At 45.6% G+C, this 982,142-nt stretch overlaps 27 protein-coding genes and 2 long non-coding RNA genes across 117 annotated transcripts in view; 14 read left to right on the top strand and 15 right to left on the bottom strand.

Moving 5' to 3' along the window:
• Positions 1-15,501, bottom strand: part of LOC1277259 (trithorax group protein osa) — a 109,099-nt gene extending 93,598 nt beyond the window's left edge. For 8 of the 22 annotated variants that reach the window (XM_061643205.1, XM_061643224.1, XM_061643225.1 and 5 more), the window contains exons 1-2: positions 15,265-15,501; positions 8,721-9,468 (exon numbers count right to left, since the gene is read on the bottom strand). The gene's annotated coding sequence lies outside the window, so the exon portion shown is untranslated. Of the gene's footprint in view, positions 1-8,720; positions 9,469-13,618; positions 14,071-14,436 lie in introns of those variants that run through there. The other 14 variants (XM_061643208.1, XM_061643222.1, XM_061643210.1 and 11 more) reach the window with 13 other exon arrangements.
• A 5,820-nt stretch (positions 15,502-21,321) lies between these two features.
• On the top strand, positions 21,322-23,247 carry LOC4576768 (RNA-binding protein squid). Its single transcript, XM_001237855.3, has one exon. It carries the CDS (start codon positions 21,636-21,638, stop codon positions 22,719-22,721), a length of 1,086 nt encoding a protein of 361 aa, XP_001237856.3. The 5' UTR covers positions 21,322-21,635; the 3' UTR covers positions 22,722-23,247.
• On the bottom strand, positions 22,838-101,546 carry LOC1277253 (protein phosphatase 1 regulatory subunit 12A). Of its 27 annotated transcripts, none has more exons than XM_061649073.1 (20): positions 101,222-101,546; positions 98,330-99,343; positions 52,647-52,759; positions 52,002-52,553; positions 51,782-51,873; positions 50,718-51,212; positions 49,194-49,478; positions 48,349-48,427; positions 47,345-47,590; positions 46,780-47,004; positions 45,794-46,477; positions 45,077-45,242; positions 43,124-44,224; positions 41,914-42,435; positions 41,769-41,819; positions 31,380-31,513; positions 31,218-31,308; positions 31,036-31,125; positions 27,827-29,201; positions 22,838-26,152 (listed from the first exon to the last, which is right to left on the bottom strand). In XM_061649073.1, the coding sequence occupies exons 2-19, from the start codon at positions 98,582-98,584 to the stop codon at positions 29,082-29,084; spliced, it is 5,301 nt and encodes a 1,766-aa protein (XP_061505057.1). In that variant the 5' UTR covers positions 98,585-99,343; positions 101,222-101,546; the 3' UTR covers positions 22,838-26,152; positions 27,827-29,081. The 27 variants fall into 27 exon arrangements, with proteins under 27 accessions (XP_061505057.1, XP_061505059.1, XP_061505060.1 ...); XM_061649075.1 differs by having other exon boundaries at positions 48,349-48,424; XM_061649076.1 differs by lacking the exon at positions 27,827-29,201.
• LOC1277252 (uncharacterized) lies at positions 73,385-74,551 on the top strand. The gene has a single exon (XM_061649105.1). It carries the CDS (start codon positions 73,859-73,861, stop codon positions 74,249-74,251), a length of 393 nt encoding a protein of 130 aa, XP_061505089.1. The 5' UTR covers positions 73,385-73,858; the 3' UTR covers positions 74,252-74,551.
• On the top strand, positions 75,374-77,541 carry LOC1277251 (putative odorant receptor 92a). Of its 2 annotated transcripts, XM_316697.2 has the most exons (4): positions 75,374-76,099; positions 76,192-76,859; positions 76,932-77,087; positions 77,169-77,541. In XM_316697.2, exons 1-4 carry the CDS (start codon positions 75,781-75,783, stop codon positions 77,217-77,219), a joined length of 1,194 nt encoding a protein of 397 aa, XP_316697.2. In that variant the 5' UTR covers positions 75,374-75,780; the 3' UTR covers positions 77,220-77,541. The 2 variants fall into 2 exon arrangements, with proteins under 2 accessions (XP_316697.2, XP_061505087.1); XM_061649103.1 differs by having other exon boundaries at positions 76,932-77,232.
• A 1,082-nt stretch (positions 101,547-102,628) lies between the features above and the next one.
• Positions 102,629-103,791, bottom strand: LOC3290205 (uncharacterized). The gene is made up of 2 exons (XR_009764814.1): positions 103,455-103,791; positions 102,629-103,385 (listed from the first exon to the last, which is right to left on the bottom strand). It is a non-coding gene; the product is annotated as an uncharacterized LOC3290205 (long non-coding RNA).
• A 1,229-nt stretch (positions 103,792-105,020) lies between these two features.
• Positions 105,021-107,188, top strand: LOC1277250 (probable tRNA (uracil-O(2)-)-methyltransferase). The gene is made up of 2 exons (XM_061643705.1): positions 105,021-105,524; positions 105,594-107,188. Exons 1-2 carry the CDS (start codon positions 105,116-105,118, stop codon positions 107,108-107,110), a joined length of 1,926 nt encoding a protein of 641 aa, XP_061499689.1. The 5' UTR covers positions 105,021-105,115; the 3' UTR covers positions 107,111-107,188.
• A 440-nt stretch (positions 107,189-107,628) lies between these two features.
• Positions 107,629-109,101, top strand: LOC3290206 (uncharacterized). The gene is made up of 2 exons (XM_557337.4): positions 107,629-108,054; positions 108,125-109,101. The coding sequence occupies exons 1-2, from the start codon at positions 107,838-107,840 to the stop codon at positions 108,925-108,927; spliced, it is 1,020 nt and encodes a 339-aa protein (XP_557337.4). The 5' UTR covers positions 107,629-107,837; the 3' UTR covers positions 108,928-109,101.
• Positions 108,990-111,234, bottom strand: LOC5667047 (uncharacterized). Its single transcript, XM_001688898.2, has 2 exons — positions 111,038-111,234; positions 108,990-110,946 (listed from the first exon to the last, which is right to left on the bottom strand). Exons 1-2 carry the CDS (start codon positions 111,124-111,126, stop codon positions 109,113-109,115), a joined length of 1,923 nt encoding a protein of 640 aa, XP_001688950.2. The 5' UTR covers positions 111,127-111,234; the 3' UTR covers positions 108,990-109,112.
• Positions 111,235-111,493: 259 nt separating this feature from the next.
• LOC1277248 (isocitrate dehydrogenase [NADP] cytoplasmic) lies at positions 111,494-115,983 on the top strand. 3 transcript variants are annotated; one of them, XM_001688896.2, is made up of 2 exons: positions 111,494-111,725; positions 114,478-115,983. In XM_001688896.2, exon 2 carries the CDS (start codon positions 114,487-114,489, stop codon positions 115,726-115,728), a length of 1,242 nt encoding a protein of 413 aa, XP_001688948.2. In that variant the 5' UTR covers positions 111,494-111,725; positions 114,478-114,486; the 3' UTR covers positions 115,729-115,983. The 3 variants fall into 3 exon arrangements, with proteins under 3 accessions (XP_001688948.2, XP_061499325.1, XP_001688949.2); XM_061643341.1 differs by having other exon boundaries at positions 111,500-111,588; XM_001688897.2 differs by lacking the exon at positions 111,494-111,725 and adding an exon at positions 112,276-112,915.
• Positions 115,984-117,378: 1,395 nt separating this feature from the next.
• LOC1277247 (speckle targeted PIP5K1A-regulated poly(A) polymerase) lies at positions 117,379-120,338 on the top strand. Its single transcript, XM_316693.5, has 2 exons — positions 117,379-117,653; positions 117,732-120,338. The coding sequence occupies exon 2, from the start codon at positions 117,740-117,742 to the stop codon at positions 119,840-119,842; it is 2,103 nt and encodes a 700-aa protein (XP_316693.4). The 5' UTR covers positions 117,379-117,653; positions 117,732-117,739; the 3' UTR covers positions 119,843-120,338.
• On the bottom strand, positions 120,306-121,799 carry LOC4576181 (snurportin-1). Its single transcript, XM_001237853.3, has one exon. The coding sequence runs from the start codon at positions 121,570-121,572 to the stop codon at positions 120,433-120,435; it is 1,140 nt and encodes a 379-aa protein (XP_001237854.3). The 5' UTR covers positions 121,573-121,799; the 3' UTR covers positions 120,306-120,432.
• Positions 121,800-121,955: 156 nt separating this feature from the next.
• LOC5667046 (uncharacterized) lies at positions 121,956-123,944 on the top strand. The gene is made up of 2 exons (XM_001688895.2): positions 121,956-122,471; positions 122,542-123,944. Exons 1-2 carry the CDS (start codon positions 122,184-122,186, stop codon positions 123,730-123,732), a joined length of 1,479 nt encoding a protein of 492 aa, XP_001688947.2. The 5' UTR covers positions 121,956-122,183; the 3' UTR covers positions 123,733-123,944.
• Positions 123,945-127,447: 3,503 nt separating this feature from the next.
• On the top strand, positions 127,448-718,695 carry LOC1277242 (RNA-binding protein Musashi homolog Rbp6). Of its 17 annotated transcripts, none has more exons than XM_061643230.1 (16): positions 127,448-127,569; positions 129,270-130,028; positions 215,068-215,108; positions 366,192-366,273; positions 385,951-386,004; positions 386,614-386,698; positions 391,464-391,505; positions 530,647-530,739; positions 640,441-640,489; positions 680,713-680,795; positions 680,943-681,027; positions 686,701-686,733; positions 689,074-689,157; positions 710,283-710,348; positions 711,104-711,345; positions 711,475-718,695. In XM_061643230.1, the coding sequence occupies exons 2-16, from the start codon at positions 129,958-129,960 to the stop codon at positions 711,514-711,516; spliced, it is 1,152 nt and encodes a 383-aa protein (XP_061499214.1). In that variant the 5' UTR covers positions 127,448-127,569; positions 129,270-129,957; the 3' UTR covers positions 711,517-718,695. The 17 variants fall into 17 exon arrangements, with proteins under 17 accessions (XP_061499214.1, XP_061499222.1, XP_061499224.1 ...); XM_061643234.1 differs by having other exon boundaries at positions 127,465-127,601; XM_061643231.1 differs by having other exon boundaries at positions 127,469-127,694.
• A 51,154-nt stretch (positions 718,696-769,849) lies between these two features.
• On the bottom strand, positions 769,850-790,434 carry LOC4576183 (uncharacterized). Of its 2 annotated transcripts, none has more exons than XM_061646275.1 (10): positions 789,333-790,434; positions 774,918-775,344; positions 774,284-774,829; positions 773,438-773,680; positions 772,741-772,889; positions 772,347-772,542; positions 771,396-772,256; positions 771,091-771,320; positions 770,851-771,031; positions 769,850-770,772 (listed from the first exon to the last, which is right to left on the bottom strand). In XM_061646275.1, the coding sequence occupies exons 1-10, from the start codon at positions 789,460-789,462 to the stop codon at positions 770,442-770,444; spliced, it is 3,294 nt and encodes a 1,097-aa protein (XP_061502259.1). In that variant the 5' UTR covers positions 789,463-790,434; the 3' UTR covers positions 769,850-770,441. The 2 variants fall into 2 exon arrangements, with proteins under 2 accessions (XP_061502259.1, XP_061502260.1); XM_061646276.1 differs by having other exon boundaries at positions 770,586-770,772; positions 770,856-771,031.
• A 6,603-nt stretch (positions 790,435-797,037) lies between these two features.
• LOC1277239 (3 beta-hydroxysteroid dehydrogenase/Delta 5-->4-isomerase) lies at positions 797,038-813,159 on the bottom strand. 2 transcript variants are annotated; one of them, XM_061646010.1, is made up of 5 exons: positions 813,051-813,159; positions 812,320-812,585; positions 800,450-800,557; positions 799,937-800,350; positions 797,038-798,853 (listed from the first exon to the last, which is right to left on the bottom strand). In XM_061646010.1, exons 2-5 carry the CDS (start codon positions 812,348-812,350, stop codon positions 798,246-798,248), a joined length of 1,161 nt encoding a protein of 386 aa, XP_061501994.1. In that variant the 5' UTR covers positions 812,351-812,585; positions 813,051-813,159; the 3' UTR covers positions 797,038-798,245. The 2 variants fall into 2 exon arrangements, with proteins under 2 accessions (XP_061501994.1, XP_061501993.1); XM_061646009.1 differs by having other exon boundaries at positions 812,891-813,118.
• LOC133391464 (toll-like receptor 13) lies at positions 803,434-812,300 on the top strand. Its single transcript, XM_061646011.1, has 2 exons — positions 803,434-803,651; positions 803,711-812,300. The coding sequence occupies exons 1-2, from the start codon at positions 803,539-803,541 to the stop codon at positions 804,588-804,590; spliced, it is 993 nt and encodes a 330-aa protein (XP_061501995.1). The 5' UTR covers positions 803,434-803,538; the 3' UTR covers positions 804,591-812,300.
• Positions 813,160-821,747: 8,588 nt separating the features above from the next.
• LOC1277238 (protein rogdi) lies at positions 821,748-830,618 on the bottom strand. Of its 4 annotated transcripts, none has more exons than XM_001688892.2 (5): positions 828,864-830,618; positions 825,543-825,915; positions 824,634-824,837; positions 824,061-824,549; positions 821,748-823,422 (listed from the first exon to the last, which is right to left on the bottom strand). In XM_001688892.2, the coding sequence occupies exons 1-5, from the start codon at positions 828,872-828,874 to the stop codon at positions 823,354-823,356; spliced, it is 1,146 nt and encodes a 381-aa protein (XP_001688944.1). In that variant the 5' UTR covers positions 828,875-830,618; the 3' UTR covers positions 821,748-823,353. The 4 variants fall into 4 exon arrangements, with proteins under 4 accessions (XP_001688944.1, XP_061504552.1, XP_316684.3 ...); XM_061648568.1 differs by lacking the exon at positions 828,864-830,618 and adding an exon at positions 828,541-828,856; XM_316684.5 differs by lacking the exon at positions 828,864-830,618 and adding an exon at positions 826,421-826,580.
• Positions 830,619-833,480: 2,862 nt separating this feature from the next.
• On the bottom strand, positions 833,481-859,302 carry LOC1277236 (trithorax group protein osa). Of its 4 annotated transcripts, XM_061648566.1 has the most exons (12): positions 858,784-859,302; positions 855,939-857,211; positions 848,553-850,118; positions 844,977-847,193; positions 843,666-844,873; positions 842,855-843,557; positions 842,115-842,316; positions 841,771-842,026; positions 841,550-841,645; positions 840,927-841,091; positions 840,296-840,524; positions 833,481-840,216 (listed from the first exon to the last, which is right to left on the bottom strand). In XM_061648566.1, the coding sequence occupies exons 3-12, from the start codon at positions 849,340-849,342 to the stop codon at positions 839,663-839,665; spliced, it is 6,420 nt and encodes a 2,139-aa protein (XP_061504550.1). In that variant the 5' UTR covers positions 849,343-850,118; positions 855,939-857,211; positions 858,784-859,302; the 3' UTR covers positions 833,481-839,662. The 4 variants fall into 4 exon arrangements, with proteins under 4 accessions (XP_061504550.1, XP_061504548.1, XP_061504549.1 ...); XM_061648564.1 differs by having other exon boundaries at positions 842,855-844,873; XM_061648565.1 differs by lacking the exon at positions 858,784-859,302 and adding an exon at positions 857,689-857,838 and having other exon boundaries at positions 842,855-844,873.
• Positions 859,303-859,966: 664 nt separating this feature from the next.
• On the top strand, positions 859,967-860,825 carry LOC1277235 (enoyl-CoA delta isomerase 2). The gene has a single exon (XM_316681.5). The coding sequence runs from the start codon at positions 859,967-859,969 to the stop codon at positions 860,753-860,755; it is 789 nt and encodes a 262-aa protein (XP_316681.5). The 3' UTR covers positions 860,756-860,825.
• LOC1277234 (small ribosomal subunit protein bS1m) lies at positions 860,804-861,741 on the bottom strand. The gene is made up of 3 exons (XM_316680.5): positions 861,329-861,741; positions 861,136-861,257; positions 860,804-861,056 (listed from the first exon to the last, which is right to left on the bottom strand). The coding sequence occupies exons 1-3, from the start codon at positions 861,587-861,589 to the stop codon at positions 860,879-860,881; spliced, it is 561 nt and encodes a 186-aa protein (XP_316680.4). The 5' UTR covers positions 861,590-861,741; the 3' UTR covers positions 860,804-860,878.
• Positions 861,742-862,259: 518 nt separating this feature from the next.
• Positions 862,260-864,759, top strand: LOC1277233 (regulator of nonsense transcripts 3B). Its single transcript, XM_316679.5, has 2 exons — positions 862,260-863,145; positions 863,236-864,759. The coding sequence occupies exons 1-2, from the start codon at positions 862,515-862,517 to the stop codon at positions 864,588-864,590; spliced, it is 1,986 nt and encodes a 661-aa protein (XP_316679.5). The 5' UTR covers positions 862,260-862,514; the 3' UTR covers positions 864,591-864,759.
• A 106-nt stretch (positions 864,760-864,865) lies between these two features.
• LOC1277232 (exocyst complex component 6) lies at positions 864,866-867,406 on the bottom strand. The gene has a single exon (XM_316678.3). The coding sequence runs from the start codon at positions 867,284-867,286 to the stop codon at positions 864,977-864,979; it is 2,310 nt and encodes a 769-aa protein (XP_316678.2). The 5' UTR covers positions 867,287-867,406; the 3' UTR covers positions 864,866-864,976.
• A 323-nt stretch (positions 867,407-867,729) lies between these two features.
• Positions 867,730-874,746, bottom strand: LOC1277231 (leucine-rich repeat-containing protein let-4). Of its 8 annotated transcripts, none has more exons than XM_061645891.1 (5): positions 873,583-874,746; positions 870,492-870,729; positions 869,066-869,209; positions 868,564-868,978; positions 867,730-868,491 (listed from the first exon to the last, which is right to left on the bottom strand). In XM_061645891.1, the coding sequence occupies exons 2-5, from the start codon at positions 870,711-870,713 to the stop codon at positions 868,118-868,120; spliced, it is 1,155 nt and encodes a 384-aa protein (XP_061501875.1). In that variant the 5' UTR covers positions 870,714-870,729; positions 873,583-874,746; the 3' UTR covers positions 867,730-868,117. The 8 variants fall into 8 exon arrangements, with proteins under 8 accessions (XP_061501875.1, XP_061501873.1, XP_061501876.1 ...); XM_061645889.1 differs by having other exon boundaries at positions 873,485-874,675; XM_061645892.1 differs by having other exon boundaries at positions 874,011-874,675.
• Positions 874,747-874,900: 154 nt separating this feature from the next.
• LOC1277230 (probable hydroxyacid-oxoacid transhydrogenase, mitochondrial) lies at positions 874,901-877,559 on the bottom strand. The gene is made up of 4 exons (XM_316676.5): positions 877,413-877,559; positions 877,272-877,353; positions 876,170-877,204; positions 874,901-876,090 (listed from the first exon to the last, which is right to left on the bottom strand). The coding sequence occupies exons 1-4, from the start codon at positions 877,463-877,465 to the stop codon at positions 875,866-875,868; spliced, it is 1,395 nt and encodes a 464-aa protein (XP_316676.4). The 5' UTR covers positions 877,466-877,559; the 3' UTR covers positions 874,901-875,865.
• Positions 877,560-879,227: 1,668 nt separating this feature from the next.
• On the bottom strand, positions 879,228-906,699 carry LOC5667071 (insulin-like growth factor-binding protein complex acid labile subunit). 7 transcript variants are annotated; one of them, XM_001688887.2, is made up of 10 exons: positions 906,540-906,699; positions 905,834-906,152; positions 884,279-884,615; positions 884,111-884,196; positions 883,945-884,007; positions 883,548-883,682; positions 883,108-883,431; positions 881,746-883,044; positions 881,364-881,672; positions 879,228-881,284 (listed from the first exon to the last, which is right to left on the bottom strand). In XM_001688887.2, the coding sequence occupies exons 3-10, from the start codon at positions 884,598-884,600 to the stop codon at positions 880,490-880,492; spliced, it is 3,333 nt and encodes a 1,110-aa protein (XP_001688939.2). In that variant the 5' UTR covers positions 884,601-884,615; positions 905,834-906,152; positions 906,540-906,699; the 3' UTR covers positions 879,228-880,489. The 7 variants fall into 7 exon arrangements, with proteins under 7 accessions (XP_001688939.2, XP_061501863.1, XP_061501862.1 ...); XM_061645879.1 differs by lacking the exon at positions 883,945-884,007; XM_061645878.1 differs by lacking the exon at positions 905,834-906,152 and having other exon boundaries at positions 906,540-906,626.
• A 12,575-nt stretch (positions 906,700-919,274) lies between these two features.
• Positions 919,275-943,370, top strand: LOC133391439 (uncharacterized). The gene is made up of 2 exons (XR_009764930.1): positions 919,275-919,531; positions 940,906-943,370. It is a non-coding gene; the product is annotated as an uncharacterized LOC133391439 (long non-coding RNA).
• An 11,302-nt stretch (positions 943,371-954,672) lies between these two features.
• LOC1277227 (protein windpipe) lies at positions 954,673-964,368 on the top strand. The gene is made up of 2 exons (XM_061645884.1): positions 954,673-960,216; positions 960,296-964,368. Exons 1-2 carry the CDS (start codon positions 960,146-960,148, stop codon positions 962,430-962,432), a joined length of 2,208 nt encoding a protein of 735 aa, XP_061501868.1. The 5' UTR covers positions 954,673-960,145; the 3' UTR covers positions 962,433-964,368.
• A 778-nt stretch (positions 964,369-965,146) lies between these two features.
• LOC1277226 (uncharacterized) lies at positions 965,147-969,220 on the bottom strand. Of its 2 annotated transcripts, none has more exons than XM_061645882.1 (5): positions 968,912-969,220; positions 968,135-968,312; positions 966,747-968,069; positions 966,419-966,678; positions 965,147-966,348 (listed from the first exon to the last, which is right to left on the bottom strand). In XM_061645882.1, the coding sequence occupies exons 2-5, from the start codon at positions 968,309-968,311 to the stop codon at positions 965,253-965,255; spliced, it is 2,856 nt and encodes a 951-aa protein (XP_061501866.1). In that variant the 5' UTR covers position 968,312; positions 968,912-969,220; the 3' UTR covers positions 965,147-965,252. The 2 variants fall into 2 exon arrangements, with proteins under 2 accessions (XP_061501866.1, XP_061501867.1); XM_061645883.1 differs by lacking the exon at positions 968,912-969,220 and adding an exon at positions 968,513-968,650.
• Positions 969,221-982,142: the final 12,922 nt, after the last annotated feature.

Genomic DNA, 982,142 nt, shown 5'->3' with positions numbered 1-982,142 from the left:
TTTATTAAAAGTTACCCAATGATGGCCAACTACTACCCATCCATGCCACACAAAATTCTAAAGACCAAACACTTTACACGCTGCTTGCCCCAAAATGCTCGCGCGCAAAGAGAAAAGCATTTGGCTGATGACACGAGACGACGACGACGACCACGGCGATGGACGATGTGCGCACACACAGAAATGCACACACACAAACACAGAGCGGTACCGTACGTACACACATACACGCACGCGCGTATCCAACAGCATATAAAATCCCATGGCCCGGTGGCGGTGGCGGCAGCAGCAGCAGCAGCATAACCAGCATGGGGGCGCACGTTCGCTGACAAAATGTCCGTCGGTTTCGATCCCGTCGTGTGTTCAGCCCTCCCCCGTCGCCGCTTTGCCCAACACAACCAACCATCGCCATCTTCTCCTGCTCGCTGCTTTCGCTCTGCTGCTCACTCGCACGCAAGTCTTTTCTTTCGCTCTCTCTCTCTCTCCCTCTCGCTTTGGCGGTTTCTCAACCCTCACACAACAGCAGCAGGAACGTGTTGTGTGTGGGGTGATGGTGCTGCAGCAACGTTAACGGGAGGAAGGAAGGAAGGAAAAAAAAAAGACAAACGATGACGAGAAAAAGGAACGAACGACCATCCAAATCAAATTATGGATTAAATAACATATTAGCACGAACATAAAAGCGCGCCTCTCCGCACCATTGGGAGTCGCTTCGTTAGAGGTTTTGCTGGTGAGAAAGTGAGGCCGGGGGACGATGGAAGAATGAAGAGGACACGATGAAGTTTATGCTCGCACAGACGCACACACACACACACACAGACCCTCTATTTCTCATTCATGCATACACAAACGCACACACGCAGACAGTTTTATAGACAGTTGGTTCCGCTTCATCGTTTGGACAAGAAGCGGGCCGCGATTCAATGGACCGATGAAAAGCGCGCTAAAGCAGCAAAAGTAATGCAGCCTACTGTCTCGTTTCGCTGTGTGTGTGTGTGTGTGTGGGTTGTCTGCGATACTGTCCATCAATTTTTCAAACGGTCTTAATGCGCGAACGAGCGAAAAAAGGGCCGATAATAAACAAAAAAGGGAAAGAAACAGCGATAGCAAAAGAAAACCTTCTTTTGGGGAGAAAATTTCCCAATTAAAAAAAAAAAAGCGAAAATCGGTTGGTGTATTAGAAGGAGCACCTAGTCAATCTCTGGAGTGCTTGTATCGCGGCGGCGCGGTACCATCGAAGCAGCACACCATGACAATAACAATTACAAACAGGGGGAAAAAATCATAGAACATTGACATTAATCCTCCGCCGCACGTCTTCCTCGCTGTTGATGAATTGATGATGGAGGCGCTGATGAGAGCGCTGGGGAAAGGACTGTCGGAAGAGTGATACCACCACCGGACGCCTCAAGTGAGCGATAATCGTTTAATTTTCTCGCTGATAAAGCGACAGAGCAAGCGCGAGAGGACGAGGAATGACGAGGTTGGCAATTGTTGAGATTGTTGTTACCGCTTGTACCTATATTTTATCGCTTGCGATAATTTTCATTCGTTTTGCAATTGACCGAGACTTGATCCGCGCGCGTTCGCTGCTTGTGATGTTGTGGAGTTGCGGGCTATAATCCATTATCTCGCCACTAATGCCGCTAAGCCAAAACAGCGCGATTAATTATAGAAATGGATTATCAATTACATCTGGAAAGCACTTCCTTTATTTATTTTCATGGCACTAGAACATAGAAGTAAATAGTTGACACATATTCCCTAACAGGAATCACACAGCTGAAGTTCAATTGACTTCAAGCGTGATGAGTGATATGACGGATGGATTTAACTCTGCACAAAGAGTTGCTTCATAACTCATGTCCTATACAACTCACGTTCCACTCTTCAAGCCCACTCATTCAACGGGAAATTGAATCACAAAAGAGCCGTCACACAGCGAGCCAGAGTGAGTTGAATTGTAAAAAAGTTAGTCGCCGAGAACCGGAGTAAGTTGAATCTGAAAAGAGCGAGAGTTGAATCGCGTAAGAGTAAATCGCTAGGTGTCTATGCCTCAAAAGAGCAAGAGAATGAATCGAATCGCTATATGCACTCTTCTATGTTCATTGAACTCACTTAACTCAGAATAATGATAGTTAAATTCCTTCTTAATTCTTTCAATTATGCTTATCTGGACATGGAGTGGAACATTAATGCCTTGTTTTTGTAGTGCCTGACGGTGACTTATGATGGGTTTCATGGGTATTTTGTTGTGAATCATTCATATGATTCTTCAGCGATGAGTGATTCGAATTTCGTGATTCGAATGATTCCAAGATTCAAGATTTTCAAAGGTTTCATAAATCTCCACGGATTCATGAATTCATCTCATGGTACAGTGGTTAACTTGCACGACTTCACAGCATGCCCGACGTGGATCCAAGCCTCGCATGGACCGTCTTCCCATTAGCAAAACAGACTATCCGGCTGCGTGGTACTTGTCAAGAAGTCTCGAAAACCCTGATAGGTTGACATGACCACATGGATCCTTACGCCAAGATGAAGAATAAGAAGAAGCTCTATGAATCTTTGGAGATTTACGATTCTTTGGAGATTCGTGAATCTTTCGAGACATATGAATCTTTCAAACAAGATTCAGATTCAAAGAATTAATCCAAACACTCATTCCGACTCATAAGTCTGAATCAGATCTACCCTAAACTACTGGTGACCTCACGCCGCATTGAGTTGAGAAAGTGTAGCAATTGCATCAGAAGCTCTGTAATCAAGATTCGAAATCAAAAAGAGCTTGCCGTTAAATACACCAAGGTTCGAACAATTAAAATCCTGATATAATTTTCTTATCTTCAACATATGTCTTCATATGTCTTCTGGCACACTAAAGCGCTCCCGCCATCAACTCCAACTTCCACGAAGCCATTGAATAGAAAAATTGTAAAAGCTATTACGCTGAAATATACTTCCGTACAAATCATATCAAGCAAATTAAGCCGCTATCGCGCCTCTTCCGTGATTGAAACGTTTTGATTTACCCGAAGCAAACAAACTGATTCGGCGCTAACAAGCGTCGCGGGGCGGACGCGGGGCGATCGCGGGGATTTGGCGTCAACATTCCATTGCTCGTGTACCAAATTTGTCCGCCGAACCCGAGAAAAAGCGCAATCACGCCGACGCGTCGTCCGCGTGCATGTCAAACAACACGTACCGGAGCTTTTACCAGTGTTTCCCCGACCGGGTGGGGCTGTGGCGGCGGCGTCCGCCAAAGAGCGCAGACAAACCACAAGAAAGTGAATTAAATTCATCAACAACGGCCCAATTGAATCGGTGGGGGGTTCGCGGCGATACCGATGATAGCGTCAGACAGTGGGTGCCGCGCGCCACTTTGTGGTGTCTGAGGGGTGCGCGGAGGGGTGGTGGGGTGTTGTCTTGTCTGCCCGCCTCGATCAGATAATTTTGTGTTCGGGGTTTCTCACCAACCCTTGGCACCCTGCTCTATTATGTTTAGAGGAGCAAAAGGGAAAGCAAAGCACGCTGCCAACGTGCGTCGCTGTGTGTGTGTTCGGTTTCGATGTAAAACAAAAATCATTACACCGAGAACACAACAAACGCATGATGGGGGCCGGCCGACGTGTGTGTTTGTGTACGCATATTGCCTATTACAACATCAGATAAAATGGATACAACACCCCCTCGCTATCACTCTCTCGCTCTCTCTCACCGCGGCACACTCGCCACAACAGTAATGGGGGGATCAGTCCCCTTGCTCCTCCCGCGCTTCTACTTCCTTTTATAGTTCCGACACACATTACAGGAAGTGGGAAGCGAAACAGAGAAAAAGAGAAAGAGAGAAAAAGCATACACAAAAAAACTATAACTTGCTTTATATTTTCCGTATTGAATAGACAATTTTGTGTTTGTGTGTGTTGTAGCAGTTAATTTCGAAACATAACTGCTATGGCTCAACAAAATACTTGTACACACACATATACAACCACACAGGCGCTTACACTGCTCCCTTGATAATAGAAAACAATAAAAATCGATAGCTTAGTCGAAAGACGAGCCAAAGGGCATAAGCTTTGATATAAATGCTTTGCGAACACGAACGTTTATGCGTTTAATATCAGGAAGCGTTTCCTCGATGTATAATCAGTGCAGAAAATAAGCCCTGTGACACTGAGTGAAATTGATATTAATAGGAAAAATGCATGCAAAAAACATATTCTTATCAATATTCATCACAAATTGCTCTCTCGTCCTTGCCTAAGGTCGTCATACTTCCGCGCTTGTTTGAGTGTGTGCCAGCTCTCTCTCTCTCTCTCTCTCTCTCCAATTAAGCGATTAGAATCCGATAAAGCTACAACGTTAGAAAAGAAGAGGCAATTCCCTTCCCTATCCATTTACGCCCCCTTTTTTCGCCATTATGTGAAGCACTCAAAATGGAAGAAAAGCGAAACTCGTCATCATTATCATCAGGCATTTATCTATACCCACACACACACACAGACGAGCAGGCGGCACACCACAGGGAGATTGGGGAAGAGAAAATGATGGCATATGGTCACGGCATTCCTGTTGTCCCCGAAAAACCTTCCCCCGAACGGAGAGAGAGAAAAAAAAACCTCTAGCCGAGGAGAAGAAAATCGCTCCCCCTCCCAAAAAACAACGCAAAAGGAAGCAAACCCCGAGCGGAAGAAGGGAATGCGAAGACGGGGGCAGACGACGCGACGCGAAGAAAAGCGAAGGGGGGAAAAGGGAAACATAAAGAAGAGGGAAAGAGATACAGAGCGAAGGGTAAAACATGCCCCTGCTAGTAGTGGGATCATTTTTCCGGAAGTTTATTTTCCGTGATTGAGTTCTCCCCTCCCTCGCCGCCGCCACGGGTGCGTGTGTGTGTGCGTTCCATGGCGAGCGGGACGACGATGGCCGCCGCATAAAAGCGCACCCACCACACCAAAAACGATGTTTAATGAAGCTAAAATGGCTGAATCGGTTGAGCAGCAGCAGCAGGCACACGTTGAGATGCGATTCCGTTGGAAAGGATTTATTGCTCGTTTCTCGAGTGAATAGTGTGCGTGTGTGTGTGTGTTTAACCAATCGATCGGAGCACACACGAGGGTCTTTTGATAATAGACATTTATGAGCACAGCTCCCCTCTCTCGTGGCTCTCTATAAAGTAGGCTTTAGGCGAGCGGAGGCAGAAGATGCACGCGTGTCAGTAAGCAAACCACACATTTTGAGGAAGATGATTCTATCTGGACATAACGATTTAAATGTATTGCTAAGTGACACACAACACGTGCGTGAATGGTTCATTGAATTCGGTTTTGTGTTTTGTGAAGGGAGGAAAATAAATCATTCTTTTGAAAAATCGGCATCGGCAGATCGGTTCCTTTACCCACTTGTGTGTTTATCCGTTTTACAGCAACGTTGATGATGATTGTTCGCTATAAAACCACCCACACAATTTGGGACGCACTGAGAGACTACAGTTCTGACATTTGTGGCATGTTTAAAGAGCCTGAGAACGAGATTTATCTTTCAAAGTCTTAGCGCAGATGAAATTGAAGTGTGCTATTGTGCACTGCATGTGTCCTCTTCTCTCGCTGAAGACGAAAAACGGAATCGATTGTCCTCTTGTGTGCAAAGAGCGAAAGCATCGTCCATTGTCGATCGAAGCACTTTCACATTGGGGGTTGTGAAAAACGGAGACACATGTATCATACAAGGGGGAAGGAGGGTTCAAAACCTCCTTCTAGCTTGCAGCACTCGATCGAAGCAGCATCCTCCTAATTTGCGAACGCTGCACACAGGGCAAAGAGGAGCCCACACGGAGCCATTTCATCCCATTGTGGGTTTTTCCCAATTCGGGTCAGGCCAATTAGTTTCATTAAGATAATTGACTCTACCCGGCGTCCAATAATACAAGCGCTGGACTCGAGCGAGCATAATTGAAGTGGTATAGCGTATAAGGACCAGAGACCGGCCATCCTCCCATCATCATCAACATCATAGCATCGAACCGATTGTCGATGGAGCTGCTTCTTCGTTTTTTTTTAACTGTCTCATATGTCGCATAGTCTCAAATTGAAAAGTAATATATGCTGCCGTCTTGCTCCATTGCCCATCGGCAGACAAGCAGTTGCTTATTGGAAGGGAGAGAGGTCAGGCTTGTTGAATGATTTCAACTCAAAGGACACATTGACGTGATACTTTTGCCAAGATATCGATACACTTTGGACAATCATTACGAATGGATAAAATAATAATTAAGTATCCTTGTGGTTTTGCGGTCCACGAGCCATAGTTTTTGCTTCCACACACACACACACACAAGACGATGAGTTGCATCGTCAAGCACCAACTGTAGGGCGTGAATAAATTAGCACATGTTTTCAAAAACCTTTTCCATAAATCATTCCCCCGAGATGCATGTGCCGGATGAGGTGGAAGAGATGGGGATAGTCACATCTTTGCCAACTCATAACGTGGCTGTAATTAACTATTTATACTACATCCATTACCACACACACACACACATACACACACACACACACACACACACACACACACACACACACACACTGGGGAACATCCCCTGTACCTCTCCAACCTTCCTTCCGCAAAGCGGCAAGACAAGAAACCATTAGAAAAATGGTTTTGTTTGTATTTTTCGGCTCCAAACAATGCACCCGTGCAACTGATTCATTCGAATGCAATCAATTATTAATTGCCGTTGTCGTGACGATCAATTAAATGCATTTGTGCTTGTTTGTTTCCACGCCACGTGAAGGACGCGGAAAGCGGGAAACTCTGCTTAAATGTATGCAAGATTACGTATCAGCGCACCCTTCAAAAGCTGCGGGAAGTACATTAGAATGTCACCGAGCGGAGGGAGAGGCTCTTCTCTGTATGTTTTACCATAAATTAAACACACACACACACACACACACACGCGCGCGCATTGAACCCTCTTCTTCGATTGATTCTTGACATGAAACCAAAGACGACAAAGGGGGCGGCCGGCCGGCCTCTGCCTGTGTTGTTATGATTGGGGCCCCCGATGCGGTGTTGACCTTAGGTCATTCAAATATTAATGACCACTTATTATTGGCTCAACTCTGCTCTCTTTCCCTTGCTCTCTCTCTCTCTCTCTCTCTCTCTCCCCCTCTGGGCTGTAATGTTTCTCATTTAGCTTCCACCGGAAGAAGCTTCTCGTCCCCTTCTACCGGTGGTGCGGCCGGCAGCTTGAGAAAATGCGCCCAATACCCAAATGGGACGTCGACGGCGGGGGTTATGGATCGTTGTGAAATAATAATAATCATTATTATCAACATAAAGTGTTTCCCCTCCACCCCTTCCGTCGCTAGTAACGGCCCTTGATCTATGCTGAAACCCTGAAAACGAAACGATAAATTGCTAATAATAGTAATACTGCTGCCCAAACCCGCACTGTCGGTGGGGGGATATACTGTGATTTTCGTTTTAAATCAAAACTCTCGCACGCTCGCAAACCATTCTCGGATGGGGGTATGGAGGATTAGCGCAGGGATGTGGCAGGCGGAGAAGGAAATTGATCTACATGGAAACGAGAAATCGAACCTAATTTCCCCTTTGGCATAATGGCACACACACACACACACACAGGCACGCTTGACTGGCTGTGTGAGTTGTGAACATGTTTCGACAAGCATAATATTTGTAATCAATCGGTCCGATGACGACGACGACGACGACGGATGGCGTGTTGTGGATCACGGCGGCGGCCCTCCCCCTTCACCCGTGCGCTGTGTTTGAGCATTCCGGGGCCCAATCATCAATTGATTGATTGATACTAATGACACGCTCACTTTCGCTTCCCCCCCCCCTCCCCCTCCCCCTCCTTCTACCCTTTTGCAGGCCATCCTTTTCGAATTCGAAGTGGTTACATGGTCCACTGTAAGGCACCCGCCGAATGGTTCGATTTTGATGCGGGTCTGGCAAGTTTTACAGGCAAGCGCGAGCACATTCGAGTATCATTCGAGCTCCCATTTTGGTTTGTTTGGCTTTTTGAAGTGTACGAAAGTTGAAACTTTGATATTGTTATCATTCCAACTTATTGCACGAAGAACTGCTCGCAAATAATTAAAGAAAATCAGCAATAACTTCGAGATTATTTCATCTTCAACGAGATGATTGAATTACTTTATCTAAAAACGTAGCTTTATGGCGTAAAAATTAATAGGATACAAAATTCATACTATCTAACATTACTAAAACTGTAAACAATCACCACTAACTAATAGCAAATCCTTTATAACATCTTTGTCGAACAATCAGAACATCAGAACATTGAGCGCCATGCACTAAAGACACCCGGTTCCCGACGGCAAAATTGCAACTCTCACCCATCCACAAAACGACTACGCGAAGCGAGAGCAATGAAACCTGATAGCTAATTAGCACGCACTGCCCGCTGGCAGCTGCATGGCGCAATGACAAGAGTACGGAAGCACGCACCACACGCGCTTACAGGTGATGAGTTCGAGTCTACTTCGGGGGATATGCCATCATAACAACCAAACGTCCGTTCATCAGTGACAGTGTTGTGTTTTCTGTCATTTGATGTATTTTAAAGGTATCATTTGGGGACATGAATATAATAAATAATCATATAGAGAGACGGAGAAGGTTTTTTGCATATTCAAAAAAGAAAACATAAATGACACTTACCTTACCGTCGAAAATGCAGAAGGCAGCCTTTTGAGTTTTTTTTTTATCCCTCGTTTGTGTTTTTGTAGCAACTCACACCAAGAGGCAATTGTTCAGTAGCTCTCCAAATCCGTTTAATAAGTCTACAACCAATTGTGACTGTTCAATTGGTGCACTGCTGTTATGCACGTTGTTTTAACACTGTTTCAGGAAGTTTTACACAAACTTTGTTTCTTATCTTTTTTTTTTTTTAGAACACTCACACACACCACGAAGGTTTCTTGTTTGCACTTTTACAAATCACCTTTTTTAGCACGGTAAGACGACACTTTTGCTCTACATAAACCGTAAATTTTCACAATTTTCACTTTTTCACAACGTTCTTTTCAACACATTCAAATCATTACAAACACACACAATCACTGTAGGAAAACACGTTCACATTTACTGCACTCTAATCGTGTATCTTGATATTATTATATTTATTTCATTTTTGTTTAATTTGCTCCTTTCGAAACAATCACTTGAAAAGCCGACGGGCGCACACACGTTCACACACATCCGTCCGGGGAAATAGGAAAGCGGCGCGCAACCGATGATATCACTAAATGCGCCCGTTTTTTTTTCTCCACACACACACACACACACGGCCGCGCACACTTACACATACACTAAAGGAAACACGCGCGCGCGCACACACAGAGGCTGCGGTGTGCGCCTTTAAATCCACACACACACACAGGTTTTTTTTGTTTGCTGTTTGCTGTCGAATTGCTATATTGTGGGCGATACGGAGAGAAGAGAAGAAGAGGATGATGATGATGAGTGGATTATTTGCGCTGAAAGGTGTAATTAAATCATAACCATGCTGTTCTACCCCGTCCACACACAAAACCAGCCACACAAAGCACGCACACACACACACATACTAATCACTCAGTAGTATCGGGAGTTAATATGCACTGCCTACTGTGCGCGCTTGGAAGGACGACAGGACACACGATCCCGATTTTCCCTTCAGCGTTAATTATTATCGTTTTATCGCAATATGGCCTCCGGTGTAACAACCTTGTCATCACGTAATTCAATTCATTTACACACACACACACACACTGAATCACCGAACAAACACACATACACATAATGGACAGCAATCAATCACTTCAAAAAGGATTATTTTACACTGTTTTTCTCAAGTGTTGTTTATGTGACTAAATCGCCGGTAGATACACTGTTTTTTGTGTGTGTAATTGTGTGTTTTCTTCCTCTTGAATTACTACAGAAACCTTACAATCACACACATTCCTCCAGTTCGCCATATATAGGGTCACAAGAGGTTCACACTGTCCCGTTGTCCTTTTGGCGCTGCAGCACTTTTGAGCTTTGGTCACCTCCGCAGAAGAACGCAGAAGTCACACACTATTTCACACGCACACCGCAACGGAGGCCACCGCAAGGTAGGGGAAAAAGGGCGAACACGAACTAAGCATAAGACAGCGGTGATTTGGCGTTGTAATGCAATTCGAAGGACAATTTGCGTTGCGTTTGCTAGAAGCAAAGTTGCCATTTCCCAGTCGGTGTGACTTTTGCTGTACGATTTGATTGAACATGAGTTTGTTTTTTTTTTAACACACATGTAACAATCGGTGTTCGTCGCGTCTCGGACCGTACTGTCTAGTGCAAGAGCTGATTCGGTTTGACCGGAGGATACAAAAACATCTCCTTGTATCTTCCACATACACACACACACTTGAGACAGGCTCCAGAGACAAGAAGCAAACAATAAAAGATAAAAGCCTAAAAAAGGATGCCCTTGTATCTAATTTAGAATACCCCGAAGCTGTTGAAAGATTTTGAGCAACATAAAAACAAGAAATAACAGCCAAATCGCTTTCCCATTCATCCGCGTGCTTGCAGTTGGAGGAGCAACACGGATTGTGATTGATATTTTTACGATCACATGCCGACGATGCCGACCGATTGGTTGAAGAAGTATGGTTTGGATTTTTTGCGGTGAAGAATGCATGAAATGAAGCACGTTTTTGTTTTTATGATTTTTGCGAATGAGTCTAATTACTGCACTTTAAACCTAAACACACAACCAAAAATCCTGTCGATGCATTTGTCCGTCTATCGGTCGGTGGTTCTGTGTTTTTGGGGCGGAATGTTGGGGAGTGTTTAGGGGAGTTGAAGGCGAAAACCTTTGAACACGTTACCTCCTTTATGTTGCTGCTGGTGTGGAGGTAAAAAAAGAATCAAAAACATCCCCCTCTATTTTTGGCTCATTATTTTGGAAGCGAATTAGTTCCGATTTAGTTATTCATTTCATTGCGCGCCTGGCTACATTACACAAACATTAACACTCATTCTTTTCATTCCATTTTGCGCTCTCTCGCTCATAATTTATGGTCTCGGAGTTTTCATTAGTTGCCAAAAAAAATGGTATTTAACCACTCCACATACGGTGTTGTTGTGTGTAAAGATAATTTATACGACTTTCAAAACGGATGTGCTCGCGGCGCGCTCGGCCGAAACTGCATCATTGTGCGGATTCCCATTTTGCCGACGGCATTTCGATCATTCCCTCTGTACAGATGAAACACACACACATAAGAGGGGAGAGAATTTTTCACATTCAACCCCACTGCCGACGGGTGTGAGAAATCACGACCTCAGCGAGACGCGAGCGCCCGTGAGAGGGACCACCGGACAGGAGAAGGAAGGGTGAGGTGGAAACATAAATGATGTTCTCCACACCATCGGATTAATCAAAGCTATCGGGTGTTGTAGGGGTAAGCAACACACACACACAAAAACACGAGAAAAAAGTAAGAGAGAGAGAAGGAGAACAACGTGAAGAGAGAACGAGAGCGAGAGAAGCGCTACAAAGCTGCCGCTCGAGTGTATGGCTTTTTTTGTTTTGTTTTAAACATTCCCGCAATGTTTTCCAATAATCTACAGCTTCCGGAGGTGTAGTGGCTTTAGCGCGCGCTCGGGTGGTTTGTGGAAATGGTTGAACGTCGACACTCTTCATCCCACCTCTACCTCCTCCGCCTCTTACGGGGCGCATTCCGGTGCAAAGTGGACACAGGCGAGAGAGAGAGAGCGCGAGCGCGCGCGCGCCCGACACAACCGAGCGGAAGAGAAGAAGTTATGAAAAATGGAGTGTGTGCGCAATCAATTGAAATTAATTTACGAGACAAACTGCGAACATGATTGTTTATGCTAATTTAATGATCTCGTACCGTTTTGCCCCGACCCCGTCCAACCGCGCTTTTTAACCCCAATCCCGCTCCTTCTCTCGCTCGCTCTCCCTTCCAACGCACACACAAAGCCTCTTCTTTTAACCGAGAAAACCCGAATCAGATTTCCACCACCGATCCCCCAATTTCCCGTTTGCTGTGTGCGGGGCCGCGGCTGCCCACGGATGGAAAGTGCGCGTGACGGCAACGGTCGGGGCTGCATGACAACCCTCCACCACTTGTGTGCTTATATATGTGTGTGTGTGTGGTGGTGCACAGCCGTGAAAGCTTGTCCGTTCCAGTCGAGATGTACATGTGGTTATGCGTGAGTCTGTATGTGTGTATGTGCTTGCGGCTCGTTCATCATTGATCCTTTTTGGCACACGGAAAAAGCTGTTTTATGCACGACGACGGTGTGCGAGAGAGAGAGAGAGAAAGCGCGAGCGCGCAAGGACGCAAAAGCGGTGCGTAAAACGTGTGCGTTGTTGTGTATGTGTGTGAGTGCGTGTTGGTAAAGCTTGGCAGCGCTACCTTTACGTGTGCGTTTTTTTTTCTTCGTTGGTGTTATCTTACTGGTGTGTATGCATTTGCATGACAGAACACAAAAAGGATCATCATCCGGTGCGCGTCGAGCAAAAGTTCATTCCTGAGAACGGAGTGGGAGGGAGTGGGGGCTCCTGTTGTCAATGAATAGCATGATGGTACGCTGTGGCAGGGGGGGGGGGGGGGAGATGCACAGGACGAGCGATAAATTCATTATACTTTTCCACGAATTCGCTTGACAAAATGGTTTCCCGGCAAAAATCGCCATCGTATGGATCTCTCGCGCCGCTCAATGGATAATATGCTAATTATTACACGTCGTTAAACACTAAATTGGCGGTTTCAGTAAAAGCGCTGTTGGATAGGAGTTTTTTTTTTTGCTGTCGTAACACACACATACACACACACACACACACACACACACACACACACACACACACACATACACATTTGCAGTACAGAGGGTATATAAAAAACTCGTAAAGGCCATTAAATATGCACGTGTGCAGCAGCAACGCAGCAAATGAGCGAAGGGGAGCCGCGATAATACTTTCAGCAGTGTGTTGTTGAATTTATTATAACTTCTTGTTGCAAAAAAGTTGAAATTTCGTAGTTACACGCCACGGTATGATTCACTAATGATCACAGATTTGCCCTGCCCAATTAAACACGCGGACGTTTAATTTCATCTTCACCAAACAAGCACCGCATATATGCCACTTTGTTTGCTGTAATACGGGAAGGAGGAAGCAACACACAACCGTGTAGGCTCTTTTCCCAGAACGAGACACACATTTTGTTTTTTCATCCACAACAACGCACAAGCATCAAGGTAGGCACAGCGCATGGGTTTCCGGAGCATTTATTGTGGATGCGTTAAAAAATCAAAAACATCTCCGTGCCGACAAAAGCAACACAATTAACCACACACACATACACTGCACACTTTCATGTCAAAAAAGGATCAATTCCCAATGGCAGATGCATTTTAGTACAAATTTAATGTAATTGCACACACACACACACACACACATCGGTTATTTCAAACAGTGAAAAAGCCAATGTTCAGCCGCGTCGTGAACCATTCCCTGCGCCAAAAAACCCCGCACAAAACAAACAACAAAGTTGGCCAAACACACATTTGCAAAGATGGCGTGAAGAAAGTATCATCGAATGCACACGGACGGAAAACGGTGTAGCGCACACACACACTCCCGGTTGGAGCTAATGCTGTTTTTTCCATTTCTCTACTAAGATTTTACATCATTTGTGGCATCACCAGACACAGAAACTGTCAAAACGAGCGCGAAGTTTACATTTCGCATGGAAAACTTTTTCATCCGTCGGCAATTGAAAGAACCACCAAGCAGCAGCAGCAGCAGTTCTGCGCCCTCGACATCATGACCGCTCTATCCACACATACACATATACACGCACACACTGTGTGGTAGTGGTGGTAGCAGCAGCATCGTGTAGCAGCCGTGTAGTGGTAGTGGTGAGGTGCGTAGAAGCACAACCATGGAGAGCAGTGGCACGGAAGGGCAGCGGGACGGTTTAGCCATGGCGTTCTTTCCTTCCCTTTTGACTGAAGTTTTCTTTGGGCCCGCCGCCGCCCTCCCTTCCGCTTCTGCTTCTTCTTCTTCTACTGGAACATTTTACAACCAATTAACAATTTATCTCGGGTGTTTTCTTCTTCTTCACTCGTTTCGCTTTACGGAGAAGAAATCTTTTTTTTTTGAGCACACATACAAGCGCACACATACACACGCGCCATGTCTTCTTGTTGTAATGAATTGTTAAACAAATGTGTCTCTCTCTCTCTCTCATCACCATCTTTAAACCACAGGGAAAAAGAAATACAATCGACAAAAAAATTGACACATTCACACACACACACACACACACGTTCATTGAAAGCTTAAGGTATTAATTTTCCACGCTAATTGTTGCCATGTACTTTACGATTAAAATCACAACTGGCAGTGGTCGATGATAGAAGGTGCGGGCTGGTGGTGGCGGGGTGCTACTAATAAAACACAAAAATGCACATTCACGAAACACGACTCCGCTCCCCTCTTTTCTTGCTTCTCTCTCTCCCCCTCTTCCTCTCACTCTCTCATACCACCTTTCCACTTCCGGCGATCATTACTACTTTGTTCCGATTGCTGGAGAAGAGATTAGGATGGAAGCCTCTTCTTCCCCCTCGCAACTTCTTCATTAATCATGCACACGTACACACATACATACACATGCACACGGTTCAGGGCGATGTTACTAAACGTTCGAAGGGTACACCACACCACTTGACGCGTTTCTTGAAAGGAAAAAAAGACGTTCGCTTCGAATATTCACGCTCCGTTTTTTTTTTCACGAAAATCATACACTTTGCTCACACCAAGCACCAAAAGGCGGCGCACGGACGGAGGAGGACGGTTCCCAAAATTCTCCGAAACGGCGCGGCGGCTGTAACCCTTCGGGCGCGGGGTTCGTTCACTGGGAAAACACACAAAGAAAACTATGCACACACAGCCATGCCAACCACACAGCACCGAACATCATCATCATCATCATCACCACATTGCCCGTGTTCGTGCTCGGTGTGTACCCGCTGCTACTGTACACCTCCGCGAGACCGGGACACACCACCACCACACACAATGAAACGCACGGGTAAATTGGAAATTGCTGCAAAATCACCACATTTTCACGCACCAACTGCAAGCGCACCGTGTCGCGCGACCGTTCCCCCATCGATTGGGGGGCAAATAATTGCACCAGCACCTACCGCTCAGCTACTGCGACGACACTTCTGCACGCAACGATACGACGGCGGGTCCGCAAAAGTTAGCCATTTTGAAAAACGCAACGGCTCGGACGACTGTGTGTGCTTGGCGAGACAGTACGGACGACTCGCTCTTCTCGCTGCGGCAACGCATGCTGAGCGAAAAAGTGTACGGGTACGGGTGTGTGTGAGTGTGTTGGTGTCGTCGTCGTCGTAGCCGCTGCCGCCGCGGTCCTGCATGCATTGCGGCGTTTGGTGTGCGTGCGATCGAGGCAGAGACGCCGCGGCCGATTGGTACGCACACAGCCGTTTTCTAACGGCCGGTTTACAGGGGTGAGTTAAAGCGTTCAATTTTTCGTTAATTTTTAAAATGTATTTTTAACGAAAGATCAAAATTAACGAAAAAATTAACCGTCGCCAGCGCCTAAAAACCGGTGCGAATTTCCCTCGCTGGCGACGTCGGCTTTAAGTACTTGTGACGTCAGTTTTGATATTTTGCGACGGTTTTGCGACGGAAAAAGCCCGCCTGGTGTGCGGATGAGCTTTGGCTCGAAAGCTTAGAATCAAGGTGTAAGGATATTAGTAGAGCAAATTGCCATTTAATGACTGGGGACACTCAAAAAATAACTGTTATTAGCGTTCTGAACGAAAACCTAATAATCATTTTCCCATACAATTGCTCCACCAGTCAACCGCAGAGATTTTAAAGACATAATTACAAAACTAATCCTTATATCAATACCAAACCAATAAATATATCAAACTTACCCAAACAAGTAATAATTACCGAAGATTTCAATGCCCTCCACATCGCTTGGGGTAAAATAGACTACAAAGGAGAAGTACTGATACATGAAACAGCGAACTCAAAGTGCTTGAGATTAACACATACAATACATACACGTTCACGTACACATACAACACAAGCACACCAATAGAAGCAAACAAGCGACAAACATCCATAGACGACCCAAAAATAGAAACCATTCAACTTACTTACTTACTTATCCGGCGCTACAAAGCGGCGTTTGCAGTCTAGGCCTGCGGAATCGGCTTCGAAATCGGAATCGGTTCCGGAATCGAAATCGGATCCGAATTCTAAATTGGCTCTCGAATCGGAATTGGCTCCTAGATTAGAATCGGCTTCCAAACGAAGCCAGTTCGCCATAAAAATAGGCGCTTGGTCCCAATGATGCCAAGAATTGGTAACCGCAAAAAATCAACTTGTAATTACTTGTAAATCATCATGGAATCATGGAGATTCCTGGACAGATTTCGCTTCTAAAACTTTTTCAATTCAAGAAGTAATTCACATGCCGGAGCAAATTCTAATTTTGGAGTCAATTTTGATTCTGCTTTAGGGGCAAATTGCGATTCCCAGTTCAATTCTGATTCCGTAGCCGATTATGGTCGCGCAATCGGCTCCGGAGTCAGCTCCGGAATCGGCTCTGGAGTCAGCTCCGAAATCGGCTCTTGAGTCAACTCTGGAATCGGCTCCGGAGTCAACTCTGGAATCGGCTCCGGAGTCAACGTTGGAATCGGCTCCGAAATCGACTCTGGAATCGGCTCCAGAATCGACTCCGGAATCGGAATAGTTGCGATAATCGGAATTGCCTCCGGAATTAATTCCGAACATGAAATCGGAATCGGGTAGGTCCGATTCCGAGCTCCCACCACTAGTTGTTTCATCCGAGGAAGCCAGAAAGGGGGGCTCACTTCGAAGCGTGCACTGTAGGCGAGTAAAAGACGGGTAGAGAAAATGAGCGAGAAGCAGCGATATTCCAACGTCAAAAACAGTGTGGCCAGATTATTTTGGCAGATTTCGATAGAAGCAGCAAAATTTTATCAGTAGTTTTCGGTATGAGTTCAGATTTTGTCACAGATTTTGTCGCTAGTTTTCAGTAGGTTTTATCTCGAAACTCAATTAAAAAGTCACTAATGTGCAAATCTGCGAGAAAATGCATCCTATATCTAGGATATGGAATAGGATATGGATTAGATTTGGTTCAGCGGTCACACAAATGCAGGCTTTTCTGAAGTGTTAATCAGGAAATTGTACTAGGAATTTTAAGCCTTTTCTCGGAGCTGCACGTGGCCGCTTGGGGCCGCTGCACTGCTCCATCGGATACGAATTTATCATACGTGCTGTCGTTAGATTTTCGCTGTATTATTTAGATTGACTAGATTATTAAGCTGAGTTTTATAGTTCAATAATAACTAAAACAATTTGATGACTTTTCGGGCAGTATAATGAGAAAATCTGTGATTTTCGGTAGGTAAAATGAAAAATCGGTAGTTTTAGGCTAGTCCTCTGTGAATCGGTAGGCATATAAAAAATCGGTAGGAATCAAGGTGTTAGGCCGCAAATACACGACGCGCGTTTCCGCGCCCGCGGAAACGCGTATAACAATCTAGCCATAGAAATGAAATGTCATTCGAACGCGCTACCGCGGAAACGCAGAGATGCTCAGCTGGATATCTCTGCGGAACTGTTATACGCGTTTGAACGCGCCCGCGGAAACGCGCGTCGTGTATTTGCGGCCTTATAAATGACAAGGTGAAGTTGTTCAGAGCAAAATGACATTTCTCGACTTGACATATCTCTTCCGGGGGCTCCGGTCAAGGTGGATTAAAAATATCAGGTGGTGGATTAGGGCCTTTGGGGAATCGCAATAGTTGAGGGACTTTACGTCATTTTAGAACCGTTAACCATTGGTTTCCGCACACAAAGCTTAGCAAATAGAACAGATTTCTTTGTTATTATGTGCATTTTTGTTGTGGACAGACCGCTGCCTCATCCTGAGGGCTCGTCGTTGACAGCAGGGCTGTCATCCGGTGACGTCCTCAGTGAGGATCGCGGCGCGAGCAGGACCAGTCGTCCTCTCCCCGCATTACGTGCGTGTGTTTAATGTATATACCAAAGATAGTTGTTAAATATATATTCTGTTTGTGCCGTACATACATCGACCATGTTCATTTGTGCGGACACAACAGTGGCGACGAGGATGGGATCCTCCTCGCGTAGGGGGGGATCCTACTAACGAACCGACGCAGCACCGAGACCACCATCGCGGTTCCACCATCGCGCAACCGCCATCGCGCAGGATGGGCACGCTTGGGTTTGCGCGAAGCCCTGAAGGGATCCTCACTCCGCTGCAGCACTATACCGGACAAAGCGAGGGGACATTCCGCTTTGGACCGTCGTCACACGGCATCACCGCCGCCCGCTGCAGCGTCATCGGACACACTGGTGCAGTATTGTCGTGCGCGGCATCACGGCCGCCCTTGCTGCACCAGCATCATCGCGGAGCCCGATATGGCACAGTGCTGAGGCATTTCGGCTGCCCCCTGTGGACCTTCATCGCCGGCGCTCCAGCTGCACAGGTGCGTCTCGACGGCGACACCACTGTCGCCCCTGTGCAGCACCATCACATGTGTCCCGAGTGCACAGTCGTCGTGCGCGGCATCACGGTCGCCCGCTGTGCACTAGCATCGTCATCATCATCACCATCATCCTGCGCGCCCTGCACAGCAGTTCACCGGCAGCGACATCACGGTCGCCCCTGTGCAGTGGTACCGGCTGAGCGGTCCAAGCGCGCGCGGCACCACGGCCGCCCCCTGCTCAGCCGCACAGTGACGCCCCATCGGCAGCAGCATCCGGGAGAGCTGCCTCATCATCATCGGCGTCAGGTGCAACAGCCATCGACAGCGGCAGGATTATCCGCTACTGTTGCACCATCAACAACAACACCAACAACAACAACACCACAGCGGCTGCAACGGAACGAGCGAGCGCAGCACATCGGCTGCCCCCTGTTGCAGCCCGCAACGCTCATCCCGTTCGAGCGTTAGGCACGGAGGCCGTTCAGCACTCTCCCCCGTTTTACACAGCGCCACTTGAGCCGTACGCTTGCCACTCCGGTTTTAAGTACATTAAAACCGCTGCGTTGGCTTAAGCCGTACCGGCTTAATTAAAACGGGGAGATGTTGTGGACAGACCGCTGCCTCATCCTGAGGGCTCGTCGTTGACAGCAGGGCTGTCATCCGGTGACGTCCTCAGTGAGGATCGCGGCGCGAGCAGGACCAGTCGTCCTCTCCCCGCATTACGTGCGTGTGTTTAATGTATATACCAAAGATAGTTGTTAAATATATATTCTGTTTGTGCCGTACATACATCGACCATGTTCATTTGTGCGGACACAACAATTTTTGTGTGTCTTTTGATTTTATCGAAAAAATGAGATATATTAACCAACGATTTGATGATTTGTTTATGCACGAAATTTAAAATCATGTGAGTATGAGTTCTAATCTCACGTAAATTGCCCATGCGGCTCGTAGATAAAAAGGAATCAATGTAAAAACCGTAAAAATAATTATTTCTTCATTTTTATCATCAAAAATGTTGAAGATACAATGAATTATAGAATAAATTCACGGAATAACACAAAATAACACACTTTAAACCATGTTTTAATGCAAAATAAGAACTTGCAAAGTCCAAAATATATTTTTAAAGAATATTTAATCGAAAAAATGCGGTAGATAATGTAGGGATCGAGAGCAGGAAGGAAAATAAATACACCTGTTCTCACTTTCCTCTGAATCTTTATCCGGTTGCTATGGATCGCAATCCATGAGAATGGATCGCAATCAACTACGTCTGAATCGTTTGCAACTACGTCTGAATCGTTTTCAGTTACGTTTGGATTGCTCTCAGCTACCTTTGGATTTTACGGTAGCTCGCGCAAATTTCGTTTTAGCGCACCGTTTATTTAGTGACCGCGGGACACATTTGCACCCCAAGGAAAAAACTAAACAATTAATGCATTCAATTATAAAATCTTATCGTATTTTTTTATATGAAGCTTACATCACCATTCATACGTTTTTGGTTATTAGACCAAGTTTTCCAAACAAACCAGCACAATCTTCTTCTTTTTAGCGTAACGACCTACGTGGTCATTTAGTCTTGTTCAGGGTTACGAGGTATAGCCGGATATTCCATCTTTAGAATGGAGGAAATCTGTTCTGATGCGTAGAAGCCGACAAATCTGTCAAATGTTGTTCATAGCTCAAAAATTGGTTTTTAACACATATTCTCAACTGGGTTCAAACATAGAACAATACGAAATTGTTGCTTTTCAAATTGTCTGTCATGAGGAGAATCGTGAGGTACGCCGAATGGTCACTAAATAAACTATGCGCCGCAACAAAATTTGCGCGAGCTAACGTAAAATCCAAAGGTAGGTGAGAGCGATCCAAACGTTGCTGAAAACGATCCAAACGTAGTTGCAAACGATTCAGACGTAGTTGATTGCGATCCAATCTCATGGATTGCGATTCATAGCAACCGGATAAAGATTCAGAGGAAAGTGAGAACAGGTGTATGTATCATAGATTCGAATAGTGCAAGTAACAACCATTTCAGGATGATCAGATAATCAGATAATCAGATAAGAACATACAAATATAAGTTTATTAAGTAGAAGATGAAAACAGTTACGGTAGAATAGCGATTAACTAAAAGTATCGGCGCATTCAAAATAAAAATCAGGTTAATCGCAGAGAGAGTGAGATAGCGAGATGCGATACATCCGTTCGTACGGAAGTGTCAAAATAGGAGGCTTTTCGAGGAGAGGAAGAAAATCGTCAGTCTTGTAATTGATCTTAGCAAGGATGGATGCAACTACTCGATTGGACAAAATAAAAAGCTGTTATTAATAAAAATAATATTTCGGAAATCACCACAGATAAATTATATGAACAAATTTAATAAATGTAAACAAAGTTTGAATCATGGGGACCTTACGTCAAGTGACGAATTGTCAAAATGCACTAGAGTCCACCACCTGATAATTTTAAATCCACCTTGGGCTTCGGTATAAAAATCGGGGAGGGCTGGTGCGGGGTAATGAAATTTGTATGCAGAGAGTGACAGATGTCCCCCACAATGTCGCCCAGCAAAAGCGATAAAAATCAACCTTCTAAATACATTATCCTTGGTAGGAATACAGATAAATCGGTATTTCTGGTCACTCTGCCTGTTTGACGTTTGACGTTTTTCCGTTCGTGGTTTCTGTCGGGGAAGAAGCCAAGCCAAGTGTGTGCGTGCGTGTGTGTGTGTATGTGCGCGAAAAGGGAAGCCAACAATAAAACCGAACCTTAAAAAGTGTGTAAAAATACGTCCGCAAGCGGTAATCCACGCGCCCGTAAAGCATCGTCCACGCGTTTGTGCAGCACCGAAAGTGTACGTAGCGCGCACCGGTCTAGCACGCGGAAAACCACCCCCCTGGCAGTGACGCAGCCATTGGATACGCCGCAGCACACCAGCAAGCACACGTACGGCGCGCCAGCTTCAACCGAAAACAAACATGGCCGATATGCAGGACGCGGAAATGAACGGCAGCAGCCAGGACGTGCCGGAGAACGGCCAGAACCAGATGGACAGCGAGGATAACATGAGCGGCAACAACGGTGCGTCGGGCGGTAACGGAGGAGGCGGCGGCGGTGGTGGCGGCGGCGGCGGCGGTGGTGGCGGCAGTGACAGTCAGAGCAATGCCCGGGACGACGAGCGGAAGCTGTTCGTCGGCGGGCTGAGCTGGGAAACGACGGAAAAGGACCTGCGGGAACACTTCGGCCAGTACGGCGAGATCGAAAGCATCAACGTGAAGACGGACCCGAACACGGGCCGCTCGCGCGGCTTCGCCTTCATCGTGTACAAAGCGTCCGACTCAATCGACAAGGTGGTGGCGGCCGGCGAGCATGTGCTGAACAACAAGAAGGTCGACCCGAAGCGGGCGAAGGCCCGCCCGGGCAAGATCTTCGTCGGCGGGCTGACGTCCGACATCAGCGACGAGGAGATCAAGACGTTCTTCGGCCAGTTCGGCACGATCGTCGAGGTGGAGCTGCCGTTCGACAAGCAGAAGAACCAGCGCAAGGGCTTCTGCTTCATCACGTACGAGTCGGTGCAGGTGGTGAACGAGCTGCTGAAGACGCCGAAGCAGACGATCGCTGGGAAGGAGGTGGACGTGAAGAAGGCCACCCCGAAGCCGGACGGCCAGATGGGCGGCATGGGCGGCGGCGGCGGCATGGGCATGGGCGGGGGCGGCCGGGGCGGTAACATGCGCGGCGGCATGCCCGGCCGGGGCGGTATGCGCGGACGGGGCGGCCCGAAGGGTGGCTTCGGCGGTGGCGGCGGCGGCTGGGGCGGCCCGGGCGGCTACGGCGGCTACGACAGCTACAGCGGGTACGGCGGCCAGGGCTACGGTGGCGGCGGCTTCGACGGTGGCTTCGGCGGGTACGGCGGGGGCGGTTTCGGAGGTGGTGGCGGCGGCGGCTACATGAACGGCGGCCGCCAGGGTGGCCAGCGGGGCGGCAAGGGTGGCAGCGGTGGGTTCAAGCAGCGCGGCGCCGGCGGTGGCGGTGGCGACCGTCCACCGAGGCACGCACCGTACTAAAGCGAATCAAAATTCATCCCACCGACCTACTCACCTCCCCCCTCCCCCTCGCCCATCCCACATCCCATCCTCCCAAAACGCCCATCTACTTCTTCCTATTTGTGCTTAGGATTTAGTTCTTTTTTTTCTTTGTACTCTAGATAAATAAACAACAGTCCCCCCTGTCTCTTTGTGTAATTATCTGGCCCGATCCTTTCCCGGCCACCAAGCGCAGTAACTGTAGTAATGATCGTCATCCCTCTCCTGCCCTCCAACCCTACTCCGCCCCGCAACCTTCTCCCCTCGCCGACCGTGTCTCGAAATTCCTTAGTAAGCGAGATTATCTATTGTAGAGTATGAGCAGCAGCAGCAGCACGAGCTAGGCGGGCGCGGCGCAAGGCTCTGATAGAGAGAGAGGCAGCAGATCAGGGATTTTAATTCCACCCCACAACTCACACACACACACTTACATACACATTTATATAGTGTTTGCATTCTTGTATCATTTCAACAGACAATAAAACAGTAAAATAACGTGGAAAGGAAATTACAAGCGTGTTTTTCTCGTGTCGTTTCTTTCTTCAATGAAATGTTATTCGTTTTTCTCACATTGCAAGTAACGTAACATATCACTGCTCGTTCGGTTGTTCGTTTTTTGTTTCGTCCTTTATTTATTCGTCCGAGTTTGTTTGTTTTGCCTATGAAATAAAAAATCTACACAATAGTTTAATAATTATAATAATAATAATAATAATAATAATAATATTAATAATAATTACAGTTTAAAAAAGAACAAAGACAGAGTAATAAATGTAATGGACAATGGATGCGAATAGACATAAATTATCTGAACGTGATCACGCGCGAGCGTGGGTGTGTGTGTGTCTGTGTTTGGGTGTTGGTGGGAGGGAAGGAGGTGTATGTGCGGCCTGGGCTGACGCTCGCTTTTATGTATTCTGGGTGTTGTTTTTGTGTGTGTGTATATATATGTGCATATTCTTTATATTAGATTGCCACCTTTATTTTCTCCCTTAATCTTCTGATCACAACATACACGCAAGAAAAGGGGGGTACAGAATTGCCCATCGATATCTTTCCCTTTAAAGAGCGTTGTCTTACGTGTGTCTGTGTGCCTTTTAAAAGGACTTACATACATCGTGTGATACCGATCATTAACATGGCCGGCATACGGGACAGAGAGAATTACAAAAAGAACGTTAGAAAAAAAATAATAAAACAGAACGAATCATAAATGCGAGATCAAATAAAAGTTAACAAATAATACATAATATAGACTGTGCTAGAAAATGCTCTCTCTCCCCTTCTCTCCCTCTCTGTTTGCAATAGAAAAAAGTGTAGTGCGTGTACAAACAACACACAACAACGCGCCCACACGACGACAATCTGTGTGTGTCAATAGGCATACAACAGGAAATTAAAAAGGGAAAACAAAAAGCTCTCTTACTACTGCTGCTGCTGTTCCGTTCCGTTTGTATATTCGCTTCGATTCTAAACAACCAAACTAACTAACAACACTGTTTCTGTCGGTACACCTCCCTAAAGCGCTGTAATTTCTTGCATTAGTTTCGCTCGCTCTCTTCCTCTCGCTAGGCGCGGTGTTTTGCTGTACTGCCCCACGAGTAGGCAAAACATTTAAAGTTTCACGTTAAATTAAATTACCACCTCACCATGCGCGCAAATACTCTACTATGTGTTTCATTGCTGCTTCCCTGCTCACAACACATCATCCCTGTAATGCCTTGGCTCCACCAAAATGGGTCAACGGTGTGATTTTACCTTCACTTTTTATTTCTACTAACGACACAAAAAAATATCATATATTCAAACAAATTCTTCCTAACATCATCATCATCATCATCTTGCCTTCGCTCGACCCATCACATACACATCCATACAAAAAAACGCTAAATAAAGTGGCCACTGCAGCGCTGCGGTTTGCCCGTGTGCCCGCTAGTGCTTGTGTGCCGTAGCAGGGATACCCCTTTCGCGAACGTTGTGCCCTACACCGGAGAATTTGGTCTACTGCGTGTACGCTTATAGCAAAAATAATAGATAAGCAATGATCTCTTGCGGAGCTGACGGAGCGTTTTGTCGCCTACTGGCAAAAACCTCGATTTTCTGGCACTGTTTCGCCTCTGGCGTTTTTGTTGATTGATGTTTCTGTTAAAATTAAGTCAATTCCTTTCCTTTACGTCCGGTAATTAAAAGCGTGTGGGATTGTGTACGCATACAAGAAGAGAGGAGGAAGAGAGATGGATTGTAAAATATAAGATCTCTAAGTAAGATCGATTTGGGATAAACAACAAATAAAAACATTTTCAAAGTTTCGACACATTCGATCGATCGATTAGATAAAAAGAGGAATTTAAAGAGGAGAGCAATTGGTTGGCAGATAAGGAGAAAGAATGTTGACTCGCGGGTATATCGCGACTACACGCGCGTTGAGGTTTCAAAGATGCTACACAAATGCGACAACTACAACCGGAATCGTCTTTCCCTATTTCGATGCCAGCTATCAGCCACGGCAGCTAACATGGCGATATCAGAATATCTTTCCGCCAGCTCTATCTTCCACCAGTCTCTTAGTGGCTTTTTTCTACATGGTGTGCTGTTTCCCCGTAAGCTTGAAATCTTTTCCATCTGTAACAACCACTGTCTTGCGCTCTTTTTGTGGTTGACGTAGTTGCTTTGCTTCCTAACTATCGTTTATCTAACACAGGAGGAAGGGTTCAAGGAAAGCCTATGTGTGTGGGTGTTTTTTTTTCTTCGCTAAGCACTAGTTAACAGCCTTGCAATATATGCGCAATTCATTCCAATGAAAACAAAAATCAATGTACCCTACGTTACATGTGGGAGGAGGAAAGCGGAAAAGGAAGATGACGGTTTTTTTAATGAATTATAGGCCAGAAGGGAGAGAGAGAGAGTGAAAGATCAGCATCCAAATTAAACCATCACACAACACACACACACTCATGCTTGGCTGTGTAGCCCAATTATTCCAGATAATCCGTACGCATTAGCGATCGAGTTTGATCCTTTCGTGTGAGGCACGCGCATAACAACTGACACATTCTATACATGTAATTCGGCTCGGTGGACAGAAATGTATGTTTAAAATTGAAGGCATGTAGGATACTGCTTGCTCTAGATCCGTCTTTTCTATCCCACTTTCTCGCTCTCTCTCTCTCTCCTACGTGGAGAAACACATTGACTCGTCGATTAACAGGGATTATGATGATGATGATGACGATGATAGTGTGATGGAAAAGTGTCTGGCTGCACGCACGTTCCACAGATGGTGTTGCGCATTTCTACACGCTCGCCCGAGTACGCACGCAGACACATTATCTACTCAGCTTGCTGATCACACGAATAAGGGCACCATTTTCATCCTTAAGTCGTTGGTTTTCCGTACGAAGCGCTTCCAGTAGCTGCAGGGGCACGGCGAGAAGGGAGGAGAGAGAGATAGAAAACAATATAAGATTAGTATAAACTGGTTGGCGAAATCGGTAATGATTGACCCAATAAATAATAGACGATAAATAGGAAGAGCAACACACACACAACACAACACACTCGATTTTTCTTTTGTATCTTTTTTTAATATATAAAAACGGTACACATGGAAAGCGAAGAAACTGTTTAGTAATAGCTGAACGGAATACACTTCAAAGGCGATAGAATTAGAAGTAAAAGGATAAGGAAAGAAAATTACGACAGCCTTATGTTTTGCACAGTACAGTAGAAAGAATGCAAAAACGGTCTAAAGCTTCATAACAACAACTATGTACATAGTTAGTTAAGATAGAGATGGAGAGAGAAGGAAAAGAGTTAAAACGAAACATACTAACGACCAAGCGAGAGTGTAGAAGAATCACAATCATGTGTGTGTATTTGTGTGTTGTGTGAATAGGTACTTGTGAGTAAAGAATCAGTTGGTTTAACAAAGATAAACCCCACAGCAATTAATGGCGAAATCGAGAGATAACAAACACATCAATATCAAAAGAGCAATACAACAAGTCAACAACAGCAACCATACTAACGAAAACAACAGCATCTATTAGGGAGAAGAAGATATGTAAACAAGAAATCAACAAGTCTATCGTCTCGACGATAGGTAAGGTAAGGAGCAACGAAACGAATATAAACACATCAAAACAATGGTGATTCCTTTGATGAGCTGACAACGAAGTGCTTATTGAGTGAGCGGATAAATGTGTAAAACACCTACGAATGCAGGTAACAATACAGAGTTTTCATACTTAGATAACGATAATATTGGCAGGATCAATCTTAAACTTTAACCGAGTATGCCCGGGATAAGGCTAAACATACAGGAATGTGTTGAAAATGCGGCCGAAGCCGTTACAATGTGAATTTGAACAAAAAAAACTAAAACTTTATAACAACAATACACTTAATTAGAAAACCCTGCATTAGTGATAGAAGTATCGTATAGGTAATGAAGATGACTGTAGTAGCTTAGTAGTGAATGCAAATACTATGTACAATAGGCCGGTGTAAGTATAAGTGAGATGTGAAAAGTAGCGTAAATAAAACATTCAACTGTGCTGTAATGGGACCGCAACATGAATCAAATAACACTGTTTACATAGTTTCCTCTGCGTCTTCCACCTCCTTGCAGAAAACCGGGTGTTAGTTTCGAACAGATACACAATCAACAGTGGTTATATGCAAAGGAAGAAAAACATCACGTAAGACAAACCAAATGGGACACAAACACGCAACACATCAGGTGAGATTGGAAAACTGTGAGAGATAAAGGTGTGCATAATGAAAGATGAGCAAAATCCACGACCAAACACGAAAGGAATAGCAATACAAAAAATGGTGCAAAAAGTTGATAAGTACGACAGAGTCTGTGTGGTAGTAGTAAAGAGTGAGTGTGTAGTAGTAAAGTGGGGAGAACGGCAAACAAAACAACACGGTAACACAACGTTAACAAAAAAAAAAGAACACGACAACATGTTACATGGCGCACACACACGCACAAGAAAGAAGGAAAGAAAAAAAAACAACACAAGTTTCCGCCTAAAGAGAAAGAGTGAGAGAAAGTGGGAGAGAGGGAAATACCGTCATACCCGGAAAGGATTCCGTTCACACACCACACACACGCACACACACGCGTCTCGGGGCGGAAGTGGAGTTACGGTAGGATCAGCCCTTATCAACCCCTCGCGGCCCGGATTCCGCCACAAAGCGATGCTCGCCTCTGCTGCCTCTTGTTAATAACAATCACACGAACGGAGAACGGACTCCACAACGGTCGGTGGAGGTAATGTTGCTTTGGTTGGTGGTGATGGTGGTGGTGTTGGTGGTGGCGGTGATGGGTGGGTGGTAGTTGTAGGTGATGATAGGTTCCTGTTCAGATGGTCTTTGGTGGGGTTGGTAGTAAACCGTGGTAGTAACGGGTGATGTCCTATCACCATACAATCCTACACAGGCCTAAATATAGAGGTCAAGATCAAGGCGAAGGACGGAGAGAAGACACACACACACAACGACCACAACCAGACAGATCAACTTGAGGGGAGGAAAAAGAGCACGGAACACGATCGCTCAAACACGCACGTCCCGAAAAGACCCGAGGAGTTTTATGCTTCACTTTCCAATGTTCATGTATTGCTGCTATATTTAATGCTTACTTTTCATAATACAAAAAGAAAAAGAACTCGAAAATGTGCCATTTTCGATAACAGTGACATAAATACGTTTCCTATGCCTAATTCGAACGCATAAACTACCGGCTTTTAGTAAGTTTTGGTGAGTATAACTGTGTGATGCTTCTACTTTTTTTTTGGTAACAAAATTTGCTTCATTCGCTATGATTGTGTGCCATCATCTCGTGAACGTTGGATGGAAATGAATGAAGTGAATAATTTCATTTTTGGTAGCTTTTTTGGGTTACGAGTTCATATTCCGGTAACATTAGTTTATATATGCGCGCTCGCGCTGGTTCCTAAATTCGCTACCAATTATGCTAGTACTGTATGCAGGACACAGTCGCTCTTTCTTTTGTTTCACAGTCAATGGTTTGACTTTGAAGCTAATTCTATAATGATTTTGATTATAGTTTCATGTTTGGTGTACGCACACCATACGTCCGGGGGAGGGTACGAGATTTGTGACTTCGATGCAAAAGATTCGATGTGATCCGTTACGCAAAGTGCAGCGCGTACGGAACTTTGCTGCGTCTACAAACGCTATCATTTTGGCACGGGTTTGGTTTTCCCACCCCCTCTGTTATTTTGTTGGGACCGAAGTCAGCCGTTCAGTGGGCTCAAAGAACAAAATCCCATCTCAAAAAAACAAAAACATCCAATGGTGCCGCTACTGCTATTGCTTGCTGGCGTGTATTTGGTTCTGTGCCGAGGTGGTCAGCTTCGATACGACGCGCGTTAGGGCACGGTTTTCTGCCCGCAGTCGCTCGTTTTCGGTTTTATACTTTTGTAACAGCTACAGCAGGGACGCGCGTGATAGTGTGGTAGATTTAAATTTAAAATAAGTTAATACAAAACGATGGTAACGTAGTAGTGACGGCACGCATGTGTGTAGAACGGGCAAGACGAATATATGAAACGGACGAGTTAAACGGGGTGGGTAGTGGTTGAGAAAAGAATGAGAGAGAAAAAGAGAAAAAGAGAGAAAAGAGATAGAGAAAAACAGATTATGAAACAACTGGTTGCTGGACGGTGTGATGTTAAAACACTTCAGTCGGCGTTGATGTTGGTTTAATTTGGGTTTTTGTTTTATCTGCTGAAAACGACGAAATATTTCCCTTTTAGTGAGATGTATATTAAATAGCAAACAAGTAGAAAACTTCCAATGGAAAAAAAACAAACAACGGAGAAACAGAAAAAACTTTACAAAAAGGACACTTTAACGAAGACGCACAGGGTAGTACACAAGAAGATAACGAGAAACGGTAAACGATACGAGATAAACAGAAGGATATCAAACGAGATGGATGGATGGAGCGTATGCATTTGGTGTATGTGTGTGTTGGTGTGTACATTTGTTTTTCGGAGCATTTTGCATCCGTAAAAGGCGCGACTGTGGCGCGGTACAATGTAAAGTGTTAATGTAAGTAGCAGCATAGGTGCAGAGGAAATTAAAACAAGGCTGCCTTCGCTGTTGTGAAAATGTGACTGTAAAAATGTATTTTTTGTTCTGCACAGTAAATTCCAATAAAGAGGATCAGTTGATGTGTTGTTCTGTCCAGCTTAATCACTGCCAAATTGTATTGCCAAATGTTTAACCGTATGTTTGGATGATTTTTAGAGTTAATTTTGAATTTGAATTACAACAACAGAATTAAACACATTCACAACATGTGAGAGACATCGGAACAACAAATTTACAGACACAAAAATTGCAACGATCGTGACACCTGCAGATCTTTCCAGCGCAGCAAGTTAACGCAAATGCGAATGAAACTTTGATTAGCAAAAGATAGAAAATATAAGAAAATAATCCATCCGATTAATTAATGAATGTTAAGCAGAGTGGTGTTAAAGTGCTCGTCGCTGACTAGAGCTGTCACACGAAGATCGACAAACTTAATAGTAATGAGTTAATGTAGTTCAACGAACGGGTATGATAGATGTTGTTGTTTGCATTGTAGTTGCTTGTTGTTACTGTACTGTTGTGGGTTATGTTCGGGGGGTTTTCTGCTGATTTCATGTTATGGAATGTTGTTTCTCCCCTAACCTACAGTATGATGAGTGTGTTGTTTGCGCTTGTGTTAGTGTTTTGCTTTTGCAAAAGCGCAAAAGAAACGAGAAGAAATTATAGGGCAAAAAAAGGCAGGCAAAACTAAATAAAAAGTGTTTTAATAATAATATTAATATAAAAATAAAAAAAAACTCCTAAGAAGTGTGTGCGCATGTTAGGCTTGAGTAATAAAGAGAAAGGAAAATAAAAGGAACAAAATCAATTGGGACAAACACACACACACAGAATGGGAGGTACAAGTTTTACTAAACACAAAATATGAAAACGATAGGAAAAGAAGAAGAAAAAACGAAAGTAGAACAAAGAATATGCAGAACTAGAAAAGTACAACCAAAACAGAAATAGGAAAAACACAAGACTTGCCACCCGTTTGCAATCTCTTTCAGTTCGGGATTCGGCAAAGAACGAACGAACGAACGAACGCAACGGTACACAAACGGGGGTTCCGTTTCGCGCAACGGAAAGAATAGAAAATTGGAAGTAGAGGGAGAGGAAATCGCGAACAGAAGAAAAAAATAAATAAAACAATATATCTCCCTTCGCCCCTCAGCGTTACCTTCAACTCTTCCTCCATCTCGGACATCTTCCGCTCCATGGCGCGCCGTTCGCGTTTCTCCAGCTCCGACAGTGAGTTGTTTTTGGTGGTCTAAAAAAAAACAAACCAAATGGTTAGTGAATTTTAAAATTAATTAAATTTTTAAATTAAAGCAATGCATTAGTGCGATCGCGTTCCCTTACCGCTGTAGTAAATCGATCAAGCGCGGCCTTTAGCGTTACCACCTCCTCATCTTTCTTCCGTAGAGCCATCTTAAGCTTATCATTATCGACCCTAAAAAGACAAAAACCGAAAACATAACATTTAGAATACCTCGGTCTGCGATTTAAGCACACAAAACTTACTTTTCCTGTTCATAGAGAGCTTTGTAATCGATGCAGTCTCCGCCATTTTCTCGTGTGGAGTCCTGCGGCTGGTTTGCCGTGTCCAGCTCGGAGGCCGTCGAACCGACGCGCGAGCGACCCCGTTCCGAGCCAGTCTAGCGATGGAAAAAGACAGCGAATAAGCGAAAAAGAGATCGAATAAGCATTTAAATAAATAAAAGATTGATATGAACAACACGCGAACATCGTTTAGAATGTCAAATAGAGCAAACTCATCAAAGGAAGTATTGAAAAAACGACTAAACCACAACACCCCCCCCCCCCCTGTGTTTTCTTACTTCATATCCTTCACTCTGCACCGACGTGGTACTGTACGAACGCGCTAGCGAGCTGTTCGACGGGTAGCTCGACATGGCCGCCGCACTGCTAGCCGCCTGCGAAGCGCGCGTCCTGCTACGGCTGCGCCGCTCATGGTCGCGCAGCGATTGACTGCGGCCAACGCCCGCACTATGGTGATGGGATCCCGCGTGCAGGCTGCTCCCGTACGAGGAGGGTGTGTAGCTGTTGTTCAGGCTCGCGTTCGACCCCGACAGTCCATTGCTCGACAGATGATGGTGCCGCTTCAGCCCCGACAGGCTGAGGCTCGCTGTCGTAATGCCATTGTCGTAGCTTGTGTACGGGCTGACGTACCGGTCCTTGTACGCGGTCGAGCCGCTCGCCGCCGAGCTGTAACTGTTCACGCCCCCGTACCGGTCCTTATCCTTGTAGGGTGATTTGTACGCGAGGCTGCTGCTACTGCCGCCGTACGAGTCACGGCGCGACAGGTTGGAGTAGTCGAAGTAGGTCCCGTTCGTGCTGCTACTCCCGCCGGTCGATCCGAGCAGCGACCGGCTGGAAGGGCTGCTCGTCGAAACGCCCGCTCCGTACGGGGAGGAAGAAGCGGCGGCACTGTAGCTACTGCTCGTGAGCGGACTGCCACTGCTACCGTACGAGCTGCTGCCGGCAATACCGGAAGGACCCGTGTACGTGCGGCCGGCATAGCTCGAGGCGAGCGACGAGCTGCCACCATTGACGGACGGTGTGATCGTGCGCGTTAGCGAGGAAGCTCGCCTGGTCACTATCGGCTGAACCGTGCGTGATCGCGAACGGAACGACATTGTGTGTGTGTGGGGAGACTGGCCGATTTTCTTTTCACTGTACTGACAACTAATCCCCACCGGAACGAGGGGGAAAATCAAATTAAAAGAAAGAAACAATAAAACACAATAACACAAACAACGTTATGCAAATGAACTGATCAATCAATGTGCGCGCGTAACAGCAGTGCACTGTCCTCTACTTGCGTCACAACACGCCGTCACACACGTGTGTGGGAGAGATACACCAGCGGCCTCCGTGAGTTATTGTTGTAGGAAGCGTTTTTAAGCGTCTGTTCCTCCCTGCTTGGTGGTTGGAGCGATGGAAGGAAGAAATAATAAACTATGGCCCATGCGACAACGCCAGTGGATCATCTCCACCACCACATCGTGCCGCTCTCTCAGCAAACAAATGCGCACCAGACACACACACATTCTCTTTACATTAGAACGGTCAGATTCTCGCCATTTCCCGGACACCAACGCACGGGGGCGGCGATTCTTTAAATATAGCGGTCGGGGAGTAACTTCACTCTGTCTCACTCCTCACACTGCGCCGCTGTATAGCACGGAGGAAGAGAGCGCTTTTCTCCAACAAAACCAACGCCCGAAGGTGGCGGTTGTGAGGGTATTCTTTCACACTCTCCGTTGTACACCTCCGCCTCATCATTTGCCATTCCTACCACACTCCACGCTTTTCTGTTTACCGGACCAGCAGCACCGGGGACCAGCAGCAACGGGAGCAATGGTTTCGGCACAAACAGCATGCTATATTTAGCACAGCGGCGATCCTCCGCAACCCGATCGATCTCTTAAACGACCCTTTTCTTCCAAATGACTCCACTTTTACGTCCCCATTTGACGATGTCGGTGTAACCTCGCGTTTTTTGCCGCTACATTTTCCATGCTCTTTTCCGTTAAGCGGTATGGGGTAAAAGTGAAATCGACAGTCAGTAGTAACATCCCCGTAACGGGCAGGGGAGAGCGTGGACGTCCTCGGAAAGTTTTCAGCGTACCGACACCGACCATTTCCATTCGTTCGGGGCATGCGGAAGCGGAAATCTTTCGGAATGCAGCTAAATATGCAGCCATGCATTCCGGGCTTGCAGTGGGTTCAGTGTTTGACAAACAAATGGGAAACACAAACCGATGGGAAGGCGCTAAAATGGGGACGACTTTGAACGATTTCTAAACACCGGAACGAATTCACTTCAAGTTTTTGTAGTGCCTTTTAAGACTTCCATGATCATTTAAATGCTTTTAAGAAATTTCCTACAATTTGTGGGACATTTTCAACGCCGTTTAATCTAAAATGTTACAAACGCTGCAACAAATTATACACTGCATTTTTTGACTAATCGCTTTTGCTACTAAACCCTTGCAGAGCGACTGTCTTCTTGGAAATGACATCACCTACAACAGGCTGAGATCACGTCGTTCCCTATTTTTCCACCCGTCGTCGTATCGATCGATGGTGAAATCCGAGATCAGCTGTGCGTTACGGGCAAACACACATGCCATTAGGCGACGGGGGAAAAAAAAAGTCCATTTCACAAATGATTTCCATTGACAGCCGAAAGGGAACCCAAAATTAGCGGAACATTCTGGTAAACGGCAGATGTCGTCACGAGAGCAAGTGATCTTCGTGCGCGTCGCGTTCTGATATTTATTTTTTCGAAAGCAAACAACGGTTATTGAATCATCTTCAACAGCTTTCTTCATTCAAACTAATAATTTCGAAAAAGAATATTAAGAAACTGATCACACATTTATCAATAATTATCATTTTAGGGCGGGAAATTGTCTGAAGAGCTTTCCAACATTCTCAAAAATCACCATATAGATTCCAAAATTTCCCTAAAAAAAATGAGTAAACTTATTAAAAGTCCATTTGTCACCAACTTGATCATTCCCAGTGAAACAAATTACTGGTAAAGTGTGATTGATGAAACACTTCCAAAAACATACACATAAGCCGAACGCTAGAGAAAGAGAGAGATCGGGCGTGGGGTAAAGCGGCCCAAAACACATCGTAAATGAAGATGCGCACAGCACACGGTTCGTTGACAAATTGACGCTCCACGTGGGTTGCCAAAACAGTCATTTTAAATAAACATAGTAGAGGAGGTTGGAAGTTTTTTTTCTCCCCAGTTTTTCACACCGATCGTAAGACTCACTACTGTAGAAAGAGGGACAACCCCTCTCTATCTCGTGTTTAAATTTGCACTGTCGTTCGTAGTTTTCACGTTTTTTCCACGATTAAGCCGATCCGAATCCACTTGTTTGTAAACAGGGAAACCACCCTAAATACTTTTCAGAGAAGAACAAAAAGTCTCCCAGGCAGACATAAATCAACGAAATCAAGTTCAAATACCGAGAAGCTGTTAAAGCGGTGGTGGGTGTTGTCCATTCCAAATTTCGCAGAACTTGTACCAACGCGTAATTTGGCTTTTCGTCTGAATTGTGTTATAATCATGCTCATGGGAAAATCCCCCAACACACTCAAGGTCGCTTTGTTCCGAGTTACGGACATCCAAAAGAATCGATGCTTTGATCCTGTGATCGATCGCAACTTAATACGCCTCAGCCTTAAATCGATTCCACACAGCAAGCAAGCGTGTAGTGTAAATATTTACCCATACCTGCAGCAGTAAAAAAAAAGATCCGACCCACACATCTGCGAAACTTCAACCTTGATTGAACATCGTAAAACATCTGCCAGTGTTAAAGGTGAAGCAATTTCCTGCACGATCCAATCTTCGTGAGATGTTCCAACCCAAAATGCTGTCCAATTACAATTTCCACCCGATTCTCCAAGTATCTCTCGTTTCATTTACAACCCCCGCACGCAATAGAACGCTCCAATCAGCAGGCCCTGATTTGTAGTTGATCAAAGCAGGGAGCGAGAGAGCAAGATCTTGCCCTTTTTCGGGCTGTTGATGTGTGTTATGGAATGTATAAGCCGCGTGATTGGTACGGCGGGCAGCGAAACAACTGCCGCACTGCCGATCATTCACAGGCAGGCATCTCGCATCATGGCATCGTATCGTATCAGTGCAGTTGGCGGCCATATAAGGTTACAAATTAAAGAAAGAAGAGGAAAAAAAAACCTGACGCCGCGCAAGTAACCTGCAACTACTCCACGGAGGAGACACATGGCGGCTTCAATGATGGAATTGCAATTTTTTCACACTCAGCTTTCCGCTCCTCAACACACACACACACACACACACACATGCACGCACTCTCACACGTCGTGTTTTGCCATTTCTGAAACTAAACCTGATGGCGGTTCTTTTGTTTTTGCACGCAACATCAAACAACAACAACAACACGCGGGTCAAGGTTTTTATCTCTCCAGCAAGACAGACACCTGACACCTTGAGGGTGTTTGGGAACTCCCCTGCATCACTCGTAAACTCACTTTACAAAGATACAGTGAGACACACAGGTTCACAGATGGTTAATGAGCGCTCGAAAATTATGCTTTTCGATTACCCTTGCCCCGGCACGGGCAGATAACAGACTTTGAGACCGCGCGGAGTTGTTCAAACTGTGCAACACAGCGGCACGGCACAGTTGCTGCAAATGCAAGCGAAGTCGACCGGTGACTGCCGCCGCCTGGTAGAGATCCCAACTTATGCCGCGCCGAACGCGCCGAACTCAGTGTACGGAGAGTTACCTACGCCGAAGAGAGCTACAGGACCACTCATTTCGGCAGAGATAGAGAGTGAGATATCGATCGCGCGTGAGCTACTGTTAGTAGATCGTGTTAGCATCTGCTCTGGCACTCTCGGATCCGAGGGCGGATATTTTGAGTCTACCACATCCGAGTACTTCGTCTCCGGTAGGTCTGAGATGAAGATAACGCCATTCAATAGTTTTAACAATCTGGATTATACAAATCTTCAATCAGATCGTCTTATTAGTGCACTATTGCGACATTTTCCATTACATCGCTGAGCTGCTGATGCTATTTTGAGTGTATCCAGGATGTAAGAATCGCCTGGGAAGAAAGACGCACCCAATTATCCACACGGTCATGATGCCTCCTCATTAACACCTGTGTGCCGGCCTCGACCGTAAAAGAAGCGTTCACATCACACGTTCTCTCCGGACACAACGCAGCATTAACCTTCGCGTCGTGTGTCTCTTCTCATCTGCACCGCTCATCAATGCCAGCTGATCCCGCCGGCAACGGCACCTTTCTCCCGCGTCTCATGTATCTCCAGAAGTGTCCTCCGGCACCCTCTCCACACACACACACACACACTTCACGGTCACTGCGTACCATTAATGGTTTTAAATTCGTAAAAACCTAATCCAATGAGACTTCTAGGTGGTGCAGGAGGAGGTTCGTTCATGCGCTTCCGACAAGATCCCTCTGTTCTGAAGCGTTTCGCTTCGAAGGAGACGTTTTAGGTGTGTGTGCGTGTGTGTCGTGAAGAGAGATGTCTTGTTTTACAAAACATTAAACACGTACCCCTACAGCATACCACGGACGACCGAAACGAAGTCAAGGTTAGAGCGGTGCGATAGAAAAAACGGCAAAGCGGTTGGGACCTAAGTTGCTGCCTGTCTAAATAGTGGCTGCACTTTGAACGCTCGCGCGCACGCGGACCCATCCGTCCGTGGAAGTGTTTTGTGTGTCACAAACGACTTTTCAGCTTCTGCTTCCTTTCCACGCTGCTGCTCCTGTCGCCGAACGCCGGGGTGACGCGCAAAGCAAACAAGCAGGGACAGGATTATCGACAGCAGCGGTAGCATCTTTCCCCGTGCTGCCGCCGTCACGCTCGCTAAGGTAAACCGGCGGACGATCTTCGCTCGAAGATATATGATGGACGTGTTGTTGGGGTGGTGTTGAGTAGATTCGGGCTGAGTGATGTGTGTTCGACTTAAATTCTACGGTTACGTCAAACCGTACAAGGACATTGCCATTGCGACGGGGTTGTTGGGTGTTGCTACCCTCACACACACACAATTCCGAAAACTCATACCGAATGACTTAAGGTAATGCGTAGGCACATCTGTGCATCGAACCGATCAGGTGATACCATTTCAATAACGAACAAATAAACATCGACGTTCGAAAAGGAAAAAAGAGAGAGCGTGTGTGTGTGAGGAAGATCCAAATCTTTTTGTGAGGTTGAAAAAAAGCAGCATCTTTCAAACTAAACGATACAACGCAACAAATCTTTTCACACACAACTCCGAACTCCGGTGTGGCATTAAGATCAACACCACGAAACGGGACGGTCAGCGAGCGCCAGCGGGATTGCAAGAATCTGGCTTCATTCTACATCACACCTCATCCCGCAAACGTGACGCAGGATTCACCATTCGCCTCTCTTTCCCTTTTCCTTACCCTCAAACTGAACGGGTAAGTCAGCACAGTTACCTTTCTTCCGTTCTTCTGGTTTCCAACGAAGCAACGACGAACCGAGCAGGCAGCAGTCGGTCTCGTGTAGATCGTTCTAGGAGTAAATTTAGAAATGATGCACCGGCGGCAGGAACCGTTCCGTGCCCGTGCAATGCGGAATGAAAACGCAAAGATAGCTGTTGCAGGGAGAGCTAGATGCGTCGTCACGCCTGTTGTTGATGTGGTGGTGGTGCATGCGAACGCATGCAGTTGCAGCTGTGTGTTGCGCCATTGTCCAAGGCTTCCTGGTTCGGGAACGGAGCAAACGAAGCCAAATAGTGCACACGTTGATTGAAACCACTCACATCAATCATGGGGAAGTCGTCTCCTCGTCCCGTCTGGGGAACCATTTACGTTTAGGTTGTGCGACGTGTTAAAACCTAACTCAAATCAGTTCTTTTGCTGGGTACGGTGGTGGTACGCGTCAAAAAGACTCAAAACCGAGGGCCGATGCCAAAATGATTGAATTAATTGTGTCTTGTTTATCTCAATTATTTTATTTCTGTTTTATTTTTAAGTGGATTCCACCGCCACCGCCGCCACTAGACATGAGTAGCTTCCTGGATAAGTGCCAAAGTCGTACGATAGCGAGAAGTGTCTACTTCTAGACGATCAACAAAAAAAAACCCACTATGAAACGACCGAAAAGAAAGACTCACATGGGGCTTGGGGTTTGCTTGCTTCCGCAACCAATTGCTTCCCAACGAAGCGTTTCGAATCCGAAACCGCCAGCAACACAACAAGTGGTGGTCTGGCTAATCTCATGTAACGCACACGCCCACCACTGCTGCACACACACACACACACACACACACACACACACACACACACACACACACACACACACACACACACACACACACACACACACACACACACACACACACACACACACACACACACACACACACACACACACACACACGGAGAAGACCTTCGAATCCGATCGACTTACATGGTCGATTTTCCCTGAATCTCCCAGCCCAACCTGTGCCACCGCGTGCCATGGTATTTATGAGGCAAACCACCACGCATTTCGTCCGTACTATTTTTAGCGCCCCCAGTGTCTTTCATCCAGCGTGGTGAAACTGCAGCAAACAACGTGTTGCCTATATATTGCTGCACAATTAATATTAGTTTGGCCGTACGCTTTGGGCTGGGCGGACGGGATGGGATGCAGGACGCAAGCGACGGGCAGTGTGTAAGGAACACAAACTATCCTTTTGCTTTCCGTAAGCCAATTAATTTGGTTGAGGAGGGAATGGTTTTCAACTAAGCTCCACCATGCGTCTCCATTTGCCATGGAAAAGGCGAGAGAGAGAGAAGCGAGCAAGGGAAGGCATGCTCTCTCTCTAGCTTGCAAGGTTGATTTCATCGTAAAGTGTATCACATGACGGCGGTATTCGAGATTGTGGCATGGCATGGTTCCCAAAGGTCAGCTGAATTTGAAAGCAAAATATTTTCATTCCATATTTTACGTGTACGTAAAACAACACACTCATGGTTCTTCCAGCCCCGTGTCGACTATAAATTAAAATCATTTTTGATCCGAACGGTTCAGCCATTAATTCAGTACTTAAATTCAATTCTAATCAAATTTGCAGTATTGATATCTTGTTTTCTTTGTCAAAATGCAACGACATTTTTAAAGGGCACTTTAAACACTCAAACTAGGTCAAAAAATGGATGCATTTGTCATTCAGCCCCCATAAGATCTTGTTCTGTGCTGCGTGAATGTCGATCATTTTTCATACGCATGCAGGACCCACCGCAGTGCTAAAAAGAAAAAAAAAAAGGTCAGCGATCGTTTCAGCTCATCAATCAATTATCCTGCCGCTGCTTCGAAGCATCCTACGCCGACGGTGTAATGTCACCCAACAACTGGTGTTTGCACAGCGTGTCCCAATATGTCATTGTTGGGATGATGTGGAAAAGATTCGCAACGGTACCGGCAGGAGACAGAGAGTGAGATCCGGTTGCTACGGAAGCTGCTCGTCTTTCAACACTGTCAGCACACTGATGAAAGGCGAATGTCTCCCAACGACGATGCAATGCAAAGGCCAAAAGAAGCATGAGCATTTGACGTCAAGCCACCACCACCACCACCGCCACCACCATCACCACCAGCAGCTTTAACGCAGTAACTACTAAGTGGCAATCTGCTTTCGTGTGTAATCTCGCGCATGAATCATCGTCAAACGATGCCACGCTGTGTAAACGATCAGGCAGGCATGGGGGGAGGGGTTCGAGGTCGAACAGAACCAACTATCGATTGGGCTGATTTGGGCTAAAATAAGAATCAATTACACCTGAAAATAGAACATTGAATAAGTCGCATCGCTAATTTCCCCCCTTGCCTGCTGACTAATGCGGTGACTAATTATTCGCTCCATTCGAAAAAAAAGAGGAGTCTTGTCTGTCATTGTGTTCATGAGAACTGCCACTGATCGCTGGTCACATTATTGCGCGTCCGCGTCCGTGTGTCCGTTGCAAATCCGTTCATGCTCTCCCACATACAAACACACCCAGGCACGATAGAATGGCACAGTGAGCGCGCGTCCTCCGCTGGTCGCGCAGCAAACACAGCGGAAGACAAATTTAGAACTGCGCCTCCAAAGCGCAAACTAAAACAAGCGAAAGTGTTCTGTGCTCTGGCGGCTGTCTGCTAAAGATGAGCAAACGTAGTTCATTGCACTATTCTACCGTCGACTTGTCTCGCCGTGCCGTGCCGGTGGTATCAGCCGCAACCGATGCTAGGGCGCGATCGTTTCTCGTACGCGCGCCCGGCGTTCATGTATAATTACGACACATGCACCGAGAGTTGCAAATGTCTCGTCAAATGTCCACCCATAGGTCAAGAACCTCTGTCGCCTTTTCGGCCAGCTTCCCAACCCGTGCCCCGCTCGTTCATTACCGCTCATCTGGAACGAATCAGAGCGCAGCAGGGGGAGGAGGGGGCGCAATAACCTGAATTTGAATAAGCCCGCGGGCAAAAAACTATTAACCCGATCGATTTCACAAGCACGCAAATAGCTTCTTAGAATGCGCATCGCTATCGTCATTCGAAGTAAAGCAACCAATTAAAACCACAAAAACGATCACCGCCGTCAACTGTTTCGCTCCTCGTCTATGCATTTCATCATCACACAATTCCAAGAGGCAGGTGGCAAATTAAAGCTGTCGCATCTGAAAAGGACAAAGCACTCAGCCAGTCGCTACACCACGACGTTGTACATCGCCCGCCCGCACTCGGGGTTGTCCGTGTGTAGTGGAAATTTAGCATGTCGCGCTATTTTTATAGCAAATTTATCATCATCACCCTGTACCAGTAACTCGCTCTCTATCTCTCGCTCTCTCGCTCTCTCGCTCTCTCGTTCTCTCCTTTCGTGAGTCCTTGGGTGTGCACAAAAAGCGTAATCGCATTTCGTTCCTAAGTCCTGCGAGTGATCACGCTTTTAGCACTCGCGATGTCTTTTCACTGTCTTGGTGGAGACGCATGGTGCTTTACGAGAGACACGCTGACGTCGTAGAGAATTGTCATGTCGCGGCGCAACAAAAAAAAGAAGACAGACGGGCAGCCGAGCGGGTTACATATGTTAGGAAAATATTGGCGTCTGTCTGTCTTCGTTCACACGTCTGTCGGTGAGTTTTTATTGCAAAAAAAAAACAACTAAAATTTACTAGAGAGAAAAAGTGTAAATTCGTTAGCTGTTTCTTAATCGCCTGTAATTCACGAAATACGTTATTTGAAAAGAAACTGCTTAATAATAATCATAGAAACAATATTTCCTAATGAGTTTGCTCTATTTCCTAAGCATAATTTAAAGAAGTAGCCTTATTTTTTTTACTACTTACCTCTTTTTCATCACCATCGACCGGAGAATCTTGCCGATCGGGATCAAGATCCTGCAAAAAAAGCACAGAAAACAAACAAAACGTTGTTAAAGCAATTAATGTTCCACACCAAACGCAGCCACACGCGATGCAGCGACCCACTTACCTCCATGCCGACGGAAACGACGCCGGTCGAACGACGCTTCTGACGCCGGCGCCGCTGTATGACCGCCTGCGTGGCTTGGGCCGTGCTGCGGCTATCGTTCTCCTTGTCGTTCTCCTTGTTCTCTTCGCCCGCCGACTTCGGTGGCCGCCGGAGATGGTGCAGCGGACTGTTGGGGTCCGTGGCGGCAGCACCGGTCTGCTGCTCACCGGCCGCAGTGGCGGCGCTGCCCGGCACACGGTTGTACTGCTCGCCGGCGGCAAGCCCGGACGCCGGTGCCGATAGGGGCCGCGAGCTGGCAACACTGGAGGAGGTCGTCCCGGTGGTGGCGGTACTGCTGCTGTCACCATTCTGCTGATGCGCCCTTCGTTGGGCCAGGGCCGACGAGGAGGTGAGCTTAGTAGTAGTCAAACCGTGCTCTGGTGCCTGATTAGCCGGGCCGGACGGTTCGTACACGGAACCGCCGCTCGCTACCGACGATGACTGTGTGGCGGCATTCGGTGTGGACGCATCTTCCAGTTTGAACTGCAAGCACAGAACGGGCAGCAGAAGGGTGTTAAATTGTGTGCGCAACTGGTGGGCGTTCGTGGAAGGTGTTTTTTCGCTTAGTACGTCCTCTCGCAACGGTTCTCCAGTTTGGTGAGTTGTTGTCTGTGTGTGTGTGAGTGGGTCTTGGTTTGATTGTAACAAGTACATGTTTAAGAAAGACATTGAAATTATCTTAAAGTAGTAACTAGCTAAAATACTATCGAACACAAGAGGTGTATAAATTGGTATTACATTGGTAATGGGTACAAAACATTGAGCTTGACGATAGTTAACTCTGGACGCAATGAAACGTCTGTATTAAATAGATATATGTTGATAACAATTATCCGCGAATATTTTAATAACAAACAGTGATCACTATTAACTATTAACGCTATCAAAACCAAAAGCAAAACATAATATATTTAGTTGCATGCCTCCAATTTCATAAACAAATAAAAACACTCTTTAAATTCCCGCGCAAGAAAAAAAAAACAATTCACATCACGCACACACGTTACTAACTCCCAATGAGGGAGTTTCCCCTCCACTCCATTCCATAGCAATACCCATGCGGCAGTGTAGTAGTACAAAGCATCATGAACCCCACCCGTCCCATGTGCAAGATTATTGTTGCATTCTGGTTGCAAACGGCAAGCCCCAAGTTACACACAACGGTCCTTACCTTGCTGCCACCGTCCACCTTCAACCGCCACGAGGGCCTTCGTTCGGCCGTGACACCGGTGGTGGTCGTTGTGGCCGGTTCCGCCTTCCGCAGTGTTGGCGATGGCGGCACGGCGGCACCAGCACTCGCTGCACTATTGTCCGCAGGTGCGTTCGTGCTGGTGCTGTTGCTTTCGCCGCCGCCGCCGCCACCACTGTTAGTAGTGCCACTGTTGCTGGCGGGGACCCGGGCCACCAGGTGGCTGTCCAGGTCGCCGTCCGCCACGGCCGCGATCGCGTACTTGTTCGCCTCGTGGCGCAGCTTCTCGGCCAGTGTTAGTGAGTTCGCGTTATCGATATCGAACAGTGAACGTTTAGTGTAGGTGGTGGCGGCTGTGTTGTGGTTGGTATTAGAGGATGCACTGGTGTTGTTGTTGTTGGAGGTGTTGGTGGTGGTGGTGGTGGTGGTGGTATTACTATCACTATTACTCACGACACCACCCGCTGCGCCGGACGACGTTCGGATGGTGGCCGAGGTCGCCACCATCGGCTCGCTCGCGGCTGCTGGCACGTGGAACGTTGCCGTTACGGCAGGAACATCGCCAGCGCCGGTTCCATCCAGTGGATCGGCACTTTCTTTGGAGTTGCTCACTGCCACCGCCGACGCCACCGCCCTCGGGCTGGGCGAGCTCTGCCGTACCGGGGCACTGATCGTATACGACACCGTCACCTTGCTGTCATCCTCCTCCTCCTCGTCCATGCCGGCCACACTGCGACGGTGCCTTCGGTGGCCTCCTCCTCCTCCACCACCTCCGCCACCGTCGCCACCGTCATCGAGTGACGATCCCGGTGCGGCTAGCGTGAAACTAGCCGCCACGGCGATTTCTTCCACCTTCGTCGACCCACCACCAACGCCGCCGCTGGTCGCATCATGTGCTGCGGATGCTTCCGTTACGTGATTGCTGCCTTGCTGCTGCTGCTGCTGGTCGCCAGTGCTGCCGACCGCCGGCACACGATCGTTGGTAAATGAGGGTGATGCAGTGGATGATAATGAGGATGGTGATGATGGCGTTGTCGTGGTTGTTGTCGTTGCTGTCGCAGTCGCGGGTGCCATTGTGTCGTTCTGTTAATGTCAGAGGTTAATATAGGATCGGTTTAAAGATATGTACATTCATGATCATGAATCCAACGCGCTTAATACTGCCTAAAATTGCTTGCCTTTCGATCGAAATGTGTTCAATTTTTGTTTTCAACTTAAACGAGAAACACCACAGCAAGATGCTTTATCATGAATGTGCAGGTGGGACGATCGTCTCAATGTTTCTATGCGTGCCGTTCGAAAAGCGTTCCAAAGCGTGTTCAGTATGCCCCTCTGTGCTTCGCAATCTTCAATCTTGCTTTCATGTACCCCCAAAACGTTACGATATTCGCCAAACATTCTTCTAGCGAAATGTAAAATAGTATGGGAAAAAGCTAACATAGCCTTTTTTGATTTAGATCCTTTTTGTTTAAACATAAAACACCATGATTCTGGAATGATTTTTTTTTACCAAGTAATCACCGCAACCGATATCATTAATAACAAAACAAAAAAAAGAAAACAACAAACAGAAGCGAACAAAATGTAAAACCTCGAACAAAAGCCTTCGTCAAACAATTTGTCACACAGTAATAATAATAATAATAAAAAAAAATCATAAAACTATTGATGCTTTTGTTACAAAATATTACTTACCCACAGCACAATCGGTTTTAAGTTAATTCATTTTCAATTCAAACCCAAAAATGCAAACAATCTCAAGCATAAGCCCCTAAACAACTGACAACCCTCCCGATGGTTGCGTGTTTTTCATTCCGATAAGCCTAACGATACGTCCGGGTGGCACCTAATGCACACCCGTTTTCTATTTCCACCCCCCAGATGCTGCTCCTGTTGCTCGATGCGCAACGCACAGCGCTTACGCATTACACTTACTTCGTTGCCCGTTCCGGTAGCGTTCTTCTTCTTGACCAGCTGCTCGGCACTCTTGATCTCGTCCAGCGTGACGCCCTGGGTCGAGCGGCGCGTCTCCCGGACGCGCTTGGCATGGGCCTTGCGTTGCGTTTCGCTCTCTTCGTCCCGCGTCGGTGGTACAAATGATCTGCAATAATGGTTTAAAATGCAAACACAGATGTTAAATTATATGGATGGTTTTGAACATACACGCGAAAACGACATTAGTTATTTACATCAATCTCGACACACAAAAAATGACTAAGGTTTTAATGAAAAAGCTCAGGCGAAGAAAATGATGGACGGGGTGTGTTGGTTTTCCAGATCGTGTGGAATGTCAATATGTATGACTGTTTCTGTACGGTGTTAGGAAAGGTGTTATTTCAGGATCGCGAACTACAAGTAGAGCAAATCTTCACGCTGGCAAACGGGGGGTGTTATTCGTACATTCGGTACAGCACATGCGGGGACACAGAACCGTCATCGTTCTGAAAATTCGACAACATTCTAGGCAAATCAGTGAAAAACAACAGCAGAGTTAAACAAGAGACAAATAAACATTTGATTGAACACCCCTCATCGAAGACTCTCTTGAAGTCACTATCATCAAACACACGCGTAATGCACACAATAATGCGGATTAGGACAACACTTGCAAAAAACAACGGAGCCACCATTCGCTCGCTTTGTGAACATTACTTGAAAAAGTTTTTGAAAATATTTCCAGGCGACAGCTTGTTCGACGAGGGGCTGGTCGTCACCGGCGTTGTTCCCGCGGGTGGCTGCTGTTCCAGCACCGCTGTTGGAGCCGGAGCTGCGGTGTACGATGGCATGATTAACTTCACTGCCGCCGGTTCCTCGAACGACGCCTCCTCTTGTGACGCTTCCGGCTTGCCTGGTCTGCCATCGTACCGTCCACCACCCCTCGGCTGTTCGGCTGGTTGCTGACGTCGTTGCTGCTGTTGCTCCTGCTGCTGCTGCTGCTCCTGAAGCTGCTGTTGTCTCTTCTCGTTGAGTGAGGAGAGAAATTTATTGCGCTCATTATTGATCTTCGTCTTCTGCGCCTGCTCAATGTATTTGCGGTTGAGTTCGAACAGGCTGTGGTTCTTGTTCGTTTCGGGCCCGGTGGCCGGTGTGAGCGTGGTCTCGTGCGCCGTGTGATCGGCCGCCTCGGGAGCGGATGTGGTGGTGGATGAGGTATGATCATTCGCAACCGTGCTATTCGTTGCCGAGGGTTTGCGCACCGTCTCCGGTTGATCCTCGTACCGCTTCCGGTAGCGATCACCGAACGGTGTGGTGGTGGTGGTGCTGCTACTGTTATCAGTGTTGTTGCTCATGGTGGTATTCTTGTGGCTGTTGAGGGTGATTGGTGTGGGTATGGAGCTGCAAGATTGGTGACGATGGTGTCGATACGCGCCCGTACACGGTGTGGTATGGGGAACGAGTTTCGAAATGGCAACATACACACACACACGAGTCGACACGAGTGAAGTGGAGCATGAAAATATTTGTGAAATAAAATATTACACACACTGATGAAGATGGGAGCGTTCGCGCGATTCAATGAAGATACCATTGAGCTTCTTCAGCTCACACGGGAAGACTACCTGATTGAAAGAACCCAAAACCCGCACCGCCTGGCACGACGGCCAAAACTAACATTCCCAACCGGCTCTCTTCCTTACCTTCTGATCTGTCCGGCAGTGGGCGTTGTCGTCGGCGTTCCGGACGGACTGGTCGGTGGCGAGACGGCACCGGAGCTGCCCGTGGTGCTGCCCGTTGTGTTGTTCGCTGCACCCGTACCGGTTGCTGCTGGAGGCACGAGGTTGGTGGTTGCGCCGGACGCCGGTCCGGTCGCCGATGACGGTGATGTGGTCGTGCTTCCCAGGACCAAATTGCTTGTTGTTTTCCTACAAAACAAAAACGAGTGAAACGGAGAATCATTAGTTCATCTCAGTTGCAGTATGTCGCGGCACAGAAAACTTGTGTTGAACAATACAGGTAAGCGGTAAGTGTAGGTAAGTAAAACATCAGTATCATTCCACAAAACCGAGAAGAAAACAGCATAACCAGGCTGGAGCAAATCTTACAAAGCAATGAATAATGGCGTGGTATAGATACAGGTGCTTACAGAGACATGAAGGGAGATAGTGAAAGAGAGAGGGAGAGGAGTTTTCTTGCTTCTTTTTTTTTTGGTAAAAGGAACAAAAAAACGCAAAATGGAGTACAGAATAATTGCTCTTGTGTTACCTTAGTGTCCGATGATCCTTCAGTGAGGCGGACCGCTGCACCAGATACGACGAAATGTTCGATGCAGGCGTCGTCGCCGTAGTGGTAGTGGTAGTACTATTGTTATTGTTGTTGTTGTTGCTGCTGTTGTTGTTGTTGTTCGAGGCGGTACTGGTTTTAGTGTTAATAGGCGTCGATGGTAGGATCGTGTGGGGGCATGAGTTAGCCTGTATTCGTGCTCGCAGCTCGGCATACCGCTGGTAGAACCTGTATAGGGCCATTGCACACACACACACACACGCGCACATAATTTGCGGCCATGTTTAGCAAATGTGTTGGTCACGAGTACGTGTACGAGGAAAGGGAAGGACAGTGTGTGGTTACATGTTGCAAGTGTAATGACGTAGTATGTAGTATGTAGGCCGCGTCGTGTAGTGCAAATGTTGGATGATGTTGTGCAAAAAACAATAACCGGCCATATATGCGGTAGTATTTTAGGGTTTTTGTGTTGTAGTTTGTAAGTATTCAACATCAGGAAAGGTGCCGTTGAAGAAGTATATGTCCATGATACACACAGGTAGTAGTGGTGTGCCGAGATAAGGTAGTGGGAGTTAATAAACAATTAGAAAACACAAGCCATTAATAAGAAGAATTAAACGGATTTTTAAAACAACGTAAAACAATTACGAAGAAACATGTCCTTGTCCTGTGTGCATGATTCGATTGCGTTTAATTTCAGTTTTAATCTTGTTTTATACATTACTGGAGCAATGAAACATGCAAAGCAGTTAATGAGGTTTTAAACTTTAAACGTAAAATGCGAATATCAATATAAAAATCTTTAACGCAAATAAATCTGTACGGTCCAACTAAACGCGGGGAAAAAAACCATATCAGCAACCAATATTTAAACAAAATAATAATAAAATTAAAGAAAAACACACGCACACGGTACACAAACACATACACACAGCAATAGAAGAGAAACCCCAAAACGGTTCCACAGAACGGTGCGCAATACTCACTTTTCGTCACTCTCGAAGCTCTGGGTTCTCCTCAGTATCACATCCGGTTCGGTTGGTTTATTTTCCTTTTCCGAAACTACTGGTTTCGTAGCGCGACGAGGCGGCCAGGGAAGGCAGGAAGGAATGAAAATTACAACAAGAAAGAAAGAGAGTAAACACATATGCTTATTTAGAAAATTGCTCAATAACAAAAACAAAACTCTTCAAAGGCTCGAAATTAAAGCTAATGGATGTTCTTTTTTTTTTGGTTGTGTGTAGTGGGCTTTTTATAAAGATGAACCAAATCAACTAGCAGTTTTTTTTATTTGGTAGATTTTTCAACTGTGCGAACAAAGATACCGAAAGATGGCAGAACTGGCGCAACGCAGTCGCGAATATTTGAACTTTATTTTTCGAATTTTCCATACTATTAGCGTGAAGATGAGAGCAATGGGAAGCATAAGGGTGTGGCCAATGCATCTTTCATGATGGATACATTGCACCATCTAGTTTTTGCTTCTTGCAAATTAAGGTTTGAAATATGCTTGCGAATATGCTTAGGAAAACTATACACAAATGGCGACAAAAACGGCAGCATCAGCAGTAACAGAACGAGGCGATTGATCGTACAATGTGAAAATATGCGCATAAGTACAGGAAGGTCGATGAGGTAGAGGTGCTTCGTCACAGGAGCACACCGTGAGCGACATGAAGGAGCTTGCGACGAAGGATTATATGAGCGATTATGAGATATTGAACGTGAGCAAAAAATACAGCACTGAACAGGAAACGATACGAAATAGCAAACAAAAGCAGCACATGAACAGAACAGTAAGAAACAACAGAACAGAAGAACAGAACATTACGGTTGCGCTTGGACGTGAAAACGAGGTTAGCGTAGTCGACGACATCATCGGCCGGCGGTTGCTGTGCTTCCTCGTAGAAGTGGCGCGGCACAGGCGTCGGTACGGCACGCGCACGGCGCCACGGTGCCGTTGGTGGAGCCGCTGGATTGTTAGCGATCGCTGGAGCGGCATTGTTCGACGGTACCGGCGGCTCCGTTACACGTGGCTTCGGCGCTACAATTTGTGTGGTCAGTGGAACCGGCGTCGGTCGCGAGATGATTGGAACGGGCCGTGGCAACAGTTCGTCTGTTCGTCGATGGTTAAAGCACAGCCAATACCACAGACAGGCCACCGTTGTGAGAAGCACATCGCACCGAACGATCACGTTGGTGTTCGAGATATCACGATACACAGGCAGCAGTGTGAGCACAAGTCGGTTAGGAACGGGAGGTTTTAGATATTACAATAGAAGAAGAAGAAAGAAGACGAAACGTGTAAGAACATTATGGAACGGCAGCAGAATAGTGCGTTGCAGGCCCAAAACAGCACACGTTGCAGTAACGTTGGTTAGTTGATTAGCATTAACAACAACCATACAGCACGCGGTAAAACTACAAAAGGTTCGAAAGCATCCTTTGTGGATCGATTCATAAAAGTCTGTCTTTTGGAACAGATTGCCAATTGCGTTGATGTGGAATGATTTTTTTTAAATCAACTAATAACAATTATAATTAAAGACCAATCCAAGTGCAAGGAATGCTGCTAGTAGTTCGGCGGACTTCACGGACAAGATGGTTACTATTTCAAGCAAAACTAGTAAAATGGAAATAAAGCATTAATTCTACACAAAATAGCACGTGCATTTTCAACATGCCTAGCAGCCAAACACACCTCACATTCATCACAGACCAGAAAAGCGTATGATCTGGGAATAGTGACACACGTCGTACGGTGCAATCTTATCCCTTTTGAGAGCTTTGATGAGCACTTAAAAGCTTATGTTTTTATCTACTATTTTTAAAATTTTACTGCGTAATATAGAGTTTCTTATTGTACCGATATGTCGTACAGTCGCTCCAAATCGTTATTCCCACTAAACAATCCTTTTCGCAAACATCTTTTCGGATCTGTGAATCGTGTGCGGAATTGTAACGCATGTGTAACGCATTGTAACACACGACAGTCACAAGTAAACAAAACGACGGAAACCGAGCGAACCAAACCATACGTCGTCAATTAACCAACTCAAATTAAACGTCTCAAATTAAAGGTAATCAAACAGAGCGAGCACTTGCATAGAAAAAACAACACAGGCCAGAGGTCAAACAAACTCCCTCCAACGCTAGTAGCGTGTTCTGTAGGGAGTATGCTGCACGACCGTTACAGAATGGCGAGCGAATATTTTTCTCTTTCACGCACACACACACACAATCACATCCGGTTGGTGGAATCCAACACACACACACACGCAGCCACAATAAGGGCAAGTGGGGAAGGTTGTATTCCACCAGCGGAGTGGATGGTCCGCAGTTTGGCTGGCTGTACCTGTTTCGGACTCGGTCATACTACTATCGGCGGACGGATTCGAGGAGGAGTACGGTTCCGACGATACGCTGCCATTTTCCTCTTCTTCCTCCTCTTCCTCTTCCTCGCTTTCGGCACCCTTTGTTTGGTTGATTTGTGCGGGTGAAGGAAGAACTTGCTGGTACGGCACGCTACCGATGGACGAATCGGTTACGTCCTCGCCTGGACGGCTCGCTTGCGCACTGACGTGCTCTTGTTGCTCCTCTTCTTCCTCTGCGTCTTCCTCCTCTTCTTCCTCTTCCTCTTCCACTTCCTCCTCCTCTACCTCCTCTTCCTCTTCCAGCGCCTCGTCTACCGTATCATCCATCGTCTCCTCATCCTCCTCTTCATCTTTTTCATCTGCTGCTTCTTCTTCTTCTTGGTCTCCTGCAACTTGCGGGGATTCCGGAAGCGCTTCGGCAACATTTTCCCCGCCATCGTCGTCGTCGCCGTAGTCGACGGCGACGGATCCACCAGCTGGGTAGCATCCACACCCAAGGGTCCAGCGGGCGCGTGATTGTGGGAGGTTGTATTGAAGGGAATCATATTGACTTAACAAGATACACTTTTACATAGCGGAAACTCAATCGTGATACCGGCGAGATATGGATGTGCGAAAACGAAAGGCGAAAGAAAAAGAAAACCCCCCAAATACGGACACCGAACAGTCAACTCATGTGACTCTAATTTGGATTTCGTTGGTCCAAAAACCAAAACACAAAGCGACACATAGCGCAAACAAAGGGAGCGGGTGATCCAACGGGGCACCGGGCCGGTATGATAAAAGCCAGCAGTGTTTTTTTCGTGTCTCGAATAGCCTCTCCGTTCCAGATATCCAATTAGTCAATCGCCTTTGCCAACTCAATTGACCCCCATCGACAATGGACAAAAACGAATGACCGCTTGGACACGGGGGGAAATGAACGGGAATGCGGGATGGGACGCGCACGAAACCATGTGTGCAAGGGAAGTGGGGTATGCCACCGAGGGGCACGCGGGATGTGTGGTTACACGGCGCGGCTGATCTGATCGCCCTATACACCTACCTTCCTTCTCCTTATTGCTGTCAATCGGTTTCACCTCGACCCGAATCACCTTGGTCGGCGTTTCCGTACTATTTTCGAAGTTGTCCGTAATCCTACCACCATCACGCCATCACGCGGGTGCAATGTACCGGAAAAGGAACAGAAAGGCAAACATTAGGCCACAGGCGCAAAATGAGGTACGCGTTCGCAAACGCGCGCCTATCCGAGAACCCCACCGTACCTATTTCCGTGACTAGGTGGTCTGCGCTTCGTGCGCTTCCCGTTCTTGCGGGCATCCTTCAGCAAAGGCACGATATCGTCCTGGGCAATGTCGATCGCCAGCTGGCCGCTGTAGTTCTGCACGTCGATGTCGGCGCTCGCGTTCAGCAGCATCTGTGTGGCTTCCTTCTGGCCCCAGTAGGCGGCCGCGTGCAGCGGCGTCCAGCCGTCCACGTCCTGCCGGTCGATGTCGCCCCGGCCCTCGAGCAGCAGCTTCAGCACGCCGATGTAGCCCTTGGCGGCGGCGACATGTATCGCGGTGGCGCCCGTCTTCGGGTGCGCCTTATCACAGTCCGGGCTGTCCGTGCGGAGCCACTTGGTCGCGTCGCTCAGCATGATGCGCTCCTCCGCCTGGCGCGCCTCCTCGCAGTCGATGCCCTGCTCGTCCAGGTGGTGCTGGATCAGGTCCTCCATCGCGTCCGAGTTGGCGAGATCGACCGCCAGCTCGCCATCGCTGTTGATCGACGCCAGGTCGGCACCGTTCTCTATCAGATAGCGTGCTATACTAAGAAAGCTGCAACAAAACAAGCAAACGTAGCGTTAGAATTGTATTCTTTGGATTTGGGTTTGTGGAACCGAACGACTAGTTCGATCGGTCTTCGTTTACCCGCATGATGCTGTGGCATGCAACGGTGTCCAGCCTTCGTTGTCCTTCCGGTTGACGTCGGCACCTTTCTGTACGAGAAACTCCACCATGTCCAGATTGTCATCGATGCACGCCTGAAACCATGAAACGGATGGTGGGAGAGAAATGAGAGAAATTATATTAGTTATGCGTGTTTATTGGCACACATTGTTGTTGATTTGTTTTGTCTACTCAGTGTAAAGAGAAACACACATGTGTCTACCAGGTCTTAAAAATCGCTGCTAAGAATAGAAGTACTGTATAACTATCCACCAACTTCCAGCACCCCAACGATTCCCATTTGCCCTGTGAAAATCAATTATGTTTGATGTAGTGATGGGTAAAGCTGGCAAAAATCCGGAGTCGACTCCGATACGACTCCGATCATTTTCAAACCGAATCCGAAAGTTAGTTCCGGCCAGGATTATCCGCAGTCGTTTGGAATTGTCCGGAACTCCGCGGAGTAGTCCGGATGCGTTTGGAGTCGGAGTCGTTCGGAGTCGGTTGAAGTCGTCCGGAATCGGTTGGAGTTAGAGTTGTCCGGAGTCGGTCTTCGAACGAAATGAAGTGCCTGATTACAAGCACATTGCATCGGACGGCTCCTGTGACGACTCCAAACGACTCCAGGTAACTCCGGACGGCTCCGGACGATTACGGACGTTTCCAAACGACTCCGGGCGGAACTAGTGGTTCGGTTTTTTTGCCGGAGTCGGTATCGGACTAACAATAGCCCAAGCCGGATCGGAGTCGTGGGTGTGCTCCAAAGAGCACATCCCTAGTTTGGTGCATTACATTGAACACTCAAAGCTTCTGGCAGCAGACAAAATGTACCAATCGAATGGTCCGCTACCTCTATCCCTAGACGCCTGCAGCCACTTTGTTGCCCCACTGTTATACACAGGATGTTGATGGACGTTTTACAACCGGTTACGGCGAGCCAGGGCGCGCCGTCAAGGTTAATTGTAATTTCGTGTGGAGAAATTATGAAATTTCCATGTCGTCTAAAACCGTATCCCCTAGGACCTAAGTGTGACGCAGATTAAAGTGGGAAGGGAGAGGAAAGAGGTGCCTACTGTCGAAATATACAAACTTTTTACTGCCCTCACATTCAACATTCAACACCACCCACCCCCCCTGGGTGGAGATCTGCCGGCAGCTGCTGTCGATCAGTACAAAATGATCTTGAACACACACACGCGTGTGATGTTTGCCCCGCTGTTCTCTAATCGCATAAACGGGCGCAAAATGGTTGGTGCTTAAATTCACTATCGGGAAGCGAAAATCAAGCCGGCATGCGAGGGGGGGGGGGAGAGAGTGGAAGCTGCTGTCAGAGTTGCTGTTGTGGCAGCAGGGCCGACGACTCCACGAGATGAGAGAGAGAGAGAGATACGAGGGTTAAAATAGACAGGACCGAAGCCGTTGAAGCCAGCACCCTGCGCACGCGCCACCGGCGGAACGACCGACGATGCTTTTATTCCTTTTATTTTTTCCTCCCCAATCTCAACAGAAAACCTTGGAAATTCTCTCTCTGACGTCAATCGGTCGGTGCGCGGCCGGTGCGCGACAGTGGTCGCCAGACACACGGCCACGGGAAACACCATTATTATTGCGACTGTGTTGCGGAGGACCGTACGGAGATGGCCTTTTGCACCGTGCGGGGTATTTCGCTGGCAAACTACATAGGGAAGACACAATTCTTGGACATGAAAAACGCGTCCCAGAAGGAAGCTTCTTGAAAGGGGTTTCTACCCTAGGGGAAGTAGCTTTTCAACCGAAACCAAGTTCGTATAGTTTCCATTTTTTTAATACAATTATAACTAACACTTTACATTCTTGGCGCGCCGAAAAATAAATACAGCCCTGGCGAGAAAAAAAAATCCGTTTTATAGTGTTGTATCCGATCGTTAAATTTAAAAGCGGATTTTCATCATTCCAGCTCCCGCGGGAGTCTCGGATCTGATCTGTGCAGCGATGTAAAAAAAATGGGAAAAAGAATAAATCAAAACACGCACTTGCAGCGGTGATCGCGGTCTATACAACTGTCTCTCTTCTCTTTCGAAAAACATACGAGCCCTGCCAGCCAGCACGCGTTCAATAAAAATGTTCATTTGATCGCAGTTGTTAACGACGCTTTTTCGGACACGTTTTAATTGCCCCATAAGGTGCTGGCAAGGACAACCGGAGAAGGCTCCCTCAAGCTGTCCGCGAGAGGCAGGGAGCGAAGAGATGGATGCAAAAAAAACGCGCACACACACACACACACACACACACACACAGAGAAACTGCACGAGAAGGTTGCTACTTTCGGCGCATAACACGTTTTGACGTACGACATGGGAGATAGATACCGCTTGCGACAGGTTGCTATTATTGTTACGATAAATATAAATGTTTATGTTGAGAAAGGTTGCGATCATTCAAAAGCTGCAGAAGTAAGGTGCAAATCAAGAGTGATATTACTTCTATAAATATATGTATTTAGTACGCAGAACTCGTTCCAATCGCCGTACAAAAAGCGGGGAAGAATCGAATTAAAAACAAAATTGCAAAAAACACTCCTACACTTGTTGCACATGCCGATTAAACGCCGATTGCAATGTGCAGCACGTTTCAGTGGTCTCACAAACTGCACGGTCGTTGCTGAATGAATACGGCACGTTCAATTCCCACGGGGAAAGCGCCATGCTGCCGAACGGATACATGTCGCCCTCCTTCCCGAGAGCAAAACCCGCGTGTCTTTCTCTCTCTCTCTGTGGTGGGAATTCGGGAGGGCTTCACCACCATCGTACGCAATCAGTCGAGTTCGTGTGTGCAATTCTAGCGTTCATGTGCCACACACAAACCCACAAGTCATCATCTCGTGCCAACTGGAGCAGGTGTTGCTTAAAGACTTAATTTGCCCCACCGGTGGTGATGGTGCAAGGGCACTCTTTGGGTTGGATATTTTGCTTCGGAGCGAAGGCCAACGCTTCAAGAGACACGTTGGGGTTGCGTGAGATGATGGACATTTTTTTTTCGTGCTCCCCAGAGGGGCCTGTCTCGCCTGGGTGCGAGAGATCAGAAACGACTCGTTCGGAGAGCAAACCCAAGGGGCGGAAAAAAAGCGGAGATCGATCCGTACTGTACAAAGAAAATACAATTAATCTAAGCCCCGTGTCAGCCGTGTGTGTGTGTGTGTTTGAAAATCAGTGCGAGTTGCAATGCAATGCAGGGCGGAGAGGTTAGCTGAATTGATACAAGCGACATACATAGAGGTAAAGGGGGATGGATGCTGGAGTGTTCTTGAGTAGGGCCTCCCGCGTAACGGTGTGTGCACTAAGCACTTATTTGATACCAGTTTCGCGCGCACCAGTTGTTGTAGCGCGTCAAAATTTTCTCACGTCTTTGCTGACTGCACACGGGGTGGTAGAGTAAGATCGAAGCATCGTGCCCGTTACAAGGCACACCTGCCTGTGTGTGTGTGTGACATTTGCCGCAATATCTTGCGATGGACGGTTTTACAACGAGCCGAGCTATATCACATCATAACCCAGCCAAATGACATCAAGAATCAACGACAAACGTGCCACAGTAGCAGCCACATGGGATCGGATCGGTGAGCACGATCGATTGTGCGTGTGTGTGTGCTTGCGTACAATGCAGCATCATGCTTAGTGTTGGGGTTTATGCATCTTTTGTCGAGATTCACTCATATGCATCTTCAGGGATGAGTGATTCAAATCTCGCATCGAATCTCCAAAAATTCATGAATCTATAGATTCGTGAAACTCTAAAGATTCCAGATTCTCTAGAGAGTCATGAATCTCTAAAGCATGAATTCTTCAATCTCCTAGGATTCATGAATCTCGTAAGATACATGGATCTTCCAAGATCCGTGAATCTTTAGAGATGTATGATTTTGAAAGTATTGAATTTGCTCGCTCCCATACAGTGGTACAGTGGCTAACTTGCACGACCAAACAACATGCCCGTCATAGGTTCTAGCCTTGCAAGGACTGCCCCCCAGTAGCAAAACAAAATAAACCGATGTGTTTTACATGCCAAGAAGTCTCGAAAGCCTCTGAAGGCTGGTATGGCCACGAAGGTTGTTACGCCAAGAAGTAGAATAAAAAGTAGCTCAAACATTGTGATTTTTTGGAGATTTATGAATCCCTAGAAATTCGTTCATCTTTCGAGATATATGATTCTTATGAGGTTCATGATTCTTTTGAGATTCATTAATCTTTCGAGATTCTTGAATCTTTTGAGATTCAAAAATCTATTGAGAATCTTGAATTTTTGGAGATTCACGAATCTTTCAGATTCATGAATCTGAATCATAATTAACCCAACACTAATCATGATGCCATTCAAAGTAAGATCGGCTCAACGCAAAGGAAAGATAAAGACAAGATTAAACAAACTGAAAGTGAAACACGGCCAACGATCTGAACCAATAAACTATCGATCAGGGTAAACCCCCCCCCCCCCAACCGGAGGGCGATGATACGAGGAGAAGAGAGCCCAGCAACAGAGGAACAGGTTGGGTTTGCCGAGAGGCTGGGCTGCTGGCCAGCCGCGCGTATAAAATCATAACAAGCAGGCGCGAATGCGTCTTTCATGCGTGTGTCATAAAGGAGAAACATAAAAACACTTGCGCCGATGTGAGCGTTTTGTTTCTTCTTTCTTCCTTTCTTTCGCGCTTGTCTCCCAATCATCGTGTCTGTGGATCGCCTGTCCATAAATTGTAGGCTTTGGCGCTGTCACACGCTGTCCCCCCCCACGGTCCGTCTCCAGGTGCTGAGGGTTGTGTTTCAAGTGGCCGCACTGTTTTCGGCCCGTTTCTTAAGGTTGCCAAAAGAACTTAACAGTGTCTGCTTGCCGGTCAAGCTTCAAGTGACGTTTCATGTTGCGAAAAACACTGTACTCTTGAAGTCATTTTGGTGTCGTGAAACCGTGACACGAAGCAGCATAGGAGCAACGAACGAAAGAGAGCAACAAACAAATGCACCATTTCCCCGCTATTTTGAATGACTCAACAAGCCCCCAACAAAGCTCCCCAGTGGCAAATGGGCAAACTCCAGATCCACAGTGCCAACGAAGGCATAAAACAGATTAGCGACGCTTCTCCGGGCTTACTGTGGGGGACGATCGTTCCGCAACACGATCGTTTCGCGGATCGTTTCCCTACTCCGGCCTCGCCGGCCGAGCCATATTATATGAGATTGCACCCAATTCAACGCCAACCACCGAGCGCAGCTGCTGCCTCCTGCACCCCGGTAAAGGAGGGGATTTATTATCGATTAGCGACAGTTTGGTAGGCTTAAATCTGACACAAAGTACCAGAAGCTCTTTTGCTGGCGTTTCGTGCCTGGGCACTGCTACTGCTTCAATTGGGCCGGGGAGGAGAGATCGATTTTGCGTTGTGGGATAATTCCCTGCGTTCGTAGTTTCCGCCAAACAGCTCCGAGGTAGAGGTGGTAGAGCGCGGAGCAAGCGAGCGGTAGCTGCTGTTCACCTTTTCGTGAAGTGAAGTCGAGATGACAGGCAGGCGCGCATATACGCGCATTCGACTGACCAGCCGCGAGATAGGACGATGTGGGGCACGATTTATGCGACACACGGATGGAGGTGAGAGGTCTCTTTTTTTTTTGAGTCGGTAAAGTGAACCGAAAAATGTGATCGCGCAGCTTCTTGCCGTAAAAAGTTAAACGGTAGCCAATTGATTAATCGACAAATTATTGCTCTGCTTTTTGATGTTCTCGCGTCTTCGCTCCGAAAAAAAAACGAGTCATTGGAACGCCTCGCCAAGCCGTCCAATCGACACCGTAAAGCATCTTCAATAATTGGGGAACAATGTATGTTTTTTTTTAGAAAGCAAACACCAGATGGCTAATGATAAATTACAATTGAATATGCCCAAGAAGGGCAGCCCACTGCAAATAAGGGTGAGCTCTTTACTCTTTTGGCAAGATTTGCTGGAGCTGAGCTAAATTTGGATAATGATGGGTATGGGGGAGGGAGGAGATAGTTTATTGCACATCATCCTGACGTTAGATTAATGGCAAATCGAACATTCGGATAATTTTGGATGCATCTGCTTGTGTAGCGCGGTGTATCGGGGTCTTTGCTACTTGCTAAGACGGATGGCAATGCGCCAAAATAGTGTGCACAGGGCCTACACTACTACCCTGGCACACACACGGGGCAGTTGCTAGAGAAATATATATCTTGTCGAATTAATCCGACTACATCCTTCATTGGCCCCAGTTAGTAGGTCAACCCGATAAGCTTTAAATAGCTTGCTTAGCTCCACAGAGATTTGCTCGCCACGAGTTTCCTTCAGCGCAATGCAAATATCACATTGCAACACCCTCCCTTCCTCCACTGGTTTTTGCAAAAAAAAAAAAACTAATATTTTCTCATCATCGCCCTTTAGCCGTCGCGTTACTGTTACAACTTTCGATTAAAATATTGCCTCTGCATTGCAAGCGCTCCAGGGGGGAGCGCGTCCAAATTGCTTTAATCCTACTGCACACATCGATCTAAAGTTCATTCCCACCGCCACTAGACGACATCCTGGACACGACACGGAAGTCTAAATAGTCCCACCGGCCCCCGGGCGAAAGAAAGAAAAAAACAATCAAATAACTATAACAATAAAAATAAACTCGACCATTACTGTGCGCCCACCACACAAGAACACGGGGAGCAGGCACTTGCGGTACGAGGATCTAGGAGAGTCCAGTGGACAATAAATATACATAAAATCTTAGGCGCGGCGTTATTGTCCTCCAACAACGGATCAGCAGCTGCCTCCGTCGTCGTCGTCGAAGGAATGACAAAATACTAAAATATGAACACCATTCCGAGAGCGGGAAACATTACGCGCTCGGAGTCAACGTGCAGCGGGAGACAAACAGAGGTATCTAAAGGGAGCAGCAAAGCACGCGGTGGTGGTTTACGATCACTGTAGTGGCGCAATCTCAAACACCGTAAAACAGCACAATAATGGCAGCATTTGCAGGCAACACATAGTAGTGAGATGAAATATACGTTCGCATTCGCTCGCTGGCAAATGATTAGCCGCAAAACCGAGGGACGCGAAAGAGCTTACTATATAGCGGTTTGAATAGTGAAATAAATCCTTAATAGGGCAAGAAATGGGAAGATTTTCCTCTTCACAAACTTGCATGAAAGCATAATAATTCAGATGGTAAGTGTTTCTTTGTGCAAGATTAACACAACCAGTCTCAATCGATTCGATTCAGTAAGGTTAAGTTCGCAATAAATCCTACTGTAGTTAATACTCAACCAATGGCACATTCTCCACCCTCTCCTTCGCTGCCGTTTTCTCTCTAATTGCAATCACTTTCTCTTTAATGCGCGCACACACAAACAAACTTTGCCATCACCATGGCATGTGGTCGGGCCCGGCCATTTTGTAGTTGCAGCGATGCTGTCGCGTTCTAAATAGAATCCATTTACCACCGATTTCCCCCGCTTATGATTCAAAGCGCGCCAGGGAACAACGGCAATAAAAGGTCGATGACCGTGTGTACTGCTGCTGCACGCACACACCACAGTTTGGGTGCATAGAGAGCTGCAAATATCTGGGACAGCCAGGCAGGCGGCCGGGGAGGGCAGGAGGGATGTGATGTGCAAGCGTTTTATTTTAAATTTCTTTATTTACACATTATTTTGCATGTCAAAAGTACACGACACACAAAACATGTGGTACGCGCATACACACACACACACACACACACACACACACCAACGGACTGTACTTTAATCGACGATTAATATCGGACGGTTTCGTCGTAAAACGCGCAAACTCATTTCGGCAGGATACGAATAAAATACCAATCGGTGCGGTTCTTTCGCGCCATTAATGTACGCCTTCTCCTCGTCCTCAGCGGAGTAGCGGCGCAATAAAACGGCCATATTTATGGGCGAATTTGACCACTTGCGATCGCTTGATCGATCGTTCGATGCAGCTCGATCAGACAAGGCTTTATGCGCTATATTTCAATCACGTCCGCATCGGCGATCCTTGCCTTTGATTATGCGCGAAAAGAGCAAAACAATGTTAAGAAAATCATAAACGAATGCATCACGACCCGCACCACCACCGGAACGTGGCTTTCACGTGCATTGGGAAGCGTTGGTGCAGCGTCTAAATTCTCGCCACACTCCTACGCAGCCACAATAATGCACACCTGGGGGGAAAAACGTTGGCAAATGGAGCAATTTGTTTAAGCAAATGTTTGTACGAGGCGGTAGCGACGAACCCTCTCCAGGAAGCATTAGCCTTCATATCAATTTGACTCGGGGTGGGGAGGGTGCCGATAAAAAAGCAGCAAATATTTTAATCCGTAACCCCCAGCCGACCAGCGCTGTCCAACCTACACACGCAGCAGGCAGGCACGTGTGTGTGTGTGTTTGATCGACGTAGCAGAATCGATTTGTCTGTACATTTGGGGAAAGAAATGTTTTTTTTCTTTCTTACCACCGTACCACTAAGAATTGGACAGCTCGATACACATTCATTTATATTTATTGTCAGCCAGATATATTAACATCAATAGTTTTACCTGATCCCCGGTAGCCCCCGCGTAAGGGCATTAGAAGATTTATTTAACCAATGCTGCGCTGTACGTTTTGCACGAACGACACACAGAGCGGACACATGCACAGTATGGCATGGGGCAGGCGCGTTCTTGATCGCGCCCTGTCACAACGGATTGTTTTGCACAGTAGCTCCAACCGGTGGCAGCACCAGCATTGGGCACACCGCGTACGTGGAGCTGCACCATACGTGGCGTTGTAAGCAGCTTGTCCCGCGGCTGTCGAACTTATTGCCCCGTGCGTAGTTGCGCTAAACTGCAAATTGACAGATATGCTGGCGTGCCGAAATTGACAAGCCCCGCAGTCACGAGCGGCCGTTTAGCCGATAAACCAGACCCCTTGTGGTTGTGGAATGTCGACTATGTCGTTTCAATAATTATTTGTTTCCCAGAGACTTCAAAATCCTCTCGTTTGCCGCTGCTATGCCCGGGTCTGTCTGTCTGTCGTTGTCTTATAAGCGTAAAGGGTTCCTATGGGATATTATTGGAGCATTCGGAACATTCCGTTCTAATCTTTCTAGGTGGGTTTTTTCTTCACTGGTTAATTCGTTGGAATGCAACGCATTCAATTCTGGGCAAATCTGCATCTTACAACAAAAGGGTACCACTTTTCGCGCAATAGGAATTGGTACGGGTTTCACTAGCGAAGAAGCTTAACCGCCGACACACGGGTAATAGAGGCGCACGCTTAACAAGAGGCAACGAAAAATGTTTGTATCGTTTACACCGATTACGGCCAATGGTGCCCCGGTGCTGTGCTGTGCTCTGGCTTAAGAGTCATCCACATGTGCCCCGGTGCCAACTAAAGCCGAATGCGCCGGGGCTTCTCGCTCTCTCTCACACACTGTCCCTATATGTGGTCACCGAGCAGTTCACCGACTTTTATCGAGATGATAAACACTTTTGACAGTTTGACATCGACCTCCGATGGTATCACCCGGCACCTCACCGCACACACAGAGGTCCGATTCGAATCATCGGCAACCTTTTTTTTTTTTTTTCTTTGCAACTGCAACGAAATTGCACCGAGCTTTGACGGCGTAGACGAACGGAACACCTGAGACTCGCTTCGGATCGGTGTTGCCATGGTGGGTACGACGACACCTTGCCTAAACCCCCGGAATGGAGCGTCCAGAAAGGGGGGAGGGGGGGGGGTGCAGCGGAGTTAGAAGCGTAGCCCAACGGAGTCGACGGACAAGTCCACATTTGGCAAGGAGAAACTGCTGCACCAACTGCTTCTTAGCGAATTTGCCGCAACGAACTCCCTCCTCCTCCTCTTCGCTACACCATAAATGATGGATGGATTTGTTTGGAATTCTTGCGTATCAATTTAAGCGTTGCTACATGTGTGTGTGTGTGCTGCAAATAGTAGCAGCCGAAGGGCTGAACAGCAAAGAGTTAGGCTCCCTCGCTATCGCGTTTCATCCCCCTCCACCCAGCACTGTACACCGAGAGATCTTGCAAGATCTCGGTGCTGCTGCTGCATCGAATTCGGCGTGGTGCATGGTGCTATAGAATGGGGCCCCGAGAAGCGGTGCAGGGGAGGCACAGCAAAAAAACCGCAACTGTCAGCTGACTGTCAGGGCGTCAAAGCCCGACGGCGCACTTTGACAGTATCAATAATTAGATTAACTATCTCGCTAAACCGCCGGGATAAGTTGTGCGCCGTTTTTTTTTATTATTTATTTAGTTTATATGTTTGTCCAGACAGCAAAAGTGCTTGTGAGTGGCAAGTAAACCTTACAGGCTCGCCTCATAAATCATTAGACAGCTCTATTATGGGCCGCAAATCCGTGACCAGTTCTTGAAGCGCGGTAGAAGGTGTAAACGATAGACTGATGTACTAACAGGCAAAAAGTCAAGCAATGAACCAACCAACACAGGCCAAACAAACCACCGGAAGGTTGCAAAAAGTCATGCATAAATATCGAAATCGAGTACAATGCGCACTTGTTTTAGTGAAAAGCGATACTCCAATTTAAGGCCCAACATTAAGCAGATATTCAATGGCAATAATTTATACCTTCACCGCAGCTCCGTTTAATTAGCCGTCCGAAGGAAGCAAACTTTCGGAATATGTAAAGTTGGGAGGAAAATTACCGTGACCGTTAGGCAAGCGGCAAGCGCAATGGGAAAACGATCCCACAAATCAGAGCATGAAAATTAACCTCCAAATAATTGCGAGCACTGTTGGCTTTTGCGTGAGTATGTCACAGCATGGGGGGAAGAAGGAAGCAATGGGTTTGGCCCAGCTGTCGTCACCCTCGGCGAACCTCACAGTCAACGGGGATGAATTAACTATGCTCGATGTCACTCTACCCAATGCGTGCACACACACACACATGCCGTGGTGCGTGTATGCATAAATGCATTCGCAATGTATTGCGTCCGGCCGTCAACCACCACTTACGAGGCGTGCGCTGGCGGCGGAGGCGGCGACGACGACGACGACGAGTGAGGCCACTGACCGCCCCGTTGATGAAGCTAATTTCTTCATTACTTATTTATTTCGACTACCATTCATTATTAATGAAACTAAGTCAAGTGAAAGCCAAGCGGGCAGGCAGGCACAGAGCACAGAGTTGGTGCGTGCCGCGCGCGCGTTGTTGCGCAAAGTGAAACGGAATTGGGTGACCGAGAAGATGTGGGGTGTGGAATAGGGGGTGGTGTAGCGGAGGCATTACACACACACACACCCGGAAGAGCAGGAGGAAGAAGCAACGTAAAGATCGTAGCAGAGACGAGAAGGAGCGGACGGTGTGCAGGCAGGCGGGTTACCCAAAAACGTTGCTTGTCCCCCGTCATCTCGCCTGCGGTTCGTCGCTTGCCGCTTGCGGTCGTTGCATTTGCAATGAGATGAGCTGTTTATTTTGCGGGGACAAACCGAGCGCAGTAGTGTGTACGCGGGTGCACGCGTTGAAAAAAAGTGAACCTTAACGAAGTGAAATGTGATGCGCTACAGAGGCAAGCTGCTGCTGCTGCTGGTGTTGATCTGCTAACGCACATTACGCGTGTTGAGGCGTTTCGGGTTTAACGGTATTGGGGGAGGGGTGAGGGAAGCAGCAAGCGTTCGGTAATGATGGCGAGAATGGCCTGGAAAGGATGTTTAAAGATCGTTTCCGATTGTGCCGAGTCCGCCGTCGCGTCAGAGTTTGGGCTCTCGCATCCATCCTTTTTTTTCTTAAATGCAGGGTTGTTCGCTTGTTACTTTGGGAGTAATGTTGAATATTAACGTGTTTTACGATTCCAACCAATATGAAATTTTTCATTTTGACATTCGAGAGGATTCACTCGAACGTTCATTTTGTTCACTATGGTATGACAGATGGCTTTCCCGTTAGATTAATCGTCAGCAGATTCGAGTTGATGCTGTTTGTTATCATATACCGGTGATCCCCCGAGATGCCGAGAACCGAAGAAATGTCCCAAAGCAAGGCGGCACGTCGAAAAAGTCATATGTCGATTATTCCAATATAAAGTTTATAACCGAAGTTGAAAAGCCGAAATCTGTGATATCGGGCATTTTATTAAAAACAATGTTCGATCATGTGTTAACTTCACGCCAAAAGTCGTTTACACGGTATAAATATTCAAGATTTGAAAGTTGAGGAGTCTTTATAAATATGTTCAGCAAGGTTTTAGTCGGTAAGAAATAAAAAAAAAAGATTTATTAATTTCTTATAAATGAAAGCTTTCAACTGTCAAAATCAAAATCGTCGTATCTGCGAAAAGTCGTAATTCGAGGGGGCCGTATCTCGAGGGTCGCCTGTACCTCTCGAGCGAGTAGTCGAATTCGATAGCTTAAACTATCGGACAGATGCTTAATTAGCCATTTCAGGCATTTACGCCGCTGTATACTTTTGTAATTATGATTGCGCATTATGAAGAATTATGAAATTGATACAGCTCACGACAAGTCTTTATAACTGTGTTTTGAGTGACAGTTGAAAGCAAACGATATAATTTAAAAATATAATAATTTGCTTTTTTGATTTTTGAAGTCTTTTAAATGATCTAAAAACCCCTGTAACAAAAAGTAACACGGTTTGGCTATCGAACGAATATCGTTCACATTGCCGTGCCTGGCAGAGTGCGTGGTGCTATGAATTATTGATACGGTTAATTTATTTAACTCTTTTTTCTGCTTTTACCCCAATTACAGACTTTGTCAAACGATTGACAGGCGTGTGTGTGCGCGCGCGTGATCAAATGCGTCTTCCAAAGGTACAGTTTCTTTGTGCCACCACCACACTGGCTGCCTTTATGCCTTATGCCTTTTACATCATATATCACACATCGAAGGGTAGCTGCTCCCGTCCGTCTGTTTCACTCTTACTCAGCCACACACATAGACACGCACGTTTGGCGTTTATCGGTCATCAAATTAATAACGCAAAAAAGCAACCGAACCATAAGCAGCGAGGGGTTCGAACCCCGAAAAAGGGGAAAGTTGTCAGACGGGGCAAACAACAACACAACACATGCTTGACGCGCATTTCCGCGTGTCCCGCGTTGATGCGTACACACACACCTACAGACCGTGGTTTCACGTTTTCATTTGGACCATTGCTTTCGCGCGTGGTTTATGATAAGACAGACAACACAGCCAGCAGAGCGCGTTACGCGCAAATATTTCGCGCGCGCTCGCCCGTTTTCATTCCGAGACGGCCGGGTTGGGCAAATTATATGTCGATTGTTTGCGCCGGTGGAATCATTAATCAATACGGCGGCCGACGACGACGACGACGACGACGCACATTGCGGGAAGTGATGTTTATCAGCCTTGTGTGGCAGTGTCGGTAGAGTGTGTGGTTGCCCATTTCTCGCTACATTGTATTGCGGTGCGTGCAGGATCATGATCCATCGAGGTTGGTGCAATTTGTCGGGAAGGATAATGGACCTCAGAGGTTCAACGTGTTCGTAGCAGGTAGGGCGGCGTGAGAAAACCAAGTAAGAGATGGAACCCCGCACGTCGGCTTGACCGGTGACACTCGTTGAGAGTAATTTGATACCTTATCTTGCGATCAAACAGCGCACCGAGAACCGCGGCAGCAGCAGCAGCAGGACAATTCACCGTGATTAATGAACGTGAGCTGCTGCTGCTGCTGCTGTTGCAGAACCACCACCAGTGAGGGTGAGTGATCGGATACTCCCCGCTTTGCCGTAGCGCTCCTGTCATCAAGCATCAAAGAACCGAACGAACGAATGATGATTGCGCCGTTTCGGGCCGGGGCGTTTATCCTTCCGCCGCAAACGCACGCGAACACACGCTGCTAAAGACGTTGCTAAAGAAACATTCCCCCCTTTGATGATAAAAATAGTTGCTAGTGGCATGATGTAAGCGAAAAGAAACACATCGACAATGGCATTGAATGTGAAGAACAAATTCCTTGTAAAATGGCCATTTTCGTCACGCTGTTTAAAAATATTACATTTTTATTGCCATTCCGGACACTGATTGAATTTGAGTTTCGCCTGAAGGGGGGTCGGTTCCAAGACACGACTTTTCACTTCCATAACATTAAAGCAGTACGCTAAAATTAACTTCTCTCACTCATTAGAAAACCTCGTTCTATTTCAAAACACTTCAACCATAACGCTCAGAACGTTCGCCAGCCAATTGCTCATCTGTTTTCTAACGCCTTCAAGATGACTACTTCCTCTCACATGCCCGGGGGTTAGCTTTCTTTCTTATGTTACCTCCCTCTCCCCCTCCCCCGACAGTGCTAACACTCTGTTATTGTGCCCCCGTTGTGCTTCGGTTTCGTTTCATCAATCAGCACCCGCTAAGCGCTAACGACTGGCGCCATGTTTCGGGCCAAATTCCATCATCACCCGGCAGAAACTGATACCATTGCCCCACAAAACCAAAACGTCATGTGATCGCGCGTGCTTAGCCGGCGCTCAATGTACGTGACAACACTACCAATCAGGGTGGGGGAAGGGTTGTCAAAAATAAATTATAAAAAATGAGCAAACATTTTAACGAATTTCAAAGAAATTGTGGTTTAGTCTTTCTGTTATCTATTAATAAATTAAATATTTTCTTTATTATTTCAAGATTTCTCTTGTTAACCGTTTGTGGGTATAATAATTAAGATGTTGAAGAAACTGCTTATATTTGGAATAATTCCAATAAATACTTGAAGTCGAAATCTAGCCGTAAATCCGCTTAGAGCCTAACGTTGATAGGAAATGAATCACAACCTTTGGGAATTCTAAGTCTGCAAAAGATAACCGGCAATAACTGATGCTACTGTCTGATAAGACACGGAGCATCGACCAGCTCTGTACAACACATGTACTTCCTTCGTCGTCGCCTATTTCTATCAGCTTCTATTTTAACCCGACGCGATAAACGCTCTTCCGTCAACAAAGGAGAACGGTCGTCGCGCGCAATGTTACTGCGAAAGAAAGCCTCAAAACAACGGTCCCAACAGTACGGTTCAATGTACTTTTCTTTCACCCGGTTACACCTCACCCCACTATAGATCACCTTCAACCGTGTCCACCTTTGCTGCAACACACAAATCCGAGACAGCACAGCCACAAGGCGAAGGCGAAGGCTCATATCAATAAACGATTTGATGAAGCCATCGCGTAGTTCAATAAAACCAATCAATTGCAGCAATAAAATGTCTTGTTCTTGTCTACACGTTCCGCCATAGAGAGCTTCGCAGGCCAGGGCCGGATGGTTCAAACGCATCTAGGGAATGTAGACAGTTTCGCTTTCAACAAACTCTTGCGCGGCCAAGAACGCCCCGAAGAACGGCCGTTTAATGCGAGAATTAAACTAACCTAATGCCATCGCCGCTTCTACAGGGGGGAAGCTATTGTCGGCTGCAACAAACGATCATCATTGCAAACATTGATGTAGCAATAGGTCCGTTGTTGAGTTCTTCGCTATTGGAGTACGTGTTTCGTGTCTCTCCATTCTAATGGGATGTAACTCGAACGAAAGAAAGTCTTCCACGCCACCGGGCTAATGTCATCAGCCTTGAGAGGAAAGGCCACTGGTAGTTCTTGGTATGCATGTGCGCCCTCTAGCAGTGCGCCCTCGGTAGGCCGTAACTACAACGAATGTGATTAATGTGTCTATGGTTTTAATTGATAGACCGCGCACAAACTGCAGGAAAGCCAACACAAGTGACGCCATCGCTGCCGGGTAGACTGGGAGGTTTGTACGATACTGGCCAACGGGTGCGCAAGTGCACTTTCCCCCGCTCGCGAGAGTGTGTGTGCGAGAATGTAAGCCGTTAACACAGTAGTTAGTCATGTTGCGCCCTGCTGCCGTGGGGTTGCCGTCAAGCTGACTCAGACCATCGGAGCGTTAGTGACACTCCGAAGCAATTGTTGGTGCGACAAAAAACAATACATTCGAACGTCTCTTGGAAACTGTTTCGCCCATTTGTAACAGAAGCTTGTCAATTTCGACTTCTCTGTGAGCGAACAAAAAAAAAAACGGAAAACGCCATCAATGAAAATGGCGTGCCAATTTTTCGCTCCCATGCGCCCAAATAATGGTGTTTTCCAACGGCAAAAAGGCAACCCCAGCATACCGAAGGAAGCACGCGCGCCACTAAACAACAAGCCAAAATTAAAGCCAACTTCAGCCAACCGCAAGAAAAGGTGCGCTTATTTTCTATCTTTCTCCCTATCACAAAAAAGCACGTTGCGGCGAAAACGACTACGGAAAACTGGGCATTAATAAGGCACCGGGTGCCTACTACTAGCTGTACTAGCGCAACCAAAGCCACATCAGCCACCCTGGTACACACGCCGTACAGAGAAATCAAAACAGGGAAAAAATGGACTAATAGTAACGAAAAAAAGGGTTGTGCGACATTTCTAGGAACAAGTAAAGAAAAAATTAAACCCCCTGCCAAACTACACAAAAGCACATACAAGCACACGACCGAGTCTAATCACCGTCGTCTTCAATGGCGCTGGTGAAAGTATATCTCGCCTAAAGTATCACACTTTGCTGCCGGGGCATGTGTGTGTGTCCTTTCTCTTTCTATCCCGGCGATTTTCAATGTTGCTTTTTAGACCCAACATTCATTGTGGAAACGGACGGCTGCCGCTTGTAAACTGTTGTTAACTAGCTGGTGCAAAAAAAAACCAAACGATGGAATAAAGCGGAAAACAATACCACACACACACACAAACCCTTTGCGCTGACGCAAGTTGCCAAAATCGCATGCTTAGGCGTGCGCACACAGTCTGCTAAGGAAAAACGCATTCGCATTCCAGCGGGTTGTTATTTCTGTACGTTCCGGTAATTTAATGGTGGGCCAATGGCAATAGTGTCTTTATAACATAGGGTGTTGTTTTTCTATTTCTGTTAGCAAATATTGCAAATAAAGTTTTACTTATTTCCTGAATATCCTATACGACAAAAATTCGGTTTAACTGAATAAGATAATAATTTAAATAAATGTATTGCAGTTTTGTTATGAAATACTAAGCAGAATCCATTAAAATAATTCCGCAAATTTATATATCAATTTTCATTTGGTACGATACTTGTCTAGTTCTAACCCACCATCAAAGAGCCGACGCAATAGACTCATCAAAAAGCGCGTGACCTTATAATACACAGGTCGTGAGATCGGTTCTCGCACAAAAAGATACTCAAAAATTTTCAATGACTCATAAAAGCTTACTGGCGATGTTTTCTCACATTCTACAGGCCAGGAACTCGTGCCGAAGAAATTCAAAGTTGCGTTTTTGAAAGTGAATCGTGTCGTTTTCTGCCAAACGTATTTTCCCCTCCTCTCTCGTCTTCCAAATCAAAATTATTTGTCCAGCAATTTACCGGTGAAGAGAGACCCCTTGGCCTTTTTAAACAAGCCGCTTCCCCCCATATATCATCGGTACGAAGAAAGACTCACTCTCTGGTTGCGCCCCTCCCAACAACGACCGGGACAAATTAATTTCGTGCTGCTCACAATTTGCACTAATTCATTTTCGTTTGTGCGCACTTCCGCGCCCCCTAGTCGCCTGGACCGCACTAAAACATGGCCAAGAAAACCGAACCGAACAAGTGGTCACGCTTCGATAAGCCACAGATGAGTGGTGGCAGTCGCGCGAGTGACGCGACACTCACAAGAGATTACTTCCTGGCTTGTCAAACGTTTGTACTTTATTATCGCCCACGATTTTAATTTCGGACCTGGAACGAATATCCGGCCACGTCACCACGCGGAGAGTGGCCACACACGTACCATACCCAACAGATTCTAGCACACTTTTTTCAAACTGTGTGTGTTTTTTTGCAACTCACTGCGCCGCGTTCTGAAAACTAATATTTTCAAATGAAAGCAATCGCGCCTACACACCACAAAACGATCGGCCGAGTAATAGGTTTCGGTAACATGCGTATGTTTATAATATCCTGCTGTTTTAGATGTTTCTGGTTCGCGGTGGTGTCAACAACATGCTACACAGGGCGCGCTGCTCAAAGCGCTGCAGAATTTTATTTACAACATTTATTAATTTATTGATCCTATCTTTTGGTGCGTGTTGGACGTAACACAAAAAAAACACACACACGCGTGCGTGCAAAAGAGAGTTGTTCCAATGCTACGACCAATAAAGGTTGTAACATCATATATATACACATCACCGCTCAGTTTCCGCGTCGTCCCCGACCAAATACAAAGCGACCAATTCTTCACGCTTTTACGATCTCGGGTGCGCGCGCCACGCCTAGCTGGAGAGGATATACAAGGCCTCCGCTACCATCTGATAAAAAGGCACGTGATGAAAAATGCAAACCATACGCTCACACAAGCCACATGGAAATGAGCTCCCGAAAGGTTCGGGATCACCACCCCCAGCAGCAGTTCAAGCGTGGACAAATCAGGGACCGAAATACAAAGCTACGGCTTTGATCTACGCGCCTGCCCATATAAGCGGACGATGACAGTGTCGAAACTTATTTTATTCAAATTACTCCCCCCCACTTAACGTGGCTGGTGGTCGCATACGGAGACGCATGGAGAAGGGTGGAAGGGCGCTTCTTATTTTTTATGGGACACTTTACACCGCGGGATAAAGATAATCCGAATGGCTACTTGAATGGATCATTTTAACGCTGGTGCCATTCTGCGTGGCGAAAGAATTGCCATTGACTATATGCTGAACTGCCAATTCGTGCCTGTGCGCATGAATATTCACTTGAAGTTACGAAGCACATGGTCTGCCGTTGTAAGTGTGAAATAGAATGAACGGATTTAGGACATAAATTTGAACCTTATTCCATACGGGATGGGTACAATAAATATGGACATTTAATTAATCCACTCCACCATGGGAATGGACAGTATTTACCGTTCCACCTACACTAACTGTAGGACTCCATCGTACTCCGTCATCATCAGCACCACCTGTGGGATGATGCTGCTGCTCGGATTCTTGAGGAAGGTAATACACCACCACCAAGTCCAGCAACAGCGCCAGGTGGTGCCGCTGTGTACACGCTAACCAAACTTCTTACTCACAATGGGCTAAACTAATTCTCAAACATTGGAGAGTAATTTATTATGATATTACAACACCCACCCGTTGTCACGCTTTCCAATCATCCTTTCCCAATCGCCCGAAACTCGTAAAAAAAATACAATCCACACACGCAAACAGAAACCGCTCTCACGTTGATCCTGACCTGTCAGCGGGACCACCACCACACATCGCCTTGGTCCTCCAAAAGCACGGGCTGAGTATTTGTTGTATTGCATCTTAGATCATAAACCTGCCCGCAGGCGTTATTGTCGTTCGGGCATGTGTGTGTGTGTGTGCAAATAACAAACAAGGGTGAAGGGGAAAGAGAGGAGGCGCACGCGAATTGGTTCCACTACGGTCATGCTTAACCGTACAACAAGACAACGAGCAGGCGCTGCTGGGTGATGATGACGAGGGTGATTGCGATCGGGACACCGCGTGCGACTTGGCCGTAATCCCTCCTTCCCGGGTATTTGGGACATTTAGTGAGCGTGGTTCGTCCCGCAGAGCGAATCGTACGGTAGAAGCAAAATCAATCCGCTTAGTCACACCTTGCTCCGAGACCTAGCTAAGGTACCCCGCGCTAGACGTTTGCCATTTCCCAGCTAATGACGTCGTTTGCGAATACACTTCCCTTGTTCCATGATTTTGCACACAACACAACACTGCCAATTCCACCACACTTGGGTTAACCTCCTTTTTTGCCGTTGGTTTTGCTGTAGCTGTAGTTTTACCCTGCGAGGCACCCTTTTACCACGGGTCGGGTTGGTCCCGCATGTCCGCACCTACCAAGACGTGAAGACACCAGCAGCAGCAGCACACACCCGCGGAAGTTTGTCGTCGTCTTCCGCCCACCTGGGAAGCGGAGCGAATGGCGAGAACTCATCGTAGTCCCGCCGGCTGCAGTATGATTGAATTCAGCAACAGCGAAGTCTAAGGCGCGCAAATCATTCCCCCATTTGCAGCCAGAAGAATAATGCATGTACACCAACAAGATGGGAGAGAATGTGCTTTTAATTGCCATGCTCATTTTGGTCCCCGTTTTTTCCGAAACCCCCTAAAGAATGAGGAATCTTTTACCCCTTTAAGCATGGCCGCAGTAATAGCGTTAATGTTTATTGCTCAAAACGTACACCAACAACAGCGTCTGACTGGGGGTCGTTGTTTCTGCAGTTTTATGAAGGTCCCCCCCCGATCTTTCACACTCTTCAAATCAGAATGAATAATTAAGCTATTATTAGCTGCCAGCCAAGCCAGGGTGGGGCTCTGCAAACACAGCCAGACATATTGCACAACCAAAGACACCAGCAGCATTAAGGAATCGCCAAGCTGCCAAACCAACCACCCAACCAGTGCACGCACTCTGTTTCACACTCGCATCTCCAACAACGTCCGGGACGACGACGGCGACGACCACCGCACACCCGTGTCAAGAAGCATCGATTACATCAGGGCGATAAACACACACAGCTGCTGGTGCTGTTGCTGCCGGGGTTCTGCTGCGGACGTTCCCCGTTTTGCTCGGCTGGGAATTTCAGAATATTCTTACCACAAACCAAGATTTGAGGGTTTATAATGGGATTGAAAGCATTGTGCTAGTGGAATCAATTTCCTTTTCTTTTTCTTTTTCTTAGGAACTACAATCCATCTTACGTCTACACATAACTAGACATTGCCTAGAAACTCTGGGGATTCTCTATGAACTGGTTGATTTATATATGCGACTTATTATTATTATCACCAGGATAAGATTTGGTTTTCCGTATTTTGGAGAATGTCTCGACTAGAAATGAGGCAGCTTTGTAAAGAGCTAGCGCTACTAGCTATACAACCACTGGGCCGATCCAAATATTTACGCTTAGAATGCATATTTTAACAATCAAACTGAGTCAAATTACAAGGTACAAAAATAGTTGTCAATAATCATACTAATCACAGGGGCACATTGCGTGTCGCATACACATTTGCTCCAGAAATAATAACTTCATCCACCAGCGGGGTGTGACATAACGCCCGGCCAAACGGCGACAATGCTGAGCTGTCCCGCCAGTATCAAACCATCGCTATCGTAAAGCAAACATGTTCCGACGCTTAACGCACCCGACCTCCCCGAAGCAGCAACACCATCGTGACCGCGCGTGTGACTTCACCGTGATGCCGCACGGCCTGTGGTTGCTCGAGCACTCTGGTCTGTGGGGTGATCCCCGGCGTAAGCGTTCCTTCGCCCTAATGCTGCTCGGCACGGTTCTGCTGCTGATCGTACCGAAGATTGTGCTCGGCACCGGGAGCGATAGCTTCGACTCGATCGCCCGCAGTACGGCCGAGTTCATCTTCTGCTACAACAACTACCTCATGATGGCGATCTTCGCCATCCGGCGGCAACCGTTCGAGCAGCTGATCGGCACCGTCCAGCTGCTGTTCGATAAGCGTAAGTGTGACAGACTGACTGGATGCTCGCAACACGTACAGTGAATTATTGCAAACTCTCCCAACTTCCGCTGTTGCTTCTCAAACGGTCGCGATCACACAGAACGAAAGTTCCAGACGACCGACTCCAGCCGGTACGTGGTGTACGTCAATCGACAAATAATGCGCTACAGCCGGCTGTACATCATCGTGCAGGGCGTGTACTTCCTCATTTTCAATCTACTGCCCGCCATTGTGACGTACAGTGCGTACTTCGCATCGAGCGGCGACGGCGAGCCGGTCGAGTTTCTGTTGCCCGTCGAGTCCCGGTTCTTCTTTCTGGACATACGGCACAGTATCGTGCACTATACCGTCTTCTCCCTGCTCGCCTGTCCAGCGTTTCTCTTTACCGCGTACCTGACGGTGGTCAAGGGATTAGTCTTTATCGGCATCATCGTTTACAACACGCTCCAGTATCAGCTCGTGTCGCGAGGCGTCCGGGAGCTTAAATCGCTTGACCCAACCACGACCCAGTTTCGTCACCGGTTAACGGAAATCATTGACCAGCACGGAGCGGCCACCAGGTGCACGAAGCTGTTGGACAGTGTGCTCAACCTGATGCTACTGGTACAGTTCACCAACACCGTACTGATGTGCTGCTTGTTCCTGTTCTACATATCAAAGGTAGGGCAGGTTGATTCGTGCTCAAGGGCTTCTGGCATACGTACAATCTAATTACATCACCTTAATTCTCAGAATTTCAACTCGGGTGCAGTCAACGTGCTGCTGCTGTTTCTAGCCCTTACGGTGGAGAATCTATGTTTCTCCTACTTCGGCAATAGGCTGTCGACGGAGGTAAATTGAACTTTAGTCTACAGTTTTGCATAAATTTCATTTCCCAATTGATTTGCAGAATACTTCCGTTGCTAGAGCGGTTTACAGCACGGATTGGTACAACTATCCGCCCTGTTTGCAAAAACAGTTCCAACAGATGATCCGTCACGCCTACATACCGCGTGGTATTACGGTGGGAAAGTTTCATTTTGTCGACATGGCCTCATTTGGACAAGTAAGCTAGTGGTCCCAATTAGCTTCCTTTTGGTCCTCGTTTGACAATTTCTTCTTTCATTTTTAGCTGCTAAAAGCCATATTCTCATACTATCTCATTTTAAAAGAGCTGTTCTAGGAATTGAAAGCGTCAAATACTGTAATTGTCCACTTATCCTTACATCCTTCTTTAAACAATTGGTATAATCGTAACTGTTAGGTGTTGTCAAACAGAAACCACTAATCATAACCCATCGTCCGCGTGCATAATTAATCGTGACTTAGCGTAGATATTGTAGACCGATTGTCAACATATCCACCCACTCTATAAACATAGGGCTTTCGGCATGACAATTTTGTAGAATTATACACCAAGAACAGGACACTGCGCCTCCCATCTCCAATACTTAACACAGGCTTGTCACCTTCAAAACGAGAATACGTTCTAATAGAGCCATTTTAGGTGCAAGTCAGACAGTCAATCAGTCAGTCCTTGAACCAGTGCCGCCACAGACCCTTAGGGAGCAGGTGTTGGAAAGCGCACGACGATGGTAAACCTTTTCGCCCGGACGCCGGCCGACAACTTCCGCGTGATGCCGTACAATCTGCGCCTGTTCGCGATGCTCGGCCTGTGGGGCGACCGGCGCAAGCTGTACCGGCTGTACGCGCTGCTGCTGCTTGCGTACGTGGCCATCATCTTCCCGAAGCCGGTGCGCATCACCGACCGGCACCCGTTCGAGTCGATTGTGCGAAGCGTGTCCGAGCTGATCTTTGCCGCGCTCTGCTACCTGACAATCATCATCCTGGCCATCAAGTCGGAACCGTTCCGGGCGGTGATTCGCAAGCTGGAGCAGGCACTGGAGCTGTGTACGTGCGCGTGAGCTCGTTGCTGTGGTTGGACCCCGATTCCCGCAACAACACAAAAAAACAACTCAAACTCCAATCTTTCCCCTCTGCAGTTCGCGACAAGCAGGACCAGTGCAGTCAGCTGATCATCGAGGTGAACGCTAACATTCATCGGTTTAGCCTCGGCTACGCCAAGCTGAACCTGCTGTACGTACTGCTGTTCAATGTAATTCCACCGATCTACAACTATCCGCGCTACTTCCTCCAGTGGCGCATGCCGGAGGACAACCGGACGGTCGAGTTCATGCTGCCCCTCATGCAGGATCTGTACGGGTTGGATGTACATCACAACATCGTGCACTACACCATCTCTTGGGTGGCCATCACACCGTTCTGTGTGTTCTGTGCGCTTATCCTCTGGTTCAAGGGTGCACTGTTTATGCTGATCCGCTACAACACACTGCTCTATCAGCTCGTCAACCGGCTGTTGCAGCAGTACGATCGTGAGTCGGCCGGGGGACTTTTGGCGCAGAAGCACAGACGGCTGCAGCAAATTGTCCAGCTGCACTACCGTGCGATCGAGTGTACCAAGCTGCTGGACAGCATCCTGAGCCTGATACTGCTGATCCAGTGTATCGGGTGTTTGCTGATGCTCTGCCTGATGCTGTTCTACATCACGCGCAACCACAGCTTGAACGTGATCAACATTGCAGTGCTGCTGATGTCCATCTTCATCGAGATGTTGTGCTTCTCCTACCTGGGAAACCAGCTTACGGAAGAGGTGATCACGTTCGCAATGCTTTAAAAGTTATGCAGCAGTATCATTGTGTACGCACTCTTTTCCTTCCCCTAGAATGCTAACATCAGCCATTCCGCCTTCAACTGCCGCTGGTACGACGAGCCGATCGTGATACGGAAGTACTTTCTGCGCATCATCCTGCAGGCCCACCGCAAGGCGACGATAACGGCCGGCAAGTTTTACAACGTTAACATTGTGACGTTCGCGCAAGTAAGTACCGCTCTACTAGTTATTCCACAGGCCGCTCTCCTCGTGCTCTGTCTGATCGTTTCTACGACGCTCTAATTACAGCTTATTAAAACCTCCTATACCTACTACATGATCATGAAGGAAATGTTCTAAACCGCAACATTGTCACGCAAGTGCGACAAGTGCGCGATCCTCTTTCAGTCAACGCAGCCCTCACATACGCAACAAAATACGCTACAGAATCGACGTGCGTACGTACGCGACAAAAACTGTCATTAAATTGTAATCAAAAATAAGGACCCGATTGGCACTTGGGTAGTAAAAAAAAGGCAATTGTAACTTCGCTGCTTTCTGCTTGTTCGAGATCTTTTCAATGTTGTGCGTATCCAGCAAAGCTTAAACATTCCGCTAGATCATATATACATGATAAATGATGATAAATCACTAAAAAAAACGTCTTGCTCACCACCCTTCCCCGTCCTACGAAATGTGCTGGGGGGAAGGTTTGCACGTGTTTCGCTTTGCGCCCACACGGCCTACAGGGATGAATGTTTGATATATTTACCTACCGATCGACAACCTCAAGAATGTTGGGGGGTCGGAATTCCCCAACCGTGGGTTGAACGGACCCCAGGTGGAGAAGGGCCCCTGTTGGACAGGCAGCGTAGTGAGACACCGTACGGGTTTTATTAACAGCGGTACGGTTGCTTTTTTTCTTTCTAACCGTCCTCTTAACACCAAATTTCAACAAAACCTGCTCGGAAAGACCTGGTGTCTATATACATGTGTGTCATACTTCGAAATTAGATCGCAACTCAAGCTTTAAACACGGTTCAAACGGAGGAAAATTTCGAACCATTTCGCAGCCACGCAGCCGAAATAAAGGATGGGAAAAATTCTAGGAATGCGCTCTGTATACATTTGCATACCGCGGCCGCATCTCCCGGTGCAGATTGACTGGGCCAAGAAGCGGTAGGAAGGGAGCAAACAAATCGGAGTACATCGCACACCGCAAAGACACCAGCGAAATAAAATCGTTTATCCGAAAAATGAAGGAAAAGTAGAAAAAATCTGTTCATCCTGATGATTGCTTAAACCAACAACGATCAGTGGTCGAAAAATTGAGCCGAAATTTTGATGGAAAATTGTGTGTGAAAAACACATCAACATCCATTTGCGTGTTTTGTGAGCTTCAAGTAGAAGGGGAGCACATTTCCAAGCCGGACCACCTTGTTTCCTCTCTCTCTCTCTCTCTCTCTCTCGGGAGTCTATTTCAATCGAATTTTCTTCGCCAATGTCGAAACTGGCTCAACGCCGCGTGCGTCATCAGGGCAAAATCTGGAGCGAGACCCGATTATGACCACCACCACCTTGGTGGTAATTTCCCAACACGGAACGCTGGGTTGGTGGTTGTGATCGAGACGCAGCAGCGAATTGTCTGCACGGGGTAAAACGTTTTTCCGCCCTGATCGCTCTTTTCTCAAGGGCACCCCATTAGTGGGGGTTCGGCATTAATGGTGGAAAAGGCAAAAACCTCATCAAAGGCTAAGCCTCAGTACGTCAATCGGGGATATGTTGAGTGTGGTTGGCGATGTTAAAGAAAGAAAGAAAAACATAACTTCAACAGAACTTATGTTCCAAATAATTGATATCATCTCCCATTCGGATCTGTCCGCTTAAATTGAGGAACACAATATGAGGTTCTTTTTGGTCTTAAAATTGAACTTCTTTTGGCAAAGACAAATCCTTACTATCCCATGCGTTCCACGTGCACACACAACTGCCGTTAGGGCACATAATTTCACTTTTCATTTGGCCATGTCCGAGATTTTCTTAACGCTTTTCCACACCACATACACACACACAACTCAAGCTAGAAGTGCAAATTGCCCGATCCTATCGGAACTGTCAAGAAGACACACGAACCGGCGTATGTCACTCTATGAGTGTGTGTGTGCGCGTGAGGGATGAGGTTGAAACCGCGAACCGCGAAGCAAAGACACCAGAGGAAGGCCACTGACGACCGACAACAGGCGGTCGGGTTGGTAAGGCGGAACCGGGAACACACACGCAACCAACGCACAAGATCGTCGTGCTGCTGCTTTCCGCTCGAGATATTTTTAGATGCTCTTAGCAAAACCCCACACCTAGAGACGCTCCCGCTCCCTTCCAAACGGTGCACACAACACACACACACACATACCCCCCGCGGCAGTGGAGATGCGACTCCAACATCCCACCACCCCATAAATTGGTGGTTGTAATAGCGAAAACTGGCCCTTCCTCTCCCTCTCTCACTATGTTCTGTACTGTGCGAGTTTGTGGTAGTAGTAGTAGTACTGCAACACAACGGGGTAGAAAAAGGTGGTGTATACTACAGCTACAAACCTCCCAGAAAAACCCAGAGATCGAGAAAGAGTCGGGAGGAGACGGACACGTTGTTCTCTGACGTCCCAAAAGGTACGCGCGCAATATCGGGAAATAGGGAGATATCGATCGCGCTCGTGCTTATTGTAAACCGCAGACACACATCTCCCCCCTCCAAACCACTCCCTCTTCCACCCTCACGGAGGTTGTGATGAAAGATTTCGTGCCGCTAGAGTAGCGCATGACGGGGAAGCGTAATTATGGGTCTCTGGTCCGTTTTGCTGCGTGTGCCGGTGCCCCGGTCGGAAATCGAACATAGGGCCGGAAACGGTTCACAAATCTCGGGACGATAATTTAGAACAAAACTGGCAGCGGCAAGCATAGAGACTGGTGCACACGTTGGCCAATGACGTGTGGTCCAACAGGTACGGCACTACGCCTCCGTGGGCGCACGCGATCGGAAGCAAACCCTGCAGTGGCCCTTTCGTACTGCTGCGACTGCCGCTGTGTGCGAGAGTGCATAATGAGAACCCGCAGCCTCTACTCGAGCCAGCGTATTGATGTATTTGCTTTCGCTTTTTTTTCGTTTTTTTCTCAGTCTCTTTCTCTCTCTCCTCGTCCAGCACAGCAGCGCGCGGTTGTCAATCAATTGGCTTAATAATTGTTGACGCTAATTAAAGCTTATTAAATTATCAGCCGCACGCACCGGGTGTACTACAGCAGCGCTTCCCGATTCTGGTGTGCGTGTCTGTGTGTAGTTTAATGATCGAGAGATTAAAAAAGTCAGGAAACAGAACAGTATGTAATAAATGCGTTCTGCTGTAACGGCGGTGCCCCGAGAGCACACCACATCTACTACTACTGTACAGCGCCGAGAGAGAGAAGAACCCTTACAAATGAGACAAGCGGTAGAACAAAAGCAAGTGACGTAATGTCATCTCGTTACCTATACACAACACACACACACACTCAGTGCACTGAGTGATAGCAACCGGATTGTCGATTAAAACACACACTCGAGATCGCGCAGTGGTCGTGTCAATGCCGAAAACGTTGACCTACGGGAGGTCACGATGCTTTCAGAAGCTTCTGCACCACCACTGTTGTTACGCCGTTCTAGGGCTTCCCGCGGTCGGGCTTCTCACAGCATCCACAGCCCCTGTCAGTAGCACGGCTAGCGGCTGCGTAACGATCAATTTTCATTTATTTGACGGGTTTTTTAGGCATCATTGCATTGCCCCAAAAGAAAAGTTCATCCAGCCGTCATCGTGTGCTACTTGATCCGCCCGCGTTGCGAGAAGCTGAAGCATCAAAATACAGTGACTCTCTAAATTTATGGTACAGTAGCAAAGAATTTGTATGTCAAGCTAACTAGCCTCATATATCATATATCAATAATTATGATAACTGCCCGTAAAATTACATTTGTTTGAACAGCCTTGTTGTTTTTATTGACAATTTGGTTGTCATTGTCTCATTTGAAAGTAGATGTATAAACACAAGATGGGAAATTTTATAACACATTTAGCTAAGATAATGAAATTGTATTTACATTGAGATTGATCGCAAAAGAATGGTCCAAGTGTACAAATTGGAACAATACCCATATTATTTCCCTTTCATTCTTATTCGTATGACATTTACAGAACTCTAATTGCCTATATAAGACATTTGTCATTCATTACATGTAGCCTGAGTTGGTGGGAAGTTTCTCCTTTTGCTTATTGAATTAATTAGATGATGACCTCGGAGGTGACACATTCACAAAGCTTTGGAATGGTAGTACCATACACATAGCTTGAGTATAGTAGTACCGATATTAAGTCTTGAAAACTGGCCAAAATAATTGCCAAAAAATCTGCGAAAATGTTGCGTGTACTAGTGCTAGATTTCATTAATCTTTCGTTGTGATTCATTTATATAAATCTTCAGTGATGAGAGATTCGAATCTTGAATCGATTCTTCAAAGAATCATGAATCTCTAATCCCAAAGGATCAATCTTCGCTTGGACCGTCTCCCCGTAGCAAAACAAATTATCCGGCTGCGTGGTATTTGCCAAGAAATCGGGAAAGCCTGTATTGATGATTCCTTAAATGAGTCCCCTGAAGAGTAGTGAATCTTTCCAGATATATGAATCTTTTGAAATTCATTAATCTTTCGAGATTCACGAGTCTTTCGAGGTTCACATTCTTGAACCATTTTATAGATTCATTCAATTTCATGAATCTGATTCAAATTTACCGAACACTACAACAGTGTACCACCATTTTAGTGAGCCACTGTAGTTTGCAGACACACAAGAAAGGATTCTCCAAACTGTCGCAACACGGACCCCAAAACAACTTGTCCAAGCGTGATCGATAGTGTAAGTGGCTTCTCAAAATTAAAAAAAAAAACCCCCCAATCACTCATCATCCCTTTAGGTCTGATGCAACAGGCGAAATAATAAAAATAAAACACCAACAACATCCGCACAAAACCACAAAAATGTATGCGAAAGGTAAATAATAATGACTGCAACCACTGCCACTGAGGGGCCCGTTGCATGTAGTGTGCAGCCGCACACTTGACACACGTTCGGTGACGTCCTCTCTTGGCTCGGCTTCCTGTGCTCGACATTTGGCTGTGCTGTGTCGCTCACGGTACCGGTTCGAAGTGTATCAAATGACAGGTGAGGATCGACAAACTCAGTGTAACTGGTGCGAAATAAACGAGAGGAGCGCAACAGAGCAACGACAGCAAAAAAAAATCACGTAGAACGCAGGGATTGAAACAGTGAACAAGATGCTGTTGCGAGAGGGTGGGGGGAAGAGTTTACGAGTGCCTCCGTTCGCCCGTGAGTGGATCAAAACCTTTTCAAGTACACCCGGCTGCTGATGACGTCTTTCGATGTGCGACGCACCGCCACCGGCAGGCCCGCTGCAAAACACGATACACCACCGCCAACCCGCTACACACGTCCATCTTTTCTAGAACCTCCCCGCGGCCCGTAGCGAAAGAATGGGATAAGCGCAGCCGGCGGGCCTCGCGTGGAATAGTAGCCGCGTTGCCGGAGCCAGAGAACCGCAACTATCCGCGAACCGCGAACACGCAAGGTTATGATGATGGGGAGCGTGCGCTGTAGTATGCCAGCCCAGCGCCATTCACCGAAATGCCTCGCGTGAAGTGAATCGCCACAGCAACTCCACCACAGCCTCCCAAGGGTGGGGAGAATACGATAAGCTTGCAGCGGAACTCTGACAAGTAAAGCGCTCTGGAGCAGAATAGGCCAACATGCTGCTGCTCACACTGGTGATCATGTTAAAACGAGCGTGATTTAGTGCGATCCTTTGAACCGTTTCCTCGTACGATTTGCAAAAAAAAACCCTGCGGTACGAACAGACGACGAACCCCGGTGACCCACTGCAAACAAGGGGGCCTGTGCCTTATTAACCTCCTCCTCCTTTAGCATGCCAAAGCAAAATCAGGCAATACTTCACATTATTTTGACAATAATTGTCATACTTAATTAGATAAAGGGTACAGGCCGGTTTCCCGTCACACCACCACCACGGCTACGCTCACCAAGCGGCGGCGGGGTCGCGGTTTCCGATGATCAAACGATCGTCGGCCCCCAAAGCGTACGCGTGGTTAAGTGCCATGTGTGTGTTTGTAGCCCTATGGAGACCCGAGAGTGCACCCCTGGGTCCTGTACGGACTGAGAGAGGCTACCTGCCTGATTTATATGCGAAAGCACCAACTCTCCACCCCAATAATGCGCCCTCGAGAAGGAGGGAAGCTGCTATCCCTCTGCTACAACTGTTACCACCACCATCCAGCAGCATGGTACACACCGCGCAAACGACAAGCCATCCGACGAGGACTCCGACGGGGTGCGCAAAACCGAAACACGTACGCAATAATGTCGTCGCACATACACACCCGATGGCGGCGGATTGCGCAAAACCGCATGGCGGCACAAGCGAGAACAGGCGAAGGAGGCCCCATTGTAGCCCAAACTTGCATCCCTCCTTTACACCTCCCTGCCTGCTTCATTTCCTACTTCTTCCAAGTGTTGTCCGCATGTGTGTGTGTGTGTGTGCAGCATTGCAAAAATGGCGAATAAATCACCTTCCTAACTACGCGCGCGCCACCAACAACCCTGACACCTTAATGGATATATACGGGAGGGCTGGCTGCTGCTAAAAGGAGTTTCTTCTTTCTTCTTCACGCTTTTCACCCATCCAGTTTCGAAGGGATGGGGGGTGGTTAAGCCTTTGGAGCGACTGCCTTGTTGTAATCGGCGCAACCGTGCTGTGAGTTCTCGCGTGTGGTGCAATGAAGGGTTTTTGAGGGTTCGTCGTTTCCCACACCTCGTCGACACAACGCGGGGCCCAGTGGTGTGCACGGTGGTATCATTGTCGACGGCCTCGAGTTATTCTGACCCATTTTCTGTGTGCCCGTCCGCCCATGAATGGCGGGGTACGAGAGATGTGCGGTTCGAGCACCGGAGCACAAAGAAAAGAGAGGAAAAAGGCGATTTGAACTGTATGCTGATACTGCAGGAGATTGATCCATTTCTTGCAAACAGACGACAAGGTAATGTTTGTGTCGGTGTACCGGAAGTTCTGGTTGGGGATGTATCTAGAACCGATTGATGGGTAGGATGGATATCTTCGAAACGAATCAAATTCTGATCACCACATTTCTGTCAAGATGTCTCTTTAGGGGGTTACTGATGCATTCTCCTCTCCAATATCCAACGCTCAACCAACCATAGGGAGGACAGCAACGTATTCATCATACGTACACACACACACGCACGTATCGCATTAAATGGCAGAGGCGAAACCGCACCCCAACTCCACGTTTACCGGCATTGCGTGTTGCCACAGCCAACAAAGAGGTAGAGAGAAGAAGGAACGGTTGGCTGATCTTTGGGCGGCGAAGAGGGCAACCAGTGCGCGCGTGTGGGCAAGGGCACGACGAGTGTTGAAATGATGCAAAATGAGAGTTTTATTAGCTAATTACGCCACCGCACACAGCAGATCTCCGCACTACCGGGTGGAGCAGCCTGGTTGGAGAAGGGAGCGGCAGCGGGCCTGATGTGGATGGTAATGGTGGTGGAAAAACGAGCTCGGTTAATGTGGTTCAGGCGTCAAAAAGCAGTACATCTCGTACACCCTGCGAGATATACAGCTTCTTCGGGGAAGCTCAGATTCTCCCTCTCTCTCTCCTTTTCTTAGACCATAAAGATCACGATAGCTACGAGGATTATGGGCCTGTAATCAAGCTCTCCTTCCTTAAGGCGCAGCATGCGCCATCGACGGTACTTCCACCTTGAGGAAATAATTGGCCATGATTCTAAGAGATACCACCAGAGATATGTACCACAGCGAAGTACTCTTTTGCTGGGTCCATAAAATGCAGACAGAGAGCGAGAGCTGGGGTGAGGTTAAGTACCATTAACTCCCATAGACGGCGCATTGCCGATCGGGGCTGTGCGTGATCTTCATCATCTGGAGCACAATCGCTTAACTACTTCCGGAGCATGATGCGAGCATGCGCACACGCGCAATTCATCGCCTTCGAAATGTTAACCTTCGACGCAAATCACGCGCCCGCCCGGGACAAGCTAAATATATTCCCAAGAAAGCGATGCGAATTTGGCTTATTTTGGGATGAGGATACTACTCGAGCATCGGAGTTTGTTCAGTTTTGATGCGGGAAGCTCTAAGCCTCAGCAAAGTGATGAAACGAACTTCTAGCAAGCATATTAATGGTATCTACAAAACATGCAGACGTATTCTGTTCTTGCAATCGAGTCTTCTTGATGTCCAAAAGATGATTGTTTTCCAGTTTATTTTGTATGAGCAGGTTCAGCTTGGAGTGCATTTCACAGACTCAAGTGGAATTAAATTCTGGCTATAATAAGGCCTATTAGTGATAGTATAAACGGCTCATTAAAACATAAACTCATACAACAGTACACATATTACTTAACTGAACGCAATTTTCGTTCCACATTCAATTCGATAGACCAACAGAAAGAAAAAAGATTGCGTGCGATCACTAACAACAAAGCTATAGAGAGGGGCAAGGGAGCGACACATAAAAATTAAACAAATCCAATAGAGCCACACAAACACGCAAACAGAAACCTCCAGGGAAGTAAACAGGGCATGTGGGTTTTAAGCACCACAACCATCCTCTACCACCGCCGGACCGTAACCAGATTCAATCGCGGAAAACACAACCAACCTCCTACCCTCCGCGGGTCCGTAAGGATTTTCCGGCGGATTACCATGATACGATATTGGTGTGAGGTGGGCAAAAAACATGCCAGAAGAGTGAGCAAGGAAAGGCCGAGTTCCAACCTAAACCCATTCTCCATTGGCACCGTGAGGGTGTTGGGTGTATTGTTTGAATACGGGCACGGCAAAGGGGCCGAGAACACAGCAACAACACCCACCACCGTAGCACCATAATCATAGTGGCTGGCTGCATGGAAAGTGGGAAAAACGAGGAAAACAGTGGCTCTCGTAGACGCAAGAGCGGGAACCGCATAAACCACTGTGTGTTGTGCTGTTGTTGTGCCTCGGTTCGCCTCGCGAAGGCGGCTGCAATAACAAACATGCAGTTATAACGGTAGCGCGCGATGTGGTGGGAGAGTGTACAAAACCACCGCACGTAGAAGAGCAGCAGCAACAACAAAAGCCTGCCCCCGTGCCCGAGCATAAAACAATAATTATGCTGTTGTTACTGCAGCACGGTTCTACTCTACTGCGCGGACACTTGCGCGCGGCGAACGCTTGGTGTGGCAATGTAGTGCAGGCAGGCAGCACCAGAAGCGTGTACTGCACTGCCCTGTGTCTGCCTTTGCCGAGTGCAATCCCCCTCGTTTAATGGTGCAGCTAGAAAGCCATGACGATGTAGAGCGGTAGCAGTGGGTAAGGTACAGGTAGAGGTTTGTGGATCGTGAATCACCGGACCGCAGATCGATCGGTCGCAACCACCCAAAAGAGGGACCGCGGAGTTTGCAATTTTCCAACCACGACCAACCATTACCGACCGCGGCGCAATGGTCAAGTGAAAGCGGCACGCTGGCGCAGAGGTTTTCTGGAATTCGTTCATCAAAACCGGTGCGCGGCGTGCGTCGATCGTTATAAACGAATCCAGATGTGGCCCCCCGGCCCGGTGCAGTTGACCGGTGCAGATCTCCTGGAATCGATTCGGATGCTAGACTACCGCAACAGTCGCTCAAACGGTTGGGGAGAGTTCACAGAAGCGCATTTGTGTGTTTGCGCTTTGCCATTCGAGCAGAACGCTAGATGGAACGGGAAGTAGACCGAGGCGAAGTAAGCGAACCATCACTATCACAGTGCGATCACGATCATCACCATCAGCCACCCTTCACCCTCGTGGATTATTCTGTAGAGTAGAGCCATGGTTGGCGATTTTTGGCGTGTGCATCACACATCCTATTCTCATTGCATGACGTACGATGGGTCTGCATATATTCAAGTTTTACGCCATGTCTCGTTGTTTCAATAGCGTATTAAGCGCGCCATAATCGTTAAGTGGTTTGTTTTATCGGTGACGATCGCATCTTTTTTCAATAAATATTGTCCTGATGATTTCAATATAAGTGAGAGCAGATGTTGCAGCACTCAAACACCACGCAATAATAACAACGCTACTTGCGTAGGACGCTACAGCGTGTGATGTAATGCGACAGTAACACCTAATCCGGTACGAAGGACCAAAGTTTCGGAGTTACGTTTTGCTACGTGTTGTGTTCGGATGGCCGAGAGTATACACAGTTTATATTTACACCGAACACGTAATAAACAATACACAATACTTTATTACACGATCAGCCCTTGCGTTCCCGACGGTGTCCCACGAGCGTCTGGCGCTCTCTCGTCTGCTAACCGCTCATCAGTCACTCAGTGGCTGCATACGTTCTTAACGCCGAATAAAGGGAGCCTTCCACTTCGTGACCACAACATCTCCCCCTTTTTAATAGCGTAGGTACGGATCGAACCGACGTGGAGCTCTTCTAGACCGAGAAGAGCGACGTGGTGAACGTTGATGCTGAGGAATGGATCGATGTGGGGGAAGAGATGGCGGCTCAGTTGGAGTCGCCACTGGCGGTGCAAGTTGTGTTGGATAAACATCTGGGAGCACTGATGGTGTAACGGGTATGCTCCAGGAATCCAATAATACATCCAACGGTAATGGATTGAAACGTTCCGTCATGGGACCCGGGCTGCTGAATGGTCCACGCCTTTTCAGTTGATTAATGTGTCTAATGACGCTGCGATGACCAGTCAGTACCTCGTAGGTAACATTTCCACGTTTCCGAATCACTCTTCCTGGAACCCAATGCCAATTGTTCCTACTATACGCCTTAGCATAGACAAGGTCATCACGCTCGAACGATCTTTCATTCCCTTCTCTAAAGTCATGTTGAATTTTCCTTGGGGGACGGAGTAAATCAAAACACGTTCGTATAGGTCGTCCAAACATAACTTCAGCAGGTGTTTTGTTTTGCTCTAACTGAGGGTTTGGCGTGGTTCGATATGTCTGTAGGAATAGGTCCAGTGCTTCCTGCAGCGGTGCTCCTCCTACTCTTATCTTGGTTAACGAGCGCTTAAACGTATCTACGAATCTTTCTGCCTGCCCGTTCGATTGCGGATGAAACGGGGCAGACGTAATGTGATGCACACCATTACTCAAACAGAACTCTGAAAACTCACCGCTGGTGAATTGTGTGCCATTGTCGCTCACCAGTGTCGTTGGCATACCGAAACGCGCGAACAACCCTCTCAAGATGCTAACGGTTATACGGGCTGTGATACTAGCCGTCCGGATGATCTCTGGCCACTTAGTATGCGCATCGACTACTACCAAAAAATAGTCTCCATCTATTGGGCCCGCGTAGTCCACATGGACACGCTCCCATGGCGTTGTTGTCTTCGGCCACGGCAAAGGATCAGCATGAGCAGGAGATTTTGCTGCCAGAGCACATGAATGGCAATTACTGACGAGATCGATGATGTCTTCATTTAACGACGGCCAAAACACATAGCTACGCGCAATCGCCTTCATGCGCTGGATACCAGGATGTCCTCGATGAAGCTGGGACAGACATTGCTTGCGTAGTTTCTCTGGTATTAACACTCTCTCTCCGACCAAAATACATCCTTCCACCGTTGAATAGTCCTCCTTCCTGCTGTGATAACGAGATGAATCTGCGCCAAGGGCAATGTTACGTGGCCACCCGTTTTTTATATAGTGATGCAACTTCCTTGCTATAGGATCACGATTCGTTTCTCGAGCGACCTCTCTAAAACTCAAGGGAAACGTAACTAAAGCGCTTGTTGCAATAGACTTTACATCCATCTCTAGTGCAACAGAAGCGATTACACAATCCTCATCCGGTTTATCATGCTTGTTAATTAGCCTGGAGAGTACATCGGCATTTCCGAATGATTCGGTGCGTACATATTCAATGCCGAAATCGTATGACAATAGCGTGAGCGCAAAACGCTGCAAGCGGTTGGCAGTGTAGACTGGGATCCCTTTTTTCGACCCAAAGATCCGCAGTAGTGGACGATGATCTGTCTGAAGCTGGAAACGCCTTCCAAATATCATCTTGTGGAATTTCGTTACCGCGAAGATGATTGCCAGTCCTTCACGATCTATTTGACTATATCCTTCTTCTGTTTTTGTAAGTGCTCTAGAGGCATGTTGAACCACACGTATGGTACCATTGGGAAACATGTGGCTAATAGTGGCACCAATACCTATTGATGATGCATCTGCCGATACTATTATTTTATGCCTTGGATCATAATGCGTTAACAACAAGTTCGATGATAGCAGGGATTTAAATCTTTCAAACGCTCTTTTACAATCGGCGGTCCATCGAAATTGTGCATTTGTTTTCAATAAGTTATCCAGTGGATATCGCAACTCTCTCATGTTTGGGACAAATCTGGCATAATAATTTATGGCTCCTAGAAAGGATCGGACGCCGCTCACATCTGTTGGTTCAGGAAGCCTTTTTATGACATCGATCTTCGCTGGATCGGGGCGCAATCCGTGGGTGTCGATGATGTAACCCAAATATCTTAGTTGCTGAACCTTAAAAGCGCATTTTTCCGATCGAATGCTGAATCCATACTCTTGAATTCTTTTCAAAACTGCCATTAAATTCGCTTCATGCTCTTGTTCAGTGGCTCCTCCGACAATGATGTCGTCCATGTAACATGACACTCCTTTTACACCAGCCAGCATTGTGTCGATAAGCTGCTGGAACGCTGCTGGAGCAATCTTAATACCAGGCGGCAATCTATTGTAGGTGAATAAACCTCGATGCGTATTGATGGTGAGTAAAGATCGGTAGGCAGGGTCGATTTCTACCTGTAAGAAAGCATCGGATAGATCAATTTTGCTAAATATTTTGCATTGCGATAGTCTAGCGAAGATATCTTCAGGTAATGGTAAAGGATACTCATGTTGCTGCAACGCGTCGTTTAGTCCAGTTGAGTAGTCCCCGCAAAGCCGAATGCTGCCGTTTGCCTTGCGGACGACGACGATAGGTGCTGCCCATTCAGAGTAATCCGTTGGAGATATTATGCTCATCTGCTCTAGTCGATCGAGTTCCTTGTCGACTAACTCCTGTACTGCATAAGCTACCGGTCGCTTTGGGCAAAATACTGGACGAACGTTTTCCTTCAGCTGCAGTTTTACACTAGCCTTTGTGCACAGACCCATGCCGTTGAAGACCTCTTGAAATCTCCGCTCAACCGTCTTAGAGTAATCCTCAGATGAAATATGCCTACAAAAAGCATCCATGGGGGTAGAACCAAGTGCGAACAGGTCTATTAAGTCTGTTCCGAGCAATAGTATGTCTGCCGGTGCTACTCTTAAAGTAGCCACATGAGTTACGCTTCCGATGGTAACATTCGCTTCAAACTCTCCTAACAGAAAGAGTCCGCTTCCTGATGCTGTTCTTGCGCTAACTGTTCGTTTTAGTTCAGGCTTTCCAAGACGTTGCCATACGTTTCGATTAATGATCGTTATATCAGATCCTGTGTCGAACTGCAATCGAGTGCTTACATTATTTATAAAAATATTGATATATTTTCGCCTTTGCTGAACATTAGTTGTATTCACCGAAACCACTCGTGATGAAAACTTGTTTCTGTATGTTGGGCTATCTGAATAACGTTTCGGTTTTGGACAGTAACCGTCTCTATGACCCTTTTTCTTACAGACACGACACACATTCGACTTAAAAGGACAATCACGCGCCCAATGATTTTTTCCACAAAGCCAGCAATTTCTTCCAGGTAGGGTTTGAGGACGCTTATATTCGTGCTTTCTGCTCTGGAAATTTTGGCGCTCAGAAAACTTTGGTTCGTCAGTTTTCTTTTGCACAGCGAAAACTTGTTCGGTTGCTGCTTTCTCGATCATAGCACTGTCTTTTTTTAAGTTCAAAATACGCTGGCAGTCTGCTGTTAAACTTTCCAGTGTTGTGTCGTTTCGGTCGTCGATCTTTCCAAGTAGACGTGTTCGAATCTCGACGTCTTCTTCGTCCCGCAGTCCGCATACGTATATCAGACACTTGAACTGTTCTTCAGTTAATTTTCCAATTTCAAAATCTACACAGGCTCGATTCACACGACAAGAATATGCCAGATAATCTTCGCTACGTCGTTTCATTAGGTTCAAGCATTTATAACGCCTATGCAACAATGACTCTTTCACTCCGAATAACGATGACAGCTTTTTTATCGTTTCGCTGAACGAAAAATCACGACAACTCTTTGGCAATATGAAATTGGCATATCTTTCATATTCTGCTGCGCCCAGTTTTCTTATGAGGAGCCGCACTTTTGCGCTATCATCCAGCCTTGAAGCATCTCGTTCAAACAAATCCTCATATCGAGCAAACCACGAAGCAAAGGTCATTTTTGCTTCCTCCTCGTAGTGGAACTCCTTTATGTGGTGCGATAAAGAATCGAGTACTTGCTCTGCAAAAGGTGCGGAAGTTAATACATTTTCTGGGGGCTTGGCAGTTGCCGAATTATTTTGCATTAATGTGAGTTGGCTTATCTGTTTCTGCATTAAAATGATCAGTTGCATCATTTGCTCCGATGACGCTGCTTGGTGCGATGACGTTGCTTGGTGCGATGACGCTGCTTGGTGCGATGACCCTTCAACAAAATTCTGCGATGGCGCTGGATTCTGGTATGCTGAGGGCATTGCACTTTGTAGATTTGGTGGCACTGCTACTAATGATGGCTGCTGCGGCTGCTGCGGCATACTTGCTGCACCGGGAACGCTGTACCAATTTTGCGATGCTCGACGCTGCTCTTCCGATGGGGGCTGATCTCCTGGGCTGTTCATTCTTCTCCGCTTCCGTAACGAAGGAATTGTTGCAGTACGCACAGAACACCCGATAAAACAAATTAAATACGACCCGAGACGCGGCACGATCACGCGACGCACATACACACGCGCGACGCTAGCACGAGAGTTATAGCAATGACTGACACACGCATAACACGTAAACTTTACTCGAAAAAAAACTCCCAAAAGTCTATTTTGTTTTCCTCGTCGCCACTGTTGTGTTCGGATGGCCGAGAGTATACACAGTTTATATTTACACCGAACACGTAATAAACAATACACAATACTTTATTACACGATCAGCCCTTGCGTTCCCGACGGTGTCCCACGAGCGTCTGGCGCTCTCTCGTCTGCTAACCGCTCATCAGTCACTCAGTGGCTGCATACGTTCTTAACGCCGAATAAAGGGAGCCTTCCACTTCGTGACCACAACACTACGTATGACGCTTTCTCCCTGTAGCAAACGAAATGAATTAAGTCAGGCTTTATAAAAGATGCTTCGAGCTCTCCGTTATACTTTCTACAATTAATCTAAAGCCATCAAAAAAATAATGTTAGCAAAAGGGGTATCGTGCTAAATGTTTAATCTGAAATTTGTTAGCTCAAGTAGGAAAACAATTATATCCCGTGTCAATGTAAATGTTCCAAGCTGTATTTTGCATGCTTGTAGGATAGTTACATTCCGGATTTCGACAAATGTTTGCAAACGATCTGGGAATCGTTATGTTTTCGGGCTGGAAACAGCTATAACATTTGTTTTTTTCAATTGTAAAAAACAATTAAAACATTTTCAACTACAACATTTTAATTAATGTAACGTTATTCGTACACAAGAACCTGCTCAATTCTTGTTTTTAATTCGAAATACATCTAGACTGAAATTCAAGGCCTGAGTTTGTTTCATGGTTTGTGCGATAAACGATCGTTGACAAATGTCAGACTGCATAAAAAAACACTACATGGAATCGTAAAACCCCCCTAAGGATTGCAATATTACCACCGCTTCATGGTCGATTAAGCTTCTACCCGAAAATCATTTTACAACACATGTTTACTCAACAACACTTTCTCTGGCAGGTTTCTGGCGGTTCCGATCCATCGATCGACTGCGTTCCCTTACTCAACAACATTAACACACACACACACGGACAAGCGAACGAAACTGTCTGTGCGATAAACACATCGCTCTACTGCTGCTCATAACCAGCCATCGTTGGCGGGGTAATGGATATAAATAAATTTTCAAATCGATTTTGGATCCCACCACCGCCAGACACCAGACACCATCGGCTTGTGCAGGGTTTGCAAAAATAAAATAAAAACCGGCCAGCCATCGGTGAAGCAGTGGAACTTGCTGTTTTTCATAACATCTCCACGAAACTAATTACCTTATCAGCGCACGAGAGCGCGCCATCTCGAGTGTGCATCTGGCACGCCAGTGTCTAGGTTGCCCGTGTGTGTGTGTGTGTCTTTCTGCCCGTGCAAAATGGCAAAACCTGATGTGCATGCAAAATCTCGACCGAAATGCAACAAATGAGCCTTCCCTCTTGCCATTGCCGACAGCCTCGGACGGCCATATGCATCAGATGAGCATCTCTCAGTGCCCGTCCGCTCGCGCTCGCAAGCATCGAATTAATTTTTATTTTATTTCATCGACTCTCGCGTCAAAAAAGGGTTTTCTGGCACGACACGGACCAAACACACACCATCATGATCACGGTCGAGTCGTTCGACGATCATTCGGCAGCGACGGCGCGACGCATAAAAAGCATTGAGTGAAAGGGAGGAGGAGAGCAAGATGTGTGGCGCGCGATCGTCAGCCCAACAACACAGCCCGCCGCCAATCACCAACTCCTCCTAGGTCGTCGTCTCGTGTTCTTTTGCGGTACATGGAGCAACGGAGCAGAGCAAGACGGAGACCGGATTTTAATGCGAATTTTGATATGTGTGCTATGGTTAATTTACGGTGCACCTTCCCCCCCTCGAGCCGAAGACGCTGGCCGTCTTCCCGGGGATGACTGAAAACGACTTCTTGTTCGCACTGCCTCCCAGGGGCGAGCGACAAAGGTGATGTCGGACCAACTGTCGGAGACGGAATTGTATCGAAAATATCGGCTCGTTTTTTGGTCCTCCTTTCGCCCGCGCACCAGCACAGTCCTGTGCACATCATTGAAAGCTTTTACTGTCACACACACGCACACTTACAATCGTTCCGCCCGCTTGTCGCGATTGGTCTTTAAAGAAATTTATGCTTTATTCAATGGCTCAATTCATTCATTCATCGCAGCTGACCTTTTGCATCCCCTGGGGCCCCACTGTCCCGGGGCCAAGCGACCGATCTTCGGACACACAAAACCGAATCCGGCAGGTATTGAATGGCACCGAGCGGTGGGTGGTGGTTGTGGTGGTCCCACCCCTCCTCGGGTGCATTATAATGCTGCGCTACCTTCTCTCTCTCTCGTGCCGTTGTGTGCGCTTTCCTGTAACGACGATTATTTGTTTTACTGTCGATTCAAGTAACCCCGGATCCGTCACGCAGCTTTATCGACGCCGCAAGCAGAGCGGGGTGTGATGGAGATGGTGCGGCTGCTGCTGATGGCAAAAAGGCAGGCAGGCAGGCAGCTCGATGTTGATGTGCAGCGTTTGACGAAGCGTGATCGTAAAAAAATATAATCGCTTAATTAGCTACTTTACTAGACATTATGCCCGACTGAAGGCGGTGGCAAAATACTCGATCGTGCACTTCAATAGATGGGGCAGGTTTACCTCTATATTGGGCCGACTCTAAGGTAACAATTGTAAAAGGTAGCAATGTTGTGCGGTAGATTAGTTGGCAAAAAAAAAAGATTTATTTTCATGTATAAGGCCAAAGTTGAAGAATGAAAGTGAACAAAAAAAAAAAACAAAATAGCAGAGCTATTAGTACTTCAAACTGCTTGTCAATTTGCGACTGAATATGGATAAGATACCGTATGTTAGCGTGTATAACGACCCCCTTTTAGGTCCAAAATGCCTAAAATCTGATTAATGGTTTCGATATACAAGGGTAGTATTGTTTCTATTACACCTGAGACATTCTGCTTCTGAATGAAGAGAGTTCAAGAGAGTTTTGTGTATTCCTCAAGGTACCAGAAAGCCTGTTTGAGCAAAAGTTTTCGCCCGTCCTGTCAAAAATTGACGTTTAAATTTGGTTATAAAAAAACAGGCTTTGAGACCACTTAGTCTACATACACTTTGATTCTAGATTCCATCACATGATCTCTTTAATACACCTTGGGGTAAATAAAAACACGACCTTGTTTTTTTTCCAGCAGGTACTCGAATCTAATTCTAGCCCAAGTGACATTTGCTCGAAATTGTTCTTCCATATCTGCTCAATTAGTACTCAATACGCCTGAAATAGTAGAGATGTGGGTGATCAAGTGTGTTGAAAGCGCCAAGATTTGGTGGGTTTCGTAAATTAGACTTGGCTACATGACCAACTATAACGATAGGAAACATCATTTCCTAGCGAATCTAGAAGAAAGCATCGAAAAAGCCGCAGCACAATTGATTTTAAAGGACTTTTGCTAAATTCACTTAAACTGATGCAGTTTAAGGGAAGTTTAAGGCTCCAGTTAAAGGGACTTCCTGGTTATTCTTGCTCTAAAATGTCAATTGGGCGCTTTAAGGCTAAAAATCGCAGTCTAGTTTTGTGTGTGGTTTTGTATGGAGTGTTGACATGATTTCAGCCGCCAACTGTCAAACTTCATACAAAGCTGACTAGCATCGTAAAAGGCTCCAATACTGTACTCCAAAAAACAAGGAAATGCATAAGCAAAAGAAAGATATATGGAAACTGAGGCAAATCTGAGGTTCTCATTGGTTCTTTAAATTGGTGATTCAAATTCTTAAAAATGAATCACTTAAAAGTCAAAAACTAATTTGCTCACAAAGTACCTTAATACTTGACTATTAATACTATCTGATCTTGTTTCTATCTGCTTCAAACTTACTTCTGTTTAAACATTTTTCATTCTCTAATTGCTGGCGCTACTGCTGTTATACGTAACGTTATGATTTATTTTCATGGATATATTTACTGTTATTGGTCGCCTATAGCTCACAGAAATATTTAAAATAAAAAAATGCAAATAAATAATAACGACGGTAAAACGATGCTGCTTGCTCCAAGATTCATAATAACCCAATGTAACATCAACCCATAATAACCATCAAACGCAAAACCGAACGAGATCGGTACTTCCGCCTGATGTTCGCATACACCACAGCGCAAACTTCTAGCAGATCTCGACTGTCCATCCATTTCCGTTGGCTCGCAGCCGATAGACCACACACACACACACACACACCCAAGGAAAACACCAGCAGCTCCATAAACAATTTACTTTGTTGCGTTGCGGCGTTGTGGCTAGCCGATCTTTCTCCCCCAACACATTTGCACACTTCAATACGGCCTGCTTTTAGCTTCCTCAAAACCCCCGCTGCCTTTCGAGCACGGGGGATGAGTCAAAAAAGGTTTTTCGCGCGTGCCGGTCGGACGAAATTAACCGAGGCAGCAGGGACGAGATCATGGCCAGCGGGCCACCATCTTCGTGAAAGTTGCCACACACCACGAAACATCCTGAACCGCCGAGGCCGAGGGCAAGGCAACAACAGCACACCGAACAACACGCACCGAGATCTTCGCGACTTTGCGGAAAATGCGTGCTATTCTTGTTTTCTGAGACAGCGCTAAAATTAGCAAACGAAAATCGCAAGCACTGAATTCGATCGGCTTGCCGCGCGAGAGCAGAACGTTGTCCTTTTTATTTTTCAAAAACCCTCTACCAAACAACACGTACATACTCACACAACGAGCGAAGGGTAATGAAATGTTTCTTCTTTTTTTAAAATCCCGTGAGAGCAATCGTGGGAAAAGTTGGAAAAATAAATTAAAATATTTGACCTACAAAACAGGAATTAATTATTAGATTTTTCTGCATTCCACAAAAAAATCCCACCAACGCCAGATGTAAACAAAGGATCTCCTTCTGTTTGAACGGAGTCAGAGTACATACAAAACAAAGAAACATCCACTTACAAAACACAAAAAATGCGCATGCCCGCACAGAGTGAAAACCTGGAACGGTCACTCGCAACACAAGACAGTGGTAGTGGTGAGTAACCGGGACCGGGAGTTCCGCGATGTCCTTTCGAGCCCTCCCATTTGCCGTGCACAACTTGTTCTGGCACAACTAACTACAGGCGGCGGCGTAAAACCGCGCGTGAATGAAAGCAAACCAGCTGTACGTGGCGGAAAGGCAGCGCAAGCGCTCACGCTCTTATTAGCCGGTGGGACGGTGGCGGGTAGTAGTAGTAGGTTCAAATAAAAGCCCACCAGCCCACCCCGCCAGCACAGCAAATCACAGGCCAAAACAACAACAAATCGGTGAGCTACGCGTTGGCGGCATCCACTAAGGTGTGAGTGCCTATGTTTACCTCACATACACACACGCAAAATTGCGCGACCAACGCGCTAAAATGCATTGTAAATAAAGGAAACCCTTTTGCTGGCCTTATCACTAGCATAAGCATGTTCGTAAGGTACGGGGGGAAGACTTTTCACTGTCAGTGTAGTGCTGCTACATTCTACCTCGATTCTAGAGTTTAATTTATGTACACAATTGCATTGAAACATTTAAAGCAGTGCGCCTCACAACACAGCATACTGCAGGACACATTGGCAGAAGGGCGCAATAGGTCATGCTGGGTCGTTGAACTCAAACATTTCATGATTTTGCTTGCAGTGAACGTCGTGGGCCTTTTTTCGCTGCAATTTTCTCGTCGTGCGTGACACATAGGTTGCACAGTAGCAATATGTGGGGTGGCGAACGGACACAATTTCATCCAATTTATGCGTTTGCTTATTTAAAAAAAAAACAGATAAATGTTAGAAAAATTATGTTAAATGTGTACTATTCAGTTGCCTTGGACAGTGATCCTTCACAGTCTGCCTGTATGATTGCATGAAGCAGTGCCTGACTCATCGTATATCAGTGGGATCGTTGTACAGCGGCTGATAACCATTGTTTTCCTCCCATTTCCTTTATGCAATCAGCGCAGTTCGGGAATGTAGACAAGCTTATCATCGATAAGCAAAACCCAAACATTCGTCTCCAAGGTGAAGGGACACACTTAGTTGCATTGACAGGAGTGCTTATGGCTCTCTGAACGCTTTGCATCAACTCTTGGCATACCCTTAACGTAATTTTTGAACATGTAAAATCGACGTTCCACCATCCACGATGCGCAATGAGAAATAAATTTGCTCTTGCTGGATGATGAAAGGGTTTCATCTAGCAGCCATTGAAACCATCCGTTGCTACTGTGCAAATTGTGTCTCTCTAATGAACTATGAAATCACACACACACATATAACGTTCTAGAAGAAAATAGGAAACAATGTTTTAATCCCCCTCTTCGGGCCAGCAACGCGGCCCCCACTCACCTGATGCAGCGCGGTCAGCCCGTCCACGTTGGCCGTATCGATGTCGGCCCCGTTCTTGAGCAGCCACTCCACCTCCTCCTTGTCGCCGGCCACGCAGGCCGCCAGAAAGATGCAGCCGGACGAGAATTTGATGCGCCGCGACGAGGGGCTCTTCGGCGCGCCGCTCAGCTTTTTGTTCATCTCCGACTCCTCCCAGCGCTTCAGCTGCTCGGCCCGCTTGTACTGGGCCGAGGTGTTCCGGTTATCCAGCGACATGTTGAATCCTTTTCACTGGCGCGCGCACAAACACACACACACACACACTAACAATTGCTTACACACGCAAAAAGTGGAAAAAATGCTTAAGCGCCCACTGTGGATCTATTTTTCTCTTCTTCTTTTCTCTAATTTATCTCACAAACCACAATATCTCAAAGAGAGCTTCTTTGTTGCACAAATTCTTCAATTCACAAATTCAAACACACACACACTAAACATTCACACAAATAGAGACACACGGCACTCGTACGGGGATCGCCCTTTTTTCTTGTCGCGGCTCGAATGCGTGCAGGCGATTTCAGTAGTTTCCGAAACGCGGCTTTAAAGAACCTTTTCCTTATGGTTCGGGGATAGAGCGGCGCACCAACCAACACTCCGAAACACTACCGCCGGTGGCGCTCGTTGCCAAGGGAGGCTGCTGCTACTGCTGCTGCCCGTCGTCTAGCGACTACCAACAGCGACACATCCGAAACCATAAACGCACACATCACCTTCCGGCCTTTGCGCTCGGGGGCATACAACCACCAACCCACCACCACCGCCTAGTGGTGCCACAGCGGCACACAGGTTTGCACACGCACACGCTGCTGTGTTCTGTGTTCCCCCAAAAGGTCAATTACTATACAGGCCTGCCCGGATGGCTGGATGCTGTCGCGTTGAGCGAAAGACGCGCGCACGGGGTGAGTACCTTCTTCCAGAGGTTTGAGGTTGTTCCTTTTTTTCGGGGGTATTTTAACGCTTCACAACGTGGGTTTGCTAAAATTAGAGGGAAAAGGAGAGTGTTTTAAAAATCACCGCGAAATGGAAAGTGAAATGCAAAGAAAAACAATAAATTGGTGTTAAAAACGGAAATCTCTCTCCAGTGCTGCTGTGTGCTGTGGGCTCGGGGCCCTTGAGAGCTAAAGCGAAACAGTCCCTTTTTCTGCTGTCTGGCCCATCGCAGTAGGCGCCACACCTGATAGCGGTGAAATGCATCTTCCTTCCCCTGCACAACATTGTCCTCCTCTCCATCCGAAAAACAACGTCACGTTCCGATAGTGAACGGTGAAGGACGGTACCGTTGAATGCTGATCCACTCAATTGTGTGTGTTTACTGGTCGTGCAATTGTGCGTATTACCTTCACATGCACTCGCAGGACACTCAAACACTGTGCTTCCTTCTTGGGATGCAGCAAATAAAAACAAAAAATCTGAAACTTTGCATTTTCGTCCGATAGAGTTTGTGTCAATTTCAAACCCTTTTTTTACCACCCCCTGTGTTGCCTCAGACACAAGGGGACAGGGACATAGCAGACGATAACTTTTTGCCGTTTCGGAACCGACCGCGCGTATTTGCGCGTGTGTGTGTGTGTGCGGGGTATTTTATTTTATTTTATCTTGCCCAACGGCGCACCACCAGCGCGCGCGTTACATAAATCCAAGTGACCAAGTGTTCTCTCTGTTTTTTCCACCATCCTCATCCCCCTGTTTCTCCTCCATCCTTCTCTAGCACTGGTGGTGTCTCGCCCATGTGTGTGTGTGTGTGTGATGACTGAAATAAAAATAATTTTTCACATCTCGCGTTTAAAACGCCATCTCTCAAGGGCCCCGCCACGATCGGGCCACAGAGAACCGTGTGGCGGAGCGGTACACACATACAGTGCGTACGTATCACACACACACGCACACACACATGGATACACAGGCGCACACAGGTATGGGCAACTGTTCGCGAACGCACATCAACACACACACGCGCGCGTACACACACACACAGGGGGAGAGAAGATCACCAATCGAGTATGCATATGATTCCGAGGGTTCCGCGACAAACACAATCCATCTCCCCCCCCCCCCCCCCCCCCCCCCCCCCAGAGCGGCGCCCCCAAAACAGTGAGTGACGTGCAAATTGCAACCGAAATCCCTTGATCCGATCACGACGGAACAGCCCGGCCATGGTCAAAATGCCCTTTTTCTGCGTCAACAAAAAGCAAAAAGCAAAAAGCGATTCCTTCTCCAGAAGGGGGCAGATGCACTTCACCAACATTCTCGCTTCTCGCTCACTCACACACTCGCTCTTGCTCGTTCACGCTCACTAGCCTTGCGCATCGGGTTGGAAACTGTGGCGGATTCCGCCACATTCGCTACACCACACACCAAATGCTAAAGCACAGACACACACACACACACACTGCACGCATCGCAGCCAGGCCAGTGAAAGATTCCACACTTGTTGGGGGGCGCGCGCACACACAGAGATGGATGTCCCGTTTTCACCCCCGCCCTTTTGCCGTGAGCCACACGCAGCAAAGAGAAGGAAGAAGAAGAAGCAGCAGCAGCAGAAAAAGAAGCAGGTTGCTGAGAAGAAGAGGAAAAAAACCGTCCTCCTCTGATTTCTATTTAAGTACGCACACACGCGAGAACGCGGAATGGGAGCAGCACACAGCAGCACACACGGGCGCAAAACGATGTCGAACGACGCGACAACGACGGCGACGACGACAACGACGAAGAAGCAGGCAGGCAGGCTGGCTGGCTGGCTACACACAACGCGCACAAAAAAAAAGCCCCACTGTTGTAGCGGGGCTTAGGGAGACGACACACAGAACAGATGAAAAGGAGAAGAAAAAAAAAAGAGCTACAGATATATCCAACCTCTCAGCCTTGGCTTTGCTGCGGCGCGCCTTGCAACACCAACTTTTCGCAGCACAGCAGCGGAAGAGCACGGCAAACGTTTGCGGCCGTTGCGTAGTGTCGTTGCGGCACGAACGACGGTCGACGAATCCACGCGGCTGCGGCTACGGTGTGCGTGTGTGCTTTTTCCTCCGGGGGCTACGCTGCGTTCACTGTGCGAAATTTGCCTTCACGAATTCACATTTCTTGTGCTCGCTCTCTCTGCTGCTCGCTTGTCGTACATCCACCACGTACCAGAACGTTCGGCAGGTTCGGCCATCCAGGTGCCCGTTTGACAGTGCGTTGACGTTTGACGTATGAGCTCCGGGTACAGTGCATTGCTAATGTCCGCACAGGTTTTGATTTTTCACGCGTAAAATACATGCAAAAAGACTGTAGAAAAGGTAAATTTAATTATATTTAGCATCAGAAAACTGGATAACAAAGCTAACTAGCGTGTCTAAAGTATGTTACAAAAAGGCCACAAACATCCCCTTTCTCAATAAAACAACATGGTGGATGACAATGTTGCACGGTCTAGCCTGAACCAATTGCGTAAAAACGCGTTGCGTGACATTTTGACACATAATCGATCAGTTTGCGATGCAGTGCGGTAGGGGGTACGAATGTGCAAGAGAAAAATTGTTTGATTTTTTTTTATTTGCACAACAATTTGGATAGTTTGCAAAATTATACAAATTATCAAACATTTTGTACAATTAACTTAAATCATAATGAAAACATGCTTTTAATCGTTTTTTTTTCTTGTTTGACTAATCATTGCATTTGGTTCATGTCTGGGGGAAATCCAATAGATGGCGCTAGTAATGATTATGAACAAGTGACCGTTATTTTAAAAGTGCTCATATAGTCATGGTCAATTTACTTTAGTTTTTCTTTCTCATTTTTATTATTCTCCGTTTTGAAATGAAAATAAGAAGCTTACGGAAATGTGACCAGTAGAAATCTGTAGGGTCTGATTTGTAAATGTATTGGTTTACTACCCATCAATAACGTGTGGCTCCAAAGCAAAATTGAAAAATAAGACCGCAGCAAGGTGGAATGTATAATGAGGTGTAGTTATAGCGGTTTTGGCGATCCCCCCCCTGGGCTCCGATTTTGACAGATGGTTTTCCGCTTGTATATGTATTGATGGATTGTTTACGTTTTGCATGGTTAATATTTGGTGGAGATCAATTTGGGTGAATATTTTAGTTTGTTAGGACGCTGCCCGTGATTTAAAATGGAAATTTTCCTTCGAGAACTTGAAGCGTTCGCCAAACGCGGAAAACTAACTGTCAGTTTTCTTCGTCGATTCTTCTTCCACCTAGCTGTCAAAACGGGCTTATAACTTGACCTGATATCTTTACGGTCCTTGGACCGCAGAAATTTGTTAGCAACTTTACTGACGTTTTATTAATTTCAGTTCTCCTCGTATCACCATCAGCTGGTTTTCTGGTTCGAACACTCCAATCCATCGTTACTTTCAAACCCCCTACATCATCTATCACAGTACAGTGTGTGCGTGTGTGTCGTCATACGTGGCTGCAGTGAAATAAACGGAGCAGTAAAATAATGTCTCACCCTTCAATAAAATCACACCACACAGGTTTATGATCGCCCATGACGCAAGTGCACCAAATATCACAGATCAACTTCCCACTTTCGGCCCTGTTCCCGCCACTCGCTCCCTTCCGGCAGCGCTCGATGCGTTCAGCAATTTGCACTATCTCGCTAAACTAATCGCCGTACTACGGCCGCATCCTCCGTCCATTGGCACTCGATGCGGGCACGCCACATTTGAAGAAACAGTCGCAACACGAACCCGACCAGCAAGATCATCACCAGGAAGCAAACAAGCAGCAGGAAATCGATTCCCACCGATGAGCCAGCCGATGGCACGTGCTGGATAGCAATGTCCTGGTCGGAGGGCTCTACCACAGCAAGGAGTTTGCTCGATGACACGGAATCGCCGTCTCCAAAAGCCATGATTGGGCTGGCTTGTGTAAACTGTTGACACGCTGCCCGGACACTGCGAGACGGCACTTCCACGGTTGGACACGGTCGTTCCAAACTACGAAGACGATGAACGATGATAACCTATCAGCGGGAGCGTAGCACTTGAGACAACAATCGAGACTATCGGCTGTAGATTAAATTAACACGTTTATCATCCGGTGCGAATGGCCCTTCCGTCAGAGCCGGATTGCCTTACCGTTGTGTGTTAGTGTTACGCGCCTCAGCCACGTAATTGGGACTGATATCAAATCGCAGCTTTTCGCATTGCCAAAGGCGATTACACTCACCACAACACTCAGCGCTCGTCTTCTGCGCGCTAAGGGTTTTATTTTTAATTAAACATGACATTTTTCCGCTTCCCACCATCCCTCCTCGTAAGATAGTAGAAATCCTGGTTATCTTTCTAGTACCAGATCGTTGGCTTGGATCAAACGACCCGTTGTTATCGGTGATACAGATTCGCTTCAATGTCGTCACTGTCCAGTGTAATGATGATTGATTGATTGACTTCATGGAGATACATTGGATTTTGTTTTTTTATGACGCATATTGGCTGGCCCATCTTGCAAAGATTGGAAGGTTACTTTAGAAACGAAATTTATTGGTTTACGATTAAAGTAAAATGAATTTGTAGTTAACCTAGCGCCGATCTCTGCTTGATCTGGCAGTCGTTTTAGAGGGTTTTTTTTGCTAGCTGAAATACTGGGTCTAACAGTTGAACAACATGCATATCTGAGGAGATTATGGGCTAGTAAAACATTCTCAGCCAGTGGCAGGCAAAGGCTAGTTCAGGTCCTAAGTGATCACATGTGCACAGATAACCTGATGAAATGCCGACCAGTGACAGGCAACTACGACATCTTCCGAAGAAACCTCCTACTACAGTAAGCTAGACCATGCCAATCCTAGCCTACTCAACCGTATCCAGACATTACTATTCCTGGTTTTAAAGAACGCTTTAAGGGACTTCAATCAACGCGAAGCGTAAACAATAGACTTAACCGGTGGCGTAAGCGGCAAAGCAGACCAGATGAACACAGTTACAGAGGAGTAGACGACAAAAGACCCGTCTCATCTCTAATTTCTAGAGGCGATTAGAGATCTCCACATGCAACTGAACAGCCAAAAATTGGTTTGCACCGTATGACTATCTTCAGAGCTTTTCGGTTTTCAGGGTGTTGTGAGGTTTACCAAAATTATGTTAAAAAGCTGGTTAAAAAGTACTAGAAACAGGGCTAAAATGTGGTAATAGTGAATGCTGGTTAACTTTACCCCCCTGAAGTATCAGTACACCGAGTTCATGGAGGCTTAATCGAGTTCATGGAGGCGACCATTTTTGTAGAATTTGGCTCTTTTGGTCGCAAAGTTTGCCCTGGAAGGTGTCTTCAATAGGTGGCTCGATTTGTACAATCGGCTCCTTCATTCCCAGTTCTAAGGGAAATCAAAGGCAGAGAACAAAGTAGCCACGGATCGGAGAACGATTGGCAGCATAGAAATGCCGAAGGGACTGCAAACAACTGCAAACGGGATATCGTTGATGATGGTGATGCGGGCTACTTTCACGCAATCATTACGCTGTATTGGGATAAAGCAATTCAGATTGGCTGTGTCTAGTCGCTTAAATGATAAATTATTTCTAATTTAATATCTATTGGCTTTTCTAAGTTCAACAATTTTTTCATCTTTTTTGTTGAAATTTAACATAATAAACAAAAAAAAAAGAAAAAAAAAAGAAATCACGGGAAAAAGCAAACGTCAGCTGTGTTTGACAGCTCACCTGTGCCGAAGCATGCGGTGTTTACGTTTTCCATCGCACTTGTTTACATTTTTTCCTGTGCAGCACAACTTGTTCCAAAAATGTTTGATCGCACTATTGCAGAAGCGGTAATAAAACCAGACTGCATATCAAACTTTTGGCAAGCGGTTGATATCTATCTATTCAAAACACACGTGGTGAATAAGAAACTGTTTGGTGTGAAAAACGTGCTAACATTGCCGTACAAAAATGCACCACCATCGGCGGAAGAGACCTTCCAAGCGACGGAGCATTTGCTGGACCAATTAGCGGAAACCGAACTGAACAGCTTTGAACACGAAACTCGGAAGCGCCTTTTATGCCTTGGCTGTGAGGTGCGAGAGGAAAAGGTGGATAACATTTCGCTCCATGAAGTGTCGCAACAGCAGTACGATGGAGCGATCGTTTTAAACCGTCTCCTGCCGAAAAACATCAACGTTTTCCGGCCAATCGACGTTGCTTGTTGGATAGGTGTGAAAAGAGTTCTAGTTTTATTTATCTACATTTAGTTTGTAACTAACTAATGTATTGCTCTCATAGATTTTAGATCCCTCCGGGTGCGGCTGCAGTGTCTTCAAAAGGATAAAGTTACAACCTTGTTCCCAGCATTTCCCTTCTCGCTGGAAGTGACGCAGAGAACGCTTTCCATTCGCTGCCAGTCCACCGACACCGTCGACGAACGGTCGATCTATTGGCTACGGGAAGTACTGCTGGAACGAATGCAGAAATGGATGGAAACGAACATTCCCACCAATGCAACGGGCACGAGCACGGCCTCCATTCGATCCCTTACGCTCGTGGACAATCTGGAGCAGTACAATTGTCTTTTCAACGAGCTGAAACAAAAGTATGGCCAATCGATGGTATCGATCTGGCCGGAGTGTACCGATCCGCAGAAGTTTGTTTTCGAAGACATCGCGATAGCAGCGTACCTGTTGATGCTTTGGAGAAAGGAGCGAACGGCGAAGGGGCTCGAGTCGCTTCAGTCGTTTGTGGACATTGGCTGCGGCAATGGGCTGCTGGTATACATTCTAGCATCGGAAGGCCATCGAGGTTACGGGATCGATTTAAGGAAACGGAAGCTGTGGGATATGTATCCGGCCGAGCCGATGGTTGACTTGCGCGTCGAAACGATCGTACCGTCCAGCTCGTCGCTGTTCCCCGACATCGATTGGATCATTGGCAACCATTCGGACGAACTTTCGCCCTGGATTCCGGTCATTGCGGCACGAAGCTCGTACCGGTGCCGCTTTTTCCTGCTGCCCTGCTGTGCGTACGAGTTCGATGGGCGTAAATATCAGCGGCAAAACTGTGCCCTCAGCCAGTACGGGGATTTTCTGAATTATGCAGCAGAAATTGCACGCGTCTGTGGGTTCTCGGTGGAGACGGATCGCTTGCGTATACCCAGTACGAAGCGCACGTGTCTGGTGGGAAGCACCAGAACGTACCCGGAGATGGAGTACGAACAGCAGGACGAAAGGTTAACGGCATTCATCAATGAACGATCGAGCAGGGTTGAAATGGAAGAAAAATTGGCACAAAATGGTACGCCAGAGGAGAATGTGCCCAGTTCCGGCAGTTGGTCGGCAGGATTTAAACCAAGGGAAAGCACGGAAAAGGTACGCAATTGTACGAAAATCGATCGATCCGTGGTGGATAAGATTGTGGTGATTGTGTTCGGAGAGCTGCTGGCAAAGCGACGCATTCCGGCAGAGTTTGCCGAACGCAGCTGGAACGCTGGAGGGACGCTAGCACTAGAGGAACTAGTGAAAGCGATCCCGCAGGAGCTGCTCGTTGCGCTAAAGGCAGAGTGTGGTGGGCTGCAAACGCTGTTGCGCAACAATCATCAAATTTTCCGCGTCGAAAAGGGAACAGTGCAGCTACGCATACCGACCCGAATATCGGACACGGTCGATGCGGCCCTTGCGAGGAAAATGAAGAAGGTGAAGAACTTTAAACCGATTAACTTTAAGCAACGTGTTTGTTGGTTTTTCGTCAACCATCCGGATGGTTGCCCGTTGGCAGAGATGGACTGTAAGTTCAACCACGGAAGCTGAGAGCTGAGAGAGAACCGATTGTCTTGATACGTCTTTATTTGATGTAAATAAACTGTTTAAAATTGCATAAATTTTAAACTTCTCCCCATCCGACTCAATTTCACATATCCCTTACTTACCTTTATCTAATCTTAACTCTTTTCTTTAAATCGACACATCCCCAGACACAATCTGTGCTCCACGAGAAGATATTTGGGGATAAATTCTGGGTGAAAAAAGAGTTATGCGAAAGAGATCGTTAAAAAGGACACAAACATTCAAACTAAAACCGTTAAATCCGTTGAGTTTGAATACAATCCACCAATACAATCGCACACCAGCGCGAGCTTTTTGGCGGTCATCTTGAACCCTTACAAACCCTCGCTCTAATCGTCAAAAATCGTCACAATTACTTACAAAAAAACGTTACCAATCAGGGAAAATCGCACAAATTTTCAGTGTTGGCGAGCTCGGGAAAGCCGATTTTTGGCCGACTCTTCCTGTTTATAGTAAGCGATCGAAGCGGGATCAATCGACCTGTCAAACGCATTTGCGGCGTCCACGTACCGTAAAACGTAAACAAATCAGTTCGTGGTGGGGGAGAGAACCACTTAATTCACAATTTAAATACAGGTCTCTTCACGTAACGGTCTCTTCAGGTGCCACTAGGCTCGTTCTACCTGCCACGGACTGTACCGCTCCCGTCGGACGGCATGCAGGAAGGAGCAAAACCCTCGCGACACACAGAATGGTCGAGCTGAAATCGTTCGTGTTCTTCGACCTGGAGACGACGGGCCTGCCGGAGTATGAGCACTTTCGCACCAAAATTACGGAACTTTCGATGGTGGCCTGTGCTCGGGAACATTTGCTGGAGGCAAGCACCGAACCGCCGCGCGTCACGCACAAACTGTCGCTCTGCTTCAATCCGCACCGCATGATAACGCTCGGTTCGTCCCAGGCAACAGGTAAGGGAGTGGCGGACGGGACGGGGTTTTGCTATTGATAATTCATGAGTGTGTGTCGCCCTCCCCACAGGACTGTACAATGATCTGCTCGAGAAGGAGGCCAAGTTCGACGCGAACGCGGGCGAGATGGTGAAGCTGTTCCTCGAGCGCCTCCAGAAGCCCGTCTGTCTGGTGGCGCACAATGGCCAGCGGTTTGACTTTATCCTGCTCAAGCAGCATCTGCTCCGCATCGATGTGTGTCTGCCGGGCGATCTGTACTGCGTCGATTCACTGCCCGCCTTCCGCGAGATTGAGGCCGATGTGGATCGCTCGTACTTCGAAAACAACGAGGGCCTGGACAGCGAAATCCCGGAGCTGGAGTATCAGGCACTGCGCGTGATGGAGGAGCTCGAGCGGTCCAAGGATTGGCTGAAGGAGCGACAGAAGCAGAACGAAACCACGCCCCAGAGCGGCCGTGTGGAGCAGAAGTACAAGCAAGTGCTGCGGGACTATTTGGCCGTCTCGCCGAACGAAAGACAGTCGGCCTCTCCGCCGGAGCCATCCGACGATAGTGATGAGTCGGTGAAAGCGCCACAAAGGCCGACCAAGTCGCGGAAACGGTTGTTCGATGATGCGCTTACGAATGGAACGGACAAAGAGGAGGATGAGGGTGTAAAGCCGTTGGCAGCTCCAGCAGTCTGGAATGGTCCGAAGAAGCGGTTCAACCTGTCCGAGCTGTACAGGCGCACCGTGGGCAAGGAGCTGCTCAAAGCGCACTGTGCGGAAGCGGACGTACTGGCGCTGATGGACTGTGCTATCGTGCATTCGGCCCGGTTTGTCCGGTACGCCGAAGCAAACTGTGTGCCGTACGAAGAGGTGAAGAGCAAATTTTAAGCGGGGTTTTTTCGGCTCAACGCCGTTGCGAATGCGATTCCAATTTTATGTGAAAATTTAAATCAACGTGTGTAAAGATATATTTTTTTATTATTTCTAAAAGTCTATACTTTTTGGAGACTGTGGGAGAGAGAACAAAATCGAGATAAATAAAATAAATTGTGCAACAATCGATCCAACTCCATCTAGCACGGTGATTCCTCCTCGTTGCTCTTCGCACAGACGTCCACAATCTGCTTCATGATCGCCTCGCAGCCATCAACTTGCTCGCGCAAATCGGCCAACTTTTGGTGCCGTTCCTCCAGTGCCTGTCGGCATCGTTCCAGCCCGTCCTCCATTAGCTGCTGCTTGTCGTACGTTAGCTTAACGATCGCTTTACGATTGCTTTCCATCTGCTCCATGGCCTGCTCGATGCGCTGGTCGAGCTCTTTCGTGCGCTGCTCCAGCGTTCCCCGCTCGTTGGCACGTTCCGCCAGTGCGACTAGCTCACGGACGACCGTTTCGCGCCGCTGCTGCAGCTGCTGTAGTCGTTCCGTCTGTTTGGCAATTTTCGTTTCAAGTGGCTCGATTGTCAGCTGCTCATCGGACACATGTTGCTCGAGGCGCACTTTCTGCTGGCTAAGCCGCTGCTGCAACGCTTGGTACTCCGCGAACACCGCCGTTAGCTGCTGCTCGAGCGCGAGAAGCGTCCGCTCCAGCTCGGGATAGTTGCTGCACGTTAGGCTTAGCTCGATCGGCGTAAACTCAATGTCCGGCTTAATGGCGTTGGAGAAGTTGTACAGCTTCGTGTTCAGCTCGGAGATAAGGTTAATCTTTTGCTTGATGAGGCGCGATAGCGTGATCTGATAATCGGACGACTCACCGTCGAGGCAGGCGATGGCGTTGCGCTTCGCCGCGACAACGTTCCGATCGTGTGCAATCTCCGCCTGCAGCTCGTCCCTTTCCTTGGCCGTCATCTGTTGGCGGGCCAGCTGCTCCTTCACCCGCTGGATGGCGCTCTCGCAATCGTAGTACTGGTCCTGCCGCAGATAGTACTCCTGCTGCTGGCGCTCGAACTGCCGATCCAGCTGCTTCGTCTCTTCCGTCAGCTGCTTCACAATGCGCTGCTTTTCCACCACCTCGCGCTGCACCTCGTCAAAGTTTTGTTCGCGCATCTGTCCGCTCGACCGGTCGACGCTGATCGCTTCCAGCTGCTGGCGTATCTGCTCCGTCCGCTGGCGCACCTGCTCCTGCGACAGGCCGCCCGTTTTGGCCGCCACCAGCTGGTCCACCATCCGCTCAACCTGCGCCTCGAACTCTTCCTCGCGCTTCAAATTCCACAGATGGAAGCTTTCCGTGGCCGACTGGAAGAAAAACTGCGTGTACTCGGGGGTGGGAAATTCGGCCACATGCTGATAGTTGGGCGCCCAGTCGGTGACGGGTACGGGCGCCAGCTGTACCAGCCACGTCAGCATCGTCACGACCTGCTGTATCGAGTGCGGGGCGCTCGGCGTTTTCAGCATCGATTTGCTCACGGTGAACGGGCACTGCAGCTCGGTGATGGCTTTGATAATGTCCTCGATGAAGTTGGTGCCAATCTTGTACCGGTGGCCACCGATCTGGCGCAGCAAGTGCGCCACTATGATGAGAAACTGCTTCATCGACATCGTCTTGATGTTGCCCCGCTCGATAAATTCCTTCGGCAGGTCCGGCACGTTCGCTTGCGCGAGGTAGTCGAATATGGGGCGCGCTTCCACGGTGCACCGTTCCCGCTCGACGGTTGACGGGATGGAGAAGGAGGGAATGTTTTCGGCATTCAGTCCGCCGTGATGGAACACGCTTCGGTGCGGTGTGCGTAGCTGCGGTGTCGCGCTGCTGCTTCTGGGTGGGTTAAGGGATTTTTTCACAGCTGTGGAGGGCAGCCCGGCCAGTGCGTTTAGTCCGCGCTCTACCGAGCGCGATCGCCCATTTTCGCCAAACTGGCCAATCCCAGACTGTTTGCTTGATTTGCGGACTGGTTGCGCGATTCGGCTGACGCGACTGAGGGACAGAAATAGGAAAGAATAAAAAAAAACGGGGTTAGTTCATCAATTGCCTCTGAATTGCTCCACCAACCGTTCCGTTTACTCACGCTTGGGACTTTTTGACCGATGATTGTGGAGCCGATATTTCAAACTCCTGCGTGCGCCGTGGCATAGTAATGCGTTTTGTGGACGACATGATGCTATAATTTCGGCAGGAAAAGGATGAAAAAATAGTAAAATTAAAAGAAAGCGTCCTGGCGTCGATTGGTGATAAAATTGTTTACGTTTTCTTTCAAAGCGTTTTGAATTCGGCCTAACTGTCAGAATTTCTGCTGTCAAACGGTTGTAAATAAATCCCAGTGAAAAAGTATATGTTTATTTAATAATTTAATTTTTAATGCAGCATAATCAGATCAAAAACACTCAATAAAGTCCTTTATTTTATTTTATACAACTTTTTAAAAATACGGATTTCATTGCTGCTCATCTATAAGATTCTCAAGCAATAGCGAGGTTCTCCTTTTTTGGTTACCGTGATAGAGAGCTTCCACTGTGCCCAAGCTGTCAATGCGATGCAATCCGAGCCCACACACACACACACAGCTGCAGTGAGCAATACAAAAAAAAGTCGTGTAATTTGCCAACAACCAAGAGACCGGTAAGGGCCGTGAATTTTCGCCTCCAGTGTGCCGTCCAGTGCCGTCTGTAATTGTTCATTTTGCTGTATTTTATAATACTTTAAAAAACAATCATTCGTTTGGATAATTGTTTCCAGCACTAACCCAAATAGCCCTGGTAAGCCTAAACATACATTGTTCCCATACCCTTGTAACTGTGCTGAAAATTGTCTTATCTTTCGGTTATGGCGTGACAGAAGAACAAAAAAAAGTTTATCATCATGACGAATAGTTTTTTTAAAAGCCATTTCGGTCCGATAGGTTAATCAATATTTGCTGCCGGGAATGGGGTTCGAGGGTCGATAAAACCCCACGTACCAATTACATAATGGCGTCGGTGGTAATGAGTGGAAACTTTGCTAGTTTTGGACACTACAATTGATTTTACAATGAACTGCAACACAATTGTGCATAAAAATAGATACATAGTAGGGTTAAATGCCGGTCTCGTAGTACAGTTGTCAACTCGTACGACTTAACAACATGCCCGTCATGGGTTCGATCCCCAAATAGACCGTGCCGCCATACGTAGGATTGACTATCCTGCTATGGGGGGAAATCAATTAGTCACTGAAAGCCAAAGCCCACTAGTGGTACAGGCAGGCCTCGACCGACAACGGTTGTTGAGCCAAAGAAGAGGAAGAAGAAGGGTTAAATGGACAGTGCAAGTGTGTTTTTCACTGAAAAAATAATCAATTTTGGAGAAACGTTAGCGTCTTCGGCGACTGATGGTTAAAAACTGCCCTATCACAATGTAGCAACTGGCCCATGGAATCCGGTTATTTAAAAATAACTTCTCCAAAAATCAGGAAACCAGCCAGCGAAAAAGGACGGAAAGTATTTGGTCGCACTCGAAATACCCTTGAATGGCGGACCGGTGCCTTGCAGCGCCTACTCCAGACCCTGCACACTGTTTTGCCGTTAGTCTAAGTGTGTGTGGTGGTGCATTAACCTACCCCTACCAACTCTGTACAACCCAAGAAAGTGGGGAGAGTTTGAAGAAAGGGTGATGAGGTGGGTGAGGCATGTTGCTCTGGGCAACCTGGGTGGAATGCGGTGGGCCCGCGCGCGAGAGAGAGAAAGACCAGTGCGTTCGCGCGAGACTACTGCGAGACTTGGCCGGCACAGTGCCTCCATTCTTCGTTCGGTTCCGGTCAGTGGCGGTCACGTCGTCGTCGTCGGGTGTCGTGTAGCTCTCTGTGGTATCGTTCGGTGTCGCTTGATCGTGGCAAGCTTATTTCCATAGCATTCCTGTTGCCAGCGCTGTGATTCTGATTTCCGTTTGTACAGAGCCAGCATACATTAGTGGTAAGTGGAAGTAATGGGTTTTTTGCAGTGACGTGTCAAGGTCCAAGATCAAGAGTGTGCGTGCTCGCTAGGTGCTGGTGGTTGGCGACATGATTTCTAACTATCGAGAAAGGGGCAAAAAATAACCCTAGAAAGTCGGAAGTGAAGCCAGCAAAGAGATTTTCAAACTGTCCCGGACATAACTGTTCACAGGGTTTAAGTTTCACTTCGAAATTGCGGCTAGCTGGCAACATCGCGGAAGCTGCCGGTTGGAGGAAAGTGGGATGATGTGTGGTAATGGAACTTTACGGGAGGCCTGTTAAATAATCCCTCGAGCCCCTTTTTCCGTTCGTTCCGTGAGGGGTGTGTACTCAAGCCGATCGTCGAGCGATAATCGACCCTTTCTCCCTCCCCCAGGAGTGTTGTCGGAACGGTCAAACTGGTTTTTTTCCTCTCCTCCACCACCCAACAACCTGTTGCACCCGCGCGGGAACCTTTGCCTTGGCATGGGAATGATTACGTGGTCTGACGTGGTATGATCTTTCGAGCTGTGTGAGGAGCGTTAAACGATTAGCTTAAATGAATTTGAATGTTTATTTTTCGATTGCTGCAACGGATTTCATTTTGGCGCTCCTATTAATAGTTTAAAACGTTATCATTGAAATTACCACCAGCGTACAAAAACCCGCAATCCACAAGGGGTCGAAGCGTACATCAAACCCCTGTTTGCCTATGCCATCTGTGCTAATCGGGTCTTATCAGTAATTCTGGGCCACCGGAGACAACGGTTTGGTTCGTGGCCGTCCAGCGATAAACCTGAACAATGTCGTTTCGAGCACATCCAAGCTTCTGTGGCAACAAAAGAAGGCACAGATGCGTAGTTACGAACGAACCAAGACAGTTAGCCAGTCGTCCCTCTAATCAGAAGTAGCCTAATGCACGCAGCACACTGCAACATTTAGCAGCTCTTGGTACTGTTGATTGGATTCGATTAACGATGGTCGCTTCATGACCATGACTGACTTGCGGGAATAGGGCATGTGCGGGAGATAATGAAATGCGCGCAAATCGCCCAGAGGGAGGTCGAGGTTGTGGCGTGGAAGAAACAAACGCCTGCTGGCAATGAAACATTTGCGCGGCCTTCAGTTGGACACCACGCAGGTTCTCTTTCCTCTTGGCTGTAGAGAGATGAAGTATGAAGAACTTGAGTTGAAAAAGTAAATACTCATCGTCTAATTGGACAAAAAAGCATTCTCGGTGCGTTTGCGTGCCTGTATATTTGCGCATCAGTTTAAAGATAGCCTTTTTTGTATGTTCACATGGGTAGGTTAAGTAGAAGGATGGCTTAGGCAACCTTCGAATAACTTTGTTTTTTTTTTCGCTAACAAATATCGTAAAGTGTTATCGTTTTTTTTGCTCATACATTTAAACCCATTCAAATTTCCTCCCAATCCAACCGTCCCCTCCTCCACCTGTTTCGTCGGTTCCGTAATCACGCGTGGAAGGGGCTCCATTTTACGCCGTCATAATGACATAATGTGTAACTTTCACTTTCTCTTCCGACTCTTCCGCATCTCCCGCAGCACATCGAAATGGCGTCGAAAATCAAGGCCGGACCCGTGGTGGACATCCTGGGCGATGAGATGACGCGCATCATCTGGGACTCGATCAAGGAGAAGCTGATCCTCCCGTTCCTGGACATTGAGCTGCACACGTACGATCTCGGCATCGAGCATCGCGACGCGACGAACGATCAGGTCACGATCGACTGTGCGGAAGCGGTGAAGCGGTACAACGTCGGCATCAAGTGTGCCACCATCACGCCGGACGAGGCGCGCGTCGAGGAGTTCAAGCTGAAGCAGATGTGGCGCTCGCCGAACGGCACGATCCGCAACATCCTGGGCGGTACGGTGTTCCGCGAGGCGATCATCTGCAAGAACGTGCCGCGGCTGGTGCCCGGCTGGGAGAAGCCGATCATTATCGGGCGCCACGCGCACGGCGACCAGTACAAGGCGACCGACTTTGTGGTGCCGGTGCCGGGCAAGCTGGAGATGAAGTTCACGCCGGCCGACGGTAGCGAACCGACCACGTACGTGGTGAACGAGTACAAGAGTGCCGGTGTCGCGATGGGCATGTACAATCTGGACGATTCGATCCGCGACTTTGCGCACTCGTCGTTCAAGGTGGCACTGGACCGGAAGTTCCCGCTGTACCTCAGCACCAAGAACACGATCCTGAAGAAGTACGACGGCCGGTTCAAGGACATCTTCCAGGAGATTTACGACAAAGACTACAAGAAGCAGTTCGAGGCGCTCGGCATCTGGTACGAGCACCGGCTGATCGACGACATGGTCGCGTACTGCATGAAGGCGGAGGGCGGGTTCGTGTGGGCGTGCAAGAACTACGACGGGGACGTGCAGTCGGACACGGTGGCGCAGGGTTTCGGGTCACTCGGTCTGATGACCTCGGTGCTGGTGTGCCCGGACGGGCGCACGGTCGAGTCGGAGGCGGCCCACGGTACCGTGACGCGGCACTACCGCCAGCACCAGCAGGGCAAAGAAACGTCCACCAATCCGATCGCGTCGATCTTCGCGTGGACCCGCGGGCTGCTGCACCGGGCCAAGCTGGACGATAATGCCGAGCTGAAGCGGTTCGCCGAAACGCTCGAGAAGGTGTGCATCGACACGATCGAGTCGGGCTTCATGACCAAAGATTTGGCCATCTGCATCAAGGGTATGGCGAACGTGAAGCGCACCGACTACATGGAGACGTTCGAGTTCATGAACAAGCTGGGCGAAAATCTGCAGGCCGCGTTGACGCAGAGCCGGCTTTAAAGGGAGGGAAGTGTGCAACCTTTTTTATATGTCCTGGTTGGGTGGGAGGCAGTGTGTGGACAAAAGCCCTCGCCACTAGCCCTTACTTAGCATTTACCTTTTCAACACACACACAACAAAGCGCAGCGTTTTTTGGTGCATTCATTCACATCCTGTCGTCTTATTAATTTGTATTCGTGGTTAAGCATTGGAGAGGTGATTTTCACTGGTATAAGCGATAAATAAACCATTTTTGGGGCATTTATAAGAAACGTACTGCATGTTTTTGTAGTACATTAGTATTGAAAGCGATTACTGTTGAGAAATGTTTGGAGCGCTCTAGCACAATTATTGCAACAAAAAGGCGTTTGTGTTAGCGGTTTTTTTCTTCGCTCAGATCAAGTTAAAAGAACTCGCGGTGGGCTCAGTACTTTGATGAACTACTCAACGACTAGTTGGCTCCTCTAGCAGATAGTTTCATGCTTTTACCACCTAGTCGGAAACTATCAAAGAGGATTTCGAAACGGAGAATCAACCACTGATCAGATCTTCACCATGCGGTAGATCTTGGAGAAGGCTGAATACAAAAACGACACATACTTCATTGACTTCAAAGCCGCATATTATAGCATAGCGAGGGTAAAACTGTACGACCCTATGAGCTCTTTTGGAATCCCGGCCAAACTGATAAGGCTAGTTAGAATGACTATGACCAACGTCACTTGCCAGGTAAGGGTGGATGGAAAACTCTCAGGACCTTTTGCCTGTGACTCGAGGGTGGAGACTACGGGAACCATCTTCTATAAGTCAACCCAGATCCTGGTATACGCTGATAATATAGACATCATTTGTCTGCGGCTCTCCTATGTACCAAGGGATCGAGCAGGCGACAGAGAACCTCGGATTGCAGATAAACGAGGCAAAGACTAAACTGATGGTGGCAACATCAGCGGGCCCACCAACAAATAATCAGAATCTACGTAGGCGTGACGTGCAGATAGGTGAACGCACTTTTGAAGTCGTCCTACAATTCACATATCTTGGGTCAAATGTCAGCAACGACAACAGCATAGTAGCTGAGTTGCCGGCGAGGATTCTGGCTCCAACCGGTCATTCTACAGCCTGAAAAATCAATTCTCCACGAAGAACCTGTCGCGACGGACGAAGCTGGGACTATATAACACCTATATATTTCCCGTACTCACATACGCTTCTGAGACATGGACACTGTCCAAATATGACGAAACCCTCTTAGCCGCGTTCGAGAGGAAGATGCTCAGAAGGATCCTTGGTCCCGTATGTGTGGAAGGACAATGGAGAAGCCGTTGTTACGACGAGCCATACGAGATGTACGGCGACCTCACTGTCGTGCAGCGTATCAAGCTCGCCAGGCTCCGATGGGCTGGCCATGTTGTACGCATGGAAACGGACGACCCAGCCCGTAAAGTTTGTTTAGGCCTTCCACAAGGACAGAGGAGGCGTGTTAGGCCCAAACTGAGCCTACAATATAGCCAGTCTTTGTATATTTTAATCTTGCACTGAATACATTTATTGCTTCAACTAGAAAGGTTTGAGTTGTTTCAAAGGATTCAAACGGAAAATTCAAAAAGAAAGACAATTATCTTTCCAAATGTCATTTTCACCTGTCCACAAGGTCTCCTATAGTGAATTGTTGTGAAGACAGCTGTCAAAGCGAGAAGGAGCAACAAAAAAACATCTCTTTTGTTTAGCCAATGTGTTGTTCTGCGCGATTTTAGAACCACAAACATTATAACGCAATAAAACACACCTCCCACCGCAAATGCTCTACTATAGGCTGTAGTAAGTAAGTTTGGAACACATCCTGGCACAATCCTGCACGGTTTCTGGTACAACTATTGCTTGCAACGTGTGCGAAAGTACAGCCAGCGCTAGAGCTACATGGTAAAGCACTGCCAGGAGAGGGGGTATGTGTGACCTTAGGGCAGACGGAACAATCTTTTCAAACAATAGTAAGCTTAACACAAACCATCCTTCCCTTTCAGCGATCAAAATGGCTGACCAACGACCAAGCACTTCTCAGCAGGCGACGCAGCAGCAGCAGCAGAAACAGCAACAGGAAGAAAGTCGCAACGGCCGCAAACGCAGACTTTCCATGAATCGGAAAAAGGGCAACAAGAAGGGCGCCCGCAAGCAGCAGGAGGAAGCGGGCGAACCGACCAGCATGCTGCTCCAGCCACTCGTCCAAAGCTTGAGCACGTGCGCCCCGGGCAGCGAAATGAGCGCACTGATTGCGGCTCTGCAGCCCGCACCCGCCGACGTGGAGATGGTGCTGAACATGGTGAAGGACGATCTGAACCGGGTGCTCAATCTGCCCAACAATCAGGCCACCATCTACGAGTTCGGCTCGATCAAGTCGGGCCTGCTGCTGAAGGACAGCGATCTCGACTTCTACATCCACTACGCGCGCGAAAAGACGGAGCGCGAGGAGCAGATCAAGCTGATACACGTGGTCTGCAGCCGCATGGACCGGGACACCAGCTTCACCGGCAAGGTGAAGATACTCGGCGCGAAGGTACCGCTGCTGCGGGCGGTCCACGTGCGCACCAATCTCCAGTGCGACATCAACTTTAGCAATGCGCGCGGCTGCTACAACAGCAAGTTCATCCACGCGATCATGAAGTTTGACGAGCGCATCCACCAGCTGACGGTGATGGTGAAGTTTTGGGCGCAGTGTGCCCACATCCTCACGGCCCACCATCAGATGAACTCCTACTGCCTGATCATGATGGTGATCTTTTACCTGCAGACGCGCAAGCTGCCCGTCATACCGTCGGTGGAGGACCTGCAGCAGGGCATCGCGCGCATCACCTTCGGGCCCTGGAACCTGGGCTACCCGCAGCAGATACAGTACAAAACGTGGAACGTCAGCACGGTGCGCGAGCTGCTGGTCGGCTTCTTCAAGTACTACTCCGAGTTTGACTTTGCGGGCAACATCATCTCGCCGTACGTGGGCCGGCTCTGCTCGACGGTCGAGCTGGAGAAGAAGTCGATCCGCGAGCTGGCCCCGTACTATCGGGCGGTGGAGAGGGAAAACTATCCGGAGCTGTCGCTCGGCCCGTTCATCACGATACAGGACCCGTTCGAGCTGAACGTGAACGTGGGCAAGGTGTTGCGCATGAACGTGCTGGCGGAGCAGATGAAGCACAGTCTGAAGCATGCGTACGAGCTGTGCCAGCGGTTTCAGGGCGGTGAGTTTGCGAAACTGCTCGTGGCGCTGTTTACCGACGTGCAGAAGTGCCCGAAACCGGTCAAGGAATCGAAAGCAGCTGCCAAAAAACCCACGACCAATGCCGGTGCGAAGCCAGCTGGTGGTGATACCCCCGTTGCTAATGGGACGGTGGTTGAAAAGCAGCAGCAACCGGGACCATCGTCATCCACCAACAGTAGTAGCGGCAGTAGTAGTACCAGCAACAGCAATGGTTCTACTGCCGCTCCGCCTGCCGGGGTGGGCAAGAACGGTTGCTGGTACAAGTGTACCCTGCCGCCGATCGAGCACGAGCTGTACCTGGTGAAGCAGATCCTGCAGGCCCGGGACCGGGAGCGCAAAACCATCATCACGGACGAGCGCGTCCGGCACCTGTGGGCCGAATGTATGCTCGACTTTATCGTGGACATTCTGCGCAAGCTGTACATGGTAAAGGTGGAACCAATCGGCACGGCGGAAGAAAAAGAACCCACACCGGCAGAACCACACCAGCCGAACCCGGTGCGAACGTACCAGCTGACCTGCGAGCGGCAGGTGTTCATTGCCCGCAAGCGCATCACCATCTCGAACGAGGCGGACCTGCAGCGGGAAATCGAAATCTCCAAACAGCGGTGGGAGAAGAACCACGCGCTGCAGTTTAGTACGCGGGCGGAGATGGTCGCCGTCGACGGTGCGATCGAGCTGCGCATACCGAACGATCAGCCGAAGAATGGGCCGTTCCGGCTGTTCATCGACACCTGCTTTCTGGTGCACATTCGCAAGTGCTTGCGCGGCTACTTTATGGTGATGCTGGCCAAGGCGAAGGAAAAGGCAAACCAGCAGCCGGCCAGCAGGAGCGATACGGCTGCGGAGGAGCACCGACCCGCCGGGGAACGGTGTAAGCTCTAGTGGGGTGAAGGTGGGACCACCGGGAGCAACAAGTATACAGGACAGCAGCGGGCTACGGGTTCGTCGGTCGGTCGCTCGGTACCATCGATCGAAAGTTAAAAGTAGACTCACACAGAATTTTCACACAAAAACTGACGACACATTAGCATCGTAGGATAGACATTGTGAACGTACTACTTTTACGTTATCTATTAGGGATAAGCATTAGTGACGCCTGGGGTAAGCGGTGAGATTTTTTTCGCGTTTTAATTACATTTTTAAAACAACTTGTTTGTTTGCTTCAATCACTTCCCCTTGCTGAATGATTGTTTCGGGAAAGCACAATTATTAATTATTACTATTAACATTTTCATTCAACAGTACAACGTGTACAGAGGGAAGGCTTACCGTAGTTTTCGGTACGAACTTGTTTGAAGTCTAAAAAGTGCAACAACAAAAAAAGAAAAGAAAAAAGAGACGAATATTTCAGTTGAAATAAATATTATTCTGCCGTTAAGTTTTTGTTTTTGTCACGTGTTACTATATTTACAATCATACACAAAAGATCATCCAATTGGATTGTGTTATTAAATTAGGCCACTCTACGTCCTCTACTCCATTTCGAGTGCTCGCATTGCATCCTCCTCCCGGGTGGGGCACAAGTCGTCATCATCCGAATCGAGCGGTGCCGCTTCCATCGCCTCCCACAGCGTTGCGTCCGGCGTCACACCATCCTGGCCCCCCAATTCGCCCGTCGTGTCCATCTGCTGTGGTTTCTCCCCCTTGTTGCGCGGCTTTCGCCTCCGGTTAGCCTGCATCCGATCGAACTCTTCAATGTACGCCGCATAGTTTCCGGTGTAACGGACCGGTTTGTCCGCCAGGTGCCGTCCGTTTACCACGCCCGGAGGTAGCTGCAGTACATCCTGCAGCATGAACGCAAACAGCCACACAACGAGCGGTGTCTTGCCGTACACGTACTGGGACTGTTTGTGGTAGAACAGGTAGCCGTCGAGCCGGGGACTATCGTCCGGGAAGGCGGGATAGTGTGACCAGCACCGCTCCATCGCCGTCGGATCGGCCAGATCGTACGATGGGAGTAAGCCTAACCGGAACCCTTCCTTCCCGTTCGCCGTCTTCTTGTCGAGCAGTTCCGCGAGCCCGTTCTCGTGGTACTTCGACTCGATCCAGGCGAACCGGAACTGACACTCGCAGCTGACCAGCTCTACCTGGGCCAGCACCAGTGCGTCAAGTATGTAAAAGGTGCGATCCTTGGCAAGGATGCAGTCGAGCACGATCGCATCGCGCAGGTTCAGCTTGGTGCGGACGGACGCAATCGAGCGGCCGCGCTTGCTGAACGCGATCGCGATCCGCTGCCGGAAGACTAGCAGGCAGCGCTGCCCTACCGGGCACGGCCGAACTAGCCAGCTGTCGAGATCGTCCGGCCGTTCGTGCATCCACTCGGACAGCTGCACCTTGTTGGCGAACAGTTTGGAGGTGATGATGCGCACCCGTTTCTTGGCGCGTGTCGGGGCCGATTGGCATTCCATCGAATCGTCGCCGGATGGTGGTTCCGGTTCCGCGGCGAGCTCTTCGAGTAAACCGGGCCGACCGGCATCCAGCTCCAGGTCGCGGGAACGCTTCTGCTTTTCGAGCAGCCGCTGTCTCCGTTCCGCCTGTAGGATGGCATCCGTTCGGCCCTGGTTTTTGTACTGGTCAATGAAGCGGGAGGCCGGTTCCTCAGTGTCGGACATTTTTGGCGGGGACTGCGGGTGGCGGGTGGAGGAACGAAATTCACGACACGAAAAAAACACGCACAAACTTACGGGTTGTTTTTATTGCACTGTTGATGTTTTGCCTTTGGGAGGATGCAAGGTGAGATTGGGTGTTAATTTCGATGGTCAAAATAATTAATTCTAAGCAAATAACAGAGCAAACAAAGGGATTTCAATATATAAAAAAGAGATCCTCACAATAGAAATGTGAGTCACGTGGTTAAATAATTAACTAAAAACTAAAATCCAAAATTTTCACTGTTTTTATATATTTTGTCCAGCTTTCAACACACTTTGTCCCTAGTGTCCGAACAAAACACGGAGCGTAACAGCAACGTTCTTTCAACTCGGCCCTGTAAACGCACCGTTTGTTGTCGTGCCAATTGCATAGATGTAGGAGCATTGTTGTACGCCCTTAGTTAGGCTAGGCACCAAGTAGTACCATCTCCTTTCCAGCAAATTTACACACACTTTCCCTACAATTTCCTCCCGCCAATCCCTAATTATTGAGCATTTAAACGTTCCTGCAATCACGTTAGCAGCCCTTCCCGTAGTGACGCACGTCCGAGTCGAGTCTGCACCGTAACGAAATGGTAATACAGCGTGTTTGGCGTAGCGCTGCTGCTTCCTCATCGCTCAGTGCACCACAACCACCACCACCTCCTCCTCCGCCATCATCATCATCCTCCTCGTCCGCCACCACGGTGGCCACTTCCGCTTCCGGCTCGGCGGGAACGGCGGTGGTAGTAGCAACAGTTGCAACAAGTGCCTCAGAAGCAACATCAACAAACAACAGCGGTGGTGGCAGCACGACGACGACAACAACAAACGCTGCCGAACCGGACGCAGGCTGTGCTGTGCAAACTGGGATGCGGCAGGTTCGGAAGGCCTTTTCTTCCTTGTGCCTGTTGGTAATTTATTAACCTTGTGTTTTTCCCTTCGCTTCAGAAACTGAGAAATGCTCTTTCCGGCGAGGCAACGCTGGAAGCGCTCAAGCAGCGTTACGGCACGGGCCGCTCGTTCGTGAGCCAGACGGCGAACGATGCGGCGATCAAATCGCTCGAGCTGCTGCGGGCCAACGTCCAGTGCTACTTCGACAAGGAGGTGGACGCGATAGTGAAAAAGTTTCACCAGACGTACTTCGTGCCGGCGATACGCAACATTAAGGAAAACCTGGGCGACGGGGCCATCTCGGACGAGGCGCTCAAGAGCGTGTTTTGCTCGCTGCTGGAAAACACGAAGGCCCAGTATGGCAGCCAGCTGTCCTCGCCGGCGGGCAATTCGCTGTCCCGCGCCAACACGCCCGGCATGGAGCTGAGCGATTCCGACTCCAGCACGGACAATGCGCCGGCAGCGGGTGCCGCCACCAGCCTGCTGCATCAGGCGCTAAAGCGCAAGCTGCCCGAACCGAACCAACCGGACCTGTTCAAGCGGCAGTACTTCCTGCACGGGCCGATCTTCCCGCACGTCCCATATCAAAGCCTGCCGACGACGGTGCAGTCACAGGTGGGCGGTTCGAATCTGTCTGCTGCGGCTAGCACGCGCCCCGTCTGTGCGCTGCCCACTACCGTCATCACGCCCGAGAGCCTGTTCATACTGGATTTTAAGGCGGCCCGCGTGCTGGGCATTGCCGACTTCCGGGACCGGCTGGCCAACAGGCATCCCGAGGTGCTGCGCTACTGTCCCGACACGCAGGACCGCGACTGGCTGCTGCAGCAGCGGCAGGTGACACCGTTGAACAAAAATGGGCGCTTCTTCCTGCTGGCGCTGGACGACGTGAAGAAGCTGATCGAGCGGAACGCGTTCGAGCACACGGCCAGCAGTGGGCGCTCCGGGGAACTGCAGGGCTTTAAGGTGACGGAGATGATTTACGCCAAAATACAGAAGCTGCTCCGGGAGCTCACCGAACGGCAGCGGGCAACGGATGGTTTCGAATCGCCGAAGGTGCTGCCGGTGGTCGCTTCCACCGGTCGGCCCCGGATATCCTCACTCAGTTCCTCGCACGCAACGCTGACGGCACTGCTGTCCACGCCCCACGCGCACACGGCAGCGGCGGCGGCGGCGGCCAGTGAGTCCGTTAGCAGCTCCTCGTCGGCGATGGCCGCGCTTGAGAGTGGGGGCGAGCTGAAGCGTAGCTAAGTCTGATTCTAGTTCCTCTGTACATATCAACACGAGAGAAAGGATGTACGGGTGAGTCCGTACGGTGTATAAAGGTGTGCGAAACGGTGTCTATTTGCCACGGTGTTGGCTGCGTAGGTTTCTTTACGTCTACTTGATCGAACTGTGTGCGCTTTCGGTGTATTTTTGTGGTGAGTTTTTCACGAAATAAATCTATGTACAAATGGTGTTAATGGTGGGTTTAGCTAAGGTGGAGGTTGGTTGATGACATTAGGCAAGTGGTTCTTAGGTTTCACTGAATTTAGAGATTATTTTTTATTTACTTACTTAATTGCTAACATTCTTATTTACATACTAACTATCTTATTATGTTACTTATTTGGTTACTTATTCACTGGTTACTTCTTTTCTTAATTGTGTATTATATGTACTTACATACTCACTTACTTACTCAACTACTTATTTTACTAGTTGCCTACTTCCTAACTGATTTATTTACTTACTTACTCATCTAATTTCTCGCTTTCTTATGTTATTCTTTATTCACTAATTTTGTTCTTTCGTTTTTATTTATTTATTTTCTTTCATTTTTCGATATTACTTTTTTACCTTCTTATTTCCTTGCTTTCTTACTTTCTTTTTCCTTTTTATGTGTTTTCTTTGTCTTTTCCTACTTTCATACTGTTTCACTTCTTTACCTATTATATTATTTTTTATTTATTTACTTGCTTGTTTAAAAACTGGCATTATTTTAACCTTCCTATATACGGATTTTCTCCCCGATAATCTATGAATTCTGAACGAGAAGGAATCGATCATCTGAAATCTCCGCGTAAGTCGAATTTAATGGTTTCCAGCCAAAATGTAACTAATTTTCTTGTTATTTTGCTTGAAGTGATGGGTTTTAGCCACTAAATTTATCATTTCATATAATTCTAACCTAAGCTTGCAATTTTATACCTGTACAAGGGAAACGTAAATGGAGACGCAAGGGAAATTGGAAATCATTCCCTCGATTTATTGGCAATCGTTGCTTTGCCTCTCGATGATCCAAAAAATGTGGGAAAACCTCAATAATACAAAAAAAAAAACATAGAAACCCCTGTTTTAGCTTTTTGTAAGTAGTAGTAAGTGTGGCAATTCTAGACAACCGCAAATGAAGCTACCTCGAGTACATCCCTCTACTCGGGATACGCTCGGAAGCCGAAAGCTTCCCAGCATGCGGAAGCGATTTTAGGTGTGTGTGTTTTTTTAGATTGTCCTCAACGCTTACCCTTACCCTTTGTCCCCTAGATTCGAAACGGAGTAACAAGGAAGGGATTAGAGGTAATGCACAATCACCTGAAGAGGGTGGGCAAACAAAACGCGCGTTAGGGCTGCTGCTCTCGGCTCTGACATTTGCAACAACAAACGCGTGTGTTTCCATCGTGCGCGGGTAACTCACGAGCAAATGAAGGGGAAACCGTGTGCGTGGGAAGCAAAGAGCGAGATGGCAAATCGTGCCGTAGGATAAGGGAGAAGGGGGGGGGGGGGGGGGAATGGGAAAATGATGCACTTTTGGTGAGCGACGGTGAGTGGGTGCGCACGCAAGTGCATACCGGGGAAAATGAGTTCCGGGGCGGGCTGTGATGCACGGAGAGGGAAATGAAGGGAATCATGTGTACCTCTGTTACCATTCGCTGACAAGAGCGGTTCTGGTACAAATACAGGATTCAACATTTTAAAAAGTTTAAGTTATTTTTTATTCCTAATTATCTTGCTTATGATTTTGAACCATTTTACACATTGTGTTTTTTTTTGCTCTTATTATTTGCTTTTTCTTAGTTTTTTTTACTTTTACCGGTGCTTTTTGCATTTTTAAATAGTAGTTTTAACATATTGTAACTTTATTTTTATATTTAACATATTCCTAAACATTTTTAACTTTTGAACATGTTAATATAGAATATTTGAATGTTGTTTCAATAATTTTCCTTGAATGTTTTTGTTGTTGTTTCTGTTCTTGATCTTTCACGAGCAAACGAACTCTTCGCAAACAACCACCGCGCTTGGGTTAGAAGCGTAACCGTAATCATAACCCGGGTCGCGTTTACCCAGATTTGTTCGCTCCAGTTGCATGCGCTTGTTCGTATGCAATTCTAGCGATAAGGTGAAACAAAAGCAACGACCAAACAGCGACGTTCCTGTGGCCTCTGGCACACTGTGCCTGTTAACTTCCCCTACGGTACTGGTATTGTCAGCAACTGCTGAATGAGCACACACTCTGATCCAGAAGGCTCATCGAGGGCTCCGAATCAAAACAACTCATCCTTTTTGGGGTGTGGGAATGTGTGTGTGTGTGATTCGGGACACGGGGTTCTCGTGGCCGGCAAATCTGGCTGCTGGAAATACGGAGAACCACGCAACGGTTCCGGTGAAAATCCCGGCCAGCTACGATGCGGGACGGCGGCCCGCATGGAGAAGCATGGCACCAGCGCCAATACACACACGTGATCGGCTGCGAGTTGGCCGGCGTGCGCAAATGCGTACTGGTGAGTGGCTGGCAGTGAGCGAACGTTTGTTGTGCTGTGTGCATCGGTATGCCACCACAGCCGGGCTGTCCCGAGACGTCTCTACATATACACACACACACACACACCAGTAGCCGGCATTCTGTTCGGTTCATGCGATGCACACGTGAGTGGTTCGCGCCGGGTTGCCCCGAACGGGCGAGCGAGATGGCACACGTTTGAAACGCCACCAATATACCACCACACCGGGGCAGATGCGCACTTATCGCGGCAGTGGTCTTGATTACGGTACAGTGCTGGTAGGAAATGTTTAAATTATTGCAATGTTTTTTTTTGTTAAAAAAATAGCATTTTACAACCAAATTTATTGGATGGAACTGATGTGAATGATTTTTATAAACGATTTCTTTTTATTTGTTTTAGTTGAATATTTTTCATAAAATCTAATGTTTTCAAATTTTATCATTTTAAATCCACTTTTTTTCCTCGTATTTTGAGTAGAAAATGAGGCAATATTGTATTTTTAAGTTTTGGTTAAACTACTCGATTAGGGTTCTATTAGCATAGGGCAGGGATCTCAAAGCTACGGCACGCTGGTTGCATGCGGTCCTAGAGTCTTTTATGTGGGCTTATGTGCAATGACTTTGTGAAGGTGCAAAAATCTTAGCTTGGATTTTTATCCTAAATTTTAATTTTAATTTTCAAAGACGAAAATCATAATTGAAAGCGGTAGCAATTTTATGTATTCAGTTAGTTATTTTCCTACCAAAACGTGATTTGAACGTTCAACCATTAGCTAAAAGTAATGCTAAAATGGTTCTCAACAACTAAACTGAATATTTTGATGAACTTCGTCTTACTTGAAACTAAATAGTTGTACAAATCTAAGAAGAAATCATAGGCATAAATAACTGAAATACACTTCTAGAGCTCTAGAGGAATAAGTTTCCATTTTTCGAAAATCGACAAATTTTAAGTATCATAAAAACCTAACCAAATCAGCATGTCACATTGAGAGCACACCAAATCCTAAACATTTTTTTTACTCCATTCCTAAAATGCAAATACACCAACTGTCTCTTTTTCCCCTCCCGACCCGATGAGTACCGCTCGCTCTCAAAACGCCCGCCGGTGCTACAGCAACGGCCCGCACTGTACCCGCACCGTGCAAGTGTGTGGGATCCCGACCGGGGTCGCTCAGCTTGCCGCGTGCGCCAGCAAGCAGGGTGGAGGACTCACGCAGCAAACCGTTTCAGTTCATTCATCGCTTTGGTAGTTGTCGAGTGTGTACTTAGGTCGGGTCCGCTTTTCCGTCACGACGAAGTCCGTTTTTCGCTGCAAAAGCCAAGTCCGTGTTTTTTACCGATTTCCGAAAAAAAAGTAAATAACATCTAAGCAAACAATTGTTCGACGTTTCGAGCACTGTTTCGTAGTGTGTTTTTACCCCTCGCAAGGCTACACGGCTAGGCTGCGGTATAGTATACGGGTACGGTACACGGTTACCGCGGCTGGTTTGTTATATTAGCTGGTGCTTCTGTGTGTGCGGGTAAAGCATAAGTGTAGAACCGCTCGCTGCATGCACACTTAAAGCTTGCGAGTGTTATTCGAAATTTTAACGCAACTTCAAAACTGGTTTCGACTTTGCGCTCGACAAACGTGTGTATGTGTGTGTGTGTTGTGTATCATTCTCGTGATCGTTTACTACCCGGTCGATTTAGGGCATTGTGCTTGAGCCCGTACAGAAAAGGACAACGAACACCTTCAACCACGGCTGTACTACTACTACCAGTGGGTTGCGGGTGTGATGGAGTTTAAGTTAAATAAAAATGCCGCATCGCATTGGAGCACCGCTGTCAAGGATGCCGCGTACCGTATTGGTCGGGGTGGTCCTTCGAACCGGAGAAAGCAAAGCATGCAACCAATTGAACCGCAGTTTGTGTCCGTGTGTGAGAGTGTGGGAGTGTTTGGTTTGGGCGACTGAAAGTTGGAGGCCAGTACGGTCCTGCCGCTTACGAATTCCGTGTGTTGTGTAGACGGGGTAGCTATCGTGAAGAAATCGTGCCACCGGCCAAAGCCGGCAAATGGCCCCTAGACTAGTATCATCACTACTAATAGGAATGTCCAGTTACTACCTAGAGCTTTAACGAAAAGCACAGCGTCCCCGTACCCGAGTGGGCTGAATGGTTGAGCCGACCGTGTTGAGTGTTCGAAATCTCGAAAGTTATCGCACTTTAAAAAGTGTACAAATTCACACGCCAAGAGAAAGAGAGCGAACCGGAGAGAACAAGCGAGTGAGCGAGGACGAGGGAACACACCGTAGCGCGGCGTTGAGAAGTACCAAAGCGTGGCAGGATACTAGCACAAAAACAAACAAAAAACAAAATCGGGCAGCTGAGAGCACGTGGCCTTCAGTCCGGGGGCTTTAATCGATTAACCGGCATACCTAAATGAGTTTTCGTTTATTGCAAAGTGTTTTGGGGCGGGCGTTTGTTTTTCCAATGGAAATCAAAATTTTCCGATTATTTTGATAGCAGTTGGAATTATTGTTAGGTGGAGGGGCTTTTCCAATTTGACGTTCGTATTATTCCACGTGTAGTCTGGGTTTATTAGGGACACGAGGTTGAAAGTTGGAAGTTTTTTTTAAACATTTTAAGGTACATTCGGTACGAAATCATTATCGGTTTCCCAGGTTGGGGGCATTGTGAATTAATTTTTGTTGGAAATAACAAAACAATGAAATAGAAACGATACACAAATAAATAAATCTAGATACTAAAAGGAGCACTTAGAATTATAAATAATGGTTCATCGAATAGCGCAATCGGTACAAATTTTAATAAAATTGAGCTGCACGTTTTCTTGAAAAAAAATGTAATATATTGAGCTCGATAGATAGTGTTAGAAAGCAGCTTTAATTGAGTGTCCAACCGTTCCAAACCATCCAAATATTAAAATCAGACCCTTTGGTGCAATTGTACGCATTAATTAACGCGTTTTTAATTATTTTTTTCTTCATAATTTTGGTGTGCGTATTTGTTACTCTCCCAGGTCGCCCAGGACATTATTTAGCCACAATAATAGTCCGTTGCGTTTGGTAGAGTGTTAACGGTAGCGGTAGCAATTTTCCCGTTTGTGCTGAAAGTGTGTTTGCAATCGTTCGTTCAATCGTTCGACGGCGTGCTGAAAAGTGTGTTTGAAAAGAAGTGTTTCTGCCAGTAGAGAAAGAGAGCAAAAATTAAAGCAAATCAATCCCAAGCTGTCGATCGTTTCTCGACCCATCAACCCGACCGATCGTGTGAAGTGTTTCTGCTCGTGTGCGATTGATTCATTGTTGTTTCATCACATCCTTCCCGGTGTCTGTGCGACAGTGCTGTTGCGTGAGTTGCGGTTTTTGTGTGTGGTGTAGTGAGTAGAGTTAGTCGGAAAAATTAAAATAATATCGTCGCATATATAATAATACCCAAAAAGCAAAGCAAATAATTAAAAGCAACCGTGTGTGCCACAATTTTTCCGTCGAGGTAAAAGCCTGAGTTGTGAGTAAAAGTCCGCAAAAGGCAAGGAAAAAGTTTACAGCTCGGTTCGGTACGGTTGTGCAGGTCGTTGCGCGAATTAATTCCCCGTGCTAGATATCCTTCAAGCTTCAGCCGCCCGCGTCGAGACCGTGTTTTCTTCTGCCGAGCAGTCGTAAATTACAGCACCGTAGCAAAACAACCCCATTTTCGCGCGCGCAAACGAGATGGAGCACCAGAATCAGGATCTCGGTGTGCACCCGGGCAACAATCAGGCGGAGGTGCCGAACGATCCAGGGTGAGTGTTTGCAATGATTGGACGTAATTGGTGTCTACGATTAATTTTGGGATAAAAAATTTAAAATGAAAAGAAAGGGATGAATTGAGCAAGATAGCGAACGACATCCTGGGAAACAATCATACGGCACGACCTAACGGGGACCTCAGTCGGGAGGTTCAGAACACTTTCAGGGACTTGGATTAAATGGTGTGTAAAGTACGCTGTACCAAGCGCTGTACCATCCTCAGCTGCACTTCTTGCATTGGGAGTGTCATTTAAGGAGGTCAACCAGTGCCAACGAAGAGAACTTCAAGCCTCTGGTCTGGTCGTGACGTTTCGCTCCAAAAAATCCCCATCCGAGGAAGTTGTGAATAAATTCTACCACAGGCTGTAGTTGCTCTGTGTGTCTTGGAGCTAATTCATTGATTAAACTTCTCATTTTCATTTTGCGCTTTTGCTTCGGTTTGCTTCAGAAACGAAGATGCTGCTCTAGATTCCATCCGTACCGTCCGGAGCATCTACGGGAGCATGCATTGCCACCGGGATGTTAATTTGTTCCATCAACAAGTTCGATCGATGCTACGACTCATCGCTGTTTGCCAAGCGGCCCAGGTTTCCACGGTAGTGGTCGGCAACCGGCACATTGAAACCGGTTGCCTTGGGCAGCTGTAAATCTACTGTGGAAGATTTAAAACGCAATCCCCCTCCACGTGTGTGTTAGTGTGCTAGCGGGGTTAGATTTCGATTTTCTGCCGGTTGGTTCTCACATGCGCGCGAGATACGTCACGCACCACGTCAGACATCCCTTGCATGCCCGAAAACGTCATCCGGGACAGAAACGGAAGTGGCACTCGCACTCTCCTCGCCTCCATCAGCCGAGCAGTATGGTCGTTACCTGGTGAATCCTTCCATCACCGCCTCGGTACTGGTAATGGTTCAGCACAAACAACAGCAAAAAGGCCACGAAAATCCTCCATTGCACGCCAGTCCGGCAAATGCGCTCTCTAATTAGATATTTTTAAAGCCACCAGATGGAACCGGGGGTTCCGGGTCGGGGCTTGGTAGAACGGCATTACGTACCGTGCGGTGTGTGTGTGTGTGTGTGTGTGTAGTGGAACGCACGAAGCACCAAAACGACTCCAACCTGGCAACTAGCTCATTAGAAAGTAGTCGCTATTTTTAGGGGAATACAATCTGTTGGCGGTCGATCGGTCGAGATTTGGCGGAAGGTATTGGCAGAGAAATGTTGGCACGCCCGATCGTGCGGTCTGACAGGCAGACGGGGCTTTTTGCTCCGGGAGTCTTCAGCTTCCAGCGATTGACGCATTGACGAGGACCAGGTTGTCTACACTCCCCTCCCCCCAAGACATCAGATCCTCTCGAAGTAGACGAAAAACCATGTGGACCATGGGTCTTTTATAATAGCTTCATTCGCCTGCGTTGATGCCGCGAGAGAAGTGGTAGCAGTAGCAGCAGCAGCCGCCGTCAGCGCGTGACCTTTCTTAGCGCGTTTTTCGCGTCATGTTTTCATGTTTTACGTAACACGCCGCAACAAACGTGCCTCGTGCGAGCGCCGAACACGTCGTCGTCGTCGTTGTGGTTGTTGTTGTGTTGTCGGTGATTAGGGAAAAAGAAGATCGCCGATCGTTAAACGCGCTTCACAGAACGCGCGGCATGATCGCGGGCTGGCCGTTGGCATTTTCGGCCGTTTTGCTCTTTGTGGCGCACGGGACGGAGAGCCGATTGGACGTGGTCGCCGTTTGGAAAATGGCATGCGCATGCGTCGGTGGCGTTACTCATGGTACGGCTAGGAGTTCGTATGAAGAATGAGCAGAGCAAGTTTCGGTGAGATTGTCTGAAAATGAGAGCCGCACGATCACGGTTACTAGGCAACAGGGCGTCATTCAACTGTTGAGTAGTTCTCGTGTCAATCGCATCTTCGTAGAGTGATACAAATACAGCCACAGACACATGGTATACGGCAAATTGGCTCGTGGGTTCAATTTGCACCCAACACTCGCATTACAGCAATTTCCCGTGCAATGCTTCATCCGAACGGCTCCAGCACTTCCCGGCCACACTTCCGTTCCGGCTTTTTTTCTCTCCACATGTTGAGGTTCAGATAATTCTATTCGTGCCTCACTGCAACCGGTCGCAAGGGCTAGACCTTGGTCCGGGCGCAACAGTGATCATAGATCATTGCATGCCATGTAACGAGCGCGCAGTTGAGGGCAACCTTGGTGACACGAGCGACGGAACCAATCTAGCCCGTTGACACGCCGCCGCGACCTTTTGCATAAATGGCGCGCGGTATGCGTTTTGTGCACGCAAATAATATGCTTTAATCGCAGTTGGAAATCAAATTTCCCGAATATCTGCTTATTGCATTAGAGTTTAGTGGACGGGGAGAGCCGGGCTGCCGGGCTTGTTCACGTGAGATTTGCAATCGATGACAGGTTAATTGGGTTTTCTGGTAGTTGGGGACAGTGGGAATGGGAAAGCGCTGAATGAAGGATCGGTAAATTGGGCTCATTAGGCTGTGCGATGATGTTGATGTGTGCATCGTCCAAACGAAAGTGGGTTAATATGATTAATCACAGTTTAAGCGATTTGGATAGTTTGTTGTTGAATGTGTTGGGCGCGGGTTTAATGCAATTTATGTTGGTTTTTAAGTGGATTTGATGGTTTAAATTTGTCTCCTGCCCCACAAGAAGGACAAAACAGAAAAAAAAAATCAAAAGTAAATAACATGATTCCAATTTGCTCGAGTAATGAGATATGATGTCAACGACGTCAACCATGGAAGGGCACGTTTTGTATAATTAATTGCACAATGAATTGTGTAATAATTGCTTATGTTAAATGTTAAATGTTCATGTTACATTAATCAATTTAGTGCTAGTGTCTATACCTCGTTGGAAATCAAATCAAATCAAACTTCCTGTTTAACTTTACTAGGGCCAAACATTCATCTCAAGTTTTGTGTTGCATTCAATTGTATCCATTTTCAAAAATATGCCATAGAGCATTACTAAAACCATCGACCAAAAAAGGAATAGAATTTGAGGCCTGGCATGTCTCTTGCCATTATTCTACTTAAGTATCTGCGATTTATTGATTTCAAATTATATAAGTTCTGCATATGGTAGGTTCGGTCTATTCGAGCGTTGAATCTAATATATGGCCTGTATGTTGTCTATGACCTGTTGTATTGGTCCGGTCTGGTGGTACAGTCGTCAACTAATACGACGTAACAACATGCCCGTCATGGGTTCAAGTCCCGAATAGACCGTGACCCCATACGTAGGACTGACTATCCTGCTATGGTAACAATAAGTCACTGAAAGCCAAGCTCACTTCACTAAGTGGGTACAGGCAGGCCTTGACCGACAGCGTTTGTTGTGCCAAAGAAGAAGAAGAAGATGTTGTCGGATGAGATGACTGCACCATGGAATAAGCTCATTATCTAAGTATCTATTTAGGATTATACTAGGATCTTCTACATATCGTCTGTGAAACTTCAGGAAACAATCTTAAAATTATAGGTCATTGGAACATTACTTGAAGTTAACATCTCTTTGATGACCAAGCCTTGGTGTAGAATTTGAAGTGTTTTGATTTGTGAAATTGATGAAATTAGCAGATTTACCTGCCGCTGGGAGATTTCGCTTTCTTTTCTGTATTAAACTTTCAAGATTTAATTGAAGTATTTGATAAAATAAAACAACAAACCATTAGTCTTTAAAAGACTTTCTCAGCTGGAGGTACACATGTAAACCAGAGAAGGAAAGTCCAAGCATTACGTGCGGGGACATTACAATACCCTAATTTTCTTCCAACCGCAAACCAGCCAAACAACCCCACTAATGGTCGCCCATCTTGAGCTACCGATCTACAGTAGCAGCAACAAATTTGACCGCAACGCAACGGTGGCAGTCCCGTGTCCGTGCATGCAAATAACTTCAACACTTCAACAGCAAACGGTGCCGCCCGCTCTGTCCAAAAGCATGTCGCGCACCGGAAAATTGTTTCTCTGCCGCCTCTCTTTCCACCCATAATCATTATCCGACGATTATCGTTATTACTTTGACAGTGGGAACGGCTGCAAAACGGTGGGGCTGCATCGGGAAACGCTCCATCATCCGCGTGCATACACTCAACACCGCTTACCGCAAAACCAAACCGTATGGGGGACTTTTCTGCGGACTTCTCGTCCCGCCTGCTGCGATGCTGCGCTGGTTGCCAAAAATCGTATGGAAAACTGGTACGGAAGCTGATGCTTTTCTTAACGCACTGTGCTTCTTAAGACTGTGTGCGCGAGACAGAAGCTGGTTCGGTGGCCACTAGCTCGACTAGCTCGACACAAGGAAGTGCCTCAGGCGAGATGTTGCCCAAACAACGTAACGCTCGTTCAATTTGCATTGTCATTTGCGGCACCAAAGCACAAACCGTTCGCACGGTTGCATTTTCCTGTGCTAGTGGTTGTGGTGTTGTATTTTTTAAATACTTTTTCTACTCTCTTTCTCTCTCTTTTTCTCTCGCCCGCTGCCAATTGGTGTCAAATCACATGCTCGTGGTACACTTTCCGCATCGGTAGTGTAACATGTTGATCGGGGCGGTGTTTCTTTCTCATTACAACCCCCCCCCTGCTCGTCGTAGCCCGGGCAGATGCAAACGCAAAGCCCACAAAAACAACGCGACGCGACTGTGGTGGCGCATTTATCTCAACACCTTGTTCGTGAAATTCGCACGTTTAATCAATCGTTAACGCAGACTGTACGTGTCCGCAACGCACACTGGCAATGGCAGTGACAGCGGCGTGCCGTGCAGCAAATGGCGTCCGGGGGGTGTATTTTCTACACGAACGATTGCACCTGTGATGCACTTCTGCACACTGCAATTACGGTAGCTTAAATTTAGCTATTATTAATACTACATTAAACTGTGTACTTCAGACTGTGTGCGTGAAGGTGAATCTCTTCCATTGCTGGTTCCATCGAACGGTTTCAAGTTTAATTGGGAAGAGTGTGTGTCAGTGTTGAAGAGAGCAATAGACTGGCCAGGGGCTATGAGCAAAACCGGGAACAATGTCCAAGAGGTCGATTGATGTACACTTGAGCACGGTCAACGTACATCGTACGGTGCTGAATTATTGCAATTGCAACACAAAATGCGTGCGAATGGTCGCCGTCGCTCGGCGGGCAGTGAGCAAAACCATACAGCTGATCAAATTAGTATCTTTCATAAATTAACCATATCGGTTGGCACACCGTTGCACAGCTGCACCTGCTCCCCACGGGGCGGTACAGTTGGTGACAGTGTTTGATGCTGCACCATTGCTCGGTATGATCCATTGATGCTGTCCGCTGCCTGCTGTCAGCAGACATTGCATTACGACTGCAACATTTGGTGAGGTTGATTAGATTTTGTGTAACTTTCATTAAGAGCACTAATGACAATGTTGCTAGTAGCGCGTAGAAGCTAACAAATTGTTGTGTTCTTAGTATCTTGGGCGGCACAGTCGTAAGTGACAGGCAAACTCTCCAAAATGAACTGTATCTCTGGTGCGAAGATGTTGACGGTCCCGTCATCTCACAAACATGGTTGGCCTCTCAAACATGAACGTACCCTTACGGCAAATTTTGCTAATCGGGACCTATGATTTGACTAGCCAGATGTGGTAAACTAAATAATTTAACACCAGTACAGACATTGAAATATTCTATTGTACAATCAAAAGAGTTCATACTTTTACACTTTTGGATGGTCTATTGCAACCATCCTACCTAATATTTTGAAGATATTTGTCTCTCCAAGCTACGTAGAAGATTAACTTTTACCGACTTCACTGTAGGTACTAAAATTCTGAATTGTCGTTAAAGTTAGGAGGAAGTTTATCCTCTATTTTCAAATAATTGGGCAGCAATGGACAGTAATCCATGGTCTAAATGTGTGTATAATTTATACTGAGCCATCTGGTAAAAACAATCAAAACTATGCGTGTACTCTAAGTGTTTTAGATGAATTAGCGCAGGATTAGCGGAGGACGTAGCAGTACTTATGTTCAGTATTTTGAAATGTGTAAAAATTAACAACTTTTAGTACCTCGAATACTAAAAAAAACTATAAATAGTTCAATCGGTTGTTGTCTGGATATTGGGGACGTCATTCAGTTCAAGTCTCCAATTTAGAATCAAACGTACATGGTCCATACTACTGCCTGAATTTGTTTTTTTATTGACCTTCCCTGTACGATCTTCGTGACTTGGCGGTTCGTAATTCTAGATAGATCATCACTTAACACCTTTAGCAAATTTAATTTAGCACCTAAACTCTCCCATCTCCACGAGCTAAACATTTTCTCGTTGCGTGTTCTAAGCCAACCTCAAAACAGGGCTAATTAGTAGACAAAAATGTTATCCTCTCCCCCTTCGAACATGTTCGTCTTCCTCATCCACCCAAGGATGCGCGAGTTTTTTTTTGCTTCTTGGAATTTGTTCAAATCACACTTGCCGATGATTTGCGCTCGAACACCAGTGAAACCATTCCGTGCGAGAACGGACCTGGCCTGCTAAATAGAACCTAAGCCGCGGCACGACTTATCAATCAAATCGGAGTGACAAATCGGTGCAACACCCTGCGCCGCCCAGCGCCGTACCTCCAACGGACTCTCAACCGGGACGTTGGACGGCAAAAACAGTACAGGGCAGCGGGAGTGGACGATAGAGCAGGAGTAGTACCCTCGAGCTGTTGCCACGACCGCTTCATTCCGCTTGGTACAGCGTGTCGTGTTTTCGGTTGCGTGTTACAACCGTCGTCGCCGATGTTTCCAACCAGCTTCCTCCCGCTCACTGCCGGAAACACCCTTTTCTGGTTTCGTGTGACCAAAGACCCCTCCCTCCCCTCTGTCCCTAACTGCCACCGTCAAGCCTTGTTTGCTCTTGGTGGGTTTTCAATTATTATCGGCAGAAGAGACCTCCTCCCTCGATGGTGGTGGTGGCGAGGCGGTGGGCGATGTTGATGCTGCGGTTGATTACAATCGCAATAATTACTTTCCTTTGCAAGCGCCGGAGCGACAATGCCGTGGAGTGGCAATGTAAGCAAGATGGGAGGGGGGATGGAAGGGTAAGGATTGACGGATTTGCGCCTAATCAACGATTCGACTTGTGGCGCATTGCGCCTCAGGTTGGTGGGTGCAGGTTGTTGTTTGGATTTTGGCACGGCGAGAGGACGACGCAAAAGGCTGATTGTGTTTATCCATCAAACAGTCGATTTAGTGGTGGTAGTAACGCTGGTCGGAATCGAAAGACCGGAAGGGACTGTGAGTGTGTATTGTTGATCGTTCGGGTGTTATTTGTTATTGCGAGACAGCTTTGGGGTGAACAATTTTGTTTGAAAAGATCAGCAACAAGAGGGTTTTAATTTAATTGATTGTTAATAGGAAAGGATTTTAAAGCCAGCTTTGTCAAGAGTCGTTAAGTAGACTTATTGGCAAGTTGGTGCCATTTGTCAATAGATGGCGCTATTCGGTACAATCACAGCAAATGTTGTTGGACGGGTGTGAAGCATATTTAACGTTTTTTGTTAACTTCGGACCAAGCTCTATAGACTGCGAGAGCCTATAGTGTGATCTTTGAAGATTTCAAGACGAAACTTATGTATCAATTTTCAAAATTTGATGTTTGAAATTAATATTTTTCTTTATTATTCGAAAAGGTAACGTCAAAATAGCCCTCAAAAATTCCTGCAGACTTGTGTTCTGAACGTAACGACTTCCCAACTGAAGAAATTGCTAGCAGCGCCGCCTTGGAATAAATATCCACCGGCAAGAATAGTTTTAAAGAAGCTTTTAATAAGCCTAATCAATCTTTAATAAGGATGTTTCGCCTAAAATGTGCAACATTTTGGTCTGACAACTGCCAAACATTGTTGCTGACGGTGTAGCACGCACACGGGCCAAACCCAACCCGCCCGCCTTACCAGCCGATCAGTTCAGGAGTTCAGGAGGTAGTTCTTCGGCGATAGGTTTTAGGTTCGGTAGCTATTTTAGGACCAGCTCGTACTCGACTTTTTAGCAGCTCCGGTATCTGCGTACGTGCATGGTTTTTCCCCACCCCGTTCCACTGAAGCATCAACTGTCTGTCGTGTCCCGCGATTGAGTGATTGAGTGAAGTGACTCGCGACGGCGTTCGGCGCTGTGACTCGTACGCGTTTGAATTCGGCGCGGGGCAAGCAGTTTTGGCACAGCGTGTTCGGTTATTTTCGACCACGCCGGGCGACGCGTTGAATGATCGGAAATACATTTACAGCATGGAGAGCCATTCGATAGGTATTGGAAGGGAGGGATGGGGACTGACGGGCAGGAAGGAAAGGCAGGAAATTTACCCCTGAAAAGATCAATGCTGCACGTTCTCGATCGGCAGTACGCCGTCGATTGAAGTTTATGGTGATGGGTGAAATTTGATCCACACGGATGTGATCGTGTGCTCGTACTGAAGTTCGAATCGTATTCCAGCGTATATCGGCAGTGGGTTCAAATCAATGGCTCAAAAACAAACCATATGATAGAGAATAAAGAAAGGTTTTAAGAAAGGTTGTTTAGTGTAATAAAACACTAAATAAATTTAAAAGCCTAAAGCTAAAGCCGCCCTATCCTCAGCACGCTAAGCGCGATCGCGAGGAGATGACTAAATTATGTCACCCGTTTGACCCTACCAATGAATGCACGGGTAAGGTGCCAACGCAACATCGTAACGAGCAGAATGGGGGTTTTGTTTTAAATTACGTTTGTGTTTGTGTGTGTGTTTTTTTTCATTTCTTTCTTCAAACAAGCAACTACCGAACCAAATCGATGTAAAAGACGTGCCCAGAGGAAGACGCCCGCTGTGGCGAAGCTGTGTGGCGCACGAAGTGCTTGGCAGCTTGTGGTGTGTTGGCATCGTGCTGTACAACGCAAGCCACATGCTAATTGCTTTGTCATGCATTTGTTGTTAAGTGGTGGGAACAGTTTATGCTTTTTTAAACCTGCCCCTCGTACGCCGAACCAGCCCCGTTGCTGGTGAGCGATGAAATTGATACTATCGGGGACGTATGGCATAATGGATCGCGATGCGGGTGTCACATGGAGCGTTGGATCGTCAACCCGACTGTGCTGGGCAGTGTGATGACGTAGCATGCTGGTTGTAGGCTGAATGCATTGGATAAGATACACATCAAACAGGGGAGAGATCGCTTCCGCTTCAACGAATGCAAGTTCTGTGAAGAGGGAGTTCCATGAAATACCATGAAATCGACAAAAAATGTCAAGGAATGGAAGCAACGTTATTTAAATTAATTACTGTAACCATAAAGTTTTCTTCAAGTACAATTTCAACACCTCAAACCGCTCCCACTTTCCAGCAAACATTGCACCAAAAACCTCTTGTACTCACGTGCCCGTCAGAGACACTGGTGGGAGTTTCACTTTGGGCAGGGCGTAATGGTTGCCAAATTACCTTCATTTTGATTTCGTACGAACCTAAATTTAAATATCGAACATTCGGGCTCGAACAGGACCCAAACCCCTCGAATCCCTTCTTCCGGTCGCGGTGTCGTGCAGAGAGCGATAAAGTTTTATTTCTTTTTTTTTGCAAAATAAATCGTCACGCACACACACCATCAACGCAACGGATGGAAGAAATCTCCCTTTAGCGCACGGTTGCTCAAACCTTTGCACCGTGCGGATGGAGAAACTCTTGTGGTGGCCCTACGTTTGGGGGCTTTGGGACCCGGCTGCTGCTGCTGCCGGTACGGTCCAGGTCGTTGTTACTTTTTGGTGTGTGTGCATGCGTGTGTCAGGGGGTTTGTTTTGTTTTTATTGTCTATCGATGTATCGGAAATAGAAACCGAGGCAGCGCGTGTGCGTGCAGCTTGGTGTGGTCCGAGGTACAGCCAATGGAACGAATGGAAGGGATAAGTCCCACCGGGAGCGCATAAGCACGGTCGGAAGTGAGCGGATCATCATCGCTACGGTGGAGTGGCATCGGAAAAACCAAAACCCAAACCAGCGGCAGAACACATTCTAGGTGGTGTTCTTGTTTTTGCCTTTTTTTTGTTTTGGTTTGGTGAGAAAAGGTACAGACGACACTAACGACACCTCAGATGTTGTCGAGTGAAGAGTAGCAAGAGAGAGAAAGAGAGTGAGAGAAAGAGAGAGGTCGAAAAAGTATAACACGATGACCTCCAACAAGATGCCGGTATCGCTGATGACACGCCCGGTGAGCTGGTAGCACATTTCGCCCTCGAACTCCAAGACACCTGCACAAGATACCGATTTGTTTTGTCCCTTTTCCCCCATCATCCCAAAAGAGACCATCCCTCACGGGGAAACTCCATCCTAGCTCCTTACCAGGGCCAGCGAACAATCCAACCCGTCGAGGCAGCGTGAAACCAGATTGTTGAGAGATTTTTCTTGAGGCATGGGTAATCTTTTGGGGATCATCTGGATGTCCCGCTGGCCAGGAACAAAAGGGAGATTGGCCTGGGGGACATCGGTGTTCTTTTTTTTGTTTTTTCAATCGCCTATTTCGCCCCGTATCAGCTCCGAAGTGGGTGATTTTATTTGGGTCACGGTGAAGACATTCCACAACGGGTGCGGGCTAGAAGCCCTCGGTAGAAGCCCACTCGTTAAAGGGAATCTGCAACGGCATCTGCTGACACTGCTGCTACTGCTACTGCTGCTGCTGGTTGTCTGTGTGTGTGTCCGAGCACCAACACCATAGAATGGGGTTAGTTTAGGTGCCCGTTGTCTTTGCACCATTTTGTCTGGCTGGGGGCATCCCTTCTTCTTCCGGCAGTGCCCTGCGGTTGCTGCTTGCACTACGGCCGTATGTTTTATTTATTCCTTCGCTTCGCCGCGTGTGCAGTGATTCCAGGAAGCAGATCCGACCTGGTGGGTTGTGTGTCGTGGCAAAAAAGGGTGTTGTAATACGGCGAGAATAGTGGTGTAGTAGCAGTATGCCCTGTAATGGTAGGATGGTGCCTTGGTGCCTGCAGGACAACCACTACGCTAGAAGGGCGAAAGAGATTGCAAAAAGGATGGAGTAAAGGATTTACAACAAACAAGAAGCTACCAACCGAGTATTGCTCCAGCTGTTGGCTTGCTGTGGGAAACCCGAGCCGGGAAGCTCGCGAAATGTGCCGAGAGTGGCCAGAACCAGTTGGTAGTTATTGTTATTCGGTCCTAATGGTCAAAAGTGGATAAGGATGGAGCAAGAATTCTTCTGCTTGCGGGAAAGGATGGGTGGAAAAAAGGGCCCTCTGAAGCTGCTGTTACATAACAATAACAATACAACCAGAAGCGGCTATCGAGCAGTCAGATCGGCCCTGCCACCCTCAGCGTGGTGGTGAGAGCGAGTGTGAGCGGCCGGGAATGGCTTTTCTGCTTTCCGAGTTGAGAGTGAAACCCCGAATGTGAATCCAAACCTTGAGAGCTCCAGCTTGAGAGCGGAGCCTCTTCCGGGTTGGCAGTTGGGTGGGATGTTTTGCCATCGCCCACTGCCGGAACAGCACGCGCCCCCGGGGCGGAAGTCGCTCGGATTTGAGTCGGTTCAGTGAAGGGCAGATTGTTGGTGCAGATCTGTGAGCCTTAGCTCCCCATGCCCGTTAACACCGTATGTCACCGGTAAAGGAAGTGAGGTTTTGGGTCGAACTCGTCTCAAACCCCCAGTTTGTCTAGTGTTTGTCTTAGGTCTGTGTCCTAGCATCATCAGATCGCTGGCCCAAGATGTCGCTTCTGGTTGCTCCAATTACTCTGGGAATACGTACAGCAGCGTTAACTTGTGCCCGTTAGGGCGAGGGCCATAAAACAGGCTCTCCGGGTTTTTAGAGACAGATTTGGCCGGGTTTTTCTTCCGGCTTTGGGCACGAGTTGGCTTTACCGACACTTCCGAGTACGCACTTGGGCGCACTTTAAACGCAGCTGTGGGTTGGTCGGTGAGCTGATCTTTACGGGCAATGGGGGTATACGTTTTCGTTTTGAAAGCCAAGCGCTAAATGCTGTGACCGTACTTTGACGAATATTTCAAGCGCATTGATGGGTTAATGGTTGAAGTTTACAGAAATGGGCGGGTAAAAATCACTGCTTCTTGTAATAGGGAATTAGGATGTGGAGCTTTTGTAACGAGTAATGGCATGAGCTTGAGCGTAATGAGTGTCAGTGATTTCTGGATTTGACCATTTGCCAGAGAGGATGGTTTGGGATGGTTGGAACGTGACAAGTGGATGGTGATAATGTAGGTTGGGTAATTTGATATGATACTTCTTCAGATTGTGATGATAATACAGTAGCATGGTTAGAACTTAGTACAAAATCAAACCGATTTTTTAATCATGTTTAATCGTACAAAAGGTTGAAGTTAATATATCGGGCTCATTCACTTTTGATATTGAAATTAACGAATATCATTAAAAAATGAATTGAAATTATAACACAAGGCAGATTTTGAAGAAGATGACAGAATACAGACATAACACGTACCAACTCTTCAAAGATTTCTACTGAGACATGGACACTCTTCAAATCAGACGAAACCCTATTAACCGCGTTCGAGAGGAAGATGATCAGAAGGATGAAGATAATACAAGATTCGGATATTCATTCAAGGCTGCAGGACACTTTCAAGATTCGTCATGATTCAATTTCATGACAGTGGCACGATTAAATACGATGCTTGAAAACATTCAAGATACCCGGGAATGCCAAAATTGAATCCATGACTGCGGCATACACTTGCCCTGACGTGCTGTGCCCGATGTTGTGCTGACTTACAGCTTGTTGTCTTAAAATGTGTCATAAATGTAAGAATTGTGGCAGGATAGTATTGCCTGATGCAAGCAAGTGAACTATTATAAAGGGAGAACTTGAATTGATCGTCAGTCGTTGATCAGACCGCAATAAGGCAACATCGTTTTGGAACAGAACAAATCAGGTATCAACGGTCTCCCTCATTCAGTCCACCTCCCCTACCCCCTCCATCGGTTTCGGTCGTTGGCATACGGTTATGTCGTCCAGTATTGTTCGCAGCTCGCCCCATCATCTCTCTCTGTCTTACATAAATATGTCATCAAATGATGTATTGAAAAGAAATATTTTAACTAATTTTAACAAACGTGCTTCGAATGAAGTGTGGAATAAGTTACTTTGTTAAAATCGTCTAATTATCGTTAAATTTTAATTTACAAATTTTATGTTTTTTGTTTTTGTAATTAATAGACATGATTGAATTAATGATTGAAACTACTCAAAAATACTGTCATCAATTTTAACTAATGAACATCGTACTAAAATCAGCCCCAATTAAATGGTGAGCGATAAAAGTAAGGGCTGTAAAACACGACTGATAAGAACCAAACTTTCCCGCAACTGCCCTGGCGCAGATGGGGCGCAGTAAGAATAATCGACGTAAGAATAAAGCATGAAAATTATGACCTGCCAAAACCAGGATTGGCCAGAACGGCGAAACAAGCTGCCAAAAGCTGCGAAACTCTCTCCCTCCCCTCCCCTCCCCCCCACCCAGAGCAAAGTCACCAATGGCAAGCAGCCAACACTGAAGTCGAACGAACGAATGAACGACTGATTATCGAATATGATTGCCATGCGTATCGAGCTCTTTGGGCGGGCGTGTGTTTTATGCTTCCCCACCGTGGCTGTGGAACGATGACAAAAACGTGTAACAAATGCACTGCCCAACCACAAACTAACTCCCGCCTCACTGCCATAATCGCTTCACCAGCGAAGAGGTCGTCTCTTCCGTTGACTTCACGTAAGAAAAATGGCGGGCTTAATTAACCGTTGCAACGTAATTTAGCCATCCGTGCGGACAGGATCGGCAGAGGCGCAGAGAGGTTGTCCGTCTATGTCCTTTCCTGCAGTGCGGTCGTGCGGTCGTGTTTCTTGCTCGGTGCTTTGTACGACACAAAGAGACAGAAAAACAAGAAGGTAAAAACAAACCAAAAACGCTTCGCCAAGACCGGACCCGGAACGTTGTTGATTGGGGGATAGGGGGAACGCATTAGGCACAGGGCGACTGAGGACTTGTCCGCGCTTGGTCTTACTCGCCCCGTCCACTTGGCACACTCGAGGCACAGTCGATTACTTCATTAAGTTTCACTCTACTCGAAAGTGCCATTAATTTCAGGGCGCTTTCGAGCTGCCAGTTTAATATTATTAGCAATAAATTCAAATCTTTTGCCCAGTTCCCCTTGGTTAATGAAACAATTTCATTAGCCTCAGCTAAGGCTCGAAGTGGCCAGTGGGGAGGGAGACAGCGTAGTTGGATTAAGGCTACCGATGTTTTTCTTTTCCCTTCTTCCCATTCCTCGGGTGCGAGGTGCGGGTTTTGGGTCGGGGTTAGATTGTTTTGGCTCACAGCGCACGTCGACCATTGCCGACCGCCTCGGAGTGGCGATGCAAAATGGGAACCGAAGTGGTGTGTCCCGCAGTCGATGTAAACTTGGGCCACTTGGGCTCGTAAGACTTAAACGCTGGAAGCGTTTGAGTTGATGAACACGCCTCAACGAAAATCGACTCTTTGCAGGTTCGATTAAAACCAGACACACTCACACACACAAACACACGCCACAAAAGGAGCAAGTTTTTACGCAAATAAAAGAGAAATTATGAAAATTTCTCTCCCTTTTTTGGTGCCGTGACGACGAATGGGAACCCTCGGCATAGGCCCGAGCTGTGTGTGTGTGTGCGTTTAATCCGGTTACAAAATCTGGAATTTTTCTACTTCATTTACTTCAGTTCGACATGCAACGGTGTGGTACGATGGGTGGGGGTTGGGTGTGAGATTTTACCGCTTCGAAAAACTCGTGTTAAAACCGGTCGCCCACCCAATTTGTATGATAAATTGTTGGAAAAACCGCTGCCATCGCCGGCACCAACACCGCCGTAGGGGAATGTGTTTGGGCGGAAGGAAGGAAACCTCGGACGGGGCTAGAGGGAAGGTTGGTCGTTGCTGTGAAGGAAGTGTTCGATTGTGTATGTTTGAATGAAAAATTAGGCTCTGTGCCGAGGAGTGTGTGTGTGTGTGTCGGTCGCTGCGATTGTCCTTGATGGATGTTGTCACACGTTTCATTCAACGCCCGAGGACTTTTCGTCACTTTCACTCCTGTCACTCCGTTTCTCTCCCTCTCCCGCTTCTGTTTGGGACGCGGCTGTGAATGTGAGTTTGGTTTTCCGGTTTTGTTCAGGATATTTATTTATCGAATTAAATAGAACTTTTCTTCCTGTCCCTGTCCCTGTTCGTCCCGTCGGTATCGTGCTTGTAGTGGTAATTGTGCACGAGATCAGACGCATTTTATAGGTGTTGATGTTAAAGCTTACCAGTTGTTTTTGGCGTGCTGTGTGTGGACACGTTAGTTAATGTAATTAGGATTTTACGAGCTGCTCACTGTGTATGATTTGTGCGGAAGAAGGGATAAAGGTTAATAAAAGGGCTGGTGGTCTTTATATATTTTGTTTTTGTTTGTATGAAAACTTTGTAAATAGTAAAATTTGTATAATGATAATGTTACGAATACAGGGTATCACCGCCTCCAAGATGTTTTTCAACAACTGTCAAATGTTGTAATTGCATCACAATAAAATTTCAATTCTTCCACATGATTCTCAACACATAACAACAGAACTGTCAAACTCAGTCCAGTTTGTGACGTGTAGAAAATCATGTGAAAGAACTGAAAAATGTTCGTGCTGCTAATCCCACATTTGACAGTTGTTGAAAAACATCTCGCAAGCAATGAAAAATGTTGTTAACTTTGGAAATTGACTCGGAAACCCCTGTAACTCCAATACTCATAGCCGGTCAGGCATGATTTTGTTGTTGAAAATTCTGATTATTAGAACTTAAACATAGGAAAGAGATACAGGGTTTTCCAAGTTACTTTCGAATATAAACATTATTGGTCGGTTCGTGACACAAGTTATTCCACATCATTTTTTTATTTAATTTTCGTGATAATAATTTTTAATTTCTTCAGCATGATTTTTAAAACTTTTACGGTCAACGGATGATGCTATCCTGCTTCGAACTCCGGTGAAAAAACGATGGCAACAGACCGTTGAAGTGTTGAAAATCACACAGAATAAATTAAAAATTATTATAGTAACTCCAATAATAATAACCGTTATGGTATTTTTTTTAAATTTTGATTATTAGAACTTTAACATCGGAGAGAGATACAGGGTTTTCCACGCTACTTTCGAATGTAAATGTTGATGAATAAAAATGTTATTTGCACGCGGTGAACAACTAATGTTTACATTCGAAAGCTTGCTTGGACTAATGTTTGGAAAACCCTGTAACTAACACATCTTTTTCATATAAATATTCTAAATCATAATACAAATTTAGGCAAAATTTTGTATGAAATTGTACATAATATACAGTAATGACAGCAGCATTTAATGACACTTAAAATGAATTTGCCTTACACAAAAATCAAGGATTAATCTGCCATTTGCTCGTCCGTATAAAATGGTCCTTAGATGAAGCTTCGTAATGCGGCTCTATACTCTACCTCGTCTTTTGACACATCAACCAAGCCTGCAAGGAGCTCCTCCCAAGCAATTCACTTACACGCTCGCACTGCTACACGCTGCGTCGCAAAGGATACGCAGTGCGAGCCTTTCGTTTCTCGGTAAACGTTTGCCCCGTATTGTTGCCTGTTCTCGCCAACCAGTGCCAGCCGGACGTATGGTGTGCTCCCACTCGAGACCATTTGACGCCGCATGGTACCAAATTTCAATTTCTCTGCACTCTGCGTCAAAAACAATGTAATTACAGCCTCATAATATCCTTCGTCATATCCGAGTGTGCGTCATGATGGTTGAGGCCGTGAGCACACGAGAGCACTGACAAGGCTCAAGCGCCTAAGGAAGCGGGTGTCTGCCAGCGGAGGGTGAGAAAAGGAGCATTCGAGAGGGAGGTATGGAGGCAGTCGTCGACCGGCTTGTGGGAAGGGGGAAGATGATGATAATGGTTAACGGTGATAATGAAGGTAATGTTGGCGATGCTGCTGGTGCGCTTGATGGTGGTGGTGATGCATATCACGTCGGTAATTAATTTTCGCTTTCACATTTCAATTTGCAGCCCGTGGCGTGGCCCTTTCCAGTCCCAAACGGGGCGAGGATGCTCTTGTTAATGCGAATCAGTTCGCAAGTGCGATGATGGCAACGATGACTGTAATGGGTTGGACATTAAAGAAAACTGTTTGCTGGCTAAGTTGGTTGTAATATGCTCAATGTAGCAGAATGGACATAAATAAATCACTGTTACAATTGAAAAAGCACAAAGGGCAAAGCGGGCAAATATTTTCAATCACGAACAAAACAGGAACAAAAACAGTACAATTTATAAAACAATTTGTATTTGCCTCGAACGCAAACGGTGGCCCGTCGGAACCGGTTGAATGAGCCATCCCAAATTCCGATCTCGTAGCCTGCGCAGCCGTTTCCAGCGCTCAAATAAAATCGGTCAATATTTATCGTCGAACCGTGCTGCTCCTGCTGCTTCTCACGAGCAATCCGTCTCGCTATCAGTTCATTGTATGCGGGGGGTGAAAAAATCGTGCAAACAAACAGCAACAACAACACCACAAAAAAAAAAACAAATTCAAAACACCACCCAGGATGCAGGGAAGGCCTTCCCTGCAGTACAGGAAGGGAGAAACTCGATACATCATCCGAACAAAACCACGGCAAAGAGTGCGTGAGGCAGAGAAGAAACGGTGGAAGGATTGCCGCACAGGGCAGGAGGTAAACGTCCTGCGGATCCGGGACCGATTGCATACGGGCGTGATGGAATTGTAAGCCTGCATTCCACTGGGATCATGAATTTCAATGAATATTATCACGTCACACCAATCGAGCGCGCGCGCGCGCCAGCCCGCTGTTCTGTTTTTGTTGCGTAATGAAACGATTACGGTTACGAGTTTGTGATGGGTTTTGATTGCCCTTAATGGATGGGAGTTGGGCATTTGTTTCGGGATGAAATTGATGATCAGATGAGTTTTATTTACGATCGAACCATTGGAGGGTGGAGTTTTGGTATGCAAAGGACACAGTGCAATCCAATTTGCAGCTCATAACTGTTGGCTGGTACGCTTTGCTGGTGATGCGGCGTTCAACCGTGGTGGGAAACTGGCTCAAAGGTACGATTTAATTGGAGCACTTTTTCGAAGAAATGGCAATTAAATCTAATTTCGTCCTTCAGGGCTCTGGGGAATACCAGTTTGCCACGATGAAACCACGGCGGTTGCTTATCAGCGGCTTGGGCGCCATTTTCCAGCTAGAACAATGTAGCTTTTTGTTTAAGCGACATTTTTTTAAACAATAGTGAATACATCTTGTCTCATATAATGGTGATTTATTTTGAGAAAACCAACAACTGTCATCCAAACTAGCCGCAATCGTGGAAAATGTAGTAATGAAAACGTAACTAACTCAGTTTAATGAAACAGTATGATATTTGTAATCAAAACATTAAAAAAAAAAACACACACACACACTCAAATAACATAGATTTAGATATGATCTAAAAGAAAAGAAAATGATATAAAATCAAAGTTTAGCTATTCAAAAATATAGAACTAGGCATAACACATAAAAAATGATAAAAGCATTGCAAAAGAGTGATGAAATGAGTGAATTGATATGAAAAAGATCATAAAACATAGATTCAAACAAATGTAAAGTGTGAACAACGAAAAAGCATAACATACACGCTAGTTGAAATGAATATAGTTAGAAAGAACACCATGCACCATGCAAACCGCAGTTAAAGTTTAAAAAAAAAATCACTACACAGTCCTCCACAAACTGAAGCGCGATTTATAACTTTCACGAATTCATAAAGATTTATAAACAACAACAAAATCAACTCCTCGAACGAGACTAAATCGCTTCTGTGCAAGTGGCGTAATGTTATCAAAACAGTTGCTTCGAATTTTCCAACACTCCGCGGGCACGGTGTGGTGTGGTGGTTTACGAGAATCATTTGCTTTCCTTGCCATGTGCACGGTTCGATGCGCTTGAGCGCTGCTGCGCGCAAGCAGAAGCCGGCGGAGGGATGTATCTGGCGTTGTGTAGAAGGGAGGTAGATCCTCCTGGGAAGCGTGCAGTGTATTTGATGACATCGTTATTTGAAGCTGTTTAAAGGAATTTTGGAGCTGGTAGTGGGCCTTAATTTAATTCACGATGGGTAGCAGTTTAAGGAAATATATTAAAGGTATAGCAAAATTTGGGAAAAATGAGACAAAAAGCAACAAAAAGAAGTGTAGCGATGGTTGTGTGTTTATCCGGTGTCCGGGAAGGACAGAAGCATTTAACGCTTTGTCGTACTTTTCATCGCAATGAAATCAGCATGGAACCAAGCGAAATTGATTTGTTTTTGTTTGGTCAGGATTTTTCTTCGAGCAACCTTTTTGAAAATAACAAGCCCACTCTGGCTGGCGATCAGTTTGGGAGCGGTTTTTTGTCGCTTCTCCTTCTGGAACCGAGGCTAAGGAGGTTTCAGCGCTGACAAAAACATCTGGAGCGGAAGTCGGTAACAACCACAGCCACAGCACTCTTTACCTTTGAGTTGCTCACGGTTCGTTGGCTTAATGAGCTTTCCCCGTTCAAAGGAGCAGAGCGTTAATATTTAAAGGTAGGCCAACATGCCAGCTTGCAATTCGTGTTGCCATTTGAAACGGGGCAGTGTTTAAAGCTGCTGTGAGAGCACACACAGACACACATACACGGGAAAGAAAACAACAAAAAGATGGAAAAGCTGACGAGCTGGGATGGATGAAAGCAGCTTCGTTCATCTGTATCGACCACTTTCATTCATCAGCGTGTGCTGCGCTTCCGTGATAATCGATAACTCAGTCGAAAGGAAACAATTTTATTTCGGTTCGCCGATGTACGACCCACTCCGTCAGCGTTTGATGGACGGGTTAGGGAGGACTGCGGAGCGGACATTGCCTGACTTGGTTTCATTTCTTTTTTCATCTCTCCTGTTAGTCTTTCAATTGTAAGGTAACCAAACCGATGGTAAGGAGCGGGATGGTCGCGCAATAATGAAAAGGGAGGAGGAAGGGCGAAGCACAAAAAAAAATCTTGCAAAAACCAACGTACCGGAGGGGGTCCAACCCCAAATGCGCGCTGAACGGGAAACCAAAACAAGCAAAATTAAATCAGCCTTTTTGACGAATCCATCCGCGCGCTGCTCGCCTTCATCATCGGCCGCAGAGAAAATGCGCGATTCCGCTGGGCTGGGAAAAGGGATGAAAAATGTATGCGGTTTGGTATGCTGCCAGGGAGAAAGAAAAACAGACCCGTTTTTACGAGTGGACTGGAGAAGTGCAAAAGCCAGTGTACGAGGCAGACAGAAAGAGAGAGAGAGAGAGAGAGAGAGAGAGAGAGAGAGAGAGAGAGTGAGAGTGGGAGATGCTGGGAGATGATGATGGAGCGAATGAAGAAAATCAAACGAGGATCCCTGCCGGTTCGCTGTGGCCGCTTGGCTCGGACGATTTAAAATGGATTAATTTGTTTTGATGTTGTCGTAAAAATAAAAAAAATAACTCAAACCCCTTCTGAAGCGAAACTATAACAGTAGCCAGTGAGCATTGGGTGGGGGGAGAGCGGGAATGGAATGGTGGTGGTGGTTGTGGTAGGGGAGAAAAGCCAAATTTTCGATTAAAGCGAACGCGATAAAATTAATGGTTCACACCGGGAGGGAAAATTTTACCACCTTCAATCGATTGCAATCTGTAGCGTTCGTGCTGCGACCGCGGGCTATGGCTTTGCAACATGATGTGCGGACGGTGTGAGTGGAAACCACAGTTTTAAGCACGATCTTAGTTGGCGCGTGGAAAGGTAAATCGAGAAAAAAGTGGAGTTTTGACGGTATGAGATAGGGTCAAGCTGCAGTTGCAGATAAGGTTGTGGTTATATGCTGGCGTAATTAGGCGAAATCAGTGATGAGGTGCATTACAAGGAGATTAATGGTGTGCATTGGAATGGTGTGTTGTGTTTAATCATAGATCTACAAAGGGATAAATCTAGGTTATGCTGGTTATGGGTGGAACGGAACATTTTTGTATCAGGATGTTGCTTATTAGGAGCAGCTTCCTCGAATAGCATTTATTTTATTAATGAAATTCATAAAAGTCCTTTTCAGGTGTTGTTTAGTACCTTCAGTATCGAATCAAAAAAACTTACTGTGTTTCGTTATTGCAGACAATCGTATTCTATTATGAAGTCTTGATATCCATATTCATTTTGAGAAAGTAAGCCGGAACTAGCTCCGGAGATGTTACTAACTATGTCCGGAGATGCAGACAAGAGTTTAGTGAATATTTTTCTTTTCTTTTAAAACAATACAATATAACTTGGACATTGAATGTTTACTTCTTAGGCTTAACGTGTGTGCAATACTGATTGATTGTTTGAAAATTTTGCACAGAGAATTTCATAGAATACCGGCCAAGCATTTTGCGACCTAGGATTATGCGATCAAGACTATTGCGACCAACAATTTGGCGACCAACAATTTTGCGACTAAGACATTTTCTACCAAAATGTTTGCGATCAGGCATTTAACGACCAAGACTTTTGCGACCAAGAAGTTTGCGATCAAAGATTTTGTGTCCAAGTCATTTGCGACTAAGATGTTTGCGACCAAGACTTTTGTGAGCAATAATTTAACGACCAAGCATTTTGCGAAGAAAGAGTTTGCGATCAAGCATTATGATCACAAACAATTTTGTGATCAAAAATTTTGAGACCGAGACTTTGACGGTCAACAAATTTTTGACTAAGAAATTTGCATCCAGGCATTTTGGAACTAAGGATTTTGTGTCCAAGACATTTGCAACCTAGATGTTTGCGACCAAGGAATTAGCGACCAAGGAGTTTGTGACCAAGCTGTTTGCGACTAAAGAGTTAGCGACCAAGGAGTTTGCGACCAAGCATTTTGCAAAATAAAACTGTCCCGTTAAATATGGGACGTCTGATCAGCGTACCGTAAATCCAATAAAGGCATTTTATGCTCGCAAAAATATAACTGCTCACTGTAATCCAATCAACTAAAATTCTTACCAATCGCAATGACCTACATAAATAAGATGTTACTGACAAACAAGCACCCATCATCATTCGAACAAAAGTCTCTCATGTAAAAATCCATTAAGCACAAGCACACACTGACACCGCTGTGTAACGGCATCCGAGCAGTGGTCGGCTAGCATTGCTAAATTGAAATTTAGTCTTCAAACATTACCCAACTTCCTTGTTCGCTTAACGGGCGACATGGGCGACCCGCTGCTCCACATCCACACGCACGCACGGTCCAACCGGAGCACGGTGATTGCACTGTCGCCTCCATCGACGTACAATTATTGACTGACGCATTACGGGGAGCAAACAAACTCCCTCCATCAAGGACGGCATGGCAATGCGGACGGGTGAAAGGAAGCGGACGGGAGGGTAGTTAAGTTGTACTAACATCGTACCTAACTGACAATGCAAATAAACATGAGCGTTTAGGAGCCGCTGTTTAGGAGCTGAGGGAAGAGCCAGCAATCGAGGGTTGCTGTGATTTTTTTCTCCCTCTCTCCCCCCTTGTGTTGCCACCGCTGCCACCCATTTCCCAGGGTGTATGTGAAGCTAATAAAGATTAGTCGTGTGTTGTTGCTCTTATCAGTTCAATACAATGCAGCAACTGGCGGTAGGTGCCAATTACGAGTGTTCCAGCCGCATCTTCATCATGTTATGGTTTACATTAGCTTTAATGTAGTGTTTATTGATTTTCATATAAATTATTGTAACAGTATCCTGGCTTTCGAGCACTAGTACAGCACTACATACAGTAGCAATACAGTAACAATGAATTATCTAGAAAATAGAACGTTCTAATGTATGGATTTTTTTCTTCAATTTGATAAAAGCTATACAAATTGTTTTGTCTTCTTTTCGATGTCAGTAGAATAGTAAGTCTTATTCGTTATTTCTTTATGTTGTTGGTTGAATCTTACAATTTTCTAATCTTTTTTTTTTGTAAAATAATAAACATAAATCACTTAGAAAATAAGCACAGCAAAATGCAGCATGAAAAGAAAACATTATTCTTATCATTAAAGTTTAAGATTTCGTAACGTACCCAAACTGACGAGACGACTTATCACTGGAGTGGAGACGAAAAAAATAAGTTTATCTTTATCGCCGCGTGTTGCCAAATGTGTGAATTGCCATGCGGTGGATACAAAAAAAAAATGGTTGCGAAATTAGAACCGATCGCTATGAACATCACACGCTGGAGCTGGAATCTTTCCTATCGGAGGGTTTTGTGTAAAAACAAAACGTTGGACATTTTGCAACGCCCTATGATGGAATGATGAATGAAACGAACCAACTTACTTCACACACACACACACGTACCCAAATGATGATAGCCCTTGCTGGTGGAAGGAATGATTTATGAACGCGACGCGTTGCGATTGTCAGCTGCGCCATGTGCTGCGCACCACCTCTCGGTACCCGATGGCGGAAGCATGCAATGCGTGGTGTGATAAAACGAATGACAGTGTTCGGCTAGGCCACACCGGTAATCAATGCCTACTAGCCCAAACCAGCTGACCATTAGACCCCGGCTGCTTCAGTTACAGATGCTGTTTGATGCATTTTTGAAGATGCGCGCGTCCCCTCAGCGCAACACCGGTGTGTGCGTGTGCATGATTTATGTTGGGCAAATTTGGCTGACAGTGCAATTAATTAACAATTTTATTCACCCATTGCATATCGATTAGGCCGGTTTCGGTTTGGGCCGCGGGAGATTGCTGTAGCAGTGCCGCCTGTGCCAGACGTGTGTGTGTAAGCTCAAAAACTGTACGAAAGCGTCCGCAGCCCGGTGTGGTAAACCTTATCAGCACTGCGGGCGCTTTGGATGATAATAAATGAAGCAGAAGGGCAAAAAAAATAGCGAGCGGGTGCAAAACCTGCACGAGTCTTGTAGCATTTATTTTCACACATCGCCACGCGGGTAAGGGAAGATTTCATCATCCCACAAGTGCACAAACATACACACACACACGTCCATGGACGCGGTTTCCGCCTACGCCGGTTAACGAACTCGTGAAATGTGAAGTACGTGAGCTGGCATGATGCCGCCGTAGAGAAAACCCATTCGTGGATGATTTGTTGTTTGTTTCGAGCGCCACGAAATGAAGTATCTCACCACGTGGAGGAGGTACGAGTGTAGAGCGCGTGTTTTGCGTACAACCCGCCATCCCCCCAAAAAAGTCACGTGCCGTACGAACGTCTCGAGCCGTCGACGAGTAGACGAGGATGAGGTGCAATGAACGCTGCACTACGAGAAGCTGCGATAAGAGATCCCATCCACCTGAAGTGTGTTCTCAATACGGGAAGGAATGAGAAATTAATAAAACTTCCATAAAAGTCGATTTCACGATGAGCGGGAAATTTTAATAATCTCTTCGCTTCGACGCTGGTTACTGTTCTTGCTTCTGTGAACTCAGGGGAACATAAAAGAGGAAAAACAATTCTGCTCGTACTTGAAAAATCCCAACCCAACGAACCCAGAATCGCGTACCATCGCCACTGCTGACGAAAAGTATGAATATAACCTCCCGCCTTAAGGAATGGCTATCAACACCTTCTTGTTGCCTATGAGAAGCTAGTGAAGAACGGAGATTTTGCCGTGCACCCGAGCACGGCTGTAAGAATGTAAGAAAACACATACACACACACATAAACCCCAGTACACCGTGCACGTGGTCGGGAAGCATTGTGTGTATTAACGGCTTGCGGTTTGGAATCGGTTGATGGTTGAATAAATGGGAACAAATCAGCTGGCGCTAGTGGTGGTGGTGGTGGTGGTGTTTGCGCTGTATCCTTCTCGGATGCTGCGGAAGATGATGATGATGATGATGATGCACAAGTGGTGAGAAAATAGAGCAAAATTGGCGAACGGTTATACTGTCTGCACGGTGGGCGGCGGAAACAGCCGCACGGAAGGTATGGAAAACATTATCGGATCGTTACCGTTTATTGGGCTATTTGTTGTGTACTACGAACGATGTAGCACCGTGGGCAGGAGGTGATGCCAGTGATGTCAGGGGAGTTCATATCCCATTTCCCACGGTACTCCCTTCCTTTAGAGTGGGACAGTTTCAAACTTCCACGCCAAAAAAGGACTGTCCAAGGAGGTATGTGTACGGAAGCGGAAGCGGAAGTTTTGCGTAATAATCGCACTGCTCGGCCTAACGGCAACGGCCATTGATTGTTTTGTATTCCGAGGAATGGGATGGGGATCAAAGGGTGCCACTCACGCACGCAGAGCGGAAGAAAATGTCGTCACGTCTGCATCGCGTTCGGTTTAGCTGCCGGGCATTTAGAGTAGTTAACAATGTATCAACCTGTGGGGCAGATTATCCTTTGGGTGTTTCTGTAAAGTGGGCTTTGCGTTAGATTACGATTGAAATATTGATTATTTTCTAATAACTTTTCTATCTTTCTACAAACAAGCGAGTCGGTGCAGGTACATTTAACCCTCCCCATAGGTCGGAATGCGATTTTCTTCCGCAGTAATACTCATTCATCTTCATCACACTCGAAGGGTTAAACGATTTTGCGTACACCATTTTGTAGCACCACCCTACTGGCTATCTGAGGGTATGAAGGGGAAGCAAGCACGTAATTGTTACCGAGCACGTACCGTGCCCGGGGTTTTGCCATATCGGGATTTTCGCCCGGGAGGTCCGTGGTAGTACGTGGGCTCGTCTCCCCGTTCCAGTGGACAACGTTTTCATCTCTCTGCGAGCTCCCGCAATAGCTTTAAAAACGGCCCAAATCCCATGCATCTCAATCCTTTTCAGATTTGTGCGTTGAGGAGCGTACAAGAGCGTACTTGGGTGGGTGTAAAACTACACAAAGTCAATTTTCGGATCTCCCGGGAGACTTATTAACATCATTTAGAAAATATCACCATTTGATACGTTGTATCGGTGGTTCGCGGTGCGCTTGTGTGAGTGTTTGGCAGGAGCCTAGGGAGTAGCACAAATAGGTAATTGTTTTTTATGATTCATTTGCACATTTGGAAAGAGTTCATAAAAAGCATGTTAACTCACAATCTAAATTAAATTGTAAATCAGATGAACTAAGCTCTAAGGACTGAGAGGACATCGCCAGAGTGTGTTGGGATTGATTGCTATGGGAATTGTTAGTTCTGGCATATAGAAATCCCATGGTTTGAAGTTGATTATTTGGAACCTCTGAAATCGGACGTCACTAAAGCGGCCAAAGATATGTTTAGTGTTCAAAAATTGTGGATCTTCTGAATGTACTTCTTGGAATTTAGAGCTAGTCGTGAAAATAATTGAAGGCTTAAAGGCTTATTTGTTTTCATACTTTATCTGAGAACTCTGAAAGTATTAAAATGGATTTACTGTAGAAAAAAATGCGAGAAGTTTTAAATTCTACGCGTAGTGGCTCATTACTATTACTGACTTTATACTGACTGTGCTTCTTCCCATATTTCAAGGACAATATCAACTTTTCGCATCGCGCAAGCATGGTACGAACAGGCCGGCACATTTTATTCTAATTTTATCAGCACAAAACCGAACCCATCCACAATGTGTCTTGCCTTGTCTTCCACATTCGGCTCGTCGGTTTGTCGATTGCATCGCAACCGAACACGGAATTGAATCGGATTAATTTCTATTTTATAGCGCAGTATTATGTACTTTAATCAGATTGGAGGTTATCTCGCCCTCGTTTGGTTCGTTCGTTGTCCGGCACCGCCGCAGATACCAAAACCATTGTACATCGACGCGGGCAGTGATGCGGGCAAGAAAAAGCTCACAAGCTAGCAATGGTGCTAAAAGGATGTACCAAAAGAAGGTTCAGAAGGGATGGGATGCAGGGGACATACACTGCAGCTGTTGGCTGGCGGCCTGGTGCATCGGCCTCAGCCGTATCGGTTCGACTCGGTGCGGCAGTTAGTTTTTAGCTGCAATTATTGTGCAAAATTTTCGGTACTCGATTAGTACGGCACGGACAGCAGTAGTAGGCACCAGCAGGCATTCGGTCGCACTAATGCAAGCGGCTTCATGTTGCGGTTGAACGGATTTTCGGAACAGCGTGCAGTGGTAGCAGCAAGGCTTCATTATTATTATATTGAACATCATTGTATGCCAGGCAGGATGCTATTTTTACGTGCTAACGCTCGGTGGAAGCGTTACGGCTGGCCGCTCACACCGGACAGTGATGACTATTATTGAACGGTTGCACTTCGTTGTCTCGGGGCTCGGGCGTGGCCGCTTGCTGGCTGGGAGCGTCTGGTTTTTAATAGCAATTTCGATAACCGGCTGATAATGAAGTTGCTGGTGAAATTTATTGTCTACAGTGCGAGCACGGTGCAATTGGCTGGACCATAAATAGCTGAGCGGGCGGGATTTCGAGCCCGGGCGTTTGCAAATTGGAATTTTGGATTTCAGCTGCTGCCGGAGACCGCGATACATGGAATTCAATTAAGAGGCCTGAGTATGGTTCGGCACATGGTAGCTAGGGATGACTTCGTTTGATGGTTTACGGAGCGGAGTTCCTATATAGGATCGTAGAATTCAAACAAAATCTCCAAATATAGTTTACAAGCGCGTTCGATCAGCTCTGTATAATAATTGGAAGCTCGATCATTTGAATGTTCTTCAGTTTTGTTTCCCTTGTTTGTCTATAAGCAACAAACGCTCTATGAAACAAACTGCCCCTAGTCCAAGGTTGCGTGCAGCTGCTGTCCACGGCATACCCTAACCTCCCCTGTTAGTGTTCATTCCATCACTGATAAGAAATGGGTAACACCGTTCGGCGGGGATGATACCTATACCTACCTACCCGGTGGGTACAGTAACGGACATTAAGATAGGACCCTTTTTTTTCAATGCACCGTGCACTTGTTTTGCCACGTTACTCGTGTTTGTGTGTGTGTATGTGTGTATTTGTGTGTGTATGTGTGTGTGTGTGTGTGTGTGTGTGTGTGTTTGTGTGTGTGTGTGTGTGTGTGTGTGTGGTTGTGTGTGTGTGTGTGTGTGTAGAAGTAGTAGAAAGTGAGTGTGCTTTTTAATGTGTATTTGCAAGTGCGCGGGTTTGTGTCTGAAAAACATAGCTTGCCATGATGTCATATTGCGTTGAAATTATTCTTATTATGTGTGTTATCATGTGAAACATTGTGCGTTTACACTTGGATAAAAACTAAAGTTTGCATCGACAGCAGCCCTTGTTCCTCGGACGAAAACGCAGGTGTGCTGTTTCATGAATGTGAATGCGACACCGGTGCGAAATGGACACACGCACAATATCAATGAACTCGGCATTCTCTCACAGGTGTTTCTCCAGTGCACGCCATTGAAAGGCCTTCGTGCATCTCTGCGTTGCACGTTGTGTGCGAATGGTAAACTTTGTGCGTGCATTGAGCTGGCGCGCAGTTGTTCTTTTCAATGGGCGTTTTGTTTCATGAGCGCGGCAGTATTCTGTTCTCGATTTTGAAGGGAAGACGCTTACTCGCGTACTCGTTGATAGTTTTTATCCATGCGATGTTTTCGCTGCTCGACAACGATGTAATTCATCGCGTATAGAAGTAGAACGCAGGCAGAGCACGGGATCAGCCGTGTCCAAGTTTTTAACCAGCGCGTTCTTGACGGTCCAAGCAAGCAATGTTAGTAACAATGGGTCGAGGTAAACGTTGTACCGATTATCAGCGCCATATGTAAAAGCGAATGGCAGCTGCTGGCATTAAGCGCAAAAGGATCGAGTTCGTAATGGAACGATCGCGCACTTTTGTGGCAAACGCGCTTCGGACAACCGAAACGTGCTTAGACAACTGAAACGCGCTTGGACAACCGAAACGCGCAAGTCAACCGGACGTCCTCAGAAGACCACGGCGAAAGAAGACCGTAACATTGTTAATATATCGAAAACACACTGATCGCGAGGGCGGTGGTCCTGCTTATCACACCAAAAACCTAACCCAAAACACAAAAAAGCTACTTACAAATCTATCCGAAACGACCTACTTGTGAAACAAACACACACATCAATACACATTCAAACATACATCCACACACACACACACACATGCACACACACATACACACACACACATACACACACACACATACACACACACACATACACACACATACACACACACACAAACACAAACACATACAAACCACACATAAACTTGGCCCAACGGGTGCACGGTGCGTTAAAAACCCAATGCCCTATCTTTCTGTCCGATACTGTACGCATGAAGCTACGCCATACGGACCACGCGCTTGCAGTTGACAAACCAGTTGTCTCGAATAGACTCCCTCCTGGGTATGGAAGATTGTTTCTGTGCTGGGAAGCATCGCACGCACGCGGTAATTGTACACCTTCCCCTGGTTAGCACTGCTGATGTAAATGATAGTGGTGATAAAAATGGCGTTCCTTATCCACTGGTTCACCTGGTCTCTTCCACCACGTCGCATTTCTGGGAAGGGGGAAGGCCTCTGTTGCCCACAAACATGGACAGTTCGTGTTGCCGGAGCCGGAAAGTAAATATTTAAACGGTTCATTTCGGTGCTTAGAATGGTTCAGCGGTAAGAGCCTTCGCTACATTTTTGTTGCGCTTACCGTGTTTGCTACGCTTTGTTACGGCGTAGCTAAGCGGTGCTGTGGAATTTTCTACGAAAATTGCAACTTCAATCAAAATCATCGCTTGTATAAAGTGAAATTTTCTTGTAAATAATGAGTAAAATCCTAAATTTCTAAGAAAACTACGCTAAGAAATTGTTTACACGCTTGTGTTTACTAACCATGACGAGCTCTAACACATATACCTCGAAGTGTTTGTATCTAGAACTTTTATAATAATCAGTGACCTAATCAGTGAGCTAATTTAAACCCCATTTACAAAGCTGAAATGGCTTTAGACTGGGATGAACATCTGGAAGAAGTAGGTTTGTTTTCCATAGCTCAACAGCTGAATGAAGCAGAGATGAGCTGCTCTACTTAGAACGAAACATTTGATCGTTTTTTTTTATGAATGTTAATTCCTCACACGTTTTTGTAAACAAAACGGATGCTTGTATTGAGTAATTAATACAATTACGGATGTCCAAATATGAGAAAATATGGCTCGGGCTATGCTGTTATGATGTTGTGATGGGTTGTTATAATATTTTGATATTTAATGTTTAAGAAAAGGGACGTAAGACATTGTAAATATGACAAGATATCCAAGAACATCAATAGTTTAGGAAGTGCCCCCGGTTTTGGATGTTTCCGGGTAATTCAAGCATGGCGTAGAAAACCCTTTCCAATGCATCATAACTTTAGTTAAGAAAAACATTTTATCTGCGCCGCACGCAAACTAAACCATTTACACATACAGCCGAATCGTTCAAACTCCTAAACACCGTAACCACACCCACAGCTCACCCAGACGGCCCGAGATTACAATCACCCGACCACGTGATGTGATAACGTAACGCCTTTAGGCGCATCTTCACGCCGTGATCGTAACCGCAAACCCATGCGCCACGCCAAATAACCTCAAATATCGTTGACTTTTGCTACCTCGTTGGTGGACGGGCGCGCATGTACTCTCTCCCCGTTCGTTGCCTAGGCCGACGACGGTGGTGATGTTGCCGGTGTGTTGAACAACGATGTCATTGCTGCTGGTGCCGGTACTGGTGCTGCTGCTGCTTCTGCTGTTGTCACCGGTGGTTCAGTGTTTATCTTGTTCGGGGTTTCTGTTTGTTCGCACGGGGCGCGAAACACCGTCGGCTCGTCCAGGGGCCAAGAACTGACTCACACGCGGTGTAGTAGCATGAGGGGCTGAGGGTAGTGCGTTTTTGCTTTCTCCTTCGATATCGTGCTGTTGTGCAGCGCTGTTTGTAGTAAGATAACGAACGGTGTTTCATTTTTTTAGTCTTTTCAATCTGCCTACTTCAGCACACCACCACTCGGGGTCAGCTGGGAGCAGTGATGAGCAAATGGTGAAGAGGATCTCTGGTGGGAATTCTGGGCAGGAAATTCTTCTTAATTCTATGACCATCTCCATCTTGGAAGTAAATCGTCTGTCTGCAAAAGTAGTCTCGGTGCTAAGTACTTCACTAAGCGCAGATTCTCATCGCACGAATAGTTTTCTTGACAGGAGGGCGTGGATGATGTGGAGTTTTTTCTTCTTTTCTTTTGACAAAATATACTACCATATGTCTTATCTTCCCTAGTCCACCGATGATCCGTTAAGACGTGTATGACTGCTGGCAAATTTGTTGATCTTGTTCCTAGTTTTTTTTCCACCACACCAACGAGAGCAAATCGTTGCGTTACGATTTTGACGCCACCGTCATGCGCTGGTCACCCTGCTTCAAACCGCTTGGCCTTCTGCTTCCCGACAATGTGCGACAAAAGTTTTCTTCTTCTTTTTGTTGTTGTTGTTGGCTAGCTTTGTCTCTTCTTACCATTCACCAAGAAAAGGGACTGACACGCAGACGACCCCGGGAAGCGCACCCGTACTAGGTGCCCGGCATTTGTTTTCGGTCGACTAGCTACAGCTTCTAGCTTACACTGCCACTCGCACAAGAACTTGCCCCCGAAGCAAAAAAATAAAATGCACAGGGACGGCATGTCATCAAGAACCCATCAATCAAAAGTCTTTCAATCACACGTTCAAACACATTCGCTCCCTTGCGGTGACGTTACTCCCGTGGCCGGCCACTTGGCGGCCTCCCCGTGCGTTATCGTACTCTCGCCGAGCGGCGGCGGTGAGGGGGAAATGAGACAGTTTTTGCTTTGTTCTCGGGTCGGGTAGCATCTTCTTCTGGGTTTTGGTCATTATTTAGTTACCTCCTGGGTTTAGTTTCGACAGCAAGAAAACAAGAAGGAAAGCAAAAGCACGAGAGTTTAACCGCCACGGTCAAAGTGGACCAGCAGTCGGGAGAGGAAAGATGCTAATGTGATGCCACTTCGATGACACAAATCCTCAAACAAAATGCTGCACCAAGTAGTTCAGAGGTTTTGTCGGTGTTGTCTTCCATCGGTCTTCTGGTGTGATAATGGTGTGGTGTGGTAAAGCCACGGTCGTCTGGCTGGGTATGAAGATTCACTAGCCAGAAACATCACTCATTTGTTCGCGCCGGCTAAAGACCCGGCGACCGTGCGGGGACGCGATTTTACGACCTAGCGGTATACGCGCTGTACAGGATGAACCTATTCGACCCGGTGTGGCGGCAGTCAGTGCCAGCGCTCCGTATCAAATTTCTCCTCGGTTTGACAAACATTTTTCGGCCGGCTGGCTGGCCGGGGGAGGTGTGTGTTCTTTCACTTCCTCTTTCTAATCGCAACCGTGCGAGCGCATGGTTTTTATGAGGGTGCATAGCACGTGTGTCGTCGGTGCTGGAACCGATCGACGGGTTTGTCACACGCGGGCAGGGATCTTCGTGTGGTGCGGCAAAAGATCGCGATGGGTTTGTTGTACACTGCTCATGGGCTCATGTTTGATTTGATTTATTGAATGTTTTCTCACCAAAATAAACGCACTTACCGGACAGGGGTGACTTGGAAGAGGCAGGCGGCAAATGTTTGCACTGATGTGTGTACGCAGACGTGTTTGTGGATTTGTGTGACTGATTTTTTTCCTTGTCACGGAACAAAGCATCTCATTGTTATGAGGTCACATGGCAGAAGAGAAGTAGTGTTACTTTCCGTTACGTGTAATTGACTTAAAAATGATGGCTTTATGTAAGATGTCAACAAGAGTTAAACGCTTTCTTGTTAAGTCTGACGGAGAATGATTTAACCTGGAAAGGGGTTAGTAAATCCTTAAAAGACTTGTAATCTTTAAGCAGTTCTTTAGTAATATTTAAGCAGTTGCTGGAAATAGAAAATGAAATACTGCTGGCCTACATACAATTGTTTATAGTAAAAACACGAAATTTGGTTTCGTTTGATCGTTTGGTATCATGAGTGAGTTACAATTACATGCATTCTGTTCATATTATTTTATCTCCTCTACTATATTCTCTGAATTGATTTAATGGTCATTCCGCGTGATTTGCATGCAAAGAATTATGGAAATATTCGACAGTTTGTAGTGGAGAATTTAGCAATTAAAACTTCATATCTTAGCTAGTTTATGTATGAACATAAGTTTCCAACATAGTTTATTTTTAAATCAAGATGTTATTTGTTTAAACAAACTATTTAAAAGGCATCATGTTGTTTAATTTATCAAAAAATCCATCAACTCCTTACTCTACACATTTTTTAATACACAATTTTAATGCATATATAACCACACAATTGCATGCTAAACCCACAAGTACCCACAAACTCTATACCATCATTTCCGTGCCGATATCATCTTTATTTAGCGATGAAGATCGCATCACACCAACATGCCGGCATAATCGTTTGATTGCACTTGCACTCACGGTCTCGTTTCCGCCCAATGCAGCCGTCCATTGCGACATAGTGGCGAGCTGAAAAGAGCAACCCGGAGCAACTGGTACGTCGCCGCGCGTGTGTTTAACGTTGCAAGGGGTGGGCGGGCAAAAGATTTGTAATGGATTGTTAGTGGTGAACAAATACCGGCGACCGTGTTTTCCCACTACCACGCCGATAGCTAAGAGATTACTTCCCGCACACACACACACATATGGACGGCAATCGAGTGTCAAGGGCAGCGGACAGCCTTTGGGCAGCGCGCGCTGCATCAATTGATCGTGTTCTGGCACGCGTCTGCACACATACAGTGAGTGAGAGAAAGGGTTCCCCAATTTTGTGACAAAAATGGAAAGTGGGGGATGGTGAGGACAGTGGTATGCATACAATCGTTTGCAATGGAATGCAAAATGCTAACGAACCATCTGATGTTACTTCCTTTCTCCCTTGGAGGGTTCTGAAGCTTTGAAACGCTCACGGAAGTAAGAAATCAATGGATTGGGATTGTTGTGTCGTTGTCTGCGAACGAGATACATAAAAATATGGGTGTTATGGTATTTTTATACAGCTCGGGATGTGAACTTGATGGTGGATGATGTGGCACGAAGAAGATAGGTATTTTTGCTGAATAGCATAGCGGTGATGAGCTATGAGAGTTTGGGAAATCTTTTAGCTCGGCTGGGGTGAAGAATGTCAATGTGATGTAAATTGCATTCTGTTGCATCAAGTGACTGGGTATGTCTCAGATAGCCGATGGTGATTTATAACCAAACTATTGTAGGTTTTGAATTTGTAGAATAAAGATAGGAAAATATAAAAAAGGCAATCATTTTAACTGATATTATCCTTTCTTCTTCCATCCACAGGTATGTTTGCTTACATCTGTTTCCCATGTATGCAGCAGACAGCTGTCCTACAGTTTGGAGTGATGCAACGATGGAGCTACTTCATCGAATGCCAAGTTCGTAAATGTTGGGATCAATTTTCCAAAATGACAAACTACGCTGTAACATCGTTCCAGTGTGTGTAGGTTATGTAAATCTTGCCCAAACCCTACAACTCTCAGAATAAACACGATCATGGAAGGAACGCACTCACTCAGCCCCACCCCTCATCAGCTAACAGCATTCGTCCATGCGACCCCGGGTAGTATGTGCCTTTCCGAAAGATATCTACGATGCAGGCAGCGGCAAATCTCTGCGTTCGAAGCCTCTTTGCACCGAAATGGCGTGGCGTCAGCGCTTACTGCAGCAACGCGTGCATTTTGAGACAGCTGCCTAATGCGATCGGGGTAGGGCCGTTCCGGTTTCGATTGTTCCGGGACACCGGGATAGACAGAAACGGTGGTAATCGACAGAAACAAATAGGCGCACCGTAAGCCATGGCAATAGACACCAAGGACCATACCTTCCTCCCCGGGCCTAGGGCGGGTTCTGAGCGGAGAGGTTTCGGTGCAGGCAGGAGGATTGTTTTTAACTACCATTTGTGCGGCTCCCTATTGCTAGTGGAGCATTCTCACTGCATGTTGGGGGTGGATGAGAAGACGCGCGTATTTCACTTCTAATGCCATCCATTATTTATGGCCTAGTCTAGGCAGTACCGTGCCTAGAATCTACCCAGTTACCAGTTTATTCCACTTTTTCAGTGCAGTGAGTGTGTGTTTGTAGGAATATGTGTGTGAGTAGACGGGAGGAGAAAGAAACGTGCCACGTTTTTGGCACACTTCACCCGTGCTCTGCTCCCGTAGCCCTTCGTCGACGAAGCTATTTATGCGCACGACGCACATCTACTTCCAGCACAGTAGTGGCCCAGCATAGTGTGCAACTCATCTGCCAAATCAGCAGTAGGAGGAACACAGATAGGCCGCTCCTGCTCTTCCGCTCGGTCCGCTCGGCCGGTATGTACCCGGGAACGAGCATACCGAATGCAGATAATATATAAAAGTTTTATTGGATTTTAAAGATCTTGTTTATTGGAGGGTTTGTTGGCCGGAGCGCGGCAACATTATTGGGTACACCACACGATGTCCGATGCAGTCGGAATGCAGCCCGCGTTGGCAGTGTGCGTTGGCGAATGTTTTTCTTTTGATTTGTGACCATAGTTCGTGCGGCAGTAGTCGATGCCAAAGTAGGCGCCTTTCTTTTTTTTTGCTATGTTTTCTTGTGTGTTGTGTTTGGTGTATTGCTGTAGTAGGCGATGAGTTGGCATTTCACGTTACCCGCGCGAGGCTGGCTGGCTCTTTCTTATCCCCTCTGTCCCTCTACCATGCATGCATCAAAAGCATAAATTCCTGTTTACTAGTTCGCTTGCCTGTACACTGTACGGCGTTCGTGTTTTCAAAACGATTGGTTGTGTTTGTGTGATTTTCTTCCTCTTCAACTCCGTTTCCTTTGTTCTGGTGTTGCAAAGTACATCGTTTGGGTCGCCACTGAGCCTTCGTTCTACAAAGACCTAGTACCTTAAATGGTGTGTTGGAGTATTAGCTATGTTCTTGTCTTTTTCCTTCCGCTTCTTCATTCCCCAAAGACGGAGATAAACCAGCCAGACAGACTTGAACAGATTGAACGGTGATTGGTATGATTTATTTCGTCTTTTGGCGGCTAACTTTTATGAGCGGCCCTGAAAGCAGGTTCACCAGTGCTCCAGAACTTTTGGCTTCTTTCGTGAGGGGGCAGAGCCCATCCGTCCTTTCCCTTCAAGAATCAGCTAAGGTCAAAGAATGTTGGTCCACGGGGTGGAAATATAAAGAGCAACAAGGGTGGCTAGAGCGGGTGGGTTGTATAGACTGACCCAACAGAACTTCTTTTCTCCCGTGTTGAAGGACTTCCGATGATAACATCGTTATTTGTATCGCTTGCACACGAAGTGAAGAAGTTGGCACAAAACAAAACACCGAAGAAAACAACAAGCTTCTGACGGTGGGAAAGGCGACGAAGAAACAAGGTCCCTAAGAACACCTCGTGCGAGGAGACCTAAGAAGAAGCAGTACCAGTGTATCGCCTCCATCCGTACGTCGGTGAAGTTGATAAAGTCGACAGCCAAGCGTTTCTCAAGCGTTTCGTGATACGATGTGGGAGGGGGGGGATTCAGGCAGGCAAAAAGAAAACTTTTATTTCACTCATTTAAGTCAGAGCGAAGGGTTAGTCGGAGGCCGTGGGCCGTGAGTTTATTTGGTAGGCGCAAGCATTGGTACGTAAAACTTTTTCGTTCATATCTCCATGGAGCCTCAATGGAGGACGTGTCCCTTTTTTCTCATTTTCATCTTTTTGTTGTTGTTGAGATTTTTGCCCCGTGCACTCCCCCATGGCTTGGAAAACTTGTGCCCACACGAAAAGGCACAGTTTAAGGTCAGTGTGTGAGTGAGCTTTTCACGCTTTAGTCCCAAAAATTGCATTTCCGGGATGTCCGGAATGTCGGGTACTGTTTTTTTTCGGTCTCTCTCTCTCTTTCTCTCTCTGTTCGGGCAAGTTTTTCGAGTCGTGATGTCGGGAGTCGTTGAATCTTTTTGTTGGTGTCGTTGTTGGGACGAGAGTTTGATTTTGAGATAGGTAAAGAGCTCAGAATTCAACCGGATGGGCAAAAGTAGGTACGGGTGGTGTCACTTTCTGTGCTCTTTTTCCCGTCACCGTCCTGCCTCAAAAGCTCCAAACTTATCGCTCGAGCGGAAACCCGGTAGAAGCCCGAGCCCGATTATATACTGACACTGCAAAATAGTTTTAAATGGGATAATATTATTTTCAAGACACATTTGCCCCTTGGATGTCTGAGCCGCGTGACATTCCAGTCCCGTGCGAGAGGCTTTGATCGTACCGATCTCCCGGGCATTGCATCGCGGGAAAAAGGAACGGAAAAGTCAAACTCGGTCACAGCATTCCGAGAGACAGAATGGGAGATAGCAAGGGATAGAAGCGACAGAACTGGCTTAGCTTCGTTCGCTAACCATTTATTGCCGTCCACTTTCCGGTGGATTACTTTTTATCGTTCCGAAAGAGCCGGCGTCGATGCTCCACGTAGTAGTGGGGCTCGAGCCGTCGCTTTTTTAAAAAGATATCCGTTCCGGTTTGTCATGGTGTCATTTTGTCACACGTGCTTACACGGTGTGGGATCAAGGGCACGGAAAGAATGCTCCCGGATTATCATGGATATGTGTGTGCGCGTGTGTGTTTGTGTGTGTGACATTGGCTAGATCACACAAATGTCGTACCTCGCTACGCACAAAATGGCAAAAGGCAACAAACTATAATAAACAGACCGACAACCAGGCACGATTTGAAAACTTTGGTGGGCGAGGAAAAATCTAAAAATTTGTCTCGCTCACTCACCGGATCCTATTTGCGAAATGGACTGCAAAAATGGCAACTTTTGCAGAGGTCTCCACAGAGAGTGTGAGAGAAAAATAAGGACGAATTGTCTACGAGTTTGTTTGTTTTTTTTTTGTTGCAACTTCCACGGGACGTTCCACATGCCTAACGAAGTATCGTTACTATCTCACTCGCTGTGGTTGTATTTTGGGAAAGCTTACAAAAAAAAAAAAATAGCAAACGAAACAGAAATCGGTCGGTCGGGGGAAGGCTTGGAAGATCACATCATCGACGACCACCAGCCTTGCCGGGGCAGCTGCAGCGGCAGAAGGAAACTATTATCTCGTTAAAGGGAAGATAATGTCTCCGCATATACAGAGCGCCCAGAAGTTCGCCGAGGCCAAAATCATGAACATTATCGCAATCAGTAGCAGTCGCAATCGCAAGCAGTAGCACAAGCAGCAGCAGCAGCAGAAGCATCATCTGTGCCTGTATACATCCGCAGCCTGGATCCGTGAGATACGCGAACGGCAAACGTCGTCGTAAACTGTTGTTCCTGTTGCATTCCTGGTTGCTCCAGAGCATGGGTTTCTTTGAAGCGAATAAATAGGGAGCCTTTTTTTATAGACTATCATCATCATAAAGCAGAAATGGCCTTTGTTTTAGTTGAGATGTTGTTTCTTAAGTGATTCAATAATGGGCTGGGCTACGTTTGTTTTCGATTTAGAGGTTGTTTTTGACATGAAATGTTAGCGAAGATACGAAATTGTTCAAACCTCATTTAGGAACACTTAATCTTCTCTTTGCAAATACTAAAAGGCTTCTATCATTTAAAACTATTTCATTGTTCGAAATCAATGGAACTCTGCTTCTAAGCGTCCTGCTTAAAGACTGCTTCCATTAAGCAGTCATTAGCATCAAAAAGAGGAACACACAATCTTTTGCCCGGTGCGGCGGCCGTTATGGGCGCAGAAGTGACAATTCCGTGCTATTAATAATAACTTCCAAAATAATTAATGACGTTGTCTAAACTCTTTCCCAGCTGAAGATGGAAACACCTACCCACCTTCTTCCACTTCCTTCTCCTTCGCTGCAACGCGGATCTCTTAAAACGGAACATTAAATGCACATTAGGTTTTGCGATGAATCTGTGCAAAAGGTTTGTCCGCTTTTGGGGCTAGATTAAAGTTTTGCATTGCTGGCGGTAGTGTTGGTGGCGCTCCTTCCGCCCATCCAACTTAGCCGATCGATCGCCGGACGCTGCAGCTGTGCGCTGCTCTATTTAACTCTTAATGAACATCCGCCTGCATTTTGGGAAGTGTATTGCTGCACACACACACACAAAAAAAGCACCGCTGAATGCCGTGTGCTTCATTATGAATCGTTTTAAAGTGTCGTTGGTGGTGGTTCTTTTTATTTTCGGTGTTGGGGTTCGTTTCTTCTTTCGATGACTTTGTATTGGGCCGCTAGCTGAATGACTGGTAAATAGAGGATGCACGGCGAAGACACTTCACCCTTCATCAGTCGGTGAGGCATATCTATTTACCAGAGCGCAGACGATAGTATGTATATTTAATTTGTGTGTGTGGGTGTGTGTGTGTGTGTGTGTTTGTCGCGGCAGCAAAGTCTAGCGAACTAGCGAAAAAGCTACAGCGCTAGCGAGCAACTGGAAACAAACCCAACGCCGTCCCATCAGAATGTGCAACAAAGTTTGGTTTTACGCGAGTGTGCTCACACTTGCGACAGGGCGGAGAAAGAGACAGAGAGGGAATGTTTGCACGACTAAACCGGTGCAGCATGCGATTGGGGCTCTGAGGGAGGATGCTCGGATCAACACCCGTTTTTAGTGCGGCGACCGTCCAGCTCCGGCAGAGGGAAAAGTATCATTATTCTTCCTTCACATAAAACCCTCAACCGCAGCAGCAGCACCACCAGCAGCAGTAGTAGCAGCAACAGCATGGGCCCTTTTTTTGGCCGGGGGTTTGCCGAATAGAGATAGCAGGGCGACGTATGGGAAACAAGCAAGGGCATGCGCTCACATGGGTTGTGCTGGGTGGGGGGGGGGATGGGGAGACGTTTGTCAAAACCAACTGACGGTTGGTTGAGTGATAAATTAAAATTCACACCAGCCACCCTTCACTGAGCCGGGGAGGGTTTGAGAGCGCGTCTCGTTTTGATGGTGCCCTAGTTGCTGGCCGTTTGATCAGTGTTTTGGAATTTTATCATTGACCAGAGGTGTTCCGGTGGGAGGGGGCACGGGCGGGATCAACAACAACAACAGCGACCAACAGGCTGTTCGTTAGACACGGTATCACATGAATCACGGCACGGACGGCCTTTTACGCCGGTCTGTGAGACTTCTTGCAACCGAGATGCTGTTGAGCGAGCGAGAGCTGGTGGTTTTGGGCCGGCCAGCTATCCGAACGATGGAAGAATATTAATCAAAATATTCAAATTATACCCTCTCAAACACCGATGAACCGCACCGCACCGATGCAGGTTGGATGGGTGATCCTAGAGGGTGATCTCGATCGTATCGGGTATTGTGTGCTCGAGCAGGACGAACAGGATAGTGGCGTTGAAGCTTATTACGACGCTCACGGTGTTTATCGAGAATGTCGCTATTGTTTAGTATGTTTTGTGTATGGTTTGATAGTATCATGACTTCTGTAAGCTAAGGCTACGTGAGGATTAAACTGTTTTCGTACTCGCACGAATCAATGTTCAATTTGAATAATACAAGAAAGTAAAGATTATGACTAGATTTTCATCGAAAAGAGACCAAATTAGGCATTTGGCTTGTTTAAGAAAACATTCATAGTGTTGCTTTGTGTTTTCGATAGGTTTAAATTGATTATTTTGTTTTATGTCCTGTTTTGTGTCATTGTGTTAAGTGTTTTGTTTTCTCATTCCATCTTTAGGTTCTTCGGTAAATGCAGTTTTTGGAGCTCTTTTATTTTTCTTTTTGTCTCATTTGTTGCTATGGTACTCTTTGTTTGTCTATTTCAGTTCTTCTTGTCTTTTCAAATTTCACTATTTTTTTTCTAATTTTAAATTTCTTTTTTTACTGCATAACGCTTGTTTCTATAATTATATTATCATCAATTATATTGTTTATATTTTTTTCCTTCAGTCTATTTTAAATTTAATTGTTTCAGTTGTTCTGTATACTGTTTTGTTTGTCGTGTTTGTTTCTTCATTCAATGTTCGCATTTGTTTTTTGTTTTATTGAACATTATTGCTCCAATGCAAAGCATTGCAGAGTGGAAAGGAAACATGCGGAAAGTGGTGTTTTTATGTTAGCAATTTTGCTATTTTTTTGTTTTTACTTTCCGTAGTGCGTATTTAATCAACTTCGAAACGCTTCCCCCGGTAGAGTTAACCAACTGCAAACTTACTAAATCACTAACGAGTGTATAAAAAAACTGCCAACGAATGGCAAATCAATGCTCGCCGGATTTGGACCCTCCTAACCAGCGGCAGTGAGCAAGAAACTCGACATGAGTTTGAGTTTTTCCATTCCATTTTTGCTTCATCGTCGAAAAAAAAAACTAAAAACGTTGAAAAAACACTTTTCCACCCGGGAGCATACCATTGCGCCATCATTGCCAGGATGTGTGACGATAAAACCAAGCACGTTGTGAAGCAAAAAAGTTTAAAAAAATACACCACCCTCCCAACCCGAATCTGCAGTTTCGTATATGTGCGTGAGTGTGTGTTTGATCTTTGATAAGCGCCATCGGCTGCTGCGTTGCTGCATGTGTGTAGATAGAACCGTCACACCGACACCAGCCTGTCGGTGTGTGTGTGTGTGTGTGTACCGGCTGTGTGCTGCTTTCCTTTAGGTCGTTCGTTCACTTAGCCGGTCCACCAGACTTCACTTTGATGTTGGCGCTCCCATTGATGTAGATTGCCGAGCAAAAGTGCGCTGCGGACCAAGTGCGAGAAGGTTTAAATGCCTACGGACTGTGATGGAAGCGCTTGTGGAATCCATTCATCGTCCCCGAGTGCACCAGCACAGAGCACAGCCACTCTCGGTAGGCAGAGAAAGTGTGCGCAAAAGTGTGTTTTTCCCTTCCGCCAAAGCTTTTCTGCAGCAATTTTTTCCATCCGACGAAGCGGCAGCTTGAAGAGAGAAGAAAAAGCGCCGTCAACCATTTCACAGAACGTTTACTAACGCGCGCTCTGCCCGACGCCTTGGCCAGTGTCGTTTGGTACGGGTTTTGTTTTGACATCGGAGATCAGAAAATTACTTTCCTTTAATGGGTCACGAGTGACTTCCTTCCTTCAAATTGCCGAGCCGGAGCACCTCCACATTGCTATCACTTATCGGGAACGCGTTTGGCAGGGTGAAATCATAATTTTGGATCGCGTAACGGGATGCGTCTTCAGCCAAACCGGTGGTAACAAAGCGACACCTCCACCGTGTCGTCGGGAGCAATCCGCTCACGCAAACGGAGCATATTGCGAAACATAAAGCACAACTGCATTAGCATAATTATATAATACAGACGTGCACATACACAAACACACACGTACGCTCGCACGCCAAACGCCAAGCAAACAGAGCAAAGCGTGCAAGTAATTCATGCCTTTACGCCTTATGAATACTGGGCGCCTCGCGGCAGCTGTCCCGCGTGGCTGTGCGGCAGCAACCTGCCTTATCTAGGTGTGTATGCACACGCACCGATAAAACCAACGCCTCCGGAAGTGTTCAGCAAGGTGTGTGCCGACACCTTGCATCGTTGGGCGATTGCTGCCGTTTGGTGCTGGGCGTGTAGCAGCGCCACATAATGCAATCACGGGAAGGGAGCTGATTGGTTCGGCGCGAGTGGTGTCGTGTGTGTGTGTGTGTTTGTTGAGTGTGGAAGTGATTTGAATATGGAGATGAAGTGGTGGTGCCTCTTTGGTGGGGGTATAGAGAACCAATTTTTGGTTTGGTGTGCAACCCAAGACTCAAGATTGAAAAGGAGTTTTTATTTGGTTCGCTATCGAATGTCCCAGTTGTCTGTATGTGAAGTTTGGTTTAGGCTGTGGACAACCTTCCCGCACCAGGTGCAACACGCGCTATCCCATCCCGTGACATTTCGTGGGAAGTGAATTATTAACTATTGTGTTTTCAAACCGACAATTTCTGTCATTTCCTGCACGATGGATCGCTGGCAGCTTTTGGAGCAGCCGGCCAGCGGGTCGTCCTTCCGTTGGTTGGGAAATCAATTTCCCCCGAATATTGTTCGGTGATGAGGAATCACGGTGAGGGATGCCGGATGAATCGGGATGTTTAGGAAATTAATGGAATAAAGGATTGATGAATCGGGATGTCCCGAAATTCGTTATTTGGGAACGGTTCTGGGTGGCTGAGAGATGAGTTTGTCGTGGCAATTTTAAGCAACGTTTGCTATCTAGCTTATCGAAACACTCGCTCCAAAGCGAAATGAAACAGAAAACACAGGTTAAAACGTATAATTTCTTTAATTTATCCTCTATAAAACAGCATGCATTCAAAGGAGGTATTCCACTGAAATCGATAATTGACTCAATGTGCTCAGCGTGAAACTAACAAGCAAGCCGATGCTTTGAAACCAACAGAGCACACAGCCACCGTTAATCCTTTTGTTAATTAACTTTCGCTATTTTTATGAGGCAAGAAAATACATTTTCTTCCATACAATCTCACTAAGAATCTTTCCATCTCTTTCACACCCTTGGGCAACTAGCAGCAAAAAAAAATGATCCACAAGCGGTATGACTCGCACAGAATGAACTTTCCATCACATTTTAATGATCCAACATAAATCAATCATTTACGGAGCGCATCACGAGGACGGGGGTGGGTTGTTCTTGGCTTGGGGTTTAAAGAGGTTCCTCCGTATCCGTCGATCGTTACGTACGTACGATTTGTGTGGTATTTATAGTTGCGCGAAGGGTTTTCGTTGCTTACCTTCTCCCAGCGCTCACGTTGCTTGGGCATGATTTCTTTTCCCGACGCTAACTGGAGTCGCCTTGAGCGTAATTTTTCATGCACCCTTTTCATCTTGCCTGCCCGTCAAATCCCCAGTGAAATCGATCGAGTTGGCATTGCTAAGCCCGGTTTGGGGTTTGGTACAGCTCAGCTCACCGTTGACATGGAGGCGCATGGTGTTTAACGCGCTAACGATCTTAAAGGTGAAGGTGAGAAAGAGCTCATTAATACCATGGATAGCATCACTTCAATGCTTGTCTCTAATGTTGACATGTGAAGATCAAAAGTGACACACTGTTATCATTGTACGGGTTTGCTGCGCTTCTTTCTGACGCTTAACTTTATTAATGAATTCAACACAACCTCAAATCACACCTTCAAATTATACTTTCTGACCGTTTTACCATACTTTTCAATCTTACTTCTGAATATTAATTAAGCATGCGGTGAGCACAAACGCCCAGAGCTTCGTGAATATGTAAGAAAAAAAAAATCCCAAGCACACCAGCTGCCTACCGAGGGCGAATTATTAGAATGAATTTTAATGACCTGTTCTACTGGGCCCATCGCCCCATCCGGCAAAAAGGTAGCAAACCATTGAGTTGATTCTAGTGACGCCCGTTTTTTTGTGTTGCTTGCTGTCCCCGTTGTTGTTCCTGGAAAATAAAAGATTAGTCTCTGGCCGTGGCCTAACCCTCATTAGGCAGGGTTGCCTTTGGGGCTTTGCTAACAAACCACACATAGCGTTGTTTTTTTTTGGTTACACTATCTTGCTCTTACCCCAACACCGGTCAAATCAAGAGTTTAAGCGTAATCTCAACACCCGTTGGACAAATTGATTGAAGCTAGGCGGACACTGTCCGCATTCTTCACACGTTCACCCTTCGCCCGTTGGTGTTGGTTGGGCTATGTTGGAACAGAGGAGAATGTAGTAAAAAGTATCTCGTTTTGGTGCATTCAAAATTGTTTGTTAATTATGGTTTGGCTTTTGATTGTTTTACAGTTTTTTTTCTTTGTTTAATCATGACTGTACATAGTAAAAACGAAAGAGAGTTTTATTCTATTGTAAGATGAGATTTTCCATGATATTACTTGATCCGCTCAACCCAATCCACAATTCATTCATAAATAATGCGCCACATGCACTATTCAGAGCCAGTGTAGCAGTAGTATTGGTAGCTCAGTGTGACATCAGAACGGCATTGTGCCACATTACCTCTGTCGGGTGTAGTGCAGGCCATCTCGCTGGAATCTCGCCTCCTCAGACCAGTAACTCATTGAATGGAACAAACACCACCGCCTTCCTCTGCCGGTTTCGCCTGTCCTAACCCTTTTGAAGCGGCTTTGAAACCCATTGATCCGACCCGTACGTACTTGTCACTGATTGCACTCAATAGGTAAAGGGCAGGGTCGGACGTGCGTGTTTGTGTTTGCTTGCGTGGGAAGTGCTCTTCTACCGTTTGCCTGCAGCTAGCCAGAGAGTAGTTGGTCGTGTGTCGTATGATCGTAACAGCAACAAACAACAAGCAGTCGCACATTGGAAGTAGCATTAAAGTATAGCTTTTGATCAAATTTGAACGCTTGTATGGTCTGTAAAAATGGCAAACATTATATGTACCACACGCAATAGTCAATTAATATGTTTTGCTTTTTTCTGGCTTTGCTGCTTCTGGCTATCTTGTTGTTTGGTAAAAATTGCCTGCCAAGCATTCATTCACAGCGACAATTGATGCGTGCATTTAATTCTCCGCGGCATCGTTTCCTTCCCCCATTTTGCTTGCCGGGATGGCGCTTCGAATGGTTGTTGGACAATTGGACAATGAATCAGCAATTATGTAATCACATGGTTTTGTTTCGTTGCATGCGTGTCGTCGGCATTTTTATCTCTCTCTCTCTCTCTCTCTCTCTCTCGACCCCGTGAGCACAAAACGAGGGAAAAATGAAAACGCAATGAAATGAAAAACAGTGCCCCAGACTGTGTATTCGTTTTTTTTATATACACCCCCCAGTCAGAGAGGTCAGTTGTTCCCTGTGGAGCTCGTTCACGCACAAAAATGCACGAGTTGCAACTGTGGGGTTTAATTTCCGTCTGGCCTTCCGCTTCATTTCGTGCTATGTGTGTGTGTGTATGTTTTTCCGTGAACGAAATTCCGTATTGGATGTGTGGTGGTAAGGTCAGTGGTGTGGAGTGATTCACCACCCTCTCTTTAGCCTTTTGCTGCAGGGGGGGGTTGGGAAATTTCATAACTTTACCTCGTGCTCGTTATCTGCAAGTGTGCACCCACCTCTGAAGTAACTGACCTGTCCGTGTAAACATACTCACACACGCACACACTGGGTGTTCCGAGCAACACAAGCATGTGGCAACGAATTCGAAATTTATGGGGAAATAGGGTAATATGGTGAAAGTTGTGTGCTGAATCACAGTTTCATTAATTACTGCAGATTACTCCGCTCTTGCTAATCTCCAACGAGATCCAATCCATCCATCATGGTGACCAAAATCAGAGCCTCAAACTTATCCCGTCAATTTATCTGGCCAATTTTTGAAAAGGTAAAATAAACCCTTTTACACATACTTTGTTTCCTAATTCATATGTATTAACTATCTTTGAGTTGAAATCATTTAAAATATTTAAAATTGCATTAAACCGCTCGTAATACCAATGTAACGTGTAACTTGTTTGCCCCGTATTACCATACAACCGTGCACCGTGCTCATTTTTTGTCCCTGTTACCAATCGAACCAAACCCTGCCTGCACCCCCCCCCACCCCAAGGTTTTTGGGGTGTGAATGGGAGATTGTGCTGTTTGTTTGTTTATTGCCGATTTTTCATCATCTACGAATCACTCATTTTTCGGTTGAAATCTCGCAGCATCCCGAGCTGTGTATGTGTAAGCACATACACATAGACACACACACACACACAAACAAGCCCCAACAGCGACTGGCGGTTCATTGAATGTTTATGTTTGCCATCGGAAGCTGCATGCACCTGGTTGCCGTATCATATGGCTAGACGAATCGTGCGAATAATGTTATGCTGTGGGAGCCGACCCTGGTGAAGCTGGAGCGCTCTCATCCCCACGCACCTCGCCCCCCTCCGATCGCGACCTACTCCAATTGAAACGCGTTTTTCATTCATCAGCCCCGCGCGTGTGTGCATTTTTTTTGCGAAGCATTCTTGTTGTTGTTGTTGTTGTTGTTGTTTTTGCTGCTGTAAAGGTTTATTCTCTTCAATGTCCATTTGGTTTGGGATTACGAAGAATGACCGCAACCGTTTGTTTGTTCGCTGCTCGTTTGTTGATGCAACGAAGCGTTAAACTTTGCGCTGGGAATTACTAGCCCAGAGCGAGCGGGTTTGGGAGCAGCGATGGAATTGGAAACTCGCGGCGCACTCCCTCCTCCCGTGCTGCCCGGTATGGGGCCGGATTTTCGAACAGTTTAAAGAACAATTTCAGGAATCCCCCCCTACGTACCACGATGAACCTGGGTGTTAATTGATTGCTGGGCTGATGATCATATCGTGGCCGGGAGTATGATTGATGTGGATTTTCGCTGGAAGTTGTGCCGTAGCATCATCGCTGCAAAGAAAATGTATTCACTGCCCGTGTGGGGCCTGCAATTGACATTGATTAACGATGGCCTTGCTGGGCGAAAGTTAACGTCAGATTTAAACAGGGGATAGGGGAAAACCGCTCGGTTTATTAGTGCTGTGTATTATCATTTTATTGACTATTTTAAATTAGCAATAAACAATTCCAAGGCGATTTATCTAGGCTGTACGTAGATCACCGGCGAGCACTTTAAAGGTAAAAGCGAGAATACATTTATTGGAAAAATACATTACCCAACTGGGACTGGTTGTGTGTCGCCTTGCATTAAATATTGGCCTGGTCAATGAGATTCAAATGAGCAATTTCCTGGAAAAGGAGGACCAATTTTCCAGCAGCGTTCTTAAATAATAAATGGCCAAACAAATTGATACCTGGCGAATCTATTTTTGAACCAGGAACTGAAAACCTAGCTCTGCTTGCAGGGAAGAAGTTAAATGGCTATTGCTTGGCTCTTGCCGGTGCCATATCCATCGATCGATTGCAACAGACGGGTTTCCAAAGTCAATTGCTCGGTCTGAAATAACTTCCTCTTCTTATTGCAATGTGTTTGTCTGTAGTTAAAGAATAGCTGACGGATGCTCCGCAAAGTGGCAAGAAATGTTTATATTAGTTGTATAAAAACTCGAACCCAATAAGCAAACTATCGACCCCGAAAGTATGCTTAAGAGCAAACTCGAACAAAATGGAAGCAAAACGAATGGTTAGTGCAATCGTGTACGCCAGAGCAAACGGAGGGGTAGCATGCGAGAGGCACACTGAAAAGTCTGTTTCCTCTTTTATAATGCAGAAAGCAATAAAGCATCGATTGAATCGATGATAATTAAATAAATCAATCATAATCAGTGTGTGTGCGCCCGCCGAACGCAGCACTTGCGCCGTAGTGGTGGTACGCCGGTCGGTTGATGGGAGTGATGCAGCGGTGGTGGTGGTGTATGTGTATGATGAGCCCAAAGTTGGCCCAGTGAAAATCATGCTGCCGAAGCAATCGATACAGCACGGTGTGTGCAGTAGGCTATCGATGTTTTCGATGGTGGGTTTGAGAGCGGAGGGCCCCGAAGAGGCCTGTTGGCGGCTGTGAGTTCGGTGTTCATTAAAGTAGCAACAGCGAAATTGCTATGCCAGGATAAAGGCAAAGGGACGATGTGGTGTGGTGCGGCGCGTTTGGCTAGAGTCGATAGAGGCCATGGCAGTTGAAGGCTAGTGTCCGGGGCGTGCGCTAGCAGTGTTCAAGAAAAGGGGAGTCAGAATTGATTGAAAGCACATGCACACGGCATCGTCGCCGTGGTCGGCTGAGTTGTCTTCGACCGTTGTTGCAGGGGGAAAGGTTCGGGAAGTGGCGCGGTGGAAGAAGTTTCTCGTGCGGATGGACGGTCCGGGGTTCGTTCTACTTCTGCTGCGCAATGGTGGCCATAGGCGCACACTGTATGTTTTATGGGCCAAATCGAATGCAATTCTGTGTGAGTGTGTGTGTGTGTGTGTGTGGGGGGGTGTCTGTAGGCCGAGGAGAAAGGCTGAGGCAGGGCAGCCATGATGGAACATGTGTTTCGAATCGAATGTCCAGACGACGTAGCAGCTGCCATCACCGTTTGCCGGCGCAAACGTGCAATGGAACATCGGAAGCAAATCAGCAAAGTACATCCATTAACTGGTGCACCGTGCAAGAAGCAGTGCAAGCGCGATGCAGCAGTGCCGCCGGTGCGACGGACAACGCTTGTCGCTGTCCCGCTTACACAGGGTAAAATCGGGTATGGATGGGTGAGTGGAACTGGAGGGGGCGTTGCATCAGTGGGCAATGCAGTTGTGCAGTTTGTGCCCGGCAATCATCATTGTGCCGGCATTATGGATGAATTGTTACCTCGGCCCCTCCCTCCGGGACACCGTTTGTGGTGTACTCGGGTTCGGTTTTCGGATGGTGAATGCGGACAGCTTGAATTGAGTGTAATTTTTGATCTATTGTTTGCAGCGCTAGCTAATTTTGCCTTCCGAGAAGCTGCGGTGGAGAAGTTTGTCGCGAAATAGATTCGACGAAACTATCGGGAGCTTGGAAATGTATGCAGCTTGGGCTGTAAATAAACACAATTATTAGAAGATTTAATTAGCTGGCAGCAAATTAGCACAGGCTGTGTCTGGTGCTATTTTTAGGTTTTAATATATTTATCAATAAATATTTAATGTTAAGATTAGATCATTGACCTAATTAAGCAGTTGAGCTACAATTTACAAACATAGCATAAACAATCGTACCTATTTCAGTGTTATTCTTCATTTTACTATTTTAAAAGAGTTCTAAAAATTGTTTAATGGTAAAAATAATGTATTGGGAAACTTTTTTTCGTACATAATGACCGATCATTTATTTATATTCTCGGGATGCAAAAATGTTGACTGAAATTCTGATTGGGTCTAATTCTAATTATGCATACATGTTAAATGTTTAAGTAAAATTTAAGACGCCTATTATCAAATTCAATGCTAGAAATATGATTTAAGTATCATAATTTGATTTATTTTTAATTTTATCTTATGGACTTGGTAATAAATTAATCAATTCGTGTAAGAATTCAATAGAAAATGTTATTGAATGTTTGTTATAAATAGCGCAATAGTTCAGATATGATTACAGTTCTAGTGCTCTATTGGTCATACAATTATTACCCCTAACGAAGGAAACTAAACTTCTCATTTTTGTTGATATTGAGTTAAAATGTTTTCCTAAGGTTGAAAATCCGATTTGAATCAAAGGATGAACATTTAAATCAGAAGCCGCCAGAAGAACAGAAGCGCCATACATCAACAAATATTGTAACCCACTAACCATTGACCTTTTCAAGGCGATCTTCCCGCGCTTTCCACCGCTCTAACCTTGCTCCTTTGCGTTCCACTGCGAAACGTTCGGCAAGTGAAATCTGTCAACTCCCAACATCGCTTTCGGTAAGCGGGCCTGATAAAATTAGCATCCCTTTCCACAGAATATTCTCCACATCTAACAGATCAACCCGCTTTCCCGTGAAAACCCCGTTAAGCCCCGCTTCGAAGACGACGTGGACGAGGTTGTGCTGCACGATCAAACCGACCGCATTTGGCTGGAAATGGAGTGGCAGGCACCGTGCGCTTCGAAAGAAAGCTGCGTGTGTGTGTGCGTGCGTTCTAATTTTGTACCCGCACCCGTCCCATCCGCATCAGATCGGTGATTTCTAATTACTTTAATTAAATGTGTGCTACCTTGCCCTCCGTGATAGATCCATTCGATTCGGAGATTCGCTACATGTCGTTTGAGTAAACGTACGTTGTGTGTGTGTGTGTAAAGCTGTTTGTAAACTCCACTATATCCCGGCAGGCAACTGCTGTTCGCTGTTGATACATTTTAAATCATCTGTAGTATCACGCTCGATGCTGTGTGTGTGTTCTGGGTTGCGAAAATGTGGAGTGCCCGTGCTGTGATCTTCACTGGCGAGTAATTTAATTCTTGGAGCAAATTCGAACCGTAAGTGGGCAGAACCGGGTCGGTTACGGATCTGGAAGTGTATTTTTTGCCTTCGTACTCTATTTCCTTTAAGAAACGCTTGATGAGGTACGCGACACATTCTCATCATACTCCATTTCACCTTTCCAGCAAGTTGAAGGAGCAAGTCAATTCCTCACTGCCAACCGAGGTTGCTGAGCGCTTGTTAATTCTGCCCTATAATCACCGACCATCCCGGAGACGGGATCGTGTATTGCGCTCGTTAGTCCATGCTCCCTCGTTGCAAACGTCGTACGCCGTACGCCTGGTGGTGGTGGCTGCTGGTTAATTGATGTAAAATTACTTCGCGCTATACATTTCACCTTTACCGAAACACAAGGGACAGTATGGTATGGTGGGAGCCGAGTGGATTGAAACTCGTCAAGCGAGCGCTGTTGGAAAGGTCTGCCGGAAATGTTTGCAGAAGAATGCTAAAGGACACTTGGAGCCAGAACGTGGAAATGCCATCAGAGCGTAAATGGCGCGTACTAAGGGCAAGATATGGCGCAGGTTCACAAGCTTTGCTGGCGAGCAAGTCGCCCATACCTTGGAAGTCCCGGTTTCTACCCCAGCGGAGCTTTCGGAGGTGTGAATTTGGCATGGCAAAGGTTTAAGTGATGAAATTCACTGGAAAGGGCTGAGTCACGTTTCACGGTTTGTTTGGGTAAATCGTTAGATCCTAAGGCTAATGTGGTGTGCTGGACTGTTAGTCAGGTTGAAAGAGCTTGTGTGTAACATCTGTCTTGAGGTTAAGATGTAGAAAGTGAACTGATTATTTCAAGAGTTGTAGCAGCGTAAAGGACTGTGAAAATGGAAGAGTGTATTTTGTTAGATTTTAATTTTCTTTTGAGACATGCTCTTTGAAGATGCTTTGTTTTTCTCCAATTTAAACATCATTTTGGTTTTGTTTTCTAAATCCAACGTTTATGTACCGGGCAACGTCAATGCGTCAGACTAATGATGTTTACATTTTAACTATTAAACCACTCATTGCTCACTTACTATTCACTTACATTCGAGTGATTTACGATTTCAACCATTTTCATTTCACAACGATTGACATTTCGTGGCTCCAGGAAATTGTACCAATATTTCATGAAAATCACATGATGCTTGCCGGCTGGGAAAAATTTGAACAATTTAATTTCTTTTTACAGGGGCTTTAGGCTTAACGGCTGACATTCATCTCTTCTTAATGTGAAGAAACGTTCATGTGTTGTGTATTTGTGTTGTCATTTTGGAAGTGGATTTACATCCTTGTCCTCGGTAATAGGTTGAACTGGTTTTATCAGATGAAAGAAAACCAGCTTGTACAAATTTTGGCTGTTTTAGATTTCACTTTGTTCAGTATCAAAATTCAGTTTTTGGGGAAATTGAAAGATCAAATGCGCTCCAATATAACTCCAAATTAAGAAACTATGCTCCTACCAGCTCAACAATGTACTTTAACCTTTCCATCATGCGATACTGACAATCTTTTGACCTACCCTTTTTTGGGAACCAGTTCTCAACGAGCTAATGTCCCGGCAGGAACATTTTCCTTAATCAATTTTAATTGGGAAAATGTAGTGTGTCGTGCATGTGTGTACACTCGGACAGGTACACTTCAACCCCCGACACCGATTAGATTCTGGCATACACATTAGCTTAATTTGACTCGTTAGAGGATTTCGCACTGGGTGGGTTTTGGGTTCTTTGCTGGTGGATCGTGTGTGTGTGTGCATTTTTCCGTACGTATTCCTCTTCCTTTTTCTGTTGCCAATGGTGCGGGGGAGAATTCATTCGCTGCAAAACCGCTTCATCTACCGTGCAATTCTGCCCGGCTTTAGTGTACAGGTTGGAGGTAATTAAATTTAAATCTGTCACACTGTCAAATATCACCCGCACACGGGGCTAGTTTTGCCACTAGCGCTGTGCCAAACCATACGACCCAGAATAGTTGGCTGGATGCATCTAATGCAACGAGAGAGGTGGACTAGGTAACACCGGTGTGGAGGGAAAAGAAAACCTTTCCTATTTCCAACGGAATGTCAGCACCAGCACCAGGTTGGTCACGTCACCTGTCGATGGAAGCACTGTCCCCTGGCTATCGGGTTGTGTCATCCTGCGGTCGCCCGTTGATTGTCGTTTAATTATCCGCCGTGTCACGATACATTAAAACCTGATTATTTAGAATTCATGCTGTAGCGGTTTGGTTCCGGTTTAGTTTTTTGTGCCTGGTTCGTTTCCTGGTTTTTGTTGCAAAAATTCTGGCTGACTAAAACCGTGAAGGTGTGCTTTAGGTGTGAATGAAGGAGCGCGCAAAAAGAAGCACAAAACTAGGTGCAGCCTTTGTGGGGTGAAACAGTTTATTGCATTGATCGTTTTTGGTCTGTTCGGTTTTCGGAAGGCACTTTGCGCTGTTTTGAATAGAAAGGTGTTTGGTCGTTTCCATCATTCATTAGCGGCTTTGGGGAGAGGCTACTTTTTTCGTGTGAAACTGGTTGATGAATGGTTTTTATCTTTTTGTTTCGTACTTCTATCTTGAAACCCCTTTTTTGTCTTTACGCAAGCAAAAAGCGGCGCAAGAAAGTGGCCGGCGAAAAGCTGGGTGAGGAAAATCTTTGTCCTAATCGGTGCCGATAACGGCACCCGGGGTCGGTATTTTCGTTCCTCTCTTATACCATTCCGGTACGTGACACATTGGAAAATGTTCGCTCTTACCGAATCACCTGCTGGGTTTTCCTCATCCTCATCCTGCTACTTTTTTCTCTCCCTCTGTTGGCCGTTCTGTACGATGGATGCCCCGTAGATAGTGGCCGCTCCGATGCGAGAAGACATCCATTAATTTTACACTTCTTCTGTGTGAGTGTGCAGGGTACCGCCGAGGCCTAGCCTCAGATCAAATGTGGTTGTGGTGCAAATTGTTCCACCCGGGGTTGAACCGAATTGGACACATTTAGAGCGTGCGTCTGTTGGATCTGGACGAACACCGGAATACCGCAAGAGCACCGTGGTAGGACGATGTGGCAGCGGTGGCAACAAAAAGGAAAACAAACAGCAAAGAGTGAAGCACTTGTGCCTCAATTTATCTGCACTCATTATTCATCTGCTGCGAGCATTTCGGGCGGGTGCAATTGAGCCCCAAACGGACGGGCGATCTAGGTTTTTTTTTTTGCATCGGATTGCTACCACCAGTTTGAACGGAGTTTAAATGAGCCATTGGGGATTTTGTAGGTGCTTGGCAGAACTGTCATGAGATAGTTGTATGCATTTGGAAGGACGCATATGTGTAGCTGAATGGTTTAAAGACAATGTGTAGAGATAAAACTACTGTTTCTTAAACAGAAAGCAACACAATCACGCAAGGAGAGATTTAACATTATACTCCCTCTAGTAGAAATGAACTTTTCTTTCAGCTTTTAACGAAAAACGAAACTGCGTATTGCTGGAAGAAAATCGGATTGAGCGGCACAAGAGCGTGCACGGGGTGAACGAAGCGTCAGCAACTGTAGTCTGACATTCAGGCGCGCAGATTGATTGCAGCAGATTACATCGCTACGGAATGGAACGGAACGGAAATGGAGATGCGAGCGTGTGCTCTGCTTAGTTTGTGTGCCAGCAAATAGAGCACCGCGGTGAATGGGAGTGCAAAAAAGCGCGCGGAGCTGCCGCTCGAAGACGAACGAGCCACTTGTTATGTGAAGGAACTGCGCGATACGATTGTGCGGCAAACTGCGAAGGAACGACGCGCGCGGGTGCAATGAACAGGGTACAGGAAATGACATCGCCTTCAGTGCCCCTTGTTTCTATGCACCGCTTTTACAGTCGTCCACCGGCAAGAAGATGTCTTGCCCGTCCTCCATTTTCGAATCCGGACAGCACAATTCGCCGCTGTTGCATTCCGCTATGCAAATGGAGGAACAATTCACGACAGTCGTCTACCTATTCTATGCTGCTTCCCACAAGCGCCGTGTGTCTGAGTGTGCGTCTGTGTGGCTCATTGTCCATTTTTCCCATACAGTACAGACACCGGGAGGGGAGGGGGTCGGTGATGGCAATTTGAAGTTGCTTGCCACTCCCCGGGGGGGGAAACGGGAAAGCATCGTTTTCAAGAGGCAACTTACATCAGCGCTGTCAGGCGCTGTTTCATCTCTCCGGGCAACAGTTTCACCGAACCCGTCCCGTAGGTTGGTGTAGTGATTGTAAACTGACCAGATTGCTGCCGGCTCGGCTCGGCTGCCCCACGGCTGGCAATCTGGTCAATGTGGCCCTCCGCCGAGAGAGGGTGGCCGGGACAGCTGGGTTGTTTGACTTGCCAGACGCCGCTTCCCAAAAACTCGTCGCGAAACTCCGGCTCGAAGGACCAAATTCGACTATGCCGCCATGGGGACTGATTTTGGAAGCGTTTGGGGCGGGGAAGAGGCGGCAACAAACATCTTGCCATCTCCGAGCCGAGCTCGATTGCTAGCCAACGAAAGTTCAACAGTTTGGCTGTTTATTTGTGCTGCCACTGGCTTCATCGAGGCACTTCGGGCGGCACCGGGGTTCGCTTTTCTTTCGGATTTAATTCACTCCAGCCTTGAACGGTTATAAACACATTAAACCACACACGGCTAATGGTCGATTCGATTGGCGGTGGAGAAATAAACACCGAGTCAAGTACGGCGATAGCGGGCCGTGCGCGGGTGCTGATGCGGCAAGAATTGAGCTGACAGAACCTGTGCGAGAACTGTTTGGATCGGAGTCAGTCAAGCGGAGTCGGTGCGTGAGATGTTTTGTGTTCGGTGCGCGATGCTTCAACAAGACACACAAGCGAAACTTCTAAGTGGTGGAATGTTGCCGGTGGATTACCGGTGGCTCTTAGATCGGCAGTAGGTGTCTATCGGCAGTTTCGTCACCTGCTTTGCTCATTCCAAATCGGATTGCGAAGACAGAGGGGAAAATGGTTTTCGGTTTTGCGAGGTGAAAATTTGGAACCGTAAGCTTAAAGTGCTTACCATAGTGCCCCAATTACCACACAGTACTATCTTGGGGCGGTAATTACACGCATACCACACACACACACACACAAACTCCTTCACATCTTACCGTGGGTAAAATCCTTTCTCCTGGCATTTTCGTGCTTCGCTTGCCGCACGAAACGTGATACTTTTTTCGCCGGTAGGAGAAAAAAAACATGTTCCTGCAACACTTTACCGCGTGCATGGAACGCTGCTGAGTCGAGCCATTTTATGGGGTGAAGAGGCGGGACGGTGCGGTTTAATACTACACACTGGCATTCGTTTCAACATTGTTTGTAAATATTACACGCTCGTTGTGTTTTCCACCACTTTCGACCCGATGGAGGGAGAACCGGCCGCCTTGGCTGGGTGCGTGTTTTCCGGGTGTTTCTTTCGCGTGTGGTTCCCCTGTTTCGCTCGCTCTCTCTCTATTTTTACTACAGTTCCCTGTGCTCGTGTGCGCTTCCCTCCGGTTTCGGTTTTACGAGCACCGCAGATAAGTTAATAAAAGTTAAATTACTCCTTAATATTCCACTCATTTTTCTTTTCGGTCGCATGCGGGCGTCTTTTGCTTGCTCTGGTGGGTGGTAGTCGTGATGGTGGAGCTGAACGGCGTTTTTCCGCCCCGCAGCACGACGATTGGTCTGTGCGTGCGTGTATGAGGAGGTACAACAAATGAGGGCCGCCAAGATGCTTCTATCGCAGTTTGGTTTTGGTTTTTTTTCTTCTTTTTTTCCGAGAGCTGAACGTGTATCTGTACGTATTTGTTCCTGGCGCCGGGGAAATGGGAGTCCATTCGTTTCAAGTGAATTTTCTTACCCATTTCGAGAGGGAGCATTGGAGAGTGTTTATTGTTGGGTGTGTGTGTGTGTGTTGTACTGGAAGTAAAAGCAAAGGAATCGTGCAATGAATTGTTTGGTTATTATTTTAGCCAAAATTATTAAAGATTTTTTCTTTGTTTTATTATTCTGTACTTTTATTATATATTTATTATTACATGTTTTATAGCTGTTTTTTATTGTTTTTACTTTCATGTTTCTTTATTTTTGAGATATTTTTCAACGTTTCATAGTATCTATATTTTATTTTGATGTAACTGTTCAAAATTTTTTTACTTTTCACTTTTTATATTTTTAGTCATTTATTGTTCACGTTTTTTAAGTTTTGCTTTTACTATCTCTACAATCTAATTTTAGTAAAAATAATAACGATGTAAAACTAGGGTTTTAGTAATTACGATATTTATTGATGTTTAATTATTTGTTTGTTAACACGTTTTTTTTATTCTCGCTATTCACAACGTTCATAAAAAAATATCGAAACATCATTATACGAGTGCAATTTTAATGGACTCCATTTCCCGTGTCTTGCCAGTCCATTTTGCGAATAATCATAGTCCATGATGATGTACTCCAGTCGCTTCCTCGGTGGAAGCCATTGAGGCGGTTAAAAAAGGGAATATACATTTTATCGCAATCGAGAACATCTTCACAGCGCTACGGGGCTACATTACGAGCTACGAGATTTCTACTGTTGCTATTACGTGCGCGCCAACATCAATCGACCCGATGGGTGGGTGTCGATGGGGGCGGACGCAACCAACGGCTACGGAAGCACCGCAAGCCGCTGCTATCATTTTCCAGTAAAATGCTAATAAATTTATTGACAGAAACTCATCCCCACGCTCCCCGTACCCCGGTGCCGGAGCTCGGTTGGTTTCAGTTTCCGAGCAAACGAAACTGCGTTAGCGAAGGAGCTGCGCGGTTCGAACGGGCCAACGGGCAGGGGCAGCAAATTAAGCAGCGTTGACGACGCGCCGTAGGAAATTGGGGTGAATGAATCTTAATGGAAACTATTCTTCATAAAAGTAACGCCAAACGCTTATTGGAAGTTGCTTTTTTTCCTCTCTCTTCCCCTTCCTCTGTTTGTTGTGTCTGTGTATGCGTGCTCTTTCATTTGTTCTCCCTTCTGCGTTGCGCTGGCACCAGGGTGAGGGACAGATTGATTTCTTCCTTCGGAGCGTCCATTAAGATCCATCATGTTTGCGTTCCCGGGTGCCGTCCCAGAGAACGGGCGAACCGTCCGTGGCACGAAGCAGATGCCCCCAATATAATGATGTCCCCCACAACCCCTCCCAACGCGGTTCCATTGCTGGGTGCGTATCAGTGCCTCTGCATTATCGCTGCTGTTGCTGCTACGGCCGCTACCGACCGGCAAAGCACACCGAACCACGCGACAGTCGGTGCGCGGCGCACAATCAGCGAAACGGCGCAAGGAAACCGGCCCGCAATCTGGGTGTGCGACGCCGTTGTGTTTTGATTAATTTATTGTTGATTTGTTGAATCGACGCGGCACACGGGCCGCCGGAGCCGGGCGAATAAAATATGTCAATAATTGAACTTGCGCCAATGCGTGCGATGCGCTTCGATGATGGTTGGTTGTTGTGTTTATTGAGATCAGTCACAGTCACGGCAGAGGGAGAGGGGTCGACGGGACGAAAGGGTACCGGGTGGCGCCAAGGGTGCTAATGGTGTTAATTTAGAAAGGAAATGAAAGCGATGGCTGCACTGGAACGGGTGGAACGAATAGTTATTCGGTAGTATCATTTCCTGCTGAAACGAAGGGTTTGACAGCGTCAACGGCATGCGCAAGGCACCGCGTAAGCGTTCGTTGAGCGATGTATAGAAACATTATCTGATGAGCGAGCGATTTTGGATCTATTTTAGGTAGAATGTTAGGAAATTAATGTTGGACTCAATGTTAATGTTTGATTTCATTTTAGTTTGTGTCATTTTGGAATTTCATTTGGAAATATGGATCTTGTTAGTTTTCGAACATGCTTTGCCATTCTTAACGGTGGAATATGCATATTCTTAATACATTATTTTCAAACAGTCAATAATAAGATATTCAGATGTTCCCAACACATAACACACAAGTTAATCTTAAGGAGTTTATTCATCAAAACATTTAAGGAACTGTTTGGATTCTTGATTGTTTGCTCTTGATCGCACAGAAACTATCCTAAAATATCCTCTCCTAAGTGCATATTTCGGAACTGCTAATGTAGCTTCGTTGAATCAGTTGAAGGTCGTTAAACATTAATCGAGCAAAATCAATTGAACGAAAGAAGGAAAAAAAACACACACACTCGGCCTATTTATAGTTAGGGAAACAGCGAGCAGCCATGGTGTTGAAGACGACTCGCTTAGTTCAAGCAAGCAACGCCAGTACAATCGGTTTTCGATCGGACGTCCTCGGAGGAATGTAGTGGAATGAAATTCGTGTCCATTTTCTTCCCAGCCCTGGCCGGTTGCGATGTTCGTGCTTCTCCCACTAACCATCATCGTTGGTTTCCGCATGGAGCAAGCGGGCTGTCCAAAAATTGCAATCCAAAGGTGTGAGCGTGAACCTCATGTGGGTGTGGGTGTGTGTGTTCGATTTTCCTCGTTACCTTATTCCTGTTCCCCTGTTGGTTGGGTATTTTCCTCATCAGAAAAAAAGGCCAGCAAATGAAATCAGAGCTCGATAAATCGATGCCGCTCCCGGCGGCCGCACTACCGGCGCAAAACACGCGCTTCCAGATAGATGATGGAATTAGCTTGCATCGAAATCGCCTTTTCGTGTAATAAAAGCAGAAGGCCCATCTTGTACCCGGGGTGGGAGACACCGGCGGAGCGCCTCCACATTGGCCCAAGACGGTAGAACCTCAGGGGAAGATATTACATTTCAATCGATTTATTTCCTCCGGTACGGTAGCGGTTCGGAGGGTTGCTTTTTTAACCTTCCCAGGGCGTGCTTTGGTGCAGGGACGGCGGAGACGGCCAGGGGCTTTTGCCCAAAGTAATATCGGTCATTTTATCTTCTTTTCCACTTGGGCGCGTCCAAAGCTGCACTGGTGGGCAATTGAATTCTCGAACGGCATTCCCTGGGAAAGGCATGGGGCGCTTCTATGTGTGTGTGTTTGTGCCGTTTTCTTCGCTCATGTTTCTTTTATTCGCCAGCCCGGTGGTAGGGAACGATCGACCAAACACACGGGAATCGTGGTTTTCAGAACGGTTGTGCACGCGTACCGTAAGATTGTGCACGAGGTGAATGGTGAAAAGTTGCCACCGCCGGCGGTACCCGATCCGGTAATCAGGACACTTAGCTCTGTAATCCGTTTAGTAGACACAGCGGATAAGAGAGAAAGAACGTCACAGTGGGTAAAGTTATTTTTCCTTCTCGTTGCAAGTGCTTCTGCATTGTGTCTACGTGCACACCCTCACATTGACAGACACACACTCACTCACAGTCTCTAGGGTTTAGGATCTTCGAAAGTTGGGGCCAGAGAGCATACCGAAACGAAGCAGCAGGCTGTGATGCAAGTTGTGCCTTCCGTTGTGCAAGCGCGGCTGGTGGCTACTATCGGTCGGATGTGGAAAACTTCATGAAAAGGTTAAGAAAAATCAGCTACCATCGGTTCGAAAACTCCGTCCTCTGGGTGGCCGAAGTTTTCGAGCATCCGGTAGCGTCCCGGATCGATTGAGTGGTAGTTCCTTTTTTTCTCTCATTTCCTTTCCCTCGCTCCAAACCGGTATCAGTTTGGGTCAGAAATGAAGCAATTTAATCGCTCAGTTTAAACAGTCTGGCGAAGGTGAGGACGCCTGTCCAACTGGGCTGTGTGGAAGGTACGGGTGAACAAACGGAAATGCTTAAACGGTTAAGAGCAAGTTTCCATTGTCTTGGCGAAAGCTCACCGATTTCTCCCCAAGGGGGGGCAAAATGAGACTGCGATCAAAATCGCAAAACGTAGGGATGGCGGGAGTGTAGCGCTTAGTTTTGAATTTTCCTCTCTTCAAGTCATCTGCTAATTGTCCTTCCGGCGGCAGCACAATTGAATTGCACATGGTGTTCGATTTGGTATTTGGTGGGTGGCCAAAGTTCTAATGGAATTGAATGGACAATCTCCGGACGATGGTAGCCGATACAACGGACAGGACAGTAGGAGGTAGCTAATAATCTACGAGAATGTTGGAGATAATGAGGTTGGAATGGGATGGTGAAGCGTTTAGTGAAGCAGAAGTGAAATTGCTGCTTGAGGAATGCTATGGGAAAATCTTAATCTAACATTCGGAACCTATTAGAGTGTTTCAAAGGACAGTTTAACTCTGGTTTTTGAATGAAGATATTTATTTTGAAACGGAGGAAATAAAATAAATATATATTTTTTTCAAGGATTTTCCACACAACAAACTTTCAAAGTGGTAAGAGACATTGGAACACGACAAATGTATCCAGTCGCTGCGAATTCAGAACCTCTTTCGCAGCTGGTGTGAAAGCCTTTCGTGAGGTAAAATGAATGATTTACATACTAAGTAGTGACAGAACTGGTTTCGGGGTTGAAACACACACAAAAAACAAAAGCTCCGACCATACACTCAAAATGAAACCTTAAACACAACACTGCGTCGTTGATGAAGATCTTAAGCAATGAAAAATATCACCTTTTCGCCTAAGGAAGCTCCTGGTAGAGCCTGGTGGTACGAACGATCCCGGCGCCGGTGGTAAATGGCGAAGACCTCGAAGAATGTGCACATAATTGAATTTGCATGTCAGGAGATAGTTTACCCTGTGTCTGAAACCTTGCCCCTCCACTTCCCCCCGGTACTATCCCATCCACTAGCAGTCACGCAAAGCTTCCCGGGAATTATGTGTGGAAGCATAGGAGAGAGTGTATGCCAGGCGAAGCTTTTTGGGCAAAAGGTTGCCATTTGATGTCTTTAAAATTTCAAGACAACTAGTGCCCGTTATATCGTCTTCGCTGCGGACGGTGGGCAAAACTATGCTAAGGATGAGGCAGAGATATTGGGAAGTTGAGTGAGTACCAACGGGGAGTCGGGAGCTTCTGGAGGCACAGGTGGAAACATAATTTGTTTCAGGTGTGAATGAGGGGTCATGTAGTAGAGGAGGTGTGTTTTCTTGAGGGTTGCGATCGAAGCGAAGCGGATTTCGTAGCGTAATTACGGGCTGGTTGGACTGTTTGACAGTGTCCGATGGAGTGTGGAAGCGTGTCTTCCGGTTGTTGGGGCGTTACGTAAGTGCTCTCAAAAGTTTAAAGAGTCCTGCTATGATAAATGAAGCGAGATGGTTGATTGTTGGTGAATAAAAGGCAACGTTGAGTGTAATAAATTGTAATGGAATTGAAAAGTACGTAAGCATTACGTGCAATATCAATTACAAGCTGCCAGGCCTTTGCCTTAGAAGGAAAAAGAGAAATCCTCGTAGTTTCACAAACTCAATTAAATACTCCACAATGACATCTCGGCCATGAATAGTATTTAAAATAGTATATTTTAAACACCCGATTAAAACTTCGTCTTGCGATCGCTTTTTATTTTGGCACCAAACCGAGCTGGTGCTCACGGGAAAGTGTATCAAAAGTGGGACCCGCTGCTGAAAACCAGTTGGAAGGGCACGTATTTTTTAAGTTGATCCCAGCTGGTAGCTTCAACTCCTGAGGTCGAGGCAACACGAGTGACTGGGCCATATCGGGCTCAATTTGGTGCACATTCACTCAGCTCAATCTGTTCTTCCTGTTCCTGTTGCAAGATTGCGGGCAGCGCAACGGGGTTCTTCTATCCAGCAGCCGGTACCATATGCAAGCTTTATTTGTTCATCGGGTTTTCTCACCTCTTGCCCTGCCGGGCTCATCGTCCAGACACGCCAATATCAACTCACGGTGGAGAGTTCTGAGTGAGTCCATCGGTCCGGTGTTCGGGAGGAAAATTATTCCATTCCGTCCATCTGGGACCGGTTCTCCGGACACCATCCTCCATTCACGGGTGCATCCAATAGGGAGGGAAGATAAGTTTTTTTTTTCAAATGAAAAACGCTACAACAAAACGAATTCTACTACATTGAAGCATTGAATCATTTTACCTCGATGTTGCACACCGTCGACTGCCCTTATCCGTATTCCCGTGCATCGCCATTTCGATTATACGCTTGAAAAGCGCTGCATAGAATCATTCTCGGTCCGTTTCGGTTGTTCGGTAGCTGCGATCCCGATTATCTTCTGGTCTTCCACGGGCGTTTCACTAGCAGAACCGCATAACCCAACACACACACACAGACACAATTGCAAATTAAATTTCGTCCATCAAATTTGAAAATGGACTTTTTCCATTTTTTCTTCCCACACCTGGCCACCATGTGTGTCACTCCATCTTTCCCAAAACGGTGTTACGTTTCAGATTGTCTGGGTGTCTGTCTGTCTGGAGTGTGAGGTGGGCGGTTTGGCATCAACCCCGCCATGGCCATGGTAGAGAATTTCCGACCGTGACACGGTGCCACTGCCGTTTGTGATTGCAGGTTGCACTTTAAAGCAGCACGGGGTCGGGTTTTGAATAAATTAGACCGACGACGATGATCACCGATGTGGATGGTCGGTTCACCGTGCTGTGCTTAGCCTTTTTTCCGGTGAGTTATGGGGTTGGGCTGAAAAGCGAAGGAAAGAGAGATGTGGAGCGGCGTGGTACGTATGCTTTCATCTTTCGACAGTCCAAGCGCTCGTGTTGGGAGGGCAGTTTTTCATCTTTCCATCATTTCTATTAGGTTGGTCGTCCTGTCAATTTATAGCGATAGTGCCCATTAGTGCCCGGCACATTAGCCAAACCGTGAATGGTATATGTATGAACGAAGCAAAGTTTTTCATCGTTGGCAGGTGAAATTTTGTTTGTGTGTGTGTGTGTGTGTGTGTGTTATAAAGAACTAACAAAAACGATTTTTTTAGTAAATTTATGCTTGCATCCTATAATTGGAAAACTCTGTGTTAGTTTTACGAAATTGGATACAAAAAATAACGCTTACAACAGAAAGAAAAGGATAAATCCAGCTTATGCTAAATATGTGAGCATTTGAAAATTACCCCAAAAAGCGGGAAAATGTTCTCTCTTAACACCACACACATGTCCCTGAAACTCTTCACCGTCCGCAAACAAGGAACAATAATCCCCAGTATGATAATAAAAAGTAAACACGTGGGCGTCCCATCGTCAAGCGACACAAGTCAAAAGGCGGGCGGGCGGGCGGGCGGGCGGGTGTGCAGGCGGTGGTATTCTGGAACATCGGAGCAAATATTTTACCATCATCATTTATCATCCATTTCCGGCGGCACCGAAATTTGATGATAAGTACGCCGAAAAGCGTTCGGGCTGTGGAAGGCAAGCATCCTTCCGACAACCGTTCGCTTGCATCAAAACTTCAATATTTATTAATCAATCTCCTTCATAACCTTTCGCAGGGTAAACATTTCCCCAGCTTGGGTGCCTCTTCACGTTTGCTCTCACTTTATCTCGCTCTCTCCTTCGTTTCGACCCGACAGAAATGGACAGCCGAAATCGGTAAGCCGTTTCCGAACGGAAATCAGGAAGCTATTTCGGTGAAACCTTCAATTCCCAGGACCCCCAGCGCTCGCCATGCCTCGAGCAAGTTGTGGGAAACCAGAGATAGGCTGGTTGGGGCTAGGAAAAAGGAAGAAATAAAGTAGTGTTGCAAAATAGATCGCAAAAGAGAGCAAAGCTTTTTGGACACTACCCGGACGAAGAAAGTGACGGTGCGTATGGTCCTGTCTCGATGTATTGGGATGAAGGTTGATGTAGGCTGGCAAATCATTTCCCTTTTTCTAGGGGTTTGATCCTTTTTCCACCCCCCGTTTCCTACCGGGTGTCATGTTCCGGGTTGGCAGGCCGGACAGAACTGTCTCCTTTACCCGGTGTAGCTCAATTTTATTGCTTTCACTCCTAATCCCCGGGCCCGGAGTGGCGGAGAGATTATGGACAGTATTACGGCGTTATCCGGTGGCAAAAGCGGTTGACCGTGGGGCCACAAACAGTCCGAATCGATTATTCCGGTGGTGAGTGCTTACGTTGCGGACAGATTTATTTCTGGTGTGTTCTGGCCTTCTCACACTGCCCGCTTCACCGTGTGGGTTCATTTGCGTGGATTTTGGGGTGTGTGTGTGTTTTTTTTATCCGCGTAATGCTGATTGCAAGGGAATGCAGAATGTGTGGAAAGGACTGGACTGGAGAAGTGTGAAGAGAGCGTGGTATTAACAGGCAAAGTCCGTCAGTTTGGAAGCCATTTCGGGGTGCGTGGAATGAGCGGATTAATTGTTGTCGAAGCTATTTTTACGCCGAAGTTGTTCAAAGAGATTTATTTCTGATTCACTACTAGACTTGAATTAGACTTAATCGCGACAAGAGTATGCAGCGACGGAGGACTTCATTTTGTATGATTTCTGAAGTATTTAGACGTTGTTTTGCACATGTAAAACTCCATATGATTCTAGCGATACTTGTTCCATGTAAATAGATATTATATAAAAGAAATGTGGAGCGTGATTCGAAATCCGTGCGCTCTAATAAAACAAAACTAGACACCTTGTAAGATGGTTTTACAGTAACTAATCTGGTTATTGATGTGAATATGTTGCTTTGTAAAGAATTTGAACATAAAAGTGCTGAAATTCTGAAGCTTTCGACAGAGGCAGATGCAGTTTGTATGCTTTCAAACATAAATTATGGATCTTTTCTATGAGCTACTTCTTTACAAGTGAACTCAAAACTCATTTCGCAATGCCTCAATGTTCCGAACCTTCATTCTTGTTCTCAGTGAACCTTGACTTTGCAGCGCTAAGTGAATATTTATTTTCCACCTTACAAGAATGTTGTCAATTTTCGTTCCACTAAATCAATTGCACAACATCCTGAGGTACACTGCGGATCCTTAACTTCGTGTTCGTGTTTTGAAATACCTGGTCAGATTTTTTTTGTCCCACTCAACATTCCCGAACAGCCCGTGGCGATGGAGCGCGATGGTACAAATTCCTTCCCATGTTGTACCTTTAACCCATCAATCTGGCAGTTACGCTGGAAGCTAGAAGCACCCGGTGTGAAGTGTGAAAATACCAATCTCACAACCCTTGGTTTCTGCGTGCTGGGAATGACTCTCTCTCTCTCTCCCAGCATAACGCTTAACATAGCACAGAAATAGTTGGACGCTGTGGCTGGAAACTTCCTGCAACACCTTCCGCGCCGTGATGAATGCTACCTTCAAAGCGGCCCTGGACGGAGCAACATCTCTTGGGGCCTTTTCTCGTACCATTTGCGGTGCCTCGTTCTGAAGGAATGCTTGCCGTGATGCCAACCGTACCTTTGGCTGGCTTCTCACCTGGGCCCGGTTGTGCCGTTTGACCATCGGTGTTGACCATTTCGAAACCCATCCAGTCGTCCATCCAGCCATCCATCCATCAGCATTCGATGTTGGTTGCATAAATATTATGCTTGCTCTCGTTACCGTTGCCGGGCTCCTGGAAGGCCCGTTCCCATACCCTGTGCCCTTGTCACCCTGGCATCCGGTTTGAGGTGGAATCTGTTTGTCGAACGACACCTAGTGTCCCAGGGTGAAATTTTGCTCCGGCGCTGCTCGGCACTCCAGCAAATAGACAAGCAAATTTTGCAGATTATACATTCACCTCGCTCGGTGGCTGGGTCGCTGGTCCCGTGTGGCCGGACCGTGTAGCACCAGTCGCTCCGGGGAGTTATTAAATACTGTTTTCATTTGCACACTTATCCCGACGATTGGATGCAATTGCAGCCGTCAAACCGGGATGGGATGGCGTTTTTGTTTTTGCTCTCGCTTTCGGCGTTCGGCTGTTTGTTTTGTTTGTCCGATTTGGAAGACTCGCTCTGTGCGCGCCCGTCGGTGTACGCGGTGAGGCGAGCCGAGTGCCCCGGGCGATCCGTCCATTAGCCGTGTCAGCGATGATGGAAGCGTTTTTGATGTCGGCAAACTTTGCACAATTAATTTCCAATTGACGCACACACATCGCCGTCGTTATTGGCTGTCAGTTGGATGGATGTTCCGGGCGTGCAAGAAAACAGTGTGCACACGATGATGAAATAGCGATATGTCATAGTGTTTCATTTGAAGTTTCACTGAAAAAAGATCTCCCTAACGTCATATTCTAGCAAGTTTGATTTGATTGTTTCCAAAATTTAGGAAATTGAATCAAAAGGGTGTAAATATATGCTAAATACCTTTCCCAGCGATGCGTTCTCGTATGCTATTGATCGATTCAATCTGGCCCGGGGTCGGCTGTGGGAGATAGGCCTGCTAATCGTGTCTCAAACTCGGGCGCGACACTCATAAATCAGCACTGCCCGCGCTGCGGCGTCCAATGGCTGTCACTGGGATTCGAGAGTTGCGTTGATGTATGGGAATCTCGAATCGCACATACTGCTCGTGACCCCGCATCCAGCCAAAGGTTAGATCATAAGTCAATGAGGCAAGGGAGGGGTCAGACTATCGAGCATGGCCCGCTGTCCAAAACTGCCAACCGAAAGCGCAGAGAAATGTATTTACAAAATTGGCTACCGGTTGATCGCGAACGCATGCCGACGACGGGACGCAGTGGTAGTGGCTAGCAGTGATTATTTGCTGTCTGTAGCCGTGTGTGTGTGCGATTTTGGTACTCTGGAACTTCTAGCGCACTGTGCACTGAACTGTATTGACAAGGGGGATAGCTTTGTAGAGAGGGAGAGGCCCTGCGAAAAAGGGGAAAATTGATGACAACAAATTTATGTGAACATCGAGCATGGCCTACCACATAATGACATGCGTTTAGAAGCGTTTCCTTCGGGTATCGGATACACGATCGCTTTGCTGCGAGGGAGCGTAGGTGCATCGTGATAATCATGTGTGAACTAGGGATGAGTTATTGCGAATTTCGACAGGTTGGACGGCTCGAAGGGGTGTGCGATGGGTGTTTGTGCTAAATTTATTTTAATGTTGATAATTTGTTTTCTGACCGCAAGCGTTCGCACGCATCTGAATTTCAATCAAAGCGTGAATGTCAAATGAAATTGCAATAATATTGCTTAAAGGGTAGAAGAACATCTACCAAGCCAATTAGGAAAATTGCTGAAAATAAAAAGGTAAATGTGTTTATTTATCGATTTTTTTACGAAATCTCTTATATGTTTTATTTTAAATCAATAAACAAAAATGCCACAAACAGAGAGTCTGGCTACTAATATTCCCAAACAACTCGTTGCGCAATACGTTACATTTGCATGAGAAAACAACCCCTTGACTACAGTTTGTCCCATAAAACGACTGCTTTCAATTGCATCTCACATGTGTGTTCCATGAGAGCGCAAACGGTTCACCGCAGACAACTGTACGCAAGCACGCACGGGACACTGCACGGGTTCTGCTGGTGTGCATGTCGTACATGGCATTCAGAGAGGGATAGAGAGAGAGAGAGAGAGCACCGAACAGTCATAAAGAAAAACGTCGCGCCGTCGCAAAACGATCGCACAGCATGACAGCAACGATTATGAGGTAATTTCGCCTGTCGTCATAAGTTGGTCATTTAAATCCAAAACCGCTGTTAAAGGTTGCATGATCGACGATCCTCCGCTGGGCAGCGGGCCAGAAATGAATGGAGACAGAGCACCCAGTAAGGTCAGCTCCTGAGTGTGTGTATGTGTGTGGTCGTGTGGAAAAGTTTATTCGAGTATTATTTTATTTTCAAATTTGACTCCCAACTACGATCTTTACGCGCGTTGGAATATATTTAGAAGGAGAAGAACAACAGCACACACACACACACACACACACACACACACAACCACGCATGATGAAATAAGCTCCTATCATCCATAGGTTTTTTGCTGCATCCATTTGCTTTTACCTATCGCTAATCCCGAAACCGCATTGTAGCGGTGACATTTGGGGTGGTAAATTTGCGAATCACCGTAACGTTCGGGCCCTCTCCGCTTCAAGTTGTCAGCCTGGTAGGAGGAATGGGCGAAAAAAGCCACAAATGTGAAAGGACACCAGCAAAAATAAAGAAAAAAAAAACACACCAACGACACGCATCGGGGTACGCGCTTTTTTTGGAAATGCCGCGGAATCATGCGTGACAGAGTGATATTTATGTCCGTCGATCGTTAGTCGTCGGTCGCTCTCGTTCGATGGATAGCCTGACGGGGTTTTTCTTTTTGCAAATGTTCCTCTACTGTGGGTTAGGTGTGCGGCGGGTGACTCGACACGGTTCGTCGTCGTCGTCGTCCTTGTTGTTGTGTTTCGTGTGCTGCCCGTTTCCGGGACGGTTTCAAGTGCATTTGGGTTGTCGTCCTGTCAGAATTGATTGCCATCGATGGAATATCTGCGACAGCGCGTTGTATAATACTCGTGCGCGCTTTTGGGGACGGTGAACGGGAAATGTTCCTGTCTGTTCATGTTCCTGAGTGTCCCTCGATCCGGTACCACGCAAGAGTTATGCAAGATTTGGGGACGATTGAAGGTTCAGACACAGAAGCGAAACGGATCGCATAGATCGTGTGCGTTTTTCGTTGTTGTTGGTGGAACACGGTTGTGGCAAAGAAGAATTGCTTGGTGGAACGAAAGATAACGACATTCGGTAGGACAATGGCAATACGGAAATAGGGAAAGCAATTGTTTGGTAGGTGCGTTAGATGGTAAAGTGCACAAAATAGAGAATGTACGTAGGTAATAAATTTCTTTCTTCGCAAACTGGCGGTTCGAGTAGATCGAACAAAAGGAACCTTATTTCATCAGTTGATCGTTGACTACTAGTTTTGGAATTATTGTTTTTAACTTCAAAAATTTATTAAATAAATTAATATTAAGCGTTTTGAATATGCCAGATGCGATTTTATGATCGTTACGATGATGAGGTATAGTACGGTATGAGGTATACGAAAAGATCATCTACATGATACACATAAATTAAGGCGTTAATTATTCAAAACAGGATCTACAGAATAGGATGTATTGTTATTCTGAAGAACCTAGCAGTGCAAAAGTCGGATAGTCAGCTCTTGCTCCGGGCGGATTGTCCATATGAGGCTTGACCCCATGACGAGCATGTTATTAAGTCGTGAGAGTTGACACCTTTACTACGGGACCGCCCTCAAGACAATGACAATCCAATGACATAAAATACTGTATCAACTGTTATACCCCTGAACGAGTCTAAAGGTGGTAAGATCTATTGGGCAATGCTTCCAATTCTTTCTCCTAATGAGATTACCATATTGAAGATGTATACCAAACATTTGTTGAGTTAAGTCTGTTTAACATTCAATATCTGATTTGAATTTAAATAAAATTAGTTCATATTTGATTTAAATGCCAATACTAGCGAGTAAGGCTGCTTTGTCATTATCAGTAACTCCTCCATGTTTGTATCAGTATGGTATGGTTTACAAATCGAATAGTTATGTTCTGCTTGTTTACGATTATCAAAATTTAATCAATTTCCATTACCAAATATTGCCCTTTCTACACAGTTCACATTAGATTAAACTCCCATCCAAAATGAACATGACAAAACTGCTAACCATTTCCTGGTAGCTGCATCCATAAATTGTACGATTATTGTTCTACCGACTACTGATCCTGTTATCAAAATCGCATCACCCTGCAAACGCCACAAAGATACTGTCGGTCACGGCGATCAGCCTGTTGAAAACAGTTTGCTACTCCATGGCAATAAATGTGATAACCAGCAACAGATCGAAGTGGAATGATAATAAGTTTGCTTTGCTGCTCTAGTCTCGAGACTCCAGTCACTTTCCTGGTACGACGGTGAACGCAAGTCGAGGGAGAGAACACGCGCGTCTCGATCATAATTTGCTGCTTATTGCAAACGTACCGATGAAGCGATGAAAGCGGAATGCGAACTAAAATTGTCACAGCTGAGACAAGGCAGGCAGCGACAACCCTTCAGCATGTGCAGTGGCGTGTGGCGGGCTGGTACAAGCTGATAGGGTGAGGCATCTTCCCAACCCTGTTCTTTCCTAACCCTTTTTCACCAGCAGCACGATGGGCAATTTTCATGGCGGAAGGTCTTTGACCAGCAGTGTTGTTCTTGTGGACATAGTGTGGTTTGCGCTCTTACCACATTGGTACCACTGCGAAGGAGAACAAAACAAGACATAGCCACAAAAAAGTGCAAGAACATAAGACTAAATTAATGTGGGAAAATGTACGCCTTCTTCCCTCCTGCTCGTAACTTCAATCTGCCTTTCCTCCCCCGGACAGCAAATGTTCGCTTGGCTTGTCTTTTGCAAATAAACACGTGCTCGTAGGATCGTTTTTTTGAGTTTTGTTTTTGTTAAGCGTTTGTATCCATATGTGTAATCCACTCTTTTTTTAACGCTCCCTTTGCCGCCCGTTGTTTTGTGCTGGCGGTAGGGGGACTTTTCTCGGTGTTATTTCCAATTTTCCCTTGCTGGGTGATGTTTTTCTCCGCTCTGTATCTCTCTCTCTCTGTCCTTCTCACAATATCTTGTGAGGTTTGGGCTACACTGAGGATTGTGGCATGTTTGTGGCAATTTGTACGACAAAAGCCTTCCCGTCCCGTGCGCTCTTGGTGCGCTGTGATGCATATCTATTTTTTCTCGGACGCTCGTAATCGGGTTCGGGTTTTCGTTTCATGTCATTTTATGAAATCTTGCGTGTTGTTTGGTCTGACGGTTTGGCTCCCGGCATGCTTTAAGTGCATGTTTTCAATGTATGAATGTACATTTGTACCGGTAGCAATGCAGGGCACTGTGTGTGTGATGGGAAAGATTAACAAGTCGTTCTCTAACGAGCCTGTGAGGAATCTATTAATCCAGTAAGAGTGTTGGTGCATTTGTTGCTTTTCTGCTGTCATTTAAGAATTCCATCGACAAGCTGGTTATGTAGATGGTTTTCAAACACGCTGACATGCGGGTTTTTTTTGCTCTGCTGTTTTGTTGTCTCACGTTGCAACTTCCCTTGCGTGTGCGGTGATCTTATTTGAGAGAGGGGTCGAAATTTCCTTAAGTATCGCTAATGGACGGAACGTGCTAGAGCGTGATGAGCACTTCGATGGTGTATGGATGGATGGATGGTGTAGAAGAAGACACCGTACGCGTCATTGCATTCTTGTTGAACGGTGCACCACTGCAACGGTGACGCTCTGCCGACAACTGCGTAATCAAAAATGCCATTTGGGTATTTAACAAGAAGATAAGGTTTCTTCATGTTTCTTGTGCGAATATTGCAAGCCTTCATACTTCAATAATTTTTTCTCAATGTTAAAAAAAGTTAGAATACGTAGGTCTTTTATTGTTATATTTTTTTCTTTATTTATTTTTTTGAAGAATAGTTTCAATATAACGTTACAGCTTATTAAGGCTCGTCGAGGACTGATCAAGCCTTGATTTACTACGCCTGTCGAAAAAGAAGCAATTTAATCTTACAAGATACGACTTCTTCGAGGTAATTCTTCATCGAGTGCATTAAAGGGTTATTTATTCACTATTTTTAGATGCATTTCGCTGGAAATTGCTTCCAGACGATGATGCTGCATCTTTTCAAAGCGTTCTTTTAGTACGTGAAAAATGTGTTTTAATTTTAAATTATTGCCTCGGTAGCATCAACTGAGCTTATCATCTCTAAAACACGCTTCGGGATTTATCAAGCAAAGCACAAAAAAGAAATCGGTTATTTATGTTTTTGCCTGTGTTATTTTCCACCCCTCGCACCATGAACCTTACTTTCGTCATCAGACGATTTTAAAAGAATCAAACTCGGTTAGCAACATCTGCTCCATTTCACTTCTTGTACGCAAGACAGCCAACTGCTTATAAATGCTCTCGAGCATTTTTTTTCCTTCTCTCTCGTCGCCCCTTTTCGATCGAACGAGACGTGGAACGATTTATTTTTATGATGACATGCAAAGGAGCAAAATAAATAACGAAACCCTGATTGTGCAAAAGCAAACCTGCGCGCTTCAAAAGGGGGGGAAGCGGTTTGCAAAACGGTCCAAGATGTCAATGGGCAAGATTACACGTGCGATGTATTATACGTTCGCCCAGCTGTGCCTCGCCCCATAGCTCCGACAGGATAAAGTGATGGAGAGAAAGAGAAAAAAAGGCACCACCCGAATAATGTACGTATCCCGTCAAAGGACAAATCATTACGCAAAAAAGGTTTTACGCGTGCAGGTGAGCGCGAGCGGTGGGGCAGGATGTCTAAAAAACGGATGGCGTAAGCGAAAAATAATCGTTCCATATTTTGTTCCCAATTTGCGGGGTGCTGGGGGGGCCAAAACGATCGCACTGTGGTGGGAGGAAAAGGCGATGATGAGGTTGTGAATTTTGAATATTTACATTTTCTCATGTTTCAAGCGCAACGCAACGGCACGAAGGGGACAAACAGTGTATTAAGATGATGGAGTATTTTGCTGTTATTTGCATATGTGCAAGAGATTTAGTGTGTGTGTGTGTTTGAGGTGCTTGTTGTTGTTTTTTGTTGTTGGTGGGACGCAGAAGGAAATGCAAATCATCACATTTTCCTAATTTATTTCCGCAATTCGTGCGTGGCACGAGGCAAGCAGTGCTTCTAAAGGCACCGGGATTTTGGTTTTACTCGTCAATTTTTTTACTTCGAACCGGTTAGCAAAATTCTAAGTGAAAGAAGTTCGCTGCATCGCTTAAAAGCAAAGCAAAAGGCGCAAGCATAGGAGGAAGCAAAGGCAAAAAAAAACCTTTCCGCGCAAAACAACACTTGACGACGTAAATTAAATTTTCATCTGGTGCCGCGCTTTGACGTGACCCTCGAGCGCCAGAAGGTGGAGGATAATTTATTTAATTATTCACTCGAACGCCGCATACAGCCGGGCCTGTGGGGGTGTGTGTTTGTGCATGTGTGTGTGTGTGCGTGTTTTGCTGGTGGTAGGGTTGTGTGATGGATTCTGGCTGGAAAGTTTCCAATTCTGTGGAAATCTTTCACCCTTTTGCACCCAACTCTGCACAACCCAGGAGCAGTGCGTCCTCCATCGGCAGAGTGCTGGTTGCTGACGAGAACGTCGATGAAGTGTGTCCCGTTCGTTTCGGGATGGTCTCGGGTATGGTGTCGAGGTCGAATGGTTTTTGCAGTCAAGTTTTTTGACCCAATTTTGGTGCGGGGGGCAGTTTATCTTAGCACATCCCAGCCTTTGCCTTGCACACACCCGTCCATATCCACCTTTTGGTGAGTAAGTGTATGTGAGTGTGGGTGTGCGTGTTTGGTATGAAAATGGTGTGATGGGAAAGGCGAACATTTCTAAGTTGTATTTTTGCAGCTAAAACAAAATTTGACCCCATGGGTTGCGAAACTGGTATTTCGAAAAACAACAGAAAGGAATTGGTCGTTGTTGGTGTTTTGCTTGTGTTTGGGTAAAACACTCAAAAATGCTTGAAGAATCGTTTTATTTTTCTTTAGCTCTTGTAAAAACATTTGCAAAAGTAACAAATTGGTTGATAAAATTAGTGATAATCCTCATCAAGTGTCTGAATTCTTCTGAGAGTTTGATCGTAGCCTATAAACAAGGGCCTCCGAAACTGTTGCTTGTCATCGTGTCGATCGTAGTAGCCTTTGCGAAGACACAAATCGTTACGTAATACCGGGTTGACTCAAGCTCACCTCAGTTACAATTTATCATTTGCCTGAAACAGAACGAAAATGTAAAGATCGCTGCAAGAACTCAAGTTTCCACAAACTCAAGATATTTTCCATAACGGTTACTAGTAGTACTAGAAGTAGTGAATCTCCGGCACTGGATTCCGTCTCGCCGATTTCCTTTTTGCAATTCGTGCACATTAATACGGGTACGGAACGAATCAAGGTACTTTGCGCGCGCGTGTGTTTGTGTGTGTGTGTGTGTAAGTTTGGAAGCGACCACCATCGTTGATGGCGTACGATACGGTCCTCTACCGTAATGCCGGAAACACAACATTAGATGAACATTTTTCGTCCGACCGAAAGAGCGAACCTGAAGACACGACATACACGAAACACGGCACGGTAAGTTTCGTTCGGCCTACTTGAGACCGTAACCTCCAGAACGGGCCGCAGGGCCAGATTAAGTTCGTTCAGACCCTTGAGACGGGTGGTGTAAGTGCTGTGCCGCGTCGTAGCAACGTAGGGAAAACTTTACAGCCGCTCCTGCACACTTCCCCATTCCTGTTCGGCTAGTTGAGAGTGCATACATACAAATGAAAGGCCTTTCGCTGGTACGATGAATTATTTTATTCGTCCGAAGCGCAGTCGCACCCGTCCGCGCAGTATGGGAGCAGCCCACGAGGTCGCCACTTTCGGGAGTTTGCATATTTTACGCCGTGCTAAATCGTATCGTGTACCGCATTGCCCATTGCACCGGTGACGTGGTGTGAAGTGAAGTGGTGCGACGCGGATGTCTCATGTCAAGCATTCTCCCCCTGTCCGGGCTTTAATATTGAGCATTTTTTCGGCGGAAAGCAAATTCGTAACTGACCCTGGTGGGGCCGCTTGGACTAACCTGGTCGACTAACCGTTTGACCTTACGCTAAGCGAGCGGGATTTATGTGGAAGGGTTGTTTCGCTCCATGATGGCAATGTTTTTTTTTTTTGAGTCATCCACCCTGAGTAGTTTCCCCGCTTCTGATTCAGCTCCGGGGTTAGCCGACTGTTGTTTTCCAATCAATGGGCCAGAATGAAGTCTCCTTCCCCGAGGGCAGAGAGGATGTGTCCAGCGTTGTATGAAGTCATTAGGTAAACATATCCCGGTCAAACATATGCCCGCTCGATACTCGGACACACTGCACGCTGGTCGCCGCCCGGTTGTTTGACTGTGGTGGACATTCCCCATACCAACCGTCGTCGCTTCCGCTTTGGAGGGTCGCCGAGTTCCTAACCCGCTGCAATACGCTGCCACACGAAACGGGCCGAATTCACGCTCGGCTGGGTGTGAAATATTTCCTGCGGTAGAATGCATTACATCCTCGGCGCTGCGGGTCGATATGTGGGCACCTGGAAGGGTGGGGGTGGGGCGATGTTTTGAGCAAAAATTTATGCACTTTTAAGTGAGAATCCAACACGGCAAGCATCACTCAGCCTGGATGTGGATGTAGATGTGAGGGTGAGTTTGATGCGGAAAAACGTTATGTGGTTGGTAGAAGTAGGTAGGGCGCCGTGAGCAGAGGGCAGAGAGGATGTCTACAATTAGCGATGAATTTATTTTGACATTTATGAGATGTTCGCGCTGTTCCAATGGGTACTGAGATAGGGAAAAAGTAAAGTTTTGCTGTTGTGTTGATGTTGCTGATGACGGTGAACTTTCTTTACGATCTGATGTAGATCTTCTCGCATCGCTACTTACTCGTTTGGATGCTGCGGAGGTGCGCTTGGAAGACTGGCTTGGAGAGACGGTTTAGAGCGCTTCAGCTTAGTTGTTAAAATCAAAGTTTGTACCTTTCCGCTGAGTGAGAAGTTGTCGATTAAATTTACATAAACTCTTTCAAAAGGGGTTCAACAAAAGGAGCAAACTTTATTCAAAATAGCGATTTAAGGGTGCAAGAGACTAGGGGTAAATGTCGAGCCGTGTAAATTGCAATACAAATTTTGTTGTACATTAAAAATGTAAAGGCTTAGAGAAATTTTATTCTTATGAAAAATATATCAACGCGTTGCTATGGCGTATCTAAGCTTGTAAATATGGCCTCTTTAGACCGCTCAATAGAACATAATTAAACAATTGTATTTCATCAATTAGAGTACTTTAGGCATGGTGGCTAGATACACTTCCAGTGGATTCATAGTTCTGATTTTGGTAGCCATGATGGATGGAGATTTCCATGGAGATTGTCAGATAGGCAGTTATGGTTGCTAAGGACTTCATATGAGTTGCTAAGTAACTTTGGAATCCCTTGCTGTCAAATGAGGATTGGTCAAAGTACAATGGACCGAATCGTCCGGTAGTAATTTATGGACCTTGATCTTAATCCAATAATATACGAATCGGAATTTCGTGGGCGAATATAATCAATGTAAATACTGTCAACTGTCTCTTTTCCGCGCCTACAATCCCAGTTTCTGTTATGTCGCAACCGCGAGATTCCGGTTCGTGTATTTTTGGCCTTAGAGAATCTAGACAGCCAATTCAGATGTGGAATTAAGAGACATTCGTCATGGGCATGTCGAAGAGACACAAAATGGAGTATGGAATGGGACGGAACTGTTCAAAACTGTTTGAACTTTGCTAGACATAAGATCTAATCTTTTTTGTTAGGTTTAGGATGGCCCAAAAATTACCTTTTCCTAGATTACTTTCCCTTTAGTTTTTCTGCTAACAATTTTCCAATCCAACGTAACATTCGCAACTTTGCTACCTTATAGTCAATGTATTAAACTGTTGCGCCCTAACCTACTGCAACTGCAAAGCTTTTTAAGCTACCCGGTGCACGTTGTTGTTGCAGTGCCCGAAACAAATACACACACAGACACACGATGCACCAGATCACACACACCGGACCCGCTTTCAACTGCATGGTCCGCTAACCGCCATTACGGCTGTGAAATTGCCCATACGTAATCGGATCGTTTAGAAGAAGCCACGAGTCTCATTTAAATAATAACGTCCGCGTGGTGGCACGGAGTTTTGTTTCACCCGCATCTTCCTCATGGCATTCCCCCATTTGGAGCTGCTTTGGGACTCTTTCCCGCCTCCCCGACCTGCGTCTCATTTGCTTGTGCTGTAGCGCTAGCCTTTTTGCACAAAACGATGAATGAATTGAGCGGCGGGAAGAGAAGCCGAAGACGATATTCGTTAGCAGCACCATTGTTAGCCTGTGCCAAGATTGGCCACGGTTCGCTCGCGGAAGACAAAGTGCATCGCTGTGCTGCATGCGTACGTAGGGACGGGGGAGTAGCGGAGTAGGATAGCAATGGGTTGCCATAAAGCAACCCAGCAGCGTGGCAGCGATCGTCTGTGGCAGATAGCGGTGTGCGATGGGTGAAAGGAAGCAGTGCAGCCCATTAATCAGCGCCCGAGAATCTCACACAGCAAAGACGACGGTTCTGAATAAAAAAAACCCTGGATCCACAATCTCTCTTCGCTTTCTTTGTCGGATGACGGAAAAGCCCATCCACCAGCGACACCGGGGAGGAAGGTTGCTTGAAACCCGATGGAGAAGGTTGGTCACTACTACTCGTAACCCATGGAGCATGCAAACATGGGATATAAATACAACCGTCACAAATGGATGGAAGGAAAAGAAGGGGTCTTAGGTTATTTGCTGCTGAACAAAACGTTGACACGAGTGGCATGGAACAAGACGCGATGCGTCCAGGGAGGGCAGGGCAGAGCGTACAACTTCATTCTTGAAATGATGAGGTACAGCAACCGTCCAAAACCGGGGAGGTTCCCGGTTGACGGTTGACGCTTGTTGATGCCCGTACACCGCAGCGCTAACGAACTGGAACCGTCATGTGGTAAAGCCCGAGCGGAAGAGGAGCCTCGGCGAGCCGAGAGCAAGATGCTCTGCTGGCAACGTGTTGACGGCGTAGGTCATGGTCGCAACGGTTGGTCCACGGCGCGTCGCGTGTCCCTTTAATCGTACGTACGATTTCGTGTACGAATCCCGCCCTGTTTATTGTACGCTGACGGGTTGGCCAGAGTAGCAGCAATGCAAATCATTGGGACGGGTGGTGGTCGTGGGTGCTGGTTGGTGGATGGATGCTTACTTTTTGTTGCTGCATAAATAATGAACATCGGGAAAATGGGGTTGCACTGTTGGGCACGATGCACTTTAAATAGTGTGTCTGTGTGCTACGATTAACAGCTGTCTTTTTAGGAAGCAAAGTAATGACGACACACACACAGTCATGGGTTTATGCTCTTCCAACCCAAGGATCAAAAGGGCAAGAGTTGAATGATATGATGAATAACTGTACTTGTAGCTATTTTTGGTTCAGCTGAGCAATTATTTACAATGAAATAAACTAAAAAAAAAAAATCAAATTGCACTGCTATTTTTGTAATATGGTGTAACAGTAGTATTTCTTCTGACAGATACTCTGTGAGATAAACTAGTACGTGAATATTTGTACCGCTGCTTGCAATCTCGCTAGTGCAGTTACATGCAAGAAAATTAAATTTTGTTCTTTCCTACCCCGGGCATAATTGATGTTGCAATTCTTTTCAATTTGCATTTACACGTCAGCGTTAACGAACAAGCAGCGAGTGTCTGAAGTCTGTCCAGCCCGCTATCATCATCTAAGCTTAGACCATAAAAAAACCTACCGGTGACACCTTCGCTTTCGGTTCAGGTATAAAATTCCCTTTCTTTTACGACTTTACCCACAGCTTGCCACAGTTTACTACTTCTACCCGGCCGAAGAAAGTAGTAAATTCGCCACGTACCGACCGTGGCCTCGTAGCGATCCTGTCACATCAGGTTGCTCCACGTCTTACGCTTGTCAAGTTACGCGAGCGCGCGCCAATGCAGGATGGATGTTGCAGTTTCGATGAAGCATCTCATTTGCAACTTTCTTCTTGTCATGGGCTGTGCCGCCTGCATGGCTACACCTGTGTCCCGTACGGCTTTGGGCCAATCGGCTGAGTAAACAGCTTTTTACGGCCCTGGAATAACCAAGCAGCCAACTGGCGGAAGGTTTCGCGCAATGCTGCGCCGACGATGGGCAGGCGATACGTTTTTAGAAGCGCACTGCCCTACTAGTGTGCTTGCACAAAAGTGTGATATAGGGGGGTTTCTTTTTCTTTTATGACGCCATCGGATGAGTTGTAAATGGTGGGATGACGGTGGAAAATTTCCTTCCAGCGTTGCAAAGTCGTATGGTGTTAGATGTTTCGTGAAACTAATTTAATAGAACAGGAACTGTGGAGGAAAATCCCTCCAACACTTCTAGCGTAGTCTAGAATGTTTTTTTTTGCTGTCTACACAAACGGGCATCGCGGTTACTGTGTTCCCAGTGTGCCATCCGGCAAGCCGCTCAGTCCATCAAGTGCGGTCAGACAGCAGTGGAGGATGACGCGGGTGGTTGCTATGGTTATTCCCGTCCAATGTAGTATCTTCCCAAGCACACACACACACACATCGATGTCGGTGATAAACCCCCAGAGAGGAGGGAGTGTGTGATCCGAACGTTCCAAGCGCCGGGCAAACATTGGTCAAGGATTGGTAAACATAAATTAAAAACATGTTTGCATGAGCGTGCAAGTGAACTGGAACGGGCAGAAAAATGGGAAGGAAAAAAAAACAGCCTTTCACCCACTACTACTACACCAGTAACGCATTGGGGACATGGATTGTGGCGAGCGGTAGGAGGGGGGAATACTTCAGATCGAAAACGACGACACAACACCACGTGCAGTGAATGTGCGGTGCATAGTTGGCTGCCTGCCGGAAGCAGAGAAACATGAAACAAAAACGCCCGGTTATGTATCGTCCGTCACACCTACGCGGTGCTAAGTGTCCCGGGGTACGTAGTTCGCCTAGGACGACGGGCGCTTAGCATAGCTAGTAGTAGTAGTAGTAGTGTGCCCTCCGGGGTCGGTGGTTGGCGAGAGAGACCGAAAGAGTGTGAGAGATATTGCAGTCTTATCAATGCTATATATTAGGTTTTTGTTGTTGTTGTTGTTGCGTGTTTCTCCTTCTTCGACTGGCCAAACAAGCTTTGCCCGGGCGCGGCTCGAACATGCCAGTCAACGTTCGGTCGTGGAAGTGGAAGTCCTGTTCGTCGAGGGTGGGGGTGCGTCCCAGTAGTCGTATCGGCGGGCCTGATCGGTTCAGTAAATAAAACCGATGTTTATCGATTATCCTTCGCAGTTCCCCGTGGCAGTTCAGGGAGGATTGTTTGCTTTAGCATGGGTTTTGCTTTGCGTCATTCCATTCCATTCGCACTACAGTGCTAGGAGAGGGAGATTAGAGTGTGTTCGTATGTTATTTTCTGGTATGCTTGCAGGTAATATTGCAGTAGCGTATCGTACATTGGAGATGGCAGTTTTCTGAGTTTTACTAAACTGGAACTGGATGTATTTACGGTCAGTTACGGTTTCTCAGAAAAAGCAGCTTACTGGCACTGGAGCTACCACGGCTAAGTCACACTGCTGAAAGGATAAATTTTAGCATGGGAAATACCACAACCTCAGGTCATTTGAGCATTTTTCATGAGCTTTCGCGTGAGTGTCTACCGGGAGGATAAAAGCAGTGCGCAGTCATTCAAGACGTTTCGTAATAATTCCTGCCCGCGGTGTGACTGGTCGCAGTAAATTATCATAATAGAGATTGGATGTTGACACCGGACGGAGCGGAGTTATGACCCCCACTGCCGTGCGATTCGAATTTGCGCCTTCCTTCCAGTTGGTAAACCATTTTTCTTTCAACTGCTTTTCAACTCTCCGTCTGCAACTTGCGCGTGGAGCAGCGTCTTTTCTGTAGCTGGTTGGCACAACTGGCTCCGAAAAGGCCAAGAAAATGATGGGACAAGTTTTCGAGAAGGTGAAATTTAAATATTTATTACTCATCGGAAAACTATTGCACGGGAAGAAGAAGGTGCGTCTTTATTCTCTCTCTCTCTCTCTCTCTCTCTCTCTCTCTCTCTCTCTCTCTCTCACTCTTGCAACAGAGCGGATGGGAAGAGCATAAAGTTGTGCGACGGTTTTTTTTTCATTGTACAATTTTTGCATGAATCAATTTTCCACACAAAAGTTGGTAATGGATGTTCATTTAATTTGGTGCTGCTGAACTTTTGGTGGTTCTTTGCGCGATTTACTTGCGGTTCGGACAAAGTGAGAGAGTCCACCGTAGGAAGATGAATCGATTGTCCTGGCGGTTTGTTGACGGGCTGGAGAGGTAAATGTTATGAAGTATAACTTTTGGGCTGATTCATAGTATATTTATGAGGTTTTTTTCCAGCATTAACTTAATTTTTATATCGTGGTTAATCAAATGGAACGGTACACGACCTGAGTCACGTTTCTAAAATAAATAGAAAGCTACTGAGGCATTTTCGTATCAAATATTTTAAAGTTTTTAAGCGTGCTCTTGTTTATATGTTTTTAAGAGTGAAATTTTTGAACGCTGCTTAAATTTTGTTTGTTGCAAAAAAGCTAATTGTTCAATATTGGATCGATCTAACGTGATTTTGTTAAATTCGGAAGGGATTACAATTTGCCTCTAATATAGGTAAACTTTTTGGATTTCCAATATTTTTTCTGAATTTACATATACAGATTTTGTACATTTAAAAATGTAAAATGATTAGCTTCTCTTAAGATGCCATGGGTGAAATAAGAGCCAAAACATGTACCAATTATTAACCCCTTTTATGGGCGATTGTTGCACGCGTGTTGACACCTGAAGTAGATGAGCGAACAGTTTGATCCTGCTGGGCACAGCTTTGCCCAATGTGCGGCTCACTCGGTTGGAAGCTGCACGACCATCGGAATGTTCGTGGTTATGTGGTTTGCGGTCCTTGGTACCGGTTGAACCTTGGCACCGTCGTGTTACACTGCTGCTCCACAGGAAGCTCCACATTTCCAGACCGAAGCCTCCCGGTGATGGAGCTGCAAAAAGCAAAGTAATGCAACAAATGACAGCTCAGCGGGAGCCGGCGAGAGCCGAACAGTGTGGGGCTTGTCTGTGTGTCTGTCTCTGTGTGTATAGCAGGCGATTTGACATGGTTGGATGCGGTCGTTCTGAATGTCGGTTGCGTATCTAAACCCAGCAAATTGGAGTGAAGTGGAGCAATTCATATCTTCTTTTGTCCACGAAGGGATTGATAGGTTTATTGACGATGAGTTAATCGCTTACTTTAATATGACATTTAACAATTTTCAGACGAAAACGTTTTTTCTCTTTCTTTTCAATTAATGCCTGCAATTTTATGAATCAATTCAATTTGTGCGAGTTGCAGCAACAGAAGGATTTTAAAAATCTAACCATGATTGTAGTAAATCTTCCATTCCTCCAACTACTACCTGCCTTCCTTGGGCACCCTATCTGCAGGACAACGTTCAGTTCCGGCAGTTCCCCGTGCGCTCGTAACAATAATCGTGACGCTAGTTTTTAATAACTACTTCACTCATTGCAACCACGGTACGCTCCGCCCGTTCCATCCACGCCCCGTTCACGTCAAATGCCAACGTCGCGGAAATAGAATACGTGACATTCCGCTGATACGGCTGCCGACGCACCGTGCCACATGCGCCGTTGGTTGGCCAACACAACAGCCAAATCCTTGCCCCAGCGCTCCGGCCCCTTGCGCTACCATTGTTGTCTGGAGGGCGATGGCTTAGTTTGTATTATTAACGGCTTACCTCGTGGCAAGGTGGTGGCACGGATGCCTTCCCGTGCACGGGAGAGCGAGGATGTGGGGGCAATAATAATGATAATAATAAAAAAAAGGATAACGAAGCAGACCGTCACACCGGCGGCAACTGGCGGCAACATCGCGTTGGAGAGCTCACCAACAGTCACCGATACAGCCGGTACGGGAGCTGTGTCTGCGGCTGCGGCAGGACGCGCAAACATTACCACCACGTGGCCCGGTGCGCGAAGGGGTTTTACGTGTGCGTGCGAGTGTGCGATAGAGATTGTTGTCTTATTTCTATTGTTGTTTCTAGCTGCTGCTGCTTTCCATTCGAGCCCCACGTATGTGGAGAGAACTCCACGCGCGCGTGAAAGCGTTCCTTCCGGAGATGATGTTTGCGGGAGCCTTTGGGGGGGGGCTAACCCGCGCGTTCTCCCCCTATATGGTTTATGTTTGAGTGCGCACGGCAAGAATGCACCACACAGTTTGTCACCGAGTTTGGCGTGTTTGGTGGAATGTGAGCTGTTTTTTTGTTGTTGGTTTTTTGATGTCGTTGTTTTTAGTAATTTTGCTCCCGGTACTGTCCATGCTTCTCGTGCGCGTTGTACATCATGCTCATCAGTGCTAGAAGGGCTGAAGCGTCGCATCTCGTCAGCGAACGGGTGGCAAGCATGCACAAGGCGGCCAGCTTGTACACATTCGCTTCGAGTTTCGTTTATAATTCATAAATGAAATTGTATACAGTTGTCGCTACCGTTCATCATACGCGCCCCGGACGGGGGCACAGCCCCCGTATATCCTTCCCGGCGGTGGCTCTGGCTCCGTTTTCGCGGCCCCATCGCCCCACCGCGAGGCGCTCGGGCAGAAGAAGAAGTCACGTAAAAGGGCGACCATACCGGGACTCGACCGTTCGACACTTTCGACGCGCACGGAGTGCATCGAAGTGCCCATCCCAGCGGGCTCTCCCCGCCACGAACAGCCTTGGCAGACTGTGGGGCCGGTTCGACAAACACTTGCCACCCGCAACCCGCCCGAGAGACAGAGACCGTGCGCGCTGCGTGTTATGCATGGCCGTTTTGTCGCACTAGAATTTAGGAGACAGCTGTGTTTACCTCGCTGTACACGGAATACATTAGCGTGCGCCGGGTTGTGTCGCAATATAGGGCGGCCGTACGCGTCCCCCACCGCCTGTGCCGTGTTGGGCGTTCACGTAGGATTTTGTCGCACCAGCAGTGTGTGGCATCCTGCGGTAGCTTCTAGCACGAATAGAATAGAACATGAGCCAGAGTCGCAACAGAGAGAGAGAGAAAAAGAGATGAAACGTCGAAGATAAATAGAAGTCTGTTTTACGCTCCGGTCTGAATAGAGATCGTCTCCACTTGTGCCGTCCATCTTGCTCGCTGGACCGTTCCGTTTAACCGGTCCAAACGGTGCAAGCTAGATCACTGTCTATACTCTTTTACGCTTTTAATGAATTTTTATTGAAAACCCGGTGAAGCTGGGCGCGCGCGTGTGTGTATGCACAAGAGCAGCGGAGAGGGTGTGGAATATTTATTCATGGAACTTGCTTCGGCCCCGTCTAAGGAGTACGGAGGGGGCACAAGTCCCTGCCCGTTCAGGGTTTAAACTTTTATTCATGCACACTTTACTCCCGGACTTGAGTAGTGTGGTTATGTTGTTGTTTCTTAGTCACTTTCAGAAGCTGGAGAGAGAGAGAGAGAGAGGCGGGCGTGTGGAAAATGAAAGAAAAACCTGCGGACAATCTAGCCGGCATTCACCACCAGCGGGAGATTGTGAGTGGTGATGGTACCGGTGTGAATGTAAATGCAGCATGTTAATCAAAGACAAACCGCTCTTTTGCTGCATCTCTTCTCTCTCCTCCACACCCGCCCGTCTATACACTTAATCTCGCACTCATTTCACTGTAAAATTACTGATGCTTTTTCTTCGCTCTTCTCTCCCGTTGTTTATTTACAGAAAAATGTTCATCGGCGGTCTCAGTTGGCAAACAAGTCCAGGTAAGTGGAACGTTGGAATTGAACTCCCTTTTGGCGTGCCGTGTATGCGTCCGTATAATGACGGTGGGATGGTAATTGCAAGATTAGAAAAAGGTCGGTGCTGCTGTGTGAGTATTACGCTAGCCAAGATGGACACGGTCAAATGTGTCCCCGTGGGAGGGATTATGCTTTGCCCGGCATAGAGATGTTATGTTTAAGGAAACACCCCGCCTGTTCTAGTTCATAGGGGGGCGACAGGTGGCTTAAATCTCACCTTAGTGTTGGTGTATACGTGCGTTTGCATTCGTTTGAGCAAGTGACGGAAATTTAATTTTATTTACATTAATCCATTAATTCCAGCCGGTCTCGTAGTACAGTCGTCAACTCGTACGACTTAACAACATGCCCGTCATGGGTTCAATCCCCAAATAGACCGCGCCGCCATACGTAGGACTGACTATCCTGCTATGGGGGGGAAATCAATTAGTCACTGAAAGCCAAGCCCACAAATGGGTACAGGCAGGCCTTGACCGACATCGGTTGTTGAGCCAAAGAAGAAGAGAATCCATTAATTCCATTAATTTGGTCTAGGTTTTGTTTTAGCTAAAACAAACAGTGGTATAATGATTATTCATGGTTTTTATGTGTCCTTGACTCGGGCGAGTTATATAGTTGTGGCGTAAAATGTAGTGCACTTAGATATACAGTCAGAATTAAATAGTTGAACGCTTTTTAGTTGGCATGTTTTTTAGTTGAACGCTCGATAGTTGGCTAACAATTCAATTAAAAAGCATGCGTTTGTGTGGAAAAAACCGGTATTTGAAAAATTCACAAAAATCTCATGGCCTGCCGGCAAAAATTTCAAAATTTTTTGTTGTATGGAAAAACGTGCCAACTAAAAAGCACAAATTCATTAGTAGGCGGAGTTCGGACTGTATTATTGTTTGCAAATGTTGCTTTACTTGGAAGCAAACCTTTTCAAAGCCAGGCCTTTTGCTGCAAAAATTCGTCTCTCTTTATTTTTACGATGTTTACAAGTTTCAAATCACATCGATTCTAGATAGGTGTTACTGTTTCGTGACGTAATTAAAAATCTGTAAAGAATATACTGGTTATGTTTGGTTTATAAACTAACCGTCTTGCCCCGAAGACTTATATTCGTCTTCTCAGTTATGGGTTCGGATGCTGTCACAGACCTCTGTGGTTAAGACACAGACACGGGATGGGGTTAGATAAGAAAGTTAGAAAGCTGAAATTTGTATTTTCCATAAACAATTGACAGTTGCTTTCCATCATGTTTGATTTCGACAGTTGTGTAAACAAAGATAGATTATAGAAGAAAGATAGAAATTGATTCCTTTTTAATTTTCTGTTTCAAATGAGTTGCACTAGTTTTAAAATAACGTTTCAAACTGCTTTTAATATGTCTTGATGAAACACATATAATTTGGCGATAAAAATAACACAAATTTATGTCGATTATGCAAATCAACAATTTTTCTGGTTAAAATAATCTAGTCAAACAATCTGTGTTTGACGATTGGTTTCGTATGGAGTGTTGATAGGATTTCAGCCTCCAACTGTTAAGTTCCATATAAATAACTGGGTAGTATTGTGAATTGCCTCATAGTTGTCATTATGGCTAATTAAAACTGCAGCATATGGTAATTTACGCTATGTGCTCTAATAAGTTGGAATGGACGATGAATTAGAAACTGTAGAACAATTTAAATAATTTATAAGAATCTAAGGTTCTTGTGAAAATTTTATATACCTATAGATACAATTCTCCATAGCCAAAATAGTGGACAAAATAAAAAAAAGGTAAAATAGGTTTCACTAATAAATCGTGCGAAAACAACCTTTTTTTATGGTCACGATTACAATCACTCAGCTTTTCGTTTTAAACATACCTCCCTCCCCCGACGATGTTTCCAATACCGTCGACCGGTTTACAAGATTCGACAAATTGCTCCTGGAATGATGTTTCATCCGGAGCAAAATTGAAAATCAAGCCACATTAACATAGCCACCCAGAGAGCCGAAATGAACCTCCCGAAGGTAAATCTTGTCGGAACACTGCTGCTCTCAGTGCGGAGCCAGAAACGCCGACCCTTATTCCCAGCAGATACACTATTCACCCGATGCGGCGAAAACACGCTACTACGCGCGTTTACTCCAACTCCTGAGCGTCGAAAAATCGATTCGTAGAAGGACGAAGAAAGGGGACTGCCACTGTGTGAGTGGCTTTTGCACACACGAGCACACCGGGGCGAAGCTTGCTGGTGGTGGTGCACGGAGCAAACCTGAGCCCCGAAGGGTCGGAAAGTATCAATCGTCTTAGAGGCTAAGCTGCTCGAGGTTAGAGCCACGCGGCCCGATTGCACACCTCCTGGTTGCTCTAGACAGCGAAGGCGTGTGATTGTCTTGAACGATTTCCACCGTTCCCCTGAACGTGTGCTGCGATGGGGTGTGTTTTATCGATGAAAGCTCTTCAAAGCTAAAGGGGAAAAGGGAGTGGTGGAACTCATGCGCTCCAAGGCACGCTCCTGCTTCTCCGTGCTACAACCCGCAAAAGCGACCTAGTTTGCCGTTTCGAGTGCTAGGTGTGGTGTGTAAACGTAAGCAACACTTGCCCGTTTGCGTTGCTGGGTTGCTTTAAGCAGCTACTATCAGGTTCCCTTTCTGCCATTGAAAACAATTCAATTCACTGGCTGCCAGGGGGTCGTAGATTCACTGTTGCAAAATTGGTACCACCATCGGGTGTGTGAGTGTGTGACTCCTTTTGCGGAGCAGGAGTGTGGTTGTGTAAATTTTTGAATATTTTATCCCCTAAACGATTCTGTCGATTTATGTAAACACCTGAAAATGGGCCTCAGACTCAAGCACAGGCCCTCGGGGGAAAGCAAAAGAATTTTTTCGCTCACCTTCAAATTTTGATTTCTGCACAAGTTCTTGTTCCTTGTTCTGGTGTTTTTTTTTGCTCGACAGCCAAATCTGCCCAAATCTGCCCTTGGCCTCAACCAATGGTGAATGATGTTTTCTTTGCTCTTCTGCAAGGTTGGTTAACGGTGAAAATTGATGGATGATTGGCGAATCCAAATGAAATTTTCGACTCGTCGTGTGTGTGTGTGTGTGTGTGGTGTGCAGTATAGCTGCTGTGATGGATATTTATTTTTCCACCTGATCGGAAGAGCGGGAAATTTGGCGTGAAACTGATCACCTGCGGCTTTTTGCGATGCTGCCGACGTTTATGTGCAGTGTGAGGAGAAGAGGCCGACTCTTTTTTCCCTGCGGGTTGGTGAAATTTGTTCTTCAATCACAATCGTACCCCGGTGGGTTGACGATACATATTTTCTTCCAATGGAAAAAACTCAAATATTATTTTATTTTATACCCCCAACGGGAGAAATACGGGCTATTTCGATGGTAATGACGATACGCTTTGGAGGGCGAAATCATTCGAGAACCAAACTCTACAGAGAATTCAATAAAATATCTCATCTGGCGGTGGAGTGTGTGTGTGGAAGGTTAAACATTGATCGACTCCACGCTGCCAACACTTCCTTACACGACGATGGGTTGAGTTTTTGTTAATATACACCCGTGAAAAGTGGCCCAGCCAGCGACATAGGTTCCATGGTACACGTTTTCATGAGTGTGAGGCTTGCGAAACTCTTGCACCCGCTCGCGCGGTTCATTGAACCTCTCGCGGCCAGAATGGAGGCAAAACAGCAGCAAGTGTGCACCACACAAAATCACTCCAGTATACTAGCGCCACAGCCCAAAAACGCGAACCAGTCGACCGCGACGAGCAGCAGTAGCGACCGGGCGAAATCGCTAATTTATTGCACACGGTTGCAATTCGGTTCCGTACATTATATCCTCATCGATTTCCGTACCATAAACAATGCCTCGGCCCAGCCGTTTCCACCACACACCCCACGCCGGTGGGAAAAACAACCAACCGAAGCCGACGCCACGGATGCGGGCGTGTGTGAGTGGTACTTTAAGCATCGTTCCCGAGCCTTCGCCCGCCCCTTTGGGCGGGAGTCTTTGCCAGTATGGTACCGGATTCCAGGGGAAGGCTTTCCCGGCCATGGCACACGGTTAGGTTTGCGCGCTCTGTGGGCCACATCCACAAGGAGGAAACAGCAGCAGCATGGTGTGCTAGAGTCCCGTGCGCGCGTGTCTCGACGTATCTGACAGCCCGCGGAATGAACGGTAACCGACCGGCGTGTAGCGTAGGATAATAAAACTGCGCGCGCGTTGCATGCAGTAGAAAGGAGGCCGCCCGGAGTGTGAGGGGAAGGAGGAAAAAACAGAACCAAACAGTTGGGGCCAGTTTTTCGGTAGCGCGAGGGCATGTTTTTCCGCACTATTGGCGAAAAGCAGGTCCCATTTGGCATATTTCGATATTGGAAAGCATACTCGGAGGGGTTTTTTGGTGTTTTTACGGATGTTTTTACGAATGTTTTTTTTCTGCTTGCTGCACGCCCGCGCCTGTATGACTACCTTTCAGTTTTGTTTTTCACGTGGAACATGGATTTGGAATATGGCTGCGAATGTGTGTGTGTGTGTCTGTATGCTCAAGGTCCTTGTCGAGCTGGAGTAGCATTGCGAAGTTGTGCCGGATTCCAGGAGAGGGTCGGAGGAATCTCAGCAGTGTGTTTGTTTGGATTTATGGCAGATGAAGATTTTGTTGGCAAGGTGAGGAGGGAGGAGGCAATGTGTGAGGTTCGTTATTAGTTTCGGATCCTTGTCTGGCGTTGTCCGAGAGTAGATTATCGTTAGGATGCAGAGAGAATGTGATTTTTAATTGCTGCAATGCTCGAAATGCGAAATGTGCGACTCCACTGATGTTGTAGAGCAGATGTTTTTATAGCACTTTTATGGCATTCGATGTTCGATGTGTTTGGGATACAAGCATCGAGGTCTGAGAGGTTGAAAATGTTTAAAAAATTTAATATCAAAAATGTTGAACCACTTCATTCTAGATTCTAAATATCTATTCTGCACCTCAGCTCATCCAAAATCAATCTCTATTGACATGCCGAACTAATGCTAATGCTTTTAACGACCTCTGATAACTTTTGGACATCCCTAATCCATCGCACTACAGCTATTTACCCAATAACAAACAGCACAATCCATTGTGCAAATATGTTTCCAACCAAGCTTCCAGAGACCAAACGCTTGGCCGTAAAATCAACGACGACATCAACTTTCCCCCCTCCCGCACGTCACCAACTTCGCAAGGAATTCTCGTTTTCACACCAATCCACCGGTTAGCCTACTCAGTCGGGCCAGTCCACCCAGAGAACCCAGACTGGATTATGTCAGCTTGTGTACACTTTGGTTACGCTGTGTCAAGCTTGCATCCGGATATCCGTCAAGTGGCCGCCCGAACCCTCACGGGGCTGTGCGGTGTGTTTTGCCATTAATATTCTTGAAACGTGCTGGCCATTCCCGAGATCAATTAGAGTGGCCTGAGTCCTGCAGGTGGTACGACGTACCGTCGACATGGCATCGCTGTGTGCTTTGATCGCGGCGTGTTGTGTGCTGTCCGACTTAGCCTCATCGAGGCAAAGGATGCTCAAATTTTAATGTCCCGTTTGTGGTATGGTACGGTAGAAACTTGCTAGTGGACGTGCGGAAAGAATCGTTTGCCCCACTGACGCTCGCTTCTCCACAGCACTAATCGGTTCTGGTTGCGCGATCGTCATGAGTGTTAGTGATGCAAATATTTTCGCTTATCGCGCTTTAGTGTTTTTTTTTGTGTGTGGGTGTTGTTGTATATTCTCGTATATTTAAGGTGCAGTGTCTGCCGCTAGTTTGGAGGAGCGCTCGTGAGTACGATATATTGATTACTTAATCAATCGCTTGCCACCACCACCACTAATGACCAAACGGCGATACGAAGCCATCGGTCGAAAAGAAGCGGAGGCCATCGTCCGATACCGGGGGCCTATCAAGCCAGAAACGACGCGGAACGGTTCAGTGCCGCCCGGCTCTAGGCTCTAGTGCGCGCCATCGAATGTATTGGCTATTTAATCGAATGTGCGAAGCAGCACACGATCCTGCTCTCCACGCATGGACGGCAAACGTTGCGTAATTTGTGTGTCCTCGGGCGGAAAATGTGCTGATATGAAAATGCGCGCTGCACGCGCTTTCCGGCTGCTCCCTGACGGCGGGGTCGTTTTACTCTTTCGTTTCTGGTTCTGCCCGCTGTTAAATGTGTTCGCTCCGTTCGGCGCGGTGGACCGCACTATAAAAGTAATGCGATTTTCTGGCACAGCATTCCTGAGGGGTTTTCTCAGGTGGGCATCAGTGGGAATGTGGTTGAGTTATGCTTTTCGCGTAGGAAACACGACGGTGTACAAGCGTTCCGGTTGGAATATAAATTAGCAGATTGCACCACCAGTGGCGCAAAATTAATTTCCATTCTCGTTGGATGACAGGGCACGCCTTAAACGGTTTAAGCGTTATACGAAAATAATGGGAATAAAACTAGTGCGCTCTAGCAGCAAATGATTCTGCGAAAGAATGAAGGGATTTGTATGTCACTATCTATTTTTTGTATTTATTTCCTTTAATCAAACCGTGCATCTTGAAAAGTTCAAACACTCCTGCAAATGAGCGATAATTTCTGTAGATCACTTCATCTTAAGACGTTAGAGACTGGCCGTTTTAATGTCTATTGTTTGTGGCAACAAATTCCCCTTTTTAAATCTGCCATCTTTGGAGATTAATTCTCAGCACAGCCTATTGAACACAATAAACCGTGACAACTTTCAACGGCATTCAACCGCAACCATTGGAGAGCTATTTGCTAATCGTTTATTGCCGTTTCTTGGAACTCCCCAGTTTTATCCGTTCGGTTCGATGGCTCTTAACAAGCAAGCCATCCACCAGAAAACATGAAACGTTACGGGTTAATCTGTCTCGTGGAAGAGAACCTAGATTATTACGCAGCGTGAGAAGGATTTGTCTCCATAAACTAATCCGTCGGTGACAAGGTTCTTCTATAGCTCCTTACAAGTAAGTATTCTTTTCATTGCGTGCTGGCAATCTTGCCGAAAGTGAATCGTTTATCATTACTCTCTCTGATGTTTGGATCAGCCAGTGTTAATGCCATCCCAATGAATGATCCTGGGTTTATTGCTATTTTTGTAGTTTTTTGTAGCCATCCACCTTCTTAATGTTTGTCACCGAAATACCACCATTCCCGTGCGTAATCGTGAAAGTTTGTGGTTAAATTGTGTAATTAATGGGCTGCTTCAGCAAAGGGACAAAGGTGTTTGGTGAAACCGATTGGAAACTTGCTTGATGGTGGGGGGCTACAACTGTTCGGAAGCGTTAGATTTAAAAACTCATTAACGTAACGCTTTGGCTTAGGTAGTGGATTCATCTTAGGATGGGCTTGTCACATCAGGCACATCGTCATCAACCACCGAACACTAGATCAGCCTTGTGGTCCTAACCTATAACGATAAGTATCCCGGGCATTTCGTACACCGAGAGTGTTGCCACGGCTCTGAACCGGTGCTCCCTTCCGTACCGGTGAGATTGAGCGGTAATTGCGTTTGCGGGAGGTTAATTAACCTAAATTAATTATGTCGACGGATGGACTCGTCCTGCTTTGTTCCGGGCCTGTTTGTGTCATTAATTTTCTGCGCTACACGCGCTGGTCGGCCTGTCATCCGGAACGGCCTTTAAATCTGTTTGCTGAAACGCTTACCGCAGGCGGGGGCGCAGTCGTTGATGAGATAGAAGGACTGTATTAAACTATGACTCTGGAAGGATATATGGAACGATGTGGGTGATGCAATGCCATTCGGTGGTTGTTTTTAGTGTTTGAAATTGTGCGAAATGTCCCGACAGATATGGTAGTACCAATAGTAGCGAAAATTATACGTTATTGTTTATGTATGTAGTCGGCGCGAATTGACAGGATTACCTAGGATTTTGTATGGTGTTTTTTTTCTTAAAATACGATTATATGACTGTCAAGCAACAATATTCAGATTCTTTTCTGCGATGTGTCTTACAACAGTTCGCCACTTAATACCATGTAAGGCGATGAACCCGCTTTTAATTTTTTCTACAAGACATATTTTCTTTAAAAATTGCTGTCCTAATTAGAAAAAAAATCAATTGAAACAACAGTAATTTTTAGTCAGGTGCAAGTATTAAAAAAGTAATTGTCATTCGACGGTACCTCCCTCTCATTTAAATCATTCGTACATTCTTTCATTTAATTAATTCTTTCCCATAACGTTGATGCAATAACTTTCACTTACATTTATTGACACCTACATTGTTCCTCGCGCGTTATGGCGCAATAAGACCGGCGCAACCGTAAAGACGGACTGGAGTACTCACATTCCTAGCCATTTGTTCTGTCTTTGTACGAATATCGCAACTGGATATTACGATCACAGAAAAGCATAAAACAAAGAAGAAGAAAAGACACTCACACAATCTCTTTCTGCTCCGACTGTGCTCTCGACTGTCGTAAGAATTACCAACCCCTTCGCATTGTTGGCGTCCATTTTTATCAAAGATTCCGACTCAAGGGCATTACCTGTGGAGGAGGGTGCCAAGACAAACTGAAAAAAACGGTATAAAAAAACGAGCCAAAGAATGCAAATGGTTCCCAATCCTTTCTGGGGGTCTCCCTTGTTTGCGTGGTTTAGCTATGCTGCAAGCTATGCAAAAGCCCGTAAACAAAGGGTGAACGTAAGCGTTATGTCAACTGGATTAAAAGTTCGCCCTGCGAGTACACTTGTGTGGGCTTTTTTTTGCACTCGAAATTCCTCCAACAGCGAGATATATTTATGAGTCGCTTCACTTTCAAACTGCCACCTAGACGAACTCCTTCTGTTCAGCCAGTCCTAGACAATAAGAAACACGCGGCATGATTCGGGTGGCGTATGTCACACTACGGCAAATGATGGCTACGTGACGAAATGTAATTAGCATCCATGAGCCCCAATGGTTTCGCAGGCCCGGACCCACATCTGTCGCGGGGTGTTGCGTTAAGGGCGAAGGATGACGCTGTGTGGTGTGTGGCCTGTTTTGCCAGCAGGAATGCATCTAGCCTTCCTTTGCCTTTCGTCGCGCCCGGCACTACGTCGTGGTTGGTCGTGTGCGTTGGACTGGCTGTTTTCAATTATTAAAAGACGCGTCGACTGCACGTCTCGTCACGGTGTAGCTGCGCGTGTTAGGCACGCGGGCGTGTGGCTGAGTGGTGTAAAAATTGTGCCCAACCTCAGGGTGGGAGAGCGATTCGCAGTGGGCCAGCCGTGCATAGCTTTGTCTTAAAACGTTACCCTCGTTGGCAAACATGAAAAGCGACGTGTACTTTTCATCAACGCTCGGTCTGACGTTCCGGTCGTTTTTAGGCGAAAGACGACATCTTGGCTTGCACCACCAAAGCTTTGAAGCCGTCCTTTTGTAAGGGGTCGGTTCGGTACGTCGGGTACCTAGCCGCCTCGGTCCCGGGATTGCCACCTTCCGATTATGCCCGGACACGCCAGTGCAACGCGGGAGATTCGCGTGAACGAGCGTGTTGCGCGTTTGAATCTAGCCGGGTGACAACATTGTTCCTTCCATCGCCGCTGCAACCGAGAGCATCAAGCATCATCCGAAAGGAGGTTGTACCCTTTGCCGGCGCGTAGCCGTCCTGGTGCGAGCATCCGGGCGAGAGGTAATGACGTAATGGCGTCTGAGAGTGTGCTCCATGGTGCAGCACACTGGTCTCTCTCGACATTGGGTGGCGCTAAAATGTTACTGGAAAAAAAGCGAAAGAAAAGTCATCATCGGAATGAGGTGGTGAATTATGACCCGGCTCTTCGTCACATACAGGGGCAGAGGTGAAGCGTGCATTGGACCATGGCACTGGCAAACACACAATGTGGGATGGGGGAAACCATGCAGAGTAGGAAAACGTACGGGAGGGGTACCGTGCCAGGAAGCATAAATGAATGTCTAATGACAGCCGAGCGCGCAATGTATGAGCAACGTAGAAGATGGGCTGAAACGCAAGGATAACACCCTCCTGCTCCTCCCGTTCTAGACTTACGTTTGACTTTGGCAGGCTCCGGGTGAAGCGAGCAAAAGCCCTCGTTTGCTCGGGATGATTTGTTAGTGGCAACTGGCGAACCGAAATCAACCTTTCTGGACGAGACACATACACACATGAGAACACACACACACACACACGCACACACGTGATGAATCTTTTCTGTGTAGCGGGTGAGTGAATGCTGATCGGAGTCTGGTCCCGTGATAAGCAAACGGTTGGATGGAGAGTGTTGCGGATGCGACGGAACCGTTTGATGGCTGCACACACACACACACATGTTTGCAAGAATGTATGCGCTCGCTACGTGCAGTGACGGAAAGGGATGGGGGCGATTTTAATTTTCTTCGAAAGACGGAACGACCGGTATCAAAAGTATGAAAAGAAAAGTCGTTCCGATAGCATCATCGCCGCGTGGCTCGGAATAGCTGTTCAGCCTAATGGCATGCAGGTTCGAATGGGTTATTACCTTGATGTTTTTATTTTAATTTTTACCATCAATGTTTTTGAATAACTACATATGCTTATGTGAGCGTTGACATGATTATAATTTATAACGTTATTTTGATGAAAATTTTAATGAAGAAATATGGGACTTACGATAACAGTTTTTAGCAGTTTAAATGAAAGAAAAAATAAATTCAAAAGAAATGTTACAAATTAAGTATCAGCCGGTGCATTCTCGGGCTCATAAGGATTAATAAAACATTTAAACATTTACAAGTCGTGGGGTTGATCGTATGACAATTTTAGTGAAATGATCTACAATAATGTTAAATAATACCCTATAACAATTGTGTCCCATACGCTTCTTAAACGCTTCTTCGTTTCGCTACATGCAGTCAAGAAAGATGCAATCGTCCACCCCTCGTGCACTGTTTTTCACGCTTGCAACACAGATAAAGGGGGAATAGCAGAAAGCCACACACTCACACATGTTCAAACAAGCATAAAAAGTCACATTCAGCGTCTGTCTAGTGGCAGCAACGTAATGCTCACGTACAGCGTCACGTCAGGATGGTCTGTTGAGGATCACCCTGCTTGTGGATTGTCTGCCCGAGCACTGGAGCGGTCGACTGGTACTCGGGTGGCCTTTGACGGGTCGTTGCACAAACGTGAATTATGATGTAGTGTGAGATAATGAGGGAAAATAGATATTTCATGTCCCGTAAGTGAAACAGGCACTCTCTCGGTGCGATTGTGTGCGTGGCTGGAAGGATATCCTCGGGCTAGCGCTACTTATCCGAGGCTGTTCATCTTCCTGTACGGCACTACAGATACTGCGAGTTTTAGCGGCGAAACGCTTTGGACGAGTGTGTTTATGCGCGTGCAAATTTGATTGTGGTGGCCAAAAAAGAACATACCCGTGAACTTCAGTGAAGAGTTGCACCGCACCTGCCCCGTTAGAGGGAGAGGGAAAGTGCAGATATGCATGGGCCATGCTAATTCGTTACCAAAAGGACGATGTAAATGAGGTTCAAAAATGTGTTCAAATTAGCTCAATTTGCTCGCAACACCGGCGCAATGTGGTTGTTCATGACGTCACGGGTTTGTTGGGCTGTACGCTTTGGGCATGAAGATAATTGTTCCTAATTTACAGTGTAATAGTATCAAGTGCGTGTAGTAGTATTACGTAGTATCACAATTTGGATCAACAATAACAGTTTCTACGCACAATTTGTGATGGTTCAGTGTGTTTTCCTGTTTGTTATTGTTTTAATTATGGCATGTCTTACATCAGGTGAGAAAAATATGGAAAAGTAGAAAAGCTTGTGAAAAAATAAAACTCTCCAGGCATTTATTACAGTTTTCAATACCAGAAAATAAAACGTGATGAAATAAATAATTGAATAAAATTTCGACAAATACGTCAGAAAACTGAAATATTACTTTTACGATGAAAAGTATCGCAACATGAATCACTCATTTCCTTTGAGTGTTCATGGTTGAATAAACATTGTGAGATATGATATGGAACATTTTTTTCTAATCATAACTTTTAGTAAAAGGGTGATGAAAAGGTTGACTAGCATTTATGAAGATTAGCGTTTGTGAAGCACTAACGCCATCTTCACAAATCAGCTTAATGAATCTGAGCCACCCGTGAGCGCCTATCTTTTGACGCTAATTTCGACCCTAGCGTGATCGACGTGATATTGTCCAACTTTTGGTGGCGTTATCAATTAAACGCACATTCGTTCCTCTCACTAGCAGTTGATAAAAGAAACAAATCACAGAAGCGAAACCGATGGTTTGCTGCCAAAAATGCTTTCTCTTTCTCATGCACTCATTCACCTCTGCTTCTTCCTCAAAAACTCATCCATTTTCAAGCTACCAAAGTTCGAAGTTGACTTCCTTTTCGGAGGTAATTACTTTCGCCCATTTTTCGTACGTAATCAACCGCCGTTCGTCGTTTGCGTTTTACGGGTCTCCATTTTGTTTGCTTTTTTTGTACAGTTTGTTGTGGAAAGGAGGTGAGAAGCCGGCCAGAAGGAGGTAGGGTGGAATATCAGTTTTATGGTGTCGCTTTTCGTTAGATAATACAAATGGAATTGAAATCCCATGCAGAGCCGCACCGGAACCGCCAGTACGGAGCGTCGCTTTGAAGGATGATGTTGCCCAAGCGTGCATAACAGGAGGAGGCGGCACGGGTAGCGGTTGTGTTTGGGCCACTCCTTGTGCCATGCTTTCACCGGTTTCGCTGCGGTGGTTTGATCGTTGGGCGTTTTGTTTTAAGTTTGGTGCAAAAATGAGAATCTTATCGCCGTCAGCCGGCCGTATCTTTTTACCCTGCGGCGTGTGCAGCCGATAGCAGCCGGTGGAAGTTTTTTTTTGCTTCTTTTTGTTTGCCGGTGGTGGTTGGGGTACGCGATAGTATCGTAAATTTTTCGTACCACCATCAACGGTCGCTGTGTGGCGCAGTGTGAAGTGCCCTTTGAATGACAATCAACCCACGCGAAGAAGCGTACATGCCGGCAACTGGGGGCTCCGTGTGTACGTGGTCGGCGGGGTTTAATGGGGCTTGGGGGTGTGCGAAACAATTCGAAGCATTTTTACGGCCATTCGATATATCCGTCCGTCGGGTGGGAGTGTGTTTGGGACAGGCACATCCTTCCCATCCAACCGCCCAGTCGGAGTCGAAGTTAAGGAGGGTCTGTTTTGTAAATTCCAGAGGTACACACTTCATGTGGATCTTTTGACCATCAAGTGGTGGAAAAGCAGTACTCGAATACAGCAGACTGGCGTACTCGTCGTTGCTGATGTATCTCCGGACAGTGGTGATTTTATTTTCATTTCATCCTGGCAACGATTTGGTGTCCGCCCTCTGCGCTTTTCTTGTGTTGGTAGTATCGAGCGAATCGGTAGTTGAAATGTATGCACCATTCAAGGAAATTACTCTCATCCATTTAGGACCGTCCACCGTCCGGGGAAGACCAGGATCAGGACGGAAGATTTTGGTACTGTGCGAAGCATGTAAATGTCTTCGAAGTAAATTGATAAATTAATCATACGCCAATTGTTCAGTGGTGGGAAAATTGAATTAGGTTTCTCGCTCGAGATATGGCAAATGGATTTTAATAGTGAATGCTGAAGACAGTAGTAGAGAGATGCTTTTAGAAAGCCATATATTACATTGTACCGATGGTTTATTCGAGTGACAGATAAAAATAAGTCAATTTGTTAGTAATATTAGCAGCAAATGTGCAGCTTGAAATGAGAAACAGCATCACGATTAGTTAACCTCAAGATAATGTTTGTCATTGTGTTAAACAGTAATGCAACAAAGACCTCCCCTAGTTGGATCGTAGGCACGAATGAACCATGTTTCGTGAAACATTTTTCCACCAGTGTGTGTCTGAAATGGTCTTAAATTTTTCCACAAAAACTTGCAGCGACATTGAAGCGATACCGCGAGGAAACGATACGTCGGTAAACATTTGTCCTTCCTCGGATAAGTCCATTATCCTTGAGCAAACACATTCCACTTCGCCTTCGCCTTCGACCGGAAAGCGGGAAAAGATCCCGCTGATATCCTGTCCACAACCGAAGGGGGAACGAAATATTCGGTAAGGTGGGGGAGAGTTGGTTTGTTGAAATAAAAATCATTTTCACTTCCCATCTCCTCCTTGTCATCCTGTGCGTATGCTGTACGTATACTTACTTTTTGGCTTTAATCGTAGTACCGTAACATGGTTTGTTTCACCGGCTCCTTTTCCACCCCGTGTTGAATGTGTCGGGAATGGAGGGGTGGTGCGTGCGATAACTAAATTCGACACAGTACATTTACATCGATTATTTCCTCTTTCTCTTGCTGCTTCGGTGTCACCCTGATTGCAACCGGATATATCTCACGCAGAACACGTGCCACGGGTTAGATTCTGCTTTTGGTGAAGATTTATTTATCCTCAGATCCCGGGCAGGCAGGGGACGATCGAGAAGTGTTAGCACACAGTCGGTAGGTTCCGGGTGTGCTTTGGGGCACTGGGAAGTTATCCTTTGCGGTGGTGGTTCACTCCGCACCATTGTGGGATGCCGGGACCATTGGTTCATCGGTTGACCGGTCGCATTCCGAAACGGGTGGGGATCGGACAGGAAATGCTGGTGTGAAAATCATCATCCTGTACCTTGTCGAGAATCACTCACTTTCAATCAAGGGATGCATAGTAGTTTCCAGGTTCGCCGTAGGAGCTGCCGGCAACGCGGAACAAGGGGGCACGGGGTTTGGGATGATGGTTAACTCTCAATCGTTTTCTCTCCCATTCGGTCGCTCCTCGCCCAAAATATAGACCATCCGGTCCCATTCGAGCAGAAGAGCGTTGATTGCGTGATTCGTCGGTTTTGTTAGCACGAGCTTACGTTTTTCCCTTTGGTATATGATGGTACGTGTTTCCAGGGGATGAGGTTTGTCGGAATGTTTCTATTGGAAACACCCAATACCTGGCAGGAAACCTCCACCGCAGAAGGTTGTGGGAACAGTTGTTTTGGGGCGATGGGTTTCTCCCTAAATTGACTTCTCAACCAACTCGGCCTTTGTATGTGCTGGCCTGCTGCAAAATGAGCAACATGCTGGTGGTGGATGTCCGCGAACCCCGCACCCCGACGTACACGTACAGAAGATGAAGGATTTCCTTCAACATTGAGGCACGTTTTGATAATGGATTTTTGGCCCCAATGCGATACGCCGTTGGCTCTGAAGGGGTCTAAGAAAAATATTGGTGTAGTAAACCGATCCCTTAGCATCATCCGTTGCTCGGGATCGACAGGAAATCACGAACATATTTTGAGTACGAAAAGATGAAGTTAAAGTTCGATGATGTGTGGGCACCGAGCTAGTAGCACACCGCCGCGTGCAGTCCAGTTCCCAAGCCCCTTTCCCCTGCTACGATGCTGACGGTGCTGAAATGGCTTGGAATATAAATCTCAAACTACCGCCGCTGCTTTCATCGCGAAAATGATAGTTAATAACTTATCGATGATGCTGTCCGTACGGTGTGAATCAGCGTTTGTACCATGCTCCGGACGCGTGCAGTCAGCGGAGAGCGCGGTAAATGACTTTTTGCTCTGTCTCGGACATTCCGACGGACATGCACTGGACGAGGATAAAAATCCGGCATCTGTCACAGAAGCCACAGAAGCAAGCGGGCGATCTGAAAACAAACAAGATAAATAGAGAAACCATCTAAAGCGCCCTTCCTGAGGTTAAGTTTGTTTGTGTGTGTTTTTTTCTTCTCGTTCTCGTGCTGTTGTTGCCGCGTATTTAGTACCGTTTCCGGTGCCGCACGACACAAGCACACGGTTCGCCGTTGGTCACGTCAGGAATTATGAGCAATTACGGCACGCGATCCCTCGGCACGGGTCGCGGTTGGTCCTGCAATTCCGGACCGAAACGATATAATTTATGGGGTGTCCATAAAAAAGCACTTGGAAAGATTTTTTGGACCGCCAACCGGCGGGTCCGACAGAAGTCGGAACGCATTGTCTCGGAAGCAGCCCCGCGTGGAAGCTGCTGTGAACGTTAAACCGTTCCACGGCTCCGGCCAGATGGTTAGGACGCGTGAGCGTGTTTCTTCATGAAAATGAAATCTTTAGCACTGGTCTCGTCCCTTTTGCTGCCTTGCGTATGGCGCAAATGCTATCGAACCGCTGTTTGGCGAATCTTAAAGTTATCATCACCCCCGGCGACGGTGCGACCGCAATCATCCATTCCCCTTTTATGAAAATTTGAACGATCGAAACCGGTCAGATTATCAACCAGCTTGAAATGATATATTAATCATTTGTTCCGGCCGGCTAAGTTTTCGGTGCGGGCACTCTCGCTGCGAGTGGCCTATTATAACCGCCACAAGCCTCGAGATGATAAAATCACGTGCATGTGCGAAACCGAGGCGACACACACGCACACATCCACCCTTCGTGTTTAGGACGGTTGCTCGCTGTAATAGACGTCCCTGGGGGAGGTAACGCTCTAAACACTGTGGAGGGTGAGAAAATGCTGCATTTAATGGGACTGACTGGAATCATTTTCCAGTCCACTGTTTTTGTCATGTGTCGCCACGTCGACAGCAGCCAGGTCAGCTGGAATGGATTACGGCGATGAATTTGTGCGTGCGTGTGTGTGCGCTCGTTTTGGAACACTGTGCAGAGAGGGGAAATGGAGAAATATGTGAAATTTTTGTCAATGCCACAAGTATGCCACAGCCTTGGAGATGTGCGGCAGGGAGACACTGATGCTGAGGTTCGGTGCACTGAAATGGGTAGAGCTCATCCAGGATACAGAATCCAGAATCCGGTTGTTTCAACGTTGAAGTTGATGGAATTAATTCGATATGGTTGTTTTTCGGCCACAGGATGGGTGATGTCTGTGTACGTGACGGTGTGAAATTATATTATCAGCTAATAATGTTTGCTCATGAAACATGCCAATCGACCAGTACGCAGGGGGTACGCGTTTAATCCCCGATAAATAGATAAACTGATTATGGTGCATTTTTATGTACACAAAGCTGTAATTGAAAATTGGATTATTGCAGGTAACGTTGAGCAGGTTCCGTGCTGCGATTAGCATCACACCATGATACAGTGAGAAGCGTGTTGCACTTGGCTTCGATGTTAGTGTTATCATTTGTGGGCATAATAATAGGGATGTGTTTTTTTCTCAAAGTGATAGTAAGCTTTATTCGTTTAACCTTTTCTCTACTGTATTGCAATAAAACAATTTCATGGTTTATTTTTAATGCAAAATTTGGATCTCTAGGAAATCTAGTGTAGCTACTAAAGGACAACAAAAATAGACCTTAGCCGCCATTACATATGACGTATGAAATGAAATGATGGAGAATCAGAACCTTTTGTTATTGTTTAAGATCTTTGTTACCAACAAGATCCAACAAGAGTGGCAAAGACCTTAAAATCATGTTTTACAAGATACATGCTACAGGAGTAGTAGTAATTGAAGCTTAACCAACACACCAATCAAAATAAGACAGATAATGCCCAGTCCACCTTTATTGCCGCATTACTCCTTGGTAATATTGATTCTCCTTCCCTTCTTTCTTCTATCCCTTTCTACGCCCCTAACCGTGTTCTTCGAAACCGCCCTCCCCTAGTGATCCCTTCCCGCCGAACTGCAGTGGGCCGTAATGACCCCCTTCTTCGTGCAATTCGTCGATTTAACTGTGTATTCTCTATGTTTGATTTCAACCTTCCCTTATCCTCTTTCCGATCCCGCATCAGAACCCTCCATAATCCCGTGCTGCCTTAATTTTTAATTTTTAAATTTTAGATTTTAATTTTCTAAAAAAAATTTTCTCAAATTTTTGATAATTTGTGTTAATTTTTGTTAGGTTAGGAACATAGGTAATAAGTATTATTTAAGCATTTGTGTAACCAAAAGGTAGACAAATAAATTTGAATATATAACCTCGATTTGCATATTAACGGTTCAAAGGCCTCAACTGTTGAAGGTACTTCCTGTAGAGTTCTTGTATCAAATTCTAGTCTGAGTAATGACGAGTAAGATTCTAGTTGACGTATTTGAGCTATAGACCATGTACAATCATAAATAATAGGCTGCACTTAACCATTGACCAGTTCCCCGCTATTAAATCTGTACACTGTGCCATTTTGTTATACGTTTGCTTGTACTACGCTTGAAAAAACAAACCGGCACGCCAGACTGCATGGTAAAACACCTTCAGCAAAAGAAAAGCCTATCATCAGCTGTATTTCACACTCGCTTGCAGCTTTCGTTCCGTGCGTTTTTGTGCACCTTCACACGACCTACTTTTCACACGAGCCGTTGTTGACGAAACGCGTCGGATTATGACGCCTGGCGTGCGAGAGAGCAGCCCTGCAGATGCTGCAATCTCCGGCCTTTCCCGGAGATGGAAAGAAACATACACACACACACACATACTCACTCGCTCTTTGGTGTATCAGCATTTCATGTTTACGCGCCTCAACGGCAACGCACTTCAGAAGTCTTCTTAAGGTTCAAGCAAAAAATCGTTACGCTTCCCCCGCCACTCAAACGGAAGTGAAAATGCTTCTTGCTGTGAACATATTCCAGCTTCCTCCCGCTTCTGTGAATGAAATTCTTTGCCGGGCGTTTGAGAGTCAGAGTGTATGTGTGTGTGTATTTATTTTTCTCTCGCTACTCTGCACAGCCCCGGTGTTACGATTGTGTGTATAATTTCATTAAATATTTACTCCGAAAATACACACGTTCATTACCAGGACCGGCCGCATGCCGTCTGAAAGCGGAGGACGATAGCGGTAAGAATTCAACCACTTCGTGCGCCCGTCTTATCCTTGTTGCGAAAACGTTGTACGGGTACGCTCACGGGAAGTAGGAAGGATTCATCTACCACCGGCAGCAGCACCAGCAGTGTTGAAATCGAAACTGCTCTAATGGTTGTGACATGAATCTTACATCTCCTGTGTGCTCTGGTTGCGCTTGGAGGATATCCGGCTGCCGAATGCTTTTGGCTGATGCAATTAAGGCAGGAAATGGAGGTGGCAAGTGTGTGTGTGTGTGTGTGTGTGTGTGTGTGTGTGTGTGTGTGTGTGTGTGTGTGTGTGTGTGTGTGTGTGTGTGTGTGTGTGTGTGTGTGTGTGAACGAGCTTGAAATTGGACGGTATAAGTGGTGTATAAATGAGCAAAATCAATTCTCTCCGTAAGTCGTGCGCTGTTTTTGTGCTGAAATTTTAAGCCCCTTTGCTGGGCTCATGCTAGTATTCAAAAAAGTAAATGAAAACAGTATCATCTTAAAGTAAAACCAGTTAAAACCATGCCATTTAAATACGCATTCGTAGATGTTCTTGCTGAGGAACGTTAATCCGGACAAACAGTGGCAAAAGTAAATAAAACTTTGCATACCTTTTAGAAACCTCCCCACCACTGGTTTCGAAGCGACGGGAATAAAAAACCACCACACGCCCGAAAAAAAAACCTCTCGAGGCAAAGTGTGCCACTCAAATGAAAGCGAGTGGTGAAACAATTGCAAAAGGCCACGGCAGAAAAGCACCTTCAATTTCCGGCCGGGGCATATATAGTTCGCCTTCACTCGTTCGCCTTTGTCAGGTTGCGTTGGCGTTGGGAAGCCAAAGCGAAATAAAAGCATCCCGATCCTCTTGACGATCTCCCCGGGCCGCGAGCACACGACGGTGGTGGTTAGTTGGTGCCGCTGTTACCACTCAGCCAAAGTCAGAACAAAGCAGGAAACAGGAAAGGAATCGCAGCAAGAGGAAAATAAAACTGCAGAAGAATTCAACGCAACGGCGATGGAAGAAATTGTCCTGGAAACAAATTCCCCCCCAAGGGCGTAGCAGAACCGCACGGGGGGACAACGAATGAAGCTAAACTAAAACGTGCAGAAGGACACCACCACCAGCGTCGAGGCGGGTGGATGAAATTCCGAGCAAGTCGAGGTGTTCCCTCCGGGGAAGCTGTGACCGAGAATTACAAGAGTATGCGAGCGCATTCCACTTTGGTGGCAAGAGTGTCGGGCGTAATGAGAATGAGATTAGTTCTACCGGTGGTGCCGTGCGGGAACGGGTGACACGGAACCGTTGCCGGAAGCTTCATCTTGAAGTCCGAAGAGCGCGTCCGAGAAACAAAAACAAATCAAGTGATGCATGCTTCACAGCAAACGAAGACAGCAAGGTGTGGTGAATTGTTTGTCGCCTGCCGCCTTGTCCAGTCGTATTCTGTTCCATGGTGCACGGAACAGGGCGCGGTGCTCAGTTGATATGAAATCTAATTAGCACCTGAGTGTTAAATCAATTAGAAATTCGAAAAATGCTGCCACTGGCACTTTTATTTGATAGGTTTCCACTTAGTTCGCTTTCCGCTGTTTGTACTGCTGCACGTTCGAGCAAGCATGAGGGTCGGGAGTGTAGTTGTTTGTGTTCTGTCAGATGTTATTATTCCATTTGTCTGCTTCGGTTCATTTGTTAAAACGAGTTACCGATGGCAGGCTGATATGTTTGTTGATGTGCAGTGGAATTAGAGATTTATTGCTCTGAGAGGGGAGAGATGGCGGTAGAGGACTTGAAAGGAATGTTTTATGTTGTGAAAAAAAAAACAAAGTTAACGTCTCTTTTGATGGAGGAGACGCATCGAAACACGTGTAAACATTTTGTGACAGCTTCACAATTTTATAACCTAGTGATGCCAATCAATCAAAGGCAAGAGTCCCGCGCCACAATGTGATCGTTGGGGGCCCGATTTCTTGACAGAACCCGGATATCGAATGTGTCCGTAATGTGGAAATGACTTTTAGTTTCTTTATTTTCATCAACTTTGGCTCAGTTTCGACGCGACGCGATTGTTGTGCTGTTTTGTGGACCCTTGAAGTGAGGGATACCCGAGGTGAGGTTGATTTATTTTCTTTCATTTTTTTGTCCAGTTGACAACGGACACATAACCAACCCAACGCAACGGAAACTTTTAGCCCTATGTGAGGACAAGTGCGTGTGTGTTTGTTCTCGTATAGAAGCCGGCACGATACGCGGGCACACGACACTAACGACCAGTTGCGTACAGGCATGCGTCACGGTTCGGGACGGTCTGTGGACGTTGTCCTTAGAGTCGCCGTCGTCCTGACAATCTTTTTCAAACGTCCAACCAATTTAGTCGAGTCCGCACGTTACGCATGAAGTAATCCACAAAGTGTGTGTACCGGGCAGAGAAGGGAGCGTTCGTCGGACTGGAGGCGCTGGGAAGCGGCGGTGCATGATTGTTTCCGTTTCGCTTGAAATCAACCCATCAACGCGCGTGAGTGTTTCCGGTTTGTGGCAATGCGAAGAGGGCCTAGGCCGGGACCGGTGGAGACCACACTTGGCAAACACAGCACGGGGCAGGGACTTTTGGCTTCCGTGGGAGGTTTGGTCTGTTTTGGTAAACGAGACAGATGACGGAGTTGATACGTGTTTCCCCAGAGAGATGTTGGTCCGATCGTTCGGGGTGGTCTAATGTGTCAGTTCTGGAACGCGCTGTGGAGATGCTCCTGGGGATGATGAAAAGTTTGACTTGACTGGGAAATTGGACGAACAGTTTAATGAAGTTCATTTGCTGGGAAACAAGATGGATAGGTTTACTGCTTTTTAGTATTAATTTAGAAGTCGCGTTGGTTCCTCCTCATGAAACATGCCGGTTCCGCAAACGTGCGAATGATTTGATAAAAGTTGATAACTTCATTTAGTCTATGAAACATGAGTACGATGGTATTAAAGTGATAGTTGCTATCTTCTGAAGTTCATTCAATTGTGATGGTGAACTCATTTTGTAACAGAACTACGAATGTCTTTTTATATCTTTAGTCTGTTTGCTTTCTCTCGTCTTCCAAATTTTATCTTTTTAGAGGCCTTTTATAAACTCTATTTTTGGCAAACCATGTTAAATTTTCAAGGTTCAAAAGAACCTGCAATGTTCTGTTTTCTGTAGTTCAGCTATAGATGAGAGAGGAATAGATTGGATTCAGCTCCGAGTGTTATAGACACATAGCAAATTGCAGTGATTTATTCGACAGATGAATTTACAATTGATTTTGGAAAGGAATAGAACCGCCAGACACAATCCATTCTACGTGATAGCTCAGGTTAGGAAGGCGCTTTCCATTCATTTTATTATTGTTAGATAACGATGAAGTTGCAGAGATTACGATTATGTTTGCTATGCTCTTTTACAAATCATTTTAATTAATTGACCGTAAAATATCCTCACAGTATGTGCTCAATATATTGAAGTACACAGAGGAAACATCCTGCAGTAGGCTTCTTAAATTTCAAAAGAACGGAACGATAAACATTTCTATCTTCTCGCATACGCACGTGTGTGGATTCTACAGAACACAGATAGCAAGGTATCGACGTTTTCGTGACCCCATAACTTCTGTTCCAAACAAGGGCTTGGGTTTGGCCTGTTTTTGTGTCGATGAAAGGAGGACGTACCTGTCGTACGCAAAAATATATATCAAGCCGCCCACCTTCTCGCCCCTACTGGGCCGGGCAGATCCGAGGATTTTTTTGGAGTGTCAATGGTGAAAGAATTATGATTACGGTTGAAAGCATTTTATTGCTCCGTGCCCGGATGTCCGATTCTGAGTTGGCCACCACACTAGTACTACTCCTGATCTGCATCTGCTGCTGCTGTTGCTGGCAGAGCACAATCTGTGAGCAGTCTCTTCCGGGACGCAGCATGGATGTTTATAAAAAAAGAAGACAGCAGACAAGGTGTTTTTAAACTGCTGTTCAGCGGTAAAAAAAAAAACATCCACCATCCTGATTATTCCTCCGTTCGCCGGCTGATTCGACGGACGGAACGAAGAATATGCTCCAAAAGCAGCATCAGCAGCAGCACCAGAAGCTACTACGACTCCGTTGGGCTAGTAGCGTCCCGATAGGCGCCACTAACGAAGGCAAATAAACAGCGGCGGCCAGTCCGACGAAAGACCTTTTCGTTTGAAGAGCTCACCCGGCGCGTATGTGTGTGTGTGTGGCGCGTTGTGTTCGTGGTTGTTAGTGGTGTTAAATTTTATGGCACATAAACATGATAAAATGGCTCGCGTGAAAATAGATTGCCACCGGGATGAGAGGTCAAAAGGGAGCGGACAAGATGAAGTGTTTTTTTTCGGTTGTTGTTGTTTCGAAGGAGAGATGTTTTGTCCAAAAGGCTGCTGAATTGCTCTGTACAGGGTTGTGATACGGCGATGGAGATGAAATCGTTAAAAGAGGTTGGAATGATTTTTCTAGGACAGTTTTAAACAGCACATCTCAATTAAAACCATTTATGCTGATGGAAAATGGAGGATATTGCACGTTTTCTATTAAAAAAAGTCTTTGAACAACATGAATCACACTGAGCCCAGATGGGTGAGCACAATTGGCACTAGCAGTGGATTGAAGTGTGTTTAAAACACTCCTAAATTTAAAACTCTACCCGGGAGTCTGTTCGTCCGTGATCGTAATTTTCTTTTGCTGCCCAAAAGGTAACCCTTACTGCTGCCCCCTCCTTGCGCACATTCCTTGTTGAATCGGAAAAGCGAGCTTTCGACTTACGCTTCACTAGCTCAACCTTCCATGCTCTTTGGAGTGGGTCGGGGGACGTCGTGAGCGTTTCGGAAAGTTATCCCATTTGCAGTGGTGGATAAAATCGCTCTTTCCTGGACGTTTCGCTTCCAGTTCAGCTTATTGATAGAATATAGCGTGCAGTAGTACCCGTACTGGGGGGTTTGAAGCTTGAGTGGAATTAAGGGAAAATGGAACACCGACTAAGAGAAGCTAGTTCGATAAATTTACATGGAATAAAACTTTCGAAAATCAATAGAAAGAACAAATCCCCAGGGTGCTTTTGCTATGCACTAATCCCAGATCACGATCGGAACGAGGAGGGATGCTTCTGCTGCTACTGCTGTTGCCAGGAACATGGGTGCATTTAGGTTCGTCGGAAAATTTGGTTTGATTGAATTTTACGAACCCTTGCGGCTTAGATCATACGGATAAGTGAAATTAACTTATTAATCTTCAACGTTTTGTTTGTTATTCTTGAACCTTTTTTTTTTAAAACCATGGTAGATAATAACAAATACTTTTAAAATAATTGTAAACACCTTCCACACTCTGTGCTAAGCTAAGGCAGCAGCAAATACTGCATCATCAAAACTCTCAATTGAATTTCATGTTCATTCACTCTGTTCCGGGGGCTCTCTTCGGTATTTGCTTTGTGTGACTGCTCCATCTATATTTCCCTCGCAAGTGCACCGGCGAAGCACAACTAGTTCCGATACACCGGGCCCAGTCAACCAGTCGCACACTTATAAAGAGATTATTTAATGAAAAGCGCCAGTGTGTGCGCCCGGTGTGCGGTCACTATTATCCTTACCCCCGGTTCTGTCCGTGCTGTTGCGGGCGGTCTGGCTTCGTCCGGAAGTGCAGCGCGACGGAAAACGGTGGAACGCGCCGCTTCTCACTAGGACGGCACGAGGAAGGAAAAGCCAATGGGGCGCTCATGAAAGTGTCGTTTGCTCGTTTTGGGAATTTATCATCATCGTTCCGCCGTGTACCCGAACACTAAGCATCCAACGTATGTGGGAATTTTGTGTGGGTGTGTGTTGATGTTGCTGTGTTTAGGTTAAGATAGAGAAGCTGGGCGCGCACTGTCTCCGACTCGCTGCACACACAGGGGAGACTACACGGTGTGACACCTTTCGGTGTGGGATATCGCTATCCCGGTGTCTAAGCATATCGTTTAATCCTCGGTTGTTTTTATCCGGGGATGTAGCCTTCTACGCCGTTTTACTTTTTTGCTCTATACAATCCCCAACCGTTTTTGTTAGAAGGATCGTTCAAATCGGGATCATCGAGAGCGGTTTTTATTTCGTTGGCCTTTTTGTTGTTGTTGTTGCTGTCTTGCTTTTGAATTCTTTTATTGTGCTTTTGTATACCGCTGCTACCCCCGGGCTCAACCGGGAGAAGAAGGGAATTAAAATCGCACTATGTAATGAAAACGCTCACTCAGGGAGCGATCATTCGTGGTGATCCTATTTGGAATGGGCTGAAACAGCTGAAAAGCGCGCCGGTGACCCACGTATGGCTTCCAGCCGGAATTGGGAAGTGAACTTTCTGTCGCTTCTCCCGGATGTGGCCGCAGCAGATGCTCGGCAAGCTCTGCCGGTGGGCAGATTATTTTTCCATCCCAGCGTCGACGGCAGTGGTGGTGGTGGACGTGAAATCAGGTCGTACCCATGGTGACCCGGAAGCTGAGGGAAAGACACGGAGCCATTCTGGGAAAACCCGTGCGCCCCGAGTGATGATGAGTGGAGCCTGTGCACAAATTCCTGCTGGTGGCGGCAGGCTGGTACAGAACTGTGGCAGATTTTTTTTTTATTCTACTTCCTTTCGCCGCGTTGATGACCTTCTGTGCCGAGGGTTGGTTTTTGTTGATACATTTATTTTATACCTTTTTGTAGCTGCTGCTTTCATTAAAACTAAACATTCCCTTCGCTCGTCGCTTTTAAATGCCGTCCTCGAAGCGTGGACGGGTGAGTGTGGTTGATGCTCTATGATTGGATTCATTTTTATGTCCCGTCTTGGCGTCCCAGGTTCGAAAAGAGGCTGATGAGATTGTTGCTAGTGTAATGTACGTGGGCGTCGTATTTTTTTTTGTTTCGCTCCCACTCGTCTCTCGCGTAGCACAATCAGATCATCATCATCATTCTTGAAACAAAGCATCGTAGATGGGAAAGCCGGGAGGGATTTTAAGGATTGTTACCCCCTGCTCGCCCAAGGGCTCCCCATCCATACCGACAACGATTTGCACCTTGCACAGTGACCCAGTTCGTGCTGGGTTGTGATTTTCATTTATTCGCAAGCGCACACAAGCGGTACCCTTGACGCTGATGCTGCCGCCGGGTGTGATGTTAAAATTGTCTTCACTAGGTCACTCTCGTGGTGGTTATGTATGGGAAAATTGTTCGTATGTGTGTATGTGTGTTTTTTTGTATTTCTGGTTCGCTGTAGCTTAAGTATCATGTTTGCTTATCACTTTGAACTTTTGATAGCCAAAGGGACATTAGGGTGTCAAACGGGCGTGAGGGTCATACAGTCATCCCAACACGTAATCTTCTTGCGCTGGAAGGGATACAGAAAAATGGGGGAATCGGTACGCCATACAACTGGATCCGAAGCAACGTGTCATGCAGCACAAAGTGTGTAGCATATACATCGGTTCGTGGTCGTTGGGCAGTGCTTTGATGTTGCTGGAATAATAGCAAAAATGAGTTTTAAAGTTGGAAGGATTTTTGAGTGATATTTTTAAGCAGATGGATGTTGTTAAAACTCATTACGTTGTGCCTATATGACTATATAGAAAATAATTTAGAATAGCTTTAAAGCCTTGAAAACTGTTACAGTATAATTGATTATAGTTTTACATCGTGTATTATTATCAGGATCTTTGGCAAAAATGAACACTGAATAACTGAATATGGACGACTTGACCACAAGTTTATTTGTTTAATTTGAAAAATAATGTGTTACGAGCATCAAAGAACTCGTAGTGTCGAATTTTAGGATCTAACATGTTATTTGTTTTTATTGTAGATTATATTCCCAGATTGTTAAATTCGTGCGTTCTGCTTTTACACAATCCCAGTTTTTTTTTTATATAAATCCAGCTCGTAGGACTCTTCTAAACAGTTTGGTGAATTTCTTTACGAGAGTCATTTTTTTTTCTTTATTCATTCATAGTTGCTGCTACCAGGAATTTCATACCGGTCTCTGAGTTGTGAATTTATTTACTCAGAATACTGCGTAAAGTAATGCATAACCGATTTCACCTGCTCTTGGCAACTGTCTTCTTTATATGGCTACGCATTCTTTTTTGAAGTATCGAACATCACCACAAAGCTATGGTCGATGAACTTAGCCAGATCCCTTTCAAACGACGACAGCCATTTGATTGATACCGCTTAACCAGAGGCAGCAGTCGGAATGAGATAATGGTACACGTGGGACTGTCCCCTCCTGGCCAAGGACAGACTTCCAGTGCCGGCAAAGTCGACGACAACCGCAGAAAGCCATATGCCGGTGCACGTACGCTTCTGACGTGAAAAACAATAACACAGTATTATCTTAACTCTTCTGGATTGCAAAACATCCTTCAACGCACCAGTATTCCCGTTGTCCGTACCGTTTCCTGCGTGTTAAAATGCTGCGTACCGAGGGCTGGGCTGCATCATCTTCTTTGTGTCTCCGGCCGGGCAACCCAGGGTTCATATTGCCCGAGTGCTCTACACGTCAGTTAAGAGGATTCTTCGGATCAGGCGAAGAATTCGCTTCCGTTCAGTTTCTCCCGTCCCGACGATGGTGGTTGGTTGATAAATTCTGCTTTGCTCCGCTCGTTTGCACCCTCTTACACCTGAACTCTGTTGCTCACACTTTACCCTGGTTAACGTCTGACGAATCATAAAAGGCAACCGTTTTCTCCAACTTGCTCCCATCACGCTCAGGCCTAAAAGAGGATTAGTGGAAAGTGATCGGCTATGGTATGGAGCATGGGGAAGGAAAAGCGGTACATTACTGCTGAAGTGCGTAGTTCCTCGATGTGATGTGTGCCACTTGAAGTGTGGTTGTGTTGGGGAATGCGTACCGAGGCAATCGGCAAATCGCTTGGCCAATAAAGTGCACTACTCCCGCGTCTGGGACATCAGACCAAGTGTTCTATTAGACCAAGAGGCGTGGAAAGAGCACGAAGGGGACAAACTTCCCTAGCGAAGGCCTTGTGGCCTGAATCTTGTGACAGATAGAGGCGAGGGAAACGAACATATGACTTTGCGTTGGAGTAGGTGTCCCGGAAGTAACTTTGCAGTCGTTGTTTGCCGTACGGCACATTTTTTCCAACCAAGTGGCGTGACATTGATGAAAAACGATCATCGATTCGTCTCGTTCGCTGGAGGAGGGGAATCATTTATTGCGGATCAGCCAATATAAATCCGGTCTGAATGCATTTTCTTAAGCCGCGGGATAACCAATATACACCCGGTGGGAAAACCGTCTGGCAGTCGGATAAGTTTGGTGAAAGGAAGATAAAAAATGGTGGGTTGTGTGTACGAGAGAGCAAAAGATTAAGCAATGGGGGTAACATGTTGAAGGTTTTTGTGCCGTGTTGTGTGTGAGAGTGCGTTTGAGGATAAGCGATTGTGGAATGTTTGGCACGTTGAAGTTTTTTTTTATTCATATGAGATTGATCGTTTTATGAAACAGATATTGCTTTTGCTTTTTTCTGGGGAAGCTTTTCGGTCTTTTATTTTGATATCATTTCGTTTGTCTATTTTTGATAACACCTCAGTTTGGTAAATATGTTTTTGATAAAATATTTCAATTATATTCTGTGGTTTACTTTTAATATATTGTGTACTGAAAGACTTTGTTATACATTAATAATCATGATCTTAATTACATTTCTTCTGTTACACTTGAGCTTGAGTTCCAATCAGTTATCATTTAAAATGAGCTAATTGTTTTTTTTTTGTATTATAATGATCTTTTTGATCATTATTCTGCATTTGTTGGGGACGAGCATATGTCGACAATTATTTTTAAGCGGCAATAGATTTATTATAACTTGCTAGGATTCACATTATCACATTATCTTTCAGTAGAGTAGGACAACATGGGTATAAGCTGAAGTTCTCGATATATGCAAGATTGTTGCCCCAGGATAACTTTATAGTGAATCCAATCGTATGACTTTTGCAATACATAACTTTGTGAATATTGAATAACGTTAAATAGAGACTCTAGAGACACAGAGAGAGAATAGAGAGAAAAAAATTTCAGTTCGACTGAATGTTCATTGATTGCACATTTTTAACTGTATAAGATTAGAACTCTTCACTATCCTTTCCTAGAACCATGTTGCGCAAATGTTCTTCAATCGATTTTTATCTAACTGTAAAACGGAAATTAAAATATCACTTACATCTAAACACAAAAACTGCAATCAACCCTGCACTTCACTCGCCTCTACACTAGCAAATTTTCATCAACGCACGGTGGTTTCGTGTCCAATGAGAATGTTTGTCGTTTGGCGGTCATCCCGGGACGGACACACTCACCTCAATTCGGGTGGCGTGATTCAGCTAGTTTCAGCCTGTCGTCATGATTTTCTGCATCCTGCCGCTCATTCGAACCCACGAATCGTTCGAAGTGGTTGGGTGTGTGTTTGTATCCTGCTTGTGTCGCTCGTGTACGACAATTTCACCGTGAAGTATTCTTCCAGCGCAGAACCTTCGGTCTCCGAACGGTTCCGAGTGTGAAAGTCTATGCTATAAACCAAAAAAAAAAAGAAAATACAAATAAAAAAACTGTTTGCGTTGGTGTTTTTGGAAGCGTTTGGGAAAGACGCGCGCCCCAACGCTCTCTGGATAAGTCGCAGCTCAGAGATCATGTTTTGTGCATAGTTTTCAAACGCCATGAAAAGGAGAGGGGGAGTTGTGAGGGGTATAGCAAACACTAGCCAAACCTGAGCATAAAGCATAGTAATTTTTTTTTTTTTTTGCGATACCGCACGATGCAAACAACTCACCGTAAAGCATTTTGTTGGACCGGAGGACCCCGGCGGTGAGCGGACCAAGTGGAGCCGTGGAGGGCAAAATAGTCCAGAAACAAAGTTAAATAAATTTTTCCATCCGACGTCGCGCGAAAAATGGCGGTTTCAATGGTGTGCAATAAAAATGAGTTTTGCAAAAGTTGTTGACTGCCCCGAACGGGCGCTGTTGACAGTGTTTCTGTGGGCTGTGGAGGTGGGAGCAATGCTTTTTTTTTTTAGAGACGGTAGTGGTCGGTTTCGGATTGCGGCAGGCAAGTTGGTGTTGCTTTCCCCAGACTGGCTGTGGTGTGTGTGTTTGTTTTTTTTACTCTTTCATTCTTTGTACATTGGGTCCTTCCGATTTGAATTCACTGTTTGTTTGTGTCCTTTCCGGGTTAAAAGTTCAAAACTGCCTGGGTTAACATTTCCTTGCCATGCTCGGTGTATGTATGCAAGGGTGGCAACTCCAAGGGGCTGTACTTAAAGGTTAGTATGGGTTAAAAAGTTAATTCAGAGTCGTGTTCGTCACTTTTAAGAATATAGATTAAAGGACGCGTGATAATTTGATATTGATTAAGATATTAAAAATTAATACTTAATAGCCTTAAAGGTATAACTGATTGCCGAAGATCTAAACTCAAGACATAATAGGAACAACTACCAGCGATATCTCAGCGTCGAAGAAGAACAGCACATGAGCCTCTTCTCTGTGTGCTGAACGTTTGCTTTGGTGTTGCCCTGCCAAAACTAACGTCACAATCAATTACGCAACCGTTATCAGTGAAGTCTTCCAGCCGGTCCGGAACGTTAATCCAGTCCACGCAATCAAATTACCGGACGCCGGACACTGTGCGCGCCTTCCGACCCCGCGAGGCCTACTGTCCGGTCGGCGCAGCTCCACATTTCGTTATTCCATTTTTCATCAGCTCAACGACCGACCACCGCGTCAGGAGGGATAGTCGCTCGCGCTGGAAGCGGAAACCGCTCTTGGGGATAAATCCAATCCAAAGCTGGTCGTTGCCACGATTAGAGGTGAAGTAAACGAACGATTGGATTGCATGAGCGCGCGTCGGGTGATAGTGGTGATGGCATATTTTTATCTGGTCCTGGTTTTTTTATTCTTCCTGTGGCGTTGTTGCCTTCTTTGCCCGTTTTGTTTGGCCCGAAAGCAACCGGGTTGACAGTATCGTACCATCGGGCTCGGGGAGAAACTGTTCCACTGTTCTCACGCCATCGCCACAGTTACAGGCGGTTGCTTCTTCAGTGCGCCAGAACTAACCAAGATTGATGATGTAACGCGTGATGGGTGTGGATGGGTGTGTGTGTGTGTGACTAAGAGTTGCAATCGAACCACATTTCGCTGGGAACGATACATGGCCGAGAAGCAACAGCAATGGTGGCATCTTCAACGACGGCATTTTCCTTCTATACAATCGTAGTGTGTTCTGTGTGTTATGAGGATTGTACCGTAGTTTGTGTGTACAAGGCTACGCTGTTGTAGTATGTGCACGATAAACAATGGTGTCCCTGCACAGGCATCCGTGAGTTAGGCAGCCAATGTGTCTCATTTTTATCAGTTCCGGTTGTATTTGTCAACGCTTAGTCTCATTTGTTGGAGTGATTTTTTCTTCAATTTCCATTACGGAATGCAATGTGGTGCTTGGGTGAAGACGTACCATGGTGGACTCATGGTGGATACTTTAGACGAGATACGGTAATTTTTGTTCTATGTTCTTTAAAATAGTACACTGAACTATTGTTTATATTTTTTATTATATTTGTCCTTTGAAATGATGTGGGAACATTTTGACGATTTGTATTCAGTCTCTGATAAAAAACTAATTATTAAAAATATATTATTTTTATTGATTCTAACCAGAAAAGCAAAAGTTCTATAGTATTATTGTATCAAAAATAAACTTGAAAATAAATATTAAAAGAAAAAGGAAAAGGGAAAAGGGTAGCACAAATAAATCCATGTTTTTTCTGAAGAATTCTTTTGTCCCGCTGTTATAACACAGAATGGAAAAAGACAATGTGGTGTTCCAGTGGTGGTTATTAAAATCAGGCAGAGAACTACTGTGTAGTAAGACGTTTTGTCCTCGTATCTTTGATGCCTTTTTATGTATTGAAATGATCCTGCCGAGCCATTTGTGTTGAGATAATAAATTTGGAAATCATCCCGTTTTCAATCCCCGTCAATCCCTCTCCGCCAAAGCAGTCGGTTGGAGAACAAACACAAAAATGAAGAGCAGCAAAACACCTAGACATGACAATGCCAATGAAGCTATTTTTCAAGCCTGTAACAAAACAAAGCGACGAAAAAAAAAGCTCATGGATTGGCATTACACTGTACCACTTCACTACCACCACCACCAACGTGCGATTGTTAGCCAAGGCTGTTGAGAAGCTTGTGGGAAACCACCGACGTTTCTATCGTCCCTGGCGAGCACACAGACCCACACACACGCCTATTGGTGAAATGCAATCCAAAGAATCGTATTGCAAAATAAGCACAAAAAAGCGAACAAAAACGCACACCCAAACATGTACAACATCGCTAGCCGCGAAAATGTCGCACCGGGTGCGCGGGTTGTGTTTCTCTTCGCTTGTAATTTTGCTGATGGAAAATGAATGGAACGCCCGAACAATGGCGCGGGGCTCCAAAAAAAAAAAAACTGTGTGACTGCAGCAGCATACGTTCACACGTAAACACTCCTCCATTACATTGGCATTGGAGCACAACGGAAGAAAAAAAAAAGGAAGGCAAAAACATTCCTTTGCATCGGCGGCGGTGGCTTTCGGTATTTCTCGCGATTTTTCCACCCCACACTCACACATCCTGTCGCTGGGCTGGCTGGAGATCTGAAAAAGTCACCGCGCACCGCTGGATTGTCGTTCGGCGGCGAGTTCTGATCCATTGGATCTGCTGCTGCTGCTGATTCCTTTTTATATACCGTGCACACGCCATTGTTGTGCCGGTTTTGCTGTTGTTTGCGAGCGAACAAACAAAAAGCTTACGCGCGCGCTGCAAGCGGAAGAAAAGCAGCAGAAGCGAAGGGAAAACCCCCTCCCACCAAAACCTCTCGCTGCCATTGTCTTCACTGCTGGCAGTTGCTGCTTTTTTTCGCTTCCTGTAAAACAGTGGCCCGGCGGAGGGCTGGCGGACTGCAGTCTGATGAAAAATCAAGAAAAAGAAGCATAAGTACAGTGGGGAAGGGAAGGAAAGCGACAAAAGGAAAAACAAAAGCAGCCAGGTCTAGTGCCGCAATGGTAAGGAGGCGAGCAGCAGCAACAGCAAACAGCATTCGAACTACTGGCTAGGAAAATCAACGACCGAAGGGAAAGCACAGTGGTGGGGGGGGGGGGGGGGGCGGTGATGGGAGGGAAAACTTTTCACTCCATCTTTACGACAATTTCCGGCGGCCGATGATGCGACATTCGCTGCCGATGATGACAAACCCCGTTCGCCCTTTCATCGCTTGGAAGCGTCGCTCAACCCCGGGCAAGGTTGTGGTGGGCGGCGAGTAGCAAAAACTTACTCTATTTCACGGTTCCTCGGGACCTGCTGCTACTACTGTGTATGTGTGTGGGAGTCGGAAAATGGGAATGCTGAGGGGGGGTTGAGTGCTGAAGCAGCAAAGAGAAAGGAAAACAACAACTGAAGCGGAAAGGGGAAAAATGCGAAAAGAAATGAATGAATGGGAAAAATCATAAATTGGGTAATTTATAAACGTCGTGTCATCATTAGCGCTGCTTCCTGTGCTATCTTGCCCCTCCCCCACGGGGAAGGGTAAGAGAGCGGTGGCAAGGGTAACGGGGAGTGTAAAGAAATGGCAAGCAAAAAGAGGGTCAGTAATAGACGAAGGCTTCGGGAGCGGGTTGTCATTGTTGTGTTTTGCTTTTGGCGAATCCAGTGAAGGAAAAGCGGTGTAGCATAAATCTATCCACTATCGGCTATGCGGTTGCGGCAAGAAGATATGCAGAGTGGAAAGTTGTGGACGGGGGGGGGGGGGGGGGGGGGGTGGTTTAGTTGATAAAAAATGACGCTGAAATGACATGGCAAATGTTGGGATAGAAAAACAACGGAAAAATAAAAAAAAAGGAGAGCAGAGAAGTGGCAGAAATAGCTAGAAACAAACTAAAGCGAGCTATCAAATCTTTTTCCAGAAATAGGATAATGCGCGAAATAGGAAATTCAATACACACATTAAGCGCGCGTTGCACAACCAAATGCGAATTTTCCCATAGTAACAGTACACATTCATTGAGAACGTCAGGTTTGTGTGTCAGTAATATGGCAGCATTGATGTGACGTTTGTGTGGTTGCTTTGTTGCCTTAAACGGAGTCGGTTTGGTCGGAATGGGTTTGGTGGAAACCGATCGCCCGTCAGATGAAGCTGAAATTAACTGCTATAAAGCTTACCCGCGCCGGTACAATTACTCTTCATTGCTTTACGGTGAGAAAACTGAGCGGTGTGTGTGTGTGTGTCTGAGAGAATAATTGACAAAAATAGCTGCTGTGTCAGTGCTAGTTAACTGTACCGGAAAGCCTCCACGTCCCAAGTAATCGTTCGAAGCTTCCGCAAAAACCGCGTACATGTCCTCTGGGAAAGGGTAGTCTTCTGCTAGGGAAAGGATTTTCCCGACCGTGTGGGTTCATTTGCAATTGGCTGACGTTCGTTCTGGTCGACGGTTGTTGTTGTTGTTTTTGTTCAGTGAGCAATCGGCACGAGCAAAAGGACGTTCGATTGTTTCGCAGAGACTGTCCGGGAAAGTAAAATGCACTTCCCGGGGCGTCGTATTCTGTAACACAGGTTGCGTGCATGTTGGACGGTTCAGAGAAAGAGAGAGAGAGAGAGCGAATGGATTGAGCACAATGGGCTTCAATGCATGTAATACAATGTGTAAAAATAATAGGTCAATTTTACATGCTTTTGATATAAATTTCATTTGCTTTCGATAGAAAAAAGCGAGATGCTTATGCTTATGCTACTTCCTAATAGTCAGCTTAAAATTACGTTAATTCTTCATCAACGTTTTGCCTTCCATGCAAAATGTTTGCTACCCATTGCTGTTGAAAGTGTTCTTTAGGGCCCGATGGGAATAACGACTCACTCCAACACGACCGAGATCGCTCGGTTGTGTCATTTGCATTGGCCGGCAAACTGACACAACCAACCGTAACAGTTGACACCATCGCTTTGTCTTTCGGAACGAGTTTCCCCCCAGCCTGGTCATTCTTCTGCGGCCAAGCGTTGGCGCTGGAGGTTAGAAGGTCCACGTTTCCCTTTTTCTCGAGCTTCGATTCCGACCGTGTAACGTACGGTAGCAGTTCTATCAGGGCCGGTCGGGCCTGTTTTTGGGAGCAAACGGGTAACGAACGGGGTATCTTTCCCAAACCCGGCAGGGCAGCACAGTGCCACCGGTAAACTAATCACTACCGTTGCAATGGTCATTTTTCTCGTGACAGGTGTCTTATATTGCTTTCCTTGTTTTATTTTATCGTTTCAGGTAAGGCACACACGACGACGGGGCCCTTTGGTAATTTGTATTCCCAGCTACAGGACGTCGTTGTAAGTCACACTTCAGCTCCGTGCTACGCCAGGAACAGTGTAGGCAAGTGAATGAGAATTTAAATCACTTCCGTTGAGGAAAAAAAATCCATTCAAAATTTGACAAAGAAAAATCTGATGAAGGTGTAAAATCGGACCACGGGTTAGATGTTGGCGTATCCGTGAGAGGTAATATGTGTGCTTGCTGCGAAAGCCGAAACTTTTGCCATATGGTGTGGTGTTGTTTTTTGGTGGTTTCGGAAAACTATCCCAACAAGAATTGCAATAAAAAATATAATGAAAAACAAAATTGCGATAAAACGTGAACCGGAAGCTATCACGTCTTGATTATATATCAAAGGGAAATAGAAAACAGGGGAGTGCTTCGCTACGGCCAGCAATATCCTAGCTTTCGTAACATTTTCTAGCTGAGAAAATATTTTTTTCCAGTTATAAAAAAACTGTTATGGCATTGGCTTTGAAGTGCGTTCAAATAGTGTTTTTCAATATGCGCTATCTTTTGAACCATCCATTTCCATCGGAAAGTTGCATCACCTATGGTGGCGGGTATGATTTGATTACGTGGTATGCACAAAATGTGTATTAAAAACTTTTCCTCGTATCAAAACTTTTCCCAACGAGCCTACCAAACCTAGGAGCTGCTCTTACGTACTATTTGCCTAGGGAAGAACCCGTGCGCAGAAACACATTCCTGTCATATTGCCAACAAAACTGGGGAAATAAAAATCACACTTGTTCCCATGTTCCACCTTCACTCACATCGCACAGTCACTGCTCGCTGTTCGGTTTGCGAATGTGAATATTATGGATATTTTCCTCCATTACGGGCGCAGCCCAGTCGGGTTTAGCTTCAAAAATATCGAAGTCGAAGAATCAATAATGGGAAAAGATTCCACACGGTAGCAATCGTCGTTGGTGCCGGTGTGCTCCCATGCTGATGCGCTCCAACTATCTCTACACAAACCAGTGTCTTCAAAAACTCAAAACAACAGCAATCGTTTGCAGATATTCCCTTGAATGTGCTTCAATGTGTCTCGGTTGGGCACTGCTGCGTGTGATAGTTGGAAGTCAAGGTGGATCGTCGTGCAGGGAAGGACACTTTGTGGCGTCCTCGATGCTATTCGTTCAATACTTTTGGGTCCTTATGGAGTTGAGATTCAGGTGGAAAGAGGGTATACATGTCCCAAGCGGGTGTTTGGGTGCCCGTTGAGCGGACCCGGATGTCGCCAACATTCTTTCGCACCTGCCATAAATTTTGGGATACAGAAAATAAGTTCGTTTTCTTCGAAAGAGGGGATCTGGTGTCTGCGTTTTTTGTGTGAGTTGATTCTTAAAACCCTTAAAAAAGGTGGTAGTATGTGGGTTATATATTTTGAAGAAAAGATATCTTAAGCTCGAATGGAGCCTTGCTGTTTCTGGATTAGTTTTTCAATTAGGGCACATAAAGTTGTTTGTTTCGGTAAAGGAAAGGTTGCCTCGTTAAGAAGTAGAAGTGAATAGAAATATAGCAGTTGATTTATGGTGATGGTACTATCAGAAGATATATTTGTTATCTGCCATATTGTGTCTAGTAACAATTATTAATAACTACAGCAGGACCATATGTAAAATGCGAACATATAAGACTAGGTTGCAACAAATAATTGAGGGTAAAAGTTGAACATCATCTGACTCCTTTCCGTCGTACCCTTGGTTTGCACGTCATTAATAGATATTTAATCCAGTTATGTATTATACATTATCGTGTTGATGTCGTGAGTTTCTGATAATCATAAATTTGAGGTTACTTTGGATGTTCTCGCTTGCATGCATTTGTTTTTTAATACCATTAGGTTCTAGCGTATTTTGCCGTAAATGGACGCTTTTTACTTAATGATTCTTTCCATCATCAGATCATTTTATGCGAGATTTGGTCCCTTGAAGAATTTAATGCAGGATTATTCCATTGAACGAATCAAAGTAAAAGAAAATGTAATGGGTGTGTTTATGCCATATCAATTTCTTGGATTAGATTTCTCTCACAAGAGTGAATGCAATCGTTCCCTTTATAGCTTGGATGTCTGCATCCAAGGAACAGTAGGTGTAACATAATCAAAAGATAAAACAACAAAACTGCGCTTGAAGAGAAACTCGTCTTTAGCCGGGGAGTGTTGAAATTGAAGTAATGGTAAATGTCGGAACATCATCAATTTATTCTAGCGGGTGGTCAATTTGTGGCAGCTCTTTCCATTTGTCCGTCTCAAATGTAGCTCCATCGCTGTAAAAGATAAATATTTTACTAATGCAATTCTCACACTTATTGCATCGTGTAGCTCTCTCTACAGTGATTCGTTTTACTGCAACACACACATACATGCATGTAATGTAATGGTAGAGGTTGTAAGAGAACCGCCGTTCAAAGTGCAATGTTAGAAGCAATTTGGCAATGTTCCATATCTCCCCTCGCTCCTCTTTTTTTTGCTTCCACTGTATTCACACTCTCACGAAGCTTCCGCATTACCATCCCGGGTGATATAATTCCAATCGAATTGAACATCTCGTGTGGTTTCGCGAGTTTTGTTGATTGTTTGGGTAAAAGCAGAACGGGCTGAGGTTCCGATCCGTGGCGGTTCGGAAGTATTATACATCATATCTGTCGCTGCTGCGGTGCACAGACTCTCCGTGAAGGTGGGGGAACATCGGAATCGGAATCCGGCTCCGTATTTCTTACTGATTCATGAGCTTCGACTGCCTTGGCACGGATTCTTTGCAACATCGCTTCAATTTGTCTTATTGGTGGAAAGTAAGATGCATTCCCGAAGCTGTTGCGGCGTTGGGGTTGTACGTGTGTGTGTGTTTGTGTGTCTTTTTTAACACATAATTTCCCAACATAAAATTCGGGCAAGCACTTCGTTCTGCATGTACGCGTTTGAAGCTGTCAGATATTGGAAAATTGGTTGTGCATGTATACTGCCGGTGTATTTGCACAATTTCTTTAGCTGTGGGTACCTTTTTTATTCGGCTGGAATGGACACCACTCGGACAGGATGCGCAACTTAAATCTCCTGCACAAGCTCTCGGTTTCGGTACCAATCGCGATATGGCCATGCATGGGGCATTGCATATGCCCGAGGTTGCATGGTTGGGGGACCCGTCAGGCACGGCGAGGGGGCAAAAATAACACATTTTGAAAAATGTGGCTACGGCGGCCACGGCCAAACGTGTGCCAGCAGTATCTTGAACTGGTGTGTGTTGTTGCTTTTTGCCATCGTTTGAAAATTCCCGATCGGAACATCTTCAGAGACAGCTTCATTCCAACTTTTCGACAGCAGCACAGTCTCGTCTCTCCCTCGCAAGTTTCGTTTTTCGCGCTGCGTATGTTTGCAACGGTGGCAAGGATAAGAAGCTCGGACTGAAATGAAATATCTCCCCTGGGAAGCAGGAGCTCGTGCTCCTCGTACCCGTTCTTCACTCGTAGTTTTGTTTTGCTGGCACACGGGGAGGGGTACACATGTGAACATGCATAAAGTCAATGGCTTGCTTATTTTTTCGTTGTTTTCTTGCAATCCGACCCACTTGCAGCACGATGGGAAAGCGTGGAAAGCTGTCAGAAAAAGTTATATTGGCAATGGTTTTAGATTGAAAAGCGTCCAAACTGTGATTGCTGTTTAGCTTAAGTCTTATGTTTGGTGGAGGTGGTGGTGCTGACATGCCACCGAAAGGAATGGGTTCGGGTGTATAGGAGCAGGTGCAGCGCGCTGATTGTTTGGTGCAAATGATTGAAATAAGAAAATAAATTGCAATCCGGAGCGAAGTGAGGGGTTGCTTTTGGAGCCAGCTTTGATTGTGGGTGCAGATCTCCGCTATGTTACGAAAAAGAGCTAAACCTTACGGCTAAAGTATGGTGAGTGACTTTCAAGCTCATACGATTTGATTGTTCGAATCGTTTATTTGCAGCAGTTTGCTGTTTGTAATGGTAGTAATTACATTATACTGATTTTCTTTGTTACAGTTTTCGTTTATCGCTGCAGTTGTGTGCTTCTTTTGGTCTTATTCATTTTTCTCATGAATGCAATTTACTTCTTGTATCTAGTATTTAGTAAGTTATAGGATGGTGCATTAGTTTGACTGACCTTTATAACTCTTTAGATTGAATGCATACTTAAAGTGTTGATGCATCTGGATACTTAAACTTTGCATAAACTTAAAAATTAAAAATTACGCTCAGTAATAGTCCATTAGGTGTACTGCTATGAATGACATTGTTCTAAGGGCTTTAGATTTGCATCGAATATTATAAGAAATAAATAAAATAACAAAGTAAAGTTTTAGAATACTTGGAAATAACACTAGGATACACTTCTTTATGGTAGGAAAGGTACCAAATGTAGAAACAATATGATATTCCACGGCTACCTTTTACTCGACAGAAGAGTGTATTTTGTATAGAGACCAAACTCTGTGCTACTGATTGCATAAGAGAGCATATGCATGCCTTCTTGTACGGTGCACTCAACCTGCCACTTGTAGTGCGATCACCATGACAGCCCGAGTCCATAAAGCATACACCCGCGTCCCGTCCGCTTGACAACGTCGACCAGACTGTTGAGTTTGCATTTCCATTTTCAAAAATAACATTATTCATAGCATGCAGTCGCGGGCGCTAAGATCAAGCGGCGGGGTTTGCGCCGCCAGCCGCCGCAGCATAGTTCTTATCTCTAAGCTACCCGCGCACAGCAGCAATAGACGAAACACAAACAACTGCAAGATGCTCGGGAGGGGGAAAGTATACCCGTTCCAACCGAAAACACATTTGCAGATCGCGTTCATATGCCGTGCTCCTTCTTCCCTGCCCTTTCCTCAAACACTTCTTAGTAAAGGAGATTAGTTTTGCATAATTGCACCATTTGCCGATGGAACGACGCGGTCGATTTCCTGCGTCGCGTTCGACGCCGGGCAAAAAACCCGCCTTTCCACCAAGCTGCCAGCAGCACTTGTGGGGTGTGTGTGTGTGTGTGTGTGTGGTGCAGTTGGATTCAATCGTCCCGCAGCCTCTGTGGGTGAGCGGTGGATTTGTGGCTCAACTGGGGACAGATTTATGTTATGGGGCGGAAAGTTTTCCGATAAATTTCACCCGAATTTATAAGTAAAAAGTTTGCTACAAAAAGCCACACCATCTTGTTTTTTTTGTTAGGTGCTGTGGGAGTGTGGCGGGTTGTGGCGGTGTGACCATGTTTTGCAAGATGACATGTGTTTTCCGACTGACTCACTACCGGTTCAAACTTTCGGTAGTTTTGTTGCGCTTTCTCGAGCTTTTCTTGACAATTCTTTCTCTCTGCGCTGTCTGCTGGTGGAAGATATAAACTACCGAGGTGGTAGAAAAAAAAATGCATGATAATGGACACGACGTGAACCATTTTTAGCAAATATTTTCTCGCTTCCTTTAAGACGTTGGTTTGGGGGGTTTTTTCCCCCTGATGTTTCCACTGTACTGTCTGCGGTATCTTTGGATTAACATTTAATGGAAATTTGTCTCCGATAAGTTGTGGCAGGAAGCAAAAAAGACGGCAAAGTAAAGCAAAAACGACAAGAAAAAACGAATCCTACAATGAATCAAACAGCAGCAGAGGCAAGTGGCTGAATGGGAAAGTTGTTTTTTTGTTCTTGTTGTATTCATTCTTCCTTTGCCGGAACCAATTTGAAATCGTTTTGTAAAACCGCATCACGGCTTGAGAAAGCTAAAAAAAAAGAAGCACTCGGACGAACGCAAAACTGAAATTGACTGCAGAAGCCACAACAGCGGTGGGTGGAAGTAACGAATGAGACATGGGGGTGGGTGTACAAGAAGATGTTGTTGGTGAAACTATCTCAGCAAAGACGTAGCGCCGGTAATTGTTATCCCTAGTGCAAGCACAAAAGGGTACGGGACGAGCTAGTTGTTGATGGCTTCCGGAAGCCGGATGACAAATCAGAAGCGGAAAAACGGAGACCGCAGAGGAAAAGCGAAGGAAAGGCACTGCCGCAATGTCAACGGCTGGCCGGCAGGATGAATTGTAAATATGATTATTTAATATTCCACAAACAGCTCAAGAAGTGGTGGACGGTACGAGGCGTGTGCCATCCTTCCGATTTGATCCGCTTCGTGTTGTACTGTGTCGGGTCGATGTGTTTACATTCAATAGCTTTTGATAGTTGCAATGGCAAATAAGATGAGGCGAAGAGAAACAGTAGGTGAGGAGGAACAAAACTTTCACCCTTCGGGGTGTGTGGGTGTCTCAGTACAAATAATAGCTTTTCGAAAACAAAATGGTATCGTCCTCGAACGGTTTGAATCGGCGAGGAAGCAATCATTTCTTTCTCAGTCTTCTAGCAAACACCCTTGGCAGTTTAAGGAAAGATACCTGGTTAAAATGGGTTTAAAAGGTGAAAGCTCAAAACCGGGGCTCAGGATGCAGAACAAGGATGAATTTGAATAGAGAACTGTCGTCCCTCTGCCACGACAACATCATCGCCGCAGTGTAAGAATGGATTCGTTAGTGGAGACTTGACTTTTCCCTCCCGGCTTTGTATTTGTTCAACTTCTACCAAGCTTTCCCGTTATTTCTTGACTAAGAATGGATTTCGTTCCATTTATTTACCTTCCAAGAACCTTAAAGGCGCCTGCCGAGATGATGATCATTACTGTTGGGCCGTTTGGTGAGTGGGGGTAGCAAGCTGTCAATGGCAGGACTGGCATGACATTCTGGTTCTTGCAAAGGAAGCGAATGGGTGTGATTGGGCGTGAGAGAGGGTAGAGGGATTCCCTTTCAATGCAAATAATAGGTAAAAGGGCAGCCCACAGCAGCTAAACCCGGGTGCTGCTCGGCCTGTTTTGAGCTGTTGGCTGGCGGTTGTCGGTAAAAAGGGTTTTGTGGTGTTTGTTAACCGAAAGAGAAGAAACATACAAAGAAGAGAAGAGATTTTTTTTTGTAACAAAAGTTGTTGTATTTTTTTCATAAAAAAGGAATATGCAAAAGCTCATTACGATCCTAGTTGAAGTGTTGTTGGATAATATTAAACTGCTTTTTGGGAACCGTTGAAAGTTAATGTTGAAAAAAGTCAGCTTTTTGAATGGCTACTATAAAATGCAGCATTTTTATGTTGGACACGGTTGGAAATCACTTCAACAATCTTCATATACAATTGATGAATTTCTTGAGTTATAATAACTGATTAAACTCAACTAGAGCCTTCTGTGTTCAAATTTAAAATTTAATTAGGAAGCTTGAATTTCAATCTCGTATAGGAGTTTTTGTTCACTTATTTTTATTTTTATTTTTTTTGGTCAGGGTTTTTTAGCATCAACCTCATTTTTAAAGCCTGACATCATCGTAAACAATGTTCTGGCAAATCGCAAATTCATTCTAGTATACAGCTCGTTAAGTTATCCATGTTATTTGGCTGTTCTAATTCCTGAATAAAAGTGTCACCCTTACCATAGGAGAAAAAAACACCACCACCGCCCGTACCAAACGTGTTCAAACTTTCGTCTTTTGTCATTTTTGCATCATTATCCCTTTGGTGCGTCAAGTACACGAGATTGTGGGCAGCAGGGACACACAGTTTGTGGGCAATCAACTCCTTGAATGAAAGTGGAAAAAGCAAGCCAGCAAGCTAAAGCAAAGAGCGAAGCGAAAAAAAAAACACTCTTCCGTTGGCACGTTTTGTCTGCATTTTATTACTTCACTAACGCGCTCCGTAATCGTAATCTCATTTCCAACCGGACCAAAGCCTTCGTTAGGGGCTGGGCTTTATTTTCCTTCAAGTAGCCCGTAGTCGGCTAGAGTGAAAGTAAATGTCAAAAAGGGAAAAGCGCAAAGAGGAAGTATATCTAGAGGAAGTGGTGTGCGCGGTGCGTGATGTTGATGGGTGACACACAAACTGACATTTTCGGTCGGGTGCGTAGATTGGTTACGCGCGGGCTCGCGCTTTACCGGCCTGTGATGCAGGAAGTAAAGGACAACGTCGTGTGGCGTTGTGCTGCTGCTGATCATCATCATCGTCGTCGTCGTGGTCATAATCATAATTTTCAATTCCATACCATTGAGGAGTGTGACGTTGAATGGATCCGAGAGAGTGAAAGGACTTGCGATGTGGAAGCAAGCGCAGATTTGTCGATGCAAAAAGGTTTGGGATGGATTTCGGTCCCGTTTTTTGATGGCCAGGAGGGGCGTGGAGGCTATTTGAATGTCAAATCACATTGTCACGAAATTGAGACCGAGTTTAAAGGTCTGATTTGAAGATAACCTCTTTTGGCTTTTGGGATAGCAGGTTTGGTAGGTAATAAAAACAAGAAGTTCAACTACAGTCTCAAAAGAACTAAGAGTATACCTAAGCCAGAACGTCACGTGATACTGTTTCAAGACAGAAAGCTCTGTACAGGAAGAAAATTAAAGTCAAGTGTTGTCTACCAAAGAAAAAGAAAAACATCATTCGTGCTCTGGCATAAGAATGCTCCGAAATCTGGCAGCAGTGAGGAATGCCCAAAAGCATGCAGAAATTAAAGTCAACGCTATTTGGTCGCTTTGTTTGCTTTCATTTGATCGACCCAGACGGGGGGAGCGGTGGCGCATGATGAGCATTAAATAAATATTCCCTAAATGTAAAGGCACACCAACTCACCAGCAGCGCCAGCGCCACGAGACGGGAGGAATAATTTTAAGTGGAAGAAAGTCGGCTGGCAGATTATTTCGTCACAAGTGGTTTCACGAAAGCGACGATTCCGTACAGTGGGCGGGAGCGAGCGAGAGTGAAAGTTGTTCAAGATGTTATCGATGTCATGAGGATTGAACCACCCTCCTCCCGAGTGCGTGGAAAAATATTCCCCTCCCCTCTTGGTGCTACTGCTGTTGTTGTTCGTATTTTCTGTACGGCCTTTTGCTTATGTTCTCCGGGCCAGCCTAAACGAGGCGCATAACGTAAATCAATCAGTGCCGTTGCCCGAGATTGATGGAGATTCGCTGCCCTACCAAGCTGCCGTCACTCGCCGCAGTTTCATGACGAAAGTACACGAACACATACACACACACACACAAGTTGACGGTTGGATGGTATTTCAGATGATGCTCTAAGTAAAAGCCATCAACAATCAATAGACTAGCAAATCGGATTGTGCACGAATGGCGTGGCACTCCTCACACGCACAATGCCGGCCTATTCTTGGAACCTGATTTGGAAAGAAACCAAATCGAAGCAAGAAGAGCAGCAGAAAACGTTAAGCAAACACTTGTGAAATATTTCGTACGTTTTTCCCGTTTCTCGACGTCAAAAAAAAAAAAGCGAAATCGACAACCTCATTGAAGATCCTTAAATCGGCTCAACCATCCAAAGAGAAGGAAGCGGTGGGTGATTTTTTGTTGTTGTTGCAGAGATTTGGTTCGCTCCAATTCACCATTAAAGGTACGGTACTGGTTGCCCTTGCTCGCCCGTTTGCCAATGACGTCCCCGGGTAGGTGCAGGGGAAAGAGTCTGCCTGCTGCTACAGCCGCGCGCGGGCATGAGAACTTTTCCCAGAGCACTTTTAAATACACTTCCGAAAGAATTCAAATATGCTGCGCCCATTATGATGAAAACGAAAAAGTTTTCACTTTTCTTTTGGGTGTGTGAAGATTGGAGTTTTTTTTTGCTTTTTGGTGGGCAGGGGAAGTGGTGCTGGCATGACTAAAGTATGGTCGAAGTAGGTTGAGAGCTTGCCGACGCCGACACCACCGCCGCAAAATCGTCCGTTCTAGGAATGGAGCTGCTGTGAGGGGAGTAATTTAATTAGAACTCAATTATATGATTCCACACGCGCAGTGTGAGGGTGTCGGGTGGTGGAGGAGTGATTGTGTTTTCGTTTCTTTTCTCACTTTGGTAGGCAAATTTGGAGAATGACGATCGCGCAGGATGAATGTTTTACATTTGGTAGTAATTTTTGGGTATTTTTTTGTTTTTGGTTGTAGAAGTTTACTTACGCGTATTTGGTTGTTTTGTCGTTGTACTGTTTCTTTGTCATTGTAATAGTAAGCGCAATGGTAATTGAAAAAGCATCTACGATTCACGGGGTTTGCTGTAGTGTTAGCTTTAGGTAGATGTTCAACTTAAACACATACAATGGGCAAATATTTGCTTTCACAAAAAAAAATCAGACAAGAATACTGTATAGCTTTGAATTACGTACACTTAAGTTATTTTTGGCATATAATATTTTCTTATTTTTTCAAATTTTCCCAAATCCTATTTTTTCAAATCCCTCCAAAATTGATGCAAACTGTTTTCGCTAGAGAAAAAATCTAATAATTATACTACAAACATTGCAAAAAATCATTAATTTGCAATGATATTTTACTCTTGTACTCATAGATGCGAAGAACCGAAAATTTGTTACGCGAATTGACGGTATTTCCCGTACGGCCATCAATGCATTTGTCACATACATACATACATACAAACATATTTGTAAATCCAAAAAAATCTTGCCTCGAATTCGCCATAGAATTTAATAAGTGTTTGAATGAAATTCAGAGCACAATTTGATAAAACACTTGATCTGACAGTTTGAACATGATATAAACTGTTATTAAAATGAGAAACAAAATTCGATCCAAATACTCAACAAATGCATTTATGCATTTAGATTTAAAAATCATAAAATTTGATTTACTTGAATGCATTTTTCTTTTTCTTTTTTCATTTTAAACAATTTTATTTAAACTCAGCTCCTCAGATTTTGACAAGCTTTTAATGTTTATTGACTATTTGAAAATAACAAAATAAATCTTACTAATAATGGATTATTGCGCTAGAATGTAGACAAGTACTAGTGACCGTCAAAAGTAATATGCATAAAATAATCCATGAAAAGAGAATTTCCATGCACTCCAACGTTCGTTCAATGAATTCCATTATTAGACTCTATTATAGACGTTCGAAAACACGTGACTTTTAGAATAAATGTAGCATAACTTTATCTGCTAGCTGGAAGATTAGGGTTTCTGGCCTATTTAAATAACTTTTTCTCAAAACGACTCAGAAGAAAACGATCATCAGAGCCAGAGAACCATCTGGGCGCTAGTTACAAGAGATAAATTTCAACCCATCCATTTCCACCGCAAGCGGCAGCGACCAGGTATGGTGAGGATATTGTGGCAATGATTCACAATAAATTGCCACCGGACGCTCTCTTACTTGGTGTGCCCCGGAGCCTTAAGGCGCAGCACTCCAATGCGTTGGGGTTTTTTTTTTGTGTATGCCTTTCTCTGTAGTGAGAATTATATTTATTGACTGTGGTCCAAAAACTACCACTAACCAGCGGAAGGCGGAGAGGGGAGTTACCCATTGGGTGCCGGTTTGAGACTGTGACCACTGTATTTTGCCGTTGCCGGGGTCCGCTAGTGTAGGCTCGGTGCCAGGTTCGTCGCTAGCAACAGGTTTCCCCTGTGGTGTTCTTCTCGCAGTAATCTGGCTTGGGCCTGGATGGTTTGGGCTGTCCCTTGCCAGCGCTAGAGAGTGGGGGAAAGTAAATGGTGCACAGTTTAAGAAGCAGCTTGAACGAAACAAAAATCGGTCTGTTGCCAATTGTGGTCTATTAGTGGCAGGCACTTGTTATAATTTATGCGAAGACATATTGCTGGCTGCAGTTTTCGGTGGTGATGGTTGAATTTGAATAATAGCGTCGCTTTTTTTTGCGGAATCAGCTTGTTGAAATTGATGTCGTTTTTGTATTGTCTAGAAAATATCAATTAATTGTAATAGTAACTTTTAATTTGGCAGATAATGGTTATCTAAGCAGCATTTTAAACCTTTTCTTTTTTACACATTCCAAGCTGTGGCCAACAAAATAGCTCTGAAACCACCGAACACGAACAACGCATGGAGTATTGTTTACGTGCAAACTTAATTTTTCCCACCACGAGCCAGCCAGGTCGCACTGACAGGAGCTTGATCGCACTTACACTCACCCTAAAAACCCGTTCCGTGCAGGTTGTGTGGACAACTTTTCACTTTCACATCGCGGGAAGCACTGCGCGCACTCCCTCACGGTTCTTCCGATGGGAAAAATGACGCCAAAAGTTGGATCGTCCCCGTCAGTGCCCCGGCACGAGCTCTCCTGAGGGCGCGATGTCGCGCCACCTCACGTTTGTGTGTGTGTGTGTGGCATTTAGCGGGTGCTGCGCTGGTGGGTCGATTGTCACGATCTCGCCCCTTGGACTAGCGTGGGGAATAAAGCATTGGGGGGGGGTGTAGTAGTAACCTTTGTAACAAATTGTGCCTCCCGTTTGCTGACAACTTTCGCGTAAACTTCAAGTGGTTCCTGGTCCACGACGACGTCTGTGGGTTGGGTCTCTGGTGCCCCATTCTCGCTTGCCCTGCTGCGACGCCAGTTGTCCTGCGAGCGTGCCCCCCCCCCCCTTTTACTCAAAACCGGCAACGATTACTCTTCATCTCTCAGCGGGAAAACAATCTCTCCTTCGCGCCGCCGCCATTGAGGAAACGCGTGACGTCCGGCGTTCGAAAATGGGGTGTACGCTCTCGGGGCTGTAGTTTTATCGTCTTGCCGGGCGTAACACGTTGTAACCGGCCGGGGTAGGGGACGTGCGACAGGCGGCAATGCCCTTCGATTTGTTGTCTTCATTTTTCACCTTCATTTCACTCTTTGTCGCTATGTCGTGTGTTTTTAGTCGAGTTTACTTCTCGGTGTTTGAAAGTTTCTGCCGTGAAACGACGCATCCCGGGACCGAAAGTAGGGACACACAACCCGTCGCCAGTCGGCCAAAGTTCGGCAGCTCGTGAAACAAAGTGGAAAGTTGTTTTCCTGTCGATGGTATGAATATCATTCGGAAATAAAAACAACTTTCTGCCAGGCCAGTGGGGTAAATGGTGGAGGGATTTTTGGATTCTTTTTTCACTCCCGCCTGTACTGCCACCAATTTCGTTCAAGCATGCTGGCGGACACACAGGGAGCAATCGCAAAATTACAACGACGTGCGAAATGTGTCGAAATGCTCGTTGGCGTGCTTTTTTCTTCCCCTTCACCTCACTTGAGCGTACAATTTTGTCAATCGCGTGGCCAGCACGTTTGCTAATAAAAATTTGTGAACACACAGCTTGTCGCAATGAGCGCGCTGTTACCATGGCAGGCGGTGGGTGGCTACCATCAGCAAACATCGGCAGCGGTAAAGGAGAATCTTAAATCGAAGCCACATGTGGTGTGATCGTGATCCGTTGTGGGATGCAATTGGATATGTAATATTTTGCATTCGATGCAAAAGTTTGATTGCATTGCAGTGGGTAATACAATCGGAATCGGTTTGTGGCTCTGTTTGCAAAACGTTCTATTTGCGCGCGGGTGTGTAATGCTCTGATCGATTGTATGCGCTGTCAGCAATGTGAGGTGAATTGAGTGGGAAATTGCTTTTGGGAAAAATGTCGACGATGGAGTTTTTTTTTAATCTTTCAAACGAACCTAACGAAGTGCATCGCTGCAGAATAGCGTATCTTAATCCTAGATCTTTGCTTTGAGGGAAAAAAATATTTAAAATGAGAGAAAAGCATCGACATACAATATAATTTGAATAGTGGCAAGCATAATATTAACTTTCTGCAAAAGTTCATCATCAATTGATCCCCATTTCCTCTGCTCAATGATGTGTGAAAGCAAACATGAGCTGCAATTCAACAAGAGGCGCGCCAAGAGCGCTTACACTTTTCTGCAAGATTTACTCCGGTCAATGCATTTCCCATTTACAATTCGTCATCGAGCATGCGACAGCACTTTGCACCTCATTGTACCCCTTCCCTCCTTCTCTACAGCACGAACAGAAGGGAGAAAGACAAAAGCAAAAGTCATAAAAATTGCACTCGAAGAAAATTTATCATCCGGATCCTGTGCTCCGTTTTGAAGCAATCGGTAGCATCGTTCAGATGCAAGGAAAGAGTCGTTAGGATGTGCTTTATTATGCTGGATGGATGCTGGTGCTGGTACTAAAATGCGAATATTATGCTTGCGGATTGCTTGTTATGGCGATGTGATATGAAGCAGTTCAAGCTTCCCGGAACTGAGTGCCCCGGGGAAGGAAATATGTTTTCAATCTTCATCCATTGTACCGGATAACCCAATAAGGGGTGACATGTTATGTGGCGTAATGAATCATTTGTTTGCGGTCGTATTTCCACCATTACATTGTAGTGGTGGCCAGGGGCGGGTCCGACGAGCTTATCAATCGATTAAGCAGAAATTAACAATCATCGCTCACCGATGCTGGCAAGGCAAGCCGGGGTAGATGAAACACCACCGAGCGCGTTCTATTGCTTCATTTTATCTAATGTCCCGAGGCAATTCAGCCACAGCAGTTAGTCTCTGCCAGGGACATCTACCTGTAGGTGCAAGCTGTAGGACGGATTTTAATCGAGCAGCGATTGCATGTGCGCTGCCCCTCCTCTAATCGATCGATTGTAGACGCAGGTGAGCGCAAAAGGATGCTGCTGCCTTGCGGGTGGAACGATGCTTAATAACGAAGCCCACGTAACCGATCTTGATTACAGCAGAGTTCATCGCTGATAGCGAGATGATTTGCCAGATCGATTGATTTTTCTTGTGTATGTGTCTTTGTGTGTGTGTGTGGGCCGGGGGACCATGTGCTTCCTTCGCAGTGTGCTGCCAGCTTTCCATCCTTTATCACACCCCATCTGACGTCCTAACGTTGAGGCAGCAGCATACAGGCTAAGAATAAAGCAAAGCGGAAAAAGGGGTGAAATCTCAACCACCATCCCTGCTCTAAACGATCACAATCTGATCTGGTGGAAAAGGCAGCAATCTTGGGTGGCAGCAGGCGACGCGGAGCGCCGGATGATGTAGCTGAAATAGATACGGACATTCACTATCATCACCATCGCCCAGCCCCAGGTGGAAGGTGGTGCGGAAGACACGGGGGGGTGGAAGGAAGGAGTAACGAACATTTTCGCAGCGATGAGGCGACGTTGTGTGATGATAGCCTTCTCATGCGCTAACCATTCATTCACTGTGCCGTGATTCACTTCCAATCGAATCGTCGCATTCAGGCTACGTGCTGCTCTTCGGGTCGTACAAGTCTGTGTGATGCAGGGGTTGAAAGATTTGGCCCTCATCGTCTTCATGCCCGTGTGTGTGTGTGTGTGCTTCCTAATGCGCTTTCGGTCCCGATTGACTCGTTGCTTATTGCTCACCGACGCTAACCGAGCCGGGGGTGGATCTTAAGCGCACAAGCATAAGGGAGTAAGTGGTGTCGCTTTTTTATTTTTCAAAAGAGCAGAGAAAAAAGAAGGCAAATCTACACCAAGCTCCTTTCTGCTCCATGATGGTATACAGTATGTGTGCTATTTATAAAACTCATCCTCGAAGGAAAATTCAATAGCGCTTTGCTACCGGGTGGTGGTGGTGTTTGGTGATGACGGTAGGAAGCGTCTTGCTAGACGGTGCAAGATCAGGATTGGACATTCATGTCCTACCGCTGTACGGGCGAACGGGACTGGTTGCGACTTGTGGTTTTGAGCGGAAGCTGAAAAGGTATCAACAAGGCATTCGACAACGCTCCTGGGCCATGTTCATCGTCACTGTCTTCTCGCCCACACGTGTCGGTTGATACTCGGTCTCCTCGGCTCGGCTCGTCCGGTATTGTGATGGAGCCGCCTGGTGGCTTGTAAGGATGGGAGCTGAGCGGTGCTTACATCACCCGTTTTGTAATTCGCCGACAGCCGGCAGCAGGAGGGTGCGAACGAACGGTGTGGTGCGGTTGTGTGGATTGATTATGTCAGATTAATGTTTTTGTGCTATGCTTTATCATGTACATGCACTTCTAAGGAAAGGAAACTACATATGAGAAGTCATTGCACTTTTTTGTAATGATATGGAATGTTTGGTGTTTAGTATCTAGAGATTGAAATGTTCGGCTAACTGCTTATAAAACTGAGTTATAATGTATTCATTTTCTCAATTCTATATTATTAACAATAAATGATTTATTTACAATTTCATAAACCATCAGCGTCAAAATGCTAAATTCGTTTCGTTGACATGTTTCCTTGCCGTTCCTTTGCCATAAGACTGGCACCACCAAGGTTCGCATTTAGATCTCTTGAAGAAGCAAAAAACTAACTTGGTTCCCACATCAATCAGTGGGTTACATTTTAATGTGCTCTTCCGCTCCCGGGATGAGTGCTGCTCTCTCTTTCGCTCTCTCTCTCGGTCTTCTTTTGTCTGACCAAATCTGACAGCAAATACCGCAAGCATTACCAGACGCTTGGCTGGAGGCACACTAGCAGAGCTTGCCTTTGGCGGTTTTCTACCTTCCTGCTCTGCTTGTTACACACGGCGGTTAGAGTTTCGAGTTTTTCCACAAGCAGACAGAATTGCTTAACTCCAGACCCAATGTTTCGCCACGGGCGCACATGCCTACGGTGAGCGGTTTGGCATACTCAGGTGCTAAATAATAGAGTTCTTAATCCGGACCGGCTGTGGTGGGTGCCTCCACCTTCTCGGACCCTATAGTTTCCCACAGCTCGGTCTCGCGTTCTCAGCAGTAGCTGAAAAGGATGGAAAACCACAGGTGACAAAATTACAGTCGCCACGGGAAAGGCTAATGCTAGTTATTTGAGAATGTTAGTTAGGCGTGTGGAGGATAGAGAGGTTAGGAGGTTTGGTTCTTTTTTGTTTAAAATAACTAAATTAATACCTACAGCAGCAGTAGTCGGCTTAAAAATTGCTTACAGTTAGGCAGACACAACGATGGATGATTTTTGGTGTTGATGTAAAAATTCGTAAAAATAAATGTCAATTTGTTTTGATGTTTGTCTGGACGCACTTTTCAAATACGTACGTTGCATTTAGGCAACCAACAATTTTATTACGATTCATTTCTCATTCATCTCACAATCGATCATCAGTAAGTTTTTTTTAAAACTCATTCAACTCATGAACATAACCTGTAGCAGTTCAAATGATGTTTCATGTACGTTCCCAAAATAAAGCTTCTCTTTAATGGCTGGTGCGGTGTAAAATTACAAAAAAAAAATGAATGATAATAAAAAAAACAAAACCACGGTAAACAGGAAGGAACCCAAAACTCGCTCTTCATGAGTTTCCTTTACCTTTGTTGAGATTTTTTATGAGAACACCCTTTGCTACCCAGGTGAGAAGGGAAGAAAACCATTGTGTTGCGTCGGGTTTTGATGGTGCTTGAGATAGCAGGACCGCCGGTACCGTTTCCATCTGCCTCGGGTAATGACCACTGAATTATCGTTTTTATCACCTCTGGGAGGCTTTCGGATATTTTCAATTAAAATTTTGCCTTCTAAGCTCTTTAAACGGAGCTGCTTAACGGGTGATGACCGTGCTTAAAAGGTGAAATAGGTGTGCGGATGTAAATTTGTTTTATTAGACCATTTGGCTCAATGGTTTTCAATGTGTTTTTGCAGTGGTTTAAATCACTTTTAAGTAACAAAAATCGAACCTGTTATTGCTTTGACAATACTTCCATTAATATTGCAAATCACGATTCCGAACTACGTGAGATAGTTTTATTTTCTTACAAACAATGATGTGTTTCTTTCGCTGCATTTTCACTCTCCCTCTTCGTCACACGCTCTTAAGTAAGCTGTGTGGTATCAATTAACATTGCTAAGCACATTATCGAAATTAGTTATTCCAGCCATGTTGCCGCAGCAGGACGGACCACGAACAGACCCCCGGGACGAAACGGTACGGTTTCAGCATTGGTTTCCGAGCCCAGGATGATCAAGGCGCTTGGATAAGCTCTGTACGATGTAAACGATTTCAGTCATGTTTGAGCAATCGATTAACTTAATAATCATCATTCATAAACCGTACCCTCGGCTCGTACACGGTTGGAACGCGCCCTGCATCAGGGATGATAAGAGAGGAGGCTCCTTTGAGAATAGAGCTTGTGGGGATGGCGAGAAGGAAGATGGTTCGTCTGGTCGTTGTTTGGCTGTACGGCGTTGTTGTTATCGGTGGGGGGAGTGTATTGGTGCGGCTCGAAGCTTTAACAGGCAACATTAATTTCGAAAGGGAAAGTAGGAAAACAGTATTTTAATGTACCAGAAGGTATGTAGCAATGGTGTGCAGGTGTTAAAATGCATGTTTAAAGCACAGCACTCGTTCATTTTGCTCATGATATGGGGAAAATGCTCGGCCAGAAGCTTAGTGTCAGTGGGGTGGAGAGGAAAAAGAAGCATTTGTTAGGTTGCTCATCGATATAGTACAAACATAACGGGCTGGTTCAACACTCAGCCCACAATGTTTTGCCCAACGTGTGTATCAATGGGAGATAAAATAGGGATTAGTGTTATTCATGGGTTCGATACACAGGTGGATAAACATTGAAACAAGAAGCATAAATAAGCATATTCTGTACTTGTTTGGTGTAAGCATATATACACGCGCCCCCTAAACTTGAATGGTGACATTTTGCATAAATTATTATTAGCATGTTAATAAAACTGTGCGGCTTTAATACATATTTTTAAGCAGGAAAGAGAAATATGCAAATATGTTATCACTGGAAATTATTCTGGCCAATCGTTCAATGGTCGTTTCGTTTATTGGATTAAATATTAATCGTCACATTGTTTGATTGGAGCAACTAGTTCAGGCAAATGTTAAAAAAACGGATCAGTTTAACATATGCTGTGATGGCAAATGGTTAATTATATTTTTCGTCCTGCTTGGTTTAAATTTCCAATGATTGTTTGTTTGTGGATTCGCTTGTTTTACGGATATTGCTCTGGTGTTTTACGAATCGTTTTTGTTTATACATATCTTTTGTAACATAATTATATATTTTAATTTTCAATTATTTTCTGCGCTGTAGTGGTAGTAGAGTAGTGGTAATAGAACGATCAAATCTGACATTGGGGCCCTTTCCGTTTTAAGCTCGTAGGCCTGAAATGTCAGCCTGTCTGCTGTTTGCATTGTATAGCAGTTTTCCAGCAGTATAATATACAGGTGGGCTTAGCCCAAGGTTTATGAATTTAGAAGGCTGATTTTTATCGCTTCTGTTTCTGAATGAAGATTTTAAGAGTGTTTTGAGTATTCGTCAAGCATCCAGAAAGCTTGTTTGAATAAAAGTTTTCACCCGTCCTGCCAAAAAGTGATGTTCAAATTTGGTTATAAAAACATGCTATGAGTACACCTGGAATACATACCCTTTGATTCTAGATTCCACCACTTGATCTCTTTAATGCGCCTTGGGGTAAATGTAAACAACACCGTGTTTTGCCATTTTTTCGAGCAGGTGCTCGAATCTTATTCTAGCTTTGAGGCTAGAATAATCAAGACTGAAAATTGTAGGCTAGTTTTGTGTGTGTGGTTTTGTATGGAGTGTTTACATGATTTCAGCCTCCAACTGTCAAACTCCATACAAAAAACTGACTAGAATCGTGAAGGGCCCCATTTATTTGTTTTGGAGATGTTAGTTAGTTGTTGTTGTTTATTGTTTTTTTTACTTGGAACCTTTGAACTACATTTTCCTCTTCATACATTTGACTTTTTCAGTTTCTGTTTTTACGAAAAGAGATAACTTCTGTATCTTCAAATCAATCTGTTATTTTGATTCAAACTACTGCAAAGTACGTAAACTAATTTCTGTTTCTGTAACTAAATTCTGGAGCCAATTGAAATTAATTGCCGTTATTGCGATAGCAAACAATGAAATGTAATGAGATCAAATTACGAGCGATTATCTAATGAAGAATATCAGACGAACATTAAATCATACTTTGCTCCATTCTTTGCAATCGGAGCCAAATAAAATCTGTCCTATATCTTCGACTGAACCAATGCGCCAATATTTTTTTACGCTTATATGCACACAATTCGCAATTGCGTCCTGCCCTTATCGTTACGCTGATTGGACAGTAAACCTTGTACTAGAATCAGTCCCCTCCGAATGCCTGATATGAGTCGTAGCCCACGGACGCTGCATACGGGCATCTTGGTCGTCGAGGATGTGTGGTTTCTGCTCCGCAGCGACCTCTGAAGCATGTGGTGAAATTTATATGCTAATTTTTGCTAATATTGAAATGTATTATGATACGAGAGACACGGGTACGTGCTACTAGTGTGCGCTGGTGCCGCCGTTGGGCCTCGTTGCTGAAGTGGTGCGTACTCAGGATGTGACACTCAGGAACCGTGAATGCGTGAGTGTGTGTGTGTATGCATTTTAACGCAACACAAGCGTCACTGGTTTGCTGGAAGATATCCATGGCCAGTGAAGGGAAACCACACGCTTGATGCGAACTGCCCCCGTCCGTCGTTCTTCCAAGCGAACTCTTACAACTGGGGAAAATGGTAGGCGTCTTAGATTGGCTCCCTGTTACCTCCGCCCGTGGTTCGTGAAAAACGGAAGCACTTGCGCTTGCCATAGTTTCCTTCGGTCCGAATGGTTTTTCATTTCTTACTTTGCTTACTGTTCGCCCCCTTCAGTACGGGCCTACAGGGCAGGAACGGATCGTCAGCACCGATGACAACGACGAGAGCTTTAGACTTCACACTCGACACGACCATATATTGCCTTTTTCTCCGCTACCACACTGAAGCACGCTGGCAGCTTCCGGCTTCGTTCCGAGATTAAATTTACATATGCGAACAACACACACACAGTGCCGTTACGAGAAGCGACCACATTTGAATAGCAGCAGCAGTAGCTGCTCCCTGTTTCGTAACCTTCCCTTCCGCATCCAGCTTGGGTTATCTTGGGAGCGTTCACTCCACCCTACGCCACGCCTGGGCGTCCATACTCTTGAGACATTTTCCATTCCCTTTTTTTAATGTTTCCAGCCCTCGTTTCTTCCGTTTCTTCCGGGGCATCTTCCATCCAAAGGTAAAGGACGCAAGGAAACCAGAGGTGGCAAAATAATATGGTAGCTTTTCAATTTGAAATTTACATTCAAAAGTTGTGCCCTGCTCTGCTTCAATCCTTGGGTGGCTTCCCTGCTTCCCGACTGGGGGTGTACACAATCGCAGCGCAGAACACCCGAGTCGCTCGTCGTCTCAATATGTCTGATAACTTCCGGCTTTCTGGCCCGGGCCCGCACAGCCCTTGTATGTATGTGTGTATCACTGCATTATGAACGTTGAGCGACAAATTTGTTTGTGGCTGCAGCAAAGCAACAAGCTGACAGTCTGGTGTAGCTATAAATATCATTTGCCCTCCGAGAAGCCTGCCCATCGATTTGCATTGACTGCGAGGTAGAGGAGCAAGAAAGAAAATGGCCACTACAGTGCGGATAATTCACAGCTGGTAAAGGATTGCATTTGTGTGCAATGATATTGTAATGTGGACTTCGTTACACTTTCCCTAAGGTGGCTCATTTTAATGTCAATATAAGTTGTAGCAATATATGGTAGGCTTTACTCTTCATTTGTTCTTCAGTGTTCTCTATGCTACAGCAGTGGCCTTTTGTGCAATCTTGGTGTACTATACTCTCAACTTCCCAATGTTATAGTCATAACTAAAGTATGCCAATTATGTTAGTCCTTATTCATGCATGTTCATTTGTGCGATCTGGAATCCTCATCTTAAGCCTGTTCAGTAAATAACTTTCCCAGTAACTTATATAAAGTCAGAATCTTACGGGTTAGGTCAACCTGTATCACCTGATGACATGAATTGCTGTTGATTTGTGAGCTTTTTTTACTGCTTTAAGAGCATAAAAGCTCCGAAACGGATACGGATACGAATTTAAAGCGCTTACATGACTACTGGAACTGGTGACATTTTTTCCCAGATGTTATACACAGAAAGAGTTTAATTAAACGTTGCACATATATTGTTTAACCTCAAAACCACAACTTTAAGCGTGATTTGAAATGTATCCCCTCCTGGAAGCGACGGAGCAGAGATGATCGTTTGCTTTCTTCGGTACAAAAGCTATCCATTTAATTGCGGTTAGCTCAGATGGACCACTGTTAGATGGTGGTGAAGAAAAACCGTACCCGTCTTGAGTGATTTCCTCTCGGCTTGCTTTTCGGTGCTTTTGTCATAATTGATCCATCGGTTTTATGTACCTTCTGAGCAAGAGCAGTTTTGTACGGCAACTACGGCAAAAAGTTAGAATAATTTACATTTATTTTTAAAGTTAAAATCCGGTAAGTAAAGCAAAAGAAAAAAAAGTTCTCAGAAACATACAATTTCCTTCCTTCGTTTTTAAATCCTCTGGGCTATGAGCGATGGAGTTATTTTTCTTGGGCACCAGCTTCTTCCAGGATATACGAGCTGCTCCCCCGCCTTAGACACGCTAAATTTCCCATCCCAAGAGAAATGCCAACCTTCTTGCCATGGCAATGGAAAACCTTCCCGGTGGCGCACCACCAGGCAGGGAAATGACCGATGTGCACGTGGCAGCGGGACCAGCAGCGAGTAATTCCGGCGTAAACTACACTACACGTTTCACCATCACCAACGGGCTTTCCCGAGTGCGGTTTGCTTAACTAAATACCCTTGGTGGTATAACTTTTCCGTATCCCTCGGTTGGTTCTTCCCTGTTTCGTTTCGCTTTCTTTCGGCCGTGCGGTAGAGAGAGCATGCTGCTGCAGCGCCCTCGCAAGCAGCAGTCCTTGAGCCAAATCCCGAATCTCAGCTCACTTCGCCCCACCCTCCTTCCAGAGGAGCAAAAGCACAGGCGCGCTCACATTCTCAGCGTGTTGGTTACAGCTGAAGCGAGAAATCTGGCAGCTTGGAAGCGGGCAGCAGCGCCGGCAATGATAGGGGTCGGGTTTAGGTTTGGTTGGTGGTTTTTGTTTTACATTCACCAAACACTTTCCGCGACACCCGTCCGTACGCCCGGGACCGAGCTGGGCTCGGCGCGAGTCTGGCGAGAAGACTCTTTCGGGCGAGAGAGTTTCGCCCAACCGCTTCTTGACTAAACAATGACTGGCTTCCGGTTTCCGTTTGCTGGCGGATGTGCCTACAATGGAACAACAAGCGAGTGCTAGTTTTGCGCCCTTCCCGCCCCCTCCCCGTCAACGGTGTGGATGCTGTACGGTGGGAGCTGGCTAGCTGGCTCGCTGGTGTCTCTTAATCGCTTTAAATTCGTTTATAATACAAACTCTCCTCCACACCATGCCGCCCAGTTCGGGGCGGCGCTGGAATCAACAGCAGCGGACTCGCTAACGTTGTAGCGCGCTCCCCTTCCAGTAGCGGGGTAGCAGTTTCGTGTGTTTATGTGCCGACAACACCACGTTTGGGAACGGAACTTTGACTTTATTTACAACTTTTCACGGCACTACACACCGACTGAGGGCGAGCGACTGGCTACGACTGGCCGAAAGGGAAAAGTGTGCAAAGTTCACACGAAATGTCACTTTGTTTCTCGCCGTCTTCCGAGTGTAGTTAACAGGGGCGTGCTTTTCGGCCGTCTCTTAGCAGGTGAGGCGTGCTGGTAAACTTTTCCTATTTGTGTCGGAAGGTTCATCATTCAGGACAGTACTTTGTAGGTTTGAGAAATGACAACAACAACAAAAAGAGCAGTAAGTTGTGGTTTTTATAAGGTATTCTAATACAAGGCAAGGAAAAAAAAGTCCAGGGAGCGAAGATATCTCTGGAGTTCCACTCTCACCACAAAGCACGCACGCACACGTCGGTTGCCAAAGCGGTAGGCTCTCTGTTTACATGATTTTCCAAGAATTCGGAAGCAGCACACCCACACGAAACGCAGCTCCTAGACACCATCATTTTCGCATGACTGGTTGACTGGCACCCACCAGCACAAATCCTATTTTACGCGTACTGAGTGCCATGCAAAAAAAAAGTGCTGAAGAGTGCCGTCCTCCCATCGGCTGAATTTGGGCACGCCAGTATGCTTTTGCGCCATTCGCCGCAATGCAGTGAGTGGCGGTTCTGAACGTTCCCGGTCGGCTGTGATGGTGTGTGTGGTGAGTACTGTTTTGTTTTGAAACCTGACCGCATAGTAAAGCGGTAGTGTAGCACTCACAGTCGTGAAAGATATCACAGCCGGGTTGAGCTACTACAGCTAGTAGCTCAGTGGACATTATGTTTACAAACACCAACCGCGCCGAAAGGTGCCGGTACTGTAACGAATGAGCTCCAGGGCTGCTCGGGACCGTTGTCGAACGCTTTACTAACACTTCAAAACGAGTCCGAACTCACCAGGATATGCTGTCGAGAGTGGTAAAAATGTGCGAAAAACGATGTCATTTTCTCACCATGCAAATCGGTGTTTCGATACAGAGAGCGAGAGCGTTGGATATACAAAGAGCGATTCCGAGGGGAAAACAACACTTCAGCAGAGTGGTCAAATTCATCGGAGAGGAGTGAATTCGCAATAGCTCATACGAAATTAAGGGAAAATGTTAGAAGGTGAAAAGGTGGAAATGAAAAGAAAAACAAGAGCAGCTAGAGTATTCTATATTTTAGGTTACGCTTTTTCCCTGCAGACATGAATGGTTAGTGTTTCTTTCCTCTGTACCAAGCCACATTCTTACGCAGAGATATTTTTGGGTAAAAAGAAACGAATTTTGTTTCCTCTGGTGCGTCCTCCAATACGCCTTAGAGTGAACATTAATCGCATAAGGAACGTTGTTTCCTTTTTCTGCTCGTTGGTGAAACCGGCTGCTCGGTTGCGATTAGAGTGGTGGCTATTTTTGTACTGTTTATCCAACGAGAGCCCTAGCGATCAGATTATTTCCGTTCCGTTAGCAACCATTTCGAGATCAGAGCCTTCCCAAAAACCGATTGCACGACTTCCGGCGTCACTGGTGCGTGTGTACCGAGTAGGACTCGCATGAGATAGCTTAGCTTTTGGGTGAGGCCATGTGTTTATCTTCCGTTTAATTGGACGCTGAATCGCATTTACATTGCGGAGTTGATCGAGAGAGTGCAGCAGAGTTTTTGTTTTTGCGATAGCGTCGTTTGCTGAAAGATAGGACTGCTCAGTATTGGTAAAATCGCTTAAATCTATCAACTTCAAGCTAAAGATAATACTGATTCTGTGATAATTGGTAGCTTAAGCAAGAAAGGCGCCCACACTCTGTCAGCTGTTTGTCGTGCAGTTGTTTAGCGTGTCGTACAAGCGACTAGACCAAATAAAACAAATACCCGAAAGCGCTTAACCGCCCAAAGGTAAACCCCATTAACCGCGGTGCTCTTTGCGAAAATAAAACCGACGCACCCGGTGACAGTGATTGAGTGCGTGCCGGGTAAGGAGGGAGACCTCCTCAGCACGCAATTGTCTTACCATTTGAGAAAATTCCATCGACATAGACGCGTCTGGTGTGGCACGCGCAAGACACGCTTACTGCCGCACTTTCTCGTTACAATAGTGCACGGTATCGGTGCCGAAAACATCGTTGCTCGTGTCCTGATCGATGACACACGGGCTCCTCTGGTACCAGCAATGGCGTACACGGAAACATGGGAACCGGGAAACCATTTATTCAATTGCCGTGTAGCCGGTACGGGAATTAGGCAAATGGTAGCGAGCGGTGATGTTGTCGTGTAAGTGGGTGGAATCAAAGGGAAGGAAATCGATTGGGCAGAGTTCATGTTGGGTCTATTTTTATGGTGTATGATGGTTTTGGTTTTTGTCTTTGATTGAGTTTTTTTTATTGGATAGGATAAATAACGCTCTTGACGCGGATATGTTTAATTACTTGCTGTAAATTAAATTGAAAATAATACTTTCTGATTTATTTCGAAAAACGCTCTTATGGTCAGTTTTGCTATCATCGACATTATTTATTTACTCTCCGTGGCTCTTATAGTTAGCAACTCATTTCATTTTCTCAACTTTATGCGCTCGGCTGGATGGATGTTACTTGTCCTACCTCGCATTAGCTTTGCACCTTGGTAAACACTGAAAGCAGCCATTCGTCACCCGATTTGTATCCGCTTTAGCCAGTTCCTTTTGGCTTTTGCCTCAGGCTTCGGAGAAAGTTTGATTTATGGAACAATTTAATTAGCGCTCGTTGCAAAACCGTTTCGCACTGTACCGTACCAGGTAGCAGAGCCATCCGAAGAAAGTAGTGTGTCTGCTGTAGTAGAGTGTGTAACCTCGTTGACATTTGGAGAAGCGATCTCGAGCGGCAGCCTTGACATCCGTCCTCACTTGCTTATAAAGTTGATGATTTATTGGGAAACATTAACCTGAACTGCGTTCGCTTCGCTTCGAGCCTCGGGTGCTAGATGGCTGTGGTGTGCTATTAATCTCGGTGAGTTATGGCCGAACGGGGTCGTTGATGGCAGCGCCTTGACACTGTCTAGTAGCTAGTGCAGTTTGATGCACATTTTCGGAAGGTTAAGTGTAGTGCAATAGATTTGATTGCTGTCGTTTTTGAGATTGTATGGCGCTTAGGTTGAATGATACGTTCATAAGAAAATGAAATAATATTTGAATGTCTCAAATCACCAGATTCGGATGATTTGCTTTCAATGTTTGGCTGCACATTATACACAAAGCTCATAACCTTGAAAGTATGTTCACTTCCCTTTGCCACCTCTCTTGCAATGCAAATGGTGACCCCCCCTCCCCGCACCATTATCTCCGAATTCTCGAATTTCGCACCTGATTGCTCATCATATTGCCAATGCGGGAACGAAAATCGATTTCAAACGTCCTCGTTCTGATTTTTGTGTCGCCGGGCTGATGAGGATGGGAGGCGTTTCGATTAGCTTTCTTTTTGTTCCGCTTCCACGCCGGATCGAAGCGCGATTTCCGCAATGAATAATCAATGAATGGAGACAATCAAAGGTCCAGCAATATTATGGAGTGTGTGTGTGTGTGTGCCTGCGTGGGAACTTTTTATGCAGCATCGAGAGTTTATACGCAGTTGAAGTGGAGGGAAAAGGCTATAAAAAATAATCGCTTTGAAGAATTTATCGTAAAGATGAGCAGAGCGCTCGAAAAGTCTTTCCCGACAATCAAAGATGGGTTGCTCGACCTGTGAACATGGATGTAGGTTCAAACAAAGGTCAGAATCATTTCGAAGGTGCCGGATACATGTCGTTTTCGCTATCGAGTTTCTAAATTGTGAATATTTTAATGGAGAAATTTTTAATTGAATTTCTAGATATCATGTTTGCAAGCCGGGGCTCATCGGTCATACGATGGTAAGCAGTGAAAAGCAAAGCAAAAAAGGTGTTTGCATATTCAGTGATGATTTGAAATTTTCTTCACACCTCTTTTTCCCTGTTTTTTTTTTTTTTTTTTGAGAGTTTGAATCTGTTATGCTCTGACGCTTGAGTTTTCTATTGAATTCTGGTGATCCGACCACCTAGCGCCTATAATAATCACGCCGTTGATGAGAGCCAATCAACCGTGCTGAACCGTGGAATTAGTAGCGTGGAAAAAAGGGAAAAAGAGAAATGCTTACATTGTCTCAGGCCTAGCCTCAATCGGCGCGTTTGTGCAATGCCATTCATTTTTATCTCACTTCCGGTAACAGTAACATCGCGGCGAATCCGTTCGCCGAATTACCGTGCGAGCCGTGGTGATCAGTGCACGCACACCACGGGACAGGTGAAACGTGATGGAACAATTTGATGGAAAAACAATCAGTGTGATTCGATTAAATTGACTAATTTCAAATTGGCCATGAGTTCATCAGCGCCATTGTGGCCCATTGTCCGTGTGCAGTCGGTGGACGGCCTGATAGACGGTTGTTGTAAGTGGGGTGGGCCGAAACTGGGAAGAAAAGTTATACGAGAGGGAGTAACAGAGAGAGGCGCGAACGCGGGGACCTAACTTTTATGCATAAACGGTGTGTAAAAAGGTGGAAAAAGTGCTATCGAACAGAGCGAATGGGAAGTGATGAAAAATCACTTTAATCATTTCTCCACCCTTCTACTACTAGGTGGATTTGAAGGGATGATGGGCATTTTTTTGCCAATAAAAAAGTTAGGAATGAACTGAAAGAAAAAAAATTAAATGAAATTCGATAGCTAATTGGATAATAGAAAGAAGAAAAAAAAAAAGATTTTGCCTGTAGTTTTTTAAAGTGATCCTTCCAAGGACTTTTAAAATGGTAGGTTTATTTTTACAGTTATTCTAATTGAGTTTTTTTTAAATATTTGATGGGAAATTGGCATTAGAACTTACCATTAATTTTGCTTTATTCCTGTAATTTCTTTCATACCGCTCGATTTGGTGCGTCGCTGTGATGGAGTAGTTCAAACGTAGCTTTATTCCATATCAGTTTTTAACTATGACCATGAAGGAGGAAAAAACCGATGTACAATATATTAAAATCATTTATTCAAACAGATTTTAAAATTCGACAAAACGTGCAAAAACCAACAAGCCCGTTGAGAACGAATAACATTCCCGCAGAACCATCCGTCCAGATAACATGCCACTTTGGCACAGCGTGTCCATCGCACGGAGGGACAATTTTTGGAAGGCTAAATCCCATTCAACTATGAACGTACAATGTCTATTGCTGCTATCGAAGCACAAAGCGGCATAGATACATCGGGGAAGCGTTGTGTAAGCTTGCCTAACAACAGCGGCAGAGGCAGCAGCAGCAAAACAACAGAAAAATGTCCAATCACAAAGCGGTTTTGAGCGGTTGACCCGCTGGTGCGCTTTTCACTTTCACAACATATTTCCGGAACCACGGCCATTACGGAATCCATGTACGGTTTTCGTGTGTGTGTGTGAGTGTATTTTTTCCTACTACCGTTTTAGTGGTTGAATTTAGGTTTGCAACCGGAGCAGTAACAGTCACGTGATGTGCGTGCGAATGTACTTTTTTCTTCTTCTCGTTTCTTCATTCATTTTCTAAAACGAATGCAATCGTTGGAACATTTTCATTTAGAATCTGTTTTATGTCTCACTTGTGTTTGGGTTGAATGGTACAAGGATGGTTTGCCGTTACCGTTTTTTGTTGTTGTAGTTGTTGCTCTGCTTGACTCTTCTTTCGCAGTTGTGTTGTGGCTTTGCTTTTGCATTCATTAAAGCAGTGCTCTCCGGTTGGTCGCGTTGAAATGGCCAGGATAACGGATAAAATTATACCGGAAAAAAGAACAGCAAAAAAAAACTAACCATGTATTCATTCATGCATTTGCAATTCATGCACCATTCTCGCACCTAACGTTGCTGCTAAGCTAGGTGTTATGCGAATGTGTACACCATTTTTCTGCCTGGTCAATTTAAAATGTGTCCAGTGGATTTGCTGTGAAATTGTTGTGAAAGAATTACACGCATTTAATGAGTGTAGGATTTTGGAAATTGAATAATTTATAACTGGGTAATTGGCACTTTTGTGTAAAATCCTTTTTCAGTTTTTAAACATTGCTTTAAAATGTTGTGATGTCATGACTATAATACATATTCTTATAAATACGAGGAATATGTTTTGATTCTAACAATTAGGAAACATAAAAGATAAACATTACATCAACACGTAACACAACGTTTTACTTGTTTAGTAATAAGAAAAAAGGGAAAATGAAAAGGTAAATGAGCAATGGGCCCTTGTGTTGTATTGAAATGACGTTGAACCTGTTAAAAAATACCAATATTGTTTTACAAAGCAAAATATACTCTGTGGCAATCAACAACGTTTGGTGAAATAGTCTTGAATGTCTCTTTTTAAAAACACAAATATTAAGTTTGCTTTTCTTTCTTTCTTTTTTTTTTCTTTCAGGTAAGCTGACAAAAAACCCATGCGGAAAGACAACTTTGCGTGAAACACTGCCCATACCACAACCGAGTTCGTCGCCTGACATTGCGCTGGAATGTGCAAAGCCATCACGAAATGCTTTGCACTTGAACCAACTTCAAAACATTATGCAAACTCGGCAGTATTTCATCACCAACCAAGTCAACCACCGTTAGCGCAGTGAGTGATAAACAAATAGGTAACACAACAGCACGGCAGTGAAAAAGACCCTTCACCGATTGTATGTGTTTGCTGTGAAAAATTGCGACCACTTAGCGGTTTCGGATGCCGCCTCCCCCGTACGTACGGTTTGCTTCCTGAGTGAGAGAGAGAGAGAGGGGTCGTTGTTTTTCAGCCGACCCTATTTCGGGCCGGAAGGGGAGCTTGGAAAATGCCACCAACCATCCTGCAGACGCCGCCTGGTGCGCCATTGTTTCGAGCTCGGGTGTGCGTAAGCGGGCGACGGCAGGATAGGTCGGGCTCAAAGCGATTAGGCTGCAGCAGAAGCGATTCGGAGAATGTCACTGAAGTATTTTCTGCGGTGCCCGCACCACTTCACCGCGGTTCGGTTTCTATCTGCGGACGGCTGACGCTGTGAGTATCAGTGAGGAATCAACCGCCTATTGACTGAAGTCTTTTTTACTATTGTACTACGTCTGTAATGTATGTGCGTGCGTGTGTGCTTGTTCACAATGTACTCCTGGGTGTGGGGGGAGAGGAGAGAAAACCATCCCCGAGATGAACACAAGGACAGGCCGACAGGATCCGATCCAACACACCCGGATCCATCGAACCAGAACAAAAAGGCCGAGAACCTCCTCCGGTAGCGTCCGGGGATCGAACATAAATCATACGCAGGGTGCGTGTTTGAGAAATGTTCGAGGGTTCGAGCCGTCCTCCCGACGGTGACGGTCCGGCCACTTGACTTTGGCTTAGGGAAGCAAAAACGTCGAATCTGATAGATAGAGCGAGGGTGTGCGTGCGTAGACCACCGTAGAGAACTGGTCTGGTGCTGTATACCAGTGTGTTCTACTGGAGTTGATATCAAGTGAATAGGGGAACGAACGCACGGTTGAAGTAGGAAATGCAACCGTTAATAGAGACGTGTGAGGCACGGGTGGCGAATGAAGCATCTCAATTGAAATAGATTTTTCACCTTAAATCTTGCCGGAATTGGCCGTGATTTGTTTCATCCCACGCTGTTTACCGTTATTTTCCCGCTTGGGTGGGTGTTACGCCGCTCTCCTAACAGTATTTCGTCTGCGTTTAAGGCCTTCCCCTTCCTGAGGGGCCTTTCGTTTTCCCTGGGGAAGAAGCTGGTCGTGCAGTAGTGAATATTTGAAAATCGAATTTAACCTTCCTAATCAGATCGGTGATAAAAATCAACCGCAAACGCTGGTGCCTCTGCCGGTGAAGCAACAGCCGTGCCCTCTTCACCAGGCGATGTGTTTACAGGTGTGAAATTCCCGTTTCACAGACCGGCTTCGAAAAATCACCGAGGACGAGAAAGATGTGTTCTCTCCTTCGGTGTCACCTTTCGTAACCCATCCACCAGGTGTCAGGACGACCGAACGGTACTTCTCGCTGTTCTCTCTCTCTCTCCACGTCCAACGTGACCTCATCATCCGTCATAATCGAATCATCTTCGAGACGACGAAACAGAAATCCAATTTAAAGCTTCCTATTGCTTTCGATTTCATTTTCACTGCCAGCGGCAAATGCTCGAACACGCGGAAGCCGTGCCGGAAAACGGGCCGGAGGGATGGCCGGAGGGGGCACGGTTTTTGGGCGGAACAACCGTTCCCGGGGTCGAACCGAAAATTACATCCCGCTCGGGGTGCTCCTGCCATCCTTCACCAAACCCAGCTTTTTGCCCGCGCGAGCCCAGTGCCTTCGCGAAACCGGAGCGGAGCTTAAATTGAATTTCACGACAGATTTTCATTCCAGCTCAAGCGTGCAGGAATTTTTCCCCACCTGTAATTGCGAGTCTGTGGCTGAGGTTGTGCGCGTCGGGTCGTGTGTGTGTGTCACGGCTGGCTTGTGCTGGGTATGAGGTTTGGGTGACTGGATTGCTTCCGGGTGTCCCAGGCATTTCCCCGGGCAAGCTCTCTGGCGGGCGAATAATGGTGTGCGAAACTGGTTGACCGGTTTGGACGGTGACGGCTGCTGTCGTTTGCGGCCCGGCGAATCTCTCAACGTGGCCTCCCCCCCCCCCCCCATACTACCTGTTTCGAGCTTGATTTCCTGCAAGTGATTGATTATGATTTTATAAACACTTGTCGGTTTGCCGGTCGGGTCGGTACGACGGAGCGTAAATTGGATGTCATTATGAGTGAGATTTGATGCGTCGGGAATGCTTATTCCGGTTGGGCTGGCCTGAGGGTTTGTAATTCCAACAGCCTCTCGAGCATGGCATGGTGGCAGATTGATGTAGCGCGGTGATATGGTGGATGGATTTGTAGATAAAAAATATCATGTTATGTTGTTGGTGTAGTACAACACGTTTCCGTGATTTTTCATTACATTCTAAAGATAATTATGTAGAAAAAATAGTAATTGAAATGTGTTTGTTGCACAAAACTTAGTTATCAACGGTTGAAGAAGTCATTTTGAAAACTCAAGAGCAACACAGTCAGCTCTAGTCCAATTTTAATATTAGTATGTTAAATGAATGAATTATAACTGCCGAGAAACATGTTTGCTTAATGTTTTACCTTTGATGTTGAATTTCCTGAATCTCTAATTAAATTTGCAATGAGTAAACACTTCGATGTTATATATTCTTGATTAGGCTGCTCGTAAGTACAAATATTACCTCACAAACAAATCCAGTGCAGCACCATGCAAATCTGCAACTCAGCATTCAAGCCTTTCCTCCATCTGCTTGCATTGGTAATCTGTAACGAAAACTTTTACATACCAAGCTTGTCTTTTGGCCTGGTAAAAGCATTCCCTTGTTAGTACCTTGCTGCCGAACTGATAAGGCGTATCAGTATCGCCCGGTAGCATTGACACCTAGTCGAGGTGCCGGGGTATACGGGGGTTTGCCGGTTTGACTGGTTGGTTTTTGTGGCCAGCCGGTTTGATCTGCTGACATTGCAGAGTTGTGTAGAGTGGTAATGCTACAAACGTTGATGCCAAAGCTTCCTGGAGGGATTCCGGGTCCTGGGAGTTGAAACATCGGAGACGTTTGATTGCATGCCTGGGTTTGTGGTTGGATGCTAGCAGGCGTGTCAAATCAAATCGGGCCCGTCTTGTGATGGGCACCATCACTGGCGGTTATGTGCCTTCAAACTGCGCACCAGTCTTGAGGGGGTGGTTGCACAGCTGCATGGATAAAAGCCATTTCGCAGTGTCATCGGAAATGAAGCACTGCCGTGTTGCACAGGCCAAATGGATCACTGTCTGCCAGAGACTGTGAAAAGCAAACTCTGGCACAAAGTACAAAGAAAACTTTGCGAAAACAATCAATGGGAAAGGATTTGAGTTCTTACATAAATATGCACTTTGAGCATTGGTGGCGTGTTGTTGGAGCTGCAAGCTGCTTTAAAGACTTTGTGGAAAATATATGCATCTCATGGGCAGAGTATGCCTACGCAAGTCAAAATGAGCAGCCGGCAGAAGTGTCGATTGAGCACAGACAATAGATAAAGCGCCTCATCTTGCCAGTGGATGGCGGATAAGAATATATAGTACATTTGTTTGCCAAAAAGCCAATTTGTTTATGCAACGCGTACGCCTTGATTGAAGCATATGCAACGAGAATCCGGCAGTGTGAAATCGTATGATTAGACCTTTCCACTAGCAGGTTTGTTGCGGTACAGGAGCTCATCATCAGCTCGCTAATCCTGGCAGATGGGTGTGAGCTTCCCTGCGAGCAAAACGTGTGAAATACACGAAGCTGCTTCTAATTATAATTATTATAAGTTTGCTTACTTTTGTTTGCATTTCATTGTGTCTCAGAACGATAGAGGAACACGAAGACGGCTGGCATTTCTCTGGCCCCACGTGCTTTGGAGGATACTTTTGATTAAAGATAATAATGCATCGTTTGCGGCGAACCGCTGAATGTACGGTAGCGATGTTTTGTGAATGTTTAACTCACTTCATCACTGGCAGAGAGATAGACAAAGAGAGAGGAAGAGAGCGATGAGAACGTGCCGTTCGCCGAACGAAAGTTTGTGAGATCGTAGCACCCTTCGGCAACATCAAATTAAGCGCATTGTGCAAAGAAAATGTAACAACGGTGCAAATGCCACCGTTTAGCCACCGTAGTGGCCTGATTACCGACGACGCAATTCGCCGCCGCTGGTCCGCCGCCCGCTGGAGTATAATTTCGTGCCGCATTGCTAAATGCGTTTCTTCGTTCCTTTACCTTTCGCACCATAAATTAAGCCAGGCGAGTGACACGCGTGCACAATGCATACGAAGTTTGGGGCAGTGTAAGGAGACGAAGCATTCCAGTAAAATGTCGGTACGTTCTTGTGTGTGCGTTTTTTTTGTGTGCCTCGAGATAGTTTGGGTAACATATTACTTTCAAATGATTTCACCCGCGAATAACATACCGACCCGAAATCTTTCCTATCCAGCATCTTCTTTGTCCTTTTTTGTCATCCCTTTTTATGTATGTGTGTGTGTGTGTGTGCTGGGAATGGTTTGGCTTATAAAAATAGTTTTAGAAAATGTTTTCCACCGACACCGGAGCCGGGCTCTCCTGCCACTGGAAACGACGACACCGACGGCGTAACTTTAGCGCTGAAAGAAGCGAACGACAAAACCTCCGGACTGCTCCGCTACGTGTGTCTCCAGCACGCTGCCATACCAATGCTCCTTTCCCCCCACACCTCGGCAAAGGTCGTTAGTTAGGGTCCATAAATCTCATCAACACAATGAGTAAGGAATTTAATTTTCCAAACAACGTCTCAACTGCAATTGCCAATGGCAGTAGACTTAGCCGGGGCGTGCGCGGACTGGTATAGTGGTAGCAGCAGGACTCGTGTGTGCGTGGGTGGCTGGGGGAAACCTGGCGGCCAGGCATAATTTCATGTGCATGGGTAAATTGTGCTGCAGTGGCGAAGGTAAAGATTTACCACCGGTCGTGCTTGAGTTGTAGAAAACTGGCGGTGCGCCGTAGTCGTCTACGCTGCGTCGTCCGGAGTTTCTTCTCGCATCGGGGTTTTGCAGCACAGTTTTCGGGCACTTGTCACGCGGCTCTGCATCTACCGGGGGGGCTTTCGTTTGTGCCGGTTCGTCCAATTGCTTTCGGGGGCTCTTGCGCTCTTAACTACTCTCCATAAATGATGTTCATTCTGCTGCTGTTGCCGCCGTTCGGCCATGGCTGTACATGTGGCGGGTATGTGCTGAAGTGTTTGCAGCTTCATAATTTAAGGGAGACAATATAGTTCCACCTTGGCAAGGTGAAACTTTTCATGCATTTCTTAACTGCTTAGCAATTCTGCCAAACCTACTGAACCGAGGCGGAGGCAGTATTTGCTCAGCGCTGGCACTGGCAGCGCGTTCAGTTTTGATTGGTTTTGCAATTTAAAACACATGCACTTGTTATTTAATTTGCGTTTATATCGTCTGGGTTGTTTATCTGTTTGACAAAAATACATCTCATCATGGGTGTTGATTAATTTAGTCTTTATGGTAGCCTAGCATGCTTCCTTCCTAGTATCAATATGCCTATAATGGTTTACTTATTAGTCGTAGTAAATTATTTGTAGGAGAACTGCTCTAAGGATGTACTGCTTCTGCTTCCTTTCGTAATGCTGAGCAAGACATGTCGGTAGGATATTCTTTACGTTAATAACAACATCAAGATTAAAGATGGCATATCATAGGAGCCTCCAACATGTCACAGCCTTACAAAATGATTCGCAAAACTGTTCATTTTTTAGCACTTTCTATGTAAATTCATACCTTTCATTCTGAAACAAATCCACCGAAAATCCGTTCGCTTCTTTCAAGCGAACTTTTCTTTCAACAAAAAGATTTTCCACGAGCAGTGGATGGTCTTAACGACTCGCGAACAAACGAGTAAGCGATTATTTCTACCTCGGCAGAGATCATCATTTTATTCCGCCAAAGTGATAGCTCTTTTTTGCCTCCACTTTCTTTCCTCGCAGTTGTCTCCGCTCCTTTTACTTTGCCACATTTAGCAAACGCATCTAAAGCATATCATTTCGATTTCCTTCGCGCTCGAGTCGGTTATTTGGGTCTCGATGGAGAGCAGCAATGCCTCACACCTCATTGTAATAGAAAGCATTGCGCCTCCTGCACTGCGGCCGTTTAGTAGAAGTGCTCTAGCCGGAAGAGTGGAGGTAAAAAAACGTATCTCGGTCGAGAAACGAGACTTGGGACGAACGTCAGCGTGCCGAGCTGCATCTTGAGTTTGAAGGTGCATCCGTGGCTTTGAGCCGTTCACTCTGCGTTCGATGAAAGACGAATGGATGGATGGATAAAGAAACACTAAACCCACTCACACACTCACACACACACACACACACACACTCACACACACACACACACACACACACACACACACACACACACACACACACACACACACACACACACACCCATACACATAAATATCTTAGCGTCGCGTAAGGAAAACTCTTCACATTCCCTTTGATTCGTCGATGGCGGCGGGCGCGAACCATCCGAGTGGAAAGGAGTAGATATCGGCTGCAAAGCCAGGCATTCTTAGGATATGCTTTTCGCAGGGTGCTACCCGCACAGCACTCCGTAAAATCGAAACAGTCTCACCATTCGGGCCCGTTCGACGGTTCGACGACGATCAGTGTCCTTTTTTGGCGTGTGCAGCAAGCCCACCGTCGTCCCAAGGCACACTAACAAACGCGCTCAAATGCGGGAGGGTTCCTTTTGAAGAAAGCAACCGATATCCCTCTTTACGAATAATGGTCCCGAATGGTGGCAACAACAAAAAAAGGGCCAACCAGGAAGCTGAAGCTTCAGAAAGGGAACGCGTGGGTTCTTGTCTTGCCCCTTTCGCTCTCCCTTTTTACTTCACAGTCACTTCTCGGAAGAGATCTGGGCTGGTGGGTGAACGGAAATAATAATAAAAATCTCTCATGTGCACATAATACAAAGGAAGGCTAAGTTAACAAGCTCTCTTCTTTTGCTTCGGCTTTGTGATGAAGGGGGAAGAGCGTTCGGTGTGTTAGGGTGGCTTTGGATGTACTTTGGGAAATTTTCACCACATTGGGCAGGAGCATCCAAGCAACGGGGTCCTATGTAACGATGGCAGGCTGCACGACGAACTGTGGGGCACGACACTCATTCAGAAGAATTGCTGGAGTACGAGTGGACTACTACTGCTCCCCGATACTGCGATACTGTTAGTGAGAGGCAACATCCAAACTAAGGCCAAATCTCGCACTACCTTTCGGTTGTAGGATCTTATGGACTGCCGTGTGCCGCTATAAAAACAAAGTAAACAAAAAAGAAGAAATCCCGGGAAGGGATCCAAGTCGAAACACTTTTTTTTTGCTTACTCGCGTCTGGAAAGTCTTATTAATGTTGAAGTTCTCTTTGATTACGTGCTACCTGCGGTTGAGGATTAGGAGGCGATGAGGAAGGATTCTCTGGAAGGTCTGAGGTGCCTATCTGCTGCTCTGCTTCGTTTGTTTTTTTTTTTTAACAGCGAAAAGAATCCTTTTGGAGAACGAGTTACCAGTAGCGATTGATCAGCTCCTTTCTATGTTATAGTGTATCTATATATGTATGGCTGTTTCTTTTATCCAATACTGCTTGAGCAAGTGAAGGTGTCGATGTCTTCCACTAAACACGGTTGACTAAATGATTGTTCTTCAGTGTCGCATCTCTTGCCCCATCGAGATCGCTAGCTAGCCCAAGTGTCTTGCGTGTAAATGAAACGAAACAATTATTGCAAACACCAATGCCATCCGGAACCAATGATACTGATGTTCAGCGCTGCCTTTCTGAGCGAACTAAAACCGACACACCTTATTAGTGTCCACGAGAGGACGCTCAATAAGTGATAATAGGTGATTAGTGTTTCCCTCTAGTGCTCACCGGAGAGTTTGCTCATCGCGTAACGATGTTGTCTTGTGTTTTTACCCCCCATTTTAGTACCAGTACGCAACTTCCGCTTTCTTTCAGAGGCCTTCGCAGAAAGAAGCATAAAGGTGTATGTGTGTGTATGCTCGCTCAAGGGGTTCAAGGGTAACCGCTCACGGCAAGGTAACAACAAGTTACAATACCACCACTTTGCACCTTGTCGTCGTCGTCTAAAGATGGTGCCTGTAAGATAAAGTCGACGGGGTGCGCGGTCGGTTCGCCTCTACCATACGATTAATACAGTGCAAACAGCGGAAGGAAACGGAATAATGCTAAACGAACTGCTGCTTCGTTTCTTGCACCTGCCTTTGACGGTGGTGCGGCTTGCCGTCTTTTCGTTACAGCTGCGTACGGCGGAGCAATGGTGCGGCGAGAAGCGGTGATTAATGATTTTGATAAAAAGTTTAACGATATCCCACTCCGCCAATATTATGATCGGAAGAGTAATGGTACGGCACTTTGCTACTACTGCTGCAGCAGTGAGAGCTTTTTCTCTCATTTGCTGCTCACCCTGCAGCGCCCACCGGGAGCGGAGTGTGTAATGGGTTGGTTCTAATTTATTTTTATGTCACTTCTTCTTGTGAAGAGTAGCAATGCTTGGCATCTTTGCTTGGTCTACGAGTTGGTATCAATTGCTCCAGTTTCAAACGGTGGCGCACCGGGTAACAGGTTTGATGTGTAACTCTCCTCCTAAACGGAGAGGATCCTCATTTGTTAGACACTCATTTAGCGAATGGTAAAGATGTGGGTGGTGCGCTACGGTGATGAGGAGGTAATATATTACGTATGGTAGGGTAGGCAGTTAAGAAGCTTTAATTCTGTTTGAGAAACAGTTAGAACATTAACAATTCTACTAAATTTTCATCAATACCAGGGTTCTGACTGCATCTCAGAATATCATGTTTAAAGTCATTTCAAAGAAACGTCAGAATATGTGACTACTGCCATGACGTTTAATGTGCAAATTCCAACAACTCTATACAGGTGAAAAACAATGTTCCCCAAAGATTAAAATTCAGATGATTGCTATCCACAAACCCGAATGAAATAACCAGCCCGTTAGCACATCGTTGTCGATAGACGCATCCCATCGCAAATGTTACCATCACTTAACACACGGTCTTGCTTGCCTTGAGAACCCCTCATCGTTTTGTGAACTTTATTCAAAGCAGTGCGGGAGGGAGAAAGAAATCCCATTCGCAACGCAACATTCACCACGCAAAATCTGTGCCCGAAAATCTTCGAACACATTCCTGGGCTACGGTAATTACCGCCAGTTATCCGGCGCCTGGATATGCAGCCTGTTTTTGCACAGTGTTGTTTGCGAGTTTGTTGTTTTGCTTTTTACATTGCGCATCATCATCCTCCTTGGGCAGTGTGGTGGCAGTTGTTCGGATGGATAATCTGCTTTAAAAAAAAACAGAAAATCCAAACAACGAGAAAAGAGCGTTCAAGAGCAGGTTGTTCTTTTTTCCCACTTTGCTTGTTTTCGCTCAATGGTGGTGAAAGTAGCGCGATAAGATTTTAATGAAAATTTTATTCACCGACACGGATGTCGGAATAATTAATATAACTTACCTTGTTTGTGTGTGTTCGCGCAGCACACCCGAGCACTGGACCTAGCCGTAGCGCTGGTATTCGGACGGCCGTTTGCGAAAGAAAGTAACAGCAGAGGAAAATATTACAGCGAATATGAGCATTAGAATGGGTGAAGTAAAAAGAAAAAAAACAACAGCAAGAACAAATGAATAAAATCTCATAGGTAAGGACAGGCTCGAGATCATCCAATGAGTGCAGGTTAAGCTTCGACTGACTGCATGATCGAGACGAATGTTGAATAGTGCATCACTCAGGTGCAGTACTGACAGAAAAGCCCTTTGCACCGCGTAACAACGTCATCTTGCCGGCATCAATCAGCTTGTGTTGTGGGCCTCAATCGAAACTGCCTGAACGAACAGAGATACGTGATTGAAAACGGCAATCAAATAGCAAAAATAGCCACAAAAAAGATGCACACATTCTCACCATCTCTCGACAGCCACGCCGGCAAAGTACTTGCATATCATTAGCATAAGAAATTGTGCAATTCCGATGTGGTGTAGTATATCCGCAGCTTCGATGCTTTTTTGTTGTTGTTGCCCGTTTTTCTTTTTCTCTCCTTTTTGAACCGATGTGCACGGTGTTTCGCAATTGTTTGCCCACTTTTTTGCTTTCTCTTGTGGCAGTTTGGTGTCTGTGCCTTCCGGGCAAACCCGCGGCATTTTCTGTGTGGATTTGAGCGGATTATTATATCGTCACCGTTCGCGCCAAATGCAATGCAAGTGCAACACAATCCATGGCAAGAGGGGGATGCGAAAGGTTCAGTGGAAGGAGTGTCGGTTTTGTAAAGCACTGTTGCAACTTGCCGCCCTCTCTACTACCGGGTGTGATGATGGGACGAGGCTGATGCTGATGATACCGGTTAATTATGCGGTTGACGAGGTAAAAATCTCATTTGACCGGCACAATGAACACACCTTGCTGTGGTTACCTGGGCTGCTGTGCATCTTCTCACTCCGTATTTACTTCCACCCTTTCGCACGGGATGCAGTGGCAGGTGGAAAGGTAGTACAAAAAAGTGAGAAAACACTGCCGCCTGTGTAAACTGTCGGCAACTTGCGCATTAGCTAAAGATAGCAGACGACAGCGGATAACTCGGTTGGTGGAAAATTTGTTCGTCGGAAAGAAAATCCAATCAGGAAGCTTGATTCCTTCCCCATGTAATCGGCAGACGACCGGCCGAACGCGGTAGCGCAAGAGGGGTGGAGGTGTTAAAACGCCTCATACCCCTCCTGCCCATCCTTTACGTGGCGCGCATCACTTGTAGCAAAAGTTTGCCATCGCTCCGCTTGCCAATATCCGGGCCATGGGGAAGGTCGGGGGAGGCTCGCTTTAGCGTCCGTCGTCCCCCATTTCGAGGCGATTGAGGGGACAAGGGCTTGTCAGCTTAAAACTCGATATAGCCTATCATAATTCATCATAATTAAGCGATGATAATGCGAATACTGATGAAGCATAAAAGCGTCCACTTTTGCAAAATGGTTGCCCTGCAGGTATTGTTGCTGCTGTCGCTAAAGTGTGCTGTACGTTGCCATGCTGCCGATGGTCAATCCGTTCAATGGTACCGCATACTTTTGCACCCCGTTTCATCGGTGGGGTCACACATGGGGCCAGCGTGTTTCCATACAAATTTGCTCGATTCACACGTACTACCCGAGGCGGCAGTTGTTGAGCTCACTTTGCCACACGCGTTAGGGGGAAGTTTTTCGGCCACTGTCAGCATATCCGATTTCTCCCGTGCGCAGGAAAAGCGTCCCATCACGCTGCTACAACACACCACCACCGGAAGTGGTGTGTGTGTGTGGTGCAGAGAGAGAGAGAGAGAGAGAGAGAGAGAGAGAGAGAGAGAGAGAGAGAGAGAGAGAGAGAGAGAGAGAGAGAGCTGCACAGCAGCAAAATGGAGAAGGAGCACAAAAAAAGCAATTGATTGTGTTTAAAATAAATGACAATCAGATAACGCCCAGGCCGGCAGGCGGCGATGATACTGGGCTGGGCAGGTTGAAACCCCGGTGGGTGGAACCGAGGTGCTGAAAATTAAATCGACCCGGGTTCGGGGAAAAATTCGGTGGTGGTACACAACTTTGGGCTATTAAATTACGGTCCGGTTTAACCGCACGGCAGGAACGGGTACGGTGGTGGCCGGGCCTTATCCCTAGAGGGATGGGAAACGATTTACTCTGTCTAAACTGGGCACGTTGATTTAAGCTTCGGTTTTTACATCAAACGACGTTTTTTGTGCTAGCTTTTAGTGTCGGATGGTGAGTGATTTCGGTGATGATGCTTTACTGCCCTTTTGTGTGATAGTTTGCGAGTGTCAATTGAATTGAATGTTTTAGGAAATTGTAAGCTATTTTATGTTGAGTGTACCTTTTTACAGCTTGAAAGGTATCATTTGCCCGTTTCTCTTTGTGCTTGGGCATATTTTTTTAAATTATAAATGAATAATTCAGATTGTTTTGGATTGTAATAATTATCCTCAACATTGCCCGAAAGATACCACACGCGAGCGAGGGGCTCCATATTAAACAGGCCTCACTGGATTAAACCGTTCAGCCATTTCGCCCACCCGCTGCTTCAAACACAGCACAGCCTCACATTGAACCAGTTTTCACAACGATTATCGATGGGCTCACTCACCGGCACCGTACACCGGGGCTGAAGTGTTAAACGGTGTCCATTCATGAAAATTGCTATCGAAACTGCTCATTGAAAATGTACTTCAACCCGATCCGGCCACACCCCCCCCCCCCCCCCCGCTAAAATCGATGTTCGACTGGAGGGGCTTCTCGCCGGGATGGTTATGCGTACACGTACGTACACCCATTGTGTGTTGGCGATTGTTGGGGTGCCTGTGTTTGTGGAGTAAATGTTGAGCATAATTTACTTACAAGCCTCTCGACAGTTTGGGAAGCAATAGCTTTTTTCTCTCTCTTTTGCTTTTTGTATTCGCACCCGGTAACTCGACCAGTTGTGTCACCGATCCAGCTTGACTGTGGATGAGCTGGGAAAGCCATTGGTTTGTGTATAGGTGCCATAATAATCGAGCGCTTTGAGGCCATATTTCGATCGCGTTTTTAACTCATTAAGGATGGGATACTGCTGAAGAGCGTAGAAAAGTTTAATGATTCACACCCTCAAGAGGCCCTCAAAAGTACTTAGTGCGTGTGTGTGTGCAATGGTGCTCGAATGATGTAGTGTAAATAAATTCTATCTACTGACATTTTTCATTCCTTTAATGTTTTTTTATCCGTTTGAAAAAGCTTCCTCTAGTTAACTCTAATAGTTTATGATCATTTTTTGGAATAGCTTTTGCCTGTTTAAATTCAAATGGAATGAAACATTTTACTATATTCCCAAAAGTATCACCAAATATTACACGTTTACAGTTCATTTACACAAACATACGAAAGCTGCAAAACAGGGATAATTATTCCGATTTCAATTAATTCCCAATGCTTCCTGAAATTTGCCCGAAGAAAAAACAAATTGCGGGAAAATCCTATAATTGAAGAGACATAAAGCTACCGGTGTGTATAGGTTTCTGGGAATGAAACAAAACGGAAAAAGGGAAAAGCATGATTCATGGTGATACACGATACAAACACCGTGTTTTGTGCTGCCTTCTCCCCGTCATTCGCTGACAATCTCATAAATTTATGCAACGGCCTGGATATGTTTCGTTTTGCTTCGTCCTTTTTGGTTAATGCTTGCCACTCTCATGCGTTAGCCGGTGGAAGGGAATGGAAACAATTTTGGGTGTAGGTGTATTAGACCGCGTTGCGTAGTAATTGGAATGCAGTGGTTGACAGATTCATACGAAGCCGAATTTATTGCGCGTAATTGATATTGTTTTTATATTATGTTTTGGTAAAGGATAAAAAGCATTTCATTTTGCAGCGGCAGCAACTTGACTTTAAGCTGCCGAATGTTCTATGAGAAGCCTTGATTAAATTGAAAGCTTGATAAGAAATTAAACGTAAAGGACGTTTGTTCCCTAGAATATAGAGATCGCATCGTCAAATTGATGTTTATGTATTCTTGTATACAGGAGGATTTGTATTCTTAAATTGAACCAGTTAGGGGAGTCAATACTTTTGGGTTAACTATTATGTCCATCCTTTGCTTTGTGAAATCGATGTACAAGAAAATGCTTGTTTAAATAAAAACATTGTCTTGTGTTAGAATACAATCATTCATCTATATAGGTACATTGATATAATTTCGAAAATAAAAACACATTAAAATGGAAATTCCAAGCAGAAAGCTTTATGCGTACGCCTGTGTCCTGCACAACAAACAAGCTATTAACTTTTTTTGTGTGCAGCAAACTTCCTTGGGACAGTGTTTTACATTTTCGATCGAGCGTTGTGGTTTTTTTTTCCTCCAATGCATGCCAATAGACCTGGCGCGATAAACACATCCCACGCTATTGAGCGCCACTTTTGGCGCTAACTGCAAAGCCGACCGATGTTTCACCCGATTGTGGCGAGCATGTGTTTATTTTCCACTTACCAACCGTTGTGGTGATTGTTTGTGCAAAAACGCGTGCTCTGTCGGAAAAACAACTGCATGCAAAAGAGGTCCGTTCTGGCGTGAAAAACGATTCGTGTTTTCTGTACAGCGATAAGCTTGTAGGTGTTGCATATCGCTATCGTTGCCACCAGCTGCAGTTGTTGTATTCTGTGTTGCAATTTTATTGCCGTTTCTTTTTGTTTTTAATTTCATTCATTCCAATTGCAACCCAGTTGCGGCTGAAGCGTGTGAAGCATAAAAGTACGGGCACCAGGATCGTATCAAACCTCAAAGCAAGTGATGAGTAATTAAAGGTCCTCTCTTCTTAGTACAATTATCAAGCGTAAAGCGTTTTTGGAACATACAACGATAAAAAAAATCAGAAGAATTCATGGAAGCTTCCTTGCTTAAAAAAATAATAATCTCGGCAGCTGATTGCCTCTCAGCAAAATCACTTTTCACAAAACCGAGCGGCCCAACCAGCGACTATCAAACGATGGTCGCTCTTTGTTGTGTCCTCACTTTTCCATCTCGCCCGCCCCAGAACGAGCGCCCATTATGAATTAAAGGAAGCATTAATGACAAGGGAAGTGCCCTTGAATGACAATACGCAGGCCCGTCCTTCGGTTTAGACGGGAAAAGATTTACTTCATAGCAATCCGAACGAAGCAGGACGATAGCATCGGACGGGAACGGCGCGCGCCAGGCAACCAAAGTAGCTCTCGACGGTGCCGAGCGCAGCACATGAATGAAAGCACAAACGATGATTAAGCACAGTACACTTACAAACTCATGCACAAACACACAGCCATACACATCCACAGCGGCACTTGAGTTGATAGTGAATTTAATTCACTCAATCACGTACGGGCGACGTGACACGACGACGACGACGACGACGGTGATGCAGCTTCAATCGACTAAAACGCTGACAAATCAAATCCCGTCGGTTTGCGTCTGCGGTACAGTCTCAGTGAACGTTTGTCCAGGGTATGTTCTTAACATTGTAAATTTGGTTTTACTCAAATGTCATGTAATTTTGATATTTTACATTTACCTAGAAGTATTTTGTAATTATGTTAAAAGAGTACAAAACATGACAAAATAATAAAAAATGTTTCATATTTGCTGAAACTGTCTTGAGGATTTGTCACGTATTAAGTTCATGTTTGAGTACAGCAAAATCAGTCTCTTGCAAACGAAATCGTGCTGCAATAATTCTGACATAATCTTCAACAACACTGTACCATATTTAAATTAAGCCACGTTTTCCCTTGTTTTGTTCGCCCGATTTCAGCTTCATATTGAACTGCTGCAACCGGCATAATAAGCGTGCTCGACAAAAGAGAGAAAAAAAGCCACTGCCCTCTACGCAAAACTTCCCTGCCTAACGCACCCAACCAACAGCGTAAAAGGTGTCAGCGGCAATGAAATGAAATATTATTATTTTTATGATTTATGCAAATGAGCAAAACCAAACCATTCCGGGTCGGAGTTCTGGTTTTGCTGGGTTGGGGCTTTACCTTTTTTTTGTTGCTGCTGCTGTTGCTGCTGCTACATTGCGTCTTTCTTCCCGCAACGAATGCACACGGAGACACCGGTGGTTCAAGTTTTTCTTTGACCTGTACCGTCCTTTCCGTTGGCTGTGTAGCTTTTCTTCTGCCGGTGCTGATGCTTTTTTTTTGGCTGTGAACGGTAAGTTCTTGGCTTCGGAAATGTTGAGGTTTTTCTACACACTTTGAAATGGGGTGGGGGGAAGAAAACAGAAAACCTGATATCCTTGGACTGCATTAAAGTCAGCTGAAACGAGTGATTCCCTTTTTTCCGACTTTATGTGAGTCTACCGAAAAAAAAGGACCACTGTGTATGTTTGTGCTGAAGTAGCAAGTGCAGTGACTATTTGGCAAGTGTCTGCTGTATGTTGATGGTATTACCTTTTCTTACCGCACTCGAATTTAGGTAGATTAAGGAGGTAATTTGGTTGCCAAAATGGTTTCTAATTTTGTCATAATAATGAAAATAACAGTTGCATCAGGAATGAGGTTGGTAAATTTTAAAACCTGTCTCGTAAAACAGCCGAAACAACCACATAGAACAAAAAGACCATCACAAAAAGGATACCGTGAAACAACAAACTCTATTGACCATCAAATTGGGGGTCATCCCATTTGGTGACGGTTCCTACCTACCTCTGCTGCCAATCACTGAATCAAATGCTTTCAACTACTATAAACTATCGCCTCTTCTCGACACTAAACCTCAACCGGGGTCGGGGTCGGTACGATGGGTCCCGGTCCCATCGTCCATCGTCATCCGGTCATCCCTATTGCATATTATGCAAAGCTCATTCGTATGATTGGTTGAACCATTACGGATAGTTCATCTGATTGTAGTTTTATGAGCAGCAGCCAGTCTTATTATTTCAATCCCATGAACTTGCGATAGATGGTCCCTTTTCTGGTGCTTCATGCCCGGAACCATACCATCATCAAAGCTCTCAGCTCTGTCCACCGGTATGGTACGGTCTCCCGGTGTGTCATCATCGTTGTCGGTTCCCATACGTCGTCTTGGGGTCTCGTCTTATCGTCTGTCAGAGACGAAGTGTCAGAATCTCGTTGAAATCTTGAAGTGAAATCGCATCATAAACATCATTCCGTCTGTTTTCTTGGCGGAGACTGGGTGTGGGTCGTCTGCGTTCTACCAAACACTACTGCAATAGAGAAGAAGGAGTGAGAGTGGGAGAGAGAGTAAGAGAGTGAATGAGAGCAACGATACAAGAAAGCTCGAAGTAATGGGTCGTGGTTGAAATGTCCTTTCTCTGTCTCTGGGTCGTCTGTTTTCCAAGTCCAATTTGGATTTAAGATATCTTGCCGGAAGCTGCCACGGGTGCCGCTGCTACTGCCGCTGTTGCCTTCATGGGCAAGGGGGGGAGGGGAGGTAGGCAGGAAGCATAGGGTCATAACTATGTGTCGGCTGCCACGAGTGACAGATTCGTAAATGGACAAGGATATTCGGTTGTGTGCTTGTGGTGAAAAATCATCTTTTCTCCCTCTGGTGGTGTTTCGTCCGCTGTCTGGGCGGGTTTGTCCTGCTCCCTCCTTCCTGCTCTTCTTGGGTACTGCAATCTGTTGCTTTACAGTCGGAGTGTCCAAGTCCATTCCGGAGGCAGCAAAAAGGACACACCACTGTCTTCACTGTGTTTCGGGTGCTGCCAGTCTGGGCTGGGCTGTGCCCCGTCCATGCGAGTGTAATAAAAAAAGAAATTTTGTTTTATTGCGCGTGAAAATGTGATATATATTTCGCGATTATGCGGTACGTGTGTGTGTGTGTGTGTGTGTGTGTGTGTGTGTGTGTGTGTATATGAATGTCTCGCCAGCTCTTTCCCTCTCCCTAGGATATGGCGAGTGAAGTTCGAACATGTTTTCTTGCGACAAAACCGCGCTCTCAATGCCAGAAAACTGTGCAGAGAACGGAACGGAAGACCGACAGTTACAGCAATTGAATTTAAACGAGCGGCCATGAATTTTTGCGTTTCTCGACCAACTACTGCGCGGCACTGACAGAACATTGCAAGTGCGCTGACAAGCTCGATCTGATTAAGCGTTGCCAAGCAACAGATGTATATTTCGTTCGCGAAAGCTGCAGATGTAGATGTACGATAATGTTCATGTTTGAAGTACTCGAACTCTTGCTGTTGGGCTGCTGTGCAATGAAACATAGTTTTTACACCCTTGTTATCGCTTGCTCTTGAACGCATGGCTAACCAAATTAAAGCCAAATGTTTGTTATGTCCTCTCCAGAACGGCCAGCTACGCTGAACTGAATATTTCACGCTACGCTGAGCAAAATACTCCGCACACATCCTAAGCCCTGTTGCATTTGCACTTATATTATAAGCACTGCAGGCGACATTTAACCAGCTGCATATGAACTGCAGTCTGCCACACGAGAAGCGAGCGGGACGACGCGATATGAGCCGGCGCACCGTACTACAACACCTACACCACCCAGGTCGTTGTGTCGGGCGTTTTTGGAGCTGCCTTACCTTTCAACCCTTCCATTCAAGTTTGTTGGCAGGCTGACGCTGACCACCGCCGGTGCTGTCTTGATCGTGGCGACGGTTTGCCTGCCATGCCAAGCGTGCCATGGCTGGGTGTGGGTGCTCTGGGTCAACCCGGATCCTTCCCGCCGGTTTATGAACGGTTCGTGGGCAACGAGCCCCCACGCTGCGATTGCAGTGGTAAGGAAAAGCAGGTAAATGACCTATAATTATCTTGTTTGCGGTTGCACGTTTGAATTAACTCGAATCGTTACCGGGAATATGGTCGTTGCTAAGACTATGGTTAGGCTGTGGGGAAATTACGTTGACCAGAGCAAGATAGCACGGGAGCTGGTATTATGTTTGTGCTTGAGGGGGCCTGAGTAAACACAGGAAAAATAAGTTTATCATTGATATTTTTCGGAGTTCCTTGTAAATATTCGTGTAAGAAAACTGTACAAATTTTAAAAAAAATCAAATGTACTTGAACTTTAACTGAATTTTTTAAATAAAATATTAAAAATGGATTTAATAAGTGAAAATTTAATCAATAGGTTAGCTAAAAAAATCAAAAGTTATTAAGAATATTTGTTAATTTATGTAATTCATCCACTAATTGAAAAATTGAATACTTTTCATTCTTACAACGTGTTATAAAAAACCAAAACATTTGAACCCCTCTGTACCATTGCCATACAAATATCAGCTGATCATTTTGTCGTATGGTACAATTTGGCTGGCTGCAACACCGAAACCGGTGCATAAATCATCGCGTCCCGTCGGTTGTCCGATGCAAATCTCACGAATCAGCTGTTTCGCAACAAATACGTCAGCGGAAGCGGAAGCACCCGGGCCCTTATCATTTACCCTCGGCCAGCATTAACTGAGTAAGCTTTTATTTCTTTCTCGTCCGGTGGAAACCTTTATCCACAGCGCGCCACTGTATGCAGGCGAAGATGGTGTTTTGTGTTTGGCATAAATAGAACAAATCGAGATCGTGTTTTTTTGCCATCTGCCACTGTCTCGAACGTCCATCGATTAGTGTTCGTTTACCATGCGAAGTGCACTGAACACAGATGGAGTTGCTTTTGGGAGTCGGGTTGGGTCCGTTTCTTTCCAAACTGTTAAAGCTGCTGCTGGATTTTGTCTGTTTATGTGTGGTGTTTTTTTGCCCATTCGGTTCACCGGTACACTTTTTCTTCTCAAGTCCATCTGCTGTGTGATATCTTTCGAATGGCAGCTCAGGACTTACGATGCTTACGAAATGTGTTTTTTTTTTTGTCGTTAGTGTTTCGTATATCGTGTGTTGCTGTTGGATGATGTTTTTTTCTCTCTCTCTCTCTATCTCTCAATACTTTCTTTACTTGCGACCGTCCCGAGACTTCCGGTTGTGCAGCTTGATTTTGCATTTAGGTGTTTTTATCATCGGCCCTCCTGGTCAGGCGTCAGTGCGGAGCAAAGTGCTTAGCCTTGCTTTAATATGTATGAGAGTAAATCTAGCGTCACAATCAGCGCCGCGTTTTTCCTCCGCTCCAGATGAAGCAGTTTCGGTGTGTGCTGGTAGAATCTGTAGAATTTAATGGACAACATTTTGCGCTAGGAAATAAATTCTTTCATGATCCATTCATTCCGATGAATGTTTGTAAGATAGTGTCAGTTGAATAAAATATTTTTTTTGTACCTGCTAATAGTATATTTTCTATCAATATAAATTGATTTAAAAAGCAATGCCTTAAGGCTACATTTCCATGGGGCACATACATATTCAAAGTGCCGCCGGTAGTCGCCAGCTTCACTAAAAATTATGCAATCAATTTCCTGCGTGGAGCACTTTTGCCGTCATCCTGTTCCGTGTGGTGTGACAATTTACTTCGAACGGTTCCAATTTGAAGTAAATTATAGTTCGTCTAACGTTGGGTTAGTTTGTTTGGGCTGGTGGCAGGGTGGCAAGGGAGAGAAAAGGCTCATTGCAAATCGCACTCCGAGACCGATACTGTTAAAGGGCATGGCATGGCAGCCATACCAGGCAAACCGAACCCAACCGCGGTGTAGAAAGCGCGATAGAGTGTGATAGCAAAAGATTGGGTAGTAAATAATGGAAATGAATTACGACGATGATTCTACAGATTTTTTTTCCTTCCCCTTTCTGTCGTCCTATGCTATCAATTTTATCGCTCGTTTTCGTTGTTACTTTGGTTGTTGGTGGCGGCGGGTATTGCTCTGCTGCAACACGCGTGCAGTCCGTTTGTCGATTTAAAAAAAAAACTCAAATCGGCGAAAGAAATCGTGTCGTATGAGTGCGCGGGTGTAGCAAATCAGGAACGGTTAGATTCCAATCACTTTGCTTCATTGTCAGCAGTGTCGCCCCGTGGCTGACAATTTGGACCGCTTTTGCTCGTTTGCTCGGTCGGTGTGGCGGTGTCGTGCGATCATCGTTTGCAACTCGCTGCCGCTGGTTCGCTGATGTGTGATACACCCACCCTGCGGGGGTGTAACGTTTCAGTTTGCTGATTCACAGTCAATTCCGTCCGCAGACTGTCACGTTTGATAGGAACGAGGTTGCATTTGTGAGGGGTTTTTTTTTTGCAGTGACTAATGGAAACATGTTAATTGGAGAAATGATAAAAAAGGCAGCTGTTTTACATGTGACGGAGTATTACACCGTCAAAAGCTATCAGTCAGTGATAATGCCAAATGTTATGTTGGAAGTTGTTTTGCATTATTTTATAGTTCGTTTTTTTAAAAGAATAAGCAAACATTAAAGCTCAAAATATGATGCTTACATAAATTTCTAACGTTATTCTTAAAATTTGTTCTCATTGTCTCTTGTGTCTAATGGGAAATATGGACTTTTTTTTACAGAATATGGGTTAGAAAAAAATTATATTTAAAAACCGATTTTATGCTGAAAATCAGCCTTCAATTAAGAAGGTTTTTCCTTGACCTACTACTTTCCATTACTTTTTGTAGCTTATTTTTACTGTCAGACATTTCTCTCTTCAATGGATTGAATTTGAAGACAAAGCATAGATTTTGAACTCTGCATGAAGCTTTGTATAGAATTGCAAGCTGCAGCAAAAATAAAAAAAAAAACACCCAGTCTCACACCTACATCCTTCCCAGCCAAACGTGCCGAAACATTGCATTTACCTGCGATAAATGTACAACCAATTGACACCTCACTTCCCCATTGAACAGTGGCTCTAGCTCAAGTAACACGATATGGTGCACGCTGAATAGTGCAGAAAGTCGTATCAGAATGTGAAAAGCTTCATAACATGCGCATCATAATTTCCTCCGTGCAGATGTGCACTGGCTTTGTGTGTCGTACTAATTGACGGCAGAGCACATGTTTCCGATATAGGGTGCAAAATTATTACACTTTTGCGCTACGGGTCACACTTTCTTCCGGGAACAAACACCCATTCGCAAAGAATCATCATTACCCAGGCCCGTTCGTCAGCCAGGCTCGGTGCGGCACCCGACCTACAGCCACCCACTGCAACCGTGTATCTTTTCCAACCCGCTGCCGTTGCCAGTTGCTGATTATTTGCCGCTTTATTTACAACTGTGGTTGCAAAATAATAAATTAATTACCATCATCATTATTATGCTACACTCTGTGTCCCAGCCCCAGCGTGCAATCGCTCATTTTCACGCACCCGCACGCACACACACACACACACACACACCCACACAGAGACGAGCAGCAATCACACGAGCATCGTGCAATAGCGGGGGGAGTGCAGCAACATTCGATCCCTTTCCCCGCTCCGGATATTGCGTGCTGCTGCCATTTGCATATGTTGTGGCTGCACGACAAGAGCGCTGTGTGCCATATGCGCGATGCGATTGCCATACATGAGCATTTTCCGATTGTCGATAGTAGTTGTGCGGTGGTGGTGGGCTCCCCTCAGCACCACACAACCCGTGCGCAAGCTGCTTTGCTTAAGCTTTTGCCATAAATGGCTTTTTCCGCCGGGAAGCGACTCTGGACACTGGAAATGGGGCCCGCGCAAACGAACTTGCCATTGTGCAAAGTGCATGCAATTAATTAACGTCGAATGTCACCTGCACCCCGTTGCGCCCACGGGCGATCAGGCCAGTGACAGGATGTGGATGGAGGTACCTGGTTTCGACCCGGCGAACCATTGTAAAGGCCGGCTCGTTCGTGCCGACCGGCAATTGAGACCGTCCTGCCGCTTTCTGATACAATTTTCTCGCACGTTGAGCCTAATTATGAGAAGGTGATAAGTGTTTTCATTTTGTTTTGTAATCTCTCACGGATGCCGTTTCACTCGATGGGCGCGGGTAATTGATATCGCAACCGCAAGCCGCACCACGGTATCAATTGGAAGGTGTATACATTTTTTAAATTTACAAATTATTGACGGTTTTAGCTTAATGTGAAATGCGATGTATATTCTCGAATTTCTCGAAAATGGAAACATTCACTAAATAATAAAAAAACAGAGCAGAATGCTCTCACTTGCAGGAAAAACTTGACTTCCTGCCAATATTCGCTCCAGGAAACAACCCCTTTCGACACTAAGCTCTGCCATTTTTTTACAATCCCGAGCCACAATCTAAGCGCTAAATGAAGGCGGAGATTAAAAGTCAAATGGGAATTTCCTGCCGAGCGGCGGGTGTCTCGCTGCGGCGTTCAATTTGCCTTTTCACCTGCAACGTCGACAATCGGGGCCGATGGTATCCGATGTGTTTCGAGTAAGTTTTCCGCCCTTTCAAAATAGAAAACACCGTTTCCGGTGTGCCCCGTATGTAAGTGTATGTGTGTGTGAGTGTGTATTTGTCAACGAGTTCATCATATTTCGCTAGAAATAAATGTCCATTTCCCTTGCTCTCGGAGTGGATGGAAGTAGAGCGCACATAAAAACAAACCAGACAGAGCGAGAGTGCGAGAGCCCTCTGACACATTTTTCCATAGTCCTATGTTTTTCCTCCAATTTCCGCGGGTGGTGCGGCGGGTTGTGTCACAATTTGCAGGACGATACATTGAAAAGGCTTCTGACGCGCGCGCGCGCCGGTCGAACGATTGGGGTAAATTGAAAACGACAAAATTTTAATTGAAACGCAAATGAGCCCGACACGTTTCGGTTCGCTTCGGTCGATTTGCAACGGGGAATAGAATTTGAAAAAGGATATGATGGTTCTATGTGTTTTTTTCATGGTTGGTTTTTTTTCCAACAGGAAAGCATCGCTATCCGGTTGTGATTCACATGTCAGATAAAATAGTATTTCCATGTTACATAGTCGCTATCAATCTGAGCTTGAGGGATTTATTTTGCTCTGGCGTGGGAAATTGAGGCTTTTAGAAATATTTATCTTTACAATCAAGGAATGGATGATTATACTACAGTTGAAAATATATCTTTAACATATAATTATTATACACAATTTGCAGAACTTTGTTTTTAATGTCATTTTAGTCCAATTGGATCTGTTGGAACCGTTACTACTACTAAGATAGCTATTCGTATACATCCAAATGCCATTAAATTATTCTGCTAAATGAAGCACATCGGTTCGATTAGAAACAGAACTGAAGAAAAAACAAATCCCACAATCCATTCACACGACAAGTGTAGTAGTGTTTTCGAAATGGGAATTCCATTTGCAAAAATCAACCGCCGCTCAAAATGGTCTTTTTACTTCGTCCCAAATATTCCAATCCGTGGGTTAAAAGCCTCTTCAATTGCCGTCAGTCACTGAGCTCGGAGGGCAAAAATTTAATTTCGAACTTTAATTTCCTGTCCCCTGATTGGCGACGCCCCGGCCGGAGCCCAAGCAGCGTTGAGAGCTCGAGTACTCGAGAGTACGTACCGGGCGCATATACGCGCAGGCACACTGCTTAAGGCAAAGTGTCGCATTTAGAGGATGCAACATTCTGGCTGATTTGTTTACCTCCCTTGTGTGTGTGTGTGTGTGTGTCCTCCCTATTGCGGTAACGGCAGGATGCAGGACGACACACCGAGAAGAAGAAGGAAGCTCGAAGCGATCCAAAAACTGACTTGACTTGACTGGGTTGTTTTCGAAAGCGGGTGCGCGGCACCATTCGATAAATCATTTTGAAGCGAGATGTAGACGTACGGCCCCGGAAGCGAGAGGATGGCGTCGGCAAGCGACGGTGGGCCAATACAATTTTCCATCTCAATCGGAAACGATCGAGCGATTAGCAATTCTCTGCCGGCCTCCGTTTGGCAGTGAAATGAGAACGCGGCAGCAAGGATGGGCTTGTTTAGCAGCATATCCGGTCGGTTCGTCGAGGGCCAGCTAGCAGGAGAAGCGGAATGGAACGGTTTGCTACGACGCTGACGCTAGTAAATTATTTCGTTTCTTCACTTTGTAAGACAAGCGTTGGGTGCGGCCCCGAGGGCTGCTGCAAAGTGCACCACGATAGATGCACCACCACAGGGTGTGGTGGTGGTAGTAAATTTTCCCGCCGACATCTTAACATCGCTAGCATATGCATGCGACTGCCGCGAAAAGGACACGTGCTGTGGGGAAAACGGGGCCAAAAGTCAAGTGGGCTGGGCTTGAGCGGCTGAACGCGAAGCTGTCAAATGGTGCCTTGGCGTCACCGATTGGCTTGTGCACAACTTCCGGTGGCAATAATTCAATCGAGCAACGGCTGATGGAATGCTGCCCGCCATTGCTGCCCCTGCCGTGCTGTCACCGTTGTCGGAAGGTTGTTTCGGAGGAAGTAAAGGAATCGCTTACAAGTACGCGTGTTGGAGAGCAGTGCTAATGCCACTGGGTACCGGGGTAAGACTTTTCCGAAACGCTCGCTTTGCATTATCGTCATCTGAGGGACGCTGCAAATTTGGGCCAAGACAGCTGACAGGCCAAACGCCACTGGTGAATCGTGTGGATCGGTGTGAATTTGGCTTCAAACCCGGCAATACACCATTAGCGACTGGCAGACCTGATTTGGATTCAGTGTGGATGAAATTTGTCACTGCTGGATGTCTAGACAAAAACAGCGGCAAACTTTATTTTACCCACGTTACCAACGATTAATGATAAACTGAGCTGAAGATACTCTATTGAACATGGCGTATAGGAAAAGGAACAGAATTGACTAAAAGCTACCTAAGATCTAAAGCTTGTGAGCGCGCTAAAGCATTTGACGTGAGGGCTACCATCAAACCATCGGTTGAAATCCAACAACTCCTTGGGTAACTGTCACCGGAGGACGCAATGAAATTTGCATATTCATTTGCATTTCTCCAAACGCTCCGACCCGCGCTGTGGGTCAAGCTTGCGTCTTCGGACTTGGCTTCATTAGATCCCCCACATCAAGTGTATGTGTATTCCGCTTCACAGCCTTGCCACCGCCAGTGTCACCCGGTGTTCCGGTGCTGGAGGTCAAATTCAAGGCAATTTCTCTGTCGTCACCTATTGGAACCCGCGCACTAGAATTATTGTTATTATTATTGTTGCCATATTTTGACTCCCCCCGACCGTTCCTCTCGTGTGATCCCGTGGTGTGAAGATGCCGGAAGATGGAGTTGCTGGTTGTGTGCGGATCGGGGAACGGCTCCGCCAGTCAATTTCACAACCGGCGAGCGGGCAAACGGTGTGCGGGCTGCTGATGGTTTCGGTTGAGTCAATATTGATAAGGGACTTGTAAACATGATGTGTCGTTCCGGGGTCGTCGTCACCTTCGTTTGTCACGAGCCAGCAGCAAGCAGTGTTGGGGAAGGTCCGGGTTGACGAGTATGACGGCGGGTGACTATCATCAGTCGCGACCGGAAGCTCGCGCGGAAAACCGGAACAACTCCGGTCTGTCTGCAGTCGTCGCTGAAGTTTGAGTAGTTTGGAGCTGGGTAGGGGGAGCACTTTGCAAAAGCGTATGCCAAACTATCGTAACGTTTGTTGCGCGGAAATGTGTTACTGGCTCTGGGTACTGCCAAACCCAGCTCCACCTACTCGATCGACACACGCACGCTTGCTCCGTTGCCGCCGCCGCCACCGGTCGTTAATGACATCGATGTTGAAAATTACATTACCATAATTTCCTGTTCGTTTCCTGCGGCTGGCCCTTTCCTACTGCTCCCGGCGTAGTTTGCCGCCACTTGTAGGCAGGCACTTACCAGGGCCCCGGGCAAGTCCTTAGCGGAGGTGGAGGTTGCTACGTGGTGCGAATGCTCTGCTTCAAAATCAACGCTTGAAAATCAGTCACGATGAATCAGCCCGCCAAAACGGGTACGGATGAATTAATGCATTAGCATCGATAAATTTGTCAATTAAGCGTACACAATCGAGCGGCAGGTGGAGTGCACTACCAGGGTAAAATGCTCACGCACTCGCATTAAAATCAAGCCGTGTCTATTTTTACCCATACACCCCCAGGTGGTATTGACACACAGCGATGAGTGCTGGGGCTGCATTAAATTCCCAAGTAAGAGTTGTCCGGCTTTGCGCTTGAAGGGAGTCAATTCGATTAGTGTAGCTCGCACGGTATTTAGTGATAGTTTTTTTTGTTGTTGTCGCACACTATAATCTGTTTATTGCATTAAGCTGTTGTTGGTAGAATCGGACATTATTCACACGCAAAGCGCACAGTAACGCACGGCTCGATGGGCATGTTGAGTATTGATGTAAACGTGCATGCTGTTAGAAATAATGTGAGAATGTACCTCGTGTGGCTGTGCTTTTGTCAATAATCAACTAGGAGGCTTGATTGAGTAGACTTAATGTCAGGTATTTAGTGTAAGTTGTTTGTTAATTAGGCAGTAGGAGATTTAAAGCACACAATACTTCAAAATTATGTGTGTTTACGTTATTTCAATTTCCATAATTATAACATGATACTAAGACATTGGGCAACATTGGATTGTAATTAGATTATTTACATGAATTTGGACGAGTATAAAAGTATTGAAACTAAGAAAGCATCCCTCCATGGATAAATTATATTTATTTGAAACTTCAATCCTTTTAATGGTTTGGTTTTAATTGGTTTTAATACTTGGATTTAAAGTCGATTAAGAGGAACATTATTTTAAAAACATGTTGTTGAAGGTCTTATATTTATAAAGTTGGTTCGTACACAACCAAACAGTCACTGTACCTTAGCTACGGGGAGATGTTCCGAAGGGGAATGCATTCCGTCCGACATGATAGGAACTAGCGCGTCTGTCGATTAGAGCATTCAGCCACGTCGCAAACCTTTTTGTGCAAAACTGATTGATCATCGCTGTTGTGGAACATAATTCATTCTTATTGTCTCCCTGAGAACGATTAACATGGGATATCGTTTATCTTCCAAGTTTTGAAACATATCATAATGTCGTACAAATGTTGAAGCATACATTTTAAATAATAACCAGTATGCAATTGCTGGATTGCTATCAAATAATTATGAAGCATCCGTTTTTTTGTTCAAAGACAGATAGCAATTTATCTCTCTTGTGTGTACGGTTGGTATATTGAATTGTTTACTATGCCTGCCCAAAAACATAGATCAATCGGAACGAAGAAAGTGATTGATTGATTGACGATTGGAGCTTCCATTTACTCCTGCGCCGTTTGCCCTTATCATCGATTGCATCGATGGTAATATTTATGGCCTTAAATTAGGCAATTTCTAACCGCGCCCGTCTGTGCTATGGTTTATGCATCACTTTATACGGGGTTATTGGTTGAATGAATGAAAAATTCAAGCATTTTCAACTTGGAACCGAAACAACCACGATATCATGCAGCCAATTCTTGTGGGATGTTGATTTGTGTTAAAAGTTTCACCCTGTAGACCCGCTGGAATGGTAGCAAATGATATGCTTTCCCATAGATTTCGATCATTGTGCGATGGTATCAATTAATGCAAACCACCGCAACGATTAACACACTCCACAATATGGGGTTCGTACGTACTGCGGTCGCTGCAAACGATGTACATTTCATATTGTGTTCGAAGCTTTAGAGCTTGTCCGACATCTCCAAACTCATACTACACGGTAAATACAATTTTGCTGCCAAGCTCACACTCTCATAAACACGATATACCAATGAATCTCCAAAATGTGGTTCCGATTTTGACGGTGGCATTAACAGACCCACGGAAGGAATCACGGGCGATGGCAACGGTGACGATCGATCCGGGCGCGGACTGAACGAGTAACGCTGCTCATGAAAATTATAAATTAATTGAAATTATCGACGAAACAAGCTGGAAACGATATAAATGAAGTAGGCTGTAATTGAATTAGTGATTTACTTGCTACCTTGCATCAGGTGCACGATTCACGGCACCCTGGGAGGCGGTGCAGTTTCGATAAGACCGCCAGTAGTTTTAAGCCTGGTTCCGGCTAGTCCAGGCAGGCTAACCACAAGCATCTACACACACACACACACACACACGCACATGGTGGGGGAAACCCAGCAGCAACACACGCGTAACCAGCGATCCTTTAACTAATGCCACCGTGTCACCAAGGGAGGAGGTATAGAAAAGTAGGCGTTGGATATAAATTTGACAGCTTGAATTACACCACCTGTCCCGTGCACTCTCGAACTGTCGACATTTGTCTCGGCACAGTTCGTTCCGCCCGTAAACGGACAGACCGCGGCTACCCGGTTTAAGCTGTAGCTGCGTCTGGAAAAGGGCAACGAACGCTGTGGGAAAAGGGTGCTGGGGGAAAAACATCACCACATCGACAAACGACGCTACGGCGAAAGGTTTCGTAATGAGTGTGTGCATCGCAAGGAAGTGCGGGGTTCCTGTACAAGACGTTGCATAAGATGCGACCCGCACCACACTCTACACAGGCGACTGCTGCTTCTGGTGCACCTTGGTAGAACCATTTCAGCCGGCGGACTGGTGGTAATTGATACCGAAATAAGATTAGCACGCGGATCTGGATGCTCATCTGATTGCCTGGAATGGACGGACTGGTGTGAAGTGACTACCCCAAGTGGAAATCTATTAAACGCAGCTTCACTGGGCGTGTGTAGTCTACCATTGCCGATACTTTAGAGTTTATCGACTGTAAATTGAAGTGCTATGAGGGGTGTGTTAGTTTCGAACAAGTTTGAACAAAGGATGCAGAAAGGCTGATGGGCACGATGATTCAACCGTATCTTATGAGTTGGTACAGAGTACATCGATAACTTTCTGATTTCTGGTCTTAGCCATGCATAGAATAAGGAAAATGTTTAGCGATATGGTTAGTTAAATCAAATGTCTCATTTGATTCTATTTTTAACCTTAAAAACGAAGTCACATTTTCAATTGCAAAATCAGATAACAAAAGATTTAAACGTAACCGAAACTTATGCGGTGGTTTGTGTCTTGGCTAAACATTTTTTACCACCACCCGAGCGCTAGTAGCGGATAACGTTAGAAGCTTCACTGTACGCTTCCTACAATTACCAACAGATGTCGCAAGAAGCAAACGTCTGAAATGTAACGTCTTAATTTTTGTGCAGAATATCCTGAAAGAAGTGTTCTTAAATTTTGATGGGATTTTAATCATTTTTCGATCATGATCGCATTAGGACTAATATTATAGTTAAATTTTCTGAAATAAAGGCTTTTTGCACTAAAATCATTTAATTATCGAGCCACTTGATCGCATTAGGGCTAATATTATAGTTAAATTTTCTCAAATAAAGGCTTTTTGCACTAAAATCATTTAATTATCGAGCCACGTCAAAAGCAGTATGTATAAGGAAAGATACTTTTGAGGCAAACATATCAATATAGTTATATGTAAATCTGCTTGAGGAAACAGTTTACCTTTCGAAGATACTAGCAGCGTTTTTAAGCGACAGAACATTTTACAGTTGGACAAATGGCTTCCCGATTCAATGAAATTGGTGCGCAACAGAATGTGACAGCTATCCAGCAACGGTGATTGTAAAGTTTTTCGGTGGTGGATTAAGGAGGAACTATTGAATGTTTCGGCTGTCTCGAACTTTGCACACCTGCAACACCACTCCAAGGTGTGCCCGTGTCTCGTCAAATGGATTAGACTCAGCACTGTAGCGAACCGATGCCGGAAAGATTTTCCGTGCCAGATTCCGGTGTCAAAAAACGAACCCGGGCCCGGCACTTTAACCGGACGGCGTTTGGGCAACCGAAACCCAGTTGCCTAGTTGTCGGGTTTCGCTATTGGTTCCTGTTCAATTTCCGCTTCCGTTTTCTCCCGCTGGTCGACAATGGGAGAGAAGGCAATGATACGGCTATACGGCAGCCATTTCGATCCAGCCTCCTACCTATCCAAACCCAGCCATCACCACCCAGCTCGAACGGGTGCGCGCGCGACGGCTTAGTGCGGGCCACTGCCTAATCGGAAGCGAAAGATCAATCAAACTTTCAAATCCACGCAATCAAAAGTTTGCGACTGTGTGTTTTTGTTTGCATTTGCCACCGCTCTCTCTCTCTCTCTCTTTCAATCTGTCTCTTTGTAACCCCTACCCCGCGTAGGTCGTTTCTACGCTTACATCACAAATTGTTTGGAGGGCGTTTTTGAGGTTGAGCTAACCCGGTTGTTACATTTGCCCAGTGCGAGAAAAGTGAAACAAAAGATGCGCATTAAAAAAAAGCAACGGAACAGAACCACCATAAAACAGGAACCGAAATCCTGTTCAAAGAGTTTAGGTTTTTGTTTTCTTATTCTGTGTTGCACGTACGATTTTCAAAACTTTAAAGGCATTCAATGTGATTGCTGAAGGACATAAGGGGGTGGGGGGGGGGGGGGGAGGAGGAGCCACTGTAGAGCAAGTAACGGAAGCGAATGAGGGATGGAGTTTGATTTTTGGCGGGAAATTGAAGAGCCACTTTCCGGTCCGGTGACTTTTTGATGCGCCATCGTTTAAGCTCCAATTGGCATCTGACGCGATTGTTCCAAAGGTTTCGTGGTTTAGTGCATTGCTTAGGTATTGGGTATAAAATTGTTGTATTTTGTATAATGAACTAATCTTTTATTGTGTTTTAGTTACATGTTTGTAAACTTTTTGTGATTTAGTATTGCTGTGTGTATGGCAATTGTATAAAAATAATGTTTCTGTTTGGATGTTTACTTCAAAATGTCAATAACAAAAGATATTTACCACCATAATGATTAGACATTGCTTTCGTAAAAATGTCTCTATTCGTCGCTTGGCCCAGTTTCAATTTCAGTGTCCGCTGGTTAACATTTCCAAAGGTAGGAAGCTATTAGTACATGCTAAACGACTATTTTTCGTACATTTTGGAGCGCATCCAAAACTCCAGCCAAGGTGACACCATCGTTTTCGTCTCTGCGAACAAACCCGCAAACATTTTTGAAGCAATGTTATTCGGGTGTGGCAAAAACTAAACCCATTCACTCTTTTTCTGTGCTATGAATGCAGGAATTTTTAGAGTTGGAGTGGAAAAATAATTAGACATAGATATTTCATACGAAAATAAAGCGGAGAGAAATTTGGTATCACATTTTAACTTTCTTCGTAAAACATAAAACGATAAAATTCAAAGCAAGTATTGTGAAAACATCACTTTCAATTCACCAATTCAAAACCTGTGCACAAACCTAAAAATAAAACATGCTATATAAATACTTCGTGCTTATTTCTGTAAGTGCGATACAAACCAACCGAAAGCACTCTGCCAGTACGTAAATTTTCTATTCAAGCGCTTTAAAAATATCCCACACAAAGGTGTTGATCAAAAAGACTGTTTTCCTGCGGTGGCAATGCAGCAGCAGAGGAGGGGGAAAAAATCTCACAGGATATTGCAGTGCAGCGCAAAAACACACCGCCCCGTGCGCATATCACGGACTTAAACGAACCGCTTATGAAAGCGCCACAGTCACGTAAGCGTGTTTATCCGCTTTCACGTAAAATCTGCCGCGCGCCGCTGTCCACGATTTGAAGGAAGTAGTGTAGCACCTTTCCGAAACACACAAGGGGGTACAAAGGGTGTGCACAGTGTGAGTGTGTGACGGGCTGTTTTGTTTCCCACAGTACGTGTCAACCTTTGCCGGTGTGGAAAGGGTGGAGGGGGCTGGTGCCCACAAGGCGCGCAAGTTCAATAAAACGGCGGACGATAGCAAACAAGTGAAAATAGAAAATCAATTTTCACTTAACGTTCCACACATACTTTGCTTATGACACGGGTCTTGGTCGGGAGCAGGGAGTGAAACCAAAACAAAAAGAAACACTGAAACATGTCGGAAGCTGTTTGGGCATAGTGTGGATCATGTTGTTGTTCTTACCGTCGCCCAGTTGCACCGCATTTAGCTGAATGGTTCAGAGCAAAAGCAGGAAAAGGAGGAGGAGAGAGAGAGAGCGATGGTATTTTTTAGTCCTTTTGCTTTAGACAAACCACCGGTCGAAGTACACCGGTCATGTGCATCCGACCAGGAGAAAGAATTTCCAATGTTTTCAGCCCTCTTTACAATGCCGCACCTCGTCCTAGGTACGCGAGCTTGAGAACGTGCTTAAGAAAGGGGTTTAAAACGGCCCGCTTGTACGCCCGTAGAGAGTAGTGCGGCAAACAAGAAACCTCAACACGAGCGCTCACGAGATATGGCAATCATAAACATTATGTGTCGGTATAAAAATTTTATCACTTCGATTTCAATTCCGCTTTGAAATTGAGATGCTCGTTATCCGGCCTTGAAGTCGTCGTCGGCGAGTTTGTGGCAAACTCGCGCGCGCAATCGTTGCTTTTGCTTCATATTTGGTCGGTTGCAACATTTTTACTGTCACTGTGCACTTCGCTTTACTGTGGACGAGCTGGCGGTGTGATGTTACAGCAACATGAATCAAACGTGCAAAAGAGTCATTAGGCGGTGCGTGGTGAGGAAGCGTCTTAAAGTGTGTTTGTGGTTGGTTTTATGAGGAATTACATTTTTAAAATACTTTCGCTTGTTCCTTGGCAATATTGAAGCTCGTAGTCTTGGGAAAAGCATTTGTACGGTTGCATAAAAAAAACGAAAATTAACTATTTAACTTTTTAGCTGTGTCGAGCGGGTGCTAGCAGGGAGGACAGCCGTACGAACCCGCACCTGCGTCAGGTGCTACAACCAATTACTGCCGGTTTAATATAAAACCTACCATCAAGGGCATCCTGAACCATCTTGAAATGATCTAAATTATGTTCCGTTCCATTCTCCCCTGTGTTCGCTGTTGTACCCCCCCCCCCCTCCAAACAGTCATCGTCAATAAATCAAAATTAATTTTCCACAGCCCGCAATACTCATCAAGCTGCGTGATGGTCGAAAGTGGTATGGGTTGTGAAGGGAAGAAGGAGAATGGAAGTGATTTTTACGACCGTCCACCGATGCTTCCTCTTTTTGTATTTTCCTCGAACAGGAAAATGATTCCAATTTTCGTTCTGATTAGTTCGTCAACAGGGATTGGAAATCGCCCTTTTCGTTTGAATTTTCTTAGAATGCAATAAAATGGAGGGTTCCCCGCTTGCTGCTTTCACCAAACAGCAAAAGGCAACACATCATTCCCTGCTCTCAGCACACAATGGTTTAGTTATCGGTTTTGGGATTTCGAGAAAGCCATAAAACTGGATAATTTGTCCCGAAAACTAGTCTAACTGGCATGTCCCCGGTCGTTACCACGGTAAAAGGTGGGGAACAGCGCTGCAGCTAGTCTTCAGCCGAAAGCGATAAACCAAGTTTACAGCCATTGGTGAGAAGGTTATTGAAAATTTTCCTCTACTAAAGCAGGTAAGAAGAGTTTCAAGCTATGCCAGGCACAAGCACAAGATGACGCTTACTAATGCAGATCTCAACAGTCATAAAGCAACAGAAAAAAAACTGGTCTGCTAGGTGGACGAGTCGCTGTGCCTACAAATGACTTCTCTAATTGCAGCGTGCTGCACGACACAAATCGGCAAACCATGCCAAAGCACGCAATACGTTTTAATCAGCGAAAACATGCGTTCAAATTAAGATATCCATCAAACGTTTAAAGCCTACTTCCATGTGCTGTATGAAGTGTTGGTTGTTGTTTTTTGCGCTATTTGCCAGCCTACTTCCTTCCGGCTTTTACTGGGAACGTTTATGTCCAGTCGTTGCTTGTTCTTTTTTTTTTTGCTGTGTGCCGTTGTACGTTGCTGTTCGTGGTTTATCATATGCATATTACTACCTCCTCGCCGGGGTCCGTTCCCTCCATTATAGAGATAAGGCGCAACGGCATATTAACTGTTCGCATTGGCTGGCCTCTACATGGCTCCAACCCAGACCTCAGACCTTTTTCCCGCGTGCGTGAGATTCCTATCGGAAACAACCAGCGGACGACAACGACGACGACAACAGTAAAACAAGTGGACTTTTAATTCGCGATTTGTTACCGGGAGAATCTGGCCTGCCGGGTGGGTGGTGCACAGGGTGTTGAAAATTGTCATTCATTTTCATGCTGTACGCTACCGTTAGCGATGGTCTAATTGAAAGTTAATTTCTTCCCTTCCCTTCGGCTCAGTGTTGGCTCGGGGCTTTGTCCCTAGCGAGCTGTCACGCGATCACCCATCTTTGATGTTGGCTGAGCCTCTTTTGATTACCCATTTTTTGTTTGTTTGCTGCAGTAGCTGCTCGATTTGCATGCATTTGTTTTGGTTAAGGGTGGGGTAGCGTGTGAGAATGTATAGCATTTTTTTTGAGTTGATAGAATGTAGTGTGAGAAAATGGGCCCATACAGGTGATTGGTAGGAAATTTGACACGAAATTTTCCTCGCATGTCGTGTCTGTAATTTGAGCATGAAAGTGGTAATTTGATTATTGTTTTGAAATGTGTGTTTTTTATACACATTATGATTAAATGTAAGATTTATGGTTCTACTAATTGATTGCAATTTTCTTGTTTCTGACCTTTTTTATATTTTTTCCATTTATTTTTTTAATATTAGCACTGGAAGTAGTTGACACTTTTTGTACATTTATTTCATTCCATAACTCAATCGAAGCCTCACGATGGTGAAATTTTCAAATCATTACTTAGTTGCTGACTCGCGCATTAATTTATCGTTTAGTGTCGTTGTTTTTCAATCGTTAATAGCTGGTCTAAACGATGATTTATGTCCATGTTATCTTGCCTTTTCAATGTTATCTTCCATGTCCTAGGGAATGGAATAATAAAATGATCTAGGTTGAATTGTCTGGTTACTATACATTTGACATGGCTAGCTCTTCGACGTCCGAGAAGCTTGTCTTGCTGTATGATCATTATACAGTTCATCTAGTTAGTAATTGCAGGCAACGTCCGCTAACGTCCTTCCACACAGATATTTCAGTAAAATACTAATCGGAGGATGTATCACTTTTGCTAAAGATATGAGAGTTCCGTCAGATTTTCACAAGTCGCATTACTTAGGGGCGTTCCTCAGAGGTTAGTAAGTGAGCTCCATAATTACATTTTATTATCCTACTAATCTTAATCCAATTGCAAAGGAATGAGAGACAATGAAACTGTGGAGAAATTGTAGTTTTCTGTCAACAGTATCAGATAAAAATTGTGAAAAATATTGTTTGATGACTCACAAAATGACTTTTTTTCAAACAAATTATTTTCCTGAGGTTTGAATTGAAACTGTTGGTGCAGTTTTATGTATCATTTATCTTTATTTTTGTCATGGATGCCCGATAATGTGTGATGATGATGTTCCAGGAAACGTTTCTCACTTCACGCCACAACTGACTCGCAAAAAAAAAAAACTCCATCGCTTACCGTTACTCCGGCAAGTTCTTCACGAGCACGTTAAATTGTTTAGTAATTATTCTTCTCGTCGGTGTTTTTGTGCTTTGTTTTGCATGTTATTGTAACGAAACTCACCTAGCGATCGTTACACACACACACACATCACGCCAGGCCGGACAGGCAAGCACCGGATGGACAGGTGGTAATTGAAGTGAAGCAGGAAATTCAATTGCTTCCAAAAGGGTGATCACGGGAAAACAGGTGCCCACACCCGGGGAAATAATGGTGCCAGGTCCGTTCGCCGTTCGCTTTCCATCATCATCTCACCAATCGCTTACCAGCGAATGGTGGAGGAGCGGGCTGTGGTTGGGTTGGTTCTTTCGGGTACAAGACGTTCGCTGGAAAAATGGACGCTAGGAAATGGAAAATAAAATATCCACCTGCCCCTCTCTTTGCGCCATCCTTCACACCACATACCACCGAAAGGGGACTGACCGGAAGACTGCCTTTCAGGTGGCCATCGCTCAGGGAGCGCCAACGGCATGGGACGGCGAGCGAGACAAAGCACAGCCCACGGGGACGGAAAGGGGCGCAGGATGTTTCGTTACGAGAAGGGCAGAGCAAATACACGAGCTACGATTCTTATGCACGCAATCGTTTTCCTTAATGAAGTAAATGCAGTGTGCGGGCTCGTGTGCGCCCAGGCAGCACCTTCTCAGGTGCAACCTTTTCCCTTCGTGTCGATCATTTTTCCTCCACCGCCAGCCATCACCACCACCACCGTGTGGTTGGTTGTGTGAATGGACATTCGCTATCGTGTGCGCATCTGACGCAGCGGCAGCGGGTGCTCCGGCCGGGCAGCTGATCGGGGACCCACCGTACGTACCAAGATACGAACCTTCGGTAAAACGTGAAGTCGTGGAACTGTTGTGGTGCGAGTTTGCTTCGTGCGGTTGTTGTGTTGTGCGGGACATCATAAACTTCTTGAAGGGTGTGGGGTAACACAGCCGGGAAGGTCATTCGGTGGCGCTGATACTGACGGAGCAAGGGGTGGCGAACGCAATTAAATCATGTCCGCCACCCAGTCGTCGTTTGTGCATAAATTTCCTCCCTAGCGCTGGGGGGAGGGAGGGAAGCAGGCTAACACACGTCAGGCGAAGGAATGTGGCTGCTTGGTGAGCGGGCTAAACTTCCACCCCCGAAGCCCGAACACATCAATCAACCTCGCCCGATGGTGGTTGTGCGTGTGAGCCGGCTGGTGGTGCCTTGGTGCCGGGGGGAAGGCTGGAGAGACGGTCGAGAAAACTAATCCACAAACCCCCCGGATGATTGTGCTTGCGGGCGGGCGGGTGGGTTTGGCAGCAGGACAACAAAGAAGAGCCGATTTACCGAAAGGCGACTGTGTTTGAAGCATGGGGATTATAAATGGTTTAGCTGTGCGTTTGAAAGCAACGCGTTAATTTAGAACAGTAGGTAAGAGAAGTTTTAGCTGCGGCGTTGTACATTGTTTTGAAAAAGAGATGCTTTGAAATGTGGGTGCTACTTTTTCGAGCACAGAGGAAACACAGAACAGAAAAATTGACTGTAGAAAGAGCAATTTAAAACAAACAAGCAAAAAAAAGAAACTATAGAGTTAATGTTCCGTGTCGTGCACAAAAAGGTAAAACGAAACTTATTTTTCTACTGAGTGACACTATTGTTTGAAATTGTGCACTGTCCAGCAGCTATTTCAATTTCCTTGTTGCTTTTTTTCTTCTCTCAACCCAACAATAGTTTTTTTCTCTGCTCGCATTCAAAGCTTTTTAACTTCTTTTAGTGATTTTGCGTTTCTTGTAAAAACTTTCTCGGTAAGACTTTTGTCAGTTGATTGTGGTGTCATTTTTATACTTTCCTATTTCTATTCTGGGGGCAACTTTGTTTGAGCACGAACGATTGTATCGTACAGTGTCAACTTAGCAGGGATGGGTTGAGTTTTTGTCACCGGTTTTGGTTCACATTCTCGCGAAGTTGAAGGTGTATTACCGCAATTTTGGTATCATGGTTTGAATGGAAGCAAATGAAATCATTACGAGAATGCAGGTTGGACGTATGGCACGTGAAGCTAGAATATATTTTGTTATATTCAAATTCAATAAAATAATTTAGTATGTTTCATTAGCATTTTAATGATGTATAAAGTAGATATCTTAAATAAATGTCTTATACTTATGATATAAAAGAATTCTCATAATTTATTGATCATTTTGAAATATAATATTAATTGAAGGATATTTTAAATTTTCCTTCGCATCGTTTGATAAAAACCAAAAAAAAATTGTTTAAATTATGAATAAGAACGTAAAAACCATCACAATGACCATATTTTTTGCAGAATGAAGTTATTACTAGTTTATCAAGTTTCTTTTGATTTGAATGCGATTTCAAATTTAATGATAGCTGATACAATAAGGCCCACACAATTGTTAAAATATTTATTGAATCAATAAATATATTTTCTCTTACCAACAAACAAACCTTCCTAACATTATAGTTTATCTATGTTGCCATATTATTTGGTAAGCGGCTTTTGAATGAATTCTTGTGAATGAACGTTCGAAATGAACAGTTTTCATAGCAACTCTAACAAATATTTTCTTTCTTTTTCATTTCAGGTACCCCTTTCCCTCGATGATCTGTTTATCCCAAAAAAGATGCTTCCAGCTGATAGAAGAAAAAAAATTGGTTAAACAACTCAACGCCCGATACAAATTAAGGTTTTGCAATTGAACTCACCACACGCGCTCACTGGAAATCAGAAACACATTTAAAGCACACGATTGCGTGCTAGTGGCACATTACACACAATTGCTACCATTTTGACATTGCCAGGCCAGGGGTATTATTGGCAGGTGCTTACTGACTAAAAGACATTTGTGGCGTTCAATGGGGGAAAGTCCACGTGCGACCTCCAACCAGCTGTAGCAAGGTGAGCCTTTCAAACCACCAAAACGTCATTTCAGCTACGTTTTAGCTCCTCTGATTTGGTCCACCCAGAAAAGGGCAATTAGAATGGCTGAGCAAAATGAGTCTGGATGCGTATTTAATGGTGGTCATTTGCTTGTTGAACCACCAGTGCCCTGCTCCAGCTGGGTAGTAGGGGCAAAACTTTTCCCCAAAAAAATGTTCGTCAAAATGCTCAACTTGTTTGAAGGTTCTCCGGTATCTTCCTATTCAGCAAAGTTCGTATCAAAGAACGCAAAAGTTTCACAAAGACGGTACACTACCGCCGCCGTGGCTTTCGTCTGCCAGTGTCTCTTCATTAGTCTTCCTTTGCTGTGCGTCTGTTTTGAAGTTTAAACTTCATTTAGAGCCACTCCATCGTTTCCCCTTCCCTGACACACGGCATCCATCACTTACCGTAACGATCATTAATCAAACACGATTTACTTACCACCCTCATCCTGCACTACCAGAAGTAACTGATGGTCACAAAACCATAAGCGTCCTTGGGGCACAAACCCACGGCCCCATAGGCCCAAACATTGCTGAAGTGACTGCTTTACTAAGGCACAAGGCGCCCACCATTTCCCCACAGTGTTGCTGCGACACACAGTGCCAGTTGTTTTGCACAAGCGGAAATCAAACTTTAACCTCATTCCTCCTCAAGCTTTACTCCCACCGACCCATCGCTTCCGCAGGTCGTGTGCGTAAGAGCGCGGAAAAACTTCCTTCCTCGTCCGCGACCGCGCATGGTATCATACCGGGCGTTTGGTTTGTCGGCACACTTTTGGGGAGAAACTTTGGGCGCCTAATCGCGGCCCGGAACAACTGGGTGAATTGAAAATTTGGTCGGCAAGGAAAACCGCATAATGAGATAATGTGCTTCATCGTGGACATCCACCGCTTGGCTGCTCGCTCACCCCCTACCTTTGGCCCCCTTCTAAAGGACGGGTAAATTTGCATATTGAATTGCGTTTAGTGTCGGGCTACAGTTATCACAACTGCCGGGATGGGGCTGAGAGCGGGTTCCCGACGCGAGTTCAAAAAGTTTTGCACCACACCGGCTGACCGGTGAATTGTTGTGTGACTTGATTTTAGGCTGGAATTGGCATCCCGGTGTGAATGTGTGTTTGTGTGTGCGTATATATCTTTCTTCAGTACGCTTTTCCCGGGAGCAAGCTGTAGGAAATGGGGCAAGTTTTGAACGCCCACAACACACCTAACATCACACGGCAGCGAATAGGTGGTGGGAATTAAATATTCTTACTTTTCTTTCTAATCGTGTGCGGACCCCTCCTGCCTCTCAAACAGAGAAGATGTGTTGTATGTGTGTGTATGTGTGTGTGTGTGGCACGTGATCATATTGTGGAACAAGCTCATTGACAAATCCCGATTGTAAGCAGGAGCGTTGATTGTGGCGTTTAATTTTCTGCTAGCATCGCGCCTACGCAGTTAGCATTCCAGATGATGATGAGGAGTTCTTTCTTAAAAGAAAAAGAAGAGACTAGAAAAAATACGAAAACAAAAAGTAGAAAACAAAACAAATTCTTAGCACAGGAAGTTGCTGCGAAACAGCAAAGTAGGCGGAATAGGCACCGAACAACTTATTGGTTCGTAAAAGTTTCAATTTTCGTTCGCCTCAACTGATTTGAATAACGTCCTGCCGATGTCCGAAGTTGTTTTCCTGCAGCTCTATGGCACCGGGGGAAGGAGCCGTTGGGAGAAAGCAACAGTCCCCCATTGCTCGGAATTTTCGACGCAGGGATTTAACAAATCCCTGGCCCAATTTAGAATGGATCGTCCTATTTTTCGTGCAGGGGGCGCTAGTTGCGCCCGTGGTTTGTGATTCTGCCGTCATGTCCCCGGGTGTCCCCGGACCGACCGACGGGCTAATGATGGAAACAAATTAATGAAAAACTTAACAATGTTCTGCACCGTTTGTTCGGGCGTCTTTGCAGGACCGTCTTCCCTCCGGTTTGCCGTTGCTTATCTCGGCCCTGCGAGGGCTCTTGTGAGCTTAAAAATATTCCAGCGGGAAATTCCTTGCTTCTTGTTGTGTGTCCCGGCTGACCTTAGCAAGGCACCGTTGCATAATCTGGGCGTGTTTGATTTTTTGTGTGTTTCCTATTTCGGTTCTCGTGAGCACCGAGCAGCAGGCAACTCCTGGGCCCTCTCCTTTGTCCAACAGCGGAGCAAAGTCAATTATCATCAAATTCATTAGTCTGCTGTTATTTCTTGCTTGCGAAATGTTTATCGCTCCCAAGTACTCTATCCGCGTGCCTCACCCGCGCGCTGGTAAGGTCGTCCAAATCGAAAGTGAACGTCAAATCTATTACACCGGGGCTTGGGCAAAAGATGCAAAGTTGGCGGGATTAGCACCAGCTTCAAATCGGTTGTGACAGAAACAAGTTTGCCGACGTCACCACAAACTGCGCGTGTGAAGCGGTGCTGACCGGAGTATCATCGAGGGAACTTAATTAAAAATTACCCATCGAAAAAAACAAAACTACAAACAAACGATGCGAGTCTTCATAACACCGAACGCGCTTAAGAGGATCATCTTTATTGGGGTGAAAATTTGACATCTCGCTTGCTGATGTAATCCTGCGCCAAAAAAGGGCCAATGAGCAGTGGGGAGGGCGAAACGAAATACAAGTCTTCCAATCTCGTTTTGTAAATCCTCTGCCAAAGATTCTTTGGAGATGTGGGTAGGATGGACGCTAATCCGAGATGTGAACCTGGGAATATGGGTGGCAAAACTTTTCCTCCGCTGTTTGCTAATACTGTCCCTCTCTCTCTCTCTCGCTGGCTCGTTTTTTTCCTGTGTAAATCGAAGATTTTATTGCGATAATTATCCACTCCCGGCTGTTCGAGAGTGGCTGTGGAAGGAGTGTGTTGCTCGCCCCTATTACTCCAGTACTTCCCAAAGGCAATCTCGGCTGTCCTTGGTATGGAGTTTTTGTTGCTGCTGCCTGTTCGTAGCCAGTCTCTATTCTCAACGAGCCTGTGCCATTCGACGCTCGCGCGCGCTATCATTTATCCATTTAACGAGCTAAACACTTTAATTACCACTGTTTTATTTCCGGCCCATTTTGTCCCAAGTGCGCACACACCGCCTTCCGCTTTGGCGCTTTTCGGGTGGGGCGCGCGCTCCCTGTGCTGGGACTAATTTTTCGCCTCGAACTTGGGTGCGGCTCACAGTGGGAGCAGATTCGAGCCCGCGAGGAATCTGGCGGGGAGAGGGGGTAGTAATACATCGCCCGGTGCACTGCTGTCGTGTGCTCGGGTATCGAATTCGAGCCAGGCACACATATCGACCAAGCTGCTCCTGCGGCGGGAGCGTGGGGCGGATGTTACGTTCGGATAAAAAGCCCAGCGCGCAAGGGCAATAAAGAAATACCTGGTTATAACGATCATGATTATGGGGTTTTATTTCCACCATTAGGCTCGCGTCACTTGCTAAGGGTAACGAGCCAAACGCCATTGGTTGGCTCGCAGAGTCTCTGGCTCGGTTCCTAATCCACGGCACATTCCACCTGAATGATAAGATGCAATGTATGGCCAAGTCAAATGAGGATTGGGTTTTGGGTTGAAACGAAAATGAGTTGATAGCGTCGCAAACACACAAGCTCTCTCTCACACACACATAGAGCATGGATCGTTTTTGGATCTTTTTTTGTGTGCGTCTCGGATTTCTCCCAAGAAGTCGAGCACAGCGCGTTCTTTAGGTCGTGCTTGTGTTTCCATTACTTATTTCATCACTACGAGGAGCTTGGCTTGAGCTTCAAGAACAAGAAAGCAACCGATGCGGGAATGGTTTATGTACTACCAACCATTAAGCACCGAGTTAGTGAGCGGCTCTATACATAATGGATACAGTTGTAACCGATGGGTGGGTTTGCTGTTGGGCGGACTAAAAGACCTGAACAATTCTTGAAGAGATTCTTGGAGAGGATAAACTAAATGAAGCAAAACCTTCTCTAATTTCTTACGGCCGGGTAATTTGACAGTCATCTCGAAGTGATTTCGTATCCGCTTCGCGTACAGCTGCACAATGGCCAAACCTACCGAAAAGCGCAAATGACATTTACGGCCCACGTCTATTGGGTCAGTTTCAGCCTTTTTTGTTCGAAGCAGCACAGTAATTTAATTCATCCTGCCAGTGCCACTGACTAACCCCAAACAGCACAGTCCAGCGAGTCGTTAGGCGTTATTTTTCAGGTGTAGCCTCTTTTTTGCCGCCGCCGCCGCCTATTCAGTGTAGTCTGATTTTCCACCGGCTGCAGCCATGCGGCTGCCGTGTCACACATTCGCATCGGTTTGCGCCTCTGCCTGCGACCGTGCATCCGCACCCAAAGCGAACGAACGACCCAAACTCCGGCGTCCAGCTTCGGTCAGTGATTTTGGAAAAGCTTGAAAATCGCTTAAAAATAACTACCCCGTCAGATTGATTAATTGAAAAGTGCGCCACACTGCCTGGTTGACAAAACATGGGCCCCCGGTTTGGTTCACGGTCTCTGGCACAAGCCACAGTAGCACACCAGCCAGCTGGCTGCTAGTTTGGTTGTTGCCTTTTGGGTGTTGTTTCCCTACACGTTTTCCATGTTTTTTTTTGTGCCCCACATGCAAAACGGCATGTGTGAGACTTTCGTGGAGGGCTTTTCGGAAGCACGGTCAGACCTACCGCACCAGCACGGCCGGGTACGGGTGGGGTTGATTTTTGACCGTAACGAAAACTGGCACAAGCCCTCGACATTGGACACCAATCGGTCTGGCGGGAGCGCTTCCGAATGTTGCATTTTTTTTCTTCTTTTCGGTGGCTGTTGTTGTTTCTGCTGGTGACCAAGAACTGCGCTTCGCCAGCTGTTTGCCGTGCGAGAAACGACCCTGCACAAAAGCTCCGCGCCACTGCCTTGCGATGCAAGTGAGCAATATGTTGTGTGTGATGTGTTTTATTACCCCGTCCTGGGTGGGGTTTTTTTTTCTCGTCAGGTTTGGTGTCCGAATTTCTAAGAGCTGTGGTACCGTGTGGGCAGGAAAAATGGTGCAAAATTATCCGAAAATTCGTCCGCGTTTCCTTGCGGCCATAAATAACGGCCCTCGAACAAACGTGGGGGGCTGCGCGAGTCTTCGAAGGTTTGAGTCCGTCCTGGGGAAAGTGGACGATGAAGCGGTTTTTGTTGTTCTCTGGAAGGGGGGGGGGGGAGGGGGGCGTAGTACTGTGCCCGAAATTTGAATCGAGTAAGACATGTAGAAAAAGAGAGGCTCCATTTTGTGGCGTGTCTATTGTGGTGGCACACACACAAAAAAAAGAAACAAAAATGTCATACCAACACCAACCAGAAGCTGGTTAGCAGAGAAACGCAACGCTGTCATTTTGGCTTGGTGCTGGCATAACGGCCCGGTACGACCGAGCGATGCGAAAAATGAGCCCTGGCAGTACCGTGTGGCGTGTGTTACGGCGTGGGGGGCTCTAGCTGTGGCGTTGGCCCTTTGGTGTCCCGGTCACTAACAAGCCAGGAGCCGGAGCCGGTGTCGAATGACATTCCAATAAAATGCACCTTCACTTGTGGAGGACGACACCCCCGGCTGCATGTGTGTGTGTGAGTTTGGAGTTCATTTAATGCGCAAGAGACCGAACAGATCGTGCACACCACCGCCCAGAGCACACACCGAGACAACACTACCAGTGCCATCAAATTGAATGCACTGATTCCCATTTCCGTGTTTTGGTAAGCGAAATGCGAGTGGGAAAAAGTGTGGAGGAAAAAAAAACATATACAAACAGCCAACTGACACACACTCACCCAGCATATCTGTCCACGTATGTGCGACAACGGCACGATATCCTGCACGGCAGAACTTTACCGGAGCCTTTTGCGGGATGATGGGATTCAAACGGAAAACACGAGAACGAGACAGAGCGAAACCAAAAAAAAAAAGGGGAAACATAAAAAAAGCGGCCAGCAGCAAAAACGGTAAGGCAAAACAGCAACAGCAACGGAGAGAAGAGAGCGAGAGAGAGAGAGAGAGAGAGAGAGAGAGAGAGAGAGAGAGAGAGAGAGAGAGAGAGAGAGAGAGAGAGAGAGAGAGAGGACGAATGCGATTAAAAATAACCATCATAATGCATAAATCATGAACCATTCGGAGCTAATTAAATTGGACGGATTTTTAAATTAAACTAATTGATATGGTCGGCGAGAAATGAGAAATAAATAACGAACGCGCAAAAGCTGCTGCTGCTGCTCATCGGGGACGAACCGCACGGTGTTTCTGCCTCGCCGGTTGACCGTCAAAAAACGGTGCCCCCTTTTTGCCGCGTTCGATCCCTGTCCTGCGCCACGCTTCGCTGTGTGTGTAGCTTTGAATGTGCTGAAATTATTGATGAGGGCTAAAATGCATTGCCAATCGACACTGGCTCTGCACTGTGTGTGTGTGTGTGTTGGCGCATTTTCACATGTCCCAAGCCATCGGGCGATCGGGAAATGAAAAATATTTCATACACAGCAGTAGCGCAAAAAAGCCGGTCTTGCTGGGCCTTGGGTTAAAGCTCCCCCCGGGGGCGGAGGAGAGTTGGGCATTGAAGGATCTGTCTGGACCTTTGACCTCGGTCAGTCGGTATCTATCGATCGATCTGGCAAACGGGTAATGGGTTGCACACCGGCTGTATGGCTAGATGGTGGTATTTAACGCATTTAACGGACACGGACACGGACACGGTTCCTGTGGCTGCCGTTGCTGTGCCGATAGCAGCTGGAAACAAATCTTCTTTCTCGATTGCGTTGACCGGTTTTCAATTTTACCCTTCATAATAGAAACTGCGAAGGTGCGAGATGAAATGCAAGGTTGTGAACATTAGATTGATGGTACATCATATTTTACAATTACATAAATTTAAAAAGCTAATGGATCGGTTTAAGTAGTTGATAATGTAACGAATTTGGTTATGCTAAGGTAACAGATTGGGTATATCCAGGATGATGAATATTGTTGTACTGGTAGGCGGAAATTTCAAACTATAATGCTTAAATTCTAAGAGTGAATGCTGGAATAATAGAAAGAGCCAGTAATGCTAAATTAATATTTATAATAATATCTGTAACCCAAACGTTAAAGAAAGTAAAAAAATACCAGAGCTGCATGTTTTGTCGCCCTCAAAAATTATGTTGACACCTACGATGTGTTTGTAATTTTGCACTTACAAATACCCTATTGAGGAGCAGATTTGCCTACGTATGCTACATTATTTTATTAATTTCGACACATTTCATGCACCACAATCGGAAAAGGGTAGGACTTTAGCTTTACAATGATATGCGTCGTTTGGTCCATAACTTGTTTGATTCACTGAATAATTAGCATTGAAAAGTTCACTCAAAAATGTTTTGTTTATTATTCTTTTGGTTATGATTTGACAGGTTAATATTCAAATTGAGCCGGCTAAAATTCATCGTTTGTTAGAGCGCGCTAAAATATGCAGCACGCATCTCCAAATTTCTGGATAAACCCTGTAATTCATGTCACTTAAATCCATTCAGACAGGAACATAAAATGAAATATAGTAGGTAGTTTGTTGTCGCGTATCGTATGCTGACCCTTCCTTGACAGAAGTTTATGCATCTAAATGAAATAAAAAAAAACATTGAAATAAAAAATTAAATGAACAATGATAGCTGCATACAAAAACGCATACTTATTTGTGTCTAGAATCTAATAAGACTTTTACTTCAATGTTTGCAAACTGACTATCGCATTCAGTTTTTAAAATGTGCTTTTCCTTTTTTTTCTTTTATACAGTTTTGATAATTTTTTTTATGTGAAAATTCGTTTCTCATTCTAGTCAAAAGTACAATTCTGAATTCCTCCCCTCCAAAATATCCTTCAATATGAAATCAACCGCAACAATGTTGCCTTTGCCCCGGGTTGTCACTTTTGAATTATATAAAACTGGTGACTACCTTTGAAAGGAATTCTCCCCTCCGACTCTGCACCCTCTCTACCTCACACGACAGCTGTACTCACACACAAAATAGGCAAAGTCCACAGTTATGCGAATGCGGGCAGTACCGTTCTTTCTAAAACCGAGGGTGGTGATCATTAGCAATGCATCAACTCACGCCGGGTAGGGCTTTTGCTCAATTCGATCAATTTTTACTACCACCTCCCACCACCCGGATAAGCCGTGGTGAGGGATGGTAGCAACGGGTGCAAGTGTGCTGTTCGTGCCGCTAGAACCTAGAACTCGCCCAGTGACGGTTTGCTTAATTTTGTATACCATTTCTCGGACAGTGTTCTCTATTAGCTTTCTTCCCAATCGCCCGCGCTGCTTTTCTTTTTGCGCGCGCGGGCCACACCGGGCGTTCAATGGCTAGCGTGCACCAGCGTGCGGTGCTGCGGTGTTCTAAGTCATATCGTTAGTTTGGTGTGTTTCTTTCTCTTCGATCGATTGTACTGTCTGCCTGTGCCTGCCTGTCCCGAGCAATCCGCCGCCCGTTCGCTTCGACGCGCGCGGTACCGAATGTTGCAGTTTCGTTTTAATTTATTTCCCTTTGCGCCACAGTGCCCCAATTTTCCTGTCGCTGTTCTCTACCCCTCCCCGTGCGGCCATTCCTCGAACCGATGCGAACCCTGCCTTCACACACTGCCCATGCTTCCATGCCCTGCCCGAGTTCGACCGAAAGCAATGATATATTTTTACCTTCAACTGCAATCGAATTCGTCCCGCACCGGAGGACGGCCTCGGTGCACGAACGAACGAGTCTAGCTGTGGGCGGGGGGAACGATGCCCATCGTTAGCCGGCGGTACGAGCTGAAGGGAAAATGCATTTGCCACCGTCTCCGCCTCACCGGACCCTGCTGCACCCACGCTGTGCACCGCGGGGGCCATTTGTTGTTGCCATTGTTCCCCGGGATCCGGGTCGGTCGGTGGCTCTTGTTAACTATCAGTTGTGTATCGATTATTCGCTGCTGCACCCTGCGGGCGGGTTCCTTTTTGGGGTGGTTTCGGTGCGGTGCGAGAATAGATATGTTGGGAAGGTTTGTGAGAACCCATCTCCCCCTCCCCCTCCCCCCCTCTCCTCATCCATTTCCAGAACGGATACGACGCGGGTGGTTGGCAGGCCTGCTGCATAGGCATGTGCAATGCAATTGGGTTTGCGATACACGGGCCCACGGCTCCCGGGGCGCTTTATGCCCGGCCGCGGTGCAAACCGATAGGCTGGCTACACCGGCAGGCAGACAGCAGGGAACAAGCAACATTATCAACCATCAGCAACGATCATCAACGCTATTTGATGCCATCAGTCTGTCCGTTGAACGGTTGAAAGGTGAAATGAAATTGCAACTAAATATACACATTCAAAACAGCTACCGACTGTCCATGCTCGCCCTCCTGCATTGCCTCCCCTTTCACCTTGTTGGGAGGCACCTGCCATACGTGCATTTCTTCCGGCGACAGAACCAGGCCATGGGTGGTGAGCCTTTATCGAGTGTACAGTGGGCGCGAAGCTCAAAGCTTCTTCAAGTAAAAATGCACCTCGCAATGGCAATAAGAAGCTGGCCGTTTTCGCTTTTGACGTTCGCGTAAATTAATTCTTGACGGAACGCGCGCGCGTGGGCATCCGACAAATGCAGTAGCTTTCAAAAATTGTGTCCCGCATGCATATTATTTTTTCCCAAAAACAAAACAAAAAAATAAACCATTCTAAAGGCCCAAAAGCGTCCGGTGAAAGTGGTGCTGATGTGCGTTTGAAATAAATAAATAACAGCACAACATCATTTGCACACCCTCTACGGGGGGAGCACTTTTTTGTTGGTTTCTTCTCCTTCTTCCCAATTTATGTTGTGCATCGTGCTCACCCGTAAATCCGAACCATGGCCATAAAAAAAAAATGTGGCCTTTGCCAAACGCGTCAATTTGGCGTTTGTTTGTTTGGTTGATTATCACTTTTCCATTTGAGCCGTATTTATCGATTTTTTTTCTTCTTCATAAAACCCGCTCGTCAGTGTTGCTTATAGCTTGTTTAAATAGCGCAGCAAAGGGAAGGTAATGTAGACAGGAGTAAGGAAGAGAACGAGAGGGAATGGCATGAATAAAAAAAACTGCTCCAAACGAGCCGATATTTGTCATTGAATTCGTGCATGATGATTGGAATAGAAGAGGAGGAGGGGGATGGTTGTGAACGGTGCGAGGCGCAAAGGCAATCGATTGTGTAAGCAAATTGTGTGAATGATGTAATAAAAAAAAAGAAAACCTAATGGGTAAAGAACCCAAGGAACCGACCGACTCCTCTCGCGCGAAACGATCCATCGTCCATCATTCACTTAGCCTGACAATCGGAAGCACATAATTTCCTTTGCGCAGTGGATTTGCTTCACGATTCGTTCAGCCGGTTAAATGGATTACAGTAAAAAATTTGCTTTTATTCGTTGCCCGTAGAAGGAAAGCTCTTAAAGGTTGCAGGCGCACTGTTGGCTTAGTGGGATGGTTTCATGTGCGGTTCAAAGGAGTGTTGTGTAGAACCTGCCTGCTTGCTTGTTTTTATTTATAATTGTACTGGACGAATGTGCGCCTACTTCTGTCTTATGTTAGTTGTAACTGAAAAATTATTAAATTTCCCTTATAAGAACTTTTCCCTAAATAATGAAATTTTAGTTTTATTTAATTTATTAATTATATATTTATTAATTTATTAATTTATTTAATTATTTATTTTTTAAATTTTTTCATTTATTTATTTATTTATTTATTTTTGTTTTTTATTTTTTAATCACTGTTTTTTCTTTAAATTCCCTTTTTTCAAACAATAATATGAAAAACTAACGTTACTTAACTCTAGTCAGTCTGGAGTATTACCTATCCGATAAAAGGTATTTTATTGTTTAATCTTCTCATAAAAACGCACTACACTGTAAATATTATATGATTTTATGAAACGACCTTATTTAATGCGCTTATAATGGCATCTTACATTCAACCAGCTTATTTATTCTACAATTCGTCAATCACCCGCACTTCCCCTTTTCCGGGGTCTGTCCGATGACCGATGGGATGGCGCCAGGTCGCAATGTGAAATTCATGTACCAATAAGTTAATGACATTTTCTTTAAAACTTCAAACCACAGACACACACACACATATGCACTCTCTACGCCCACTATCACACACCCTTGCCAGTAACTATCGCTACAAAGTTGAGTTGGATGCATTGCACAACTTTTCCCATTTTCTTCAAAAACCCACCGCACTTCACGCTGGCAAAGTAAACCTTACCCTTCAACACCGTGTTGGGGTGGTGCGGGAAGTGGAAAAGAATGAATTTCCCATTGATATTCCTTAACTTTTGACCAACGATCCTACCCACACACACACACACACACACAAAACGAATGGAACAGAGGGCAGCTTATGTTACTGGCCGGCATTGTTTCGTTCACGAGAAAGTGAGCTTCGGAAAGGACCTCCACCGTGTGCCATACAGCACGTCAACACACACTCACACACCGGTGGTAGTTAGTCATCCATGGCCGCTTGCCACGGTTGCCCGGGACGTGAAAAACTCGTCAGCATCTGGTTTGTACCAGCTTGGAGGTACAGTGGGGCTACGGGGCCAGTCTTAATGTCGATGGTTCTCGAGACCGGTGTATGGAAAAGACCAAAGATCAACAAAAGAACAACATGAGTGTTGCTCAATTATTGAAGGGTAAAGTAAGTTTTCTTCATCAGACCGAACAGACTACGGTTGGTCGGGATAGAAGATTCGGAACGGGCAACATATGCACCCGTCGTGTGTGTGTGTATGTGTTTGCTATGGTCACCACCGTACGGTAGAAGCCCTCCGAACCCATCATACTGGGTTGAATGCAACGCAAAAACTCGACGAAGGAGCACCAGAAGTAGCAGCAACTTTAAGCACCCACCGAGCCCGGGAGTGTGTGCATTGCATTGTGTGCAATCGTGTGTTACCCGAAGCCCTGCCGACGACGTACTACTGCGGCACATCCCCGAGCACAACAACACTTGATCAAGAATGCCACACCGTAGACGAAGAGGGTGGGTGGGAGAGTTGTGCCTTCCCTTAAAAAAACTCATCCGTTACTGACACGCCGGCTGTTGTTATATAGGACCTACGGGAGCCGGAACAGGGAAGCGTTCATGGATCTCGATAGTTCTGGCAGCGTTTCTCCAAGCTTCCAGCAAACGCCCGGAACTGGACAGGCGGACAACAGACGGATGGACAGTGGATGGATGTGTCCGCCACAGCCGGGAGTTGAAGTTTGGGAACCCTCTGGGAAGGGATTGTGGGGGAAATGATTAATTGCTACATTTGGTCAAGATACAGCTCAATCTACGAAGAAGATAGGTCCTCTACCGCTTCTCCGGTCCGTTCCACTGCTGCTGGACGGCTCGGATGGATGGATGGATGGATGGCAACGAGCAAAAGTTGACTGTTGGTGTCATTTGATATTCTTTGAATAAGAATGCACATGAATAGTAGCTGTATCTAGAGGGAAAGCAGCGAGCGAGTGTTCGGAAACTGTTTTTTTCTTATGTTGTTTTCCCCCAACTAGGAAGTTGCAAGGTACTGCTCACACAGAGCACCCAAACTTCCAATAGAATGAAAATCGACCGTAAGCGTGAAGTGAGCTGTGTGTGTGTGAGTGTGTGTTTCGGTTCAGTTACAAAAGGGAGTGAGTATGATTGAGTACATTTTTGCATGGCGCCTTTTGGTGAAGAGACGCCAGTGGGCGCTACGGCACAGCGGCATTGATTACCACTCTTTCGGGAAGTTGATTTACCCATTGACAGTGTTGTCAGGGAATACACTCTGGCCAAAAACCGGTCCACCCGGGTAAGGGCGTCCGGTGCTATCATTGTAATGCTTTGAGGCTTTCGAGGTAAATGTGTGAAGAATTACAGTTTGATTTTCTCACACAATGTCCGGACCATGGGCGGGGGACTGGTCTAGTGGTCGAGGTGGACTTAATTTATGTAGATCGATATTCACCGGTTAGAGACAAAGATGAATGAAGAGTCTTCCTTTCAGACTAAAAAGTGATCCTAAGAGAATACGGGGAAAGCTTTTGATGCATGAGAAATTGATGCATTTGGAGTTCTTTTATTGATGGATAATGGATGCATTGCTTCTTAAATTCGGTTTGAGATTTGAACGCTTTCATGTGATGATGATGAATATTTCTTAGTTGGGCAATAGCTGCATGCATCTACTTGATTTTCGATGATCAACTAATTACGAGTGTTTGATGTTGATGTCTTTAATATTTTTACCTTTTAATAAAGGTTCCTTAATAAAGGCCTTTTAATAAGGTAGGGCCGGTCTGGTGGTACAGTCGTCAACACGTACGACATAACAACATGCCCGTAATGGGTTCACGTCCCGAATAGCCCGTGCCCCCATACGTAGGACTGACTATCCTGCTATGGTAACAATAAGTCAAAGAAAGCCAAGCTCACTTCACTAGTGGGTACAGGCAGGCCTTGACCGACAACGGTTGTTGTGCCAAAGAAGAAGAAGAAGAAGAAGAAGAAGAATAAAGGTTTAGTTTAAAAACAGCTTGTGCAATAAAAAAATCACTATTATGAAGAATCTAGAATAAAAGATTCCCGAGACGTAAATAAAAGGTAATTCTAGCCGTTAAAACGCATTTTGCATTCTGTTTGGTACCGCATACGGTAGGATGTACTGGTGAGGAGAAGTGTAGAGGAATGAGAATTTTCGGCGTAAGTGTGTGCGTGTTTTTGCACACGCTGCTTGAGCTGGGTGCGCGGCGCTCAGAGATCAGTCGCGAATCGATACTGAATAAAGACACACGTGAACTGTACAATCAATATAAATTCCTCCGTGTACGGCAAATTGATCAAATAAAAATATCACAACGTAGGGCAAACTTGCTAACGATCACGGGACAGAACATTTTGGTGCGTAGTGACCAGGATTTTGATAAATCCTTCGGTTTTTGTGAAAACCGGCGTACAGAAGCGTTTGTTCATAAAGCAGTGCTGCGGCACTCGATCTGTATTAGTGTTTGTGTGTGTGAGCCTTTTGCAAAATGTCGAAGCAGGACAAGTTGCGGTACAAGGAGCTCAAGCGGCACCAATACATTGACTCCATCAATCGTGTGAAAGGGTTCTTAAAAACGTTCACAAGTGAACAACAAAATCAAGTGTCGACGCGACTCGATCGTTTGGAAAAGATTTGGGAATCTTTTGAAACAGTGCAAGAAGACATCGAAGATTTGGAAATCTCCGAGGAAGGCGTTGCAACTAATGCGCGTATTAGAGCAGAAATGGAGGAAACGTATTTGTACGCAAAGGCGCAATTGCGTAGTATGTTGCCTATTCCGGCAGCCGCTGAAGTTGTGTCTGTTGCTGCAAATGCTGCTTCATCTTCTTCTTCAAGAGTGAAGCTCCCATTGATCGCACTGCCAGAGTTCGCAGGAAATTTCGATGCGTGGTTAACGTTCCACGACACATACGTCTCACTCATACACTCATCGACGGACATAACGGCAATCGAAAAATTCCACTACCTTCGAGCTTCACTCAAAGAAGAAGCTGCGAATTTAATACAATCCATTTCGGTTACGGGTGAGAATTATGATTTGGCATGGAGTACGATCGTCAAACGTTATTCCAACCCAATCATTTTGCGTAAGAAGCATATTCGATCGCTCATATCGCTTCCTAAGATGAAAGAAACGGGAGCAGTGGCGCTCAACCGTTTGGTTGACGATTTTCGACGGCATGTCAAAATCCTAGAACAATTGAAAGAACCCGTGAAATCGTTCAGTTCAATTCTCATCGAGTTGATGGCGGATAAGCTGGATGATGAAACACTCCGTGTGTGGGAAGAAGCCCATGCCGATGAAGATCCTACATTTACGGACATGATGGCGTTTTTGGAAAAACGTATAAGAGTGTTGGAAACACTGGCAATAGAGAAGTGTGGTGCAGTTCCCAAAAAACCAATGAAGACAAAAGTATCGTTGCATGCAGCTACAACTCATACCAACAACGTACCAGTGTGTGTGATGTGCAAAAAGAACGGGCACAGTATAGCGTCGTGCAATGTGTTCAAAGGCACTAATACACAAGAACGCATGAGAGTGGTGAGTGAGAAAAGGCTGTGCAGAAATTGCTTGAAAGCAGGACATTTGGCCCATGCGTGTGCGTCCAAATACAATTGCCAGCAGTGTTCTCAGCGTCACCACACACTACTTCATGCTCACGAAGAAAACAGCAGTGTATTAGTGGGTGAAACTTCTAGCTCTTCAACAATGGCGTTGGCATCGTCGAAGAAATCCGCCGTTAACGCTATACTTTCTACAGTGGTATTGGTTGTTGTCGATGCATACGGCAAAGAACACTTGGCGCGAGCATTGCTGGACAACGGATCGCAGCCGAACGCGATCAGTGAACATCTTTGTCAGCTTTTACGACTACCACGAAAGCCCGCTAGCGTTTCAATTGCTGGTGTGGACAGCACTACCACCAATGCAAAGCACATAGTATGTACAGAAGTGCGATCTCGGATTTACCACTACCGACAAGCAATGAATTTCCTTGTGTTGAAGAAAGTAACGCAGAACATTCCTTCAACGTCGTTTTCTACTGCTGCCGTCGGCGTTCCTTCGAACTACGTTCTGGCCGATCCAGATTTCGGGACCGCGCGGCGCGTGGATATGATCATCGGTGCAGCATATTTCTATTCGTTGCTGCGTGGTGGACAAGTGCATTTGCCAAACCAGCGAAACGTTCTCATCGACACGGTGTTCGGCTGGCTCGTAGCAGGAGATACACCGACCTTTCATGAATCGCAATCGCAAACAACAATTAGTTGCCACATGATGGAGGCAACCGACAAACTACAAGAACAGCTGGAGCGATTTTGGAAGGTCGAAGAGCTTGCTATAACATCAATGTCTCCTGTTGAACAACAGTGCGAGCAGTACTTCAAGCAGACGACGAATCGAGATCACACCGGCAGATACGTCGTTCGCATGCCGAAACACCACGACTACGCTCAGATGCTTGGCGATTCGAAGGCTGCAGCCCAGAAGCGCTTTCGGTTGTTGGAGCAGAGGCTGTCTAAAGACAAGCATCTGAAGCAGCAGTACGATGACTTCATGCGAGAATACGTGACGCTGGGCCACATGTTTCCTGTGCCCGTTGAAGAGGACAGCATGGCTGCGGTTCACTACTTGCCGCATCATCCGGTGGTGAAAGAGTCCAGCACGACGACCAAGGTGCGAGTGGTTTTCGACGGCTCGGCGAAGACAACCACGGGGCATTCTCTAAACGATGTCTTGCATGTAGGACCAGTCGTGCAAGATGAGCTGCTGTCTCTCGTCGTGCGATTCCGCAAGTATAAGGTGGCGGTGATCGCCGATATCGAGAAAATGTATCGCCAGGTGAGTATGCATCCCGATGACCGACGTTTACAACGTATTTTTTGGCGCTTTCAGGAAACAGAAGTTGTGCAAATTTTTGAGTTGGCAACGGTGACGTATGGTCTGGCTCCATCGTCATTCCTAGCAACACGTACGCTACTTCAACTAGCTGAGGATGAAGGCGCTCCTTATCCTTTGGCAACTGAAGCCGTAAAGAAGAACTTGTACGTGGACGATCTGATCTCCGGCGCAGAAAGCATTGAGCAAGCAATTCAACTTCGTGACGAACTGACCAGTCTCATGAGTAAGGGAGGTTTCAGGTTCCGAAAATGGTGCTCAAACGAGTTGAGTGTGCTTGATGGGTTGACACCTGATCTGCTTGGAACAACAGCATCCCATGAATTCGAACCAGCCGCAAATGTCAAGACGCTTGGCATATGTTGGGAACCACCAAACGATGTATTCCGCTTCACGATTGCTATCCCTGATGTACGACCCTACACGAAACGTACAGTGCTATCTACGATTGCCCAACTGTACGATCCGCTTGGCTTGCTATCGCCTATCATCGTGCAAGCAAAAATCCTCTTACAGGAACTTTGGGCAAACAAACTCGGTTGGGATGACGAATTGCCGCGGCAATTGTGTGACAAATGGGAAGTGTTTTGCGAACAGCTCCCCATGCTAGCTCATTTCAAGATCCCGAGATTTGCTTTGACACCCAACTATAACTATGTAGAGCTGCATTGTTTTGCAGACGCATCAGAAGCAGCTTATGGTGCGTGTGCCTACCTGAGATCGCAAAGCATCGACGGCACAACCCAAGTAACGCTGCTAGCTTCTAAATCGAGAGTGGCTCCTCTCAAACCACTTACCATCCCTAGACTGGAACTATGCGCAGCCTTGCTAGCTGTCAGATTACAGCAGAAACTAATATCAGCCATTGACATGGCAGTAAACGAAACACATATGTGGTCCGATTCAACCATCACGCTGCAATGGCTTGCAGCACCACCTAGAACGTGGAAAACTTTCATCGCAAACCGAGTAGGAGAGATACAAGCTGCTACCAATGGATGCACTTGGCATCATGTGCCAGGGATCGAGAACCCTGCCGACATGCTATCCAGAGGTGTTTCTGCGGAATTGCTTTTGGAAAGCAACATGTGGATGCATGGACCAGATTGGCTGATGAACGATAGCTCGTGCTGGCCCAGCAAATCGTATGGACAACAGCACTTCACTGATGATGAGCTGGAAAGAAAGGGTAATGTTGTGTTAACTGCCCAAGTAGTCGAGCCCGACCCATTGCTCCTACGATACTCCTCATTCAGAACGTTGGTTCATGTAACTGCATATTGCATGCGATTTTGCCACATTGCGCGTGGCAAAGAACAACGCGAAACGAGCGATCTCTCTGTGGATGAGATTCAAAATGCTAAAATCGTTTTAGTAAAGATGGTACAGCGACAAGTATTTCCCGATGAACTACGACAACTACGTAAGAAACAAAAGCTTGCTGGTGGATCCCCACTCAAGCTACTCCATCCATTCATTGACAAGGATGGTGTCATACGTGTTGGTGGCAGACTTGGACATGCCGATTTGCCATTCTGTGTGAAGCATCCGATCGTCATTCCTGGGTATCATCCATTTACCCAATTGCTGTTGAGGCAGCAACATGAGAAGGTGATGCATGGTGGCATCACATCAACACTTTCAGCTATTCGCGAGGAGTTTTGGCCATTGAATGGCAGGAGAGCGGTTCGATCTACCATCCGAGCATGTTATCGCTGCAACCGAGCCAATCCTGTTCCAATTCAGCAACCGATGGGACAGCTACCGCTTTCTCGAGTCACTGCAAACGAAGCATTTGTCTGTACAGGTGTGGATTACTGTGGGCCGATAATGCTGAAGCCTGTTCATCGCAAAGCAGCTCCTCAAAAGGCGTACCTATGCATTTTTGTATGCATGAGCACCAAAGCAGTCCATTTGGAGCTTGTGGGTGACCTAAGTACATCAGGGTTCCTGAAGGCTTTAGACCGTTTCATCTTCCGACGAAACAAGCCGAACCATATCTATTCGGATAATGGTACAAATTTCGTCGGCGCAAAGAACGCACTTCACCAAGTCTACCAGATGCTGCATGACGAAACTCAAAACCGTCAAATCAATAACTACCTAGCAGAAGAAGGAATTGAATGGCACCTTATTCCACCTCGTGCACCAAACTTCGGTGGGCTTTGGGAAGCCGCCGTGAAGGTGGCCAAGAAGCTTTTGGTCAGGCAATTAGGTGTCTCGCTACTATCTTATGAGGATCTGGCAACAGTGCTGATCAAAATCGAAGGCTGCATGAATTCTCGTCCGTTGACGCCGCTTTCGAATGACCCTAACGATTTGTCAGCTTTAACACCGAGTCATTTTCTCATCAAGGGAATGATGCGTCCACCTCCAGAAACTGACATACGGGATGTCGCGACCAATCGACTCGACCAGTATCAGCGGTTGCAGAAGTACGCTCAACATTTCTGGCAGCGCTGGCGTACAGAGTACCTTCATGAGCTTACTCAGCAACAGCGACGTAATCCACCAGAACAACAAGTCTCTATCGGAGACATCGTCATTATCAAGGATGAACAGCTCCCACCCGCTCGTTGGCCCTTGGCTCGGATCGTGGAAGTACACCCTGGGCAGGATGGGATTGTGCGTGTTGTTACCTTAAAAACTGCCTCTGGGGTATTGAAGAGACCTTCGTCTAAGATATGTTTGTTAGAATGTTCACGAGAATTTTGAAAACTTAGTTGTTCAAGGGGGCCGGTATGTTTGGTACCGCATACGGTAGGATGTACTGGTGAGGAGAAGTGTAGAGGAATGAGAATTTTCGGCGTAAGTGTGTGCGTGTTTTTGCACACGCTGCTTGAGCTGGGTGCGCGGCGCTCAGCGATCAGTCGCGAATCGATACTGAATAAAGACACACGTGAACTGTACAATCAATATAAATTCCTCCGTGTACGGCAAATTGATCAAATAAAAATATCACAACGTAGGGCAAACTTGCTAACGATCACGGGACAGAACACATTCCATTTATCAAAGGAACTAATAAACCCAGCGACAAATTTCCTTACGGAAAGAGAGAAACACCATTACCTACGTTAAATGAACCGTTCCAAGAACTTAATGTGGAAGCTGTTTCCATCGTTGCAGGTGAATAACTTTGGCAGGTGCTAGTGGAACTAATTATTAAGATATAATACCATTCTGTCAAAATGAATTGAACCCACACAGACGATCGATACATTTTTGCGGTCGGCAAAAGTACACGATGTACACCCGGATTGTAACGGTACGCACCGGTCGAGCTTGTGACTTTGTGAAAACAGCAACAAACAAGCAGCCATGGGGGAGGAAATGAAGCAACCAAACCGAGGTTTTTGCAAAACTTTGTCTCACGTGAATGATATTCTGCCTCTGTTTCTGCTCTTTTCCCGTTTGTTTGGCTTCTACATGGCCTGAAGGGTTCGCTGGAACAACCCACATGGACATATCAGCCGCGCACCGATGGGGTAGTCCGGCTCGCTTTGGACAGATTACGCTCGCCAAGTAGTTTTCGGTCGGTTTGAGGTTTAACTGACGCCCCGAAACTCTTCCTCCCCTCCTGAGGTCTTTCCCGGGGGTTTTGTTTTGGAGGTTAACTCTCGCCGGTGCTGGGTCAGTGTGGTCTACACCGGCTCGGCCCTTCTTCGGTGCAAACCTTTTCGCATTCTCACACAGCGCGCAGGCCGGAGCAGAGATTACCGCAAAACTAAAACCCTCTTTCAACCTTGCACCCTTTTTTTTTTTGCCCTGAACCTTGCTCCCGCTGGTCACAGGTCACCTTGCAGGCTTTTCCCGAACACAGGAGTATCTTACACCTGCACCCAGTTTTGGTGACGGGTTTTGCCCAACGGTCTCAAACTCTTGCTTTACCTGCCTTTCTACCCATCCCTAGGTGAGGTTTTTATCGTTTGTCGTGCGGCCGAGCCGTGCGAGCCCGCTTCATCGAGCTCGGTTTGGAGTCCGTGACTGCAACCTTTTGCAGGGTTTCGTACATCGTCGGAAAGGATTTTTGCTTCGCTCGTGAAAATCTCCCCCGGCGGCCATACACTCCCCATCTCTGGACATGCAGCAGGCAAAAAGACCTTACTTGCACATCTCATACTTGTTCCCTCTATCTCTCACCCTGATTGTTGGTCATCATCTTCGGCCTTCCTCAGTGGGCTGCGCTGGCGAGGGCCCGAGCGGGCACTTCATAAAACCGACATTATGCAAATGAGTCACATGAGTGGTTGGTTGGTTAGTTTGAACCGTAAGCAGGACCACACTCAAGAGCTGACCGCACCGAGGCCTGCTCGAGTGTTTGTGTATGCGCGCGCTCTTACTCTGTGTCTCTCTGTTGGCTCCTGTCGAAACACTGGCAGGGTGGGAACATAATCAGAAAAGTGTATGTGTGGCGTAAAGAAGAGAGCGCCACGGGCATATCCCATCCAGCAAAAACTTCCCCAACGAACTGGCAGGACGTCCGAGGGAAAGGTGCGAGGACAAATATGCGAAATTCTAATGCACGATCATGAAGTTATAAGCTAAGGAATCGAGAGGCAGGAATAAATTACGGATTGGATTAAGTGGTTACGGGTGGCTGATCCTCTTTTTAGAGAACCGAGCGCCGTACCGGAGCACCGAGCAGCGAGGCCAGAAGGCTTCGCCAGCCGGCCAAGTATTTGCAGCAGCACCGGCAGCAGCTATATTTCAAGGAGTTTCCTTCGACCCGAGGACGAGGACGCAGTCGTTGGAAGCTGCTACGAACGAAGGGGGTCACGCAAGCCACACGGAGGCAACTCTTCGGATGAGACTTCGGAGAGTAATTAGAACCGAAACTGCATTTATCTCGTCGTGGCCAGGACTTTTGATTTTGATTCCCAGTGCTTTGCGGCAAGCGGCGAGTGCTACGGGCACACGGGTGAGCGGGAAACCTCGAAAGAGAAGTTTTTCTGGTGCACGCTTTTGGGCGGTGGTCTTTTTGTTGTACCCACCCCAAAAACCCCCCGGTCCAAACGCGCGCACTCGGCTGGCCGGGTTGGCCTGAATGACGCCTAATCTATGACAGCTGAGAGCTGCAACTTTTTATCCTTGCACATGTGACAGGACGGACAGGCGGGGCTTCTGTGTCCCGTGCCCTGTCGGATACGGCCAAGCCCGGACACCGAAGTCGTTATGCTGGATTTGATATTCCATTGTGTGTGTGCTCGGTTGTGTGGCTCGGAGATTGCTGATTTGATTTCTCATTGATTGGCAGTAAAAAGTCGGTCGTTCTTCTAATTGCGCTCGATTGTCGCTCTCCACGGCGGGGGTGGGTGGCAGTTATTTATGGTGAAGTTTTAAATATGGTCCGGGGGAATTGGAAAATGTGGCAGTTGTATGGTGGGATATGCCGGAATGCAGATTGCAAAATTTGCCGTTCGGCTTAATTCATCTGTGTGTTTCGGGCAATTGACTGCGATAAATTAATTTTCGCTTTTGTCAATGGAAACATTTCACAGTTTCAGTTTGTGCTTGAACAGAAGCGTTGGGCGTGGTTGGATTGGTGTTTATTGAAAGAGACATTTAAACTTATTTAGTAACTATCATCAAAATGTTTGGCAAACGGTTCTTAACTGAAACAAAGCTTATTTTATTGATAATTTTCAAAACAATCATAACTTCTTTACTGGCATAGTCGTACACCGTTGGAATTCACTCATGCCTACTGAAGGAATGCTGATCATTTGAGCCTTAACTTTTGGGCAACAAAAAAAAACAGAATATTAGAACCAAAACGACTTTGCTGTGGTTAGTAGAGATGAGTTTTGTGTACTATGAAACGTACAGAAAAAACGCACCCGGAACAAAACGAGGCTTTGCTTGTGGCTACGACTTTTAGATAGTTGAACCGAGTTGGTTGTATTTCATGTTTACCAAATTCATGCTGGCGGCGGGGAGGCGAACGTTGGCGTTCATTTTATGATTCCAATTGCCGGAGTCCGAGGGCTGAAGTTTCATTCGTGGCCGCGAGGTTTGGTTTTGTGTCGGTGGGAAACGGAACAAAAAAAAAAACCTCCCGCACGGGGTATAAAGTGGAGGTGTGGTCCTCGTGCCGCTTTCAAGTACCGAGTACGGGAGGTTTTGCAGAAGCACAAGTGAAAATTCGTGTGCAGTACGGTAAATTTTATTACTGCCGCAGCGAAAGGACAAGCTTTTATCTTCAGCAAAGATAGATTATGTTGTTCTTTTACTCCTCCGTGCACGAGACACTGGTGCACGTGGTGGCCTGGATCGGTCGTATTTTTTTGTTGTTGTTTACTCCACCTTTTCCCACTATCGCACATCACAACCAACAACAACTTCAATTGTGGTCGGCGGGTGTGCGTTTGCTTTCTCCCACACATACACACTCATACACACACATTTGAAAAGTATGTGAGCTGAGCTTTTGGTGTGGCATTTTTTTAAATCCTCCCACCACACAGAGAGAAAGAGAGAGAGAGAGGCCTCTAGCACTCCAGAAATCTTTTAAACCACGTGCAAGGACGCGTGCCACCGTCGCTGTGTGTAGCCTAAAGGTGGGAAAGAATTCTGTCTTCCGATGCCGGTTTGGTTTTGCGCTGCTTTTATCGGTCCCACCACGGCGAGAATGGCTGCGCCCTGGGCTCAAGGGATAAACGAAAAACCGACGTCCTCGGAAAGGAAATTGAACAAAAAGCGTTACAATAAATCATACCACATAAACGGGGAAACTCGTGTGTATGGCTGTATGTGGTCTGTGTGTGAATGTTTGGTGTGGTAATCCTTCGTCAAAAAACGAACGAAGAAGCCCTCCGCCTCCCCCCTTCCACCACAATCACACACAACTGCGAAAAGGATATCCTTCATTGCGGTGACAAAAGCTTTCGAAGCATAAAACGGTGTGTATGTGTGCAAGTGTCGTGTCGGTTTCATGTTTTACAGTACCCACGGCACCTGTGTGGAATGAATGGGAAGGAATGAATACACCAGGAACCTAGTATTAGATATATGCAGTGATAATAACCTTGCATCGGTGTTTGTTTAAGAAATACGGCTATGAAGGTTGGAAGTGGAAACGAATCGTATTTATTACAGATTGATAGCCGCAACTGCCAAACTGTAAGAAATCCTTACAACAATAGTTTTTTTTGTGTTTTTGGTGATTTTTCTCGTATTACTTTTGAAATCTGAAAATTTAATCTTTTGGATTCGTTTCTTTTTTTGTAAATGTTGTCCATTTTTTGTTATAAGTGATAAACGTCAAAATTTGAAAAGAAGAAATAGTTTTATTTCTTCAATTCTAACTCTGTTTAATTTTATTTTCTTAACTTTTAAACGTTGTCTTTGCGTGAATGGATGGAACAGTGACCGCTCCCGAAATTTGCTCAATGGAAACGATCACTTTCCTATCCCGATGCAATGCTTTGCCGTATTAAAAAGTATTTAAACATCAGAGCACAAAACACCAAACCTTGTTGTGTTGGCAGAGCTGCAAAACAAATCCGAAAAAGATTCATCCTCATCATCGTGGGTCCCATTCGGACGAAAGAGCGCTCCCGTCTCATCCTCTCCACCCTGAAGATGGTTCTAAATCTCTCATCCCCCCTTCCCGAAATGTACGTTACCGGGCATTACCTACGCGCCCTCAACTGCCCCTACCTTCCCAAGGGAATTTATGTTTCACCGTTTTATATCACGGTTCAGCCTCCGATGGTCCTCCTCCGCCAAGGCTGAGAGAAAGCCGAGGAGAAAACGTAAAAGCGTAAGGAAACCTGTTCCCGGTTTTGATCCTCTTTTAATTGAAAATATTTATTTGCTCAAAAGCACATTTTTCGGCTGGTGTATAGAAAGTGTATTCTTCATCCTTCGGTGCTCCATCGCCATGATTTAAGCCGCCGGACCGGGGGAAGGCACGGTATGGCGTGTCCCCTTTGGGCGGTGGCCCGAAGAAAGAGGGGTGGGGTGGGCAGGGCACACAATATTTGAGAAAGGTTGAGCCCTTCGGGCAAGCTGACACTTTCCGTATTTTGCTTCCGGCACAGCGCTGAAGCATTGGACGAGTGTGTGTGTGTGTATGAGTGTTTAATTGTGCTGCCGGGGCAAATCGGGCAGAGGGCGCCAAGGACCGGGATGCTCAGGATATATACATTTGGCGCTCAAACGCATCACCCTCGTTAGTGGGATGGTTCTGAGGTAGGGTGGGGGAAAGACTTAATCCCTACCCTTCGCTGCCACCAATTTGTAGCGCCGCTGTGGTCGTCGTTGTTCTTGCTGCTTGCTGCTCCAAAGCGTCTCCTCACATTGTGTGGCCCGCAGCCGACGGAAGATGGGAGATGTAGCTGGCCAGTTGGTGGTGAGTATTTCATCATAATTTTTCGTCTGAAATAAACGCTAGACAAAACACCTGCCTTATCGTTTTGCTCGTTTTTTCTTCTTCTTTTTTCGTTGTTGTTTTTTTTGAGGGGATGAAAAGATGATAGGGAATGTGCTTAGGCTTGTTCAATTGTAAAACCCTCCAGCAGCGTCATCGTTGAGGCTCCTGGGCCCGGGAGCTTCAATAAAGCTGTAGAATGAGACCCAGTGAATGGTAGAAAAGAAGGCTACGACCGCTTTAGAGGCACAAACATACACACACACATTCATCCAGGGAGACTGATGAGACCGAATCGCTACCGAATGACCTGTCCGGGAGTGTTAAGCCCCGACGCAACCGAGAAAGCATTGGGGAATGTGCTGAAAATGCGTTGTGTGCTATTTTCTCATCTAAAACGCATTAAATGAAATATTTGGAGCGCTATTTTCTCTTTGCACTGTTTTGGTTTGTCAGCGCTCTGCCGCTTTACTGGTAAGAGTCGGTAAGAGCTACGATTGGTGACAGCAGCATTTCAATGGTTCGCTTTACTTAACAGATAAACGGCGATAAAGTGACGAATCATTTTGCAATTGTATACTTGTGGAAGGATTTGCAGTAGGATCAGCGACCGTGGATAGAATGGTTGGGCTTTTGGTCAGGAATAATAACTTTACATTTGTATACAGTGTTCCATAAATATTGTTTTTTTTTGTTTTGTGTTATTTGTATTTAATTTTTTTCTTCTAAAAAGACTGAAAGTTGAGGTTAAATTTTCGAAAGATTGAACTTATGAAGTTTTGCTGTGATGTTTGCCTTACTTGAGCGATTGTAGAGTGCGTTTTAAGCATTACAACAAGGCTAATAGCATATAAATTGCATTGCAGTTATTTTCTCAATTCAAAGAAGTATTTAGTTAAAATAAGCAACTAAAACCGAGTTTAGATGTACTGCTCAATTCATCGAGCAATGGTAATAAAATTGTGCATTAAAAGGCATGACCCTGCCTTTAAACAGATTGTGTGGTGATATAGCATGATATAGCAACTAGCATGATATCGAAGGTAGTGGTTTTAGCTCGATTCATCTTTTTTGTCAAGATAAGCAAGCGATTAAATGTCTCTGATTCCTTTAACCACTCGGAACCAAACGAACTGTTAATAGCTGATGCTGCACTTAGCGAGTTACTTATCGACTAGTTAATTTATGTTATCTCTATCGCTGACGATTGTTGCTTTCGCTTTACGGTGGGAAAAAACGTAATGGTGGTGGCACCTTAACTACCCCCCCCACTCACCCCCTCCCCCCCCCCCCCATCACCACCAACAGTGTGTAGCGCTGGTGACATAATTTGCACAATCGTTAATAAGCTTTTCCGAAATGGTTCCACGAACTGCTGGCGGCTTTCACCCCAACTTAAACGCCATTTCCGTCGATTCGTTTCATCGTCGATCAGCGAAAATCGGGGAGGCTCGCGCACTCCACGGCAGCAGAAGTGTGCAGCAAGTGAGTAAGCGCTCTTTGATTTGTCTGTTTATCTAGTCGCTGAACCTAATCCCTATTTACTTTCAGCCGCACTTCAATGGTGCGATAAGCCGTGCATGAATTTGCTGGAAAAGCTCATCCTGGAAAAGTGGTTTCTGTGGTGTGAGTGTGTGTGTATGTGTGTGTGTGTGTGTGCGGATCTTCAGAAAGGCTTTTATCTGCAGCCGGATTCGCCCCAATCTCCGCCCAGAAGTGAAGCGATTACCGCAGCGAACCGGAAACGACATTTAGCGAGTGAATTATTTTATTGCGGATAACAAATTGTTTTACCGGCGTAAAACGGGAGACCGTTACAACGCGCTACACGTCTGCAGAGTTGTCGCGCAAATTTTGCAACAAAACTTGTCCACAATACAAAACTGCAGACGTCGGGCAGATTGCTGGGGGGAACCACCACGGTGATGCTGTCTTGTTAGATCCGAGCAGCGGTTGTTTTTTTTTTGTCGTTTATCTCGAATGAATATTGCTGGCGCTGGTTGGGCGAGGCTTTTTAACTGCACGAGAGCAACAATTTGCTCTCGTTATTAGATTTACTTCCCTGCGATGGGTGTGTATTCGAGATGTGCTGTAGAGAGGGCCATTTACAAGACAGAATGAGGTTAGAGTGCTGCCGAGTTCTACTAAGGGGGAACGTATTTTGCCAGCTCATCAAAACCGATTGGACAGCAGTTGGTCTAATGCTGTGCAGTGGTTCCAGCCCAGTACGGCAGAGCGTTAAAGAGTATGAATGGTGGGGAGGCAGTACAAGACATCAAACGATGTCATAAATAAGGATGCAATCGTTCGTCACAAACGTACAATGATAGTGATAAATGTGACCATATGTCGTTTAAGTTCCGTTAGTGGTAGAAGAGTGTGTAATAAAAATAGCACCAAAATTAAGATAATAATAATAACGAAACCAAAAATAGAGAAAAAAAATCTTATCCTTATTCACACCACCACTCCCGGCAAGCAGTCACTGACCCTTTACGAAAGCTTGTTAATTAAAATCAAATCTCTCCGGCACTATTTATCGGGTACGTAAAGGGAATGGTAGGAGAAGAGAAAAGAAAATCTCGCACAACACCATGTCCGGATCGGGAGCAAACATCGGACCCCGTGCGACGGTGTTGTGCACCGACATCAAGGGTGTCAAGTCAAGTGCCAATCCGAGCCGGTGGTCGTCGTAGTTTGTAGACGCGCTTCCGCAGGCACTCATGAATCGTGCCGTACTACATACACATACACACATACGAGTGACATTTCTGCTTGTGGAAGAATTTGTTCTGCAACCAGGCAGGCACACGCCGGATGTTGAGATGCAGCCAACCAGCAACGGGGTTGTGTGTACGCTTGCCGAGTTTTCCTGACCAGTGGGCTGGTGCATGGTTTTTGACTTGTCCGTGTGTGTGTGTGTGTGTGTCTGTGTGCGCAAGCCTTTGCTTATGAATATGCGAAACCACAAAGCTCTCCGCGAACGAGCTACTTCCGCCCTGGGTCAAGTGGCCGCCGTGGCCGTAGCGTCGAAGCTGCAGGGCGGCCGTTGCCGTCGGTAGGTTTACACGCTTCCGTTGGCCCGGTACGCATGGGTGAAAGGTTAAAATCGGAGCCAGAGCCCACCACTGCTAGGCCGGCACACCGCAGTAATAAAATCCTGCTCACGTACGCGCACCGTTGTGTCGCTCTCTGTCTCGCTGCACGCACGCACGCACCCAATGAGGATGCATCGCGGAGTGCATGCGGTACAGCGTAGGCACCATGATCACGATGCCCCAGTGATGGATGGGCGCCGCTGGTGCAGGTATACTTACCTGTGAGCTGGTATGCCAATGGAAAGTTTCTGTAAGCTCCCTGGTAGTAGCGCCGCATATGGTGTTGATGCATTGAGTAGCATAGGCGGTGTGGGTGTGGTACATTTTTCATTCTACTGGGCACCTTCAGGCAAAAACCGGTGGTTTCGCACCAAACGTATCGGCCCAAGCTGCTACATTGACGCAAGCCTGTCCGCTGCCCGGGGAGGCTTTAATTAGATGGCGGTGGCCGTTTGTAGCGGCACTTATTGTGCGTTGTAATAGCAAAATTGTCTGCCCAGGCTCTGGATGGTGTGGCCTTGTCAGGGCTTGGGTCTACTTGCTCATACTCATGGGTGGGATCGGAACGCCAGTTAACATGCCAGTGACTTTCAGTCATCGGTAAGAGTTAGGGGGAAAGCTCCTTGTCTAGGGCTTTTAATTGGCATGGCACACAAAGGGGGGGGGGGGGGGGGTATAAACCGGGCTTCTTACGCATTCCGCCTTGTTTGACGTGAAAGACCTTCATGCGTAACCCCAGTATAATTGTGAAATATGTACCTGGTTGATCGTTTTAGCTACAGAAAACAAACTTAATTGTCACCACTTTTTGAGAGTTTACTTAAATTCTTGCCCTCAATGGACCTTTTATTGCTATTGTTCAACAACCGTTGTTTTCTGTACAAAACATTAATGTTTTGCAAGGTATTTAAGCACTCTTTAATGTTAACTTTTTGTATGCCATAAATATTGATAAAACGTCTAATAATAAGGAAAGTCTCCTGTGATATGCAATGTCTTCACGTTGAATTGTTCCAGAAAAAGAATATTTTGACGCTCCAATAGTTTCTCCAAAATATTTTTGTTTTTTTTTCCCAGCCAAATGCTTCCCTTAGAATGTCTTAGTCTAATTTCGTAGAATCACGCACAATATGCGACCAAAATTTTCCTGTCCTTGAACAATAGAAGTTAGTTGTAAGAAATATTCCATTATATGTTCAGAGGATTATAGAACCATTCTAAATGGTTTGAAGCTTAACATCACGTATGATACGCTTAGTTAGTTGCCTTTAAACTAGACCTGTAATATTCTTTCTTAGTACTGTAAGATTTTATGTTAAAAACTATTGAGAAGTTCAATGAATTCATCAGCCTTAAACAGAGCCATTTTCCGAAACGTTATCAAGAATTAATAAGGTTGCAAACCATCTTGCATACGCAATTGATCGTTTCTGTGTTTTATCGTCCCCCTCTAGAAGGGTGCGGTACGCCTGGCACAGCTTACCGCAATATATTGCCACTTAAAATTTTTCTTTGATGTAGCAAATACGAACTGTGCCGGGCGAACCGGATGTAAAATAATTGACCATTCATTGCAAAACCATCCCGCACAAGGTGCATAATGACACGAGCCAAGATGATTGCAGTAATTACACATCCTGTCCAGTAGCAGCAGCAGCACACTTGGTGGGGTGGTTTTCGGATGAAATGAAGGATGCGAGCATAAGTGGAAGGAGCATATTGTGCATTAAGGTGAAGAAAATTCTCCTTCACTAACTCAATACCGAATCATTCACGCAAGGTGAGAGAGAGAATGTGTGTGTGTGTGTGTGTGTGAGAGAGAGAGAGATATAAAGAGAACGAGGGAACCAAAGAAAGAAAGGACAAGGTGATTGGCTTTAGCGTTTCGCTGCCGTGCTAAACTGCATTCGGCCCTCTCATCCTCCGGGTGGACAGTGCTTAACTTTCAGGAAGTAAGCTTGAAGAAGTTGCTCCATCCCGTTCCGGGGGTGTTCCCGGCGCAAACAGCTCTCAGCCAGCTCGGTGCCGGGACCGGAAAGCATCAAACGAAATCGTCTCGACGGTTTTGAGTTGCTTTCGGGCTCGTTAACTCGCCCTGCCCCGGTTGTCCTGGGTTATGGGTATGGGTATATAGCTACATATATCGGTCGGCAACACGGTCTCCGAGAGTTACCGGGAGACCAAATGTAATTAAAATTGAATCCTAGCTCTTAACGTTTAATCTGTACCGAAACGAATCAACCAACCGCAGTGAAATGTGAGGGAGTGTGTGTGTGTGAGAGTGAAGGGTATGTGTCGGTTGGTGTGGTACGGTCGGCTTGATAGCGTCGCCCCATCGATCCTTCCTTTAACAGCCGGAAATGCGGGAGCAGTTGCGACGTCTTCGGTGGGCGTGCGGTAGAAGCTCACAATGTGTGTCATTAAAATGGAAATGGAAACATATTTAATTTCCCAGTCCCATTATGTGTTATTACTTCTTAAATAGTTTTATTGTTGTGGTGTGGTTTTGCGCTGGTGTGCGGGCTTTCTGTTCTGTATGCAAATCGGAGAAGTTTGAAGGAGCTCTCAGCGCGTCCGACCGAAAACTTGGTGTTTAAACTCCTTTCCTGGTGGATCCTGGAGATTGTTGTCTGAGGATAGTGGGAAGGTTTCACCGGTCGAAGGGAAACGCTCGTTAGCCGTGTCGAGGACACGCCATAATTTCGCCAGCAGATTATCTCAAGTGTACGGTGTATCATGAAGATCTTGAAGAATGTTTTTTTTCCATTTCAAAGGTTTTACATATGTCTTTTGATGTGAACATAATTACCTGCAATTTTTGTTGCACAAGATTCAGATGTTGATGATAATTGTGTCCATACAATGGATGATGTCATTCGTATAGCTAAGGCGTTTGTTCTTTATGTTGTTCAAGAAAATTGGCAAGAAGTAATCGAAATTCTTTAACAGACTCTTCATTTCTTTGCCACTGTAGCTACATTTCCCAATTGATTTAAATGATTTCATCCCAACGGGGTCTGATTGGTTTATGGTTAGGTAAAACTAACATGTTGAACCAGAAGAAGGTAGGTCTCGCTACCAATCCGTTGGAAACTCTCCCGTTTTGGTCGGACTATGGAGGGAAAGTTTTCGAGTGCCATAAATTATACCGCTGATCTTTCTCTCCCATTCTCTCTATTCTACCCAAATCAAACGGTCAGTTTGGGGTCGATTGGAAGGAGCATCATACTACGAACGAGTGGATCAGTTTGGAAGAAGAAGTGGATACGGTGGTATGCTTCTGTGTGTGCTCTGTCTTTGCAGGGGGGAATACTCTTCAAAGGCAATTATGGTACCGGGCTGCTGGTAAAGTTCGGAAATGGTATGATTCAACTTCCACAAAACAACTGCCTGATCAAAACTGATTTCCGCCCCAAATTCTCTTCCATTCTCTTCCAACGCATGCTGTCCATCGTCAGTGTAGAAATATGGATACAGCATCATCAACCACAATCAGCAACCCCGAATGCGAGCGTGAAAGAACAAGTTTGAAGTCTGTGGACCTTTCTGAGAAAGATATATCCGGTCACCGGTCTAGCTTTGTACGCCTGATGATGATTTTATTTCTTGTCAGTTTTTGGTCAAGTTTTGGAGCGTTTCTGTGTGCAAGTAGTCTGGGATGATATCTTAATGCTGCAAAGTGGGAAAACATCGCGGTGCAAACGATCTAACCTCGCATCAAAAACACACTGCTTGCATAACGGTTGTGTCATTTAGAGAAGATTCACTAATCGCTGCGCTGCGCTCCACTGCTGCCCAGTTTGGCAGCACAACATTTGCAGATGCAGAACCGGCAGGATACCGCATTTATGAGCATTGCGGTGTCGATGTTTATTGGCTAGCGGTAAACGGTTACGTCCAGTGACAAGAAGTCGGATGCAGATGGATTTATAATTGGAGTCTCGCAAAGGAATAAGTTTTTCCGAACAAGTTGATGGTTTGTGCATCGAGCGTAGGAAAGTGTTTTAGTTCCACCAGGCAAGAACTCAACGATCTAATACTTTAGAAGCTTGTAGGCGATCCGGGTGTGTTTGTCACAGCTCAATTCATTCGGGGACCAAACCCTTCGTAAAATCCGATGTACGATGGTTCCCATCTGACCCAAACATCACTGCACCAACGCTGTCATCTGACCTGTTCCTTGCTACGGACGGTCTGGGCAGTACTCGGGATCAAGATTTATCACTACGGAGGAGTAGGATTGGTAGCGGTTGGAGTGGTAGTGACAGAAATTTATATCGTCCAGAGCCCATCGTCCGCGCCTACCAACCGTGTGGCACTGGATCGACAGTGGTGCGGTGCGCCAAGACCCGAACCGAATAATACACGCGAATAGTGATTTCGTGGGCGAGCATCCGTGATGGCCTTCCGGCGGCGGCGAGCAGGCCTTTCGGCTGTGGACGCAAACAATCGTAGCAATGTTTCTTCGTACATCAAAGTGTCATTCGTTTCGGGGGCTGTTTTGTCGGGATTTGGGCCGTGTGAATTCTCACGGCTGCCAAGCTGGGACGTGACAGCGCGCGTTGTTGGGCCGACCGTTGGCGTGAATTGAAATGTTGTTCATGGTTTAATGAACTTCAGTAGCGGTAACCGAGCCGTGGTACAGTTTAGTTGCCTGTCGTTTGTGTGGGAGGTGGCAGTAAGGATCTAGAATTGGATAGATAATACTTAAATGAATGAATATGTGATTGTTTTTGCTGCAAGCAGTGTTATATATTGAAAGCATTGATGACACACATCAGGAGAGATTGACTTACTCAGTTTTGAAGAAGCAAGCTAAAATAGACACAATGGCAAAACTAATTAATATCACTTTCATAGAGTATGTAAAAAAACTCTTTCGGTGCATATGCCATACCAATACAACGGAGTTGGTCTCATTTTCGGGGCTTCCTCGGTGATGTGTATCCCTTTCGGATGAACACATATGCTCGAACCTGTAGAAACGAACATTTCGTACCAGTTATGTATGTAAGGCAAAACACGGTGTACAACTCTAATGTGCTCCCTGTATAGCTCGCGGGGTTTCCCCCGCAGGCACATAGGATGCATGCGATACACCCAGCCTCACGGCCAAGTAGCGCAATGTAAATGGTGTAATTGAATTCATTTAATTTCCTCCGTGCAACTTCGAGAAACATGAGCACAATTGCGGTACCAAAAGTATGCAGCACGGTGGCGGTGGCTGCATGTTGCCGCCTAACTTTGACGAACAGCGTCGTTGAACGGCTCCATTTGCCCCCGACATCCTGAGCGCGAGCCGAATGTCGGTTGGGTTGGTTGCTGATGGAAGCAAACATCCTTCTCACTGCTCGCAGGATCATAGTAGTGCAGCAGTTTTGTAATTCCGCTTTAGCAACGTAAGCAACAAATGAGCACATGCAACAAAAAAGGGGCAATGTGATGTGAAAAAGTGTGCCGGTGTAACAGAGTGAGTGTTATTTTTGACAGACAAATGAATCAAAAAACGTTTCCTGACTTGGCTTGCAGTCTTGTCAGGATGTGTTTGTGTGTGTCGTTTATTTGATGCAACCATCGCTATTATAGTGCAAGTTGCCAGCACTTGCACTTGCCAGCGTGTTGAATCATGTATGACATGTAGCTGAGTGATATGAGCCTTTAGTAATGATCATTATATGTCAGTGTGAATATGCTCTACCGCTCACAAAACCCCGCGCTGATATGGCACAACTATGTGCAACGTCAGTTTATTTCCAGGATACAATTCTAGAAACCAACCCTCCGATCTGCTTGGGCATCATTTTTCGTCAGCCTTTTCTGTAGCAAATTGCTCAAACTTTTTGCAGAAGATGACTTTTGCTCATGAAACGCGACCTGTGCACGGCCGATGGACCCATGCGGTTGATGCTCATGATGTCTAAAGTGAATGAATTGTTAACCATTGCAAATGATGCGAACCGCGCCCACGAAGACGTTGGGAAAATAAATTAAGCCAAAAGTTGATGTTGATTTGCCCTCGCACGCTCGCTCTCGTATGAACGGCGGGACATTGGAATGATCAGCATACAGCAGATTCAACATTTATCAGCGGGCAAAGAATAAATGCATTTGCACAGTGCGACACGGCGAGGGCGCAGAAATATGACACATTTTTGGTATTTCCCACGCGCCGACAGACGTCAGGGAACCGCAATACCGCAAACAGCACGTTGCCCGGCTTCCTTAGTTTGGCTTGCGAATGATTCGCTCAACCCGGCCGCTCCAAACCTTTCCAGCTGGTAGTGGTAATTGCAATCGAGTGAAATGAGCTTTTGCCGCTTATGAAATCTACCACCACCGAACTGCTGCCCAGGAGCTGTGGCCAAGTGATGTGCGATAAACTACGCGAACACACGAGCAAACAGCGAAATGAGAAAACACCGGCCCGAGAAAACTTCGCCCTGGCCGGTCCCCCGGTCGTACCACTCGGGCGTGCACTGTTTGTTAAACATAATTTCGTTTCAAAAGAAGATAAATAGACGCGCGACTAGGTGGACTGGTTTGAGGGCGGGCGTAAAGATGGGAGGCATCTCAAAGAAGAGGATGGTGCGATAAGGAAAGATCAAGTGGTTCTGCTCGAGAAAGCTGCCGGAAAGGAGTGTGCAGCGAGTTCGAGCAGGCTTATCAGGCGGGGCATTTTGCGTAAGGGAACAGAGCTTCAGCCAAGTCAAGAAGAAGTCGTAATACGCTTCATTTCTTCGACACATCTAACGTTTGCTTAAGCAAACAAGGGCGACACGAGTGAAGTACTCTTTGTGCACCCTTGACAAAGTTCAGTTCCCAAGAAATGCTGACTGGTGAATGAAACGCATTGACAATTATTTACCCATTATCGGCATTATGATTTGCAGGCAAACTGGTTCTATGACGGCCTGTTTAGTCAACCTTTTCCGGCATTCAAAGTGAGTCTCTTTAAGCTTCGTTCATCTGCTGACGTAACCCGTTTTGAATGAAATGCATTTTCTCCCACTCGCCTAACTTTCACCCTGTACCACAGCTAACCGCAAAGCGTAGTTAAACGAATAAATTTTCACCACAACTTTGAACAACTCCACAATTCTCTGGTCAGTGTGCCTCTTGCACCAACGGGTAAGATGCTGGATGCTGGATACCCTGATTCGCACCAAGATTGTGTCAGGTTGTGAAGTGGGCCCTCTGTTTTCCTGCTTTGAGCTCAAGATGGTGTTGGCTGCAAGGCCGTGGGTTGAAAATTAGTACCCTCAGATGGACCCCCGGAATGGTTTGAGTGAACAATTTACACTCTTTAACGGGGGAGGCAGTGACCGGGAGGCGGGTCAGGATTTACCTCAAGATTTATTATCGTCTAAATATTAAATTCTAAATACTTTCGACGCTGAAAACCCGGGCGGAAGAGAAGACCCGGCCGAATCCATGTTGAAATCGAGACAATCTGAGATTCCATGTTTGCAAGCTTGTATGAGCGAGCGGGCCCAACCCGCTTGCTCTGGAGCACTGCTGCAGCAGCAAGCTTGCAAACACCCATCCAAGTACGGAAGAGAAAAGTGCAGACAGTGCTGTTCCTGTCTTCCGGCCATCTTCAGTAATTAATTGTACTTTGTGCAGTTTTGTACGTCGGGCACTATTGCAGGACGGTACCGCTTGGATACGCGCGCGGTCGGGCGGTTTGCTGGATCTTGAAATCCTAGGATCTGCAGTAACTTGTTCCTGAAAACAGAAAGAAACATGTTTTTTGCGTTCTTCATCTCGAAAGGAGTTGAAACATTATTAAATGTTGTAGACCGTATTGCCGAATATTGTATTTTGGGCTACAGCTTTCGGTATTATATTGCAATGTGTTCTCCAAAAAGGCGTATATGGCGTGAAGCTGCCGGTACTTTAGATAAGAGGCTCCAAACCTCCGAACTACCAAATCTCATTATCCGTCCCCAAGTGGTGACACGCTGGCAGTCGAACGAGGCAACCAAAATGCCATTAGCCCGTCGATTGTCGCCTTGGCTCTCAGCCGCATCTTTCGGAGTTTTGCGTCTCGTGCACAACGCGAGGCGCGTCAACCTGCGAACTTAATGGGTAACGCCGGTTATCGACCGGCACCACTGGACTGTTGGGAGCCACAGAAGAGGCCTCATAAGAGTGGGTACTTGGGTGGGTGATGCGGTGCGTATTAGCAAGTCTGCAACTACATCAATTGTCACTTTGTGAGCTCATTTGTGGCCATTTGAACCTGAGCCGCCGAACCGTCCCCACGCGCTAGGCTTCGTTCCGTGATGCACTGGTGATGATCAAGGCACAGTTGTCGTCCCGAAAGACGAAACACGCACAGCGGCGAGTGCGCTCGGTGCGAGTAGAATTAATTTTCTCACATCCTAATTAATCACATGAAATGTGCTGAATCGGGTGACATGCATAAGTCATGATGCCGTTGTCGCGTTTACACACGCTGGAAGTTCATACGAGATCCATCCATTGCTCGGCCGCAGGGCTGTCAGTTTCCAGTGTCGGTGAAAGTTTTGCTTGCGTTTGGAATGCATCGTGAACCTAATATGTGTGTGCGTGTGTGTAAAAGTGTGTGTTTGGTACAATTTGATCCCTATGGAGTCAGCCCAAACCAGGGAAGAGTGCATCGATTGAGTGCCAATTGAAATTTTAAATGGCATCGTTTCGTTGGTAGCTTTAGCTGCCCAGAAGTGACCCCGTCCTGACCGGTCTTTGCTCTTTGGTGGTGAAATATCACACTAGCGTTCACTAGCGTTTTGGATCCGTGCATCCTCCCGCGTGTATCGTTGATAGCGGTGGGCTTGCCCTAGGTCCCGCAGGAGTCAGGAAGCTAATTAGCGATGGGTCAGTTAATTGATTTCGCTGGCGAGGCTGTGACAGCAGCAATGAGTTATTTTGTAACACAGTGGGGCGTGCTCGATGTGTGGTTTAGGTTGATTAGGGATTTACTTATTAGGGAGTTTGAATAGAATTAATTTCATGCGATACCTTTCGATAATAAAATTTAATAAAAAGCTTTATAACACAACTGAATCCAAACGCGAACAACTCGCTTATCTTCCATCTAGATCGAATACTATCAATCAATCAACGATATGAATGTGCCCGTTTTACTAATTGCAGCACATTAATGATCATAATACCAGCGAACTGTTTGAGACCACTTTACCATTCACGGCTTCATCATTACTGTTGACTAAGCTTCGACGCTCCCTTCCTCATTGCCACTGTGCACCACGGGTACGAGATTGTCCAACGATTACGATTGCCCATTTTCTTCGCATTTACATTTGTTCGTCCGTGGGTTCGTCGGTTTGGAATACGTACCGGCCGCGAACTGCCTGCTGATAAACATCAGCTAGCCGGTATTGGAGATTGCAGTACACGAGCGCAGGACCACCATTCCATGACCCAGGAACACAGCAGGATCCTTTATTGATTAGTCAGTAGTTTTCGGTTTACGATCGATCGGTGAAACTGTTTCGTTTGTGCGACTGCTGGCGCTTCCTAGCCGACTGCCCACACCCAAGGGGAGGGGAATGGATTGCGTTCGCTTAATGATTGCATTTGGTACGAGCCACGACAACCCAGGATTTCGCTTATCAATGTCACAGTTTCACAGCAGGGGCTCACGGGCATCCACGGGTATTAGTTGCAGGCCTTCTGCGTCGCCGTAGTCTTCTCCCGCCCGCCTCCGCAATGACGTGGAGTGGCAAACGTGTCGTCTCTCGCACACGGGTATCTCCAACGGCGGAAGCGCATTGCGGCGCACGCACTGCCACGCAGGTAGCCGGGAATCGTGGTGAAGCGTGGCTAACACCACCCTGCTGCTGGGAAGGAAGGAAGCCGCCGGTTGGTCTGAAAGCGATAGCATGTTTGCTGGCTTTCGAGCTGTCAAGCTTGCATGTGGATGTGGGAATTTACGTATGTATGTGTGTGCTAATAGGGGACAACTCGTGGGCCGTAATTATATGTGTGCCTGCCAGCAAATAGTGACGGTAATTATGCGATGCAATATTGACAATCTATCAAAAACAGGGGGATGATTAGCGAGCCCGTGCCTGCTTGCGGACTGGCAGCGTACTGGCTCTCTTCGAATTGAGGCTTCAATGCGTTACGGGGGCGATTGACAGCCAGTAAAGCGGGTTTTGAATCAATAGAAAAAGCGCACGATTGATAGGTGTCTTTTCGTTGTTCATTTTAATTACCATACTCAAATAGGGTTGTAGTTACTTTCGGGTCGCCACTATCATTTGCCGCAACTTGCTATGGTGTGTTGGTGTATAGACGGTATGCTTGGGTGCCTATTTTAGTGATTAATACAGAAGGTAAGTATTAAATAAATAATATGAGACATTTTTGTATTGTACAATCTTATTGGCATTGGGTTGATATTGTTGACTATTACACAGATATGCCAGATGTTTAAATATTTGTAAAACAATCAGTTCCAAACTACTCATTTAATTTTCCAAACTTTCAATGTTTACATAATACATAATATCCAGAAGAGGGAATAATTTATACATTATAACCTAAAAAAACCAGAGCAAAGTGACAAAAACCAGAAAGTAAAAAAAAAATCAAAACTAACTATGTAACAACCCCACAACCTCCGATGAGCATAAATACGAACCATCATCGATTTTGATACGTTAAATTTGTTCGGACTATCAGGATAAGACTCTTCCTTCAAATCCAAGTTCATTTTTCTCAATTAATGAGCCGACACTCCATGCTCATGCTCCATGCTCCCCTGTCCAAGGCAAGGCCGGTTTGTTCCAACATTTGGCAGTAAGGATAGTTTCTAACAGAATTCCATGATCGTATGGAAGATCGGTTGTCCGTACAGTTCACAACGAAAAGTGTTCACTTCGTTTCAGCATACGCTAGCAAAACGATGACCTTCCAACAGAGTTCGAAGACCGTTGTGCTCAACGCGCGTTCAATCACATCGCAGTTTTATTCTTGTAGGGTGCGTTGTAACATAAAACAGAAATACATTATTGGTCTCGATTGAACGATCATGATGGAAGTCCATTCTAGTACGTCATTGTATGAGCTGATGTGTCGTCTATCGTGAAATCGCCGTTGTATGATAGAACTCTATCGACTGTAAACAATTTTTTTCTTATTTCTTTGAAACAACAACAACAATGAATGAAACCTCGTTCCATCTTACCCAGCATTTCCCAATGTGATGTAATGCCAAACATTCAAAGCTACTTAACAGAATCAACCTACACAACGCTAATCCACGTTGATTTCATGAATCAGCGCCTCTCCGTGAATCGCGTGATTTGAATGGAAGTGCTTCGCTCAGCTTCAATTACCTTTAGTCACATCGCCTTGATCTCATTACTCTCCGGCACCGATTGAATGCTTTCATTCCCTCCACTTAACGACTGCCGCACAATTGATATTTACACCTACTTCAGCAATTTCACTACCGTCGAGCGATTGGTCTTTTCTGGTCTGGTGAAAAGAAAACCGTCAAGCATTTAATCTTACGCGTGAAAGAGGTGGTACGATTACAGTGTCTACCATTTGCAGAGGGGTGTGGGGGGTCTTGGTAACGCCTCCCGTTCAGGCTTCCCATTTACCATATGACAATTGGCAAAAACGAAAGCACCCATCGAAGGGTAATGATGGCAATCGGTATCACGGTGGTGTAGTACAATTTCGGAAATACTTTGACTCGTTAAAGTTAACAATCCCGAACGCATAAAAGAGAAGGTACCGGATGAATGGGAAGCACACATGGAACGTAAATGGATTGAGTAATCCCAATTCTACTTGTTTTTGTACTTCTGTGTGGAATGTACGTACAGGGTGGATTGCTTCCATTCGATGCCCCACTGCCCTATACGGTGCGTGTTTGATGGTTTAAAGTAAGGCTGTCTTTAAGAAGCGCCTTGATGCGTGTGTGAAAAACTTACTCGTAATGACCTATCATCAAGCGCTTGGCAGAAGTGTCCATCGTAGGGAATCTGCCGGCCTTTGCAGAGTGGTTTAATCGAAAGTTGGAACGCATTGATTGCTGGTCAGCTCCGGAGCGGCTGCCGTTTGAAGAAAATGGTCTACATTTGTGCGAGCACTGCAGCAAATCCCCGAGCACCAATCACGCATGCTACCAACCCCACCTTATACGTCCAGTTCAAACAAAACATCATTATCCTTAGCACAATTCTTGGCACCGTTCAAGGAGACAGTGTTTTTCACTCTTCCTATCTTCCCCGATTCTCTTGTCCTAGCTTCGCTCCGACATCTTCTGGATGTGGGATTGCTTCTGCTAGGCAATTCAAAACGACGAAGGAACACATTGAAACACCTTTTTTGTGTGTGTGTGTGTACATGCGTGCGTCTGTGTGCGTGCCACTCTGTTGGTATTATCCACTCCATCATCCATCTCACCGAGCACATCATCCCTGGGTGGATGATGCCGGACGACAGCTAATGGTCCGATGAGCTACGAGGGGGGCCACGGGCTTCTAACGTTCTTCTCGAGTGCGAACGTGAACTGATAGTGGACGATTTTTTGATGCTCCTGGGAAACTTTCATTTTGAAGAGGATCCCCCGTCCTTTACATCCGCTCTTCGCCGAGTGACTTTTACACCCCTGGACGGGGGACGGTCCTGAAGCTCACCCTGCCTTGGACGGGCAATGATGACGACGTTTATCATCAAAGGCATAACAATAAAATCGTACAAAATGATCGCCCGCTTACTCCTCACACTGCTGCCACTCGAAACCGCTCCCTGTGAAGGAAGTGCGACCATTTGCGACCTTCACCGCTTGCTGCTCAGCAGCAGCGGCAGGCACGTCCTATTCTTCTCGGGGAATAAGGGTGATAGAAATTATGGCACAAAAAGTAGGATAGACAAACCGAAAAGCCGAACTGAAGAACTGCCATCTCTGCCGCCGTTTTTACGCGCCTGACGACGACTACTTACGTCTTTTGCTTAAGAACTCCCGGGTGGCGAGGGAAGGGGCAGGGGGATTGGGGGGAGGGGAGGAAAGAAAGCGTTTGGAAGGAAGACAATTCCCGGGCAATATCGCACGGGGCCACTGGAGACCGGCTGGGGACTCGCAACGATTACCGGGGCGACGAATGACCACTTCTGCTGACGTAGATCGGAAAAAGTAATCTCACCGGTTTGAAGTGATGTGTATTCTTCGGGTTTCCATTCCCTCCCTCTCTGGCTGTGGTTAGAATTAAGCCAAACCGAACGCAGCCCCATGCTGCTGACCGTCGGACAGCTGGAAACGATTTCTAACGAGCCCATCTCGATAAGAGTCCGAGAGTGATTTATCTCGCAAGACAATGGGAGACAAACTGGTGCCCTACGTTCTGGAGGGTGGCGGGTGGGTTGAGGATTCCGAGGTCCGGCAGGGCGGGAGACTTCGGCCCACTCTTTGGGTGCCTTCCTATAACACATATGTCCCCGGGATTCACCACTCGCAAGACCTTTACCTTCCCGTCGGGCTGTTGGTCAACAACGTGCTCCGCGTTGGGGTGGACGTTTGCTCTTATTAAAACTTCTGCCACTTGAAGAATTGGGCAACGGGGTGTGAGGGGGGTTGGTGGAAACCTTGAAGGACAGTACTCCGATTATTTTTTCGGCTTCAGCTACTGCTGGTCCACTCTGCGTGTGTACTAGCTGGTGGAGTGTGAAAGGGACCATACCCCAGCTTCATTCCGTTTCGGGTGAATAAAGTTCGGTACAGTACTCGTGATGCCTTTCGCAACGACACTTGGGTGTTGTGTAAAGTAAACTAGCTCGCCTGAGTTCGGAATCTCATAACGTCCAATTATGATGCTAAACTCCTCAAGTATATTATTTCATATCTGTCACTTAAATATGTGTGGTCGCATGGAACTGGTGGTCATACCGTGGAGCAGTATCCCATACTTCAGAGCGAGAGAGAGAGAGAAACATAGAGTAGGATAAAAGTGTTCTGCCCCATCTCCCGACGGGCAACACACAGTTATGCGTGTCAAAGTATATCCTGTGACAAGCACAAACACACACACACATGGTCGTGGTGTACGTACAGCAGCTGTTACAGGCCGCTCTGTTTTGGGCTGCAATGTACTCGGTCGTTCAAGCAATGTTTAACTTCCTGTCCGAGGCAAGTGGACACTTTCGGTATGAAAATGAACTCTGGGGGGGCCGAGTTATGAAATATGAGCTCGATCAGTACAGTGTTTAACCGGACACACCCATACCACTTACTATGAGGGAGCTCTGGCTAAAGCTATTGGCGAGTCCCCGGACCGAAGCTAGTCCAAAAGTGCCAGTGGTAATGGCTATTAGTAGTGTCTGTGTGTGTGGAGAAAATCGGCTTCAGCCTAATTGCGTTCAAGATTTGTTCGCATTTCTTCTCAGCAGAGCAAATGGTACCAATGCCCATATATTATTACACCCATGCTTTGCATGTGTTTAATGTGTGCTCTCTCCACTAGATTACACATGCCGCCGGAATGGTCGATAAATTAAATGTCCCATTCACCGAGAGCACAAACAAAAAGAAAAAGATAACTGTAAAAAAAAACCGAACACACGAAAGGTGTAAATTTAATTTACACTTCTTTTTCGCTTAGAACCCACAAACACCCGGGCATTCCCGGGGCGACCTTATCTTTCCCAGCGCGCTAGGGATGTGCTTTTATCCTCCGAACACAAGAATGGACGAATTTTCACTAATAGAAAACGAGTTCTTTTGTGTCGAATCTGTAATGGGACTGCTCACACATGCACACACGTGCAGCGAAAAAAAGGGGGTAGGAAAATAAGGCTACGAGTGTGGCAAAACGGTTGAAAAAGCAACAAAAACAAGGAAAATACCCTCCACTCCTCCTTCGTTTCTCGCTCCCAACCTCTTTTATAAAGCGCTAAAGGATTAATACCACCTACAAAGTATTACCCCAGTGCCAACAAAAACCATCATATCAGCGCCCGAAAGTATACTCTCATTGCCATTTCCCCCCCCCCCCGGTAACACAATGGCCTATTGTTACTTGGCCTTTTGCATTCGGTGCTTTCCGTTGATAGTTTCTGGATTTTTTTTTTTCTACTGCCCTTCTGGCATGGCTTTTTGTAGTATGCGTGTGTGTATGTGTGTGTGTGTGTGTGTGTGTGTGTGTGTGTGTGTGTGTGTGTGTGTGTGTGTGTGTGTGTGTGTGCATGTGGCCCATTTGCCGCTTTACGTTCCGGTTTATGATACGTTTTCGCAAGCATGCCAACTGAATTGAGCTTTCAGACACCGTCCGCCCGCCTCGGTAATTGGCTTCCCGGTCCTCCACGGCCGCTCAATGAGCCCTCCACAATGGGTGCTTGGAAGCAAAAACAAGAGACTCCGTGGGGGAGATGGTGGAGAGGGGGAGTTAGCAATCTGGCCTAGGATGCGCCCGGCTGGCCGGCCGGTGATGATGAGACGATGGGGCCAATGATCATGCCATCCTCCCGTACGAACCTGAGATAGGAAAACTTTAATGAAACCTAGCGAAGGTACCTATTTTTGGTTTTAAAACAATTTCTATGTTCAACCGATCCCCAGTAGAAGAATTTGATAAAAACCACTCCACCCTTTCTCTCACTCTCTCCCTCTGTTTCTCTGCCCCCTGCCAAACCCGGGAACCTCTCGGTGCCATTTCTTTTCCGCTGGGCGATAGGGCAAAAGGGGTTCCCCTCTTTCTGTTTTCCTTCCCGTTTGTCGGGCTCCATTTGCACAGTGTGTGTGTGTGTGTGCGGCTATGCGTGTATGTTTTGTTCTAGGTTAGAAGTTTTTGTTTCGGCGGATCGGGTCATCTTGTGCCGGCGTTGCTATTTCCAGTGAGCCTTTTGGCTACCGGGACCTACAAAAAGGGATTTCCTTTCGCCACAACGAGCTAATGCACAGACCGCAGACTACGCACACATACACTCATACACAGTCACACACATATGCAAGAACCACAGCCTTACGGCCTACTGGGGGCTCCAGCCCAAATAGAGGTGGAGATTGTTTTGCATACCTTTCGGGGGGGTATGCGTGTGTGTGTGTGTGTGGTTGCTTGAGAGCAGATTAAACATCCTTGCTGTTGAAGATGTGCGTTTTAGATAGTGATTTTATTTTTAACTTCAAATTAAAATGTTTCGAAACTTTGGCATAAACACTTACAACGCCATTAGCCAACACGGGAAGGGTGTAAAAGGATGGTGCGTTGCGAACGATATGCATCTCAGGATGAACGTCATTAAGCTTGAAGTCATTATGCTATGGCGATACGAGAAAAATGTTTCAAAAAGAGCTAGTACCAACACATCAAGCGATCTTTGTAAGTGAGCCATTCCATTTGATTAACTATTGAACTCTTTGTTAAGGCATACAAAAAATCTCACAAAAGTGAAATGAAGTGTTGAAAAGCTGAATAAACTGAACGCTTAGACTTAGATTGAGCTAGAGTTTTGTGACCGTTGTAGCAAGGCATCTCGCATTGCATTGCTTTCATTGCATCTCGCTTTGAGCTGCAAACTATCAATTAGAAAAAAATAACTTCGAGAAATATAAATTATTTCAAGGACAAGGTGTGCACCTTCACTAATAAAAAAGTTTAATTTAAAACAAATGCAGAATATCTAATTACAATGTACTAAAAACAATACGAATGTATGCTTTTAATTATATTTTTCAAGCATTTACACGCACACAATTTATATTGTTTTTCTTGCCAACTCCACAAGACACGTATCTACGATCATTGGCCGTTCGATTAAAAGCATCTTACGGAAGAAGCCACAAAACTATCCGAACTATTTCAAAAGAGATTACCAGTCCCGTTCGACAACAACGGGGCAGTATCACCTATCGAGACCGGAAACGGTAAAACCATCGCCAAGCAAACGAGCAGCAGCTGCTGCTGCAGCAAAAACTACGCACCAAGAAATGCAATCCTCACCTAAACAACGGCCCAAGTGGGTAAGCGGGGGTGCTTCCTTGTGGCAGGAAGTCTGCTTTTTAATTGTCGCTGGTCGTCGCCCCTCCCCGCTCGTTGACACCCACAGGCATTACCGTCACTCTGTGCCAACGTGTGCGGTACGGAAGACCTCACTTGCGTAAACGCTGTGGTCAGTTGTGAAAGCTTTGTGTTGTTCTAATCTTCATTGCTAAATTTAACACCATCTCGCCCACAAGCTCTCATTCTGTTGCCCTTCTGCCCTCCTGCCTATCGTTTCCCATTTCCAATGTACGAACGTGTTGCAATTTTCTTTCCCCCCCATAATAAACGCACTTTTGCAAAGTATTCTAATTTTAATAAATCTGCCTTTCCCATGTGCAGGCAACACTGCTCGTGGGCTCGAACTTGGTGCGAAAAGCACGCGAGGGGTGGCTCGGGTGTTAGCAACACCACAAACGAACCCGGCTGACTGGAAAAGGGTGAAGAGGGTAGCAAAGTTTTACCCCTTTTACGCCTTAAGTGCACGCAAACCACCCGCACCAACCTCTTTAGGGCTACCGCCGTCGCCGCTCCTTGTAGCTCGCTCGGTATTGCTCGTTCTCGCACTGGGCCCACTGGGTTCGGTCGTTTGAAGTTGGGAAAATATTCAAATTAATATCTTTACCATAACCGTAGCTCTCGTTGCCCGCACGCCGTTTACCCGTTGTGGACGGGTGTACAAGTTCGGCTATGTATCTTACAACCTCCAGCACACTCCCCCGACAGCGGTATGCATGTGAGTGGAGAATAATTTCATTTACCCAACAAGGCAGCCCCGGCTCTCTGCAGAGCTCTGCTTCCAGGGAAAAGGTGTACACCGACAGTACTGAGCACAAACTTTACCGCAATTACCTCCTTTTTGGCCGTACGCATACCACCACCACCACCACCACCACCACCACAATCATCTCAGAAACTCTGTCCAGAAAGGGGACTTCTTCATCTGTTGTGAAGAAAGTGTTTGCGTGTGAGTGAATGTGTGTTGGGTGGTAATTTAATTCCTATAAAAGTAAGTGTTAAATGTTTCGAAAAGATTAATCTGGGAAAGTTTAAATGAATTAAGTAAATTTATTTCTAATTTGAATCACGAGCTCGCTCCTGCTAGAGAAGGAGGCGTTGCCTTTTCTCTCGACGACTTATGGCGAAAGTCCTTATCCCCCGCCGTTCTCCAGAGCCATCCTCTTCCCTTCGGGTTGATCTTTTCGGGATTACGGACTCCTTAATATCTCTCAATAAGTCAAGCCACCCGGCCCGGCCGGGCAGGCTCGACTCGTGCGATGAAGTAAAGGCCAATCGTGAAACACTAAACCCTGCGTGGCGTCCGTCTCACTGCTGCTGACCAACTAGCGGCCATCCGTAAGGTAGTTAAAAAGGGAGATTATTGTTTCCTTCTTCTCCCCCCCCCCCCTCACCCACCCGTGTTCGACGGTAGGCCGTGAAGAATTTTTCTCCCCCAAATTCGCACGATTTGCCCATTTCCGGTTGCATTGGCCGCAGTTACATCGGGTGGCTTTTGCTGGTAACTGGTCACGTTTGTGCCAAACCCGACACGCTAGCAAAATGGGAAAAGTGCCGAAGAAAGGAACGATATAAATAAGCGAACTGAATGCCCCAAACCGGAGCAGATTACCATTGTAACACGCGGGGGAAGAAGCGTGACATAAGCGTGAGGGTGAAAGGAAATGGATTATTGTCGCATATTTTTCGTGAGCGCGCGCGCCTCCAAAGCGTTGGGAAGGTGTTAGAATTCATAAATGTCAGGCCATTAAAAAAGTTTTATCTTTTGCAAAGAGCAGCACCCACCCGCCACCTGCCCCCACTCGTTTGACTTTCTTCCAGGTTTTGCTTCGAAGGAGCTGCGAACTGGGCATGTTGCGTTTTGTAAAGCTTTTGTTTTGTACGGCTACGCTCGTTCGTCCGTTTCCATCATGGCAAAGAATGGTTCCAGTTTTACGTGACAATATTATGTGTTTTATTCGTTGGGATGGAGGGGTGTTCTTTCGAGCGCTGTACTTCCCAGCAGTTCTTCACCTCAACCGAGCGAACGCTGGCGAGGAGGAAAATATTTATGCTAACGAGAACATTTCAATCCCATTCACAACCGGCTCGAAATTCATCACAGTGTGAAACGGTTTCTCTCGCGTGGCAGTATGTTGACAGGGCGTAAAAGAAAGACGGCCCAAAACGGTTACTTTATTAGGGTTTTAAACGTATGAAGAGGGTTCTTTTAATTTGTTGTTCTTTTCAGCTCGTTTGCTATGTTACACTGATCTATTTGCTCACTAATTGTTATTCTCCTGTTGTTTTTCTCTCTTTTATCCACTAACAGAAAGCTTGAGAGACTACTTTAGCAAATTTGGAGAAATTACAGAAGTAATGGTTATGAAAGATCCCACCACAAGACGATCGAGGTAAGTTGTAGCATGTAAATTATGTTCCTGGTCTAGTTTAAGCTGATGTGATGAGCATACTATTTGTTTGCCCTTTAAAAGAGTTTGCTAATGTATGCTATTTGGTTCTTTGTTTTGAGTTTTTGCCATTTGCTTTGTTTTTGGTAATATTTTTGTACTTATGATGTATTTTTCTTTGTATTACACACTTGTTATATTCAACATTTCTCGATTATAAACAGCGGTTTGAGAAGAATTTTGTTATTAAGTGATTCATTTAAATTGGTGATTTCCATCGGTCAACTGTTAATGTTTTATCAGAACTTTTAGCACAGTTTTGTAGTAATTTTGTGAAGAAAAAAAGAAAACTAATAGAGAATCGAATCCCATCCAACGGAAGGTGTCCGATGCGCCAGGTGAAATAATTAGAAAATAAAGAACTTTCACTACGGTCATAAATTTCATCAACTAATCACACCCACATCCAGCTAGACCGCCACCATTGGGGGACACCGTGAGCGAAGATTCGGGAAATTTCTTTCATTATCCTCTCCAGAGCCGCTTCTCCCGTTGCGTCCCTCCAGACGACCAGTCCCTAATGATATTGCGGCGGAACGTTTTGGCCCCCGGCCGAGAGAAGGCTTCCGTGATTCCGTTCCGGTGCGCACCGTGGCAAATCTCTGCTAGTAATTAACTGTTTCTCGATACCTTTTTGGGCAGGGACCGCTAATGGGGAGTTTAGCGTTGAGCGAGGGGGAGCCGGCGTCGGTATTTGGCGTGAATTATGTTTCGTTAGTAAAAAAGCGTAACGAAAGGTACTATGCTGTACTTTAGTACAGTGCACACACACACACACAGCCACACATAAAGTTGCAAATACTCGGTCGTGGTCGAGTGTGGTCAAGTGCATGCACAAATGGCCGGATGCTCCCATTCTCACTATCAGTGGGCTCATATTTTATGACGTGTGTTCGTGCACATGTGTGTGGCTTTATGTGACTCCAAGGAAACATTTCCGGTGACACATCCGTGGATTGCGTTTGGTCTAAAAGTCATTTGCAATGGTTGCGAATGGTAGAATTTGTTTTAATGTGCACCTTGGCCTGTGGCGCACCGCCCAACCAGAGATCATAGATTTTCATTTGCTCTGGCTGTCATGTGTGAGTGTACAGGGCCAATGCTGACATGCCTCCACGAATTGGCTCTATTTTACATACCTTTTTTTTATTAAAATCGAGCTGCTCAAGCCACGGAAGCAAACGAAACCATCTTCAGTGATTGATGCAAAAAAGAGAGAGAAAAAAAATGCAAACAAAGAAAACATTATTGGAAACGGCCCCAATGCTTCTCACGTTTCAATACACACCCTTCACACGGTGTAACTGCTTCGAAAAACAATAACAATTTGTCTTTCGATAATGATGATCTATTGTAAATGGTTTTCAGTGTATTTTTTTATTTTTATACAAGGAATGGGGATTTTCTCACGAGACACAATTTGATTACCTTCGCGAGCGCGAAAGAGTTGCGCGCTGCTTTACTCGACCAGTTAATTTATCGTCTTGTAAATGGGGAAAATGGCACATTGGTTCATTCTTTGCTTGCGTGCTGGTAAAGAGAGGGAATGTTCCTTCAGCCATATCGGTTCGAGCATACTTCACCGGTGGTAGCACACAAATCCGCGGCGGGTGAAGATTGCTGTCATAAACATAAAGTTCCGGGCAGGCTCGTAAGGGCGGAGCAGCAACCAGAGCGGCAACCATTAATGATGAGGCACAAACTAGCCCTGATGCACATTGCACACACCGAATTTGCCCGAACCTTAGAGCAACCTGGACAGAAAGGGACGAGAAGTTTGAAATTTATCACTCTTAATTTTCTCCTACTCTCGCTCCGCCCGGTGGCCACTTTTTCTTATCAGTTTGACCGCAAGGCCAAAACGAGACTTTTACTTCACTTCCGTCCCCGCTTTGTCGGTGAGCGGTCTGATAAAAAAACGGTTCAATTTCCTACTTAGCGGACCGCGCTTTTTATGTGTGTGTCACTGAGAAATCCTATCGCCTCCGGCCACGACTTCCTTTCCACGGCGCGCGTCCACAGCATCACGTACTACCAGCCCGGCGCAGCGGAAATGGGAATTGAACTTTGGGCGCTCTTTGAGGGGAGGGATCGGTAGGGGGAACCACGATTGGGTCGTACCATGCACTCAACTTCGATATATCCCCGGTGGCCATCATGATTTCCGGCGTCCGACGTCCCAGGCGAGAGCAGTAAGGAATTGCATCCTACGGAAGGCTTAGCTGTGAGCTGCGCATTTGGGTGGCGGTGTATGAGGGTCAAGAAGAACAAGAAAGAGAAGGAAGGTCTGGTGTTCGCAATTGGTTCATTACTTATCGCTGTGGCGGGGGGTTCATCCTGCTTTGAGAAACCTTTTTTTGCTTTCGCTTTTTTTTGTTTTAACAACGGCAACAGGAGAAACATCACGACGATGGTCAATATCATCAAGCTGGAGGAGGGCTCAGATAGCAAAGGGAGTGGGCAGACAGGATGTGCTGCACTCTCGCTGCCGAGAGATATATGAATGCGAAGCAGTTCCTGAGAACTTAATTTTCAACAGTTTATCGGTAGTTACTCCTTTAATCAGAAGTTGGTTGATAAGTTTAGCAGTTAGTTTTGGGGTGGCAAACCTCGATTGTTTAATGTTTGGATAATAATGCTGGAATTGATGAGACTGCTGCAAACGTTGGAAATGAATGTTTAAATTGAAGCATCGCTTATGGTTATGTTCCTTGTTTTGGGTCCAGTTGGAAAAGAATCTTTTGGGAGGAATCTTCTTAATTGTAATTTATTACACAATAAATCCAAAAAATACCAACTTTCAATATGTGCTACAATCTGAGGTGCAGCTCATCGATCAGTTATTAATTTCTTGGTAAATTTCCTCACCACCCGTTTTCCGCCAGTCAACATTTTAGCGCATCGTGTGTACAAACGCTAACGTTATCTTTGAAACTTCACTGTCACGCCTTGCGGGAGTGACCACAGCTGGTTACGTGCGAAAAAGTAGCTGCAACCTTTATCACGCCGCACCGTACTAGTGTAGCAAAACGAAAAAGGTATGCGACAGGAAATTGCAAAGCAAACGCCCACTTCTTCCATTACATACTTTTCGGGTACGATCGGTCCGATAAGGGAAGGAAAAATGAACTTCCTCCACAAGGATGCACGATTCGACCAGGCAGAAACGATTCATCACGTTGACTCGCCCTAGGATGGAAAAATACACACACATATACATACACACACAAGTCCTTAGAGTCCTTACGGAACGGAAGTCAAAAGTGAAGTGCGCGAAACAAAACCACACACCGCACGGGTTACCATGAACGCCGCAAAGGGGACACGGGGATTGGGCAATCGAGACATCGAAACACAATCAAAACCGTATCGCCCACAGTGTGGACACCACCGGTGGATGGACGGATGGATGGCTGGTGACATGGATGGTCAGCCGCGTCCGTGCTGCCGGATGCGCAGCGTTCGCAAGAAAGCGAGCGAACGGAGAAAGTTAGTAAGCCAATTGAGCAGAATTAATTGAGTGTTGGTAATGCGATAAAATTTAACGAGTTTATAGCAAGGCTAAAATATTGAAGCGCCGAGGACATTGAGCCTGTGAGGCATGGCAGAGCGAGGGTAAGGGCGTTGCCGGGGATTGCATTTGGTGCTTTTCATGCACCATGAGCAAGGCTGCGATGGCAATCGGTTGGTGCAGTGTTAGTTTTCCATCAGCCTAACAAAACTGGCGCCAAGGAAATCTTACCGAGTCGGACAGTGGTGGAGTGTTTTGATCAGTTTTTTTGTTGCTTTGTGTATGTGTGATGTGATTTCAGTGAAGGATTAAGTATATTAAATTAGATACAAACAGTGGTGGTTTGAGAGTCCATTTTGATATTACTTAAGATATAAGATGATTTGCTTTAGTCAAAAACCAGATTTTTTTTCTGTTGAGTTATGTTTTAATCTGACTTTTGTTTCGTCTAGATCAGGATTTTCTTCTGATTAACTGAATGATATAAAAACCTATCCATTATAGCCAAAATGATAATGCAAATGTAATCAAACAAAGTAGATCAATTATTTATTGAAAAACCAAAAGGACGTACAACAATAAAATGATTCCTCAAACGAAATCAAAATGTTCAAGACGGCAAGAAAATATTTTAAATGAACTTGCGTACTTTCCGTATTGAGATAACTTACAAACTTGAAGGAAAATTATTAATTGAATTATCAATTGAAGTAAAAAGTATTTCCCAATCAGCTTTATTGTTCCGTTCGAATTTAATGCTCTACCATTAACGTATCGTATTTCCTTCCTCAAAATACGCAGCCGAGGCAAATTTAGTCGAAATCGTTTATTGCCAATATTTAATCATACAATCTTGACAATCATATTACCATCGACGGGTCGGATGGAACAAAACAAAAACACAGAAAACAACACCCATTCTTCACTCCGAGCAGCACCGCACGAAACGCATATGCACACAGTGATGTAAGAGAGCTGTTACGAAAAATCCCATCATTTGCACCCGTGCACGGCCCCAGCGTGTTTTGTGCCGTGGCTGTTTTTGCTCCTGGTGTACTTTCAATACGCGTTTGAGCATTACAATTTCAGTATGTTTTTTTCTCTTACTGCTATGGAGCCCTTTGAGTTTCTCCGGGTGTTTTTACGCACTGCCACCAAGTGCGCACTGAGCCACGGTTGCAGGACATCATTCATCGCGAGCCTCCGAAACGTTGGCGCTTTGGCATCGAGTGTTTTTTTTCTCTCCCCCCGAGTGTGGAGCGGTTTGTTTTAGAGCGCAGTTCCCCAAACCCACACTCCTGCCGGGGGAGGGAGTGGTTCAGCCGTGGTTCGCGGCCGTGCATTTTATGGGTGCGTATTACTGCCAAGCTCAGCGCCACCGCCTTCGCTTCCTTCCCTTCCTTCGCATTTACCAATCACGGGCGACCTCCACAAGCTGTGGCGTGGCGTTCAAGCGCAACATAAACAAACGCTTCCGAAGAAACGCGTCCGCCGCCTCACTTCACCGTGTTTCATTTGCCAAAGCGCGCGCACTCACACACACACACACACCCGCACCAGCGAGCGGGCAAGCCTTTTGGATCCATTTAACATGAGCGAAAGCTGCCATAAATTAACGATTAATAAAAAAGCAATAACAGCTCCCGCATGATAATGATAAAATTATTTAAATTTATTATTTCTGTGCTGCGTTTCTCGAGCGCTCGCTCGTGCGCTCTCTCTCTCTCTCTCTCTCGCCTTTGTATTTGGATGTTTTTTTTTTCTTCGTTTCTTCTTTCAAAGCTTCATTTGCTATTTTTACCCAGGCCAAGGATTCACTTTTCTCGTTTTTCATTTCCATCCCTTCCCTCGTTTCATGTACTCGGTGTGTGCGGGAATGACGTTTATTCGCGCCCTCGAGTCGAATGGTGAATGTTTTGGAAAGGGCACTGCTTTTAACGAGCGGACGAGGGGGGGGGGATGGGTGGCACTGGCGCGAATGGGTGTGTTTCAGTATCAAGTTTACAAAAAAGGAAGAAAAAAGGAAGCGTGAGAGGCAAACCAAAACCAGGCAGCACTTTTCATCACGTGCCGTAAGTGTTAAAGGATGACGTGGTGAAGATGGTTCCCGTTAGCGTTTTGGGGGTAAAATCCGTGTTGAAAGTACAGATAACAATAAACAAATCCTTGCACGGAGGGAATGTAAAACATGAATATTAATCGACATCTGTTGGGTTTTTCTACGCATGCATATGTTTATTTTACTAAAGCACAAGCATAAACGATTTTTAGAGTAAAATATGTTTGCAACATGTCTGTATTATTGTTCGATAGTTTTTTTTTGTTTCTTCTATCGTTAATTGATCCGTTTTGCGTGGAAATAGTGCAGCTTCTTCTAATAGGGACACCGGTGGCCTCATAACCGTGGTCCATCGCTTTAAGGGCGCTATGGGTGCTGGCTGCAGTAGAAGTAAAAACATAAACAGCAGATAGGTCACAGACGGTGGAGAGAGAAAAAAAGGGACAAAAACGACAGAGGACACGCAAAAAAAAAGGAAACAACCAACGACGAACAAACGTTTTTAAAAGGGTAATAACGGAATTTTTAAATGCCATAAACACAATCTGTGACTGTGACACATACGAATAAATGTTCAACTTGTGACCATGATGATGATCGGGCGCGCCTGTATCCGTACAACAACAAAAAAGGCACGGCCAGCAGAACACGCGTGGTACCTCCTTTTAGAACAAAAAACAAGCACACACTCACACTACATTCGGGTTTTTGCACTGGTAAGGGCTGAAGGAGCCAAAAAAAAAAAGAAGCATGCCGAGCATCGGAAGTGCTTTTGGGGATGTGACACGTACACCGATACCTCAACACGTTATCATCACCAACACCCACCTCGGATGGAAAAAAAAAGCATAGACCGAGGACGAGGGGTAATGAAACGCTGTACGCTGGTGTAGGAAGAGTCCCGGCATTTCGAGACAAAGCCAATTATGGGAACGGTGGATAAAAAATGGGAACAGAAGCCAAATTGGGGTTGTTCATTTTTTTTCTCCCGCCCTCAAACCCTCGCTTCGAATGTCAAGAACAAGTGTCATTTGCAAGTGCCAAAAAGGGTACCCAGCACTTCTTTAGGGCCGGGGGAATAAAGCGGGGAAGCGGGATGGTCCGGTTCGTTACGCGTTGTTTATTAATGTGTTTTGTGTTTTGTTTTTGTGCACGGTGCCCCCTGTGTCCAGCAATGGTGTGGTTTTTCATGGAATGCATGCTACGCGTACTAATTGTGTATGTTTTTCCATTGCGCATTATTGTTGCGCAAAAATGTGTGAAGCATTATTTAAAAAAAATCTTGTTACACATCCAAATGGTGATTCATGGTATGTTGCTTTATAACTGGAGACACCTAATAATGAGAGATACCTAGATGTTTTAAGCAAGGTTGTAAGGATTAGACATACTGGACGGAGTTTTTTTCATACACGTCTTTGCGAAGAAAATGAACAGGTTTCATGTTTTTTTAAGTGTAATTTTGATGTCTACCAGCAGGCCTTCAGAAATCGATAAAAAATAATTAATAAATAAAAATAGTCCGTTGATTCCGACAACTACAAAGTATTCACCTAAATAAGAGAAAAGTCCTCTTTTCACGCATATCTACAAAGTTCTGACCTTGTTTGTAGGATAGTAAAGATTAAAGTGAATTGTAAAACACTGTTTTGTATGAGAAGATTTTTACTGGTTATTTAGAGTAAACATTGTAGTTAAACGTGTTTTGACCTATGCTAGCTGTAAGACCCATCCATGTTTAAAACTGATGATTTACTTCTTCTTCTTCTTCTTCTTCTTCTTCTTCTTTGGCACAACAACCGTTGTCGGTCAAGGTCTGCCTGTACCACCCACTGGTGAAGTGCGCTTGTCTTTCTTTGACTTATTGTTACCATAGCAGGATAGTCAGTCCTACGTATGGGGACACGGTCTATTCGGGGCTTGAACCCATGACGGGCATGATGCTTAACTATAAATTTATATTTTCATAACGTATTTAGAAAAAAAAACCTTTTTAATTTGATTTTACAAAATCATCTTTGATAGTCTTCCTATAAGTGAAAAAAAGATATATTTATAGTACTCCTGCATCAAAAACAACTGCTGCTAATGGTTTATGTTTTGAAGATAATATGTCAGAGTAAAGTTTTATATTATATTCCATTTTTTTTGTAGTCTAAAGACAATGTGAAAAAATATGGTCATTTAAAAACAATCAATATCAAGAATAACTTATTAGATTATTATTTGGTTTTTTAGGCATTTTGTTTCAAAAAGCTAGTTCGTGAAAACGTTGTAAGCCTTATTTTATAAATTGCTCACCCCTCAATGAGTAGGTGCTTTTTCAACACAAATCAGCTAACTTCCCAGTCGTCAACGCATTATTTGAAAGTGACATCAAACAGTACACAGCATTTAAGCCCTCATTAAGGTGGACAGGTTTTTGTAGCGCACGCTCCTGCCGGCATCCGCGCAGAGAAAGAGGGTGGTACTGCCAGCGGTGGATGTACCACCGGTCCAATCGGCTCCTAATGAGCGTCAGAGCAAAATGTCAACAGCCATTTATCCTCGATCCTGATCTTGTCTTCGGCCAACTCGGCTAACCTCATTATGCAATCTTGAGCCCCTCCCAACGATCAGTTACACTGCCGGAACAAAAGGGGTTCGGTGGCCCGTGGTGAAAGTTTTATCGGGCGAAAACGGCCAAACGGTTCAGGGAAGCAAAGCACCACCCGGTGAAACCGGGCGATGACAGTTTGCTTGCTTGCTGTCTCGGAGAGCAAGAAACAAAAGCGAAAGGCAAAAAAAGAATGAGAAGAAGCGCACAAAGAATCAACCGCACTCGATTCCGGACACGTGTCAAATTTCTCCCAGTGGTATTTAAAAAATCATCATCCATCCGGCCTGCTGCAACTGTCACACGGTGCCCAGCGACGGGCAACTTTTTCAACCCCATTAACGGAAAAACCGTCCCATGGAACATTTCATCCGCTGTCTCACTTTTCACGTTGCCTCTCTTCCACGTTTGCAATCGACCAAACATCGTCCCGCTGGCCCTGCTGGCCGACATTTAATACTGCGAAGAGGGGCCCCGGTGATGAAAGATGTCCTTTCTTGGGCCTGGAAGATAACGGGGCACAGTAAATGGGAAGCTCTCAGATCAGTGGACGGTGGCAAACGATGCGAAACCGACCGAATGACGGCTTCGAAATGTGTGGAAGAAAGAAGCGGGCTATACGGGTGTGTATGTGTGAGTGTGCGTTTGCCGGGATAGGCAGGGATTTAAAGAGGGTTCGGTCGAAGCGAATCATCAAAACGATAAAACCAAGATGGAAATTGAGGAGATAATCTCTCCCGATGACATTTTAATAAAGTGTGGAAATATTTTATTCGCCCGGGAACGACACTTCCTATCGGCCACGAGTCAGCTGCCGATGGCCATCAACACTCGGGTGCTTACTGCGCGTGTGTGTGTGTGTGTGTATTTGTGACAGCAATGGAGTTTTGACGTCGTTTTTCCTTTCTTTTCCTTTGTGTAACTTTCTGAAAGTTGCACTGTCCATCGACGACAGTTTGCGTTTGTGTGTGTGTGTGTGTGTGTGTGTAAAAAGAATAAAAAAAAAGAACACTGTCAAGAGTGAAGTTATCCGGCGTTCGTCTTAGGGAAGAGGAATTTTCATCGCTTGCATTTGTGCGGCTGGTTGGCCGGCCCAATGGAGAAGAAATGTTTCCATTTATTTGGAGGCTTCGGGAGGTTCGGGAGCGACAGCGAATGGCACAGCAAATCATTCAATTGTAAGCAGAGCTGCTGGTAGATTGAATGGATGAAGATGTTCTGCTCAGTGTCCGGTAACAGATGTTCAAGCTGTCATTAAGATTGATAAGCGTTTCGGAGGAGCTTGCGTGCTTGAGAGACGCCGGCGAATATAGGAAGCTTAATTTGGATTTGAATTGAATTTTTGCTGCAATATATTTTCATTTTTTATTGATAAGAAAAGTGCAGTTTTATGCCAAGAATTATCAACGTATAAATACTATACAGAACTGTACTTCATTAATTGATCAGAGGTTATTCGAATTTCCGTGCTTGTCCCAAGCCAGTATACGTCATAACGTTTTTCTTTATTTACGTTGTAATTTTCACAGTCATAAATTCATCAATCACTAACACAAAAAAGCACTAATTTTCCTTACACACGACCATCCACGCAACGGTGTACGCGTTCGCATTAGTCTCTCTTTCCGAACCCTCCACTCAGCCAACTGTCGGAGTAAAATATATTCCTAGCTTACAATAAATTCATCGCCTTTCGCGTAATTCATTTCCTTTTCCCCGTGCAATGTCTTAAACAACAAATCCCATCCGTCATCGGTGGGCTGGATTCGCCATTTCACGGGAAAAGGATACATTGTTTGTTCACGAAAAATTTCCCTCATGCTGGCAAATCTTCTCAATCTGCTGTTTCGTTTTGCGACACCGGTGAGTGCAATAATTTCTGCGTGCATTAAAGTGGCTAAATTGCGCGTGGTGTAGGGTTTTGATTCCGTCTTGCGAAATGGATGGTGGATGTGAACAATTCCAGTCGTAATCGTGCGAACAGAATCGTGTGCGTAATCTGTTTCGGTAATGCGTTTATCCTGGAATGTGTTTTCAGTGTTGAGGAATGATTTAATGCTGTGTTTTATGGTATTTCATTTTCAGTTTTCAATTGTCATGAGTTAATTTCACTAAATTAATTAATTAATTTAGTTAATTGTCATTGAGTTAATTTTAGTTTTTACCATTCACTGAAAGTAAAAAAGAAACAAAGAAAACATTTAATTTTCTATGTAAATTCGAATAAAATCACTATAAAGTAATATAAAATCACACCCATATGCATTATTCGTGATGTACCGTTAGTACCACACAAAAATTGCATCGGCAAGACATTTATTTCACTATTGCGACTGAATTCAATTCGTGTTTTCCCTTCCGGAATTCCCTGCCATGAATATTGTAAATTTTACTCCACGATCAATACACACAATCTCACCTGCAGAAATCGCCGCAGACACTTTGGGGCAACATTTAGGGAGGAAAAGCAAGTGGTTTCTCCCTTCCCCTGCCACCCCCTCCGCTTTCCGGTGCGCTGGACGTGGTTCACCGTTCCAGCGCGGTTGAATAATTTATGCAATAAAATTTAAATGCGCTGCTCACAGTCGTTTTGGAGCGCATTATGATCGAGCTCTGCTTTAGGATGATTTCTTTCGCAAAAATGGCACTGGCAACACCCGCCCATTGTGTAATGTATTCGCGTTAGATTCATTTCACCACGGCTGAAGATGCAAAAGCGATCCTTCTTAACGTGTGGCACATACAATGGGTGTATAAAGGTGATTCGGGGGAGATGAGGATGATTTACATGCAAATGTGTGCGTTTTTTATGGGCTGAGGTGTTTGGAAGGATGAGTTTTCAACAAATAACGCATGAAAGTCGAACGGCTTTTCACTGAGATGAAGGTTGGTTTCACGTGTGATTAGAAACCGGAGCAGATGCAAATTTTAAATCATTTTATTGTATGGGCAAAATGCAATTCTGGAGAGCATATTAGACCTATAGCAACTATCCATTCCATGGCAAAAGGCACATCAGCATCATTCACTTGCGCCTAAGTGTCAGCCATTTGTTTAATGCACTGTAGGAAGTCAAACTATTTCACCACCGAGCTTGAGCCATTTCTTAGCCAATTTTGGCAGCTCCACTACTTCCGAACTGCTCTTGCCTAGGGGACACATCATTCATCACACAGACACACACACACACACGCAAAAAGGCTGCCGTCCCGGCTCTGAAAACTGATAAAAAGCATGAACGATGCGATTTGATGAAGAGTCTAGTTCATATCTTCGTAGTTTGCTTTCGACTTTTTTTTCGCTCTGCAATGACTCTCCCTTCTGTCCCTAATGCACAAGGTTCGTTGAACAGGTTCGGTAAAGATTGTGCAGCCATTTTCCAGTTAGGGAAAGCCGCACCGGCACGCGGAGCAGGGAAGGCAATGCAGGAGCTCTGGAAGTCGAGCAAATCTTCACTCAGCGGGAATATGATGAGAGTGCAAATTTCATCCCATTGCCGCCAATCATCACACAAGCAGATGGGGGGAAGCCTTGGTACGGATGCGTGTATGCGTACATGTGCATTGCTGTCAGTGGGGGAAAAAATGGAGCAATAGAATGCCAGCGAAAAAAAACCCATGGAAGTGGGATGAAAAATTACTCACAGTCTCTTACTCGGGCTCAAGGAGGCAAAAACTTAGACAAACCAAACCCAAAAAAAAGTCGTTTACGAATGAGCAATACAACCGAAAAAATAAAGAAATCACTACTAGCTGCATCGTAGCTGAGGAGCCAAATGGTAGGCGAGGTAAATCTGCCCACAGAGAGTGACAGAGCGAAAGCATTTGTGCCAGTTCAATTCGGAACAGGAAGTAGTTTTCGCAATTTACTCTTCCTCCCATTCCCAGAGGATGGCATTGGGAGGAAGATCGTACTAAACGGTCGAATGCGAAAAGAAGCGAGCGAGTCGGAAAAGATTTTTCAAAACTTTATCTTGAACTCAACAGGCAAGGAAGAGGGGCGAAGAGCATTGGGACAGTGACGCTGACGCTTCTAACAAAATTCTTTAGAAAAAATCTAGGAAGCATTTCGAGACACCAGTGTTTGCTAACGTAGCCAAGAAACGAGAAAGAGGAGATGCAATTTACGAAAACTGGCCCCAATCGTCCGTGCTAAAAGATGACGAAAAGCTCATCTAATGCGTCCGCACGGAGAGTGCATCCGCACAAGGGAGAAGCTCCACGGAGACAAATGTCGTTTGCAAGATAAAAGTTAATGTTTTGCTCATTTATTTCGATTAAGTTCGAGTGTTGGTTTGTAGCGTAAAGGATAGTTTTTGAGCGCACCTCGCGAACAATCATATTATGGAGGAAAAGTTATTTGTTATTTCTCTCTCTCTCTCTCTCTCTCTCTCTCTCTCTCTCTCTCTCTCTCTCTTTTAAATCGATATCAGCGAAGGTGTTTGGAAATGGGTTGTGTCATTGAGACAAACCATTGGTGGCGAGCAGCATAAGCGACGTTGCGACACTGGACAGTGGAATTTATCGACCCTTTGTCCAGTGTTGTAGATATTGTGCCGCACTAGCGACCACCGATGATCAATCTAAACATGGAAATGTTGTATTTTTTATTTCCCGATGCGCTATTCTTGGGAGTGTTTTGACAAAGCGAAAAAAAAAACGATTCCGTTGCATAAAACAATGGTAAGAAAAATAAATCTCTGTGGATATCAGAAAATTTATATTTATTTTAACCACAGAAATTCAAATGCAATGTTTGCTTTTCATTTCGAACGTTGCAGAGAGCTTTGCTATTTATTTTGGCAGGAAAAGCTGACCGTTTTGTTGATTGTCCCCATGATTATTATTGGTTTTATCCTTCATACCTGAGGGTACGAAAATTAAGAAACAGCTAATGCTTATTTTTGGAGCATTGGAGCAAGCAAATACAAGGAACGACTTTTTGACGGAAGATGATCGCTGCATTCTTATAAAGATGCATGGCAGCTGGTTTTGTTTTGCTATCTGATGTCATTCTGGAATTCAGTTTATATTTGTGAACGCCTCATGCATTTGGTTATATTCTAAATACTATGTCCATGAACTGTTCAAATCTACAATGTTCCGAGCAATTCTTACTTATTTGTGTTTTTATTGTGACTTCATTACTAAATGCCAAATGAATCAGAACAGAGGAATTGATAATTTAATTTAATACATGAATACAAACGCGATTATGTTGTTTTTATGTTTAATAAGCGTTTATGTTTAATAAGTATGAGCATTGGATTTTTTTGAATGCAATTAAAAAGTACTATGGTGCGTCACCATTTCTTACATTACAAAACACTCAACTGATTTCCAATAAAATAAACTTTTGTTAAACCATCCACTTTCAACTGATACAGTAATGCTTCAATTGAGTGTTAACTTGATGTTACTTATTATAATGATTTATGATACGCTCAATGAAAGTAAAGTCAGCATATGTAACGCGTCCCTTGTACCATTCTGTCCTTAATGTTTGACAAAACCCCCTTATTCAAGTGGTCCCACTGTTTAACGTGTGGTTCTGATTACGCAAAGTAGTTCAATCAGCAAATATTGTGTGAGAGAGGAAAAAACCCAGCCCCGCTACCCTGTACAGTACAAAAAACGCCCCACGTGCCAGGCAAAACTGGCATGCTCCATTCAAACCCGGAACCAGTGCCAACATCCCCCCCCCCCCCCCCTATCCCCGTAGGAAAAGCGTCGTACGAGGTAAACATTAGCCTCTAAGCGCATCATTACAAAGCGGATGTCGATGGAGGGGGCACGACTAAGAGGAGTATGCTGGTGAACGCGGATGTAAGAGGGGTTGTATGGAGATGTAAGAGACCCGAAGCAATCGGTTTGGGAGTTAAACGGAGGAGTAAGCGGGATGGAAATAGTGTTTGTAGGTGTGTGTATGTGTGCGATGCGTCTTGTGCTGCTCGGGCTGCTGTGCGCTGTAAAACTGTCGACTGCAGCAGATTTTCAATGTGATATCGATTAATTAATTTAAACAGGCTGACAGCTTGCGAAGGATAAGCTCACCCAGCCAGGCCCAAGCCCACCAGAGAGTCCTTCGCTGTGTGCGAGCTTTCGTCGGCTTGGTGCTTGGTGAAAGAGTGCGGGAACGAACGGCCGCAGTTTCGAGTCGAGTAAGCAGGTTCGCTCGGGTTTGGTGGTTGGCCGGCCGGAAGCCTGGGCTGTGCATGGGCGCGCTGGCCGGTCAGCAAGGACCGAAACAGGCCGGCAGCACTTGCCGGAGCGTTAAGCGGAAACAACCCACCGTAAGGTGCGTTTTGCTGAGCTGGCCCTTCCCCCCGGGCGGCACGTTTCCCGTCTCGGTTGCTGAGCGCAGGAGCGTAACCCCAAAACCCAACATTAGCATTGATTGAACCCTTGCAAACGCTGCTCTGCCCGCTGGATGTGGATGCCGATCCAGCCAGCGTGTACTTGACTGCGAGGCGTGGTGTGCGGTCTGGCGCTGTTAGACACTGATCCTGAAGCGCGCGCGCTGTATCCTGTTGGATTGAGCGCACTACTGCCGTGTACCACCACAAAGCAAGAACAGCGCCGTTTTCGGTGTAAAGTGAACGCGTTAACACTCTCACGGTACATGGAGCGCTGGTTGCCGGTGCCGAAACTAGTAGTAGCACCACGCGTCCAAGTAGTGTGCCATCTGGCGAATCATTATCGATCCATAATTAGGATGCAATAGACGATGATGATGCTGCTGCTGCTGCTGCTGAGATTGCGTATACGCGGTGGACATCGTGCGCGAGGCAAACACTTTCCTTCAAGTGTGTGTGTGTGTGCCATGGATCTATGGCCCGTGGACGGAGGGCTGGCTAGCAAACGGTGCTGCCGAGGTGCTGCCGTATTAATTTATTCCGAATGAGTCATAATGACTGGTGTAACGGGAGCAAATGAGCAGTACGCGGCCAGTTGTAGAAGATGCGGTGAGTTGGCTCTGCGTAATTATGAAAGAGCAAAATGCCGTGCTCGTACGGTACACGGGCCCGTTTGCGGAAGCCATTGATTAACGATCAGCTGTGATATTATCCGTTCGCGCCAGGTTGGGATGAACGTGAATTGGAATGCTTAAGACGGTGGAGGGATACAGCAATCGTAGTTGGGATGTTTTAGAGTGGTTTATGCCACTGCATCTCGAAGCGGTCGGTTTGGTCAGATCGGACGGTGCAGTGTGTTGGTTAGCATGCGTAAACAGCTTTATTGGTTTTAACCGTGTTTTTCGACCCATTCCTTGTCGTGAGAGAAGCACAGCAATAAATTCGATTTCATAAGTATCAATTATCAGAGCGTTTTACGTTAGAGTAGTTAAAAAAAAGGCAACTGTCAACCTCTTTGAGTGAAGCATTCTTCGATTGCGAGTTGCAATCGTAATAACTTGTGTATTTCCTATATTTGATAGATTAGAGCAAAATTTAAATTGTTGGATCTTATCACTGCACTACTTTTTTAATGTAACAGTACAAACCGCCTCACCCCCATATACGTAAGTTGTTATAGCTGTCACTTCACTAACTGTAATGATTGTGTCCTTCCCTATGTTCGAACACACAGATTGGCCGCCGGCTCGCTTGACGGATGAGCAGCCGACCATTGTCAGCAGAGCGAGAATAATTGCAGAATGAAATGAAAAAAGAATGTAGCCAAAGGTCAAAGAAATTTTGTGAAAAAACAACCCCAAACTTGCGTCTCGATTGGTAAGAGCAACTTGTGATAAAATTCGATTAGACTAGCGCTGGATGAATGCAGTTTAATCAATTCCAAGCCATAGATGCATAGTCGGAGGTGTAGTATGATAGAGCGATAGATAGCCCTAAAGCTTCACTAGAGTAGGAAATTCGATGTTTCCAGCGTAAAAATTGAAGTCAATTTAATTAGTTTGTTTAGTGCCCTGCCGAGTGATAATGAGTTCAATTCGTTCAGTCAACGAAACGCTTGACGCTGTTGCGATGCTGAATAGGGAAAGTGACGTCATGTAATCCGCGCAATTGATGGTAACGAGTTGGAAAAGCTCGAGCTGAAGTAAATTTATACACACATCCGTGTCACATTCGAGACAACAGACAAACCGGCAGCCCTCGTTCGGTACCCGTTGCTGTTTTGGTTTTGTATCGTTTTATTTCCTTCTTCCATTTTTGGTGGTATGTGCGCCAACCATCATCCTTCCATACACAAAATAAAACATTTTCCACTCCGATGCACGAGCTTAAGCCATCCGAAGCCGCCGCCATTCGGCTCGATGCTGCCCAGCTACTGCCAAAGCGAAAGCAGCGGGGTGACAATGGAAAAGAAGGGAGCCGCAGAAGTGCTGCGCAGACGGGGCGCGCTTGTTTTGCCGCTGTTCGGTGGTAAAACCGATCAAAAGAACGAGTTTGAAGCGCTGCAGCAGCGACAAAAACAACCCTTCAAATACATACACACACACACACACACACACACACACACACACACAGACACGAGCGCACGCTCCCCCTGAGTGACTGAATATGAGCAAATGATGGAAAAATATCGCTTGATGGGTTTTCATTACCCAACGGCAGCAGCAGCAGCAGCAGCAGTAGCAGCTGGTCGCCATCGTTCGTGCGGCAAATTTTGGCGGATGAAAACGGGGAAATCGGAACGAGCGATCTGCCGCCGCCGCCACCCGAACCCAATTGCTTACCCTCGCTACAAAACGCTCTTTGGGCGTAAAAAAACGGCGATAAAATGAATCGAACATTCAGCGAAGGGCGAAAACGTGGCAAGGGGGTTTTCTAGAAAGCAAAAACAGAACCAAAAAAATAAAGGATTCAAAAGCTGACTGTGGCGTATGTGTGTGTGTATGTGTGTCCTTTGGTACGTCAAACTGGGTTTGGGCCATCCATTTTCCGCAAAAGATACCAATACCGACCGATTCACAGTTAAAATGGTTTTCATAACAGTTTTTGCGCCGCTTCTCTCGCGCGCATTTGCTTTGTTGTGGTTGTGCTTGGCCGTCATTTTGCTGCTACCGTACAAATGCCCAAAGCAGCCAGGGCTTTGGGGTTTCGTTCGTTTTTGTTGGCCGTTTTGCTGCCGCTGCTGCTGCTGCTGTCTTCTAAAAGTCGCGTAGTTTTCCACCGCCTTTTCTATTTTTCTATTCCACCCTGCTCCAAACCCCGTCTGCCGGCTTATTGTGTGAGTGTGGAAGGTGCTGCGAACAAATATCGCGTCTCGCAAGCACCACCGGGCGAAACACAGATCACCCAAAAGAGAGGGGGGGGGGGGGGGGGCTACACGATCACCCACAATGACAGTGGTGGAAAGTAACAAATTGTCCGTATGTTTTCTCTTTCGCTCCCCGTGCCCCCTTCCCGCACAAATTGGCCGCCAAAGCAATGTTAGCAGTTGTTTGCCTGTTTTTGCCGGTTTTTTATTCTCTCCCTTTTCCTGTTCCTGCAGTACTTTTCTTACCGCAGCGGAATTTTTGTTTTGAGCTCATCGTTCCAAGGAATGTCTATCGTAGCAAAAAAAAAAATGCCACCCCTCCTTCAAATTCATCCCTCACTTCAACGACGTGTACCACCTCACACTCCCCTCAGTCAGTATGGAATGAAATGAGACGTCACCGAAAAACGGAAAAACTACGCCAAAATTGAGAGAAAAATTCATTATCGTCATATGATTGATGAGATTTTTCTCGACTCGTTTTTGTAGCTGTTGTTGTTTGGGGTTCGCGTTGCTGTTGCTGCATCAACTTTTATCCCTTTTATATCCCATGTCCACCCGCTCTCCTAGATGTTGGCCTCGCCACCACCACCATATAGCACATGACCGCTTGTCAATGGAGGGGATTTTTCCCTTCCATCTTTATCCCATTGCGCCTTAGCCCACGGGCAGCTCGCTGGCAAAAGATTTCCTTTCCTTTCGCCTCTCAAGCAGCTTATATCGCCTTCGGCTTGTGTGGCGTGTGTGTGTTGGTGAAAGGAAGGGATGCGGTCGGTCTGTAAGATTGTTCTTTATTTTCAATTTTTTTTTGTCCTGTGCAGCCATGCATTCTCTGCCCGTTCCCGTGTTGCTTCGGCCCCTCTCACAAATAACCATCATCTCAACTCTGGAGCTTTGGTGGAAGCTGCAAAGCATCGAGCAGGAAGGAAAAAAAGCACCACAACAACAATGATTTACGCTTACGACTCATTCGAGCATTCGTGAACATCGTGAGGATGATGATGTGTCTGTGGCCTGCACGGTGTGTCTGTGTGTGTGTGTGTGTGTGTGCTTCATATTTTCACGTTATTATTGTTGTTCCATTGTAGCATTTCTTTGCGCGCGCGGTAGCGTTGTCTTTTTGCGCGGGCCTTGCCTCGGCGCTGCATCCATTTTTTTTGTTCGATATCGCCTTTCATCTTTGCTAAACACTTGAAACGATACGATCGGGTTTTGGAAAATGAAAATTCCTTCAAAACCTTCGTGTGAAGGGAAAAGAAAAAAGGAGAAGAGCGAGAGAGAGAGAAAGCGAGTATCGGTGTTGCCTCGAAAACTCCTGAACCAGCAACGAATTGGCGAAAATCCTTGTACATTCTACTTTGTCAGGATGACGCGATAAGGAAACGGGCGGTTTCTTTGTGCCGGAAAGATGATGATGATGAGAGAGAAATAGAGAGAGAGAGAGAGAGAGAGAGAGAGAGAGAGAGAGAGAGAGAGAGCGCGTGCAGAGCATGAGTGGAAAATACCGCGAGGGCTTAAACAGACAACCACCATCGGTGAGGGGTTGAGGTTTCCAAGACGATGGAGGCGCGCGGTGTGTGATATATTGTCAGGAGTTTAAATCTAATCCATGATACTTTAAATTGATTTAATGCTTTTCTGCTTCAGAGACGTGCGTGTGTGTTTGGGAGTGCGGGTGTATGTGTCTACTCCATTCTTCGACCGGACGTGATGGTTGGTCCATTCATTTCGATAATTTAAGATATTTTCTGCTGCCTAACACATCTCATAGCATCGTATCGTTATCATGTGCAGGAAAAAATCGCTCCCCTGCACATGCGAGATACATTGCATTGTTAGCGGTTTTTTTTTTCGTATCTTACATCTTTGTACTTTGCTTTCTTTCTTTGCTGCTGCGTGTGAAATTGCTTCATGGTTTGTTTAGTTAGTTGTTGGTTAGTTTACTTTAGCGATTGCCCCAAATCATTAGCCGAATTCAGTAGCAGTATGATCTTTGGTTTGTGATTTATTAGTTTGTTTTCGGCGCTATCTTTTTTGTTTCTTTCGCTAACCGATACTTCTTCTCAGTTTGCTTATGGATTTTGTTTTTAGATTTTGCCATGGAATTTCCATTTTTTTTTCTACTTCAATAATACCAATTTTTCCATACCTCAAAGCAACACTGTAACAAATAACAATAACCATTTTTGCGGTCATGCAACTAGTTTGAAACGAGTACACCATTCTCTTTCAGCTCGTCTGCGATGGGATTGGCTGATTCCTCGGCTCCTCTGTATTCGCGACCAAGGTAGGTGTGCTACATTCTCTGTAACGAATCGCGGCGGTCCCTGCGGTAGCGGGTGGTACCGTGCCGTTAGCTTGCCTATCCGTAGTAGCTTATGATTCCTGTACTGTACCGTATCATTCCACTGGGCAAACCCTAGTGGAACTGAGCGCAGCCAGCATAGTTGTACAGTGCCCATGAAGCAATTGAAGTGCACCAGGAAAAAAAGATTAACAATCTGTCGATTTGCTCTTAACAGCTCCCCTGTTTTTGTTTGTGAAGGTCAGTCGGATGAGTCGGGATACTGATTAACTGTGTATAAAGAAGAAAAACGAACAGAAACATATTTGTTAAAACAATTCAGCTTAACTACTAACATCATAACACAGCATTAAACACTTCTGCAAACAAAGAGACGATGGCAGAAGAGAGATGCATTGTAAGCGTGTTTTTGTTGTTGTTCTGTGATAGAACAGCAAAATGCTACCCAAACTCACCCTAACACCTTGCGGCTAGTTAATTGGTTGGATCGATTCACCTTCCATGCTGAATGATGCTTTAGAATGGCTGAAGGGACGCAAGTATGTCTTTCCCAGTCTGCCGCTACTAATAGGGCTTTCAATCTCATTGCAGGGGTTTCGGCTTCATCACATTCGGCGATCCTGCCAGCGTAGACAAAGTGTTAGCACATGGTACCCATGAATTAGATGGCAAAAAGGTAAGTCTGTTTGCAAAGTTTGTAATGAAAATAGTGTATTTTAAGGGGTTTAATTTAAGTGTCCGGATACATGTTTCTTAAAACATGTTTAAGTTTATTGTTGTGCAGATTTACATATTTTTATAGCTGAGAAAAGTAGTGATTTCCAAACGGTAAAAACAATAAACGTAGAAGTGTGATATGTTCACAAAAGTTCCATTTTCGAATCTACAAAAGAATCGCGTCAGAATGGAAACACAAAAATTTTCGCGGATATTTTTTTGGCGATGGAAAGAGAAAGATTCGAAATCAAACAATCGTTCCGTGCAACGTACCCTATTCACTGTTGTGATTTGCGAATCTTAGAGCATATGCTCTTATGGCTATGCTATACAGTACAACAGTACCTAAGACAATTACACAATTTCCATGATTATCCTTATGGTTTATAATGCCGAATATATTGAATTGATTGTATTGAATAATTATCTGTTATAAAGTTTTGGTTATATCCAATTTACTGAGATCCTTTGTAACTGTTGAAGACTCCAGAGGCTTACGGCTCTTTGGCTATCATAAATTATGTATTTTGTACAACAGTACGTAAGTCAACTATACAAAATCCATGATTGACCCTATAATTTTTAATGCCGATTGAAAAAAAGAACCAAGGTTTTGAATAATTATATGATTTGAAGTATGAGTTTCATCCATTTTACTGAGGTCCTTTATGATTGTTGAAGGGTATAGTGTTCCAAATTTTGTGCATATTGAACAAAATATCAAACTAAATCAGAAAAATGTAGAAAATTATCTATTCATTACACTCGCTTCACTCATTCACTCATCAAAACGTCCAAATTATCCCAAACTCAAATTCCCAAAGTCAAACATTGCTCTCCGTCACGCTGTCCACCACAACCCGGCGCCATAAACTGTCCGAGAAAATCGCTCGCAATCACCATAAGCGGTGGAAATCCTTCCAGCCCATAAACCCATTTCCGCATCGCAGCGCTGAAATAACAATCAAATTTTATTTTCTTTAAATTATGCTGCGAATGTGTGAGTATGTGCGTGCTGGCCGCGCGAAACATAAACATTCTCCGTTCGTCACCCTTCCCCCAAAATCCCACCCACCGAAAAGTGATGGCAGTGATGACATTGCCCGGTGAAATTGTTTGACCGTTCTATTCTTGTCGGTCGACTTTCTATAACACAATCAGCAAACGCAACGCAGGGAAAAGGATGCGCACGGAATCATTGCCCTTCCAGAGCCTTGCAGCACTCTCTTTCTCTCCGTAACGGCCGAATGCTACCGTTAACGATTGCTTTATTTGCGGTGCCCAGTTTACAGTTTATGTGTCGGAAGCGCACGTGTGTGCGTGTGAGCACGTGTGTGACAGCGATTTTTGTTTTATTGCTCCACAGCCTTTTATCCATCAATGGCATTTTTTTTTGCTGGTCTTCCGCCTTGGTTGGTTGGTTTCTTCCCTTTGCCGACGGGACAGCTCGCGACGACACTGGCGACCGTTGACAACAGGGTGCTTTTAGGCATCCTCCACTAATCTTGAGACTTTTGTGCACCGCCAGTCCCGGCCCTTTCGACCGCCCCAACCCAACCGGTTTGTGTGGCTTCATGCACGCGCTGCTGCTAAAGCTGCTAAATCCCGAGAACAACAGGCTGATGGAAAATAAATATGCTTGCCATTGTGCGGCGAAGATGGGCGGCCGTGTGTCCACCCGTGCCGCGGGAGGAAAACAAAACGGGTCCTTTTATATTCTAACCGCTCGGGTTCGGATTATGTGTCCCGGAGTTTAGAGCACGGAAGAAATCGCTCCGCAGTCTCGCTTGGTGGGAGCGATTCTTTTGTTTTGTGTGCGATTTTTTTTTTTCCCCGCTCGTGCTACTGTTGCTATTTTTCGTTCGTTTTTAGTTTTTTTTATGTTAAGAATAGGCTCCGCTTGGTCCGACAATCATAAACGTGCGACCGGCGGCATTCCGTCCGACGAATGGGTTGGCGGAGCATTTTTAGGACCTGCCCGCTTGTTTAGCCGGAGCTACCTATGGTGGCGAATTTCGTAAATGGTGCGAAGCGTGTTATGTCACCCACATGTTTATCTTACGATTTGTGTGCGTGAGTGTGTGCGTGTGCTCCACCAACCGACCCCACTTTGGGCTTCGCAAACCCGACGCGCTGGAGCCGAGTATAATTCGATGGTTATACCCACGGACCGGTAGACACGTTGGTGGGTGTGGGCGTGTGCCGTCCTCGAGCAAACATTATTCTTGTTAAATCATCTCCTGGGAGGACCATATTTTTTATTATTCATTTTAATTTCACTCTCCGGGTGTCTCGCTCCCGCTTGTTTGGTTTCGGGCTGACAGACCTACGGGTCCGGTCCGTTACGTTTGTTAAGTAGGGTAAGTAGCGCACCCGTCTCCCCCTCCATACGGTTGCCGCTGATTCTGAACGCAAACCTTCAGCCAAGTGTGCTCAGAAATCTTGCTTTTATTATTCGTAACATAGGCAACAACAAATAACAAAAAAAAACTGCTGACTTCTCTTAGCACGTGTCACCAGGATGTGAATGGTTAAGAGAGCAGCATGACGTCATGTACAAATAAATTATAGGGATTTTAACGAGGCGTTTACAATATTTTATACATTTTCATTTGAGTGGACCAAATTTAGATCAGTTTTGGTTCAAGTCCTTGAAAATTTTACTCTCAGCTTTTTATTTATGAAATATATTGTATATAAACAAACATTGTTATTTATATGCTTGTGTACATTAATAAAATCTCTATATGTTTCTGGAAAACATAGCCCTTGTTGAGGTATTTTCCTCCGGAATACTCGAATCGGTAAATCACCGAATGAGCAAGCAGCAAAGAATTACATTTAAGGATACTTACTAATTTATCTTATCTGTCCTGAATACAATATTCTCAGCTAAATCTCCTTAATTATGTTTTACTTCATGTCAAAATATGAATTTGTTGCAACATCTTGTTGAACATCGGCCACCTCTAATTGTGCAATTTGACACTGATAAGTCCTGATAGGTTTTTTTCTTCGCCAAAATCCTTTACAAAAAAAGATAAAAAAATATCTCCCAATACCTTTTCTGGAGACAAATTTGCTTTCTGGGTTCCTCCGACACGTTTGGCTGAGATATCTTACCTTTGACTCTTTAATCAATCGTGTGATCGTTAAATTCCAGATACGCTCCACGGCCCGGTCGTTTGGTCGCCTATATTTGGTCGCCCCGAACATGTTGTACCTTTTTTATGTTCTTTCAATCACCTGCCTGGTACCTGGGTTCTCTGGCACGATTGATGGATGTCTTCCCTTTAGGTTGAAGGTACAAGATACAAAAAGAAATAAAATAAAATAAAAAACACCAAACATATACACACACGCACGTGCACGGGCGCGTATATTTTCTCCGATGCCCGATGCTACGGTCGTTCGATGAAATTTACATTCGAAGGGATACCGATAGATACGGTGAAATAGTGGTGTTTGCGTACGGCAACGGCCACACATTTCTTCACCTCTTGAATATGTAAATTTCTTCTTGTTTTTCTTCCGCCTTTTTTTCTGGTATGTAAATCGTTTACCGGCTCACCGGATATACATTTTTAATCGGACCGAGAAATCCTCCAGAACAGTAAGGTGGTTTTTGTTTGAAGTATTTATAAGATTTGCTTTACGAACGAAGCCAGTGGTGAGGGGTTTGGAACGTTCCCGATAGATTTCGGCGGGTTTCACGAATGGCGAGAGATGGTGTATTTCTTTTGCCCCGTATGCCCGAAAGCAGCTGGCATTAAAACCCTTTCCATGTGGGTTGCCTCCCAGTGTTGAAGCGTGTTTTTTGTTTCATTCTTCTTTTATTGTAGGGCTGTGGAAGCTCTGCATAATGCCAAAGGTTGATTGAGTCGTTGTTTCAGTTGAGAGGGTACGCTAGCAGCACAATATGCAACAGCACAAAATAGTAAAGAATTTATCAGTTGGATTAGCTATCGAAGGATGTCTTCTTACTGGCAGAAAGACTCAAGACTTTATGGCAAATGATGAATAAGAAATGTTTACCTTGTTGTATACAAATTTTCCCCAATAAAGCTCGCTCGATTGCCAACCATAACATCGCAAGATAAAATTTCCGTCTAACATATTCATCTATTTCCCTGTCATAAGGAAAGGAAAAATTCCACCCACAAAAATTCACCTCACACGCTCGGTGAAACGTTTCATTAAGCAAAAGTCCATCCATCCTTCCACTGTGAGAGCCCTGCGAAAAAAAAAAACCCCAGCGCTTCGTACTATCGTTTTTACATATTATTCATTTCATCACTTTCCCATCAGATGCACACGCACGGAATAGCGAACACGAAGTGGGGTTCTCGCCTAGCTCTTGTGGTTTGGCCATCCTTTATTCTTTGCCCTCTAACAACTCGCTGCTTACAACCACATTGTGAAGAAGTTTTCCGTCGTAGCCCTTAGCAGAAAGTTAAAAGAGAAGTAAACCGAACCGAACGGACGGGACGGGAGGCAATCGTGGCGGGCTGGCGGACCGGGTTGAAGAATATATTCGTGCATTTGCATGAAAATCAGCTCATTTAAATGATTTCACTTCCCATTCAGTGCTTTATGTTTGGACGATCGCACCTCGCCCGGCTGTGTCCGTCGGCTGTGTTAATGTTATCTCGCTCCCGTTGATACGAATACAAATATATATATACGTAACGCTCTGCTTTCGTTTCCATTTCTTTCTTTTGCAGATCGATCCCAAAGTAGCATTTCCAAGGAGGGCACATCCAAAGGTAAGTGGAGCTATGGTGTAACATTTTCACCGTTTGCAAGACGAAGTCGTACGAGAAAGAGAAAGAGATATAGCAAAACGTTACATACAGAGAAAAGGAGACAGTTTGTATCTATCTATAATAATGCTATTCGGAGCGGTTTATTTACACCGGTTTACAAATTATTTTCCAGTCGAGGAATAAGTTATGCCGAGCGGAGAATACACTTTTGTGCCAGACAATGGATTTTTTATTTTACTATTGATTAAAAAAATCGTTTTCAACACTCATAGCACCATCTTGGTACTTCAAGTCAATGGTGTAATGCAAGTTTGTTTATCACATCAATTTTAGCCGTTGATTCCTGTTTTTCTTTACCCTTTTGCTACAGTAATTACCTTAAGTGACCAAAAATTACAAGAATATCATATTTAATCCATTTAATGTCAATTATTTACGATACTCACCATTAGTTTTACGATAGAAAATGTGTATATTGTACATGATTGCTTTTGAAAAGATAAGTATCAGACTAATTCAGATACTACTTTCTCATCATTTCAATGCAACCTACCTTATTACTGCCTAGCGTCCCACTAATTCACATTGCAATGGAGGGATAGTTTATCTGCGCGCTCCAAATGCAGGGAAAAGTGACACTTTCTCACTTCAAATGTCGAACAGTTGCTCTCATTCAACCTTGTCTGGTTACAATCGCGTCCGCGTTTTTAGCCAAACATACTACCAACGTAAAAAGTTCCTATATGTCCCACCCCGACAATCATGTCCTATATCGGTTTGGCTTGTGTTGTTACCCTTTTGCCGCGAGCACTTACACCGTGTGTCTCTCGGCGTGCAAGAAAATATTTTTGGCCGACTTGCTTTAGCAATTTTTGGTCCCAATCGTGTAAGATACATCATACACCGAAAGGGAAGGCAAAACTTTGCATTTATCCCCTGCTCAGAAAACGCTTCCCTGTCCTGTAACTGGGGCCATGATTGGGGTTTGCTTCATCGAGATTGGCTAAGAATCGAAAAGCAGAGCAAGCAGTTGGTTAGAAATTGTCCACAATTCGGCGGAAAAGGAAGAACATGTTGGCATGGGCACAGCAGCAGCACAACTTCAACAACCTGCCTAGGAGTGTGTCACTATCATCTAGGGACGTGGACTCTAAGGAAAAAGTTAACTTCTCGAACAAGACTTTCAACTTTACATACTCGAGGAGGAGACGTTTTTTTCGGAATCTTCAATGTTTTTTCTACCTTCTCAGCAGTGTCCAACAACAGCTGACTAGGTCTGGGGAGGAGTGTGATGACAAGACGTTGCTTACGGGGATATGAGGATAGCCTTTGAAAATGTGTTTCCTCCCCATTCCCATTTGCCTTGTATTTCGTTGCTTGTCGATGTCGCTTTTTTCCATAATCCACTCGATTTTAGATCATTCTTTTTCTTAACGGGATGAGTTGTAGAAAAATGAAAGAAAACACGCAGCATGTCACTGTGTATGGGAAGCAAAGTACAGTGCTAGAGGCAAACATTTCCTCCGCGCGCCTGTATTCATGAGGATGCTCTCCCGCCAGCAGCGCAACGATCGAGCAAACAGTGCGAGAGACGCCATGGACGACACGAGTACTTCTCATCAACAATCTAGCCTGTGCTTGGGGGCATTTTGGGGAAGCTGTCCTGGCACACGGTTTGTCGCTGATGTCGTCAGAAATGTCGACAAAGCAGCAGCAATAGGGGACGCCCTTTGCCCTCTGCAGGGACTTGTTTGAAGCGTATTGAACGTGTAGTTATTTGTACGCACACACAGCGTGCATTCCCCTTCCCCCTCTCCTTCGTCCTTGATGATGGTTGATGGGTTTTTGGGAGTTTGCTTTACCGTTTTCTTCGTACTACGTGCAATGAGCAGCAAAGTGCTTTGAGCGTTAAGCAGCAACTCTAGGCTGATGTTTGGCAGAAGTGTTGTGTAGAAAGTTTGGCTGGAGGGAGCGTTGCGCAGGACGTTGTAAAGCCGTGTAAGAAGGGTGGCCAAGCGAAGCTGGTTGTACGACATATTCTTGGTAAAAAGTGTGTGCCACTCAGTGTGCCAAAGATTGATGTAAGGAAATTGTGTTTGGGGTCCAGTAAATTCACTTAGCCTTGCGGTATTTTTTGGTGCACGGTCGGATTATGAACGAAATTTTTAATGATGGTGTTGCAACGGCAATCTCCCCCATCAATCGGGTCGATTTGTCTAAACAGTGAGGATGTTTCACGAATCTTTGACGACAGTATCAGCTCAAAAGAGGGTTGCGCGATCAAACGAAGCTTTGAGCACGTGCCTAAATCTAGAATAATCGACGCCTACTCTTTTCGCAATCGGTCGTTCGTCGTTTGCGCCACGCGTGCAATTCGCGCCCTCAATCTTCCCGTATTTACACCTGTGACAGGGTGCCAGGCAGTCTGAACCGTTTCTCAGAAGCTCTCAGCATAAATGCAAACTCAAGCAATGCTCTGTTAGCGTGCTCGCACACGCACACACACACACCCGGTACGAGGCTAAACCTCCTGAACTGTTTGAGCAGACCCGCTTACTGAGCGCTACTTGCCCGCGATTTGAATTCCTTCCTCGATTGATCGATCGAAGAATCATCCTGCCCTGGAACTTGCGCCCCCAAATGCTGCCGGTAGTGGTGGCAGTGTGAGGGGTAACGGCGTGTGGTCGGAGAAAGCACACCTCCCGAACTTCTGATCTCTGCCATCATAAATCATTGCTCCAAAACCCGAACCGAGCCCGATGCTTTGTCGGAAGTTTGCCCGGAGTCCTGCGGGGGGCCCTCGGGGAAGCAGCATCATCTTCCGCAGATACACACACTCCGACGCTTGCCACATACCGGTGGTTCATTCTCGGTGGTCGGGTTTGATCCGCTATCATGGCGCGGCTCTCAAAACCTTTCCAAGACCCCGGGTGTTTGCCCCTAACCCTCGCTCGTGATCAAACAGTAACACACCGACGGGCAAATCGGAAACCGGGAGTTTATCGGCACCCAAGGTTTTTTTTGTCCCTTCCACTTTGTCAGAAGGTGGAAGAGGTAGGGAAAGAGGCAAGAGGAATGGAGAAACGAATGGTTTTTCTTTCTTTTCGAATGTTTTCAAGTATGAATAAATTTATCTAATTCAATGAATTTGCGTTTCGATGCTGGTATCGAGTACGACCATCGGGATAGATGGAGCACGCTTGGTGAGAGTGGGGTTCATACGGTACGGTGCAATGGGGGAGACAAAGGGAGGAGTTGTGTGGAACGAAAATAGATGAGTAAAGATTTCGATTTCACCCACCTCCTTCCCCTGGCTGGTGCTGGCAAGAGTTTGGGTCGTGTTGGGTTGTCTCGGGTCTCGGGTGTCTCGTGAGCAAATGGTTGAGCTCTCTAGATGAAGAAGTATCACTACCAGCGTGAATGGTTGGTGCACATTGGAAGCACATCGATGCAAATGGAATATACACTACCGTCTCCCCTCGGCTCTGCACACTGGGCTAGGGTCGTGTGTGTTCGTGTGTGTGTTCGAGGGTGGTTGCATGTGAAATTAAGTTTCTCGATACTCAGATACGGAAACGGATCTGCTTGTGCGAAACTGAACAGGCAATTGGGAAATCGTTGCTTAATTTAGCGCACATTATTGAATTGCAATATAATTGGTGTATGTGTGTCTGTGCATATGTGATGCAGGGCAGCTCTAGTATCACGAATTGGCAAAGGGGCTTTTTGGATGTGGTTTGATTGAACATGTTTCACTTTGTAGCAGTATACAAGAAGGAAGCCGTTACCAGCAGTATGATATTGTTTTTAAGTGTAAAAGGAGAATTAAAGTTATCTACTTTAACCTTTATTGTTGGATGATGTGCTAGAAAACACATATTGGGTGGGTAGGAATTTCGCCCGAAATTGAATTTCAAACATTGGTTGTCTCATAACAATCTAAAGGAAATGAGAATTGGTTGATCTTACTTATTATTTCCAGGTGTGGTTACTTTTCATTCGAGAAATATTTCCCTGGTAAACTGGTTTAAGAAGACATTGATTTATTCAAAGCATCATTGTAATGTGTTTTTCAATGTAATTCCAACTCATCCCAAACAAACCAAGCTCCAATCTGGACTCGGGATAGGAAAAATATTTCTTTTGAAACGTCATACTAAGCTCAGTGGCGGATCTAGGGTATGGGGGGCCCTAGGCGGAACGACGAGTTGAGGCCCTCTGTAAATGGTAAATGTTGTTGGGGGGGGGGGGGGGGGGGGGGGTAGCGGCACTAAAGTTGCTGTTGGGAGATTGAACAGTAAACTTGAAATGCCGTCGGGGCCCCCTTCGATCATCAGTCGCAAACTCTTCAATTTTTGCTGACGGGGGGGGGGGGGGGGTGCAATTGATTCAGCGGGGGGCCCTTCGCAAATCAAATCCTTCACAAATCATCTGTCGCAAACTCTTCAATTTTTGCTGACGGGGGGGGGGGGGTGCAAATGATTCGCCAACCTCGGGGCCCCATCGGCCATCCTTCCGGGGGCCCTTGTCGCTAGTACTCTGTCCATACGGCATACTATAGAATGGCGATCTACGGGGCCCCTAAATCGGCGGGGCCCCAGGCGACCGCCTAGTCCGCCTACCGTTAGATCCGCCGCTGACTAAGCTCCAAAAGACAAATAATGAGTCAACATCTTTATCAGTTCAGAACATTGCTTTTTTGTTTGCCCTGACCCCACGAAAGTGAATTCTTCCACCCATCTACGATGGCTTAATTGACCCGTTCTCGAAAATTCGTCACTGTCATGACATCACCGTGATAATCCTCGTCATTTTTGTTATTGTTGCTGCTTTTGTTTTGTTTCCAAGCTGCTCAAATTACTTTTGGATGAGGAAGTCGGCAACGCGTTAGTCACGCACACACACAGAAACATACCTAGATCCAAACACACGTTACCCACTCGAGTCAGAGAAAGAAAGCGGCGGGAATAAAAACTATCTCTTTCCCATTGTGCAACTTCTAGCATGAAGCTGGTCATTAATTTTAATTACTACCGCGCGCACCGGTAATAAAGATTGACAAATTAATTAATGTTTTAACTTTTGCTTTTTTTCTGGCTCTCGCTCGCTCCTGGTTGAGGTTTTGCGCCGACCTCCCCAGATTATAGAATTGGCGTGATGTGAGGCAAGAAATAATGCTTGAAGCGTTGAGTGTAGGGTGTAGAGGGAAAAATGGTGGCTAACAGGAGAACGTTTTCACCACTCCCGCAACCAGAACTATCGTGCACGCACCGCTGTCTTATGATGTCTTTTTTTCGTTCGCCGTAATACCACCGCCGCTCACATTATGAAAGTCATCGAGTGGTGCACGTGTCAATCTTTTTTTTTTTTGCTCTATTTTATTTCCGTTCGTTTCCTTCGCTCTTATCATTCATCAAATCGAGGAGGTGTTGAGAAGAAAAAGTAGCGTCCAGAAGAAAGCATCCGCAATCCACACGGAACTACGTTATCTATAGACTGGGCTCGATCTATGGCGTCCCCCGGTCCTAGCTGCTTTAATTAATGTCACCCTCGCCCGGCACAGCGTTACGAGAGTTGCCAGGTCGTCGATCACTCATCGTGCATCGCAAATGACAACTGTCCATTATTCCCCCGGTGTCGTGTCGCGGGAGGGAACCGCTAACAAGCAACCTTTCCGTAGCTAACCGAGTGCCATAATGATGAGATCTGCCCATTGAAAGGGTGGGACTGTATGGTTCTAGCAAGCCTACTACCGTCTCATAAGCTTGAAGCCGACTGTGTCCTGCTTTGTTACGTCGGGTATAGGGCGAGTTTTTTTTGTTGCTACAACCGTCCATAAACACTTGAAAATAGTAATGACACTGAGAGTACCTTTTCGAAATGATATAAAAAAAAGATCCTTCAATCAAGCTAACAGCATTGATATGGGACAACTTTGCTGTTCGAGTGGTTTTCGCTGGAAGAAACAAATGTGAAGAATCGAATCAAACAGACATTTGTGAAGATCAACCACCTGGAAACGTTATGCTATCTCCGGCAAGAATACGCCGGCCAAGAATTATTCTCTCGATGCTCTCAAAGCACAAACGAAAGTTGAAGAAGAAGGGTGAGCAGACGAGGAAAAAAACACAAATACCAAACATCACCAAGACGTGCACATGAGACCGTCAACCCGTACCTAGTACACGAACGCCTACCACCGAACCCGGGTGGCACCACACCACCACCAGGCGAAAATCGAAGGATAATATATCATTCCGAAACATCGACCAATCCGCAATTGTTTTCCAACAGTTCTCTCGATGCCCGCAAGGGATGATCCATGCCTCTGCCGGCACTCTCGCCCCGATCGGTGTCGGGTTAGGCTTATCACGGCGGCAACAACGATTGGGAGTGTGTGTGTGTGTGTGTTTGCCCTAGATGTGATGGGGCTAGGCATATGAGAGCAAGAGAGAGAGTGGGTGCAAAAAGCAGGCCACAACCGACGGGCTGAAGATGCTAACCGGGATGGTTCCGGTATCTTTGCTGCTCGTATCGGTGGAAAACTCACGGACCCCCGGTTACGGTTATTGGTAACAATTTATTAACCATTTTTGCCTCTCTCTCCCCCTACATCGCGGCCCTATGCGAAAGCGAAGGATCGCTGTTCTCGTCTTACGCTGCAGCGTGAGGCAACAACAAAAAAGGAATGGAGAAGATTCCTTTCCTGTCAGAAACAGAAACACTCTGCTCAAGTGGTATGTGAGTTGGGGTTGTTTTTTCGTCCCGTTTTTTTTTGTCATCCCACTTCCTTGGCTCAGCAAGCAACTTTCTGTTCTCCTGGGAATGCGGCGAAGGCGAAGGGGGTGAAAACAACACTGGAAACAAACAAAACCGGGCAAAGTGAAGCTGCCCGGTACAGCACGAGCAACCCGATCACGGGCACAAAACAGCGGCAGCTTATTGAGGTCGAGAAAATTGGTGGCCATGCAGAACTGTCATGTTAGCGGGAAAAAGCTGAGCCGCAAGAAACTGCTGCTGGCTGTGTTACCACACCCTTGTGAGTGATGCCAAAAAGAGCCCACTTAGCTCGGTGGGAGCTTCGGGTTGGAGAAGGAAAATATCAATTGATTAATAATTTTCCATCGTTTTGAGTTCGAGGGTAGGTTGTGCCCGACGCCGGGCAATCCGCGCGCTCTAGTGTAAGAGGATGCTTGTTAGTGTCGAGTGGGTTTTGCTGCATGTGGGCCGACTGCGTGGAGGTTTTGCTGAGCAGAAGAGCAAAGATGGTAAAATGGAAGGTTTTTTTGCGTTGTTTTGTGTTCACATGTTTGACATGCGAGGTAAATTTGGTTCAGAAAAGTGGTGCTGATTTAAGCATTGTATTAGATTACTTCAGATGTGTCATCTTAACCTCAAGATTATGCCTCACAGGCTTGAGATGCGTTTCATACTTAATCAATTACAGGAATTTACGGATTTCTAAAAAAAATATCACAAAAGCTGTAGAAAACATACAACCTTCCTACATTTGAGTCTATAGCGAGGCGTCGCTTTCATCGAGAAAGATCCCACAGAACATCTCCCAAGGTACAGGAGACGTCCTTGTGCACTGCACCGCTTACTATGTATTGAGAAGTCAGATGAGTAATAGTGGCCCATGTTGAAATATTAATGCAAATATGTTTTGTTTCCCCTTCTCCTCCTCCACCTCTGCCACTCTTGCTTCGAAGGGTTGTACGTTCCACTCCCTTCTGCGCCCATCGGCTGTGGATTGTGCTGTGGATGCTAATTCCATTTATCATATCGCTCTTATTGGTTTTGTGTGTGCTTTGCTTCCACCCCTGAAACGAAACAGGTTCCGCGCTCGTGGCCCCAAATACCCTTGCCGATCGGGTTGGAAAAACACAGAACGTTTCTTTTCTGCGAATTGGCTTTCACCTTTTCGTATACGTGTGTGAGCTGGGAGTGTCTGCCGGGCCTGCAGGGTGGACTCTCCCCAGAGTGTGCCTAAGCCGCCTCGATCTTGAAACCACCGAACGAGTGAGCGAGGTTAGGCGCACGGATTGAGACACTGGGCCCTACGCGGAGTGCGCAATGTGTGGGGAGGGAAAAGCTGTGGCACTACCCTTTACCGGGAACGGATGTGCCAAAAGGTTCGTGGTGTGGCTGCCGGGCGCACTATCCATCTCCGAGGTTTCCCATGCCTAGGCGGAACCCGTTCCCAAGCGCCAAGACAATGATGAAAGTGCTATTAGTTTTCGTTTCTCAGGCGTGAGCACGTGTGTGTGTCTTGCTCTCGAGTCCGAGAGGCGCGCGCGCGCGGCAGGCAGGGAAGGCAGCATTATAAATAAATAATATGATAATTTATTAACAATACACCTATAATCATCCTAGCGTTTACGGCGGCATTTGCAGGACGAAACGTTCCGCAGAGCAGGGCCAGAGCGCGCGGCCGGTAAAGTTTATGTTTCCAACGGGCCGCACCGCTACCGTTACTTGGGCGGAAGAGGAGCTAGGCTGTGAGACCAAATTATGCTACTTTGCCACTCTCGGCCGTCTCTCGACGGAGCCGGCACCCGAGAAGCCGAGGCGGAAAGTGTTTGTTTCTAGCCTGGACGGGGGCGGAAAGGGCAAATCCCGAGCTGTTTGGGCTGCTCAAGGAAAAGGAAGTCAAGGAACTGGAACTACGGCACCGTACAGCATCTGTTCGATTGTTTGGCTAAGGCACGAACGTCATTGCTCCCTTTAGCTGTGTCTTGCGGAGCGGAGGCTGCGTTGGAGTGTGTAGTGCGGTCCTTTCTTCCGCTTTTACCGCCCTGCTGAAAAGGGTAACACTAGCCGCGCGCCGAGCAGTAGGTACACAACCGGATGTGGTGTACCTCTTCGTGTGCCTGGTAGGCGACCGTGTATGGCAAAGCCCAAGTATATGTAACATGCCCAGGACCCGGTTTTAATTTCGCTAGGTACATCGAATCGAGTAGAACCATCGATTTCTGGATTAGGAAGTGCTCGTTGAGTTACGTACGTCTGTTGATGGTGGTGGTGTGTGTGTGTGTGTGTGTGTGTGTGTGTGAGTGTGTTAAATCAATAGCCAGAAGTAGCTGGTACTAGCACTCCAAGACACCTCTCCATTACGAGCAAGGAAATTACCAACCGATAGCCCTTTTTTTGAAGGTTACCATCTTGGAAGCAGTCAGGCAGAGGTAAACGATCGATTACAGCATAGCCGTATATTTCTTGCTTAGGTACACTTGTCAACCCTCGAAGCTTAAATTTACAACCTAACACACCGGCCCAGAGAATTGTTATTAACGGACTTGTACAGGGTGTTCAGACGGGAACTCCCCAGAAATAGTATGCGGAGGCTTTTTCACATCTTTCTTAAAGGATTCCAAAGCATTCCCATCTCGGCAACGCATTTTAAAGGAAGTTGGCTGTGACTGGAACCATTCACTTGAATTAATTAATATCCCATAAGCCATCGAGTGGACCAGCACATCAGGCACGAAGAATCAGGCACGGCTCTCTATCCATGTGAGGTATGAGCAAGTTCTAGGAGCACTCGAAAGTTTTGTTTGTTAAATTGTTGGTACGCCTGTCTGCCTCACCCGTCCAAAAAATAATTCCTTTGTTTGCCCAAATGCTGATGAAAATGAATGTACATTAAGGCGACAGGCTTTGCATTTGAACGACAGAGAATTTAATTTTAGGCTTTCAATTTAACACACACCATCAGGTTCGGAGATCTCGATTTGGTTGGGACAAAAATGTGTCTTCACTAAACAAGCACACAGCAACGGCATTACTAGTGCCGAGTGGCCGAGAATTCAGCATACGGATGTGTAGGGCAGATTAAATAAAGATAACACACTCGCCAGCCGCAGCCGACAGTTCAACGAGCCGTGTGCATTGTGTGTGTGTGTTGTGGAAAATGAAGCTGCAGTTTTACGTATTTATTTCTCTACACAAACATGTGTGGGTGTGTGTGAGTTTTAGAATAGCTTCAGTATTCTTCAGGTACACCATCCCGTTCATGGTACATTGGCTGCCAACGATTGTCAGTGGAAATGAATGAAAGCGTCTGTGGAGGAAGGCGTCGGAGAAGAGCCGGTTCCAAAAGCCTGAAAAGCACGTTCTCATGCACCACATACCGGCGCTCGAGAGCCGAAAACCAACACAAGAGAGCATCTCTTGGGTGTGGTAGTCCAACCGTCCCCTCGCCGCGTGGAAACTGGAGAATCAATTTTAATTCCATCATGTCACTAGACTAAACATGTTACTTGTACAAACTGTCTGTTATTGGACAAATTATGTGTCGCCGCACACCAACTCCCTACCAGGCACGGGCGCGCGCCCGCCTGAACTGAAACCGAGGATCACTACACCAAGCGCACACACGCTGCAACGCTGTAGAACCGTAGAATTAGTTGCCCGGCGTGTGGTAGTGTGGGGTGTGGACGAGGTTTCAAATATGGAGCAGGTTGGTGTGGGGGAAGGGAACACCGATGCATTCGGTCCGATGAGTTTGGAAAAGGGGTCGTTTCGGTTTCGGTTCGGCAAAGGATTGTGGAATGCAGGGCGCGATGGAAAAACATGTTGCCAACTATGCCTTGCCCCGTTGCTCGCTACCAGCCAGCGGCAGAGCGGGGGAGGCTGGGATGAGTGGAAACGTTGTGGCGGTAGTAACAGTTCGATTCAGCATTTTAACGTGTCACTTTACCAATTTTTCACGGCTCTCCAGGGAGATGGGAGGGTTTTGCCGGCCCGTTGGTAGAACGATTTAGGTGTACCGGGCGAAGCTTAAAAACATGGTTGTAAGACAAAACCAAACTCAGGCTGTGAGGGTTGCGAGGGGCTGATGGCCTGGCAGGGTTTGGAAATTGCGAGCGAAGAGCTCGTCCCCGTAGTGTCACACAACGGCAACATTTTCGTTTTTTTTTTCTGAAAGGGCTTAGGTGGTACCGGGGTTTACATGGCGCATGGTGTGCCTGGGCTGCAACATGAGTGCGTCATGTTTTTGCGAGCACTAGTACAGTACGGAGTAATGCTATTTTTCTGCATGTGTATTGGCCAACGGGATAAAGTTTAATGGTTAATTATTGATAAAAAGTGTGCGTGTTGTTTGAACCGAACAGAATAGTACAGTAAAATCTTTCATGCATTAAAGCCTTTAATTCTAAATACTCACTTTGCATAGAACATAGATAAAAACAATAAAGTCATCGTGATTTTTTAAAAATTTCTATATACCATGTGGATGTGGACCACGTTTACCAAGAAAAAAGAAATGATAAAGAATATAACGTATCTGCTTATATATTGTTTGAAGCGATGGTACTACAGTTATAATCTTTAATATTTTCGGAATCGCTCGGAGTCCCCCGTAGTCGGAGTCAACCCGAGCCTTCAGAAGTCGGTCGGTATCGTCTGAATTGGCCGTAGTCGTCTGAAGTCAGCCGAAATTTGGGCCATGTTTTAGTGGTCAGGTATTGCATCTCCTACTCCGACTCCGGTCAACTCCAGACGACACCGACTCGGGACGAAACTAATGATTCCGAATTTGCGGAGTAGGAAGTTGGATCGGAGTCGTGAGTGCACTCCAGAGAGTACACTACTAGTTTAAATATATTTATTGTTTGGATCCATTATTATCTTCGGGGTTTTGCTTCGTATCAATGTTTTTCTTACCAGTAACTCCATCTCCGTTGTACAAATAAGGAAAACATCTGTTTCCTCCTTTAAAGCAACTCAATGGTCCAAATATATAAAATAAGTATTTCAACAATTGTTATTGATTGAAGTAATAAAATAATAAAGTAACCATTTAAATAAAAAAAATAGGTCAAGTCAGCCTAATATTGTTCTGAGTCTCATTTAGCATACTTCAAGGAGATTTTTTTAAATGAATTTTAACACAAATAATTGATAATAGATAATATTCACGTTGAACAACAAATGTAGCAAACTATTTATTGCTTTTCAGTAATGTTAAATAAAACTCGGGTTAAATGTGATTTGAGCTGATAGGAAAACTTGCACGCGCCATCCAACCGACTGCTTGCTTAAACCACTTGTTTTTGTCTTAATGCTTTTACTATTCCCATTAGCTTTACACTTACTTACCGCACGTACACCCACCTCACCACTATGGGACGCGTATCGCGAAGGATAATTACCTTTGCTCATTTGTCAAATAAATAAACAAGCAAGCACTTAAGCAGCATTCCCTACCGTTCAGACACTGCAACTACCACCACCGAGGTCCTACCCAGGCCCTTGATCGAACGGGAAGCCAATCGCCGCACAATGGTGCAGCACATCCTCCTCCTCCTCGTTCTCCTGCTTTTGCAAAGCCCGCAAACACACCAACAAAGACACACAAAAAGGGGTCGATGGGACGAACCACCACTTACGTCACCTAGGCGCTCAATTACACTAAGCATCTGAGGCTACTGCTGGCTCGTAGAGGGGGCAGGAAAATCTTCCCGTTTGCAACCGCGTGATGGCAGGCGGCAGAGGACCCCGGTTTTATGAGCTGCAGAAGGACGATATCGCATAACTTATTAAAATCTCATTACGAACAATAATCTGAATAATGTTGTTCATAAAAGAGACGTTTTCCTTCAGTCTCATTCCGAGGGCGCGCTCTCGTTCGCTCGCCCCTGAAACGGCGAAAGCAGCGTGCCGGACGCCAGAAGACTTTTCCTCCGTGTCTTGGGGCAGCGCCGTGCGCCACGTCACTTCCTGCGAGTGGCTGGAGCGTGCTGAGCTGGTGGCCGTTTACTGTATGACCATTTTCCTGCCAGTTAGTCCAGGGGCTACTGTTGCAGCAGCAGTGGGCATGTTTGGACGGATATGGAAAAGTTTTCCCACTCCCTCCCTAGTTTATGCTTCGTTTTCACATAAAGAGATACTGTTTCGTATCGGGTGGGGGGGGGCTATCGTTTCGAGCGAAACATTTTCTTCCAGTAGCCGCCGCTCGAGAGGAGGCGGCAGGCTGCCCGCTCCGCAGCAAACGATATCATCGATGAGCAATGCTCGAGATGGGGCGCAAAACGACAACGTGACTGGGCCGGATCGAACCGGGGCCCGGTGGAAGAAACAGCAATAGTAATATAAATGCAATTAATCATATTGAAATGAAACCTTGGCCGGCAAAACACAGGCGCCGGATGGTGGTGAGCAAGATGTGATTCTAGCAATGTGTCTTTTTTTTCGTTGCTGTCTATTTCCGTTTGTTTGTCGGTTTGGTTCGTGCTCCTTTATCGGGAGCCACGTCTTTAGCAGGAGTTGGATGAGATGAGAGATTTTTGGGAGACGTGGAATAGGAGTTTGGTTGTATTTTGGTAATGGTTTAAGTGGGTCCTAGACTGCTTCCGTTGTGTGCCGGTGTGTGGGGAGAATGGCACAGTGGCAAGCGTGAAATAAACAACTTCTCATCGAGCAAATTAGATGAGCAAATAATGTGAAGTAAGAAGCGTTACGGAAAGAACTTTATTTAACTTTGGGAAGATTTGAAGTATGTGATAAGTATTTATTCTAAAATTGACCTGCTCTACAATAAATTTATCAACGCCTCTGGCTTTCCTAGACACATTATTCAGTTTAATAACAAAATGATTGTTTTGTTTTTTGTTATATATCTATATTCTTAATATCAAGCTTTTGTTTACAAATCCGAACTCAACACTTCGGTTAAAAAATGATTCCCGAATCATACCATTTGTCGATGTACGGTCCACCGTACCATTTCTGAGACAATTGAGTCTGCGGTTGACTATGTACACCACTACACAATACATCATCGACCGTCTGGTGAAAAACATACTACACTCAGTGCTCTGTTACCACCACAACCAGAAGGAACTGTAGTTTGTTGTGTTAATATATCAAAAAGATTGCCTTGATTGATTTATGAACAAGCGCTGTTGGTAAACAATAATAACTACATCTGTTTTTTTGTTTTGTGTTTCGCTCCCTATTACACCGAAACGTTGCTGGCGTGTGCGGCGAAGATGAGTTTCAAACACAACATGCTCGTTCGGTCGATGTTTGGTGTGGAAGCTTTCCCGCAAGAGGTATACCAAAGAACGACAGCACCTGCCCATGAATGTTTCCACCATACGATCGCGGTACAGTGACAAAACCGAGCCCGTATGATGCTCGTTGTCTCAGGCAAACAAAAACGAGGCATCAAAGTGCGCCAGGGACGACCAATAGCATAGCGGGCCAAGCGCTAGTTGGCCGAAGGCTTCCAATAGGATGGATTTTAGTCGCTGGATTGGACTGGTAGTGATGTTTCAGTACCACGGTGCTTAGAATCGTGTGAACAAATGCCAAATGTGGGCGCACAAGCAACAAGGATCGGGCTACACTGTAATAGTATTTGAAAAAGAGATCCTTTGCACATGTTCTTCATGTGAAGGTACGCTTCTAGGTTCTTACTTGGGTATTTATTAATTAGTCGCTTTGAAAACTTGGTTGTAGTATGATGAATCGAATTTTTATGAGGCGTGTTATATGCTACAACTTTATTAAGTAAGTTTATAAGTGAGTTTATAAGTTTCAAAAATAAGTTTTGTTACTTTATAAATAACTTACAGTGTGACATTAGGTAAAAGAGATGGCCATTTTGCCTTCTATTTCATATAATATGACGAACGAATAACGTTCGTGTAGAAATCAAATGTTCATGTGCTTGTAAATCAGTCTTTCTCTTTCTATTTGGTGTAACGTCCTACGCAGAAATACTGGCCTATAAATGCTTTCGACGCTTATTCAGGTATCACGCAGGCATCACGCAGAGACGGTCAATTTTAGACTTGAACAATTTGTGGGCATGTTATTGAGTCGTACGAGTTGACAACTGTGTACGAAAAAATAAGCCATTAAAATCGTAACTTGTAAATAAATCAAAGTAGCTAGTAATAGCCGTTTGATTTATTCTATACAGACAATGTTTCCTATAATGGAGCCTTTTACGATTCTAGACAGCTTTTTTGTATGGAGTTTAACAGTTGGAGGCTTAAAACCATGTTAACACTACATACGAAACCACACACAAAACTGCTGCGATTTTCAGTTTAGATTATTCTAGCCTCAAAGCTAGAATTAGATTCAAGCACCTGTTCGAAATAATGGCCAAACAAGGTGGTTTTCACATTTATCCCAAGGTGCATTAAAGAGATCAGGTAGTGGAACCTAAAATCAAAGTGTATGTAGACCAGGTGATCTCATAGCATGTTTTTAATAATCAATTTTGAACATCACTTTTTACAGGACGGGTGAAAACTTTTGCTCAAACAATCATTCTGGAGGCTTGACGAATACACAAAACACGCTTAACATCTTCATTCAGAAGCAAAAGGGATCAAAATCAGCCTTCTAAATTCATACACCTTGTACTAGCTGGGATAAGCCTAGCTGTATATTATACCCACTAAGATAGCTGGTCGAAAACTGCTACACAAGGCACATAGCTGACGAGATGAAATTTCAGCCTACGAACTCAATATCTTGGTCGCAAAAATCTTGGTCGCAAAATTCTTGGTTGCAAATATCTTGGTCGCAAAATTCTTGGTCGCAAAATTCTTGGTCGCAAAATTCTTGGTCGCAAAATCCTTGGTCGCAAAATTCTAGGTCGCAAAATTCTTGGTCGCAAATATCTTGGTCGCAAAATTTTGTGACCTCTTGCGGCATCTGTCGTTAACAACAGTCACCGTTATCTAAAGAAATGAGTAACTTATGAACCTAAACTCAAAATTCCACCCAACTTGCAGTGTCAACCATGTAATCGTTTTTGCACCCAAGCCAATCACTTTCCGTTTGATTTAAATACTAGACGAGCAAGAATCCTTTGCAGATGAATTATTCCTACAACTTTGCTTTGCTATATATTGTCGTGGAACAATGTATTACCTGCATTTACATTAAATATTTTAAAATCTTCGCTGTCCAGTTCATGAACAATCCAAAGCCAACATTCAACGAGATGGTCCTTTTATTTTGATACTGTCCCGGTTTCATCATGTCAAATTCCACTGTGTGAAAGACAGTGGTGGCCATATCACATTCAATTTCGTGTTCATCCCACCCAGTGCATCACCATTCGTTCCTTGTGCAGTTCACACAGAGAATGTGCTTCACTCGCAACTAGATGCAATTCTCGTTGTTGTTTTTTTTCAACCAATCGGAGGAGAACAATTTACAATTCATTGACTATCGATGGTCGGATTCGGGACTTACCTCGATGGGTGCCAAGTACCACCGCTAAGTATTATCAGCTGACTCGTGTGTATGTATGTGTGTGTGTGTGTGTGTGTGTGTGTGTGTTTGTGTGTACCATCCATCCTCTCCGACTGCGACCTTCACCTCAACGCCAGAACCGACACAAGCTCGATGCGGCAATCTCAACGGTCGATGGTCGAAAATACTGGTCAGAGAAAAGAAATTGCCTCAAAACTTGCAATCCGATTTCCCGGGTGGAGCAAAATGGTCCAAACGATCGTGCGGCGTACAATGGGTGTTGAATTGGGCATCCTCCAGCACCGCCGACTCCGCCCCGGCATCAGTATGCTGGGCGTGTGCCGGTGTGTCGGTCAGTAGTGTGCACAGGGCAAAGCGATAGGCCGTTTGACATTGGGCAATCGATTGCTGCGAGTGTGTTATGCAATCGCACTTACACGTTCCCGCATCCTTCGCATTGCATCCTTCGATGTTGGGAGGTAAAATTTTCAAATTTGATAAAATAGCCTTCGTAGCACATCGTAGCGTTGCAGTTGTTCGAACGATGGTACCTGTTTTGCAGGGATACAAAGTGTATCAGTACGTGTGGGGTGGGTTGGTGCTGCAGCATTCTTGAGCGGAAGTAGTCTAAAAATAGTTGCAGCAAACAAATCACATCGCTTGGCGCCTCGTTTCAGGACATGATTGGCACGTTTGTCTCGGTTTATTTATTGTTCAGCCGATGCACAGCCGTTTGCAGCGTCCTGATGGTAGAATAGGGATGTTTTTGGTAAAATGCTAGAACATATTAATGAGCTTCAATTATTGGTTTCACGTTTACAAGTGTTGAAAGCTATATCAATCATTGCACTATTGTATTTCACTTGAAAGATTTACTTGAAATTTAAAACTAAATTCTTCGTCGTCAGTTTAAACTTGATCTACAAAACATGCATTGTTTTTCGCCAATGTTTCGATATGAATATTTTCCGACTCTAATGTTTCAGCTTGCTATTTGAATGTACATTGACTGTGTTTGCAAATGGATTAACATCTTCATACAAACATTTAGAGAGAGATAGAGGGAGATAGAGAAGGATACGGAAAGAGAAAGAGAGAGAAAATGATGTAGAAAAAAAAAACATCACCATACATCACGGCCATTTGTTTGTGTTCGTATGCTTAGAACATTGCAATAGAAAATCAATATCTTTGCGAATCAGCACGCTTTCAATAAACAGGAATCTGTTTCGATTTATCTCTCTCTCTCTCTCTCTCTCTCTCTCGCTCTCTCTTTGTCCAAAAAACACCACTCACTCACTCGTACGTCCCACATTGCACAATGGCAGTCTCCCGTACCACCGAGGAGTACCTTTGCTACCCCGCTCGGCTAGTGCTTAGGAGCATTGAGTTATTGACAGTGCTAACAAAATACGACCAAATGGCACATTCATCCCCGCCTCTATTCCAAATCAATCCCACCGATGGGATCGATTGGCAACAACAATGGGGTAGATGGCCATGGGAAACGCGCTGCGATGCGGGGAAAACGGAAAGAAAGTGAAAAAATATGATTGCGATAATAAACCTACCACCGATTGCTGCCAGCGAATGCTGGCGGGCAAAAAAAAAAGAGGGCTTGCAAAAGGACGTCGGAACGTACGCAAAACAGCAGCTGAGTTTCATGGCGAACGGGTAGCAAAAAAAAAAAAAACACCACAAAACACGAAAACAAAACGAAAAGCAAAAGAACAATCAGTACAAAACCAATACATTCATTCGGTAAGCGCGACACAAACATTCGCTCTGCTCCCAGGCCAAGCAATCCATTGCTAGGAAATGAAAGGTAAAATGAAAATCAGCACATCAACCACGATTGATATCGCCACGTAAAACTCCCTCCGTGCGAAAGTGTGCATGCAAACACGAGGTGAAAAAATATCACAACAGCAACAACAACAAAAAAACGCCATTTTGGGTATTACAAAAAAATATAAAAGATTAAAAAACTCTCACATCGATTGGTACGTGGGGGGAGGGGGAACACAAACACAATCGAACACAAATCGAAAACGAAACATGGTTTTGTTTCGTTCGTCAACAAAACATACAACAAAAACGCCTCCTGCATTAGCAAGACACCGGACGGGTATGCACCGGGGAAAGAGAAAGAGATCGAGCGCACGGTGTGGCCCGAAAAGACGAAAATGAAGTGTCTATCTGTCAGTTGGAAAATAAACAGCCTGTTTGTTTTGACAGCACGGGGGTTTTTTTTTATTGTAGAAAATCCCGTCTCCTTGGGGGCCACCGTTATATGCAGTTATTATTTTTACTTTACTTTACCATATAAACAAAACAAAAAATCCGCTTCCCAATCGTCACCCCTAAAAACTCATCGAAAACGATTCACTGGCCGCCCATGGTATATGGTCCCATGGTTTATGGACCGGCTGCGAATGCACAGACAATCTGCAGCAACCGTCTCACGGTGGTTTCGGGAATGTTTGGGCCACGATTTTTTCTCCAATACCATTGGAATTGCAAAAAAAAAAAATGCAACCACTCGATGACGGTATGACAACAATCATAAGCTTTTCAAACAACAATGTCACCGATTGGCATTGCGAAAGGGCCTCCGCAATGTTTGTACCGCGCTTCATCGGATTGTTTCGGCTTTTTGGACGAAGCATGATTAATTGCTTTTTTTTGTATGGGTTGCCGCTGCTGCAGTGTTAGAACAACCGCGAACATTGATGAAGTTTTATTATTCATTACTTTTGGTCTATTGTTTGTCGTTGCTGGTATTGGAATGGTACAGAAAACAATTAAACAAAAAGGCTAACATTGACTACACTGCCGTTTGTTACGTATTAGACGCATTGAAATTGTTATTGTGGTGTTATACATTTTTAGTGATTTTTGATAAAAGAAGCATTGAATTGTTTGCTGCAGTAGAATTCCTAGTACAAATAACGCTTGGTGTTTCTATGTGCTTTATCCATTACACTACAAAAAATTCAAAGACTTGGGCAGAACAGAGCCTGCCCTCTCACATACAGCGAAATGATTCGTCACTTGATTTGATTAATTGAAATCAAATTATCGTCTCATTCTTACGTTTACCCAAATCAACGCATTGCGCGCGTTGCCCTCTGTTTGTTTGAATTGTGTCCTCTTTCAGCAGTATTTTAAAATTGACAGCGAGACCCCCTTTTTACGACAATGCCAAATCTCTCAATTAAACAAATCCGCCGAAAATAAATGCTTCAGTCAACATTTACCCTCTTACGCTACAAAATTAGTCATCGCAAGTGCAAACAACCGCCCCAGGAACGCTGCATTTGAGCTGCAACTCCATCGCGCTGCAGCTGCATCGAACACAGCAGCATCAAAATATGATCCATCCGTTGGCAAGGGCTATTAATCGACTGTTTACCATCAAGCCGTTTCCTCGCCCACACGAAAAGATCGATCGCTTCATGGAGGATGCACGGGATGGACAAATTGGACGAACAGAATATAGGGGGAAAAAAAATCCCACACACCTCCAGAACGACCGATCCACGGCGTCCAGATGGAGCGAAAATGTGGGGGGATAGGGGGGGGAGCGATGGGGCTTCCAAAAATAGTGAACCGGATGCACCCGACTAGGCAAATTGACACATAGTGTTTAATGAATAAATTGAATTGCGGGCTCTTGGCACGGTCCCGGGCTGAAATCGAGGCCCACCGTGTCCCGCTGCGTGCGCGCTTTGCTAGAGTATGTGTGTTTGTAAAAGGGGTCTCTTTAGGGTCTAGGATTTACGTGAGGCCGCTCCAATCATACACACCACCACCACCAGCACCACCACCAAACAATAAGCCGTGAGAGTGTGGGCCCGCGCGCGCGTCATTTGAAGGCAATGCCGGCAGTGACAATCTGTCGGCCGAAAAATCTGACACCAAAACCCAGCACCCTCAAATCGGAGCACCCTTCGACCCACTCGTGGAGGCTCTGTGCCGCCCCGTCCCTGCTTCAGTCCCGTGGCTGGTGCGACTGTCAATCGAATCATTTTTGGCACAAAGATAATAAACGTTAAATTAAACTGTGCACCATTTGGACTGGATCCGGACCCTCTTTGGGCCTCTTCTCCCTGTTCTGTTCCCGCTGTTAGTAAGATTGGATAGCATGGCGGGGAGAGAGCGGTTGCAGCAGAACCGCCAGCAGCAGTTGTCAACCCGTTAGCTCCAGCCTTTGCTCCGCCGCAGTTGCAGCAGAAGGATAGCAGCAGCAGCGGCACACACCAATACAGTCGGAGGTGATGTGATTGTACTAAATTGGAAAAGGCGACGGCAAATATTCGCCGATTGCGGAGCGGGAGGGCAGGGAGCACTGGGTGCATCCTGCTGCAAAGCAGCTAAATGCGAGCACGATGAGTCAGCGAACCCCGAATGGAGTGCACATTCGCAAACGAAGCTTACAGTATGGGTGTATGTGTGTGTGTGTGTGTGTGTGTGTGTGTCACATCAGCAGGCCTTTCCATCACTTATCCCATTTTCATTTATCACAACCATACACCACCCATGCACAAACACACATACACCCACAACAAACGACATTGATGGGCCGCGCCACCGGTGGAAGCTGCTGCCGACCATCGGGCGCAACGAAGCAGGGAAGTTGGGAAAATTGCACTCTGCCAGCGTGTGAAACGTTTCAATATTTGACAGGAAGCGACATTTTATTCAATAATTCAAACCCGATCGGAAGATCGATCGGTGTACGGTGCAGCGCGGTCGTCCGCTACACTCCACCCCCGGCAACCACACACAGCGAACGATACGTATCGCTCGGGATGGGCAAAGATAATCTATTGGTTTTTTTTTTGCTGAAAATGATACAATTGGACACAAAAATTGAAATAAACGAGCATATGCGGGAAAAGCGGCGAACCCTTGCACCAACCACCAGCTCCAGTTCTCGGAAATCGGATGCCGCATTGTCACTGTTGGCGTACCGTTCGGCGGCCATTTTCTTCCATAGAGCCGCCAATGCGAAATTAAAGAATGATTGGCGATGATTCTGCAGCACGGGGCCACGGATGGGGGGTATTCTCGCCATGGTTAGGTTCTCCCCAAACAATCGACCTAATTTGAAAGCGCATCCATCGCGCGTGTGTGTCTGTATGTGGGGGTGCCAAATAAGTATGCTGCAGCTGAGTGTGTTCTTTGCCGCGTCATCGCTTCCCGCCGTTCGTTTAATTTCGCTCTTCATGACCGTTATGAAATTCAAATGACATTGCACCGTCCATGAACCATCTTGCGGCTCGCTGCGCGGTTCTGGCGCATTAATGCCCATTGCGTGGTGGCTTTGTTGTCCCACAGGGACAGGGTTATCGCGTTTTGTTTGTTTTTTTTTTCGCTCTTATTATTAGGTCTTTTTGATTCGCGTACATAACCTCCCAGCACAGCGCAGAAAACCGTTGTGGCACCATCAACGTCCGAAAGTCGTCGTCGGAGTCGTAGCGCGGTTTCCTTACGATGTGTGCATTTCAGCCATTTCAGCCAACGAGTTTGGGAAATTGTTGCAGCGCGAAATGCAGGCAAAGTTGTGGGTTAATGGTGCGCTGGCACGGGAAGAGCTGTGCGGTGAGTTGTCAGTGGAAAACTTTTTTTTTTATGCGTTGTTGCTCTTGCTTTAAACTCACCTTTGCCACACACGCCCACCGTCCCAAATTCGGGTCGTTGTATGTGATGGGATGGAAACAACAAGAAAGGAGAAAAAACGGAGACGCTACGAATGCAACTAGCGAAATGATATCTTTCTTGCAGATCCGGCAAGAACCGGCGGGGTGAACAGTTCCAGCCGGAATGTACATTTGCGGATAGGGGTATGTTCAAACTAAGCAATTTTCCTTTTCCCCGTATTGCACGTACGCGCGCGGCTCTTTCCATTTTACGATGGGCGGGCCGGCGCAAGCGACGAACTCTCTCTCTCCCTCTCTTTCTCTCTCTCGCTCGTCGTCAACTGGAGTTCATTTCAGTTTGAGGGGCAGCGTTGCTGTTGCCCATAAACTTGAACTCGGAAAACGTTAAACCCAGCGTGCCCAAAAACTTTGATGCGCAACTTGTTTCCACGGATGCAACGGATGATGACATTGGTGTGTGCAGCACGGAGACGCTCAAGCACATATACACGCACACATGCACACAGAGACGTACACGTACAGCGTTGAACAGGCGAAGATCTCATTGGACAATTTGCATAAAATGCAAACCAAGACCAAATTAGAGTTTGAATTGCAATCCCCCGCAGTCTCCCCGCAGAACGGTCTCGCAAGCAGGAACTGGCGCGCATACATCCACCTTTCACGTGCGGGGCAGTCGGTTGAAGAGGAGTAGCAGCAGCAGCAGCAGTTGAAGTTCCGTCTCATAAGTTGCAAAGCACGCTAAGAAGGATAAGGATCTTGGTTGGGTGAGGTTTTTTTTCTGCTTCTTCTGTTTGTTTCGGGCTGCATCACTGGACAAAGTGGACGACAAAGTTCTATGTCCATGTCCGAGTGAGTGTGTGTTTCTTTTTCTCCACCTCTTTCTCGCCATGCGTGTGTGTGTGTGTGTGTTTGCATGTGTTCCAGTGGTTCTGGGTTTGAAAGGATCTGCTAGCTCCGCTTTTCCAAATGCAAGCGTTCCAGACCGTTCGAAGCGAAAACTGCTGCAGAAGCGCAAGCGAAAGAGAGGTGCACAAGGATAACGAGCACTTGCACACGGGCGCGGGGGCTCAAGTGAAAGGAGATAAAAGTTATGCAAGATAGTGTCGCAAAATCACTTGTTTGTCGACTTTGTTACGAGGTCAGATCGTGAGAAGGACGCGTGAATCGTTTTCAGTTCTTAAAAATGCCATTACGCGGCTACCGGGTTTGGGCGATTAAATTAAAGCAAAAGTCGGCGACGTTATTACGCCGGCATGTGGACCGCGCCAACCGCGGTCAGAGGGTTTTTTTTGGTGCAATTGGGAAGGAGGGTTTTTTTTTGCACACAAAGGTAGCTACTTAACCAACCCAATAAAGGCTGTTCTATAAATTTCTTTTCTCTTTTCGTTTGGGAAGTGATCATACGGCAACGATTTAAATGTCTGCAAACTTTCCCCAAAATAATTAAGGTGCTTATTAAACTGTGGCTTACCACCTTTCAAAAAGCAATGACTGTCTTTTTTTACGGTTGGATAAAATTTCCATTAAAGAAGTGTCTAAAAAAACAGGACCGACCACTCCATTGATTTGCAAATTCGGTAGAAGAGTGTATGTATAAGCTTAGTCCGTGTAGCAGTATCGTTGCAGACGGGGGCGTACCTGTTCGTTACTTACGTAAATGGGCTCGAGCGCGGGTTTCGAAAAAAGGATTGGTCGTAAAAAAATAATAAGACATTCGCGACCGTTGCAAACTGTCATGACGTTGTTGTTTTTTTAAATACATGAACCAACGTACGTGCTGTACCGAACAAAGCACGGACGCCAATCCGCGCACCTTTTCTGTAGAGTCGGTTAAATTTCAATTGCGTCCACCCCGCAGTAAAGGTGGCTGCAATCTGGTGGATGCCGGCAGTTGGGCTTTCTCGCTCTCTTAAAAGCAATCGCCAATTATCTGGCCCCAACGAGTTGGGGGTTTGTGAAAAAAGGTGTGTTTTAAACTTTAATCGGGACCCCGCAACCGATTGAGCCGGTGCCGTGTGCCGGGTCTAAAGAACTCGACATGAATGTAGCTCATCCGCCGATGGAAAAGCGGGCAATGTGCTTTCATTGAACGAACTAAAAGTAAAAAAGAAGGACACACACATCCTTTCTAAACCCCGCGCGGCCCAGGGTGTTGGTGCTGGGCTATTGAAAATTTTATTCGCAAATAGCTTGGACCGAGTGAATGGGACGCTTTCGGTGTGCTGCTTGCAAGCGTACAGCTCCAGAATCAGAATTGCAAAAGCCGGCCAGAGGAAAAAGAGGAACCAACTGTTATCTTGGGTTCTTTTGTAGGAAGAAGGCGAAAAACACACACACACACACATACACCTTACAGGAAACACGCAACATGCTCACCTTACCTACCTTAAATGGCAAAAGGAATGTCATCCGCCTGGTTCTCTCTTTTCTTTGTACTCTCTCTCTCTCTCTCTCGCTCTTTCCCTACTTACTCCAATTACCCTAACGTGGGTGTGGAATCGGAAATCGTATTTGGCGTTGAGTCGGAAAAAAAACCCCGGTGGCGACGTATTTCTGCTCCTAAATTTCGTCAATTACCAAGAGAGTGTTTCGCTGTAATTGAAAATCTTGTAAGCCGGTATCATACTTTATTCAGCGCGGTCGTTTAAATATTTACATCAATGTTGCTGCTGCTGCTCCTTCTAGGGCGTTCTGGTTTTCCTTCCAAACTCTCCCCCCCCTGTGCAGCCGATGCCGTGGTTGCTGGATGCCTGGGTTGGCGCTATTTTATTATTCCACCCCGATCAAATCCTCCATTGGCTTCGGGTTTGGAGTAAGAGTGTGTGTGAGTGTGAACCATTACTTTCTTGCTCTTTCTTTTGCTATTTGTTGATTTCGACTCGTCGGTTGTTCGCATTGTAACGGCCGCCGGTTTTTAACAGTGGTATGGTTTGATTTCTTTCCACCGGCTGGGCGGGCTGGGTGGAAACCGCTCAAGAGAGTAAATAATTTCTGGGGTTTTTCGCGTTACACACATATGTGTGTGTGTGTGTGTGTGTGCTTGTGAAGTGGAGAGGCAGGCATTGGTGGCATCATAAGAAACAGGACACCTACATGTCACATGGGCTGTCAAATGGCTTTTAGGGGGTTTGCTACGTGTTTGGCTGTACGGTTTAAGGCAGGGAAATTTATGACGGCGAGCGAATGTTACAAACATGAAGTGTAGATTGGCAGCACGAGGATAGCGTCGATTATTAATTTACGAGGACAAATGCATGGGAAAACGTGTTGAAGAAGTGATTTTTTGAAAAGATTTTTCAAAGAAAACATATGAACAGCTTGTGTTGTGATATTCGGCGCGAAAAATACACATTTAGACTGTCCGTTAAAATTAATAATTTCTTGAACTAACAATGCACTAGAAATTGTGCGTTTTATGTGAATCAAAACGCTCAATTTGAGTTGTATAAAGGAGACTAAAAGTTTGACTTCTTCAACAAAATCTACAGACTGGAGATGTTAGCTTTGCCCAAGCAAAGGGTAATTTATTATCATTAAATGATGATACTGTACTAATATCTGAATTCAGTCGATTAGCTATGCCATTTTCCCTAATAATAGTTTAAAGTTGCTTAACCGCAACCGTTATGGCTCAACTTTCTTCAGAACCCACCCAATGAAGTACTCTCAAAGGAATCACTAAAGCATAAACAAAAGCTAAATGGCACCGAAAGTTTACGCATCTGAACTGTAGCAACATTTGCTCCTAAAATCTTTCTTTTGGGTACACTTAATGTTTTCTGAATGTATTTTTCCGATTTTGTGTGAGTATTTTTTTTAAATATAAAATCTTCCCCTTTGGTACCCTTTTTCCCTTACACACAACAATTTTCACTAAACCATCATTAAATGCTCGACTCTCTCCCACCACTCTCTGCAGCCTTTGCAACTCTTGCCGCTGAACAAAAAAAGTATCCAGAAATTAACGAACGCAAGATTTTATCGCTCATTGGTTCCTTTTTCTTCGAAGCAACGCACGGTAGCAAGCAAAAAGAAAACGCATTCTTTTGCACCTCGCGGCAGTCACCACAGCGACCCCCCCCCCCCCCCCCCGCGACCATGGCACCACCACCGTTTACGAGCGAAAAGTGCCGCGGAAATGTGCGATCCCTTCGGTGCACGTTATAAATATAAACGATCCCTTACGCGGGTGTGTCCCGTGGGTGACCCGGCCGAACCCGTTCGCATCCACCGCGCTCAAAGTGTGGCCGGTTTGGGTGCGTTTCAGGGAAAGTAGGGGAAACCCAAAAAAAAAAAAAAAGAATAAACAACTAAACTGAAACAAACCCCGACTCAATGGTTTAACTCTTAAACGAACACTTAAAAGTCCAATGAAAAAGCAAGTTTACACGCGAAATCAAATGCGTTTTAGCTGAAGGGTGGAGAATTGCAAGGAGTGGTAGTGTTTTCCTTTCTCTTTAATGCTGGTCGCTACTTCCTTTGTTAACCACCAGGCACTTACGCGCTTGCACCTCAAAAAGGAAATGCTAACCCCTTTTTTTTTTTGCGCGGCCAAACCGGACCTCGGGAGCTGTAGAGGGAATGATGGTTCCACTTCCCGGTTTTTATTACCGTTACCGGCACGCACCTTAGGGCCCATAAAACGAATCATTTAATTTAATTGAAAATTTTTAATGTCCCAAACATTCTCTCACAATCCGGATTACTGTTGGCAGCTTCTCCTCCCCATCAGCACTCTGCCGGGGGGTTTTGAGCGTTGGAGCTTGAGGGAAAATTGTCCATTCAGGTAGAAACGACCCAATCGAACGTCTTTGGCCTGTGCTGTGACACGGCTAAGTTTCTATAAGCCGCCTATCCGATGCCGGTGTCGTGAAGCGTTATCAATCTAAAGTCAACAAAAACACGTTCCCCATTAGCTACTGTGTTTGATGCGGATGAAAACAGTTGAACTCACTTTCACTATCGGGCTGCGAACGCTGCTAATGTCCTCCCGAGTTGTGCTTGCGATGCTAGTTTAATCCTCGTTATTACATGCTCTTAAACCGGGACCATCGATCGACCGGAGCCCGTTGATGGATCGGTGCAATCGCTCAAGATGCGGAGGGTTACGCTCCAGATAAAGGGGGAGAGAAACTTTCCCGTCCAATGTAAACATACTTAGGACGCGGGAGTGTGATGCTTCAGGTGTTTCTCGCAACCCTAAACGATGTTTCAAACTGACATAACCGAGGGTAATCAAACAGCACTTCACACTTTAACACAGTCGTCGTAGCCGTAGAGTTACGAGTTCAATGTAGTTGCCATCTTGCCATGCTCTGCATAGACAAGTCGCGGTGAAGATGTTGACCTACGAGAAAGGAAATAACAGAGTTTTGGGATTCTGTAGTTTCGTGTGATAGTTTTGTGCGTTTGTTACAAACGAGAACCTAAGGTTTCAACTTAAAATGTAAAAGAACAAAGCAATATATGTGAAAGTAAGTATACTTTGTGAAAAAATCTACCCATACCTGTTGAAGAAAGATGTTTAAAAATGAAGTTGAAATGTAAGCTCTACATATCTATTCAAAGAATGTGTTTTTCTGCTCGAATTTTGCTCGAATTGTGTACTGAAACTTCCGGTGCAGCCTTAGTGGCGCGTGTATGCCCTCGGAGAAGAACGGCTTGCGGTACAGATTGAACATCCTCCTGACATACCATTTTTGGGTAAGGTTATGTTCATCTTGCAATCCCCGAACATGAAGCCTCACCCTAAACCTCACCAATTCCTTGCCTGATGATGATGAAGGACCAATAGTCTTATCATTTTCACCTCCGAAAACGAACTCTTCCCGCACGGTTGGTTTCGAGATTTTTCCCATCATTTCGTTCGCAACCGCATCGACATCTTGAGCTTGCCCTCGGTACCGCTGCCGAAGAAAGATGGAAACGGCGAGGGTGTTCGCAACAAAGCTGAAGCAACTATTCACCTGCTTTCAGCCGGCGTCAATCATCTAAGCATGCACGAGAAATCGAGTCTTACAAAGCTCGATCCGCGCGACCGCCGGTTCGGAAAGATTTCCCGCACCGAGATGTCCGCGTGTCGAACGCGTCACGAAGCTTCCACCTTGGGGCAAATAGAAGAAAACACTTACCTTCAGCTTCTTAGCACCGCATCGCTCCCACTACACTCTCGTTTGCGTGTGTGTGTGAGGTCTTTGTATGTTAGGGTAGATAAATTTCCAGCAACCACACTGAGCAACTATTTTACCGCTTCGTGGCTCCAGTCGCGGGGGCGCCACCGTTTCTTTGGAAAATATTTTGTAAAAACGCAGTTGTTGCACTCGTCTTTTGACACACACACAAACACACACGAACACTGTGATTCGTGGAATGTGTAAGCCTCTACGTATGTTGTGCTGGTTTCCAGCTCCTCCATATATGGAATCCTTATCATTCCATCTTGTGCAGCCGAGCAGGCGCCTGAAAGGTGCTGAAAGTATCTCGGCTTCCCGGCATGGCTTTCGAGTCTCGTGCATGAGTTTTCCCTCCGCCGCACCAACCACCCAAGCAAGCGTCCAGCGGAAATTGCATCGAGTGACAATTTATTTTGCTTTCGAATCAATTGATTCGGATTGGACGCCACCGTCCTTCCATTTTTTTGTATGCACATGCGAGAGAAAGAAGAACACACAAAAAACCACTCCCGCCTGCTCAAGATGTATGAGGGTGGAAGATGTTTTTTTTTTTTTACGCGTAGGTAGGTTTGCATGGGAAAAGGGCTCTTTTCGGGCGCCACACGTATTACGGCGACGATGCACTTTTCGCGCGATATTGAAGTGCAAGTCTATGTGTGTGTGTGTGTGTGTTTTTTGCATTTTGTTTTTCCACTGCCACTGCAAGAAAGTTTGCTGGCGGCAAATTTTGCTTCACCCTTCGTTATTGGTAATCGAACGAGAGCACGAGACACGTTCGCTATCCGTGTGCTGCCGTCTGCGATCAAACGGAAGTAAGAAAGTTTGTCACTTTTACGCGAAATCGAAACTGTGCGAACGAGCGCTTGGGCTGGTTCGATAGGCGGAAGGCGTTCTTTTATGGTGCCAAAAGTTTTACTAACTGTCAACGATTTTGAGCACAAGCAGGGTGGCGGCCGCTGGCCGTTTTCCCGTTTTGCTTCCTCGATGCACTTTGCTAATGTCGTTTCTTGCCCCGCGGGGGCTGTATGGACAGCAATCTACGAAATTACTTAAATGTTCACGATACCATGCCATCGTTTGTGTGTCCATCATTCTTCTCACTGTTCGATGCTTGCTTTTGCCCCGCTTACGATGATTGAGAGAATGAGATTGTAACAAATAATAATAATAATAATAATAACACATCAGGCTTACTGTCGACGATACAACTCTTACTCTAGCCGTGCAAGCAAAATTTCAGAAAGTGAACAGCATAACAAGATCGAGTGATGGAACAGCAAAGTAGAAAGCACAATGACACCCTTTCCTTTACACACAAACGACAGCTCCCGGAACGAACGAACGGTACAGAAATGAAGGCACAAAACAATGCTTTTCCTCGTTACACGTCCGAGTCCGAGCAAGGGAAGGACCTTACCGGACCTTATGTGAAATGTAGCCAAAACTGTCCGAAAACTTTGCTGACTTACTGGAAGATATGTCAGCGCAAAAAGGGTACAGCGCCCGGCCAGGGTTTTCAAAAGACCAGGCGTCTCCACCACGTGCGCGCCTCCATCAACTTCAAAAGCGTTTTCCCGCACGACGATGCTCATCACCGCTGAACCGTGCTTTGCCTTCCGGGCATTGGCTCTTAGCTACCTTTATTGCATTGGCTTCTACTACCCCCACACACGGCTGGCCTGCACATTGATATTTTTGCGGAAAAAAAAGTCACGACGAAAGAAAGATTTTTTGCTTTACTCTTTGCTGCCCGTTCGGTCCACTCTTTCTGCAGCAAATGCACACACCGATGCGCCAATGAAATGGAAGCGGCAAAAGGAAGAACAAAAAATATGATCAGACAATGTGCCACAAAGCGCATGTAGCTGATGGGGCTTGAAAAGCGAATGTCACAACAACAGCGACAACAAAGGATGGAAAACGAATAAATGTACATGGAAACGATAAAATTTAGCAACTTTACGCCCGAATAAAAAAAAAAACAGGAAAACAACTGCCCGCAAACAAAAAATCCACCACCAGTAACGAACTTTCTCGACGACGGCCAAAACATGCCACCGGCACTGACGGGGAAGAGATATATATATCATACACGCCTGTAACGCTGTGGCGTGTAACCGGAGTGGATCAAAACTGAAATAAAATTGAGTAGCATACATACAAAAAGAGAGGGCAAAAAAACACAGAAAAGCTAGCACATCATAGTAAAGAAAACATTGCAACAAGAAAGGAAAACATCCCTTGACAAGAAATGACAAGCGTATGAAACGGGGACTCCGTACGGCCCGCGAACGAGGTGAACAAAAAGGGAGGAAAACTGAAGAGAAACCAAAAAAAAAAATTAAAAAAGAAACAACGCAGTATACAGGAACCGCTACCCCTCACAAATACAATTTGTTCATTCAACCGCAGAAAATATTAAATTAAAAAGGAAACCACCGAGCAGCAGCAGATGACCAGCGGACCATTCCGGGAAGCTCAACTTTCTTGTGGGTGAAGAAGGGTGAACGGTGGAGAAGGGAGGGGAGGCGGGTCATGGAAAGCGAGAAAGGCAAGTGAGCCGAGTGATCCGATAATGTGCCACTTTCGCTCGATTCACCCTTGCTGCGCTGGCATTGTTCGTGCCTTCGGTACTCATTGAAGTCGTTCTGCATGCCGTGTGGCACGTGGCTCTGGTGGGTGAATTGCGGCGTTGTTTTTTCTTCTTTTCGTCGTTTTTTTTTTTTGCAAAATTCGTATGCTGCGGTACGCTTCCAGGTAGTGTAGGACAGCTTTTTTTGGGCTAGGAGGAATTTGACAGATTGCGCTGTGCAAGCCTTAATGCGAAATGCACTCAATTGTGCAACCGAGAATCTCTCTCTCTCTCTCTCTCTCTCTCGCTCTCTCTCTCTCTCTTTCTCTCTCTGCTATTGTTGGTCCATCGCGGCGTGAAACCCTTCCGTTTGACCAAAGAAAAAAAAAACCCTCCAGTGTGCCAAACGAACCGATGGGTGATGATGATGGACGTACTCGGGCAAGATAATAATGAAGATGGACTTGGGCGCTGTTCATCGTTCATCGAAGCAAAACAAAGTAATAACAAAGCAATAAAAAAACATGGTCGGTAAAGAGAGAAGTATTGTTTACGGATGAAAAGTTTGGAAAAATAGCGAGCCCACTTACCCGCGAAAAAAGGGAACACAGGCGCGTGGGTCAAAGTGGAAAGGGAGATGGACAAACTGCGGCCTTCGTTGATAAGTAATTGAATAGAACCGTGAGTGAGTCTCTATTGTGCATGGGTACTATGGTGCAAGAGGGAAAGAGAGAGAGAGAGAGAGAGAGAGAGAGAGAGAGAGAGAGCGAGAGTGAGGCAGGGTCCAGGTACTATGGAATTGATATCTGACAAAAGTTTCATTTCCTTTGTGTGCACAAATCTATCAATCTCTTCCACTACTAGTGCCATTGGCCGGTGCATTGTTCATGTTTGTATACATGTTTTATTCATTTAATTAGTTTTTACAATTACGAGATGCCACTATGATTCTGTTTCTGTTGTTGTTTAAAATCGTGGTGATGTGTTCTGCTAATTTTTACGATAGGCTGGCTTTTGAAAATGCAAACTTTTATCGATTGGAACCGTGAGAGAAGTAGCGATTGTTTGCAATCGCTTTTAAATTTCCACGCCACTTGTATCCTGGGGTCTCTATGGCTAATTGGTTTACTTTTAGCAAGATATTCCTACGTATGGCTTGATCCGTACGAGTCTTGAACCCATTACACACATGTTTTGTATCGTCTTTTTACTGGACAAATATTGCAAGCAACTTGAGCAAATATGCTAGTCAATCACAATTAAATAATGATTTATCAATCTATTTTGAAATCAAGATAAAAATCTGTGTATGTATATATTTTATTTAATTAGAAATATTTTATATTATCATGTGTTTTAGTTCTAAGTAAACTTGTTCTGTGTTTTAGTTCTAAGAAAATGTGTTTTAGTTCTAAGAAAAAAATGTTCTTAAAAAATCTAACGACCATACCGTAGTCGATGAAGATGTTTACTCTTCGTCTGCTCCACTATCGCTACTTAAATGACAAATGACAGTGTTGACATAATGACAAACGGCAAAATTATGCTAAACTTTTTGACAGCGGCCATGAAAGCAGTGCACACGATAAAGAGAGCGAGAGAGAAGGAGAGAATTCAAGAAAGAGAGATTGAGCTGTAACCGAGTCCGGGTCCAACCCCGTTTCGATACATTTGATCCAGCTTCCAAGGTCCTCCGAACCAGGCCACTGCCTGTGCGTATGTTTGCCCGATAGTGCTATGTGTGTGTGTGTGTGTACTTGTTGGATCAACGCATGGGTCCCTGGTAGAAAGGAACCAAACCACGGCACGGAAGAGTTGTTTTGCTCTGTAATCTACCATGCAGCGTCTCGAGCAAATACGCTTCCATTCGCCGTCGTTCCGAGTCAATAAGAACTTGATTTTCTGTTTCTCTTTGCTTTGCTGTCGCAAGTTGACAGCAATAACAAAAAAAAAAAAAAACTCACACACATCAAGCTTTTTTGCTGATCTTGTACACAGCCGCTTATCTTTGGCAAAAAAAAAATAAAGCAAAATGAGCGGACGCTTCCCTTCGCTGTAATTCACCCAATTTCGGCATCTCGTTCCGTTCCGAGAAATAGTTCACAATAATAATATATCATTTTTCCCTCGCCTTCCCTTTCTCTCTCTCTCTCTCCCTTCTCCTCCGTACGTGGGACTCCTTTGGACTGTGTGAATCTATGTGTGTGTGGTGTGTGTGTGTGTTTGTGTCGAATTTGATGCAATAAGAGCACGAAAAAAGCGCCCGCTCACCAAATGGATGGAAAATGTTTCCAAGCATATGCGGATGGGTTCGCACGAAAGCCGTCTGCATAAGCTACTCTCGAGCAACCCACAAATGCATGCAACCGAACATGGTTTTCTATGTGACTGTGTGTGTGTGTGTGTGTATGTGTGTGTGTGTGACTTTTCTACTTAAACCCCTCCTGCTTGCGCTTAGAAAGCAAGTCACTGGAGTTTTTCCACCAAGTAGTTTCACCAAACCATCATCATCATCATAATGTGACATTGGAAAATTGGAAAAACCTTCCGATTGATGGGAACAGACCACCGTGTGCTATGCGTCAACATTAGCGTACGAGGGCAAATAGAGGGACGAATCTTTCGGGTGGTTTCGGGTTCACAGGGAACCAAGGTGAACGGGGAGAAGGAAACACTGAAGCCTTGCTTCATCCTTTGCGGCGCCCAGTCAACCGGAAAGAAGCCAAACCGAATTCGTCTCACGCTCGGTGCAACGAGTGTGTGTGTGTGAGTGCGCGCGTTTGCACAGGCGATGCACAGCCGGGCAAACATAAATGGGTGAATATGTCCTCCCAGAGATCGACGCAAACCTAAGCCAACGAAAACATATACAAAAAATAGTAATAAGAATATCAAATACACATCCCACATGTGGGACGCTAGCAGACACACACACACACACGCAACCACACGATTTCAAAGCAGTTGTTGCTGATTTTTTGGTTGCTTCGTATTGCTGCGAACGACCGACCTTCCCCCTCTCCTCCCGGAAACGAGCAAGGAAGTTTGTGAAATCAAAATTCAAATTTAGTTTATGTTGTTTTTTTTCTCTCTCTCTCTCTCCTTCTCCCGTTCCCTCTCTAGCTCTCTCAGTGACCCTCTCTGTGTATCATTTTCTTGCTTCAAGTTCTCGTGGCGCGTACAGTATTAGCCCATCAAAATAGACGGACATGTTCTGTTTGGTTAAGTGTGCTTTAGCGCTTCCACCGAGCGGTCTTGGCGTGTACCTTACACTCTCTGCACTGTGGCAGCGGAAGAGCAAGTTGCAGTTGTGAAATGTGACATGTTTACTGCGCATTAATAAATATGATGTCTTCCGATTGGATGGAGTTTTAAGCGGAATCGGAAATGGGCGATTTAATTGATGGTTGACTGCGATCGATTGAAGAAGCAACATTTTTTAATCTTTACCATTGCCATCTACATACACCCCTGTACTCCCTTCAATTTCTCTGTCCGGTACAGCACGTCTGTAAGACGAACCTTTACAGAGCGCAGTGCCGGATCATAGCACCCCATCCTGTTTCATCTTGATGGTTTCCTGCATCGATAGGGCTGGCATGTATGACGAAGCATGCGGGTGATATTGACAGTTTCCGGTTCGATTGCCATTTTGATGCGTTTTAAATTGGACACGCTACTGCAGTGGGAGGTCGTTCCCGGGAAGTTTGACATGCATGTCTTGTGAGTGACTTTTGCAAACGTTACGTGATATATTAAATGCTGGTGCAAGCATTATATTTAAAACGAGTTAAAACGAGTTGTGATGGGAAAATTTACAATTTACGTGATTTGAATACGCATATTTAAGAAGCATTCGATGAAATTACCAAGCTTCGTAGCTGACACAATTGACGTCTGTATGACACTTTAGTTAAAGGCTGTCGAAGCTTAATAATTGGAGTTTTACAAGATGATATAATAAGTTACAAATGATATTTTATGTTCTCTTTTGATTGTATATTTGTGTTATCATTATCATTGTATTGTTTGGAAACCCAATTACCGAACAATCAACAATGTGTGATAACATGTCTTATTTTTGATTATTCCTTGCAGATTATAAAATAAAACTCGTTTTGTATTGTATTGTATAAAAGCTATAATACTTTGAAGAAAACAAACCTACAGTTGGTCACTTGAAATCATTTGACTGTTCGAAACTCTTCTCTAGATAATCGTGCATTCGAATCATTGTACTTTCTTCCTTCCACCAAGCTCAACAATAACAAGAAAAGTTCTTTTCATTTCTAACGCAAAATCGATTATGTAACTTGTTTGCTGGATGAAAATAGTCCGGCATCATACAAGGCTCATAATTTATTCAACTTGTCTTGGCTGCATTATGCTATACCTGCACAACAACAAAAACTCACTCAAGCCTCTCTCTGGTCCTTACCATTCTCTTCCACTATATCCTTTCCTCTCTTTCTCTTGCTCGTGCGCTCGCACCGGGTGACAATTATCAATTATAATTTATGCCGTGTGCTTATGCATGCGCTATTTTTCTATCGCCTTCCAGCGTCAATACACTCACACCATTACTAATTTACCATGTTTTTGTGCTCTTGCTCTCTCTTTCCATGCCATTTCGTGTGTGCATCGTTGCAGGTAGGTAAACAATCCCGATCCGTTCCGGAAACTAGACGAACGAAGTAGCACGGAAGGGGTGTGTAAGTGCTTCAAGATATGGCTCACGGGACATACCATCTTATCACGCTTTTATTATTCGAAATCGAACCCCTACAGGAGGGCGGGAAGGTTGGAAGCGGGAAGCCAGGCGTAATAAAATATTCTACCCGTTTCAACCATCCTAACTCCCCCCTATAGCAAGCACAATTGAGATTGCACAAAATAATACCGTGTGACGATGGCGAGTGGAAGTGGGAGGAGTGGCCGTCCTGTCCAGTGTTCTTCAAAACATTGCAACACCGTGGTAAGAAGTTGGAACCGTACCGCGGGAAGTGGTTGCATCTTTTCGTTTCTTATTTTTCAAGAACGGCACAGGAACATGCTCAAGTGCCGTTTCGGGATGTTCCGGGGCCCGACGATGTAGCCGACCCCGCACATAATGCTCCGGAACAATGTGTGGCTTTGTGTCTGGGTGTGTACGTGCTTGGTGTATGTGTGCACAGGTTGCTTTTTTTTTCTTCTTCCTCGTTGTTTGCCGTTTTCTATCGCTCATCTGACGCCCTTTTGGGAAAGGATGTACTCGAAGGGATACGCTCTTGAGGCACGATGCTACTTCCCTGGGTGTGTGTTTTTTTTTGTGATGTTGTCAGGTTGCTCGTCTCACTCCAAAAAGCCTGGAAAGTGTTACCTAAGTTCACAGGTTTCAACGGAAGGGAAGTAACTGTTTCCGCTGACAATGATGATGATGACGATGGTGATGCTGATAATGATGGCGACGATGATGGTGATGATGATCAACTTTGAAACGTCGCTGTCTATGTCCGGAAGTGTCACCTATGATTTGATCTGCGAGCGAGCGGTGGAAGTGTGAAAACTTCCGACACTGGAGAAGCCCCATGCAACCGAGCGGTGGACGAAGATAGCAATTTATTCTTCAAAGCCTCCAACAGTGGCACACACACAGCGAAAAGAAGAAAAAAAGTCGTACAAGAAACCTAAGGCTGACCAAACCACCACCCACTAGAACAGTTGCACTGCAGTAGCAGACGCAGTAGTTGTTCCTTGTCCCCCATCCCAGCAACGTTCACCCGAGTTGTCACTGTTTGGGCTGGCAATGGGCAAGTGAGATTGCACAAGAAAACAAGACTCAACTTTGCCCAACCAGTAGGACGGGATGCGGATGTTGTATCCCCCCCCCCCCCCCCCCCCCCTGAAATTCTGCCTGCCATTCTGGAGCAATTTTCAACCGTTCCGTGTTCTGGGAGCTACAGCAAGTGCAAACGAAAACCCCCAAAAAAACGCACCTACAAACACGCTGAGATACGTAGTCGGTGAAGTTCGGGGAAGGGTGATAGAGAAAAACAAAAAAAAAACACTTCCTATCATCTCCCAAGCTTCGGGGAGCCCATCGCAAACCCCATGCGCTGTACTAGTAATAAACGCTCGAACTGGAATTGGAAGTGACAGGAAAAGGAGTGCGGCTGTTGCAGCAGCATCGCGCCCCAGCCCCATGGTCCTTTCCAGTGCCGTGCCCGGGTACACTCTCGCCGGCATGCCGGCGCGCACCGTGCGCAGGAAAAAGCGCTTCACGTCGCTGCTACGAGAGCTGTCAATTAATTGAAGTGATTTATTATAAACTCTCACTGCTCTGCCATTTTTCCGTTTCATTTATCGGAACGTCGGGATCGGTTCGGGACCGGCCTCGTCGCTGCTGTCTGGTGGCTGTGGAGCGCCGTGCGAAAGATGGACGGAAAATTAGGAACAACACGGAGCAAAAAACAACTCCTCGGAAGAGAACACCCACACACACACAAGAACCGTGCGAAGAAGCGATGGAACAACTTTCTTACATATTTCCGGGTGGACGCTTTAGTTGATGGGTGGGTGGGTAGAGGGGGTTCGAGATGAAGAATCCTCTTGTAGTCAGATACCGCGGGGGAAAGGCGTACCTTCAATGTTGATTTCCATCACGGAAGCGTCACACGCTCTCGGCACACCAAAAATCATCGTTATTATCATCATTTAGTACGCCCGAGAATGGGCGAAATGGGGAGTAGCACTGGAACGGTGTGTGCGCCTTCCCACTTCCCCACTGAAAGCACTCCAGGCTATCATCATCATTTTGATCACGGAACACACCCTTTCGACCTTGCACACACTCGGGTGTTTGCGGCGGGTTGGACTTCACTCCCACGTCTAGAACATTTGATTGTGAGTAGTGATGGCCGAGCTGCCTAAAGTTACGTTACCTGCTTTTTGTTCTTTTGTGCCATGGTGACGTACCACTCGCTCGCTTGTGTTGAGTTTGCGTGTTTTTTTTTTGTTATCCTTGCGCCACTTGATGGACGATATTTTCTTTTTTTTTGTTATAATGGGCGATGAAAGGGGTGAGAAAGCAAACATAACCTCTTCACCGGTGACACCGGTGGTCCTTTAATTAATCTCCTTCAATAATGATCTGAAGCTATCGCCATCAGCAGATGCTGCTGCTGTTGACCTCTCTCTGAATCAGGGGCAGAAAACAGAAGGCCTGCTTTGGCGATGCACGGCGTGTGGTGGGCTAGAGCGGTGGGGTCTTTGGTAGTATATCATCCTCGAAAGTCAGCTTCTTGTTGAAATCAAGAGGGGCTCTTTTCAAATACTTCATGAGCGCTATTTAATTAATCCTGCTGAACAAACTATGCCGCTATCGATTAGAGCATATGATTTCTGAGAGTTTTATTAGGAATTAACACATGTGAAGCATAATACATAAAATAAGATAAAGTTCATTTAAAATTATTTTTTCAACCTTTAGTATAATTACGTATTTAGAACAGCGCGGTGCCTGAGAGGACTCTTATTTAATGTAATGTAACGGCTTTTTCTACCTATTTCACAATCAAACAACAAGGTTTTCTAGTTATACAGGCTATGATGCTTTTCTTCGTTGTAATAGAGTTATCTTCATCTAATCTGCAAGTCTCTCGAGACTTTTGGAATTGGAAATTCAAATAAGACAGTTTGGTAAGCGATTGAAGCGACAGAACTGAAAAGGGACGTTATAAAAGCATATGTTTTTAAAAATATGTTTGAATTGGAATTAGAAAGCAGAACATTAAACAACGAGTATACGAATCATAAGGTAGATCATTGAAGTTGATTTTTGATTCAACCTGTGAACAGAGCTAGTAGATCTGCTATATTTGGGGATGCTTGTATATTTTTTCTTTTATCTTTCATGCATTAGGAACCCAATCAATCTATTGGGATGTGAAATACCTATAATTTGATTTTAATCGTTGTTATGATCTTTATTAATATTTTTTCTATTATTTCTTTACCTCAAGACTTGCATCTAAGTGAATGAACCATAATAAAAGCTATCCTAACCAATATTTTTGGGAATATTTTGTTGGAATTAAAATAATAACTAATAATATTACATTTATAAATCATGAATTATAATCAATATTTAACTATTATTGTGACTTGTTTCGGTTAAATCCATAATAAACAAATGTTAAACAACCGATTGTTATGCTATATAAAAATTCAACGACAACTCAAACTATAGTAAGTCGAAATATTGTAATATTATTTTGACTGTTCTCCACCAAAACAGTCGTAAACCGTACAGATATAATTATTAAGTCATCACTCTCCCTTGGGCGATGGTCACCAATCCTCCAGACCGAAACGGAACGTGTAGCGTCTCCTGCAAACGGTAGTGACACCATTTCACATCAATTAAACACACTCGAATTTCCAACTCCCCGAGACGTGTATTCCGCTTTACAACCCGAAATCACGGGCAACAATCGTACACCGCCCGAAGAAGCAAATCCGTCGGCTGTCCCACTGGTACAGTTTAAATATTTATTTTACAAGCAAGCAAGCAAGCAAGCGACCAAGCAAAGTTGCTACCCCGTCGTTACCCAGCGGGCACTAGCCGGAAGGGCGTCTCGAGGTTTCACCAGAACCGCCCGCTTGATTTGGTAAAATAATTACAGAAAAGTTGACCTTAACATGCTACCCAGCATGTCTGTGTGTGTGTGTGTGTCGTGTTACCCTTCAGCGTGTAGTGGAGCGGATAGTTGTTGCTATATTGTTGTGAGCGCTGTCCCCACCATCTGTCCAACGGTCTGTCTCCGGTGTCCGTGCTCGATTTCCATGACCAGTTTGCCGGGCAGAGGTACAATTAGATCAATAAATCTCATCCTCCTGCCCTTCGTCCTCGGCTGAAGCTGGCGTTTTCCCTTCGCTCTCCGGTGCATGCCGTAGCGATTGTCGTCCAATGTCAGTGTGGACTCTCCCTTACCGTGCCTGCCAAACTTTACACACGCAAAGGCTAGTCCCATTTCGGGCGTGTGATCCCCTATTTTCCGAACCGCCCGGAGGCGTAGCTGCTGGAGGCGTGGATTAGTGGAGTGAGCAACAGTGGAAGCGAGCGACGAGTTTGTGCAGCAGATGATCGTCCGCTTCCAGCCCACCAGCAGCCTTTGCCTTGTTTTGGTGGGGAGGGATGGTGTTGGGCGGGCTTACCAGCTTCAGTCGTAATGTGTCGGAGGCCTTAAAGAGGCAAGTTGCCGGAATAGTGCCGCAAGTCAAGCGACCGTTCCCTTCGAATGCAAACGAACCGAGAAGCACATTCACACGCGCGCAGAGGGCATGTGAAGTTGCCCAGTTTCGGGCCCCAAAATGCCTACACAAAGAGTGACTCCGTGCTCCGTGGGAAGGAAATGGGCCGAAGGCGGGAGGAAGGTCATCCCGATCCCGCACGAGCAAACGCACGCACCGCACATGCCATTTCGTTCGCAGTGACAAATGTAAATCACTTAACCATGTGACCCCCCGCTGTCCACGCGGGCGGTCCTACTTTCGACCAGGAGGGGGGGAGTGCGCGCACGCTATCCAAAACCGGGACCGGTGAACAATTGCTGTCCAACCAAAAATGGGGATAGGAAGGTGGGGCAAGTGAATTGAATGGAACGATTTTCCACCTATTTCGATGTTGAAATGCCTTCGCAAATGGGTTGCTCCAAAATTGCTCCGAAGCATTTCTGTCTCTTGCAAACAAATCGGGACCATTTGCTAGATTGAAGGTTTGTGCTGGAGATGTTTTAGGTCCAGTCTTTGGAGCTCAGGAATGCTCATCTTCAGTGCGTTGAGGCGCTATGGAAAGAGTTGCTATAAAATCATCCTCCACAACACGAGGCCATAATCGGAGCAGATAAAATTACTTTCAGCTGCAAAATTCCTTCTGAACGACAAACTCCTTGTAAGCTTCAATCGCTGAATCGGTCACCAGAAGTGTGTGATACGTACATGACGAGCGACATTTAAATCGTTGATCTATGTAATGGTCAATTGCGAAGCTCTGATGCGGATGTTTCGTGTTTTCGTTGCTGTGCCCTCACACTGCCGTCTCCACTCCTTGCTGAGCCACACCGCCTGCCAAACCACTGCTGTGAAATATTCGCGACAATTCACCCCGTAACTGTTATGGCGTATCAGTTCGATACAATTCAGTACAAGCGGCTGCACTCTCCCTCAAGCTGTCGCGCTCAGCTCTCAAGCAGCTGTTTGAGATGTTCTTTCGGGGCGAAAATTACTCACAGCCCGCTCGCTACACGCTGTGCCCAGGATCTCTTCCAACTGTTGACCTAGCAAGGACGTGTGTAGCATTTACGCGGCAAAGCAAGTGAAGCCAGTGGTCAATGTTTCGTCATCGCCTCTCTGACCGATGCTCCAAGCGTCTGGACGTGTGTGTGTGTGTGTTTGGTGTGCTTGAAACGAATTATAACAACCCCTGCCATGCCCTCCGGAGACTCTCCCGGCTTGAGTGGATTGACCATTTATGTACGCTGACGTTGGCACTCGGCACAACTACCCCTCTGCTGGAGTTACTTGAAACCCAGTCCTTCATGGGCGAACGAAGCTGGCAGCGGTCGAACCCCGAAAGAGTTGGACTCAGCGCAAGAGCAAGCGAGCGAACGAGCTGCGATTGTCATGTTTGTCCATTTTATGTGTGCCATGCAAAATGCACAAATTGTGCAGTGCTGTGCATTCGCATGCAAAATCCCTTTTCCCCTGCCCTCGCGCCCGCTCCCAACCGTGGGGCCCAACGGTCGGGCAATCCTGTTACAGGACGCTTTTGGCTCTGTGTCTGATGTGCCTTTTCGCAAATGCGATTCATTTCGGTCTGGCCATTGCTGTGCGCGGGCCAGCATCGAATGAACATGTGAGGTTGCTCTCCCTCACGCCGACTGTGCCATAAATGGTGCGTACAAAGAAAGAGAGAGAGAGAGAGAGAGAGTGAGAGAGTGAGAGAAAGAGTGAAAGAGAGTGGGTAAACCCGGTCCAGCTGTGGACCTCAATCGGTTTGCGAAAGCCCCGGTATTGCAATGAGTGCCGGGAGCCGTCACGAGTAGAGGCGGCGCAAGATACAATTGTTACACACCAACCTACGGCTCCTTTTACCCCAGTGGACACACACACACACACAGACTCACGATGTCAAACATCGCGTCCATGTATCATGCTTATGCACACGACATTCGACTGCACGCTCTTCTCGGCGGACGACCCCGTGAATGGTGATGGCGTTACCGACTTTACGAAAACACAACCCGGTTCGGTCGCTTCTGCCACCGGTCTTTGCCATTTGCAGATGATGGAAAGGTTTCGCTGCAACCTACCTCTCCCCCCCCCCCCCCAACTGCCTCCCCGCCGGTTACAGGAAGCGTTGGCCGAGGACGAACGACGGCTGCAGGTTACATCGTTTCATTCAGGACAATTTAATTGTAATAACGTTTCATAAACATGTAATTGTAATGGGATTATAATGCAACCCCCCATTACCACCCTCCATTGTTTCTGACGATGTGGTCAATTTAGTCTGCACTTTGACGGTAGCCATTTTTGCAGCCTTGCCCGCCTTGCATGCTGAGATCCGCATCATGCTGTGCTTTTGCAATGGTTTGATTTTCTGATGCCATGGTGTGTTTTTTTACCCCCAGTTTGCCGAACGGGATGGGTTTTATGATACATTGTGGCAATTATTTATGTCGCACGCCGTAGCTTTTCCGAACGAGCACAGAACGCGGGTAGGTTATGTGTTGCATTTTTGTTAACGCACGCTTACACATCCCAGTACACGCCTTGGTGCGTGTGCGGTGCAAATATTGAAGGGAGTTTTATTTGAAAAAATTAACTATTTGCTGCTTTGTTTCGTGTCCATTACATGTGGCGTGGAGGGGGAGGTGCTATTGATTCGATTAAGCATAATAGATGGTGTAACAATGGGCAAAAATGAGTACAGTAATAAATGAGTGTGGTTTAGACACTTCTGCAGGGCGTGTAAAATGAATAATTATTGTTGGTGTGAGCAGATATGCTACCGTACGCAAACGCTGGGTAAAGTTAGTAGGTGCAGGACAATGGGTGCTTATTAATTGTTGCATAGGCTTCTGTGGAACGAGCAACAGTGTGAAGTGCTATAATATGCGTGCTTATAGTGTAATATTGATTATCAATAATCGTTTAAAACTGAAGCATTGATTTTAAATCATGGAGGACACTTTGCTAATCACTATAAAAGGTATAATATAGCTCCTGAATAAAAAAAAGGTAGAATATGGGGGCAACCATTTGGACATAAATTAATTTATTTCAGAGGATATTTTAACTGAATATTATCAAATAAATTTGATTCAACCAACCATCGCTTGATGCGTAATTTGAAGCTTAGCCAAGTAATTTTTTTTTTATTTTTATTGAGCTGTTTATAACTAAAATCAACAAAACATCTCTTTTTTTTTAAATTAAGATTTCTGCTCCAATTCAGCATTTCTTTTTTGTAATACAAAATGTTGTAATGCCTATAATATGTTTCTATTCAAGCCATTATAATTTACGACATCATATTCCTGATTATTTCTGGCCATTCTATTGTCGTTTTTAAAATGAATCTATCATGCAGCATTCAGGGTTGATTCCGTGGTACAGTCGTCAACTCGAACGACTCAATAACATACCCGTCATTGGGTTCAAGCCTATAATTGACCGTTCCCCCGTAGCAAGGAATATTTGACTATCTGGCTGCGTGGTAATGAATAAAGCTTCGAAAGCCTGAATAGGCCGGCATGTCCGCGTAGGATGTTACGCCAAATAGAAGAACAAGCACTCCAGTATGCACTTAGTTGACCTTGACCATCACTGTTTTTACATAGTAGACCGAGAATTTTTGATGAATGATTGCCTGTTTTTATAAATCATATCAGAAATCATTTTGACTTTTCACGAAGCATGAATCAGAATGTTTCAACACATTGCAAAGTATATTTTGTTGAGCAAATGTACACACTGATTTAAAAACTAAATAATATAATAATATAACTAAAGCAACAAAATATTTAAAAAAAATAATTAAAAAACTCGGGGTGATTAATCTTGTTCGCTTCATTTAAAGCTTTATTTCTTTATTTTTCATAAAGCTAAATTCACTACAATTTATTTACTGGATACAATTGATTTAAATTGTATATCCAACAATTCAACGGAAAAACACAATTTAGGAATGAATAATGCAACATTTATTATTTGAAGAAAAATCTAGACGTGCCTTTCATATGTTATGAAAACTATTACAATGTAATTTTTTTTGTAGTATACAGAGTTTCCCACGAAGCAATTAAAAATCTAGGAGAAATCCTGTATCAATTATCAAATTCCACGTATCCGTTGATTGTTTAACACAAACCAGCATTCACTTATGGACCACCCTTAAAAGAAAGTTAACCTTTCGTCATACGTGCATCAATTTGGATCATTGGTATCATCAGATTTATAACCCGTTTCGAGGATTAAAAGATACTTCTCTTTTCCTTATAGTGTGCTATGTGGAGTATACTGCTTTTTCTTTGCTGCTTGCCTCACCCACCTTTCAGGCAAACAAACATACCAAAAACCCTTTTCCCACGGCAGCAACGACATTGAAAATGTGCACGCGTGCTACGACGCAATTCCAAACCAGCAACCCATCATCATCATCATCATCATATTCATCCTGCTAATACTTCAAGCTCCTGTTCCATCCTGTCCTCACCCAGTCTTATCTATCCAGCCTTTCTATTCCGATTTTCCCATTTCGCATCAGCAGTGCAATTCAAAATGGGCATTTTTTCCTTTTGCATCAATACCACCCCCCCCCCCTCCCCCGCCCCTTGTATATGCACACGCAATGTACCCCACCTTTCCGCCCATCCACCCCAGCAGGCGCATAGCAAAAACACATACCGGAAGCCGTGTAACATACTCTCGGGCTCTAGATTTGCAGCGGAGAAAACAGCCGCTTGTGTGTGTTTGTGTGTGTGTGTGTGTGTGTGGATGTGTGCCGCACACGTGCGAGAGTGTGTTTGCTACATTCCTGAAGCTTTTACAATCAGCTTTGCAATTTCGGGTTGAACTTTTCTCACCTGCACCAGGGGGAACATTCTGAACCGTGGCCGGAGGAGCGTACATTCGGTCGCACCGTTCACTCCGGCACCGTGCACACCGGTGTGGGGTTGTGCTTTCGTGCGATGGGCTTTGCGAAACAGGGCCAGCTTCGCCGGGGGAAATCACGTGGAAAAGCTACTTAAGAACGGTGAACGTTTGGCGAGAAGAGCGTGCGAGAAGAGTGCTGCCTGCGTGTCCTGGCGATAAGGATAACGGCTGCTACTGCCACACGCTCGCTAGCCTGGGTGCGAGCGAGAGCTAGCCGGTTGCGGCGGTGCCGTCCAACGGTGCCGTCCGACGGTGCCGACCGACGGTACCGACGGCGCCGGTTGGCAGGTCCGGTTGTCTCGCTCACACGCCCTGCCGCCTGTAAAGGAGGGCGAGTGGTGTGTGTGTGTGCTTGTGCGTCCGGCGCGTTACTTGTGTTGGGGCGAACGCGTACCGGTACTCGGTCAGCCGTGTGTACGCGTGCGTACTACTGTGTGGGTGTATGTGTGTGGGTGGGTTGTGTATGTGTATGTTCGTTTGGGGAGGGAAAAAAGAAACTCCAGGAAAATCGAGCAAACCTTCACTTACAAATCGTCTTCGAAGGGATGGCACTTACATTCCATCGCCTGACTGTACGGGAAGGTTTTGTGTAATTTTGTTTTTAGCATTTTATTTTTACTATTACTTATCCTTTTCGATTGAAGCAAAGAACTATTTATGAAATATTTATTTAAATATGCAAGTAATTGTTTAATATCTCACAACAAAAATCATTTCTTCCAATTACACCGCCGTTGTAGTGGATTTTCCTTTTCCCCTTGCAAGCAAAATAAAAAAGGTAGCTTTCCTCACGTGCTTGAACGCACCCTCGCCCCCCGCTTCCGCCACTCAACGCCCTTCCATTCCCGTTCGCATCGAGGCAGCAGGAATCACAGGACCACCGTTCAACAGAGTGCGTGATTTTACTGCGTCGTCGGCCGAACCCGAACACAGCCCACCCTTTCTGACGGTGTGCGCGCTGCTACCGTCGGCCAAACTCCCGCAGGGGAAAATTGCGTACCGGTTCCCCTCGGGAAGGGGGGGGGGGAGCGGTGGGTGTGGGATGCGTACGTTCCGACGTCCGTATTGGTGACGGATCAGGTTTGGTTGGACCGAGAGCCGACAGTAGTAAAGAGCAGTCCCTGTGCTTTAATTCCTGTGCCAGTTTGCTTTCTGGTTGTTTGAGGTTGGTTCGGATTGGAAATGTAAGGATGAGGTAGATTGGCCGCGCACACATTGGTCTGTCTGGCTAAAAGATCTGGTTTGTTTAATTTTTATTTGCGTTTCAAAGCAGGAACAACGTACGATGTGATACAAAGCATTACGTTACGCGAAAAACAGTTCAGTTTGCTTGAAACAACCATCCATAAACAGCATCTTCGAACTGAACACACCATTTACAACGTCACTTTGTATCATACGCAGCACAAACAACTCACTCGCCGTCACAAAACTCTTCCTTAGTGTCTGCCTTTCTGCTCAACTGTTTCGGTGCCAAAAACAGCCTATTAGAAGCAACAAACATCACTGGCCAGATTCTGCCTGTCTCCCCCCCACAAAAAGCGGTGCCGCAGCAAAAACGCGTGTAACAAATCTGACTCGCGGGCTGTCCATGCGCCCATCCACATCCCGGTACGGCACACTCTAGCTGGCCAACTTGTGCCCGCTCGAACGCGTCTTGGCTGTACGCGCGGATCGTGTGTGTGTTTTCCCTTCGGCCGCGGTTCGCTAGTTGTCTCGCTTCAGCAAACACGCGCCGTCCCATTGGGTGGTGAATTTGGTGCTGCCGTTCGGTACAAAAAAAAAGGAAAACCTCTAAAGCGAATGGGAAAAACTCACCACCGCAACATTCGAACATCCGACGTTCTCACCACGCTTTCGAACTTCGAAAGACTGCACACTGTTCGGGTATCGGTAAAAGGAGAAAAGGGGAAGCAGGGCCCGGACGGTTGTGCACCTGCTCGGCTTTTTCCCATCGACTGCCTTTTCCTCCACCCCTCACTCTCTAGCTCGCCCAGGACGCAGTGTTCCCTTTTCCCATCCCGGTTTTTTTTTTGTTGGTTCGTTCCCTCAAGTGGCAGCTTCGGGCCTGTACGCTTCGTGCCCAGTTCGTCCAAGCAGCAGCAGCAGCAACGGAACTTCGGGCCGGGTTGGGACGCGATTCGGGCCGTGTTCGGAGTTCGGGCTCACGGGCGCTTCGGCTCAACCAATACGAACGCACGCCCAGCGGGAGCGGGGGTGGTCGTCCCGAAAAACCCGAACACGCTCTCTCCCCCGGGGGGAGGTCGAGCACCGGAAGGTACGGGCGGCGGAACGCAATGGTACGTGGAAAGGATCCTCAGGCTGTGTTTGTGTGTGTGTGTGTCCTGGTCGTCGTGCCGCGCGTGCTGTGCACCGGAGAGCGCGGGTTCGTACGCCGGAGACCCCACTTTTGCTAGTTGCTACCCTTATATTGTGGTGGGCCCTGCCCGGAACAGTTAGTACGCATCGTATCCTCCTCATTCGCTGTCTAGCGCTAGTCGAGTTTACGTCGATTAACCGTCCCCGTCGTTGTTTGTTGATTTTATTGAGCCACCTACAGGCCATACAGGCGAATCAAAACGGAAAAGTAAAGAGTGACGACACTAAGGAGAAAGAGAGAGAGAGAGAGAGTGCAGCAAAAAAAGGAAGCAAATCCCCTCGTTAATCCAACTGCCCGCGGAAACCGCGGGTGTCTAGTGTACGCAATTACGTTTTACGTGCCCAAAAAAGCCAACCGCAACCGAACAAGCAGTCGAAACGTTACTAAACTTCGCGCGTTCTTAAACACGTACAGGTTCCAACCGTCGCCCACTGGCATGTGCGGCAGTTAACTTCGGCAGCTCACACCGTAACGCATTGGGCTGGAAATGATTAGAATGTGCAAATGCTACCGGATTTTCGAGCAGTTTCGGGTGGAGTGAATAGTTGACCAGTAGTGCCGGTGTGGAGGAATTTTAGTTTTTTTTCCCTAGCAGGAAAATTCCATCCCCAATACCTTCGACAGTACGGTGGTTAAAGTGTTGCCGTTGTGAGGCGAGAGCGTGTGTGTGTACTGTGGTTTTGAGATGAGCGGTGTTACTGTTAGTGGAATCAGTTCCAAGATAGGTTGTTGACGATTTATGGCTGAAGATGGGATACGAAAACAACAAACTGGCAATGATTTCACCGTAAAGACAGCCTTTAATAAATAATACAGCTCAATATATAAGCACGCTTCTGGAGTAGGAGGAACATTAGCAAAAGTTCAACTTCACCACTAAAGAGCGTTCACAACAGCAGTACGGCCCCCAAAATAAATCTTGCAACGGTTTCGCCAAGCAATCATCTTTCGCTCGACAGTTCCGGGAAAGTGAACATTCTTTTCCTACCCACCCACGCATAAATTGGACCCGTTTCGTCAAAACCGAATTAAACAAACCGAGCGGCAGCAGCAAGCAGCAGCAGCAGCCGAAGCTGCCAAGAGGCTCGTTGAAAGATCAACCAATCTACGGACAGACTTGCCTGTGTGTGCGGCGGCCGTGCTGCGCGGAGCAAAAACCACTGATTGCCTGTTTTCTCTCCCTCCGATCCGGTTCGTTAGCAAGTGAGCTGCGTTTGGGTTGGTTTTGCGTGAGGTGGTTGTTTTTTTTTTTTTTTGGCCAGAGAAAAAAAAACGATATTAGTGAAAATGGGAAAATTTTGCTCACAAAAATCGCACCACCACTTTACACCCGCGAAGTAGTTGAGTTAGCGAATCGCAAATCCCTCGCCTGCTTCGGTTGCATGCCGGTAGCTTTAACGCAGCTCGGTTTTCAGGCAGCGCCGACTGCGCTTTTGAACCGACCCAGGAATTGAAGTCTCCGTTACACATTAAAGCTGCGTCGCAGCGTCGCCTGCGATGCCAAACAGCAGAGTGTGCTGTAGAGTGAAATGAAGTGTGGAGCTAAGCGTTTGACAAGCAATCGTTTCGCTCTTTTTCGATATCTCTCTCTCTCTCTATCGCTCCCTCTCTTGCTGGTGGTTGTAATGAAGGACTTTGTTGGGCGTAAAATATGATTGAAAATAGTTTTTTTTTCCTTAGAACTTTATTTATTAAATGAGGAAAAACCGCTGTAGAAAAGAGCTAGGCGCCTCCATTAATGTCAAGAGCTGATATTAAAATTCAACAAACAATTAAATTTCTTTTTCGTGGCCTTTGAAAGACTTCTCAAAGAAGTCTGATGTCTCCTTTTTTAAAATGAAAAAAAAAAAATTTTTTTGCGGCCATAGCCATATTAATATTTATTATTTCATCATAATATTTCCACCATTTGTTTTTCTTTCCTAGTATTTAGCTAAAAGTAGTCACCGTGACACGTACAAGCTAAACCAACCACAAAAGAAAAGGCAAAAATTAGTTAAACCAAAGCAAACAAGTAGTTTGACACAGTTTTCCTCGCGGGAGGAAAAAGGAAACGCGTAGCTAAAAGCAGTGCAGAGCAAACGCGTCCAAAGTGCCGAGTCTCTTGTTCGTCTCGTGCAAACGCAAATCGTAACCAGCCCGGTTTGGCACGACGAATCTGCTGCAGTTAAAGTTGTTTAAAGTTTACAAATCGGTGTATAGTGTGTGTGCGTGTGTTTGTGTGCCCCATTCGATTGCCTCATCTTGCCCGCCCGCCCTCCCACCACGCTGCCCGGTTCCGGTCTCGGTTGTTTGAGTGTGGTATTGTTTCGACAACACGAATAGAAGCGAAAAAGTGAAGTTAATAACGCGCGCGCGTATAGCTTTTCGAGTAAAAAAAAAAAGCACCCAAAAAGGCAGGGCTAAACGGGTTCGAAAATAGGCGAAAGAGTAAGCAAAAGAAGTAAAGCAAGTAAGCGCACAAGGTGTTTGTGTTGTTCTGTGTGTGAGCCTCTTCTTTCGCTTCGCATTTGTCTTGCTGGCCGGCAGTTTGTGGCAAGCGTCACAGCGAGCAAATTTATAAAACAACACCAAACCGTACAAAAAAAATCTATCCCATCTGTTACCTACCGAGGTATCGGGAAAAGGAAGAAGCAACAAAAAAAAACAACAACACCACGACCACCAGCATCAGTTTCGCGAGTGTTCGCGTGTGTACAAGCGCGCTCTCGTGCGTGTGTGTGTGTGAGCGAGTGTGTTTATCTGTGTTTGTGTGACGGCTGGTGCGACCCGAGTAGTCCCGTGTGTGCGACGGCCGAGGTTTTGCAAGGGCAAGGAAACCTGTTTTTTCGAGGAACGACCCCGGTACGACGCAAACGGCCTCAAGATTTTCCCGTCCACAATTAAGGAAATAACGGCGCCAGTAAACTACTACCTAGCGAAAAAAGTCATTGTAAGTGTGAACACAGAACCAATCTTTTTGTACCCGGGTACACGGGAGCGAGAGGAAGGGTTTCCCGAGTTCCCGCTTTTAGCACTGCCGATTGCAGTTGTACAGAAAAACATGCAAAAAAAAAAAAAACACACAACGCATTTCGCTTCCTTCCTTGCACCAAAGTGTCAAACTTTCGCTTTTGTGACGTCTTGTTTTTTTGTGTGTCCTTGTTTTCGGGTTTCCATTTTTTTTTATCCTCACCAACCCACCATTACTGCAGTAATTTCTACTGCATTTCTGTTCCCATCTTGATGTACGCGAATGTGCCACAGCAAGCGCCTGCAAGAGTGTCTTTATTCGTATTTTCTTTTTTGCTTTGATAAGTCTGTTTTACATCTACACTTTTTACATTCTGTGTGTTCAATGTTTTGAATATTTTCCAATGTTTCGCTCTCTGTTGGTATTTTATATGAAGGTAATTCAAATTTAAAAATGAAAATAATTTCGACTGAATCTACTATTGAATTTGTTTTTTTAATATATCTCAAAAAACACACTTACTACAAACGTACCTTAAACAATATCCCTCACCAAAGCCTTGCCAACTTCGTTTACTCTCGCAATCGAGACGCGACTACCTGGGAGCAACATCTTGAGGCAGCTTTTTTTTTTTGTTACTATTTTTTGAGTGAGTTTTCACCTCAGTCCACCTTGGCGAAGGCCACGTGAGAAATGTGGGCGACATTTTTCAAGCGACGAACTTGCCGACGAACGTCCCGAAAAAATGGCACCCATGGATTAAAGCTGTGTGTAGCGCAGACCCATCCTACAAGCACACCTTCTGCTGCTGTGCTGCATACCAAGAGCAAGAAAAATCAACCAAAAAAAAACAAGCTACCGGAAAATGCTCCTGAAAATACTTCTTCGTCTTGGGCGGGCGCCTTGAAGATACGGCCTAGCCTTGGCATCCTGGTCGCGCTCAGTGGGAGGGAACAGTGGAAGAGAGCTCACCGTGCTTTGAACCGGTGGCACAAGAAGACGTAACACAAGTGTGTGTGTGTGTGCAGTAACGAACGCGAAGTATAACGAACGCCCCGGAATGACGGTGACATTTCCGTTTCCCTTGTTGCCGCAAGGTTTCCGCCGTCGTTTCCGCCAAACCGTCCCAAACGGTTCGGTGCGGATGGTGGCGAAAAGCCCTGCTGTAAAATGTCCCTTCTTTTTCTCGATGAATGCGGCCGGGGTGTATGTGTTTGAGTGGGTTGCAGCCGCGCAGTGACTGTTGAAGTGACTGTGTTGTGTGCACGCTGCTCGATGAACCAGAAAGCAACCGACCGGCGAGTGGGGTGGCGGGAAAGTCCAGCGCCGCCACCCGTCCAACACACGGCCGACACACAACACAATAGAGCGCGGGAGAGCAGTTTGCCCGTGCTTGCTGTGTAGCTTGCCTCCTACCGCGCTTCGCATTAAATCTTTGCATCGGGGGGGGGGGGGGGGGGGGGGCACCCGCCGAAGTGGCAACGGGGTAGGCTTCTTTACACTCGAATTTTACGAATTTCTTTGCCACATTTTAAGGAGCACCATCATTTGTCTGGGGGGTTTGTTTGTGTGCATTTGCTTTTCCTTTTTTTTTTTTTGCTTGTTCGGGTGTGTGGCTGTATTTGTTAGCCGAAAAAACAGGAGGGTTTGGAAAATATTTTTCCTCAGCTGCTTTAAAGCGCGGGGTAACATTTGGTTTCGGCGGGCGGCGGCCGTGCGCTACAGCTTTCATCAAGAGTTTTGTGTCCGCCGCTTCGCAAAACTGTGACCAGGTCGGGTTCGTATACGGTTATTTCGAGTTACTGCGAGGAAAAACATGTAGGCAAGAGCGATGCGGAATTATGCAAGTAAAAAAAAAAAACAAACCAAAAAATCAGATAAAACTTTATGAGCTAAATGATCGTAAAAAATATTTCTTTATTTTGCTGTACACTGTTCGTTTCGAGCTCTCCGCACGGAAATGGAGGTTTTTTGGGTGGTCATTTGTTTTTGCTGTTGTTGGTGGTGGTCTAAAGCACACTCCGTTATCGATGCAGGGACAGACGAAAATATTCGAACGACAAACGCACTCCGGGAACCGTGTAGTGGTGTGCAATGAAACGCCCACGACAGAAAAAAGAAGAGGTTATATTCCAAGTTGTTCACCAGCAAAAGTACCGACTGGCCCAACGACATCTTCATAACTTTACGGTTACGGGGTCGGTCGCATCGTGGCCTGGTAAGGGGCAAACCCAAACCTTAAAACTGTTTAACAACGTTTGCTCGGGCAAGCTGATGCCCAAGCGATTGATTTTCTGCGTGGAAGTGCGATTACGCATTTTCAAGGCCACCGGAATGACCCTCCATCGAAATGCTCCGAACGACGACGACGACGACGACGGGTTGATGTAAAAGTTGGGACGAAAAACTTTTTTTTTCCCTCCACTCAGCAGTGGCATTTTATCCCTTACCCGTGCTGTGCGCTGTTATTGTGTGTCTGTGCGATGCTAAAGTGATTTTTCTTCACTTCTAGTCGGGTTGCGGTGTAGTGTAGAATATGGGAAGCTGCAACTCCGTGAGTTCGATCCCGGGTTGCTGAACCCTAAGGTTGTGGATAAAGGAAGCACCAAGCAGGCAGTCGCCCCAAAATGGAAAAGAAAAAGGCGCGAATAAATTACGGTTCCGAGGGCCGAAGGGTGCTGCTGTTTTGTTCTAGTGCGGCCAACCGGTGGCCATTTTCTGATCGGATCAGACTGTGATTAATATCGCTTTTATTTTTGGGCAAGTGAAATGCAAAAAAAATAATTAAAAAAATCAATGAAAACTTTTGCAAACAGAACGATCAAGCTTCTTGAAAAACAAACAAAAAACATCACAATGGCTTAAAACACCATTGCACAATATTTCAAAGTAGATTTTTTTCGCAATTTCGTTGCTGCCGTCTCGGCGAGAAAAAAAATATAGAGAGGAAGCAAAAACACAAACTTTACAAACATCGGTGTGCAGGTAGAGGAACCAGGGGTGTTGAAAAATCGGCAACGGTAGCTCCGAAAAACCTTTCGCCCACGATACAAACCAGTCCGGAAATGACCTTTCAACCCCGATGCTGAACCCGCCGGGTGGTGTTGGGACGCTGGTCGCCCGTCAACCTTCGAGGGTTGGGATTTTGGTTGCTATCGTTCCGTGGCGTCTAGGTTGGTGTTCCTGTTTTCCCTAGATTTACACATCCAACAACAGTTCGAAAGCAAAACATACACAACAAACACATCCTTTGCTGGAGCATGTACCACTAGAGGGGCAGTGTCTGAAACATGCCAAAAAAATACGTGCGATGTTTGATGGTCAAACGGGGCACACCTTTAGAGCGCTTAGAAACGGACAAACAAACACACGTTTAGTAACTGCAACACAAAGACACGAAGGGGTTGGCAATCGCGAAGCATTTTCCGTCTCGGAAACGTCTCCACCGCGGGTTCAGGATCGGAGCGGACTGTTCCAAAACCAGCCCAGACGCAAAGCAAAGGCACTCGAACGGGAAAAGAGAAATGGTTCTTTTCCGCCTTTCGCTATCGTTCCTGTTGGCACTCTGTTTTTTTTTGTTGGAACGCCACCAAACGCTACTAACTACGGCAACTCGCTTTAAATACGAGTAGCAAGCAAGCTTGTTTTTCTCTCTCTTGACTTTCCTGCAACTGCAGCCTTCCTATTTACTTCCAGCTGATCAGTCATTCCGTAATCGGTCCGCCAATCGGCCAACGAGACGGCGCCATTCTTTGCATCCCGGGAATAACGTTCCTTTGCCCCGCAGAGGAGCGCAAGAACTGTGTCTTACTGTGTTTTTCTCGCCCTCCCCGCTATGTCACCTTGGAAGCACAACACAAAGTTACATCACAAAATGGCTTAAACTGTCCGGTTTTTCGGTAAAAAGCTTGTGAGGCAAAAAAAAAACAAAAACGCACAAAAACATTCAAGACGAAAACTTCTTCGACCAGTGGGACCAACCGGGGGAATTCGATCGTCTGAGAGTGATATCAATTTTAGCCATTCCCCGAGCACGGCCATCTTCAACAAACTTCTGCCAAGCAGCTCTACAATGTGTGTGTGTGTGTTTTGTTTTTGTTGGACCACCAACACCACTTCAAGATCTGCCCCGAGAAGAAGTTTGTGCCGTCGGAATCTACCACCAAGATGCGCGTCCCCCACCAGTTAAGGTCAGGTTGGCCTGGGCGAAAGAGCTATCTTCTTTTGCTTACCAGATCCCGCTGAATTGAAGCATATTCGGTTTCGATGCCGTCGCTGCCCGGGCTCCACTTCAGCAAACCTAACCAACACCCCAACGTGGTGCGAAACTTCTGTCCGGATGAACCGGCCGTGGACCGGGTTGTTGCGGTCGTTCGGTTGTTTGTAAGTGTTTTACCGAAACCTTCACCGGCCCGGGGTCGCTTATGGGTTGTGTTTTGCTGGCGGTATTTGCCCCATCTGTGTAGCTCTCTATCGCTGTCTCTCTTTCTCTCTGTCTCTTCCCCTCCTTCATTTGAGGTTGCAAAAGGCCATAAAGGTTTCGTGTTGCCCGCTTTGGTTGTGCACCACATTGTTGGTCTTAACACGCTCCAGAACCTTCCACCTTCCAAGTTCTGGTGCAAGTGGTTACGCTCTGGGCACTGTTTGGGTGTTTTTGCGTGAGCGGGAAAAATGCTGGATAAGTGATTTCAACCCCACTCTCGAGTGTGGCCAGTGATTTTTACAAGCTATACAGTACCAAAACTGGCAAAACCCGGGCCATAGACGGAAATCATTTGCTCTGCGGAAAGTGAGAAAGATAAAAAGGGGTTAGAAATTCGCATGTATTAGATATCCATCGTTGCTTGGTTGGATTTTGGTGCACCCTGGGAGCAGCTCCGGAAGTCCTGAAAAAGAAAACTACACGCTACGTACTGAGAAATCTCTTGAGATGCAAGTTTTTGCTTGAAAACTGTCCAGCTTTTGTGAGTATGTGTGTGTTCCAATTGTACAACAAACGAGAAATGGATTTTTAATCTCAACGGATTTGGATCAGGTTGTATTTTACATTGTTTCTTTTTGCTGCTCTCTCAAATCCATGAAGCAACAAATCAATACGAATCTAAAAGAAAACTTCAACCTTTTAGTGGGGTAACGAACAAAGATCTCCGCGCCGGACACGTGCACGCGCTTATTACTGGTTCTGCGAAGCTGGCACCCAAGTGGGTGGATTAAAAGTGTCCCCGAAGAAGGGCTTTATTAGATGGAGTTTGCTCATAAAAAGGACAACCGAGCGTCTCGTTGTCAGTGCCCTTGGTCTGCAAGCAACCTTACTAATCCCCTTCTGGTGAAATGCTTCAAAGCCAGAAATGGTCAACAGTAAAAAGAGGAAGGTTGAGAAACCCCCTTCGCTAAAACAGCTCAATATTTTCAACAGTAAATTCCTCCCGTATTGTGTGGCAACATTGCTCGTGCTTTCAACGCACTGTCGTAAGCTGTCGTCCCGCTCGTTCCGCTGCTTGGAAGGGAAACTTTTTCAATAACAGCGAACGGAATCGATCGAACGGCCCCCCGAAAAACGGGAAGCTTCGTCTGCTCGCTGCCAGATACACACGAGCGAATGCCCCAGTGGAATGCAGTTTCGGATGTAAACGGAATCGACATCGACATCGGAACACATTTGCGTCCAATCGATAGCGATCTCGATGGGGTTTTTTTTTGTTCTAATGTCTTTTCACTCGTTTTTCGGTTCTGCGCGCTCGCCTAAAAGCAGTTGGCTTGCAATGTAAACCAATCGTCGTGTACGTCTCGCCAAACACCACTAGCGGAGGTGTTGTTTTTTCTTTCTTTTTTGCCACTCTGCCACTGCTTTAAATTGAGTCTGAACGCGGCTGTATACCGAACCCCAGAGGCCCGAATCGAATGTAGGTCAGGTGGAAAACTCCGATAGGAAACGCGAAGCATTCTTCGAAGCATGTGAATAATTAATCCGCAATTTCGAGGCAGGAAATCCGATTGGTTCGATGATCTTTCTCTCTTTCTTTCGCTTTTTTCGTGGCTACGCTTGATATGGAGTTGAGAAATTGAATTAAATTTGAACGAAATAGGGTTAATGGAAAAGGCGAGAAGCAGAAAAGGGGTAAAGAGTTCCTCCCCCTTTCGGAAAGATGTTTGACGTTGTAGGTGTGATGAAATGATTTTTTGATGCTTTATCGACACTTCCTCGTATCTCTTTTATACGTGTTTATGGTGTGAAATTTAACTTGCTCAATTTTTATATGAATCTTATTTTATTTTATTTTTGACCCCTGAGTATAAATAACGCAATAATAATAAACAACAAAAAGCAATGGCTCGTTAAGCATCCTTAACAAGCGAATAATTATGTGGCTTGGTTATGGTGCCCCCTTTTGGCCTCAAAAACAAACAAAATCTCACACCGGAACAGCGATATCTACGGCCGCATATTTCTCGCGTTAATGAACTCCCAAACTGAGACGCTCCAAATTGGCATGCTGCTCCTGCTTGTCGGTTGATAAATCGCCACAACATCTCGACCGCCAGCTTGGTGGTAGTTTTTGTTTTTCTCCTTTTGCTGAAACCAGAATGCGCAAGAAAAGAACAGAAAACAAAAACGCAAAACAATTCTTAAGGTGGCAGAGAGGTGGAAACGAGATGCCCCTGGCTACATACCACACCAGAGAGACCGCGAGAAAAAAAAAAAAAAAAAACCCGGCACGATTTGTGGTCCTGTGGACCCGGGGAAAGTTTCAGCATTTCACTGTCAAAGTTTGTGAGCGAGCGCGAGCGTGAACTGTCTGACCGATGCTCAAATTAGGCAAACCCACCCGCCCCCTTTCTTCCAAGTGAATGAGCCAGTCCGGGAACAATGTTGAGCATATTTGAAAGCACACAAACACAGAAAGCGAGAAATAAACCCCACCGTACTGTCCCTCCCCTTGCACCGGGAGTTTCAAGTTCGGTCCGGGAGTGAAAAGTTCGCTCATTTAGCGCAAACTGAATGTGGCACCATTCAGCACAAAATTTTGTGATTTGGTTTCCAAAAACATCCAACGCGCGCGCAGAAGAAGGCGCAGGGGGAGCCAGGGACCCAGGGGGTTGAAAATGTGTCCTCCCTTCGCCCGCCTCAGCTTCTACATTGTTTGCGTTGCGTTCACCACACGCGCAAAAAAGCATGCCCCTTGGAAAAGGATAATTAAAACCAACGACCGAAGCGCAATCGTCGTCTCGGTGCCGACGGGTGGGTTGGAAGGTTGGTGCCTATTCTCCCCCCCCCCCCATTTCCCCGGTCAGTCAGTCAGTCAGTCAGTACCTATCCTCACGAAAATAAAAAAAAAAACAAACGATTTTTTACTCCTTTATCGCTAAAAACTGAGTATTTGCTTTTTTGTTGCTGTTGTTGTTGTACTTTCGCACTCTCTCCCCCTCCTTTTGCCATTTGTTACTTCATTCCTCCCGTGGGTGCACTTTACCTTCACCGCTGGCTTTCGGTGTAACGATCTGCCGGGCTGCTGGAGAGTGGCGCGGACGTCTAATTTCCTTCATAAAAAAATGAACACACTCGCGGCCGCACACCCAACGCACACAACAAAAAAGAACACATGAAAGAACCGGCGGTGGCAGCGAGGCATAATCACACAAACGGCCAAACAACTTTACATGGACTATATTAAAGAACGATTTTAATTTTCACTCCTAATAAAACTTGCTCACCGGTGGATACCGCTGCCAGCCAAAAAAAAAAGGGGGGGGAGGCCAACTTTTACCTCCAATTTGGAGGGTGCAAAACGAGCGCTGGCCGGGGATGCCCATGAAGGTGGAAAACGAATATCCTTCCGTCATGCCGTCGAGTGCGAAAGACATACCGGGCAAAGTTGGGAAAACATACCCGTCTAATGGGCGGGTCGGTGGATGAAGCGGGTGGTGTAAGCAAATGGGGCGACTGTCCCGGATCCTTCTCATGCCTTTCCCTCTGTCCCCCTTCCCATAGCAGTGTCCCGAAGCAGCGGAGGGAAAAGAATGGAAAATGTTCTTAAATTTGTTGAATGAGGAACTTGGCTTCATCCCTCCGCATTACCACCTTTGGCTTGCTTTGGCTTCGGTTTTCTTGTTCTTAGTGGTGCAAAAACACACACACACACACACAGCCACAAGCAAACCCTGTTGGAAGGAAAAACTAAAAAGAAAACTCTTCATCTCACCGCCCCCCGGAGTTTACCTTTTTCCGTTTGCATCCGTTTGGAGTTCGCTTTTGTTTTGCCCCGGCCGGGCTGGAAACGAAACGGAAAGCTTCCCGGGAAAAAGGGTCAGCATTCGGGCCAGGCCGGCCGCCGGGATTTCAATCCCACTTCCCGCTTGTTCTACCAGAATGAGTTTCTTAAGCCTTTTTGAGGTGGAAGATGAAGGAATGGGCAAGGAACAAAAAAAGAACGGGAAGCTCAGCAGAAAACTCGCTAACGAACCATTTCAAAGCGCGTACTTCGGCGGGTGGGAACGTTCCGGTGGGAACGTTCTTCAGCAAGGCCGATTGCAATTTCCGTGTTCAAAATGGGCGCTTCCCCAGGTTGCAGCTAAAGCGTCCACCACCATCAACGAGCGAGCGCGCGCGCGCGGGTTGACAGTTTCAAACAAAACGCTCCGTCCCCAGAATGGACTTAATTTTTAAGCCATAATTTTACCTTCCTTCCTTTTGGTCGTTTGGTCTTCTGTTCCCCCGTCCTGCAAAAAAAATGGACGTCCGGGTTTTGGGACACTCTAGATCCTCGCCGATGCCTCGGAGCATATTGGAGACAACCGCATCTTACACTGCATAATTCAAAGCCAGGCAAAATGGGGAATGGAATCCTTGGTAATGCAAAGCTTTTTTTTACCCCTTCTCTCCCTCTTTTTTTGCGGCCACAACTGTGTTGCCGCCTGCCTCATCCCTTGCGCACGACCTTCCCGTGTTGCGCTAATGATTGTGTACACGCGGGGCGGGTTACGGTGGCGCTTCGTTCGCGCTGTTCGAAATCTAATCAAATGATAAGCAGCAGCAGCAGCAGCAGCAGCAGGAACCATTCATTGGAATACCTCAGTTTTTGTTCCTCCTGTTCCGCGCAACACTAAATGAGTATAATTTTGTGTTTGCTGCTGACACAGTACGGTGACGAGCTAATTAAAAGGAAGCGGGCACGCGCGCAAAGTGATCGCTCCATGGGTTTTTTTTTCTTTTTCTTCTCAGTCCTCCCTTATTTCCATGTCGCCCTTCAAAGGTAATATCTTTACCATTTGACGGGGAAACAGCGGGTTACACCGTAGATTGGGGAACACCGGCCCACTGTTTGCTCGCGCGATTCGTTCATCGTTCCGAGCTTTCGTCCTTTTCAGCACGTTCCAGCACGTCCTCCGGCCGCTGCTGGAACAATATTTGTTCGCGCCTTATCACGCTAATCGTGCGGCGGCCCTGGTGTGCCTCGGGAACGGTGTTTTGCTGCTGCTGCTGCTGCACCGTTGCCCAAAATCCCTGCCCCAAGGACACTACGGTTTTAATGGTCTCCTGTCGCTCGATCGCTACCTCGGGCGGGGATCTATGGTACGGTCCTCGAGTCCTACCGGCGTGCGCTTCAACTCTCCGGACTCCGGCCGCTTGGTTCGATTGGATCCGAACATCCGTTTACAGTTTGGCTGGTACACGAGCTAACATATACGCATACACACACGTACATGTAACACTCAAGCACACAATCACACACACTACCAAAAAAGGCCGGATAGGAAGAAACGTCAAACGAAGCTCTCAGCCGCTGGTCGGTGTGTTGGAAAATAGCCGCGAGCAGCAGTGTCCTCGAGCAGTAGGACCTCTGTAGCATGCTCTGGACCAGCTAGTCCGAAAAAAAACTCCACTCACACCACACCGTTTGCTGATAGTTTAGATTAAAACCTTTCACTACCGGCGACATTCATTCCGGCGGAGTTCGGACCGACCGGAGCACGCAGCAGCGAACGGTCATTTTGAAAGCGGCCTTGTTTGCTGCCGTTTGCCTAGCGTTTTGGTGCGCGCTTTCCCACATCGTTTCAGCATGGAACGGTACACACAATTCTATCTCTCTCACTCGCTTTGCCAGTGTTCTAATACCAGAATTCCATCATTCGGATCGCTTTGAATCGATATCCAAACCCTCCTACCGCCCATCGTGGAACCAGGCAGGGCAACATCGACACACACAAAAAACCGTTTCACGTTGCCTTCCTGGTCGAAGCGCTCTCTCTCTCTCTCTCTCTCTCTATCCCTCTCTCTCCCTCTCTCTCTCTCTGTCTGTATCTGCCTTTATCGAGCGCTCCATTTGGCCGGAAAGTGTGCTGACCTTCTCCACCGGTGGGGCGTCTCCTTCCTTGTGCAACATTTTTCACCTGCTACACCTGCTATCTCCGTGGAGCCTCTTCCAGCCTTCCACAACCCCGGCCAACTCAGGTAGATTGTACACAGCACAAGGGATCCACTTCACGAGCAGCATCGCTTTTTTTTTGCGCGCGCGTTCCATTTGATTTCCTTTGCGCTCGGAGGCGCATCGTGTGCCCATCGTGGAAAGCGATTTTCCACCATTCATTGGCATTTGCACGTTTGCTCATGTATGTATGTGTCTGTGTGTGTGTGTGTGTGTGTGCAGACTGGGTATATTTCATGTGTCTTTTGTGTGTCTGTTGCTCCGTGTGCGACAAAGCGAACGGAGTTTGGGCGGTAAGGTGTGTGCACACACCGCTCTATCTCTCTATTTATTCAAACCCCCTTTCTGTCTGTCAGGGGAAATTTAGATTTCTCGTTCCCTTGCGAGCGGTCCCGATCGTCCCATCCGACAGCTGGACGGTTGTGTCCGACGCTTTCCCCCCCCCCCCCCCCCCTAGCCCAGCCCTTCCCTGCGGGGCGCTGACTTCGGGAGCCCCGGGCCGGTCTTGGAATCGGTGTTTTACAGAACCGGGGTGACAGAACGCGCAGCCAACACGAAACCGAACCGTAAGCCTGCGTAAGGGTACGGGACAGGTTGTGTATGGTGCCAGGGCCTCGGGACGACCAGGAGCTCTCAACGACGAGCTTTGCGGGTGGATTTATTTCATCCTGCAGCGTTCAGGCGCTCGCCGGCCGGCTCTTCCATCGCGGCTTGGCCACGCAGGAGCGGGAAGTAATTAACTGTTTAGCACAACCGTATCTTCCCTTCCCCGTGCGGGTGCGCTTGCTCGGCAAAAAGCTTGCTTCGAGAACCAAGCAAGGTTTGCTGCAGGCTTTTGGTGTGCCGTAGAGCATTGGTTTTTGGAATTTTTGTACCGTGTGGCCGGTGTGCGAAAAGAGTACACGGATGGCGATGCTCAAAAGAGAGGGGTTCGTCGTTTTGCACTGGCGGGGTGGTGATCGGTACGATGGGTATCGGTTCGTTTTGCAGAACTGGGATTGAAGGAATTAAGCCACTACGCTTTCGCTGAAGCGAAAAAGCGAAGCAGCTAGCTGCCGTTTCGTCCATTGAGAGCGGACACGCAATGGAAACGTAGAAATAGAATTGTAGAAATTCCCGGAAAGCGTGTCATGCAAAATGTCGGCAAATCTGTGAGCCTAATGGGTTCTGTGGTCGACTGTTCGTCCGATGTCGGAGGTATATTGGATGTGCTGGATCTGAAGAGTGTGTTGATTCGCTGGAACATATGCGAATTGAATGTTTGCAATGTTTCGTAGAGTATCAGCTAATTATTTCAAGTAATGAAGCAGAACGAGTGATGGTATCTCAAATTGGCTCAAGAGGTTTGAACATGCATGCGTGACTTGGTCATATACATTGGGTAATCAAGTTGATATTTAAATCTGTAAGGTAAAAGTTCATTCTAAAATGTAGCTTCAATATTTATACACTTTTTGGACTTCAAACTTCAAAGCGGCAAACATTTAAGCAAATGGGCCTTCAAAAATTCCTCTTTTCCTTCAAAATTCTTTAAAACCCATAATTCAATCCATTCTTAAGATAATCGATTTAAAACATCGAATATCAATCCTCACGTACGACCTCTCACGCACAAAACCGAATGAAATGTAACTGGAGCAGCGCTTTCCGTCGTGAATGGTAGTGGAATTGGAAATCTTTCGCTTAAAAGAAGCTTTTGTCATGGTTTATCCCGCCGCCAAACCGATATTCGGCTCACTTTCTCAATCATTCTGCTCTAACGCCAGAAGCTATACCGCCCCTTTCCCGCCGTCCGGTTCGCAGTGTGGCAGATTATTTATGTAATCCGATCACGAGTGCGAAGCACAGTTTTGCTCGAGGTCAGCTCAAGCTAGCAGCACTGTTCCTCCAGGAGTAACCGCAGCAACGGAGACTCGGCTCTCCATATGGCCCGAGATTTGCGCCACGTTGCAGATGTTTCCTGCTGGTGAATAGCAAAAAAAAAACCCGCTACTTGAACGTTTTCTGATAAAGAATGCGGAATTGCAGTGCGTCGGTTATGTTTTGTAAATGAAAATAATATCAGATTATTGAGAAAATGAGAAAATGATTATTGAGAAAAATGTAATGATGCTTTCATAACGTTTATTATATAGAATAAATATAAAACCAAAGCAAAACGCCTCCAATGTGAGCAGAGGCGAGTATTTTGGTTTAAATATTCGAAGTACAATTTCGATGAAACATCTGTTCCTTTCTGAACCACTTTTAGACGGGCCACATCGAGTACATCGCATTCCAAACAGCAGCACAACTAAAAAAAAACAAGAAATCCCTCAAAACCAATCCGAGTTTTCGCATAAATCATGCGCTAGAAATAAATCAACCTCAACCTCAAGGCGCGGTCCGAGGTGGGCGGTTGAGCCGCCTCCCACACGACGAAAAATGGGTGCAATTCTTTAAGCCGGCTTTTGTGTAGCGGCCTTAGTGGAAATAGAACAGCCCCCTCGAAGGCTCTCCTAATACCCAATACACGTTCTCGGAGTCGGCCCGGGTCTTCGATTTCGGGGGCGCTCAAACTTAAGAAGTATGAAAATTCATTTCACCGATTTGGCGCGAGCCTGTATGGATCCTGGGCTGTACTATGATTTACCACCAACACAACACATTATCCGCTGGCTCTTTAAGCTGAAGAGCTCCGGCAAAGAGCCTCACAAAAACGGAGCTATTTTTGAGGGGGGTGGGCATATTTAGGGCGTTTCGTGGGAAAAAATCGTTCGCCGAAAATAGCGAAAGCAATTACATTTGCTAAATCATTGCTGGGAGGGTTGGCCTGGGTTTTGGCTGTCCAAGACCTCACAACCGTTAAGAACAGTGACATACCATGGTGGTTTTGTTGCGCCAGTAAAACAATCCAACCCGTCACAGTTTGTGCCCTGCCCGGAAGCATTCTGTTTGAAGCGACCAACGTACCACTGTTGCCTTGTTAGTGGCCGATATTTGGAGAAAGAAGCACCTCTTACCACGGGTTTTATTACACAATTCCTTAAACACCCGGTATATAAGTGTGTGTGTTTGTTCATATTCGTTCACGACTAAACCGCAATAGCTCGTCGAGAGTTTTGGGTTCGTCTCTTTTTGTTTCGGCCTGCAGAATTCATTTTCCGCTGACTTAAAGCAGTTTTCGCCTCTACCGCTGCTTGTTGGCAGTGGAAATCCGAAACACACAACACCCTCATCCGCATACACGCACGCACACACACACACACACACACACATGAGAATAATCCGTGAAAGAAAAAAGAGCCGACCCAGACACTTTGGCTGAAATGTATTTATGCCCTCCCCAGTTCGTCGGAGGGTGGCAAGCGTCGTCGCGTAAGGTTGCATCACCACGCGAGTACGTTGACTCATATGTGTGTGTATACACGCACACATATCCGGATTGTGTTTTCCCCGTTTTGCGTCCCCCATGCTCACATCTGACTACCTTCCCTTTCCACCGAGTGTAGTATCATCTTTTCACCCGGGAGGGCCTTCCTCCTGCTCACGTTTCTTCCTCGTTCCACGTTTTTGCTCCATTTCGTGGGGTGAAAGTTAGCGAATGAGTTTTGTTTTGTGTGTAAGCGATTTGTATGCTTTCGCTTTTGCTTTAGTTTTTTTTTTCGTTGGTTAGTGACCGTTATTCCTCCCTCCTTTTGCCTTGCTGGTGGTAAAGGGAAGGTTCTCCTGTCTCGACACTTTTCGCCGTTCGTCGTCTAGTCTAGAAAGCCAAAAAAAAACTAGTGCAAACCACGTGCCAGCCACCGAACACGAACTTTTGGGGGGCCTCGTCCTCGTGTCTTGCTTCTTCTTTGCTGCTGTTGTTGGTGTTGCTGTTGGTCGCCTTTCTAGGTTACCATCAGCAGAGGACACGAACGCTAAGGAACGCATTTAGAAAGGCAACAAAACGCGAAATGGAGGAAGACAGGGAAAAAGGAGGAACCATTTATTCCACATTCCCTCGTTCTCTCACACGCACACATAAACCCTCCAACACGTGTGAGTAGTGTTGTGTGTGCGTGTGTGTTTTGGACTGGGGAAAGATGTTTCCACCCCTTCTTTCTACTGCTGGGAAAATGGGGAGGAAAAGTGAAAGTTAGCAGAAGGGGAGCGAGGGTGCAGAATAGTGAAGCGTCGTCCGTATGAGCACGCAGCACGGCGAAAAAGAAACCTTTATCCCTGTGAAAACGCTTAACGAGCGCTTGGTACAGGGGCAAACACACACATGGAGTGTCTCGTGTGTCTGGCAGAAGCATTAGCAGCCCCGTGCTGGAGAGGAGGGAACAGGGCGAAGCGGGCTGGTAAGAAATGGCTGGCAAATAGGCCCACAAACCGGAAGCGGAATGTGGCATTGGGAAGTTTTTTGGGGCCAAAGTTTGTTCATGCTCTGGCTCCCACCGCCTCTACAACGCTTCGCCTAGTAACACTGATAAGCAAGCAAGGCAAAAGCAAGAAGCGGGAGGAAAAATGCCCGCACGCGCGTTTGGAAATGGAACTCTCTGGCCAGATCCTGCGGCGATGAAGCCAAACAATTGCTGTTCGCATTATCCGGAGACACGTTTTTTGTTGCTTTACTTTGGCAGTAGTTTATGGCACAGAGGGTTTTTGTGTGAAGATGTGGCATAAAACGTACTTTTTAGGCATGTTTTTGGTAATATTTCTTCAAAAATATTAGAATTTGAATTGTAACAGCCTCCACTCAAGAAATAAATTGAAACAATTTCCGATAATTGTACTTACGATTACTAATGAATGTTTCAGTACAATAAAATATGTATATTACGAAATATTGAGAGATATTAAAATAATCAAATGATTAAAATTATACAAACCCTGAAGTAATTACTGCAACAAAAAATAAAAAACCGTTTTCGTTTCGTTGACATTTGAATTTTCGTCGCGGCGCTTGCCCAATGTGGATCGGTGATGGAAACTTACAGGCGCTCGCTAGAATCCATTACACACATGCACCGTTCGTCCGCTACAGGTCGTAGTACATGGCAAAAGCGAACAGTGGGATCCTGGCATTTGTACGCAAAGACCATACTCACACACATACTGGTACAACTCTCCACCCCTCCAAAGAGTGTGCATAGATTACACGTACACACGGGTGTTGGCAAATCGCTCCGACAGATAACGGAAAATTATTAGACACACCGAGAAAACTCGGCCGAACTTGGGGCAGTTTACCAAGGGTGGTGTTGATTTTTTTGTGCTGTAGTTTGGTATACGAGAGAAAACATGTGTGTGCGAGTCAAGCAGAGGATGGTTCAATATTCCCTAAAACACACACACCCACACACACAGGCACAACCCACACAAATGGAGTGGCCAGAAAAAAAAACCACGTGGCACATTTATGCGTGTAGGCCGGGCCGGGGGTTCGTTGCTTGGCGTTACTAAAAACGACGAACCTGATAAATGCGCACGCACTGGCTGTGGCGCGACCTTAAAGCACGTGATGCAAAGCAAAGCCCAAGCAAAGCACAACCAGCGCTTACCAGCGGTTTTGGGGCGTAAAATAAATGGTTTCCAATTTTTCCGTTTGCTTTGAAATTTAATTTTTGCACCGTTGTGCGGCGCTGTTTGACATTTTTTGTTTTGTTTTGTTTTCGCTGTGCTTGTTGGCTTATCAAATGTTGTTATTTTAATTTTGTTTCCCTTTCCCCGCGTTCGAAACGAAATGGTGCTGAATTTCTGTTGATTGTATGTGTAGGTAGCTGAATTTGGATGTGGGAGCGTTTTTTTTATGTGTTCGCTGTGTGCAGGGTGTGAAAAACGAAATTATTCGTTGGATTGTTTTAATACGTAACGCGTAAGTTTTTTTGCGCCAAGGCAAATGAACAAACGCGAGATTGGTAGCCAAATTTGGTTCTGAGGGAGAGTTTTTATATTTGGCGCTTTTTCGTAAGCCTCCCCAACTCAAACATTCTGCACATTGATTATCACGTGAGGAGCAAAACAAACTCGAGCAGAACCACAGAGACACAGGCGGTGTACCGGCAAGCATAGCGGGTCGAGCAAAATTATGATGCGTTAGCGAATCCGGTCCGGCTGGGCTCTGATTAGGCACAGAGCGCACACACACAGAACATTCGCAGCTCGCTTAAACAGTAAGCGAAATAACGAAACCCTTATGTTTGATATTTAAATGAGATGTTTGTTTCCCGCTATCACCATCAGCAGCAGTAGCAGCAGAAGCACCGAGCGAGCAGATTGCTTGTACACGCGGAAAACGATTGCGCCGCGATCAACCGGCCCTAAAAATACAAAACATCCTCCCCTAAAGCGCACGTGGCTTCCCAAATGAAAAACGATACCCTCAGTGGAGAGTGCCTGAGAGTGAAGCGTGGAGTGGCTTTCTATTTTTACGGCGTTTTTTGTTGTTGTTGTTGTTGTTGTTGTTGTTGGCAGGGAGGATGCTTCGGATTGTTGAGCGGATAAAAAATGGAACCATCCAACGGTGAAAATAATCATCAAACCGAACCGGCTTCAAGTGATTGAAGAGTTTAATTTATTTTCCGAAAATAAGGAGCGAAGGAGATAGAAGGGGAGTGAGACGAGTGCCTTAAAAAACCCCTCTGAATCTATTTCACCTTTGAGCACACCAAATCACGACGCACTTCCGAGCGTTTTGAGGCCGCTTTTCCTTGGCTGCTGTTGTTCGGTGAACCACCGTATCAAAGGCGTGGCAGAACGGTCCTCCACGTTAAAGTGGCGCCCCATGTGGGTGAAGCGAAAATCGGAACCAAATTTCTTCATTAAAGCCTCCACAGTTTTGTGCGATTTTTCTCTGGGCGTTTTTTTGCTGTGTGTGTTCACCCTGCCCGTGTCTTACTGCCAATGATCCTTCTCTCCCCAGTCGCTGTGTTGGTGGTTGTTTGTAATCCCAGTTGTTAAGACGGTGCCCTACATCCTTACACACACACACGGGCGCGTTATGGCACGAAGAAAAGAGAAGACGCTAATCCGTCGGCCCTGTTTTTCCTTCCCCCGTTTCCTTGTGTGGAGCCGTTCGAAATGGAACAAAACTTCACGCAAAACCTTCGTACGTGTTTCTGTGCGTGTGTGTGTGTGTAAAAGTCAATATGTGAAAGCGTCTTTCTCTACAGCCAGCACAGCAGAATAGGTTGTGTGTCGGTCTCGCCTCCCCACCCTCCCTCGCGGTCCGCTCAAGCGAAGTTGTGTGGAGGAGAGTTTGAAGTACACTTTTCAAAATGCCATTCTCACATGACTGGTAATCCATCTTGCAAACCAAAGCCGCCGGTGAAGTGTAGTGTAACCGCGTGCACACATCCCATGCCACCGCCCATCGCGAAAGACGACCCCGAGGGAGATGGTTCAACGATACATACACACACACACACACACACACTCAGACCCAGCCACCGCTCAATCACTTTTCATCCCTTTTCTCTCCCGGTTATCACGCGGGTTTGTGCCTCCCACGGTGTTTGGTGCCGGGCGAATAGATTGTACACCATCACGCCTGTTTCCACGGGAGTTGTGGGCGGTGATTGTAGACCAAAAGCGACGGCCCAAAGAGCTGGTAATACATTTTTTTTCTATATGATTTTGTTGTGTGTCTCGTTGTGTGTCTCGATGGGAAGCAATCGAGGGCCCAAGATTTAGCCGAGCGCCGCGCACCCATCGAGACGATGGCTCTATCAGGCCGGGTTTGTTTCAGCCGGATAGGCACCGTGACACCGGGCACGCAAACCCACACACACACACACACACACACACACACACACAGAATGTGGGTAGGAGGTTGAGTGGGATACGACGAGTAGGAAGCGGACGATGCCGGTGCAATGGGAAAGACCGTCCGTGATGGATGAGCGTTGAATGGATGCGAAAGATGTGTGTGATAGGTGGTGTCCGGTTCGGTCTTGTCAGGACCTCGACTATCTCGAGTGGCGATTGATTTCCGCCCATCGTTCGTGTGAGTTGTGTTGCCTTCACACCGGTGTGCGCTGTAAGAGGGATGCTGCTGCTGGCTAGATCATGTCTAGTAGGATGGTTGGTTTCCAAACGATTGTCTTTAAACTTCACTTGTAGGAACGAACAATTGTTTACATGTTGTCGATGGGCTAGTTTGAACATTTTTTGAAAAAAAGGTATACTGAGGTTGTGAGGTTCCTCCCTACGGGAAATGGTTTATGACGACATCTGACGTCACCACTCTACTGTTCCGACTGATGTGTGAACGAATGATTGAACTGTTATGTATATATATTTGAACATGCTATGTCCTATGTGCTGGACAAGTCTTCTGGACAAGTTATGCCATTATAATGATACCGGACCAACTAACGCGTAAAGTATTTTTTGGAAAGTGTACATTGAAAGAAGAAAAAAGAACATTGAAGATATCGAAAATGAGTCTTCTAGCTTAGAGATGAAGTAAGCCTAACAACTCTAAAGGAAGTTCGATTATTTCTAATAACAACATTGAAGAAACAAAAGCGCATTGATTCTTTTAAACTCAAATCTCAGGACTATCTAGCACGCATTGGCGCGCTTTCCAATCTCTTTGGAACTTTGGATGACAATTTTCCCATTGCAATAATTGTAAATCCAACCAATCCAACCGCTAAGCCCGCAACCCTCAAGTGCACTCTCGCACTGGCATTCGGGTGGATCTTTTTATCCTTAAATCGCTGTAAATTAAAACCCATCACCCAATCGGTTAGACTTCCCGTTAGGGAACACACACACACACACACACGCGCGAAGTACTGTCACGGGCAGGAATCGGTGCAAAATTACCAATCAGTGTTGTTCTCCAGACTCCACCGCCTGCCTGCCTGCCTGCCGCTCTTCGGGATTTAAGCTTCGCGCTAATCCTTCCTACACCGTTCGAACGCGCTAACGAGACACCGGTGTAGTGCGGTGTGTCCGGTTTTGTCGAGTACTACATATCAAAGGCTCACAACCGGCACCGGGCGCCAGGTCCGTTTGTGGGAGCCGCATTTTGTGCTACTCGAAACAGCATCGCTTCATGAAACCGTGCAGTACAGTGGCTGGTTGCAAATAAGCTCGCTTAGCTTGATGATGATGATGGCGATGGCGATCATCGTGATGGTGACGGTCGGTGGCCACTGCCGAATCCAGCCGCAAAGAACGTGGACACGAACTGCGGGCCGTGTTTTTGTTTTTGATGCTGCGGGAGAACGTTGGTGTAGGACTCCTCCATCACCGGACTGATTCACGTGTACCAACAAAGGCTGGAATCAACAAAACGCCCGTACCTGTGTACACACAAGGACCGCGCGCGCCACACGAAACCAAAACCCCTTTTACCTCTCTTTTTTTTTGTTGTTGGTTGCTTTGCTTCATTTTGAAAAGAATATTAAAAGGTAGACTTTGCACCAACCTAGACGAGAGATTTGTGCGGGTTGCAAACAGCAGGGAGCTGGAGCGAAAACCGGGGGCAACTTTTGTTTTCGCCGGTGTTTGCATTTCCGCTTTCCGATGTCGCACCGGCGTTCGGTCGCGGGCTTCCGGGCTTTGCATTTAATAACCAGGGACCCAGGGACACCAAGGGCACGCACGCAGACACACACAGACCTTTGTCGGCGGACCGGTCCGACTCATGGCAGGGCATGGCCATTGACACTGACAAATCGATTAGTGTGGTGCGACCACTTTGCGACGCGTGTCGCTGTGTTGGTGCGATGGCTCGTATCCTTCAGACCGGAAGAATGATGTATTTCCCCCTCACATCCACACATAAACAGAGAGTGAAACACTGTGCAAAAACCGGTACACATTGTTGGTGTGTGTGTGTGTGTGTGTGTGTGTGTGTGTGTGCCGGCAGTGCTTCGGGTTCGTAAATAATTGCAAATTATGGAGATGTCTCCACCTTCCCGATGTGCTCTCTCCCTGCAGAACTACTGCGAACGCCGAGGGTGGCCGAGATGTGGGAGCGCTTCCAATTAAATGATGTGGTACGGCTCGCAATTTCATATACATTTATGCAAGCAAACGTAGCAAACGGTTTGCTGTCTCGCTCGCTTTCGCTTCCCCCTCCGGTCGGATGCTGGACGGGAAGGGCCAGAGACACGGACCGCCATCCCTTCACCCGGAGGCGACAGTTGTGTACGCGTTATCGCAGTGCAGTTGCGTTTTGCGAAAAGACTCGTCCCCAAACTCTGTGCAGATGCGGGAAGAGCGGGAGTAGAAAGACCGGATGACTCGTCTAGCAGACACACACACACACACACACAGACATATCCCTGTGCCGTGTTCGTTTGTGTTCGTTACTGCAGAGTCGTTGGAGGGTTTTGGAATTGAAATAATTTTTACCATTTGATATTCTGGTTCCGGCGGTCGGGTTGTCGGAGTGTCGGCGAGTTTTTATGCCATAAAATCCACCCCACCCGCTATCGTAAGCAGCACTTTTTTTTATTCTCATCATCAGCACTCCCCCATAGCTTCGAGGGGTAAAGCATCCCACCACAGCCCTCGGTGATTGCTGGCCCTGTGTTTGTGTACCGTCGCCATCCTTCCGTCATTCGTTCGCCTGCCCGCTGGAAGCCGCTGCAATCACCGCTTTTCATTACTTTTGTTTGGGAAATTTTTCTTCAGAGTGCAATTACTACCGTGCACCAGTGGGGACACACGCGGGGAAACTCGGGATGCAAAAGGGGAGCGATTATTTATGCTCTGCCGTATCATCTGCCTTGATGGCGGGGGGACTGGCCATGCTGTAGGCTCGCTACTCGTTTATTCGTGAATTTCGGTCGCGTTTTTTGCTGTTTATTTTTCGTTGGTGACCGTCGCATTGGGACACTTTTGAAGTCCGTGTATCAAACTTTGCGGTTTTTGGTGCTCCTGCCCGTTGCGGTCATTAAAGTGCCGACCCATTATCATTATCGTGTTTGATCACGGTGGCCTTGAGCGTGGAGCGTTGGACGACGCTGGTTGGCAATTACTGGCCCGATCGGTAGCTGACCTTTGCAATCGGTATGGTTTTTTTTTGTGCTCAGCAAAAAGCAGGCATGGAAAGGATTTGTTAATTTTTGGAATAAGCAAGGAGCTGCACACGATTTGATTATTTTTATGCTTTATTTCAACAGTTGGATGTAACAATGTTTATTTTTGAGCATTTCATTTAAAAGCACTAATTATTGGGTGGCTGACGGGTAATTGTTGTCCGACATAAATTAAAAGTGTCTTGCATATTACATAGAAAATGTCGTTTGAAAGAGAAAGAAAATTCATACCCGTTTAAACAATGTCAACCCAAACAACAATCCTTCATTTCTTGAGATTGTTTTTCTTTGAAAAAGTTTAAAAACGTCTAAAAACTAATCAGTCACAGGAAGGAAGCAATTAAATTGATTACTCCAATGAAAAACAACACATTTTTCGCATTTTTTTTCTTTAGCCTGTTTAAGCAGAGTGTTACCGAAAGCGCTGAGAAACAATCAACCACATTTGAGTGAACGTATCATTCAGATTAAGATAACACTATAACAACACTTTATTAGAAGCACTGCGTGCGATGCTTAAATGTCAAGCCGTGGCTGTGTGCAAATCCTTCAGCAAAGGTGCCATTTTTCTGTAGTATGTAATCATCCATAAAGATTGCTTTGTTGCGTGTCGCAACCATTCATTGACGCTCGATTTTTGTACATTTTGTACTTGTTCGGTACGAAAGAGTAACGAATTGCGTGATATTAATTCCTGCAATTAGTTCTATAGTTTATCGATAGTTTTGATTCTTTCATTCACATTCTTATCAGTCTCAACAGTACCGTGTACGCACCTTTTCGCACGAAATATCATTTCACACCGACTGCGTTGGTTTATGCTGAACACTTTTAAAAAGCATCTCCCTACCTCCTATCGACGCCCTTTGAACCTTTTTTGCTTCACCCAGCGGAACGAGAAAGTTCAATAAACTGTATCCTGCTGAATATTCAGCGACTACGCTTGGTGTGTGTGTGCCTGGGTGTGTGTTTTTCTTTTGCTTTCTTTTTTTAATTTTCACCCAAAGCTTCTTATTTACGTTTTACATCGGCCCGCTCTTCAAAAATCCTCTGTTGACGGCCTTGTATCGTACGTCATCCGGAGCGTTTTCGTTCGCTCTGGTGTTTGGCGTTCTCGCTCGCCCTTTCTCGGTGGGCTTTCCAGCAGTGGCACGCCAATTTTTCACCAAAAACTGAACGACACGCGAATTATGATGGAGCAAAGGGACGAACGATGGGTTTTTCTTTGCCATCGGAAGGGTCTTGCTGCGAGGACCTCAGTGTGTTTTTTCCTCTACCAGAGCTAAAGAAAATTGTAGCTACACGAGTGGCGTGGATTTTCTTTTCGGCATACATTTTTGTTTGTTTTTTTTTTTTTGTTCGTTCGGCGTCTTTCTTTGGTGGCGAGGGTTCGCGGTTAGTAAAATGGAAATATCGCACAAGCCAACCTGGATGGGCGAGGGCGGAGACGGTTCCTTTTTTTTGTTGCGAGGGTGATAATGAAGTAATTTTCGAAGGAAATTGCTTTGTGAACTGCTTCAGAGAAGCGAAAAGTGCCGCGAAAGTGTGACACGCACACAGACAGACAGCCACACACAGGCCTTTTGCGCAAGTTCGCGGTCCGGAAGTGCGCGGCGTTGTGCGAAAAGGGCATAAAACAACAGACTTTCTCTTTTGGGCGCTTGTTTCGGCACTGACGAAGGACACCGTGCGAGGCAGGAAAGGCGTTGACGGTGGTGGGAATAAAAAGAAAGATAGCGAGGATTTATTCCCACGCCCTGCTTCACGCGCACGTGCCCTTGTCTTGCAGTGCCTTCGCTCTCGTGCGCAAAGAAAATGTCAAAATTTTATTTTCATTCTTTATTTCCCACCCAGCTCGGGTGAAACTGTTGTCGAAGCGCATTAAAGACTTCATCATCATCGTCATCATCATCATCATGATCATCATCACCATCACCATGGAGTTTTCGTTTTTGTCTTGCCCTTTTGATTGGCTTTCGATTCTTGCCATGGGTTCCGGTGCTGCTTCGAACACTTTCCAGTCAAGGCGGCACAGAAGGAAAAAGGTCATTCTCGGCGAATTGAAGATCGATGTGTGCGTGTGTGTGTGTGTGTGTGCGCGCTTGTGGTGTGCTGTTTATTTCATTTCACCGGTTCAGTCCCTGGCCCTTTCGGCCGGGGCCGCGCCCGCATTACAATTCTGTGCACGTAAAAAAATGCGGCACCTTTAAATCTTCCGCACTTCACTGCAAGATACTGTCTTACTGGCGTGCAAGACAACACTGCAAGCGCGCGCGGGCGCCCCGGCAGGAGGCAATCGTTCAATTTCGATAGCCCATCTCATCTTCCAACCCACTCTATCGCTCTCTCTCTCTCTCTCTCTCTCTCTCTCTCTCTCTCTCGTCCGCCGTTCCCCTTGTATCGAGGCGCAAAGGTACTGATCGAAACGAGATTTGCGAGCGTGTCTTCTGGTGTCCTTTCGTCCCTCCGGACACGTTTTCGGTGCGAAAGAAATTCACAATCTTTCTGCGAGCGGTGGCGTGGCATTAAGGGTGTACTTCCAGTCGCCCCTACTCCTCTCGCTCTCTTTGCCACTCTTTCCCTTTCCCTTGCGATAGCTCTGACCGTATTGATTTTATTTATCGGCGTCGTGCGTCAAACACGGACAAGCAAGGGAAGTTCAGCCCCAGGTTTTCAGTGCTGGACCATGGACCGGGCCAAAAACATCCCGGCGAACCGTGCCGGCCATAATACCAGCACTTGAGCACGCTTAAGACACGGAGACGCACCACGAATTTGGCCAGTGCAGTTTGGGGCGGGAAGAAAATTGTCCTTTGGGCCGTCCGCTTACGGGGCACGCTTACAGTCCTTCTGTTGGGCGCTGGCGCTTGAATGAAGCCTCAGTACCGGTCAGGGCACCAAACACACGCGCACACAGAGGCAGGGAGACTGGTGCACAGGGGGGGGGGGGGGGAATGGGAAAAGTCCGAAAGTAATAAGAAATAAATCCCAGCATACCATAAATATTTATAGATTCACTGGCGGGCACCACCGGGGCACGTCAGCGACCAGTGGTATTGCTCGCGTGTGTCCTTTTTTTTTTGCTATTCTGGGTCGTTCTCCCCCGATGGTAGGGTCCTGGGTTTTTTTTTTACACCCGTTTGTGTTGCGCTCCGGTGTGTGAGAGGAATGGAATTAAAAAAAAAAAAAAATTGTATATATGTACAACCCACGGTACATGATCACGACGCTTCTTGCGGCTTCACAGTTTATTTTTTTTTCGTTCGTTTGAGAGGCTTTCATGTCTTTCATGTTGGCTCCAAGTACACACCGTGGCCCTACGTAATGTTTGGTGTGAATTTTCTGTGCCTCACGCACGCAAACGCACTCTGACTTTGCTATGTTTTGTGGGCTGAAAATTAATTTGTTATGCTGTAAGGCGTTTTCCTTCTGCACAAGTCGCACGCAATGAATCAAGGAATAATAATATAGAATAATATAGAATAGATCAAGTTTGATTGTTTATGATAGATGAAATCATTTCAAACCGATTGTTCGTTGAGCTATTATTTGTAATAACTTCTGCTACTCAGCATTGTTTTGTTTCATTGTGTAAACATTATTTAAGTTGGTAAAAACGATACATCTTCAATGAACAAACATTAAAGAATATCATTTGTTTTTCTTTTAAATTTGGTTGGTATACAGTTAGGCCTTTTCTTCCATTTATCCCTCGTCCTAGTGCCTGATTGATTGTAATTGCTTTTTAATAATAATATTGTTGCAATACCATAAACTATAAAGTTGTCGGTAGAACATTGTGTTCCATCCGATCATTTTGCAACATTGGAGAGGTTTTTGCTATTAGATTTCCAGTTTTCTTACTGGACAAATGGTAACATGTTGATCGAGCGATATATACAAAAAATAAAAATAAACGAGACAATCGATACACGACGGCATGCTGCTTCCCGTGCCCAGCAACCATCCTCGCGCTCCAAAATACACTTTGATCCGACATCATCATGATAATAAAATGGACTAGAATTAAGTAAAGCCACCGACATTTACGCGGTTGATGCCAGGGGTAACACACACACACATACACTTCTATACATTACGCAAACGGACGTCCCGGTTGTGGACTGCCCTTATGCTGGCTGCCCTTTTGGGGACGGGAAGCGGGAAAACACTGATTATAGAACAACATCATTGGAAAATGGTTCATTCGAACTCACATTTCACATTTTTATACCATCACTACCACAGTGCCACAACCGGGCCCCAAAAACGGTACCGTGTACCGCGACTACGAGCTCCACTCACACCCTCCATGGCATAAGAAAGCAATAAAAGGCAATTCTTCCTTAGCGGAGCCACGCGCGCACAAGCTCTTTAAATGGTTGTGGTGTTTTCTTGGCTAACACAGCCACAGCCACATACACACACACAGCCTGTGAGCTCCTGCGAAGGGAAGGAACTTCCGCTTCCGGGGCCAGCTTATTGCCCCGTCCGCCCAGCGGAAGCGTAAAGTGTTGTGGTCGGTGCGCGAGCGTGTGGGAAAGACATTGACCCGCTGCCGAATGGCAGCAGCAAGGAATAGGAATCGGGCGGCCGCAAAGGGAAGGGAGCCAAAGGTTGTAATATTTTTTATTGCTTCGCCAGGAGGGTGGGGCAGCAGCGCACATTCCGGCCACAGCTTTACTGACCAACTGGCAAACGCTTTATATGTTTTTTTTTTTTGTAGCCAGCCAGCCCCGGAAAATAATAAGAATGTGTCCGCGAGGCGATCGGAGTGGAATACAAAATTGAAAGCAAAAGGGCGAAAAAAAAATCGAAGAAAACCCCTGCACCCATCGCTGCCCTTCCCCAATCAAATTCGTAGCAATCGGGGCGCGTGGGTGGGCACCCCCAAAACCATGGTGGCTTCCCGGTGCCCGCCGGTGCTCGTCGTCGTCCGTTCGCTCTCGGCGCTGCGTGACCACCGTTACCCGTAGGGACACTTAATTCGGGTGTACCGGATTTTTATGACTTTCCGAACGGTGCTCCGGGAGTGTTTTAATTATCATAATGCACTTTGCTGCTGCCGTTCTTTCTGCGTGCGTGTGTGTGTGTGTGGGTGCGTGCGCACGATTGTTGTGTCGTTATTATTATTGTACAATAATATTATTATTTCTCCCTTCGCTTGGTGGTTTTGTTACCTTTTTTTTCACTTCTTCGTTCAGTTTATTTTGCTCCCGTCTTTATTGCACCTCGAATGATTTTTTTTCTTCTTCTTACGACGAAGGTAAGCGACGGGGACATGGACGGTGCGGTCCGTGCGAACAAAAATAGAAAGAAAAACACGCTAGCCGCGTTTTAAGGCTTACTCCCCCAATACTAAGGAAGGAATGAATGCGGAACGCGTGTGCTGACATCCCCGTGGGGATTGCGTGAAGCTTAATAGCAATGGAGTTTTGTTTTGATTGACAGGGGATTGAGTGAACTAACTGGAAGGAAAGGGGACGGTAGGAATTGATTCATCCAAACAGCTATTAACAGAAACAAATCAGTTTAATACAATGTTTAAGTACAAGTCAACTTACGGAAGAAAAACCTGGCGTTTATAGAAGAAATTAAGCTCTTAATTATTCTTCGCACAGCCAAGCACACAACCGGGAAGCAGCTACAGGTTTTCCACACCTTCCCCACACAGCTAACCTGTTCCCCCCCCCCCCCTCCCTGGCATCAGGGTGGTAAATCATGCTGCAGATTAAGATAATTAATCATTGCTGCATAATTTACCACAAAAATTGCAACCGGAACCCATGAACGTTTCTCGGGTTTCAAACGCTCTGGAGCAGCACATTGGGAAGGAAATGGGAAAGCCGCGCTTCACGACGGCGTAAGGGGCACACAAAAATTATGGTCGATTTACCATCCACGAATTATCGTCTGCGAGTCCAAAAGCTGCGCTGTACAGTAGAAAAAGCAACAAATAGAAAGCGCAAAAACAGCAAAAAAAACATCTTGCCAAAGTTCGAAGAAACATGAAACCGCCCGAGAGAGCGAGAGAGGTCGATAAGATGGCCGGCCGGGCGACTGGCCCGGGTTCCCTTGCCTGCACTGAGACTTTCGCAACCTTCCCTCCCCCCCCCCCCCCCCCCCCCCGCTGCTTAGGTGCGGGACAGGATGAACGATAATGTCTTAAATATTGAAATTAATTACCGCTGAACCGTAATTGTTTATTATTAATTAAAAATAAAGGAAGCGCGAGCAGAGCCAATGGTGTCGGCTTACGGTTTACGCCGGACCCCGATCTCGTATCGAAGCGGATACGGGGTGTATGTATCTAAATCAGCGGCAACAAAGCGGGCAGCAGAGAAAAAAGGAAACGCCAATGTGCGCTTATTATGTGCCCTGAAGTGATGCTGATGTTTTGAGCTCGGCGCGCTCCAGCAACAAAACCGGGAACGAGATAAAAGCAACACACACACAAAAAAGGTAGATAAAAACCCTACCAAGAGTAGCAACGCACAAGCCTTGCCTTCCCCGCGTTCCCGGCGGCATGGAGAGAATAATCTCCGTAGGTGTCTGTGTCTGATCCCTCCTCAATTCTTCCTAGGTGTGCCGGGGCGCGCGCGCCTGCTTCGCTGCAGCAAAAGTGCTGATGAATCTTGTTCGCCCGTTTCGAACGATTCTCGCATTCTGCGTCCAAGGGGCGCTTTCCGGCGGCGCAGGCGGCTGCTTTTCCATTAGGCACCGGCAGCGTTCATTAATAAGTAAAAACGTTCACATAATCGTAAAAGAGAGCGCTGACAGAGGCGGAAAAAAGGCCCACTGGCCCGAGCACCCGTGTACGGCCACAGAAGCACGGCGGTGTAGGGCGGAGTGAGAAAAATTGCATCCTTCCTGGTCGTTAATTTTTGCCACCTTTCGGCTGCCCTGCTTTTGTTTTTGGCACTGGCATATGGGCGGGAGGCTTCAGGGCGGGAGGGCTCGCAGGCTGGTAATTTCTTTGCCCGCTCCACCACCGGACGCTTTTGCTGCCCTCAGGGTCCTTATTTATTTTTCTGATTAGCTAATAGACACACACACACACAGGCGGACGCATGAACGGGATTTTGGTGTTTGACTGTGTACACACACACACACACACACACGGACAGAGAGGATGAAATTGGAGCTAATAATTGATGGCAGGTAGTGCGCCTTCTGGATGGTTTGTGGCGTGGTCAGTAATTTGTTTTACGAGTCGGTTGTGTGTATGCGCGCGCTACCTTCCAGGAGGTTTGACATCATTAATGCTCACCTACTATGCCCTATCTATGCCCCAATTTCTCATCCTCCCTCCTTCAATCTCCTACTTAAGGGAGTGTTTAAATCAACTCGCCGTATCGCGCTTCCCTCTCATTATGCTGCACACAATCGGAAAATAAAATCAATCATTCCGGGGGACGAGTGACCGACGACCTCCATCACCAAACACGCAAAGGAAAAGCCCCGCTTCTTCTTCTTCTTCTTCTTATTTGGTGCTCCACTCTGCTCTGACACGTTTCTCTCAATTTGTGTCCATCATTGCCACCATCATTGTCACAGCCAGCCCCGACCGGACAGGGATGGGCAATGGGCAAAATCCATCAAGCAAGCAAATTCCGTCCTGGCCAGTCCCCAATCGAATCTCCATTTTCCACGATTTAGAAGTGGGAATTTTTCGGATTTGGGGTGAGCGAAGCAGAAGAAGAAGAAAAAAACACACACCCAGAATGACTCGAAAGTGTCATCGGGCTGGAGGAGCTGTCAGCTACACCACACACACACACACACACACACACACACACACACACACATATACACTGTCAGTTATGGGCCCCGTCAGTCTACGTTTCGTTTCGTGAGATTCTCCCGAGCCTGCCCATCACTTCATCGCAAACGTAGCGCACAGCGCACAAGGAAAGGAACTGTGGCGGATGAAGGTACGGATACAAGGACGTCAGGCGTTTGGCCAAACATTGGTTCCACTGTGGTCGGAAAGCCAGCGCCAGTCCCGGAGCGCAATGGAGTCACCATGTCCGGATGGCATTCCGTTCTACGGGAGGAGAGCGTGCCGAAAAAAACAATCACGCGCGCCTAATGAAGACGTCCATGGTTGTGTGTGTGTGGGAATTGCTACGCTGGATTGTTTGCCCCCCCCCCCCCCCCCCCCCCTCATGCCAATCGAGGATTTTCCAGCAGAACTGAGAACGCGGCAGCTTAGCAGAGCGCAGCTTTCACGCTTCCCGTCCCAATCATTAGCGATTACCAGAGTTTCGTTAATTGTCCTTTTTCATCACCCAGTGCGAATACTTCGGACGAACAGACCTCAGGGGGTTTTTTTTCGCCCTCCCCCCCGGTGATGTTGCTGCTTAAGTCGAACGAATGTTCAGTCTCCACACCCAGCATCACACAGCAACGCACCGAAGCTAATGAACGCTGGGTACGTCCGTTTTTGTTGTTCCCAAGTAGTCGCCCAAAGGCGGGGTAGGATCTAGGGTGGAAATTATCGTTTCGAATAATGATAATCAATGATGAATCGAATGCGGGCACAATGATGGAAGCATTAGGCAGTATCGGTTGCGCCCGGGGACCCGGTGCGTCCAGCGTGACGCACACTTTGCCGAAGATTGATTCGTTTCGAGGTTCGTTCGCCCGGCACCGTTTTTGTCCATTTTTGTTTTTGGCAATTTTGTTTTCGATGGATCCTGACTTTCAGTGGGCGCGTTTTGCGGACGGTTGGGCCGCGTTGACTGGTTGATTGTATCATCGTCACGGTCGTAGTTTTTATTTTTTTTTTTGGTTGCTCTCCCTGTCTTTCTTCCTGGGATGAAGGTGCGTTGTTTTGGGCTGGTGCGGGTTTTGGAATTAGATTGCCTAGCTTTGCATAACAAAACTCACGCGGGGGGACCCGCCCCGCCCAACCGAACCGAAGGCATCGTTCGCGCGGCGTTTGGCTGCATGAAGCCACACTTAATAAGTTCGACTTTGACGTTTTAAGTTTTTTGTATTATTTTTTTTTTATTTTGCGAAAAGGAAATTAATTTAAACTCAACGCTGTCTCAGCAACAGCAACAACAATAGAAAAACAAGTAAGCGATCCAACGCACCGAAACGACCCACTCCAACACATCGAACAATGGGCCGACAACGGGCACACGGTGGGAGGGGCGGTAAGCCTGTCCATAAATTAAACTTGTAGCACAAACTTAAAAACCAATTATGATAAAAATGACTGTTTATAAATTCATGGAACAACAAAGCCGCGTTGCAGGCAGGCTGTGATTTTTCAAAGCACCATTTTGCACCACGACGACGCCACGCAACGCTTCGGCTTCGGGCTGGCCGGGGCTGGGTGCTATTTTTAAATTGCTTTCCCCGCGCGCGCGAAGTTTTGCGCGCGGATCTTCTTCATCATGCTGCTGTGACGGGCGCGCGGCGCGCCAAGCGACCAAAACAATCAATAACGCACGCAGCCAGGTGGTGTGCACGCCAGCCAGCGCCGCGATCTGATGTCGTGACAGCCGTCGCGACACACGGCTTACTAGCTGCGAAAATTTACTTTTCAATTAATCTTCCAATTTGAATAATATTCTACGCTGGAGCTGTGGGATATTTCGTTTTGTGTGCGCCATCTGGGGATGCGCCCTTTGGTCGGTATGGTTGTGCAAATTTGCAATCACATCCTGGTTCCCCCGGATAGAATCGCTCCGTTGTTGTCTGTTATTGAGTTATTGATATGTATTTTTTTAGCCTTTGAAAGAGACTAAACGAAACCAATGCTAATGTAGACAGCTCATCGATGATTTTGAGATAACTGGTGCGTTTTTTTTCCCTCCGGAGGACGCTAGAGAACACATCGTCAGTTCGTCCGGTCGACCCGATCACACAACCTCAAGGGCACGGCAATCAATCATCGCAACCTGCCACGGAAAATCCCTCAACCAGTTCCGACAAAGGCGTCCGTTTGCTCAGGAAGTAAGACACCACGAGGAAACGAATCCAATGTTTGGTTCAGTGCAGCGACTACGGTAGCTGATGTATATCTTTATCCTAATTCCTGGTCCCGCATTCCTGCATACTGTTTAATGATCATAATTACCAATGGGGTAGTCCATAGCACGGGCAAGGCTGCACTGAGGAAAAGCCACCAAAAAAAAACACATCCAACTCAACCTGCTGGATGGTGATTAAATAGCAAGCTTCCTCAAAGCGACAGGAAAAAAAGGATTCCACCAACATTTGCAGGTCGAAGGGGCTGACGAGGCAAAACTGAACCAATGGAACCAAAGGGGAAATAAAATGTCCTTTAAGACAGCTTGTTTCTTCTTGCTCGTTTGCAAATGGAACCAACACAACACCAATCGAAGAACGGCCCGCCTCCAACGGCGAGCTCCAAGGTGCCAGGGTCAACCCGGTTGTGAAGGACACGCCCGTCGTTGCCGTGCTGTTCCGGTTTCTTCTGTTCACCTTTGCGCTTGTTCTTCCTCTCGCAGCGGTATCTCCCTTAATAGCGTTCCATTTTTTTGTTTGCTCCCACCGCCGAAACTGACACCCCTGAACCCTGGGCCGAAACGGCTATCGTTGGGGTTGGGGAAAAGCATGGAAAAAAGTGATTAATATTGTTGTGCTCGTCCTTTCGCTGCTTTTATCAATCCGAAGCTATCAAATCCGGGCATTCCGAAACCCGGTCCACCGTTGGAGGAAATCTTTGGAAAGCAAGCAAGTTTTTATATGCACTGATGCCTCTGGAACGAAGGAAATGGAGAGAGAGAGAGAGAAGGGAAGGAGGTCTCCGAGCGGTGGTCTACGATAAGGCAGTTCCGGGGACAGGAACGTCCGGGCAGGCCGGCAGGACGGATATGAAAAAAGATTAATTTAACTGCTGGTACTGTTGCCGGTTCGAGACCCCTAGAAGAGGGACTGGACCGGAAGATGGATCCTGGCCGGCCAAGTGTGTGTGACGCACACCGAAAGGGGACAGCAATAAGAAGCAAACAAACAAACAAAAAAAGAACAAAGAACCAACGCCCTATGCGTCATCGTCAGGCGCAAGCAAGCGCGTTTGCCGGTTAGAGAGGCATCCTGCTGAGACCGGCCGGGTCTCCGGGTACGATGGGAAATAAATTTAGCCACACATGCGTGTGTGTGTGTGTGTGTGTGTGTGCGTGGAAAAGTGTAAGAGTGATAAATGATCCAACGGCTCCTCATTAGACAATTGTATGTGTGTGTGTGTGTGTGTGTGTTTGTTGGAAATAAGGATCGTTCTGCGTCGACGGCGCGATGATGATGATGATGATGGCCATAAGACGTTTGCGTTGTTTTGGCCGTTGGTTTCCTATTTCCGGTGGTCCAGTTTTTGTCGCTGTTGTTGTTGTTGTTGTTGCTGCTGCTGTTTGAAAAACACCCACCAAACGAGTAAAGCCCACCTTTTTCCCCCACCCTTGCCCTTGGGTGTGCGCCCGGGCGCGGGCGTTGAAGTAACGAATCGTTTACGCTTATGAGTCATGGCTCTAATCTTTCCTCGTGGTTCGCTGATTACTCGCGAGCGGTTGGCGCTGCGGCAGTGGCGGCGGCGGCGGCGGCTGGTGCTGATGATGATGGTGTTCTTTTCTTAATGGTTTCTTAGGACCCGCCGGTACGGCGCTCTCCAATATACACCTTTCCCTTTAGCCAGAGCTTCTAGCTTTTCCTCCCCACACAGCAACGCAACCCGCGCTTGTGTGTGAATCGAAGCGGGACGAAATGTGTTGCTGTGATTAAGAATTGTTTTTTTTTATGTTTTGTCGTTTGCCGTTGTTTGTATGCTGCTGGACTGGACTGCGCGGAAGTTGGCCACGTTTGAAACGGTGGTTCCGGTTTGTTAAGATTGAACCAGCAAGGCACAAGATGGAAAGTTTCCCTGCGGCGTTGCAAATGCGACTGTAATTAACTAACCGCAACTAAACGCACGAAAATGATTTAAGACACTGGGCGCTGAAGAAAGCGTTTGCATCTTACATCTTTCACCTCCTTTAACAGTTGTGTTATGGAATGCGTTACTAGCGCCGGCCTCTTGGCTTGCGATGGTTGATACCCGAGTACGAAAGTGATACATTCTTGCTTAATTCAAAATGCCCAACACTTAAGCGCACCTAGCCTCTAGCCGGGTGTGTCTGTTATAATATTTTGCCAACGGCAACGGTGTTATCATAACCGATTTCCACCCTCCAGCCAGCCGGCCTGGCGCTTATCAGGGTAACCACTCTCTCGCCGGCTGTTCTGTTGTTTCAAACAACATGCCGCTCTATGTGGACGCACACTCCATGTGCGAACGTGCCGGAAGAGTGTGAAAGCTTACCGGGATGGCATTTCTGGGAAATGGATTATTAAAGGTGTAAAGGTTTTGTTTCAACAATTGAGCTGAAATAAGTTTAAAGTGCTAAAAGATTTTGCCTTGATAAGTTGTAAAATGTTCTGACGCTGTATGGTTTGAATTCAAGTCTTGTTAGATAATCATTAACGTGTATGATGGATTTGTGGTTTTGGATTTCTTTTTCTACTCTCTTCTTTTCTTTTTTTATTTTTATTTATTTAGTTAATTCAGTCTCAGTTTCACCATTTTTATTGTTGATATTCTTCATCTAGTTATAGTTCTCTTGTCTCCTGTTATCGTTATGAACTATTTTCACTCAGTGTTCTCCTTCTTAAATTTTCTTTTTCTACATAACTTCCTTAATTTATTTGCTTTTTATCTTTCAAAAACGTATCTTAATGAAAATGTTATTTTTGGAAATTTTTGCATACAAATATTAAAGAGCTGAAAACTAAGGAGCGCTAACACTACAAAGATTGCACTCGGTGAAGTCGAAACCTCCTTACAAAACAACTTTAATACGCCTTAAAGCACAGTCGAATCAATGTAAGCAAAATGCTATTTTTAGAACGCGGTTTTAGAACAGACACCTTAGCTCATTGCTTATTCCGCAAAGAAAAGGTGACAGCTCAGGTTCGTTATTTCGCCCCCCTCTCAAGAGTGCGAACGAATAAAGCATTCCTTCCCTTCGCAAGCGTACAACCGATCGGGGTAGCATTCCATTTCCAATTTCAGTGACGTAAATTAGACGTTGCCGGGTCCGGCCCGAGCGCTTCTGACGTCGATTAATGTGTTCTCTTTTTGCCAACCATTTTCCCACTGCAAATATTATTTTTTTCACACCCTGCGCGCTTCTCATCTGTTCAGTAAAAAACAGCCGGCCTTGAACCGAAAATCATTGCCACTAAAAAAAGAAAAAAAAACGAGTAAACAGGCCGCACGCTACATTAAAGCTCACGTGTGGTTGCTTTGCGGGCGGCTGTGTTGGTGTGTCACCAGCATGCGCCCGTACCATGCACCCTTAAAATAAACTTTTCACACGACGCCGTGGGCGGAAGAATGGGGCAATGAACACAAAGGGAAGGAAAAAAAACCTTAACACAACCCGGGCTGGTCCACATGGTCCAGTGGACCGGTGCCAGTGAACCGTTTAAGATAACGAACATGTAACACCATTCCAAACGATGCTACATTTTCACTCAGCTCATCATCTTGTTCGGTTAACGAAACGAACCAGTGAACGAGTGAAAGAGAGAGAGAGAGAGAGAGAGAGAGAGAGAGAGAGAGAGAGAGAGAGAGAAAGTGAAAGAGAGGAAACTATGGGCAGAGCACTGCGAACCGGACGGAACGGTAGTGCGGATGAATGAAAGAACCGGTCGGTGGTTGTGGTGGTCGGGGGCCATTCGGTCATCCGGTCCTGTGCATTCACCAAATCCCGGCCGGATAGATTTAGCCACTGGAGCAGCTGAAGGTAACCAGAGGGAATAGCGCATAAGCCTATTCAGTGTTTTGTGAAGCCGCCAGGGCCACTGTGTGGGGGTCTGGCTGACCGGCAACACCGACAAAGAGGGATGGAAGGAAAAATGGCATAGAAAATTGGACACTAAAGAACCATTCTCGGAAGGCGACGACGGATGCTGTAGCGGCATTATGAAAGGACGTCCCAGGCCGGGACGAGGCCCAACTCGTAATCTTGTCGGGACTCACAGTTGGATGCATACGGAGCATGAGGGAGAGAGAGATAGAGAAAAAAAGCATCCCGTACTCCCCAAACCCTCAGTATCAACCGGACACGGTGGAATCTTTATCCAACCGATATGAAGTGAGGGTCAAAACGGCACAGAATAAGGAATCTGGAGAGCGAGAGCACACCAAAAAAAAACCCTCCACACGCGTTCGCTACAAAAATCCGTTCCTCCGCAAGATATGAAGCGTTATCAATCATTGAGCTGACGGGGCGAGAACTCACTCACTTCACTACAAACGGGACACTATTTCTTTTCCGGGGGAAGCCATCCTGAAGGTTGGGGGAGCAAATGGGGGAGGTCCTAAAGATAGGACCCGGGATCTCTTGTTGCACTCTTGTGCCAATCCAATATAGTAGAATTTTCGGCTGTACGGTTCATCATCATCATCAGGCTAAAGTGTGGCCTAGTCTTTTTTTTTTTTTACTTACGAGGGTTCGTTTCTGTTGCTGCCGGGTGGTTTCAAACGGACGTCCTTTTCATTCATTTTGGAGCGCTTTTTTTGGGGTAGGGTAGAGGAAGAGCCTTCATGGGAAGGGAAGGGACTCGTGTTGTTATCGTTCACCATTCTCTGCCGCTTCGACGCTGCTTTTGCTTCCGCCATCTTTCCGGACCGATGGACCACAGCATCCTTTCCACTCCCTTTCTCTCTCTCTCTCACACTTACTCTCCAGACAAACACATACACCCTTCATTTCCGTGAATCGGGTAAGGGAGTTTATCAAAATTTGGAAACACTCCACTCCTCCTCGGGGGGACTCGACTCGCTGGGACCAACAACTCATCGTCATCCGGCGTTTCGAGGTTTTTGTCCAGCGGCGCTCATCATACTCTGTGCACCAGAACGTCCAGCACCATCATCTCGTTTGCCTCCAGTACATCACACACAAACACACTTACACACACACACACATACAGCCACATAGTAACAAACGAACGGAAAGGAAAAAATAGTCTTCCCGCTTCCCGCTCATCCGCTTTGCGAAAGCGCGCGGCCACTTACACGAGGCGCATCGTTTCGAAGCGGTTTATGATTTTCATGTTGAGTTTCATTTCTTGCCTCGAACGGCTGCTCCAACACACACACGCCGGGCCTGTACCGTGCACGGTGCCACGAGGTTGCACACTACAACCAACCACCCATGGGGTGGGTGAGGTTGCGTTGAAAAAACGCGTGGTTATGATGAGATAAAAATATGTTCATGCACAAACCGTTTCATCCTTCCGCGGGCCCGCCAAAAAGTATCGGACGAAGACTTGCCGTGGCTTGGGCTGCTGCCGCTGAGAGGTGAAATATGGTTTCAAGTGGTTGTAAAAACATAGTGGCCAAACTCATATATACCCGAGCGATCGGCGAGGTTCGTTCGGTCTGCAGTGTGCCGATGGAAGGCTGACTTGCAGGAACTGTACCAAAAGAGAGAGAAAAAAGTGTACATCACACACTGCCTGAACGGCACACGCCACAGTTGCTAGGAGGAAGCTGTGGTTGCGCTAGCAAAACACAAGTGTGCACGCTTCTCTGTGTGTGTGTGTTGGGGAAGGATTTATGAACGTGGTAGCTTTATGATGGAAGAGCCTCATGGTTTTAGTTTGCTGTTTTTTTTTTCTGTTGCTCCAACACACTAGATTTTGATGTTGATGCTTCGCTAACACTTTGAGACTTGCGGATGACTAGCTGCTAAGGGTGTCTAGCCGCATTTCCCTCCGAAATTAAGGGTTTCGATGGTGAAGAGCTAGCAAAAACTTGTTGAAGCCTTTACTACCGCAAATCAAGTGAATGGATTGAATGGACCGTACCGTATCACGATCGGGAAGCAAGGAGCGAGATGCAAAAAAGAGAATCACGTGAATTCAGGCATCAACTCCTTTTCAGGTGTCTAGATTGGAAAACTAATCGAGCTTCGGGTACGCCTGACCGAGTGTCTTCCGCTGAGTAATTGGTACGCTTAGGAAGCTTTTATCTTTCAATTTGATGCATGATTTTATCGAAAATGCCAAAGTTATTTAACTTTTAGACGCTCTTGATTTCAAAAACTTCGTTCACAGTCATCATTATCGGTGCGCCAAACTCCCTGTCACCTTACACAACTTTGCATTCGAAAACTGAAAGCAGAAAAGTTTGGCTAGCCCCCTTACACCCCTTCCTTACACTTTTCTGTCATTTTTGACACCGAGTTCTCATTATTATCGGAACAAGAAGTTGGCCTGATTGCAATCAGAATGGCAGCACCACAACGGGACTGCTTCCGGGATCACAGCACATCACGGGGAGAGGACATTATTCCTGTTCTGGAAATATATTGCTTTGCTCTCGTCGTGCTCTTCCCTGTTTACCGCAGCATAACTCACCCCAATGGTCCACAGCTTCCCCTTATCGAACTCTCATTTAAATCAGTCAACAATCAGTATCGCAAAAATTCGTCCGCAGGTCCTTGCTCTCTCCCTTTTATTTCGGTTTTTGATTCGGTGAGTTATGCTGGGTGTCGTATCATCTGCATTAAAGGTGTGCGCTTCTTTTCCCTTTTACACGGATTCGGCCTGCTTGCCGAACCGAAGGTGCTTGCGTAGAGTGCTACCGATCACGCCATAACCGTCAGTATCAAAGTACCCCCGCCGGAGGGGCTGGGACGAGTGTTTCGATTGATGTTACTTTTCGTGTTTGCCGCAAGAGCCTAAGGCGGTATCTCCATCGCAGGCATCAAAGGTAGGCGCTTCAAAGGCGATGCGGTAAAATGAAGATGTGTTTCTTTTACATCGCTATCGAACCGTGGCAGCGTCTCATGGGTTAGTTGCTTTTTTGGTGTGTGTTTGCCTCGTTGCAGAAGGAGGCAAAATATGCCTCCAGAGCATAGCAACGTTTCGTTCTCTTGTGGAAGAGGGTTTTGGAAATGAGACGATGCAAACGCCGTACTGTTTGATGAGTTTTTATTGCACTTTACATTCTGCAATTCGGCATTCTGAGATTGGCGAAAAGAAGTAAAACAGTGTTCGGCAGGCTTCTGAGATTAACCATCACGAGAAGACACCAAGAATCGCATGCAAAGAAGTAAACTTTTCTTCTGAACTCTGAAAAAAAGGAAGACTTTCATTACACCAAGAAGGTTTTATTTCCTGCAACCAGCGCAATCAATACCGAGTCTTACTGCTGCCCCTTTGGAGCTCGTACACCGGCAAGGCTTATCAGTTCACCATCGCTGCTGAGCTGTCAGCTTGCTGTTCCTTCTTTGCTGCCTTGCCGCAGCATCGGAACTGAATGCCGGTGTGCTGCGTGCAGCAGGAGGGCAGCCTTAATAGCACGCTTTACGATCACCCCAAACCCAATCATTTGTAGCACCCCGAGGAGAGTGACAGAGATTTCCCTAACAGCAACAACAAAAAAGACCCCCATAATACGACGACATTGACGTGTTATCTCATCGCTATGTACTTGGGGCGGGTGGGAAAGGGAAGAACTCTCCTAACTTCGAAACGACTGCCGGAAAACTTTGCCAAAGGATTCGATGGGGCGTCGCACCGTTGCGCCGCTGATCCGCTTTAAAGCTAGCTGCCATTTGTAATGATTATGCTCTTTCTCTCTCTCCCCTTCTATCACTTCATCTCTCTCTCTCTTCTATTCACCAATGCGTGATAATGCTGCCCGTCACCATCGGCCGGACTACCTTTCACAGGCCGCATCACACCGGGCAAAAGGCATTAAAATTTATTCCGGATTAATAAGCGCCTTGACATAATCATTTGTCGCTGCTGGAAATGTTTGCCTCCTGGCGGGTGTCTGTGTATGTGTGCGTCTGTGTGTGGCCATCAGTGCTAGGCTTGAGTCCCGTCCCGTGCACAGCACACGGACGGGTGCCGGGTACGTTACGATGGGGCAATTCTGAGCACAATGTCTTGCCTGACCTTCGCAGCGAACGTGCAGACGTAACGCTGCCCTTTTTGATACTACCGCTCGGTGATTGAGATGCCGTGTTGGCCGTGTGCTTGGGAACGGCTTAACTCCGGCTGACAGGTGTGCGTCTTATGTGCCTGGGCTCCCTCCTGGTACTCGCGGAAGTGAACGGGGGTAATCGAACGGTGGCGTAAATCATGTTAATCAATTGTGGCATTTTGGGTAGAATCCAGTTCAAGCGTGCATTCTTGATGGAGTGCCTACATTCCAGAGAGAGTGGGTGAGCAGGCAATTCCTTCGAATTGTTGGGAAGTAGTAGCAGCAGCAGCAGCGGCAGCAGCAGCAAAGACGGGACGAGTTTTAAGCGATTATGCTGATGTGGGAAATTTCTCACGTGACTTAACATCTTACGTCTTGGGCTCTTGCCCTCACTATGCACCCCTCATGAAGCTGACGGCAGGATGGCATTTTAATGTCTGTTGGTGTGTGTGTATGTATGTGTTGAGTATTTGGGGGGCGTGTGCTGTTGCTGGTAGGTACACCGTGCTCGGTTCGATCGCTTTCCAAACCCCTGCAGATGGTGGGAGTCCGGATACTGATAAGGAATTAAAGTTATCAGCCATGATCAGTGGAAGGGATTAGGCTAAGAGGACTTATCCTTTCCACATCCCCTCGTAAGCGATGGGCATCTTGGGGCCTGTGTACGTGTGCGTGTGTGTGTGTGTGAGTGTGTTGAAGGGACAATCAAGGCTAGATGCTTTCTGGTGCTTCTGCTTCGTTTCATACTGAGCTGCTAACGGTCTTTTGCGTCTATTCGCTTGCTTTGGGTCGTTCTTTCCAGCTCAGTAAGCTCAGTACGGGAAGACGCGAACGAGACGCGCTTGGATGTGTGTGAATGCATGTCGTCTGGCGGATGGGGTCCCGGTCTGTTGAGTTTTATGCGCTTAGATGGATTATAAAATATGATAAGACCCAATCCTACCCATTGGGACGAGGTCGGAAGTCTTACTGCTTTGCGCTTCGCAAACTCGTCGGATGGGTCTTCCCGCAGAACCCCGGATATCAAATGCAACTGATAGGTGAAAGCGAACGGATTATCGAACGATAGCACACACACACACATGGTGGGCTTACACACAGGGAGAGATAGATATCTGTTACACCAAGCTATTAGATTGTACGGAAAAGATTCAACTGTTCACTTGGCTTCCGTCTGCTGTGGTAGAGCGAAATGATGCAAGAGCGAGATCGGGAGCGAATTGCAGTTTTCCCTGTCAACGCTTCTTGGTTGAGCTTGAATTTGCCCTTTTAGGTCTGTGTCTGTTTCAAAGCCTCGCCGTTACTGCCGTCCCCTAGAAAAGGGCTTTAAAAGCAACCCTAGTAACTGTGTGCGCACTCTCTGGTCGGCATCATGTGTGCATGCCGGTCCCAATCCCGTCTTGTTGGCTGAAAGGGGCATGTGGTTATTTTCTAACCGCCGAATCCCCGGATCCCCGGGAATCGAATCCCTTTTTGTGTGATTAAATCTCGTGCGCTCGTGTTTCGGGTTCATGGCCAGATTGGTTCCAGGCAAGCAAAGAAAGCACTGTGCTGCCCGTTATCAATTCGACCGAGAAATGATGTTTAAAGTAACACAGTATAGGCACGACCGTGACGACGACGACGACGTGATGCTGGCTTAAATCTTAGCAACTCGTACAGCAACTTTCCTACGCAACGCTATGGCCGTATGTGAAATTCCCACAGGGGCGCTCGGCGCGTAATTTCAGGTATTATCTAGAAACGAGCTTATCAATTATGTACGACAGTTTCGTTGACGACGTCGAGCAAAAGTTTGCCGAACGATAAATTCTGATTATCGGGAGCGTGTCTTGCAGCGAGACTACTGCCCGTAGTATGTAAAGTAGCACACATCTCGTTTCCCTCCTGGGAAGCAGGAACAAGTTTCCAGCCGCCTCACGAATGTTCGGGTTGAGTGTTGGAACATTTAATTCTCTGTCACAGGATTGCGGAAAGATTACCAGCAGAGTTCAAACGATGTTATGCGTTATCGGGTGGAATGTACACGTGTTTTTGGAAAATAAAACTCGGCAACCGTACCAGTTCCCCGAAGCTTCAAAAACAAAGTTCCTAAACAATTCCATCCAGGCAACTCCGGATCTATTAAAGTCATCGTTGCTACACTAGCTTAACAGTTTGCATCCCACGGCTTAGTTGAGGTGTGTACTAATGTGTGTTACCTCGCAACGTGGCTTACAGTTAAATTATCCCACTTACTTCCTCATCCGTAGCGTCCCATTCCAACCCGCTCGCAGGGTGAGAGTTTTGTCAAATTTATTGTCAAACAAAACGGGCTGGAAATATTAAAAAAAAGGCCAACATAAACTACGACAAAATTCCACTAGTTTGTGACGGGAGGTCCTTTTGTTTTTGCTTGTTCGCTAGTGTGTGGTATTTGTGAGTTTTCGTTTTGCCTGAAACTTTCTTTGTAGATGGATTTAGGAACAGCAGTGGTATTGGTATGCAAGGTTCCTGGTTTATTTTTCTCGAAATTTCGGCACGAAAAAGGTAAATTTACTTCAGTATGTGTGCGTTCAGTGCTAATGTATGTGCTAGAACATGCCTGCCTCGAACGCTGCTGCTGCTGCTGCTGCTCATGCTATTGTGGTTTTTCTCGGTTGAGCGAGCTAGGAAAAGCGAGGGTTTTCAGTAGTTTTCAAAGCAGAATAAACCTTGGGTTTTTTGGTTTGGGCGAGGATGTGGCCTGGAAGAGGGACTTTGTTTGAGTGGATTGCGCGAGGAGTGGGGCGGTAGGTTGGTTTCCCTCGCATCGTCAGCAATTTTATAGCCAACCGGAGCTAACCTGAGTGACCGGATTTGGTGTGTATGTGTGTCTATGTGGGTGTGCATGTGTATGGAGAAGTAAAATTTGGTTGTGGGAAATTTATCCTTTTGTCTCCCACTTTGACGTTCGGTCTGAAGCTTGGTTCAGCTTAAAATGAGTCACCCGTTAACTAGCAAACCAACCCTCCTCCTCCAGACCCTCCGGGTGGTTTGCAGTGAAAGGTAGAAGCTCGGCCGCCTAGAATGGATTGGATGTTGCTGAAATTTTAAACACAACGATAATCTGCTCATCCGGTTGGAGCATCCGCCTGTGTCTTTGCTCACCTGTGTAGGTTTGTGTTTGCTGGGTGAGGTTCTTGCCGAACAGTGGGGCAGTTTAAATCGACGACGGGATGCGATTAGAATATCCACAGCCCACAGGTTTCGTTAAATCAGGTCGTTTGATGTGCATCCTGTTGCACTTTTGCTGTTGTGTGCAGTTGTCTACGAATCCCAAGACATTCACCCAAGTTTGCGAAAGAGAATTCTGCTGCTGCATTACAAAGCCAAGGCGCTGTGAAGCTTCTTCAAGCGAGACATTCGCTAAAGCAGGCACTGCTGATACATACACTACCTGCCAGAGCTGCAAAGCTTGTGCCGGTTTCGTGTACAATTGAACCCGCAAAAGTGACCATTTGGATTTCCCAGAAATGTACGGTTCAGGTGAGCGTTCACTATGCATCCGCTTTGCAGCACTGTTTGTACTATCCAGAGCTATCCTGATAGCAAGTAAACCTGCACTTTTGTTGAAAGCAAATCGACTCTACTGGAATGCAATCGAGCAGTACTGGCAGCCGAGACGGCTGCTTTGAAAATGGCAAATCCCCGAGATTGAGGTAGCGCCGGGATTTAGATTATAAGCAAATAAACGGCTGAACGGATGACAGAGCTGGTTTAGTGTGTGCTCTACGAAGCACACACCCCAGTGACCAGCCGTTTTCCTTTGCAGTGTCACCGGAGAGTTCAAAATGAGTGTAGCCTTTTCGCTTGAATTTGAAACAGACTCCTTCCCTGTGCTCTGTAGGGACGACAAAATGGAACGCTCGGCGCTCGATAACTTGAACGAGGAAAACCACGTGTGCGCGCCGTACCGTGCGCGCGTTTCTTCTGCCAACAACGGTTGGACCGTTTTGATTATTTCATTTATGGTTCGGTCACAACTGGGGATTATAAAATAGTAATTATATGGGCGAGAAGCACTGATGGAAAACAAAAACGCTCCCAAGAAAGAAAGAACCTAACGGAAACCCTCCATCCGATGGTGCCTTCACTAGATGCCAGATCCCAGAATGTGCTGAGAGTTGGAGGATGTCATCTTCCTGCGCAATCTTGCTCTTCTCCGTCCCATTTTGCGACGACGCTCCACCGTTTCGTGTCCCTTTTTGCTCGTGATTGGGTAATGATCGTGGGGTCGTTACGGCCTGCCATTTTCATCCTTGCAACAGGTTGGTACAAACTACGGTCCAGTCTCTGGAACCATGGGAAATTAAACCTATTGGACATACGGGTGGGGAGAGAGCTAGTACGTGATGTCTGCGCTCGCTCTCGCCACCCTTCGCACTGGACCCTTGGTTTGGTGGAAGTTTGCTTTTCGTGGTGTGTTTCTTTCTCTTCTTTTGTTTTGTTTCACTCACCTAAGTTCACCTTCCTGGGCGCTGTCGAGCAGTCCAGTTTGGGAGGGAAGTGTGCACGGTTATAATTTAAAGATTTTATTGCCTTTCGCCTCCATGCTGCTCCGTGCAGGAAAGTTTAGCGCACCCGCCCCCTCCGTCCCGTAGGGTGGGAACATGTCGAGCGTAAAGATTGTTTTTTCTTCGCTCCCCTCCATTCACAACTTTGCCGGGCTATGTTTGCTTCCACCCAACCTAACACGGAGGTGTCCTTGCGTGAAGCGCACCTTTCTGCTGCTGATGTTTGTGTATGTATGTGTATTGTGATAGCATTTTAGAGAACCCCCCGGCGCTCTACAAATTCCCGATCCAGCGGAGGGGGATGGGCGTACCGGTCGGTCCCGGTTCCCCAACTAACTGGCCAATATCATTAGCTTTAACTTTCTGTTGCGCACCTCTCGCCACCCGTTCGGTGTAGTACGTTTGAGACTTTATTAACTAATTAGTGTGTGTGTTTTTTTTTTCTTCTTCCTCTCATTTTCTTCTAGGTAAGTGGACCCTTAAGTGTTACCTGCGTACACACAGCACGGCAAACAGGACCTGTGGAGGGAGCGGCAGCGTGTTGGTGCCCCGGTTTGGTGCCGGAGCGTCCCCCTTCATTGTGTCCCCTAATCAGATCAGTAATAAAAGCACACAGAGTGGTTCCCTAACCCACCTGCCAGGTGAATTTCTATTATGCCGGTGTGTGTGTAGGACATTGGGTCGCAATGTCTTGGGACGGCTGAATACCGACCGACCGACCGGTTGTACTACTAATTATGAAATGGTCGTTCCATTAGCAAACCCCGAGCGTACCGAGCCGTTTGTCCGCCACCATAGTTGGGTTTAGAAGGACACAGCTAAAAGTGTGTGTGTGTGTGTGTGTTTTTGCTGTGTCAGAGAGTTTTGTGCGTTATAATGAAGTGTTGGGTGATGAATTTGGCAAATGGCGCTTATTAGCTTAACGATTTAACTGTGTTTATTTTTAATTTGTACACGCACTGGGAATAGGTGGTAGAACTTTCCAGCTGAATCATTGCCAACACTTGAGCGCGAGTGAAAATCATCATTAAAGTTGGCCATTTTTTGTTGTTGTTGAACGATACACGTTGAACCGTACACGTTGTCCAAAAGTAAACGTCACGCCCATTCGTACACGTCCGTTCGATACCTGTTTTAATGTCCTGTTTGTACGCTGTCAACTGGGCACAGCAGACAGGCCTGACATACTTTCAGTCCCTCTTAAACCCTCTCTCTCTCCCTCTCTCTCTCTCTCTATCCCACACCTATCCTTATCACCTTGGACACAGGACACAGTCAGATCCATCCCGCCTTTCCGGCCCTTCGGCCAGGTGTACTGAGCTGGTTTTCCCCCAGCATCGAGCCCGTCAGCACACACTATCGGCACGCTAGTTTATTGATGTTTGTGTGCCGTGTTGCCCAACGTGCCGTCCCGCTTGCCGAAGATTCATGCGCGTTTGTACAGCACGCGTTCGCTTGACGTTAATTCTATTGACACTCGGCGAGATAAGCCAAGGCTTCGGCCGGTGTGTGTGTGGGAAAATGTTTCGCAAAAGGACCGAGGCGAATAAATTGTGCCACGCCGGGGGAAACATAACTCTCGGCCCCCCTGTCGCTCTCTCAGCCTGCCGCGATTTAGCGAGCGATCCTACCCTTCCCTTGGCTGCGGACTATTCATGTTGCCAGCTTTGCTGGCTGGGCAATTGAAAGTAAGCAGCGAGGCGCCTGCCGTCTTCAACGTCTTCTGCCTTGGCTCTCGAAAGACGGCCTGGTTGGCAGTCGGACCAACTGTAGTATTTGCGTTTGATAAATGTGTATTTGACGCTATTGGCAGCACAAATATGGTGGGAAAATTAACGGCGAACGGGTGGGCCTGCCGCGTACCTTACGCACTGCGTGTTGTCGCGCGCTCAGTTTGCAGCGCGTGGACCTGTGGCAAGAGATAATGTTGCGGTGTTGAGCTTCGAGTGTGGCAAATTACTGGGCATGCCGTCTTTGCAGTCTTTGGGAAGGTGTTTTTATGTGTGAAGGAAGAATAATTAAGCAGCGCGTGGATCCGCTGCAGGTTGAATTAAAATAAATAATTGCTTTTTGAGGTTTTCTGTTAAGCCGTTCATTTCGTTCGATCAATGACTTAAAAACGCTTTAAGTTTATGGTTTAAAAAAATAGTTAAAAAAGTTTTGTATGCCGAGAAACTTTAAATGTTGCAAAATTCTTGAATAATGTTCTTCTTTAATATAGTAAAAAATATAGAATTAAATCGGAACCTAAGAAACAACCTCTCAACATCACTAAAACATCAAGCATTTATAATTCAATAAATCACCAAAAACAGCTCACTGATTACTGCTTAAAATTCCACCAAACAAAAATTGCTTTACACAACACGAGCATCAACCCCTTTGCGAACGAAACCAAAAACGGAACAGAAATGTTCACCTTCCTCCCACACCTCGGCACACCGGCGGGAAGCCGGAACCACATGTACTGCCGCGAGGCAACACAACGCACACATACAAACGGGAAGCATTTGTCAGGCCGCGGCTTTTTTACGAGCTGCCGCACCAGGACCGCCTCGCCACTCCAATGCCAAGCACCGCAGACACAAAGGTAGTTTAGTTTGCCATTTGGAGAGTAATTTAAGGTTTTTGGCGAGCGCGCCGGCACACTCTCGGGACACTCATTTTGTGCGGTACCATACCGCCGAACGAGCGTGTGGGGGGGGGGAGCTTCGAGCAACCCTTGTGAGCGCGATAATGATGCCTGAAATACGATACAGCCGCTGGTGGCGTCGGCGGCAGCATAGTTTTTCCACGCGAAGGCGACACAGCACGGTACGAGGGGAAAGCGATTTAGCCGTTCCCTCTCGGTGAAAGGCTTACCAGGGAAGAAGGAGCGTGTGCTTTTTTTTTCTTCTTCTGTTGGTTGTTGTTTGAGATGTGTTTTGCGAAGTAGGCGGTAAACAGGTACTTTTACCCCCTCGAGCAACGCAGGAATCGCGAAGGAGTGTGCGTGCGAGTTTGGTTTTCCGTTTGCCGGATCATTTTCATCGCACCAGCACCGTGGGGTACGGGTACCGGAATTCAACCACACCACGGCGGTGGTGGTGGTGGTGGTGGTGGTGGTGGAAAACTCCCTCCCCGCTTGCCACGGAGCGAAACGGTGAACCGAAATTATGCGCACAACAAAAACCGCAACCCGGGGGTGAAACATCTTCCCGGAACGAAGACGATATATACATTCACACATGACCGCAAGGATTTAGCCAAAGGAGAGAAGAGAGGGCTAAAACGGTACGATTTCTCACGCCTTCCACACGCGGCTGAGTACAAAGTTATGCTCGGTCCATAAACACTCAAACGCACACACACCCACACACACACAGTTCGCGCCTAAGCAGTGCACCGCAGGAAGATAAGCGCACGACCGCGACCCGAGACCGCCGGAGTTACGGGTGTTGCGTGCCTTCAAAGGCTGCGTGGGATGCGTATCGCGTGTGATGCCAACGAAGTGGGAGCACAAACGTATTGTGCGTCACCAAACTCTTCGCGATAGTGTCGCTTTATCAGTACTTTCTTGCGCAAACGGTGTCACAATTTTGCGACTTAAAGTTTTCATTCATTCGAAAACAATTCAATGCACACAGCGAACATCGGGTGCTGAAAACCAACCCTCCTTCTGTTTGGCAAACAAAAGGAAAAAAAAATTGAGACAAAAAAAAAGCAATCGAAGACAATACACCACCGCCGTATTAGCACGGACCGCTACCGCTCTCGAGGCACTCGGGCGCCCCGATCCAAGACAGCCTCGATCACGCCTGAAGAGGCGCGTGGTTGATGACACACCGTGTACGGGACCCTCGAGCGGAATTGGAACGTGCCTCAAGAGCGAGTGTACACAGCGAGCGGGTCGAGCATTTTCCGGGCGACATGTGTCACCTGTGCGGCAAAGCCGCACACATATACGGGCGATACAGCCCCGAGTATGATGCTGCTGCTGATCACGCTGATGTGCTTGGTGGCCCATGTGCGGCCCAGACGGCACGAAACACCGCGTCATCATTATCACTAGCAGCTGCGTGTGCGTCTATGTGTGTGTATGGCCCACTTTGTCGCCGCGCACTTCGAGCCCACCGTGTGTGTGTGTGTGTGTGTGTGTGTAGTATCGCCTGTATGCGGTTTCAAGTGCTCTTATCCTTTGCCCGCGCACGCTTTGTGAAGGATGCACCACTTGCGAAGAAGGATCGTGCCGCTGTGTTGTGAGCGGAACAAGGACACTGGCCCTGGTGAAGGGTGGTGGTGGTGGTGGTGGTGCGCACGATGGGACGGTATGATAATGGGTTTTGCGGAACCGGAAGACACACACTCACACACAGACACACATATGGGAAACAAAATGCCACAAATTTACACCACACAACAAAGGTGCTACTAAGGGGGGAGGAAGTTGGGAAGTGTGCGGCAGTGCACTGAACCTTGAATGAAGCAGGCGGAAGTGCGCTTGTGCCCGGGATACGGTCCACAGCTTGCTTCGCAACTGTGCCTGCTTCTGTTCTATAGAGCGGTGAAAGAAGATTTTTGTTTCTGAGTTCAATTTAATGCTTTGAACAATTAGCTTTTTTGTGTTGAAATATTGTGTGCAAATTCCAATGATCCAGTGAATGCTGCCAATGTACAATCTTAAAATGGTTTAACTATCGTGGCTTGAAAAGCAAGAAGGCTATCATTTGATATCAAACATTGAGCCTGAGTTAAACTCCAATCTGTTTCAATAAAATCAAAACCATTTGTATAATAGCTTGGGAGAACATCGAATAGCCCGAAATCTGAACTACAGTTGGAGATTTCAAGGCTCAAACCTCAACAAAAATCCTCAATATTGAAGACCTGGATGTGTTTTAACTGTTCTTAACAAGATTTAAGATCTCTAGAACCAAGCTGTCATGATATACGGGACATGCTGACTACACAACATTAATCTTAGTTCCATACACAACTTGATCCTGCTTGGGTACATATTCTGGGGGTTTTCTCACTCGGGAACGCATTTCTCACTCAGAACTACTTTTTGGCACAAGAAGTTCAAGAAAATATTTCAATGCTAAGTCCTAAAAACCATCCGCAATCTATTTGAAGCTCCCTATTAAGAAGTACAAATGATTTGAATCATTCACTTTCATCTTTCGTAGCATAAAAGGTAAAGAATTAGAGAATGTCTTAGTTCATCCAACAAAATTCAACGTTCTTCCATCAAAATTTGCACTTTAAATAAGTACCACAAAAGCAATGCCGTAACCTAATCGCTTTCATTTCCCCATACTCTAACTGGTGTAGAAAAGGTAATGCAGTAGTATCTAGTGTGTTTTTTTTCCTGTAGCTCTTTAAATGAAACAATGTAACACTTGCTGCAACATCTCGCCGGAAAAGCTGTGCCGGAAACGAAACCGGGAACCAAAACCCCCTGTGAACCGGGAGACGCGCGTTACGGAGCAAAACATTCCTGCCCAACACTTTAACCGACCGACTGATGAGCGCAGGCGGTACAAATTTTCCTCATCGTACCGTCATCCCTCCCCCACCCGGCTCCAACGCAATCGCGAAAGTTGGTCCCGAAGAAAGCTACCGCCCCTCGCTGTGTCGGTAGAGAAAATTTAAAGAATTTCATCCCGCTGGCAAAGTTAAAATTTCGGAAACAATTATTAAAGCCGTGTGCGTGCGCACACCGGAAAGCGAAAGTGAAAGTCGGATCGCCTCGGCAGTTCGCAGGCGGGCTCGAAATAGCGGCACTACGCGCAGCGGAAACAGATGGTGCGCGCGCGCGCGCTGCGGGATGGCTTAGCAGAAGGAAAAACTTCCCAAAACCCCGAGCGCATCACACCCACGTGTACTGCCCCACTCCCTGCACCTGCTAGCATCCGCCCGTGCGAAAGAAAAAGGGGTGCAGGTGACTGCGAAACCCGCGTGGCAAAGTGTGTCGCGGCGTTTGCTTCACGTTGCCGTGGCAGTTCGCTGAACTGGCGGAGCGTAGAAAATGAAACTCTGCTCCCGGTGCGCCATTCCGCCCGACGCAGCTGCTGCACCACTCGTCCGTAAAGCACGGGGCCACGGGTTTTGGGGTGGATATTTTTTAATGAATTTAACGTAATTTCAACTAAATGGGCGAGGGCACCGCGCCACCGTGAAACGCTTCGCTGCCACGAAACCAACAATCTTCCAACTGGTACGGAGCTCGCTTGAGCTGTCGAAATCATACGAATTGTGCTGATTTGGCGCTTCGAGCTGCATCACAAGCAGTTGAAACAAACTCGCACGGCAAGCTATTGCTCAAGCTGATTGCGCGCTGCCTTACTTTAACGTCGTCTATCAGCGCATTTTTGATACCCCGTTCGGTAGCCGGGCACATTGCAGGCACACGATATTAAACAACGCACTGAAGCTGGGGGTTTTGCCCGTCCCCCGTTGTGATACATGCCCGCTTATCTGCGGGACCGCGTCTCCCCACCTGTCTCCAGTGCGTCCTTCCCGCATGCCAGCGTTGGCAGAGCACACAACACCCCACCGTCAAGCGGCGGGTTCATGCCACTCACACATACGCGCGCGATACGCAGGATCGTTTATTATTAATTAGAAATTTAATTGAGCCATGAACCGACTCGCCGACCCTGCCTCGACTGCTCCTTGGGGAGTGCTGGGTTTCGCGGCAGTGGCAGTTGGGAAACCGTAGATTTAGAAGTGTGCAAGGGCGAATGGTTCTTGTTCGTGTGCTGGTTGATGCTACAGCACACATCCTTTTTTACAATCACGTCCATTTTGAAGCGAATCGTTCGCTTTTACTGCGGAGCATTGGAGTAGAATGTTAATGTTATATTTTGGCGGAAAATGCTTTGACTGTGTTTGGTAGTTTCATTTTTAGTGGAGATAATCATGTTTGACATCTACTAAAAGGTGTTTTAAGGGATTGTTCTACAAAAAGACAAATTAGGTACACTATTTTGAACTGTTGAAGTCAATCGAGTTATGAAAAATAATAATTAAGAATAAATGTCGAAGAAACTTCATTTCAGTTTGAACTTCATCTAATATTGTTCACATTATACTCAAAGTATCGTTCACAACAGGAGATCGAAATTTGTTTTGCTGCTCTGTTATAAATTCTTTCAAATTCAATGTTCACTCTACCCTTGATCATAAAACAGAAACTTCAATTCAGTTCATTATAACATATTCATAACCTCAGACAAACACAATACAGACTCAACTCTTCTTACTTTATCAAAAGGAATAATATCCACACACACACACACACAGCCATACGAGCGTTAGCACTCATCGTGTGGTGGCAAACTAGCTGTAGGAGAACTTTTCTGCACTCACTCAGCCATGCATTCTTTTCAATGTGCTTAGAGTGGCATCTTGCTGAATGGGGTTGCTCTTAGATGAAGCAACACGAACCTCCATCACCTTCACCTTCCACCCTGCTACCCTCTTCCGTTCGCCGAGCGATGCCCGTTCCCGTCGGGTGGTTTCCCATTCAGCCCGCACTCGGCGTACCGCTGAATGGTTAAATTTTAAACAAATAAACTATTTATTGAAATAATATTATCAAAATAAACATCCATTAACTCGATCCGAGCGAGTGTGTGTGAGAGAGAGAGAGAGAGAGAGAGAGAGAGAGAAAGAGAGAGAGAACGTCTCCATTTCGGGTTTTGCATCTCTATTTCCGCTGAACTCGGAAAATCCTCTACCACTCATTGCTGCCCCGCAGGCAGTTCAGCGTTTTCCCTCCAAACCGTTCTTCCTGCTGCTTTGCTTTCTCTTTCATCTGCAGCTTTATTCCTCACACTGTGTGTGTGTGTGTGCCTGCTTTGATAGAACATTGCTAGAGTGGAGCAGGAAAGGAAACACTCCTGCCAGCTTTATGCAGATCCTGGCGCACGGTTTAGGAAGATGCTTCAAAAACCTTCCCTTCCTGGCGGATGTTGCTCTGGTGCTGCTGCTGCTGCTGCTTGTGCTTATCATCGCAAGGGTGTAGTCGTCGTCTTTCTTCTGAGCGCTGAGCTCTTATTGATAATGACGACGGCTGATGATGAACAGCTCACAGCGCTAGCACTGTCAGGGTTTCGATAGTGCAGCGTTGTTGCAGAGAGTAGATGGATGGTGCTTTTAAAAAACACCGATAGGAAAGTGGATGGGAAGAAAAGGTGGGGGAAAAAACAGCGAAGCAATTTTATATTCGTCTGTGGAATGGAAATGCAAGTGGCTTTTAGCACAGTGTGCATGATTTGCTGTTTATGTGTAATTTGACACATATTGCTACACTTAATGGGCTTCATTGTTATTGCATTTACACTATCTTTGCCCTTCCGTATGCTCTTTGCGTAAGAAGAGATAATGTTCGTCTTGAGGGTGTGTTAAACGCTCAAATTGAACCAAGAAAATTTGGAAATAGACGTATAACAACGTCATTTCAGCCCGGTTAAATGAAGCTCTGATCTGCACCCGTTGAATTAATGGAACGAGAAAATGTTCGAACAGTTTGCATTCATTACCAAATAGCCTCCGGGAAGGCCTTTTCTTCTCGGAATCAAAAATCAGGTCAGCATCCTTCTTTAAGGCACCCATCGATCGGTCCCGGTCCGAGCAAAGGTAATCCCTCCAGCAATCACCACTAATGGTATCCGCAGCGCACACCGAGCAAAGCAAGATATCACTCACATCAGCTGGAGCGCGAAAATATCTCCGATCAATGGACCTCCCCCCCCCCCCCCCTCCCCCTTTCGTGCGCCGAGTGTTTGGAAAGGAAGATATTGGATTTTCTGCTGGCGTCCAAAATATTCTTCTTTTTGCTCTCTCTCCCCCTCCGCATCTCGTGTGCCCCAAAAGTGAAGCATCAATTCCACAAATGGAAATCGGGCGAGCGTTTGGGCGAGGAATCGGGAGTAGGAAGTCGACTTTTCCCACCGTGCAAAGCGGAGCGGCCAAGAGAATGGTGCCTGTTGGGCGTGAAGAATTACTGGCCCAACGGGGTGGCCTCTTTCCTGGCGCTTCCACACACACACATGCACACATACGTACACACACACACACACACACACACACACACACACACACACACACACACACACACACACACACACACACACACACACACACACACACACACACACACACACACACACACACACATTCTTGATGGCCAGAACGTGCTGGAATTGAAAAAGAAACCCCACACACACATACATACGGTACTGAGAAAATGAATACCAACTTCACATTCGTCCATATGGTTCATCATTTGCGGGGAGGGACCGAAGCCTAAGAATCGATCTCAAAGGGCGGTGGAAGGATGGCTACACGCAAAGGAAGGGTTCCCCTGTGGTTGTGTGTATGTGTGTGTCTTTCTATGTGTATGTGTCGATAGCTACCCGGCGCAATATCCAAAGACATATGCCCGTAGCCCGGTCTTTGCATTTACGCCCACGGTTCCAGTTCCTGATTTTACCTTCCCTTGCCCTCGCAATTCCATACCACACCCCTCCATCTCCTCTCTCCCCTTATACCCTCATGCACACCAGCTCATCGAAGCCTGACGTTCCATTCAGTCATTAAATATCGATCCCTTTTATCCATTTCCCAGCGGCGTATCCGTTTTTAGCAGTCCGTTTGTGTGTTCATTGTGTGTCCTGCCTGTGTCTCCCCTACGCTGGCTTCACCCCTCAAACCACCAAAACCCACCCACCGGGGTTGGGTTGGCTCCCTTCCCATTGTCTTCAATATTTGATTGCTTTTCGGAGGCCTTTCGGGCCTCGGCTAACGGTGCACAGGATTTCTTCCACATCGCGTGCACGTGTGGCTGGCTGTGTCTCTGTGTGTGCGTGTGTGTGTGAGTGTGTAGTGATTTACTTCCCCGATGGAGCCGCCTGGTGGCTCGTTAGCTCGAGTACGGCCAGCGGGGCAAGCCCGGCCAACGCGGGGACCGGGGCAACCGAAACACATTTTCACGCATCACTTTGTTTCGCGTGCAAGAAATCGGGCCTTTGAATCGGGTTTCGTTTGCTCGCCTCCGCTCCTCTCCTATGTGCCTCATATTTGCAATGTTTTCATCGGCTTTTTTATGCGTTAGCGTCATGCACATGGGGCCGACCCCGCGGGGAGCCTCGTTTCGGGCGCTAAATATAGATCTTAATTCCTTTGAATGGGTTTTGCAAACGGAAAGGGGAGGTTTTTCTTTTAACGGCATGTGTAGCGTAATGCATTTGCATTGTAAGGAAAGAATTATCTATTAGATGTAAATATATTTGTTTTTTTTTTTTATATTTTCTAAGATATTTGTAGAATTATATAGTTTAAAATAGATTTCCCTGCACAAACAAAACGATTTTTGAACTCTATCAACAATAAAATCCTTGATCACACCTCTCACAGGCCGCTGCTGATGACGCAAACACATTTGTATTTTACACCCGCCAACCAAGAGTCATCGCTACAACAGCGAAACGAGAAAAAAAACCTAAATCCACTACCCATCCAGTTCCATTTCACACCAACACACACCTTCGAACCAAAATCCCATTTAAATAACATTCATTTTCATTTCCTTCCCTACGTCGGGAGGCGTTCCGGAGGCCCCCTTGGCCCTCGTAAGTGCACAATCATTTACCTTAAAATAGCGCTCCCTCATACCTGTGACCTTTGCTTCCTGCCGACACCTACCGACGCTCTCGCCCTCTCATCCGAGCCCGCGTATGTGGTCTGAAGCATCAAGATGCTTATCGCCCTGCTAGGCCACGATTGTTGCGGCGCGATAACGACATCACTCAGCGGTAAAACAATTCGACAACGGTTCGCATGCTAAACCGCGGTGAACTAAACTTTGCACTTTTGCTTCTGGGGTTTGCAGTTAGGGGCAAACAAAAGCCGCTTCGGGCCGGCGCTTGCGTTGCCCGTTAGCTGCAACTTTTGCTATCAAAGGCTCCCCATCAGACCGAAAATATGGCTTAAAGTGTGGGTGGATGTGAGTGTTTAAAAATACGCGCCCTATTAGTGAACCGCGTTGGTGGGTGTTTTATAGTTTTCGGAGCTTTTCCACACAAACACACACTGTTTCTGTTTATGAACGTCGAGCGAAACCTCGTTGTTGTTGTTGATTCATAAATAGAGCTTCGGGCTTGCATAGATCGTTCAATGGTGTGGTTATTTTTTTTAAACATGAATCCTTTCGGTATCGCACACCACCGACTAGAATCGTTTACATAGATTGGTTGCAACTCGTTTACATGGAGCTATTAAACACTTGATAGACGCCATGATTTGTATGGGCCTTATTGCAACAATTTGCTATTCTTGTTTTGCAAACACAATGCAATGCAATGAACAAATGGTGATAAAAAGTGCTACTAATGATTGTAATTTGAGCAATTATTGCTGTGCATTAAATCGTTTATATGTTATCACCGATGGTTCATTATATTTTTTACATTGATAATCGATACCATATTCATTGTTATATGATGTAATTTTTTGTTTCTAATTTGTTTCTAGATTATAAGTTATCTTTAAAAATAATTTAAAAAAAACTTGTTTTATTATTTGAAATTACTTTTAAAATGTGCATTGTTTGTTTGGATAATCTTATTTAATGTTTGTTAAAGTTACACCAGAATTTCAATGAAATTAATCGTATTCGTATTTTTCATGCAAATTAAAATTGTATATTTAAAAGCAGCATTTGTGAAACACTTTTCGATTTTGCAACATTTTCCTTAGAAAACTTTTAAACTTTTATCGTTTTTGTTGCACAACACCATAAAAGCTTCCATTTCGATCCATCATAATATCGTAGATTTTTTTTTTGTTCACAATAAAAAAGCAGCATCGTTCTTTTACGGCAGATTTTTCTACATCCATTTTCTACAAAAGAAACCATTTCCGTTACACCTGGTCGAGCAAGGAAGAGAAGAAGAAGAAAAAAACTAACACAAAACCCTGTGAAAGGTGTATCCCACAATCATCCATCTTTTAGCGTTACAGTGCAGCGGAAATGCATTCTTCTAGCAGTTTGCCACTGCTGTTGCTGCTGCTGCTGTTGCTGCCGCTTGCCAACCACTAACTTGCACAAATACACACACACACACACATACTATTTCATCTTTGTCACTGTCTGGAGGACAAATGATGCAGAAAAATCCCCTTCATCATCACCGACGGCAGCTGGCGTATTCCTGACCGCGGCACGGGTAGAGAGTGTGTTTTTTCCGCCGTCGCCTGTTGAGATTGAGCGCGGGAAATGATTTATACGTGATTTTGATGAAGAAAAACAAATTTATAAATTCAGATCCTGGATGCACGGAACCAGTCCACAGACACACAAACCCACCCGACACAGGTACGGACAGACAGGCGTTGCTCGCTTGGTAACTCGGGAAAGTCTTATTCGACACACTGGGACGCTCAGCTAGCTCGCTGACTGTGCGCTCCGCAGTCTTATCTCGCTTTAGTGCTGTTCATTCTCACCTCACTCCACTGGAATCGCTCAGTGTCCTCCCCATCCCTCCGGCTGTATTTTCCAATTGGATTGGCAGGGAATTTGCCTGCACACACAGCAGCAAACAACAACGACAAAAAAAAAAAACAAGCTCATCCGAAGCACAATCCCGCTGCTCCAGAGACCGTTTCGAGAGTGTCGACTGCATCCGAGCGCTCCGCCTCTGGTGTCGTGGTGTTTTCCCCCCCTCCCCCACGGGGTCAAAGTTGGGCTAGTTTGGATGCCATTCGGATTTGCCTTCCTTGCTTGTTATCGTTCGACATTTTTCCACACAACCACCACTGACGGTTGGGGCCGGTGAAGGTGGTGCCCTCTGTTTGTTGGAAAAATTCTCCCCGACAAGAATGTACCACCGCATCTTGCTGTGTGCGTACCCAGCTTGCTCGCTATTCCTTTCGCTTCCCTAGCTCGTTCGTTCTACTTATCTGACAAGCGGACGCAAAAAGGAGCAGGATGCAAAGGCAAAAAAGAAGCAAAGCGTTACGTACACTGTTGATGTATTTTCTTCGTCTTATCAGCCAAACCCGGTCACACAGGATGTGACTTTTTCGTTGCAGCATCGTGTCAATATGATAATAACTTTTTGATTGAATTATCTTTGATTTTGAACCTTTCGAGTGCTCGAACGGGGCAAACGAGACAGGAGAGGTGAGCCGGGCGTAGCGATTGCGAACAAACAAGGGATTGTGTCACCGGGGGCGTCGGGAGCAGCCGGGGCAAACTTTACAGACAACGGGGCCAGCATACATAATGTCACCCGTGCGTCGGGAGCGGATGGGCGGAACGGATATTTCAATGATTTAAAGTGTTGTGCATTGAATGTGATCGTGTTTTTTTTTATTCTTTTATTAAGAAATAAATTTTAAAGCCATAGTTTTCAAGAAAAATTGGATTATCACGTCATGAAAACTAAACCTTGGATGTGCATATTTTTATATGTTAAATTATCCAAAGGTACCTTTATTTTGAACGAAAACAATTTAGTTTTCAGAGAGTCAATTTGGAACAAATAAAAAGATAAATATTGTTATCCGTCTGAAAAGTACTTTTTATCAATAATTTTGAAAAGATTCATCCTTTGTCATTGTTCTATGACAAACCTTTTTTACTTTGGTCTCGATTTTCGTTCCTGCTCACAACAGCCCGATTCTCTTGCCAAGAACCTTTCTACTACATGGCATCGCTGGCAGCCGCTCTGGCGTTGTTTGAACCTTTTTTAAGAAAATCAAGGTGCAATATCGTCGTATCGTATCGACATTGCTTTAGTAAAGCCCTTCTCTCTCTATCACGCACACACACACACACTGACAGTCACATAGAGCATGGGCAGGGGGCCGATGGAGGACTGTAATTCTATAAATTGCATGACTTGCGTTCCCATCATTCAGGAAGTGAAGTTTTCCTTTCCTGTCCGATTTCGTTTCGCGTTTTCCAGCACAGTACCTTCCCTTTTTTCCGGCACCGGAGTGGAGAATCAGGATCAGGACGTGCCTTATGGCAACCGGGGCCGCCAGTTCGGTGGCGTGTTTCCGTCCGCACGCCTTCCCCTCCATTGCACTGATTGCATTGCTTATCTTCCGTTCGACCGTATCGTAAGAATGTATAATCTCAAATATCGTAAATATCACCGAGCACTCAGCATTTTTCCCCGGCAATTTCCCGGTACTAACGCGCACACACACACACACACGAACGCGCTGGCATGTTAGGACGGTACAGGTCACGGGTCCTGCACGGACCTTTCCACGGTTGCTAAACATGTCAACCGGGAAGTAAAGAGTGAAGCGCGTTCGGCAGGTTCACCAATACACCTGCTGTGGCAAGGCAGCGCGGCACGGTGAATCGTACGGGCTGCATATTTGCTGGCTCAGCTCGCTTATAAATCTGTGTGCCGAGCGTTAAAACCTCGTCGAAAAAGCGCATGCAACGGAAACAGGGAAGCAGTCACACATGCACACACACACAGAAGCTTGAATGAGCAAACGGTGCAGCACCGGAAAAAATGTACCGATGCAAGAAAAACCACCGGTGCCAAGAATTGCTCAATCTCGAACCGCTCCTTAAAGTAGGAGCTTGTGCTGATCCCGTTCGTTCGTAACCGTGCGGACGAACCGTCCCCAAATTGCCGCTGACCGACCAGTGGGGAGGTCACCATTCCATCATGTCGTATCTTTCCTGCTGCTCACTCTGCACCGGAAGGGAAAAGCAGAGTTCTGGTACGGGCGAGAACGAGTGAAAGTTGGAACATTTTCTAGCAGTTAACAATGGGCAGAAATGGTGGCGGCGCTGGTTTGCGAAGAAAAATGCACGAGACCGGAACGTCAACGGAGTGTTTTGTGTTTGCTGTTTGTATGTGTGTGTGTGTGTGCAAGAACACAGTAAACCACCGAGAGGGAGTTAAAGCTCACATGCAGCTTGCTCAGGTGGTGTCTATCGTTGTATTTTGACCGGCGAGCCGAAACAAAAGGGCCAAACACCAAGGACCAAGTGCGCCGAGTGAGGTTTCGGAGGGGCATAAAATATTACAAATGTTTCGCTACCTTACTCGTTGCTCGACTGTGACTGTAGTGGAAATGGAGTGTCGCAGAAGATTTTGTATGTTTTATTCTATTTTATTGCTCCTACCGGCATTACAGTGATTTGTGCTGTTCGATAGTCTTCCGGCTTCGTTTTGTTATGCTCTGAAGATAGACAGTTTCTGTGAATGATGTTTTTTTACTGTAAAAAAGCTAACTTTGTTGAGATAGAATCAAGCATTAAATTTGCAACAAATTATCGTTAATTGCAACTTTTCGTTGAAAGGATCTTTTAAATGAATCCTATAAGAAAACTATTCATGACTAATTCCAATGACAATAATCTACGACGCGGAAAATGTCTTTACTTTAACAAACCACCACCGATATCTATTTATTCAAAATACCAGGATGCAGGATGTTTCCTCGCCCTCCGTCTTGCTTGCCTCCACACACCTGTTCAGTATCGCCAGTATCCGCCAGTATGAAGATGAAGAAAACGCTCAGTTTGAAATTCCCTCAGTGGATCTCCGACCGTTATAAATCCTTCCCGAGCTCCACGCTGCTCGCTGGGGATGCCATTGTTGGAATGGTCACACTTTCCTCACACCGAGTGCTGCATACTGCTGCAGTAATGGTGTGCTGCGTTTTTCTTTTCGCAGTGCTTTACCTGCACAGTACATTTTTCATCCCAAAATCCACGTGTGTGTGTGTGTAGGTAGCGCAAACGGCAATGGAATTGGTACAATTTTCATTTTCAAACATACATCAATTTACCCCATTTCTGTGAGCCACCGGTAGCGGGGAGCTGAATTTTGTTCAGCAAAGAGCCATTTTTACAACGTCACCTTTTTGCAGAACGGCACAAGTATTGCGCCGTGTAAGAGGTGGAATAAAAGAAAAGGGGGAAAAAACAGTCACCTACGTTCGCTGCAACTACAGCAATATCAGTAACAGTGGGCCGACCTATGCTACCAACCCGGTCGGCTCTTACACTTTTCTCGAATTCACTCTACCTTAAAAAGGGACTAAAACTAGAGTGCTGTCTATACAATAAAAAGGTGCATTACTGACCGTTTAGGTATGAATAGTGGAAAAGGCAGGGGCAGTATTTGAACATGGCACAGGAAAATAAAAAAGCCCGATAGAACCGGCCAAACATGTCTACGGTAGCAACGTTTTTCCCAGTGCTCACTGGCAACTTGTGACTGTGCAGAACAAGCAGAGCCCACATTTGTCTCAATAGGAAAGTCATCACCGGGGATCTGTGTGTGCAAAACTGTCGTATGAATCATATTGATACAGTTCAGGACCTTCTCTTTCGGAAACAGCTGTTCCGGGTGAACGATCGTGATATCGTGCTTTTCCAGCTCGAAAGTGCTTGAAGGGCTTAAAACATATTTTTAAACTGTGTGCATTCGTGTCTGCTGATGCACAGTCATGAAGCAAGATAAGGAAAGTGTTTCACATATCAAACAATTAAATTCCCGCACTGGTCTCTCCCGCCTTTCCGATCTTGTCTGATCACCGGTGCAACAAAGTTTCCGGAAAAATAATATCATTTTAACACGACAAATTCACTGCCAACTAGTTCTCACCGTACCCGGCTCCACAGCTTCCCGTCCAGGGCGGAAATGAATGTTCTGCTGCAGGAAAGAAAGTAACAGCCAACCAAAGCCGAAAGCCATTGCTAGCCACACAGTCACACAGGTTTGACTCACGATGCATAATTCATGCGTGGTACATGTTTGAGGCTCCCCTATGGCCACTTTCGAGAAGAAGAATAATAATAAGTTCGTTGTGTGTATTTTACTCCCAGCCCGGTCCCTTTTTCCATTTTTGAGCGCCAAAAAAGAGCGCCGAAAGCCGAAACTACTTGTTCGGAAAGTCCCACTAGAAGCACAACACAAACACACACACACGCCTGGATAGGAGTGACAAAAAAGGTTGTCTTAAAGGTTTGTGTTCCGAGGCTTTTTTGGAGCAGAAGTCACTTCAAATATTAATGAAAACCCTCCTGCGAAGGCTGACTCGGCAGCCCAAAGTGTGTGTGTGTGTGTGGGGCGGGATCGGCAGCGAATGACCAACCCGGCCCTGTGACGTGGGCCCAAAAGAAACACGAAAAATACACACACACACATACGCTCGCGGTGTGCTTTCTGCTTCTACCACCGTTGAGTGTGTGCCATCTAGCGAGCTTGCGCATGTGCGTTTCCCGTAAGGTGCGGCCTGGCAGCGATTTGCTGTGAATGGGGCAATCTCTGTGTGTGATGTGTGTTTGCCGTGTCCTTGCGGCTTGTTCGCCCGAGTAGGAGTTGGCCGACTTCCACCGGTCGGCGAGTGTGGACGGGGGAGGGGCAGTAACTTTTGCTGCAAACCTCTCCAAACAACCCAAAATCGGGGAAAATAACAAAAACTTTTCGCTTTATTGTTCATGATTTTTAGTACCCTAAATAAGCGAACACACACACACACGAAGGACGTGTGTGGTTGATGGTAGTAGTAGTGCTTACCCCCTTTTTGCCCGCCAGCTTTGTATTGTATCAACTCGATGAGTTTTGGGAGAAAGTTTTGGGGTGCGATTCCATTTGGTTTAATATAATATGCACCACCTTTAGGTGCAACACGCCGTTCGTCGCCCCTGGTTGCTCTAGTGCGGCGAGCAATCGTTCATCCGCTACCGTTTCCCCGTGGGGGCTAGTTTGAAAGCCTTAAACAAAGTTAATACGCTCATGAAACACAAATTAGAGAGGATCTCGCTGGATGAAAGGAGCGACAGAACTGAACATGAAGAGTAGCACAAGAAAAATGCATAATCCAACTCAAACTGTTAATTTCCTTCACTGTTCCGTTTAATGGAAGTTGATGGCAGCCCCATTGTGTGTATGTGATGACCTGCGGCACAGTTGTCTTGTTAGTTCAATCGCATCACCATTCCACTGGAACGAGGGCGACGAATATGACCAGGAGGTACGATTACGGTTGTGTCGGCCGGGGGGCAGCACCTTATGCATAATAGATCAAATCGTTTGCGAGCCAAACGAATCAATATTGCCGTCGGCTATTCAATCGAACTACCCGAAAGGTTGCCAGTGTGGAAGAGGGAGGCTTCTGTGCTCTTAACCCCTTTACGCCATTCTTTTCTCAAATAGGCCGGCATTTGTAGAGAATCTTCAACCGGAAAACGTTTTTATGTTCTTTTACACACAAACATACATACACAAACGTACACACGCACGCACCTACATGTGCAACACAAAGCGATTGAATAAGAAACCTATTTTATCAAAGCCAAATTGGAAACCCGAGAACTTTTCCGAGCTTCAGTTCAGCAAGCAGTTCCATAACGACTCTTTCCCACGGCCTGTCTCTCCCCGTCAGTGCACCACCGTCGTCGTACGTCGTACAGTTTCCCGGTTTCCTACTGTGGGATTTGAGCGTATTGTTCGAGCCGGACAAAGGATTACATGAATCAATTCTGGGAAGAGCTGGGCGTGGGGGTGGTTTCTGCTTTGACTAATTTATGAGGTGCCTCCGGGCATGAAATCAATAAAACCACCACCGACAGGCTACCACCAACACCTCACAACCGGGCACGCACACACATGCCCGGGGAAGAGACGAAGGAGCAGTGTTTGGTTGGCAGCGAGGGAAGAGTTGAAGTTAATTTTTAATCGTCCGAGAAACTATACATGTCTGCTGATTACAATGTAACAAACCGAATTGGCATCGTTGGTTGACTGGCTGGACTCTCCGCTTGAGATTGTTCACCGAGCGGATGACCCTTTTCTTCTGTTTCTGTTATCCCTGACAGCATGATTAAATTATGTACCGTCATTTGACAGGCCATATGGAAGGCAGGACCTTTGAATTTAGTAATTTTCTTCATATTAAGCTTAAGATTTTCGAGAAACAGGAATTTAACTTTGAGCAAATCTCAATAGAGTAGTGATGGGAAAAATGAAGTTTTTGTCGGAATCGATTCCGACTAGCTCCGCAGTTTTCTGGAATCGATTCCGGATAGTAGGTCCGGAATCAGTTTCCGGAATCGATTCCGGAATCGGCTCCGGAATCGGAATCGACTCCGAAATCGACTCTAGAATTGATTCCGGAATCGGTTCCGGAATCGAAGTCGGCTCTCGAATCGGAAATGGCTCATAAATTAGAATCGGCTACCAAACGGAGTCAGTTTCGGCATCGCCATAAAAAAGGCGTTTGGGTCCAATCATACTACGTATTGCTAACCGCAAAAATCCAAATTTACTTGTAAAAGATCCATTCTCATAGAGATTCCCGGACTGATTTTGCTCTGGAGTCAACATCGGAATCGGCTCCGGAGCCAACTCCGGAATCGGCTCGGGAATCGGCTCCGGAATTGGCTCCGGAATCGGCTCCGGAATCGGCTCCGGAATCGGAATCGATTCCATCATCGGAATCGGCTCCGGAATTGATTCCGAAGACGGAATCGGAATCGGGTAGGTCCGATCTCGAGCTCCCACCACTACAATAGAGGGAAAAGATGTTATGTTTGGAATTTAAACGTATGCTTAGTTTTTAATTAAACTGGTCGAATAAATCTTACAATCATTTCGGTCTTAACTGGAGCGCAAGTAAAAACCAATAAAGATTTTAAATGATTAACTTTATGTATTCAAAACTACTCTCTGAAGTCAAGAATGCGGGACACTCACTCGACTAGCCATAATCTCATAACATCATAACAAAAATTGAATAGCATTGAAATTAGAGATTGCAAAACGGTTTAAGCCATCTTAACACCATGAGTGAATATTTTAAACCATTTCAACTAGTTCAATAGTAATTTGAATAGCTCTACATTCGATAAATAATTAAAATCTGTAACCATCAAACATCACTGAAATGGATAGTATGTTATACGCAAAATTATTACAAATTATCATAAATTTACAGATGCCAATGCAAAATGAAGATGTTGTTCATTGTTTAACTAGATCGTCCACAAAACTACGTTGTTGGTTTCCTTCGAATTAAGCTTTTAGCTTAAATATCGTGATTTTTTTTGGTGTATTAAAAACTTCTTCCTGTTCGGTCACATTGAATCCCATTGAGGACGCCTTGTTAAACACGTTTACAGTGTGTGTAACGTCGCCTCTTTCAATCAAAACCCTACCTTACGCTGAGAGCCTGCCATCGTCAAGAAGCCTTGCAAACATGTTAAAAAAATGATGGGACACTCGCACAAATAACAACCAAAACAACTACACATGACTCCACATGTACATGACCACCTTCACTAACTACATTGCTTTGGTAGAACCCTAACCCAATCCTAAATCCACCATAGCAATTGGTGCGTGAGCGTGTATGTGTGTGTGTGATGAGCAACAAAACCGCAACATTTCAACAACTCGCTTGTTTTGTAGCTGCCCAAAGGCCCTTCCAGCTGTTACGGTGTGATGTTTGGCGCTGGCTTCAACGTTTTCCTTTGTCCCTTTACCACCATCCCACCTACTGCTTGCTTTTATGTCCAGTTTCCGTGTTCCAAAATGTTCCAAAGTGTGTGTATATGTGTGGTTTTTTGTTCGTTCCTTCCGAGTGCCTGATTATGCCTCATCACGTTCGTACCGATTGGATTCGATAAGCAAAGCGAGCTGTTAGAGCCGGCAAAGATCAAGAGGGAACAACAAGAAAAAAACATCCGCTTTCCAACAGATAAAAACAAGCCAGCAAGGAAAACAAACTAATAGCATCTGGTCAGGGAAGCAAAAACGGCCGAGTGCTGGGAGGAATTTCCCTTCTCCTTCCTGCCAGCGCTTTCCTTCGTGTGCTTTTCTTTTGATTTTTTTGTATCCGGATGCTCCTGAACGATTCGCACCACCCATTACTTGCACGGTGGTCGTGGATCCTTTTTTGGATGTTACCCAAACCGATTCCATTGGTTCTGTTGTGGAGTGGATGAGGATTGGAGGCTTCTTTTTGTGCTCCTTTTTTCCTCCCCAAAACAACAAAGTACAATGCTCTATAGCAGTGCTTAGGATTCGGTTGCGCAATTCCTAAGGGCATAGCGAAACGGGCTGGAAAACCCACATCCCCTGTAAACCTCAGGGCCAACATTACGTAAGTGGAACTGTGGGCTTTCTCCCTCCACTTCCCATCTATAACAATCGATCTAAAATTTATGATAAACTCGATAGAAGTGCACTTAAGCAAACAAATTGATTGACCTTGTTTTCGTAACCACCGACCACGGTGGAGAAATCTATGGGTTGGCGGGTGTATTGCTCATCGTGTGCAGTGTGACGAGCTCAGGTTGTCAGTGTCGGGCTACAGCGGCTCACAGCGTGGTCTGACTCAATTGGAAACGCGATGGAGAGCAATTTGCCCCCGCTTGTACAAGTGGGACTCCATCACACAAGGGTGAGGTTAGAGGATTGTTGTGTTCTCGTAAGATCAACCTCACAGTGTGTTTGGAGCTCAGGTCTTTCCATCACAATGCTTACTGATCTTGGTTTTGTAGCACCTACTTGGCTTCGACCAGAGATATTGAGCTTTTCTTTACTTTGCATTCCACGTCCAGGATGTCCAATATCGAACCAGTCGAGTCGTGGAGCGTGGGTATTGTTTTTAGCGAGAAATATTGAATCCTGCTGCCATTTCATTTGCAGCCTGGCCCAGGGTAGCGTCGTGTTCGTCTTTGGTTGCTCTTCATTCCACTCATGGTGAAGTTCACCTTTACCAAGTGATCCAATCGTGTGTTCTCTGTCGCTCTCTCTCTCTCCCTCTCTCTCGTGAAATACCATATGTGTACAATCTTTTGGTCTTTGTGGCTATATGTCTACAGAAAGAGTCTGAATCGAACAATTTTATACGAGCAAAATTGGCTACCTGCGGCTAAGTCCTGCTTGAAAGAAACAGAGAACTGAAGGGCTTTTCGCACGACAAAAGCAGTACCATATTTGAATGCTTGAGTCCACCGAAGTGGATGTGGGGAAAAAAAGGAAGAAAAGGAACTATATTGTAGAAGACAGAAGTTATTGCAAATAAGAGCGCAACTCCTCTGTCTCTCGGTATCTGCTCTCTTTCTTCTGCATTCAGACACATTTTGTAGAACCTAATACAAGGCACAGAACGTGTACGGATTCGGGGTTTGTTTGCTGCTGACGATAGTGGTTTTCGAAGAAACTGTGAAGTTTGAGCAAGGTAAAGTGGGTGTACGTTGTTCCAACTCCACACCACACCGGGCACATTGGGAAATTCAAATCTGTGGGGTGGTCCTTTGAGCTCCGCTGGGTCTCACCGTGCGCCGTAATTGGGCGTTGTCAGGGTTGAAGCACCAGTGTGTGAAGATCTTCGGACCGGTTGTGGTAAATTGTTTTGCTTCTTCTGTTGCCGCTTCACGGTCGAATCACGCACAGTAAACGTCCATAGAGAGAGAGAGAGTGCGTGGTAGTGGAATGGTAACGCGCAAAGGGTTTGTGAAGTTTTGCTACGGATGGTTCACCACAGTGGACCGCCCCGTGTCTCCCGTGATTAAGCGAAGCCCTTTTTATCGATCCCCGGCGCTGGCCGGGCGGATGAAATCGAGCGGAATCGGGATATCGGGCAAGTAATTGGACGGCAACTCGATACCAAATTGGGGAATACGGGTTTTCTTGTAAAATTGAACTCGCTCGCCTGGTTCGAATCGGAAACAGTTGGAAAAAGTTGAATAATAAAGTTACACGTTAGTCACGCAATGGTTTTTGGAACGATTATTTGTGTTTGTTTTGTTCGGTGTTCTCCCGGAGGAGGGTGGTGGGGAGTTGAAATGAAGATGTTGAATTAATGATAGGCATAAGAGTGCACGGAGCAATCAGGATTTAAGTAAGGAAAATTGTGTCGAATTTAGTTGACTTTGGAGTACAAACGATATCGGTTAGCAGTGCCTCCCAAGTATCTTCGGGTACATTCTCAACAACTTTCTTTAGGATGAGCTTCCTGTACCTCACCCCCCCCCCCCCCCCTTCAACCACCGGTACACCAGTATCTCTCTAAATCTCAGTAACTTCGGCATCAACTTAACCTCATTCATTAGACATTCAAGTGCACGCGGCCCTATTAAGAGTGGCCGTTTCGCTCAAGGTTTTGCGCTCTCTGCCAGTTCTCCTTTTGCCTGGAGTTTCAACCGGCGGTAAACCATTACAGAAATCATAATTTCAACCGGTCGACATCCGACGACGCACAGTTTCACCTCTTATTTGTTCCGGAAGAGTCGTTTAGGACTGCCGCTGCCGGCTGTCTGCCAAAGCCCATGCCCAGCCCGAAGAATATCTCTCACACAATAAAACTTATTTCACCAAATCGAGGAACTCCTCCGGACAAGCAAACCCTCCCTCCCCCCATTCTGGCCAGAAAACGCAACGCTTCTGCAAATAAGTCGGGTTTCACCATCCGGCGATGGCCATAAAAATTTGCATAATGAGACGACTTTTGGCTCATTTCGGCAACCGAGTTGAACGAGAAAAACCCGGCGTTTGAGGTTCGTTTAGTTCCAACCCGGGCAGAAACAGTCCAAGGCAAATGTTTGTATGTGTGTGTGTGTGTGTGTGTGTGTGTATTCTATGAGCATTAATACTTTCTTAAGCAGTTCTTTCTTTGATGGTAAAAATTGCAGGTGAACATACTGTTGGCAGTGAAGATTTTCCCCATGATTAACGCACAAAACATGGGCTTTTTTGCCTCTTTGGTTGTAAGGCTTTTTTTTTGTTGCTCCTCTTAGACCCTAAGCCGTTCCTTTTCTTTGTAAAATATTTACTCCTGCCAACGAATTTGTTTCATTTGCATCGAGAGATCCAGCGTCTGGCTTTCATTGGTCGCGCGTGTGCTGGGATGCTGAGGGAAGGCTAAAGTTTTACTTGCTGCCAGCAGATGAGACAAAGAGAAGAGGAGACTAGCCGAAGACAAGAATCAGATGCTAACTTTCGGCCCAACCGGTAGCAAAGCAATTTTTTTCTCCTCTGTGTGTGTGTGTCTGTGTGTGCGAAGTTGGCAATACTTTTTTGGCAGCCAACGCCAGATTCAAGCCGAGTTGGGTTTTGTTGGCCGTTGTTCGTTCGCCGTCGGTTCGGCCGAGCGTTGCTGGTTCGGCCGAGCTATTGCTCACCGCAAACGAATGGATGTAGTTAGTGGTTTTTGTTTAAGCTTCAGTTCATTCGAGAGGGCGTGTCCAAGAAGATAAAATTATGAGAATGATGTCGAAAGGCCGGCCAGATAAAAGTTGTCGTAAAATTCGAGTGGAAACTTATGCGCGTTGAACCTTTTCTGCAAGAATAAACAAATAGCTCGATTGGGTAACTTATGAAAAAAACATTATTTCTATAACACTGAGCAGTACCTGATATTAATTCTAAGTAATTTCTACTTGTGATGAGAGTAAAGTAAAAGTAAAGTAAAAATCTTATAACCATTTTTCTGTCCTCCGTTCTCGGTACTATAGTACTTGTGAGCCACCTAACAAATCTGGCCAGAAGAGTTACCATCCTAAAGATTAAAGTCTCCCGCAAAGCGGACAAAAATGAAACAGCTCAAGCACTTGTGGATTGCGAAAGATAAGAACGGCCCGAGTCCAGCATCTCGGACAAGAAAGGAACAGGCGGCGACCTGTCGTCGAGTCTGAAGAGTGTCCAGAACTCCCAGTCGCTTGACTAACCGCTAGTGCGCGAAAAGTAATGTTCGTCGGTTCGGCGTGGGCAATGTAGACGCCCGGCAACAGCGTGCAGTTATACAAAGAAAAGAGTGGCTGTGAGTGTGGCTGTGTGCCCGCCATTGCGAACGATGATGGCGGTTGATACAATGTCTTTTAATTTATCAAGTCGTTGCAAAAAGCACTAAATGCTGAAAAATGTTCCTTATTTGCACGGACATTGCGAGAGCGTACTGCTGGACATCAACGGGAGTGCAGAGAAAAAAAGAAGAAGTTTGAGTAGCGAAATAATGATAGCGATAGTATGAGGGATTTTCCACACACAGACACACACACACAAACTCAAAACCTTAAGAACTGGAGGAAAACGGGTACGGGAAAAATATGCTCAACTTTCCCTTGATCCGTCATCATCCCAGAACCATCCGCCAAGGTGTGGGATGGTGGGCAGTTCACAATTTCCCGGGAAGCACAGAACTCGCGAAAGGTTCCCAGGGATTTCCTCCCAGCACTGGGTCTCGTTATCATATTTTGAAGATCAGTAGCGCAGGACACCGGCGCGACACCCGTGAACATCTTGCGGCCCCTTTCGCTCTGCCCTTGGCTCGTTGTGGGCAAAAACTTTTTCTGCCACAGCGCGCCCCCGGACAAGCGCGCCAGTAGTCTAAAGGCGTGCGTGCTTCGGCGCGCACAAAGAATGACCGATTTGCAGACAAAATGGGAAAGATTATTAAAAAGCAGCAGCAGGCATGCTTTCCGTGCCGAGTGCTTCTAGGGCAAGTAGGGAAGCAAAAAAGCTGCTCTTCGGACTACTGCTCGCGAGTTTTCCCCATGTCCGCGGGTCCATGCGCCATGTCGCTTTCGCTTCCAGTTTTGTGTGACTGTGGCTGGGCTTCATTCATTCTGCTCTCTTTTGCTTTTATTTAACAAAAACGCATCGTTGTCGGTCCCTGTAGATGATGGTGAGTGTTGTATAAATTAGACGTGAAATCCTTAAGGGATTCTAATTGAATAACCAGAAACCATCTTACCGCGTGTTGGTTGGTGAGATGGAAAATAACGCTCTAGTTGATGGCAAGTAGGTATCATGCTCACGGTGGATGGTAGTATTTGCTAATCACTTTAGGGAAAAATCAGGTGCGCAATTAATAACATTATTAATTGGGTTTCAGCTACAACATGTACTTCGATTCATGATGAGCACGTTCTTCTAATACAAAAACTATTCTGTATTTATTTCAACAAAACATGTTTTTTTTAAATAGTATAAGAATGGATACATTTTGCAATGTCGGTCTCTTTTGCCGCTGTTATTCATTCTTACAAAACAGTCACATTGTTGTTACATCAAGGCATTTTTAACTAACTCTTTCCCTTTCTCTCCTTTTTGCTTTTAGGTAAGTTCCAAAGCATCACAGGATCCAAGTTATGGATTGCGTGAGTATTCACACCGATGATTGGTATCTTTCTTACTGAAGCAGCACTGCCCTGGTTCACGCTTCATCTAGCTCACACCAACATTGCAGCAGCTTTGCTTAATTCATCACAAATGGTTACTCGTCATCCTGCAAGCAAGAAAGATGCTCATAAAATTGAACTAAAATGTATGAGCAGAGAATATTGGCCAAGCATGAATTGGATGTCTTTTGTTTTTTTGAAGATAAAAGTAAAGAATGAACCTCACTTCTGCATCGTAACACTGTAATTATGTTTGCTTCGCATGGGTAACTCCGAGTTACTTTACTTCACTTACGGGCCCGAGCGGGTTCCGTGGGTAGAAGATTAGCGCATTTGCTCCTCCCCTGTTCAGCATCAACACACAGAGACCCATCAAAAAGGTAACCAACCGTCTCGAGTCTCGCTTACTCTCTTCCCTGCTCAATGATAGCTTTTGCTTAAACCAAAAGGCAATGAAAATGATTTTTCCCGTCCCAGGGACTACTAAGCATCGTAAAAACCACCCAAGCTCCGGTTAGGCTTTACGCTGAGTACGTGTAAAATGATCCCCGTTTGCCGCACTGTGCTCGTTTTCACAACCCTTTCTCCCTTAACGTCAACACCGGCTCGTATCCTAACCCAAGTCTGTTTAGAGCAGCTGTACCAGCAGCAGCAACAGCAGCACAGGCGCGGCACGGCCAAGCGAGCAAAAGATTTTATTGCCACCTTGCGTAAGCTTTTTATATTTTCTAATTATAAACAATATTAAAATCAAAATTTAAACAATATAATGAGAAAACTCTACGGAATCATTTCGACGAGGCGAGGGGTGGCGCTGCAGCTGCAAGACCGGGCCCAAAACCCTTGGTGTCATGGTGGTGAATAGGCAGTGTGGGGTCCAATGTGTTAAGGATAAGGCATAATGATGTGAAGGAATTCGCCGGAAATCCTTCCCCCGCCGCTTTCCCCGCCAGCCATGCCAAGGTCATGCGAACGGACGGATTTTCCAAGGCAGGCCCTGTTTAAATATGCGTTCCGGTCTCGGTACCGAAGGTAACATTTTGCTGCCATGGAAAGCAAACCCCTTTTACGGGTTTTTTGGGGGTCGGTAAGGGTCGTCTTACGGCCATGCGCCGCTAACCCTGTTTCTGGGATGCTCCAAACCCACGGTACAAACGTGACGTGATGGTAACGGTGTGCATCCGTTTTGAAAACGGCAATCAACAATCGGCAAAGGCTCGCCGGTAAAGTGTGTGTGTGTTATGGGGGAGCGTGCCATAAAATCTCATTTTATTACAGTCAGCAGCATCCCGGATAAGCCTCCACCCCAAAACACCAGCGCGGGAGTGACCAAAGCCTTATCTTTGCATTGTCAGTGAGTGTGGGCTTCGGGTGCTGCCGGTCGATTAAGGGCAGTTCGTTTGATTTGGGATGGGCATTGGAGTGATTTCAAATAGTTACGGAGTGCGATAAATGTTTGGAAAAACATGTTAATTTTATTTTTAACGAAATGTGCTTCATCATTTGTACATAAGAACTCTGGATAATGATGTTGGTAGTGTACTGTGCCGTACTCACTTGCCAAATTTCACCATTTTTTCTGTGCGTTTTTCAATAACAGCTCTGCTTCGGGACAATAAAGCGATCCCATCGCAACCAACCCTGCCTGTCATAAAATTAAAGCATCCTCTGTTTTTGCTCTTAATCTACCTAACCGTAACTTCATCCTGCTGCCTGGCTTCTCGGGATGAAGTTTCCTTTGCACTGTTATTATCGCAGTCCTACCTTCCAGCGTGCTTTTGTTCTTCGAAAACAAAAGTCATCTTCCCAGCCCATGGACGGTTCTTCCCATTCTCTGAAAGGAAGCTGTCGCTGTCTGCCTGCCTGCCTGCCCCGAGTTGTGGAGTGTGTTTGATGGGGAGAGGAAATTAACGGTACAAACTCGCCATCCCGCTGTCAGTCAAGCATGGGGACAAGTTTTCCTTTCAGCGTGCCGCTGGTTTTCTTTGCCTTTGGTAGGGCAAAACGGTAGTATGTAAGCCGGCAAGTTAACTCCAACCAGCAGACTTTCGGGCGCAAGGTTTTCCATCCAGGGATGGAGGATACGAGGCAACGATTTAATCGACAAAGTGGGGAGAAGCTGGGGGCGGATTTTGTATTGTTTTATGTGTACTATATGCAAAATAACAATAGAAACACCCACACGCGGAGCGCGCGGGCGCTCGCTCATATCTCAGATCGCACCAGGGCCCGTGTATCACGCACCGTGGCACGCAGCAACCGGGAAGCAACAATGACTGGTACGGAACCGAGCAACGGAGGCAGTGCCACAGACACAATGAAATATGATTTTTGCCGAAGGAAAATTCAATTAGTTCAGTAGTGTGTGCGCGCGCTAGTTGCGAGGCAGCCCGCCCCGTGTGCGTTCTTGGTTTCGCTTCTCGGGCTGGAGAAGCAGACGAGGAAGGGACTCTACTTAGCCGAGGTATGCGCTATCAGGCCTGTGTGGAGTTAGCAGGTATGGTTGTGTGAGACATTTTTCTTCAACGCTTCTCGGGCTGCTCGGGGCTCCAGGCTCGAGGCTGAAGAGAGGGAGAGAGAGAGAGAGACACTCAGGGCAGGTTTTCAGAGTAAATTAAAATGAACCGGGTCGTACGGGAACGACGGAAGTGAACGCTGAGAAAATTAATCTTAATGCATGTTGTATGCTCGCGTGGTGGTGGAACCCGCTCGCCGGCGGTTTCGGGAAGGCAGCGTGGAGCGGCCCGGGGTCCATATGCGCACGCGGCCAGGAAGCTGCCACAGAATGTTGAAGAAACAATTAGTACCGACCGGTGCGGGTGGAACAGGGGTTGGTGTTAGTAGGGCATACAGGGTAGGTGATGACCGTGGCAAATACCTCAAGCAGCAGGGAGAAAATGACTACGCTAATCAGCGCACGGGAAGGGAAGGGAGAGGGGGGGGGGGCAAACCGGGCTTGGAAACGGTTTGGCTGGGAAGTGAGCCAGCTGGTAGCAGGGTATTTCCGTTTCGATCCACCACGGCCTATATTCGAGCCGGCGAGAAGACCCGTGTGTGAAAGCTACACATAAACTCTCATACACACACAGATACATTATCATGGTGGTATGATAAAGACCCAACCCCATACCCCATTAACGGTTATGGCCGGGAAAAGACCGAAGAAAGCATTTCGTTGTTAAACTGTCAACTGGTCTTTCACACGGGTGTAGTGTTCTGTTCTCTGGAAAGGTAAGGCGAAGGCGACGATGGGTAAGGTTTAACCTTGGAGTTGGGCAGGAAAGTAGAATCATCTACCGCGTAACGTGATTCTAGTTAGAACAAATTTAGTGTAAACTGAATCGTGTAATTACCTCCAAACACGTTATAGTAACGACTCAAGGCCTGTATACTCATTACAGGGAACATAATTGAATTAACACATTCAAGCTTTTCGAGTGGTTTATTAAAAAGAATTATCGAACAAAAAAAAACAACAAATAAGGAGACATTTGAACTCATTTTTGGTGTTTTCTTGTATTTATTGTTACAAACATATTTTACTTTCCTTCTTCTTCTTCTTCTTCTTCTTCTTCTTATTCTTCTTCTTCTTCTTCTTCTTCTTCTTCTTCTTCTTCTTCTTCTTCTTCTTCTTCTTCTTCTTCTTCTTCTTCTTCTTCTTCTTCTTCTTCTTCTTCCTCTTCCTCTTTTTCTTCTTCTTCTTCTTCTTCTTCTTCTTCTTCTTCTTCTTCTTCTTCTTCTTCTTCTTCTTCTTCTTCTTCTTCTTCTTCTTCTTCTTTGGCACAACAACCGTTGTCGGTTCAAGGCCTGCCTTATACCCACTAGTGAAGTGAGCTTGGCTTTCAGTGACCTATTGTTACCATATCAGGATAGTCAATCCTACGTATAGGGGCACGGTTCATTCGGGGCTTGAACTCATGACATCTTTTGCTATTCTGAACACTAACTGTTTGAAGCGTTATTGAATGAGTTACAAATGGGCTCAATAGTACATCAGCTTACAGTCGTTGCCACTAAATTTTGGCTTCAACCAATTTTGTCTCTAAGGCATCAATTTCTGACTGTAAATAAATCTTTTATTTACACAATTTAACGTAATGCCTGAAACTGTTTGTTCCAAAATGATAGAATGTATGTTAAGAAGTTGATAATTGAAATGATAGAATTTGCTATATTACAATTCTTATGCCAATTTTGAAAGCTTCAATGGGTTGAAAAAAGTTGACATGTATTCTCAGGTGCAGACAATGCCTATTTAACCTTCTCATCACTCCAAATGTATGTCAATATCCATCTCAAAACAACACTGTAGATATAGTTTCGACCGGGCTATTTAACTTATTCCATCTACTTGTTTTCCCACCAACGAATTTTGCTAGCCTATTCCAGCAAGCTGCATATTAATGTACAGGAATGATGTTCAATCACCCACCATGTAAGCTCGTCTCGGCTGCCACAGTCGCACAGTGTGTACACTTGTTTAATTCCTCCTGTCCATTGAAAAAACCAACGGACCAGTGTACACCGACATAATCCACATTCATATTGGTGTTAAGTACTCCGCACCTCAGACCACGGAAACCAGACCAAAGGTAGCGTACCAAACCTTACCACCTGCTGAGGTTTGACCCATACGCCTCAACAGCGGAAATGAGAAAAATGGAAGAAAAAAAAATGCCCACCCTCAACATGTTTCTGCCGCACTTTGTTCACCCACCCAAAAGACAACGGACGGTAGCATTCTTACGCACACTGTAGTACAGCGTTATTCATGAACACACGCGAACGCAACGAGTACCCGTAACGATCCCATTTAACCGAACCGGGGAACGGAGCTGGCGGGGGGGAGAGCTGGGGTGTACACATTATGCTTGGCTAATATTTGCACAGAATTTATGTTTAATTTTATTTGCTTATGCAAAAGCCTGCCCGTGTTTGCTTCGGATGTTGTTGGTTGGTTTTTTATTTCTTGCTTTCCTTCTCCTCCCGGGCGCAGGGGGAATGGAAACGAGCATATATTGCACCAGTGAAGCTTACCAGCCGGGGGAGGAGGGGGAGCGGTAAAATCAGAATGAATTGGTACGGCTCACCCCCAAAAAGTACGTCGTCAAATAGCATAAACTCATACGCACCACCATCGTCGCCGTCGCCTTCGTCAGCCGCTTAGTGTGGGATGGGTTGTAATTTAGCGCTCTTTGTCGTTGTACTTACCACGTGCCAGCATGGCAAGCACACGAGTACGGGAGACCGGGAGGGGGGTTGTAAATATGACGTGTACAGGCAACACTACACAGGCCTTGAGCGGAAGCACTTCCACCGCCTTGCGGGGTGGTAGTTGGCACCGTTGTTTTTATTAGAAATAAATAATAGTGAATTTATGCTCAAATTACTCATCATGATGAACACATTTGCGAAATTTCCGTTCACCATCCATCCATCGTGGCACGGTGCTACGGTATAAATTGCCCCCCCGATGCTCGGGTATGCTTCCGCCCGCGTTGAAGGCACATCCTGGTACGCTCGGTTCGGTGACTAGCAGACGCAGACCAGGCTGAGCCAGCCACACTGCCAGCCAGCCAGCTAGAGTCGTGCGGTGTGGCTGTAGCGAAGCGAAACCCGAATGCTTCGTTGCCTGGTAAGTGGTATTAGGTACAAAAGTGCTAAGACTTGTTCTAAAATATGCTGACTAAACAAGCGACTGATGGGGAGCGGGAGTGAGGGGAGGCACCATCACTAGCACCGTACCAGGCAAGAAGCTCGGTGCAACTGAAGTATGCCTTCCTTCGTGGGCGCCGTTGCTCCGTTTGAGATGCCTAAATTAATTTAATGTCGAGTAGCAGTAGAAAAGAGGGTGGTGAATGTGGGTGTATGGGAAGTGGCATCGTCGCCTTCGTCGTCGTCGTCGACGCAAACCGTCATCGCACATGATCCCTTTGCCTCGGCATTTGCTCCAACCGGTCGGAAGTGAAACCGTTGGCACGGGCGTTTCAACGGTACGGGTAAGACGCGTTGGCCATTTGTGGTGCCGACTCGCTTGAGTTATGGAACCGAAAATGAACGAAGCCAGGAGAAGGGGAAGAAAGAAAAAAAACGAAAGTATAATCACATCCAAGCGGGTGCCAGCGCCCGTACCAAGGGTTGTCCTCCCCATTACACGTCAAGCAAAGTATGTAGGAGCTGCTGGAACAACGGAAGCCTTTCCTTTCCAAGAACCGGAGTGCTGCTCCCGTTTGAAGTAAACTATGATAAAACAAGTGATAAGTTGACATACCGGAACAGGCACACACACACTTTGCAGAAAAGGGCCTTTTTTGTTTCTTCCACGAAAGTATATCATATACAACAACAACAACAACAAAAACACACTCCGACAACAAAGTCAGGACCAGATTCTGCAGGAATCCGCAAGAAACTGCCTAATCATGGTGTATCATCCGTCCGTGACTGACGGGCCGTGTTTCTACGGAAGTTTTTTTTTTTTTGCCTGCCCACACGCTTTGTTCTAACCCTGCACGTTAAAGTAACTCTCGCTGCTTCCTCCTCACGTATGATGACGGCCGATGACGTTCTATTGCCACTGCTGGCACGCACGACGTGCCGTCACGGTATCACACAGCGCGCCCAGCGTGCTGCCACAGATCACGATGATGTAGCCGGAGATAATGACTGTGTTTGGATCCACCGGAGGAGGAGGAGGAGGAGGAGCCGGTGAGTGTAAGTCTTCAAGGGCTGGTGATGAAAGCATAAGCACATCATCATCGCGCGTAGGCCACGCTGGGCCACTAAGGTTTCGGATTTTCCGGGGAGGGTTTCATCATCTCCGCTTAATGATGAACTGATTTCTCCTTAATCATGCCAATCGCCATCGCCATCGATGTGTGTCAAATTGAGAAACAGTAAGCTCTCGCCGCAAACTGCCTGCTACTGTGTCCACCCGCCCGAGGGAGCTGCCAGCCCGAAAGATGAGCCCCTCCCCGTCCTCTGCCCTGCTGTGAAGTATGACACTTCCTGGAAATGGAGAGGGCGCGTGTGTGAAATTCTTCTCACGCACGCTCTCTATTCCCCTTTCCATCGAGCGCGTTTACATCGTTCGGTACAAATCCTTAAACGAAGGATCACCGAACCTCCTCTACCCTCCACCCCTCCACCATCACCCCAAGCTACCATCACGCAGGGAAAGAGAGGGGAAGGAACGGGCAACGGCGAAGGACACGTAATTATTTGACAACGTGGATTCATTTGAAATTTAAATATGTAACTCAGGCGCGAACTTGAGACGCGAGCCGTGAAAATTCCTCGTTTACGGTTCGGTGCGGCCGAATATTAAAATCGCACCAAGCCCCCCTCCCCCCCTCTTCCCGTTCGTTAAGGGCTTGAAGGTGCTGACGGTGGTGATGTGGGAGTGGTAGGAATGAAGGGGGTCCCTTTTTTTGGGGAAATGATTGCTGACGCGCTATGCGCAGTGTGAACACGTTCCAGTTAGGGCAGCTCGGGGGTTTTGGACATGAAAGCGTGTTGTTGTTGTTGTTGTTGTTTTTTAGGAAGGTGAAATTAAAAAAGTTCATTAACAGAAAGAGTGTTTGCTCGGGGGCTTAGAGTGTGTTGGAGATGGACAGTTTTTCCCTGTCACTTGTGTCTGGATACTTCGGGCGTTTGTAATGAAAATATTAATAGAAACGTTTTCATGCAAATAATGGTCAGACTAAACTGGTCACTAAATTCAAAATGTTTATTTGCATTTTTCTTTTCCAGTTTTAACGCTTAAAAACGAGTAATGTTAAATTCTTGTGATTAAAGACTGTTCATCCATGTTCAATATTTGATACAGTTGTAATATTGATTTGTATTCTCAAACGCTTTGCTTCATGTCTTTGTGCAAGCAGTTTTGAGCAGAATTCACGTTGTAAAATACAAAGATGGGAGTTTCTTCTAGATTGAGTACAATAAAGGCACTTTATTGATGATGTAGAGTTATTTTATTAAAGTTGTATTAAAGTTGTCTTTTGATAGCCATATGAACCCTCTTAAATATATTACTAAAAAGTCTCCGAAAACAAGTATGTAGCGTATCAATTATAAACCGTTCAATGCTGGTTCAAAACAAAACAAAAACATTTCAAAATTTCCTTCCCTTTCTCTCGGATAACAAATGTTTGCTCCATAGTGCAATGCTCCAGCGAGGTTCAACCACCGGTAAACCACTCCAAACGAGCTGCCTTTCCATTCCCGTTATTACTCGAATCCTCAACCATTGGCTTCGAATCACATCAATACGGCGGTACGGTAGCTTTCCCCAACAAATTTTGGAGAGCGCAACGTGTTTGCGGCCTGGTGAGCAGGTCGTCAGGGTAGTACGCTATCCAGAATTTTCCCAACAATTTCCAGCACGTTGCACGTTGCTGCAGACAACCCGCCAGGCACCATCGGGGTGGCGACTTGAATGTCATTGCCTTAGCCACTCCACTCCGCCAACGGTTCGGGTTTCTCCCTCCATCGGGTGCCGAAATCGTTGACGAAGGATTAGTTGGAAATATGAGCTAACCTGAAGTATGAATCCCATCCACCAGCGCGCCGGTATAAAGTAAACAGAGACGCGCACACACACCCACTGCATCGGTGATGGTGCAAAATGTTCATACGGTTGTTTTTTTCTCTCTCTCTCCTCTGTCCAACTACGGACGGAATGCACACGCTGCTGCAGTTCCAAGGGTTCGGCAGTTGCAACACGAAACACGCATCAACGCCCGCGCCTGCACGCCGGGTCGATCCATCGCGCACACATCGCACACATCGATCGGTGCTGGTTCGCCCTCACCCCGACAAGGGTGCATACTTGTCGCCCGTTGCAATTGCAAAATCCAAACCTCTCTTTATACAACAAAAAAAAAAAGACTCGCGTCCACTGCACCCGTCGGCCACTCGATTTTGGTGCATAATTTATTTTTGGCTGGCACGTTATTTTGGCAACCACGAATGTCCATTCGTCAGTGCGGTTGGCGCGTTGGTTGGTTGAGCTCGATCCACCTGCATCCATTCACCGGTCGCACCGGTGCAATTTGGGAAATTTAAATTCAGGAATTTCACAACCCTTTCGCCTACCTGTTCTGTCCCTGTGCCCCGACCCGGGGCCTTTGGCGTGTAGTTGAAGTTAGTTATTCTCGCCTCGGATGATGATGATGGTAACGATGACGATAACGCCGATGCCGGATGACGATAATGATGATGATCACGGTGTTGGCACTAAAGTGGCGAAGTTCTGAGCCGTACTATGAGAGTCGCATCGCTATGCACTCGTCAGCAATGGCACGTGTTGTAGCCGGCCCTCTCCGCCAAAAAAAAAAAAACCCTTTTTGGAATAATAAAAATCCTATATTGCAAATATCATGCATACAGGCACGGCGCGGAAAGGTGCGATCGCTGCAATGAACGGTACTGGTACGCACGACGACACCACACGTGCGAGAGTGTTATTACGAAACACGAACTACGGCATGTGTACGCATGTGATGCCGTGAGTCCATTTTCGCCGGCCGAAGAAAGTGCCGAATGCCGATTGAGCGATGCTAGGCCGCATTTATTGCGCCTTTCCACAGCACAGCGTACACCGAAAACACCGTACCGCCCTATTGTGCGGGCGGCGGTGGCGAATGGGGCTTCGGTGCCAACCCCGGAATGTGCCACCGCACGGTTTGCTGGTGCGTGCGGAATGAGAGATATTTTGTTATTTATTATTAGCATTCGCGGGGTATGAATTTTCATACAATTTCAATTTTGTTATGATTGGAAAATATGTTAATTTAAATATTTTATGCGTTTGCCCCGTTCTCACCCGGCTGTGCGATGCGCGTGGTGTTGCGCGCGTTCGCGTGAGCATTCAATCGGCCAATTTCCTCTTGCATAGGGGGACTGTTTTTTTTTTGCTTGTTTCATTTGAGGTTTTTGATGATAACTTCAGAGCGAAAACTTTACCAACTCGGCATGTGAGACCCGAAACTGACCATAAAACGTGTAGCCACAGTAAAGTGACGCGTTGCTGGTGGAGCGGAAAAGGCCGCGAAAGGGCCGAAACTGACGCGCACAGTTTCCCCGGCGCAGGTTCACAAAATCGACACCTTTCCCGGCCAATGCCGGTCGGTTTCGTCGGATAGTGAATGGAGTGATTCCCTCTTGGTAGGGCAAACAAGCAGCGAAGCAGAAGTAGAAGTAAACAGGGAATAAAATAAAAAACTTTGAAAAAAACACACATAACGAACTGAACCCGGGAAGCGGCAGCGGCCCACATTACGCATTCATTTTGCGATAATTTATTGATGAAATTTTCGATTTTTATATCGTTTTAACGGGATTGGATGGAGAGGCGGTAGTAGCAACTAGCAGCAGCAGCCAGCCAGTACATTCACTGCGTGGGAAATAAACAAAATATTCTTGTTGCATTCGAGAGGGAGGCAATTTTGCTTTCACCCCCCCTCTTTGCTGCCCGTTTTTGCGGTCGTCCGAATTGGAGTGAATTCACGTTTTTAATGCTGCCAAACAGGCGCCCGGTTCGGTCCCGTTCCGTTGCGGTAACGGAAGAGAAGCGGTACGACGAGTGCGGGAGCGCTGTGATTGAAACTCTTTACCACATCGGAAAACTTATTGCTTGCGTTTGTGTATGTGTGTGTGTGAACCATGGCCACCGTTGGGGGGGGGGGGTTGGTTTATTTATTAATATTTTTACGGCGCTCTGTCACAGCAGCAGCGGCGGAGGAAAATAGAGTGTAATTGAAGTCGAATGGCCTGTGAGGAATGAGCTCGGCACGGCACGAGCAGAGGGAATAAAATTGAGCCGGCAATAATAAAAAAAAGCACATGCACATACATGCTATACACCCACAAAGAACGCAACGCGAGCTCAATCGTTTTCATCAAATTAACAAGCGGAAAATTGATACCCGGCCAAATGAGGCGAAGGAAGGCCGGCGGTTGTAAGGTGGCAATTTCGAGCAGCACAAAATTATGCTGCGATGACCAGGCCCGAGCGGATGCAGGCAGCGCTCACACTCATGCGCTCATAAACTTACTCGCACACACACACACACACACACACGGGAAGCGCATAATGATGCATAAAAAATGCACAAACACCGAGTGTGTGGCGTCGAGGGCGGCATGAGGCGGCCTTTGCTGCAGAACGGTTGCGACGCGCATTCGGTACCGGTTTCGTCACGATCGGAAGCCGGATACATTACGTGTTTGGCATGTCGATGGTCAACCATCGCAACATGGGAATCCGCAGGGGTTGGTGGAGGTAAAGGAGGAAGGGGGTTGCAAAAATATTTTCCAGTTTAATGTTTAAAAATGTGTTTGGAGTCGCTGGAATCGTGAGCGGGAATAGTTTTTGTGAATGTTTTTGCAGTAATAGGAAAGCAACAACATGCTGGAGTAACTTGAATGTGAATGTAAATAACCTGTATCTAATTTTTGCTTATTGTTCTTTTTATTGTTAGTGATTTTATGTTATTTAATTGTTCATTTCAATGCATCTGATGCTTAAATAACTGTATGAGCCCTGCGACAAGTGAAAAAGATCCATAACAGTTAATGTGCAAAGATCTCAATGAAGCTTACGCTTACCTATTATAACCTAATAATATACTATCGACATTAAACAAAAAGGCATGCAAACTGTTTGCTTTGCCATCACTTTGACGTTAAAAAGAGACCTACAGCCACGTGTGTGTGCTGTCTGAAACGACTTGGAAGCTTTCTGCTACCAACAGAGAACAAAATCGCACCAACGCTTGCCGAGCCGGATCGAAAACCGTCAATGGTTCTCCACTTTAGCAATGGCTGAAACACTCCAGCTGGCCTTGGCTTTAAATAGCATAAGGGCACAAGCTTCCCTACAATAGCCACCGCAGCCGGGCAAGATTTCAAACGGCTTGCTTTCTTTTTGTTCTCCCAAGCTCACCGAAACCTTTGCCATCGACTTGAAGAAACAGGCACGACTTCGCACAGTGCTATTTTGCGCTTCAAGATGAACTTGAAGCACTTTATAACCGAGCGAGAGTAGTGGTGAGCCGGTGCGTCAGCTTGTATTGTGAAAGTGAAAATCTTTCCATTGAGCGGTGCACTACACTCCCCATCCTATCCGGAAGATGAAAAACCACGGCCCGGGCCCGGCTTTTATTCGCTTTCCCTGGCTCTTCACAGCAACGCTTTATTCCGCCTTATCGAAAGACTCGAACGTGAATGGGGCGGTTCGTTTTGAAGGAGCTCGAAGAAAAGTCAGCTAAATAAGCCGGAGTTACGCTCTCCGGCGTAGCGGGCTCTGTGTGTGTGTGTTTCAAGAGGTCGCTCGCAGCTCCTTTCACGTGCGGCGTCATTGGTAATTTTATGCTCGGCTGTATGTGTCGAACCTGCGCGCTCGCTAAGCGAGGCTGCATTTACACACTGGCGTGGTGTCTTCATTTTATTTCACCATTCCCAAATCCCTAAGCGTGGTATTATTATAAATACAAAATGAATTTCCCGCACTCAGCCAGCGTGTCCGCCGAAAGCGGGCTAAAGCGAGCTAAAGAAAGCAAAAGCGAATCACAATCTGCGCGTACTGCCTGGGTGGCAATGGGAAGGGAAGGAAGCTAGGCGTCCTTTAAGAAGCCGTTTCAGCGATAGCGAAGCCTTTCGCGTGCGCTTTCCAACCCACTCGTGGGCACTCATCCGCTCCGCGGTATTTTTTTGTTGCTTCTGCCTCAAGCCTTTGGTTTTTGTTTTCCCCTCGCAGATGGGAATCGCCTTAAAGCTTGTCGGATTTTCTGCCAACCCTTTCTTCTAGCTTTCATCCCCCACCCCCCTCGTCAAGTGCACCGGCTAAAGCAAACCAGCTGTGCTCTGTCGCTTGCTCTGCGAGAAAATCCAGCCGTGGTTCTTTTCCTTTATGCCGCTTCAAAATCCTTCCACTCAGCTTGAACTCAGCTTTTCAAGCCGCCCGGGCGCGTACGGTGCGCAACCGGGGAAGGTTCGATTTTTCATCCTGCCCCTTCGCACGGTCTAATTTTGTAGCCCGATCGTACCCACCCCTTGATGCTCTTGTCTCGTGCCCTTCCCACCCCGCGGTTGAACCGCGATTTTGCTTTATTTCTTCAGCACGAAGAACGAAGGATCATTTTGTTTGGTGTGGGGCGAGCGAATGGAGGTTTCATCCTTTTGTGTCACGTCCACCACTGGCAAAACTGTTCGCAGGTCCACCATTAAGTATGCATAAAGATATTTCTTTAAATTATTATTTTTCAATTTTACCCCTATAAAAACGAACATAACTATAAATATCGCATCCATTCGGTTTCGTTTCTGCTCGCTGCTACGGCTTTTTGTGTTTAGCTCACTCACGATGGTTTGTGCGCGCTTGGGCAGCGGTATCAGCGCGCCCGGCAGTCGAGGTGGGGGAGGGGGGGGGGGACGGTGAATGGCACCCAAAATATGCTGCTGCAGACAGGATCGGGCACGTTTTTCACCTTTTCATGAATACGATAAGCAGCCCGTCGTGTTTATCGATTGGTGGTGACTGTGTCTGGGGGTGTTTTTTGCCCAGCCAGCAACAAGGTTCAACGGCGGGTTTCGCCGCAATAGGCAAGCGAGCAAAGAGCGATCACAAGGAATGGGCAAGGGTGGCAACAACAGCAAAAAAAAATATAGAAAAAAGGTAAGCGCGCGCGCACACTAATATCATTATTTATGATCGACACCACGATTCAATTAACCCAATTTTAGAATGGAGTGAAGCATCATTAAGAGACCAAGCGGATGGTTGTATGGAATACATTTTCACAACCCACCCAAAAAGTAACGACCTGCCTGGGAGGGGCAGGTGTTTTTGGCGATGCTTTTCCTCGAGGCAGCATTAACGTGAAGAGGCAATTTTAAAGTGTCTCCCTGCTCAAAGCGTTGACTAAACCTTCTAGTTTCGTTATTTATAATACAATTGCGTGTGGTTGCGTGTGAAAGCAAGCTTTCCTTGCATGTATTAAACTCGTTCCTTGCGAGCGGGTGCTCCTAGAGCAGAGCCACCGGATAGGAAAAATGTGGTGCCGGTCAAAATGCGTACACCACCGAGCACAGTCGTTCGCCTGTGTCAACGGGTGTCAGCTAGCAACAGCACCACGACAAAATAAACAAAACACAAAATAAACGCTCGGCAATGAAAGCCTTCTCTGCGCATTGCTTCCAATGGTGGTGGTGGTGCCCTAACATTGCACATGCTTAGGGAAGTCCATGCCATGGGAGCGTAGGATGATCCCCTATTTCGAGTGCGAGTGCACTTTGCATGCACGGCACGAACCAAGACCCAAACGCGTCGCTCCCTACCCAGCCGGAGCCTACACGGTACATAACTATTTCACCATACATATGTAAATGAAAGTTATGCTCGGATGCTTCTTACCGTGCACAAAGCTTTCTCATCGTCCTCATCGCTCGCTTTGCTCACCCTCTCTCTCTCTATGTCCTTCTCGTAACATTATCCGTGCTCAAGCTATTGGTGGTGTGGATTGCGCGCACGGTTTCGGTGTGATGATGGTACTTTTACTTTTTACCCATTCACTTGTACGACACTTTTGGAGCACGGCCACAACACTTGCAGGTTGTTGTTGCTGTTTTACCTAAGCGTGTGTCTGCGAGTGTGGCGTAAAATGTTATCCTCTTCCCATGCACGGAGGCCCTTAAGAGGCTCAGCGTCATCCACTGTGGTGCGTTTGTGCAAACCCTTCGTGCGCTTCGTCGCTTGATGCAGGGTGCTTTTGTGCGCTGTTTGCGGCAGAGGTCAAGTTTTGGTTTCACTTACACACACGTCCCTTCGTCCTAGAGTAATCCTTTTCGGCCGTTTTCTGCTGCACTTTGAAATTGGATTGTGTTTGCCGACGGTCACCGAAAACTGCCATTTCTTTGCTACATTTTTCTCTGTGTTTTTAGTTCTTTCCCTGTTTGGTTGGTTGGCGTTTGAACCCTAACGCTTTCTAGCGTTGCGCCTCCCTAAAGAAGGATTTTTGTTTTTTTTTTGGGTGACCCATGGTAGTACAACGCATACACACGCCACATTACACACGCTGTGCACGTTTTTCGCTCGCCGTGTTCGTTACAGTATGCAAATGCCGCACCAATGAGACTAGTGGGGCGGGCCAGGAGCGAGAGGGAGATGGTGCGAAAAAGGTTAGATTTTCAATGCACGGCGGCTACCATTTGCCGAGAGCTTGAACTTGGATGTCGTTCGGATGGTTTGGATTTGGGGCACTGAACGAAAGCTAGCAGCACCAAAAGGTGTGCAACATTATTTCTTTCCTTTTAAGCCTTAAGCTCGTGCTTGAGTTGTGTTGCGAGTGCGTAAATGTTTAGTGACTTTTATTGATTGATTTTTTGAGCAAAAGGAAATTTTTAAGCATTGTTCAATTGAAAACAAAATCAATGTAATAATTCAATTTTACTATGAATTTTGTGTTGTGACACGAATGAACATTTTTGTAATTCTTCTGTGAAAACACCGAAAAGATCCAAACTTAAGGATCATGTATTTGCGTTCTTAAGATTTTTTAAGTTTTCAATCTTCTTCTTCTAAATGAGCAATGAATTGAATAACTTTTCCCGTCAAAAAATCAATTTCATTCAAAGCATGAAGCGTTTTGATTGTATTTGAGATTTATTTTGATACTATTTAAACTATTTTTAATGCGATTGTGTCTGATTGTCCTTCGGAGAATTAATTTGCAACACACTGTTCACTGTTCAGCTGAACGTTTTCACTTTACATTATCAAACACAGTGCGCAAAGTGTGCAGCTAATTGAAATCAATTTTATTTCATGCCGTATGATTACGGGTGAAGTACGAATTATTTTCCTACCCGTGGCAACACAGCCGGCTTTCGCTCAAGTGTGTGCACGGTACGCAATTGAACGTTTCACACACTCCCAGCACACGAAGGGCCAAGAAGTGGTGCTCACTTATAAGCACACACACACACACACAATCCCTTTTGGAAAGTGGTTATTGATTCCGTGTCGGACAAGCGCACCGAACGCGCGCGGCTCTTGCTCTCTTGCACTTGCTCTACCTCTACCGGATGCACCCGGAGTCGTCCGGCCGGTCCGGTCTGATGTAAAATTCATTCGGCAATCACGCATACCCACTTTGCATCCTTGGGGGCAAATGCAAACGGGCGGCCCGTTTTGTCAATCAGCTCCACTAATTTGCCCTCCCTGGAGTCAATTTCCGTCCCGTGCGCTTCGCTCCTCCGCTCCGCGCAGGCTCGCAGTTGCCCAATGACCTCAGGGAAATGGGGTGAGTTCACTTTCGGGCTGCCCAAACACAGACAGCCAGGACGGACAGCTGATTACATGTTCGGTTTAATAAAATAATGCAATAATAAAGTAATGAATTAATCAAACATGGAATTGAATTTCTTGCTCTTTGGCTGTAGTTTGGCACACAGACACACACACACACGCAGTCCCTTTTACTCGCGCACTCGTGCTGGTGGTGTACGATAATTGCCAAGGTGATAGCCGGGAGTAATTTTCCGATTGATGCACTCGCGAGAATTGTACCATTTTGCTGCTCGCCGCTACCGTTTTTGGCCCTGCCGGACATTTCTGACATTCATTTTGTCCTCCGCCCCCTCCGGCCTCTCCGTCTGCCTCCGCCCTCCGCATCCGCTTTCATGCTGTAAGAGAGTAGCAATTTGCTTACGGCCTCACGCCTCGTCTGGAATCGGCGGAAATGATCAGCTCAAGGAGCCAAATTTAATTATCCTCTACGTAATGTCGTGAGTGTTTGCCCACACACACATACACACACCGTTTGATGCACCGGTGAGAGTTGAACTCCAGTGGGTGTTTGTGTGATTGTGGATGTATGTTGCCGTTGTGATGGTGGTAACGATGATGATGATGATGATGGTCGTGGGTAGTTAATATTGACCACCTGGGCTTCGCTAAACGTTCCCTCTTCCCGGCGGGAGTCTAGGAAGGCTGATTGAAAATTGCTCTTACAGCTTGATTCGCTAATATCGTTTGTTGCAGGCTCGTTTTGATTAGCAAGTGACAAACACGCTCACAGTTGGGCAATCAAAGTGTTAGTCCACTGGAAGTTTGTGTAAAATGACAGGCGACATTTTTGTTTACAATCATAATTAGTGTAAGAATAAATTAACCAACAGTTCAGCCTGGTTGTTCTCATTTTGTTTTCAAATTATTTAAAGCATCCTTGTAGGTTTTTTTTTAATTTTGAAGCATTATGGTTGGTAAAAAAAATTAAATAAAACTACGACTATGTACATTTTGTTAGAATCAAATAAAAGAATAATCAAATCAATGATTTCTGTACATTATGCTGTTAAAGGCCAAGTGTTTACTAAAATACATTTGAATGAAAGAGAAAAAAATACTTACGTAAAAAATAAACAAATAAAAAGAAAGTTGTTCAAACATTAACTAGGGAAATCGTTGAAAAGAACAACAAAAAATTGATTGTAAGGTTTAGATTTGTCGGTTAAAGTACAATATTCCATCCAACGTACAATAAAGCCCTCCAGCGTCACGGATCGTTGCTTGCAACAGCGGCAGCAAAAAAAAAAAAAACAAGAACTTTCCCTATCCTTTAAAACCAATTCAACACATTTCAACCAGCCCTCGGGGTTGGCCTTGACTAACAAGTGTGAAATAAAACGCCTTTTTTCCATCTGCCCCAAAAAAAAAGCGCCACTTGCCGCTGCGAGAGTTGGGCAAATTCTTTCCGCCTCGCGCTAGGGGGGGCTTAAATTTCGCGCCAACCGAGCCCCTCTACCCCTGAAGTGTGAGTGCGTGTGCTGTATTTTTTCTTCTATTTTCCTTAACGGAAAAGCATTCATTTCGGATGAATTTCTATTCTGTTTCGGCAAGGAGAGGGCAATCCCGTTTCCCTTACATTCGTTTCGTGTTTCGATTCTTGTGGGGCCGGGCTCTCGAAGAAAATGGAGTGTTTTTCCTACTTTTCTTGTGCAGTTTTTTTCTTCTCTCTCTCTCTCTCTCTCTCTCTCTCTCTCTCTCTCTCTCGCTTGCTCCCCATTCTTTGAACCGGGCCAGCTTCCGCCATTTAGCGATGAAAGGTTTCGCCTCGAGCGTCCGGAGAAATATTGCTTCAGATTCGCTTAAATCGAAACGCTTGTCGAAGGAAGGCGACTGTTTCCGGATTGCGTTGCTCGATGCTGCAAGGCGTTCTGCGGGCTCTTCCACGGGCCAGCCACACAGTTAACAGGCCCCGTCGCCGTGGTCGCCGCCGCATATCTGTCACGATTGTTCAATAAAAATATGTTTTGTATTTATATGCTCCGACTGGTTTTATGGTGCTGCTGCTACTGCTACTACTGCTGCTGTACACTGGAGGATAATTTATAATCATCCTGGCCGTCCTCAGGCCCTCGCATGCCATCTCGGTTATGTGTGTATGTGTGTGTGTGTGCAGTCTGTACGTAAACGGACAAGCAAGCGGACGGGCACATAAATAACACAGTTCGACAGGCTATTGAGCCAACGATTCGATTCGGCCCCGGGAGGCGGGAATTTGCCACCATTTGTCCACGGCGTTTGCGTTCGGTGGACGTGTCGGGGCCCAAACAACGGCTGCCCCATTGCCGCTGAACGGCCCAATCATTTAGCGACCAATCAATTCTATCGCATTCATTCGCTTCGCTTTATTGCTTTCGCCTTACTCCACCGCACCGCAGTTGATCGATCGAACGTGCTCCCTTGGACTGGTGGTTAATTAATAATTGTGCCTTTTTTTTCTCTATTCCTTTCCCACAGATGGTGACGAGAACGAAGAAAATTTTCGTGGGCGGGCTTTCAGCGCCAACCACGCTGGAGGACGTTAAAAGCTACTTCGAACAATTTGGACCGGTAAGTACACGAGTACAAGTTTTTTCTTATTATTATTTTCCCCTACCTCAATCGGATTATCCATGCCCGTTTGCTGGCAATTGCTGAAAGCGTTCTTTGAAGAAAATAAACAACCGTGCAACACCGCAAGACAGTGTCCGATTTTAAGCAAGGGAGTAAATCCTTTTTTGGCTCTCAGCGTCGTCTTCTCGGGGACTGAAACTTTTCCACTTAAGCTTTAGTGCGGTTTTTTGGAAAGTTTCGCTAAATCGTTGCGAAGCACCATTTTGATGTTCTTTGCAAAAAAAAAAATCTTTCCCACGAAACACCTTCCACACTGTTGTGCGCTCTACCCGGATAGGGAAAGATACCAGCGCGGACCTTCAGATTAGAGACCGTTGCACTTCCCGGTTGCAGAAAATTGGCCTTAGCGCAACGTAGTTTTACTTTCGATTTCCTTTCGCTCAACGCCTCGAGATCGTTATCATTATTTTCATCATCCTGGGACCCCCTCCTGCAGCAGTGGATAGTCATCAGCCAAAGAGCGAGATCGAGCAGAAGTCCCTGACTACCCTGAGAACAACGGGACCGTCTGACATAATCCAGCCGCTGGGAAGTTGCGCCGGAATGTCTTTTTACGAGACCGTCTCACGGGAGGACACGGACACAGGCTGCACTCGGTGCGGCCGATTGGTGAAGTTAGCATTTATCCAATTGTCCAAACAAATTCCCTAAAGCCATTTTAAGTTGCTCTTGCCCGGTTTCGGTTGCGACCGTGCCGCGAAGGGATGGGAAAAGCGTTGACCGGTTGTTCCCCGGTTGTGTACCGAAGCCTCGGGAAAAGTCGCAAAAGTTAGTCATGCTTTTGCCGACGCCAGCGACACCGTGGATTCCGGGTGGTTTTTGTTTCATTCGGCCCAGCCCCGCTCGCTCTTGTCCCGACGCCCCCGTCGGCACAGGTGACACCGGAGGCAAATGAGCACCACCTGGGTAGTGCGATCCGGCACGGCCAGCTTCCCAGTTCGCCACACATTATGCCCGAGGCTGTTTTCCACCTTCACACCTAAGCACAGGTGGTTTTTCTCGGGCTTCGGAGGGTTTTTTTTGCTGCCCGGGCGAGAAAAACTAAAAGGACAACACTTTTCGTCTCGAGTCTCGTGCGCGCGAGAAGGATATGAGGGGAAAACACAAACACAAAGTCAAACTTGGAAGTGCGAGCGGGCGCCACGAATGCCCGGAACCAGCAACAATGGGAGAAAAGTGAGAAAAACAAATTAAACAACCCCGTAAAGTCATATCTCGAAGACCGCGGGCAAACGAGTGGGAAACACATTTCCCATCAGCCCGAGCACAGCGCCCCCATACCGCCGTCAGCAATCGAGGGCCGTTCGGTGTTTGGTGCACGCTAAGCTTTTCTCACTCTCGCTCTCTCTCTCTCTCTATTTCCCTCACTCATTTGCTTTCTATCTCTGGAGGCTTTTCCCGGCATGACAAAGTGCGGAAAACAGCTAATAGCGTTTAAGCAAAACTAAAATTAAATTCATATCAGTTGGGGAAAGTTTGTTTTGCGAGCTCCGGGGTGCTGTTTTTTTTTTTCTTGCACAGGGAAACGGTACCAAAAGAAACGGCGAAAATAATGTACACCAAAGGCTGTCATTTTTGGTGTTATCTAGGTGTTGGGTGCACGGTGTGCGACAGCTTCAGATTTGCATTAAAGCTACAACAACATTTCTGATGTTATAGCGCTAATTTGTCCCGGCGCACGGCGCGCAGTAGCTACGGGGTAGTATAAGTAGGGTAGTTTATGGTAAAAGGGTTTGTAATAGAGGTTGTATATACAAAAGTAGGCATTCTTTTTACTATTGCATAAACATGGAAGATGCATGGCTTAGCCAAATATATGACAAACTTAAACGGAAGTATGTGCTACACAAGAAACATTCAGTTTACGTTCCAAAGTGTCTGGTAGAAGCTTCAGATCAATTTGCTCAATGCAAGATTTAGAATACAATGAATATTTTAGAGGATTTTCATATTTTTATCAATGTTGACGATCTCTAGAATCTAAGTCATCCTGTCAAGAAACGTCTTAGATCTTTATCTTTCATAAATTAAATGTAGTGAGCCTGCATTTCTTAATAGTGCTATATTTTTTATGTAGATTTAGTGAGAGTTTAAGTTCTAGTTAGTAGATATCTATTCTGACCGATATGTTGGAACCATGAGGGAGTAAGGTGCTATTCCGAATAAAGTAGTTTTAATCGTTACACGTGTTATCTTTATAATGCAGATTAAAATTGTGTTTTCTGTCTTTGAATATTAACACCTAATAGATAGATTCAATGAGTTTATTATTTTCTGTTTCAACTTGAATGCTCTTAAAACATAGAGATCCATTTTTTGTGAACAATTCAGAGAGTGTTTTAAGGAGTTCTGTAGGTTATGTATTAGTATTTTCGTATTCGTCTGTCTGCAATCTAAGGAGTTGCTTGTTGAGTTTGCCTACTAAGAACATAGGACAGGCTAATTACTTGATAATAGTATTCATTTGACTTATATACGTATCATGGAATTGAAATTTGCCAGATACTCCATGAATCTGTCGAGAAGGGCGAGTATTGTCGTCTTTTGTAATTCCAATGAAAAATGGTTGAAATAGGACATAAGTCGGACCTTCTATTTGCCCTTGTTTGCTGTCGTTTCGCATGCACGAAACACTCAACCGGAAAGAAACTAATTATTCAATATCATTGAAAAAATGGCATATTTCCACAACAAAGTATCTAACATATTCAATTTCTAAAATTGCAAACAGCTGTAGTGCAAGGAATCGGCACCGTTCAGAACTAACACGCAGCTGTCCCATCGCATGGCACGCTCATAACGAACTCCTACCGTGTCTGCTGCCGTTGTTGCTGCTCTACCAGAGCAACGCTGCACGCTGCTGGAAATTCGTTTCCCAATTGGCATTCGCCCCCTCCTATTGGAAACGGTCGGTCCGTCGGTCCTACAATGCAATCCCAATGTCTTTCGCTTGCCCGACCCGAATGTACGCGCGATTGCACAAATCCGTTCGCATGCATTTGCGGAATTTTGCCAGCACACGCACATTGTGTGCCAGCTGATGCTTGAGCATGTGTGGCATGGGCACACGACACACACACACACACACACACACACACACGATCTTACCGGGTTCTCAGTCCGGGTCCCCATAATAATGCATCGCTCCGTACCAAGCGCAATCGAACGAAAAATACTATACTTTCCGTCCTACCATTTCTCGATGCTTGAGATGCAACCCACAGGGTCCGGGCGAAAGAAAGGAAAGCGACCGGTACGGTAGACAATAGAAGTATTATGAGGGAGGGAATAGATGGATGGGGAAGGGGGGAAACACTTGTTAGTCAGCAAATGCTGCACCCGAGCGTCTATTGATCCGTACGGGCGCTGTTGTTTGCACAGTCTGCACATGTTTATTTGTTCGTTGTTCGTCTGCTCGGATTGCCTTTCTTGCACGTTTTGCGCAACCCGAGGATCATCATCAGCAAGCAGTGCGAACCGACCTCCCCTCCCCACCGCGCTCCATTGACAAAATGCTGGCGCATTTGATGAAGTAGAAGAACGGCAGAGGGAGTATAAAAATATACAAAGAAACACGAACACACACGAGAACAGGGAATGCATTTGCACGTGTTCGGTGCAGCGCGACACATTTCCACCCGTCCTTGTGTGCGAGAGTGCAACGGAATTTGAACAATTTCCCATCACAATAACCAACTTTTCCTTCTTCGGAGACGGGAGTTTGCTGCGATCGGATCAGGATCGATTGGGAATGGGTGGGATTGGTTGGGAAATGGTGGTGGCGTCTTCATCGCACAAAACTCTACCGCCGACGAGCTGCACCTTCTCCTCCACCACCGCCCAGCAATGAGGAGCGCACGTGAAACGTGCCTCGTTTGCTCGGGATTAAATTCATGTGCAATTGATTTTCTCAATTTACACTCTATTTATCGCCCGCCATTTTCTATCGCCCTCACTCGAGCTTCCGCTCCTGCCTTCCCTCGCAGGACGGTGGGGAGTGGAGAGGGGTGGTTGGCTGAAGCTCAACGAGCCACCAGCAGCGTCCCACATAAACCAACATAAATGGGCAATGTTCGGAACAGATTCTGCCGCAACTGCCAGCTGGGGTTCCCTTTTTCGACCAGAGCCCGTTCTGAGATGCCTTTTGTGAGAAAGTAAAATCCTTCCAATGTGTATGCGCGAGCTTGTGTATGAGTGCGGCTCCAGTGCAAGTGCAGCGCCTCGTCCCTTACTGCTGAACTGCTGAAGTGAAGTGTTCGATAGAATTTCGTAGCCCCCGACCGGCAATCGCTTGCGGCGGCTGCTGTTCGCCATCGGTAGCGCTCGCAATAGCTTTTCGCTTGAGCGCAAGAAGCGATTCAGTGCTGCTCAGTTGCCGGATCCCCGGGTACGCCAGCAAAACCCACTCGATCACCATTACCATCATCGCCGTCATCATTGGCGGGCGGGCGGGCGTCTTTACGGGTTTGTGCGCTGTGTGAAAGCACACTCGCAACCGCATTAGCGGCAAGAAAATCGTGAAACACGTGAGAGATGTGGCAGAGGGTGTGTGTGTGTGTGGGTGAGTGTGTATCCAGGGCATTAGAATTGTCGTACGAATTTATTGCGGTTTCCCATTAGAGCCCGATGGGCAAAGAGGGTACCCTTCTGCTCGCTCGAACGGTTGGTGGCGGTGGATCATTTGCAGTTGCTGCCTTTCCGTGCAGCCTCGCTCGGAAAGGGGAAAGGATGGTAGCAAGCTCTTTTGCATGTGGTTAAGGATTGTTTTTTTCCAAAAGGGAAGGATTATGTGCAAATGTACGGGTTAAATGGAAGGCAAAATCAGTGAGGTAGAGCATAAAAAATCGGAACTAAGAATGGAAAATCCGATTTTTATTTGCTGGGTGGGAAAAGAAAACTCTTCGAAAATCATTATCGCTCATCAGCAGCAGTCTAAGCGTGATGACAGTTTGTCGAATGTTTATCCATGCGTAGTCAGCATTCAATCGGCGATACACACTATAGAAACTAACGCACACCGGGCGAAAGACTCATTAATTAAAAACCACCGTTTGGGTAGCCGTGTTTGTGGTCGGGACGGTGTTATGAACCCTATTGCTTCGTGCGACGATTTTGCTGACAAGCAGATTATAGTTTGTTGTGTGTATTTGTGTGTTTTGTGCAATGAACGAGAGGGAAGCGTTTCTACTGAAGACTTAACAAGCATCATTGCCTACACAGCACTGCTAGCAACGAACCAAATTGGCGTAAAATAAGTGATGAAATGTCGTCTTTTTGTTGTTTGTTTGCTTCATGTTTTACGCTACGATGAATATTAATTGATTTTTGTTGTTGTGCAAACTGCAATTGAAGATCGCTGGATCTGAAGTCGTCTGAAGTCGTTCAGAGTCGTTAGGAATCGACTGGAGTCAGAGGGGACCGGAGTCGGAGTTGCCTAGAGTCGAAGTCGGCTGAAGTACTCCGGACGACTCGCCGGACGACGGAGTCGCCCGGAGTTGGTGTCGCCTGGAGTTGACTAGAGTCGGTCAGAGTCGGGGTCATTAGGGGTTGTTCGGAGTTGACCGGAATTGGAGTCGGTTCCACCGGCCGTCTTTGAATGACTCCTGACGACTTCGAATGACTCCGGACGACTTCGAATGACTCCTGACGACTTCGAATGACATCGGACGATTTCGAATGACTCCGGACGACATCGAATGACTCTGGATGACTTCGTACGATTCCAGATGCTTCTTGGCTGCACAAAAGGGCTCGAGATGATTTCAAACGACTCCAAATAACGCTGGCCATATCTACTACATTCCAATGTCGGATCTGACATTTTTGAAGCTGGATCGGAGTCGAATTAGGATTTTTGCTAACTTAAGCCATCATTGTTTAATGATCCATATTTCATTTAATTGGTCCTGCTATGGTAACAAAAGTCACTGAAAGCCATATCCTCTTTATTAGTTGGTACAGGCAGGCCTTGACCGGCAACGCTTGTTGTGCCAAAAGAAGAAGAAGAACATTTTATTCCATTATGCATTTATTTCTTTATGTTTATTTATGATCACGTTGCATCTTAGCACATTTGAGCCAATAATTGAGCTGCTATCAATCAAAAGAAAATAAATTTCAATGCTGAAATTGCAAATTGTAATGCACAAAATCATATCTTACAACGAGCACTACAATCTACATTTTAATTCAACCACCGTCTGCACACGCACGCAACAGCCAGCTGTCGAACGTGAAGAAACCCCGAACGGATGAGGACGCTTTTTGATATTGAATCTCGAATGTGCCCAGACCATGGCACATAAGCATTATGTTGTTTCACAACGTCGTAAACGTTGCCGCACAACTATTCTTCGCTGTGTTGTATGCCCATTTTTTGTGTGTGTGTATGTGTTTGCGTTTTTTGCCACGACTACTCCACTTAATGTATGCAGATCGGGCTCTGTGTATGAACGTTGCTTACCCCCCACCTTAAAAACCGACAAATCCAACTGTTGTGGAAGGATAATATCGTGCTAGCCGTCTTTCTCCTGGTAGTAACATTTCCCTCACCAACATCCACTTTATGCCCTGTCTGTGTACGTGTGTACTTACTTCGGTGTCAAATCACTTGGATACACACCACGAAATGGAGCACTTGCGTCAATGCTTACCACCATCCTGCTGCACTCCGTGCCGCAGACAAAACGGTTCTAGCAAAGGGTTTTTCGGTTCGCTTTTTTACGAGATATTCTCCCTCCCGGTTTTCATTCCCATTGCGTTCGCAATGTTGTATGATAATGTGTGAAATAATTGCAACGATTTGCGTTTTCTACATCCGCCGAAATGGGGATAGGGAAGAGCGAAAAGGGGAAGGAATCATGGGTGCTTGCTTACAGCACAAGTGGGGAAGTAACAAGTTTTGTTATGGCTCTGAAGTCTTACGATTCATGGAATAGTGCAACTGAATCTTTTGCCACTGTTAAGGCACACACGTACAGGGAGCAATCTCTCCCCATCCCCAACACTTTGTGCCCTTCTCAGCCTTCCCAAAGGAGGGGATGAAACTACACTTGGAATCCTTTCCTTCTAGTGGGAGCGGTCGGGAAGGAAACGGTTATGTGAGCCATACTGACGATGCCTTTTCCAAGCAAAAGCATAACAACATCGTACAAGTGTACACACACGAACACTATTTCTTAGAGTTGGAGAAGTAGCAAAGCATTTTGTTTCGAAGAAGAGGATGAAGCGAAAAAGTCATATGCAAACGGAGGCGCACGTGAAGGCACTACTGTCATATGTATCGGTGCTTCCTGCACGCACCGCAAATACGGCCCGAGTTGGATACGAGTCCGTACCAGGGGCACAACAACCACTCGAACCCTTGGAAACCGTTCTCGGCACTCAAAATGTCGCTCGTTCGAATGGACGTCGAACCCCGGGTATAGTTTCTTATTTTATTTTATTGAATCATTTTATTTGCATATATTATTGCACATTTGCGTCATGCCAGATATGAGCCCCCGGAGGGTGGTGGTGGGATGGGCAGCTAGCAATACTAACTCCACCACCACCACCATCACCACCGGTGCCGTTGCTGTCGTCTACTCTTTTTTTCACTTCCTGCTTACACTTGAAACTATTTGCCATGATTTCTCTTGTCGCTATCGCTTTTCGGTCGTTTGGTGGCTGTTTGTAGTTATGTGTGTTCTAGGGCTTCTGTTCAGTTCTTCTACAATTCCCCCGTTGCTGATGCCCGTTATGGTGCCACACACACACACACACAACTAACCCAGGGCCAAAGACGCTTGCGTTGGCTTAAGGTTGCTCCGGGAGTCAAGAGATTGGTGCCGACGGAGCGGACGGCCGTGGTGAAAGTTCAAACCCGTTCAAACAGTGGCAAACAAAGCAAACTCCGAGCAAAAAGGCCAATGCATGGCTGGCGGAAAGGATCTAGATCCTGCCCGAGGGGAGCATCCTGCACAGCGCAATTGGCAACAGTGCAACGTCACGCAGCGGGCAGGAAACACACACACACACACACACGTCGACCACTGTTTTATTGCCACTTGATACACCATTCGTTTGATCGTGTCGCTCCGGGGGTGTTGCAATCGGACGGCTATGACCAAACTCCCCGTTCCATGTGTGTGTGTGTGTGTGTGGTGAGTGTGATTTTGAAATCAATTTTTATGATATAATTTTGCCACCCGGTTGTCGTGCGCTTCGTTGCCTTCGAACCGAAACGGGTGAGTGATTCACGTTATTTGGTTTTGCTATTTGAGCCTTCGTGGTAGACAGGAATGGAACGGTTTGCCGTCTTTTTGGAACTATTCGCATACACTCACTCATTGCTCAGTTAACTTTCCATCCATGTTTATGTCCACAATCATGTTTCTTTCTATTTGAACCATCTGCAAGGTTTATTGCTTTTTCGTACATGGAAGAAAACATTCTATTTATTTCGAATTAAAGGAAGATGAAATTGTGTTGGGATAAAATTATGAAAGTTGCAAAAACGGCCCGATATCGTCATAAAAGCATCTTAGATAAAAGCTGATATCATATATGCATATCTACGTTTAAAACCTTGAAAAGCAAACATAATAATTGCATAAAAATGAAACCATTTCTTTTCCATCGTGAAACTCACCCCGTTGAATCGATTTCATCGAAGCTATAAGCTTACATTGTTTGCCTCTCGCATTTGCCTTGGAGCATAATTTTTATTAGCACCCTTTGCCGGCGTTACCCTGCTCCATCGTTGCCCGCATCTCGAAATCCACGTTACGATTGTTACCCTATCATACCATTGAGCGAGAGCTTTCGGGTGTAAAGTGAACAAATGAAAAGTAATAACGAAGGATTTAGCCTGCACCTCCCTCTCTTCAAAGCGGGAGAGTACCGAAGGGGGTTTTCTCGTTTCATCATTTCGTGAAGTGCGGTTTCGACAAGCGCGCGAAACTTTTTTTGCGCAGTAAAAACCGGATAGAATCAAAACAGCGCCGCGAAAATCCTTCCCGCTGGCTGGTTTCGCTCCTTTTTTTGCTCTCTTCTGGTTTTCTAGAAACGCGAATAGGAGCTTTTTTACCTCCCAGTTACCACGCAGCAAAGGGTGCGATCGCGGATGCATGACGACTATTTCATTTGGATTTTCGACCAAATTGCACGAGCTGGTCAAATATTGGTTTTTCTTCGGGCGGAGATCGGAAAGTGAGCGAGCGGAAAACGAATAGTAAAATCGTTCGCAATCGAACCATCTGATAAGCGCGCACCGGGCAGAAACCCTCCCCCTGTATCGGAATCCAACTGCGTGGAGCAGGGACCGCGAGAAGCGATGGTTTCCCGTGTGAGACCGGGTGTGCAGTCGATAAATGGTATTAGCTCTCGGTTTACAGCCTTTTTTCTCTTCTTTTGGTTGTTCCTTTCTCACTCAAACATTGTGGTCCTGTGTCAGCTGCGTTACGCTGGCGATGAGGCTCGCCGCGACGGATTACTAACGGAGCCGTAGGTTTGAGGACTGGGTATGAGATGGGGCTCCATTTTCTTTTCCTTCTTTGTATCGCACCAGTCGCACTGCGGACTGGGAAAAAGTTACATTAAACAATTGAAACTCCCGCTAATCGGTGGACAGTTTTTCCCCGAGGAACGGGCACGGTACGGGATCAGGGGAAAAAAATGAAAAGGCAAGACCCGAGTGCCAGACGCCTGATAGCTATAAGGATTCGAATTAAAAATCAATATTTGAACTGTAGGATAATTGATTCGTAGCGACTTATGGTTTGGAGATAATATTTCCCACACCGAGGACCAAGATTAAATTTCATTGGCTGAGAGCGGGAAAAGGCGGATTAACACGTTTGATGGATCCCGGTGAATCCACTATTTCATTTCAGTTCAGCGAAGGAGATGTATTAAAAATTGTTTCAACTGCGTTATAAAACAGTAATATTTCATTTCGTTTACAAATTCATTTCCTATAAATTCATTCATTTGTGAGTTCTGCCATATTTTGTGTGACTGAAACAAACCTTAACTATTTTGCTCTGCATCGTCAATTGCACCGGTCTAACTTGAAGATTAAACATCCATCTCGACGCAGGAACACATCGTGCAACAGCAATATTGCAGTTGTCCACCAGAAACCGTGTTCATCTTGCAACCGCGGGTAAAAGGCAGCAAAAATAAACACCGACCACTTGAGGCAACTCATGAATCCCGATGTGTCATTCTCGGACAGAGAAATACCATTGCTCGACCCCATACACTTTAGCCATCCTCCGTTTAAGCGCGATAAAAAACCCCAAACATAGGGGGAAAAATGGAGCAGGGCAAGTAGGGAGTCACAGCAGTTAACCAGCCAAGATTAAAAGCTCAAACTCTTCAGTCGCATGTGGTCCCAGCAGGATGCACCTAGAAAGAAATGGTGGAAAATTTTGATGAAGGTACAACAAAAAAAACCATCCTCTCTGTTCTGGGTTCTGCGTTCCGGTTTCGTCCTTTGAATCGTATGTGTATGTTGTTCATGTGGCGCTGAATGCTTCATGCTGAGAGACTGTCACATAAATAAGAACGTTTAAAAATTCATACAGCATCAAGAGGAATGATTTTTTTTTTGCGCTCTTGCCGTCCGCTACCGCTGCAGGTTGCAGAGACAATACGGACAGAGCAAAAACCTTGCCCGGCGTGCAATGTTTGTCGCTCTTAGAATGCAATAAAGAATATTTGCACAAATGGGATTGGAAAAATAATACTCCAGAAACGACTGCTAATGAATATTTGTCGTTTGTGTGTGTTTTTTTTTTTGTGTGAGTTAGAAGTTGAACGATGACATAAAGTTTAGATGGGAATTAATAAGTCTTTTAAAGTTGAAGTGATTTCTCTGCAATGATGTTTTATTTTCTCGCTAAAATCGCTAAAATCCTTGCTCGACTTCCAACCCGAATGATAGAACATGTAGTTTTCCATCCCAATTAACGCCCAACGCCAGGTTTTCTCCCATCGGACACACCAAGATTTTGGCGGCACCGCTACAACCGCATCTGCATCATTTCTACCTCAAAGCAAGCGTATGCGAGAGGTGAATGTGTGTGCGGTGGTAGAAATTATGTTTCCATTCTGTGCAGCACTTACGATGCTAGCGTTCCTTCCACAGCATCGGTAACATAATATTCGCGCGATGAAAAGTACCCTCTACTAACGAAACCCACGGCCAAGAGCATTAACGCCACGTCGCCTCAGCAAATGCGCCAAGCATACCGTGTAGACTGGGGAGGGGCTGTTCGGGCTCGCGTAACGCTAAGTAAGCCCGCCCCCCTCACTCACCCCATCTCTCCCGCGTTGTCCGAAAACTTTCTCCCCATCGGAGCGCATAATAATAGAACATAAATAAACTAAATCATTTTAATGTTTATGATCATTATAATTATTGCTTTTAAAGTATGTATAACCATTAGCGCACGTACAACGACGATCATACCAACCGTCTCTTCCACCCTCATTGGGTAAGAGACGCTACCGTGTTGGTGCATCGAAAGCACTGGCAAGCACGTCTCTGGCCAGGCGTGAGTGCGGGCATGATGGTGCAAGAACGTTCTAGCATGGCGTTGGGGGTGGGCCGGAGCAATTTGATTTTCGGTTCGAGCGTCTGCTTCTCCAAGCAACCAGATCATTTTGGGCATCTCTATTCCGCGCGATACGCTTCGCGCTGATAATGATTGTCCCGTCAATGGGGAAGTGTTTGTGTGTGTGTGTGTGTGTGTGTGTGTGTGTGTGTGTGTGTGTATTTTTGTAAAGAAATTTTCTAACAAACATTGCTTCAGCTGGTCTATGGAGAAGGGAAAAAGCGTGAGTGTCAGTGTCATCCTATTCATTGGATATTTGCTTTTAGTTTTGTTGTCTGATAGGCGGATTAGAGTATGTTTCTTAAATGGATGCAAAGCGGGACGCTGTCAGCAACTACCATTGATAATGAATACAATCAGCGAGCACTCCTCAAACTGTCCACTTTTATGTGGTTTATGAAGCACAATGCCTGTGTATGCTTTATGGCTAAGTATGCCTCTATAGCTTTGTAGGTAAAAAATTAAAAGGGACGGTATTTGTTATTTTAACAGGATCGATTCGTTTATTTCGACCACATATTTAATTGTTTTTTATCTATGTGCTTGACATGATGACTAATTAAATAACATTGTACTTTAAAGTGTAAAAGTCTTCTTCACATATATGTATCAAAATGTCTCCGAGAAATAATTTTACAAGATTCATATTTTTCATTGTTACATTCAATACCATACAGCACATCTCTTCTGATATCTGAATGCTGTTCAAATTTCTCCGACTGCACTAATGCACACCACGTAATCCTCTTTGTCAAATTCTTTTGAAATAGATGTTTTTTTTTTTTTGAGTATATACTTCTTCAAGTTCAAACCATCCAGAATCAGCACGAGAAACAAAGCGCTTTTGCCATCTGAAACGCCGGGGCTTCGTCATAAAAAAACGGAAACCCCGTAAGCCACTCAGGGGAAGAGACAGAACATCCGGTCGCCAGGATGTCGGCGATTTTCAAAAGAACGCCCCTATTTGCATTCCACACAATGCGTTTTCCGGTTGTGTTACCTTGCCTCTCGCTCGCTCTCTTCATGATTTTGGTTGATACAGCCTCTTTTTGTAGAATTTTTTACCCTTTCGCGCTTACCTTCGTATCTTCCCGTGCTCGCTTCCGCCTAACACCCATCGCACAAGTAGGATGCATGAAGCACGAATGCAACATACCATTTCCGGGGACACGGGGAGATCTTGTGGAATATGGGTTTTCCTTGCGTTTTGCTTGCCGGGATTGGCCACACAGACTGAATGCTTTTAACCTTCTCCGGGTATGGTCGGTTTTGCAAGAAATTGCCAACGCATTTTAGTTCTTTTAGCCTGTCTCCTTCGCTGACCTCCAAGAGGTAGATCGTCAAGATAGCTACGTCCAAGCTGTCGATCACAAACACTGTGTGTGGTGAATGTGGTTCGAGGCCGTGCTCGCAATGGAATCCGCAAGAACAGGCACTAAAATCGCCAGCAAATGCCTAGGTATGCGTCTTTGATGGCAATGTGATGTAAAGAAACCCTGGAAAAGAATCATCGCTGCTTTACAGCGTACGGTAGGGAACATGTAACACCGGCATCATCGTGCTGGTACGAGTTTTACACAGTTGGGCTGCTTTCGCTGCGAGATTGAAGTTCTGCCCCTTCAAGAGTGAAGTGCACGGGGGGAAGCTTGCATATCTTTTCATTCTTTCATGTTTCTTTTTGCTGCACATTCCATCCTTTGCGGATACCGAGTTGTTGATGTTACATTCAAACAATTGATCCAGGCAGGGGAAAGCGCTTTTTTGTTGCTGTTTTGCCCCTTTTTGAAAGCCCACATTGCCACCGGAAGTGTGATGACGGTCTATCCTAGTAAGCTGGACCAATGCTGAATCGGCCCCTCTCTCCATGTGTGCATGTGTGGGAAGCGAAAACGCAAAAAAGGATACGAAGGGTAAGCTCGTTACACGAATCCTCTTTTTCAAAGGTTGATTGTTTGAAGTGGATGTGAGCCAAGTTGCATCGGGTGTCCCTTCGCAACCTCGGCGTGTGGGTGTGTGATACACCCGGAGAGGTGCATCGGGTACTACTTCTGGTCTAGCCTTGTCGACACGAACGGAAAGCGGGCTGCTTCGTGATGAATCGAGGTTATAGCACAAGTAGTCAGTTGCATATTGTTTCTTTCTGGAACTTGGCTATGTGGGGCTACTGGTTGGTTACTGGTTGATGTAGAACCTTTCGCACGGTGACGATTATGATGCTGTGCTACTGGTAATACTGCGGCTGATGCTGCTGCTGGTTGAATGATGATGGTAGTAGCATTGAAGCAGGAGAAGTAAGGCGCATCTGGCACACATGCTGGTGGGTAAACGTTATAATAACACCCACAAAGCGAGATAGACGATGGTGAGCCAGTACGTTGCCCTCCAGTACGTTCGCGGAAGTGTGTGTACGTGTCATTTTACAGTAGATTTAATTGGAACTGTTTGACGGTATGGCGAAGGATGTTACGGGTTGGCACGAATGCATGCGACAACGTGTATACGTGCTGTCAGCCGCTGTGACACAGTTTGTCTTCATCGTAGCAGGTTTACAATTAAATCTCTGATACCTACATTTCCTGTAGAGTGAGCATGAAAATTGAAGACTAATGCTGGAGGAAAAACTTCAAATTGCGCCATTGATACAAATAAGAGAGACAATGGGACGCAGTTGTATGCTGATAAACACAAGATATGCCAGTTGTAAAACGTACCTGGAACTGTTAATTTAATTACATTTATGATTATCTACCGAGCTTGTTACACAGACACTTTACAACTTGCTGTGAAAAGGTTTAAGCTACGTTGAAGAGATGGCACTTTGTCTGTCGCTCGTAACCATGTTCGGTGGAGCTTTTCTTATGATGAGCGCTTTCAATTTGTATCGCTCGACAAGCCTTTCCCGTGCCCAGTCCGTTAGTCAAGTCCGAACAGATCCTGAGTGGCGTATGATTTAACTGGAAGTCATTGCAGTCTCTTTCTTCGCCCCTTTAACGAGCTCACCATCACCATTCACCCCGAGCGGGCGAATAACGGTGTTTTGCCATCTGTTTTTCCACTAAGCACCACAATCGGGTAGCCCGCCCATCCCATTTCTACGCGCAATCCTTTCGCCCTATCCCTGGACTGGAAGTATCATTAAACCTAACTGGCCGACCTAACAAACTGCCTCACGGTGCGAATGGGCCGAAGGGCCGAGGTTTACCGGCGCATACCTTTTCGCTGCCTGGCGTGCAGAACAATGTTTTGCTTTTTAGGTTTTCCCTTCACCTGGCAAAGGCCATGCTGGTGGAAAGTGGTTGTGTTTTGTTTGTTTTATTTTGTACTCTCGGTCCTCACACCTCAGCCAACGGGATGGCTGCGTCTCGGGACAGTGGCCAAAACCACACATCCTTGAAGTGGTGCCCGTTTGGCAAACAGCGGGAGCAATTCCGCAAATAACCAAATCATCATCAATCCAGTAAAACGAGAGCATCATCGACCATTAAGCTTAACGATCAATTAAAACCTGATCCTGAAGCAGAAGGGATACAGCTACCCGTTGCGCGTTCGGAGCGACAAACAATGGCAATGGTATGTGACGTCATAACGGTAAGGTTTGTGGGGATCTTGCAAGACGTTGGCACGCAATGCGTAGCAGTACAATAATTTTGAGGACGTTTGTTAGTTTTGCGTCGCTAGGCACGATCGTTTCTGACAAGGTTTTCGTGTTATTCTGTGCGTTTTGGACTGCCATTAGGTTCTATTACTTCTGGGAAACGTTTGGTTGGATTGCAGTTGTTTCTAGTTGAAGATATTTGTAGGCTACAAAATCTATAGCAATGATTCCAAAAAGGTCTCAACTTCCGATAAACATATCGTATTTATTATCTGTTCTAATTTCCCTCAATAAGACATTCTAGTGTTAATCGACAAAGCACAATGCTGTCTTCAATCAACTGTCATTTACCTGTGCTCCCTTCGAATTCTACAAAGCAACTGCCGAAACTGCCGACTCCTCTACCAACATCCGAATGCGAGTTGACTGAGTTCTAAAGCTTTACAATGTGCTGTTGTCGCATTGTAAACATTCTCATTGTGTGATGCCACAGCACTGCTAACGCTTTGCCTCCACCATTACACAGAACGTCAAATTAACCGTACACAAATTTTACTGCGCCAAGTACCGAAAAGACATCATACGAACTCCCAACAACAACAGAGGCGGGTGAAATCAACCAAGTGAAAGCATAAACATCGCGGAAGCACTGTGCATGTGTATGAGCGCCATCTTATTACCCCCTTCACCCTGCCTTTCGTTGACTTTCTTTAATGAGACTAAAAGTTTCATATGTTTAGACATGTACACACTCACACATCCACTTGGAATCTTGAGGTGTGTTACGAGCTTTCCTGGATGATCTGGAAACAAGACGATAACCGGTTTACTGGTGAGATGTTGGAGAAAGGAAAATGGAAGAAGAGGGCTGTTTTTATGTTATCCCGGCTTGTGAGTTGGAAGCAGCATCGGTAGCGTAGGGCGGGGAATGGTTTAAAACGAGCGAACACCTACTCGGATAAGATACGGTCTCGAGATGTGTCAGCCCCTGACTATCCAACCATTATCCGATTCCGGGTGACCTCTGGTCTTGAAGGGTCATCTTTCAAAGGAGAAGATAGCCATCAGCTTCATGGTCGACAGGTCGACAGGATGAGGACCGGGTATACCAACGATGATAGTGCTGCAGCAACGATGGGTTTAATGGGCAAAGACTCGGTCGGTGATGGTAAAGATAGCACGCTGGAGCTGGAGAAATGATTGTTATGGTGATAGTCGATGGATAGAGATAATTTTCCAACCGTCGCACGTTCTGCTGCTGCTCCGGGATAATGGATGATGGAAAAATGGTTTCGAAAATGGATTGGGCTCCGTTATCCTGCTGTGCAGGTGGTATTTTCACAAGCTAAACTAACAATCTCGCAAGAAACTATCGCTCGCTTCTTGCCACGCAATATCACACGGTGTTGGAGGCTGGGATGTATTTCCGTTACTGTTTGTGGCTTAAGAGAGGCGAACACTGAATAGATTGGTGGCTGGCTGGGACAGGGAGCATTTTTTAACCTTACAGTGCTTCCAACAAGTTGCTTGCTGGCTTTTACATTTACCCATTGACAGGCAACCCGGCTCTTCAGCGAACAACAAAGACGGAGCCGTTGAGTCTTGCCTGGAATGGGGGCTGCCTCTGTAAATCTTGCACCCGGCAACCTTTTGCTACAACAACATTCGTTAACCTGTGAACCTGTTTCCCTCTTCTTGTGCCGTGTAAGGTATCGTTTGCTGTAAAAAGCAAAACTTTTCGCTCACACATGAATCGCACGCGCACGTGTACTTCGCAGCAGCAGGAAGAATTGGTGACGGCACACTACAAACGATTTCTGCTCCTCTGGCTCTGGTGCAAAACTTTCCATTCCCGCTTTCCGCTCCACTGCACTGCGGCGGTCTGGGATTTGGCTTTGCTTGCTTCTTTGCGATAAGAATGCATGCGGTGTTGGTGACGGTGGTTTACGCCGCGCCTCAACAAGACGGTGGGAAACCTGACGTACCCACACGGTCGGCGACGCCTGCCCCGTGCAAATGCGAAACACAACAATCTAATTAAAATTTAGTTTGCTACATGGCGCGGTTTGCTTCACGCATCATAACGGTGCGGTGTCAGCACTTTGGCTGGATTACGACAAACCTTTCCTCCCTTCTGCCCTTCAGTGGCCGCCAGAATCTTCAGAATCTCCGATGGGAAATGTAGCAAGGGCTACACATTCAAAAATTAGTGCACAAAGTCATTATGGTTGTAGTACCTTTTGTTGGGCTTGCTTTGCTTGCGAGATGCCACTTGGGTTGTAAACCCGGGCGCCTGGTACAATGCTTACCGGGAGTGTGATGGCTGTAAGGAAGTGAAAAGCATTAAACATAATTATATTAATAATCGTGACAGGTTAAAAGCATGCTGTAAGGCATTTGCCGGGTGCACCAATAGAACGTCCGTACACTGCGCACCTAGGCGCGAGGTGTTTTGATTTTCCCAGAGGATGTGTTGTATGGTTGTCTTTGTTTCTCCTTCTTGATACATGTCTAATTTGCTTCATTATGAACGTACTTTAGCGTTATGTATGTAATGTGGAGACTTAAACAATGTCGCTATAGCATTCACATGTTTATAGTAAGTGCACATTATGAGGAGAAAAAAATACGCAATTAATTTGGGTGCTGTAAAATACTGTATTTATTTAAAACAAAAATCTCGTGCCTTCAAATTAGTGTCAATTTACGTCAATATTTTTTGTCCTATTTCACAGTTACTTAATAGTGGTTGTGTTTTAATGTTTTTTTACACATTTGTGTTGATTGCGCTTCTAAACTATTTCTTATTGGACAAACTAATTAACTTAACTGGTAATTAATTATGGATTTTTTTAATCTGCGTAATTCATATTTCAATGTCAAGCAGTCAAATTTGATGTATGTTGCTACATCTGACGAACATGATGCTAAAGTGAAGTAAAGTAGCGATAATTCGGCTAAGACACATTTTCCCACCATAAGATGATGTATGTTGCTCTGAAATGGAAAAAAACGAGAACGAAAATTGCCACACTACATGAAAAACAACTTGAAGATACAAATACTTTAGGATGTGGTTGTGTAGTTTTCCTCTTAGTTGTTTTTACATTTTTGTTTATCAACTAATGCATAATTTGTTGAAATATATGTTGAAATATATCTTTAAACATATAAACTAACCAATATTTTCATTTCCTTATTCTTCCACAGGTGAGTAAACACGTTCGATCACTTTACCCGTGGCACTGGTAGTTCCCGTGAGTAGTCAAGCGTACAATATTTAGCCATACTTTTGCAAACGAAAACAGTTTCGAAACTTAAAGTCATCTTTCACGAAAGTAAATGACTTCTCAAGGCCTATTAACAGTACGGCGCACGTCGTTGTGAAAGCGATTTTAAACCCTCACTTCGTCCTTCTCCTTCGACATTTCATCCAAACTCTACAACAAATTTTACTTTACCAAGGCAAAGGGAAAACTCCAGCAGCAAGATGCCAACGGCTGCACAAGGTAACGCGCCAAGGAAATGAGTTTTAACTGACTTCGCAGAAAACGCAACGCCGGTGAAGCAGCAGGAAGGTGGGCAGCATAATGTGCTGAGCCTAGTTTTCGGCACGCCAAAGTACTTACCCCTTTTTTTCGGCTTCATTTTCCACAACCCTTCCGGCAGCGCAACTTGGCAGTTAGACACGTCCCCACACTTTCAATGGCTGGAGTTTTTTTGTGAGTGTGTGTATTTCTGCACCGTCAAAAACTCCGTCCTCCTCATCCATGCTGACGTTAACGTCGGTCCTCTCAGCAACTCGTGTGCAGGGTTGGTCCTTCCCCAGACCAATACGTTGCTGTGTCTTTCCCGTGTTCGATAGGTGGTAGGAAGGGGCAGAAGAAAAAAACCAACTCCCGTACCCTATAGCAGCTGAAAGCCATAGCGCACAAAAGGCCCAGCAGAAATCCAGGGAGTCAAATTGGAAATTAGAATGAGAAATCAGTTTTCAGCTTCAGTCAACCGGGAACGGAGCGGCAACGGGAAAAATGGGAAAATTCCGGTGTTTTCCGTAACATTCTTCAACGGAGGTTTGCACCGGGGTTTTCGGACGGCCTCATGTACAGCCCATGTGCATACTAGACCGACACGGGACAGGTTAAGGGCAGGGAGGACATGAAATGTCTTCGTTCGGGGGTTCGGTGCACAAAGCAAACGCCGAAACGCTTTCCAAAGGGAAACGCTGAAGAAGGGAAAAACCTGTCAACTTTTCAACCAGTCATTCTGCCGAAAAGTTGCCTTCCGGCTAGCGTAGCTTACTGCCTTGTTGTGCCTACCTTGCTCGATGTCGTCTGAAGCCTTTCGAGTCACTGACGGCCTCCATCGGCTTGCCTGTTGTTTGAAGTTTAGTACGCGTCAATAATATGCTTTGTAGCGTAGACAGTTAGTGTGAGTTTAAGTTGGGAAACGATTTTAAAGGCGTCCGTAATGGTTGTGAAGAAATGATTGTTGCTACTTCCAGAAAAAAAAATGCAATATTGCAACTGTTCTAGCAATTGCAATAGCTAAAATTCGATTAACATTTTCTGCAAAAAGTCCCTATCAAACACATTCTTCATACTGGCTCCATTAACATTCACTGTTTTGGTTGCTTCACGAAAATAGCGGTTCCAACTTTCCGAACAAAACATCTCCGGAACTTCGGAATCGTACGCCAGTGATTTGATTGCTGAAATCGTCCTCATCAACAATGGTGCACTTTCGCTCGGAAAACTCGTACCCTTTTCCTGTAGCTCCGTTCTCCATTAGCCAGCTCCACCGAGCAAATGATTAATCGTCAGCAGTGAAATTGCTTCTCCGTGCGCTTCGTGGGCTTCAATATTTATCTTCTTAATTACCAGCGAAAGGCCGAACTGCCGAACTGCTGGAGCCTTTTGCGTACTAATGCGTTTCGCTGCTGGTATCGGTGGACCAAGGGGATCTACGTCGACTTCCAGGATTGCGATTGGAGCAAGAATTCCAAAACCGACGTACCAATCGAATAAGTGTGTGCATTCAGACGTGTAGCGTTGTGTGCGTAGGCTCGAATGCCTACGCTCACTCCATGGGGTTTCCCAGTTTTTCTTTCCAGGCTCGTTGTGTACCGGGCTGGCTGGATGGGCCCGTAGGCGAAACGCAGATAAATCGGCCCGATCAAAAAAGGGAGCTATCCTTTTTTTTTTTCGCCCGAGCTTCTTTGCTTACTTTTGCACTGCCTCCGCTTGCCCCAAACACACTCGCTTACGGTTGGATTGGCTGAACCGAGGCGGCTTCGCAGCGTATACGCCGCGTACGGAAAGCTGGCGACAATGGCAGGCCTTTCGAGTTTGTACGGGGAAATATGGCCGTGCTGGGAAAAACCGGGCTAGAATAATGGGAAAACAGTGATGCGGAAGACGACTACCGGAGCGCCCTCAGGGAACACATCACTTAGGCGAAGGACTTCACTCATCACAGTCGTCTTGCGCGATGGGCCTGCTTGCCCGGACGATGAAAAACTGTCGTCATCAAGCACTCATTAAAAGCAAATATCAATCAAGAACACATCTCGTGTCCGTTGTCTTTGGCAACATGGGCTGGTGTGGATCATTGTGTCTGTGTGTGTTTTTCCTCCTTCTCCTTTGCTTTTGCTCCGATCGCAAGAGAATGCTGTTTGTCCGACCCTTTAAGAAGGAAATCGAATTCCTCGTTGAATTCACTCGCTGTCTTTTTTTGTTGTTGTTGAACGGTTCATCCTTCATCTCCTTTTAATCTTCCTACCGAGGACAAAATAACGGAATCTCCCCCATGCGGACGAGTATCGATTTTATCTGAATCCATCTTCGGACGATTGATTCCACACGGTGAAGCCTGGGACAAAATTTATTGAAAGCAAATTCCCGATTGTTGATAAAAAGTGCTGTGAGCGAGCCAAAAGAAAAACGTTTTGAGCAGTTTTTTGTTTTGTTTTGCCTCCATTGTCTGTGTGTGCAAAACGGAAATATAATCGAAAACAAACAATTACTGTGCAGTGGAACAAGATGCTAGCGGGTGAATTGTTTCGGGATGGAAATTCATCTTATTTCACCCTTGTATGGTAAATGTTTTCAAATGTTACGGATGTTATTTGAAATGTGAATATTATTTAAACTAATTTGATTTCGTTGGTTTATCAGAAGAATTTACCTTTTTACCTAAGCTAGTCTTTTACCTAGCATGTTAGCTAGGAACATCTATGTGTCTGCTTGAGAATAATTAATTTAGAACAGACAATCTCAACAAACAAAACTGCAATTTTTAATCAATAAATGAAAACAATTTAGAGCTGAGTAATTTTTGCTCGATACAAATCCTTACACGTATGCATGTCGTACGTTCTACGGCTGCTGCTGCTGCTGCTGGTGCAGCAAGCGAAATTCTTCCATTCCATCGCACAAAACGGGTATTATGCATAAAGTCAAATTTAATTTCAATCTATACCGTATCAAACGGATAGTCGACGACCACGATATAGCCTCAAAATTGATTGAATAATATAGCAGGGTATCATCCTCGTCCTCGTCGTCGTCATCATCATCATCATCATCATCATCATTATGTGCTGTGTTGTGTTCTGTAGTTCTGAAAGCAAGAGTGTTCATTCTGTCTCCGTGCGAAGACTCTGGAAGCACACACGTACCACGCGATGCCGATATCTGTATCCGATGCTATCCTCCCGCTGGGGCAGATTTCGAATCCATGTGTCTATATATTATGCATGAACACTGAGCATCGCACCGCTGAAGGTTAGCAAGCGCCAGGCGAACTGCCACTAGAAAAAGGAAAGATATGGGTGAAATAAATGTCTACGACGTCGATACCGTCGTTGCTAAACATCTTACCGGATCGGCTGGTTTTACTTCTACTGCTGCCGGTACTGGTTTTTGGGTGGAAAGTTTTTCAAGCATAGTACGCGGTACTCGGAGGAAAATTGTCACGCAATGATATTATCCTCATGTGTGGTACCGTTAACCACAAGATTTAATGGTTCCTCATATAGTTAGGGGTCTTGTGTTGCGTACGTTGAACAGATTTTCAACCTTCGGTATCAATTCAATCAATTGGATCATAAGTGGGTAAAAAATCTGTAATTGTTTTGCTGGCTAGTGTCTACAAACATCTTGAGTTGGATTAATAATTTTGTTGAATCTACAGCTACAACAAAATACACAATACAGATTATTCCGTTTAGTTCCTTAATAAATATAAACTATATCCGTACTGCAACGTGCTATTTGAATATGTGCTTTTTATTTTAACTTTACCATGAAAAGCACTGGATATTCATGACATTAATTATCTGCAATTCAAATACAATGTTTCGTACACGAAACTCTTGCGAACAACCATCCAAAGCACAAATTCCCCACGAAAGCCCTGTTGTTTGTTCCTGCTTTCCATGCGCTTAAATCATCACTGAACTCAGTCACCCTTGCCACGAGTACGTCGCTCGAGAACAGCAGCCGGCTGTCTCGTAAACGGCACAAACTAACACATCCAAACCTAACCTTGCACCACGCACAGAATACACACGCTGAACGTTGGAAACAGACGCGTAACAAATTTCTATCGCAGCTTGTTGCTAGCGTCGGTTATAGTTTCCCCTGTTTGATTCATGGCAGGGTTGGCATGCTGTTCGAGGTGAATTCATCCACCCAAGAGCCGTGCACCACCAGTCGCCGAGGGTCTGGAAAATGTGAAGAGTGCAATATCATAATACTAACTTGGTGCTGGATGCTTTGTGGCACACTTCACATAGTAGAAGTAGTTGTCGGGCAGGATGAACATGAAAGGCGAACCGCAACAACAACAAAATGCAAAAAAATGAATAGCGCATACTGAAAAAAAAAAACAAACCTCGCCTCGTCGGATGAGAGATAGACATAAAACTGCACGAGAAACTGGCAATTTAACGAAGCGTTGAGAAGTTGTTGCTGGTTAGGCGGATTTACATACGGGAATACTGTCGAATACGCGAAACACACTAGAAATAAAACATAAAAGCAAGCATCAACAACAACAAAAAAGCATTTACAGGCACACATACACCGAAAACAACCAACCAGAGAGCTGTTCCGCCCTGTCAGTCGGTCGGTACCGGTGCGATGCCGACCCATTGCCGACCGCGAGCAAAACGAACGGCGGGTAAGATTCGAAATCCCTTCAAAAGTCAGCGATTCGTGCGATTGTTGAATATTCATTCTCGGTATGAATTTTTCAGTGTGAAAATATGTTTTCTTTTGTTCTGATGTTGCAGCAGCCTTTGGTTTTCTCTGTACTTTGCTCTTTGATTTTTCCCCGCCAGTTTTGCCTTGGAATGTGAATGTGAAAGCATTCGTTCTTTTCAGCTTGTTGTTTCCTCTTATGTCTTGCTTATGGTGCTTTTGGTTGCGTGAAATGCGTTGCTTACGGTGTGAAAAGATTATTTCAATTTGTTGAAAAATTTGTCACAACAAGTCTTGTTACTCTGCTACATTTCCATATTTTCAAGGGTCTTTAATTGTTTGCTTTTCGTAAATGAATATAGTAAACGAACTTAACATAGCGTTTGATACAACAAAATAAATCCGTCTGTTATCATTTTGCAAAACACTTTGTGTGCTCTGAATTTGCCCCTTTTGTTTATCGGATTGTCCAAAACGCAAAGCGCTGAAGCATACCATCATGACCACTTCCATCCCTTACAATAGTATCGCTAACGTAGCTAGCATTCGGTCCCTAACGAATGTAAAACGTCGCACTTTAACCGCAGTAAGCGAAACATAAAATCCGACTTCCGTCAATCCGACGACATTTTAACGATGGTCAGCTCTTGCAAATGGAGATGACCGGCAATGAAAGGTGTAAAATGACGCAATACCCTCCTAACCAGACCCTCACACACACACACCCACCGACTCGGACACACATACAACTACACGGTGTAAAACGGAGTCTTCTCACCATATTATCCCTCGGTCAGCGGTAGTGGTGAGAAGTTTTGTGGAGCACTAAGAGGATTTTTAGGTTTTTAGTTTTCTGACCATCACTCTCGAAAGTTGGCTCGAATGGCTGACTCCACTCCTAATCCACCTCCTCGATCCGCCTGCAGCAGCCCTCAAACTGGGCGAGTATTCAGCGCTCTACCATGGCTTCCATTTTCGGGTGTGGGTCAGGCTTGCAGGTTTCGATCGGAACCCGTAGTGTTCGGTACCGGGATACGGACAACGCTTTACGACTGTGGCACAGTACATAGTTTTGCTGTTTGGTCCCATTTTTGGTGGCTTAATATTTGATTTCTTGTTCAGTTTCGGGTGACCACCTTACCCGGCACCCGAGATGGACCGGACCAACTACCAACTTCGAATAATATTTTCAGGAATGTGGCCGTCGCTCACCGTCGCTACGCTGTAGAGCGAAACTTTTCGGATCATTCCCCGGGTCATATGGGTCGGAATGGGGGTTTTAACTCTTATAACCATCAAAGAGCATTAGATTGTGGTATTTTCTGTACCGGTGCCTGTTTAATGGTTTGCCCGATATGGTTGCTAGCAACCGGACAGTCCTTGATCCATGTGATGGTCGGGTGAATGATGTCATCGGTCAAGGAGTTTTTTGGGTCTAAAAGGCGGACATGGTTGGGTTTGAGGAGAACGGGAGGGTGGATTCCGTTCCAAAGGGATTATTTTAGTGGGGCGTGTACATTAGTGGGACTGTTGTTTTGGTGCGATAGCATTGTGCCCTCGAGGGGCGTGATTCAGGTTTTATTTGCCGATGGATTCGGCAGTAAAGAGCTTTGTGATGTAAATTAGATTTTAGATCATGCATTTAGATTGGAAGGATGATTTTGTAATTAGAGAAAACTCAAAACAAACTGTTCAGCCAGTAAGTATTGATTATATTACCTTTTTTATAAATGGAGAACGTTTATAGACAAAAAAAACATAAATAATAATATCGGTTTTAGCCTCAAATTATATATTTGCCTTCGCATTAATTGATACTCGTTCGAAAGATTCTATCAAATGAATAATGAAAAACGTTTTGAAATTCTTTCTGTCGAAATACTGAACCCAACTAAAGAAAAACACTCGTAAGCAACTCATGAATGAAAATGATCAAATTTTCAATCACAAATTGTTTTTTGTATTTCTTCGCATTTGTTGCCGCGGATCGGTTGTGAGGAAATTGGAATATTCGATTCGATTGACTTTTATGCAAGAGCTTCCTGCATTTGTTTTTTTTTTTGTTTTTTTGCTCAATCCAATTTGAAAAACGAAACCTTCCCCTCAGACAAGCATGAGGCTTAAGCGGTCAAAGACCACGAAATAAAAACAATCAGCATCGAATAAAATATCACCCAAACCCCGTTGGCGGTGCATTTGATTGAGCACGAACACGAGTGGTCCCGGTGAGAGTTTGTTCGCCCGTTCGACCAAACTGTATCGTACATCGCACTGTCCTGACCCTTGCTATGGATGCATTTTGGCATTTTTTGTTGTTGTGATTATTGGCAGCGTGTTATACATTGGCATTGCGTTGAAGCCCCCGAGGGGAAAGTGTACAAAAAGTCGGTCCCGGTATCAGCCACCAAGCGAAACTCACACCGACCGTTCGATAATCGATGTGCAAAAGAGTATTAAGCTCTTTCCTTTTTTTCCTTCCCCCCACTGTGTTGTTGTGTGAACATTTCGCATTGGATGGAAATTAAGGCCAAAAAGCGGCGTATTCCTGGTAGCTAGGCGAACAAAGTGTCATCCAAACGGGAGACCAAAGCAAACCAAAAACAAAAAAAAAAGACTGGAAGGAAATACGCTTTTCCTGCCAGCGTCACGCGTTGCGCCAACGCCGGCGAAATTAACCGTACTCGTATCGTTATGTCGAAAGCGGTAGAGTGGATCGAAATTAAATGAGTGTCTCTCGGGAAACTGCGTTAATATTGAGATTACAATTTTCGACGCCATTCCCACATGGCCAAACCGGGGCAAAGCGGAGTGCGGGCAGCGATGGCACCCTTAATTTACGCGTTATTTCACTGTCAACATAATCGATTTTGCTGCTTTTGGGTGGATTTGTCTTTTTTGTTGTTGTAGTTGCAACTGCTATTTGCAGTTGGTTCGGACAGCTTGATTGCGCCATGGTAGTGGCGTGTGTGAGTGTGTGTGTGCTTTCAAAGGGCTCGTGCATGTGAAGAATTTAATTTGAATGTACGGCACCAGGCTGGAGGCATGGAACATCGAACCAAGTCAATGGTATTAAGCGTTCCACCCAAATGCTACAGTTTGCCTTTGATTCATTGGTGCGCTATTCCACTCAATTATGAAACAATGGCCAAGCAATGGCATCTGTGCAGCCCGTCGCGCCCTTTCGTTGCACAAAAGACACCGCCAAACCTTGCGCCTCGCGGGGTGCGTCTGGAAGCCACCGCACTAAGCTAGGGTTTGCATTACTAGTAATCATGCCGCGATCTAGCAACGCGATACTGAAATCGTAGTACATCATATCCATGCACCGTCGGGTTTGGGTTTGCACAGGTTCTCCACGGCACCCTCTCTGATTCCTCGTCGAAACCGACCAACCAAACAAAGCAGTCGAATACAGCTCGCGCGGTTCGACAAATTACGCCATTAACCCATATTAGAAACCTATACGATTATAAGATGATCTTAATTTAGGTTGCATTATGCAGAGATAATTACGTTCTCCCTCCCCGAACGTCTTGCGATGCGATGTTCTCAATCAGCGAAACTACACGCGCTTGAGATGAGCAGTTGTACCTGTGTGAAGGCTCGTTATTGTTGTGCGCCAAATCATGCTGGCTTCGTGCGTGTTAACACTCAATGAGCTCAATGCATGTAGCAGCTCGCAAGGTGCCGGGTTGCGGTTGGGATTAATATTTCTTAGAAGCATTAGGAATGGTTCAAGTATTCGAGGAAAATTGCATTGTATATTAGAATGAGTTCTGAATTTCTTGGAACTGGGAGATGCCAGTTACAAGTTTCAATAACTGAGATTTTGTTAATTGATTTTGGCACATTTTGTTAACTTGATGTAGAGAAATGGGCGTCCTTTGTGATTCGATTTAAACTCTTAGATTTCACGTTGCACAAAATACAAACAAAAAACATTGCAAGAAATGGATTCTCTAATTTATGAAAATTCAGTATGAGTGAACCGTTACAAGGATTTTTCTTTTTATTAATAAGTTATTCCTTTGCTCTTCTCTTTTCAGGTAAGGAATCTATAAGAAATAAAAAATAGGCATTAACTAGTACGTATACACAATATTCAAATGGATGTCCTCAAACAAAAGCAAATGCTTTCAAAATATTTCAAATCTACTACAAAAACAAACTCCAGAGCCTTCACGTACACATTACAACAACCAGCTAATTTCTTGAGCGTGTTCTCCACACGTTACTCTTTTACGTTTTATGATGACCACTTTTGTTTGTGCATGGTTTTGTGACTGTGGCAAACGTAATGGTGTAAATGCTGGTGGAATTTTCGCAAAAACGACATCGAACCACAGCTAAAGTCAATGCAAACCCGAGAACCGGTGGAAGAGAAAAACAACTCCCTATCTCAAAGCCATCCCACAGCACTGGACTGCACACGATATATGTTTCGTCATTATCATTATCCCGTACGAGAGGATGCCGGCTCCTTTACGATGGAGAGTGGCATCACGGTGAAGCACACTTCCGGCTTTGCCAGATGATGCAGGATGAACAGAATCCGGATTCAGCCTTGGTAACAGCTTTATTCCACGCGTCGTTCGGTATGTCTGCGCATGAGAAGAACCGATTGGTTGTCTTCTTGAATTCGTTGCACATGATCGTTACCGGACACGGACCGATGCCTTCGTTCGTGCCGGCGAAACGGCGAGCATCCGTTGCGTTCTGAAGCGGCGGGTTGTTCTGTACATGAATGTACGATAATGATGCAATGTCAAAAAGGGGATTCTCACAGGAAGGAGCTGTTTTGGGACGTAGTAATTTGGAGCATCTTTCAACGGCAGAAGCCATAATGACAACCCGAGGGAGGGGACTGAGCACTGTCTGTGGTGTGGTTTCGGTCCGTTTCGAGTCTAGAGAGCATGTATAAAAGATGCTCTCGACTGCGCGTCGTTCAGTCGGGGCGAGATGGGCCAAACAAAAAATGACTCAAGAGCGATGAAAAGCTATGCAATAAGCCTGAACAGTCAACAGTGCAGCATGGCCGAAAGGGGTCAAGTCTGTGAAAACATGTTATAGCAGCAGCAGTTGAAAACAAGATTTGTCACATTTCCGCTCGAGACAGAGCGCTATTGATCGTCTTGAAGGACCCGGGGGGTTGGGATGGATGTTCCAGTGTGGGCATTATAAATCTGCAACAAAAACAGTGAAACAACAACAAAGTTTCATTACATTCAACGATACAAACCGTCTATCATCTGGCAAGAAACTTGCGCAAGTATAATGCATCTTAAAGTGCTGCCAGCACCAAACCCAACTCCCTTTCCCTCATCGTCTAATTGCATTATCGTCTGCCTGCACAACAAGCACTCCAGCCCTACCTTTCTGTCTGTCGTGTGCAATTTTGCTCAATTTGCAACACCAACAGCCGCGCTGCAATCTGAATTCCAAGCTTGTCCTACTCACTGCTCGCTTCCCGACTCCTCCGCTTCGCAATTAGATTGAATAATTTGAAAATATTCATCACCTCATCCGTGAACGTCCCACCGCCGCCGCCGACTCGGTCGACACCTTCGAAAGGTGAAGAACCAGCCTGCAAGACTGAAGTTGTTCCTTCTAGCTCCTTTGTGTCTGTGTGTATGCAATGTTTTCTTCTGTTTCATTCCAGTTTCCTCCCTTCATTCAAACCTTTGCGCAACAATCCTTCGTATTGGAAAGAAATTGAAGAGGATGAACTTTTCGGACGCCTGAATTAATTAAACAACTTTTTTCACCTACCGTTTCACTCAGTCACCGGCCGAAACACGCTGCTTGGAATGTACGACTGTACCATCCCGCCATCGAATGTCCAGTGGCTGGGAAATGGCTGTATGGTGCCCCTCAGTTGTCCGAACAAATGAAAGTACTCCCACATCGTACCCGTTAATGCAATGTATACAGGTTTTATTATGGCACGTAGCGAACAAATGCTGCCTGCGGGAGCAGATTTGTGTTTTGCTGTGAGGGGAGCAATGTCTTGCTGGTGTGTGCTGGGGTTTGGGGTTAGGCTGTGTATTGGGTGGACATGATCGAAATCCTACCGTGCTGGCGTGGTTTCCCCACAGGAAGGTAGAATGAATTTTGGCATCGTTTTCATCTAATTACACTCCGTCCGTCCAATTTGTACGCTTGTGTTCGGCAGCAATTGTTCAACTTCCCCTTCTGTTTCTGCTCTTGTCGCTGCATCGCCTTTCTTTCGATACAGAAATGTATTCCAAACTCCACGTACCCACCAATGCTTGGCTTCCGAAACGTACCTTAGAGCTGAGGCAAGCTTATCGTCACCTTCGAGCATTGATTTCGAGCACCGTTTGTGTGCGGTTGGCTACGAATTGAGTGCTCGGTAGTTTCTCCCAAGCAGAACTGTTCACCCGATTAAAATGGAATTCGTGCGGTCACTATAGTAGCCGAATCCGCATCCCGGCGGTTCCCTTCGGGTAGGGAAAAGAGAGACGTTTTAACGATTTATTTAGAAAGTCAGCACACCGGACATCGGTGTGTGTTCGGCTGGAGGGTTTTTGTCTGGAATACTCGAGCATGTAGTGTCGGCCATCGTGCCGGGAGAAGTCTACCAAATGGCATCTTGATTGCGTTAAGCGCTTTCGACTATTTGTTGATAATTACCTGAGCTTAATGCATCGTATCGAATCGTACCAAAGGCTCACCAAAGTGGGGGAGAGCTTATTGAAATGGATTGGTCCTGAAAAGCGATTGGAATCTGGTTGGCAATCGTACCCATTTATCGAAGTAATCAAGCAACTCGTTAAGTATTACTTGCCTTCATAAAGTTAGTCTTATGCTAGGAGTTGACGTTGTGGTTTTGTTCGGCTAAAAACTCACTGAGCAGGACTTTTCACAACCTTCAATGCAAAATATTCTTCACTCTGAACCAAGTTGGTACACTCATAAGAAAATCACCAATTATAGATCCCAAAAGCGTACTGAAAGATGGTGACTCGCAGGATTGCTTACCGCACTGTAATAGTCAGTAATTTTGCAGAGACATCAACTAGAAATCAGAAAATGTCTTTGGTCATGGAAATCTCATTCCAGAAAATTTTAAGAAGTACCCCGGTGAAACAAAGCCATTGTCAGTCGTAGGATTCAGATGCAACCTTACACTCATCTTGCGTTTCAAAGCCACAACTCTATCCCTTCGCTTGGTTTCCTGCTCGTACATTGACTGGACACGACACTTCGAAGCTCTTCTCCGAAGGTGATTCCGGGAAATTGAATGTTACAGTGTCATCAAAAGTGCACTAAGTACAGATTTTAAAGCTCCTTTCAAGCACAATTGTGACCCCGAACCCCCCTTTGCAAGTAATGAAACCGAACCCTAGCAGACAGGACAAAGCACTGGGCGTAAAGATATAAAATTACCCGGCCACTCCAACATGGAGCCGTTGTGGTCACACACAGGCTCTCGGACCATCGGACCACTGCAAATTGGCTGCAGAAAATTAGGTGCTATCATTCCGTCGCCTTACCTTCGGGCAGACGAGCCAAGCCAACGGTTCGAGCAAAAGTGTAACCACTTCCATCCAGTGCACGGGCATGTCCATCAGCGTTACCGGGCTGCTGTTGTCTTAAGCGAGCTTTTGTTACCGCAAAAGCGTGTCCCTGTTATCGTCGCTTTTCCAGCATCACTTGGCACACACAGGCACACATTGTCACCCTGTTTTTGGAGCGAAGGAGGTGGTTTGTGGTGGTAGATTCGCCGAAAGCTGCACAGAACAATGGTGCTTGGCTTTACGGTCGATTTGATGGTGAGTCCGCGCACGCTCTTGTTTGCGCATTTCATGTCTTGTTAATTCAATTTTGGCTGAAGCAATTTCACGACCTTGGCGTCTCTAGGTGGCGCTGACGTCCCGTCGATTGCAGCCCGATTGTTCGCAAAGATGATGAAGACGGTGACGGTTGACGGTGAAGTGGGCTGCCCTCACTCAGGTTTGTAGCTGTCTGCGAATGGACCAACGTTCTCAGCTCCGTGGAAACAGCGGTGAAGCTTGTGGCCATTATGTGTACTGCTCCTTGGACGGGTGAGCAAGGAGCATGGGAGGGGTTGTCTTGGATGGTGGATACAGTTTATTTGTTGCCCGTGCCCTGCAACCCTGAAGCGAGCCCGACGTGCAACACGCTGCTTTTAGTGGCTTTCACGTTCGCCACACGGGACGCAACAGTGAGCGCAAACGGAGCACGATGAGGCACACGGTGACCTAACCAATTTGTACACGATGTTGTTGCTATTGTCGTGGATGGACACTTTGTCCTTTCGGACCGTCATTCGATGTCGACTCTCGGAATGGATGATAGAATAGCTGGAGTCCTGTGCGAACTTTGGGCCACAGGCGTACGTGTTGTGCTGGAGGCGAAAAGATTGCAAGCGAGCACAGAAGTGGGAGCGTACCACACGCAAGACGCTTCAAAAAGCAATCACCCGAAAGGAATCCTTTCACTGGTGCCTTGTGTGTATGTGTGTCTTTCAATTGCTGATTCATTGGACACGGAAGAAAAGGCAGCGAATCAGAGTTTTATTTCGTTAGGAAATACACATTTTTTCCGGCTCCCTCCACTACAAAGCTTCCATTTTGGGTTGAGCTTTACCTTGTTTGTTGTTGCTCGGCATCAATAATTCTGATGCCGGTTGATGGAATAGCGAGGAAGTAGCCCCGGCGAATGTGTTACCAATCTCCCACTGGACGATTGCACTTGAACACCATCGTGCTGAGGTTAATTTTGTTTTGTTCCCTTCACCACTCCTTCTTCAATTCCTCCAATGTGTGTTTTATTGATTTCAATCATTTTACTTTAATGTGCCCAGCAAATTCGTTGCCAGGTATGTAGCGAAACGTGCCTTCACCCCAAAAAACGTTGACCATGTTGGTGTGAGGATGGTTGAGGGTCACAGAAGTACAGTATACCCTGCTGGGCAGTATCGTCCGAGCATCGTGGTTTCATGTGCGTGCCGGTGACCATCGGTCAATCGGTCGATGTCGTTTCCGATTTTATGTACTTTTTATCGTCAACCTGGGTTGAGTTCGGATTTTAGTGGTTCTCCCGAGAATGGTGACGGTCCAGCGCGTAAAACGCGTAGCACCGTACCGGTAACAGATTGCCGGGCACTGCAGAACCACACAACCACGACACTTTCGCACCAACTTGTCAGAATCGGCCAAGGATTTGTCCATTGGTTTGACGGAACGGGACGGGTAGAGATTTCGGATGAACGGTGCGTGCTTGCGATCTTTACGAGCGTGCTTGGCAAGTTTACATATTGGAAATCCTTTAACCCCAAAAACTAGTAATAAATTGGTGCGACTCTTGATGTCGGTTGTGTCAAATGGTCATTCCAGTAGGCGAGGAGAATCGTACAACACTTGAGCAAAATCGGTTTCAATAAATTGCAATGATTAATGGTGGTTTGGTTCGATGCGGGATGTTCTGGGTGTGTGTTTAAAGATAAAGTCTCAAATGGGATATCTCGGCACCGTTGGCTAGTTCAGCACAATGCTTCAATGAAGAATACTCCTAAATTTATAATGGTAATGTTATTTCTATGATAACTTTGTCTGAATAGGATGATTTTACACAAATCACAACGAACAACTAACACTCCGAACATTATGTTTCTTTGATGCATATACATGGTTAGTACAGAAGTACCCTGATTGTAACATCAGACTCGTATTGTATTCGAAGCATGAAGATTGTAATTTCAGTGTAGAATTGAACTGAGTTCGCTCAGCATGTGCATGTAGACCTTTGTTATTGTTCTTACTCGTTTCTCCGTTGTTAAAAGGCATCTTAACTTCCGAAACGCCAAACAATGTAAGCCATATAATTTTCCGCAAAATCAACGCGTTCAGGAACGTTCACATAACAATACACACCTCAATTTCTATCAACTACTTCGGCATGGAGCAACGATCCTGTGCGACGAGCACCGTCTCTCAACCTGTTATTTTGTTACGGCCTCCACGGTTCATGTTGCAAGCTAGCAATCATCTGTCAGTACTTCGGTGGCTTTGCCGGCATGAAGCCTTAAGATGGTCACCAATCATGCTGTTTACATTTCTCCAACTGTCGAACTTCAGGCTTCATTGCTCACGCATGCAGCGACTGCATGAATCTCCTTAATGTGTGCGTGTGCTTCTGTCTGTGGTGCCTGTGGAAGACATAAAAAAGTGGCTCTCCACCAACGACAGCGGCAAGAAATGGGGTCGGGTGGAAGGAGCAAAACCATTTAGTATCCACCGCACGCAAGGATAACAAATTCTACCCTTCGCAGAGCGCACCGTCTTGTCGAACGATAGAAAGCATCAAGCTTGTGTGTGCGAAACTCACAAACACACACACGCGCAAGCAAATCGGTGTGCAAAAAGACACCGTTCTTCCCCCGGCTAGGGCCTGTGGCACTCTGCTCCCTCTCTCTCTAGGTGCGACTGAGTTTTGGGGCCGTTACGGGCACGGGTCGAAGCGAAAGGAAAATATTTTCATAAGCAAAGTGGTATTAAAAGATATTATAATTTGATGCGCCACTGGCAGACGGAAGGACGGGTGGCGGAGGCTTTGGCTTGGGTAACGTGAGCACACGGTATAAAAGTGCGTGTCCACGTGCGCGGGCGTGTGTGTGTGTGTGTTTTCGCCGTTCGTACGTCATGAAAGGATCCGCCCGCCCGAAGTGGATGATAGCGAATGCGTGTTCTAACCAGTCTGTTTGGATTTCCTTCCGGTTCCGATTTATTCCTTTTTCGGTGGAATTTCTTTCTCGCTCTAGCCTTCTTGCTAGAGCCTACATAACAGAGGAAACATGCTTCATGCGAACGAAAAGCTACCCTTAAGGTAAAAGGCGCAAAAGTATCAATTTCATGCCAATATCGCCATTCGACCGAAAGTAGGTCTGACGGTGGTGAGTTCGCCGAAGCGTACGTTATTATTGCTTGCCGCCGCTGTTCCGTTTGCGGAGCTTTTTTTTCATAGCGGAGAACGAATCGAACGCTCGGGTGTGGGAAAACGACAGGTTTTTCCTGCGAGCGTTGTTTGCGTCATGGGAGGGAAACCGGGTCGACGTCCCGGGTGTTAGATTCCGACCAAGACATGGTTGCCACATTAGAAAACAAAATATTAAACGTGAAACTCGGCTGAAGTACTTTGAGAAACTGGTCGGTACGGTCTCAGGTTCGGTGCGGTACTTGCTGATGTGGGCTGCAAGGCGCAAGAGATCCTAATAAAACGCCCTCGAACGTCAGATTCATTCGTTCGGTTGGTTCTTTAAGCCGTGCCTTCCTTCTCGGATGCAGCACGGTTCGGGGCGAATCAAACAAAAGCCCACGCTTTGAAGAGTTTCCTTTTGGTAGTGGTTGTTTTTGACCCTCTTTTTCCACTTTGTGTATTGCAAATTGAAAGACGCTAGCGGTGTTTCTGATGTTCTAGGCTCGTTATATGCATAAAACACAAGCAACAACGGCTCCTCCGAAGTGGCCCAGTCAGCCAAACGTAGCTGAAGGAGCGAAGGCATTGCGATCAAATAGGACTTACTTTTATGGAGCAGAAGGAAGGTTTTCACAATTCCTTCCTTCCCCTTCCGCGGCCCCGGGATAAGAATCATTTGGGAAGCAATATTTTCCCTTACTCATCTCATATAAGTGGATTAGGGAAATTTGATTTCTGGAAGGACGGAGAGCGACGAGCGTGGAATTTCCGAAAGCCGGCCAACCATTGAACCGTATAGCACGAGGCACGAGAATGGGGATGGAGGATTGCGTAAAAGATTTTCACCTCGTTTGACTTTGTAATGGTGGAGCAAAGCATAAGCCGGCCGCTGCAGGGGAAATCATACTTGAAGCGGTCATTTTACTACAGCAACTTAAGCGCTTTACAATCTCGCACACAGTGACATGAACTTTTGGCCCGCAATAAAGCGCACTCCTCGCAATTAAAGGATACATTCTGTGGTCACTGAGCTACGTTCCTAAAAATTGCACTTAAAGCTGTAACGTTTCTTAAAATGTAAATGTGTCTCGTTTCGTTATCTCCAAACTCCACTCACGGCCGAGCTGCGCCTTGCGCGGGGCCACTAATCGCTTAAATCCTGGGAAATGCGTTTCCACGGGGGCCATAAGCACAAATCCGAGCTGACCGCCGGCTGTGCCGCTGATAAGTCTAAGTTGTTGCGCTGCCCTTTTTGCCTCTTGCTGCTTCTCTCTTTCACACCACTTGGCCGGCGATTGCCATTTCGGGGGTTTTATACCGCTCCGAGATGTAATTATCACACTCTTAAGGTTTTTATTATTATAATTCCGCCCCAGTCCAGGCAGAAAAGAACCCTCACCCAAACCCTGAGGAACAACATTCCACGCAACAAGAGAGGATGAAGGCAACAACGGCAAAAAATACCTTTCGGCCCTTGGTTGGTTTTTCAAAACTTGCTTTCCAGCGTGTTTCGTTTGTTCACTTTTTATGAGAATTTTTGCCCAACCTAGGGGCAAAGCTTGTTTGTCCTGGCCAATGGCAATTGTGAAGTGAAACACGCTGGCGGTGATAGAGAAGGAAAACAGGGTGGAATTCGTAAGGGGAGCAGAGGAAGGTTTTTCGCATAAATTTAATAAGCATTTCGTCATGCTTGTGCCGTGGACCTGTGCCTGCAACGATGCTCCCGCAACGATTGCGCAAAGTTGCACTTGTCGGCTTCTGGAGGCACACACTTTCCTCTTTTTTGTTAAACCCGAAGGAGCCTCAAGCTTCACAAAATATCCAGCAACCTTTTTTCGGCGTGCACAATTCGTGAGAAAACAACGTTAGACTTATCCTTCTTGGTTCTGTTTGAAGATGGGAGTGAAAAGGAAACCGGTCTTGAGCGACTTCCTTTTTTCATCGCACACCCGCCCGCAGCCCGACGACGTTTATCTGCACCGAACATTACGATCATTTTGGGCAGCCAGTGTGTTTGTGTTTATCCCTCCCGGTGCACCTTCCCATGGACTGGCTTTTCGGCTAGTAAGTCGTCGAACGAGAACGAAGGAAGTAGATTTTCGCTCTTTCCCATTTGCAAACCGATTGACCGGATCCGGAGCCGGGCGCATACGTACCGAACGCTGTGGTGACTTCTGTGAGGGCGTGAATCCCAGTGTGAATCCAGTGCAGTTCGAAATGCCCGGCTTGTCCGAAAGCGGCCAGCAATGGCTGATATTTTCTCTGCTACATCTTTTCCCTCCTGGGGCGAGCAGATATCAGCCGTTTCCGTTTCCCCTCGCTTTATCTGCAAATAACGAGAAGATTTTGGTTCCGTTGCTTCATTCTTTATCCATTCGATTTATCCCTTCGCCAAGCGCCAGGACTTGCGAGCGTACACAGAGCGTTCCTCCTTGTTCGCTGCCCTGCAATTTGGGGCAATGAAGAGAGGTTGGTTTTCGTTGTTTTTGTTTTGTCTTCCTTCACCAAAAATGCTTCTGCTAAAGTGGCGAAATGGTGCAGTGGGTATGTGGCGAACGAACTGTGCAAAGTCCACTCGGGACGGAGCCGAGCGCGCTCTGCTAGATGGAAAGTAAATATCGTAAAAACAATATAATCAAACCTTTAGGCTAAGAGCTCATTCTTATTTCATAAGATGCTTTGCCTGGAAAGCTGTGAAGCGTTGGGGGAAAGAAGTACTCTGGTTCGGCCTTCAAGGTAGGTAGTGGATGGTCTGGTACTGGGTAGGTAGTTGTCTTTGCAGTTTAACTAAGCCCTGTTACGGTCCGAGAAGCCATTGGATGGGGTCTTTTTTTGTCTCTGGGGTTTAGCGTGTTGCAGAAAGTATGTCACATGTTGAAGATTTTGTGCCAAATGTGCAAAAAACTTTAAATTGCTGCTTGTTACAGATCTAACTTAACGATCTCCAACAAACAAATATGCAGTTTATAGACATCCTTTAACCTCGATCGGGACTTAGTTCTAATTCCCGTAATAAATCACCGTGGTTTTCCTCAGTGTTTCCTTCAAAATTGCAATGCACTAAAACCGCGCCCTTTTTTAAAATGGCCACCAATAATGTCACGAAGCGGATGTCAAAATCCTACCCATCACGCGTGATTGATGGGCGCCCGACAATATCACACAATCGCCGAGACCCATCAATGCAGGATGCAAACAAGGGGATCGGCCAGTTCGGACGACTCCTTCCGATGTTGACCTCATTTTTTCCTTCCTTCCAGCTTCAAAGTGAGCAATTTGTTAGGAAAATCCCCCAGGTTCGTGCACGAAAACGGACAACGGAGCTCGAGAACAAAAAAAAACCCACCCAACCAACCTTTTCCCTAATCCTTGAATGGCTTATTTCAAATACGCTTGTTAGAACTGTGGCCACCACGCCGCACCCGCTCGCTATGATCTATGAAATGAACTTAAATTAACCTCGATTGCATTCGATGGTCGACGGACGGGTGGACGATTTTGCTTGGCACCAGCCGAACGCGAAAGCGAGACATTTTTCTTCCCCGGAAGCAACGGATCGAAACTGCAAGAAGTCACGGAAACGCTGCCGACCCCCGGTTCCGGTTTCAGTGTCTTTCTGCTTTAGTTTCTGCGCTCCTCCCGCACGGACCGGAGCTTACGACGGTTTGACAAGGAATAAAAAATCTCATCATCATCAAAGCGAGCGGCACGGAGGTGTGGGTCGCGAGGCGGACGATGATCACCACCGTCTTCCTGTTCACCGCGTGCGATGTCAAACGGTATTGACTTTCGCCTCTGACCGTTAACGTTTTCCTCAAAAAAAAAAAAACCCATGGACGTTCGGGTTGGTCCTGTCAGAAGGTTAAGGAAGTTTCGGCTTCGACCAAATCTGGACGACAAATAACCCGAGAAAGAAGTGAAAGGAAGCATCACGGAAAAATAGAGGAGAATGAAGAATCGCCGGGTAAACATTCGCACCAGTCCGTCCCCAACGTGCGCACGCACACACACACACTGATAGACTAATTCCTTTTGAAACCGAGTCAACCGAACCCAATTCCATGGGCAACCGAAGGAGAAACACAAAACCGTTTCCTGCTTCGCATATCAATTTCTTCCCAGTTACAACTCAATTTGTAAGTCATAAAATTTGCAGCACATCAATATATATAAACATCCGTTCCATTTCACCCAGGGCTTTCGTCGTACGTTCGTTCGTACCCGTTGCCGTTCAGTTTGGCTTTGGTCGATCGATCGTCTTACGCCAATTCCGACGCTTGCCGTGCGTTTTGCTGGGCGAAGAACCATCTCTCTCTCTTTCGAGAAGGTGCTGTGCTGAGTAACTGTGTCCTGTTCCCGGCTTCTATTTTAGTGCTGCAAAGGAATCAGCTTTCCACACAATTTCCTCAACATTTCTCTCTTTCTTTCGCCCTTCCTACTCCGTTCTGCACCATTTCCAACCTAACCTTCGACGTGCTCCGTCCGTCCGAAAAATATTGACTTTTTGGTGTTCGAACAGTCTGCCGAAAGTATCGTTCCAAGTGTGAGTGTCCTCACAGTGACGATGGTGGGTTGAAAACTCGTTGAAGGGTTTCCTATTTAAGCTCCAAAGAAGCAGCGACCAGCTGGGACGGAAAAGTGAAGTTTACTCTTTTAGCCCCAATAAAACAAAGGAAGGCTAGGGGTATGAATTGAAGGTGGTGGTCATGAAACAAAACCGTACACACACACACACACACACACAGAATCTTGAAGCTTCCATCCGGCCCGACGAACAGAAGGGGGAGTTTAGAAAGCTAGACTATGAAAATGTCCACGCGGCAAGCGAGAAACCGCAAAACCGAACCGAAAGGCATCGCCTCGTGTGTGTCGGTGTTTGATAAACCGTGGTGGGCGGATTGGAAATGTCGTAAAAAATTGATTGATTTATCCATTTTTCGATCCCTACCGGTGCGGAGAAGGGTGGTTAAGGGATGATATTTGTGCAAAACCCCAACAAACCTTCCCAAATCTTTTTCTTTTCCTTTGGGTGGGGCTTTCATTTTAGTTGTGTCTGACCTGCAGATTGCTAAACCCTTATGCGACCCATATTTGTATCATTCTCCGAACCCGTACGTCTATGTGCGTTGATGCGCTCCAGCTCCATGTCAAATGGTACCATCGACCTACAAAATGTTGCGTTGTTTTCGTGGCTTTCTTGTTGTGTGGAAATTGCTACGAACCGTACTGTTATTTTGGCATTTTGCGATCGTTTACTTCCGATTTTTTTTGCACTTTGATTGAATGGTAGTGAGTGTTACTTTTAAATGATATGAAGTCGAATGAATAACTAAATCGAAGAATATTCGGTTCATGTTAAATTCATTGACAAATAGTAGTATTTGCTGGATTTCCTGACATTAATAATTGTTTGTCAATCATGTTTAAATGATATATCATTCTTTTTTAAGCACAGAAATTGCATTTTGAAAGAATATATCCATTTATTTATCCATTCTCGAAATAAATCATTGAATTGAAATGATTGAACGAAAAGGTGTGATGTTTGCCTTTAACTGCTACCGGTGTGTATTTTATCCACAAACAGTCAAACTAAAAACCTTTAAACTAAAAGGAACAAACTTTCAACAAGCTCTCCAACGACGAGGCTGCAGGCTTCGTGCACTAGAGGAACCACTCCAACAGTCGCATTAGCGCAAAAGCGCACCATAATCGTCCAACTTTCAACGACCGTTTGTCTTGAGCGAAAAGGTCTTCCTTTCATCGGAAATATCGCCCATGTTACGCTGCACTCCTACAGCACACACTCACACAGCCACACACACACAGGCTCAATGCTTGGTAAAACCAGGCCAGCAAAAAAGCCACACCTTCGTTCTGCCCTACAGTAGGCCAAAAAGTTTTTCGCACGTTTTTCTCCCAGGTTGGTTCGTTTGTGTAACGCCACCTGACCGAACTGCAGCACAAAAAGTGACAGGAAGTGCAAAGAGCGTTTTACAACTGTCTTCCTGACGCGGTGTGTGGCTGTGTATATGTGTGTAGGTGGGAGGTCAAGTGCACCCACGCCCGGGTTTAGCAGAGTGAAACCAGGATTTGAAACATCGCTCTAAGGCGGCAAATACCGTTACCGTACCGCTGCTGATACGCCCAACGGCTTCCCATTCCACTTCCGCGTAAACAGGGCATCGTGACTTACGCTTCACAGCCTCCCATCGCAACCCCTCGGCCTCCCCGTCCATGAAGACGTGTGAACATATGCAAGAAGCATTTCATTCGCCCGCACCCGTGTCATCAACCATGCCGTCACCTCGTTGCACGGTTGCGCCCACCTCGTCCCGTTCCCGGGCGTTTCACGCTTTCGCTAACTAAATTGTCGACGTCTCTCTTAGTGTCCCTCTTCCCTTCCATCTCCGCGCACCGACGCACTCACCTGTGTACAACGAAATTGTTTCAAAAATTTGTTTTATTGATAAAGTTTATGTATATTTTATTGCTGGCGTGGAAGAATGCTGAAAGGTGTATTATCGCGCGCGGGCGTTCTCTTCTCTTCCACCCTCCCCGGATTGGATGGTTTGCGCTTGGGATGGCAAAGTGTTTTCGCTGCTGCCTGTCAAGCGCTGTGCGGAGGCGAGACGGGTTGGTTGGTTTGGTGGCAAGCATTGTGGCACAACATTCTGTGCGCTTGGGCTTCGACGCTGAGCTGCCGCTAGAGAGGTAGAGCTGAGCTGACGTCCTTGAAGACGGGCGAACATTTTCCCGCTGATGCTCAGGCGCCTGGAAACATCGTCGGATGGTAAATCTTGAGGTTGTTCCGAAAAGGGGGCCGATCGTTGGGCAGGGGAAAGCGAGCAAGCAAGAACGAAAGGCACTTTGGCGAAGAGTTATGCGATTATTTTGAAAGCCAAATGGTGAGTGATGCACGCAAAAAAAAACACAGAGCTGGAGATGGCGTGGAGAGGATCATCTTTACTGATGTTTTTGAATTTTGAAGATGCACTCCTGGGCGAGCAGCAAATTCTTGCGCGTCGTTGGGTTGGCGAACGCGCGGGGTTGTATTTAATGAGCGAGGGTTAAATTTATTTCACAACCCTCACAATCCGCCCCGCCTTAAACGCTGCTGATGCCAGACAGATGTGCATCTTAGGAATGTGTAGCGTTGGAATGCAGCGCCAAAATATTATCACCACACCACCACGGCGCAAAGATGCCACTTTGCGGGTGTGATAGATGGTTGCATAAATTTTGGTGTACTTTTTTACGACGGCCGCTCGTCTTCCCCAAATTCAAACCGGTAGCCGGCAGCAAACAACGACGCGCATTGCCTTCATCGCGCGGTGAATACACCGGTTCAGGCACCACCAGGGGTGAACGTATTTACTCAAGATACACAGAGCCAAGTGTGCGTTTAATCTCGCGAATGGTTTCTACTCCGCGCGCAGTAAGCTCGGGTATGGGTATTTATACCCGCCGTGATGCTGCTGCCTGTTTATTGTGGACACACGCTCCAATCTGCGCACTGCAAAGCAACCGAACCATTTTCCAAATTTAATCCCACAATTGTTGTTGCAGCTTTTGCTCGGCCCGACGGGGCCCTCTCTCTCTCTCTCTCTCTCCCTCGTTGTTGCCCAGACCCGTTCAGCTGTCTGTGCGGTGTGTGTTGTTTTGTGCTGACGCTGCTGCTGCTTCTACTGCTGCTTAATCTGCTTTGGATTATGCTCTGATTCTTTCGGGTCCGAGCGGCGCATAAGTAATGCCCACCCACTTCCCACACCCCAGCAGCCAGTCATTTCGATGGGCGATCTTTCATCGCCAAAGGAATGAATTAATTTTTCGCCGAAGAAAAGTCCTCCGGTGCGAGGTTCGAGGGGTTGGGGTGGGTAAATATTTAAGCTCAGCCTTGGGTACAGCACTGCTTCTCTTGCATTCCTTCAGGCAGCTCACTCATCAGTGACGTTGTTTATTGCGAATCTTGTTACCGTTGGGGGTTTTTTTTTTGGAGAGGCAATGCGCTAAGGCGCGTTTTTCGGTTCAAATCTCCTTTCAGTGCCAAAGGCGAGGATCAGGCTGTTTGTTGAGCAAATTCGCTTTCTTTGCACAAATCGCCCTCGACTGTCTTTGAACGTTGCGCTGACCCTCGTCGCTTTTCGGGCATGGAATTGTTTGCAACAGGGGCATGGAAATGTTTGCAACTTCTTAAAATTAATATATCACTGCTTTTTCTGAGTGTCTTGGGTGTGGTAACATGCGAAGAGAATCGGAATATAGTGAAGAATTATTGTTATGATTCGTGTTTTGAAGTGATTGCAAGGTTTTTATTTGAAATCAATTCACTCATTAGCCATCTAAGAGCCGAAAAACTTCCAAAAATTCTTCAGAATTCGATAACGACTATTCAAGAATGTTGCCGAACAATTCTAGCTTCGTTTCTCTCTTTCAAACCCCTTGAAATGGAATGTCCAAATCACAGCTAGCTATCGGACAGCGTTAGCTCAAAGCAAAAAAAAAACAACAACGCTCAACGCTTGGACTTCTAAGGGCATACAAGGCCCACTCTTGGCGGATGTGTTTGTCGGCTCAGGAATAAAGTAATAAACTCAGTTTATTTATGTGATTTCGTTTTGATTTCGTCCACTTTCCGAACACTCACACACTGAGCTCTCTCTATCTCTCTCTCTCTCTCTCTCTCTCTCTCTCTTGAGGGAAGGTTTCAACAGTTTCAAAGACCTTCCATCAGACAGCACCAATAGAGTGGGCCACGAGTGAGCTAGAACTTATCTCAACCCACGGTTGAGAGAATTGCCTTAAATAAAGCAAAACAAAAAGGAAAACGCTGACTGAGGGCGTTGGCTGACAGTTACGAGAATGTTGTTGTTTTTGCCGATGAAAGCCACATGAAACTCCGGGACAAAATTTGGCAGACCCAAGCGAGTTAAGAAGCAGTTATGAAACGTTTGGCTGTCATGTCGATGTTTGCTACCGGAAGGAGAAAAAAACCACTGCGTTGTTTTGATTTTGGCTGGATAGTTTTATTTCTATCGTTCGTGCCCCACGCACAGAACAACATACCATCTGGCTGACGTCAACTTGGTTTGCCTGAGCTCACCAAAAACGAATAACCGTGTGTAGTTGTGCGTTGAGAAAGGCAAAGGACAGTTCTCTGATATTTGATGGCGCGCTAAGCGAGGTTTGTTTCATTGGTAAGCAGTGAATGCTTCAGAACGAAATCAAATCGATTGACTTCGAGGTTATTTATTGCATACGCCAAAAAATCTACCTCTCCAACACCCGCCACAGCCTGCAAGCGCTTCAGCTGTACAAAACATTTTCTTTCGCCAAAGGAAAACGTCTTACAGCACCGTACCTCACCGCCCCGGTCTTTACATCCTCATGGGACCTGGGACCATGGGACCTGCCAATGGTTTGTTTCTTATTCCCATTTCCGCTTTCCTAGCGTATCGGCAATGGCTCCGATGGAAAACCGATTGGCTTGGTGGATAAAATCCTTTTTCGTGCGTGAATAGCAGAAGCATGAAGCTTTGGGGAGGTAAGGGAAAGAGGCCGAAACCGCTAACCCAGACCAGAAGGTGAGAGAAGAAACCAAAGGGCAAGACGCCGTTTCCCCGGTGCCAGGCGCTCGTAAATCATTTGTCAACCTGAGCAGCACTGCCGCTACCTGGTTTATCCATTTTTTACGTTTTTCCGGTTTCCGTTTGCGGACGGTGTGGAATTTCGGGCCAAAGGTTTGATGAGGAAGAGCGAACGAGCGAGTGAGAGAAGGTAAGCAACGGAACACGACTGCGATGATTGCGGTTGAAGGTTGGAAATCGGAAACTAGATTTCACTGCACGCCGCTGAATGTGCGCTCTGTGATTCCGCTCCGGGTGCCACTCGGGTCGGTGGGAAATACGTCACGTTTTACCGATCGACAAAATATCGATTGCCCTCGTTTTTTTTCTACTTCCGTGGACACACTTTTGCTAAGCTTGGGTCGTCCGGGGAGCGCCGTTCTCCGTACGGCTGGTCACCTTCAGCACCGAAGTGATTGCTGTCGAGGGAAAATCCTGCGTTAATCAACCCGGCCTGCCGAGCGGCTTTCGAACGCCAATGAGTGAAAGTTCGGGGGCTAAGAAAAGCGACACATAAGTGTTTTTGTTTGTTTCTTGATTTGTTGCGTTTGATGCGTGATGGTGCTTCCCTTCTTTTTTTGATGATTTTGTTCGGTTGGGGAAAACTTCGAGCACTGGAAAGCTCTTGCTTGCACATTAATCAATCCGCATTATTGAGCAGCGAAAAAGAAAGCCGTTCACTGTGTTGGTAAAGTGATTCTTGGGGTTTTTCTTGGTTTTGGTTTTGTTTGTTTGATTACGTGGTAAGTCCCAGGGCAATTTTGTAAAAAGCCCTATCTATCAATATTTTGGTTTAAGGGCTGGAAGAGGTCGGTTTGGGTTGTGGTATGGCAGGGTTTGGGTGGAGTATTCTGACACGGTTCACTCGAACACGATTGATAGGTCAAAGGGATAGGTAGAAAACGCTGTGATTTTTCATGACCCAAAGACCTTGAGAGTTTATTGCTAGAACTGGCTTTTGTTACAACTGGCCCAACTATGGTTGAGTGTGCTATGTTCCACGTCATTATTTAATTTGCGAGAAATTATATTTAAGAGATTAAAATCGTTATCTTTAAATTTGTAACTTGTCTTTTGATGAAAATTAATTTAGCTATGTAAATAACAAAAGTGGGACCATTGAAAAAACACTACATCTAAAATATAAATGAAGTTAAGATATCTCTCAGAATTGTGGCTCTGAATCATGCTTTTTTTATTAAAGCTTTCAACCCAAGCATTGTTGTGGTTTACGGCACACCTTTCTCAAGATATCATGATCTTTTATGCCTGCCTTTGCCTTTTACTAAGAGAGTGATCAGCGAGTGTTTGCTTTTATAGAAAATTTAACTACCCATTCGCTTATCATATCACGCTCGCCCTTTTTCACCTTTTGGCTTTCACGGCGCCCTTGGAATGGTAAACAAAAGCACATAAAAGCCAGTTGGCCCGGGCCATTCTGTAGGCTTTCAACCCCCACACAGACCGCCGCAGTCTCTCGATGCAAAGCCATAAATGTCTTATCATAAACATTCGATATTTCATTTATTGATATCTCATTCGGAGCGCGTCCTGGTTTGACCTACGATCATAACTAACCGCGCTGTCATCCATACACCCCGGCACAAAAAGCCACTCCCTCACAATGAATGATATAATGTCCAGATACACTTTCACTGCTTCGCGATCCAGAGCATCCAATCATGATTTTTTTTTCTATTTAAAATGTGTGAAAGAAGCATTCCAACCGCTAAGACATAAAACAGGAACAAAGCCCTCGTAACAGCCATGTTCCCGTGCCGACATTGGCAAGGCATGAAGATGCTACCATCACACTCGTATTTACTGATTGGATAAACCAACTCAACCATAAAATATAACACACAGCCGCACGCAAGCAGAAAAAAGTACAATAATCCACTCATATCGCAAAACTCATAAATGCATCAGCGTGGAAGTTACTTCCTGAATGCTACAGACATTCGGAGTGAATCCCTGCGACCATTCCACAAGAGGGTTTGGTCAAAACATTCCAGCAAACACACCCTAAGTTGTCCACACCTACTATGCGGTACCGAAAATGATAGGAAAGGTAAGGGGACCAGCCTGACTTTCCAAACAGCCGAACTTATCGATAGAATCCAGGCCTCCCTCGGTAGGATCTGCCACCATCACCCATCGTTAATGTAGCAATAAAACAATAAATTTATATTTCGAATATATCCTTACGCCTCTCCGTTGGTCGGGCTGCTGGGAAGGAAAATGTTCAGGGACGAGATTGCCTGTGGGGAGAGTGCCAATCCCGCAAAACAGCGATTGAGTTTTGTGGCATGGATTTTTGAAGATGTGTGTTTTCGATTAGAGTAAAAACTTACAACTTCGAGCAACAGATAGTAATTAAAGTTGATGATAGTTTTGTGTGATGTTGCACATGAAAAAGATACCATAAAAGATTGTTAATCTTGTTTGGGAAAAGCAGTGGCATCAACAATTTTATCCAGAAATATAATGTTCGTTACACTATCTTGTCGAATACTTCTTCAAAATGGGATTAGAATGATTCTGGATTAGCTATTTCAAGTAGTGCTCAAAGTCACATGTACAAAAACAACCCTTTCATGCTATCTTATACGTTGACTCTTACATAATCAAACCATCCTTAAACTCATTTCCATCATTCGGCCTGCAGACAGAAGTAGTTTCCCGTTTTTGCTAGTTTCTCCTCGCGTGTCGTATCAGACGCCGCACGCCCCAAACCGTACCAGACGCACCTGAGAAAAAGTTTACCTTCTTACACGGTACCCGTGCCTTTACTTGGCTCTGCGCGCATTTTTGGCGGAACCAACGAATGTGTCCTGGCCGATGTTGCCCTGGGGCCAACTGGCGCCAAACGCACACATTCATTCTGAAGCGTTTTTTCCCATTTTCTGCCTTGTTGAAGTAAAGCTCCTAGGAAATGTTTGTTTCCCTCACTCACCAGTTACACGTGTATTCTTCACCCGGCGCTCTGTGTTGTGCCCACGGCTTACCGGTTGGCTTCGGTAGATATCACCAAACCGCTCTATTCCATTCCCCCTATCCCCCTGCAGGCACAGTTTCCGGAATGAATCAACAGAAAACGATGCGCCGAAAGCCGTCCTCCGTTGGACCAGCTGCGCGGGACGTGGGGGAAAACTTGTGAAAACTATACCGATATCGAGCCGTCTTATTTTCTTATTCTTCTAGGTATCTACTTCTACAATTTCTATGCTTTCCCCTTGTTCTCAGGCCCCTTACCCCTACAGGTTCAAAGTGGACCGTTGAGAAATCACAAACAAGCCACATTCGTTCGCAAGTGCACCCGGACAAAAAACCTTTCTGCCCAAGAGTGGGTGAAAAAGAAAATAGGAGATAAAAACTGTGTTCCAAGCGGGGTTGGTTGGTGGAAAAATTTATACGTTACGTAAAAACGGGGGAAAAGATCGCAAACAAAATCGTATATCATAACTTTCCTTTCATGGCCGCCCTCCACCGAGTTGGACCGAAGACGTTATTGGTCCGCCTGAAGGTACAAGGCTGTAGGCTGCGAGATGAGATTTAAGCACGACCGGGCGTCTTTCCCCTCCCGATGCTATCTAAATGCTTTTCTCTGTCACATTCAGAGGTTTTCCATTTCCCTGTCCCATTCGATTTTGCTGCACTAAGTAAACAAGCACGAAAAATAGTGCCCTGGGGCTAAGGTGCCTTCCTGCAAGCGTTCCGTTTGACGTCCAGCCTTTGGTTTTTGTGTCTACCCAAAGTACGAAAAGTTAGTTCTAATATATTGCTTCTTTGGAATTTTATTCGTTCACCTTATCAATATCTTTGGACAATAGTTGATGCTATATTCAATTCACAATATAATTGTATTATATAGTAAAAGACTCCTCAAATATCTGTAATCACCTTAAGACACCCTTTGAGCAAACTGCAACTATCTAATAATCATTTTCATCGTTTTCTCTCCACTCTACTTCCAGGTACGTACCACAGTTTACCATCTCCCATTTACTAATTGCGCGTAAGTAAGGCTCCTCACATAGCAAAACACCTACCACAGTATAGCAAAAGCTACACGCAGGTGCTGTGCTAATATCATCGCCCAACACAAAATCCCTGCCCCAATCTGCAGCAAATCTGATCTCTTCATAGCCTGTTTACCGACGAGCAGATTGGTCGGTGGCGTCTTAAGCGGCCCCCAATCTTAAACCTCATGCGAAGTAACCATGCTCGTAAGCTAACCCTTGTTGACATCATACCCGGGCAAGAAACTCGGTCCGGTCACGATTGCTCGGCAATTATGAGATTCTCGTTGCCCGTGGCCCTTCCTCCCAAGCCCCCGGACTTATCTCTAGACAGCTTTCAAACTACCAGCACCGTCCCTGCCTGTAGTCTGCCCATGGCATTCTTCGTTAACCCCTTTCAGAAGCTTTAATACACGCTGCTTCGGTCTGGACACTTGATACCAAAGGGTGGGCTCGACACCCACCCACTACACTTCCGCCCTTTCCTGGCATATTGTTAGCCAGCTTTGGTTCGAGTCGAGTCATCTAGAACCACTACCGCGCGACCAATAATGTGATAGTGGGGTAAAGTGAAAAAGATTTTACGATTATGAGATGAAAATAGCGGAAGTTAGTACACCGTAGCCAATTCCGTAGAAGAAGACAATTTTGCACTGGCACCTGGCATCAAGACGTAGGTGCGCAATGTTCCTGGAATTCCTGGTGGTGGTACTAGGTGTACTTAACAGCGAAACAAACCTCACAAAAAAGTAGGATGTCCTAAAGTAACTGCCTCCAGTCCTATCTGGTGGTTTCGTATTGTTATGTGTACTTCCCCGGTAAAATGGTCTCAAATCTCAACCCCCTTAGAACAGAAGGTGTGTGTGTGTGTGACGCTTTTGACCAACAAAAAGCCGTTCTCATTATGGTCGTTGAGTTCGTGCAGAGCGGCTAGTGGCTAAATATTGGATGGCCACGGTGTTGTGTGGATGCTTTTTGCCGTCGTTGCTGAACATCGTACCGGTGCTGTGTGGAGGAGCGACGTTGTGATGCAATCTTTCGGTCGGTTTGGAGCACCTACCGGAGTCATTGCGTATTCTGGGCACAAATTTACACAAACACACATCAAGAGCACGCGTCCGTACCGTACCAACACAGGCAGCTTGTATTACTAGCGCTCATTGTTGCGGTTTCCTGGAGGAGCCTGTGGAGGTCGCTGTGGAAGCTCCATCGCACGAAACCACCATACTTTGCTGTCGCACTTCACTCCCTTTTCGGGTGGACTTTCTGCGAACCGACCAGTTTCTGCGTGTGGGCAACGTGCATTCGCCCACCCCTTTCATCGCCACCACTACACTAGCAGCAGCTCCATTTAGGCGAGAAAGAAGACACCCATTAGCTGGATGCAGCGGAACCACTTTTGTGTCTTCATAGTTTTACACACGTTGCCAAGTTGCCCCGTTTGTTTGGTAAAGGGTGGTATTCTTAAACTCCACAAACTCTCGCCATAGAACGAAAGGGGGGAGGGGGGATGGGAGATGATGTTCTTTCTTTTGTGTCGTCTCCATCGTCGACAACGTCGGTCGGGGTTAGTTTAGGTGGAAAAAAGGTGTCAAAAACGACCGTTTCTTAACCAACGGCTATTAGAAGTAATTAGAAAATGGTGGAAACGGTGCTCTTTTCCCTGTTTGTTGGTTGAAAATTAAAGTTTTGGGAATGAGAGGATAATTTGTGAAGATGCCGTTGCTTTAAAGGTCTATGGCGAAAGCATTTTTGTACCCAAAAAGTGTAATAATTAGGTTTTTAAAGTAATGAATTGATTAATAAGTTCATTAGAAACGATTTGATTTCCACAAAAATAATATCCATTGATAGCATATAGTCTTCTGAACTCTGCCAACATTTCCAAATGTGATAAAATCAGCCCACATTTTAGTGATATCTGAACAGATTCGAAACATGTGGAAGCACACAACGACAACAAAGAATTCTCGTCCATATTCGGACGATTGGCAAAAAAAAGGGAATGGATTTTCTCTTTACCCCACACACAGAAATGTACACAAAGATGGCAAGCAAAGTCTTTAAAAAGTATCTGCTAGGGTAGGAACGGAATGGAAAATCTATTCACCACAGCCACGTAACAGAAGCGCCGATTTGTGAACCGATTGGCTCGGAACCGGCCATAATGGTCGATAAAATTTTAAAGCGGAACTATTTGGGGGCTCATTTTCCGACGACCACAGCACAGCCCTTGATACCCATAATCTCGACCGGCACTGAAGCGATCCGTTCAACGTCGAGCGGACGAGCTTTTGTAGTGGAATTGCGGGTTTCCGGTAATAAAATGTGTACACACAAGGGTCGGCTGGACGGTCGCATCTTCTCCCTTAATCGTGTCAGTAAAAGTAAAAGTAGCTGTTAAGAAGAAAAAAAAGGCACGCAAAATAGGAAGTGAAAAGTAAAAGTTGTTCATGTCCAGCTTCGAAATGTCAGTGGCAGAGTCTTGCCGAATCATATCTTGCCTGCTTAAGCAGGGAAGTAGTTCACGATGACTTATTTTTGTGTTGCCAGATTTCCCCCTCTCTCTCTCTCTTTCTCTCTCTCTCTCTCTCTCTCTCTGTCTCTTTATTTGTCTAGCTAGTTCTACTGGGGCCGCGAATCGACCGATCATATTGCTAGCTATGCTCGTTTTTCCACCGAGATGCAAAAATCGCGTTGGTCACGATGGCCAGGCGTGCACACTCTGTCTGTATTTTATTATGCCGCTTTTACCCGTAAGCTGTGGTCACTTGCGAAACACTCCCGAACATGCAGTAGCAGTATCAGCGGCAGCAGCAGCATGTGCATGAAGAGCCAAAACAAAGTGCTTAACATTTAAGTTTATGGTCAAGTTTATTTTATTATCGATAAATAAAGCTCCCCTCCACTGCACTTCACGATTATAGGAAAGAGTGAGCGAGCCACAACCCGATAGAGCCTCTGCGCGATCGAGAACCACTACTGGTCTAACGAGACCGAACAGAAAAACGAAAAAAAAAATTGTGAAAAAGCTGGAAGGACGCAACCTCATATCACAACCTCAGTTCAGGAAAAGAGGAAGAAAACCATCAAAAAGGGATGAAAATTTTATCTGCCCTGTTTGACTCCCGGTTGACGCTGTTTGTTCTGCACTTTGTGGCGTTGTTTTACAGTCGTTGTGTCGGTGGTCTGGCTGGTGTTTTTTGATTCTTCTTCTCTGTGGCTGTTGCAATGTTTTCCTGGATATATTTATTCTTTTTCACTTGCCCATTCTCCTCCAAACGTAAGCCGTAAGCCTGGTCAGCGTTTCCAATCGAAAGTCAATTTCTGTTAGCTTTACGATTTCGAATGTGTGTGTGTCTGCGCTGGGCGGAGTGGCGAGTACGGAAGACGAGTGCGAGTGTAGTGTTTTATTGGCATTTTTCACTCACAGAGTCACACCATCCAGGAAACCTCAACAAAAGAGAAAAAGGGCAGAAACAGAGCAGAACCGAAAGTGGTGGGTATCCAAAGAAACGCGACCGTCGAATGTTGGTCCTTCGCTTCGAAGCAGCGAAACCATTTGTTCTCGTACGTAATGGGCATGTATCACGAATGCCGAAACTGGAGAACGCTCTTTGGGTAGTGACGATAGTTTTCGTTATCATTGAAATCACCATCATCATCATCAGGAGCATTATCGCCGGAGATTATTATCCTGTGATCAGTCGAGGGTCACATTTTATGTGGCTCAGGAAATGAGAATCGACCAGAAATGCTTCGTCTTACGAAAACGTGCCGTGAGGTTTTGTTCCTTTCGTATTTTTTTACACATTACTGAGGAAAAGGAAGATTTTATTCTACAGATTGTGCAACAATATTAAGGACTTATGTCCTTTTTTTACTTTTAGAATGTAGAATTTGAATTTTTCTTTTTTGTTAGAAATATGTTTAGTTTAATTTATGTTTATTGAATATTTTTCTAAAGACATTGCCAAGACATGACAATCAATCTCTTTAGCTTTACTATCACTATCCTTTGGCTTTGCAGTACAAATAAAAAAAACTTTTTACACGTTTTTCTGGATTAAACCACCTACTTAGATTTCCCACGGAAAAAAAGCCTGATCCTTTCTGAAAGCTCTCATAAAATCCTCTGATATCTTAAAGTGCTGCTGCATGGTCGTGACACGTGATCGCGCTGCCTTTCCACTGACAACCGTCGACGTGGGCACAAAGCAAAGCGTCTTTTAAATCACTCTTCACTTTTCCTCCATATACAAGATCACCCTACGTGCGTCACACACCAAAGAAAAGAAAAAAGGAAAACCGTTCGCTTACGAAAATACGAAAAAACATTAAAGGTATTCTGTATTCTCGAAGATTGCGTGACGCGAAATGGATCCGTGAATCCTGGCGGCACCGGAATAAAACATCTCCCGTCAAAACGCATCGCAAAAGTTGCTCCATCCACTGCTCGAGCCACACCTTCTTCCGCGCAGCGCAGTGCCGACGAAAGCGGCATTGGCATAAAATTTGCATAACATTGTCATGAAAATTGAAATCACAATTCTCAAATTTCATCGCCCCTTCACGCGAAGTTGGTGGCGCGCTTCTTGTCTCGTTTCCACCGCGGCAAGCATTCAGGAGAGCGGCGCATGCAGGGCGAGGCGAGAAAGCGTTTCTTTTCGGGGTGGCATCGGGTGAGAAGATAAAAACTGGCCCGTACGAAACATTCCTCCCATTGCTTGCGGGCCGCAGCACCGCAGCAGTCGGGGTCTGTCAGCCAAATGGATGGAACATCTCCATTAAACCGTACACAAAACCCCCGGCCTGCCGCGGGAAACTGGGCTGGGCGAAAGCGAATGGAAATAAATCGCGTAAAACAGATACCAGTTTGGCTTGCTTGCGTGGCACAGCGCGTCGACGAACTGCAACAAGCCGCCGAGCCCCGGCCCATTGTTGTTGTTCCGGGGTAAGGTCCTGGCGGTGGCCATGCTGGGTTTGCGTTACGGATTGCGTGTGCCTTCACGACAGTCACGGCAACCGTACAGCCAGCCAACACATGGGCCAAGTGGCACAACGCGGGGGAAAAGAAGAAAGCGAAAGCATGTACTTAAGGTTGGTGTTGGTTTTGTTTTTTTTTCTTCTTCTTTTTCTTTTGGCTTTTCGCTTTTCGTGTGAATTTTCGTGCCCAAGTAATTCTGAGATGGGTTGGATGGGCAAGAGAGGAAGGAAAGAAGCCAAACGGGGTGGGTCAGTTCGGATGAGGTCCCGAGAACGACGTATCTGAAATATACAACACATACTTACATTGTTGCTGGTAGGAAATTACCATCATTAGCATGCAAATTGAATTGTCACTTTTCTTCGCGCGCTGCTGCGCCGCTCGTTACGCGGCAGAGTGAATGTCTTTTTCTTGCTGTTGCGTCCTTTCGTTCCCTTTTCAATTCAACGGCGCGTTCAATGTCGCGAAACGGCATGTCTCTTCCCGCTGGACAGAATTGTGCTTGATTGTTTCTTTTTTTGTGTGTGTGTGTTACACTGAGATTTATCACTCTGCCTTGTGGTGTTGTATGCTACGTTTGCTCTCCAGTGTCGGATGATTGTTTAAGAGGCGTTCATTCCTGCTATTGTTGATTACAGTTTTAAGCACTAAGGCACAGATTAAAACATAATAAAGAATGAATAAAACTGATTCTAAAACGGTGCAGCCTGTGTACGATTGCCAGCTCATGCGTGTCACGCTTGATGCTTGTAAAAGTTCCTTTACACCTTAAATCTCCTACGCATGACGTACACGTTATTCACGCAGCTCCAACCCATCCCCCTCTCGGCGCACCCTCGCATGCATTAATAATGATGAAAATTTGTCACGAATTTCTGCCAATTTTGCAGTACTCAGAAACTCACTTCTACCTTGCCCATCAGGAATGATGGATGATTTTACGCGGCCGGCCCAGAAACGGTGTGTGGCGTCTTCTTCCCCCGGCAAATAGGTTTCATTACACGTTCAATTGCACTCGCGTCAGTCAGGGGAAACAAGTGTACCCGGTATTACCTGGCTCCCGTGTTCGCCACACTTCGCTGCGCTTGAAAGTGCTCTAATCACACGCTTTCACAGTGGGTAGAACGAACTGAAAGACTGTAATGAAATTTGGTGATCTCTGCCAGCACACGCCAGCAGCTTCCTTCCCGAGCGAAATTCCACCTGCTCGGCGAAACGCATAGAAACGCGCCAAAGGCCCGACGGACTGGATGGTGGCTGGTTTTGCTTTGTGGCGCGTATCGCCTCTCGAGGGATATTATCGTATGGTGGGACGGTGTGGACTGAACGAGCGCGTGCCCTGTCGCCTGGTTTCCTGCAACTGTCGTGCGTGTGTGAGTAATGTGTCACGGTAGAGAAATTTTCCGGCGGGATATGTGTGATGTGTGTCTTGCCCAACAGCACCTGCCCGCTTGCCTGCTAACCGGTGGTGGAAGACAACGATCGTGCGAAATCAATTACGTACTGATTACTCGAGAGGAATGACTTAGGAAGCTTGGCTGTCGGTGCGGCGCGTATCGCTTATCGTTATTTTCAATTACGCGAGCATAATCGTATTTTTTTGCTCTCCCTCTCTCTTCCCTATCGGTACACACAAAGTGAACAAGCTTCGTTGCAGTAAGGACACGTTTCTTTCGCGTGTATTTGTGTGGTGGTTAAAAAAAACTCACATTTGACATTTTTCTTTCAAGATGGATGAGCGATTTCGTTGATGAAATTTTGGTTTTTGCGGTGTGTTGTACTTTTGTTCGGCTGCTAAGGTCACGAGGCAACATTACAGTCACGATAATTAGTGTATCAATCATGATCACGATTAGGAGCTATATACCAAGTGGTCTTAGTAACGTTTTCATACATATTATCTCAATTTTGTCAATTCAAAGCACCTGCTAGGCAAATAGTTCAGCTTATCAGAAATTTGAAAAAAAAACGTACTTATTGCAGTTGTTGATTGATGTCAATTCAGTAATATTTCGCAACTAAATTATGATATTCTTTTATCTTATCATGATTAATTTATGACTGTTTTATCGTGCTTTTTCGGTGTACCCATAATTCATGGTATATATTTTGGAGCATTAATTTCTATATAGTTGAATAAATTGTTTTTCACACTTCAACTTTCGAGCATTCTTTGGAAGTCGTTGTAGCCACGTTCAAGAACGGTCTGAATGTTTGGAAGATAAAAAACAACTGCAAAATGCAAGAAAAGCTTCACTCCCGCTTTTTGTAATCGGATAGCAACTGTTCCCGTTTTGTGTTATGAATCTGTCTCTCACAAACACACAGTCAAGAGTTTCTTCAAAATTTCGAGCCCCTACCCTATTGTCTAAAGACGGCAGCTAACGATAAAAGGATCAGTTGCAAACAGTCGAGCTCCCGCGTAACCAGACCGTACCTTGCACGGCTACTATAAGCGGATTAGACGCAGCTCTACAGCAAAAAGATGACCAAATACTTCCGAATCAGCAGCACCAGGAACAGCAGCATCACCAACCACCACTACTGGTTCGTCTTTTTTCAGTACGTTTCAGTACGATCCATCATACATTTGGTTCCGGGTTGCTTCCACCGGGTTGCTTCGGGACTGCAAAATTGTTTCCCGTGCCACATTCCACGGAAGTGTGGGCAAACGGTCGATTCGTACCTAAGCAGCGGGCATACAAACACACCCACACACAAACCAAACTCACCCTTCTAATACACTGCCGTTCGGTTTAAAACTCCCCCCCAAAGACGAATGCTGCGAATCATCAAACTCTCGTGCGTTGAAGAGGCTACTAGGAGGCAGAGCGAGTGACGGTGGTGAGGTGGGCCAAGGCAACACAAAAACTTATGCAAAGCACTCGAAATGAAAAATGTCTACGTTGAAGGCATCTTTCGTATCTGTGCTTCGTCCAGATTGGCATGGACGAATGGTTGCTTCCGTTGCTTGTCTGCTTCGTCCAGCTTTCTTCGGCTTGTTTCAAAAAACGCGAAACCGAGCTTGTGTTTTCCGCCCGAGCTGGGAGGACGAACGGAAACACAGCACGGGGAAAAATTGTGCGTCAGACTTTTGTTTCATCCCTGCCAGATTGGGGCTCCAAAACCTGCCAAAAACAATGCATTCGCTGAGATGCGGGGGGAAGGTTTTTTCGTGTTCTGTACGGGTACAGCCTCCCGTCCTACACCACCACCAATAATAAATAGGATTATTTATGTAGAAAAGTTTCTTCGACGATCTGTTTCTCCACTCACCCGGTGCTCTGCCGGGCTGCTACAAGCGTTGCGTTAGCATACTTTCCGTGTTTTTGCTCGCAATTGATGGGATGGGAAATCTTTTAGTACTTTTTTTTATAATCCGTGGTTTCGATCGCATTTAAACTACTGGTCAGTAGCTGTGGAAGTTTAGGGGTGTTTCAAGGAATATAGATTTTGAAACATAAAATAGAAATCGATAGAGATTTTTGAGTAAATTTGTAGTCGTCACTTAATGAACTGAAGCTAGTGTATCATTTCTACCCTACAAATAGTTGTGAATTTTTTCATCCCAATGTTGTAACTCGTCCAATAATTGAAAACATATTTTTCGTGAGCTTTTGGATCCAACTGTTGGAAAAAGTGTAAGCACTGAAGTAGTTGCTGCTCAGTTTAATTGGGCAATTAGGGACATGCTTTATTTCAACGGGCACTGACTGCGGCACCCCACTCTTACAATTACTAGGCGCATATTTATCACAACAAACCGTAGAAACAGTTGAATTTCGATTTCATCGCAGCATTCAAAACCCGAGTACCAGCGGAGCTCGTGGTCATGTTTCCGCACTCCAAAAATGTGTCCTTTCACCCTCCATTTCGTGGAGAAGCGGTTTGTTTTTGGAGGGTTAAAACGAAACACTGGCAAATATTCAAAATATGCCCGAAGCGCGGCGCTAATTGCACCACACTTAGCAGCGAGCAGCAATGAACGAGCTGGTGAGAGGATTTTTGATTCCCCCCTTGGTGTTTCGCTGTTTTGCCAGCTACTTGTACCGCGCAAATTGTTACTGTTTTGTGGATTGGTTCGTCGTTTGTCGATTTCGAGCTTTCATTCACGACACGATTGCTGCGGCACGAAACGCGGGAAAAGTAGGGGACAAATTTTGAGTTTCAAGAGTAGTGCATAATGATACAAGTTAATTAGCAGTGGCTGAGAAAGAAGAAGGCCAAACCAGTAAAGCATTTGCTCGTTTTTGGGGGGTGGAATTTCCCACTGTTGACCAAATTTGAACTCGACTTTTCGCTGGAATGCGCTTGCTCTCAAGTCCGTAGTGTTTGAAGTTCATTTGCTATAACGCAGAATCTGTTTCTATTAAAATCAGAGTGCAATTTCCATTACTACGTTACTACTGCGGCATACACTTGAGCAACCGAACCGCTTGAGTTTGTGTTCAGTTTTCTATTATACCTTTACTACTTATCGTTGTCATCGTTTGGCGACTGCGTCGTCATGTTTTTTTTTTACACACCATTTTTATACGTTTTGAAACGCTTCCACACGAACGCACGATAAACCTTCCTCGTGGCAACGGTACGCTGTGGAGGGATGTTCACTCGCTCGTTAAATGCACCGCCATCGACACTTTGCGCGGCTAATGATATTACCCATATATAATCATATTATCGTAAACCTGGTTATGTACGATTTTAAGCTCCAGTGGGTAGCCATTTTTGCTGTGCCTTCGGATGCTTTTTTTTTTTGTTTCGTTCAAACACTTTCACTCGCGAAATCCCTAACACAACACCTTCCCCAGCAAATGCATGCTTTATCTCGTCAGATCGTGAAGTTGACAGGTTTTTCGCTTTTAAGGTGGTTAACTATTACACCGAAATTGTATCCATGTTGTTTTTTGCTAGAAGGTTTATTTGTATTTTACTTATACATTTTTCTGTTTTCAGCTTTTATTGCCAAAATTTGCAAAAAAAAACCTCATTTCTAAAAAGTTCTTGCACATAAATACGACACACCAGCATAATTTTAAAGTACGTTACGTAGGTTACGCAGGGTCTCGGATGTTCGATACCGGCAAGTAGGTAAGCCACGGTAATGGGCGGTTTAAATGGGGCAATAATTTCAAGTTCATCAGCTCACTACGGTCGCTGCCGCTGCCGATTTGTGGGTGGATCCGGTGGAATTTCGTGTCAGGAAACGACGCCGATGGGGCAGATTAGACCGCGGGGGAAGATTCTACGGAGGCCCATTCGGGCTAGGTATCAAGCAGGCTCGATGTGATGCGGTAACGTACACACGTGTGTACAGCTGTGGTGTAAGCGTTCGGCACGGTGAACAGCCGGCCCCACCCAAACAACCGATCGATGCACCCATAAATTCACTGTTGCCAGTGTGAATGGTTGGCGGCAACATATTTATGTCATCAGTGTGCACCGAGAGCAGAAATTATTGTATTTATTGCTTTACGGCGTCTGGAGGAACCCCTTGGCCTACCGGCGTCCCCTGCGCTCGAATGGAATCTTTAAGGCAATACAGTGACGAAAGCAGTATATTGGTTGATGTATTGAAAGCTGCAAGTTGTTGAACTTTGAATATTTCAATTTGATTACAAAATGTTTGCAATCACTTTTATTCACAATCTCATAATTGCAATTCATTGGTTTGTTTGTGAAATAACTGATGGTTATCTAGGCAGTTGCAATAAGCTTCTTTCAAATATTGTAAATTTTTAATGTTTACATTATTATTTTGTTTTGTGGAATATCAACATTTTTTCATTCCAAGATTTTCAAGCGTTGGCTGAAGCTTATTGCATTCAACGATTTCATTGAAAATTTATCACCATCATAAGTTGTGCAATCGTAAATCATATAAATTGCAAAACAATTCTACGTGCTCGCAAAACTCGAGTCGATACAAATGTAGACCAAATTAACGTTTGGAAGAGAAAATTGGAGATGAGCTTCCAAGCACTAGCCTTCCCTGGGCAGCAACAGCAGCCGAAGACGAAGGTTCAATATCATTGAATTGAATGTGTCGAACTTTTGCTTTCGCCGAAGTTTTTCACCGACCCAACAGCACATGCTCGATTCAGCGTCCTTTTAGGCTGACCCCACGAGAAAGAATGCCTAAGAAACAAAGGTAGTAAATCGCAGACATTGATAACAGAAATAGATCAGCATATTTCATTCTTTCCACCGCGTTCGAGTGTTCCCTTGGGCGCTGGGTTATTGCTTTTAAGCCATCACTTCCTATATTTCAATGGACAGTTTGCGCTGAGCACAGGTTTTCCTATTCAAAGCTGACACGTAAAAGATGCCTCATAGCCTCTAAGTAAGTTTTCTTCCACAAGCTAACCCTTCCGGGCAGTCGGACATTAATCTTTTCGCACAATATACCCCAACGTTAAACGATGTTTACCCCTTTCGAAGGTTCTATTGAATGCATTAGTGTTAGTACGGCGTTGGTGGTAGATGCTTAAAAGGACCAATTTTACTGTGGATGGGGAAAATAGATGGCCACTCATTATCACGCATGACACAAATGTTCTTTCATTTCATGCGCAAAATCACAAGCAATCGATTTCTATCAACTGTATCAGTTCAAACAAATGAGAAATTTGGTGGCGATTGAAGCCGTTTGTTGAGTAAAAAGCAGAACAGCTGAAAATAAACTGCACGCAAACATCTCTACTTCACTGGCAATGATGCTGATGATGTTGATGATGACGATGATGATGATTGTTGCGATGAAGGTATGCGATGTAAAAAGAGAGGGAAAATCGTAAATATTATTAATGTGCAAATGTGCCGGTGTCCGGGGGTAAATATTTATATTTATGGTTGGGATCAGCAAAATTATTGATTTTTATGTGTTGGCCATTCCTACTTGGCCGTCGGTCAGTTGTTGTCAGTGTGAGTTGTTGCACGGTAAGCTGTACCGTGCGCAAATGGTATCCACTTCATCAAAGTAAATTCCACACCCGCGCTGTCGAAGGCTCGCCCGAGCGTCGGGCAGTGGGGTAAAGGAAGGCTCTATTACGATGAGGCAGGATACCAGGCAGGTTGTGTTATTTGCTTCTTCTTGTTTCCCTTCTTTTTTTACGAATATTATGGAATACAGATTTATCATCCCTGTTGGCCGGTTTGGTTTTTATCTTAAATCATTTAACCCACCGGGGTAGCGCACGGTCGGAGGTTTGCAAAATATGCCGCATGACAAAGATAGATGAATTATTAAAATTAATTATCACTTCAGTATCAGCAGAAAATCCACTTAAATTTTCCGTCCAAACATAGGCTCTCTCCTTCTTTCTACCCCTTTTGAATACACACACACACACACTAAATCGGTACCGTTCCAAGAGGTGCCGACGGTGCAAATAGCGAGAACCTTAAAATATGGAAACCCATGTCCATAGGTCATCTTTTGCCAACACTTCTTCTGTACACTCCCCAAAAAACCAGTGGACTGTAAACTACCCCTACCCCTCGCTCTTGGCTGGAAAGATTAATATTCACAGTTCCGTTTGCGCTGGCAGCGAACCAAAAGGGGTTTCAATTTGGAGGCTGCGGTCGCCCGAAGTCTACCCAACCTGACCGTCCCTTGCTTTGCCGAGAATGGTAAGCGATCTTTTTAATAGCCTGTACCGGTCCGGTGTAAGATGCTGTCTTAGAGAACCTGGTGGAGACCACTTTCACTCGCCCAGCAAACGCCTTACCGTTTCTCGAAAGTCCCGTTGAGGGTGGGCGAACCAGCTGAGCAGTTCTCGGTAGTAATAAAAAGGGTTCTCTCTTGGGTCGTTCCTCGCGTGCCTCTTGAAAAGCAGTGCCCTTTGCACAGCCCAAAGAAAGAATGGAAGGTGTACCGGCGACCGGCGAGCCTGCGTGAAGTGACGAAGATCACTCGGACGAACCCTAAACAAATATCATTAACAGCAAGAACGGTTTGGTGAAGCTGGTGAAGTCCCACCTCCCTCTTGTTCAAAGTAACCCGCAATAAGTAGCGAAATAGTAGGGTTATGTGACGTTGCTTCTTTGGCCATTTGACACTCTGTTTCTCTCTCTCTCTCTCTCTATCTCTCTCTCTCTCTCTCTCTCTCTTTATCTCTGTTCCACTCTCGAGGCTCTAAATATTCAGTTCTTCGGGTTGCTTGCTCATGGCCCAGAACCATTTAAGGCACCTAAACCCAACAGTCTTCTATACCAGCTCCGAACGGTGATTCTCCCTATACTTACGAAGGTTGACACCATTCCTTTTATTAAACATATTTTTATGTCGCAAGTTTGTTTGAACTAGGATAAGAAATTCTGCGTACACACATACACAAAGTACACACCAAACGCCCCAATGGAACACCGTTGGTCGTGATCGGGCTGAGATAGCCCCTGATAGCACTGCTAGCCTCGAACACACGGGGTTTCAAGCCTTCTGTCCTGCAACATCAGCGAAGTTGCCCTGCAAACGTCGGGTGTTTTGAACGGGGAAACACGCAGGAAGAGGGACAGGAGAATGTTTAAGATTCCTGAAGGCTTAAGTGTACGAGCACCAAGGCAATACAAGGCTCTCCGTACGGTACAAAGGCTACGTATGCACGTGAAACGAACGAGACACCGATTGAAGAAGAGGCAAACAAAAAAAACGATCGCTCACAAACGATTACGGGATCCGGTCGGGAGGTACTGGAGGTTAGGGTGATTTGTCCAGTTAAACCTCCCGGTTCGGTATAAAATTCTGTGTTTAACTGGTCGTTAGAATGTTTGTACATGTCGTCAGGTGAACGACGCCATCCTGGGGCGTCGCCGCCAGCAAGCGCTGGCCGTAATGGTGCAATGGCGGGAAACAAGCAAAAGCAACGTGTGTTTAAATAGTGTGTGTGTGTGTATATTTGTCCTACTCCTTCCTGTCGATAATGGCTATGGGCTGGATGGGGCAAAAGAAATCGAAGCCAAACGAAGCCTGCTCTTAGAGTCAGCATGCAATCTTGTGACTGTCTGTGTGACCTGACCACCGGCACCTAGTTACTGCCTTTGACATGTCCGGTCTTTCGAGACCTCTCACTCTCACCCCTCAAACCCTTCTTCGTTCGTCGCACGCAGCAAGCCAAGCAGCGGGGAAAGATTGTTGTGTAGTCATCATATTATATTACCGACGCAAAGGCAACGAGCACGGTACCATCCCTTTTGCCCTGCCCAAAACGCCCCTCGAATGACATGCTTTCCTGGAAATGGACACACATACGGAATGCAAATATTTATTGAAATTATCGATTGAAAAGGCTCGATCCTTAATCCCTTTCTCCCATAATCGTCGGTGACAGGTTTGTAGGCAATGGAAAGGTGTCGTGTGTCCTTCCTGGATCAACTTATTACTCGAGCCTGGGACCGGGACATTAGGCTTCACTTGCAACAACATTGCCATTCGGAGCGTTTTGCAAGCCGACAACCCCGCCATCGTCCGTCCTCTGTTGAAGTAATAATAGCCTCAGATGCCTTAAAATATGCGCAATCGCAATACAATCGTTTTTGCTAAAGAACCGACCCTACCAGACGGATGGTTATGTTAAGCGTTCTCGAAGGTATGGGAGAAGGATTTGGTAGGGGCAGACCTAGGCGTAGACGGAGGGATCGATAGTTATTTTTTACCATATTTTGCAGCTACTTGAACAACCATTTGCACTAAAAGGGCTTGACAGGCGTGTTCGAGTTTGTACACACCGCCAGTCCGGTGTCGTAAAACACAATCACACAAGGTCGTTCGTTGTATGGATCAGTGGTTAAGTCGCACTAAAGATAGGAGCTGCTGCCCTTCGATGTCAAACCTAATGATCGAAAGGAACAAGGAAGTCGTTTTGCAATTTTTAGTGCCACAGAGCACGTTTTATAAAACAGCAAAGCCATGGGTCATTTTGGTAGTTGCATGCTGACACGATTTACCGTTCAAAAGTGGCTTTGTACATCAGCTTTGACATGGAACACATCAGCATCCTTTTCAGGCAAATGCACGACATGGTTTAAATTACTTTCAGCATCACCAACACATTCTCAATCTCTTTTTGATTGGGCTTGGACGCCGAAATAAGGAAAAAAACAACAAAATACCAATAACTTGTCCTTACATTCTTAATAGTACGTGTAGTACAGGGTAACAGGTAAACATAATTTTTTTCTCCTCAGTCACACTTGCCAAAATTGCTTTTTTGGCGCACTTCATCAATTTTGACTCACTTCAAAAATAGTCTTGAAATTCGATAAAGGCCCCAAAGCATGATACGAGTAGAATGAGGAGCCCTCCATTTCCCCAGCACTGCGCTGCACAAGTACATGTACTCAGACGGAGACCGGAAGGATGCGATTAGTTTGACAGGATTACGGAGTGCTGAGTGCTGGGCCATGCGCTCGGCGGGTGGCACCCTCGGGCCGAAACTGTCAAACTAAAATTTGCACCAATATTACTTTCCTCACGTGATGATTAATTGTGCCCTTTTCAACAAGTTCCTGACTTTACTGACAGTCCACTGCAACAGTGGCGGGGCTGGGTGAATGGGGAAGTTTGCAAGAAACAGATTTACGTCCCCACGTACGGACCTCGGTGAAATATCTGAGGATATGCATCAATTTTGCTGCTGGCTCTCAGCTGTTTGTTTGCCTTTCTCGTGTTGCTGTCCTTCCGTAAAGTTGTCTCCGGGGTTGAGCTATTTTCCCTTGGTTAAAGTGCCAATTTGGACAGTCAATTTGAATGAATTGTAGGCTTGAAGATGTTGCGCTGTGTTTTTTTTTTTGTTTTCTAGAACAATGTACGCGCCAAAAAGCAACTGTACAACTGCACACAACAAGAAACAAAATCTTATCTTTTATTTGCGTAGCATGTTTTCCACATAACGTGATAGTTCAAGCGAAACAATAACATTAGCTAAAAGCTTTGCGACAGAACGGAAAAGAAAAGAAGCCAACAAAATGTTCTGTGTGAGTCATTCCTTGACATGACTGTTTGTGCCCAAAAACTGGCGAACGATGATTTCTTTTGATCCAGCATTCCACTCCTGTGCACCGAGTACACGCCGAGCAAAGGAACAACTCCAACGCCCCCGATACATCCCCACAGTTCGCTATGTCCCGCTGTCACAAACTTTGCCGAAGTCAAGATGGAATTGAAATAGTTTTCCCAAGCTCTTGCACTCATAACTTGACGGTGAGCTAGAGTTTTGATGTTTTTTTTTTGTCATTCCTCTGAGCGTGTGTGTGTGTGTGTGCGGGTTTCTCTCTTCTTACCACCAGGAAGGCCTTTCTTTATGTTTCAAAATTTTCCACACGGATGCTCTTTCCCTGTGTGTCGAAAATGTGTACCGCTACCCACAATCTCCCCGTTTTGCGTTGCGTTTTCTGTACCGGCTTCGCTTAAGTTGTCTTAAGTCAGGGCCAACTTTGAATGTCTTCGAAGCGAAGGTTCTTTTAGGTGGTTGCAGCATCTTCGCAAAGGCAGTTCACTAAAAAGGATGACGCGCAACAGCAGCACACACATACAAAAAACTGTCCCTCGCCATTTCTCTCCCTTCCCGTTCAGTGTTGCATTTGCCGCCGCACGGATGCAAAAGTATAAATCCGTCAAAAGTTTATGTCTGCGTGAAACGTGAGTTGAAATGTATATATTTGTGCCGTGCCTTGGCATGGCGGTGCAACACACACACATACACACACAATCAGGGCGACAGCGGCACGGGGACAAGGTTGTTGGTAAGTTGACGGGTTTGGCCCTTCTGTCGGCTGCGTTTGTCTGACGACGCGGACAAACGAAGAGGATGTTATCTGTTCATCTACCGCCCGAAGGGTTGATCGCGGGGATGGAAGAATGGATGGGAAAGCTACGGGGCAGAAGGTAAAAGTTTTGCACTGAGTTTCGATATTTTTCAGTTTTCAGCCCGCTCCCTGGTTCACTGGTAGTGCTTTTTGCTTCTCCCCCATTCCGTTGCTAAACTGTAGCAACTTTTGACGCTTCGGAAGCCGTGCATAATTTTGCTTCCTGTTGTACTCTTGCCTTCCGACCTAACCATCCACCCACCCGGCCGTAAGTCAAATAGTGCATTAATGGACAAATTGGAATATAATTTCATGCATCATTTACTGCTGCGGAATTTTTCTCTTGCTTTCGCATTGTGGGTTGCTTCGCCCTGTTTTGTGTGTGCTGTTGTTACTTTCTGCACGCGAAGAAGATGGATTTGCTGTGTATTGGTCGAGTTTTAACACGGTTGACATTTTCAGGTGACGGGAAATGCTTTCAGCAGAATAGTTTAGAGTTTCTTTTTTTTAGGCGTCAGGTTAAGCAAAGAGAAAGGTTGATTTAAGTATTGGAAAAAATATATTTCTAAATCATTTAAGTTAAGCATGGTTGTTCCTTCAATTCTAATGATGAATTTTCTATATTCTTTTCTCTTTTTAGGTGAGTTTCGTCTAATGGTTAAGCACACAACGCAAGGGAAAAGAGTTCCGTTGCAGCAGGTCAATAAGATTATTTGAGTAAGGCATAATTTATTATAGATTGCAAGCTTGTGTTCAGTGCACATAAAAGCAAAAAAATGATAAAAGGTTGATGCCGTTATCGATCACCAATTTGGCGCTTCGTACTAAAATGTTTAAGATTACCTGACTACAACCTATCTGATTGATTTTTAAGGGGTTTGATTTGCTGGTGCTGGTGGTGACCTCAATTGTGCTCACAAAACTTCGGCATACGAAAAATAAATATTCAGCCCTATCTTTAGCGAGTGGTTAACTAAAGACTGATTTATACTGACAAAGACTGTCAATCAATGTCAATTTGCAACCAAGTCACTATTCGATTTTTCTCTCCTTTAAGTGTTTGTTAATTCATGTTTCATTGGTGTCGGTTATCGATTTGATGATAGCCGTATGTTTCTTTGTGGTTAATCAAATGTAATGCTTACCGCAACGGTCCGTGTCCCCGTCGTGTCGTAGTGCCCACCAGTGTAAGATTTATGTGCTCACGTTTCGTACTACCTTCCAAAACGACCTCCTCTCCAGTTTCATGTATCGAATGTCCAAGCTCTGGTCGCCATCACCGCTCGCACTGAGCAATTGATGATAATTCTATGCCGCCGCCAACTACACCGATGGGAGGCACCGTGCACGATAAATGATTCGAAAATGAATAGAGTTAATTGAGCAATTAGTGGAAATTTTCGAGAGATGATTAATGCAAAACGACACCGCGTCGCGTTTCCCATCGTCGCGCTTTGACGTTACGGGGGCGCGCGATGAATCCGACCCGGAGCAGTAATGGATGTTTGCTTTACTGAAGTGGTGGCATTTCTGGAGTAAGTTCCTTTCGCATCCCCCTCCCGATAGGTTGGCCAAATGTGTCTCGCCTGGGATTGATTGGATGTACGAACGTTGCATGTACGGACGGATTGGCGTTCTACTGCCACGTTTAGGCGGCGAGATAGTTTTATTTACACACAAGAGAATTTCATGGTTCATTATGTGTGGTCCTGCCAAACATGTTTGTCTGTGCGATGCGCGTGTTGGGTTGCTTCAATGTGGTGCAGACAGAGAGCGGTGTGTAAGTAGGTCATTGAATTCACTGCGTTGCAACTGATTTATTGACATCATTGCGATGTCAGATGAGGGTTCACAAGTATTTACCACACAAACGAAGCTTTCATCGGTATAGTGGTTTCTTGTGAAAAGAAGCCCAATCACAGCAGTGATAAACTTGCTCCACTTGCTGTAATTAAAGCTTGTGGTGGGTAAGTGGTTTTGGTGCGGATCGATTGCGAGTGATGTGAATGATCGAAAAAGGTTCAACGATTAATGCAACAAAAGAAGCCACAATAGACGACATTTTCGGATGAAAATTTGACTAGCAGTGTATGTGTTTTAATTGGCTGCTTTAAAAAATAAAGTAACATATACTCCTTTTTTCTCTTTTTTTTCACTCGCCATATGTGTGAGATTGCACAGCGAAATATCTTCTTTAAAACGGGAACAGCTTGAACAAGGCTATCCAATCGGCTGCACATGTTGCGAATGCACAGTCAGCTATTTGCTGCACGTGCTCTAATGCATTCTACGGTGCAATGTAGCGATAGCAGTCGCAGCAGCCGTGTCTGAACGCTGGAGACAGCTTCCCAACCAGCACCAGCCACCTAGTCTTCATATGCAGCTCGTTGGACGCCATTAAAAAACCCCCCACACACACACACGCGCGCACACAGAAAAACTTTAGCACGCGCATTCGTTGTGTTGCAGCGCCGGCTGCAATCGCACGGCAGCGTTGGATTTCGCTACCGGTAACCTGAAGGGAAAGCCACGGCTGCTCAGTTCATATGCATGCCAATTAAATATTTAAATAACATTAAACATATGTTTCCGTGCAGCGAGGAAAATTTCAATTTCTACGGACTGCCGGAAAGGGGGAATGCCACCGCGCAGTGGGATAAAAGTAGTCGGCGGCTCGTGCATTCCGTTGCGCCAGTAGTTGCGTTATAATCGCAGACGTTCCACGCACACACACACGACCATACGCTGTCGCCCTTATAGCCAGCACAACAGGCAGTGCGTTTGTGGTAGCTGGCTGGCTGGTTTCGGTACTTATTTCATAAAACAGGGATGCTGCGTGCACTGCAGCATGTTGCCTACTTTCAAAGGACATTATCATTTTGGATTGGACGATGATGGCACCAACGCGACCGGTATGTTGCAATGCTTTTTCTTTTTTTTTCTGCTGTTTAACTTGTACTGGCGCCGTATGCAGTGGATCGAAAGTGCTCGCCTCAATGACCTGCCAGTAGCATTGGCTGCTGCTGCTGCAGGCACGCGAGTCCACATGTCGGGCCCTCGTAAATACGCGAACTACGCGTCCGCGCTTAATAGAGAAATTCTTCATATTTCCGCCCATCGGGAGCCCCTCGCGGCACGCTGTCGAATTTCGTCGTAGTGCAGCGCTATGCAGCGCATTTTCTTGTTGGGGATGGTTTTTTGATGATTTTCGTTGTATGAGTGGAGTTCCCGATTGGTTTTGCGGTGGCTTCGAAACCAACGATGCAGTATATTTTATCCGACAGTGTCATCTAAATGCGCGTCCTCACATCTCAATTATTACAGTTTCCAATCCGTTAACACCAAATGGTTACAAAATGATTAAAACCTAAACATAGCTCATGTTACTGATAGCTTTTTAATATTTTTAACTGCTGCTAATTTTTGAACTTTTTTGAATATCTTTGGAATGAATTATTAATTAACTGATTCTGTATGCTTGAAGTATTGAAAGTTCAAACCTTAAGCGCGAAAAGTGGTGCAACAGAGCATGAAATTGATGTACCATGTTCAAATTTCATGCTTTAGGCAAACAATTTGATGCATTGCAACATTTTGTTAGAAATACTTGGGTCAGAAGCTGGCATTTAGATTGTAACCTTAATGTCATGAACCTATTTCATGGACACTATCATTTCAAAATTGAAAAACATGCTAAAAACATCGCCTTCATAGATATTTGCATCCCTGATGTTGCTCACTTTCATCCGATGCTTTATTGCCAAATGCATTAAAATATCTTTCTCACTCACCTCTAATCCAACGCATACGATGCAGACATCCGCCAAGAGATCCTTTTTACTATATCCCGGACCATCGCAACCAAATTAGACGATATGAGCTGTCTATTTTTTCAAACACACTTCTATATCATGCCCACTGTGTACATTAGTACCGTGCCGCAACCTTTGCTCTATAACCGGGTACGAATTCATTTCAAACAGATTAGGTGAACATTTGCGCGTAGTTTGTAATGGCAAAATGTTGCGCCAAGAAAAACGGGACCCCCCGTTTCAGGCGAAAGGCTAACGAGCTATTGCGCGTTCCGGGGTTTTTTTTTTCTTCTTCGGGGCAGTACTTCATGTTCATTTCCCTCTACTTTTTTCTGGTGGGAAAACTGTTTGAGGGTTTGAAAAATTGTGTAGCTTGCCTGAGCTATCGAGCGACTTCGCGGGCATGGTCCGCGCATCAGCAGCAGCCGAACTTGCCGGTAAACCAGGGCGTTGGGAATGCCCAGAAAGCGCGTCCGCATAACAACATCCACTTATCTGGCGCTTTCCGCATTCCGGTTTCCGGTTTTGGGGCAAGCGAATCCGAATCCTTTTCGCTTGCTAGCCGACCAACAGCAGGGTGGTGGACACACACGCGCCCAGCGTGTGGGAGGGTACAGGAGCTGGTTGTCCTTTTCTTCACCCCGCTCACCGGTTCGGCCGTTTCCCTTTCACGAATGCTTGGAGTAAAGGACTTTTTTTTTGTTTGGAAAATGAAACGATTGCGTCCCCTTGGGTTGGTACAGTTATAAATGGTTGGACAGGTGGGCAGGATTGCCGGCGCGTGTACATATGTGTGTGTATGTGTGTGGTTGGTATAGGAAAATGGGAGTGTTCGCGCTCCGTTTAGCGTAGTTCCGGTTGGCAGCCAGCGTGTGCGGCACAAATGCGCGCTTGGTTCCGGGCTCGGCTGGATGAAGTGGAGCAGAGGTGAAAGCAAAAAAAAAAAACGAGCACCACAAGATGAGCAAACGGCTTCATCTCTATCAGCCAGCGGCAGATGGTTGTGCCGTGCCCGCGTTCGGATGTAGAAAGGCCATCATACATCGTCTGCTTTGACGTGCTATTTTGTACATTTGTAGCAAGCCGCCAACCGAAAAAGGAACATTTTTATGATGAGGAATGAGGCGCGTGAGTATGTGTATGAGTGCTTGCGCGGAACTCCGTACCGGTATAGATAAAAATGTACATGCATAATGAAAAACGCAAAGCAGATATTTCCTCTTTTTTGACGAGGAAAACAGAGCGACTGAGAGAGAGTGAAAGCGAATTATCAAGTGGGATTTGGAAAAAAACAGAGAAAAACGCACACCACCGCAACAAATGGGATTGGGAAGGGCAGCGCACACAAATGGCTTACCTTATTATTTGATGTTTCATCAAAGGATTAGCGCAGTTCATGGGGAAGGCTCATCCATTAGCTGAATAGCTTATGATCATTTTAAAAAATATTAAAAAGCAGCGATTTCAACATGCAAACGTGCAAAGCATGGGTGTTAAAACATTTGCATAAAAGTGTGTTGCAATGCCTTTTACAACATATCTTAAAACAAAAATCGAGACACATGGTCAATCATAATACAAAAAATATTAATTTTAGCCAACACATGACGTTCGTTTGTTTTTGTAATTTTAAGAGTTTTTGACCTTATCCGTTAAAAAATGAAGCAACATAAAAGGAATCACAGGTGTCATGCAAGAACGAATCATTGTTGGCGAAACGGTAAAATAAAAATAATAAAATAAATGTTTTCCAACTGGTTCACATTTTTTATTCACCAAATTAAAATTGCAAACAAATTTTTCCATAATGCCCACTTGCACCATCATTACCGGCCATTTCAAAACTTCTAATCCAATCTCAGTTGACTACCCCCTCGCCTGTACAGTTTTCCGCCCACAGAGCGATACAAAAATAGCATTGAATGAAATTTTAATAAATTTAATTCAATTGCAACAAATACGAGTCTGCCGATGGTTGAGCCACGAAATTACGCACGCAGAAGATGGTTAGCCTCCTCCTGTCTGCATGCATGCTAGTGGTGCGGTGGAAGATTCAATTGAAATTTATTCATTTATGCTACCATCACACCGATGGTGGTGTGTTCGCGCTTACCTTAGGAGCCGCCCTGGTTTGCCGCAAAAAGGGAAGCCAAAAATGGTTCGTCCCATCTCGGTACAAAAGCCTTTTGCAATCCCATACGGCTTGGCAGAAAGCAACATATGTGTCTACTGTAGGGGTGGTGGGGTACGGACTATAGACCCGTATTACTGAACACACACACACGTCGTCACACTCGCATAACTGTTCGGTGGTTTCGATGGTGTACGAGGATGTAGAAATAGCGACAAGCGACAACGCCGTACAAAAGACGCCTCGGCGTGCGCGCGCTTCGTATGTGGCTTGTTGTGTGCGAGACCAAAGCATTACGCTTCTATTGTTATTGCACAGCGGGCCCAAATTTTGCCCCAAAGCATTGCACGACCGTTGATATTGATTTTATCCAGCCTTGTGCCGGGCATTGTGCATACTCGCCGTGCTCCGCCGTGGAATGGATGGTAGGATGGTCGAACTAAACCAAATGAAAACCGGCCAGCAACTGTTGTTGTTGGATGCTCTTGCCTCTTCAGCGAGCAAAATACATCGAAGCTCGAGATCCACTCTTGCGAATGGGGAAGGGAGGGACGAGTGGCTGGCACGGGGGCAATATTCTTATGTAGTTTCCTTGCCGCTTATTGAGTACAGCGTTTCGGCTTTCTTTTCGGTCAGCTCTTAGGGGCACGACTTGCCTGCCTGCCGTATTGGGCGTTAGGGATAAAAGTATTAGATAGCTTACCGCACGGTTGCGGGTTTTAGCCTGCCTGAACTGTTACATATAAAGCAAGAGAAGGAGAGAGAGAGAGAGAGACACACACACAGAGAGCCACAGGAATGGGTACACCGACGTTCAGTCGAGCGTACGAAAGGAAAGTCAATTACAGATGGAAAATAGCTCCAGCTCTCCCACTTCACTTCTTCGCCCACGCGCCAGGGGAACAACGCCGATTGCATTCTGCTCCGGCGCTGGCTACGCGTACGGCCGTACCACCGGAGGGGCCAGCGGGAAAATCACACAACCCTCGGCGAAGATTGGATTCTTCCCGGTGAAACTAGACCAGCGCACTGTGGCTGCTGCTGCTTTGCCGTGGTGGAGATGGCAGTGGCAGTAAATTTATATTGCATGCTGTTGCTTCTGGTGAAGCGTGGGTGTGTGTGTGTAACCCGGCACAAGAAAGTGTGCTATTTGTTCAACGTGAATGTGATTGAATTTTTGCATATGTGGATCCATTACGTCGCCATTGCGCTGCTATTGGTTGGCTTTTTTGCTGTGAAGCAAATGAAAATACAATTGTTGTTCTTCATGGTGGCATGGATTTTACTTCGATTTTGCTTCTACTTCAGAACAAGAAGCCACATGAGTCTGTGCAAATAAGTTGTGACTCTTTTGAACTAAAACAAAGTGAGATATTAACAAACCAGCATTTCAACAAAATTAAATAATAGGAAATTCTAACTGAAATTTCTATTGTAGTAAAATTCACAAATGATTGACAAGCCTTATTATTGTCACGTTGTGTAAAATGAACTTTTTTTCCTGGAAAACCTTAATCTCTTGCACCTTCTCTTGCATAACTCCCACAGCATATGAGGGAGATTTTTTTTTATCTTCAGCCCTTTCCTTCTTTCTGCACGCTTCAAGAGCAGTAAAATCTCTTAAAATGAAGAAAAACGCCACAAAAAAAGCTCCACCTTAACATCATTAAATTAAAAGTTGTTCAAAATGTATGAGACGATCATAAATAACGAATGATTAAATTAGCAAATCTCTGGCGCATAACGATCCCGGGCCCGGCCCACCTACCTCCTACCTGGCACTTGCTCAGCTCTTCGTGCGTGACGTAATTTTACAACGTCGAGAATGTGTGTTCCACCTTTTTGCAACCCCTCCGCAATGCCCTTCGAGTTATGGTGGCTTCTCATATGTACTTGAGAGGGTTTTGCTCGTTAGGGCGCGCTGCCTGCCACCTCGCACATGGAACGAAACGGGTTTTGGGTGAGCAGGGGTTTTTTTCCGTGTAAGAAGAGGTTACAACGGAACGGCGATGACACCGTGCTTGTTAAGATTTTCCGTGCCCTTTATGGCTCCGCTTCCCTGTCAGTGAAGATGTACTCGATAGGAATGGCAATGGTAGTCACTCTCGCTTGCTCGGTACTGTACATTTTACTAAGAACCGAAAGGGCGCGGAAATTAAGCGCACCCGGAGCGATGACTTGGGCGACTTGTACCTCGGCAAAAACTTCCACCACTTTTTCTGTTGACATTTCACTCGGTTTTTCATGTTTGATTTTCATGTCTTTCTTTCGCACTGTTTGCATGCTATCAAGCGAAAGGAGGGAGGAACATACAAAAAAAAACAGACAGAAACAGAAATCCGTTAGCTCTTGTTTACAGATTAGCACAAGACAGAAGGGTATAAACACAATCGAATTTTGTGTTGAAATATTAAACTTTCCTTTTTTTTTGTTTCAAAGAATCGCACACTTATCATTTATTTCTCAACAAAAACGCACCCCATAAAACCCTTCCTTTGGCACGCGGTCACCGAGTGTTTTTGCGTTCACTTACACTCCACAGCAACTGCCCATCATCACGACCTGTTAACCTTCGATGAAGGCGAATAAGGCAGTGGTGCGCGCGCCTACAGTAATGTTGGTTCGCGGCGACACAACCACACGCACAAACACACACACACACAAACAAAACGCCCTCCAAACGCGCGTCTTGAAGCGGTGGAATGGGGGTCCCAATATTGTGAAAAAGTAATTAAAAATTGTTAATGAAAGTATGAAATTTTGATGAAGCTGTTTTCTTCCCCGGGTTCATTATTGGCCCGTCCGGGTAACGGAAGCGGTAAGCGCTTTCCCGCTTCGAATGCCGGGCAGGGCTGAGGGGAAGAGGGTTGAGAGAGGTGTGAAGAACGCGTGTTTGTCCGGGAAGTACAGCGAGAAGACTTAATATTTTAAAGAAACCCCTAAAGAAGAGGAGAAGCTGCACTGAAAATAGAAATAAAAAAATCGTTCCTCTCACCCCATCTGGCTGGAGGGTATCTCAGATGGTCGCGTTCGCTGGGCGCGTCTTATCAATGTGGAAGGATTTACAGGCTTAAAAAAATGCCTCGATCAATAGACTGGAACAAACCCGGGGGCCTTGAAGTAGCAAGGATAAGGACAAGATTATCATCTGCCCGACAAACCGCCGTCGGATGCTTCACTTCTTCTTTAAGTATGTGGTTAATTTCTGGATATGAGCACCTTGGGATGAAGAAGGTTTACAAACACACAAAAAACAACAACAACAAGGCCAGTTACATACATTTAACATAACCCTTTTGCATGTCGCGCTGTCCCTGTTCAAATGTTGAGCCTCCGGTCAGGAGAACACTCTCGCCACAAGCGAGTCAATTTAAAAGTATTCTTCCCCAGTGACAGATTGTGCCCGTGTATGGGGACGCCCACATGAGGTTGACAACGAGCCTGGGCAACGGTTTGTATCACACGGTGTAGAATCTCTTTCCATTTCACCTTTTCTGACCATATTAAGTAGGGGGAAAATAATGATAACCTTCTTGCTAGCGGTATGGTGCGTCATTAACTCCCTTTGCCCATGAAGTGACCACGATTTGTAGCGACATCTAAAGTGCGGGAGCAATATGTGTTGCTGCATAATTGATATCACAGGCGGCTGGTGGGAGTGGTTGGGATAAGTTCTTTTTGTTTTTCGGGTTGCTTTTAGAGTGGACGTTTCATTACACCTTTTTATACTCCGCCCACCAAATGTAACTTTCGTTCTCGGCTGACCATTTGCCAACCAACCAACACACGCCGAAACCTTCAGCGAAAGCGTTAATCATGAGACGGCGGGCGAAGGAGCAATCTCCCACGAGAGACACATCGCGTCCGGTACCGACCCCGGCAATGGCATCTCGTAAAAACAGGTTAATTTTAATTATCATAAAACCGAATATGAAGCACCAAAACCGAAATGACGCACGTTGCTTTGTTGCGCCGCCGTTTCTATTTGGAGAGTCGTAAGAATACAGCCAACAACAACAACAACAACAACAACAAATCCACCCAGGTTTCTTGCTGCACACCTTGGCAACGAGGTCGCGTGTACGAGCACAAGCAAAAGCATAAGTTTTTGCACCACTAACTACCGCGCCAAATTACAGCGATAGAACGCAACAGCACCGAATGTGCGCGCGAGAGCTATTCACCGTTTAATGGTTAGCAATCATTTCCACCGCAAAAACAGAAGTCGACTACCGCGCAAACGGGTGGTACACGCTCCCTGCCGGCTATAAAACTGAAACACTTTCACTGCGTTCAAGAATCATAGAGCGCCCTCGCAGACTCACGGGGTTGTACCCGCTTTTCGGGTTTTATGGCCGTTGGATGTTTCTGATTGCTCGGGCGTGCACTTCGGCCAGAAGATGCAGCGGCGCAGCGACCTGAAGGCAATGAATACGAACCCACTGCCGTCGTCTTGGTGCTGTTCTGCTCTATCCATCACACTATGCTGTCACAAATCTCCTTCTCTCTAAAGGAGGTCACCAAAAGCGAGCAGTAAGAGTGAGCTAATTTTTGAATTTTTAATACCAAGGTTTTTGTTGTTAAACTGCTTGCCGGGTCCACACAGTGCTTACCGGCAGTGAGCTTACCGCTCTAGGATATAATCTTTGAATTGTAAGCACAGCTCCGCCGTAACTCTGCTCGGTTTGATGAGCTATCATCGTTTTGATGCGATGCGGTTTAATTGATGACTCGGTTGGTTAAAACTGGAGGTCAGCGTTAGCGTGGCAAGAGAGCTCAGTAGGTGGTACGAGACGACTTACTTGATGACTCTGTCTGAAACGGGTTGAACTCGTGAGAGAGTACTCTTGGGGCGATTTGGCTGCGTAGAAGTAGAGTGAAGATTTTAATGTATTTAGGGTGTATCCATGAAAGTGGGAGTGCAACTGTAGCAAAACAGTGAGAAGGGCATACTTAACGAGAGAAAGTTCCAAAATAAGACAGTTATCGCTAATCTGCACTGCAGCAATCAGTTGCATTCTTCACTGATCCAGTTAGCGATTACAGTCGAGACAATATGGGGCAAAGTTTGATAGATTTATTTGACGGATCCTTAATAGATCTTCTTTATATGGGTTGCAACATCGGTAACACAGTCGTATTAGCGATTGTGCTCTGTTATTGATTGGTTTTCGTCTTCTTCATAGCTCTATTACACTATCGGCCCAACTTCCCAACCTCATGCAAACTGTCAACAAAGAAGCAGCTCGGATCTCGTTCATTCCGCAATTTAATAGCAGATAACGAGAGTTTTACGATTACGAGAGACCGCGAGACGAGCCAAAACGGGCAACAATCTTCATAAGCTTCACTTGCAAGCAGCCCGTAAACCGAAGAACCTTGCGGGACAACGAGGCGCTCGGAAAGCGAGCGGAAAATAAAAGTTGTAATTAAAAGCACGGTATACACGGGGCCGGAGGATGCGTCTTACAAAGCGCGTCCTGACTGTTCATAAAACGCGACGACTAAGTGAGTCGCCCTTTCCGGCCAAGCTAAGCACCATCCGGTAAGCGGCAGCCTGTGCCACTACCTGCGCCCTGTTCCGTCAAGCGGGTGGATGAAATTAAACATAAAATATGTTAATTTCACATGCGCTTCTGATGTTGTTTCCATGTTTACTGTCGTCTCTGTCGCGCCGGTTCCGGCCAACTCTCACCCCAGGTGGCACACGACAACCGGTAAGACAATCGTGTGCTGCGAAAGAAATAAAATCTTTGCGGAGAGAAGACGAACAAAAAACGAAACGACCAGCGTCAGTCTAAAAGATCTGGGCTGCAAAGGTGTGTCTGAGCGTTCTCGGGTGGGGCAGAATATCGCTTGCGCTGCGTACTGTTGGTGGCGCAAACATGTAATGAAAATCATGTTTAATGCTTCCCTCTAATTGTTGTTTACTTTTCATTGCCTGAACTAATTATTGTTGGTTGCATAATTGCATTATTTACAGCACTATAGTAAAAAGGATGTTTGAGCAGTATGTGTAGTGGCATTAGAATGTGTTTTGAGACCTAGAAACATTAGAAGGAAATTCCATTAGATGATGTAGATTAAATGAACGTAACTTCAAAACTCTCTTATGTTTTAAGGCAATATAGTGTTATGAGCTGAGCGTCTTCAAACAATTTAATCCATGTAGGATGCAGTCCACATATTGACTTCCTAGTATTGTTTGATAGTAAATAACAAAACGGAATCTAAGGCAACAGCTAGAACCACAAGGGTCAGAGCTTAATAAACTCTCTACTTCTACATACACCACAACATCATCTAAACTGCCCTTTCAGGCTTAAAATAACGAGAACATCTCGAACAATTTACCACTGCAGCCTGTGCTGGATGTTTTTAATGGAGTTAGCTAATTTGAATACTCCTTTAAGGTTCTCCGCTCGTGTGTGCGTTCCATGTCCCATACCGACTGTTCCTTCCTTCACCAAAGGAAGAACTCGTACCATCAGCTTTCACCCGTTTTTGCAATTGACAAGCATTCTCTCAATTGTCAACCTTGGAAAATGGAGGGTTTCTACACACACACACACACACACACACACACACACACACACACACACACACAGTGCCATTCCCTCTTCTGCCGCCGGTGCCACGGGGAACGTTACCGACAAATTAACTTTCACCTGTGCACTGCATCCGTCAGACCTTCAAACCGAGCCGCTAGAGGAACCGTCACGTGTGGGGTAAGCCTTTCTTTGCCCGCACCTGCTTGTTTAAGCATTCATAGCAGTCAGCGAAAGGTTTCAACCGAGCGCTCTCAACCCGCTTTCGCTCGCTTACGTTGACAATAGTTTGAAATCTCGTTACCCGACGCAACAACGAACGAGCCTTTCCCAGTGGACGTCGTGCGTCCTGTGCGTGTGCTCTATTGTGTAGGAGACGATGCATACCTCCACAACAAGGCCGCGCATGGAAAAAGGGGGAAAAAGGTGCCAGAAGTAACTCCCCGTGGAGCGTGTGCCTTTCATTTCATTTCGCATCTAAACATTCACTCACTCACCCCAACGCACTATCGTGCCGAGGGGGGGAGGATTGCAAGACGAGTGGTTCTCGTGCCCGGGGACATTATTTGCTCGGAATTTGACACTTACAGCGTGCGGCACTCCCTGCCGAAATGGGCCCCACCGTTCACCGCCTCCATGCGGTTGAAGCATTTCGGCAAAGAGACTCCCCAAAGGGGACAACGCACCGGGCGAACGCGCTCGCGCCCTCAGACAAGACAGTCAAGCCGGGCCGGTGTGCCGGGCTCTTGGCTTGGCGCCCGAGTCGCGAGTCACTCAACCAGTCAGTTAGTTTTTGGACCAGTCACTTAAACTCGCAGTCCTGCGGCACGTTACTATCTCTCGCCGGCATCCCGGACCCACCCAACGAACCGCCAGTCAGGTTTAGGGAACCAGTTATTGTAGATACTTTATCAAAATGAAGCTCTTACCATTGTCCTGGGTGTGTGTGTGTGTGGGTGTGTGTGGGTGTGGGTGTAAGGACGTGTGGTTTTGCTCTAGGACCCGGTGCCTCGCATGTGTCACGGCGTGGCAGGGTTTTTGGGAGGTTTTCACACACCTTCCACAAATCATGCCCAAAGCTCACCTTTGAGCTCTCTCTTTCCCTTCTTTCCCTTGCAACGTGTGGCAGTAAATGGCGCGCAAAGGAGCGATTCCATTTCGTTGCTGCTCGGTCCCGGTGGAATTGCTGCCACTGGTACGGTGGCACGCGGTGCTGCTGCCAATCTTTCACGTGGGAGGTTTTTTTGTTGGGGGAACGCGGGGTTGAGCAGGACCAGAAAATCTTGAAGTATAGAGCACACACACACACAAAACCACCTCAGGGACAGGAGAAATGGCAACCACGGTCGAGAGTACCAATTCGTAAGATGACAATTGTGCGAGGATGTATGTGTGTGCATTGCGCGTGAAATCGTAACTCCAGTGGGCGCTTTCCTCCTATCGCGCACACATATCCTTTTTGTACCAAACACACACACACACACACACCCGTAGTGGTTTAATTTGATAAACGACTTGACATTTCATCTTCCCGCATCCGTGCAAGGCAGCAGCGGGCATTACTATTACTTGCTGCCAGCTGCCGGGAGACTGCCGGGAGACTTCGCTGTTGTAGCGCACGAGCTGCACACACAACCGTGTGCGGCTCTATTGTGTTCTGGTACGCCCTTTTCCGTTGAATCGCCTCAATTTCTGCCCAACCGTGCCGAAGCGTAGCTAAGAAGGGTTTCATCGAAATTAGTCTCACATTCGTGTGTGCGAATCGTGTGCCTTTGCTGCTGCTGTACACAATTTAAGCAATCATAAATTGCGGTCATAAAGTTATTAATTTCGTTCGTACCCTTTGCACTTAATTGTACATAGTTTCTTGCCATTTCTTGTCGGAATAGTGTCTTATTAACTACTTCTACCTTTTGGGGTGATTTACAATTTTACGGGCACACGTTTTAGCTCAACTGTTATAAAGCTTTTTATTTTTCACAATTTTTTGGATTTTTACTAAATGGTGGCAATCAATTCGAATCTCACTTGAAACTAGTTATTTTCATCAAGAGAATATGCGCTTTAAAAAACGCATTAAACCGCCTCCCAAAACGTCCAAAGTCCATTCGATGAAACCAGCCCTCGCGCTCGCGATGGCGCCGATTTGAAGCTGTCAACAGCTGTAGCGGTATAATTACGAGCGATGTAAATTAAACCTTGCCTATGCACACATCGTGTCAGCGCGTGTTCATGCTCTCCGCACCGCACACAGAGGGTGATTTTGCGAAAACGTTTCACCCATTAGCTGCATGCACTCGCGCAATAAAAGCATATGCGCTTTGGTCTTGTAAAAGACACTGGGTTTGTTACACAATCGGGCGAATCGTGCTCGTACGTATGGCGCGTAGCGCCCTGACCCCAACCGGTCGGGCATAAAACGACACTTTAGCGATCGCTAAGGTCCGGTTCGAGCGAGCGGGCCCGATGTGTGTGTGAATGCTTCATAAAATCCGCCAAAAACACTTTGGCAGGAACCGAGGCCAAACGGGCCATAAATCATACGCGCATAAATAAGGACCGGGCATGCTGGCCAGAGCAGAAACAGTGTACAACGCAGAGCGTAGGGTATGTCGTGCCTGCCCGTCGTGGCTCTGTGCTTGAATTATGAATAAACGGCGCGTGTGTAGCAGCGGGTTTTGGTGTTTTTGATGGGTAAGGAACAATACCGCACTTCGGTTCTCTCTGGTACAAGTGTCTTGCAAATGGTTTCATTCTTAATAGAAGTGATAGAAATGGTTGGACAAAATTTCGTGTCAGATTGTGGTTTAACGATTTTTATAGTATTTCTCAACTAACTTTCATTTTATTTTGCGTGTAAATTCAAATGTTTCTTTATAACCCGCTCACTAAATTTTACTAGCTCGAATTGGCAATTGTTGCACCATATGCTGCCATACATAAGGATACTTACAGAGCGTGTAAATTGCTTATCAACTCATTGAGTAAATATTTATTTGCATATAATTCTAAACATACCATACAAAATCAATTTAAACCATCCAACACTCGTCTGTTGTCAATATAAAACTCGCACCATCACTCCCGACTGCACACTAAGCACCCATAACTAAGCCCATCTGGTGTCGTCCGTACAAGTTGCGTCACAAAAGTTGGTCACCGAGCGAAGCAAAAAATAAAAGAAAAAAGAAAAAAAATGGTCAGCAAACCCACACATACCCAGGGCAATAACACGTCTAATGATCCTGATACGCAAATCAGCTTCGAAGAAATGCGATCCATCCGGTCAATAGTAAGAGAAATCAGAACTTCGGCGCAAAAGAATGTCCGTGTGTCGATTTACTCCTTTACACACTGACCACCGCTCCCAGCAGCCCCGCCACACTGCCTTATCAAACGCGGCAAATGGTGAAAAACGGTAAACAAGACGGAAGAGCAAATACGCCCTTAGGTGGGGAGGGGCCACCGGCTGGAATGGACAGCTGGGCTACGTTTACAACGATCTAAATAGGTCGTAAAAGAAATGTGATTTATGAGGGGCTTTTGCTCCAGGAGCCCGTGAAGAACAGTCATCGCCAAGGCTGCTGGGTTTCTTTTTACACAACCTCTTCCCCGGAGCCGGTCCACCGGGCTCGTAGATCGGAATGTATGTAGCTCTGGCATTGCTGCTGGAGTGTCTGGTGTGCGTGTGTGTGTGTGTGTGAGTGGGTGAGTAGTAAGTCCACCTTTTTTCACCCCTCTCTCCCGGGCTAAGTGCGAAAGGTCACCCCAGCAGACACCTTTATTGTATCGGGTCTCGGGTATCGGACCGCCGACCATTGCTAATGGAGCGACGTGGATCACGGGGGATAAGCGAGGCACAATTTAGAAATGCCAATCCTTTGACCCGTGCCAGCAACCGTTCGGTATCGAATCCACATTCACACAATTGACACCGTTCGGCGTGCGCATGTGTGCGTGTACAGGGAAAAAGAAACCGAACCAAAGTACACAACAGCAAAAAAACACACAAGCTCACACAAGATGAGGAAAAGGTTTACGATTACAAATGATGCCCTTTACGGGTTCGGGGCGATCCAATATTTAGCCGCTGCGCGAGGGCCGAAAGGCTCCGAAGTGCCGAAATGCCGACGGCAGGAAATGTCTTTTGGGGGCATAGGTGTGGGGAAGGTGTACGTAAGAATATTTTAATGTTCAACCTCCCGAATGAAAGACGACCATCTTGTGACGCTCTCTCTCTCTCTCTCTCTCATTCCACCGTTTGATTGGGCTTCAGGTCAGAATGAACATAAGTTACAGCGGCTACGCACTTCAGGGCTGCCGCGTAGTTTCCGTCTCGCACGGTTTCAACCTGACCTCACACGTCAATATCCAATTTGTTTATTTGCTTCGTGAAACGGTGTTTCGTGTTTAGCCGTGTGGGGTGGTCCGAGTAGGAGCGGTCCCCTGTTCAGGTGGTTCGAAAATCAAATAACGGATGGTAATAGATTTTCTCGTAGTGAGTTGGTTTTCCTTTTTTTTCTGTTCAAAGTGCCAAGCCCGGTGAGTCCAGCTTCGGTGTGTTTCCGTGTCCGAGTTCTTTTTTTTCACTCCCAGTCCGGCAAATGATAAAGCAAAGTGGAATGTCAGGGGTTTCCATTATCCGGCATCGGTGCGGCATCGATTTGGGTCGAAAGGAAATGGACCCGAATTAATTCCCTTTTCTTTGGCCGTCTTTTTGGGGGAAAAGATAGTTCTCTTTTTTTACTGCCGTGGTAGCGTTTTTTCCTTCTTTTGTATTTTCTGTTGGATCAATCAACCGCAAAACGTACCGAAGCGTTGCTGTGTGGTGTAACGGTTGATGAACCGCTCCGCTGGGTTTAATGGAGGGGCGGCAAATGGACTTGTTTATTTCTTTAAATCAGGGAAAACAATAGAAACAACTCGCACGAAGTGCTGGAAACAACAATTTCCTGTCATTTGGGATATCATTCGCTAGTGCTGTGCTTAAGTGCTGGAGCATTTTTTAGGGGTTGTTCATACAATAAAACCCCCCACTCAGCATTAAAACCCAGATAGAGCAAGCACAATGAGCATGATTTGTTAACATCGCTCAAGAGAGATGAAAAAAAAACATAGCAAGATCCTTAAAGAATCCATTAAAACGATCAGAAATCGCAAAAAGCTCGGACTATAAAATCACTTTTTACGATGAAATCGTCTCACAGAAAACGGGAGGGTGAAAAACATTAAGTTTTCCACGCAACAGTTGCCCTCCCTTTAAGCTGAAATCACTTGAGAGCCCGCGCGGGCGGAAGGATTAAATCGTCTTAAAATCCATATGGTGCACACGCGTCTGCACAACGATTGAACACACACACACACACAGCCTTTGAACAACCAACCAGACAAACCTTCCTACTTATTGCTGCAGCGCCACGTGTGGTGGGCCCCAATGTATGGGGAACAGGGTCATCTGTTGCAAATAAATGTGCTGCAACCGGTTGTCGATTGAATTTCCGATAAATAACCGGCTTTCTCAGACGTTCGCGCGCATGCTGCCATTTGCCGGATAGGGTTAGCGGGACGCAAACGCCGAAAAAAAAATACACATAGAGGAAGCAAAAAAAAAAGAAAGGCACCAAAAAAACCATCCCAACACCAAGTCCGGGTAGGATAGCTCCCGAAAGCACTCCAAAATTGCCCGCAAGGGGATAATAAAGTTTTTTTTTTTGTGTTTCGGTCTCTCAGCTTCCCGACCCACCACCACCTTCCTTGGTACACTGTCCGGAGGATTTCGGGCAAATAAAACTGCTCCAGCGGCAAAAGAGTTAAATTGAAACGAACTCGGGAATTGGAGGAGAAAATGTCTAAAAATAAAATAAAACTGATGAGGATTTTGTGCCCGGCTGCTCTCTCGCTCGCCCCATTCGAAGGCCAGAAAGTTTTGTGGGGCACAGAATGCAACATAAAAAAATCAAAAACCCGTTGCTACAGGAATGTGATATGCTCGCCGCGGTCAGTAAACCGCCCGGGCAAATGGAAGAGCAGAAGGAAGCAGGGGAAAAAAATATACACATCACGAACCACCAGCACCACGAGTGCGTTTGCCAGTGCGAACTGGGAAGCAAGAACGAAGTGTTTGAAAAATTGCGCTCGCCCCGCAACAAAAGCGCTGAACTCTCGAGGCAAAAGTTCCTCCACTCGGTCGCTTATTTGCGTGATTGGCAGTAGGAGGACACACGGCAACGCCTGGGTGGGAAGAAAAAAATTTAAAGCAACGAACCGAACCGAAAGGAAGGAAGGAAGGAAGGAAAAAAACTCACTTGCCACCCCACCCATGCACCTGCACATCATATTTTCTCGTTTGATGGCCGTTTGCTAGCCCGGCAGCACCGGGGGCTTTTGCCGGCCACCCGGCACTCGGCACGGGACGGCGAGCAGATGGGGCCACTCACTCTTTTTTAATGATGATGATGGTGACGCGCGAAGGCAACGGTCCCGGGGAGGTTGAACACGGGGAGGTAGCAAGCGCCGTGTGCAGCTGAACGTGTTCATTCAGTGAATTAATTTGACAGCTCAGGTGCTTTATGATTGTAATTAGACATGCCTGGCACGTCGTCGCCGTCGTCGTCCACGGACGATGTCCTGCCGCGATGTAGAACCGCGTAACGTGCAGCAGGAAAAGCAAGAAAGATCACCCAACAGTAAGCTCGCGTTTCACTACTGGCGGTGGGGACTACTACTGGAGCAGGTGGTGGTGGTGGCAAAGCGGCACTGAAGTACACCGGGAGACAACTTTCGCCTTTACTCGCACGGTGCCGGTCCGGGGACCGTCCCAAACCCGCAGCCGGAAGAGAAAATCGTATTTTCTTCTCTGTCATTATTTATGTTGCAACACCAATAAGAAAGCACCGGAACGAGCGGCGGAAGTGGCCGGTGCGCTGTGTGGCAGCTTCAATGGAAACTGTTTCGTGCTCTCCATCTCCAGGGGGTTTTGCCGTCCATGCTGGGGTCCATCGGCGAAGATACATCATCGTCGTCGTACCCGCTGGTCGATTGAGTTCTTTCATTTTTTTTGTGTGCTTTACTTTTCCTTACTTTACGACCGGATCGTCTTGGGGAATGGGTTGTGGGGGGTGTGGGGGATGAAACTAGATCACTTTAAATGCAATCGTGATAGTTTATTCGATGCTATGGTTGATGGGCGGGGTTGAACCCTTACGATGATGGCAATGGTGTGTGGTCCATTTAGAGAAAGCGAGCGAGAGCGAGAAATGCGAAGATACGCTTTCTAGTGCAGAAGACACAACACTTTTTGGAATTTTTATATCTTCTGGCAGAGGATAGTTTACCTTAATGGCAGCAGAAAGCTACGTGTAAAAAGTGTAAGTCGTGGGAAGAATTCCACTCAGAGTGGTATGGTACGAAACAAGACACATAACCGTTGATATTTAAACAGATCAAATATCTTTCAACAGTATTTGCTATTTGTTTTGTCTTTTGTGTGTTATTTACACAAATTTATGCTAGTTCAAGGTATCAAAACAAGACGTTTCAATTATTGCTTATACGCGTTGAAGACTGCTGACTGTATTTTGCTACAAACTACCAGGCGTCTCCATTTGCTTCATATGAATGATTTATTTTTCCCAACCACTGTTCTTGTGAATTGTAGCAATTGAATGCACACAATGGGACAACATTAACAAACGTTAAATCCATCATCCTTTAAATTTCTTACCCTAATGTCCCACATTCGCTTGTCTAGTTGGTATTTCCTAATTAAAGTGCACAGCAAACCTCATCTCATTTCATCTCTCGGTTCTCATGTTCCCCAGCGCTTCCTAGCACGCTAAACCCTCCCCGTTCCGTATGATTGTCAGACCGGGAAAAAGCATTAAATAAATTGAATAACCCATCAAACTGTCAATTAACGTTTGGCCCTGTGCAAAGGTCCGTCCCGACCCCGCTCGGTCTCTCCAACCTGCAAGACAATCGGCGTGTAATCTGATGATAAATTGGCAGAAATAATTATTGGCCAGTGAATGGTTTCCAATAAGCAAATTATATGTCCCAGGTGGAAATACCACACACACACACATACATCGAGTTCGTATGGGTTCGAAATTGAAAGGTTTCCGGGATCCGTTCAAAACTTTGGGCGAACAAAATTTACCAAAAACCTTGTTCCGCCAGCAGCAGCAGCAGCACTATGCCTACCGCTTCCGTGCCGCCTGCTTTTGATCGCACCAATTTCAACCAGCTTTCGGAGTAAGGTTTGGCGAGAGCGCCAATGCTGGAGGCGGTAGAAGCGAAGCATCATTTGCTAGTATTTCCATTCGATTTCTGTTGTCTACCGGATATTGAAATTGGCAAACGTAGTCAATAATCGGACACCACGGCGGCACGGGCGACGAACGGGAGTGCTGCTAGTGTCTCTGGGGCGGTGGATTTGTATACAGCTTTACGAATTATCTGTATCAGTACGTCCTGAGCGTTGCTAGCCAGATACGCTGCCGGGTCCTCAGCACCGATATAGCACCGATGCATCGCACGGTGGAAGCGTTGGAGGTTTGAAGCCCCACTAATGCGATGGTGCACCCCATTTTCGTCAATAATAGAATACCAATTTTCAATTATGATGCTGCCCATCACAGAGATGTTTGTGTTTGTGTGTGTATATATGTGGTAGTGTCGGAGACGGGTCCGGGATGCCATTTTGCGTTGCGTGCTTTTTCATTCCGCACGTTTTGTAACGTGTCGGTCCGGTGCCGGTGGCATTTGCCGGAAACTTTCGCGTGCAATCGTGGTTGTGCAAATCTGATTTGGACAAAATCCGGGATGGTATGGGGCTAATTTTCGGCCCGCAGCTTGGGCGCAATCGGTTCAAGTACCTTTTTAGCGTTGCGTTGATTGCGCCAGGTATTGCGCGCTGAATGCAGAATGTGCAACTTTGCGGCTTGCAAGGCCAACACCCGCTGTGATTGGCCCCGATGCAGGCTCCGATGGGTACAGGAATAAAATATCAAATGGCAACAAATTGAACTGCAATTGTTGCTAATTAAGTGTGTTGTGTCGTGTGTTGTGCTGCAATCCAAGGCCGGCGCCATGATTGTCGCCACAATTTGTGATGCTTGTTAAATACAGTGCAGCAGTTTTTTTTTTTAATTTGATACCATTATGATGGACCATGCGGTACATTTTCATTTTCATTTCAGATGCACGTCAATATACAGCAAATAAAATTTGTTTTAATGGTGAAATATTCACTTGTGGACTTAATAAATGTTACATTAGTTTGCAGAAAATTTGTTCAACAGTAGGCACCATTAATTTAGAACAAACAGGAACAAGGCATATTTTTTAACAGTCGTCATACCAAGCTGATGCATTACTTTTTGATGATAATCGCGTTAAGCAACAAAGGTATGTTTATCAACAGTTATAACCTCATCTCACCCTAGATTATACAATGCATATCAAGTGCTCGTTTAAAACAAGGATTAATACATTTTATGAGCTTGCTCAACAGTCCATCGATGTGCTTAAGCTAGAGCATCTTTCTGTCGCTTGCAGTCCATTTAGTTCCCTTGGCTCGCGCGTCCCTGCAACAGCCATGGCCCCTGCAACAGCTGCTCGGAATGGGCCAATGACGGAACGAAACGATTCACGGTAAAGGCAGAAAAAGAAATGTCGCTTCGACCGCGAGGGGGGGGGGAAATTTATAACCTTTTGTTCAAATCTGCATAGATTTATGGGAAAACGCGAAAGATTCACGTACTTTACAAAACCCCTCGTTGGTCCCGGTATCCATGTGTGTCTGTGCGCGCGTTCTTTTATGGACGCAAACACAGAGCGAATGTTCTGTGCACTGCGCTGCTGCATGCAATCGATGGCTGCCGGACACCAGGTTTGCCAAGTGCCGCATAGATTTACTAAACGCCGGCTGTGGTGGAGTTCGCCAACGGTTTCGCTGAACCCAACTAAGCCACCGAGCCGGCGTACAGAAAATGGCAGGCGAATGCTTAGGCAAAAAGGGGAAGAATAGAAAGTCGTACGTGGTAAAGTTGGGACGCAAAAAAAAAAAAAACACACACGGTCACTCTATATCTCATTCGCCAGAGTCCCTCTACCGCGTGCGGGTTTAACGGCCACGAGTATGTCAAGACCCAATGCGCGTTGGTTTTCGCACTCCCGCGTCGCGACAAAACTAACCCGGTGGGGTCGAACCGTCTGAAGTAAGCGGTCGTCGTTTCGCACGGCAACCAACCGTTTACTGTCTGGGCTAGCTTTTGTATGCTTTCCGCCGCGCTCCGAACCGGGCGGTATGGGTTCTGTTTGTGCACGAATAATATTCGCCCCATAACTCCTTCACGCTGCTGCTGATGGGGGAAAACAAAGCGCAGTACAGGGCACGTTTTAGACAAACAAACATTTCGGGTCGGGTTGATTGCGGTGTCGGATTTACTTTTTTTGTGTGTGACAAATATTGTTGATACACTAGCAGACACATAGAACTTCTCTTCTACTTTTTTTCATTATGACTAGAATCATGATTGTCCTAGTGCAATGTTGAATGTTTCCAAGGCAATACTTTTAAAAGCTATGCTAAAGAAAAGTGGTTTGTTTATTATGTTTTGATTGAGATTTGTTGATTTAGTGCACATGAAGGTTCAAACAATCAACATTTCACTGCTGGGTTTGTTGTTAATTTGTTGGAAAAAAGTACGAGAGTATTCGCATGAAGCCATTAAATGCAAAACAATATTAATCAAACATCGTCAACTGCCTTTTCATGGTTTTTGTAACCGCCAAAAATAGCTAAATGATACGGAAGAAAAACAAAAACAATCCTGCAAAATGTTCGCTCTTCCGATGGGCCACCGCCCCCGAAGCAGCGGATGCCCCATTACGGCTGCTCGGCCAGCACTCGCTTATCTTACCCCATTTTGCACTCACTCATCGTCAACTCATCAACAAATGATAAGCTGCAAAAGCTTCAATGCACACACATACCCCTGCACAGACCGGCTCCGGACGTGCCGTTCCCTCGAACGGCATTGGATGGCAAAACATACGCCCCGTCATAGTAACGCGGGGGCCAAAATAAATACCCCACGCGCCTGGGGAAGGACCCGTTGAGGCTGCTGGCAGGGGCTCGGTACGTAAGTACGTCCTGTGTTGGCCAGCAGCGAGAGAAATTGCCTGTGCCGGTTGGTTATTCAAGCGATGTTTCAAATTTTTAACCCTATGTGTACGCATATTTTCCCACTCCACCCACCGAACCCGTACTCCCTTCCTCCCTCCTGGGTAGGTGGAACAGCGGAGCTGGCAGGGGGTACCGAAGGGAGCAAAATGTTTCGTCCGACGACGTCCGGCAACCATCGAAATGAATAAATAAATTATGAATTTTTATTCCCAGTAATGATAATAATTTGCATATTATATTAGCCGCTCCGTGTTCCGGTTTTATGAACACACATACTCCTTCCTGTTTTCAACACACGGCGCATCGTGTTTTTTTTCTCTCTCTCTCCCTCTTCATCTGTTTGGAACCGTGGGCGAATGGGGTACACGGTGGTACATTGCGGTTCGACAGAACACGGTGTACTTTGGCGATGAATTTTAGAGCGAATGTGCGGGCGCGATTTTCATTGGTTAATGTTGCTCCACCACCACCATCCGCGATAACACTGCAATGCAGCGTCCCTTCCCTGTTCCTCCGAGATACTGCCGTGCAGAAGTGGGGTTATGTTTGTACATGCGAGTATGTGTGTGTGATTTTCTCTTGGGACAAGAGCGGCACACTCTTCCGGACCGGAACGTTCCGGCCGTTTGTTAACTCTCAAGTACACCGGTTTCCTGCCAAATGTAAGCGTAATAACAGGGCAATTTTGATTTTTTTCCCCTCCTGTCTCTCTCAATGACGGTGTCGTTTGGGGATTTATTTAGTTAGCGGCAAGCTTTACTTTTTATTTTTTTTCCTTTTTTGCCCGCATCCACATTGACCCCATACCCATTCTCCTTTCGGCGGTGTGGTTGTTTTTTTGTGTGTCGAGAGACTCTTAATGGCACTCCAATACAGCTAATGGTAAATTGTTGTACCTGGTCAAAAGCATGTGCTTGCTGAAACAGACTGTAACAGTAGTTTCTAGTAACAAAATGGGATTGCAAATGTTTACTATCAATTGCATGTTTCTATAAACATTTCGTTATGGACCTCGTGTTTGCGCTGCGACGTAAATGTGAAGTTATACATTATGAACATGCTGTGGCCATGATTAATTTATCATAGTAGTTACTAGTCCGATAAAAACACATTAAACGAATAAAAAAGACCTCATTAGCCCAATGCGTACCTTTGTATTACGTATAAATAAAAAAATGCTTATTTTACGCCTTATACAAAGGTTACTTAGAAAGTGCTTAATGTTTGCTTCAATGTCCATCCTGGTTTGAGTGTAGACAAGCCCGTCCTCTACGAAACGGCTTGATCAAAGAGCAACCATTTGCTGACCACTTCAATCGAAATAAGTCCTACCGCAACACGGAACCGTCCTTTGCACAGCGTTTAGGCTGCAGGATAGGTTGAGTTGATGTAACAATTTTCGATGCGGTTTTGCTTTGGAAACCACCGGGGCACGCGAAACTTCCATGGGCTGCCAACAAGACGGACACGGTGATACGGTACCGTCTGCGGTCCACTCCTGCTGCTGCTTGTGGTAAAATGTTTGGTTCATATGTTCGCCGTTTGTTTGCGGTGAGCTGCTTCTGAGCGTTGAAGAAGCAGCGATTTATCCTGAATAATTATTCAGTACATTCTAGACACTACCGCAGCGTGGTGTGAAATTATACAAAATAAACAAATCTTTGGATGCTTTTACAAATCTTCTACAAACGAAACCTGTTGTCGACAACCCGGTATGCTGGATGACACAAATAGGTTCTGGCACACACCTGTTTTCGCTTCTATTTCACTTATTCTGCCACGGAGTAACCATATGGAGTACTTTCCCTGTTATAACTCACCTAACTAGTCACTACCACTACCAATTCCTGACACCATCGTCACGTTCAGGAACGAGAGACACACGGTCACTGTAAATGGAGCATTTTGTCGCCCACACTCTCCCACCTTCCCTTCCTCCCTGCCTGCCGCTTAGATCCGGGGACATCTTGATTAACGTGAAGTAAACAAGCCAATAAATTACCGATCACCGTTGGCTGACTCCGGTCATTACTGTACTGCTGCATGGTCCGGCGCCAGGAAGCACCCTGTAGTGACTGCGCTCGTCGATATGCTTTCCCTCCCTCCCCACGCTGTACTTCCTGTTTGCAATGGCAATGGAAGGAAAGAAGCGGAAGAAGAAGACGAGAAAACAGCTAAGCCGATACCCGGGCAGCGTTGACACAAGGCGAACCGACTTAACCATTCGCTTAAACTCTTCCACCCCTACTAGTTGGTGGCGTGGGTTAAGTATTGAGGGGAAAGATTTCTTTCGCCCATTTCCTTCATGCTGCGAAATGATTTCATCAAACTCGCTTTCTTTCTGCTCTCCCTCCTGATTGGTACCGTAACATGCATGGGGACATGTTTTTTTTTTCTTTGGTTTCTTCCGATAGAGCTACTATTAGAAGCAAGGTTTCTGAAGGTAAAGTTTCTGCAGCAACAGCATTGAACTGAGGATAAAAGAGGAAAAGGAAGAAGCTAACAAATACACCTTCAACATCACCCAAGCGATTTGGTTACACGGTTACACACCCACTCCGCCATGGAACCCGCTTCCGGTGGTGCAACAGAGAGCGCAACACGCTAGCTTCACAAGACCCTGCCAGCAACGGAACGGTGGTTTACATGCAAAGCTAGGTTGAGCTTGAAAGCGGCAGGAAATGGAATTAGGATAATTTTATTACGAATCTCACAGGTCCGCCCGGACGGCGGCTTCACCACGACTCTAGCAACGCTCCGTAAGCAATGATTGTGGTGGGCAGAAAGAATCAAGCAAAAACGTCGTGCCAGGGAAACGATCGGAAAAACTGTGTGCCTGAACAAATAACTGATACACCTTACCTTCCCTTTCTGGGCGGCGGTGGTGGTGGTGCTGGTTCGTAACCCAACGGCAATGGCAGGGGAAGAAAATACTGCAGCCAAAGCGTAATCGTAGAAGCGTAGGCACACAAGGGAGCGAAGGAAAGCAGAACGGTGAAACACAGTACGATGGAATGCATGTTTCAACGGTATCGGCAACAACACTGTCACGATGGATACACGCACACACACAATTACACACAGAGCCACGGAGACACGGTACGTCGGCACGTTCGACTGGAGAAAATGTAATTGACTCCCTGATGGGTTGATTTGACTAGCGGGGGATATATTCATCAGGATTCGTTTCGGATTCGCTCCCGTGGGGGATTTCTTTTCCGATACAGGCCAATCCGAATGGGTTCCTTCCACTCCCTCTCAGCCGGCCGTTGATTCCAACGGCATCATTACCAGCGGAAAGGTTGTGTTACCTACCTTTGTTTGCTTGATGCATGACGTATGGTGAAGAAGGAAAACCTACCGTCTGATTGCTCGTTGCCATTGCTCGTTGCGTCTTATTCTGGTGCTGCTTTGTTGAGCGATTTGTTTCGTAAAATTTATACACCGTTCGACATAAATTACAATGCTTCTTTTTTTTCTTTTTTTTTCCTACAGGTAAGCATTGAGAATCGTTCGACACGTTTGGCGGCTCACTTTCACAGGGTATCTGTATGTAGTTTGTAAGCATCTAGTTTGATGACGGCACCAATTGGACATTAAAGCTGTTACTTATTAATATCAAACACATGACTTCAACAACTGTTTGCAGTCTATCAGATCAAATGAAACATCAAGTTATTGCACACACGTCATGGCCGGCACAACAAAGCCGACGCTAGCAATACTAAAACTAAAAAGCAACTACACCGCACAAAGACAGCACATCAAACAAAGCCCAGCGAGACAGCGAGCGTAAAAATACATCGACGGGAACGAATAATGTTTATGATGAGAAGATTAGGGCACGCTGCCTCCGCAACGCTTTTCTTGTGCTGTCAAATCATTGACAGTTTCTTGACGGGGCCGCTGTTACGCATCCCCGCGCGTTGGTGTGTACAAGAGCGGCAACAAGAAGGAAAGCAACAACTACAACAACAAAAACACACCAAGCAACACGAAGCAAGATCTATTTTCTCCACCAAAGCCGCCTCCACCCCCCACGCTCATACACACTGATAAAGACAGCGGACGACACAACGACTGTCACTCGAAAACAACCGGATCCTCTTGACGGGTCTACCGGAAAATCCATTTCCCTTCGCTGTCATTTGCTCGGCTGGTGTGCTTGCGCTGTTTTTTGCCCTCCCCTCAACACCCACTCATTCTGTTCACCCTTCACTAAAGGGTGGGAGTGGAATGGACACCACCCAACACCAACACCTCGGGATCTGTTTCGGCCCAATTTCAATCCGATAATCAGACCGTTTTTCGACGACCGGCATCAAACCAGTGGCGCGCTTCGACTATATTCCTTTCGCACAAACACATATACACTATCTCTTTCTTTCCTGCAGTACGTTAACAATGTTTTTTTTTACCAGAATGATTTCGTCCTTGGCAAAGCGCCTCCGCCCCTCCCGTTCCTTTTTTTTGCAATCCGATCTGTAACCGGATGCTCAAAAGCTATGACCGAGCGAAAGCCGAGCCGAGCGTTGTGGGTCGGCAGCAGGTCAACCGTATCGCATCCGTCCTGTCACTCCCGTCCAAACTGACACCGGAGCTGGAACTTCCCGTTTTCTAGGTAGCCTCTCGGCTGTTCGCTTTTGCGATAGAGTTGACACCACGTGCCAGAAACCCACAGACACACACACACACACACTCGGTTCGAGGTTTTCACTTACGGGTTTCGGCCAAACCGGCCACGAAGCGTTTCGCTTGCGTATCTTCATCGCGGTTTGCGTGTCAGTTGCGGGCGAAAACTTGCCCAAAACCTTTGCGCGTTTGACAGCCGTCCTCGGCCGTCCTGTCCATGTGTTTCACTTAGTGACGTTCTCGCAAGGGGCGTTCTTGCACGAGCATTTCTAGCATCTATCGGTTCTTGATCGGTAGTGCTAGTCAGTGGTAACCTGGGTGAAGGTTGTGAGCGATACAGTGGCATCGAACAAGTGAAATTCGTCTCCAAGACTATTCTTCCCATTTAGATTGTTTGACACTTAAACTAGAGCGGCAAGAAATCGATTATTGTGAAGGTAAACGTTACACAATCATACTTTTCCCGATCGGTTGGTCAGAAGTTGCTTAATAAGTGTTGAGAAGAAAACGATAACTACGTTCAACATTTCATTCGTTTGGCTTTGAATTTTTAAGTCGCATTTTGGCCGAAGAATAAAAAGACATCTAGTGCAAAAAAAAAAAAAAAACACACACACACACACACACACACCAAATGCTTCAAGTACGCTGAAAAACAAAATGAAACCCTCAAATCGAAAAGAAATAACAAAACGATTCCAGGAATGTTGATGCCATTTTCTCTCCCGCCGCTACAAAACAATGTGGCTACAATCCGTCTTGTGTGACAGCACCCTTCTCGAACACACAACCAAAAACAAAAACAAAAAATACAACCATCAACACACGCATCCAACACGGGCAAAACATGTGCGTCCTATTTTTTTTTTGCCTGTTTTATATCGGGGAAAAAAATTATTTATCCGCTTTTCTTACAGCCAACCGAACGGGGAAGGTTGTCCCGTTTTTTTGCCCCGCCATTCGCTCAAAGATTGCCCTCCAAAATTGAATCGTAATCAGAAGCAGGCAGGACGCCCACTGCCGCCACGGGACAGCAGAGACAGCGAGCGGGAAGTACTTTGACATTGGGCAGACGACCAGTCACCAGCAATTCATTGCGCACGGGAGTGTTGGTTCCTTGCACACAGTGTCGCGTTCGCTCGCGATAGTAAAACGATTTTGCGTGTGCTATTCCCCCGGTCCTTCTTTTATCGCGAAAACGCAAATGCGCGTTTTGTTTGGTTTATTTCGTGTGTGTGTGTGTGTGTGTGTGTGCGTGTGTGTGCGTGTGTGTGTGTGTGTGTGTGTGGGTGGCGCCGACTGAGGCTGATCGAATGGAGAGGATGGAAATTGTTTTCCATTCTCAATTGTCGGTTCCATCGCGCTGGCGTGAAGAAATAATGCAAACGTAAGGATATCCTAACGATATTTTTATAGCTTAACCGTCCAACCGTGTGCGGTGGAGGCTTTTCTCGTTCGCTTTATTCGCTGTGCGCTTGTTTCCTGGAGGAGCCCTCGGCCCCCTTGCTAGAAGCCGTCGCCAAGTGAGACGTCGACAACGGCAAACGATTGTGTTGTGTGTGTGTGTGTTTGATTTGTTTCGCGTTTTATCGACATCAAAGCCAGAGATTTGGTTGTTTTTGGTGCCGCTGGTTTGATTGCCTTTTTTCTGATTTTCTTGAACATTTAACCGTCGTACCGCAACTTTAAACGTTTTATTGTGAACGAACGTACCAGCTAGCTGCATGCAGTCAATTTATTATTTAGATAGAAATATTTATTATTAGATCGACACCACCATTGGTTTCGTTACATCGTCGTTACCTTTGAAAGAGGTTGCTCATGTTTCTGCCAACTCCGCAACGGCCAAACACGCCGCTCAAGGGTTTGGAATTATTAATGGATCATTTGAGAAACGAAATTGAATTGCACATGCTGCCCAGCCATCTAACCCACCCCAAACCGAAGGGGCCGAAGGTAAATGAACCTATTTCCCGCAGGGGATGACACTCCTGCTCCCTGGGCGAAAGGATTTTCCCGGCAGTGTCCTTTACATACACACACACACACACATGCACACATGAATGAAAGCCACACGTCTGAATGCGTCTAATCCTTCCCCATCACTAGCCTCGTAGCTGGTCAGTTCAGGGGTTGATTGAAACCACATCAAAATGTAGTTACTAGTTTCTAGTGCGGTTTCACATTTCATCTCGTCTTACCGGTCTTACCGGTATCAGTCCACCCGGCCTCCCTCTTGCTCTCCACCGGCACACCGGCAAAGGCCATTTATCACTGCACTTACGCACCTGGCAGCGCATGGCAAGGCTTGCGGTTCGCAAGATGCTTGAATGTGGCTCCGAATCGGTTTGTGCAACGGATGGTAAACGGGCCTCGGCTCACCATCATGCCAGCAGGCCCGGTTCATGTCCAGGTACGTTGATACCTGAGCTTTAGTAGCCTAGTGTGTGTGTGTATGTGTGTGTGTGTGTCTGTCTCATCCGTCAAACATTCCTGGCAGCCTCTGTGTTGGCCTTTGGCGCTACGCGCAGAGGGAGACAGAACATGATTGATTGCCTGTCATCGGTGAGACTGTGTCGAAAACCTGTTTGGGCCTACCGTTTGGCCGAAAAGAGTGATGGTTATTCGATAGCCTTCAAACCTCACCTCAGCTCGGCTTGAATAACCACAGGCTGTCCCGTCCAAAACCGAAACAAGATTCTACCATGTGCGTGCATGTGTGTGTGTGTGTGTTTTTTTTCCTCTGGATTTCTGTCTCCTTTCACTGGAACTCTTGCATCGTCCTGACTGAATGTGATCCGCACACACACACACACACACAAAACCGTCCCAACGAGTTGACAAAAAGCTCGGCAACTGCCAAGCTGCCCTGCCCCTGAGAACACTGTGGACAGGCGGATGATGATGGAGTGTTTGCTCTTCCCTCCTGGTGGCATTTTCGCCCGGCGAAGGCTTCAAATGGCTGAAAGGGATTTAATTAAATATTCAAATTTGTTTCATTTTATTACGACGTGTTCGAGCGCGCGCCCGCGTTTCTCGGAGGCGTATTGGCCGCCCCGCTGCAGCTGAACATCCCAACGCACACCAACGAAGGACGTGGCTGTGTGTGTGGCTATTACGTGCATACGATGTAGGTTCTGTTCTGGTCATATTGTACCACCCTGCCCCCTATACGGTTCGTCACATTTCCATTGCATCTGCCAAAACCTCATTCATCTTGAGTGTGTGTGTGTGTGTGTGTGTGCGGTTCTGTGATGTGCATTTACATTTGAACGAAGTAAAACCACACCGACGCTGCAGCTGCTAATACCTGTGTGTGCTGCCTGTAGCGAAAGTTAGTCAATGCAGTTTTTCTCCTTTTTCATTTCGACCACACTCCCACTCACACACACCAACACGGGGGGAAAACGGTGCAGCTGTGGTTCGAATTGCTTTGAGGACTTTATTTTAAGCACGAGGAAATGCTTCTGTCATGAAACTTCTGTCCAGTCGGAGAGGTATTTTTTTGTTTTGTTCGCTGCTAACCAACTCGCTTTGTTCCTCCTGTGTGCCATGAAATCAATTTAAGCTTTTTCTTCTGGATGAAGGGCAAACACACTCCCACACACACACACCTACCTACTCAAACACTCCTACACATGGACATTAAACGCTAGTTTTTGCTTGCAGCATCTCGTCTCCTGGGGTGGGGGGGGATTTTCCATTTATCAACAACCGTCAGCAGTAACCGCAAGCCCATTCGTCCATCGTCGTTTCGGTTGGCTTGGCGTTGGCCGGCTGACTTGCTGCCCCGGTTCTAGCTCTGGCTGTCGTCAGCGGCTAAGCTTGGCTTTAGCCAAATCGTTTCCTTTTCCCTCCGGTTTTTTTTTCGACGAAGAGAAAGAGTGACTCTAGCTGTGATCTAATGAACTGGTATTGTTTGGCCAATGGAGCGTTGTCGGAGGCACATCACAAAAGAATACAAATGGAACAATCTAATGAAATGTTCTTTTGCGATGGGAGGGAGCGGTTTTTTTGCACACCGCGACAAGTAGAAATGGGAAGGGAGAAAAGGAATAAAATTCAATAACGAACAGGAAAGTTAACAAGCACACTAGACGCTGAAATGAATCAAAAAGCGAAAAAAGGTGTCAGCAAATACGAAAGTAAGACAGTAAGTAACACAGAACGTCCATTGTGTTTTGGTATAAAAATAATGCAATACTTTATAACAAAACTACTAAAATTTATTTTGGAAAAACGCTATAAAATGAAGAATATAGCATGATTTCATTTTATTACAATAAAATGTCCTTTTTACATGTTGAATTGTTGTTCAATTGTGCACAACCGCTAAAATGACAGCAAATCATATTATCACAAATGTCGCTTTATTTTTTTTTCTTGTTTAAGTACCATTCATTAAACATGCAAAATGTTTGAAACATCGTTTCCCCTTCACTGTTTGGTTGCAAGCTTCGTTATTTTTGCCCTAAAACACCTGCCATCTCGTTATTTGAAGTGTGCCAAAGTGTTTTTACTGCCATATTACTTGTATCTTCACGCATCAGAAACTCACACCGCAGTAATGTTAGCGTGAGCAAGTTCAGCAAAAAGCAAGAACGCATTTCCTACGCGTATGAAAAATAACTCACCTCACCATCTCCATTCGAAAGTAAACGAAACGCTTTGCTGGTAGAGTAAAATCGCTTCCGAACGAACTTCCACGGAGAAAAAGCACAACCTTTTGCTCCATTTCCATGAACGCGCAGAGGCAGGCAAAGAAGCAAGAAGTACAAGGGAAGAAACAAAAATGGATGGTGCGCCTTTTTTGAGCAAACTGTACCATCAGATCCAGTGAAGAAATGAAATATCCACTCCAGCAGAGAGCCTACACGTTTGCGCACGGCCTCAAAATACTTACTATCGGAAAGATGAAAAATTGCATACAATTAAGAAAAAGAAGGAAAGCCTACGGGGGCACGGGGAGTGGTGAACGTTTTGCGCTACAAGGGAACGATTCTCTTCAAACCCGGTGTGCCCACCATTGTGCAACGGTTCTTTTTTTTCTTCTTCTTATCAGTTCTTATCCTGCGTTCCACCTCGGCAAGAAATCCTTTTGCCGGGGCAAGCTGCAACGATGAATTGCTCCAAATTTGCACCTGTGCTAACCTTTGGCGGGTGGAAAGGCGGCTACCGGGAGGCCTTAAGTTATGGGCATCGAGCCCAGAGAATTATTCACACTTACGTGCATCTTTCACCCGGGGATGGTAGGAAGATTTAAATGCTTTCTTCATCGCACTTTGTAAAAAAGGGGAAACAACGCGGATCGGAACATTTTAAGGTGCTTCCATCACACGCCACCCGTTTTTTGAGGCTGACGGTTAAGAAATGCTCATACAATTGAATGCCATTTCTCATGGCACCTCCGACGGGTTACACACACACACAAAACGGTACGCTCGGTGCACACATTACGGTGCTCTGGAAGCATTATAAATTTCCTCCCATAATAAACTGAAGCCCCGCTCTGTCTGTCACACGCTGGGGGACTGTTCGGGGCAGGTGGAATATTTTTGCAGCCTTGCTCCTCCACATCAGTTAGACACACGATGGGCGTTTTTCTTCAATCATTCAGGGAAGTCGCGAAGGGAGTGAAACCTGTATTAAAGAATTGTTCTGCCACCTTCTAACCGAATTCCACCACGCACTGAGTGTGTCACCATTGCGCTAAAAAGTACTTCCTGAACGACAGTATCTGTGTAAGCGTCTGAGAAGAGGCACTCAGGTTATCTGGGGCGGGCATTTTTTGGCTGGAAAAAGTGTCGTTAATTCATTGTCGGACTACTACCCCAACACTCGCTGCTTTCGTAAGTCTGTGAGTGTGTGTGTGTCAGAAAATGCAATGGAAAATCTTGCCACAACTCGTTGAAAATTTATTTACTTCCGCGAAACGAAAGGAGTGTCGCTGCAAAAAAAAACCGCGATAGCAAGAGTAACATAACGTCTTAGTATCGCTGCACAGAAAAACAGCTCCATTATTCTCAATTCTGAGAAAATGTGAAAGAGACCTCGTCGTTCTTGCACACACATACACATACAAACACACACACACACACATAACTACCTCCACCACATCCTTAACGAATGTCGTTTCGGGGCTGTCATCTGCAGGAAAAAGTAAGATTTCATCGCAAGGCAAGATACAGTAAAAATGAAAACCCTTATTTCGGGAAGCAAGGGAAGGATAGAGCAGAGGGACAGAAGCGTTTCGCTGGCTCGTTGCGCAAGTGGTTTTATCTATCGTAAACGGTTACCATATTTTTGCGCGCCCGCGCAAAGTATTCTTCCCGCACTTGATGCGAGGCAAAAGGTGTGAAAACGACAAAATGAAATAAATTACTAGCCTTAAAATATGACATCGATATATTTTAAGGCGTTTCCATGCGGCGGGGGCTGCGAAAGACAGCGGCCCAACACAACGATGTGCTTTCGTGTTTTGCTTTATAGGGTTTAACGCGCTTGGGTGAGCTTAAATATTTTCTCTTGACTTGAGTTTTGAGGAAATGTTTTTATTTATTTATTTTGTGATTAAATTTTGGGCAATATTTGCAACATTTGTATAGGCACATTGTTGCATTATTTACTTTTGCATTAAGCGTCATGCAGATGTTTTTTCTTTAATAGTTTTCTAATTATAACAAAAACCATTATAATCATTAATGCTTACAAAGCAAAATATCAAAACTTTTTTGATTTTGCTCTTATTTCATTCTCTCTATGCTACCTACCCCGGTCTTTGTTTTTTTTTAACTTTTAATATGCCGTGATTGAAAGCAAAGTAACTCAAAAAAGGGAAGAAAGGCAACACAAAAAAATCATTAAAGTTACTCAACAAAACAGCATCCCCTACCAGCTTGCGAAAGATGCAACTGATAGTATCAGTTAGGCTAGTTCGTTTCCCGTTTTCGTTTTGCTCGTGTTTTTTCCCCTCCGTTGATATTACTGTCAAAGTCTATTTCACCTACAGTGGAAACTTCTGCCAGCGCAAAAGAAACCTGAGACGGCCAACTAGGTGCCAGTTTCCGTAGTAGCATTAATGGCAGCTTACAATCGTACGTATCATAACAACAGCAACAGAAAAAAGGAAGGACACGAACAAAAATGCCAACTTGCATCTCTCTGTGCAACGCGCAGTGCAAAAGTTGACTTCGAACAAGAACGGACCCAAGCACAGAGCAGACAATAAAGGGAATATTGAATCGGTGTTTCTTTTTTGCGCTCTTTCTCTTGAGCCTAGTTGAGCTTGCAGCTCACTCGCGGCTACTTGAGTAGGAAAGTTTCAATCTTCCTGCCAACTAAAGTGTAGCCCAAGGGGAAGATGTTTTCCCACAGCAATGATGGTAGGATGGATGGGTTTCATTCATACCTAATTGGCGACAGTGATGCGATGACCAACACGGTGTGATGGTATCAGACTTTGCCCGGAGGAGAAAAAGTTGTTTGGAACGAAGAAAATACGCAGAACTTCTGGAAGCAAGCAAAAGCAGTGAGACTTTAAATAGAAAACAGGGCACTGCAGTAAGCTCATTGTAATGCAATTTCAGCTGAAACATGCGTTTGAAATTGCTTTGATTAATTAGTATTGACGTGGACAAAAGAATGATGAGTGTATGAATTAAGTTGCAAGCCTGAAAGAGCTGAACAGCATTTAAAAATATATTGTTTTAAATACCGTACGCCGCTTCTAAACACGTTTGCTTTATCGAATTTGCTTCTTTGAAACCCACAAAGAAAAGCTACAAAATCAAAACCTTTCCTTTGTTACTTCATTTCGCATCTGATATCGAGCCATCGGTACACCTGGCGCGCAGCGGGAAAGCAGTACTCCAACCACTAGCAGCGCAGTTCGCATTCGCAATCAGTTTTCCATAAAACAACAACTTCTCATCTAAATTGTATAAGTTTTTAATTTCCAACTCTGCCAGAATTTTTGTATTCGCCGGTTTTGTTTCATTTGCTTTTGCACCCTGTTCCATTCCGCGGCACACAACAGAGTAAGGCGCAAGTTGTATTTTTTTTTATACCCCGAGCAAACCGCTTCTTTTCGTAGCCTCCAACCTGGCTGGTGTGCGTCCCTATGTGTCTTTTGTTACTTGCGCTCGGTTTATCGTTTTTCGATTCGGCTAAATGAGAAAAGTGTTTCGCCGATTGAGCATTGTAAAAACAAAATAAACAAAAAAAAAACACTCAGCATTTACAAACGAACACGACTTAACGTACACATACTGCTGCTGGCAGAGAGAAGGGCAAAGAAAAGCCAACAGAAACGGAAACACAGAAAAACAACAAACCATCCCGGGTATCTCGGTCCCTTCGGATGGTATTGGTGATGATTGTGAAGGGCGCCAGGCAGCACGACCAGAACGACATCACGAGCGGCGGAAGGGAAAGCAGTAAATGGGAAAGTTTAAATTGACTATTTAAATTCCGCTGATTAAAACAGATTTCGCTCGCATAACAACTACTACCGGCTGGCAAAACAGGCAAACATGGTGCGTTCCGAAGCGCGACTTCCGTCACAGGCCAGAGACACATTTTTGCTTGCTGTTTCTTCCCATGCTTTCTCGCCGCCTTGCTTTGGAGCGAGCTTCAAGGAACGAATTTTCTTTTTGATGTCTTTCTGTCTGGTACAAAAAAGGCACGGTTTACACTGAGCCTAAGCTTGAAAACTCTAGCACAGCTTGGCGTTTTGTCCATTTGCTGCAAATCAAAACACATTTCAGCCTCGTAAAAGTGGAATCAAATTTGATGGCCAATTTTAAGCGAGCGACAGGACGAATCTAGCGATGTCATTCTGATGCTAGATGGGCTTTGTTCTATGATTTTAAAGGTAATCGTTATTCTAAAAAAGACACAACTCAAAGAAAATGAAACCGTCAGGACTATAAAACAATTTAATTGATTTAATTTTGGACCAATGTATGTGCCTTTCTTTTTTTATCGCGCTGCTTTATAATGGTTTATAATGGTATCTATTAGTAGCCTTAAAATGTTAGTTTCAAAACATTAATTAAATGCTCAAACTTTATTGGGAAAACAAAAAATTCTCCTTCAACCAGCAGCAAGCGCCCATTATTGCATCAAGCATACAAAGAAAACAAATAAGCGTTTCACGACCCAAGAAGCCACAACAACAGGCGGCAAGTTTGAGTGATTCATCTGGCAGCCGGAGTGTTTGAACGCCATCATTTATGTTCCGAAACGCTCCTCCCCGGGCACCCAGCCACCCAAGCGCGGGATCGTGTTGTATTGTGTTGCGCTCTAATAAGCGATCCCGAAATAAAATCCCTCTCTGATTTCCTGTCCTGCTGTCGTCAGGGGACCTTCTTGGCGACCATTTATTTCATTTCCACTCCCCGGGCTGGCGCTCTTAACCCTCCCGTTTGTTTCGGCTAGCAGCAACCGGTGACCGGGGTGAAAAGATATAAATCTAACCCGACCGCTGCTGTTGTGTCGGTTTCGGCGCTGTGCGAAGGAAAATTTATTTTTCATTACAGCTTCCGTTTAATGACTTTCGAATTCCAAATGAGGCCCCGCCGAAGCGATGAACGGAATATGCTGATGATCGCCAATAAAGCGGGGTATGCGAAGGTTCGGGGAGTTGCGCAAGGGTTGACCTCGAAAGTGGCCGGCGGGAGGAATAGTTTCTGGGCGGCTGGGTCCAAGCGACCGTCCCAAAATCTTTGCTGGCCCGCTGTAAAGCCTAAAGTTTTTCTCGGCTGTGCGAGCTGGTATATGATGGTGGTGGTGGTTAAATTTATTGCCCGGAAAACTTGTTGCATCTGATTGTTATCGTCATCTGGTTGCGGCCGTTCTCGTTCCAGTTTTTCCCTGGCAACGGCCATATTTTATATCGTTTTACGAAGGAATGATGAAAGACTTTAGCAGGGCGATTTAGGGTAAAGAACGCCGAACGGAAACACTTCTCGGGAAGGCTTGCTCTAAATGGTCACGCAAAATCATTCTTTAACCGGCGGGTGTGTTTATTGATATAATATTAAAGCCAAACGTTTTATCTAGTGAAAGACGGAGGCGGAAAACAAAGGAAAATGCTGCACTTGAAAGTCCTCAGATGGATTAATTAGATGATTTATGCGCTCTCTTCCTTTATTATCATCTTTCCGGTCGTTCACATTCCTCTCGCTTCAGCCGACTCCGTGCACTTTGAAGAGCTTCTTTTCTGGCTCCAGTAATTAAGAGAGCTCCAATTGCCAAAACACCCATTCTTTAACTACTTACTCCGGGGAAAGAGCGAAGGGGAAAACAGGATAAATAACGGCAGGAAAGAATAAAGATTAGAGAATGATTATTAGCACCCCTTTCTATAGTCATTGGCAGTGGAAGAGAAACAATATCTCTTGCCCCGGTACTGCCGGCAAGTGTTTGCTGAAGCACCTTCTGCGGAACAGAGATAAACATCATTTTTTATTCAAAGACCATACTTAATTACGTTCAACAGCACTACGGAGTGCAGAGCGTGACTGTGCTGCCGCACGCAGTTAGGGAATGATTAATCTCGGGCCGGCATAATGGAGATGTCACAAAGCAAAAGTGACACAATGAGCAGTAGCACTATTCATCAAAATGATAATTGAATTATAATTTTGGTTTGTGTAGCCACGTGAGTGACAGTTCGTGGTTGAATCCGTCAAGAATATTGTTGTTTTAAAATCGAAAAACTATTAATTTGCTCAGTAAAGTAAGAAAAGAACACTTAATTAAAAAATGTATAAAAACATGACTGCAACATTGTACCTTATCAGCATTGCTACCGTTCGTTACCGATAAGCTAACAATTGCCAAATGAAACGCTAACATACCCAGCAGCATTCCATGCCCGTTGCCCGAACGCGCCCGTCAACGACCCGCGCTAAACCGTTTTAACAATTATTATTTTAATCTCCCCAAACCCATCTCGGCCGCGCTGCCCGGCTCTGCTCGGTTTGTCGGTTCCGTGTGTTGAGAGCGTGAAAACTACCTTCAAATTGCTCATCAGTGCACCTCGGGTCCGATCCGGGGCGCCCATCCATCCCAGGCTCCGGGTGGCAGGATCAGCGCTCGATGCTCATCGGGGACTAAGATTATAATATTAAGCGCTGCGTTGTGTAACCCGCGTTACCGTCCCGTGATCGGAAAATGCGGGACCCGCCTAACCTATGCTTGATTGGGCGCCCTGAGAGTGCACTGGCTGTTCGACGGAGCAGTTAATGAACGGCTCGTTGTTCACCGGAGCGCTCTTCGTACGTACACGCTACCCTTCTTCCGAGCAGCGTTACCGTGCGATTGTCCTGTGTATATCGCTGTGTATATCCGAGGAAGAGGTAAGAGATATGGGAAGATAGGGAGATACATAGCAGAAAAGGAAACGGCACAGCCCAGTCCCCTCTGCAAAGGTTCTGTTTCGACAAATTATATTTTGCACTTGCCAACAAGCCTCCCAACGCGCAGTTACGCTGATCCTACCTTTCCCTTAACATACACATACACAGCCAAGGGAAGAGGTCGGTAGGTTCGGGTTAATTTTCCGCTTATCGGCAAATTATGATCGAACGGGAAAATTTGTGAATTTCACGATCGTTCCGAACCCGGACCATACCACAGCGCGACTGATACTCGGCTTCTTAACGATCCGCTGCATCCACCCAGAGGATGGTCGTTTAGCCCGGGTTCGTAAATGTAAAAGGCTCATTTCTGTTGTTGTCGACTAGGGCAAGGAGGGGAACCAGTCCGATTGGGAGAAGCGGCTCACTCTATCGTGTGGTGCGGGGGAAATAATTTTACTGGAAAACCGGCGTAGGGGGGACTGCGACCTAAAAAAGAATGGAAGGAAAGGCTGGAAGCGTTTTCCTCGCATCATCGTGCGATAGTATACCGGATGCACGTTGCATTGCTCACCGGGGGATGTGCACTCGCTGTATCTGTGTGTGTGTGTGTGTGTGTGTGCAAAACCGGCTTATAAATATGCCTCTAGGGGTATTTTAATGGAAGATACGCCATGCTTCCCGCCCACCAGCACCGGAAAAGCCCTCGCCTCCCGGAATAACCATACACACAGTATCGAGGGCAGTAAATCGATGATCCTAAGCTATCAGCTGCAGCAGTATTTGCCTCCCTCCCTTCGAACCTCCCGCACTGTGTGTAAGAGGGCACACACTGAGTCGGTGGGAAAGTTTTCGCCCCGCGGTGGTGGAAAATAATGGGTGGAAAAGCCCCGGCAACGACCGGCGAAAAAGGGAATCGATGGTAAAATGGATTAAAATATCGTCAGCAGCTTTGCGAAAGCGAGAGCAAACCGCCCGGGCCCTGGTAGTGGGATGGCTGTTAGATTTTTCGCCACTAACTATCTGCAGTGAGCATGATGATGATGGTTATTTTTTTGTTATTTTTCACACACCCCATCCCTCCCCGTTCCTGCAGGGTTTTACTGCAAGCGGGCTGCTCTCATTGCGAACCGTATTACATTCTGTGTTACACCGGAGGGCCACACCGGCTTTAGCAACTTTAGCCGCTGCTTCGGTACCGGGCGTCATTTTCGTATCCACTCATCCATTTGCGAACTGCACTCGTGGGCGGTGGTGGAAGGGAGGAAAGCGAAGAGAGAAAATTGAAAGCAAAATTCCTGTACCGGTGCGGTAAGGCGCGAATCGGTTGTACCGGAGCAGACCGGTAGAAATGCACTAGAAATGTCTTTTTTTTACCCTCAACGCGGACTAACCCGTTAGGGACGAATGGTCGGGATAGAGAGCAAAGATCATACTTCCGGGGAAAATGATAAGTACTGCAAGAATGATTGCAACCGAAACGAGCAACAGAAACGGTGCAGAGACGGAGAGATTACGAGAAGAGCGAGCGAGGAAAGCGGTCGGCTAACTTCGCATTCAAATGGTCGTAGTAAATGAGATGTTTTTTTCTTTTCTTTGACCCACAAATCCTGTGCCTCCCCCTTTTCCGGCCCAAGCGAAAAACCTACGGCTGAAGATATTCAGCGTGCATTGGTAGTGGATGTGATTAGTGTAAAGCAAACCAACAAAAAAGGCAAAAAAAACCTTAAGCTTAACAGAGAGTTGCAAACGAGAAACAGCTGCCGTAAAGTGAGCACGCAGCGTGATAACGTAAGCACGCGGTTTGCTCGTTCATTTGGTACGTATGGAAAACCGTGCACGGCTAGAATGGTTACCTTTAATGGTTTTTGCGATTTCGTAGAGTTCGGTTTGCACACATCTCTAAAAGGAAGGTGTTTGTATACGTATTAATATTGTTGATAAATAACAAAAATATTTTTAATGTTTGATAGTAACATTGTCAAACCATCATATGTTAATGATAGTAATATAAGTATTGATATATTGTACATTTATTAAGAACATCTAAACTTTGGATTGCTTTAACCTGATTGTACCCTGCTGGGACAAATCAGAGAATTGTCCACCCGACACAAAAATGCATCCTCTCTTCCAATAATCCATGCTCTGAAAAAGCCAAAGCGCTTTATCCTGTTTCCGGAAAACCCCATCGAGGATACCACTAAGCCTAGAGTCAACTGATGCCGTTCGTACCGTTGCGGTAGAAGCAACCAGGTCTTGAAACCGTAACGAATCGAAACCATCATGCTCGATTAAAGCAAAGGGAGGAAAAATATAAAACCAATTTATAGGTCAGCAGAAGATAATAGTCCGATAATTACCGGTCGCAGCGTCCCAGGACACAGGGACACACCAGAGCTTTTGTTACGATGCTACGCAAACGGTACTAAAATGGCTGGATACTGGCGCGTTCCCTCGTGGAAAGGGAAGTGGAACAGCACTCAGATAGTCTCTTCTGAGAACAAAAAAGAGGGCAAACACGTTTGATAACGAACGAAATGTTTTCAATGGACGGTTTCGTTTGCGGAAAGTTTGCAAAAAATATATTTTGCAAAAAAAAATCTCCATCACATTTTCTAAAAACTACAACACCATTGGTTTGGTTGTTTCGGATACCGTGGTTTATTATTTTTTTGCTCTTCCTTCATTTATACCCTATAAACCAACGCACATGCTGTTGCACATTCCGAAATGGTGGAGGCAAAAAACCAGCAATAAAAAATCGTTCCTTTGCCCCACGATTGCCAGCTTGCCACACCAAAACTCAGCTTTAATCGCAGCTGTTTCCCATCATTTTCTTCCCCCAGATGATGATAATTAAACATAAAGATCCGTTGCGTGGAAGATTTTACGCGCTCGTATCGCGCCCCTTATGGGTCTGCGTGCCTGCCCCCAAGCTCCAACTGGCACTGGCGCCACAAGATCCATGGAGAAACCGCGTCATGCCGGTCGGTCAGTCGTAAAACGGCCATGCCAAGTGTGCTTTTTTCCGCCACGAGATGATTATGATTATCGTGCGGTCGTGCGTGTTTGCCGTCGGCATGGGGCAAACTGCTTTGGCAGAAGATGAAATCGATGGAACGAGTTATGCACGGAAGTGGTTCTGGTGGCTGACCATACTTGTGTGTGAGATTTTGTTGATTCTGCATGAAATGGAGAGTTCGTTTAGTGCAAAATGTTCCTTTAAATTCTGCTAAAAATGCTCAAATTAGTTTCAATGTTTAAAAACTACATTTCACATTTCATTTCAAAACAAAAGAAAAACAATATTTTCCGTAATTCATACCAATCACATCAACCGAATTTAATCTGTTGCAATTTGCGCATCTAAACGCTTTCAACGCGATCAGGCGTACTACGCGAGCCATTAGAAAGCGCTCGTCCTGGGCGTTAAATGTTAACGGTAATCCATCCATCTATCTCTCTTCCTTTGCGTTTCACCACCCCAACACGCTAAGAAAACAGCAGACAATAAGTGCTAGCCCGACACTACCACACTAGCAAGCACCCCCCCAACACTACCGCTAGCTTCATACATTGTGCGAACTAAAACTTGGGAACGTGCCTTTGAACACCCGCCGAGGATGCTTTACAACTTTTCCAAGCCGTTTTGCCTAAGTAAATGAAGCAGCAATCGGTGGCGAAGGCTTTACTGCACGAAAGTTGTGCCTCCATTTCGGAGGCACTTACCGCGGCGTTGTTGCTTCTTCCGGCTGTTTTCCCCTCCAGCCGCCTTATGCTCTCTCAGACGCTCAAGCGGGATGATTCTCACCCTGACAGGCTGATTTCCTGTTCCGTTTAACCACAACCGGTGTGCGGCCTCGCCGCACAGACTGTACGGTTTTCAATTCAGCGTAACACACACACACACACACACGCGCACACCCGATGGCCAGCTTCAACGGCCAGTGAAGCCGTCAAGGACGAAAGTTTAACCCTCTACCTACCCGCGTGAGTTTGCGGTGGTTATGGTGGCCTGTCAAAAGCAAGAACCGTTCCCGAACCGAAAGGATAATACTCGTTACGCTTTCGCCCATCCATCCATCGAACACCCATCAACGGAACCGGCTCTCTCGGCACCGTACCTTCGGGACAGCAGCCGATCGACAAAAACCTACTCCTGCCACCGAAAAGGGGGGGGGGGGGAGAGCGTGGTACGATGTGTTTAAAGATGTTTTTTGATGATCGTCTTCTTTCGCATAATTAGAAAACTTTTATTATTTATGAAATCACTTTAGGAAAATGCTTTACGAGCAGGGAGCAAACTTTCTGCACGTTCGGCTTTCTGGTTCGGTGAGCGGTAAGCCTTTCGGGCCTTCGAACCACCCGTTCCCGCCACCGTTCCGAATCGGGCGCCCCTTTTTTTGCGAAGGGTGCGCTTTACGCTCCTTCACTCGTGGCAGTCACAGCAAAAGTGAAGTTTCTTTTGAAATTTTGCTCGGAAGCGATTTTTTTTGCTGTTGTTTCTTTGTAGGTTGTGAACCGCAGGATAGACGGGGAGACAGGTTGTGTTGTAGCCCATTGCAGAAAACAGGGCGCTGCTTGCGGGATGCCCTTATGTTACGCCTGACCAACTTAGCTGAAGAAAGCGAACGAAGCGGCGCCCGGTATGCTGATGCTGACAGCAAGTTTGCTCAAAGCAAAAGTGTTTTTCTGTTCAGCTCAAGGTGGTCCAGAGTCGGGGTCAAAAGGGTAGTTGTTTGGTTCGGTCTGCACGCTAGGGATACGACCGTCTTAACAATCGTATTGAATTCGAACCAAACCGGCCTTGCAGAGTGAGGGCGAAAGACAGTGCATGGCTGTTCGGCGAGGCAAAAATATATTGATTTTCTTTCCCATTTAGCTACAGAAGGATTTCACTAGTTTCTTCTTGTTAAACTGAAGCTGTGCCTGAAGTCATATTGAGCAGAAGTGCCAATTTGGACGAGACACAGTTATGCTTATTTTCTATGTATTGATATTTTTCTTATCTAACCCCTCTTTCAACTGTCTAGTGAAAGTCCTTATTCGAATTAACGAGCATTATTTATGGGATCATGCATAATGTTTTTCATGTTCATTTGTAAAATAATCTAATGTACTTTTATATTTTCTTTTTTCACAATGTTCTTTCAGATTGAAGATGCGATGCTAATGTTCGACAAACAAACCAACCGGCACAGAGGTGAGTCATGATTTATATTTTCCATAATTTATTTACCAAAACGAGCTTACTTAGAAAAATGTTATCAACTAACAATCAAAAGCTAGTAAGACTCTTGGCAACTTAGATTCACTTGACATGAGCAGAGCTTCAAATAGGAACATTGCTTTATTTTTTGTTTTAATCGAAACATAAAACAAGGAGAAAGAACCGTAGCCTCACCCCGTACTAGACTCTAGAAACACACTCTTTTGTGAAGATTTTAGTCGGTCGGTTGGTTAGCGGCAAAAAGGGAATTTTTCACTGAAACAGATGGCCCTCTACCGTTGGTATCCAAGGTTAAAAAGGTAGGAATGCAGCTGGGCCCCTACAGCTTTTGCAGTTTGAATCTGCACCCAAGCACCGGCAAACAAATCAGCACGAGTTCAACCAATCGTAAACAAACAACAATAAAATCCAAGCACATCATAAACAAATGTCAACAGTGTGCCCTGCCATCGCCGGCTTTAGCTTCATCGATATGCTGGCATGCGAAATCACACAATCGGTTGCTCTTGTGTTGAAAGCTAAGCTGCGATGGGGGAAAACTGGGTTGTGAGACCAGGGCGGCGTGCGCCCTGAATGTGACTGTGTTTACCCATTGCACTTTCGAAGTCACTTGGCAGATGCATCGTCGTCGTCGTCGTCGTCCTCGACAGTGCCCCGTGTGTGCCATTCAGTGACGATGCAAATTTGTCCACATCGGACAATCGAACAGCACTGTTTACCGTCATAACAACTATCATCATCGCTTGAAATGGGGCTTTCCTTCTGCTTCGATCACTACCACCACCATCACACCGTCATCAGTAGCTACAGTCTGCATTAACATCATCGTCATCATGATCATTCTGTCGTCCGTGTGCTTGTTATAGCAACTGCCAATCGTCATCATTGGTTTTGGAGACGATGGGTTTTCAATGCACCAGTCCTTTTCTTTCGCTGAGTCGAAATCGTACTGGTTTGAAACACAAATGCCAAGCAAGTAAGGGAAATACCGGTTTGCCCGGTGACATATTCACCGGTGAGAGACGAGGTAGAACCGAGGTCGGAATGTAGCTGATTGAATGCTGTAATGCTATTTTTGTTACAATAAGAAGTGGATAAAAATGCTTTCCAAGTGGTTTGATTAACTAAATGAGGATAAAAAAATGAAATTATATCTTTAGAGTGCTTCACAAGTAACTCTATATCCAGCTTACCAGACCCACAATCGCTGTACAATATTTCAACAATGTTGTAGCTGAGAAGAAAAAATAATATCATTTTGCTCCTGGTAGCCTGGAGCCTCATCACGCATGCATAACGTTATTACAACGAATGGATTGCAACGAACTGCCGTTCCGTTCCCGCTTTACCCTGCCCCTTGCTGAAGGGAAACCATCAGCGAAGCATTGAATTTTTGCCGCATTGATTGGATGAATGCATTAAAAATATTGCGAGTTTCGTTTTTCGAGCTCATGAATCATAAATTCAGCTCAGCACTGGACAGCATCCATCGCTTTCTTTTTTTAACCCTCGACTATCCCGGTGCGCTTGTACCAGCTGTGGATACATTTCCAATCAGACCATTCCAAAGTATCGGCTACCAGTTTGCCAAATGTAGTAGTTTTTTTAAATGTTTTCTATGTTGGATGCATTTCTACATTGCCCTGCTACATTAAAGCTGCGGTGGTTTTGAGGCTTCAAAGTCTGCTTTTATTTTTACTTGATTGATGGTTTTAACATCATAAAACTTCCCAACTGCTTTCTATCATTAAAAACAACAAACCAACATCAGCTTTAATCTCAACTCCATGTTCTTCTACCGATTGTTCGATTGATAATACGTGCCAACCTGCAAGCGGCCAAATGAAACGCGTCTCCAATGTCCACTTATTCGACCCAAATGCGAAAGCGAACGTGTGTAATCAAGCTAACAGGAAAGTGCCGAACGCTGAAAGTAAAAACGGATGCCCTACCATTGACGCCGTATGTGACTGACAGACCTGGCAACTAATCACTAAGCTCTTGGCAATGGTTTTTGACATTAAATGGCAAGACACAGCAAACCGAAACCGACCGGTCCGAACCAACCGGCTCCAAATGAAAAGGAAAACGTTCCCGTCGTCGTCGTCGTCGTCGTCGTCGGTGTCTGCTGCTCGAAATGAAATTTCAACACGAAGCACCAGTTCGATTGCACCTAAACTGGGTCTGAAGAATGGCACCGAGCTGGTAAGCCCTATTCACTGGACACTGGATGGTTGCGAAGTGGCGAAACAACATTGATCAGAAGTGATACTACCATCCACCACCAGATGTCCGCCTTTTCCCTGCCGCACAAGAACATAGCCAAGAGATAGTTGCCCAGGGTGGTGGAAATGGGCGGCCATGGTCCATGTGAACAGTACAGCAAAGCACCAGTAAAATGGCGGTTTAACAACCGTTTGACCATTGTCTCTCGGAAGCGGCGGGATCTTTCTTTGACTGCTTCTCGGCTTTCACGGGCTGTAACGTGTAAAGATGTGGGACAGGCGCACACATACACCGTACGCTTTGTGGTGACAAACTGAGCCCCGGGAACGAGACAGGATTAATACTGATAGAGGAGGATTTATTTAATTCTTTTTCTTCATCCCCGCCAGCGCGTTCTGTAGTGCTGTCGGGTGTGAGTGTGTTTGAGGGTGCTTTTTGCTCTTGGAAGTGGATCACACTTTTCGATGTTTTTTTTTTTTTGCTTTGGTGCAAACGGTGGTCATTAGACACGGTCATTGTCATTGGTAGAGCTTTGAGTCGTGAAAATTGGACCCCGTGGGAGTGAAAATGGAAGGGAAACTGTGGATAATTTAGATGGTTTAGCAGAATGATTTTTCACGCATTCGTTTAGTGGAGTGTGTCAATTGAGAGAACTTTGTTGGGATGTGAATAGTAAAATATGTCACAATTGATTTTCTTAGAGTATATTTTCCCCAACGAAATAAGAAATCTTACATAATTCTTAGGCTGAATCTTTTAATAATCAATATATTTCTACAATGGATTGATTAATCAATAAACATTTTTCATATTTCTCGTGTTGCAATCATTTTCATGAATCTTTTTCCCACCGTTTGCTGAACTTCAATAGCAACTGCAAGCATCTGTCGGAATTGTAAGAAAATTCCTTAAATACGCTAGATGCCACTGTGCACTCTCAAACATATTATTTTCAATTACAACTTATTGAACGGAGCCAGATTACATTGTTCTCGGGGATTCCCTCGACTGAGTTGTCTGCTATCGCACCGTTACATTCACCTTCTGCTTCTGTTGGCCTTCTTCCCTCATCAACCAACCCGCCATCCCGCAGACCACGACCGCCTTCAATTGTTGTGTTGCCATCGAGTCACCGGGCCGAGAATGCAACTCTCCAGCCAATAAGCGCCATCGAATGGTATTAACTTTTGCGACTTTTCAATTATTTCCTGCCCCCATTCCCACCGATTCCATTGCCGGGCCCAGACCGGTGAAGCCGAAGCACCACTGGGAAAGAAAATCCTTTCCTCATTTTTGAAAAATGTACTTCCGTGCTGGCGGCTCGCAATGGGTGCAGTCAGTGAGGAGGTTACCCGATTTTCTACTTTGCTCGATTATGAGTCAGAGTGGTTGTAGAATTTCGTTCGCTGCAAACGGTGGCGACGGGGGAACGGCTCGACTTAAGTAATCGAACTGAGCTCCTCAATCTGCTCTCGCGTTCTCGGATAGCAATACATCCAGAACCGATTCCCTGCCCTTCCCCACTCCGTGTAAGGATTCATACCTCAAATTATACTTTTGCCGAACACAAAAGGTTACCCTCGGCCCGGGTTCTCCCCGAGTCGGAATAAACGCAGGGCAACTTTTGCTGTTGCGCCAAACCCAAAACCCCGCGTTAGCTCCCGCCGAGTCTGGGACGCTCATTTGAGATTGGATTTCAATTATAACTTTATCCTTCACCTACACCGCCCAAAGGCACTGTGCGATGGTTTGGGTCGTGGGATAATGCAATGAGCACGCAGGAGAGCGCATGTTTTCGGGTGCATTTTATACCCTAGCAACACTATAAATGTGAGCTTCGTTGAGATCTTCTGCCTGTTCTCGGTGGTGGTTTTGAAACTGTAGTGTGTAATGGAAAAAAAATCCCACCCCAAGATGAGGCTTTTGATTCTCTTGTGCGACATTTTACCCAAGCTGCTAAAGCTCGTGCACGTCACCACAGCAACAACAAAAATCGGAAGCAAACGAGAACAAATCAGCTAACGGTAATCAGGGAGTATGGCAAGCGCCGGTGGGGGAGATGCGATGGTGGGTTTCGAAAGCATTATTATGCTTTTATCGCTTTCCAGACACAGACGGGGCGGCATTGCGATAAAAAGCGAATCCGAATGCAGCCAAACTGCTACTGCTGGGCGCGAACGAACCACTTTCTCTGCCTACGTTCGTTTCGTGTGAATTGGCTTTACCCGCTCCCTTCCTTTTTTCTTGTTTCGTTGAAACTAAGAAGCAAAAAATACCCCAACGAGCGCGAACTTTTCGACTATAGCTTTATTGAAATGGATTAAGAAGATTTTCGAAATGGCAGGCTACGTTTGGATGCATTTTTGCGAATGGTTTGCCGGTCGCTCTCATTATGTACTTCATCGCTTTGTGATATCGATTTTTTATGGTGTGCGAGACAAGGATACTGAGGTTTTGCAGAAGGAAATATCAATTGACCGCTAGAACAGATGGTAGAAAAGTATTAAAAAGGCATCGATACAATTGCTCAAATTAACTGCATCCGTATCTATGGGATATCTTTTTTCTCTTAGGGAAAGTATGCATTTCTGATACTTGATTATTGTTTGTGCGAACATTCAATTCATCTACAATTTTCTAACCAATAGCTCAATATGTACAAACAGTAGAAAATTAATTAACCAATCCTTTTGAATTTAAATCAACATGCTTCAACGAAGTACTGTCAGCCTCTTGTTCATGTTGCGATCCACCGAAATCGATCACTGTTCCCGTGAAAAGATTGCCCTATTATTAGCAAGTTTCTATGAACTATTTTCCCTCGACGCACTCGATCAATTCCCAATGAAAAGGTATGTTTTCCACACAGGCATGCCTATCAAAGAGTGCAGGGCTTTTCTTGCATGGAAAGAGCACTTTGCGTCATGCAGAACAAAGATTGCTCTTACACACCTTCCTTTTACAATCTACACCTCTTTGTTTTGTTCTCTCGATGCTCTCTTGCATTCTATCTCTTTCATTCTGTCTATTTCTTTATCTGTTTCACACCTGCTCGATTTCTTGTGCGGTGAAAATGCCACTCATTTCTAACAGAGCTCTCCACCGCTGCTGCAGTGCTTTTTGTACCGTCCTTGGAACGAAACCATTTCCTCAAAGACAGTTGATGATTCAATCAGACCAACGATTCGTACGGCCAAAGCACCTTCGAGCAGTGTTTCTTTATTTTCACACACTCGCACAAAACTGGTTTTCCTTGCTCTCACTTCTTACACTCCCGGTTTTACTACCTACCCGCCTGCCAGTTGTCAATCTATTGCTGTTAACATCTTTTTCACACCCACCACTTTGGAATGTTGTGTGCGCACATCACACCTTGCACCATGGAATTGGGAATTGGTCCTTCATTCGGACATCACTCAGATATATACAGGTGATTTTTTGCTACTGCTTCCAGATGTCTTCCAGTGAATAAGTGGTACGTGTACGAGATTTGTTGCTCATTTGACCGATGTGTGTATGTGTGATGGTTCAATTAATTTCCCTTCTATCAAACCCCAGATCAAGAAGCATGCAAAGGTGTTGGCTCGCACACGTTTAGATGTTGATTTCTCATCGGCAAAATTTGAGCCAGCCAGGAGCCAGGATTTTTAGTCGGCAAAATGTCCTTTTCGTGTGTGCCACAGTACATATTTGGCTCACTCGGTCAAGGCATCAATTTTGAATTTGGCAATACGCAATGTTCACATCAGTTGCCTACCTCGTCCGGCCGCACAAAAGGAGAGAGTACGAAGCTAACTCCCACCGAAGCAGACACGTGAACCGCAATTTGAAGCACAAATTGATTGATGGAAGGATGGACAGATCCATTCAATGGAAAGATGCGCCGCATAGTGTACCCCCGAGCCCCGAGATTGACAGATGGGATATCGATGGGAATCCTTTCTTCGTACAGCGCTGGTTGGGGGCAATTTCATTCGTAAAATCTCCAAGGAATGGGTGCTCTTTTGGTTTTGCTTTCAGTTTTTTTCACGAAGGCAATGGAACCCGATTGAGAAGGAGGAGCATGTTTTGAATATGGAATGTCTATCTTCCTATTTATTTCTGAACGGATTGTAAAAATCGGTACAATCGATGCTTAAAATAAAAAAAAAGTTGCCTCTTAATGCAGAGGGCATAACAAATTTAAAATTGTTCATCATTATCACACTTGGATAGATTTTTTTGCTTAACGTTGAACATAAGAGTAATTTTAAGGTTTTATCATTTCAAACAAGACGCAAAAGTGATCTTTTCTAAATATAAAAAACGAGACCAAAGTTGTTAACGATATTTTTCTCCGAATGATATCCGTAAAAGATTGGATGCCTTTAGTGCAAATTATCGTAATAGCCTGAACAGATGCTGAAAGGCAAGCTGTGATGTGTCATCAAACTACTTCCGGGAATTATTTCCATCCATTCAGCAGTGTACAACCATGCTCGGGTATGAGCGTAGCCTCTATTTTGTGACCGGTAATCTGGTGTACGACCTCAATAACAAAATTCTATGAAATACATAACATTTTCCATTTAAACTCGTACATTGTGCAAAAACAGATCCTGTGACCAGAATACAGAATACGTGAACATTAACAATCAAAACCGTCCCAATTATGGTGAAGTGAACCCCCTTGACCCTTGCAAGCCATACCAGTATGCTAGATTCCCCACTGCCGATTTATGGACACCAATGGGACGGAAAAATATTATTGACAGCACTGTGCTTTGCCCAGGATCGGCTGCCCAAAAATACACAACCACAGCAACATGATTTGTATTTTATTCATTTCCGAAAATTATGCGACATCGTCCAATCATCGATGGGGACTCATACACTCTCACACTCGCACAGCCTCACACACACTCGCAAATCAAGCAGCCGGACAGGATGGCTTGATTTTTGCCTCCAAACGCTGTGCATTGAATCACAATTTCGTGTTGAATCGCGCCTTAATTGGTCGGGCGATAAAACGATGCCATTTATCCGGGGTACCGTAGTGGCCTGCTGGAAAACAAACACCCCTTCTTTGTGGCTGGGGTAAGGTTTGGGGCAGGAAGTTGTGTGTTCGTGTGATTTACTGATTAAGTTGCTAGCCGAGGGAACAATTTGCATCATTTATATTTGATCGACGAATAAAAATCCCTTCGATATCGGCTATCTGGCAGCATTTCCCGTGCGCCACTGCAAAGGGATTCAACTAGTTAATATTTATTAGTTTTTAAATATAACTATATTATTGGTAATTGTTTTATCTGACGTAGATGATTCACTTGTTTGTCTCATAACTTGGTTTTATTTTTTAAATTACAAAATAGTCAAAAAACGCTTTTTCTGTCCGACTAGGACGATGCTTTAGTAGTAAACAGGCAATCTGTCAGTGCAATCACAGGAAATACATTACACTTACAGGGCTAAACAGTTGCTTTTAAATTACACACTGTATTCATTCATCGTTGCGGTGATGAAATGATGTTTCTAGGCCTATTTAAATATGTCCGATACATTCAGTTGTAAACAGTGGGGAAATTATTACACTCGCTTCATTTTTAATATTACGCGTGGCCATCAAAGTGCTATTATCTTTCTAGCATTTTTTTTTTTTCATTTTTTGCTAGTAAATTAATTTATATCTATTAATCTATTAATGCTAAAATTACGCTTCATTTTCATTTATTTTACACAAACTATAAATTTCTATATAATCCTTCGATAACGAAATGTTTTTTACTTGGTTAGTATAGTTTTATTTTTTTTTCGCATCATATTTTTTCGTCCGTTTTCGTTGCTGATTCATTGCTGATTTATCTATCCCATAGTCGACTCCCATCAACTGTTGAGAAAGTCAATATTTTTAAATTTACTTTACAGTATCCGCGCGTACCGTCAATATTAATGTATCACTCGATTACCTTCGCCCTGAGGTATTTGCATAATCTCGCAGTTTGAGCTTTCATAGTAAAAAAAATATAAAAGAATCAAACTTCTCATAATGGACTGCACTGTGTAAATCGTGTCCGTTTAACGGTTGTTGTTTTCTTTTATCTGCACTCATGTTCTTTCAGTTTTTTTTTTTTCATCGTTTAGAGTGGAAATGCTTATCTGGAAATTCATGGCCATTCGTTTAACGGCGAGCTAAATTGGCCTCTAACTGCTAGCTGGGGATAATTTTTAAAATGCTATATACTCTATCTCCCTCTGCTTCTCTTTATGTCTGTCCTTAAATCTATCTGTAGGTTCATTTTTTCCGCTAAAAGGCATTTGGAGGGTATACCTCCCCGAAAATAACTACTTGTGGATTACTGCCACAGGCAAATAAATGGTAATTTTGGTGTTGCGTTGATTGCACCGAAAGGGAAAACGATACACAGACAAATGCCGAGCAAATGACACCGAATGGGGGGTAAAAACGGGGCGACAGATTTGTCGCTGCGATTCACCAGGCAGTAATAAAATGGTATTGTTTGCTCTGGTTTCGTTCAACATCGCTGAGATGTGATGCAGACACAAGAAAAAGGACAAAATCGGGAAGGAGAGAAACTGCACGCAAGGTACGCGGTACACGCGAAGCAAGGCGCAGCAAAAAGAGATACACATAATCGCAGGACATCTTAGAAGCCACTTATCGCGGGCTCATTATGCGTTACTTTGCGTTGCGAAGTAGCTTCGAAAAGTGACACTCCGACCGACCGTGCTCTCGAGCCCATAATCACCATCTGAAGTTCCATCTTTTTTTTCTTCTTTTGTGCCTCCTGCTAACCACGGAGTAGATGGGATAAAAGCAAACTTGCGGAACAATTTCGTAGTGAATAGTAGGTGCAACAGTAACAACGGCGACAACTACAAACACCACCCCGGATCGTTTGCATCGCTGCAAAACTCTTTCTCCTCCCGTGGGTTCGGCCTTCGGTCGTTGGCAACGTTTTCACCACCAGTAAACTTTGGGGCGGCACCAAAAGCAAAGAAAAATAAAACCGTGCCAACAAGCACACCACGGCGCCGAAGACTGTGGCGAGCGCAGGGAAAATATGATGCTCACCATAACAATTCCGGAATTCCTTTAGCATGCCCACCTCGCTTCGCCCTAAGGGAAGCAAAACTGTTTAGCAGGCAAGATAGCTGCCTGCCGCTGTGGGTGACAATAACTGCGGAAAGAATGCAGCCCGACAGTGGGTATCGTGTTGCACATAGCGCACGAGTTTAGCGTCGTTCAGTGGTGCCTTCCTGGTGTTTTTTTGCTTCTGCTTCCATCCAGAATGCAACGCTGGTACGCCAGTGGTGGTGAGTGAGTGGTGATGGTAATTTTACAACATTTACTAGACGTCAGACCACCCGTTTCCCCAATGATCTCAACACCCCAACTAGTTGCATTATGTTTTGCTCCCCTCAGCCAGCCCGCCGACGAGTTGGTAGTTGGTTGGGAATTAATGCTAATTGTAAATAATAAACCTCATTTTACACGAGAAAGGAAGAGTTGGTGGCGCTTGTGTGGGAGCAGAAGGACATGCAGCAATTGAAATGAATCGCTACAAGATGTAACTAACGGCTCCGTTTTGTGTCCCCCTGCCTCGAGCGTGGCGATTAAATGCGAATTGGCCCCTGTTTTTTTTTTAAACCACAGCACAGAGTTGTGTTTTACTTCAATTGATTTAAACCAAAAGTTTGGTGCTTAGTTTAAATTTAATATACTATGGTGAAAGTGAGAGAGAGAGAGAGAGAAAAACGGAATGCAAACTTTTCTCTCACTTTGCTTTTAAAAAGTTCGGGCTTTTTTTCTATTTACTTTACTCACCACAATCGCTTCCAAATTCCAGTCACAGTCACTCTGCTAATAGTGTGCAAACGTACTAGTAATGTGATTGTGACGAGACGAGCCAGTGTCCGCCCTCGTGCCACCTCCCCTTGGTCCCAATCCAGGTCCAGTTGTCATTTAATATTCTGGTTCGTTAGTTTTGCCCGAAACCGGGGTCGGTCCATTTGGTAAAGCTGTCGTGGAGCAGCTAACCCCGTACCGCCCAACTCTTGCCAGTGGGAAACTTTCTATCGGTCTCCTCTCATCTCATCCCGGTGATAGCTTTTTTTTTGTATGATTTGAAAATTCCCAAGAAGCTAAATTTAGTAGTTTTTCTTTTCTCCGGATGTTTGTTGTTGGTTTTTTTTTTTTCGTTATTTGCTTCGAGTTAGCTATCGCTTGGGTGTGCGTTTGACGACGACGAGTTAGTAGTTGAACTCACTCGAGTGTAAATAAGTGCAACATTCTTTACTTCTCATCCATACTGTCGCCTTTTTTCTGCTTCTTTTTTTTCTCACTACTTTCTGTGTGTGATCGAAAGTGTATCCCTTTTGGAGACTGACTTGCTGTTTTGCAAAGAGTGTGTGTGTGTGTGTGTGTGTGTGTGTGTGTGTGTGTGTGTGTGTGTGTGTGTGTGTGTGTGTGTGTGTGTGTGTGTGTGTGTGTGTGTGTGTGTGTCTGAGTGTGTGCGAAGATTTTTTTCTGTCTTTCTAAAGCAACATGTTTGCTTTGAACATTCCAGTCACAGATCAGCTCTTAGATCTGTTTATGTATTTGTTTCCTTTTTTGTAAGTTTTTTTCTTCTTACAGATAACCTCTTGGTTGAGCTGAAGAGGGAGGGAAACCCCTTTTTTCAACACGTATATGCAAGCTAAAATTGAAGCTGTATTGAAGCTGAATAATTCCGAATAAAGAATAGTCTATAGGGCAAGTGACCTATTGGAAGAAGCTTTTCAGGAGTGGTTTGCGCACTAAATCTACAGAAAGTTTAATATGCATGTAAAATAAATGATATGTTCAATTTAAATACCTTATTTCTGTGCTAACTTTTTAGCTTTACATTTTCAATTTCATAAATTGTACTATTCATGATAAAAATATGATGAAAAGTTTTTATAATTGTCTGAGGAGCAATATTTCATATTTCGTTTCATCGGCAATAACAGGATACATTATTTCATCAGTTTTGTAAATTTATGCCATACCAACAAAGAAAACTCTTCCCAAAAAGTTGCCCATTGCTTGGCACAGGAAGCGCGAGGTGTCTTCAATCTTTAACGAATGGATAATTTTCCACCGTTGTTTGCATTTTATTCTTTTCTTGCTTAACCCACCGAAGCAACCTGTCGATTCGCAACAGTAAACTCATTTTGCCTCGCTCGCTCCGCCCGCCCGGCTAATAACTGTGCCGAGCGAAACTGTGCTTTGTGCGTAGCCAAATTACAGCAATAAAAACCATACCCGCCGTAAGCAGCATCCCCGCGCAACCTGAAACCATCGAAACCTGCACACGCAACGCCGGTAAGCAGCATACCTATACCGCCCGGATATGAGCCCATACCAAAGCCCGCTCGTCTCCTTGCCGTTCCCATCCTTGGCACTGCCTTTCCATCACCGATACTTCCCCGGTGCGTTGCGTTGCGGTAAGATGTGCGTATTGTCTTCGGATTTTCCTTCGAGCCATTAGCAAGCAAGCGAAATGCGCCCGCTGACAGGAGGAAAAACAAATGAGCCGCTTTTTCCCACCCCGCTGCTGGTTCTCGTCTGCTCGTCGCTCTCGGCGGGTGAGATGAAATGTTGCGCGTCGCCGTAACCGGTCGGTTACGGTGGCGCGGGTATGGGGACCGTGAGTGGGTTCTTTTCATTTCGGGATTATTTATGGGTAATCTGGAAAAGAAATGGGATACTTTGTCTCCTGCCATTGAAGTTGAAGCGAGGGAGGAGCGATTGTTGAGAGAATGATGGAGGGAGCGCCACACCGTTGCTGATTTCTGAGGAAGTTTTTATACGCTCGCTCAATGGGTGTTGTGTGGGGGTTTGTTTGTGTCAAGGTAAGGCTCCTGTGAAAATGTTCCATTTGGAGCGTAGAAAGAAGCTTCTAGTTGGCAGGTGGTTGCTCCATTGATTTATAGATTCTTTTTTCCCCCAACGACACACCTGATGATATTCGGTACTCGGTCGTGCGGGCAGAGTCAGGAGGCAGCGCAGATAAGCAATTACACTTAAATTTAATGAAACTTACTCCCTAGCTACGTTAACCTGCTCAACTTTGATTGAATTTTGTACTATTAGGAGAGCAAACAACTCTCCACTAATCCACCATTTTTTGTTTGGTGTTGATTTTCACCACGCTGTGGTAGGCATTGCAGCACTGACACATCACTTCGGATTTTTTCCGTAATTACGATACGCTGTCTCGGGGTGATTATAAATCATGTCACCTGTCATGTATCGTGTGTTTTATCCACGTACACTGCTCTACTACAAACGTGATTGGCGATGCAAAATCCCGTTCAACGATTTTCTAATGCCAACGATCACATCAAAAGTGGCCCCACAACTGTCATAAATAGACATTTGAAATACGCATTAATATATTTCGTTACCGATTTTTTTCGTTGCATGGTTACTTTAACTGTTTTACAATGCTGGGATATCACACCGGCATTATGGCATATCGGTTTATTTGACACTCCACCCCGTTCGATTGTATGCTTATTCCTAACGTTTCTTATGGTTTGTGTATGAAATATCGATTTTTGAATGATTCAAGCGCAACATTTTATCTTCTGTCATGCTTTCGAGTGAGTGAAACAATGATTATAAATGTTTTCTTGTATTAATTTTCAAGATGTTTTTTACATTGCAAGCGAATCTAATTAGATATATGTGGAAGGTCACATAGCTTTATGCGTTTGGAGAGGAAGAAAGCTGATTGAAACACAATAACTTCCCATTTAACATACATTCAATCGCCAACAAACTCCAAAATAATTTATTATTGTATCAGACCTATACAATGCAATTCCGCAAAAGCCACGTTTTACCTTCTGTTGTTTTTAATCACTCTATAAGAATAATTTAATTCTCCATTTCTGTTTTATTTGCCCAGCAGCTTCCCGCGCTGACTGATTGAACGCAGACACGCAAATATTATCGCTGCAAACATGTCTGCTACCACACTACTTAACTACCCTGCAGCTAGCAGCAGTTAGTGTTCTGTTTTGTTGTTGTTTTTGTACATTCCAATTTTCTCTACCCTCCCCTCGTGTTCGTGTTGGTAATGGAACGTGCAGCAATGTTGCTAACTAGACAACTATTTTACCCAGACACGATAGCAGTGTACACTTTTTAACGGCTGCACAAAGGCGGGTGGTTAGCTGGAATGTTGAAACTGTATCATTGGCTTGGATTGCATTTTTTACCCCGTTGTTGATCCTTGTAGGGCAACCACTAACGCACAGCGTCACTTTAAAGTACAGCAAAAAAAAAAACCCTGGAAAAACATGCTCATGTATTAATTACTTCAAAAGTACACTTCATAAAAATAACGAACTTTTTTTTAGGCCAGCATTTTCTCCACAATTCAATGGTCAAGGGTTCATGGGTATTTCATAAAATAGAAATACCGAACAAATGGGGCATTGTATGTTGCACCACCGAAATGCTATCCGTCCGAAATATTTGTTTTTTTTTTTTAATATGTCCAAACAAAGGATGGCACTACGAAAGTGTGGAACCGTCGCACATCCCACCCGGGTAGCTGTGGTCGAACGATGATTGAAGATGCGACGCAAACATGGCTGACCATTTGCCATGTGGCATTTGGTCGCGTTTGCGTTGCTGACCATCGGTCGAACAATTCACAACATGCCGGCGGGTATGTCACCATTGCGTGGAGGAGTTTTTTACCGACTACCAAGTACTAACAGCTCTCGCACATCATCAGCAAACCGTCACGACGAACGAAACAATTCACATACGAATGCCAACCCTCCTGCTGTATTGTGGAATTTGGAACGCAAACCAACCAGCAGCTACGTGAAAAGTACTCAAAATATGCACTCAACTTTGCGGTTATGTCCTTCACGGAGAAAGAGCCGGTGCTGTTGAGCTTATTTGAAATGTGGCTTGAAGTTCCTTTTATTCTGGTAGTACTTGGATCATATATTTTATTGTAATAATTAGGCTTTTAAAAAAAAATATCAAAGACTCGTCTTAAAACATTCTTCATTCACGAACGATATGGCACTTCGTGTACCCTCGGACAAACGCCGTCCCAACCATCTCTTACAATCCACAAAAGACCACAAGTCCGTTCGATAAAAGTCCGGAAAGAGCGATTTCAGCCTAATTCCGCACACTGGGGCAAAGCTAATGAGAGCTTAAACGGTTCTCTGCGGTCGGATGGTGATGATACAATCGTCCATATCCTTAGCAGCAACTGACCAAAAACTGTCCTTCCCATTTTATGCATTCCCAGCGGAGCCGCTCCACGTCTGATCTGGTCGGGCTGTGTTGCTGTAGCACAGTTTTCAGTTTGCCCCGTTCATCGTACCAACAGCAACAGCACTTCCTCCATACGACATTGCTCGAATTCTTGTGGCTCTGTGGTGCTCGGCTTCTATGCGGCGGGAGGTGCTATATGTGTCAGTGTATGTGTGTGTGTGTGTGCTCATCCTGTCTGTGTGATGATAGCATTTAAAAGCACATTTGCTTGTCTTCTTTTTTATGTTGCTACTGCTGCTGCTGTTGTTGTCTTTAGCTTGTACGTGCTCCTGTTTCATCTTCCATTTTCTGTACAAACCCCACAAACCCACCAGCTGCTCTCAGCACGGGCACTGCCGCCAAGAATCATCTTCCCAGTTTTTGTGAACGGATTTTCTCCATTTTCGTACTGTGGTACCGATCTTCGATCGGGGAAAACTGGGGAAAGTTGTAGTGCAGCTTCCTGCTGCTGCTGCTGCTTGGTCTTGTTTATGGTCCCGGTGCGACGTGTAGAAAATTGTCTTGTACACATGAGAGAATTTGCTCCCGGACCAACTTCGCAAATGAAACGAAAGTGAACGACAATGACAAACACACTCGTGCGAGTTGGTTTTTCCCTTCCGGTTCCGCAAAACCACCGCAAGACACTCTGTCCTGGTGTTGTAGCAAACAAAAAAAAGACCTAAGACTTTTGCCGAAGCATGCAGTTCGGCACACTGGAGAGAGTACGTGTAATCGTAGAAGCAACCGAAATAGATAGAGCTAGAATAAAGTGGAAACAGAGACACCCCGTAGGTGAGCCAAAGCGAAGCGGAAGGAAGTGTGGGACGCTTATTGCTGGAAGCATCTAAACCACCGCAACTATTTGCCGGTTTCATACCATTAAAGTAAAAAGCGCACTACACAAATGTTATTAAAAGTCGTTCTCTTGCTCACTCCCACCGTCGCTAGTCTTCGCTTTGCTCCGTATAAGACGACGGTTGCCTGCAAAGGCTTACTGTTTGGAGGCGGGTAGACAGGAAAAAAAAGGCATCGGGAAGAACGTTTTACTTTCACAACCACCCGAATCCCATAACAATTGCGACAATTGCATCCCTGCTGTGTGCACCCACTAAAGATGCAACTGGGAACGAATTATCATGCTTAAGCAGTGCTTTGTGTGTATGTTTGATCCTTGTGAGGGCCTCGTTCAGGAGTCTGGCAGATTGAGCAGGATGAGGGGGCAGTTTTTGGTGCTGTTAATTGTTTTGTTTGTTGTGATTTTGTGACCTCAAGTGATTTGTCCATTGAATTAGCTTTATTTGCCTATGAATGTTTAAGGAGAGTTTCATTTTTTTATTTACATGTGTAAAATGCGATCGAGCTCGAGCATAAATATGTTTGATTACTAATTTATGAAAAATTCGGAAGGTTATACCTCTGGAGTGCCTTTAACTCACAACAGCAACATTACATGCAACGATTTCGCTTTTGAAGGCATTTGCTGCGCAACATATCTGTACCCGCGGTCTTCAGACCAGCCAGCAGTGGAAGTTTCAATCAATACTGAGCAAACAATCTGTTTTCCCTCCATCAAACCGAAACAACAATCACTCCAAAGTGGTTCGATCGCATTCTGTGTGCCAGTGCGTCTGCATGCTTCGCTCATGTAAATGAACCACCAACGCCCATTGTTGTCGGGGAATTCTAAACATTTCTGCTCATGTGAATCTCTTCTTACTTCTTTGTAACAATCGTTCGTTTACATCCAGCACGGAAACCAACATAAGAAGACAAAAACAATTAATGTCTCCCTTCAAACCATACCAAATGTGTATGTGTGGTGGTGTGTTTCGTAGTGGTGTGTGTCGTTCTACTCCTCGCTACTTCGTGTCTTTCTAAAGCTACCCGTTTCCGTATTGAATGTAGCGAAAATAATTTACGAAATAAATCAGCTGGAACAAGTTATTAGAGCCTTCTGCTTCACGAACCACTTTGCCTCGAGCACTAGCTCCGTCAGTACACAACACCGAGGCGTACAGAACACACACACACCCAGTTGAGGCGAAGATTTGAACGAGCTGGAAATTGGAATTTCTCATTGGACACGCTGGCACGAGCCAAATAAATAGCTACCAATGAGTAACGGTTTCAATATGTGCTACAAGGGTGATTGTGGATTGTGCTCGAAGATCGAATGGATGGATGGAAATGTTTCCGCCGATGCTTAATTTGTTTGCCAAGGGGGGTGTAGGATGTTTTTTTTTTTGCACTACAGCCAATACAGTCGGAAAAGTAGAAACGTTATTTCCTTTTTTTTTTTTCGCCGGCCCAAAACATTCATAAGCTCTGCTAGAGTAATTACGCAGATTCGTGGAGTGGCGCACCAGCGAATGAAAGCGACCGGGAAAGTGGAGCCCAGAAATCACACGGCGCACAGCAGCCATATTTCATCCTCCGTCGACGCACAATCGACAAGCGCCAAGGTTTGTTCGCGATCACGGTGGAATGCGTAACTAATGGGTGGCAAATGTCGCCCCTCGGACACATGCTGACAAGGGTGAGCACAAAATCTTTTACGATCTCGGACGGACGGAATGTTCGTGCGCTCGCTCGCAGCCGGGAACGGTTGTGCGCCCCATAATTTACCCATTCGCTTCTAATCATTCGGCAACGTGGCCACAATTGCCGTACCAATCCCCATCGCATCTTGCCGCAATCGTGGCGTCGCGAGAGTTTCGTGCCTGTGTGGCTCTGTATGTGCTTATACACCGATACACCGGTGGTCATTTACCTTTCGCGAAATTGAAACCACATTCCTCGACGTGGCGGAAGGGACGGCGCATGCTCGCAAAGGGTGGTACACCATAAGTCAATGACAGAACGGCTGGTGGTCGTCAATAAATAATCACAGCTTGATTTCAATTACCTTTACCTATCATTATTTATGTTATTAATATGTTGATAATTTATATCATCACCTCCCGCTGGGTGAGCCCGTTCCGGTTTCGAGTGCTGCTGCTGTCCCCCACTTTCCGCTCGCCTGCCCTCCCCGTTGAAGCCAGCGGTTGCAATCCACTAAACGGCAAACAAATATGCCGTAGTGTGTGTGTGTGTATGTGTGTATGTGCCCTGCTTCCTTGCTATGTAGGTTATTAGGCTGAGTTTTCCCACCCCAAAAACCAATCCCATTTTCTTCACCTTGAGCTGCTGCCTGTTTCGATTGCTATTTCACCACAATTCCTTATGGAAGGGGGAGTGAAGGAAATTGATGGCGCCGTACCCTCACCCAGCACCTGTCCTGCTCTTGATGCGCACGCCCCCCCTTAGTAGCCGTGGTTGAGTTTTGTGGTCGAGCCAAATCGGTGGAAAATTTATTGTTTGCGTGTTTTGAGCAAGTGTGGTGCCCTGGGTGTGCTTCTTTATTGTTCAGTAGGGTTTTATTTTCGATTCGCTTTCTTAGCGGGCGCATAAATCGCATGGTGCGATTCATTTATGGTTGCTCTTTTTTTCGACCTTTAAATGATGGAGTAATTATTAGAAGAAACCCCTGAGGGCCTGCTCGTTTGATTGAGATTGTGTTGAAAGGCTTCCCGCTCGCAGCGTGCGATACATCATCAATTTGTTACCACCGCTTGAAATAATTTAATTATACGCTTGCTTTTGTTGGTTTTCAGCGTAATCGAAAACAGGATAAGAAGGGATAATTTTCTAACGTCCCTTTGTTTTGTTTTCCATTACAAAATATATGGAAAGAACGAATCATGATGCAGTGATACAATGGCACAAGTTTTATGCATGTTTGAAAGAGTTGTTCTCCTAGTTTTAGGATATTAAATTCAAAAGGCCAACATAAGAACCAAACTCCCATGGCTCAAACCCTGCAGTCTGCACAAATGACTCGGGTATTCCCCAATCACTACCTAACAAAAGTACAAACAATTCCTGGCGTTGGCTGCCGGCAATTGTGGCCACCGGCCGGCCATCCAAAGAAGATGAAGCCGAAATGAATCATTTTTAATGGTCACAGCGATGCTTCGGGTTAAGCTGGCGGTGCCAGGCTTATCCTTAACTGCAGGCACGGGATTGACGGGCCGTGGACCATTATTTCTGTCCGAACTACCACCACTACCACCAACACCAACCACAGACGCTCGGCCGTATCGTTACAGAATTTAGATGACAGAATTATTGTTCTCACCGATATTTTATTTCGACCCCGTCCACTTCGGACACAGCCAAGGGAGGAAGTGTGTGTGAGAGAGAGAGAGAGAGAGAGAGAGAGAGAGAGAGAGAGAAACGGAGGCCCCGGAACAGGTCACGCATTTTGTGTCATATTTTAATTAATCATCAAACATGTCACATCCAGATGGAAATGCTACTGACAGGCCGGTCTTCCGCCCGGTTTTCCACCCTTCGCTGGTTGCATCTCCTGTATGTGTGTCCCCCTTGGATGAAGGCAATAGTGGGCTATCGGTTCAATGTATACAGTTGGTGGGGTTTGTGACTTGCGGTGTGCGTGTGTTTATTTTTCGTAACGACTCTCACTCATTCACCAGGACATTATCCCGTTTTTTTTATCCATCGTCGATGTGCAACCTTTTGCATGTTTCTGGTATCTTTTGCTCTTTCTTTACATCCACGGCACAGTGGTCTGCCACCTCCGGACCGTGTTTTTCATCTCGCTTATCTGGCGATTGCGTGCAGACGTTACGGTGCTTACCGGGGTTTTCTGGGCGCTGGGCTTCACCATTTATTGCTACCGTTTACAATTTATCGGTGACCGATATCGAGACCGATCCACTCAATGTAGATGACATTAGGATGATAAATGAATGCACTTGCGCACACGCCCTCCGTCGGTCGGTTCGCATTCCCGCCCGCGCTATGATGCTCTCGAAACAAACAAACAAACGGGGGACGATATAACAAAAAAAAATAACAGCATCACCCACCGATAGGGCACTCGATTGTAATAAATTAATTTTAAATGACGGGCGGGTTTGCGTTTGCTTGCAGCACAACACTGCACGGGGCAAATCGCATACCGATAAGCGCCGATAAGCGTCAAAATGTGTCCAGCATAATCTGCTGATTTGAAAGGATAATTCTTTTAGCTCATGAAAAGTTGGAGTTGCAGGGCCACAGTTTGTGTCTAAATGACTGACAGTTGCAGGCAATAAAAATAAATCATGCGAGATTCGTGATAATTGATTGTTCGGCTAGTACTGGTTCGGATTCAAATCCTTTTTTTTATTAAATAACCCTTGTCAAAAACAAAACAAAGCGTTGATTTGTACATCGTATAGTTTCAAAAAAGTTTGAACAAAGTAAACATATTTCTGAAAACCAATTATGATCATTAAATTATGGTAAACTCAAGATGCAAACATTCGGTCATATTCCATTCATGTGGTTGCACCCATGCTAAACAAACGAAAATCAAACAGATGAAAATGGTCCATGTGGTTACAGCTCTGTAGGAATTTATCCATTTTTTCCCTGTACTTAGTTAAATGCCTGAACCCACAGGACAATAACAAACAAACCCCGTCTACACACATACAAACGCACACAGTGCAACTGAGCAACAGAGAAGAGTGGATCATTTTTCAAAATCAAATCAAAATTGATTGAAGTCATGGCTTTCCGGTACGCAAAGACGCTGCGGAGGGATACGATTTTTCCTCCATTCTAGTCTCAACCGCGCCACAAAGACTTTACAAAAAAAAGTCTTGTGCAAAGAATCGAAAGGAAGAGCTCGGGACTGAAACCTCGTAAACAGTCGTTGCATTATGAATGTTACCGGAAAGGGCCAGGCTCTCCCGGCGGTTGTGGGTGAGAGTTCTGGCACAATCTGTATCCGGCCTGCCCTGTCTGGCGGGTGTGCTCAAATCGTCCAAGTCGCGGGACCGGGGGCAGTAGAAGGAGCTCGAAACTTATCGCTCCACCTTCCGCTGCCACTTTGGGGTGTACCGGCGAGCACAAAATCAAACTGCTTTTGCCATCCGGGTTGATTTTCATACCCGAATTGTATGCTAAAGCTCCTTGCCACTGTAAGGATTGCGTTATTGATGGTCGTGACGGCGATGAAACGCACGAAAAGGAAACACGCTTGGAGCCCAACATATGGCCGTTTCGAGTAAGGGTTCCTTTCTATTTTTTTTTCTCCTTCCACCCACACACAACTCACGGTGCGGTTCCCGTTTTTGTTGCTTGCTTGGCTGCAAACACGTACACACAAACACACAAGCCATGGCAGTGAAAAATGCGATCCCGATGGGTAGCTGTGCCCCCCCCAAAAAAAAAAAAAAACGCACGCTTCGATTTGCGGGGAGGGTTTGGTGGTAGCGCTTGCACTTTGGAAAACATTTATCTTATTCGACAGATTTTGTGTGGTGTGGCGTTGCAAGCTGTGTGCCTCGATCTCGGTCGCTTGTACCTCGACACCTCGGCGAGCGGTTGACGGTTCCGATTGGAGCTCGATTGTGCCAACTTCAACACATGCACTCGAGAGTAGGTTTATAGGGAAATCGACTATATTTTGTCCCTTGCTTGCTGTCCTTCCTCGCGCAAGCAAGAGAAAGGAGGAAACCAAAATCACATGCACACTGCTGCATGGGACTTCCCTAACCCTTCCCTCCTTAGTTGATCATCCGAACAGACACTTTTTTTTTGTTTTTTGGTGCCAGTATCCTTCAACATTTTGTGTTTAATGTGGCCAGATTTTCTGTGGCCTTGTTTTTGCTGCCGTGCGCGGGGTGCTAAATTGATGATGATGAAATAAAATATGACGCCCCGAAGATGGATCGATCGGGTAATAGATTGATGGTTAATGTGTCCTGACAGGCACACCAACGTGTTTCTAAAACAGCAAATAGAAGAGGAAAAAAAACATTTGCAAACAACCAGTTCCATTTGCCAGGATAGTTTTTGTCGCTCCAAACTGTGACGCTGCATATTGTGTGGGAAATTCAATTAAAATCAACTCAATCAATAGATTCGGATGGCAAAAGTTCGACTCTTTTCATAATTTAATTCTTCCGATTTAATGTGACAAAACAGTAACATGTTCAAGCCTGCAAACATTGTTTTGTTCCGATGTTGAAGTAACCCTTTTTGTATTTTGATTTTACCCTTACTTAAAAACTTTTCATGGGAAACTGCCCGTATAATTTACACTCACCCTTTCATCATTTTGTTTTTATAGTTGCAGACAAAAATATTAGTTTTAGTATATGAAGGTCCTACTCCAAATTTAATTTGACAGTATTTTCCTTTATTTGCATTTAAATAGTGTAAACGTATCCCTTCGAGCTGCTTGAAAGCACACAAAAAACTATTCACTGTACCTCAATCCAACCTCCCCACACACACACACCATCATTAGTGAAATGCACCATCAACAACCGGTTGCTTAACATAAATTGCTAGGTGTTTAGTTGCACGAGCACAGTCGTTGTCGAGAGGGTGCAAATCTTCGCCCGATGTCGCCGAAAACACATGAGCTGTAAACTCAACAGATTTGTAGGCTGTATTCACCAACGTTCTCGGCTCTGGCCTTGCTGCTGTAGCACTGCTACCTCCTGCAACAGCAACCCCGTTAAAAATGGGTGATCCCGAGCTTTGCAAACGCTAACGCAAGCGCTTATTCAAATTTTTGCATCCGTCTTCACTCAAGCCGACATGGGGCAAATGGGGGAGCATGTTTTGAGCAGGCGACGATAAATCGCTCGAACCTAGTGAAGCAACTGCACCCACCCAACGCAGCACATTGCTTCCGAGACGTCCTGCGCGAGCTCCCCACGGGCAAAGGATGGACTAGAATTATTGCCGTTTTGTTCACTGAGCCTGCCTTTTGCCGTCGTGAGCGGTGCACGGTGATTATGCGATACATCGGCTGCACTATGCGAGCAGGCAGGGGACACTCATCTCCCCCTCTGCCACAGACTGCATCAAACCATGGGGTGCTTGCCCGACAAAAACGCAGTCGGATAAACACTAAAAACACACACACACATTGCAGATGCTGGGTGGGGTTGCAGGAACATTATCCACCGACTCGATTCCACTTCTCGCTACGGATAACTCCCGGAGCCAAATGTAAAAGCACACCGGATGTAAGCACAGAGCACGAAAACGAAACATCTCCACACGGCAGCAGCAGCAGCAGCAGCAGCGTCAGTAAAGCGTCCCATACAATAATGCTAAATGCGCCCATTTTCCACAAAGGAATCTTTTGCACCGACGGCTAGCAAAGAACACGCTGCCATCCCCCTTGCACACACACACACACACACACACACACTCTAATGATAATCATTTGTCGTCAACGTGATTATTATGCTGGTAGTACTACGATCGTGCTTCCGGTGTACGGCCTTTCAGAAGTGGAAGGTTTTCCTTTTTTTGCTTTTTTGCCATATATCGTTTCTCCCTCTCTGTCTATCTCTCTCTTTCTCTCTATCCCTCTCTGTCTCTCTCTCTCTCGCAATCCCTCCTTCTCTTTCTCTGCATGCTTGCACAACTTAGTTTTGGGTTTTTTTCTGTCCTGCACTCATGTCCCTAACCCGACAATGACTTCCGACGGCTGTTAGTTGTTGTCGTTCCCGGGGATAAAAACGTTGAGGCGTTTTGTTGTGCTTAAATTACGCGTGTAGCCCGAGCAACGTTTGTGTGTGGAGGGAGAATCGTTTTTGTGTGCTGTTTGCGTTTTTTTTTTGTCCTTCTCCGATAAAAAGGGAGCATGCATGTTAATCATGTTTTCTGCAAATCTGACATTAAAAGCTGTGTCTTTCATCATTTACCTTGAAGAAGTGGAAAATGCGCCTTCACGCGTGACTGTATGTAAAATGTGCATACATTCAGCGGTGATATCAGTTTTCCTAAATAAACTCTCCCTAAAGCTTGGTAGCTTTGTGTGGGCTGCACTGTAAAATTATGATGTGATGTTTTATTGTTCGTGCCAGGTCGTTTCCCAAAAACTACAACTAATCTCTCTCCCCCAAGCAACTGTTTGTACTTTTATTTAGAATAAAAGTTTTTGCTTTCCTCTGCTTCCTTTTCCTCCCATCGGCCGTATTCTAACTTTGCCAACTTCGGCTCGTCAGCCGGTTGGCCCTTTCGAACCCGACGCGCATAATTCATCCTAATTGGGCAATGTATATTCCAGTGTCATACTGGTAACATGGTGCCAGTTTTCCTAAAAATACCTTTCCATTCCGTTCCGTTGTGGACGCTTTCCAACCTGAAAACAAGTCCGGTATCGGTATCGGAAAAGTTTGCGCAATGTTTTCCTACATGTCACCTGGTATTTTTGCACCAATTACCAAAGGAGAGAGAAAGAGAGAGAGAGAGAGAGTGAGAGAAAAAAAGAAATAAACTCAAACAAACGATACCAACACGACCGCAAAAGGATCCGCCGTCCGTTCTTCGGGGTGGCTTAGGCAACGACAGTTTCGAAAAGGAGGCGGGAAACACGGCCCATTCAGCAAGTGAGCGGGACATTAATGTTTGCCCATTTTTGGTCCGCGCACGTACGCGTAGCGTTAGATATGGTCCGGTCAGTTTTAGCGGTGTGAGTCGCACCGAAACGGCACGGTACGTACGAGCTAAACTTACGCTTACTGTCCGCCTTACGCCCTCGACTACGGGGACAGATCAGTGGGATTAATAATCCACCCAAGCCCATAACCGCCGAACCGAACAACTGCTCACGGTGCTGTGACGTGCGCTAAAATATTACCCAAACAGCGGCAGCACACATATCTATTCTTGTGCGGCCGGTGCTCGTTAATGTTATTTAGAAACATTTTTATAAGATTAAATTTCATAATAATTTATGCCTTGTGGCTCTTTGGTCCGGTTCGGAACCGGCTCTGCTCTCGGTAGCGATCTCGCGAATGGCCACGGGCGGTATTGTTTTGTGCTGAATTGTGCAATTTTTCCATCCACCATTTACCGGGGCTGCTCTTTGCTTCACCGCGACCCGTGCTTAGTCTTACACGGGTAGCGCGTACCTCTTTGTGTTGTAAGTTGCAGAAAACTCTCCCCGGCACGGTTCCATGGGTCGCCGAACCATTGCAAGATTTATGCGCTCCCGGGGAAGCAAATCCAACCGTGGAAAATGTAGCGGAAAACGATGATGCTTCCGTTCCGTCTTGTGGGTTTCTTGTGAAGACGAGAGAGGGAGAGCATTGTCGAGCAGAGACTAAGTGCTAGGACATGATTGCGAACCTTTCCAAGGGGACGGAGCTGGGGTGGAAGGGGAATTATTGAACAAAATGGCAGTTTGTGTGCAGCTCAGACTAATATTAACTAATACGAAGTGACTGGTTATAAATTTTGCCAACAAAATTCCACAAGACGATTAAAGTAAAATTCAAACGACTTCAATTACTTGAAGAAGAGGAACTCGATTCTAACCTGTTTTCTTTCTCTCTCTTTTTCTGTCATTTCAGGTGAGTTTTGTAAACTGGAAATACAGAACTGATTTATCTCGCATAGGTAACGTAGCTATCATATTGTTGAAAAGGTTTTAATTAATGGTGACTCGACCGTGTAAAAGCTAAATCCAAAAGCTTCCAAGAATTTTTCAAACGTGAAGAATCATCTGAAAAACCTTTTCACTAAATTTTCTTCTGTAACATACGGTTCAAAAAACGTGCTCCGCCTGAAAGGTAACTAATTTTCAGCTTCAAATATCAATTACAATCAATTGCAGCTTGATGCTGGAAAACGTCCCAGACTTTGATAGACAGCAGTTTCATGTTATTCTCGCCTTCTAAGAAGCATAAGCACACATTACGCCTTTTTGTTTACCATTTGCTACGCTCACAAAAGATACGAAAGCTGCTAGCTTAATTAACGACATGCGAGCAGATATATTCTAATCAGCTTTCCCGTCCTCCGGACTTCATCACCGAAGTGCGATGTCTTTTGTGGACCCTTTTTTCGTTGTTTCATTGAGAAGCAGGAGTGAATGCTCCACAAATCCGTCACATTCAGTGAGAAGATTTCATCACTTACACACGGTGTGAAATGCGTGAGGGCACGAGGAGCACCCGTCTAGCAAGAGCACTTAAGAATTAATTTCTCCCGCAAGTTGCTTCTGCTGGTCGTGAGCATTAGTGCCCTGTGCCGGTTTCATTGACGAGAGCGTGGTAACACGCTGGTGTGGAAGTAACGCCGGGTGACCAACAGAACCGCTTCCATCCATGTATGTAATGTAGCCAACTCTACCCAAAACGGTAATGTAAGTGAAGATTGGTGTCGCTTTTTGTTGTCGGTGAAGAATTCACTACAAAACGTGGCCCCTTGAAAGAGCAGAAGGCTTGTATGTATTTATCTCGCACAGGGATCAAAACTTGAGATTTGTCTTTCGACTTTACACCTTCTTTTGTACCGAGATCTGTTTGTGTTCTGAGCAACTCACTGCTGCTGCTGCTAATCGTACCTTCCCACTCCGCGAACCGAAAGCTAAAACCAAACAAACGCACAGTACAGAGTAAAAACCGTCGGTGTGCAGCTTAGACCTGGTAGCCTTGTTGCTTGGTTTTGGTAAACAGAAACCGAAGAAGTTGGCCACGAAACGAAATGTACGCAAATACAACACACATATCTCTGCCCGACGGGGCCCCGTCACACTAATTACATCGAATCGGTACCCTTTTAATCTGATTCCCTCCTGTGGCAACACAAACACACCGCGGCAAACACAAACACGCGTTGGTACGCGGGTTCTGAGCAGAAAAATTAACCAAGCTTCTTACCGTTAAGGGCTGTTGGGTACCGTGTTCTGGTTCAGCATTTTTTACTAAAGTGTGTGTATGTGTGTGTATAGATGTTTTCTGCTTTTTATTTCCATCTCAACGCGCACCTCTTTTGCAAAAGGATGGAAGCAAGCACACGAACCTACATACTTACGCGAGCAATGGAGCAGCAGGAATGTTTATCCTTGCTTTTATGCAATGTTGAGGCATCCATTTTTCCCCCTCCACCCTGCGCTCCTTCACCAGGGTGGCTATGCGAAGCGGTGTCATTACTTTTTCATGCACGATGACGAGATCGTGCCGCGAGTGTAGGGAAGATCGCAATCGGAGAAGATTCACCTCAGTTCCTCTGCACCGGCATACAAGATGCTTTGTTCGTGGTGTTTTATCCTTGATGGAGATGAAAAAAAAATCTCACCACGATGCACACCAGCGAGTGTTTGTATGTGTGTGTGTGTGTATGTGTGTGCTACTGCACGACGACACGGTTTTCCTGCATTGTTTTTACGGATCCATTAGCCCAATGAAATCTTTTGCTCACCGCGTGGCTGGAAGATGAAATGGGCCTAGAGGTGCTTCGCTTTTTCTTCCCCTTTGTTGCACCTCACGTTCCCCTCCATCACTTTATTTGATGATGGATGAATTGAACTGCAACTAAGTAACTAGGACGTGGGCCATGAGCGAGGGTGATCCGAAAAGGGTTGCTATCCGCGTCCGGCGCCCTGCAAATGCCTTTACCATGACACTGCAAATAGGAAAAGTTTATTAAAACGTAAACTTCAGCCAAAATGCCGGCTGCGATGTTTTAATGCACAAAATGTCACGCAAAAGTGAAGTGAATTTCATTTCAAACAAACTGAACATTTTTGACAAGTCACTTCAAGGGCTGGGCTCTTTGTTGTGTGTCTTTTGTGTTGATGGCAGCGTCGGTGTGAGATGGGAAGTGAAAGAAAAGAAACATCCCAACTACCGATCCCTTTTAATTACATGGGAAAAACGGTGTTGATGGAAAATTAATGTACAGTTCGCCTGTTATCATTTGCTCCCGGGTTGCCAGCGATCGATAGAATTAAGGATGTGAGCGAATGTCGCTTTAAACATAACCTGCAAATTGTGGTAAAAGAAAAACGGAGATGGACTGTATTTGTACAATAACGTTAAGATGGGTCATTGCAGAATTTTGCTTCAATTTAAAAAAAAAATGATCTTAATTTTCTTTGGCACATATGGCAGCCTACTCTGCAAACTTATAGATATTTTAAGTTTTTATGCATTCTTTGAACTAGACTATATAACACTCTAAAACAAAGTCATTAAAAATGTTCTATTGGTCTCATCGACGGCATACAAACTTAAACTCATAATATAATTAGTTTAAGCAATCCTATTGATTATAGTGTGATAGTAGTGTTTGCAAAACACCACTTTTTATCCTTTTATTTTAATTAAAAAACTTGAAAAATGGTTCTTACTTATCACATCGGCTCCGATTAAACTGCCATTAGCATTCCGGGCCGTGCTCGTTCACACCAAAATATGTGTTTGTCGCTAGAAAATACATGCTCAATCAACTGACAGCCATATGTCAGCGTGGTCATGCGGAAGAGAAGACCGAAAACGAAATGCTGATTGCAGGATTCGTGAAGAAATGAACACCGAAAATCCATACCACCGCGGACAAATAAAAACAAAGCAAAACAAACAAACAAACAAGCAACAACAAAACATCCCTGACGTCCAATGTCAAAGACAGATGAAATGATGAACCGGTGGCAGGAGATTGGTGTTTCCCCCTCTCGGTCGAATGTATGGCGGGAGAAATATTGGGGAAATCAATTTATCAACCTGCGAAGCTTGAGTTTGAATTGAATTTTAAATTCAAATGTACCCGCCAGAGAGAGAAAGTGTAGCATGCCGTCCGCCATTGACAACACCAGTGCAATAAGCTACCCGCACAGCATCAGCAACCCATTTTGCACGGAAGAAGAGTCTCTCTGTCTATGTGTCGCTTGGCCAAAGCTTCACGGCCGACTAAGCTTGCAAATGTTTGCTAAATTGCAATCACCTTCGATTGCGTCGTCGTCGTCGTCGTCCTCGCCGTCGTTGTTGGGCGTGTGAGCACTCTTAACTCGCGTACGGGAGAAAAAGATTGATGTACACACATCAATATTCCTTTTCCTTTCCGCAGGTTGAAACGCGCTGAGTGTGTCCTTTTGTTCCTCTGTTTGTTTATTGCTGTGTTGCAGCAGTCGCGTTGACTTGCCACGAAACATCGGTGTGTAATCGTAATGCCATTGGAATACCATTGCCATAGCAGAAAAAAAACAACAAGAAACGCCATTTCGAAGATCCACTTACCCTACCGTCTTCTGGGGCGACAACCAGCGCCAAACGGGAAGCATTAAATTGTGGACGGATGAAGCTTGATTTGCATTCCATTTGAGTCCGTCACCGGTGCCATTTTCGTTTCGCTTTGGTTGCATGCCTTTGTGCTGATGTGTGCATTCCTCAAAACCTGCAAAAGATTGACCGTTTCCTATTTCGTCGTCGCATGCGGAGGCTAGTACGCGATGGTGCGCCATGTGCCCCGGCGAAGGTTTATTTGCGTTCGTGTGGTGCAGCGAAGATGAAACACGTTGCCGCCTGGAGTGCATCAGCAGCTGAACGATGGTGATGATGATGATGACGATACTTGGAAGCTGGCGATTGGTTTTGACCCTACCCGAAAGTCTCGTAAGTCTCGTCTCCGTAATGCTGTCAGGAAATCGTTTACGTACGTGCGTCCTTCATGTATCCACACACGCAGACACCATACGTACAGTTCAGTTCACCAGCTCCGTACTGCCGTGATGGGGCAACGATTGTTTCCAATCGAAGTGCGAACGTACTGGTTGTTGTTCTCTACCGCCCTACGTCGGGAACAGGATCCGGTGGACGCATCGAAGACATTCCTGTGGAATCTCACGTCCGCACCGGGAGACTGCGAGCGGCATTTTGAGCTGCCCCGGTATTGCAATTGCGAAACGTTGCGAACACGGACGAGAACGTGTCCGGATGAAGAAGCCCTGGTCGCGATCCTTCTCGGAGGGTTCCGTGCCAGTCAACACACAGGTTGACAGGTTGCGGGTAGATGAGCGGTGCCGATGAGCGATAAATCATTGCGAAAAGTGTTCATTTCAGAGACATTTGGTCAGGGACTGGCGGTCGGGCATCCATCCAGGCACTATCAAGGTAAGGTTGCACTGTTTGTCCCTTCGATGACAGATGCAAAATTGACACCATCGGTTTTGTGACATCGAAGAAGGATTGAGAGTCTTACCGTAAAATGGGTGCGGGAAAGATAAAGTCGGACAGGCTAGAGAACAGATCGTGTCAGATGATGGTTCGTGGCGCTAACATCAAACGCAGGAACGAAGGAGTATGTTAACGATCGCTGAAACGATTTGCAATGTTTCGTAGATTCGAAATAAGCTCTGTTTCCGCCTCTGTCAGCTCGAGACAATGCATTAGAAACAACAGACATCATAGCTCATAACTAAAAATAATCTCCTTACACGTGTCGTAAAGTGTTTGTTCGTTTTGTGGGCAGTTCTGTATGACAGCAGACATCGAACCCGTGTACGTGGAATGTGATCACTTACTGACCCTGTAATCTACCGTATTGTTTACGCACTATCAAATAAACTCGGACAAAGCACAATCTTTTTTTGTTTGCTCTGGCTTACACAGGTACATTCATCCAATCGAGCGTCAGTTAGAGTCATACCTTAATCCCCATCACATCCATCTGCACAACTGATGGAGCAGGGGTGGGAGGAAGACTCAACTCCCATGCCAGCGACTTTACCAGATTTTATGTTCCGAAAATCCCTGACAAACACGAATCCCGATGCCACACCGCACGGACACTGATTGACAGCTTGATTGACTGGCTGGCTGATTGATGTTTACTGAGCAACCACATATTTTCCAACCGGAAACTTATCGCGCACTCGCTATGACATGGGAGCGAGATTCATGTTTTCCAACTCCTCCTTTTTTTATTTTTGGTTTCGTGCGAGATGTGATCGATGGTGGCAAAGAATTCGACAGCCGAATAAAAGCATGATGTAATTCTTAGCATTTTTCCCCGTTTTGCCCGCGCACATCATGCATTACCATGCCGGGTAGTAGCAGGGAAAGTAAAGAAAGGGCAAAAGCCTTCAGCTCTGCTGAACTATTACTCAGCAAACCATTAGGGCAGAGAACTTAAACTGTCAAACTCTCCCGACATTATGTTTTGCTTTGCCCGAGGGTGACACATCCACCGGGACATGGGAGGACAGAGCGTTCGCTTTGTCGTCGATTTTTTGTGGGCTGAAGATGAAGACATTCCAAACGTTGAAGGAAAGTTTGCCACTTTTGCGGAGTAAATCTTGATCATTTTTCTTCCCCGCCGCTTTGAAAGGGCCCAGAAATAACTTACAACCCCGCGAGCAAATAGTCCAATGCGTTCCACAGGAGCGGTCAGGATGAATATCTTTCAATGAGCGAAAGTTTTTGATGGGGTAATTTTATTTTTAGCATCCAACATTATTTTTCCCTCGTCCGCTGTTGGGTGTTTAATTCCTGGAAGTAACACTCCAAATGCCAAAACACAAGTGTTGGCGTTGAATACACGTGTTGCAAAAAGTAATTCCTACGAAAGCTGTCCAGTTGTTGTGCAACGAAGGAGGGAATACTTTCTTGCGCAGAGAAAGCATGCTAATTTTTTCCCAGAAGTCCTGTGTCTGCTATGCTTTATCCAACAAAAAAATAAAGTACGTGGGATAGTATCTCTGATGTCCATGGGAATATTCTCCTAGAATTTGATGTTTCAAAGATATATTTCCATCCTTTAAGCTGTGCTTGTTTCATCCTGTACCTAACCTTAACAAGAGCCTTCTTAATTGGACACGGGACACCATCGAATGGCTTAGCTAAAGTGTCGGTCAGCGCTTCCCGGGCCATTCAGTGCACTAACGAGCCGTTTAAAGCACAAACCTCAAACTCTATCACCATTACTGGTTAGACGAGCGAGTCGCGCGATGCACTGACGAGAGTAGACGAAGAAGAAAAAAAAACCGCGGAAAAAGATCTTACGAAAATGGAAAGAACCTTACCATGCAGCACCAGGAACCGCGACAGATGTCGGCAATGACATTTTAATGCTCTTACTTCTCGTTAGCTTTTCCTGCTGCTGCTACTGCTCCGATACTTCAAAACCCGCACCATCTTTCATCTCGACCAGTGTGGCGTAGTTTCCGTTGTAAGCACCCTAAGCGAAAGAGAGAGAGAGAGAGAGAGAGAGAGAGAGAGAGAGAGAGAGAGAGGGAGAGATCTGGCCCGTTTTGAATTTTTGTCCCATACCCTTAGAGCCCCGGCATCGTCCGCCTTCGCCAAGAGACAACCGGCCCACCCCGGACCGGGATTTCTAAAAGTGTGCACACTGCAAACTTTCCCTCGTCGCTTTCTGGCGTAGGTGCTCTTAACGCTCGCCAAAATGAATGGTACTTGTTTGTGCTGCGCAAAGCACATGCAGACTGGCTGCTACTGCAAGCTAGAACTAATGCCGGCAGTGGTGGTGTGGGACAAAAATGCTTCCCCGAAACGCTGATGTTGAGCGCACGAGTCGCGAGTTGGTCTTTTGCTGGCTCAGGGAATTTCTTTACATTCCTTTCTTCGTTCTTTTTTTTTTGTTCCCCTCATTGGTCCCTTACCGACGGCGGCCACCGGCTGCTGTAGCTGCTGAACTTTGACTCAAACTGTCATTTGACGGATGCCCGACCCCACGGGTAGGACCGGCCCACAGGAGTGGAGCGAAGCAAAGATAGCGCAGACAAGCACCACGCGAGAGCACCGAGAGCTAAAATTATGACTACATCTGACTACCGCCTGCGTATCGGCGAGAAAAGTAGTACGCCACAGCATGGGTACAGCATAAATCTCAAGGAAAATAAGCAAAGCGAGAGGACCAAAATCTACCACGTTTCGAGAAAATTGCTAGCGTCTTAATTGTACACTTGGTCGGAGCTTCGTTTTTATTCTGCCTTTTGTTGGGTGCGGGAGAGCTTAAAAAAAGTAGAATCTTTCGCCTGTCGTGAAGTGTGCCCGCGGACCACATCGTTCAGCTGCCCAAAATTGCAGCGCTAAAATATTTACCACATCAACTTCCATCTCCGTCTCAGTCGACCACTTACGCTTGCACGCTTTCCTCTGTCACACCAATTGCGAGCGAAAGCATCCCGACTGCTGTAAGAAACAACAAACTTTAACATAATCTTAAAGAACAACAAGGAAAATCTGCTACACCAACAGTGGCCAAAACGTACCGACTGGGTTTGAGCGTTGGCTTTCGAGGACCATTAAGTTTCGCATGGCTGTTTGTTGAGATGAAACTACCAACACGAAAAGTAGGACAAAAACTCGACTCGTGAGAAAGGTTTGTGTGTTTTTTTTTTCACAAATAAAGTAAAAACCCAAATCTTTCTCAAAGTTAAACGTTATTCATCGTACATTCGTCTTTGACGCCAACTTCAACACAGTAGTAATATCAAATGTCTCGAATTTGTAATGAACGTTTTGCAAAAAATTAGCTATCTTTAAATTTGTTAATGAATTGGCTTATTTTATTTGGTCAATTATTAAGATGCTGCAATTATGCTTTAATTTTCTTATCTTAATCTTGAGAAACTAAGAGCTCTAATGATAGAAGCTTTGGCTACTTGGTGATTGAAAGTAGTGCAATTATGTTGTTCCCTTGTGGACCACCTTATCAAACGCTAGACTGATGGAGCCTGTATCAGTATAAGTCATAGATTGCCAAAGATATCAATGGTATATCCTAGACCACTAACTGTTCCGTAGAAAAATAAACTCAATATTTTTTATCATCAACGTCGAATCTCCCATTCCGTAAAACTTTTATCAATTTCCACAACTGTGCAAGTACATTTTAAAACTCGCAAATTATCTGACCCATTTAGATCAATTTTTCACCTGTGATAAATGTCATCCACGTTGGATCCACATTTCCCCACTCAAAAACACCCACACGAGCAAAAAAACAAAACAAAACAGAACGACCAATTTTATCGCCAAAAGTACGCGCTCTTCATTCCCCGGGAAAGCAGACAGCGAACCAGAACGAAGAAACAATCAAACATGTACAGGCCGGCGTGCGCGGGCGAAAGAAATGCCCACCAGTACCACCATCGCAAGCGGTGAAGCACACAGAGCAAGATAACACGGGAACGATAATACATCACCCGTCATTCATCCTCCAAACTACGTTTCTCACCCCACACGGGAGAGAGAGAAAGAGAGGGAGGGTTGGAAACATATCACTTTCACCAGCACGGATGCACATCAATCGCCTGCCCGAAACTCATCACTTCGCCGGGCTTTCTTGCGGGGGGTTTATTTGTTCGTAGCGGCAAGCGAGGCTGGAAGAAACAAACTCCCGACCGGGCGGAGCGGTGCGGATTTTAAATGAGCATCATCCATCGCATCATTACGGAAGAGATAGCGTTAGTTATTTTTGTTATTATGAATTTTGAGCACGCTAGACTGAACCGGAACAAAAACCCGGCATAGGATAAGCGGAGCCATGAAGCGGGGGAACCTTGGGACGGGGGCCACACACCTAGGCCCAGAGGCGGGAGGAAGGGAGCTTTTGATACGCTTGGAATGCGCTCGGAACGAAAGTTGCACAATTTAACCGATCAGTTCGGACGCGGACTGGATGGATTTGCGAGGATATGCGAGGGAGCGAGTTTGTATTTTACAGTTTGCCATCAGCTGGCGATGAATACGGGAGTTTGTGAGGGATATCCTTCGCTCTTTTAATGGCCACCCACGGTGGAACTGAATGGGAGCCATCTCTCCCTCCCCTCTAGATGGCTGAAAGATTGAAACGAAACAAGTTCCGTCCGACATTGTATGTATGTAAGGCTCTATGTGTGCGTGTGTGTGTGCATCGATGTGTAGCGGGGTGGCGATGAAGGATGGACGGTGCAGATCGGTAGATGGATCAAGTTTCAACCATTCGAAAAGTTTTGATGTATCTTTAAACTTAATCCTTTTCAGCAGTGCTTCAGGAGCGGGCGGTATCGATGCGCCCTTCATTCATGCAGTCTTTGTATGGGTGGCTATGTGTGTGCGATTGAGGGAAGAAAAACCCGCATGCTTTTTGCACCACAATCCATTTCCGTACACACGCCTGCTTAATGCTTTGTTTGGGAATGCTTGTTGTTTTTCACCACTGGAACTTCATCAGCAGACCGGGGTCGGTAGCAAACCAACAGGCTAAGAAGGCTGCTCCGCGGCCGAGGGAAAGAGGTGGAAAACTTTTCAACTCTTCTCTCAAACCACCACCATCCTTCCGTCATTCCCGTTCATTACTCAAGTTCAATGAAATAGATAGCGGACTTTTGAAAAGAGGATTTTACCGATCGAGAGTTTCCTCTCGCCCGCCGACACAACAAACAAACAACTCCAGTAATCATCCGAAACGGAACCATTTCTCCCCTATTGGTTTGCTCGGTGCGTGTGTGTGTGTGTGTGTGAGGGAGTGGGCCAGGCCACGGTTTCCGAACGTAGCACAATTGAGCGAAAGCAATCAATCGAAAATTGCTCCCCTAGAATGGGACGGGAGTTTGACGGACGAACGGCGCTAAACTGCCCTTTTGCCTGCCGGCCCAATGCCGGGATGGGTCGGGAAAATTTATTACACCGTCCATCGATATAAATTGCTCCGGGCCGAGCTCCTAAGACAGCAAGTCCAAGCGTGCGCGTGTGTATGGCCATCTTGAAGGGCGCTGCACGGAATCACGGAAATGCTAACATGGAAAAAGAGACGGAGGAAAAGGATTATGCGCTAAATACGCTTGGACAGGGGCGAAGAAGGGGTGTCCGGGGTTAACCCGGGGCAGCGGATGAACACAGTTTTGTCTCACGGTTCTGTGTCGAGGCTGTAAACGTGCTAAATCATCGAGCTGAGTGCTGAATAAAAGTTTTTTAATCGTTCGGCAACAATCGAGCAACGCTCAAGCACACAAGCTGCTGTTAATTGACATACTTATTTGAATAAGCTTTTCCCAACTGCCACGGCTCGGCTTCGAAACAGGTTTACATAATTGCTTCAGCTAATATTTTGACCCGGTTTTCGCGGAAGCTTTCCTGAAACAAAAAACAAACAAACACACAAACGTTTGCACGGAGTGAAACCGTTTTCCGTCATTTAGCCTGGACGCCTGGAGTGAAGCGATCATTACTTGTTACCGATCGACCGACCGGCAAACAACATAAAACATAAAAAGTAAAGCGCAAGCAAAAAACAACCAAACCCTCCTTTGCTTCTCACTTCGTCAGGAGCAAAGCACACGCACACAGACAGATACACAGGAAGGAAGTAAATCTTCTTCGACAGCGAACGATTTCGAAGGCGGGCTCGACTCGCATCGCACCGGAATCGATAGCAAATTTCAGCATCATTTAATTTTAATGATCCAATTTATTTTTTCTCCTCCTCCTCCTTGCCCTTCCGTGCGCTTCGTTCGTGTGTTTTTTTTTCTACTTTTGCTCCACTACCACCAGCGCTTACAGAAAGTAGAAAGATGATATTTTCCTTCCTATCCGGGATGAGGATGGGATATATATTTCTGTGGACCCATTGCCGGATTGCTGGCCCGCTCTGTGTGTGTGTGTGTGCGTGTCTTATGAGTCAGCCGCGGCCGTGTATCAGTCCATCGTATCAGCTTTCCCCCTACTGCCAAGCAATTGCAACCGACTTGTCATCGATTTGTTCTGTCGAGTACGGCAGTCGAGTTTAACCTTACAGTGCTTCTCTGTTTTCCTTCATTACTGTCATCATCGCATGTGTGGCTGGGCGATGGTGACTGGGAGAAAATAAAATCACATCACCGCTGACATTGATGGTGTAAGATATCACATTTTACAGAGAAAATACGTTTATTGAGCTTTTCGTAAGCAATCAAGGAATGTCATCGCGAACTCGATCGATTAGAATGGCAATAGATTAATGTGCGGATATTGAATCCGATGGCATAACGAAACATTTACTCGTTGTCTGGCTTTTATGAAGCTTCAAATTAGAATTTAAATTCATTTTCGTTGCTTTAAAATGGTATGGTTTTATTGATTTTATGTTTATCATTGACCTATTTCTAACGAAAACTTCTATTCCTAATGCTGTTGCACCTCAACGCGCTCAAAATGGCCAGGTTAAGCTAGGAGAGCTTCTTCAACAACACAATGCATATGGCTGTAAAACTTCAATATCTCAACAACCTTTTTAGCTTCCATTCCAAATGCTTTCCCGCACGCTCGCATAGCCATTTCAAACACATCTCCTATGCTCGCTGAGCGAAGGGAAACCAATTTCCATTCCCGTTCGACAGGCGAGCGTATAAAAATGGCATTCTTGTGCCACTAAATTTAATGACATTTGCAACACTTTCACCAGCAGGAGACAAAGCAATTGCGGGGCTTTGCTTACCGGCGGCAATAGCCTTGAAGAAGAATCGCAACGATCATACCGCCGCCTCTTTCGCAGCCTTTCCTGGCGTCCTGGTACGGCAAGACTGGGAGCAGCGCAAAACCCTTCCGGACGTTGCCCCACGGTCGGAGGCGTCGTTTGTCTAAGTGCATAAAAATGAAAAATGCTTTTGTTCTGCACGGTTGAATTTCATGATTTTTCTCACCATTTTCAATTGTGGAGGGGGGGGGGGGCGATGGGACAGTGGCAAAAAACAGCAGCTGCAGCAGCAGCAGTCCCGGGACTAGACAATTGTCTAAGACGAAGAATGCTTTTTTTCATTGCTTCTCATTTCTCTCTACTTGTTTGCAATGCTCTCGTGGAAAACATTGCATCTCACGCTTCATATTCTCATTCGATTGAAAGCATTTTGCAAGTGATATGAATGGGCCCTGAGGGTAGGGTGGTTGGAGGGGAAAGGTTTGTGTTCGAGTTAGTTTTCTTTTTATTATTTTTTTTTTTTTGCTCATGTGTTAAAGCCCTTTCTCATGGGTAGAACGTTCCGAATGATTTTTTTTTAAATTGTTCGAGTGCGACAAAAAAAATCCTCCAAACGAATGGCGAAGATAAAACTGGCGACTCAAATGGTGCACGGTGGCGGGCACACGTGTGCCACAAACTAACGTTACCTCCCATTCCCATGCAGCGCTAGTTACTGCCTCTGGGAGCCATACCCCCGCTGTCAGCCCAATTCATGCCGACGAAGCTTGGGCGTGTGTGTGTGAGTGTGTGTAGGTGTGTCTGAAAATGATTCGCATGAATAAGTAACAAATAAGCGAAAAGAGACTGTAAGGAGACACACGTGCAGGCTACACCAACGTTTGTGTGCGCACATCTGTATGTGTGTGCGAGCGAACACAAACGTGAATTTAAAAATGGCAGAAAGAATCATCACATACGTCGAAATGAAAGCCAGTTGCGTAACGTGTGCTCCACCGCCCGGTCGCGTCATCCCCCACGTACCATCAGCTCCATCTTGCAGCATTGTAAAGTGAGGCAAGAATGGGCCACACACGCTTACCTTTTGCACATACGACGGGAATAAAGGAATGGGCGCTTCAAGGCAGCGCACTCCAGCGACAGCTAAAGCGCGACAGAAACGCAAAAAAAACCCTCTCTGACTGAGCATGTGCTGGTGTGCGATGTCAAAGGGTTGCAGCGGGTGGAAGGGGAAGCCTCTAAACATACTTTTTATTGTTGATAAAAGCAATTTTCCTTTCAAGACAGAGCTACAGCATGATTCCAGCAGAATTCAAAAGCGTATTTTTTTTTGTTACGCTTTGTTGTTCTTGTCGAGCTCGATTTGTCGCTTTTTTTACTCTCTTTTTTTTTGCACAAAATCTTTCTCTTTCAGCTCTCTAAGCCTTTCATGTTTTATGCCTGTCCAACTGGCTGTGTTTTCAGCGAGGCGCAGTATGGGAGGCTTTATTGTTTTTTTTTCTGCGCTTTCTTTTACCTTGAAAGATTTTCACATTGAAGCACACTGTTGAAAGCCTGAAAGCAGGGAAACTCATTTTTCCGAGATGAGTTAGTAGCCTCTTACTGATATGGTTTTTGTGCGACATCTAACCAATTGCTAATATCAAAATGTTGGAATTGAGGCAGCGTCGTACTTGGATCTATCCTCATCTAGACGGTTCTCGTCATTCGATTAATTGATATATCTTTAGATTGTATGACCACGGATTATTAAAATAAATTAAACAGTTTTTTCAAAAATTTCTCTTCCCATCCCGGTCACATTTTAACAACCTTTACTGTTCCCATCGACAAAGGTCACCTTTGTCTAATGCAAATCCCCCTCCATCGTGTGGAGGGCAACTTTCGGTCAGCAATCATCATTACCATTGACCACCAAACACTGTTGTTCATCGATTGGCGAACCAAAGTCGTGGCAAGATAAAATCTTTTATTTGTCTCGTCTCTTTATTGTTTTCCCAACTGCGCCACACCAACTCAAACTCGAAACACTAATGTAACGTCAATGTTGAAACCATCCCGCTGCCGACGAAAACGTAAGTGCGTAAGCGGAATAATTGGACCTCGACCTTCTCCATCGAACGCGGCACCACCGAACCGCGGAAGAATTGTGTTTTATAATAAAACGATGCGACCAAAAGTTGGGGGCACGTGGGGCGTTCCGAAAAAAATGCCAAACCAAAACGCAACCGATCCGACTCTTTCCGAGGGGAGCCGTTGAGTTAGGCAAATGAGAAACAAATCAATTCAAGTGGTCCGGCAACGAAAAGTAAACCCCGGGAAGGAAAGCACACTTACACCGTCCACTTTCGGCGTGCGGTGCGGGTGGCGCTGCTGAATGGAAAGCGCCCGAGAAGCCGCGAAAACCACGGAAAAGGATGCCGGAAGCAAACCCAACGAACGTAAAAACAAGCTTACTGCCCACCGATGGGCCGTTGATGGGCCGACGGAATCATAAATAAAACAAGCGACATAATTTTCCCACTTTTCATTTCACCTTCTGATTCTGATTATTCCAATTTAACTCGCGCCCTTCGCTTCGCGCGACCAGGCGACGGAAGGTGCGCTGCCACGATGTGGGCCGGTCGGTGGGTGATTGGGTGGCTCAAGTGTGGGCTCAAGTCTGTACGCGGGAGGGAAAAAAGGAGCGAACTTGGCGCTGGTGGTTGCACCTTTCCCATCATGCTTCTTCTCTGGCCCCTGCCGTACGTTCTATGCAATGCAGAACTATTCGACGCCACCAATCATCCGCGCATTTGTAGGGTTTCTGTTGTAGCTTCTTACTTCTCACACAAAAAACCCACACACAAACCAGAGCTCTGCTCGCTTTTCGTTCGAGAAGAAAATCAGGACGCCATCGGGCGTTCATTCCTTTGCTATCTTAATTTATGCACTCTCCACAAAACCACCATCGCGATGCTAATCGCGGGAAGGAAAGATGGGCAGAACCCGTTGTTGGGGTGGGGAAAAAAACGAACGGAAAATCAACGAAACACGTTTAATTAGAGAAAGTTTTTTTCTTCCTGTTTCTGCTCTCCCACGATTCGTTTCCGGTGAAATAATAATCGGATTGTTTTTTGTTCCGTCTCCCTTCCGAACCTTCGCTATGTTTTGTTGGGTTTCTCTTTGTTGTGCGGAAGCAGGGTCAAAAAGTGGCATAAAAGTTATTGATTTAGTGGTTATTTGATGAGTTAGTGGCTTTTAGTCAAGAGTCTCTCGCTCACTTGCTTAAGGGTTTCATATTTTTATGAATGATGTATTAGTACTCTTTTTCATAAGCACAGCTCTTCATAACATCACATCGTTAACATTTATTAATTTTACTTTTCTCTTCTTCTCTCTCCCACAGGCTTCGGATTTGTCACATTTCAGAGTGAAGATGTAGTGGACAAAGTTTGCGAAATTCACTTCCATGAAATCAATAACAAAATGGTAGGTGGCAAACTCGTCTAATTACATGCGTTCTGACATAAAACATATAAACACAATTGTATCACCGTTTCTTTCGCTCTCTTTCTCTCTCTCTCTCTCTCTCTCTCTCTCTCTCTTTCTCTTTCCTTTCTCGCCTCCCTCACGCAGGTCGAATGTAAAAAAGCACAGCCCAAAGAAGTGATGCTTCCAGCGAATCTGGCCAAAACGCGCACCGCCGGGCGTGGGACATACGGTGAGTTTGTAGTGTTGAGCGGCGCCGGTCCCTCCTCCAGCACGCTCGGGCCGGTCGGGCCCACGACCAGCTCGACGGTCGGGTCGACGTTGCGCTATGCTCCCTACCCATTGCCCGCCACTATCACGAGCCAGCAGGCGGCTGCGGCCGCCGCCGCTGCAGCCGCTGCCGCCGCCACCACCACCCACATCTTGCCCCTGTCTGCTGCCGCAGCGGCGGCTTCGGCCGCCACTCCCTCCCTGCTGCAGTACGCGGCGGCAGCGGCAGCCGCAAACGCGAACGCCAACACGCAACAGTCGGCCGCCCTCGCGTACGAACATTCGCTCAAGCGGCTGCTGGCTGCGAATGCGGCCGCCGCTGCCAACGCGCTGCGACCCCATCCGGCTGCCGTTGCTGCGGCGGCAGCCGCCCATCCAGCGGCTGCTGCCGCCTCGGCTGCGGCGGCCGCCCATCACCATCACCATCATCATCATCAGCATCAAGCGGCTGCTGCAGCCGCTGCTGCTGCTGCTGCTGCTGCCCATCACCAGCCGCGAGCCACGGCCACACTGACCTACCCGATCGGGGATCTGCTCGGGGCGCAGGGTCTCGATCTGGCCAGCATGTACCCGTTGCAGGCGGCGGCCAGCCTCGGGCTCTGACAGCCAACTACCACCATTATTCAGGTGCAGAGGCCCCAGTAGACCTCCGAGGAGTTGGATGTTGGAGGGCTAAGCGAGAAACCCCTTCGAGAGCCAAAAAAGTGGCAATAGAATTTTGAACAACAGTATTAAAAGTTTTACTTGTTTTGGAAGACATTTATCTTTTTCCCCCAATTTAAAGAGCTTTCAAGCGAAAACAAGACTTGCAGAAGAAAAAGAGTAGCAACATGGTCAGATCTTTTGTACGCGTTCACCCACAGGTAGTTACAGTGGAAAGCATTTAAATCTTTCTAATGCATTCCCTGCCCGGATATAGCTCCAAATCTGTTCCACCCGATTCCCGTGTTGTAAAGTGATCTCATCAATGAACCCGCTGTATGCCAAATGCTGTGACCTGATCTTTTGAAACAACGACCAGTAGTAGAGTGTAGCTGAGAGCAGCAGCGTGAAGTGTAGTCTCCTTCACGATTAGGTTTTTCTCGAGTAGTGCTGTTCTACGTAGCCTCTGGCGGCCGTATTTTTTATACCGCAGAGATATTTGTATCAAGCGTAGCATTCTCTTCCAGCGGGAGATAAAGGACAAATAGGCACCCAGACAAAAGAAAGAGAGAGAAAAACGATTATGCCCTCGGTCCTACAGTACAAACACCATTTTATATCAGCTAGATTTCTCGATAGAGAGAGAAAGAGGGAAAAAACACATTTGCAGTCGGTTTTGTTTGTCATTACCGTAGTTCTAGTGTAGAGCGTAGAGTTTCATTTCCAACTTCTTGCGACCAGAATGGTTCTAATTAAAGTCCTTCAAGCCCTTGTTCATCAAATCATCATAAACAGCCGCATGTGGTGATGTGGACGGAGCCAAAATTGCTTCACCGTATAGTCTGTCTATTAGACTTTGCCAAACACCTCTTGCCGAGCGGCCGAAGCCAATAACAAAACACCTTCTCGCGTAAAATCACCCTCCAACCAAACAGAGAATGCATGGCAACAATCGAACGGTAATGCTCTCGTGGGATTTCTTCGAGATTCTTGGCGAATGTTTTTCCCGCACTTGAGGAACATTTCTCATCCCCAGCCGCAGTCCTACTGGGTAGGTGTGCTCATCAACCGTTGCCTGGTTCGCTGGTACACTCCTATCCAGCAGGGTGGGTTCTTACACTGGTGGTAAAAGTTTTTTAATAAACTCAAAGGCTGCCCGCCACTGATCTCCGCCCGCGTGCGCTTCGTACACGCACGGACCGAAATGGGCAAACCATCACTTTTCTCATTAAATCTTGCGCCGCAAAGGGCATCGGCAAAACTTTTCCTCTTCCGGTTTTACTACTTAACCTTTGTATGCCCGAATCTTACTGTGCCGCATCAGGGTGGGATGGTTGGTTAAGGATGGTCACTAAAGTGGTTAGCTGAGGATTGGAGTTTCTGCGGAGTGTTTATTGCCCGCAATTGAGCAGCGGGCGAAGGAATGGACTGTGGATTCTTTCGCTAGTTATTCGTGAAAGAATTTGCCCCTGCCCTTTGCCGTTGATGATATTTATGCTTTGTCTGTATTTGGCAAAAGATGAAAAATGACTACATACCTTACTGTTCTCTTCACTCCCAAACAACAAACCAAACAACAATCTACATTTAATCCAACTACTCGCTTGTCTGTGGCCGTGGCTTCAACGTTATGTGTAGGCAGCAAATGCAAAACATCGCGATTCGTTTCTATCACCCAGAAAAAAAGTTAAAATATCCAAAATTCAACCATCTCTACCAATCCTTTCCCAATTCCTGTTTAATCACTATATGAGTACCACGTGTAACGCAAAAAAACAACACACCAAACAACTACAGTTGCATACCAGCAAACCGTATGAAGCTGCCGCACTCTGTCGTTACTGGATAACCTGCAAATATTTTCTAAACTCGGTTTGTTCACAATACAAGCAACTTTGAAATGCACTTCACGCACTAGTAATTGTATATGGTTCGTGCCAAAAAAAATAAGACGAAAATGTTTCTGACTTCAAGGGCAATCAAAAACGATTTCAAAACTATCGTTTCTCCAAATCAAAAAGTGTCGATTTAAATGATTTGTTATCCACACCTAACGCATTCCAGTTCAAGAAAAACATTGAGAGCAATAGCTAATGTTTCGAAGAAGCTAAATAACATTTTTATTGTGTCATCAAACAAATAGTTCGTACATAACTCACTTCAAATCTATTTTCGGGACAAACAAAATCAAGAACATTAAATGAAACATAAAATGTAAGGCCATTTCTACAAGATAGACGTAACTAAAGAATGGGCAAGTAAGGATATTTGCATTGATAACCGTTGTATCTAGGCGTGAGTTGGTAAATTTGTTAAACATATAATCAAAAACAAATTGCAATATTAATATCTTATACATGCTTCTGCACAGAGTGATTCAAATCACAGATGTAACATGAATGTAAAAAAAAACTATTATGCTTTAAAAATGCAAAAAAAAAAGACACAATAATGTTGGATCAGTAAACGTTTGCAATAACAACTCTCAAAAGAAATCTCCCAGATTGTGACCCCCATCTACTTTAATGCAATTGCGGCAAGCTCAACAGAGCTTTTGCTCTACAAATGCAATTGATTGCAGTAAAACACCATTGTTTGCACTGAGCATCATAAACTTACGGCTTACGGTAACATCATTAAAAAGTCGTTAATCTATCATCGCAGAATGTAACCATCCTTTGCATTCTGCTCTCCAAAATGAGACGCAACGAAAAGTACATTGAAAACAACGAAACGAAACTAAACGATTAAAAACGAATCCCTGCAATGATTATCTATAGTGGGACAATAATCTTAGCTATTAAGTTCAAACTCGAGAAGTAACAGTTTCTTGTACGTTCTGAAGATAACCCTTTCTTAGTCATTCTTAGTCGTCAAAGCGAGTGATTTAGTCTGTAGGACAGTTTGTTGAGTGAGCGTGAAGTAAGAGTGATAGTTTGCCGTTTGTTACATGTTTTTCATTCTTAAACCTAGGACCTATCTATCGGTTCGTGCTCACGAATCAACGAGCACAAGGCGTCCTCGTGCCGATTGTTAACTTTAATTCATTTTTTTGTTTGGTTTTTAGTTTCCTGAACATAACTTTTTCCGTTAGAGCTCCAGTATTAGCATTGATAACTAACCCAATTTACATTTACGAACTAGTACTTAAGCTAAGTTTAAGCTAACACGATGTAACGTAGTGCTTGATTGCAGCTGCTGCGGAGCAGATTTCCGGAACGTAACTGATCCCGCACGAAAAGCGGCGCAAGGTGAGAAAGGGGGTTTAAACACTCGCACAAAAAAAGAAGCAACGAGAAAAACGAGAAACGCTTGCTCCCAGGTAAGTGGTAACAGAAATAGTGTCAATTCCTGCCCAGCATTTCGCACCAGCAGCAGCTTCAGAGCGTGATGTACATCCCTGATGCGTGATGTGCGAAGTATAAAGTCACACCGGAAATCACTCCAGCAACAAGCACTCGCGCGGCTAGACAACACAATCAAAATCAAACGCCCGGATTTCGGATTTTAAATCAACCTCTCATGAGTGGCCAAATTGATTGCGTAATATCAATTTGCCTAGCAAAGCAAGTGATACATGTGGTGTGATATGGAACTAGATTTTTTATACGATACGCTTTATTCCATTTTGGTAATTTTCGAAACACTCGTTTCCTAGAATAGAGTTAACTCGTGTGTTATATGCAGTGTGCGTGAGTTTGAAGTGTTTCCGATTTGTCATTGAATAGATACGCTATTCAATTGTTGATCATACAGTACCATATCCGTTTGAAATTAGCTATAGAGTGTTTTTTTGTAATTTTGTTTTCTCTACAGTAGTAAAGACTTACATATCGATGATATGAGTTTGATCTTCGATTCGAACCGATTAGTTTGCGTTAAGCGCATTGAACTAGCCAAGACAGAAATCAACGAACGAAACCAAAACTATACTATTAGATATAATTTAGGTTAATATACAAAATAGTAGCTTATAGCAAATCATTTTTGACACTGTTTGATATATCGGTAGTTTATAGCTTTACTATACTATATAGTCCATTAACTTCAGAGTGTGCGTGTGTTTGTATGCGTGTGCGCGTGGTTACATATATGTGTGCTGATAGTTTCGTTGTCGCTCTAGGAGGGACGCATTTCATCTTCCGTTCCGAGCGCGCCCTGGCTGGCGTGGTGGACAAAATGTGGGTGTGAACGTGATTCCGGTTTCCTTTCCTGTTTCTTCAAATTTTGAATAGTTTTGTCACAAAACCAAGCGAAAATGAAATTATTGCCAGTGAAAGCAAAAGCAGATCCCCCCCCCCTTTTCCCTTTAAATTGTGTTAAAAGCCCTCATTCAACGCCTAGTCGTGTGTGTTCCTTTGTGTAAACGAAATCTCAAAACCGTAGTGTCGTTGCTGTGTTTAATTTGAATAGAGTTTCGTTTTTCTTTTTGTTTTTGATATCCATTTTCATCCAGCTCAAGCTCATCCCATTCGTATTCTTTTTCTGATCGAATCCAGCAGCAGCTCGTTCATAGTGTTCTAGATGCAGTTACTCCTTGTGTTTTCCGTTTGATGTTCAATTTCTGTATACTGGATGTAGTGTCGCTTTGCTATTTAAATAACAATACCAAAATGTTTTGTTTGCCAGTTAGCCTACCGCTGTGTTAAGATCGATCATGTCTGTCAGCTTTCAGCTGCTACAGAACACATCCCACCCGTCGTTATCCTGTGATGATTGAAGTTTTGCCTAAGCTCATAAGAGTTATGAAGCGAACGGGTAATTCAATGTTTTACGCCATCGTTTATCGTTTAGCCCTTCGTTCAATTTCTGTTTTGCAGTACAAAAGCGAACGCAAGCAGAAAAGCAGCTCTTCCATATTTTTAAAAGATTTTCGTTTTGTTTTGTTTTCCTTTTTGTCTCTAAACCAAATTGGTAACAAAAACAAAACCCCCTTTTTTCACTAGCAGGTGTCTAAACGTAGCGTTCTTTTTTTCGTTTTCTGCATTTTTAGATTTTATGTGGTCGCTGGGGACATTACCTGATGGTAAGAAAATTTAAATTTCTCTCTTTAATACTACCAAACAAACTCTTCCTACAGTTCTTTCTTCCTATTCTATGCAATTGTCGAAACTTAAGCAAAATACATATAGAACAAATCAAAGAATCTTCCGTGTGCACGGTACATTGAATTAAACAACAAAAAAAAAGCTAGACGAAAAGCAATTGGAAACATAATATGTAGCAAAAACTGAAATTATTTAGCTGTCTCTTCAATCTCCTAAAGCATAATACCATTACAAAACCATATCAGATAAACAATTAATGGCAAAAGGTTTTAATTTTTCTTACTATCAAACTATCCACACACAAAAACCAAAAAAAACAGCGAACATTTTCAACTGATGACAAAAGATGTTTCCCTTTTTTGTTGTTGAAAATACTAACTTTACGTTGTTATCGCTTCTGTTCAACTGCTGCCAAATACTGCAGCAATCACGCTGTCAATAACATTGTCTTCATTTGGTTTATCATCATCATGAAAAGAACAAACACAAATTTTAAATTCAATTACATACATTTTATTTGCTAGCTCACATCAATATGTAATTTTTCAAAATGTTCATTGTTGTCGATGTGTGCCATATTTTTTTAAATGTAAAATCAACAACTTTTATTATATGTGCTTTTAATGGTTTTATGTTATTGCTATCTTTAAATGATTAAATTGTTTGCCTCTTTCAAATGGACGTTATGGTTTATTGACTCTTATCGGGCATGCCGTACATTACAAGTTAAGATACATGTATGATGCGTGCACACATGTGCACTTGACGTTGTTCTTTTCATTTTGTTAAACCAAGCTGTTATTTTTATACTGCTCCCTTCAAAAATATGTTATTACCATATGCTTGCACTTTCAACTCCGTTTAACTCACCGGATTTTGTATTTCTACTGGACAGAAGATTACAAAATTGCTAGAATACATATCTCACACTCACCTTACAGTGTAGCTTGTTCTTAATGTTCGCTAGCTGTTAATATTATCTTTCTTTTTCTCCTCAACCTTCCAAATATTTCCGTTTGTTTTTGTTTTTTAATAGTTGTGATAGTTTATTTTGAATATTCGGCCATTTATCCTAAACTACATAGAAAACGTTTTTGCAAAACAATCATTTCGTTCTGCAAATATTCGTACGTGCTTAAGTATTTGCGTAACACTGACAAACCTTTGCGGGAAGAAATCAACGACCAAATGGCAATATTGTTTCTTTTATCACATTCAATCAAAGATTCTGTTCGCTCCAATGGCAAAGAGTGTAAGTATGCATCAAAACGGATTAGACGCAGAAAAAAAAATCGACGTACGAAGTGGGACAAGATATTGTTTAGTGTTTGTACTGCAGCTGTATCATTCACTCAGCTATGTGTAGATACGTTGACTGATTGACTACATAAATAACATGCTAGATACATATAGTAATGTCTGAGTGATACCTGATACAAGATTGATTTATTCATCTATATATATTTTTATTTACATGAATCATAACGACATCAGTATGTAGATTTTAGATATACAAATAATAACTAGACATGGTTTTGCCTAGCGTTCCGAGGAATAGGTGAACAATTTTAGGAAAAACTTGCTAGTTTGTTTCATCCTTTTTTGTAGAAATAAACAGAATAGATACAGTAAATAACAATCTAGCATTCTTTATTGTAAACAAGGGAACGTCTGCAAGGCTGTTCTATATTCTCTCAATTATTGACTGAACCAAAGTCATTGGTCTTTTTTTAAGGCTATTCCAAAGAGGAATGTCATACCATAAGCGCTGAGCAACTAAGTGTCAAAAGAGAAACAGTATTAAAACATTATTCAAATATAGGGAGCAGGTAACCAAAATATATGTAATACATGATTGTCAAACAGTATTGTACAAACCATTGCAACATCTAAACTCAAACAGGACATTTTCTGAATCTAATTGAAAATTGATGCATACAACAACATGTCCACTCGTTGATTTCATCTGTGCATCTGTTTGTGCTTGTGTAATTTCGTCGTCTCAGTTTTGCTAATATTGTTTTTCCATTTCTCAATGTCCCTTTTTTCGATTTCCTCTATCGAAGCTATCTATCGAACTCGCAAACAGTCAACTACCGTCCATATGATCCCACCCAATTTTAACACTTGAACAGATTTAACACGGAAGAATGTGTTTTCGCTCTCTTAATTATACTCACCGATGCACAATAAAAATAATTGCTAATGAATGTTTCTCTTTCTTTCCTTCCCTTTCTCTCCCTTTTTTCCTTTGTTTCTTTCTTTTCTCTCTCTCGCTCTCTGTCTTTCCCTACCATTTTCCCTCTACTGTTTCACAGGTTTCCCCGCTGCCGCGTACGCTGCGTACGCAGCCGGCCGTGGCTTTTCCGGCTACCCGAGCTTTGGACTACCGTACCCAACAGGTAACCTTAACTTGGCGAGTTTGCACGCACACTTAACAGGCAACCATCACCTGCACCACCACAACAATCCTTCCCACTCGTCCTCCTCCTCCGCTGGTGGCGGGGGCAACCCGTCCACGGCGGCGGCGGCCACCGCTGCTGCCGCTGCTGCGGCTGCTGCGGCCGCCGCCGCCTCCCTCCACCACCACCACCATCCATTGCTATCCGCGTCCGGTGCTTCCGTACCGTCCTGCCATCCGCTGCACCACCACCACCACCATCACCATCCGTTCGAACACTTGGGGCACCTGTTGGCGCACCACCACCCGGGGGCGACGGCTGCAGCTGCTGCGGCAGCGGCCGCTGCAGCCACGCACCACACCCACCACTCACTGCAATTGTGAATGCAGCCGAAGGCGCGTCCACCGGCGACGACGCTTGCCCACTCGGTTGCCCTTAACACTGCTTGCACCGTTGTTAAGTCCGCCGCATCCACCAACACGGTTACGGTGACACCGTCCGATGCGGCCGCCGCAGAGCAGCCGGCGGGTGGCACTGACACAAACTCATCCACCCCTCATGATCTGCCGTCTGCCGTTGAGTGTCAAGACAATCCGGCTGCAGACGCGGACACGGTCAGCCGGGCGCTTGCTACCAAGGCTACTTCAGGCACCGGTCCAAGGGAGGGACGCAATCGAACCAAATGACGAGCAGCAATGTTGGCGAACGGCGCCGGGACGAATCGTATCGGGCCGTTCTGCTGTGACATCGCCACAATCGATCGTTGTTGCGTTTGGTGCGATCAGCAGTTGTGCTGTGACTGCTATCGCTAGATTTGTCGGGAAAATGGGCGCTCATTTGCTTTGCCTGTCCACTTTTACATACGATCCTGCGTGAGGGATCATTTGGCGCTTCGTCCACTTTGAGGGAGATAGAATCAAAATTTTCAAATCTAATAACTTAATTGCCGCTTCGGTGGGAGATGCTGATGAAATGAACCGTTCCAGTATTAAGTTAACAGTATTTCACACCAGTCAATTTAACGTTTAAAGCAAGTTGCTGGTTTAATCAGCAGTGAATGAATTTAATACGAACACGTCCGTTGGTATGCGAAATGGTACATTTAGGCAATAAAATAAATATTAATAACTAAAATATTATCAATTTGCCGTTTCAAGCCTCTTAGACCTCTCAGTAATAATACAAAATATTGAAATAGTCAAACATTTGCTCTCATTAATAATACAAAATAATGAAATAGTCAAACATTTGCATCTAAACAACTCAATAGTCAAACTAGTTACCAGTTACTTCAGCTAACTCTTAGACACATTGAACCTCTTAGCACTGGAGATAATACCGAGGATACAGATAATGCAAAATATAGCATCACAGTTTAAGGCCGGGCTACATTGATCGTACTCGCACGCGTAATTTTGATTTTCACTAGCGCATCTGGCGGCGGCTGGTGGAAGCTTTTTTTGGTCGTCGGGGGAAGGGTCGTGCCGGATCTCAAATTTAAGTAGTTTTTTAACCGTTTTTTGATGCGAAAATGACTGAAATACTTGCACAACATATTCATCTATCAATTGCATAGCTTTTTCAGACCAGTTGAAGTAAAAAACAATGAAAAATAACGTATTTTCTGGAGCAGTCCCAAATTGTTTGGCAAAATGCTTCGGTCAGCCGCCGCCAGATGCGCTAGTGAAAATCAAAATTACACCAGAGAGTACGATCAATGTAGCCCGGCCTTTAGGGCTTTCTAACTGTCTGTAGCTTTGGAAAGGTTAATTCGTACATAAAGCTTCTTCACTTTAGCTCGTCGCTGTTGCTGCACGCATAATGTGTAGCAGATATGTAGCTTTAAACATTTAACTAATCTCTTCTTAAAGGCAAGAAGTATATAAAACAGTTAAAACTATAGATAGCACAATTTTAGATATCGCAGTAACCGTACCAGCACAGTATAGACAATATTATTTAATCAACGTACAAGGAAAGCGTTTGAATGGTACCAGTTGTTCTGTAGAATCAGCTAGCTGCAACATTAAATGATAACTATAACAAACTTTTCAACCCATTTAAACTGAGAAGAATTGAAAAGGCTCAGAAAAGTTTTAAAAAAAAGTTCATTTATATCTTTTGTATCGCACAAGCACCGGTGCACCGGTTTCCTTTTGTATTTACCGCGTTAAAACAGCCAATTCATCGTACCTTTTTTTTACTTTGGGCACAAAAATGGTGCTACCGTTTCCACACAAAGTACCCTTTCCATTCGCATCGAGCTTATCTCGTAACAACACACCACTGACCACGCGCGTGGTGACGCGATTATTTCGTACTACCAAACAAAACGCGCATTAGAATGACATTTTGGTTTTGCGCCTGACCAGTCCGGTGGGGTTTTTTTTTTCAAATTATTTTTGCGTCCCTCCTAACGGGATTTATATAAAATAAAAACATCTCCCCGGCCTCTCACTCTTTGTAACCGGTACCCGATACCTGTGTAATGAGGAGCGGACAAAATGCTGGATCATTTCGACGATGACATAATACTTTTTCCCCGAAATGATTATAAATTTTCACACTCGGCCTAATGCCGAGGGATGCCTAGGGCAGGGATGCCTGATAGCAGCTAACGGGCAGTCAACAACAGCAGCAAAAAAAAAGGACATAGAACCAAAATGCTCTCTACACGCTATCACCGGTCCGCAGCCATCGCAACCATGCAGCGTTAGAAACTGTTGACAGGTATATTTTATATTAAGCTTTCACTCCACCATCGCTCCACCATGGCCGTGAGTGGGTGACAAAAAAGAAGATCAAAACAAACACTGCCACCCACTGTCGGTGCAAAATCTATCGCACCTAGCCGGCCGATATGTGTGGCACGATGAAGCCATTCGAGTTGCGGGCTGAGGGTGTGGTTTGTAACGCAAACATTTACATAATTCATAAAGTGATTATAATGCGCTGCGTTGGTTGGGGGTGAAACTAGGACATCCACAGGCGTGCGTACGTGTATGTTTGTTTTCCTGTGACACTTTCGCTTAAATCCGATATGGTAAACACACACCCGCGCGCACAGGCTGCGAATTACACCCGAAACAGTTTCAAGAAAAGGCGTGTCCTGGCGATTGAACGCTTTCAGCAAGATTGTTGGTTACTATTTTTACAACCAACTTCCTAGTGTGCCGGCCGTGGAGCGGATTAACCCCTTTCTTTTCAAATCCCTTACACCTAGAAATCCGCTCAGTATGGGCGTTTGAGTGTGCATGTGTGTGAGGTGCAAATGAGCGTGTCATATATTATATCATAAAATAAACATCCACTTCGAGCGTGTGACAAAAACACACACACAGCCAGAGCCCCACACAGGCCAGACGAGTGCGAAAATATGGGAAAGCTTGACAGGAAACTAATAACACCGCAAATCGGTTCAGTCGCCGTCGTCGTCCCACTCTCGGCATCTAGGGGCGTAAAGTTTATCACCATAAATTTACATATAATAACTGACGAGCGGGCGTAGCAGCGACCGGGAAACTAGCTGACTTACGCTGTGACGGTTGTAGAAATCGGTTACCGGAAGACTGCTATGCCTGATAATAAATTGAATTTCATCACCCAGCGGATCAGGGATGACGTTTTTTTGTGTAGTTCACTGCTCGCAAGGTAAAACGTACCTCTTGATGGTAGTGTAGTACCACGCACGAGTACTTATGTGCTAATGCACACTACGAACCGGCTGGAAGCCCTTACATCCTTTTCATGTCAATCAACACACTGGAGACAGTATGGCAGGCAGATGGTGGGGGAGTTGTCTCTTTGTTTATCTTCCGTCAAGGCGCTAATCGCAATCATTATCACCTGTCTTGGTTAATCAAAGTTCGGAACCGGAGTGAGGTCTACGCGAAAGCGATAGTTGAACAGTGTGAGGAGTGTGATTGATGGAGATAATTTCTGTACCAAAGATTTGATTGTTTGCAGAATTTTTGTAGTCTTTGAAGTGCAGAATTGTCAAATGGATTAACTAAAGTTGATATGTTACTGAATTTCATCCTCACGTTCTACAGTATTGGGGAAAAAAACTGATGGAAATATCTATTCTTGAAATGCTTCCCTATCGAAATTCTTAGTTCGAGTGTCCAATATTGGTTACCTCAACACAGTACCCTCATCCGGAAGAGTCACATTCATTAAAAGAGGAACTATTCCACGGCTTAACTCTGCTAAGGTCTACTCTTGGATTTGTTACAAAATTTCAACCGGCCACCATATCCATGAAGAAGAGAAAATATCCCAGAAAAGGTGTCCCCACCAATCGCTAAAAACTTCAAAGCCACCAAAGACCAGTACTCTTCATTACACCCATCTGTCATTTTACTATCGCACGGTCTCGATACCCCAAAAGTCCGGACGACAGGCGAATTCCTATGCATAGGAAATTACCCCGTCTATACCCAGCGACGAGCACCCAGCGTGAGGATTTCGAGCGGTTCAGCCGATGTTTACTCGCCACTACCGGGACACCAATGTATCCACCGTCACCTTCGTAACTACTCCTCCTCCTGAGCAAAGGTTCCCAAAACGTCCAAAGCTGGACAAAAAGATTGACGACGGACCACCGCATCTCGCACCGTGTGTGTGTGTGTGTGTGTGTGTGATAATTGAGTTGGCGAGCAAACACTTTCACCTTACCCGGTGCTGCCCGGTTGTTTAACCGAAACCGAGCGGCGGCGATGATATGATTCATAGGAAAACCCGTTCCATTCCCGTTCGCGGATATGCGCTCCGAGCATTGGCTGGTGGAAGCTATCGTCTTTATCCGGCCCACCACCGCCCCAGCGCCGAGATTGCAATGGCGGCTGGCCCCCGGGTAGCTTAAGGTGTGGATTTGCATTTTAATTAGAGGTAGTTAACGCTCGGGCCGGCTGGCTGGTCCCACTCCAGCGGGAACGCTTGTGACGGTTTGATAGTTTTCCGGGGCGTAAACATGAATCTCGCCTCCGCCAACGTCAGCGCCAAGCGCGCCGCTTTGCAGTTTTCGAACGCCTTGTTCTTGGGCAATGGGGGGTGGGCAAGACTCTCGCCTCACGCTAGCGCACTGCGAATCCGGCCAGCTGCTGTCGGTAGGTGTAGGTATGTGTTTGTGGTGTGTAGAGAAGTTTTCCCGCAAAACGCCTTGCAAGCTTGGCGAGCTCTTGGAACGGCATTTCACGATACCTGCTGGCACATTTCGCTAAGCACCGCCTGGCTCTGGTCGAACGGCCCGCACCACGACCCACGTTCCACCGGTTGGGTTGAAGTTTTATGAGCATTGTTAGCGAAACGATTTCGAGCCGAGTGGTTTCAGGTTAAGTATTTTTAATGGACTACGAACCTTTGCATGGTTCTCAGCACAAGCAGCAGCAGCAGCAGCACCGTCTAAGTACATGTGAGATAGTTCCGCTTTGGCACGACGTTTATAATCGTTGTTAAAATGCAACCCAGCAGGCGCGGTATGCGACGTAACGGTCAGGCTTGGAAAGTAGTACCAGCCACCAACATCACCACCGCCACCACCATTAGGGGCAGGACAGGAAAATTAAAACAAAAAAAAAACATACACACACCAGCAACCGTGCCGTAGTCCAACCAACCAAACACCACCCCGTTAAAAGCGCCAGTAATAGGATGTTAGTTTTCATTTCAATCAGATAAGCTAATTGAGCAATTAAGCGCGCCCGTTTGAAAGGCGAGTGAGTGCTTCGGATCGTAAGCAGCACTGGACACTATCGCCAGTTGGTTTTGTAACGTACATGCATCGCATTTGTAATTTTATTTACGAATTTATGTATGCACAATTTCTTGAGCAGAACATTAAACGGCACCCCTTTCGTTTGGCACATTAACCTTCATCTTTGGCAGCGTCAAAGGTCAATTAACGCATTCTTTTACTATGAAATCGCTGTGCAAATGCAAATGCACTAAAAGAGGAAGAGTCAGGCCACGGCACTACATAAGCTGCCGTTCTTTATGGCGAACGCGAATGCCATCTTGCTGCCAGTCTAAAACAAGCACCGGCGCTGCCTACCCTCACCGAATGAAGTCATTCGGATGCATCGCGACTGTCGGGCATCGACTTTCGGGCACGATCCACACGACACCGCCGGTCGAAACGGATGCCACTGCGGAACCCACTGTGGAAGGAAACCACGTACGAGACCGCGGAATCTATTGCTGTCGAGCCTTATCTAGCCTCCACCCGGCAGGCGGTACCGGTGGCGGTTGCCGGGAGGGCAGCCGGGCTGTTTTGTTCGTAGCCAAAAATTGCTTGTAATATAGAACGCCCTTGCCACTAGTGCTTTTGCCACTATCTCGGTGTGCGGTGTACGGTTTTTGGTGGCGGGGAGCATATGCCATGTTACGGGCGCTTCTTATATGTTAATGTGCGTTCACCGTAAATGGGTTTTATTGTTCCAACCAGACAGTTAAGTTGTCGAGCGAATGGACGGCACATTTCGAGAGAGCACAGCAAAAAGGTTCAAGGCTTACGATGGGGTTTTTTTTTACTTTGTTTCTTTTATTGTTATAGTATACTGTTACGGGACAGCTCTTTTACTTCGATTTATGTTAGCATCGCGTTTGTTCGTGTTCTTGTTTTGGTTGTTTAATATTGTTTTCTTTTTTGTGTGTGTGTGTGAACCTATAGTAGTTTAGTGTGTTTAGCCGTTACCATTCTTACCAGCGTTTTGGTTTGTTTTGTTTTCTGTGTTGCTGTTTTGTTATATCATGTTCGTTTGCCATATTTTTCAATGTTTCATTTTTATCTTTTTCTCTTTCTTTTTTTCCTTTCTTTTCTCTCACCTTTCTATTCCTTTCGTTTTTTTTTCTAATGTCTTCGGCGCATTACTACGTCACGTATCCATCACTTTCACTCTGTAACTGAAACCGAAACTTCTGCACTCTCGCACTGTCGCCTCGTTCTGTCTGTCTGTGCATCGATTTACCGTGACCGGGACGCTACAGGTGTAATGGGGGTCATGCCCGAGAACCGTATCATCATGGGCGACTATCTCAGTATGGGTCCGTCGACGTCATCGTCCTAGGCACGTTCGTCCAAGAGCACGTTGCGGGTTGAGATTGGGGAATTTAACATGGGCAGAACAGCGGGATAAATAAAAACAATTAAGCCGCTCACCATCTAATTACGAACACAAAAAAGGGCAAACATTTATAGCACAACCATAAGCAATCCACAACAAGGAATTATATACTTAAACACAAAGATCTGTAAAGATACACAACAACAAGAACACTCACATTTTTGAAACCAATCAAACCGTTTTAAATAAGCTTTCAAAAACATGTTTCGCCAAGGCGTACTGGCCAGTTTAAATAAATTATAATTTTAAACATAAATCAAACTGCTTTCCTTTATTACCTCACTACAGCGCGGCTGTGTGTGCTTGGGGTTGTTAACAGCCCGTTACACCCAGCTGCCCGCAGCACAGCCCTTTTGCACCAAGCGGCACCACCGCATAATGAAGCGCACCTCAAATACGTTTCAATCAATAAAATAAATACAAAACACCGTGCCACACCAAACTATGCAAATGCCCGCGCGCGCGCTAAGTATGTTAGTGCGGGTTCGAGAGGCCCCCTCGCTCCAAAAAAGCGGCACTCTTGGAAAAACATTAGATTTATCACGCCGGGCAGAGCTACTGCCACCGTACCACACCAGGTCGACCATCGACCAGGTCGATTGGAAATTGGGTGGTTTTTGCCTCCAGCATTCCCTCGCCAAACAGCTCCCCGAAATGCGCAAACACATTTGCGCTCGGCCGGCACTGCACACGTACCGATTTTCCACAAACATGGAAATCGGAGCTAATCCACTCACGGAATCGATAACGCAAATTAAGTCATTACGGGTTGCTGGCAATTGGCAATTTGCATTTCGATCTCCGATTGGGCCCCGGCCACTGTGCGTGTGCACGTTGACTGCGTACACATGGAATTCCAGTTGAGCAGCTGTGTATGTGTGTGTGTTAAGTGAAGGTGTTTGTGCTTTGATTTAAGCCACTCTTCCTTAATAAAGCGAAAGTTGTGTGTGTGGTTTTTGCACGAAACTCGAACGCATCAAAGTGTTGAGTTTTACACTTTTACGATAACGAACGCGGGCGTTACAAACGCTTTAAGTTTCGTGCGATTCAAACCCGCTTTGGCTTGTAAGTTCGAGCCCGCGCGATTGATCTGCGGTAATTTATCCAATCCCAAATCAGTATGCACCTCTCGACCATTGCACTCACGTACACGCTCGGTGCAACGATGCACGTTGTTAATGGTCGGCAAACTACATCACATCTAATCCGTGAACCGTACAGGGTAGGGCAAGTGGCAAGATAATGTTGTCCCACTTTCGGGGCGGGAGGACCGCGGGCGAGGCAAGTGCGAATGCATTTTAAATGATGTTTTTGGTTTGAGGGTAAATTAACATTTTCATTACAAATTCTAACATCGTGATGAATACCGGTCATCATCAGCAGGCATTGGCCTGCGAGGCGAAAATTTGCCTACCGGGTGGTGAGTGTGTGTGTGTGTGTGTGCGTGTGTGTGTCGATGGAACATGCAATGACAGGGGACATGGCGGGAGAATTGCAAGCGCTGAGTGAATTCGAATTGGTGGTCGAATGGGAATGATGCTGCACATTTACGGCATGAATAATAAATGGTGGCTGATCGAAATAATTCACCATACGAAGCGAACAATCATGTATCGGTTGCTGTGGCTAGAGCAGGGCCGAGTGTGTCGAACACCAGGCACACACACACGCGCGCGCACTGTAACCGGTTGAAATGTTGGTTTGCCGCTGCGTAAAGACCAAGTACACGGAAGTAAAATTTCATGTGTACCTTTGCACAGTGCAGTTGTTCTAGGACATGATGTTGGTTGAAATATTGGTGGAAAAAGGGCGTTGCAACATATTGTTTTTCGCCGTTGCATTGAGTTGGGTGCGGGGTTTTAATGGTGGTAAATTAAATTATTCTATTTGATAATTGCTTTTAAAACAAACGTAAATTTAAGCAAAGCAAATAATCTATTCGTTGCAAGTCAAATGGTGCCAATCGTTCCAAATTCCCTATCAACATTTTCCTCACTTCATTCCCACCGTCCCACTGCTTCATACCCTACACTAACACTAACTTTCACTGTATGAATAACTGTTGGCATGTTCAACTCGTTGTTCCGAGCTGTGTTGGGTGAAACCAGATTATACAAACAGAAAAAAAAAAACAGAAATCGCTACGTTAATGAGACTCCTGGCAGTACATATTGCAATAATTAATCATTCAATACACCTTCAACATAAAACACGACGGATCGGAAAGCTGATCACGCCTCACCTCACCATGTAATGTGCGTTCGGTTTTTATTTTGCCCTATTTTTCGTGAAACAGTTCCGATCAAAGGCAAGAAAAGGGGTTTAATCTCAACAACATAACGTTTATGTAATGTAAAAAAAATGCAATAGTGTTACCAAACGGATGAAAGATAATAGAAAAGATTGGATTTTTTTATTTTTTCCGGAAACAATGATCGAATGTTCATGGGAAACAACAAACCCTAAGCAATTAGCGAACAATGCAAAGTTTTAATGAGAAAGTAAATCAAAACTTTGCACCAATCAACAAAACCAAACAAAAAACAAACACTTCCCCCCCCCCAAAAGTAACAAAACCGCTTTGCAAATCCGTTGGTGTGAATAAATGAAAATGAATGAATACATGAATAAATTGCAACCGCGCACACATCAGGCCGGTGTCGATTGCTGTACCGCGCAAAGCTTCTTTCCACGCCCGCAACAAACGCATTTTAATAGCTGGTCAGACGATTTTTTGATACTATTTTGCTGTTTGTCCATTTAATATGAATATAAGTACGTACGCACTCGCGAAAAAAACGTAAAACAAGCCAAAAAAAAAACGAAAACCCCGTGTTCAAACAGGATGTGCCTTTTTATTTGCAGATTTTCAAATAAATTTTCGCATCCGTTTGGCCGCGTTTGGTCCGTGCAGGGAATTGGTAACGCGGAACAGCATTGAGAAAGCGTGAGAAAGATAGAGAGAGAGATAGAAACAAAAGTCTCCAATCCTTCCAATTCCATTCCCCCAATCATCATGGTGCTGGCGGCAACCACAAACCATCCCCTCCGTCCCCGGAAGCTGGCCGGGGGTAGGCCCTTGATCATTAATGCATGACCGCCGGACCGGTTGGCCTTACCTAACCTTTTACACCCGAATCTGACCGATTTCGCCTGGACCATTTCATTGCACATTACGCTCCCGGTTGATGCGTTTTGTTCTCTCTTTCTGGTCTCGCAAGCCACTGCTTGGTGCACGAAATGATCCACCGTTGATGAAATGGACGATCATGGGGGCAGGATGGAGTGTGGCTGCAGGCCCAGTTATCATGCTTTTTCTCCCATATGAATATTTAATTTATTCCAACGAGATTCTCGCTAAATGTGGAGAAACGGATAAGGTTTTTTTTTGTTTGGGGAAGGTGGTAGGATCGGCTAGCGCCACAACAACACCGTAGCCGAAAAGTGCAGTGGTGAAAGTAATTGGGCGCAATTAAAAATTAACATGCTGCTTCGCAGTAGCATGATCTGTTTCGTTATCGTTGATTTGTTTGGTGCATGATTTTATTTTTTTGCAAATATTTAAAGTAGTTAAAAAAAGGGATAATAATCTATGACCTTGTTATTGATTGGCGTAATTCACTGTCAACAGCTTCAGTTAGACGAATGATGTTACAATAAGCCGTAATAAAATAAATGAGCAAACGTTGAAGCACAAAACTGTTGTGGGAGAATTCAAATTTGGGAGATTTTATTAGAGAAAGCGAACAGCAAAAAACAATGTAAGCAACGCATCGATCTCTTTTTGCACTAGTAATTGTTCGAACATAAAAAAACCACGAACCTTGGCTTGGCACAAAATTGGCACAAACAAGCTTTTAAACTCCTTATCACGAACCCATGAATCTGTCCTATAAATCTAACAAATCAATGTAATAACATAAAATGCCAGAAACAAAAATACTACTACTAAGCTTACCATAACAATGCATAACGAACGAGAAAGAATCAGAAACAAATGCAACAATTTTACATCACCTTTAGGAATACGGCTAGATTGGCCTTATTTTCTGCTAACAATGAACGAAATGTATAACCAATTTCTCATACCGTACGCTTACACGCTGAAAAACAGAAACGCAAAAAAAGATAAAAGATAACCAACAACGAAAATGCAACAAACACACAAAACGAGGAAGAAGAGAAGAAAAACCCATTAGAAAGACACAGAAAATCAAAAACACACACACAAAATGCCAAAAATTTATGAAAACTGCAATTAAATATCAAAGTTAAACAGAAAAAACCGCAGCAGCTACCATTTTTTGCCAAAAGTAAAATGTAAAACACGCGCCAAAAAGATATTCCAAGTCTGGATGATGTTTCATTCAATCGATTTGTGTTACCATTTTCGCGGCAGAGCAAAACGATAGCAAATGGACGTTTGAATTATTTAAAGCGGTTTTATTGTTGCGTAGTCTTTTTTCGGAAAACTTCTCTTTTTAATGTGAGTCAAAATTGTCCATTCTCTAACCCTCCCCCTCGTTGCCTTTCCATACCTGGTTCCATCGTGTCTGTGCCGTCGGCCAGATGTTAGCACTAAATTAAACTTTCCATCCTCGCTGCCACCAGTTCAAGATGTACCCCGCATGCTCCAGAAGCCACCAGAGCCCCTAAACACGGTACGGACAGGCGGGAGAAAGTGCGGGCTAGAACGCGGGGGAACATGGGCCGCCTCCTGCCCTAACATTGTTAGGCAAGCCGAGTAATTTCCTCTACCGTTGAAAAACGCGCACATTCCGGAAAGTGTCAGCCGATGTTGCCCGTATCCTTTGCGGATGCTCCGGATACATCTGACGGAGTGGTTTTGTGTGGGTGTGTGTGTGTGTGTGTATGTGTGCGGTTTTCCGTCTAAACGCTGTCATGAATCAAATTTTTGGCGCTTATTCTCGCCACCGCCAACGACCGACCTTCGAGGGCCTGTCGAGCGCTTGTTCGACATCGTGGCAAACCGGGGCAGCATACTCACGGGTGCTGCTGCTGCTGCTTCGACTGATTACGACATGTGTCGCAAAAATGTCATTAGAGCCCCTGCCTTACCCCTCCCCTTTGTCGTCTTGTAGAAGGCGACGGATGCCAGTGTTCTAAAAGGGCAAGCCACACGATCCTACATCAACCGGTTGACTTTCTCGCTTTGCTGACACCTGACCATACATACTGTGTGTGTGTGTGTGTGTGTGAGGGTGTATGTGTGTGTCTGAGTGCTTGGGTGAGAACGGCAGCATTTTCGCTTAACGGTGCCATCGTACCCTTGTTCAAACATTGACATTTATCCTGAAGCGTCCTAATTACTATCCACCCTTTCTTATATCACCCGCCATCATTATGTGAGGTTAGGCCGGAGGCAATCGTGTTCACAAGCACACCGACACCGGCATGTGGGACAGCATGCACAGGGTGAGGAAGCCAAATCCTACCGTCATTTACGATCCTAAAAACAGATAAAACAATGTACGGTAATACAAGCGCTATGAAAATTCATCTATTCGATCGAGCAAAGCTCTACGTTCTATGTTGCGTTTTAAAATGGCCAACCCAACTATTCAAAAGAAAAACGTAAGAAAAAAGAGAACACTAATTTAATAACTATTTAAATTCCTTCCTCGAAAAAACAGAGCGAAAAAACACAACCTTTCAAAATATGTGTCCTACTCAAAGTGACACATTTCGGTCAATTCGATGCATAACTTTGATATCTCTTTTGTGGTAAAAGAGTAACCAAATAAAGCCCGCGGGCCTTCCGAGCCTTTCAAAAAGGGTGCTGGGCAAGCAAGCAAACATACACAAAAAATGGCACAAACTTAAGACAAAACCATCCCCCAGAGAGCAGCGCAATGCCCAAAACCAAAATATCCCCTTGTCATCACTAATAACCGACACCAGGGCAGGCAAGGGCTGGCACACTCCGCCCCCTTTGGCCTATTTTTGTTCCATTTTTTTTTTTTTTTGAAACGTGAACATTTACGTTTTGCAGAGAGTGCGATGCTTCTAGAAACGCAAAAACAAAAGCCATTCTTTTTGCGTGCGCTTCTTTAAGGCAGAGGTAAAACTGTCATACCCAAATTTATGTTGTCCAAGATTATTGTTGACACTTTATTTATTTTTTAGTCCCATGATTGTAGGTAACTCACGCTGTATCCCACATCTTGTTTTGAAATGTTCAATCTAACATGACAAGGGACAATACCTTCGATTATGATTGCATGAGCAAAAGGGGGGAAAGAGAGAGAGAGAGATAGGAAAACAAGAACGAGAAACTCCCACTGAACGAAGGATGCATGGATTTGTTTATTTTTTATTTAAATTGATTCACTTCGTTGGGCCTTAACCCCCAAAAAAAAGTGAAAAGTCCGGAATGATTTACTTGCGTTTGAGATGGGATTCGGCCTTCATTCACAGGTTTGATAAACTTGTAACGTCTGCCGTAACGTTGGAGTTCATTGTTGTTTGTTTGGAAGATGGGCGAAATTTAATTATATCCATCGTAACACACACTCGCACTCGCCTGCATCAGATTATATTGACAGGTGCGATCGCAAGACAGTCAATTTCATTCAAAAAGGCTTTCATTACAAGCAGCTCGAGTCGGCCGGCTCGAAACCATCTGCCGGTGCCGGCCCGTTACTTAATATTTTCCAAAGCTGATCCCCCCCCCCGCCTGGCGACCGTGCGCTGACACATAAATCGCGTAACCGTTCCAGCCCGGTGTGCTTCATTACAGCATATCATCAGGCCCACCTCAGGTTCTGTTCGGTCGCTTATGCGAGCGCACGGGCGAATGTTACGCAATGTGAATACGCTCGAGCATTTGCATTTTTTCACGAGCCAACGCGATGAAGCGATGCGCTACAGCAGGAAGCACTCCCAGTACACATGCACAGACCCACAGCCTCTTGCTGCCTCATGTAACCCCATTTTTGTTGGCACTTTTGTCTGCCATATACCCCGCACAGCGCTGTTCATGCCGGCGCAGTGGCGCAGCATCGGCGAGAAAACAAACAGCACCAATCGGTGGAGATGAAATATTGAAACGTTGAACGTGGCGTTTGCACGACGGTATGCCGACAGCAGTTCCGGTTCCCATCGTTTGTGTAACATCTTTGCTCCTATCTTATCCCTGTCGCTCTTGCCCGCCTTATTGCGCTCGCAATAAGAAGCATCGCGGCAGAACTTTTCCCGCAACGGGGGCTGGAGTCTGTGTGCGCGGCTGTACAGGCTTGCGTAATTACGTCGAAATTCGATGAAATATTGATGCCACGTCAGGGGTAGTAAGCTGGCACCTCGCCTGCTGCTGATAGGCTCCAGAGAGGAAGAGCGAGGGAGAGAGGTGCAACCAGGTATCCGTCATTTCGCCGAACTTTGCCTCTGCCTAATGCTTCATCAAAACCTTCAAGCACGCGGACCCCTTCTCCGCAACAGCCTGGGGTGAAGTTTTTCCCCCAAACCGTCGCTCTCTTACCGTGTCTATTTTTGTATGTGTGTGTGTGTTTGTGAGGGTTGGAGAAATTCCAGTAGTTAAATGTGCCCCCCGTTCATCCGCATGCTACACCACAACATGATTCGGAGTGTTCAATACTTGTGGCTCGGTGGAAAGTTTTAGCTGCCCCATCCCGCCGGGTTTCAGGCCACGAATCGGATTACTCGATTCGCGGCCGGTAAAACATCGCCTGCCGTGCTGTGCTATTCATCGCTGCCAAGCATACCTACCCCATCGTCGGCGGCGAAGGCAAATTGTTTGCCAAAGAAAGAAGCGATTTTTTTCCACCGCTTCTTTGCGCGCAAGTGCGCCATAAGCCACCAGGCGCCTCCATTTCAGTTTTAGCTGGTTTGCTGGCAGGGACTGATGCATGGCTTGAAGTTGCTGGATGGATGAGAGAGTTTAGTTTTTCCTCTTTTATTTATCCATAACCCAACTCCACCTGCTGATATGTATGTGTGTGTGTGTGTGTGAGGGTGGAGCACAGCGGGAGATCATTAATATAATGAGCAAAATTGTACGGTTCGGCGGCGGGAAAGTGCTCACGGTTCGCATGAGGTTGGATGGTGCAGCACGGTACGAAGCGCTGTAAACGATACACGGTGAAAACTAGCTAGATAAATAAAGTTGTACGATTTACGAGATTTTTGATGAGCATATTACGCAGATTCTTTGCGATTTTTCGAACCGAACCGCTCGACGGATTAGCTTCATCGAGAAAGTTGTTCGTACGAGGGATGGAAAACAGGTTCTTTGTTGCCACTAGTCGGCAAACAAGCTGGATAGTGAAAAGTGTACCTTTTCAGGCAACAGACACGATAATCTACAATGGGAATATTTTTTTACTTATTTTTCATTTGTTAACTCCTTCTCATCCTCATTTCATGATTATTTTATTGATTATATTTATTAAAATGTACGCGCTTCATACGATTTATATTATTGTTATCATTACTATTGAATAAGCATTCAAAAAACGCTGTCAAGCTCAAAGAAGTTTATCAATATTCCCTTCAATCGTCCATTTGCTATTCGGTATATCAGAATCAAATTGACTTTCTTTTCTAGCTTTCGTTGGGTAGAATATCATTGAGAATTGCTTTCGTTTTCGTACACACACACACAAGCTTGTTTATGAATGTGATACAGTTCATTTCCGTCGCTTTTCGTGAGGCAATACAAGCTACTCCATTGTCTGGGTGCATCGAAACGTCGGAGCGCATCGTCGGTATCAAACAAAGTCTGTCAGTCGGTTGCAAGCACCGACCATGGGCGTTGTGCACATTGTGCAATGTGCAATGGGTTGGACGACAGCTCAACCAAAGCTTCGTTCACACGCATCGAATCGAACCCTTCACCCGTCGTCCTCGGCTGTCATACATATTTCTATATAGCGCCTGTTTGAAAGGAAGGAAGACGAAAAAACTAAAATTCTAACACATCAGCGTCACAAGAAATAAACAGTTACGGGTACGGGTACGCAAAACTATACCAAAACTCATCGGGTACTGGAACACCTATCTATGTATGAAGTTTCCCGTCTCTTCGCTTGCCAACCAGTTTCAAAATAAAATATGTTTCTCTTGTCAACTGAGGGTTCAAACATTTTTCCGCAAGCGTACCATATTGCGTTGCTGTTTGCTTCGCTCAAACAGTACGATTTTTCATTTCCGCTTCATTCGTTGTTGTCAAAGATTTATTTATTAAAAGTTTTCATCGTTATTTGTGAAGAACTAATAAAAAAACATATTGTGTAAATAAATATTCAAAACAAAAAGAAAATACTAAATCCAAGCCAAAGAAAGAAGCAGTTTACTGAAAACACTGAAATAATTTAGCAATCCTCAAGAAGAAACACAGTTATAAACAGTAAAGGAAACAAGAGGACTTAGACAACCGAATCGGGGTTACGTACAAAAACCGCTCATTAGCCGATCCTTACTAGTGCCACCGATCGGAGCAATCCTTAGCCTCGTAAGTGTAAAGTGCTTTACAAGACTGAGTTTGGTTACTTTCCATCTTAAAATCATTATAGCTAGGCGATACTAGAACCGAAACGACCCACCCGCCTTCGCTTCAGTATTTATGGATAGCGAAGCGATGGCCAATCTAGAACTGTGTGTGCGTGTGTGTGTGTGTTGTGGGTTATAGAAACATAGTTTATAGCGATAAGTAAAAACGAACCAAGCGGCTGTGTGGCGTGTGCCTTAACAAGCGTGTTGTTGTTTTTAAATTAGAATAGAGATAAACTTTTCTTTTCATTCGCTGCCAATTTCCGTCATCGTATTTCATAGCCGTCAGTAATGGCAGACACATAAAATGTGTGTGTGTGTCATACTTTAGCTAAATCATACTGCATTTACGATTGAGTGTGTGTTTGTGCGTGTGTGTTTGAAGTGTGAAACTCATTAACCGGTTGTAACAAATAGATCTCACTTATGGGAGAGAGAAAAAAAATCAATTCTAGTTCTTGTAGGCGTGATTGGAGCTCATTTTACATAAATTCTTATCAATTTTTGTGTTTGTGTGTGAGTGTGTGGATTTTCTTTCGAGTGGCTCTTTTTGCTTTTTTCTAAATATATAAACGTATCATGATATTTTCACAATTGATTTTAACATAAAAACAAAAAAGAATTTGTGTGCGTGTGTCTTCTTCTATCGTTAGACTGGTTTAGCAAAACAGAAACATTCAATCTACAGCGAGAGTACCTGCTGATACATTTTAGCAATACACTACACAACCACAACAACCAACTCAATCTAGAATAGCTCAACAATTAGTAGCGTTTTCGGATGTACTAAATTTTATCAATTTTCATTTATAAACCCATAGAATAGTCGTTACTTGCGTTGAGTTTTGTTTTAATCCAGACACAATCCTAGAGTGTGGTGTTACAGTTTATTTATCATACGCTCCATTTTTTTTATACAAAAACAATTATAGAACAACACCAAAACAAAGAAGAGACGTTTTCCAAAGATTTGAACAGAAAACCGTAGTTTGTGTTGATAATTTTACCAAAAAAAAAAAAACCGAAAGCAAATGTGTTTTACTAGTTACAGTCAATTGGTTAAATGTAAATGGTACCTAAACATTAAAAACAAAACCAATGCATGTTCCTCCCACGTGTGGTTGAAGTTCGAACAAAGATTGGTTTTGTTTTTGATAGCAAAAACAAACAGAAATGATGCGATTTTTTACTTTTTTCTTCTTGCTATCATCTGTAGATTACTTACACACTATACCAAAACTGTTCAATACGGAGCGCCGTTTGTCCGTAGGATTTAGCTGCCATTAGCAGTAACTTTGTTAACATTTAATACGTAATAAATATTTAAAAAAAGACAGTTTAAATATACATACAGCACTATTTCGCCATTTAGCGTAGGGAGTTTTGTTACGTTTATTTAAATAATGGTTTTTTGTTGAACTGAAAAAAAACACACACAACGAACCGTATATTTAGTTGTTTTACCATAAATAGCCCCATGTACTGCGTCGTATGGAAAAAAATGCCCCCGGTCCAATCTGTCCTGTCTTGTATTTGATGCAGCAAGTAGCTAGAAAACTTACTACGTAGTACAAGTGTAAAAAGGGAACATCTAAAAGTCAAACGTACGTCTACAGTTACCCTTGAACAGTGTCCAGTTGTGTTCCATCGTTCTGAAAGTTATGTTTTTGGAGCCTTTAAAGCTACGAACCATTTGAAAGGTGTTCAAAATGATGTACCGAAATGATATTCAGACACCATTTGCAACTTATTCCGTGTTTTTTTTTTAAATTCACGTATAATGTCTACTCTACACTTTGGGCATCCTTATTGTTGCCCTCCTTTTTTCGGCAGCTCATTTTTGTTTCATTTTGATTATTTTTTAATCAAAATTTCTGCCCATATGTCACCGGTTTGACGCTGCTCGAACTTACCAGAGTGCGTGACCGGTAGCAATTGAACACCCTTCGGCGAGGGTGCAAACCGTTTCGCACTTCGTTTCGACAGTTAACAGTGTGAAGTGAAAGGAAACGCCCCTTTGGGTTTTCGTAAATGTTGACGCACCCTCCGCAGCTGGGCGCATGGTGTCTTGGTGCGATAAACTTTAATTATGGCGCTTGGTTAACAATTTGAAATGACTGTTTAAAAAATAGCGCGCTTTGCAGCCGAACAACACGCACTTTTCCTAATGAGGCAGCCGCCTGCTTGCCCAATCTCTGCACGCCAACAATTAAACAAACCGAAACTAACAAGCACACAACACACAAACTTGACAGGAGCAACATTTTTTCCTGCCCACATTCCACCTTCGCCTTTCCTGTTGCCCGGCGTCTTGTTGCTTTCCATTTGTTTTTTCATTTGGAAAATCCGCATCGCACCGTGTTTTAAAGAAAAAAACTTTCGCCTACTAATTTATGGCGCTTTCCCTTGTTTGCCAACGCTACGCCAAAAGCAAATAACAAAAAGAGCCCCCGGGGGGGGGGGGGGGGGGGGGGGGTGGAAAACGGGACCCAGCACAGGAAATCATTCGTTCGAAACTAATGCTGCTCCCATTTCCTTCGCTCCTTTCTGCTTGCGCCTTGCGTCTTGAAGCGAGAATGATTCTCTTCGATTCGATGGCACAAAACTTAACCGTAGCCAATGAGCAGTAAACGAATTACATTAAGTATATTAAAATTATTTCCCTTTGTCGCACTTCGGGCCAAACAAGAGGCGCGCACCTCCTGCGTCCCCTTGTCTTCGCCTCTTTTTTTGCCGTGATTGAGCAAAGGAGAAGAAGCAAAAAATCCCCCACACTCCCAAGATATCACTACGCGCCCCAACGGCAACGAGGACGCGGACGACGACAACAACAAACAAATAAAGAAAAATAGTACCCAGCAAACAGGCGGCTGGGTGGCATTCAATTGTGCCGATTTGTGCCGTTTTTTTTCTCCTTCATTCCTCCTACACTCACACACACACACACACACACACACATTCTGAAGACACATACGGCGGTCTAACGGGGCGACACGGCGACAAAACATAACTTTGAACCAACTTATCTTGGGACCGAATGCACATACACAAACAAGTTCAAATGGTTGAGAGAGAGAGAGAGAGAGAGAGAGAGAGAGAAAAAAGGCACACAAACACAAATCCACAACCTCCCACCACCGTTGGGTGTTGCAGGCGGCGTTGCAAAAAGTTTATCGGCGCCAGGAGTCTGTTTTTATTTGCCAATGTCCAAAGTACGACTTTTTTTCCCCCCCACTTACCTCCCATCCGTGAACTTGGTCTTGAGGGAGGGGAAAGGTGGGACGAGTGCTGTTTTTACAGCATAAACAGGGCCGCACATTCACATATACACATACACACACTTACTTACGCGTACTTGTACAGAAAAACAGTCATCAAGATTGGTTTTATTTTTGTTGAACGCCGCCGTGCGTTTGTCGTGCGTTGCAAGACGAAAACAATCACACCAATACATACGTACAAGCTTTCTTCCTGCTTTTATGGGACCGGCAGGAGCCAGATTTGCCGAGAAGAGAGGGAGCTGCGATTGGAAAGCGATTGCCCGCTTTGCCGAACTAATTGCTTAAGGGGTAAATGATCGTAATTACGCACCCAACTGTTGGCTGCCGGGTTGGGCTGGGCGCCATAGACACTCTCGCAGCTCCAAATCCATCCCCGGAACACAACTGGAACGTCACACAACTGGGGGGAACTGTGATGACGTCCCGTGGCACTGAGTGTATATATTTATTTTCTCGATTCCGTAATAAAATGTGTTCCCAGTACCTGTAGCAACGCGGTGGATAGCATTCACCTTCTGCAATCGATCGGGGGTCTCCTGTTCTGTTCTGTTTAGTTTTATTATAGTTTTTCTCGACCCTTGTTTAACTCTCTCTCTCTCTCTCTATCTCTATCTCTTGAGCAGTTCCGATTCGGTTCTTAGTTAGTTTTTAGTTTTTGATTTAGCTCCTTGTTTCCAGCGGAAGTTTCATTATGTCGAGGAGAAAGTACAAAGAATAAGGTTTATTTCAATTGAAAATGTGAATGTGCAATGTTACCTACAAACAAACCAATGTTGAATTAAAGCAAGAAATGCGCCAGTTACTACTATCTACCAGGGCACAAGTACGTAAAACTCATTTGCAACAGGCTGCGGTACATCCGTTCAAACGTTTGGAAAATAAAAAATAACCTCAACTAGTGGCAATGCTTGCCCCAGGACCAAGAATGGTTCCATATTTACATACGCACACGTCAATGCTCTCGTTTAGCAGTTTTGCCTCGTTTGGTTCCTTCTGTTCTCTTTTTTTTCTTCTTTTTACAAATATAATTGTTTAGCTGCTGAATCATTTGTATCTCTCGCTCTCTCTCGCTCTATTTCTCTATTTCAACATTTTAACACAGCATGACACTGTTTGCCGCTGGTCACTAATGAGGATTCGATCTCCCGTTTCGACCTTTCTTTTCTCTTTTCCTTCCCTGTTTCATCTACAGTTGACATCACCAATGGACAGTTGACACCGAACAACAACACACCGTTACTGACGCAGGCTCTTTCGGGTAGGTTACGCTTCCACTTCCAGGCACTTCGTTCAAAGGTTTTGGCTCAAAATTCCTCTATTGGCAAGAAGCTTACTTTGGGTATCAAAAGTGACCAAGGAAGTCGATCATTCCGAGACAAATGTAGCTTGTGTGAGGTGTAGCTGGCTCATCAAAAACAGATTCCTTTACGCTATTTTTTCTGAAGTCTTGATTTTACTTTTCTTCAGATTTAAGCAGTTTGAAGTTCCTTTGTGTTTTGATAAATTATTTTTGGAGTGCTGATGCAGAGTTTTATGCAATTTTTGTGATGCATTGCCAGCACTTCACCAGCTAAGATCATTAACTTGAACAAATACTTCAAAGACTCGCTAGGAACCATTCCCCTAATATGACACATTTTCCATTGTTTGTAATATTCTATTAAAATTTGTAATTCTTTTCCTGGATACATTACTAATCAACTAATTTCATAGCATTTCCAAAACTAACGCCATTCGTCCGCTTACTAACTTGTATGGAACAGATTGAACTTACAATGCTCACAAATTTAAAACTAAAAACATAGAATAAACATCTTCACACCATGGCAATACCCCTACACAGCCATAGGGCATGGTGCACTGTAACCCATCACAACACAAACGAATGTTATTATATATCGCCCGTCGTCGGATCAAATACTGTTGCCATTTCGAAGTTTGCCGAACGATTGGTGCCAACAGCACAAGCGCTGCGATACTAAATTCCAGTTTTCCGTTTCCCTTCCCGCACAGTGATGAACAATTACCAGGCCGCTGCTGCGGCCGCCGCGCAAGGCTTCGGTCCGCCAGCGTCCCCGCACACCACCACCACCCGGACCGCCGCCGGCTTCCCGAACGCGAACTCGCCCGGACCGACGATCGACATGTACAGCTCGAGCGCGGCGGACAGCGTCGGTTACGTTCAAGCCACCAGCCCGCAACCATCCGGCTTCCCAGCGATTGCCGTCAGTCGTGCTCCGCTAAATTACAGCCCGGTAAGCCAACCCACCACTGAGATCAGTGAGTTCAGCTTCTCCGTGCTGTGGGAAAAAAAACAGCCTTTTGGAGCACCTACCGATTGCAGTTTTTAACCCATGCCCTTTTCCACGTCCTTCTTCCCGCAGGGCCAACTAATTCCAGCGGCATTCACCAACGGCTACCATTGAAACAAACTAAGCAATATTTGATCACCATCGCTAGTACTTTGGACTGGAGTTTGACAGACGAGCAGCTGCTTGTGCGCGTGAATTTGCTGACTAAAACGGACAAGTGGAACCCGAAAAACTGTGGAGCAAGGTTGAAGAAGATACAGATAAGAACCAACAACACATACACACACATACAGCCAGAAATTATGAACCGTTTTGTCACAACAGTTGGTGCAATACAGCAGCAGCAGCAGCAGCAGCAGCAGCAGCACCGCTTCTCGTCATCATTATTATCATCAGCAACATCACTAACCAGCCCAAACTGCAGAATGGTCTGCGCACAGGAAGCGGATGGTCGGAAGGCAGGTTTATATGGCGATTAATGGTTCAGAGAAATTGGAAATGGTATGGTTTTTTTTATTAGAAAATAATTTCACTATTATAGGAGTAAACTGGGATTTGGTTTTGGTATTTTAAAAAAATATGCCAAAACGCTGTTAAAATAATAATGAGTTGAGAGAAAATTGGTTTGTTTGAAGCAAACTGCTTCGAGTTTGTTTAGCGTAAATGAAAGTAATTGAAATGTTGCCGTGAGTGGCTATCAAAATTGGCTATACTTTCCAACCGGGAAAGGTGGATTAATGAAATTGGCTCAAAAGCCTCATAAGCAATCAAATTTTCACTGTATGAGAACATTTTTTCCCATAACGTTCTTATACAGAGTAGAATAAAGCACACACACACGTCTGCCTAACTTCCTGTTAATTTACCAAGTATCCTCAGAAAGGCCACTAGCCACAGCTTTGTTTGTGGTGGATAGTTGTCAATTGCAACGTAATTATAACATTGTTTGTATTGCTTGTGTGGCAACCAGAACGGGCCCACACTTTTCCCACAGTTTCCGCCGCAGTGGTTGGCATTAAGAGAAAATACAACAATAACAAAAAAACATCATCATCGGCTTACAGTGTGTGTGTGTGTGTGCAGATGTATCGTTGTAGTGTTTCGTTTTGTTCACAATTCGCTTTTAAAGCAAACCCTTTATTGTACACTATAACCATTACACTGGTGTTGCCGTTGCTGCTGCATCACAACGGCTGACGTTGATGTGGTTTGTGTGTTGTTGTGCTTGTGGCGGCCTCTGCTCTTCGAAGGGGAAGCATCGCTTACCCATTTTCGCAAGATGCGAAGTCTACCAAGTTGTCTAGAAACGTGGCGGAAAGGGATGTGAGATAAGATAAAAAAGTGGCGGGGTGGCGGTAACAATCTAACGTTAATAGAACCAGCCCCCCAACGGGTGTTTAAGGCAGTCAAATTTCACGAGCAGCCAAGCGCAAGGCAAATGGTATATTATGAACAAAAGGAAGCGAGGCAGAATAATGGAAAAAGTTGCAAATGCAAAAAATTATTAACAAACAAATCAACCCTCAACACACACTCACACACGTTGCTGTCGCGAAAAGCAAACCACGTGCTGTGTGGAAGGGTGAAAATAAGCGTTATACACACAGACACACAGACACACAGACACACACACCAAACACATCCAACTCGATATACTAAAACAAAAATGAGCATACAAACTACACTTTAACACACCTAAACACACACACACATATTAATGTTAAGCGAAACTAAACATGATTGTTTAAACCTATGAGCTAAACGAAACAAAAATCAACACGATTTGTTTTGCAAAAAGAACAAACAAAAAAAAACATGGAAGGTAGAGGGAGAAGGAGAGATGAGAACAGCAAAAAAACCCAATTTGTTATTACGAATAATTACTATTTACTTAATGTCTTTTTGAATTTAAGCCAATTTAAAAAGCAAATACTTAGCTAAATGAAAACAAAAGCAACCAAAAAAAAAAAACAAAACAAAACACAAAAAATACTACCCCCGAAAAATAAAAAATCTTACATGCAATCTATAAATGAAAAGCGTGCATGAAAACGCGTGGGCGGGTGGTTGGGGAGGAGAAACTCTAACAAAAGAACCAAAAATTTACCATTCTCTTAACGAAGAAAAGAACGTTGCAAAACATAGTAAACGCCCTCCTTGACATTCATTTCATACATACGGAAAACCACACACACACACACACACACACACACACTCACATCACAGCCTCTGACCGTACACAGACAAACTATAGATAGAAATGGGAAGGGGAGGAGAAGAGTGTATGGGAGGAGTGGAAAGCATGGTGGGGGAGCACGGGGCGATGGGATTGTGTGGGGGGCCCTGCAGCCGTGCATCCTTTCCCTGCGATGCACTAGGCAGCACAGGATGAAGCGTTGCACGTGGGGAGGAGTGAACCACCAACACCGCAACAACGCGCCTGCCATTGTTTCCCCCCCCCCCCCCCCCGCAATGCATTGTACAGACCACACTGCAAGTGTGCATGTAGTGAGGCTGATGTGTGACACACACACAACTTTCCAGCTGACACAATTAGAGGAAGAAAAAACAAACCATTTAAGCAAAACAAACACACTCGTGATCATCCTCCTCCTCCCTTTATGATAGTAAAAGTATGCAACACATTCGACGCATAACGATCAACACCAGAACCCACACACACACACATAGACACACACACACACACACACTCTATCAATTATGGAACAATTATTACGTTTGCTACAAGCATATTTAACGATTTAATGTAACTTTTTTTACAACGGTAATAGCAGCAGGTAAAAGATGGTACGCTAGTGGTCTTAGGTATAAAAATATATAAATATATAAATATATATTATATATATTTATGGAAGACAGAATCGAGGGACGGGGGGGAGGGGGGGAGGGCATGAGGAACACGATTGAAACAACCACACACTACAAAACAAACCCCCCGACAAAGCAGTGAAGGAAGGTAAAACACTTTCTGGCGGGTGCGTAACCGTAGTGCGCGTTAACGTTGCGTACAACGGCAGCGGTATGAATTGCTGTGCTGTTTTTTCTTTCTTTCCTTCTGCTGCGAAAGCAACGCATACACCGTTATGCGCTACGTATTTGTGGGGAAATGTATGCAGTTCGGCCACTTTTAATATTCATCGTTACTTTTTACTGTTTCCTTGTCGTTTTATATTCCTGTTTGCTATTTCGGTTCTCAAAGCACACGGCGCCACGCGGTGAAGCAAAGGAGCAAACAACAAACAAACAAACAAACAAACAAAATATACACAATGCTGAAAATGCCCCACAAAACACACACACACACAAACAACACTCACAAAACACAGAACATAATAGAGAAACCGAGCGGCGCGCAGGCAAAGAAAGGAAACAATTTATTATAGTAATTGAAATTTTTCCTCCCCAAACAGAAGTAAAGAAATAAAAAAAAAAGAAGCACGGCAAGTCGGAAAAAGATTGATGTTTGTATGAAATAGATATGGAGAAAAATATTAAGTAACAAAAAAACGGAAAACAAAAAGAAGGAAACCCTGAACGCTGGTGATGATGGAAGGTGAAAACGCAATAATTGTTATATTAGTACGATGATGAGCGGCAGCAGTCTTCGTAGGAGGAAGCTGGCAGGAGGAAAGTAGCGGCGCAGACAGCAGACGCTTATGCGACGGAGCTAATGAAAGAAGAAGTGCGCTGAATGTGGCGCTAGCGAAGGGGGTGGTACAGGGGAGGTTTTTGGGGGGGGCCCTGGTGGCACCAGCTAATTAATTAAAATAAATGACAATGACAGCAGCAGCAAAGTCGGATGGGAGAGGTGCGTACCGCTTCTAAATTACGGCTCCTCGGCCGGGGTACCTCGTTCTGTGTAAACGTCCCATTTCAATAGTTACACATACGTGCACACATACTCTCACACACACACACACACACACACTAATGCACAAGCGCGTGCAAGTAGGATTGGTGGGTGGACAAACGCGAAAAAAAACAGAAATCAATTAACAAACCACAGAGAAAACACAGAGAGCGGGGCGGATGGTGGCGCATTGTATTCGGTGTCACTGTTCACTGTTTGGCCATTCGGCGCGGATGTGCACTAATAGCCTATACATTTAAATATTGAAAGTAAACAATTCATATACAATAACAATGCAACGTTTAACGGTCACATCTTCATCAAATTCTTGCCCTTGCTTTTTTCCCGCATAGAACAAACATTCGGGGCAAACTTGTGGAAAATTGCATCCTTTTTACAAAGCAATGTGTGTGTGTGTCTGCGTGTGTGTATGTTTGTGTGCAGTTTTGAAGAGCGGGAGCGTTTGGAGCAATTTTACACTCTTACCGCAAACAAGGTAATAGTTTGCACTCTGTCATTACTCACTCAACCATCACAAGCATGATAATAAACCAAACCAAAAAAAAAAAAAAAAAGAAACGTTATCAGCAAATATTCACCCTCCCCTCCCAAACAAACAAACAAAAAAAAACTTCACATAAACAATTTCACATAACTTTAAGGGAACTCTTACTACAAAATACCACACAAACTCACACGATTCAATTCATCAAAAACTCAAAAGCAAATTAATGAACGAATAACGAAAACAAAACGACGTGAGGAGAAGAATGAAAACAACACACACACACACAAAAAACAACAATGGGAAACAGCATATTTAGCATCATTCGAAAGGAACAGCAGTGGCGGCAGACAAAAGAGAAGACAGAAAATCACACTTGTAAAATATTATAAATATATAACTATGTCGAGATTGATGCAGATGCAGGAGCAGATAAAAGCGCATTAAAACAGAGCGATGCCGGCAAAAAAAAAGGGGAAGCAAAAGAAATGAACTCACGGCAGCACATATAGGCTAAAGATGTGGACAGCAGCTCCAGTGCAGCAAACAGTAGGTACATAGAGGTGAAAAATGAAGCAAAACAAAAAACTGGAGCAATTCCGCGGGATAGATTGATAACATAACAAACTCAAACCTAAAACCCGATCACAGATGAATTAATGAACGTGAAGGTTGATAGAAAAAAAAGCAGCAAAAACAACAACAACAACAGGACAACAATTAGCAACAGAAACAGCAACAGCAGGCAAGGAGAGAACAAAAGAAAAATACACCCAAAAAATAAACACAAGCAGAACCAGAACCACATGCAGTGCGCAGCAGCAGGAAGACGCAAGGAAGAACAAATCTTAGTTAAATATAAATTATATTAAAATTTAAATTAAATAATTGAAAGAAAAGAAAAAAAAGTAAAACAAATATTTAAAAATACTATGATAATAAATTACAATTATTATAAATTAATTTTTATCATAACTGATGCGTGTGATGATGTGTGGGCCATGCCGGGCCCAACGATGCGTTAATATGGGACACAAAAGCCATGCAAGCACACACGCAACAACAACAAAGAAAAGTACATGGTTGGCGGCGCGTGTAACAAACACAAAAACGTAAAATTGCGAACAATATGGTCTCTAGAAACGCTCTGCTAGAGGGTGGACCCCGGGTGGAAGGTAACGTTTTTGCCAAGTCTGTGTCTAGTGCCCACAGCCCGCCGCACCCGCCGCAACCGTGCGCGTATGTGTGCGCGCGGGGGGTTTGAGCCTTGTTTGATTCTTGATGCCTGCCGATGAGGGCGGATCATCAATATGATCATCATCATCATCATCATTTGCCTGGTCAAACTACCTTTTAAAAGGGAGAACGGAAGGGGACAGATAGAGAGAGAGAGATCGATAAATGAGATCAAATACACATACATACACACAGCAGCAAAAACACACAAACAAGGAATAGCACAAACAGGAAAGACGTCATTGAAGAAACAACAACAAAGAAAGAAAGTAAGCACCAAACCAGACGACACCCGGCGTGTCTCTTTTGAGGGGATAAAACGAGGGCACTCTAGGTGTCTGTTGTTTTCCCTCCCCCCCCCCCCCCCACCCTCTCAGTCTAATACGATGTGACAGGGTGGAAGCTGGCAACGCGAGAATAAAACCACATTTACCGACACATTTACAGCAATGAACAGCAGCAAGAAAGCGTACGCAACAAGCAAAAAAAAAAAACAAGAAAATTAAAAACAACTTAAGAAGCAACACAATTTTCTCTAACTCTATGCTAAATAACGTAAAGTTTAACAAACCACCACATCCCAAGCAAAAAATCCAAACAAACCAAAAGCAACCGGACAAAGTAAGTACGGTAAACCAAATACCCAAATACCGCGCATTAACATTCTATAACTGCAAAATAAGAATAAAACCAATTGCCTGAATATGTGACATGTAAGCAGGAGACGCAAACAAGGAGAAGAAGAGAAAATAAAACATAAAAATACACAGACACCCACACACACACACACAAACTAAACCAAACGAATAAAACGCTATAAATCCCACAATTTTCTTCTAAACAATAATGTGCGAGAGCAACACAAGGAAACACAGCTTACAGACACAAGACGACAACAACAACTACTACAGCAACTGCTAGAACAACGTACACATTCTCTCAAATGAAACACAAAACAACAACAACAACAACAACCACCACAGAAACAGACAAAAAAAATAACAAAATGAACAAATACAATTAACAATTGTGAATTATGATGATTATTACAATTATTGCTAGCTAGTAAAAGCAGAAAGAAACCAGATACCGCTCTCGGAGAAGACGTTAGCGCAGGGAGCGAACCAAAACATGGATGAATGGAAATACATTTACGGGAGCGCGTAAGCGCGTGCGCACGCGTTGCACACTTTAAACAACAACAACAACAAAAAAAAAACATATTCTACTTTTATTAAGCAAAGAAATAAAAACAAAAACAAAACAAATGAAAGTAAGCAAGTCCCCACCAACCAAGAAACAAAAACAAAACAAATTAAAAAAAACAAACAAACAAAACAAACAAGGAAAACTCAGAAGCACACTCTAGGCAGAAAGGGAAACATAAATAAATAAAAAACAAAAAAAACACTCGTTTATGGTCATGCCAATGGTAGCAGTGCGTGATACCGTGATGGGTGAGGTGTAGCAATGTCAGAATAAGAGACGTAATGTAACGTGGTGTTACCGTGGTCTAGCTGCGGCACCGGAGATAACACAAACAGAAAAGAAAAAAAAACACACACACACAGAACGGCCACAGACACACTGACACTACACGCACACACACACACGAACAAACATACATACACGAGCCCCCGGGGCACCAGCAAAACCGTGGGGACCAGGCAATGGGAGAAGAAGAAGAAGAAAAAAGCAGCAAGAAAGCAAGCGATCGGTAGGGCAATAACGATTCGGCACGGGGCACGTGAATGGGTGTAGGCCATTTGTGCGCAACTGGCAAATCGAAGTTACAAAGAGTCGCAGACAGATGATGATGATACAGAGAGACACTTTTGGGGTGAGCGATACGGCATCACAAGGTGAAAAAAAAAAAAGAGCGAATAATAATCAATTTCACACACATCAAAGACAAAAAAACCAAAAAAAAAAAAAACAAGAGTCGTTTGGGAGTTTTTCTCTTATTATTTCGGTTACGCTTGAAAGAAAGGATCAATATGATCGTTTACTTACGTTGGAGTGGAATCACATTGGTAAGTATATTTAATTGTTTGCATCGACTCATTAATCCCTATTCCTAATAAACTTGTTCTATCTCAACGATTGCGGATGTTCTATACAGACATACCTTACCGACCATAAAGTTTCGTCCAAGCGCTTGGTACACGAGCGAGAAAGAGATCGCAAACGAAAGCTTCATCATCCCTCTCGATCAGTGTCATCCACAGGATTAGACGCTTTTCTCGCTCACTCTCTAACGAAAACCGATCAAAGCTTGCTTGCTTTGAGCACGAGTTAGAAGGAGATCGGAGATGTTTGTTTTCTAATAAGAGCTACCTCTGCAATTGGATGCGCTCCTGTTACCCAAACTGAAAACCGTTCCACTATCGCTGGCTCAAACGGCTCTGCAAGGATCGAAAAGAGAGAAAAAAAATCATGCGTCTCCTTCATTGTCACCTACACTATCGCGATCGCTTGACCACCACTGTGATAAGAATACAGCATCAATTTACTCGTACAGGGAATATCTCGTCCAAGCGCTTAGTACACGAGCGAGAAAGAGATCGCAAACGAAAGCTTCATCATCCCTCTCGATCAGTGTCATCCACAGGATTAGACGCTTTTCTCGCTCACTCTCTAACGAAAACCGATCAAAGCTTCCTTGCTTTGAGCACGAGTTAGAAGGAGATCGGAGATGTTTGTTTTCTAATAAGAGCTACCTCTGCAATTGGATGCGCTCCTGTTACCCAAACTGAAAACCGTTCCACTATCGCTGGCTCAAACGGCTCTGCAAGGATCGAAAAGAGAAAAAAATATCATGCGTCTCCTTTAGTGTCACCTACACTATCTCGATCGCTTGGCCACCACTGTGATAAGAATACAGCATCAATTTACTCGTACAGGGAATGTCTCGTCCAAGCGCTTAGTACACGAGCGAGAAAGAGATCGCAAACGAAAGCTTCCTCATCCCTCTCGATCAGTGTCATCCACAGGATTAGACGCTTTTCTCGCTCACTCTCTAACGAAAACCGATCAAAGCTTGCTTGCTTTGAGCACGAGTTAGAAGGAGATCGGAGATGTTTGTTTTCTAATAAGAGCTACCTCTGCAATTGGATGCGCTCCTGTTACCCAAACTGAAAACCGTTCCACTATCGCTGGCTCAAACGGCTCTGCAAGGATCGAAAAGAGAGAAAAAAAATCATGCGTCTCCTTCATTGTCACCTACACTATCGCGATCGCTTGACCACCACTGTGATAAGAATACAGCATCAATTTACTCGTACAGGGAATATCTCGTCCAAGCGCTTAGTACACGAGCGAGAAAGAGATCGCAAACGAAAGCTTCATCATCCCTCTCGATCAGTGTCATCCACAGGATTAGACGCTTTTCTCGCTCACTCTCTAACGAAAACCGATCAAAGCTTCCTTGCTTTGAGCACGAGTTAGAAGGAGATCAGAGATGTTTGTTTTCTAATAAGAGCTACCTCTGCAATTGGATGCGCTCCTGTTACCCAAACTGAAAACCGTTCCACTATCGCTGGCTCAAACGGCTCTGCAAGGATCGAAAAGAGAGAAAAAAAATCATGCGTCTCCTTCATTGTCACCTACACTATCGCGATCGCTTGACCACCACTGTGATAAGAATACAGCATCAATTTACTCGTACAGGGAATATCTCGTCCAAGCGCTTAGTACACGAGCGAGAAAGAGATCGCAAACGAAAGCTTCATCATCCCTCTCGATCAGTGTCATCCACAGGATTAGACGCTTTTCTCGCTCACTCTCTAACGAAAACCGATCAAAGCTTCCTTGCTTTGAGCACGAGTTAGAAGGAGATCGGAGATGTTTGTTTTCTAATAAGAGCTACCTCTGCAATTGGATGCGCTCCTGTTACCCAAACTGAAAACCGTTCCACTATCGCTGGCTCAAACGGCTCTGCAAGGATCGAAAAGAGAAAAAAATATCATGCGTCTCCTTTAGTGTCACCTACACTATCTCGATCGCTTGGCCACCACTGTGATAAGAATACAGCATCAATTTACTCGTACAGGGAATGTCTCGTCCAAGCGCTTAGTACACGAGCGAGAAAGAGATCGCAAACGAAAGCTTCCTCATCCCTCTCGATCAGTGTCATCCACAGGATTAGACGCTTTTCTCGCTCACTCTCTAACGAAAACCGATCAAAGCTTGCTTGCTTTGAGCACGAGTTAGAAGGAGATCGGAGATGTTTGTTTTCTAATAAGAGCTACCTCTGCAATTGGATGCGCTCCTGTTACCCAAACTGAAAACCGTTCCACTATCGCTGGCTCAAACGGCTCTGCAAGGATCGAAAAGAGAGAAAAAAAATCATGCGTCTCCTTCATTGTCACCTACACTATCGCGATCGCTTGACCACCACTGTGATAAGAATACAGCATCAATTTACTCGTACAGGGAATATCTCGTCCAAGCGCTTAGTACACGAGCGAGAAAGAGATCGCAAACGAAAGCTTCATCATCCCTCTCGATCAGTGTCATCCACAGGATTAGACGCTTTTCTCGCTCACTCTCTAACGAAAACCGATCAAAGCTTCCTTGCTTTGAGCACGAGTTAGAAGGAGATCAGAGATGTTTGTTTTCTAATAAGAGCTACCTCTGCAATTGGATGCGCTCCTGTTACCCAAACTGAAAACCGTTCCACTATCGCTGGCTCAAACGGCTCTGCAAGGATCGAAAAGAGAGAAAAAAAATCATGCGTCTCCTTCATTGTCACCTACACTATCGCGATCGCTTGACCACCACTGTGATAAGAATACAGCATCAATTTACTCGTACAGGGAATATCTCGTCCAAGCGCTTAGTACACGAGCGAGAAAGAGATCGCAAACGAAAGCTTCATCATCCCTCTCGATCAGTGTCATCCACAGGATTAGACGCTTTTCTCGCTCACTCTCTAACGAAAACCGATCAAAGCTTCCTTGCTTTGAGCACGAGTTAGAAGGAGATCAGAGATGTTTGTTTTCTAATAAGAGCTACCTCTGCAATTGGATGCGCTCCTGTTACCCAAACTGAAAACCGTTCCACTATCGCTGGCTCAAACGGCTCTGCAAGGATCGAAAAGAGAAAAAAATATCATGCGTCTCCTTTAGTGTCACCTACACTATCTCGATCGCTTGGCCACCACTGTGATAAGAATACAGCATCAATTTACTCGTACAGGGAATGTCTCGTCCAAGCGCTTAGTACACGAGCGAGAAAGAGATCGCAAACGAAAGCTTCCTCATCCCTCTCGATCAGTGTCATCCACAGGATTAGACGCTTTTCTCGCTCACTCTCTAACGAAAACCGATCAAAGCTTCCTTGCTTTGAGCACGAGTTAGAAGGAGATCGGAGATGTTTGTTTTCTAATAAGAGCTACCTCTGCAATTGGATGCGCTCCTGTTACGCATACTGAAAATCGTTCCACTATCGCTGGCTCAAACGGCTCTGCAAGGATCAAAAAGAGAGAAAAAATCATGCGTCTCCTTCAGTGTCACCTACACTATCTCGATCGCTTGGCCACCACTGTGATAAGAATACAGCATCAATTTACTCGTACAGGGAATATCTCGTCCAAGCGCTTAGTAGTACACGAGCGAGAAAGAGATCACAAACGAAAGCTTCATCATCCCTCTCGATCAGTAGCAACCACAGGGTTAATCGCTAAATTACGTAACGCTCAAAGCTACTCGATGAATATTTTTTTTCTGAAAGGATTGGTTCACTTCGTGGGATCCGTTGCATGCACAAAAAATCCGAAACAGTATTAACTGAATCTACACAACACAATGCTTTTTTTATATTCTTCATGTACACACAGATACGATTACCAGCACATGCTCAGATACGCTCATATGCTGCTAATACAACGTGCATGACAATTATTTTATTTAACAAAAAAAACACACCTGCTGTTCAATTACCATCACCCACAACCCTCCCAAATTCCATCGAGAGTGTGTGTATCCATCGGCCGGCAAGTGAAACTAAGCAATCGTAATATTAGAAAAAAAAACTGTACCACAATTGAAAAGCACACGCTCAACCAAAACAACAGCAACAAAAAAACACATCCCTGCTGCGCTAACCTAAAGCCGTAGCTGGTCAATGCACTGCCAGGCTCAAAAGCCGGAGAAACAGGGACGGAAAGGAAGGCTGGTGGCTGGTGGATGAAAACAATCTATCCCACCATGAAATTAAATTATCCAATCCAATTAGATCGGTAGGTAATTGAAATTAAAATTCTTCCCTTTTCCTGGGGGCTGTGGAAGGGAGGTGGTATGTTCCGAGGTCTATGTACCTTCACACCACACACGTCCGCTCGCACACACCCACACACCCACACGAAAGTAGTGAACTGGGAGGTTTTCGTTATGGGAGCTTTGGGGGAGAAAAAACTGCAAAATTAACAGACTCCTCTCCTGAAATAGACCTGCACACGTGCCCGTGCCCACACACACACACATACTATACAGCACATACACTGCTGAAAGGAACTAGCCTAAAAAAAAGGAACCTTCTCATGTGGCCTTCCACAAGTACATGGGGTCAGGGCAACAGCACGGCAGGACAGAACAAAACACGACCTGGCAGGGGCACGGGCCCATTGAATTGGCCCAACCGAACGCACATGCACACTCACAAAGGGCATCGGAGGATTGATATGATCCACCATGAAATAGCCATTTCAGATTGACCGTCGATGCTGGCCGTCCCGGGGTCCAGGGGGGACAAAGGAAAAAAAAGGAAAGCTTTCCGTCGATTCTTTTCATGCGTGTCATTGATTGACGGAAATGGTAGCGAAATGGGGAAGTGCTTGGTCTGAATGATGGGTATCACTGGCAGCTTCAAAATCAGATCATGTGGCACACAGAGATAAGGAGAGAGAGAGAGAACGAGAGAGAGAGAAAAGAAGAGAAAGAGAAAGAGAGAGAGAGCGAGAATTATTCATCGAAGTAAAAATCCATTTCACACACCTCACTGTATCGAGCTCGAGGATTGCCATGTGTGTTTGCGTTTCAAATTAGAAACTATCCCTTTCCCAAGGGAAATGGGAGTGCAAAAAAAAGGAAATGAAATACCGGAGGGGGAAAAACAGCATTAGTAAAGCACGTCATAGCTGATCAAATTAACATAATCGTAGCCGCCAAACGGCCAACAGGGTAGACTGATGGGACTTCATTCTGTCGGGGCGCGAGTTAATCGTTTTATTCATCATGTTTTCGCGTTCGCTTTATAATCAGGTATAAAACACTGCACCAGCGTAGTATTACAATTAGAAAACTGATAGATGAAATGGGTAAGGCGATCGTTTCAATAAGAAAGCCGTCATTTTAGCCTGTCAGTAGAAGTATATCCATCATCTGAGCTGTTTCCAATTTGATTTTTTTTTTTGGATAAAAAAACACAAATGTTGTATAAACCAATATAAAGTGACGTGCTACACAACGTGTATTGTAACTGTACTTGCTGAAAAATGAGATTTATGCCCTTCAGCTTGTTTTGTGGAAAAAACATTAAATATAATTACCATTTCATTTTTAACTCTCATCAATGGATTGAACGTTTCTTCGCTAAAATTCCTCAGGGAACAGTTTAACTGGAAAAATCTCTAGCCTACACATACAAATACACACGCGCACATGTCGCAAAAATTCACTCCAAAGATCGACAACCGAAAAATGTGTCAATTATAGTTTTTTTCTATTTTTTTTTTTTTGCTTCTGGTGTTCTCATTTGTTCCGTTATGTTCAGAGCATTTTTGTTTTTGTTTTAATGTAGGAAATAAGACTGAAATACACGAACAATGCGAGCCCCCGTACCGATACGCGAGCAACCGGAACAATTGAACCAATTTTAGTTTTAATTAAATTTGCTTATTTCTTTCTTCCCTTTTTTATTTTGTTTCACATGCACCTTTTCCCTGCATTCCGTTCCGGCCCAGCGAACGAGCGAAATAGTGCAGACAGAAGCACGAAAAGAACACGCGTAACGGTGTCAGTTAATTGTTCCACAGGTTCTGTTTCCGTTCCCGTGCAGTAGCATGAAACCAGCACATACAATAACTGTTCGGGAAATCGCTCTAACTGAGGCAACCAAATTAGACGTACAAGTATTAGTTTTTTTTTTAATTCTTTCAAGTTTTTAAGAACCTTTCACCCGACAAGAAGAAGGAGCAAAAAATCTTATGTTCCACGGTAAGCTGCAAATTATTTCCGAACCTTGAACGATGAACAGCCATTGACATGCTGGTGGGACTTACTGCCTGAATTTGCTTCTCTTGCTTTTCGAAAGGTATTTTCTAATTGTTGGCAGTTGGCTGGCGCCCAGCTGAGCAAAGGTGGAGCGAGAGGGGGGAGAGTATTTTCATCATTCATTATTGCTGCTCGCTGGCTGGTTCGCTTTGAACTCGGTACTGCACTGGTGTTAGCTTTTGCCCATTTTAATGAGCGACATTCCGAGGTCAGGAGACGCCGGTCCCAATCAGCCAGCGAACGTCGGGTACGGTGGTAAAGGCAAAGTTAATTTTCGCAATCGATTGGCAATCGACACGGTATGTGCGTTTGTTTTGAATTTACTAAATTAAAGTTGAGCGAAAAAGGTAAAACGATGATGCAGAGCGTTTGATTGGCATTTTTGGATGAGGATCTGTTCTTCACCATTTACGTGACATGACCGGAACCAATCGGCATCGGACTTCCGAAGATATTTGTAACACGGACTTTTGTAAATTCAAGTTAATATATTTTAGATAAGTTGTTAGTTTTTTTTCCGATATTGTAAAGCGTGGAATACTTGTTTGCTGCATCCTGTTACGACATCCTCCTGCAGCTGTTCCTCCAAATAAAGATGATGCCTAGAGTCTCGACACAAACCAATCTTTTCAACGTTTACCAGTCTCAAACGTACAATCCAAAAGGATCTCCAAACTACGGCCCTCGAGCTGCATGCAGCTCTCCAAAGCCTATAATGCGGCCTGCGATGACTTTGAAAATTCAAACAAAAAAGGGTATTTTTTATTATTTTGATATAAATTTTAATTTTTAATTAATTAATTTTAATTAAAATCAAGTCTAATTTATAAGTTAATAGTTTAATTTGTATATATTCAGCTGGTATTTTCTTATTGGAAGGAAATTTAAACGTTTCCCTATTAGCCAAAGGTATCGTCCAATCGGCAATGTGATCCGCGAAGTTTGGAGGCCTCTGGTCTAATCAATCAGCGCTGACGTTGGTCATCTGCTGAAGGCGATGGCGACACATTTATCAACGCAGAGCATTAAATAATTACGTATGCACCAGAGATCGCAGTCGCACCAAAGATTTGAAGTTATTGATAATCGTTTAGACTCCGATTATACCGGAAGATGTTTGCGCCGTCCATATCGAAAAGGGTCCCTTGGAAGAACCATAAAATAATCGTTTATGTATGCACAGTTGGAACAAAGTCCTAGTGCTTGAGATATACAGGAGGAAGTACGAAGAGATCTAGACCCCTATCTGTCTACCTAACCTTACTGAGTATACTCTCTCTCTATCTCTCTTTCTCAAATAAGATTTCAGCCGTGTCACTGGAGGTCCTGATAGGTCCAAGTTAGCCATGTAATCTAGCATGAGATACACTGCCAAAGGCACCAAATACACTGCCAAAGGCAACATGCTATACTAACAGTATTATTAGGAGTACGTCTTCACATTCACATCAGGTTGACATTCAATAATGCTTAGTGACTACAACGATACCTATGGACATACAGTATAACGCTATAAACCCCAGTAGTAAACAGTTTAATTGCTCTATTAAGTTCAATAAAATTGGCTATTAACAATATCCAATGCCTCAGCTTTACAGTACACACAGAATTTTACGCATCGGACATCACAGCCAAGCCTTCGGTTAAACAAACGACAGTCATGCGTCAATCAGAGCTCTCAAGCAAAATGGATTAAATCGTAAAGCGACGACCTTAAATCAAACCATTTTTTAACATTTATTTTCTTCCCTCCTCCCGAGGCCATTTTCGTTCCTAAGAAATGGATCAGCTTTTACCGTGAGCCTTCCTGGAGCGGCCTGTCCAATCATCAAATAAAAGTGTCTAACTTTCTCTTCCCCGCACAAAAACACACTCCATTCGCTTCCGGGAAGAGCTGCCCATTAGAATGGGAAAGGCTAAAGAGTTGACCAATACACCGATAGAAATAGCCAACACACACATACACACAAGAAACACGGTCATTGGAGGCAACAATTTGATTTGGATCAAATGTAAGAGGGGATCAGAGCGCACAAATCAAATCAAACACAACAACTCACGCACTTATGGTGAAATCTCATTCTCTATCCCTCCCCAACTTTCCATGGTGGGAAGTAGAGAAAAGTTTTGAAGTAGACAAAAAACATACTCACACACACACGGCTATAGCTTTAAAAGCGACCGGTGGGACGCCCCGGTACGGTTCTAGGTGTCCCTGTGTCTCGCTGCATAATGCGATTGCCACTGACCAGGCACAGGGAGGGGATTTTGGGAATTAATTGGAGATCCGGTATCAGAAATTGGATTGATGTCTGATTTCCCAAACTTCCCAACCACCCCGCCAAGGGTCACTCTTGCCATCATTTACGGACCATCAAAGTGAACCATCATCATCATCATCATCACCAATCACACCGGCATTGACGCCGGCTGCTGTCGGCCAACTGAATGGACCGGTACGCCTTCTTAGGGGCTACCGCAGGGGAAGCAGGATAGTCAGTAAACTCCGTCCAGTTTCCCATTAGTCTAAGCGAGCGCTGGTGAATACTTCACACTTTTCCTTTGATTTTTGTATTTTGACCACACTTGCAGATGCAGCGAAGGCAAACCTGTCCGTGTGTGAGGGTTGTGTTATTAAATTTATTGATCCTGCTGCCCATCCCATTATCTTCTCTGACGTCATGCTTCTTCACACACACACACACACACACACACACACATACAAGTTCGATTAGGCGCACACATACGCAGGAAGTTTTACAAACGACAGGAGGCAGCCGAACGGATCAAAAGTTTTATTGAATTTCTTGACACACTAATCTCTGGTAAAATAAGCGCAACGCCAACTCACTGTCATCGGGATGGATTCGATGGCAAACATCGAGCGTAGCTTGTGCAGAGGTGCTTTTTTCTTGCCTCCGTTTTACTGTCTATTAGCTCAGCAGTACGGAAAAAAGCAGTTGATTTTGTACTGTTTTGAAATGGAAAGTTTTCCCGCTCTCCAGCAGGCCCCGCATTTTCAACCACGCTCAAAATACAAACAAAAAAAACAGATGATGACTTAGCGATTGATATTTGAGCTTGTGTATTGAGGCTGAAATGAGAGGAAAAAAATTGAATCGAGATATAGAGCAGGAACGAGTGAGATAGCAAGCACAAGAACAAACAGCGAGCATCTTTCCCAAACGCGCAAACATGAACGCACCGGAATGATTGATGATAAAACGATATGCCGAATTCGGTTCATTGGATTGGCAGACGACGAACCGAACGGTAGTAATCAGAAGAGGAAGAAGAAAAAACCAAACTTCTCCTATGGGTATAGGCACAAGAAAACAGACCATATTCGCCATCTTATACAGCCACGCAATACAATTTAAAACGGCCAAACAACAGCTGAGTTAGGAAAACTTTTCACCAAAAATTCGAACGTCAGAACTTCAATTTGCTGAGCTTGTTTATATAGGGGTGAGATAAAAATTTTTGAAGCAATTTAGGCAACACCAAGGAACAGTGTGTTTACCTACCTAATCAGATCATTAAACGAGACGTGGGAAGTTTTCATTTTCCAATTGTTTGTCTTAACAGCTGTTTAACTTCGGCTCGACTATCAGAGGAAAAAGAAACTTGTTTATTGGAAAATTGTGCCATTCAGTTGCGTGTTAGTTGGGTGAATAAAACAAACTTTGATGGAAATTTCCAATCTCGAAGAGTATCTTTTAATGTTTTTTTATGCCTAAATCTATTAATTTCATTATAAGTTGTGAGTGTTAAACATTTTGAAATTCACTTCAATAGCTCAATATTGAGCGTTCTCTCAGCGGGTAAAAAAAGGGTGCACTACCACAAATTTCATTAGATTAACTGCGGAACAATTTACCCATCTGATTGCGCTGATCGCTACCACACGCGGCCGACACACACTTCTGCAACACCCACAGCTCATCGCTAATCCCGTTCTCATCGGTAGGAGCAGCATCACCAACGCACGAAAATGAAGCCCCGACCACGCAACGCAACAATAAGCAACTGAAGATGAAAATCACCATTCGGGCCGCGCAAAGCGAGAACAAGAGCCAGATTAACACACTCTGTCCAAACCGTCGGCACCCTTTGCCGGGCAAGCTTAATTTCTGCAGCGAAATGCATCACAGCCCCATCACATTTACACACACACACACACACACACACACACACGGGCAGAACAAAAAATAGACTGAGCAAATTGCAATAACCATCGGAGATCGGAGAGATTTTGGTAGTGGCGGTGGCAGATTAATCGAAACAAAAACTATTGCCCCAGCTAAAGCCCTTCACAATGGGCTGCACCGCTATCACGGCCTCCACGGCTCTATATTACTCTATCGCACGTAACACGTAATCCCATTTCCATCAATTTGTCACTCAAATGCACTTCACATTTCGATTGAGCAAGTAATGGCGAGCGGCATCGGCATCGGAAGGTAGTAATGTGTATGGTTACGTTTGACGGATTTCAGGCAAGTAAGTTATACGATGGATTTAATTAATCCATTTGTTGAAGAACTCTCTTTTTTTCCTGCTGGTCATAACCACCCAAGAGATGCAAAGTGCTTATTGGTGTAAGATAATCTAACTCTTGGCGGCTTATTAATTAACTAATATTTATTTAAAAACAATTTATATTGCATGCAAATGAAAGAAACAAGTAACCATAATTTGTAGCGACTTATCACAGATAATTCCTAGCCCAAGTAAAACCTAAAAGAAATTCAATAAATATTTTCGATGGATAGATGATCCTGGTGGTTTAGGTTGCTCTTTGACTAATGTGAAGCTTTAAGAGGTCTCAAATAGATCCTATATGGCACTTTAGATGCTTTTTGATTATAAAAAAAACTTTGAAAATTAAAGATAAATTTTGAGTTTATATCCTTTTCAGCCATTTTGAGGATTACAGGGTTTTCGAGGATTATATAGACATGTTCAGCGAGTTGTAGATTCGTTCTGGCATATAATAGACTCTTTCATCGAGATATAGAATTGTTCGGAAGTAGGCGTTGACATGTTCAGGGATTCTGTAGTGTAGTAGTCATTTGTTTTGTTTACACTCTGTGCCGCAGCGTTTAATTTTTCATTCTTAAATGTCCTAAAAGTAGCTAATAATTATTTCCCAAGCTGTTTCATACATGAATTAGTTGAAACCAAGATATTTTTTCGAAAACCGTTTGTTTACCTCCTGATGAGAGTGATCCAAGCTACAGTCCAAGGGGTGCGAAAGTGACAGCTCTACAGTATAACCGAACATGTCAACGCCTACTTCCGAACAATTCTATATCTCGCTGAAAGAGTCTATTATATGCCAGAACGAATCAACAAACTCGCTGAACATGTCTATATAATCCTCGAAAACCCTGTAAGAAGCTTTCTGAGATAATACAGTCAGTCCAAAAAGTATTCGTCTAGCTGAATATTTTGCAGAAAAAGGCGAATTATGGCCGCAATGCGTATGGGGCGATAAAAGTAATGATAAGGTTTGATAAAGAGACCATCAATACACACGTTTTGCTAAAAATGAGCATTAAAATAGTGCAATAACAACTAAATTATTTAAAAAACTAAAAAAAGTCGTTTTATGGGCGCGCAAAAAGTATTCGTCCATCTAGCTTTTTCATTATTTACGCTGGACAAACTCTACGTAGACGTGACCATTATCTCTACGACCATCAAACTCTACGTAGACCATTATCAATCTAATGGTGACTTCCTTCTAAAGTAATGCATTTCTGTTGTTTCAATTGCACTTCAAGCGGTCAGAGAGGCACTAAAAGCGGGGGAGTTAAATGATTGGAGCATGAAGGCGCAAATCGTATCTTTAACTTATGCATAACCTATCCTATCCATTTTTGAAGGTTACAAAATTTGTGGAAGGCCTCGTTTCTTCATTTGATCAGAGTTTGGCCATTTTTCTGACACTAATTGTGTGACAAATTGCCATGTAAGCAGCCATCCTTGATGGTTAATCTAACGAAAGAAGCGGTATAATGTCCGAAAAATCAAACTTTACGAAAGAATCAGTGCATTTTGTGATGGCCAATAAGGTCAGGAGAATAGATGAGTCACGATTCGTTGATGGGTCATGCTGCATTTCATCGTAGCTGGTCATGTAATAGCTTGAATGAGTGTCATTATTATGAGTGTCATGTCATTATACCAGGGCTCATGGAGGAAAGGTGAGCTAGAAAAATGATTCAAATTGATAGGAGACGAGATGGAGAAATAAATTCTTGCTGTTTTTAAGTACTTTGGGTGCCAGTTCTGAGAAATTGTACTAAAAAAATACCACATGTTTCAAAAACAGTCAAGCTGGAGAACATACAGAGCATTGTCATTTGCCCGAAACACCAAACCAGCTGAAACTAAACTGATGAAAATGATTTAATAGACTCTCAATATGATATCAGTTGCCATTTTTTCAATAGAACTTGGCCACGTGGCCCGGAAATGCAATCTCTCTACCAGCGAATAATTGGAACAAGTCTTGGAGGATGTGTGGGTCAAAACTACGCCTTTTAAAGGTTCAAATAAGTTTTTCCGTTGTGCAAGTAGTCACCAATAGTCATAAATGCAATAAGAAACAAGATCAGGACATTTTTTGACTCCATAACCTTTGTTTTCTTACGCATATTACGCCAAAAGACTGATGGACGAATACTTTTTGCGCGCCCATCAAACGACTTTTTTTTAGTTTTTTATGTATTTTGGTTGATATAGTACTATTTAATTGCTTATTTTTTAGCAAAACGTGTGTATTGATGGTCTCTTTATCAAACCTTATCATTACTTTTATCGCCCCATACGCCTTGCGGCCATAATTCGCCTTTTTCTGCAAAATATTCAGCTAGACGAATACTTTTTGGACTGACTGTACATGCTCTGCAAGATAGACCATATTCCATTTGTGTTAAAAGGCTTGTTGCGATTAAACATGGTCAATAGTATCAAAGTAGATACAAGTAACGTTATTTAAAATCAAAGATAATCTTTAATACTAACGCTGAGCTTTTGATTCAATTATACTCTCAACGATTGAGATAAAAACGCTTTTTCAAACCAAGGAAGCTTTACGAGACTAAAGTTTACACCATTTGAATGAATAAATCTCCTCAAGACAAAAACGAGTTATTTGAGCTAAAACACACCATAGTATTGCTGAAATACTCATGTAATTCACAAGAAAACGTGTAGATATTCCACGAATTTTCTTTAACAATCCAACCTGTTTTCAAAGCTTCAATGTAAGCGCACATCACACTGCGCTCTGCCGCGTCAAACGCGTGTCCCCACGGTTTAACGGGCGCTGTCAAATTAAATTGCACCACAGTATGGGGTGAATGCTTAACTACATTTTTGTTGTTTGTTTTGGAACGCTAGAGTTTGTAATGAACAAGCGTAACGCAAAAATTAAACAACAACATGGAGCATGACGCATTCCCAAATCACTCGACTCGTTCGCGGGACACAGCACAACATGAAACGAGCCGAAAATGTTGTGCAAAATAGTTGACCTCTTCAAGTCATCTACATGAACAAACATAGATACAAACATACATACCTATACATACACCTCATCCCACAACTATCGTCCCACACCGCTCACATTCCATTATCAATGCCATTACGCTTCATTTTCCACCCATGTTTCACATTTTTGCACGCGTACAAATGGTAATTTTGTTCGCCAAACTCACACACACACACACACAACACACACGCTACCATTACTGCTGGGTGGGCAACCAATTCCACACACGCACAAAACACACAAAACAACAGCCCAGCCCCATGTTGACCGAAAAAGTGACGCCGTAATTAATTCCCTTTGACGCTACATAACTTCAATTAATCGCAAAGCTACACTCTCCTCCTTCATACACCGTAATGGTAGCCCGTTTGCCCGAATGGCACAACAACCGTGAAAAGCTCCCGTGAAACACGATTCTTTGGAACCGTAGTGTTTGGGTGTGTATGTGTACGTGTGTTCTTTTTATGTCATTTTGCTGCATTGACAGCATAATCATCCTTTCTGCAAACTGTAAGCTGTGGGAATCGTTGCTAGCTTTTTTGTCGCGGTAGTAGTGATATGGTTGGAAAACAATGCCTGCTTTTCTGGTGTTTTGTTTTCCTTCCGTGAATTTGATGGAATAAATCAGAATGTATTGTAGGAATTAGCTATTGGGTGAAATTTCGCGCGTCCTTCCACGAAACTATGCCTCAATTGCTTGTTACAAATGATATTGTTTTCCGAAAATATTAAACCTTGTGCACTAATTTAAGTCCCTGGTGAACATTTAAATAAAGTATAATTCAAATCGATGACTAGCTAAACCAAAAACTAATCATCATTTAAAGTTTAACCTTTGTGTTTGAAACCCCTCCATATTTGCACAGCAATTTTTTAGAAAAATCAGTTACCCAAGCGAGTGAACACGCTCGAAAGTAGCAAGGAAAGTAGAAATGAAGTAGCCTTCTACTTCCCTTCTACTTTTGTTGCTTAAAATCAGAAGAATGTAGAAACATGTGGGTTCCAGGAAAGAGCAAAAAATGAGTTCTTGAGTGTACACACACGCACACGCGACGACTCACGATTTCGTTCTTGTTCTACGCCCCTCCCCCTTCTCACTTGCCCCACAGATCTATTTTTAGATCATCACACTTCCATCGACGGCGGTCGATGTGACGATGTGTGTCGTCGCGTGTGTGTTGTCGATTTGGTCAGAAAAACTTTTTCTTCACACACCAAATCTTTGACATGGAGCGTCGGCGTACCGATTGAACCATCGCGACTTTGATCGGTGCACATGGTTAAAACGACCTTTTGTATTGTGTTGTACGTAGCGTGCGCGCCAAAATTTTAAGAGTGCGCGGAGAGTGAATGTGGTTTTTTGGGGGTGGGGGATTGAGATACAGAGACAAATTTCGCTGCACATTAACACATACATTCTCACTGCACGGGTTGAACTGCGAATGCTCAGTTCTGAGAGAATATACTCGAGCGCTCGCGCATGAGTGCAAGCAAGCGCGGTATAGAGGATAGAGGGAGACAAACGATTATTTTGCTCCAAGCTTTCTACTTTTGTCCCGTTGGGTAGGAAGGATTAAGAATGCAGTTTGCCAACTGTTGTACACATTACGCTTCCGACAATACAGCCAATAGCGGCTTACAGGGTTTCCACGATGTATTGCTCAGTACCCATGATTTTTTGGTGCTTTTCCACGATTTTTTGATCGTATTCCATAGATTTTTGGTTTATTCCCATAATTTATTGGTATTTTCCGATTGGAATCAATACAATTGGATCAAAACATTCTGGGAAACTTTTTGGTCGTCGTGGGAACGCACCAAAACAATATGTGAACCCACCAAAAATTGATGGAAACCAACCAATAAATCGTGGGAAACTCAGTATTAGAACAAAACTTTCCTGATTTTAGCGAACAAATATACACATATACAACAAATATACCAAGATACCGACGAGAGCACTCCTGATTTCCAGTAAACAACTAATTCCTGCTATTCAATATACGGTACTTTCAACCTATAGTTTTTGTTCTGCCTGCACGTATATGAGCTTAATTGATCGCTTTATTATTTTTTACTTCTTCTTTTTCTTTGGCACAGCAACCGATGTGTGGGCCAAGGCCTGCCTGTACCACTAATGGGGTAAGATTTTTGCGACCATACAAACACCGACAAACCGACGTGAAACTGGCGTTACAAAACTGTCCCACACGAAAGTACTGTCATTTACGAGTGAGGCGATCACTTCTGTCAAAGTGAGCTCTGTTCACTGCTGCTTCGATGTAAACAACTTTTCTAAATACAAATTGCGAAGGAAGTGTGAGGCAAGATTTTGTGAGAATTATTGGACAAAACACCCAGGAAAATCATTTTATAAGTTTCCAAATCAATGCAAAAGATGTGAGAAGTACATAAAACAATACGCATTAGAATTTGCGAAGAAAAACAAAAAGGGGATTTAGCAGTTTCTTCTCTGTGTCAGTGTAGTAAGCGAATCATTATAGAGATGGCGCTAGTGTTTAACGTATTTTCATTTGAAATAAGGAGACAACTTTTAAAGCTAATTTTGTTCGAAGTGTCACGTCGGTTTGTCGGTGAAACAAATATCTTGGTCGCAAAGGTCTTGGTCGCAAAATGCTTGGTCGCAAAAGTCTTGGTTGCCAAAAACCGGACATTAGAGCCAATTGGTCAGAGGCCGCTGCCAGACACACCGAAAAAATATGACAAACGAAAACTAAAGCATGTTATTGTAAACAAGATGTTGCTGCAATTTCCTCCTAACATTCGTTTAATTTTCCAAAGAGCTTCAAATATCATTCTTCTGGAAATTAATTATTTCCACCAAGGGGTTGTGATTGTGAGGGTTTGTGTGATTTTGTTTTCTACTGAGCCTCATATATTTAGAAGAAATTATCTAATAATAATGTTTTAATATTGCAATAATGAAGAGCTAATGCAACGAGGACCTAAAATCTGTTATTGAGGCCCTTTACGATTCTAGTCATCTTTTTTATATGGAGTTTGACAGCTGTCGGCTAAAACCATGTCAACACTCCATACAAAACCACACACAAAGCTGCCGCAATTTTAGAATTAGATTCGAGCAGGCGAAAAAATGGCAAAACAAGGTGGTGTTTCCATTTATCGCAAGGTGGTGGAATCTAGAATCAAAATGTATGTAGACCAGGTGGTCTCATAGCATGTAGTTTATAACCGAATTTGAACGTCAGGCTTTCTGGTAGCTTGACGAATACACAAAACATTCTTTAAATCTTCATTCAGTGACAGAAGCGATAAAAATCAGCCTTCTAAATACATACACTTAGGGCCTACGATCTAAAAACGGAAAGGGGCCAATCAACTGAAAACATATCTTGTTACGTTGTGGAGGTATTTTAAGTGCAACTATGTTTTTACCTTTTCACACATGCGGTATGTTCAATTTATTACTAGCTTTTCCCCTGACAAAAGGCACAAGGAGCGCACATCCGATTGAGGTTTTACGACCAACTAAACCAGCACAATACCACGAACACAAACGCACGTGCGGAATGTGCTTAGCTAAATGCACCAACTCAACATGGTGGAAAATGTTGTTAGCAGCGATTATTCATCAAGCTTCAGCAACCTCTCTGTGAGAGTGGGAAAACGGATGCAAAAGGAAGTAAAAAATGACATTTTGCATTTTTCACTTTTCCTTCCCCCATCCTATTTCAATTGAGCCTGACAAAAAGCCTATCCTCCGTCCCTAAAGCCCGTGTTTTAAGTCGTTCGCTTCCGTCCGTTCACCGAATGTCGGAATGCATTATCGTTCGTGAAAGTGTGAGGAATTAAGTGAACGAGAGCAGCAGCGGCAGCAGCAGAAAAAATAACTCGCACACTAGCTCCAATCGTGCGCTGCTGGACCGGGGTTTTTGGTGCAGGTGCAGGAAATTGAAATAATAATTGAAATGAATTTAAGCACACAGATGGATTAATTGCTGTGCTGGTGTGATGGAATGTGACGACGGAGAACCCCTGGCAAAAACCTCATTCCCAAGCCAAACGGACCACACAGTCGGCAGCAAAAAGGGGGAGCAAATTGAAGAGAGCAAAAAAACGGACACACGCTAGCAAATGACACGTCCAGTTGTGGAATAGGTTCGCGCGTTTCGTTGAGATTTGATTTTATTCCAACGGTTTTACTTAGTTTGAACAAAAATCCAATCCTGCTGAAGGAGGAGAGCAAAAAAAAGCATTCGCTTTTCTCTGCCCTCCATTTCTCTCCATCCCACGCTCCCTCTTTCCTCTAAACCCCTGTGCTACAAAAACGTACCCAAATACATATTCCTCTAAGCTTCGCGTGAGCTCCGATCACGACAAATGATGGTCATTACACGGAACTGCTTTTATGCAGTTCCGGTGTGCGAGAAATTCATTTAGAAGCGGCAAAACCCAGCACTCGGTACGACGAATCGCACCGAAATGAATGTTAATCGAACACGGCCGAACGCGCGGCCAGGGCCAAAACGGCAACACGCATTTCCTTGCTGCCACCTCGCCCGGCGCACGGATGGAAAGGAAATGGAACAAATTTTTGAACTGTTTCCGGTTTTGTATCCGGTCACTCCGGAACGCAGCGTGCGGCGCACAGCGCTGATGGGCGCTGATGGCTATTTCGAAATGGAGGAAATGAAAAATCCCTTCCCTCACCTACTGCCCTTCTTCGCAGCTTCGATTCTCCGCCAGCTTTACGTGCCCGGTGCATTGTTACCGCCCTCGGTTGCTTTCCCTCGGCTTCCCTCGACCGGCCAAATGTAAAAGTCAGTGCCGAAAAACACACTCACACACGCACACACACATTGTCCATTGCGGACAAAATCACCGAATCAATCAAACCGGGTAACCGGGTGAGGAGGGCGGGCAGCGTTTCGAGCGCTTTCGGAAACGTGATTCGATTTGGGGCGCGTTTTTCACTTCGGCACCTCGAAATTGGTTTAGGCGTTCGACGTTAAATCGTTCCAGTAAATGGATCGTGCCGTTCGAAAAACAAACACACGGCGTGGGTACGTGAATGTAGATGTATGTGTGTGTGCGCGAACTTTTGTCAATGTTCGATGAGTTTGACTTATTGTGCTTTTTGTTTTGGTTTTACAGAAGTTCGATTATTTCGTTCTAATGCTACTAAACTTGAAGATGTATAAATCTATATCGGGTTTAATAACTGTGTGTTTTCTTTTCAGGATATTAGTATCAGGATTTGGTAAAAAGTTATTGAGCTGTTCTATATACAAACATTAGCCGATCTCGTAGTACAGTTGTCAACTCGTACGACTTAACAACATGCCCGTCATGGGTTCAATCCCCAAATAGACCGCACCGCCATACGTAGGACTGACTATCCTGCTATGGGGGAGAATCAATTAGTCACTGAAAGCCAAGCCCACAAGTGGGTACAGGCAGGCCTTGACCGACATCGGTTGTTGAGCCAAAGAAGAAGAAAAAGATATACAAACATTACAGACATAACAGGTTGGCTGATAAGTCCCCGGTCTAACAAAGAAAAACACATTTTTTTGTCAAAATTCGTTTTTATTATTCAACATAGTTCCCGTCAAGAGCGATACAACGATTATAACGACCTTCCAATTTTTTGATACCATTTTGGTAGTACTCCTTCGGTTTTGCCTCAAAATAGGCCTCAGTTTCGGCGACCACCTCTGCATTGCAGCCAAATTTTTTCCCTGCGAGCATCCTTTTGAGGTCTGAGAACAAGAAAAAGTCGCTGGGGACCAGATCTGGAGAATACGGTGGGTGGGGAAGCAATTCGAAGCCCAATTCATGAATTTTTGCCATCGTCCTCAATGACTTGTGGCACGGTGCGTTGTCTTGGTGGAACAACAAAATAACAAAAGTTGCTTGACAAAAGACGCTCTGTCTCACAAACTAATTGACATACAGACGTCAAATTTTGACACGACTCATTTGAAGGTTGGTACTATATAAAAATAATATGCATTTAATACTAGCGGCGCCATCTATGTGTCAGACCGGGGACTTATCAGCCAACCAGTTACAAATACAGCTATGTTACTACTGCTTGTGTTGCAATTTGCTCTTTTATCACAATCTGTTTCACGAAAATAGAGATCTCATTTATTGCAATTCATACGATTTGAAGTAGACCGAAATTTTATTTCCCTCTCAATGTACAGTTGCAAAGCTTGTTCTGCTCTTCTCCTTTGGTTCCATAGCCGTAGCTGATCCAGGTTAGTCTTAGCAACTAATGAGATTGATTTGATTGGCCTTGCTTATAACAGGATAGTCAGTTCTATTCTAGTTCTGGATATTGGTATACCCGAGCTCATGGTAGACATATTATTTGTTGCAAAATTAAAGCCTGCCGTTGTCGCAAAATAATATGCGGTTATCGCAAAAAAGTCAGCAATTCTCGCAAGAAAATCTGAGTTTGAGGTCCTTCACGATTCTAGTCAGTTTTTTTGTATGGAGTTTGACAGTTGGAGGCTGAAATCATGTAAACACTCCATACAAAACCACACAAAAAACTAGCCTGCAATTTTCAGTCTAGATTATTCTAGCCTCAAAGCTAGAATTAGATTCGAGTACCTGCTCGAAAACACGGTGTTGTATACATTTACCCCAAGGTGCATTAAAGAGATCACATGGTGGAATCTAGAGAGTGAGTGTAGAGTGTATGTAGTCCAGGTGGACTCATAGCATGTTTTTATAACCAAATTTGATTATCATGTTTTGACAGGATGGGTTTTTTTTGTTCAAACAAGCTTTCTTGATTCTAGACGAGTACTCAAACACTCTTAAAATCTTCATTCAGAAGCTGAAGCGATAAAAATAAAAAGATAAAAGTCTTCTAAATCCATACACCTTGGGATAAGCCCATCTGTATATTATACTCACTTAGATAGCTGCTCGAAAACTGCTATACAATGCAAACAGCTGACAGGCTGATATTTCGGCCTACGAACTTACAACGGAAAAGGCCCCTTTATTAGTAATTATGTAAAATGGTAAAGCGACATAGCCAGGCGCAGGATATGAATAAATTCAATAAAAAAAAGGTGAATGTCGGGAGTTTGAAGCTCTGTAATTTGTATCATAGCGGTACTAACAAAACATTACACTAAACTAATAGCAGAAATTTAATTACTACAAAAAGTTACCTATATTGAAGGTTAAACGTTCTTTTAAGAACCATAAAACCATGCTACAATCTTAGGCACAAATACAAATACTGCAAGACACTCTCCACAGAGATAACCGTGAAGAACATTTTGTACGATGGACTGCAGATGGAATAATAATAACTCAGAAATAATAATCAGATATTCAACAATACATTCAATTACATTATACTCCACATGCAGCTACGTACAGCATCAGTATGTATTCCTGAGACGTTAGCAAAAGATTGACAAATTTTCTCTCTAGACCAACTACTTGCAGACGTGAAATCAATCTCCTATCTCTGCCTAGAGATCACAGGGATCACTGTAACAAACAACATGCACCCAATGAGTGCAGTAATAACAAACCTACCCCAGGCAAAGGGAGCAGTAACTCATATTACACTGACGCTCTGCAGGTCGTTGCATCCAACACACCCTCTCCGTCCGTCACGAATATATTTGATATGCTGCCATTGCTACGTGCAATTTGCAATAAACCTCATAAGCTCATTTCCCCCTTTTTCTGTCAGGTGTGCATAATAAAATTCCAGCCCGGCCAGGGGTTTTTGTTTTCCAGTGCACCCATTGCCCCCATTTGTCATCATCATTCATCCACTTGGGCTGATAAAAGGCGCACAGTGTCCTACTTCCCCATCCCCGGGGGGAGGAGGACAAAGCGTCTCCCAGCGAGCCGTACCACTTCGGACACACAAAGAACAGGACGTCGGCTGTGGCTGTGGTGACAATGTAATCAGTAAACTTCTGCCTGATTAAACCCTTTCAGCCACCAGTGTGACGATTGTGGAAGCCATTTTGGGGTCCAGAATTGCTAAGGGGAGACAGGTAGAGAGAGTGAACGAGTGGAGAAGGTGAGTGCTTTTAAACAAATTTCTGCAAGTCTAACATATGTTTGACAAACCAAAACGCATTGGAGTGTGCTTTAAAAAGTGCCAAAACTAAACGGTGCAACAGCGTAAAACCTTCAAATAAAGTTGAAGGCACTACCTCTACCAGTTCCACTTTATCTTGTATAGATGCAGATGAGCATATTCCAAAAATGTTTTAAAAATAAAAACAAAATCTGCTACCCACACAACCCCTGTCATGTCAGAGCCATTCCGCTCTGTTGCCTCTGATTCCGATCGCTGATCATGCTGGTCACCGGTACGGCAGCACAGGCAATGGGACAGCGCGCGTGGTTTAACCGAGGTGGAAAATGGAAAAAGTTTTATTCGCCCTCGAACACCCCACCAATCCCCGTCCCGACCAATCGACCAAACAGTGATCGAGTTAAATGTGCGACCGTGTGTGGCGTGTTACGTATATCAGATGCAACTCGAAATTGAGAAGCAAAGAACTACAGGTGCTTCGTGCCATGGTTGAGTGGGTTGCCGCTTCGAAAATTCAGCGCTACGGATGCGGATGAGATGAATGGACGTCGGAGCTCCATTCAAACACACAGACAGTCAGACATTTTTTGGGCCAGCAGACATCCTGTGCTGTTGTTGTAAGGCTTATTCTGCGGGGTTGAAACAAAGCACTTCTAACACCAACCATAGACACCATCTTGGGTGAGTTAATTTAGTGTGCAGAAACGAATAAATATAGCCACTCATCCAGCGCCTTAACAGCTACAGTTTGAATGAGTTTTCTCTCCCGCGCTCAATTCTGAATACGAATCGTGGCCACGCACATCAAATCCGTTAATGGCGCACCACAAACTGGGGACGAAATGAGAGCAATGAGAAGCCGAACGAAGGGTCCAGATGTTGGGTAGAAATTTGGCACCACAAGATGAGCTGCAGCAACACAAAATCAGGGAACGAGAATGAACCGGGTGAGGACACACAAAAAAAAGCAGCGCTATCACTCCCAATGCCCCCTTGCTGCTAGAACCTTTCCACCTGGGCTGAATTGATTGTGTGCCAAACTCTGCCCATCTCTGAAGGACACACACACACAGGTTAGTCTGGGCCAGCCACAGTTCGACAGTGGGAAAACTAGCGTCAAAAGTTTTAATTAAAAACATATTTCCATACGAATAGTGATTCCTGTCGTTTCGGGAACTTTATTATATTTTTCTCTCCCCTTTTTATTTCGCACCAACGCCGGTCAGTCGGCGGCCGCAGCGTGGAGCAGATGCCATGATGGCGCGAGATGAAAAACAATTGCGATTTTCATTCGTTAGTATGAGGTTTTTTTTGTGATGGTTGCTGCTCTTGTCTTGTTCACTAAACGTATGCTAGAGAAAGTGAACAGAAATTGGAATAGAGACAGTTTTTGAAGAGTAAAGCAAGTGCAAAAAAAGGGCACACTGACTGTATCAGGTGTGCTTGTGCTTTCGTTCTTTTTGTGCAACGTATGGAAAATTCTCTTTATTTTCGAGCAACTAAACTTAGCTTTTACTCCTGTTGGCGTCCATTGTTCAGCTCTACACTCAGGACAATTCAAAGGTGTTACAATGGTACTTTTGAACTGATACAATTTTCTTTGTGCAATTTATGCAGTTTTGCTATAATGGTACAAGGTCAGTGAGCACTCCAAAGAAGTTACGGGGTTTTCCAAATCAGTTTCTAATGTAAACGTTGTTATTCACCGCGAGCAAGATATTAATCCGCATCAATCTGATATTTCATTTAAATCATCATAATTTTTAACTTCTTCAGCATGACTTTCAACACGCTTCGAGCTGAATTGAGTTTCACAGTTCTTGGTTGTGTGTTGAAAATCATGTGTAACAAATGAAATTTTAGTATGAAGCAGATACACCATTTGACAGCTGTTGAAAAACATCTTGAAGGCGGTGTATAATTATGTGGATCATCGAAAGTGACTTGGATAACTCTGTAAAAGCATTCAAAAACAAATTATTTGTAACAATGCAGCTTATTTTTTTATAAGTTTGATTTCCTCTGTCTTTCTTTACTTTTTTTTACTCTGGTATATTTACCATTCTATATCATAATTTGTTCCTTGGTGAAATCTATTCCATTTTATTTTTTAAAGGAAAAAACACACGCACAATATTAAAGAGTGAATAAAGATGCAATTTAAGTTTACTTTTCCATTTTTAGCCCAAAGAATTTGATAAAGCAACGCAATAAGTGCAAAAAAAATGCCACCTACCTCGACATCTCCTGTTTAATGGGTCCGATTCAGGGTGAAAAACCACCAAATCGGAGGGAAATACCCCGTAAACTCAAAGAACAAAGCGTACATCAAGCAAAAGTGCATGCAGCAAGCCTCTAAACTCTTGTGTATAGACCAAAAAACTTTGTTCCTTGGGTGAAAAATGAGTGAAAACCGCCAACTGATTTCTTTCCCGTTTTTTTTTCTCACCGCTTTACCGTACTCTTCTTCTTTTTTTTCTCCGTTCACCGTTAAATCCACCGAAATGTACTATTTTTTTCACCCCCTTTCAGTCTATCATCGTCACACAATTTTCACATGTTTGCTTTTGTCATCCGGGTATGTGTGTGTCTGCCCTTTTGTTTGACCGCTGGTCACACTCCTCTAGCTTCGACAAAGTTCAAGAGATTGGGTCGAAAGGGAGGCAAAAAAGAAGAAGGACGGAATAAATCAACCGATGAAAAGCTGCACGTTTAAAAGGGATGGAATGTACAAGGAACAGAAAACCTCAACGTACGAAGCACGATAAAGAATGGACCCCCGATGGACGATGGTCTTGGTCGATTTTTGCCCTCTTTGCTCTTTGCACTGGCAAACTGGATGGGGTTTTTTGAAGTTTGAACTAAACGTCACATGGCAGACGGTAAGGCAATGCAGAATGGAGAGGAAGAGCAAAAACGCTGCCAAGAGGTGACCACGGTGGCGCACTGAAAAATGTTACCCGATAGCCAAACTTTCGCCCAATTCTCTCCCTAATGATAAATAGTGTCTATTTGTTAAGATCAAGATTTTTATCCGAGCCATTTCTTTATTTATTTTATTTTTCGCTCATTTCTTTGCGTACCCGTACGAGAATGGATGAGTGAGCACTTTTCAGAAGATCAAAGTAGCCCCATTTGTGGGTAACGGGAAACGTCAAGTGTGACCATTTGCTCTAGTAGTTTGCGTGTGACAATTGCTGCCGCAGTGATGATGTTTAAAGCTTCAAGTAATAAAATTGTCTTGATTATTCTACTGAGCCACACATTTTCCTGCTAAACTAATGAACTCAAAGTTACCACTCAATGTCAGGATGGAATTTTGTAATACTTTTCCCTGTAAACATCCAACCAAACCGCTCTCAAAGCATCTACCATCTATATATTCCCATTAAACAGGTTGCATCGATGGGGCATCATCTTTACATAAAACACCCAGCAAAACTACCCCTGAACGTAGTTCTCTTCCCTACATTTTCTCCAATCAATCAGCAGAATGGATCGATTCGATTTGAACCACACTATGTTCGCCTCCCGCTTCGACTGACGAGTCAAATTTCTGCTCTCCCTCGCCGAGGGTTCCAACTTTTGCGAGCCTTCCCACGCGTGCTAGGTTTTGCATGCTTGCAGGCTTTACTCTCGGCCCATCATTACCTGCATAAAACATGATGCTAAGAGTGCGCAACCGGAAGGGGGGGGGGGGCAGGTGGGAACCAGAACGGGAGGCTGTGCAAAAAGTTTCGCTAATTAACTTCATTAGAACTTTTGCTTAGCTCATCGCTACCATTCTCCTGTTGCGATCGATGGGCACGGTAAGCATAGACCCCATTGAATATACAGAAGGTGGGCAGTACCATTAACAAGAAGAACATAAAAAATGGAAGTTTGTGTCTGTGCTTCAGTGCAAGAATCCATGCACCAGCCACATAAGCATGTAATTATGCTTCATATTATGTTAAAAGAATGACTCGAAACGGAGCTCTGTTGCTATGGAATGCAGTTTCAGACAGGTGGAACCATTTGAGCGGGATTGGGGTTTTGTAGTACTATTGTTAGAGCTATTATTCTTCAAACAGCGAATAAATGAAAATGGAAATGTATTTTGTATGTATTTGTCTTGCACATAGCTCGTAAGCCATCGAATACCATTCGCCTCCATCCTAATTTATTATCGTTGAAATGTTGAAATAATTGAACCATTTCACTATTATTTAAACAACAATAAATAATAAAGTTTAAGCAGACAACGAGCAAAAGCAAAATCGAATTTTCCTGAGCATCAAAACTCCAAAATATGAAAAATACAATACATGAAAAACAAATTACATTTTTTTTCTTTTATAACACTACTCTTTCACTAGTTTTATCATTCATAAGAACTTTTAATCTAGTGCCACATAAGAAACATCTTCTGCTAAAATATATTACAATTCAAGCTCGCTGAAGGAGTTATAAAGAAACATTGTAATTCGCTCTTAAAAACGAACCAGGTACCAAGCGCCTCCATTCATCTTCAATAATGACACGTAGAACGTCGATTATCATAGGGCCGATTATCCGACGGGCGGCTCAATCGTGCGCCTAAGCTTAGTAGCTGTTCAATCGTGGCGAACATTTGGAGCGATAGTCAAGTGAGTAAACTTTTTTTTTTTGTGCAACTATCTAGTGTTTTGTGATATTTTCGAACATCATTTTAATTCATGAACAGTTGTTAATCCTATAGCCATTTATTAAAATAATGTTCTAATAATGATCAATCAATTGATTCAAATTTAATTTTATAGTTTTTTGTATGAATTTGACATGACATTCACCGTGGGAATCGTTTGACCGACAATCGTCCGGTCCCGAGCTGCTTGGATAATTGACGTTCTACTGGCGTATATGGAACTTGTGTCAAAACAGTAACCGGCAACGTCCAGCATTTAAACCTAGTTCATTTGTTGATCATTTATGTTTAAATAAACGATCATCAAAACAGTTCACAACTACTCACATATGTCCGAAAACAGGGGAAAAATTCGTGCAGCACTATAAACGACTCTTGAATAGGACAGTTGTTACAATTAACAAATGAACTCGATGCGTTCGCGATGCTAAACACGAGCAATTTTCAACGATTCTGGTTTAATTTTTAAATGCTGTTAATTATTAACCATTTATTTGGCGATTCCAGCTAATATCTCTGCACGGTGCTGGATCATATGCAGGCATGTGTGCATGTTCCCTTCAATCACTCACTATGTAAAAGATATTGAATAAACACTATTTTGTTGCTTACAAATGCACATCCAAAATTTTATCTTAAGATCTGCTTTAACATTGACTTAAAGCCACATTACTCTTACAACTCCCCATAGGTAAATGCTAAAACTATTTTTTTCTCCTTCATCTGCTTCGTGCACCATACATACAGGCGGATAAGCAATGCCGTCCTTTCCACCTTACCAATCATACCATTTTACCAATGCATTCCAGGCCACCCGATAAATGTTCCCATTATCTAGAAAGGGAACACACCATTCACTAAACCATTTAAGGAAAGAAAGCAACCAAACGGACAACGATGCAGGAACAATGGCAAGATGACATGTTGGGTTCGATGGTATGATGACCACCACCACCACTCACACACACACACACAAGGTTCACGAAAAATCGGAAAGGAAATAAGATGCCGGATAAAAGGGATAGTGATTACTTCGGTTGCTGCCTTCCCGTAACCATCTTCACCATCCTTCGGTTCGAAATGAGGAATGAACAAGGTAAATATTGGTGATCTAGCCGGCCCACCACCACCATGCCAGTTCTTGCTCGCTCGCTTCAGGGTCTTCCCTTCCCCAGCTCCCCGGGGAGTCCTTGAACTCACTGGGGGAACCGAGCTGCCCACTTGGATCGCTGCTTCGATAGCTTCACTCGAGCGTAACGCTTACGCTTCGTCGAGCGAGATGAGTGTGGCGGCGAACGAAACCACCATCTTCTCCTTATAATAATATCTATTATCCCGATTATCCTACAACAACAATCTCCCGCGAGGATCCGAGCTAACGGGGAAGCTCGAGAAGCGGGAAGCTCATTACTGCTTATCGGAAAGGAAGCTCCATTTTTTCTACCCCCAAAACCTCAGGATTTGGGATTCACGAGAGCTGGATGGGAAAGATATGCAATCTTCTGTGGCTGGATAAATAGTTCGAGTTGTGTAAGGAAAGAAACACAATTCACTAAGCCTTGCCACGATTCGTGGGCACAGCACAGGCCACAGTTAATAGCATTCACTCGTACTCAAACTCCGATAACTGCAACCAAATAAAAAAGGTGTACCTGGAGCGCTCAAACACACAACGCCGTTCGGTCCACTTGCAGGACAACCGCAACTGATAATGCGGTCAGATTTATCGATGAGAGCGTACCCGGCAACGAGATTGTTTGGGCGGTGAAAGTAATGAAAAATTTACCATCGCAATTAAAAATGGCGGTAAGTTCAATTGATAGAAGCGTTAGCTGGTTTCGATTACAGGTCGGCTTTTTGCTGCCGTGTGTCCCTGTGACATGTGTGAGTCTGTGTGTGTGTGTCTGTTTTAGTGCATACCACCATGTTGACTTCCTGCCCACACACACACAATCCCATGGAAACTATCATTGTTTCATCATTTTGTTAATGATATCCTGCACATGGCGCTTAACCCCCGGCCCGGATGCTTGTGGTGGATCAAACATTTCCGTAAAGCCTGCGGGCAAAGCCGAGACGGGAATGAGGGTAAGGCGACAGGAAGTTAATTTGTTTTTTTTTTTGTTGTTGTTGTTTTTTTCTGCTGCCTCCCATACACTCCCAAACCAACCGAAAACCACTTTTTAAATCTCATCTACAGTGTGACATGACACACATGCAAGCGGAGGAGACGCCCGATGTTGCTCATTTGTTGGCGACTGCTGGCCCATGCAGGCCAATCACAGCACCGAACGGTGCATCCCATAATGCACAATGGATTAATTTGTACGCACACTGACACACACACACACACACATGCACGCATGCAATTCCAACTAATAGCCGTGGCGGTCACGATTGATGGAAATTGCCATCAAAGCGAGCCGCCCGCCGTCGCCCCGACGACCAACAACACAATCGCGGATGACACGCGGTGCGAAGCGAAGAAAAAAAAATCATTAAACAGGAGCTTTGTGCAGGTTAATCGATGGGTTTCCCTGCCTGCCCGGTCAGATTAAAGGTAAAACCGCCACCCTGGCCCCCCGGAGCCGAGCTTCGGTTAATGAGGAAAGTGGAACCGAACGCGCAAACCGGGAGAAACAAAAGGTGATTTAATTTCGGCCACTGAACCGCACACAGGCACAGTACACATAGCAGCGGTTTTTTTTCAGTGTTTTTGTTTTGCAAAAACGTTACCATCTTGCCTTTCCGGTGTTGTCCTACGTCCCACGCGCTTCCACCTTCATCACCACGTAGTCTTTTTGCTGATTAAAACGTTTGCCAAATAATCATGATTTTTCCGCACCGCTCATTTTAATAGCTCGCTACCGTTTATTGCACTGGGCCGCGAATATTATTGGGCACTTTTCGCCAGTATTGTTTTTTTTTTTTTGTTCTACAAACACGATTGCAACAGCAAATGGGAATATACGATCGTGACGATGGTAAAAGATGGGATGGTTAATTTAGTTTTATTTTCTGAGTAATTATTTGAAGCCGATAAACGAGTGAACTGAATTGGACGGGATACAAATAAACTCATTTTATCTTAAATAATATTTATTGTTTTATGTATGGCAATGAAAACTGTTTCAAAACTTCCTGAATAACACGTTTTCTATCCGATTTTCTTAACTTGCTTTATTGACCATTTACCCTGATTATCTGTGGGTAGCGGAGCAACTGAATTCCGTTTTGTAAAAATTAAAGATTAAAAAATTAATTAAAATTAAATTATTCGCCGGTCTCGTGATCAGTCGTCAACTCGTGCGACTTAACAACATGCCCGACATGGGTTCAAGCCCCGAATAGACCGTGCCGCCATACGTAGGACTGACAATCCTGCTATGGGGATGTTTACGTTTCATGTTTTTAAATGCCCATAGTTCCGAGTGAAATATTTCACTTGCGTTATTTGCATATGCGTTTCACCGATAAACGAAACGATTGACAGGTGCTGTTTTTGTGTGTATTGGTAGGGAATTAGATCGCGGGAATAAGCTGCCATAATGATATTCATTCTTGTAACCGACCACGAAGGAGAAACGGCTCTCGACAGCGCGCGTTATAATAAAGTTTTGTAAAATTGTGAAAGCGTGTTCTGGTTTTCATAAAAATATAACACAACGAAGGGATTTGCGCGATCAGGGATAATCCAAAAGTCATTGAAAGCTAAGCCCACAAGTGGTTCAGGCAGGCCTTGACCGACAACGGTTGTTGAGCCATAAGAAAAAGAAAAATTAAAGCTAAATTTCTACAATACAGTTTCTCAAATATTTATTTATTAGTTTTAATGTTTTACAGCATTTAAATAATATAACAATATGAAGCAAAGGATCACAAGAAGCATATAAACCATGAAGCAAAGGAGCAGCCAATAACTCCAATAAAAAAAACTAGTCAAATTGATAAATTTGAGACAACAGCCAGCATTCGGAGACTCTAGCTGCTGCACAATCTTATCATCAGAATTTAAGGCTTATTCAGGACATTTTACTAAACCGATTAAAACGTTCATCCAGCTAGTCCATTACGTATACAATGATGCTTCATACCTTAGTTTTATCTGATGATGAAAGGAATGGCTTAACTTCTTCTCTTCGGGTTTGCTTATAACAACTAAATACATGAAACAACACCTATTGTATTGTACTATTGCCTTCTCTACAGTATTATAATCAGCTCCTGTCAAGCCTTGATCATCTTACCCGGTCAGAAAAGCTTTAGTGTGACTGCCCCATCCAGCACCGTCAGTTGTTTATTAAGCGTACCTCCCATGCTCTGGGCACAGTCGTAATCACATTTCAAACCGCCCGACTGCAGAGTTTATTTAAATTATCTAAACTGGATTCATTTATTTATGTATTGTTTACCACATGTCAGCAAAAGTAGTTGGATGGCAGCTGGAACGCATGCTTCACTCTCGATAAACTGGCCGCATCCAAACGGGTTTTGCATATTGCCTCCCGACAGCATCATCCTCCCCGCCAACGAGTTGCGTGAGCGTTGTAGGCGAAAACGAACGGAATGATTTATTTGTTTTGCTCCATGGTCTTTCCACCTACGCCAAACACTTATGCAACTGCAAACGCCTCTCTAAATTGGTTTTGCATTTTGTGAAGGCAGTCGGAAGTGTGTGGAGATGGATTCAGATAAATATAATTCTAAACATTGGAAATTTGTCGTCAACAGATTTGCACAACTGTTGCGCATCCTCACCAGAGTGTGCGGTGCAAATAATCGGTCGAATGGTTGCTCGGGGACGAGGGCCCGGAACGGGAAAAAAGTGTTGGTGGCTCAGAAAGTATCGGACACTCTGTCACACGTACACCGGTCCCACCGGCTCACTGCGTAGAACTTCCCTCTGGGCTGCAGCGGCTTTATGCAATGCAGGTTTATTAATAATGCATTATCAAACAACACTTGCGGTGCGTGGCGGGGGCGCTGGTTTCTCCAACCGTTCAGAATTAACCTTCTCCTCCATCGTAATTCCCCCCCAGAGGCGTCAACTTTGTCCCATCGGATGCTGCTCCGCCCAGGATGGAAACGGATGGACTGCTCTCATCGTCTACGATCATCGTACGTCTTCAGGCTGCCACCGTCGTCGTCGTCGTCGTTGTTGTCGGTGCGATCGGCGTTCGGAATCAACTTCTCTCGGCAGATTTTCGCAATGAAAATTCATCACATTCAATACTTCTCGTTACCCATACTTCCCCACACAATCCCACCTCCCCATAACCGTGCAATGACCGACGTTGCTGGAAGCGCTCAACGCCATCTAGCTGGTGGTGGAGGTGCAAACCCAAATCCGATATTATTTCACATAAAGCGGCAAATAAATCATTTATGATTGCATAATCTGGTTCGGGCGGGTCGGCAAACCCTTAAAACTGCACACTACCTGCCGATCCAGTGCTGGGTGAATGTGGCTGTATAAGTGTGTGTGTGTGTGTGTGTGTGTGTGTGTGGGTTTGGTCGGTAGAATGCCATTTCCTGCCTCCCACTTTGCCACCTCTCTCGTGCTTGACTGCATATTCTACTAAACCTATTTTTCAACCGCCAGAGCAGCCACAGTAACGGAGAGAAGATTTTGTTGTTGCACCTCTCCAACGTGGCCTGCTGTAATGGGACAGCCAGTCCTTGCACACGTACACATACCTATAACGCCTAAACTAAAGCCACCCACACACACACACATACAATAACACTCCAATCAACTGCCGCTACATGATAACTCCATAACGCCATCAGCTTTACAACGCCACGCATTGCGCAAGCGGAAGCGGAGGACGGGTGGCCGATCCCCTTGAGGGCCGGACTCTGATAGCAGTGTAAATAAATTCATTGGCCGCATCCTTTCCGCAAGCTTCCCCTTTTCCCGCCTTGCAATGGTCGTAAATACGCTAACCATCCCAGGGTGTCCCGGTGTGTGTGTGTGTGTTTGGTGAGAATACACTGCTGTTGGCCGGTACGGTTCGGTTTTGGAGGTGGAGATGGCATTTTTCCATTTCCAGTTGGACCGTTTTTATTTTTGCCCTATTTTTGTTGCGATATCTAGGAGTGTTTTTCCTCCCACCTCTCTTTACCATTTCATAATGGTCTGAGGCTAGACGAAGAAAGGGTTAACGCAGGGCACCGTGTGCTTAGAGTGGACAAAACTGATCAAGAAATTAAAATTTATTTATTTTTTTTTTTTTTGGTTTTAGGTTTGATTCTTACTAAAATACCTTCAAAACAAACCATGCATTATGTCTAAATATTCATGTTTTTTTTTATTTAAACATCATTGAAACAAAAAAAGACATAAAACCTGTTAAAACGTATAAAAGTGTACTTAAGATGGAAAATAATTTAAAAAAAAACATGACGTCCATCAAAGAGTTTCTAAAAATAAGTCAATATGCCCAAGATTGTTGTAGATCGTTCCTTTTTAACCAATCTGTCCATAGCTCACCAATTAATCATAAACCTACTATTTGCTAAAGTATAGAAAACTAGCACAACTTAGAATAGATTTTTCAATTAAACATATAATAAAATTTGAATATAATTCTTTCAAACAAACGAATAACTTTCTGAGGGAAGGAAAATAAATAGAAAAAACAAACTTTTTAAATAAAATATGAAAGTTGCATTAGACAGTTTCAAAGCAATACAAAAATGTAAAAAAAAGTTACAAAGCAGTATAAACTCAATAAAGAATGTTTTATGTAAACAGATTTTCTCACCTACTTACATGTTTATAAAACGATAAACCGTGAAAAATATAAAATTATTCAATATACACCACTGATACCACCATTTGATACCACCATCCACAACAACGCCGTACTGTTTCGATGCATTCGGGCGGCTGGGATTCGAAATCGCCGCAGGGTAAAAGGCACATATAAATTTCCTTTTTATTTTCCGTTAGTCATTCCATCATTACACAACCGACCAAGAACCAGCGAGATTGTCCATCGTGCCAGAGCAGGAAAGCGAGGTGGTGTATGATGGTTCCGATCTTCTCGATGCCCATTTTCGCTCTAGTTTTCCACTGGCGCTCCACGAAATAGCTGCACACAAACAGACGGAACGAGGAAACATAAACATGCTATCGTTATTATTTCCACACTCATTGATAACAACCACCGGACCAGGTAGAACCGAAGCCGAAGCACGTGAAATCTATCCTCCCCAATCGCACCGCAACCCGCCGTGTGCCGGACTCTCCCAACTGATGTACGTGCCCACCGGCAACAAGAGAGTAACCCTTCGTTAGGGCGATGCTACTAGCCGGCAGCGTCCCGGACACTCGCTGCCATCACGCCGCGCCGCGGGATAATAGGAAGGAAGGTGCTGTTGGCGAGAAAATATCTTTATTTGTTCATTTGCCGTATTTATGGTTTTTCACGCTCTACATCAACTGGGTACATCGAAGTATGGGGTGATTTGTGCTACAACAAAATCGGTGGAACCGCCCAATCTCATACTTGAAATCGGTGCCCGCCGGGCTCACCTCCGGTTTGGGTTCAGCACCACGGCTCGTGAGGAAGTAAGATAAACAGCCGGAATGCACAGTACGTTGCCCGGTAACGTTTGGCAAGTGTGCTGCTTTTTTGTTTACTATTATTTTCCCATTTCTTTCCAGCATCGGTGGCCGCAGGTAGCGCCACGCACATTTTGATTTGGACCGTTGTGGATGTTAGATATTCGCTTCAAAAAAAATAACGCTGATATTCCCGAGCACGTGTATCACCATACGGATTTGATAAGGGAGTTATGTTTGCCCCCCGCCCCATGTATTCTGCCAATGAATGTTTCATAACAAGCTGATGGGAATAGTGCCATCCTTCGAAAGCAAAGAGTGCGTTTGAAGTCAATCGAGATTTCTGAGGTTCACGGGCCACAGAAAAGATTCAATGGCAGCGCAATTCGATTACCTTGATTAACACGCGATTTTGCACGTTAAACCCTTTACATATTGTCTTGAAACAAGTTACAAAATTCGAACTTCATGAGGGAACATAAAAACAGTCATAGAAAATTTGAATATAACAAACAGCTGAAGCAGAAGAAGTAACTCCCGTTTAATAACATCATCATTTAACCTCACTAAAGTGCTCAAGCCACTGGCCTTCTGTTATGAAAATTTAATCAACCACGAAAGTAACACTGGGACTCGCTGCCCGTAATGACTAGCTGTACATCACTTTAAGCTTGCCATTTTTCCATAGTCCCGCAAGATGTGTTTTTCTGTTTGTATCTTCTGCTTCTTTTAATTCTTAAAAAAAACTCCCACAAAGTGCGCTGTGCGATGACCCCGGCATTGAAATTTACAGCCCACTAAGAAAGCACTGTATTTTATGCTTAATCTTTTGCATTCCTTCTCACCGCGCCTTCCTTGTGTGTCGAACGCGTGTTTTGCATGGTGCTGTTTCGTTTCGTTTTCCCTCATGGGCCCACAACCGGTCCCCCGACTGTCCGACATCAATCTTGCAACGATGGATGAAGCTAATCGGCGAGTGATTTTAATTAAAATATAATTAATTACAGTAATTCAATACACTGTGGTAGCATTCTGTCAGTGAAATGTTGCTGTTTTCGCTCGCTTGGAATGGTTTTTTTATTCTATTTTCCCACTGCACCACCGAAAGAGTAGGGTAGCAAATCAACAGCAGCAGCAAAAAAAAAACACAGCAAGATACCCCATTGATGGAACGATTGCTCCATGCTTACCTCGCTCGCTGAAAGGTGCTTCACTTCATGGATCAGCAGATAAATTTGCAGATAATTCTCGCAGCCTTGTGCCGAGCTGCTGTTCGTGCTGCCTTCACACCTTTAAACGCTTCCGTGGTTTTCGGTTTCAGCTGAGTGAAGAATTTTGATGAGCTTTTGCTGAGTACCGTACCGTACGCAACGGTTGCCGCGCGTTAGAAGCGGTATACGCGGTATGATCCCTTCTGCTACTTGTTCCATTTTACAGGCTTTAGACATTCGGGATTTTTTACACCGTCCCCCCGCACATGCACACATGCTAAACAACCTCCACACAGGGAGGGGCTGCAAAAGAGTGACAAGAAAAAATGAGTTGCGAAAATTGAAAACAACCTCAACGGGATTTTGGTTGCTCCCGTGCCGCACGCTCTCCCTGGGCTCGCTAAAGCTTTCACTCAGGATCAGGATACATGTTTCCTGATCTTCTTGTGCCTTAGTCCCACCGCTTAGGTGCGTGGTTTAGGTTTTAGTGTTTTTCGTTTTTTTTTGCGATTGTACTTTCCTCCACTTTTCTATCCACTTTTTAAAATATTACTTGTTCGCTGTTGCCCCGGCGTACCTTGGAGTGGGACTGGGCTCAATGACGTAAAGGTTTAGCGACACAGGACATACTGTAACCAGCATGCGAGGCTGTATAGGAAAGGCAAGACAACAGCACACCGACCGCTGGATTCATTTTAATCTAAAGGCTGGTGGGAATTACTGGCCACCTACCATTTTGCGCACATAAAACCACACTCCAGCTGACCAGTGCCGACGACCGAACCACCCCGTTTGAAGTTGGGTAAAAACTTACAAAACTGAAAAGAGATGCCAAATAAAAGGGGCAGAAGAAGAAAAAAAAAAGAACGAATCAACCACTACAAACACTACCAAAGAAGATGACCATGCTCAACTAAAACAACCTCATGGAGCTGCCTCCTGTAGTAACGGCAAAAAATTACCTCCATTTTCGCCCCCGGCGGTTGACTCCCGAGCGAGGTTTAAAAACTACAACGCCCCGACCGGGTGGGTTCAGGTGAGCCTCGGTTATGGTGCGATTTGCCACCGGCATCCTTGCCCATCCCTGCTTGCAAAGCGGCTGCTCCTTCTTCAACGAGGCCGCAAACCGTTTGCTATGTAATTTCATTTTTGTAAAAATAATTGGATTTTACCGAGGATTTTGAAACTGATACGTTTGCTGCTGCCCGGCACTGCCGTGAACTCGCAGGTGGATGGATGCTTCTGTGGCGTGGAATGAACGTTCATTTTTTTTTTACTTTTGGCTTTCCTTCCTATTACACCTTAGATGCATGTAATTTCCACCTTCTCAAGAGCCACATTCAATGAAGCCAATCGGGCTAGCAGAACGTCTCCCTTTACGTACCCATGGACTCGGTAGGCGAGTTTTGGTCCAGTTTGCATCTTTGGACGTGATCGTACAAATTGTGCACCACACACACACACACGAACACACACACACACATTTCAATAAAAAGGGTACCCATTTTCCTCTTATAAAACAAGACTTTTCTCACCCACTCTCTCTCTCTGTCTCTCCGCTTAACTGGTTGACTGGTTTAATTTGACCGATCCACATGTTCCAGCGTTCCAGCGTTTCAATCCGATCTGCGCTGTCGGTCGATCTAACTGATGCTACTTTTTTTTGTTCCGTTTCTTTCCCACTGTCTTTTTACAAATTGGTTCAAGGGTGGACAAGGAAATGGTTCCTATCCAACCGGGACACGTGGGCCGGGAGTGAAAAGGATTAATTAAAAAATACCTTTTACCCGAACACACGGCAACGGCCAGCAGGACAAACAGTGGGCAGGTTTACGCTAGCTAGCAAGCTCTATGGCTCTGAGTTACAAAAAAAAGTCATGCAAGGTAAGAAAAAAACCCTTTCGAACGTAACAAACGAGACACGAAACCGGTGGTCAAAGGATCAAATAGCTTGCAAAGGGGTCCAGCAAAGGGATCCAGAGATGTTCGGTAAAGCGACAGCAGAAGCTTAATGTTGCGGTTGGTTGTGCACTTGTAAGGGCTGGTTATGGTTGGACATGTTAGAGATGAATCCTTCAAAAAGGACTCAAATTTTCAGTTTGTTTTAGAGTCTTTGTTAGAGAGAGTTTTTTTTAAGGAGCAATCAGTAATGTTTATGTTAGTATTATTGATAATTATAATACCTTGCATGTAAATATGTTGCTATTTATAAGTCCTTCATCTAAATGCTACAATCATGTTCATAGTCTCGTAACCTAATCACTATTAGCATTACTATTTCTAGAGTTTAGAATCAATACAAAGCTTTGAAACCATCCCCGATGTAGACTTTAAGTCAATTCTTCATATAACCGCATTCGGGGTATTTATTAGGAGTTAGTGTTAAAGATAAATAGTTAGTATTCTCCCAAAAAACGCGTGTATGTAGTAAAATAGAGTTTCAATGGGGCCTCGTATACACACGTCGATAGAATTTGATTGAAATTATTAAGGCTCGTTTGGAAGAGAACCATCAATAAAAACTAAACACCGGTACTCGAATGCCTATCCCAAACGATCAGCCTGCAGCTGAATTGAAGCATCGTTAAACTTATATTGCTACATCCAACATCCATTTGAAGTAATTGCTGCGGCTATGGGTGGAACCATACATACTAGATAGACACCGCACGGTGATTGTGGTTTTGAGCGCTTATTCTGTAAAGCCTCCAGACTCAAACCTTCATCCTTTTTGTGGTGGAGATTGAGAAGACAGATTGAGAAGTGGAATGAAAATTGTTAGCACATTTACAACCAAAGCAAACGTCATACGAAAATTAATAAAGAGAATAAAAAAAACAACGATTAAACGACTTTAAAAACACTTCCCAATTCACACAATTAAAGGAAGGTACCAAAACAGCCATCTTCATTACAACCACTCCACCTATCAACAAGATCTGAACAATGCTTTAGGGGGTTTTCCCAGGAAATATCGTCCCTTTTGCTACTCCGCCGTCCCCTTTTTAGAAAGCATTACTTTCTATTAAAATAAAAATGTCATCCGAAGCGTCCAAATCGATAGCGGATGGACTTAATTTCATCCACTCAGCCCGCTGCCTTCTTCGCATCCCTTTAAGCCGGCTCCTCGGCTGGGAATAATTTTCCAATTAACCAAAGAGCTTCTTTGACCTCTTCAGTGTGTCCACTAGCGCAGCGAATATTCGCTTGCCAAGCGGCGGTGGCCGGTCAACAACGTTCCTTACTTTCTTTTTTCCACAAACACATACACATACACACAGACACACATACTCATGCAAGATATCAATTTCACTCGTCCACTCGTCGTTGGCAACACACACACACACCCAGACAAAAAAGCGAGGGATTTTAAGAGGTTTATTTAATTATTTCGATTTCGGACACTTTATCTCGAGAACACACAAACTTCCGCCCCAAACACCGGACACATACCCGTCCCTGGGCACCTTGCATTTGACTTGGGTTTGATTTTGGGATGTTCGGACGGCTCCCTTTTTTTTGTTCACGCGAGAACTTCCACTTTCTATCGTTTCGGCTGTTTTGGGCTTTGTTTTAAATGAAATTATCCTTGTTTTTTTTGCTCTCTATGTCTTGCTACCTCTTAACCTAACAAAAGAAAAAAAGGAAAAATGGTGAGAAAGAGACAGGGAGAGATAAAACGAGAAAGGATAGGATAACAGCAGCAACTTCCAATCAATGCTGTAAAAAGGGGAAAAAGGCGAGTTGCCCGAAGCTCGAAGCCCCACGTCAAACCATGAATTTCAACTTTTCCGCTCCTCACACCGGGCCTCTCATGCCAGTGCCCTCCCAGTGAACCTTTGCAAAAGGGAAGGACACGTTACAGTCAAAGTCGAATAGACAATAGGAAACCTTAGCCACAGAGGACCACCAACGGGGAACGCCGCTCTCTTTCGCTCCATAGTGCTTGTATTGATTTTATACACTTTTCCCCTTTATTACCGAACATTATAAAACCTAGACCTAGAAGATCGTCGCCGCAAAAAGAGGAGCAAACAAATAGATAACAAAACGCAAAAACAAACTGAAAAAAACCTTCTGTACCAACGAAAGTTTCAGTAAAAGGAAAAGAAAAAAACCGAGAAGGAAAAATCCAGCAACATCATCTAATCTCTAATGAAACGCACTTTCCCTTGCTGGAGGAGGGCGAGGGCGCGTAAAATGCGTCACGCTGTTTGGCAACGGGCAATGTCCACGCGGAACCTGTAGCGTGCCTCAAACCACGGAAGAAAGTGCTCCCACACCGCACCACAGAAAGGAAGGGAAGCTTTTCCGATTTTCACCACGGGCACCGCGGTCCTTTCGATAAATTTACAATATTTATTCCGCTCAGGCTTCTGCTCCGGCCGCGGTACGGTTCGATTCATCTGACCGTGTTGAAAAGTTGATGCTTCCTGGGCGCCCTCTGCCCCTGTCTCTTTTATTTCTACTGAATCAGTGTTCTTCCTCTTTTTTTGTTTTGTTTTTTTTTGTCCCAATCCTCGCCCTGAGTCAGCAACGGGAGGGAAGGAAAAGTAACAACAACCTTACGGATTGCGCTGTTCGGTGACGATGGAAATGGTTGGCAACGAGTGAAAATGCGGGGAAGAGGGGATTGCCCTTACGAACCTTCCACACTGGGGGCAGGGAGTAAGAGGGACGTTTTGTTTTTTCACCACTCTCCATTTCCCACACCCTGCACGCGTACTTACCTATTCTTTATGTAGGGGTCAGCTTCTTTCTGGCAAGTTTTCTTCTGCCCACTTCTGCTTTGCTGGCACAAAACAAACAACCACCAAGACAGAACCAAGACTGAGCTTCTGGGTGTCCGTTACCAGTTGGAGCACGGAATCGAAAGCCAGTCGAAAATCCACCGGACACAACATTACGGCGGCAGCAGGGAAAATCCCGACCATGAACCGTAAAATTATTATTATGTGAAAAAGGTCCTCCACGCCGAAACAAATGGCACTGCCGACGCACCGGACCGCCGATAATATCAATTCGTTTCGAATTTTGTTACCCCGATAAGGATTTGCTTTTGCCCGCAGAAAAAAAAAAAAAACCATTAGAAGATGATACTGGACAGAATTGCTTCGCTACATGAGCAAGCGTACTTTATGCGCTTCCACTACCAGCGCGACACGTTCGACACCGATTTTCCTTTCGGTCCCACCGACCAGCAGGAGAGATGGAAAAGAAAAGAAAAAAAAGCAACTGCTGCTACCTGCCACGGCTGTGGTTGCGTAAATTTACGACACCGTAATTGAAAACTCCACACAGCGCTCAACCGTGTGGCAAGGCGTGTGCAGGCAGTGCGACCGAAGCGTATAAAAGCTGTCAAAGCCAGCAATATCGGAGCGTGAATCGTGAAGGAAGCATTTTACCCATTGACGCCCAAGAAACGGCCCCCGCTGTAGGGCTGGCAGGAGAAAGTGGGTAATTAAATAATTATTTATGCATCTTGTGCCTTACGCAGAGCGCACACCACCTGCGCAAGCGACACATTAAACGATTTTGGGCCGTGACGTTTCTCTGGCTCAAAAAGAAAGATTTCCCACACCAGCGCGGGCAGGACAGCCAGCGCTTTGCGCAAAGAAATAATTATGCAAACAACTGTTTTTAATTAAACTTTGCAATAAAACCGTAACCGAGCACCAAAAACACACAACCCACACAGGCTCATAGAGGCACTCAAATCCCTACCTAGAAAACAGACGTGTGTCGCGTTGCCACGCGACAACTTCTGCCTATTGCCCGTTCTGCCGCAGTTTGGGTGTGTGAGGTCGGCATGTATGGTAATAACTTCTGTCCCGTAATGGAGGGACAGAAGTTACACACAGCATTCAAAGTTTTCCAATCGCTACCATCATCAGCATGATCATCATCGTCAGCAGTAGAGGCAGTAGTTACGAAATGCCAAAATCATCGACCAACATTAGGAATTGAAAGGAACGGAAGGAGAATGGCAAATTTTTGGCCCTAAAAATTGATATTAACCACTGCGTACACAATTACATTTGCGTGCGTACAGGCACATTTACGAATTTCCCTTTGGAGTAAAAAACTTCCCTCCACCACTCTTTCCCCCACTCTCGGCCCCTTACTCGATACTTGGAGCTTTGATTTCGTTAGTCTCCCCTTCAGCGGGTCCCCTGTCTCTTTGGTCAATCATCTTATTTTCGGAATTTTCGGAAACCAACGACGACACACACACACACACCGTTCTCTGTCCTTTTTACCGAGGTAATCATACAAATGGGTTTCGGTTGAAAGTTTCCCCCTTGTGTTGGCATGTTTTCGGGGCGCGCACTGTATGGGACGTGTCCCAAAATTCCCAACGCGCCCATGTGGTTCTTTTTGCCTTTGTGGGGTAACATCATCCAACGGATCCTTTATGGTGCATGTGGTGTAAGTGAAATTATTGCCCATGGTTGTAGTTTTGGAGAGCTTTGGAGCGCGGCAAGGTGCTGGAATTGAAAGCAATTGGGGAATTATTCCGGGGATAGAAATATGATTTTTAACTGATTAAATTCGTTTAATATTGGAGCTTATTCAGACAATATTATATCTTCATACTTGACTGCTATATTGAATATGGTTTGAATGTATTATTCTTGAAATAGATAGTTTACAGAATCACTAAATTCTTGTAAAAGAATAGATTATGTTGCAAACTTAATTAGTTTTAGCTGACAAAAAATTATGAATTCATTTCAATTGTACGCTGCACCTAGATAGATAAAAGAAATAGAGAATAAACAGGTGTCAAAATGAAGATATAAGAAGCAGTAACAGGGAAATAACACTCTGTCTTTCCAAAAGCGTGGGAAAACTAATGTTGTAGTAAACGTTTCAATTCTAAGTTGCTCGCAACAACTGAATTATTGCAAACAAGTCTTGACAAATTTTCAGAACATACATAATATTTGTTAGAATGATTATAATTCTATTTAATGAGTTGTCTTCCTTATCCCAATATGCTTACAAACTAATCTCAAAACACACTTTTAAGTATTCCTTTACTATACAACTGACATACACAATGCGTCTATTACAAAGTCACACTTTCAGGATTCATATCGCTCACTCTCAGCGCTGAATAGTGACTTCCTCTTTGAAGTTTTGAAGTCGAGAAAAGTGAAAAATCATGAAACAAAATATCAATTTTTTTATCATTTATTGCGTGATTTACCTCACTCAATCACTCATACTCAGAGAGCACCTTCCCAGAAATCTTTCTAGCCTATTGGAATAAATTAACGACTTTGAAACGCCAGCACGAAACCCCTTCAAATGTAACTTTAATCGTATCCCTTCAAATAACACTTCCCTGCCTGCATGTCATCTTTTATCGCAATTACTAACAACCACCACTAATGCCTTCAAACTAATCCAGATCCATCCCCGGCCCATCACAACCGATGAAGTAATTGTGGTTGCACAATTCACATTCGATCCGTAATCATCCGTCAATTGCCACTCCTGGCAACAATAGGAATGCACTCGCTCAAACCTGTAAGCACCTAGCCCTTTGTATGGGATTTTTTGTTTGTTCTACCCTACTCCCACCTCATAATCGCTAAGTCTAAACCACTCCCCGGGAGCATTAGCGAGTACCGCAGCGGAGTAACACACAACCCCCTTGCGTGTGCGATGAACTTGTTTGCGGTCAACCGTTCCAGCTCTCCCCAGCATTCCGCAAATGTGTCAACTCGCGTTGACATGTACTGTGTACGGGCTCGTACGCGCAACGCCTGCCAGCTGGGGTAGTGGTGAGCACCCTCAATAACAACGAAAAATTCGTATGCGGTCGGTGGGGGCTGGAAGGTTGTCCCCCGGTTGAGTTGCTGCATCCGATGTTCACCAAAATTTCCCACCAATAACGTGCAGAAAGAGTGTGGCAGTGTGGGAACTACACGAACTAATTTTCCGACACACACACACACACATACACTGGCACCATTTTGCGTTTCTCGTTGCACCGTGAGGCAACCCCGTGTCCGGAAGAGAAATGGTTTCAGTTGCTATGAATTAATGAATAAAATAATTCATTAAACAGTTTGCACCAGCGTGCGCGCTTGGCCACCTGAAAGTACGCTTAGCGAGGCTGATCTCGCTCAGGCCAGCGCTGGTGGCCAGTTACCGCAATTTGCTAAAACGGTTGACTACCACTGCCAAGAGAGAAAAGGAGAGAGAGAGAGAGAGCGAGGAGGTTCTAGAGGGACGAAACACGACACTTCCTGTTATTCCAATGGCACACACACACACAAACACTCACAAACATGCCCGGTGAAAGTATCACCGAAGCGGTCGGCGGTACAACGATAATGAATCAATGACGCCCTGCTCAAATAGCACTAATTCAAAACCCGAAAACCATCCCCTCACTCCAACCCAGCGGTGTGTGCTTACTTTCTTCGTCCCGTCCATGCACCAAAACGGTGCCGGTGTGTGTTCCATTTTGCACTCGCTCGCGAATGTTGCGGCTAGCAGGACATTCATCGTTGGTTCCTGGTCCTGCGTTACCGCGGTGCAGCGGCACTGTAAAAGGCACACGCGGCCAGGCGCAGGCCACCAGGGGCACAAACTTGGGCCGTTATTTAAATGGTCCATCATTAGCTGCAACTGCTTTAATTAGAAATTAAACTATTCATTCACCTGGCGTCGCATTTCGGATCTCACGGGGAACGCGTTGCACCGAAACCAACACTGGCGAGTGCTCATTTATTTAGTTGGGTCGTGCTTTTTTTTTGTATGTTACGAACAGCGACAGTGTTGGAGCATCGGAGACTGTGAAGGAAACCTAAACGAGCATTTCTTTTGCCACGAAATACTCTGGTTGCAGTAAATGTTGGAACGCACAATTTGCTGAACAAAACGAGGGGGGGAGAGGGCATTCTCGTTCGTTTAGATTCTTGCCAGTGTTCTGTAGTCATTCGAGTTACCTTCGTAGAAGAAGCTTACAGTGGCTCGCTGAATTTATGGTACAATCGCACTGAATTTTGCCCCATAAGACTGCTCAAGGAAAGGAGAATATTTAATTCATTCTAACAATTTTATCTTTTCTGAGATTACTAAATTAACATTTCTTTTGTTGAAGATTTTTACTCCAATATATGTTTTTCGGCATGATTTTTAAAATTTGTATTTTCATTTAGGATATTTAAATTATATTTCATAGTGGAACCTAACACCAGCTTCACTGGATGGTTCCAACGATCTGTGAAAATTAATGTTAGGCGAAAGAAAGCTGAAAAATGAGCTGACTCTGAAGATTAAAGGTTCTCGTTGCTCAGAAAAAAACTAAGGTATCAAACTGCTAGTGCAGTACATTTGACCAAGAAATCACTTAATTGTTTGACTTCGAAACTTTTTACAGTTTTTTAAGTATTGGATTAGATATAATTCTAATTAAATCGTTCATTTAAAACCATAATCAATCCACAAAATGCAACTAATTTTGAAGTGTAGCATTGGGACTTGGTCAAGATATATGAAAACAAAAACTGGCGAAAAGTTTACTGTACCATCAATTCAGTGGCCCACTGTAGTCTCGTTTAGTAGTGAAATATTTTTTCTTCGCTTCTTACCAGATTTACGCGTATGTGAGTTAGTGCTTCATCTTCTGCTTCGCCATCTTCTTCTTCAAAGTAGCTCGATGGTAGCACCCTGGCGACAACGTAGGCAGCGGCGAGAACGCGAGTGACGGTCGCCGGTAATGGATGGCCATTTCATCGCGCGCTGCAAAATGCAGTCACCCAAAATCCCACCTCGAAATGGTGGTCGTAATGGACGGCGGGCGTACCACGAGCCTCGTGCTGTGCACCGCCTGCGTAAGTAGTAGTTTGACTAGCTGCAGTGGTAGTGGCTGTAGGCGGACCCCGACAGAAATCATATCCATTTATCAAGCACAATTTGCAAGTTTAATGAGTTGAAATTATTCTCTCCCGGGTCAGGAAGGTAGCGGGATGGCAGCGGTTACCGGGCACGATGTTCGCCGTGGTGAAGTTTCGACATCCGTCTCCCGTACACGGTGGTACCGATTCTCGGCTGTATCTCCCGTGTGTGCGCGTGTCGGAAAGGTAGACGCCAGCACGGCCCGGGCGGCATATGAGAGAAATAGAGTTAGGATCAGTTTTCTCGGTCCTAATCCTTTGGCCATTGCCCGTAACATCCAGCCCACTGCAGGCCTTCCCTCACCACCAACGGAGACGGCGAAAGCCGGAAAGCGCACGAAACCCACCTAAGAGATCTAGCAGCGGGCAGGACACTACAGTACAGTACGTAGAAGATTTAATTTATAGTTTTCTCCAGTTTCAGTTCTCCCCAGCAAAAGGAGGGGGGATTGGGTTTGTATGGGGATGGCGGGCAAGTAACGAGTGCCACTCGTTCTTGCTTTCGAGGATCAAAAGATGGACCGAAGAATAGGATGTCTCCGGTGGCCTACACCAGAGGGGGGGGGGGGGGGGGGGGCACAAAGGTTTGGATAGAGACGGCTTTTCCCCAGTACCAGTGTGTGTCCGTACCTTTCCCAGGTGTGGCTGGAACCGACTTTGATGAGAGAGTGCTGCTGCTACGTTGCAAACGCAAACGCAGCTCACTGGTTGTTAATGGGGCAGGCCCAGTGAAGTGAAGCGATCCACTGCGACCTTACCTACCCCCAGCCACCGGGTGCAACCGTCCACGTTTTCGGTGAAACAAACCGAGAACAAAGAAGTTTACGGGTCAAACACGAAATTATCTCACTCTGATTCGCTTCCAGCGGGTACTCCTTTCCCTCGGATCCGGCAGCAGGCCTGATTTACCGACCCCTGATGGCTACCGGATGTCTCCGGGAAAAGACTTCATCTTCGTCTCGGGAACGGCTCCGTTCGGAGATGGTTACCGGAGCCGATAATCCGTCAAGACGGCTGCTAAGGCTGCGTCTCGAACGCAACCCGGACCAGAACAGTGGGATGATGAGTCGTAGAAGTTGGGGATGAAACCGAGAACTCAACCGGTGACCCGGGCATCTCTCCGTACCGACCCGAAACAACCCCGGGAACGTCTTTGCACCGGAGCAACCGTGTTGATTGTGCAGCTAAGCGGAAAATGATAACGATGAAAAGGAAACGACGACGACGAGGACGACGATTCCTTCGCAGGCTGGCGAGTTTGCAGCTCGGGTCGTTGATGGATAGCAGCGTTTGCGGGCCTTCGAGTTCTAAAACCTGGGCGAGGATTTCTGCTCCGGCTTCTGGGGTTTCTTACCGAACGACCATCATACCCAATGCAGGCAGCATGCAATCAGCGCACTAGAATGGGACACTAACTCGGGGTCAGACAAACCCGGCCAGCTAGTTCGAGTGCACTGTTATTCGGCCAGCCACCGACTGCTATCGCATCATGCATCGGTGATAATTTAAGGGCGCATGGTTGTATATGCCAAGGCCGAAGGAATGATGAGCCCTGGACAGGGCAACGATGTATATTGCAAAACGAGACGCTGAGGTACGAAGGATTGAAGTGGCAAGCAGACATCTTGTTTGGTGTGCATTTCATGCTACATTTTTTGTTGCTGTTTGTTTGTTGTACTCTTGACTCAAGAACGGTGTCTTGCTGTGAACAGCAGCGAATTGGCAGGTCGCTGGCAATGTTCCGTTTGAGGGAGTCCTGTCCCGTTTCAAGGATGCTTTTATGCTTTCAAATTTCAGATCTTGCATTTGCAATTAAATCAAACAGCTTGCTGTCAAGAAGTGTAAGTGTGATGATGTCTACCTTCCTAAAATGCTTTCCTTTTATTTCATCAGATTTTTGGACATCTTTAATGAGGTCCTATTCGTTGGAATTTCTTTTTGCTTTGCTTCACAATAAACAAACCGCAACCTGGGCAACCTTATGCTGTTGGCTCAACCGCATCGTTTGGAATCAACGGTACAAATGTAACAACCATTTCTTGGTTTGTTTTTAAGATCAGGTTATTAGGAATTGGATCAAATACTACAGCTTGCCAACAAATGAGCATCATTAAAGACCACTTCGATGTCACCTTTTGCCTACCGTTCGCTGTGACCACGTAGTGATTCATGACGATTTTTCTTCTCTTGCACTCAGTTCAAGCAGAATCATTCAATGTTTAATCCATGAAGCGTTGCATTTTACAATAAGACCATCCTTCCTCGCCCGTTCCATCCGGCCCGAGCACGACGGACTACGGAAAAATTGCCTCTATAATCCAAGCTCTACTCGTTGCCATTGCATAAACCTTTGCGTCCAAATACCTGTATGTGTGTTTGTGAGTGTATGTGCGTGTGTGTGTGTATGTGTGTGTGTGTGTGAGAGAGAGAGAGAGAGAGAAAGAGAGAGAGTGTGTATCTCGGAGATCCAAGTCCCGGTAGCAGTGCCCTTTGTCAGCGTTCTCCATGACAGAACTTCCAGGTGCTAGTGCTTCTTCAGATTCTCTCGCCCGATGATGAACACGCAACACCGTCTCGCTTTTTCCTGGGAACGAGGATCAATTTTTCCAATCTGCCAATGTCCGTGTACACTTGTGGCTTCGGTTGTGGTTTTTTGGCACATGATGCAGCTTCACAACCCAGGTACGGTTCGAGCCTGGGTATTTAGTTACCAAGAAGAGATCTTTGACCCTAAAGGACCATCACCGGGCATTGAGGCTTCAATCTGACACAAGAAGCAAGAGCCAAGTCCAGTGTGAACCTGGGAGCTTAAAATGAAAATAAGACCATTTTAAAATGCATCTTTTATTCCTCCCCGATCGCTCTCTCTCTCTCTCTGCATCCCTGTCCACTTCAGCTCTCATTCACCCAGAACCTCGCCGTAGAGAACACTCACAAACGGCATAAGCACAAAGATGTTTCCGTGCCAGTTTTCTGAATCAGACAGACGAAATGTATCCTTACCCTGTGTCTGTGTCGAAAACTGCTTCGAAACTGTCCGGGAGGGATGAACGAAGCGAGCAGAGGTTTGATTCGTTTTTCGTAATCTCATCAATCCTCACGTCCTTGTCCTTAAGCTAGAGCTTCCTTCCAATCGGTAGCAAACCTCAAAAGTAGCAAAGAGCCATCACGGCACGATTGATTCAATTGCTGATGGCCCGTTTTTGTTTCGCTTTCGTGCAGAGCGCCCAGAAGATGGATGGAGCGCACAGGCATGTCGTCTAAAATTTCCAATCAATTTCCAGTAAAACCGATATTTTTCCCAATCGTTTCCCTCCCAAAATGCATTATTGTGAGGTGAAATTTAAAACATTCACCATTTCACGGCGATTTATCAGTGCTGGTAGAAAGTGAGCTGTAAGATTAAACAATCAAACAATCGAACAGTTTTCTGCATGAGCTGATGCATTTAAGGATTAAATAGGGACATCGATCGATTTACATCCATCTTTAATGACGATGGAAGAGTGGGGAATTAATTCCTCAGGAAAAGACAGCAACCTTGTTGCACTTAGCAGGTGATATTTTAGGACACAACTTACTATGAAGCTACAGGATTTGTGTCTTGTTTGCACTTTATGTCTTTAACCGATGCGATAGCTTAAGCTTCAATAAAAATTGTTGAATAAACATTCAGACATCCATCAAACGATCTTTCATCATCGAATAATGTACTGTATTGTAATACATTTTCTAAATCATTTTTATTCATTAAACGGAACTACTAACTTCAGTTCATCCATGCTCAATAATGCGGACAGTCAGGTGCATTAACAGTTGGATTCCCTTTTAGCTAGGGGAACCCAAACTCTCCATGATGCACTGTATGCAACCCGGCGAAAAGAACTGCGAAACAAGCATCTCTGCGCTGCTTAACTTGCCACTCACGTTGGCAAAACAACTTCCCTCTCTTAAGCAGGGATTTAAGCGGAGAAAGTTTAAATTCGTTTTGAAGAAAATGTAAGTAACACCGTGCAAACATAGACACACGGCAAAATGTGCACAGCAAAAACTTTTCCAGCCCGTTCGTATGAACAGCTCCGAAATCAAAGTACAAGAAGGCAACATCTACAAGGGCGAAGGAACAACAACAACGACAACAACAAAAAACACAGCACCAACTACTGCAACCATCGGGCAAATCGTGTGTCCGGTTCATCTGTGGTTGGCCGCCGGTCTAGCACTTTGCGAAAGGGATTTTCCTTCCCGCTGAAGGAAAATCCTTAAAAGCAACCACCGGAGCTGATCAAAGTAAATGCGGCGTAAGCTCAGCCCTTCCCTACAGTCTTCTCCGGTTTCAACTGGGTCGGTACGTGTGTGTCCCGTTGGCGAACCGTAGGTCGAAAGCGAGCAATTGTGAACAAATAACCGATTGAGCTGTTTCACATGGCCGATTTAAGCGGCAAGCATAAAACAAGCCTCATATCACACACAGCAAAACAGCACAAATTGTTCGACCAATCGACCACAGTTTTTTTTTTTCTTTTTCTTTTTTCTAAAATCCCAATCCTCTCCGTTACACGCGTTACACACGTACACAGAGGGGCTGCTTTGTGTCAGCAGCGTCCACTGGCAGCATTTATTACTCGGTATGATTTATTGGATTAAAAAGAAATAAATTATAAAATAGAATTCGATTTGATGCTATGTGCCCGGCCCGGCTCGTGCTCGTGATGCTTACAGTGGTGACCGTTGTAGTGTGTGTGGAGGGCTCGATAATCCTTGAGCTTCGCTCGCAACAAACGGGCGCGCTCTATTAAATCCGTATTATTTGGAAATTATCTTCTGCAGGGCGCATAAATTGGAATGGATTGCATTGCAGCGCCGCGATCATGATTTATGATACATTAATCGCACGTAAGGCTATATACTTTTCATTCTTTTGGGTTGAAATTTCTATGCAACAAGTGTACTTGTGGAGATGAAACAAAAATGTATTCCTTTTCGTGTAGGTGAATCGTTCACTATTTTTTATATGTTTTTAGTTTTTATTCTCTCTTATTGTAACACTCGTTCAAATTCATCTCCTCGTGCAGCCCTAAACGGGTCGTCGCGTGGGGGAGAGGAATGCCTGTACAAAAAGGGATTATTTTTTTTCGCACATCCCGGCAACACGGCTACCGAACCGCAACAGGGTCAACAGCAAATCGATACAAAAATCCCACAAAACACCCTGGGCACCCGGACTGCACGAAAATCTAACCGAGGATTGGAAAATATTATTATGTGCAATGTGCCCATTGCGCTGCACGAAAGCAGACCCCTCGAAAACATGACTTTTATGAAGCTTTGAAAAATTGGTGAAGCTTTTGTAGGAGGTGAAGGAGGAGGAAAAAGAGTGTGAAGTGAATGCAGCTACCGCTCGGTTGTTTCCGGATTTGATAATAATTCGCATTTTGCGAATGTTTCTTTTTGTTGGTGCGCAGCTCGCCAGTTTCGCACTTTTTTGGGACACTCGAGCTAACGAGTTATGTTTTTGCCAACATATTTTGAATATTAGAACCTTTTTTTCTCAATTCGATTCTGTTTCAGCTGGGCCAAATTTTATTTTCTGCTGCAAATCTGTACCCATTTTTTGTTCCAATGTCCATTGCATTTGCTACATCCGTCCTCAAACTGAACACGCTGGAAGAGTTTAAAGTTGGATAGGCTTTCACGAAAACGAAACAATCAAACAAAGCTGCACGATGCGGATTTACGTTTGCTTAAAATTCTACGCATTCATCCGTTTGCCGGGTGGCCGGGCTTCCTTTTATTTGTAATCCGGACTAAAATTACGTGCCATTGCGACACTGACTAACGCTTACTGAAATTGAGGGGTACGAAATTGGTACAACGACACATCTGCTAGAGACGTATCCCCTAGTGATCGTCGAAATAATCAAAACCTCTCTCTCTCTCTCACTGGTTGATCTAGCTCGGTGAATCTTTACAGTACGTTGTAGTAATGGTGTAATGTGTAATGTATAGGTACAAATATACGTATATAAAAACTCCCTTCTCCTTTCTCAAGCAAGGATCACCCCATAATACACACTTAAAAATACTCTTATGTAAAGGTATTGCTGCTCTGAACACCTTCCGTGGTGCGGCACCCGTCCGGGGCCCGTCTATTATTGCTCGTTACGGAAACGCTTCAGCTCCTGCATGATGTTCTGCAGCAGCGGGGCCGTCGACAGTTCCGTCGACTGAAGAACACTTTGCGGTGCGGTAATGCGTGTCACCTCCAGTGCGCCACCGACCGACGGTCCCGATGGGGTGTGAAACGGGCCCGCACTCATCGGCCGTACCAGCGGTGAATGGGTGCCACTGCTCCACGCTCCACCACGGGTAGTGCCCGGCGTGGGCGAAACCGGATGCTCCACTGCCAGACCCTGCTGGTTCCTACGTACCGGGGCGGCCGTCACCGGGCGTATGGTGGCCGAAGACGAGCGGGATGTTTCTCTGTGCGGGGCAAAATGATCGAGATGAGAAAGAAGCGTTGAGTGAGAACGTGCGAGAAGTTGCTGCCATCGAATCTACCTTACAACGACAGCTGATTTGCCACGATTTTCCACCGGGCGTATAACGCCCGGCAGCGGGATCGAGTTCTTCTGCTCTTCCTCCCGTTCCGGTTCATCGGTGTACAGCTGGATGGCACCCTCCAGGAGGCCCTCGAAGCGATTCCGCGTCACCACTGGGTCTCGCATGGGGCTAGCGATCTCTGAAGAGTATACTTGAGCTTTAAATGTGGATTAAACGCAAAGGAGCAGCTCTACTCACCGTCCATCTCCTTCTTGTGCATCTGCCATACGATCGGGCCCACCACGCCCGGATCGGCCCCATCACTCTGCGTTCGGGTTAGGTGAACTTCCGTGTCGGTGTTGTACTGACTAGTGGCAGCCGTGTCCGGCCCGGTCGACTTCATACCCTCCGCGTACACATCCGACTGGTCCAGATGGGTCATGGTAACAGGTTCCAGCACGCGGCTCAGCGGCTCCGGCACAAAGCATCTGCAACAGACAAACGCCCCCTGTTAGCCGATACGACGGTATGAATGTTTTCTCCATGGAAGCCCTGGGACAAACCTGGGGAAACTCTTCACCGACGCCATGCTCAGGTACGACCCGATGCTGCCGGAATCGACCGACACGCCACCACCGCCACCGCACTGCTCCAGCACGCGGATCTTGTCCCGGTTCAGTGCCTCGACCGGCAGGCCCGGCCCATCGCCACCGTACCCTACCAGCGGTTTGCGCCGCAGGTAGTGCTTCAGTATCACGTCCGTGTTGAACGTTTCGGTGTGACCGTACGGGGGGCCGCCCGGCACCAGCTTCGGTTCGCGATCGTCGTACGCCGACCGATCGCTCGGACTAGCGCTGCTGGCGGTGGTCGTCGTCAGTGGACTGCGTGGCGGCACCGGCACCGTCCCGCCACCCTCGAACGATCCGACCCGATTCTCGCCCAGATACTTCCGGCGCCGCTTGTTCGACTCCTTCTTCGGCTTCTGCACCGAGGCGTACACGTTCTCGGGCCCACCGTGCACGGGCAGCAGCGATTGCAGGTGGAACTGTTTCTGCAGCTTGTTGCTCAGATTGACGGACTTTTCGTCCAGCAGCTCGTGGCGCTGCACTTGCAGCTGCTGGAGCTGCTGCTGCTGTTGATGATGGTGATGATGATGATGGTGATGATGGTGCTTCTGCTTGCGCTTCGGATAGTACACGGACGAGTCGGACGAATAGCTCGAGGACGAGGAGGTGGGCCGCGTCATCGGTGGCAGCGGAAAGTGGATCGTGGGCGAAGGTTTCTGCCCAATCAGGCTCACGTTGGCGGACGGATCGCGCGTGTACGGTGACGGATGGCGACTGCTGCCACTTTCGCCCGTCTTCAGCGCATTCAGCTCCTCGCTGATCGTGCCCGGCATTACGAGCGCTTGCGTTGACTCCAGCCTAAAAACGTAACACGCCCAACCAAAAGTAGCCATTAGGATTTGAGAGCGAAAAAGTACACCGAACAACAACTAGCACCCGGTCACTCACTTCTTCAGTTCACCGATGTGCTTCCGCTTGCCGCGCGCCAGCAGAAACAGCCCCACGCACAGCACTAGGAGCAGCAGGGCCGCCACACACGACACCACGACCAGGCTCGGGTTTTGGCCGATCAACGCTATCACGTTACCGCTGCCGTTCTGCGTCGACGGTATCAACGGTGTCGCCTGCGGTTCCTTCAGATACGCTGCAACGGGTACACCAGTACCGGTGGGATTAGTTAGCAAGAGTATTTAGGGACACGCGGACACGTTCCGCACACCACACAAAACCACGACAAACGAGTACTTGCGGTTCCAGGCTTGTGTGCGCTGCGAACACCCGTACTCGTGCGTGGTTATGTAGCAATGCAGGTCAGTTTGTGTCGGGTTGTGGGTATACGTACGGTCTGCCTTGAGGTACACCATCGTCTCCAGCACGTGCTCCATTTCGTCCTGCGACATTAGCTTCATGTCTTCGGCGGCCGTCGTCGCGAGTACGGGCAGGCCGCCCACAAACACGGAGTAGATGATTTCCGTTTGGTTCAGTGTGTTACTAGGGAGAGAGTAGTTGGAACATTGAACATTCGGGAACATCTTCAGAGAACACTGCCGAACGCCTAAAACCCCCTTTTCCTCAGTATTTTTTGAGCATTCGTTTGAGTGCGTTAAACGTTTGCACTAGACAACTTCTCAACAGAAATTGGTTCCATTGCACCAACAACTTTACAACAACAACAACAAAAACAAAAAACCCAACAATTACCCAAATTACCCATAACGAAAACCTACACTCCAATGCACACGGTATGTGTAAGTGTACTTAAACATCTCTTCCCAGCCCCAGCCCGGCAATACATCCCTCGTGATGTCCTCGTGGACTCAAAACGCACCAGCGCAAACACTTCACCAGTGCCCCCGGAACAGGGACGACAAAAACAAAGCCCTCCAGAGCGGGATCAAAAGCATATTTTTCGGTTTCACCCGACTCTCCGCCCGATTCGCAAATAGGTTGGCTCATCCCGCAGCCCCTATTAGTGACTGGCCCCCACTCACTGCTTCCCTCCCCACCCGAAACGGTCACCGCAAGAGGCACGCACTTACTTCGTCGTATCCGGTGCGCCCACCACCCGGCGTTGGCTCTTGGAGCGATTGTTGTTTGCCCGTCCGGCGTCATCCATCGACAATCGATCCTCCTCCCGCAAGTGGGTGGTATTGTGTATCAGGATCCGCACCTTGCGCCGGCCCGTCGAGTATGCATCCTTGTCGTGATTGCGCCTAACCATCGTCCGGTCGGGCGGTGGTCCTTCTCCACCACCATCGGCAGCAGCACCACCGGCCAGCGTACTGGAACGATTACCCAAACATACATACAGACACACAAACACACATATGTACAGAAACATAATGCTACATGGTACACATGAAAGAACACGGAAGCCATTTGTTCAAATATCGAGCGCAAATCGCTTCGCAGCAGTGGGATGCGCCAACCGCGCGCACGCTCTTCAGCTTTAGGTTAGGTGGATTCGTTTTTGAAGCTTTGTTTTCTACTCGATTTTCCTCTTGCTCCCTCTCTCTCTCTCTCTCTCTCTCTCTCTCTCTCTCTCTCTCTCTCTCTTTCTCTCTCTCTCTCTCGCTCTTTTCCCGTATTTGTGAACGGACCGGGAGGCTTGTTTTGAATTTTTCGACATCAAGTGTACCCAGCAGCAGCAGGGCCACCATCATACCCACTCGAGGATAAGCGAAGTGCAATTGGAACATGGAACAGCTCGTGCAGCGCACAAACACACGCAAAGCAGGGAGAGAGAGCAAACAAAAAAAAGCAGCCCCCGAACACACAAAAGAAAGCAGGACATATGGCAAACAATAGAACCGGGAAACTAGAAACTCGGCAGGACTGGGAGCACAGGGATGATTGGATCGCGCGCTCTTAAACCCGTAACATACCGTAACTGTTCTTCGGACTCTTCACCGCCATTGCTGTCACCGGCTGCGCTGCCACTGCCCGGCTCCTTTTCCGCCTGATCCGGCTCCATCGGGCCGGTCGGATCGTTTCCACCGATGATTTCCACTACGGGCGGTACGGGCAGCACCTCGCTGCCTCGGGGCTGTTCCTCCAGCCGCACCATCCGGACCGTATCTCTTTTGTGTACGGTTTTGCGCTGCCGGTTCCGTCGCCTGTGCCGCCCTGCACCACGTTCGTACGCAATGACGTTTCCATTCAGCAGCATCCGCCCGGCGGAAGGTGGCTCCGGTTTTGGCCCAGCAGCAGCAGCAGCAGCCTTTTGTTGTTGCGCTGCTGCTAAGCCTCGGTGGATTCCGTCCCGCTCGGGCGATACGGCACGCTTGGTACGGTGGCCCAGCAGCAGCAGCTCACCGTCTTCCCCGGCCATCGATTGCTGCTCGAGTGTATTGTTTTTCTGATAATGCTGCTGCTGCTGCTGCTGGTTGTTGTTGGTGCTTCCGTTAATACCGAGATGTAATGCCTGTTGCCTGCTCGAAAGTAAGTAGAAGGAAGGAAAACAGAAGCTACTCAATACACGAGCAAAGGGGGCCAATCTTCCCCGGCTGGTTTCCTTACCTGGCGAATGCAACGCGATACAGCTTGGCCAGTTTGCTCTCGAGTGCCGGATAGTCGGGCCGACCGTACAGGCCCCCGATGACGGTCATCAGCCAGAAGCGTCGGTCCGTGGGCGTTACGTTGTCGACGGTATGGCCGTAGACGTCCACTTCGTCCCCGTCGCTCGGCAGGTGGTCAATGCCGTCGCCCCGATCGCCTCCCGGCGGACAGTCAAAGATGCACAGATCGTCGTACCCGCCCTGGCCATCGTTGCGATCGATGTAGACGGTCGCCACAACCGTGGCCGTCTTGATGATTGCGTCCTCACTGATTGGGAACCGCTCGAACGGGCTGAGCACCGAGCTCGGCCCATCACCGGACCCAGTCCAGAAGAAGTCGCGAATGTCCTGATCGGTGGCCTGCAGATAGTTCCCGATGATGTAGCCATCTGGTGGAGAACGGTGGAAGCATCCGTCAAACGGTGATTAGTGGTTAAAGTTAAGGCAAATTCTTCACTCCATTGTTGTACAATTGATTCGTCATTCTGGGTTGCAAAACAAACCTTTTTTTTTGCTGTTTCTAGTGCCGAACTACGAACAAAACAAACTCATAAAATACCCATTTACATCCTGTTTACTTGCAATCCGTCGTCCCGGGAGAAAACCCCCCAAAAAAGGAAATCACATCAAATCGCTCTCGTGAGCATACTTCAATGGTGGGCGGTGGGAGGAAAAAAACACCCTTGCATGATTTATTGCTCCCGAGCAATTGGAAATCGAATCAAAATAATATTAATGCATAAAGACATGAACAACAACCATACACACCGAGGTCCCAGCGTCTCGGGGAAAAAAACAAGATTTATGCGATTGTGCGTAGCCTTAGACAGTTTGGAGGTTGAAGAGTGTTTGGCCCGAACCCGTCGCTGCACCGTCCACTGCCTTGAGGCCTCATCAAGCAAACCATCCGCAATCCGATAAACTAGAGCATCTTGTCCCGGACTAACCGGGCCGAGGTTCGCGCTAAACATATTGCTTACAACAGCAGCAAATAATACACAAAACAAAGTCCCCCAACCAGCCGTTCAGAGAAGAACCGCAAGTCCTGCCCGCGTACGCACAGCGTGGTGGGGGAGTTTATGGGAAAGTTTTCCGCTTAGTTCGCGCAGTCAAAAATGCCTCCTCTTGCGTGTTCTCCCCACGCGTTTCCTACTTTTTGCTGAAGCAGCGCGAAAAACTCCACCAAAAGGTTCGTGGATTTCTCGCGGTCGTGCAAAGTGGGGGAATGGGAGATTTGCCCTGATCCATATCCGGATGCCAGCTGCTGCTGCCGGTTGGTGCTGCTTCAACCGTCCCGAGGACTTTCACCGGAAATTGAACGCACCCAACCGACGGAGCGGGACCGACCTAAAGTGGGCGTGGAAACCTAAAAGTTTGCCGTACGCGCAAGCTATGAGGAATTGCTTTGGTTTTCGCGGACCGTTCCCTCTCCATCTCTTACCACTCCAGTCCATTCCTTACCCATTGCAGGCAACTAACCGTCGTGAAGTCGATGGTAAGTAAGCACGCAGACAGCGCACCAGGTCCACTGTGTATGGGCCTGGTATCAATTTACTTCCGCCTGTACACGGTTATCGATTCAACAAACATAACCTGATTGGAGGCCTGCACCATGGGGCAACCAAGAGGGGAAGGCACCATCGACAGTCGAACGAAACAAACCGGGGTCGGTTACTTCGGTAACATTGACTCATCGCTAGTTCCGTTCTCGGCACAGTTGTTCATATGTTGTACCCACACGTACCAGAAGAGGGGGGGGGAGGGAGGGGGTGTAGAAGATGCTTCATAATTTTGCCTCTATCTTGATTAAACGAGTCATAGTTACGGCTGAATGAGCATCAGCAACAGCATAGATACACACACACACACACACAAATCGATCAACAATTTAGATACAAGCAATCGGTGGTAAGTTATCGAAACGTCTGATCATCTAATACTTGTTTCTCATTACGTTCTACAACGCATCGTATTGGTAATTCATATAATCATTTGTAGTGCATTATTCCATTAGTGAATTGTAATGGGAAAGCATCAAAAGTTTGTTCTTCCATTTCAATACAACTTATGAATGTAGTTAAACTAAGCATACCAGCATGAATTATCGGATGCTATGATTTTGACTAGGATATATGTTATCCATCGCTTGGTATTATTTTCCAATGCTTGTGAAGGCAAATTCAATTGTATTGGCCGTACAAACTCGTTTAATGGAAAATGTAATGGAAAAATGTTAGAGTTTCATTAATCTGTCATGTTCACAAACAACAAATAGATTCATCCTGATAAATGGTACTTAAGACGTAATCAATTGGAATTACCAAAGCATTAAGTGTCTTATTACATGCTTAGTAATGAGGTCATCCATCTATGCAAATAAAGGCTCAGACTTTACGCCTCGAAAATATTTCGAGACATATTTAAGCATGTTCTTTATATTTTAGTAGGGATCACAAAACTAAGGCAGACCGTCAACGGACCGAAGCTAGCTCCAAAGTTTGGAATGTGCCAATTCTTCCAAAAAAAAAAAATAGCATGTAAAATAATTTATTTTCACTCTTTTTTAATCAACTTTTATGAGTTTACATTGCAAGGCATACATAAATATGTTTAACATACAGTTAGACTGCAATTCCCGTGTTGACTTGAAGATTTCAAGAAATGAAGGACTTCTTTTCCAATGCCATTGCAATGTCAACATCTTGTTCAGTAATAACAGTATTCTTAGAAGATGTACGATCAACTTCGGATGCCACCTAAGGAAGATGATGGCAAAAGTTTTCAATACCATATAATCAAAGATCCTCCTCTCTATTGCCACGCACAGAGGCTTCTCCAGATGTGATTTTTAGAATAACGTTATCAAATTATCGAAAGGATTCAAATGCTTCCCAATTGTCCAGGAATACCATTAAGAACATTTTCCAAACAAAATACACCAACATATCGCCCAAACGATGTCCATTCACTCAAAATTTGAATACCTTCTACGATGTAACAGTTGTCTAGAAATTGATTGCTACTTCCCCATGCCATATCCATAGGAACATAGTTAAACTTTGTTCTACGACCACAATCCCAACAATAATTTGCTCTTCGTTAACGCTACATCGATCCGTAGGTACCGTGCAAGCATCTTCTGTGAAAACACAACCCACAAACCCGAAAGCGATATTTTAGAACCTCCAGAACGCAGAACCAACGACGCACATTAGCACTCTGGACGGGGAGAGCAGCAACAAACATCTCTGACAGTAACAAGCGTTCGATACAAATCGTAGCCGTGGTTCCGAAAGCATAAATGCGGTCATCCCTTCCGGGGGCAATCAATCATCATGAGCAACGCATTTAGGCACTGGGAAGCGGATCACAAATATCGTACAATCAGGCACGATAGGGCAAGGGGTATGTGTGTGTGTGTATCCCATCCTGCCATCCCATCGAACACTTTATTCCTACGCAAGCGGAATCCTTATTCCCCACTTCCATTTAGAAGTTCCCCGGGGTTCTCCGGGACTGTTTCCGCTTAATGTCTTCGCCACGGATTCAATATCCGATTATGTTTTATTCTTGCCCCTGCCTGTTCTGTCACTCTATCTCTCTCTCCCTCTCTCTCTCTTCAGCGATCCTCATCACCAATCGACCGATGAAAATTCTATTGGCATTATATTTATTTTACACACACTCACTCACACTCACGCATAGACCGCTCCCGCCCCCTACTTCACAATCCCTTTCTACATGATTGCGTCCAATCCGGTGTAGATATTTGGACTGGGCGGTAAAACGACGCACCAGATCGACGTGGGATGGACAGATCTGCTCAAGGATGGAGCTCCGTTAAATGGCAGCGGCCGGTTATATGGCCCGCAAAACGCTTAGTTTATTTCCGCTAAATTAATAATTCCCTTTTCTGTCGAAATATCAATCTTTGCTGGTGCCGCTGCTGCTAACGGAACGGCATTAAACTGTATGCCGAGAAGGCTTACCCGTGGCCCAGAATGAAGGATGAGGGCGAACGAAGGCGGAAAGCATAGATAAAAAAAACAGCCGATCCCTGACAAAGTACACTTAAAATTTATCATCACCAACCTCCACAGCCGCCACGGACACGAGCAGCGGACGCAGCGGAGTTGATGGATTTTCCGGCCAGCCGACCAGGACACACTCATGCGTAAATGATGATGGACTTTGGGGACACTGGCACTGGTAGGAGAGACACCGGCTTTGGGCGCGAGACAGCAGTAGACGACCGTTACGCAGGACCGCCCCCTTTCCCCAGTCCGTCAGGCTCAGTAATAAAACACTTATCTTGGATTAAAATCGAACGATCGATTGAATTTGTGCGCTGTGTGTGAGAGTGTTTCGCGCGTACGGCGCAAAGAACACGGCACAAAAGCTTCCACTTTCAATGACGCATCCACACACGACGCGCCACCAAATTGACTTCCATCACAATTTTCATCAATCGTTTGACTGGCCCGCTCGCCCGCCCGAGCACTGCGAGGCCGTGGCGGAATGGCCGCGACAACTTCGCATTTCCTATCCGGTATCTCATAATTCTTCGCCGGGCCGAAAATTCAATCGCTTTTAAATACCCGCACACTGCTGCGTTCCCAGTACCGAATCAGGAACCGAACGGAATCAGCACACCCCGACATTGGTGCGGGATGCGGGTGGTGGTGGTGAAGAAAAGCGCTTCCAAACCTTCCCGATCGATTGATCGACGGGACGGATGTGTCGATAAATTTAACGATGATTGTGTGGGAGCGTCCACCGTTTGGCTCGCGCTTTTTATTTGCCGCTTCTGCCACCTTTGCCGGAGATTTGGCGGAGCTTTTTTCGGTCACACTTTTTTTCCTTCCACACATACACGTACACACACAAATAGACGGAGGCAGTGAACAGTTGGCACATTGCCCAAAATCGAATCTACCGCTCGAATATTTGCCCCGAAGATCCAGTTCCTTCCCTGCAGGTAAGTGTGATTTAAGTGTCGCCCAATAAAATCCATCATCCCGGAGCGTCATCATCGCCCTGCTCTCCTGCAGCGTAAAGCATGTGTGGTTGTGTGTCTGTGCACACGGTGGGAAAGCTTCCTGTTCCTGGCAGTACGCGGAACTGCCACACCGAAAATCGATCACTGGCTCGCCAGCGCACCAGTGTATCGCCCGCGTATCGATATCAAATCGGCATCACTCATCACCTGGTGACGGGGTTTTGGTTTTAAGCCTTCGGACCAGTATCGCTGACAATCACTTCCCTGGCACCGCCTGGCATCCACCTGCCACCGGGCCAGCGATCGTCCCGCGGCCAGTTTTGTGTTTGTGAAAAGTACACGTTTACAGTGAATCGAAACCTGGCCATTCTTCGCTACCATATCGTGCCCCAAATGGTGCCAATGATGTGCTATACCACCCGCGCGGTCAGCGCCAAAAAGGTGTCGTCGCCGGGTGCGCGTGTATCGCGAGCATCGAGCGCGGATTAATATCCGTTGCCGGGGGCCCGCTCATCAAAATTAGATCAACGCTCGTTGAATCGAAATTTGTCAATAGACTCCGGAACGGTCGCGGGCCGGCCCTTCACCTCTTCGCCAAAACCGATGCTGTGTGCCGCACCAAACCGCTTCAAACATGCACTGCAGTGCCGGGAGAAACACACAAACACACACAGGAAGTGACTAAAATGCCACCTTCCCAAAATCCATTCACGTCGGCTGTTGCTCGGGGGGGGTGGGGGGCGGTGACTTTGCAACAGCTGGTCAGACGTTTCCATGACACGCGGCGCGCCAGACTGTGGCGAACACTCGTGGCCGCTCCGTGCCGGACCACGTGCTACACTACGGGGCAGATCGCTTTATAATGGTTCATAATAATCGCTCAAGTGTATTTTGATCCGTGTGCATGAGTTCTCCGCCACACGGTAGCAGTCTGACATGGCGCGCTAAAAGTGAGGATTGCACTAAATGGGAGGGAGAAGAAGGGGATTAGGGCTGACTGGTACAGTTGTGATTTTGTTGTACCGTGCTGCATATTGGTGCAGCGTGACTTCATTAACGCTGGTATAGCGTTCAGAAAAATATGACCTTTTGCACAATCTAAAATCATGTACCTAAGCATAAGAGAGCCTTATTTCAGTTGACCAACCTGTTGCTTCATTCCTTCCCTTGTAATACTATATTTTATCACACATAAATGTTAAACTTCGCGCTGAAGGGCTTGACATTAAGACGGTCGTGTAGAAGTCAGTCCGGTCGTAAACTATGAGTAAGCTCTAAATATCCATAAATTTCATTTCCTTTCCTTATTATGTAACTCTTAGCTATTGCATTAAATGATCCATTTAAAAGAAAATTTATTGAATCCAGATAGGTTCATTCACGTTTGCTGCACTTACAGTTGCAATCGAAGCATACATCGAAGCAATAAATTGTTTAAACCTATGTGTAGACGGTATGAGCGCATCATCAACATCGCACGATAAATGTCGAAAATAGTATCATGAAGCAATGTTCCAACAATTTGAAAGCGATCTTGATCTGTGACAAATACAGGCTTATGTGCTACAATTTTGACCGATTACAATGGATATTGCGCGCATCCATGCCATCAGTCGACTAGACAAAGACGCCATTCTTTTGCCAAACTTGGATTGCCAGTGCCAGTCAGTTGCGGATTAACACGAGTGGAGGCCCCAAGTGCTCACACAAATGTACGCCTTTCTGAAATTCTAAACCAGAGAAGTATTGAGAAGGAAATTTACTGGTGAACAATGGGTGGGTTCTTCTTCTCGGGACCCCTTTAGACTTTGGGGCACCACGCGGTTGCTTAGTTTGCGTACTGCTTAATCGGGTCCTGTTGCCAGTGAAAACTTTTAATATTTCTTCCATTCAAAAATATTTACAAAAAAGTTCATCCACCATTTGCGTGTCAAGCAACAGACCCCATTTTATGTCAACAAACAACTATTTGCAATAAACAATCAACACGGATTTGTTTAATAACGATGAGATAAGACAATCAATGCTATGTTTATTTTACAATATTCAATTAAGCACATGTCATTTACTCTTACATCACAATTTCTGATGATTTGTTCAACGCATTGAAATTAGAATATGCCTTTGTTAAGCTTCAAAACACGCTGAACAAGAGTTTTTTTAGTACTTTGAATGAAGTTGATAAAAATGACATATAAGGTAACAAAACAAGTACAGTTTTCAACAAATCGTGCAAAATATGAAACAAAAATAGCTAAAAACAATTACCCTCCCATCGCAATAAGCTAGCGCTCGCCGAAACAGCTCCAAACAGCCAAATTCCAGCCCTCCTCAAACGACTGCCTACAGTCCATCACATTATTTAGCTTCACCGCATGTTGGCTTGTTAGTTTCAATAAAAGCCCCTGCTATAAAGTGACCGAACGAGCCATCAAACAGTTGACGCCATTTCCTATCTGCTGCGGGCAACGAAAAAACAAAAAAGCCAGCCATCGGAACCGATTCTAGTGCAAACCACATTCTACCCATTGCACTGACACGTTAGGTAAGTGATGTCCAAAAAATGCAAAACAGGCACAAAAACACACCGATATAAAGCTTCGTGCAAACAAGAAACAAAAAACGCTTTTTGCAAATGAAAGCGCATTTCGGTACAGACCTTCCGGTGGGGGGACACATTGTTCGATTATTGTTATACATCTCCTCCACTGTTTCAACGTCCCAAACCGCTGGAGAGCGTCCCACCAGGGACAGTTAGATGGGACGAATGCCGCGCAGAATAGAACAACAGCAAAATCTGCTGCTAAAAATCAGACCACTAAAAAGTCACATGAGCATCATTAGCCGTTAGCAGTAATGGGACCGACAACCATCCATCGGAACGTCACCGACAGGGGAGTCCCGAGCCTCCAGAGAGCGATCATCATCATCATCATCATCTGATGCTGCTGCTGCTGCTGCTGTTTGTGCCGCAGTCAGCCCACCATCAACAAAACAGCATCAGTGACATCGACGACCAAGCTCCATCGTCCAAGCCACAATTCAATTCCCGTATCATAATAATGCCACTCGGTCGCCCTCCCCACTCGGCATGCCCTCCCTTGCATACAAATGATGCTTCGGGAGAGATCGCACGGGAGAGATACGCACCCTCCATCCTCACAGACACACGCCCGCGTTGGAAAACACTAATGTTAACCCCGGTGCGACATCAACCGTGAACTGCGTCCAGCAGCACCGTACTGCGCACTGTGTCCGTTCTCCCTGGTTCACCATTTTTCGGTGGAAAATAGATTTGCTGTTAATTTATTTCTCGTGACTCCACCGTGGCGATGGTACCTACCCCAAACAGATTCCCCCCAAACCGAAACACTCACACACACACGCACAGACACAAACATACTAAATGCGATTGTGTCGGAAGCGATTTTCTCTCCAGTTCCGTCCCTCTCCGGATCCGTTGTCGGAACTCCAAGACCGATGAGCTTTTTATGTGCGGAAAATTATTACTTTATTCCCGCCGGTGCTTCATGCTTTCGAGAGGGAAATTTGCTAAATCTGAGTGTATATTTGTGTGCATGGGTGTATATGCCTATGCGTGTCTATGCTTTGCTGCACAAAATGATTAGCGTTTTGAAGTGTTCTCGGGGACAACTGTTGAGCCGCTCTGCTGGCTGTGCTGTTGAGTGAAAATTTGAATTTGTGTTTTCAGTTTGATATAGAGACTTTTTTGTTTTGTTGAAATTGATGTCTTTGTCATTGTCAGCCCCCTTTTCTTTTTTTTGCGAAATGTCTATTGTTCTTCAAAAATATTTGTAAATCTTATCAATCAGCTTTTAATCCTCAAGATATGTTTTTACACCAAATATTTTTGTCGGCTTTTTGCACTTTGTCTTCTTTTACGTCGATGATCTTCTGAGGTTCTAACCTCTATTATAATCTAAAAGACATGGTTTCAGCAGAAGTGTTACACAAGCAAATAGAACAGTATTAAGCTAGATAGATATTTTGAAAATCTGTACTTTGTAGTAAAGCATCCTATATCATCATTCAGTTAAGTTAATGTTGCAATAAGTTAAAATTCAAAGATTTCAAAACATTGCACGAAGTTCATCGAAATGAAAGAGTTTGGTGATGATTTTCTTTTTTACATCTATTAAAAACTTCAAACACAGTAAAAAAAAAAACAACTAAAACAAATCTTTACCGAATTTAATGATCAAAATGTTTTTCAAATCGGGTTTTCAAAGTCACAGAACTAAACAAATGATTATCAATAACATAATTGTTCAAAGTAAACCAATTCGATACTCCAGTAATGAGCGAGCCTAAGTTAGCTGCTCTCAAATATTTCAATGCTTATTATACGCCCAAACATACACCAAATTATTAGAAATAAAAATCGTTAAAATTCAATTTAATTCCAAGTACTAAATGAATTTTAATGGACAAAAAGATCATCATTTGAAACTCATCAATCTTTACTAAAATCTGTTAGCCGCTCATTCTTTATTCAACTAAAATGGATTCTCCTAAAAGACTGTAATGTTCAACAGCCAAAATGGATAATTTTCTCATATACAATAAAACGTTTTTTTAGAAAATAAGAACTCACAGCCAATATAAACATACTCACTATGAAAAGAAGTATTCCAGCAAAGCTATTCAAATAATGTGCAGCAGCAGAAACGAAATGGCACAGCTGCTAAATTATGAAAACATTAAATTTAGATGTTTTGCATTCAATAACCCTCCAACAGCCAACCGAGCTGGTAGAGAGGCAGAGGCTTATCTTTCGCAATCACAATTGCGACCTTCAACAACAATGCGCTCACGGCAAAAACGAACCCGTACACCAATACACCCAGTGTGTGTGTGTTTGTCCTATTCGAGCCCTGCGTTTGGTCAAATAATTGAATTCCACCCTGCAGCAGCAGGAGTAGCAAGCGGCCAAACCCGGCCAAAACCCCTCCCGCAACAATAATTCTGCTACATCAACGAGGCAAACGATTAATTTCCAATCATTGGCAGTTAAGCATGCCAGCATCTATAACGCTCATTTTCAAACTCCGAACCATCCATTCACGCTCGTCGCACTCGGCAGCAGCACTCGGCATTCGGCGCGTCCGTCGTTCGCATTTGCCACGCGAAATGGTGCAAATAGATCACCGCAAATGTCGCACAGCATCTATACACCACCACCAACAGCTACAACCCCGTGCCTATGCTGCTGATGCTGCTGTGGTGACCAAGCGACCAATTCCATTCGTTCCAGTCGGCCGGCCCCGGAAGCACATCACCGGGCCACCGTAAACCCCATGGTCGTGGCCAGTTACGGTTACCAGCCGGGCACCATTTGCACGCGCTCCAAACCGGGTCGGTGGATTAATCGTAACCGTCCGCCGCTCCGGCGCTACGACCGACGCGAGTAATCAAGGCTAGTGAACAGAGCGCTACTGCTCAGCGAGGCTAGGCCACTCATGAGCCGCACTTTGTGCCGGCACGATGGAACCACCGTCGAGCGGGATGCCATATTTGCATATATTCAATATATCACCCGACCTCGACTATGCTGAAATGAAATTAGAGGGATGAGCCCGCCGAGTACGGTAGACGCATTATTTCGGCTTGGGAAAACACGGCCGGTGGGCCACCGTGGGCATCGTACCGGAACCGAAACCCAACAGCACCGCCGAATTCGATTCCACCAGAAGGAAACTTTTGATTTAAGAAGAGCAATCCCCTAGCAACTCCCCCGGGAGTTCTCTCCCTCTCTGTCCGCTCAACTGCTGATGCCAGGCACGGTGGGAAACATTCGCGACCTTTTTCACCTTTTGCAACGTTGATGGGAGGCGTACAGGCAGAGTTCGGTATCGATTACCCGTGCCCTGGAAATGTGTCGCCATTTGCGCACGAACGCAATCCATTACCGGCGCGGGTGTGTTTTTTCCACTCCGCCCTGCGTCTCTGCATCTCCTCGTCGGTCGACCGAAGTTCGTGGGGATACAATCGGTTCAGCCAGCTCGGCGGAAGACGACGAACGGGTCCTAAAATCTATTTTCCCTACCATTGATTCATTTGCAATCCTGTTGGGTTTTGTTTGTGTCACTGCCTACATTCCAGCCCGTCTCCCTTTCCCGTCAGGCAAGCTGGATCCATGAACTTGATCTAGCTCCTTATTTGTTTTATTTTCCATGGGATCGTCGTTGGGCTATAGGAAAATTCGGAAAAAAACATATTTCTTACCCATTCTCTGGAGCTAGGCAAATTTCCGAGCCCCAAACAACCCGATTTTTATTCCCAACCAGCCCTCCTGGTGCACACGCTTTATGTCGCTTATTTATGGTGCGTTGTAACAAAACTCATTTTTATACGGCTCATCCACCTTTGCCGGTTTGGCGCGAAGAGCCAGAGAGCAACAACAACAACAACAAAAACAACCCGGTAGATCTCTAATGGTTCCCGTGGGAGGATACGGAGGGTGGGAAAGGTTCTTCGATTCTTTGATATTTCGAATCGAAGTTTTGCCCATTGATTCCACCTCCACCTCCATCTGTCCCGTATTGTGCAGGGTAATTTGGTAGCTAGGCAGGGAAAACAAAATAGACACCCCCCACCCCTGCTTCTTCCACAGTCTACGAGCCTGCCCCATGTTTTGTAGCTTCTGTATGTGCCGTGCGTGCTGGGCCGTGTCGCTGTCAGTTTCTGGCCGGTTCTAGATTCATGGAGTAGCTTTTTAACAGCGGCAGAGGGTTGGACCCATCCTGAGGAGGGAAGTTTCTTAAGCAACAAACCGAATGACTAATGCTTCTTTTGGGCTGGGGAATGGGCTGTATGAAAAGTTGTGACAATCTGTTACGCCTCGGGAAGGGGTGGAGGTTTGCGAGCTCATTCAGGTAGGTATAACGCAACGGGACTATTATTAAATTCGATGAGTAGTTTCGGGCTGATGAAACTTTCACAGAAACAGACAAATGGTGGTCGTTTTTTTTGGGTCAAGTTGTAACAAAATAATATTATTATCATCGATCATGGAGGTCGAGTTTCTTTCCGAATGTTGATCCAGCGTTTTTAAATGTTGCTATCAAAGGATGGGTGAAAATCTAAGACCAACAGGATGACAGAACTTATTCTACTATTAGCCTTCATGAGGTTGATGACTGCATTTCTCAGCAATACTTTCGAAACATTGTCTTTTGAAGAAAATTGGATTGGTACTGTGAAATCGCAGCTTAACTCTATATCTGAAACAATGTTTGTATTAAAACATCATCCATTAACAACTATCCATGCTACACTTCTAGCATCTGGGGAGTCATCAATGGGAGAATCATATCAGCTGAGTAGAACATTTTACAGCATTATCAGTTAATTTATAATTGCCTAAACGTAATCCTAGAATTTGAACGTTCAGTTTTTGAAACTCCACACAAAAACACAGCCAACGCAACAGAAAGAATAAGGAACACGGTACAGGGTGATGAACAGTGAGGTAAATTCTCTAATAAATATTCTAATTCAACATCTCCAAACTATACATTAAAAAATCTATATAATAAGGATCTGTTACACTCAAAACCGTGGTTATATCTTACAAGCTTAAAATAACTTATGTATCTTATGAAGCAATGTCTTAGAAGCCCAACACACCTTATGAAGCTTGTGTACCAAGACATGATAAGACATCAAAACTATTTACTTTCTAATTCAAACTTCTAATTATACCACGCAGCTTGTTCAGCATACAGACGTTTTGCAATAACAAAAAACTAAAATTTCCATTAATTCAAACAATATCAGACAAACGTGGACATTTTCTATGTTAATAAAGCGCAATATCTTTGACTTGATTGAAGCAAAATATGAATCCTTGGATTTCTAATAATCCAAACGGAAAACATCCAATTTATCAAGATGGATCCAAATGTCGCACACAACAGCAATCATTCAACGGAAAAATGCTCTTTCCCACGAACCCCAACTACTAACCATGTACACAATTAGTCCTAAACAGTGCAGCACATTCCGAAAATATTACGCTCCATTTTCCTCTGCCAGCGCTATCATCATGCACCACCACATCCCCATTGCGCTCCGTTACTTCAGCGAAGGTGTCCGCACGGCACAAAGAACCTTTGTCGCAGATCCATCCCATCTCTGCGTGATCTAGGCATGGCAAACCAAAAAAAAAATAAAGAACTGCAAGCGAACAAAAGCGTACCTTCAAAAATGCTCTCGCCATTCGTTAATAGAAGAAAACGGAGCGAACTCATTTTTCCCCCAAGCCCTCATGCAACGGTGTCGGTCGCCGGGTGCAGCTGCTGCTGCCCGGTCGTTGCAGCCAGGCAGCGGCAGTCCGATGATTTGCACAAGCTGCAGCGGTGTAGCAGCTGCCACTACACTGGCCACTCCGTGACGGTGCAACTGGGCCTCTGCACCGTCTCGGACAACGCTTAATTCAATTAAGTTGTTGTTTTGCAAGCGTAATTAAGTTGTTTTGCTTTGGCGCAGGGTGCCCTGTACGAACGCAGGACGAGCGCTAGCTTCTTTCATTCTTACTGTAGCATCCGGGTTTTCCCCCCGAACAGCACGCCGGACTGCTGCATCCAGTGTCATCCGCACTGTCATCCGTTTATTTGCAAAAAGATGCTACAAGAAATGGCACACCATTTCCCGCGATGCACACGAGCACCAACGGCAACAAAAACGAAACGGTCCCGCTCGCCCCTCTTGAGGTCGTTAGTCACGTTGGCGTTTGCTTACGAGGTCCCGGGTTGCTTCCAATAGCTTCCAGGAGCTCCGACCCCAATAATGCACCCTGATTTACGGACGGACGAGTTCGTCCCCGGGTTCGTCCAAGCATTTCAATTATCTTTGTCAATCAATCAGTCGCTCGTGTTGTTGTGTTTTTTTTATTATTTTGTTTTCAGTGTGGGAGATTGAAACCGATGCTGAGAAAAGGAAAAATAGAACCCTTCTCCCGCCTTGAAGCATCTCCCCGATTGTAACCGGGGGGGCAGTCCGGGGTTAATGGAACCGAAACCGAGCAGCGGGATGCGCTCCGATCAAGCATCAGCAAACGGTCGTGGGTTGAAGAACGCCAAAAAGGGCACACACCACCACACCGGCAAACATTACCATTTCTCGGAAGGAAGTGACCGTAAAATTGCATTCCCTTTTTCAATCCTTCAACCCGTTGGGTGTCGGATCGGGAGCACTACTTCCCACATCGCGCGGAACGAACGCGACGCGTCGGCGATAAAACAGCAAAAAAGGAGTACAGTACCCCACTTCCGAGGGATTGCTTCTTCCGGAAGCTGTACTTGCAGCCGAATTGCAGCCAAGCAGAGAAAGCCAAGCGGAACTGGGAAAAATTACCTCTATTCTCGAACAGATGCGGATCACTGCTATATCCTTGGGCCGGGAGTGCCACCAGACACAGCAGCAGCTGAAGCAACCAACCGCCAGCGAGCAGCACCCGCGCCAGGTAACGAAAATTGCACTTCATTATTTCTGTTTGCTTTCCTCATCAATCCGCTGAGCAGCATTCGGCCGCGGCACGAGCAAAAGGCACGGAACGATGCCGCTTTACTGCGCGTTTGATCCGGGCGCGTGGCGTTTTCGCGTATATGCACACCTTCGGACAGCTAATCGCTGCCGTTTTCGCATCGACGGCATTGACTAACGCCGAGCGTCATTGGCAATCTTTGCTCTGCTCAATCACCCGCCCGGTGATACACGTTTGCTAATATCAACTACTCAGACGCTACTTTTTGCAAACACAACACACTTCCCGGATAAACACACGCGCGTCAAACAAATCAAACAGAGTTGAAGGTTGTTGTTGTTGTTTTTTTTGTTTTGCTCAATTTGCTCTTTTCCGTATCAGGATCGAGTTCCGTACACCGACAAGTCTTTGGCGGACTTTTGTTTACACTTGTGTATCCCTTTCCTTGAGCTTACTTCAAAAGATTGAATGCTGTTTGAACGCCACGCACGATCAGCACCACTGGTGTCACTGTACGGAACAGCAAGAATCTAATTAAAAGGTCACCTTTTCGCTCACTTTTATAGCCCTTCAAAACCGAACCGAGTAGCCATCTTTTTCAGCACAACTACACAAACAAACCATCGCACTGTCACTTACGGCATCGCACTGTCAACGCGGTAGTAACCTTCCATTTTTTCCCCCGAAAGCTTTCTAATGAACGTAAACACAGTTTGTGCACTGTTTGAACACTTGCAAGTTAAATAATCTTACGTGATTGGAAACGCTGTACGCGAACTACACACAAGTGGTTATTCGTCTGAAATACATCCAAAATTCGTGTATCATTCCATCGTAAACACACTGATCCGACGACACCGTGGAGTTCACGCTCAATTTCACAGAGGTGTGGAGTCTAGTCGAAGACCCACTGCACCGCAGTACCGTACCGGGGAGCGCTTCCAAAGTGACTGCGTTTTTGGCCAATGCCCAATTTCACCTGTTCCCCCTGTTTGGGGGGGAATGCCACACACAAATACACACACACAAACCCACCCAAACGCATCTTGCTAGTTTTTCTTTAGAGTTTCCACTAACTGATACGCCTGTGTGAGTGCCTTCGAATTGTTTGAGCGTATGTGTGTTTTTTTGTTATTCGTTCTTGTTTAATTCCATTGTTGTCATGGAAACCGCGCCCGCCCTTTTAGAACTTTGCGTCACCTGATGGTGCGGGCAAGCGAGGGGCGAGTGAAACGGGTAGCTAGGGGGTCTTCTTTGCCCCTGCGTACCAGGGCCAGAGTTTAATGGACCTCACAGCGATGCAAAACACAACGCAACTCTTCCCTCCAACATGTTCAATTGACCCCGTCTGTGCGTTGGGGATGAGTGTGCCCGGGTGAGTCCGGGGCGGTCGCCACTATTGTGTTGCACCGTACGTGTATAGTTGCGCCCCCCCCCCGGTAGGTGTTGCCATGTTGTCAAGGGAACAAACAAAGCGCTAGTGTGCGCCTGCAGCACACGGCCCGCAACGACGGATGGACACATGTAAACACATGCCTCCCCATCCCTCCGTTGCACAAGTCCCCCACGCCGCTAATGCTGACCGATTTCGCTCGTGGGTGGTATATATCGGAATTAAAACGCTGCCCGGCACGGTTGACGCCATGATCGGTATCCCGTGACCGATTTGTGGTTTGGGGGTTACAGGTGAACCGTGCAAAACATCGCGCTGGTGGAATTGTTCGATGTTTTAATTTTAGTACACCCCAGGAGAGAGAAAGTTTAGAACACTTTCGGTATTGTATTTGAAAACACTTGCTTTGAAGAAATAAAAATTAGAAATAATAATAAAATAATAAATTAAATAATAATGTTTCCTCCTACTGAATTAGCTACAGTGCAGGGTTTTTTATTTGATTTTTTAATGTAGTTGTGGTTATATCTGTCATCTAAAAACAGTAAACCATTTTGTTTATGTTTTCTTTTTTATACCATCCTTTTCATACCAGTTACCCAATTGAAACTAATTGCCAGTTACCTAACTAAACTTCTAATAGTAATGATAATGTACCGTATTTTAACGTAAATAATGACACCCTGTTAGGTCAAACACGTCTTTTCGGTTGCACATGAGACATTAAATTCGATTATAAAAAGAGACATTCTGATGCTTGAATACCCACAATGATTTGTTGTGTTTGAATATTGTTTAATTAAAAGTAAATATAAAAACTTTTGTTTTCCAAAATAGTTCAATAATTGATCAGGAGAGTCATTATACACACACGTCCTCTAGATGCGTTGTCTATGCGTCTCGCTCGGTATCACAGCAGCAAACGGCAGGTAAGCAGTACAACTGCTGCTACCTGTTACGCACACATGTTTAACGAACAAACCCGAATGGCACAGTAAACGTCGGATGGACGCCGAAACGCAAGGGAGCAGACGTTTTCATGATTTTGTACGACTTCGGCTGTTTTGGAGCTCACGTGTGGACGCTCGCTAAGGGAAATTCATCAAGCTTGTCATCGATAACAGTGTTCGACGAGCTGTGCCACACAACGAGCCAACATATATTGAAACAAATACCCATATATTTGTACTTGAAAAGGTACGTGTACTTATTGAACTCAGTTTCTAAATGGTTCAGGATTAAAGAGCCATCAAGACTACATCATTTAAAAATTAGACAAAAAAACCCTGCAATTTCGCTCGCAGTCCTAAACGCACACGCGATGTGTATTTTTCTAATTGCTCAACCGATCAATCTGATTAACTAAGTACACATTTTCCTATTTATTACCTGTGGCAGCGAATTACGTTCACAATATTACACTCGCAGCGAATTAAATCAACTAGATTATGCTCTACCGTGGTTGGGATGTGTAAAAATTACACCCCCCACATTTGGACTGCGCAGAAATAAAAATGCAGTGGAAAACAATTTGCACCGCATTATGCCACAAATTCCACATCGTTCATATTTCCTCTATTTGCCCCAGTTGCTCCCGGACACTTTCCGCCAAATAGGATCGCACAAATGCAGCAGCAAAAGCACCTGGACTAATTCCATTTTACTAATTACGTTTCCACCGGTTAAAACCGGACGACCTATTCTAACCTTAACCCCCCTTAGATTGTCCTCCCCCCAACCGCGTTTTGCCACAAAGATTCGTACCGGTCTAGCTATCACTTCCGCTAACCGATGATTTAATTTAAATGATTGAATTATTATTTATCCAATAGCAGCAGCAGCAGCAGCAACAACCGCCACGAGATCATTTTCCGCGCTATTCATCCATCATAATCGGTGTGCGACAGGTAACAAAAAAAACCCGTAACCGAGGCCACGTGTAGGGTCACGCGCACACCTGTAACCTACACAAATGAGTTGATTGGTAATTTAATTTAAATAGGCTAACGAAAAAAAGATAACAAAACATTGCCATTGAATGGAAAAAAGACATTATCCACATAGATCGATTTCAATTTACATGCTGATAACAGTCACCAAAACTGTCGTATTGATAGTTTAGTAGATATTACAGCACATGAATGAAGCTTCATTTTTGCTTTATCATCAAAACGATGAACGGATTGCTCCCTTTGTTTCCAGTACATCAACAATACCATTTCCAAGCTAACCTCAATCTATCGAAAAATTCTTTAAAATAGCTCCAAGCAGGCAGGCCGTGAGGTGCGCTGGGATGCCTGTTAGTGTTGCCACCAGGTTGAAAACGGTGTCACCTACATACCATCCAGCTGCAGTTGCAGTTTGCACCCGCATACATAGCAGCCCCGTTTTGTGAATCGTGCCAACGCCAATTGCGATTTGTGAATGAATGGCGCCGGAACACGTTGAATAGAGCATTGGAATGTGAGTCGATTCTCGTTTTTTGTGTGAAAATGTACAACTGACTTGCTAACCGCTAACTGCGTGGAATGGAATGAAATAAAGCCTTTTTCCACCAAACGAGCTTGATTTTCGTGGTGAAAAACGTTCAACCGAAAATTGGAGCGTACAGGGAGCGATAAGGCTGAGGAAGGAGAACATACAGTAATTGTAACTATTTTAGTAGAGGTTCATTCATTGTCAGACCAGTACACATTTTCCTGGAAAACAATATATTTCGAACAAAACCTTTGCATTAACCGTAAATAAGCGTTTCGGCAACGGATTTGCGCTTATTCATCGCTGCTTAGCAGCTGCCGATGCATCCCGCCTATCGTTCTCATCATATTAATCTCTAATTAAAGCGTATAAACGCAGGGCCACATTCACATTCAATCCCGTCATCATTTCTCATCTTCATTACAACTTCATCGAACGCTTAAGCGGTGGTTAAACTTTAAAGTGATTCCAAAAAGCGACACTCGCCCCGTCGTTTGCCCCGTTTCGGGAACCATCAATCAGGCCCGGAACGGCCCCGTTTTGCTCCGGTGGGCTTTGGGGGCCACCGTAACCGTCCGACCGGTGCAGGGGATGGAATTAGAATGCAAATTAATATTATCAACCGCCGCACAAATGAAGTGACTCAATTATAATGCTCATTTACCGGCGCTGGACTCATAATGGGCCCATTCGCCCGCCGTCCCCAATCGTTCGATGGATAATTATCATCCACATCCACGCACCGGCACCGCACAATTCACAAACTACACACTTTTCCTTTAGTTTAGGCCACAGACGGGCAAGCCACAAGATCGACCGACAACGGGCGTGTCGGGTGTGAAAAGCCAAACACAAATCAACCCCCGGCGTGCGCGGTTGCGGTGCGTGAAATTTTCCCAATATTAAATATTCCACCCTCGGGAAAGGAACTCGGTGGGTGGTGCGGCAGGCAGGGGGCACTCAAAAGATGAGATACTAATTCATCTCCCGGACAACTTCGTGACATCATTATCGCTCGAAAGTTGGTGGCAAAGGATCGCTCAAAATCGGAGCATTATTTGTGCGTGAATCTTCAAACCATCGGCAGAAGCCGATCCCAATGCTTTCCACCACTCCCAGGGAGTGATGGAAAGGCGCTCCGGTGCGTGCTGATAATAAATTCAAATCACAAAAACCACGCAACCTCAAACCAGCACACGCCCCTGGAGCGTCGGCACCGCGGGCAGGCGTCACTGGACCCGCTTCATTGTAGAGCGGCAAGGATTTAGCAAGCCCGGAAGCGAATTTCCTCTCGATCTCGAAAATCTCATTATCATCATCTCACCATCAACCGCTGGGCCATATTTCGAATGCCACCAAAAAAAAAAGACGGGAAAAGACTATTGCTGAGTTTTTCGGTCACCGTTTACCTCCGGCCGGGACAAGCCCAAAAACAAGGCAGAAGTTTATCATAATCGGGAAACTTAATTCCAAATTAATTTGATAAATTATTTATCAACCGGCTTCATCTTCCTTTCGTTACATCTTAATGCTCCGGCAATTATAGTCAGTCAACCGGCGCGAACGCTCGCAGGTCCAGTGCGAGCCTTTCGTCACCTTTGACGGGGGCCGCGGGCGGGCGTTGCGGCCCATCCCGGGAAGCCAACGCCCTAGAACGGGGGGCTTTTCGCACAGGGGAGGGCTGTGTGCGTCTTTCGATTAGACGATTTATTCGTTCGCTGCTCCTCCGGCTGCTTATCTCAGGCTGCCCGGGTCTCATTTCGTTTGTTGTGCTCGATTGCGATCCATTTGTGTGTGTGTGTTTTTTTGTCCTTGTCAGGATGATTCGGAAGCTTTCCTCTCGATTGGTTTCATTTTCTTTGAGTAAGCACAACACCTTCCCTCGCCCCTCGGTTGGAGGGGGGAATGGGGGAGACAAGAGGCTAATATTAAAGCCAAGCCACCGTGTTTATCATCAAACCATCAACGCACACTCAAACAAACACACCAATCAGTCTCCGGGAATGGGTGTGTGTAGCCGCAACAGCAGCAGCTAAGCGTAGCTACTGTCACCTTGCGCATGAAGCGAACGATACGCAGTAGAAGCGGCAGGGGCGGAACGTACGGTGGCTCCATCTAGCTAGCAGCCCGAAGGAACAAACCGAACAACGGGAGTGAAGTTCGCTTGCTTGGATTGAAAACTTGATCGAAGCGCCACACAGCTGTGTGGCAACGGCGGTAACGTTGTTTATTTGTTTTTCCAACACTCGGGGAAACTCCCTGCAGAGATAGAGCGAAAGAGAGAGAGAGAGAGAGAGAGGTAGAGGGAACCGCAGTCGGTTGGAGCCTCTGGCCCGCAGTTCGCCGGTTTCCCCACTCCAGTACATCCCAGGGCCACATTGTTTTCCCATCAACACCAATATACACCCGGTACCTCGCGTACTGGTAGCTCGGTAGCTCGGTCTACAGTATCCACATTCCTCCCCCATGCGCCTGCTCTCCACCGTTTGAGCTTTCCAACATTTTACAGCTTTCGTCGAACTGTACCGGCACCACAGCAAATCGGTGCTTGTTTTTCAAATCCGCAGGCGGTTTTGGTTTTGTCACACTTGCGGTGCAAAAAAGCCGGCGGAACCAAATCTCGGCACCTCTTTCAACATCGCATCCCATCCACCCAAAACGCCCGCTGCAACGGGCAACGATCGCTCGCGGACGTCTGAGAAAATCTTAATTTGTCGATTTCTTGCCAGCTGCAGCCGTGGCTCTGCTTCCTCTGCTATCTTGCCCGCAGCCAATCTTTTCTTAAATATTTACGAGCGTATATTTATTTCCAATCCGGCAAGCGGCGCTAGAAAATCTTCTCCTGCAAGACAGTTTGGCATTTCTTTTTTCCTTCCCCCTCGCATCACGCTACCACATTTCTTCCGTTTGTTTCGCTTTTTCTCGCTCAACCAGCAGCACCCAGCGACAACACACGTTGCTTTCAGCGTCAACGATCCAGGAGAGCGATAGGATTACTTCGTTCGATTGGCTTCCGAACGGCGCCGTTGCCTCAAGGACTAGGCACCTCCCCCCCCCCCCCCCCTTCCCCTCAATTACCGCCGCTGGTACCGTGGGGAAAGGTGGAAAGATTTATTGCTTTTCAGCTACGTTGATTATTTTCCCTCGCTACTTCTGTTCCGACCCGTTCTGGCCCGAGAATTTCCTCCACAAGCAGCGCAGTGCCAGTAGTAAGTCCGTCCTTTCTTGCTCGGCTGTTCGGCGGTACGGGTGCGGGAGCGCAAATACGCGGTGGAAAACGAAGGGCCGGATCTATTATTGCTTCATCTATTTAGAGCACGATTTGGTGCTGGAAATTTTAATTCCCGCTCGTAATCTTTGCTGTCTCAGCTACTGCTACGGGATGGAATGGGAACATCCAGCCTCCTGCTTGAGCACGAATGGCAGTTCCATTCCAGGGGGGGGGGGGGGTTGGGGCTGGAGAACGGAACTCATCATCTCACTAAATAAATCGCTATGCAATAACAAAAACAGCGCCGAATCGTTCCATTTATCTGGAAAGCCTTTTGCAAACCAGCTTCTTGTTATTTCTTGTAATGAATTTAGGGAAATTAAATTTATCATTGATGTAATTATAGGAAAATCAGCTCTTACGCCGAATTTTGGTGTGCTTTTCAAGTGCTCTTTTTCGGATTTTATTTAAATTAAAACCAACAAACCACAAATACCAGACCAACCTTTATTATATTGCTTTCATCTTGCGTAATTTTGCTTTTTACACTGAACTGAACCGGACCTTACGGCGCTTTTTTGTGCCACGTACCGGCCAAGTATCTAGTCATAATTAACATCTAACTAAACCCCTTAACCTACCTACCTACCTAATAGGGTGCGGAATGTTACAATTCTGAGGGCTTAAAGGAGCCAAAAAAAGCCTCTAACCCTGTCGGGAGAGGAATTTATGACCAAAGCAGAAGGCGTGCTTTGCAAAGCCAAAAAATTAAACAACAAAAAATGTAATTTTAGCATTCCATCCTTTCTTACATGGTTGGTGTTCTTGCAGGCGATCACTCCAGGGAGAAGGAAAGAAAGAGAGATAGAGAGGGGGGAGGTGAAAATAAATAAAATGTACATTAGCATAAACAAACTGTGCCGCACGCTGCCGCCGTGCGATTGTCAAAGATTATCGTGATTATTGAAGAAGGTAATTAGATTTTGAACGGTATCGCGTCAGTTTGAAGCAGTCCGATGGCAAGGCAGCCGGGTGGAGGAGAGTAAGAGCGCCACGCAATACCCCACGTTCGCCTCTGAAAAACAAGTTTAATTAATTTCTCTACCGATCGATTTCAGCGGTCTGTGCAGTGCGAGGAGTATACATCGTGCAAAAGCCCTGGCTGGATGTCCCGTGCTGGCGGCAATGCCAACAGACAGGAACAACGACGCGGTGCGTATGTGTGAAAGGTACTGCGCTAAGCTGGGCAGTTCTTCACCCCATCCGTCGCCCTCCACCAGGCGGCCTAATAATCGTGAAGTTAATTTTAATTAAATGGTTTTGCAAAAGACGCCCCTGAAAGCCTTGGCTTCATTAGATAGCTTCCAAGAAGTCGAGTTTTGGGAGCCGGAGGCATCCGGAGATGTGAGATGTGCTGGGGCACAGTATCCCGTGATTCTTAGCACCGATGGATTTCAGTCCTTAAGCAGTAAAAAAAGCATCGCTAACAGTGAGTATAGAAAACAGCACACCCAGCTACGAATACTGTATGGGGGATCTATTAACGAGCGATTTGCGTATCGCACTCGCCGGACACCCGAACTCAAGCTTCGGGGGATACTAGGCAGTGCTATTTTGGATTTTGGGTGGATGCTAAACCACTTGGTTGTTTGTGTTTGTTTTCTGCTCCACCTTTACGTGTTCGTTTTTCCCCTCGGGGTTTCACTTCACCTTCAGCTTCTTCAGCCCATGGGCTTCACAGTAGTCCTGATACCAGCGCTCGTACCACAGCGCACTGTTCGTGACGGCTTTCTCCTCGCTGTAGATGGGCTCGTAGTCCAGGTAGATCGAGGCCCGGATCCGATTGAACAGCATAATCGAGGACATGTAGGAGAGCATACCGCACGGCGAAACGGGCAGCCGGATTTGCGTGAACGGGTGCAGCGCCTTCACGATCAGCTCGAGCAGGAAGGCTAGGAAGTAGGACAGGAACAGCGGTATCTGGTAGCTGGAGGGGCGCAGCTTGAGCGTATCGTTCGCGCGCGAAATGCGCTGGCAGAAGCGGGTCGTATCCTCGATGCCGGACTCGTCCGTCACAAACACCGGATAGCCGGCGATGTTTTTCGCGTTCTCGACCAGTGCGTCCTTCGCGCGCACCAGGCACCAGGCCGCGTTGCCCGCGTAGATAATCTGCTGCTTGCCGCCGGGGCCGGCCAGCTTCGGGATGCTGCCGCCGAACTTGAGCGCTACCTTGGTGATGGACGGTACGAACCGCTCGTCGCACTCGCCAAACATTACCGGCGGCCGGATGGCGATGGTTTTCAGCTTCTCTGCAAGAGGGAAAAGGGGGAGAAAAAACAACAACGCGTGCACACACACACATGATATGGTCATTAGTAAGGTTGCTGTGAGGATTAGGGGATGTTGTTATTTTTTTGCTTTGGAGGTACGTTAAACGTCACTAGAAGCCTGGATTTCAGATTGAAGAGCCCCATCGAAATTGTTTGGTACAAGTTTTTCAACAATTGGTTTCCAGCAATGCCTATAATTCAGGGATGGGCAAAGTTTTTTTTTTATTTTCAAATCATTCCCACCCAATTGATCTGAGCAGACTAAGAACTATTTTTGTAGGACTCAATACTAGTACAAACTGCATCAAATCTTCGTCCGCAAGTCCTGATATTGATGGTACATTAATTAATTCAACTCCGTTTAAAAGTTCTTGGATGACTATAGAAATAGCTTAATAAGAAACTACTTTACGACCACTAAAAGTCAGAAAAAGTCAGAATCAGAATCAAAGTCTCGGTAATTCCTTCAATCCATCTGTGTATTTTAAACTTACACATATATCTCACGCTTTCTGCACTACCTTAAAGTTTGCCCATCCCTGACCTACACCATATGCGCGCAACTTGTGAGTGTGAGCATTAAATGTACGAAACCTAACGAATAGTTTGCAATAGTCATCGATACATAAATGGTCTTGGATCTGACATTAATCCGGAATGTTCTCATTATCTTTGTTCCTTGTGGCTCAGGAAAATAATTTGAAATAGTAGCTTCTTGTATCTTCTGAACTTTTAGTTTAGTCTTTACATTTAAGACTCATTAAATGTTGCGTGTTATGGCCAGTTCAGTCTCTTACTTTGCATCAACGTTTTTAAGCCTCCAAGAATGCCAAGGCTCATGTACTATTTTTAAGTGTTGTTTTTCTCTTCATAAAGATCACACCTTATTGCACGTAAATTCCAATTCCTACCAGCGCAGGTGCATTGCAAGAAAGAAAGAGTGAAAGGCATCCCAAGCATCTCGTTCAATCGCGAATTAACCTCACATTAACTTTCCCCCCACCCTTTAGGACCGCTCTTTTCTCTCTGTGTCTCTGTCCCCTTCCCCTTCCATACACTTACCACCATTCGCCAGGTCGGTGTCGTTCGCCTCAATTGCAAGACACTCCGCCCGCCACTTGGAGGACGCGTAGCCCGGTATCTGGAAGTCGCTCTCCTTCGCCGGGACCTTCGTCTTCGGTTCCGTCTGGTTGCAGATGATGGTAAAGTTGGCCTTGCCCAGGTACGGTGTCATGTGGATGAGACAGTCGCTGGCAAAGACGAGCCGGGGCACGCTGTACCGGCGGCACAGTTCGATCACCCGCGCCGTCCCGTCCACGTTGACGCGCTGCAAATCGCCATAGTTCGGCGGAAAGTCGAAGTTCATGTACGCGGCCAGATGAAACACGCAGTCGACGCCTTCGAATGCGTGCTCGATCGCTTTCGCGTCGCAGATGTCGCCGACGTACGAGACAACTTTCTTGCTCTCGGTGTGACCTTGCGTTGCAATGGTAAGAAAGAGGTAAAAAGATAAGCTTAACGCGGCGAGAGCATAACGCGGCAGATGATAGGGTACAGAGGGCAATCACTACGTACCGAGCCGATTCTCGTAAGGGTTAAGGTCGAGCACTCGTATTTCGCCAACCTTGCTGTCCCGCTCCTGCAGCACCCTGATCAAGTGCTGTCCATAGAATCCGGAACCGCCTGCAAAGGAAATCGTGAGCATGAAATGAGAGAATTAAGACATGCCGCAGCAATGTAAGAGGACGTTAAGTAGTGTGTTTAAGTCATGCGAGAATGTTGTACGATGTCAGCTTTTAATGTCTGTTTCGCTGTTAACTCGAACGGCCATCAGACCTACACGCGCGCAATTAAAATTGCAATCAAAAGCATTTCCATTGCCATTCCAAGCAATCGCGGTGAGGCTACATTGCTTCGCAAGTAATCTTCTGCCTCACCTTGCCAAGACCTTCTCATCGCTGATTGGGACAGACCGGCAGCCACGCTTCCAACCCACGCCTCGATGGCCCAAATTTAGGCACCTAAAAATCATTGACCGGCAATCAACTGTCAACGAACGGCTCGTCACCTCCGCAACCTCCTTTTGGTAGGGTACCGTGATGAAAAATAATCCACTCATCCTCTAAACACGAGCCCATCCCCACCGTCCCAAACAAACAGACAAACAGAACGCAAAACGTAACGAAATACGTCCCCAATGGGGTCAGCAAACTCTACATTATAGTGAGGACCGGGGGGAAGAAAAAGGACCATCAAAAGGATGCACCATCTTTCCCCGTCCGCCCTCCCACCCCAAAATGGGGTCGAGGAAACGAGAACTCTTCTGCCGCCCGCAATCATAAACCTCCACCCGCACCCGAAAACATGGACACCGATGTTGCGCAGCAGAATGAAACTAAACTGCTGACTGCAGGGAAATGCTTGTCTAGGCAACAAGCGGTGAGAGGCTACGCCGACGCGTGGTACCATGGTGGCTTTGGGAGGTTGTTTGCCGTTGGTAAACAATTTTAACGTAACGCAGTGTGCCGCTTCCGCTTGGCGGCCGATGGCGCTGATGGTGCGGACTTCCTACCCCTTCGGGCGGGCATGCCAGCAAATCATGCAATAGCACAACCGAAAACCAAAGCAAAAAATGGGCCCTGAACAATAACAACAACATGTCTCAAAATTGTTTGTTACCCACACGTAGGAGACGGCCGGTGTGTCGTATAACTTTTTTTTTTATTTTAGTTCGACAATAAACTTCGCTCGGTGTGTTGGGGATGAGGAAACATCCGATCAGATATGAAATAACTTATGAGGAAAGCAAAATAACACGGCAAAAAGCTCAGAGATTGTTGAAGAATCCTCATTTGTTGATTGAAAAAGGTCAATTATTTTACTTCTGATTTATATCTTAAGACATTTTTTGCATTTCGGGGACCTCTCTAATCTGTCTAGCACATGCTGGGGCTGGTTATTTCTAACTAATTTTTACTTCTAATGTGGTGCAAAACCCTTATTGTTCACGCGGATCGGCCTTCCAGGCAGCAACATTAGCGCTTCTATTTTTCTAGATGTACAATCGTTCAAACATACTCTCCAGGCTTCTTTATCTACATAAATTTGTTCAATAAACTGGTTATCTTTGAGCATCAATTTACTTGATGTAACCTTTTGCTGTTTTGTCACTACAAAAAGTTCCTTCCCAAATAGCATTGTCCAAAACATACCTAAAGCTGACTATCTGCGATTTACACACTTGAACTTTCAAACCTATAACCTAGTGCAAGAGTCTCCAAACTATGGTCCTCGAGAGTCTATAATGCAGCCTGCAATGACTTTGTAAAGGTTAAAATTATAAGTGTGTTTTATTGACAAATTCAATACAAATTTACACTTCTACACTTCAAAGACAAAAATCGAACTTCAATAATAGATACCTGACTTAGCTTGCAATTAATTTTACAATATTATTCGTACTGTAATCGCGCAACCATGCATATGTGTTTTCTAACACTTCAATTTAATAACGCAGCACCACAGAAAACCCACAAATGAGGACATTCATCATTTTTTTGCAAATGTTGCGATCCCTCGTACGAGAAGATTTTCCCAGAAATCGTACCAATCACACGTATCATTCGCCATCAAACGATCATCGAACCCTTTTTACAACGATCATCCACCACGATACACGATTGCTCTACACTGGTACGGTATCCTTACTCTGTCCTGTGCGCATCCGACAGATGTAGCACAGAAGATGTAGCATTTTTTACATCAATCACATCCAACCACAAATTCGCCGGAAAGGAGGAAAAAAAACACCGACCAAGAATTACCGATCCACCACGCAATCAAATAAATCAAATCCCTAGTTAATGCACCGCCGACCAGCTCTACCAGCATGACGCAAACGAGCCCTCGTTCAATCGTGCAAGGGTGAGATGTGTTTTTTTTTCTCTTCCTTTTTCTCGGTTTTATTCCACTGTACCGTGTACAGTTGGATACAGTTGCGCTGAATTTGCGCGAATTAAAATGAAACTCCGGTTTTGCTAGTACGGTGTTGCCACTGGCAAAGGTGGGAAGTGATGTGAGCAATGAAAAATAAAACATCAAAATCGACATAATCCACCGCCACGGTGCCATACAGAATTCAATTAGAATTGTGAGGTTTCAGGATATTGTGTTGTGTTCAAAAGTATAATGTGCCACACGCGCACAGTTCCGTCCATCAATCCAGTGCATCCAACAGTAAACCAATTTGGGACAGTTTCATCAAAATCAAAGGTTCTGTTTCTTTGTGTGTGGTTCTAATCGGAATTGCTGTAACTCGAATGAGTGAGTAAGCCGTAATTTTAACAGGTAATTTGCTCTTTTCATGATTTAAACAACGATTGATAATATTCGTTTATTCAAAACTATACGATTTTAGTTCATTCTTTAGATCCGCATTATGTCAACCTTTATATAAGAAAACTGGTTGGATACGTAGAATCCCTTCATAGTAAAGTTTTAAAATAACTATGCTACGAATCCAACACTTTCGTAATGATTCTATAAAAATAAAAATATTACACATTGAATAACTCCATTAAAATAATTGAGCATTCCCATTACCATCTCTTTTTGCTTTCTCCTTTACATCTACTTCCATCGAAAGTAGATGCTTTTATTGTCAAATGGAGGATTATAAACAGTCGACATGGCCGCGACCAACTCAGTACAGCTTAACACAACAAGCGATAACGTCTGCTGGGCGCTACAAAATGATGTCAAACATTGTGAAATTAAGGTATTTATAAAAAAAAAACAAAAAAAATTCATATTATGAACATTTATATGCCATTACAGCAGCACCATATTGGCCATTATAATGGAACGTGCCTCAAGCTCCACGTTCAATTGCAGTAACAATTGGTGCATACTGACCGGCTGGAATCCATCAGAGGAAGGCTTTTCCATGCTGCAGTATAAACCCACGGATACAAAAATCATTTCCCTAGACAATCTTACCATACCCGAAATGGGTAACCAGATTTGCCAGGAAATGTCAAAGTGGTTTAGTGAAATTATCATCACAGAATCTCACATGCTTAAGTGGATTTCAGTATCAGAAGCATGTCGCATAGTCCGTCTCAACGTTGTAAACTCTTCCGTTATTTGGTTTTGCTTTGAAATGAATACCTACGTAAAGCAGCTTAAAGTAAAACGCAGTCCACTAAACCTAATTCCAGCGACGCTGCACCACCTGCCCAACCTGGAGCGTGTTGAGTTTCTTGCAACGGCTATCGTCAGCATTGATTTCAGCATGTTTTGCACCCTCCAGAAGCTAGAGCGTGTAGATGTGAGCAATGGCAAATTGGCTCACCTATCCGGTCCGACCGCTGCAACAGAGTGCAGCAAAAGTGGTCTGGAACAGATTTACCTCAATCGAAACCGCCTGAGGCACATACATTTAGACATATTTTCACCCTTCACAAAGCTGATTCTATTAGATTTGAATTTAAACGAAATTGAGAACCTCACCGGTCAACTCACCAACCCGCAAATGAAGAGCCTCCAACTAGCTCACAACCATTTAAAGGTGATCGATTTCTGCGGCTGGACGGGCTCCAAGCTTCCAGAGCTGGTTCTGGCGTTCAACAATCTAACCCGAGGACCGGGCTGTTTGTACAACATACTGGCCAAAACGCATAATGCCAATAAATGGGCAGAATTATTCTATCGTTAGTTTTGTTCGAGTATTGTTTTAATTTTAAGTTTACTTGTCAACTACCTAGTAAATACTTAATACTTGTTCATGCTTCAATACAGCTTTGACCATTTGACTTACGAAAATATGTACATTTTATGTCGAAACATGTGTTAGCTACCCATGGAAAATGTATGCTAATGACTATTTCTGTCAAATAACCAAACTTCTTTAAAAAAAATCAATGAGAATATACAAATAAAACTACTAACTGCGTGCATACCTGAACTCCGGAAGCGTCCAAATATTACCCACAAAACCTCCAAACCGTCATACCAAAACCTTCTAAAATTGAAACAGTGACAAAAAGCCGGCTTATTTATCATTCCTTATTATCTTTACAGCCCGCATTACATTCACACCCTTTCACGTTTCAATTGACCCAGCGCAACAGCAACGCGCCTTAATTGAGCAGTACGCACCGCTTGGCGCGCTCACCCACCGCAGCATGTTAAATACCCTCCAATTGCATATCAATAAATCGACACGACGCTGCTAATAAATGTGTGTATTAAATGTTGGGCAAACAAACTGGCCAAAAGCCCGAATTTTCGGTGCAGGCTAAAGCGCATTCGACAAAATCGTGCCCTGCCCAAAACCCGGCACCGATGCGCCGAAGCTTAAACCAATAATGGGCCCGGGCGAAACAGGACAGCCGGACAGCACACGGGTGTGACGAATGCGATTTTATTCCCGCCTAACTTTTCCCACTCGAAGAGTGAACGTTGCCACGCGCTGCTCCCAATTTCCCCACCGGCAAACAGTTTTCCCAACTGCGCCATCGATAGAGTCGCTTCCGACAGCAGCACAACAGCAACAGCATCAGTTTATCTGTGAAAGTAAACACCAGCGCACCAGTTCAGTGGAAGCAGTCTTACCCTTGTACCACCACCATCACCATCAGAGGAGCCGGGACGGGGTGGAAAATGTTGGAAGTGCGTTGGTAAACGTGGAGGGGCCAAAGCTCGACTACTTCTGCCAGCGAGCGAGATTTACGGAGGCGCATCAAACCGGCAAAGTACACAAACACAAGCGCTAAAGCGTAGTGAAAATGCGTTCACTTTTCCTCCGAGAAAGGGGAACGTGGAACGGTTTGGAAATCGGAAGGAAAGAGCCCATCCGTTCCGGCTCCGTCCTGCCCGCAGTCGTCGTGCCATCGGGCGCGTCGCCAATATTACAGATTCATTATGTTGATAGAATCATCATCATCGTTTTGATTTTGTATTTACACATAATTTGAATTTTAAATAAACCGCTCACCGGTGCTGCCGGAGTGCGCTTGCGACGGTCCCTGGGCTGGGTCCGATTGCCGAACCGTTCCGTACCGTGTTTCGTTTGCCCGTGCGTGCTACAAAAGCCTATACACTTACTGGCTGGTTCGGCAAACGTTCCCGTTTTGCCTGATGCTGCTCTGCTGCCACGCGGTGGAAACCATTTTCGAAACCATTCCTCTTGCGAGCGCCGGAAATCTATCAACTCAAATCAACCACCGGCTACGGGCGGGTACGAAGCTACTGTGATTCTACCGCTCCGTGGGGCAGGGAGGTTGAAGTGTTTCTCAAAGCGTCCGCTTGGGACGGAGCGCGTAGTGGTTCGATGGTAGGCAGGCGTGCACGACTGTCGATCTTTAATCCTTGACTTGTCCTGCTGTGAAGCGGAGTGCCAGCAGTGACAGTAGTAAATGAGAAACTGTCTGCTGAGCTGTACTTGCTGCCAGCAGCACTCGTGGGCACACGGGAATTGATATGCTAATTTCGCTCGTCACACGCACGATAGTGGTGGAATGGTGAAATCGGTTTTGTTTTTCCGCCCGGGTCGGGTAGATGGCGAGAAACGATGGTGCGATTTATTCGTATGCTAGCCATTGCCACGGGATATGGGAAGGTTGTCAGAAGGTTTATAATATAAATCAAGTTTAAGTAAAGTGCGACAGGATGAAAACTAGCCAAAGAGCTTTGAAGCAGAGCGAGCTGAACAGTTGTCGGTAAGATTTTGAATTGTTTGATTGAATTGTTCAATTCTTTTTTTTCTTCTGCGATTAGTTCTTAAGAGTGAATTCTTATCCGCTCTAGATTATAATTCAATAATTCTTAACAGATTGTGTCAACATAATCAAGTGCACTTTGTCAGGAGGATCAGAAATGACCAGGATCAATTCGCGATGCTATTAGCACATAACGCTTACATGTATTAATATTAAACAGGCAATGCCTGCTAAAGATCTTGCGACCTTTTTCAGAAATGATTTATCAGAATTAAACGGATAATCTACCATCATAGCTCTTCAAGAGATCCACCCTAAATTTATCTCAAGTTGTTGGGTAATCTTTCCAACAACTACTCGAGACCGTAGAATGAATACTACATAATTGTATAATTCCACATTGTAATCGAGAAATGCTCATGTTCAACTAAATAGTTTGAAGTATTGGAAATACTGTTCCATTAGACTGTTTTATGTCACAGATTTGATCCGGGACAAGCCATAGATGAGCTAACTCCAGTTCAGTAGTATGTACTAATAAGTATCATACGACTTTTTATGTGCTTGATGCATGTCTTGTATAAACTTTATTAAAATAGGAGTACAAATGTAAACCTACAATGAAAATTTGAAGTTTAAAATAACATTAGTTTTTTTTAGTTACGAAAGGCTTGTAGAGTAATGTATCACAAATTCTTTCAATGGTTCGTTCTGCACTATTTTTTGTCCAGATAACGAAGGCTAAGAACATCATTAGTTATAAAACAAGTCCCTCTGATTTATGTCACATGCTGTTCATTTATCAACCGGAGTTTACCGAGCCAGTAAAATTACGATCAATGTCAAAGGTTTGAAAAATGGTCGAACCGTGGCACGTCAAATGAAACAATCTATTTAAGATGAACCACTAACGTCGAACGCAACACTGCTCCCCAACTGCTCACCATTTCAATCAACTGACTGGTAAAAGACGATTAACAGCGTGATGACAAACGCGCTTAATCCCTGCCCGCCCGAAACTTTATTTTTCCTTCACCGCTCAAAACCAAACTGATCGATATTGGGAGGCGCAAACCAACTGTACCGGCCTCAACTCAATATCATCGTCTCCAGCCAGCCAAACTGGGAGTGGTAGGAGTGCGAGAAAAATGCAAATTCTGTCATCTGCCAGGCCAGTCGATTTTCCACTTTCCCTCGATTCGTTTGCGCGTACATTCGCGCGAAACAACAACAACGTTCGTCGCACGAAATAAAGCACCAACCAAAAACGGCAAACGGAAGTCGAAACGGCGGTGGCCACTGTTTATCTTTCCCCGATTCCGGATTTTCACTGGAATATATTGAATTTAAGCAAAACCGGTGTGAGGTTTCGGTGCGACACCGGTTTCCCAACCACACGGTCAGAGTCAATCCGTGGCACACTCACACCTAAAAATAGCAGCCACCGGTACCCGGCCCGGGATGAAAGCAGAAATTAAACAAAATCAGCGACAGTAAGCTTTCGTTTTTCTGTTCATTTCTTGTGTTTTCTCTTGAGAGAGAGAGAGAGAGAGAGAGAGAAAGAAAGAGAGAGAGTGAGACGAACACGTGCCACGTGTTTGCAGACAAACGGCGTTACTTTACGGCCCGGTGCACAAACCCGGCCGGGGGAGGGCAAAAATGAACAACTTTTCTTACGCCCAGATAGAGCTTTTTCCCCTGAATCTCTCTATTTATCTGCCTCAAACAATCTCCAGCCACCAGTCACCATACCGCCCGGAATGGTGCAAAACGGATCTGGCTAAAACATATTCTTCACCGCGTGTGTGGCTGCCCGCCCGCCTCTAGCAAGCGTGAGTAATGAACGTTACGTACTAGAGGCAGCAGCGAGAAAAATCTACACGTGTGCACACGTTCTACGTCACGCACAGCCCGTGCAAAAGTCCCATATACACATCAGGCCCCAACCGTGAGGTCGGAGTGAAAAATTAGGAATTTCGTTATTAAATTTCCACCCAGTCACGTTTTCGACTTATCAGATTTGTTCGACATCGACGAACTCCCCTTTCTACTGCTGTTGCTACGAAAGGTGTTAAATGTTTCATCGTGATGGCATTCTTTACGATGACAACGGTGTAATGTGCGCCCTTGTAACGGGGAGGAAGGCGATCTAGGTACACATAAAAACTCACCCACACACACACATACATGGAAACTGTAGCGGCAAAGATTTATAGATTGTTGAAAATCATACCACAACTCGGCGAATTTTTAGCAATTTAATTCAAACTCTGTCAGCAGTACGACTTTCTGTCGAAGGTATGGGATCAATTTTTGGGATCATTTTTTTTTAATTTTTGTTTTTGTTCAACATCTGCCACTTGCTTTTCTACCTTATTCTTTTTTTCATCACGCTTCGCATACATTTCCGGCACCATCCATTCATCAATAACCTGGTGCAGGGGGTGTGCATGAATGGTTTGTTGTGTCACTAACGATGAAAAATGATTAACATTCTTTTCCGTTGTAAAGTGTTGTTGCGTTGTACGGAGCGCAGGGTTTGAGCCGGGTTAAAAGATTACTGTTGCAAAATGGTTTGTAAAACTTGTAAGTAAAATAACCGCCGTAGAGTAGAGGCACGTGTGTACGTGTTACTTTGTTCAAGATGCTGCATGAAATTTTGTTTTATTTTATGCTTTCCTTTTTCAGAGCGCTTCAAGCAATATAGCTACCGACCAAGTCGATGCTGTAGTATGACATTCGATGCCTATCTATTTTGATGCTCCAATCCAATCGTCATCTCAGAATCAACGTTTTGCGTCGTCACCTTTAATGAACCTTGAGCAGGCAAACGAGCATGGGGTTCTTCGATACCGATGTGTAAAATTTGTGTGAATTAAATGTATAACATAAAACAACCATGCCGATGTTACTATACAATTAGTACAAAACTGAACAATACAAAAACATGTCAAAATGATTAACAACTTTACGTGCATTCGTGAAGAACTAAATGCTACAGATTTCATCATGAAAATGGTTTACAAGGCGTAGGAGTTGAACATTTATGATTAGAATATGTTTGGATCTTTTATTTTGCGATTCGTAAAAGTATCCAAAAAAACACCACATTCAATTTCTAACTTGTTCACAAACAGCGTGTTGTATCGATCAATCAGTGGGACTTACATTTGAAAAGTTACCTTAAACAATATTATATTGCATATTTGTATTTATATGAACACAGTTACTACAAAAAATTACTAGCCAACGTATGTTAATATTTTTATTTTTGGTCATACAAAAATATGAGACCGTTTTGATTTAGCACAATTTGTTTAACCACTCTTTACTCTTTACAAATAATTTGTTCTTTTCAGTTCGCTTATGCCGGACGCATTCGCTCAGCAAACAAGTCACTACACACATCCACAATACCGTTGAACTTAAGAAGAGAACTATCTTAAGGAGGTTGATATTTCAGATTAACACGATAAGCAACACAAAGTTCACAAAGACACCCAGCTAGCCGTAAATAAAGCAACTTTAAATGCGCGGACTCAGCTGTACCAAAACCTGTTCTGAATCAACCAGCTGGGAAGCGGTGTTGGACAGGCCCTCAGTAAACCAGCTTAAAACATTCCAGAATGTATTCAGCTACCAAAAAGGGCATTGCTGATCACTGAAGATGTCGCAATGTCTTAGCAGTTAAGGAACACACTAACACTACCACACAATCGAGAGAGTTGTATGAGCGATCAAGGATGAACATTATAAGATATATAAAAAATATCTATTAATAATACAGATATATACATACATTTCAAAATTGTTTGATTGTCAAATCGGAATAATCAGGTGACTTAACTGGGTACCAACGCTTTAAGCAATTTAAGACTGATTTAAATTGTATTTTAAAATGTTACAAAACAAAGACCGACGTTAAACTAACGCCCAATTCCAATTCAACTTGATCTCGCTTGTAAGCTCGAAACTCCAAACTAAACGATCAACTTTCATCATCATCAAAACTAGTTCAAATGTCGGAAATTTTATTATGCAACAAAACGCAAGGTCCCGAAGAAAAGTACGAGCTTCTTTCTATTGCGTTTGAGATATTCAATAAACTCGGCCTAAAACTAGACTGGTTTAAAAAATAACTAAATTTAGTAAACCTATTTAAATCTTAGAAACTGTACTATTGCTGTAGAAATGATGACAAACAAATACTGACTTTTTGGGTAGCGTACGATCCTCACTAACACACACACACTGCTTATTAATATTCAACTTTTGTGAACAACTCTTCTGCTAGCTGATGGTGTGCAAATCTTTCCTTCCGCTGACATTCAGCAACCATTCCATCGTGTTGCAAAACACCCCCCATTGCATAGGCAATATCATTTTACGCAACGCAAAAGGTGACTTTTCGTATATGGTCGAATGAACGAACGAAGGCGTTATTGGCGAGCTTAGAGCCAATTCGAGCCCACCAAATTCCAACCAAAATATATGAGATAAAATTAAAATCAACCCGAACACTGCTCAGCGTGTATGTGTGTGTGTGTGTGCATGTTTCGTAAACGTTCGTCTCGAACGCTTCATCTCGGCTTTGGTGGTGTTGATTTAGTAACAGCGTTTCACCAGCGGAAAGAAACGTAGCGTCCAACAGCTAGCGAGCTGGTCCTAAGGTTGTTTTAGACGGCGAACCTGCTCGATGCTCGGCACCATCGTCATCAGTTTTTGGGGATAAAATAAGAAGTGAAACGAAGCGCACGATTAAGAAATGTATCCAATACACCATCGACTGACCAGCAGCCGGAGGAGAAGAAACCGGGGTCGAGCGAAAGCCAATCTCAAAACACAAAACAGACAACGAAAAGCCTAAAACGCGTATCTTGTATGCATTAACCAGCCGCAACGCTAGTTGGGCGGAAGCAGGAATCGACATTCAGAAAAATGCGTTGCGTCTGTGCCACGTGCTTGTCCGAATGGGGTTGATCCAACATTGGACTTTTGTTGGCCATTGTACGGTAATGGCAAACATTTTAGACAAGAAAAAAGCGAAAGAGCGAATGCTGATGGTGAGACTGTTTAGTTGGGAAATTTGGTCCATATCTCCCACTAACCTCCACAAGCAGGTGATAGTGAACTCTGGACGGATCATGGGAGATGTGGCCATTTTTCTCTCCGACCGTAATTTCTTACGCTTCAGCAAGCGGTCCAATCTTTTGTCACACACGAAACACACACGAAACAAAAAACCCTTTCGCCCTTTGTGGACGTCGTGTCGCGCAGACAACAGCAACAAAGCGATCACAATTAATTCGCTCTCTGTTCAGCGTAAAAGCTTCGCAAGGTCAAACTTTTAGGGCGGGCTGCTGATGATGGTGAATTTGTTACGAGAAACGAGATTGCGATGGCAACAGAACTGAGGGCTTGTGAATTGATATTGTGACAGGGTCACTAGTGAATTTGGATGTGTTTTCTCATCATTTCGAGACGTTCGTTGTTTGATCAGCGAAAAGAGCATAAGAGGCGAGCAATCGATCGTATCGAGCAAGTCATTAATCATTCGTTTTAAGCTGTCGCTTAAAACGGGCAGTTGGTTGCATAAGAGTAGAGCTTATTTTAAACCAAACGATCGGTGAGCAGCAAAGATACACTAACAAGTGGCCGGAACAAATAAATGCTTGAAATTTAAGCTTGCATCAATCGCAAGACACTATGAGGATCACTACATACCTGTAACAAGCACCACTTCCTTCTTATCCATGTTTTCGCGTCAATTGGTTGCTTTCGGATTCACACTGTCCGGTCTGGTGACGCACAAGAGCACTATCAAGATCTTCAGTCACAAATAAAGGGGCATCAATTTTCACCCGCTGCTGTTTGCAGACGTTATTTGACCGAAAAATAGCTCAAAACATACGGTCAGTTCACATAACTCGTTGACACGTCTTCACTCACTGCGGACTGGCTTGGTATAGGGATGGAGGAGAAGCTGGTAGCTGCACACCACAATATTGCACAATCACACCCACCCACCCCAAACAAAGGGAGAGTTGATGGAATGAGAGAAAAACAAAGAGAGAGAGAGAGAGAGAGAGAGAGAGAGAGAGAGAGAGAGAGGGTAGAGATCAATATTCAGCACAATCAACAAGAGCAATACAATTTCACAAACGGTGGGCGTGTACGATGTAATTTGGTGCCAATTTTCCAAACTTTCCCAAATAGAAAAACACGTGTAACACTCAAAGATAACCACGAACACCCATACACACACACACAATTAAAAGAGTTAACGATAACGCACCAAAATCCAACGATGGAATTTCTGCCACCCTCAAATGCTTTGACTTTATGATCCACTTTCGGTACAACTGCCGCTATATTGCTGACTGTGCCTCGCAGAAAGCAGAAAGGGCCCACCCTGGCATGCAAACCAAACTATTTGTTGCTGACGGTGTGCTTACACTGCTGCGCCGAAATACGCGTCCAAGTTACGGGCCGTCAACCGGTCAACTGATCCGACCGATGGCGACGAACCCTCGTGATCCGCGATCGCGAAGAAGTTATACATATTATTTCGGCCGTGTCTCCTTTGTCTGGTTCGCTGTCTGGGCGATATCACTCTCGGTGTGAGGATTTTGGGTGGTGGGGGAGTAGCCGCCAAGATCGAACAGCCGAACGAAAGGGAACGCACAAAGACACACACACAAACCCCGAATGTCATACGATCGGTAAGCCGTGCCAAGCGCAGAAGGGGAGAGTTGGAGCTTTTGCCGTTATCATCAGCCTCCCCATTGTCCGCCAGATTCACGCCGTAAGGGTGAAGAAATGTAGGGCCGCTACTCTCAAGGTGGTTGTTTGTTTGCGTTGTTTTGTCTTCTCACTCACTCTCCGGCCATGCTGTGAACGTGATCTGCCTCAATTCGGAGGGTCGCCACCACCGCCACCGCACTATCATTATGCAACGGCGATCGTCGAATTTGCCGCTCCAGCTTAAGAAGCTCGGGTGACCGAGCGGAAGCAGTTACGATGGTTTCTTTCTTTATTTTGGGTTGCCGAAGGTGTCAGTGGTGAGTGTGACTGTGTCGGTTTTGCGCTCTTCTTTCCCGCGCTATGTTTGCATGATATACTTTCGTTAATGGATTTACCAATTTGCACATTTTTTTTTCTTTTGTTTTGCCGATGCTGAGACTCTTTCTTTCGATTGTTTCAAGGTGGATGAGCTGTTGTAATTATTTCTTTTTGGTGGGCTTGATGAGTTTTTTTCTCTCTTTCTCTTGTATTATGCTTTCATTGTTTGCTTTTGCTGGGTGAACGCATTGAACAACTATGTTTCTTGCTTGTTTTCTTTGATTCACCTTTTGTTTACAATGTTGCGGTTTAATTATGTTTGTGTTACTTTATTTAAATGTTTTTAAATTTAACTGATTACCGGCAGTATACATACGTTATAACATTGTGCATTCACTACTTACTGTTCAGCTACGTGCTTTTAAATTAAAAAAAAATGAGTAAACCACTCACAAGGTCTATTAAACTACACGATCATTTGGTTGATATAATGTTGTTTTGTTTACTTGTTATTTTAGTCATAACGTTTCGTTGACTGTTGAAATTTTGCAATATTATCTTTTTACTGTTCCTATATTTCTGAAATTTCAATGATTCTCTTCCCTGTTGTTTATTTATTCTTTTCTAAGCGTATGCAGTGTAACATGCTTATAACATGCTAAGCTTATGAAATTCTTTTATTTTTAAAATCAAGTTTACGGTATTCTTGGTTTTTCATTGTTTTTAGTTGTTTTATCGAAGAACATTTGATGTTTTTATTGGTACCATTATTTATTATATCATAATATGTGGAAACTCCCGTAAAATATTGCATTAAAAATATATTTAAAAAATATAAAACTATTCAAGGTTGCTTCCTATAGTTTTTTTAGTTCATTCGCTTAATTTATTGGGCGTAACCCATAATTTTTTGGATCAATTGTAATGATGTCCAATGGGACGATACCAATAAAATGTGGTGAGGATCCAATAATATCTGGGAAACGGAGAATCAATTGTGAGACGGAAAAATACGGAACCCACCAATAAATTGTGAGAACCCCTTAAACAAGTCATTCTTTCCAAAATTAAAAAAAAGTAAATAAATAGCTGTGGTATAGGATATAATCTTAGGAATCCGCTCAGACAAAAGAGTTAACCGAATTTAACATAAACACATTTAAAGCATAGTACAAAAAACATAGAGACATTCTAGAAGAAACGCTTTCGTTGTCGCGTTGTTGTTTTACAATTCATTCATTCATACATTTCAATTTCATTCATTTAAATAAAAGCAGTTTGAATGACACCGCTAGATCACTTTTCAACAATTAAAATTTAAAATATAGTTCCACACTGCACTTCCCGCTGTTTTCTTAATCGAACGAGCCTTGCTTACTACGAGCCTTATAGTAGAAATCAATAAATAAGCCTACCTCATTACTATCGCAAAAAACATAACGAAATGCAGGATCTCTCGCACACTGTCCACACTATAACAACGGATAACACAGCGCATGCAAATTAATGAAACGCATACAAGGTTAACCGGTTTCACAAATTGTAGCAGCGGATGTTAATTGCCAAATACACGAAACGAGCAATTCAATACATCACTTCCCACGCCCATAAGGTTAGCCGCTCTTGCCCTTTCACAGCACTATCACACCCGTTTAAATTCAAAACACTAACCCAACTACCAGCATGTACCGAGCATAATAATCCCAATAATTTCACACACTAAATGATCAAGTTAATCATGCCAGCGGGCAGGGAATCACCAAATATGTAGTCTCATCCCTTTGTATCCGCGCGCGGTATTAGCACCATTTTCCGGTGTATCTTCCAAATCGTGTGTGTGTGTGTGTGTGTGTGTGTGTGTGTGTGTGTGTGTGTGTGTGTGTGTGTGTGTGTGTTTGGTGTGTGATGCTTTAATTTTATTGCGAAATAAATCATTCCCTCCTCCAAACGCCACGCTCCCTTTGAATGATTCTTCCCCCAAAAATTCTAATCCGGTTGGCTTCGTTTGGCTAATATTTTTCGGAAATTTGCATTCATCCCGCTAAAAACCGCAGGCGCAACAGCGCAACATCACAACACACCACTTGCGGGGTACGCAGTAAAATTGATTCATTTCCCAACAGTTTGCCAACACACCTCCAACTGTTCGCTCCAAACAGGTTAAAAGGTCCCCGAAATGCGATTGCACTTCCGGTGGGAAAGAGAAGGGACACAAAATCAATGCGCATCCATCGTGGTGAATTGATGAATATTGCGACCGGTTGCAACTATCTTTCGAAAGCTAGACCACGCCAGCCTTTAACCAGCGCAAACGGCGCAACAAACTGCCCGGCATAATCGTAGCAAATCCAAATAAGCGTCGCCCGGGCCCACACCGACCGAAGTTCGCTACCGAACTCAATCAGCGACTCAATCGCACATGTTAATGCTGACAATAATTTTCCAAATGAAATCAATTAACACTAATTTTAATTAATTTTATCATATTTCATCGTAATTATTTATGCTCACGGGGCCTGTGCACGGTGTGATGTTCTCGTTTCACGGTTCCTTTGGTTCACACTGCAGTTTCACGGGTCCCGGTGGCGCTGGTTGAAAAGGGGTTTGGGTATTAATTTTAGTGTTCCCCGCGTTCGTCAGACTGGCCGCGTTCTTCCGCGGACAGGGGAAATTGCTTCCATATGCTTTTGTGCCACATTTTTGTGCCTATGCAATCGGTTATCCGCTCGCCCACACTCTGCCGACAAGCATTGCTTTATTTTTCTGGTTTATTACTATTCCACACACAAAAAAAACATTAAAAAAATTGCACACATACACACACACAAAGTCATCCATTGTACAGGGTCGTTTAAAAAATGCACTGTACTGTGTTCTTGATTTTTCGCTACTGTTCAATCTGCCTTTTGTTTGCTATCTATCAGCATTTTATTCGACTGAACGCATCCTGCCGTTCTGCTGCATCCGGCTAGAGCGCGAGAATGTGTGCCTGTGGCCACATTTGTGGAAGGGTTGCTTGGGATGCGGAAGGTACGAGCCAAAATGACATTGGATATCGCGGCACTGATTCCCGGGCCAATATTGATAAAGCAATCTGTCAGGTGCAAATAACGCCTAACGCTCATGCTCGATGCGCACGGTCAGCAGTTAAGGTCGGCAAGGCCAGCCAGCCAAGCGGGGGAGCTCAATTTCAAGGTTTAATAACTTTATGAACGTAACGCTACAGTTATTTGCTACTTTATCATCGTTTGAAGTGTAGCTTAATGACGGGGAGGTGCTGAAGGTAATTTCATGAGTGCAATAACATAAAATTGACGCTCACTTCACACGGGGAGGCGTTATCACAAGGTTCAAACAAGCAAAAAAGTAGCTTCCCTCGATGGAATGTGTTTTCATTTTTAAACTTGTAATGTACGTGTAATTATCATTTTTAAACTTGTGGTTAGCAATAAATATTTTGAGAAAAAAAATATAATCAAGCAAATCAATTAACCATCAGAGCCTAACCGAAGTAAGTGCAATGATAGGACACGTATAAGACGAACATACTTTATTATTTGATATTACCGCAATTATGTCAACCAAATCAAAGCTCCCTATAAACGACCCGAAGTTCGGGCTGGGCGTTAAACCTATTTTGTCACGATTCCGATCTAAGTTTGCATGCATCAACGGGTCAGAGTGTGCTTATGCATTCTTGTACTTACTGATCTGCCGAGTCGATTGGAACTCAATGCACCTACGGTTCGGACTTGATTCTATATCGAGTCTGTGTATAGTCAAGCGTTGAGCAAGGTAAAATTTAATAGATCGTTATATCGTTAACATAAATTCCAACCAAGTTTCATGTATCTTAAGAGATACTCAATGGATAAGAGTTAAAGCCTAGAAAGAACCTAGAACCGAATAAGTTTTGCAGAACTATTTAGATGCAGAATCAAAACTTTAGTACGTCTATAGCTGATCTGAGCCGAAAGATAAAATCCGGGATGATCGTATTCACCGCAATTGTTGGTGTCGGCGATGTCGCCTGAAGCCGCCTGGAGCAGTTCTGAACCATTAGTCGAAACAAACCATACGAAATTGTCGGAAATCGTCATAAAGCTTCCGTGGAAATGTGGGCAGTAAGTACGGGGCTGTCTGGAGTTGTTCTGAACCACTTGTCCGGAAAACAACTGATCTACAGCCAAAGCCATCGCACTCATTGGAGTCTTCTGAACTGTCTAGAGAAGTCCTCATAGTCTTCATACGCCGCTAGTGATTTAAATTAAGTAAGACGACATCAGTCTAGGCAGCTACCATCAAGCAATGAGCCATGGTTTTTTTTACATTTTAAAACACATCATAAAACCAAAAAAAAAACCAGCTCACCTGCTTATCATCACTTCACTGCTTATCCCTCTTCCACAGACAATCTGCAGCTACAATCGATTGGAAGCAATCACGGCACTATCCTTTCGACAGCTTCCCTTTGGCAGTGAATTAAACGCCCAGCCTTTCCCCTACATTTACACTTATGCTTTAAATTGCATTTTAATTATCGCAACGATTAAACCCCGCTAGGCCACACACGGGGTCGTAATGCATTGTCTATATTCTTGCCACCAATTTGGAGCTTACGTTGGACCAATTGTCCAATGTTCTCACCGCGGTACAGCGGCCGGTGCTGCGTACATTTGCATTGGCATTCAACATCACCAAACGGGATTTCCTTTTTGTGATTTTTGTGGTAATGTGACCATCCGGGTATTTGGGAATGAAACAAACTCACACACACACACACACTCACAAAAATGATGCGTTTTTTACCCTGTACCAATGCTCACCGATGGCTAGTAGTTGCCCTTTTTTCGGTTGCTGTTGTTCGCTCCGGTTCCATTTTCCCCAACCTTCACGCATCACTTGGGCAGTGACCGCGCAGACGACGCTGGAACACCATGCTGGAATGCGCATCGGCGGCACTGCTTTTCATTAACACCTGTGACGGCACATGTACGTGGCACAGTATCAACATCATTATTATTATAATTACACAGTGCGATTTTCGGTGTATCTTTAAAATCCCATTCAATCGGTGGGGTTGTGTGTATGTGTGTAAGTAAGTTTGCAGAGTAGAGAGCTTCCCCGTCGGTTGCCGTTACACGCCATTATGCTGTGTCGAATTAATGCAAAAAAGACAAACGAAAAGGAATGCACAATATTCCGCCCCCCGTTGTACAATTGGTGTGATCGTAAGTGAGTAACAATTTTTGGGTTGCCAGGGAAAATTGATCAGTTCATGGGGAGGGTGAAACGAAAAGCGGAAGCCTTACGGGGATGGTACGGGTTTTCTTTTCGCGTTTGACTGCTCATACTGCGGGTGGCCGGCTTTCATCATTTTGTTTTGCACTTTGTTTAATAATTGGCGTTGTTCGGTATTAATTCTTTTGTGCCTTTCGCTGACTTTACACGAACATAATGAAAATGGAGTTTTAATACCTGCCAGCATTGTAAATACAAAGTTTATTGCTTTGTTTTTATTTCCTCCATCCGGGGGGACCGTTAGGTTAGTGGATAGAGCAGCCGACTGTTACAAGACACACGATAGAATGATTCCCATCCGGAGCCTTCTGCAATCGTTGAAAGGTGGTCTGTTGTGTGTATTGTATTTATGATCATATAATATATCCGATTGCGCTGGCATTTACTTATTTATTATAGTTATACCAATTTGCAGGAGATCAAAATGATGGCTGGGGAGTGTCTACTTCCTGAAATGATTTGAACGAGACAACGTCACGTCACATTCCGTCTGTGGTCGATCTTTTCTACAAATTGTTGGTTGTAGCTAAGAGATTCTGTGGGACGGCGCATTTTAATCAAACCAAGAAATGGACAATAAATAGTTAAGTGACGATCGTAACAATGAAATTGATTAAGATTGTGATATAATATACACTAAAATACCTCTAAGGTTAAGAAAAAAGCAAATGTGCAATTAACAAAAAATGAATTGAATTTCAAGAGTTTGACAGCTCTTCGAAGATTAGAAAATAATTCATTATTTATTAACAAATTTAAGCCTTCTATACATCATCTGTCCTATTTTCGATGGAAATCATATATAATCTCTCGCATCTATTGAAAATGTATATGTCACAACCATTACATATGAATCCACATGGAAAGAAGAAACCAAAATTGACCACCGAAATGTATACTATTTACTTACCGTCCTGCTTACTGCAAACACATACCCAAACTCACCGTAATCCGATTGGTAATGATCTATTGATTATGTTCCGCTCCTCCAACACCACTGGCTGCGTTAAAATCACTTTCCCTCCGAACAAGTACATCAGGTGGCCTTCGCACACAAACTACCACAACAAGGTCTTATCAATCCATTCCATTCCGAAGACGATGATGATGATGATGATGATGATGATAACCCGGTAACTGCCGGCGTAATAATACGCACCCAAGCCACAGGTATCATAATATAATTGCACTCGCCCGGCGGAAAACGAACTTCCAAGACGGTAAACATGGTGTCTTCTTTCGGTTTCGATCGCCACTACAGCCTTCATTCCCTCAGCGGCTCAATTTCCAGCGGAAAACCGAAACAAAACGCCCAACCCCATCACCCAATCGTGGGTTTGCTCATTGCACGTAAAAGAGGTGTAACGATGTGATACAGTGCGTTCACTTTCGGGCATCATTCACTGTAAGCTGCACGTGGTGTGGTGTACAGTTCAATTTTTTTTTTTTGGGCTCAAACTGCTGGAATGAGGAGGGCAAGCAAACCAAACAGAAAAACAAACACACTTCATTATCCGCTTTTTGATGTTTTTTCCCTGTTATTATTTCAATTAAATATTATTGTGGTTGTTATCATGCTCGTTTCTATTGCTATTTGCTGCGTGGATCTACCACTGGCCACCGCAACACTTCCGGCGATTGTAATCAGCTCTTAAGGTTTGATTTGTTTGAACGCGTCTCGTGCCAAGTACCGTTTCAAACCAAAGCGAACAATGCCGGACACAACAGTTTTTTTTTTTGTTTGTTTGTTCTGTTTTGTTAACATTTTAAACGCCTACAGTTATCAGAATGATCGACCGAAATCGAATTATTCGGCTTCACTTTTCTTAAGCATATAACAGGTTCGTGTTATGTTGTGGAAATATTATTCAACTTTTGTTGTTTTTTGTCCTTTTAGTTTGTTAAGTTCTTCACATTCTACGACAGATTCGTCCAGCAGTTTATGTTATTATTGTCCTTGCTGTTCTGTAACGTTTTTTTTTTCTCTATACATTCCTTGTTCTGGTATGCTTTTGTTATCGAACGCTATTTGTTAAGCTTTACCGCGTAAACTACTTTCGAGCCTTACAGCACTGTATTATTGCTATATGGGGGTGCGGGGAAACCTACGCTTGTCCTAAGGACCGTTTTGCAAACATATTTTACTTCCAGTACTGTTCCATCCAAGTTCGACACAGATTACGAGCGTAATTTACAGATTTCGTACATTTGTATCAGCATTATTTAATTTCATGTTTAATTTTTCACGTTTTACCATTAACTCCCATTTAGTTTCATGTTTTTATTCGCAGTCCAGTTCAATTTCATCACTTCGAGGAGAAATCATTGAACATTTTTTAGTACGAAGATTTGTCTGGATAAGTGCGTTTTGTAATGTTTCGTGAAGGGCACACAATATGTAAGGTATGCTTATTTTCTTCTCTTACTTCAACCGAACAAATACGAAGCAAATGGGGTAGGGCTTTAACATTGAGGCGCATTAAAATTCACTAACGCAATTGACTTTCAACTATGAACGTATCATTATGCTTAAAAACCATCCCATCACCGTATGTTTTAGTTTGTTCGTTTAATTTGTAATCTTAATGTTTGTGTTTTTGTTTCTTTTCATTGTTTTATCGTGACTAGAATTTATCGCTCAATGTATCGGCTCGGAACGGGATATACTAGTAATTTTTTTGTATTGAGATCTTTCTGTTTACTTGCACACACACACACACACATAATAGGAGCACAACGTGAAAGTTAAAAAAAACATAAACCGATGTGCATTAACACATCGTCAATCATTGATTGATTAAGAGCGATTGACATTTTATTTTAAAATAAAAGTACAACTTATGTTAAGGCTTTGTTTCTTCCTCCATAGTATTACGCCTAACTGCATTCTATCTTGTAAATGCTATACAACATGAAAAAAAAACTGCTCAATCGAAATCAAATAGACTCTAGAGAACGAATCGGATGAAATAAGGCACGAAAAACATTGAAGGAAAACAACAACAAGTCAAACCCGGGAAACAGCTTACACTGCCCATCATTACAGTTACATTAAGGACAGCTAATGACTTATGCAATTCAACTAAAGCATAAAATGTGTCCAATGTTTGTTCTAGCTAGCTAATGTTTTTTTGTTTCATATTATTACACTATATCCCACGCGCAATAGCCAATTGTTTATTTTTTTTCTTTTCCGAAAAAGTCTAACTGTAAGCAATAACTCCGAAATTTCGTAAATTTAATTTCTTTTTTTTGTATTTTAAATATTTTTTGAGATTCCGCTAATCCAACGACGTTCAACATCAGTCATATGTATATATATATATGCCTGACGCAGCTAATTCTATATACAGGTGCACCGCGTGGATTGGCTGTTTTCCCTTTGCGTAATTTGCATGCTTTTTGGGCTGTTTTTGTTTTGTTTTGTGTTTGTTCTTTTTGTATTTCATTTTTTGTTCTTCTTCTTTTTATTTGGCATTATCACAATGTTTTGTGTTGTAAACGACGATCTGTTGTGCCTTAGTGGGTTTTTTTTTCTCCAGCCCAGATGTTAGTACAGTTTTCTTTCGGTTTGCGTGTAGATTTATAATTTTGGCATACTAATTCTACGGTTAGGATTATTGTTGGCTTAAGTTATCGCATTCGCCTAATGTGTGTATTATGTTATCCTTTCTGCCAATTTAGATAAGTACAGATTACACCTTTTCGAAATAGAAAGGAAAAGGACTGGGTTTTCAGGGACATTTCTACTGACTTTGTTCACAACTAACCGATTGAATGGTGATTCGAACACACAATCACGCACACTGCCAATTACTTCTTTGTATATCTCGATTTAGTAACGATCAAATGTATTGCTGCATCCCTTCAAATCTCCTTTCCGCAAAATCATGGCACTAAGGAATCGAATTTTGTGAAAGGAGCAAAACCTGATTGGAATACCGGCGCGGTTGTCGATTGTACACAACACGAAAACCTCGAATACGATTGATGAAACAGGTTTTTTTTTGGATAGTGCTTACAGGCTAATGCAATAACAACGGGATTAGCGCTTTTTGTGTTGATTGAATAATAACAAACATCAAGTATACACGCATTCCCAACAACACGACTGCAAGAAAATCCGTCGTAGGGACCGGGTAGGGAGCCAGAGTATTTCCGCGAGTCTTATACAGCAGTACGGTACGGCGACCGTGTGGTATATTTAACTATCCATCTTTTGTTTGGTTTTCCTCCTCTTATGCGTTCACCTTATATATCCTGCCGCATAAAGAGAGGTGGCGGTTTGTTCGATCTGGTTGTCTGCATTGAACACGGCTCGCCCAAAGGATCCGGACGGTTTTGCAATGTCTACGATGGACATGGTACGCAACCGCTTGCTGAGCGCACCTGGCATCAGTAGGACAGTGCTGACGGTGAGCGCGATCCAACGGTGAAGTCCTTATACTGCGAGAATACTGATATCTATAGAACAAGATATAAAACAAAACAACAAACCAAAAAGTGATTAAAACGAATGGCACTGCAATTGATAAACATTAAGCAAATAGATAAGCACTACCGCTGCTTACTTCAGAAGCCCAGCGCAATCGAATGTCATTGTGGCCGTCAAACACTTATCACAAAGTTAGTCATCGATCGAGAGAACCCACAACTCGGCCTCCATCGATGAGTCAATCGAAGATAACGGAACCTAAATCCAAAAATAGAATCTACCATTCCGTGCCTACGGTAGCTTATCTGGCCCACTTTACGATTTATATCGTGCCTCTCTGACCAAGCTTAGGACACATGAAACCTTGGCAAATGAAATCACAGCTTCGCGGCGTCGTTATCGCACCATGCGAATGATGCCGAACGAAATGAAACTATGAAACATGCGAAAGAGAGCCCACCCGCGACTGTCCTCACAGCTTAGTTTCTTTGCTCTTCGCATGTCATCTCCCCCCACGCCAGTGGCAATAATTTACATCTAGTGTAAATTGGTCTAATTGACGTAACTACGTCATGCTAACGGGGCCACGAAACGTTTTTGCCCACCGAAGCGCGAAATGAATATAAGTTTTCGCCGCTCTCCCTCCCCACCGCGGTGCTACACCTACCTTATCCTTCAGCTGCTGGCACAGCTGCAGCGCGACGGTAAACAGCACCAGCACCTCGTTCAGCCACGGTACGGAGCACTCCGCCTGGCACGAGTCGAACTTCATCGTGCCCTGGAAGTTGGTCAGCTGGTACGCGACAAAGATCAGCTTGTGGCTCTGGATGTAGAAGCTGATCGCTAAATCTTCTGGCAGGTTCGGCGACAGCGCCTTCATGTTGCGGCTCTTCATCAGCTCGTCGATCGGCTTCTTGCGGGGCACGACGAGCGAGGTGCGGCCGCGCTGCAACGCCCCGAGAATGTTGCCCAGTATGTGCAGCACCTCGTCGGACGTCTTGAAATGGTACGCACTGTCCACGTTGTCGATGTGGTTGATCGCCTGCTGCAGATGGTTGGCCGCATCCTGCACCTGCTGTATCTTCCACGGGTAGTCCTGGGTGATGGAGGTGCGCTGGATCTGTTGCTGCTGCCGCTGCACCTTAAAGTTGATGTCCTGGGAGAAGGGGCAAAGATAGAATACACATCATAATGTTAACTAAAAATGGTGACACAAGGGTTGGGGTGTGCTGGTACTTACCGCATGCGTTATGCTGTCCCCGGTAAGCGTGACGATACACTTGAGCTGTTCCGGTGCGGCCGTCAGCACAAACTTGTCCTGCTTCTTGCCCTCGTTACCGTACAGCGGGACCGGAAATCGGTGGGCACACTCCACCAGGATAACGTGCAGCTGCTTCAGCACCGAATGTACCTCCTCGTGTAGTACCCACTCGAATTCCACCTGCTGTGACGATTACGAGATACCGGCAGGCGGCGGGCAACGAAACGAAACGAAGTTGTGGTTCATTCTTCACATATTACATCGCTTTTCAATTAAACCTAGGCAACACGCGACGTCACCCTGTCGCGTCGATACGGGGTGCCACCGGTTCCCCCGCGACACTAACACACTGCTCGCTCTCCAAGTCCAAACCCGTGGCTCCAAAACCAATACCGAACTTACGACAGTAGCGACGAACATTTGACGAGTGCCGGGTGAACAACCTTGGACAAATTTAGCAACAACCGGGTCTAGCCAAACGCCCCAGCTACTTGGTTGGAGTAGGGGGGGGGGAGGTTTTGCCACTTGGAGATAGTGGTTAGTGTCCGGATCGCGGGTGCTATCATAAATCGATCGTGACGGTGAGCACCGTTCCCTCCCTCCCGTGCCCTACCGTGCTTCAATCGCAGCAATTATGCATAATCACCGGCGCGCGGTAAACGACATGCATTATTGGCATATCATTGACCAACTACCGCCAAGGTGACGCCCCCTTACATCCCACACTAAGCGTCACACATTCACCCGCGCACACACACACACATGCACATTCAAATGGTCGAAATGCAAACAGGGCGACCGCGCTTGTAAGGGCGCTCTTTGCATACTGATAGTGTGAAACGCTGCCCCCCCCCTACTCCCTATCCCGTTGCTTGTTTACTTGCTTACCAGATTTAGGGCTTCCTCCTTCTCGCAGTCTGCCATCTTCTGGCCTACTTTTCGCTGTGGCGGCGGTCGCCTATTGTACGGGCCACTGCTGGCGCTCCCTACCGATGCGTAGCTGGTACCGCTCTGCCGCAAACTGCTGGTACGGTCGAACGCCGGACCCGAACGGTTCGGTGCCGCTTCCGGACTGGGCGGTACGAAGATCTGCTCCAGATAGCGCCACCGGGCCTGGGCGGAAGTGGAAGGGCTCGGGCTCGTAGACGGCACACTGCCGTCGTCGCTGGCGGTCGTGTCGAGCTGGTCCGAGAAGGTTACCTTTACTTTTTTCCCACTCTTCCGGCGGGAGTGTGGCCTGGTGAACCAGTTCGATCCGCTGCTACGCTCGCGTGTTTGGAGTGAGAAAACAAAACAAAACAGAACATAAGTAAGATACACGGGTGCGGAATCGATATTTAATGCGGCGAAACATCCGCTGCCTTTTTTGTTGCTCATTTACTACTTGACGTAGCAAAAAAAAACCCCTTTATTAATACTGTCCATTCTCACGTTTGCAGCCCAGGATTTGTACCTTTTCCCCGCTGATAAGCCCGACAATTGCACACACCAGCAGAATAGTGTCACTAAAATGCGACCGGAAACCGATAATGAATGCACAGCAACAGCGGGCTACAACGCACAAGCACTAGCCACGAGCACCAGTCGGAAAGGCCAGAAACTTTAATCGACTCGGAACACGGACTGGCCTTGCCGCGACTCTCCTCTACCGTTTCTTCCCAGCACGAGAGCGTTCAAAATGTATCAAACTATGACTGCCCTCGGTGCATTCTACACAGACAATTGCCGCCTTCGGCACAGGTGACCCCACTGCCGGTTGAACCTACCGTTATCCACACTATCACTTTTACACGTAATGATTTTTCCAGCACTTTGTTTTTTGGGGGCAAACTTTTTCTCCTCTTGCTGCTGCTGCTGCTCAGTAACCTTTACGTTGTGCAAGCACTTTTTCGTAAACAACTCTGCTTTTGACAGTGCCGTCGTAAACAGTCATTCTGGACAGTGTGGCCAGATTAGTTTGGCATATTTCGGTAGGAGCACCAACATTTTATCTGCAGTTTTCAGCAGGTTAAAACTCGAAACTCAGAAAAAGAAGTGTTAAGCGGAGAGGGGGGGGGGGGCTAATGCGCAAAACGAAAGATCCATCTCACGAGAATATGCATCCGTTATCTATGATATGGATTAAGATATGGATTAGATTTGATTCATAAAGCGAAAGGCCACGGGAGTGACAAAATGCTGACAAATTTTTCAAAATGTGAGCTTTTGTCACTTTTTTGAGCTTTTGTCAAAATTTTGTGACCTGGAGCAACCGGGAAAAAAGTTGACAAAAGTTGACAAAATTTGACGTTCGTGAAAAAGCGTAAACAAACAGCTATTTGGCGAAGTTGAGACCCATTGTTATGATAATAATGCTAAAATGCATGATTCTAATTGATTTATGTACCTAGTTAGTGCTTCTTAAACAAAATATCGATGATATTCAGATGTTGGAGCTTTTTGTCGCTCTTGTGTATGTTTTTGGTGCAGCCACGAGAAAAGCTCTTTTTTGCAGTTGACAAGCAATTTTGACAAAGTTGAAAAATTTTTCAACATTTTTTTTAGCTCCGTGGCCACGCGCTAATAGTGGTTACACGAATGAGGCCTTTCTGAAGCGTCGATCTGAAAATTGTACTAGGAATTCTAAGCCAAAGAAGGATAAAGATGCACATTTTCTTCTCAGTGGTGGCAAGTTCTTTTTCTCGGGGCTCCATGCGGCCGCTTAGGGCCGCTGCAGTGCTCCATCGGATACGATTTTATCACATGTGCTGATATTAGATTTTCGCTGGATTATTTAGATTGATTAGATTATTTGGCTGAGTTGGGTGAGTATAGTTCAATGATTTAAAAAAATGAAATATTTCACTTAAAACCAATGTATATCGGCATTTATGGTCACTCTGCCCACAGGGCAAGGCGAGCTTTTGGCGGCCACCTTTCAAAAGCCCTCGCTCGAAACGTCAATTCCTGCGGGCCAGTGTGGCCAGATTATTTTGGCAGATTTCGGTAGGAGCACCAACATTTTATCTGTAGCTTTCGGTAGGAGTTTCAATTTGTATCGGTGGTTTTGGGCAAGGTGGAATATAGAGGAGGTGTCTTCTTCCCAAGTGCCACAAATTCACTAAACGACCACTAAACGGGTTCTAAACGGCTCAAGCTTATAACCTAAACGGAATATAGAAAGATTTCGTTTAGCAGACGGCAAACAACTCATGCGTTCTAAAAAAAGGAAAAAGCTGGTTGCGCCATCTGTTGGTGGGATACCCAACCAGTGGAGCTTCCTCACATTTGACCCATACATTTTTAATTCAACTCAACGTCGTACACTGAACTGTTTTACGTACACAAAGGGCAAAGAAAAGCAGCCAAAACCGTTTTGCAGCCGTGAAGCTGCTCAAGCGCTGCTTAAAAGATCATCCATTGTGTTCGGTGCAGTTTACCCACTGCAAATGCCATATTTTAGCAGCAATAATTAGCGTGAGATAGTTAACTACTGCGAGGTACGTTGACTGGATGCATATATAACAATAATGCATCGACTTACATTAAATAGTTTGAAAGCACATTGGAGTACGTTGAACTGGAAGGCCCTTTACTCAGGCTGAAGTTTACTCACGCTAAAACACCATCACACACAAACTGAACATGTGATGAGAAAGATGTATTGTTGAGGAAATATCATTTTCTTCATACAACAAAACATCCCCTTGCTCAGCTTCGGCCCTATCGTCCATCGATAGGGCGCTGATGTACGTTATCACTCAGGGTATTAGATTGAAGGGTTGCCATAAACCAATTCCCCACTTCTACCATCCCTTCCCACTACCCACTAACACATTTCTGTTTTTCATCTTCTAAGAATGAAAAGAAGCACCCACTCTTAACTGACCATAACACATTTGATTACCATTCTACGTCTCGTTCGGCATTAGCACTGATGCATAGAGGAAATATGTTGCAACACCTTGAACCCATGGTTTCACGCGCGACACAATAGCACACAATAGGGAACTCAATATTAGGGAACAATGGCCAACACCACTTGAACGGACAGCGGCACACACTGGGCACTACCACTGCAACTACTTGAGTTCGCGATGAGAGTGAAAGTTACGGGCAGATCCGATGCTGCCCGTTGTCCACCGAGAGGACTAGCACCACGCTCTAAGTGCAACTGACCAGATGGTGCAGCTCCTCCGTAACCAACACCTCAAGATTAGCAATACTTACAATCGCAACATTTGCGGCCAGCTGAGTTGAGTGCCTGGTTGAAGAAGCGTCCTCCAATCAGTCAAGGAATGCTTTCACCTGAATACCGCACACCCGTCCCCTGGTTTAATCTTGTTCAATTTGCAACCTTGTCCTGGTCGTGAAATTCCAATCACCCCAACACGGGAACGCAACACCTCTGGATCGGTCGCGCATCCACACTGCCCGCTGTGTGCCGTTCCGTTTTTGGACCGTTTGGACCGCGTGATCTTGTGCGGCCCGGCTCGTGCGTTTGCTCAAAAATTTGGTTCGATAATTATCAAAATCAACAGCACGATAAACAACGGCACACGGGGAGCAGGGGTGTAGTATGTGTGTCTCCGCCGACCTTCGGTGATGATAACCGGCGCTGGTTCGATTCTTCGTGTATACACAACACACAAGACACTCGTCTATTTGGCCGCAAAAGAACACAATTTCGACCATTCGAATACGACAATTGATTTGAACTACAGTGCCATCATGGACAGCACGCACTACTCAGGTCCACAGAGCCCCTCCAGAGCGCCTAGTGGATGTACGCGTCTCTCGGACCGGTTCCGCTGATTGACTAGTGTGTGATTTCGTTATTTCTATTCGGCCCACCACCGCCGAATCAGTTCACCCCGTACCCCGGCCCCATATCTTTGATAACAGCTTGTAAGACAGCGCAACACGACCGGGAACGTCTTCCCCCGTGTTTAGAGTTTACCGGCATCTTTATCATCAGCTGGTTGTAGGCTCAGTCGCGACTATCTTCCCCGTGTGTGTTATGTTTTTTTTTCTTTTGTATTTCGTTGATAAGCCACCACATAAACGAACTCTCTATCTGGGCGCCTTTTACATTGTTTTTTCTCAACTTTACTGAATGTGTGTGTGTCACGAAAACTCCAACCCGGTAGCCCATGTGATGCAGATTGAACGCCACGCTAATGACCTTCATCGGCGGTGACTCGCGGAAACTGCATCAAAGGGGGCGCCCCCTTCCGGTAGCAGTTTGAAGCATGACGAATCCCACAGTTTCGCTACGTTCATCAACGCCAGCTTGATTTACGGTGATTTTTGTAAGACGTTCGCCGCTGGGCGGGATTGCAAAATTATAGCTTTTGTTGCAAATTCCCCCAACATCGGCACTGTGACGAATGAATTGTGTAACATTGTGATCCATAACACAACATTAAACCAATGAAAGTAAGCTGTCTGGTATGGTTTAAAGAAGCCATAACTCAGATGATACACACCAAAGCAAATCAATTGCCTCAATCAGCAACGGTGACCTTTGTGCGGGGAATCATCCAAACCTTGACCTGCATCAGATGAACGATGAAATGGAACACATAGTAAACATCACACGATCACCCCATGTTACCATATGTTTACTGCTGAGCGTTACGTTGTCAGTGGTTGTAAGGAGGCACGTATTTTTATTTAAACTCAAAATTAGAATTCAACTTAGTGACGATTTTGGTACAGCATTAAACATGAAAAATTCAAAGATTTTGTAAAGAAGAGTTGAAAAAGATGCTGATTTTCTATTGAATCTATAGGATGAGGCTCTGTTAAGCTCTCATTTTTACTTTGGCGATCAGCACACCAAGTACTAGGCGCCTCCAGTGGATTTTTTGTGCGTTCCTTGTGATGATCATGATCAGTTATGTGAATGAGGCCAATCGGCTCAAAGTCTCTATAAAACAAAACAGAAAAAAGTTCAACTAATATGTCTTGCTAACCGGGTAAGTCTTGCTAAGGATGAATGAGTAAAAGGGGAAAAATGCTGAGAAAGTATGAGTGTCACGGAAGAGTCCGAGACATTCAGGTTGGCTAAGGTGCACACCGAACGAGTGATCATTGAATGATACCATAGTTTAAATATAATAATTACGTGCGCAACTCGTTACACATTGACGGTCGTGCGGTTAAGTGCGTGGATCTCTGTTCTTCGTACCCCGTACGGCCTTGATGTATTCTCATTCCGACCAAGAGGGCTCCTTTTCTCTGTAACTTCCTCTTTTTTAATAAATAATCTGTTGATTATTTTTTATGTATATGCAAGAAGATTACATATATTTATTTATATATTTATATATATGTATATTTATATATATGCACTAAATTACACAGAAATACCTACCTAGTGGAGGAGGTGACATATAATTTCACACAATGTGTTTGCATGAAAAATGGAATTTTTTGGCTGGTTGTAGCAAAAAAAAACTATAAGAGATAATTTCTTTCCATGAACCGGGCTTTTAGCGATGCTCTGATTGTTGTCTAATAATGCCAAGATGTTGTAGATGCCGGAACAGGCTCAGACGACGTCTACATACTGCCGCATGGAGTCCGCGTGTTCGACGCTGCGGGGTGCCGTTCTTTAGCCATCATGGTTTGTGTTCGTCTGATAGAGGTGTCAAATTTTCTCTGCTGACTTTTATATGGGATACTTTTAACGAAAGTGTGACTAACGTTTCGTTAGTGCTGGTCAAGATAAACCGATGCAAAATCGAGCATTTTTGTTCATCCCTCTACTCACCTTTCGCAATGGGGACACAGCACAGCAGCTTCGTTTCGGACCGGTACAACACAACTGAACACCGTTTCTTTTTTATAACATACTATTTTTTTGTATTAATAGTTCTTTTGTCTTCTCTCCATTCTATTTCCAGCGCATGGTGTTGTTGTTCTTCTTTTACTATAGCTTAAACATTTGCTTCTTCCCAGTCCCCCTATTTCACGCGAACCACATACACACCCCCAACACACCACAACACCCCAACCCCTCTTTCGTGTATTGATTTTCCCTGGCTACTGCTGCCCTTCTGCTTAAATTACTACTCTACACACACACCACATATACTGACTCTGCTTCTTACCTTTCCCATTTTGCTGCTCCCTTGCTTTCGCTTTATTCTACTTTCCTTTTTCCATTTCCCTTTTCTGTTTTTTTCTTTTCCTTTCTTGGCCTTGTTTTTGTTTTTCTGCACACACACACACACCACCATATTACAAGACACACACACAACTTCCATTTATCATGAACAGAAGAAGGGTTTTTCTTGAACAAACTGCACACGCTCAGAAGGATTTTACCTGACCCTGACCGTCCTTCTTCATCGTGAGTCTATTGTTTCACTGAACCACTGCACCAGAACAGTGTATCTTTTCATTTATTTGCCATGTACCATGAGTTATTTTGCTTTTGCTTTGTGTTACACTAGTTAGTTTTGCTATAGTTTTCTGCAGCGTGTGTGTTATTATTATCATAACAGTTTTCTATTGGTTTTCCGTTCGTTTGCTGCTCTCGTGTTACTTACTTTTTTTTGTTTTAACTTAGCTTCTCAGGATGGTCTCTATTAGATCATATAGCGTTTCTGTTCGTTATACCTTCCTGGCATTCCTTTTTTTCCTTTGATTTCACGTTCACATGCCCTGTGCCTCCAAAGCCATTAGTTTAGCAGCTTCGGTTGTTTGTTTTTCTTTTCTTCTTATTTTTTCCCTCCCACCGTGTTGTTGTGTATAATTGTGTATATATATAGAATATACTGCGCTTTTGCTTCTATAACTTCCATTATGGTTCTCGCTCGCTTCTTCTTCATTTCATTTCTAGCACTAATATATATATATTTAATAAACTAGACATACCTGCAATTATTTTTTGTTGTTGTTGTTTTTTGTTGCATTTATGGATTTTGCTGTTTATCATTTGCCTAGCGCCGGGGATGTTTTTAATTATAAAGGTTTTATTTGTGTTTTATTCGTTTGTTATCGTCTTGCCATTTTTGAATCACTTTGCTACCACACCTTTCCCCCTTTAACGTACTCTCTCTTTCTCTTTCTCTTTCTCTTTCTCTTTCTCTTTCTCTTTCTCTTTCTCTTTCTCTTTCTCTTTCTCTTTCTCTTTCTCTTTCTCTTTCTCTTTCTCTTTCTCTTTCTCTTTCTCTTTCTCTTTCTCTTTCTCTTTCTCTTTCTCTTTCTCTTTCTCTTTCTCTTTCTCTCTCTCTCTTTCTCTTTCTCTCTCCATCTCTTTCTTTCTCCTTGTTCGCCCATCCGAATTCGTCTTTTGAATGTGTGTTCCATTTTGTCACGAGCTAAGCCTTTTGTGTTTTGTCTTCCCCCTGAATCCCTACATAAAGCTGTTACACTGTGTGTGAGAGATACGGAGATTCATAGATTTTTAGCCATTTTCTTTTTCTTTTTAACGCATACACACTAGTTTCAGTTCGTGCTGGTAGTAAACCCAACGGAGCAGGTTGGCCCAGAGTTGTACGTCCGTCATCATCAACTCCAGCAGCGCGCGCTCGGCTGGTTTGCGAGTTAAATTTTAGCGGGAGTCCCGTCCCCAGTTACACAGAGCACGAAGGATTACACAGTTAATGGATAAACAAACGGGTGTATCGATTGCATCTTTGTTGCCCCGCTATATTCCCGCTGTTTTCTGTCTGGTTCTAGTGATAGTAGACAACATATACAAGAATTACCGTGATGCAAAAAACAAAACACATGTATTTCCCCCCCCCCACAGATTTGCTTCCATTTCCTATCAGCTTACGTCCTCCGGAGTGGCCTGTTTCAGTTTCATCCCTTTTTAGCTCTTTATTTAGCTTCTTTTTTTTTTTGTTCATTATCCGCCAATAATAAGGTGTTCCGACAAAAGTGTTCGGAGGCAGGAGTTTCACTCTCACTTGTTTTGCTTTTGTGTCTTACAAACTTACACCATCATTTCCTCAGTCACCGGACAGATTTAAAGCAGTGACACTCTAGTTTTCTGCAAATGATGGATGAGCGATAGATTATAGCTTTCCTGCAGGTTGGTGTATGGTGGGGTGGGCCAGACTTTTATAAAAGCAACAGTCGGACTTTCTCACCGCCCGCCCCTCCGCGCTATTTGGCTACATCAACCAACAAAACGTAGCACAAAAAAGGCATTAACAAAACGAAGACAATATAAAAACAAAGCATAAATAATGGTTAAAGAATAGAGTGTTAATTATAATAGCAAAACATCGTATCTGCGCTTAGCGAAAACACAAATCAACAAATCAGTATCCACCACCAACCGAATCCGTTTGCATCCAACCAGAACGGAACAGAACAGCGCGGATAAGTTAAGGTTCGCGCTTGGGGGATGATAATGCTACGCGTGGAGTGTGGCCGGTACGACAGTACGATATCTCGGCTAGATCTATCTTGATCATCTACAATCAAGCTTTTCACACCTGTTATGCGACACGGCTGCAGAATTAGAACAATTCTTAAATACTTTTCTAATAAAATAAGCAGCAATCGGGAGGAGTCGCCTTTGCCAACTCTGACTGATGTCGTTCGTGTATTGAGCAGCTTGAGAGCTTGAGAGAACGGCCTTGCCAACCAGAGTTGTTTTGCCTGAGTTACGGTTGAAAAAGAATTTACCCCGCCTCTTTCCAAGCGCGTCGCTTTGCCGTCTCACTATTCTAAGTTAATAAACAAACAATCCCCACTAACACACACACACACATACACACGGGCAGATTAGAGAGTAGAAAAAAGGAACCAAGTATCAACATTACCAGCACGATCGTTTGATTATACAAGCAAGGTGAATCACGCGACGAAAGACAGGTAAATCAATATAGATGAAAAAGAAAAGTAATTTAAAAAAAAAAACGAATAAAACAATTAAATAGACTTAGAGTACGATAGTACAAAGTGGCGCGAGTGAGAAGTATGTGGGAAGATGAGTCACCGCACACCACGTTAAACTGAAACTGATTCTAATTCTAACTAACAAAACAAACCCTAACACATCCCTAACAACAAGACAACGCACACACACATATGCGATCGATCACCCATCCCATGCGTGACGATCCACGATCACACCAACCATACAACATTGCCTGTCCAGCACCCCGCCACACAAACCCTTACATTTTTCTTACAGAATCACACACACGCGCGAAAGCACACCTATTGGTAAGCTATGCTACACAAAAAAAGGTTCTTGGTTTTGGATATTGACTGTACCACCTAATGATGTCCGCTTTCCCGTTTCGTATGTTTCGTGTATGTTCTCTCTTTTATCTTCTATCGCCACAAACGAAAGAAAAACGAAAAAACAACTCAGTCCGTTTCACACACGTGGTTCGTAAGGATACAGCGACGTCGGGGAGAAGTGGTAGCGATGGACACCTTTTCTACCACACCTCGCTCTTGTTTTACGATTAATAAGTGCACTTATCTAAAATATATATATATTTTTGTTTTACATTTTATCGCGCGCGCACACTCATATACGCAAAACATGCACACCACACACCAACCACTCCACACCTTGTGGCTGGTGGTGTTAGCACTGATCATGTGCCATACTCTATCGTTTGGTTCATGTGCTGCCCCCACACCTTCAAACACCTGCTGAATTGCAAGAGATCAGCTCTACACTACACAGCTCTCTCGACACATTGTGTGCACTACTGGTGGGTTAGTGAGTGTTAGAAGAGTCCACGGAGCAGCGATATATAGATTATGGATCCTCACACAAGGAGGACTCACGGTTCTTTGCTGTAGACGTAGGCGTGGTTTTAAATGGCGATTCCCTGTTTCTTGCTGGACGACATACCCACGCAACTACATCACACTATTGCCGATCGCTAGTGTGATGTGAAACGTGCTTGAGTTCTACTTTACGCCAAATGCCTACGGAAGCCGAACAACATTTGCTGATGACTGATGAAGGTTCTCCTATGTTTTTTTTTGTTAATGTTCTACACCGTGGGAAGGGCGCTTATTAATATCATACTGTGTTGTGTAAGTGTGGTTTTTAAATCGTGTACACTTATACACACACACACACACTGCTTGTTGATCAGTTGATCATCTCAACCGAACGGAAAGAGGTAGCAGCAGCCTGGCACATGTACTACAAGGGTTCTGTCCCGTCTATTTTCCTGATCGTTCCTTCTTCTTTCGTATTTGGCTAGTATACTGGATTTATTAATATTATACCCCTTTTCTTGCTCCATCACATTCATCATTCGCATCTTTCCTGCTGGACGAACGTGTACTGAACGCATACCTAACCTCCTTTTGCAGAGCATTTCGATCTTATTTAGCGATTTCGATCAGACTCCTATTTCCATCACTGTCTATAGTGATACACACCAATACAGTTGCATTGGTCTGGTTTAGTGTAAGGTTTTTTTTGGAATTTCGATTCTCTTAAAACAGTCATTAACAAATATTTCAAAATCCTAACACACCCACTACGTGCGTGTGAGTGTTTCATTGTGAGTTCGTCTCTGAATGGGGTTGTTGTGTACACATCGAACATACACAGTGTTTATGGTAGGTTCCCTCATCCGCACAAACCACCACTTCTTTGGGGGTGGATTTTTTACTAATATAGCGCCGCTCGGTGTTGCTATTGTAACGTGCTAATCTTTAAAAAGAAACTGTTTTATTTGCAGGCGCCTTATTTTAAGCTTTGCAGCGTGTAAGATGATATCGCCTATCGACACATTTTTCTTCTTCTTCAATTTAGCTGATGTCTATACGATCAAGCCTACATCGATCATGGTTTTACTGATCGGTTTATATTCCAGCGTGTCTCGTGTATTCTTTTCGAGGAGTGCTCGTTCTTCTTGGGGATTGCATTGGGCGAGAGGCGTTGGAAGCCTAGATATTTTGTTACGCTTCGGAGTAGATAAATATATTCAAAAAAAAAAAACGCTTATCTAGACCACTTATGATTGATAACAAAAGCAGCATCTGTGTGCTGAATGCGACTCGTTTTGCAAACCCATGGACAACAACTTAAGAAAAAAAAAACAAACGAAAAAGACGTATCGCACACGGGTAACAACTGAAACGGAATCAAAAGCCGAATGAATGACGATGTGCACAAATCAAGAACCGTGTGACTAGCCTAAGAACATTGGATGGTTAATTGTTAACCAATCAAAGCGTTACCGTTATCCCAAGCATCAAACAGAATACAATGCCTACACCACACATCACCTAGTAACTCTGATGTTCAAAAGTCGTCGAATCTCCGCCGATTTCACATGCCTGTGCTTTTCAAAATATCTAATATGTTACCGTAATGATTAACTTTATACACAGCCCTCATTCTATAAGCGTTCGCTTAATTTCTCTCCCTACCCTACACTTCTGTTTTTTTTTTATTAGTTTATTGTTTGCGTTTGGGTGCACGGCGATGATGCACGGCGTACAGTGATCGTGTTGCGTTAATGGAGAGTTTGCTGTTGTTTCCTGTTGCTTTCTACCGGTGGCGCATTCTATTATAGTAATGAATTTTCCTTCCCACTTTTGCAACATCAACCTTCCGCGCACGTGCCGAATGAATTTCATTTCACACCAGATGTGGAGTTTACCCTTCACTACTCAATATTCGTGTTACATTGCGATTGGCACTGTCGCAAACCTCGACGCAAAAAGAAGGTTAGATTAACGCGAAGCGTGCTAGAGTAATGGTAGGTAAATCATTAAACTCAACTTACAAAACGCGCTACCTTCGGCTTAACCTAATCCGGCAATAAAGCAAATACAAACGATATACACAATGTGCTACCGCTACCTAAATGGTTTGAGGACATCGGCAGGGTTTAAGGGTTAATGTGTAACACACACACATACACACTCCAAGCGAATTGTCATACAGCTTCTGTTAGGGACTATTTTCCTGTTGACTATCATTGAACGATTGCGTACATATTTACATAGCAGCTAAACATAATACAAGAAAACCGTCCATCAGCGATATAACATTAAAGATTTAATTATTAAATCTCAGCCTAAGGTGTTATTCTTCGCTTGCTTTTTACAGCTTCCTGCCAACTAATTCCTCTACACGGCCGGCAATGCATGCCGCCATCATCAAGCTATGCAGTGGATTTGTTTACCTACACACTGGGACATGAGAAGATGTAATCGTGAAGAGACATTATGCATCCTTTAATTTCATACACTTAGTAGATGTTCTTCCTCGATACTTAAGACTACTGCTCTATATGTCTATATGTCCAAATGACGATAACTTCTGTGAAAAGAAAACTTGCAAAAGTGTATTATTTACAAAAACAAAGTAACGAACGTATAGTTGAAAAGTTTAAACTCTTTCCAAATAGAAACAGCTGATACCATAGTTCTAGGCGTGCATTTTGTCGTTGCTTCTTTTTTTTTATTCCTTTACCATATTTTCAACGAGCTAGCAAATCGGCCCAGCACATAACGCTGCGACGATGTCCAGACGACAGTAGTGACCGCTGTATCTCGTTTTTGCTCGTAGATACATGTATAGGTTTATTTGTTATGTGTTTTGTTCTTCTCGCTTTCCAATAGTTTTTTTTTTTTGTTCGGGAGGAAGTAGCATGAGATGGGCAGCAACCGCAGCAAAGTAAAGGCAAATCAAATGCTACTTCCTCCCGATCGTACAGCTGTTGGTATCGGGCCGAATGTCGCTATGATAATGCGGCTTGCAGCAACTATATCTAAAGCTATCTACAGTGTCGGTGACTCGGCACGACTCGTTTGCCTTTTCTTTTTCAACTACCGGAACATTGCTGGTCCCAGCTAGCTTGAAGGAATAGTTCATCGCAATCCTGTGATTTTGCTTTCTCTTCATTAGTGATTCACCTTTTTTTTTTGTTTTCTAGCGTACTAGTATTTGTGTGCCTATGTGTGAATGACATTCACTTGAGAAACTAACTATCTCACGTTTAATGGGGTTCTCTGTTAATTCTTTTTTTTTCTTCATAATTTCCTCTCAATGATTTCCGTACCCTGTCTCTCGAACTCTCCATTTCTAAACGAGATTTCATGTAGGGACACTAATCCATATCTAATGCTCTAAGTTACATTTTACCCTGGGAATATATGCGTAACGATAAACGAAGCTTATGCAAGCAAACAAACGTGTGTGGAAACAAAAACAATTCCTAATCATGCTAAAACCCTGGGTTGTTATGTTTAACGCTAGTATTGTTGATGTTTGTTGTTTTATGTTCAGTTTTTATGTCGCGTCTTAGTCGCGGTTGTATTCTAATTTGTACACACCTACAGGAGGTAGGTTGCTTGGACACTCACCCTCACCCTTTTGCGGGGCAATGCATACTACGCATCCGTTAGGTAGAGAGCGTGGCAGTATTATTCGATCGCTCTAAGCATCCTGCTCCCTGGCCATGATGGACCGCTTTACTTCCACTGGTGAAACGACGCCATAGCGGGAAGCATCCGAGGGGTGCAGACCGCTGTCTGCAGCTAGCATACAATTGCCCCGTTAATTGTATTGCTACACACTGCTGCTATTCACTGCACTAGACGCACGACAAGCAGCACACACCGTACACAGAACAGCAGCAGGTAAGACCTGTGTGCGACAGGCTGCTTGAAGATCGCCGATGTTGTTCAGGTGAAACGTTCTAACGTTTCTACTAACGCACACGCGCGATTCGCTACTAATGTCACTCACAGCAGTCATTCATTTCATCAGTGTTCCCAAGCTCGTTTGAATCAACACGATTCGATCGTTTGACTGCACTGTATCTCCACCTCCACTACTGGGGCAGGCCGGCTCTTTCGTTTGGAAGAGTTTTTGATTATTTGTTTTTTACTGTCGTTTTTTCAGCACAGCACAGCTACGAAGAAAATGTGTGTTTTGTTTCGTTTTTTTTACCACTTATTCACTTCGTTACTGTTACCCTTTGGTTCCGGAAGTATTAGTTTTTGCGGTTTCTGTTTTTTTTTTGTCTCTCTCTCTATTTTGCACGAAACAGTTTTATTCTTCTTTACTTGGAGTTGCCACCATAATGGCCACTATTATGGTTACTCTGCCCATGACCCCCACTTCCGTAATGATTGCCGCCACTGTTGCCGTGCGTATTTCCGTAGCCACTGCTACCACCGTATCCGCCACCACTCGATCCACGACCATGATGATCGTTACTGTGATGATGCGCACTGTGCCGATCATTTCCACCGCCACCGGTGGAGTGAGATGAACCTCCACGACCACTGCCGCTACCACCACCACCACTACCAGCACCGCCTCCGGTACTGCCATCACCACCGCGGTCACTGTTCGGACCATGGCTCTGCGTGTCCATTCGACGGTAGTACAGCAGATAGGGTACGCGCGGTGCGCGCGGACGCAACACGTTGTACTCCGGTACCGGTTTAACGATACTGTCGTCATACCGAATCCAGCTGGCATAGCCGGTATGGTACACATCGGTAATGTAGTGTCCTTTCGACGCTTCCTTACCATCGTGGTACACCACGGCAAACAGCTTGTACTGCTTCTGCTTGGCTGAGTAGCTCTTACCCTTCGAGGACATCAATTCTGCAAAGTGGAAAGTGATTGCGTTAGTGAAGCTAGGTGCGGCTGATATCGTTGCAGCGCTTGCAACAGGTTCACTCACTCGAATCGATCTTCAATTCAATCGGGAAGTCCAAGGTTTTCAGAATCTTCGTACAGCCATCCATTTTATAGTCGAAGCACTTCAGATGCAGTATAAGTACGACAGGCAGTTCCTCCAGCGTTACTTGCTGCCAGGCCGCTACCTCCTGCTTCGTTTTCGAACAGGTCACACCCTCCAGTTCGTCCCGACCAACCAACTGTTCTAGTGCCTCTTTCACAGAAGCCGCTTTCTGAAATGTACATTATGATCGTACAAAATAAATGAGTTACTCAACTACGCAGTAAAATGTTAAAATTTATAATATTGAAGATGACCATAAACATTTTATTATTCATTCAATTTGAAAGATAAATGATTGCAAAAGGGATTATTAATTAGGTATTTTAAAATAATTTTTAAATAAAAGTCGATTAAATTGAAATAAATAAATAAATAAATTGAATATAATCAAAATAACAAATAAGGGAAGTAATGCGCCAATTATGGAGAGCAATTTGATATGTGTGTTCTACAATAAAGCAAATGAACTCTACACTGCTTCATGGCTATCTATTTTTAAATTCTATTTATAGAATGAACACGCATGAACTCTAATGAACTTTTGTCACAGGGTGTTCCTGCCAATACATACCTCTATATCAAGGGGAAGCGTGAAGAACGGCTGTATGTTGTAGGTCGGAGGAACACCGTCACGTTGCACACGAGATCGTAGTTTGCCTCGGAAGATGTCGCTGATCGGTGAACGTCCGAAATCGGTCGTACGCGTTACCGTGCCCTTGTTGCCCTTGCAGATAACCTGTGAAAATTAATTATAGGAAAAAATATTTGATTCAAACATACATTTAAAAAATACACGACCATACAATTTGTACAAAGTTTAGAAACATTTATAGATGCATAAAATAAAATAAAAATACTTAAATTTGTCCAAGCTAGTCTTGAAATGAACCTATTTATAAAGTTCATTTCTACACAATAAGCGTTGGTGAACATTTTTATCTCCCCACCATTTTCAACAGATTCAGATATGTACACACACTGGCTCTGCCATGCTCGTGGTATGGAGGGGTGAAAGAATTGTATAAAAACTTTTTTCATAAACTAGAAGAAGAGAGCGCGCAACACACCACGGGCTTGGATTGAGAATACATCAAGGCCGTACGGGTTACGAAGAACAGAGTTCCACGCACTTAACCGCACGACCGTCAATGTGCACCCTTCTCTCACGCTACAACGCAACTTAAACCAACTTACCATCCAATCGTCTGCGTCCTCCTCACCATGGACTTCACCGTTAGTCGGTTCCTCGCCATTCAAGTTGCCTTGATCAGTTTTGTTGAATTTTATGAACTGTCAAAGTACAATAATAATATAAATTAAATGTTGGAGTTTCTAGATTACTTTGTTTTAACTAAATATACTTAATATAACTTAAATACATCATACAAAAATAACAAAATTATCCGTTCACATACCTCAATCATCTCATCGTTTAGACGATTCAACACGCATCCAAGAAACTCTTCGGCGTCTTCCTGCCGTCCCTCGATCTGGAATATGTCCGACCGGATGCCATTCAGCATCTTGTAGATGACGGTCGGTTCGAACGGCGTGTCGACCTGTATTTCCGGTATGTCGTCCTTCTTACCCTTATCGCCACCACCGCGCTGCTGCTGCTGCTGCGGTTTTGACCGTATCGGAAGCTGCGAGAACTCGTTCGCCAGTGCGCACCTGTATTCGTTGGAGGAAAAATTAATCCGCGGTTCCAACCAACCGTTCGGCAAATGTGCTCAGACAAGCACAGACGTGTTATGCTTACATGGCATCGATGAACGGTTTCGGATGTTTAGAATTTTTCGCCGCCGGAAGGGTGCGAATTGTGCGCATCAGATGGTAAAACGGTGGGCATGCTATCAGCGCCTGCAGTATGGTATTGATGTAACAATAGTTAGACCGATTGATCAGACCGCGTGGCATCATGCTGATGTTGGTGTTATCAATGCTATATCCGCTAAGGAAATCTGGAAAAGCGCGACATGATTTGAATTTAAAAAAAATCAAAAGTTAATTATTTAAACAACAGCCATTCCCTGAGAAAAGTACATCTTAACTGAAGAGCCAAATTTAAACTTAATAAAATATGTTTGTTTCAACACTAATGCCACATTTCATCAGTATGGGGAAAAGGGCAAACTCTCTGAGAAACGGGGTGTAGATGACGTTAGCAAGTGAACCACAAACTAATCAGAACGATCAGTCGGCGCAGCTACTCAGAAAACGTATCCATATTATTCTCTCCCATTTGTGTAACGCGTATATTACTCCACGGTATGACAGAGTAGTTCGCTGACTTCCAAATGGAATCTGTTTCTGGCGATTGAAAAGAGTTCTCTAATAATATTCTAACAGCCCGAAAAAAACCCCCACTTAACACCCTTTTTTTGCGTTTTTCACAGGGGTGTGCTCCGAAAGAGATTCGAACTCATGCCGGCAAACAGCTCACCACATTAGAACACACGCATTAGAACTAACGGCTATCGGGTGGACCACTCTGCTTACCTCCGAATTTCAATGAAAATTCATCCTTCTGGTCGCCGGCGGTCGAAGCGGATGCAGCTGTTGCGTTCGCTGCCCCCTTCGTGGCAGCAGCCTGCTGTGCTCCCTTACCCCTGGCAGCGTTTGCCGACGTTGGTGTGGAGCCGCCCGTAGTGCCGCTGGCAGGAGTGGATGCCGCAGCAGATGAATATGACATGGGCACAGCTGGCGTCGCGGGCGTCTGATGGTTTCTATCGTACGGCTGCACCTTTGCGACCGGTTTTTTTGCACCGGTGGACGATGAGGAGGAGTCGATGCTGGACGGAGTGTTTCCTACAGCGGCGGTCGGTGGTGCAGTACTAGCAGCCATTGCCGGTCCGCGGTTAGCAGTGGGTGGCGCAAAATTTATCCCCGTTGACGTGACTGGTGCAGTAGCATGATGGTGCGGTGCAGTAGCGACGGTAGTACCGATCGATGCAACACCACTTTGGCCAGCTGCCGGTCCGCTGGCGCTAGCCGTGGAGAGTGCGGCGGAAGGTGGTACAGAGCTGACTGCCGTTGCGGACGTCGCTGTGACTGCCGACGCTGAAACCGATAATGCGGCGGACGAAGACGCGGACGACGCCACCGCTGCAGACGACGACGACGACGATGACGAGGAGGAGGACGTTTGGAACAGGCTCGCCCAGGTTTTGTTCGGTTGCGGTGGCGCTCCACCGGGTGGTATCTGTGGCGGGGGCACAATGATGGGTGGTGGAATGTTTAATGGATGATCGGGTGGCGGTATGTTAAGTGGGTGGTTAATGATAACCGGCGCTTTGGTCGCGGACTTTACCGTATTAATGTTAGTAGAGGAGGAGATGGAGGAAGCGGCGGGCCTGGGTACATTTACCACATCTTGGTGGTGTTGCTTCGGCGTGTCCACCACCGCTCCTCCGACCGGCGCCGTCGGTGCTGGACCGGTCACTGCTGCTGCTGCTGCTGCTGCAGTCGTGGCAACTGTCCGCTGGGGAATTGCTTCCACCTTCTTCGATTCCATCTGGGGCGTCACGACTGCTGTCGGTCCGCCACTCATGCTGCTGTTTGCTCCGCTAGCATACGTGGACTGGCCACTGTTAGCCACGCCCGATGAGCGCTGGCCATGATCGGGGAACGATTTCGGGCCTGCTGCTGGTGCTGCTACTGCATGTGGCTGCTTTCCGGAAGCCGAACCCATCACCGTTGATGGCGGTGCCGTCGCCGTAGTTCCAACTAGCGTGCTGAACGGCACCGGTGATGTGTTCTTGTGCTGGTGACCGATCACCGATCCGGGGAACTCCTTGTTCGGTATAGCCGATACGGAAACGGAAGCGGTACCCTTCTTCGGTCCAGCCCCGCCACTATTGTTCACCCAACCGCTTCCCGCATTCGATTGTCCTGCCACCGGTTGAGCGCCACTCGTGCGCTGGGAGGCTCCACCACCAACCACCGTGCCCGCCGCCGCCGCCGCTGCTACAGTCGTCGTTGTGCGCCTGTGCTCCTGCTCCTTCAGCGTCAGCTTCTCCATCCGGTCCTGGGTGGCCTTCACCGAGTCGGGCTGCTGCTGCTGCTGTTCCGCACGACCTCTGGGCGGTGGTGCCTGCGATGCAACGGCTGCAGCGTATCCCAGCATTGGTGGCTGTTGCTGATGCTGCTGCTGTTGCGGCGGTAGGAATCCTTGATTTGGCACATCGGATGAGTTCGATTGTTTTCTGCCAGCGTTGCCATCCATCATCCCGCCCTGCACCACCGCCGCCGCCGTCTGCTCGTTCTGCTGGTGGTGGGAAGGTGTTGCGGTAGCAACATTTACAGTGGACGGCAGTGGCGATGGATGCGTCATGACGACCGCATCGACCAGCTTCGGTGAGGTAATGATGTCGGACTTCCGATTAGCGCTGTTGTTGTTGTTCGTGTCGTTGCCGTTGGCGTCGAGCAGATTGTTTGCAACTACACCAGCTGCTGCTACCGGTGTTTGTTGGGCCATTTGGAAAGGTTGATTGTTGGTTGATGGTGGAGGCTCTGTCACTGCAAAATTAAGCAAAACATCGTTTGGTGAATTGGTTGTGGACACTCCTCCCAACGGCCCTTCCCTCTAGCAGAAAAAAAAATCCCCCTCCAATATTCTTACCATTCACAGCGGCCCTTTGAGGGGGCGGTATATGCTGATAGTGCTGTTCCGGTGGCACCTGCTGCTGCTGCTGCTGCACTGGCATGTGATGCGGTGGCAGAGGATGGGCTTGAATGTACTGTGGCTCGACGATGAAATTGTTGTTCATCGGCGGCTGTGCTCCAGCACCGTCCATCGTCTGTCCGTGCTGTTGCTGCGGTTCAGCCGGTGCTGGCACCATCGGCTGTTGCGGGGCAGCGCCGCCATGCACGTAGCCGCCCGCGCCCATCATATCCTCCGGCGGTGGAACACCCGGCACGACAACATTGTGCTGCCCGGTGGCCACGACCGGCGAGTGCATCGTTGTGTTTGAGTTGGAGCTCACCGGGATGCCACCGTTGCCGTTGTAATCCTCGCCCTGGGTCTGCGATCCCGCCGCCCCAGCATGTGGCTGCTGCTGCTGCTGCTGCTGCGGCGCCGGTGGCGGTTGCTGCTGCATGATGTATTCCTCCGGCGGCGGTTGCATCGTGGCGATCGGGGCCGCTGCCATCTGCATCGTAAAGCCGGGCACGTTGGGATCGAGCACGTGGTGGCCCATCGCGGGAGGCGGAATCGCTTGCGGTGGCGGCCCCGGCGGTAGCATGCCGCCCGCCGCACCATCGTCCTCGTGCACGGGCAGATACTCGACCGTCTCGGGATGGTAGTCGAGCGCGATCGGTGGCGGCTGCGGCCACATGGCGGCCCCGGGATGCACACCCGGATCGTCATGGCCCCCGCCCTGGCCACCGTGCGGTCCGCCACCGTCGTCGCCCTTGCCGTCGTCGTACATCTGATACTCGGACGGGATGTACGGCGGGTATATCAGGTTCTGGTAGGCGTGGATCGCCGGATTGTAGTACATCGGCATGTGCGGGGCGGGCATGAACAGCGGCGCACCGGAGGCGTGCTGTGCCATCGATGGAATCACGTAGAACCCACCGTGCAGGTTGCCGTACTGTGCGCCAGCGCCACCCATCATGGGCGGCGCCTCAATGTGCATCAGCTCGGGCGTATGCTGCGGTGGTGGATGTTGCTGCTGCTGCTGCTGCCCTTGCTGTCCTCCGCCACTACCCGCGGTGGGTGGAGTTTGTTGCTGACCGGCCCCACCACCTCCCTGACCCTGTTGGGCTTGTTGCTGCTGCTGCTGTTGCTGCTGTTGCTGCTGCTGCTGCTGAACCTGATGCTGCAGTGCCGCCTGTTGCCCTGCTTGATGGTGCGACAGCGGCTGCATCACACCCTGCTGCTGCTGCTGCTGCTGATGCTGTAACGCTTGGTGATAGCTTTGCTGATGCTGCTGCTGCTGCTGATGGTGGTACGACTGTTGCTGATGCTGCTGCACGTAATGCGGCACGTAGCCTCCCCGCGAGCGTGAATTGTTGCCGCCGCGATTGTTCCGTCCGCCCCGGCGCATCGTACCGCGCCCCGACATCGTTACCGGTGCCGGCGGCATCAGCTGCATCTCGGGCCCGGCCCCCACGTCCGCCGGCATGTACGCACCGGGCGGCGTGGCCGTCGCGAGGTACGGCGAGATCGCCGGGTACCCGTGCACGCTCACGTTCGCGGTCAGGTTGCTGACGAACACGTTGTTCGGGACGGGTCCGGCCGTCGGTGGCAGCACCTGCACCGGGTACATGCCGTGCGGGGTCGGCTGCATGTAGGCCGAGGCCGGAATTTGTGCGTAGACCTGCTGCATCATCTGCTGCTGGTGCTGGTTCGCCACGGACACGGCCTGCTGCTGCATCTGCTGATTGCCGTTGTCCCGGTCGGCGTTGCGCCCCACGCCGTCCGCGCCGGCAGTGACACTGCCCGCACTACCTCCTGCTCCGCCTCCTCCGCCTCTGCCACCAACATTGTGTGGCTGGGACTGGGGCGGGCCGGGCTGCTGGTGCTGCTGCCCTCCTGTCTGCTGCTGCTGTTGATTGTTGTTAGCTGCCGAACCTAGCTGCTGCTGCTGCTGTTGTTGCTGCTGCTGCTGCTGCTGCTGAAGGTGATGCGGGTTGTTGGTGTGCGGAGGCATAGTCACTGCAGTTGCTACGGCAGTCCGTGCGATGACTTCTCCACCACCAACTTCTCCTCCGGCACCACCGGCTGCGGCGACGCTCGTGGCCGTCGGCTGGATCGCAAAACCGATCCACTGTTCTCCGCTGGCGGGCACCTGCTCCGTGTCGACGACGACCGCGCTACTGTTGCCTTCGTTCACTGCAATCGAAAGAGAAGAGGAGAAAGATCCAGTTTAGACGCACAATTGCCGGTAGAGTGGGTGAACACACAAAGCAACAAGTGTGGAAGGAAGGAACACACCGAATAGAAAAAGGGGCAAAATGTAAGGAGAGGCGCACGCGCTAGGTAAAGTATGAAACGAAATATAAATGTCGCGTACAAAGCGAATCGAAGATAGTGATTGGGAAAGGGAGAAACACAAGAGCGCGCAGATAGGCCCCCCCGCGAGCCGCCCCGAGAGCGGCACCCACCCAGGTGCACGTGGAAGATGATTCGGTGCACCATGAACAACAACGATAGAGAGAAGTTTGTGTGTGTGTGTGTGTGTGTGTGAGAGAGAGAGAGAGAGAGAGAGAGAGAGAGAGAGAAAAGAAATTGACTAAACATAACAAACACATAAATTGGTTAGAAAATGAGTCAAACTTATCGAAGAGGTGGTGGTATAATGTGGTTTATTCCGAATTCGTTTTTTTACAATGTTTTTTTTATATCTTTTTTATTCATCCCGACCCAGGCGTGGGGGCTTGGTTTTGTGCATCTTCAGGTGGTTTTAAACCTTTCTTTTTTTCTCAATTTGAACCATATTAGTGTGTAGATCAAACAAAATTATCTACACTTCAACTGTGTTACTGTTGCCATTTGTTATTGTCTCTACAGTTTGTTCTGTTTTACTTTTTTCATCTCTTTTTTTTTGTTTCAAATGCCAGAAGGAAATTTGAAATTGCGCCAAATTGTATAACATTCAACCCATCAAAAATGAGGAGAAAAAAACCGAAGAAGAATTTTAGTATAAAGGTTCGTTAATTTTGCTAAACAGACAAAAGTGCAAGCGCTTGAAACTAATCATATAAACGTGCAAGTAAATGTTAAGAAATCCGTGAAACAGAGTGAAAGATACGCAATAGAAAGCTAGTGAAGAGAGAACAAGAGAGCGATAGTGAAACAACGTAATACTACAGCAGGTGCTACAAATATCCAACATTGAGTGCATATTTCATGCCTGTCAGTAATCAAATCATTCAGCATAACAGGGTGTAGTGTGAACTCAGCAATGGACTAACAATCCATAGTTATAAATTTTACAATTAAGTTGATTTTCAAATATACAATGATTTTTTAAGTTACATTTAAAAAGCGGATTTTCATTGTAAGGCAAAACAAATGACGAAAAAGAGAAAACAATAAAAAAGATCTGCAACAAATGCAAACAAAAGTAAATAAAAATGAGCAAAAACAAAAAAAAAAAAGAGCCAACATCAACACAAACGGGAAGTGGTTAAAAGTGTGATTTCGGTTCGACAAAATGTCGGTTTGGCTTTTTGAAGCAACAACGCTTACCGAAAGTCGGCAGCGGTGGTGCTGAGGATGTTGCTGTGGCCGAGACGATCGGTGGCGGCACAGGGCGAAGCGGCGGCGGGCCTCCTCCTCCCCCCAGCAGCAGCGAAGGTCGGGCCATAAATCCAACATTACCGGCGGTGGGCAACAATACCGAAGGCGGCACCGGCTGCTGCTGCTGCTGCGGATGTTGCGGATGCTGGGGTTGATCCGGCAGCGCAAGCGGACGACTCGCAATAGGAACTAGGGAGTGTTTCCGGACCGGTACGAGCACCATTCCACCACCGTGCGGCGGTACCACTACAGCTCCTCCTCCCGCCGAGTCACTTGCAATGACGAGGGGCGACGCTGCTGCCTCCAGCTGTTCGGCAAACTCTTTCCCAGGTGAGCGTGACTTTGAAGAACTGCCAACACCTCCGCCACCAATACCCATCATTGCCGTCGATCTGGGCAAAATAACGACCGGCACTGGATCGAACGCACGTGCGTTCGGATTCAGCCCGTTCTGATGTGGCAGCGGCGTCGCCAATCTCGGAGCAAACATCCGGACAGAGAACGAGTCTCTTCGAGGTGGCGACTGATGCTCCAACTCCTCCTTCCTTGAGGACCCCATCGCACCAGGCGGTGGGTGTTGTGGTGGTGGTGGCGGTGCGGTATTGGCCGATCCGGAAGATGGAGGATACAGTATGCCCATCAGTGCGGCGGCATCAGTCTGGCCGGCATCGGTGAGATCTAGAAACTGGTAGGTGCTACCGGGGCCGCGTACCGTCTCGTCCTCGGTACGCTTCATCATCCGTCCCGGGGGTGGTGGGGCGGCGACGGCGGCTGCTGCTGCGGTGAGGTGGCGGCGGCGGCGGCTGATTGCCCGCACCCGGCTTCCCGGCACCTGGGGCAGCAATCAGCGCGACGTTCTCGGCGTTGCTCGTCGGTGGCAGCGGCGGCGATGGAGGTATGGAGGCGGTAGCTCATTTTCCCAGTCCTCCTTGTACCTCCTTCACCCGTCCGCAGATGTCACCGCGGTTGTCCGTGGAGCCGCGGACCAAACTAGCGGTGCCTCCTCGAAACCCACCCTCTAATGCCCTTTCCTTGCAACGCAACGTAGCACACAACGCACACGCCACACACACACACACACACTAGTAGAGCGTCGTTTCCGCTTCCGGTGAGGTAGAGGAAGGTTCCTTTCCAGTTTGCGGATACTTTAAAAAATATATTTTTGATAAACAGATAAGGACACACACACACGTACACAATCACTTTCTAGCAAGACACAGCAATCTACACGATTTGACCGTCGTAGTAGTTCTGCTACAAGAGCAACCTCCCAAATGTTCCATCATCTCTTCGTTACTAAATTCGCGTGTGGATGCACAGATACAAAATTTACACATGCAGAGTGAGATATATAAAGAAGGAGGAAGAGAGAGAGAAAGAGAGAGAGTGGGATATTCTTCTCTCACACTATTATCAAACGAGAGAAGCGCGCTCCGATGCTTTTTCACTAGAGGAAGAAAAACGGGACGGAAGCTAGTGCTCTAATTTGCTTACATCAACTACTTTTTCGCTTGACTAATTGATCACATCACACAATCCGAAGATGGTAGCGAGAAATAGAGAGAAAGAGAGAGAAAGAAAGAAAGAGAGAGAGAGAGAAAGCAGTTGGAAGGAAAGAAAAGAAAAGAATACAAAATTACATTACACACACACACACAGATTTACATGAAGAAAATAAAGAAGAAAAAACAACCGTTTAAAGCATCTACTACGGGATGGCACAATAACAACAGCACCAGCTCGGGGTGGTGATGAATATCATCAAATGTGATCTTGTTCCCTTCGTACCTAGGACGTATCTTATCATGCTGTAACACTTCGTTCTACGTTTATTACGATTTGATCGACGACAACACCAAAAACAACTGCAACAAGATGGATTGGAAAGGCTGATAACGTTAAGTTGGTACAGTATGACAAAGATGTGCACGTATAATCACCAGAAAACGTATGTTTTGGACGTTTTTGAATGTCTTAAAACCAAAAAAAAATGAAAGCTGACTGTCACAACATTCTTTAACAACATTAGATCAACTGATAAGATAAATATACGAAACCATTTTATAAATAAGTTTAAGACGTTTCTTTCCCTTCTCGTAATAATAAATCGAAGCATTAGAAACGTTCTACGAGCGTAACGTTATTCATGGATGTACCCCTATCCATTTTAATTGCAACAGGTGGTTGCTCCACGTGCTGAGGTTTCAATGAACATTCTTCATCATAAAGGGGGCCTCCCTTTTACGTTTTAACCATTTTGATTCTTTGAAATTTGACATTTGAAATTATATCAACGTTCAATTCAAAGCTAAATTAATAGTTTCAAAAAAGTACTTTATCACGCTAATCAAGAGGAAGAAACACATTCGGCACAAGAGACAGAAAGAGACTGTACCGGTTCCAGACTTGGACCAGCATTCCTAAACTAATTCCTACTAATTTCTATTCATACGCTATTCCTACACTGCACATGTACTGCCTGGTGTAGTTTGACGACCAATAGAATCAGCTACCAGACCCAAACTAAATCCGGAACAGCTGCAGGTTCAGAAATGGAATAAAATCGCAATTTCAGGACCGATTTGAGCTAAGCATCAGCTCCAGGAACGGTACGGGTTCAGGTGCGGTTCCAGCACCGTTATGGGTTCATGATTAGTTCCAGGACCGGTATGAGTTTATTATAGATTCAAGGGCCGGTACAGGCTCATTATTGGTTCCAGAACCGATATGTGTTCATCATAGGTTCCACTACCAGTGTATGTTAAGCATCAGTTCCAGAAGCGGTATAAGTTTACGATCGATTCTAGGACCAGTATGAGCATAGATTCATGATCGGTTGCATGACCGGCATGGGTTCATGAACAGTTCCGAGACCAGTTTCGGATCATGATCAGTTCCAGGATTGGTATGGATTCAGGATAAGTTTCACGAACGGCATGGGTGTAATATCTACTCCACAATTGGCCTAGGTTCATGATCGGTGCCAGGACCAGTAAGGCTTCATTATCGATTCCAGTACCGGTATGGGTTATTGAGCAGTTCCAGGACCGATTTGGGTTCGTGAACAGGTCCTGTGCTGGTGTGGATAGAGTTTTGATTCCAGGGCCGTTATAGGTTCAGTATTAGGTTCAGTACCAACGTCATTGTGAGTTTTTGAACTAATTATCCATATTTTACCGGTTTCAGGACAGGTTTGGTTTTTGGTCTCTTAAACGTCTGGTCTGGTCTCTTGGTCTCATTGTAACGATAAAACTGTATTGTACCTCATTGCACGTTACAGGGTTTTCCAGGGATTCTCATAATTGTGGGACACTTCTTTGACTCTTTCCTATGGGATGTTAACTTCATATGATGGAAATTGGACTCTAAGGCACCCTTTTTGGACAGCTCCTATTGGAAATTCCTATTGGATTTGTCCAACTAGGGTGCTATAGAGTCCAATTAAGTTCATTTAACGTAAGAAGAAGTCAATAAAGTGTCCCACAGCTATGAGAACTCCTGGAAATCCCTGTATACATACATACATGAGAATACATATAATATATCTTGCAAATAGAATATTTCATCTTATTCTAGTTCAAAACAATATTCCTGATACATTTTTTGTTCATATTATCTTTAAAATAGTTACTCCAACGCACCTCTACTTCTTAACAAAAACCTATTAATCTCTTAACCTAAGTATTTATTTATGGTTTTAATAAACTACAAAGCTCTGTCATACGGTGATGTTTGTATTATTTTGAACAAAGAGTCCAAAAAAACTGACATTAAATTTACAAACACAAAATACGTCTTCTGAGGATGAGATAACAACAATCAACAACCCCCCGCTAGTGTTTATCAACGTAAAAGTGCTACAGGAAGGGCAAAAAAACGTTTCCAATTGCACACACGCGCCCCCACGGCGGCCCAAAGGATTTGCAATTTTTACATCGTACGGGCGCAACCCAACCAACCCAAAAGCAGGAAATGGGATGCTATTGCAAGGAAATCGTCATCCGTCGCGTCTTCCGCCCCGGGAAGTTGGTGATGATTTCGTCGCTACCCCGTACCTCACACAATGCAGTTTCTTTTTTTCTCTCCCTCTCCTTCACTCTCCCATTCCTCCTCATGCTGCAACTTCGGCAGCATCTGCAACCCTAAAAGGAAGCCCCTCCCGTGCCGCAGTTGAAAGGTAAGCGATATAGTCATTAAGCTTCACACTTCACACACCGCCGAGGTGTGTGCGCGAAGGGAATTCAAAAGGAAAGAAATTCCACCAGCCGCACTTAGGCTATATTTGGCGTACGGGTGGTGATGTGCATCTTCTTGTGGGGTGGTATTGAGGTCATCTCATCATCATCGTGTAGCGCATGCCAATAAAAGAGAGAAGGTGGTGGTTACACGTTGCTGCAATCGCGAATTGTGAGTTGCCGATGTTGGCGATTTTCTGTTCCTGAACCTGATTAGCATTACATTTTTGTTGTGCATATTATATTTGCAAGATACCAAGCAAAATTCCGATCCGATCAAGTATTGGTACGCTGTACAATTGCTTATGATGAATTCCTTCTTACTGAAGAATTAATTCGAACAAAACATCTTATCGAATCTTTTAGGTCCTATCTCACCTCTGATTCAGATGTATTTTGTTATTTTTCGTCTCTAACACTGGGAAAGACTAATCAATTGTTGTTTATTGATTGCAGCATGAGAGACATCTCAATTAGCTTTCCAATCTTCTACTAAATATCGTGAAATGCAAAATACTTTCTTTGAATCCAATTAATGTAATTGCTTCGCGTTGGCACATCATTACATGGTTTGGTAAACATTCGTCAGCAGTGACGATGCTTTCCTTGGACATAACAGGAACATTAGAATTCTCTCTGAAGACAGCTATATTATGGGAAATGGGATATCTGGGGAGGAACAGTATTTGAACTAATGAAGGAACCTTCCATAAACAAACTAATTAGCTGTGCTTGACCGTATTGCAGTAAGTTCCGATAAATACATGGCTAGACAATGGCTAGACACCAATAGTCTTGCCTGTCTCGATAGCGCGTAACTTCCATTCTTCGGTTTCAACATGCTTTACTCAGAAAGATCACAAGCAATGTATGACAGCAAGCTGCTGCAGTGCTTCAGTAGGTGTCCAGAGAGCTTATTCACAAAACATTGAAATCAAACTTGCAAAGTGTTCTTGGACATTTGTGTTCTTGTGCACAACGACTGCCCTACCCTGTGTCCGTTTTTCGATGTTGAACTGTTCGCCGGCATGACCTTTCCCCGTTCGCCCTCCAATTTCCTGTACGATAATGAGTGGTCCACCCAATAGCCTGAAGCATTTACAGCCACGCGGCTGTGGTTTTGCAAATTTTCCAAATATTTTACTTTTTTTTTTGTTTTTCAAATTCAAATACTTCGCGAGGAGTTAAAACTTTCAAGTATGAAACATTCAAAAACTTTCATCTGATTTGGCACACAGCGTTGATTGGAAAACAGATCCGATTCGTCTGTTATATTCTCCGATCGTTGCGAAGTTTTGCAAAGATTTGAAATCAATTTACGACCTGACGGCACAACTTCTGGCAAACTATGGCTGGGGTGTAACCAGACGTCATAAAACCTTTCGGTTCCATCGTTCCGAGCGACCAGAGAGCGCGCTTAGACACACAGCAAATGTTCGTTTTATCTATTTTGCTCTTCTTCCCTCTGCCTTCGGCTAGTCGGCATTAAATTCCCATTCAAACAAACCAGCGTGACACATCCGTCATCGCGAAACGCATTGAGCAATATACGCAAGAGACGGGGGGCACACACAGTCACAGGCGCAGGCAATAGCCACAGTCGGAAAATGTGAGCCACACACACACACACACACACACACACACACACACACACACACACACACACACACACACACACACACACACACACAAACCGCGCCGAACCGGGCCAGGCAAAGGGACGGTGTTGACGTCGAATGCTGCTGCGGTTTTCATGCTGCGGCATCTGTTTTCGCCATCGAGCGCGACACAGCGATGAAAAAATAAGGTAAGAAAACGACCATTGGCATGCAGGCGGCAGAGCGGCGAAGCTTTTGGTGAGTGTGTTTCTTCACCGAGATTCCACACAAACACACACGCACGCACACATACTGTACTCTATTCGTCTTTTCCTACGCCTACTTGTCTTGGTTGCACGGGTTTGCCGAAAATGGAAGAGGCATGGCTCCCAAAAAAGGGAAACACATCCCCACCGATCCCCTTAGCCCGGGGAGAAGGTCTTCTAGTATGTGTCTGGGCACCACTGCTGCTGCTGCTGCTGCTGCTATGTATGTATAGGTATCTGTCCCCTCTTGTATCTGTCATTTTTGCCTCCGCGGTCTTGCTGTAGAGTGTCAACCAGGCCTCACTCGCTGTCGCCGCGATGACGTTCGAGATTCCATTGACAAAGGTGATTTCATTTTCTTTTCGCTTCCTTTTCCCAAACACCATCGAATGCCTGATTTCCGGACGCCAACCCCGGACTCCGGGGCAATGTTCCGGGGCGCATGAGGAGCAGGATGGCAAGGGTACCCACCCTTGGTGGATTACATAAAAAAAATATGTCCAAAAAGCACCAGCTTCCAGGGCGTATGGGTGTGGAGGGAGAAGAAAACACCCAGCTGGGCATGGTGGTCACCTTTCTCCTCCCGACCCCAGCCGGCACAAAACGATACAGTGACACACTGTCCCTCTCTTTCCCTCTCTTTCTGTAGCGTGGTGGACTCGGTAAGCCGGTTTTAGTACCCCGGTTCCGCTCACGCACACCACAAGCATGCTTCAAGGGGGAGTTTTTTTTTTTGTTGCTTTGCCCCACACGAGGTAAAGCAAAAAGGAAGTTTGTGAAAATAGTGAAACGGTGGGCAGAGGATGGTGGTGGTTTGCACCGGAATGCAATCTGCTAGGCCAAACTTCTGGCTGCACTTCTATTTTTGGAGTCTGTCGAGCGATACCACCGAACATCTGTCACAGACGCATGAAGTAGTACTGTCGTGGAACACCATCATCTTCCGCCAGCTCTGACGCGATGCGGGGAATTAAATGCACAGTTTGCGCACACTATACAGAAAGTAAGATACAATGCAATGAAGGGAAAACGTCAAAAAGTTCCAACAAACTATCTTCGACCGCTTTGACATGATCCTAGAGGAGCGTTAACACCCCCAATCACAAAACCATTTGTTCTTGGAAATCGAACACAAATTAGTTTAGATTCATCTACAACAAAAAATAACATAACCTCACAATAGAAAACTACACACCGAAACACACACACACTGACACCTCGCAGTAAAAAGCTTACCGTTTTAAGCAACTGCTGCTGCTGCTGCTCCATCGCATGGAGACGAAGGAAACAGTACATCCGCCGTCCGCACGACGTTCGTGGCGGATTGCCTGCTGCTGCTGACGGTGTTCCGGGATACTACTGACGACTGCTGCTGTACGTAGTGGCTGGAAACGATGACGAAGACATTCGTCACCGGACGAAGCATCCACCAACACAGCAACGGCTCGCCAAGAGGGTATGCGTGCGTTTCTTTTTCTTGCTGCCTTATTGGAAGCGCGCGCGCGGGCTGTCACTCCGCGACGTTGACGTCTTTTGACGTTTCGACGGCAAGGGTCCGTGTGTCCTGCCAACAACTACGGAAGCGATAAAACAAAATGTGCGTACACACACACACAGGCACAGTACACAGCAGTAACACGCACAGACTCCGCCGTGTTTTCTTGCACGGATCGTTCGAGGCTTCTGATTACTTTGTTTTCGCTATTGACGTCGTCGCTGTCTAGCACACTCTATCACCACGGCGGCCCTTCCTGACACCAGCCCCGCGGATGTGATAGTGACGGGGTGGGAACTGTATCTAGACGGTGATTCGTCCCGCCGTTCGACTCGGACGATGTTTCCGCGAGTGTCGCGAAGAGTGTTTCGAAATTGGAGCTTTTCCTGGACGTTTCCACTTCCTTGTGCACACACGCACGCAAATACACACACTCTCTCAGACGGCACACATACACACCAATCACATTGGGCTACTCCTGAACGCCCAATTGCGGAGGCGGCGGTGAAGAATTATTGGGTCGTGCAAACACACGCACGCACACACACACTATTTCACACACACACACCCCTTCACCAACTCACGTCACACCACCACTTTTTCCCTTTTTTCTTGTAGCAATTTTACCCGAAAAAACAAAAACAACACAACAAACAATATGCACCAACAGTAACAGAAATGTGTAACGATGTAAGGCTAAACTGTTCCGTCCTGGACCTCTCTCGGATTGGGGCCCTTTTGTCGAGCTTCTAAGGGTGTTGTGGTGTGGTGGGGTGGGTAAATTAGCACCGCATACCTCGTGTCTGGCTGCACAGGGCGAGAGAGATGCTGCTGCTACGCCTGCTACGATTTTGGTTTCGGGCTGGGCTTTGGAAAAATCTCGACCATATGTACGAGAAACGAGGGGGGGATTGATCTGCTCACCACAATGGGGCGTTTTTTTTTCGACTGCACACGGATTTACTGCGGTTGGGAAATATCACACCCTAGAAGGGTATTTAACACACGATAAACCTATGGGAAGAGGAAGAAAGAGAGAGAAGGAGAGAAAAAAGGAAAAATTAATATTTTGATCAAAAATTGGTCGATTTTTTCGCGAAATTTGCACTTTGCAGCATGCAATCTTGCAGCCGGCGTGAAGGAACACAGCCCCAAAATTCGTGCAGTTTGCGTGTGTCTGTGTATGTGTGTATTAGTGTCACATAGCTATGCCTTCTGTTTGAGAAGTGCACACACGTTTCCGAGTTCATCCGCCATTTCCCGAAAGTGCCGAAAATATTGCACAAATAGCAAAAGAGCTAACATCATTCCCGCACCGTTGTGCAAAAAGGCAGAGCTTGCAGCAGCACACATTTTTTGCACATATTATACACATCACACCCACACACACACACACACAAGTAGCAGTCATTGTGACAGCAGGGCGCTTTGCACGAAAATTCGCCCCCTACCACCACCAAACGGGCATGGACGAAAACGCATTTACTGCACCTTTCCCAACACAGACTGAACACAATTTTCCACCAACTTTTCTCCCCCGATTGGTGCCGGAAAGTGGTCGCTTTGCCTAATATCTCGATCTTTTTCGCAACCTGAAGCCCACTCGGATCCACTCTCTATCGCTATTTGACAGCTGTCTTGGCATGGGGGGGCTATCTAATTAGAAGCAAATAAATGTTCCCGTTTCATATCTCTTTCTCCCTCTCTCTCTCTCGGTCTTTTAAGCACTGTGCGACCGTGGTGTGCGTGCCGTGCATGCGTAAGTGTGCGTGTGTGTGGGTATTACTGCGAGATTCACTATTCTGCGCTCTAGCCGTGGGGTCCCTCCAACTGCAGCCGAAATATGAAACCACAGCGGCAACGGGTGTAATTGTACTCTTGGGAGAGGGTGGAGGGAAGCAGGCTGCCTCTATAACCTCCGTCACCGCTTGCTTCGACTTTAGTACAGCAGTGTTCGACAGCGGATTTTGACACACAACCATCAGCACAGCAGCACACCGGAAGAACCTCGCACGCAGCGCACTTGCTGGCCAAAAAAAGAAGAAAGAAATAGAAGAAACCTGAAGTTTAACCCGTTTCCCACTGCTACCCCATTCCTTGCCCAAGACCCACTCAAAAACTATCGCTCGTGATAGTCACCACCACCCTGTCCAACTGTTCTGCCCCAAGGAATGATCTTTTTTCCGATTAGGCAACGTCGTCGGCGGCGGCGTAAAGGTCGAGTGCAGAGAGAAAAGTAGGCTCCCCTCCCCCCGCGCGCGCCGTGTGTGTGTGTGTGTTTCCTCCTTTGCTCACATACCGTTTTCTTTTCACACACACACACACACACACGAGCACACGTAGTGACACACACACACACACTCACACACATTTTCACACGCACGTACAGGCACGCACACCGGTACCTGGGCTGCACGGAAGGGTACGTCGCCGCTTTGAAGCAGAAAGGAACCGTGCAAAAGGGCCGCTGCAAAACGAGGTGGCTCTTCTTTCTCTCTCTGTCTCTCTTTCTCTCTCTTCCCTCAACTCCAACCCAAGAGGACACAGACATACGCACACACACACACGCGCGCATTCACTACTCACACTCGGTGTCGTTCCCCGGCTGCTGCTCCGTTTTCAGGAAAAATGTTGAAGTCGGCTTCCCTTTTTCCGTTTTTTCCTTCCTACATGCGCCCCTCTCCACCACCTGACACACACACATACACGCGCAGAGGGCACCCGAAACGAAACTACGCACACTATGCCTCTAGCGCGAACCCGACAGGGGGGACACACCGGACCGTACCGTACGACACGGGGCGGGGACGACACACACACACCGGTTTTGGGGCGGGGGGCACCCTCCTTCACTTCTCTTTTCACGGGGGCGCGCGCTGTGTGGTGCTCGAATCAACGCGTCGGAAAAACCCCGGCAGGGCCGTCACGCGCGGGGATGCTTTTCACGCGGCTGCTTCGCACGGGAAAGAAAAGCGGCTCGCTCGAGTGGCTGGAACTTCTTCACGGGGTAAACGGAAAAAATCTTCTGCCTTTCCTCGCACTCTGCGACGAGCGCCGACGTCGTACCGGATGTGAAAGAGCTTGCAAAATCGATGAACCCGCCCGCTGACAGCTGTCAGGCGCGGGATTCGTGTATAGTCGGTTTCGCTCGCCCGTTCGTCGAGAGCGCGCCGAGCGGTTTCGTCGATTTCGATCAAGTGGCAATGGCACAGTGGGCGCTGTGTTTACGAACAGAAAAAGATTTTAAAATTTTATTTTTTTACCCTTTCTGTTCTATTTTTAGCAGATATAATAATTTAAATAAATCATAAAAATGCAATATTTTACGTTTTTTGCACACATTGATAAAATTATCTCAATATATTTAATTTCATTAAAACAGTTCTAGTGTGATTGTGCCGATTTTCCATGAAAGCTCGAGCTAAATATTTTACACAATTTTTGCAAATTTTGATTCCATTTTGTTTGTACAATATTCGAATATATTCGCATAACATTTCATTTTTTACAATAACTGACCCCATACACCCGCCTGCAAAATTAACACTTTTGACCCTTGCCCTACCTCCAGTACGCTTCTATTGACCGACTGCAGCTCATCCCCCCCAAGTCAACAGGTCGTTATCGTTCACCCCACCGGCGTTCATGTTATCAGGGTGAATTGTCGTTTTATTCTTCTCTGCCTCAGTGCGCCACCAGAACAGCTCGTGAGCACTTTTCGCCCTCCAAAAAAGTCTTCTCCCAGCAAAGCAACAAAGCGCAAGTGACGATGGCAGGTGCTAAAGAGCTGGCCCACCTAAAGCTGGAACGCTTCGGGACGGTGCTGCGGGTGACGATCAACAATCCGCGCAAAAAGAACGCCCTGAACCGGCAGGCGTACCAGGATCTGGGCGATACGCTGGTGTCCGCCAACAAGGACGACAGTGTGCATGTGGTCGTGCTGACCGGGGCGGGCGATTTCTACTCCTCCGGCAACGATATGGTGTCGGCTGTGGCCGAGGAAGGCTCGGTCGAGGAGAAGCTCGCCCGCGGAAACGCGATCCTGCGCGAGATGGTGCGTGCCTTCATCCAGTTCGACAAGCTGCTGATTGCGGTGATCAACGGGCCGGCGATAGGCATTGCGGCCACTACGGCCCTGCTGTGCGACGTCGTGTACATGGTCGATACGGCTTACTTCTACACGCCCTTCACCAGGCTGGGGTTGTGTGCGGAGGGCTGCTCCTCGTACACGTTCCCGTTGCTGATGGGCCGCAGCAAAGCGTCCGAGATGCTGCTGCTAAACCATCGCCTGTCGGCCCAGGAAGCGCTACAGTTTAACGTGGTGGCGGCGGTGGTTAAGAAGGACGAACTGGAGACGAAACTGTGGCCCCAGATACTGGAGTACGGCAAGCTGCCGATCGGTTCGATCAAGGCGACCAAACGGCTGACCAACCGGTTCCAGCGCGACCAGCTGCACGAAGCGAACGATCGCGAAACGGAGGCGCTGATGGGCCGCTACCAGACGGAGGAGTCCATGAACGCGGTCATGGAGTTTATGATGCGAAAAAGCAAAATGTAGAACGAGGGTGTCATCTTGTGTTACACAAATACAAATGTAGCTGAGCGGTGACTTTGGTTATGGTGTGATACGTATTTTCTACAACTTATGTACGTTCTACGGTGAATGCGAGGGAAGGTTGGATTATTTGGTCAACTCGGTACTGCGTGCTTGCTGCGAGCGGGTTGCAGGGGATGAAATCAGGCCCAGCAGCTGGCAGTCCGCTTCCAGCAGGGTAAGATCCTTGTTCGAACCCAAAAAGCGTGTCGACAGTTCGAGATCTTTGACGCGTAGCCGCACCCGGGCACCTCTCACGTAATCTCTGCAACGAAAAAAACCGAAAAGTTCAAATGTGAAGCAACGGCAGGACAAATTACGTAAAATAGGGGTGTAATACTTACTCGCCATTCTTCGCGGGTCGCGTGCAGACGCAGTGAAACTTCCAGCCAAAATCGATGTACAGGTCGTTCTCGACGATATGGAATATTTTCCCCGTCACAATCTTTCCCTCCGGATCGCCCAGCTGGAACGTGATGAAGAGAGTTGGGTGAATGTTTTGCAAGCGCTTGTGGAAAATCCAAATCCCTTACTTACATCGACAAGCTTTGAATTTCGCAGCAGGGAAGCAAACGTCTTTGGAGGTTCATTGGGCTGTTCTGGGTTGAGCGAGTCGCTGTGCTTTTGGTAGGCTTTCGCAAATCCACCAACCTTTTTGTTCGCTTCCGCAGACGATTCCTGTCCGTCGGTGGACACCACTCCTTCCGTGCTGAACTTCACGTACGGACCGACACGTGCCGGCTGACTAAGCGCTGCACACAGCGTCCTTTGGCGTGCTAACCGTAGCAAAAGAGCCATACTGTGTGCGTGTGATTTTAGTCACGTTTTACCGTAATTTGCCGGCTTTTCTCTTTGCTAAATATCCCGGGGAAGCAGTGAGAAAATGTGAATTGTTTTGATCGCAAACGCACTGCCAATTTGACGGTTTCTGTGTCAGACGCTCGGTGACCAGAGTGACCAGAAATACCAATTTATCTGTATTCCTACCGATTTTGTAAACGCTGATTTTCTTTTATTTTTAAAACATCCAGCTCCAATAACTTCAGACCCCTTTAGTCAGTGTTAGTGCGTGTTTAATAGTTAATCTGTTATTTTTGTTGTTTTATTTATTTCTTTTAATTCATTTAGTATCAGTACCCCTTCATAAAACAAAACCCAGCAAATAGCACGATAATGAATAATGATATGGTGGCGCAACTTGCAAAGTGTCGGTGGTAGAACTAGCGATGTGGTTGGTAGCATCAAGGATGCAGCATGAGCGTGAATTGGAATATGAGGGGTGGGAATGAATCCGAATGTTCATTTCTATTTTTAGCTATTTTTTGCATGAGTTCATCCTTCACGTGTGTTCACTATCCCCGAAATGGTCGGTATATCGTTGATGTTTCGTTAACGAATTATCCCCGAAAACACCTGCGAAAACCAGCGTGGTCGGGAGTTTGGGATCTGGCCACACTGGGTGCGTGTGACGTCGACCACCGTGGGGCGCCGTTGACATTTGAGCGCGCTGTCACAGCGGCACACCAAAACAAAAGCAAATACCTACCAGCCCGTACTGATCGTCCCATTTTCACGCGCAGACCCCACAGAACGCCTCGATGCGAGTACGTCGCGTGCGGGCAAACCGGAAAGCAACAAACCGATTTCTCGGCTGGTACGGCTCGCGGATATCGTAACAGCCCTGGCGGTCATCGACCGTGAGTGTACTGGTGCGGCCGGACCGATGGATCAACCCAAGTCCACCGGAACACGCGCCACCGGTGGCGGCGGCGGCGGCGGTGGCGGTGGTCGCGACAAACCCGACAAACAGCGGCAACAACAGCAGCAGCAGCAGCAGCAATCCCGCAAGGACAAGAAGGATAAGGGCGGCAAATCGGGCGGCTCGAAGCGCAACAAAAAAAACAAGAAGGATGCGCCGGCGCCCATGACCCGGGTGGTGATACGCCGCCTACCGCCCACAATGACGGAGGCACTGTTCTGCGAGCAGATCGCGGTCGATGGGAAGCTGCCGGCGAACGATGAGTTTTACTTCGTCGGGCCGGACTGGACGCTCGGGCAGAATGCGTCGTGCCGGGCGTACATCAACTTCACCAACCCGGCGGACATCTTCCGGTTCACGGACAGCTACGACGGGTACACGTTCGTGGACAGCAAGGGCATGGAGTACCAGGCGGTGGTGGAGTACGCACCGTTCCAGGGGCCGCTGAAGGCGCGCGCCCGCAAGAAGGACCCCAAGTGTGGCACGATCGAGAGCGACACGCACTTTATCGCGTTCAAGGAAGCGCTCGAGAAGGAGCAGGAGGAAGCGCTGCACGGGCGGGGCACGCAGGAGTTCAGCTTTAAGATAGAGCAAGGTAAGGCACACGCTGTCCGATTGTTGCGGGGTTATAAAACTTTCCAATTTACTTTCCACACACCGCACACACACACACACACACACGCAGAGGAGAAAACCACGACAACACCTTTGCTGGAGTACATCGCACAACGGAAGCAGGAGAAGCGTGACGAGCGGCGGCGCAAGCAGGAGGAGAAGCGGCGAATGCGCGACGAGGAGCGGCACATGCGGAAGACGCAGATTGCCCGTGCCATCCCGGACGCGATACAGGAGGAGGTGTTCCAGGAGTTTATGGAGCGGACCGCACTGCCCCGGCTGCAAGGCGCGGGAGGGAAGGCGGCCGCTGCTGGCAAGGGTGGTGGCGATGGACGGTTTAAGGATGAGAAGGATAAAAAGTCGAAGAATAAGAAGGAGCGCAATCGGGAGAAGAAGGGCGAGGGACCGCTGGAAGGGGAGAAGGTAGTGATCATGAAGAAGCAGGATCGCGATAAACAGCAGGAGCAGCGAGGCGGTAAGAAGGAGAAGCAAAAGCAGGGCAAGGAAGAGAACCGCTTCCGGGAGCAGAATCAGCAGCAGAAAGGAGGAGGTGGAGGAGGAGGAGAGAGAAATGAAAAGTCAAAAAAGGATAAAGCAGCTTCCGGTAGTGTCAGTGAGCAACCGACCACGTCCAAAGCCGCTAGCAGCACCACCAACGCCGCGGGAACGATTCCCGCCAGCGGCACCAACACCACCACCACCGCCAATAACAACAGCAAAAAGGAGGTAAAGAAGTACAGCGAACGGCGCAAGGAAACGCGTGCCCGTGCCGAGACGCGGTTCGCCGAGCAGGACAGCGGTAAGAGCGAGCCGGCACCACCCTCCAAAGAGGCAGCGGCCACCGACCAGAAAGCGGGAGGGGAGGTGAAGAAAACCATACTCACCGCCAACGTACCACCGTTCGTACCGAAGGAGAAGAAACCCACCGGCGGGCAGGGATCGCCACTCGCCGATCGTAGTGCCGACCTGCCGGACAAGATGGCCAAACTGTCGATCGAAAAGCAACGGGCGGCCGACAGTGGGAAAAACTCCCCGGACGCTGGTCGGTCCAACTCGGCTGGAAAGCTGTCGGAAAAGCAGCGGGAAGCCAGAGAGGCACGCAAAATCCGCAACAAGGATCGACCGTCGATCGAAATATATCAACCGCGCAAGCGGATAGTGTCCGGTGGGGCCGGTGGCGGCAAGAGCGAGGACGATCGGGGCCGTAGCGATTCGGACCGACCGTCGGACAATGTGTCCGCTTCGGCATCGGCCGGAGGAGCGGCCGCTGAGTCGGGTGACGGGGCGTCGAAGGATCGGCGCCATAAGCTCACGAAGAAAGCTTCCGATCGGCCGCAGCGGGAGAAGAAAAATGGACGCAAAAACTCGCTCGATGCGGATGGTGCGAAGGAACAGGTGGTGGCCGGCAGCAGTGCAGTGCCGTAGTGTCGCCCACCTTCCTTACAACCTAAGCGATTGAAGAGAGGAAAACAGCTTGAAACGGCTTTTAGTAATCCTTTCCGTTTTGCGTGTTGCTGATTCTGTTTGTTTGGTGGACGCAATAAAAAAACACATGGAACGCGAAACACACGTGTTCCGGAACTTGTCTCATTAATTAATGGCGAAAGTCTGTTGGCTTTTTTCCTGCAAACAAAATTGTAAAATTGCTTCTTTGCATCGTTGAATTCCTTCCACAAATACAAAAAGTAAAACCACCACTATTACTGTGGATTAAATAACTTAACGCTTTATTTATAATAACATATCAGTATTTCAGTACAATTTAGCAAATATTTGTTCGTTAGAGCATCGCATTTACTCGCTCCGCAACCTTAGCTCTGCCGTTCCGCCAGCTGCTTCAGCTGCCGCAGCACCGTCTCCAGCAGCTTCTTCTTGTCCCGCTCCGATTTGGACTTCATCAACGACAGCATCGACTTCTTGTCCGCCTCGCGCAGCTTCTCCAGCACCACAATGATCGTGGACGGATGCACCAGCGAGTACCGGTTCTCATCCTTCCCAAAATCGTGCAAATACGCACTCCAATCCTCCGAGATGAGCAGATCGAGCAGCTGCCTGATCTCCGCAAAGTGCTTGGACAGATCGCCCTCGCGCAACCCCGGCACCGGATCGGACGACGCAAACAGCTCGAACTGCATCAGATCGAGATTGATCTGGTCGAGCGCACCGCCCGAAATTTGCCGTATATCCTCGGACAGGATCAGCTTCGAGATGGTGGTGGCAATGTGCTCGCACGCCTTCTTGCACGCGGCCTGCGCCACCCCGGGCAGGATGTACGAGAAGCTTTGGAAGGTGCTCTGCAGGAACGCCACCATATCCGTCACGAACGGTGACGCGTGGCCGTACGATTCCGGCAGCACCCAGTCATAGTTTTCCAGCTCCTCGAAGAACTCGTCCAGCTTGCAGCACAGCTTGGTCGATACCTGCTGCTCCGCCTCCGACCGGGCCACGTGGAACATGGCCGACGGTGTCTGCGTAACGCTCTGCATCGTGCCCGTCATTTTGCACACGAACGAATCCAGGAACGGACCCGCCTTCTCCAGATACTGCGTGTCAATGATGATCTGAATGACCTGCATCAACGCCAGACTGGGACTGCGGAAAACGGCCGACAGACACCCACTAAAGCTGCGCGTCAGCAGCAAATTGGCTGCCTTCCGCACCATCGCCGCGATTTCGTTCGGCGACAGCGTCAGCTCCTCGGAAAACTTCATGCACGCGTACATAAACTCCATCGCCTGATGGTACACCTCCGGGACCATGCGCGAGAAGGGGAACTTTTTCGGGAACGGTTGCGCCTCCAGCTGCTCCGAGTGGAACGGGAACCGCTCCAGCACCGCATCGTACTCCTCCTGGCTGTGCGCCTCCAGCGGCAGAAAGTCGCTCCGGTCCAGTATGTCGCGGAACTCGTTCACCCAGCGCTGCAGCAACACCTCGTTGTAGTGGTCGCGCATCTCGAGCAGCAGATCCCACAGCTGCGTCACCGTGTAGCCGTAGTTCTTGAGCGTCGTAATGCTCAGCATAATCAGGTTTTTGATGCGCAGCAGCACGTTCGGATCGGTGCAGGACGACGACGACATGCTCAGCACGTTCACCGCACGCGACAACGACGACGACCACAGATCGTCCAGGTACGTTTGCATCACAATGTCGCCGCCCGTATTCATCACGTGATCCTCCACCACAAAGAAGCCCACGATCGAGTAGATGTACGTTTTGTACGCCTCCAGATTGTCGTGCATGGTTTGGGGCGCCTGCAGCACCAGCTTCGCCTGATCCCGCCGCTGCTGCCGGTAGTCCTTCTCGAAGTACTCCTTATCGTTCAGCACCGTGTAGATGTGCAGACAGCGATAGATGGGCGAAAAGTCGATCAAATCCTGCGCACTCACGTCCTCATCGTCGTCCCCAAAGTCCCCCGACCCGGCCGGGAATCCACCCTGCTCCGCCTGCAGCGCTTTGTACTCCGCGATGATCGTTTCCAGGTCGCGCTTCTGCAGCTCCTTCGTGTGTTTCATCGCAATCTCGCCGATTTTGGGCGAAAATTTGCGTATATTCTCCAGAAACTCGCGGAAATCCTCCTCCGACGACTTCTTGATGTTTTCCTTCAGCTTCGGTATGGTGTCGCGCATCTGTTGCGAAAAGCGGTACCCCGCCACCTTCGGCAGATACTCGCTCTCGAGCACCTCGAGCGTTTTCAGCGCCGGATAGTAGCGCTTCTCGCGCACCTGCTTCAGCAGCTTGCTGTAACACTCCAGCACCGGCAGACAGCTCGACAGGCCTTCGATCGCACCCGCTATGTTGCCCTCGACCTTGCGTGCCTTCACCAGCTCGTTACCCTTCGCAATCACGCCGGCGGACGCTTTGCCAAGGCCATCGTTCAGCCCGAGCACCTCCTGGTTTAGGCCCTGGGCTTGCGATTTCACCAGCAGCAACTCGCGGATCGAATCGATAAAGCCCTGATAGTACAGGTTGCAGATACGCTCGATGTCTTTGTCGTGGGAGCGGATGCGCGACTCCAGCTGCTCGGAGATTTGGTCCTGCGAGTTGCCCTCGAGGATGGTGCGAAACGTTGGCCCCCAGTAGTCGTCGACCGCCTCGATGTCCTGCATGGAAATGTTGGCCATTTTCACTGCCCCGTTGTTTTGTGTGGGCGTTTTTCCGCACCCTGCACTGATGAATTGCTGTGGTTGGCTGTGTTTGCCAGCGATGTGTTGTTTGTTGACAATATGAGTAATGCACACAGGGATGCCTCGTGATCATCGAGAGTGAAATATGAAATAAAATATAAAATACTATTTTAAAAGTTTTTATTTTTGTACTACTCAAATGTTTTAATTTGATGTTATTTAAATTTACATTGCTTTTATTAATGCTTGTTAAAAAATACTCCATTTTTTCATTCGAATTTCCATTCCACGGCGTTGATCGACGATCGATGAACGTTGAGTGCACAGTGGGAATGCATACAGCAGAAAATTGGTCAAAATTTCAATAAAAAATGGCGATTGTATTGGCCGTTTTCTTCAAATTTGTGTTTTCGATTGTAGAACGATGAATAAAACACGCATTTTCTTAAAATTGTATCGTTATTTTATGTTTGGCACGCATGTATTTGATCATCGTTACAAATAGACAGGTTCGTTCGTCAGCAAGTAGCAGTAATTCACTGTTATTTGTGCACTACTTCCCATCATACCATCATCATTAACATATTAACACGTATTTTATCAACAATTGCTAATATACTCTAGGAAGTTCTTAAGTTATTACATGGCAACGAGCGCGTTTAAATCTGTCTGTATGTTTGTTGCTATTTGGTATGTTGCTAAAAACAATGGCCTATGTACAGGAGGACGAACGCTTCGCTTATCGAAAAAAACCCTAAGTTCCTATCGTTAGTCTTATGAAGCTGCTCTAAACAAAACAACAAGCAAACAACTCGGTGCGTATCTTCACTAATCACAATCGCTCAACAGTTTATCACACTTGGCAGTGATGGTCGTCCCTGTCGTCGTCGCGGGTGGCACCTCCGACTCGGGCCCATCACCGGCCGGTCCCGGTACCAGGATGACGCGGTTAATGCTTTTCAACGGCACCTTCTTTGGCTTTCGCTTCGCTTTCAGCCGGCGCGCGTTCCGCCGATGCAGACAGAAGAGGATGGTCGCGAACAGGACGATGCAGCCGGCCACCGCGGCCGAGATCTTCATCCAGGCCGATTTGGCTTCCGTGTCGAGCTGGCGGGAGTTGCGTATCTCCATGCACTGGTGGTAGTCGGCCACCTGGTCCGGCTCGATGTCGCGTTTCGCTTCGGCATTGCACAGGTTTTGCTCTGCTTTTTGGAAGGTAAGTTGTAAATGAGGGGCCTTTTTTCCTCTCCATTTTAACCTCCCAAATGACTCACCTGACGATGTTAGCGGGATGCAGTACAGGGGTGGGAACATAATTTTGGTCCGCCGAAGGACCAACTCGGCCGTCAGCACCTGGCAGGGACAGATCGGGATCTGGGTGTTGTTCAGCTCGACCGTTTTGAGGTTGCACATGGGCGAGAACTGACCGAGGGTGAGCTCTTTCATCGGGTTGGACGAGATGTTGAGCTGCCAGAGGTCGGGCAGGACGCCAAGGTCGGGCAGCCGCTGTAACCGACAGTCGGCCAGCCCGAGCACTTGCAGTGGGGCTTTGATTGGCTTCTCTAGGGCAGGAAGATCTTCGTCCAGCTTGCTGAGTGTGTTGTGGCTGACGTAAAGGTTGCGCAGGGAGGGTAGCCGGAACAGCTCTAGCGGTATGCTGATCAGTGCGTTATTCGACAGATCGATCGCCTGGGAAAGGGAGGGGGGAGATGGAAAGAGGTGCGTTTTAAGCGCATCATAAAATAAACAACCCGCTGCGGGTGTGCTTCACCCTACCTCCAGGTTCGTGAGCGAGCTGAACGTTTCCGGCTCCACGTTGTGGATCATGTTCTCGAACAGATACAGATACTTGACCGAACCGTACCGGGCGAAGGATTGCGGATTTAAATCTCGGATACGATTGAAGCTGAGATCGAATATCTGAAACCGGTAGCAAAAGGGGAGAGAGAAGGAGTTTGAAACATTAGTAAAATCGTGAAACACATGATACAAGGCATGCTATTACAGCCCCGGCATCATCGATTCGAGCACACTAACAAACCATACATCAAGTGGTGGGGCTACCGTGGGGGCAACCGGAGAAACCGGAGATCTTCTCCCTCGTCCGACTGACCATTTGGGTTAATTGATTTAAATTGGTTTGTTAGACTGCCGTAGTGTGTTCCTTACGCTGCTGTGCTCGGATGAGGATAGATTGAGAAAAAGGAACGGCTTCCCGGACCAGCGTCACACAGTTTCAACACACGTAGTGAGCAAGTCTTGGAAGAAGAAACGTATATTGGGGCAGATTTTCAAAGCTTTAGTAGTAAGCAAGGGAAAAAGGGAATTCGATTTAACAACTTGACGATGATGATGATGATGCCCGACGTGTCGATCGCGTTCGCAAAGGTTATACTGTTTACGATGATCTTGAAGCAAAAACAACTAATCCACTCATCTTGTGGCCTTGAATTTGAAAAACGCCCGGTATGTCGATGGTGTTAGGCGTCGGTTGTTTAATTTTATACTTTGACTTTCCTCAATTCTTTAGATCTGTTTCTCGGCTCATGATCGTACCGTTTCAGGCGCGCTGGCTAACATGATCATGAGGTGCATCAATTGACCCCGGCTACTCGTCCCACTCGGAGGATCAACAAATTGATCGGAATTAGAGCAACAGCAGCAGCAGCACACCGCTTTAGTGATGGAAAAAATGAAGTGTTTGTCGGAATCGATTCCGGCTAGCTCCAAAGTTTTCTGGAATCGATTTCGGATAGTAGCTCCGGAATCAGTTTCTGGAATCAGCTCCGAAATTGGAATTGGCTCTGGAATCGGAATCGGCTTTGGAATCGGAGTCAGTTTCGACAGCTCCAAAAGAATAGGCGTTTGGGTCCAATGATGCTACGTATTGATAGCCGCAAAGAATCAAATTTTACGATCCATTCTCATGGAAATTTCCGGACCAAATTCGCTTCTGAAACTTCTTATGTTAATTCAAGAGCTGGCCATTTCTGGAGTCAATTGTGATTCCGTTGCCGAGGAACATTGCGATTCCCAGGTCAATTCCGATTCTGGAGCCCATTCTGATCGCGCAATCGATTGGTTCCTTTGGCTACGGCTACGGAATCGATTCCAGCATTGGAATCGGCTTCGGGATTGATTCCGAACACGAAATCGGCAACGGGTAGGTCCGATACCGAGCTCTCACCACCGCACCGCTTACCTCGAGACTAGACTTGAGCGTCTGGGGAATTTCCTTCAGGTTTAGGTTGGCACAGTTGTAGCCGACCATTTTGTAGGTGCGCTCGAGCTGGCACCGTTGCTGCGTCCGATCCAGCTCCGTCGGTAGCGTTGCGAACCCGTTTGCATAGCTGAGCGTTAGCATAAAGATGGCGGTCGTCGTCAGGGTCAGGGTGGCGGATGATGTGCTTATCATTGGATGCATTCTGGCTGGATATTACCTACGGGTAAGGGGGGGAGAGGGAAAACAAAGACCTTTTTAATTGAAGGTTACACATTTACCGGAGCACAATCATTGTGTGCGATGATTCGTCAAATCTGGCGAGGGGTCTGTTTCGAATAGAATCATGCTGTTATGCCATAGTTAGAGGCTGACGAGCAGCAACAACGATCGATTACGCCACGGAGCTATGCTGTGTACTGCTGCAACTCACGTTTTAACGATCTATCTTTGTATGCTCTATCGGTCGAGTTATCAAGACCGATCAAGTGCATTACTTATGACTTATGGCCTGATAGTGTGGACAGCGGGTGTAAGCTTGGAGTGTTGTTGTTGGAGTGCGAACCGTAAAAACAACCTCTTATCAACTTACACCAACGTCGCAGTCGTACAGTCACAGTAATCTAAGACTACTTGGAAGTAATCCGTTTCCTGCAATCTCTTGAACGAAACTAGTCCGTTCTCCAAAACCCTTTCAATGCAACAATATATTTCCCCCGCGTTTCTCCCTGGAGCTCTTCTAGTTCTAGCAGGCACCGTTGTTGACATGTTGTTGGGGCGTGGCGGCCCTCACCCTCCTCACCCAACGTTCTGGATTGTTGATTTCTAATGTCGGATTGTACCGTCAATCAACGTGCAACAATTGGCCGGTTCGATCGAGCGAAGCGCTCGCGCACCAACATCCACTGGGACGCAGACGAGATCTTCTTCCCTTAAAAGGTGAAACGAATTCGCTTTTAATTTAATTTATGAGGTCACATACACATAACGCACAGCACACACACAATTAGGTGACACACACACCGGTTGCGGTACAAAGCACTATTTTCCATTAGCAAAACGGTTGTGACCCGACACACCTGATTTTATTGCGTGTTTATGGGCTGTTGATCGTTGTGGCGGGTTTGCACCAGGCGTGCGCCACCAGGGGACTCCATTGCGCGGTTTTTTGTCAATAGCACGTGGTTGATGTTTTCTCAAAAAAGGCGTTTTAAAATGAGGAAAAAAAAACACAAATATTTCACTTCACCTTTAAACCTGATTCACTCTACTCAGTTGTTTAGCACAAACGTTTCCTTCAAATGGGGGCAATTCTGCTGAAACTATCGCACCTCTAAAACCATGTGCATTAGTACCGTTTGTTTGTTTTATTTTCCTGATTTGATTCAGACTCACGAGCTCTCCTATCGGGCAAATTACCTCGCGGTTCGCGAAATTCTAGTACCGCAGGGGGTGGCCGGACGTACAATATTTCCCTCTCCGGTTACACATGGCACTAATTAGGTCACTTCAAAACGGCTGCACTAATCTACACTGATGATGATGGTTTTCATTTACAGGTTTTAGCAGAGTGGATAAGCGGCTCTCTATCTCTCTCTCTCTCTCTCCCGTGTTGTCCCGTCTCAACACGTGCAATCACATCAGCTGATGAAATTTCACACCTGCCGTCCGTGCGCGCGTGCGTTTTGTGCAATGAAGCATACAATAACGGTACTGCTGCGGGGTCTAGAACACGATCACCAACCGGCCCTACGACAGTACGATCGGGTCGGGAATTGTTGACGTTGCTAAATGCACAGGAAATGCCAATTGGCCTGTATGTCCAGTGTGCCACACACAGTTGAGACAATCCGTTCGCACGACAGTTTCCACCCGAATGTCCAAATTATACCAAACGCGCCGGAGAACACGTCCGGCTGTCAATTAGTAGTGGTGGCCAGTCGATCGACTGTTGCGTTGCAACAGTTCGAAGGTCGAGAAAACTCGGGAGCGTCTTACGCACGCAGGCACGCCCGCACACAAATACTCGCACCAGACGTCAAAAGATCAATATTTGCTTCTCACAACTGTAACATTTTCCCCACCCGACGAGTGCAGTCCCCAGTGGAAAAGGGGTTTATTTGATGAGACCCTTTGGGGGGGGGGGGGGGGGGGGGGGGTGAGATCTGCCTGCTCCACCATTAGCGAACGTTGAACAAAACAAAAAAAAAATGCCCCAGTTAATTGATTTAATTTCGTTTAATTGAGTCAAACACGATTGGGTGTGCGTGCGTTGTTTATTTTTGCGTTGAAGATCTTGGAACGATCGCAGCTTTCCGCGATCACGATGAAACGATGTCTGACTACTGCACTACACACAGATCTACAGCCGATCCACTCCGGTATGCTATTGTTTCGTTTTTCGCGATGAGTACGTCTGCCCTTCCCTGCACCTCCCTGCCCGTTCGCTGCTTAACCTTGTGGGTCGTGTAAAAGGTAGCGAAAATTATGATCGACAGTTGGCCATTCATCCATCCATTCGAGCGTACGGTGATGCTTTAGCACGGCTAACTATTCACAGATTGCACTGCAAACGCTGACAGTGCTGGGGGGGTTGGAAGTTGGTGACAACGCTTTCCGACAGACGGGTGAGTAATCGTTAATGCAAGATCATTATGATCGTTTCATGAGCGTAGAATAGCAAACGCCGGACAGAACCGATGGTGAACAAACGCATCCAAATCGCACCACTGTGGTCCATTATCAGGAGCAGCAGTAGGAGGAACATTGCGACGTAGATCGATTCATCGTGCGACCTTTGAGATAAGGAAGATTTTTTTTTGTGTGTTTCAGCTTAGGACGCAAACCGTCTCAAATCGGGCGCCTATAAAAAGTTTGAATAATCCCATTTTGTTTTCTGTTTTACGTTCTTTCTTTTAGTCACTGTAAGGAGCGGAGCAATAACGTTTAGAAGACGTTGCGGGTTTTTTTTCTACCTAAGATCACAAGATCCCAGCACTTTAGAATGGCTCTTGAACGGGGCTTTCTCTTATCACTGCACAAACAGTCACAGAAACACACTATCATCCCTTACCTCTTGAGATGTGAATGACGCACACGGAAACACTCGAAACAAAAGTCTGCCAGTCTGGAACGGTTGTCAAACGCCCTGGCCCAGCCTAAAGAACCATCTTCACTGGACATTTGCCGTAAACGATCCACACTAAAGGCGCGCAATGTGTTGCGCAATCCGCACTACGATGAAAACTTGTTCCTTGTTAGACACAATTCGACACGAGCAGAGATCCCACTTCCATTAAACATTAAAACAGTATCCTTCTGGAACGGTCTGGACACGCAGTAACACCCCCCGGAATACAGCCCGGACTGGGAATGCATCACCTGTTACACGCCTCGAAAACCGCCAAACTTGTGCTTCATCTTATCGTCACAATTCCACGCGCCGGGTGTGATTGTGTGCAGGGGTTTGGTATCTATCATTTGTCACTTGTAATTACTCACAGCACGGGTTACCACCGTTGATGTTTGAGCACTTTCGGGCCACGGGTCTTTACTAGGAAGTCACGATAAAGGCGAACCACCCGATGGGTGCTGTAGCATATCTTTAACACACACACTCACTCACGTCCGATAGTGTATCATTTCGTTATCATTTTAGGAACCAAAATGTCTTCTAAAATCCCCATCCCAAACGAACGGCTTTAGATATAGACACGGGCACCCTCGCTCGGTGGGCTCACAACTTGCCACGATTGTCTGCTCCACTTTACACACACACTGCACGGGTGTCAAGTGTGGTCCTCCCAACCACGGTCCTTCACTTCGTTCACGAATTGATGTTAATTAAACATCCATTTAGCGCGCGCACTTCTGACGGCGGACGTTGCTGGTGGAATCGCTCTCGGCCTCTCGGTCGACTCAATATGTACGAACTGATTTTGAAGCACGACCCGTTGAGATGCGCTCTGTGACCGTCCCGGACGCACTGGCAATTGGTACTAAATCAGACCGAATTCTCAGACCCCGGTGTGTTCGGCGCTCGGCCGTTCGGTCGGTTGGAAGCTGGCGTTGAGCTCGTTCAGCGGTGTTTCTCTCTCGAGCGCGCGCGCGCGCTTGATTTAAAAAGTCTCGTCCGACGGTTTGGCTTATCACTTGCGCTGAAGGATCGTATTATCTCTGTACCGTGCTGAGAAGGATGCCTCCGAAGCGCGCATGATAAGATTCGTTTCACGACTGAATGGGAGTGAGTGAAGTTTGTTGTTGTCTGTTGTCCCGGGTGCAAAGCATGGAAAGAGGCAGGCGGACAGAAGGGCACTGGGTACCTATTCCGTACTCTGAGCAGGTAGTTTGAAAACGGCAACATTTAAGAACACGTTAAGACAAAATTCTGAACTTTTCCTTCCAAAGATTTGGTGTTTATTAAACAACATGTGTCCTAATGGTGTCACACAGCTGTGCTTTGTTGAGCAAAGTATTTTGTTGACGGGAAAAACACCAGTTAGTCCAATACAGATTTGTTCTTCCTAGCACTGCTACACGATCGAAGAAGCACGTTCGACGTTGGAATGGAAACAAAAGTGTAAAAATGTTGCCTTTAGATATTCTAAGATATTGCGCGATCGCCTGAAAAATGGACGCCCTTACATTGTCTTGCCCATAAAATCCAATACGCTTGTAAGTAGCTTCTGTTCTGCTGCTTATGTGTACCCCGTACCGATAACCTACCACCCTGCTGTACCCGTTTGGCATGCAATCGATGTTTAGACCGTTCTGCGGCCTGTCCTAATGTAACCTTTTCCGTGCCTGTGTCTCAAAACGGGTTCAGTAATGCTGAAACTTGTCGATGCCACGGACGGACAACGGCGGTACCTGCGTGCCTAACCTGGCCCGAGAGTTAAATACATATGGTGATGTTGTGCGATCACCATACTGCGGGGAGGGGTGGTAAAATTCGGACCAGCGTGCGTGTAAATCTTCTCGCCAGGTCCGTTCGTTCGGCCGCATCCTTAAGTAAACAAAACACACTGCCGCCCGCAGGCAATGAAACGCGGGATGATGAGCGATCATTAGCTGTGTGTGAGCGCGCACTCGTACGTATCATCATTACCCGTGAAGTGAATGCTGATCCAAGAAGTATGACGCGTGAGTACTTTTTTTCACGTAAACATTTTAGCACCCCCCCCTGTGCGCCGCACGCAAGCAAACGCGTGCCGCAAAAATCATTCATGAAACGGGTCTTGAAACGAGGTGAAACGGTACCCTGCATCAAACGGCTGCACGCATGTGAATCATGTAGGAGGGGGGGAGCAAGGAAATATGAACTCGTGACACCCGGCGCGAAGATTCCCGACTTCTCCTAGTACACGGTGAGCGACTGTTCGAACAGACCGGCCAGATCTTCCTCCGACTGGGCGCGCGGTGCTAGCTTTGTGATGCGTTCCTGCGGCAGCGTCCCTTTGACCAGTGCCGGTATGTCGGAGTAATTGAAGCCGAGCGCCGATAGGCCATTTTCAATCTTTAGGTCGTGCATGTACCGTCGCACGGTGTCCGCCAGAATGGCCCCGGCATCCTTTCTGTGGCTCTGGAGGAGTAAACGAAAATAAAAAAAGGGAAAATTATTATATTAAACTCTTTTCATTTGTTCCGCAGTTCCGAGTTACCTTCGCTACATCCGCTCCCAAGATGCCGGCCGCCTCCAGATGCCTTTCAGGGCAACTAGCCCCCGTAAAGCGAAACACTGCCGGTGCCGTCATCACAACCGACAGCCCGTGTGGAATGATCGCGTGACCCCCGGTGTACCCGTCCGGGATGAACTGCTTCACCAGACCCGCGATCGGGTAGGACAGCCCGTGGCACAGATGCACACCCGCATTGCCAAACCCGACGCCCGCCATCGTCGACGCGAGATGCACCTGCGACCGTGCCTCCAGATCGTCCGGCGCGTACACCGCCCGCCGAAAGTGCCGGCTAATCGTTTGCAGCGCGAACCGTGCCCAAACGTCCGAAATCGGATTGCTGCCCTGGTACGGTGGCCGTAGCTTCGGGTTGGCCGGTGCCGGACCCCGCTCCGTGTACGGTATGGCGGTGAAACTTTCCAGCGCGTGACAGAACACGTCGAACCCACAGTAGGCGGCCACCTTTTCCGGCTGGGACAGAGTGTGGAGCGGATCGACCAGCCCGAGGATGGGCCGCAATGCTTTGCTGGAAATACCCGTCTTGGCGTGCAGCGGTTTGTGGTCGAAGATCGCTACACCGGTCGTTTCCGAACCGGTTCCGGCCGTCGTTGGAACGGCAATCAGCGGCTTCAACGGGACCGTTACCTCCTTCGCCCTTCCAATCGGGGCGTTTACGTAGTCGAGGAATTCCGCCTCCCGGTCGGCACTGTACAGGTTCGCCACCTTGCAGGTATCGATCGCGGAACCGCCGCCGATCGCTACGAACGCATCGAACCGGTGTGACCGGGCAAAGTCGATCGCCGTCTGCAGGCTTTCGTTCGTCGGCTCGACCCGCACCGCGTCGAACACTACCGGCTCGATGCCGGCACGGACGATCGCATCGAGTCCCACCTTTACCGAGGGCAGCTGTAGCACATTCCGGTCGCTCACCACGCAGACGCGCTGTGCGCCCAGGTTTTGCAAATCATGGCCCAGCTCGCGGGTCACTCCCGGCCCGTACCGTATCGTTGAGGATGACATCTGTAGGACAAAGATCGCATGGTGTTATCTGAAGCGCAGTAAACATGGTACACACATGCACACTCACCTCGAACGCGGTATCTTTTTCCGCGGAACATGAGGTCTGCTGACTGATTGCGACCGGTCGCGAATGTGCTGGGCAGCTGCAGCTAAAGAAAAAGGAGCAGCCATTTAGTGTTACTTAAAAAATCGCGACTTTTCTACTTACCTGCCACTGGACACGGTTCGCATTAGGCTCACAATTCGACCACGGTTCCACATACTACTTGTTGCGCTATCAAATCAAGATTAAAATGGATCCGCGCTTCGCAAGCCTCTCGCGAGCAATAACAACAGAACACAGCTGTGCTGTTTGGGGAAGAGAACGGAGCGTTTGCTTGTGGGTGTGAGATCGTTCAACGTGCTCTATCAAACGAAATGCCGAACGAGCTTAGGCGGTGGTCTCTCTTTATGCTGCATGCGCTGCATAAACGTAAGCTGGTTAAAAATGGAGTTGTAACACTCGAAAATGAAATTCTTCAAATTATTATTATGGTAGGTGATAGCGAATCGATGCTTTGTGATTAGAATTTCGGCACCATCCATTCCACTTACGAAGAAGAAGATGAACTGCACCGTAAAAAGTGGTATCCGTAATTCAAATAAACCCTTGATCAGATCTTCACCATGGGTTAGATTTTGGAGAAGTTTTCAAAATGTAAAGCTCACTCATAACTCTGATTCAAAGATCTCACTACTGCAGATGATAGCATACATATGGTAAAAATATATACAGTAGGTGACCGCTAACTGGATGTGTTTTAACTGGAGTGCTTTTTAACTGGAGGTTCGCTAACTGGAGTGACTCTCAGTTAACGAACACTTAAACGTCAAAACATGAAACATCCGGAATCTCATGAAGAGCAATTTGTCGCAAATGTGCATTTTTCAAACAAATTTAGGGTCTCTTGCCTACGTTTGCTATTAATTTTTGTTATTACAAATTACTATATTTACATCTTACTATACTATATTATTACTATACTTTATATCAACATAAATGAAAAAAAAGTTTGGTATGTTTATTCCAGTCAACGCCAATCAAAACAATCAATCCATAGAAACGTCACTCCAGTTAGCGAACATTGTTCGTTAACTGGAGCTTGTTTACCTCTCAGTTAGCAGTCACCTACTGTAATGTAATGTTGCTTTGGACGACCAATCAAAGCTAGAAGTTAATACTACCTACCGTCAGATTTCTGTTGAAGGAGAATGGAAAGCCCTCAACGTCTGTTGTCTTTTGCTCAGCTTGACGCAAGCTGACTCATAAAAGCAATCAGATATCTTAGAAATATAGTGGAATTTATTGTTTGAAGACGATCAACACTTCAAATATATTGGATCAATATTCAGCACCTGAGATGCTCATAATAATTTCAGGGTCGTCGATTGCCATTAGGGAAGCTGCTTAAATAGGGAACTAAATAACAGAACAATACTTTACACTATATAACAAACAAACGAAAAGTAGAGGGGCTTGAGTAATAAGGTCGATTTGTTGTCTAGCATGACTACTAAATTGCGATATGCATACTTCACAGGGGCGATCCCGTGGTACAGCCGCTAGCACGCATGACTCAATAACATGCCCGTCATGGATGCAAGCCTAAAATGGACCACCCCCCCCCCCCCCGTAGTAAAACTATCGGGCTGTTTGGTACGGTACCGAATAAGTCTAGAATGCCTGTACAGACCGGCACGTCCGCTTAGGACGTTACGCCAAGTAGAAGAAGAAGAAGATTTCACTATAATTCACCATGTAATATGCTTCTTAGTTAACTACCACGTCTCATGATTGTGTCAATTTCATAGTTTAAATGATGCTAAAAAAACTAGATTCAAAACAAATATAAACGCGTAATAAGCTTTACAAATCTGCATTTTAGTTTACCTGTATACAATACTAAGTCCTAGGAGAATTGCTTCCATTGCACATGCATCACACGTCGTATTTTCGGACTAAGAATGAAAGCAATGCATACGATTGTTCCGGGTTTGGTAAAACGTTTATTCTATCAAATCCTTTTGTTGATTTATTTTGGTAGACACCTTAATAATTTAAAAAAGTGGGGCAAAATAAAAAAAGACTCTAAACTGCAGACGGAGTTAACACTGTGATACTGATATTTTGCGTTGTAGTTTTGTTGTATATTTGTGAATGGTTGATCCGTATGTATTTGCCCGAAATCCTTGGATCTGGCTCGAAACGGGGAGTTTTGGACAAGTAAAAAAGGACAAGGGTTTTGAAGTGTTGCACCGGCATGCTAAGTAGAATACTTCCGGCGATCGTAAGCGGATGCGAGCATGATCCTCTCGACGATCGGTGAGTTTTCTTCCCGATTTGTTTCGAAAAAAAATGGCACTAAAACGAAGCCTATACTGGTTGTGTGGTGCACGTTCCCATATCTTACCGGTTCATGTTGGGGGAGTGTGTGTATTTGTATGTTTTTACCATTTAACACTGCTTATTATGCGGCTTTACGGAACGACGGTACCCAGGAATGTGTGTCGTTTTGAATGGTGAGAACCCAAAACACTGTTTTTTTTATAAAGTACGAATAGTAGCACTAAAACAAAACTAAGCTAACTGCTAAAACGTTTACGGTGCCAGAGACGCAGAAGGGTGGTTTCCTTTACCCGGCACAAAAACCGAAGGGCGCATCGGTCCGCCGACGACGCGTACAACACCGGATTGCGGTGAAAAGCTGGACGTTCGAACGATTTGTTACATCGATAGGTGTATACAATTTGTGTGGCGCGCGTCGTAATGCGACCGGATGGGCGACTCGACTAAACAAGATGGATGGTTCATCTTGAGGATCACCACTAACCACAAGGGGGGGGGGGGGAAGGAAAAGGTTTATGTTGAAATCAATGCTGCTGTTGGTTCGATGTTAAAGGAAAAGGGTACAAGTACTTAATAAATAGAGAAAGAAATAGCTGCTTGTTATTGCCCGATCTATGTAGCTGTTTGTTTTTACTTTGTATCAATAAGTACATCTCATTTGCCACTAGCTTGTTTCCACGCTAGGGTTGAGGTTTGACACCGACCGGGAAGCGCTGACGTGATCTTGCGTATTCTGTTTAAGTATTTCTGTGCGAATAATTCTTGCGTTTTTCTTCTATTGCGCCTCGCAATCGACTTTGAATGTTACTCCTGCGCGTGCACGAAATCTAATAACCCACGTGTTTTCCATTTGACTTTGTCTCAGGGCGTGCGCCTGGTTTGTTGGTGTTGCATGTACTTTACACCTGATTGATCGGTTCGTACCGATGGATCTTCGGTACCTTCGACGGGACAATGTCCTCCGTCAGCTTCTGGTACACGAACGAGTTCTTGGAGGCAAGCAGCGCCTGGCGGTAGCGTTCGCCGCGTCGCTTCATCACCTCCGTCAGCACCTTCACCACGACCAGCAGCAGCATCGAGATGCCGAACAGGATGCAGGCAACCACGATCCACACCGACGACACGGCAAACATGGACCTATTCTCCAGTATGACCACATCGTCCACGCTGGCACCGTCATCCTCGTACTCGCCATCATCATCCTCGTCCGCCTGCTTGCCGGTCAGGATGCCCTGCTCAATCTTCTGGATACCGTTGGCGGCGTCGAGAATGTTTTCGCGCTCCTGTTCCTCCTCGTCGTCGTCATCATCATCATCGTCCTCCTCATCGTCCTCCTCGTCGTCCTCGTCGGCGCTATCCTCATCCTCGCTGTCGTCGCTATCGACCGAATCGTCCGAATACTCGTCCAGCTCGTTCTTGCTGTCCACGATCTTGTTCGACTTGGCGTTCTTCGCTTCCGCCATCACGTCCGCATCTGCAGCATCGGACACATCGTCCTCATCCTCTATGTTGTATTCTTCGTCAGATTCGGAGTACGTCAGGCGCTGGTTCGGGCTGTCGCTACCACCGCCCTGGCAAATTTCCCAAGCGAACTGGCCCCACTGCTTCAGCGTTGCCGAGTTGTCCGTGCGCAGATCCGTGGTCATCTCAGCGTGGGTCACGTGATCGTGCGTGTCGCCAAGGCCCATTGAGATCTGAAAACGTAGACCCCGAAGCATACAATTAGATATGGATCAGAAATTTCGGAAGATAAGGATCGGCACACAATCTTACCTGTTTCTTTTGCAGCCAATCGATGAGCGTTGGCAAACGTTCGTTGCAGGTCAGCGTGTTGTTGCGGATGTCCAGTACGCGCAGCTTGCCCATCGACTCCAGATCGGAGACAAACACCTCCATGATCTCGTTGTAAGACACGTTCAGGCGCTTCAGGTTCGGCAGGACCTCTTCGCGCTTCGTACCAGCCGCCGAATCTTCCCAGATGGTGCGCAGATCGCAGTCGCTAACGTCCAGCTCGCTCAGGTACTGCAGCGGGTGGAAGAGCTTGCTTGTCAGGGTTGCGATTTGATTACCGGCCAGGTTCAACTACAAAAACAGAGCAAATTTCATTGTTAGTTTGAAATCCGATCACATCACAACCGAAGCGAGAGCGGCTTACCGTGTTCAAGTTGCGATTGTTCTGGAACGTCTTCTCGTCCATATTTATAATCATGTTGTTGCTCAGGTCCAGGTCCATCAGCTTGTTCAGGTGGGCAAAATAGGTCGACCGAATCGTCTGCAGGTTGTTCCATGCCAGGTTCAGCCGCGTCAGGTGCGGCATCATCTTGAACGTGTTGTCTGCCAGCTCGGAAATGTCACAGTTCGACACGTCCATGAAGTACACGGTGAACGTACCGTTGAACGAGATTTCGAAGCCTTCGTTTGGCAGGCGCTTCAGCCGCGGGTTGTTGTTGAGGCGGATAATGTCCAGCATCTTGTTGCCGATGAAGGTTTGCGCGGAAATCTGCTCCAGATTGTTGTACGACAGATCGATCTGCCGCAAGTTCTTCAGCGAGATGAACGCCATAGGTTTGATCTTCTCGATGTGATTACCCTTCAGGATCAGGTTGGTCAACCCATCCATGCCCTTGAACATCGTGTTGTGGACCGTGCGAATCTGGCAGAAGCTCAGGTCAAGCTTCTGCAGATCGGCCGTTACAAAGTCGACATTGTTGGTGATCTTGTTGTGCTTCAGGTGCAGGATCGCCAGCGACGTCTTGGCGAAGATGTTCTTCGGCAGCTCCACGATGTTGTTCATCGACAGGTCCAGCTCTTCGATCGTTTCCACATTATCAAAAATGCCCTCCGGCAGGTTGCTCAGATTGTTCTCGGACAGGTTGATGTAGATGATGTTCTTCAGCTCGTTGAACGCGTTCGGCTGCAGCTCCTGCAGCTTGCAGCGCGAAATGTCCAGCTCTTCGACCGTCGGCGCCTTCAGCATGTAGTCCATGTACGGCGTGTTATGGTTCACGCTCTGCATCGCGCTCAAATCGTTGCCCGAAAGCGTCAGCAGCCGCAGCTTCGTGTTGTTCGCGAACGTGTCCGGATGGATGATATCGATGCCCGAGTTGGTCAGATTGACCGAGTACAGCTCGTCCAGCCCGGCGAACGCCTGCGGGCTAATGTACACGATCGTACAGTTGGTGATCTTGATCGAGACGACGTGGCTAAGGCCAATCTTTTTGAAGAACTCTGGTCCGAGCTCGATCGGGTACTTCGGTCCAACGTCCAGCACCTGCAGGTCGGTGATGTGGGAGGTGAACTTTTGAGTCTCCAGATCGAGCCGACTGCACGTGGCAACCATGTACGCGTGCATGTTACGCTCGCAGATGCATCCCCGCGGGCAGTAGGAACTGTTGGACGGCTCCGCATTATCATCATCATCGTACTCATCGTCGTCGTAGTAGTCTTCAGCGTTCTGTAAGTGATAACGTAGTATTAAACACAATGGCGGAGGAATTAAACCCGATCGTATACTAACATCCTTGCCAGCTGCTTTGTTCTGATCCTTCGATTCCTTTACCGGGTTGGTTTGCTTCTTGGCTACTTCCTTGTTGACCTTATTCGTGATCTTCTGTGCTGGCAACGTCTCCGCATCCTCCTCCTCATCGTCATCATCGTCCTCATCGTCATCATCATCGTTGTCCTCGTCATCGTCGTAGTTGTACTGGTAGTCCATATCCGCATCATCGTCGTACTGATCCAGAATTTCTACATTCTGCTTGCCGGTGGTGACCGCCTTCGGCTTCGCAGTCGTACTAGGAACTGCCGGTTTGGCAGACTTCTCAGCAGGTACCTGTGGTTTCTGGAAGGTAGAAATAAACCCAGAACAGTTTGTTATACGTTTGTGTGATCTGCGGTAGCAAGTATCACTCGGAAATATAGTGCTGACGGGGTTAGTTCGCTCTCTCGATCACTTACAAGTGGTTGAGCCAGAACTTTGTCTACACCGGAGAAGTCGATCTGTTCGTCCGACTCATCATCATCGTACTCATCGTAATTGTCTTCGGTTGCCGGTTTAGCGACGGGCTTTGCGGTGGTAGATTTGGAAGGTTTCTACAGGTAGCCAACGGGACAGAGAGCAATAGAAGAAAGCGGTAGAAGAGAAAGGCATAGCGGGATATTAGAGAACGCAACTAGACGTGCCGCCTGTCGGGGGGCACCTGATCATGAACCATGCATGGGGAAAGAATAGGATGTAACGATGAAGATGGGAGAGTAGAACGATCAGAACGGAAAGACATTGATGTGGCATGCGTGAAACGTCACAATATGAACACAGAAAGAGCGACATAAAATGACTGGAGTGGTCACTTACTTCCTCCTCGATTGTAAGTACCTCACCGCTTAGATCCTCCACTTGATACGAATCATCAATGTCCTTCGTTAATTGTGAAAGAGTTTACACGTTTTCCATTAGCTTCCCTTCTGTCGTACAAGCTACTACTACTACTACCAAACCCGTAGCAAGGCTATGTACTTACCACACTCTTGCCGTTACCCTTCAGCAGTACCTCCTCGTAGCTGTCGATATCTTCGTTGATCTTTACCTTGTTGATAGCAACCGAACCTAGGGGCGGAATAAAGGGAAATCATACCGATAAGCAGCTAATCACTCGCTGCGCATTGTTTTTCGCTTCGTTCGCACTTACCAACGGTGGACACTTCCGGCTTTACTTGCTTGCCGCGCAGCGCATACATCGGGTTCAGGTCGGCAGCCTTCTTCGTCGGTGGAGCGACATCGTCCTCCTCCTCCTCATCATCGTCCTCATCGTCATCGTCGATGAGATTTTCCTCCAGGTCGGGCAGCATTTTGTTGTACCGAGGATCCTGCGCATCCACACCTTTGGTGCTGCTTTCGGCAAGCATTTTGTTAAACAGTGGATCCTTCGCCTTGGGCAGTTCCGGCTTGAGAGAGTTCACGGTAAGCGCACATAGCACTACCGTGAGCACCAGTAGGTACTGGCACCTCATGGTGTGAACTGAGACCTGAAACGGGGAAGCGAAGCAGTAGTTGGAGATTAGCGTATTGTTGACTGCGATGCGGTTGTGTGGTCGCGAAATGGAACTGTCAGAATAAATATTGTACTAGCGGTCGTTTACATTTGGGAGGCGGATAGTCAAGGTATACTACAGCACTTGACATTCCTAGACACTGCCGTAAGCTCGGTTCGTGGTAGTGGAGAGATAGTGATTCTTCGTACACACAGCTAGAAGTCATGGGATATAGCTCGATCAAACATCGGAAAACACGGATATAATAAGCGAATAGGTGGTTGCAGTGTCGGGAAGCTCATTTACGTCAAACCACTAATTCGTTTGCTAAACCATAGTTCGACCATCATTTCCGCAGTGTAATTTTCCTGTACAAAGGCGGCAAGGCGTAAGTAGCACGCTATAAAAATGAGTAGTTTAAAGACATAATAAATCTCTAGAACGCTCAGAGTTCATAACGCCACGCACGAAGGGCACCACATTAACTGCAATTTATGTTTCACCAGTTACCAAATCGAGTTACTGCTGTCGGTTGATTACACTTTACCCATACTCAAACATACCGTACAGAGACGATGGAGAGGCGATCATGATGTTGGATTGTTTTTCACACATCAAAAACTGTATACGCACTGCCCGCGGTACTGCCCGTACGGAGCACGGAGCGCGCAAGTGTTTACATGATTCGGGTGGGAACAACCCTGGCTGGTGGGACCTGGTGTGTGTATGTGTGCTGTGTTGTTTCAGCTTTAATTCACACACAAAAAACACCCAAACCACCCGACAAAAAAACCGATTCGTTTATTTAGGCACTTAATTTCTTTGGCGCCTTTGGGAACTACCAAACGCCGCACTTGATGGTGAAGACGCGCCATATCCGTAGTTCATGGAGGAGGGAATGTTTAATTATTGCACGCACAATCACGCTTATTGATATTCTCTACACTTCATGGTGCAATCCAAGTTAGACTATTTTAATGTTGTTTTACCATCTAAAAGGTACACCTTCCAATTCTCGTTAGAGTCTGGCTTGTCTCGTTCCGAACGTCTTTTCTGCTACGTTCGCTCCTCCAGGTGTCACGCATCGCTGTTGCCGTGCATATATGGTCAAGCAAGCTCTTAAGCAAGCAATGAGTATGACGATGATAACGACCACGACGATGACGACGAGATAGATAAGAGCCTCCCAGCTCTTTATGTAGTGTGGTGACGATGATAACGACACAGACCACAGGCCAAACAACTGCGATGCGCGATAGCGTAGGGGCTGCTATCTCACCCAGGCAACTCGACAGTTGAAATGCAACAGCAGAACACGACTCATCTTCAACGCGAACGCGAACCTTCTGTTCTGGTTCATGGTTTAGAATTACGCCACGGACTGAAAATGACCGAAGCGGATATTTTGCAAACCGTTCGGTCCAACAAAGGGCGCTGCGATTGTTCTGTGATAAAAAAAAAAAAAACTGAGGGGCGTTATAGTGTACACTTCTTGCATTGGGTCGTGTGCGCTGTGGCGCTGTCTTGGAATTCCATTTTGCATTACGTTTTGATCCGGAGGCGTGTAAAATGCTTTCACATGGGTCCGTTGGTGGGTTTTGGTATGGAGCTGCAAATGACATGCAAACAATCGCCCAACAAAAGAGGTACCAATTTCATATTGTGTATAACCATTCATCAGAGTCTATGACGCACTGATGACGAACCTGCGCCACACTAGCAATTTTTGGAGTTCCTGTGAATCAAGTACACCTTCGCTAATTTGCACTCAATGTGTGGAGAGCGATTTTGCCACGCTGAAATTTGCTTTGTCTGCTGCTAAGCAAATAGGAAGGCCTTTGAATGGACACATATGATCGTAGCTTATTAAAGCTTTGTAGAGGTATCTTCAACCAAAAAATATGCCCACAACACTACAAAACCGAGGGTCCTCTGTTCATTGTTTCGGATGCCGTCTTTTGAACAAGTTTCTACAAATGTTCATCGCGGCAGCTGCAGCAGCAGCAGTGATGGTTTAGTGTCGTTATGCAATCGACACTGACAGGGTGATAAACCAGGCAAAAAAAAAGGCCGCGAAGATCGTATCGGGTTCGCGTGCTGTGTCACACTGCTTCACACATAATGGCCGACAAACAGACGACGGGCCAAATTAACATAACACATCTAAACGCGCGCGCGCCGTTAATGGGCCACAATTCATCCTACCTCATGGGGCGGAAAAGGGACTGTACATTTGGACCCATTTTATGGTGCACTGTATGATGTTTGTGCCGAGTGGTGGAAACTACCACCCTCTTATTATTGGTTGCAGAGGGTGCATGAAAAATCGATTTCCGACATTTTCCTCGAAGATGTCATTGGTGGATGGATGGACTAATTTCGAGTGAACCTTTCCGGCACACGATCGCAGTCTGTATAGCAGCGTGATCTGTATACTAAATCGGTTCCAAACTATCCGTCGATCTATTTCCTGTATGTCTGGTCTTTGATCTGTCGGCTTGGATCGGTTCGGCAGGGGGAGAGAGAAGATGAGAGGAAAAACAATTTCACTTTAGTCGGGAATTGGGCGTCCCGACGTCTTTCCTTTTCGGTTGCCGTACTGCCCCCTCTGAAGAGAGTGGATATCGTCGTTTGGTTTGTGCCGGATTGGGATGCCGGTACGGTAAGTCGTCCAAGCGAAAGTTGCTAAACTCTGTGCTCTTGCACGGTACGACCCAACGCAGGCATCGTCAAATAATTTCTACTTTCGTTTGAAGAGTACTTCGTGGAAAAAAGGTGTGACCTGCACAGCACGCTCTTGCTGCAGTGTGACTTCATAAGAGTGTTGAAGGTTATTACTGAACAGTAAGGAAGACTAAGGCTATTGCATATAAGGCAGCTCACCATCAAGCACCGCTATTGGGCACAGAATGAATCATTAAACTGATACACTAATTGATCAATCCGCACGGTTACAGTGCACATTTGCATAAAAGTCTAACTCCACTTTGGTACAAACTGTACCGTAAAATGCATCTCCCGAACACGGACGGAGGGGGGGGACGTTAACTTCCTTCTTTGCCCTTGTTTTTGTTTGATTGTCTGTGTGAGATGGTTCGAGTTTCCTAATATGGGCGCTTACACGGCTGACAGAGGGGTTCTATGGTGGCGTCGTCGTCGATCGCCGACGCTGTGTAGCGGCAATGTAGTCACAGACACCGAAGGAGCGGTTTCTTTTTCTGAATATTAAATTACCCCCCCCCCCCCCCAGCTTCTACTATCACCACCCTGCCTCACCACCAATCTAACACTTTAAACGTATTTGAAGAAGGCCGGTGGGCATTGCGTGTACTAGTAGTGGCGGCGATCTACAGCACACTCGCGCGTTTATAACTTCAAAGACAACATCCGAGAGCGAGGTAGCAGCAACGCAGCAGTTAATCGACCGAGCTTCTGACTTCAAACTCTTCCCCCTCCCTGAAGCGCATTGCAAACAGGCGGCCCGGTTCATTGCATCCAAAGGGAAGCTAATTGAGCTGAGTAATTGCATTTTAATATTCTCGTCTGCCCAAAGGGTAAGTGGATGCTGTGCGATTGGACACGAGGAGGATGGGAGGAACGCAAATACGCAAAATCAATTACGGTCAAACGCGTAAGCCCTCAGCGTTGCGTACTGCTGGGGATAAAAACTAGAAATTTTAAACCTTTAAAGGTGTTTTAATCCGGAGACGCATGTCTATTACGCTGACAGTTGGGGTTGATCATTTATTTATAATTTATCTCTGAATGTTTTAGGATAATCCAATAATTTCAATTTGATCTTAATTAATGTCTATGTGAGAGTTCTTAACTAGTGGCCTGCTTAATCAGTCAATCACAGTATTATTAACTCACAAAGTAAACAGTTTAGCTAGGATTTAAACTTACGACATTTCTTGTGGCGCTGCTCCACCTTTACACACGATCATTTAAACGAACGTGAATCTTCCGGTAAAAAGGAGCCACATTCAAAACATCAACCCGATTCCTCTAGTAAAAAAGATAGCTGTACCCATCGCAGCGCTCTGTTAAATAACGCTTTCTGCATAACGACCCGATTTGATCGTATCCCCCGTACAGTGGCGACAATCGACAGCCACGAGCTGAAATGTAATTAATAATTCGTTATGTCTTTTTAATATCCCATCAACGCTTTCGCTGTACTTCCGTTCTAGGGGGAAACCCTCCATCGACAACCGCAACCTCCGGCTCCGGCTTTAATAAACGTTCGATAATGATCAGCAATTGTGAGCGCTTCGAAATGCGCTTGATCTGTGCGCGTATGTTTCGAAGTGTTAGACCCATTAATTGATGCTGTCGCAGATGGGGCGTGACGGTACAATTGCGATACTGTTGTGAATCGCAGGGTTTGAAATCGTCATTCATGATCGTGACACTAGATCGCGCGTGTCTCGGTTAGTCTCGTGTGTCTTTTCACCCGCTATTCATCTTTCTAAGATGAGCCTTTGGAACGATTATGACACATTAGAGTTCAAATTACAAGGTTTTAAATTATTAACTCGGATTTGATCCGATGGTTTCTCAATATGTGTGAGAGTGTGGGGAAGGCTCCCAAACCCTCCTTTCCTTACTAAAATGGGGCTAGAACCTCTATTTCGCTTAATAGTTTACAACTCCCCAGTTCTGGTCCCAGCTCCCGTTCACTGTTAGTTTAACTTGCCTGGAGCGAAAACGCATCTAATGAAGCATAGTTTATGTCGATTTATGAGTAAGCATATCTTCATTTCCCCTCGCCAAAGAGCGGCCACCGTGCATATCGTAGCCGCTCTTGGAATAAATAAAACGATCCGACGAAAGATGCTGATACGGGATCGCCGCACTTAATGGAAAAGTCCCGTCAGCACCTGTGTATGTGTTTATGTGTGTGTGTTCTTATCTCGCACGATGGTGGTAGCTTTGGTTTATGCTGCGGCACACACCCCGTACGCAGATGGGTTATGAAAAGAGGAATTGGGAAAAATGAAACAAAAAAAAAGCGCATACACAGTGGAGAAGAGCAAACTTAAGACACGGTACAGGCACGAATAATTACTTCTACCCCACCCAGGGCCTTCAATGATTTTCTCTCTCCTTCTGATATCATATCTCTCTCTCTCTCTCTATTCATCTTTCTCTCTCTCTCTCTCCTCTGGTCTTTTTCGCTATCTTACTTTTATACGATCGCGAAGAAGCGGTTGGTTAACCTCTAAGCGTGTTGCGCTATCCGTGGCGTTGCGCGAAGTTCTGTTCCGAGGCCATTTCCGACTCTCGCACACACTACCCCAGCACAGAGCGTGTGTACAGAGTGTTCTGGAAGTAGAAAATTGCCTTCGAACCATGTGCCTGAGTGTGTCTGTGTAGTTGTTCCCCGGTAACGTTGGCCAAGGGAATTGCGCGTACAGATACTGATGCACTTTTGTGTCCGTTTGTGAGCATGCACACTCATACACTCACGTACATACAAAACGAACGCACCTTTCCATCCCCTCCCACCTACCTCGACATGGGGTGAATGGGGTGGGGGTTGAAGTAGTTCTGCTCGCTCTCCCACAGCCCACACTCCTGCTGTTTAATTGCAGTGACGTGTTTTCCGTTGACCGCGAAACCTTCCTTTCGACGCTTCTTTTCACCAGGCGGGATCGATCTCCACACCCCGTTACATGACTTCATTCACCACCAACTTCATATTCAACCTGGGGATGCCAGGGGGATACACGATTAAAAGGTGTACCGGGAAACCGGTGCGTCTTTATGCTGGATCTTTTGCTACCAGATTTTTCTGGCTTGTGTAAACATACCGGCTTTTCGGGACTTCATAAATTAATCTATTCCGATTGGGACAAGAGTACAAGAGTGCTGTCGCAGTGAACCAAGCTGTACGGGAAACGCCAAGCTCTTGCTGCAGAGAACCGGAAATAGGACGACGTGAAGAATTCTTGGAGCTCGGAGGGACAGAATTGGTCAAAACCACAAACCTTCTGAACGTCTGCCTGGAACGTGTACATCAGTTGGAAACTGTTGTCGAAGATGCGGATGATGATGATGATGGAAAGCTGGCACTGCAATGAGGTTAGTGACCTCAGTATGGACACCGGGAGAAGTTGCAACCTGCCAAACAGGCTGCCACAGCTGCTGCTCTGGCTCAGTTTGGCGATGTGGTTTTGGACCATCAGTTTTGGGGTGAAACAATTCACAATACATATTGAAGTAGTTTCGTCGAAAAATTGCGCGAAGATAATTATTAAAATACTCAAGGCTTTACGTGTCTCGTGGTTGCTGTTGATCAATTGAATTCTTAGCATACGTGCAATTGTGATTGGAATTATTCATTTAGAAAAACCAAATCAAGTTTGTTTTGAAAATAACGACACCTCCAGAACAAAAGAGCGACGGCGTAATATCTCTAACAGGTACTTTGACCAGTACTTTACATTCATCAAACCATCTCTCGCTAATGGCCCCTAAATTATCAGCCTATGGTTAAAACCCAAAAAGTTATGATCATTCGTACGCGAAAGAAATCTGGAAATAAGTCCTACACCTCGTACGGAACGGCAGCAGCGGCATCCGTAAATTCTACCGTTCCCATCCGTCATGCGCTCGTCAGCCATCGATCAATCCTCGCCTTGCCTAAAGGAACGGCCAGTTTCTACCAGCTAGCACCGCGTACATTCGGTACGTGATTCTTCCTTCGCTAGCACCACAGCACACACCCGGGTGGGTAATAAATTCCCAACCCCCGTGTGTAAACAACATTCGTACATAGTTGTAACGGTTTGGAGGGCAAACGCCTGTATTTGCTAGCTACCACGATTCCCTTTTGCCGATGGGTAGTGGGATGGGGGTTTTGGAATGCATCCAAAAACCTAAACATCGTATTTAATTTCTGTAATGGATGTTCTCGGTCTATAGTTCAGCGGTTCAAGCACGATCGGTTTGCGTGTTATGGCCAATGGCTTTGCTAAATGTCTCAAACGGTTTCGAACGGTTTATCTGCGATGCATTAGTTTCTTGGGGTATGGAAAGGGGAAAATAAATGACGTCCCAGCTCGCTACCGATAAGACAACGGTTCAATCCCTACCTCGAAAACGCTGCAGACTAAACTGAAAGCTTCTTACAAACTATTGAGCGGCGCCTGTAAGCTTTCAACTCGTCTAGCGTCGCTCGGACCAACGTGGTAAGGGTAGAGAATGATATTTGATGGGAGGAATCCAATACGACACCGCGATCTAGCTGCCTCAAGCAAGACGACGCCATCGAACAAAACGGTGGTTGACAGCTGCGATCGAGAGGTAGAATATATCAATCACACGATCCGTACGTCTGTCCTACTGCAACCGAACGGAATGAAACGTACGTACCGATGACAGAATTCCGGCTTCCATCGGGCAACCGCCAATGCCATTACGCACTACAACAGGCTGATTAGAGCGAGCCAATGTGACGCGACACTGCGATGAAGTGCCTCTGTGTAGATCTAGCTGTGCACAGATTAAATGTGGAGCCCAATTTGTGAAGCCTTTGCAACTGTATAAAACATGCTGTGCCGTGTCGTGTGTACGATACAACACGGCAGAAACGGTGGGATTGTGTCGGTCTGTGTATAACTATGCATTATCTAGGTACTATCCAAGCCGTACGTGGGTAATGCTAGTTAGCGGCTAGCTACAACAAGCAAGCTTTGGCCGCTGCGTGCCTGGTGTCTGTGCGCCGCAGCACTGACGGTTTAATTAGAATGCGATGCATGCGGGCACGATGACGCAGAGATTTGCTTCGAAAGCCGACACGGGCGACACCGGTGGCAATAAATTGTACCCTTGTTGCTTCGATACTACTGCGGCTCCAAAGTCAACGCCGCATCGTGCCGCGACGTGCCGAATGGAAGGAATCGGTGTTGTTGATCGACGGCCGTCTAATCGATCGTCGTCGCCATTCGGAGACGTCTAATACTCCCCCTGGCCCCCTCCAAGAGTGCCTGTGTCTGGACGTGTGAGTGTGAGGGGACAATAGTTTACGATCATAAATTAGTTCGTGAAACTATTCCCAAACACTGTATTCCTTTCGGAAAGCTCCACTGGAAGGAGTTTTAGGTTTGAAACAAGACAAAACAAAACCACAAAAAAATCTCCATAGCAAACGATGATTTACCGTTTATCTCCTTTGCGGAATTGATGATCGAACCGTACCGAAATTGGAGATCGAGGCGGTGGTTCCACGAGGCGACTGCCTTCTTTCCACACTATCAAGCTGTGGTTCGATTGATTTTGTTTCACACACAGAAAACCACCGCGGTCAACCGAACAAAAAAATACACCAAGAAACTGAGGGCGATCGGGAATCCATAATTTATGAGCGCGAAGTAGGGAATAAATTTGATTGTCGAGTTTTTCATTCTTGGGATCTGTCTGGGAGTCCACGGAGAGCATGTCCGTCTCTGCATGGTCACGATCGGGCGTTGCTAAAAGAAACCCATAAAATGATAGTACGATAGCACACATAAAGCGGAGCAGTCCATTCAAACATTCAGTCCCGGAGCAGGGGTTAGTTCATCCCGCCATTGTTCTGGCTTAAATCCTCTGCCATAAAATTAGACCTCAGTCTTTGCCCTTTTGTTTATGACTGCCGCTGGCATGTGCGTGCAGCGATTTGTTAGGGGGTGAATGTTACACAAATCGATTGGTGCATGTTTAACAGCGGTGAAAATCGGTTTCTTCCCGTTTTAAAGGAAGCTGTTAGTAAAAGCGTGCTAAACAAGCTGGGAAATAGTGGCTGGCTGTGTCTTTTGTAGGGGTGGGCATGGTAAAACTGATATTCGCGTGCTGTAAATTAATCAACCCAAGCTGCCTCATCCGTGCAAAGTGCTCTGTTGATGCTGGAAAGTCCTCATCTCGTCCGGAATGCGTGTGTATCAACGTCTAGCTGCCTCCAAATTCCCAACAAAGTTTACACTTTGCGATAACTGGGCCACCAGTAGTGCACGTGTGCGTGCGAGACGTTTCTTGTTGGCAAATGAGCGGCAATTAGCTGACATTCAATATCGCGGGATAGTACGCGTCTTTGCACCCGTTCAAAATTGCAAATGCTCCCTTCTCGCTCGTCCTCCTCAACTTTTTTCGTGAGAAAATAGCGCAAACAATTTGGTGTTGTTGGAAAATCCACCCCGCTCTGGGTGCTGCTTCACGCCGTCAGCTTCACGCGTGTACAAGTGTACAACAAGTAATTAACACTGACAGCTTTACAACATGGATTCAAGATTCCATTTTTGCTTCAACTCAATTTCAAGCAGACGTTGTGAAGATGTGCACTGTTTGGAAATGCATTTTTTGTGACATCCGAAGCGGCAGCTGCTGTCGTTGTGCGGTACCCCATCGGATTACCGGGGAAAAACGGGCGATCACACTTTCCGCATCTTTGCGGGGTGTGAGTGTGTATTTGTGGTATAAAATATACGTTCCAAACGCGGCAGGAAGTACAAGGCCACACGGATTAGAATTCCGTCGCGAGCTAACATCTTTTAAGTCCTACGCATACAGCAAATGTCGAAAACTTAATCTCAAGTGGGTTATGGCGTTCGGTGGAGGGAGAGGCCTTTATAATAGCGCTCGCTAAAGTGATGTCTGAAAAGCAGCTGAGAACGAGGAATGTTTGCAGTGCAGAGGACACGGGCACAAGACTTTACATACCATCATCTTGGGGATCTCACCTCAGCTGCGATCGTGACGGGGGCGCAATCAAGTGTCGCATTTTTATGTAAATTCAATTTACCCGTACCGGCACTGTTGTTGGAATTCTGCGCTTATTTGCATCATCAACAATAAGTAGTACCGTTTCACTAGACTGGGGAGGGGAGTTTTTCGTGCTCATAAGAAAAGTATTTGATTGTCTTTTAGAGAACACGTTCAAAACGTAGGATTACGATAGAGAGAGATTACACATGATTTTGTGGAAGATTGTGGTTAAATGAGTGTATAAGACCATTTTGCAAGTGTCTTGATGACTTAGTTAAATGCAAAAAAGGTGTAATTTCAAGCGCTGTTCGAAGATATCTCGTTGTAAGTCGCAATGTTCTTGCTCATTGTTTAGCAAATCTGGAAAACTGTTGCTCACACTCTGCTACACAGCTCCTGAATGTCTACCAATATTCTTAGAACGCATCGCCGCTCTGAAAATCCCAGTTTCCATACCAGCTGTGCATCCAAACACGATTGCGTCTTCAAACGCGATAGTATGCGAGTGACCTAGAGATGCTGTCTAACGCTGCGGTGCGTCAATTTCAGCTACACGCTAATACCATCCACAAATAATTGCTTCATAATATTTGCAAAGGGCGGTAACTGAGAGGGAGAAATTCCGAGAAGAAAACACCTTCAACAATACCCTACGCGCGTTGATCTTGCCAGGAAGGGGAAGGCTTGGCTTTAGATGTTCGCTTTCATAACTCATCTCTCTCTCTCTCTTTGCAATGAGCGCACTTAAAACGTCATTTAAGGCTGTCACATTTGTTTAACGAGCTAGATTTATGAACCGTCAAACTGGTCGCTCAGCTTCGTTTACTGTTACGTGACAGTGATGAACCTAAACTATCGATCTTTTCCAAACGAACGATCGAACGCGCGACTTCTATAAAGTGAACGTTTTACCGTTTTTAACTGCCGGAAACCACGAGTGAAACCATAAACCTTGGTGGGGATTGGTCGTAAACTCAGGTGATCTATATACCACTAATACACCTTTAGCTCAGTAGACAGCCTGTGATCGAACTGCACTTCCGGTGACGGCGAACAATAAGGAGTTGGCACTGGAGTCAAACGTAAGCACGTGGGTTCCACCCTGACCACAGTCAGAATGAATGATGCATTACCATTTCACAACTGGACACCGCCGCAGGGCATTAGCCATGCAAATGGAGCGGAAGGCAAATGGACCACAAATAATTCAATGCATCTCCCAGGGTGGTGTGGCAGCGATTCTGTACTCTACATCACACGTGTGGTCTCTCGATCACTGTCTCGATCTCCTCGGCTGTGTTGCGCCTCCGTGCCTATCTCCTGCGCGCTGATAGGTATTTTCAAATTCATTTGTTAATGCAAGCACTCCACCGTAGAGCCAAACGTGTGCCGTAAGTACTGACGCAGTCGACGTCTCTTCTACCGGCTGTTCGGCATTCCGACTCTGGCTTGGTAAAGGTGTGAGCTGGCGTGATGCAGTTTCACCTTTACGAAAAGCCGCCCCGTACTCGGTGTGTGTGTGGTTTTGGTTTCCTCCTAACCTCTCCTCTCTAGTTTGGAAGCCACATTTCATCGTTTGCAGCGTTGGTTTGATTATTTGCATTTTTATTTACCTCATCGCGTTCCACGTGCCAGCTCGCTTCCAGAGGGAACTCTGCTGCTCTGGACAAATTAAGGCGCGGGCCAGTATTAAACGAATAGAAAGTAGAGGGGAGAGTTGGGGACGGGATGCGAACGGTGTTACGGCGTTGGAGTTTATGTGATCTTTGACATATTTATACGGTGCAAGCTATTTTACGAGGCAATGCGCCGCTGCATCGCGCGGCGAAAGCGGACCCGTTCCCCGAGGACCGGAGCAGATGGAAATTTGAGATGATGTATTGTTTTTCCCTTGCCTATGGTTCTCCTCCTGGCGTTCAGCTATGCCCACCCCACCATCACATGCCAGAGATCATTTGCGTGAGATGCATTTTGGTTGCATTCTGAAACCATCGTAGCAGGAAGAGAAGGGCGAAGGGTGAAAATGTGATGTTTTCCGGGCGCACAAAAAGGGAGGGTTTGTGCGGCTTGCAAATGGCGACGATTTATGACTTTGGTGGATATAAATTAATTCTTCGTTGCCTCACGTGCCTTAAGGGGGCCGCCGGCATTTGTTGGTGTGTTTTGACAGCTCGGCAATAGCAGTCTACCACGGGAACAACAAGGAAATGGTGAATCAGTTTTCCTCAGTTTTCTAATACCGCAGCTCCCATCAACTATGCGCCGAATAGGGCTTTTTATATAGATACATCGGTCTTGTAATCTTGAAGATCTTTCCACTTCCTGCCACGATTCCAAAACAAGAAGCGCTATGTCGTCGTCGTCTAACCCGGGGATGGGGATTTGGGCGTGGAAGGTTTGCCTTCATGATTGGAATTTCATTAGCGGAGCTTAGAAGCAAAGATTTAGAAACGATGAGCAATGCATATCAAACTAAATTCAAATATTCCCTTTTACGAAAGCCTCTCCCCGCCCCGTACGAACATTATGCATTATGGAACGGAGTGACTGCATCCTCACACTCTTGCCAAGTAAGTGTGATTCCAAAATTGACCGTGTACAGAGAGCGTACCAAAGGGGGGAAACCAAAAACTCTACTGAAACAAAGAACCAAACTAAAAACCGTCATGAATATTGATGAGACTGTTGAAATGAATCTCGTACAAGCTGGCGTCGAGGAGTTGTTTGTGAAGCAAAAGGCGCGAAGGCCTTTAAGGTGTGCTTCGCTCCGTAGCGGTATAGGAAGTGGTGTTGGCTGTGTGGTTGCAAGATCATTTTATTTGCAAACCTAGATGGTTCTAGTGAAGGTTTCGATCGGGGCCCTAACATGATCCAAAATGATCCAACGTGAGCAGAACATGATCCAACATCCATCGCGTCAGAGTTGGACGTGATTGGAGAACGATTTTAATGAAGCCGTTAGTGCTTTCTTAGTGCAAGCGAAACCCAAACAAACAAAGGCGTCCACCATTGCAGGGACGTGTGCTAGCCTCTGGCCGGGGAAATCAGGTCAGCCCTCGTCAGCCCTTTGTCTGAATCTTCTTTCTCCAGTGCGATTTTTTTATTCTCTGTACAGGCTTGTGTTGCCTGCAAGCAATGGGAATGCATGTATCTTTCAACGCGTCCGCGTTGTGGCAACTGCAAAGAACGCATCCAACAAACCACTTGCAAAACTGCATCGATGAGACGGAACCGAATGAAACGAAGAAGTGATATTACCCTTACTGTCACCATTGGCTTCGGCCCCACCACAGGGATTGCGAGCGAAAAACTTCATTAGCTAACTTCCAACTTCAAGAAGGAAGTGTCTGGAATAGCAACATGCATACGCTCTACCCCAAAAACCTTCGTGATCATCTTGTTCCTGCTCCACCGCCAGCGATACTACAGCCTCTACACTGCGAGTGATCTTTGCCAGTTTGTACGAGAGCTTTACCTACCATACCGCCACCACCACCAACCGATGATCTGTGATGGTTTCCAGTCCGTAGAGTGGAGGTCAACCCACGCATCCCGAAACCGAGGCTGCCACTCTCTCTACCGCGTGCTGTTGTGTGTATAGGTACCGGGGCTCGCTCTTGTCTATCGCTTTGTGTCATTGCTTGCTGCCATAGCTGTACCGGCACAGGCACAGATGATTCGCGCCGCCAGCTTTAGCCTATCACACCCCCCACCAATATGTCTCATGTGGTGTGAAGTTCGTTCCTCCAACATTAAAGTCCCAACGCCAAAGGAAGAAACGGGAGCACAGCAAGCTGCCAAGCTGTTGGAGCAGTGACTTCCATTCCCCACGTTGAAAGCACGTAAAAAGCAGCATGACCTAAGCCCTTTCCAGCGTTTGCGGAGAAACCGCCGGTGTGCCATGGGGACGTTGTGCGCGTTGCAGAAAACCGGTTTGGTCGGAGAGTGCTCCCACATTGTCGTGGCGGTGCGTCAGAGCCGTTTCGTCGTTTGGAGGTTAGAAATTGAAGCGAAGCGGGAGTGAGATTGATCCGAATCGATTGTAGCGTGTTTCGAGATCACATTGTTGTCTGGTGGTCGCTCTGGGTGCCATATGTCAATTGAGTGAGGGTGTTTGGGGGTGTTTAAGCTGTTGCTGGCAGAAGATGATCTTACATTTTTTTAGTAGAGAATGAACACTGTATAGGAGACCATCTGAAGTGATGGCTAGTAGGATCACCTGTTGCTTTAATTTATTCCAAAACAAGAAGCACTTCTCACAATAGCCTTCACACGAACTTACAACTTGATCAGTTTACTGTTTCCAACAAACGCTAATCGTCAGCCAGACCATTGTGAAGGGTAGACATAACATGGTACAGTACAACCATGCTTATAAAGATACGAACAGTTGGCACATGTTAAATGTGAAGTTTCATTCCTCGTATCACACAAACGTTTTTCTTCAGAGACGGTGGCGCCATCGAGTGCACTTCTGACAAGCAAGGCAAGCACCTAGAATCCCACTCACCCGGAAGGTACATAACTTATCTACCTAGGACTTGTTGGCCGCTTTCTAAACCAACAAGCACGCGCACTGCGGGCTCTATTTTGCTCTATTCTAGCACAAGTAGACTGTTTACAATTGGTTTACCATCGTTTACAAATTCAATCATGCACACCGGAGGACGAGGTTCTCCGGGTTCTGTTGCCTGGCGGTTGCTAGTAGCGTGTGGACAAGTGCACTAATTAACACAGTTCGTTGCCTTCCCGGACAGGGCGGACGGGAAGGAGGTGTTTTTATCAGTACCAGGCTGCACCGCACTGCTGCTGATGCACCCATTCTTTGCATTAGTTAGATAATGTTAATTGTAATGGATTTAATCAACTCTCCAGCGCTAGCATTGAGTTAATAGTAGTGCAATGATGGATCATTACTGTAGCCCTTCACCCTGTTTGGCTTCGGACCCTTAGGAGGCTATCAATAATAAACAGCGGAAGGTGGTGATTCAGTTATGATGCGCACGAACATTACGACTTGTCGTTCCGAATTTCTTGATCACGCTGATTGAAGTTAATTAAACTGTGCAAACAATCTCACCTACGTCAGCACATTTCGGGTGGCTCGGAAGCCGATGCATCTGATACGATGCACGTTCTCTGATAAATGACACTCGAAATTTGACCATCAGTATTTCCCCAGCAAAGGGGTTAGGGGAACGTGGTAGTGCTGTTGACTTTTATCAACCAATACGAATTCTTCTCACGTCTTCAAGCACCCACCCTACTGGAACACGATAGGACACGGCAGGTGTGGCAGAAGTGTCCCAATAAGCGCCCCCAGCGTTGTACTCGATGCACCTCTCGCACGGGGAATGTTCTTTGTTCCGTCAGACAACGGACAGAAAGGTGAGATCTGCAGCGATCTCTTTATCAAGTTACGTGAGATTAAGTTGCAGTTTATTTTAACTGTGGTAGTGCTCCATTTTACCCTTATCATATGAAAGACGAGCCTGAGTGTTTTGGTTGTATAGTATCTTCCCTGTTGTATAAAAAAGTGTTTCTAAAAAAAAAAACTTCCTTTATAATGACATGGTTCGAATGGTTTCTAAAGAGGTCTATACTGATGGATTTTTCCAGAAAAATATGGTTCATCTTCCCCATGTCCTCTGTGATGGTTTATGGTTTAAAAGATATCTCATCAGATCAGATCATCGGTATATTTATAGGCCCCCTTTCGAAAGGTCTAAAACCTTTTGACAACAAAACCATCAAGACAGCAAAGCTGGTACACTCGCTAATGATGCCACAAGTGCGATAAGTACGTGTTTTAGTGATAAGCAACTATATGTTAATGCCATTAAAGCTTCTGGAGAAGTAGCACCAGTATCGCTTGAAGATCATCTGTCTGGATCGGTCTGCCTAGCTGTAACGTACTGCTGATGGAAAAATTACAGCACACAACTGTAAGTTGTGAATGCAGAGCCAGAGTACGGCTCTATCTTCAAACTCTACCCGGGCCATTTTGGATCAAACGAAAAAGAGTTGAAGAATGGAAAACGCCCGGATCCTGCGATCGCTATGGACTGATGACAATCGGTACCATTAAGCTAGTATGCGCCAGCTGTTTTGGGCCAGCGTGTTCCAAACGGCCCATGGATTGCGAGTATGTTGTGAAACAAAACACAAAACTTGCAGTCGTTGCGAAATTGTCTGTTCCCGGTTGGCAGCCGGCAGTCGGCAGCCGGTTGTCTCTGTGCTCTGCCTTACGAATAGGTAACTGTGTCTGTTTCCTTGCTGCTGCTTTCATGGTAGTATGATTCAGAGATGCCGCCAATGGATTTAGTCGTTCTGTTGGTGTTGCACCAGTTGCACACGGTTGGGGTAGATGAACGAAAAAAAACCGTTTCATTTGTGGCGAGCACACAGGATGCCGGATGATCCGCAATCTCCATCAAATGACAGCTTCGGCGAGTTCAGTGTCTGTCCAGAGTGCATTATCTAGATTGAAGACCGCTTAGCGACAGAGAAAGTTTGATTACAAATCAAAGAGTGCTTCCAGTAGTCGGCTAGGTTGATGGTTTTTTGCTCTCCCATTTCTTATTTCTTCGCCCGGTTTTTTGCAACACAGCGGACGAAAGATCCCGATATCGGGTATGTGTCTGAAAAGCGCACGCGACTGTCGCTGGAAACGATCTCCGGCGGCGCCATCTTTTTTGTATTCCTACATGTCCCGCAACGGGCTTCCACCTTTATTTTCTACACCCATCCCATTTCATACGCGGGTAAGTCCACAAATGGCGCACGGTGATGTCGGTCGGCGATAATACCTGGTTCACCTTGAATCATCATCATCACCATCGGTCGGTCCGCGGGGTGAAGTCACCGTGCCGAACTGAACATCGCTGCCGCCGCTCACGAATCATCAGCAGGTGACAAATATTGGTTCTTCGCTTGGAATGCTGAGGGTGGAAGGCCACCATCGCGCTTCTGCGCGGATCGAATTTCTAGCCAGCTGTCCCGTTTCGGTGCCTGCATTGAATGTGAGTCGAGTAGAGTCGCGCTCAAATGAGTCGAAAGCACCTTGAAGAGGAAGGTGCTTCACTGTCCATCTCAGACATGGAGCTTTGCGGACGGACGATCGTCAAAGACATCTTTTTAGCTCGTGCACGCAAACGACTGATCTTCAGCCAATGTCATCTCTGCGAGCACACACACACATATATAGCCAAGCACTTTAGGTTGACAGTTGATAAACTTCTTTGCTTCTTTTTTTCGCGTTTCAACCATGAACTACCGGGTACCGTTATCAGTTGATGGGGCAGTTTAATGGTACAGACACAGGAATCTAGTCAAATAGCTGAGAACACACGCGCAGAATTTCGCTTGCTTCCGTGCGCAAAGACGTTCCCTCGGACGCGTTCACACGATTCCGGGCGCCCTTGGCCATCATGATCTCGAGTACTTTCCAATTGAAAAATACATTACCCACATGATGCGTCCGGACGACTTCCCGCAGACGTCGAGCGGGTGGAAGAGTTACAGTTCGAAACAATCAGAGGGGGAAAGCAATAACGACAATCACCCGTCACAATCACGATCGGTTATGATGATGCGTTCCCATTGATCGGGATATATTAATGCTTCAAGTGTGTGCAGCACAGACTTTTGTGTGCAATTAGTGAGCGTAAAAGTAACGTGCTGGATGTGAATCGCGTGATTGTGTGCTGGCAATTGCAGCGGCGAGGGAGAGTATATGCCAGACGATTTTAATCGTCCAACACTTGAGTGGAGAATTTATGTAACTGTTGAACCGAATGCATCCTCGAGAACCATACGGAATCTGTGAGAACGTTGATCTGTCTTGGAACTGCATGATGAGGGATTCTTTGTATTGATTTTCTTGTTTAGGACCTTGCTGCCCATGGGAAGTGAAAATGCTCACAAATAAAGAATCTTCTGATATCCTGGTGTTAATGAAGGCCTCCAAATGAAGCTGGACGTTCATTCACACTGGGTTGGGATTGTAGTCTTTGTCCCAGCAATGCTTCCAGCATGCCTAGCAGGTAAAAAGCACATTCAACAAGGATAAAATCAATAAAACAATAAAGAAACACACATATCCTGATCCTTTCTCAAAAATTCTCTTCCTTGAGGTGTCGTGCTAAGCGAGGCTGCAAAATTGGCAGGTTCAGGACAGGAGGATAGATAGAAGATTCGTTTTAATGGAGCCCTGAGAAAATCGATCATTCATCCCTGGTGTCTTTGTTTGTGCAGACGCAATGTGTCTCCGGTGCAAAGACACACAAAAGAGCGTCAGAAGGGATCCTGCCGTATATCTCTGTATGTGTGCCACATAAAACGAGGTCAGCGTCCGAGCATCGGTTGCCAAATAGTGATTCCCTTTTTACGGTTTCCACACTGCTGCTGCAGTATAATGTCACCCTGATGGTCACTAAAGATGCAGGTTGTCTCCAGACACTTGAATACGGAGCGAGAGAGAAAGGTTTCATCCATCTACCTGTTCTGTTTTTGGGGTTGACACAAAGGAAGAAGCACCCAAACATAAGCATAAGTCGCTGTGTTGAAGCGAAACCAAACCGAATCGTCTTAAGGTTCTGGCAGCGCATGAAGCGCGCATAAAATTGGCTACCTAGAATCCATTCTTCGCTCGGTACTTTTCCATCACCGTGTACTTCTCCTCCCCGTCCGTTCGGTCAACAACGTCGCTCAACCTTTCCGAAAACAGCCGCACACACAAACGAGTGAATGCGCTGAAAGCAGAAATAAAAACCAATCCCTTTTTGTTTTCGGGCCCTTCTTGAACAGCCACGGGATGATGGCTGCGAAGACGTCGGTGAAGAAGTCGAAGCAGCGACAGCCTGCACCGGGAGGACCGATGCGCAAAGCGGAAAGAAAACTATGCTCCGTTTATGCTTATGCTTCTGGTGGCTTTGCACCACTACAGACACACACACAGAAAGCGCTATAAAGGGAGGAGGGCATGCGTGTTATTTCCCACATCGTAGCAAGATCTTGGCCCAACCTTGCTGTGGTGTTGGTGTTGGCCTCCCTGCTGCACAGCAGATCACTGCTCTCTCTCTCTTTCTCTTCCTGCCTCCTTCTTCTGCTTCATCGTGCGGCGGGGTTTTGTCGGCCTACACCTTTTCCGTTTCGCTTGTTGCGGCTTGAAGAAAACACACAGAAAAAAGCCAGAGGGCCGCCTTTGGCGAAAACGGAAACCTTTTGTGTGTGTGTGTGTGTGTGTGTGTGTGTGTGTGTGTGTGTGTGGCAGGCAAGCAGGCAGACGCGGGTAATTGGTGGGAGTTGAGGGAAGCAAATGGGCTTCTTCTGGTGGCGGCAAGCGAACATCCACCACAAAACAACACGCAACATGGCGGCGACAACCGCGCTGCTGCACCAGAGCGCTGGCTAGTGTGGATGCACCACCGGCGGCAGATGCACCGGTTGCTTGAAGGAGAGGGGTGGCCACAGTGCAACAATTCTCCGATGGGTTTCAGGCTAGTAGAAATATGTCTTTCGTTTCTTATTGTGTTTGCGTTTTTGTTTGTTTGTTAGTTTGGTTCATTTCGCGGAAGTTATCATCGAAGAAATAACGAATTTTTGTTTAAATAAAAACGCATCTCTAAGCAGAATCAAACAGGTCGTATGTCAAGGCACTGTGGCAAGAGGATGGGATCGAAATTCAATTATTTGTATGTAACCAACACATATAAACGGCGGTTCTATACGTGCGTTCGTGTGCGGCATAAGTCTGTTCGCTTCATCAAACTTTGACTCGTTTAGCGATGACTTTCGCATAATTGATTAATTCAAACCATATTGAATCGTGAAGGAAAAATGGAAACCATAAATAACCCATCAAACATGCAAGCTTATGAGCAGTACAGTAATTGGAAGAGATGTTGAGAATACTGCTAAAATAACGATGCAACAAATCAAAAGTACTATGAATGATATATAAGGTACAAGAGGCAAAAGAAAGAAGAATAAAAACATGCCTACTAGAAAAATGAGTAGAATAGTAAAGTAGAATAATAGAAGAAGAATTTAAGAAATAAAAAACCTAAAAATGACACAACATAGAAGATAATCAAAACAGAGTTTAACGATTATAACTTGACATGAATGAACCATTTTTAAACGAAAAATTCAAACAAACGCGAAATATTTTACAAAATTGAAGCAAAAGTGCCATTTTAAGCTTAACTTAGTTCATTTTTCAGAATTGTATTTGGAATTGAATTGTATAAAGATTTCAATGTACATTCTCTTCTGGATGATGTCAATCTGTCAATTTGAGTGTTGCAGAATTCTTACCAGTCCTTAAAACATTCCACTCAGAATCTTAGAATTCAACAACAAACGTGGCCTTTTTCTTAACAAAAAAACTTGTCAAAACGTGGGTATGTTGCAATGGAATTTTAATCCATTTCCCGCTACAATGTGTTTACACAGCAGCATTGGTCACGCCGTCCATCGGCCGGTTCGCGGGCCGATAAGCGATTTACCATGTTTGCTGGCAGACATTTACGGCCACCCCTCCGGGGGAGGTGGGAGGAGGTGTTGGATCGTCGTAGGATTGATTACGAGCGTCTTCTATGGAAGGCGTTCATTTCACGCCGTGTGCACCTAGAGCCACTATATCGGCCAAAAGGCTTAAAGGTCTTTCGTGTGACAACTTTTACGACATCAGCACGGTAACACGCTAAGTACTAGCTACCCAGTTTTTTAAGTTTTTTTTCTTCTCTTCAATAACACGAGTAGTACGTCTTTTGCTGCTCTTAAGGCAGCAGCAGCACCCTCATAAAACTCAACCCATGCGTTCCGCGACTGACCGCAAGGAACCGTAGAAAGTCCGACGTCTCTTACCAACTTATCTTCGCCCAGTAAAGGTGGACAAAGAAGATTAAGATTTCGAGGTGGGTGACGGTGTGAGCGTGTGTTGTGTGTGTGTATGTGTGGTTTGAAAATCTCCAGCGAGACTTTTGTTTTCATATTTGACAAATTCAAACACCTCACCAACTCGCCCATCACCGTTTGAGACCGCCGTTGTTGAGTCATGATGAAGAATTGAACTGTGTTCGATCGATTGAACAGCTTCTCAAAGGGAACGCGTGGCGCTGGGGTTGGGTTGGGGAGCGCACTCGCGATCATTAGCGACCGCGAATGGTTGGTGTGCGTACCGGAGAAGGCTCCGGCGCAAAAAGCACCACCACCAACAACGCACACGTGCACACGCACACGCCTTCACCTGGCCTGCCGTACCTGGCCAAATAAGTTGCTTGCGCAGCGCAATCATGAACGCCCGTGCGGCGGCGACGACGACTTTTGTTTGAATGCGTGCCATGATGGTGGTGGTCGTGGGGTGTTTTTTTTGTCACCGCCCCGTATGCATGTCTCTCTGTGTTGTTGTGTGCTGTGATACGCGAGCGTGATGACATACTGGGTCACTGTTTACTCACCTTTCTGGGGAGCTCTCGACTTCTCCCTGCCTTCGATAGGGGATGTTTCCGCGGGGCGAGGGTGGATTTTACGAACGGGCGCAACTTTCCACACCAATGTGCACACACACACACACGCACGTGTGCTGTTTTGTCACACTAACTACCTGCACAAACACTCAAGCACTTGCGCACACACACAGTCACGCTGTGATTAAAGGTGTTACTCCGGAAATTGCCAAGTCGTCGATCACACTCGTTACTTATCTTTATCGATGGATTTTTGTTTCGCCTCTATTCGACACTTTTGTACGCTTTAAACTCGAACCGAATCGGAATGCTAAACAGCGAAAGAATGGGGTAGGTGGGTGGTTAAAACATATACATTAAGGGTAGATTAAATTTGAAGGTGGTAGAGATGACACAGGGAGATGGTAAAAGAGGAGAGAGACATACGAAAACGTTATGAATGAACATTGAAAATCAAACAATCGGAAACAGTTCCACACACACACACACACACATACTCGCGCGCACACTCGCACACGTCCCAATGCACACAAGCGCACGCACACAAGCACAGCGAGTACACACACGCAAACACTTTCCAGATAAATCTTGCACTTGAAAATTTACGATACACGAAAAAAAACCGTATCGAGATAGTCTTCTCTTCTTCCCCAACTGAGTTTGGAGAAGAAGTAGAAGAATAAGAAACGCTACTAACTTTTCCAATCGGTGCGAAGAACTTGTTGAGTTCGGAACGGGCGCACGCTAATCACGTGCGTGCAGTCACTTGGAAAGCTGTGGAAGAACTGTGTGTGTGTCTCTTCGCCCATCCAGGTTGAGCGATGCGCGGTCGGTTTGGGGTGTTTTTCCACGAGATTTTATGGCCGTTTGTTCGGGCCCGCTGTGCGAGTGCGAGAGAGCGAGAGAGACTGAGGGTGTCAAACGTAAGAAGTACAGTGCGTAGCAAACGAAACGGAAGGGTGGTGCTGGCATATGGATTTAAATGCACAATATACGATTTTAGGCTTGTGTTGTAAAATTTGTTCATATCAGGGAAGATGAATTCTGAAAATCCTCATTAAAAAACTGCTACTATTAGTTTGTATCCAATAGTATTTAAATAATTTATTTTAATTAAATATAGGGCATAGCTGGAGGTTTGTTTATGATATATTTGCAGTATACATTCTTCGAAGTTATTTGATCAAAGAAATCAACAAAATATGTTTTGTAACGGTTTTTATGCATGAATTAATATTATGATAAAAATACAAACGGAGAACTTAATTTTTTTACATAACTACATCATATTTTATTATTTATTATTAGTCATATCAATTATCAACATCAAACACACATCGTTATTCATATTTATTGTGTTGTGTTATTCTTAAACTAAGTGACGATACTAAACAAATTATAGAGGATATTCGCTTAAGAGTTTTAGATTTATAGTTAATTTGACCCGGTTACAGGATTTAGACCGATTACGTAACATTATTCTCGAGTGTCTCCAATATCCATGGGGCATAACAAGACGAACTAATTCTGACATATTCACGTTCACATAACTGTTTCCAAACCTATAACGGTCCTGGAACTTATACTTAACCTATACAGGTATTCGAACTGATTGTAACTGATTGTCGAATCCCATCCAGATTCTGAAACATATCCTTACCATATGCCGGTCTCAAATGATCCCCGCCCTATACCACTCCTTAAACTGATCTTGAATTCATGGCAATTCTGCAACTTATCAGATACCTTGACCGAACCTGAATCTGATCCTGAATTCATTACGATCATCGAACTATTAAAAACCTGAAACAGATAAACAACCCATTCCGGTCCAGGAACTGATCCTGAAACCGTACCAGCGCTGGAATTAACCCTGTACTCAATTCTGTTCCTGAATTAGCGTAGTCACAACCAACAGACAAATTTAGTTTCATATTTAACCGTACATTTCCACTCCTTTTTTATATTATTTTATGCTTTACAGCTCCACCACCGCCGGTAAGGGTGAAACGCTTAAATTCATACGAAAGCAAGCTTTTATGCTGCGCACCGAAGCTTTGTGAAATATTTCATGCATTCGAAACATTTCACAACCGGTTCACAACCAGTGAGACGTTCTTTGGTGAGAAATATAGTCCGTTTCTCACTGATTGTTTTTGAATCCTCAATCATTGCAAAAGAAAAAGCAAAGTAACACAATTAATTTATTTCAATTCCCTCACATGATTTGCAATTCTCCCGTCCGAAGGTCATTTACTGTATGCTGATGATTTAAAAATATATTTAACTATCAGTACGCACAGCGACTGCCTTCGGCTCCAGGAGTTTCTGAACTCATTCTCTTTATGGTGCTCCTACAACCAGCTAAGTCTTTGCCCTGAAAAATGCTCTGTAATATCCTTCTGTCATAACCGCAACCCTATCCATTACGAATATTCGCTCTCCAATTCTGTGCTGTCTCGAACCTCCCTTATACGTGATCTTGGCGTCCTTTGGGATGATAAATTATCACTAAACGAACATTTAGAGTCGGTTGTCGCAGGTGCTTCTAGAACGCTGGGTCTTATATGTAGACTTACCAGAGATTTTCGTGATCCACTTTGCCTCAAGTCACTTTATTGTTCTTTAGTTAGATCAACATTGGAATACGCTTCAGTGGTCGTTGGTCCAGTCCGTTCTGGATGGATCTTAAGATTTGAAAAGGTCCAAAAGCGTTTCACTAGGTTCGCTTTTCGACGAATGGCTGGCCCCAATGCCGCTATGCCCAGCTACGAATCTCGCTGCAATTTACTTGGTCTGGAATCCCTGGAAGTAAGACGCTCCCAAGCGCGCGTCCTTTTCATCGGACGCATGCTCAATGGGCTTATTGATGCTCCCACTCTCCTTGAGAAGATTGGCTTGTACGCACCCTCCAGAAATTTAAGGGCACGTAGCGCACTAAACATGGTTTCTCGACAAACCACATTTGGTTCCAACGAGCCTCTTCTCCTGTGTGTTCGCACTTTTAATACTAGCACAGATCCTCCCCACCCCCGTTTATAATCCTTTATAATCCTTTTCCCTGATACTCTTCCCTATCCTCTTTTTTCTCATCCTCTTTTTTCCGACTATCATATCTTATATTATTCACTCTTCTTTTCTTACGTTTGTATTTTATTCTAATATCTGTTTTTCATGTGCTCAAAAGTTCGCTTTAGTTTTAGGAATTTAGATAGGTTAAGTTAGGAATTAGTTAGATTTAGGAATTGTGAAACCATCAGGCTGACAATTTGAATAAACTTGAAATGAAATGAAAAAAAAATGAAATGAAAAATGATTGCTTGTGTGTTGTTTTGTTTTTATTTTTCCCTCCCTTCCATTTCCACGAGAAGTGTCAAAAACGTATAAAGAGAATCCTGGCAAGAACCTTTATGGAAGCAACTTGTCATCATTATTCAGTTCGAGAAAAAAAAAAACAACACTGACACACACACTCGCTATTCTAGATTCTGACCTGCAAGACCAACAAGAACTTCTTTCTTCTCGATTCGTTGCCTCGCAAAAGCCGCTGCTGAAGGTATTTCCATTTCTGGATCGCAGCAGCACACCTTCGACAGTTCCCTTGATCGTTCCGAATGCATTGGTAGCATCACGCAAATGCATCAGACGTAAGGAGTGGACCAGTGCTGGGACAGCTGCACAGTGTTGCAGCACCGAGGTGGTCACAACGATGCGACAAGTCGGCAATGTCCATTTATGGTTGAACAATGTGCAACCAGAATTTGCGTTGGTTAGATCGTTTCTTTTTGGGGCGTGTGTGTGTGTGTGTGTGTGATCTGATCGACAAAATCGAAAGTTCTGCGCTCGTGGTTTGCCGAAAATCGCGATTCAAATGGTGAAGGTAGCGAAAGAAAATCCCGATAATGGTACAGTGTATGCACAACAATGCACTTATGCACAATGCACGTTGCACGTAAATTTACATCTTTACCTGAATTGAAGCTGAAAGACAAAAGTTGAACGGTGCAACCAAATGAGCGATTCTGCAGTCGATCCGCTTGAGCCTTGCCAGCGACTGACAGTATGCAAATCGGATTTGATTTGCTGATGATTCCCGGGGCGCATTCGTTGGCGCTTCACGTGGATTTGTGGGGAACCTCCCGTGCTGGGGGAAGCGTTCGCATGTGTCGGGATCGGATTTTCACCGGCCTACCTACTCTAGGCTGATTAGTTGGCAGAATTATACAATCAGTCGCTGGTTGAGGGGGAGGGAAGAAAAATCGTTACTATTGTAAAACAAAGCGAGGAAGCGAGTTGATATTTCATTTCAATCATTGATAGGGAATGGGTTAGTAGCAGATGGTATGAACAATGTTGTTTTAACATTAATTCTGGTTAAAGTCTATTTCAATCAATAATAATGCTGAAAATGTGTTGAAAAGATTTACAGCGCTCTCCGCCTTTTTATTTTGGAGTTGGAGGTTAATTAGTTTACAGCAAATATCCTTCAAATGCAACTACAATTTTGCAGCATTTCAAGCTTTGTGTTGGCGTTGTTTTTCACTAGAATTAATTTCAAATCATTGATGTAGAAATTCATTTGATATGGTCCATATATCATTCTATCGAACTAATGCTTCAAAGAAGTAAACACAAGCGGGTTGAATTATGTATTAAATTCAATCGAACGTCTTACAGAATCCTCTCTACAAAGCATTCCACTCTAATATTGCATCGTCTTTCAAGTCATTCCAGCACGATGTACTATAAATTCCATCGAAACTTAATAACGCCCCAAGAAAGGAATACCTAGAACCGGTCGAAGGCTTTAAATGTCATTGTTCAAATTAATTTGATTACAAAATAATTCCTATTACAATCTGTCTCGCAAACTAACGACGACCATGGCCACATACATCATGGCGGTGCAGGTCGGATTACGCATCGATATCTCACTGTGCACCGTGTTAAAAGTGAAACAGAATACAACGCAGAATGCATTTTATGACGCTTTCTATTTGTGTGTTGATCTGTTTGCCGCTTCTTTTTTGTTACTGGAAAACTGTATATCACTACTCAATTTTCCAATTTTCTACCCTACCAGTATCAGGTGGAATGATGAAAAAAAAAAACAGTCACAGAACAACCACTGTGCAAAATCAATAAAACTATTTCCCATGTGTGTCCGGATGGGGTTTTTTTGTTGGTGTTCTGTGTCTCTCTTCTTTTGCTCCACTCTGTCTCCACCTACACGATCCGATGCAATTTTGTACAACACGGGTGCCCGGCTTATGCAATTGTGGACTGCGCCAGTGCTTTGGTGTACTTTGTTGTTGAGGTGTGACGGTTGCCTACAGGTAGAACGATAGGTAGAGTTTTTCCTTCCATACACTGGGCCCCGGCCAGTTCGCATGTTGTGTTTTGTTGTTCCGTCTTTTTTTGTTTGTATTATTTACACACCCGTTTTTCCAGCTCGGAAATCCGATACGCAGAATTCGATTATGAAAGTTCGACTTCCTCCACCTTATCTCGCTTACCGCATCGTCTTTCCGGTCTAGATTTTGGTCAAAACGGAAAAAGGAAGGACACACAACAAACGATTCCGCGCACACGTTTGGCAGGAGGGAAAATGGCTCGGTGGAGTTTTCCCCGTCGAAACAAATCGCTCAAGGTTTCTGCACTAACCCCCACACACACATATAAACACACATTCCTAACGCCAAATCAGTGTGTGGCGCAGAGCGCTCGGGCTGGGGTGAATGTTCATGCGCTAATTGCATTTAAGAATCCTGCACTGCACCACCACTCCCCCAGCGTACACATGCCCGGACGGTTCGGTCTCAAGGTCTTGTGGCATTGTTTGGGTGTGTGTGTGTGTGTGTGGGCGGGGTGGTTTTGGTGCATTACAGCGCCACGTCTGATAGTGGCCAAAACCGTGCCCCTCCAGTCTGGGCCCAGGTGGATTATTGACCGTTATCGCGCGGTGCTCAGCGAGGATTATGGTGGTTGTGATTAAAAATAAAATCAAACACTGCATTATTTGCTAGCGACCGGTGGTGGTGCTCCCCAACACTAAAAAGCATACAAAAAAGTAGGCACGAAATTACTAACCTACACAACGAATTGGAACCAGGCGCCCCATTCGGTGGATGGAGCCGAAAATAAATTGTGCAACACTGGCACGTTTTTCGTTTCGGCCGGCGTTCATTTAGTTCTTCTACTTTGGCTTGAAAGCGTTTGGTGTATGTGTGTGATTTTTTGTTTTGCTTCCATTTTAGGACAACGGTGTGCCGCGATTTTTAGTGTTCTGCTGTTGCAAAAAGATGGGTTGATGGGTGCTTCCTTTCTTTTTGTTATTTTTTCCTCCCCCCGCACTTCCGAAGCGTAGTTAAGAACGATTATTATTCACGCGTACGTTCTCCTTACGTCACCTGCTTAAGTTTTGTCGCGGGGACAAGGTATGCGCGTGAAACGTTTCGTTGGCGTAGACAACGCTACCAGTACCCCCAAAAAAGTGGGCTGATTGGCGTTTGAATTTCCGTCCCTCTTTTTGCTTGCCCGATTCCGTTTTCGAACAGATCTTGGGGGGGGGGGGGAGGGCCTCCCGGGGAGGCACGGAACAGCTCAGTCGATATTAATATTTCAACACCCGAATGCACTCACCGTCCGGCGGCCGGAAGGGAATACGAAATGAAGAACAGTGCTCTGCTGCACTGGTTTGGTTTTCGAGGCGAAGAGGGCGTGCGTCGAACGATTCGAATGCGTCGGTTTGGTTGGAGCGAACTGGGAACATTGGGTCTCTTTTTTTCTCCTTTCGGTTAGAATTTAAATTGCATCAAAGCAAATGGAGAGCCAAATGAAATGAGAACGAGATGCATGCAATCGAATGGGGGTTGGCATAATCGATGAAAATGATCGTAAAAATTATAACAACACAATCGTGTGCTTTCCTTAGTTGGGGGAGCGTCTAATTGCCGAACGGTAAGGAACAAGAATGCCTTCGGTGCGGTGGTCCATTCTGGAACGGGGTTTTGAACCATTAGAACTGTGAAAGCTTTTGCTTCACTATTCTTCCAATGTCTGGTAGCACGTGCTGTCGTTTCCATTCCACTCCAACACGGCAGGCATAGGGATCGCTTTCAAAGCACACCCTCTACGTTGGTAGGTTTCGGCATGATCCTAGCTTCAGATAGAAAAGAATTGGCTGGCATCGAAGCATCGGGGGAGCGAAAACAACAAAAACGAAATCGAAATGGAATGGTAATTACAAATGATGCGTGCTAAAGTGATCTATTTCTGTTGGGGTTTTTCATATTTCTCTTTTTGGTGCGTCCCGCCCGAGCTTTGGGACCTACCGCATTCCATAGTGGTTGAGTGTGGTTTGGAGGAAATTGAAGTCGGCAGAGTGCGTTCGGTATGTGGAGCATAAAGGTGAATAATTAAGTACACGTGTTGCAAGCAGCAAGCGAGCAGTAAAGAGTATGAAGATTGTCGGAAGTAAATTTAGCGAAAATTACAGTCAGTGTACTGTCGCTTTTTTATTGGTGTAGATGTATATTAATAATGTATGTTGGCATATTGGGCATATTCGGTAATTTACTGATCATTACAGGGTTTACCTAGCCAATCGGGCGTCGTCAAAACGTTATCGGTCGCCGTTAATACTTTTTCGGGCGACGTAAACCCTCAATTGGGCACTGTCATTTCTATTCGGGCCTTATGAAGTATGAATCGGGCATAGTACAGAATGGAAGCGTCCTACTCTTGAAGGTGTCAAATCGGTCGCTCCGGTGTGTTTGATCCATGAAGCAGTTTAAAAATACGTATTTTGCATGTTGTTTAACTTATTATGTGTCATTTTAAAATGTTTACCTAATTAAATCACCAAAAATATTATATTAAAAAAATATATAAAACCAAATTGCATTGTATGGCGTTGAATTAAAATTAAAAAAAAAGGATTTTGAATAATTTTTTATGTAAATAAACTTAAAAATAGTGAATTTTATTACATATCAGTTAAACTACTCGCAAAAAAGTATTGTTTTGCAGCTAGAAAGCAACAACATATAAAGTAGGCCCAATTCATTCTGTACTATGCCCGATTCATACTTCACAAGGCCCGAAAAGAAATGACAGTGCCCAATTGAGGGTTTACGTCGCCCGAAAAAGTATTAACGGCGACCGATAACGTTTTGACGACGCCCGATTGGCTAGGTAAACCCTGTATGACAGTTTTGTTGTGCAAATTGCACACATTTGGCTATTTAAACCCATCCTTCGCATAAAATAAATCGTTTGGCTGAAAGTAAATATATTTCATGGAACAAAATGATCGCTCCTTGCGGACCATTTACCACAATGTCAACATCAATTGTAATAAAGCGCAATTGGAACAAAAATTGCATACTTTTAGGCTGTGATGGCAACGGTTTTCGAGCAGTTTGTAGTTTTAGTACTTTTTTAGTACATTCTTAAATAGAACACGGATTGCTACTAACAAAGCTTATTTCCTATTACGCATACTTACTTACTTGTAGTAATTGAAGTATCTTATTGACTTTATCTTAAATTTATTAATAAATTTAATTGGTCAATAATTAAAAACAAAACACCTAAGACTCACTAGACGGTCAGTTTAGAAGCACACAGAACAAACAGAATATGTTGACCGTTTCTTGTGAACCTCGCGTTGCAAATTACCGAGAAAAGCTTTCCAGTAAATCACGAGTTCGTTCAACCCCGTACAAACTTCAAACACCTTCTGCTTCATTCAAATCCCCATCAGCAAGCGGCCATCCCGCCACTATCTGTTTAGTCATTCTGGTAGCGTCGAAAAGTTTGCCCAAGAGCAGCAGCACCAGCAGCCCAGCAGTTCGACTGGTCGCCGCGGAAATGATGTGTTCCTGTGTACTTGTCGAGAGCGGCGGGGTGGACGCTTTCCCGAGCATAGATTTATGGCGTCTGATAAATGGGCGGACGGGATACGGTGGCCGATGCGGGGTGACCTATCAGCTGATTCTTTCTGTTTTTTTTCGCTTCTATTTAACTTTCAAGACTGGCGGAGTAGAAGCTACAAAAGGAGAGGAATAAGAATAAAACACTTACACGAAAAAGGAGTTCCGATGCTACACATCTCAAGATGCCTTATCGTGCACCGTGTGCATTACCAAGGTTTTTATGGTTGCTCCGTTTAGCATAAGAATGCGAAGCATAATATTTTTCTTAAATTTTTTAACAGTCAGTTATGCCGCGTTCCCAGAACGAAATGCATTTGTGAGGCGCTTATTTGTTTGCCCTGCCCTATCTAAAGCGAAACATTTCTCATCGAGATTGTCCCGTGCACGTGGCTCCGAAGCGACAAACCATTTAACAAATATTCATATTGAAACCCTTTTCTGGTGGAAAGAACATTATTGCTATATTCTGAGCGCTTTTTCCTTTTGGTATTGTACGGTGCACAGTACATCCCCTGCTCCAAACGATGACGTGTGAAAATACGGTAAACGGGTGGACAAAAAAGCAACCGTGTTACTTCATTTCCAAACGCTCACTTTGGAAAAACAATCAATCAAATGGTTCGTTAAATTGTTCCTTACCTTTAGGGGAAGGTTTCGACAGTTTGACAAAAAAGCAAGACATAGACACCGTACGAAAGCGACCATTGACAACAGCGAAAGACCAAAACGGGCACTTCAGGACACATTTAAAGCACCTGTCTGCGTGCATACAGGTTCCTTCCTTGGCCCTTTTACTGAAAACCTACCACAGGCCACCCGTACTAATGCGCCGTCCGTAAAACTCGCCCCAAACAACAAATGAAATCGGAATGACACTTGTGACACGGCAGCACCGAGGAACCAGGCAGGAAGTGCTCCCTAACCCTGCAATCTGCAAACAATAGTTATTCCCTCTCTTTTTCGGTTCGCAAAAATCCCTACGCAATGGAAGGAACGCACAAAACAGGTTGATCAGGAGTTGGTCGCTGTTGTTGGTCCATTTGCGCTTTGCGCCACGCCTTTTGCACGTGCTCCATCTTCTGTGGGCACTTATTGTTGTTGCTGTGGAGTGTTTTTTTTTAATTTATTTAATTCAAACGCTTGCTCCAGAACCTCTTGTAATACACGCGCAGCAAACAAAATAAAGCAATAAAGCAGCTCGGGCCAAAGGATGCAGCATTCAAAGGGGAAGATGCACCGACGATGCGAACTATTTTAATGATAGCTCGTGTTGCGCTGTACCGCCGTTCTTAGGTGTGCTGGCAGCTGTTTAGACTTAGCCGGCACAGCGCACAGGAGAGTGCATTTTTCCGTGGAAAAGCGCTTAAAGTAAGAAGCCGGCTGCTTAAAGTAAGAAGAGGCGCGTGTGTGTGTGTGCTATCCCGTGCCGTGTGTCGCCAGCACTGGGTAATGAGTTTGTGGATGGCCTTAAACATGCACGACCGTTTGCTTGTTTGGAAATGACAAATGAATGTTTTATTAGACGCTTGCCGGGGAGGCAGAACAAGGGGAGTTGGGTGGGTTTTTTTTTATTTAATTTTTATTGCGTGTAGCCGCTACACGGCAAAGGGCCAGCAAGGTTATTTGGAAATGGGGTTTTTCGAGTATTTTGTTGCTACCCTAGATGGGGTTATTTGCCTTGGCAGTGATAATTTAAATTTAGATACAAAAGGGAGTGTATTTAAAGGCAATCAAAAAAAAAGGTTTCTTATTTGGTTAAAAGCTCAAAAATTGAAATGAAATAATTAATTTAAATCGCCTTAACTTATGCAATCGCACAACGAGGCAAGCAAGAAGTTGGCACCATATTTTCTTTAAAATTGTCCAAGTTCAAATGTTCCCCGTACGAGCATAAACTTCTAGGGTTAAGTGAAGCTGTGGTTAAAAGTCATTCTGCTAACTCCCAAAACTATTAACTGCAGCGAACCTCGTCCACCGTCTGGTGCCAGCAAGAACCGGTGGAAAAGAAAACTGGGTCGGAAAAGTTCACCCGAGCCCAATGGCACTGCAGGTGTGTTCGTGGAAAGCGAGTTTGTAGTTTCGGAAAACCGTATGATAGACCCGTGAGGCGGTAAGAGAGGAACCCTTTTTAGGGTAGGACCCGACGGGTTGTGTATCCTTTGTTTTCTCTCTCTGTCGCTTCTTACGCCCTACTAAATATTTTGTGCACCGTCTTTGTCAGTGTGTGTGTGTTGTCTGCTTCGCTGCACACTGTGTAGGCAGTTGTTTTATTCCTTTTTATTGTTAGCTGATGGCACTACTCTTGTTATGTTGTTGCTGTTTTCATTTATCTACTGACATCCTGTGACCCACTAATGTACAAATTCGTGGATTACTTTTTGTTTCTGCCGCGCAAAACATCGCAGCCCCGCTGTTGTTGATTTTTATTTCCACCTGTGCCAATGAACCTTCCTCCTTCGCCACGGCCCTTTTGTGCCTTCCCGTTTAGGAGCCTATTGCGGCAAACGGCAACGGTGGGCGGTAGGCGCTGCAAATGTATGTTTGCTCTCGTTTTTGTGGGAGGGCGGCTTGCTACAGTACAGTATACCACCAGCGCAGGTGGGTTTGCACGGGCAAAAGGGCTAAGGGCTTGAGGGCGCCAATCAAATAGACGCCCGCGGTGCAGACTGCAGTGGAGGCGGCCTACGTACACGCGAAGGCCTCGCGAAAGATAGCGTGATGATCATGACGACGATGATGATGATGATGATGATGTGAGAAGCCACAAGGTTTCCCCTTTTTCCATCGCAGTGAGCTCTTTATAGCCTTCAGCCTTCACCCGTCTGGTGTGAGGAAATTGGATCGCAAAATAAAAAATAACCCTAACACACACAAAACGAATGCTCATAAAAAATTGCCTCCCCTCGCGGTACGTGTGAGTCAATCGAGATTTCCTCCCAAGGGTGGGCAATGAGCTCATACCGTCGGACGATCGCATGAAGACACAAAACAAAACATAGAAAAAAACAACCGCGAAACCTGCTCTGTCTGGTGGATTTGCTGACCACTTGTTTCCCCCCTCCCGTACGCATTTCTCCCACTCCACAAGACCGGTCAAGGGGTTGAACTGAAAAAAGGGTCGTAAAGAGAGAAATTAAACCAAAAAAAAAAAGGTAAACCAGAGCAAAAAGTGAGCCCTGCGGGAGGGAGAATGTAAAGGAAAACGAAAGCAACCTGTCTGCAAGAGGTGAATAGACGTGAAAGAGAACATAAGCCCCGAGATGAAGAACGCTGAACACACCTGAACGCTGAACCGCTAGGAAGGGAAAGAAAGCGGCTACCACGGTCGAAACATAACTATCTCCAATTGGGCTAGAATGACAGCGACGATGCCCTTACAAACAGGGGATGGAATGCCCCCCCCCCCCCACCACATTACCTTCGCCTCGCCGTCTCTTTTTTTTCCGGGGGCATATCCTTCCAGTCTGGCTGTCTGGCAGGCTGGTCTGGTTGCATCGGCGGCATCGGGAGACGTTCGCAGTCAGTCGAGCATGAGTCGAAATTCGAAATGCAACTGCTCCCACACACTCGCTCTCACACGCTCTCGCTCTTTCTCTCTCGTAAGTTCATTCATTAAAGAGAGGAAAACAAAAGAGAGGGTGTATAGGGTGAATCATTAAGTTGGGAGGTATTTTTTGTCTATCCTTTAATTGATGCTTTTGTTTTTAAAGGGTTGGCAATTGATTGACTGGATTGAATTATTTATTACCTTTTTTAAGTGATCTATACTGTAAATGGCTGAAACAAATTAGATACTTTGTTTTGTCCTGAGACATGTTTTAATAAAACGTATCATTTCGGTCTTTTGTTTTAAAAAAAGAGCTGAAAATAAATCTGTTGGATCAAGATTATTTAACCATAACAAACGTGTACTGAATGTAAAAAGATGTAATTTTAGTATGTCACCGCTGAGAAAGGTCACATTATATCCCATGCTGTTAGACGATGCTACAGCATCTACCGTTGTCTCGTTCAATTGCGACATTTAGAGATCATACAGAGATCCGCTTATTTTGTTGACGATATGGGTGCACAAATGTTGATGTCTTGTGTCTAGATGACGGAATGGAATAGAACGAAGGTGAAAATGTTTGCAGCAGCAAGACGCAAAAAGCACTAAAAATACTGTATAGTAAAGTCATGTGTTAAGAACAAGTTGAATGAGAGTTTTACATAAGAGCTGGAATAGTGAATTTCAGTACAAAACAGGTTACTGTTAAACCCACTCTTGTATATATTTCTACTAGCAAATTAATTAAAGTAACGTTGAGAAAATAAAATCCTAGTTGTTAGTTTATCAATAACAAGTTCACATCAAATACTATTTTAAAATACCTTCTTCAACGAATCAATATCAAAGCATAGAAATGTCTTCAAAAGCCAACTGCAATCGGGTTTAGGGCAAGCTTGCGCGCTGCGCAACACTTTCGGTCGCACCCAATCCGTCACACGTTTCGGGTTGGTTCTCGAAAGCTTCCCGCGTGGAAACACAGTCAGCAGAAAAACTAGTGTGCATACGGACGGCGAACGGAGCGGTTGTTTGTCTGGTGACGCTTGGCGGCTACGTTCGGTGCTGGTCGAGAGCAACAACTTGTTGTTGGTGTCGAGAGTTTCGTACCCGTGCTCGGGAAGGAAACCACCCAAGAAAGCATAGTCGTGCAAAGCAATTACCAATTACACGTACACGCACGGCGCGGGATGGTTTCGTAGGGTAATACCGTGGTGCCTTGATGTTGTTGTTTTTTTTGGCGTAAATAATTTACACAGTGTTTCCGTTGGTCGAATTCGGTCGATGTGTGTTTGTTTTATTCATAGTTTTCGGGTGTTTTTGTAGCGAAAAAAACCCTCAAGCATAAGGGATGTTGTGAGGGACAAGTGGACGGAAGCGAACTAAGCAAAAACAAATATATTAACCTCGTGTCGTGTCTATATCTGTACGTGTGCTGCTAACCGCTCTATTGTCTCAATGTTTGTGGCCGTGTGTGTATTTTTGTGTTATAAATTTAATTTCCCACCCTTTAAGGTATAGTGCGGGTCTACGTGGCGTGACCCATACCCATGCGTGTGAATAAAGGGCCAGCCGGAAGATGAAACCTTCCAATACAATACAAAACTTAACCACCATCGTGAGCTTTTTGTATAATTTTGGAAAGACAAAAAACTAAAGATCGTCTACGATCGTCGGTCCGCAGACGGCTAATTTTGCCGTACACGTGGGACAGAATAAATGAATAAATCTTGTTTTTCGCATCCACCGTGAACGTCGTCGAGCGTGTTTGTTTTGTGCTGCTCTTCTATTTCGTTAATGATCGTGACCTTCACAGTGAGGATCGTTCCCTCACAAGCACATTGGCCCATGGTGGCGGTGACATTTTTCTACCCAACCCAAACCATTTAGGAGCAGGATTTGAGGGGAGTGTAAATATCACTTTTCTTTTCATCTAGCGCTGCCAACAACGCAACAGCTCGTGTGGTTGTTGTGATCAGTTGTGATCATAACCGTGCGCAATAGAAGGGATTCGAGTGTTTTTGGCAGCGTGAGGCTTTTGTTATTTTTTTAAATTCATCTATCAATAAAATTTGATTGGATTCTTAATTTGAAGAAATTCTAATAAAAAATGAAAAAAGAATGATTTTAGCAGGAAAATCACTCTCAAAATTATTTACAAAAAAACACACGACAGCCAAATTAAAGCCAAAATTTAACCTCGTAATCAAGCATACAGAAAAAAATGAAAACCTGTAAATTCCATGTATCGTGCAAATTGAATGCGCGCCGAATTTCATCACTTTATCCCAACGGTTTCCACGAATTTCTCGCTTTGGTCGGTTCGGGTTGGAAAATGAATTTTCCCAGCATCCGATTGGGCCGGACCGATTCGGGGCACGGTTGTGGATTAATATGATAAACAAAAGAGCGAAGTGTTGCGGTTTTTTTTGTGTTGCTGTTGTAGGCTATTCGAATGTGCTGTTGGTGGTGGTGGTGGTGGTGCTGCTGCTGCTGTTTTTCTTTTGCTGCAGTATCTGCGAATCTTCTCTGGTGGCACGGTTTCCACCAGGCATTCCGGGGAGCAGCACCGTGGTCCCGCAAACCGCAAATAGTGAGTGTGCCTTCATGTGTCTGTGGCCAGGCGGCGGTGGTGTGTTTATTCTAGTTCTGCAATGAGTGGGTGGATTGTGGATGTGCGCGTGTGTGTGTGGGTGCATTTTTTTTGCTCCTTGTGTGTTTGGTCCGTCCGGGTGTCTGATGTCGTCGAAAAAACTAACAGACGGTGATGAGAAAATTCAGGTGAAAAAACGCATACACACGTTGCGGTTGTGCAAAATGCTTCCCCAGAGATAGAACCGGGGCCTTGGGGTGGAACGGGGTTTCCCAAACAAACATTTTCGGGAAGTTGGCGAATGAGTTTCTCAAATCTCGTTGCAATTTTTTGCGGGCCAGAGAAGTGGAAAATGATCAAACACAACAACAACAACAACAAAAACGCTCACATTTCCCCCAGCAACACGCGCTCGTGTACTGCCCAAACCAACCGGGTAGCCGAAACGGCGGACATCAAGGAATGTGTGAGATTCGCGAAAATTGGGTAGTAGAAGAAAAAAAAAACACCGACCCATCCCCACAAACCGGTGGCGGTAAAAATAGTGGCCAACACAGAGAGTGAATTATGGTGAGGTGAATTTTTCAATCTGTTTTTGTTGCTGTGGTTTTGTTGGTTTTGTTTGTTTATTTGTGCTGTTTGACTCGATACGTGGGATGCGTGGGAAGAGAGGGCCAGCAAAGCGGTGGCAGCATCGAGCGAAAAAGGGTAACGAGCGTGTGAAAAATTGACCGGAGAAATTGGGAAAACATAAATTGGCTCCTGATACAGCCACGGAAGGACAGCAAACAGAGCAACGCAACCTGAGCAAACACGAACTTCAGCGCCAGTAGCGAAGGGTACACTGGTACACTGATACAACAGAGTTCTAGTACAAGTCACACCCAAACACACACGTAGACATCTCGTTGACAAATTGAAGGTGAGAGATGAAAATGTAGCTGCTGCGTGTTATGCTGCGTTCTACTGCCAACGGTGACCGACGACCGAACGGAAGCGGCATGTTTGTGTCTTCTGTTCGACCCCGTTTTTGCCCATAACGGAAGCAAGTAACCGTGTAACGGATGGACGGATAAGCACCACTGATGCCAGTACCCTCCTCGGTACCGGTACCAACCAGACGGATCTCTGTGTATGTGTGTGTGTGTGTATGAGCGCCAGCAGGAACGCAGGAACGGTACCGATCGGCCACCAAAGGCATAGGTGAATATTTAATTATAGTTGTTTATTTTTACTCACTTCGCGTTTTACGTCCACCCAAGCGTTAAGGAGGGGAGGGAGGGGATGGAATTTGTACAGCGGGGTAAGCGGGTGAGTGGTGACACGCACGCATTACTTCGCGGAGATAGACGGGGTGGATGCTACGCACTCTCGCTCACATGTTTCGGCTTGTATGGGCTGGTCTTCCCAGCCGAGACCTAGACGACTGGCAGGAATGTCCGAATGTTGCAAACAGAGAGAAACTCCCTCTTTTGAAGGCCGACATCGATATAGGGGGAGGGGTTGTGAGAAAAAAGGAAGAAGGGTTTTTTTATATAGTGAACCTCGCGTCGATACTGAGTACTCGATGCAAGGAATTTAATATAAGTCTAATATTGTAACTTCATTATTTGTTAGAAGTCGAGTTAGATAGTCGTGCACATTGAGATGTGGTCCGCTTGAAGCGGCAATATTAAATCATACGTAGGCTAACAAGTGCATTACCCTAAATCTTATAGATCTTCTGTTTAAACCATTTTTAGTTGATTTGAGAGTCTGAGATACATCTCGTATTGGCAATAAAGACTATACTATAAAGACGTGGAATCGATTCAAAAGTATTCAAGTAACAGTGCAAATTCTGGAATGAAAGCCTAAAAATCTTGCAAAACGCTATGAAATAACTTAAAATTTGACATCAACTGATTCGGGTTTTAACATTGATGTTCAAATGCTTGGACCTTTAAACACTATCTAACTACTCCTACAAAAAAATAGTTTCATCTTACTATCTCTATATTTAGAATCTTAACTGTCTTCACTTTACTGTAAATTGTCTGATTTGATCTTATCGCTGATTGACACTCCCAGGACTTATATTAGTCTTAAATTACTCTCAAGTGTACAGATACAGATTTAAGATTTGTTTATACTGGTCAGTATAGTTTTGTATCATGGTATACTCATTGAGGAACCCATTTCCACACACAATAGTGCATTCTGTTACAGTGTTTTGGAACTCTGTGTTTTTGGACAGATGTAAGTTATTCATTGTTATCCACCATGGGAAATATGAGAATGATATTAGTCTCAAACAGCAAAGATCGTATTGAAAAGCAGATCCAACATCAGATGATTTAAGAATATATTATCAACATCTATCAACAGCAAATGTTGATATTTCTGTGCTTTTTTAAGATCATAGGCTTTAAAGAAGTCAACATTAAACGCACATGAGCAATGTACACGCCGTCAGGAGACTCCATGTACAACTCCTGCTACATTAAACCATCACTAAGTACGTCATTGTTGAAGGTACATACACCATTCTCTCGTAAGCGTCCATACGAACTTTAATATCTCAATATCCGTACAGCTTGTCTGTTCATTATTTGGGTAGCGTTAATATATAAAAAATACTGTCCGTTGTTGCGTTGTTTGCGTCATCCTGTGCTTCATACCATTTAACATCCGTACCGCATTTACCTTGACCGTAAATCTTGTGGAAACAATACAGTTGGTTTGCGATTTTATGAAAACACTGTAAACATTTATTTAATTTACAGATAAAGTAAGCAAACATTACCCCTTAATTTCGGTGCAAATACTTGTACCGTAATTCCAAAAACGCCTCCAACCAAGAAAGATACAACCTGTTCATCTCCTTGCTCTTCCACATCCGGGTGAAGGTTTTCCGGGAAGGTACACAAGGGGGTTTGTTTCCGTGTCGAGATTTTGCGAAACGGCACAACGAACCAATGGCACCGGCGCGGCAAAAGTGATCAAAATTAGAGGATCGTTCGAGCCGGCCGGCTCGCGCTCAAATCGCTGCAGAGCGCGACATGGCGTGGCTTCAATTCGCGTTTGACCCAGGCTACGCGCGGTCAGTGTTCGACAGCGAAGGCCACGCCACCGGAGTTTGAAATGCGTGATAATTTGTCTGGTTGTGTGTAGTTGTGTTTGTATGTGTGTGTGTGTCGGATGTTTTGGGTGTTCTTTCATCGCTACGTGCCCTTCCTTTTGTCGTGCCCTCGTGGACGTTCTTCTTCGGACTTCGGATCGCACTAGAAACGCCGTTCCAATTATAGCGTGTCTATCGAACAGCGTGCGACTTGCCAAAAACGAACCGAACCCTGCGACGGCGTTTTTTTGTTGGTTTCTGTTTCACGGTGGCTCTCGTGGCGTCGATCAAAGAGCGAAACCAATCTATATCGCGATCAGGTCACGAAGGCTGAAGATTCGACTTCTGGATGACAGTAGCAAGGAGAGGAGAGGGTGTGCTCCTGCCGATGGTATCAGAGATTTGTGGTTGTGTAATTAGCAAACGCCAGCAGGCGCCTAGTTTGCCGCCATTCTTGCTGCACACCTGGTGGTCCTGTTTGGTCGGGACTTGGAGCCCCCCGGGAAGGAGGGATGTGTCTGCAAAATGCTCTTTATTGGGAAGTTAGTTCAGACAATTTGTAGGGATGATCGCGTGATAGTAAGAAAAAAGCGTTCGTGATGAAGTAAATAGTATAATAAGACCTTTTTTCTATTAAGGTGCATTGATTGATAACACATACACAAGGAGAGTAAGCGTTTGAGAGGTAGTTTGGTAAGTGGTTTAGATTTTGAGGATGAAAATTGATTTTTTGCCCCAAGCATCGTCAATTTTAGAAAGGCATATAAGTAGTACATTAGAAAAAAAATTGTTTTTACAAAAGACAGTTTTAATAGTGATTGAAATATATTTTCCCAAAAAAATATCATCAGATAGTAAACATGAAACAAATTTTATTTTATCCTTTTGTGTAAACAAGTGGATTTTGAGCAAAAATGTATGTGCATGCAATACGTAAACAAGATAATTTGTTATTCTTTCACGTATAACACTTCTCGCAAACATCCATTAATAAATGTACCGATATCATATGTTTAACCCGTATCGAAGCCCTATCCCGTTGATAAGTAAATGGAAGCCATAAATTGAACATATCGCACCGCCACCGTTCACAGGGGTAAAAGCATTCCGTACAGCGAGCGACACCATGAAGTGGCCACACTTCCCGTAGGTTGTTTATGACAGATTGTTTGTGTCGCCCAAGCCCGGGCCGTGAAACTTCAACCCGGGGAAAAGTGCATCAATGCAACCGTTTGATGATAACGCCCTCGGGTCTGCTTACTAACATTGCATCATCTCACAAACATCGACGATAACCGCTGATGGAAACTGGGACTTTTTGTCCAAACGGTTGATAATTTCCAGAATGGTGGGAATTGCTGATTGGACTACATTGGTGCCGCCATTGCGGCGAATATTTTTACAATGAACCGGTGTTGTTTTGTAGATGCCACCGGATTGATTGTGTACCCTACCAACCGGCGTCAGTCTGTCGTCACAGTCACCTTCAACTTGTTCCAGTGCACTTAATTACTGACCGCCCTGTGCTAATCCGTACCTTGGTGATGAGCAAAGTGTGGTAGTAGGGCGCCGCTTCAAGATTTCCATTACACAACCCTTAACCCTTTGAGGAATAGTCAAGGGAAGTCTACGAGATGAACTGGTAGAATTTCGTTCCCCCGTTCGTAAAATGACTCCAAAAGTTCACCTGTAGCTGCCCCATCAACTCGCTGCGTCATTGTGCGTCACCGTCCATTTCCGCAGTCGTCAGTCCACTCATAGAAGGTAATGTTTCAAAGCAACACCATGAACACCTGTGTGACCGTAGTAGTGGTGGGAGTTTACGTCACCGAAGCATCAGTGGACGGTTGCACGGTAGTGCCTGACATTTGGCCTCGGGATTTACAAGTTGCAGGAATAGAAACAAAAAAAAAAACATGCAAAACGGGGAATTTTACGTCCATTTTACCGGACTAACGTCTGATTGTGGACCATTACCCTGACCACCACCAATTAGTTTCGAAGGTATGCAATTTTAATTCCCTCGGAGATTCCCTCTTGAATGAATCTTCATAGCAGCAGCCGGGGATTCACATCAGCTACATTTGTAAACCTTTCCGTGCCCCTGGTGGGTTCGGAAAGGTTGCTAATTTTTTGCAGATTTATCTTCTACCCTCAGGGCCCGGTAGAATAAAGGTTGAATCAACCAGCAAGATACCTGAGCGATTCGGTAAAGAATGACGCTTTCTTGAAGTCTAAGACGGCGATGATGGAGGTTCACCATTTGGTAGAAAGAATATCTTTTAGGCACTGGAGTTAGTCTTGGTGCAAGTGTGAACGATCGCTGGCAAGACCACTAACACTGCTACCTTAAACCGAGAAGCAGTCTACCGTAGTTAAGTACATGGTAGCCATACACGAATTGGACAAACAGAAAATTGCGAAATAAATAAAAATAAATCAGCAATTTGGTGCCTGGGGAGGGTCTTACCGTCCCCTGGTGTGTTCCGAGATCTTCCGGATCTATTTTCAGATCTGCTGCTGAATTGAAAGACCGTAGAATGTAGAAGGCGGAACAAAGTACATTTTACTCTTGTGTCTTGCTGGAACGATCGCAAATTTGCCTGTAAGAATACGATCTAAACTGGGTGATCTTTTCAATCAAGACGGGCGAAGCGGTAATTCAAGGTAAGAACACCTTCTGCCTCATTTATCACCATCGTCACACTGGGTAATGTGAACTGATTAGCGTGAACAGTTCGCGCGATCATTTGCGGTACGGGTTTAAAAAAACTCAAGGTTTTGCGAGCAGACCCGGTGTGGCGTGGTCGGTACCACCACCGTCCAGCTATGCCTTGTTTAGACTGTGAATCGTACGATCGGTCGGTTTGCCGTAGGCCTTCGTCGAGTTTCGTCATAGTGTTACCCCTTACGCAGCGCATTTTGTAGGGCCGGGGTGAGTTGCTCGAGGCGAAGGGTTATGAGCGAGCAGAACGCTTAGGTTAGAGCCAGTTGGCGGAAATCGACAATTAATTTGTTGCACAGGTTTGCGCAAATCCCTGTACACTCTACCGCTCGTGGAGGACTTCTGCGATCTTTCTTGAGGATTAAGTAAAGAATATTACAGTTAAAATATATTGAGTAGTGCATGGTGGTAAAGCAGAATCATGAGATCTCCTATTGTGATAGTTAGGCAGCGAACTACATATTTTTACTTAAACACACATTCTTTCAGTGTTATTCAACCACTGTGACGCCTCCCGACTTTGATCATACGCAGCTCCAGTATGTTCATTTTGAGTGTCAAAAGATAACATCACATAGAAACAGGGAAATTGAGGATCGTGTGAGCTACGCGTCAGTCCCTCCCGCTCTGCAAGATGCGGTGTCTGATTTCGGCTACTCTTTGTATAGACTCCTGGACCGATAGCGTCCAACCCTTACTGCTGTACAATTAAAAACCCGACCCCAATGGTAGCAAGATGAATGAATCTTACATCCAAGGCTGTACGCACGTGTTGTTTGGTGATTCAGGGTCCGGAGTTTAGATCGTTAACTTTATGGCGATGACATAAAAATCTATTTTCTCCCTGTATACTGCGGGACTAGGTTTTCGGTCGGTTCTTGAAGGGTTGCCCTGTTTGGAACAACCTGATGCCGCCGACGCTCTACTACTACTACCAGGTCAATCCCAGCTTCTCAGCATGCGTTTATCTCTGCTGCCACCCAGCCGGCTTTCATAGAAGCCTTCCGTTCGGCGCGTTAATTTATGACCGGTTTCAAACAAATCAGATCGAGCCGCGTTGCTTACGAGCAGTGCCCCCAGCACAGAACAGCAACAGAAAAGCTTAGCGGCACGGATTATGTTTTTGTGTCGCCAAACGATGAGGGGAGTCATCAGCCCTTTTGTCCTCAGTTGCATGGGTTGAAGCGTTCGATCAATTTTCTCCGTCTCGATGCACCGAAGCATGGATTATTGTGTTGGAAATATTTCAATTTCGGTTCAAAAGAAAGTCAGAAATTGGATGACTCCTCTTGATGTGTTGCTTGGGTGTGGGGAAGTCTGCGACTACTACTACTGTTTTGGTTTCCTTTCGGCGCGGTACTTATTGTGGTGGAAACATAATACACGGTGCCAATGAATGCATCAGCCCATGCAGAGGGTGAGTTGCCCTGGATCCAAATTTGAGGGCGAAAATAGAGAGATGAACGCAACGTATACAAAAGAGATGTGTGAGTACTTTAAATCAAATAGTGTCAGAATAGAGAAGCGAGTAGACAAAAGTGGTGCAATGTTGTTTAGATGGATATGATTAATGTTACCGGAGAAACCCTTGATTTGGTCCTAAAATACCTTCCAGAAGATTCGGTACCGTGAAAGAACATGTAAAAAAAGCCTCTTAACCTATGGCAAAGAGCTGTAGTAATGTGATTGAGCTTTAAATGTCCAAAAATGTTGCACTTTCTTGCTGATTTTAGTGCTGATAGTCTAATGTGGAAAGAGTGTTTGGGAAATTGGATTGTGTCAAACGAAAGATAGATTTGGTACAATCTCAGAATTTAAGGATCACCAAGCTGGAATGATTGATTGAAGGTGTAGCAAAGTTAGTTTATGAGCACAGAGTAAGATAATCATTTCAGTAACAGTTGTTCGAAACAAACCTTAAACTTGGAGTCTATGCGGTTTGTGATTTAAAGTCTCACTCGTTTACAACCCAGGCGAGTGCATGATTATAACCATAACGAGCTGCAATAGGTAAACCTATCACCTCGTTTGTTCCGCAACGCAACGTACCTGTTGCTTGGCCCACAAACCTCCGTTGATTGTCTCCTATTAAAACCACCCGTGTCTGGCAGCCGTTCGAATGGAAGAGACAAAACAAGGCAATTAAATTGTTTTATTATCACCGAACACATGTTCCCCGTTCCATAGCCGGCATGGCGCGAGCGCGGAACGGGACATCAAGCGGGTGGGGGACAAAAAAAAAACGGTAAGGTTCTCCAACCGGGTGGCTGCTACCGGTTGAAAACGGTTTGTCCCGTCGTCTCGTGTCATTTTCGTCGCCCGTGTATTTGTGTTTTGGCTCCGTACACCCGTAGATAGACAATTTCCAATTGACTTCCAACAATGGAGTGTTGTCTTCGCGTGTTTAGTGTTTTTTCTTCCTTTAAGATGCTTCCGAGGGCGCCCCTTCTGAATCGTTTCTCGTCGCTTTGGGTAGTTTTTATGCACAAAGTGTAGCTTGTAATAAAAAAACGCCATCGGAAAGCAAAGAAAGGCAAATCTTCTGCATCGCTCACAGGAACCACACCTTTCCCGGTGGCTATAAACGAAAGACATCCATTACTCTATCAGCACTCAGCGGAAAAAGGGGATGTCTCCGGAGTTGGAGCGGGGAATTGATCCGACAAGGAAGGGGAGAACCTACATCAGCGTCATTGATGAGGAAAGTGGCAGTAAAAAAAAACCTTGCTTTGGGAAGCGGAAATGGAGCATAAAGTTATCCAAGATGGGGAAAGACTCTTGAAAGTTGCTCCCAGAGTCGGCGTCGATAGTGCGCATGGAAGGGACGGTAACGATCGAACCATTTTTCAACTCAATTCCACGCTTAAAATTGTATGTTTGTGGGTTTAAAGATGTACATTTTCCATTATCTTTCATATCTTTGGAGCATTCAATCGGTAGGGAAGGGAAAAAATAAATACTAGAGGCGATAATCTGTTTTTGGGGGGCTGTCGTTTCTTCGTCTCTCGTCACTAGTATTATCGAACGTGCATCAGCTTAAGAAGCTCAGTTTCTACGTTCAACGAAAGACATGAAACTGGACCGCCAACGCGGTGCAAACGATCACCTATCTGGATGAAAGGGGGGTTTTAGGTCTTTTAAGCCAGTTGCCCATCAGCATCTTCATCATCATCACGAACAACCGTGAAGCCCAGGGGTCGCTGATACTGTCCGGTAGGTCTTAGGACGTCTCAATTAAGTCCACTGTTCGGTACACTGTTCTGTTCACCTTTCGGGCAAATGAGGGGTGTTCCTTGGGACTGTGAATCGTAGACCACCTGTCTTGAGGGATGTTGAAGTTGTGTTCCCTCCGTGTCTCTGTGTGGAGTAATGGAAAGATCTACAGGTCAGGCTCCCAGGAGATCGGCGTGACATATTTCTTTGCACAGACGACACAATGTACAACACTTCAAACATCAAAACACAAGATCCCGTAATGGCTGATACTCGAAACAGTGCTGTCGCCTGTGTTGTACCATTTACCTTTTTAAACTATTTCGGGGCTAGGGAAAAGGGTGTTGTGATCACGATGATCTGTTGACAGCGTTTATGTTTGCGGTTCTTCGGCAATGGTGTAGGTTTTGGTGATGTACTGCCTCTCCCATGTTTGGAGTAGGTTGAAGGACAAGGAAAGGGCAAAACCTACAATTGTTTGTCTTGTCCACCTCAGTCAAGACATACTGGGAAAGTGGAGCTCTTTATCTTTGTCTGGCTGTCTGGATTCCCCTCGGTTCAGGCAAAGAGCTATGGAAGTACTATGATCGATTGAGAATGGCGTGAAGTGAGTGAAAAAAGATTAGATAAATTACCAAAAAAAGGGCGAGAAAAGAAAGACTATGTACGATGTTTTGCTCATTGCACTGAAAGTGTGGGAAATGTACTGTATGTTTTATTATCCATTCGTTAAGTGCTACAAGGTGTAACAAGTTTGACAGTTTTACCTTCTCTTGCAGCACCACAATAAACCATGATGTGTTTTGGAGAGAAAACGCTTTTGCGACCTTTTCCCACTTTGCGTTTGCCGTTCGGGTGGGATGTCGAAGATAAATTCGAATGAGCGTGGTTCGTGGCACGTTGTACGCACCTTGACATTTGCAAAACTCTGCGCCCACCATAGCGCCGTGTTGAGTTCACCTCGAAACGGGCCATAACTCTCCCATGTGAGTTATCATCCCGCGGAGCTAATGATGCAGCAGCATAAAACATAGACAAGAATTTTGAAGTCAAAATATGCAAATGAATGCGCAGCGAACAATGCAGCATCGGTGGCAGTAACCATGCGATGTGCTGCTGAGATGTGCACGAGGCTTTACAAATGAGATGCAATGTGTATGTGGCGTTAAGGTTGGAGCTGCTGCAGATAAAATTTGTTCTGCGAAAAGACAGGGGTTAGCAAACGCGATTGAAATATGAGTAGTAAATAAGAATATATTTTGAATGTTCAAATAGAGAGAATTTTACTACATTTTTCGGATCATTGTAGCATCAAGTAAGACTCCTCATCGAGCAAAGGCAATAGTTACATAATTCTCGCTACACATAAAACAAACACATTACACTGAACCTGATGAAGGTGATGAAGTATCGTTATTTATTCGAAAGTCAATTCCAAAAGTAAACGCATCCCCAGCCGCTTGTTGTGCTTTAACGCCTTGTACTATTTGTTTCGCACACCAAACACCGCGAAACACCGCGGTTTGGAATTGGTATTTTGCACCGTTTCCCCGTTGACAAGTGCTACAAGTGCTGAACAATTTTAAGTGCAACTCGAAATGTACTGCGACGCGTGACAGACAGCTCAATGTGGCACGGTTTGGGGCATCCGGAAAACAACGGTGGACAAAATTAGCGTCGGTGGTTAAAATACATCGACTGTGACGGACGGTATATCCCGTACTCACTTCCCGAACAAATAGATCATCCCAACAGACACACACAGACACAAATTTCAAACACTTTAATTAAATCTCTCTTGTTGCACGCTCGAGTGGTCAATATTGCAACAGCGGGTGCCCCTTTTTGGAGTGGACGCGTGCGTGTACTTAAAGTGGAGGTGCCCAGAAGCGTCCATCGGAGGCTGGCTTACGTGCCGCGCCGTGTGCGGATTATCTGTACTCCGGCGCCTTGAGGTGTAGAAAATCGCTAGTGGCAGGCACGTTTGCACACTCACGCACACACACACACAGACACCTGATTAGGTTATGCAATGGTTGGCTTTGCACAGGGAAACTGCAGTTACTGCAGTCGTCGGTGCATGGCTTTGTAGCATGGTAATGAGTGAAGGTAATCGGTGACCTCGAGAGCACCGAGTGCTAAGGTAACACTCACTTACACGCAACCCTTATGCATTGGTTAGCCAGTGTCGAAGATCAGTGTCGAACGATGCTGGGAAGATGGCAGATGATCGCTGTTTGAGAAAGATCGTAAATGTGTTAAGGAAATATATCAGAACTTCTGCATCAGCAAACAAAACTCTTGGATTAAATTGTGTGGGAGTTTCGTTGTTCACATTCGCGGCCATGGTCAAGGTCCGACAGAAGGAACTAACGATGTTGTCGGACTCACTGTAAAGCAATACGTTTGATATTTCCCCCTATTTTTGACCTTCATGATTTGCTCGCTGTGTTGTTGATGTGTTGGTACAAATCTTTCTACGGCAATTTGGAGTTTTTAGGTCCCCGAGAAAAAAAAACCCAAACCAGGTGCGCTTTACAAACATCGGCATCGATGTTTCTTGTAAGCGAACAAAACTGATGAATCACTGGACGGTCGAAGCTTTCGCATAACCGGTTGATGACCAATTCGGGGCTGGATTCGGTCCCTGTGGTCTGCCACTTCGTAGCGATCGTGCCTGAAGATCGTGCCACGATTCCGATGGTTGCGCGAGATGTTCAGCCAAATAAGACTGTCCATCCTATTCAGACTATCCAGCTGATGAAAAACCTGTATTTATCAGCGGGGGGGAGTGAAACTTCTGGAGTTCTCGGTTTTGAAGTCTGATTTAGATCAATGTGCCTTAACAAATAAGTAACAGCAAATAAGACATTAAAGACACCCTTTTAGCCATGTACCTTTAAGTTATGGGAATAATGCTACGTTTATTCCACAAACTGTTCAACCTACCCTGCTACTGTAGATAGTCAACTGACTGGTTTAACCCAACGCAATGCGTACCTTGGCAGTGGAACGCAAACGCACCATTCATGATTACGTCCACCACTGAACCAAACGGAAAGATCGTACGATCGCTCACCTGATGTCATTCAGTGGTCGGGCAGGCTCCCACTCCCATCTCTTTTATTGCACCCGGGCGGCTCTGCATCACCATGGAAAGCCCCAAACAGACGGTGTGTCGACGACGGTGCGAGCAAGCAACAGAAAGCTCACTGCCGGCATTCGGCAAAGGCAGCGGCCGACTACTACTCCACCAAATCCAGTTCAGTCAGCTAAGAGTTGCATCGAGCGTAATGAGTGGCCTGCAACGGTTGCATAAAAAGAGGTGCCGCAACAATGTTCAAGGTAATGCGTTTTTTTTCCTCTGAAGTGCTTCGAAGCACCAAAGATTTAACGAACTTTCCCTCCTTCGATCGAGAAGAGACAGAGAGAGAGAGAGAGAAAAACCGGAGCAAATTAAAAAATTAAACTAAAATGTACGCCGGCTACCCATTACGATGGGGTTTAATGTGCAGTTGCCGAGTTGTCATTTTACTAAAGGCGTTTTCAGAGTTTCAGAGTCATTTCGGAGTAACCCTTTCGCGTTTCGTGCACGGGGCGTGTCTTAAGGTCAGCGTTGGTTGCGTTTTCGATTGGAGCGGGCAGCATTATGGATGGATTAGTGTCCTGTGTGGTTAATTTATGGTCCCCGGCAAAAGGTCGCGGTAAGGAGTTTTTTTGTGAGCTACTTTTAAGAAGGCTTTAGAAGGACGGCATACGATTAGTCGATGTTTGGCTATAAATAGAGGATTTTTTTTCGTTTCGATCGGAAGTAAAGATTATTTCCTAACCTAGTTCGTACCGCTCGGGAGCGGATCAAGACATCATCCTCTCTATGGTGTGATCGCTGGAAACAGAGATCAGTGATGGTGCCATCCCGGTGACAGCTTGAAGCATCATTGACAGACGAAAAAGTACCGTACCGATCCCAAGCGCTAAGCCGGAAGATGCAAATTTGACGAGTCGGTTCGGTTCTCATGTCTAATTTATGGCCAGCAGATTTTTCAATCGTCCCACAATCGCCACACGCATCATCCCAGTTTTGCTCCCTGAGAAGGGATCGTTGGTGTGGTGAATTTTTAAGGTTAGCGCTTATTTGCTTTCCCACTCCCGTTCCGTTGCTTCCGTGGCTCCGAATCAATTTGTGTTTGCGGGTTTGCCTTGTCCCCGTTGGTCGTGGAGCGGTTCCGGCTGGCTCTGCATGCTCGAGCGACCATGACCGGCAATCTGTCGCAGAACTACCGACCGACCTATTTGTGCGGCGATGAGAAGTGATTGCGTGGTGCCTGTTGGCGTTGGTGTTGCGTTCAGAAAATCCCGTAGGTTCTGCCAGACGATGCAGGAAAGCAAAAAAAAAAAAGGGAAAAATGCAATCTGTGCGGTGCAGCGTTTGTTCCGGAAGACCGGTTGTTGGTCGATGGATGCGATATCGGCCGGGGTGTATGGTAATGGTGATGATAAGTTTATGCTAACACAGGCAGAGGATCGTCGTCGTAGTCGTCATGCTGCCTGCGCTACACCGAGAAGCGAACGACTGTGCAACATGTGGTCATTAATGGCTTGGAGTTGCAGTAAAAGATGCTGTCCGGGGTAGCGGTCGGTCGGGGCTTTCAGCTTTAGTTCTCACTTGGCCCGAACTCGATACGTAAAATCCGGGTCTGTTTTAGAAGAGAGCATAGGAAACGAAGCCGTGAAAGGATAAGGGGCCCCTTAAGGACCCGGACTGTGTTTTTTTTTTATCGGCCCCTTGTTGGGCGGGTTATTCCTGCCTTGCTTCTGTGAAACAGACGTTCGGGGACGGACTTGTTGACGTTGCCTGGCCTGCCCGGATGGTTTCCCGGTTAGTGTAGTGCCACCGGGAGTACGGGTTATTTGTTTTACCCGAGAGCGCAACATGAGATGCGGACATCCCTCGGGAGAATTGGAATCTTGGAATGTTTCGGCCGTGCCGACACAAACCCGTTTGAATGCATATACATTGTACAGTTGCGCGTCACTCGAAACCTATCGCCTCTTCGATAGGTTGGTGAGGCGATTAAACGATTCCTAGAAGTGAAACCCTGCCTCCCTGAAGGTTGGACAAAAAACACGTGCACCGCACCCGCACTTCTCACAGCTCAGGGTCAAATGATTGAATTAATTATCGGACGGATTAAAACATGAAACAGAGCGAGCCGACGCGATGACCGTTAGGATCGGATTCGTTCGAAGTTACCGAGGTTGCGCTTTCGGCGTCATCAGCGGGAGTTGCTCCCCCGATGGTCCGTAAAATCGGGCGTCACTTCTACCAGTTGTCTGGCCAAGAAGATCTCGCTGCTTAGAAGCTGCTTCGATGGCTACGGCTGCCGACAAGGGGTTAGTGTGATTTAGGGCGATTAAAATTAGTCACCCGATTTAATTGGATTATAACTTTTGAATGCCTTTTCGACACTCGCACGCCGCTCTTGGACAGACTGCAACGCTGGAGTCATGGCCATGCCATTCAAACTGCTCGAAACATGCAATCGTTATCGTTATGTGGCTCCCGGGGGTAGATCCATTTGATTCGGGTGCTATTTTGTTCTCGGGGACATTTCTCTCCCCTCCCGGAGGGATTTTAATGAGCCAAGTGTGGAAAGCGGCTGAACTATCAAAACAAATCATTCTCATACGTTAGCAGGCCAAGCGGTATGGGAAAATTATGCAGAACACTTGGCGAAGGCGAGAATGCGTTTTGTCGTGTTCGTTCATTGGAATGTTAAGAATTGGACAGAATTGTTGACATTCTTTAGTGGGCAGGTTAAGCCGAGTGCGTGCCTGTGAATGAAGCATACACTCGAAGAAGTTGATGAAGAAAATTAAATAACTAATAGATGCATTTACAATGAAAGTTTTAATTAATTTAGGTCACAACAATGCAATGGAACCTCCCAACTTGTCTATTGAATGCAAACAAAGGCGGCATCTCAACCGCCAAGCGTGTGTTGTAATTTTACATCCAAAATGTCTCAAGTACCCTCACTCACTTTACATTTCCCGCGTTTTGGTGTCCTCTCAGCCCGTAAAACAGAAGCAACTAGTCGCTATGTGTGACTGTGTGAAAGTGACCCATGTTTTGGTCGGCGTGATGCATCTGCGAGACAGCGGACATGGAATCTCCATTTGGATCAAAACCCAAATGCCGGCAGTAATGGTGGGAAAGCAGCTGACCAGATTCCATTACCAGCTAGAAGTGTCTGCGGTTTGGGGCGCAAACGAAATGGAACGAACCTTGCCTCGTAAAAGACGGAGTGCAATTTGAGTGTCTTCACTGGGAGCGTGTATATCAGTGCAGATTCGAAGATCTTGCCGCAAGAACCTCTCATAAGTCGGTTTGGGTGTTGGGGGGTGGGGACTTGTGGGCAGTACCGTGACGCGTAGATGTCCACCCCTGAAATGGAGTAAGATCGATGGGGCGGAAAATCATCTCCAACCGACCGTCCCGGGCCAATCGCCGATGTCGAGGGATGAGAGCACGCGCTAGCTTTTAGTGCGGTAAGTGTGTTCTAATTGTGTGCCCCGCATGGGGTGGGTATTAAGTTGATTGTGTTTCGCTAATTGGACAACAATGCCTAGAGCCAACACGTGCGAAGTTGTCATTGACGTGGGGGGATGAGAGACTGTGATTCACACTGTTGGATCGCTTAATCGCAGTGGTTTCGTGTCGCAATGGGCGAGTGGCTTTGGGCGGATGTTGAGAAGAGTGCTTGTTTCGATTACGACCGAAAGTCAATTTCGGGCAGGGGTCAATGGGTCGTCAAACGTTCTCTTGAGTGAGCAACAAAGAACACCGTGTTGAGATTTATTTCAGCTCCAATAGAAATCGGTTACAGTCCCCGAATCCATCAACACGTTTTGCAATCGAATAAAATTTAAAACACCCATTGAAAGTGTGTTGGTTACCAAAAGAAGGGTTTCAAGTATAAAAGTGCATCTTCCAAGTGAATGTGTACCATAAGTACAGTGACGAAAAGTAAACTCAAAATTTGGGAAAATGGAACAAACAAAAATAACCGCTTGTAAAGGGGCAACGCTTTTTTTGGTCCCAAACATTGCCGGCTCATAAAACAGAACCGGATCGTTACGATTTCCATCCCCTTTTGATTGCCGCCCTCCTTTCTGCCACCGGTCCGTCGGTCAAAGCCCTGGACGGGTGTTGGTTTTACTTTATACTGCTCTTTGTTGAGCTTGAGTACTTTTTTACTCTCTTTAGTTGAAAATCGAAAAAAGTTATCGGCACATTTGCCGATTGCTTGGAAAGTGATGACATTACGAAAAAGAGGGCCGAAACGGGGAAGCTCTGAACGTATGCCAAACGCAGCCAGTGAGGCACCGGGGCAATTTTTTGTTCGTCGTGTTGGGAGGAGTGCAATCGCGATCACGCGATCCCACCAGTGCGGAACTGGGTGCTGATTATTTAATAAGGAACGGTTAGTGACGGGTGCGCAATTTTTTTGTGAATGTAAATGTAACGATTGGTCATCGGTTTGGTTTGGCTGGTCTGAGCATATTGGGAATTGGTTTGTTATTATTTGGTTTTGTGCAAAAGCTTGGTGGTTGATCCGATAGCGTGTATTTTTAGTAACAGCTTGTGTACATAAAGCGTCCAGCGCATGTCATCACCTTTCGAAGTGCATTCCACGCCATTATCACTGTTACACTAGCGTGTCCTACAATTACGCTGCTGCCCCGTACCGACAATAGGTCGCTGGGCCGATTGCAACATAAATTTGCCATTGCACTATCGCTTTGACATGGTGATCGTTTGTTTGCTGCGCTGGCCTCCCTAGCTGTGGAACGCATCATAATGATGCGTGTCCGATCGGCACGCAACCAAATCAGAACACTGCCACAGCCCATTGAAATGGGATCGAATGCGCATCGGCGGTGGTGACGATCGCGAACCAAACCCGGTCAGACCCTTTTGTAGAATTGTGCCGTAAATAATTGCTCCAATTACGCGTTGACTGCACCAATGGCTCTATCTACTGGTTGTAGGATAGACACACAAACCCACGCATGGATTGGCTTTGGAGTGCTGTTTCCGGACGTCCGGACATCGATCACGCATGATCGACTGTCAATGTGACGCTATGGGATCTTAATCAAATGGTCACGAATTCTTCTGGAAAACCCCCGCTATACCTTGACCGCGTTCTATCAAAGGCTCCGACATCGCATTACTTTTGCTACACGCTAGCGTTGTCCGTTTTCGGAAGTGATTATCATGTTTCGTGCCGGTGGGGATCGGCACAGTGAACAACCAACAGCGAATTGTCCTTTTTTGGTCATTCGGTATGGGGTACTGGTTTGTTATCAGTGGGTTCGCGTCATGTTTACTTCAGAAAAATATTAATAAAGCAAAATACTCAATTTTTATGATATCAACAAGAATCATGCACACAAAAGAAGACCATGAATACTTTGTAGCAAAGCTTGTATTGGACCATTTGCATGTTATTTAAGCTTTGTTCGGGGTAGGTTCTTTAATCTAGCCCATGTTTGCCTTTAGAAGGTGATAAAATTGGCTAGAGCAAACTAATTAATTTTGCCACGAGTGTTTGCCAACGTTAGCTGCGGTTAGCTTTGCAGGGGAATAACTTCAATTTGTATGGTGTGTTGTCTCAATGGTGGTAGCAATTAGCACGATGAATCGAGCACCGATCGCTGATTCGAAAATAGCAACAATGTTATATTTATTGTATGAAAATAGGCACCGCCATCGACAAGCACATACTTCGATGTTACCGTCACAATGACCCGATTGACTGGGCTCGAATAACCTAAACTCCTTCCACCTATCACTTCCGTTCGATCGGACGACATTTGCACAGCAACCACCCAGCAGCGATCTGTAAATCAAATTTGCGACGGTCAATAATCGAACCGTTTGTAAATGTCAGCTACGTAGCAGCAAATGGAGCTTGAAGATCACACCGCACTATAGTGCGGTAGGAGCAAAACGGATCATCTCGCTCTACTGTTCCAACGCATCGCAAGTGAATTTATTTAGCTCTTGAGCCGAGAGCACCCGTTTGGCAAATTGTCCGTCCCGGCGTTTCGTATTGACTGTCAATTGGTGAATTGAACTGTCTGTCCTCGCAGTATCGCAGTGTACTTCCTTTCGTATTCACTTATTTACCATACGTGTACGTATGTGTGTATGTGTGTGTGTGTGAGAGAGAGAGAGAGCTTGAATTGAATCGGAATCTTCTTGTTTGTCCTGATCTTCACCATGAGTGTGTGGTGCGGTGCAACTGCGGCGAAGTCAAGAATGTTCCTCCCGTAGGCGCGTTGTAGTTCAAGGGTAGCTTTGGCACATGAACTTACCCCGCCGGACGTCGTCGGTTCTTCAGTTTTGGGACACACAGAGCAAGGATAACGCCCCGTCGTAAACCGACCAATGTGTCTAGCTCCGTCTCCTTGAGTCACACAACACCGACCGCCTTCAACCGGCTCGTGGCCTCCAGAAGATCTGTGTTTTTTTTGTCGGGCATTGTGTCTAGCGCTTTCTAGATGCGAAGGCGTTCCAGAATTGTACTTGGTTTGGGCTTTTGCGATGACGCACGGTCGAGGAGGAGTGCGCTGGCAAGTCAATTTATTTGTCTCGCACCAGCGTACTCGGTGGACCTGAGATTGGACAAGTATTATTAAACAATTTAGCTGTCAGCGCAGGAAGGCAATCGTCGGGTATGGGCCTACCGGCGACAGTGACACCAGCGAGCGCACTGAGTGCATATTGTCGTTTCGGGTATGGGCTGTCGTTTTGCATATTTATGGGACGTGCGTTCGCCAGCTCGACCGAGAAGGAGGAGCTCTTCATTGTCACTTTTTTTGTTTTGTCTTTATCATCGCGACATATTGGCAATGGAATGAAGGCAGAATAACAATTCTAAATTATTGCAATCAATTTTTTGCAGAATGACAACAAATGAGAAGTTACGATTTTTCTCATTAACTGAATGCATCACAGCAATGAGTCAGAAGTATGTTAACTACATTCTATGATTTTGTTTTCCCTACATCATGTCCGGTATCGGTTATTTCCTTCAATTTTGTTTACTGCAGTGCAGCTAAAATCATTATCAGTTTTGCTGTGGCGTGTGTACATTCACGCACCCGGCACCCGTCGACAGTATCAGTGGTAGTGTACTATGTAATGCAAACATTGGCGTGTTTATTCTTTGCCCAACAGGGTGAACTCATTGGAAATACGAAACAGAGGAGCCTTGTACATAGTGCGTAGTTTGCACTGACACACGTTGGTACGAGACAGAATTTTGGGGATCGCAAAGGGGGGAGCCGACGATGTGTTTCACTGTTTGCCTTTCGGTATCTTGATAACAGGAGTGGAATGGACAAAGTAAGGTTCAGTTTCCGAGAAATGCGATGTCCCTGCTGACGGTAACGGTTCAGTTGGTAAACTTTCGGACCAGCAGAATGACAGTTGGTTGACATTTGGGCGCAATGACCACACCCTGGAGATAGGGAGCTGTGTGCAGAAATTTTGCGAATGATTCAATCAAAACAATCAGTACACATCTAAGACGACGGTTCGCTCTAATCTGAACGACGGACAGACGATACTTGATGAATGTTAGCTACCGGGCAGTTGCATGGAGATCTCCAGCGTGAGAAGATCTAGGTGGCTAGATTGGCTTTTTTTCCCAAGTGCCTCGAGATCAGTTGCACATCAGGAATGACAGCATGGGGTAGCTCTAGACCGTGGATATATCCAATTAGAGAGTTTCTATCGGCCGTCTGCATAGCATACATCGTTGATTAGATAGCCCTCATGCTGTACTACTAATCGTTTGAACATTCAGAAGCAATTTACTAATTGAATTCCCTTTCCTGCTCTTCTTTCTCTTGCTCCCTCTCTTTCCCAGATCATCAGCTGCAGTTCGGCTCTCCGATCCGACGTTGGCGTTGGCACGATAATCGTCTGATCGTATCTCGTTGTGCGATCTACAGACGGCTCAAAACGTGCCACGCGCACTCACATTCCTGCTTTCACGCTAATACTCTGTAAGCGTCTTGTATGTGAAGCTGTACGGACGAAATCCGCAAACGAGGAACGATCGTAATTAGAAGGTTACCACCAGAATGGATGAAGGCAGCTTCTCTCTGCCGACGATCTGCCTGTCTGTCCGTCTCAGGCACGGAGCGTGTTGGAAGTGCACGCGGGGCGCAGCTTGTGAAAATTGACACACTCACACTCGATGTCACACTAGCGTTTACGGGCATATCTTATCGCGCTATCGCACACAGGTTCTGTTTTAGTGAGTTCAGATTTCCGACGACTCTCCCCCCCCCCCTCTCCTGTGTGGCTGGGATTGGGTTGTGTCTGTGTGATAGTAGTACCGAGGGCTCGCTATCGCAAATGTAGCGTCGTGGTGATAACGAGAACCCTCGCCGAAAAACACATGCCGCACTGTCGTGCATCGTGCCAGTTCCTTTCTAGCAGATAGGGAGACTCGGTTTTTCGGACGACGGGCGCGATTATAGTTGGAACTAAAAATGGTATGTTCCTGCTCGGTAGCATTCTTTTAGTCCCTTCTCCAGCGGGGCGATATCTGTCAACCCGGAAGTGTAACTAGTCGTTATCAGGGCTGAAATTCCACCAATTTCTTGCCAGTGAGCACATTTCCGACACACATTTGCTTATCTCACTAGCACTGCTGTACTTCGGGGGAGATATGGTTTTAATGGCGTCCGAAACCCTCAACCTCCAGCAAGCTCTATTTTAATGGTTCCAATTCCAATTCAATAAACCTCACCTCAGTCGGCACATAAATTAGCGGTGTATTAGGCAAGCGGGAGAAACAATTAAAACTTAATTTTACCATCTCTGCCTCGGCGGCAGCACGGTGCGGCCCAGGGCTTAAAGGTTACGCATTATCAGTGCGCACACGGTAGCTCAGTTGATAGCGGCGGGAGCGTTTGTCTGTGGCGCTTGCGGGCTGTGGCCTTGATGATGAAGATGATGATCATCTCACGAAAGCTCGAGAATACGCAGGAGGGATTTCGATGGAGGGGCGCACTAGGGCGTACTGCAAACTTTCGGCATGAATGAATTGGAAGAAGCCGGCTTGAAGAAGGATCGGTTCGACAACGTAACGCGTTGTCGCGCGCGCGGTCGCCGCGGTTTCGTAATGAGTCCGGCCGGGAGTTGGACGGGGGTAACATCGTGTAATCAACCACACAGACTCACATACTTACACACCTCTGTGTGTGTGTGTGTAGAATGGGCTACAAAAAATAAAAGAAACAATCGGCGAGGCCCCCACTTAACGCCTCGCGCAAAACGGTGTGCGTTTCGGTGTGCGCGCAAGATGCGCACGAAACAAAAAAAAAACACACACACACACACACTCAGGGGAACACACATATCAGCAGGTCTATGAGCCGGCCCACCGGGCGGGTGGTAGAGTTTGTGGTTCAAGGGGTGCGATAGATGTGCGTGTGGTTGTGCGCGAGGGTTGGGTATATTTAATCACACCGCATCATCAGTACTGTCGCGGCCGCGTAGATGCGCAAGGGAAGGGAGTGGGGAGGGAGCTGTGGTGAGGGTAGATTGGATTGGGGTGAATCGCGTTTGCTTCGCGAACGAATGCGCCAGGGTTAAACGCCATACCGGTGCGCTCGGGCACGCTAGTGTAGTTCCGACGATTGGCGCAACGCGACGCGCGTGTAACGTAACCCGCGGTTTTTGGCTGGGTTTCCCATTTATCGCTACGCATTGCGCTTTTCGAATCGATCGAAGTTTAATCCAAAAAACGAAACCATTTTTTTTCGTTTTTCATTTCTCGATTTTCCTCCCGTTTGTTGGGGGAAAATATCCTTCCGTTACGGGGCGTGGTGCGTGGACATATTCATTCCGGTTCAAGACAGGCGCTCAGCAGTGAAATCATGTAAGATTTTTTGCGGATTGTATGTGTGTGTGTGTACATGACGATCGTTAGTGTTCGGCACGTGGAGGCAAACTTTATGACAGCTGTCAGATAGTAGTAGTTTAGTCGCGTGGCTACGTGTGGGTGTACATGCTTTGTGTTTGTGTAGTGTATCCAAACCCTTTCGTCTACCGTTCTGCTGCAATCCGTTGAGTTCTGGATCTCTGTTATCATCCTCATCCAGTGGATACGTAACTCCAAACACGGCGGGGCACACCTTTCACAACTCTTCGCCATTACGGCACCATTTTAGCCTACTTTTTTGATAAATGTGGCTCATCTCGTTGATGGATATACGGTTTGCTCCTCCACCCTTCTGCCGGTTGTGTTTGCTATGATAATAAAAAGTAAAAAAACAAAAAAACACTTGCGCGCACTGTACCGGGCAATTTGTATCATCCAATTAACTGTAGTTTTCTTTTGTTTATGTGTCTCTCTTTTTGGCGAGCGAACCAACATTCGGTGCAAACATGAAATAAAAAAAAAAACATTTTCAGCGTTCTTCTTTAGTGTAAGCCTCGTGCAATTCGAATAAAGCTCTCCGTTTACCGCTTTGCTGGGCCCATTTCACTTCCCCTCTAAATTTTTGCCAACGAGATTCTGGCTGTACTGTGCTTTTGAAGTACACGTTTTACATTTTTTCTTTCCAACGTTTTGTTTTTCTCATCCCTCAAACCCCCCTTTTCTGGGATTATTTTTATATCCACAGAGTTATTGCAGTGCTAGATGAGTTTTTTCTTTCGCTTCCCCGGTGTCCGCTAAGAAGACGTAAACGCACACTTGCAACACGTCACGCGTATACACCAACATCAGAAGGTATACGGAAAGAAGAGAAAAAATAAAACACGCCTCGTGGAAGGAAAAACTCAACGAATATAGCGAAAGAAGGGAAAACCACATCCCATAACACAACAAAAAGTGCACGAAACAAGAGTGAAACAGCAAAAAACGAGAGAAGAAAATCGAAGCAAAAAAGTGTATAAAATCGTAACGAAAAGTGTGTGTGTGTATTGTGTGTTTGTGCGGGGTGCTGTGGAAAGTGAACGAAAACAACGGAGCAAAACAGAGGGAAGAAAAATCACTGCACAGAAGAAGTAGGCCAAGCGCGTGTGTGGTGGAAGTAACGTATCCCGATCGCTGCAGTCCGTTGAAAACTTCAACGCCCATTCGTTCGCGGTGCAAGCAGGCTGTGGACGGAAAGAAAGTGATCAAGAAATCAATCTTGCCCGATTGCACAATCGCTCCGACACGTCGCATACAGAGGAAACGTTGGCGCTTTCCCCGTGTCGTGTCGTCAGTTTCAGAACGAACGCGTAGAATTCCGTGATTTTTCTTGCATCCTAGAGGGGTAGTTCCTGCGGGGTAAGTTCGTGTATCGATTATCCCAGTGAGTGTGTGTGTTGATTAAGTGCATCTTTAAGCGTGTCGTAAGCGCCTCGAAGGAAAGTGAAAATTTGTTTCCCCTCCCAAGAGCAGTGAAAAGGTGCAATCGTCCACGTGTCATCCCCACTCCAGCTTCAAGATGCACAACGGCCGGATCGTTTACAGCTGGAACGGGAAGTCCCTGTGCTGACGATGAGTCATTCGTGAGTAGCGAGACACTCCTGGGCCCCTCCGAAAAAGTAGTGTTCTCGTTCGCATCGATCACAAATCGGTGTGTGAGTGTGTGTTTGTGCCTAGTGCCGCGTGTGTGATTTTAGGTTATCCTACCCATCGTTAAGCTGTGTTTTCCGCAGTGTGTTTCCTTGTAGAAAAAAAAAACACCCATCAGTGGCCTTCATAGATTGAAGGGTGTTCAACTTACTCGCGGCCAACGAAGACATTTCGACATTTCTCTTTTGCGTTCGGAGATTGGAGCATCAAACGGACGAGGACGGAGTGAAGAACCGTACGGCGGTGACACGCGACTGCAGTAGTTTGCCTTTTTTAAACCTCGAAGAATTTAAAGATCATCAATCGTTGGACGCGGTAGGAAGCTGTAGCTGATCAAGACTTCGAGACTGTACGCGTTGCTGCTAGGAGGTGAAGATCATTTAGGAGCGGCTTTTTTTTGTAGGTAAGTCAACAGGGAGCAGGAATGGTTGAAAATCGGTGACATGTTTGAAATTAGTAGCGGAAATGCATTACTTCTAATTTATGATGTGCTATAAATCGTTCGATCGCCATTAGGGCGTACCTTGTGTTAGTAAAACAAGACAAATAATGGTTGCAGCAAGTGCTATTGTTATTGATGCATTTGTGGCTGATCTATTTCTGAAGCACATGACTTGTTCCTTTCCTTTGCGCCTCGCATGGAAGAACTGTGCTGATGCGAATGTCCACAGCATTTCTGGATCATTCACTGGACCGTAACTGCGATCGCTTGTGCATGGCAACAGTTCACCCCGAGCGCATCCTTCTTCCAGTGTTTGCGGTTTTGGTTGGTTGCAAATGTTAATGCTCTCCCGACCGAAAAACTCTGAACCGAACCGCGGGACTTACCTCACCGCACTGAACCGATAACGGCAACCTTATCAGCAATCAATTAGGAACGTACGGTACGGACCCGTGCATGTTTTTCAATTTCAAAAATGGGCCTTTCTGTGTGTTTGCCGTATCTCTTGCTAGGACGGTAAGTTGGATGCGCACTGTCGATGATTGTCTCTGACCTACCGGCGACCGATTCCATTACATGGCGGTTGATTGGGGAATCGGCACCGCGCGGTGAAGGTAGTAGCATCAAAAGCGGGAGCGGCATGTGCGGTGTTCGGTCGCATCTACCAATAAAACCATCCATCAATCCGCAATCAATCCATCAGGACGGTGTGACTCGGGCCGGTCTCGTATGTCGTACATTGCAAACGGCGGGCCTGTCGTTTGCTTACCCCATTAGCACGCGGTGCTAAGTGTCGGATGACACTGGGTGCGAAGATCGGTGCCAACGCCCAACAGTTTGGCTCGGTGAAGAAGAGTGCACTTGTGTGTAATCGTTTGATCGGTGCTGCTTTGTCTAGGCTCAAAGCAAGGATCGGCTGGAGTTGGAGTTCAAATCAGCAAGGAGGACCGTTGCAACGTTAGCGTTAGCATGTGGTCAGGAAAGCCCTCTGTTCAAGGTGACGAGTCCCAAGAATCGATGACTTCACTAATCGATTTCCATTACGTCTGTTCGAATGACACAATAACACAGCGATGACGTTGCCAGTTTCCCGTGAGTCATCCCGTGGGGCAAAAGGGGTCCAACTTGTTGCTGTCAACCGACAAAAGGGGACTTTTAGCTTTTATCAGATTACCTAGAATACATTGGAAGCTGGGTGCAGGAAATTGGCACATAGCGCGTTGTAAAAGGGCTTGATAACCGCTTCATAATAAGGTTGGTCTGTCATAAAAAAGGCTACACAAAAACCTTTCAGCGCCATATTACTTTCTTTGTTAGTGCTTCTTTGTGAAGAGCACACGTCAAAGACATGATGGCGATTAATGGATTTGACATGTACAACAAAGTTACGCTGGTGAAGGGCTTTCAAGTAGCGATTAAGAGTACTGCGGGCAAGTTGTTTAACTACTCAACGACTTATCTTAAACTACTCAATGAGTTCCTCGCAACTAAACATACTGGAACTGGAAGTGTGATTGTAGAATTACTTAGAAAAAAAAATCTAAAATGGCAAAACAAAATCCTGAGTTAATAGTAAACAATAAGAAGGAAGATGCTTGGACTTCCCCGAAACCATCACCAAGGTCATCAGGTTGGTTTCTGTTGTCAGCAATCACTTCAAACTCATTGACTGGCCACCGTGAATTCGCCACCACAATGCCATACTTTTCTCAAAACGTCCGTTGGTATTTATGAAGAGGTTTTCCCCCGTCAGCTTTTGCTCGATCAGGCGTTAGTGTTGTTGTTCGAAAGTCCGCACATTTACATAGTGAATAGTACCTGATTCATCGGCATCCCCTTCAGAACGGTTACAGTGAATCGGGCGGGTCTATAAACATTCGCAGGTTATGACCCTTTTACCATGGATGTTATGGAAATTAGTGATAACCTTGCGATGAGGGTCTGATCAGACTATGGACAACGTAATAGGGGACGGAAAAAAGCGCCCATAATTTCACACCGACGTGGTGAGTCGGGGTTGAACACCTGGCATTGCTAGTCAACTTGACCATGACACACGGGGAAGTTAGTTACTGCACAGTGGCGTAACAAGGTTGGTCTTCAAGATGATTGACGATCCTGGAATGCATCCGTTCTTTGGTAAACCAGTACAGTAAAGTAGTAACGGGTTTTGTACTCATGTTTGAGAATTCAATCACAAAACATCAATATTCCACACGGACTTAACACGTGTATTATTTCGTTGAGTTCACACGAGTTGATATCAGCTGACAGGTCTTTTTTAGTCGTTGAACTAACAAAAACCTCGATCAAATGGGAAAGCTCTTCTCTCCGAGACAGTAACAAGCTATCGGAGATGTTGTTAACGTGTCATCTTGGAGCTAATGAAAAAAAAAACGCCTTCGTCTGGCAAAAAAAGCGCAGCAAACGCTGATCCGATGCAGGAAGAGGGCCCGGTATAGAGTCGAACGAGTAATTAGCAATGTGTTATGGCAATGGTGAGTTTTCTCATCGCACATGTAACACACGAATAGACGAGCTGTACCACCGAATGGAAGAGAAGGAGGAAAAAAGGCTCATGGGAAATGATGCTGGGCCGCCCCGGCGAACTTGAGTGATGATGGATGGACAAAACGTTCGCAGTCCATATTGGTGAGCCTGCGGTTCGACCTACGGCGACGATCAACGACCTTGATAAGATATGCGTTACCAGCGTAGAGTAACGCTAGCTAGGTTTGTGGTTGTTTCATTTTTGGTCATTGCATTGAAGCTTATCGGCCCTGTGTTGTCGTCGTTGTTGGTCAACAGCACCAGCTGAACGGATGCTGCGATGAGATGGAAACTGGCAAAGGAAAGCGACGTCGGCGGCGACACAAAGTTGTCATTCGCATTTCCTGGGAAAGCGTGCCTTGGCCCGAGCGCTGATGAAAGTTGTCGATTAATCAGCAAAGAGGAATGCCCCGATCGGACAGATGAATTGTGTTGTAGAGATTGGTAGAAAGTGTACGGTATGGAAAAGTGTATGTTGACTATTTTCTGTAGATTGGGAAGAAAAATCGTCCCAAGGAATGGTGTGACGTACCGGCTGTGGTGGGAAAACCCGCTGCGGTGACCTAAAACAGTGGTTGAATTGCTTCACACGAGCTAGCGATTCGCGCTTGCGAACAAACTTTGTGCGAATAATGATGCAAACATTAGAACTCTTTATCCTTCTCCTCCAGCAGACCTTTGAGCTATCGTTTGCGTTTGTTCAACTCGACCTCTTATCAAGCATGCCAATGATGCAAGCACAGAAAAGAAAGCAAAAAACCACGAAAGACATACTCATTCTCTTTCCTTCCTTCACCGTGTTTGTTCGGTGTGGCTCTTGATTGGTTTCTTCGCTATTCAAGCTCGCCATCAAGCCGACACTTTGACATGTAAATTATCAGACACATACTTAGCATACTCATGAGGAACTTCCGCTGCCATTCGCCATTGAACCACAAACCACACCGGCCCACATTAACCGCAAGTGTGCTGGTCGGGTCGCATGTTTTGGTAGGTTGTTTTGTGAATGTTCAGTGGTAATATCGGTGATGGTGTAACTTGATATACGGCTCCAATATTGCATTAAAAAAAGACATATCTAAGGTTATACTTTGTGTGAGAGACTGCGCTGTAGAACATGAATTCTATTCTGAGATCGAGATCTTGATTGAGGCAATTATATACTGTCAGCGGATTACATTACATGGAAGAGCATCAGTAACGCTTCGAATCTAGTGAGGTGACTAATAGTGTCCAACGAGACAGTGATTGTGGCACACTTTGGTGATTTTAAGAATAGAAGATATTATGATTTAGATTTAACTGTGAACATTGAACATGAAATATATTTGATCAAAAAAACCGACCCAAGCTAGGGTTTTAGTCCAGGGTTTAGGTTTTAGTTCGCTTCTACCCTTCTATATATCACCTGAGCCTAAAAGGTGTACTAAAAACATTTTATTGCAGCTGCATGAATGCTTACTGGAGGCAATCAGCTTTCAACAATGTCTGTGATTAAAGGAGATTAACTCAAACGCTGAAAAAAGTTTCTCGTTTGTCGTCGCTTTTTTTCCTTTCAACAAGATCATTACCAACGTGCCGGACACGGTAAACGTGAGTAACTGGATTGGGTAATTTCAACTATCAGGAATTCCTTATCCACCTCAACCGGGCAGATCAAACGGCCCAAAGGTTTGCAAAAAAAAGGGCTACTACCCATGTCCGGCCGAGAAGGAGATCGATTCTGACTGATTAAAGTTGTGAGAACCACGTGCCAAAAAGCTTTCGACAAGCGGCTGCGGGGGGGCACGTTCTGGTCCGTGCATCCTTCCGATAGAGCCTCTAGCGGGAGGTTTGCACTCAGGTGGTGCAATCATAATTTGTAATGCACCTGGTGATTATTATTATGCATCCCAGCGTGTGTCGGTGTCGGTTCGTGCAGCCGATCAGTATCGGCCGGTCGGTGGCAGGCATGAATGAAAACGAAATCGCAACAAGAACGTTCGCCTGTACTGCGCGGGAGCACTGCGAAACGGTGCCCGGTGAGGCGAGTTTTGCGGCAGCATAATCATTCCATTATGCTTTGTTTTCGTTCGTGTTGCGCATTATGTGGTCCTGGGCTGCCGCTGTACAATTTGCTCCCGGGTGCATTTGAGTGGAACACTAGCTGGCATGGGGTTTGCAGGCGTGTTTGTTTGTTTTAGATGCTTTGAAGGCCAACACAGTTAGTGTGTTGTTTGCTAGTAGGAGAGCAATGATTACCAACTGATTTGTTTCTGGTCTTTGGTGCTGTACCATCAAGCAAAACGCTTCAACGCGGAAGGTGTGACGTATGATTGAATGGCAAAGAAAGGGTGCAATTTGTTTGTGGTTGTGTTTTTTTTCATGCAAGAGCTGTGGTAGTACTAGCAGGGGAAGCCAGTTAGTGTACCAATGCGTCGTTCCTGAATAATGAATGTAATTTGTGTGGCTAAGGTAATCGAATTCCGACATAGGAATTCCAAGTTCAATGTCGATAAAGCGAACGTTTGTAGTAATTTAGAAACAGGACGTGTGGTATGTTTGGTTTTATGTTCCTATCTCGAATAACTGGTTCTGTTGCTCAACATACAACCGGAATTTGTCGGACGAGCAAAACAGGAAAAAAACCAACCGCATCGCAATGATATCATTTCACTGGATCCCAGTGTAAAAGCGATAAGATTAGAGGGTTGATTTGGTTTGCGGTTTTCTGCTGCAAACCAAATCCAAGTGAGCGAAGTTTCCAAAACTTGAAACGAGCGTGACGTTTGTCCTCTGGAACGGTTTTTGTCGGTTTTCATTCTGCCATTGAAATTTGAACTGCTAAAACCCGCTAGTCTGGGCCTAGCGACCGATGACAAACCTGTTGACGGGAGTTGTCGCAAACGGTTAGTCTGTCATCGGGTGGTCATCGCGAAACTGAAGCACACGCCTTGGATATGTAACACCTTTCACCTGCCTTGCGCTGGTGGCAACTAGGAAGTGCTGCTAAGTGATCTATGCTAAGTTGTACGTTTTGTTTCCAACTGCCAGACGTTTGTTCGCCGTCTACTGGAGATCCATCCTCACGCCATCGCTCGGTCGAAATTGGAGAACTCGGCGAGCGATCGGCAGGCAAACACTGTTGATCGGTGTTGAGGCTCCCGTCAACCCAGGCAAAGGTACGCGCTTCTTTTAACTTTGCAAAACGTTCGGAATTGTGCGCGAACAGTTAATTAGGGTCATTAGCTATTCCTCCTTGGGGGAGGTCGGTGGTGCCGGAAATTGAATGCTCGGGCTCAGGTTCCTCAGCTCAGGCTGAAGTGAACGGCAAAAAATAGGGTTACCGCGTGCTAAGATACGCCCTGACTGCGGGTGGAGTAGTCAGTGGCGTCAGCAGAAGGGATTCGAGGTTTCGGGTGTACCTGCGCCGGAGATCACACGGGTTCCGAACGAGTTGGTAGAGGGGGCACGTGGTAAGTAGATGGATCACGCCAGTGTGTGAGATTTTTTGACGGGGTTCTAATTACTGACCGAGGCGGATCTGTTTCGCGGTACTACCGGCTACACGGGTGTTGGGATTAATGCTACCAAAGCTTTCTGATATGACCGTGACAGTTCGTGCAGTTTCAAATAATCGGTACAAGATAATAATAACACGGTACATCCAAACAATGATAGCGAAGGAGGAGCAGCAGAAGTAGGTGGAAACCGCTCTTGCTTTGGGTCGGGTGGTGTGGTACATAAATCCTGTTGGATTTAAGGAGTACGCACGACTTAAAGAAATGCTCGCTGGGAAGGATTATGTTTTGATCAGATAATTAAAAGCACCGGCTTTGATTTGACACTGAAGCATGCAAACTTTTCCTGCTTTATCAACGGTTTTGGGGTTAGGGATATAAATTTGGTACTTTGTATGATGCTGTCTTTGCTGACTATGTGATTGTAGTTCGTTGTACCTTGGTGTTTTAGCGCAAATTCTTGAAAATATCAAAAAATCAAAATACTGATGAGAAATTGTGCTTGTCTCTGTATGAAAACGTTGTGAGGTAGATTTAAAATACCTTCACTGTGACCAGCTGTTGCTCCATAGCTTCAAGAGCATGGCGAATTAAAATAAATACACGTCTTACGCCACTATCGGTCAGCCTAATCTGACCTTGCGATAGTGGTGTTGTTGGGTGGCGTTGCCTAAGTACGCCTTGTACTCCATCGTTCCCAAAGTAACACACACATATACACACATGAGGTAGTTTAGAGACTCATGTTTTCGGTTTGTTTGTTAAAGGTTGGCATAAAAATTACGCTTAACAAGATTGCCTATTAAACTGTATGACCACCTTCCGTCACGATCTGCCGTGTTCGTGAGGGTTGAGGCTGGTGCGCTTAACAATCTTGTGAACAGCGCAGTTTGTATGCCCTGTCTTTTGGGTGCTTGCGGAATGACGAATTGCTCATTACCGGGCGGTGACATTAAGACCTCCCGCGAGACCGTCGATTAAACATGATCGAGAAACATCACTGTCACCGATCGGGGGGAACGTACCGAACTGCTGCGTAAAGTATTACAATTATAACAACAAACTCAGCCTGATGAAGTGTGGCGGGCCACGAACACGAGTGAGCGACTGCCAGCGTATGGTGTAAGCAGTTAATTATGCAAATTGTTTAATTATAATCGGCCCGGGCGTTGAAGATTGGTAGGATGGGTGGTTCGACACCGAAGGTGTGTTTCGTGTCTCAGCTCGATCAAGCCGTTTTGCTTGCGCGTTGTTGATTTATTGGGAAAGATTTTGATCGGAAAAGAATCATGCTGGGGTGGTCGTACTTGAACCAATGGAATCGCCCCAGACAGGTGAACATAATTATAGGCTAGGGTCCGGTGTTTGGTGAGTGTAAGAAATTTGTTGCGCTCGAAGTACCGTTGGAGAGCATGTGCATGGCAAACAGGCTCCGAGTAAATCTTTCCCGAAGCTTAAACTCCGGATTTCGGATGAAAAGGAAATGAGCTCGAAAGCGGGTGCGTGCGAGGGATTGTTAGTGTGTGTTTGCTTAAATTGGTACAACTTGATTTGATTTAGGAACGGAGGAGGATGAAAACACCACTGCAGAAAGAGAGAAAGTGAATGTTTGTGGAAGGAAAATGAAATTGTTTACAAGTAAATCTCACTCAGACCGCAGTGATTGAGACGAATCGATATTTGGGGCCTAAAAGCCAACCACGAGAGTCCAACATATCAGATATCGAGGAAACCCACACACACACACAAGCACAACTATGTGGAGAAGCACATAAAAGCCCACTTCATGATTGAAATCCCGCTAGGGTCCAAATTGATCGAACCCGGACCACATTTCTCATCAATACAGTGCAGCGTAGGTGCATAAAATAATGGACCCATTTGAAGCTGACCGTGTATGAAGTATGTTGCTGTGTACCGGTACAGTGAAAGTGCACAGCAACGTGTCTTGCCTGCCCATTCTCATGCCGGTCCATAACGTGTCCAAGCCGTGTGCGGCGAAAGGCGAAATTAATCTCGCGAAAAATGTACCACCGGTACGGGTTTAAAATAGAGGCGGCCCACTAGACAGGGAAGAGAAGGATTGCCGAAGGAAGAAGCTCGTAAAATAGTCGCCCAACACGGAACATCGGTTTATGGGACTTGTGGAGGGTTGTAATGCCATGCTGACCATGGTTGCGTGATTATTTGTGTGTTGCAGAAAATCCGGTCGTAAAGTATGTTTCTCGTACGCCCGGAGGGCTGGCCCGGTGCCTAGGTTGTGCCGGTCAGCGTCTTGATGGAGAACATATGCAGAGCCACACGTTGAGGCAAATCGTACTTTTTGGGGAGCGAATACGAACTGGCTACGTTTTAATTGCACCCGTTTCCGTGCGGTTTCAGGTGGCGCTACTGAGTGACGAATCTCTCTCCCCGTGACGACTTCAGGTTCTTTCGTATTTCGCGACGACTTCAGGTTGCGTGTGCTTCCGGATCGTCCTCATCCGGGTGGAATGGGATGAACTTTTACATGCCTTCAAGCTCATTTTAAGGGCTAGTTGCTTTATCACCTCCACGTGCAAAACGGTACAAACTTTCTAAAGCGATAAATTTCTAAAACTTGCTCACTTGAACCACACGCCGGTCGATGCGGCGGCGGAACTCTCTGGCAATTTCAGTTGAGATTTCTTGCTGGGTTTCTTGCTGCGGGAATAGTTCCCAATAAAAGAGAGAAGATTGGTCGTCTATTGAATGCGTTGGTGTTTCGCCCGTTTATTGGCCATAGTCACTAATGCCACGGAATATGTAGCATTTGCACACTCGCTTTTGCAAGCCGGAAATCGGTTTCACACAACCGATGGTGTCCTGTTGGTGGTGTTTTATGAGTGGCAGATTAGTGCAGTAAAGCTACCGCAAATTGCACCGCTTCGTAGAAGGCAACATGGAAACATGTGTAGGAAACTGGCTGCACACACAGCCTGCCAGATGGGACTCCGTGCGTGCTCTCCCATGGCAATCGTGGCGTCTCAATCGGTGCCGCAAGGGGCTTCGTTAATTATTTGCAAATGGCCAGATTCCGTGGTCACGGGAATGCAATAAGCATACTAACCAGAAGTGTGCACAGTTAGAAATGAGCAAAATAAATCAAACGGCTGGTGTGCAGCAGCAAGTAACACAAGAGTTTTGTACCACGCACGCCACCATTCTGCCAACGGAAAGCTGTCCGCGAGCACCGTGATGACTTCATCTATTGCTCGAGACGATATCTTCGCTCATCTTTTGTGCAGGTAAAAATAGCCGCTTTTGATAAGAAGAGGTGTCAAATTGACAACAACTACAACGGAGAAGAAAAAAACGCATCCCTTAATTGTGGCTATATCGCTGACTCACGACGGACGTCGCTATTCTTGTTTGCAGAATGATTGTAGGCGGCTATTTTGCGCGCACGATGTTTGCGTACACTTGACGACGCGTGAAGTGGTCAGGATCACGTTTGGGTGGCTGTTTGTTTTTGCACTGCGTCACGTGCAGTGTTCCGGGGCTGAGGTGTAAATTGGCAGGAGACGACCCGGTCAAACTGATTGGCTAAAGCTTTTCTTTCCCTTTGGATGTTTTGAATAATTCCTATTTGTGTGGTTTTCGACTTCCAAAAACAAGAACCTTCTCGGTGGACGTTAATGTTACAGCGTGCGTACAATTCCGAAGAAATGAATAATTATAACATCACACTGAACAATTTCCTGCCATTTCCACCCGACGGCACGTGTGGAATGGTCGACCCCGCGGGGGCTTTGAGGTACAGTACAGCCCGCAGCTAGTAATTAGTCAGGCAATTCCATAACAGAACTTGATCTGGGGACGGTCACGATCCCGTCGCGGAAGGTATTCGTAGGCATCTCGGAAGTTAATCAGTTGCCCGATTCTGTCACCTCAGCCGTGTCGGGTGGCCTCCTCACGCACGCTTCGAGCATGTTGGAGGCTGACCCGATCTCACACGTTCTCATCTGCTCACACCGCCGTGACGTTCGCATGACCGCTGGTGTAGCAGGCGGGAAAAACGGACAGAGCACGTGGCCTACAGATCAGACGTGTGTTTGCGTGCCTATGTTGATTAATGGACCTTGGCGGTGTTGAAGGTGCTTCTGAACGAGTCTAATTACACCTGATGAGAAGATCGCACGGCACATGGTATGAAAGGAGTTTGGATTTCGTTTTCGTTTGACATTTTTTCGTTCGGTTGGAACAAAATCTGTCCCCGTGAGCGGGGATGATCCAGAGATATGATCTTAGCGGCGTTCTTCACGATTGTTACTTCAATCAAGCGATTTGCATGAGAGCTAGCACCATACGATGGGTTCAGATCGTATACCATGCATGGCAATACGGAGACTTAACGCACACGCACACACCCTGTTATGGACAATATGCCCAAAATTGGGAACGATTCCACGGCTCTCCCCGGTGTGCATACGACCGATTAATGCCATACCATATCGGACAGCATCAAGAAGCGGGTCGTCGCGGGGTCATGCGGTTAAACTGCACACAATGTCACACGATGTCAACACTGATGCTGGGTGTGTATGTCTGTCTGTTTTGTAAGGTTCGGTGTCTTCTGAAGCGATCCTTCATCGCTTCCTACACTTATTGGGTAGGGAAGCGGCTTAAGGTTGCCCTGTGGGGAATGCATTTTCGAGCCGATTACGGGACAAGCTGAAGGTTTATTCCGTTTTTGACGATCGTAATGTCACGGAAGAGCTGCTTCTCTCGCCCCTTTTTTTCAACGCCAATCTTGGATGGGCTTTAGATGGTTAGCATGCTTATGTGACGTTTATTGCTCAGTTGCTGATGAGCGCGTTAATGAGCGTGATAATTAAAGTTTTTCTGTTTAATTGCTGTTCGATTGCAAATGGGAAAATGAGCTACCTGCTTCCTGATGTTTTTCTCTGTTTATGGTTGATGATTGGTATAAAAGATGCAATTGTTTTAATAGCATTTATCTAGAATTGCTTAGAATTGTGTGGTTTTCGAAATAATCATAAACAGGCTGCTAGCTAATGGAGTCTTTCAAGTAGCTCAGTTTAGAAACCTCGAAATGTTTTTGTCGAAATCTCCTATCTCCAGACTCACTTGAATCAATTCGAGTGATACGCTTAAAGTGCACTCCATTAAAAACCATTTATCATCATCATCATCATTATCATCCAGCCTTGCGAGCAAAGCATTATCATTCGAATGCGTGTGCAGTTCATTACGTCCAGTTATGGTAGGAATGGTAGTATACCTCCCGTTCCCGGAGTCGGGCAAACGGCAACCGGATTCCTGCAATTATTATGTTTTCACGAGCATCTGCGACAGCATGTATGTGCTAGTAGTTGGATAGACAGTTCAACGACGGATGGCAATGCAAGTCCACTTTTGATTTGCCAAGTGACGCGAAGATCATCGCACACACATGTCTTCGCTAGTGCCACCACGACAAGGTGACTCGAAAGATGAGAAATAACATCCCTTCCTGAGTGATTCCAGCAATTGAAAAGGTACAACATAAAACGTCGTTTTGCTTTCGAATTCGATCGTTCCAACCGAACGCACCGAACCCCCGGCGCTCGTTCAATAAATGCAACCAGTTCCCCAGTTTTTGCGCTCCAAACGTGCCAATGTCACGGTCATGGTCGGACGGTGATAATATTTACTTCTTCAACCATCCCCACCCTTTAATAGTCTCGCCTCGCAACCCAACTGGTCCACGCAGCGGCCTGGACGTGGTTGGACGGGACCACGCGTGCTAAAAATTGTGTCCCATTTATTTTGTGAACCTTTCGCTTTGCTCTCCGACTCCCAATCGTACTGGCATCCCGAACACTCTCGATGCGTCGAGCGGCTCTTGTCCCCACAGTGTCCCCAAGTATGTGTGCCCTTTAGCACGTTTTCAACAACTCTAACTCGTGTGCTGCCTCCCCTTTGTGGATGTCTCGCCGCCCCCGGTTCGGGTCACTGGTGCATTGACGCTCGTGCCTTGTAGGTCGTCTGGTTGTGTAGTAGACTGGGGTGTGAGTGTGTGTGCTAGCCCCGAGCTCCAATGGTCAATGGTTGGTTGAACGTTGATTGTTGTTTTGATTAGGGCAAATAGTAGATGATCGTTATGTATGGTAATAATCGGTAATGCTTACGGTCAGTGGAGAATACGGGGCGAATGCGGCATGGACACGCGAGACACAGGACTCGGTTGTCGCTTCTTCACAAGTAGCGCGTGACGGCTGGTGGGTCCATTCGATTCATCGCCGTCCGTCGTAGGAGTCGCATCTTGTACGGGTGGGGGCTCGGTGGCACACTGTGCGGAGTGCTTGATTTGTCGCAAACGGCATGAAGTCGAGGACAATCAAAGCATTCGCATTAGAGTAAATGAAGAGAGTCCGGTACGGATCTGCAGCGTAGGATCGAAGCAGGTTCGGAATGGTTTTAATGACACTTTATGCGCCACTAATCATGGTGATGATGATGGTTGGAGACTCGCAAGGGTTGAAGTTGGTTGTAGAAATAGTGCGAGAATCAAGTGGATTGTTTGGTTGGCCAAATAGCTGATGGTGTTTTAAAAATGTCTATTGTACATCAAAGAACTTTGTTAGACGTTCTTGAGTCATTTTACGTTATTGACTGATAGAGTTGATTTGTTAACACGGATGTCCAGAAAGAAGACCAAAGCAATAAGTAATCTGGTACTGCTGATATGACGGTAGCAAGTCTTCAAGGTTAAAGGCTGAAATTGACTAGAAAATCTCAAAATATCTCGTTACAGTCATGCACATTAACAGTTTTCCCCGCGTTTCGACATGACTCACGCTGCTGCTGGGATGCTTTCGCTCGTTCCACTGCTGACTTCATTCATTGCTGTCCCACAGCAACCCCCACAGTGGCTGGCTGCTCGGCACTGCAGTTGAGGCATTTTCCAATCCTGTCAATCCTACCAATTGTCCGTCATTACAAACCGCCTGTCATGTGATGTCCGACCTTGAATTACACGATTCCTTCACGGCTGGTAGAACAGGATGGTGGGGTTGTGTCACGTTTGCGTTTGTTGGCGCCCACTAACCCACCCACCGACATAACACTACACCAAAGTTGCATTACGCTTTCTCTCCCTCTCCTCCTTCTCTCTCTCTCTCTCTCTCTCTCTATCTCTCTCTCTTATTCTCTATACTCTCTCGCCCCATTTCCCCTCCGCCCAAAAGGGTGTCAAATAATGGTGTCCACCATAGCACACACAACCACACACATGCGTGTTGCGCCGCCTTCTCGAAGCGAAGAAGCGCGCACGCGAGAGAAATTTTCCTTTCGATGGGGTCGTTTTTCTTTCACTTTCGTGTCCCCAAAACTGGCGACGGGAAAGGTGGAAAGTCCCGGCGGAAGGCTGCCAAATGCCTTGCGACAGTGACCTTTGTTTTTTTTCGCGCTGTGATTTTACTTTTCTTTCCTTTCGGTGCGAAAAAAGTCCACTCCTCGTCTACAGCTATTCTTAGTTGCGAGGAATCCGTACCGATGTCCGAGAATGTGGCATGATGGGAGGGAGGGTTGATGAGAGTGGCTGATGTGCCGGTACCGGGCGGAGGTGCATTTGTGTGTTGCGACTGTACAAATTGCATCGCGCATGGTGGCGGGCCGGTTGGCCTGGCCTCGTTGCTCTTTTTTTGTGACAGTTGAAACAGTTTAGTTTGTTGAGTATGTGTGTGTGGGTGGGGAGAAGCGAGAAAGAATCACTTTTCCCTTATCTAACTTGCCGTGTGGCGCCGGCCGACACCCAAACGACCATCGGAGGTTGCGGCAAAATGGACCTCGGCCGGCGGGACAACGTTCGCTCACAACGGCATGTGGCATTGGCAAATACATGTTTCGTGTACATTGTGGAGCACATACAACACACGGGTGTAGAGGGGATTGTGCGGGGAAGGGGGGGGGGGCGAGATAGAAGAGCAACTGAGCTATCTCTCACTGCCGGTTGTCAGTTCGATGGTGGATAGCGTAGCGATAAAAATACATTACCGTTCAATGAATTGCGCAAAACCGCTGCGTAAATGTATGTGTGTGTGTGTGTGTTTGGGGCTGATTTTGCTGAAGGACAAGGGGGAAAGAATGGAGGGATTTTTTGATGAAGCTTGACGTCCATACGGATGTCGCAACGCGGACACGGACCGCAAGTGTGCATTTTTGCAATAAGTGAAGCGAACCCCCGTGTGACGTTGTTACCAAATGTGCTCCAATAAGGTTGTCCACGTGTCGACCGTGTCCAACCTGTACCGATCAAAAACCTTGGAATCGGAGGTAATCTTCTTGATAGACATCAAGTACATCCCTATTTTACAAGCGAATGTTTACATTAGCCGCCCCAACTCGAAATGTACGATCGCAGATGAATTACGATTCGGTGTAAATATTCTCTTTTTTCCTACTCCCCCGTTACAAAGTTAACCTGTCATCGATACAGAGAGGAAGGATGTGGATATTCTCTAATTATAAGAGCATGTGTTACACTCTAGGTTTCACGGTAAACGCCCCAAGGTCGAACCCGATTACAAATGTAGCGGCCAGGTCGAGATGGGAAGCTGCGAAAGTGTGGCCTAAGAGTTTCATTTCTCCGACTTTCTTCGCTGACCTTGAGGAGTTGTCGGGAGTATCGAAGCGAAACATTATTTATTCTTCCGTTTTCGGTTGTGATTTATTGGATCTTTGAGAAAGAACACTCTTGGCTGTCTTTCGGATACGATCGCGGTTGCACTTACCCCGATGGAAGTTATGCAATGGCGGAATCGTCTAGAATCAGGAAACCCTAGTACTACGAATATCAAACATATTAGTTGTAACACGCTCAAGCTACAACGTTTGGTCGTAGCGTTAGGTCTTCTAAGGGCACTCTCGTGCGCTCTCTCTCTATTTCACTACTGACCCTGAGCATACAACTGTGTATCAATGTGTTTGTGGAGGCGATAAGGGTCTTATCAACCTTCTTCGCCGAATAATCGATAACACTCCTTCTGCTTTTTTGCCTGGGCACTGAATGGGCGAGGCTTTCCCGAAATCATGGTGCGCTGTCGATTGTGTCACCCATCCGTCCAGAGGGAACGACGTGTAAGCGTTTGACCCACAGTTCGACGACATAAACGGACAATTACTATATATTCTCTCTTTTTACTCCTCCATTTTCCAGGACTTCCGGAGTGATAAAGATGGCGACTGGTGGCACCCCAACCTGCTTACTGCTGCTGGCCCTGCTCTGCAGCGTGGGCTGGTGTGCAACGGGCGCTGATCCGACGGCAAACAAATGTCCCCAGGAGTGCCGCTGTGAGGCGAACTCTACGATCCGCTGCACCAGTGTGGCCGGACTGAGAAGTCTCGACAAGACGCAACCGATCGCCCGGCTGGATCTGTCCGGGCTGGAGCTGACCAAGGTACCGGGCCCGCTGGAGAACGTCCGGAACATCACCGAGCTGGACCTGTCGCGCAACCGGCTGGCGGAGGTGAGCCACCTCGGCAAGCGCATCCGCAAGCTCGACCTCAGCCACAACCGCATCACGTCGGGCAAGCTGGCCCGCATCCCACCGTTCGTGGAGTCGCTCAACCTGACGTACAACGACATCACCTACCTGCCGCTGCACCTGATGAAGCTGAAGCGGCTGCGCTACATCGAGCTGGCGAACAATCCGATCAACTGCACGTGCGAGACGCTCCACATCCGCAACTGGCTGACGTCGCGCCACGTGTGGTCGGACGAGCACATCAAGTGTATGGCGCCGGCCGAGTTCAAGGGCCAGCCGTGGCTGCAGGTCCGCCAGCTGGACGTCTGTGCGCCGACGGTGGTGGCGGAGCGCAAGGGCGGCTACCAGTGGGACGACTACGAGGACGAGAACGAGCTGATGCTGGGCGATGCGCCGCACCACGAGGCAAAGGAGGAGGACGAGGATGACTTCAAGCGGGAGTACCTGCCGGTCGGCGAGAAGGTGAAGCGGCACGAGCCACCGATCGTGGTGGAAAACAGTGAAGCTGAGGACGCATCGGGCGATGGCGGAGTGGCGATCGGGGAGGAATCCACCATTGGCGAGGAGGCACGGCGGAAGGTGTTTGATGGGCCGACGGTCGAGGGCAGTGGCGAAGAGACGGACCACAGTGCTCGTGTGATGGCTGCGGAGGTCGAGGAGGATGGCGAAGGTGATGAGGACGTCACGGACGATGGCAGTGGCAGTGGGGGCGGTTTTATGATTGACGTCGCACGGGTCCATGATCTCGAGCCGACCACGAGCAGCTCGACAGAGACGCCGCTCGACGAGGAGGAACCGGAAGAGGCACCGATGGGCATGCCCAACCTGCACGACGGGCTCGGCATCTTCCGGGACGACAAGGAGGAGGACGACCTCGAACCGACCTCGGAAGAGACCACCTCGGAGGGCACGAACGCACGCGTCATGGTCGGTGCGGCCGGCATTATGAAGACGGCCAGCGATGGAACGGCGGCCGGTGATGGTTCGTCCGAAACTCCGCTCGTCGCTGGCGGGGCGCTCGTACCGCCACCGTCGGAGGAAGACAACCAGAAGACCTACCTGCTGCTCGCCATCCTGGGCATCATCGTCGTGTCGCTCATCGTGATGGTGGTGTGCAAGCGCAAGCCGGACTCGCGCAACCGCCGCGGCAAGTACGACGTGGAGACGGCAAACGGTACCGGCCGCGAGATGAAGGAGATGAACAAGAACCTGCTGGGCGAGAAGGGACCGGCCGACCGGAACGGGCGCGGTGTACCCGAGCAGACGCCGCTCATGTCGCCGGACAAAAACGACTACGAGCGGGTGTTCGGCGACCCGCAGAAGACCGCCTTCAGCCCGGTGAAGCCCGTGCGCACCTCGCTCGAGAAGCCGATGGAATCGTTCAAACCGATCGCGGCCGAACGGCGCACGAACGATGCGGCCGGTGCCCCCGCGGACAACAACAACACGGCCACGCTGCCGAACGGCAACGGTGCGCTGCAGAACGGGGACGGCCCGGCCGGTGTGCACCGGCAGCCGGACCACCCGAACCACCACCAACAACAAGTGCCATCAGCGAACGGGGACGTGACCGATCCGGACGGCCACCTGGCGGTGCCGCTCGAGTCGCCCCGCTCGAAACGCTACAGCCCCATCTACGTGCCTACCTCGCCGAAATCGGACCGGTACAGCCCGGTGTACTCGCCGGAGACGGGCCGCGTGAAGATCAAGATGACCGAGACGCCCAAACCGAAGACGCCGATCCTGGTGACGCGAAGCCGGTCGCGGGCAGGCGACATCATCACCACGATGGACGACCAGAAGTTCTAGGGCACGGTTGGGACGGGGGCGACCGGCGGGCGCTACCGCTGGACACCTCGTGACATGCTGCCCGGGAGCCGTCGGGTCGTCGTGACTCGTGACCATGTGTGACGTACGCCGGCGTTATCTTGCGCGGACGGGGGTTGTGTGTGCCTTGATTGTAAGCGTTGCTGCTGATAATCTACTAATCCTGCCTCGACCTGATCCTGCGAACCTTCCAAACCGCCCGGATGGAATGAGAGTGGGTGGTTTTGGGTGGAACGGGACATCTTTCGTTGCTTCTATCTGCCGACCTGGGCGGCGTCATCTTCATCGGTGTTTCCTGTGCGGGCTATGGCTAATGCACAAAAAAAAACAAAAGAAAACACATATTCATTGCCTTGGTGTGCCTACTGCGTTCCCAATTGTTTCCCTTTGCCTAGTCGATCTTTGGAATCAAAAGCCCCAGAGTCCAGGAAAAAACAACCCGTCTTCCTGTGTAAAATGAAGTGTTAACACCTCGTGTACCGTCTTGAGCAGTTTTTCCCATTTTTTTTGCTAGCCAATATGATCTACGCTTGCTTGTTAGTGTGACTGTGGCGCTGTTTAGGAACCTATTGAGTGGAACTGTTTCAAGTAATGCTTTTTTTCTGGTTCCGCTGCAGTACGAAAACCAATGAACGTTGTACATAGTGTTAAGGAGATGCAGAAGAGAAAAAAGGGGAATGCGATAGAGATACAGCGATATCCTCTACAGTAGGTTGTAGTTGTTAGTCAGCAACCCACATACACACGCGCAACTCGCACATCCACACGTGTATTCTAATTCTGCCAAAATGGAAACAATTGCTGTCCGAGGAGCTAGCTAGGCGCCATAAACATTTAATCGGAAATTGTAACAAGAAAAAAAGTAAACTTTTAGAAGAAGAAAAGATACGCAACACAACACACAAAAAACTAACCAACGAAGCAAGCAGAAGCAAACCATTAGTGTGTAAAAGAGGAAAAAGGAGAAAACGCAAATGAAAAGGTAAACTGTAGCGTAAATCGCGTAATCGTATTCGATAAGGTATCAGCTCGTTTTAGGATAGCAAACTACCCCAAGTTGGAAGAAAATCCGCTGCAAAGAACCAATGGATTAGTGCTTTCGGGAGGGAAATAAGTTTACAAAGGCAGATAAACTACGGTCAGGAAGGTTACTAGTTCATGTTTCGTCAGTCGTTCATCGTAGAGATAGTGTAACTTCATTCTAGTGGCGTGCGGGAAAGTCCTAGAGGCGTGCGCGCGAAAGTTGTACATTAAGTGTGTCGGGATCATAAGCAACACAGGACAGCCAAAACAGACAAGCAGAGAAACCATTTTCAGAAACAAAGGGCGGTTGCGAATAGTTAGAATAATTACGCGTACGTTAGTTGGAAAATCGGGATGATGGCGAACGCGAGACGTTCTGTTTTTAATCGAGTCTTGTAGGTTGTTGATGTTACTTGTTGTAATGTTGCTGCGGTACATTAAGGTGTGCGTGTGTTTGTGTATTTTAATGCTGGATTTTGGTTTCCCTGCTGCTGCAAATTCGAGCAACCGCAGTGGGACGTAATGGTCGGGAGGGAAGCGTATACCTTTACACATATCACCTTTGCCCCCGCCATTCACAATTCAGCCTGCTTCGGAGCGACAACCGGCGTTAGAAAAGCTGGACCGGGAGGAAAAGCGGAAACAACCATAAACAGCGCGCGGGTGCAGTTGTTGCTCGTTGTTTTATTTCGATGGCCCGATCAGTTGTAGCAAGGAAACGAGTCAACCGAGAATTTGCGATTTGCGTAGGATGAAATGTATTTAAATTTTATAAATAATTTATACTTCCCGTGAGAAGCTAGGGAGAGAGCGAGAGAGAGCGAACGAGAATTTTGGGATAAGAAACCGATTGTGAAAAATAAAACGTGCGAAAAGTGTTGTAGAGTAAAATCAATATTGGTGTGTTTTTGAGGGCTTTCATTTAATTAATGCTTTATTGAAAGAAATAGATGTCACTGATAACAAAGGAATAAAAGTATAATTTATGTTAATAACCTGCTTTACGATGAATTTAGCTATAATTAAGCTGCAAACGCAAGAAGTTCAACAAACAATTGAAAGTCACAGATGGATAATCAAACTCTAGAAGAGCTCCAATCAACACTGTATTCAAGCAATATTAAAAGTACATTTGTTTTGCTTCGTATAATAAATGATCAAATTGTAACAGATATACGTTTTTACTCATATCACACAATTTTATATACACTACAACATTATTAATGAGAGAATTTTCAAAAACACCTCAAATTAACCGTTAGCGTTGTTATTTTGGATTTTCCGCATTGCGCAGCGCCATCTATTGGTGTAGCGATGAAGCACAACGACACCTAGTGGCATCTTACGGCAATTAAATGCTAGTGCAGCTTTCATTTTGCATACGCTTTCTCGCTCTTACGCAAAAGCATTCGAAAGCTGCAGACGTATCTTTCCGCATGGTGGTGAAGATAAATCCAAAAATTGGACAATTTTGAAGTGTTGTTCTTTGCATAAAATATTTTTATTTTATGGTGGAAAAGAAAAGCCAATGTGTTAATTTTTTTTCTGAATTTTTAAGTATGAATGCAAATTAGAATAAATTCTTACTGCCTTTTTGTTAAACTGCTTTTTGTTGCACAAAAAAATCAAGTGAGGCATAATGTTTGATAATGAAATAAGTTTTAACTGCTACATGAAGATAGAAAAAAAATTTTATTCAACATTCACTTAAATACTGTTCCAATCAGTAACAACAACTGATTACCACACATCTGGTTCGATTTCATTCCACTACACTGTCTACTTCTTTAGCTCTAATGGTGCAATAATTTCTATACTAACGCTGCTGCTTTCACTAGAATCACTCGCATTCATCGGTGCGTCATCGTCCACCGGGACCGAGCGAGGCATCATCCTGCCCGACGTTGACGGTTGTGGCTCGCTCTCAGCCCTGTCTGCCTTTGGCATCGCGCTCTGCATCGGAATAACCGCATAATCGTCCAGCTCGTCGATGATGCGCTGCTGATCCGTCGGCTGGAAGTAGTTCTCGACTAGATTGATCTCGGACGGGCGTGCCGGTCCGACCGTTGGCACTGGTGGTGGTGGTCTGTCCGGTAGGGGTGGGAGCTTTCGTCCCCCCGGATCCCGAAAGCTGGACATTAGCGGACCGCGCCTCTTCGCGTACGGGCTTGACAGGCGGTCGGCAAAGTCCGTAATCTCCTCGATGCTGCCGTTCGGGTTCAGGTGCTGTAGGGGTTTTACCTTGCGCTTAGCGTACGGGCTGTGGCTGATGCCGGTGAACTGTTCGATTTGGTCGCTGGGAAGCGCCACCGTCGAGCTGAGCCGTGGTGGCGGTGGCGGTGCTGTTCCGGTTCGCGATCGATCGCTAGCGTTGGAGGGTTGATGGTTCAGGCTTAGGATGTCGATCGAATGGTAGTGCATCTCTTCGTCCTCTTCGCGATCGCGCTGTTCCGGTGAGGCGGTAGTAGCGGGCGATGTCGTGTGTATCTGTGCTTCCGTTAGGGACACAACACGGTTCGAAGAGGGCCGCTCGTAGATCGATCGTACCGGTGGGCGTTCGTTGCTTGGTTCCGGAGAGTCGTCGAACCGTCGCGATAGGACATCCTCGCTGCGTGTTCTCGTTCGCTGGCGTGACTGGATGCGCTCCTCCTCCTCGATGTCATCGTCATCTTTTGCCTCCGTGCCCGAGGCACGACGGTTGCGCCGGCGTTTGCGACGTTTGCCACGCAGCATCAGCTCGTCCAGCGAGGCGAACGAAGCTGCATCGAGCTTCGGAAGCAGTAGCGCATCCTCGTAGCACGGCGGTCTTGATTCACGAGCATCGGGAGCATTCTGTGGTGCGTCCTGCTGCAGTCGGACACGATTATCGCGAGCTCTGGGGAATGGTGAAGCAAATATTTCAATAAGAGAAAGCCTGATTCAATGTCTAGATGAAGAAAACTCACATTTCTCTTAGTTCCTGTAGGTTTTGTTCACGTTCCCGTTCGGCGGCGAGTTTCTGCCGCGACGAGATGAACTTTTTGATGGACGAAATGAGACAGAAGAAACCGAAGAATGCCAACACACCCACCATTAGCCAGGTCCAGATGCGCTCCGCATTTCCGATCGTTTCGTACGGATACCACACCGACCGGCAGGCACCTTCCCACGACGCTCCGAAGAAGTCTTCCGGCGTGTTGCACTGCAGGTTCTTACGATCACCAATCTAAAAATGGAAACAAACAAAATTAGTTTTAGAATTTTAGAAGACATTCGGCAGCAGACATCACGCACCCTCCCTGGTGGATCGGTGAGAAACTGGAAAAACTGAAAGAACTCATCGCTCCGACAGTCGCACCGCCACGGATTGTCACCGAGCCAGATCTCACTCAGGAATGGATTTTTGTCGAAAAACTCCACCCGAAACGGGGTCGTGAACCGATTCCCAGACAGATTGATGCGCACCAGCTCCGGCAGCCCGGCAAGCGTCGTATTGCGCATCGTCGACAGCCGGCACATGCTAAGATCGAGCGTCTGCAGCGTACCGGACGACAGCGTGTCCGGTATGTCGGACAGCAGATTGTTCGACAGATCCAGCTCGATCAGCTCGCCCATCGAGGCGAGCGCATCCCAATCGAGGGTGAGTATTTCGCACCAGCTCATATTCAGATAGACGAGCGAGTCGGCCGAGATGCGGCTGAAGCGGCTGATGTAGTTCCGGCTCAGGTTGATGTGCGTCAGTAGATCGTTCGCTTTGAACAGCTTGCCGTCGATGCGCGATATCATGTTGAAGGAAAGATCGAGCGTTTTGAGGTGCTTGAGCGTGCGGAACGCTTCCGGGTGGATGCTCGAGATGGAGTTGAAGGACAGGTCGAGATGTTCGAGCAGCAACGTGCCGGAAAAGGAGTCCCGATCCAGCTGCCGCACCATGTTACCTCGCACGATCGCCGTCATGAGGTTCGGGAAGCCGTGCAGGTCCAGTGTGTCCATGTTGCAGTGGGAGAGGTTAATTTTGCGCAAGGATGCGGACTGGACGGGAGTGTCCTCGTGGGGCAGCACGAGGGAAAGCCGGTGATTGCGGGCCAGGTTGACTTCTTTCAGTGCTGTCAGGCCGGTGAAAATGGTTGGCTGTAGGGCGGACAGCTTGCAGCTGTTCAGCTCGAGCCGCTTCAGGGTCGTCGATTGCATGTCGGACATCGAGATGATTGGATTGCCGGACAGCTTCAGATGCTCCAGGCTGCGCAAGCCTTGTATGACCTCGCTGCCGGACACTTTGGAAATTTTGCACTCACTCAAATCCAGATAGCGCAGCGAGAGGCTCGTCAGTACCAGGCTTTCGTCGTTGCTGGAGAAGCTGGTGAAGTGGTTCTTGGCGAGGCGCAACTCTTTCAGATTGCCGGCCGGCAGCAGCAACTGGTTAGGATGTATGTCCGCCCAGTTGGAGATGTTATTCTCCGACAGGATCAGTATGGAAAGGGAAGACATTCCCGTGAGTGCATCTTCGCGTAGTTGCGTGATAGCATTCGCGGAAAGGTCCAGATAGTGCAGCCGCGGGAACTGGGCCAGCTCGGGCGGTATCGTCGTGAACAGGTTGTCGGATAGGTCAAGAATTTCGATCTGGAAGGTTAGGATTTTTTGTATGCCATTAGTAGCAGGCATCTGCAGGAATTAAGTCCACTTACATTAAAGTCCGCAAAAACGGGCAGCTCCGTTAGGCCACGCCCGGAACAGTCGACGCACGCCATACTTTCCTCGCAGTCGCAACTGCACGGCTCGGGGCATACTTCCTGTCCCGTCGCTAGCAGTGCGAGCGACCCCAGCAGCACCACAGCTATCACAGGAACTAGCTGCCGCTTCATGCTGTTGAAGAAAAGACGGAAGAACGGAAGAGAACGCTACACTTTCACGTGCGCGAAAAGATTTGCCATTTTGTAATCACACACACACACACACACACAAACACACGCAATGCTCAAATTCACCCCGAATGATTCATACAGGTAGCACCACGTTTGGGTGATTATAACCGACACAGACAAACGAAGATTTCCCAAACCTACTGGCTCTACTAGTGGCACTCTATGTGTAAGTGCTGTTCGTTCGCTTTCTCGATACATGGGTCGCTTGCCAAACACGGTTAGCGTTCATACCCGTTCGCTGCCCTGTATCACACTACTCCTAGATAAGATAGCGATTATCTATTGCATAGGTACGCACACTGGTTGAGCGTTTTGGAGCGAGCTGCTCGTATGAGTTTCCACTGTTCGATCGGAATTTTAAACGGATGGCCGTTTTTATCCACAACCAACCCCTTTTCGGGTAAGGGATTTATCGATTACCCCCGGCCAGAGCAGCTATTGTATAACCACACAGGGTGTGTGATGGGTTACTGATCGAGATGCGCAATACACCACTCTTTGTCGGGAACTGTGTGACGAAAACACCATCGGGACACTTACGTTTGCTCATGATAATCACTAATCGCTTGCGGCTACACTTGACCGTCACTGTGCGTCTTTGTTTGAGGGAGAAGAAAACGGTAAGGAATGTTCCGGGTTTTTTATTTCACTTACAATCACTGTACAGCACTGTTATCTATAAAACACACTACGTAGCAATAATCGTTTACTTAGGAAGTGTAATAATTGGGTGTGAAATAAATAGTTCTAGTCGCATCACGGCGCATCACCCATGGCCAGAAAGCGACCGGACTAGTGACATGGTCGAACCGTGCGCTCGGAATGGGTGCTGGCGAATAGTGAAGAGACCCTGCGGGTACGGCAACACCTTTAGGGTACGATAGTGATAAGATAAGACGCACTCCAGCTTGGTTTTGGCAGGGACGGGGGAAAAAGCTCTCCATTAACAAACCCTTTCCTTTCTGCTATGGTGATTAAGCTTGCGGTGGTGAGTTTGATTTGTCGTGAAATAGTTCCACACACTCCCATACTCACGGTTTGAAATGGCTCATTAGGATGTTTTCTTGGATTGTTCTTCTTCAGTAATAACGGGCTTACAGCACGTGGGATACAAGATGCCATCAAATCGGGAGCCCATAAATTGCACCAAATCTGACAAATTCCACTCATAAATTTATTAATCAGACAAGCCAAAGCTGAAACGAGGAGGGAACGGCAATCCACCACGGTATTGCGATAGTTTGCCCGTTGCGAACGTGACTTCATTTGCTATTGCTTAAGAGCAGCACAAGGAGGAGCAGCAACAGCAGTAGTAATAGTAGTAGTAGTAGTGGCAGTGCGGCAGCAGCAATAGAGCGGGATGATAATTAAGTGGGCTTATGATTTGCTCATTGATTTTAATGAGCAGAAAATCGGCCCCATTTTTGTGACTAATCGGAAAATCGGAGCCAACCAAACTGGTGCTTGTGGTTTTTGCTGATGCTGGAGGATGATGACGCGGTGGTGCGGTGCGATTTTTACGACCGTCACACGCTTAGTGTTTTTCGGGGAGCAAAAGTTTCCTCACGAAGTACGCCTTCTTAGCAGCAGTGTTATCGCCCTGCGAGCCGGCAACGAATGAACGAACGGGAGCGTAATGGTATTGCCTCCCTTGATTCGTGTTAATATTGCCCACTCTGGTAGGGGAAGGTAGAAAAGGCGGTACGGTGCAACGGAATGGTTAGTAATGACCACGAAGGATAAAGATGTTCGAAGGCTCGATGGGAAAGGGTGAGCTCGAACGGTGTTCGCGCTTCGGTACCGGTTGGTCGGCTCGGCTCGTGCCGAGCACCAGCATACCAGGTTGTAGAGTCCGAGGGGGTAAAGTGAGATAAATATAATCCTTCGTACGACGTGCGCCTTAAGATGACGATAGGGTGGCAGAAAAATAGGGAATCCGGTGCAATTGTCCCGCTCGCAAATGGGAAAAGAGCGATGAAGTGATTTCAGCGGGATGAATGAACGGAACCCTTCGTTGGGTTAAGGATTTGGGATTCAACAGGATTAGCGTTGTAGGGAAGGATGTTCTGTGTGCATGATGTGGTTAAGTGAGATTATTTTTATAATTTGTGATGATTTGATATGTTCATTAATGGACGTTGTGATGAATTTGGTTTGCGTGTTTGAGTGTTTTTTTACCTTTGCACACAAGTTTAGTAGATTAAAATTTGATTTGTTATAAATATATAAAGGCCGGGCTACATTGATCGTACTCGCTGGTGTAATTTTGATTTTCACTAGCGCATCTGGCGGCGGCTGACCGAAGCATTTTGCCAAACAATTTGGAGCCGCTTCATAAAATACGTTATTTTTCCATGTTTTTTACTTTAACTGGACTGGAAAAGCTTTGTAATTGATAGATAAATATGTTGTGCAAGTATTTCAGCAGTTTTCGCATCAAAAAACGGTGAAAAAACTAATTAACTTTGCGATCCAACACGACCATTCTCCCGACGACCAAAATAAAGCTTCCACCAGCCGCCGCCAGATGCGCTAGTGAAAATCGAAATTACGCTTGCGAGTACGATCAATGTAGCCCGGCCTTAAGACAATAACATAGTTTTTGGCATATTAAGAGAACACGCTCGATAAGCACTTTAAATTAACAGTAATGTTTTTTTTAGTTCGTCTCTTTTGCCCAGGTTTTGTTCAAAATTTAAAGCGCCTAGATGTATGCAACTAGATTGCGTTGCAATATAGTAATTTTTTTTATGTTTTTGTTGTTTGATTGTAGCAATTAATATTTTGTACTAGCTTTCGTTAAGAAACGACACTTTTGATTATAATTGCTCTTATCTTGTTTTGCTTCGTAATGTTGAGTTATGTTGTGTGTTTTCATTTGTTTTGTTAAATGTTATTTTATTCTGTTCTGTTATATTGCTTTTGCGATGAACGCTGACGCAAATATAAGATAGAATTATTTTTGAGAATGAATTCATAACAAATTTCATAATATTACGCCAGTTTACTTCCATACAGTCGTTGCCACCTAATTTTGGCTCTAAGGCATCAATTTTTGACAGTGCGCATCAATTTTTGTCTCTAAGGCATCAATTTTTGACAGTGCGCATCAATTTTTGACTCTAACGCACCTGTTTTTGTCTGTAAGTCATCAATTTTTGACTCTTGTAGGAATCATGACAATTTTACAAGGTATTTAAACAGAATTTAAACAATTATCATTCCACATCTCATTAAAAATACAAAAACTGTGTAAATTGATTGTTTCTTGAGAAAAAATTATGAAATTTTAGAAATTCTAAAGCTTTTGTTTACAGCTGAAAATACATGCCAATATTTTTCACTCCATGGAATCTTCTAAATTGGCAAAACAATTATTTTATTTTAAATTCTATCAATAAAATTATTCACTACTTAACTTAATTTCAACCATTTCAGAACACACAGTTTCAGAAATTACGTAAAATTTTGTAAATAAAGCGATTGACTCACAGTCAAAAATTGATGCCTTCGAGGCAAAAATTGATGCGCACTGTCAAAAATTGACGCCTTCGAGGCAAAAATCGTGAAACGCTGTCAAAAATTGGTGCCTTCGAGACAAAAATAGGTGAGTTAGAGTCAAAATTTAGCGGCAACGACTGTAAATACGATGTTGATAAGGATTTTAGAGCTTACTTTTCCTCCGATAGAGATATTGGTACAGTCAGCTTCCTTAAATGATATGCACTACCTACTAAAGCCACGCATGATGAACTGCCTATCATATTCGCCATGTACCGCGCCTGGTCATTGAGAACAAGAAATACCATATCCGGAGCCTTCCAGCAGGAAAAAAAAAACATTTAGATTTTATTTATCGTGATTTTAGAGCACGCCCTAGCAATGTGTACCCCAAATCCTGCACCGCACACTGATTGAACAATATCAATTTTATGGCTGCGCGCGAAGAAACGGCCAAAATATGCAAATTAGAAATCATTTGCGGTGTAGCTACAACGCACATGATTACTGGCGGGTGCCACCAGTCCAAGTCCGTTGATTATATCGGGTGTCGTTCTTTTCTTTCTATTCGGGCGGCAATAAAACGACGGTACGGTTTCGTTTGCGTTGGCCGCGTCTGCAATCTCTGCATATGTCTTCCGGTTGAGAATGGTCGCATTTGAATGTGAACTAACCGTACCGCCGTGGGGGTGGGAAGGGCTTTCTCCGAAGTGTGTTCCATCTAAATCAAGCACCCGAGTCGATTTGAAATAATCACAATCAATGAACACACAGAACAACGCAAGTAAAATACACACACACTTGGAGAGTGTGTACGCCAACCCAAGGGGACTGTTTTATTTTTAGGTGGTGGGAGTAAGCATTTCACTTCGACGGAAGAGATTGCGGTTAAATGACAAACATAAAAACGTGAATTCAAAATAGAACCTATGAAGGAAGCTGCGCTAGAATCGATTGGGATGAGGTACATTCGGAATGTCTTGGGTAGTTTTTTTACATACCGCGTTCGTGGTTTGGTGGTCGAAATGGAATAGAACAGCCGGAAAACAAGCGATTGATAAGCTAGCCAGATGATAGAAAGGCAATGAGGTAGGCGAGTCGTTGAGAGAGGCATTCGAGTGTGGCTGATTTGAATAATCATAATATAAGTCATTCCTGTTAATGTTACTTATGTGCTTTCCAAGCGTTGCTGTTTTATCTCCGATTATTTGCATGTTTGCGTGTTTTGTGTTCTGCTTCTTCTTTGCGTCATTTCAACATCTATCAACATTTAGTTTCTTTTTTTGTATTTCATTTGCTTCAATTTGAAACTATTTTGTTCCTTCTTCTTAAACAGTTGTAGTTGTGTGTACTTTTGCTGTCAATTAAAGCTTTTCTCTATTAATCATTTATTTTGAAACTCTAAAACCATTTTAAGATTTTAGGGAATGTTTTTGAAAAACAATGCATGTTTGATGTATTTTGGAAACTTTTCCGTTTGAATTATAACAAAGGCACAAAGCCTTAATTGAATTCTTTCTAAAGACTTCTTTTAACGACAAATAGAGTGCATCAATTTGAGACTAGGCACAGCAATTTCACTAGAAGCCTAAGCGTAAAGGCATTCTGCATTAATGAAATCACAGATAGTGACTGAGGGGTAAAAAACTTCATTCAATTCTGCATAAGAAACCCATTAATAGTGGCCCACTACAGATTTTTTGTGCCTTCGCTGGAGAATGCTCTTGCATTCCGGAAGGAAAGTTCACCCACGTTCTCATAAATAAGCAAACTGCAGCTGAAATAAACGTCAGACAAAAGTCTGATAAAATGTCTCACTGTAGCAGAAGCAGAATGGAGCTCGCGTTCCGTTGGGCTGGGAAAGCAAAGTTGCAAGAGGAATGCATTTTCATTAGTGGAAATTCCAGTGCAGTTGCAAGCACGGGGGGGCCGCGTCAGTAGGAGGAAATCATACGATAGTGCACAGATGGACCTCGGCACTAAAGAATGTACCGGTACGGAGAAGAATCATTTCATTTGCCATATTTTTTACGTTTTGTTCTTGGGTAGAGACCGATAAGATGTAGCTGGTGTCTTTTTTTCCATTCACTGCAGTGCATGTTTTACGTTTAACGTTTTTTGCTCATTTCTTTCGCCAGCCAATTTTGTATCGTTTCTTTGGCAGAGTGCAGCGCAGGTTAATTAATTAGAAAAAGTTTCCACCGAAGCGGAAGGCATTACGAGATGATTTATGTGCGGGAAAATGTGCCAGGCCGGGCGGTAGCAGGGGCGTTTTTATCAAAAGCAATTCTTGCAGTGCAACTTTTGAAACAATCATAGCGTGTTAGTAAATGTAGATGCATCTTTGGTGAATGGTAAATGAACGATTTTTATGTGTTTTGTTGCGTTGCGGTAGTTTTTAAATATCACATCAGTTTGTACCAGGAGACGGGTAGATGTGTGTGGATTTCATTAAATCACTGAAAAGGCAAACGACTTAGGTTCAATTTCTTACTCACATCTTACACAAAAATTTCCCCCATCCATTACATGTAAAGCTCCAACGGAAAACAAACGATTCCTAATCAAACACAACCACCGGTTTTGGGCAAATATGCACTGCGTTGCCCACTGGACGATAAGAAAATATTATTTACGCCTTCTGCTTCCTTGCGCTCAGCAGCAAACGATCAGAGTGTCTAAGAATGTCCAACCGTGTCACTGGTGCGGCTAATGGAATCAGTTTTGCTAGAAGAACGGTCTTGAGACTTTGATCATCGTAATTAATCGGTCATCTAGGTTCGGGCACGTGCACGGTGCTATTTGTAGGAATAGACCGTCTTTGGATATATGATTTCACTTGATTTTCTTTCTTTTCCCCCATCCTCAGCCGAGGGCGCGTATGCGGGAAAAGATGTCCTACATTCTTTGACTGTACGGTTGGTGCATTTGTTTAATTGAAACGTGTATCGTGGCCGAGAATGGATGATAATGATAAAGGTGGTTATGAAGATGAAGTTATTGCGATGGAGTGGAAAGAACATCTTTAAGATGTGAGATGTGTAGCTTTGAGAAGGTTATTCCTTTGCGCGTGCTGATGTTTGGTCAGTTACCCGAAGGATGGCAGCCAAAAGGCTTATTTGTTTAGGACAGTTGGTAAGGGCACTGTCGGTAAGCATTGGGTAGAGAAAAATGAACTAGCAATAGGGAGCAACTGGATCAGTGTCCAGTTTACCGACATTTTCTTCGGCAAATCGAATCAAACGCCAATGGTTGGTCGTTCGCTGCCAGAGTAGAGGTTGTTTGACATTTGTCCACACGGTGAATGGTGCTGTTCTGCTCGAGATCTTTTGCAGCCAATAGCATTATTAGCATGTAAAGCAAAGCAATGCTAAAGTCATGTCCTTTTGTGATGGGCCTTTAGCTAGGACTCGGTGCTCCGTTTTTGCTCCTCTCCGCTGCTAACAAGATAAGCACGAGGCTTACAACATTTTGCTAGCCTTTCCAAAAAGCGTTGCCCTAGCCGAAAGTATTTCTACCGAAGAAGCGCAAATCGCATAACGAGTGTAAAACGGGTGTACCAAACAGAAAGTAAATCTTACCCGCGGAAAGCAGGCTTTGCTTTTGGGCAAATCGGATTTTCCATTCCACAGACTTTCCGGGGGAGGGAGGCATGCCTTTTTCGGTGGAATGCGACGTTAAGGACCCTTTGAATTGCATCGCGGAAAGGGGTCGAGAACGCGCCTACCCAGTATCGAGATGTATCGGGCCAACACAACTAAACACGCACGCACGGCGGGATGTAAAAAAAGGGGTAATAATATCATCCAATAAAAAGTTCGAAACATGATTCGATTGGTTCGATACCGAGGAAATCTTACTTGAGTTGTTTTTTTTGCTTTGTTTTTACGCAGAACTGTCTCTGATGGACAGATGTGCGATATAATCCGGCGAAAGTGGAAAGGTTTTTTTTGTTGTGTAGTCGGAGGCTTTTACTTTCCATATATCTCGTGATGGTCATAGCTAGTGGTCGGAGGGCAACATAAAAAATCAAAATGGAAAGAAATTGCTATGACTAATCTGGTATAGGTAATCGATTAGGTCACCCAATCACTAATGCATGCAAATGTTGGTGAGGTATGAGATTCGAATCGGAGATGAAGCTGATTTGCGATTAGTTTGAATTGTTTATAAGCTTTGAAGACGAAAATATTGGTGTAAGCACATCCTGAGTGCTTTATTTCGAGCTAATGGAGAGAGCAGATTATGTCGAATATGGTATTGGATATGTTATGATTTATTAGATTGTTCTTTAATAGTTGCACTGATATGAAATAACTATAATTGAGTTTCTAACAAGTTTAAATCTTCCACAAAAGCTGTTTGGGTTTGTTGATTATATGATGTAATATGATTTTTAATTTAAACTTGGACTTATTTGGTTTTATTCTTTTATAAAGATTTGATTTTGCGATGTGACATGATATAAATGATTTAATCTTTAATTACTGTTATACACAAAACGGATTTTTTATATAGGTTTAAAATCCAAGACAATGTTTGAAGCCGTGCAAATTTGTTGTAGAATTATAAATCCTCTAAATATATTACAGTTATTGCATTTTACATTTTTTATGTTGTATCGAAATTAGGCAAAATATGTAAACAAAGAAAAGAGTAATTTTCTAGTTTTCCTTCTTGGTGTATTTTTTAAATTCATCATATTTTATCTTGTGAGCGTGTGAACATATTAAACGCCTAAATGTATGCAATGTTCCATCAGTACAGAACTATTCTCAACAACCTATATGAATCTCAAGACATAAAAGATGATTTTATCATTTCTCTGCTCCTAAGAATGATTTTCTTATGCTGATTTTGCTTATCTAAAGGCAATAAAAAAGGACACATTTAAAGACTCTGAAACACCCGGACATACCATCCGACAATACCGTCAAGCGTTTAAATCCAACCGTGGTGGAATTTATTAGCCGTCCAATAAATCAGTTTGCTCCACGTGTTGGACCATAATTACGGTGGCGGAGTGTGGGTTTGGCGAAAATAAAGAATCTATTTTCCACCCCTCCCGAGCGATCAAGCAAAGCACGACACGTTAACGCCACTAAACTACGTGTCGGTATGCATAGCATGAATGCTGGAGCTCATGCGAGGTTGGCGAGCTGCGCCGGCCGTCAAATAAATCGCCGGCAGTCGAGTTCGTGCGGGAGCGACGGCGCTCGCTGCTGTTGCCTCTGCAAGGCATAAATAAGACAATAAATAGATAAATACTTATCTAAACTTTTAGATCATGAATGATTCGCGCATCCCTCATAACGTTGGCATGAAGCTGTGCGTTTAGTTGGAGTTTTTTTTTTGTATTTTCATTTCATGTATGCGTATGAGACGCATAGGTGTGAGAGGGAGAGATGTGTTGTTTTGGCGGAATGTTATAAGAGAAGATTTGATTTAAGATTTCGCTTCGTACATCACAGCGCAGCAAGGAGCCACGGGGATATAATTTGAATACCACGTACCACCGTTAGGGCACCGGGCGGAACCGCTGGTGAGGTGATGAGAAACCAGGGATGTCATGGCTTTTCAACGGTCGACTAGTCTTCGGGAAAGGTTGCTCTGACGGGGCTTCCAGTCACTGTAAGGCTTACATTCGCGTACACGCAAGCATATCCCTTTGCTTCATGGGCCCGGTGGGACCAATGCTGGTCGAGCAAATCGGAACAATATTTCACATTAAACTAAATGAACGGGGCAAAAAAGACACTCACACACACACACGGGCTGGTAGAGTCAGAACAGCCGCAACTCCGCTGTGAATTATACGTCCCTGTGTGAATTATTAGGAACCGTGCCAGTAGCACGGTGTGTTTTTCCATGGGAAAAGGCAACGATAGCAGCGTGCAGCAGCATACATGTGTGGGAAATGTAATAAAAATCTGATTTAGAAAAATTATGTAGGGCATATATTTCTATTTTATTCAAATTTCCACCTTCTTGTCTTGGCTACTGTACTGTACCGTGTGCGGCAACTGGGAACTCTTTTCCCCTGTCTCAGGGGAGTACTTACGCTGTGGTAAGGAAATTTGGGTGTTTGGAAAAAAGCCCTCACTGCACAGTGAAATAAAGACTAGTGGCTTCACTTTATGGGAACAATTTCTCATGAGCTATTACTATCGTAATGAACTCGCATGCCAACTCGCTGGCGGATGTATTTGCAAAACCATGCCACAAACTAGCGCAGCGTAGCGAGTGACTTACCGACACCGTGAAATGAAATCACTATTTCACAATTTAATTTCTCTTTCCAATGCCACGTCGCATTTGCAACGATAAAGATTTATTAAATTCCACTGAAAAGGTGCTGCGACTGTGGAGGCCTTCACCTAGTAGAAAGGTAAGTGCGGACAAGATTACATTTCCGCTAGCCGTCACCAAAACATCGGAAACCGAATCTCAGCCGGGTGGCCGTCACTGAAACTTCAAACCAGTTTGGGAGGAGGTGGTTGCTTGCAGACGATGAGGATCTAACTATCATACCGTTGGCAAACAATAATTTTCCTTCCAAGACAGTTAGCTGCTCCAAATCCAAAGGCAACAAGGAAACGGAAGGTGTCATCACCGGGTGCCGGAGGTTTTGTCTGACAGGTTGAACGACGCTATCTCTTTTCGAGGGGGTTCGTGTTTGGAACGGTTAGTTTTTTTGGATAGTTTTACTAGCTGGGTGGATTCGTATAAGAGCTTAAGTTGATGATTACTGTTAGGCTGACTGTGCGAAGGCTGTCAAATATCTAGCAAGACTAAGTAAAATCATATTTTCACATTTCCGCACTGTTGTTGCAGAGAAGTGAGGTTCATGGAGTGATGTTGTTTACAATAAGATTGTTTTGTAAGGTAATAGAAATAAGAGCTGAAGCAAATAAAATGTTCTTTCATAGTTTGGTTTAAGCGCAATTTTTCATGCGCTGTGTAAGTGTATATTCCACACTTATGCCATGCGGGTTTGACATAACTAATAATATGAAATAACTAATAATATGAAATAATAATATGAAATAATATTTGTTTAATAAAAATGTTATGTTTTCAAATCATTTTAATATTATCGATAAATACAAGAAAGACAAATAAAAAAGATAAGTCGTTAATTTCTAATGCACAATACATGATAAATCCATAAATATATGTTTACTGTTACAAATAATTAAATTATATTTTTTAAAAGGAAATATTTTCAATAAATGATAAATGTATCCGATTGTCGCGTTTAATTGAATTGTTGATTTGTTTGATTTGTTTTGGGCAAGAATGGGCAGAATAATTGAAACACAAACCAGAGATGTTTAAAATATTAAGATGGAACAGGCAACCTGCATAAAGTGCTGTCACAAAATTTTATAAAAATTCAAAAAGGATTACAAAGAGAAAAAATACATATTAGTTTCCTCGTATTCGTACCTCGTACGACTTAACTCCGTCATGGGTTCAAGCCCCGAATGGAACGTGCCTCCGTACGTAGGACTGACTATCCTGTTATAAATAAGTCACAGTCAAAGCCGAGCCCACTAGTGGTACAGACAGGCCTTGACCGACAGTGGTTGTTGTGCCAAAGAAGAAGAAGAAGTTTTGTTACTAAGTAAATAAATACTAACGTTTTTATATGAAACATCTTTATCTGTTATACATATGTTACATAAATAAAAAAAAATGATCCGTGAAAATATTGACCTGTACTTATATCACAGATAGTGCTATATCAATATTCCTTTATTTGAAGTCGTATTCCAATTTTCATAAGGAACGAAGGTCCCTAGTCATCTCAAGATACTTTTAACTAATGAAAGAGTCTATTTTGTACATTACAAGTTATACACCGACAGAATAACAGCCGATTTCAAATGATTGGATTACTTAACATTGCTTAACAACGCCTAAAGTTATACAAACCGGTAAGCAAAAGGAGTTTAAAATATATTCGATAGCACTAATTAAAAAAAATCTTTTCACTTGACGCCTAAAGTTATGCAATCATATTCATTAAGCTACACTAAAGCAATTTAAATAGAACTTAAAATTGTGTCTACCATATTGCATGTAGGAACATCCATTATCTCATTTTCTTCTTAAAAGAAAAAGTTTCCCACTGTTCCCGACGCAATAAAGCACGTGCGGGCAGCCCAAGCAGCCAGCGGAATATTTCTTAATAACCGCTAAAAACAGTTGGAGTGCCCTGTCAACACCTTCCGCCTTAATGACGGACACATTAATAAGCACCCTCAGCGTGACCACCATACCGAAGCACGTTGCAGAGCACAAAGCCTCCCAGCTAGGGGTTCGTATGGTGTAGTAGTGTGTAGTGTGGCACAGGTGAAACTTCTTGAAATTGGCATCCTTCCCAGCTGCCCCTTCCACTCCACGTTCATTGCGCGAGTGCCTCGAACTAAAACATTAGCCATAAGCACACAGACCCATTCATAATCACGTGAAGCTTCCGGCAGAGCTGGGTGGCGCGAGGATATACTGCCCTTCTCCGTCCCGGTCGCTGTAGTACGTTCTCGCTGCAAAACGATCAATGTGGCAGCGTTAGCGGTTAAATGGGCGTACGCCTTCCGGATGTACTTTCGCGCCGTGGGATCGTGGTGAGTGAAAAGAAACGGTTAAGAAACTACTGTCTCTAGCGGTGTGAAAGAATCTGCGTCTGACCGTAAACCTGACGAAGAAGGTGGAGCCAAGATTGCGCTCTAGGATGAGGTAGTAGTGTTTCGCTTCTGCTTTGCCCTTTTTGCACATCCTCATCCTCATGCCGAAGGGTGTAACATACACGCGTGGTTCGGGAGGGTGGGGCTGGAAGATAATAAATAAATTATCTTTTATGCCCGCATGCAATAAATTAATAAATATTAAACCTTCATTAAATTTGGCTTGCGCTGGTGTTTTTCTTTGCTGCCGTTTCGGGAGGCTATACATATAGATGCGGCCCCCTACATTCCGGAACAGGCAGGAGGATATTTGGTAATTAGTGGAGAGGGTAGGGAGGACGCTAGAGGTGGCAGCTACAAGCACATGGTGTGCACATGAGAAAATAATCTTTTCTTAACATTAATATGCGAAGATGTAGCCAACGGAAGCGTTAGCCTCGGGTTGTGCACTGAGGCGGATCTTTCGCCGGTGTGTGTGTGCTATCGTACCGATGGCTCGGACCAGTAAGGCTCTACAATATCAAACACTGCCACCCTTACGATTGGGCATAGAAGGGAAGGCATGGCAGCAGTCATAAATAGTTTGTTTGTTGGAGTGGCAAGTAAAATGCGGCGTAAGTGAGCGGGATTGTATGATTTGCAGCCTCTGTTTGGCGAGAAGTATCGTTAAGACATGCTGTGGAAGGGGGGGTAGGCACTGCTCGGCTTGGTATTTATGTAGGGCGCATCCTGCCGTTGGTTTGCTAAACGGGAGCACCGGTCAAAGGCAACGGAACGGCACTAACTTTCGACAGCGAAAAGGATCGTTCACTTGATGGCTTGATTAGTTACACTTGATAGGGTTCGTGGGGTTGGTTGGCGTGAAGATGGGTCTGTACTTGTACGTGTTTGGGTTTTGGTTTGGGCTTTGCTGTTTATATGAGCCTGAAAACAGTGCGATATTGCTCGTTTACGCATACGCTCCGGAAGAACTAAGGGATTGTCATAAAGCATATATGCGGCTTAAAATCATACTTTTGGTGCAAAGTACAATGATTTTTAAACGCTTTAAAAGAAATTAACAAAGGGTAAATAATAGTTTTTAAGATCTGAAATCTTTCTTTTAAAAATATCAAAATATCGAACCAAAAGATCATTGGTACAAAGCAATTCATACGTCTCAAAAGGAAACTCTTATTCTTAATAAATAAAAAAAAACTACTCGTAAAGATGCATACATCAAATATTAGACTATGATAAATTTCAAAATTTGGATTGAAGATGAATGATATTTAGCGGTAAATAAAAAGGACAAAAGAAGTATTACACAATTAGTTTTCTGCTGACGTTTTCGTAGTTTGGTTTGGCGTTTGAACACTTTTGCTTGTAATGGAAGTTACATACATTTAGGCGCTTTCGTTACATCTTTTGGTAGTACAGGTGTCCCCCGAGATACGACTGTATTTAGGACCGAAAAAATGTCCCAAAGTAAGGCGTAAGTCGAAAAAGTCGTATGTCGAATATCTGTGAATATAAAGTTTATAACCGATGTTGAAGAATTGGAATCTATGATTTTGTGTTTTATTTAATATAATGGTCGA

Source organism: Anopheles gambiae, chromosome 2 (assembly GCF_943734735.2).
Source record: "Anopheles gambiae chromosome 2, idAnoGambNW_F1_1, whole genome shotgun sequence".
Classification (NCBI taxonomy): domain Eukaryota; kingdom Metazoa; phylum Arthropoda; class Insecta; order Diptera; family Culicidae; genus Anopheles; species Anopheles gambiae.
This window is presented reverse-complemented; position numbering and strand designations above follow the sequence as displayed.

Coding starts and splice junctions, on each gene's coding strand:
- LOC4576768 (XM_001237855.3), top strand. CDS start 21,636: ATGGCCGATATGCAGGACGCGGAAATGAACGGCAGCAGCCAGGACGTG.
- LOC1277252 (XM_061649105.1), top strand. CDS start 73,859: ATGTTCCGACGCTTAACGCACCCGACCTCCCCGAAGCAGCAACACCAT.
- LOC1277251 (XM_061649103.1), top strand. CDS start 75,781: ATGGTAAACCTTTTCGCCCGGACGCCGGCCGACAACTTCCGCGTGATG. Junction 76,100..76,191: donor GGAGCAGGCACTGGAGCTGT/GTACGTGCGCGT, acceptor TCCCCTCTGCAG/TTCGCGACAAGCAGGACCAG. Junction 76,860..76,931: donor GAAACCAGCTTACGGAAGAG/GTGATCACGTTC, acceptor TCCTTCCCCTAG/AATGCTAACATCAGCCATTC.
- LOC1277253 (XM_061649073.1), bottom strand. CDS start 98,584: ATGTCGCTGGATAACCGGAACACCTCGGCCCAGTACAAGCGGGCCGAG. Junction 52,760..98,329: donor GGCTGACCGCGCTGCATCAG/GTGAGTGGGGGC, acceptor TCATGGTTTCAG/GCGTGCATCGATGACAATCT. Junction 51,213..51,781: donor CAGCAATAAGGAGAAGGAAG/GTAGGTGTATAG, acceptor GATGCTACCCAG/CTGGTGGATCCGTCGCCGTC.
- LOC1277250 (XM_061643705.1), top strand. CDS start 105,116: ATGTTTGATCGCACTATTGCAGAAGCGGTAATAAAACCAGACTGCATA. Junction 105,525..105,593: donor CGACGTTGCTTGTTGGATAG/GTGTGAAAAGAG, acceptor TTGCTCTCATAG/ATTTTAGATCCCTCCGGGTG.
- LOC3290206 (XM_557337.4), top strand. CDS start 107,838: ATGGTCGAGCTGAAATCGTTCGTGTTCTTCGACCTGGAGACGACGGGC. Junction 108,055..108,124: donor CGGTTCGTCCCAGGCAACAG/GTAAGGGAGTGG, acceptor CCCTCCCCACAG/GACTGTACAATGATCTGCTC.
- LOC5667047 (XM_001688898.2), bottom strand. CDS start 111,126: ATGTCGTCCACAAAACGCATTACTATGCCACGGCGCACGCAGGAGTTT. Junction 110,947..111,037: donor TCGGTCAAAAAGTCCCAAGC/GTGAGTAAACGG, acceptor TCTGTCCCTCAG/TCGCGTCAGCCGAATCGCGC.
- LOC1277248 (XM_001688896.2), top strand. CDS start 114,487: ATGGCGTCGAAAATCAAGGCCGGACCCGTGGTGGACATCCTGGGCGAT.
- LOC1277247 (XM_316693.5), top strand. CDS start 117,740: ATGGCTGACCAACGACCAAGCACTTCTCAGCAGGCGACGCAGCAGCAG.
- LOC4576181 (XM_001237853.3), bottom strand. CDS start 121,572: ATGTCCGACACTGAGGAACCGGCCTCCCGCTTCATTGACCAGTACAAA.
- LOC5667046 (XM_001688895.2), top strand. CDS start 122,184: ATGGTAATACAGCGTGTTTGGCGTAGCGCTGCTGCTTCCTCATCGCTC. Junction 122,472..122,541: donor TGCAAACTGGGATGCGGCAG/GTTCGGAAGGCC, acceptor CCTTCGCTTCAG/AAACTGAGAAATGCTCTTTC.
- LOC1277242 (XM_061643230.1), top strand. CDS start 129,958: ATGGAGCACCAGAATCAGGATCTCGGTGTGCACCCGGGCAACAATCAG. Junction 386,005..386,613: donor CCTCTGTATTCGCGACCAAG/GTAGGTGTGCTA, acceptor ATCTCATTGCAG/GGGTTTCGGCTTCATCACAT. Junction 710,349..711,103: donor ACTGACGCAGGCTCTTTCGG/GTAGGTTACGCT, acceptor CTTCCCGCACAG/TGATGAACAATTACCAGGCC.
- LOC4576183 (XM_061646275.1), bottom strand. CDS start 789,462: ATGAAGTGCAATTTTCGTTACCTGGCGCGGGTGCTGCTCGCTGGCGGT. Junction 772,543..772,740: donor GGTGTACCTCAAGGCAGACC/GTACGTATACCC, acceptor TACCCGTTGCAG/CGTATCTGAAGGAACCGCAG. Junction 770,773..770,850: donor AAATCAGCTGTCGTTGTAAG/GTAGATTCGATG, acceptor TGCCCCGCACAG/AGAAACATCCCGCTCGTCTT.
- LOC133391464 (XM_061646011.1), top strand. CDS start 803,539: ATGGAGGATTATAAACAGTCGACATGGCCGCGACCAACTCAGTACAGC. Junction 803,652..803,710: donor TCAAACATTGTGAAATTAAG/GTATTTATAAAA, acceptor ATGCCATTACAG/CAGCACCATATTGGCCATTA.
- LOC1277239 (XM_061646010.1), bottom strand. CDS start 812,350: ATGGATAAGAAGGAAGTGGTGCTTGTTACAG. Junction 800,558..812,319: donor GGAAGTGGTGCTTGTTACAG/GTATGTAGTGAT, acceptor TTTCCTTTGCAG/GCGGTTCCGGATTCTATGGA. Junction 798,854..799,936: donor CACCGACCTGGCGAATGGTG/GTAAGTGTATGG, acceptor TCCCTCTTGCAG/AGAAGCTGAAAACCATCGCC.
- LOC1277238 (XM_061648568.1), bottom strand. CDS start 828,608: ATGGGTTCAAGGTGTTGCAACATATTTCCTCTATGCATCAGTGCTAAT. Junction 824,838..825,542: donor AGGAGGAAGCCCTAAATCTG/GTAAGCAAGTAA, acceptor TAATCGTCACAG/CAGGTGGAATTCGAGTGGGT. Junction 824,550..824,633: donor GGGACAGCATAACGCATGCG/GTAAGTACCAGC, acceptor CCCTTCTCCCAG/GACATCAACTTTAAGGTGCA.
- LOC1277236 (XM_061648564.1), bottom strand. CDS start 849,342: ATGATGAAGCGTACCGAGGACGAGACGGTACGCGGCCCCGGTAGCACC. Junction 847,194..848,552: donor ACCACCGCTGCCGACTTTCG/GTAAGCGTTGTT, acceptor TTTCGATTGCAG/TGAACGAAGGCAACAGTAGC. Junction 840,217..840,295: donor TGAATTGAAGATCGATTCGA/GTGAGTGAACCT, acceptor TCCACTTTGCAG/AATTGATGTCCTCGAAGGGT.
- LOC1277235 (XM_316681.5), top strand. CDS start 859,967: ATGGCAGGTGCTAAAGAGCTGGCCCACCTAAAGCTGGAACGCTTCGGG.
- LOC1277234 (XM_316680.5), bottom strand. CDS start 861,589: ATGGCTCTTTTGCTACGGTTAGCACGCCAAAGGACGCTGTGTGCAGCG. Junction 861,258..861,328: donor GAAATTCAAAGCTTGTCGAT/GTAAGTAAGGGA, acceptor ATCACGTTCCAG/CTGGGCGATCCGGAGGGAAA. Junction 861,057..861,135: donor CGACCCGCGAAGAATGGCGA/GTAAGTATTACA, acceptor TTTTCGTTGCAG/AGATTACGTGAGAGGTGCCC.
- LOC1277233 (XM_316679.5), top strand. CDS start 862,515: ATGGATCAACCCAAGTCCACCGGAACACGCGCCACCGGTGGCGGCGGC. Junction 863,146..863,235: donor CAGCTTTAAGATAGAGCAAG/GTAAGGCACACG, acceptor ACACACACGCAG/AGGAGAAAACCACGACAACA.
- LOC1277232 (XM_316678.3), bottom strand. CDS start 867,286: ATGGCCAACATTTCCATGCAGGACATCGAGGCGGTCGACGACTACTGG.
- LOC1277231 (XM_061645891.1), bottom strand. CDS start 870,713: ATGCATCCAATGATAAGCACATCATCCGCCACCCTGACCCTGACGACG. Junction 869,210..870,491: donor CGCTCAAGTCTAGTCTCGAG/GTAAGCGGTGCG, acceptor TACCGGTTTCAG/ATATTCGATCTCAGCTTCAA. Junction 868,492..868,563: donor CATCCCGCTAACATCGTCAG/GTGAGTCATTTG, acceptor TCCAAAAAGCAG/AGCAAAACCTGTGCAATGCC.
- LOC1277230 (XM_316676.5), bottom strand. CDS start 877,465: ATGTGGAACCGTGGTCGAATTGTGAGCCTAATGCGAACCGTGTCCAGT. Junction 877,354..877,412: donor CGAACCGTGTCCAGTGGCAG/GTAAGTAGAAAA, acceptor CTTTTTCTTTAG/CTGCAGCTGCCCAGCACATT. Junction 877,205..877,271: donor AAAAAGATACCGCGTTCGAG/GTGAGTGTGCAT, acceptor TTTGTCCTACAG/ATGTCATCCTCAACGATACG.
- LOC5667071 (XM_001688888.2), bottom strand. Junction 881,673..881,745: donor ACAATCGCAACTTGAACACG/GTAAGCCGCTCT, acceptor CTGTTTTTGTAG/TTGAACCTGGCCGGTAATCA. Junction 881,285..881,363: donor ATTGGCTGCAAAAGAAACAG/GTAAGATTGTGT, acceptor CTACGTTTTCAG/ATCTCAATGGGCCTTGGCGA.
- LOC1277227 (XM_061645884.1), top strand. CDS start 960,146: ATGGGCGAGGCTTTCCCGAAATCATGGTGCGCTGTCGATTGTGTCACC. Junction 960,217..960,295: donor CCGTCCAGAGGGAACGACGT/GTAAGCGTTTGA, acceptor TCCATTTTCCAG/GACTTCCGGAGTGATAAAGA.
- LOC1277226 (XM_061645882.1), bottom strand. CDS start 968,311: ATGAAGCGGCAGCTAGTTCCTGTGATAGCTGTGGTGCTGCTGGGGTCG. Junction 968,070..968,134: donor CCGTTTTTGCGGACTTTAAT/GTAAGTGGACTT, acceptor CTAACCTTCCAG/ATCGAAATTCTTGACCTATC. Junction 966,349..966,418: donor CTACAGGAACTAAGAGAAAT/GTGAGTTTTCTT, acceptor ACCATTCCCCAG/AGCTCGCGATAATCGTGTCC.